At 34.8% G+C, this 1,111,006-nt stretch overlaps 24 protein-coding genes and 3 non-coding genes across 32 annotated transcripts; 14 read left to right on the top strand and 13 right to left on the bottom strand.

Moving 5' to 3' along the window:
• The first annotated feature begins 9,373 nt into the window (after positions 1–9,373).
• Trnap-cgg lies at positions 9,374–9,445 on the top strand. The gene has a single exon. It is a non-coding gene; the product is annotated as a tRNA-Pro (tRNA).
• A 3,772-nt stretch (positions 9,446–13,217) lies between these two features.
• LOC122400485 (aromatic-L-amino-acid decarboxylase-like) lies at positions 13,218–19,398 on the top strand. The gene is made up of 8 exons (XM_043401987.1): positions 13,218–13,426; positions 13,580–13,813; positions 17,009–17,138; positions 17,265–17,525; positions 17,818–17,935; positions 18,015–18,105; positions 18,314–18,514; positions 18,982–19,398. The coding sequence occupies exons 1-8, from the start codon at positions 13,226–13,228 to the stop codon at positions 19,282–19,284; spliced, it is 1,539 nt and encodes a 512-aa protein (XP_043257922.1). The 5' UTR covers positions 13,218–13,225; the 3' UTR covers positions 19,285–19,398.
• LOC122400549 lies at positions 15,126–15,246 on the top strand. The gene has a single exon (XR_006259360.1). It is a non-coding gene; the product is annotated as a U5 spliceosomal RNA (small nuclear RNA).
• On the bottom strand, positions 16,334–16,405 carry Trnap-agg. Its single transcript has one exon. It is a non-coding gene; the product is annotated as a tRNA-Pro (tRNA).
• A 1,538-nt stretch (positions 19,399–20,936) lies between the features above and the next one.
• Positions 20,937–26,926, top strand: LOC122400530 (spermine oxidase-like). Its single transcript, XM_043402054.1, has 6 exons — positions 20,937–21,028; positions 21,960–22,310; positions 24,141–24,332; positions 24,395–24,720; positions 25,420–25,698; positions 26,754–26,926. Exons 1-6 carry the CDS (start codon positions 20,952–20,954, stop codon positions 26,924–26,926), a joined length of 1,398 nt encoding a protein of 465 aa, XP_043257989.1. The 5' UTR covers positions 20,937–20,951.
• A 1,882-nt stretch (positions 26,927–28,808) lies between these two features.
• On the bottom strand, positions 28,809–43,050 carry LOC122400484 (aromatic-L-amino-acid decarboxylase). Its single transcript, XM_043401985.1, has 11 exons — positions 42,915–43,050; positions 38,638–38,727; positions 38,161–38,281; positions 37,803–37,916; positions 37,359–37,478; positions 36,814–36,943; positions 35,212–35,360; positions 32,282–32,393; positions 32,001–32,209; positions 31,580–31,780; positions 28,809–31,491 (listed from the first exon to the last, which is right to left on the bottom strand). The coding sequence occupies exons 2-11, from the start codon at positions 38,715–38,717 to the stop codon at positions 31,285–31,287; spliced, it is 1,443 nt and encodes a 480-aa protein (XP_043257920.1). The 5' UTR covers positions 38,718–38,727; positions 42,915–43,050; the 3' UTR covers positions 28,809–31,284.
• A 10,081-nt stretch (positions 43,051–53,131) lies between these two features.
• Positions 53,132–53,821, top strand: LOC122400483. The gene is made up of 3 exons (XM_043401984.1): positions 53,132–53,383; positions 53,448–53,546; positions 53,639–53,821. Exons 1-3 carry the CDS (start codon positions 53,132–53,134, stop codon positions 53,819–53,821), a joined length of 534 nt encoding a protein of 177 aa, XP_043257919.1.
• Positions 53,822–64,817: 10,996 nt separating this feature from the next.
• On the bottom strand, positions 64,818–419,882 carry LOC122400487 (neural-cadherin). The gene is made up of 36 exons (XM_043401991.1): positions 419,872–419,882; positions 417,981–417,989; positions 416,740–416,931; positions 414,422–414,668; positions 413,551–413,770; positions 413,065–413,341; positions 411,723–412,318; positions 410,697–410,843; positions 406,141–406,332; positions 400,489–400,679; positions 381,703–381,892; positions 378,253–378,435; positions 365,440–365,629; positions 83,149–83,292; positions 80,251–80,366; positions 79,237–79,401; positions 77,666–77,803; positions 77,220–77,406; positions 76,333–76,566; positions 75,790–75,962; positions 74,166–74,315; positions 73,237–73,542; positions 72,354–72,627; positions 71,853–72,061; positions 71,247–71,579; positions 70,944–71,150; positions 70,370–70,641; positions 70,082–70,287; positions 69,658–69,800; positions 68,927–69,538; positions 68,125–68,425; positions 67,611–67,800; positions 67,139–67,380; positions 66,786–67,001; positions 66,538–66,693; positions 64,818–65,103 (listed from the first exon to the last, which is right to left on the bottom strand). The coding sequence occupies exons 3-36, from the start codon at positions 416,900–416,902 to the stop codon at positions 64,994–64,996; spliced, it is 7,680 nt and encodes a 2,559-aa protein (XP_043257926.1). The 5' UTR covers positions 416,903–416,931; positions 417,981–417,989; positions 419,872–419,882; the 3' UTR covers positions 64,818–64,993.
• A 110,764-nt stretch (positions 419,883–530,646) lies between these two features.
• LOC122400416 (tyrosine aminotransferase) lies at positions 530,647–551,826 on the bottom strand. Its single transcript, XM_043401872.1, has 11 exons — positions 551,423–551,826; positions 550,219–550,323; positions 549,791–549,858; positions 546,699–546,857; positions 542,221–542,412; positions 538,099–538,181; positions 535,859–535,928; positions 535,352–535,480; positions 534,550–534,633; positions 532,371–532,469; positions 530,647–532,030 (listed from the first exon to the last, which is right to left on the bottom strand). Exons 1-11 carry the CDS (start codon positions 551,562–551,564, stop codon positions 531,869–531,871), a joined length of 1,293 nt encoding a protein of 430 aa, XP_043257807.1. The 5' UTR covers positions 551,565–551,826; the 3' UTR covers positions 530,647–531,868.
• Positions 551,827–557,752: 5,926 nt separating this feature from the next.
• Positions 557,753–603,084, bottom strand: LOC122400414 (collagen alpha-1(IV) chain). The gene is made up of 27 exons (XM_043401869.1): positions 602,703–603,084; positions 601,456–601,498; positions 585,198–585,330; positions 584,538–584,666; positions 578,148–578,614; positions 571,309–571,443; positions 571,121–571,228; positions 570,231–570,452; positions 569,818–570,006; positions 569,213–569,329; positions 568,962–569,126; positions 568,356–568,658; positions 567,807–568,181; positions 567,115–567,321; positions 566,801–566,969; positions 566,593–566,720; positions 566,044–566,482; positions 565,612–565,961; positions 564,969–565,235; positions 564,711–564,882; positions 564,351–564,596; positions 563,857–564,222; positions 562,870–563,085; positions 561,702–562,073; positions 560,948–561,119; positions 560,216–560,330; positions 557,753–558,768 (listed from the first exon to the last, which is right to left on the bottom strand). The coding sequence occupies exons 1-27, from the start codon at positions 602,720–602,722 to the stop codon at positions 558,511–558,513; spliced, it is 5,883 nt and encodes a 1,960-aa protein (XP_043257804.1). The 5' UTR covers positions 602,723–603,084; the 3' UTR covers positions 557,753–558,510.
• Positions 603,085–603,339: 255 nt separating this feature from the next.
• On the top strand, positions 603,340–705,291 carry LOC122400415 (collagen alpha-5(IV) chain). Its single transcript, XM_043401870.1, has 27 exons — positions 603,340–603,886; positions 653,764–653,949; positions 677,231–677,275; positions 679,459–679,680; positions 680,730–680,792; positions 686,203–686,442; positions 687,839–688,000; positions 688,158–688,284; positions 688,677–688,826; positions 688,908–689,084; positions 690,486–690,650; positions 692,265–692,599; positions 693,204–693,453; positions 693,829–694,022; positions 694,103–694,309; positions 694,385–694,490; positions 694,771–695,315; positions 695,527–695,725; positions 696,105–696,304; positions 696,858–696,957; positions 697,453–697,638; positions 698,425–698,717; positions 698,928–699,015; positions 699,089–699,259; positions 699,732–699,917; positions 701,138–701,430; positions 703,041–705,291. The coding sequence occupies exons 1-27, from the start codon at positions 603,764–603,766 to the stop codon at positions 703,371–703,373; spliced, it is 5,346 nt and encodes a 1,781-aa protein (XP_043257805.1). The 5' UTR covers positions 603,340–603,763; the 3' UTR covers positions 703,374–705,291.
• Positions 705,292–711,076: 5,785 nt separating this feature from the next.
• Positions 711,077–997,540, bottom strand: LOC122400453 (nuclear receptor coactivator 2-like). The gene is made up of 23 exons (XM_043401934.1): positions 996,471–997,540; positions 993,657–994,797; positions 869,867–869,923; positions 797,095–797,202; positions 784,890–785,028; positions 753,436–753,552; positions 747,776–747,953; positions 744,146–744,519; positions 742,975–743,204; positions 738,491–739,559; positions 736,362–736,484; positions 735,783–736,115; positions 735,276–735,602; positions 734,751–734,916; positions 734,305–734,480; positions 732,919–733,248; positions 732,654–732,766; positions 732,458–732,584; positions 731,572–731,845; positions 729,285–729,605; positions 722,852–723,028; positions 719,837–719,913; positions 711,077–712,280 (listed from the first exon to the last, which is right to left on the bottom strand). The coding sequence occupies exons 2-23, from the start codon at positions 993,683–993,685 to the stop codon at positions 712,203–712,205; spliced, it is 4,923 nt and encodes a 1,640-aa protein (XP_043257869.1). The 5' UTR covers positions 993,686–994,797; positions 996,471–997,540; the 3' UTR covers positions 711,077–712,202.
• Positions 757,800–759,943, top strand: LOC122400460. Its single transcript, XM_043401946.1, has 2 exons — positions 757,800–759,536; positions 759,887–759,943. Exon 1 carries the CDS (start codon positions 757,800–757,802, stop codon positions 759,531–759,533), a length of 1,734 nt encoding a protein of 577 aa, XP_043257881.1. The 3' UTR covers positions 759,534–759,536; positions 759,887–759,943.
• A 2,274-nt stretch (positions 997,541–999,814) lies between the features above and the next one.
• Positions 999,815–1,005,650, bottom strand: LOC122400473. The gene is made up of 5 exons (XM_043401964.1): positions 1,005,455–1,005,650; positions 1,004,705–1,004,799; positions 1,003,648–1,003,866; positions 1,001,461–1,001,709; positions 999,815–1,000,945 (listed from the first exon to the last, which is right to left on the bottom strand). Exons 2-5 carry the CDS (start codon positions 1,004,784–1,004,786, stop codon positions 1,000,842–1,000,844), a joined length of 654 nt encoding a protein of 217 aa, XP_043257899.1. The 5' UTR covers positions 1,004,787–1,004,799; positions 1,005,455–1,005,650; the 3' UTR covers positions 999,815–1,000,841.
• A 3,085-nt stretch (positions 1,005,651–1,008,735) lies between these two features.
• Positions 1,008,736–1,013,749, top strand: LOC122400472 (ras-related protein Rab-14). Of its 2 annotated transcripts, none has more exons than XM_043401963.1 (8): positions 1,008,736–1,008,995; positions 1,009,082–1,009,137; positions 1,009,932–1,010,044; positions 1,010,457–1,010,583; positions 1,010,968–1,011,085; positions 1,011,240–1,011,358; positions 1,012,112–1,012,180; positions 1,012,274–1,013,749. In XM_043401963.1, the coding sequence occupies exons 3-8, from the start codon at positions 1,009,939–1,009,941 to the stop codon at positions 1,012,389–1,012,391; spliced, it is 657 nt and encodes a 218-aa protein (XP_043257898.1). In that variant the 5' UTR covers positions 1,008,736–1,008,995; positions 1,009,082–1,009,137; positions 1,009,932–1,009,938; the 3' UTR covers positions 1,012,392–1,013,749. The 2 variants fall into 2 exon arrangements, with proteins under 2 accessions (XP_043257898.1, XP_043257897.1); XM_043401962.1 differs by having other exon boundaries at positions 1,009,066–1,009,137.
• An 823-nt stretch (positions 1,013,750–1,014,572) lies between these two features.
• LOC122400474 (uncharacterized protein C9E9.15-like) lies at positions 1,014,573–1,016,560 on the top strand. 2 transcript variants are annotated; one of them, XM_043401966.1, is made up of 4 exons: positions 1,014,573–1,014,734; positions 1,014,881–1,015,647; positions 1,015,874–1,016,210; positions 1,016,351–1,016,560. In XM_043401966.1, the coding sequence occupies exons 2-4, from the start codon at positions 1,015,553–1,015,555 to the stop codon at positions 1,016,558–1,016,560; spliced, it is 642 nt and encodes a 213-aa protein (XP_043257901.1). In that variant the 5' UTR covers positions 1,014,573–1,014,734; positions 1,014,881–1,015,552. The 2 variants fall into 2 exon arrangements, with proteins under 2 accessions (XP_043257901.1, XP_043257902.1); XM_043401967.1 differs by lacking the exon at positions 1,014,881–1,015,647 and having other exon boundaries at positions 1,014,573–1,014,820.
• Positions 1,016,561–1,016,762: 202 nt separating this feature from the next.
• LOC122400455 (uncharacterized protein C05D11.1-like) lies at positions 1,016,763–1,021,393 on the bottom strand. Its single transcript, XM_043401938.1, has 14 exons — positions 1,021,093–1,021,393; positions 1,020,751–1,020,992; positions 1,020,490–1,020,658; positions 1,020,250–1,020,413; positions 1,019,436–1,019,954; positions 1,019,114–1,019,368; positions 1,018,862–1,019,035; positions 1,018,548–1,018,784; positions 1,018,291–1,018,471; positions 1,017,964–1,018,216; positions 1,017,701–1,017,887; positions 1,017,495–1,017,638; positions 1,017,084–1,017,394; positions 1,016,763–1,016,995 (listed from the first exon to the last, which is right to left on the bottom strand). Exons 1-14 carry the CDS (start codon positions 1,021,262–1,021,264, stop codon positions 1,016,935–1,016,937), a joined length of 3,069 nt encoding a protein of 1,022 aa, XP_043257873.1. The 5' UTR covers positions 1,021,265–1,021,393; the 3' UTR covers positions 1,016,763–1,016,934.
• Positions 1,021,394–1,025,468: 4,075 nt separating this feature from the next.
• Positions 1,025,469–1,026,573, top strand: LOC122400470 (serine/arginine-rich splicing factor 11-like). The gene is made up of 4 exons (XM_043401959.1): positions 1,025,469–1,025,605; positions 1,025,721–1,026,043; positions 1,026,105–1,026,307; positions 1,026,445–1,026,573. The coding sequence occupies exons 1-4, from the start codon at positions 1,025,532–1,025,534 to the stop codon at positions 1,026,544–1,026,546; spliced, it is 702 nt and encodes a 233-aa protein (XP_043257894.1). The 5' UTR covers positions 1,025,469–1,025,531; the 3' UTR covers positions 1,026,547–1,026,573.
• Positions 1,026,574–1,028,267: 1,694 nt separating this feature from the next.
• LOC122400464 (pro-resilin-like) lies at positions 1,028,268–1,031,461 on the bottom strand. The gene is made up of 5 exons (XM_043401951.1): positions 1,031,453–1,031,461; positions 1,030,313–1,031,051; positions 1,029,996–1,030,228; positions 1,029,185–1,029,530; positions 1,028,268–1,028,374 (listed from the first exon to the last, which is right to left on the bottom strand). The coding sequence occupies exons 1-5, from the start codon at positions 1,031,459–1,031,461 to the stop codon at positions 1,028,268–1,028,270; spliced, it is 1,434 nt and encodes a 477-aa protein (XP_043257886.1).
• A 9,387-nt stretch (positions 1,031,462–1,040,848) lies between these two features.
• On the bottom strand, positions 1,040,849–1,065,416 carry LOC122400529 (MATH and LRR domain-containing protein PFE0570w-like). Its single transcript, XM_043402053.1, has 37 exons — positions 1,065,374–1,065,416; positions 1,065,108–1,065,259; positions 1,064,613–1,064,774; positions 1,064,375–1,064,458; positions 1,064,062–1,064,276; positions 1,063,210–1,064,001; positions 1,062,847–1,062,939; positions 1,062,646–1,062,787; positions 1,062,458–1,062,566; positions 1,062,168–1,062,258; positions 1,061,918–1,062,094; positions 1,061,741–1,061,850; positions 1,061,611–1,061,669; positions 1,061,502–1,061,553; positions 1,061,354–1,061,421; positions 1,061,150–1,061,292; positions 1,060,756–1,060,923; positions 1,060,497–1,060,582; positions 1,058,072–1,058,217; positions 1,057,166–1,057,327; positions 1,056,925–1,057,008; positions 1,056,506–1,056,714; positions 1,055,281–1,056,438; positions 1,055,206–1,055,243; positions 1,044,611–1,045,679; positions 1,044,151–1,044,255; positions 1,043,583–1,043,724; positions 1,043,379–1,043,481; positions 1,043,208–1,043,298; positions 1,042,912–1,043,088; positions 1,042,676–1,042,773; positions 1,042,547–1,042,605; positions 1,042,404–1,042,455; positions 1,042,256–1,042,323; positions 1,042,062–1,042,198; positions 1,041,570–1,041,737; positions 1,040,849–1,041,133 (listed from the first exon to the last, which is right to left on the bottom strand). Exons 1-37 carry the CDS (start codon positions 1,065,394–1,065,396, stop codon positions 1,040,954–1,040,956), a joined length of 6,972 nt encoding a protein of 2,323 aa, XP_043257988.1. The 5' UTR covers positions 1,065,397–1,065,416; the 3' UTR covers positions 1,040,849–1,040,953.
• A 2,781-nt stretch (positions 1,065,417–1,068,197) lies between these two features.
• LOC122400528 lies at positions 1,068,198–1,068,671 on the top strand. Its single transcript, XM_043402052.1, has one exon. The coding sequence runs from the start codon at positions 1,068,198–1,068,200 to the stop codon at positions 1,068,669–1,068,671; it is 474 nt and encodes a 157-aa protein (XP_043257987.1).
• A 5,674-nt stretch (positions 1,068,672–1,074,345) lies between these two features.
• On the bottom strand, positions 1,074,346–1,079,807 carry LOC122400456 (neprilysin-2-like). Of its 2 annotated transcripts, XM_043401940.1 has the most exons (19): positions 1,079,713–1,079,807; positions 1,079,447–1,079,598; positions 1,078,953–1,079,114; positions 1,078,715–1,078,798; positions 1,078,402–1,078,616; positions 1,077,861–1,078,341; positions 1,077,547–1,077,806; positions 1,077,184–1,077,276; positions 1,076,982–1,077,123; positions 1,076,794–1,076,902; positions 1,076,504–1,076,594; positions 1,076,254–1,076,430; positions 1,076,077–1,076,186; positions 1,075,947–1,076,005; positions 1,075,838–1,075,889; positions 1,075,690–1,075,757; positions 1,075,486–1,075,628; positions 1,075,092–1,075,259; positions 1,074,346–1,074,650 (listed from the first exon to the last, which is right to left on the bottom strand). In XM_043401940.1, the coding sequence occupies exons 1-19, from the start codon at positions 1,079,733–1,079,735 to the stop codon at positions 1,074,471–1,074,473; spliced, it is 2,769 nt and encodes a 922-aa protein (XP_043257875.1). In that variant the 5' UTR covers positions 1,079,736–1,079,807; the 3' UTR covers positions 1,074,346–1,074,470. The 2 variants fall into 2 exon arrangements, with proteins under 2 accessions (XP_043257875.1, XP_043257874.1); XM_043401939.1 differs by having other exon boundaries at positions 1,077,547–1,078,341.
• A 1,594-nt stretch (positions 1,079,808–1,081,401) lies between these two features.
• Positions 1,081,402–1,084,017, top strand: LOC122400476 (pterin-4-alpha-carbinolamine dehydratase). Of its 2 annotated transcripts, XM_043401970.1 has the most exons (4): positions 1,081,402–1,081,589; positions 1,082,476–1,082,611; positions 1,083,216–1,083,335; positions 1,083,430–1,084,017. In XM_043401970.1, the coding sequence occupies exons 2-4, from the start codon at positions 1,082,495–1,082,497 to the stop codon at positions 1,083,610–1,083,612; spliced, it is 420 nt and encodes a 139-aa protein (XP_043257905.1). In that variant the 5' UTR covers positions 1,081,402–1,081,589; positions 1,082,476–1,082,494; the 3' UTR covers positions 1,083,613–1,084,017. The 2 variants fall into 2 exon arrangements, with proteins under 2 accessions (XP_043257905.1, XP_043257904.1); XM_043401969.1 differs by lacking the exon at positions 1,081,402–1,081,589 and having other exon boundaries at positions 1,082,316–1,082,611.
• A 275-nt stretch (positions 1,084,018–1,084,292) lies between these two features.
• LOC122400475 (succinate dehydrogenase [ubiquinone] cytochrome b small subunit, mitochondrial) lies at positions 1,084,293–1,085,657 on the bottom strand. Its single transcript, XM_043401968.1, has 4 exons — positions 1,085,404–1,085,657; positions 1,084,926–1,085,065; positions 1,084,646–1,084,839; positions 1,084,293–1,084,544 (listed from the first exon to the last, which is right to left on the bottom strand). Exons 1-4 carry the CDS (start codon positions 1,085,453–1,085,455, stop codon positions 1,084,322–1,084,324), a joined length of 609 nt encoding a protein of 202 aa, XP_043257903.1. The 5' UTR covers positions 1,085,456–1,085,657; the 3' UTR covers positions 1,084,293–1,084,321.
• Positions 1,085,658–1,085,993: 336 nt separating this feature from the next.
• LOC122400457 (pseudouridylate synthase 7 homolog) lies at positions 1,085,994–1,090,230 on the top strand. 2 transcript variants are annotated; one of them, XM_043401942.1, is made up of 6 exons: positions 1,085,994–1,086,315; positions 1,086,391–1,086,882; positions 1,087,932–1,088,408; positions 1,088,493–1,089,288; positions 1,089,373–1,089,524; positions 1,089,835–1,090,230. In XM_043401942.1, exons 1-6 carry the CDS (start codon positions 1,086,150–1,086,152, stop codon positions 1,090,155–1,090,157), a joined length of 2,406 nt encoding a protein of 801 aa, XP_043257877.1. In that variant the 5' UTR covers positions 1,085,994–1,086,149; the 3' UTR covers positions 1,090,158–1,090,230. The 2 variants fall into 2 exon arrangements, with proteins under 2 accessions (XP_043257877.1, XP_043257876.1); XM_043401941.1 differs by having other exon boundaries at positions 1,085,994–1,086,330.
• Positions 1,090,231–1,093,899: 3,669 nt separating this feature from the next.
• LOC122400527 (gastrula zinc finger protein XlCGF7.1-like) lies at positions 1,093,900–1,098,732 on the top strand. The gene is made up of 5 exons (XM_043402050.1): positions 1,093,900–1,094,008; positions 1,094,388–1,094,552; positions 1,095,310–1,095,479; positions 1,097,022–1,097,187; positions 1,098,491–1,098,732. Exons 1-5 carry the CDS (start codon positions 1,093,900–1,093,902, stop codon positions 1,098,730–1,098,732), a joined length of 852 nt encoding a protein of 283 aa, XP_043257985.1.
• A 424-nt stretch (positions 1,098,733–1,099,156) lies between these two features.
• LOC122400459 (beta-galactosidase-like) lies at positions 1,099,157–1,109,299 on the bottom strand. The gene is made up of 10 exons (XM_043401944.1): positions 1,108,678–1,109,299; positions 1,107,417–1,107,589; positions 1,104,638–1,104,788; positions 1,104,133–1,104,196; positions 1,103,912–1,104,006; positions 1,103,500–1,103,727; positions 1,102,843–1,103,014; positions 1,102,401–1,102,522; positions 1,101,298–1,101,705; positions 1,099,157–1,100,189 (listed from the first exon to the last, which is right to left on the bottom strand). Exons 1-10 carry the CDS (start codon positions 1,108,744–1,108,746, stop codon positions 1,099,776–1,099,778), a joined length of 1,896 nt encoding a protein of 631 aa, XP_043257879.1. The 5' UTR covers positions 1,108,747–1,109,299; the 3' UTR covers positions 1,099,157–1,099,775.
• Positions 1,109,300–1,111,006: the final 1,707 nt, after the last annotated feature.

Raw genomic sequence — 1,111,006 nt, 5'->3', positions numbered from 1 at the left:
TTAGCAATAATGGACGTTTCATTTTCTATTAAATGTTGACGAGAAAAAGCCGCGACTCCGAAATGATATGGTAAAATATCTTTTTCAAACGAGTTCCTAACTGCTTTACAAAAATCGGATACCTGTTGTTCGCGCTCTAGCCCAAAAATTGAAGCTATCATACTATTCGAATTTCCAGTACGCAATTTAAATAAAAAGACAACAATAGCCTGTGTCACAGCTCGTTTTTCCGTATTTCTCATGGACTTCATCATTTCTCTAAGTTGAATTAGATTTTCCCAAGTTAATCCCGTGAATATTTTAAGACGTTCTTCTGATAATGTAAAATCACCTATTTTATCTTTAATACTAGAATCACTACTAACTGCAAGGTATTCGAGTAAGAGAAATAAGTAATTTAGACTGCCAATAGACGTAAACATTCATAAACCTTGCACATCATAAATCTTGTCATCATAAATCTTGTCATCATGATATCCGTAACTACATATATGCAAAGACTGCTAATATTCTTTTTATTGAAGAAATCTTCTTCCACTATTCAAAGTTATTAAAGGTATGCGATTTTAAAACTAAGTACGTATATTCATTTAACGTAGAAAAAATGAAACAGTAGGGTATTTAAGCAAATATACGACTAGAGAAATGATGGAATAGAAACTGCTCCATAATTGTTTTTGCGTATATTTTAGGTAAAAATATTTTTTAAATATTAATAAACTAATAGTTTTTCATTGTCGTTTAGTTAGAAATTGAAAAAAAAAAAATTAATATAATAAAAAAAAATGTACCATAGCAGGGCGCGAACGCGCGTCAAAAAGTTTGCAGCAGTCTCGCAGCCAAGCATCTTACTCACTGCACCATCGCAGCTCTTGGAAATAATGCTGATACTTCTGAATACAACGCGCATAGCACGTTTTTTTTCTTGACTTATTTTTGCTTTTCTTCTTGTATACACTGTTTTACTCAACATGGAAATGTTTAGAACCACAGAATATAGTTATCTATTAAAGGGAATACAAAAATTCAAAGTATAAGTTGCTTTTTCACGCGAAAAACGCCGAAAAAATCGGTTTTTCATTTTTGCTACTACGGCGCACCCTGCCAAAAAATCTGAAAAAATTCAGGGACATAACCAATGACAATATGCATTTACAGTAATTATATAAATCTAGTGTCTCGAAAGCTTCAATACGAAATCGGTATTTTTCTGCGTTTTTTTGCGTTTTTAATTTTTCACACCTAGGATTTGAAATCGAAAAATCGGAAAAAAATTCTCAAACACGTATCTCGATAACCATAATGTACCAGATTTTTTTCATAATTTTTGTACTCGATTAAATAGGGGAAATAGGCACAAACTCGTTAATCCGAATTTTCTCAATAACTACCCTTCCAAACAAGATAGAGGGTTAGAATTTGGCACAGAACGTTTTTTCTTGATGCTCTATCGATGGATCCATCGTATGTCACATTTCGTTCAAGGGCACATTTGACCCCCTTATTCGGCTATACCCTTTGATTTTAAGCGTTTGTAAATAAGCGAATTATATAATATATCAGAAAGTCCTCAAATAAATTAAAAAAGTTAAATCTAAATTTTAAAATATTAATCAATTTGTAAAATGAATTTCTTATGCGTTGTGTAAATGTTATCATTTTTGTTTGCATGCTGATAATAAACTAAATTCTTTTCTTGTATATAGGATAATGATAATCTGAAGAAGTAAAACAATAATTTCAGTTCATGGTAACGCGACACTTGAAAGGTATTGACCATGACAGTCACTACATTCATGGTCATATCTTTTATTGCTTTTTAACTACCGAATGTTGCGCAAGTAGTCCCGTGATGTTTCCCATGAACTTTAAAACGCGGTTTGGCACAAATAGAAATAATTCTCCGTTTGGTTGGCAATGTGTTAATGGAACAAAAGATCCTTTAGCCTTTGTTGAAGCGAACGGAGCAATATTCCACAGGCAAAAGGGTATCATTAATTAATTAAGTTTCCAATATAGCTATGAAACATTACATATATTGTAGTACATTTAATTTCTCTAATATAGTATGTCCAATAGCATTGTTACAGATTTCACATATTGACTGCCCCACCAATCACTTATCAGTGACACTTGACATTTACTATGAATAGAAAATATGAATAGAAATCATTCATATATGAATCACCTAACATTTAATTTCTAAATAAACTAAATTTCAAACTGCAAGAATTTTAATCCAAAATAGTATTTCGTTGTCAAAATGAAGCAAGTAAATTGTGTTAGATCTAAGAGTGATTTTTAGGATAATTTTTATAAAATCAGTTTAACGTTTCTGTGTGTTGAAAACTCGTCAGTAAAGAAGGTAAATAGTTGAACTTAATTTTTGTGATTTAAGACACGTGGAACTTATACGAATAATCAAAATATCATAAACAATCGAGGGGTCGTCCGGGATTTGAACACGGGACCTCTCTCACTCTAAGTGAGAATTTTTTTTTGTAACGAACGATTATTGTGCTAAGAAAACAATTATAAATATATATACAAGGGGGTACAATAAACCTAAACGTACAAATGGCTAACTTATAACTAGGACTACAATTTAGACTAATGGCTCAACATAGAGCTCGCGCAATCTTAACATTAAATAATGTCCGTCGCACTTAATGCTACTTACAAGATAGTTTTAAGAATAGTTACTTATACTAGGGGCAAGATTTAATATTTTGTATAGAAAAATGGCACCAAAAAACTATACAAAGCGGAATTAAATCCAGTTATATACAGGGAGGGAGGTTGTTCAGGATTAAGTAAAAGATGATATACTGGGATCATTTGAGTTCGCTGCAATCATCAATACTTGTCAGTGTTGAGTCTGTGTTTATCTTTTTCGTCAATGCTTGAGAGTCTGTAGTGGTGACGTATATTTGCGCCATCTTGTGGTAAGTTTTTGTCGTAGAGTATTGTCTTATCGTTTTTGTTTCATTTGGCGTGGTGTATTAGTGGGATGTTGTCTCTATTTTGTATACAGGGTGTTCGGCCACCTCTAGCAAAAATTTTAATGAGCGATAGTAGAGACCAAAATAAGACGAAAATCAAGAATACCAATTTGTTGATGGAAGCTTCGTTAAAAAGTTATTAACGTTTAAAGTGCCGCCCTTACTGAATTTTTTTCTCGAAAATGCGCAAGATTTCGGGGGTATGTCTATTCACCAAAAATGACTGTAATTGAACCCTACAACCGAAAATAATTTTTCCACAACGATTTGCAATTTTTTAATTTTCTCGAATAATTTCACACCTTCTCTATTTTTTTTCTCGAAAGTGGGCAGGATTTCGTGGGTATGTCTAATGACAAAAACTGATTGTAATTGACCCCCGCAACCGAAAATAATTTTTCCACAACGATTTGCAATTTTTTTTCTCCGTTGAAAAATTTAGGCACCTAATTGGATTTTCAGTAAGGGATTTTTTTCTCGAAAGTGCGTACAATTTCGGAGGTATGTGTAATGATAAAAAATGATTGTAATTGATCCCCGCAACCGAAAATAATTTTTTTAGAACGATTTGAAAAATTTGTTTTCGCCGAAAAATTTCACCACCTACTCGATTTTTTTTCTCGAAAGTAGATAGGATTTCGGAAGTATGTGTACTCACCAAAAATGATTGTAGTTGACCCCCGCAACCGAAAATAATTTTTCCAGAACGATTTGAAATTTTTGAATTTAATTGTTAATAACTTTTTAACGAAGCTTCCATCAACAAATTAGTATTCTTGATTTTCGTCTTATTTTGGCCTCTACTATCGCTCATTAAAATTTTTGCTAGAGGTGGCCGAACACCCTGTATAGCTTTCGCTGTCTAGGTGGATGAATGATTCTGGGGGAGTATAGCCCGCCAGTCTTGTTTTGTCGAGGTATACGGGGTTTGGATATGTAGTGCCAAAGATTAAACTATTTAAATGGATTTTGCGGGTGTTTGCCCAGTGGTTTCTAATTAGTTTTAATATAAACATGTCAATTCGTTTGATTTTAGTGTCTTCGTAGAGTTTGTGGTTACTGTATAGTTTTATGAAGTTCGTTTCGGGAGTTCTATATTTGTTTAAGCATGCTCTTAGGCATTTTCGCTCAAAAAGTCGTAGTTTTTCCATCGTTCCGGCACTGATATTAAACCAAATTGGGCATGCATATGTTAAAGTAGGTCTAACTAGGGATTTATAGCAAAGGATTTTAACAGACGAGTTTAGATCCTTTGAATAGAAGAGACGTTTGTGGGCGAAAAATGCTTTTCGAGCTTTGTCTAACTGTATCTGTACATGGTGGTTGTAGTTTAGCTTAAAATCTAGATGTATGCCTAAATAGCGAACAATGTCTTTGTGTGGGATTTTTCGATTCTGGTCGTTATTGTCGTGTAGATGAAATTTTGTTCCGTGCTTCCGTACGTTGAGGTTTGCATCTGAGATGTTAGAGATATACGGTCTGAACAGAATTGTCTCGCATTTATTTATATTAATTTTCAGTTTCCAAGTGTGAAAGTAATCTCGAATTTTGCTAAATGTCTTTTGGAGTTCTGTCTGTATTTTAGAGAGCTTATTGTGTCTGATGTATATTAATAATATTGGCGCTAGTGAAAACGTGAAAACAGACGAAGATGGCGGATGGAATAAGACCTCGTCAAAGAGGAAGAACGGCCCGCAAGCGACCACGGAGACGAAGGTCGAAATACTCCAACCGACGTGATCGCACGGACAGCTCCCAATGAAGATCCAGACCACAATGCCGAAGAAAAAGGCGAAAATATCTGAAGAGGTAACTGTACCAGAACACAACAACACCACTAATAAAAAACACCTGAGACCATCCCCAATAGTAGTCTGCAGTAACAACAGTAAAAAAATAATAGATACAATTTTTAAAAAAATAGCAGACTTTTACATTAAAAAAATAAACAACTCGAAACACCTCTTGCATCTGAATACAATAGAGAATTTCAAAATAGAATGTAATATATTAAAAGAAAACCTTATTGAATATTTCACGTACACACCAAAACAAAACACAGGCTTAACTATTTTATTGAAAAACCTCGAGGGTGACTACGACCCCGATGTCGTTTTATATGAATTACAACAACAAAAAAACTAGAAAATGTTAAATTTCTTTCAGTGAAGAAATTTACAACACAGACTTCCAAAAGAGAAGGTAAAAGCCTTCCTATATACCTGGTGCAACTGTCTCCTGACAGTAAAACTGAAAATCTAAAAGACATTAGAATCTTGCTACACTCCCTATTACAGTGGGAAAAATTAATAAAAAAGGATAGAATTCAACGCAAGTAGTGCCAACGAATTAGCCACGTTGCACTCAACTGCAACTTAAACTATAGATGTGTTAAGTGCAACGATCAGCACAACCCAGGAGAGTGTACTCTTCCAATAGCAACAATCAGCACAGAAGGTGGCGAGAAATCGCATCCCTCCTGCGTGAACTGCAAAAATTTCGGACACCCTGCCACATACAGAGGTTGCACGGAATTGAAAGAAGTCAAGGCCAAAATAGAAGCTAGAAACACGGAAATGAAATTAGAAAAAGGAAGGAAAGCACAGTTAGTTAATAAACTTGTGAACCCAAACATTTCGTACAGCGCGATAACTTCAAACAAAGAAACCCACACTCAAACCCTTAAAGTCGGTAACCCAATACTCACGCAAACACGAGAACCAAAACCACGCAGCACGCAGACTTCCTCCCTAGAGGAAGTGAAAAAAATCATACTTTCATTATACTCTCAATTCACACGTATATCAGAGAGCATGGAATCTAACTCTAATACAATTAACATTATAGCAGCAGTTCTGGACATAGATTTCTAGAACCACAAATGGCTAACACACTCAACAACGCAAGTAGAAAAATAATCTTAGATTCACTCAAAATAATACAGATAAATGTAAACTCAATAGTAACAAACGAAAGAAGAGTCACTCTCCTGGACACCCTAACCAAACACAACCCAGATATACATAGCCTTACTCTCCGAAACAAAATTAAACCATACCCACCGCATCAATTTCCAAGATTATCATATCCTTAGAACCGATAGACCGGGAGCAAAACAAGCCGGAGAAACTGGCATATTAATCTGCAAAACCATATCCTTCGAGTTCATACAGCCAAACTGTATAAAGAACAATACCGAAAATGCCTAAGAGCATGCTTAAACAAATATAGAACTCCCGAATCGAACTTCATAAAACTATACAGTAACCACAAACTCTACGAAGACACGAAAATCAAACGAATTGACATGTTTATATTAGGTTGGGGAAAAAGAAATCCATTATTTTGTCGGTAGATGTCTGTAGTGATCGATATCTCGTAAAGTATCGATCAAACAATTTTAGATTTATGCTCTTTGCAAGGTGACATTTCACACTAAAAAATTTCTTTTGTTGTTTTTTATTTGGTCTATTCAGTTGTGAGTTACAGGGTGTTAAAAATGGAAGTCAAGAAAAAGAAAATTCGGTACATTTTATAGTTTTTCGTTGATAAAGGCGAAAATGCAAGCCAGGCGGCTGAAATTGTAAATAGTGTTTATGGTCCCTATACTGTAATGGCTAATTACGTGCAATTTTGGTTTCGTCGATTCCGTTCAGGTATTTTTGATGCTAAAGATGCACCTTGCACAGGCAGGTCCGTCGTCGAAAATGTCGATAAAATTACAGAAATAATCGAAGTTGACTGACATGTTAGTAGTTGTAGCATCGCCCAGGAGCTAAAGATCGACCATAAAACAGTTTTAAACCATTTGCACAAAGCTGGATTCAAAAAGAAGCTCGATGTTTGGGTGCTACACCAATTGACACCAAAAAACATGATGGATTGAATTTCCATCTGCGAAGCCTTAGTCAAACGGAATGAAATCGACCCATTTCTTAAACGGATGGTGACTGGGGATGAGAAATGGGTCACATACGACAATATTGTGCGAAAACGATCGTGGTCAAAGCGCGGTGAAGCAGCTCAAACGGTGGCCAAACCAGGACTAACGGCCAGGAAGGTTCTGCTATGCATTTGGTGGGACTGGAAAGGAATCATTTATTATGAGTTCCTTCCATATGGCCCAACACTAAATTCGAATCTCTACTGTCAACAACTGGGCCGTTTGAAGCTAGCGATTGACCAGAAACGGCCAGAATTGGCCAACAGAAGAGGTGTTGTGTTCCAGAAGGACAACGCTAGGCCACACGCGTCTGTAGTGACTCGCCAGAAACTCCGGGAGCTTGGTTGAGAAGTTTTAATGCATCCACCATATAGTCCGGACCTGGCACCAAGTGATTACCATCTTTTTCTCGCATTGCAAAACTACCTGAGTGATAAGAAATTGGCATCAAGAGAATATTGTGAAAATCGGTTACTAGAGTTTTTCGCCAATAAGGACCAAGATTTCTATGAGAGAGGCATTATAAAGCTACCTTTAAAATGGCAATAAATTATAGAACAAAACGGCGCATATTTAACCCAAATCGGAAAATCCGAAACATGTTAAATAAAGTCTTGAAGTTCACGCAAAAATAATGGATTTCTTTTTCCCCAACCTAATATTAAAACTAATTAGAAACCACTGGGCAAACACCCCCAAAATCCATTTAAATAGTTTAATCTTTGGCTCTACATACCCAAACCCAATATACCTCGACAAAACGAGACTGACAGGCTATAATCCCCCAGAATCATTCATCCATCTAGACAGCGAAAGCTATATACAAAATAGAGACAACATCCCACTAATACACCACGCCAAATGAAACAAAAACGATAAGACAATACTCTACGACAAAAACTTACCACAAGATGGCGCAAATATACGTCACCACTACAGACTCTCAAGCATTGACGAAAAAGATAAACACAGACTCAACACTGACAAGTATTGGTGATTGCAGCGAACTCAAATGATCCCAGTATATCATCTTTTACTTAATCCTAAACAACCTCCCTCCCTGTATATAACTGGATTTAATTCCGCTTTGTATAGTTTTTTTGGTGCCATTTTTCTATACAAAATATTAAATCTTGCCTCTAGTATAAGGAACTATTCTTAAAATTATCCTGAAAGTAGCATTAAGTGCGACGGACATTATTTAATGTTAAGATTACGCGAGCTCTATGTTGAGCCATTAGTCTAAATTGTAGTCCTAGTTATAAGTTAGCCGTTTGTACGTTTAGGTTTATTGTACCCCTTTGTATATATATTTATAATTGTTTTCTTGGCACAATAAACGTTCGTTAAAAAAAAAGAAAAAAAGTTGGGGCTAGCGCTAGCCTTTGCAGGTAGCGTTGGTGACGTCGCCGGTTTCCCCGTCACTGTTTTCGGCTCCGGTTGCGATAATGGCGGCCTCTGGCTTTCTTCCCACTTGCTGGCATTTCTCTCCTCTTTTAATTGGTTGGAGAGATCTTCTATTGTTTTATTCAGACTTTTAATCATCTGCATAAGGTCGTTATAACTGGGTGTATTTTTAGCTGGTTTTGCCTTCATTTTTCAGGGAATGAATGACAGTTCAGGTTTTAGAGTTCTCTTTCGGTGAGTTAGGTTGGGTGCCGGGTTTAGTCTTTTCACATTTGATGATTGTTTCATTGTCTTTCTGGTGTGCGATTTTAATATCGCGTTGTTAAGAATATCGACACTTTCATTTGTTAGAATGCACACACTCGCGTGTGTCCGTTTTTTTTCCGTCGCGTCATTTTTTTCGTCTGTGGCTACATGGATAGCCCTTTCGGGGGTTAGGCCCCTTCTTGGTTTATACTCCGTATCTATTGTCAGCGATTTTCTAAATTTATTCTGTTATAATAATGATTAATATGTAACTATAGTTATTTCACTATTGTTCACTATAGTTATGCACTATTTACTGCACACAAGTAGGAGCTCCTCAAAAATACGTCCGTCATCTCTAAGCGAGAATCATACCCCTAGACCAACGAGCCATCTTGGAAAACGATACTTTTACATTGCAAGCGATCGTGGAGAATCAGTCAATGACCAACTATAGAATGTCAAGTTGATCGTTCGGTTGGTAACGTCGAAGACATTTCGAATAAATCTGACAGGTTGATCCTGTCAACGTTGATGTTTCCTAATCTCAGTCGTACGATTTAGAAAGCACTGTAATTCTATTCTACATATATTATAAAAAAATTAAATGGTATACACTATATGAAGATATTTATAATATTTTATTGTTATAAATTATTCAATAGAAACGTCATAAATATTACTAATGAATATTTATAATGACATATTAATAATTAATTTCTGTTTAACTATTTTGAAGCATGGTGATGATGAAGGTGAAAAAAGTTTTCAAGTTGGCTCGTTGGTCTAGGGGTATGATTCTCGCTTCGGGTGCGAGAGGTCCCGGGTTCAAATCCCGGACGAGCCCGGATGAATCTATACTTTTTTCCTTGTTTTTTAAATTTATTTGTTAATTTTTGCGAAAAGATTCGATAATATAGTGTCTCTTCCAATACATCTTATTGTAATATGAAAAGACTACGTCCAAATACTTCCAATCCTGAATACAATTAATTTACTCTGCTGTTTTCTTGAATTTTATTAAGAAACACAACATCTATGAAAGTTTAAATTTTATTTCGAAACGTATAAACATTAGTCAAACATGCTCACCAGTTCGAATCCATGATAAAAATGTTGTGTTCTGTGACACGAATTTCTATCCACATTTCTCTTGTGACCCAATTTAAACAAAATTAAATGTCGCGTTTTCATTTCGTCACTGATTGTGTCTTTAAATTAATTTTCAACCAATGTTTTAAACTTTGATAACCGACACCAGAAGTGGGCAAAGTTTATTCTCGAGTAACGAATCAAAACTTTGGATTTATACTTGAATTTCGTTTACCTTATATTTATAAAATTTACAAATTCGAATCCATTTTAAATGGGTCTACGAACAAGTTTAAAAATATTATTCGTTATTTATGAATAAAATTTGTCCAACGCAGACACAAATAACATTATTAGTGTTTAAAATTTGTTAAAACTGTCGAAAATGATGAATTATTTTCCAGATTATTTATTTATCGATTAATTTCATATTATTTTAAGACAAAGGAGTTACACGGATTTGATTGAAAGGAACTACGCTGCTGATTTGTAAAAAAGAGACAGTCGCAGTTACACGATAATTAAATCACGCGGTGACCTATTTTTTTTCAGTTTGGACGATAATAAAAATATTTCGATTGACCTTGCATCGATTTGTTCCTTCAAGAATTATTTCTAAATTGTGAATATTTATACATGAGAAATAACTAAAGAATGTGCAATATTGCTGCGCATAAAATATAAATATAAGATTTAAATATATTCAACGCGTGCATATAATACGTATGATTTACATTTACAACATTATTCAAACTCTGAACATTTCATTAAACTTTCGAAAATATTGTACACGATTTAACGTAATTCAATAACCTAACATGTACTTATAATTAACAAAATTTAGCGAAACAAATGTAGTACAAGGAGGATAGTTAATAACATTTGCATATCTAACAACTAAGTTACTGTTCTGTTACGCTGTAATTCACATGTTGCAGTAAATATCAACAGCCCATAAATTTTAATATTAACACCAACCCATAGGAACTAAAGGCAAAAAGAAAAAGTCTAGTTTAATTAAGAAAAATATTTCTATTAATTAAATTGTACAAGCACATCATTAATAATACACTTCTAACAAATACTAACATATTTGTAGAATTTTTAGACTTGTTTTCTCTGAATGTGATTTAAAATTATCGTGGCCCAATGGATTTGTAGATTAATAAAATTTGTTAAAATTACTTCCTTCCTCTTAATTGTTGATCATTTGGTACTACAATTGCAGTGTGTCTTCCTACGCGTGTTTAAGGACTAATTCAGTTCACGAACGATCAATTTTAGTGGTTACTTTTACCCAAAATAAATTCCTTAGTGACTTTTAGGAAGTGTCTGAAGCTACCGGAAAACGGATCGCGAGCAAAAATCGATACTATGGTGTTGTTGGGATCGATGAAGGTTGTCCGCGATAACAATGCAAATAAGAGAAGAAAGAATCGAGTACAGAAGTGCCCAGTCATTTTACATTCGATAAATGAAAAACAGCCTCGCGCAGCCGAGCATATATAAAGGGGATGGTTGTGCTATCACTCTCAGTGAAGCAGTTTCTCTTAGCTGATTGAAGGTATCCATTCAAAAAATTGCAATTTCCTGTCCAGTCTTTCCAGCAAGCACAACTCCCAGGCAAGTAGACTGATTCATTTCTAATTTCCTCCACGTTTTCGTCCCTATCTTTTATTTATTTACCAATTAACGATCGTTAACTGATTTGCATTTCTGTCTTGCAGATTGGTATTGTGAAATAAGTTACTGAAACAATTGTTTATACTACTTGCGTTCTATATGTACCTTCATTTCGAGTACTTATCTATGTACAAAAATTAAAAATTAATAATGTATCATAGGATTAATGGAATCGTGTTTCAAAAGCATCTTATTTATCTAGACATATCAGTTCAGAAATGTATTATTTCTCATTTGTTCAAACTAGTAAAGAACGTCCTGATAGTCGTAGTAAATGATTTTCAGAATAATTTAAGAAATATTGAGGAATGGAAAAGAAATCACACACCGGAGGGGCAAAAAATTATTTGAACTTGAAGTATTCTTAAAAGATTTACAAACATGTAGAATACCTATAATCACTTAACGGTTGGACAGATAAACTATCAAGCAGGGGAAAAAGAAAAATAATCGTTATAAAACAAACAGAACACTTTATTTATAAATATGATACTTTTTGATTACGATTAAATTAATATTCATGCGACGGAAGACTTGTTTACTATCAAATTTATTTTATACTTATATTATTATTTTGTTTATCACAGTCTGTATATTCTTTAAAATTTTTATCAAAGTGAACGTGGAAAGTATTTAACTATTATTCTTCGTAACAGTTTATCAATTAATGTTAAAAGATGGAGTTGTAATTTCTATTAAAGGGAGGAAAGACGAATAGTCGAAATGGATCGACGACAAGGAAAATAGTAAATTCACATGTACATACTCATAATGTTTTTTGCTCGTTTGATTATAATTTTGTTCGAAAAAGTGGAGGCCGTTATGCACGAACGCGTCGATTTTATTCCCTTCCGGGTGTTCGGGATTAGTTCAAGGTTGTTCTTTCTGCATTTTATAGTTTCGTTACTTGTTTCGTTTTTTGCTGGTTATGTAGACAACTTTTCGCCAGTAAGAAGAGCAAACGGATTAAAACAACTTTTCAAATTATACAAAGCGTTTCTTTGAAAAATTTAAATCTACTTATTTTTGGTAAAAAATGTGAAATACAAAAGTTTCTTAGTTTCGAGGGGAAAGTATATCTGGTTTATACACGAAAAGGATCGTAGTGCTGTTCAATATTCATAATACGTTTTCAAAATGTTCTCTGAAACCTTTCGAGAAATAAAAAAATAAATAAGTCAGACATATTTACCCTTGAAACTAAGAAACAAAAAATGTGATATTTAATTTATATATTTTTCTGACGTTATACCGATGCGTACGTACTAAAGGGCCCTTCCATAAATGAATAAATAAATATTGCTTTTATTATCCAAAGTCCCTGTAAATTCTGATGCTATTGTTGCTCGAGTATCTCGCGTTTGATTGGCGGGGGATTCCTCCGAGATGCTTGTCGAAATAGGACCTTTTCTTCATTCGCGCGGACAGATTAATTTTTTTGTATAATTATGGAGAAAGCGAGAGAAAGTTTTCTATGTCTCAGCATTCGTCTTTATCCAGCGCGATTCAAGCGAACCCACTTCGTCGAGGACCGTTCTTGGCTCGACACGTGCGTAATAGTTTTCTGTGATAATCCATGTTCGATCCAGTGACATCGATATTTCGACGCGATCTCGAAGTTCGTGCTCGATCTGGCGCTGATTTTACGCGAGGTTCGCTTCGTTCTAAAATTTCTTTAATAAGAAACGAAGGTTTTGCCGAAACATTAAAATATTTTCGTCGATACTGTGCGTTCACGAAGCCGTGGATTATTTTCGACGACTGTGTCGCTTCCTCGTTCGAATATCATCTTTCTTCTGTCGCGTAGGATTAACTATTCAAAGGGTTTGTTTTCCAAGGAATTAAATAAATAATGGACACGAAAGAATTCATTGACTTTGGCAAGGCAGTCATCGATTTCGTGGCTAATTATACGGAAACTCTAAGAGAGAAGAACGTCCTTCCAGATGTTGAGCCCGGATATCTCAGCGAATTGATACCCAAAGAAGCGCCACAGGAAGCGGAAACGTGGCAGGAGGTGCTGAAAGACGTCGAACGATACATCATACCGGGAGTAAGTATTTATTTCGATTATTATAACTCGGCAGAGAACTCATTTTGTGGACAAAAACAAAGAAAAAACAAAAATCTTCGATAAAACAGAATATTTAGTTGTGAATTTCATTGTTTATTTTTTTTAACCGGATCAATTGGATGAAATTTTTAGGTAACTCATTGGAATTCGCCGCATTTTCACGCATTCTATCCAACTGCGAACTCGTATCCGGCAATTGTGGGTGAAATTTTGAGCAGCGGTATCAGTTGTATCGGTTTTTCATGGCTCGCTTCTCCCGCGTGCACCGAGCTCGAAGTCATTACAATGAACTGGCTGGGAAAATTACTAGGATTGCCAAATGAGTTCTTGAATTGCAGCGAAGGGCCTGGAGGAGGTGTTATACAAGTACATAATCATTAATTTAATATTCAATATATAAATTTGAAAGTAAAATTCCATGCATCGTAAAACATACCACAAATATCGATTTTCTTTTTTTACTACTGTTTAGTTCTTCTATGCTCTTTAAAAATTCAATTTTTATTAATGTATATCTGCATTATTTTTTAAATCCATGCGAAAGAAATTACAATGAAAGATAGTAAATTATTTTTTACTTAAAACATGTTTTATATAAATAATTTTATTTATTTAAATGTAAAAGTTTATTTAATGTCAATAATATTTTGTGTCTTGGAGGACTAAACAAGTTTCAACAATTTCTAATAGTATAATACAAAATTCAATTTTTATTGATGTATATCTGCATTATTTTTTAAATCCGTGCGAAAGAAATTACAATGAAAGATAGTAAATTATTTTTTACTTAAAACATGTTTTATATAAATAATTTTATTTATTTAAATGTAAATGTTTATTTAATGTCAATAATATTTTGTGTCTTGGAGGACTAAACAAGTTTCAACAATTTCTAATAGTATAATACAAAATTCAATTTTTATTACTGTATATCTGCATTATTTTTTAAATCTATGCGAAAGAAATTACAATGAAAGATAGTAAATTATTTTTTACTTCAAACATGTTTTATATAAATAATTTTATTTATTTAAATGTAAAAGTTTATTTAATGTCAATAATATTTTGTGTCTTGGAGGACTAAACAAGTTTCAACAATTTCTAATAGTATAATACAAAATTCAATTTTTATTGATGTATATCTGCATTATTTTTTAAATCCATGCGAAAGAAATTACAATGAAAGATAGTAAATTATTTTTTACTTAAAACATGTTTTATATAAATAATTTTATTTATTTAAATGTAAATGTTTATTTAATGTCAATAATATTTTGTGTCTTGGAGGACTAAACAAGTTTCAACAATTTCTAATAGTATAATATAAAATTCAATTTTTATTAATGTATATCTGCATTATTTTTTAAATCCGTGCGAAAGAAATTACAATGAAAGATAGTAAATTATTTTTTACTTAAAACATGTTTTATATAAATAATTTTATTTATTTAAATGTAAATGTTTATTTAATGTCAATAATATTTTGTGTCTTGGAGGACTAAACAAGTTTCAACAATTTCTAATAGTATAATACAAATTTGAATGACTATAATTCTACGACAGTTTGATGTCCTGTTGTACCCGTTTATAATACTTGCATTTCTCGCTAGAGGGATACGTTTCTCGCTTGCAAAATAGCGTCCCTCCTAGCATAACTAGCAGCATTGTGGTTGCAACGTTACTCTGGTTTCCCTTCAAACTACGCATAAATCTTTCGCCTTTTACTAAAGATTTCCGTGGAGGGGAACAATTGATGAGTCTATAAGACAATTTTTTCTGTACCCGACGAAAGTTGGGTCGTTAAATAATACAAACACAATTTTCAGGTTACGATTTTAAATTGTTATTCGTTAGAACAGTCAAACTGGTCTAAATACGAAACAATTTATATTCGTTTGTTGACTGCTCCGCACAAATTTTTTGTAGTTATTTTTATAAACTTTATCTCAATGTTGCTTAGTAAAGTAGTCAACGGAAATAATTATGTATATGTATGAGTTGCTGGTACAGTGGGTGTAAAAAGTTATTCGTACAAGTTACAGTTTATTACATCTATGATTCAAATTTTGTTGTTTAAATACAACGTAATTAGTTTCAAATTTATATCAGTCGGCTTAGAAACGTTGTCTGGAATTGTAGCACAGCCATACAGAGCAGTATTTATCATTTACTGCAGCAACATGGGTCGAAAAAGTAAGGAAACTACTGTAGAAGAGCGAAAAATAATTATTAATTTTCATAACCAGTGCAAAAATTTACCCAAAATATCGCGTATTGTAAAAAGAGCAAGATCTAGAATACAAGGAATCATCGATAGATACGGATTACGAGAAACATTGCAAAATTGTGTGAGAAGTGGACGACTATGAAAAATTTCTGAACGTAATAGTCGATTCATTAAAAACAATTCGAATATGAGTGCAACAAAGTTCGCTAAATTTAGTTAATTCAATACCTACAGGGGAAAACCTTCTAAATATTAATTATAAATATTAATTCTACAATTATTTGTTGTTTTTATTACAAATGCATAAATTGTTTATACACTTGATAATGACAAGAGAACTGTACGAACACATATTACGCTTCCATTTCTGTTATTTTGTTAATTTTTCTTGATATTTATATAAACAATATAAATATTTTTTTGTTTACTTGATACTGTTGTACTGCAGACTTTGGAGAATACATGTAACATGTTTGTTTAAAAAATATTGTATAATAAACATTATTATTCAGCATTTTAATCGTAATTAATCATTGTACGATTCTATGTAATAATTCTTAGGATGAAAATTTTCAACGTCATAAAAGTTGTTTGTTATTAACTATCGTGGGACGTTCGATATTGAATAGAATTCGTTAAATAAAAAATAAAAAAAAATTGGGCTCGTCCGGGATTTGAACCCGGGACCTCTCGCACCCTAAGCGAGAATCATACCCCTAGACCAACGAGCCACTATATACGCCTCATGATTTTTAATAATCAATAATTACATTTTAACATACTTAATAATAATCAAGAATTACACTTTAACATACTTAATAATAATCAAGAATTACACTTTAACATACTTAATAATAATCAAGAATTACACTTTAACATACTTAATAATAATCAAGAATTACACTTTAACATACTTAATAATAATCAAGAATTACACTTTAACATATTTAATAATAATCAAGAATTACACTTTAACATACTTAATAATAATCATGAATTACACTTTAACATACTTAATAATAATCATGAATTACACTTTAACATACTTAATAATAATCAAGAATTACACTTTAACATACTTAATAATAATCAAGAATTACACTTTAACATACTTAATAATAATCATGAATTACACTTTAACATACTTAATAATAATCAAGAATTACACTTTAACATACTTAATAATAATCAAGAATTACACTTTAACATACTTAATAATAATCATGAATTACACTTTAACATACTTAATAATAATCAAGAATTTTGACAAATCTGTATTAAAGTGTATTATATATTAATAATTATAATTACTTATAATATGTTTTTTTATTTAGGGATCAGCAAGTGAGGCAACTATAGTATGTTTGCTAGCTGCGAAAGAACAAAAAACTCGTCAAATGAAACGACTTCATCCAGAATGGGATGAAAATTTCATCAGAAATAAATTAGTCGCGTATACATCTGGTAATTTATTTATATTGGCCTTGTAGAAGTTCCAAACAATAACTTCTTTTACTATTTTAGTACATACAAATTTCACTAACTGGACTTTATATATATTTTTTTACGTTTCCTAATTCTGTTTTACAGATCAATCAAATTCCTCCGTAGAAAAGGCGGGAATATTAGCGTCAGTCCCCATGAAACTTTTACCAGTAGACGACAAGTGCGCTTTACGAGGTGAAACATTATTGAAAGCAATCAAAGAGGATCTGGAGAAAGGTTTGATACCGTGCTATGTCGTGGCCACTTTGGGCACTACAGGCACATGTGCCTTTGATAATCTCGAAGAATTGGGACCAATTTGTAATGAATACGACATATGGATTCACGTAGATGCTGCTTATGCAGGTGAATAATTTTTCAAAATACAGTTGTAATGCTCTTTTATATTAACGAAGTGTAGGATTGCATAGTTTCCGGAGTACTTTGAAAAACATAAGATTATTTTTTTTTTCGAGATTCTGGAATGCAACTGACACGACATCCATTTTTAAAAAATTTAATTAAATTCCCTAAAAGAAAAGAATAATGAAAGAATAAAGAAGGTTGTGAAAAAGAAGAAAAACTAGAAATAAATGATGACAAATTAAACAGGTCGTTTTACATTACATTTTTTAATTACATGTTACACGTTTTATAGGTGCTGCCTTTGTCTGTCCCGAGTATCGACATTTGATGTCTGGCGTTGATTATGTTGACTCCTTCAACATCAACCTACACAAATGGCTACTCGTAAATTTTGATTGCTCTGCACTCTGGTGCGTATACCTTTGCTTCTCTGTCAACACGTTTCTCATTACCAGTAGAAAGTAAATCTACATTCTTAATAATTTTTAGGGTGAAAGATTCTAGGCGACTCATCGAAGCTTTCAGCATAGACAGAATTTACTTGGCGCACGACAAACAAGGACTTGCTCCAGATTACAGGGTAAATTGATTACTTCTAAGTAAATATGAGAATACTATACAAGGTGTATCAAAATATCTGGATAATTTTAATTAATGTTCAAACTGTATTTTTTACACTTACGATGCAAATTAAATATTGAAATCAATATCTCTGTAATAAATAATCATTTTTGTTAGAAACTGTGTTAGGGTAGTAAGAGTGAATATTTGTTTAAACTATCTATCAGAACTGGCAAATTCCCTTGGGTCGACGCTTTCGTTCGCTGAAAATTTGGTTCGTGTTACGAATCTACGGAGTGGAGGGTCTGCAAGATCACATAAGACGTACTATAAAATTGGCCCAATTATTTGAAAAATACGTAAAATCCGACAACAGATTCGAAGTAGTAACAGATAGGTCTATGGGTCTGATCTGCTTCAGGATGAAGGTGCGTACAGAAAAACTTAGAAAATAATCAGAAGCATAGACACTGCATTAAATTTAAATTCTTTTTCGTATGAACTACATTATTACGTGTATTATTAAACTATGGAATGAAATATTAATATTATTATATTAATCTGAAATATATTTCGTATACGTTCTGCATAAATTTTTGTATATTAACACATTGAGCGCCGGCACCAACAGCATGTAAAAATTTTTTATATTTTATAAACGTTGAACTCAATATATAATTTGAATGCATTAAACATTGCGCAATTTAAAAGAAGCAATACTGTTCCACATTATCGCGGGGCCAGCGCTCAAGCGGTAGACTCAGAAACCCGTGTTTTCGCGGGCCCAGCGCTCAATGTGTTAATATATGTATATTTAGGAATGTCATAAATAATGATAAGTTTGAAGATATTAATTTCACTCATAATTATAACAATTAAGATTCATTAATTTTAGGGCGAGGATCAATTGACCAAGGAACTTCTCAGTCGATTGACAGACGAGAGAAAGATTTACGTGGTAGCGGCAACTTTTCAAGAAAAATTGATCGTTCGTTTCGTAGTGTGCAGTCGTTTAAGCCGCGAGGACGACATCGTTTTTGCATGGAACGAGATCACGAAACAAGCGGCGGAAGTTCTACGATCGCGAGCTCACTCCTTGCAGGAAGAATCGCACGAGACTTTTACGAAATCCATCAGCGATATGGCGACGAGGATAGAAAGTTTAAATCTTGAATCGAAAACGCAAAAGATATCGTAGAACTCGCTAATTGGTATACAAATGTTAATTAGAAAACAGTAAGTCATTTCTGAAGCTTTTCGATTTGACTTTAGAAATTTAAAAATAATACAGTAACTATAAAAAAAGTAAGCGGTCGAGGATAATTTATATTTGCAGCGTTTTGGTGGAAAATTAATCGAAATACAACGGTTCTTAATTTTAAACGAAATTGTAGTAATAGCTTTGACAGTATTTTAATCTATGCCGATAGCGGGTTTCGTGTAGGTGATATAGTACATTTTATATATGTAGATGCTTCTTCAAGACGTTAATTGGTAGAAAAATAATAGAAATTGAAACGTTAAGATTTTAAAAGTAGTATACAGCTAATAATTATTTGAATTTAGCTATTTAATTAGAATTCGAACCGTAAAGAAACTTTGTGTGATTTAGTTTAAATACAGCCATTATAAGAATATTTTCTTGTAAAAATAATATTTATAATAAACATTCATTGTCTTTGTTCTGTAACACTTGCGTTACTAGTCTGCTACCTGGTAAAGTTCCTCGCCCTAAATGTTACCTCAGTCGGCTGTGAGAAGCTTTTAAACGACAACGGAATGTCATGACAGCAATGATCGTTTGTTTGTGCGTTTGACATGCTCTCCTTATAGCAACGTTCGCCAATAAAGAACCCTCCGCAATAACATCAAAATTTCTACCAAGATTAGGCATCAATCGTCTTCATGAACAAATTCACCAGTTTCGCTGATTCATGCCCAATGAAATGCTACTTACGAAGCCCGGACTACCGTTTCGGAGGTTCCAGAGAGTTTTAGTAAGGTAGATCTGAAGAATTGAACTCTTTTTGAGACGGTTAGGTTTCGAACATCCGGTTTTACGTTACTACTTCCTTTTCAACGTTTGTTGCAACAGGACGGATTAACGTATTCCTCGTTTTGGTCACGAAACACTGTAAAAAGAAAAGTTTTTGAGGTTAGAATTGACGTTTCATAACTTCATCTACTGTCTGTGTCAAACTTCATGATCAGGAGAAGGGTTATTTTATTTCTTCCGTCGGTCAACATATAATATCTGAAGTTTTTATTTTAACAAATTGGTATTCTCAGTTCGATGTTTATGCTTTTAAGATTTAATTATATAAATATAAAGAAATTACGATACGATGATGGGAAAGATGGCTGACAGGAAAAGCAGTATTCTACAAATAACATCAGTCACAGTTTTGAATAAAGTTTAATATAAACTCGATTTTATTTTAATATTATTTGAAAATAGTTCAGTTTATGCTTCCATCTTTGAATAACTGTTTACACATCTGAGTAGAATATCGTTGAAAGTAAAATCGTTTAAAAACAGCAAAGTACAAAATAGTAAAAAGAATTTTATATGTCGAGAAAATTATTAGTATGAACTGCGAAAATAAATATTCAATTTTATAGATCTTCATTTTATACGAATTCTAATGAAATGCAAACTCGTTCAGGATAAATATGCATTCATGTTAATTCATATAATTAATATCCAATAGAGTTTTCTCGTCGACTAAATGTGGAGGAGGAGAAGGAGAAAAGAAGGAGATACCAGCATGCACAAGACTGGCCAGATTCGAGTCATGTCAGCTAGATCCTTGCATGCTGGATCCATGCAAACCGGAACCGACGGTGGTGATCATTGGTGCAGGGATGGCTGGACTCTCCGCTGCTCATCGATTGGCACAGTGTGGTCTTCAGAATTTCACGATATTAGAGGCAACGGATCGGTATGTCATATACAAGATGTTCCATAATATGTGATAAAATTTACTTTAATACTTAACGTAGTTAGTAAATGTAATGATAGAATATGCCACGATGAGACTTCTCCACAGAGAATGTCTCCTGAATCTCAAGCTTCTAAGACTCTAGTCTTCAACGCGTTGACTGCCAGACCAAATTTGTAAAATTTTTCACGAGATCAGTATTTTGTTTTTAGCGGATTATTTAATTTAAAACTTAAGGTAATAGTTATTTGTTAATTCGATCGACATTCATTTTCCTTAATATCTCGCCATAAGTAATTTTTTTATCGTTCATGTATGAGACAAATTGACCAAATTGCTACTCAAATAGCAATTTAAAACTTATCGTAATAGATATTTGTTAATTCGATAAATATTCATTTTCCTTAATATCTCGCCATAAGTAATTTTTTTATCGTTCATTTATGAGACAAATTGACCAAATTGCTACTCAAATAGTAATTTGGTCAATTTGTGATGAGCGATAAAAAAATGTAAAAATAAGTAATGCTTCTCAAATAGCAAATTGGTCAATTATATGAGCGATACAAAATTACTTATTGCTACTTATATAGCAATTTGGTCAATTTGTCTCATATATAAGTGATAAAAATATTACTTATAGCGAGATATTAAGGAAATTCGATCTAATTAAAAAATAACTATCACGATAAGTTTTAAATTAAATAGTCCGCTAAAAATAAAATACTGATCTCGTAAAAGAATTTACGAATTTGGTCTGGTAGTCAACGCGTTGAAGACTAGGGTCTTAGAAGCTTGAGATTCAGAAGACATTCTCGTTGGAGGAGTCTCATGATGACATATTCTATCGTTACGTTAGCTTATAGAATTATAATTTTGATTATATAAATAAAAGATCTTAGCAAGTATCGAGAAGAAATCTTGTTTGCAGACCAGGAGGCCGAATTCATTCGTGCTGGCTGGGCGACGTAGTAGCAGAAATGGGAGCCACTTGGATCGAGGGAGGTTGTGTGGCGAATCCCGTTTTCACCCTGGCCGCCCAAGAGGGTCTTCTGAAGCCACCCGTATTCAGGCCTGATCCGAGTCGTGGTCTTTTCTGCACCAGCGACGGACGAGCCATCGATCTTCCCGTTAGCATCACGGCTTATCACACGTTTCGTCAAATCGAGCAACAGGCGGCCACGCTTTTCTCCTTAGGTTGTGGCCGCAAACACGGCACGTTGCTGAATTTCATGGGCGTCAGAATTCAGCAGGAGCTCCACAATTTCCCGGAGGAGCAACGGTACAGTTGCCCAGGTCAATTGCAAACTTTACTAGCAGTGATGTAAAACGGAGTTGTGAGAATCCATCAAAGTTTCCCACTTTTTTTTTTTACTTTTTTCATGGACTTCGAATTTTTTTAGAACATTGCAATTTTTTCAACACTATACTTCGTCGATACTTTACTACTTAACCCCTTAACGCAATCACACAAATTTCTTTTAGCAAATTGCTTTCTTTGCACTGTTCTACGATTAGTAAGAGATTACATAGATAGAGAAGTGTTTGGTTGCTGGATGTTGCCAGAAATTCTTAATCCTCTATGGGCCCGTGTAACTTTCTAATATATCGACATTTTACCAAATAATTTTAGTTTTTTTCACAAGATGACGTATACGTCTTAAGGGGGAAACCACTATAACTGCTGAAAATAAAAGCAATTTTCAAGAATTTTTTGAGCGTAACTATGAAACATTTTCTGATAAATTTTTAATGTTTTCGAAAGTTCATTTCTTGAACTGCTACTTGCAAAAATTTCGTACGAAAATATTAATTATTATAATAATGATAGGAACCAGCCCGAGAGGCCTCCAAAAATGTGTCAGAAATGGGCAGACGTGTAATTTTTCTCTGCAAGTTGTGAAACAAGAAATCATATAATTTTCTTAAAGTATAAAACTTTAGAGATATCATAATTTAAATGAAGGCGTAATTTTTAAAAGATTCTAATATATCTCTCTCCGTGTTACGGCAGACTACTAACGCGTATTGAAATTACTAAAACTTTAATTACATGCAGTTTCGAAATTACTAGATATTTCTGCATAACTGAGCCATCGTTGCGAGTGGTAAACCTTCCCCTTTAAAATGGTCTTCGGTTTATGTCGATCCGACTTTCCGTTTTCGAGATATCGTAATTTATGTAAAAGGGTATTTTTTTTAATTTGACTATCTCTGTCTCTGTCTGACGCGTCGCGTTGGACCTCTTTCTCGCGCACGAGTCGAGACTGTTTACTATTTACCTATTGGGACCAATGAACTCGCAACGTAAACAATGAAACGTAAACAAACTCTAACTCCGAAACTAGCCACCGCATCGACTTGAAACTAAAATCGCTATATCTCCGAAGCTAATAAAGCTATCGACTTGTTCGCACGCTTGTTTTAAATGGCACTTCATCCTCTACCTAACGATCATATCACCTACTATAATTTTTTCTATCTTCTATGTTTATTTTGAAATTTACTTTGACGCTACATACCCAATGAAGTTTCAGCAATTCCTACTGATCGTACAACTAGTACACGATAAAACTGGATTATAAATTGTTTATTTAATTGAAAATGAATTTAAATCTGTATATAGGATGCTTGCATAATTACTAGCCAGCACTTTTTCTTAAATAATTGTTTTCTCTAGAACTAACTATGGTATCGACACCAAATAAAATTCGTTTTAAGGGCGTTTTACCTTCTATCTGATGAAAATTAAAAAATTTCGACATAGTTTGTAAATTTTTCTGTATAAAGTTTAAGTATGCACATTTTGAGTAAAAGTATTGGATATTTTTGTACAGATTTTTAAAATATGCGACGTAAAAGGGAAATATGTATATCTTACGAATAAACTTCAAGATACAATTTTCTATGCATATGATGCAAAAAGTACGTTACTTCGCAAAAGAGAAAAAGTCACGGTAGGAATGGGTATATGAAATGTCGGTAGATTTAGTGTTAAGAGAAAAATTCGGCCCATAGAGGGTTAATACGTAACGTTACATCACTGCGTTCTTAACGACACGATATCGTAGATTGTTTTCCATCGATACCGTTGTCCATTTCGCGTCATCAGATACGATGCAGCCAGGGTGATGTATGGGATGACAAACTGCGTGAGATGTCGATGTGGCGACGATCTGTCTCTAGTTTCGGCCGATCAGTTCGGAAGCTACATCGAGATTCCTGGTGGTAACGTGAGGGTGCCTCTCGGATACGTCGGAGTCCTTGCCCCGTTGCTAAGGGATTTGCCAAGCTGTTGTCTCAAGTTAGTTGGAGAACACTATTTTATAGAGGAATGATAAAACACGTATTCTGTACTCCCGTTAGATACTCGAAGCCAGTAAGTTGCGTAAGATGGGGCGCCGTAACAGATTCCTGTCCTCGAGCAGTAGTGAAATGTTGCGACGGCGAAGAATTCCCCGCTGATTACGTGATCGTCACCGTTCCGCTTGGCGTTTTGAAGCACCAACACGACAAACTTTTTTGCCCCGCGTTGCCAGCGGAGAAAGTGGAGGCTATCTGCAAATTAGGATACGGTTATGTTAATAAAATATTCTTGGAATACGGGAGGCCATTTTGGGTGTGGAAGGAAGGCGGAATAAAATTGGCTTGGTCGGCCGACGAACTCGCTGACAGATGCGACTGGGTGAAAGGTAAATCGACTTTCTTTTCTCGCGGAACATCGATACTAATTTTTCGCTTAAAAAGTTCCACGGTTCGGATTTTATTGAGTAACACGAGATTCGAAATGAATTAACACTAAACCTACCATGACCGTTTTTAAAATTCCATTTAGATTTTCTAAAAGTTATTCGTTGACCCCGCAAAATAAGAAAAACCCCATCAAAATGGTCCAATTTTCAAACGGCCATAATTCCTACAATAGTAAATATATTTGAATGAAATTTTTTTCAGAAGTAGTGCTCATGGGTACCTACAAAAAAGTAATAGACAATATTTTCGTACAACGTCAAACAAATTTATTAAAAATCAGAAACGAATTTTTAAGAAAAATCGGCAGGGTGTAGCTGCCTTCGGCGAAAAAAAAATTTCAAATCGTTCTGAAAAAATTATTTCTAGCTAAGAGGGTTAATTACAATAATTTTTGGTAAATAGACATATCCCCGAAATCCTACACACTTTCGAGAAAAAAATTCTTTATCGAAAATATACTGTGCGGTCAGAAATGTTTCCCAGCATGCGTATGTTTAAAACATCATAACTTCTGGACGGATTGTAGTATTTTAATGATTCAAAATTCAAACAATGCGTATTAATGGATACGTTACAAAATCGTGGGGACAATTACGTGTCACGTTCTGTACATTAACAGAAATTTCCATGTGCCTTAGGAATTTCTAATATAGAAGAATTATCGACTTCTCAACACGTTTTGTGCGCGTGGATTTGTGGCCGCGAGGCGTCAGACATGGAATTGTGCTCCGACGAGGAGATCGTGGAATCGATAACGAAAGTTCTTCGACAATTCACCGGCGATCCAACGCTACCATACCCAGCTAATCTTCTCAGAAGCAAATGGTGCACGGATCAATACTTCGCCGGCGCATATAGCTACATGGGTCTGGACAGCACTGTCGGCCATCAGTGTGATTTGGCTAGTCCTTTGCCAGGTAGTCCTTTGTCGAGTCTAACAAAGTTCAAGGCTTAGAGGGTCAGAAAGCAATGGAAAGGTCCTTAACCCTTTCATTCATTTTATTTTTATAAAAGTTGTACCCATAATAGAATCGAACCTTGGCCAACGAACTTAATTCGTTCTTGAAGATCGATCTATTTTCCCTATAAGAATCAATGTAAACAGATCAATCGTAAAATGTAAATATAAAAAAAGCTACTAGTCGCTTCTAAATCTTTGTAATTTCTCCCTCCTCTTAATTGTCATATCTTTGTTCGTGTTTCTTTTGATCGTTAATTTCGTCACCAGGCACGTACGAACAATCGAGTAAGAAATATGGCGGCCATGACAGTGAATTTCAATCGCTCTTATCTACCCCACCTAAGCCTTATATGAAAAAAGCTACTAGTCGCGTCTAAATCTTTGTAATTTCTCCCTCCTCTTAATTGTCATATCTTTGTTCGTGTTTCTTTTGATCGTTAATTTCGTCACCAGGCACGTACGAACAATCGAGTAAGAAATATGGCGGCCATGACAGTGAATTTCAATCGCTCTTATCTACCCCACCTAAGCCTTATATGAAAAAAGCTACTAGTCGCATCTAAATCTTTGTAATTTCTCCCTCCTCTTAATTGTCATATCTTTGTTCGTGTTTCTTTTGATCGTTAATTTGGTCACCAGGCACGTACGAACAATCGAGTAAGAAATATGGCGGCCATGACAGTGAATTTCAATCGCTCTTATCTACCCCACCTAAGCCTTATATGAAAAAAGCTACTAGCCGCTTCTAAATCTTTGCAATTTCTCCCTCCTCTTAATTGTCATATCTTTGTTCGTGTTTCTTTTGATCGTTAATTTCGTCACCAGGCACGTACGAACAATCGAGTAAGAAATATGGCGGCCATGACAGTGAATTTCAATCGCTCTTATCTACCCAACCTAAGCCTTATATGAAAAAAGCTAGTAGTCGCGTCTAAATCTTTGTAATTTCCTCTTTCTCTTGATTTTCATATCTTTGTTCGTGTTAATTTTGATTATTAATTTCTTCACCAGGCACGTGCGAACCGATACCACCGATCCTCTTATTTGCTGGGGAGGCTACGATTCCAGGACACTACAGCACAGTTCACGGGGCCCGTTTGAGCGGTATTCGCGAAGCTGAAAGGATAATTCAGCTAACGAAACGATTCAGCGGTCCACCACAGAAAGTCCCCGATAAAGAGTAGCTAATTTCGCACGTAATTCCAAAGAACTGCGAAAAATTAGTAAACAAAGCAAATGTATATGCAGGGTGTTACCAAACTGACGCTCCACGCCGGAATAGAGCGAATCTTCGTACGAATCTTTGGTAATACCCTGTATAATCGTCCACGAAACACGTTTGTTGGTTCAAACTATGATTAATCGAAATTTTCTTCGGTAGAATGTAAAACACGTAATTTGTGATATGTTTGTCTACAAATTTTGAAGAAGTAAATTTTTCCTCTTCTTATTTAGTAATTTTATACATTTTACATAGAAACCAATTTTAATAAAAAGTGCAGTCTTTAGAATATTTATGGGTCTCGGTGTTTAATTCATTTCCTTAGCAACGAGTGAATTTTCTGTTCTAGATTAGTGTTAACACAGCGACAATATATCGAATATAGTCAATTTTGCATGTTAGTTTCTATAGACTTGTGACGCTGCTTCGCTGAGGGTAGGAACTCGTGATATTCGTAGGAGGACAGAAATTGAGAAGTCGTTCAAGGAGTGTATACATATACATATAGCAACCGAGGGGTCGGTCGAGTGCTTGTGAGAGCGCGAACCCTCTGGTGGCGAGCATGGGAGGCGACATCACAGACTTTCTTCCTTTAGTAATAAGTGTTATACTTAATAACTATTAGAAAGAAAATCCTTATGAAAAATGCATCTTTAAAAAATAAATTGCTCGCAGTTGATGTCTTTCTGTTGGAGTCTAGGATAAACTCGAAATTTCTAGCGAAGAAATAATTAACATAATTACTTCTTCTATAAAAAAAATGATTGGTAAAATTAAAATAATTTCAACATCAAAAATAAAAAAGATTATTAGAAAATGGTAATTGTCTAACAACATTGTTAGATGTAATACATTCTTTATTGAATCCACTTTGCTATAACGTCAAAGACACTTCGACAGACACTTTAAACATTTATATGTTACACGATATGCGTATATGTTCGCTATGAACTGTAACTGTTCGTCAAAGAAAAAGTTGAAATAAATGTTCACACATCGATACAGCAGGTACGTAATTACATACGGTTACATATCTTTCTATTACTTTCCGTTGGTCCCGTTTAACAGCAATCCGTGTTATTTCACCGAGAAAACGTTCTTATATCTTACAGATTAATGATAATAATCATTCGTTAGATTCATTGTTTTCTTTTTTTAAATCTTACATTAACACTTTCAGTGTACTTCTTAACTTGGATAAAAATTATTTGTTTCTGTGCCTTCTATGTGTACAAAGTTAAATATATTTCGTACCGAAAAATATATCGTTTTCAATTATTACTGTTCGTATTATAAATACAAAAGTGCAGAATTGTAACCAGTGCTAATATTTCTTTTATCTTAAGCATCTTTAAGAACGTTTACTCGTTCGATAGACCAAACCGCGCAAAGTAATTCTAGATCTATTTATTGTCCCAGTTGCAGTACTACTTTACATTAAAAATGCCATAAGTGTACTCGAGGCAATACGATTTCTTCGTGAAATCAATAAAATTCTACATTAATCTCTAAATAAAATGGTATTAATGGCAACGTAACTTGGAGATAAGCAAAATGTACAATAATATAAATAATTATCAGATTATTACTATTAAATCTTAATATTATCATGTATAGCCATTTTAGCTCCTGTTTGTTTTAATTTAAATAAATAATGGTTGTAAATTATAATAAACAAATAATTGCTATAACCTAAATGATCAAAAAACTTGAATAGATTTAAATATATAATAGCCATAACTAGTTTTCGTAGTACACGATTAAGTTGTTGACTCATATTTTCGATAATATTATGTTTTTAATAAAATACTGAATTTTCAGAAAATTGAACAATGTGGTTGTAATAATATTATTTTACAATCAGTCCATTTCGTATCTAAAATTGTCAATTTACAATTTAACAATACTCTGTAACTGATCATATAAAATTGTTTGATCAAATACAAATAATTGTTAATAATTGTAAACTATAATTTTCCACAAAACGAGTTAGACCAGTATTAGAATTTTGAATATTAGAATCGATATTTACAAGAGTTCCGAGTTTCGATAATGAAATAAATAAAATAATTCTTTCCTTAACGATTCAATAACTATGATATTGTACCTCAAGTACGATCATGGCAAATAAATTTAATATTCGGGAACGAAGATGGCTTGCGTAGGTGAGGAAGATACATTGCATAGATTAAACTTACAACTAATAATTATACAGGGTGGGCCAGAGTGTGCTCCTATGTGAAATAAATAAGAAAAAAATTTGATGTAACATTTTTTTCATCCAATTTGAAAAAATCAATTTCGAAGTTCAACTACGGTAGCGTTTCTGGCCCACCCTTTATAACTTATTTACAACATAAACGTGCTAGGTGTGTAATTTGAATATTAGTATATACGAGTGTTAGATCGATTAAATCAATAAGAATTCGCTTTTGCATTTTTCAATATTTTATACATATCATACCAGATAATTAAGGAGCAATGTATTATAAATGAGCGTAATACTGTCAGTGATTATGCTACTCATGATGTTTAAACATCATTTGATTTGGTTAACACTAGTAAACGATGAATAAATAAATTTTATATAAACAACGAAGAAAAAAGAAGATAGATATGTCAACAGTGATTTTAAGTTCATAGTATCAGCAATTAAGTATTTTCAATTTTTTTTATAACTAACATTCAATTTTTCAGAATGTGTCAACAAAATTGGGTAATCTACTCTGACTTCAGTTTAATCTATGAATCAGCAAATATTTTATACAATATTCTATATACATAGGTATATCATAAACATATATACAACTCAGTTTGAAATCTAATCTATAAGTCTACTAATATTTTATACAATATTGTCTTCCATATACATGTTGGGACATTATCTATGCTACGAACGTAGCACAGAATATTTTTGTGCATAATTTATCTGCATAGAACACTCACTTCATTGAATATCTTCCTTTAAAATATTTCGTGAATATTTAACGAAAACTGTATTACCAAAGAATTTCATAGATACAAAATGCAAAAATGGAAAATGTAACAAACTATTACAAAGTAGATAAATGCAATTAGCGTGTTAGTCGTTCTAGGATAACAATGATCATAATCTAATCAAGAATGTGTGATTAAGATTGAAGATTGTTTCATTAAGAATGAATATTCACTTTAATATTCAGATTTCAGTACATATTCTAAGTATCATGATACTTTTCTCTATCGAGGAACTTAGAATAGTTCTATTTAACAAATTAAAAAAAAAGTTTCATGAATTTTTTTCGTAATTACATGGAATTTTCATTGTGATGAAACAGGCTACGTCTGGAGCGCGTTATTCCAAACACGATCGAATTCAACGCTAGCCTTCGATATCTACATTATAACTACACAGATTCAACATGAATATAATATTACACGTAATTTTGTGTTTATTTTACTCGCACTTTATTAAGTAAATGCAAAAATTCTGTCGGATATCTATTAGCAATATACATTGGATAGAATAATTTGCAAATGAGAAGAACGAAATTAAAATAACATTTATCGAAGTCATCAGTGAGGTTTCAATGTTCACTATTGGCTGAATTTCTGCAGATACCCAGCATTTCCATAAGTTGCACGAATGCCAACTATTATGCAACAATTCGTGCTAGTCGTGCCACTTAACATGGTCGCAGAAAGTGACCTAACGAGTATAGGCTCTATGTACGTTTAGCTATGCGTTGGAAAAGTGTCACGCGGCAACAAGTAATACTGCGACTATATGAGCTACGAACTCGCCAGGGTAAAACAGCACTCGAAGAACGATCTTTGGCATTTTGTATTCACCGGATCTGTCTAATGTGTTTTCGAAAATATTATTTTCAAAGAATTTACTACGATTCGTTAAATTTTAGACTATTATGGCCCGGTTCCAATTGTAACGTTGAACAACTCTTTAAATAAAATATTATAAATAGTAATGAGACGCGGGAGTCAGATAATTAAAACATCCTAACAATCTCGACTTCTCCTTGTCAGCTATTTTTAGATCAGAGTGGAAGGATTATGCTTCCTACGAAAGCAAATTGTCATTTAAATTTAGAATTTCTTCAATCTTCTATAAAAGATTTATACTTGAGCGAAGAAATATTGTTACGAAAGAAATCGAATCCACTGTATTTAACGATAAAGAAGAAATACGTAAGACAGATCCCTATATCTCAATCATCCATTCCTCCAAGACTAATCAAACTCGAACCAACTACATAGGAGCTACGACTGATTGCAGGTTGCAGGAGACAAGGATCTGCAACCACGAGCTATCTGAGCCCGCCATCACTTAGAAACCGATTGCTCTTCGAGGACCTCGGTGGCTCTCAGTTTAATCTCCTTCCAGGAACTTAGAATATCCTTGCTTTCGCTGAATCGCGAACAAATCGCGAAACGTAGGAAATACATGTCATTTATCTTGGATGGCACCAAATGAATGTTTCCAGCTGCATTAATCCTTTTGTATAGCGTTTCGTTTATGTCATTCGAGCCCTGTGTGCAGTTAGCAGATGTCAGACACTTTGAAAACAATTTTTGTCTAGTCGGATTTATCACAAACAATAATTTAAAAATTATGTACCTTTATTCTGAAACAAACGAGTCCTAGTATCACTTCAGCAACAACTTCGAAAAGAGGATCTGAGAGGACCATAGCTTCAAATTCGTGAGCTTGGGCAACGTGATTTCTGATGTACCGTTGAAGATTTTCCACGCCATAAATTCGTAAGACGAACCAGAGTTTCAGCGCTCTGAATCTGCGGCCCAGTGGAATTTGCCAATGCTGAAAAATAATGTATATCGAAGTATAAATGAAAATTTTTTAAATCTCAAATATATGGAAATTGTAAATAATTAGTGATCGCTAGTGGTTTACGATAAGCTGATGTTTAAATAAATCAATTTAAAAAAAAAGGTGAGCTCGTTGTTGGACAATTTTTTATTTACATTTTCATCTATCTTTAACCTTTTACGTTTCATAGTTATAGTTTCTTCAAAATTACCCTGTAGTCCGGAGCTGATCCTTGCATGTCATGCTTCAAGTATAGTGGATCGACGTTAAACGCGTTGATGACATAAGTTGGATCTTTCAGCCACATTGTCGAACAGTCGAAAGTAACCAGCATCCACTTATGTGGGTTGAAGTTGAACGAATCTGCCAATTCGATACCCTTCATTAAGTATCGAAATTCGGGGCAAATGAAAGCGGAACCTGTAGAGGAATTATTAGAAAATTGATCGATGTGAATTTATAAGAGATTAGTATGGTTATTTATCAACCCACCAGCGTAAGCTGCGTCGACGTGCAACCAGACATTTTCACGATTTGCAACTACACCCATTTCATCGAGACGATCGAAAGCGCACGAACAAGTCGTTCCTAAAGTTGCAACAGCCTATAAAACGGTGAAAATGTTTATTTTATACTCGTTATGCAAAATATTTTTTTAGATAGATTTTAACACAAACTAGTGTATACTTCTGTTTATAAATTCAATACTTTTTAATGTTTATGAAACCTTGGGAAGTGTCTATTTGAAATCAATCCATCGCCCTAACACGTTTCCTGATTCGTGAAACGAAAAAGAAGATTTTTATACGTGCACGTATGGATTCAAGTTATTTGAAGTATTTCAAGACGAAGGTAAATAGTAAAATTTTTAAATAAATATTCTTAATTACCGAGTGACTCACAGTTTTCAGGATTACAAAATCTTAAATTTAAACATAATAAAAGTAACGAGCGATAAATACGAGAAATTACATAAATAAACATAAAACTGCCTTGTTGCTCTGACATTATTGTTACGTTTAAATTTAAAGCTTTGTAACCCTGAAAAGCATAACGTGTGAGCAAAAAGAAGCAACATATGTTGTCAATTAATATGAGTTTGAGTCTTTGTTCATTTTACACATAATAATTCACATTCCTGAAGAGTTAAACAATCAGTAGCAATATTACTGAACATAAAGTATTATTATAGTCGTATTTTTCGTTCAACTAATTATTTAATACAGCGTATCTAACGATAGGTTTGTTTAATATACACTTACAAGGAACCATCGCGAACGGTCCGGCTTCAATTTTGATGAAACTTTGTACACTTATAAAGCAGCCAAAAATAATCGACACGTATTTTTTTTTAGCTGCGGTAACTCGAGTTTAAGGGGTGAAACCACCCCTTGAAGTTTTGGCTCGAAACGGCTATCTCGAAAACGGAAAGACATACAAAAAAATTGTTAATGGGCGAGGTTGATGGTTTCTTATGTACAATAACATGGTGTTAAAAAATTTAAAAAAATACAATTTGTTTATAACAAAAAAAATTTATTAACTTAATTTTTCATTTTATTGAAATTTTCATAATGACAAAAAATGACGAGCATTTTATTCCAAATCCATTGGTATGCGATTTTTTAAAATTGCCTCCTACAGTTTTGCAGATTTCGATGATTTATCCATTATGGTAGTAGCCGTTCTAACTTTGATTTTAATGAAGCACTGTAGGCTTGCACTACTTCTAGAGGACAAAATCGGGAAAAATACAAGAATACCAATTTGTTGATGGAGGCTTCGTTAAGAAATTATTAACGTTTAAAGTTCCGCCCGTACTGAATTTTTTTCTCCGAAATGCCCAAGATTTTGGGGGAATGTGTAATGACCAAAAATGATTGTAATCGACTCCTGCAATCGAAAATAATTTTTTCAGAATGGTTTGAAATTTTTTAATTTTGTTGAAAAATTTCACACATTCTCGAATTTTTTTCTCAAAAGTGCGTAGGATTTCGGGGGTATATATATTGACCAAAAATGATTGAAATTGACTCCCGCGACTGAAAATAATTTTTTTAGAACGATTTGAAATTTTTTTTTCGCTGAAAAATTTAGGCACCTACGCCCTGTCGATTTTTCTTAAAAATTCGTTTTTCATTTTTAATAATTTTGTTTGACGCCCTACAAAAAGTTGTCTAATACTTTTTTGTAGGTACCTATGAGCTCTACTTCAGAAAAAAGTTTCATTGAAATATATTCACTATTGTACGAATTATGGCTGTTTGAAGATTGGACCATTTTTATGGGGTTTTTCTCATTTTGCGGGGTCAAGGATCAACGTTTTGCATATTTTTGCGATTTCTACGTATTCTTGATTAAAATACGCGTCGTTTGCATTTTTGAAAATTAAAATCCTTCAATCCGTTCAGAAGTTATGACATTTTAAAGATCCGCATGAAATTTTCGGACAACATTGCTGGCCATAAATTACATTTTCGATTAGGAATTTTTTTCTCGAAAGTGCGTAGGATTTCGTGGGTATATGTATTGACCAAAAATGATTGTAATTGACCCCCGCAACCGAAAATAATTTTTTCCTGGAAATTTGGAATTTTTTAGTTTAATTTTTTAATAACTTTTTAACGAAGGCTCAATCAACAAATTGATATTCTTGATTTTCGTCTTATTTTGGCCTCTAGAATCTCCCATTAAAATTTTTCCCAAGGGTGGCCGAACTTTTCCAAATCCATTGGTATGTAATATTTTAAAATTGCCTCTTACAGTTTTGCAGATTTTGATGATTTACATCTTGCGCGCACATCCATTATAGTAGTAGCCGTTCTAACTTTGATTTAGTGCAAGCCTACAGTGCTTCATTAAAATCAAAGTTAGAACGGCTACTACCATAATGGATATGCGCGCAAGATGTAAATCATCAAAATCTGCAAAACTGTAAGAGGCAATTTTAAAAAATCGCATACCAATGGATTTGGAATAAAATGCTCGTCATTTTTTGTCATTATGAAAATTTCAATAAAATGAAAAATTAAGTTAATAAATTTTTTTTTGTTATAAACAAATTGTATTTTTTAAAATTTTTTAACACCATGTTATTGTACATAAGAAACCATCAACCTCGCCCATTAACAATTTTTTTGTATGTCTTTCTGTTTTCGAGATAGCCGTTTCGAGCCAAAACTTCAAGGGGTGGTTTCACCCCTTAAACTCGAGTTACCGTAGCTAAAAAAAAATACGTGTCGATTATTTTTGGCTGCTTTATAAGTGTACAAAGTTTCATCAAAATCGAAGCCGGACCGTTCGCGATGGTTCTTTGTTAGACGTAAATGATATTGAGATGACACCAAACTTTTTAAAATATAACATTAAATTTTCCCTCATTCTATCGTAATGGAAAATATTTCAATTAAATTTGGCCTTACGTAAAATGGAATTAGTCCTTGTTCTTTGTCTTTGCGAATGGCTTCCGCGAGGACGTCGCCGCGTAGTTTGTATTTTGAGTCCGCCTCGAGCAACCGGAACTTAACACCCCCAAGAAGTCCTGCTCGTTCTACGGAACTATGAGCTTGAGCTGAACAATAGCGAAACAGAATGTATTTACCCTCTGATTTACACCTACAAGTTTATTTTATTGTCACACTTTGGTAACATTCTGTTTAATACTAAATTACAAATTAAAAATGAAAACAAAACACATTTCATCAAACGTCCCAGAATTTCCTCTATTGCAATAAGAATAACGAAAGAACCACACTGTTTTAAATATTAATCCGTTGCTATATATTTCGCGAGATAAATTGTAAAATCTTCAAGGCGTTTCATTAGTCCAGTTTCATTCTTCCAATCTCTAAAGAACAATAGGCAGTCGCAATCCGTCTTGAGAGAGATAATTATCAATGCAGATTTTCGATAAAGGAGAATCTCGATCTCATGGGACAACAGAGTTCTTCTTTCTTTTCTTGCTGAGGCAACGGATGGTAAATTATGTACATAGGGTGTTCTGTAAAACATACTACTCGCGACTCAGGTAATTTTGTATAAAAAAGTGAATTGAAAATGTGTGATAAAATTTTTCTATATAACCCTTAGCTTTTAGGATAATCAAATTCGAAAATTTCTCGAGCATACGTGCAATTAAACGGGCTTTCACGCCTGTATGTCCTGATAAGCGGTGATTCTACATCAAATCGAAAATATAGAATATAATTTTTCCATTCAAGGGTTTGTTTTTAAGGGAAACAATTTTGAAAAGTTTTATTTTATTGTGTGGTATATTTTGCTGGACACTTCGTGTGTCAAGAGGAAATTGTGAGATCCTTTTGTGCGGCGGTAACTTTCTGCGATTCGACGTGGCTGGCAGACAGAAGTGGCAAGAGAAGCCTGGACTCGCCGAGGGGGTGGTCGCGGGGGTGTTTCAGGATGGTCGGGTTGGAATAACTCGAGTGGTTATTACGCGTTGCTATGGTGACAAAGTGCTGGCTGATGAAGTGCTGCAACCCCATACTCGCCCTGTCAATCCACCCCCGGCTCGCGCACCTTTGTCAAATGTTAAAGAGCGCCGGCCAACGTCATCGTTAATCTTGTTTACGATGAATCAGGGTCGGCCACGCGCTCAAATTTCTATTCTCTTAACCGTTAATCCTTTTGCCATTGTTATTTTTCCTCTTTTTTCATTTTCTTTTCACATTTTCATTCTTCACCCAATAATACATTGAAAGTAATTTATTTCTACGTACACGATATACATCTACCATTAATGTCATTTACTCAGAGTCGATTTCTTTATCCACGATTTTTTTTAAAATGGTTCTTTTTAGAACGATTTATTGATGACCAGGAAAGTTTAAAAATTGGTCACGTTCACGAGTAAGGGAGAAATTGGAAGCTTCATCTAGCTCTTACAATTTTATCAAACGTTCATAAAATGTTTTTAAATACATTTGACGCATTAAAATGATTTTTGTAATTGTTTTTGTGGTTGGATGACACATTTTTTAAAATTATGCGTGAAGAAAATTACTTACCGGAACTGTAAGCGACCAGTTTTTCAACGATCTGATAATCAGTCCAATCAGGATGCTGTTCCTTGACCTGCCTTATTTTCCTAGCCTTAGCGCCGAGAAGTGCCACTAAAGTGGCTTCACTAGCAGTGCCCTATAAAACGAAATCACCCGTCGACTGTGGATTACGATCATTTAATTGCCACTTAATTTCCTGGCAGCTTGTTAAATGTTTGTAACTACAAAAACACAGTTATTTTTAAATTAGAATATCTCTCGAAGTGTCTGAAGTGATGTGAAAATATAAGGAGAACCGACCAGATTACACTAATTCATTTCAAAATTAACACAAGTGAAAGGGATATACGTGTGACTACATAATTTATTAATTCTTTGCACTCCACTGGCTATGTCGACATAATATGTACCGTAACTAGATACAACGCTTTATTTGATGGTAACGCAAATTGACTTAACAAAATATTTTAATTACAATTTTCCGATTTGGCGCTGGAAAATTGACCCAACGTTACTAGTTGCTTTAAAAAAAAATTGTTATAAAATATTACCTGAATCACGCCGCCACCTTTCCCACCGCTGCAGGCTAGAAATTCCTTGGGCAGATCTAACATTTTTCCTAGCCAGTCCAACATTATTACTTCTAGCTCGGTGCATGCAGGACTCGCAATCTGGCACAAAAAAATTAAATAATTGGACGATAATAACGTACATGAATAATTACAACTATTTCTTTGAGGGATATTTATTTTCAATCAGGCTGATATAATATAATTAATAATGCGGGGTCATTCCTTAAAAATTAACTGCTGGATTTGAACTACGAGAACGTTAAAAATAATAAAAAAACTTAATAAGGGGTGCAAAAATAGTTGAAAAAATATCAGAAATCTATGTATAATCAAAAAATTACATATTATTATGGACAAGAGTGTCAATGTGGATATTATAAATAAGTATTGGGAACGAATGATTAATATTATCTTGGTTCTTACCCAAGTGAATCCGATGCAAGCAATGGCGCCGCTGAGCATGTCAGCAACAATTCCTGGATAAGATTGGGCTGTGGGGAAGTATGCGTGAAATTTTGGACTATGCCAGTGGGTGACCTACGAGCAAATTTATTATTCGTGTAATCTTTTTTCCTAGAAGAAAACACTATGAAGTTACAAATAGGTTTTGATTTAATAATATCAGTCGTCGTTAGAAATGCGTATCTTAAAAACCAATTATCACAAAACGGTTCAAATTCATCACCATGATTTATTGACGTTTTCAATAAAAATACATAGAATTAGAGTTTTAGAAAGTTTTTAAATTTCGATTTAATCGTAAGCATAAGTTTATACTTACACCTGGCATTATTACTCTTTCTATGTCCGCCATGATATCTTTCCAACTTTCTGGCGTCTGTGGAGCCTCGGATGGCAAGAGAGGTTTCATATAACCTGGTTGCACGGTTGGCAACACTCTCCTAAAAATTGTATTTAGTTAGCCATTTTATTACTTAAAAGAATTTTTTTACTTTAAACAAGACTGAACTATACTTTTTTCTTCGTGGAAGCTTAATTCTTCATTTTTTTTTTCTTTCAAGTAATAATCACGAAAGAACGTTACCAAAATTTATTTCATTAATATTGTTCAGATTTTTAGAAACTTCTTTTTCATATTATAAAATTTCTATTAGATCGTGGATGACAGATTAGCACGAAACTTTTAGGGTCTTCTAATAAAAATTAATCGTTGGAAGCTTCGAACAAAGATACATGAAAAAATACGAAGGACGGTGAAACAGGATATGACAATAAAAAACAATAAAAAAAAATTCACCTGTCCCTGATATTCTCTAGATAATTAGTAATATATTCTGCCATTTCCTTGGCGAAGTCCTTGAAATTGTCGGGATCCATTTTGCGTTTCCTGCAACATTTCAGCATTCTGTTAATTAATATTCAAAACTTACGCTTGTGGAATAGGAATACATTATACGGTTGTGTATTAATGACTACGTATACTATAATCGATGATAATTACTTGCACTAAATTGTTTATACCAACAAAATACAATGAAATATAAAAAAAAGAAGAAAAAAGTTAAAATTTTCGAAACATACGAGTCAATACAAATCTGAAAAATACAAAATTTATGGTAGTAATTAATCGATAAAGTAATTTATGGAAAAGAATTAATGAATTTGTATTATTTGGAGGATTTCTACAATTGAAAAACTGTGTCGTTTCAAGTTGTTATGCTATTATGTACATAATATGCGATATTTGATTTCTAAAAAACGGCTAACAAAGCAAACTGTAAATTAGTAAAACGAACAGAAACCGTGAAGCGTGCACGAATTGTGCAATTAAGAATTATTCTGCGTTTCTCCGCTGAATAAAATCGGAACATTTGGAAGGCATTTCACGGAATATTAGAGAATGTACGTGGTTTCAATATGACGGGTGTCCAACACATTACTCTAGAATTGAGGGAGAAATATTGGATATGAATTTTACTCGACGTTAAATCGAATGACAGAGAACTGTGGAGTGGACGATTTCCGGTACTGGTTCCATTCAATTTTTATCTACCTTCAAATTATTCAAATAGACCCTGTTAAAAATATTTCATGCTATATTCGACTATAAACTATACAAAAGTTCACGCTTGGGAAAATAACAAAGTATTGGATTTATAATTTTGGGCAGGCCTGGATAAAAATATTTCAAATAAGAAGATACAATTTTAATTAATAATTTTCTTTATAATAATGGAATTATTATTTCCATTAAATGTATCTTTATGATATGAAATAAATCTTCAAATATTATTTCACGTAAACGAGTGTATTTCGTTAATTGTTCCCAATACTTTTCCAAATATTTTTATCCAGTTCAGCGTTTAGGTAACGTTGGCAACGTTCTACGCGTACGCTGCAATAATTGGCAAGAGCAACCTTCTCGATGTGGGTCTTGAGAATCGAGGCAGGAGGCAGTGACACGTGTCTCTTTGTTGAGAAGTGAGAAAGAGAGGGAGAGATTTGATCTATACATAATGATCTACAATTTCCATGGCAAGTGGAGACAAGTTGACTCGTGAAGGAATAGCGACCATGACTCATTTTTGTGATGCTGGTTTCGTTCGACTCCTTTCCCCCTGGCGATTTGTTCATAGCCTGTCTTCTGGAACTAGATCGTACAGCTGATTTGTCGCTAGATATTGGAAGGAAATAAAATAAGATTCCCTCTAATTCGGTTATACAGAGTGTTCGTTTAAAAACTTTACATCAAAATCTACAATCCATATTTTTATTAATAGAATTAATGAAATGGAAGCATTGTAGAGGGTTCTCTTAATCTCTAAATATAATAATTCGTATCTTATTTCGAACATTTTTCTATGTTAAGTGGAGTCTATAGTTTTTTGAAAATTTAAGTTTCCTATAAACGCATAAATATTCTCAATCTAATAATAAAAAACAGTTAAGGATAGAGTATGTTCCAAAATGTTCTCTTCTTCCGAATTTGATCAGACTTGGAAGTTCATATTACTCGGGGGAAGGAAGTGATCGAGGATTTATCATACTTGAACGTCAAAGAAACCCGCGGTTCCGTCGGGGATTCCCCTGATCGAGGCTCTGACGTCAGAGATGCACAAAACCAGAAATGCAAGATCACCTCTTGAGACACGTTAAGCATTTCAGGTCACTCAACTCTTCAAGAGGTGAATGTCTAATACTTTCACGAGTACGTGTACAATTTGCTATTGTTTACAAAAAAAATATCTGTGGGGAAACCCAGAACTGCGCTAATAAAAGGAATTATCTTTGCTGTTAGGAAATATTACGAGTAGAGTTGTAACTATTGCATTTTATGAGATAATAAACAATTCTCATTTAAAATATCTCATAATTGAGTATTAGTCTACGAACGCGTAACCTATTTTTCTGTTTCAATTATGCAAAACTAATTTTACTAACTTTTTACTCATTGTTCGAGGCCTTATCTCTCTCTAATTAAATTTCAGCAAAAACCAATTTTCATTTGTGACTTAAAATAATTATTTGGTTCAAACTTGGGCAAATTTTATTTGAAAATAAGAAATAGCTGTTTGAAATAATCGTTTCAGTCTTTTATTCTTCAAAATGTAATTTGAAATAACAGAAATAGTTTCAAATAACGTTGCGAGGAATAAAAGACAGATAGTTGTAACTATTGCATTTTATGAGATAATAAACAATTCTCATTTAAAATATCTCACAATTGAGTATTAGTCTACGAACGCGTAACCTATTTTTCTGTTTCAATTATGCAAAACTAATTTGACTAACTTTTTACTCATTGTTCGAGGCCTTATCTCTCTCTAATTAAATTTCAGCAAAAACCAATTTTCATTTGTGACTTAAAATAATTAGTTGGTTCAAACTTGGGCAAATTTTATTTGAAAATAAGAAATAGCTGTTTGAAATAATCGTTTCAGTCTTTTATTCTTCAAAATGTAATTTGAAATAACAGAAATAGTTTCAAATAACGTTGCGAGGAGTAAAAGACTGATTTGATTATTTCAAATAGTTATTTCTATTTCTATTATATTAAACAATTATTATTGTAATTATTTCATCCTATTATTTGAAATAGGAATATTCGACGAATTATTATTTTCTTCAGAATAAATTTTGGACTTTCTTCCAACAATTCGAAACGTTTTGTAATATCGTTGCAATATTTGGTCTAGATCGGCTATGACCGGTGACTGTTTCTTTAATTCGTGCTACGACCAAACAAGGTCGCAGTTATTGTGTTCTTATACAAAAATCAAGTTCTTTTCTCAAGTTACCCAACGAGAATTACTCAATTTTACCACCTTTCAATTTCTAATAATTACTCTGAATTTACTTCCTTTGTACGGTCTTTTAAAAGTTCAATAAAAAGCTCCAGGTCTCTTGAACTCGGCGTTATCAAATTCGCGAAATTGATAACTAAATCTCGCGCGATAAAGAGAAACTTTAAGCAATAATTGTACAGTACAATTACGACGCGCCAGAGACACTAACGCTGCATAAAGTGCAGTCTCTTTATTATGCAACTCCATTTATCTCGAGATTATTAATGCTTAAGCGTTAGAATTTTTCCGTTCGTATTACCTTGATAATATTTTTTGATTCTCCAAATTAGTCTCTATCGTTGCACTTACGTGCTTATTCTTGTCACTTATATTTATCTGCTTGTTTATTATTAAGCAAGCTAAAAGAGATATTATTTTGCTGGTAACTCTGGTACACCTTGTAACGGTTATTTGTGATGCAACACTAGTTGAATGTCGTAAACAGTTGTAGTAAAAGCAAAGTTGGGACAAATGCAACAGATAAAAATTTATCTCCGAGATTATATTTTTGTTATCATCGGACACTTAATTGCATAGTTCGATGTTCGAGTTTCATGCAATTATTACTATTTTATTATTTTACGCCGCTTGAAATGGAAATATTCTTTACATTGAATATACTGTACTCTGTTTATTATATTACTGATACACGGATTGGAATGCTTAGTAGTTTTCCAGCTATGAACATTAAGTAATACGCTTCAGATTAATTGATGCGTGGAATCTGAGGAAACAGAGTTTAGAATTGTTCTGAAATGAATTTGAGATTTTATAAAGAAACACGATCTCATGTAACATTAATTAGTGTAAATAACACTAAAAAATTTCACTCCAATCGCACAAACTAATAATTACTATAAAAGTATTAATTGTACTATATTGTGTAAATGTATATGAGTATGATTAAAAGATGCCATAAGTGTTGCAACGAGACGATCATCAAAAAGACTATAAGTCTATAAGAGCAAGTCATAACAAAGAGCGAAATACTTTGTTTTAATAACTAATAATCTAACCAAATTTTTGTATTTAATAATACTACATTGTTCTGATGCCATTCGAGAACAAAATTTCTCGATATATCACATTATAATACTATTTCCGTGATAGTTATCAAACTATTCAATAAGTGTTTCTTTGAATATAATGGTACGAAATTGTCCCCATAATTTCATTAATATCATCGACAATTAGTTTTTGCGTTTCATAATCTTCGTGCATCGCTTACCCCCGGGATTCAACGTTTCGGGTCGGAACGTCGCGGCTGGTTGACAGTTGTATCCACGTGGATCCGGTTGGCGGGATGCGTATCGTCGACAGAAATCCGCGAGAGCGTGTTCGAGCCACACACGATCCACGACGCGCGAGTGTCAGCGTAGTATTTGCCGTCCGGTGTACGCGTCGCTGTGTTTTATGTACCACCCCCACCACTTCATGTGATCCTCGGCACTTGTCGGCTCCTCCGAGCGGACCCTTTCGACCGATCGCGACTACGGCCTGCGCAGGTAGATCCGTTCGCCTCGTCCCTGAATCGAGGATTCGATTTATCTCGACTCGAAGTCGGTGATCGATAAACCCAGTCTGGGTGTTATTGAAATTCGAGATGGGCTCGGTGGATGCTTGGGTACACGATTAACGACTCTGTTGGTCGATCGTTGTTCCGTTAAGTGTCTTCTGCCCACGAGGGAATCTCGACGGCCCCGGATTCCCTTGGAGTTTCGGTGTACATATTCTGTTAACCTTATCAGCTCGTGGATCCCTAATTCTATTAGTCACTGTGCAACACAACTTTTCGGGGAATTAAACTTTGATAATAGTTCCGATCGCCGTTCCACCAAGTTTCTGGTTACAGGTGGCAGTTATGCATGAATTTCAGTACTGGCTTCTTATATACTTCCTTCGAGCATCGAATCGAATTAATTTTATTACAGATAAATCTATGCGTTATTTAGTAAATAAAACCTTAATTTAATTATAGCTATCTCGTTAAGCACGTTCTGTCGTTAGTAATCACGAGAGTGATCGTTCAACGGTGAATTCCCTGGGAAGGTTTGTTACTTTTGTTGGCTTGTCGAATACATATATAGTTTGTAAATAATGAAACATAATTGGTAATTTGATTGTTATTTCGTTAAGGATCTTCTTGTTATTAATTCTTCTCCTAACATAATAGAATTTATAATAAATTAAACTTTATTACTGAGACAGTCAAAATGGATAGCTAAATAATTACTAAACCATCGTTATACATGTTAATTTTTTGTTTAAAATGATAACAGAAACCTCGTTTGTATTAATGAATTAATGATTTGAGTGCAATAAGACTCCAAGCAATTCTTCAAAAAATAGGGTGCAAGTAATCTTATTTTTAAGCTTGTCGATAGAGTCAGGTTACGGGAAACATTGATACAAAATTTTATAGTCGTTAGAAACTCAAACGCTTTCTAGCATATTAAACCTCTTGACGTACCATTTAATTCCAAATAATTTTTCAAACGTATACTATTCAATTTTACTTAAGGAATAGCCACGAAAAAGAATAGATTCGTTTTAAAAATACCTAATCAACGTAACAATGTGTTGATTTTAATACATATGCCTTGATGATGAGTGAGTAGCTTCACGATTATGAAACTTGATATTAAGAACTTATAACGAGTCAGACTCGTCATTTTATGTCAAGGGGTTAAGTGTCATTCATCGAGAATCAATTCATATAAGACTCCAAGCAATTGTTCAGAAAATGGGGTGCAAATAATTTTATTTTTAAGCCTATCGACAGGGCCTGGTTACGTGAAACATTGATACAAAATTTTATAGTCGTTAGAAACTCACACATTTTGTAGCATATTTAAGTGTCATTCATCGAGAATCAATTCATATAAGACTCCAAGCAATTGTTCAGAAAATGGGGTGCAAATAATCTTATTTTTAAGCCTATCGACAGGGCCTGGTTACGTGAAACATTGATACAAAATTTTATAGTCGTTAGAAACTCAAACTCTTTGTAGTATATTCAAGTGCCATTCATCGAGAATCAATTCGTAGCAAACGAAGTGAAACAGGCTGAGCGCGAACGTTATTTAGTAAGGTCTAACAGCATAATGTCGTTTTGAGAATGAAAGCCGGCGACGGCAACGCGAATTGTAACTCGATTTCAAGTTCGAAATCAAGGGACCATTCAAACGTTGGGATCGAATTAACGCGTTCAAAGTCGGCGGTGTTCCCCGTCGTTGGTCCGGCGCGCCTTACAAAAATGGCCGCGTCAAAGCATCTCTGCATTGTCTGTTACGCGGTCGTGAAATTTATACGTTCGCCTAACCAGTTTGGACTTTCACCGTGACGATCGCAATGCTTCAAACACAATTGCTGCCTCGGTCGGTGGACAAACATCGAAGGTCGTTCAAACCAGCTGGAACTCGAAGGTTTTGAAAGGTGTGATTCCAATTTCGAACAGATTCTTTCCGCGATTCCTGCACACGTTGTAGACTGTTTCGAAACGCGTAAGGGAGAGTGGGGTGGGTTGTTATAATTGGTGGTTTCTTATTTTGGTACCCGTTCAACTATCGACAGTTATAGTGTATTTATTTGTACCAAAGAAATCAAAACGATATACTCGAAGAAATGTATAATCTTTAAAAAAATTTTTATTAGAAATTGTGAATCATTTTGACCATTTCGGTAATTCTAGTGTTAAATACACTTTTTACTATTAATAGCCACAGTTACAGTTTAAGATACTCTAAACAAAATTTGTTGAGAATAAGTATTGCATGCATGTATTTTTAATGAAACTTTGTATCCATTGGTGCAGTCCCCTCCCTTGCAAAGATCAGTACTACCTGAGGAGGACACTCGTTTATTGCACCCCTTGAGTGTCTCGTTTCTTTTCCGGGCCTCAAGCTCAGTTAGCAGAAAACCGTCAAGCTAAGAACAGCATTTCCGTTTTGTAAAACTACATTAATTAAATACATACTTAGCTCGAAACTCGAGCAAATAAATATTCAACAAAATTAATTTTGCAAACCGAGGCATTTTGTATCAGTGCGCCTCGTAGAGGGATAAGTTGTTACACACATAGAGATGCATGGATGCGGACGGTCCAGTAATTTCTAAGTATCTAACCCAGTTACAAATGAATTAAAAAACGCAAATTGAAAATGTCCACGTACAGGACCCTGTAAAAAGTTCTCTGTTCTCGATACATCCGTGACCGACATTGTGTTAGGAACGTTGACGTTCGAACAAGTTGTTCCAAGGGGAGGAAACCTGTAGCTTCCGAGCCGATTGTTCGTACGAGTAAGAATAATTACCGGTGTCTCGTGACGTCGTGACGTTTAATCCGTGAACTGCGTCAATGGCGTCGAGCGGAATCAGGTCTCGTTCACTTCTGCTTTCTGCATTCCCCTTCCATTGGATCGCGGAAAAATCTCCCAGGAATCCCGTGCGAAACGACACTGACTCATTGAGAGAGAAACGGAAAGGCCGAGCTAAAGGTGTGCGATTCAGCGATCGTGACGCGTGCGACATCCCACACTGCCTTGCATACAGGGTGTTTCTTACAACGGGAACTCTTAAATTTGTTAGCATTGTATAAAGTTTCCTAAGTATAAAGTTTTATAAGAAAGTAAGTTGACACGACTTCTACGAATACGTTTCTTGTGATAGAAACAATATAAACACTGTATCTTCTACATTCATATAGTAGATGGTTGGTTGTTATGATTTTGTTGCATAGGTGACAAAAATGTCAATTAATACGGTACTTTATTTTAGTTTGACACAATGAAAATTGATTTTTTAAATCTGTCAACTTGCTTTCCGAGGAGATTGTTGATAAAAATGTCGAATACCAATTAAAAGTTAAATAACTTCGCTGTTCAAGCGAATAACTATTGTATTTTTCAACGAGAGCCATAGAGGAGAATTTTTAATTGAAATAAAATGAAGATTACAAAAGATAATCTGATGCTCGTTGTTTTACTTTGATATACATTCTGTTATAATTGAACCAAAGATTCACTACTTTCATTAAACATAAAAGAACATTTGAACTTAATACTCATTGCAGTTAAATAATAAAGCATTAAGTTTAGCTCGCGACACGCGCAAACTCAGTTGTATCAACAAAAATCTGGGAGCCCCGTTGCTTACAATTTCTTATAATAAAACTAATTCCCAACACATTCGATAACATTATATACGAAATATAGTGCCACACGAATAACACGAATGATGTTTGCTTTGAGATCGTTAACAGTTTGTGAATGAAAAATATGACATCCTAATCGTTCCCATGTTTGGGACATAAAATGTCTGTGTTTCAGAAGCGAGTGTTTATTAAGATCTCTTTTCTTAGTTCTAAAGCTGGATTGCATTTGTAAATATTTTTGCGTCGCTTTTGAATCATCCTGTAGAATTGATGCACGTGACATTGCAATGTTGCTTGAATACGCATGCGCAGAAGCACTGGCAATCACCGGATTACTGTCCAAATAAGTTTTCTTGCGAATTCAGGTTTAGTCTAAAATGTCTTTTAATTGATATGAAATATATGTATAGGATGTTCGGCCACCCATGGGAAACATTTTAGTGGGAGATTCTGGAGGCCAAAATAAGACGAAAATCAAGAATGTCAATTTGTTGATCGAGGCTCCGATAAAAAGTTATTAAAAAATTTATTTAAAAAATTTCAAATCATTTTGGAAAAATTATTTTTACTTGCGAGGGTCAATTACTATCATTTTTTGTCAATACACATACCCCTGAATTCCTACGCATTTTCGAGAAAAAAATTCCTTACCGAAAATCTAATGTGGGGCCAGAAGTGCTACCCTGAAAGTATCTTTAAAATGTCATAACTTCTGAACGGATTGGAGCATTTTAATGTTTCAAACGGCAAACAATGTGTATTTTGGTGAAGAATATGTAGAAATTCTAAGAATATTGAAAACGTTGTTCGTTGACCCCGTAATGTGAGAAAAACTCCATAAAAATGGTCCAATTTTCAAACAGCCGTAACTCCTACAATGGTGAATATATTTCAATGAAACTTTTTTCTGAAGTAGAGCTCATGGGTACCTACAAAAAAGTATTCGACAACTTTTTTATAGAGGGTTAAACAAAATTACTAAAAATCACAAATGAAGTTTTAAGAAAAATCGACAGGGGGTAGGTGCCTAAATTTTTCAGCGAAAAAAAAATTTCAAATCGTTCTGAAAAAATTATTTTCGTTTGCGAGAGACAATTACAATCATTTTTGGCGAATACACGTATCTTCGAAATTTTTCACACTTTCGAGAAAAAAATTCACAAAGGTGGACAAATTCGACAAAATTAAAAAATTTCAAATCGTTCTGGAAAAATTATGTTTGGTTGCAGGGGTCCATTACAATCATTTTTGGTGAATACACATACCCTCGAATTCCTACGTACTTTTGAGAAAAAAATTCTTTACCGAAAATATACTGTGTGGCCGGAAATGTTTCTATAGCTTTTTAACGAAGCCTCAATCAACAAATTAGTATTCTTGATTTTCGTCCTATTTTGGCCTCTAAACTCTCCCATTAAAATTTTTCTCAGGGGTGGCCGCCCTGTATAAAATTATTGTAACATTTTGGCACACAAATTCATATTATTACAATGTTCTTGCGTACAAGTATAAAGATTATCTGAGTACTAAACATAGAATAATTTTTGACTAATAAATTTAATTGAATGTAATCAACACTAAAGTGAAGTAATTTTTCATAAAAATAAACTGTCTGTTTGATCGGTAACATTTGCAATAATAATTTATAAAATTGCAATATCGTATAAGAAATCGAAGCGTTACTTTGGTTAAATCTATTGAAATTCTATTTGTATTACTACGCCTCAAAGCGAATCAAGGATACAAGGAAAAGCGAAGAATTAGACGCAATACTTTTGTAATACGATTTTCTTGCGTGTTTGTAGTCTACTAATTAAAACGCTTGTTTATAAATGTTTCTACAGCGTTAGAAGCGCAACTAGTCGAACGGCAGCGATACAAATCTACTTTCACGCGGAGACCTTGCATTAAGGTTCGTCCAAGTGTATCACTAATACGTTTCGTCGAGGTAACAGCTTATCAATAATGCATCGCTTCATTGATACAGTTTTATGCCGTTCGATAATCTATATTTTTCATAAAAGAATTTTATTTTGATTTTGTAAAAGCATTTGCACCATCGTTGGGGTACTATAATAACAGTTTAATGATCATCGTACGAATATTGAAATTCATTTCGTCAATTACGCGGTTCGTTCAAAAAATAAGAGGGGCAAAGCCGTGATCCGACAAGTGGTAAAATAAATGCGTGGAAGAAATGGATGCTCTCTAAAGAACGAGGTCTCTTAGGTGGTTGAAACAGAAAAGGGTGTAAAGTGGCCTAGTTCTCGACGAGAGAGGACAGCTGGAATTTTTCCTTTTTTATTCCTCGCCAACTTTTCCTCGCTTGAGCTCCTTACTGCACCTTCGTTTCCCTCTTCGATTCGCCTCCCTTATTCAGACGTCGAAAAGCCAAGGAACGAATGTACTTTTCCTCGATACACTGTGCCGTCGTCATGGTTACCATCGTCTTGGATAATCTTCCGCCTCTTAGGACATGTCCTCCGTTATATCGGGCCATTTTATTTCTCGTTTCTGCAAAACCGTTTCTCCTCCAAGAATTTTGTTACATCGACGATATTGTTGGAAATATTGCATCGATTATCGATAAATTCAAATAACATTTCAGGTCGTCAAATGCACGCAATATTTTTCAGAATTATGATACGCAGAGACACGTGTATTACACAACTAATATTATAATTTTGATATTTATTTACGCTCTAGATAAATTGCATTGCAGAGGACACTGTATGATTTTATAAAATTAATTTTTTGTTGGAAATGTACTCATTTGCATATTTTTATTAAGAATTAATGAAATGGGAGCTTTGTAGAGGGTTGCCTCAACACCTAAATACAATAATTCGTATTTTAAGTGCATTCTGTAGTTTTTTTTAAATTTAAATTTGCCACAAATCCATAAATATTCGCAGTCTAATTATAAGTTATTATTTTTACTTAAATTCGTCCATTTTAGACTTCCATTTAGGTTGTTACAATCTTCCTCTCGACTGTACGCTTTAACTTCCTTACTCAGATCTTCCTATATAGAGAAAATGTCATTAACAGAGGGAAGGATTCGAGCTTGGAAGGACAATTTCCTGGTGTCCCATGGTTCAATGTTTCCTTTGACTAAAGTCATCCAGTTATTCTATCCTATAAGAATCTGCGGGCTTTGAATCATTGAATTTTGCCCCTTCTGGTAGCTTTGATCATCCTTGAGCTATTAACACACCCTTATTAATACTGTCACGTACAATTACATTTTCCACTTCTGCAAACAATTCACGCACGACTGAATTTCCAACAAAAATTTCAATATATTTACACGTTTTGCAACTTTCAAAATAATTTTCACATAAAAAAAAATAAATAATTTGCAAAGAATAAGTAAATTTTATGTTTTGCATTTTGTAAACAACGAAAAGAAAGTACGATTCTAGTGAATTCGATAATAAAAATTGAAGTTAAAAATACATAATGTGTAACTTGAAATTCAGATTTTAGTAATTTAATCGAAACCAGCAACGAAGGTATCAGTAACAAATTAAAAATGTTTGTAAACATCGACGAACATATACCTAGGTATTATTTCTTCGTTAAGAGAATGATATTTAGAAGCTTTCCACAAATTTTCCTTGAGAACGAACGAATTTTTATTAGAAATTGCGAATCATTTTGACCATTTCGGTAGTCCTAGTGTTAAATACACTTTTTACTATTAATGGCCATAGTTACAGTTTAAGATACTCTGAACAAAATTTGTTGAGAATAAGCAACGAGAATAAGAATAAGAAACATCGACGAACATATACTTAGGTATTATTTCTTCGTTATGAGAATGATATTTAGAAGCGTTCCACAAATTTTCCTTGAGAACGAACGAATTTTTATTAGAAATTGCGAATCATTCTGACCATTTCGGTAGTCCTAGTGTTAAATACACTTTTTACTATTAATGGCCATAGTTACAGTTTAAGATACTCTGAACAAAATTTGTTGAGAATAAGCAACGAGAATAAGAATAAGAAACATCGACGAACATATACCTAGGTATTATTTCTTCGTTAAGAGAATGATATTTAGAAGCGCTCCACAAATTTTCCTTGAGAACGAACGAATTTTTATTAGAAATTGCGAATCATTCTGACCATTTCGGTAGTCCTAGTGTTAAATACACTTTTTACTATTAATGGCCATAGTTACAGTTTAAGATACTCTGACCAAAATTTGTTGAGAATAAGCAACGAGAATAAGAATAAGAAACATCGACGAACATATACCTAGGTATTATTTCTTCGTTAAGAGAATGATATTTAGAAGCGCTCCACAAATTTTCCTTGAGAACGAACGAATTTTTATTAGAAATTGCGAATCATTTTGACCATTTCGGTAGTCCTAGTGTTAAATACACTTTTTACTATTAATGGCCATAGTTACAGTTTAAGATACTCTGACCAAAATTTGTTGAGAATAAGCAACGAAAATAAGAATAAGAAACATCGACGAACATATACCTAGGTATTATTTCTTCGTTAAGAGAATGATATTTAGAAGCGTTCCACAAATTTTCCTTGAGAACGAACGTCGTCATCGACGCAGCATATTTCGCTGATGAAATCGGGTTAATGCGATTAATGGTTAAAATCAGGGTAAACTTGACACGAAGGAAGCTGTGCATTATTCGTAGCCATTCGTTTCCTGGCTAAGGGAAAAAGCTATCGGCAAATGTAATGCATTATGTATGAGTGCGTGATATTGAAGTAAATGGCACCGTTTCAGAAAAGGAAGCTTCTTTAAGCAACTCCGTGACCGAGAGCAATACTCATAAACGACTTTTCATTCATGCTTCTACGGGCTCTGGCACCTAAATGATACTACATTTTCATATTTATTATTTAAACCGAAAAATAAAATCAAAATTATAAGTACAATCTTGAAAGGAAAGTTGATCAACACACGTGACGTATAATTTTTCGATAAATTCTATTTCCACGAGTCATACAACGGAATTAAAATAATTATTTATTCGTTCATTTTTTAGAATGTATATTTTCTTTCGTTCGTCTCGCAATTTTATTAATATCGCGCGAACAATACGAAATTAAAATAAAATTAAAACAAGGAGCGTCGTGTCGTGGAATTGATTATAGGTCGAAGGAAAATTCGAGCACAAGAAAATTCCATTAACCTTAAATGTAAACTGTACTCCGAAGTGCACAGTTTTGTGCCCGCACCAAGGCGGTTTAAACGAATCGATGAACCGAGCGATTTTCAATAAAGCACTGTGTTACCACTCGGACGTTAATGATCCTTTCGCTAACTCTGTAATCGTTTTCCTGCATTGAATGAAGGATCTATCGATTCTTCTTTTATATTAAATACTTACTGGAATTGTTTGAAACGTCGTAGAAAGACGGAAAATGTAAGAAAATTTCTTTAGAACAATTAGAACAAACATTCTTTTCGAAACTTCAAAACTGTCGTCAACGTATTATATTTATCGCGCGAACAAGTTCGAGAAGGCATCGCATATCGTTGTCACTGAATAACAAATGTCATAGTCGTAACCTATATCTCGTCGATAAAGAGAAGAAACGGATAGGGATGTTAAATTAACGGTTGAAGCCCGCCAAGGCGACTATAGCTGCCATTATCATTTAATTCACGCTCGAAGTCGAAGAAGGGAATTTAATCGAAGGCTGCACGTTACACGTAAATGAATTCTTTTTTTCTCGGTGGTTTGCATCGTCCGAAAGGTGGAAACCGCTAGTATAAATATCCCTGATGTTAGTTTCCTGTTGCAAATGCACTTTGCGAACCGCATTTTACGGACGAAATTTTAATGGTATGCTATTCCCATCTTCCATGAATAGTACCTTTTAAATTCTCGTTTCTCGACTTATGAACTTTTCCTCTTGGTTCTTAAGACTTCTTTTTATATTTGCTGGAGAATACCTAGACTGCTTTTATAAAGAAGAAAATTCAACCCAAGTACAACCCGTCTTGGGGGCCTTTGTCTTGAATCGAGGCTCTGATATTGCTCGATAAATTTAACCTGTCTTTATCGGCGTTTCTTCCAGTAAAGAGAAATTTAAAAACGTATGTAAATAATTAGTTTCACATGTAACGATTCGAATTGGCAATATCGTATAATGGTAACAATATGTATTATTATAACTTAATATCAAAATGAGTAATATTACGATGGAGCTTGAATTTTCTTTCTGACTTATTAAATTTATACACAGTATCTTTTTTATGCAAGATATCGGATTCCCTAACTGATCGAAAACACTTATTCACAGGACATGGAAACTCTCAAAGAATATGTAGGATGTATAAATCCTCACTGGGTGGCGGTGGTAGCGACAGGCATGTACACCCATATTCGACGAATTTACATAATTAACCTGTGCTTCGATAACGATAATAGCCAGTTCTTCGACCTCTCTTACGCGTCTGTGCTTTTCACATTTTCCGTGCTGTGCCTTCTCGCGGAGTACAGACTTTGGCCCAGGACGCTCAAGGAGCCACCGATCCAGCTGCTCTATATTTACGAAGTAAATATTACGCTCGACGTTTCAATCGAAATTTTATTTAGATTATTTGTCATGCTTGTGGCAGATGCTGGTGGCTGCCTTGACCACGGATATAACGACGCGCGCCATTTGGGTGCCAATGATGTACATCATACATTGTTTAACTCAGGAGTCGAGCGAATGGGTGAGCACGTATAACTTGTTCGTTGAAACGCAATTAAAACAACCTTTCGATAATAAAGAAATATAGAATTTCTCTTCTTTTACACGTTTCAGTTACTTTGGTTGAACACAACACTGTCGCTTAGTCGGTATTCGCCTCTGACCGATTTCGCTTATTACTTGTCGAAGAGCATCGCCGTGACACACATGTCCTTTTGCATGTCCCTTTTGTCGTTCGTATGGATGCTAGACGCTACCGAGTCTCTGGACGCGATTCTGGACATTTGGGCCAAGTAGTGAACCAGTGATGTTTAGTTTTGTAAGACACGTTCAGCATCGTAGAGCACTTTAATTATTGAACTTGATTGCGTTGTGGTTGCACAAGTAAATAATTGGGTGCGAGATTTTCGGTCTACAATTTTACAGTCGACCACTGGAAAAAATACTCTTGATTTTTTATTCCATAATATTGTATTTTATAACTACATTTTCCAGCTCTCAACTGTATTTTTATCCAAACACGAAGTAGAAATCATAGCAAATGTGAAATTATAATTACATGACATAAACTTCTTTTTTTATTAACAGTTAAGTATTTCTTTTTCATTTGTTTGTGATTTAATATGTATCGATATGTTACTGTTGTGGCACAAAATGGCGAATGATTGCTATACGGTAAATTTAAATGTCATAGTTACGTCGTTACGAAGAACAAATTTTTTCTACTATTTAGTAATTTTTTTACGAATATATTCAGAAAATAGTAAAAATAAATTTAGTAATCTTAATTAACTGAAATAATTTTTAAAGAAAGTCTCCTTATGCACAATTTGTGTTGCAGCAGTTACATTGATATTACTAATATTTACAGTATACATGATTTAGGGAACAAAGCATTAGATCCTGGATATGGTACAAATGCAGAAGAAAGAAAATCAGATTCTCAGATCCTGAAGTGACAGATTGGTTCATATACAAATTTATGTGCAGGAACGATATCCCAAACGTAACGAAATAGTTTATAAACGTATTTAATGCAACTTGTCGTTTTGTAAATCGTATATATATTTGTATGTTTATTATTGTACAATTATGTTTGTAATAAAGTGTCTTTTTACTTGCCAGTTTACTTATAACACACATGACTTTACATACACTCGATAGTTAAATTACTCAAAAAAATAGCTAGAAAATGTTTTTTTAAAACATAATTTAAAAAATTTATAATTTTGTTTAAAATTTACAAACAACGGTTCGAGTGGTTCCCCGTTCAAGTTGCATAGGCTAACTCTTCCATTTAAGTGAAATTAGTATTAACAATGCATTTTTATAGTAACGATCGAAATGTCACAAAATAATTCGAGATATCTCGCGGATGAATGAACAAAATGTCTATTTACAAATTCTTCTCAATAATTTATAGAAGATATCAGTGTCGAAAGTTATGTTAATGTGATGTAAATGAACTGTTATATTTTTTAAAATGGCGAGACTGTTTTATACAATTTGGGCTCTCGTTCTGAACATTTTCGGGCTTCGAATTTTTCGAACGTACTTCGACAGAGCCATGGAAAACGAAGACGGTGAATCTCTTCTTTTGGGATCACCATTTAGTTCGTTTTTATTCAGCGTCGGTATTTACATCATTATCGTTAATTCCACCCTTTTCCCGCGATCTTTTCGTCAACCGAAAATGATGTTTATAGTAATTTACGAGGTTAGTTACAGTTGTTATTATTCTTTAATATTCTTTACTCCCCCCTTAAACCATTATACCAAAAATGCATAATATTATCAACGAAACAAATAATTTTTTTATCATCTTTCTCAGTTGTCAGCTTTTTATAATCAGATATCTTAATGGTATTTTAATTTCTCAATTGCATTCGTATCACTAACGAGCTAGATTAGGTTTGTTTATACTATAATAGACATACAGTTTTTTTTATAATTAGGTACCTTAATAGTTTTTAATCTGCACTTTTAAAAAAATGTTGATCCGAAAAATCTCATGGTTATGGGAGAAGGAAATTGTGTAGTTTGAATTGTTTTAAAGTGCCATTTTTATTTAGTATATTTTAAAGTAAAAATATATTAAATGGCGGGAATATAGGGAACATATTTATTATTCTTTTTATTTAAATTTTAAATAATTCGTTAACGAGCAATTTTTATCGATCGTTTATTGTTAATTGTCTATCTTTAAAATAAAGTTTAACGCAGTTTACGTGATTGTTCTTTTCTTTTACGTAGTTTTTAGCCACAGCGTTTCTCTTGGAATGTACAACTGCTTGCATTTGGATACCAATCGAAGTTCTTCTTATAACTACATTCCCGACGAACGTTTCCAACGTAATGTAACAAATAATACTTAATTCGAATGACTGATTCAGATGAAAAGGGTCCAAAGAGAATTTGTATCTTTGATAAAATTCCTCTCAGAGACCCTGCCTACGATAAACTCTTCAAATGTATTGAATTCAATATCATTTTAAAACTGTTCTCTTCTTTTTAATGAATTAGGTGCTCTGTCAGCTTGGATTAAACGATGTAGCAGTCGCGGTCCTAAAAAATAAATCTCTGATGGCGACCGTGACTTACACCGTTGCATTTACGTTTCTTCTGCTCACGGTTCATGTTACGGATGCAGTTGATTACACAATTATTAAGTAATGATTATACGTTTTACAGCACTAAATCCAAAAGAGGAATTATGAGTATAAAACACTCTTAATTTAATCATTTGCGTTTCGTGGGATTTTCAATCAAATACATTATATTATTGTAAATTAATTTAAACACAGAAATATATTTTATTATTTAACCAAATAAAATATATCACTGGAAATTAATTTAAACACAAATAGATATTTTATTATAATTTTGTGTTGAACTAACGCTGAGGGCACAACAAAAAATATATTTAGAGACGTTTATCGATCTCAAGAATAGAACTAGTTTAAGTGAACAATTTGTCTATTGTGATTGAACGAAGTAATTAATTGCGTAAATGTTTTCTACAGAGATTGCGGAGCAACGCATTTTGCAACGCATTTAACCGAAAAACTGTGGAAGAGAATACAACAGGAACTTCCATTCTTGGACAAAGGAACCAAAACTTGTCGTTGCAAGGTTCGCAGAAAAAGTCGTAGCAAGAGTCGTGCTAACAATAAGAGATAGTCTTGTTAGAAACTTTGTCTCGCGCTAAAAATCTTTATATATATTTTCGTTCATTACAGTTTTAATATATTGATCATTACATGTACCATGTAACATTCTTCCAAACTTATACTTATTGATTTCTACCACAACCTATGAAGAATTTGTTTCTCGAATTTTGTTGTTTCTAATAATCTTCAAAAGAGTATCAGAGAGTACTTTTTGAGTAACTTTTAACACTTTGTACTCCACTGGTGACAAACATAACACGTACTGTAGCTCGATTCGAGTTTTATTTATAACGCAAATTGAATTTAAGAACTATATGAGTAATTTTTATTTTTATTTTTAACCCAAATAAATCGTAAACCCACGTAAACAAAAATGATTCTGGTCCTGGAAAAATTTTAATGCAAAATTGTATGAAACAAAAATCCAAACAAGATTTTTACTAGCGTGAACATAGAGCATGAATCACGAATTTTGAAAAATATTGAATAGACAAAATTCCATTATAATAAAGTGAAAATATAGATTTTATGACTAAAACCCTAAAAATTAATATTTCTCAAAATAATATTGAGGTAGATTAGTTTTAGACGTAATAATTTATAGTTTAAAAACAAAAAAAATACTTTTGAATTGCCGGTATATTTCATAGATATCCTATTTGTGGTTAACATTCTACCATCTTTGTTTATACAACGACCACGTTGACATAGATTTTCCAAAGACGAAAGGAAGATTGGACGCGAAAACGTGCGATCAAAAACACAACGATCGGTTTATTTTTATGAAAAAGAAGGCATTTATTTCGTTCGAACTGAAATATAAAGTACAAATGGTATAGATAATATAGTAGTAATAATGTAATAATTAATCGTTAATAAATATCAATTCAATTAATAATACGGTGTGTACCAGTATACTGCAGAATATTATATGTACGGTAATTGTACTACACGGGATGTGTTCAGTGGCAGCGTTACATCGTTACGATCGAAGTGTATATATTACAGTGGTTTTCTCGATCCTCGCTGACCGACGGCGATAGGTCAGATCCTCGATTATTATTTTTTTTAGTCTCCTCGATAACTTTCCTCCTTTCCTTTCTCGCGTTATCCGAACAATCGAAACACATTCGTCATCGAAAAAAAGGGCTGCTGCACTGGCCAACGACAACCCAGAGAATATGTTTCTTTGCTCAGCGTCCAGAAATACATCAAGTTGGATATAACATTAACGGAATTAAGGAAATTTAGAAACAATAATTCGAAAATGATCTGTACTTGCGTCGTAGTCGAGGCCGTTCGACGAGACAAAAGAAACAGAAGAGTAAATTTTGTCAAAGAATACGCCAAAAATGTTGCAGTACAAGAATTCACTTTATTACCTCGAACAAAGAAGAAACACAGTGTACACTGAGTCTAACGGATACCCAACCGAATATTTCCAGCGACGCGAGCATCGTTTTTCGATGTACATCAGCGTCTCGCTCGCTCTCGTAGTCGCAATACAAGTTTCGTGTTAAAAGCGTCCGGATGGCGAGCAACAAAGAGAGATAGATAGATAGAGAGAGATAGAGAGAGAGAGAGAGAGAGGGGACAGTTATCCTAAAATTATTTTAAGTTGAGCTCTGACAGGCAGTGTCATCCATCGTTATGCATATTGCTATTATTTTCTAACTTAAACCGACTGTGTTGTAATTGACTAAAGAAAATTAAAAATTCAAATTTTCCAACGCGCCAAAACAACCGTCATCTCCACGGTGACGACTAGATGGTTGCCTAGCAACGAATCTTATTGATAGTTACTCATGTTATCTATATTAAAAAATGGCGGAATTGGTACATTTACCACTTCAAAGAAAGTTTTACGTGCTAATTTTCAAAGAAACGATTTATTCTCAAATGAAAATAATTTGAACGATAAGTGGATAGGAATGAACATAATTCTACAATATTTTTAATATTATTATCTACAACAAGCAAAATATCGACGGTTTTTAAGCTTCTATTTTACTAACGGCTCTTTAAGAGAACAAATTGTGATTTTCTTAAAAGATTGTAAATAAAAATTGATTTATTATCCTTCTTGATTAAAATAAGACAAGGGGAGTTAATAGCTTTGAAAATAAATGGGGTAATAAATGACGAAAGAATTTTGCTCGCTGCCAACCTCTCGAAGCTCAACCTAAACTAATCATACCATAGAAAGGGTTTCTTTTTAACTCGCGAAAAGAATTCTCTCGTCGTCGAGCTGCGACGATAGCGGACTAGTGCCGTTTCAAAATCAATCGATCCTTCGAGTCGCTTTTCACCGTTAAATTATTCTGGGCGGAGGCTCGACCTGTCGCGCCATCTTGTTTGTGCACGATCGGGCAGTGCTTAGAAAAAGTTTTACAGATATGTAGGATGAGCCGCTGATTTTCTGCTTTGCGTTTCACGGGGCTCCGCCTTAGGGCTGGGACTATTATAATTTAACCCTTTGACCACCGCTGTTCAGATTCAAAATAATATTCGTACCATCCATATTTTTATCGAGTTAAGTTTCCTACAATTCAATGATTCAAAAATAATTTCTAACAAAAATTCCTATGGACGAAGGATGAAAACTGTTAAAATTGATATCGATATATTTCCTTAAGGGCGAAACAATGCAGAGCAAATATTTGATTATTTATAAAATATTTGGTTTAAAAGTTTCGAGTCAAAGTCCTCGCGTGAAACTTGCGGCCATCAAAGCGTCAACGTTCGAATACTATGTCACTCGAGTTGAATCGAATAAGAAAGTATTTCTAGATTTACGCTATTGAAATAATTCGAATAATTGATATATTTAATCGCTACATCTTATTATAATTCGAGTCACGCGTTATCGGTAACCTGCATGCATATCAATATAAACGAATACAGTTACATATAAACGTACACAAATACAGCGTTCGCGTCTTACGGATGAATAAACATGTTACTTTTTACCGAAATACAAACGTTGTATAGTATTTAAAATGAAAAAAGACTCGATCCTACGCTATTTCAATGCTACGAATTTCTAAATGCAAAATATTCGAATTATATTTGCATGAAAATTGTACGACATGTCCCAGCCCTGCTCTACGTTCGTCGTTCATTCTTAGATTACATGCCACAGCCGAAGAAACGGCCATCTTTCCACCGTCTTCCTGTCGCGGCATTGAGATCTCTTCGAGGATAAGTACGCATTATTATTTCCTTTCGTCGTTTTTCTCGGTACCTCCGTTTTTTAATTCTCGGTAAAAAAGTTGAGCCGTGTGTGTTTCACAGAGTACCTTAAATTAATACCGATTGCTCGACGAGTGATTAATTAATATATCGAAGCAAACGTTCTCTGAAGAATTCGAGTGCTATTGTATTGTACAGGTGGCGGCTGCTAACAAATTCTTAACGCGTAAAATGAGTATCGACGACACAAAACTGATGTCGTCTCGTTGAAAATTTCATTTCTTTTTTTTTTTTGTACAAATGCGGAGACTCTTATCGAATCGAGTCGCTCTTAAGTTGTAAAATTAGTCGCTGTCTACCATTCACGCAAATTACTCAATGAAATGTTATTGTAGCACGAATTTAAAATACAGATGAAATGGGCGTTGCGCAACGATCAGTTACAGAAGAAAACGTTAAATATACACACTTAATTAATCTACATAATTTACAGGTTCCACTTTCTGGCTCCATTTACTCCGCTAGTCGTTTGTTCGTTCTAAGCATTTGTAACACGCAGGAGATATTCGTTAGTTTTCTAGTAATATGGTGAATATTTCCACCGCGATTGACAATTCAGAATAAACGAAAACGCAGCGAAAACTATTAGGCATTCGTTAATTTAAGAGGGGATGATTTCTTGAGCTTCCGATTCTTAAAAATAAATATTGCCTTTGAACAATTGCAAGAACCATTTTACAAAATGAGCTTTTTTTCTTATAATAAATTTTCAAACTTCATAAACAGATTTTACTTTGCATTTTTCGATCTGCTTCGTCAGACAATGGTTGATAAAATTTCGTGTACACCTTACGAACAGCTTTCGTTGTAACTTTTGTTTCAGCATATTTGGTAAAAAAAAGTCATATTATTTTCAAGACAACACAACTCGAATCTATTTTAATTATTAATAACGTATCTTTTGTGTACGAATTTTATATGACTATATAATACAGAGAAAGATACGAGTTTCATTTCTTTTTGTTGTTTTATAAAGAAAAAAGATATAATTGTAAGTCACGTACATTTTTCTACGTAGATTGCGATTTGTGAGGTGTTGCATGTTACCGAGTGTCGTGCAAGTTTCTCGAGGTGCCTAGGTCGAGCGAATGGACTGAACTTCATTAATGTATCCTCAAATTAGGCTAATTGCTCTTATTAGAGAAGAAATCTCGGAGGTCGACTTTGCAAAATACTGGTGCGTTTACTGTGTTAAGAGAATATAGACACTTAAAGTAAAACAGTACAAATTTCTTCGATATTATAAATATACTTCGAAAGATTACAATACGCTTATCGATTATAATATAGTTCGTAGTTTTATTATATTAGGTAGGTATCTCTGGCAAAATTTAATCAGTTTTCCAAACAAAAGCAATTTAAATGGTCCATAAATTATTATAACTTTCAAAATCATCGTTACTTCGTTTAAAATTTTATGTATTCCGTTTATATTATATTAATCGTATAAATGATCGCGTCGACTTCGCGCGGGATCCGTTCCGTACGAATTCGCTAATTTTGTCGCGCAAAGCCAATCTCCAAGAAATCGTTTCGATTTCGCGTTCGTGCGCGGCAATCGTTTCTTTTTCGCCACTGTACACACACACACGTGCGCGCTCACGTTCGCTACTCAACTCATTATCAGTTAATCAACGATAAACCGTTTGTCCTCCTACAGCGCCAGTCCGTCGAATACTGTCTCTGCTTAGAATCTACTTGGCGGGGTGAGATCGACGATTGGAATGGCTGGTGAAACAAAATGGCGTAGTACGAAGGAGGACGGTGAGCGAATGAAACGCAACTCAATCTAGCGAAATGTCACCAACACCGAGAAACGTCCAATAAACATACAACATTCGTTAAACAAAATTTTTATCCGGAACCAACGTATTTGATACAACTATTTCTACTTACTCAAAATTTACTTTGCTATCGCAGAAAATAACACGTATAAACAAATTAAATTGAATTCATATCACGAGTTCCTTCGAGTACAGAAAAATGTATTTAAATTATTTTAACAATCAATAAAGGTACTTTAGATAATTCGTATTCAATCATCCTGTACGATATAACGTTTCAAAGAGGAATTAATTTTGTAACGTTTTCGATGATTTTTATTGACTTATCCTGTGTGAATAAAATTTTTAAGTCTAAAAACTTTAAGGTTCTTGAATTGCAAAAGGAAATTAACGCGTTTCTCGGTATTCGTGGGTATCACGATTGATGTAACGACATGCGTGGGGCGAAATGGTCGCGGTAAAACGTAATATTAAAAATTGACCGGGGAACGATACGCAAGACGACAATTGGTAGGACAAATATACAGCGATGCTCGGTACCGATCGCGGCGCAGTACGAGCGGCACCGGCACACCGAAATACACGTTACTTACAATATTCGTACAAGTGCTTACACTACGCCCGGACCACTCGATCCGACGGGGCTTCGCCTAACCGATAAATTGACTATTAATATTTCCGTAGAGAATTTTACAAATCAGTCGAGACACGCGCGTGGAAATATGCGCCCGACGACGTTGCTGCCGAAAGTCGCGGTGGTGCTCGTTCGAAACAGCGTTGGGCAAATTTTAATAAAACGATCGACGATTACCATTAAAATACACTCTAACCGCTCACGACGATCGACACACCATTCAAGTGACTGTTGATAGTCTTAGAACGTTTCAGATCAATCGATCGAACGATTTAAAATTTTCAACCATTTAAGAATATACTCTTGAAGCTTTGGTTTAAAATTTCTCCAACTTTATTGGTTGGAGAATATTTTCTGTCGTGTAATCTGAACGCACTGTGCAGTAGAATCGGACAGGATTCTGGAGGCTTTTATGAGTCACAATGAAATCAATTTTTATTTAATAGAAATTTGAAATGAGATATAAAAGTAAACAAATTTTCATTCATGACAAATTCACACTGATTCGTTTATATTATTCGAATACATTTCTATCTAGGTGAAACGTTATTCGTTGTTGATTTGATCAATTAATGATTACTTTAACACTTTTGTTTAAATTACTGTGGAAGTAATTTTTTGTTCGAATTATGTTACTTTTAATATTGTGTTATCGAAGAAAAATGATTGAACTTTGAGAATAATTCCATGTTAAAATTTAAAAAGATGCCTTTCAACACCTAAATAAATAAAAACTAAATTTTTAACAGAAACCGATAAAGTTACACAAAAAATCCATATAAATTTTTTTGTAAGTTTGTAAAAATGCACAGTTTCGTAGCAGAAAATGATAATTTTAGTCGGGATTGAAAGAGTTGATGCCCAACTCCGATTCGAAAGCGTCGCGCCTGACCGAGCGTCGAACTCACCGAAGAAAGGATCTTCGCCATTTCCTTCTTCGTTCGCTCGCCGATCTATTTATTATTTCCCGTCTCAGTTTCCGTGTCTTTCTCCCGTTGTAATTGAAATTTCCGGCCGGTTCGATATTGACAGAAAATAAATATTAATACTATGTCGATACTTTAACCGTGAGCTTTTTCTCGACAGCCGGCCATCGTTATCTCGCGCTACTATACCTTTGTGTGTGTGTGTGTGTATTTTTTTTTGCTTTTTAATCTTCGCTTTACGTGTCTGTGTGTTATTCCTTTTACATAATATGTATATGTTTATATATTTATATTTATATTTATATTTATATTTATATCGCTATATAATATTAATTATAATAATTACATATGCGCGCGGTAACTCTCTTTGTTTCGCGGACATTCACGTACGTTCCACGTTTCTGTACCCTTTGTTTTCCACAATGCGCTTTCTCTCTCTTTCTATATATATATATATTTATATTTATTTATTTATTTATAAATCCATATTTATAATATATATATACTGTAATGTCAATAATAATACTATCAATAATTAATGAGGATGGTGGGTGACTGTGACGATGACAACGATGAGGATGGTTCTCGACATGCGAACAATATCTAACGTGTCTTTAATAATTCTAGTACGACAGACCACATTACGGTAGGATCGTCGCCCTTTGTCTTGCGAACGAGGAAGGCGTCGCGAATGTGTCCTTTTTCCCTTTTCGCGATTCTTTACACTCGACAACGATACAAGATCCGTGTGCGTGGGGGACCGAGAGCAGGCGCGCGTTCGCTGGAAGAAACGGAAACAATCGACCTGTAACTTGAATAGCGAGCTCGGTGGTAAACGTGGATGCGGGGAGGGGCGGGGGACGAGGGATGGGGTGAAGGGTCGGAGTAAACGTTTAAAATGAGAAATGCCCTTTAAAACGCGACATCGCGACGATACGCAAGCGCGGCAGTGATACTGGCAGTAGTAAAACGTTGACAAATCATTTCTTTCGGTAACCGATGACTGTCGCGACGACAATAATATAGAACCGAGCAAACGTACCGAGACATCGACGTCGATAAGTAGTAACTATGATTGTGACTAAAAATAATAAATCTATATATATATATATATATAGATTTGTTTTATTAATAGAAAAGTCTCACGTGTAGGTACATACACGCGAATTCACTACGTATACGCGTAACGTGATATACAGATAGGTGTGTGCACCCTTTTCAGGTTACGCGCCACTCACGGATGCCGCCATTTTTGCTCACCGTGACTCAAGAGGATTTATTGCAACAACCGTTCGTCACGCGACGAGCTTCGAGTAGCTCTTTTCTCAGCCCTTCGTTGAGATCACCGTTAACGATCTCATATAGAGAGACACTTGTTTCTCTCGTTGTCAAGCACCTCTGGACGAACGCCTAATTCGTGATGGCGTCGTGCTCGATGATTACTGAACGAAACGTAACGTCTTTGTTGCTCGGGTTACGGAAACACCCACTTCGGTGGTATTTCTTTGTTTCCTCCTGTGACTGTTATTTGTCCCCTTTATTCGTCGCGGCTATCCTTTGAAAAGTTTGTTCGTAACTCGCGGCTCCTCGGAGGACAGTTCTTTCTGTATTCCCTTGCGTATTAAAGTCACACGAACACTACGTTTCCCAATGATGTACGGGATCGTGCGAACTTACAAGTTTCGTGGTTGCTCCGCGACCCTTTAGTCCTCTTCGTCGCTTTCCTCTGCGGGACCGTACATGTCGGCCAGCTTGTCGAATCTGGGACCCCAGGCACCTAAGTACTCGTACTTGTGCTGCTCGTCATCCGTACCTGCTGGTTCCAATCTTTGTTTATAGTATGTTTCACATTGGCTCGATATCTAAGAAAGCAATTTTTTAAAAATTCAAAAATAGGTTTAAAGGGCCTTTCTACCTTGTGGGATTTAAGAAATCGAATTTTTTTTTGTGCATTTTCTTTTAGTATGTAGTCTCGAAAATATATCTGCCAAATATTAAATTGAAATTCGGAAAACTAACAAAGTTATAGCCTGCTGTAATGTACCGCGCGCAGGTATAACAACTGGACGTGAAACTTTAAAGCTGTTTTTTTTCGAAACTACATTTTTCGGCGCTGCGTATGTGATAACGAAAAAACTATTCAAGATATCAACATGAAATTTATACAGTATCTTTAGAACTGGTCTCCCTATAGCATGAACTAGGATAATTGCGATATATGTAATATTTTTTCTTTTATTAACAAAAAAGCAACCGAATATATGAAAGTATTCAGTATTTTTTCGTAAAATAGCTGCCATTTTGCCATTTTTTGTTTTTTTGAAAAGATCCTAGTTCATGCTATAACCACACTCACCTACATTAAGAATATCGTTGGTTCTTGGATTTCGGATAACTTGTTCGCAAGATATCACATACGCAGTCGGGCGCCGTTCGTAAAAACTGTTGTTTGTTGATCAACAAAAAGAGCGTAATCAATAGATATTATGCGTTGCAAAAATTCGTAAATATAGCTAAATATATAATAAATGTATCTACAAAACACGGAATTAATCGCTCTTTAATAGCCCGCAAAAGAAAATCACAAAGAAACATGTATTTTTCGTGCCTACAAGGTAGAATGGCCCCTTAAGGAGGTATTCGTGTCTACAATTAAAAACAAATCGATTTTATTGCACTTTCTTAAAATATATGTCGTTGAAAATATGTGTGCAACAGGATTTGTTTTAATTCATAATTAAACTAATTAACTTTCGACTGAAACAATTTTTCATCGGACTACATATTGTGAGTGCCTGAAAAATTGTAGCGACAGTTGTGTGCCACACCCTGTATAATAGCACAATTGTATGTTTTTGACAAGCTTTTCTCCATATCCTCCAACATTAGCTAATTGCGTCTTATTATACATGTACTTTAAATGTACTTATTACTTTCTTAGATATCAAGCCAATGCTCTTGTAAAACATACTGTATACCCCTCTTCTGCAATAATATTTCTAATTCAAGCTGGGAGCTCTCCTATTTAGTTTTTATTTCTTGAGCGTTTCCAATATTACTCGAAAATCAACTTTGTTTTTTATATTAGAAATCTACCGCTGTACAAATTGTTATTATACAAGGAAACAGAATAAACAACGAAATAATGTCACGAACTAGTAATGATGTTGTTGGAACGATTAGTTTTAAAAACACTTTCAGAGGTTAGAATATTATGTTTTAGATAAAAATTAGTAACTATACGCACCGGAAGCTACCGATGACAGTGAACCCGCGATGCTTCCGCCACCCTCGTAAGCGTAATTTCGTAAATCATCGAATGGCGGTGCGTTTGGATCGCTGTCAGCCCTCTTTTTATGATCTTCTATGAAGATACCCACGTTTGGCTCGGGTCCTAGAGGATCTAGAAAATGTTCCCAAAGGATTGTTAGCGTTTTCAAAGGACAACAGCTAAAGCAACACAATCCGAGTTAATAAGAAGATATGATAACTTACACGGCACTTTACATGGTGGCAATTTTCCACCCATTTCCGGTATTGGTCCTCCGATAGGAATTTGAAGGGGCGTGATGTCGAATGCTGTCATGTCGTCTTCACCGCCACCTTCGTCGTCGTAATTAATAATATTTTCTCTCACATCATCGTCAGGGCCAGGATACTTGATGTGAGACTCCCTTCTTCTATTGTAGACAACAAATACTAGGACGAGAACTGTAAATCGAAGGGAGATTATGTTAATAATTTTAATAATTTTGTGTATCTTCGTTTCTGTTCGATCAAATAATCTTGTGCTATTATTCCTACGCATCGACTTTGAACACGAGCTATCGCTGCCACGAAATACTCACCAAGGATAATTAGAAGACAGACTAAAATGGCTGCCAACGCTCCCATGCTGAGTTTTAGCGTTTGTCCTTCCTGCACGAGTTCGCAATTTTCTCCCCAGAAACTGTCAGGACAAATGCATCTGTACCGGAATCGAGGATCCTGATTGATACACCTGCCTCCGTTCAAGCAAGGATAATCTATGCATTCGTTTTTATCCATGCATCCTTTATTATCCGGAGATGGAATTCTTCCTTCTCCGCATCTAAACGCAGGAATAAAATTATGTTTATAAATATTGTATTGCGTCAATTGGGCAAATAACAAAGAAAATTTATTTTTTTGTCCGCGTAATCTGTTTTAGTATCACTTTCGTTAGTCCTGTAATCACATACGATGTTTCTAGAGAAACTATTTCTGAAGTACATTGTAACGTGGGTTATAAATAACTCAAGGGCAGTTACTCGGGGGTTAAAAATATTCTGTCACACTTACGTGCACTCGAATGTGTTCCAAAGGTCGATGCACTCGTAGGGATCCTGGCAAATTATGTTGGCACAGGGTTTGTTCGACGGGCAATTTCTTTCTAGATTTCTAGCCATCGTTGCTTGGCCCCATTGCGTTCCATTCATAGCAGGCGGTAGTGGTAGATGTTTTCCTTCCAGTCTTATGTCATCGAGACATCCTAATTGAAACACATTTAAAATATTATGATACACATTCATTTTCTTGCATCCATATTTATTATTTGCAACTTCGTGTCAAACCCCTTCTAATCATACAGTTTACATCAACTGAAGTAATTCATAGTAACAAAAAATGTCTGCATCCAAATACAATTACAAATTACTATCTTAAATTATATTTTTGTAACGTTTAATTAATAAAAATAATAATTACAGCGAAATGTTTGTGTATATTTTACTCTTCCCAGTGAACATTATAACCCTTTGAAATCTCAGATCGTTTTTTTGAATAACCTGCATGGTCAAAATCATAAGAGATTTACCTTTCTGATAATCGGCGAACACCTCGAAAGTTCGAACACCAGTGTATTCAGCCTTGCCACCCGCGTAAACGCCTTCCTGTTTGTCAACGAGCAGCCATTGGTGTCCTTCGAAGGAAAAGCTCTCGTTGAACCTTCTTCCTTCACCACCGTCTATTTCCAAAGTTGCAGCCGACCCGTATCTCGAAACTCTAACCGTGTGCCATTGTCCATCATCGACCGTTATCGCGGTCAGCCAGATATTTCGTTCCTCGGTCCTCAGACTATTCAAATTGTAGCGGAAGTGCAGCCTTTTATCCTTGATCTACAAATTAAAGGATCCGCCGTTTACTTATTATGCTTCAAACTTAACTGTGCTACCTCCCCCGAGTTACAATATACATTTGTCATTCTTTCCACATGTTTTTTTTTTATATCAGGAACATGAATTCATAATAAAAAGTAGGCAAAAGGTAACACAACAAATCATGAAAGTTGAAATTGTACTTGGGGTTGTATAGACTCGAGGAGAGCAGCACGTGTAAACGAGTATTAATAAACTTTAATATTTGTCAGTATAAATTGTGGTCAACAGTGTAAGCTTAATAAAAGAATTTTCAAATTTCACAAGCTTGTGGAGACAGTGGTTCAAGTACTCGCTTCCAAAATGACGTATTCTCTTAATTTAACATTTATCATTCTAGCCATGTCAATAAACGAGCAAAAAATAAACCGAATGTATAATTGTCGCCAGCAGTGTATATGTAATTGATAAAAGAATCTCCAATGTTCCGAAGGATGTGAGAACAGTGGTTCAAGTACTCACCTCTAAAATGGCGTATTCTCTATTATGCTGGTCGCTGACTCTGAACACTTCACCGTAGGTCTCCCGAGTACGGAATCTCAATTGGATCTGAGTGGAGTATTTGTCAGGTTCGAAGGACAAGGCGTATTTAACGTAGCTATGTGCTTTGAATGTCGTCGAAATGGTGGGTGACATGCATCCTGGACCGGTCCATCCTGGGTTACACTGACATCTCGCTTCTGTGAAGCTTCCCACGCAAGTACCGTGTTCCCAGCATCGCAACGTGGATTCCTGGTTGTTGCAGATTTCGTCTGTCTGAGGGCAGCCGGCCACGCTGTTCCTCGATAGGCCAGGATGGGCAAGATCGTACAGTTTGCTGTTGTGGAACAGTTTTTTAATGCAGCCATCGAAACCTTTGCCAACCGGCATGTGCTTCCATTTGTAGTGAGTCGGGTCGAACTGCTCGATGTACAGGCCACCTATTTGCAATGGCGCGTTCACGTTCAAGTACTCGTTGAATGGCGGTATGGTGCCTTGAGCCTGGCAACTGGTATCGTTGAATTCTGGAGGCGTGCCATCCTCCGGCTCCGAGATGTCAGCCGACTTGCAATAATCGATGATAAGCTTCACCGTCTGCAACATTAGGAATAATTGATATGCTTATAGCAATAGTCAGGACACTTAACTCTGACAAAAAGTAAATAAAAGTCTCTATATTCGTAACACTACATGACGAGAAGAAGAATTCTGACCTCTGTATTCCAAAAGATGTCGAGCCTGTGCCATTCTCCGTCGTCCAAAGTTCTTTTCGGTTTAACTTTCAACTCCAGAGTACCAGATCCGAAGTCTATCAACAAACGAGGTATTCCACGTTCCAGCTCGACGGATATAAAATCTGCAAGAACGATAATAAATTATTATACTATAAATTGGTTCTTTGTCAACCATTGTTTGTTAAAAGTGTAACTTATTATATTAAAGAGTGCAAAACTCTATCGGTGAATGTTCATTGTTACAGAAAAAGGAAATAGCTTGCTGTTATATTTATTTTTAACCTTAACATCAACAGCAATAGAAAATTATTTACAAGAAGTAGAATTCTATTCTTCGCTGTAATTTATATTTTATTTATCCTGACTGCCCCAGAACTAATTAAAATGCCACGTGGTAGCTTACCAGAAACCATAATCTCATCAGCTTCCGGTGGTACGATAGGACCGTTGTACAGAAGTAAACCGTCGGGTTTCTTCGTAATGAATTCGAAGCTCAAATGGCTATTGTCGCACATTTCTAATGCAGGATACCACGCCCAGCCATTGCCACGGAAGCTTCTCGCAGTTTGTTGACACCTTGGACCGTTGTATCCTGCTGGGCATTGGCATCTGCGTGACAGAGAAACGAAATAATTATCAATTCATATAAACGTTATCTTTGTTGTACGAATTTCCATAAACCGATGCTTACGATAATCCAAATCGTCCTTCCACGCAACGTCCGCCATTGTAACAAGGGCTGCTCCTACAAGACTCCTCTTTGCTGAAGTTACGCGCACCGCATGTACACTCTGCGATTACATCCACCCTCACGCCGACAAGGGCGGTTTTGTTTGCGTTGACCATGTATGGTAAGCTGCTGATATCCAAGGTGTTTGTGCAACTACCCTCGCACATCTCGTTCTCGTAGTAACACTCGTCGATCCCCACCATCGTTATATTGATCCCGACCTCGTTCTCGATCTTATCGGGTTTGAAACAATGTTTTCGATAAAATTTTATTTTTCACGCGTGGGGTGTTCGGTGCATTATACTTATGGAAGAAGAAATCTATTCAGCTTGGCTGTATTTTGTAATGCATATTTAAATTTGGTAATTGTTCAGCTTGGTTGTATTTCGTAATATAAACTTGATAGTACCGACAAGTAAATATTATTATTTGTAAACAGGAACGTTGTTAATCGTTAAATTGGTCATCTTATATTTTTTTTTTATAAGACATCCATGATATTTTCGACTTTTGAGACTAAAATGCAATAATTTACCTCTTCGCGATGCATCAACACGATTCCGTTCAATCTGACAGGTTTGTAATAAGGAGATCCATGGGCCGCGAATCTGATATCCGTCAGCGGTGGATGTATTCTGCGTAATTGGACGCTAAACACGTCCACATTTTCCCTATCGATGTTTAACAAATGGGCTAATTTCTCTCGAAACAGTTCCGTTTTGCTTCGCGACAGCGTTTGGGACTGGAAAATTAAAACAACAAAGTATATTTTACAATTTTTTACGGCATCGACGTAACCGGAATTTGGAAGAGGAGAGTGTTAGTGACAAATACTTACTTTATAATCCCAAACTCGTATGAAGTCCTCGTCGGTTATGCCAGATATTCGAATAGATCCCGAGTTCAACACGGCTTCGTGCGGAATAGTTTTCACCGTAACAGTCACATTCGCAGGCACGTCCGTTTGCGTGTGCTTCCGATCGTAGACAGTGAAACGCAGATGATATCTACCGTCGGGTGTGCCTGATTTCATGTAGATCATACCGGTGTCTTCGTCCAGCTTGAATTGAGCGTGCTCCAGATTTTCCCAATAGAACTTCTTATCTGGTAAATCCCAGTCGTCCAAGTCGTACACGTAAACTCTACCTATCTCTGTGTCTGGTGATTGTCCCTGTGAGATCGATTGAATTTATAATTAAATTGTAGTACCCATTTAACCACAGACAATAGATCCATCTGTCGAATTTCATTAAAATCGGTGAAATCGTTTCTGACACCATTTATAAGAGAAACATAAATTTAGTTTGCAGAAGATGGCACGAATTATTAGGTACTTTCAGAATGGGATTCAGGATTAATGCTTCAAATATCAAGATCTGGTATAAAATTTTATGGAATTATAAAATTATAGAATGATCTAATTTATATAAGTATAAATACGTACTGCGTAATTATATACAAAAATGTCTTTGGAGCCTGGCTGCATTTTGTTATCATTAGTGTCCCCGATAATAATCGTTAAGGTGCTGGTTCCAGACATACTAGGTGTCCCAGCATCCTTGATAACAATGGGTATCAAATATTCCTTTTGTTGTTCTCTATCAAACGATCGTAACGATGTCACAATGGCCATGCCATCCCCGTTTGCCCCCTCTGTTGAAAGAAAAGCAGGGCGTTTAACACTCTAGGGTATAATACAGTGAACGAAATGGTAATTTTATAGTACAAGGAACAGAATATTTCAAGCTATTAAACATAACTGTAACAGTACCAGTTACTAACACTATTTTAGTTTTTTTTAAAGAAACTCAAAAACTGGTTTGTTTTCAACAGAAATAAAATAGCTTTTTTTAGCCCTACACATTGGTTATCTTTTATTATTCTTCGATTAACTGGATCACTAATTGTTCTTGTAGAAGTTTTGTCGAGCTGCCTGAAGACTTACTGTTATCGCTTTCGACTTTGAAACTGGCTCGAATCACGTCCTCCGCCTTCGGGTCCATTCTGAATGTGAATGGCGGTCCGTTGCTCTTCGATCGGTCGTCGTCGTCCGTCGCCAGAATCTCCACCACCTTCTTCGTTTGCGAATGCTCTTGCAGAACTGGTCGATAATCTTTCAGGAAACGCGGTGGATTATCGTTTATGTCGTGGATGATCACGGTCAGCGTGGCTGTCGCAGTCTTTGGCGGAATACCATCGTCGATGGCCAAGATCTTCACCTATAAATATTTTAATCCATTGGATTTAGTCCTGATTGACTTCTAACAATGTAGACTCCAAGCAAATAGAAAAAAACTCAATGAAAAATGTCCTTAAATCGTTTAAGTATCCTTCCTGGATGATACGAAGAGTGTTGAGAGGTCTAATAATTCTTGGCTCTATCCTTTTAACATACTTGTTAGGCATAATAAAGCCTCACCCTTTAACATTTATATGCGTCAAATACAATGGCGGACAAAAGTAACTTAACACTATTTCTACCAAAGGTGTCAGCAAAAGGCACTTTGAAAATTTTAACTTGACACTATCGTCTAAATCACATTGTTTCAACGAAGTAATATTGAGAACAACTCACATTAATAATTATTTTCTCAGTTACCTACATTCAAATACAAATATTTCAAAAGGTCCCTTATGGTTGAAATAAACTGCAGTAAACAAAGGTATTGTTTTTATTAGAAGGGATATATATATATTGTAAAATTGTTCGAGTTGTGTACAAGCAAATTAACTTCATAGGTAGAGGATGGACGACAATGAAGACAAATAGAAACCAGAGTGTTGGCAATAAAATATAAATTTGAAAGTATGTTCTATAATTTAACTACCTGATGTCGTGACGACTCCTCGCGATCGAGACTCCTCTGAATCGATACGGTGCCGTTTTCGTTGATCGAAAATTGCCTTTTACGATCAGAGCTTCTGTCGATCGAGTAGTACACTTTGCTCTTGCCACCCTGGTCGGGATCAGTGGCCGTAAATGTTTCTAGGTTGTTCCCGATATGAGCGTCTTCCGGCACCGTGGTCTCGATGTTTGCCTTTTCGAATTGCGGTTGGTTATCGTTTATGTCGCGCAGCTTCACCGTTACGTAACAGTTGGCCACGTGATATTTATCGTTGGCATTGTCTTCGCCCTGCACAAATGTTAAGAACGACAGAAAATTGTTATTAACGCCGACAGAGTCTGGATCGATCGATAACTAAGGTCTCCGATCCTATAAAGTATGTTTAACATAGGGATTAACACTTTAACTGCCACGTCATCCATATGTGGATGACAGAACTTTTAACCGCGGAACTAAAACGATTAATTCTCAAGTTGAAATGTTAAAAATACATTTGAATAGGCTTCGTAAATTTTAGTGAAGTTACGAAAGTAAATGCTACGACAGGTTTTAAGTTACATAGTCTACAATTGTCTAAAATCAAAGTTTTGATCTCGTAAACAATTTTAGGATTTTGAGACTGGCAGTCGATGTGTTAATGAAATTCATCTCAAAATAAAAATAGTATTATTGTACTTAAAACGTACATATCTACTTTTTTACATAATAGGGTTTACAATTTAAATAGTAAGTCTCAATATCAATTCTATTTTTTTCCATGCGTATTTTTATATATATTTTGTATCTACAAGTATTAATCGTACAATGGCGTTGTTGAAGGCCTGGTTATCAATCAAAGTAGATTTCGACACCTTTCAAGTAGTAGAGTACTTCGATATCGAATTCCTTAAAAACTATAAATTATTACGCACCCTATCGTTGACTTGTATCTTGAACCTAAAACCGTTGCTCTGCAGTTGGTCTTCGTAATCCAACGACTGCACGATCTTCAGGGATCCGGTGCCATCGTTGTTCCTCACCATTGTAAACTTGTCTGCACCGTAGCCGCTATTTTCGATCACCTAAACGATTCACAATAGTCACTTTAGAGAACTGTGACAAACTACTCTTTTAGAAACGAAAGACAATTTGAGTCTATATACTTTCAAACGAGTTATTTATGAGCATTCAAATATGTTAATATTAATCACATGGATAAAATGTACTATAAAATACTATTAAAATATAATATATTATACGTACATATACTATATGTATGTACAGAATTTTTCGAGAAACTTTCAGTATAAAAAAAGTTTGTTAGATATTAAAAACCTAATATTTGAAAGTCGAATTAATGTGTGGCGTCGCCTCCCATGCTCGCCACCAGAGGGGTCGCGCTCTCACAAGCGCTCGACCGACCCCTCCGTTGCTATATATACACTCCTCGAACGACTTCCCAATATCCCAGTCGTCTAAGGCAGGGCCTGCTAGAAAGCCTTACTGATGAGTCCACTGGCAGGCCCGGACGAAACGCGCCCCCTCCTTTCCTTTTCTGTCCTCCTACGAATTCTCACGAGATCCCCTACCCGCAGCGAAGCAGCGCCACAATTGGTGACCCGGACGGTGAATTGGACAACTAGGAAGCAGCTCGAGAATTTTTCCAGGAAACCGCAGACCCGCACGCAGCGTAGGACGAAGGAGGCAGCGCCGAACAACCGTGTCTAATCGTACTAGCAAATAGCTCTTTCGTAATCCCTCTCCTAAGGTGGCCTTTCGTTCACTCATCGCTCGGTCCTGACCAAATCTACCTGACGAGGCCGTCGTCTCCAGGAAGGACACAGATTGGCAGGATTCTGAGCAAAAGCAAGCAGCAATAGCACGCATAGTGGGGTCACAGGTAGGACAGCAGCATATACGCTCGATGACTTCAGCAGCGCAAGGCACGAGAACGACTCGCCGCGCCAGACGATCAGAGAACGACCACGCAGCAGCAGAAAGCACGCATATCCTACGGCAATAGAATCGAAGTTCTAGCCAGGATCAGAGAAAAAATCTCCAGTGATCGTCAATCGAGATAGAGGCGCTATACGAAGACACGACGACGACGACAAGTCCCAGAGGAACGGAACAACTGTAGATAATGTACATAGTATTCGATAAGTCCTGTAAATAGTAGACTTAATCCGGTATCGTTAGCACTGGCAGGGGGGTAATGTGGCGTCGCCTCCCATGCTCGCCACCAGAGGGGTCGCGCTCTCACAAGCGCTCGACCGACCCCTCCGTTGCTATATATACACTCCTCGAACGACTTCCCAATATCCCAGTCGTCTAAGGCAGGGCCTGCTAGAAAGCCTTACTGATGAGTCCACTGGCAGGCCCGGACGAAACGCGCCCCCTCCTTTCCTTTTCTGTCCTCCTACGAATTCTCACGAGATCCCCTACCCGCAGCGAAGCAGCGCCACAAATGGATGGCGGTGAGTAGCAGCATGTATATGTATATACTTAATAAAATAATGAGAAAAGTCTCATATTTGTGGTAAATGTAAAATGTACCTTATATTGGAACTTGTTGGTTTCATCCTCGTCGTGAACGGTGACCGTAAGAATTGGCATTTCTGGTAAATCCGGACCTTCTGTTTCGTCCACTTCGGTGAACCACTCAGCCTTTGTAAATTGTGGTGGCATATCGTTTATATCTTTCACTCGTATGGACGCCGTCCCTGTCCCTAAACATTCCAAACAATTATGTAAGGAACGAGAAAAGCTGACAAATGGATAACCGTTACTTTCATATATTCGTTTACCAGTTTTTTGAACTAATTGTAATTTTAAGAAATTTTTTAGTAATTTTATGAAGGAAGCAAAATTGAACAATGAATATTTTGTATTATATCTATTTGAATCGATGACTGTTCGCATTCCAAAAATTTTTGAATTTTTTCAGAACTATTTTGTAACATTTGAAATAATTCGTTTTCATTTTTTAATTCCTCGACTTTCAAGTTTTGTTTCAGATGGTTCCAAAACAGTGCCAGTAAAGTGTATGAATTTTATTATTTTTTCTAATTAAGATTACGATTTATTTTATAAACTCACCCTTTAACCCCCCTCCATCCATTGCAACGACCTGTATAGAATAATCAGGCGTGCGTTCTCTGTCCAAGCAGCATACCGCCGTTTTGATCACACCGGTACTCGATTCGATTTCAAAAATTGGCGAGCCGGTCTCTTCCTCGATAACATTCTTCTCAATGGAGTAAACCAGTTTAGCGTTCGTGCTTTCCTGTGGGTCGTCGTAGTCGACTGCAGTCATAGTCATCACGATCATTCCTGAAAGGATCAACCAAAACGATCGATCGTAAAAGGGATTCCCTCTTTGTTGGAGAAAGACAAAATCGACGTTTTAAATTGAAAATCGTGTAAAACATTAGTTAAATGAACATTTGCCAAGAATAGACAAAGTTTCTACAGGAACTAAATCAAATAATATTACATAATAATTGAGCATTTGTTATAAATATATAGTTAATCTGCATTAGGAATCGAATGAAACGGTTAATTATTCCAAATCAAAGTTATTTGATAAATTGAAGCTAAATAAAAAAGAGAAAGAAAATCATGAGTTTTGTATATTTGTTTCATTTTAAATAACGTAGTTGATGACATCATTCTGGTATAAGAAATATTCACGGTACAGCTAATATTTTTTCAAATGAAAAACAGTAAAAATATTAGTGTTTGTAATACTGATCCCCATTAATGTATTCTTTTACACCAGTGTAATTTTTACTTTTTCAAAACAGAATAAAAGTTTTTAACTTGAACATCTGTTCTACCTTGAAAAAATAAAATTTCGTTTATGTAAATGTAACAACGGACGAAAGATGACACTAAAATCAAACATTTTTACAGTTTCGTTCGGTTTCTATTCTGCATCTCTGTGCGATAGAAAATATTTAATACGTTAATCGATTTAACTGTACCTGCTGTGCCATTTTCTGTGACGTTGCCAGAGTAGACTCCCTGTGGGAATATTGGAGCGTTGTCGTTGATGTCTTTTAGGTTTACCTCGACGTCAGCGTAGCCGACCAGACCTTCTCCGCCTTCATCTTGAGCAAACACGGTAAATCGCCATTGCGGTCTTCCATTCGGTTGATCCCTGTCCAATGGCTGCAGAAAAACCGACGGATTACGGCCTCGAGTGACCGAAGACGCGAAGCAAATTTAATAAAGCAAGGAGCACGGCAAAGCTCCGCAATACTCTGTGTACTTGCCGACAGAAAGACGCACTTTCACGGATTACGACGGAAATACGATTTATAACGAAAAGCCAACTCAAGTTTGTCCCAGCAGTGGCGTGTAAACGCTGGCTGGATAATTTATGATCGATAAACTGTGTTTCCGAAAACATGTTCGATGATTTACGAACCTTTAGGACGAAGATTTCACCGGACGTGCGATTAATATCGAATTTACTGTTCGCTGGGTTGTCAGGATCGATTCCCTGACCTGTCAGGAAATAGACGATATTTTGTGGCCGCTCCTTGTCGCCATCGGTCGCCAAGACCTGTGCAAGAAACAAAATTTAAAATATATAATTAAAGTTTTCTCGTTCTGTTCGATTGCAATAATAGCCTCCTGATGCGAGGATTTGTTTAAAAAATGCAATACAATAATCATTCTTAAAATAAGCCCCAGACGTAATTCTATCCTTCCCATCTTGGGGAATCCCCCTTATAGCCCAGCACAGCGTGAAAAACAATGCTTTGTGAAAAGCCACCGGCGTGCTCAGCTTCTTCGTTAGACCTTCCCAAATGACATTTAATACTAAACCTATCACGACCGGTCAAATGACCGTTTTCAAGATTTCGTTTAGAATTTTTAATATAGAATGTTATTTTAGCACCATTTGGTAAGGAGGTCAACGACCTCACGACGTAAACAATAAAAAGTAAACAAACGCTTTAAACCCTTATACCTTTGAAACTAACCATGCTATCGATTTGAATGAACATTCATTTTAAAGGGGGTTTCATCCCCCTATCCGACGAATATATCAACTATTATTATTTATGCTGTCTTCTATGTTTATTATGAAGTTTGCTTTGACTCTATGCGCCCAAAGAACTGGTGTGCGATATAACTGGATTATAAATTGTTCGATCAATTGAAAATAAATTTAAAAGGATGTTTGCGTAATTATTAGCCAGCATTTTTTCGTAAATAATAGTTTCCTTTGGAACTAACTACGTCATCAACTTGAAACAAAATTCGTTTTTAAGGGCGCTTAACTTCTTTCTTAGGCGATATTAATTTTAAGAATCGTTACTGTAATGTTTCACACAAAATTTCTTCCACCGCGTACTACAATCTTAAATTTATCTTCTAAACTAAATATTCCAAATTTCATGTCACATTCTGTGCACCATGTTCTGCACATCATACTGCATATTTTATACACTTCATTATATATTCCATACAGTTCGTACTTTATATCTCGCATTCTTCGCTCTATATCTCACGTTCTGCATTTCGAAGTAGCTCAAATATAACATTCAAATGCCCTGTTATTTAAGTAATTTAAGAATTCTTCTTAAATTCTATGTCTAACATTGCAAATTTATTTTAACGCATCTCAAACAGAGACAACATTTTATTCGAATACGACTAAACGCTTCTGCACGACTTCGTACAATATGCAAGAGTGTTAGTAAGATAAATCTAATAATCTTTAAAATAAATTACATTGCTTGAATCGACTGCAATAATTTGTTTACTCTTCCTTTGAATTGCTCTATTTTCAAATTCTATTTATTTGCTGAATAATAACACAAATGTCATTATTAATATTACGAACGACAAACAAAGCGAGTATCGTTGTATAATTTTATCTTCATCGAGCAACGAAGCTTCACAAACATGGTGCAACATTCAAATTAGAGTGGCAGAATAATTTGATAGTATTCGGTGAAAATTTGACGCGACGAGAATAATAATTACCTGAAGGATACATTTTGGCAGATTTCTGTCATCTTCCTCGGTGATTTGCGTTTTGTAATTTTGGCGCTTGAAGACAGGCGGATTGTCGTTCACGTCCTTCACGTGTATCACGACCGTCGTGTTATTTTCTTTCAAGTTGTCCGAGGCGGTAAGGCGAAGCAAGTACTGCGAGATCAGAGCGAAACAAGTGGATAAGAGCATTCGCAGCAGCCGTAATCGAGCTGTTGAGACGACGGCATTTGTTCTCGGGAGCAATCAGAGTCTCGAAGAGAAAATTAGCTCAAAGGGATCCGTTTCGTAAATAAAAAATGGCACGAGGGCACGTAATTATACAAACAAAATTCTTCGGGAACCAGGAATTCGTTCTTTCGACTTTATGCGCGCCGGAAATTAACGACACGCTTAACTCGATGCGGGAATTCCAATGGAATAAAAGTTCGACCGCGTAAAAACTTTTACGAGGTCACCGAATTAACGGAAATTTAGCTGGAACATAAAGCTTTCCGGTTTAATGAATTCCGCGAGAATGTTGAATTATTAATAATGCTCTAGCGGGAAAATTTTATTTTATTATTTGAAAAGCGAGACAAAGGTAAAAACTAATTTCAGACTAGTGAGAAAGCTGAAATTTTTTGGCAAACATTCGATATCGTACTGTGTGGTGTATAAATATACCGAAATTTTTCAGTGTTTCAGACTTTTTAGTAGGTATTGAAAATTAGTTATACGAGCTTAAGGAGTATAATAATAGACGTAGTTAAATTAATAGCTACGTACCACGCAGCACGATCCTGATGATGTGCCTGAACCGCATATAACCGAAGAACGTATTAAAGGAACGACAAACGAGTGGACAGAGAACCGTGCAATAGCAGCAAAAGTTTTCGCGCTATTTCACAGTTTTATTGGCCCACTGGGTAATAAAATGGACAGTAACGCGGTTAAAGGGATTAACCAGGGACATACGCAGGGACATTTTGTGTTCTTTTTTTATCGTTTGATTGATGCACTAACCCTTTTCCTCGTCTCGTAATCCAATGCGCTTGCGACGTAGATGGCGCCAGTCATATTCTTCACGGCGAATGCGCCTCCTATGTTACCGTCCGTAATCTCGTATCGAATACGCGATGCTGTAAAACGTAAAAAATATATCCTCTTAGATGGAATTCTTAGAAGAAAAAAAAGAAAATTACGACGGCATTTACCGCCCTGCGCAGCCGTGCCACGGCGTACCGGCGAAATGTCCCGGAAACTTTCGTTCTTAATGGCGAAAGAAGTGTGGCTGGTCGAATTGTAAAACGATCCCTCTTGATTTAAATAACGGAAATTAAATTTCTTCTTCTGTTTGACGAGGAAATGAGGTTCCATTAGCGGCGTAACAAGCTGCCGAGTTCAATTTCGAGCAATCTATTTTGTTGCGAGAGCTTCTCTCGACCCTTTGCTGTTTGCTAAGTGTGTACATTAAAGACTGGACAGAGATCCAATATGGCGGCCAAATAACGTTTCTGGCTTCTTTTCTATTTAAATATGTTTACAAGTGCTGATTGGAGGATTTAAACCGTGGGAGCATATATTTACGAACGGTATAAATAAATTTGGGACAAAACTTTTACGAGAATAACTACCGAGACAAATTTCAAGTTACGTAGTTTACAATTGTCGAAAATTAAAGGTTTGGCACAATCTTATGAGATGACCCAATATTTAATATCTTTTATCCCATTTTGATCTCGATTTTATAAATCATTAAAAATGACTTTTCGTTCTACTTAAAGAAATGTTTATTTGCAACTAATGGAACTTATTTCAAGATGAAATCAATTCATTAATTCCCGCTTTCGAGTGGAAAAATTGGAAACGTTAAGAGAATTGATAATTCTGAAACCGAATGAAGCGTTATGATTTCTTCCCAGTCGTTTACGTTGAGTTTTAATGATCGACCTGCTATGTGATTGATTCTAAGTACGAGATTCGTTAAACCAGCCACTCTTCAAATTTTCACCATGAAAAATTTCCCACGGGGTTGCGTGCAATCATAAGTAGCAATGAAATTAGTTTTCCCACCTGAGTTCTTTCGTGCACGAACCAAAGCGACCAAGTCGCTGAACTTTGCCCTTAAACGAGTTTCATTAGAATTTAATAACGCCGAACGTCCAAGTTCTTAATTGGTGCCCGCTAGATAAATATGTTTCGCGACTTCGTTCAGCCATCCAGTATTTAAACTTCCGTAAGCAGTTAACGCGACTTCGAAGTAAGTCGCGGACTGCTAGACGGATTTTGTTATCCGATGTAACTTGTTATCCGGGTTAACACTTTAATGGCCCCACGTTTCATCTTAGCACGTTAGAACCTCCCTAAAACTCCTATTCGACCCGATATCAAATTGAATACTTTATAAATATTGCATTGGTTTGTCATTAAACAAACATACAAATACCAATTTTATTAAATCACAATACAGAATCAAAGTTTCTAATTAGTTTATTCGAATTTAGGTCGATAACCTATCAACTGCTTTTGAAGACGAATCGTCGATCGATTTGAAACGGCTTCAAACAAGTTCTGACTAAATATAAGACTTGAAACGGTTTCAAATAAGTTTCTGACTAAATATAAATACTGACTAGATGCTAGGAATATTATTACAAGGACTTTCAAATATGATTGAAGTACTTTTCGACCAAATATGAAATTGAACACTTAATAAATATTAGTTCTACATAGTTCCACTATTAAACAAACATACAAATGCCAATTTTATTAAATCACGTAGATATCGTCCTAAATATTAAAGATAGTGTCTTCAAAGTTTTTAATTTTGAAGACGATTCGTTGATCGATTTCAAACGGCTTCAAACAAGTTTTTATACTAATCAGATGCCAGAAATATTATTGTAAATACCATAGAAACGATTGAACAAACGTAATAAATTGAATAGATGACGACATGGTGAAGTCACGTACACGTGACAGCGGCTATCAAAGCGTTAAGGATAATACTTTATACTTGGCGTATGAAATCATTATGCGGAAAAGAAAGAAGACACGCGTCGAGAAGTTCTGCTGGCCGATGTGAAATCGTTTACGCGGATCGAAAATTATTTTCAGCCGCGCGATGCTTTTATCTTTCCGTCCGCGTCGAGAAATTTGATTTCTCGATTTTATTTTGTCAGCGATAAAACTTATTCAATTTAAAGTTTCATCCTGCGCGAGCAAACAGGAAGTTATTTCGTACGACTGTTCCAAATAATTCTTGCCCGTCGAAAACAAATCTTCTTGACCTTCGTTTTTAGTCGGCCAAGTTAGAAGGAAACATTTTTTAAACTAAAATAAAATATCGCTATTTCAACTGCAAACACTGGACGCTATTTACTTTGTAAATAATTGATAACGAACGTTTGGAAAAAGAATAAAAATCAGTATGCATCAAAGAATTGATTTCTTTTTATGAAAAAAATAATGTAACAAATGTAAAATGTATATAATAAAGGAAAAATTTAATCTATTGATAACCGTTATCAAAATTTGAGTAATACTATTAGTGCTATTTAAATTATTAGATTGTAAACAATTTATTTGCTTTTTATTAAATATTGTGGTTGAAAGTAATTACTTTGAATAAATTTTCTATTGAAAATGAATTTAAAATCAGTTTTCTTCCAACGCATAAGGTTTAGGTTGGTTTGAATAATCAATTTATTTATGTAGTCGAATTACTATTAAATGGTCTTATACTCGTAAAAAACTGACTATTGCAATTTTGAAGTGTGAATCTCGAAGTGTGTCACACCGTCGACGAAAAATTATCATAATACGACAGAAAAAAAATTCTACTGGCACGTGTCACGGAAAAAGGACGCCCCTCTTTGAACTCTCAAAGCTAAAAGCTGAGTAGTAGATGCATTCACTCACATTCGTCATGATCTTTGGCGGTGACAGTGAGGACCGTGTGCTGAATATCTTCATTTTCGTCTACTTCTGCCTCGTAGAGATCCTTGTCGAAATAAGGCGGATTGTCGTTCTTGTCAGCTATTCCAATACGGATGAATTTTGTTACTGTAACAGACAAAAAAAAGTCACCGCGTTAAAATCTCGTTTCATTAATGCGCCTCGTCGCGATATGGAAGTCAGCGAATACAAATCGCGTGAAATCCTCTTGAAGAATGCAAAGCCTTTCATATTTTCATCTGATACATATATCTTGGAAATGTAAATTCAATTTTTCTTTTCCCCCCCAAATCCCCTGATTTCTGGAAGCTCGCATACAGTCAGCGAAGAAAAATTCGAGGACGGTTGAGAATATTCAGACTCGGTGCTATTTATAATACTTGATTAACACCGTTTCTACCAAAGGTGTCAGAATACATCTTTTAAAATTTGAAATTATTTTATAAATCAATTTTCACTTTATAAAAATGTTTAGTTTAGATAGCGATGTCTTTCAATTTAAAAAAAAAGTTAACAAACGTTTACTTATTTTCAATTTCTTTTATAAGTTTCTGTTTACTAAATTATATACAATGTTATAATCTAATTAAATATATTTAAATTTAAGGCACTTTTAAAACTATAGCTTTTATAATGATTTTGTAACGGGAATGTGGTTTATTATTCACAAAACAAAGATAAAACTTTTACACTTGATTTTGCGATACGGTCGAGGGTTTACACGTACGGTTTTGTCACGGCGCGATTTAAAATCTAACTGGCGGAGGTAGTTTTGGTGATAGCCGAACGCGTAGTTTGGTCGTTACTACGACTCGCGGATCGACTTTCTTTGGAGAAGGAGTGTGGAAGTGCCGTGGGCCGCGTAGGCAACGTCTTCTTCCACGAGGAGTGATGAGAGAGGATCTGTAGAGGTGCCGTCGGAGACGTCTTCCTCTAGAGTGTTGGACAAGCTTTTGGTACCGGTCACTGTATAGATCTCGGTTTCCTCGGCTTGGGCGTTGGGATGGTTTGGGATACAAGGTTGTGGAGTGCCGAACACCGTAAGCGTCGTCTGCTCGTAACCTCTGTAGTCTAACCTTGACTCGTTTGATTTTGGGGTTACTCACTGTGTGTTTGCAGTACCGTGGGTTTACTCCCTATAACCTGCAATTAGCATGTTAGGTTGGTGTTGTTGTGGAATTGTGTTGTGTAATGTTTTATCTAGTTAGATTTCATGTTTGGAGTTAGAGGGAAAAGTTTCAAAAACCTCTACGACATGCATCTTGCGATGAGAATGATGGGTTGTATGTCAAGTTATGAAATGGTTAGTGTAGGGGTTTTTATGCGCATTTTGAGAGGAATGTCTTCGGGTTTGTAGTTCCCTATCGCGGCTACTAGGGAATTTGGGTGGCTGAGGTTGGCGTTAAGTGTTTTACGAGTTATCCTGTTTATGAACGCGGAGATGAGTTCTATTTTTGCCTCTATGTGTAGGGAAGCTGTGGTGTGATATCTGGGTTTATTGAGAATTATTTTGAGATATTTGCTCTGAATGACCTGAATTTTGTGGAGGTAGGATTTGGGTGCGGTGCACCAGACTTGTGCGCCATATGTGATTATGGACCTGATGCAGGTTTTGTAAAGGCGAATCTTCGTTTTTAAGGGGAGTGGGCTATTGTTGGCAAGTAGGGGGTAGAGTGTATGTAGGACGCCAATGCCCTTGCAGGCTCTGTCTTGGATGTTGGGGAGCCAGCTGAGTTTTTTATCAAACCATATGCCTAGATATTTGACCTTGTTAGCCCATTGTACAGGGTGGTTGTTTACTCTGATGTTGTTTGCGTTGGGGGATTTTTTTCTAGTAAAAAGGATGGCCTCAGTTTTTGTGGGGTTAAGGGTTAGTTTCCAAGTATCTGTAAATTGGGAGATTTGATCTAGGTGTGCTTGTGTATATTTTACTGCCTGATTTGGGTTCCAAGAAGATGCGTATATTGCTGTGTCGTCTGCATAGAGGGCAATTTTGGTGTTTGAGTTTTTGGTGATATCGTTGATGAATATGTTAAATAATACTGGGCCTAGGACTGAGCCTTGGGGGGCCCCTGTGTGGATAGCTTTGTATGTGGACTGGGAACCGTTGAGGGATACAGTGATTTTCCTGTCCGAGAGGAAGCTCTGTACTATCTTAATGGTGTGTAAGGGTAGGTTGATTCTGAGGAGTTTGAGGAGGAGGCCATTGTGCCATACAGTGTCAAAAGCTTTCTGTAGGTCTAGCAGTACTAGTACCACTGATCTGTTCTTGTTGATCTCAAGAGCAATGTCCTCCTGGAGTCGGAGGGCTTGATGGATGGTGGAGTGGTTGGCTCGAAAACCAAATTGCTCCTGTATCAGAATACTCTCGTTTGATTTGGAAATCTGTGGGCTATTTCTAGGAAAAGGACGGACCATGGAGAGAAGGGTTTTACCTTTGCGCGGTACCTGCAGTCGCTCTGTACAGTGCCGCGTACGGGGTTTTTCCACCTCAGGGGCGTCGTCGTCGCAGGTTCCTGAACGGGGCGCCGCGTTACAATGATGTTTACATTTAATTTTACACGTTACACCATCAAATAAAAAAAAAAAAAAAAATAATTTTTATCGATTGTTCCGAATCCTGATATTTCACATTTAATTCCTGTAGGTAATTTAATGGAAAATTCACGCGCGATAATTGATTAGCTTCCTCTGCGGACCGGAGATTTGAGAAATCGGTTATCGATCGTCGCGATAAAATAGTTAAATGAAGACAGAAGTTCGTTATGGAAGCAGCGATGGGAACTAATTGATTATAAATTCTTAACTTCGCTAAAGTTCATTTCCTAACTCGTTTACCGTTTAAAAAGAAACTGGAAATGTTGGATGAAAATAAGGGTTATTATTTATCTTCTGTATTAAACAACTATTTTTAAGAATATAATATGATAAAAGTCACGCTATTGTGTTGTTACTGTATTGTCTAATGCAATTATTCGAATCGAGTCAACGTCTGTGTATTTCTGCAAACTTCTGTTAAAAATTTTGAATTTATTAGTTGAATTTTTAACAGTGATCCAGTATGGTTGCAATTTTATCACTTTACAGAGTAATATGGAATGATGTGATAAACTATTCGCTTCATAAATGGGAAGAAAAATATGCATGTTCATTCCGTTTCATTTTTGAGACTCAAATTTAATACTTCTCTCTGAAATATTAAAAATTGTACCACAAGTTACGATAATATGAATTCTAGGTTCCGATTTATATGTTTGTGATATTTACAATGAATTTGTGAATTCAATGTAAGCTTAAATTACAGGGAACATTTCTGGAATAAACTATCAACCGTTATTATGCAATTAAATTTAATAAACTTATTAAAAAAAAGATATTTTTTGTTCTTTCAGCACATTCGTTTATTTTAAAACATAACTAACTATTGACAAAGACAAAATTCCAATGCAATAATCGAGTACGAGGATTTAGGAATATTTCAGAATTAAAATTGATTTAAACTCTACAAATGTTTTGTCTCAAAACAATAATTCTTTATATTATAATATATAAAGAGAATTAGGATTAAAAATCCAATGTTCATTAAACGAGCAATTCCAAACAATTTAACATTTCTTATTTTTAAAACTTAATCAATCGATTCCTTTGCCTATATTTTCTTAAATTGAAATGCAAATACCACAAGTGTTGACTCATTGGGCTCGCTATTGTTTCTCGAAGTTCCGTCGAGCATTATAATTAGACTGCGGATCTTTATGCAAATTCACATTTTTATTAATAAAATGAATGAATCGGAAGCTTCGCAGAGGGCTGTCTCAACCCCTAAATATTAGGTTGGGGAAAAAGGAATCCATTATTTTTGCGTGAACTTCAAGACTTTATTTAACATGTTTCGGATTTTCCGATTTGGGTCAAATATGCGCCGTTCTGTTCTATAATTTATTGCCATTTTAAAGGTAGCTTTATAATGCCTCTCTCATAGAAATCTTGGTCCTTATTGGCGAAAAACTCTAGTAACCGATTTTCATAATATTCTCTTGATGCCAATTTCTTATCACTCAGGTAGTTTTGCAATGCGAGAAAAATATGGTAATCACTTGGTGCCAGGTCCGGACTATATGGTGGATGCATTAAAACTTCTCAACCAAGCTCCCGGAGTTTCTGGCGAGTCACTACAGACGCGTGTGGCCTAGCGTTGTCCTGCTGGAACACAACACCTCTTCTGTTGTCCAATTCTGGCCGTTTCTGGTCAATCGCTAGCTTCAAACGGTCCAGTTGTTGACAGTAGAGATTCGAATTTACTGTTGGGCCATATGGAAGGAACTCATAATAAATGATTCCTTTCCAGTCCCACCAAATGCATAGCAGAACCTTCCTGGCCGTTAGTCCTGGTTTGGCCACCGTTTGAGCTGCTTCACCGCGCTTTGACCACGATCGTTTTCGCACAATATTGTCGTATGTGACCCATTACTCATCCCCAGTCACCATCCGTTTAAGAAATGGGTCGATTTCATTCCGTTTGACTAAGGCTTCGCAGATGGAAATTCAATCCATCATGTTTTTTGGTGTTAATTGGTGTAGCACCCAAACATCGAGCTTCTTTTTGAATCCAGCTTTGTGCAAATGGTTTAAAACTGTTTTATGGTCGATCTTTAGCTCCTGGGCGATGCTACAACTACTAACATGTCAGTCAACTTCGATTATTTCTGTAATTTTATCGACATTTTCGACGACGGACCTGCCTGTGCGAGGTGCATCTTTAGCATCAAAAATACCTGAACGGAATCGACGAAACCAAAATTGCACGTAATTAGCCGTTACAGTATAGGGACCATATACACTATTTACAATTTCAGCCGCCTGGCTTGCATTTTCGCCTTTATCAACGAAAAACTATAAAATGTACCGAATTTTCTTTTTCTTGACTTCCATTTTTAACACCCTGTAACTCACAACTGAATAGACCAAATAAAAAACAACAAAAGAAATTTTTTAGTGTGAAATGTCACCTTGCAAAGAGCATAAATCTAAAATTGTTTGATCGATACTTTACGAGATATCGATCACTACAGACATCTACCGACAAAATAATGGATTTCTTTTTCCCCAACCTAATATAATAATTCGTATCTTACTTTAAGTATTTCTTATATTTTTGCATATTAAATGCATTCTGTAGTTTTTTGAGGATTAAAATTTCCCATAAATGCATAAACATCCGCAGTCTAATTATAATTTTATAGTTTGTATTCTTCCGGCTGCTTTATTCAATTTGAACAAACGTTATAAGTGATTTGACACGGGGCTGAGAATTAATTTGTACACCTGATATTTGTCGAGCGCAGGTGAAGCTTCTTCGACGCGACTCGGTCGTCGCTTCAACAAAGAAGCGTTGCTCGTTTTGCGAAAATAAACACAGAAGTCGCACGCAATCGAGATTCACGGAATCTCCCAGACGTCGTAGCGACTACCGAAAACCATCCTATCCCGACGACAGAAACGTCGGTTGCATTTCCATCTCCATTTTCAGAGAAACGGAATTCACGTGTGCCTGGTTGGCAAGCATGTAATCGGCAGAACGGTGTATTCGAAACGTCAATGCGACGGTAATAGGTGGATTATTAAGATGAAAATCCGGCCGTCAATTTGGTGGACGCTGGGGATGCGTCGCTGCAGGCAATTATGCTTTGGTGCGCCTGCAACGATGTGTCTTGGGGAGGACTCCGGGTTTAACTTGCCTCATTCTCTTTACTCGACAAATACCCCACCTGATTAACTTAACTCGCACAGCTACGCTCGGCACGCTGAATTAATTCTGCCCCTAAAATGGTGCTCGAATAAGTGCTAACGGCAATCTCCAATGACGATTCCAACAATTGGACAATTGGGATAAAATTTGCATAATGGATAACCACTAAAAATGACGTGTGTATGAAAAAGTAAATGCAGGAGGGAAAAAGGAGGAAAATTCAATGGGTAGTCGAGCACTTGTGAGAAATATAGAGGTTGAGCGTATCCCTCTGTTGGCGAGTGCGGAAATTGTCACCACACCATTTTACGCGATCGATACAAACGCTAAAAAACTTGTATCATTCCGTATAACGAAAGTGATACTACAGACGAGGTATAGGACTAGATATTACAGCCAATGTATTTTTTCGGCCCATTTTCTGGGGCTCTAGAGGGGCTTGTTTAAAAATTGGACCATTTTTATGGGGTCCTTCTCATTTTACGAATCATTTTACAGAACCATTTCTGGCCATACATTTATTTTCGGTACAGAATATTTTACTCGCAAATAATAATATTTTTACTAAAAATAATTGTGATCGATCCCCGCAACTAAAATTAATTGTTCCAGAACGATTTGAAATTTTTCAATTTTTGACGACAAAGTCCACATTCTTCAATTTTTTTCTCGAAAATGCGTAGGATTTCAGAGGTATGTGTATTCGCCAAAAATGATTGTAGTTGACTCCGTAACGGAAAATAATTTTTTCAGAACGATTTGAAATTTTTTTTTTCGTCGAAAGAAACCGTTTGTCGATTTTTCTTCAAAATTCGTTTTTGATTTTTAGTAATTTTAGTTGGCGCCCTGAAAAAAAGTTATCTAATACTTTTTTCAACGTACCCATAAGCTCTACATCAGAAAAAAGTTTCATTGAAATATATTAACTGTTGTAGGAGTTATGGCTGTTTGAAAATTGGGCCATTTTTATGAGGTTTTTCTTACTTTACGGGGTTAAGGAACAACTTGTCCAATATTCTTAGAATTTCTACATATTCTTCACTAAAATACGCGTTGTTTGCACGTTGAAACATTAAAATCCTCTAATCCGTTCAGAAGTTATGATGTTTTAAAGATACGCATGCACTGAAACATGTATTTGAAAATTGAGCCATTTTTACGGGGGTTTTCTCACTTTACAGGGTCAAGGAACAACATTTCGAATATTCTTGGAATATTTACATATTCGACACTAAAATACGCGCTGTTTGCCGGTCAAAAGATTAAATCGTCCAATCCGTTCAGAAGTTATGACGTTTTAAAGATACGCATGAAATTACAGGGAAGCATTTCTGGCCTCACATTACATTTTCGGTAAGGAATTTTTTTCTCGAAACTGCGTAGGATTTCGGCGGTATGTCTATCGACCAAAAATGATTGTAATTGACCTCTGCAACCAAAAATAATTTTTTTAGAATGATTTGAAACTTCTTAATTTCGTCGAAATATTTGTCCACCTACCCTCTGTCGATTTTTCTTAAAAATTTATTTTTGATTTTAAACTTTCTCTGTTGCTGCTTGGACGAGACTTTTTTCAACGGTTCCAAACATGAATGTTTTTACAAGTTCTCTTTCTGAATATTCCAGAGTTTGTAGTTCGATTTGGATCTGTACTTCCTGTCGTCTTTGAATAAATGTCGGAATTGTTCGCTATATCAGATGTCAACCAGAGGACGTGTATTTACCTTGGCCATCGTAAAATTATCCGCGAGAAATTCGTATCGCCGGGCAAAACAGTTAATCAAACATTTCGCAACGGACCTTCTCCAAAGACTGGAAAAAAGATTTGTGCATAGCTTCCGTTTGCGTTCTGCATGACAGTACGTCGCGTCAAACTTCCCTCAACGTCACAGTGTTTTTGGCCGATACAAAAACTCCGGTGCTTCCATATTCGCGTAGAAATACCTAACAACTCAGTTAAAAGGTCATCGTCACTGTACGATACAGAACATTTAGAAAGCCGCGATACAGGCTTCAAACATTTTGACGAAATAAGACTTTTAGCACTTTTGCCAGGTGTGACAGGCGCAATGGGAATGGCGTGTGCAGTGTGAGTGCAAAATTCAACAGCAAAATCACCAAACATGAAAAAATGACTGTCAGGTAAGAAATTTTCATCAAATGACAAGGCAATTGCCAAAACAAATCATACTACACAGATGAGAGGAAAAAGTACTTGAAAAAGTAAAACAACTCTGTCCCCCCAAAAATTATGCTTTCTTCGTTTTTGTGCAAATTTATCGAACAACTCTCGTATTTCTGATTTTTACAAAAATAAAATTCTTCGTGATATTTTATGGTTACAACATTTTATAATAATTATAATATTATGGACATCTGAAATCGTACCGTGTCCACCTAAACGGAAACGTGAGTGAGTGTTCGATCGAAGAATCGATCACGATCTATGGAAAATCGTCTGTGATAATTGCTGCTTCACTGTACCATAATGCAGAAACAGCACAAAGCCTATATAATTGCTTCGTGGATTTTGAACGACTGTCGCAAACATAGACGTTTCCGAACAAACTGGATCGAAATAAAAGCTACTCGAGATCGTCCCAATAATTATAGTTTTCATCCTACCCTCAAAAGTGTTTTCAAAGGAAACGGAAACATACAGAACCAAACATGAATAAAATTGTTGGAAGATCAATAAAAGATGAAAGAAAAAAAACAGTTACCTTTATCGAAAATTATCGAACCAGTATATCTGGATATTTTCTTAATTTATTGCTAAATAGAACAAGTGGAATAGCTACAAATATTGGATACTGTAAGGGTAAAAGAACGATCCATAAAAGGAAAACGCATAGTGGATATAGTTATAACAGTATGAATTCTATCGACACTTCTCGCCAAGAATGGGCTACGCTCTTACTTTTCTCACAAGTGCTCGACTACCTACTCGTACACATACACTACTCGACCAATCATTCAATGATCCCTCTTCTTCCCTTCCGCTACAAAATAATCCGAAACCAGGGACATATCGAAAAACGGCAAGAATGGAATTAATTTTCGATTCAAAGTGTTTACGGTTACAAGCCTGATCTCGTCGCCGATATCCAATCTATCCAACGTCGCATCGAAGAATTTAATCGATCAAACTTTCTTCCAGCGTCGTACCGTGAAAATCGATAGTTACGCAAACTTCACCGGAAGTCTCGTCGGTTCGAAACGGGGCGGGGAGGCGAAAAAAAGGAGAGAAAACAACGGACGAACGTGTGACGGTTCCCTGCGGGCACGCGGGACAGTAAGCGCGCGAGGACATCGACGAACAAAGTTCTGATTCGTCCCGTTCGGCTCTTTCCAACGATCCTCAGGCGTCGTCCGGCTCTTCCGCGCGTTTGACATTACATCGAATTAATTTCCGTCGCGTGTTCAGAACCGATGAAACATAAAAAAAAAAAAAGATGGGGAATGCGTTAACGTTTATATGCCTGGAGCCACCCTAAACCTCGAGGAATTAATTATGCTGACAAGCCCTCCCCCACCGCGGTGATTGCTCTTTCCAACTATAGAAACCGTCACGACTGAGTCGCAACAATTCCGAGGGTTTTCTTCCCCCGATTGATTCGCGACCCACTTTCGCTCGACCGTAATTCTTAATGCGCGGCTTTCGACGATTTATTGGTAACCAGAGGCGGTTGAGCCATTGGAATCACAAAAATCAGGCCGGATACGGGTGGTGGTACGCTTGTAATTCCTGGATTTTTTCGAGAAGGGATTCTCATTAGACACTTTTTTTCAGCGAGTATTCCGAAACTATGAATCGCTGAAAATATGTTCCGCGAATTCTATGTATAGAACGTTTCGTAGCAGTCGAGACTTAATTCAGAGATACAGGGAAACAATAGCAAAAGTACATATTAACATCCTGTTTGACCTTTACTAGTGGTTCTTCGGAATTTTTGGAGGAAACTGTGAAATATTTTTGGATTAAGTTTGAATACATATATTTAGATATATATTTGATGAATGTCCACAATTTTGTCCATGCGAAAATATCCAGTATTTTAGAAATTATGACAATCTGAGTAAAGGTCCTTCAAAAATAGATATCTCCATTACAATTTACTTCAAGACGAAATACTTCATAACTCGAAAATAAGGTCAAATAGAACACACATTTGTATGAATTTTTGTTATTGTTTTCTTATGTAGAATCCATCTTTGAAATGGATCTCACAAGCTACGGGAAACCCTGCGTACAGGATATATTTGGTACAACCAAGAAATGGATGATTCTACATGGAAAAATAAGTAAAATAAAAACGAAATTACATTTTCTTTTCGAGGTTTCATATCTGAGAAAACTTAATTTGAAAATTTGTCGGAGATGTGTGCGATTGAGTCTGATTTGCATGGTTGATCTGATTGCGTGGCTGACTATTGATCGGTATTTCTACTTACACTGATTTCTATTCAACTCTGTCATTTTCGAAGTTAAGAAACAATATTCGACCATAGAATTTGTTAATAATTTAAAATTGCAGGTCTAAGAAAGTTATAATATATATTATACATAATACCTAAAATCAGTTTTCAATTATTCAAATAATGTGAGGTTGTGATATATCGTTCTTTTACTTTGTTTTTCTATTATTATATATTTACTTTCTAGCATTATTTTTTATTTCTGTTTTCTTCCTTGTACTGTTGTTAAATTAAATAAACAATAAAAGTAACAAATAAACCATTCAACTTTTACCTGAAACATTTTTGGTATGATCAACAATTTCAAAGACATTCGAGTTAATTCAAATATTCTATAATTGTTGAGAAAATGAAAAAAACATAGAAGAAAGGCAATTAAGTCTTGTTTGTCGAAGATTGACAAAGGTGGACTATAATACTTACTCATTTAATCAGTTAGCTGTGATTGACGAGTATACTCGTCATGGAGAAGTGGCAGGATTTTGTGTCATGACGAGTATACTCATCATGTGTAAAAAACAGTGACCATTGGCTGTTTACATTGTAATTTTTGTGAAAAATAAAACTTATTCTCCAATTTCAAGATGTTTAGAATATTTTGAGGCCAGGCGGGATAAAACAAACAAATAAAAAATATGAATAATTTGAGATGAACTCATGCGTCCCTGTATGCACCGGCTGAAGCAGCTTATCAGTTCGCATAACGAATTTATTTATGTGCGATGATAACGTTTTTTAGATATTAACGTAAAAGCGGCAAAAGCAAAAGTCGGAAAACTGATTTATGATAGGGTTCCTTCAGGGATGGTCCGCCACGGGACAAATGCGTAACGCGGACCAGGCGCTGAGCCCATTGAAGGCCGATTAATTTTTATTTATTAGTAATAAAATTGTCAATTTTATAAAATAAACCCATCTTTTTGATCTAATATTTTAACAGCGACACTTACTCTGTGATTGACGAGTATACTCGTCATCGTTCGATTTAGGTGCGCGCTCTCAAAAGGGGGCGCCACAGCTAACTGGTTAAGGAGTAAAATGTGACCACATTCATTTACAAGACGTGATTTTGACTTATCGATTGGTTTGATATGAGCTCAAATTTCTATGATGCTCGCAAAACTACTGATGTTCGTACAAACATGTATCGAGTTGCGAACCCTTGGATAATTATCGTCCCTTCATTAATAGCAACCTAAGCCGCGGAAAGCATTAAACCTTTACCTTACAATGATGTTTCTGAGACGTGATAAGTCTACCGGGCCAAACCTTGGTGTCGCTTTTGGCACGCACAGTTGGAAATTAAATCGTAAGGCAAGGGGTTAAGTGACCAATGGTATTACCGATCAATGATCAATTTACCTGAACCAGCCTTTTGGTAAATCTGGTATTGCTTCTAGTTTAATCATTTGGAAAATGCAATTAAGATAAATTGTCTGTCGAATTGATGATACTTAATGGCATTTCTTATAGTATTGACACAATTCAAACACCAAATATTATTGAAAGACAAGATGTGCAGTAATGATTCTTAAAATGAACATCGCTCCGGGGTTGGCACGTTCATTTTTCATAGAGTGGAGACGAAATTCGATATCAGCAGACATTTATACACAATGATATTATTTAGCCACGGAGGGATAAAAACGTTCATTTTCTGGATTAATTAAGTTCATTTTTCATACACGGGATCCTGTAGTTATTCTTAAAATTTAATTTGGCACTAGTCACTTGATTGAAAAAATGATACTTCTATGAAAAGTAATTAACTAATGACTTAAATACGTTCGGCAAAGGCTTTATTTAATTAAGAGTTTAATATCGCCATGAACCGAAGGTACTGTTCTTAATTAATATTAATGTAGGAACCTTGTACTTCCAAAGACAAAGACTAATATTATTTCTCGCGGGAAAGAGAACTCAACCATCTCATTAAAATACATTTTCATTAAACCTTGGACGGACTGCTTACGATTCGTAAATAGCGCTTTCACGGCCTCAGATTGAAGCTGTTTCAAAAAATATAATCATTCTTTTGTTGGACACCGTCACCCCCACTCATATTCGTAGATTATAATTGTGATTAGAATATTAAAAATTAATTACTACTTCTTGAAACTACACGAAGAAGTTTTAAACAAATATCAAGCTTATTGTGCCGCGAATAAAAATTAAATTTTAATATGTACAATACTATAAATAATCTATTCGATTATCCATGTCTTCAAAAATTTTTGTACCGGTGTTTCGAACGAATCAAAAACCTGTAATATTACAGATGCATTGGTCAGCGTGAAACGATCCAGAAAAGTCGAAGAATTTTTAGATAAAGCAGAAAGTTAAGGACTAAAATAGAAACAATTTCTTCTAAGAGCCACTCGAACATTCGTCAAGAGGAACATCGCCAGCATCTACTCTGATGCTCATTAAACCTCCATTTTTTTCAGAGAACAATGCCAAGGGAAGAGGATGGAAAGTATTTATGTGAAAGCTCGTCAACGTCTATAATTTAAGCTTCGTTGTAAACAAAAAAGAATACTTCAGTACTTTTAGTCATTTTGTTGTTAAATCTTCCCTCGTTTAGATTGCCAATCAACATTCTATTGTATTTCGTGTATCTTCAAACGAAATAGAACATCTATAATCACATCGACTTATAATTTTTAAAGTCTTATAAAAAAAAGCAATTGCAAGTTAAACATAAGATAAACAATTTTAGTTTGCCATGCAAGAAATTTATTATTTATGTATTAATAAATATTTATTAATATTAGATTTATCAAATCTATAATTTATATAGGAATATATGAATTAACCTAACCCCAATTAATATATATAAAATTTTTTTAATATTAAAGTTTCTGATTTTTATAATGTATAATTACTTCCTGCTTTGTTCTGAAGGTATTATATGTTTATTTCTTTGTAATTGTATAATATCTTTGTAAATGTGATAAAGGCTTTTCTACTTTTCCTGTTCTTAACTTTGATCAAAATTTAATTATAAATGAAACGTTCAAAAAATAAGGAACAACGTTATCTTATATCTTAAAAAATATATAAATCTTCTTACTTGTATTTAAACACGTTTAGGTCTCTCTTCGAAAGTGAAATATCGTATTTTAAAATAAATATGAACATACTTTAAACAAAGGTGAAAACTAGTTACGTGCATTGATAATTCTAAGTTTGTTTATATTTTACGTTTAAATATATCAGATCCACTCGTTTCAATTAAGTTGTACAGAATCCTTCCGATGTACGATTCCGTGAATTTCAGACATCGAATATCGAAGTTTGAAACAGTTATTGTAAACTTCGACTCGAGTGAATATCGATGCCGCTCGAACACATTTGAATACACTTTGAACCCTTAAAGTTTGATTGAAACCAACAAAACTGGGTGAAACCAGCGAGGATGATTTCCCCTTTATCAAGTTCATTATTTCCACGGAATGGAGAATTATATAATCGATTTGTGGAATTTGTTAATTTTCGAAACGATTATCAGAACAATTTTTCGACTCCATCAAATTTTATCGATATTGGCACTCTTTCGCAGGGAACTGGACGCAAACTTTTGCAAACTTCATCTTATGTTCCGATAAATTATGAAATTTAACGTCCAAATGTAAACTTCAAAAACTAGAAATAATATTTTACGTCTACGGAGTAAGATCTTTTAACCGAAAGTTATCGTTGAATATTCATAGAAATTCTGGAATTTTTACGTTTCCCGAATGTTGATATGAAAATGGAAAAGAGGAACCGTTGTCGCGTGGTCCGAAAAATCTTTATGAAAAATCGAACATTACCATTTTGTTACTTCCTTCAAAATATTCATTTTTAAAAGTTCGACGAAAAATTTAATTAATTTCGGTGGAAAAAATTTCTGTGAAAATTTTTTGGCGGACGTTTTTTATTTTAAGCTTTACACGGCAAAAGTCAAACTTATTTCAATCGACCGGTTGGTCTAATAAACTATTCGCCGGTGAAATCGTTTTTCGATGATCTTCCCTTACGATTGGAACGCGTTCCTCGCGAATCACGAAACTATTTTTAATTGCATCTCTAGCAGTATTAAAATCTCTGAATTATTAGAGCATGCAACGCCCTGAATTAATTACACCCACTCTTTTTCCCCGATATTTTTTTCGAACGGAAAATATTGGACAGGAACACTTTAAATTTCCGATTTAGACCAGAAATGGAACATACTTTTAAAACCATAATGGAAGTTTGCACTTACACGCCGTGCGAACGAGATATTTTATTCGATGTATTAAATTCATGAACAGTTTTCTGAGCACCAAATTATAATTATATATAATTTCAGCAGTAACTTGTTTATTAATTAAGTATATTGAAACGTTATGAGCGAATGAAAGTTCTCGAGCGATGAAGATAAAAATGTCCAAGCAAAAAGTGATTAATGATGATCGTAATGAGGATATTATTAGTGCAGGGATTTCACAGAAAAAGTATGAATTATTAGATGACATTATAGAGTATATCATAACTCTGAATATTTGACATTAAAAATTCTTCTTTCATGTTGATACAGAACCTAGTAACATTTGATATCGAGGCTTGATAATTTTTGGCGTTAGCCCCTAGTAATTTTTTGTATTAAACTCTGGTATTTTTAGATATCGAGATTTAAAAAATTGCATCGAGCAGTGCAATCAAAATTATAGATTGCCACAAAAAAGACAGCATTTTCATTAAATACACGAATACATAAAAATTGTATAAATCAATTTCGGTGTTATTTCAATTTTTGTAACATTTTTGTAAATTTCTAATCGGTTTTGAATAATACTTTTCCCCCGTATGAAGTCTCTGTTGCTGCTTGGAGGAGACTTTTTCCAACGATTCAGCGTTATTTTCATTTTTGTAACATTTTTGTAAATCCCTAACCGGTTTAGAATAATATTTTTCCCCAGTATGAAGTCTCGTTTAAATCTACTCGATAGTTAAAACGTGACCAAGGGGTTGCTAAAACGCGTGTTCGCGTAAACAGAAAAATGAAATTTTTCTCGATTATGATGCATTCCTTGCTGCTAGAACAGTAAGTAAAAACATCGATTCGTTAATGTTCCTAACGAGGATCCCTCTATAAATTAGAAGTCGCGTTAATGGTTGCATGCTGATCCACCGCCGTCGGTCAGCGCGGGGCCAACGAAACCAAAAGTCGTTCTGACCTGGCGGAGTGCAAGTTTACAAATTTACCGTTGCACTTAAACCGGAAACGCGGTTCCGTCGTCTCGCATTGGCCATTAAATCTCCGAAGAAACGAGTGGATAAAAGTTTAACGAGTTCGAAAAGACCATCGGTTATCGGCGGGAATCGAAATCAAGGAGGTGGGGGTTGTTTTCTCGTAACACGTTCAGTAACGGCTACACCCTATGGCGGCCACGCCGAATCCGCGAAACGCGTTACTGGGCCACGTGTAAGAAATCGATGAAGCCCCCACCCCGTCTTCCAACCCCTTTGCAACCACTTTCCAAGCACCAACGGTCCAGAGAACTTGCCCCGCGGCCGCACCCTTCGATTCACTCGATTGCTTTCGAAAATACTTGATCTCTATTGCCTTCGATCGCCTGACCGCGATCGCCTATTCAATAGGGGTTAAGAAAATAAAGCTGGAGACGTTACGACGCCGAACCGAGCTCACTACCCTCTGTACCCGTGCGTCAACCCTTTCGAGTCGTCCCGAGTTGAATTCGTGCTGGACAATGGCCAAGAGAACGATTAACGCAAATTATCGCGGGGAGAGTGGTCTCGGTTCACGGAGATTCCAGTTTGATAATAATTAATTGGTCACCCCTAATGGACTCACAGCGGGGCCAAACGCGAATCTAGATAATAAAAAATCCTACTCGTTAAAGGCAGCTTCCTATAACTCTTTTGGGGTAGTTATAAAGGCAAGACTTCACTTTTCGAATGCAGATTCGATTATAGATTTCATTTTTTAAAACCGATACCAATGCATTTCTGAAATTATTTCGATTAAAATAAATCCAAACATCACATAAATCGGATTACTTTTAATTAACTTAAGATATACAGGGTGTCTGATCTGAGCACCTTTAATATCTAACTTGTTTTTGATGATAGAATAAAGTATTAGAGGAAAATATTAGTGGTTTGAAATAGGCTAATGTTATAATAAACAAACAATTTTTTTTAAAGTTATATTTTTACAAATTTTGAGGTTATCAAAATTTTTTTAATAAGATATTTTTATTACTGTACTATTGTAGCTGATAATAGGACAAATTGAAACTTGCATTTACACATTTAATTAACAATATTAATAACTAAACTTTAACTAATTTTTAAACTTTTACAGCCATTCGAATTGCATCTAATTTTTAAAAGATTATCATTTTTCCGGTTACCTATTATCCTAGTTTTTTTAAGGAATTTATAAGTGTGAAAATTTTCGATCCCAAGTAGAGGTATTGAACAGCTACGAGTAAAGGACGACACGACAGGCTTCTCTAAAAAGACCGAACTCGGGACCTGATTGCTACGTTTCTTGCTTAATTGGAATTGTTTGTGACAATGATGTAATCGAGTATCCAATCGGGCGGAGATTGCTCGGCCGAATGAAAGAAACTGGAAACTCGGAGGAGGTGCGAACGAATTTTTTCCGCTTGTCTTGTTAGTGTCGCTCTTGAGGACACGATAGGACGCCAAGCCTCTACGTTTCACAGACCGGGAAATCATTTCTACATTTTCCATTTACGCGCGCGCTTTACGAGAAAAACAAAAATACACGACGCGAAATGTCCATCGATTCTCCGTAACCAGAGACAATTGCTACGAACGTGTTTCAACTGTTTCTGACTCTTTCGAGCCTGGAATTCAGGTTGTTGGTCGAGCTTCGGTAATGAATAATATTTTTAAAGCAATTTTTCACACATTATTTAATTTTATTAAATTACTTTATTTTATTATTTTTTAATTTTATGTCAGATTAGTTTTATAGCAGGCAGGTGCCATTTTATAGCTAATATTTCCGCAAATTAAGTAGTCTACACTTTTCGTTGGAACTTAAAGAACAATTAACCAAAGGTTCACGTGTATCGAACGACAATAGTAGAAGTTATGAGAAAATCACAAACTTTCGTTTATGTATATGAAATTGTATTTTGTATATTTATATAAAATATGTTCTTCATATTATACCGGGTGTCTCAGCTAAAGGTTCAAATAGGTAATTATATTTGTTCGTTCAGAAAATTGTATGACAAATTAGTGACACATACAATTCGCATTAAAGCGATGGACTGAAATAATTTATAGAATACTACAAATGCATTTGCAAATGCTCAGCAAAATTATACACGAGATAGCAGGAATTAATAACGAATGTCTACACGAAATTAATTGCACCGTTATTGAATTCGAATTATGGTTGTAATCTCCAACTAATATTCATACGAAATGTCTTTTAGTATATTCTTTAATACGACGTATATAAAAGAAGAAATGAGGCGATGCAGTTAACAAAATATTATTCATTTACGTTTTAATGTTATTCAAGTTCTGATGGCTATTTAAAGTCACAGTTTGTGTAATTAAGAAACATGCATCGTTAACATGAAAAGTGCTTGGGGTAAAAAATTTTATCCTGCATCTTCAATGTTTCACGGAAGAAGTAATTTTAACCAGAGCGGTTTCAACTCACGAGAGGCACAGCTCTACACGCTCGAAATTCATTTGAAATGATTCATATTTAATGACTTTAATGATTCCATTTAACATAAATTAAAAGAAACGCAGTTTGAATACTTTTCCTGGCATGTTCCTTGTAAAATGCATATTTAATAAACTTTCTCCTCAAAATTTCTGCTATGTTTTAAATATACAAAATCTTTGATGAAATGTGTTTATAAAAAACAATTATAAAATTGTATAGTATACATTATTATATTATATGTTTAAATTTTGTATAGTATATTCAAAGCCGTTTGAAAAGAATTTGTTAATATTGACAGTCTGGTTTGTTACTTATGTTTGAAATCAAATAATTAATAGCACGTATTCAAATGTAAGTGTACATATATTACTGTAATGAAGATATTCATTATCAATACTGCATTTACGATCATTGCAGCCATGTAATACTAATGATCATTTATCATAATAATGTGAAGCAGGCAAACATCCGTCGGAAATTAATTCTATCTATAATTAGGTAATAGTTAATCAACGTAGTTTCAAATTTCAGAACGGCATTAGTCATTTTAAATGCTAGAAAACGTGTTATGGTAGAAACTCTTCGAATTTTATTTAAAGATTCTTGATTTCAAATTTTCTAAATCTATTTGTTAATTACATCGATGATAATTTATTGCAATCTCATAAAATAATCATGTTTAAAATTGTACAAATTTTTTAAAGTTAAATCATTGTTATACTTTTTGCTCGTGTATTGATTATCACTTATAATAAATGGCCAGTATTTAATCAGTCTAGACAGATACTGAAAATGATAAAAGTCCGTCTTCACGACACTTGAAAATTAAATTTCGTCGAGCCACGATTCTCAGTCATTTCTTATTAAAGTTTAATCTTGTTTTGATCTTGAATATTCTGTGAAAAGAATAATAAATCGAAATATGTTTACGTATAGCAAAACTATATTTTATTCGTACAATGAGAAAATTAAAATTCAGCATAGAACTTTGACTGTCGATACAATGTTATAAACTTTTAATATATGACGTTCAATCTTGAAAAATACTTAAAATTTGCGACTTAGAGCCCTTGTAAGGAGACACAATCTCTCGACATCGAAATACCAATCACGTACCAGTTTTTGCAACAGCAACTCAGAGTCACCAACAATCGCGTGAAACTTGGTCAGAAACTTGAACCGTTCAATAGATATTCGAATCTCGTTCCAACCAAACTTCTATTAATATGTATATGTACTTGCTAGAAATGCATTTCGATAAGCTTATAGTGTTCATTAAATAATTATCGATTTACGTTGTTCAACCGAAGTATCAATATTGATATTTAGCGTATAAGTTAAAAAGAACAACATCACAACTTTCGAACAAGTTAGAATACTCGTCGATATTGGAACACTAGTCTGTCATTTCATAAGCTAACGGAATTACGAAGCTTGTTAGCTAAAGTGTGAGGGAGCATGTTCGTAAGATGCGCTTAAATCTTAAAGACAATGTGCACCTGCTGCATAATTAATTTCATTGCACGTCATATCTTGATTGTACATAACCCTGTTCCACTTTTCTACATACACTGTGTCCCAAAAATAAATGCACAAATTTTGTGAGTACATCAAAAGGGCCAATTGGTATTCATGACGTTTTGAAAGTTACAAATAAATTTTTGTAATGAATTTTATTTCACACTTTCATCTAAAGAGAAACTATTTTCATCGTACAAGGAAACTATAAAGTACTATAGATAATCGAAACATCAAAATTTGTCGTTTCGTTTAAGTTTGCAAGCTGAGTTTGGGTTTGAATGGGTTTGAAGTAGATTCATCTTGAATGAAACTATTTTTATCGTACAAGGAAACTGTAAAGTACTATTGACAATTGAAACGTCAAAATTTGTCGTTTCGTTTAAGATTGAAAGCTGCGTTTGGATTTGAATGGGTTTGAAATAGATTCATCTTGAGTGAAATTATTTTCATCGTACAACGAAACTATAAAATACTATAGAAAATTGAAATGTCAAGATTTTGTTTAAGCTTGAAAACTGTGTTTGGATTTGAATGGGTTTTAAGTAGATTCATCTTGAGTGAAACTATTTTTATCGTACAAGGAAACTGTAAAGCACTATTGACAAATGAAACATCAAAATTTGTCGTTTTGTTTAAGATTGAAAGCTGCGTTTGGATTTGAATGGGTTTGAAATAGATTCATCTTGAGTGAAATTATTTTTATCGTACAACGAAACTATAAAATACTATAGAAAATTGAAATGTCAAGATTTTGTTTAAGCTTGAAAACTGTGTTTGGATTTGAATGGGTTTTAAGTAGATTCATCTTGAGTGAAATTATTTTCATCGTACGACGAAATTATAAAATACTATAGAAAATTGAAATGTCAAGATTTTGTTTAAGCTTGAAAACTGTGTTTGGATTTGAATGGGTTTTAAGTAGATTCATCTTGAGTGAAATTATTTTCATCGTACAACGAAATTATAAAATACTATAGAAAATTGAAATGTCAAGATTTTGTTTAAGCTTGAAAACTGTTTGGATTTGAATGGGTTTTAAGTAGATTCATCTTGAGTGAAATTATTTTTATCGTACAACGAAACTATAAAATACTATAGAAAATTGAAATATCAAGATTTTGTTTAAGCTTGAAAATTGTGTTTGGATTTAAATGGGTTTTAAGTAGATTCATCTTGAGTGAAATTATTTTCATCGTACAACGAAATTATAAAATACTATAGAAAATTGAAATGTCAAGATTTTGTTTAAGCTTGAAAACTGTGTTTGGATTTGAATGGGTTTTAAGTAGATTCATCTTGAGTGAAACTATTTTTATCGTACAAGGAAACTGTAAAGCACTATTGACAAATGAAACATCAAAATTTGTCGTTTTGTTTAAGATTGAAAGCTGCGTTTGGATTTGAATGGGTTTGAAATAGATTCATCTTGAGTGAAATTATTTTCATCGTACAACGAAACTATAAAATACTATAGAAAATTGAAATGTCAAGATTTTGTTTAAGCTTGTAAACTGTGTTTGGATTTGAATGGGTTTTAAGTAGATTCATCTTGAGTGAAATTATTTTCATCGTACAACGAAATTATAAAATACTATAGAAAATTGAAATGTCAAGATTTTGTTTAAGCTTGAAAACTGTGTTTGGATTTGAATGGGTTTTAAGTAGATTCATCTTGAGTGAAATTATTTTCATCGTACAACGAAATTATAAAATACTATAGAAAATTGAAATGTCAAGATTTTGTTTAAGCTTGAAAACTGTTTGGATTTGAATGGGTTTTAAGTAGATTCATCTTGAGTGAAATTATTTTTATCGTACAACGAAACTATAAAATACTATAGAAAATTGAAATGTCAAGATTTTGTTTAAGCTTGAAAATTGTGTTTGGATTTAAATGGGTTTTAAGTAGATTCATCTTGAGTGAAATTATTTTCATCGTACAACGAAATTATAAAATACTATAGAAAATTGAAATGTCAAGATTTTGTTTAAGCTTGAAAACTGTGTTTGGATTTGAATGGGTTTTAAGTAGATTCATCTTGAGTGAAATTATTTTCATCGTACAACGAAATTATAAAATACTATAGAAAATTGAAATGTCAAGATTTTGTTTAAGCTTGAAAACTGTTTGGATTTGAATGGGTTTTAAGTAGATTCATCTTGAGTGAAATTATTTTTATCGTACAACGAAACTATAAAATACTATAGAAAATTGAAATATCAAGATTTTGTTTAAGCTTGAAAATTGTGTTTGGATTTAAATGGGTTTTAAGTAGATTCATCTTGAGTGAAATTATTTTCATCGTACAACGAAATTATAAAATACTATAGAAAATTGAAATGTCAAGATTTTGTTTAAGCTTGAAAACTGTGTTTGGATTTGAATGGGTTTTAAGTAGATTCATCTTGAGTGAAACTATTTTTATCGTACAAGGAAACTGTAAAGCACTATTGACAAATGAAACATCAAAATTTGTCGTTTTGTTTAAGATTGAAAGCTGCGTTTGGATTTGAATGGGTTTGAAATAGATTCATCTTGAGTGAAATTATTTTCATCGTACAACGAAATTATAAAATACTATAGAAAATTGAAATGTCAAGATTTTGTTTAAGCTTGTAAACTGTGTTTAGATTTGAATGGGTTTTAAGTAGATTCATCTTGAGTGAAATTATTTTCATCGTACAACGAAATTATAAAATACTATAGAAAATTGAAATGTCAAGATTTTGTTTAAGCTTGAAAACTGTGTTTGGATTTGAATGGGTTTTAAGTAGATTCATCTTGAGTGAAATTATTTTCATCGTACAACGAAATTATAAAATACTATAGAAAATTGAAATGTCAAGATTTTGTTTAAGCTTGAAAACTGTTTGGATTTGAATGGGTTTTAAGTAGATTCATCTTGAGTGAAATTATTTTTATCGTACAACGAAACTATAAAATACTATAGAAAATTGAAATATCAAGATTTTGTTTAAGCTTGAAAATTGTGTTTGGATTTAAATGGGTTTTAAGTAGATTCATCTTGAGTGAAATTATTTTCATCGTACAACGAAATTATAAAATACTATAGAAAATTGAAATGTCAAGATTTTGTTTAAGCTTGAAAACTGTGTTTGGATTTGAATGGGTTTTAAGTAGATTCATCTTGAGTGAAACTATTTTTATCGTACAAGGAAACTGTAAAGCACTATTGACAAATGAAACATCAAAATTTGTCGTTTTGTTTAAGATTGAAAGCTGCGTTTGGATTTGAATGGGTTTGAAATAGATTCATCTTGAGTGAAATTATTTTCATCGTACAACGAAACTATAAAATACTATAGAAAATTGAAATGTCAAGATTTTGTTTAAGCTTGTAAACTGTGTTTGGATTTGAATGGGTTTTAAGTAGATTCATCTTGAGTGAAATTATTTTCATCGTACAACGAAATTATAAAATACTATAGAAAATTGAAATGTCAAGATTTTGTTTAAGCTTGAAAACTGTTTGGATTTGAATGGGTTTTAAGTAGATTCATCTTGAGTGAAATTATTTTTATCGTACAACGAAACTATAAAATACTATAGAAAATTGAAATGTCAAGATTTTGTTTAAGCTTGAAAATTGTGTTTGGATTTAAATGGGTTTTAAGTAGATTCATCTTGAGTGAAATTATTTTCATCGTACAACGAAATTATAAAATACTATAGAAAATTGAAATGTCAAGATTTTGTTTAAGCTTGAAAACTGTGTTTGGATTTGAATGGGTTTTAAGTAGATTCATCTTGAGTGAAACTATTTTTATCGTACAAGGAAACTGTAAAGCACTATTGACAAATGAAACATCAAAATTTGTCGTTTTGTTTAAGATTGAAAGCTGCGTTTGGATTTGAATGGGTTTGAAATAGATTCATCTTGAGTGAAATTATTTTCATCGTACAACGAAATTATAAAATACTATAGAAAATTGAAATGTCAAGATTTTGTTTAAGCTTGAAAACTGTGTTTGGATTTGAATGGGTTTTAAGTAGATTCATCTTGAGTGAAACTATTGTTATCGTACAAGGAAACTGTAAAGCACTATTGACAAATGAAACATCAAAATTTGTCGTTTTGTTTAAGATTGAAAGCTGCGTTTGGATTTGAATGGGTTTGAAATAGATTCATCTTGAGTGAAATTATTTTCATCGTACAACGAAACTATAAAATACTATAGAAAATTGAAATGTCAAGATTTTGTTTAAGCTTGTAAACTGTGTTTGGATTTGAATGGGTTTTAAGTAGATTCATCTTGAGTGAAATTATTTTCATCGTACAACGAAATTATAAAATACTATAGAAAATTGAAATGTCAAGATTTTGTTTAAGCTTGAAAACTGTGTTTGGATTTGAATGGGTTTTAAGTAGATTCATCTTGAGTGAAATTATTTTCATCGTACAACGAAATTATAAAATACTATAGAAAATTGAAATGTCAAGATTTTGTTTAAGCTTGAAAACTGTTTGGATTTGAATGGGTTTTAAGTAGATTCATCTTGAGTGAAATTATTTTTATCGTACAACGAAACTATAAAATACTATAGAAAATTGAAATGTCAAGATTTTGTTTAAGCTTGAAAATTGTGTTTGGATTTAAATGGGTTTTAAGTAGATTCATCTTGAGTGAAATTATTTTCATCGTACAACGAAATTATAAAATACTATAGAAAATTGAAATGTCAAGATTTTGTTTAAGCTTGAAAACTGTGTTTGGATTTGAATGGGTTTTAAGTAGATTCATCTTGAGTGAAACTATTTTTATCGTACAAGGAAACTGTAAAGCACTATTGACAAATGAAACATCAAAATTTGTCGTTTTGTTTAAGATTGAAAGCTGCGTTTGGATTTGAATGGGTTTGAAATAGATTCATCTTGAGTGAAATTATTTTCATCGTACAACGAAATTATAAAATACTATAGAAAATTGAAATGTCAAGATTTTGTTTAAGCTTGAAAACTGTGTTTGGATTTGAATGGGTTTTAAGTAGATTCATCTTGAGTGAAACTATTGTTATCGTACAAGGAAACTGTAAAGTACTATTGATAATTGAAACGTCAAAATTTGTCGTTTCGTTTAAGATTAAAAGCTGCGTTTGGATTTGAATGGGTTTGAAATAGATTCATATTGAGTGAAATTATTTTCATCGTACAACGAAACTATAAAATACTATAGAAAATTGAAATGTCAAGATTTTGTTTAAGCTTGTAAACTGTGTTTGGATTTGAATGGGTTTTAAGTAGATTCATCTTGAGTGAAACTATTTTCATCGTACAGTAATCCCCCCTATAACACGGTCGATTGGTTCCGCGTTATAGGAAAACGCGTTGTACGAGGGCGCGGCCGTAGTTCCGTAGTTCCTGCTTCCGGTTCCGCGGCCGCGACGGTGTCGCCACAGATATATGTATAATCAATATTACTGTACATATAACCAATGTTCTTACAATTCAAAAACAAGGAACACAAATTTAATAAAATAATTTAATTTAATTTTATAAGAACACAATTGACACAATGTGCAAACCTACGCGAAATTGATTATGAACTGTACAAATCATTATAAATTTCACAGTACAGAAATACAACGTGGGGAATTCCCGCGTTATATGGGGGAAAACACGTGTTATACGAGGGACATGAAATCGCGTAATATGAAAACGCGTTATAAGAGTACCGTGTTATAGGGGGGATTACTGTACAAGTAAACTATAAAATACTATAGAAAATTGAAAAGTCAAGACTTTGTTTAAGATTGAAAGCTTTGTTTAGGTTTGAATGGGTTTGAAAAATGTCTACAGAGAACTAGTAGCAGTGGAGGTAATGCATCGGGTGATAAAGTTATGTCGAACACCAAGAATATTACATTAAAATCAGCTTCTACGTCTGGGATCCGAATCCTTTAGCATATAAAGTACGCAGGATCAGCTTCTACGATATTAAAAACTCGCTGTCTCAAGTTGAACATGTAAGACACCCGTTTTATCGAGGGGTGTTTCGAAATCGAGACGAAGAAAAGCGGTCACACAATCGTGAAGAAAGTCTTGGGTGACGCGAAGAGTACAATTAAACGCGCTAACTTCCTTAAGCGGATAATCGCTGGGGTTCAATTCACCCTGGAGTGGATCGACCCGACTTGACAGGAAGACGGATCGCCTAAAGGTAGAGGGAGCGTATTGAAAGATGTACAGGGTGTCCCAACAATCATGAAACAAGAAGTGAATCGGTTATTATGATCACAAATATTTAAAGTGTCTTATTATTTTGTTCCCGTATTGTATAAATAAATCAGTCAGTATAAATTGTTTCTTTTCCAAATTTTCCAAATTTTTTAATTTTTTAATAATACCAAATCTAGGAAATATATTTACGAAATTTTGCTTCTTAATTCTGTACAGATTTCAAACACAGTCAACAGACTACTTTCTATCGGGTTTGGTTCGCGTTAATTTATTCAATACAATTTTAACAAATTTTTTCGATTTTTTCGAACTGCGGGAGAAAAATAATATAGAATAAAAATTGTTTGTAAAGCCCTCCGTTATCGAAATAATCAACTTTGAAAACCTGTCGTATATGCATGCGTTTGACCGATAAGTTTCTAGTATAGGTTTTCATACTGTAACGTGGCAGTATTTTGGACAACTGTTTTAACAGAAGAGCTTCTAAACGTAACTAGCCTTATCGTTATTTATGAAATTATTCTAATCAAACTTGTGACTTAGGAAATAACTTTACAAATCTGATGTATATAAAGATAAGATAATTACTTTCGAAAATTAATAATATTAAAGTAATTATTTAAAACCACAGTGTTGCTGTTGGCAGAACCGTGGAGATTTTTAATCACCCATGTGGCGCCATATTCTACACATTTTCAGAGTTGAATTCCTCGGTAACCGAAAGCCTTGTAAACAAAATTTTATTCTACATTTTCGATTTATCCTCGCATGAAAAATCACCCATTCCCCTGTTGTGAAACAATTACTGGGATACCTTGTACACAAATGGCTGTTTTTGTTCTCGTGTAGTGTGCTGTGTTCCGTTAAAATGGAAAAGAAAAATATGTCAATCCGAATTGCAATCGCACAGCTAAGCGTGTGTATGTTTGACTCGATAACAAAAAATTTTAGAATAAATCAGTATTGTTGTGAGGGAAATTCTCTCTTTAATTCAGAACAAAATATAATAAACAAAAGTCTTCTTTAAGAGATGACAATAAAAATATACATATACGAGTATTCAGATATAGTTTCAGTTGTACACATTATACACAATACAATGAAAGAAAATAAATTTTATTATTAGTCGTATTGTATATTTATAGTTTATAGTTATTTTTAGTTAGAAAAGAATTTTCTGTTTTATTATTATTAAACAGACAATTTATTAAAGTTATTTAGTTAAATTAAAGTTACTTTATTTATCACCACCATGTAGAGCGTTAGAGAGTACAATATATTGTATTTGCTTTTTGTTCAATGGCTCTTACAGTTTCAAAGATATTAGCAACTGAAAAATCAGAATTCGTTCGAAGGGCTGAAAACACCCCAAGAACCATCTAGGTTCATTTTTGAATCATCGTGGCCTTCAACGCTCTGTACCATTTATTTCGATACGAATTCTCAGATCGGTACAACGCAAGCGCGTATCTCGTTTTCGCGAACAATCGCTGCGAGGTAAAACCGTTGGGGTGGAAAAAAAGGGTTCAGAACCAGCGAGGGGTAGCGAGAAGGAGGCGAGATTCCTGACTTAATTTCCTTCCTGTTTTCCGTAGGAATAAATCTCCGGTGATAAATCCGCGGTAATAAATCGCGGGGGAAAAATAGTGTCACGTTGCGGGGGTGAGCCAAGTATATCACGTCCGCACGCTCGGCTTACGAGCCCAGCACCTGTGTGTTCATACGTGGCTAAGCGTCCGAGTATACGGGGTGCGCCGCGAATTACTGGCCGACCGATTCGATCGCCTTGCAATTTGCATGGGGAAAACTGTTAGTAGATAAAATCTCGCCGCAGTGTCCCGTCCGCGTAAAATCTCGCCCGGGTTCTGTCTCCCCGACGAGTTATGGCCGCGGCGAGTTATCTTCGCGCCACCCACTGGACTTTTTCGGGGATAAAGTGCACGGCGCCATAACGCTTAAAATGGTAAAGGTCTCTGCGTTTCATCGAGCTTGTTGCATTTTAATCCTTACTGTCGTTACATTATTTCGAAGACTTTTAATAAGCGAATGAGCAGGCTTTTTCAAGAGATCAATTAACCCCTTGCCATACAATAACGTGTCTGGCTCGTTATAAGTTCTTAATGTCAAGTTTCACAATCATGAGGCTACTCACTCGTTATCAAGGCTTATACAGGGTGTTCGGACACCCCTGGGAAAAATTTTAATGGCAGATTCTAGAGGCCAAAGTAAGATGAAAATCAAGAACACTAATTTGTTGATGGGAGCTTCGTTAGAAAGTTATTAACTTTTAAAGTTCCGCTTGTACAGAATTTTTTCTAGAAAGTAGATAGAATTTCGAAGGTAGGTCTATTCACCAAAAATTATTGTAATTGACCCCCGCAACCGAAAATAATTTTTTCAGAACGTTTTGAAATTTTTTTTCGCCGAAAAATTTCAGGGAAACATGCCAATGTATAGTCAGACATTACATTTTCGATAAGGATTTTTTTTCTCGAAAGTGCGCAGGATTTCGGTGGTATGTCTATTGACCAAAAATTATTGTAATTGACCCCTGCAACCAAGAATAATTTTTTTAGAACGATTTGAAATTTTTTAATTTCGTCGAAAAATTCCGGCATCTACTTAAATTTTTTTCCTGAAAGTGCATAGAATTTTGGGGGGTATGTGTATCCAACAAAAATTATTGTAATTGAGCCCCATAACCAAAAATAATTTTTCCAAAATGATTTCAAATTTTTTAATTTAATTTTTTAATAACTTTTTAACGAAGCCTCAGTCAAGAAATTAAAATTTTTCCCAGGGGTGGCCGAACACCCTGTATATTAAAATGAACACGTTTTTACATTGACGAGGTATTCGTAAACAAGTCTCTTTTTTTTCGTGACCATTTTTAGTACACATAAATCTAAACGAAATTAAATAGAATACGTTTGAAAAATTATTTGTAATTAAATGGTATGTCAAGGGGTTAATGAAATAGTATAGTCTGGGCCACAATATAGCGAGCTCATAAATGAAACTCTTGAGAGTCGGCACCCATCGCTGCTGAGACGCTTAGGGCCGTACATGACATCCTGTTTGAGTGTGCCCATAATAAATTAATGGTAGCGTACACATGATTTTGCATTTCAATTAATAAATGATATTTCATTTATAAATGGAAAACACATAAATACTGGTCACTGCCTGAAATGTTTGGAATATCTTTGTGTGATTCATTTTCTACCTGCATATATCATGAGCAGATAAATTAAGATATTAAAGACTCGAGTAAGACCTTTAACAGTACCTCTAAAAATGGCGACACTGGACAAAACTTCGTATGTTTACATAACAATGTGCATATGTGTTGGCAACCTGTGTTCTCTGCACTCGAAACATTGCAGTTGTAATTTACTATTTCGTGTAACAGACTGTTCTGCGTGCGAAGCATTTTCATCGAATTTCTCTTGTATATTAACAAGACAATACAGTCATATGCAGAAGTAACGTCACCATAGTTTGATCGTCGACGTATCAAAGTATTGGAATTGCCTGCTCGTCCATCCTGTAACTCAATAGAGAATGTACGAGCAATACTAGTGCGTCATGTTTACGCGAACAACAAGCAATATGATTCCATCGACGAGCTGGAAAACGCAATTTTCGTCGCCTGGCAGAATGTTAAATTCGGATTGCTTTCGATATTGAGAAATCCTAGGAAGCATAGGGTTTATAAAGTTATTAAGAACTGAGTTTTGGTGAAGTTATTTCATCTTTATTGTTTAACAAAACAGTCGTTCGAGTTATTTTCGAAAAATTTCTTCGTTAATTCACATACTGATTACTAACCTGTAAAAATATAAAAGTTTTGACAGTAGGGTAATCTTGCTTTCGTTTCTTTAAATCGTATATGAAACATTTCAACTATTATATTGTTATAAACGTAAGCAAGGACAATAAACGTAACATCAATTTGTCCATTATTTTCAGTCTTAATACAAGCAAAAACTAATTATTTGTGAAATTAAATTTAATATTAAATTCAAAACTAATTCGAGTCATGTTTTGTCAAACAAAAACATCATTTATTATTTTAATTTACATACAATTAGTTGTAAACAATTTTATTCGTATACCAGTTTATTAATATCGTAACTATTAATGTCGCGACTATCGATTATACTTGACTAAATCCATATTGCGAATATCAGCTACTAGAGAGCAACCAGAGACTCATCTTTTAGTACACTCAAAAGCTAAATACGAACAAAACTCGATAAGTTTTGGAGGACTTCGTGCAGAAACTTCGCCAGAAGTTGGAATTTAATGTATCTAAGCGAATCGATTCGATCCTACGAGCCAGTAAATATCAAAATTTTTGCTCCTACTTACGTAATAAAGTTCTCCTATATTTCAAATTTATCTTAAATACTCTAATTCATCTGGAACGTTTAATGAAGCGTTAAAGTATGGTAGATAATTACAAAAACTTTAATAATCGACAGAACTAATTTGAAGTCTCCACCTACACCACAGTAAAATAGTGATCTTTTTCGTGGTATTAATTAACCTTTTCTTGTTCACATCCCTGTCGAAATACATTTATGTAATTCCAACAACTGGAACGAACGGAGTAATATGTTTTCCAATAAAAATACAAGAAAGTTAATAATCGGAAATGTTGCACAGAACCTTGCAAAAATTTGATTACAATGATTTTCATCAGAGCAGAGGAAAACATAAAATTAAAAATGATACGAGCGAAGTAATGAACTCGATTGAAAGCATAGTGAAACAGTTTTTTAAGGGACATTAATGTATGCAGCATGATCTAAAATTTTAATTTAAAATGTTATGAAATGACCAAATTTTATTTAAAATTTGTGCGTACATCCTCCTTGGAAAATTGACGAAAAAGAAATCGAAGGATCTCAAAATGTCGGCTAGAATTCACTCTGAATTCGCAATATTCGCAGCAGGAGAGCGGAAGATTTTCGGGGTCACCAATTTTAATAGAACTTTGCACTTAAGTTCATATTACATTTCATATTTTTGGTATATTCACGGTGACCATATTGTCCAAAGGAAAATAAGGGCCGAATCTAGGTTTAGTTGGCTGTTATTTAGCACTAGTTCTCTCTAGACGTCGCTGTCTGTGGCGAGTCACTTTAGGAATACGACGAAATTTCATTCCATGCAGTTTCATAGATTGCAGACTATTTAATTTGATAATGTTGTGTTGGATTAAAAAATTAAATTCGACAGATTCTAAATAATAAATAGACTGTGGATGTTTATGTATTTATAAAAATATAAGAAATACTTAAAATAAGATATGAATTATTATATTTAGGGGTTGAGAGAACCCTCTACAAAGCTTCCATCTTATTAATCCTATTAATAGAAATATGAATTCTGTATAAAGATCTGCAGTATAGTGATAAATAGCTCTTTAGTGATATCTTAGAAAGAATGTTTCACTCTGATGCAGATATTATTTATAAAGTGTGTTGCACAAGTTTAAGAATAGAATGCCATTTTAACAGAACAATAAAAAATTTAATTATAAATATTTAAGAAACTGTTGAATTTTTGTCCTTACGGTGCTATATTTTAATAAACGGACCAAATTTAGCAGCGTACAAAGTTTCATTAAAACCAGTGACTCGAAGTGTCTCTTGCATTCTCCTCGCAAGACAAAATGGCGTCGCTACTTTTCAGTTTCATTTCGCGCGAAGAATCGCGGAATTCGCGAAATTCCACTCGTCCAGCACCGTCTGAAATCATCGAAACCCGATATATTTTCTCGAGGAATTTTCCGCTTCGAATGTGGGTTGCCTTTCGCGATTTCCAAGAATCGGCTTTGTTGCCAAGCGATTCGAACCGTTTTGCTAGCAATAGAATTATGGTGGAAAATTTATGTTGAAAGGATTCCGGTAAATGTTTGCCCCGACTGTAATTAAAATTCGTAATACGGTTGTAACGAATCCTGGAATCTCTAATGAAAGATGATTATTAAACATTCCTGGTGGAAAATCGTGCTACTGTTGTGACGATTGAATGTCGGCTGTTTTAGCTATTTATACCGTTTATAAATATCATCAAATAAAGGAAATTCTTGAATTAAAACAATCGTATCGACCATTCCAAAAGTACTTAATAACTTTAGTAATTTTAGTAATATGCCCATCTTTGTTAATTTTTTTCAAAGATTTAAAATGTTTCGAGTTATATTGATTGTACTATGGTATACCAATTATTTTATGTAATTTTCTTTCGAACGTTTCGTGTAATGACAATTAAGTGTCTAAAAATAAATTATACTCATTTTTTCTATCGTTTTACTGGCGTACATTGGAGATATACAGAACTTCTCTTTAATGAGATTCCATAATTACGACAGAATCGATTGAAACAGGGGAAGCTGTTTCAATTATACATGTCGCAAATTAGGTAGGAAACGTTTGGAATGTCAGCGGAATACAAACGAATCTGATTACAGTTCCGGTTTAATAGGACACAAGGTAGAAATTAACTTATGTAATGCAAGAGTATATTGTTAAGGACAATTTCAAGCTTAGTGTCGTAATTAAGGTGTCGGGCAGAGTAACAGCACGATTTATGAACGGTACTTGCAAGGAACGCTAAAGCTCACATTAATTCGTACCGTACCGCACGCTTGAAGTTTCTGCAAGATAAATGATTTATCTTTGTTCGCATATACAAAGAAGAAATGTTTTCAGTAACAAACTATTCGGACAGAATACAGCGTGATATCGCGTAGTAAATTGTTTACGACCGTACGATAACAAATCGATAACAATTACGCGTGGACAGTGAATTTCATAACAGATTGCGTTATTGCTTAGCAACAACTGGAGAGCATTGGAACACTGTAATATTTTCGTGTTTGTGGGGAAATTTAAATAGTGAAAGGGATGGACGATGAAGGGAAAATAATTATAAGTAGACAGCGGATGTTTATGCAAATGCATATGATTCTAGAAAATATATAAAAGAGTGAAACTGAAATAGAAGTTTGTTCCATCACTAGAGGTCAGCTTCAGGCTTTCAGGTAGCTTTCAGGTTACATATTGTTTCAATAGATGGCATTAGCAGTTTTCATTAAATTTAAAAAGTTCCGTTATTTTTCCGACATACTGAGTATACAATAGTCATGGCAGAAATGACAACATAGCTAGTTATACAGCTCTTGTTTGCCTGTAATGAATCATTAATGGTAATAATTCATAGATGCTACGAATAGTATTAATCAGTAATTCTGAAATATTCTTGACAGATAGGTTCTACGGAAACGAATTTTATGAGGACAGATTTTTAACCCCTTAATCATAGTCATAAGTTCTTAATGTAAAGTTTCACAATTATGGGACCACTCACTCGTCATCATGCATTATAAATTAAAATCAACAAATTTTTACACTCACGAGGTGTTCGTAAAACAAATGTATTTTTTTCGTGCCCGTTCCTTGTACGAACAAATTTAAATAAAATTAAACAGTATACGTTTGAAAAATTATTTGGAATTAAATCATAAGTCAAGGGGTTAAAGAACATCTTGTAATGTTGAGCGTTCGTTCTAAGCTTATAAATTGACTTTAAGCGATAAATGTCATCAACTATCTCTTGACAGTATTGAAAAAATACTCGTAACATACTGTAATTTAAATTATAATTGATTATTATTATGTTTAAGTAATAGAATTATTTGAACATATTTTGAATATATTTTGCGTATTCCTGTATATTTTAGCATATTATTGACACATATTTGACAGATGTCACTTACATGTTTTGACCGCAGTCTAATTATAAGTGAACTGAATGTATAAATTAAACGTAACTTTAGCGGTCTATGAGTGTCCTTTATTATTACTAATATGCTTGTTCTACGAGAGATTGCTCGTCTCAATTGTATAAAAACTCGAACGTCCCCTCTGCACAGAGAAGAGAGAGAGGGACTTTTTGTGTATATACACCGTACGGTAACAATGTAATAGATGTGCAAAATACAAATTTTAAACGATTTAACGCTTGCATATTATTAAATAAAAATTTTAAAAACTGTAATAGACGTTAAGAAGACTCGCGAAGCATTTAGAACGAGTAGTGAAAGACCTACTCGACGCATAGAGCCTAAGGCGTAAAGCTGCGAGAAAAATTACCAGCAATTTCAGCGTTTTCTCTTCGAGTTTTCCATCGAGTCGTCAACCTCCTTCGAAATCTCCTTTCGCAAGTTCAACACCTCCGTTCCTGTCCTCGAAACTTCTCTCAACATTTCCCATCTGCCCCGAAACCCTTTTCACGCGGATCCGGGTCAGGGAACTCCAAACTTGACGACTCATCTTCTCGCATAATGCCGCCTAATTACGGCCGCATTGATCGAATGAATTAGGACACTGTAAAAGTGTCAACGGCTGGTGGTGCGTGCTGTTGTAAAGCCACGAGCAGCCCTCGAGACCCGCCGGTGGATGAAGAATCGACGCCGGTAACCGGCACCCTTACGAGCAAACTTTTTAACGGGACCAATCTGGAATTTTAAATGATCCCACGGCGCCCGAAAGGACTCCCGACGACCAGATTTACGACCACTGCACTGACCTCAAACTTTTTGCACCCGTATCACCCGTATTAAAATGAAAAAACCCCAGACGCACGGGAAAAAGGAAAAAATAAATCGAACCGGGATCCTTTGCCGTTGCGAACTAAATATAACTGTGATGAACATGTATCGAACTGAAAGAACAAGCATATACACCACGAAGCTTAAAGCCGAGCGAGCCATATAGTGTAACCTGATCTGGGTTCGAATATCGGCGAGGCATGCACACATAGTACTATAATGCAAAGATAAAACTTTTTTATTTTTGTCTCTTTCTTAATGAAACTTTTACCAATGTATTGGTAACAGTTTTCTGATTAAAATAAAACCAAACACGATATACATAATTTGTTTTTGATCTAATTCTAATTTAGTAGAAAATCTCGTTAAATACGTAAATATTATCCTTATGAAAGTTATATCGTGTTTGGTTTTATTTTAATCAGAAAAACCGTACGAATCTATTAGTAAAGGTCTCATTAAGAAAAAATACAAAATAAATAAGTTTTTCATTGTGTTATTCTTATTTATTCTTCGTTCGCTGTCCTTTTCTACGTTCGGCAAGATACAAAGCCCAACACTGTGGCTCGGCTTCTGCCTTTCTGGGAACTGAAAATTAACCATGCTCTTATACTATCTGCAGAGTGTCCCGGAATATCTACCTTGGACCAACGGGACCAGTCAGCAAACGTAAACAAACGTCCCTGACTGCGACTCGTATGTGTCCTTTGGCAGCCTAACCCAACCACATGAATATCACACGAACACTGTTTTTCTTCACTGATCATTTACTGATGATTTAGAATTTCTAACATACAATGCTATTTTAGCGTCATTTAACTTCACGACTTTTCTTATAGTATACGTACAATTGTAGCAAGCGTTATACCTATGCGTACGATGTATATACGTGTTTGAAAGGAGGGGGCCCAGCCCGAGAACGAGAGAGAGAGAATGATCTACAGATTGTATATAAACACAACAAATTCGGCGTTCGGCCTATTCCGTCTCCGACTCGATTCTAACACAATGAATTTTACAATATTCACTTCTATTCTTATTGCTTGTGTTAGAAAATTGAAGTAAGCGAGCGGCTAAGACGGGCCACATGCGTTTTGTCAACGCACGACCCCTCTCAAGGAAAAGTTCCTTGAGAGCAGGGGTGTCATAAAGAAACAAACGGTCACACTGGCGAAGGCATCCGCCTTAGGCTAGAAGCAAGACATTCTTGTAGCGACCATCGCATCGCCTTGAACGGGGCAATAAAGGATCGAGTTTTATTTTGAAAACGCCCACATCATTTATACCTGATTCTTACACTTGTTTTATGAAAAAAATATGTAGTTTGTCTTGCTTACCACGACCGGTCATCTCACCGGTTGAATGATTTATATTTGAACTGGACAAAATTTGGTATCTATTCTATAGATATATTAAATTCTGGTTAGCTTCCGATGTAAATAGAAAATATATGTATAGCAAAGACGAAAGGAGAGAATCTTTATTTTCCACTGTCTTAGAACAGTCTAACAACGTGTATTAAAAATAGTTAAACTTTAGAAGCGTGCAGTTCCGAAGCTACTAGTGTTTTCTCCATAACGAAGCCTTTGTTGGAAGCGGTAAACCTTCCCCTTTAAAATGGTTTTTAGTTTTTCTCGATCCGACTTTCCGTTTTCGAGATATCGTAATTTAAGTAAAAGGTAATTTTTAAAATTCCGCTCTCCGCCTTAGAAAAGGCTATTAACGCGCATTAAAAATACTGAAAGTTTAGATGCGTGCAGTTCCGAAACTATTAGTGTTTTATTAATTATTGAGACATTGTTAGAAGCGGTAAAGCCTCCCCTTTAAAATGGTTTTCGATCCAACTTTCCGTTTCCGAAATATCATAATTTATGTAAAAGGGTATTTTTCTTAACACTTTAATAGCCGCACGTATCACGCGAAGACCGTTGTTCGTCACCACTGATATTGTAGACCAAAGTGAGATACATGGAGATGCTAGGAATATTATTATAAGGAATTATAAATGTAACCTCAACAAACGTAATAAGTCGAATGTATGATGAAATGGTGGCTGATACAGTAGATCACGCACGCGTGACAATGGCGTCTGCTAGCTCGCAAAGTCACGTATACGTGACAGCGGCCGTCAAAGTGTTAATTTGACTATCTCTGTCTCCGTCTGACGCGTCGTGTCGTACCTCCTTGTCGTGCGCGAGTCGAGACTGTTTACTATTGTCACGCGCGCAAGTTCATTGACATCAATGAAACGTAAACAAATGCTCCGGACTTGTTCGAACGGTCGTTTTAAAGGGCATTTCATCCTCTACACAATGACCATATCACCTACTATAATTTTTTCTATCTTCTATGTTTATTTTGAAATTTACTTTGACGCTACATACTCAAAAAAGTGTCAGCAATTCCTATTGATTATACGAGAGGTGTGCGATAAAATTGGATCATAAATTGTTTATTTAATTGAAGATGAATTTAAATCTGTGTGTAGGATGTTTGCATAATTACTAGCCAGCACATTTTTTTAAACAGTTGGTTTCTCTAGAACTAACTACTGCATCAACTTGGAACAAAATTCGTATTCAATGGCGTTTTATCTTCTATCCGATGAAAATTAAAAAATTTCGACATAGTTTGTAAATTTTCTGTATGAAGTTAAAGTACTAAGTATGCACATTTTGAGTAAATGTATTGGATACTTTTATGTACAGGTTTTTAAAATGTGCGACATAAAATAGAAAGATATCTTACGAATAAACTTCAAAACTCAACTTTCTATATAATGGAAAAATTAGAAGTACGTTGCCTCGTAAAAGAGAAAAAAAAAGACTGGTCATTTGACTGGTCCTTTCAACGTCTCATACAGCTGCAGAAGGTACTCCACTTTACTGTGTTTGTTTATTTTTTAAACTAATAATATCCAACGTATGATAGATTTTCACGAAAGCTTCAGAACGAATTGAGTAATACTACGCGTGGTCTCGCATCGATATACATTGAGTCATGAAAATATTCGTGTTGGTGTCGAGAAAATAAGCGCGCAGAGACGCGCGCGCACCTCCTGCATGGGAATCCTGAAAGAAACGACCGTCACCAGGGGAAATAGAAGCTTCACGAAGGGAAGCTGTTTCGATATATCCGTTTTCGCCGCTAAGAAGCTTCGAATAAGACGTTCGATTTCGAAACCAATATTGGCGGAGGGCTTTCTCTGGCCACGTTATGGACTTCCATTATGCTCGTGTCGTCGTAGAAAGTTGTTCTCGTAATTTTCCAGAAACGAGAATATTTCGCATTGGATCGAAATACTGAAAGAGAATCATGTACTCCGTTCCTTTCTATCCGACGAGTGAATTTTATCGCGCGATGGAGCTTTTGGTAGAGTGTGAACGAGGTTTGCAGACTAAATTAAAACCACTTGTGACGCAGACGGTTATCACACGTCCAACGTTTCTTGTTGCAGTCACAGTAATGATCCTTCAAATGAATCTCAGACATGGTTCGTAAGTTGATGACACGAGTATATCAGATTATCTTTTTATTTTATTTAAATTCAAAGTTCTATCGCTTCGAAAAATCCTAAACAAAAGCAGTTTATTGTGTAATGTAAATTTAAATGTGTGCTCCAGAATATAATATAGTAATGATTCTTAAAATGAATCTCAGATTATGATGATAAGTTGAACGTTTCTATTATTTCCAACTTGGAGCCAGTGAAGTATGAAAGACGACATTTAAAAAACGATACGTGCTGATTTCGAAGCCATGTTCTACAGAGTTGGGATGTAGTACCGTTGTATAAAATAATTTGCACGTTTTTCATCCGCAGAATAATTTTTTTCATCATTTGATGAAGATATATTTTACTGATAATATTACATATCTCGTTCGAAAATCAATCTTCTATATATATTTTTAAGAAGATTTCATTTTTATATATAAATGAGATTTATATGAAGTTTAATCAAACGTAGTAATCAATTTCCTAATGGTTCCCCGACAATAAGTAAAACTGAAACATTTTGAAATACGTCTCAATTTAATTAAAGTTCCGCAAGAAGTCTCGGTTGCCCACCTAGATTTAATAATCCATCGAAATTATCTATGATGTCCTTGAGTAATGGAGTTGGAAAGTAAAAATTGGATTAACTCCTGTAATCGAAGTTTATACTGTATTGTTAATATACTTTTGATATTATTTTTTCATCCGTTCAATATACTCTACGTTAACATTGTCACCGGGATTACAATTTTCTTTTGCACTGGGACTACAATAAAGAAACTTGATTGCTCGTGTTCCGGGTACAAAGAGTCTCATTTGAAAGGAGTTCCGTGATAACAGTTGCGTCATTGCTGCAGTTATTGCATTTCAATGCGGGGGTGTAAGTATCAAGGTACGATGAATTGGATGTTTCTTGCTGAAAAGAAGTTATTAAGTCTCCGTGTTTCTAGATACGGACGTTTCATTAAACCGAAAGAATAGGAGGAGCAAACAAAAACTTTTCCATTTCCGCTTACCGACTCAGCGACGAAACAATATTTATGCACTGCCATTTCCAAGCCTTTTCGTAAATCGCTTTTATCTGATTAAAATTCTTTCGTACCGCGATTTTCGAATCACGATAATCGATACGAGCTATCGTTTGGAATTGCGTGCGCTCGAACCAAGAAAATTGCATTAGGGTATTGCATAAAGTTTTACGTGTTTCTGTTTAAGTAAAATGAAAATGTTATTTCAATTTCAAAAAACGTACTTTAAGGCTAAATCAAAATTAAAGACGTCGACGAAACATGATAAGAATTATTATTAACGTAATTCTAGACATAGGAATAATATTTCTTTAAAAATTAAATTGCTCGTCTATGCCCATAGCAATGCAACTTTAAGTCATATTCAATTTGTACTTGAAATATTCTTCTAAAAGTAGAACGCTTTTAAAATAGCGTCGAAGATCCTCGACATCGAGAGTCACTTAAACCATCCTTTCTCTCGATTAAGGAAATGTGATATAAACATGGATTCCTTAAGTGCTCCATCCCAAGTTAAAGTTTTTCAAAGTTTAACGTATCAAAGGGCTACGATGCTATGGCTTCTTTTCTCTGGAATACCTTGAATAGCTATGCAATCTATCGGAAACCGATTGTTAACATAGTGTGGCGGCCAAGGCACCACATACGCCTTAGCCGTTCGAAGCCGCTACAATGTATGGTTGCACACGAGACGATGGTTGCACACGAGACGACCAGAGCCGCGTGAGCCGAAAAGCCGTTGTCGTCGTCTCTGACCGTCTTTTGTTTTTGAAGGCCTCTTGGTACGGTGGCGATGATCGTACCAGAGAGTCGAGCGTAACCCGCACCACGAGTCACGTCGTTGTACGACAGCAACAATACAATTGTGCGGAACGGAACAGAGCGGAGTCATTATCTTCCCGATCCCACATTGGTGACCCCGACGTGATCTCGCCGCGCAAGTAAAGTTTTTTTAAGAAAATTTGGACATTTTTTGTATACGGACAATATTAGTTAGTGTAGAGAAATAAGTGTATAGTGTTAAGGACATAAGAAAAGGACACGGTCTGACAAATAGTAAGCGCGGTGTGTGTGTGCGGTGAAACTATTTTTTTTTGTGACTAAGACTGGTAAAATGACTGACCCTAACGTTAACGCAGGGACATCCGCGGGTGTGCCGTTGGCAGTTGATCGCGTCGCTGTACGGATACCCGAGTTTTGTCCGGGAGACCCGGAGATGTGGTTTTCAATGGTAGAGAGAAGTTTTGAGGTATCCAATGTAACGTCGGAGACCACGAAATTCGGGTACATTCTCGGCGCGTTAAGTGCGCGACACGCCGCGGAAGTAAGAGACATTATCATGAATCCCCCGGCCGCGGATCCGTACACGACGCTAAAAAATGAGTTCATTCGCCGGCTTAGTGCTTCGCAGGAACAGAAAACGCGACGGTTATTGGAACACGAGGAAATCGGGGACAGAAAACCGTCCCAATTTCTTCGTCACCTGCGCGGATTGGCCGGTACGGCTTTTTCGGACGGTGTATTGCGGACGCTTTGGATGGGCCGGCTACCTGCTAATATGCAGGTGATTTTATCCACGCAGCGGGACACCCCGCTGGATAAGGTAGCAGAGTTGGCAGACGCTGTCGCGGATACGATGACACCGCGGGTACACGTCACGGAGGCCGCGACTACGGGCGTATCTGCATCCTGCCAAATACCCCCGCCGGGCCCGAGCATCGAGGCCATGTTAAACATTAAGATGTCGCAATTGGCTCTTTCCTTGAGGCAGGAAATTTCTGCCATCCGTGAATCCTTGGTGGACCAGGGGCAATCTTCCCGTCGCAGGTGGACCCACCGAAATCATCCAAACTCGCGCTACCGCAGACGATCTCTATCGCGATCGCGAGAGCGGCCCGCGGGAGGACAAATGGACCATCAAGGGAAATGCTGGTACCATTGGCGGTTCGGTCCGGCCGCGCAGAGGTGCGTTGCACCGTGCAATAGGAACGCCACGGATCAGGAAAACGACCTGGGGAGTCGTTGATGGCGGCCAGCGACACAAATCCAGCATCACGCCGCCTCTTCATCTTAGACAACAGCTCGAAGACGGAATTTTTAGTGGATACCGGGGCCGATTTGTGCGTTTTTCCGCGCCGCCTGCTAGGCGGATTGCGAGAAAGATCGGAGTACCAGCTGGCGGCGGCGAATGGGAGTGTAATTAACACCTACGGGACAGTGTCGTTAAACCTGCACCTCGGCCTACGACGGGATTTCGTGTGGCGATTCGTGGTTGCGGATGTTACAAAACCCATAATCGGGGTAGACTTTCTCGATCACTTCGATCTTATGGTGGACATCCGCAATCGTCGCCTCGTCGATCGGACCACGTCGTTAACGGTCCGCGGAACACGAGCCGAGGATGAAACGCCGTCGGTGAAGACAGTAGCAGGGACTACCGTTTACCACCAGCTCCTGATGCAGATGCCGGAACTTACACGGCCTAGCGGCACCCCGATGAGGACTACGCACCAAACGGTGCATTACATCGAGACAACCCCTGGACCACCCGTTTCCAGCAAGCCGCGGCGGCTTGCACCGGACCGGCTCAGGGCTGCCCAGAAGGAGTTCGACGCGATGGTGAAGATGGGCATCGCTTGTCCTTCGAAGAGCGCGTGGTCAGCACCCCTTCATATGGTTCCGAAGAAGGGCGAAGAAGCTTGGAGGCCTTGCGGTGACTATAGAGCGTTAAACGCACGGACAATTCCCGACCGATACCCCGTGCGTCACATTGAGGATTTTGCGCAACAACTGAGTGGCAAAAAGGTATTTTCCACAATAGATCTCGTCCGAGCTTATAATCAGATTCCGGTTGCGTCGGAAGACGTCGGAAAAACGGCCATTACAACGCCGTTTGGGCTTTTTGAATTCCCGTACATGTCGTTCGGGTTACGAAATGCCGCGCAAACATTTCAGCGCTTTATCGACGAAATTTTACGCGGTTTCGATTTTTGTTACGCGTATATAGACGACATTTTGGTCGCCTCAGAATCCCAAGCCGATCACCTGCGCCATTTAGAATTATTATTTAAACGATTAAAAGATTATGGCATTGTTGTTAATCCGAATAAATGCACGTTCGGGCAGGAAGAAGTTAAATTTCTAGGCTATCGGGTAAATGAAAGCGGCACTCAACCTTTGCCCGGCAAGGTACAAGCCATAAAGTCATTTCCCCTTCCGAAAAACGCGAAGGATTTGAGGCAGTACTTGGGAATGCTTAATTTTTACCGCCGTTTTATCCCAGATGCCGCTCGCTTTCAAGCACCCTTGAACGACCTTCTAGCCGGCAATTTAAAGGGCAAGACCTCGATAGCCTGGACTTCGGAAGCGCGTCAGGCTTTTGAAAATACCAAAAATAGTTTAGCAAACGCAACCCTGCTTTCTCATCCTGCGGTCAACGCTCCATTGTCGGTTACCTGCGATGCTTCTGATTACACCGTAGGAGCTGTTTTACATCAGTGCGTCGGCAACGAACGACAACCATTAGCATTCTTTTCTAAGAAATTAGGATCTGCCGAAAAGAAGTATTCAGCTTACGACCGGGAACTACTTTCTATCTATTTAGCAATAAAACATTTCAAACATATGCTCGAAGGCAGACATTTCACGATTTTTACAGACCATAAACCCATAACTTTCGCTTTCAAACAGAAATTAGATAAATGCTCTCCTCGACAATTCCGATACCTAGATTACATTGCGCAATTCTCTACAGATATTCAACATATTTCCGGTAAAGACAACGTCGTTGCCGATGCACTGTCCAGAGTGGAAACGGTTAACCACTCGATTAATTTCGAAGAATTGGCAAAATCGCAAGCCCAGGATGAGGAGTTGCAGCGGTTGTTGAATAGCGAATCTAGCCTGCAATTACGCAAAGTCTCGTTGCCTGGCACGTCTTCCGAAATTTTTTGCGATATTTCGACTAAGAATGTAAGACCTTATGTCACCCCTCCTTTCCGACGTGCAGTTTTTAATATGTTACATGTATTATCACATCCAGGTATTAACGCGACGATCAAGCTCATAACGCAACGTTATGTTTGGCCGTCGATTAAAAGAGATGTTCGCACGTGGACACGTTGCTGTATACCGTGCCAAAGATCAAAAATTTCCCGTCATGTGACTGCACCATTGGCTACATTTGTTAAACCTTCTGCGCGATTCGAACACATTCATTTAGACATAGTAATTTTACCGGTGTCCGAAGGTTTCAGGTATTGTCTGACCTGTGTAGACAGATATACGCGGTGGCCGGAAGCCTTCCCCATGGTCGATCAGGAGGCCCAAACCGTAGCTCGAACCTTTTATGACGGTTGGGTAGCGCGGTTTGGTGCTCCCGTACGGATTACCACCGATCAGGGTAGGCAGTTCGAATCCAAATTATTTTTTGCGCTGAACAATTTAATTGGATCCACACGCCTTCGCACAACGGCGTATCACCCAGCGGCCAATGGGATGGTAGAGCGTTTTCACCGACAGCTCAAGTCGGCTATAAGGTGCCACGGATCCGACAGGTGGACAGAAATACTTCCGACGGTTCTACTCGGTATTCGTTCCGCCTGGAAAGAAGACCTCGGCGCTACCTCAGCGGAATTAGTTTATGGCGAGCCATTAAGATTACCGGGAGAGTTCTTGTCTTCGCATTCAGCGGAAGGCACAGAAAATGCTTCCGATTTTACTAATAGACTACGCAACCATTTTTCTAAATTGAGTCCCTCTAATGCATCACGCCATTCCGTTAATCGTACATTCGTTTTCAAAGATCTTAGCAGTTCAACACATGTTTTCATCCGAACAGATTCAGCCAAAACTATTTTACAACCCGCTTATGAAGGTCCATACGCCGTAGTGCGCCGAGGCGAAAAAACATTTACAATAAACATTAGAGGTAAGGAAATAAATATATCAATTGAAAGGCTAAAGCCTGCTTATATGCTAGCAGAAAACAGACCGGATCCCGTGAGCATAGAAAATCAGCCGGTCACACAAACAAACGTACCTGACAATGCGCCGGTTATACAGCAACGTGTCACGCGTTCAGGTAGACGCGTACGTTTTCCCGAGCGATTTCAAATTACGCGGTAGTACTTAAGGCTTGCGCATTATTATAATAAGTATCATATACCATTTATTTTTTTCCATCACTTTTATGTACTTTCATGTATTTTTAGGTATTACGTATTATATATTAAACTCCATGTAAATTCCTTTTTTTTTCAACTCTGTTCAAATACTGTAATGTAAATCTTAGTTAGGATAACGTATTTTATATAATAGAGTAAATGGTAGTGGTAATGTAGTCGGTCAATTTTTCGTAATTGTGCCAATTACTGGCAGGGGGGTAGTGTGGCGGCCAAGGCACCACATACGCCTTAGCCGTTCGAAGCCGCTACAATGTATGGTTGCACACGAGACGATGGTTGCACACGAGACGACCAGAGCCGCGTGAGCCGAAAAGCCGTTGTCGTCGTCTCTGACCGTCTTTTGTTTTTGAAGGCCTCTTGGTACGGTGGCGATGATCGTACCAGAGAGTCGAGCGTAACCCGCACCACGAGTCACGTCGTTGTACGACAGCAACAATACAATTGTGCGGAACGGAACAGAGCGGAGTCATTATCTTCCCGATCCCACAATAGAATACCTACACGACCGCTTTGTAGAAGGTTTCGCAACAATCTGAAGACCCTCAGGAATTTTCGAAAACGTCTGGAAAACCACCAGAAAACACTGTGAACCTGCTTCGATCCTGGTCAATGGACCGTTTAATTCGAACACCATCTTCAATGTTACGTACAACGTTAAAAAATTATTGTAATTCAATTTAGAATACGTATTGCGTTTATTGGGATTCGAATCTCCCACCTTCCTATGCGGCACGAGCGCCCCCGTGTGGTCGTGCACATAATTATTATTCTAACCTTCTTCCATACAACATAACATAATATATTACACTGATTATTAGAAACATGTGTCGTTATCTAACAAAATCGTCCAAATAACCAACGAAAGTAATATTATATTTTATTATAACTACGATGAAAAGTATATTGAAACTAAGCTTGGTTCGAATTGTATTTTGCGGCTAGGTGGGCACAATTGCTTCTTAATTTTATATTTTCCAAGACTAGTTTCTAATTGAGTTATCTTCAAGCTTCCTTTCTCTCTAATTACTCGATATACGCATCGAGGAAAACCAAAGATAAGGGATAAGCTGTTAATGCACGGCGTACGAAGATAAAGGGCGGTTTCATTTACACGAGCAGGAAGCAGTTTTTTGATATACCATGGTCTGGCAGGCGTTGGGTAATCGTGCTTACACGCGACGCGGCATAAATGTGACGTAACTAATCTCTCGTAGTACACGCCTGGAATAATCATGTAGTGAATAATCACTTCCCGTGAAATAGCGATTGCCGCGCGAAGGAGTTATGCTCGTCACTTTATTTGACACGCGCTAACGAACCGGGTAATCGTTCATAGCATAATATAATACCGAACAAAAGTATTGGCGCAGTCTATGTTGTATAACGCAATCGTGTGTAAACGAAGAACGATATTTTATAAAATCAACCCAGTCGAGTATCTTTGAAACTATCGATGATACTAAAAAATGTTTCAAAGAGAAATTAAATGGTATTAAAAAGCTTTTCCTATGCAGAAGCGTAAAGGATACAAGAAAGTAAACGTTTTTCTCTTTTTTAAATAGTCACTCTATATAAGTACTAAACCACATAAAATATAGTTTAGATGTTTTCATTTCAATATTGGGTAATAGTATTTAACGTCAGTGAAGTTAATATGCGTTATGTACTTTGGAAAAATAAGTGTGCTATTAATTGTAATAAATATAATGTGGCTTAATATATAGGGAATAACGAACAGTATCGATCTGTGCATTAGAAAGTATCGTATATGATTTTATTTTTAAAAAAACATAGTTAACTTCTACATGTACTTTCGTTTGATTATATATTTCCTAAAACTATTTATAAAAGGTAAATGGTTTCAGGAAATATATAATCCAATGAAAGTACATGAAAAGGATAACTATGTTTTTTTAAAAATAAAATCATATACAATAATAAGATAGATAATAAGATCTCAGATACTTTTTAGCGTCATCAATAATTTGGAACATTTTGTATAACAATAACGATGAATTATTTCTTTTGCTCGACAATTCTCAAATACCAGAAACTAAGATGGACAATCCTTATTTGATGATGAAATTCAATTTCCTGTTCGACGTTGTGTAAGACTTTGAAAGACTTATTTACTTTCTTGTAATATATTGATATGCAACTAAATTGATGTTGTTGAAATCTAACCGTAACTATCATAGAAGATATCGCGGAAACTCGAGAATCGTAAATCACAACGAGCGCGAACGTTAAAAGCAAAAAGGAGAATGCTTCATTTGGGCTTAATGCTTTTCTGTGTTCGCGAGAGTACAGTTCTCGGGAGTTGCGAATAAAAGATGAACTCTTAGGCTACGTTATAAGGTATTTCGAATTAACCTCTAAACGATGGAGAATTCAATTTCAAATCACGGTTACTCGTTTCGCTTTCACCGTCTACGGAGAGCCTTCCGGAATAATTCATGATATCTCGGTTTAAATCGGCGAACGAATCAACTCAATTTCTTCAATCTCGCTCTATACATAATAAAAAAACACTCCTCTACGAGTATATCTACTAGTGTCTTATTATTTTTTTATTTAAATATAGTAGCGTCAACTATTTGGTTATTATTGGCTTAAGGGGCCATTCTACCTTATAGGCATGAAAAATACGTGTTTCTTTGTGATTTTTTTTTGCGGGTTATTAAAGAGCGATTAATTCCGGATTTTGTAGATACATTTATTATATATTTAGCTATATTTACGAATTTTTGCAACGCATAATATCTATTGATTACGCTGTTTTTGTTGATCATCAAACAACAGTTTTTACGAACGGCACCCGACTGCGTACGTGATATCTTGCGAACAAGTTATTCGAAATCCTAAAACCAACGATATTCTTAATATAGATGAGTGTTGTTATAGCATGAACTAGGATTTTTTCAAAAAAACAAAAAATGGCAAAATGGCAGCTATTTTACGAAAAAATACTGAATATTTTCATATATTTGGTTGCTTTTTTGTTAATAAAAGAAAAAGTATTGCATATATCGCAATTATCCTAGTTCATGCTATAGGGAGACCAGTTCTGAAGATACTGTATAAATTTGATGTTGATATCTTGAATAGTTTTTTAGTTATCACGCACGCAGTGCCGAAAGATGTAGTTTCGAGAAAAACAACTTTAAAGTTTCACGTTTAGTTGTTATACCTACGCGCGGTACATTTCAGCAGGCTATAACTTCGTTAGGTTTCCGAATTTCAATTTAATATTTGGTAGACATATTTTCGAGACTACATACTAAAGGAAAATGCAAAAACAAAAATATCGATTTTTTTAATCCCACAAGGTAGAAAGGCCCCTTAATGTCAATAATATTTAATAAAGTAACTGTCAGTAATGATAAGTTTCAACTTGTCTTATTATCAGCTGCGATAGTACAATAATAAAAATATGTGGTAATTATTTACTTTAGCGATTCCTCACCAATTTCGATGACCTTAAAATATGTTGTCAAGGTCACTGTTATGATTAGAAATTAGATATTAGAAATATTCGCCAAAATAGTTTTATATGTATGTGAATTATCCTCGGGTTGAATTGGAGATAAAATATTAAACTTTATTATTATTATTATTATTATTATTACTACTACTACTACTACTACTACTACTACTACTACTATTATTACTATTATTACTATTATTATTATTATTATTATTATTATTATTATTATTATTATTGTTATTATTAACAGAAATCATACCAGAAAATGCATGTACTCTTGTATTAAAATCATGACGACCAACGACAAATAATGTATATTGTGAAGCTAATATCGGATAATATTAATAAAGAAAATGGAAATAGAAGATGAATGCGTGGCCGGCCTCCTTGAGGCGGCCGGTGCAAGAAAACCTAACCAGAATCTAATCCATTATATTAATTACTCAGTAGAATAGTTAGGTATGGGGGAGGTCTGTGAGAAACAACATATTTCAAGGTCATCGAAATTGGTGAGGAATCGGTAAAGAAAATAATTACGAAATATGTTATTCCATTTTAAAAAATTTAAAAAAAATATGACATTAAAAGAAAATTGTTCATTTATTACATTTGTCTCTTTCAAACTAATAATATTTTAATACTTTATCCTATCATCAAAAACAAATCATATATTCAAGGTGCTCAAGTTAGGCGAGACACCCTGTACATGTTAAGTTTAATTAAAAGTAATCCGATTTATGTGATGTTTGGGCTCATTTTAATCGGAGGAGTGTCAGGAATGCATTGATATCGGTTCAAAACTTTAAAACGTAAGAGTAAGCGAGTATGATTTTGTTATTAGCTATGTCGCGTATCCATCTTGCTCGACAGGCAAATAAGGACTGACCAAGCGCCCGGGGACAATCAAACGAAACTCGATTGCAATCGTAAACAGAAATTATTGTTAAAATTGGCGGAACGGTGTCGACATCTAGTCGACGAGAGGGAACCAATAAAAGGAGCGATGGTTTTTTGTTGCAACCGAACAGCTGATGGGATCGATGACCAATATTTACTGTCTCCGTTGTCTTCCTATACGCGCCAATAGATATAACCAGATTATAAAGCATCGTTCCGCAAACGTGACTCGCGTCATCGAATTAGATTTATGCATGGACGTGTTATCAAATTCCACGATGCGCGTGCAGATGCCATGAAGGATCGATGTTTTCGCGTCAAACCGCGATATAGCGAAAAATACATTTTTTTTCGTTTAAAGAGAACGATACGTATTTATCATCGTTTTCTACCCTTTTTCTCTCTTTGTGTTCCGACATGGCGGTGGAAAAAAAAACTGAAAAACTAAAGTATCGGAGAGTCGATTTAATTTGAAAAGTTTCAACGTCGCTCTCGAATGATACTTTTAAATGACGGAACTTTTTCGTCCGTTGCAAAATGATACGTACCCGTGCCAGGAACGAGCGTTTTCAGGGAAATGCGAACAACGTCGGATAATAAAGTTGCGTTTTCAATCTTCACGCGGCGGGACATCAATTTCACTTCACGCGGCGATATTACGCGGAACTTGTTCGTATTTACACGCGTCAACATGAATACGCACGCCCCGCTCGTAGTTCGGATTCATGCGGGGAAGAAATTTCTCCGTGGAAAAGCCCTCGTTCGTACTTTGCAACAAACGATGAAACGGACGTGAGTGTTTGAATTATTTTGAATATTACGCCATTTACATATACAAAAACCAAAGATCCTATAGTTTATATTTTAACTTATCACAGAATATGTTTGACACTATATCATAAATTAAACTAAACCATTTGTGATGTTCTTAATTATACATATATAAAATATCAGATTTATAAACCAAACTTTACTTTCCAATAAACCAAAAAATCGCTCTCAAAACACATTGCTCAACCCAAGATGAGCTATCGATATAACATTAAGAACAATTTAGTTTAATTTAAAATATTAAAAATATTCTGTAACAAATTACATTATTTATGCATTGACACAAATTTTAGGTTATGTAATTTACAATGGTCCAATATCAAAATTTTAGTCTTATACAATACTATACAATTTTGATCTGATATTTTTAGATGCATCGATGCCTAAAAATAAATATCAGTACGTCCGGCTGTGTTTTCTTTATCGTTAACCATTTAAGAAATATAGCTTTTTGTATGCACGTTGATTTAATTCGCTAGATCCTCGACTTTCATATATTTTAAAGTTCTGAATTTTTAAGCTGACGCGACGACGAGCTTCTAAAGAAGTATCAAAGGATCAAGCGTTAAGGTTTGAAGTCTTCTATGATTTTCGAGACTATATTCGCGAGGGCTTTACGGCGTTCTAGATCCTACGCTCTATTAAAGACCACGACGACTTTCCATCTTTTCGAGGCCTTTGCAACTTTTGATATTCCAATCCTCTACAGAGCTTTAAGATCTCGAGGATATCGAAAAGTTCTCGCGGCCATTCGCCACGGCGCGAAATTACATATTAATGGAATTCGCGCGAGCTATATCGATGGAACGAGGGACATTAAGTTGTTTCAGTTAGAACGATAATGACGACGTGTGACAGAAGAGAATGGAACTGGGCCCAATTTTAAACGAGTTTTAGATCGTTATCCGTAACATCTTCTACGTAGTTAAGACATGCTATTATGAACGACTTATTAAGTTTACTTTGAGTAGCATATGAAGAGTCTTCGGAGAAAATTTTGTATGCTCAAGAAGAACATCAGTTTGATAGAGTTAATAGGAATAAACTGAAAATTCTAACGTTGATTAAGTTAGTATTTAAACTGAACATGTTTGTTTTATTGTATTTTACATTGTTTTTTGTATCTATTCGCAAGATTTTTTGAAATATTTAGTTCAATTGTGTTCATATTTTCAACCAACAATGGATACGGATTCCACTTCAGGCGGTATAACTTCAATTCTTTCATATATGAAAATAATTAAATAAAATATAACGGAAGTATAATGAATACACGCGTTTTCAGAAACAAAAATTGGAGCGTCGATTACCTGAACAATTTAATTGCTTTTTTATGCGAGGCATTCATTTTACGTTCGTTTTGCATTTAATACTTTGTCTCTTATCAACGCAAATTATAAAAGCAATTATTATTTTTAAAAGAATTCTTTTTAACATTCCAGGAAATCGCGTACCATTCTCTGCATTCTACTATTTCGATAAATCGTTTTTCATTTTTATAATGCAAATTACAAATACCATTGTAGCAACTCGACGAATCAGATATGAGCGGTTAGTTCGCCAGAGTGACCTTAAATTAATAAAATGTCAATATTCGTGTGTGTTTTCAGTGCCAATACCTGTGCAACAGCGTGATTGTTCGGAGAAAAATAATTTTTAAAAATTTCCATTTCACAGAGCATCTATCGGAAATGCTAAATCAATAAATAATCTATCAACAGTGATTCTCAAATCCTTTTAAAAGCGTCTCTCTAAAAAAATCGTTTTGCATAAATGAACTTAAAATGGACGATAATTAATTATCTATGTAAATAATCCGATCTCGTATTTTATGGAATTATTTTTCACGTATTTTTGCATAATCTTACACATCCATTTAGAAAAAGGTTACATTAGGTTATACAGGGTGTTCGGCCACACCTGGGGAAAATTTTAATGAGAGATTCTAGAGGCCAAAATAAGACACAAATCAAGAATACCAATTTGTTGATTGAGGCTTCGATAAAAAGTTATTAACAAAATTGTTCGCGCTCGAATATACTAGGCGGGATTGAAATGTATGTATTTGTGGCTCGTGATGTGTGATTTTTAAACATGTTTATTTTATAACAATAACAATGTGGACTGTATATATGTATTTAATAGCGCGATTAAATATAGGAGGAACTGTTCCCCCGTTCTAAGTTCAAAAATACGTTCAAAAGTGACTTACTAAAAACTTCGATTCTTCACGACCTACTGTTTGTCATGCGCCCTTTGTATTAAGAGAGAGAGTGTTCGTTTCTCAAAAGATAAGTGAAGAGTTGTTCTATCAAAGGACAAGTTAAGCGTGAGAGTGTTTGTTTAAATAACGCGTTAATTCGTTAATAAGAAACGGCGGTTAAATTCTCGCGTGATCTATAGAAAAAATGGGGCATTTCTTATACGGTGTTGTCCTCAGTGTACACGACATTCCAGAGCCTTCTCGGCGTCGTAACCTGCTTCGGTAGCAATACCGTGTAGAAAAAATCCAAATTTACCTTCGATAATAGTCACGCGATCGGCCCAGTAACGGTTCCATGAGAACCGGTGTTACTACGCCGAAATAACAGAGAGGATTCAAAATTAATACGAGACAGACAATTTCCCCTCTCGCGATCGCGGTCTGTCTCGGCAATCACTTGCTATCTGGTTCTCGACGAGTTCGCATCGTCCAAGACGACCTCGTCCAACATCGCGATCACGATATACGAGCAATTAAATCCGTTTAATTGTATAGTTGCACCACAGAACCGAAACGGAACGAAATTAAGACTGTGGTAAATTCGAAAGAATTAACCTAGTCGGATTTCGTACCTCACGGTTTCGCGAGTTTAGTGATCGTTGTGTGAACAGAACCGTTCTGGAATCGAACGAAGCCTTGAAACAATTTACAGTTAACAACCGGTGGCTGATCATAATCGTTTGTGCACTTCAATAGTGTTCGATTATCGCCACCGTTGCGTCAATTGTTTCAAAGCATAAGCGATTTCCCACATTAACAACCGGTGGCTGATAACAATCATCGTAACATTTAAATAGTGTTCGATTGTCGCCACCGTTGTGTGGAAGGCACGTACCGCTGTAATCAGCTGTCGTGCAACGAGAACTGAGAAAACCTTCTCGGTTTTCCTTGAATTTTTGTACGATTCAAACACTCTTATAGGGGCCTTTTGGCGCATACCCTGAGTGGGTTCGTCGTTTCCAAGGATCGTAATTCAGTTTGAGTACCACCCCCATAGGGGCCTTATTTGGCGTATTCCCTGGGTGCTCTCGGCTGAATTCGATTGGCTCGAACGTCGGTTGCTGATCACCAGTGTGTACGGACACTCGGTGTAGAGCGACGTTCAAAGGGCACCGTGGTGTAAGCACCTTAACCTTCAGACGCTTCTAGCGCAGTTAAGGGCTTGCATCACACCGGTCCCGTACGGACCAGGAAACGACGCTGAATCATGGAGTGGACAATTTTTGGAGCCTTACAACCTCCACCTGTTGTCACCTCCTGCAAAATTCAAGCCAGCAGCAGTGGGAAGAACGAGATTCAAATCTTTTCTTCCCCATCTGCTATTAAAAGTTTCCAGAACTGCAGTCGAACGTTTCTCGATCACACGAGAAACGTTCAAGAATACAGTCCACTAACACAGCTGCTTATCGCTGTGAAGGAATCCCGCTCCTGTTTATCATAAACAGAGAAAGGAGCGTGTGGATTGACGCGAGTCAGACAACGCGACGAGCGTTGTCACATATTGGTCTCTTTTTGTTGCAGACGACCGAGACGAGAGCCATAGTGGCCAAAGCCCAGGCCAGGTTTTTTACGAGCCCGCCAACGGGCTCGGTTTTTCCTGGCGATTTTTAACATTTAAATTCTTTCTTCGTTTATTTTATTAAATTTTTTGTTTCTTTTAATTTGCAAAATTTTTAAATAAACGGCCTAGTCCAACAGACTAGGCGAAAGAAATTTACACGTGTACCATTCACTTTCCCCCACATTCCCACTCCCTCGTAATTCGGACACCTCGTTAAAGGGTGAGAGCGACAACAACTCGCACCTATTTTAACAGTGTTCATCTCTCAAAAACCAAACTAAGAGTGTTTTTGGTGGCCGGAGTCCGTTTCCTCCTCGGCTTAGATCCCCTCAAGAGGTACACTTGGTGGTGTTTTGCAAATTCCTCTGTGGAATCGTGAGTCGATTAATTGGCCATCGACTTGGGAGAGGAGGACCCATTTTCCTGCTCCATTTTGGCAGAAAACTCCTCCTTCACCTCAGTGGTGGAGGAAAGTCCCAGGCCATGCTGGCGAGGGTGGCCGAGGTTTCCTCCCTAAGTCGAAGGCAGCGTTAATTTACCGAGGAAGAAACGGAACTCCGGATTATCAACGCAACAAGAGGTTGCGTCTGGTTTGCAGGAGTTTTATGGCTATATTGTTCCGCGTGTCGGCGATGACCGTTGTCGTTGGTGCCTACATTTGGCCTCGACGACCGTACCACCAGCGGAACAATATAGCCCTTCACTGGTCAACTCGAGTGTAGCGTTTCTTTTATTTAACAAAACTCTTATCTTTTACACTGAAGTTTGCCAGATGCGGGGGACTCGAAGACCTTCGCAACGTAGTACCGATCCCGCATCTGGTAACATAAAGAACCGGAAACAACCCGAATTGGTCAGCGGAATGTGCGTATTTCATTTACCGAACAAAATTATTAATAAAATTTGTCCGCTTATACGAATTTTTTACTCGAAAGTGTGTAGGATTTCGTGGGTATGTCTATTGACCAAAAATGATTGTAATTGACCCCTGCAACAAAAAATAATTTTTTTCGATCGTTTTGAAATTTTTGAATTTTGTCGAATTTCACACATAAAATTGATACAATCGATAACCGGTCAATACCGGAATCGCGAGCCGCGAGCCGTCGGTGGGGAGAGCCCCCTCCTCTGAGGTGTGAGTCCACGAACAACGCGGAATTCGGCAGTCGCGATTAGAAAGATTAACGAGTGTGATCTCGATCCATAATTGTCTTGTATTCCTTTAATTTACAATAAACTAATTTGTAATATTGTAACAATATCAGAAGTGGGATATACATAAGCCCGTGTGCCCGATCTGAAATATAAGACTTGATGAGAAAGAAATCGCTAAGAACATTATTGAGAACACGTGGTTTCAAAAACGCGATCGAGTGCCGGTGAAGGAAGGCTGAGGACATTGATGGAAAATTGCGACTCGTGTGTGTCGACGGAGCACAAATGTGAGAATTAGTTGTTGAGGGAGCAACTAATTAAGGAATCGAAGAAAAATTGTTGGTCGTGCGCCATTATCGTACGTATGAATACCAGGAGCAAGGTAACGGAAGATTCGACTTTCGAACGGTTAGAGGTAAGCGGCAGAAAGAAGGAGAGACAAGGACGGAAGGAAACACAAGATTGGAGCGAAAAAGAACGTGAACAAACAATTGAAGGTGAGAGCACAAGTGGTTTCAGTGAAAGAGAAACTACTTCCGACAACGAAACAAGCGTTACAAGTAACGAAAGCCGAAGTACAACTGTGAGTATTACAAATCGAATTGCCAATATGAATGATCAAAACGACGCGCGTAATCTGAAAGATGTGCATGAGATTTTACCTACCTTTGATCCCGTGAACTCCGCGATAGATATAAATGCATGGATTAATAAAATAGAAGAATATGCGTTACTATATGGATGGAATGATGTATCGAAGCGTCATTGGGCATTATCAAAATTGACCGGGGTTGCGAAGAAATGGAGGGATAGTCTACCTGCACAAGGTGACACACCGCGTACGTGGGATCAATGGAAGGAATTGTTAAGAGAAGCATTTCCATGCGATGAAAGTTGTGTGAAGAAGCGGTTAGAAACGCAAAATTATACCAGAAAATCGAATCAGGATATCACCGAATATTATTATGAAAAATTGGCAAAATGCAACCAAGCGGGAATGACTAACGCTGAATCGGTGGAATGGATAGTCCACGGGTTAAATAACCTGCGATTCCGTGATTATTTGGGACCATTGTACCAATACGACACACCGAGTAAATTATTGCCTACTTTAAAAGGTGCTACGCATTTGTTACAGGACCAAATAGCACACTTTAAAGGCGAAAGGAGACGATATAACAACACAGGCACACCGACAAGGACAACATGCTTTAACTGTAGAAGAGAAGGACATGCAGCCAAACAGTGTGACAAGCCGAAAGGAAATCGCTGTTTTCGTTGTAACGAGGTAGGACATTATGCCAAATATTGCAAGACTCTCCCAATTTCTAGACCGTACGTAAACAAAGAGCAATCACCGAAAGAAAAGGATAGTGTTTTACATATACATCCAGGTCAGAAACACGCCAAATATTTTAAAGACGCATACGTTAATGGTAACCACATAAGATGTTATGTCGATTTGGGTAGCTCCTGTGTCGCCCTGCGCGAAGACGTTGCGAGGAAGATTGGTTTGACTTATCTAGAAGGCAGTTTTGGCCAACTTACAGGTTATGGTGATGGAACAGTTACCCCAGTTGGGATGGTAACAGCTAAACTTTCAATTGATAACGTGGAAGCGAAGGTTCAAATTCATGTGGTGCCAGAAAAATGTCAGGCGATTCCACTGATTGTAGGTCATCCATTTACGGAGCAAGAACATGTGGAAATTATTAGTAGACCGAACAATTTGATTATTAAAGAGGTAGACAACGCAATGAAAGATATTGAGGTAGAGGGAAAGAGTAAAACCCCATTGTGGACGTCTGAGGCGATGGTTATTCCAAACAACTATTTGGGTTATATTGCGGCGCACACAGAAATACATAGCCAGGATATTTGCGTAGAAGGGGGCGTGAGAAGTGATGGACAACTGATTCCAAGATGCTTGATATCGACAGATTCGAATGGAAAATCAATTGTTCCTGTATTAAATATTTCGGGAGTCGATCTACATATCGACAAGGGAACGACACTTTCGCGCGCAGAATTGGTGGACAAACATAAGTCAACGAACCGAGAGATTAATTCTGAACCAATCAAACGGGAGGAAATCAACACTGAATTGTCCAAGGAAGATACTGAAAATGTCGTGAGTATATTGAACGATTTTAAAGACCTAATTGCACGAAACATTCGACAGGTTGGCTGTACAGATATGGCAGAAATGAAAATTTCGCTTATGGATACTACTCCGATAGCCCATCGACCATATAGAGTCTCACTGTATGAGCGACGACAAATAAACGACATTGTGGATGGATTGAAACAAGCAGACGTCATCGAGGACAGTGATTCGCCATTCTCGAGTCCGGTATTGTTAGTACGAAAGAAGACCGGCGACGTGAGGATGTGTGTTGATTATCGAGCATTGAATCGTCAGACTGTTAAACAACTACATCCGATTCCCCATATTGACGATAATTTAGACGGTTTGCAAGGTATGAATTATTTTACAAGCTTGGATCTTAGTACTGGATATTATCAAGTTCCAATGGCAGAAGACTCTAAAAAGTACACTGCGTTTAGTACTATGGACGGGCATTACCAATTTAAGCGAATGCCATTTGGTTTGTGTAATGCTCCAGCGGTATTTCAACGTCTGATAAATTCTTTAATTAGTAAATTAGGTTATGCGATCGCGATAGCATATTTGGATGACATTATAATATCATCAAAAACCATTGAAGATGGTATGTCTAAATTAATAGTAGTGCTAAAGGCTCTACGTCAGGCCAATCTAACCTTAAGACTAGACAAATGTTATTTCCTGATGAAAAAAATCGAGTATTTAGGTTTTGAAATTAGTAGAGAAGGTATTTCACCCGGAAAAAGAAAGTTACAAAGCGTATTACAGTATCCAGTCCCTCGCGATGCTAAGGGCGTTAGGAGCTTTATTGGATTGGCGAGTTATTTTAGGAGATTTGTGAGGCGTTTTGCTATAATTGCTAAACCGCTTACTGAGTTGTTGAGGAAGGATGTTAAGTTTAGTTGGGGAAGGGCACAAGAAGATGCGATACGCGAATTAAAGGCACGATTATGTAGTTCACCGATTCTAAAGATGTATAATCCGAAGGCCCGTACAGAAGTGCATACGGATGCGTGCACTGATGGCGTAGGAGGCGTGTTGTTGCAGGAAGATGAGGAGAAACTCTTGCATCCAGTTTCATATCTTAGTAGAAAAACAACGAAAGAAGAGTCTAATTATCACTCTTACGAACTAGAAGCGCTAGCGATTGTAACTACTCTTGAACGATTTCGTGTATATCTCCTAGGAATTCACTTTACTATTAAGACAGATTGTAATAGTTTGAAATTGTTAGCGTCAAAAAAACATATGTCTCCGAGAGTAGGTAGATGGTTTGTGAGACTAAGTGAATACAACTACACGATAGAATATCATCGCAGTGAGAGTAACCATGTAGCGGACGCATTGAGTCGGAATCCGGTCGAGAATGCGAAAGAAACCGATTTGATAGGATTACCAGTCTTGGGTATAAATATAATAACGGATTGGGTTGCAGCAATGCAGCGAGCGGATAAAGAAATAATGGAAATTCGCGACAAATTAGAACAAGGAGACCAGAAAACACACGAAAAGTATACTATGCGTAACGGTAGGGTCTATCGAATCACGAAGGGGAGATGGAGGTTGTACGTACCAGACGAATTGTGCTATGAAATTGTATCAGAGGCACACAAAAACCTATGTCACGTCGGTGTCGATAAGACGTTAGCAGCGGTAAAAGAGACATATTATTTTCCGCGGATGAGGGAATTCGTTACCAAATATATTAATCGTTGTATAAACTGTCTATACTATAAAACGACGACTGGGAAACCACCGGGTTTATTACACCCCTTGGACAAGGGCAACGAACCATTTGACGTAGTTCATGTTGACCACTTGGGGCCATTTATTGTGACAGAAAGGGGTAATAGATATATAATTGCGATTGTCTGTGGATTTTGTAAATATAGTATGCTTAAGGCAGTGTGTGATACTAGTACGGAGGAGACACTAATTTTTCTTAAAGAATTTGTGTCGCATTATGGGAAACCTAGGCGCATCATTACAGATAGGGGTACTGCCTTCACGTCAGGCGAATTTGAGCAATTTTGTCAAAACTCTGACATAAATCACGTGAAAATAGCTACCGCAACACCACGAGCGAACGGGCAAATAGAACGTTTAAACAGATTTATACTTACCTGTATAGCAACGACATGTAACGCCGACGGGAACGATTGGGATGTATATATAGCGAAAGTGCAGTGGTCTATTAACAACGTCGAACATAGTGTTACAAAGCGAACGCCGTACGAAATTGTTTTTAATAAAAAGGGTGTAGGTATAGATACTTGTCCGTTAACGCGCGAATTACTGGAATTAAACAAAACCGTCGATAGCGAAGAAAATCGAGAACCAGTACACGAGTTACTAAATACGAATCGCGAACGAATGAAGTTACGCTACGACAAACATCGCAAAGAAGCCCGAATATACGAAGTAGGCGAATTGGTGATGGTTAAAAGCGATACACCATCCACAGGACAAAGTAGGAAACTCGAACCAAAGTATAAAGGTCCATATGAGGTTGTAAAGGCATTAGGGAACGATAGATATTTAATTCAAGACATAGAGGGCGAACAGCAAAGCAATCGAATGTATAAGGCAATCATTGCCGTAGATAGATTAAAGGCAATTAATAGTTCATAAACCATGTTAGAAGTAAGCGAAAAGTAAAATTAAGATCACATAATTAATTATTATTATTCGTCGCCGAGGACGGCGTCGATGTCAGGAAGGGCCGAGTTGATACAATCGATAACCGGTCAATACCGGAATCGCGAGCCACGAGCCGTCGGTGGGGAGAGCCCCCTCCTCTGAGGTGTGAGTCCACGAACAACGCGGAATTCGGCAGTCGCGATTAGAAAGATTAACGAGTGTGATCTCGATCCATAATTGTCTTGTATTCCTTTAATTTACAATAAACTAATTTGTAATATTGTAACAAAATAAAGTAATATCCTTGTTTAAACCGACGTTAAGAAGCATTAAAAGACCGTAGGAATTTATTAAAAAATAATAATCAATAAGCGTTTTAAAACGAAAGCTCGAGGTTTTCTAACACGTACGCCGAGGAACATGACTCACGTCCCCTCTTGTTCCATACATAATTTCATTCGACACTAGAAAGCACCAGAAGTTCCGTTTATACGCTCACGCTCGTTTGTGTATAGCTTGCACGCAAAGCTTTGGACTGCTTTGCCAACGAACGTTGCATTTTAATTTGTACAAGCTGTGTCGTCGCTCAAAGGCACACTCGAGAACCACGGGGAACAGTTCGACGGGAATTTAACGTTTTTGCGGCGCAGAGACGTCGCGATGCGTCGTTGCACACATTTGTGCAAACTCCGAACGTCCTCCTTTTGAAATGAAGCGCAGCGTTTCTTTTCTGATCGCGGTTCGATATCGCGAATACGTGGCGAACGGAACAAAAGTTTCGAGACCGTTCTCCGTGAATACTTTTCCGAGATAAAAGTTCGAACACGTATTTACCACAAACTTCGTCAGACAATCGATGTTTGGTCACATTTGTTATACATACTTTACTTTTAACACGACACGTACAATTTTTAACGTTTTTGATAATATATTTATCTCTTTAGTTGATTTTACTGCTACGGTTGGGGATTCATAGTAACCTTTAGAACATTTCAAGATTTATAATATTTAATTTTTGCCGTTGATTCACAAAGCACAAATGATCATTGCCGTTTGGATAACTGTGTTAACGTGAAAGAGACAGTTGAGCATCCGCAAATCGATTTTAATTTAAAACTGGGCAATTTGTTTGAAATGTCCATTGAATATTGTTTTACTGAAATTAAGCTGCTTCAATGTTCAATCATTTTGTGATACATTATTAGTGATAACTAAAAGTGCAGTAAATTTATTGAAATCTTTTCTTTTTAATAACGAAGTTTAAAGTATGTGCTAATTATTGATATATAATATTTTTTTTCTCGTGTTTTTAATTTCTAGTTTCTCTCGTTACAACTTTTGTGATTGATAAATTGCATTTACCCTGTGGTATATGCGTTCATAAAGTCTGCAGTATCTATCGCACACATTATTTTAACATCAGATTACAATATTCACTTTTAACTGACAAAATATAGTCAAACTATTTTCGTAACTATTTTATTTTATATTTTTGTATTTTTCTTTACGTTCCAAGAATATACAGAATGCAATGACTCTTAAAGAATGAAAAATGTTTTGTATGAAAATTTAATTCAGTCAGCGACATTACTAAATGAAATGTACATTTTAATATAGGAAAAGAACAAATTTTAATCCAAAGTTAGCATTCACTACACGCTACTACGTTATCAATACTCTATATTTGTATAAAAATACAGTTTCCAGTTATTGATTCAGAACAGTGGCATATTTTAATGGATCGACGACAGGAATTCGCGTCTTTCACGAGAGAATATTTTCCTATAAAGTGAAGCTTCCAGTAATTGGTCATTGATATAAATTTTTATTAATATTTAACATTTTATAAAAATTCTTTTCACAAAAATATAAACGAAGTTTATAATAATGCGATGTAATATCAAAAAACAAGAATATAGTGATATGTTTGGTCGTCGGGGTGTCTTTTCTGCAAATTCTATTAATATAATTATAATATTTTAGTCTTACAAACAATATCGCAGTATACTCGCTGCTCGTTACTGCGATATACATATATTTCAATAAACGGGTACACGTAGCATTGCTCGTTATACAGAAACAACCGGAACTTCCGCCGCGTGAATTCTGCGATTCTGGCATTACAGGCAGACAGAAAGTACGGATCCAATTTTGGACATGACGTTTAATTAAACTCCGGAACAGAAAATCACAACATCCAATTATTACAAGACATTCAAGGTAAACAATTAAGCCTCCCGTAAATATACAAAAATATCATCCTTTAAATAAAACATTATTGTTTCATCATTTGTACAAATTTTCGCTTCTTTCGTTCAACTGACTATTTATATATCTTTATTACATTCATTGATGTATCAAGTATTATTCATTTCCATTAAATATTTACATTATCAAATTACGTTCATTTATTTGAAATATGTAATATAATGCTGTGCAATGTAGATGATTAATTAGGTAGATTGAATGAGTTGTAAACAGAGATTATACTAATTATCATAATATTTAATTTTAATCTGATTTTATTGTCGATAATACGAATTATTTACACGCCGAAATAATAATTACTTTGTAATTACTTTGTAATTATTATCTGTCGATATTTTAAAATTATAAACAGAATATTGTGCAACATTTTAATTTTTATTTTAGACATTTTAAATTCACCTAATTCCCTCTGAAACACCGCTGGTCTTTCGAACCAATCATCATGAGTGTTTATTTATCCTAGTTTCTCGAGTGTTTAGAAGAAACAATTGCCACTTCGCTCGAAGGCTGGCTAAATTCATCCTCTTCCGTTCTGATTGTCGATATCGAAGTCTCGAAATAAAGCCAAGGGCTTAATGAAATCGAAGACATCTCCTCTATGTATTTTCCCAGCGAGTTCTTAATCGATTTCAGAGGTCATCTTCCGCAGAATGCAGCATTTGCATTAATGAGGAAGGAAATGTGCTTGAACTTTCACCTCTTTTCTTTACTTTTTCACCCCTATTATCAGCCCCGTTCGAAAAATCTCCTATATGCCCGGCGTTACGACCAACTTCGATCAAAACTAGACTCTGTATTTCGTTTCAAGTATTTGAAAGCAGCCGGTAAAGTTTCTTCTCGGCATAGTAAAGGGAAATAGAATTCATCCCTTCGTTTCGTCGCAACTGTCCTCCCTAACCACGGTTGTTTTAGTCGAAGAAGAAGCTCAACAATTTTGTTTCTTCAACATCCCCCACGGCGTACAGCAGATGCAGAGTCATTTTGACTCAATTAAAGCTCCTGTTTCTGTGTATTCTTCGTTCAAGTATTAGTGTGCGTTTACTCGAAAGAGTTAGGCGGGAGATACTCTATTTGGGAATTGCACAAACTCCCGTTGCTTCGTTTTCCTCAGAAAGATGTACCCAAAACCCTTTCAATTTTTTTTAGGTGTTGCCCTAAGAAATTCAATAAAATTATTTGGTCATCATCAAGAATGGAACAGGGCTTTTTCCACATTTTTGCTTTTATTTATTGTCGTGTGGCTGTTTGTTGTATAAAGAAAATGAGCAAGCGAGATAGCAGGTTCTGTTTTATACGCAGAGATATTTAATGGTCGGTTGCGGAGTGTACACGGGGTGTTTCGCCTAACCCTGGGAAAAATTTTAATGAGAGATTTTAGTGGCCAAAATAAGACGAAAATCAAGAATATCAATTTCAACAGCGTCAAACAAACTTATTAAAAATCAAAAACGAATTTTTAAGAAAAATTGACAAGGGTTAGCTGCTGAAATTTTTTCAAATCGTTCTAAAAAAATTATTTTCGGTTGCGGGGGGTAATTACAATTATTTTTGGTAAATAGATATACCTTCGAATTCCTACGCAGTTTCGAGAAAAAAATTCCTTACCGAAAATGTAATGTCTGACCATACATAGCATATTTCACTGAAATTTCATGAGTATGTTTCAAACATTATAACTTCCGGACGGTTTGAAGGATTTTAATGATTCAAAATCCAAACAATGCGTATTAATGGAGCTCTAGAGCCCCAGAAAAATGGGCTGAAAAAATATATTGGATGTAAGGTCAACTCGTATACATCGTTCGTAGTGAAATCAACAAATTGGTATTCTCGATTATCGTCTTATTTTGGCCTCTAGAATCTCCCATTAAAATTTTCCCCAAGGGTGGCCGAACACTTTACATATAGGAATAAATTGTCAGTCGAGTACTTGCGAGAGAATTAAGAGCGTAGCCCTCTGCTGGCAAGTGTGGGAAGCGTCGCCACATTCGTTTCGTCGTTTCTCAATTACTTCGACTCTGATTTGGTTGGTGATTAACTTTTGCTTGATCGATGGAACATGGAAAATTGTAGAGCCAGCCATTCGTATTTCACACGTATTGTTAGGATTAGTAATTCTATCGTCTTACAAAAGCTCGTTATAGCGAGACAGTCACTTACAGAAACAAGTGACACCTAGCGAACTTCTTGAGAATTCACGCTAGTCGCCATTACGTAAAAACAAAAGTTCCTAGCTAGACCTCACTTGTTTTATCATGTACGATTATTCGTTAACAAAATAAAACCCATTCTATAATAAATACTGTTATCCATCTTTAAAAAATATATAAATAGTAGTGAAATGGAGACGCTACAGAGTCGTTTGCGAGACACCTTGCATATTCGTCGTGAAACTTCAGCGCCGCGTCACGGCTTTTTAAATAATTTTCTATACCCTGTACATTCATAATCGCGGTTGTCGAGCGACAGCACTCGACGTCGAAGCCTCATGCAATTTAAAAGAGCTCATCGCTGAATATGGGTCTCGAACCTCGTTGCTTTCCACGGAAGGGAAAACGGTCCAGCTTCGGAGGGAAGAGGAAAAGGGTCGTCTGGGTCGCCAGGAAAATTAAATGTCGAGTAAACGCGTTTCGTTCTGGAAAATCCTTTCTCGAAACGGCGTGGAACTTTTTTGTTCGCGCTTCATTTGTTTATGTCTCGCGTCGTTTGCCAAGGGAGACCAGTAGCGCGCATACGCCGGAAGTGCAAGAAAATCGACCGGTGGAAATGTTTTTTTCTCGTAAAATTTTTGTTATGAAGCTATCCGAAGGTCCCACGGATTTCGCGCGGTCGTCCAAGAGATATCGGAACAAAGGGAACCGAACAACGGGTAAAATGCACGGAATGGAACGTCGTGTCTGAGGAAATTTGACGATCGATGATTAAATGGGTCGGGGATCTCGTTCGTTGGTCGAAAGAATCGTTTGTATGCACGGGGTGTCTGATTTAATTCCAACTTGACTACCTCCACGTGTCGTTGACAGATAATGCTTTGTTTTCTGTGGATCCAACGATTTTAGTTATAGAAGCTTTCTGACGCTGTATTATTCTATGACGAACCAAAATTCAATACTTTTAAGAATGATGGGCAGATTTCGATTTAAAAAGGATATTTATTGACGTACACTTGAAAAATTCAACTGTTATGCTGAATGAAATTGTAACATGTAAAAAACTTGCTTGCATTCCAATACGAAAAAAAAATAATATGGTTCTATTACGAATCAGCGTGGCGTGAGTGATGAGGTCTTTGCCTGCAAGTTCCGAACTTCTTCTGCTCTGCTGGTTCGAATCCTGGTTCTATTACGAATTAAACGAGTATTCGATCCCCGACTACGAAATCGGAAAACTGCAGAGTTACAAGTACAGAAAAATACAATTTCCCGTCAACGTTGAAGAACCGCTAGAGGTTGTGGTAAAACCGAGTCGATTTTACGAACGAACAGCAGCGTTAATTTTCCATCTCACGAGGGGATTCAAAGCGGAGTTTCGCCGTTCATCGAGACGTTCCACAAAGAAATTCAGTGGATGCGCGAGGAACGATCATAATTAAAAACTCAATCCGGTGAACGCTGAAGGGTCGATTCAACTCGAACAAAATAAACGGGAATATAAATCAGGAACTTTTCTCGAAACACAACTTGACGATTTCTGAAATTTCCAGAATATTCGAAAAGTTGATTCTTCGCCCCGTAAAGTGAAAAAAACCTCATAAAAACGGTCTAATTTTCTAATGGCCATAATTCCTACAATAGTGAACGGATAGCAATGAAATTTAGTCTGGAAGTAGAGTTCATGGTTACCTATAAAAAAGTGCCTAAATTTTTCGGCGAAAAAAAAATTTCAAATCGTTCTGGAAAAATTATTTTTAGTTACAGGGATCAATTACAATAATTTTTGGTGAATATACCTATCCCCGAAATCCTACCTACTTTCTAAAAAAAATTTTAACGAGGCCTCTATCAACAAATTAGAATTTTTAAAGAGAATCTCCCATTAAAATTTTTCCCAGGTCTGGCCGAACACCCTGTATATTATAACATTTTATTCGGGAGTTTATTTACTTTATTACACGCATACATTTTCCAAAAATTCTATTTTCAGTAATTTACGAATCTTTCACAAATAACGCAGTAAGTAGAAGTGCAAATGTACATCTAACTCAGAAACACTATTAAAAATACTAATTGAAAATACTTCAATTGTGGTAGTCTTTTGAATATATTTTCATAGGAAAAACGTTATTAATCCATTGATAACAATTTGTTTTATTTCTTGAAATGAATAAAATTTCTTTTGGAAATATTAAAGAATCCATAAATCACAGAAACACTGTTAAAAATTCTAATTGAAAATACTTCAATTGTGGCAGTCTTTTGAACATATTTTCATAGGAAAAACGTTATTAATCCATTGATAATAATTTGTTTTATTTCTTGAAATTAATAAACTTCTTTTGGAAATATGAAAATCAATAAACCGTAGTCACATTTAAGCTTAATATTTAATAAAGTCTCGCGAAACCAGTGACGAGATTAATGACGATTGCGTAAGATGAACGATGATCTCGCGTAAGAAATGTGGATCTGCATTATGGAGATTGCTTATAGGACGCAACAAGCGAAATAACGAAAATAAATGACTCGTTCCTTGGACGATATAGTCGCGAAAAAAGTTTACGCGCATTGGACGCGACATGAAATTTGTTACGGAGAAGCTAGCGATAATTTACATTTCTCGCGATCACTTTTGCTACCCGTACAGGAGTTTATGAAGATCCATCGAGCTACAAATTTTCATACAAAACGGAACAAAGAACCGCGCCGTTTCTCTTTCGAGCAAGAGACAGAATTTCTCGCGTCACGTCTACTCGCTGTTCAGTTTCTTTATTTTCCGTTTGCGGGGAAAGAAAAGCTCTCACGAAAGAAAGAAAAAATTATTACGTGCATCAGAATGAATGGAATCCTTTGTCTTTTCGAGGCTCAATTTCCGTTAATGTTGAATGCGGACGTTAATTTAGAAGACCAAAGAACTTTGATGTTGCAGCCACGTCGGGAACGGAAGAGAAAGAAGTAAGCAAACACTGGAAGTAACAGAGTAAGTAAAAAGGAAATGGATACATGCTTTGCATACCACTAGACCAAAGTCGAAATAATATGTTGAATCAATTTTCCCTCCCTGACGATGCTGCGTCCTATATTTTTACTTATTAAACCTTTCTCGTTCCGAGGATAAGTAACGTAAATTTTTTATAATACCAAATAATTAAAGCCCTTCTTGGTATTCGGAATAAAACTGGGTAATAAGGGGGAAAATAGGTTATTTAATTTTTCATCAGCCTTTCATTAAAATTTAGATTGTTGTTTCCTCTGTGCACGTTACTTCGTCTTATTTGACAAATATTAATAAAATAGACACGTAATTCTAGCTTTGCAGGCAAACAAATTACGAATTTCAATATTAAACATAAAAAAACATACTTCGTTAACTATTTTAATCTTCCATCGAATTTCTGTGTTTGCAATTGCTTTGAGACTTCATGATAAATTTACTACGCTTGCTTGTTATACATATATAATTTCGAAAGTACGTCGTGAAAACATGTTTGTGGCCTACTTAACTCGAAATTCGTCTGAAATATTAGCGCGGAATGAAAAATTCGGACGTTCTGATGTGTTTCGAGGATTGTTTTGAGCTGAATCGATCAATTTCAGTTAGTATGTGAGCATTGAGATTTCTTCGACGGTTGAATTGGCAACCACAGAAAATATGCGACAACTATGGGGCGGACAACTTTCGGGTGTTCCTCGCTCAATCTTCGCCGCGGGAAAATTAATTCTTCAGGAGGATCGGAACTTTAACCTTTATTGTGTTTACTCGACTAAACGGTAATTTAAAGTTTGTCCGATATTAGCTTAAGCTGCGTGCTTTCGAGTTTAATACAATTACCCATTGAGGTTATTACGTCGTGTCGCGATTTACGTGTTGAAATTTCAACTAGCGAATCTAATAGTCGAATTGGTAATTGTCTACTAAAAATGTTAAAAATTTTTCCGAGTCTTCCTTAAATTATTTAACTCCGCCTGGGCAACGATACTTCCCGCAACGACTTCAGTGTCCCACCGGTTTTCATCAATTTTACTACCGACAAACTGAATTTATAAATTGCTGTTTTTCGCGAATAGAAACTCAGCATAATTAATAATAAAACTTTTCCACGTGCTATCTTTCAATTTTCTTTATATTAATTGATGCATTATTAAGGTACTAATTACTTTACAGATTTTGACTCGAAAAACATTGTTTACTGACAAGGGAAACACACGAGCTGTCTGAATTTGATTTTAACGTGCTTTAGCAGAATGATAGTATACTGGCCCCTTTTGATGTATATAAAATATTAGGAGTAGATATTCAATACCTCTTAAAATTTAAATAATTAAAGTTACATATATTAACGCTAAACCTACCACGACCGATGAAATAACCGTTTTTAAAATTTCGTTTAGAATTTCTAACATAAAATGTTACTTTAGCGCCATTTAACTTCATAACTTTTCTTGTAGTGTACTTATATTGAATTTTTCAGTATTCACTTCTATTCTTATTGTTTATTTTCTAAATAGGAAATATATATTAAAGATGAAAGGAGAGAATCTTCTGTTTTCACTGCCTTAGAATGGTCTAATCGCGGGTATTAAAAATAGTTAATCTTTATAGGCGTGCAGTACTGAAACTACTAGTGTTATCTCCATAATTAATCCACAGTTAAAAGTGCCAAGACTTCCCCTTTAAAATGGTTTTGGGTTTCTGTCTGTCCGACTTTCCGTTTTGGAGATATCATAGTTTAAATGGAAGGGTAATTGTTTTAATTTTCACTATCTCTGTCTCTGTTGCATCGTGCTTATCTAGCCCAATCGCGTGATAATCGTGACCGAGTAACCCAGTAAATCTAAATAGGCCAATGACCTCTCGACGTAAACAATGAAAAGTAAACAAACACTTCGAACCTTTATATTTCCGGAATTAATTATGCTATCGACATAAATGAACACTCATTTTAAAGGGGGTTTCATCCTCTATCCGACGAATATATAAATTATTATTATTTATGCTGTCTTGTATGTTTATTTTAAAGTTTGCTTTCGCTCTACGCGCCCAAAGAACTGGTGTATGATAGAACTGGATTATAAATTGCTTGTTTGATTGAAAATGTATTTAAATTTGTATACAGGATGTTCGCGTAATTACTAGCCAGCATTTTTTGTAAATAATGGTTTTCTCGGGAACTACTTACGATTCTATACGTATAATGCAAACATTAGAAGTACGTTGTCTCGTAAAGGAATGGGTAATTGAAGTGTCGTTAGGTATAGTGTTAATACAGACGGATATGTACGGATGTTCACATAGAATAAATACATCACTGTACATGATTAACATATATTATAGTAGCTGATTTTGCAATATCGCATATTTGTCAGTTTAACGTTTCTGGTAACATATACTTGCCATTCGTCGTTATATGTATAATTATTTATATCTTAAAACCTATTAAATATCTACATAGTTTACATAAATCAAAGGAGGTCCCTGTGCTCCCATTCTGCAAAAGCACGTTAAAATCAAAGTCGGACAGTTCGTGTCCTTTCCTTGATAATCCTCCTAACTTCATAACTTTTATGAACGTTTTAATAAAACTAAAACTGTATACTCTGGCGTGTGCATACTTCGAAAAATAATGTTAGAGAAAAAATTTCACTGTTTTGACTCGACAAAGTAGAAGCCCTCTTAAGCTGACGTGTGACAGACGAGAGTCTTTTTCCATTGTGCAACTCGCGCGCCACAAAACGAGCAACAGAGGCAAAAAGGATGATCAACGACCGTGTCTGTTTCTTGGGTGGGAGGATATCACCCCGCTAATAAGTAACGTCGTAACGTTAACACGAGATCGCCACCTGGGGAATCGTTGCTCGAACGCAGCGTTCATTTATTATTGCGGACAAAATGGCACCGACAGCCAACGGAAGAAACTTTTCTTTGGTTCGTTTATAGTCATCCAGGCAGCGCTGTATCCATCCCCGTAATTTCTCAGTTGCTTTGAAACTCTGTGTTAATCCCCCTCGGCGCATCGTAAAGTTAATCAATATAAGCGGCGTTTTACGACCGTAAACGCCAAAACTCGACGATAAAGCGTGGGGAACAGCCACCATTGAATGGATTTCATGAGGAACGGACTGCTGCGAAGCTAACACCCGGTATAGTCAAAACTATTTTCTAAGTACTGTAAGAAACAGGACAGTCCAAGAAGGACGTCTTGTTTCTATCTTTGAACACAGATGTTTCGTGTTATTTACGTTTCTACCTTGATACATATATTGTACATAATGCAAAGATGATACTTTTTTATTTTTGTCGTTTTTTAAATAAAACTTTTACCAGTATGTTTTGCGAGAGTTTTCTGATTAAAATGAGACCAAACACGATACAATTCGTTTTTAATCTAGTTCTAATAGAGCATAAAATCTTGTTAAATACGTAAAATATGATCCAAGTTATGTATATCGTGTTTGGTCTTATTTAAATCAGGAAAACGTCACAAATATATTAGTAAAGTTCCATTAACAAAAAATAAAAAATTCTTTATTCTTCATTCAAGATACAAAGCCTGTAGCTTGCGACTTTCTGGGAACTGAAAATTAACTGTGTTTCTCATAATTATCCAAGATTTGTTGCACTTCGAAATATGTACTACGTTTCGGTAGAAAGACGTTTAAGAGAATGTAAATAACACGATGAAATATTATTATTGTTTTATAAATTAAATGTATCAAATGTAGTACTCTTCAAAGAAGAATCGTTAAATTCGCAAATCGAGTAATAACATGATTATAATGACGAGAAAATAATTAATAAAGTTCGTCGGTGTTATTTTGTTTTTCCCATTAACTCTTAATATTTCCATATTAAGTAAAATGTTGCAATTATTTTAATATAGTCCGTTGGTTACATGTTGGAATTATTTTGTGAAATAGCGCGGTGCAAACGGGCGTGGCAATTTGTGAACGCTGGAACGGACAGTTGAAAAGCTGAATTGAAAGAAGAGGGGACGTGAAAAAGGTTTGAAAGAATATAACGAAACTCAGCGGGAGCTGCAGCGATATATCAAATTCTCGACGGTGCGTTTGCTCTTTCTCAGCCACACCTATTCGCGATTCACGGTAAACTTCAGACGTGTATTATTTTTATCACAATTCATTACTATCCGTCAGTAGTTTTCTACAGCTTGGGGAACTATTGTAAAAACATTCTAGGAAAACAGAATCCCCAAATAGAAAATGATAAAAGTAAAGCAAATGTGTTTTCGACAAATTTTTATTCCGGTATTATTCAACGAACTTGCAGAAATAGCTCCGCGATTCGATTAAATTGTCGCGACTGTTTGTTGAAAAATGGCCAGAGGAATAACTTTCTAAATAAAAATAACGAAGATCAAAAAAAATATGTTTACGATAACTTTTCATTTCAGTGACAAGTTTCGCAAGCATTCTGGTACTATTCAACGATATCGTGAAAGTAGTTTGACGATTTGATTAAAATGCAGTCGACTGAATCGTCACCGGTGCTTTATGACAGTATTTGACACGAATACTTTTCAAATAATACACATAATTTTCAGTCACGTCCATATTCTTCGCTTTTTTTCAACGCCGCGCAGAAAGGAAATTCCTCCTCTCAAAGGTTCAGCTGTAATTCGTTTTCCGTTCCTTTTTAATTTATTCTTTGAAGCAGAGGAATCCACTAATCCAGTTTGCAAAGGAACGAAATGTCTAGCGACTTGAAATTCCTACGGTTTCCATCGCTTCTCTATTAAAGACTACTCCTCTGTGTAGGTACATATATGGTATAAATGTAAATGGAAACTGATAAATCACTGATAAATGGTAATGGTAGAGAAACTATAAAATCTTGTTTGTTAAAGCAATTAAACAATTTCTGACATTTCAAACATCCTTAAAATTCATTAAGTTTCTTAAGAGTTTTATTTATTTTTATAAAATAAATTACTGTAATTACAAAAAATATTAATAACGTATATAAATGTATAAATTGAAGTCTGAAGTTTTTTAATTTTAAATAATACGTTTATTTCCTCACTAAGAGAAAATTTTGACATTATATACATATTTCAAAATTTTCTTTTAGTGAGGAAATAAACGAATTAGGATGCACCTTTTTCGAAAGCAAAATTGAAAACTGAAATTTTTGAATTTTAAATAATTTCGGCATTAAAAGAAAATTTGATATTATATATGCATATATCAAAATTATTTAAAATTTAGAAACTTCAGTTTTCGATTTTGCTTTTAAAGAAGGCGTTTCCTATTGTACTGTAACTGTACATTTAATAATACATGACAAATAAACAAAATTTGTAAACAATCAAATTTTTACATAATTTTTAAACTGTGGAAAATTAAACTCCTGGCAGAATTTTCAAAGGACTGGTCGTAGACGATCTGAATTTTTGTCAGAATTGCAGCCGATAGGTCTCGATTGTTATGGCTCGATCACGCTGACGCGAGGTCAAAGGGTTAACGAAATCTCGGCGTGTTATTAAGTTTGTTGCCAGTGTTGCTGAGATGCACATAAATCCTGACGATCTCTCAACCACGCCTGTTTGCGATTCGTTGGATTCTAGATAATCATTCGAGAGACAAACTCGACTTCGTCTCTCGGACGAGGTCGTTAAAATCAGCTGCTCCGAATTGTGTGCTCTTGTTTTACGAGGCCTGTGGATTGTTCGCGGACCAACTGGAAAACTTGAAACCCGAGTTGAACGGTTTCCATTTAAAACTAAAATAAACGAATACACGCCGACAACGTACATTTTTCTCTAAAAAGTATTATTCGATAGAGGTGAACAAACATTGGAATCGTTAATATCGAAGGAAAATAATTATAGCAGAGCTCCTAGTTACCAATGACAGAAAGTCAAAGCTGTTTGGCTAAAATACTAAATACAGTGTTAATAAAAATAAAAACATTAAAGAACAAACGAATTTCCTGAATTTTAATATATATATATATGAATGAAATTACATTTCTTTTATGCCTGAAATCATCTGAGACTTCTTTTTTATTTTTGTAAATAAAATCGTGTCTGTAGAGTATCAACGAATATACGAAAAATTTTATACATTTCTGTAAGATCGAATCAAAATTTTAATCGATTTAAAAAATCAAACCAGTCTAGATAAATAGTGAAATTATAGAGTGACATAGAAATGATGTCTGAATATGATTCATGATTCAAGAATACATTACGTTACAGTAAAATAGTGTACTAAATAAATAACGATAAAGTTAAAATAATTATATAAATAAAGTAGGCCTCTAATTTAAAATATGTTAAATTGACTTATCTTGAAAAGTGCAAGGAAGAATGTAATGGACTGTAAATTTAATCCTGACAATGTTTGGAATTTGTACGAGATAACGCGGCGTTTCAGATTCGTTGTTCGATCGGTTAATCGTCCCTCTCATAGATCTTGCGACTTCTAGACGCGTCGTTTGTTTGCCTACGAAGAATCTAAGAACACGAGAGAAGTAGGAATGCGGGCAAGCCGGACAAAATTCCAGCTGCGTCAGGACGAAGAATCGCTGATTAAGTCCTTCCCCGTCGTCCTTGTTAAAGGCATGACCCGATTTCCCTATTTTCGTGAGCTGGAATTCCGGCGATCGGGAAAAAATCGAAATCAAGAATTAATCGATTTCCGAACACAGGGCCTCGAACGATCGAAATAAGAGAATTCCACGGATTTAATAGTCGTGTCACAGCAAAGTTCATTTCATCCAAGGATGGGAACTTCATAATACGAGGTATCTGTGGAGATCTTTTCAATGGCTCGATTCCACGAGTCTCTTCAACCGAAGTCCAAGTTGGAATTGCCTCGAACAAAACTATCAGTGGATACACAATGAAACGATTGTTTTAGTTTTTGTTCCACGGTAAAAGTTTCGCGGCCAAATTGGAACAGATGTCTTACGTCACTTTTGCGAGAATACATTTTTCAGTTGTAATCAAAATTAAACTTTTGCTCTGTTTGGTATTGTTGATAAAAGCATTTAGAGTACATTAATATTCGGGCGCTATAAAATTGATAAACACGATTACCTTTGTCTAGAATTTTATCAACGTCACTGAAAAACATTTCTTTTCTGCTTAAAAACTTAATAGATTTTTCTTGACACACAAATAAGGAATCTTACGAATTGTATTTGAACTAAAAGAATCCACGTAAGACTAAAAATAAATGATCTTAAATATATTAACTCTTATTTAGTGTTATTATATCTTTAAAGCTCACAATGAGACATTGCGCAGAGATATAATATTGCACTTAATATTATTGCACTTAAATATATTAAGTATTGCTTTTATTATTTAGTGTCATATTATATCTTTAAAGGTCACAATGAGATACTGCAAAGAATGGCGTTGAAATAGGTATTAAAATACCAACTGCGTTTAGCTCTTAAAATTATTATCAAATTCCCATATAACGAATCATCAGATAGATCTAATTTTTGATTAATTATACATATCAAAATCGTAATTAGATGTGGAAATCTATATTTCCAATTCATTAAAGTAATATGCAATCGTTCAAACGAAACGCTGTCCTTCGTTAACAGGTCAATGAGAAGAACGGATTCCGATTTGTCACTCGATTATCATTTCATTGAACCCGTTATTAATATCCCGCGATCAGCCTACTTCAACCGCGAAATAATTCGCGGAACGATGCAACAATTTATCCACCGTGAAACCACAAGCACGGTAAAAGCCTGGAACGAGAGTTATTACGCGGCAAGTACGCGTAAGCTAATTACACTAATTGCCAGCATTGAGGAATACTCTCCTTTGACCGACAGAGCAAGCAAGCCGGTGTTAATTAAACAAGCTAAATTGGGACCGCCTTCGCGTCAAACAAAATTATTGATCTGCTATTAATTTCGAATAAAATGTTAAAGGACAGGTTGCAAGGTAGCGGTACGACGGCGTTTTCAAACTTTTAACTCGCGAGGAGCCGCGACGCGGACAGATCGTAACTTCATCGTCGACTCTTTACGACGCTCTTCGTTCGCCAGCTATAAGATATTAAAATTTTCCGGCTGATTTAGAGCGTGGCCGAGGAAAGACGTATTAAAACTCGCTCGCGTAATTCAACGCAGTGTCTACGAACAGGCGAAACTCTCCGAACGCGACGCTTTCAACGACACCGTCCTCATCGACTTGAAAGAATACCTAGAACGAAAGTGGGGGGAACTTCCACAATGAACAACACAGAGTGTTTGGCCACCACTGGGAAAAATTTTAATGGGATTCTAGTGGCCAAAATAAGACAAAAATCAAGAATATCAACTTCTTGATTGAGGCTTCGTTATCAAATTATTAGAAAATTAAATTAAAAATTTTCAATTCATTCTGGAAAAATTATTTTCGGTTGCGGGGATCCATTGCAATCATTTTTGGTGAAAAGATAGACACTCGAAATCTTACGCAGTCTCGAGAAAAAAATTTGACTAGGTGCTGATATTTTTCGACAAAATTAAACAATTTCAAATCGTCCTGAAAAAATTATTTTCGGTTGCAAGAGGCAATTACAATCATTTTTTATCAATAGACATACCCCTGAAATCCTACGCAGTTTCGAGGAAAAAATTCCTTAGGAAAAATATAATGTCTGACCATGAATGAATGATTCCCCTGAAATTTCATGTGTTTCAAATCGGTCTGAAAAAATTATTTTCGGTTGCAAGGGTCAATTACAATCATTTTTTATCAATAGACATATCCCTGAAATCCTACGCAGTTTCGAGAAAAAAATTCCTTATGGAAAATATAATGTCTGACCATGAATGAATGATTCCCCTGAAATTTCATGTGTTTCAAATCGGTCTGAAAAAAATTTTTTCCGTTGCAGGGGGTCTATTACAATCATTTTTGACGAATACACACACCCCGAAATCCTACTCATTTTTGAGAGAAAAATTCGAGTTGGTAGTCAAATTTTTCAATAAAATTAAAAAATTTCAAATCGTTCTGGAAAAATTATTCTTGTTTGCAGGGGTCAATTACAATCATTTTTGGTCAATAGACATACCACCGAAATCCTACGCAGTTTCGAGAAAAAAATTCGAGTTGATAGTCAAATTTTTCGATAAAATTAAAAAATTTCAAATCGTTCTGGAAAAATTATTCTTGGTTGCAGGGGTCAATTACAATCATTTTTGGTCAATAGACATACCACCGAAATCCTACGCAGTTTCGAGAAAAAAATTCCTTATCGAAAATATAATGTCTTACTATACATGACACGTTTCACTGATTTTTCATGCGTATGTTCAAAAAACCGTAACTTCTGGACGGATTGAAGGATTTTAATGATTCAGAATTCAAACAATGCGTGTTAATGGAGCTCTAAAGCCCCAGAAACATGGATCGAAAAAATAGGTTGGTATATGTTTGTAAGTATTGGTATATTACATGAGGTATAATAATTAACGGGTTAATTCCCCTTTGTATATATTTAAAAAGAAAACTTAGAAAACGGATTAATACTGTTAGAATTATCTACCATACAAAGTAATTGTAAATTTCGATCGATAATTATATAATCTTAATATATTCATTGAACGAGACACGTGTTGTAATAACAATGTTCAGTGTCTTCATAAGTGAATATAAAATTGTCAAATAATTTCTAACACATATAGAATTAATTTGTTTTAAAAAAGTGTATAATTTTTACGGATTGTATACTCGTTTGTTACACGATGTTTCAATATTGACTGCGATAATTGCGACATTTAGTTTACCAAATCAGTTTATTCGTCTCGTATTACGCTCCTATATACCGCGTTCTATTTATTGATTTATTTATTCGAGCTCGTAATAACAAAAATTGACGGATTACGGTATCACGTTTCATAGAATTCTCGTTTTCGATTAGTTCGTGTTATATTGCCAACGGGAGTTCAAAAAAATAGAAATTGTTGTACGCTTTCTCGTGCTCGGAGATAGTTTTCAGAATGAACGCCACGGTTGAACGGGTAGTTTTTATGCAAAAACTTCTTCGCGGTCTGGTGAAATTGTTTGCACATTGGAATAAGCTTTTCGTCGTGTTTGTTGCAGTTCACTGTTGGTGCATATAACGCTCGAAATGGAGGAAATGGAGGAAACGCGTGTAGAAAACAAACGTTGCTCGTGGCGAGACGAAACTTCTCGTTCTAAAATAATTTAATCTTGAACAGACGACTCCTGCCTCCCGAAGAATAGAATTTTTTCGTCGAAGTTTCCGTTTTTGCAAAAAGCCGAGTAAAATTTGGTATTACATTCTGGTTAGCTTCCGATGTAAGTAAGAAATATGTAGCAAAGATGGAAGGTGAGAAACTTCAGTTTCCACTGTCTTGAAACTGTCTTACAACGCGTATTGAAAGTACTAAAATTTTGAAAAAATCGTATAATTCCGAAGCTATTCATGTTTTACTTATAATTGAGCCACTGTTAGAAGCGGCAAAGCTTCTTTTTCAAATGGGTTTTAATTTATATCGACTATTCGTTTTGGAAATAACGTAATTTAAATGGAAGGGTAATTTTAAAAATTCCACTTTCCGTTTTACAAAAGCTTATTAATGCATATTAAAAATACTAAAATTTTAAACGCTTACAGTCCCGAACCTACTAGCGTTTTCTTCATAATTGGGCAATTGTTGGAAACGGTTAAGCTTCTTCTTCAAAATGGTTTTTAGTTTATGTCGATCTGATTTTTCGTTTTGGAGATATCGCAATTTAAATGAAAGGGTAATGTTTTAATTTTCACTATCTCTGTCTCTGTTTTATGCGTCAAACCTCTCTCTCCTACGTGCATCGTGCTAACCTATCTTAATCACGTGACAAATGTAACCGAGTAACTTAGATTTCTAAGAAGGTCATTGACCTCGCGACGTAAACAATGAAAAGTAAATAAACGCTTCGAACTCTTATATCTCCGGAACTAATTAAGCTATCGACTTGAACGACCACTCGTTTTAAAGGGCTTTTCATCCTCTATCTGACGAATATATCAACTATTATTATTTATGCTATCTTCTATGTTTATTTTGTCATTTACTTTGACTCTATACATCCAAAGAATTGTCGCCAATTTCTATCGATTATACAGCCGGTGTGCTATAAAACTGAATTATAAATAGTTTATTTAATCGAAAAAGAATTTAAATTTGTATACATGATGTTTACGTTTGTTTACGTAATTACTAGCTAGCATTTTTTATCGTATTTTTCACGCAAATTGTCTGGTAGTAAAATGATGACCAAAGTCACTAAGTTTACATGATGTACACTGTATTCCAATTTAATCAAAACTTTAGAATAGTTTGAATTAGTTGATTGAATATATCCTCGTTTTAATAAATGTTCGATCAGGAAACATTGTTCACGTTTTAAAGTTTTTACAGGAGCGATTAAAAAAGTTGCCGAGCAAATTATTCGTTCACGAAGAAAAATATTTTATATCACTTTAGACAACACGAGCGCGAAGCCAAATCAAAAAGTCAAGGATTCCAATTGAGGGATTCCTTTTAACTTATTTTTCAATCTCCTCCTAGAATCGTATTCCCTGAATTTCATCAAAAAGTTACGCGTTCGTGGTTCAAACGAACCGTCCAATTACATAGACTATTGCACGTGCATCCGGCGGATATTTGTAGCTGGTTTTCTCAAATCTGAAAGTTTGTTCCAGAAACTTTATTCTGCAATGTCGACCCACTTGTTTATGACAACCCTTTGTACGAAATTAATATGTAAAATATTATAAACAATCAAAGTTACACACCAAAGATATAAAATGTAAACAGAGGCATTTTAAATGTTACGAATTTTGATACGGTATTTTTTCAAGTTATATTCTTCCAATTTTTGGACAAAGTAAAAATGCAATAAATAATTACTTATTCAATGTTCGTAACGTCGAAATTTTGTTAGATGTATATACGTGGAGCTTTAATTGTTTTAATTCTTTATATCTTGAAAATTATTGAGTAACAGCACCTAATATTTGACATATATTCTCAGAATTTACACAATCATTATGTAGAAGCATATTAAAATGAAAGATGACCAGTTGGGGATTTTTCTTTATTATATCGTACACTTTTAATAGTTTATATCTTTCCAAAAAATATATTTGAGTAGTGCCAGTAACTTCTGACACAGAATTGAAAATTCTATATTTTTACAAGAATTTCGAATAGAATTTTACTTTTAACGTATATGGCGACCCCTCCGCTGGCATGCCCGAAGACCGTACGATTTTTAGCGAAACATTGGTAATTTTTAAGTGTTCCAGTGGTATTATTTTTAAAATTGGTTTCTTGAATGCAAAGGGCAATGGGATCATAGTTTTTAATCAGTAATTGGATTCTTTCTAGACGGGCATAAAAACCATTAGTATTCCACTGAAGGATATTATTCATATTATATTATTGCTAGTGAAAGGTGATAAAAAGCGACTTGCACGTTAGGTTAATTTATGAAGTGTCAGAGTCGAAATCAGATGTCCAGTTCGTATGGGTATTGATGGTTGGTTGTATGCCTAGTTTTTTACATAGTCTATGAATTCTGTTTTTTATACTTCGTTCTTTTAGTAGAGGATAAATTGTGGTCAACATTAGTGTTAATCCAGGTATGTCTTCTGTATAGTCGATAGCGATTTGAATTGGATTTGGTGCCCCGAAAGCGTTTTCAAGGAAGCTTTTTAGTTGGTGGTAGTTGAGGGTGAAATTATTTTGGGGATTTTCAATTTTGCCTTTTGCTGGTTCAAGCATTTCTTCTAGATTGTTAGGTAACGGGACGGGTGACATGGGGCATATCAGTCTTTTCTTGTTATTGGTTGAGTTTTCTGTTCTGGTGGCAGAGAGCAGTATAGGTGTTTTGAATTTCGTTTCATCGCGTTCCATTGGCTCAGGCGCAGTTATAATATTTCTTTCCTCCGCTGACTCGATTTCCATTCCAATTTCTTTATTAGCTGTTGGTTCCGCACTTTGGGTAGGTGGACATGGGGTTGTGATTGTTTCTATCGGTTCAGTTTCCAAGGTAGCTTCTTCGTTGATTAATGGATACAGAGTTTGAATGGGTGTGTGAGCCGGCAAGGTTTGGTCGATGATTGTAACGGTGTCTTTTGTTGTGTTACTATCGCTAGTTTCAGGGTTATTTGGGCATTGCCTAGCAACATGTTCCTCTTGTTTACATATGAAGCAGTTTAGTAAAAATTCAATACCCTGTGTCGTCAAAAGTGATCGTGAATGAGTCGGGTATCTTTTTGGCGTCTTCCGGATTGATGTATACCTGCCTTCTGAAACTCAAGATATGGGAATACTCGGCATCTGTTATTCCTGCTTTTAAAGGTGTTATTTTGGAGCAGATTCGTACATTATTTTTTTTAAAAACATCTTCGATCGACTTGTTCGGTATTAATGGTGATACATTTGATAAGATTATACGTTCCGCTGGGGTTATCATGGGTCTAATGTCTATTTTAGTGTTATTGATTGTCAAAGAATTGTGGTTATCCATGAGGCTGGAAACTGTTTCTTTTTTGTCTAGGTAAATGCAAATTCTACCGTTAGAGATTCTAGATATGTATCTTATTGCTTTCGGGCCTATTATTTTTCCTACTGCACAGGCATAATCTTTAATAGTTATACCGTCCACTGCTGTGAGAATTATCGCTTGATCTTTAGTAGGAAAGGATTCTGATTTAATGGCGTTCGCGTATGATTTTGTTGATTCAGTAGTGTTGTTACTGGCCTGTAATTTTCCGTTGGTGTTGGTGAAATACGAGCCCCTGTACTCAGAAGCTTCGTTTCTTTGGCATTCCTTTGCTGGCTGCATTTTTGTTGAAGTGTGGTGTGTTCACAGGGGTTCGGGTGTGACACTTACACTCGTGAAGTAGCCGCGAGCGGCACTACATTATTAGATTCACCCGTTACAATTGGCACACGTAAGCGAAACCGTAAACACGTCTGAACACATCGACGGTAGGACCGCGAATGAACACGGAATTGAAAGTCTTTTTTTTAAACAAACTCGAAACCAGTGAAACGGTAACTTTAACGCCCCTTAATTTTGCATTGGCTACACAGTATTTAAATTTCATTAAAATCCCTGATATTAAAACTTTATTATTTTACGAATAAAAATACTTTTTATCGATGAACGGTTAATTCGAAAATTAATTTAACATTGGATTCATAATCAACTTAAAACGCCTGACGTACTAATTTTCGTTTAAAGCAAAGGGTAATTTCATATTTTATCCACGTTTCGGTAATTTTTGTACGCTGTACAACGCGTGACCTTTGCCCTAGAAGTAGAGCCCTCGTTGAAAGTGCTACCTTCGCGAAGCGATGGGACGCAGTATTATTAAATGCTTTTTAACTCGTGCCTTTGCGAGTCTACAAAGGTGCACAAGGGACACGAGATAGATAGGAAAGTGAAAAGTTACGCGAGTCGAACCGAACAGGAAGTTGGATACATTCGACAATGATATTGATTGTTGAAACTGTCGCTGTCGCCAACTACTGCTTCGTGTCTATTGTCGAAGTTTATATTGTTACGCTCGATAATAGCGACCTCGCGTGGAAACCTATTTGGTGAAAAAGAGTGCTAGAATGGAGTGTTTGTAAGTACATGCATAGAAACCTGCAACGATTTATAGTTGTACTATATTGATTAATATTCGCACACGCAAAATCGCGTGCTTACAAACGCGCGATAAACTTGTTTATATTAACTATATGCTATCTAGAATCAAAGGCAACATTAATTAGATAGGAATCAAGTTTTGAAAAATATTTAACCTTCTAGTGGTGACAACCTTTTTCATATTAGAACAAATGCAGCATATTTGGAATATCAGTTTGTTAGAGATGAATAAAAAATTACAACATTTTTTCAAAGTTATGAAAATTCTGAAAATCTAACTAAACCTAAAAATTTTCATCCCTTATATATTGCAGGCGGAGCAATAGTCCTTACGTTCCAAAGCAGCCTTGAATTCACATAGCTATACATAAGAAAGCTTTTAAGCTACAAAGATAGCTTTCGTGAGTTTTAATATTTTTATAAAAAAGAAAGTGCGTATATTCAAAAGTACAGCATAATTGCCCTATATAACTACCCACTGTTTTTCATTTAAATTCGTTGCTTGTTATTTAAGACCATGACAGAATTAAAAATGAAAATCTCTGCCTTGGATAGACAGTAACTTTTATCAAACTCACTTTGATCCGGCGAACAAATTTTGCGGTTCTGTAGTTTACACTGTTTCAGTTTTTTAACGAAGAACGTGCCATTTTAACTGTGTGGGTTCCTTACCTGCAACAAACAGAATTAAATAATTCGTTAGAAATTTTACACTGACTCAAAACGTCGAAATAAATTTAATACTACTATGATATCAATGAGATGATGATTGTTTTGACGCTTTAGAAAAGAACAGCGTCACGCGTAGCAAAGGATGGAATTATTATATCGAATATATTATTAAATAATTAAACATGGTAAATAGCATATTTGTAAGAATATCTTTCTAGAGTTGATAAGCTGTGGTCTTTAAATTCCCAGTTGACGAGATACGATGAAGAGACTAACAAGGAACCATCGCGAACGGTCCGGCTTCGATTTTGATGGAACTTTGTACACTTATAAAGCAGCCAAAAATAATCGACACGTATTTTTTTTTTAGCTGCGGTAACTCGAGTTTAAGGGGTGAAACCACCCCTTGAAGTTTTGGCTCGAAACGGCTATCTCGAAAACGGAAAGACATACAAAAAAATTGTTAATGGGCGAGGTTGATCGTTTCTTATGTACAATAACATGGTGTTAAAAAATTGAAAAAAATACAATTTGTTTAAAACAAAAAAAAATTTATTAACTTAATTTTTCATTTTATTGAAATTTTCATAATGACAAAAAATGACGAGCATTTTATTCCAAATCCATTGGTATGCGATTTTTTAAAATTGCCTCCTACAGTTTTGCAGATTTTGATGATTTACATCTTGCGCGCACATCCATTATGGTAGTCGCCGTTCTAACTTTGATTTTAATGAAGCACTGTAGGCTTGCACTACTTCTAGAGGACAAAATCGGGAAAAATACAAGAATACCAATTTGTTGATAGAGGCTTCGTTAAGAAATTATTAACGTTTAAAGTTCCGCCCGTACTGAATTTTTTTCTCCGAAATGCCCAAGATTTCAGGGGAATGTGTAATGACCAAAAATGATTGTAATCGACCCCTGCAACCGAAAATAATTTTTTAGAATGGTTTGAAATTTTTTAATTTTGTTGAAAAATTTCACACATTCTCGAATTTTTGTCTCAAAAGTGCGTAGGATTTCGTGGGTATATGTATTGACCAAAAATGATTGTAATTGGCCCCCGCAACCGAAAATAATTTTTTCCTGGAGGATTTGAAATTTTTTAATTTAATTTTTTAATAACTTTTTAACGAAGGCTCAATCAACAAATTGATATTCTTGATTTTCGTCTTATTTTGGCCTCTAGAATCTCCCATTAAAATTTTTCCCAAGGGTGGCCGAACTGTTGTCACAGGAAACCGTTCGTGGTATATCACGAGACGGAATCCGTTAACGGTTCAGCGTTGCACACGTCGTGGTTTGCACACGGCGTGGTTTGCACACGGCGTGCAATCGCCCTTTTCGGTTAGGGCGATCGTCGATTGTTAAATCGAACCGTTCTTAAGACGAGCACCGTGCCGTGCGTTCATCAGATCGTCGCGAGTTCGCGTCCAGACACAACGTAACAGATCATTATGTGTTTCACCTTATATAATAAAGTCTTCTGCTCGCTATCGTTATATGTGCCTATACTTTCGACCACAGTGCATCTCCTATTGCTATCCCATTAACAATACGAACTTTTCCAAATCCATTGGTATGTAATATTTTAAAATTGCCTCTTACAGTTTTGCAGATTTTGATGATTTACATCTTGCGCGCACATCCATTATGGTAGTAGCCGTTCTAACTTTGATTTTAATGAAGCATTGTAGGCTTGCACTAAATTATACAGTAACAAGTAACAATAACAGTAAGAAGTTTCTTAACAGCAATGAAAAGATTTTTTTTTATGCCCACCTATGACATTGTGGCAAAGGGGGAGCGATTTATAAATTATAAATACATACAGTGTGTATACCAGGAGATAAAGATACACTTATTATTCTCATGATGTACTTGCTTTAAAATACAAATTGAATAAATAAATATTGTCATTTCTGCGGCTCGCCTATCATGCAGTTTACGCACGTTATCTAAATCTTCACTGTTATGAAAGCATTCTGTGTAATTTGTATAATAAAAATACGTGTCAAATGAGATTAGTATGTGCATCTGTATCTCTGTTGTTATTAACATTCTTTAAAATCGAGACGGTTTTTGTAATAAACATGATAAAATGGGTATATTGAAATGGAGTTTGTATTATACCTTTTGATAACGTGACATATCGTAAAGTTAATTAAATTGATTGCCCTTGTCATGTGAAAATAATATTTGTTGGTAGATAAGTGGGAGAACTTGGATATATATGTATATATATATTGCAATTAGCTCTTTATAAGCGTGTAGAACATTGTTGGTTATCCATACAGCCGAGGTGCCGATTCTGGGCATTTAAACGTTGCACTTATCCAGCCAATCTTTTGTTGCATATATCCAGCTTTTACTGTATTCGGAAAGATGGTAAATATTAATCCTATTAATGTAATAACTTTACTGTCTGCTGCGTTTGTTGAGTGGAACCAGGGACCCACGCCAATTAATAGCGCAGAAGAAAATTTAAGGGATGTATTATTCGATTTAATTGTAAGAAGTGTCGAAGACACGGCATTCCTGGTTGAACATGAAACGTGTGTTGAAATGGACGGGACGCCTATCGACCAAGAAAATCAGGATGCTGATTTGAACTGGTTGTGGGTAGATGAAGAGGAGGAAAATAGGACACCGAATATTCCAAACATATACGAACAAGACGTTGTATGTCATTCGAATAAGGAATACATCCCATTCGAATATAAAAGGAAAGCTGTGGCGTACTGGAACAGCGGGAAGTCGAAGCGATTAAAATTAGACACCGTACGTTCCAAATTCCGTCACGTGAAATCCGAAAGAATGCTTCGTAAATGGGCTTTACAAGTTGAACAGGGTGGCACAAAAAAGGAAAAGATAAAACGTATTGCAGAGTATACATTTAATAAATTTATGGAAGCTCGGCAGTTAAGAGTAATTGTGCATGAAGTAGATCTACGGCGATGGGCTTTACAAGCGAGGGACATAGAAAATTTACAAACATTTAAAGCCGGATATACTTGGCTATATACTTTTAAAAAGATGTTTAGATTAGTGTCCAGAAAAATTACCAGATTTGTAACCACAAATATGGTAAATCGAGAAGACGATATTCATTTGCAATGCAGCGCATTCGTGAATGAAGTAAAATCATATATAGCCCGAAATGAACCACACAATGTTTACAATTCCGATTAAAGTGGTTTTAATTTGGAATTACATTCAGGGCGCACTTTGGCTGAAGAAGGTATAAAAATCGTAGAAGGAGGTGTTCAATCAGTGTCATCCACCACTCATAGTTACACCATCCAGCCAACCATTTCAGCTGATGGACAATTACTGTCACCATTATTTATTGTACTGAAAGAGAGTACAGGACATTTCGGGCCGATTATGGAACAACATTTATTTCGCCCTGACAATGTATATCTTGTAGCTTCAAAGTCAGGCAAATTAACTACGGACCATTTCAAGACCTGGTTAAGAGAGATTTACTTCGCAAATACTGGGGCCGCAACAGTTCTAATTCTTGATTCCTGGAGTGGTCACTGTAAGAAGACGGTGAACGAAGTTACTCCCGAGGATAAAAATGTAAAACTTTTTATAATACCAAAAGGTGGAACAAAGTATGTTCAACCACTGGATGTTTACGGTTTCCGCACTTGGAAAAATTTCGTCCGCCGATTTTCCGATATAGTTCTCGTTTTAAATCACGACATTAATCTCCACGCTAGGAATAATATAATTAAACTTCAATCTCTGGTCCACAATCAATTTTCATCGCCAAGGTTCCAAAATTTTATTAAATACTCCTGGTATAAATCCGGATATATAGATGAAAAGCCAAATGCATTCCAGAATCCTGTTGAGTACTGCTATTCTGTTGAAAATGAGCCAACATGTCATATTTGCGGTGACGTGGCAATAATTAAATGCGCATGGTGTAAGAAATCTTTATGTTTCAAACATTTTTTCGACGAGTACCACTATTGTCGGAACTATATAGAATAATTGTTATACACACTGCATATATTTATAATTTATAAATCGTTCCACCTTTGCCACGATGTCATAGGTGGGCAATAAAAATAATTAATCCTTTCGTTGCTGTTAAGAAACTTGTTACTGTTATTATTACTCGCTACTTATTACTGTATAATTTAGTGCAAGCCTACAGTGCTTCATTAAAATCAAAGTTAGAACGGCTACTACCGTAATGAATGTGCGCGCAAGATGTAAATCATCAAAATCTGCAAAACTGTGGGAGGCAATTTTAAAAAATCGCATACCAATGGATTTGGAATAAAATGCTCGTCATTTTTTGTCATTATGAAAATTTCAATAAAATGAAAAATTAAGTTAATAAATTTTTTTTTGTTATAAACAAATTGTATTTTTAAAAATTTTTTAACACCATGTTATTGTACATAAGAAACCATTAACCTCGCCCATTAACAATTTTTTTGTATCTCTTTCCGTTTTCGAGATAGCCGTTTCGAGCCAAAACTTCAAGGGGTGGTTTCACCCCTTAAACTCGAGTTACCGCAGCTAAAAAAAGATACGTGTCGATTATTTTTGGCTGCTTTATAAGTGTACAAAGTTTCATCAAAATCGAAGCCGGACCGTTCGCGATGGTTCCTTGTAAGTGAGCGAGCTGCTTTTCACAAAGCGTTGATTTTCACGCTTCGCTGGCCTCTAAGGGGGATTCCACAAGATGAGAAGGGATAGAATTACGTCTGGGGTTTATTTTAAGAGGGCAGTCTCATGTGAGACTTCAAAAAAAATTTTTTTAATTTTATTTTTTGTAAGTAGAAATACGTACACAGGGTGTTCGGCCACCCCTGCGAAAAATTTTGATGGGAGATTCTAGAGGCCAAACTAAGACGAAAATCAAGAATACTAATTTCTTAATCAAGGCTTCGTTAAAAAGTTATTAACGTATAAATTTCCGCCTGTAGAAAGGCAACCTGCATGCAGCTACGTGCGGACGATAGTGGTTCTCACTCAGCATGAGGAACTCTATTTAATGACGTATCGACAGTGTCATAGTTTTTTGAGTGACAACCACTATCACGCGTACGCAGGTGTTCGCAGATTGCCGTTCTACAGGCGGAACTTTAAACGTTAATAACTTTTTAACGAAGCCTCGATCAACAAATTTGTATTCTTCATTTTCGTCTTATTTTGGCCTCTAGAATACCTCATTAAAATTTTTTCAGATAAATGTCAAGTATTGTGAATTGTAAAACATTTTTTGTATAGCCCTCGCGGTAATTATTGGAGTTGCATATACTAAATCGTCCGTACAAAAATTATATTTTTATAATTGGTATATTATATACTTTTATTAAAAAGTTACGGAAAAAATGACAAAATTTTGCAATTTAATTTAAGCTTTCGCCATTTTGCCAATTTTTAACATAAATCACTTATTTGGCTACGAGCGATTACAGGAATCTTGTTGATTATTTTGATTTAGTTAACCTTGAGAGCTGCAATCACCTACGCCAGCGTTTAAACACATGTTTACTGTGGGCGTAATAAAAACATGAAAAGTCAATTAAAATTATTGAAAAATTTATTGTATATTCCTAAAGGATAGTTAAGTAAATTCCGAAAATAAATTATAGAGTTGGATGTAACATTTAGTAAACAAAAATTAATAAGGATGGCTAAATTTTGCAACGTACACATGAGACCCCTTAACACGGTCACTGCCAGATCAAAACCATATAATATTCTACAAAAGTAAAATTTTGATTCTAGACCATTGTAAGCTACCCTAGTAGCACAAAAATATTGGAAAATATTTTTTAAGCCACAATTTTTCACATGAGAAAAATATTGGATCTGAATATTGTATACATGTAAAGAAAGTATAAATTGAATGTTTAAAAAAATATAAGCTAAATATTCAGGCGACATAAACTAGATATTTAAAAACTATAAAGTAAATATTTCAAAAATTGGAATCCAATATTTGAAAAATATAAATTCAATATTTAAATACCATTTAATAAAATCTTCAAATTTAAGAAAAAGTTATACAAAAAATTAATCTCTCTCTATATATATCAACTACTTTCTATGCACTCAATCATATTACACAACTTTGTCGCATTAATGTTCTTATAATATAAATACATGTCGATTAAGTGACATACACGAATTCAAAGTAAAATAAAAGTAAACAATTTACTTCTCATCATATTCTGGAACAAATATTCATCCATGATAAACATAAAATATTTCCTGCATATTTAAAAGAAAATATTCTACTTCTAATATTACATAAAGATTCAATTTATGATGTGAAAAAATATATATTCCATGATATGAAATAAATATTATCTGCATATTTAAAAAAAAATATTCTATTTCTAATATTACATAAAGATTCATTTTATAACAAGAAAAAAATATTTTTTCCATAATATGAAATATATATTATCTGCATATTTAAAAAAAAATATTCTATTTCTAATATTACATAAAGATTCATTTAATATTCAAAAAAACATATTTTTCTCGTAACATGAAATAGATATTTCCTGCATAAATAAAAAAAAATATTTGTTACTTAATATAAAATAAATATTGTATGTATATTTGAATATTAAAAAAAGATTGAATCTCTTTTTAATATAATATGAATGTGTATACAATATTTTGTGCTACTAGGGTACATAACCTAAAACTTGTTTCAGTAGATAAATAGTTTAATTTATTACAGAATATTTTTAATATTATATTTTAAATTAAACTAAATTGTTCTTTATTTTAGTGTTTATTTTCGTAACCTTGTTAAAATTCACAAATTCCATCCAAATTTCCCTCAACATCTTAACTCGAGAATGAATTTTTCTAGTATCACAATGGTAAATCCTGCCACCCGTATGTGGGTGACGTGGCAGTGAAATCGTTAAGAATCATTATTGTATCGAATTTTTTCGCACAGTACGACGAGTCGACTCTGAATTCGAATTTACAAAGTTACCATCTCCAGTAGTGCTTATCGAGCTGGCCAGATGTTGAAGGTGTCGGACTGGTCTTCTAGCAGACCGTTGCTCCACTTTGACCGAGGGATACGCGTGTTGTAACTTTTCGTTGCTATCGCGCGACCCGCAGGAAATTGGAAAGAGAGAAACCCGAGAGGAGCCCGTAAACTGTGGCGACTTCGCCACTCTGTTCGCCGGAAATTTTCCGTGAATTAACCGGAAAACCGCAAACCGTGTAGCCCGCCGCCTATCTTTGATACATCGTCCGGTTTGTGTTATCAGCCACGAGAGATGAGAAATTTACGGCTTCTCTGAACTTCTCCGAGCGTTCCGGCGTGCAATATCCCCCAAAGTTTTAGCACAGCTGATAGTAAGAAAGAAACTGGCAACCATCATAGCCGCGAACTTAATTAATAGTGAAAGGAACGTTTGAGAATATCATTAGACGACAAAATATTTTGTTCGGTTCTTTGTGAAATTTCTTGCACGTCCTTATAAATTTTCAAGCGACGAATTCGAATCTGGAAATGAAAATTCTCTTCAGATTTTTCAAAGACAAAGGGAGGAAAGAAAAAATCGATTTTAGAACGATATTAACGATTGAATAAACAGCTGTACGGTTTCTTGGCTATCCTTGGCTAGCTTTTTATCAGATAGAGTTCAAATAGTGAAATTTAATAATAATTACTCAAGAGAAATTAATGTTCTGGTGTTCCACAAGGTTCACATTTGGGACGTTTCCTATTTATAATATACGTTAATGGCATTTCTAAGGTATTCCAACAATTTAAATTTTTTTTATATGCCGATGATCTTGAGATATTTAAATGTGTTTATAATCAACAAAGTGCTCAGTCAATTCAAGATGACCTTAACAGGCTTCAGAATTGATGCTCATTAAATAAATTGTCCCTCAATCTAGATAAGTACCATATTGTTAAGTTTAGTAATAAGAAAAATAATATAGTTTATAATCATACTCTAAATGGTATCGTACTAAGCTCGTTTAATCATGTTAAAGATCTTGGTATAACTTTCTCTTCTAACTTATCTTTCAAAGTTCATTATGAAAAAATTATTTCGTATAGTCTTACACAAATACACACTAAAACTGACACATATAATTGAACAATCATTAGAAAGTCTAAAATTATCCTTGCAACGTATTGCAAATTAATTTATTTTGTTAAAATTTTGATTATGTAAAATTCACATTTGTAGTTCCTTACATATTACATCTTTTGTATTAAAGGGTTTATTCCCGTTAATAAATGAATAATAATAATAATATTATCATGTATCATAATTCGACAAGAAACTTCCCATTTGGACAGAACTAGGTGTATTTTATAAATTTTGATATGCTAAATCGAAGCCTGATATTATAATAAACTGTACAATGTGTAATTTTATACAAAAGCAAATAATTACTTTAGATCTCATTTACCTTTTCTGTGACTCTTAAATAAAACAAAATTTTTAACAAGATTTTTATAATTCTACCATTGAAAGGTAAAAATTTATCAAATAGGCGACTCTTTGTCCTGTGAACATTCACGAACGATAACGATATTATGGCTGCGCCCGTAACTTTTGACCGGTCGCGAGTTTAAATCCACCATACTTACTTTCAAGACTTTCGTTTCCAAGCCACGAAAGAAGACACAGGGTCTGAATGTGAAAACGTATTCTAGCGAGGTATGTTTCCGACGGGTTAGACACTATGGTAATTCCAGGCGCCGGCTGACATATACTACGGTGAAGTCGTGAAGTTTTTAAGAAAGTTCAAAGAATTTGAGTGGCTTTTTCTATCGCGAGAGCCTCGAAGTTTCAAACTGATTCTAAAAACGACGAAGACTGGTGGTGAATACCGACAATGGCTGGATTATTAACTTCTTCAGACTCTCTGTACATTGTACGTGGACTTTAAGATTATTTTTTATTGCAAAATAATTAATTACGTGAAATGATATTTGTTGCACATTTGTAATTAATGTCCTTAATTTTTCTTTCGAATATGGCGTAAAGAAACCTATTTATCTGAGAGTTTTGGGACTGGTAGTTTATAAATCTCGAGTTGAAAATGCCCAATTGAAACCAATGAAGGCAATAATAAATTTTTTCTCATTCACATACTGAATTAAATGTGTCGAATATAATCTCTAAAACTGATCAGAATTTTTTCTGCATTTCGTTAAATATTATATGGATTGTAATTTAACGTTGATTCTGATTAAAAGTTCAAAATTATAAAATGAGTATTGAAATTTGGGATTAGATAATGATAAACATTGGGTATGGCTTTTTATAATTGTTAAATTTGTATAATTTCTATTAATATCTGGTGTTTAGATATTATGACAGTTTCGAAACTATGGAAAACTTTTAAAAATCTGGACGGTTTTCTAAGTGTCAAAAGTTTTTAAACTTTTTATCTAAAGCCTTAAAGTTTTATCTTCAGAAAATTTTAACGACAATACCAGAGGTGTGCGAGACGAGAAGACTCGAGTCGAGATCGAAACGAGTCCCCGATAGTATCTTGTTAATCGAGAATATCGAATACCTCGAGTATATCAGAAATCTCGAAAATTAAAAGAGTTTAAATGAATGATAACCGGAATATGAGAAATAAATTTCAGGAATGTAATTAAAAGTGCTAATTTTTCTATATTGCCTGATAGTAGCATATTAGAGAATTCCGATATTATTTCAGATTCTCGAGATTTTCGAGATTCTCGGTATAATCGTTTAACAAGATACTTTCGAGGTCTCGTTTCGATCTCAAGAAAAATTCTCGTCTCGTCACGTCTCCATATTTTCGAGATCTCCTAGACAATACCATTTTATACATATTCTCAATTCGGTTACGAACTTTCATCCACGTTTTCTCTTTGTCAACTGTAAATTCTTTCGAAACTCTCAGAAAAATCTTCAAGATCCTGAAAGAACGTTTCAACTTTCAAAGTTTACCTTATGACGTTCTTATTTAAATATTTAGCGGAGAGTTTCCGGTTTAATTAAAATTTTACGATGCAAATTTGTAAACATTTCTACGAATAAACAGTAAAGAAACAAATTTTAAACAGTATAATCGTACAGTTTCGTATTTCGCGATGCAGTAATAGAGTTTCTGCGAAACATTATATTATTTTCCTAGTAAACAGTAATTAAATAAATATTCGAATATTTTCCGCGTAAAGCACGAAATACTTCGTAGCTTAAACTTTGTTCGCGTATACTATGGTGAAGTCTCGTAGGTTATTCAATTGACTTATGGCGTTGGCAACATGCAAACTAGTTTGACGTTAAATACACATTACTTTGGATCTCATTGATCGAAGTGTAAAAGCAGTTAAGCCGATCAGGAGCTTCTAATTTTGAAGCTAATCGTTATCGAGCGACAAAGGGCTATAATAGCGCGTTGAAATTTTCCTAATAAGTTCTATAAATAAATCTAATTATCAATCTTGGATTTCACGGTATAATGCACTCTCTAAAATTATTTTTGCTTTACTCAGTTGACGATTTTGTTCATCGTAATGAGGAACGAAATAAAAATACAAATTGTTCAAAAAATGCCTCTTAAACAAATACCAACTCACCCACAGTTTTACAGTTGTCGAAATATTTTATTAATAATCACTAATGTACAATTTGCTCTACACTTACTAATGTACGTACATCAACGTTTATGTTGATTCAGCAATGCTTGAGACCGTCAACGCTTTATCGACAAACAAAAATAATATATTAGAATAATTACCGAATTGATTACATTGTAAACGAATTTAAGAGGATCTGTTTCTTCGTCAGAATTTAAGGCGGTATTGCAATCTAGAATTTCGAAAAAATCAAACTTCTCTTTATTTTATTTTTCTAAAGCAACTTTGAATTTGAATATATGGCCTTATATACGGATTATATGCGTATGGTATTATATACGGTATATGGATTAGGTTTGAATATATGAGATTCTTAAAAATATTCGGTTTTACACTTTATATTGCACTTTTCCATTCTTTTAAATCTAATTTTCATGTGAAGACCTTTAACATTTTAAGATATTTACAACTTTTTCAGGTCTCCATGGCTGCCATTTTTATTTGTCAGTTTTAATTATTTTTTACAAATTTTGTTCACATTTAAAAGATATTGTTTTAAACACCACAAGTGATTACTTGCACTTTTTCTTATTAAAAATATCACTTTTACATGTCGAAACGGTCATGACGTAAATCTAAAAATTTATCTACTTTCAATCTACAAAGTAATTATAGTTCTAGCAACCAGTCGTTTCAGCATATTTTTTTTCGTGAAACATACCTCATGACCTTTTCACTTTCATGTGGTAAAACCCTTTTATCTCTTATCAATAAAAAGATATGATTTTACAAAGAAAATTAAATTTCTGCAAAAATGTTTCATTTTATTTGTCACTTTTTGATAAATATCTTTATTGTACAAACTCATCCGACAATTTCACCTGCACAGTGTTATTTTTAAATCTTTGGTGTATCACAGACCCAGTCGTGTCTGGGTTAAAATCTCAAGCATTGAAAAAAATTTTTTTTAAATTTCGATTTTTTCAATCCATCACAGCGGCCTCCCCCCTTAAAAAAAGAAGCTATAACAACCAAAATTTTAAATATTTTTGGATGCAAAAAATACTATATCTACTAATAAGATAAATAAACATATTTAGAAAATCTCGATACAAAATAGTCTACCTACGCGTTAAAAAAAAATTCACAAAACGAACTGAAAAAAATGACATTCAAGGCAGCGATAGCCTCTTAAATAAACAAGAACGAATGTCCCTTTTCGATCATTTTATTGCACATTTTCGATTGATTTTCGTACAAGGAGTTACAGTGAGTGTAAAAAGTATTCAATTTGAACTAGTCAATTTGAACAAAACCTTTGCAGAACTTTGTTTATTACAAAAGTATGTTAACAAAAACATACATACATATTCTTAGAAATCTCTGGAACAAATGTCATTAACAACAAATTATTTATTTATATTTATTATGAAAATATTAACAAAAATTGACCTAAAATATACGCGTAATAAGTATTAGTACAGTCTTTGATTCGTAACATTCCACATAGAACGATTACAAGATAATCCATGATATGTAAACATACTTAGCATCAATATGTCTGGAGACACTGTCGGTATAGGTAGTATCCTGAATTCAAACATTATCAACGAAATTATCAGTAAATTGGGACGTAAACGCAAGGAAACCTCTGAAGAAGAAAGGAAAATTGTTATAAATTTACATAATAAGTGTAAAACACTGAGTGAAATTTCTAAAGTTTTAAATAGACCAAGGTCCACGATTCGAGGAATCATTGACAGATATGGCGATCGAAAAAGTGTAAAAAATAATCCAAGAAACGGACGTAAACGAATAATAAATGAGTATACCGGCCGATGGATAATTCGAAAAATAAAGCAAAATCCAAAGATAAGTGCGGTGAAAATCACAGCTGAACTTAAAAATGATCTGGACATTAATGTATGTAGTAACACAGTGCGTAATTTTTTACGGGATAGAGGATATCACGGCAGGGTAGCTCGTAAGAAATATTTTGTAAATGAAATTAATAGAAAGAATCGATTGCAATTCGCGAAAGAGTACGTTAATGTTACTATGGAGCACTGGAACCGTATTATATTTACTGATGAGAGTAAATTTAACATATTTGGGTCAGATGGACGATGTACAGTATGGCGGAAAAAAAAATACCGAGTACGAAATGAAGGCGACCGTAAAGCATGGAGGAGGATCAGTCACAGTTTGGGGCTCTATGAGTGCGAGCGGGGTTGGATCCCTCCATTTTATCGATGGTATCATGGATCACAAAATGTACATCGATATTCTAAAAGAGCATCTTCAGGTTAGTGCAAATAAAATGCAGTTACAGGGCAATTATATATTTTTGCAAGATAATGATCCAAAGCATAATGCTTATAATACACGTCAGTGGATCATATATAATGTGCCGCAGCAATTAAAAATCCCTCCACAGTCTCCAGACGTAAATGTGATAGAGCACTTATGGAGTCATCTTGAAGAAAAAATTCGAGACCATCACATTTCTTCGAAACAAGATTTAAAAAATGCACTTTTAGAGGAATGGAACAAAATTTCTAGTACTATAACCAAAAATTTAGTAAATTGAATGCCGCAAAGGCTTAAAGCGATTATACAATCTAAAGGAAATCCCACTAGATACTAAAATAGCAAATAGACTGATTTTTGTTACGTTTATGTACTAAAATTTACAGTTTTTTTTGTAAAATTAGAAGTGTACGAATACTTATTACACGTATATTTCACGCCAATTTCTGGAAATTTGTTAATATTTTCATAATAAATATAAATAAATAATTTGTTGTTAATGACATTTGTTCCAGAGATTTCTAAGAATATGTATGTATGTTTTTGTTAACATACTTTTGTAATAAACAAAGTTCTGCAAAGTTTTTGTTCAAATTGACTAGTGTACGAATACTTTTTACACTCACTGTATATCGTCTGTCTTAGCCCATCCTGTACAGAAGATGGAGAATACGTCGCAGGTTCCTACGGGACACGTGTCGCAGTGATAACCACATGTTACACGATTCCAGTTTAGCCACTCCGTAGACCGCACTCGCCTACGAGACTGAGTACGACAGTTTGATAAACATTTCCGTCAGCTACCAAGCGTGCGAAATTACTATCTATACGCCGCTGTTACGTTCCATTACCAGTGGTTTCCGTTAGGCGCATCATAGTCAGCTCACAGCCGAGTATGATAATGAGGCGCATTAACGGAACGAAAGGCCAGGCTCACACCCGAAATAGTTAAGACGCTTTCAAACTTGCCCGACATGTTGCCCGTGTCATCCGAGAATCGAGATTTCTTGGCCCAAGTATACTCGAGGGTGGAAAATAAGTTGCTACTGTTCGTTCCAACGACTTAACAAAAATAATGTTCGAACCTCGGTACACTAATGATTCTTAGAATGATCCCCCGGGACGTGATTCGTAAGTTGAACAGAGAACCCCTTACAAACGGCAGATCTCGCACAACTGGTATTTAAAAACAACTTATTAACTTTCGAAAGATATTCATAAAAATATGATATTTACCATTGTTAAATTATTTAATAATTTAATAATATAATAGTATACGATGAATGTACATCACTGAATGCATTAAATTGAAATTAATAATTACACTGAAGTGGTTTCACTGCGGCATAATTTATAAATGTTTACTAATGATACTATAATGATTCTTAAAATGAACTTCAGACATTATTCGTAAGTTGAATAGGATCTAAAGGATAATTGTATAAGAATGGTTTAATTATTTATCACTCTAGAGCAGTACAGTAATAATTCTTAAAATGAGCGTCAGACGTGATTCGTAAGTTGAACATTTCTATTCCTCGTGAAAGATAATGCTATGTGAAAAATGTTTATTAACTCTAGAAATATATTTTTAAAAATATGCTATTTACCACGTTGAATTATTTAATTATTTCCATCATTATTTAACATCTCCAAACAAATCTACGACTACCACGTTGTTCAAAGAGCTCTTTGAAATTCACGCGTTATAGTACCTCATAAGCAATCGCTAATAAGATTTTAGCATGGATTGAATATCGGTTTAAACCAACCAACAGTGATCGAACGTGAAACAGTGGCTGGATAATTCTTGGCAAACGAGTCTCAAAGGAATTTAACCGCGTTGCAACATTCCAGCTACAAACCAGCAGCCATGAGTTAAGCGTCTCGCTTCTGATTATAGGATTGCCAATTCTCGTGTAGTTCGTACTCGCAGAACTTGTCAATAAAACGATCAAACAACGACACGAGAAACACGATTACGCGTGTATTCCGGATATCGACAGCTTCGTAATGTCGCACGACAGAAGTTCGCTAGTTCGAGAGCTTCGCGCTAATAACGGAGATATGTGACTACGAAACATCTCCGTGAAAATTGTCCATCAATTCGTACCATGTGACGAAAAAATGAGAATAGAGAAAGAGCGAACTCTATAGTGGGACTGAAACTACTTAACACATTAACGGCCGCTGTTATGTACGCGTGATCTTACGCTAAAAAATCCCATGATTATTGAAACCAATTACTATTAAAGTTCTTGCAACAGAAATTGGTCTAAAATAAATTTCATCTTGTAATTTGAAAGTCTCTTTTCACGTTTCTAAAATGCTAATACAATGAAACAATTGGATCTAAATTACACACATTTTAAAATAGTAATTTTAATGTTATTACAAGGGATTCTTCTCTTAAAGCGATTGAGATACGTTATTCGTATAACAAGAAGAAGAAAAATGGTCGGAATTTTTGTGTTCTGCGTATCAAACAGAGAGCTCGGATTGAGTCACGGAAGCTGGGTAATTTATAGAGGAGAATTGCAGCAAAATATACCGCGTGAACTACCTAAACCGGCACTCCTTAGCTTTCCGCTGGAAAATTTCCTATAAATTACTGGAAAAAGGGGTCGGAAGGGCATACTACAGAGAAACGGCCATGTACCTCTACATCCGGCTTATGTTGCTTCCTCTTACGCTGGCAGATATATTAAAGAAGATAATTAAGGATTTTAGTGTCGGAAATTGTGCTTCGCACGGCGAGGAGAGAATCAGAGAGAATTATAATTATCTTGGCTGCAGTTATTCGGTTTTGCACGTGTATACCTTTTCGCAAAAATTCCCGTGTTAATTATCCGTGAGCAGCGTCGGAAAATCGAAAACAATATTTACGAGGTCTGTTGTTATTTACTCTTAGCATACTATAACGCAATGCACACGCTTGCTACTGGTAAACTGGCGTATCTTGTATTATATTATTATTTCGAGTACTATTTGTTCTTTGATAGTACGAGCAATTGTGTCAATGGTTGACATGATAAAATCTTCATATTAACGAAAGAAATTTGATTTGTTTTGTAGAATCTATAGGATGATGATTGTATAAAAATGGTTTAATTATTGGTCACTCTAGAGTAGAGTAATGACTCTTAAAATGAACTCCAGACGTGACTCGTAAGTTGAATAGGATCTATAGGATAATTGTATAAGAATAATTTAACTATTGGTGACTCTAGAGCAGTAATGATTCTTAAAATGAACTCCAGGCGTGATTCGTAAGTTGAATAAAATTTACAGGATAATTTTATAAGAATAATTTAATTATACTCTAGAACAGTAAAGCAATGACTTACACTTAACACTTATGGAAGACAAATGAGTTTGCGACATGTCTCATGAAAATGTCGAACACAGTTAACGATTGTCCAGGTGTCCGCCCATTTTGTTATGGGTTAATCGATCTGACACGGGGGACAAGAATGATCCACTTTCCCTAAATTGACGATAGATCGAACTAAATGTACTTACACTGAGAAGGACATTGTCTTTGACGGAAGGATTCTCTCTAGAGTCTCTGAGTTTCCTTCAAGTTTCGATACGATCGACCATTCGCGTAGTGGATACGTGCTCGCTCGATGTTAGATTAAATTGCAATCTTGATAAACGCTATTTCAACTATCAAACGTTTAGACCAATGTTTCCCAACACGGCGAGGACTCCCTAGAGTCTCTCAGGTGGGAGTTAAAGCGACAAAAAAATTTAGTGTGTCGTTAAGATTGTAGATCGAATGCAATCACAGAATCGCTTAAGACTAATTTTGTTAAATATATATTATTGCCATCCATAAGTCACTGGACACTGAACAAATGTGCAATTTATATATATAAATTATTTATCTCGGAATAATACATATTTTATGTTTGAAACGGATTTATGTGTATATTTCAATGCATTCCTTTATCAAAACGAAGATATTCGTATTTTTAATGAATGCTCGACCTGAAATCCATTAAATTTCACGTTTTATTTAAAGTGCGATGAATAAGATCAAACGTATATTTCGATTTAATAAACAATCCATGTGCCAAAAAAGTCAATAATGGAGGTAGAAAGACCACGTATTTAATAAAACGTGCACCTAAATTTAAATTTGTTCGTTTCAATACTTGATGTACTATAATAAGTTAAAACGGTTTTCGTTAAACGAGTCGTGCACAAGAATGCGTTTCATCAATCGTGAAACTTGTATCTATTGCTTATTGTATGTTACGTCGATTTAAATCATAATAATCTAGATAAAATATATTAAAAAATATTGACTTAGACTATATTTACAATCATTAGCAGTTTTAAATAATTGCTTCAATCCTTGAAAGTTTATAAATTATAAAATTGCAAGGAGAACGTTATGTTTGAAACAAAATTTTAAATCTAATTATTAATGATATTGATAGTTTATACAATTTAATTTCCAAGTAATAAAAACAAAATGATAATTCATATATAAAAACAATCTTAATTGCGTACTAATAATTTAATTATCGTCCTCATAGATCCTTGCAAAACATTGACAAATAGAAACTATTCTATCCGACGAAATACTATACAGGATGTCTTGTATTTCCTTATTCTCAATGAGAAAATGAGCTGCCATTATTTGTGACGCAACAATAGAAGCGAAAATCTTGAGAAAATTATACACTGAAATTTGACAAACCGTCCTCGAATGTCTAATTCACATCCGTGGAAATTAAAAGCAATTATTTATAATATTTGTTTAAACACGTAATTTTTCCTACATCTTATTTTAAAATAAAGCACTTTAACGTATCGTTCGATTACAATCGCATTATTCATCGAAGAAACGAAAAGAAAAGTTTCTACGCTAGCCTAAGTTTTATAACGTTAAGTACTCTATTTCCGTGCCAGTGATTGAGTAACCACGTTCCCGTGAATTTATCCGGGGAAAAATGGTGTCGACGTAGAAGCTACGCTTGAAGAATTATGCGCCAAGTAGATTGGTCGTGAAACTTGTCGACGAAATCGATACAAATCTGGATCATTAATATTCCACGAGACGCGGGCGAAATCGTTATTCTGGTCTCGTAAACGACTCTTGATTTATAGGTAAACGTGTCTTTTCCTTTGATGGTTTCGTTGCGGCAGTTGCCATCGCTACGCATTGACGTTCTGCTCGATTAACCACCCAGTGATTTATTTATCCTGAACCCTACTGTAACTCAAATGGCGATCGATCGTTTGATTTTTAAGCGCCTTTTTCTCCCACTCGCTTGTCACGATCGACGAGAAACGAACGGACCGTCAAAATGGCACTCAAGTCCCACACGACTGGGAAAAGCTGTATTATCTAAAACAGAGATACTAAAACGACGCATAAATTGAATGTAATTTTATTCTTTATAATTTTTCATTCGATGCAGTTTTTTAATCTCTACAAGAAAGTATTATGGTACTTGTGTCTTAAGTATTTTGATGAATGATTGTAAACATAAATAAATTTTCAGACAAAAGTTACTGTTTTCAATTGTAAAAGATTTATCAATTATTTTAGCAACTGGAGAAAAAGTTATCAACAAAAACAAGCATTTTTTCCTAGAATTTGTTCTTTCGTAAAATCTTAATCGATTGTCTAAATAATTATAAAAATGCACAATCAGTGCATCAAATGGGTAATCAAATATTTGAGGAAGTTATGCTATACTTTTCGGGCGAAAATAGTATGCTATGATAAATAAAAAAATACTTCTTGTTGGAATTTGAAAAAAGTAACAGTTAATATTGCTAGTGGAGGTAATGTATATTATAGAAATCAAATGATAGTCACTTCTCGTGAAAGGACACGAATCCAGGCGAAAAATTTATACGAACGCACCGGATGAAGTATGATTGACATGATCGATAATACCGCGACATACTTCTCGTAGGTGGTAGGAATATTTTACGCATACCGAATTCGATATGAATTTATTGAATGGAAACAGGTGGAAAATCATTTTTATAGAATTCGCCTCAACAAATTCCGCGATAAGATCGTGGAAAATTTTACCATTGACGTATGTGAAGCGACATATTCAACATTGTATGCAAATTTCAACATTGGAAACTATATTTCATACTGGATTCCCACAACTTCGTGATTGTAATCGTGATATTATTATGCAAGAGAAATTGTAACCGTAAATCAAATGTCTATTATTTTGTGATACAGGAATTTAAAGGACTGAAGTTATTTAATACACGAAACGGATTATGGTTAACAAATATATACGAAACATTCAGTATTTTATAAACAAGAACAAATATATAGTTATACTTTTCCTAACTCGTATTCACTATAATGGTGATTCCCTATAAATGGAAAGAAATTTGTTTTCTTGTGAATTCTTTCCCTGTTATAGTTACTAAATCTGTTTATTACACTTCGTAGTAGTTTTCTTTCTTTTCATTTTTAATAAATTTGTTCAACGCTGTAAGGAGATATTGTCTAATACTTAAAAATTTCATTCAAATATATTCACTATTGTAGGAGTTATGACCGTTTGAAAATTGAACCATTTTGATGGAGCTTTTTTCACTTTACAGGGTTAAGGAACAATTTCTCTAACATTATTAGAATTTCTAAATATGCTTCATCAAAATGCGCGTTGTTTGCATTTTGAAACATTAAGATCCTCCAATCCGTTCAGGACTTATGACGTTTTAAACACACGCATGCAGGGGAATCATTCATGTCTCTGGTCAGACATTGTATTTTTAGAAAAGAATTTTTTTCTCGAAAGTGCGTAGGCTTAGGGGGTTATGTGTATTCGCAAAAAATAATTGTAATTAATCTCCGTAACCAAAAACAATTTTTCCGGAATGATTCTAATTTGTTAATTTTGTCGAAAAATTTGTCCACCTGCTCGAATTTTTTTCTCGAAAATGCATAGGATTTCGGGGGTGTGTCTATTCACCAGAAATGATTGCAATTGACCCCTGCAACCGAAAATAATTTTTCCAGAACGATTGGAAATTTTTTTTTTCGCCGAAAAATTTAGGCACCTTCTCAACTTTTCTCAAAAATTTGTTTTCGATTTTTATGAAACACAACCACTGGTAATGCAGTAATATAATTCATTAATAAAAAATAAAATATATAAAATTCCTACGCTTTGAAACGTAATTCGTAACATTTACCAAAGTATAGTCGGAGTAAATATGTCGGTTATTCAAACAGTCCGGATATAATTATATAATATATTATACAAAACATATATTATACAGTAGAGTTCCGATTATCCGTGTCAACAATACGCTGTTCTCTTCAAGCGATCAACCATCTCAAACTACTGTAACTTAATCGTGTCCAATGCTGTTACACTTCAGTGATGGGGAGAAAGCCATTGTTTCCAACGCATAATTGCTTACAAATTTTACTTTTAATTTATTCAAATATATAACTCTTAAATATCTCAATGTTTCCAAACATGATATAATAGTTTTAAAAGCAATGACTCAATTGATAAAAAATAAGTTTTTTTCACTTATACCGAATAACCATTATAGTGCACGATTACGAGTGGGAGTAACTTGTAATGTGAAAACAAAAGTAGAGCATTCATTTGAAGACAATAATTGTTCACTTCATAACAAACTGGATTGGTTCGTGATTTGCATTATGCGATCTTTTGAAATATAATTTAAATTAATACATCGAGGCCTGGAAGAATTATGTTAATCTCGTTTTATAAATTTTTAATGGAAAAAAGGCAGTTTTAATTCCCCAGAATGAAAAATTCTTTGAATGCCAAGAATCCAATGGGACTTCGTTGGTAAAAATCGCGATGGTGGAAAAGGAACATATGTATATTATGACGTCAACGATTCCAGTCACGTTTCGACAATCGGGCGTTTAATCGAGAGAACCGTTCGGAAGCATTAGACCCGGAATAATAAAGTAACGATAAATTGGTGCGTATCCAAATTTAATCGGGCGCGTCAGTCGAACGGTATTATTGCACATTCATTCGGGAAATCCGATTTGTTCCAGTAAAACTGATGCGCTTAATTCAACAAAATCCTGAATTCACGATCATAGATACTATGAATATCTAGATCGTGTTCATTCCAGGAGCAATCGACCGTTCTAACGGGGAATTCAGCTCCTAATTTAACGACGGAAAGCTATTTTGTGTTCCTTCGTATTTGTTATCAGGAATTCATTGGGTTCGAGATTTTTCGCCGAGAAACAACAACTACGATCACAGAATTAAATGATAAATTATTAAACCTTCGTTATACGCGACTGTAAAATATAAAAACAGATAACAAAACAAATATATCAATGATATCTACTGAAGCTTGTATATTGTGAAAAAATTAAAAACAGAGTAAAATATAAGTATTTGTGTTAATAAACATTTAATTTTAAATAAAACAGTTGTTCCATTTGATAGGAAACATCGTATTATGTTGGAGGTGTATAAGATTCTCTGGTGACGCAACTCGCCGGCAGAAGGCTACGCTCAACCTTTCTTTCCCACAAGTACTCGAGTGACCACTTACAAGGAACCATCGCGAACGGTCCGGCTTCGATTTTGATGAAACTTTGTACACTTATAAAGCAGCCAAAAATAATCGACACGTATTTTTTTTTAGCTGCGGTAACTCGAGTTTAAGGGGTGAACCACCCCTTGAAGTTTTGGCTCGAAACGGCTATCTCGAAAACGGAAAGACATACAAAAAAATTGTTAATGGGCGAGGTTGATGGTTTCTTATGTACAATAACATGGTGTTAAAAAATTTAAAAAAATACAATTTGTTTATAACAAAAAAAAATTTATTAACTTAATTTTTCATTTTATTGAAATTTTCATAATGACAAAAAATAACGAGCATTTTATTCCAAATCCATTGGTATGCGATTTTTTAAAATTGCCTACAGTGCAAGCCTACAGTGCTTCATTAAAATCAAAGTTAGAACGGCTACTACCATAATGGATGTGCGCGCAAGATGTAAATCATCAAAATCTGCAAAACTGTAAGAGGCAATTTTAAAATATTACATACCAATGGATTTGGAATAAAATGCTCGTCATTTTTTGTCATTATGAAAATTTCAATAAAATGAAAAATTAAGTTAATAAATTTTTTTTTGTTATAAACAAATTGTATTTTTTTAAATTTTTTAACACCATGTTATTGTACATAAGAAACCATCAACCTCGCCCATTAACAATTTTTTTGTATGTCTTTCCGTTTTCGAGATAGCCGTTTCGAGCCAAAACTTCAAGGGGTGGTTTCACCCCTTAAACTCGAGTTACCGCAGCTAAAAAAAAATACGTGTCGATTATTTTTGGCTGCTTTATAAGTGTACAAAGTTTCATCGAAATCGAAGCCGGACCGTTCGCGATGGTTCCTTGTTAGTCGAGGCTCGTTTAACAAGAAGAATACAGGACCTTCCGGTCACCGATTTCATTGAGATTTTGACCACTGATAGATCTTATTACCCCATTTACAAATATATACCTTTATTTTTCGAGATATTTACAATTAAAAAGCTTCGATACTCCTTGAAAAGTATTCGAATGGACGCCAATAAGCAAAAGGTGTGGCTCAGGTATTATGTATCTTTTCTTTTCTTTACTGTTTTTGCATATACAAAATATTTTATATAACAGTAAGAAAATGTACGGAAAAATATATTTTCATGAAAATATTTTATTTGATATTAAATTTTATCTACTATACAAACAATTGCCTGTGAAAAAATATTTTTATTTATTGTTACTTGAAATACATACATTTTTTAAATTTTAAATTAAAATATTTTGTATATAAAAATACATGAAAAAAAAAGAATTAAAAAGAAAATTGCATGTCCAGTCAGCAGTCTAAGACTTAATACTTGAGCCAACTCTTGGTTATTGGCGTCCATTCAATTCCTTTTCCAGGAGTATCGAAGCTTTTTAATTGTAAATATCTCGAAAAATATTGAGTATCTAACCCTATAATGGTACATATTTGCAAATGAGGCAGCAGGATCTACCAGTGCTCAAAATCTCAATGAAATCGGTGACCCAAAGATCCTGCATCCTCCTTGTAAGACAAGGCTTGCTAGGTTTCAATGAGTAGCTATTGTAGTCGACATTATAGTAGAAGCAGTCAATCAAAGCAAAATAAGGATATCTGTTACAAACTTTCATTCGGTTTGACAACCTAGGAAAATTATAAATAATTGTTGACGATATAAGAGTGTTACAAAATGTTATATCATGTTTATGTATCGTAAAAGTTTCTGTCGTCCAGTCTGCAACGCCGAACCGTATTATTAAAATACGAAACGCGCATTATCGCGCAGCCGAAAGTCCTGCTCCTGGCGCAATTTTCGGTGAACGTGTTTAATTAAAACGTTGAACACCGTCTGTTGACCCGTGTCTGACGATCGTCCATAAACAAAGTGGACAACGAAACGTATCGACGTTATTTGCACGACGCGTTTCTATCATTAAATCGCTCGTACCTCGCTGTTGAACGGACAATATTTGTGCGTGTAGATAATTCGTTCGATAAGTAGATCCGCTCATTAGCTGTTCGAACAGATTCCCGTGATGCATACGCGGACACAAGGAAAATACGAATATTTGTTCGCGAAGGTAATTTACAAAGAAGAGTTTCAAAAACGATTGAAGTACCATGTGAGATACACATGAACTCTGGAAAATGTGTTTCGTTGTATTAACATTACTGAAATTTGATTATGAGTAGAAAAATTTATTTTCTGGTATTTTTTGGTTATAAGAAAACATAACTGAGAGTCATTGTCTCCTACTGGGAGGGGACAACCGTTTACACATCGAAGGACACATATATACATATATGTATACATATAGTACATAATGCAAAGATGAAATTTTTTTATTTTTGTCTTTTTTGAAATAAAACTTTTACCAGTGTGTTTGCGAGAGTTTTCTGATTAAAATAAGACCAAACACGATATAATTTGTCTTTAACCTACATATAATACAGTACAAAATCTCGTTAAATATGCAAATATGATCGTAATATCGTGTTTGGTCTTATTTCAATAAAAAAAGGCTTACATATATGTTAGTAACGGTTTCATTAACAAAAATGAAAAAAAAAGAATCTGCTATTGATTCCTCTTGAAGTAACATTAAAATGTTGTTCAATGTTGTTAACAATTTTCTTCCACAATTATTATCACTCATCGTCCCATTTTTAAAAAATATTATCATATACATGTTATTATTTTATGCAATTTAATTAATTTAACGTGGAAGTCATCAATAATAGATTGTGAATAAATATTCATAAGTAAATGCGCCAATGTTATATTACGAGCACATGGATCAATGCCGACCAGAATTTGAATTTATTTTAAATAAAATAATTCATTCTCAAACAGATTAAGGACTCAATATTTCGAAATATAAATCGTGTGGAAGAATTTTAAGAATGATATGAAAAATATAATATTTTGTTTGAAGGATTAGTGCGTTACAGAATTTACGAATTCAAATTTAAAAAATCGTCAAAGATTTTAAGTAAATAGTTTAAGGATTTTCTCTCGCGTCTCAGCATACTAAAACATTCTCGCCAAGTAAACAGTCATATTCCTAGAGGATTCTGAGAACCGAAACAAATGTCAGAAAGCAGAGGAATCCTTTGTAATTAATCCTTTCACGGCTCTGTCGTGTTTTCTAGATTTAATTCGTACGCTTTAAGCCAAGGCACAAGCTGCTTAATAAAAATTGTTTCACGAAGAAAATCTAACAAATCTGAGCGTGCTACGTATTTTAACGAGCGAGAAAGACTTGTATCATATACGAGATGCAAGCTTACGGAATCTGGAGCGTGCCATTGCTCTTTTTCAAGCGAAGATAATAAAAAATTTGTACAGAAAAATGTTGCACAGTTTAATGAGATCTATCTCGCGCTGATCATATTTTTCTTGCAGATGCAACCTTATATGTATATACACACTTCAATTGTAATTCTCTTTATAAAGGAAAATATATAATCATTTTCACTGAACATTGTGAAATTAATAGAAAGATATCAAAATGAATAATTTAAAAGAAACTTCGTATTTAATATCAGAAAAAAACTGATTATGACTTTACGATATAATATTATAAACATGTTATTATTGAGATCAAAATAACTCGACTATTGATTATTTATTATGTTTGAGGTAACGCTACCCATATATAATAAAAAAAGAAAAGACTTGTGTAAAACAACTACCATAAATAAATACATAAGTTGAACTATATTTTCATGTATCGAAATGTTCTTTTTTCGGTTAAAAATGAAACTTGTGACGCCACAGATTTCACGATCATTATAATATTAATGTGAACACAATTTTTGTTTAAATATCAACACACGAAAGAAACGTTTCCACTCTTTTTAAAAGAATTACAAATTTTTTACTCGGTATGACACGGTTGATTCCTTTATGTGACAGAGTTTAAAAAGAAATTGTGTCAAGATTATGAATACATTCGTTAAAAATTGCAAAATTTCAAGATACAATATTATAACAAGATTATTGTAGGTTGATTATCGCATGAAATAAGAGCGTAACAAAAATATTTGTGCCTTTTATGTACGCTTAGACCATTCACGAATTTGACGTCAAATTTTATGTTGCGTAGAAATAAAATTTTACTATTGGCTTTGTATACTTTTTACTGCTCGTAAAAAGAAGACCATAAGCAACGCAACAAAGGCCTCGTCTTTGGTCACAAGTATCCAAAAACTAACACATTCTACTTCAAAATATATTATTCGCGCAATAGGTACTTGAAATGTCAAAACCGAATTATAAAATCTTATAATTAGCGTTGAATCGTTTCCAGTTGACGTGATCACAGAACTATATTATCCACTCACTTTTTGTTATGATTATAAATTGTGAAGTGCATTGTAACTGCCGAATTTATCGCACTTGGGTAACCTGTACTATTTTAAATACTATGCGAATAGTGTTAAAAATTAATTTTACAATTTAGTGATTTTTCTCAGAACGAACTACTCGACTCTAGTACTTCATTTTTAAGCAAACGTTACTCGACACTGTCCACATTCTACTTGTTCATAGTACGTTCCCTTTAACTTAGGATCGAACTTTCTTCCTCCCCTACAATACGTAGGGGCGCTTGGCCAAAGCGATGTAAAGTTTAATTCCAGAATAGCGGTAACGTTCCGGCCATTTATCGTCTTTCTCGCCGAGCTGTCGATGGTCTGCGACCGGAACTTACACCGGTCCTCCAAACTTGAAATTGAAAAAGTTCAAGCTCTAAATTTGCGATATTTTCAAGCATCATCGTATACAGGAAAATGCTACGGCTCCAAGACGGCAATAGGTACAACAAAAATGTCACAATTTAAATATTATTTCATTCATCTCTATGTATCGATGCATCTGAAAAACGGAACTATTATATATTTTTCAAATGGACCTCCGCCATTTTAATTAGACCATTCAATGGAGTTTCTTAATCTCAACAAAAATGTAGGTATTTGTGCTCTAATTTTAATTATTCTAGAGTTATACAAATTTTTAAATTTATTCATCTCAAAAACGAAACAATGCTATTGCCCATTTTCGACTTCTTTTTATATGTAGAATAACTACAGTTATAGTTTCTTTCAAGGGTAATCGTTATTTTTTATCTGAAATTCTTACATTTGTTTTTATTCCATATTGTGCGGCTGAATTTCACGTATACGTATATTATACTGTATTAATTAACTGTAAGAATATTTTTTTTGTTATCTCTTCTTGAATAACTCTGTAATTTTCTCTTATCCGTTCTTTAAACGCTATATATTTTTTATAATTTGTTATATTACAGCCGAGGATTACGCAAACTCACTGGTTAATAAATAAATAAACCCGGGAGTATTAAGTACGAATAAGAAGAAAAAAGCTCTGTTTAACGTTTCGTTTACCCAAAGGAAAATATTCATGACCGCGGGTGGCTAAAATCGAAAAGTTCCCGGCTCGACGAGACGCGAATTCCGGGGCTAGTAAAATGCACGCGGGAGTTCCCAGCTCCCAGAATTATTCCACGGGCGCCGTTCGTTGCTTAAATAATAAACAAGCGTGTAACGAACACCGTAGCCCTGTTTGTCACCGTCGGGCAAGAAATTTCAGCGGGCACAATGCTCGCGACGGTGATAACGCGGCGGCCTCGCGAGCACGTTTCGTCGCTTCGAACATGGAATCTGATTTTCCACGGCGAAAATTCCAACGACGCGGTGAATTTCAACTAGCCCTGGGATCAAGTTCCATGCGTAACCGCGAATGTCAGTTCGTTCGACTAAGTATCATTTTGTTACAACTTCGTTCCTCCAGCGATAATAAAATGTTTCATTCGCGCCTTATACGTAAAAACCGCCATGTTTACCACTATTTCAACACTTAACCACTTGACGTACAATAACGAGTCTGACACACGTTCTTGATGCCAAGTTTCACAATCATGAATCTACTTACTCGTCATCAAGTCTTATACGGGATGTTCGGCCACCTCTGGGAAAAATTTTAATGGGTGATTCTAGAGGCCAATATAAGACGAAAATCAAGAATATCAATTTTTCGATTGACGCTTCGTTAAAAAATTATTAACAAAATTAAATTCAAAAATTTCAAATCATATTGAAAAACTTATTTTTGGTTCGGGGGAGGGTCAATTACAATCGTTTTTGGTTGATACACATACCTCCTTGAAATCCTACGCATTTTCGAGAAAAAAATTCATTACTGAAAATATAATGTCTGACCATAACTGTCTGTTACCCTGAAACTTGAAAAGTTTCAAATCATTCTGGAAAAATTATTTTCAGTTACGGGGGGCAATCAAAATTATTTTTGGTAAATAGACATACCCCCGAAATCCTACGCAATTTCGAGAAAAAAATTCAGTACGGGCGGAACTTTAAACGTTAATAACTTTTTAACGAAGCCTCCACCAACAAATTGGTATTCTTGATTTTCGTCTTATTTTGACCTTTAGAATCACCCACTAGAATTTTTCCCTGGGGTGGCCGAACACTCTGTATAGTAAAATCAACACGTTTTTACATTTACGAGGTATTCATAAAACAAATCTATTCTCTTTCGTTACCATTCCTTGTACGAACAAATTTACACAAAATTATATAGTTCGACAAATTATTTGAAATTAAATCGTACGTTAACGAGTTAAAAACAATTACTATGACCGAAAATAATACTAACAATGTTTTCATCTCCATTAGGTATCGGTTGATGATTATATTATGTTAAATTTTATTCAAAATTAGATATTTTTGAACCATAATATCGAAAATAAATTTCCCTAATGATTTTATTTGTATCGTCTTCGACGTTTCGATTTCTTTTTCAAGTAGTTTCAGGAATATTTGTCAAAACTGTATTTTGTGGTGAAGAATTTGAGGCATTTGATAAGAAAATTGTAGGTTTTTGCACTTGATATAAGTTTTCATTGTATCAGTAAATTTTTTATTTATTATTATCATTCATTATTACAAGTATACTCGTTATTATTATTTAATAGAAATCATGACTAATAAAGTCCATTGGAACTAACTAAATTAATTTTGTATGTTAATACTGTTACCACAAGAATTACAAAAAATAAGGTAAACTTAATAAAATTGTACCTTGAGCTTTCACTAAAGATTACAATTTTGGAAATAATGTCCTGTAATTTACTTATAGGTACATATAGGTACTTATTTTAGCAAAAGTAAACAAGTAAAACATGACATTTGACCATCTCTAAAGTTAAGTCGACCCGATTAATTAACTGATTATTGGAAATCTGATTGCTTCGCCACTTCTAAACCTAACTGTGCTAATTGATTAACCGACTGTCGAAAGCTTGATTGCTGGATCGCTTCAGAAGTTAACAGAGCTGACTAATTAACTTGTTGGAAGCCTAATTGCTTGATTACTTCCAAAACTAACTTATAAACCGAGCGACTGACTGATTATTGGAAACTTGATTGCATTAACGTTCTCCGACTGATTATCGAATTATAATTCTCCGACTGCGAGTTAACTTCTTACTAACGATGGACTTTTAAAGACATCATGGCCGCTCTTCCATTCCTAATCGTTCGTAGCGTACTTTCCTCGAAGAGGGTGTAAAACGATACGTAACCTATACTGGATGGGCGGATGGAAGTTGGACAATAAAATGAAATTCTCGCCATTCGACGAGCTGGTTTTCAAGGACCATTAAAACTTAATTTCTACCTTCCGTTTCGAAACTTCCCGAGCTTACGACATATCTGTCTGCTATCGAGAATGGAAGTAAATTTCCAAACTTCGAACAATAACTATCAGAATGATCTCCACTTCTAACGAATATTGATCTGAAAACTAACATTTTCCAACTTACTTTTTCCCCCGTACAAATTTTACGTACGTAATAAACTCAAAATACTAAACTTCAAAATTTCAAATAGCAGAAATATAAAAAATGGTTCAGGAAGCAGAAGGTTCAAACGTTATTGATTAATGTGCACCATCGTGTTTCCATACTACTTACGATAGGCTTCGTCCTATCGCTAATTTCGTTGTCCTAGATTCATCCGTTACGCTCGCGGCGAAGACGAAACAGGCCTCAGGAACTTCGTAAACTCTGTTCTCCGGTCGAAAATGGGTCCGTAATATTAACCGTAAACGTGTAACTATGGATAATTCGAATTCATCAGCTCGTTTCGAACGTAATTAGATGCTTACGCAATCACTGCGTACTATCTCGTGTTAGATTTCACGATCGATCGACGCTAGGAATTACAAGTGCCGCTGAAACGCAGTAGCGAAAAAACGTACAGCGATTCTCAAACTTCTTTGCATGTTTCACGGTTATAAATAATAATAATAACAACATTTTTTCCGGTTTACCCTTAAATTTGTAGTTGTTAACCTCAAATAAATCAAATCCTATATATACCTATTGAATTGTAAATTTAAAAGTTACAGATACAGCTGCAACGGTTGGTTGTCGGTTAGACAATTATTTATAAAACTAATTAAAATAATATGCAGTTTTAATTCATTTCGAAGAATTTTTTTGTTAAAATTTTGCATTTCTTGGTAATTCCCCGAAAAATTTTATCCTAAAAATGTCACAGAACTATGAAATTATATACAAGGGTCTGTTAGAATTTAAAAGACTAAAATAATTATTCCTCAAATAAAAAATATTCAGAAAATACTATAAAAATAATACAAACGTGTACAAGAGTCTTTTAGAGTCTAGAAGAAGAAGAAGAAGAATATTTTTTATTTGAGAAATAATGAATTATTTAAAAATTTATTTTTAAACCCTTTATCGTTGGTCTTCAAAATCTGCAAAAAGAATAATTTCGCTAAACTATTTTTTCAACTACTTTCATCGTTATAAAAACAAAAATGAGTCAAAAAGTCTCTACCATACCGTTAAAGGTTAATGCTTGAAGAATATATTTGGTAACAGGAAATTTGTAGAATTATATGATACTTCCTGTTCATTTATCGTTTGAATTATTTTCATTTGAAAATAGTGTTTTTTTCAAAATTAATACATAAAACTTTGGTAACAGATAAAACGGTTGTTTGGACGCCTCAGAAAAGAATCAGTGCTCGAATAGGATAGTCGAATAACAGTCTACCTCTCAGGACTTAACTCGAAATAGTTCTAGGAGTTCCTTACATCAGTTTATAAATCAGGGCGTCGTGCTTTGCAAACCTAACGCTGCTCCGGCGACGGATCGATCACAGAACTATTACATTTCAAACGTAAAATCTCGATACCCCCATTAACTAATAGGATCCCATCGATTCCATCGATCCCCCAGGGACTACTATCCTCGATGATCGAAGATCTTCTGTGAAATAGAGAGAAGATCGGGGAAGCAGAAAGAAAGGAAATGTTCAGGCTGCTGGTACTCGTGAGAAAGTGGAGATATTCTGAATCTCCCGAGTAGTCATTCCACGATGGTCTTAGCTTTGAGACAGCGAAGAAAAAGGAACGAGTAGGACGAACGGAGTGGATCTTACGGACGACAGTTCTTGGATCCTATAGAGGAAAGCTCTCGTCGGAAAAAGGCTGTCCGTTACGTTTATTCGTTACTGGGGCGCGGCTGTACGTCGGAAACTTTATTATACACCGACGTTGTGTCGTGTTAAATCCTCCGGCGTATAAAAGGAAATCTACGAAGGTCGTTAATGCTGACGCGACACGCGTTCATTCTATAATACGCGCGACACGTGAACCGACGAGATATACTCCGCAGCGCGTATCTCTATACTCTAACTCGCTGTATCCGGGCTTTGCTCGTCGATTTTTATTTATGCAGACCGTGGGCGTTACAGCCGATATTACTTGGAGAGACTCGTGTCGGTTCAGACGCGATGCTTTTAGGTACGCCGCGTTTCGAATCCTTTGCCAGGGATCGCGTTAATTTCGCGAATTTCCTGGAAGCCGAAGCAAGAGACAAAGTGTCAACGAGCGTTTCTCGTTGCGGCTTCTATGCACGGGGCGCGTCGAGAATTATTACTTAAAATACCTGTTTTATTACAGAAATATTTGTCATTTTTTGTGGGAAATATTTACTTAATAGTAGTTTTATGGATTTTACTCGAGATTTTAAGGGGAGGTTTCGGTTTGGAAGACTCGAAAATAGTCATTTAAAAATTTTTTTTCTAATAAACTATTGAAATACTTATTTTACCAAACAAATATTTGGTATTCTTTCTTTAAGTGTATTCTGATATTTTTCAGAGCGATAGTATTTTAATCCTCTCCACCGACTTCATTTGAGATTTTTAGGGTAGGTTTTGGTTTAGAAGGCTTGGAAAAGGTAATTTTTAAATTTTCTTTTTATATCAAATGAAACTATTACTAAAAATATCTATTTTATAAAAAAACTAGTTGACATTTTAATATTTTAGTCTCCTCGACCAATTTTATTGTCTTCGAGGGGAGGTTTCGGTTTGGAAGACTCGAGAATGGCCATTTTTAAATTGCCTTTTTATACCAAACTAAACTATTATTAAAAATATCTATTTTACTAAGAAACTATGTGACATTTTAATATTTTAGTCCCCTTCACCAATTTCATTGGCTTTAAGGGGAGGTTTCGGTCTGGAAGTCTCGAAAAATGGTAATTTAAAAATTTTATTTTTATACCAAATTAAACTATTATTAAAAATATCTATTTTACCAGAAAACTATTTGATACTAATATTTCAGTCCCCTTCGCCAATTTAGAAGTCTATAAAATAGTTAATTCAAAAATTCCCTCTTTATAACAAATTAAACAAAATAATATTTACCAAGATTTATGTTTGTCATCCCTTGTTTTGAACCATGCGTGGAAAAATGTCCCTCCAGAAATCGGGAACCGTTGCAACGCGAACCGAGAAGTGCGCATTCACGCAGAAAAAATTTCGCGTGATGGTGGTGGAGCACGGTTGTAACGAGCGTGTTTTATTATTTAATCCCCTTAAACTCTTCCAGATTATGGCACTTACACAGGCCCGTCCACCCGCTGGTGGCATCTCCACGCTAATTAGCATCCGTGTTCGTCTGTTTCACCTCTCTGCGAGCCGTGTTTCGAAACTCGTCCCGCCTTTTCACCAGGTTTCGCGCGTTTTTGCATTTTCAATTCAGTTTTTACCAGCGTAGCTAATTTGCATAAGTGACCTCGCGAGGTCCGGGTGGCGATATTGTAACGAGCCAGTGCTCGAAATTTACGAAAGTGCAGACGATATGCTCCGTTTGTCTAACCATGTTACTTCGCATAGTTCAACGATTCGCGACATCCGAAACGATCGGTGTAAATGTACAGAGTTAACTAAAAATATTTCTTTTCTCAGTAATTACATGTATAGTTCTATCTTTGCAATAAATAATACTGTTGGATTACGATCTCAGGTTTCAAAGAATGAGATGACATCTCATTCTATAGTAAGAATTCTTAAAATGAACCCACGTGATTCGTAAGTTGAACATATCCATCCCTCCAAACTGGGAGATGTGTTCGTTTCCCTTCCTTTTGACATCTGTTTCACGACAACTACAGTAATGATTCCTAAAATAAACCCACGTGTTTCGTAAGTCGATCATTTCTATCTTTCCCCAACTCGGGGACGCGTTCATTTCCCTTCTCCTTCTTCTCGACATCTGTTTTGCGACAAACGACTACAATAATGATTCTTAAATTGACCCTCGAACGTTATTCGTAAGTTTTTTATAGTCTGTAAATCGACTTTGAATATTCACCGAAGACACGTGCGATTGAATATGATTTGTCTAACCATTAATCATTGTTTCTACTTGTATCTATTGCATCCGTACTCTGCGAATATTCAAAGTCGATTTTTTCTACCACATAACCTCAAGTGGAAAAATGTTATTCTTCATTTTCAATTCGTTTTTTCTCACCCTCTCCCATGTTGTACCACCGACGCTGGGACACCCTGTACTTCAGTGGGAAGGATTCCATTCATTCCCTCCAGAATATTTCGAGCATGCTTGTCAATGGATACATCCTTTCATTCCATGATGTTCGAGAAATTGTTTTTCGAAATTCTCGTGCGAATCTATGCGAAACATTTATGAAACGTTGCAACTGCTCATTTCAGAAAACAAAATGTATTAGGTGTACAAACGAATAATCCAATTTTTTCCGCCACATTCAATGTTTATTTTAAAAGAAAGTAAATTGAATTGTTTAATCAAAGTGAGGGGGCTGGGGATTCAAATGACAACCCACGATCTACCCCAACAATTATTTAAATGTTTATTCCCGCGGGTGTGGGGGTGTAGCCACACGTAGGTTACTATTGCTAACGAACTATCTTTACAAACGCGACAACGTCTTTACCAGACTGGCCGTGCACGCGTCTTTTACGGACTGGGCCGTCTATAACAGACTGGGGGCCTTTCTTTTAACATCCCTTGAATATACAGGGTGGCCCACGCAATTGTTTCGAGTCATAACTCCGTTATTATTGCATTTACGAAAAAATGCCAAAGGAGAAAGATAAATGGTTCGAAGAGCACTACATCTGTAGGCCTTTAAATTTTTTTTAGATGCAGCAGTGCATGTGCAATTAACAATTACATCATTTCTTTATATAGAAATGCATATTTTTTTTACACAGATAGATTCTTCTGTTCGTTCTACGTAAAAAATGATTAGAGTACCATGGCAAAAAAATTATTAGATCCCGAGATATTTTCAAAAAATGTCTTCATCTCTTGTCTCAACGAGCAGTTGTTCCAAATCATCGTTGTCACACTTCCGAGGGCCACCAGGGCGTTGTTTGTCGATTAGATTCAAATCACAGCTTTTAAACCGCTTAAACCAAAATGTGCACACATTATACGATACAACACCTTCACCGAGAAAGACACAAATTGATTCGCATGCTCTTGCAGCATTTTTCCCTTGTTGGAATTCGTAAAGAATGCAGTGTCGGATATGCACCTTATCTGTTGCCATTTTCGACTTTACCGAATTGAATACTTTTGAAGGTTATGTTGGGCCTTTCGCTAAACTATCTTTTGTTTCAACTAGCTATATGTATGTCAACACTATACGACCGTAAAAGAGCGGGAAAATCTATTGACCTTAAACTTGGGTTTATAACTGTTTAAGATAATTTGGATGATTCAATTTGATTCTTTTTAAATGAAATATTTATGGTGGTTAAAAATCTATAAATATGCTGTATCGAAAGGTGTACTGAAAATTTTGTCACGAAGTTTTAATCGAACGTAAACAATGTAGGTATAGAGTCTTTGCTTATGTTAAAATCGATTTTCCAACATTTTATACATTTTATAAGCGAAAGAAAACTTTGAATGCAATCAGCTATCTATTTTTCATGAACATTTCTCTGCTCTTTGTTTCTTAGTAATAATAATACATGTATCTGACTGTTGATGATTTTTTTGAATATCCTAAAGATCTTTATATTTACGCGACCATCTATCAAACTACTAATTTCTTTTCTTCTTTCTTTATTGCAAACAAATATTGCAGATCTTGCATTCAATTTTGTTTAATTTAATTAAAAACCTGTCAATTTATATAAAGAAGCAACACACATAGTATTCTAATTTTTCGATTTTTTGTGGCGATTGGAATTAAAAAATGCAAAGAAGAACGAATCAAAATTTTATATAGAGTTGATATAACTGGATAATACTCCGTGCGATAAGTCGAAAATATGGAATACAATTATTACGTATAATCGAGTTTGAAAATTTGTCGAGCACGCGTCCAACTGAATACGATTTAGCCAGCTCGTCTCACCATTGCTCGTTATTTCTACTTCTATTTAGTTTCAAGTCAGTGTTTTTCAACTCTTCTCGTGTTACAACCTCCTTTTATAATAGTCAAACATCCTACGAGCCTTCACTCACTCGGTTTAGCCTCGATATTTTTTCACGTCGTGTTGGAAAACTTCTGTATAAAATGATGAACAATCTTTTATACGCATTTCGATTGTGTATACTCGCTTCTGCTTCCGTTAATTAGCTTCCAATTACACACTTCGCCGCAAACTTTATACTTCGTTCAGCGATGTTTTTCGATCATGTCGCGCGTGTAGTTTTCGCTTGTTGTTCTGGTTACTTTATGAAAACTCCAACCTGATATCTTTGTTAATCGTTCGGTTGGAAGGTGGATAATTTTTCAATCCCCCTCGTCTCGCGTGATGTTCTCGCGATACATTTAGACAGCTAACGACCCATTTACGAGTCTCGTATTACAGAAGCATTAATGTCGCTTCGTATGACACGAAAATCACACTCGAATATCGACCGAGTTGCAAATAAATATTTTGTTATACTACATTAATATATCTAGCTAACAAAAGCATAAAAAATTATTTGAATAAATCTTAATACTTGTTTTTAATATTGTGACATTGCCGGATATTTTGATTTTTACACTATCAATATATATTAAAATACATCAATTCTATATAAGTTAAACAAATAAACTATGAATATTCTTGCTTTGAGTTGTCAATATATTACTTGTTCTTCGATAACGTTGTGTCGTGCTATAACGAATAAAATTCAAAACCTCATTTATTTTATGTATCAAAATATCTTTCATCGATGCACGGTTAATTTTCATATTAATATTATTTTAATTAAATTTAAATTTCAACGTACTGTTTTTTATAGAAACCAAAGAGCAATTTCATTATTTGCCCGCGTTTTGGCCATTTTTGCACACTGGGTGCGTTTCGCGGATAGAACAACTTGATTTCGCGCGAATTTCCGGACGTTGGTTTCTATTCCGTGTGAAAAAGTCAGTTACACGGTGCGCGATTGAGCTCAACCTGCAACGACACACTGGCTACAGCCCCAAAGGATTTACCGTGCAAATTGTTTTGCACCTGTCACGGATTAAGGCCGCAATTGGGATTAAATTCACTTGAAATTTTCAGGATGCAGCGGTGTGGTTTAACCATTGCATCATCGTAGGCGGGCGATTTTTCTAAATCCAAGGTATCGGTTTCTTTTCGTTCACAACGATGTTAGCTAACTCTTGTGTCGCAAGTGTAAACCAAAAAGTAACGCACAAATGCAAGTAAACAAGAGAAAATTTATTTTTAATTTCAAAAAATACTTGTTCTTTTTTTTACGTACAATAAAAATACAAGTTCCCAGTAAAAAAAAAACAAGATTCCTCAAATAATCCTGAAAGTATTCTACGAATAAAAAATAAATAAAATAGTTGTATTTATATTATTGATATTTAAAGTTTTCAAATGAACACACTGTATAACCAATAATATTTTTACCTAAATAAAAATTCTTTATACGTACAGAGACAAAGAAAAAATACATTATCGTTTCTCATTTGTCACGGGATATATTATTCAGTGAATTTATTTTTAATAACGAAACTAAATTTCTCTCGACGAGTAAGAAACGTACGACGATTTTTCATTTCACAATCTCGAGTAGCGAGAACATCGTGAAAATATTCATCGTTGTTTCTATAGCTAAGTAACGACTACCGGGGTTCAAATTGCGTTACACAGCGTGTTTCCAAACTTTTAATTGCGACCGACTCGCCATATTATTTATCGTCTGTAACTTTTAATTTCACCGACCACTTCCTGGCTATTTTTCCACGGGACACAAATGAATCAGGGCAGTTGCCATCGCGTCGGAAATTATCGTGCACGTACGTATTTTCGTACGCGAAATTAATCACACGGAAGCGAGTAAGTACGATCGAGTTCATCGTGATTAAGTGTTCAACACACTTGTTTCTAGTTTAATGAAATTACTGTTAATTAAATTTACTGCCGGAGTTGTGGTCGTTTAGAGTACTGGGTAATTTAACGTCAACCATGCATCTGCTTTGACGTTTTGTTAGGCGTAGATATTTGAAATGGTGCAAAGTACAATGCTTGGATAACTGCGAGTCATTTTCGATTGGATAAGTGAACGATAGTCGTTCCACCTACTGAAAGGGGATTCCCCAGAAGCTCAATGTCAAATAGACTGTAATCTAACCTCATCTGAGTTCGAATATTAATGAAACAACACATATGCATACAGTGTGTTCGGCCACCCAAGGGAAAAATTTTAATGGCAGATTTTTAAGACCAAAATAAAACGAAAATCAAGAATATCAATTTGTTGATTGAGGCGTTAAAAAGTTATCAAAAAATTAAATTAAAAAATTTCAAATCATTTTAGAAAAATTATTTTCGATTGCGGGGGTTAATTGCAATCATTTTTGGTCATTACAGATACCCCCGAAATCCTACGTACTTTCGAGAAAAAAATTCATTACCGAAAATATACTGTGTGGCTGAAAATGTTTCTATAACTTTTTGACGAAGCCTCAATCAACAAATTAGTATCCTTGATTTTCGTCTTATTTTGGCCTCTAGAATCTCCCATTAAAATTTTTCCCAGGGGTGACCGAACACCCGGTATAGTACATAATGCAAAGATGAAATTTTTTTATTTTTGTCTTTTTTTAAATAAAACTTTTACCAGTGTGTTTGCGAGAGTTTTTTGATTAAAATGAGACCAAACACGATATAATTCGTCTTTAACCTACATCGAATAGAGTATAAAATCTCGTTAAATACGTAAAATATGATCCAAGTTATGTATATTGTATTTGGTCTTATTTCAGTCAGGAAACCCCTATAAATATATTAGTGAAGGTCCAGTAAAGCGGAGTTATTCAATATTTGCTGTTACTTTATAATTCTAATAGTTATACGATTGGTAAACGTTTCAACTTATTAGATATATTTTATGCATGTAGAACCACAAAAGTTGCGAATTTCAAAAGTAACTGAGCTTCTATAGAGATAGTTTTCGACTATCCCAAACAGACATAAACCAACCGTAAGAATTTTATGATTCAGAATGACTCAAACAACCTGGAAAGCTTTGCTGGTTGCCTCACAATACACTCTATTTTCTTTAACTTTCTCAACGGTTCGTGTTTCACAAGTACGAGGTGTGTAAATTAAGTAATGAGACTGATTTTTTAAAATTATTTTATTCGAATAGAATTACAATTCAATATTGTCTCCATGAAAATAACTTCCTTGGGAAGCCACACAGCGTTGGAGATGATTCTTCCTATCCTCATAGCAGTGCTGGAACTTTGATACTGGTATAGCCTTCAGCTAGTCGGTTACAGCCGCTTCAATGTTTTCGAGTGTCCCAAAATGACGTCCCTTGAGATGATTTTTCAATCTCGGGAAGAGGAAAAATCACAAGGACTCAAGTCAGGCGAATAAGGAGGCTGAGGAGCCACAAGAATGTTTTTACTGGCCAAAAACTCATTTACTGAAATTGCTGTGTGACAAGGCGCATTGTCGTGATGCAAACACCCAGTTGTTCTTGATGTTTGGCCTCACACACATGACCCTTTTTCGAAGTTTTTCTAGAACCTCTCGGTAAAAGTGTTGATTGACCGTTTGGCCTTGAGGCACAAACTGTTTGTGGACGATTCCCTGGCTATCGAAAAAACAAATCAGCATGACTTTTGACTCATTTTTAGAACGCACTAGAAAGAACTGTTTTACGAAAATAGTTGTTACGGACAACCAAATGGCTCTAGCGGGTACAAACTTGTATCAAAGGCGTATCACACGTTCACCCACCGTCTCTCTAAGTCCCGCGTCCCAAATGTTGACAGAACGAACGCTACGTCGCCAGTCTCATTACTTAATTTACACACCTCGTATGATGCTATTTTTCCGGCGCTTTTCTTTTGAGTTGCACGACTCTCATGCAAACATTGAGGCAGGAAATGCATCTAGGATATTTCCAATTGCACCGAAAGTTGTCTTACGTCAATATTTATTCAAAGCTATCGTCGATACGTCGATTTAGCAAAAAACTGTTCTCATTTGGAGAAAACGGAATAAATATGAGAAATTATTCTTTGACGATGTATAGTTTTGTTAATATGGCTCGCCGATAATTTCCAACAGACGCGTACCTCATTTTAACGCGTTCGAGAAACGTAAAATGAAATGTATTGCATGAATATCGCCGGAGGCGTTCCATTTAAACGAACGTTAATTATATTAGCTGTATAGTATCTCCATTACACGGGTAACTTGTTCCGATGCATTGTGTTTCAGCAAACACCAATAAAATATTGACAATACATTTCGAAATGAGAAAATTTGAGAGATTGTTTGAGGATGTAAATGCACTTTCTGTAGATTACAGTGAAACTTTAATAATATCTGAACGTTCGAACAAAACATTGAAAGCTCACGCACGCCTAATATTGGAAGAATGATAAGGGACGAAGCGTGACGACTCAAATGTTAAAAGATTTCCGAAGGCGTAAAACTTCTTTAGTACCTTTCGCTGTTTCCTTTTTATGGTATGCCAAAAGTAACAAGAAGACTGTAATAGAAATTGGCACAAGTCAGGTTATCGCTACGTCAAGAGAAGCAGAGCACGAATCTCCTCGAATTTTACTAGAATTTCCCGTTCCAAGGTGGGAAATTGCTCGTACGCTAGAGGATCTCTAAAGGGAGCATGGAATTCGAAATCTATAAAGAGACGTGTGCAACTGCTCGTTCCTGTTCGAGCAATTGTTCCCAATTGTTTTACTCAAACTTTGGCGCGCAATTTCTTAAAATTAGTTACCCATATCGTTCTCGTTACGAAACCACCGAGTATCGATTCTATAATACTATTATAACGTCTCGCGAAGAAGAATTGTACTCGTTCGTCGTCTGAGAGACCAGCTGGCTGAAATTGAACCGAGACTTCTGATACGATTACACTATGTTCTTCTCCGTTATACGGAAATAGTATAGTCTGGTCTTCAATCTTATAATCTTCGATTATTTCGGTTATCGCGAAAGTAGATTTTTTCTACATAAAAAAAAAAGATAAATATGTATTTCGAAGCAAGTTCCTTGCACAATATTCATTCTTGATTTCTATTAGTTAAAAAATTACAAAATCGTGAAACCATTAAAATTCTAGTATGTAACATTTGAATTAAAGTAACTATGAAATAAACAATAATGTGTCAGCAGATAACCAGTTTTTATTTTCATATAGTTTTTAAACAAATTTTGAATTATATGGTTATAGAATTATGATAAAAACCAGGACAATTTATTGCGCTAACAAATAGAAAATATTAATGTGTATTCCATAGTAAATTTACTGTAAATATCAAGTACCATACTTTTGACAGTTCCACAATTAATTCTCAATCTTTAGATCAACGTTAATTGATGATAAATGATTAATAAAACTCGAGAAAACTAAAACGATTATTACTATTATTTATTATTATCATGCAGATTTTTTTTAAATTCAAGGATATATTCGATCGTAGGAACTTTGTTACTTTCCACTCGATGTACGAAGCGACGAAAATTGTTAAAATTTTCAGGTGCTTACGACCGTTTTAGTGCTCGTCGTTGATTTACTTCCGTTTCTAACTATTTTTCTTTTTCGTTGCCACGAAGTTCTTCCCACGTCGTTATTTCTCCCGCGAGAGTAACGGTGCAGGTTCGAACCTAACCGAGGGACGAAAATAGACGAATGCAACGTCACTCGATCGAGGTGAAAAGATAAGTCGAAATTACGGTCTTCAATCCGCTAAAGAATTCCGTGGAAGAGAGAAGAGGTACACGGGCGAAATGTTTGCCGTTGCAATCAAGGGGAATTAACGAGAGAACGCTAAACCGAAACAGCAAATCGCCGTTGTCAAAACAAGACCACATGCGTGCAAAGAACGAGAGAATTTCCTCTCCATTTTATCTCTGGTTACTTCCAAACGGAAAAGAAGAAATTACATCGATTTTCATTAAATTTCAATAAATTTTTTTTCAGCTCGATCGACACTCCGAACGCTACAAAATGATTTATACACAATATTAGCAATTTAATCGCTTGCTTATTATATAGAAAGTAATCAAAACATTAGATATATTTTCGCACATTTTACTTACTCAGTTTTTTACTTTCAATGGTCAAAGAAGACGAAGTGGTAATCGTAGAATTTTCTTACCTGTAACATAAAAAAAGCAATAACCATTAGAATACAGTAAAAATTTGAATCTTCTAAACGAAGAATAATTTCCCAAATTCTGAACATTTTAATCGAATAGCTTCTCGTTTGTAAATGCATGTGTACACGTTCATGCCACCACAGATGCACGTAAGGTGTGAAGTTTCCGATTGGTAGAATGAGATTCGTGATGTAATTTCACCGATCAGAAGTCGAAGCACGTTTCTCGCCTTACGTGCATCGGTGGTACCACGGGCATGGTCGTTTGAAACGAGTATACTTGAACGTACTTAGAAACGAATAAAAAAAATCCAAACTATTCGATCCTAATCCTTTTTCTGCGAACGAACAATGTATACTTTACGCGTCTTAAATTATTTGGAGGTCAATAAATTAATAAATAGGACAGTTTAAAAATTTATAATTAACCCCTTGACATACAATGACGAGTCTGACTCGTTACAAGTTCTTAATATCAAGTTTCACAATCATGAAACTACATCATCAAGTCTTATACAGGGTTTTCGGCCATCCCTGGGAAAAATTTTAATGGGAGATTCTAGAGGCTAAAATAACACGAATATCAAGAACACCAATTTTTTGATTGAGACTTCCTTAAAAATTTATTAACGTTTGAAGTTCCATACCGACCAGAAATTTTTTCGGCGAAATTAAAAAATTACAAATCTTTCTGAAAAAATTATTTTCAGTTGCGTGGGTCAATTACAATCATTTTTGGTGAATAGACATATCCCCGAAATCCTACGCAGTTTTGAGAAAAAAATTCGAGTAAGTGCTGAAAGTTTTGGGTGAAAAAAAAAATTTCGAATTGTCTTGGAAAAATTATTTTTAGTTGCAGGGGTCAATTACAAGCATTTTTGGTAAATAGACGTACCCCCGAAATCCTACGCACTTGTAAGAAAAAAATTCGTGTAGGTGGACAAATTTTATTAATAATTTTGTTAATAACTTTTTAACGAAGCCTCAACCAACAAATTGGTATTCTTGATTTTCGTCCTACCTTTGCCTCTAGAATCTCCCATTACAATTTTTCCCAGGAATGGCCGAACACCCCGTATAGTAAAATCAACACATTTTTACATTTACGAGGTATTCATAAAACAAATCTATTCTTTTTCGTGGCCATTCCTTGTACGAACAAATTTAAATAATATTGAATAGTATATGTTTAAAAAATTATTTGAAATGAAATGGTACGTCAAGGGGTTAGAAACCATTACTATGACCGAAAATAATATTAACAATGTTTTCATCTCCATTAGGTATCGGTTGATGATTATATTATGTTAAATTTTATTCAAAATTAGATATTTTTGAACCATAATATCGAAAATAAATTTCCCTAATGATTTTATTTGTATCGTCTTCGACGTTTCGATTTCTTTTTTAAGCAGTTTCAGGAATACTTGTCAGAACTATATTTTGCGGTGAACAATTTGAAGCATTTGATAAGAAAACTATAGGTTTCGAGTAGAATATGAATTTCGTTATTTTGCACTTGATATATAAGGTGTCATTGTATTAGTAAATTCTTTGTTTATTGTTATCGTTCATTTTTACAAGTATACTTATTATTATTTAATAGAACCGAGAACTAATAAAGTCCATTAGGATTAAATAAATTAATTTTTTGCGTTTACTATTGTTAATGGGATAGCAATAGTAGATGCACTGTGGTCGAAAGTATATGCATAGATAACAATAACTAAGAGAAAACTTTATTATAGAAGGCGAAATACATAATGTTCTGCAACAGTCGTGTCTGGACGCGAACTCGCGACGATCTGAGGAGCGCACGGCAGTCGGCACTATGATCGTCTAAAGAACGGTTCGATTAACAATCGGCGATCGCCCTAACCGAAAAGGGCGATTGCACGCCGTGTGCAAACCACGCCGTGTGCAAACAACGACGTGTGCAAACCACGACGTGTGCAACGCTGAACCGTTAACGGATTCCGTCTCGTAATATACCACGAACGGTTTCCTGTGACAACATTTACTGTTACTACAAGAATTTAAATAATATCGAATAGTATACGTTCGAAAAATTATTTGGAATTAAATCGTACGTCAAGGGGTCAAATAATGTTTAAACTGGCTCGTTAACTTTTTCCTTTCGCGAATAAAATATTAACGCCCAAACAGACTACGAGTATTCCCCCTTCGAATTTCGATTTACCAATTGCTTCATAAAACACGTGGCTAGAGATATTTCGGTTCAGCGGCTTTCAGTCGTTAATTCGTGGATCGTTACGGTCCGAGGCGACGTTCAGACTTCCGTCACCTGTTGACAGAAAACAGCCGCAGCTCGGAGCATTCGACGTGACTGGCGTGACAGGGCTGGTAATTATTGTACGCCGCGCAGAATCGCTTTTGACATTGTAAAATTCATCGAGAGACCCGCGCGGCTTCCATCGTTCACGTTTCATTCGCGTAATGGCGCCGGTTAATATCATACTCGCGAATGTGTTCGATCAATTTCCACTAAACGTGGCGATCTTAAGGACCTATGCTCCAAAATACTCTGTAAATAAATGCTTTTGGAAATAGCTATAAAATATCAATATAGAAGGACCATGTAAATTAATAAAATTAATGCTTCGTTTCATTTAATCGTAATATGGCAGTAATGATATTCGAATATTTGTAACATGTTATATTTGAATAGAACAAAGGAGCATTAATAAACAGTCAGTATTTAATTTTAATAATTCGTTTGCACAAACTTTGTGTGGATCTCTTCTTCAAAGGGGCAAAGAACTTAAATATTGATGAGGAAATAATTATTTCTTCCATTATTTTAAATATTACATTTCTTATATTGGTAAGTAACCAATATAATTATACAACATTGATATTGTGCATATTTGATTTTTCACAACATTACAACGTTTAACATCTGCCCCAGCAATTTCATATACAATCGATCAATTTTTATTTCATTCTCAAACAAATATCATTACAACCCTGGCAAAAATTTTAACAGGAGATCATAGAAGCTAAAATAAGACGAAAATCAAGAATACCAATTTGTTGATGGAAACTTCGTTAAAAAGTTATTAACGTTTAAAGTTCCGCCTTTACTAAATATTTTTCTCGAAAATGCGCCGGATTTCGGAGGTATGTCTATTCACCAAAAATAATTGTAATTGCTCTCCGCAACCGAAAATAATTTTTCCAGAATTATTTGAAACTTTTCAATTTTCAGGGTAACAGACAGTTATGGTCAGACATTATATTTTCAGTAATGAATTTTTTTCTCGAAAATGGTTAGGATTTCGAGGGTATGTCTATTCACAAAAAATGATTGTAATTGGCCCCCTAACCAGAAATAATTTTTTCAGAATTGTTTAAAATTTTTTAATTTAATTTTTTAATAACTTTTTAACAAAGCCTTAGTTAAGAAATTGATCCCATTAAAATTTTCCCCAGGGGTCGCCGAACACCCTGTATATTCAAAATCATCATAAGATGTATTGTTTGATGTAATATTAAATTCAACCAAACCTAACCAATCTTATCAAAACTATCGTGACAAGAAAAGTTTCTTTTAAAATATTTTTAGAGAACATGTATTACGCATTTTCCTCGGCATTTCTGCGGGATCTGCATTACCATATTCAAGGATATTGTTCCGACATTTTCAAAGACCGAGTAGAGTACGAAAATAATATAATTTCCATTGCAAATAATTTCGTACCGCGTTTCCAAGAACTTTGGATCCCCTAGCGATCGTTACAACATAAAGACGTTTCTAGTTCGTTTTATTCGCAGCGCAGGTGGATCGTGTAGAAAACAGTCACCGTTAAACTGTCAAACAACTGTTGTATTACAGCACTATAATCCACAACATTGGAGATCAGAAGTCATGAATAAGCGGCAAGAATACAGAATGGTCTTGTAAAATTATTTGTTACAAAACGAAGTGTCGTTTGTGTGATATTTATTTCGAAGTAGCAAAACCAAGAAAATTCGTTATATTATTAAATATCATTTAAAGATAAAGTCTGACAAAAGTTTATTTTTTCTTCCGTTTTGAAACTAAGAAACTTTTGTATTTAAAATTTTTGCTAAAAATGCATTGTTCTGAGATTTTTGTAATTTAAATCGCGTTACTTTTAACTGTCGAAATATTCTTCTCGATCGATTTCATGAAAGGCCCATAGTTATTGTTATTTGATAATGGGTGGATATCTGTGCAGCTGTCATCTAAAATAGAGTAGATTGCCAGATAGAAACGTAATATTAGATTTACGATTGGAACGAATTTGTCTGCGGATCGATGTGATTGGAAAACAATACGTTACTGGGATTTAGAAAATTTATGGACGTTGCGTAAAAATATATGCAGCGCGGATTTAATATTAAACCAGTCGATTTCATGCAATTTATATATCTATATTTTGATTTCCATCCCGGAATTAGAATTTATTCTTTAAATTCAATTGCGTTGAATGCAGTCGCGTACAGGCTTTTTATTATTTATATTTAATACTTTCTGTTCGACATTTAACAATGATTTATAGTCAAAATGTTTTTAAAGGGCTATACAAATGTTTGAATGTTTAATATTTTCTATAATTATGCATATACATATATTTTAAATTAATTTATATATGACATATTGTATATTATATTTAGTATGGCCTCTGTTTCCCTAAGTATTTTTTATTTCATATTTTGACTTATTTAAGCACATATAATCGTTTGTTCGATAGTCCTCCATCACATTATTATTTTAGTAATTTTGAATATGATCACCAACGACAAATAGCAGTGATGTTCGTCTAATATTTGTTGAATTAATTAGAGTGCTCGTGTTTCAAGTAAATATTTTCTATTTTAAATTATCAATGCTCGTACCTACAAATTTCATAGACCCGTAGTTAGAATCAAACAGAATAGAACCGTATTGTGTTCGTGTCCGCGGGAATAATTAATTAATTTCACCGACGGATTCAATTTCTCAAAATTTACAAATGTCCCTGATATTTTTTAGCCGTGATATTTCGGTTGTAATGCAACGCCAGCAGAAGATTCACGCGCTGCTAAAAGCAAAATGATTAATGACCGACGGAGCGTGAAATTCCATGCGCGGACCGCGTGGCAGAAGACAAATTTGACGTTTCCTTCTCGCCCAAAAAGCTTTTTACTGAAATAATAATTTCTGATGGCAGGAAAAAATGTTCATGAGCACGACATAGCATATCTGGAAGCAAAACATGCAACGACCAGAGACCCGAACTTCCATTCCATACGCGACACAGTTTCAGATATCAATAAACACATTTATCTAATGTGCAACCGTACGAAGAAAGCCCCAAGCATAAATCAGGTTACGATTATAGTTTTAATATCAGTTCTTCTGTCATATACGACACTTGTAATTTAGGCTTATTATTGAATTATATAATTATTGAACTTTAGAAATATATTGAAGAATAACAAAGGACACTCATAGTTTAAATGACATTTAGTACAGAAAGAAGGGAAATTCTTATTTGGATGAAAATAAATATTTGAATTGTGGAATTAAATATTTTACAACGAATAAAAGGCACGGTTAAGCAAATATGGGTTAATAACAAATAATACAAAATTACGTTTATTTAAAATATATTATAGGTAAGGAGGAGCGAAATTGAAAGAATTTGTTACATATATTAACACTTTATTATAAGAAACCTATAACAGTTTTGTAACATTTTGTTTAATTTAGCAATAACATAAGTTTTGCACTCAACTATGCATCACCCAAAAAATAATATAAATAAATAACTGGCAAACCAAAACGAGTAGAAAGAAATTGTTACCTGATAATTGCAGCAAAATAATTGTTAATTAATATATTAATATCTGTATATGTATATTAATATATACAGATTCTTTTCGTTCCCTATTAGAATATGTAAATAAATTATTATTTTTTACATATGTTCATTGGTGCAATTCCGCTCCTTACTGTATATGGCCATATTTGAATGGTAGATTACCAATAATGCTAATATATAGCAATTTATTTGTAATGTTTATTCAGTCGAACATTTTAATTTTTATTTGTTCATTGCGAAATATTTAATTCTGTAATTGAAACTTTTATTTTCATTTAACGAATAACAGTTAAATACTTGTTTAATTTTCATTTGTTATTCAAAATTTTTATTTAGTTAAGGATTTTGTTCATGCTCAAGTATCTTAAAAAAACAAAAGAAAAGTATAGTAGACAGGTTATCGAGAACTTCACTTTTCTTTGTTAAATCCTCTAGCCCTGTGAAAGCATCAAAAGACTATAATGTTGAAGTAATGGAACCGATTTTCTACCATGACGGGCGGTTCTGAACAGAAGAAACAAATTGCAGTGTCTTCTTTCTAAATCGCGAGGTTGTAACTCAACGATGACAAAAATAATTTGATTTTTCGCGCATCGTGACGGGAAACTAGTTACTCTATTTACGAAAGAACTCTATTTTTTCATTAAAATATATGCTAGCCACTGTCCCTTTACACTATATTAAAATCAAATTTAAAATAATTTTTAGAATAGTTTTTTTCTTATCGAATGTCGTTTTAATCATTTTGACGATCACTGAAAAATATCAGTAACGAAAATATTGCAATGTTGTCTTCATTTCATTAAATTTTAAATGAAAATATTTTCAGCCAATTTTTCCATTTTATATCATGTTCATTTATTAAAACTCCATAACAATTATATCCCTTGTATTTGCAAATATTATCGATGAAAGGTATATCGATTTATCCTAACTATCCAACTTTTTAATACCACTCGTTTAATCAATTATAATTGTTTTGACGGCCAATATGAAATATCAATAAAGAAAAATATGAAACATTATTCGACGAAATAAAAAATGAGAATATTTTCAGTTTACACTGCCATTGTATGGAAAGCGTAAAATATCAAATTGAATTTCTAATTTAACAAATTATTATTTTATTTAAATTACGTTGCTTTTCATTCGACGTTAAAACAATGTCAATATTTTCTCCGAAACAAGTAGTGTTGAATCAAATAAAAAAGGGGGCACGCGTGAAAAGCAAGAATGTATTCTTTTAATTTGCCAGTATCGGTATAGAAACAAACGCAAGCGTAATTCAGTCATTATAAAACGCTGGAATAGACATTTTCCAGAGAGTTCGAGAGGAACAATAAAAATCGTTTACATTTTATCGATGGAAATCGAATTGCTTCTCGCAAACCATTCCCTATTTCGTTGTTCGAACGGGACACACTTTGATCGAAGACAACGGACGACAGGAATTTTTAATTTCGCAGTTTACGAACCAAGAAAGGAAATCGAGTCTTTGATTTAAATGCACAGACATACCCCACACGTGCGTTTTCAAATGGGAAATATAGAAAACACACAAAATGTGTTTCCTGTATATTTCACGGATTTCAATTTTCGTCGCGGCGGTTTGCGAATTAAACGCAAATTTTATCGTTCGCTGATCTTCGAAAATATTTAAATGGCTAATTGGAAATAAGAATTAAACGCGACTGTTCGTGGTACAATTAACTTTTCTTATCGAAGAATTAATATTCCAGTCATTTACTTTCGTTATTATTTACAAAAAATTATTGGCTAGTAATTACGCAAATATCCTATGTACAGCTTTGAATACATTTTCCACTGAATAAACAATTTATAATTTAGTTTTATCGCATACCATGATCAACAGGAATTGCTGAAGCTTCTTTGGGTGCATAGTGTCACAGTAAATATGAAAATAAACATAGAAGGGAGCATAAATTGGAATAGTTGTTACGTTCATAAGATAGAGAATGAAAAGCCCTTTAAAATAAAATTTGTTTCAAGTCGCTAGCGTAATTAGCTCCGGAGATATAAGTGTTCGAAGCGTTTGTTTACTTTTCATTGTTTACGTCGTGAGGACGTTGACCTCCTTAGAAATCTAGGTCACTCGGTTACGTTTAAAGTACCCTTCCATTTAAATTATGATATCTCCAAAATTGAAAGTCCGATCGACATAAATCAAAAGCCATTTTAAATAGTAGTAGTTTCAAAACTGCGCGCGTCTAAATTTTTATTATTTATCTTTTCTAAGACAGAGAGTGGAATTTAAAATATTACCCTTTCATTTAAATTACGATATCTCCGAAACGGAAAGTCGAATCGGCATAAACCAAAAATCATTTTAAAGAGGAAGGTTCATCCCTTCTAACAGTGGTAAAATTATGGGTAAAGCATGATTAGCTTCGAAACTGCGCGCGTCTGAAATTTTACTAATTTTATGAAACTGAAGACTCTCTCCTTTCATCGTTGCCATACATTTCCTATTTAGAAAATAAACGTAAAAATACTAAAATGCACACAGAATCACATCGGACCTAGTGGAATATTTAGTACTTATTTTGTACTAATTTGTACCACAAATAATAATTTTCTACCTCCTGCCGTTTTCAAAAAAATCGTGGCGCTGCTAGCTTAATATTAAGCTGGCAGGACCAAAAGTTAAAATTAATGATAATGAATAAATCAAAGCGGATACATTTAGTGCTGAATTTGTACTAATTTGTACCACCAAAAGAAATTTTGTACCTGGTACCGTTGTCAAGGAAATCGGAACGATGCGAGTTTTACGTTAAACTAGATGGTGAAAATGTTAAAATTAATAAAAATGAATAAATCAAAGTGGATACATTTAGTGCTGAATTTGTACTAATTTGTACCACCAAAAGAAATTTTGTACCTCTTACCGTTGTCAAGGAAATCGGAATGAATTCTGATGAAGACTAAAGACCGAACTCCCTCGATCTGTACCAAAAAGAACGGTTGAACAACGCAAGAGTTCCGACGAACCTCGGTTACAGATTAGCGCGAATATTCTTTTCTTTAATATTGTTTAGGCCTGTTATAAATTTTTCTCTGTACATGTTGTGTATTTTTCTTATTTTTTATTTAGTGATAAGACCTTCACCCGTCATTTATTAGTTTGCAACAACGAAACCTTTTTTCGTGACACGTATAAAGACATATAGCCATAAAAACTCTGCTGTTTTCTTTAATTTTTTCACTTTATTTGCCTACAATAGTTTGTCAGCAATAAATGTATCCACTTTGATTTATTCATTTTCATTAATTTTAACTTTTGTCCTGCCAGCATAACGTTAAACTCGCATCGTTCCGATTTCCTTGACAACGGTAAGAGGTACAAAATTTCTTTTGGTGATACAAATTAGTACAAATTCAGCACTAAATGTATCCGCTTTGGTTTATTCATTTTCATTAATTTTAACTTTTGGTCCTGCGAGCTTAATATTAAGCTAGCAGCGCCACGATTTTTTTGAAAACGGCAGGAGGTAGAAAATTATTATTTGTGGTACAAATTAGTACAAATTCAGCACTAAATGTATCCGCTTTGATTTATTCATTTTCATTAATTTTAACTTTTGGTCCTGCGAGCTTAATATTAAGCTAGCAGCGCCACGATTTTTTTGAAAACGGCAAGAGGTAGAAAATTATTATTTGTGGTACAAATTAGTACAAAATAAGTACTAAATATTCCACTAGGTCCGATGTGATTCTGCTGCTTTGGTCCTGCTAGCTTAAGAGAGGTAAAATGCACGAGTATACAAGATAAAACGTGATCTTGAACAAACATAATAAGTTGAATGGATGCTATAACACGGTGATTCAGATAATAAAATCACGTATGTACTGGTAACTAGCGGTTCTCAAAGTGTTAAGTGCAAAACGAAGTTCTGGGCGGCCGGAAATAAACCGAAATGTAAATATACGTCGAAATCTATGGTTAAATTACGATCGAAGTTCATGAAGTAGCCATATATGTATAGGGCCTCTGGTGTAAAAGCCTGGTAAGCTTCGATATAATAACTTTGGGTTCCCATATTTTCGGGATTTGCGGGAACTTTACGGTAAACCGTACCTTTTAAATTCGAGGGTCTCGCATCGGATAAATTACCTGGCCGAGTGGACACTGATCCTCTACTAACTTGTCGATGCGGGACAACTTCGGTTGAAGTTCTCAATGTTACTGAATACGAGATGAACTCCGAACGTTTGGAATTATACCACTCGATAAAGTAAGAGGGTGACTTGCTCCAGTACCTTCGATAATCGGTAAAGTGTTTTCACGGTTTAGCCCTTTTCTTGGCCCCTGATGGGGTGAAGGTTCACGAGTGTTCGATCGATTGATATTAAGGGGATTGGCCATGATGAACATTTAAAAAAATCAAATTCATTTTATTCGCTGAACTGATACTTTAGAATTTCGTACTCTTCCGTGAGTTTAAAGCCGATTGTAATCTCGTGGTATATAAAAAAAAAACCACGAATTTACAATTTTATATTCGTTTTTCTCAAAACGATATTTGTCAAATTGGTGGCGCCGATAGCTTTGAGGATTTTCATCTGATTGACTTCAAGCTTTCATCAAATTTGTCTTATTGTATTACCTAGCCAAGTACATAGTAGTATCGTTAACTTATATTTCATTAAACGTGTGTATCAGTGGTTCTATCGAGATTTGCATAGAAACTTAAATGAAATAATATTCCTAGAAATATTTGATTGGCTTCTTTTATTGCATAATTTTTTCAAGCTCTTGTTTTTTCAATATATACTAATTCGTGTAAATATTCATTTCATCCCATCAATTTTCTCTATAATTATTTTAATTTTGTTAAAATATTATTTTCTCGAACGTCGAATATTTGTAGCTTTATTTAGCGTATCGTTTCCTGGTTTCGATAATGGTATAATTCAAAATATTAAATTTTACAAGGTATGCAATTTAAAACTGGCATTTTTATTAAACGATATACTTAATAAAATGAAATAATATAAACGGTATTTATTTGTTAGGTAGCGATACAAATGTACCATATTATGTAGCTTTACTTCCATTGCAACCTAAAACTTTAACTAATTATAATTTATTAACGTATAATAAAATGCTTCTTTTCAAACAAATATTGTAACCAAAGAGTCTATTAACATTTTACACTAGGTAACACATTCAGAAGACACAAGGTCAATTTAATAAATTCATAAATAATTATTGATAATCAAGTTTAGTAGTAATTAAAGAATTATATATTCTTATGAAATAAACATGAAATTTAATAGAGATTTACAACACTATTAATTGTAAGCAAATTTCTTGCGGTACTTTATTTTTCGGGTAAATAATTGAAATTACTTGGATAGAAATAGTCGAGTTATACACAAATTTTTTTGTTTATGCGTTTAATGTGTTCTGTTTCCTTCTTACGATTCGATGATATGGAATCAAGAATGTGCAACTTTAAAAGTTTATGAACAGCGTAGTAGTTTCGTCTACTTAAAACACAGGAAACCATAAATAAATATCACTATTAAAAATTTATATTGTGATACTGTTAAATATAGGAGCAGATTTTTGATGTGTAAAATTTTAATTAAATGGCTATGCTTTTTAAAAAATAAACTTTTTGTTAATCACTGACATTTTTAATATACATAGTGTTCGGCCACCGCTAGGAAAAATTTTAATGGGAGATTCTAGAGGCCATAATAAGACGAAAATCAAGAATATCAATTTGTTGATTGAGGCTTCGTTAAAAAGTTATTAAAAAATTAAATTAAGAAATTTCAAATCATTCTGAAAAAATTATTCTTGGATGTGGAGATCAATTACAATCATTTTTGGTGAGCACACATACCCTCGAAATCCTACCTACTCGCGAGAAAAAAATTCGAGAATGTATGAAATTTTTCGGTGAAAAAAATTTTTTTCGGATCGTTCTAAAAAAATTATTTTCGGTTGCAAGGGTCGATTACAATCATTTTTGGCCATTACACATACTCCCGAAATTCTACGCATTTTCGAGAAAAAAATTGCTCATCGAAAATTTAATGTGAGGTCAGAAATGCTTCCCTGAAATTTCATGCGAATCTTTAAAATGTCATAACTCTGGAACGGATTGAGGGATTTCAATGTTTCGAAAGGCGAACAACGCGTATTTTGGTGAAGAATATGTAGAAATTCCAAAAATATTTGAAAAGATGTTCCTTGTCCCCGCAAAGTCAGAAAAGCCCCATAAAAATGGTCCAATTTTCAAACGGCCAAAACTCCTATAATAGTGAACGTATCTCATTGAAATTTAGTAGTGAACTAGAACTCATAGGTATCTACAACAAAGTATTACACAACTTTCAGGTAGAACGCCAAACAAAATTACTAGAAATGAAAAACGTATGATTAAGAAAAATCGACGTGTTTAAATTTTTCGGCGAAAAAATTTTTTTCAAATCGTTCTGAAAAAAATTATTTTTGTTGCGGGAGTCAATTACAATCTTTTTTTGTAAATACACATGCCCCAGAAATCCTACCAACTTTCGAGAAAAAAATTCGAGAAGGTATGAAATTTTTCGGGAAAAAAAAAAATTTGTCGGTTGCGGGGGCCAGTTACAATCATTTTTGGTGAATACACATACCATCGAATTCCTGCGCATTTTCGACAAAAAAAATTCATTAAAGGCGGAACTTTAAACGTTAATAACTTTTTAACGAAGCCTCCATCAACAAATTGGTATCCTTGATTTTCGTCTTACAATTAGTTTGGCCTCTAGGATCTCCCATTAAAATTTTTCCCAGGTGTGGCCGAACACCCTGTATATTTTAGTTCAAACCTAAGCTCATATAAAATAGCAATTTGTATTTTTTAAACTGCACCAGTCAATTCCTAATAACTCATGTATTATTAAAACTCTTATAATGCCTTCTGAAGTATATCTATAAATACGAGAAATTTCAGATTAATAAATAATCTTAAACATTATTCATTTATCGAGCTCATTTTATTCCTTAACACGAATTATTTTGATTAGAGTCAGTATCAATAAATCATCTTCAACGAGAGAATAATTTTCTTGTTTAGACGGTAGTTTATTAAATATTATTCAGTCCGAGGTTTACACGCTCAGGGCGACAATATATCCAGCCTCGTCTGCGAAACGTGTATTTGAACAAACTTGTGTCCTTGCGCAATAACAGCAAAATTTGGTCGCCAGATTCTAAACATGAGCAACGCGGTTTCTGGGCGGTTAGAACGATGCCTTCGTCGTTGGTTTCTAATGTGTACGCATTATTTACGAAGTGTATACGTGTAGTTATTGCATACTCTGTTTCAAAGTGACCCAGATTAACATCATTGACACGACCGAGCATTGCACTTCTGTGTTATACCGTGTTAAATATTAAATTTCTAGCTCGAAAATACGCTACTCTAATTGATTATAGAAGACATTGATGGAAACGTGCGACCAGCTATGATTTGGAATTTAATTTAACTAAATTACACGGTGTACCATCTAACTTGCCGACCATAATTACTCATAAACTGTTCTATTAAACTCTGATACTGTATTCCAGTGTTCTCTAAAATGCGAGGGAGGGACAAGGGGGTGCTAGCCCTTGTAGACATTATAATATAATGGACTAAGGGTGCCGACAACATTCTATTAATTTTATTAACACATTCTGCGAGACTAAAATTTTGATTTTATGTTTCTTGGGGCTTCTTAAGACCTTAAGATATAAAATATTACGAAATAAAGAATATTTCAATTGCATGAAAGTGTCAGAAATCTTTTTCTGTTGATTTGATAACGTTCATATCATTATTCATCATACATTGAAGAAGTCTCGAAAAAATAAAAATTCTAATCCATCGTAACGCTTCAGTTAATTGACAAATTACGAAATAATATTGCCTCGACGTGCCCAACGATTAAAAGTTTTCCATAAATATCTGGAACTATCTAGATTGAGCGTGTATCTTGGTACATCGTTATAACAAGTGGCTCTCGAGATTCTAGATGACATTTAGCGATAAAAATCCTGTTTCTCGAGCACGATGGAAGAGCACTCTCGAATAATTTCGCGACTTATCAATACGGATCTCCGACTGAATATTATAGAGGGAAGGTATTGTAAACTAGGAGATTCGGTTCAACGGTATCACCGTTTTTCAGATTCGCGTTAATGCCGCGCGAATACAAGCGATCAGCGTGCCAACAACGAGCATGCTACAAGCAACGAGCGCTGGGAAAATATTCGATGAAAATTTTTCATGTCCGTGCCATGCATAACTGTGCAGCACACTGAATTTAAATGTCTCGTAATTTCCACCGCTATTGCCTGCAAGAAACGACGAATGGCTGTGCAAATCGTGTGCAATTCAAGACAGTTCCTTCTCTCTATTCCAAAGTGGAACGCCACGTATATAGACATTTTAATTACCTGGGGAACGAAGGAAAACTTGAAAACGATCTGACAATGGGAAGACAATTGAACGAGTCACTCTTTGAGGGCCTATCTACAATTACGGTGGAACGAAAATCAAAATTGAATTAAAATTGTGTAACTGCTTTTTAATAGCAAAAATTAGTCAAAGGATAGGAAATAATCGAGAACAAATGTGTCCATAACAGTTATAGCATTTCTTCATTCCTCATAACTGTTTTAAAAAGAGAAATTAATATTGTAACTGTTTTCAGTCATTAGAAATATGCCGTATATGTACAAATTAATTGTAGCGCTCGAAAAAATGAATGAAAAGATTGGAAATGAGTTAGAACATACGTATAACAGTTATAACATACATTTTTGTTGCTTCTCATAATTGTATGAGAAACTAAAACCAATATTATAATTCTTTTCAAGCCCTTGGAAACCTCCTCCACAGTGTATGGAAAAAGTGAGCAGAAGGATAGGAAATGAGCCAGAACGAATATGTCCGTAACTATTATAACATTTCTTAAATTCTCATAACTGTTTCAAAAACAGAAATTAATATTGTAACTGTTTTCAGTCATTATAAACATCCTCTATCGTATATATAAAAATTAATCGTAACGTTCGAAAAAATTAATTAAGAAAGTAGGAAATAAGTCATAACATATACAGGGTGTTCGGCCACCTATGGGGAAAATTTCAGCGGGAGATTCTAGAGGGCAAAATGAAACAAAATACAGAATACCAATTTGTTGATTGAAACTTCGTTAAAAAGTTATTAACGTTTAAAGTTACATATCGAATGGACAATTTTTCGACGAAAAAAAAAAATTTCAAATCGTTCTGAAAAAAATATTTTTAGTTGCGGGAGCCAATTGCAATAATTTTTGGTGAATGTACATACCCTCGAAATCCTGCTCACCTTCGAGAAAAAAATTCGGGTAGGTGGGCAAATTTTATCAATAATTTCTAACAATAATTTTGCTAATAACTTTTTAACGCAGCCTCAATCAAGAAATTGATATACTTAATTTCCGTCATATTTTGGGCTCTAGAATGCTAGCTGTATGCCCATAACAGTTATAATATACATATATTTTTATTGCTTCTCATAATTGTTTTCAGTCCCCTGGAAGCTTCCTCTAACATATAAGTAAATATTTTTTGTAGTGTTCGAAAGAATGAACGAAAGGGTAGGGTTTGGGGCTGCATCCCCGCCCTAGTCTCCCATTTAATATATGCACCGAACTCGGCGTCGAAAATACGGGGGAGGGAATATCTGCAAATAAAGGAATCGCGTCTGCAAACAAAGGAATGCGGAAGACAAGGAAACATTGGCATCGATCGTAACGGGGAGGGATAAAGGAATCCATCGTGAGGTCTCGTAAGAAGAGAAACGCGGTGTTTCCCGAGACTTATTTCAGAGGAGAAATTTTCACTCGAGGTTACCACCCCCCGTGGCCCGTTGGAACCGCGATAATGTACACGATAGTTATTCCACAGAGGGGCGCGTTGGGATCTGGACTTCCACGAGCGAAATCGCCCGATGTTTACGGTGGACGTTGAATGTAGACTTCGAGATCAAAGTAGCGGGGATTATTGGCCCGGACTCTCCTATTCGAAGCATTGCCTTCTCCGGACGTTGACATCGAGACGTTTCACACATCTATACCGAGCAATACATTGCCCCTTGGACAGAATTCAGATTCGACGATCGGAACTTTTGGAAAAGGTTATTTGGTCAAGACAGAAGTTAAAGATCGATATAATTCGCCATCGAAGATCGTAGTAACATTTTTGGATAATTTTCGAACCTATGTATTGAAACTGAAACTTATGCTGAGATATGTTCAAAAATGATCACGTTCTACTTATGTAACACTTCATTTGAAAACTTTAAATGTAAGTATCTCGAAAACAACACATTTTCGGGAAAAATATAACTATGTATATTATTTGTTGAACGCTTTCAAAGTTCTTTGAAGGGTAATCTTCTCTATTTTTAATAGGAACCTATATTTTTATTTACAGATTCTTATTTTGAGCAAACAGAGAACAAAGTTTTATTTGAATTATTTTTTTATCAAATTTTATCTTACAAGGATATTTAATGTAATACAAAATTTGCGTATTTATGAAAATCTCTATTTTTCGATGATTGAATGATGACAAATCACTAACAATTACAGATGAGAAGTGAATTTCAGAACAGGTTGTATTATTGCTCAACACAAAATGGAGAGCATTTTGAAATGTTATGAAGATAGAAGCATTGTGATGTTTGTGGAAAAATAAATCAAAACTATAGAAAAATCGAGTTAGATTTTATAAGTATATTGATTTTTTCGTTTCACCCTAATGTACGCGTAGTAGGGGCAAAAAACCGAAAATTGGAGGTTATTTGCTCTCATTAATCTTTGAATTCGTTCCACTGTTCCCGAGTCACGTTAATTATGACTTATCGTTTGAACTAATGACGATCTAGAAACGAACGATTCGTATGCGCGGATACGGCAAAATACATGATTAATTGAAAATCCGTCGAGAGTAAGTAATAGGTTTCTTGCATCGATGAAAATATAAATGATACTTTTTTAACGTTCGAGCACCGCTTCCGAAGGTTATTTGAACGTTTTTTATTTCAAGCAATTCGAAAATTTGATTTTCCGGAAACTTTATATGCAGAACGAACGATATGAAATTGCAGAATTTGTACAAAGTAATTTATTTTTTCCCTTTTTTTTTTAGCGAGAATAAAAGTTTATTAAACATTGTCTCACTGATAGACGAAAATTATATCCAATAGTAACAAAACGACACATTGGATAGATAATAAAATATGTTAAATATTTTATAATATACAAGGTGCCCCATAGATTTTATCGCAAAAGAGTTGAGGAAGCGAGAAAACATTTTTTCCGTATTTTAAATTCTCCGAGTCGTTAATTTCTATATATGTGTGGGATTTATATAAAAGACGTTTATTTAATATTGCTTATGGCTAGGAACTAATTAAAAGAAACTATTCGAACTATTTATACGCTTAACTTAATACATCTTGATACAACTTATAACGACTTACTACGGCAACTTATGACACTTCAATCTTTCTTTTCCGGCCGAAACATCCCTTTTTAATGTTTTCTCCCACCCCACCACTCAAGCTTCTTTGGGCACGTACATGACCAAATATGTTCATGTTGGCCTTCGCCTTGGGTTTCGCACCCCCCTGTTCGAGAGGACCTCGACCGCGTCACTGGGCCCGCTGAACTATAGGGTTTTCCCATCCCTTTCGGCCTACAAGTTGCTTTTCTCTTGATAGTTCTCACACCGCGCAAGTTCCTTACGTTTCCGATACCAAATATGTATAGAACATAATTTTTGGAACAGCGAGAAGATAAAGAAGTACAACTCCCATATTTTTTTAAACCCGTATAAATCTTTACAGTTTTGCATAGTTCTTTTTTTTTTAACGAACAACATTCATTTGAGCCGTTTATTTTGAAAGTGGCCTAATTCCTATTAAAATAGTGGCAATTATTAAGTGAATAATATGCGTTTTCTTATCAAGAATGGAGTTAGGCCACTTTCAAAATTAACAACCAGATTCATTAGAAAATTTGAAGGTGCCCAAGTCCATTCAACATAATTTAAGATGCTTCAAATTGAAAAAAACAATACTGAATTTATTTTACATATCTTTAAAACACTTTGGAAACATAATTTATGCCATTCAAAACATTTTTTAACTACATAACGTACAAAATTACAAACATAAATTGATTACAAAACAATTTACTACTCGTCTACATTTTGTGCGTGTGAAAGGGATTTGAAGAAATCATGATGTTCCGGTGGTATACATATATCGTAATAGGTCAGTTATGTCCTTGAATTTTGCTGTTGTAATTTGTTTGATATTTTTATACAGTGGTGTCAATACAATATTTTCGAACTGTCTTGGTCTACCCCGACGTGGTAATAAATTCAGGACTTTAAAATTTTCATTCTCATTCATTGATGTCTTATAGAAAATTTTATACGGTTCATTTCTGACAAAACGCATCCAACATATTTTTAACCAGTTTATTGATTCTCCATCAGAATTCTTTACCCTTTTAAAAATTGCGTCTTCGAATAATTTTGTTGATACAAAATCTTCTTGTCTCGTTTCATTTACAATAAAATTATTACCTTTCCGACACTTTTTAATAATTTTGTAATAATCTCGGGGAACGAACAGTAAATTATTTTTTTTTAATGACATTTCTACCACGCCAAAATCTCTATCATTTGGTAAAAACGAATGTCCTGATATTAAAAATTTGTGATCTATGATTTCCACATTATTTTCCAAAGTTTGGACAATTTTTAACCATATTAAAGCTACTTTAATGTTTCTATTTTGCCCGGCGCACATGCCACTGTAAGCTATAATGTGTCTTTCACTTCTTAAATTTTTAACATGTTTTAGGATGCATGAAACAATTTCTTGAGCACCTCTGGATGCAATAGTTTCATCCCAAACGTACATGTAACCATTAAATGTCTTGATTTAAGTATAAATGGAGTTAGGCCATTTTCAAAATACACGGTTCAATTATTGAACTAACTCTGAAAACTTATGTGTCAAGAATTATCGTATTTGCTCGGAATATAAGCAACCTGCAATGCTTTACTGATAAATATCATGAAGTTATACATGGTAACCGGAAAAAATTGAAAAATGGAGTTAGGCCACTTTCAAAATAAACGGCTCATTTGATACACTGTGTCGTATTTCACATGGAAACAGAAATACGACGAAATAGTTTGATCGATTCGGAAATATTTATTTTTATGTCTTGCTTTCGTGATTTCCCAGGCGAAAGAAGCATAGGTGACAAACAGTCATTTATTATTTCTTGAAGTAATTTATCACGGTTCAAGGGTTTTTATATTTTTATAGTTTTAAAAAACAATCAGCACTGGGTCAAAACTATTAACACTTGTATTTACTAAATCACAAATATGTAATAAAAATAAATGTTGGTATTTTCGATAAAGAAGTTTCTATACTCTTCAACGATCAAATTAATTCTGATATATTTTCATTCTATATTTTTAAACAGAAAAATAAAGTTAAAAGCTTTAATAACCGTGCTTGTATTGGCTGAATTACAAATGTACAACAAAAATGTATTTTCTGTGCGCAGAAGTAATGCACTTTTTACCGACTGTATTTATTTCTCATGTCGATAAGGAAGCTCGTATTTTCCGTATCCGGGATTGCTTCACCTTCGTTTAAAAACGGGGTGAATTATCAGGGTTGTCGTGCGAAGAAATACGAGGGCAAAAAGTTTGTCCCGGACGTTCAAGCTCGCCGGGGCTACTTTCCTATGCGATCGTCAACAGACATAGAATACCCAGCCATCGTGAACAACGGATAGTGGAGGGGAGGAAGGGAGTCGAATTCCTCGAGAACGTCGTTTCACTCGTTTCCGGACAAACGCGAGCATATGAATGATTTATCTCACCGTTCGAAAGTCGTTCAACGGATCTTCCGAGAGCAGATCCCGTCGATTTATCGTCCAAGGTGGGCTGCCGTGGTACACGGTTTTTCCAACGGGATCTCGTCCGTGCACACCGCAACGCGGACCTACGAACGGTCAGCATCGATCACGCGACCACCAAACGAAACCCTCCCATATTATCTCCTGTTGAATATCGGGGCTTGTACGTTTCCAATTTCATGAACGTCGTGAGTTTCGTTCCGTGAAACAATGCCAGGGCACAATGCGGCAAATTCGGCTTTACGATTCGTTCCCCTTGTTTTCCGTTCTTTTTTTCCGAAAAAAAATTTTTTTTCCCCTCAATTAATTTGCGCCTGCCACGCTACGCCGAGCTAATGAGCGACCGTAACAAAGACGAATTTTCCGAGCAGCAGTCTCGAAACTCGGATAATAATCACGCGACGTGCATTGCAACCACGAAATAGTTCTAACGCACGCATTCGTCGTCGTATTTGTTTCCCCCGTATTGTTTTCACGGTTGCTTACCGATTGTTCCTATTTGCATCGCGCCATCTATTGTTGATGATTACTCCGGTCGGTTTGCTTTGTGCTGATTGCCGCGCACAAAGTGTGCATTACTGAGTCGACTTGCTCGGTAAGCAACGCGCTAGGATATAGAGATTATCCTTGAATTGTTCGGTTAACGGAAAATCTTACGAGGAGGCTATTTTGCAGACTTACAATCGTAACCGGAGTTATAGCCGTAAATGGCCAGTTATGGGAAACAGTAAATGTAATGTTTGAAAAGATCGTTTAGTTGCATATATTTTAGTAATAAATTAATCGGGTCAAAAATAGGAAGCTAGTAATATATTGTCCAGGGTTCGAATCCCACGAGCAGTAGAGTTTATAAACATATTTTTTAACATCTGATTAGAAAGATTTAATAATTTTGACAGGTTTTATTATTTTTTTTCAATTACTAGCAGTAAACAAGCGAAAGTAAAGTGTGTATAGTTTGAGGTATAAGCAAGTTGATTTTGTTTTGTACCCGCACATAAATTTGGATGAAATTTATCATAAAAACAATGAAAATATAAATACATGTAACATAGTATTCGATATTTTATAAAAATATTTAAAAAAAAAATAACAAAAACTAACGAAATTATTAAATTTGTTTAATCAAGTGTTAACAAGTAATACAATACGATCAACAAAAACTATAATTTAAAAAAATAATCTATTCTTTATACTTATTTTTTGGCTTCAATGATTTATAAGAACTATACAGAGTGTTCGGCCATCCCTGGAAAATATTTTAATGGGAGATTCTAGAGGCCAAAAGAAGACGAAAATCAAGAATATCAATTTGTTGATTGAGGCTTCAATTAAAAAGTTATTAAAAAATTAAATTCAAAAATTTCAAATCATTCTGAAAAAATTATTTTTGGTTGCGGGGCTCATTTACAATCATTTTTGGTGGATACACATATCCCCGAAATCCTACCCACTTTCGAGAAAAAAATTCGAGTAGGTGGGCAAATTTTTCGACAAAATTAAAAAATTTCAAATCGTTCTGGGAAAATTATTTTTGTTTGCGGGGGTTAATTGCAATAATTTTTGGTCATTACAGATACACCCCAAATCCTACGTACTTTCGAGAAAAAAAATCATTACCGAAAATATATTTTGTGGCTGGAAATATTTCTATAACTTTTTAACGAAGCCTCAATCAACAAATTAGTATCCTTGAATTTCGTATTATTTTGGTCTCTAAAATCCCCCATTAAAATCTTTCCCAAGCATGGCCGAACATCCTGTATATCTGGAGATTAAAGAATGTCTATGAAGTAACCTCTCTAAGCCAGTAATTTTATACAATGTCGTCTCACGATACGTTAGACACGTTCACAAATTCTTGAATTATTCCAAGTCACGTGACAACCTTCCACGAAGCTCCAACGGAGATTGCGTAGATCAGCAGGTCATCTTTGATAAACGATCTGCCTGAGATATTCCTAAGCTAAGAAATCAAGCTGATCGAGGTCCAGCGAACGTGCAGATCATGCTGCTCTTCCATTACCCCACAGATCAGGTTAAACTTTTTTTAAAATTTGCTTCCAGCACTACTCGTACTACCGTGCAATTCGCATTTTCACTGAAACGTGTTTCGATAATTCAAGTGGAGGCAAACGTTCCAAAAAGCATGGAAGTGTTCTTTCTGATATCTTTGTTTACATTTAATATTAACACATTGGCGAGCTCTACGTTGCACCACGTCTCATTACGAGTTTTAAAAATACACAAATTGTTATTAACCATACGAAGTTTGCAAAAAGTTCACGGTTGGCAAAGTGTTAAAGAACATCTGGATCTATAGAGGTCGTTGGAGATTTAGATTTGCATATTATTTTGAGAGTATGATTGATGAATAAGGTTGATGCAGTCGCCATACTGTTTGTAAAAATACGACGTAGTGTAGATAAAATACAACGTGTTTGTTTAGCTCGCGGGGGACGTAAAGCATCGGCTACACGCTGCCAAGTCTGGAAAGTTGGATGGTTCATCGTGTACGAGAATCGATTTCTGCTCGCGAGTTGTAATTTCGAAGCCAGAAGTGCGTTTGCAGGATTTCTTTAGCGTTGTGTTACTGCTTGGCTCGTTGCTTTAAATGTTTGCTTGGGGTGGGTTTGTTGCCATTGGATCCATACTCTCAACAGATAGTTCGACGATATATGTTAGGCTAGTGAATAACAGTGAAATAAAAATCGATCATTTTGTTAGATGATTGGATCGAGATAAATAAACTTGTTCAATTTGTTGGAATTTTTATATAGATATTTATATTAGATATTCAACACTTTTTAAGATATAAATAATTAAAGTGGAACAATTATAAGTTAGCTCTGTATGTGTATTTTTCTATTGAAAGAAAATATCTATCAAGTAGAAGTTTATTCACCTATAGCTCTTATAATGTTGAAAAATTTTGGCTTGCTTAAAAATGTATAATATTCATCTCAGACCTAAATAATTCTAAAATAATATTATTTGAAATATTATTAGACAAAAGTTAGTCGATGAACGAATATAAAATTTGTATTGTACTGTATGTTACATTAGCTAATTTGTCGAATGCTATGCTACGTGAAGAAACTATAGACTGCGATAATTTCGACTGGTAGAAAAGTAGAGACGAAAGTGTCGATTTAAGGTTTCCATTCGGGTCGATGGTAGCTTTAGATATGAGAGAACAAGACGAATAGGAATGTCGACTTGGACAGTTTTCCCGAAAACTATTCTGATAAATTTTATCTGTTTCATTGGACAGATTTGATGACACCGAATCGATACCGTTAGCAGGCAGATTCGTCCGTCCTTTCGTCGGCGTGGACGTTGAAAATGGCACGCCGTAATTCAGCTTAGTCAAATAGTAAGAAAATGGAAACGAAACTCGCAACTCGATGCTTATTCTATTCATCGAACTTGTTAGATGTAGCAAGATGAATCAGAAAGTCTCGTCTGTTTTCTCGAAAACTTTCACGGAATGTGTTCTCCGTTTTCTTATTGCGATTCGATGATATGGAATCGGTAATGCGCAACTTGAAAAGTTTTTCAACGACTTATAGTAGTTTCGTCTACTTAGACAGTAGGAAAGCATAAATAAATATCACTATTAAAAATTGATATTGTGATACTGTTAAATATAGGAGCAGATTTTTGATCTGTAAAATTTTAATTAAAATCTCTATGCCTTTTAAAAAATAACTTTTTTAGTTCGAACCTATGCTATATTTTTTATACTGCACCAGACAATTCCTAATAACTCATGTATTATTAAAACTCGTATAATGCCTTCTCAAGTATATCTATAAATACGAGAAATTTCAGATTAATAAATGATCCTAAACATTATCCAGTATTTGAGCTCCTTTTATTCGTTAACACGAATTATTTGATTTGAGTCAATATCAATAAATCATCTTCAATGAAAGAATAATAAATCAAGTCCCTAATTAGTGCAGAACTGCGAAACATGTATGTGCATATAACAGGTCGATAGTTAATGGTAAATAAATGGAAACGCCAATGACATATCCTAGATTATTGCTTCCGATAAGGGTGTGTTAATTATACTTTATAATTACTTTCGAAACACGAACGAAGCAAACATAGAATACGTTTACATGTTTGTTTATAATATTGGATGTTTAGTTTCTTTAGTTTTTCTATGTAATACTAGTAAAATGTTCCACATTTGCGACTTTAAATCATTCCAATTCATATTTTGCAATCACATTACGATCGCAAAACCGTCCCACGCTATTACATTTATCATGTAACTTTATTTCGGAAAATTCATCGGCGGTTAACCTAGATTCACTAATTAGGAAACGTGTGAAAAATTGTGGTGCATTGATCGCGTTAAGTTTTGCTTCTCTTTTTGCAGCGTCCATTTTCACCATAAATTTAGTCGAATTGGTCCCCCTTAGATAACAAATTTCATGTTTAAAAATTTATCACGATTAAACCGACGCCCATTAATTTCATAGAATTAAATTCTACCATACCAATTGGATCTGCTTTTATTACTTTTGGAAAGACGATTCTAATTATAAATTTTTGCCGTGCTTTCGCCGTGCAAACGTGTGTACGAAATTTTATTCAAGAAAATAAATTTTGAATAAAATTTAATCCTCGATAATGGTATGGTTAATTATAATTTCATTATATTTTCAGCCATTTTGGATCCTTAATTTTACTTTACTGCGTTACACGCCTACAGTGATCTTTATTGAAATTTGTCAATATTGGAAATGATGTATAATTAATTTCTAAGTAATTTAAGCAGTGAAAAATTTCATTCGTTTCGATTATATATTTTTTATCGTAAACATTATTGCATTTTAACTAAATAGTCACCTAAGAATTTCGATAAAACGAATCCTGCAGCGATAATATTTAATCAATTGTAAATTTAATCATTTTAGTATGATGAGTCTGCTATGAAATTTGTACAAAACCTGCATGATGCACGTTAATTTGAAAATCCCTTTAAATCTTAACGGTGCAAAATAACAAGTACTTTTTTATTTGTTTTCAATACAATTTCATTTTAAAATTTAATTTCCATTACGTTTCCCAACAGCTTAGAAATTATATTCAAAAATAAATTACGTACATTGGATTTCAATTGTTTTTTAACATGCACCACTTTTTTTGAAACTGTATTCTAAAAGTTGCGTAAACGTCTGTAATTGATATGCAAAAATATATTCCGACCAACAAGCCGTATGAAACAACGTTTGCCAGGAAAATTACTACCACTTCAGTCGATTGTTTGCAGGAATAAAATTCTGAATTAAATTGTACAAATTGTATTCGAAAAATATAGTTTAACAGTGGGAAATGTTATTTATCGGCGATTTAATCAGTGGTTTATATTAATAATTCACGTGGAAAAATTTCTGGTAAATTATTGAAATTATTAAGGAATTTTTGAGAAATATTTTAGTAACTTTCACCATTACGCTAAAATCACAGAAAACTATCGTTTCGACCCAGTGTCCACTTTCATATACGATTAGATACTATTTTCGATGTTTACAAATGAGGTAAAAATGAACACTTTGTTCGATAAACTTTGTCGACCGTTTGAAGTTGAAATGCCAGGATACATAAAGAATAAGATTAACAAAACTAAAGGGCTTAAAATATAATTACAACAGCAGATGGAACTAAGATTACCGAAAACAAATAATTCCACCTCTCGTCGTAATTATATTTCAACCCATTCGGCTATCCATACGATATACCGGGAATTCCAACAACTTCAAACGATCAACATTTTACCGGCACAAAAGAATTTCCACCGCACAAATCTTTCAACATCCCCCTCAACATAATCACGAGTCACATTTGTATTCCGTAAGCAGCGAAACGACGCGTATCGAGCTCCGTGGTCCTCAAACTATAAGCAACCCAGGCATACTTAAACGTCTGATCGACAGCGTGTAACGAGAGACACAGTTCGTTGCTCGAGCACTATGTGTTCCTTCGGCTATTACGGAGACACCGCGATAAACTGAGTTCCACGGCCCATTTCCCTCGCGGTGGAGTGCACTTTTATCGTCGTGCCGTCAAATTAAATCTCGCGGATCCCCGTTGGCCCCCGTTCGAGGAGATCCTCGCCGTGGACCCGCGAGCGTCTCGTTGTCGCGCGTCGATCGTAAATTTTTCTCGGCGGATCCGTCGGCTCGTCGAACAATCGTTTCCATCCGGATGCGTTGCAAGTGGCACGCGAACAAAAAGCAGGTGAAAACAAACGGTGGATCCGGGGACCCTCCGTGCACGCACGACGCCGCGAACGATACCTTCGCCGACGGCGCTAAACCGTAATTACCAAGCCGAATTGATTTTCCGTCAGTTGAATGGAACGATATCCCAATTGTGCCCGTACACCGGAGCCTCGTCTAGGCGCACAATGTACACATTGTGCACGTTTGAAAATAATGCTCTCGATCGATGTTAAGCGCGCGGCAACTACCGGATTCCGCGTGCTGCGAGCTGTTCCCGACGATGGAAACCGCGTAATAGGAGTTTTCATGCCCTCCAAAAATTGAGAAAAAAGATCTGATGAATTCTCGATTGAGAAGTCCAGAGGTTTCTAACGCAAACTCTCTCAAACATGCCAAGAGCGGGAGACGGTTCCTCGTTCTCCGCTTCCGGATTCACGGTATCGCAATAAAAAACACTCTAAGCGTACGTAAAAATTCACCAAACATCGAGTTTAAAAATCAGAACCATCTGGCACGTACCTAAGTAGGTGCTGTTGGTAATAACCCAGAAGAACTTCAACGGGTCAACCATTGAGCCACTCTCATCTCATGAAGAACGTCGAAATGGAGAAACGTAGTACCGGTACAAACACCAAGCACCAGCAAACGGTTTGACGCGATCGCACTGAGCTGTTCACCAACAACGACAAAGCACACGGAGCACTGGAGAACAAATGGAAAGTTGACAAATCACAGAGAAGGTGGTACACGTTCTTCGACACTGATCTACACAGATATTATTCAACCGATTCTTCCGGTATCCAAATTCGAGTCGCGTGGGATCGCGTTGTGTCTATATCGCGACGCGTCGTTTGTAAACGGACCGGTGCCGACGTATCGATACGTTCTGCACGGCGCCTGTCATCGACATGTTTTTATCGCGGTGTATTTTGTGGGGGCAGCGTGGGGTGTCCGAACCGCGTAGAAAGTGGAAGGAGTGACGAACGAAGGGCGAGGAGGCGGCGGAAGCGTTGGAGACGGCGACGGCGAGCGGCCGAGTAGTGAAGCGGCAGCGTGAGAACCCGTCGCGGCGGCAGTGTCGCCGGTGCTTCGGCGTCGGCGTCGGCGTCGACGGTGTGCACGACTTAGGGTACGGAAAACGAGCCACGAGGGTACAGTACGCACGTACGCGCCACGACCAGGCCAGTGGGTATATGGGGGTTGCAGCCTCGAGCCCAGATTCGCGCAGGCGCGGCAAATCAGTCGGGGGAGCACAGTCTACTCTCAGTCAATATACCGTGTCACCGCGTACGGAACGTGAAATCGTTGGAATGCGGTTTATGGGACGTGTGCCACCGGCGTCACTGACGATCGAGACGCCGGGTACATCGTACCACCGATCTTCCTTCGCACTGAAATTGGCCGAATTTTAAATAACATTTTAAATAATAATATAATTATTTTTAATAATATCGTAAGAGCGTTAGGGATGGTCGCGTGTTGTGGTGAGATTCAAATATTCGGACGCTAAACTTGATGATATAAAATATATTATTTAATATAACTATAACTGTTTAGCACAAAAGAAATTAAAAACATAAGCGTAAAAATCGTAAGTGAGTACTCTCGATCAGAGTTCGATGCAGAGAACATAATTTAGTTGTCTCTTTAACACTTTGACTGCCACCTCACCCATATATGGGTGACAGAACTTTTAACAGTAGAACTGTAATAATGTATTCTCAAGTTGAAATGTTAAAGAAAATAAATTTTAATAGGCTTCGTAAATTTTAATGAGGTTACGAAAGCAACTACTACGACAACTTTTAAGTTGTGTAGTTTACAATTGCCTAAAATGAAAGTTTTGGTCCCGTAAACAATTTTAGGATTTTAGACTGGCAGTCAACGTGTTAAAGGGTTTCCCAGTATTAGAGTTCAAGTAGCTGGAATCGTATTCCGGATCTTTGTTAATAGCGGAATTGGGAAAATGTTAAATTCGTGATTAACGAATAAAATTTCTTGATTCGTTTGGAAGACTAGATTTAGGCTGTTAAAGCAGTTTCATTTATAGATTCGAATTTAGGGATGTCTTTAACAATGGAAAATAGTTTATGAGTGAATCCACAATTTTTATTCGATTATAAATTTTGCCCAACTGTGACGAGTAGCAAGATCGTAGTAGTTGATATCTTTGACATTTTTTAATCATTGTCCTATTCAGGGTTAACATAGTACATATTTTAGTTGACTGTTTAAAGGGTTTTCCAGTGTCAGAGCTGAAATAGTTAGAATTGTACTCTGATTTTGAATTCGAGATTAACGAATACAATTTTTAGATTCATTCTAAAATTAGATTCACACTTTAAAACTAGATTCATTTATAGATTATAATTTAGGAATGACTTTACAAAGTAAATATTAATGGAAGTTAGTTTATGAATGAATCTTATTTTCATTTGTTAATCACGAATAAAATTTGCCCGACTCTGATGGATAGCATTGCTTTGAGCTTAAAACTCTATGATTTCTGTGGGTCGTAGTAGTCGAAAGCTTTCAAATTTGTTGATCCTTGTCCTATTTATTTTCATAAAATGAGAATGAAATTATTGAAACGTTGTAAATATGCAAAGTAGTTATGGATGAAATAGACGGCTTAATTGAGATATCTGCCACAAAAGTTAGTAAAGTTTAATCTGCAAAACAAAAACTTCCTTTGGTAAAATGTGTCGTTGATTATTTGAAGTCGTTATCAATGCAACTTATGGAATAAATACCGCCGGGGAATTTGTGTTGGTTATAGTCAGAGATTCCTTTGATATTTATGAGGATTTAAATTTGTAACTAACTTTAAAGTTAACCTTAGTTCAAATTTAGATGCGAGTTAACTGTAAATGTTTTCATAATATGCAAGTTTAAATAATTAAAGGGGGAAACTCATGTTAAATGGTAGAACGAGAAGTGATATTTAACAATTTTTTTACAGCATAAGGGTTTGGTGAAACAATTCGCTACTTTCCACGTATATTCTTTAATATTTCAAGATAGAAATATTTTTTTTTCATTCTATCGGCTTTGGATGAAATAATAAATGTTATTCCATATATCGATGGCGTTGATGGACTTTGACCTAGAATAAAAAATCGAACGACATTTCTCCTCAAAGAATGTAAAATTATCGAAGATACACGGCTCTGAACACAAACAAATGATTCTTGCAATAAATTTCTAATTTAATTATGCAATAAACATAGTTTAAATAATTATTATTATGAAGGATGTTACTTCATACAATGCGTAGTACTATTATGAACAAAATGTCCTTTTTTATTCTGGATCAAAGGAAAAAAATGCTAGACTGCACATCGATTGTCATAAAGAATAATATTTATTATTTCATCCAAAGTCGATAAAACGTAACGAAAAAAAAATATTTGTGTCTTGAAATGTTAAAAAATATACATATGTGGAAAGTGGCGAAAAGTTTCATAAAACTTTCATTTCTCGTTTTACCATTTTACATAAGTCTCCCCCCTTAATCCCTCGAGTGAAAATGACGAGTCTCATCCATTAGACTCGTCTGTATTGACTCACTTTTGACTTAAAAACATTTAAATAATAAAAATTGAACAATATCAGTTTTATTTATACTAATTGTGCATAAGATAAAAATACCTAATATGATCTATGTTTCTAATATAGCCACTTTTAATCAGTCTTCAAATGCATGTAGGTAGACATATTCTAATTGCAACGTCAAGTGATCAACAATTAATGAAGAAGTGTTTTGACATCGCATAAAAATTGTACGAATGTATGCAAATATTAACGAATAAAGTTTTATTGTTGCAGACACTTTAAGAAATCATACTTTAAGTTGTGGTATAATCAACGGCATAAATAAATTTGTATCTCATTACTAGTTTCAGTTACAAAATTCCTCAAAGTTTTTTTAAAAATGGTTTTTTCATTGTACTACGTAAAGGATGTTTCCCTTCGTGACATGTCACGTACGAAATGCTTTCTGCACTGTATTTCTATGAAGTTTACTGTAATTACAGTCATATCTACTTTCTCGACGTTTGTGAATATCATTTCCTTTATTACAACAAGCAGCTGTAACTTCTGGTCAAGTCAGAAAGTATGTCGCTTCACGTATTCTCGAGTTAGTTAATATATATTTCGAAACTATACACCACAATCTAGAGTTACTAGATTCTACTACGTTACAATAAAGGACGTTCAGCTGTTATAATTACTTCTAAGACTTTTACAGAAATAGTGTGAAAACTATTGTTAACTGTTTAAAAAAAATGAAGCTCGTACAAGATACTGCACAGTTTTAGAAATATTTAATTGACTTCATAAATAAAAAATTATTAATATTCTTCAACTAGTGTATAAATTACTAATTTTGTCAAGAATTGAATTTGTTTCAAGTCGATTCTCATTATATTATACCTTTCAGTATTTATAATACCTTTGTAGTTGAATTTTTAACGTTTCAAAATATAATAAAATATTCTATTCTATTATTCTATTTTTAGAATAAAATTATTTTTTCAAAATATTTCGTAAATATTTTCAAATAGAATAACGAAATAGATCTACAGGTGTACAACAGAATGTGGATATTTCTTGAAAAACAACGTTAATGACATTCTAACTAAAAACTATTTACTCTATCTTGTGGCTGCTTCGAAACAATTAATATTTCGTGACATTTTCATCTAATTCCAACCATAACAACGAGATAGCCTATTACAGTTACGCGAATTACCATGTATATGCAAACCTGTATATTATTAAACGATAATTACAACGTGAAAATACGAATATGCATAAACTAGAGCCCTCCCGTACTAGGAATATATTTCCAACAGCTACAACAGCTCATAGACGACAAGGTTGAAACATGTAAGAAACGCCGATTGCATCGATCTTGTTCAAGGTTTGTTGTGCTAGGGATTCCCCGTTTGACAATAGCACCAAAGACGTTACTTTTACATTTGTTCCGATCCAGCCCAATCCTTCGGAACGATACGCGCACAATAGCGAAGAATTAACGTGCTTCTACGGCTCCCAAGTTTTACAAAGATCTTACTCTCGTCTCTGGATCGTTCTACTTTCCACGCGATACGAGACAAGATCGTCGAACTGTATTAAGCTCCGCATTGTTACCCGGCCGTACGTCGTATCGCCTTCCGATGCGATCGAAAGTCGATGGCTGGTCGCTGAACGTCGCAAAAAAAGCTCCAACAGCCTATCCATCCGTGTCGTTAAGACATCGCAAAGTCCGCCACGGTTTATTCGATATCCCCACCCCTCAATCGTGTTTATGTTCAATTCGGTTTCAGTGAACCCTTTATAACTCCGTGCGACTTTGAGGCCACGTAAGGTAAAAACAGCAATACTTGGGCACAACTTTACGACTTCTTTTCCACGGGAAAACTCTCACGTTTGCTATTTATTCGACTGCTAAATCATTAAACCGAGTAGCGACTATTTTACCCTTACCTAAGTATTCTGGTTGAGAATTTCATTTTTTTTATTGGTCTTAGGGATTTTTTTTACAAAAAAAGAATAAGTTTCTTAAATTCGATATTTTGCGTGCATATTTATTTATGTTTCTCGAAAGTTCACAATTTCTTTTCAGTAAAAATAATCACAACTGACTGAATTATGTGTCGTTTCGTTTTGATAATTAATCACACAATGAAATGAATACAATTGTAGCTATTTTTCATCAAGTGAGTCGCGATGTACTCGAACAATACATAATCACAACTAACTGAATTATGCGTCCAATTAAAAAATGAAACTTGTTATTTTACTAATTAATTACACAACGAAATGAATACGATTGTAGCTATTTTTCGTTAAGTGAGCCGTGTCGTACTCGAACTATACAGGGCCACTCCTGGAAAAAATTTGAATGGGACATTCTAGAGGCCAAAATAAGACGAAAATCAAGAACACCAATTTATTGATTAAGGCTTCCTTAAAAAGTTATTAAAATATTTCAAATCGTTCTGGAAAAATTATTTTCGGTTGCGGGGGGATCAATTACAATAATTTTTGGTGCATATACCTACCCCAGAAATCTTACCCACTTTCCAGAAAAATATTCGAATAGGTGTGAAATTTTTCGACAGAATTAAAAAATTTCAAATCGTTCTAAAAAAATTCTTTTTGGTTGCAGGGGTCAATTATAATCATTTTTGGCGAACACACATACCCCCGGAATCCTACGTACTATCGAGAAAAAAATTCGGATAAGTGCTGAAAGTTTTGGGTGAAAGAAAAGAATTTCAAATCGTCTTGGAAAAATTATTTTTAGTTGCAGAGGTCAACTACAAGCATTTTTGGCCAACAGAAATACCCCCGAAATCCTACTCAGTTTTGAGAAAAAAATTCTTTACCGATAATATAATATATCCGACCAAAAATGTCTGCCCGAATTTACATGCGAATCTTTAAAATGTCATAACTTCTGAACGGATTAAAGGATTTCAATGTTTCAAAAGGCAACCGACGCGTAATTTGGTGGAGAATATGTAGAAATTCTAACAATATTGAAGAAGTTATTCTATGACCCTGTAAAATGAGAAAAACCCCATAAAAATGGTCCAATTTTCAAATAGCCATAACTCCTACAATAGTGAATATATTTCAATGAAACTTTTTTCTGAAGTAGAGCTCATGAGCCCCCCCAAAAAAGTGTTAAACAACTTTTCTGTACAGCGTAAAACAAATTTATTAAAAATGAAAAACGAATTTTTAAGAAAAATCGATAGGTGCCTAAATTTTTCGACGAAAAAAGAAAATTTTCAAATCGTTCTGAAAAAATTATTTTTAGCTAAGGAGGTTAATTACAATCATTTTTGGTGAATAGACATACCCCCGAAATCCTACGCACTTTCGAGAAAAAAATTCGTGTAGGTGCCTCAATTTTTCGGCGAAATTAAAAAGTTTCAAAAAATTCTGGAAAAATTATTTTCGGTTGAGAGGGTCAATTATAATCATTTTTCAAAAAAAAAAATTCGAGTAAGTGCTGAAAGCTTTGGGTGAAAAAGAAGAATTTCGAATCGTCTTAGAAAAATTATTTTTAGTTCCAGGGGTCAATTACAAGCATTTTTGGTAAGTAGACATACCCCCAAAATTCTACGTACTTGTGAGAAAAAAATTCGTGTATGTGGATAAATTTTATTAATAATTTTGTTAATAACTTTTTAACAAAGCCTCAATAAACAAATTGGTATTCTTGATGTTCATCTTATTTTGGCCTCTAGAATTTCCCATTAAAATTGTTCCCAGGGTATAATCACAACTGACTGCATTATGTGTCAAATTAAAAAATCAAATTGTTTGTTTTCCTAATTAATTACACAACGAAATGAATACAATTGTAGCTATTTTTTGTCGAGTGCGCCGCGACGTACTCAAACAGTACAAAATTGCTGGTATATGGGGCGGAAGACTGACAACACGCGTCATGACAACGCTGACAGGCGAGTCATCGTTGTACAGTGCGAACCGGATGATCCGACGTCGGGTTAGGCAGTCCGGGGACAATTTCATACACGACTACGATCTACTGGACTCCGGGACACGGAGAATGGCTCTAGACAGTGCCTCGTGATTATCACATAAATCGCGCCGAAATGGATTGACTGGCGTATTTCGTACGGCCAGATTATACCGAGTGTTGTTCCGCGTTCTACGTCGGTCCAATTGAAGATTGATCGGTTTCGGTGCGGAACACGCTCAAGTGTTGGAACTACGGTACCTCGAATAGTGTAAATTATTTTGCAAGGAGGCTGGCTAGTTTCGGGGCGTGGTAATTGCCCCAATTACACGAACAATCGTTGACAGTTTTCAGGGGGAAAATGTAAAAATACCAATATTAGCGGCGTTACTTTTACTAGAAATATTCTAACATTATCAACGATAACAACAAAATGCCTTTTTCTTCTCAGAATCGAAGAGTTCGTTCTATAAAACACACAATGCAAAATTTCTTAGCGCTTTCCACGAGTAACTATTGAAATTACTGAAACCAAAAGTGTCGACTACTGAAGCAATATTTAGGTTTAGGAAAAAATTAAACAATATCTTTGTATCGGATATTTGGTTCAACACTTGTCTAGTTCACTGATTTGATACAATACAATTTAAATTTTAATAAGAAGCAAAATAGGAGAATGCCTAAAAGTTTTCAAAATTGGTATAGCACATGCGTAAAACAAAAGAAAAGATCTGTGGCGCATGCGCAGAGAAAAAAGAAGAAGCATATGACGCCACGTGCAGAGTTCGTCCACCAATTCTTAAGGCGAGATGTTGAAGAAAATAAATTTGGCTAGGACTGCTACAACAAGTAGGTTATGTATTTTCTAAATATCGAAAAACAAAACTTGTATCAATATGATAAGATCACAATAAGACTATTTAATAAAAAGATACTGATGAAACGACATTATTTGCTTTTTATCATTAACACGAAATTTCGATGTTTCTCGTAAACTTTCAACTCGTTCTTTTATTTATACGAGTTTCATAAATCCTCTGGTAATTATACCCGTTCAGGTTTATTTTGTAAGTAAGAGACAGAAAAGAAAATATCTCAAAGAAGAAAAAGGCTGCTTTAGAAAAGTAAATGTTCTGCAGTTTTCAATCCATGTGAAACTGATCTTTGGCTAATTATGAGACGCTGCATTCAGAACATTTTAATCATGCTTCTTCCACAAGTCTTTGCAAGTTCTTCGAAAGTTCCATAGAAAAAGAAGCGGAATTTGTGTGAGCAAACTCATCAAATTATTATTATTGATCTTTTAAAATTTTCTATTTTTTCGTCCACCATAGATTAGGTTCCAACGAGAGATTAAACATCCACGAGTTTTTTAATTCGAGTTATTCAGAATTTCTTTATGTCAGAAATATCGTGACAAAGCGTTAAAAGAATATATAACACCTTATTCTTTTGTCAACTTTCCTACACTCCAGAGATATAATGTATAAGTAGCAAAAAGAACAGTGAACCGAGATAGACGTTCTCTGGTAGATTGCGGGGAATACTAATTGATCTTGACTAGGTACTAATCTCAATGACTTATAGACGTTCCGATAAGTAACTACGTATCCACTCTGGTACGTTATCATGCACGCTTAGGGAAGATAACATTGATGTACACAGTAGATCGTCGCCATTCCTTTCATGCAACTCTCCTTTTCAAGTGGCAAAGTCCAGAATGTTAGATCACTCGAATCCAGTGAAAATAGAAAGTCGTAAAAGCAGGAATTACTGCAAATTTTACCAATTTAGAAAGCAATCAACTTTCGTGTAAAATATTCTTTGATATTACTAACGATGGAACTTGAATAATGCGAATTTTCAAGCAAGAAATTCTTGAATATTTGAGAAGTTTCATGACATTGGAAAGATTTAAGCGTTTAGCAACTTTGAGACTGCTTTTAACTATCGCATTTCTCTCGTATAATTTCAATATGGAAAACTAGAAGTCTGTATATGTAATAGTCTAATTTTTTATAGATACATTCGACGTTTAAAAATTCTGTTTCTATTTCAGTCATTTTGTTATCCTCGTATCATTTAAAACCTTTGGTTGCAATGTTTTAGAACAACTTCTAGAGTATACATCGGCCAGTTGAAAAGCTTTGTGAATACCGTTAGCATGCTTGATAAGCGTTCATGAAAAGCACCTCTGGGAGAGTTTCAATTGACCCTTTTCAATGTTTATATCGCAACGTTCGATTGCATTCCTGGCCAAGTTGCTGCCATAGTTTCCAATCCTACCCTATATAGTTAAAAATCGAACAGAACACTGTTGATTCTTCTGGTGTCCTAGTTATATATCGTTATTATAATTCAAATGGAAGAATTTATGGTATGGTGACGGCTGCTGGTGGAACAAATGAGCGAAATAGTTGAAGGAAAGAACAGGAAAGGAGAGTGTACACATACAAATAGGTGGTTGGCCGAGCACTTGTGAGAATACAGCAGGTTGAGCGTAGCCCTCTGGTGGCGATTGTGGGTAATGCCACCGTAACGGTATATCATTGTATGATAGAGAGTTAATGGTTTGAGAAATAATTCTACGCGATTGTTCTATAAAGAGTGATTCTACAAACATTGTTAATATTTCCACTTAATTACATCAAAGATAATTAGAATCTATCGATTTCGTGATTTTTTTTATTTTGATTTGTCGAATTTATTCTACTTGTCATTTAAGAAAGCCGTTTAAGACTGTCAAGTACCGTCGCGTTTAATTAAATTTAAACGTTCCACATTATTCTGCCCGTACGTTGATTCGTATATACGTTTAACGAACTCGCTCTTGTAAAGAAATTCGAATTAAAATTGTTGAAACGCTTCGTGCAATTATTTATTGTATCCAACGGGGAAATATCGCTTATGAAGTTAAATTTATGATCGAACTGTGAAAGATTACGAATATAAATTTGCCTTTAAAAATTTACAGATGAAACTCTGTTAATGTCGACCATATAAATGTTTAAATTACATATTAAATTACTTGTTTGTAAATGTACAATTTAAAGTAATTATATCTAATAATTTTATTAAAACGAATAGTTTTTAACATAATTCGGATTAAATAACGTGAGTAAATTTCTACTGTTATTTTACTTGTTTCCGAGATTATATTTTTTATAATTAATTTAAATAAACTCCAAACGCTATAGAGAATAATTGTGAAATTAAAAGATAAATCTACAAAGACAGCAGTATTCCAACTCCGATAATTAGCTTAATGGCTCTGTAAAAGAAGTAGAACTTCTGGGCCATTCTTCGTAGTCTATACTGCAGTTCCTGAAATATTTGTGGATCCGGAGGACCATAACTTTAGCAGGCAATCCCCTGGAGAATTTAACTAAACGCTTTAAAATCGGTTGGTAAATACTAATTTAAGTTAAATAAATGAGATAAAATAGAATCTGTCAATTTCTCTATTTATTTTCATCAACATGATCCAACTATGTTAGAAATTTAAAAATCTGAATTTAAGAGAATTCTTGTTAATTAAGCATAGCCTTAAAATCCTATGTTTATTGAGTTTTCTCGTTAACTAAGAATTTTATTTAAAGTACGCTAATTATGCAAACTAACTGGGAGACAAATTCTTCCCGATAAAAGAACCAAAATTATTATACAATTATGTACTAAAACAACAAGAAAGAAAATAATTTTGAAGGATGCAATTTTATAGCGCGAAGGAACATTCGATAAACGTAATATAAAATAATTCTAATAATGATAAAAATAATATTAACAAAAGAAGTCAATATAAAATATAACCTATATATTATACATAGTATAGGTTATGCATTCAGCATGCTCGAATTTTGAGGTAAATAGTATTGCTTTCAATGGCGAATTGATCCTTCTTAAATTCTTGATGTCGCAATTAAGTGTTTTTTATAGAAATAACGAGTCAGTTTCTCGTTTGTCATAATACCCATTTTCAGTGGACGCATAATTTGATTCGTAATTGTGGTCATCGTATCCTAATTTGTATGCAGTGAAATAATTTCAGCTGCATGACTTCAACCATATTAACATATTTCAGATGAACAAGGGGGAGAACAATACGCATTGCAAATTACGAAGAACGAGAGAAGAAAGGCAAATGATTGAATTATAATTAATTGTTTCGAAATATTTTTAATTCAATATAGATAGGACAATGCATACATAATGCAAAAATGAAACTTTTTTATTTTTGTCTTTTTTTAAATGGAACGTTTACCAACGTGCTTGTGAGAGTTTTCCGATTAAAATAAGTCCAAACACGATATAATTTGTTTTTAATCTACATCTAATAGAGTATAAAAACTTGTTAAATACGTAAATATGATACACGCAATCAGAAGAAGGTCACAAATGTATTGGGGCTTTGGTCCCGTGTTTCTCGTGCGAAACTTTAAAAATATATCAGACCACGAGGGTACAACGAGGCAATTTTGTAACGGGGGGACTTTTGTCCGCGCAGATAGAGCATTTCGACCATCGTTGATCGCGCGCGGAAGTAAAATGGCCGCTGCGAAGAACGCTTTGTATATGGACACGGCTCCTCGGCGCATTCAAACTTTAATCCCGTGTGTATTCACAGTCGAAGATTCACAACCGCGTCGATATTTCTATAGAAGCAACGTTAACCACCGTCGCTCAATTTGCTGCGCCACCAAGTGCATGATGCACGGGAACGCCGGGAATGCGGTTTCCACGTCTGACGACGTTGACGAGAACAACTGCCGACACAGTACGAGCCAACTGATCGAAAACTCTATTACGCAACCCCCAGACAATTCCCGACGCGTCTGTGTTCCGGGACCGATTCGTGGCGCGTGGAAACACGAAGAACAGAATTAGCCATTGTATCGTGATTATCAGACAAATGGTAATCGGATATCGTCCGTAGGATACGATCGGCCGAATAATCGTTCTCTATTTAATCCGAGAACACCGGGCCCCGGTATTTGTCTGAACGATTTGATTACAGTTAACTACCACTTAGGCAAATGGCGTGCCCGTTGCCAAGTACAAATTACTTTTTGGAACACTAATCTCGTCTATGGAGTATCAACGTCACGGTTGCAGATTCATCCAACTCGCTACGTCGAAACGTTTCCAGCTCGCGAGAAACTTTCAATGGAAAAACCAGGCGACGACATCTTACGCAGTCAATTTCTATAACATCTCCTATAAACTTGTACAATTCAATGCACAGAAGCGTAACGAAATTTTGATAAGAACAATTTTTTAAATTTGTGTAAAAAAAATGATATTTTCAATGTTAGGAATAGATACTGTCAGAATTACGTTTAATTGCTTGATTTTTACATTGTTGATGAAAGAAAATATTAGCGAATAAACTTATCTGATCGATGTTCCACTTCGATTTTAATGTGTTTTCGCAGAATGATAATGGTACCTTTTGGTGTAATATTAAGTGTAGATACGCTTTTTAAGATATAAATAATTAAAGTGTGACAATCATAACTCCGTCTAACGAGTGTTTCTGTTAGACAGAGTTTAAAACTCGCGGTCTTGGCGTCATGCTCTTATTCGTTACGCGTTCCGTTCGCGTGCCTCGAAAGCTATGTGCACACGCGTCGTGTCATAATACGATTTAATGTGTATTTTTGTTTGTAAATTCAATACTAAATGTTCGTGAAACCGTAGAAAGTGTATTTGAAATCAATTCATCGCCCTACCAGTTTCTTGTACTTTTGACGAAGCAAAATTTTGGAAAACATATTATTCTACCAATCTGTACATCGTGGCGTTCTTATAGAAATTTTGTTCGTGTTCGTGTTTCCTTCTAATGGAAACGTCGCTCGCGATCATCAGGATAATTCGATTGTTCGTGAAATTTCATCAGGCGTCGTTTACGAAGAGACTGATTATGGAAGCGTAAACGTGGGAGTTAATACCGTCGATTCGTCGATGCTCCGCGAGGAACAGAGTTCTTGTCGATCGGAAGCAGAAACGACTCGAGTTGTCGGAGGAGTGAAACGTTTATCGAAGATTAACGTAATAAGATAGCAGAGAGAACTTTGGGGAGTGTTACATCGGGGAACGTCAACTGGTGGATTAGACGGTTCGTATTCGCATGTAAAATTATAGTTTCGCTATATCCTGACGACGGATAAACAGAATTATCATTAAATGTCATACTTCCAAACCGGTATGAATAAAAAATAGTAAAATATTAGAGGATATGTTAGTAATTTAAAGTAAACAATGTTCAATTTTGTCCTGTATGTGAAGTTATATTATTTATTTGAATAATTTTCGTGAATTTATGAACGAACAAATAGAATCAGCATGTGTAACCTCATTCATATGTGCCAATATGCCGATATTTTAATTCTTTTGTCATTTCTGCGAGATATACGATATAACAAATTTTCATAAAAAGGTACGTATTTCTTTCCTATCAATACGAAATAATCCATACTGATTGCTTGAGATTTCACCATAAATATCTGTATACGCAATAAGGATAGCGCGATTGCATTCCTTCCACTAGAGACTTTAGATTGACTATTTATTGTGAATAGAGCAATTTGAATCGTCACTTTGCGTTTCAAGCGAATTGGAATTAATAGGGAAACTGATGTTTCGATTAAACGTCAGATATTCAATGCATGTAAAATGTTTCATTGCGCTGCAATATTCAGAAACGCTTTGCTAGGAAATGGTGGCATTGGTTCCAAAACCCTAGCAGATGACGTATTAAGTCTGCCTCTAATAACATACTCTAACGATTCGTTAGAAAAATAATATTTCGCGGCATATGCTGTCTAGCAAGAGTTATAAGATAAATTTTAGCTAAAAAAAAAATAAGTCAAAATTGTAGAATAAATTTGTACAGACGAGACTTTTAACAGGAAAGGTTCATTTTTAATTTGTCCAGAATAAGAAAACATTGAATTTTCGTATCTTCGAAAGAAATGGAGATGTTCTAGATTTCCATATTTTTGTTTACGAAGATTTTTATTCACGTACTAATTAAAATGCTTTCTAATCTAAATGTTCAGATGAACAGAATAATCGGAATCATGGCAGCCACAAAGCTACATTTTTTAGGAAGTACTTTATGCCAGGACAGGTATCTTCTATAATAATCATTACTTTTGTATGAAAAAATTATCTTGTACTAGTGAAACAGTACCAACTATATGTACACAAATCTAGAACCATACAATCTACTGATTTCAAGAAAACAATTCCCAAAAAAGGAAAAGAAAATGCCCCTTAACACCAGGCTTACAAACATTCAGTTTTTTTCAAAATCAGCATACACAGGGTGTTTAACCACCCATGGGAAAAATTTGAATGGAAGATTCTAGAGGTCAAAATAAGACGAACCCCAAGAATACTAATTTATTGATTTATTTTTTCGACCTATTTCTCTGGGGATCTAGAGCTCCATTAATACGCATTGTTTGAATTTTGAATCATAAAACTGCTTCAATCCGTTCAAAAGGTATGATTTTTTAAAAATACGCATGAAATTTCGGGGAAACATATCAATGTTTGGTCAGACATTATATTTCCGGTAAGGAATTTTTTTCACGAAAATGCGTAGGATTCCTGGAGTATGTGTAATGACCAAAAATGATTATAATCGACCCTTGTAACCGAAAATAATTTTTTTAGAACGATTTGAAATTTTTTAATTTCCCCGAAAAATTTCAGCACCTACTCGAATTTTTATCTCGAAAGTGCATAGGATTTTTGGGGGTATGTCTATTCACCAAAAATGATTGTAATTGACCTCCTTAACCAAAAATAATTTTTCTAGAATGATTTGAAATTTTTTAATTTAATTTTGTAATAACTTTTTAGCGAAGCCTCAATCAACAAATTGATATTCTTGATTTTCGTCTTATTTTGGCCTCCAGAATCTCCCATTAAAAGTTGTCCTAGGAGTGGTCGACCCTGTATATCATAATAATATTTACGAGTCCCCTGACGTTAAGTTTGGAATCTAAAACCCGTCGGAATTGACGCGTTCCGTGAACCCATTGTTAAAATGACCACGCCTCATACAAACATACGAATCACGTGTTTCTCGTACGAAACGAACCCCAAACCTAACAAGCGTTCCAACAGAGCCGGGACGAACGGTTATCGTACCGCCTTTCCGATGAAACGTTTTCACGAATTTCGAACAATTTCAGAACGCCCCCGATCCGCGTGTTCGAACAGCGTGAAACGACCCGTATAAACGAAACATTTTTCCACATTTCCATCCGGTCGAATGGCGAGGGATTTGCGGGTCTGGAACTCTCACGCGTCGTATAATACGAGTATCGCGAGTAATAATACGTTCCTCAAGTTTGAACGAACACGTGTCTGGAATACGACGACGGCAGCCGGCTGTCTACCAGATAAACTCACGCGCGACCCTGGTGTTCGTAGAAAGGTAATAAAAGGATCCACCGATCGATGTTAGGATGATCCAACACGCTAGTCGATCCCCAACTACGCGGCCAGCGAGTTCAAGATAAGCAGAGGGATCGGAGAAACCGTTCAGTGACTCCTGTTTGCGAGCAATTGAATTGGGTTTAATAGTTTTCATACTGGTTGAGTTGCTCGGGATATTACAGACTGTCAAGGGGAATCGATTACTCGATTAACCACGTAGAGTCATCGATCTCCACATAATTATGAAATCTCATTTATATTATTAAAATAATTCAAACTAGTTTTCATTAGTTATTGCTTAGAATCTGTCTAAGTTATCGAATTGTAGCGATGCTCTAGGGAATTTCCCTAGTTGGTCCCTTACTGTTTAAGTAGTTGGTAAAGGAAGGTAGCGCCATCTGTGATTGCCTAAAAATGGCGTTGCGGCGTTACACACGCAAATTCTTTCTTAGAAGGATTAAAACAATATATCTTCCCGGAAAATGCATAAATATGTATTAGTAAAAAATTATAAATTATATAACATCGAAACAACTTTATTATACATATATTTTAATTTAGTCAGAATTTAATGCAACCGATGATGCACATTCGTCAAATACTATCCTATTATTAAATTAACTAGAGTTAATTAGTTAATTAGATCCCCCAAGTTGGGGAGGGGGGATAGATGTTCAAGTTGCGAATCACGTCTGGAGCTCATTTTGAGAATCATTATCGTAGTTGATATTCAAAAGACAGAAATGACTTAAATCCCATCTGTACGGGGGAAAATCGTTGCTTAGAGGCGGAAAGGCACTCGAGAATTCTTTCGACATAGTTTTCAAAGGTACCAGCGCCGGTACAGGTCTCGATGGCTAATCGAACTTCGACCCACGCACGACCACTTAATTCTAGTTCCGGAAGACCGAAACTTGCTCGCTAGAATTTTTGAGCGATCACCAATGGCGAAGTATCGAACGAAGTTTGCCTGGAAGGTCCGCTGATCCGTTGGTCGAAGTCCGTAGACACGTTACTTTAATGCTTAGGCCAAATAGGTCAGCTCTCCCAAGGATAAGTAAAAGTGGGGGTGGGTGGTTGAGGGGGACGTGGGATTTTGGTTATCCGTCCTCGTATTCTGCGGAAAACTTGTATCTCACCGCGGTTTATGAGAAAGCTGCGGTATTTGAAACAGTAAATAGAAGCTACTACGGGAGCTTTGTTTCTTCTCGTTGAGTAAATTTTTGTGAAATAGTATTTATGGACGCAACGCGCGTTGTCGCATTTATAATGTCCAGGGTTGTTTCGATTGTTCCAGCGATAGCGTGATACTTTTTAACGCAATTTCACGACGGTTTTTGTGAAATACTATAACAGCATGTTAATGTCCAGGGTGACCCATCTGAATATCTTCGAAATTGTTTAAGATACCAAAAAATGTTCCAGGTAAAAATTAGATAATTTGGAAGTCCACATAATCTGATTCAAGTGAAGCCATTCAACTTTTGTACGAAACATTTTTTAGTATCGTCAACAGTTTCGAGGACATTCGAATGGGTCACACTGTGTATTAACATTCGTGAAATATTCATCACACGAGCACCCCAGGGTAGGTGTTGTTTAAACCAGGTAGATTGTTTATGTAAATTTAGTTCATTCATTTAAATGCAGATTATTCATTTAAATTTACATTATCTATTTAAATTTGGATTATATATTTAAATTTTAATTATTTATAACTCTGTTTTTCCTCGTCTATCGTTTAATGAGTTTAAAGAATTGTGTTTCAAATCGTAGGGCATCGTTTGAAGTGTGTAATATAATCATTTGTAACCCTTAATTTAGATTGAACAACCCTTCGAGTGAAACTATACCTAATTGATCTTTTAGGAATCTCCACGGAATCCAAAATATTAAAAATTCGTTTTCCAGAAAACTATTATTTCGACCATTTTCTACAGTGTTCGAAGGAACAAATGTTTAAAATATTGATTTCGCGTTATCACCACGGATTCGGAACTAATTTTTGTCACCGATGTCTGAATTGGTTGCGGGTCACTGCGCCGCACGTTACATTTTGTTTCTACGACCAATCTAATGCAACGACATTTGATTAATGGACATCATTTACATACTGATTCATCACCGCGTAGACTCCAATTGAATTATCCGTTAAACTCGACACGATCATTAGACAAGGAAATCAAATGGGTCCTTCAGCATCAAATTTCGAGCGAAGTAATTCAACCCTCGCATTAATAACATGCTTGTATCGATTACTTGTTTTTTTAACTCTAATTTCCTTATTCCTATTAAACTCTGTACAATATTGCAACATGGATTTTCCAATTGCAGCAACTCGTAAAACAATTAATACATGCTCGATCGCAAGCACGCAATGAACACTCGATGTTTTCATCTTGTACCTGTTTAATAATTAATTGTATTCATCGTGTCGTAATAATAATACAAGTGGAATAAATTATTTTCGTTGCGTACGTAAACGGAGAAGATCGTACGAGTATAAAATGCTTCTCGTATCAGTAAATGTATTAATATATTGATTAAAAAATATTCTTATTATATGGACTTTATTTTTCTTATCAAACACTGGGTTAATAGTGGCTGTAATTGATGAATTGACTTGAAATTTGAAACATATATTTTAAAAAGCAGTAATTTCGATTTTCGAAATATAAACAAAAATATTGTAAATATATATGACACCATCTAAAATGTAGGATATGTAAGTTATGGTGGCCTGTGACCTTAGCTGTCAATATGACGTTAAATAAAATAAAAACTTCATTACTTACAAAAAAGAAAAAAAGAGTTTCATTCAAGTGACATCCATGAAAGTAAATGAGTCGAGTTAAGGACCCGTAACAATTGTTTACCGGCTACATTTTACGGTGTCCCAAGGCAACGTAATTTCGGGGGATGTACGTCTCGCGTAGCACCAAAATTCCAGCAGATTGTTCTTCCAAGCGCAGTCATCCGTCATCCAATCGCGGTGGTCACGAAAAGACGCCATCGCGCTTCAACGAGTAGCGTGGCTCATTCATAAACGTTCGATCAGCCGAATTAATTACCTAAATTTGAAAGCGGACGGGCAAAAGCTGTCCATTTAAATGCGAATTTTGATACGCGTCCGTTAGTTTTGTACGGAGAATTCGGCAGAAAATCTGGAAACTGAGATGCGTCCAATTTTTGTTCGATTTAATTATTCCGATCTCATACGTTGCAAACATAAAATCCCGTCGTAGTTAAACTTTTAGGAACGTACGCGAATTACGTTTTCAAGAACACAATGAAAGGGTTAAAATGGTTTCTTGTATTGTTCTGCGAAGATCTTTGTGCGAAACTGCGTTCCACTTAAGCATGTTCCTTGCAAAGTTCTAATTACACTGGAATTTATACAGTTCTCCCTTCTCAACGTAGGTTATTAAAGTTAACGTGCCAGTTACTAATATCAATATTACTTTGGTGTGCTTCGTGAACTTCAGCTGTTCGATACTATTTTCCCTGCTGGATAAACAGTTATATCCGTCTTGGAATGATCAAGTTTGCTTATCTGCTAACTTTCAGAGAGTATTGTTAATGAAGGGGTAATTATCCAATTTCCACTATATCTCTGTCTGTCTTACAATAGTCTAGCAACTCGTATTAAAAGTGCACAAATCTTACACTCATGTTTTCTACATAACTGAGCTATCATTAGAAGCAGCAAAGCATCCCTTTTGAAATGATTTTCGTTTCATGTCGATTCGACATTCTCTTTCGCGCATGCGTCGTGCTACCTCAATCACGTGGCCTGCGCAGTAGTCAACGACGCATTCTGTTTACTATTTATTACGAGCATGTAGGCGTTTCCGAAAATTTGAAAAATAAACAAATTCTTCGAAGCTTTATATCTCCGGAACTAAACACGCTATCGACTTGAAACAAATTACATTTTAAAGGACGCCTCATCTTCTATTCGATTAATATACTGTTTTCTATGTGTATGTTGAAATCTAGTCGTTAAATAATTTCCAATTAGATTTTACTTAATATCAAAAGTAACTTTATCCCGTTATTCACATTTTAATTTTTATTTAACGTATCTTTGTTTCCTTTTGTCCAACTGTATTTTTTCGAACTGTTATAAAGTTATCAAAGATTCTCGAAACAAATATTCTATTGTTTTACTAAAAGCAAATATATATTTGACAATTAAAATGTTATTCGACATTAAAAATATTACGAGACATTTAACTCTTCGTGATGAATCGTGACTGTTTACTTTCCTGTTGATTCTGGCGCAAGAACTGATTCCACGTGCCACAGTACAATCCATCTAACGTACAATATACACTAGAATCGAGTCCAAGATTTACGTTCTACGTTTACTAAGACCCTTTTGTCAGTCCCTTCACAGTGCAAACCTTCAAACTACAAGTATTCGAGTACACCCTGTTCGACTATTTGCCTGTAATACGTTTTTAGAAGTATCGGCACTGTATTGATACAAACCCTGAGAATGAGATCGGAATATTTGTACTGCGATACTCGGGAGAATGCAGGATGTTCTAAGTTGTTCCTACGAGTATTGTTACAAACATTAGGAAATGTCTGTTGTGTTTGCATGTCATCGAACGCTGTTAGGCTGTCAGCTGTCTGCTTGACAAATGTAATTGGAACGACAATCGTTTCTGAGATTGGATTCGTGCACGACGTAACTATTCGCGGATCAATAATGGGAATTGATCTAAATTACTTCGGCGTGTATAAGTTTATTGTCAGGTTTACGATGCCTCTAGAAACTGATCGAGTACTTTCCTTTATTATACTTTTTATTTAATCTACGATCTCTGATTATAAATAAGGCGAGTTTTCAATTGCTTTACGCGACTGTTATTCTCTTAACATTTATCTTATACAAAAGTGTTATAATATTATTTATTTTAGCTCTATTCGGACAAAAATCAGAAAAATATTTTTTGGAAATAATTGAAACAGCACGATGTAAAATGGAGAAAATATTTGAAAATTGTGAAAATTTGCTATTATTCGTTAAAGCAAATATTAACAATGTCATACAAAACGAGTAATTGTATTTATATTTTTATTTCCTGTTCGAACGATCTGCGTCCGAGCGGGCGATTCGATGAGATACAAAATTCGAAAAGCGAAAGGTTGGTGACCGCTGTCTAGTAACCAAGGCATCCACGCGAGCTAGCGGTACAGCAAATAGTGCAAAAATGCTAAACACCTGTGGCCGTTAGGGAGCGTTGCTACGCGACCTGTCCTCACCGGGCCGTTTGCTCGAGATTCGAACCTCAAACTGCGAGTAATTGCTCCCCAATCTGACCCCCGCGTTGATATCTATAAAAGGCCGCGCGTCGCGAAAAAGGAAAGTGTTTGCCGGTACCCGGCCCACAAATCGCGTGTTTCTTGGGCCCTCTCCCGCGCCTCCGAGGCTACGGCGGAAGTTGTCCGCGACGATTGTTTTTTGTTCGTGCTATTTCTGTGTGCCGATGTTCCATGTGTGCCGTGGACGGTGTTTTTTTGTAAATAAACTTTGACCAGTCGCAAGACCGAGCTTAAATGCAGTGAATTTATTTGCGCCTTCACGACCGACAATCCCGCTCCAGTGGAGTGTACGAACATTTCCCATTTTCATGCGAAGCCTGTCCATCCACAATTTCATTTGATCCTTACACGCTTAATCTTGTATAATTTAGCAATACCCTTTTACCGTTAATCTTGTTTATGTTTAATCGCGTGTAATGCCTTCTATGAATAATCTGGATTATATCAATAATATTAAATCTCTCTAGTGTGTTATTGTACATGGATACAACATTCATGGAGAATTATTTTATAACAGAAGAGAAACACATGAGATTCCCGGGTGTCTTATGGAATCCATAAATTTTTGATGGCATAGATACGGTAAAATATGCTTTTCAAAAATAAGCAACGCGCAATAAATTATTTGCTTTGACAGTTATTGTATAATTTATCGGACGATTAATTAAGCACGTACGTTTTGCAGAATACAATCGAAAGCTTGAAAGGAATGATTTTTAATTTTTTCTCTGTTCTGCTTTTATGTTATGATATTACATATGCTTTTTTAGAATTATCTGCAATTGATACAAAATGTATCAAATCATTTCATTCTGCATTTTTTAGATACAAATTGGCCTCTACATACAAAATCGTAAAATACAAAGTCGATCGTTTTTTTTTTAGTAATTACATTAGTGAGACCGCACTTAATCCGAAGAAAAGTATAATATATTCCCCAAAGATAAACCTAATTTATAGTTTGCAACCAAGCTAAGCACACTTTGCCCCGTTTTGTGCAAAGCAGATTTACTTCTTTTCTCTGGAAGTGAGAAAATCTAATTCTTGAGAGTAGTGTCGAACAAAGAAAGATTCTTTATGCGATGTATAAAAAACTAAAAGAAGCAAAATAATATCGCAAAATCGAACTAAAAAATTGTAGTAAATGGGTTATAAAGAAAATATCATTAATGTAGTTCGATAACAGAAAGAATAGTATAAAGAAAAATTGTAGAATATCAAGAAAGATTATGTATTATAATATTTAACAAAAATATTAATAAATGTTTCTGTTTATTCCCACCTCAAATATATGTATAGAAAAATGTCGAACATTTATGAGGCACTAAAATTCTTTTTGATTAACAATCGATGATGATAAATACCTGTGACGTGATATTTCTTTGGAAAGCCTTGAATTCGTTTCTATTAAATTCTCGTGACTCACCTGGAACAAAAAAGGAAAAAGCGAGTTAGCGATAAGGAATAACAATTTTCTAGTTAGGTCAGAAAAAAGTCGAGTTCTACGACATATTTAAAAATCATTAAAATCGATGAGGCGACCACGATATTAACATCGCTTATTAATGCAAATATAAAACCTGCAGGTAGTCAAGTACACTCGTGCTGGACGCATCTTTACATTCAATTTTCTCGAGCCACCAGAGGGCTACACTCGACGTTTCTTTTTCACAAGTGCTCGACCAGCCACCTATTTCTATGTACATATACGGTTTTCGACTGGCCACAGTCAATCCCCGGACACAAATACAACAAATAGGTTTGAGATAACTTCTATACTGACAATTGTGACTAAGGTGAATTACAGGATGTTGGGGAATATTATTACTTGATCCAACTTGTTCAAACAACTAGGATGCCAGTAATTAAAGATTAAAATAAATCCCACTCGATAAAGAAGAAAAGGCAAGCTGTAATAACAGGAATAAGAAGGTACAACGTGTATATTTCCCGGTGTATTTACGCACGTGAACTGCACTTAGTACGTATGTACATAGAAACGGAAATAGCATTTCTGTAGGAATTTCTTCCATATCCACGGTCACGTTCGGCAACGCTCGCATTATTATGAATCCACAGACCTGGTAATGGCTTACTGTTTGGAATTCGGTTAATAATCCGTGCCGAATTCTCGAGATTTAGTTAGTAGCCGCGCACGGCGATTACGCTGGAAGTGCATTAGAAAAGTTAAATCCTCCATAGTCGACGTACCCCTGCAACTATTTCATTCCATTAACGGTTAATTATTGTTTAACAATTTCGCTCAACAAATTGCCCACAGCTTTGAACACCGCTGTTTTCTATGTATAGCCGCCGATAAATACGGGGTTGTTATTAATCGTTTCGCTGGTTGGTACTCTGACATCGCCGACGTTTGCAAACCTGTTCGCACGGCGAAAATAGTATTAATAGGCAAGATAAATTTACGGGAATTTTAACTTGCTTCTCGAGCGAATTTCACTTGGATTTCTCAACTCTATTTACGTTGTATTATAATTCTTATCTTACTATAAAAAACTAATATTATTTTTCGCGTTTCGTGAATCATTTTAATTCAATAAAATTTTTAATCACGCCTATTTCAGTCTTGTAATATGAAATATAGTAATAAAAATATTCAGAGACGACGAGAAACTTTATTAAAAATTCGAGATAGCTGGAACAGCGAGAAACATCTTTCTTCGGTTTCTCTATTCGTCTTGAGCGGAAGTGCGTTAGAGTCTTCTTTCATTCGGAAGATAACGAATCGCCGTCATAATTGTAGTCGTTCCTGAATGCGCATATCACCTCTTTCTTTCCCCAGAGTTCGCGATTTACACCCGCGTGGTGTGAAAGTGATTAAGGTGTTCCAGTTGCTCCGCTGAAAGGGACGAAACACAACGATCTCATTCAACTTATTCCCACAGAATAACCCGTGTATGGTGATGCTACGGTTCGCTGACTCGATTCCGCGACGCGAACCTTATCGAGGGAGGGTCTATAAAAATGTTCAACGTTTGTTTACGCTACAGGTTTTAAAATTATTTAGAAATCAACGTTCAATATTTAGTTTTCTTTTTACGAACTTCATGATTTTTGTATTGTATTCACTTTTATTTGCTTTGCATTTTTTCTTCCTCACTTTTAAACTCCGTTTTTAAAGTTTTCGAGTAAGCCTGTAAGAAAATGAGACGAAAATCAAGAATACCAATTTGTTGATGGAGGCTTCGTTAAGAAGTTATTAACGTTTAAAGTTTCGCCTGTATTGAATTTTTTTCTCGAATTTCAGGGGGTACGTTTATTCATCAAAAATGATTGTAATCGACCCCCACAACCGAAAATAATTTTGTCCAGAATGATTTGAAACTTTTTGAAATTTCCAGGGAATCGGAATGTTCAAGTCAGACATTGTATTTTCGGAAAGGAATTTTTTTCTCGAAAATGCCTAGGATTTCGAGGGTATGTGTAATGATCAGGAATGATTATAATCGACCCTTTCAACCGAAAATAATTTTTTTAAAACGATTTGAAAAATTTTTTTTTTGCCAAAAAATTTCAGCACCTACCCTTATTTTTTTCTCGAAAGTGGGTAGGATTTCCGGGGTATGTTTATTCACCAAACATGATTATAATTGACCCCCACAACCGAAAATATTTTTTTTAGAACGATTTGAAATTTTTTAGTTTAATTTTTTAATAACTTTTTAACGAAACTTCAGTTAAGAAATTGATATTCTTGATTTTCGTCTTATTGTAACCACTACAATCTCTCATTAAAATTTTTCCCAGGGGTGGCCGAACACCCTGTATACGAGTATTTAGTGAGCAGACCTATTATCTACATTATTTCGTAAATTTGTTCATTTCATTTTCTATATTTATTTGGAATACGAACGTAATGGTTATTCTCGCAGCTGAACCCCAATAGGATGTTTTATTTTCCAACTGTCGTCGTTAAAAAATATTGTACTTGAAAATTGAGGTCAAAATATGAAATAATAATTTGTTACATGGCTCCCATTAAATTTTTAATTTTTAATTCAATCGAAGTGTTTCATGCGTTTCACTCTGTATATAACGTAAATCATTTAACGAGTAGGCACAGACCGATATTTAATTTAACAGAACATCATGCACCTGGCTTTGCTGCAATCTGTCAATCCTTTGATGTGTTGACACTGGTCAACATTTAATTAAACGTGGTACAATTTTGGTGAAAGTATATGTGTTCGTCTCTTTGATGGGTAGATACTGAATAACAATTAAATTAACAGAACGCAGGTTTGAACCTGCCTTACTGCAATCCACGCGACACACTTTTGAACTGGTCGATATTTAATTGAACATTTTATGAGGCGAGAACGCGGTATCAACCGCAAATAACGCGATTTCGGACGAATGAATACGAATCAAACACACGATAATCACTAAAATTCTATTTTACGAAACAAATAACGAAACGATAAAAAATATGGATACAGTGATCCTATAATAAGAACTCTTGCAGCTTATTTCATGCCAGAATTATTTGCAATACAAGTGTAAATCACTTTCATCTTCCTGTTGGAAGGGATAGAAATGTTCAACTAACGAATCATACCTAGGGTCCATTTTGAGAATCATTAGTGTAATGAGTATTCTAATAAGAGAGATTTTACTGTACTTAAAAATAATTTAACAACAATGTTTATATCTTCGGCCAAAACATTTACAATTAACGACAAGTTATACCAAATTTCCATAGAATCGATAGTAAAAGGCATACAGGGTGTTCGGCCACCCCTGGGAAAAATCTTAATGGGAGATTCTAGAGGCCAAAATAAGACGAAAATCAAGAATATCAATTTCTTGACTGAGGCTTCGTTAAAAAGTTATTAACAATTAAATTAAAAAATTTCAAATCGTTCTGAAAAAATTATTTTCGGTTGCGGGAGTCAATTACAATCATTTTTTTGTGAATACACATACCTCCGAAATCCTACCCACTTTCGAGAAAAAAATATCGGGTAGGTGCAGAAATTTTTTGACAAAAAAAATTTTCAAATCGTTCTGAAAAAATTATTTTCGGTTGCGGGGGTCAATTACAATCATTTTTGGTGAATAGACATACGCCCGAAATGTTGCGTATTTTCGAGAAAAAAATTCAGTATTTTGGCTTCTAGAATACCCCATTAATATTTTTCCCAAGGGTGGCCGGATACCCTGTATATTAAGTATGTTTATATTAATTTCATAAAACTTGAAATCAAAGATAATATAAACACTAAAAAAAGATTTAATTTTCAAAGGATATACACTTATTTCGCTAGTCTCATGCGGATTCTTTTCGTTCAATTATACTTACAATTTGTATAACATTTCGCTTGCATTTAAGGAAAACATTTGTACATTCTTTTATTAGGAGAAATATGTTTTAGTAACGTTGTTGAAAGGAAATGAAATGTTCAAATAACGAATCACGTCTGGGGTTCATTTTAAGAATCACTACTGTGTACAAAAATCATTCGAAAAGTAATGTACAAACGCGAATAAACGAAAGAAAATTTACGTAATTTCAGAAATGTTTTATAGCCTTTTGATAGAAGTTCCTTAATGATTTTCGACCGTTTGCCAGCGTTTGCGTAGGTCTCGAATAACCAGTTAATTCCTTCGAGATCTCTAATACATCTGCTGTAACAGTAAGCCAGGATAACGATTACCCTACATGAAATCCTTGAATTCTGAGAACAAGCCATAGTCAAGAGGCTCTATGTGGGCGGGTAGCGTTTCCTCTCCATATTTTGTGATCGATGGATGACATGATTTATCACTAGAAAACTAAAAAAATTAACTCTGAAGATACGATGTTGAAGGAAATAAATCCAGACAGGATGTCTTAAATTTTAACGAGATTATAACTAAGTACAAATTGTAGATATGTAAACGAGTATACGAAACATGACAAATTTTATTCTAAAAATTAAACGGGTGTGAGGTCATCGTCGTTAAAATAGTCCCCTTCAGACTTCATATAAGCATTTCAGCGTCGTATCTATTGATCATAACATGCCTGGAACTCATTTTCTGCTGCCTGGTTCAATACCCGCACTACATTGCTTTGAATTTCAGAAATTGACAGAAAACGTGTTCCTTTTATAACCCTTTTCGTTCGAGGAAATAGAAGAATATCGCAAAGTGACGTATCAGGCGAATACGGCGGGTGCCTCAACGTTGTGATCGATTTTCAAGTTACAAACACTTTCAATAGAATCGTTGAATGGACGGGAAACATCGTCACGATATAGAATCAACTTGATCAATTTTTCGTAAATAATCATTGACGATTCGTTGATATAGCCACACTAATATATTTTAATCAGTTTCTTTCATGCGTACATTTAAAAATGAATATATATTTAAGAAAATTTGAATCTGGAAAATTCCAAGAATTTCCTTCAGAATGGAAATTCACCCTTAAAGAGGGACACCATCCTTACAATTTCAAAAAATCGATTTTTCCAGCGAAATTATCTCAAAGTTCTCTAAAATATTAACGCACCATTCAAAATAATAATGGATATATCACTTTTTATGGGACGTTTCTTGAGCACTCAGGCAACGCACTCGAAAAATGAACACTAAAATCCGTTTCGTGTTGTCAAATAAATTTTGCACAGCTAATATACAAATGCATGAATCGCGTTCAAAGTTGGATGGGTTCGAGGTTTTGCGAGTGCAGAGTGAAAACTATAGGCTCCGACGATAAAGAGCTTACTATGAAATTTATCGACGATACATGTGTTTATTTTTTACTTTTTATTCGTGAAAACTATGCTCCCATTACAAATATGAAGATTATTCTTCTATTAACTTGTAAAAGTAACTTAAAATTAAAGTGAAAGTATATTGCCCATTGTTTAATAAAACATCACTTTTTTTAAAGTAAAAATTCAGAATATAAAAATATACATACAGAGCTAATTGCCCCACTTTAATTATTTATATCTTAAAAATTGTTGAGCATCTACACCCAATATTTTACGTACACCAAAAGGGATCACTATCATTCTGCAAAAGCATGTTAAAATCCAAGTCGAACGGTTCGTCCTCTTGTTAGAGCCAGCATCCAGAGACAACTCATATTCCTGGTCATACGTTTTCCTACAACGACCAGCACGTTATCGGTTAATCCTGGAAACAACTTGTTAAAACAGAGAACGACGCGTAGGTTTCGTCGTCTGTCTCGTGAGTTAAGGTGTCCGTAACTTAATGACATTCTATGGTCGTCGGCATCCTCGTCCAACTTCGCTGTCTGTGTACCACTCTACATTATTACAATTGGTTTTAAACTGTCGGAGGATTTTTCTTTCGAGGAATTTTCTTCTCCAAGCTCTTCCTCCAACAGTAAGGCGAGTTTCATGTTTCAAACTAATGCAATTTTTATTCATTGCGTTACATCCGGATGGGGCCCAGCATGCTCAAAGAGAAATGATTCTTCGCGGACGAAGAAAATCGAGGGTGTCGAATAAAATTATTCCATTTGACGATTCGTTTTGAGAATATGTTAATTACCACGTATGGGAATTTATTTGATACGTTTATTCTATTTGACGTTTAAATTTGTATAACTGTTTCGCATAGAACTAATTAATAAGTGTGATTATTATTGATAAAATAGACGACACTTAATTTAACTCTTTTTTTCAAACCAGAAAAAGAATTTACCAAATCGATTCGAAGTTAGAACGTCTATTTGTAACATTTCTCTTTTTTGTGATATTTTCATTAAAAAAGCTTCAAAAGTTGCTCGATTTTTCTGTAACATTTACAGGTTTCCTTTTGAAAGTTTTTCACACACAAACGTATGTGTGTGTCTGTGTCGCTACAGCCATTGTTCTATGGTTTCCAAAAGTTCTTTTTTACTCGAGGTTAAAACACTTGGGACCAAAAAATAGCTGTGCATTATGTTACAAAATGTACAGCATCAAATATGAACTATTTTTCGAAATTCTTATTATTCCACTTTGTTCTCCTCAAAGTATTCATATTTATGAATTTTCCCAATCTTTCCCAGCTGCCAAATCAGTGAGAATGTCAAACACGAATAAACGAATAATAAATATGACGGCTTATTGAAAGTTCTGTCGCTTTTAAAACCCTGTAACTTCTGTTTCGAAGTATATGGAATAAAACGAGAGAAGTAGAAAGGAAAACAAACGATCGTACGTAAAAATCAAGAGGAAGTTTCGCGGCATAACTCACCGGATAAGCTTCCGGGGAGCATCAAACCCAGGGATACGGGTCGCGCGACAAATATCCAAAAACACTTGGCCCCTTCGCATTGGCTGGTGCCTCGTGTAACGCGTAAACAGAAGGCCAGACCGACGGAAATTGTTATGCAAATGCGAACACGTCGGGCTGCTGGCCACGACGCCCGGATAAAATAATTTCAGAGCTTGAAAAGGAATTAAAGAGCGAGTCGCAACAAAGCGTTTCCCCGTTGATCCTCGAAAGCGACGAACGAGGGTCTTCCTCCGCGACGCTGCGGGTACGATTCCAATGTTTTTGTCTCTTCTGTTTTTTCTATTCTTTCTCGCTTCTTTTTTGCGTTAACTGGCAATGGTTATTTCAATTTTCATTTGCTTTCCTTTGTGGTGTCGTTACGAGCAGCTCGTTACGGTAATATTGCAAGGAGAACGCGGATGGAAATTACTAGAGAGAAAGAGACACAGAGTTTTATTTGAAGCCAAGTTATGGGGATACGAGTCAGCAACGTTCGTTAACGTCTATAGTTCGAGAAAATGTGAAATAGAAACTTGAAAATTACCGCGCATCGGATTGGACGTTACCAGATCTGCTTGTTGGCTTAAGGAAAAGGAACTTTATGCTTCGAAATAAATTTGTTTATTGCATTTAAAAGCATAACAAATATATATCAATACAAGGGGAGGTCCCTTAAAACCGGACAATAGCGATATCATTAAAGTGTGAAACACTATGCGATCGTTATTTTGCATAAACAATAGTGGGGATATAATAAACAATGATCACGTTTCGCCATGCTCTAGTTGGGCGTACGCAGCTAAAAATATCAGTTGATTGTTGCGTTCAGTTAGAAGCTAGTGTATCGTACAGTTTGTAAACTACTATACCTCTCAATTTTTGTAATGAAAAAACGCGTGAATAGTATTATTATATCTTTTGGTAAATACTTTTTGAATTGTTTTTATAAAACAAATTCTTCAGATCAGTTTCAGTTATCTATTATAATAATATTATTTGTTTTGTTGTTTTATATTGATTTTTAATATTGTTGAATTATAAATAAAACAGTATAGAAGGCATAAAATATTATATTTTTTTAATGACTTAAAAAAACTTTAAGTGTCCGGTACTAGGTGTACTCCCTCTATACTTTGTGTTAAAGACTCCATTTTAATTTGGAAGCATATGTAGCGCCATCTCATGAGGTCTAGAGTAAAGTGATAACATGGCTGCTGATTCGAAAACTGCGAGTTGTAATTCCAAGACTTCAAGAGAGTCTCCTAGTACGAAATGCATTTTTTCTAAGTTTCTTTGGGAACTTTTTTCACAGGATGCTATGATACCTTTCGCAGACAAATTTGCAAGGTTTATTCAATTATTTATTAAATGTAATTTGTAGATTTAATTCCATAAAATCCTCCGTTTTTTCTTTTACCGTAATATTCGTACAATGCTTAACCGTGTTAACAGACTATCTTTGCCAAGAAATAACTAATCGCTATCTTCCTAACCGACTACGTCTAATACGAGCGGTTTAGCAGTAGAACGAACAGAGAGGCTTATAATAGGAAAACGTTGTTTGCCCCATTTCCAGCAACATAATAAAAGTTTTTTCCTTGCACGGCGAACCTGTTAATCCGGTTACACGATTCTGCTCTCGATAAACGTTTTAAAAGTACTAACACGCTGGCGAAATAAGCTAAGAACGATGCGCGAGAACTGGTTATGCATAAGAAAGTTTTCAAGCAGATTCAAATCTAAATTTCCGTAGAATTCTTCGGCCAACGGTGATTACAGTACTTTGTATTATCATTGCCAGCTTTGCGGACACAATTTTAAAAGGTTGAACATGCGATTATTTGTTTAAGGTAGTCGGGAACTTTTCTGTTTCCCTTGCGTTGAGTTTCTTTCTGCTCGTTCCCTCGCGTTAAATCATCTGCTTCGTTTGCAGATGTTGCTGTATAATGCACGAGAACAATTTTCCGTTAATTTCCTATGAGAATACATTTTGTGCACCATTTAATTCTCGCGAGGGAGGGACACGAACTGTCCGACTTCGATTTCAATGTGCTATTGCAGAATTTACCTTTTGGTGCATGAAAAATATTAGGTGTAGATACACAACACTTTTCAAATATTGTACAGTATTGCAATATCAATATACACCTACTTGATACATCTTCCAATAAAAAAATACACAAGAGCTTATGAACTGAATTAATATTAAATTTTACTGTTACCTTATAATTGTTTCAGTTTGATTATTTATAACTTAAAAAATGTTGAGTGTCTACATCTAATATTTTATATATACTAAAAAGGATCGCGCTGCTATCATTCTGCAAAAGCACATTAAAATCGAAGTCGGACAGTTCGTGTCCTCTTGTAAGCCACTTGCTCTTCGATCGAATTTACTGTCGCCTGTACCGTACGTGGCATCGACAGAACTGTTTTCGAAGCGTCTGGCACCAATCGACGTTTGCGTCGCTATTTGCTGCCAGAGGAAAGTGTGGGCGCAACAATATCGTTCGATTCAATGGATTTTGACTTTGATCCTTCTCTAATTGACGTCCTTCAAATGTTGGAATATGAATTTATAAGAAATAACGAATATTAGAATTTTATTTTGGCCCTGGTGCTTCGGTAATAAAATATTAGTAATCCTCAACACTTTGACGAGTAGGCAGTATACGATAACAGTTATTTTGTTTTTCTTTATACTTTACGTACTTGTAAATTGGTGTGACAATGACTAGTATTTATTGGTGACTTGTTCTTGTCTACCACAAACATCCTATGTATAAATTTAAATTCATTTTCAATTAAATGAACAATTTATAATCTAGTTTTATCGTACACCAGTGGTATGATTAATAGGAATTGCTGAAACTTCTTTGGGTGTATAGTGTCAAAGTAAATATGAAACTAAACATAGAAGGCAGCATAAATTAGAGTAGTTGTTTGGTTCGTAAGATAGAGGATGAAAAGCCTCTTAAAATGAAATTTGTTTCGAGTCGATAGCGTAATTAGTTCCGGAAATATAAAGGTCGAAGTGTTTGTTTACTTTTCAGTGTTTACGTTGCGGGGTCATTGACCTCCTTAGAAATCTAGGTCACTAGGCTACGTTTGTCACGTGATTGGGGTAGGTCAGCACGATACACATGCGAGAGGAAGGTCCTACACGTAATATAGAGACAGAGATAGTCAAATTAAGAGAAATACCCCTTTAAATAAATTACGATATCTCCAAAACGAAAAATCAGATCGACATAAACGAAAAACCATTTTAAAGGGGAGGTCTTGCCGCTTCTAACGGCGGTAAATGTTATGGATAAAGCATGAGTAGCTTTAGAACTGCACGCGTCTAAAGTTTTAACAATTTTAATAATTGTAATAATGTTAATAGACTTTTGTAAGACAGTGAAAACTAAATATACCCTATACAATGCTCTGATTATCAACAACTTTCTCAACAACTTGAATTCATATAATAATTAAGGATTTCTTATTTTTCAATAAGAAAAGTTATATTCTGTAAGGACATACTCTACTTGGATAATAGCATACGATCTTACGATTTAACATTTTTAAGAATTTTTAGAAATAATTTCGATTTGTACGTGTACAGAGGAATTTAATATACCGATGGTAAAAGATTTATTATAATTAAACGTACAACTTTGAACGTCGTTTCTGTTTGCAAATCAATTATTGCATCAATCATTTTATTGCAAGAAATAAAACATTGTTGAAAGCCACGCCATTGCAATTAGCTTTGCCTTTTACCACGGACAGTACTGTTTACCATTCAAACATCCTGCAATTTTTGAAGGATTCGACGAGCATAAATCAATCGATTCATCATGAATTATCGATTAGTATAACAAGCTTCTTTGGCCCTCATGAACCGACTCATTCCCTAATTAAACTCTCCCTGTTTTTTCATTTTCGTGCCGTTCAAAGAAATGTTCATTAGCGCTGGAATACACTGTGTGCTCTCATTTTTATGATTCTACTGTGCCAGCTTTTTGACATTCTACGATTTACTTCGAAAAGTGCAAATTTCAATTACCAAATAATTGAATAAGTGTCACCCGAGAAAAACGGATTAAATTCGCACGAAATAGAAAACTGTTGATGATGAAGCTTTAAACGATCCCAAATATTATTTCTGTGCATTATTCATTTCCAACAAAAACGAATAATTAACAATGTTAGTAACATATAACCTGTATTGCTTCTACCAATAAAATTTATGAAAAATACACAACAAAGAGTAGTCTTCTCCTCGGTACAATTTAATAATTTTAATTTTTAGAAAATCAACATTTCCCTCGAGAATTGTCTTCTCTCCAACTTTCAAATATTCGTTTCCGTTTTTGTTTGCAACGAAGGACTTTGCACTGCAATAGGAACAGAACTCAACGTAAATCGAAACTGGACGAGGTTCTAAACGTTGCTAATTTCATCGAAGATCGCGTATAAGTTGACTGGGTCCGCAAATGCGAGAAGAAAGTTACGATTTCAAGATCTGCATAGGACTAGATCTCCCGAGTGCTTCATAAAATTCTACGACAGGAATTAAAGCTGCTTGTAAAGCCATGTCGTAATTCTGCTGTTCCTGTTTCGTCTGAATGATCCGTGGAAGAGAACAACGCAGTTACGTGTCTCAAAATAACGACGACACGAATAAAACCACGAGTAACGGGGTGATAAAGTCGTTAGATAAGGAAATACACGGTTTTCTTTTCGTTCTAACTTTACCCTGATCATGTTCCGTCCTTTACTGTTAACGTTTTAATCCGTTTACACGCCTATTTAATTCCTTGCAACCACTCCTTGAAAAGAATTTATCCGTTCCTTTCTTTCCTGCTACCATTCTTCAAGGATTAAACAGGAATTTTCTATGCAAACTAAGGAATGGAATTAGCACTGTTTACATCAACATCAAGAGGCACCTATTAAAATTTCAACTTGAAATTATTTTCTATGTTTAATTTTCCTGGATAACATGATATTAAAAAAATCACATTAACAATTATTTCTACGGAAACTGTTAAAATAATTGACAAATTAGGAAATTGAAAATTGGTCGAATAAAATATTGAAATAAAATGAATTTAAGTTTCAGTACACTGCATATTTCTATTCATGCTTTTATTATAAGATATATACTTCAATAATAAATAGTGTCATAACGAGATTATAAATTCAACATAATGCGACCCTGAAACAATCGTGTAATATGAATCTATATGTAAATTGAAATTTTTAATGGACTTATTTTCTGAGGACTTAATGTGAAAATGTTTGATATAAAAATGAAATAAAAATAAATTAACATCGATGAATTTAACAACCTCAATATTTTAAATCCGAATACAAAGAAACATTCAGCAGCAATTGTGAAACGCTTGCAACGAATGGAGAAATCAACTTAAAGATACGCTGCAAATAATGGCGGTTGTATTGACTATTATAAAAGGAAACAGAATCACGGTAAAATCCAAGTACCAAATGCTACAAACCTTTCAAATCCAGCTCATGTATTCATTCTTCTTCTTTACAATGACACAATACATGGTGTTCATCCAACCTTGGGAAAAATTTTAATAGGAGACTTTAGGGGCCAAAATAAGACAAAAATCAAGAAAACCAATTTGTTGATGGAGGCTTCGTTAAAAAGTTATTAACGTTTAAAGTTCCATATCGACTAAAACATTTCAAATCGTTTTGAAAAAATTATTTTTAGTTTCAGGGGTCAATTACAAGCATTTTTGGTCAACAAAAATACACCCGAAATCATACTCAGTTTCGAGAAAAGAATTCCTTACCGAAAATATAATTTCTGGCCAGAAATGTCTGCCCGAATTTTCATTCAATCTTTAAAACGTTATAACTTCTGAACGGATTGATGGATTTTAATGTTTCAAAAGGCAAACGACGCATATGGTGGTGGAGAATATGTATAAATTCTAACAATATCGACAAAGTTGTTTCTTGACCCCGTAAAGTGAGAGAAACCCCATAAAAAATTGTCAAATCATCAAACAGCCATAACTCCTACAATAGTGAATGTATTTCAATGAAATTTTTTTCTGAAGTAGAGTACATGGGTACCTACACAAAAGTATTAAACAACTTTTGCGTACAGCGCTAATCAAATTTATTAAATATGAAACACGAATTTTTAAGAAAGATCGACAGAGTGGTGTTAGGTGCTTCAATTTTTCGGCGTGAAAAGAATTTTCAAATCGTTTTGGAAAAATTAGTTTAGTTACAGGAGTCAATTATAATCATTTTTGGTGAATACACATACCTCCGAAATCCTACACACTTTCGAGAAAAAAATTCCTCCCGAAAATATAATGTCTGACCACGCATTGATATGTTTCCCTGAAATTTCATGCGTATCTTTAAAATGTCATAACTCTAGAACGGATCGGGGGATTTTAATGTTTCAAAATGCAAACAACGCGTATTTTGGAAGGTAATATGTAGAAATTCTAAGAATATTGAAAAAATTGTTCCCTAATACCGTAAAATGAGAAAAACCCCTTGATAGTGGTCTAGTTTTCAAACGTCCATAACTCCTACAATAGTGAATATATTTCAATGAAATTTTTTTCTGAACTAGAGCTCATGGGTACCTACAAAAAAGTCTTAAACAACTTTGGCGTACAGCGCTAATCGAATTTATTAAATATGAAAAACGAATTTTTAAGAAAAATCGACAGGGGTCGATTAGGGGTGCTTCAATTTTTCGGCGTAAAAAGTTTTCAAATCGTTTTGGAAAAATTAGTTTAGTTACAGGAGTCAATTATAATCATTTTTGGTGAATACACATACCTCCGAAATCCTACACACTTTCGAGAAAAAAATTCCTCCCGAAAATATAATGTCTGACCACGCATTGATATGTTTCCCTGAAATTTCATGCGTATCTTTAAAATGTCATAACTCTAGAACGGATCGGGGGATTTTAATGTTTCAAAATGCAAACAACGCGTATTTTGGAAGGTAATATGTAGAAATTCTAAGAATATTGAAAAAATTGTTCCCTAATACCGTAAAATGAGAAAAACCCCTTGATAGTGGTCTAGTTTTCAAACGTCCATAACTCCTACAATAGTGAATATATTTCAATGAAATTTTTTTCTGAACTAGAGCTCATGGGTACCTACAAAAAAGTCTTAAACAACTTTGGCGTACAGCGCTAATCGAATTTATTAAATATGAAAAACGAATTTTTAAGAAAAATCGACAGGGGTCGATTAGGGGTGCTTCAATTTTTCGGCGTAAAAAGTTTTCAAATCGTTTTGGAAAAATTAGTTTAGTTACAGGAGTCAATTATAATCATTTTTGGTGAATACACATACCTCCGAAATCCTACACACTTTCGAGAAAAAAATTCCTCCCGAAAATATAATGTCTGACCACGCAATGATATGTTTCCCTGAAATTTCATGCGTATCTTTAAAATGTCATAACTCTAGAACGGATCGGGGGATTTTAATGTTTCAAAATGCAAACAACGCGTATTTTGGAAGGTAATATGTAGAAATTCTAAGAATATTGAAAAAATTGTTCCCTAATACCGTAAAATGAGAAAAACCCCTTGATAGTGGTCTAGTTTTCAAACGTCCATAACTCCTACAATAGTGAATATATTTCAATGAAATTTTTTTCTGAACTAGAGCTCATGGGTACCTACAAAAAAGTCTTAAACAACTTTGGCGTACAGCGCTAATCGAATTTATTAAATATGAAAAACGAATTTTTAAGAAAAATCGACAGGGGTCGATTAGGGGTGCTTCAATTTTTCGGCGTAAAAAGTTTTCAAATCGTTTTGGAAAAATTAGTTTAGTTACAGGAGTCAATTATAATCATTTTTGGTGAATACACATACCTCCGAAATCCTACACACTTTCGAGAAAAAAATTCCTCCCGAAAATATAATGTCTGACCACGCAATGATATGTTTCCCTGAAATTTCATGCGTATCTTTAAAATGTCATAACTCCAGAACGGATTGGGGGATTTTAATGTTTCAAAATGCAAACAACGCGTATTTTGGAAGGGAATACGTAGAAATTCTAAGAATATTGAAAACATTGTTCCATAATACCGTAAAATGAGAAAAACCACCTCATAGTGGTTCAATTTTCAAACGGCCTTAACTCCTCCAATAGTGAACATATTTCAATTTAGTCTCGAAGCATAGCTCATGGATACCTACAAAAAAGTATTAGGCGGCTGTTAGACAATTGGAACGTTAAACGTTAATCTCCCATTGAAATTTTTTCCAGGGGTGGCCAAATACCCTGTATAACAATTTGTACCTTTATTTTCGAACTGTTTTGAACCCTGGCTAGAACGAAATCCCTACAATAGTAAATGTATTTCAATGAAATTTTTTCTGAAGTAGAGCTCTTGGGTGCCTACAAAAAGGTATTGGACAACTTTTTTTCAGGCGACTAACAAAATTATTAAAAATTAAAAACGAATTATTGAGAAAAATCGACAGGGGGGTAAAATGTTTAAATCATTTTAAAAAAATTATTTTCGGTTGCGCAAGTCAATTATAAGCATTTTTTGTGAATACACATACTCTAGAAATCCTACTCAGTTTCCAGGAAAAAATTCAAGTAAGTACTGAAATTTTTCGATGAAATTAAAAAATTTCAAATCGTACTGTAAAAGATATTTTCAGTTGCAGGGGTCAGTTGCAAGTATTTTTGGTCAAGAGACATACCCCCGAAATCCTACGCAGTTTCGAGAAAAAAATTCAAGTAAGTGCTGAAAGTTTTGGATGACAAAAAAGAATTTCAAATCGTCTTGGAAAAATTATTTTTAGTTGTAGGGGTCAATTATAAGCATTTTTGGTAAATAGACATAACTCCAAAATCCTACGCACTTGTGAGAAAAAATTCGTGTAAATAGACAAATTTTATTAATAATTTTGTTAATAACTTTTTATCGAAGCCTCAATCAACAAATTGGTATTCTTGATGATCGTCTTATTTTGGCCTCTAGAATCTTCCATTAAAATTTTTCCCAGGCCGAACCCTGTATATAACTTTCCATCTTCTAAAAAATGTTAATATTTGTTTTTCCTATTCTCCAACAAAATGCTGGCTGAATAATTGATCATATTGAATGCATAGTCTTCTAAAAGTTCTGGATTATTTTTAATCACTGCGTGAAATCATCGTTCACGCGAAATCCTTCGAACCAGGTTGAATCAGTCAACCGCGTGCACATTTTAATGTCTTTTGATGTTATTCTTCTGAAAATTGGCTTTTCGTATGACAAAAGATTCCTTCCCCATTTTGATAAATTTTTCCATTCAGAATTCTCTGCATGATTGCACTGTGAGTTTAACCACACCTTACAAAGTGAAAAAAAGAAAATATGAACTTTTTGAACCGAATAAAAAATATTAAAAATAAAGCTGAAATCAAAAGGACTAAACTATGTTATCTTTTTTTGTTATTTAAAAATTTTCCTTTTAGAGCGGTGACTTCCAAAAAGTTTGAAACCCATTCACACTGGGAAATGGTAGAAAAGCCACTGTCTAATCCAACGATTGGGTACGGCAATAAAAAGCAAAGGAAACGCGGTAGTCTTTCAGGGGGGAAAAAGTATCGGGTGGTTTTGGCTGAATCGGTTTCGCGCCCTTCAATCTTCCCAGCAGTCTGAACACGAATGCCGAAGTATCAAAGACGTGAACGCTCGTAAACAGGGAATTCGTCTATTCCAAATAGCCCATTAAATCTGACACTCGATATGGTCACGGTCCAAGTATTTTCTGGAGAATATATCCGCGCTATCTGTACTATTCTTTATCCGTACATCCCCGCCGATCGGCGTCGATATTGTCACCAGAATTTATGGATTTCCAGGTCAACACACGGTGACAGGAAGTATGTGCAATAAGAGGAATAGTCCCCGTGGCGCGTATCTCTGGAAATCACTGAAACCGGAGAATGTCGCTCTGCGATTGCTTGGCATCGACAGACGAGAACGGAGCTCGATAATCACCGGCCGAATTAATTTCTGATTTTCTGGGCCGATCGAAAACTAGGCCACCTGCCTACGCGATTGAAACCGCGTTGCATCGATTGACGGGATCCACAGAGTGAACAACAACGACGTCCTTTCTTCTATTTACGGTAGACAGCTTGGCCAAGTCCTTTCACAATCAATTTCGAGGAACTGTTCGAGGGAATTTATAGACTTTTATCTCAAAACTTTTAATGATACCTTAGATGCACCGCGGTAATACAGAATTTTCCAATTAGAGGTGAAACTTTGAATTGAAACAAAACTGCAACAGATAGGTGCTCACTTTTTCGACATGTAAATTAGCCATTTCTTTACGTTTAGTAAATATTGACTAAAATCTTGTGGAGATACTGGTACGTGAAAAAAGGCATCAGTTTTTGTTTTCTTTTGATTTAATATTTGGATGTTTTAGAAAATATTGCTCGTTCTAAACTTTAATTTGTTGAGTGGTAATTATAACAAAATTGTTAGAGAATCGATGATGGCCGTTATCGATCCGACAGCGTTCGATGTCCAGAGGTGTCCCGATGCAGTGTATATTTTTTGTTTTTCTTTTGTTCAGTCCGAATGTATGTCGTGTTTATTTAACTTACTTCTAAATAAACATTTATATTGGACATTTATATCGAATGTGTCAGCTTATTACAAAATCCAACAAAAATGATCTATAGTTTTCAACAGTGCTCAAAAACTTCACCACTGCTAAAATTAATATTAGTTTATTATTAAAATTGCAAACAAATCCGGTCTTAAGTAATAGTGTACTCGACCTTTAATTTGTGGTAATTATGAAATCAAATACCACAATTATAATATCAGAATTTAGAAAGCATAATCGATATAACATAATATAATAGTAAACCCCATAATAGTAAAACATAATAGTAAAACTCATATATTGTAACCAATAAATAATTAGTGTTAAGAAACAAAGTTATCAACTTATAACGGTAAATAAAATTGGAATTTTAATGAATGAAAAACAGCTATTTTATTTTTGAAGATGATCCTGAATTAATGGCTAATTCTGTGTTTCATATTTTTAAAAGGAAAGTAATTATATCCACACATACTTAATATTATAGTAATTATATTTCAATAATGCATTAATATTCCGATAGTTTAAAAATAACACGAAATAAAATTACGAAAATCTCGTAACATTTTCCACCATCCTAATATTTCAAACAATGTAACAAGGTGTGACACTCGATTTGACATAATCTACTGGAACAGAGCAAGTCAGGCCGTATATTTCATCATAGCTGTCTTTTTAACTCTGTGTTAATCTTCTTTGGAATAGACACTTTTCTCATGGAAATATTAAACCTATAAATCGTCGTCCTCGTGAGCTTTCAGCGTGTACTTATAACAAGTTTCTTCGTTAATTTTTATTAATTCCTTTATCGGACAAATTTTGTTTCTTTTCCCACCACTAATAAAAATTATTACTGTATTGTAGTGTTTAAAATTCTGTACATATTAGAATCAGATGAACAACAACGAAAACTGTACATATAGATATTAAAATCACAAAGTCGTACAAATGAAGACGTTTGTTCCCATTTTATTATTAATAAAAAAAAAATCATTACGAAACGAATACTAAATAATAGTATTAATCTAAATATAAATTAAGAAAATACCAAAGCCAGCTAAGACAAAAATAAACTATGCTTTCACGTTGGCTCTAAAAATACAAATGATTTATTACTTAAATCCGGTTCTGTAAGTAATTGTACAGCTTTAAGTGGAAACGTTTATGAGGGAATAGCCCCTTAAAGTAAATGCAGAGTATTCCTCAAAGAGTGGATATAACCTGAAACGAGGAAATATTACAGACAAAAATAAATCAAAACGTAAAATAACATTTTTTTGTACGTGGCTTTGCTTTCAAGGAAATTGATTTGAAAACTGCTTGGGGCATGCGCGTGTTTTATTAAAATTTGATTTGATGGATCCCAGTATAGACGCCTGTAATCTTCGTACCGAATATACAGAAGTAACAATTTCTAATAAGAAGTCTCATTTCCTTATAACCGACCTTGTAATTTGCATTTATTAACACTATAGAAACGTGCAAAAGTATAAAATGTAGATTTGTCAGTAAAACTCGCACGGAATTTACGTATTTTTATAATCAATTTTCACGAAAAAAAATTCGATTCAGACAGAGTTTATTCCGCGTGTTTGTTTTATTTTTGCAATCTAAAAAAATCCATTGGTATTAAGTGTACTTTTCATTAGAGACCAATAAGTAAATGTTTATATAAATATAATGGTAACTAAAGGAGAATTAAAATGTGAAGTAATTTAAATTAAAAAAATTTTTTTATACACATTCAAAGCTAAGTGGACATTACTGCGATATTCTGCGTCCCCTTTTTCGCATCACAAACAAATTCTAGAAATCGTTAGTAAGTAAAACTTAATTAAAGTAAAAATATTATGCAATAATTAGATGTGTTTGTAGTTCAACTTATGAATAATATATGAGTTTTGTCGATCGATAGAAACGAATATCGTCTGGCAGACGTTGAGGGATTTCGCAGTTTTAAATTCTGACCACTTCGATGGCGACCAATCGTGGCTTAACCACGACATCTGCTGAAGATCGGCCGTGAAATGACAACCTCATCAGCAGACCTCTCGGATGGACCGAGTAGAGGATATTCGGGATCCTCTCTGAAAGGTCCGGAGTGGAAAAGCCGGTGGATCGAGTACACTCGTCACTGATCTCTATATACCGAATGAAGCATTGACTGTTGGCCCGTGAAACCCTTATAGTGGCTGCCATCTTTGAGAAAGAACAGCGTGCGTCGTCTGGTTAAGCGTTACGCGAACTAATATTACTTAGGCGCCACCTGGATAGCGTCCATGTACTAATATATTTCCCAGAATTTGGTTAACTTTTTTAAGTAGCCTTTTGTTTTTGTTCGAGACGTCACACAGTGGTCCCAAATCGTGAAAACGTGGCCAAAACCCCAAAAAATAATTTTTCGTTATGGAGGTTTTCCTGTTGGAATCGGCAGTTTAAGGATGTCTCTTTAGGGTAGGGAAAATGAAATGAGTCATATTTTTATACCTGGATGGCAATTGCGATCCAAACTTTGGCTTCGTTAGTCAGTCGTTTGTCGAGAGCGTAAGCGTCAGTGCATACCGTAAAGTGAAAAGTGTACAAGTTTTTTTAGAAGACATCAATTTCAATTCTGCAAAATGGATGCTGTTCCTGGAAGTATGTAGAACATTTCTGAGTACTAACATATTAAAAATTGTTATCCATTAATTTTTTAAACCGGTACATTCATTACTGAAAATAAAATGTAAAATTTCATGCATGCATCGCAAACAAGTAGGCAAAAAGTTGCTTATTCCACAATATCCCACTGCCATATTTGTTCAGGCTTGTATGTGATACTTTCACCTTGCAGAATTTGCAAGAATTAGCTGCAAGTTTTTGCAAGTAAAGTCGTACCACCCTATTTTATAATGGAGGGTGACCGCGTTACTAAATCACGCGGTTTTTTCTTGGAAACTGTGGCAGATACAACAAATTTTTTAAAATAAATAATGTATAATTTTGGGTGGACTTATTATTAGATTTAATAAATTTTTAAATTAATGCATAAATAATTTTTCATTATTAAATATTGTATATTTTTCAATGAACCAGTTGATCTACTTCATTATTGACTATAAATCTGCATTAAACTATTTACATGAAAAATTGTTTATTTCGAAAATAGTTAATAAAATTTGAGAATTCCAAACTAAAACATTTTTTTGCATTTGCCATGTCAAAGCACTAAGAATCAAATAATATGAAGGCACTGCTGTAAGCTGTAAATTGTGCCTTATACCTGCCTTACTTTATGACAGACATAAAACATTTGTGACGTATTGCCTTTCGTTTTCTCTTCCTTTCGTTTTCATTTAGATTTTTTACTTATACAGGGTATTCGGCCACGCCTGGGAAAAATTTTAATGGGAGATTCTAGAGGCCAAAATAAGACGAAAATCAAGAGTATCAATTTCTTCACTGAGGTTTCGTTAAAAAGTTATTAACAATTAAATTCAAAAATTTCAAATCGTTCTGGAAAAATTATTTTCGGTTGCGGGGGTTAACTACAATCATTTTTGGTGAGTACACATACCTCCGAAATCCTATCTACTTTCGAGAAAAAAAATCGAGTAGGTGCTGAAATTTTTCGGCGAAAAAAAATTTTTCAAATCGTTTAAAAAAATTATTTTCGGTTGCGGGGATCAATTACAATCATTTTTTGTCATTACACATACCTCCGAAATCGTACGCACTTTCGAGAAAAAAATTCCTTACTGAAAATCCAATTAGGTGCCTAAATTTTTCAACGGAGAAAAAAAATTGCAAATCGTTGTGGAAAAATTATTTTCGGTTGCGGGGGTCAATCACAATCAGTTTTTGTCATTAGACATACCCACGAAATCCTGCCCACTTTCGAGAAAAAAAATAGAGAAGGTGTGAAATTATTCGAGAAAATTAAAAAATTGCAAATCGTTGTGGAAAAATTATTTTCGGTTGTAGGGTTCAATTACAGTCATTTTTGGTGAATAGACATACCCCCGAAATCTTGCGCATTTTCGAGAAAAAAATTCAGTAAGAGCGGCACTTTAAATTTTTAAATTATGACTTTTGATTCGTAATCAGCAACCTCGATAGTAACTATGTATCAAATTTCAGGTAATTCCGACATTTCTTTCGCATATGTGTGAGCTATATCGGAGCCGCCATTTTGTTTTTTTTATGACTTTTGATTCGTAATCAGCAACCTCGATAGTAACTATGTATCAAATTTCAGGTGATTCCGACATTTCTTTCGCATATGTGTGAGCTATATCGGAGCCGCCATTTTGTTTTTTTTAATTATGACTTTTGATTCGTAATCAGCGACCTCAATAACCCCTACCTACAAATTTTTAGCTAAATTGAAGAACTCCTTCATATTATGGCCAACTTTTTGGCATTTGGGACCACTGTGCGTCATAGGAAGTTACAAAATAATGGAATATTATTAAATTTATTATTAATTGTATCATTGAAAGTGAAGAGTGATTGACTACAATGTTATCTGCCCTTTAACTGTATTTATTTATTTATTTGACTTTCCATTTGATTTCAAGAGTCTGAATATAAATTATTCGCATATCCCGGTATTTTCTAATTGAAATTTATTTACTTCAATCGCTTGAGCATGGACACAAGATGATAAAAACAAATATTTTTACTCGTTTCGCGGATCATTCTGGAATGTGGTCGAGATTGAATCGTCAAAATTCTGTCGTCAACTCCGAATCTGATGATCTCGCAAAACTGATTTATCGACATTTTTGGAGATCCACAGAATTGGAGAGAAAAAATCTGCTGACCCTCGGTGTCTTCGACCAAGTGACCACGAAGAAAAGACGACCCGCTTAAAATCTCGCAGGTGCGACGAGAACACCAACGGGGACAAAAAGCTGCTGGTTCGACGTTCTCAAGGCTCGTCCAGACCATCAGACCTTAAAATTTCTTCAAGATATGAGCGCTACGGTCGCCTAATTGAAATATTACGTCGCGTCTATCGTTTCAAAAGCCACAGATAAAATTCTTGAATTATTCCCTCTCGCTTTGCTTCACGTACTTCGTCTACGAACATTTTTCTTTTTTGTTTTTATTAAAATTAAGGGAATTGTAAGGAGAGCGTTAAAAAATAATAGGGAATTTTCAACAAAAAACAAATTAAATATTTCGATTGAGAACAGTTGGGTAAATATTCATCAAAATGTTATTAAAAATTTATACGATATTATCCCCGACGGAATTTTTTAATTAATTCAATTTCACAGTAAATGTACACGGTACAAAAAAAAATAAATGTTATTATAATTATACATAAATCTTTTTGTCACGTTAAAATTATCCATAAAAGCAACGAATGAATGATTTCTATCGCAACAGATAAAAGTAAACTATTTCTGTGAAAGCAGTTAAATAAATAAAATTCAGCGAACCCATTTTTCTGTCGCGGACTGCATTTCAACGAGAGAAAGAAACGTGACTACGCGTTTTCCTGAAACATCAACGACTCTGACTCGCCAAGAAAATACGAGCCCTCCACAGAAATGTCCAGTTTCGTATCCAGTCGGTATCAACATCGATTTATCGTCGATAACATTACAAATCATTCGTCGATTCGAAAAGCGCCATCAATAGACAGTACACGTACACGCCTATACGTACGAACCGTTATAGTATTCGTCGTGACATTTTCTTTCTCCTACGCAATTTATCGGGACTATAAATTCGATTTTGAGTCGTTTAACGTTCAAAACGGAACACGTGCAATAAGCCGGAACCATCGATGTTTGACAGTGTGTACACGGGATTTCGTTGTAGCCAGGGTTCAAAACAGTTCGAAAATAAAGGTACAAATTGTTATACAGGGTATTTGGCCACCCCTGAAAAAAATTTTAATGGGAAATTCTGGACGCCAAAATAAAACGAATATCAAAAATACCAATTTGTTGATTGAGGCTTTGTTAAAAAATTATTAACGTTTAACGTTCCAATTGTCTAACAGCCGCCTAATACTTTTTTGTAGGTATCCATGAGCTATGCTTCCAGACTAAATTTAATTGCAATATATTCACTATTGTAGGAGTTATGGCCGTTTGAAAATTGAACCACTATGAGGGGGTTTTTCTCATTTTACGGTATTATGGAACAATTTTTTCAGTATTCTTAGAATTTCTACATAGTCCCTTCCAAAATACGCGTTGTTTGCATTTTGAAACATTAAAATTCCCCAATCCGTTCTGGAGTTATGACATTTTGGTGACATCATGGTGAGACATTATATTTTCGGTAAGGAATTTTTTTCTCGAAAGTGCGTAGGATTACGGGGGTATGTGTATTGCGGAAAAATGATTGTAATTGACCCCTGCAACTAAAAATAATTTTTCCAGAATGATTTGAAATTTTTTAATAACTTTTTAACTAAGCCTCAATTAAGAAATTGATATTCTTGATTTTCGTCTTATTTTGACCTGTAGAATCTCCCATTAAAATTTTTCCCTGGGATGGCCGAACACCTTGTATGTCGATCCTAAATTGAAACACGGTTATAAGGACCGAAAGAATGTTATATAAACTATTATGGATAATATATCAGTTTCCATGTTTATATTTGTTTCAATTCTATAGCTTAATTTTTTCCGGTCTATTTCAATTATGGTTCCTGTTCTGTATGCATTATTTTATCAATTTCGTTAACGCTTCTTAATTGTGATTAAATGTGTGAAGATGTTATAATATGTATATGCTTTATAAAAATTGCTTTACAAAAAATTGCATGGTTTCTTTATAATAAAATACCAACGAACACAAAAAAAAACGCGTTTCACAGTGGAAGACGCCCTTAAGGATTTCCTTTATTCTATGAGTATGGAAGATCTCCGATCCCACAATTTGAGAAATAATCCACACAGAATAGAACCATAATCGAAATGGGACTGAAAAATAATAGTTACAAAACCGATATAATATCTTAATACTACAACTGTTGTCAAGTACAAATTTCGTTCAAGACAAATTTCGGAAAATCATACAGTCAATGCTTCTCCTGAATCGAACTAGGCCAGCTCTCTGACTCATTAGATCTAATTTATAGCTAATGCAAACTTGTCCGTGTACTACATGCATTGTCAATAACGTGATCCATCAACGAGGTTCCCGGATCGATAACAATCAGTGGTTTCCCTGTCTCCTTACTAGAGAAACGATAAACATGCAAACTCGATTTTCCCATTCATACGTTCATCTGTTTTTATAAATCAGACTTTTAACGAGAACCCAAAATCAGAAATTGTAACGTAACAGAAAACCTCAAAATTTGCTAGTATTGATTATATTTACGCTTTTATAATAACTTTTAGAATAAAATATCACAGAAGCCCTATACTGGCAATTTTAGAAATATTTAAATTTTAAAATATTTAAAAATTTGCAACGAGACGGAATAAGAGAAACTCCATTGATAAAAAATTTGTTCACAATCATCAGATGGTCTTTTATAACGTGAAGTAGGATAATTTGAACATCTTTCAAATTTACAAAATGGTAGCGTTTTAAAGAAGATGTCGATTTTTCCAGGGAAAGATTTGCTCCTTGCACCAGCCTAAGAAAACTAGTAAAGATAACATAGTCTATATCTGTAAAGATGTAAGCGCAACAAGAAACGGAGATCTCTGTTCATTTGCCTATGTACAAAAATATTTATGAATTTTCGTTCCTTTATTTGCACACGTCTCTGTTCATTTAATAGTCGGGTGATTTCCAATGAAGATTTCCCCAAGGCTGTTTCATTTACATTTACTTCGATTCTCTCAAAGCCCTTCGCTCGTTCAAACACATGAATTGAAGCTTAATTTTAAATATGAATATTTATACAAAATTGTTCCGCTCATATATGACATTAAATACCTGTAACTCGAAAAGGAAATATTTGCTAACTTTCATTCGCGTGGAATTTTTTCATCGGTACCACGTTCAGTACATTAAGCTGACGTAGAATAAGTAAACGTTCTACGAGTACGTAGAAGCGAATGCAAAAGCAGAATAAATTACTGCTGTGCCAGGTGTTACACATAAAATAATTCATGCAACCGATGTTCATGATAATTTAATACGAATTACTGTACACGTACCATGTGTTTCGAATAAAGTTTTGCAAACTATTTTCTTAAGAGCCATTTGCTTTATTTTTCTTCCCGTAAATGATCCAGATGGGTTAATCTCTTCACGTGCAATAAATTCTTTTGCCTGTTAGAAGGAGAGAAAGGGGCACAAGAAATTTAAAAACAGACTAATGAGTTGCATATTTTCATTAAAAAAATGACTTTCTCGCGCATCCTGCACTCAGCCTGTTTGCGTGAATTTTCTCCAGTTAAAAAGGTCTACGCAGAAACCGTTGCAGTTCAAATTGAACATTTAAAAACATTGAGATAAACTGTTGTTCTAGTTTCAAGAATCCCAGATGAATATACGCAGTAAGTATTAGCAACTCTCCTACGACTATACAATTTTGGTATTAATTCTCGCGAGACACAGGCTCCTCCAATCATACTAGTATGTTAAATCCGAGAGCTAATACGCACTCTACAAACAGAACTCATTCAACTCGAACCAACACATGCAAACATTCAGCTAGATATCAGACGAACATATACGCTACGTGCAGACACGCCACTTAAAATTTTATATCAAATAGACAGGTATACATATACCTGCATATGTATATGGTAAATACTGTTGTCGGATTGTCACCATTTCTCTTCATCAGATTGTCACGAATCCCCTATGTCAAGTTGCAACAAACTTTCAACCTGGGCCTGCTTGCATTCTGTCAACTGTATTTTTATTTGCATTCGCTCTTCGTTTTCAATTTATGTGATTCATATAATGTTACACGCTGTTTTTTCTATCTACAGGTTCTCTATACTTTTATTCACAGATTTTTATCGAACAAAGATATTTTATTATTTTTGTGCCCGTTTCTTCCTATTTAACATGGCATGATACACAGGGTGTTCGGCCACACCCTGGCAAAAATTTTAATACGAGATTCTAGAGGCCAAAATAAGACGAAAATTAAGGATACTAATTTGTTGATTGAGGCTTCGTTGAAAAGTTATAGAAACATTTCTGGCCACACAGTATATTTTCGGTAAAGAATTTTTTTCTCGAAAGTACGTAGGATTTTTAGGGTATGTGTATTGACCAAAAATGATTGGAATTGACCCGCGCAACCGAAAATAATTTTTTCAAAATGATTTGAAACTTTTTCATTTTCAGGGTAACAGACAGTTATGGTCAGGCATTATATTTTCAGTAATGAATTTTTTTCTCGAAAATGGTTAGGATTTCGGAGTTATGTCTATTGACCAAAAATAGTTATAATTGATCCCTACAATCGAAAATAATTTTTTTAGAACAATTTGAAATTTTTTAATAACTTTTTAGCGAAGCCTCGATCAACAAATTGATATTCTTGATTTTCGTGTTATTTGGGCCTCTAGAATCTCCCATTAAAATTGTTCCCAGGAGTGGCCGAACACCCTGCATAACAAATATTATAAACTTTATGTTTTCCATTTTCTAGCTTGTAATTAGTTTATGCTCACAAATTATTATCTGTAACATTAAAAAGTATAACTTTTCTCGAACATTTTTTAAATTAATGTTTTGTTTTTTAAAGACTAGCGTTCACAATGAGAAGAGCTTTACAATAAAAAAAATTACTGGCCTACGTTCGGTAGAATAATAACACTGTTTAAAGGTACTTCCCCCGCCAGAGAAATCGTACGTGTGTTTAAAAAACAAAGTGCTAGAGAATAGTGCTCGATGAAAATCGCTTTGGTTGGTGCATCGGTCGGTATAGAATTCGTTTCGCCTCTCTTTCTGCTTTGATTGTCGTGCGCGTGACATTTTGCCGCCAAAATGTTCGCAGAAATTAATCCGCCCGGGCAGCTCACCTTTTTCCGCGAACACTGTGCCAGCCCGAAACGAATTTTCGGCCAGGTGAAGTGTAATACGGGACGAAGAGCTCGAGCGTCCTCGACGTCGTTCTAATGGCTGCAACCCGTACTTCCGGTCCCAACTGTGCAACCATAGCCATTGTGTTTCGTAGAGTAACGTTATTACACCGTGTCGCGCGTTTCTGGGCTTGTTGAATCACGATCATTGATTTCCATGCGATCTACTTTTATTATTCGTCCCGTTTTTCTTCCAAGATGCAGAAAATTTTCAAATACAAATGAGTGATTCGTTACGAATGGAATGAAACTTGTTTTTCTTAGGAATTCTTTCTATTCTTATTTTTACCGAATGTCGTTTGTTACACTGTATGTTTACTTCTATTTACGCAGTTTTGTTTCTCACGAAATCTTTCTATTTATTTTTACTGAATGTTATTTATTACAGTGTGCTAACTTCTATTTCGTTTTGTGTTCTTTTTTTTTTATTTTTTACCAAATGTTGTTTTTATTAAACCAAGTTACTTTCTATTTACGTAGTAGTTTTTTTTTCTTTGAATATTAACAGTCAAATATTGTTCAATTACAAAACCGATAGAGAGGTGTAATATAAACAATATAATACTTGGATGTTCTTCAAGCGGCCACCACCCATCCCAAAGTATTGGATTTGACTGCGACCAATGCAGCTGCACTTCTGTGATCGGACGAGATCCACTATTTTCAACGTGCCATGGCCGCTGACAAGTTTTATTTTTAATTTAAACCCTTAAATATCCCAATCTATGAAAAAATGGATCAATCATACCAGTTTCAAAAACTCAATTCACGAGAAACAAAGGTTTTTCATTTATAGCTAATCACCATTATGTGTACGAAGTGGAAGTAACTGTACTTCGGACTTTCGTTTCGATTACATAATATTTAAATTTCAATAATAGTTACGTATTGTTATTATTAATATTCTTTGGTATTATTCATTGTTATTGTGGCGTCGCCTCCCATGCTCGCCACCAGAGGGGTCACGCTCTCACAAGCGCTCGAACGACCCCTCGGTTGCTATGTATACATTCTTCGAACGACTTCCCAATATCCCAATTGTCTAAGGCAGGGCCTGCTAGAAAGCCTTACTGATGAGTCCATTAACAGGCCCGAACAAAACGCGCCCCCTCCTTTCCTTTTCACGCCTCCAACGAGATTCTCACGAGTTTCACACCGCAGCGAAGCAGCGCCACATTATAAATATCTAAGTTCTCTAGATACACTCCCAGCCAACGTTATAAATATCTACGTTCTCTAGATACACTCCCAGCCAAAAAGATAGCACATGTGTGCTATCTTTAATTTCTCACTGACACACGTACAATTTTGGGTATATAACGCATAATATAGTAAGCTTACGAGCTCACACATGCGGATCGCTGCAAAGATGTCGCGGCATCACGGCGTTTTGTTTACAAAACAGAAACAGTGTTGTATACGAAGGACGAAATGATAGCACACTTATAAAGCAATAAACATTTATTTAATTTATTATCAATCTATATAATTATTCATTAATTGTTTAATAATGAGTACATCCTCCTTTATTTTCTATGATTTCAATCATTCTATTTGGTAACGACTTATATAATTTTTGAATATTTTCTTGATTTAAATTGCTCCATTCCGCGACAATAGCTTCTTTTAGTTCGTGGACATTCTCGTATTGTTTCCCATGTTTGTAAACTGCTTGACTGAATTGACTCCAATAATTTTCGATAATATTAATATCCGGTGAGCGCGCACGCCATGATAAAACACATATCTTTTCTTTTTCAAAATAGATTTTTACAAGTTTTGCAGTATGTACCGCTGCATTATCCTGCTGATATATGAATCCAGACCCAGATATACGTAGGGCATGCTTTGTTATTTGTTGCTTTATCAAATCCATATAATATTTACTGTTCATTTTTCCATGAATAAATTTTATTTCCGTCTTACCGAAGTAACTGATGGCCGCCCACACCATTACTCCACCACCGCCCATTGCTCGCCGAATTTTTGATAATTTTTCTTTTCTTAGATCGTGGAAATAATAGTTTAAACCATCAGGTCCATCTAAATTAAATTTTTTTTCGTCGGAAAATATCACTTTTCGCCACTTCTTCTTCCAGTGTATTCGATCTTTGGCAAATTGTAAACGTTCTTGTTTGTGCCGTGGAGTTAATGCAGGTTTCTTTTTTGTTTTTAGTCTTCTAATGTGCTTGCATGATTGTAATACACGACGAACACTTGAAACACTTGCATTGACGCCAGCCTTTTGCATGATTTTTTTTGTTGTACACTGGGTATTGGAAGCTATACGCAAAACAGTTCGTTTATCCCGTTGTGACAACGATGATGGTTTTCCACTACTCTTCTTTTTACCATAAATTTCCACGTTTTTAAGTAAATTATAAATTACCTTTCGACTTCTGCTAGTTATTTTCGAAATTTTAGATACTGATAAATTTTGCCTTTTCAGTTCAAGAATATGCTTTATTTCTGATGTCGTTAATTTTTTCCCCCGTCCCATTCTTGTAAATTACTAGGCAATACTTTCGCGTCTTGAATACCTAAGAGATCGCGAAATACTGAGCAGTTTATAAACATGTAGACGGAGTGTGCTATCATTTCGTTCCTAGAATACAACACAGTTTCTGTTTTGTAAACAAAACGCCGTGATGCCGCAACCTCTTTGCAACGATCCGCATGTTCTGAGCTCGTAAGCTTACTATATTATGCGTTACAAACCCAAAATTGTATGTGTGTCAGTGAGAAATTAAAGATAGCACACATGTGCTATCTTTATGGCTGGGAGTGTATATTTTACTGTGACGCGGAACTTTCTTTAAGTCCTTGGAATATAATATCGCGTGACACTCGTGATTTGCAAGTCAAACGTAAGACGTGTCAGACCAGAATTGGGCGAACTTTACTCACAAATAACGAAGGAAAAGTTTTTATTTTATTAAATAGAAATATGGATTTCTATTTAAACGAAGTTGACTTTCAAATAACATTGAGAACCGAGAAACTGAGTGTGCTTTATATTTTTCCTGAAAATATGTCTTAGAGATATTTAGATGTAAAGCTTTCGAAATTTGAAAAGTTTGGTAAATGTTCGTGAAATGATGTCGCTATTCATAAAGTTCCATCCATTCTTTAAACGACCTCTGGCAAAGTTTCAGTCAGAACGCTTAGTTTGATAGCCATCAGAATCGATCACTTTCGCATCCCCCACAAAAGGTGCTCTTTCACCAAAACATCGCGTCGTACCAAAAATCGTTGGAATGACAAAATTGCACGAATCGATTCTTCGTTTATTCTATTCTTCAGTTCTGGCTCCGTAAAATTTGCATCAATTTTCGAACTAAAAAATTTGGTGTAGAAAACTTTTCATTCATCGACAATGTTATCAATACAGTACGTTATTATTTTGTAGTTTGATGAATGATAAAATTGAAAACTCGCTGAACCATCTATAGAACAACGGATACAGTATGTTGAGAAACAAAATTCTTTTTTTCAATAGAAATCTGTTAAACCTTTTTAACATCCCTCGTACTCCAGGGATTGAAATTGTAAATACACGGTATAAATGAAACCAATAAATTGAACATAAAATGCTGTTATATTTTGTTATTCAACTAAATGAAGTATATCATTGTAAATTAATTTAAATGCAAATATATATTTTGTTATTCAACCAAATGAAATGATTATAAAGAGAACGGAATCTCAATTTTACCAAACCTCTTTAACATCGATTAAAGTTTGTGAAACTTAATCATTTCGACATTTGTTTATTTTTTTTACCTAAACTTTCAGTATTGTCCACAAATCGATTTCGAGCCCTGATGTCATGTTTATTGATACAGATTTTACCAAAGACTCGGTTATTTTTCTCCAGTTTCTGGAGGGGCATTCCGAACGAATCTAAAATTAAAAATAATCATATTAGGACGAATTGGCATTTCCAATATCGTGTTAAAAACACGGGCGAGTCCCCTATTCAAGAAAACCGGATATCACGAACCGTACACCATGGAGTACCTACTTTTATTTCTCGCGATATAAAGCGTGGGAAGACGAGCGAGCAAACGCTGACCCATATTCCGGCTCTAGCTGCATTTTCTATGAAAATAAAAACGTTACAAAATGACGTTCCAATGACGCGGGTATATGTTATTGGATTTCGAGACACGAGTTCCTAATGACCACAATTTTCTATCGCGAACCACCAGTCGCTCCGATTTTTCGCTTATTCCATTGTTCAATAATGCACAAGTTACATAATAATAACGGAAGTAGGTCATCTTAACTGTTCATTCCATATATTATTGTATAAATTCTGACGCAAATGCACGAACGTATTCTGGCACGGTCAAACTTTTTAATTAATTTAAATATCTCCATCATATGCGCCTAGTTTAAATAAGTTCATGAAGAATTAATTACACTGTACTCTTTTATTCTCAAATCAACAAAAGATTTTATTCTATTGCATATTGCATTGCAAACAATCGATGTAATCGATAAAATATTTAATATATATTAATATTGCATTTCAAAGTTCTCATATACGATTTTAGCCCGTAAATTAATTTGAAATATTTTTGAAATTAATTTAAAATAAACTCAAAGAAACAAACACATATTCATAAATATTGCATTCATTAATGTTGAGTATGTATAAAAAGGAAACCCCGATAATTTTATGAAGAAATATTTCCAATAAAAGTTAATTAGTTTGTAATCGACACTAATCAATATCTTTAAGGAACAGCCAAGTAAGTAGGTACATACTTCAGTAGAAAAGTAATTTTATTCTGTGCTTATAAAACGTAATTAAATTCAGCAGCTAAGGCAAGTTTCTGATTCGTTTCAATGAAAAATTAATCTTATTACCGAGTGCACTTTCTGAACCCTTAAGGTCATGAAGTTATGCATTTAAAATTTTATAGCAATATCCGAAAGTTTAAGAAAGATATAGTCTTTTGAAGAGAATACTGGTCGAAGAATATAACGTAAAAACTTTAATGCGTTTGCTTAGGAACTACTTCTCGTAAGATCAAGCTAATTAAACGATTGGCTTAAAATGTTATATGCATATTAAAAATCCGTCTGTCTATAGCCGTTAGTAAAATTGTTGCTATCGGTTATACTGTTTTTGTTTCATTAAACAAAATTATACAAGGACCACAATTATATATATATAGAACAATAAATCGTAGACATTTAATGTCGCTCTACTTAATTATTGGAAATTTTTGGTACACTTCACATAACGTTTCACAACACGACGAATTTGCAATCGAACGTTCAGAGTACATACTTTTAAATGAAATGCGCAAAATTGTTACTCGATCGCATCACCTAAATTTTGTACAAAAAAAACACGTTTAACAGGACGTATCGAACAAATGCTGCTATATTAATAACTGCAAATTTGCATAAAAATGAAATACGAAAGGAGACTTATAACTAATTTTGTTTCTATTTTCCAGTGTATTTTGTGTACATTTTTCTATTTGTATCGAACTATTATGCTGCTCTAAAAGTTTATTTGCTGAGAATTAAATTCGGTATTGCTAATAATCGTACGATACATATTTGTTCCATCAATTTTAGCGTGAACACAGAGCACAGTAATTCGAATGGTAATGTTTACGCATTTCTGACGAAATCCAATCTGCTCGCAGATTTTGCAAAATCCGCGTAAACACGTATTTTCTGTATTACCACGTTTTATTAAACGTGTCCTGCAGTTTACATTGTTTTTTCGCTTTGAAATCTAGGACGCGGAATGTACAGTTAACAATCGAAGAATAGTTAATACGCTTCGAATATAAAATAAATTATATGGAAATCATATCACTATTAATGAAATAAAATTGAATAATTGACTTTACGAACAACTGAACTATCAATCTTCGGGGAGTATGTAATTGATCACCATAACCAAAAATAATTTTCTTAGAATGACTTGAAATTGTTTAATTTCACCGAAAAATTTCTGTAACTATCCCCTGTCGATTTTTCTTAAAAATTCATTTATCCATGAGCTTTGCTTTATAAATTTTCAATGACATAGTTTCTCATATCATATGTATTTACATATTACGGCTGTCTGCACATTAATACTAATTCAGTGAATAGTTTCTCGACAAGGCGTAAGGTCTGCTCCTATGCCTTTTCTGTGCTTTTAGAGACTTCCCAAACTGTGGTAACACTTTCCACGCCCGCCAACAGAGGGCTACACTCGACTTGTCTCTCTCGCAAGTGCTCGGCCAACTTTCCCTTTCTATATACACTCTTCGACTGACATTCAATATCCCTTTTCTTTCCTTCTGCTATCTCTCGATCACTTTCTCCCTATGACAACAACCACAACCACCACAAAAAAATTCCCCATAGTATTCCAAGCAGCACGTTATTTTATAACGTGGGGGAAGAAAAAGAAAGGAGGATGTTAAAAAAGTGCCAAATTTTGTACTCCGCCAGGCACCTAAAATAACTATAAGGCATCATTCTACAGATTTTGCAATTCGAATTGCGCACAATTGTTTATATCAAATGTGATGGGAAAAATGTGGTTGAAGTTGACGATGCTACGAAAGACGAATCATAACTTTCTGATTTCAAACGACTATAACATCGAAGTGAATGCATGAAACGTAACAATTCCGACGCTATTTTGTAAAAAAAAGTCAATATTTATATAATATACAAGGAAATGTTGCCCAGATTGTTGGTTAGTAACAATAAAACGTAAGAGATTAAGATGATGTATTAGGATGCAAATATTCCTCAAAATATGTTTAATGATATACTGTAACTCTTTTATAGAATGGAATTAAATGCATTCAATATGAAAAACTGTTATTATATTTCATCCCCTTCTTCTTTGAATCATAATCTTTTAATGAATTTAACATTAACGATGACGTTCACAACGTATAGGATATGGTTGCTATCAAGCGATCTGAAGTGTTTATACTTCAGATGGTTCTGCTGGTTCGTTACATTCTTGTAGAGGTGTTTATCTGGACAAAATAACACCACTATGGATTTCCACGATACTTTTTCTTTCGTCTGGAATTGGACCAAAGTCTTATGTGAGATGCTATCCAGTGCAAACCAAGCGATTCCTAGATTTTTTTAGATTTGAGATTTTATTTTTTTTTAAGACATTTTGTATTACGATTTTTGTAGTGTGCTTGTGTAGCGTACTTTGTAGTCTAGTGTGATTTATGTAATGTACTTTGTAGCCTAATGTAATTCTTGTAGTGTATTATAGCGCACGTTATACTGTAAAATGGAGAGAAACTGTATTATTTGTAACAAATCACTTGCAAAGTTAGCTCGAAACAAATACCGGAAGTGCAATGACAATTGGTATTGTGTGGGATGCTATCGAAGCAGAAATATCAACAGCACGGATGACAGCGCTTTCTCAGAAGTAGATTTGCTTTGTGAAGCAGTACTCAGAGTTCAAAAGTGTTTCTGAACATTGACAGAAGCCATTTGTCAAGAAAAATGGGCATCCTTGGTTGCAGTTTACAGAGTTCGTTAAAAGTAAAGTTGGACTTGCTGCAATTGTTGAACATACTTGTGAGTGTAAAATAGGCTAAAGTGTAGTGGGGTGTTGTTCACATATTGCAACAGTATTATGGTACTTCGGATTTGCGCGACATCAAACATCCATACATTCACCTGCCAACTTCCTCAACAGATACTTAATCGAAGAAATATCATCTGAAGAAGAAGAGAATGAAATATAAAATAGTTCTCCATATTGAATGCATTCCATCCCGTTTTAGAACTGAGTTACAGTATACACTTAAACATATTTTGAGGGATATTTGCATCCTAATACATCATCTTAATCTGTTGCGTTTTATTGTTACTAACCAACAATCTGGGCAACATTTCCTTGCATATTATATAAATATTGACTTTGCTTTACAAAATACCATCGGAATTGTTACGTTTCATGCATTCACTTCGAAGTTATAGTTATTTGAAGTCAGAAAGTTATGATTCGTCCTTCGTAACATCGTCAACTTCAACCACATTTTTCGCATCACATTTGCTATAAACAGTTGTGCACAATTCGAATTGCAGAATCTGTAGAATGATGCCTCATTGTTTCGGCCGCGAAGCTACTATGCCCTCTTGCTCTGTAGTGCGCGGACCGTGCGTATTACACAGCTCCGTACTGTGTTCCCTTTCCGTTCTCGAAGGACCACCCAAACTGGTGTTTGGGAAATTGCCGGTAACCTTGAAGCCCGTTGCTTCAAGGAAGAGCCCGTTGCTCTTTTTAATTACACAAGAATGGTTTTACTTGCGGAGAGTCGACTCGAGTGTGTAAGGCTCGATCAAACGAATCTAATCCTAAGAAGTAAAACTACCCTTAACCTAAGCTCGGTTTCCCCTGCCAAGGTGACGAAAACGCGCAGCGCGAACCGGTGGGAGGATTGGTCAAGCCAATCCTCAAAGTTGTCACCTTGGCAGGGCGTTTCCTGCATTTTGCAACATTCCCGCCCACCCTGCTGTCCAGTGTCCAGGTAGACCATGCAGAAGTGAGCGAGAACGCTGCATTATTATTAACATTGGGAATACCCAATGACCGCGAGACCCCGGTGGTCCGCAGCTGTGTGCCAGCCCGGGTTTACGATACGTCAATCGCTATTGAGACAAGGAAGAGCTCCAAGGATTCCAAGTCCCGTGTGGAGTTTGGAGGTTCCTCAATGGCCGTATCCTAATTTATCAAGTAAAAATGTCTTGAAGGCCTAATCCTCAAAAATAGCGGAGAAGTCACGTCCGTATCATAAACCTCGCGATGTTAAGGTTCCTTTAGAATCCTTAACACTCAATTATTTTAGGTTCCTGGCAGGGTACAAATTTGGCACCTTTTTAACATCCTCTTTTATTTGATCGGTTAATATACGTGATATTCGATATATTATCTGCTTTATCTATGTTTTATCAGCTTGTGGGTACGTCGATCCGTTTTCGTCGAAGCCATTTGCTGGTATTCAGTTATACGGAGGGGAAATTCATATAGCAAGTCGTAAGACCGACGACTGATTGAAAGGATCGATCGGTCGACCCTCGATCAGTCTCCAACTGCCATTCGTTGAACCTTCGAATTCGATGATGTTTCGATCCAATAGCCGCCGTCTGTACGCGTTGATCTATCCGTTCCAGGAACTGTCAGAATGGTTTATTTCAACGGTACGCGCGCCCCGTGACATTAATCGGCGATAAACTGTGTGACAGCCATTTGATAATGTATCGAATCGACATCGAATCGATGTAAACAGGACGCTCTTCACTCGAAATTAATTACCGTGTTTCGACGTTCCCCCCGAATATCTTACTGCGTTGCCATAAAAATAATTATAGCTGCGGACAGGTTGTTCGAACGACTGGCGCGTGACGCAAAAAAGCGAAGATCGCGTTCGCTAATAATGTATTATACGTCGTTTCGCGTCAAATCGATCGCTTCTGTGCTCGACGTTCAGCGAATTTTGTACAAATTAAAATATATTGCATTCTATGTGCAAACAGGGAGGAAAGGAGGTTTTCATCATTTCGTTTTCGAAATTATCCATAAAATACCCGGCCTTCGAAGCTCGTGACAGTGTTTTTATCGACTTTCCTGAATCAATCCATGATTTCTACGTAAATTGCGACTACTTTAATTTCGACAAAATCTCTGACGTTGGATGCAAATAACACGTAGTTATCAACAATTCAAATTGCTTTCCTGGTTTTATAGTTATGAAGGTTTTTTAAAAATGTATTACATTAAACAATGTTAAAATTATTTAAATTAACATTTGTCAGAACTTACCATTATGAATATACAGGGTGTTCGGCCACTCCTGGAAAAAATTTGAATGGGAAATTCTAAAGTCCAAAATAGGACGAAAATCAAGAATATCAATTTCTTGACTAAGGCTTCGATAAAAAGTTATTAAAAAATTTCAAATAATTCTGAAAAAATTATTTTTAGTTACAGGGGTCGATTACAATCATTTTTGGTGAATACACATACCCCCGAATTTTTACCCAGTTTCGAGAAAGAAATTCGTTACCGAAAATATAATGTCTGATCGTGAATGAATGATTCCCTTGAAATTTCATGTGTTTCAAATCGTTTAGAAAAAATTATTTTTAGTTGCAGGAGTCGATTACAATCATTTTTGATGAATAGACGTACCCTCGAAATCCTACGCACTTTCGAGAAAAAAATTCCTAAACGAAAATATAATGTATGGCTAGAAATGTTTCTCCGAAATTTCATGCAATTCTTTAAAACATCATAACTTTTGAACGGATTGGACGATGTTAATGTTTCAAAATGCAATCAACGCGTATTTTGGTGAAAAATATGTAGAAATTCTAACAATATTAAAAAAGTTGTTCCTTCACCACGTAAAGTGCGAGGAAACCCATAAAACTGGTCCAATTTTCAAACTGCCATAACTCCTACAATAGTGAACGTATCTCATTGAAAGTTAGCATGGAAGTAGGGCTCATGGAAACCTACAAAAAAGTATTAGACAACTTTTTCCGTACAGCGTCAACCAAATTAGTTACACATGAAAAACGACTTTTTAAGAAAAATTGACAGGGTGCTAAAATTTTCGACAAAAAAAATATTTCAAATGGTTCTGGAAACATTATTTTCGGTTGCGGGGGTAAATTACAATCATTTTTGGTCGATAAACATGCCCCTGATTTCCTACCCATTTTCGAGAAAAAATTTCAGTATGGGCGAAACTGTAAACGTTAGTAACTTTTTAACGAAGTCTCCATCAACAAATTGGTATCCTTTATTTTCGTCCTAGTTTGGCCTCGAGAATTTCCCGTTACAATTTTTCCCTGGGGTGGCCGAACATACTGTATTTCTATATAGAACGAATACAATACACATAAAACATTTAAATATTTTGTAAACAAGGTTTTTTAAAAGAACAAGTATTCAAACAAGTTTTCTATTGAACATTCAAAATGAAATTGCGTCGTTTTCGAGATATTTAGATGAAAAATTTTCACCTAATATTATTCAAAGGAACAAATTCTCATATTCTCTTATTCAGTATTCAGACTAATGCGTCACTTACAATAGTGAATGGAGTGACATTTTATTGATTGAACGAAACATAATGATGTGAATACTGAATACTAACCTGCACATTCCCAACTCATACCTGCGAATCGTCTATCATGAATATATTATGTTCATGAAAAACAACTGATCCATTGGCGATTTCGCCCTGGGCATTTGGAACGGGGCCCATGCGACAAACGCAGGCCCAACACGGCACTGAAATGAAGGTGATGGGGCACAGTTGCCGTCCCAATCTGCTAGAGTATCGCTTACACCCCTCGGTTTTTCCTCAGGTGCCTACCCGAGGTCCCTCGGGCCGGATGGGCTTTTACTACCGGTTTCTTTTGTTCAAAACCGCAAAATCTCGAACTTTGAGGCCATTTTTCGACATTATCCCATCTGATATCGAAGTTAAAAATGGTATCAGTCGATTCGCCTTGGCGAGACCTTTCCAACGGTGTATAGCATATGCTGTACGCTCTTGGGTCAGTAAACCCCTCTATGACTTAACATTGTCCTTTCCTATTCCCGTTTTTACAGATCGAAAATACGTTCATCAAAAATATTCGATCTCTGTATGATATTTTACATTCGACGTTTCATACTATCTTTTCCGGCTGTTCATACACTGCAAACATTCGTCCATTTTACGAACAACAATTCCATTTCCGTTTTAATTATTATCCCGGGAAATCGTCAACAGCGCTGGTCTCGCAAAAGCAACATTTCGTCGCTAGGTTTCGCGCTAAAGAAGAAAGGACAAAGCGAACCGAGATTATGGCATTGGTAGAACGAATCGTCGGAACGCTATGAATAAAAGGGGGAGAATTTCGACGTTTGGTGTCCTCGACGCGGTCCAGAATGAAAAAAAGACGGGAATACCCGCGCGTCGCTGAAAAGAGACGAAAATCCTCGAGCGCTCCTCTGAATGTGTTAATGTAAAATTCCGTTCGTGTCGTGAAAGAAAATTACTTCTTCATCTCCCTTCGTTAAGAAAGAAAAAAAAGGGGGCCGTTAAAAGAATATTCAAGCTCGCGCGAGAAGTCTAAGCACCGGACCGAGAAAGTGACTTCCTACGAAAAAGAAAGAACGCCGGGACGGGGTGAATTACCATAAAGAAATATGTACCGACATTGTTTGAGTTTCTGATTTTCAGAATGCACAGCCTTCGTATCGTCTGTTCAACGAAAATTGGAAAATCCATTTATTCCTAACCGTGGAAAAAGTTTCGTAACTTAACTTTTTATTCGCGTCTCTATCCCGTCGTGCCTCGAATCGAGTTATATTAATATGCAGGGCGTCCCTGGTAATCGTACGACGATCACAAAGGAAATCACTCACGCAAAAATATAATGATAATTTTATCCGTTATCGAGAAACATCGAAAATCTGTCGAATCGACGTGCATTTGATCAAATAGCTATCAAAACTTTAAAACGAAAAACATGTTAGACTTAAGTTTTAAAAGCAGTTTTATTATTATAATAATATGTTCGACTATCGAGACTGTTTATACGAAATTTAATGTAAATTGGGTAATGGTACGCAGAAGTTGTAAAATATTCTAAAGATGTAGTGAGATAGGGTCACAAAAATATTCGAACGATTATTGTCACGTACAAACGCAAACAAACACGAATATTACTACCGGCAGTCTTTTACAAACACGGAAAAACACAATGATTGCCTTTAGTATTAGCATGGAAACACAAAAACGATTATTGTTACTTTTAATCCCATACAAACAACAACAAATGCGACTATTGTCATGTGAAATCATGTACGAACATTCGCAAACACGTGTTTTAAACACATTTTTATTATCAACACAAATAAAGTAAAAATATAAACTAACAAATTTGTCAATAAAAACGAAAACAAATATAATATTAATATCTTTGGCACGCAGTAACAATATCATGTTGGTCCATGTAAAGAAAGAAAATGTATGGAGACACAAAAACGCTATAATTTAAATATTTATCTGTTTTCTTTGAACTGTAGCTGTTTTTTTCAATCTGGAAATTGTTTCCAAATGAAATTTGAACGTGTAAATAGAAAGACTGTGTTTCACACTGAAAGAATCGAACGCGATACGCTTTTTTCCGTGGAACCAGTATCGCGTTATTTTACGTAACATTTATTAATTTTTCGCTTTTAATGGTAAGTGAAACGTGCCAGCAAATTTTAATGAAAGTCTGGAATTAAATATTCCCCATCGAATATAACGAAAGCGTCGGAACCGTATTATTTACCTTTCGATATAAAATTAAATGTCGATCGATGGAAGAAAGCGCGGGATTCTCGTTTTTAAGCAACACATAATTAAGAATACTCTAGTTTAGACGTAATTTTGCAAAGACTACAGTATCAAACGCTTATCAAAACGGTATAAGTGTGTATGAGAACGTCTCCTAATAAGTTCGTTTTTATCCTCAAACCACGATCAATATATATATTTTTATCCCTTAAATATTGTAGTTAACACGAAAATAAGGTTCTGTATCATACCGTATTTTATTTAACACGTTAACTGCTACGCCATGAGTTGTATACAGGGTGTTCGGCCACCCCAAGGAAAAATGTTAATGGGAGATTCTAAGGGCCAAAATAAGACGAAAGTCAAGAATATCAATTTCTTGACTAAGGCTTTGTTAAAAAGATATTAAAAAATTAAATTAAAAAATTTCAAATCATTCTGAAAAAATTATTTTGCATATCCCCGAATTCCTTCCCAGTTTCGAGAAAGAAATTCGTTACCGAAAATATAATGTCTGATCATGAATGAATGATTCCCTTGAAATTTCATGTGTATCAAATCGTTTTGAAAAAATTATTTTTAGTTACAGGAGTCGATTATAATCATTTTTGGCGAATAGACATACCCTCGAAATCCTACGCACTTTCGAGAAAAAAATTCCTAAACGAAAATATAATGTATGGCCAGAAATGTTTCTACGAAATTTCATGCAATTCTTTAAAACATCATAACTTTTGAACGGATTGGACGATGTTAATGTTTCAAAATTCAATCAACGCGTATTTTGATGAAAAATATGTAGAAATTCTAACAATATTAAAAAAGTTGTTCCTTGACCACGTAAAGTGCGAGGAAACCCATAAAACTGGTCCAATTTTCAAACTGCCATAACTCCTACAATAGTGAACGTATCTCATTGAAATTTAGCATGGAAGTAGGGCTCATGGAAACCTACAAAAAAGTATTAGACAACTTTTCCGTACAGCGTCAACCAAATTAGTTACACATGAGAAACGACTTTTTAAGAAAAATTGACAGGATGCTAAAATTTTCGACAAAAAAAATATTTCAAATGGTTCTGGAAAAATTATTTTCGGTTGCTGGGGTCAATTACAATCATTTTTGGTCGACAAACATGCCCCTGAATTCCTACCCATTTTCTAGAAAAAAATTCAGGAATGTGTGAAATTTTGCGACTAAATAAAAAACTTTCAAATCGTTCTAAAAAAATTATTTTTGATTACGGGTGTCAATTATAATCATGTTTTGTCAATAGACGTACTCCCGAAATCTTACCCACTTCCGAGAAAAAAATTCAGTACGGGCGGAACTTTAAACGTTAATAACTTTTTAACGAAGTTAAAATCAACAAATTGGTATTCTTGACATTCGTCCTATTTTTGCCTCTAAAATCTCCCATTGCAATTTTTCCCGGGGTTGGCCGAACAACCTGTATAACAGTAATGTTTCAGTTACAGCAACGTCATCTTTCAAAGTATGTTACGCAAACACGAATAGCATTATTTACAGACTCAAGTGGAGTTTGGCAGTTTAACCTTTGCAGAAATACTTGAACGTGTCAGTCAGAATGAATATATTAGCTGAAAAGTATTAATTATGAAGAAAACTGAAAGCGGCGGCCGAGAAAAGTTTTACGAAACGCGCTTGGTAATCAACGCGTGAAAAGGATGTTTGGAGTGTAAAAATACAACTTAACGCGCTGGATATTTCCTTAGTAATTTTAATCGAATTTACTTACTCGTTGAACGAATCTTGTTGCTTTTGCATCTCTGGCGCTTGCACATTTTCCAAGGACGAAGGTAAAATGTTATTTATCAGTTTTCCTTACCTGCAACAAAAAACATTAAACATTGAAATGCAGCCCTTTAAATAGTTTATAAATTGTCATGAGCAATAATTGTTATTAACTACTTAATCTTGTGAGATTATAAATAATGTGGAAGAATTTTACAATTCCATATTTCAGTTATTCGAACGTAGATATGAAATATAATTATAATTTATCTTTTTCTATGTTCCCTGCATGGGAAAGTACAGATAGTGTACCTGTAATTATCTTCATTTTTAAAAGTGTATCAGTATAAAAAATAACACGTAAACGAATAAAATTGTGGTCAGCCCTTTTATCTTTTAAAATAATTGAAATTTTATTCAATGGAATATTCTATATCTTTACATTTAAGGAAAGTACAATATTACCTACATAACTAATCGTGAATTTCCTCCACTTTTATTCAGTTATCCAGGAAGTGTACTCAGAAAGTATACTTCTTTTCCTTATTGCAATATTAACCTAAATCATGTAACTGGCAGTGCACCTAATTTGCTTTTAAATATGTTTTATAACGGACGTCTCACAAGTAAAAAAATAATCAAATTTGTAATAAATGTTGCTAATTGATTTATGCCAAACAGTTCACATCAATGTTTTCGAATATTATATTAGGTGTAATATTTTTCCACTAGAATCTTATCTAACTATTAAACTGCTAAAGTACAATAATTAATCGAGGAATTCACAACTTTTAAAAACTCTCCTTCGATTACATGAAAATAATACAAGTGAAAATTTTGTATTTAAATAAGAAAGTTTCATTTTATCTCGTGAGACGTTCAACTTCGAAGACATCTAGTAATTATATGAGCTTTGATACATCTATTATAAAATTCATTATGAAAGTAACTTCCATCAAACAAACCTCAAACGCGTCAAGCACAGCCCGGCGTTATCGAACTTTTAATAGCCCAGAAGCAATTAACGTGCGTTGCGTTTTATTCGCCAGCTTGTTTCTAATTGCAATTCGAGAGTGGCCCTCTTCAACCGCCGTGGCAAACCATGAGCAGCCTCCTATACTTTAACGTTGCCCTAATTTCGCGCTTTTCCATTTCTTCGCTACGGTATTATTCGTCACCTTCAGTCAAGAATTTCAAATTAAATTCCAACTATTCAGTTCTGCACATATTTTTCTTTTCTGACGAATACCAAAAATAACCAGCCATTAGGTTATACGGTATAAAATAATGCTCGGTTAACTTTCCTAAGACTCAGAATCCAATAATGAAGGTTACGTAATTCACAATATCGCAAAAGCGACAAATCAGTTATGTATATTAATATTATACAAGCTGTTCACGCTATTACTAGCCAACAGTTTTTTTCGAGAACTATTCTAATTAGAAAAAGATGATAAAAAAAAGAGTTTTAGAGGACAGCGTATGTCGCTGGCTAGTAACAGGGTGAACAACCTGTGTATGTTAAGTTAGTTTGAATTGGAAGAATCACAGAAGTGCAGTGGTATCGTTTTCAAAAAGATAAGATGAAAAATACGTAAAGTAATAATTTTTTTTATCGTATGATTAAAAAAGGAAATTGCAAGTCCTCGATCACATGTAACACACAGTCATCAGATTATACAGTGTATCGGAATATCTCTAACTAGAACCGCGAGCATAATTATCGTCGAATGATCAACGCCAGTTAGCACCTTTGCATTTAATGGCTCGATCTCCGGGGCTGAAAATACCATTTTCGAGGACGTGCTCGACGTACCCTCGCGCGTATCCAAACCCCGGCAGTCTGGCTCGCATTGTTAATGCTACCTTGCGTGTATCACAATGACAATTAATAACGGCAACTGGACGAGTACCATTAAAGCCGCAATGTTACGAGCTTCCATAGGGAACTCCAGAGTTTCCAAGTGCATCCACAAGAGCAGCGCTGTTATAGCCGGCCGTTTAACATTTGCTATGACCCCCTTTGCGTTCCGCTAGCGTGAACACACCGCGGGGGAACGCGCATCTTCCAAACGAGCCTGTATTTTTCATCTCCCTAGCACCGTTGCGTCCTCTCTATACATATAGTCTTCATTCGTTTGGCTCGACTTACTGTTTTCTCCAGATACGTTGCGATAATTTCATTGCAACATAGACCTCGGTGAGTTTTGTGGAAAGTTCCAAACGCGAGTTCAATAAATGGAGAAGGTATTTACCAAATTGGGCCAACTGCATTGTTCTATGGCGACTTTGTGTGTTGTAGGAAGTAGTAAGCGAAATAGATCTTAGCAGGATCAAAAATTTTAATGGGAGATTCTAGAGGCCAAAAAAAGACGAAAATCAAGAATATCAATTTGTTGATTGAGCCTTCGTTAAAAAGTTATTAAAAAATTAAGTTAAAAAATTTCAAATCCTCCAGGAAAAAATTATTTTCGGTTGCGGGGGCCAATTACAATCATTTTTGGTCAATACATATACCCACGAAATCCTACGCACTTTCGAGAAAAAAATTCCTAATCGAAAATGTAATTTATGGCCAGAAATGTTGTCCGAAAATTTCATGCGGACATTTAAAATGTCATAACTTCTGAACGGATTGAAGGATTTTAATTTTCAAAAATGCAAACGACGCGTATTTTAATCAAGAATATGTAGAAATTCTAAAAATATGCAAGAAGTTGATCCTTGACCCCGCAAAATGAGAAAAACCCCATAAAAATGGTCCAATCTTCAAACAGCCATAATTCCTACAATAGTGAATATATTTCAATGAAACTTTTTTCTGAAGTAGAGCTCATAGGTACCTACAAAAAAGTATTGGCCAACTTTTTTGTAGGGCGTCAAACAAAATTATTAAAAATGAAAAACGAATTTTTACGAAAAATCGACAGGGCGTAGGTGTCTAAATTTTTCAGCGAAAAAAAAAAATTTCAAATCGTTCTAAAAAAATTATTTTCAGTTGCGGGAGTCAATTTCAATCATTTTTCGTCAATATATATACCCCCGAAATCCTACGCACTTTTGAGAAAAAAATTCGAGAATGTGTGAAATTTTTCAACAAAATTAAAAAATTTCAAACCATTCTGAAAAAATTATTTTCGGTTGCAGGGGTCGATTACAATCATTTTTGGTCATTACACATTCCCCCGAAATCTTGGGCATTTCGGAGAAAAAAATTCAGTACGGGCGGAACTTTAAACGTTAATAATTTCTTAACGAAGCCTCCATCAACAAATTGGTATTCTTGTATTTTTCCCGATTTTGTCCGCTAGAAGTAGTGCAAGCCTACAGTGCTTCATTAAAATCAAAGTTAGAACGGCTACTACCATAATGAATGTGCGCGCAAGATGTAAATCATCAAAATCTGCAAAACTGTAAGAGGCAATTTGAAAAAATCGCATACCAATTGATTTGGAATAAAATGCTCGTCATTTTTTATCATTATGAAAATTTCAATAAAATGAAAATTTAAGTTAATAAATTTTTTTTTGTTATAAACAAATTGTATTTTTTTAAATTTTTTAACACCATGTTATTGTACATAAGAAACCATTAACCTCGCCCATTAACAATTTTTTTGTATCTCTTTCCGTTTTCGAGATAGCCGTTTCGAGCCAAAACTTCAAGGGGTGGTTTCACCCCTTAAACTCGAGTTACCGCAGCTAAAAAAAAATACGTGTCGATTATTTTTGGCTGCTTTATAAGTGTACAAAGTTTCATCAAAATCAAAGCCGGACCGTTCGCGATGGTTCCTTGTCAGTATGAGAAACTCTACTTACTGACGTATCGACAGCGTTGCAGTCTTCTGAGTGAGAACCACTGGCAGCTGTTCGCAAATTGCCGTTTTACAGGCGGAACTTTAAACGTTAATAATTTTTTAACGAAGCCTCAATCAACAAATTGATATTCTTGATTTTCGTCTTATTTTGGCTTCTAGAATCTCCCATTTCATTTTTCATTTGCTAAATTTTCGTATTAATTTTCTAAAATGGACGTAGCCATTTAACGAGCAGTTTCGGTTCGAAAGGTACCGGCCAATACACAGTGAAGTGGACGATGAAACAAAGAGGTGCCGCTAATGAACGCGTTATTCATCGGCTGGGAAGCGGAGGCAACAATATGAAGAAAGGTAACTTCATTCGGCCGTAATTGCGCCCATCGTGAATCACGTCCGTAGATGATACCAGATTGTCTCGATCGAGAAACACGAACTGGGCATCGTAATTACGCGATGCAAGATAATTTATAAATTAACATCGTTACTATTTATACATTGTTTCGTATTAATGAAACGATTTTCCGGAATATATTTATAGACACAAGGAATCTATTACCATCCGAAACTGAAATTATTTAATTACATTTGCGAAAATTAACGAAGGCGCTTAATGTGCTTTCCGTCGCGAAGTATAGTTTTCGAAACGTTGTTCCCCGCCATATTTACTCGGTTCTCGAGACGGAAACCGCAAGATGTTACAGCCAACTAGCCTAGTTTGTATCTTCTCAAATGTTGGCGATCAATAATTTACGAATATTTCGGCGCACCCTGTGAATAATAATAATATTCGAAACGAGATGAAAGAGCACGTAATTTATTTTATACAAAAATGTTCGTGGGAGTAATTAGAGAAAATGGTTTTTCTTAACTCGATGGTCGTAAATTACTCATAAACTGTACAGTTTAGGAAAAATGTTATGCAACTGTTTGAGAGTTACCTACAGTTTTACATATGTATACCGCGATAATTAATCATGTTTGATGACGCGCAGAGTGAGTTCTGAATTCTCTATTTGTGCTAATATTTTATATTAAAATGTCGTCGTCCATTCAATTTATTATATTTGTTCAGGTTCAGATTTTATCTTGTGTGCTCGTTACGGTATGCCAACATTTATAATTCCTTATAATAACATTCCTAGTATTCTCGTGTGCCTCGTGTTGGCCTATAACATCAGCATAGAAAGATGTTTAAATATTTATTTGTGTAAATAATTTAATTCTCTATTAGCTATGTTTTCTATTAAATTTTATTCTGTTTATGACTTTGTTCTATTATAAATTTTATTCTTGGGGAGGATACAAATATTGAAATACTTCCAACTATAAAAATTAAGCTACTTTCAATTTTCAATGAATTTCAAATAAAAAAATAAAATTCTTGTTTCACCTTATGGGAATTTGATCCACCTTATTTTAGCAATGGCAGTCACACTAATTTCTTTTTATTAAATGGATTAAATAATCTAATATTAATTGAATGATGAGAATCATAAACAAAACAATCCAAACATTGTAATAAATTCTTTTCACAAATTATTCTAAAAATTTAAAATACACAACTTATTGTGTTTCGTATGTATAATCTGAAATTTAACATCAAATTACTCTATTTCGGTTTATATACTCTATTTCTTATTCAAATTGTTCTATTTCGGTAATATTTACTATAAACTTGATACTGCTAAAATAGAAGCAACTGATAAATCACCGTTCCCATTAATAATTCAATGACAATGGCAATTAAATGGCTACGAATATATTGTTGCTATGAATTAGAAATTCTTCTGCACAGGTAATAATTAATTTACCGAAGTTACACTGTAGCTTCATGACTATTGATATCAACGACGTCAATTTATTATAAACAGTACCAAATTATTATAGATAATGTATTTGAATCCAATTTTCTTTTACAAATGTCAACAGAAAAATGTAGAGAAATAATTAATAATATTCTTTTTATAAGCTACTTACAATATGTGTGCAAATTTTTTATCGTATATGCTTCCATGTGAAAAGTTAATGAATACTAACATTTATTCAAACAGTTTCTCAATTTGGTATTTTTTTAAATACACGTTAAATATAAAATAGCAATCGATACAAACATTTTTAATTGTTTATTAGAATCATTGCAATTTAAAAAAATGTTAAAAGTGGTTCAATAATGGAAACTATCTGAGAAAAATATTCGTCCGCATTATCTAACTTTCAGGAATAAAAATAAAATGTTTATGTTTCATAATTCCACGGCAACGATTTCTTCAAAGTTTATATTATGCTATAATCCAAACTTCTGAACCTCGTTTGTTTATTTGTTTCTGATTTGTTACGTTTCATGTAACTTCTAATAACGTACTGCTATACGTTCCACGGTAATGAAACACCAATTTGGATATACATTCTCATCCGGTTCGCAAAAGTGGCGAACGCGAGCTCGCGCTGGCACAGAGTACGCGGACTTTCAACACGTTTGTCGATCGAACAAACAAATTACACGTCGCATAAAATGTCTCGTTTACTTCCGCGGTCTCTCTGTGTCCACCTAAATACGTTCCTCGGAAAACAAGAATCTTCATCGACTACAGATATCAAGAACATTTTCCACGCAACGCGACCACCGCGAGTCTGTTAGCAGCAAAGTTATTCTGATTCCAATTCTCTGGAAAAGAGTAGTTTTTACAAAGTTGAAAATGCAACCGTGTTCAAAGAAAACACGAATACGACATTTTTATTGTGGGAAAAATATGGATGGTGTTAGCTTCGGAATATTTTCACATACCTCCAAAATCCTACTCTCTTTCGAGAAAAAGAATGGGGTAAGTACTGAAATTTTTCGACGAAAAAAAATGTTTCAAATCGTTTAAAAAAAATTACTTTCGGTTGCAGAGATCAATTACAATCATTCTTGGTCATTACACATACCCCCGAAATCCTACGTACTTTTGAGAAAAAAATTCCTTATCGAAAATCTAATTAAGTACCTAAATTTTTTCGTTCTGGAAAAATTATTTTCGGTTGCGAAGATCAATTACAAACATTTTTGGTGAATATACATGTCCCCCAAATCCTACGCACTTTTGAGAGAAAAATTCGAGTAAGTGTTGAAATTTGTCGGCGAAATTAAAAAATTTCAAATCGTTCTAAAAAAATTATTTTTGGCGTCTACAATCTCTCATTACAATTTTTCCCAGGGGTGGCCGAACATCCTCTATAAATTATTATGTATTTAGTGTAATTTAGTCAATTTAACCACACTGTAACAGATGTCAATATAGGTTCAATTCTAATTTTGATTTTGAATTTTATATAGTACACGACAAAAAAAAGTGAAACTATTACATGCGTTTTATAACAAAGACGACTGTGTTTTGCCAACGTTTATTCACATCGTTCATAATATTCGTAGAATTAAATAAATTTCGTAATTTCATATGTAAATTACTGAAATACAATTTCCATTACATCCGTGCATGCAAACACTCATTGTTTCTTCGAATTCCAAAGTGATATTTTTGAAATGCAAATTTAAAAAAATGTTGCAGAAAAACAAGCAGATATTTTTTTATATTTGTTAAACGAAAATCTCCCATTAGGTTCGTATATTTTCTGTCTATAGATATTTTGTTTTTTTATTCGGACCAATTCACGGTGCATGTAAGCGCACCTTTATGTGAGAACGATGCTGGTAACCGCTGATATAGGTCACCGAAAATAATCCGGATTTTTTTAATACCCCGCTTTCCTCTCCAAATATTCGTATCGACGCCGAATAAAATACGATTGTTTGCATTCCGCGCTTGGAAATATTCGGATCGATGGATATCGATTTATGCGGCTATTATACGGATTAAGGGAATATTCCTATCCTCTGCGAACATCGTGGATATTTTTTTCACTTTAATCGCTCGAGGCCGCCGTAGCAGAGTATATTCTATGACAATGAAGTGATTTTTTTTTTTTTCAAATTGTACAGAATTGTTAGGAATGCATTATGTACACTTTGCATACGAGACGGTTAACGTGATTGGACCATTTTCGACATTTCATTTTTATTATTAACATTCTTTAACTGGTACGATATTTTACTATTACACTAATTTATAATTTTCACCCACACACTATAATGATAATATTGTTGTTTCAGTTGTAATATTGGAATAAAATTTAAAACACAAGTTTATAGAAAAATTAAATACAGTAAAATTTAATTAATAAAACGACACATCAAAATTTCTCTCGCCCATGGTACTCATTAAGAGTTAATTTATTTTGCTTTACCAAATTCTTGTCCCTTTGCACATTATATTTGGCCGCCCCTGGGAGAAATTGCAATGGGAGATTCTAGAGGCCAAAATAAGACGAAAATCAAGAATACCAATTTCTTGATTGAGGCTTCCTTAAAAAGTTATTAACGTTTAAAGACAGCCTTACAGTTTTGTGGATGATAACCACTAGGACTGACCTACCTCAACCTATTGCCGTTCTACAGGCGGAACTCTAAACGTTAATAACTTTTTAACAAAGCCTTAATCAACAAATTGGTATTCTTGATTTTCGTCTTATTTTGACCTCTAGAATTTCTCATTAAAATTTTTTTTTAATTATTTTATAAAATGTATTGTACATTTTAATATAAATAAATTATGTTACCTTCATATTATATTTTTTCAGAAAACAATGTTAATACAATATTTGGAGAAGCCCTAAAATTCTTTCATAGAAGCCAGAAGGCTGAGAATATTTAATTATGCGTAATTATATTGTATTGCAATACCAATGCAACGTTTCTCATTGTGTGTATTAATATTCATTCAATAGAACTACGCTAGCAAAGCCTGAAGGAAGCTTTACTAATATTGTGTATTACAATAAGGGCTTTCAAATTGGAATCTGGTTTTTATCAAAAAGCAAATGTACGGATTTAACGAATTACACATCTGGGAATTTTGAATGCATTTTTTTTATACGTCAAAATAATTTGGTGACAAAAGGTACAAAGTGATTTTATCATGAATACCTACGGTTTGGCTATTTCATTCGTTGGTTTGGGATTAATATGTGGTACGTCGAATATTCATAGAGGTGTGCGTAATTCTCGTGTTAATTATATTCTGGTCGCTTTTATAACCACGAATTACCAAGATTTAACTCATATTTAGCGAGACACACATAGGGACATACATATATTATTAATATCACGACGAATGAAAATTTAAACGTCCGAATATTAATCTTAATATCAATAAATTAATATCGATAGATTAAAAATTTTTGAACTGAAATTATTTTAGAATAAATATACACTGACAAGTTCGAGATATTAATTCAAATGTATATAATATATAATATACAACGTAAACAGGAAAATTATGCAAAGAAAGTAAATGATGTTTGAGATTAAGTCTGCTACATTTCGATTGAAATTTAACATCGCGTCTCGTTTCAAAATGCGAAAGTAAAGTTCCAACTTTAATATACGATGCTTCCTTGTAATGAGGACAAAGTCGAAGCTCAAGTACTAATCATAGTTACATAAGTGAGTTCTGTACGAGGGTCAATGGTCCTTCGTGTATTTGTCAGATTGATTACGAAGATTACAATACGACTTCAGGAAAACGTTCAGTTCTCTCAGTGAAACTACTCGCAAATCGTAAAACCGAAATACATAGCCGCTATGCAAACGAAGGAACGATAACTCAAACCATTGTTACCGCACAACCTACACTGCAACAACAGACAAACAAACAACTGTTCGTTTTTTCTTTTCTGTATGTTTCAATAACACAGAACCTATCACGACAGATCAATTGATCGTTTTTAAAATTTCGTTTAGAATTTCTAAAGCTGCGTCCCCACTGGGTCGGCACGGCTCGGCATTTGCCGATCGGCACTGCCGATCGGCACAGCGTTCGGCAAAAGGCGGCACAAGGCGGCACGGCCGTGCCACTGCTATGCACCGCGGAAAAGCCATTTCAGTACACAAAAAATGTACAGTGACGACGAAATAATAACTGGTGCTGCTGCAGTTATAGTAATAGCAAATGCAAAAAAAATGCCTAAAAAACGAAGATTTTGGATGCGTCCGAGTTTACGTAGCAGAAGAATATATAGTGCCAGTGATATGATGAAAGATTTAATTTTGGACGACGTAAACGCAATCAATCTGGAATACAGGTGTAACGGTGGCTTTAAAAATTTTTTCCGCATGTCCTCTACTGAATTTGAACAATTGCTAAATTTAATCGGGTCAAAAATTGCTGCGAAGGACACAAATTTTAGGGAAGCAATCCCTGCAAAAGTGCGTCTTGGTGTGACATTACGATTTTTGGCAACAGGGGATTCATATCACTCCCTTATGTACTTATTTAAAATTTCAAAACAAACAATTTCAAAAATCATTCCAAAAGTATGTGAAGCTCTCATTGATGTACTTCAAGATTATATAAAAGTAAGTATTGCTGGATCACGTTAGTTATAATATTAAATAATTAATCCTATTTTTTATATTAGATTTATTACTATTATTTACAATACAATACATAATTTATTTTACTAGATTCTATCCTATATTTATGAAGTGTCAAAATTATGTTCTATATTTTGTGCAGGTGTATGAGTGGAGGTGTATGCGGGTGTATGAATGGAGGTGTATGTGGGTGTATGAGTGGAGGGGTATGTGGGTGTATGAATGGAGGTGTATGTGGGTGTATGAGTGGAGGTGTATGTGGGTGTATGAATGGAGGTGTATGGGGGTGTATGAGTGGAGGGGTATGTGGGTGTATGAATGGAGGGGTATGTGGGTGTAAAAACAATTAATCTTTTCATTGCCGTTAAGAAACTTGTTACTGTTATTGTTACTTATTACTTGTTAAGATCACCTTAATTTTTTTTGTAAAATTGTATTTTTTTGGTCATAAATCGATGCATCTTTGTATCCTCTTAAAAAAAGTATAGAGGCCTTAAGTCGAAAATTGAATAGTTTAGGAGTTATTAATTTTGTCCCGAACTCCCATATACTTGTCACACTGTGCGACGTTTGGCCTTGAAGACCGTACCACCCGCGGAACAATATAGCCCTTCGCTGGTCAACTCGGGCCTAGCGCTTTCGTTTCGACAAAGCACTAAATTATTTTACAACAAAATTTGCCAGATGCGGAATATTCGAGGACTTTCGCGACGAAGTAACGGTTCCACATCTGGCAACATAAAAAAGCGTAAAAACCTGAGCTAATCAAACGGAACACTGACTTCGTCGACTAGTGCAGGGGATGAACAGTTAGTGGGGGTTGCGGAAAATTCCGTCGTTGAATGGAACGAAAGGCTATCGACTATGCAAAAATATGGGCACGAGGAAAAAATCTTTCGCCTATGACCATATTTGGTTACAAGACGGGGCTTTATGGCCCTGCCTGGGCCTTTCAGAACTGGAGGTAGCAATCGTCGCGCTGTGAAATTTTCCGTTCGATCGCGAAAGAATACCAATTTGTTGATGGAGGCTTTGTTAAAAAGTTATTAATGTTTAAAGTTCCTGTATCTTTGTATCTCGATGATGGTTTTGGAACGAAATTGACATGAAACTTTCGTGCTCTCGTGTCTTGGCACGATCTCTTTTGATGGTTACCGACATCGTGCCGATCGACTCGTCGGCATGCCGTTCGGCTTTTCAAGCCATGCTATCCAAGACGATGCAGTGTTTGGCTTTGCCGAGAAGTACTTAGGGTGCCGATCGGCCGTGCTAGATGACAGATGCGGACGCAGTGTAGACGCAATTCTCGGCTTTTGCCGATCGGCCGTGCCGAACGGCAAATGCCGACCCAGTGGGGACGCGGCTTAACACACAATATTATTTTAGCGCCAATTAATTTCACGACTATTCTTATAATATAGGTACAATGGATTTTACAATATTCACTTCTATTCTTATTGCTTGTTTTCTGAGAAAAATATGCATATACAGTCTGTTTTGCCTACTACGACCGGTCATCTGACTGGTTGCTGTATGTATAGCAAATACGAAAGGCGAGAATCTTCAGTTTCCACTGTCTTAGAACAATCTTACAATAGTTAAACTTTAGAAGCGTGCAGTTCCGAAACTATTAGTGTTTTATTCATTATTGAGGCATTGTTAGAAGCGACAAAGCTTCGTCTTTAAAATGGTTTTCGGTTTTTGTCGATCGGATTTATCGTTTTTGAGATATCGTAATTTAAATAAAGTGATAATCGTGACTGAGTGACGTAGTGTTTCTAAGTAGGTCAATGACCTCGCGACGTAACAGTGAAAAGTAAACAAACGCTTCGAAGCCTTATATCTCCAGAACTAATTACGCTATCGACTTGCTTGAGCGCTCGTTTTAAAGGGCTTTTCGTCCCCTATCCTATGAACGTAGCAACTACTATTATTTATGCAATCTTCTATGTTTATTTTGACATTTACTTTGACGATCGACTTGAAACAAAAATTGCCATAACTCCCAAACTAATAAAGCTATCGACTTGTTCGAACGCTCGTTTTAAAAAGTTTTACACCCAATGAAGTTTCAGCTATTCCTATTGATCATGCGACCGGTATGCGATAAAACTGGATTACAAATCGTTTATTTTATTCAAGATAAATTTAAATTTGAATCCAGTCTTTTCGCTGTTCGATAAATTTTGTCTATTTCTCCGTCCAACGATGGAAAAGCTCAGCAGCTGCTATTGCCGGAGAATTTTCCATGAATTTCCTTCCTCGTAACACTTTCCTCAAATTGGGGAACAGATAATAATCGCCGGAAACCGGATCAGGCGAATATGGGAGTCTCGGTTTGAAATGGAAGTTCTTGTAATATGTTCTCGACAGATATTGCGTTATGAGATGCAATAAAATAGCGTCATTTCCATTGTCAGCTATTCCCATTGTGTTTCTCGTTTCTATTTGTTCTTTAAGGAACTGCATCTAATTATAATTATAATAACCTAATCAAACCCACTTGCAATCAATAATAGAATAATAATTATATCATTTAATAGTTCTCATAGACACACACTGCATACAATCACATTTTAAATTTATCACACTAGGTCTTTTATGTATAAAACAAAACCTAATAAAGTCTTTTAACTCTTTTAATGATGATGCCTACAAACCACTTGCAACATATAATATCGAATTTCAAGTTCAGCTAGAAATGTTCGATAGATTGTTTTCAATCGTTGCTAATTGAACGGTCTAATTTGGCGATAAAGTAGACAATGGTGCATTGAATAACGAAATTAGTTTCCAATGGCCAGCGAACACCGATTACCAAGTTTAACAAAATCATTCGTTCCTGCAAAACAATAGTCGTCCATTGTGTTCACTCTCGGCGCAAATAGGTTCAAATGCTTGATAAATTCGTGTGTTTAATATGTGTTCACAAATATTCTCGCGAATTAGTGTCACCGATACGATCGAACAGGAGCAGCTTGTCTAGAAACGAAACGTGGCCAACGGACACACAATTAAATAATTAATCCGGGACAATTATCGTGAAACACTGTTCCCAAGTTAAACGATGACAGTATAACAACGTGCGAATTTTTCTATTCTAAAATATTTCTGTTCTTAAAAATACAAAAAATTAAAAATACATGTTTTCCCGGTGAGAACATTTTTACTTGATTATATCGAATAACAGTAAAATATAATATACACGATTCGAATAAAGATTAAATAAACGGTACCTGTTCTCGTCTCGTAACGTAAACACAGTAATCCATTTATTGGTTCTCTCATTTTAAAAATATTCTTACAATTCTGAAATAAAACTGCATTGGAATAATAATACATTGTCAGATTATTATTTAATTTTTATAAATAAAACGTACTGCCAAAATACCCTTATTGGAAATTGTATATGTGGCTAAATTTTTCTTTTCAAGGCATAGCATTTTTTAATTTTAGACGTTTCCCTAAAAATTAATTATCCAACAGTGGAGCTGTTTTCACCCTACCAATATGACCATTTGTCTATGTTTCTTAACCTTTAATTGCATACAATATGCAGTTTATAATGTAAACAAAATGTAACTTTTTAAGTGAACTACCAAAAGTATAGCCTTGTTCCAAAAAATTTCCAAAAAAGGTGTTCCGTGACTTTTAAAAGATTGAAACCCGACTGTTTTAAGATTACAAATACGGACTAACATGCATGAAAATTTAACATGGACATTGTTATAGTTTCAATCATTTTCTCCGACATTGGAGCTGTTTTCACCCTATCAATGTGACCATTTGTCTATAATTCTTAAATTGTAATTGCGTACAATATGCAGTTTAACACATCACTCAATAAGTCCCCGGTCTGGCACATATATGGCAACATTATTGACAGACCCACGTGATTTCCGGATAGTACTAACCTTCAAACAGTACGTGTTAAAATTTCATGGCATTCTGACCGTTAGTTTAGAGGTTACAGTCGTTTTAGTGACCCCAGTTTTGTAATTTTCTAGACAATGGATAGAAAGGAATTTCGTGTGTTGATTAAACACTGTTTTTTGATGAGGAAAAATACTGTTGGAGCCAAACAGTGGCTTGATAAGCATAATGGGGGACTCTGCACCAGGGAAATCAACTATTATTGACTGGTATGCTGAATTTAAACGCGGTCGTACAAGCACCGATGATGCTGAACGCTCTGGTCGCCCGAAATCGGCAGTTGTTCCGGAAAACATAAAAGATGTCCACAAAATAGTTTTAAAAGACCGTAAAATGAAGTAGCACGAGATAGCTGACATCTTGAAGATATCAGAAAGTAGTGTCTTTACAATTTTACATGAAAATTTGGGCATGCGCAAGTTGCTTTCGAAGTGGGCGCCGCGTTTGCTCACACCGGACCAGAAACAACAACGCGTGGACGATTCAGAGCGTTGTTTGGAGCTGTTAAAACGAAATAAAAAGGATTCCTTGCGTCGGTATATGACAATGGATGAAACATGGATCCACCACTACACGCCTGAATCAAAAAGATCGTCAGCTGAGTGGACAGCAGCCGGTGAAAGTCGTCCAAAGCGACCAAAAACTCGAAAGTCGGCTGGCAAGATTATGGCATCCGTATTTTTGGACGCGCATGGAATTTTGTTCATTGACCATCTTCAGAAAGGCAAAACCATCAATAGTGAATATTACATGGCATTATTGGATCGATTGAGTGCAGAAATCAAGAAAAAACGGCCCCACATGCAAAAGAAAAAAGTGCTCAAGTCGTCACAAGTCGACGAAAACAATGGTTAAATTGAATGAATTACGCTTTGAATTGCTTTACCACAAACCGTACTCTTCAGATTTAGCCCTCAGCGATTACTGGCTTTTTGCAGACACGAAAAAGATGCTCCAGGGAAAGAAATTTAGCTCAAATGAAGAAGTGATTGCCGAAACTGAAGCTTATTTTGAGAGCAAAGAAAATCGTTTTACATATAGGGCATCGAAAAGTTAGAGAAGCGTTGGAATGAATGTATCACTCTTGAAGGAGAGTATGTTAATGAGTAAAGTGGAATTTCTAAAAAAAAATTTGTTTCTCTTAGTTATACCGGAGACTTATTGAGTGATGTGTTATAATGTAAAGAAAATGTAACCTTTTAAGTGAACTACCAAAAGTATAGCCCTGTTCCAAAACAGCCGTAACTTTTAAAAGGTTGAAACTGCTTTAAGATTGCAAATACAAACTACCTTTGCATGAAAATTTAATTGCAATTAGCAATTAGTACTTTGAAGGCTGTCCTTATTAGGCGACTTTCTGTAAATTGTAATATAGTTAAGGGTCAATTATCGCGATATTGGCGGGAAAACAAGACTCTAGCGGAGCTAATTTTGCCACGAAGCCCGTTCAAACAGCCCGACGAAACGCTGATGAAACGTTCCTAAAGGAAAATATTGCATCGGACCTTTGAAAAAACAAGCTCGAAACTCGTGCCATTATTAAATCAAGGAAAGGGACGCAACGCGTTCCATTGTTCGGCTTAATTAATCTCACCGAGACGGAGACGAATATAAAGTTCCACTGTCCGTGTTTCCGTGCGCCCGCTTAAAGAGAATTCGTCCGCTCTCATCGGCTTGAAACGCTACAGAGAATCGCCGTTTCGCGTAAGAGAGAGCTCTATCAATTGTTATGGAACTTCATTGTCGCCCGTACAATGACCTACCAGAACCAAATAATTGTCCGATGCACAAAGAGCACCGCTGGGTTATTGAGTGCAATAAACGCGGGCTCTCTATTTCAACGGCAAAGTGGAATACTGTGTAAAAGTGACGTAATATGAAAGATGGAGTGAAATAACGCGTGAAGGAAATGAAAGGTTCCAGGAAAGTGTAAGCGTTACATAGAATCTTTTACTCGGTGTGATCGAACACCTCTTCCGGTGCAGTTCGATGTCCTTTAACATTAAAATTTTCCCTGGGACCGATTTTACACGACAATCTTTTGAAATTAATATACAGGAAAATGTTTGAGGCAAAAACTAAATGGATGATCTGTAATTATTTCTTTTGTAAGTAAACACATGGAGGACATATGAATTATATGTATATTTTTTGATACATCATTCGATGTAACCAGCCATTTAAAAAATAATTAATTTGGGAGATATATTGTCAATGGGATAGCAATAGGAGATGCACTGTGGTCGAAAGTATAGGCACATATAACGATAACGAGCAGAAGACTTTATTATATAAGGTGAAACACATAATGATCTGTTACGTTGTGTCTGGACGCGAACTCGCGACGATCTGATGAACGCACGGCACGGTTAACAATCGACGATCGCCCTAACCGAAAAGGGCGATTGCACGCCGTGTGCAAACCACGACGTGTGCAACGCTGAACCGTTAACGGATTCCGTCTCGTGATATACCACGAACGGTTTCCTGTGACAACAAGATATTTCGAAATAAATATCGAAGCTTTTAAATTGTTAAATATTTTTTAAGCTAATAGTAATAATAACAATTTTCAGTATAAGCATTTCTGATAGGACAATATTCGAAAGCAAAATATCCTGTTAATTTGTTACGTCATTAACATCAAATAAAACTGAATAAAATTGATAAAATATTTTGCTTTCAAATGTTGTCCTATTAGAGATGCTTATACTGAAAATTATTATTATTACTATTAGTTTAAAAAATATTTAACAATTTAAAAGCTTCAATGTTTACTTCGAAATATCTCCTAAATTAATTATTTTTGAAATGACTAGTTACATCGAATGACGTATTACAAAATATATAATTTCATTTTTAAAAAAACCATTGATTACCTTCGTATGTCCTCCGCGTGTTTACTTATAAAAGAAAAAATTACAGATCAGCCATTTAGTTTTTGTCTCAAACATTTTTCAAGATATTTGAATGGACAGGGTTCGTGTATATTAATTTCAAAAAATAATCGTCGAATCTTGTAAAATCGGTCCCAGGGAAAATTCCAATGTTAAAGGATATCAAACTATACTGGAAGAGGTGTTCGATCGCAGCAAGTAAAAGAGTCTATATAACGCTTACGCTTTTTTGGAACCCTTTTATTTCCTTCACATCATTTCTAATAGGACAATATTCGAAAGCAAAATATTTTGTCAATTTGTTACATCATTAACATCGAATAAAATCGATAAAACATTTTCTATAACCCCTATACAAATTTTGCAAATTTACTTCCACGTAGTACGAGTATCAATATTTGTATCGACGACGCGCATGAAAAAATGATGGAACGGAATTTCCCATTCCCAATTGTTTTCGCCCATTTATTTCCGAACGCAACGCAACGCAGCTTGTTCCCCGATAAAGTGGTACGGATAAAGCATTCAATTTCTAGCCGACGAAGAAAATAAAACGCGGCACGACCGATCAATTGCATTTTTTACGCCGTTTCGGAGATAGAGGATACGAGAAATTTCAGATCCGCGTTGTGGGACCGCGACGACCCGATTTCAAAATACTCGACCTCTATTCCGACGATTGGAATACATTGAAGGAGATAATCTGAAACGCATCAGACACCGTGGTCGAGATCGACGCGATCACCGCCCCCCACCGCCCGTCTCCCCCCACAGAAACGAGAACATGCAATCGGAGCAAATTTTCTCGAAATTGTTCGCAAAGAGATAATGTAACGGACATATAATTCTGAAATTATCTGATATAGCTACTTCCGAATACGTGGCCCCCGGCGTTCGAATGCACCGGAGATATCGCTGCTGACGTCACATTTTTACTCGCAGCCAATGTAAGGTCTTTCGGTCCAGCCATATTGGGAATCGTGCATTTTTCCATCGCGGAGAAAACTATTTCCATACTGCCATGAAATTGCGACCCTTGTTTGTTTACAATGCGATAATATAGGGTGCAGTTCTGGTATAATTACTAGTTGTTGTTTATGCAAATGCATATGTTTCTAGGAAATAGATAAAAGAGTGGAACCTAAATAAAAGTTTGTTTCATCGCTAGGGCTCCTTAAAAATATACTTTTTTATTTTGCATATATTTTTTACAAAAACAAATGAAACATACTGCATATGTCATATACAGGGTGTTCAGCTACCTCTGGGAAAAATCATAATGGGAGATTCTACAGGCAAAAATAAGACAAAAATCAAGAATACTAATTTGTTGATAGAGGCTTTGTTAAAAAGTTGTTAACGTTTAATGTTCCGCGCGTACAGAATTTTTTTCTAGAAAGTGGGTAGGATTTCGGGGGTAAGTCTACTCACCAAAAACTATTGTAATTGACCCCCGCAACCGAAAATAATTTTTCCAGAACGATTTGAAATTTTTTTTTCATCGCAAAATTTAGGTATCGAATGTCGATTTTTCGCAAAAATTTGTTTTTCATTTTTAATAAATTTGTTTAACCCTCTACAGAAAAGTTGTCTAATACTTCTTTATAGGTACCCACGGGCTCTGCTTTAGAAAAAAATTTTAATGAGATACCTTTACTATTGTAGGAGTTATGGCCGTTGAAAAATTGGATCAATTTTAGGGGGGTTTTCTCACTTTGCGGTGTCAAGGAACAACTTTTTCAATATTGTTAAAATGTCTACATATTCTGCATCACAATACGCGTTGTTTGCATTTTGAAAAATTAAAATCCTCCAATCCGTTCAGGAGTTATGACATTTTAAAGATTCGCATAAGGGAAGCATTTCTGGCCATACATTATATTTTCGTTCAGGAATTTTTTACTCGAAAGTGCGTAGAATTTCGCGGGTATGTCTATTCACCAAAAATGATTGTAATCGACCCCTGCAACTAAAAATAATTTTTCAGAACGATTTGAAGCACATGAAATTTCAGGGGAATCGTTCATTCATGATCAGACATTATATTTTCGGTAACGAATTTTTTTCTCGAAACTGGGTAGGATTTCGGGTGTATATGTATTCACCAAAAATGATTGTAATTGAGCCCCGCAATCAAAAATAATTATTTCAGAATGATTTGAAATTTTTTTTTTTAATAACTTTTTAACGAAGCCTCAGTCAAGAGATTGATATTCTTGATTTTCGTCTTATTTTAACCACCTAGACTCTCTCATTAAAATTTTTTTCTAGGGGTGGCCGAACACCCTGCATGTTTATTGCATTCATTTTTATAAAATTAATGCTTATATGGGCTTTTGAACATCTATATCATTGTACTAATTCAACGTTTGTATACAATAGTCATGGCAGAAATGACAATATAGCTATTTATATATCTCGTGTTTGCCTATAGTGAATCATTAATGGTAACAGTTCTTAGATGCTACGAATAGTATTAATCAGTAATTCTGAAGTATTCTTGGTAGACAGGTTCTACGGAAACGAATTTTATGAAGTCAAATTGTTAAAGAACATAAAACAATTAAAGCATACTAGATCAGCAAATTCGAATATGCCCCAATCACATCTTGTAATGTTGAGCTTTCGTTCTCAGCTTATAATTTGACTCTAAGCAATAAACGTCATGGACGAACTCTTGACAATATTGAAAAAATACTGCTAATATATTGTAATTTAAATTATAGTTGATTATTATTATGTGCAAGTAGTAAAATTATTTGAACATATCTTGAATGTATTTTGCATATTCCTGTATATTTTGACATATTATTGATACATATTTGACATATGTCACTTACATAATTTTACATATTTTAGTGACATAAACATCCGCAGTCTAATAATTACGGTTACCATATTGTTCAAAGAAAAATAAAGGATAAATTTATGTTAAGTTACATTTTATTTAGTCCCACTAATTCTCTCTAGATGTCAATGTTTCTAGGGAATAACTCCAGGAAAATTGCAGACTATTTAATTCGATAACTTTGCATTGGATTAGATTTGAATTAAATTAAACAGATTTTAAGTGGAATAAGTAATGAAAACGGAACTGGGGAAATTAATTCTTAAGTTGAGATGTTGGGGGAAATAAATTTGGATAGGATTTTAGCAAAGTTATAAAAATAAGTTTACAATAGTCTAAAATCAAAATATTAATGTTGCAAAATATAATGAAGAAATAAATAAATCTAAAAGACAGTAATTTGAGAGAAAGGACCTCTGAAACAAAGGACAGATATTTAAATTAGAATTTAAGTTTGTGATATGAATACGAAAACAAAAAAAAAAATTCCTCTAATGAATTCTACGTTTTTTTTGTGTAAAATGATCTTTTTCTACACTGTTGAAGAAGTAATACGTTTAACCTTTGTTAGATTAATGTTAAAACTAGACTCGCCTGTGTGTCATTTTTTGAAAATATACTTCGGGGTAGGAGGATGCAAAATCCTCTTAGGAAATCACGGATTTAAAATGTAACTGAAAACCGACTACCTGTGCTGCCTTCAAAATGCAAATTGAGAGCCATTCTCCGCAGACGTATTCTGCATAAGTATTTTGCAATGCCATTTCTAGCCCATAATGCAATTTTCTACGTACCACGTTCAGAAGTAAATTAAAAATATCTTGAATATATTTTCTGTGTGTTTAACATACAAATTTTTATTTTTGCTGTTCAATATCTGCCTATTATTAAATTTTGTTAAATTCCTAGTAAAATTACAATATACACTGCAATGTTTCAAAACATATTCAAATATTATATTGTTCGAAATGAAACTCGAAAAATCTAGGTAGCTGGTTCTGTAAATAAAGCAGAGAACTCTTGTTCTGCGTTACGTAAATACAGTGGCAATTCATGGAGTATTAATTAAACTTACAACAAAATTTAATCAAACGCATTTTATGATTTTGTTTCCGACGAGAAAACAATAAAATGTACGAAACTATTTTGATTATACAAACAGAAAAAAATGAAATAAAACATTGTACGCCGTAACAATTTATAAGTCAAGGATATTATAAAAATATGCAACAGCACGAAAATAACGAATACTGAAGTTCGTTAGTTCCTGAAATATTTATTTAAACAAAGTCCACAATTCTGAAATCTTTATGACGATTATCATTTTTTAAATTAATAATATTTATGTATATTCGTTTAAAATTATTTCATAATGCATTGAAACGATCTTCATTCTTTAAATTAATAATATTTATGTATATTCGTTTAAAATTATTTCATAATGCATTGAAACGATCTTCATTCTTTAAATTAATAATATTTATGTATACTCGTTTATTTCAAAATTAATTGTAAACTGCGATATGTCTCGCTTATTTTGAAACGAAGAAAGTTAAAAAAGAAACACACAATTACATGTAATATAATATCAGTTAAATCACGACTTTGTTTACAATAACACAAAGAAAACGTAAGAAAAACGTCGTGTCGTAAAATCTTGGTAATTGTTGACAGCTGTATTTCTTGAAACGATCTTATCACTGAACTTCGATCTCGATAAAGCGATAGTTTTATTGGGAAACTCTCTACTTTGAACAACACTCGACGCGATTGGAGACGCCATTGGAAGTTCGAAGAAATTCAAAACATTCCGAAAGCCCATCACCGAGACAAACTTTGTGTAGGTTAGGAATGTTCGTCTCGTTCCTTTCCATTCTTCTTTTTCTCTTTTCCCTTCAGTCGTCGGCAGGGTGCTTTGAAATGCGATAATGTCAGTCGTCTGGCTTAATGCGTGCCCCTTTACCTTCGCGCGGCTAAAGAAGTTTAAAGAAGTCGGGTGTGTGCCATCTTTAAATTTATCCCCTGTCCCACTACTGTTTGAGAGCGTTACATTACAGACGCGATGTTCCGCGTCTGGCGATAGTAGCCCGGATTTCCGGGTTTTCTGTCGCACGTCCATTTCCACGACACTTCTTTGGCCCCCGGTTAGAATTCCTATGAGCTCCTCTCCCAATGCTCGCGCGATTTGGCACTGAACGAACGCGAGGCAATCATTTCTTCGCGACTTCGAAGCGAATTAGGCGAGGCGTTTTACACGCGAGGAAAGTATTCCCAGGAAAATTTGCGTCTAGCAAACGGTATTGGGAATATAAAAGAAACGAATGGCTCCTCGCATCCGTTGCTACCGATATTAACCCTCTGCATCTCGAGAATTCTTTTTAATACGAGCCACGAGAAACTTTAATCCTCCATCGTATAATATTGTTCGAAGTTATTATTTTAACGAAAGAAACTTCCTTCGCGTATTAGTAATATTTTCATAATTTTAGATTGAGAAGGTATACTAATAAAATTATTTTTCTGGCGTCGCTGATTGCAAATTGGGCGTTGAACGTACCAAATTCAAAATGACGGATACTGTATAGTGAATATTTTTCCTCAAAAATAAAACGTGGTAACTGGTTGTTTTTTTTTTTAGGCTAACATTGTGAAATTCAATATTGTGGAACAACTATGACGAATGTATTAACTTAATTATACTGAATTTCATAAATTGAACTGCAGATTCTAAAAAAAAAAAAATGCAAAATATGATCTTAAAATTTATTGATTCTGCTAAACTACTATTGATGAAACAGTAAAATGGTAAAGTAAGAAGTGATATTTGACCATTTTTTTACAGCATAAGGGTTTGATGAAATTTTTTGTCGCTTTCCAGATATACAGGGTGTTCGGCCACCCCTGGGAAAAATTGCAATGGGAGATTCTAGAGGCGATAATAAGACGAAAATCAAGAATACTAATTTGTTGATGGAGGTACTGAATTTTTTTCTACAAAGTGGGTAGGATTTCGGGGATATACATATTCACCAAAAATGATTGTAATTGACTCCTGCAACTAAAAATAATTTTTCCAGAACGATTTGAAATTTTTTAATTTTGTCGAAAAATTTCACACCTTCTCGAATTTTTTTCGAGAAAGTGGGTAGAATTTCGAGGGTATGTCAAATGACCAAAACTGATTGTAATTGACTCTCGCAACTGAAAATAATTTTTCCAGAAAGAAAACTGTAGCAAAAGTTATAGAATTAGACAACAAACGACACATATATTTTTAGGTTATGTTTAATACATATGACACGAATCATTGCATACATGGTACTGCTGCTGTGTTCTGCTACAGTAAAACAAAAGACGGCGCGCACGCCTACCAACGAGGTAAAAGGAAATACCTCCAACACGTGCATGTTTGCCAACATGGGAATGAGAAACATTTCCAACAAAACATTTCAAATCATACTAAAAAAATTATATTTAGTTACAGGGGTCAATTACAATCATTTTTGGTCCATACACATACCCCCGAAATCCTATGCACTTTCGAGAAAAAAATTCCTCTCCGAAAATGTAATGCCTGACCATACCATTGATATGATTCCCTGAAATTTCATGCTTATGTTAAAAACATCATAACTTCTGAACGGATTGGAGGATTTTAATGTTTTGAAATGCAAAGTACACGTATTTTAGTGGAGAATGTGTAGAAATTTTAAGAATATTCGAAAAATTGTTTCTTAACCCTTGTTAAGGGGTTGAGCAAAATAATTTAAATTTGATGAAAGAAACTTCCTAATATGCTCAACTTCACACGTCAATGCTAATGACGAGTGAATATTTGTGGGATACGGAAGGTAAATACTTGAATCACAATCAATTGAATATTGTAACAACCAATAACAATTTATTCTACGTCGGGTAGCCGAAATGTACAAATTCTTGAATATATTATACTATTTATGAGTGGTGTTTAAGTGTCAATTTTGATCTGCTGTCTGGGCCAAGTTTGCCCAAGAAGCTAACCCTCGCCATGGACGTACCCAAGGCCATGGGAGGCAGCATCGGTCTTAGATTGGTCCAAACTTGCTACTATGCTGGCCAATCAGTTTGGAGGCGAAGTTTATCGGTGGGAGGCGGCATGTAACGGTTATTTTTAATAATTTTCTCTCGTCTGGGTTTTTCCGCGAGGCGGCTGCGATATTTCCTGCGATACCTGACTCGCCATAAAATAACTGGCACCGGTTTTCGATGTTATTGTAGGTAGTAAGGTCATAGAACGCCTGGATTTGGAGGGTCATGCAGATTTAAATGAATTTAATAATTAAATAGCCGCCTTAAGGACACTTGGTTATAGGCAAAACTTGATTGTATGAAAGGTCTGACTCTACATCCGCTGGCTTTATGAATTTACTGTTACGCTGCACCACAGAATAAAGCGTAATTGTTATTTCGCGCCGTAACAACCCTGTAAAGCGAGAAAAACTCCATAAAAGTGGTCCAATATTCAAACGACCATAACTCCTATAATAGTGAGTGTATTTTATTGAAACTTATTGCTGAAGTAGTGCTCATGGTTGCCCACAAGAAAGTATTAGACAACTTTTCCGTAGGGCGTCAAACAAAATTATTAAGAATCAAAAACGAATCTTTAAGAAAAATCGACATGGGGTAGGTGCCTAAATCTTTCGGCAAAAAAGAAAATTTCATTACCTACTCGATTTTTCATTCAAATTTTTAATTTCGTCTAAAAATTTCAGTACTTACTTGAATTTTTTTTCTCGAAACTGGGTAGGATTACAGGGGTATGTGTATTGAGCAAAAATGATTGTAATTGACCCCCACAACCAAAATAATTGTTTCAGAATGATTTGAAATTTTTTAATTTAATTTTTTAATAACTTTTTAACAACGCCTTAGTCTAGAAATTGATATTCTTGATTTTCGTCTTATTTTGGCTTCTAGAATCTACTATTAAAATTTTGTCCAGGGGTGGCCGAACACCCTGTATATTTCAGCAGTAAAAAATTATTTTTAATCCGAAAACGCAAGGGTTTTAAATTCACCTGCAAGGTCTCCTGGCCTAAATATTATAGAGAACGTTTGAGACAAACTAAACAAAACATTCTATGAAGGTTGTTCGAAAACAGTATAAAAACACCGCCAAAATTAAAATCTGTAATTTTAGAAGCTTGGGAAATCTTGGATCGAAATGATAATTTTATTTAATTTCATTCCTTTGGTAACTTGCATTCAAAGCGCCTTAACATATAAAGAGCTCACGGTAACCTGAACTTTATATCGAATAAAAAAATTTTTTTTTTCATTAGTGCACTTTGTTCCCATCAAAATGGTCATCAACTTTTATTCCTAACATTTTTTCGTCAGATCAGTGTGAATGTCTCAAAAATCGATTCGAAAATGTACAAATGTTCATTTCGAAAAATCTTTTGCTTTACTATTTTCTGTTTGCTTTTTTTGGTGTAGCGTTTTTCCATTCGCCGGGAGGCGATTACCCAGCGTTCCACGCGCACAAACAAAATGGAGGAACGAATAGATTGCGTCGACGCCTGTTCGACGAATTACCAGCTGGGGGAAATTTTCAGCCAACGCGTGGAATTTCGTGTTTGTCCCGCGCGTCCACTCAACATCGAAGTCACAAGGCTGGGGACAGAGACAGATTGAGCAAACGGACCGATGGAATAGCATAGGGAAATATGGTAGGAGCAATAGCGATGGGTGGTAAATAGAGAGTCAGTTAATGAGCGTGCAAGGAAATCGGGGAAGCGAAGAATGCGGGGGAAAGAGAAACGGCGCGAATAATGTACGCTCTAGCGAGGATTAATACAGACGCAAAGAGTGGGGGAGAAAAGGGTAAACGCGAGAAGAAAGACGGAGAACGTTGCGAGAGTGGTGAGAGAGAGAGAGACACTGAAACCGAGTCTACGTAGAGGAACGAACAAAGGTAACAGAGGGAGATAGGGAGAAAGAGAGGCGGCCAGGTTAGAAAAATAAAGGGTTGAGCGTGAGTGTGTGACGTGCAGGAGCGCAGAGGGAAACAGAATTTCGTGCCAGAGGCCACGATCTCTGAATTCTGATTGCAACCATACCGCGTCCCTTTTGACTTCCGGCGCGCCGCGATAACGTACGACATTATCAGCTTTGCGCTCGGCATTGTCCGTAGTTCTGGTATTTATGGGCTTGAATCTCGGTCGTGGGGGTGGATTCTTAGCCGCGGAGATCCGCTATCGGGCACCGGTTATCTTTATATCCCTATCTCACGCGGAGCGTTCGCGATAAAAATGCAGAAGTAAATTCCTCCGACTGGACTTCTCGCGAGAAACGGCGGAGATGCGAACGATCAGTAGAGACAAATTGTACGGTTGTTGGCCACCAGCGATTGGCCCTATTTTAAACCCGGAAGAATATTAAGAAACTACTTATTTTATAATATCTTCGATAGGGGAGACCGGGGCTAGAAGTTCCGATTTTGAGAAAACATTAAAACTAACTAGGAAATAATGTAGTTACTATTTTCACACCTAATTTATTGTTAAATATATTATATTTTAAGATTTTCAGCACAAATTTAACACTTTACCGACCGCTAACTGTTGAACATTCTGAAGTACAAGGTGTTCGGCCACACATGGGAAAAATTGTAATGGGAGATTCTAGATACCAAAATAAGACGGAAATCAAGAATATCAATTTCTTGACTGAGGTTTCGTTAGTAAGGTACGTAGTAAGTTATTACAACATTTCAAATCATTCTGAAAAAATGATTTTCGGTTGCAGGGGTTGATTACAATAATTTTTGGTCGTTACACATACTCACGAAATTTTACGCATTTTCGAGAAAAAAATTCCTATTCGAAAATATAATTTATGGCCAGAAATGTTGCCCGAAAATTTCATGCGAATTTTTAAAATGTCATAACTTCTGAACGAATTGGAGGATTTTAATGTTTCAAACAGCAAACAACGCGTATTGTGACGCAGAATATGTAGACATTCCAAAAATATTCGAAAAGTTGTTCCTTAACCCCGTAAAATGAGAAAACCCCATAAAAATGATCCAATTTTCAAACAGCCACAACTCCTACAATAGTGAATATATTTCAATGAAACGTTTTTCTGAAGTAGAGCACGTGGCTACCTCCAGAAACGTATTAGACAATTTTTTTGTCGGGTGACAAACAAAATTATTAAAAATGAAAAACTAATTTTTAAGAAAAATCGACAGGGGTTGAAATTTTTCGGCGGAAAACAAATTTCAAATCGTTCTGGAAAAATTATTTTCGGTTGAGGGGGTCTATTACAATCATTTGTGGTGAATACATATGTATATCCCCGAAATCCTACATACTTTCTGTTATTGTGGGTTTGATTCGCGCGCCATGTTTTGTGTTGGCCACTCTGTGCGTTTTTTGTGTGTTTAAGATCGCGTCGCCGCTTGTGGCGACACTTCGGTTTTTCCCCCTTGGATTCGTCAACGTGATCTGAGATTCCACCTATGTATTAATTCTAATGTATCACTATGTATTAACTTCTAATGTATCACTCTGGTATTAACTTTAACACTTTCGAGGAAGAAATTCTTTACCGAAAATATACTGTGTGGTCAGAAATGTTTTTACGAAATGTAGAAACGAAGTAATGTTTGAACGAAACCTCAATCAACAAATTATTATCCTTGATTTTCGTCTTATTTTGGCCTCTAGAATCTCCCATTAAAATTTTACCCAGGGGTGGCCGAACACCCTGTATATTCTTTCCTTAATTTTTATATATAGTTGCATTATTTCATATGTGAATAAATAGTAAATATGTAGGACATAAATAAAAGTACATTTGCTTTTTCAATAGAAAAAATGTTGCAAATGTTTGATGCAATACGAATTTCTACTACTACACTTTTGTTGAAATAACAAATGCAAACACCGCACCTATTGCAAAATAATTTAAAATATCAATGTTAATGTAGCAAATTCGTTTTATACAGCTTTCGTTTCGCATTCTACTGTCTAGAGACGTATTCTTTGAACTTTCTCTGCAATGTGCTTTGGGAATATGTCTCCTAGTTTGCAGAGCAACAAAAAAGTACTTCTTTGCTTAACTTCAATATGCTGTGATATAAAAACTAGGAAGAGATGTGAAAAATTCTAAAAATAATAGTACCCTCCGAGTTCGTCAAACTTTATTTTAGTTCCATTGCTCGACGACAATCAGAATTTAATTTATATGTATACGTGCTTTGAGATATCAGAATATTCAAGATTTGTGCTAAATCACGATCGAAATAATCCCCATTGGATTATGAACCTTTCAGAAGCTTATATCCTGAACTTGGTTACAACGTTAAATTCACTTACAGGATCGATCGTTTTGCGAGTAACAACCTCCAGTATCTTTCGTACTGGTTCGAAACAATCGAGAATTAAAAAAACTCCCCAACTACGAAGTAAAACCACACATGTTCGAGGTTATATAAAAAATAAAGCAATGGATACAAGCGAAAACAAATACTAATAACTATAAACGCGTACGCAAGACCCTGTTTTCAAGCAAAGTTGCCTCGAATGGGAACAACTACGGTATCCGTCGTCTACGGGTTAATAATACATGGCGAGCTCTCACCCCCCAAAATCTTTGTCCTGAAACAAGCCTGCCAATCAAGTCGTGAAACGACACGAGACACAAAAGAAAAATCGTTCGTTTGATGCGGCGCGCGCGCGCGCGTGTATGCATCTCCGCGATTCATTCGTATCCCGGCGTTTCCGGCCGCAAGTGCGAGGCCGCTGCACGGTCGGCCATTGCACGGAAATTGTGTCGGATGGAACCGATATCTCTCGTCTCGTAGCTGTTTTCGCGCACGAGGGCTCGAAACCGCGATTCCAATCGTGCCTCTCGCCGCCCGTACCTGCGAAACTTTCGGTTTTCGGGGCGTAATGCAACGCCCGAAAAATGAGCCCGCACTCCGCGACCGACGCGGAAGATTCCGCTACCGTGGAACCATTCATTCATCCTCCCGATTTCGCTTCAAATCGATAGATCCTGCAGTTAATCGGAGCGGAAGCGATGGCCGATCGTATCGCGAACAACTGCGATCAATTCTTGTTCCTATCCTAAATCCTTGGTTCGTCTGCGCTCAGAAACCGACAGGTGCGGTAATAGATTCTTAAAATGAACGTGATTCGAAAGTTGAATGTTTCTATCCCTCTCAATTGGGGAGGTGGGCCGTATAATATAATTGCAGTATACTACAGTTCAATGTAAGGGCACTAATGATTTGTAAGTTGAACGTTTCTATCCCTCCCGACTGGGGTATTTTATAATTACAGTATACTACTGTACAATATAGATGCAGTGATGATTCTTAAAATGAGCGTGATTTGTAAGTTGAACGTTTCTATCCCTTCCAACTGGCGGGATCTTGTAATATAATTACACAGAAAAAATTATCCAGTAAATATATCAGATGGAAAATAGTTATCGTTACCTATTACAGGACATTGTTGATATTAATAACAATAAAAATAATTATAATAGTAATAATAGTGAAATTAATAACAGTAGCAGCAGTAGTAGCAATGAAGATAGTTTTTAAAAATCTTAAAACATGATTGGAAGTTATGAAAGCAAAGGAAAATGAAAAACAATGCAAGTGAAGGTAACAGAAAGGGTAAAACAAGAGAAAATAGAAAAAATAAAACAGTAAGAAAATTAGAGACAAAAAGAAGAAGGGTAAAAGAAGTAACAATACGTTGATTGAAAATCATTGAACAACAACGTGGGGCTGCATCAGCCTATTTTACGTTAAATTATTTTTAAGCTGCCTCGGTGGAAAATCAGAAATATTTTCGCAAGTTTGTCAAAAAATTCCATCAACGATTGAAAATGTAAACCCGAGGAGTTAAATTTTTTTTCGAACACGTATACATGGATCTCGCGAATGGAATCCTCTTATGGGCAAGAAAGTGTGCCCCAATTTGTTCCACGGTTTTTGTTTCTCCGTTCATTCTGTTAAGTGCGTTCTTCGACTTACCAATGGACAAGTAAACAAAAACGGGAATACGAGGAATGCACATTTCCTCTTTGACTCAGCCCCGCAAGCTTTGTAGACGGAAACAATGTTTTCAGTGCAACGGCTCGACCATGTTCTAAAGCACTACTCTCCAATCCTTTTAAAACTAGATTCCATTCTTTGTCGAGTTATGTCCCACATGTGCTTCCATCCGTCGAAATATAGATAATTAAGTTATGGATTCAAATGCATGGCGTTTAAACATACTGGTTTAAGCATTTAACATTTGTGCCTTTAATGTAAATTGTCAATATCTAAAATTTAGGCCATAATTTTAAGACCGTATTATGTACGAAGCTTTCAAAGATTATATCATAAAATTATTGCTAATAGGAATGATTTCATACTAACTTTTTCCAATGTTCGATCATTTTTTAATACAGTCATATATCTTTGAAGTTTATTACAATATAATTTTTTTATAATTTACAGTTTTTTTTTATATAATAGTTTCATTACACTAATCAGCACATTGTTCTATATTCCTCTTGTAATTTTTTATTTTAGATAATTTAAATATTCTCAAGAATACGCGAGTGTCTACATAAACATTTTTTATGAAGAAACTTAGACTTTTTACATTGAATAAAAGGTCAATAGGTCCATATGAAGTCCTTAATAAACTTTGTTTATTAACTAAATAAACTTACTATATAAGGACATAAATAAGAGCTAACTTTTGGACAACTTTTGGACTACCACCTGTCGATTTTTCTTAAAAATACGTTTTTCATTTTTAGTAATTTTGTTCGGTGCCCTATAGAAAAATTGTCTAATGCTTTTTTGTAAGTGCCCATGAGCTCTACTTCAGAAAAAAGTTTCATTGAAATATATGCATTATTGTCAAAGGTATGATTGTTTGAAAATTGGATCATTTTTATGTGGTTTTTCTCACTTTACGAGGTCAAGGAACAACTTGTTCAATATTATTAAAATTTCTACATATTCTTCACTAAAATACGCGTTGTTTGCCTTTTGAAACATTAAAATCCTCCAATCCGTTCAGAAGTTATGATGTTTTAAAGATTCGCATCCGGGGTACATTTCTGGCCATACATTATATTTTTGTTTAGGAATTTTTTCCTCGAAACTGGGTAGGATTTCGGGTATATGTGTATTCACTAAAAATGATTGTAATTGATCCCCGTAACCAAAACTAATTTTTCCAGAATGATTTGAAATTTTTTAGTTTAATTTTTTAATAATTTTTTAACGAAGCCTTAGACAAAAAATTGATATTCTTAATTTTCGTCTTAGTTTGGCCTCTACTCTCCCATTAAAATTTTTCCACAGGTGGCCGAACACCCTGTATGAGGACGTAAATGAAAGTTAACTCGTGGACATACTGCATATGCAAATTATAGTTTTTTTACAGTTCGATCGGCGAAACAAGAAATATTAATCTATTCATCATAATTTCAATCATGGGCAACGGCCAGCGTCACGTATCTGAGCTTTTTCGATGTCACGAGCAAATGCTTTTATACCAGTAGACAATGGGACACAGTATACGCACGCGTGATATATCTGTCGAAGAGTACAATCGAACTCATTACCAGACTTAATGATTTTCATGGAATTTTAGATGAATTGAATTCGAAAGTATTATTGTCTATCCTCGAACGAACGAATCTTGGCGCGAATATGTGCCCCGGGGAAATTAAAAAAAAGAAAAAAAGGATTTCCCCGTATGGAAAATTTTCAGCAAACGAAAGTTGTGTTTAAATGAAAGCCGCAATGCGTTCAATTTCGCGTGCGAGTCCGCACAAAGGACGCGCGGGCCACGCTTTATCCTAGTTTCGGAACGCGATTTTAAATTGGCACTTTCTCTATTTCAACGGGATCCTATTTATCATTCTCGGACGAATGCGGTCGCAATAGCGATTCAGATTCAGCGCAGCGTCGTGCAACAGCAAAATTGCATTTCATAGCTTCAAACGTGTCGTGAAATCGTACCTGATTCACTCGACGACAGAAACCTCAGCCCACGATTCAAGAAATATTACTCGATCGACAGTGGCTGTTCATCCGACAATTACCTCGTCACGTATGTTGAAAGTTATCGTTCGATCTCGATATTAAAAATATCGAGAAACAACTTGAAACCCTTTGGGATTTAGCTACCATCCCCCGTGGAAGCAGAAGTATCGGTCTTCGATTTTAATCCGGAGTAATTGTAACTTGCTAAAATTCATAAATCATATAAAAATGTATTCAACTACTTGAAAATTTTCTAGTTCCATAGTGGAAAATTTTGTCACATAGAGTATTAAGGAACAAATGTAAGCGCATATTTTATAGTAAGAGTTAATGGAAAAATGAAATTTTGTACCCCTTAGAAATGAACCAAACCAATTCTTTTTATAAGTTTAGTAATGAATACAATCAAGTCAAATAATACAGAAACTGAATTGCAGGAGTTTGAGAACAGTAAACAAAATATTTTATTTACTTCTTATGAACCACAGTAATATTCTATAATATGATAAATTGTCCACAACCAAAAATAGTTTTTTCAGAATGATTTGAAACTTTTTAATTTTGCCGAAAAATTTCTGCACCTATTCTGTCGATTTTTCTTTAAAATTTCTTTTTGATTTTTAATAAATTTGTTTGACGTTCTTCAGAAATGTTGTTTAATACTTTCTTGTAGGTATCCATGAGTTCTAATATATAAATAAATTTCAATAAAATACATTCACTATTATAGGAGTTATGACCGTTTAAAAATTGGACCATTTAAATGGGGTTTTTCTCGTTTTATGGGATTAAAGAACCACTTTTCCAACATTCTATGAATTTTTAAATATTCTTCACAAAAATATGCGTGGTTTGCATTTTGAAACATTGAAATCCTCCAAACCGTTCAGGAGTTATGATTTTTTAAACATACGCATGCAGGGGAATCATTCATTCATGGTCAGACATAATATTTTCGGTAATTAATTCTTTTCTCGAAAATGCGTAGGATATCAGGAGTGTGTGTTTTCACAAAAAATAATTGTAATTGATCCCCGCAACCAAAAACAATTTTTTACTCTTGCCAACTTTTGGGAAATTATAGTTCCAACATCAATCAAGCATATCGTGATAACTATTTGATATCCTGATATTATTCGAATAATCTAAGTACTAAAATAGTAAAATAGATATAATATATAGCGTTCAATAATATTTTTCGATAATTATATTCAGTGAATCCTTAACACCACTACGCTAAATTCGAACTTGAATTTCACTGATTGTGAGTCATGGTTTCCTAACGTTTATCTAGTAATTGTGATGGACTATTATACTCAGATGAACTTAGCAAACATTGATACAGAAAATTTATTATTACTGATAAACAGATCACTCTTTAAGGGACAAAATATTTTTATTTCTTTTAACCAAAGTATATTATTTCGTAACACGGTTAGCAATTGCTGAAATATGTGGTGCACAAGTTATGATTAAACATTTATCGATCGAATCTGAATCACTATAGGAGTGTTACCGTAATATTTTTATGCATTATCCGAAATATTGAAGGGAATATTTCTGAAATGTCGCTGCAACGTGCCTCTTTGCAAATTGCAGGAACGTACCTGCAACATTTCAAACAATATTGCTCGAGGTATTACGGAAACATTGCATGGAGATTTCCAGAGTGTTCCATAAATATATTTCTGTTTATATTACTTTCGTTTATGCAGAACTTTTACTTTAATATCTCAATTTCTGTTGAATATACAAAAATAAGTTAAAGAAGAAAATAGTGTGGTTTAAAGGGATAAAAATTTCGGTAAACAAAAGTTTCTTTTAGGATTTTCTTTTTCAAGATTCGTTAACATTTTTGAAAGGAGGATGGCATATATTCTTATTAATGAAACAAAAGCACTCGTAACGAAACTTTAACGTTATGGTAGCCTTACAATATTGCACGACTATTTTTAAAATATTTTCAGCGCAATAACATACAAACATATTACTGCAATATGTCAACTGTAACTGCCACATTGCAACACCGCGGCAATATTTTTGCAGTGGTACGTACTGTATGGGAAATATGAAGAATGGTGGTCAATTTCCAGATCAAACCCAACCATGGTAAACCCTACAAACCGCAACAAGAGGCGGTGGGCGGTTTACCGAATTTTTTAACATTGAACTAATAAAGAACCTCTAGTTGGCTTGGGACACGTAAATAAAAATACTTGTAGCAAGAAATTTATTACAAAAATAAATGTCAATTTAGTGTGAAAATACTAAACAATAGGCGGTTAAAAGAATTAGCGGTTTTATCGGCTGATATAGTTGCTTTAAGTTAATGGATAGATCAATAAATATTATATAGAAACATATTTAATAAAAAAAGATTAATTTTTCAAACAGAAGTAACTAGAAGGATTCTTTTTATGGAATAAAAAATATTTATTAATAAATCCCTTGGCTCTTTTGTGCGTGGTTAGTTTAAGTTATTAGTTTCTTTCAAGTTTTCTGAAAATTAGGAATGATATCGATACGGTACAACGTGAAAGATTATTATTCCACCCGGTGATACGTGAAAAAGTGTGGGAACGTTCCGCTTCAAAGGCAGGAGGTCAACGAAACGTAAACTGAGTCGCTCAATCAGAAAAACGCATACCGGGGGCGGATTTTATGCAACGTCGGGAATCTTGAAGGTCCATATTTCAATTTTTAGCGACCACCTAGCAAACTTTAATGGCGAAGTTTGCTTCCGCCGGACTCGTTTTCGTCGTTTCCACGCTCCACCACTTTTGTTTACAGAACGAACACGATGATGTATATCTTTTCACGTTCAATCGAACGTTCTAGTTTTATTAGTTGAGCTGCGTTATTTATTTTATTTTTATTTACACTTTCCTCTTTAATGATTTATTTCAACTACATAAAATGAACATCTTATGGCTGTTATAATGCACATCTTTATTTTGGTTACAAGATCATTAATTGAAGAAGAAATTACGTTTAGTTTGTTTTTTTAAATATCGTTTTAGTCGTTGGTGTAAAATATTCTATTACTTCTCAATTTGTCCATTTAAAATTTATAATTTCTTCAAATCTGTCGTTGTTCGAAGAACCGGCGGAATTACTTTTTGTAATCCAATAACGCGTTCTCGCGTAATTAACAATTCTGTCGAAGATTTATTCATACGAAGTCCCGGTTGCTTAATGCGGATTCATTCCTTTTAATTCCCATCGGATTTCGTCGAGTTTATTCACCCAGATATTGTTTTCCTGCCACGCAACGCCAATTTCGACGATTTATGTGTCTTTCCAATACAATATATGTACGTACATGCCGTATAAATAGTCACCAGGTATGTAGAAACTTGTTAGAATTGTTAAAAAATAAACATTGGTTAATTAACTCGCAGTTGCTTTTATTTCTTGTGATTACTACACGCACGGTATGCCCTACTTTTCTGGGCAAATAGTAGAAGACAAATGTTATATAAATATTGTTTCTGAACTCTTCGTTGCAAAGTTATAGCAATGATTCTCAAAATGAATCCCAGATTCCTAAGTGTCTATTTCACCCAATTGAGGAACGCGTTCGTTTTCCTTCCCAAATGTTATATAAATATTGTTTCTGAACTCTTCGTTGCAAAGTTATAGCAATGATTCTTAAAATGAATCCCAGATTCCTAAGTATCTATTCCTCCCAACTGGGGGACGCCTTCGTTTTCCTTCTCCTTCTCCTCGACATCTGTTTCGCGACAAACAACTATAGTAGTGATTCTTAAAATGAACGTGATTCGTAAATAGAACATTTCTATCCATCCCAACGGGGAGTGGACTCCCTTGAAGCTAGTGAAGGTGAAAAACAATTTTCGCTTCAGCTGTACAAAAGATGAACATGCCAAATCCGGAGCGATGTTCATTTTAAGAATCATTCCTGTAACTCTTGTATGTACAGATAATGTTTGCCTATAATTCTCTAACAAAGCGTTTACAAACAAAGTTCTTTCATTATATTTGCCTTGTTTAGACATTTATTTAGAGAGTTAGAAAATTTTACCCATTTCTGACCCAGCAAAGTTCGCGATCCGTTGTAACGAGATCCGTGAAGCAAGTTTAATGGATCGGTCGTCGACAATTGGATCGCGAGCACAGGTTACGTGACACTGGATATCATTGGCTGCAACTTAAACTTCCGCCCATCGACGTAATCACGGCCGACGTGAAAAAGCAAGAGACTGGACGTGAGACGGCCACGAAACCCTCTCCGAAACGGGGAATTACTTTACGCGACGTCGACCCGAATCGAGCGTGGGTGGTCTCAACCTCGATGGGTGTCCCATTAAGGGGGTATCCTACTCCAGAACGAAATTTATTAGTAGTTATTTGGAATTTTTTTAAACGAATCGGTGAAATATTTTTGCATTAAGTTTCAATACATATATTTAGATCTATATTTGAAGAATATTCACAATTTTTTACGTTCAGAAATATTCAATATTTTAGAAGTTACGAGGATCTTAGTAACGGTCCTTTATAAAAGAAGGAGCATCCATGGTTGTCACTGTATTAGTGATACTTTGGAATTTTTTTGAGGGAAACGATGGAATATTTTTGGATTAAGTTTCAATACATATATTTAGATATACATTTGAAAAATATTCACAATTTTTTCTGTACAAAAATATTCAATATTTTAGAAGTTACAGTAATCTTAGTAAAGGTCCATGAAAAAAAAGGCGCTTCCATGGTTGTCAATTTATTAATGATTCTTTGGAATTTTTTGAAGGGAAACGGTGAAATATTTTTGTACTAAGTTTGAATGCATACATGTATATTTAGATATATATTTGAGGAATATTCACAATTTTTTTCTGTACTAAAATATTCAATATTTTAGAAGTTACAGCAATCTTAGTAAAGGTCCTCCAAAGAAATGTGCCCGGTTATCAGTTTATAATTCGCTTTTCCATGTTTTCTGGAGTAGTAAATTACTTTAATTTCATGTACTTGCGTAAATTTGCTCCGAATGCTAAATGAAATAGACGAGAAACTATTCCAACGCTTTGTTTGACTCGTTCCCGTTCTAAACTTCGTTCGAACGCTAAAACAAGAACCACTATAATCCCAAATGTAACTCAAACTATTTCTTTATCCCCGTCAAACAACACAAATTTCAAGTATTTAACGAAACAACGATACAACATCAGCTTCAAAACCGTGGTGCATGTTGCTTTCAAACAGAAGTCTGACAGCATGATCCGTGGAATTCTGGTTTGCTATTTTCGTTATAATTTCCCTCCATTTTCTGAAGCATGTAAAACAAATGCAAAATCCACGGTGCAAGACTAATTACCTTAAATAATTATTCACCTAAATATTACGATGATAGTTAATACAAAAATTTTATCAAAAGACAATTAATTCCAATATAAAATGAAACAGTCATAATTTTAATGTTTAATTAAAAAATTTAAGATTCATATTTTCGAGAATACTGATAGAGAATACTCGAGAATAGATTCTCGAGTTGTTTAAAAGTTTCACCTTATAGACGTTAAATTTAGAAAATACCTTTAAGTCCAAAAAAACAGTGTGTTTAGTCACCTTCGGTAGAAATAGTTTTAAAGGATAAATGTTATGTGTTATGAGAGAGTGTAAGTTTTGTCACATTGTTCCCTTAGATTCTTGAAACATTGCGTACTCGAAGCTGCCGCGGGTTATTAACGTGTGGGGTCCTAAATGGGATTTCTAAATCGGGAATACAAGAACAATGGAAAATGTCCATACAAACGTGCCCCATTTAACATTGTTCTCGAGTTATTGCCATTTTTTTACTCCAGCAATCTGCGATTGCTTACGTTCACAGTTGGAACCAAAATGGCCACCTCTTCAGCCAGAATTAGCAGACGTCGTGTTACAGAGTTTCTTTCAAATATTCCAAGAATTTCTGGTGTATATGTTATCCAAGTATTTCTATACTGATTATGCGTATTGAATAAACGAATGTTTTCAAGCGGGGCCAAAAATTCAAATCAAACAGCTCACGTAATTAAAAGTCACAGAAATCCCTACCTTACGACCTTTGCATACTACTTGCAACTGTTTTGGGCAATTTAGACCTATACGTAGAGATTATAGGGTGTTTAAACTCAATTGAACATTTCTAAAATTTGTTGAACCAATTTTGATCGAACACTATTCTAGCCCGTATGTATCTAAACAATTGTAAATAAAACTGAGTTGTGTCTGTTTACTTGTGATTTACAGAAAAAAAAATGGTTGCAATAATTTTGATGTATTTTTAAAGTAGACCAGCCTGTAATATCAAGAGAAGATAAGATGTCAGGAACGTCAACTGTAAAATGTACATCTCGCGTATATCTCCTTTCACACGAATAGCATTGGTTGTTCGGATAAAAAAGTTTCTATTTTACAGTTGGCTGAACGATGATCGATATCGTGTGTATCTACAGTAGTGAACAAAAATATAAGACTCTACATATTTTTATATTCAAAAGAAGAAAATGTACATTTATATAATCTACAGAATGGTAACATTTTTTTATTGTACGCCCTTCGAATTTAAAATTTTGTACACTCATTCTTGACATTGTATACAACGTATAAAATGTACAATGTAATTCCGTTACATGAGCCGTTTATTTTGAAAGTGGCCTAAATCCATTTATCTTCAAATCGAGATATTTAAAGGTTTGCGTTTCAATGAATTTAAAAATATACGTATAGGATACTAATGAGTCATACTGCTTAAGTGTATCTAAGGGTGTTAAATTTATAGTTCCTATTAAAATAGTGGCAATTATTAAGTGAATAATATGCGTTTTCTTATCAAGAATGGAGTTAGGCCACTTTCAAAATTAACAACCAGATTCATTATAAAATTTGAAGGTGCCCAAGTCCATTCAACATAATTTAAGATGCTTCAAATAGAAAAAAACAATACTGAATTTATTTTACATATCTTTAAAACACTTTTGAAACATAATTTATGCCATTCAAAACATTTTTTAACTACATAATGTACAAAATTACAAACATAAATTTATTACAAAACAATTTACTACTCGTCTACATTTTGTGCGTGTGAAAGGGATTTGAAGAAATCATGATGTTCCGGTGGTATATATCGTAATAGGTCAGTTATGTCCTTGAATTTTGCTGTTGTAATTTGTTTGATATTTTTATACAGTGGTGTCAATACAATATTTTCGAACTTTCTTGGTCTACCCCGACGTGGTAATAAATTCAGGACTTTAAAATTTTCATTCTCATTCATTGATGTCTTATAGAAAATTTTATACGGTTCATTTCTGACAAAACGCATCCAACATATTTTTAACCAGTTTATTGATTCTCCATCAGAATTCTTTACCCTTTTAAAAATTGCGTCTTCGAATAATTTTGTTGATACAAAATCTTCTTGTCTTATTTCATTTACAATAAAATTATTACCTTTCCGACACTTTTTAATAATCTTGTAATAGTCTCGGGGAACGAACAGTAAATTATTTTTTTTTAATGACATTTCTACCACGCCAAAATCTCTATCATTTGGTAAAAACGAATGTCCTGATATTAAAAATTTGTGATCTATGATTTCCACATTATTTTCCAAAGTTTGGACAATTTTTAACCACATTAAAGCTACTTTAATGTTTCTATTTTGCCCGGCGCACATGTCACTGTAAGCTATAATGTGTGTTTCACTTCTTAAATTTTTAACATGTTTTAGGATGCATGAAACAATTTCTTGAGCACCTCTGGATGCAATAGTTTCATCTCAAACGTACATGTAAACATTAAATATCTTGATTTAAGTATAAATGGAGTTAGGCCACTTTCAAACTACACGGTTCAATTATTGAACTAACTCTGAAAACTTATGTGTCAAGAATGATCGTATTTGCTCGGAATATAAGCAACCTGAAACGCTTTACTGATAAATATCATGAAGTTGTACATGTAACCATGGTAACCGGAAAAAATTGAAAAATGGAGTTAGGCCACTTTCAAAATAAACGGCTCACATATACAAAATATGAAAGTACACGAAGTGTCTTGTACTTTTGTTCAGTACTGTAAGAGCAGGCGTTTTCATTTTAACTTGTGCTCTTAAAAATAACTAGCTATTCTTGAAACCTCCAGCTTGCACATTAGCAGTTTCGACAGCGCAGTTTGCTCGGCCAGTTTAGAACAGGAGTGCCCTGTACTCGACCCACCAAGAACCAGAGACCCTCCTAATTTTCCAATTGTCCTCGGAAAAGAACCACAACTTCACCTCGACGGGAACGACAATCTTACCGTTTAATTATCGCTGGTACAACGTAATTAATTACAGACGACAATTTACGTGAACGTTGCGAGTAGCTCTAATCAAGTCCGAAACAGGGAACGTGCAAATTTTACGATGCATCTCTGTATCGTTAACGCGGCTTACCAGCAACGTAACCGTATTCCTGTTCTACGCGCGGCTACAAGGCACGATTTAACATAATTGGAATTTAACACTTGTCCTACGAGAGACTTCCACTTAACCGCAATTCCCGACACCCGTCTTCAACTGTCGCGTGCCTTAAAACTTTCCGACTCCATTTACATGAAACCGATATCGCACTGATATGATTAGAATTCTGCGCGTCGCAAGATGTTACCAATGTTACGCGTTTGACGAGAACGGATTTAATTAACCCGGTTGAAAATCACGATGGGAGAATCGCCTACATTTTCCTGTTACTCTCTCAGATGTTTCAGAAACTATCGACAATTTTTTTAAATTCAATCACCTCAAAAACGAAAGATTATACACCGATGATTCGTAAAAAGAACATCGTTCCGGGGTTGTCACGATGGGAAAATCACCTACATTTTCCTGTTACTCTCTCAGACATTTCAGAAACTGTCGACAATTTTTTAAATTCAATCATATCAAAAACGAAAGATTATACACCGTTGAATCGTAAAATGTTCATTTTCTTAACAGCGACATCATTATTTATAGCTGAATATTTTAGAGTTATATTTATAAGATTAATTATTGCAGTATTATTTTTTCGATTTATATTGAATTATATTTTTAATTGTATATTTATTTCACGTATTATTTATTATTTAAATTCGCGGTAAAACGAGATAAAACAAATAAATGAAACAAGAAATAAATATACACTCAAAATAATATAATTAAATGCAATCCAAGACAATAGTACTGCAATAATTAATTTTATAAATATCCGTGGTATTTTACCTCGTATTCTATATGTAAATAAAATTGAAAATTTGTTCGTTATTATTATAATTATATATTATATTTATTTCTGGATTCAAAGAATTTTAAAAATTATATTTGTAATTATTTCAACGCCAGCAGATGTTTACATACAGTAGTAGTATAAATTTACTAATTGTACAACACTAAAACAACTTTATTGTAATTATTTATTTTAGTTTAGTTAGAATTTAATACATTTGATAATACACATTCATCATATACTATTAAATTATTAAATTATTAAATAATTTAACGCGGTAAATAGCATATTTTTAAGAATATCTTTTTAGAGTTTGTGAGCTTCAATTTACGAATCATTTCTGGAATTCATTTTAAGAACCATTACTGTACGAACAAAGAACAATGGTATAATTATATATAATATATAACATAATGTAAACACTACTGTAAATCACGTCACAGATTAATATCCATTAGAGTATGGGACTATGTTAAAATAAAAAAAATAAAAAATTCAAATGTCAGAATATAATTAAAGACAGGGATCTCTAGTTAATTAAAAAGCCACAAAACTGTCGAATGATATAGAACCAGACGCAACGACATCGATTGTCCTCTCAGCACATTTCGTGAATTTTCATGGAAAATATTCCATTGACGTACAAATATGAAATTTCGTTTCACTTGCAAATTTAACTTTGGTTGGCGTTCGAATTATTTAACATGTTGCTCATGCTTTAACAATGGCAAATTGGATACACATTTTCCCTATTTATCTCCATTTGAATTACATTTAATTATATTTTACTTCCAATGGTTACACAGCGTATCGATTATACGCTTCATTTAATCAAAGTGTCTTTACGTGTCTCCATATCGACGCGATAAATGACTTTACAATCGCGACATCGCGCTAACAGTTTCGAACGAGAATCGTTAATTTATATTCGAAATTTCACAAGATGAGCGAACGCGCGTTGATCGATGCCGCCTGCTCTCGTTAAATTATTCACGATAGTCCTAGAGCTCCTGAAACGTCCGGGTTCGCTTAATTTAAATTGCATTGTTAACGAATCATTCTCGAAATGCGCAAAATCGCGCTGAAACGGTCATACTTTCATTTCGTTCACCTCTGGCCAGAACGAAATATAATTTGCTTTAAGCGCGTTCTCATAGCATTTAGACGAAAATTCGAACACGCTGGGCTTTAACGATACTGCATTCATTTTCACTGTCCCAATTTCTTCCCTTGTATTTGACGCTAAAATTATTATTTCTCCGTCTTTCGTAATACAATTATTACATATGTACTCTTTTGTTATTCGGTTAAAAAATACAAAGAATTTTCTATACAGGGTGTTCAACCACCCCTAGGAAAAATTTTAATGGGAGATTCTAGAGGCCAAAATAGGACAAAAATCAACAGTATCAATTTGTTGATGGAGGCTTCGTTAAAAAGTTATTAACGTTTAAAGTTCCGCTCGCACTAATTTTTTTTTCTCGAAAGTGCGTAGGATTTCGAGGGTATGTCTATTCGCCAAAAATGATTGTAATCGACCCCTGCAACTAAAAATAATTTTCTCAGAACGATTTGAAACACATGAAATTTCAGGGGAATCAGACATTATATTTTCGGTAACGAATTTTTTCTCGAAACTGGGTAGGATTTCGGGGGTATGTGTATTCACCAAAAATGATTGTGATTGACCTCCGCAATCAAATATAATTTTTTCAGAATGATTTGAAATTTTTTAATTTAATTTTTTAATAACTTTTTAACGAAGCCTCAGTCAAGAAGTTGATACTCTTGATTTTCGTCTTATTTTGGTCTCTAGACTCTCCCATTAAAATTTTTCCCAGGGGTAACCGAACATCCTGTATAATTTTTAATCTTTATATACAGAGTATCCATTTGAAAATTTTAAATGTAAATGTCTTGAAAGCGACACATTTTCAGGGAAAACATTAAATATAAATGTTGCTCGTTTCCAAGGGGGAGATACTTAAATAATTTACGTATTTTTTATTTGTTGAACTCTTTCAAGGTTATTTATAAATCAAAACTTACATCAGGTTATGCAATTAAAACCATTAATCTTTGAAATCATGTTCTGTTAGCATCAACAATTTCGATGATACTCGAGTGGGTCGATTTAAAAGAAACATCCTATATGTACAATAATGTTAATTAGATTTATTCTGTATCTTTAAAAATACAGAAATTGCAAAACAAAGTGACTATGTAATTTCGATACTATTGTTTAATGTTCCAACTTATCAATTAATTAAAAAGAATTCTTCCCGTGTCCTGTCATTACTGTCTGTCCCTTTTCATTCAACTTTTCTCGTTTCGTTTGCTTCGTCAATAGCCAAGAAATGCTTGCACAGACTCAGTCGCACGTTACCATTTTTTGTCCAGCATCGAATTTATGCCACAGCGACAGCGAATGGATTAACTCGGGCAGTTTATCATATCTCTCGCACAATTTTACGGTAAACTACAGCGTCACGTGTCCGTGACTCGTAGGAAAAAAAGTTAAACGATATCTAGGTCTAACCGCAAAACACAATCTATGCATCGACGTTTGTCGTTACATTTTAATTAAACTTTCTCCCGCCCAGCTTTAAATCTCCTTGCATGTCGTCTTCTAAGCGAAAACGAATAATTAACGGTCACGCTAGGCGCACCCCCTGTTCCAACAGTCAAATCTATCAAAATGATATTCATGATTTCAAACGGAAGCAGATATCAGTTCAGTGGAAACTAATATTAGCGAATGACAACAACCACTGATATATATATTCATACATATAATATTAATCATGTTGATGGATGTCAAAATTAATTACGGAAAATATCATACGTAAATAGAAAATTCCCATTATTATTGAAATGCATATAAAATACCTTTTTCATGATTATTACTCTATACAGAATTGATTCATATATTCCAAGATTGAATTCAGTTAGTCGTTAATATCAAATATTTTTTTATTTAACGTTTGACGTGGAAAATGTTGCTTACGTTTTACGTATTATGTTAAATCCAAACTTTACAAAATATTAACAACTAAACTGACCAACACAATATACAAAGTTTAAGAAAACAATGTTTATCCGTTTGTTACAACACACGACGCGACCTAATACAAAAATTGCGGAAAGGAAATTAGAATAATATATCGTATTATGAATGCAATTTTAACTAGTGTAAATTAGATTCACAGTTTCTTAGATTAGAAGTTGAAATCAAAATATCTCAAAAACGCATTTTGAAGAAACTTATGAGACTTTTATAACACTATTCCCTACAATTTTTATACAGTAGTTTCTCAAACACGATTAATTATCTAAACGAATTTGTCGCTAAAATAATTTGGTCGTTCTACTGTATCGACGAGATTGAGCAAATTGCACTTTTCTTGTATTTCCAACGACAAGTACTCGTAAATTCCTGTTCGAAAAATCAACACAGCGAAGTTAGCAAAACGTGGATTGACCGCATTACGGTATTTGTTAATTAATTAAGCATCTACGAATCCCTTCGTGAGACGCAGGAAGCAATAGAAATACCACCAGCCCAAACCTAACCGCATTTCTCTCTTCATAATGCAACGCGACCGGACTATCCACTTCCAGTGGTATTCCAATAAATACGGGTAATCTGTTCCGCTATCTGCATTCAAATCTTGCTCTCGATTAAACTTACCGAAACGCACGTCTGCCCATATCACTTTGCGGTTTTCACGCAAGACGACTCTATTTAAGGCTGTGCTTTAGGGTAAACCTCGACTTAACGCTCGTTGAGCATCTAATAGCTATTTTACGAAATTTCCTCGATTGTTTAACACGTTTACTGCCACACCAAACCCCTCACATTGTCCACGAACAAGAAACTTTGTTTCTAGTGAATTGGAAACTAGCATACCCAGAAGAAAACAAAGGAGGATCTTAAAAAGTGCCAACGTACTCCGCCAGGCACCTAAAATAACTATAAGGCGTCATTCTACAGATTCTGCACTTCGAATTGTGCACAATTGTTTATAGCAAATGTGATGGGAAAGTTGTAAAAAATGTTGTTGAAGTTAACGATGCTACGAAAGACGAATCATAATTTTCTGACTTCAAATAACTATAACTTCGAAGTGAATGCATGAAACGTAACAATTCCGTTTCAACAGATTAAGATGATGTATTAGGATGCAAATATTCCTCAAAATATGTTTAATGGTATACTGTAACTATTTCCTAGAATGGAATTAAATGCATTCAATATCAAAAACTGTTATTATATTTCATCCCCTTCTTGTTTGGATCATAATTTTTTAATGAATTTTACATTAACGATGACGTTCACAACGTATACGATATGGTTGTTATCGAGCGATCTGAAGTGTTTATACTTCAGATGGTTCTACTGGTTCGTTACATTCTTGTAGAGGTGTTTATCTGGACAAAATAACACCACTATGGCTTTCCACGATACTTTTTCTTTCGTCTGGAATTGGACCAGTCTAATTGAATGTTTAAGGTCACATGCACCTTCTTAGGTTATGGGTGACCACGTTTGCTTTGGACCTGTAAGGTACTTATGTAGGTTCATAATTATCTTCAAGGCTTACAGTTTGTTATAGATTCCGATATCTTTCAGGAAGGCTAGGATTTTCCTGCATGAGTCTGCCTTTTGTAGCATGCTTGTTACGCTAGATATATTATATCGCATCCTTTTGGCACAGTATTTGGGACATTGGACTAGGATGTGTTCGATGGAGATTTGTTCGTTGCATACTTCACACACCATTGGGCTTGATTTGGTGATTAGGAAGGAATGGGTTATTCTGGTGTGGCCTATTCTTAATCTGGTTAAAATCACTTGATCTCTTCGGTTTATGTAAACTGCCGGGCTAATGTCATATACATTGTCGCGAATTTTGTGTCGTGCAATAGGTCTTGAGGTTATCCAATCTTGGTTCCATCGTTCCTTTGCAGCTTTGGTGAGATATTTTTGGAGATCTTGACAGGGAACAGGTATAGAACGTGTTTCAGATGTGGAGGTGCTCGCTTCTCTTGTCGCTGAATCTGCCGCTTCGTTTCCTTTAATACCTACATGTGATGGGATCCAGGAGAATAGGAGGTTTTTCCCAGAGCTGTTAAGAGCAACATTTTTTTCGATAATATTTTGTATTATTGTATTGTCGGTTTCCAGATTTTGCAAAGCGGATATAGTACTTAGGGAGTCGGTTAATATAATAAATTTATTGTATGCTGATTTCTCAACATACAGCAGGGCTTGGAGGATAGCATAAGCCTCGCTCGAGAAGATTGAGTAGGAATCCGGTAACTTGAAAAGGAGTTTGTCTTCTGGGGTGCATACTGCACACCCTGTCCCTTCTTTTGACTTCGACCCATCCGTAAATAGTTGTTTATGGTTTGGGTAATCATTAGTTAGTTCAAGAAACAGGGATTGTATGATGTTTCGATCTGTATTTTTGGTGACTTGTGAGAATTTGTCTATTACACAAGGTGGTTGTATTGTCCATGGAGCAATCGCTAATTGTTTTCTGGCGAGAACTGGGGAAATTTCAGTTTGCATGTCTTGCAAGTATTTTTTAAGTCGGAAGTTCAGTGGTTTCGGGTGCGTAGGTTTTATGCGGAGGCTGAGTGATTGTTCATCTGACATTATTAGGCCATGTATAGGGTTTGATGGCGTGGAAAGTTTGGCAACCGCGTAGGTTAGACTTAATTGTTTTCTTCTGACTTCAAGTGGTTGTACATTGACTTCGGCTAGTAATGCGACGACTGGGCTAGTCCTGAATGCTCCGGATGCAATTCTGACTCCCGCATTATGGATAGGTGACATTATTTTAAGAAGGTGCGGTTTTACCGAGTCATAGACAATTGAGCCGTAGTAAATTTTAGAGAGAATTAGAGCTTTGTATGTTTTGATCAGAATATGGAATTCAGCTCCCCTGAATGCTATGGTTTTTATGATATTTAATTTCCGGGTACATTCGGTTTTTAGATTCTTAAGGAATGGGATCCATGTGTGTTTTTTATCGAAAACCAGTCCAAGAATTTTGGAGGTGTCTGTTGTTTTTAGTTGGTGTCGCCCGAGATACAATTGGAGTTGGTAATTTTTATCCTTCCTACTACTTGAGAAAATAGTTACCATAGTTTTGTTCTTGGAGAATTTAAAGCCAGTTAGTGATCCAAAGTTTTGGAGTCTGTCCAGATTGTCTTGCAAAATTTGTTGGCTAGTTTTGATATCTTTCCCGGTGATATAAATTGTACAGTCATCCGCAAATAAAACATGCTTGACTGGTTTGGTAAAAATATTTGTAATTTCATTTATTGCTACTAGAAATAATGTTACACTTATTACTGAGCCTTGTGATACTTCGTTTTCGATTATGGTTTTATTCGAGAGGTGGCCATTTACTCGGACATAAATTGATCTGTTCCTGATAAAGTTGCTAATGAATTGAAACATATTTCCCTTGACGTTTAGTTTCTGTAATTTTTGTAGAATCCGGTGTTTCCATACCATATCATATGCTTTTTCGATATCTAGGCAAATTGTGATTAGGTGCTGTTTTTTAAGGAAAGCCTCGCATATGTTTGAGTCCAACATGGCGAGACTGTCGATTGTTGATCGACACTGCCTAAAACCGTTTTGGTTTTCCGCCAGTAGGTTGTTCTTCTCTAAGTACCATCGCAGCCTTTTATTTAAAATTTTTTCTAATAGTTTGCATAGGCAGCATGTTAGAGCAATGGGTCTGTAGCTGTCAGCGTGGGATTTATTTTTGCCTGGTTTCAATATGAGAACAACTATTGCTTCATGCCAACAATCAGGGAACACGTTATTAAGCCATATGCAGTTAAAAAGCTGTAAGAGATATTCCACTCCTGCTCTTGGCATTTGTTGTAAAAAGATATTTGGTATATTATCAGGTCCTGGACTGGAATTTTTTAATGTTTTAATCGCCGATTGGAGTTCAATCAACACTATTTTGGTATTCAAATTGTTGTTATCTGCACTGGCGTCATGCCACAGAGGTTTTTCAGCCTGAATTTTAGCGTTAAGGAAGTTTGGATCGAAATTTATATTGCTAGAGTTCATAACAAATGTGGTTGCTAATATGTTGGCCATTTCTTTGGAATCAGTTGTGATGGAACCGGTTGGAGCACTAATGGAAGTGATTTCAGAGTAGGATTTTTGACCGTTTATTTTCTTTAACTTACTCAACATTTCTTCACTTGTTGTTCTGCTATTTAGCGAAGATATGTAATCCATCCACGAATTTCTTTTGGCTTGTTTCAGGGTTTTCCTTGCTATTGTTTTTCTAAATTTGAATTCACTAACAAGGAACCATCGCGAACGGCCCGGCTTCGATTTTGATGAAACTTTGTACACTTATAAAGCAGCCAAAAATAATCGACACGTATTTTTTTTTAGCTGCGGTAACTCGAGTTTAAGGGGTGAAACCACCCCTTGAAGTTTTGGCTCGAAACGGCTATCTCGAAAACGGAAAGAGATACAAAAAAATTGTTAATGGGCGAGGTTAATGGTTTCTTATGTACAATAACATGGTGTTAAAAAATTTAAAAAAATACAATTTGTTTATAACAAAAAAAAATTTATTAACTTAATTTTTCATTTTATTGAAATTTTCATAATGACAAAAAATGACGAGCATTTTATTCCAAATCCATTGGTATGCGATTTTTTAAAATTGCCTCCCACAGTTTTGCAGATTTTGATGATTTACATCTTGCGCGCACATTCATTATGGTAGTAGCCGTTCTAACTTTGATTTTAATGAAGCACTGTAGGCTTGCACTAAATTATACAGTAATAAGTAGCGAGTAATAATAACAGTAACAAGTTTCTTAACAGCAACGAAAGGATTAATTATTTTTATTGCCCACCTATGACATCGTGGCAAAGGTGGAGCGATTTATAAATTATAAATATATGCAGTGTGTATAACAATTATTCTATATAGTTCCGACAATAGTGGTACTCGTCGAAAAAATGTTTGAAACATAAAGATTTCTTACACCATGCGCATTTAATTATTGCCACGTCACCGCAAATATGACATGTTGGCTCATTTTCAACAGAATAGCAGTACTCAACAGGATTCTGGAATGCATTTGGCTTTTCATCTATATATCCGGATTTATACCAGGAGTATTTAATAAAATTTTGGAACCTTGGCGATGAAAATTGATTGTGGACCAGAGATTGAAGTTTAATTATATTATTCCTAGCGTGGAGATTAATGTCGTGATTTAAAACGAGAACTATATCAGAAAATCGGCGGACGAAATTTTTCCAAGTGCGGAAACCGTAAACATCCAGTGGTTGAACATACTTTGTTCCACCTTTTGGTATTATAAAAAGTTTTACATTTTTACCCTCGGGAGTAACTTCGTTCACCGTCTTCTTACAGTGACCACTCCAGGAATCAAGAATTAGAACTGTTGCGGTCCCAGTATTTGCGAAGTAAATCTCTCTTAACCAGGTCTTGAAATGGTCCGTAGTTAATTTGCCTGACTTTGAAGCTACAAGATATACATTGTCAGGGCGAAATAAATGTTGTTCCACAATCGGCCCGAAATGTCCTGTACTCTCTTTCAGTACAATAAATAATGGTGACAGTAATTGGCCATCAGCTGAAATGGTTGGCTGGATGGTGTAACTATGAGTGGTGGATGACACTGATTGAACGCCTCCTTCTACGATTTTTATACCTTCTTCAGCCAAAGTGCGCCCTGAATGTAATTCCAAATTAAAACCACTTTGATCGGAATTGTAAACATTGTGTGGTTCATTTCGAGCTATATGTATATGATTTTACTTCATTCACGAATGCGCTGCATTGCAAATGAATATCGTCTTCTCGATTTACCATATTTGTGGTTACAAATCTGGTAATTTTTCTGGACACTGATCTAAACATCTTTTTAAAAGTATATAGCCAAGTATATCCGGCTTTAAATGTTTGTAAATTTTCTATGTCCCTCGCTTGTAAAGCCCATCGCCGTAGATCTACTTCATGCACAATTACTCTTAACTGCCGAGCTTCCATAAATTTATTAAATGTATACTCTGCAATACGTTTTATCTTTTCCTTTTTTGTGCCACCCTGTTCAACTTGTAAAGCCCATTTACGAAGCATTCTTTCGGATTTCACGTGACGGAATTTGGAACGTACGGTGTCTAATTTTAATCGCTTCGACTTCCCGCTGTTCCAGTACGCCACAGCTTTCCTTTTATATTCGAATGGGATGTATTCTTTATTCGAATTACATACAACGTCTTGTTCGTATATGTTTGGAATATTCGGTGTCCTATTTTCCTCCTCTTCATCTACCCACAACCAGTTCAAATCAGCATCCTGATTTTCTTGGTCGATAGGCGTCCCGTCCATTTTAACACACGTTTCATGTTCAACCAGGAATGCCGTGTCTTCGACACTTCTTACAATTAAATCGAATAATACATCCCTTAAATTTTCTTCTGCGCTATCAATTGGCGTGGGTCCCTGGTTCCACTCAACAAACGCAGCAGACAGTAAAGTTATTACATTAATAGGATTAATATTTACCATCTTTCCGAATACAGTAAAAGCTGGATATATGCAACAAAAGATTGGCTGGATAAGTGCAACGTTTAAATGCCCAGAATCGGCACCTCGGCTGTATGGATAACCAACAATGTTCTACACGCTTATAAAGAGCTAATTGCAATATATATACATATATCCAAGTTCTCCCACTTATCTACCAACAAATATTATTTTCACATGACAAGGGCAATCAATTTAATTAACTTTACGATATGTCACGTTATCAAAAGGTATAATACAAACTCCATTTCAATATACCCATTTTATCATGTTTATTACAAAAACCGTCTCGATTTTAAAGAATGTTAATAACAACAGAGATACAGATGCACATACTAATCTCATTTGACACGTATTTTTATTATACAAATTACACAGAATGCTTTCACAACAGTGAAGATTTAGATAACGTGCGTAAACTGCATGATAGGCGAGCCGCAGAAATGACAATATTTATTTATTCAATTTGTATTTTAAAACAAGTACATCATGAGAATAATAAGTGTATCTTTATCTCCTGGTATACACACTGTATGTATTTATAATTTATAAATCGCTCCCCCTTTGCCACAATGTCATAGGTGGGCATAAAAAAAAATCTTTTCATTGCTGTTAAGAAACTTGTTACTGTTATTGTTACTTGTTACTTGTTACTGTATAATTTAGTGCAAGCCTACAATGCTTCATTAAAATCAAAGTTAGAACGGCTACTACCATAATGGATGTGCGCGCCAGATGTAAATCATCAAAATCTGCAAAACTGTAAGAGGCAATTTTAAAATATTACATACCAATGGATTTGGAAAAGTTCGGCCACCCTTGGGAAAAATTTTAATGGGAGATTCTAGAGGCCAAAATAAGACGAAAATCAAGAATATCAATTTGTTGATTGAGCCTTCGTTAAAAAGTTATTACAAAATTAAATTAAAAAATTTCAAATCCTCCAGGAAAAAATTATTTTCGGTTGCGGGGGCCAATTACAATCATTTTTGGTCAATACATATACCCAAGAAATCCTACGCACTTTCGAGAAAAAAATTCCTAATCGAAAATGTAATTTATGGCCAGAAATGTTGTCCGACATGCGGATCTTTAAAATGTCATAACTTCTGAACGGATTGATGGATTTTAATTTTCAAAAATGCAAACGACGCGTATTTTAATCAAGAATACGTAGAAATCGCAAAAATATGCAAAAAGTTGATCCTTGACCCCGCAAAATGAGAAAAACCCCATAAAAATGGTCCAATCTTCAAACAGCCATAATTCCTACAATAGTGAATATATTTCAATGAAACTTTTTTCTGAAGTAGAGCTCATAGGTACCTACAAAAAAGTATTGGCCAACTTTTTTGTAGGGCGTCAAACAAAAGTATTAAAAATGAAAAACGAATTTATAAGAAAAATCGACAGGGCGTAGGTGCCTAAATTTTTCAGCGAAAAAAAAAAATTTCAAATCGTTCTAAAAAAATTATTTTCAGTTGCGGGAGTCAATTACAATCATTTTTGGTCATTACACATTCCCCCGAAATCTTGGGCATTTCGGAGAAAAAAATTCAGTACGGGCGGAACTTTAAACGTTAATAATTTCTTAACGAAGCCTCCATCAACAAATTGGTATTCTTATATTTTTCCCGATTTTGTCCTCTAGAAGTAGTGCAAGCCTACAGTGCTTCATTAAAATCAAAGTTAGAACGGCTACTACCATAATGGATGTGCGCGCAAGATGTAAATCATCAAAATCTGCAAAACTGTAGGAGGCAATTTTAAAAAATCGCATACCAATGGATTTGGATTAAAATGCTCGTCATTTTTTGTCATTATGAAAATTTCAATAAAATGAAAAATTAAGTTAATAAATTTTTTTTATTATAAACAAATTGTATTTTTTTAAATTTTTTAACACCATGTTATTGTACATAAGAAACCATCAACCTCGCCCATTAACAATTTTTTTGTATCTCTTTCCGTTTTCGAGATAGCCGTTTCGAGCCAAAACTTCAAGGGGTGGTTTCACCCCTTAAACTCGAGTTACCGCAGCTAAAAAAAAATACGTGTCGATTATTTTTGGCTGCTTTATAATTGTACAAAGTTTCATCAAAGTCGAAGCCGGACCGTTCGCGATGGTTCCTTGTCAGTGAATATTCAAAATCATTTTTTTCAACGACAAAGCCTGAAATGAACAAATTTTATTCTTTAATTTTGATTTGTTCTTTCATGTAGAATAATCCCCCTTTTGATTGTACCACTGATGCTGGGACACCTTGTATAACACTTTAGTCTTATTTTTATTTGCAGTACACACAATGCAGAACACTCTGTATTTCTTAAGAGAAAGTTCTATACGTAGATGAGGATACTTAATTGTTTTAAGGGCTACGCTCTCTATAAAGGAGTTTGCTGATAGCAAAGAGATTCTAATAATTTACGGACACATTTGTACTACTTTACGGTAAATAGAGCTCCCGATATGGCGAAATGTTCGCGTTGGAGCTAATCAGCTAACCGGACAAATTTAACGTCCGGCGTGAAAAACGGCCCATTATCCAAAATTTAGTTGCACGTAATATAATGTAGATACACGCGTCAAATATGCTAACGAAATATATTACGCGTTATAAATTTCGCTGTTTCGCTGCGAGGCCAATCCCGTGTACCGGCGAGGAAAATCTGTACGCAGAAAAGCCAATAATGGAGCAATCATCACAGAATTTATTGTCGTGCGTCCCCTGTGCAAAGGCATCGTCGACAATTGTAATCAGTTTTTGCATTATACAAACGACGTACCGATCGATCGACGATATCAAAGCATTGTTTCGCGACGCGCGAGATAAGCCCCAAAGTAGACTTGTCACCGACACTGTAAACGAAGCTTAATATTTTCAAAGATAATTTAACGTTAATTCACGGGGCGTGACGTTTACGCGAACCGCAATTTCTCATAACGCCAATTTTAGTAAAATTAATATTGCCCTGCTAAACGGCTGGGGCAACCATATAAATATTTAACAATGGCATTTAATTATCATTTAACGCGTTGGCTGTGATCAGAGATGAAATATAAATAACACCAACCTGTAACAAATTATTCGTTTCATCCGATAAAATTGCTTCTTTATTGTAAAATGTCTCATTCTGTTATCTAAATTTTTATTTTACTAGTGAAAACTTCGAAATAGTACAGAAATTATAATCGATCGTTTGTAACAAATATTTTGTCAGAATTTCTGATTATTATTTTTTTAATCCTCTTTTATTTATTTTGTGGCGTCGCCTCCCATGCTCGCCACCAGAGGGGTCGCGCTCTCACAAGTGCTCGACCGACCCCTCGGTTGCTTATATGAATACATTCCTCGAACGACTTCCCAATATCGTCTGGCACAATGGCCTCCTCCTTAAACTCCACCAAATTAACATCAACCCACATCTAATTAAAATAGTTTACAGCTACCTCACTGACAGATACGTTACAGTCTCACACAACGGCTCCCACTCCTCTCCCAGACTACTATACAGGGTGGTCCACGCAATTGTTTCAAGTCATAACTCCGTTATTATTACATTTACGAAAAAATGCCAAAGGAGAAAGATAAATGGTTCAAAGAGCACTACATCTGTAGGCCTTAAAATTTTTTTTAGATGCAGCAGTGCATGTGCAATTAACAATTGCATCATTTCTTTAAATAGAAATGCATATTTTTTTTACACAGATCGATTCTTTTGTTCATTCTACGTAAAAAATGATTAGGGTACCATGGCCAAAAAATTATTAGATCTCGAGATATTTTCAAAAAATGTCTTTATTGAAGAAGATGCTCAATATGAGTACTTTTCTTACTCCTTAGTACTTTTCACCATCAATTAAATAAAATTTAAAATGTTCTTTCAAACTTAAATATGAAAGATTTCTACGAAAATGTCTAACTGAAAAGAATCAGTCTACTTCAATGGAACTACAATATATCGAGAAATAATTCAGCAGAATTATTTTCTACTTTCAGCTGCATCTCTCGTATATTTCCACCGTTCGAGTGTCGATTTCGGTCGACTTAGCTGTCATTAAATACGATTTCAGATGAAATTTTTTGTTACTTCCAGAGTTCTTTGAGATTTTATGAAGTTTCTCGAGTCGATTCAAACATCGACGGTGAAATAACTTTTCCTGTGATATTTCATGTGACACAAAATGACCAATATTTTAAATTGAGATCAAACATACTTAACAGGAAATAATGTTTCATATTAAAGTATTCCTGTTTCGATTAAAGTATTACTTAATATTTAAATAAATAAGCCAGAGACTGTAAAATTGTGTAAATTTGTTATTACTAATTTAGTACTACTACGAAAGATACAATTTTTTTATAAATTCAAAGAACGCCATGTTTATATTTATTTTTAAAACCTATGAAAGTAATATTAACGAACACACTAAAATTTTATTGAAGAAAGTAATTCATTTATTAGCTGTTTTCTTAAAATTACTGCAGAATTTTAATTACTTTCCATGGTAAATGAAATTCTAAACGTAGTCTTGCCTTTTACAATCTAATTGAAAGATTATCATTGATTATCATTGAGATTGTCATTCACGAAATTCCAAAATTAGAATATTCCAGAAGAGTATATAACCTATATTAATAATATTTCAGCTTCAACTTCAAGTATTAAATTTAAAATTTCTGTTACACGAGATTCTACTTTGAGTTATATGTAAATGTAATTAACAAAATGTTTTGAAAGGGACATCCATGTCAAATAATTATTTGTAAATGTAAAATTATTTGTATAATTATTATTTGTATATTATTTGTATAATATTATTTGTATATAAATTATTTGTAAATGTTTTCAAAATGTACCTTATGATTGTATAATTTATCATTCTATACCTAGAATTAAAATAATTTGTTTTATGAGAAATTTTACTAATAAATTACTGTCACACGGCACAATGTGTCCACATTTCTGAGCCGTACTCTTCATTATTATTTCATTTCAAGTTTCCTTATGTTTTCGCCGATTTCTACGGACGCCACTGTTTCGTTAAACTTTATTCTACTCGGTGTGCCGTGCTTCTGGACTTTCGTACACTAATTGTGACAACTTCCGTTCCATTATATTTCACGAATTCCACTCACAAGGAACCATCGCGAACGGTCCGGCTTCGATTTTGATGAAATTTTGTACACTTATAAAGCAGCCAAAAATAATCGACACGTATTTTTTTTTAGCTGCGGTAACTCGAGTTTAAGGGGTGAAACCACCCCTTGAAGTTTTGGCTCGAAACGGCTATCTCGAAAACGGAAAGACATACAAAAAAATTGTTAATGGGCGAGGTTGATGGTTTCTTATGTACAATAACATGGTGTTAAAAAATTGAAAAAAATACAATTCGTTTATAACAAAAAAAAATTTATTAACTTAATTTTTCATTTTATTGAAATTTTCATAATGACAAAAAATGACGAGCATTTTATTCCAAATCCACTGGTATGCGATTTTTTAAAATTGCCTCCTACAGTTTTGCAGATTTTGATGATTTACATCTTGCGCGCACATCCATTATGGTAGTAGCTGTTCTAACTTTGATTTTAATGAAGCACTGTAGGCTTGCACTACTTCTAGAGGACAAAATCGGGAAAAATACAAGAATACCAATTTGTTGATGGAGGCTTCGTTAAAAAGTTATTAAAAAATTAAATTAAAAAATTTCAAATCCTCCAGGAAAAAATTATTTTCGGTTGCGGGGGCCAATTACAATCATTTTTGGTCAATACATATACCCACGAAATCCTACGCACTTTCGAGAAAAAAATTCCTAATCGAAAATGTAATTTATGGCCAGAAATGTTGTCCGACATGCGGATCTTTAAAATGTCATAACTTCTGAACGGATTGATGGATTTTAATTTTCAAAAATGCAAACGACGCGTATTTTAATCAAGAATACGTAGAAATCGCAAAAATATGCAAAAAGTTGATCCTTGAGCCCGCAAAATGAGAAAAACCCCATAAAAATGGTCCAATCTTCAAACAGCCATAATTCCTACAATAGTGAATATATTTCAATGAAACTTTTTTCTGAAGTAGAGCTCATAGGTACCTACAAAAAAGTATTGGCCAACTTTTTTGTAGGGCGTCAAACAAAAGTATTAAAAATGAAAAACGAATTTATAAGAAAAATCGACAGGGCGTAGGTGCCTAAATTTTTCAGCGAAAAAAAAAAATTACAAATCGTTCTAAAAAAATTATTTTCAGTTGCGGGAGTCAATTTCAATCATTTTTGGTCAATATATATACCCCCGAAATCCTACGCACTTTTGAGAAAAAAATTCGAGAATGTGTGAAATTTTTCAACAAAATTAAAAAATTTCAAACCATTCTGAAAAAATTATTTTCGGTTGCAGGGGTCGATTACAATCATTTTTGGTCATTACACATTCCCCCGAAATCTTGGGCATTTCGTATAAAAAAATTCAGTACGGGCGGAACTTTAAACGTTAATAATTTCTTAACGAAGCCTCCATCAACAAATTGGTATTCTTGTATTTTTCCCGATTTTGTCCTCTAGAAGTAGTGCAAGCCTACAGTGCTTCATTAAAATCAAAGTTAGAACAGCTACTACCATAATGGATGTGCGCGCAAGATGTAAATCATCAAAATCTGCAAAACTGTAGGAGACAATTTTAAAAAATCGCATACCAGTGGATTTGGAATAAAATGCTCGTCATTTTTTGTCATTATGAAAATTTCAATAAAATGAAAAATTAAGTTAATAAATTTTTTTTTGTTATAAACAAATTGTATTTTTTTCAATTTTTTAACACCATGTTATTGTACATAAGAAACCATCAACCTCGCCCATTAACAATTTTTTTGTATGTCTTTCCGTTTTCGAGATAGCCGTTTCGAGCCAAAACTTCAAGGGGTGGTTTCACCCCTTAAACTCGAGTTACCGCAGCTAAAAAAAAATACGTGTCGATTATTTTTGGCTGCTTTATAAGTGTACAAAGTTTCATCAAAATCGAAGCCGGACCGTTCGCGATGGTTCCTTGTCAGTCAGAAGTTGCACACAGTTTCTATTCGGTGTAGTTCTAATTAATTGACCTACACTGATATACAACTAAATTACACGGATTGATTCGACGCAAAATGGCGTACAATCGGATCCACAATACACGCCCAATCGATAAACGTGTTCGCCCAGGGAAAAGTCACCGAAGGAATTGAATACTGCATCGCGGCGAACCGATAAATTTTGCAACCGAGAACGGAATTCTAAAACGGCCCGAGGAAACTGCGTCGTTTATTTGCAACAGCACGGACCGATTTGGTTTCGCTTCCTCGCTAAAAGATCGCTGATTGCAGAAACGTGTGGCAATGCTTGGAGCAGGTAATCATACTAAACTGACAAATAAAATTAATCGATCGATAGAGACTAAAATTGAATAAATGTTCCTTCTTTATATCTAACAAGAAACACATAATTTTATAATATTCATAATTTTTAAATAAAACTCTTATGAGAAAATTATTCAGTAATTTTTTTTAGCAGCCGTAGTTCTTTTTTTCGAGGAAAAAGATTCATTTATATTTCCAAAAGACTCCAAGAGTTCCTTATTAGTTGATTTTCTTTAAATAAAATTGTTTTGAAAGAATTATTCAGTAAATTTTTAAGTTTTAATTCACTTCTTCGAGGGGAAATATTCACCTATACAGGGTGTTCGAATGCTTCTGGAAAAAATTTTAATGGGAGATTCTAGAAGCCAAAATAAGACGAAAATCAAGAATATCAATTTCTTGACTGAGGCTTTATTAAAAAATTAAATCAAAAAATTTCAAATAACTCTGAAAAAATTATTTTTGGTTGCGGGAGTCAATTATAATCATTTTTGCTCAATACACATACCCCTGAAATCCTATCCAGTTTCGAGGAAAAAATTTAGTACTTTAAACGTTAATAACTTTTTAACGAAGCCTCCATCAACAAATTAGTATTCTTGACTTTCGTTTTATTTTGGCCTCTAGAATCTCCCATTAAAATTTTTCCTAGGGGTGGCCGAACACCCAGTATAGTACATAATGCAGAGATGAAATTTTTTTATTTTTGTCTTTTTTTAAATAAAACTTTTACCAGTGTGTTTGCGAGAGTTTTCTAATTAAAATGAGACCAAACACGATATAATTCGTCTTTAACCTAGATCGAATAGAGTATAAAATCTCGTTAAATACGTAAAATATGATCCAAGTTATGTATATCGTGTTTGGTCTTATTTCAGTCAGGAAACCCCTATAAATATATTTGTGAAGGTCCAGTAAAGCGGAGTTATCCAATATTTGCTGTTACTTTATAATTCAAAGAGTTATACGATTGGTAACCGTTTCAACTTATTAGATATATTTTATGCATGTAGAACCACAAAAGTTGCGAATTTCAAAAGTAACCGAGCTTCTATAGAGGTAGTTTTTGACTATACCAAACAGAAATAAACCAACCGTAAGAATTTTATGATTCAGAATGACCCAAACAACCTGGAAAGCTTTGCTAGTTGCCTCACAATACACTCTCTATTTTCTTTAACTTTCTCAACGGTTGATGTTTCACAAGTATGATGCTATTTTTCCGGCGCTTTTCTTTTCGGTTGCACGACTCTCATACAAACATGGAGGCAGGAAATGCATCTAGAATATTTCCAATTGCACCGAAAGTTGTCTTACGTCAATATTTATTCAAAGCTATCGTCGATACGTCGATTTAGCAAAAAACTGTTCTCGTTTGGAGAAAACGGAATAAATATGAGAAATTATTCTTTGACGATGTATAGTTTTGTTAATAGGGCTCGTCGATAATTTCCAACAGACGCGTACCTCATTTTAACGCGTTCGAGAAACGTCTGATGAAATGTATTGCATGAATATCGCCGGAGGCGTTCCATTTAAACGAACGTTAATTATATTAGCTGTATAGTATCTCCATTACACGGGTAACTTGTTCCGATGCATCGTGTTTCAGCAAACATCAATAAAATATTGACAACATTTCGAAATGAAAAAATTTGAGATTGTTTGAGGATGTAAATGCACTTTCTGTAGATTACAGTGAAACTTTAATAATATCTGAACGTTCGAACAAAACATTGAAAGCTCACGCACACCTAATATTGAAAGAATGCTAAGGGACGAAGCGTGACGACTCAAATGTTTGTAAAATATTTCCGAAGGCGTAAAACTTCTTTAGTATCTTTCGCTGTTTCCTTTGTATGGTATGCCAAAAGTAACAAGAAGACTGTAATAGAAATTGCCTCCGTCAACAAATTAGTATTCTTGATGTTCGTCCCATTTTGGACTCCAGAATCTCCCATTAAAATTTTTCCCAGGAGTGTTCGAACACCCTGTATATCTAAAAGATTCCAAAAGTTCCTTATCTGTTGATTTTTTTTTTAAATAAAATTCTTTTGAGAGAATTATTCAGTAATTTTTGTTCGCAATCTTAATTCATTTCTTCGAAAAGACTAATTCATTTATATTTCCAAAATATTCCAAGAGTTCCTTATTTGTTGATTTTTTTTAAATTTTAAATTTAGAAAATTCAAATATATTTTCGCGTGCATTTCCACGTCAGATTCAATAACTTCGATAAAAAGATGATCCGAAGATTCTTTTCGTGGAAATTGGAAAAGTTACATCCATCAGACTGTCAACCAATAAAACATGTGCGACGGAAAGGGGAAAAATGTTCAAGTTTCCGGGAAGAACCGGTTATCGATGGACTCGTTTCGCTTAACATGGAACTCGAACGTACAGCAGAGAAGTCGAAAGTGGAATGTTCATTGGGCAGTTACGTTTTACTTTCAAAAATGAAATTATTACGAAGTTACCATTGAGTTTATATTTATGTCTTTTTAAAATAAGATGTATATATAATAATTTTGAAAGAAAATCTGGTATATTTCGATTTGTCAGCGTGCAAAAGAATTCGAGAGACCATAAAGTCGAACTGCTTCAAAACAACAATGTTTGTTGACGAAGATACTTTTTTTTTCTAGTTCAAAGTTTGAGTTTCAAATGAAACTGCACTTTTTCGTTTTCGTTTACGAGTCAACTGAATACACAGACACTGGCAGAAAAAGCAAATAAAAGAAATCGCCATGAAATACTGGCTGCAGACAGTTAAATATTTTCATGATTCGTCGGAGTTACGTTCTACAAGGACTAAAAAGAAATCCGAAATCTCCTTTCGCAGAAATTGGAACAGTTGCATTTGTCAAAGAGTCAATCAATAAAACACGCGTGGCGGAAAGAGTAAAAACTTGAAAGATTTCTTGGAGAATAAATTGAATAAAATTCAAGGAGTAGATAAATGTCAGAAGCAGATGACGGTACTAAAGAGAAGAAAAAAGGTGAACGTAAATCTGACATGTAAAATGTGTAACTAACCGACAAGATTGAACAGCTAAATATTTTTTCGATAATTTTAAAATTTATGTGAGAAAAAATAATCCAATCGAGTACTTTCTTCGATCACTGATTTTATTAAAAACTATATTTTCAGCAATGCCGTCAAAGGTTCAACTCTCTTTGATATATTGAAACTATAGAGCCTAGAGTTTCGTAGAATAAATTAACTTACATGACGCTTTCAAATGCAAAGTACGCTCTATCGTAAACTTATAAGGAGGTTTCGCTCAACAAATTATTGTATTCAGAATTCGTTCCAAAATTTTCTTAACAGATTATTATACGATGATGCAAATGTTCGTTGCTTCACGTTAGAAAATTAATAGTAGGTTGAAGCTTTTTGTATATTCCAAAAATTTATTATTAGATTCTCTTTCTATCAACATTAGTTTCTTTATTTAGATTAAATCCAAATATTTTAAAATTAATTTAGATAGCCCTATATTATTGAAGATGACCCAAAAATTGACGTAGAGAAAAACTAAAAAACTACTAATATTTTTTTTATTTGACAAAATATATTTTAAAATAAACATCATAAAAATCATTTCCAGACCATACTTATGATCAAAGAATTGTATATATGTATAAAAAAGCAGTTCTGAATATTTAAATATTTCGTGATTCCTTATGTACTTTAATTATCTCTAAAAAATTTTTGTTATTATCATTAGATACATATTATCGATTGCGACAGAGAAGGATTTGAATTACGAACGTTAGAAGCGAAAATAAATATTGTAAATATAGATTATAGTGTCTCGTAGTTATTATTTCCAACAAACGAGCATTCACACGAATAATTTTGAATTTCGTTACACTACCCAATGCCCTCCATCTTCTACCTGCATAAATGTTCGATTGTATCGCAATGGCCAATTAGAAAATTAATATTCATGGTCGACCAATGTACACTACCCTCTATAAATCACTAGTTGAGTCCGGAGCCCCATCCTGCTTTGAAAATGTAAATTGCAATATAGATGCTATTTTGAAGAGATTCTATTACCACATTTTGTCATTCGTTTATTTTAAATTATTATTTATTATTAGGATTTGTTGGTTATTTAAACGATCTCCGTAAGGGAACACGATGATATTTTATGGTAAAGGAGAAATGATACTTTACTATGAAGACTTGTATTAATTAAGAAAATTAAGATTAGATAAATTAAGCTAGATGCTAGAGACATTCGTATCGCCTCTCTCACCAACTGTTATGACATTATAGTTCCAACACAATTAAATAATAAACACGTCTGAATTTAAGGCTGTAATAAATTTATTCCAAATAAATCAATTATATTAATCCACTGAATGTCACAATTAATTCTATCGATAATTTCCAAACGAATTATTATTATTTTATATTAATGGGGAAAAGAGTATAAAACATTTGCCAATTTAATAAAATTCTTAAGTCATCTGTATCCTGACAATTATACTTTAACCTAAAACTCTTGAATCACCATATGATGCAATATTTAGTTAACAAAACGAACAAAAGAAGCTTCATTAAAAAATTGCATCGAGCTCTATATAGGATATGATTTCAGTTTTCTGTACGATATAAAAGTTAAACATTTTTAGTATCATTTCATGATGCCAATTCATTCTTATTCCGTGTTTACCGAGTGTCCACTGAGTTATGGACGGAAGTGTATGTCGTGACATTTTTCGCAATACCTATTTTTGCTTTCATAGAATCGCGACCATGCCACGTACCGAGTTTTAGAAAAAATTGCTTCCGTAGTTGTGGAAAAGCGAAAAATATGTCGGATAGAAACATTTCCGACTAGTTGAACAGACATGGAAACTGCACTATCTATCTTAAGTTGTCAACCGTGTCTAACAACATGAAATGCTTGACTCCCAAGGGGAGATACAGGGACTCGGGCATTCCAAAAATAATAAAACATCGGTAATATAAATGGTACCATGAGAGACATATACGAAAAATATTAATTTTAGTTAATATTAATATGGAAGATAATGAATTTTTAATTCACTAAATGAAATAAAAATTTCTGAATTATATTATAAGAAGTATATCCACCCACTAATTGTATTTATATAGTTGTTAATGATCTTGGTTGTTTTTGCATCTTTAAACGTCATTTAAAAAAATATGTTATTTCGTTTTATTGTTAGATTTACTTTACAGGAATATATGTGATACAGTATTAAAAACTGTATTCACAAAAACGAATGAAGATATCAATTTCACTTTTCTTTTTCTAATTAAATGATCAAGACTAATTTTTTCATTTGCATCAAATTCTTTTTAGCTGACTAGTAAGAGGAAAAAGTCTGTCTTGAAATTTTTCAAAGGGTAGCATTATTCTTTTGTTATTTGAATAGTTTTCATCAAGCTGAATAAATATTCTTGGAAACTATAAACTTGGAATAAATATTCGAAGAATTATTTCTTAGAGCCTTAATGTTTCATAATTGTTCAAATTTAGTAGAATAATAGATTTCGTGAGTCAGAAATGTACAGTGAGTGTAAAAAGTATTCGTACACTAGTCAATTTGAACAAAAACTTTGCAGAACTTTGTTTATTACAAAAGTATGTTAACAAAAACATGCATACATATTCTTAGAAATCTCTGGAACAAATGTCATTAACAACAAATTATTTATTTATATTTATTATGAAAATATTAACAAATTTCCAGAAATTGGCGTGAAATATACGTGTAATAAGTATTCGTACACTTCTAATTTTACAACAAAAACTATAAATTTTAGTACATAGACGTAACAAAAATCAGTCTATTTGCTATTTTAGTATCTAGTGGGATTTCCTTTAGATTGTATAATCGCTTTAAGCCTTTGCGGCATTGAATTTACTACATTTTTGGTTATAGTACTAGAAATTTTGTTCCATTCCTCTAAAAGTGCATTTTTTAAATCTTGTTTCGAAGAAATGTGATGGTCTCGAATTTTTTCTTCAAGATGACTCCATAAGTGCTCTATCACATTTATGTCTGGGGACTGTGGAGGGATTTTTAATTGCTGCGGCACATTATATAGGATCCACTGACGTGTATTATAAGCATTATGCTTTGGATCATTATCATGCAAAAATATATAATTGCCCTGTAACTGCATTATATTTGCACTAACCTGAAGATGCTCTTTTAGAATATCGATGTACATTTTGTGATCCATGATACCATCGATAAAATGGAGGGGTCCAACCCCGCTCGCACTCATAGAGCTCCAAACTGTGACAGATCCTCCTCTATGCTTTACGGTCGGCTTCAAATTTCTTTCTTCGTACTCGGTATTTTTTTTCCGCCATACTGTACATCGTCCATCTGACCCAAATATGTTAAATTTACTCTCATCGGTAAATATAATACGGTTCCAGTGCTCCATAGGAACATTAATTATGATAGATTATTAATTTCATGTACGAAATATTTCTTACGAGCTACTCTGCCGTGATATCCTCTATCCCATAAAAAATTACGCACTGTGCTACTGCATACATTAATGTCCAGATCATTTTTAAGTTCAGCTGTGATTTTCACCGCACTTATCTTTGGATTTTGCTTTATTTTTCGAATTATCCATCGGCCGGTATACTCATTTATTATTCGTTTACGTCCGTTTCTTGGATTAGTTTTTACAGTTTTTCGATCGCCATATCTGTCAATGATTCCTTGAATCGTAGACCTCGGTCTATTTAAAACTTTAGAAATTTTACTCAGTGTTTTACAGTTATTATGTAAATTTATAACAATTTTCCTTTCTTCTTCAGAGGTTTCCTTGCGTTTTCGTCCCATTTTACTGATAATTTCGTTGATAATGTTTGAATTCAGGATACTGCCTATACCGACAGCGTCTCCAGACATACTGATGCTAAGTATGTTTACATATCATGGATTATCTTGTAATCGTTCTATGTGGAATGTTACGAATCAAAGACTGTACTAATACTTATTACACGTATATTTCACGCCAATTTCTGGAAATTTATTGATATTTTCATAATAAGTATAAATAAATAATTTGTTGTTAATGACATTTGTTCCAGAGATTTCTAAGAATATGTATGGATGTTTTTGTTAACATACTTTTGTAATAAACAAAGTTCTGCAAAGTTTTTGTTCAAATTGACTAGTGTACGAATACTTTTTACACTCACTGTATGTTATTTTTTAAGTATTTTTAATCGCCAAAAGATAGGGACTTGCTACTGATGAATATCATAGAAACATAGTTCGTGAACACTATGAATGATAAGGGACCTAAATGAGAACCTCGCGGTACACCAGACGATGCATTAATTATTCTGGAGAAGGTATCTTTGACCGGAACAACTTGTGAACAGCCACAAAGGTAACAAGGTAACTGCCCATTCAATTTAAGACATTTCCATGTAATCCCATTGTCAGGCAGTTTCAAAGTACATAAGTAGGGTACTAACTGCTTTCTCTAGAATTGTGACTTCAGCAGTGTTCGAATGAAGGTCCTGAGATAGTAATGCAGACTTGCATTATCAAAATATAATTTTCCCCCCAAAATAAAATTAATGTACCATTTTGAAGAACTTCTTAAGCATCTGGTCACTTCATTATTCTATATAGGGTGTTCGGCCACTCCTGGGAAAAAATTTTAATGGGAGATTCTAGAGGCCAAAATAAGACGAAAATCAAGAATACCAATTTGTCAATGGAGACTTTGTTAAAAAGTTATTAACGTTTAAATTTCTGCCCGTACTGAATTTTCTTCTCGAAAATGCGCAGGACTTCGGGGGTATGTCTATTTTTAAAAAATGATTGTAATTGACCCCCGCAACCGAAAATAATTTTTCCAGAACGATTTGAAATTTTTTTTTTCATCGAAAAATTTCACACCTACTCGAAATTTTTTCTCGAAAGTGCGTAGGATTTCGGGAGTATGTCTATTGACCAAAAACAATTGTAATTGATCCCTGCAACCAAAAGTAATTTTTTTAGAACGATTTGAAATTTTTTCATTTCATTTTTTAATAACTTTTTAACAAAGCCTCAATCAACAAATTAGTATTCTTGATTTTAGTCCTATTTTGGCCTGTAGAATCTCCCATTAAAATTTTTCCCAGGGATGGCCGAACACCCTGTATATGTTTAATTAACTTGGATTTTCTAGATCCAAGCAAATATAAAATTACACAATATTAATCATAGATCTCTGAAAAGTTGTTGCATTATGTAATGCGTCCATGTTTCAGTCTGATTTTATGTAAGGACCTTTTTAAAAGTCTTAAAATTCTTTAAAAATCACATTGTATTTTCTTTTTCTTGTCATGTTTATTTTATTGGATTGTATTTTATTTTGAGGTTTTTAAAAAAACGTATGGAAGTCCCTAACTGTAATTAATACCTCTCTCATAACACGTTTGTAGATATAATGTGATGCAAAATTATCCCTCGACAGATTGAAAACCTGTACAATCATAAAATTCTTTAACAGTCACATTGCATTTTCTTTTTCTTGTCACGTTTATTTTACTCGATTATATTTTCTTTGAGACTTTTAAAAAATCTTATGGATCCTGAAGAAGTTCTCAAATATAATTAATACATTTATCATAACGCGTTTGTAGAAATAATATAGTGTAAAATAATTTCATAAGTGATTGCAAACCTGTACAATCATAAAATTCTTTAATAATCACATTGCATTTTCTTTCTATTGTTACGTTTATTTTACTGGATTGACCATTTACTGGACCATGAACAAGTCCCTAAATGTAATACCTTTCTCGTACCACGTTCGTGCATACAATATAAAATAATCTCGAGAGAGATTTGCTCTTAATAAAAAAGAAAAACAATTCCATTAAATTTATTCATACTGGACGCCATTATTCCATTTCTGACAGTAGAATATTGAATTCTACAAATCGACGTAATATTGATCGAAAACCCCCAGCGTAGTTGGAAGACGAAGCAATATTTAAAATTTCATTTACCCATACCTTTGCATTCTTCTCTTCTGTTCGTGATCGTCGAGCTCGTTTTCACTGCGAGCGTGTTTCTATTTTTCTCTTCACGGAGAGAAAGTGGCGAATCTATTGTCCCTAAATCAGCGTACGAACGCGATTGGAGAAACGACAGCGCCTCTCTGCGTTCCAATTTTTCCACGAGGAAACGCGATTGCACCTCTCGACTCGAGTACCCAATCCCGAACCATCCCGAGGAGATTCAATTTCGAACAAATGTCCGATATTCTGAACCCGAATACGTCGAACATGGTCACGTTGAATACGTTCAAAGAAAACCGGTGATCCCACGTACCTGAATTCGGTTGTCCTTTGCTGTTGGGCCGCGCTGACGGTGCTCCGTCCCTGGCCTCCACCTCCAGTGCGTACGCTCCTTGCGTTTCACGATCGAACATCACTTTCGTAAAGATTTCACCTGTCTCCCTCTTGATCTCGAAGTAATCCTTTCCCTCGTTCCTATCACTGTTCACGACATAATAAGTCACCTGAAACAGAAATCGAACACACTGTGATATCACGTGCTCTTAAATAATCCAAATACGATCATTGTTAAAAGCAAATGCTTGTTAAATGTTTAAATTTAATTTACTGATAGAGAGAAATGAAAAGAAAAATTTATTTTATTAAAAGAATTGCATTTTTATACCTTTTCTATACACATTCATTTTTTTTTTCTTATTACTGCAGTTTAGACTATTTTTGGTATTTTTTGAACGTTTTTTACAATATAGTATAAGCTTCGTCATGTCGACATTTTGCATACATATTTATTTACGTTTTACGAATGTTCACAATATTTTTCAAATGAAAATAATCATAAGGTTACTTTTTTAACAAAATTGTCCTACTTGGCTGACACGATTTCAATTACTTTTTAATTTGAAATATAATTCATTCAATTTTGATTATTTTCACTTGAAAAAATTTGTGAACACACGTAAAATATAAATAAATACATATATACGCAAAATGCCGAAATTAAGAATGTTATACTTCTTTTATAAAAAAAATCCCTAAAAAGACCAGATTAGAATATCTCTTAAGACTCAGTAAAAAATAGTATTTTAAATATGTAATAGAAATTTAGACATATGAAATATTCGAATCGGAAAATAAATCAGGGACAATTTTGTTGATTTAGGAAAACGTGAGAGAGTGAGAACCAGAGGATAATAGTAACCAAGTTGTTCTAATTTACGGACCACCATTTGTTATACTTCTCTTCCTTCGCCTTTTATAGGTATTATTTATAAAATCTTCATTAGGTATTTAGAAAGATAAATAGATAGTCAGACATTTATTCGCCAGAGATAATAAGAAGATGGGAATATGGACAGAATCGATTAATCTTTGCTTAATGGCCTGAACTTTGCGAAGACTAACTAAAACGTCCAACTCAATACAATTCGCAATTCTTTCGACTGATCCTTCTCTCTTCCTTTAATACGTTTCGTACCGGAAATGGGTAAAATTTTATTCGAATAATGGACGAAGAATAAAACCAATATATACCAATTTATTTGTAACGGCGGCTCGTTTCGAACATTTAAACTTTTTGTTGATTCTGTAATTCCATTTAACAGTTGTATATCTCTTATTCACAGTTCAAAAGTTAATAAAAATCAAACAGATCAATATATAATATTACTGAATTTTTTAAAATCATTTGCGAAAAGAAATGTATCAAAAAAAAATATTTTCGTGCAAGAAAATTAATATAAAAAATTCAGCGACCTTATCTACTTGTGGTAGTATTTGTAAGTATTAATGGTAGTATGATAATATCTGTTTTGCATTTTAATAACTTATAATCAGTGACAAGGAAATGGATTTGATAAAAAGAATTTATTATTAAATTTTTGAAAAGAATAAGAAATTTGCTCGCTCGGGGAAAGGTATTATAAACTGACCCCTTTTGAAATAATAAGCAAACAAAAGAAACAATAGATTATAATGAGAGATAAGTAAAGAAAGGGATTTAAAAAATTGAAAAATAGAACGTAAATTGTAACAAAAAATAAAAGAGTGTTTCCGGAACATCGTTAATCCGGAACCGCCCCGGATATGCATTTTTCCTCCTGCCATATACGTTTTAATCGGAACAAAAAGTAACTATCTGCATTCGCGGGTTTCTTTTAAAACTGAAGAAAAAGAAAGCACGCGTTGATTTCCACCGATTGCGAGTAATTTTTGCGCAAATGAAAATCCATCGAAATGCACTAAAAACACGACACAAAAAGATTGGAACCGTAGAAAAAAAAATGGAGATACATTTAAATATCGAAATTGCAAAAAAAAATTTTTTAAAGGTGCAGCGAACATACGGCGTATCGAGAGTATATTCGAAATTAAATTCGACGTTATTTGATGGAATGGTGATAATGATAATATCGATAGCACGATCAATTAAATTAATTAAAAGGGAGTACTCTATTAATAATACGTGCTATTGAATAGTAATTATGAACATAGATGATGACATTAACGATCGAATTTCCAACAGACGGGAACGTTGAAAACTTTAAACCGGGAATCGATTGATTAATCAATTACTGAACGATTACGAATTACAGTCCAACTATTGGAACGTTAGCAACCAACGAGAGCTAAATCGAAATACAGATTACAAGTGTGTAACAAAGTAACAATATTCTAATTTACGCTTAATATTGTTTAAATTTCTATTTAATATAAAACTTACACAGAAATGTTCTTCGTTTCGTATGTAGCTTGAAAATTCTTCCTTATTTCTCTTTATGTACCGAATTAATAATTTATCGTGCCACATTCGACGAACAACATGGGTAACCAATTTGGTAAATCATTTATTTATTAATCATTGGCAATATTACTTATTTAGTATCAATAAGTAATCAGGAAATTTAGTATCATACGAATAATAACAAAAAATACTAAAGAATCGAATAAAATAATAATAACTTCACGACTTTTGCTATAGTATACGTACAATGAATTTTAAAATACTCACTCCTGCTCTTATTGTTTGTTTACTGAGAAAAATATGTAGTCTGACCGGTTGAATGATTTATATTTGAACTGGACAAAATTTGGTATCAAATTCTGGTTAGCTTCCGATGTAAATGGAAAATATATGTATAGCAAAGACGAAAGGAGATAATCTTTAGTTTCCACTAGCTTAGAACAGTCTAACAACGCGTATTAAAAGTAATTAAATTTTAGACGCGTGCAGTTACGAAACTATCAGTGTTTTATTAATTATTGAGACGTTGTTAGAAGTGGTAAAGCCTCCCCATTAAAATGGTTTTTGGTTTATGTCGATCCGACTTTTCGTTTGCGAGATATTGTAATTTATGTAAAAGGTAATTTTTCAAATTCACTGTCTACTATCTACGCGCGCGAGATCAATGAACTCGCGCGAGCGTAACAACGAAACATAAACAAACCCTATCTCCGAAACTAGCCACTGCATCGACGCGAAATTAAAATCGCTATATCTCCGGAACTAATGAAGCTATCGACTCGTACACACACTCATTTTAAAGGGCATTTCATCCCCTAAACGATGTCCATATTAACTATTATTATTTATGCTGTCTTTTATGTTTATTTTAACATTTACTTTGACTCTACATACCCAAAGACGTTTCAGTAATTCCTACTGGTCGTACGACTAGTGTATAATAAAACTGGACCATAAAACGTCCATTTAATTGAAAATGAATTTAAGTACAGGATGTTTGCCTAATTACTAGCCAGCATTTTTTCTTAAATAGTTTGTTTTCTCTAGAACTAACTACGATATCGATTTGGAACAAATTTAGTTTTCAAGAGCGTTTTATCTTCTATCCGATGAAAAGTAAATAATTTTTTAACATAAAAGAGAAGAATATTTTACGAATAAACATCAAAACACAACTTTTTATACATATAATGCAAAAATTAAAAGTGCATTGCCTCGTAAAAGAGAAAAAGAAAGTCATTTGACCGATTATGGTAGGAATGGGTATACATGAAGTGCCGGTAGGTTTGGTATTAAATCATAAACTGATTACGGAAACAATAAGTTTCCGAATTAAATCGCGCAGATTAAAACGCGTGACATAAGCGACATTTGCACGGCTCGAACCTCGTCCGAAATATATCAAAGATGGAGGAAAGGTTCATTAAAATGTTCTACGCCTCGAGTAACGAACGTTCTTTAGGCCTGTCGACCCTATTTCGTTGGTACTTGGTATAAGTTTTCGTGTTAAGGATCTTAGCGACGACGTAGAACGATCTGTCGAAGAACGACGCGAAACTGCCGTGAAAATTTAAATATGTCTAGTCGCTTCTCCTACATTCTGAACGCGTTAAATGTATAATCGTCATTTCAAACTTATCATGCATCTTTAATCTAACGTTAAATAGCGTTACAAGCCATCATCAAGCACATCAATAATAATTAATAACAATAAATAATTTGTGTAGTTGGGTTACTGAAAACCGTGAATCATTAAACTCGTTGAAAAATATACCGTGTAAGAGGAGAGTCATGTTTTTAAATTTTAAATTACGTTAATTTAAAAAAAATAAAATAAAACTATTAATTACTTTTATTACAATATATATATTAATGGATGAATATACATAATAATTTTAATCAGTTAGTTAATTTAGATCTAAAACTTAATCTTTAAACAGTTATATTTCACAAGATTAATTAACGATAACACGGACAAACACGCATAATAAGCATATTTATACGAACCTTGTGAAACTTAAAATCCAAGAGGACATAACAAACACTAAATACGAGTAAAAGAAATTTTTGTTAACAATTCAAACGCGAAAGTAATAAGAGGAACATTATTTTTAATATCGCTGCATGCCCACATTAAACAGACAACGACGGTGAATAAATATTCGTTTACGCAAAGTGTCGTTAACGTTCGCGCGCGACGGGTTATTTAAAATGACACTGTACGACGTTTAAAATTATGCTGCAGCGAGGCGGGCGCGATTAAATTTAATTATAGTATTTTACGGCGTGACGGCGTTACACGGCGCAAGAAAGTTACACGGTGTTTCCATCACGACCGCGACTTCGACAAACACAATTTCACTGCGCGAAATTAACAAAGTTCGGTCGGAATAATATATCCGTTCAACCGAACGCAACTATGGTACTTATTAAGCGAAACTGAACAGTACTAGCGCGTTCGTGTCGATTCCAATCGAGAGTTTAATCGTAAAGCATTCGTAGCAATATGTTTTCGAGCTCCCTAAATTCGTTACGCGCCCTTCGAAAGCAAATTAAGAGCACTTTATCCATAAAAATTCCAAAGTTTACTTTATTTTTTGTTATTTGTTTTGCGATTTAAAATAATTTCCTTTACTTCCCGACGTACGACTGTGACTATTTCTTATAAAAATATTCAGCCACGTGATTCCTCTAGAACAATATTATTACAATTTTTGTACATAGTTTTGTAAACCATACGCTGAAACATTACTTGAACTTCTATAATACCCAGAATATGAGAATTAACAACATCAAACATTATACAGGGTGTCTCACCCGATATTGACATCTTGGTTTTCTCGCTATTGTTACTCGTAGCAAAAAATGTTTCAGCGGAGGCTTGAATGGTATCGAGTGGAACATATTCTGACGTTATTAGTTTTTTCGTGAGTGGACGCGTAAAGGTCATATAAAGGTCAACTTTGTTTTTTAAATGGAATGAGGTATTTTTTAATACATCAATCGATTCAGCTGGACAATCGTTATAAAACAGTACTAACTATACAGGGTGTTCGGCCACCTCTAGCAAAAATTTTAATGAGCGATAGTAGAGGCCAAAATAAGACGAAAATCAAGAATACTAATTTGTTGATGGAAGCTTCGTTAAAAAGTTATTAACAATTAAATTCAAAAATTTCAAATCGTTCTGGAAAAATTATTTTCGGTTGCGGGGGTCAACTACAATCATTTTTGGTGAGTACACATACCTCCGAAATCCTATCTACTTTCGAGAAAAAAAATCGAGTAGGTGCTGAAATTTTTCGGCGAAAAAAAATTTGTCAAATCGTTTTAAAAAAATTATTTTCGATTGCGGGGATCAATTACAATCATTTTTTATCATTACACATACCTCCGAAATCGTACGCACTTTCGAGAAAAAAATTCCTTACTGAAAATCCAATTAGGTGCCTTTTTTCAACGGAGAAAAAAAATTGCAAATCGTTGTGGAAAAATTATTTTCGGTTGCGGGGGTCAATTACAATCAGTTTTTGTCATTAGACATACCCACGAAATCCTGCCCACTTTCGAGAAAAAAAATAGAGAAGGTGTGAAATTATTCGAGAAAATTAAAAATTTGCAAATCGTCGTGGAAAAATTATTTTCAGTTGTAGGGTTCAATTACAGTCATTTTTGGTGAATAGACATACCCCCGAAATCTTGCGCATTTTCGAGAAAAAAAATTCAGTAAGAGCGGCACTTTAAACGTTAATAACTTTTTAACGAAGCTTCCACCAACAAATTAGTATTCTTGATTTTTGTCTTATTTTGGCCTCTACTATCGCTCATTAAAATTTTTGCTAGAGGTGGCCGAACACCCTGTATAACGTCGAAAAATTAGTAGATCAGGAGATATTTCAATTTAAATTATTTAAATTCTTACGGCATCATTACTATCGTACCTACCGTTGAACCATTCCTGTAAATAAACGCTAACGTCTTAGTACAACAACAATGGTGTTTTAGAATTATATAAATTGAAATATCTCCTGAACTACTAATTTTTCGACGTTACATAATTAGTACTCTTTTATAACGATTGTCCAGCTGAATCGATTGATGTATTAAAAAATACCTCATTCCATTTAAAAAAACAAAGTTGACCTTTATATGACCTTTACGCGTCCACTCACGAAAAAACTAATAACGTCAGAATATGCTCCACTCGATACCATTCAAGCCGCCGCTGAAACATTTTTTGCTACGAGTAACAATAGCGAGAAAATCAAAATGTCAAAATCGGGTGAGACACCCTGTATATACATACAGATAAACAGATAAACATTGTTTCATTAAACTTTCTATATTATGATTTATTATTTTGCACAGTCTGAATTTAACAGAATACGTCAAACGTAAGCAACATTTTCTGCGTCGAACGTTAAATAAAAATTAGAAATTGAATATCGGAATAAAGTTACCTTTGAAGTTAAATAAAATCTAATTGGAAATTATTTGACAACTAAATTTCAAAATAAACATAGAAAATAGTATAAATTATAATAGTCGGTATATTAATCGAATAGAAAATAAGGAGCCCTTCGAAATGAAATTTGTTTCAAGTGGATAGCGAAATAATTCGAAGCATTTGTTTATTTTTCGAATTACCCCTTAATTTAAATTACGATATCTCAGAAATCATTTCAAAGGGGAAGGTTTACCGCTTCTAATGAAGATTCAGCTATAAAATGAAATTATAATAAAAATAATTAACAAAATTATTGTAAGAGCGACGGAAAGATAGTGGAAATTGAAAATTTGTTCCTTGTTTTGCATCAAAATTTCTTAAAAAACAATTGCAAATTATAGGTAGTACGATTTTATTATTCTCCACGTAAGAGTTCGAAGATTTTATGCAACATCAAATAACTGAAAATTTATACATTATATCGCGCGTAGTTGGCATTGTATATTGCTTCGAAAATAACTTTTCTCGTCTGCGGTTAAATTGAAACATCGTTATCAAAATCAAGATACCGTTTCCTTCGAAAATCTCTTTCAAGTTAATACCTGATTATCGATCTCCAATACTTTTTCCGGTATCTCATACATTTTACACGAATATAAATCCTCGGGCTCAATTTATTTCAACCGTTTTCTCATAAAAATAATCAGAATCTCCGAAATGAATTTGTACGATAAGATATAATATTGGAATAATTCGACTCTGGAAAGCGTGTAGGTAAAATCTGATCAATCACGAGTAGAGCAATTTCAATTGACAATTAGTATCGTTTCTTAGATTAGATCGTTAAAAATAAAACAGTACCAGATTTAGGAATTTGTACTTTTAAGATAAAATTCGTGAAGGTAGAAATATGACATTTTAAACGACAAATGGGCTATAACTTTTGAGCAATAAGAACAGAACCGATGATCTTTAATAAACGATTATGGCGTGGAACCAATAAATTGACTGTCAAATTGATTACCTTCGCAAAGTCGCTGTCGGTATCTTTGAATTTTTTTATAGATTTTTTTTTATAGAACATCACTTTGATCATAAAACGATATTTCACATCGAGAGGGTTAAAGTTCCCTTGAATCAAATTCAATTTACGACAAGTCATTCGGCAGCTCATAAAAGAAATCAATGTGTGCCAAGTTGGAACCATCGCGAACGGTCCGGCTTCGATTTTGATGAAACTTTGTACACTTATAAAGCAGCCAAAAATAATCGACACGTATTTTTTTTTAGCTGCGGTAACTCGAGTTTAAGGGGTGAAACCACCCCTTGAAGTTTTGGCTCGAAACGGCTATCTCGAAAACGGAAAGACATACAAAAAAATTGTTAATGGGCGAGGTTGATGGTTTCTTATGTACAATAACATGGTGTTAAAAAATTTTAAAAAATACAATTTTTTATAACAAAAAAAAATTTATTAACTTAATTTTCCATTTTATTGAAATTTTCATAATGATAAAAAATGACGAGCATTTTATTCCAAATCCATTGGTATGCGATTTTTTAAAATTGCCTCCTACAGTTTTGCAGATTTTGATGATTTACATCTTGCGCGCACATCCATTATGGTAGTAGCCGTTCTAACTTTGATTTTAATGAAGCACTGTAGGCTTGCACTAAATCAAAGTTAGAACGGCTACTACCATAATGGATGTGCGCGCAAGATGTAAATCATCAAAATCTGCAAAACTGTAAGAGGCATTTTAAAATATTACATACCAATGGATTTGGAAAAGTTCGGCCACCCTTGGGAAAAATTTTAATGGGATAAAAAAAAATACGTGTCGATTATTTTTGGCTGCTTTATAAGTGTACAAAGTTTCATCAAAATCGAAGCCGGACCGTTCGCGATGGTTCCTTGTCAGTGTTTCGATTGAAGAGCAAACATTGAAAATCACGCCTTTGATCAATCTCTCCTATCCTGTTACATGAAAATATTTGAAAAAAAATTGTAAAGAATAAAAATGCGTAAACATGTTGAAAAATTTTGAACCGAAGCAATACTGGCCAATAATTCAAAAATAGACTTTAACAAAGGTTTCTGACGATAATGAAGATATAACGATACTCTAAGATAAGCTACGTGAATTGATAAAATTGGCATACAGGGTGTTGAAAAATTTTAATGGGAGATTCTAGAGGCCAAAATAAGACGAAAATCCAGTATATCAATTTTTTGGCTGAGGATTCGTTAAAAAGTTATTAACAATTAAATTAAAAAATTTAAAATCGTTCTGGAAAAATTATTTTCGGTTGCGAGAGTCAATTACAATTATTTTTGGTGAATACGCATACCTCCGAAATCCTACCCACTTTCGAGAAAAAAAATCGGGTATGTGCAGAAATTTTTCGACAAAAACAAATTTGTCAAATCGTTTTAAAAAAATTATTTTCGGTTGCGGGGGTCAATTATAATCATTTTTGGTCATTACACATACTCCCGAAATCCTAGGCACTTTCGAGAAAAAAATTCCTTATCGAAAATCTAATTAGATGCCTAAATTTTTCGACGAAAAAAAAATTTGAAATCGTTCTGGAAAAATTATTTTCGGTTGCGGGAGTCAATTACAATTATTTTTGGTGAATACGTATACCTCCGAAATCGAAAAAAAAATTCAGTACGGGTGGAACTTTAAACGTTAATAATTTTTTAACGAAGCCTCCATCAACAAATTGGTATTCTTGATTTTCGTCGTATTTTGGCCACTAGAATACTTCATTAAAATTTTTCCCAGGAGTGGCCGAACACCCTGTATGTATGTTAATTTAATGATATAACTTTGCAATGCTAATATTCGAGTATTTATAAAACGTTGGATTTAAAACAAACACCAAATACCAATTCACCCACGGTCTTCCAGTGTCCAAATATTTTATCGATAATCACTAATGCACATTCTGCTCGATTCCCAGGACAGAGAAACAACGCACGAGAAACTCACGCGGCCCGTGAAACCACTATTCGCGTTGAAGGACTAGCAGTGACTGATCCGAAAATTCTTACAAGAGATCAGTTTTGCATTTACGTATCCTTTCTCCCACTTTATTCGACCGAGAAACGAATCGCGGGCTCAGGGGATATTTTCCTACGCGATTCAATGTTTATGTTTACTTAGCAATGTTCGAGACGGTGGATCCAGCGTAATCCAGTTCTCTTGACATCTGCCTCGTCCTGTTTCAAACAAACGTTCCCGTTTGCTCAAACTATCGACGTTTTATCGGCAAGCAAATAATATACTCGACGAATTACCAAATTGATTACATTGTAAACGAATTTAAGGAGATCTGTTTAGAATTTAAGGGAGTAAGTAGAACCTCGTTTATCCGAACGAAATACTGCTGAACCTCAGATAAACAGACTCATGAGTGAACCTTTATTACACGAACCCGTATTCTTAATTAAACGCGTATTTTTATACATATGTACACATGTATGTAACACGAGTTAACATTTGGTGCAAGCTGAAACGTAATTTAATACCATTAATAAATTTGTAGATCATTTTGAAATATTGTTCATAATTTATTTGAAAACATTTATAAGTGCGTACATAGAATATAACACAATTAAATTGCAAAACGTAGTAATTAACAAAGCAATTAGGTCTTAGCAGCGTAAAACAATAATTTATAAGAACAGAAAAATAATAATAACCCTTCAAAAATAACAATCCTTATAATAATGAACCGTTAATAATAATACTAAAAATTATGAAAATCGTTAACATTGAGAAAAATAATAAATCTACTAAAGGAAATATTAATTAACAACAATAAATATAATTAGTTGACTAAAAGACGGTGGAAGGGATAAGCATCTCTATTGTCGGACCACCTCGGTTATCTGAACTACCTTGTTCCCCGACGTGTTCAGATAAACGAGGTTCTATTGTATTGCGGTCTAAAATTTCGAAAAACTCGAATTTGACGTGATAATTTTGAATACATTCACGGTGTTGCATTTTAAGCTTTTTCTGTGTTTACATTTTCTTGTAATTTGTGAGAAATTTGCAAGAGAAATATAGAATTTTTACAAGCAGTGGCTTTACATCCACTCCAAATTAATTTCGTGAAAGGGAACTATCATGATTCTTTACAATTTAAATGTATACTCTAAACAAGGTCTAAAAATGAACTAATAATTACATCAACTTTATACACTCCCAGCCAAAAAGATAGCACATCTGTGCTATCTTTAATTTCTCACTGACACACGTACAATTTTGGGTTTGTAACGCATAATATAGTAAGCTTACGAGCTCAGAACATGCGGATCGCTGCAAAGATGTCGCGGCATCACGGCGTTTTGTTTACAAAACAGAAACAGTGTTGTATACGAAGGACGAAATGATAGCACACTTATAAAGCAAATAAACATTTATTTAATTTATTATCAATCTATATAATTATTCATTAATTGTTTAATAATTTGTACATCCTCCTTTATTTTCTATGATTTCAATCATTCTATTTGGTAACGACTTATATAATTTTTGAATATTTTCTTGATTTAAATTGCTCCATTCCGCGACAATAGCTTCTTTTAGTTCGTGGACATTCTCGTATTGTTTCCCATGTTTGTAAACTGCTTGACTGAGTTGACTCCAATAATTTTCGATAATATTAATATCCAGTGAGCGCGCAGGCCATGATAAAACACGTATCTTTTCTTTTTCAAAATAGGTTTTTACAAGTTTTGCAGTATGCACCGCTGCATTATCCTGCTGATATATGAATCTAAACCCAGATATACGTAGGGCATGCTTTGTTATTTGTTGCTTTATCAAATCCAAATAATATTTACTGTTCATTTTTCCATGAATAAATTTTATTTCCGTCTTACCGAAGTAACCGATGGCCGCCCACACCATTACTCCACCACCGCCCATTGCTTGCCGAATTTTTGACAATTTTTCTTTTCTTAGATCGTGGAAATAATAGTTTAAACCATCAGGTCCATTTAAATTAAATTTTTTTTCGTCGGAAAATATCACTTTTCGCCACTTCTTCTTCCAGTGTATTCGATCTTTGGCAAATTGTAAACGTTCTTGTTTGTACCGTGGAGTTAATGCAGGTTTCTTTTTTATTTTTAGTCTTCTAATGTGCTTGCATGATTGTAATACATGACGAACACTTGAAACACTTGCATTGACGCCAGCCATTTGCATGATTTGTTTTGTTGTACACTGGGTATTGGAAGCTATACGCAAAACAGTTCGTTTATCCCGTTGTGACAACGATGATGGTCTTCCACTACTCTTCTTTTTACCATAATTTTCCACGTTTTTAAGTAAATTATAAATTACCTTTCTACTTCTGCTAGTTATTTTCGAAATTTTAGATACTGATAAATATTGCCTTTTCAATTCAAGAATATGCTTTATTTCTGATGTCGTTAATTTTTCCTCCCGTCCCATTCTTGTAAATTACTAGGCAATACTTTCGCGTCTTGAATACCTAAGAGATCGCGAAATACTGAGCAGTTTATAAACATGTAGACGGAGTGTGCTATCATTTCGTTCCTAGAATACAACACTGTTTCTGTTTTGTAAACAAAACGCCGTGATGCCGCGATCTCTTTGCAACGATCCGCATGTTCTGAGCTCGTAAGCTTACTATATTATGCGTTACAAACCCAAAATTGTACGTGTGTCAGTGAGAAATTAAACATGTGCTATCTTTATGGCTGGGAGTGTATATGTAAAGTTTCATTTAAAATTAATTTGGTAAAAGAGAATTACCAAGAATCTTTAATATAATTTAAATGAATACTGTAAAGGAGGTCTAGAAATGAAATAATAATTAACTGGAAGCTTTAAAGATTTGTGTGTAAATGTGTTTGGCGTATCAGCTAAAGTAGAGTACTTGTAATCTGTGCTCACCTCATTGTTCGGATGAGTGCCATCCTTATCAATAGCGTTGACTTGAGTAACTTTACTACCGACTGGTTCACCCTCGAGTACAGTTTCTTGCTCACGTTCGGTGAACAAAGGTATTTCGTCGTTTACGTCCTCCAGGACAATGTGTACGGTAGCTTCGGATGCAAGTTGTTGGGCGCCATTGTTCTGCAGGAGAGAATTGCCTTTATGTAGCCGTATATATTCTATTTTCCGTTCGATTCAGTCTCGTCGCTAACTTTCGGTTCAAGCGCAATTAATTAGCAACAGTGACGTTGAATTTGGTCAGTTTGTCAGAGAATATTGTATGTTTCTACGTACTGGATTCAAATTGTAATTACGTGCTTAAAATTAAACTCTTCGACCCCGAGATAGCAAGTCACACTCACGTGCATCTATAATATTTGAATAGCCATTGCTATAATATTTTTTTAAAACTTATAAACCTGTATGTATAGTTTCAAATGTTTAATAAAAAAGAAAAATTCAATTTCTGTATTGCATACGATAAAAACCTAAATTGGCACCAATTTCAGATCGATGAAAATAGTCTACTTCTATGTATATTTGGATTGTTTTTGTGATTATTTTAACGTGAAGTATAATTTTACAATGTCGTTATTAAATAATTGGTGCAAAATTGTATATTTCATAATCCCTAATGGGGCAGGGAATGCCATCAATTTAAAAATGTAAACTCCAATAACTTTCAATTTAGCTTTCGAGAATAATACACTTTGTTCATTTCATCTGTATTTGTAAGTATAAATTGTGAATAACGTAACAGTAATAAATGTTTATTAAATGCGATTAAATTATTTCTGTTTGACACAAGGGTCGAAACATTTAAACAAATACACAATTTAAATTATCCTTGTTACTGCTACATTCCTCATAATTTATTTTAAATATAATTAACATTAAATAGCGATATTTAGAAATCTCAAAATTAATTAAAACATCGATTAATAAATTTACTTACAAATAAAAATGTGTTCTACAAAAAAGAATTTAAACGGATCACTCCCAGTTATTAATTTCTTTTTAAATGGATATTTGTTATACGTCGAAATCTCCTTCGCCCGAAGAAAACGTAAATTCGTAATAACGTTTAAATTTAAGCAATTTATGCATCTCAGTAAATTCCCCTGACATGAATTTTCAATTTCATAATGCTGTCCACTTTATCGCCGTGAATGGTCCTGAGAATTTCAGGATACCTCGGGGCGGATGGGGTGGATTTTAAAAATATTCTCTCGGGCAAAATGAAAAATGGAAAAATGTCTTTTCACTCTTGAATAAGCATTAACGCAGAAATCGTGAAGAGCCCGTACTCCATCGTTATCCCCGTGGTACTTACTACCTCGGATGTACAAGCTACAGATATTCCATTGCAGCAGAACTACTGAAATATAAATAATACCGCGATTCGTAAGCGGATTTCCAAGTTGCTCGGTTCTCAGTTTCTAAAAGGATTAAAGAACGGTGGTTATTTAATCGCGGAGATTGCACTCCGCGACCACTCAAAAATTTCGAGGAGAATACACACTCGTTGGTAAATGTCTTAACTGCATTCAATTGCTCGTGCTTCGAACACGAAGAGACTTTTACTGCTTGCAACAACTACAACTTAATCGAGATTCGATGATTACTTTGAACATTTTCTAACGGTTTCCCGATATTCTACAGGGTGGGTCACCTGTGACTGAAAGTTGAAATATTTTCGAAACTGCTGAATGGCATTCGAGGGTCGAGTTTTTTTTTTAAATCGTATGTTTCTTGATACACTAATCAATTCAGCTGGTCATTCTCTATGAGGAAGTATGAAGCTAATTGTACCGAAAAACCTTTACTTCAGGAGATATTTTGATTTAAATATTGCGGATGATACAACTGCATGTTTTTTGTTTTAATTATGTGCGGTATTTTTTTTCTGTAAAGCGATAGAGGCTAGAAAGTAGAATTTATCTGTAGTATTTTACGTATTACTATGTTTACTACAGATGTTTACTAGCCTTGGTTTCAAGAAGGAAATGCAACTGTTTTATTTATTTTTTATTTGTTGAACGCTATCAGGGTTATTTGAAAGGTTGTTTTTTTAAAATAGGAACCTGTATTTGATGTATTTTTATTACCAAGCATTTGTATGAAACACTTCTTCATCAAATTTTAACTTGGAATGATATTTAATAAAATACAAAATTTATTTAATTTAAAAAGAACAGGGATTGTAGATTTCTGGATACGTATTACCCAACTTAAAGAATTTTTATAGGTAAATGGCATTTCATTTCAAGATCTATAGACATTTTGAAAACTAAAATTGTAAAACTAAAAGTATATCAGGGATTGTAGATATTCATATATGTGTTACCCTATTTAAAAAATTTGTATAGGTAAATGACAAAAGTCCATCTAAAATAAAAGACACTTCTTTCGACTTATACAGAGATATTAAATGTATCAGAGGGACTAAAAACTCCTGTATACAGGGTGTTCTGCCACCTCTGGGAAAAATTTTAATGGGAGATTCTAGAGGCCAAAATAAGACGAAAATCAGGAATACCAATTTGTTGATGGAGGCTTCGTTAACAAATTATTAACGTTTAAACTTCTGGCCGTATTGAATTTTTTTCTCGAAACTGGTTAGAATTTCGAGAGTATGTCTATTCACCAAAGATGATTATAATTGACCCCTACAGCCAAAAATAACTTTCTTAAAATGATTTGAAATTTTTTAATTTAATTTTTTAATAACTTTTTAACGAAGCCTCAATCAAGAAATTGATATACTTGATTTTCGTCTTATTTTGGTCTCTATAATCTCTCATTCAAATTTTTCCTAGGGGTGGCAGAACACCCTGTATATGTATATTATCCTATTTACAAAATCTTTACAGGTAAATGACTTTTCATTTTAAGATATATAGACACTTAGAACACTAACAGTATACCAAGGACTGTAGACTTTTCTATACATATTAATCTATTTAAAAAAATTTGACAGGTAAATGGCATTTCATTTTAAGATCCATAGACATTTAGAAACATAAATAAACTGAGAATTAAGTAATATGAAATTATCAAGACTCTAAACTGTTATTAGCTAGATTTTCGTGTATTATATAGATTATGGACGTCTTATTGCACCTATTAAAAAATTCTCTATCTATTTAAAAAATTTTGATAAATAAATGGCATTTCATTTTAATATCCACCGACATTTAGAAACTTAAATAAACTGAGAGTTAAGTAATAAGAAATTATCAAGACTCTAAACTGTTATTAGCTAGACTTTCGTGTATTACATAGATTTTGAACGTCTTATTGCACCTATTAAATTAAGTACGTAAGAAATTATCAAGACTCTAAACTGTTATTAGCTAGACTTTCGTGTGTCATGTAGATTTTGAACGTCTTATGTTGCACACGTACCTCGACTCGTATTGTTAAATTGTACTCGTTTATGCTTTCGTAATCCAACTGATGATTAACTTTGATGTCCGCCCACGTGACGGACTGATCGAGCCGTTGCTGCAGGTAAAACGTGTGAAGCTTGTTGGTCTGCGCCGTGGATCCAGGCATTAGCCGGTAAAACACCGTCGGATTATTCTCGATCCCCGAGCTGTCGACACACACCAGAGTCACATGTTACAAAATCAAGCCAGGTTCGCAATCAGCTCCGCAGCGGAGTCGATTTAACAAACGGAAACGGGAAACGGAAACAGAAACGAGAACGGAAATCTCCTAGGGTAGACATATGTGTATCGAAAAAATACAAGGCTAGACAATTTACCGACTAGAAGGGAGACTGGACGTAAACAATCTTGAAAGATCACCATGCGATTCATCGACTGTACCATCCATTCGTTTCTTGTGTTCTATTTCCTTTTTCATTTCTTTCCATTTTTTTTTTTTTTTCTACCCGACAAAATGAACCTCCCTCCGATCGAGTATTCATAAAAAAAAAAGTAAAAAAATAATGTAAAGAAAGGTACATCGGAGGTGAGCCGCGATACGATCGAGGGATTCGAAGTAATTTGCCTTAATGCGCCTCACTTCCGGTCGTCGCCTGCCTTTTCCGTTTCTAGTGCGTCTAGGTCGCACGTGATCAGAATTAAAGTGTTAGTACGTCCACAACCTAAGCACACCGCGATCTCGAAAGGCGTTTTGCAAGTAACGTTGTTAATTCTAAAGCTACCGCCCATTATCCGCGTCCCAGCGACCACCCCCAGCTTTCTGCGAGCTGACTCGTTAGGGGTGTCTCGCCACGCTGCGCTGCGATGTTCGTGTCTCTCGTCGTACGTTCGTTTCATCGTGTTTGGCGATCCTATGGGGACTGTCGAGGGAGGTTGGATCAATTTTGAGAAGTTCGAACAATCGAGATTTGCTGGCAGTTCTACAAATTGGTATCGATTCTACGTGAAATATTAAAAATGATACGACAAAGTATCCAATTGTTTATACGAAATTAAAATTAAATTAAGCTCTTCGCGAAACGTTGCAAAATTAAGAAAATTTATTTCGTCGAATTTTTAAAGACTATATACCGTGTCGATGCTCTCGAACTTCGTCAAAATTTTAATGGGAGAATATAATTTTTACTCGCTGACTTTCAATCCCTTTAAGCCTAAAAGAACATGTAATACTGTGGATTTAGCAAATTATCTATTAAAATTATTCTAACTACCTTTAGATTTACTATATGTATAGATTGTAATATTTGAAAATTTTACATACAAATATTTCGAAATGTGTTTTCAAAAAATTTTAAGGTCAACTTCATTTCTTTTAAATAGATTTAAAGAAATTCATACAGGGTGTTCGACCACCACTGGGAATAATTTTAATGGGAGATTCTAGAGGCCAAAATAAGACGAAAATCAAGGATACTAATTTGTTGATGGAGGCTTCGTTAAAAAGTTATAGAAACATTTCCGGCCACACAGTATATTTTTGGTAAAGGATTTTTTTATCGAAAATACGTAGGATTTTGGAGGTATGCGTATTCACCAAAAATGATTGAAATTGACTCCCGCAACCAAAAATAATTTTTCCAGAACAATTTGAAACTTTTTAATTGTGTCGAAAGTAGCTGTCGATTTTTCTTAAAAATGCGTTTTTGATTTTTAATAATTTTGTTTAGCACACTATAGAAAAGTTGTCTAATACTTTTCTGTAGATATCCATGAGCTCTACTTCAGAAAAAATTTCATTGAAATATATTCACTATTGTAGGAGTTATGGCTGTTTGAAAATTGGGCCATTTTTATGGAGTTTTTCTCAATTTGCGGGGTCAAGGATCAACTTTTCGAATATTTTTGGAATTTCTACATATTCTTCACTAAAATACACGTTATATGCTATTTGAAACATTAAATTCCTCCAATCCATTCAGAAGTCATGACATTTTAAAAATTCGCATGACATTTCTTTCTGGCCATAAATTACATTTTCAATTGGGAATTTTTTTCTCGGAAACGCGGAGGATTTTGAAGGTATGTCTCGTCACCAAAAACGATTGTAATTAACACAAGCAGCTAAAAATAATTTTTTTAGAACAACTTGAAATTTTTTTTTTGCCGAAAAATTAGGCACCTTCTCAAATTTTTTTCTCGAAACTGCGTAGGATTTCGAGGGTATCTCTATTCACTATAAATAATTGTAATTGACCCCCGCAGCTGAAAATAATTTTTCCAGACGATTTGAAATTTTTTAATTTAATTTTTTAATAACTTTTTAACGAAGCCTCAATCAAGAAATTGATATACTTGATTTTCGTCTTATTTTGGTCTCTATAATCTCTCATTCAAATTTTTCCCAGGGGTGACTGAACACACTGTATATGTGACGTTTCTGTATCAAACTTCGTTTTAAAAAATTTAACAATTTAATAAAGAATTTTTAAAAGCGACAAGTTTCTCTCAAAACTTTCGTAATTTAAAATTAATTCACGATTAATTCAAGATTCCTAAAATCTGGAATTATGCTTGAAGCGATTAAAAATTCAGCGAAATACCCTTACAAGAACAATGGAATGTAATCGATTATGCGTTCGCTTCAACTTGTACAAAGATGGCCAAATTATTAAAGTAGTCAAAATTAAAATGTTCTTCGAATGTATTCAAACGTTCGAGAGAAATTGAAGTTTGCTCTTTCAAGATTACGAGTCTCATAAATTTTTGAAAAAGATGGATTTACAACGCTTTTTTAATCGAGTTATAGTTTTGTTACAATTCACACAAATTATCATAAATGAAATCTTGTATTTAAGGAATTGTTTTCAGAAATGATTCAATCATACTTTAACTAAACGATGTATGATCGTTATCTTACTCTATATATTTAGCAGATTACTAAATACGAAAAAGCGTCAATATATTATAAAAGCAACTAAACATCTAATATACTTCTTAAGAGCAACACAATGTAATTGACGATGAATTTTCCGAAGATAATTTTATAGTTACTACTCGAATGATGCAGTGACTTAACGATCCTGGTTTCTACTTACTTGATCATTTGAAGAATCCATTGCATTTTACGTCGAACACGGGTAATTTCTAGCTCGTGTTCTTATAAGAAACCTAGCAATAAATGGGACAATCGAGAAAGTTGAATACATTTGACCTTGTTTGAATACATGTGAGACCTTGTTTCGATACATCCTTCCAACGAGATTTGCTTCAAACTTTCAATAAACAATCACAATACTTGTACCTTATTTATAACATAACTTTCGGAATTTAGGTCCATCATATTTTTATTGCTTAAGGTTTCAATACCCATCATTCGTGAAACAGAAAGGGAGGAGCAACGTGATGAATGAAATTCAATGCGTTTCTAAAGAATGACGTTTTCCAATCGAACGGTTTGAACCTACTTTAATAAATTGGCCAGTTGGACGCCGCCACCGATCATTATTGTTGCCTGTATGGCTGCTGTGTCATCTGTTAGACGTTTGTGGATGGCTGCTCGTCGAGTGCTCGAAAGACCCGAAATTAATGGCACCGTTTGTCAGCGCGATTGACCGCCGGAACGTCGCTTCGAAGGAACGTCGAAGAAGGAAACGGAACCTCGTAACCAACGTACACGCGTCGACGAACGTCGGACGTCGTCGTCAAAATTCTGATAAACGCGCTGGACGCAGCAGCCTCCCCGTGTTGAGATTTATGAGACGATCATTCATAAAAGAGACCACTCTGCTCGGCTTAACGAAAGTAAATCAAGCTTTGCATTAATTTGTAGACGATTAATGCCGTTTGATCTCAACTCCCAGAATGTTTGCAAACCCCGGGTCGAGCTATTTCAAACGCGATTTTGCAGAGAAAATCCCACGAGAAAAGTGAATCCTTTTTCGCTCCGTCAACTGACATACCTCTGCTCCGCTTTTCCTGGCTCCGATAGTTAGCCGAACTTTCCCAACGATTTTTCAACTTCCTACTTCGAGATTTCGAATTCTGACCGAGATGTAAACGACAAAAAGTCTTACAATGATTAAAAATAGTGGGGAAAGAGTAAGTTTTTGGATAAATTTTCATTGGTAACTAATCTATGATATTTGAGAACGAAATCATGTACCATACTCGTTAAAAGACATCGAACAGGTGTGCTTTATCGAGAAACTGTTGTAACAACGATAGGGTTGCTTGTTTCGACATAATAACGAGTAGATTTCATTGTAAGTTCAAAAATGAACAATTTTTAGCAAGGAACAAATAATTCTATTTCGTGTACTTAACGTGTATATTGCCAAATACACTTAATAACTCTTCTAAAAGTATTACAATCATTATAAATAGTGGGGAAAGAGATAGTGTTTGGATAAATTTTCATTGGTAACTAATCTATGATATTTGAAAACGAAATCATCTACCATACTCGTTAAAAGACATCGATCAGGTGTGCTTTATCGAGGAGCTCTTGTAATAACGATAGAATTGCCTCTTTCGACATTATAACGTGTAGATTTCATTCTAAGTACAAAAATGAACAATTTTTAGCAATAAACAAATAATTCTATTTCGTGTATTAAACATATCGATTGTTAAATACATTTTAAAAACTCTTCTGAAAAGTATTAAAATAATTAAAAATAGCGGGAAAGAGTAAGTTTTTGGATTTTTCATTGATAACTAATCTATTATATTTGAAAACGAAATCATCTACCATACTCGTTAAAAGACATCGAACAGGTGTGCTTTATCGAGGAGCTCTTGTAATAACGATAGAATTGCCTCTTTCGACATTATAACGTGTAGATTTCATTCTAAGTACAAAAATGAACAATCTTTAGCAAGAAACAAATAATTCTATTTCGTGTATTAAACATAGCGATTGTTAAATACATTTTAAAAACTCTTCTGAAAAGTATTAAAATAATTAAAAATAGCGGGAAAGAGTAAGTTTTTGGATAAATTTTCATTGATAACTAATCTATTATATTTGAAAACGAAATCATCTACCATACTCGTTAAAAGACATCGAACAGGTGTGCTTTATCGAGGAGCTCTTGTAATAACGATAGAATTGCCTCTTTCAACATTATAACGTGTAGATTTCATTCTAAGTACAAAAATGAACAATCTTTAGCAAGAAACAAATAATTCTATTTCGTGTATTAAACATAGCGATTGTTAAATACATTTTAAAAACTCTTCTGAAAAGTATTAAAATAATTAAAAATAGCGGGAAAGAGTAAGTTTTTGGATAAATTTTCATTGATAACTAATCTATTATATTTGAAAACGAAATCATCTACCATACTCGTTAAAAGACATCGAACAGGTGTGCTTTATCGAGGAGCTCTTGTAATAACGATAGAATTGCCTCTTTCGACATTATAACGTGTAGATTTCATTCTAAGTACAAAAATGAACAATTTTTAGCAATAAACAAATAATTCTATTTCGTGTATTAAACATATCGATTGTTAAATACATTTTAAAAACTCTTCTGAAAAGTATTAAAATAATTAAAAATAGCGGGAAAGAGTAAGTTTTTGGATAAATTTTCATTGATAACTAATCTATGATATTTGAAAACGAAATCATCTACCATACTCGTTAAAAGACATCGACCAGGTGTGCTTTATCGAGGAGCTCTTGTAATAACGATAGAATTGCCTCTTTCGACATTATAACGTGTAGATTTCATTCTAAGTACAAAAATGAACAATCTTTAGCAAGAAACAAATAATTCTATTTCGTGTATTAAACATAGCGATTGTTAAATACATTTTAAAAACTCTTCTGAAAAGTATTAAAATAATTAAAAATAGCGGGAAAGAGTAAGTTTTTGCATAAATTTTCATTGATAACTAATCTATGATATTTGAGAACGAAATCATGTACCATACTCGTTAAAAGACATCGAACAGGTGTGCTTTATCGAGGAGCTCTTGTAATAACGATAGAATTGCCTCTTTCGACATTATAACGTGTAGATTTCATTCTAAGTACAAAAATGAACAATCTTTAGCAAGAAACAAATAATTCTATTTCGTGTATTAAACATAGCGATTGTTAAATACATTTTAAAAACTCTTCTGAAAAGTATTAAAATAATTAAAAATAGCGGGAAAGAGTAGGTTTTTGGATAAATTTTCATTGATAACTAATCTATGATATTTGAGAACGAAATCATGTACCATACTCGTTAAAAGACATCGAACAGGTGTGCTTTATCGAGGAGTTTCTATACCGACGATAAAATTGCTTGTTTCGACATTCTAACAAGTAGATTTTATTGTCAGCACGAAAATGGACAATGTATTGCACGAAACATCGATACACGGAGCAAAAGAGATTCTTTTCCTCGTCTTTTGAATTCTTTACGTGCGTTGCTAATGTACGTCTAACAGATGCAGCAAAAGGATGTCGAAGGTGATTGTTAAGGAACGACAGTGTCAGTTGAGTAGCTCGTAAGCGTGATCCCTTCACCTCGGATTTTTATCCGTATGTGCAAGATACGTGTGAACAGTCGTAACCCCCTATAAGTGGCATAAAAAGCGAGTAAAAGAACACCATCGAATCGCTTTGACAACGAGACGAAATCAGTAACGACACGAACGGAACAGCGTGAACCAGTTTTACCCGAAATCGGTGCTTAAATTGTCCCGGAACCATGGTGCGTGGTGTTTGGTGTTTCAGCGTGATAATTGTTAAATTAGCGTTGAACACAGAAATTCTCTGGTCATTGTTTTCGCCCTTGTTCCATCATTCTCTAAACATTAGAGGTTCGATTGGAAGCCAACTTGACACTCGCCTTTCTTCGTCGTTACCTGAGGCTCGATCGTTGGCCGAGTCGTCAAACGAGTTCAAACGGACGCCTAATCACCGCGGGCGCGCGCTTAAAACTAACTGGACCAATTGCAATTTATTCACGCGTCGGTCGATCGCGACCGACTCGATCGTCTAACGATGTCCGGGAGATGCTCTAACTAGGAAACTCTCAAGTGTCTAAGTTCTTGCAGAGCTTGCCGCTGATTAGCGCAAAAAAGTTTGACCGGCAAAAAACCACTACGAGAACACACTACGCTCTCGAAAGTAACAAAAATAGAGAACAGAAATAGTGTTTCAATGAGAACGAGAATACAAAATGGGTCGTACCAAAAGAAAAAAAAGAAAACAATGAATAAAAAAAACGAAACAAAAAAAAAGAAAAAGAAAAATTAGTCACTTTCAGAACAATACGGTAACCTACCGCAGATAAGCAACTGACGAAACATGCCCAAAAATTAATACGGCATTCACGTAATGTACAATACGTATGTATGAAGTATATATATAAGATGTATACGTAACGATGATCTATAGTCGATGCAAATCTCGCAACAAATTGCAAAAGAAAAGGGTCGGTGGACGGAATAAATGGCGAACGATGCTCGACAATAGGACGCAAACATCGTCAAACACGAATATACGAAAATAGAATACGTACTTAGAACCAGTTCGATCATTTTGGAAATATTTATTTTACCAGAATTTTCATTGATGTTCCATAGTTCATGGGGGTTACACAATTTATTATTTACCCTCTTATTTTTTGATGTTAAATATTTTTTCGAGTAATTTATATTTAATTTATTACACCTTAAATTTAAAGGTTTTCTTGTTTTTTATTATAGTATTAGATATATAGACAGGGAGCATGACATGAATAAATATCTTGTTTGAACTTGTTTGAAGGTACTTTGTAAATCGTACAATTATATTATAAGAATCTAACATATTTCCATATAAAATTCTTTCGAAAATAAAGTTACTTTCGATGTCAATTGTTACTAAGCCTTCCATTAGAAGTGCACTTCTTACTAATTTATTTAAAACAGATTAAAGAATACGTATAACCCCGTCACTTTTGAACCATGTAACATTCCTCGAAATTAATTTCTACCAAAATCAATATTGCAGGTTTGACGAACGGCTTCTAATTACGCGCGCCATCTTGTATTGCAAGGGTGAAGAAATATCAATTCCCAATTATGGGAAACGTGGTACGATTAGTAAGTAGAATATTGATAGTGCGAAATGGCTTTTATTTAGGAGGAATGTGCAAAACCTGTAACTTTATATACTTCTAATTATCCCTATTTAAAGCTTTTGAGGCCATTACAAATTTTTTATAAAACAGACAATAAGTTCCATGTTATGTAAATGTTAATGCAAATGAAATTCCATATTTATTGCATATGCATATTCGTACGTAATCTTTTATGGGGTTTTATTCACCTCTGCAATACACCTGACGCTCGAAGCGAAAAACACGATTAAAATTATTATTATTCGCGTATTTGCATCGTGCGCCGTTCGTGATACGGAACTGAAAGAGTGCGAATGACCCCGGGTCACGCGACGACAAAAACTAGACGAAAACAATGAGTGATAAAGAATTTTGAAAAAAGCCAATCCGATGCATGGAAACGTAAAAACTGAAGAGAAGAACGATGGAGAAGAAACGGAAAATATGGGGAATCGCGGTGCGAGTGGAAAATATTTTTACTATTCGTAAAACATGCCCAAAAATGATTTACGACACGCATATCTATTTACCAACTACATGAGTTTCAATAACTTCCGCTAAATTACAGTGATGATTCTTAAAATGATCATCGCTCTGGGATTGGCATATTCATCTTTCAACGGAGACGAAATACGAATTCGACATCAACAGTCTTTTATACCAACGTTTATAATTGCTCGAAAAGACTCAGAAACTACAGTCTTCTTTACAAATAAAAATTCATCTACTCTTGATAAATATACTCAATGTTACGTATCGCACGTAGATATTCCTTTTAAATACATATAATGTTCCTCACTTACATTATATGATTTGAATCTAAGACGCTCACTTTAAATAATGAAATAATTATTTAACACGTTCACTGCCAGATGGAAACTCTATAATTTTCTGTAAGACTAAAGTTTTGATTTTAGACCATTGTAAACTACGTAACCTAAAATTTGTTTCAGTACTTATTTTTGAAATCCTGCTAAAATTCAGAAATCCTACCCAAATTTATTTCTCTCCACATCTTAACTTGAGAATTAATTTTCCCAGTTCCATAATGGAAAATCCTGTCATCCATATGTGGGTGACGTGGCAGTCAAAGTGTTAAAGGAGGTTCGTGGTAGGTGACAGATTGAGAACCACTGTTTCCTAGAAATCGTCTCCGGAACTCGCATCGTTTTTTAAATATCTTTCACACTCCGCTGACTCCAAGGGGCATCCCATCAGTTGGAAGGGACAGAGACGTTCAACTTACGAACCATGTTCATTTTAAGAATCATTGCTGTATCTGGGACGATCGGTAGAACAAAGTCCCTCGCGTTCCTCGCACGTTAATCCTTCACTCGATTACGCGATGCTATGCTCCGACGAATGGCCGATCAGGGACAGATTCCAGACTTTAATTTATGAGCAGTATGAGCTCGACGAGAACTCGAATGAACGACGGTTCGAGACGTTTCGTTACAATGACCCGCGATCGCTCGGTGATTTATGAACGCATGGTTGCATAGCGATTTTCAGGAAACATTCATAAACGGATTTGAAATTCTCGATCAGATTGTACGATATACATATATTGCAGATTAAATATCTACTATTTACGTTATCACTCGACTCCTTTTTTCGTGAAACGAGTACGCATCAACTACGATGATTTTGAATTTCTGTCGCGTTTTGAAACATGAGAAACTAAAAAAGATGTTTTAAATGTGTTTCTTAAGGTATAAATTCTATGTATAACATGTCGAATATTACAAGCAACGGTAAATAACGTATAAAATTCTAAAATTGTATCGAATTTCTAATGCGTTTTGAAACATGAAAAACTAAAAAAGACGTTTTAAATATTTCATAAGGTATAAATTCTATGTACACCATATCGAATATTACAAGCAACAGTAAATAAGATATAAAATACTAAAACTGTATCGAACATGAACAAATTTTCTTTAACCCATATTATGCAACAGTTTGCAATATTTTCAAACACCTGTCACCAAAAGAAAATATCGTGTAGGAGAACGTAAACGGTCTGTACGATCGAGAAACATACGAATTGTAGCTATTCGTGCACATACAGTGAGTGTAAAAAGTATTCGTACACTAGTCAATTTGAACAAAAACTATGCAGAACTTTGTTTATTACAAAAGTATGTTAACAAAAACATACATACATATTCTTAGAAATCTCTGGAACAAATGTCATTAACAACAAATTATTTATTTATATTTATTATGAAAATATTAACAAATGTCCAGAAATTGACCTAAAATATACGCGTAATAAGTATTCGTACAGTCTTTGATTCGTAACATTCCACATAGAACAATTACAAGATAATCCATGATATGTAAACATACTTAGCATCAGTATGTCTGGAGACACTGTCGGTATAGGTAGTATCCTGAATTCAAACATTATCAACGAAATTATCAGTAAAATGGGACGAAAACGCAAGGAAACCTCTGATGAAGAAAGGAAAATTGTTATAAATTTACATAATAAGTGTAAAACACTGACAAGGAACCATCGCGAACGGTCCGGCTTCGATTTTGATGAAACTTTGTACACTTATAAAGCAGCCAAAAATAATCGACACGTATTTTTTTTTAGCTGCGGTAACTCGAGTTTATGGGGTGAAACCACCCCTTGAAGTTTTGGCTCGAAACGGCTATCTCGAAAACGGAAAGACATACAAAAAAATTGTTAATGGGCGAGGTTAATGGTTTCTTATGTACAATAACATGGTGTTAAAAAATTTAAAAAAATACAATTTGTTTATAATAAAAAAAAATTTATTAACTTAATTTTTCATTTTATTGAAATTTTCATAATGACAAAAAATGACAAGCATTGTATTCCAAATCCATTGGTATGCGATTTCTTAAAATTGCCTCCTACAGTTTTGCAGATTTTGATGATTTACATCTTGCGCGCACATCCATTATGGTAGTAGCCGTTCTAACTTTGATTTGAATGAAGCACTGTAGGCTTGCACTACTTCTAGAGGACAAAATCGGGAAAAATACAAGAATACCAATTTGTTGATTGAGCCTTCGTTAAAAAGTTATTAAAAAATTAAATTAAAAAATTTCAAATCCTCCAGGAAAAAATTATTTTCGGTTGCGGGAGCCAATTACAATCATTTTTGGTCAATACATATACCCACGAAATCCTACGCACTTTCGAGAAAAAAATTCCTAATCGAAAATGTAATTTATGGCCAGAAATGTTTTCCGAAAATTTCATGCGGATCTTTAAAATGTCATAACTTCTGAACGGATTGAAGGATTTTAATTTTCAAAAATGCAAACGACGCGAATTTTAATCAAGAATACGCAGAAATTCTAACAATGTTGGAAAAGTTGATCCTTGACCCCGCAAAATGAGAAAAACCCCATAAAAATGGTCCAATCTTCAAACAGCCATAATTCCTGCAATAGTGAATATATTTCAATGAAACTTTTTTCTGAAGTAGAGCTCATAGGTACCTACAAAAAAGTATTGGCCAACTATTTTGTAGGGCGTCAAACAAAATTATTAAAAATGAAAAACGAATTTTTAAGAAAAATCGACGTGCCTAAAATTTTCAGCGAAAAAAAAAATTTCAAATCGTTCTAAAAAAATTATTTTCAATTGCGGGAGTCAATTTCAATCATTTTTGGTCAATATATATACCCCCGAAATCCTACGCACTTTTGAGAAAAAAATTCGAGAATGTGTGAAATTTTTCAACAAAATTAAAAAATTTCAAACCATTCTGAAAAAATTATTTTCGGTTGCAGGGGTCGATTACAATCATTTTTGGTCATTACACATTCCCCCGAAATCTTGGGCATTACGGAGAAAAAAATTCAGTACGGGCGGAACTTTAAACGTTAATAATTTCTTAACGAAGCCTCCATCAACAAATTGGTATTCTTGTATTTTTCCCGATTTTGTCCTCTAGAAGTAGTGCAAGCCTACAGTGCTTCATTCAAATCAAAGTTAGAACGGCTACTACCATAATGGATGTGCGCGCAAGATGTAAATCATCAAAATCTGCAAAACTGTAGGAGGCAATTTTAAAAAATCGCATACCAATGGATTTGGAATACAATGCTCGTCATTTTTTGTCATTATGAAAATTTCAATAAAATGAAAAATTAAGTTAATAAATTTCTTTTTGTTATAAACAAATTGTATTTTTTTAAATTTTTTAACACCATGTTATTGTACATAAGAAACCATCAACCTCGCCCATTAACAATTTTTTTGTATGTCTTTCCGTTTTCGAGATAGCCGTTTCGAGCCAAAACTTCAACGGGTGGTTTCACCCCATAAACTCGAGTTACCGCAGCTAAAAAAAAATACGTGTCGATTATTTTTGGCTGCTTTATAAGTGTACAAAGTTTCATCAAAATCGAAGCCGGACCGTTCGCGATCAATTTCTAAAGTTTTAAATAGACCGAGATCCACGATTCAAGGAATCATTGACAGATATGGCGATCGAAAAACTGTAAAAAATAATCCAAGAAACGGACGTAAACGAATAATAAATGAGTATACCGGCCGATGGATAATTCGAAAAATAAAGCAAAATCCAAAGATAAGTGCGGTGAAAATCACAGCTGAACTTAAAAATGATCTGGACATTAATGTATGCAGTAGCACAGTGCGTAATTTTTTACGGGATAGAGGATATCACGGCAGAGTAGCTCGTAAGAAATATTTCGTAAATGAAATTAATAGAAAGAAACGATTGCAATTCGCGAAAGAGTACGTTAATGTTCCTATGGAGCACTGGAACCGTATTATATTTACCGATGAGAGTAAATTTAACATATTTGGGTCAGATGGACGATGTACAGTATGGCGGAAAAAAAATACCAAGTACGAAAAAAGAAATTTGTAGCCGACCGTAAAGCATGGAGGAGGATCAGTCACAGTTTGGGGCTCTATGAGTGCGAGCGGAGTTGGATCCCTCCATTTTATCGATGGTATCATGGATCACAAAATGTACATCGATATTCTAAAAGAGCATCTTCAGGTTAGTGCAAATAAAATGCAGTTACAGGGCAATTATATATTTTTGCAAGATAATGATCCAAAGCATAATGCTTATAATACACGTCAGTGGATCCTATACAGGGTGTTCGGCCACCTCTAGCAAAAATTTTAATGAGCGATAGTAGAGGCCAAAATAAGACGAAAATCAAGAATACTAATTTGTTGATGGAAGCTTCGTTAAAAAGTTATTAACAATTAAATTCAAAAATTTCAAATCGTTCTGGAAAAATTATTTTCGATTGCAGGGGTCAACTACAATCATTTTTGGTGAGTACACATACCTCCGAAATCCTATCTAATTTCGAGAAAAAAAATCGAGTAGGTGCTGAAATTTTTCGGCGAAAAAAAATTTTTCAAATCGTTTTAAAAAAATTATTTTCGGTTGCGGGGATCAATTACAATCATTTTTTATCATTACACATACCTCCGAAATCGTACGCACTTTCGAGAAAAAAATTCCTTACTGAAAATCCAATTAGGTGCCTAAATTTTTCAACGGAGAAAAAAAATTGCAAATCGTTGTGGAAAAATTATTTTCGGTTGCGGGGGTCAGTTACAATCAGTTTTTGTCATTAGACATACCCACGAAATCCTGCCCACTTTCGAGAAAAAAAATAGAGAAGGTGTGAAATTATTCGAGAAAATTAAAAAATTGCAAATCGTTGTGGAAAAATTATTTTCGGTTGTAGGGTTCAATTACAGTCATTTTTGGTGAATAGACATACCCCCGAAATCTTGCGCATTTTCGAGAAAAAAATTCAGTAAGAGCGGCACTTTAAACGTTAATAACTTTTTAACGAAGCTTCCACCAACAAATTAGTATTCTTGATTTTTGTCTTATTTTGGCCTCTACTATCGCTCATTAAAATTTTTGCTAGAGGTGGCCGAACACCCTGTATAATGTGCCGCAGCAAATAAAAATCCCTCCAGTCTCCAGACGTAAATGTGATAGAGCACTTATGGAGTCATCTTGAAGAAAAAATTCGAGACCATCACATTTCTTCGGAACAAGATTTAAAAAATGCACTTTTAGAGGAATGGAACAAAATTTCTAGTACTATAACCAAAAATTTAGTAAACTCAATGCCGCAAAGGCTTAAAGCGATTATACAATCTAAAGGAAATCCCACTAGATACTAAAATAGCAAATAGACTGATTTTTGTTACGTTTATGTACTAAAATTTATAGTTTTTGTTGTAAAATTAGAAGCGTACGAATACTTATTACACATATATTTCACGCCAATTTCTGGAAATTTGTTAATATTTTCATAATAAATATAAATAAATAATTTGTTGTTAATGACATTTGTTCCAGAGATTTCTAAGAATATGTATGTATGTTTTTGTTAACATACTTTTGTAATAAACAAAGTTCTGCAAAGTTTTTGTTCAAATTGACTAGTGTACGAATACTTTTTACACTCACTGTATATCGTGTACTGTGGCATCGTTGCACGATCGAAAGACAAAGTTCCGTTCGTGACATAGACTCGTGGGTTTATGACGTGACATATGACGCCAGGAGAATACCACAGGAAGAAATTGGCACGCGTTTGACGTCCGAGCGATCGCGTGACGTTATGGGCGATGGTTTGCACTGAGTCTACACAATGGAACGCGCCCATCCCTATATTGCACCAGCAGCACGTGGTCACGGCATCTGGCTGAAAATCGCACATAATTAACCGATTCGTTCGTACCGGAAGTCCATCTGTTTCTAGATTGTTCCGTTCGAACACGATACGAAGAATGCTCGAACCACCGTTAACAACGACTATAAGGCTGATCTTTTGGTAGCATGTCTAGAAACATTTGCTCTAAATAAACCCTAAAGTACACTAATTAAGTATATCTCTTATACAGAATCGTTCATGATTTTTGAAGAGAAAACAGAATTCAATAATTTTTGCTTACTAAATGGATTGTTCGTACAGCAATATGTTCTCTGAGTAGAAGTGTCCGAGTACTTACAAACCGAGTCAAACCAATCTTGATTATTCAAACAAACTTGATCATCCAAGCAAATTGTTTATTCAAACTAACAACAACAAATTATTATATTTGAATAGTACAGTTCACTTGGGTAAGGGATTTGGATAAGCAAGAATAATTCTATAATTCTAAATATTAAAAAAAAATACCTATTCATTTGAATAACTTGAGGTGGTTTGATATTTGAATAGTTTTCTATAGTTTGCATATAGGACAGAAAGGGTGAAAACTTTAATAAGTAATGTAAGTATAACTCTTGTAATTAACATATAAGTTTCTAACTTATTACATTATAGTAATTCTCACATTTTGTATAAACAATCGAGTTGTTCAAATAATTGGATAGATTGACTTTTCTCAAGTTTCACAAATGTTTGACTTGATTTGAATATCAAATACTTGAATATTACAAGTGCTTGAACAGCTCTATTTCTGAGATACAAAACCGAGCATAAGAATTTTTAATTGCACGTATGTAATATAAGTAGAAACATTTTATTAAGAATTTTATTTCTTCGTTAATCAATTACTGAGAATACGTTTTCAACATTACGTACTGCTTGATCAGTCTATTTTTACTTGAATCATATGTTGCATAGATATACGTTATAAAATTAAACAAACGAATCAAAAATATAAATATTATTAGAATGTTTTTAAAATATTTTCAATGCAATATTGCAAATGAAATTACAACATTGCGGCTGTATAACTATTATATTCCATGCTATATTGTATGTTTTCAAACACCAAAGAAATGCAACAACCTATAACACATACATACTTTAGTATTAACTCAGTTGATTATAGTCGCATAATAATGTATAAGAATAAAACATGAATATGGTCCTTAATTGAAGATTAATTATTTGACATAACTAATTTTCTAGCATTAAAATTTTCTTATTCAAAAATCAGGTTTACAATTTATTATTCAATATCAATTTTGTTTAGTTATTTGATGCAAAAATATCATTATATGTTCTCTTGCACAGTAATGGGTTTTTATGATTATAAATAATAGAAAAAAACCTGTACGTATAGACCATAAATTATAATCATGCCGAGTCCAATTACTGTAAACAAAAGTAACTTCATTGATCCAATAAATACTTTCATAATAATAATGTACCTTTAAATTATATAATCAGAAATTGAAACTAACTCAACTTCTAGAGCACACAGTCATAGATCGTACCACTACGCCATTGCTAATGCAATCATCCGATATCAAGCTGTTCTAACAATCCAAAAATCCATGTAAATCATAATACAAGCTTCAGGATAAAGCATCATCATCACTCGAACAACGCGCAAACACCTGTTTTTGCGTGTGCTCCAAACTCTCTCGCGAGCTTCGTTGCCAGTGCCGTGATCCACAAGAACCTCAATTAAACAACTTCACGAAACCGATTAATGCCGTAGTAGTTCACGTAGTCCGTTATGGCATCAAACCACCCCCGCGGTGTAACGAAACATCGTCCCGCGCGTATACTGGGAAATAGAAATCATTACCCTCGAAGATAATTCAGAATCACCGACTAGGATTCTTTTTAGAAAGGCTGTTTCACTGTTCCATCTGATTTCTTATCGCTCAAACTAATAATTATTAGCATTACTATCGACTCGACAGGTAAACAGAGAACAAAAAATATTTGTAATAGTAGACTCAATAGTAGACGAGACACTAAAGACTATAATTTATTGGTTCGTCAAATATTTATATTGCTCTATTATAGTGAAATTGAATTTCTTGTATTGAATTCTGTAAATGTAAAAATTTCTAGATTGATCAAACTAGAACAAATGATATTGTAGTGCAGTCTAGTTTAGTATTAGTTTATATACACTCAATCTAGAAATTTTTACATTTACAGGAGTGTATATAAACTAATACTAAACTAGACTGCACTACAATATCATTTGTTCTAGTTTGATCAATTGACCTGATTTGATGTAATCACCTTATTTGATCTATTTTTACTATAATTTTCATTCTTACACGTTTCTATTTACATCAATAATAAATGAAGTAGACAACAAGCTTGGTCACGTTATTTAGTTTCTTTCATTACAAAACCAATTTTATTTTTCTGAAAATATGTTCTCGCTCGTGAAAAATGTTAGATCTTGGTTAATGTTTCTAATTTCACATTTAGTTTCTAGTCTTAGTTTCTAGTTTCAAATGTCGATTTTTTAAATCCTAAAAGATACCGTTCTCCATTGAGGTCTGTAAACTATTGAATAGGGGGTGAAATATAATTGTCTGTTCTCTATTTACCTAAGAAGTCTTAGTAAAATCAATATCTAACACTGCAGAGACTGGCAAAATTTTATTCGAGTAATAAATAACTAACATAAACTCACCGTATAACAATTTATTACAAGCCTTTATACGTTAAACGTGAAATGTAATTTAATATTATTATTAAAGTTGCAACATTTAGGGACAAACATTGTTCGTCTTTAATCGTAAATCTAAATGTTCATCCAGATAAGAATTTTGCATATCTCTGAAATCATGCTTCCATCTAACAATTAGCTAGCTGAGCCTTCATTGTGAAATATAATTTCATATAATTTAAGTGGTAAAATTCGACAAAGATCGTTCGTCTTTTAAATTATCATCGAATCAAGAATTTTGCACGTCTCTGAAGCCATGCTTCGGGCGCGTAGGCATCGACACTCGAGTGATCGATTCGCCGAGCGATCGGTTTGAAGTTACTTTTCCCTGAACTCGACGATAAACGAGAACTCGCGACAGATTCACACGCTGCGTTCCTCCATATTTCCTCCTCTCTCATTTAACCCCTTAAAACGAACACTTGTGCTCACCACCTGACGTGTATGCGTGTCCATCTGTCGTATCGCGTGCAGCGATAGGCGGTTCAATTCACCGATCAAATGATCGTCGAAACTTGTAAATCTTGATAGAAAAGAGGACGAGACAGTCTTGATAAACTTGAAGGACTCGAAACCGGTGTTGGTATTTCTCGAGGGGCACGAGTATAACAGAGGCATGCAACAGCATCGAAATACCAGAGAACGCCGTTGTAACTATACGTAAAATATTCTAGATTGTAATATGTTCGCCTGCGCGAACAGGAGATTACGTTAACATTGCTTTACTCGTTCAAGCGTTGGTACAGCTTCTACGACTATACTGGAGAGCCGGATAGAATGTCCCCGGATGAAGGTATCGAAACTTTGTGTCGAGTAAGCTGAAGACCAACAAAAGAACGTCACTCGGGGACATTCTTTACGGCTGCCTGCAGTAGACGAGAGACTTCGAGTGTTTCGAGACGTTCAAGAATTCTGAAAACGATCTGGTCGGTCCGCTGACACGTTCGCTGCCGCGTCATGGTTTCACTAACGAGCTAAAAAGTTAAATCTAGATTAAGTTTCATTTTCGTGGACAACTCGAGGGATTTGGCAGCGAACGTGTCAAAGCGATTCTTTCTGATAAAAGTTTCGCGTCAAAAGTCGTTCATCCGCATAATCACTGTACGCGTGTCTGTGTTTGTGTGTATATATGTGTGTAGATGCGTGTATATGGAATCGTACACAATATCAATTAACGTGCACAAGAACAATACTGCCACGAGATTGCGTGCAGGGCGGGTTCGTGCAGAGCCGCACGGAGCATTAACAGTGTGACAGACCTGGCTTTAACAGACACAACTTTAGTCCCAACGGCCATGTTCTCTTTACAGTAGATCGGGCCATACACTATGTGGTCCCATACGGGCGGATTATTCGCACGGTCCACAACGTCAATCTGAACCTCCACCACTCGCGACGAGACCGGGTAGCCCTTGTCTTGGGCCATCGCCTGCAGCTTGTACATCTCACGCTACACCAGACCGCGTGTATAACAAACGGGAACAAAACACAATGGCGTTAGTGTCAGGCGTAATGACTCGTGGCAGTAAGTATTTTTTATCTCCGGACGAGCGCCAAGCTCTCGACAAACGTTTCAACGTTCTTTCTCTGGCGCGGGGTGTCAATCTTGTGTTCTCGTTTCGTAACGTCTGCCATTGCTTTGCACCCTGGTGTAGCCAATTAAATCATCACGTGTCACACGATAGCTCGTTATACATATGTACCCGTCCGGCTGGACAATTCTCCGGACCCTCTGGTTTAGCCGCTGCCCTCGATTTAGCCCTCTACTAGCGCGATTACGCTCTAAGCAAAAGCTGAATACTAGCGCCAGCTGAAAGCTGAGCGTGCTGAATACGGGGGACGGGCAAAAAAGTCCCTGAGACAAGGAACCGGCGATCGGTGATGCGCCCGCCTCCGTACCTGCGTGTGCTGCACGTGAAAGAAAAATAATAACCCTGGATCTCTCGCTATATCCTCGCCTACCCTATATATATATATATATGTATATATATATACGGATCATCGCGCTAAGGACAATCCGGCATCTGGTTTTCCGAACTCGTACACATCTAAGGATTTTCTTTCCGCTAAAGTCGTCGAAGCCGGTTCGCCCGGCACGTTCGAACCCTTCCGCACCGACGCACGATAACTCCCAAAGAGACAAACAGATTCGATTCATCGGTGCAGACTCCCAAACGTTCCGTAGAGAATCGACTCCCTCGAATTGGTAACAATTAACATAAGTAAGGGATAGACAGTAGTGGTAATAGTAATGGTAGTAAGTAGTTGTAGTAACAGTAGTAGTAAGTAGGTAGTAAGTAGGTAGGAGTGTCCGACCAATCAGCGATCTACCGCGCCGCGCTTGACCATGCATGCTTCAGCTCCCGTAATGCATCATGTACGAAATAAACAGGAAAACGCTATAACGTAACCAAAGGTCGAAAACTTACGAAACGGCCCGGACGGGGGTAAATGAAGAACTGTGACGGCACTTAACCGATAGAATAGATGGATCGAACGGTAGCTGATAGAGATCGAAAGGAGGGTGTGTAAAGAACGAGGGGATCGAGGCCAGAAAAAAGACGTGTATCTAGAGAGACAGAGAACAGGGAGTAAGCATTGCATGGCACGGCACGGCATGTCACGTGTCTTGTCTCGGTCATGTCGTGGCATACAAACCTGGCTTTCACCGACGTCACTACAGTACCCACTGTGACATTTTCTTTGATGTGAATGGGGCCGTATACATTCGCATCCCACACAGGTGGTTTATTGTTTCTGTCTACGACGTCTAACTCAACGTCCACGTCTGCGTGCCAGACTGGCATCCCTCTGTCGGAGGCCCGTACTCGCAGGCGATAGCTGTCACGCTAGTGGCAAAACATTGGACCGTCAACTCACAGGACACTTTTTCAGGACTGTTGTTGGCGGATGTTTTTTTTTTTTTTTTTGCTTTTTTCGCTCTTTTTTGTTTTTACTTTTTTTTTGCTTTTTTCCGGTTGACGTTTTCACGAAGCGATAAGTCACTCAGCGACGAGCGCGGTCACGGCTGTCGTGGACGACCCGGAGGGTATTTTTTTAATACGCGAGAACGTAAACGAAAGAGATAGAAGAGAGTGAAGGACCATGCAGTCTCGTGTGTATCCGCTTTATCCAGACCTCTTTGAGACATAATCTCTTCGACGCGTCTGCCAAATCGACCTGAAAATTTCTGCCATTATCGAGTCGGTTTTTTTCTTTTACGTGAACATTATTTCCTGTAAGGGATACTTACCCCAGTCTTTAAAATGAAACAGTCGTGAAACGATATCGTTGTTACGATCATAATTAAAACGGTGGTAGACGATCCCCTGTGCCGATAACGGTTCATTTTTATGACGGATGATGAGTATGAAATATGAATTCGTTCGATGATAAATATGCAATTTCGTGTAGCTCTTAACTTAAACGAAAGCTCAGAAATTTGAACGTAACGCATAACGTTTGTTGGTCGAGATGATGGCACGCTAACTACAAATTAAACGACGCAACTCCGTTTCTTAGGTTTTTGGTTGTTATTAAGTGAGTCGATCACCAACCAGGAACCAAGAGTCTGAACAGTAGAGTTAGCCTGTGTGTAGCGTGTCAACATCTCGTCTTGAAATAGTACATCGCTCGTCGATTACGATCAGCACCAATTAATCGACGAATCGATTCTCCTAAACTGTTGTCTTTTGACTTTCGATTTATCGAAACAGAAAAACAGTAATAATAATAAATAAATCTCCAAAGGGTGTTGAGTTTTAAAAGGTGTTGCAGGAGTCTGCGAAATCGTTATCGGCAAAACATTCGAAGAGGTCCTTCACCTGCGGATACGCTCGAGACCAGGACGAGAGAAGAAACAAAATGCGCGATGACACGAGTGAACGAGTTATATCAAAGAAAGATAGAAACTATAAACAAAACAACCCGCGCGCATTTGGTAATCAAAATTACTGACAAAAGTAAAAATGAAAAAGAAACTTGACCAAAGACGGAGTATAGTGAAGAGACAGAGAGATAGAAAGAGAGACAGAAAGTGATAGCGATACAAAAAGAAAAAACAGAGTGACGTCTCCGAGTGACAATAATCATAGAACAACAACAGAGGCGAAAAAAATTAATCGAAACGATAAGTTTTACACAGTCAATAATCGAACGGAAAGGCGCTCTAGTATACTGCAACGAATATCATACTCTTTTTTTTTTTTTTCTTGCGCTGGTATAACAATGCGTTATACTGTGTTCTCGATGCAAAGTGTGAAAACACAAGAATGTAGTTCCTACTTACTGGAAAACAGCCCTTTTTTTTGTCATCATCAAATCCGAAGAAAGTAAATGGTGCAATGAACACAAACATAAACAATAAGAAATTCAAATTAGTTCCTTTACGAAATCAACCAATGCAGGCATTTACATGCAAGCAAGAATGCGTTTAAAGAGGCATCGGGAGGAACAAGGGTGACGTGAAATTAAGAGAGAGATAGAAAGACAGAAACAGACAGAGAGAAAAATAGAGAGCTCGGTGAGGGGAAGAGGGTGGATCAAGGATGTGGTCGGAGTTACAGAGAGAAGGAAAAAAAATTATGACGACCCCTCGTCTGATTCTTTCGTTTATAACGACACTCAAAAACCGATGGACGTTTTTACCGTGGATTAGTTATTACGTTGGCTCGTCGTGTGTATATTATAGATCCGCATATTTTAGTTTCTGTTTCGTTACGACAATGGTATGCCGCCCCAATCACAGAAGAAAAAATGTCACACCACGGACAGACTTCTTACGGTTTATTGTTATTGCGCTCTCGGCAAAAAATGTCTCTCGTTTCTCTTTTTTGTTATTTATATTTAGTTATTTATTTAGTTTTTTTTTTGGCTCATTGTCAGTCACGTCGTGGTTTGCGGGAAAATGATGGACGAAAGTCGGGAAACGTCAGATCGAAAAGTAAAGGGGTACGAGAACAAAAAAAGATCGGAGATATACAAAATGCAAAGTAAACGAGAAAATTGTAGTTCGTCGAAAGAGGACGAAAATTAGAAAAAAAAAAGTCGAACGTATCTCTCGATATTCGTGTTTAACAAAATGCAAACCGTTAAAAAAATTCTGTCGAACATTTGCAAAAAGCAAAAAGGAAAAGGTCAGAAAAACCCGCGAGAGTCGTGAATTTTAGAAGTTTAGAAACGAATGGAACAGAAGAAAACGAAATTGTAATGAAAATTATACGAGAGACAGAGTATGTGGAAGGTGGTGGGGGAAAAGATAGATAGAGAGAGCAGAGAGCAGAGAGGAAGGATGTAGGAGCGAGAGCGAGATCCGTTCCTGTAAAGGAATCAAAAACACATTCATATAAAATATGCAAGCATTTTCAAAAATTGTTTATGTCTGATGCACCACAAAATGCGTAGAGGTTGAAGTACACCGTACGTGGGGCTCAAAAAATGTCGTTCCCACCTGCTCCTGGAAGTTCAAAAAACATCACTTCCCTTTTGAAAAACATTCACATTAGTATTTAGTTTAAGGAGAATAATTAAAGGTAATTAGTTGGGTATCGATCGTTTCCCTTCCTTTTGCTCTGTTATTCGTTCGTTCCTTCCCGTTGTTTCTCCGCGGCTCTGTGACGCGTGTACAAAAACAGAAACAGGGGAACAAAAATTCGACGCAGACATCTTTCTTCTTGGCTAAGGTATGGAAAGTGAGAAAAAAGTGCACACGCTCGTTTCGCCAACGGTCGACTTTTGCCTGGCGCGCGACAAACGTTCACCGGTTCGAAAAAAATTGCGAAAAATCAACGTGGAAAGAAAATAAACGACAGATTCACCCGAGTACGCAAAATCATAATTCGGCCAATCGGGAACACAGATCACGCGAACTGAAGTTTTGAAGGAACAACAGAAAGAAAGAAAATGATCGAACGGAAGCTAGACGAAAAAATAAAATAAAAAAAGAGTATTTATATATAATATATATATACATACATATGTATATAAAAGAAGAAATGGAGAACGAAAAATAGTAGAAGACGTTCGCCGGCGACCGACCACGGCGATAAAAACAAAACTGGACAAGAGGTGTTCGAAAGTTCGATTTGGAATAATGATTATTAATTTTTTGTTTTTCATTTCAATAGGTACTCGCGCCGCGAGCATGTTCTCGATAGAAAGAATGAGAGAGACAGAAAGAGAGTGTTCTGTTGCAAAAATAGCCCGAACGGTCGATCGATTCAGGTACATGAAGCGTTTGAGGAAATCAGGCATAGCTAAGTATTTACCATAGTGAACACATTGTGCATATCAATGGGAATTAAAAAGTTCTATACATGTGCCGTAAAAAGGAAACTCATTTCGTTGCATATTAGTGATAATTAGAGAAATAATTGCCGACCAAACGCATATTTGTATACAAGTTATCCGATCAACAACAAAACGGATTCGTGTTAAAGAACGTAAGTCAACGTAAACGTACAATATATCGGCAGAAGGTGTACACTCAAGTTTGTATTCATATAGTATAAGTACAGTTATAAATATATTATTCTATCATATTATGTGTATACACACTCACATATAGGGACAGCCTAAGGTACGTATATGTGTGTGAGTACAAGGGCACAAATGTTGGAGAACGCGCGGTGCATTCTCGGCTACCAATCGGTTCTTCGTAACAAATTAGCTTTCCCCCCCAACACGTTTAATTACGCTTTGTTCCCAATTAAATACACGTTTCTTGTTTTATCGAACCAAAGTATAATGCCTTACGCTGTACGATACGTTCGTGATGCGATAAATGGTGATCGAAGATCGAAGAACCAGATGTCCCTTGCTCGAGAACACACTGCACTCCTCCAGAGAACGATTTTTCTTGTTACTGTTAAAGAGAGACGCATACGTGGATTATCACCAATAGGAATACTCACGTCTAGGGGCTTCTTTAAGACGATCCAACCAGACTCTGGTTGAATCTCAAAATACTCCAAGCCCTGGTCATTGTTAGGCGAGCTCAGCGAATAGGTTATGGCACCGTTATTGTCGGCATCTTCGTCCGATGCCGACACTCTTAAAATGTTTGTTCCGATACTCGCGTCTTGTTTCACATTTTCTACGTATCTCTGTAAACAGACGAGAATTTAGTTGTAGACGCGTCGAAGAACAGACACTTCACAACACTCATTATAATGTACTTAATTTTCACGTATACCCATTCCTACCATGACCGGCCAAATGACTTTCTTTTTCTCTTTTACAAGGCAACGTACTCCTAATGCTTGCATTATACATATAGGATCCTAGTTCGTTTCAGAGAAAACCATTTTCTGCGTAAAAATGATAGCTAATAATTATGCAAATATCCTGTATATAAATTTAAATTCATTTTCAGTTAAATAAACAATTTATAATCCAGTTTTTGCAAAAATTGCTGCAACTTCTTTGATTCCATAGAATCGAAGCACTAATCATAGAAGACAGCGTAAATGATAATAGTTGATATATCCATTGGATAGAGGATGAAAAGCCCTTTAAAATGAGTGTTCATTTAAGTCGATAGCGTAATAAGTTCCGGAAATATAACGATTTTTGTTTCAAGTTAATCGCATGGTTAGTTCCGGAGATACAAGGGTTCAAAGCGTTTCTTTACTTTTCATTGTTTACGTCGCGAGCTCATTTACCTACTTAGAAATATTACGTCACTCGATTACATTTGCCACGTGATTGGAGTAGGTCAGCACGATGCGCGTGTGACAAAAAGGTTCGACGCATAACAGATAATCGAATTAAAAAAATTACCCCTGTACATAAATTGCGATATCTCAAAAACGGAAAGTCGGATCGACATAACTTCAAAACCATTTTAAAGGGGAGGCCTTACCGCTTCTAACGTTGGATCAATTATAGAGAAAACAGTAGTAGCTTCGAAATTCCACGCGTCTAAAGTTTTATTATTTTTAATACGCCTTAATACTAAACCTACCGCGACCGGTCAAATGATCATTTTTAAAATTTCGTTTAGAATTTCTAACACGCAATATTATTTTAACACCATTTAACTTCACGACTTTTTTATAGTATACGTACAATGAATTTTACAATATTCGCTTCTATCCTTATTGTTTGTTTTCTGAGAAAAATATATAGTGTCTTGCCTACCACGATCAGTCATCTGACCGATTGAATGATTTATATTTAAACTGGACAAAATTTGGTACCAAATTCTGGTTAACTTCCGATGTAAATAGGAAATATGAGCCGCTTATTTTGAAAGTGGCCTAACTCCATTTTTCAATTTTTTCCGGTTACCATGGTTACATGTACAACTTCATGATATTTATCAGTAAAGAATTTTAGGTTGCTTATATTCCGAGCAAATACGATAATTCTTGACACATAAGTTTTCAGAGTTACTTCAGTAATTGAACCGTGTAGTTTGAAAGTGGCCTAACTCCATTTATACTTAAATCAAGATATTTAATGTTTACATGTACGTTTGGGATGAAACTATTGCATCCAGAGGTGCGCAAGAAATTGTTTCATGCATCCTAAAACATGTTAAAAATTTAAGAAGTGAAAGACACTTTATAGCTTACAGTGACATGTGCGCCGGGCAAATTAAAGACATTAAAGTAGCTTTAATGTGGTTAAAAATTGTCCAAACATTGGAAAATAATGTGGAAATCATAGATCACAAATTTTTAATATCAGGACATTCGTTTTTACCAAATGATAGAGATTTTGGCGTGGTAGAAATGTCATTAAAAAAAAATAATTTACTGTTCGTTCCCCGAGATTATTACAAGATTATTAAAAAGTGTCGGAAAGGTAATAATTTTATTGTAAATGAAACGAGACAAGAAGATTATGTATCAACAAAATTATTCGAAGACGCAATTTTTAAAGGGGTAAAGAATTCTGATGGAGAATCAATAAACTGGTTAAAAATATGTTGGATGCGTTTTGTCAGAAATGAACCGTATAAAATTTTCTATAAGACATCAATGAATGAGAATGAAAATTTTAAAGTCCTGAATGTATTACCACGTCGGGGTAGACCAAGAAAGTTCGAAAATATTGTATTGACACCACTGTATAAAAATATCAAACAAATTACAACAGCAAAATTCAAGGACATAACTGACCTATTACGATATACATATACCACCGGAACATCATGATTTCTTCAAATCCCTTTCACACGCACAAAATGTAGACGAGTAGTAAATTGTTTTGTAATAAATTTATGTTTGTAATTTTGTACGTTATGTAGTTAAAAAATGTTTTGAATGGCATAAATTATGTTTCCAAAGTGTTTTAAAGATATGTAAAATAAATTCAGTATTGTTTTTTTCAATTTGAAGCATCTTAAATTATGTTGAATGGACTTGGGCACCTTCAAATTTTATAATGAATCTGGTTGTTAATTTTGAAAGTGGCCTAACTCCATTCTTAATAAGAAAACGCATATTATTCACTTAATAATTGCCACTATTTTAATAGGAACTATAAATTTAACACCCTTAGATACACTTAAGCAGTATGATTCATTAGTATCCTATACGTATATTTTTAAATTCATTGAAACGCAAACCCTTAAATATCTCGATTTGAAGATAAATGGACTTAGGCCACTTTCAAAATAAACGGCTCATATATGTATAGCAAAGACGAAAGGAGAGAATCTTCAGTTTCCACTGTTTTAGAACAGTCTAACGGATATCGTAATTTATGTAAAAGGTAATTTTTTTAATTCGACTATCATTGTCTTCGTCTAGCGGAGTCGGACCTCCTTGTCGCACGTGCGTGGTGCTGACCTACCCCGCGTACGTGACTGTCGTGACCCAGTTCCGGCGTAGTATTTCCAAGAATTTACTACGCACTGTCTACTATCTAAGCGCGCGAGATCAATGAACTCGCGCGGACGCAGCAACGAAACGTAAACAAACCCTATCTCCGAAACTAGCCACCGCATCGACGCGAAACTAAAATCTTTATATTTCCGGAACTAATGAAGCTATCGACTCGTACAAACGCTCATTTTAAAGGGCATTTCATCCCCTATCCGATACCCATATCAACTATTATTATTTATGCTGTCTTTTATGTTTATTTTAATATTTACTTTGACTCTACACACCGAAAGAAGTTTCAGTAAGTCCTACTGATCGTACGACTAGTGTATGATAAAATTAGACCATAAATCATTTATTTAATTCAAAATGAATTTAAATACAGGATGTTTGCGTAATTACTAGCCAGCACTTTTTCTTAAATAATTGTTCTTTCTGGAACTAACTACGGTATCGACTTGGAACAAATTTCGTTTTCAAGGACGTTTTATCTTCTATCCGATGAAAATTAAATAATTTTTTAACATAAAAGAGAAGAATATTTTACGAATAAACATCAAAACACAACTTTTTATACGTATAATGCAAAAATTAAAAGTACATTACCTCGTAATAGAGAAAAAGAAAGTCATTTGACCGATCATGTTCGGAATGGGTATACATGAAATGCCGGTAGGTTTAATATTAACACGCATTTTCTAAGACAGAGTGTGAACTTTTAAAAATTACTTTTAGTCCCTTGTTTCTCGTAGTTATCCAACAATTGCTATATTTTAAATATCTAATAAGTTAAACACATTGAAGTTAAATAATAGTTTTTATTTGGTTCCACTCGGACAATATTTTAGTTGCTACGAGTAACAATTATTGCTGGTTTAAGCTTTAAAAATACAAACAGTTTGAAACATTTATATTGTTAATCAATGCTCATGAATCCACGTGCGTTGTTTGTGCTATATGAAATACCACATAACAATTACACAAATAAATAATATGGAAACTACTGGATAGACTCTTTCATTAATGCAAAAGTTCGTTAATTTATTCTCGTGCAATTGTACCACGCACTAAGTGCGGAAAACCACGATCGCCTATAATTTGCGTTTCTTTCAAATGAGTCTGTTTGAATTCCCTGATAGTTGCTACTCGAGATCATAAACGCATCAACTGACGCTTCGTTGAATTTCCCTGCGCCAGGAAATAATAGAAAATTGTACAAATGAAACTTGCGTTGAATGCAAATGAGACGAACGGACGAACCTACTATTGAATTACGTGCGCGAATGTTCTTCAAACTGGGTTAAACATGACTCTACACGACGCAACGTATTTATAAAGTAAAAATCCTGAACTTATTTTTGTATATCTATATCACTATCAACCCCATCTCTTCGCGATTGCAATTTTTACTGTGACTATAACACAATACTAATATCATTTTCCACGGAATATTCTTTTTCTACTTTTAATTTACTTTTTCTATTTTTAATTTTCAAACGGAGTTAGTTGTCTGATTTCGAATTACTGCTATGTTTAGTGTTTGGATCGAATGTATTAGTATACAATTTCTAAATAAGTTTTGTAGGGTTTGACTATGATTGCTTGTTTCTTAAGGTTTTGATAAGTCGACTCACCTGACGGTCGAATAGAGGTGGGTTATCATTGACATCAGTGATTTCAACATTGAAAGAACAAACTCCTTCCAAGGAAGGTTCACCTTGATCCGTTGCTTTGACAGTAACGGATACAAATTTTCCATCGTCTCCTTCGCGATCGAATACCTGAAAATATCAAAATATAATAATTTTATGTTTCTCTTTTATTTCAATTTGAAATAATACAATTATCGAAAGCACACCCACTCGATAGTATGTCAAGATGCTTCTTATATTGTAAAAACCTTTAATATTAAGTAGTTAAAGTAATATTTTGACTAGTAATTTGCAAACACTATACTGCAACCAATATGCAAAATTTGAATTATATAGCGAAGGGAAACTTTTCAAAGTAAATAATTTCCATTTTGACAATTTAATTTGTTGCAAAAGAAAACTTAAAATGACCTTCTTCGAGCTTTCTAAACCGAAGCCTCCCCTTAATATTTTAAAGTATTTACAACTTTTTCAGGTTTTCGTGGCCGTCATTTTTATTTGTCAGTTTTAATTAATTTTTACAAATTTGGTTCATACTTAAGATATTGTATTAAACGCCGCAAACGATTACGTGCGCTGTTTCTTATTAAAAATTTCATTTTAACATGTCAAAACGGTCACGACGTAAACGTAAATATTCATGTACCTACATTCTACAAAATAAATATAGTTTTTGCAACAAGTCGTTTCAGCATATTTTTTTCATGAAATACACCTCATGATCTTCTCACTTTTATAGTAAAACCCTTTTATCTCTCATCAATAGAAAAAAGTATGATTTTTTTAAGAAAATGAAATTTCTCCAAAAATGTTTCATTTTATCTTTCACTTTTTAATAAACATCTTTACTGTACAAACTCATCCGACAATTTAACAGTGTTATTATTAAATCTTTGACGTATCGATTAAAAAAAAAAAGACACTTGAATCTACCTAAGTATTTGAGCGTGTGTGCTTGAGGGTTACAATCCCGATTGATTAAATTTCTATTAAAGTTTCCTTGCGTACCCTATTCGTTAAAACTTGGCCTGTCTCCTCGTCCACGGTGAATTTCGTACCCTTCTGATTGGGTTGTTGTACGATCGAGTATTTCACTTGTCCATTGACACCTTTGTCCTTGTCGGTAGCCTGTACCTTGATAACGGTGCTACCGTTCGGCGCGCCTTCCTCGACTTGCGGATTGTATTTGTTGCAATCGTTGAACACTGGCTTGTTGTCGTTCACGTCCGTGATAAACACCACCACGACCGCCGTGCTGGCGTGCGTGGTAGTATCTCCATTGAGGCAGCAGGCACCGTCGTCGTACGCTGTCACATTCAGCTCGTATTTGTCGTTGTTCAACGCGATCGCTTTTCCGTGCAGTCGGATCACACCCGTGATCTCCTCGATCACGAACTGGCCCCAAGTGGTGTTTCCGTCGGCGAATTTAAACCGTACATTGTCACCGTCCTTATCCGACGCCACCACAGTTGTAACCAACGTGTTTGGCCCAGCGTTCTCGTCTACGTTCGGCGTGTACACTTGCTGAGAGAATTTTGGTTCCTCGTCGTTCTTGTTCTTCGTGTATATTCGTACCGTTGCCGTTCCAGTTTTGGGAGGCTCGCCTGAAACAATGGTTCAAAGTCAGTCGGAAAGATCTAAACAATTTTTTGACAATATTACTTGCCGGAAAAATACATTCGAAGAACGAAAAAAATAGTAGATAGAAAGTTATAAGTAGACTGGGGATCTTTATGCAAATTCATATTTTTATTAATGGAATTGATAAAATAGAAGCTTTGTAGAGGGTTGTGTCAACCCTTGAATTATATTTTTCCATATTAACTGCATTCTGTAGTTGTTTGAGAATTAAAATTTTTCATAAATGCATAAACAGTCTACTTATAACATAATATTAATATAGGCTTTAACGCTTGTATTATCAAACTAATGAAAATGGTGTAAAATTTAAAAGACTGGAATTATCAATTTTGTACGATGCAATATATTTAAAGAACTAGAATTATCAATTTGTATTCATCTTTTCAGTACCATTTTTAACCCTTACATTAATGATACTATGAGTGAATTTTCACCCACACATTAATTATAATATTATTGTTTAGATTGCAATACTCGAAATAGAATGAAACCTATTAGAACTCAAATTTGAATCTGTAGAAAAATTAAATACAGTAAAATTTAACTAATAAAACGATACGTTAGAAGAGTTGTTTATTTATTTACCTAGTCATGGAATGTCAACAAAATTTATTTATTATGTTTGCAGAGTAAAAAATAACACGTTCAAAAATGCTAACATTTTTGTATCCCGAAATTACTTGGAGTAATTTTGAAAGTATAAATACACCTTTGTCTCTGGCTGTGACAACAAATTCGTAGTACGCGTTGTTGTTGTCCGCGTCGAGCTGCTTATTATTAACGATGATCCCGTTCGAATTCACGCTGAAGTGGTCGTCGGATACAAGATACTCTATTTCCGCGTTAATTCCGGAATCTGCATCCGTTGCTTTCACTTTTATTATACTCGAACCCAACGAAATGTCCTCGTCCACGTTGTGAGCCTGGTAATCGGGCAACTCGAACTTTGGCGCATTGTCGTTCACGTCCGACACTCGAATTGACAACTGAAAACGTGGTGACATCAATAATAATGTAATTTTGTATACAAGTTGTTTAAAAGGATTAAACTACAACTTTATGCATGGGCACTACAATCTTATGTTATAGTCAGAACTTAAATAACAACCTGATAATAAAATCAGTCAAATGTTTATTCGTAAATTTTGTCGTTGCAATTGATTGAAGCTAGGTAAGAAAAACAAAGATAAGGTACCTCGACTGTCGTGGAAAAACCACCAGAATCCTCCGTAGCTGTTACTATGAGAGAATAGACGTTAGGATGACGTAAATCTTCGAAGTCTAATTCTTTAGCGAGCTTCACGATGCCGGAAGTTGGCCCGATATTGAACGTTCCAGCTGCGCCTTGACCTTGCGCCTTCAAGGTGTACCGGATTTCACGATCGGCGAATGATTTTGCCTTCACCGATATGATACTGAAACGAATCAGAAGGTACGATTCGTTAGCTGACAACGAGACTTGTATTTATCCCAAATTTCTCTAATTGCCACTTAAGAAAAATTGCTAACAGAATGCAGAAATAATATAAATATAATAACGTTTGGTTTGTGCTAGGATTCTGACTGATTCGCATATTTATTTAACAGCATAAACACTGTTTAAAAAGAAGCGTATTTTCAAAGATGATAGCGAACCAAGTTACCAAAAACATTAAATACAATTTATTTCCAGGACAAGATTACAGTTTCTTAGTTTGCCGTCGATAGCATGTAAGTAAAATGTTTATAAAGAGTGTTCTCATTCTATGATATAGTAGCGAAGATTGTTGAGAAACGATGCATTTATAAAATTAGACAGCGAGCGAAATCTCCATAGTTTCATCAATCTTTCCTACTAGAAATAAGAAGAAGAACTTCAGTTTATTTTGTTCCCATTTAGTAATGAGCAGTTTATATTTACGAGGCGTAGTTTTAGTAAATACACTTGCCCTGGATCGTTTATCTACTTCTTCCTGTAAAGTCTGTTATCATTCAGCAACGTTTTTACCGAGGATTTTCGTATGAAATCCATTTCTCATCCCCGGTTACTAAATAACTTAAGAAAAACTTTTCTTTTTATAACTCACTCGGAGTCTTTCTTCTGGTTTTCCGGTATCTCAGCCTCGTATGCCTCCATATAGAACTGCGGTGCGCGTTTTCCACCTACGATCGATAGGCGTGCCTCAGGAGTCGACTGAAAACGCCTCTCATCTATACGGCCGTTTTGATCCTCCGCTTTCACGTACAGAACGTATTCCATGTCCAACTGAAACAAATCGGTCCCTCGGGTGCGTAGAACTCCGGATTTCTCGTCTACCTCGAAACGACCTCCAGCTGCAAGCAAAACGGTAGCCATTTATTTTTCAGTCGGATAATTCCGTGGCACTTGGCGTCGAATGAGAGGTTCAATCTTTCATGGAAAGAATCCATAAGTATTTCACGAAAAGCAGTTCTTGGGGGGACTGAAACCGTTTCTATGTAATGGAAGAACAGAACAACGCTATTCGATCGAGGATAAATTCTCTTACAGACCCCTCCCATCTGTTAAGAATCATTCGATTGTCTATTTTTATTATTCGTGTAGAAAATATATTTCAAGCAGGAATTTATGTCCAACAGATATGAATTGCTATAGCAGGCACATCGAAATCATTCCTTTTTCCAACACAAAGTTATATTTGAATATTCTAAAAAAAGAATTTAAAATTCAAATTTTCTAAGGCGCCAAAACAACTGTCATCTCCGACGAGACAACCGCCTAACAACGAATCTTATCGATAGTCACCGCCACTCAAACCTCAACTTAAAATAATTTGACCTCAATTTAAAATAATATTTTGAAAGTGGCCTTAGTCCATTTATCTTCAAATCGAGATATTTAAGGGTTTGCGTTTCAATGAATTTAAAAATATACGTATAGGATACTAATGAATCATACTGCTTAAGTGTATCTAAGGGTGTTAAATTTATAGTTCCTATTAAAATAGTGGCAATTATTAAGTGAATAATATGCGTTTTCTTATCAAGAATGGAGTTAGGCCACTTTCAAAATTAACAACCAGATTCATTATAAAATTTGAAGGTGCCCAAGTCCATTCAACATAATTTAAGATGCTTCAAATTGAAAAAAACAATACTGAATTTATTTTACATATCTTTAAAACACTTTGGAAACATAATTTATGCCATTCAAAACATTTTTTAACTACATAACGTACAAAATTACATACATAAATTTATTACAAAACAATTTACTACTCATCTACATCTTGTGCGTGTGAAAGGGATTTGAAGGAATCATGATGTTCCGGTGGTATATATCGTAATAGGTCAGTTATGTCCTTGAATTTTGCTGTTGTAATTTGTTTGATATTTTTATACAGTGGTGTCAATACAATATTTTCGAACTTTCTTGGTCTACCCCGACGTGGTAATAAATTCAGGACTTTAAAATTTTCATTCTCATTCATTGATGTCTTATAGAAAATTTTATACGGTTCATTTCTGATAAAACGCATCCAACATATTTTTAACCAGTTTATTGATTCTCCATCAGAATTCTTTACCCTTTTAAAAATTGCGTCTTCGAATAATTTTGTTGATACAAAATCTTCTTGTCTCATTTCATTTACAATAAAATTATTACCTTTCTGACACTTTTTAATAATCTTGTAATAATCTCGGGGAACGAACAGTAAATTATTTTTTTTTAATGACATTTCTACCACGCCAAAATCTCTATCATTTGGTAAAAACGAATGTCCTGATATTAAAAATTTGTGATCTATGATTTCCACATTATTTTTCAAAGTTTCGACAATTTTTAACCACATTAAAGCTACTTTAATGTTTCTATTTTGCCCGGCGCACATGTCACTGTAAGCTATAATGTGTCTTTCACTTCTTAAATTTTTAACATGTTTTAGGATGCATGAAACAATTTCTTGAGCACCTCTGAATGCAATAGTTTCATCCCAAACGTACATGTAAACATTAAATATCTTGATTTAAGTATAAATGGAGTTAGGCCACTTTCAAACTACACGGTTCAATTATTGAACTAACTCTGAAAACTTATGTGTCAACAATTATCGTATTTGCTCGGAATATAAGCAACCTGAAATGCTGTACTGATAAATATCATGAAGTTGTACATGTAACCATGGTAACCGGAAAAAATTGTAAAATGGAGTTAGGCCACTTTCAAAATAAACGGCTCACATATCCATCTGTATACGTAACTTTAATTGTTTATATTTTAAAAACTATTGAATAGTTACACCTAATTTTTTATACACGTCCAAAGTAGTCTCTTTGCTATCGTTCTACAAAAATGTATTAAAATCCAAGTCGCATAGTTCGTGCCCTTTTCTTGTAAGATTGTAATATCGAATTCAATACGTACTTCGATCTCGTACGATGAAGTAGTGAATACTGCTGTCGGTGTCAGGATCTCGGGCTTGAAGGGTAAACACATGAGTATTCGGTGGCGCATTCAGCTGTACGACCGCTTGCATTGGCAGAGGTCGATTTATGAAGTACGGCAGCTCATCGTTATCGTCCTTCATGTTGATAATGACACGCTGATTGTCCGTGTCTGTAATTGTCGATCGATTATTGATATGCGTTCGCAACGTCCGCGTACATTGACAGAAAATGGTGGACAGTGCGCACAAAGACGGTGACCGAATAGCATTTGACATTATCTAAACCCGACGCTTTGACCTTTGGGCTGTTAAATTTAACGCGTGTCTCGAAATGAAATTTCTCGATACGGGATATATGTAATACGCTGACCTATCGATGTATCGTATTCCGAATATTACGGAACGAGCATTGTTACATGCTCGAAAGGTCTGACTCGTCGATTGCTATCGAAATTCTTCGAAAAAATTCCCTGCAAAATTAACGAGAAACACTCTGTAAATCAATCCCAGTGTTTCACGTTAGAAAATTAATATAAATTAATTTTTATTTAATTGACTTATAATAGTGCGTATTAAATAAATTAATTTTGATACGCGGATAGATTTTGTATAGATCCGAAACAGAAAAGAAATAATATCGAATGAATTTTGTTCCAACACACAGGATTTAATATGGATAAAATTTTATTTATACAGTTAAATTATTATTAAATGGTTTTATATTTATAGTTATTTTATTTTGAAAGTCGAAAACATTTGGGACAGATAGTGGAGATCGTGCTTGAAATTATATTTCGTTTATTATTAATGAATCAAGATTTTTAAATATACAATATATTCCAGGGCACTCCGAATCCCATTAATTATGACGATAATCGAATTCTTTCGAAATTTCATCGCGACGACGTTGAAATCCTATCTGAACCGACTTACCGTAGCGTCATTCTATTCTAAACGTTTGAGGAGAAAATGAGTTTGAATTATTAACGTACATCTTCTTCCGTCACCGCCCATAAACACTGTCAACCCAGAAACAGCGTTCTACGTAGCAAACTCTAATTCGAATTAACGTCTGATGCGCGAAACTAATTGCTTCACACTACGCAAAGTACACAACTACCAAAAGCCGTAGCAAACTCAGTTTGCTTTTCGTTCAAAATATATGGTAAAATGTTTTGCACGAATAATGAAAATGAAGGCGAAACGTGTGTCTACTTACATGTGAATCCTGTGGGAAGCCAAGAATGTGGAAAAGAAAACGTTTTGTTATTAATAATGGTGACACAAAAAGCACATGTAATTAAGAGTGGAAACATGGCAAGAAATGTTGAATCTGACGAATAATCGATACGCTTCCAGTTCCTATTAAATAAATAATCCTTTCGAGACAGAGTGACTTTTAATATAATTATCAACTATCAGCAAAATGTCTCTCTCCTAATATAAAAAAATTTTAATGGGAGATTCTAGAGACCAAAATAAGGCGAAAATCAAGAATACCAATTTGTTGATTGAGGCTTCGTTAAAAAGTTATTAACGTTTAAAGACAGCCTCACAGTTTTGTGAGTGAGAACCACTAGGACTGATCTGCCTTAACCTATTGCAGTTCTACAGGCAGAATTATGAACATTAATAACTTTTTAACGAAGCCTCAATCAATGTATTAGTATTCTTGATTCTCGTCTTAGTTTGGTCTCTAGAATCCCCCATTAAAATTTTTTTCAAGGTTGGTCGAACGTTCTATATAAGTTACGATTAAAAAAGAAGAAAATAAAATCATTTAATTTATTGTGAATAAAAACGTACGAACTTTTCGTTATCGCTAAACCACTCGTCCCTAATATATAATTTACGATTGAAAATGAATAAAATAAATTCGCACCACTTGTCTAACGTTCCGTCGAAAATGGCGATAGCGTAATAATTTCACGAGCAACGCTCCACATTAATAACGTTTAAACACGCCGGAATATGTAATTTCATTTCTCCCGTTCCCTTCATGCGTAACACGCGTCCCGACCATTCTTCTCTGGCAAACTGTAATTAACGTTCAGCACACAATGTGAAACGAACGCTCAAACAGTCACCCATTCCGAAAGGAAATTGTATCCACGTGCGAGCTACTACACGGGCTACGCTCGTGCCGGAAGTTCGCGTTGAATATTTCTTGCCATGCCTCCCTTATAGGGGCCACAGACGCAACGATTCCTCCAACAGTTTCTACACCCTTCGTTGATACGATTATTCGAACGATAATGATAAACGCGACAAGGAGAGTAGATGTGTATGTACATCGCTGGGTATCATTTTTAGTATACACATAGCGTGACAAAATTTATTTTCTTTAAAAATTTCGCTTTGTAATCTAGTTATAAATATAGACAATGTTGAATGTAAACACTTTGCCAGTCGCATATGATTCCGAAATATTTTACATCGAATTTAATTGTCATTCACACAATGTATACAATACATACAATTTTGTTTTCTCGAGAAATTTCACTTTAAAGTTTTATTATAAATGTAGACACTTTGTTGTTGCACGTATATTTCTGAAATATTTTACATCGAATCGTTCAAAATTTAATTGTCACACACCTATGTGTACACATAGTGTAATGCAATTTTATTTACTGGAGAAATTAATGGTTTTATTTACAGTTTGTTAGTCGTACTTATACTTCTGACGATGAAATATTTTACATATTTTATAATATATACAAATATATTACAATTTTATGATAATGATAGGCAATGTTGAATATGAACACTTTGCTAGTTGTACCTACGTGGGTATACTTTTAAAATATTTTGCATCGAATCGATACAAAAACTTTCATACGTCTATGTATTACTGCAATGGGACGAAGGTAGATCGTTGCGTGTATGGCTCCTATGACGATTTAGTACTATTTTTCTATGCGATCGGTGCTGATCGAATAATGGTGCAACGTGCAGCGCACGATTCTCAAGAAGCACAGCTTCCATCCCTGTACGAGAAAAGCTCCAGCGACGAGAGAAAATAACAGAACCATAGCACAGATAAACGCGAAGATGGGAGATCGAATGCACAGAGTATCGAAGCAAAAGTAATAATTAAAACATTGTACCGTCAAATGGACACCGGGTATACGGCGGGTGCTGTAAGCACCGTTCTTCGGCCGCCGAGCGAACAACAAAATAAACATTAATCAAAGAAAATTGTCAATACTTTCACGTTTAATTAACAAAAAAAAAGAGAAATTTTTTGAAAAATTCTTTCGCGAGACAGAGGGCCTCTGATTTTCATGGACAAATTGCAAAAGCATACAGTCACGTCTGAAATGAAAACAGTTTCTGTAATTTGTTAATGGAATAAATAAAATGGTTCAACTGACCAGAAACATCTTGTAATCCTGATGAATCTTTGCATGTTCATAGATAGATTTAAATATAAACAACGAAATTACATATTCTGCATTTTGAAGGAAAATAATTTATTCTATTTTGTGTGCCTATTTGCTCTCTCGAAACTTGTCCATTACAATCAAAAACACCCTGTATATATCGACCGCAAATATCGTACTTTTGAGAAGAAAGTAAAAAAGGAGAATGTCTTTGCACACTGTAGCGTTTCGAATATTTGTATTCCAATACGTTTAAATTTACAGTAAATTGCAAATATAGATTTTTAAGTTAATTAGAGCACGACTGATTTTAAAACAAACTCCCACTCGTATTCGTACACTATAATAAACTATTATACTTTCCATTAATTATTATCAAACGTTGTTTATTACAGTGTGCTGCTACTTCTATTTACAAAGTAGTTTTGTGTGTTACTTTTATTTATGTAATTTTGTTTCTTATGAATTCTTTCTCCATTTATTTTTATCAAATATTATTTATTACACACTTGTGTTATTTCTATTTATGAAGTAGTAATTTTTATTATTTCTGTCTTTTAATATTAACGGGTAATTAATGCCCAGTTACAAAACCGATAGAGAGGTATAATATAACCAGTATAACAATAAATAATGCCAAGAATACATGGTGTTTTTCCCCTAGTGGTTACCCGTTCCAAAATAATTTATTCTCAATCTATCTCAATATTTATAGATGATTATACATACATTTTTTATAAATACTACTTTTATAATTACACTTTTTAAGATTCTGGACACATTTTATATTTGGATTTTACATTAACGTTGCTTTGTACTTGTAGTACTTTTAGACAATTTAATAATGGTATGAAAATTAACAACAAAAACGTTCAATACAATTTTAAACTTGGACGACCCACTAGAGAGTCCCGATAACAAAATTTTAATCATTTTTCGGGATAAGAGAAATTGCAATCTAATTTAAAAAAATAACAGGTATTTTCTGTACGAATTCGTATGGGAGTAACTTTACACTATTAAAATTTAGCCTTTAAAAACAACAGGACAAGTTCATATTCATAAAAGTCTAACACGACATAGGAGTGCAAAGAATTGAACCAAACAGATGTTGTACAATTAATATTTGTTCATATTCTTGAAGTTTAACAGAACAGTGCAATACTAATTAAGGATTCGTTAACTCTCCTTGGCAAATACTCTGCTGATAATATTTAATAAAAATCTTTTCTCCAGGAAAACGAAGACTATTCGACTTTATTGTTCTAATACATTACCTGTATTAGTAATGGTCACCCAAAAATCAATGGTCTTTTCCGAGCCCAGTTCCTCGTAATCCCATTTTTGCTTGACAGAAATAGACCCGTTAGGGCCTACCGTGACCCACTTGTTTTCATCCCTAATCTTATACGTCTCCTTCTCGTTCTCTTTTTCCAGATGAAATGCAATTTTCCCCACGACGTCGCCGTCCGCCTCGGAGAAGTCCACCTTCTTCGTCGGCCTGACGGCTCTCGTCACTCTTCGTTTCTGTATCCGGTGTACCTCGAGCTCCATCGGCGGCGACGTCAAAAATCTAACGACCACCTTGGCCGGTTTCTCGGTCGATCGACTCGGTGTCCTCACGTCGTGTGCTTCGACGATCACCACGCATTCGGTGTTCTCGTCCATCGTGATTTCCGGTTCTCCTGCCAGTATCAGCTCCCCCGTCTGCGGGACAACGACCAGCATACTGCTGGGCGTGAGCAATTTGTACGCCACTTTATCGCCGTCAGCGTCCTTCGCGACGACCTTGCCCACCGTGGAGAACCGTTTCCAACCAGGAAGCGCCACGGAGTTCTTGTAAATCGCGTTCAGGTTGGTGGGTCTAATCTCGAACGTGTACTGCTCCTTCTCGAACACCGGACTATTGTCGTTCTCGTCGAGGATGTGTACCACGCCATTGATGCTGGACGTGCTGAGGAAGTTCACGTCGGAGGCGTGTATGGAGACGGTGTAGAGCTTCTTGAACTCCCTGTCGAGCGGTTTGGTCGTCACTACCCTAACGCCCACCGCCTGGCTGTTCAGCGTCAGGTTGAAGCCGGTCTGATTCGACTCTTCCTCTCTCAACGCGAACGCTCTTACCCCAGTTTCGTCTGGAAGGATCGTGTAATGGACGGGGAAGCTTCCGCGTGCCCGCAGAACGGGAAAACCGTCTATCAAAGTGCCCGAGTCAGAGTTCTCCGGCACCTCCCCCTCGCCAAGATGATCGTGCGAAAAGGTGATCATGTTTTGACGATTGATCACGTAGAGATGAAGGAAATGCTTCTCCGTGCCGTTGGCCATCTCCTCGAGGACGATTAGGTTCACGGGTTGGTCGACCAGCGGCCCTAGATCGGACGTGGTCATCACCAGACCGTCCCGTAACACGGCGAAGAACTTGGAGAAGTCGTTCTCCATCAAACGGAAATTCGACGGCCGTTTCGTGTCGAAATGCGTCACCTCGTAGCCCGGGTAAACATCGTGGGGCAAGACGGCTACCTTGTCGCCCACCGACGTGGCCACCAGCAAAACCGTGATGACAAGTATGCGCCACATCGTGCTGCCTCTTGTACGCTCGTGCTTTTACTAGGGCATGAGTGCTGGTACCACCTGAAACCAGAAACGATGCAATTGGTATCTAGAAAATTTGACCAAATTTTATTATCAATATATTACGTTAATCCTTGTTCAACCGTGACTGGATCTACAGTGATTTACGGTGATGATTCGTAAATTGAACGTCTGAAAATCATTTCTATGTTGCTTTGTCAGCAACGTAACCTTCATTGTGTGTGGCACGAATGAGCCTTAAGGGGATCAGGCAGTCAGAAAATCGATTTTTTTTTTTGAAAGTTAAGTGTCCTTTTATCCCAAACATATCTTATAGGATTGGAGATCTCAGTTAAATACCCTTGTATTTTTATTTTTCGAGATTATAGATTATTTTCCACCAATATTTAACAAGTATCGTATATGATTAATTAATACGATTAGTATCGTATAATTATAGCAGACTGAGTTACGAAGAGAGAAACGAAAGAATTCATAATGTGAATAATACGGATTAAGGGGACCAAGCAGTCAGAAAATTGATTTTTTTTTTTTGCAAGTAATATTATTCGGGAATTAAATGCCAAAGTTGCAAACGAAAGCTTTAATAAGTTAGTCTGCAAAATTGATCCAAGAACATTATTCAGCGGGACAGAAATTGTTGAAATTGCAGCCGATTTATCGATATATATTTCCAATAATGACACAAAATCATTACTACAATTTTTGCAAAATTTCTCTAAATTTTAATCGCGTTTCTCTCGAAAACTTGTTTTCGTCTCATTTTGCAGTGATTGTAAAAAAACAAAGGTTCACAGTGACATGAAATTTTGTTTACATACGTAACAAATATTCCTTTGCTTTGTTTCAGTATGAACCTGTAAGAACTTCTAATTTCCAGGGGAAAAAATTTGTAAGACAAAGCTTTTACCTTAAAATCTCAATTTTCCATATTTAATGCGCTATTTTCATAATTTTGATTTTTGTTAATGTTTAAATAAATTCAGTGCAAAGCAGGGGTTATTCCTAGTATTTTGCCGTTTGGTACATTGGATTAGATTCATTTGGAGAATCACTGCAAAAAAATATTTTGTATTTGTTTAAGTGCTTGCTACATGGTTGTTTGACAACATATTGCAATACAAACTTTGTATTCGTAAACATTTTAAGATACCAACACCTCGTGTAAAAGGAAAATTATTTATACCTAACCATTTTTTTTAATAAGCCCTTACAAAAATGCTCGATCTGACTGTCTGATCCCCTTAATAATGCATTCAGTAACATAAATGCGTATTAATTAATATTTAGCAATATTATGCTAAGGATATTATAATTAATATCTACAACAACGGATACGAATAGAAAGAACGAAGAACAAACGAATAATTTCGTTCACGACGAAATGAAACAATTTTATTCAATACTTTTAATTAAATTTTCGTTCCATATAGCGCCATCTTGAATACAGAACAATTTTTGCTATCAATTAAGCACCAGCGTTCTTACAAAAGATTTTTATTCGTATACATTTTAAGATACCAACACATCGTGTAAAATGGAAATTATTTATACCTAACCATTTTTTTTAATAAACCCTTACAGAAAGGTTCAATTTAACTGCCTAATCCCCTTAACTACTTTAGAACTAGGATTAAATTCATACAATGAAACATGTATGTCGGAGCTACATATATGTAGAATGTCAGAAACTGACTGACACGATATCACAAGTTCTAATTGACCGATTGGCTTGAAATTTTTAATGAATCTGCAGGAAACATGCCTTTATAGCTAAAACCAAGGATATCATGATCTGACGTGTTATTCTATTTTATTTTAAATCTCAAATATGAAAAAAACGAAGAAAAACTGATACTTCGACTCTTGTTAGCAATTTAAAAACAATTGAAATATTATTTTTTTTTTAGTCCGAACTGTAACTGTATCTTCACTAAGTTGAAAGTAAAATATTAGTACATTATTTTCCTTAAGTTCACGATCGATGTAGCTCCCTCGTCCAGGGGTTGACGCGATTTATTACCCCTAAGTAATCCGTCGCGTTCCCATGCCGATCATCCGGCGAAAACTCCGGCAGAAACGGCAATAAATTATGTCGACGGGCGTAATTCGTCCACTGATTCAGATTTATGTCTGCCTTTAAACAGACCGCGCGTGTACAGCGCGCATCGTACGCCCACGCACACGTCAGTCGCGGCATAATGCCGGCATAACGACCAATTTTCGCATTAACCGGCACGATTTTCCATTCGCTTCCGATCGCCGGATTGCGGTCATTTCGTTACAAACAACGCGCAAATAATTTACGCGGGTACTTCTTCCACGAGACGAGAGACGCGTTTGCATAATTGTAGTCGTTTATCAAATCGCTAACATGCTCCGCAGATAAGTATGACGGACAGAATGAGGTTTGCTTTTTTCTAAATTACAACTACAATTGAGATTATTAATTATATCGTTAAGATATCAATACTAATAAAGAATATTACATTAATTTTAACTAAAATAAAACGAAATAAATTTATTTTATTCAGAATAAAAATGAGCTATGTAAATTAATAAATATTTGTATGATTTTGTATGTTCCTTCCAAAACAATGTTCTAAATCTCAAGTTACTTTCTTTGTTAAAATGCTTTTATTTAGCTCGATTTTTTCTTAGAAATTTGTCGTTTTATTAGTTTTCAAATGTCCTCGATAAGATTAAGATCTAGGGTAATTTCCCTAGCCAATCGAGAATAGTAATTTTATCGTCGCTTAAGAATTGCGTGACTACATGATTTATGGTATGCTACAGAATTACATATAAATGCGTAACAACAACTTTGACCTTTTTAGAAGCTATTCTCTGAGAGGTTTGTGATGTCGACTGTGTTTCTACGACTTTAATATACTGATCTTGTTGCATTGTTTATTGTACAAAATCATCTAGTACCGTTTCCGACTAATAACAAACTAGAATGAATATTATTAGCAGTGTGGCGGCTTGCTGTCTGGTGAAAAAGAGCAAACGGAAGAGGGGAGCGTTTTATCCTGGGCCTGCTAGTGGACCCACCAATCGAGGAGTGTATACAGGGTGTCCCACGCAACGGGAACAGGCTATACCTCCTAAACGGTGGGGAATAGAAAAATGTATATTATAAGTAAAAGTTAAATTTTATCAGACGATGCGTAATATGCAACTAATTTTATGCACTTTCGTGCATTGGTGCATCAGAAAAATGCAACTGCACCTATTTCTTAAATGGAAACCTACATTTTCGACTGCACCAGTCGATGTAGTTTCTTATGCTCTACAGAAAAGTACTAACATACTTATTCGTTAGGAAGTTATCGAAGATAAAAGTTCTCCGAATCCATTACAACGTTTCTGTTGCTTTACAATGTTTGTGCTGCCTTACAATGTTTCGCGACTGCTAATACTGGTCACTGTAAGATTAAGATTTCCTTCAGTAACTATTTACTACGCGTGTGCGATCGTTTGCTGTCCCAGTGTTTTGAAAATATGGCATTTACGAATAGCGAAGCAGTTGATATGTTCATTTTGTTTAGCAAATGCAATCGAAATGGTACCGAGGCCGCAAGGCTGTATCGAGAAACGTATCCCATATACTCACACGTACATACACGTACTCCATCATATTTTTACAAACTGGAGTCCAATTTACGTCAATACGAGTTTTTCCACAAACCAAAACGCGACGTGCCCAAACCAGTTGTAAAAAATGGAGATGGTGTGACAGTAGTGCTGGCGAACGTCAAATTAAATCCACATGCGTCTGTGAGAGATCTGACTAGAGAATGCGAAATTTCAAAATTCTCGGTTCAAAGTATTCTAAGAACGCAGAACTTTTATCCCTATCGGTTTTCCGATGGGTAAACATTGCAGCCTGGAGACAAAATCCGAAGAATGAACTGTTGTCGATATTTCTTACGGCGTATTCAGGAAAATGAAAATGTTCTATTTCAAATTCTGTGGACAGACGAGGCGACATTTACAAACAATGGGATGTTCAATCGACATAATGAACATATGTACATGCTCCGTTGAAAATCCACGCATCAGAAGGAACATTAAAAATCAAATACGGTACAGTGTACATGTTTGGTGTGGAATTTTTGATAAATGGATTATCGGTCCACATTTCTTTACCGAAACATTGACTGGTCAAAGGTACCTAAACTTTCTAGAATCCGACCTACCAGTTCTCTTCCACGATACAGAGATTCCTCTAAGCGTACGGCAGAACATGAGATGCTTTCAACAAGAAATATCCAATATTACGGAAAGAGATATCAGGAACGCATTGCGCAACATTAAGAAACGGATGGAAAGATGCTTGGACTGCAATGGCGGACCGTTCGAGCACTTGTAACGTAAGTACTCCGGAACGCTTGCTGAGAGATCGAAATAATTCAGAGAACTTTCATCTTGAATTACTTCCTAACGAATAAGTTTAGGGCATAAGTATGTTAGTACTCTTATGTAGAACATAAGAAATTACATCGACTGATTAAGTCGAAAATGTAGGTTTCCATTTAAAAAAAAAGGTGCAGTTGCATCTTTCTGATGCACCAATGCACAAAAGACAATAAAATTAGTTGCACATTACGCATCGTCTGATACCATTTGACTTTGACTTATAACATATTTTTCTATTCCCAACCGTTTAGGAGGTATAGCTTGTTCCAGTTGCGTGGGACACCCTGTATATAGGTAATCAATTGAGTATACATATACTTGTGAGAAAGGTAAGAGCATAGCCCTCTGTCGGCGAGTGTGAGAGGTACGCCACAACAGTATTCTTAATCAATGTAGTCATCTTTCTATTTTGTACGCAAATTGTTTTAATCGTGAAATGGCACACTTTTATGACCACAGCAAAATTTTCTGCATAAATGAATAAAAAGTGGCTTATTTAGATACGCCATCATTCTGTAAATAATCTTGGCACTGATAACTTATGTAGATAAACGTGGTAACGAAATACAGAGTGGTTTACCTAAACCTGCCATTTAAATTACTGATAAACCATTTGTTATATGAAAAAATATGTCAAACCAAAGGTGAACGGTATAAACTATTTTAATTAAAGCTATTGGATTATTAAAGGAAAGTTCAATTCATTGTTGTATTCATTCACTTTTACTGAATTTTGTAAACACGCTGTGAAAAATATTGTAACCATTTTAGTGATAGGAAATAAATAAAACGAACAAATAATTAAAGTGCACAAGTGTGGATACAGCTCAGAATAAAAAAATAAAAAATAGTACTTAACAAAATAGCAGTATTTGAAAGAGGATTTCGGTACTATAGTAAGTTTTGTTACCTTGGAGAGGTCCAAACAAATTCGAAATATAAAAATATTGTGAGTCTATCAGAGGTTGAATTTGATGTACTACTTTATATGTATATGAGATTTCTGATCAATCGATTTAGAAATTCTCTATACACTATATCGACAGTCCCGAGAAACATGGTTTTGAAAAAGAAACGTGTTGAAACTTGGGCAATGAACTTTTTCACAAGCTGGTGAAAATATTTTACATTTTCTTCATTTCTTCAAATTTCAAAGTAAAATTTTGTTGATTATGACATTTATATATTGCTATATTTCAGGTTTTAATTACAGCATAAATATATAATTTTTAAGTTTTGAAAATAAAATGGAAGGCAAAAAAAGCATAAAACAGCGCATTTTCAATAAAGAAAATTTAATAAAACCACCATTTACGAAGTGGGCGAAAATACCTCGAGAATGTTCAGGAAAGTTAACAAAATCGAAGAATAACAGACTGAAAGCTGTAGAACACAACAAACAAAATTCCACAAAGTACTAAATATATATTTTACAGCGATTATTATTTGTTCTTTTCAAATCTAAGTGGACGATTTTTAAATCAATTGAACATTTAAAAAGACAATAATTTTATTTATTTTTTTGCAAAAGTATTTTTTTTTTATTTTGTGTAATAATAAATATAAATCACAACCTATGAAGTTTACCTATTTTATACGTAAATTGTTAAAAAAAAAAAGAAATGGATAACGTATATTTACTAAGTTGGGGATAAGCAATTGAAAGAAAATGGCGGGCATCTTCGATTAATACGAAATTGAAAGGAGGACGACACCGAAGATTTGCCCTTTTGTAAGTCTTTTTTTCGCCGGAGTTAGTTTCGAACTTAAACGAGCCGCGGGTGACCTCACGTCCGGTCCTCTCAGGGCGTGAATAGAATCAAATGGAACGGGGGGTTACTAAATAACAATGGTCAACTCGTACGCGCCGGTTCTTATTTCCGGTGCAACGTTGCGGACATTGTTCGTTGCGTCGGTGTCTCTCTCTGGCGAGCTACCACTCCGCTTGAGAGCTGCTCACGCGAAAGTCGACGTCCAGAGGCATTGATATTTCACGCGACAAAACGAGACAATGACGGAATGATTGCTATTTCTTTTCAGCTTCGGCAGCGGTACATTCCATTCGCGTTTAGCGGATTTTTCAGACGCTTTTAAGAGGAACGCTTCTGTGCGATTTGAAAGAGCGTAAAAATGTTGTTACCCGGCAAGCAATTCGAAATTGGAGTTTTTATTTCGTTCGCGTGCGGAGCGGAATACGTTTTGAGAACTTAACACTTTGCAGTACTAAAGTAGCGGACAAAAGTTCAGTGGACCTGGACAAATTTCATTTGAAATAATTTATTTTCTTTATTTTGTAATATACAGAGTGTTCGGCCGTCCCTGGAAAAAATTCTATTGGGAGATTCTAGAAGCCAAAATAAGACAAAAATCAAGAATATCAATTTGTTGATCGAAGCTTCGTTAAACAGTTATTAAAAAATAAAGTTAAAAAAATTCAATTCATTCTGAAAAAATTATTTTCACTTGCGGGGGGTCAATAAGAATCACTTTTGGTCAATACACATATCCTAGAAAGCCTACGTACATTCGAGAAAAAAATTCTTTACCGAAAATATACTGTGTGGCCGGAAATGCTTCCTCGAAAAGGCAAATGTTTAAAATATCATAACTTCTGAACGGATTGGAGGATTTTAATGTTTCAAAAGGCAAACAATGCGTATTTTAGTGGAGAATATGTTGAAATTCCAAGAATATTCAAAAAGTTGTTCCTTAACACCGTGAAATGAGAAAAACCTCAACAAAAATGGCCCAATCTTCAAACGTCCATAACATCTACAATAGCGAACGTATCTCAATGACATTTAGTATGGAAGTAGAGCTCGTGGATACCTACAAAAAAGTACTAAACAAAATTTCCGTAGGACGTCAAACAAATTTATCAAAAATGAAAAACAAATTGTTAAGAAAAATCGACAGGGGGTAGGTGCCTAAATTTTTCGTCGAAAAAAAAATTTCAAATCGTTCCGGGAAAATTATTTTCGGTTGAGGGGGTCAATTACAATAATTTTTGGTGAATAAACACACCTCCGAAATCCTGCGTACATTCAAGAAAAAAATTCATTACCGAAAATATACTGTGTGGCTAGAAATGTTTCTATAACTTTTTACCGAAGCCTCAATCAACAAATTAGTATCCTTGATTTTCGTCTCATTTTGGCCTCTAGAATCTCCTATTTAAATTTTGTCCAGGGATGGCCGAACACCCTGTACAATATTTTATACTGCAATTTTATTTTTTATTTTTCATAATACATTCAAGAAATACTAAATATGGAAAGACGAGATTTTCTTGATAAAAATAAATCTAAACACGGACTCTATTATTATTATTTAATTACTCACTTTTATTTAATATTTTCTTGAGTGTGTTATGAAAAATAAAACATGCTATTTTCTCGCGGATCGTCACTGGTCCCGGAGGTCTCCATAAAAGGAGACAAACATCTAATTCTGATCGTAGAAACGATAATGCCTGTATGGCCGTACTCGCTTTTCCATGTTCCATGATAACAATTTACTTTCAAAGCAATACGCGTCGATCTTCCCTTAAGGGGCCCCGATGTCGTACGACAAAGTTATACAAAAGTGAAACGCGGTACAGATGGTATAAAAAGAAATGAACTCTGCTATAGCGTAAATCGATTTGTCGTTCACACAACGTCTCTACGTCCCTTGTGAACGCGATTGAAAGTAACAGTGGAGATAGAGAGGCGGCCGTGAAGCGTCATCTGATGCTGCGAATCATTGGGGAACTCGTAGCAGGGAGCAGATGTCGTGAGTAGCGATGGCATCAAACATATCGCGGGCAATTAAGAAACACCCTTAATAATTGCCTCCACTTTTATTAGTTTTGTTATAACTGGACTGCGAATTTGAATTTCCAAAAAACTACGTAATGCACTTAATATGGAACTATACATATAGGGTGTTCGGCCACCCCTGGGAAAAAATTTTAATAGAAGATTGTAGAGGCCAAAATAAGACGAAAATCAAGAATATCAATTTTTCGTTTGAGGCTACGTTAAAAAGTTATTAACAATTAAATTAAAAAATTTCAAATCGTTCTGGAAAAATTACTTTCAATTGCAGAGGTCAATTACAATTATTTTTGGTGAATAGACATACCCCCGAAATCCTACCCACTTTCTAGAAAAAAATTCGAGAACGTATGAAATTTTACGACGAAAAAAAAATGTCAAATCGTTCTGGAAAAATTATTTTCGGTTACAGGGGTCAATTACAATTATTTTTGGTGAATAGACATACCCCCGAAATCCTACCCACTTTCTAGAAAAAAATTCGAGAACGTATGAAATTTTACGACGAAAAAAAAATGTCAAATCGTTCTGGAAAAATTATTTTCGGTTACAGGGGTCAATTACAATTATTTTTGGTGAATAGACATACCCCCGATATCCTGCGCATTTTCGAGAAAAAAATTCAGCACAGGTGGAACTTTAAACGTTAATAACTTTTTAATGTAGCCCCCATCAACAAATTGATATCTTTGATTTTCGTCGTATTTTGGCCTCTAGAATACCCCATTATAATTTTTCCCAGGGTTAGCCGAACACCCTGTATATCGTTTTATTTCAATGGCATTAAATAGGAAAAAAATTATAAAATACAAAAATAATATAATTACAAAGCAAGATCCAATCTTCAAACCCTTCGCTATACAGGGTGCTCGACCACCTCTGGGAAAAATTTTTAAATCAAGAGTATTAATTTCTTGACTAAGACTTCGTTAAAAAGTTATTAAAAAATTAAATTAAAAAGTTTCAAATCCATCTGGAAAAATTATTTTTGGTTTTAAGGGTCAATTACAATCACTTTTTGTGAATAGACATACCCCTGAAATCCTACCCACTTTCTAGAAAAAAATTCGAGAACGTATGAAATTTTACGACGAAAAAAAAATGTCAAATCGTTCTGGAAAAATTATTTTCGGTTACAGGGGTCAATTACAATTATTTTTGGCGAATAGACATACCCCCGAAATCCTGCGCATTTTCGAGAAAAAAATTCAGTACAGGTGGAACTTTAAACGTTAATAACTTTTTAATGTAGCCCCCATCAACAAATTGATATCTTTGATTTTCGTCGTATTTTGGCCTCTAGAATACCCCATTATAATTTTTCCCAGGGGTGGCCGAACACCCTGTATAAGAAAGACTTAAAATGAGATACGAGTTATTATATTTAGTCGTGAAGACAACTCTCTACAAAGACAACTCTCTAGTATTAACACTATATTCTATTTCGTTTTACACGTACGTTCGACTCTGACGAAAGAATAATTCGAATTGGTTTACACTCGCGAGAACGTATGCACGAACTCGATCCCATCACTAAAGTGCAGTCGTAAGTCGAGTTAGTATTTTACGGTTAAGTCCAGGGAAACTCGACACCTAATCCCTCCTCGGAACGTATTAAGTAACAACCTATAGTTGGGACCAACGGGACTCAAGCATGGAAAACGATACATTGGCGTATAGCTACGCATCCTTTGAAAAAACCTGGATCGGGACAGAATAGTAGCTCTGTGAACCAAACAACTGAAAGAACGAAAGAGATTGGGCCAAATGATGCAAGTTAATATTACACATATCCCCGAAATTCTGTGCATTATCGACAAAAAAAAATTCTTTACTGAAAATACATATGTAATAATGTGTGGCCAGAAATGTTTCCCCGAAATTTCATGTGTAATTATAAAAAATCATAAGTACTAGACGGATTGGAGGATTTTATTGCTTCAAAATGCGAACAATACGTACTTTGGTGAAAAATATTTAGAAATTCAAAGAATGTTAGAAAAGTTGTTCCTTATTACCATAGTGAGAAAACCCCCATTAAAATAGTCCAATTCTCAAACGACCATAACTCCTACAATAGTGAATATATCTCAATGAAATTTAGTTGTGAAATAGAACTCATGGATATCTACACAAAAGTATTAGACAACATTTCCGTAGAGCCTCAAACAAATTTATTAAAACTCAAAAACGAATTTTTAGGTCCTGAAAGTCGGTAAATTTAAATAACTTCAAATCATTCTGGGAAAATTATTTTCGATTGCAGGGGCCAATTACAATCATTTTTGGTCGATAGACATATTTGCGAAATCCTAACCATTTTCAAGAAAAAAATTCTTTACCGAAAATATAATTTCAGGCCAGAAATGTCACTCCAAAATTTCGTGCGTATATTTAAAACATCATAACTTTTGAACGGATTGGAGGATTTTAATGTTTCCAAATGCAAACGACGCATATTTTGGCGAAGAATATGTAGAAATTCTAAGAATATTCGGAGAGTTGTTTAACTCTGTAAAATGAGAAAACCCCCATAAAAGTGATCCAATTGCCAAACGTCCATAACTCCTACATTATTCAATCGATTTCATTGAAATTTAGTGTGGAAGTAGAGCTCATGGATACTTACGAAAAAGTATTAAACAACTTTTCCGTAGAACGTCAAACAAATTTATTAAAAATGAAACAGGTGCCTAAATTTTTTGGCGAAATTGGAAAGTTTCAAATCATTCTGGAAAAATTATTTTCGATTGCAGGGGTCAATTGCAAGCATTTTTAGTCAATAGACATCCCGTCGAAATCCTACCCATTTTTGAGAAAAAAATTCTTTACAGAAAATATAACGTGTGGCCAGTGGTAATGATTCGTAATAATTTATATTTCTGTCGGTAAATACAATACTAAATGTTCGTAGGTTCGAGTGTTCATTTGGAATAGATCCACCGCCCCAACACATTCCATATAAAATGCCTAAACACTAATAATTAGTGAATTACCTATCTGTAATACGAGTATAAGAAAAACTTAAATAAAACGTTTTTCGTTCGGTCGACGTGTTCCGCGCGTGGCGCTTTTCCCTTTTAAATTTATTTTTCGACTCGAATGATTCATGATTATTCATGAAACTGAAAGTCAGAGGATCAATGTTCCGTGTCGTACAACTGAAACGGAGTTATTACGCTATTATGCGATGAATATCGTGGAGATATTAGCCGAATGCAACATCAGGGGTTTCCAATACGCTTTTCATAATATTTCCATTCTCGTTATTCACAGATGCATTGTAACTTTTTATTTTCCACTCGACGAACGTCTTTTAAAAACGATTGTCGCGTTGCGACTTGAGGCCTTTGATGGGTGCCGCTCGCCCTTTTACATTGACCAGGGCGCCGCAAGTCGAAACGTTGCCAAAAGAGAGAGCACACCTGGGGATCCGGGGCTTTGGCGTTCTTATCAGTCGGTAGCACTTCGCCAATCGAACGTAGCGAAACAGTCAGTAAAGTTATTTCTTAGAATAGACACATTATTGCTTCATGCATAAGTTTGTATTATACAAAGATCTTGGTGTAATCCATTCCTGCCACACATGACAGGGGCATAGAAGGTTGTTGATCATTGGACTTACCACGTCCTCTATTCCAATGGTCGCGCAGAGCGCTTTCTATCTTTTCTCCAAGTACATACTCTTTGTTTCCGTCACTACCCGTACGCAACTCTTTACCAAGAGTCATTAGACCTTTCCACGACACAGGCGTGGACTATTACGGGCCCTTCCACGTCAAGAAAAAAGAAATTTCGGAATCGAGGGAGCGTCAAGGTGTACGTGGCTGTCTTCGTTTGCCTCGCGGTCAAGGCCGTACATCTTGAAGTCGTTAGCGATCTAACGACGGCGGGATTCCTAGCCGCATTTCGGAGATTTGTCTCTCGACGAGGCAAACCTCGCAGTATCTGTTCGGACAACGGCACGAATTTCGTCGGGGCCAACCGAGAATTACAACAACAATCGCGTCGCGATGCAGCTCGCCGAAGAAGGAATCGAATGGAAATTCACGCCCCCCATCATCTCCGCATTTTGGCGGGCTTTGGGAGGCCGCCGTCAAATCTTTCAAGCACCATTTACGCAGGGTGGTTGGAAGCGAACTCTTCACTTTTGAGGAGTTCAATACCTTGATCATAAAAATTGAGGCCATACTTAATTCCCGACCTCTACCTCCCCTGTACTCCGATCCTAACGATTTGACGGTCCTTACTCCCGAGCACTTCCTAATCGGTGGTTTATTAACGAGCTTACCTGAACAGGATCACAGCGAGATAGCGAACAATAGGCTATCGACTTGGCAGCACATTTCCAAGGTCCGGAGAGATTTTTGAAAACGATGGGCTAAAGAATACTTGAACGAGCTAAACCTCCGGCGAAAATAGGCTACCGGCGGGCACAAGATGGAGGTTGGCTCTCTTGTGCTCATTAACGACGACAATTTACCACCTGCGGAATGGAGGCAAGGCCGGGTCGTAGCAGTACACCCAGACGCTGATGGCATTATGCGAGTCGTGACCGTGAAAACGAACCACGGCACATTCGATCGTGGTGTCAGGAAGTTAGCGGTGCTGTCGATGGATCTCACCACGACATTGAAGGATGACCGGCACCATTTGAAAATTGTTTAGTATTTAGTTGATCGAGATCCTCTCAACGGGGGGAGGATGTCGGGCCGCGCATCCCGCTCGGAGAGGGTGGACCCGGAAGTGTCCGGAGGGTGGACTCCACCGGCCTTGAGGTCCGGAGGGACCTCCAGAAGTTGGGCGGCCCGTCAGCACTCTCCTCCGACCACCACGTCGGTGGCCAGGAGATTGACGGGCCGCCCCTGGGGGCTGCAGATGCTCGGTGCTAGGGGCCTGAGGACCGAAGGTAGCCGCGGGCGTCGGGTGACCTGGTGTCCGCAGCGGAGAAATTAGGGGGGTAGGGACTTGTCGTCCTTCCCCCCGTGATTAGCCTCGACAGGCAAGGTGCGGGGACTCTGTGATGTCTCATTAGAGTTCCCGGTCCCCCGCCGCAGCGCCGGAGGACGGTCACCGTGGGACGGTCACCGTTTTAGCCGGCAAGAGTCCGGCACTACCCTGAGGCCCCTCTCTACTTGGGATCTCGGGGTGTCCATGAGGATTTCCCCACGTACAAAAAAAAAAAGATCGACGCGTTGGCGACATAAGAAACAAAAGGGAGAGCACACCTGGGGATCCGGGGCTCTGGCGTTCTTAGCAGTTGGTCGCACTTCGCCAATCGAACGTAGCGAAGCAGTCAGTAAAGTTATTTCTTAGAATCGACACATTATTGCTTCATGCATAAGTTTGTATTATACAAAGTTATTGAATAGGTTAGCTTTAATGTGTTGAAATACTTATATGTAGTTAATAAAGTATAAATTTTATTCAGAAAAGTACAAACAACCCGACAATTCATTCGCGCTACAACCACGCGAATCAACGATGAAAGGATAATCCGGATATTGGACACATACGCATCACAGTAAAAGCGTGAATTTGATGAATGTATACGTTTAGAAGTAAATGTATGCACATATAACTTGTGCCAGTAAAAGTTTACACATTATTAACGATACTTCTATTAATGGACTTATACGTTTAGTAAACATGTGTATCCAGAGCTAGATGTTCCACTAACAGAAAGCAATCTGTTGACCTGATTCGACGCTTGGGTGTATTATTGTGCTTCGCATAATGCGACTTCGAAGATGAAGCGAAACATTTCAAACCTGAATTAAGCTTTGCATGTATTTCGTAAGATCATAACATAAATAGTCTAGAAAAGTACTATGATAAGACTTACATAAATACTCAAACTACAAAGATAAAATAGCTCAACAATTTTATACATCAAAATTGTATAATCAAGATGAAATACTAGAAAATATAACAAACCATTCAAATTGAAACACAAACTACCATATCAAAGATTACTAATATAATGTAAGAGCTGTTAAATGTTAAATGTTGTTTATAAATACAAGTACACATAGCATTGTTATAAGTAGATACGAGCAAACTGTTTGCACAACATAGTAAAATAAATTAGTTAATTACCTAATAAGCACAATTTTCATATCTAATGAGCACAATTTTCAAAAACAAGTTTTTACTACACTTTTCCTGTAAAAAAAAAATGTTCCTTCGATGGAACATATATATTTTTGAGCATCACGCTGTGATAACTTTGAAAGAAAAAATAGATACTATATCTATATTGTTCCATAATAAAAGGTTGAGCCACAAAGAAAGGCAGGGAAACATCAAATATGAGGTAAAGCTGTGTAAGTTTAATATAGATTAAGTTTACGCATGTATAACCCCAAATAAATTGTTAATAAATAAGTGAGACAACATTTATTGCTTATCGATCCTCGTACCTTAACCACAATATTTGTAATGATACTTCTTTAATAATTTCTGTCTCCCCGAAAGCATAATTGAATAATTTTCGCCCTCCACTTCTTCCTTATAAAGTTACACGAATTCGACAAAGTACACGATGAATGGACAATCAAACGTTTCAACGAAAACCTTCAGCAGCAGATTCGTCGAGCGAGGAAGAAACAATTGTTTCCCATCTGAAACGCGATCGAACCTGGTCTCTTTCAGCCGGTACGTATCGCGCGTTAGCGATTTCGTGTTTTCATTCTTCCGGCGCGGAGACCATAATAGTAATGAAAATTTCTGAAAGTTTCGAGATGCATAAAGATTTGAACGCTGCAGCGGCCTCATCGCAATATGTGCGGCGTTCTTTGTCGGGTGTAAAAGCCTTCTACAAGTTTAATGAAAGCACCGATAATCTTTGATCCTTTTGTACCAAACGTAAGATCATAACGATGAAATTAGAGGTCCTTCAAAGGGAGGAATGGCAAAGCGAAATGGGCATTGTGTCCCAGTTTCGGAGCGAAGAACGGTGAAATTTAACGCGAGGAGCGTTTACGAAACAGTTGCGAGAATCGCAATTGAAACGCATTCCGTTTCAAAAACCAATATTCGAGCCAGGAAACTGTAATCGAGTGCAGTTCTTGTGTCAATTTAACTTCATACCAACACCAATCAACGTTGATTCACCGAACATTAATGAATTTCAACCCTTCAGCGACTGCGTTATTTTATTCCACGCAAAGTTTAAAATGGAATTTAGTACAGTTCCCGACAATAATGGATGTTTATTAATTAATAAATAATCTATATATAATTGTATACGGAATTAAGATTATTTATTAGAACATTAGAAACACGTCAGAATAAAAATATTTATAAAAGCGAAGTATATAAATGATTTTTTAATTTAAAATTTGGACATATTTTATCATTTCAATATTTAATTTAGTTTGGAGACCATTTTCTTACCTTTCTGCCTATTAAAATTTAGAATATTATTTGAGCACAAATGTTTAATTTCTGTATCATAATACTTGTTCGTGATATTTTGTACAAATTATGTATTAGGTTGAATTTTAATAGTGTACAAATAGTGAAACGATATTCGCGTACTGTGGCAATTATTCGAATTTAATCAATATTGTTGTACTGATTGGCATCAATCATTTCAAAAATGACATTCTTTTAAAATACATTTCGTTGTGCGCCATGTTTTGTTTTAGTTACTTAAACGGCAGGTATACTTTATTCGCCGTTGTTTACATTCGTGTTATACAGGGTGTCCCACGCAACTGGAACAGGCTATACCTCCTAAACGGTTGGGAATAGACAAATATATTATAAGTCAAAGTTAAATGGTATCAGACGTTGCGTAATATGCAACTAATTTTATGCACTTTTATGCATTGGTGCATCAGAAAATTGCAACTGCACCTATTTCTTAAATGAAAACCTACATTTTCGACTGCACCAGTCGATGTAGTTTCTTATGCTCTACAGAAAAGTACTAACATACTTATTCGTTAGGAAGTTATCGAAGATAAAAGTTCTCCGAATCCATTACAACGTTTCTGTTGCTTTACAATGTTTGTGCTGCCTTACAATGTTTCGCGACTGCTAATACTGGTCACTGTAAGATTAAGATTTCCTTCAGTAACTATTTACTACGCGTGTGCGATCGTTTGCTGTCCCAGTGTTTTGAAAATATGGCATTTACGAATAGCGAAGCAGTTGATATGTTCATTTTGTTTAGCAAATGCAATCGAAATGGTACCGAGGCCGCAAGGCTGTATCGAGAAACGTATCCCATATACTCACACGTACATACACGTACTCCATCATATTTTTACAAACTGGAGTCCAATTTACGTCAATACGAGTTTTTCCACAAACCAAAACGCGACGTGCCCAAACCAGTTGTAAAAAATGGAGATGGTGTGACAGTAGTGCTGGCGAACGTCAAATTAAATCCACATACGTCTGTGAGAGATCTGACTAGAGAATGCGAAATTTCAAAATTCTCGGTTCAATGTATTCTAAGAACGCAGAACTTTTATCCCTATCGGTTTTCCGATGGGTAAACATTGCAGCCTGGAGACAAAATCCGAAGAATGAACTGTTGTCGATATTTCTTACGGCGTATTCAGGAAAATGAAAATGTTCTATTTCAAATTCTGTGGACAGACGAGGCGACATTTACAAACAATGGGATGTTCAATCGATATAATGAACATACTTGGTCCGTTGAAAATCCACGCATCAGAAGGAACACTAAAAATCAAATTCGGTACAGTGTACATGTTTGGTGTGGAATTTTTGATAAATGGATTATCGGTCCACATTTCTTTACCGAAACATTGACTGGTCAAAGGTACCTAAACTTTCTAGAATCCGACCTACCAGTTCTCTTCCACGATACAGAGATTCCTCTAAGCGTACGGCAGAACATGAGATGCTTTCAACAAGAAATATCCAATATTACGGAAAGAGATATCAGGAACGCATTGCGCAACATTAAGAAACGGATGGAAAGATGCTTGGACTGCAATGGCGGACCGTTCGAGCACTTGTAACGTAAGTACTCCGGAACGCTTGCTGAGAGATCGAAATAATTCAGAGAACTTTCATCTTGAATTACTTCCTAACGAATAAGTTTAGGGCATAAGTATGTTAGTACTCTTATGTAGAACATAAGAAATTACATCGACTAATAAAGTCGAAAATGTAGGTTTCCATTTTAAAAAAAAGGTGCAGTTGCATCTTTCTGATGCACCAATGCACAAAAGACAATAAAATTAGTTGCACATTACGCATCGTCTGATACCATTTGACTTTGGCTTATAACATATTTTTCTATTCCCAACCGTTTAGGAGGTATAGCCTGTTCAAGTTGCGTGGGTCACCCTGTATAGAACGATTTAATCAGTTATGTAATTGATTAATTTGATGTTTGCTGTTCATTCGTTTTCAGCCATTTCATTTCCCTTGTGTGTTATGGGCGAAACGATTTCGCTGATATTTGCAAATGTATCTAATAATTCGTGCAACGTTTCGAAATAATGAATATACATATGTATATAAATGAAGTTACACATGGAAATGAAACTATTATTTGGATGGAAATTAAATTTGTACTATAGTGAATATAATTAACGAGTTCATGAGGAGTGTAAAGTAATCACGTCCGTGATTTAAGTTTTTTCATTTTAATTTTTCTTTATTGACTAGGGCTTCTAAACATTTTATACAATATTTGATTCTGATTCGACCATGATTTTGACGTCGAGTGTCCATTGCAATAATGTACGAGTATAACAGAGAAAAATGAACGGACGGAATATAACATAATATTATAAATTAATCAAAATAGCTGTCCATATAATTAGGTCGAATGTAATTTCATTCCCAATTTAACGAGAAATTAAATTTATATTTATATAAAGGATATAGAGAGTAGAGTTTCATATAGTAAAGGAATTTTATTTTTACGTGCCTTCATAATTTCGAAAATTGAGAAAACACATATTTATTATTATGGGAAATGATATTAAATCGTTTGTAATGGTTTAGGGCAAAACATATTAACATAACAAAAACGTTGGAAAAACTATGACTGTATATTGCAGCCCAATCTGGTCGGTGAAGCAGATATGCTCTGTTGGCAAAACAGATCTAATTAGTCAGTCAGTAAAACAAACCTAGCTGCCCGGTCGGTAAAACTTGAAATAGCCCGTCAAGCTCAGGTAAGATTTTCGATGCATTTATAAATCTCAAAAAACAATTACATACAATTATTTTTGTAGGCGCGATGTTAACAGAAAGCTCAATTGTTTCAAAGAGCAAGTGAAATTCATGCAGCAGCAAAGGAAACTGTAATCTTGGCTGAAAGTTGATTTATATCTCATCAGCACAAATTGTGATCATGCATGGCAGGATATGTTAACCCATGCAACTACTAAAGTAAATGGGTATATTTTATTGCGAAATAAATACATATTTATGACACGAAATAGAGTACTTTCATTTCAATATAACAGGTAGCGATGTATATCTATCTCTATATATATAAAAATAAGTTGTCCTATGTTCGTGATTTTATAACTCGAGAACCACTCAACCGGTTTTCAAACGAGTACATGCGTTGGAAAGGTCTACTTTCACTGATGGTTTATAAAAAAAAAACATCGAAAAATTTCTACGAATATGCGTTATACGCGCACTTTTATGATGGTGTGTTTTCCCTATATATACTATTATATAAAGAGAGAGCCGATTTTTATGTTCGCGCAAAACTCAAGACCTATTGAACCGATCTTCCTCAAATTTTGACACGATATTTCTGCATACTCTATGACGGACATAGGCTATGTAGCATGTCTCAGAAGCGCGTTATTAACATGTAATTTATATGCAAAGATTTCATGTGATCGACTGTTTGGCAGACCACATGACCCCTGTATACGACAGTCTACTTGCGCGCGCATGCGCGTATTCGGCCCGCGCGATACCTCGCCCGTAGCAGTACTGTGATGTTACCGCCAGGTGGCGAACCTTCTCGAGCGCTTTCTCGCGAGAGAATTGCATTATCGCGGATATATATGTCAGGACGATCGTCTGGTCATAAATTGGTTTTGCACAAGGTCGGGCGAAGCTGAGACGGGGCATGCTAGTAAATCTATAAAAATAACTGTAATAATAATGACAATAGTTATTACTATATTGAGTTTATAATACATTGACCAATACTCAAGGGTCAATTTGAACAAAAACTTTGCAGAACTTTGTTTATTACAGAAGTATGTTAACAAAAACATACATACATATTCTTAGAAATCTCTGGAACAAATGTCATTAACAACAAATTATTTATTTATATTTATTATGAAAATATTAACAAATTTCCAGAAATTGGCCTGAAATATACATGTAATAAGTATTCGTACGCTTCTAATTTTACAACAAAAACTATAAATTTTAGTACATAAACGTAACAAAAATCAGTCTATTTGCTATTTTAGTATCTAGTGGGATTTCCTTTAGATTGTATAATCGCTTTAAGCCTTTGCGGCATTGAGTTTACTAAATTTTTGGTTATAGTACTAGAAATTTTGTTCCATTCCTCTAAAAGTGCATTTTTTAAATCTTGTTCCGAAGAAATGTGATGGTCTCGAATTTTTTCTTCAAGATGACTCCATAAGTGCTCTATCACATTTATGTCTGGGGACTGTGGAGGGATTTTTAATTGCTGCGGCACATTATATAGGATCCACTGACGTGTATTATAAGCATTATGCTTTGGATCATTATCTTGCAAAAATATATAATTGCCCTGTAACTGCATTTTATTTGCACTAACCTGAAGATGCTCTTTTAGAATATCGATGTACATTTTGTGATCCATGATACCATCGATAAAATGGAGGGATCCAACCCCGCTCGCACTCATAGAGCCCCAAACTGTGACTGATCCTCCTCCATGCTTTACGGTCGGCTTCAAATTTCTTTTTTCGTACTCGGTATTTTTTTTCCGCCATACTGTACATCGTCCATCTGACCCAAAATATGCTAAATTTACTCTCATCAGTAAATATAATACGGTTCCAGTGCTCCATAGGAACATTAACGTACTCTTTCGCGAATTGCAATCGTTTCTTTCTATTAATTTCATTTACGAAATATTTCTTACGAGCTACTCTGCCGTGATATCCTCTATCCCGTAAAAAATTACGCACTGTGCTATTGCATACATTAATGTCCAGATCATTTTTAAGTTCAGCTGTGATTTTCACCGCACTTATCTTTGGATTTTTCTTTATTTTTCGAATTATCCATCGGCCGGTATACTCATTTATTATTCGTTTACGTCCGTTTCTTGGATTATTTTTTACAGTTTTTCGATCGCCATATCTGTCAATGATTCCTTAAATCGTGGATCTCAGTCTATTTAAAACTTTAGAAATTTCACTCAGTGTTTTACACTTATTATGTAAATTTATAACAATTTTCCTTTCTTCTTCAGAGGTTTCCTTGCGTTTTCGTCCCATTTTACTGATAATTTCGTTGATAATGTTTGAATTCAGGATACTGCCTATACCGACAGCGTCTCCAGACATACTGATGCTAAGTATGTTTACATATCATGGATTATCTTGTAATCGTTCTGTGTGGAATGTTACGAATCAAAGACTGTACGAATACTTATTACGCGTATATTTTAGGTCAATTTCTGGAAATTTGTTAATATTTTCATAATACATATAAATAAATAATTTGTTGTTAATGACATTTGTTCCAGAAATTTCTAAGAATACGTATGAATGTTTTTGTTAACATACTTTTGTAATAAACAAAGTTCTGCAAAGTTTTTGTTCAAATTGACTAGTGTACGAATACTTTTTACTCTCACTGTAAATGTTTATACACAAAGATTATGGTGTATGTCAAGTTTATCATCCTCAACCTCATATATCCCGTAAACTAATAGTCAACTTTACTTGAAATTTAACTAATATTTGGTATGAAATATAGTCTGAAAAACGTGGGTTCTACAATGGCTGATTGTTTGGAACGCTCTTTGGTCCTGAGATCGTAACGATTTCTCGTGAAGTACGTTCTGCGAAAGAAGAAGGGACGACTTGGAACGTGTGCCTTCCGACATTTAGAAAATAATTCGGATCGGTCGCCGTGAAATCGCGTGGGCGAGCGCACGAACCCGTCATCGAGCGTCGTCGACCGATGATAAATCTTCCCCTTTAATAGGCTTATGTCACGGTTTACTGCGAGTTCTTCGCATTCATGGCGATCGAAGGGAAAGTCTACACGCTCGGTCTCGTAATGCCCCGTGTAAGCGGATTGCTTCATCGCAAGAGACTGTGCTCCACGTTGTCTTCCGCGATGAAAATGCTTGGATGACTTCGATCGACCTATTCCTTTGCTCTATTCACCTGCAGGCATTGCTATTACAAATTTCTAAATTGGGTCGACTCATAAGTAATTGTCTCTTTCAATCCTTAACTGGTATCTTACTGTGACATTAATGGTACCATAGGTAAATTTTCACCCACTATACAAAATAAATAAAAATATAAAACTTGTTGGAAATATTTCTCACTCCCATGTTGGCAAATATGCACGTGTTGGAGGTATTTCCTTTTACCTCGTTGATAGGCGTCGCGCCGTCTTTTGCTTAGCATAGCAGAACGCAGCTGAGGTACCATGTATGCAACGATTTGTGCCATATGTATTAAACATAACCTAAAAATATGTGTCGTTTGTTGTATAATTCTATAACCTCTGCTACAGAACTAAATATATGTGTGTAATTTGAACTAACTTTGACTTACTTTATTTTGAAAATTTCATTAATTCCTTTTATCTCAAACATATCTTGTAGGATTGGAAATCTTAGTTACATACCTTTGTATTTTTTTTTTCTGATTATAAATTATTTTCCATCAATATTTAACAAGTATCGTACATGATTAATTAATACGACTGGGTTACGAAGAGAGAAACAAAAGAATTCATAATGTGAATAATACGGATTAAGGGGACTAGGCAGTCAGAAAATCGATTTTTTTTTAATTTTTTTTTCGAAAGTAATACTATTCAGAAATTAAATGCCAAATATTCATGACTTAATATGAATTAATATTTATCTATATTATGCTATCACAGTAATTATGTTATAATCAATATCTGCAACAACGGATACTAATAGAAAGAACGAAGAACAAACGAATGATTTCGTTCACGACAAAATGAAACAATTTTATTCGATACTTTTAATTACTTTTAATCCTGTTTACACAGAACAATTTTTGCTACCAATTAAGCACCAGCGTTCTTACAAATAAGAAGTAAAAATTTAATTTGGTCTATGAGATAGAAATATAGAAGTTTCAGCTGGGAACCTTACGAACTTAATACTGCGAAAAATTATACCGGAGAAAACGAACGAAATAATCTTAAATGAAAATGTTTAATTTGCTAGGTAAAATTAAACTTTTTAAAAGCATCAAAGGTGAAACGATACTCTTCCATTTGCAAAGGGCAGCTTAATTACCCTCGTGTATTTATAAAATCAAAAGAACTTTACTGGTACTACCGATTTCTATTTTCATACGCGCGGAGAACATTTTCCTGTTTTTAAAAATCACTTTTTTAAAAATATTTCTCCTAGGTTCAAGCACTTCAAAAAAACTTCACCACAGCAGAAATAATTTGAGTTTCAAATGAATATCTCGAAGTAAAGAGCAGTTTCAAGCTTTACGTATGCAGTATATACTGAATTTTTTACATCGACTAAAACTTCTGTAACTTTGTCATTTTTACGAATTTTACTTTAATATCTTTGGAGGTCATTCTTAAACCCTCCAAACATTAAAAAGAAATGAAAAAAAGTTTCGATTTTTTCAATTTGTCACAGTGATTTCCCCCCTTAAGGGATTAATTTCTCTTGTAATGCAACGATAAATTTTTGATATGACAGAGTGACACTTTCACGTCTAAAAGAGGGTAGCGCCTAGAAAATGGTCGATTTCCATCTATATTTATCGACTCTTCTTCCTCGTTGTTGCCGGGTATCCCTCGAATCGAATATATTTTTAAACCACCCCTTGCATTTTGCTGTCGCGTTTCTCGTGTCTCACGTAGTAATCGATAGCATCGCTCCACCTCCCTCTCCAATCAATGCAGCAGTAAATTAATTAAACAAGCTTGATTATAACGCCCGAAGAAAGCTTCGTAACGATACGAACCGTCGAATAATGGTCGAAAACCAGCAACAATATCTGGAAAGGGTTATCAGCGTATTCGAAGAATACGCGGAACGAGCTGACAAATTGGACCGGGGGCGTTGATACAAGGGCGATGGGGGCGGCTGGTCATGCAGGAGGAATCGACAGGTCGTTCGTTAGTGTCAGTATCAATTTTCAGATTGAACGCCGGTTACACATACAGTCAGGGACAAAAGTAAGTGAACAGTTAGTGAAAATAGCTATCAATGGGAATTGATCAACATAGTACTATAGTTATACAAGTAAACTTTATTTATTACATATACGGTACATAGATTATTTGTTAAAGAATCGAAAGAAATATTTTCATTTTTGTACATTTCGTCATTAAAATTTACTTGCATAGAAATGAAAATATTTCATCCAGTTCTTAATCAAATAATCTATGTACTATACAGATAATAAATAAAGTTCACTTTATTGTACTGTTTTGATTAATTCCCATTGATAGCTATTTCCACTAACTGTCCACTTACTTTTGTGCCCGACTGTATACACATAGCTGTGACCACGTTGCGAAAACTATTACCGCTGACGTTCACGGTCGGTCACATCGAACCGATCGCTCGCGGTATTTAAACGCACAGAATCTGCGGAACTGTCGCGACCCTGATTATTTCCCAATTAAACGTTTCGCTCAAACGTTGGAAATTCAAGTAAAATTTCATCACGACCGCGTAAGGTTCTCGTGATTTGCGCGAATTCGATCCAAGATCAAGTTAACGTTGATCGACGGTGAATTTTAATCAGTGAACGTTACTAATAAGACAGGGAATTTGATGCTGGGACACTTTGATTTAAAATTTCATACGATAGCTCCTGACGGGGAAGAAAATAGATTCCTCGTTCGGCCTAATTAAATTAGTAAGTCTATTTTAGTTTAGTATAAATAGAAACATTCTAGTAATTTTATTTTAATGTAAATACCAAAATTACTTATACAGAGTAATAATATTTTACTTAATAATAATAGTAAAATTATTTGTAATACGTAGTATTACTCTATAAGTAATTTTATTTTATTATAAATAGTAAAATTAATTATAGAGTAGTTTAGTAAATAGTGGTTTATAAGATAGACAGATGGTCTCAGAAAGTCGAGCTATAGTGTTCGATAACGGTTATACACCACTTTGAGCTGTCATGTAAATTACACCTTCCTTTATCCAAGATTAATAACTTGGATTGCTCAGTTAGCGGTTCAGAAAATTACAGGGTGAGCAGCCAGGAATAATTGAAGAATATGGACGGAGCACCAATTGAAGAGACGAGTCCATATTAAAAGGAACATTTTGTTCGTTTATTGGAGGCCAGGATGTATACAATTCCAAAACAACTTAAGCCGTTGCTACCACCGAAGGCGAGTAGGCGTACCCGTATGATTTTTGTGTAGATTTAAAGTGACATTTTAATCTATTTATTAGTAGCCTCGAGCTGAGGAGATCTTCGATTACTCGAACGACGAGGAAATGATAAATGACGTGATAATTATAAAGGAAGTAAAGCGGGGCGAATAGAAACATTATATCAACCAGAAAGGTAAACGTTGTTGCGTTTTGTTTGTGCTAAATACAAAACAATGTAAAAATAAATACATGTTCCACTAAATTCATAATTAAAAATTGCAATGATACCCCCAAAAATATGAGCAATATAAGAATGTGCTTTAGTATAATTTAAGTGCATATTGAGTACATCAAATTCCATCACTCCTCGTTTAATTTAAAAAAAAAATTATAAACAACGATATAAATTTCAGATGATTTGAAAACAGGCCATTTTGAAGGTAGAAGAAAAAATAACTCTCTTCCAATTTTTTAGTGCAAATAACCCGCTGTGGATTGACGGTTGCACCTACGCTGAGTAAACTTCGTAAAAATGAACGAATTCGAGGGACGGCGTAACGGTGATTAGCAGCGAACGTGGAAAGTTTAATTAAGCCAATCAAGAGGATGAAGTACCGCATGCTAACGAGACGGGCAATGTTTTCTAAGAAAGTGACGTGGCCGTCTGGGTCGACGAGGAGTGCGTTTACGAGGAACGTGGGGAGGCCAAAAAACCGGTAATAACGGGGGGTTATTATCGCGAGTACTCGAAACCTTGAAAGGGGTTAATGAGGGGTTACGGGTTACGGGTTACGGCGCAAGTCGCAATGTTCGATGGACGAGGGACACAACGATCAACGAAGAAGGAGAATTTTGGAATAACAACTACTTCCTTATACGTATCCAATAATATTGACGTTCCTAGTTCGTTGGCCTAGAAAATATTGCATTTCAACGGTCGGTTGTTGTTGCAGGCAATCAACCAAATCTTGTAACAACATAAACGTTCACCTAATGGAAATTCTGCGGTAATTGCAATTTCAACCCTTTGTGGTTCTATAGCTACCTCTAGCTTTCCATCCTAGGGATAGAAATTATACCAACATGATTAAACGGATAAGAAGTAATATTCTTGGTCGTGAACACAACATTATTACGGCGGTTCGACCTAGATTCTACTAGAGGACTCTTCCAGCGAATTTTGGCTTATTATTGCACCCGCCAGTCGAGAATATCTTAATAACGACAACAAAGCTTTCATCGCAAGAAGAATTTAAGAACTTAGTTATTGTTTAGGCCTAGCGAAACATATTTTTTGCGGTTAAATATAGGAGAATAGATGTAAAATTTACTTTTACAAGAATTGGGTGGAGACATGTTCTGATGTAGTATTTTGGAGCATATTAATTAATCTACTAGATTGTGTTTGATACTGCTATACTGCTATACTATAATTGTGGTTCATTATAAATGGAAAGAAACTTTTTTATATGAATTCTTTGCATTTATTTTCATCAAATGTTTAGTAAAACTGTGTTAACTTCTATTTACAAAGTAGCTTTTAAAAAATATTAACACGTTTTAATAATTCCTAATTACAAAACTGATAGAGAGGTGTAATTATGAACAATATAATATAATAATAATGCTAACAAATACGTGTTTTTTTCCAAGTACTGGACTAGATCGCCACTAATGAAGCTGCACTTCTGTGATACTTTTAATTTATTCAAATAAATAAATATATCAATGTATCTTAATATTTATAGATGATTACATATGAGCCGTTTATTTTGAAAGTGGCCTAAGTCCATTTATCTCCAAATCGAGATATTTAAAGGATTGCGTTTCAATGAATTTAAAAATATACGTATAGGATACTAATGAGTCATACTGCTTATGTGTATCTAAGGGTGATAAATTTATAGTTCCTATTAAAATAGTGGCAATTATTAATTGAATAATATGCGTTTTCTTATCAAGAATGGAGTTAGGCCACTTTCAAAATTAACAACCAGATTCATTATAAAATTTGAAGGTGCAAAAGTCCATTCAACATAATTTAAGATGTTTCAAATTGAAAAAAACAATACTGAATTTATTTTACATATCTTTAAAACACTTTGGAAACATAATTTATGCCATTCAAAACATTTTTTAACTACATAACGTACAAAATTACAAACATAAATTTATTACAAAACAATTTACTACTCATCTACATTTTGTACGTGTGAAAGGTATTTGAAGGAATCATGATGTTCCGGTGGTATATATCGTAATAGGTCAGTTATGTCCTTGAATTTTGTTGTTGTAATTTGTTTGATATTTTTATACAGTGGTGTCAATGCAATATTTTCAAACTTTCTTGGTCTACCCCGACGTGGTAATAAATTCAGGACTTTAAAATTTTCATTCTCATTCATTGATGTCTTATAGAAAATTTTATACGGTTCATTTCTGACAAAACGCATCCAACATATTTTTAACCAGTTTATTGATTCTCCATCAGAATTCTTTACCCTTTTAAAAATTGCGTCTTCGAATAATTTTGTTGATACAAAATCTTCTTGTCTCATTTCATTTACAATAAAATTATTATCTTTCCGACACTTTTTAATAATCTTGTAATAATCTCGGGGAACGAACAGTAAATTATTTTTTTTTAATGACATTTCTACCACGCCAAAATCTCTATCATTTGGTAAAAACGAATGTCCTGATATTAAAAATTTGTGATCTATGATTTCCACATTATTTTCCAAAGTTTGGACAATTTTTAACCACATTAAAGCTACTTTAATGTTTCTATTTTGCCCGGCGCACATGTCACTGTATGCTATAATGTGTCTTTCACTTCTTAAATTTTTAACATGTTTTAGGATGCATGAAACAATTTCTTGAGCACCTCTGGATGCAATAGTTTCATCCCAAACGTACATGTAAACATTAAATATCTTCATTTAAGTATAAATGGAGTTAGGCCACTTTCAAACTACAAGCTTCAATTATTGAACTAACTCTGAAAACTTATGTGTCAAGAATGATCGTATTTGCTCGGAATATAAGCAACCTGAAATGCTTTACTGATAAATATCATGAAGTTGTACATGTAACCATGGTAACCGGAAAAAATTGAAAAATGGAGTTAGGCCACTTTCAAAATAAACGGCTCATATTTTCTATAAATACTACTTTTATAATTATACTTTTTAAGTTTCCGAATGCATTTTAAATTTGAATAAATTTACAATTAACATTGTACTTTCAGTACTTTTAGGTGATTTTATAATGGTTTTATTTACAATTTTAAGCTTGTACGACCCACTAGAATCCCGATAATAAAATTTTAATAAACACTATTATTCGCGAAAAGAGAAATTGCAACAGTGATTTAATTTAAAATGTTAACAAGGATTTTCTGTCGAGCAACGACGTAGAAACGGGACAAGCTCCTTCGCGAGGATGGCAACTTAAACGAGATTCAACGAGAACGTTCTGAAACATAGTAACCGAAGTCCGTGCCCCATAAACGTCGTACCATCGCATCGGTTGGCGAGGGAATTTTGATACGATACGTTCAAAGAACACTTTGGAGTCTGCCAGGATCCCTAATGAACTTTGAGAGGAAGTCTCCGCGACGACTTCCGACAACGACCATAAAAAGTGTACTGGCGATGTCTCTCCAGTAGTCTCTATCGAGTATCGATATCTACTCCATTGAGTGTGCTCGAGGAAACTCCTGGCGCGCTCGATAGTACGCGTATACTCAATTTATGACGCAAAACGATTCTATGTCGTTGTACGCTCTCGTGGACCCCAATTCTTCGTATCTATCAATACGCGAAATTGAATGACACTATTTTTAAGACCGTTCGATAATTCTTGAAACTGGAACGGCCTCCTTCCTACCCGGAAACAGGAGAAATTCGGACGGGAAACTGTTTTAGCGACTAATGAAATCCACCATTGTTCGATCATGCTTCTTCAAACGGATTCGATAATACGCCAGCAAAGTGCAATTATTGTTTCTTTTCCCGTTAACTCCAGTTTCAATATTTATTTTAATTTCAGACTCTTAGCCGAGATATTGGGCATAGTTTATTTAATTTTCACTCGTTCTTCCTTTCACTTTTCGTATCTACGTATCTAGAGTTTGAATCTCTAAATTGATTATTTCATCACTCTTCTTTCCTCGAACTCTACAATTATCCAAAAAGAATCTGTCATTTAAATTTTCATCAAGCGATTTTTTTATTCATTGACAGACAATCGACGATCATAAAAAAATTGCTACTTTTGATAAATAAGTTAAAAATTTAGTGACAAGCTTTATTTATTTATTATTTGTACTGTACGTATTCTATTATAAATACACTATGTATTTATTTATTTATTGCGGCTGAGAAGAAGGGGAGTTTGAAGCTTTTAACGTTTCTAGTGAAAAAAGGAACTTTTGTACAATTTACAATATATACATATACAAAAATCTTTAACATAGACTTTTGGGTAGCAGATTGTAAGGACTCGAGAACGCTAAATCTTAGAGTAAGAAGGCAAACGCAGGGACGCTTTCGAATAAAAATCCACCCCAAATCCTTGTAAATTCCCACCTCTTCTAGTTCGCAACTCGTACGTTGCACGGAAAAGAGACGAAAAACGCAAAGAGAGATTTCTGGCAACAAGGAGAGCTTCGTGCTTTCCAGAGACATCTTACTTTGCTCCCATATATCTCAGTTATAGCTCGTATGTTCGTTTTATGTTAGACATGTAACATATCCCACTGTTCGCGTTTCAAATTTTATACTTATTTACGAATCATGAATAGTTACCGAGTTGTAAATATTTTATCTAATAACAAAACAAAATATTATTCTGCTAAAGTGCTCCGAAAAGTGTTCGACAAAGCTTTTCTGAATAGTAATAAAAATTTCAAAAATGCAATACGAATTTTTAATTTGTTTATAGAAAAAGGGAAATTGTAATAATTAAAGGAAATCAAACTCTTGGTTGACATATTTGTAACATTGACACTCGTATATTTTTAATATTATTTTCAATATATTTGATATGTTAGAAATTAGCAAAATTATATTAATGATATAATTATAGTTATATGATTAAGATAACAAAGTTATAACATGTTAATCCCTTTACACGTTCCTCAGTAGTCGAGTTCACTTTATCACGTGTTCCTTGCAAATATGCTCAGCAATTACATTTTGTGTGTTCCCCTACGATAATTATTTTCACTAATACTATTTAGATGAAAAATATTTAACCACTCTTTCTAAATTCTAGAAACAATTTCTTTACAAGTCTTTCCAAAAGATTAGTCCACTATTTGTAACTTTTCATTCAAATCATCGGAGTTAAACTCGAGTTATAGTAATATTACAATCTATGTATGTACATGAACTCTGGAAATTACTAACAAGTGACTAGTAGATAAAGTTTGAACCAGATAATAGATACATACTGTATGTTTTGTTAATTTATAAACAGTAATTTTATAATTTATATTTTTCTGTTTATAATTTAAAATTAATTAACATTGACGTAAATGTTAAATTATAATTATGAATCATTTCCATTCGAAGACTTTACAAATATTAGATCCTTCAAATCATTAAAACACTCCAAATTAATTTTATTTACATTCAAATGTGCTTTCAATCATTGAATAAATACATTAACAAAATGGAGGGCATTAATAGGTTTGAAAATGAATCGATTATCATAGTTTCCGCTATTTTACATACATCAACAACTAAAACAACAAATACGTTTTTTTTAACAATTTAATTTTTATTCGTTATATACGTTTTTAAAATTATTTTACGCTCTTTTTGTGTGGATTACAATTTATATATCTGCAGATTATACGGGGTCGAAAGCATTCATAGAGTTTTTTTGTTTCATCGATGAATAAAACATACCGTTCGTTTTACCCAAATTATATCGTTTCCAATTGACAAATTTTTATATTTCGTACTTTTTTTTTATACTTCGAGTATTCTGTATGCGCTTTATTCTGTTATGCATCATGTTTCCATCAACTTTTCGAGCATACGAAATCCGATGGCGAACGAATTTACTGCGTTTGCGCGGCGTAACACAATGAAAATCGTCAATCTTTTCAGCGCAGAAATTGCACGTGATGAGATTTCCTAACTTTGTTGAAGTCGCTCAAAATACTTCCGGCCGCGAATGCAATTTGAAACGCGTCGCGAACGAAAGTGGTACCCCGTAACTTTTCCATTTTAAGTTAAAGTCCGGAAATTGAACGTCGTTACTGATTGCTTCGGTTAAATTGAACCGCACACATCCTCCGTTGCAAACTACAGGCGTCGCTTCGAACAACAGCCCGCAACCATAAACGAAACGACGATAAATATAACAGGCTAATTTGAAGAAAATTTACACGGAAAATTAAATACATTTGGCGTCACATTTTACCCGAAATAGTGCTGCGTCGTCGAAAGATTAAAATCGACGATTTCGAATGTTATATGCAAACGCGACGAAAAATATTCCAGGTTCACGCGTGGAAAATATTTGGACCAATCAGAAGACCTCGAGGGAGGCAACCGCAGTGCAGTGTCAGCTCCAAAGGGGAACGCACAGATGTGTTATATTTATCAAGTTTCCGGGCAAAAAACAACGTTTTGCCTGTCTTTACGATGTGTTTGTAGAATGTAGTTTTAACACCCATGTTTTTCTATATACAGTCACGTTTTAATAATCAATTTCTCTTTTTTTAAATATGTTCTTGACATCCAGTAAACATTAACATAAATCTTGAATACTTTTTTGCATTCTGGAATTTTGTTTAGTTACAAACTACTCGACTAGTAATGATTGTACGCATTTATGGCGTAAATATGAAGAACAGAATCTAATTAAATGTATGAAAAAAATACAGGGTGTTCGGCCACTCCTGGGAAAAATTTTAATGGGAGATTTTAGAGGTCAAAATAAAACGAAAATCAATTTGTTGAGGCTTTGTTAAAAAATTATTAAAAAAATTAAATTAAAAAATTTCAAATCATTCACGGAAAAATTATTTTCGGTTGCGGGGGTCAATTACAACCACTTTTGGTCAATACACATTACCTCGAAATCCTACGCGCTTCCGAGAAAAAAATTCTTTACCGAAAATATAATTTCTGGCCAGAAATGCTTCCTCGAAAATGCAAATGTTTAAAATATCATAACTTCTGAACGGATTGGAGGATTTTAAAGTTTAAAAAAGAAAACAACGCGTATTTTAGTGAAGAATATGTAGAAGTTCCAAAAATATTCGGAAAGTTGAGAAAAACCCCATAAAAATGGTCGAATTTTCAGCCATAACTTTTTACAATAGTAAATATATTTCAAGGAAACTTTTTTCTGGAGTAGAGCTCATGGGTATCTACAAAATAGTATTAGACAACTTTTTTGTAGGGCGTCAAACAAAATTATTAAAAATGAAAGACGAATTTTTAAGAAAAATCGACAGCTCCTTTTTTTCCGCAAAAAAAAAATTTTTAACTCGTTCTGGAAAAATTATTTTCAATTGAAGGGGTCAATTACAATCATTTTTGGTCAATACACATACCCCCGAAATTCTATGTACTTTCGAGAAAAAAATGCTTTACCGAATATACAGGGTGTTCGGCCACCTCTAGCAAAAATTTTAATGAGCGATAGTAGAGGCCAAAATAAGACGAAAATCAAGAATACTAATTTGTTGATGGAAGCTTCGTTAAAAAGTTATTAACAATTAAATTCAAAAATTTTTCAAATCGTTTTAAAAAAATTATTTTCGGTTGCGGGGATCAATTACAATCATTTTTTATCATTACACATACCTCCGAAATCGTACGCACTTTCGAGAAAAAAATTCCTTACTGAAAATCCATTTAGGTGCCTAAATTTTTCAACGGAGAAAAAAAATTGCAAATCGTTGTTGAAAAATTATTTTCGGTTGCGGGGGTCAATTACAATCAGTTTTTGTCATTAGACATACCCACGAAATCCTGCCCACTTTCAAGAAAAAAAATAGAGAAGGTGCGAAATTATTCGAGAAAATTAAAAAATTGCAAATCGTTGTGGAAAATTTATTTTCGGTTGTAGGGTTCAATTACAGTCATTTTTGGTGAATAGACAAACCCCCGAAATCTTGCGCATTTTCGAGAAAAAAATTCAGTAAGAGCGGCACTTTAAACGTTAATAACTTTTTAACGAAGCTTCCACCAACAAATTAGTATTCTTGATTTTCGTCTTATTTTGGCCTCTACTATCGCTCATTAAAATTTTTGCTAGAGGTGGCCGAACACCCTGTATACTGTGTGGCCGGAAATGCTTCTATAACTTTTTAACGAAACCTCAATCGACAAATTAGTATCCTTGATTTTCGTGTTATGTTATGTTAAAATTGATATTATGTTCATTCGCGGAATATATTTTTCATAACTTTTCTATATTAGCATACGCTCTGATCCACAAAATGAAGTTGGGAAAACTGATCAGAAATTGCGAGAATATAATAAACAAAATGTATTGTCTGCTCGAGCCATACGAAGAATGGTATAAGTCATATATTTTTATTGAGGCAATGGCAGATAGCTTTTGCAGATGACAATTCTTTCGTGTTGATGAGTTATAGTGCTTGAAATGAAATTTTCATCGAAGTCCAGGAATGAGTATTATTATCAAAATAAATGCTCAAAGCTTCTAATAATTAATATCATTTAAATTCTAAGAATTTGCTCCCTTTCAACCGTAGAACCAAACGAATACACGACAGTCGAAGGGTAACGTAATACATAATCAGTTTCCTCCTCAGAACTTGAAGTTGCATAAAAGAGAAGAAAAAAGGGTATTTCGCGGGGAAACCAGTGGAGAGAGCGGAATTACGGTTCTCCGTTACCAATACCGTCTCTACAATCCTCAAGGAAGATATTTCCACGGAAAAAAGCCACCGAAAATTACGCTTTTCCGCCTCCGCCTCGTTTTCTCGCTACTTAACCCAGTTTCCCGTCGAGAGACACGCCTCGTTAGACGGCCTCTTCCACGATCGGCAAGAGTTCCTGGTCGCGAGCCGTCGGGAAAGGTGGTAATGGGGTCGACGGAACAACCCGACCGACGAAGCTTTCGAGACAATCGGAAATCGAAAATTCCCTTTTCCCGGCCTACGGTCAAGGGGTTGCACTTTCTCCTTTAATCGGCCATCGGACGGGAAACAACGACGCCCAACTCGAGGGCAGCGTCGGAGAAACCAGACTCTTCGACGACGATGGCGCCAAGATGCTGTTACGTACACACACTCGGAGACAAAAAGACACCTTACAGGCGCTCGAGTCGCTCGCGCTATAAAATTAAATATACTCTCAGGTATTACATACACAGGCACCCCTCAAGATATTCTTACTATTATTTATTAACGGGAAAACACTTTAGAACAAAGAAAAGTAATATGTAAGGAAGAAAAAAATAAAAATTTTGCAAAATAATTAATGTACAATACGCTGCACGTTAACACATTTGGTTTCTTGTTTCTAGAATTGAATCAATTAGTGCATTAGAGAATGTATGATTCTATATAACAGAATTAAATTGAACTTCGTATGACCTCCACGCTTTCGACTAGAAAAATATTAGTGGTAAGATTACGTGCTCTCGAAAACCGTTCACCTTTCGTCCGCAACATTTTTTCGTATCATCGATAGATTCTAAAATATTTGATGGGGGTGGATTTAAATGGATCGCCCTTATATTTTCAAAATATTTAACGTGTTTCTACGGATATACTCTCTACACTCTACATTCTTTTGAAAAAGTTCGCGATGAAATTAGGGATTTTCCAAAATTCGTGAATTCCATCCCCGAGTGGAATCTCTCGAAAGCTCGACGACACGGAGGATCGAGTGGCGGTCGCCACCCTCCGGCGTCTGATCTTCGGACATCGATTCTCTCGCAAGCGTGCAAAGGCCGCCGGCGCAGTTTAGCTCGTAAAATATTTCGGAAGCTCCTGATTGGAGGACGACCCTTTTGTCTGTCTCCCCTATCCGTCTCTGTTTTTCCCTTCGACGGTCGTGCTCCCTCCCCAACTCTCCGTATCTTCCCCTAGCTCGATCATTCCGTCTCCCCGTGGCGTGTTTCCCACTCTGTGTCGTCTCTTGACGTAAGGGGAGCCCTCGTGCCGGGGTTCACGGAAGAAATCCCGCGGCGAAGAGCCAAGCGAGACGACGAGGACGACAAACTCTCGAGCTTGATGCGGGATGGCGGAGGGGGATGAAAAGAACCAGAGCCAGGGAGGGTCAGACGCGCTGTAGCGGGTGGTAGAAACTCTGTTTCAGAGATAGGGATAGACCAAGGAATTATACGGAGGACAGGAACTGTGTTCGGCTTTGATTTTGATGTGCTTTTGCAGAACGATGGTAGAGTGGTCCCTTTTGGTGTATGTAAAATATTACACATAGATGCGCAATACTTTTTAAGATATTAATAATTAAAGTGGGATAATTGTTAGTTAGATCTGTATAACCCCATTTACAGGATGTCTCATCAAATTTAGTATTTAATTCAGTTCATAACATTCTGTGTATATTATGCAATCGATTGAATTGCTTGCACTTACAGACGATCATAGTATGTGAAAGTCATTAGACCCTGGTGAAGAGAGTTCTCCTAATTACTACGGTATTGCAACATCAATAAACACCTACTTGATACATATTTTCAGTAAAATCACGTGTACGTGATAGTGGCAGGTAAAATTAGAATTTAATCGGGTCGATTGGAAACAACTAAAGTCGAAAAATAAAAATAACGTTTCACCGACAAATTGTAATTAAATGAAAATGATTTCATAATTTTTAGAAAAGACATATTGTTAGTGTTTCTGTTTTTCACGGGTGAGAATAAAAGTTAGTCAAACTAATTTTTCTTGATAACATACAGAAACAGGAAGCTAACACTAACTTACATCATTGTGTACTCACAAAAGTACAATTCGCAATATAAAAAACATTCCAAAGTATACATTTTTTATGATTCCTTATATTTTCACCTATAAACCAATGGGTATAACTCGTGTAAACAATAATTCGTTGCTTCGAAAAATTCCATTTGGCTACATTTTGCGCACCGTGCGCCGTTGGGGAGAGGGTGAACACGAAGTAAGAGGGTGGCAAATGGATGAGAGCGACGGAAACGGCGGAAAAGGAGGTTGAAAATCTTCGCAGATTTCACCGTGGAAGAAGGCTAGCGAAGTCGAGGAGGGAATCCTGGATACGGGGGGAGGACGAGAGTAGAGGAATAGTGGAGGAAGCAGAAAGAGGAAGAGAACTACTCGAATTGTTTGAGAGAAAAGGCAAGAGGCTGGTGCGCCGGTGGTGGTGTCTGCTATGGCGGAGAGGACGAAGCAGGGATGTCAATCGATAGCGGTTGCATGCGTCTAAAGCCACCCCTCGACGTTGCCTCCTGCCATCACAGTTACTACTGTCGCTGTTATTGTTAACGGCAGTTAATCTGCAAAGTTCCTGGACGTTGCACCCGGTGGCTGCTTCTATCGCGTTTAAAACTTTCCGAATTTAGATCGTTCTCGCTGGACAGGGTCAGGTCGTCGCCGGGACATACGACCGCGAAACGTGATTGCCCTGTCTATAATTAGACGCGCGAAGTTAACTGGGGAGAAAAAACGATGGCAACTTTCTGCTAAAAGCTGCTCTGGAACACTCGAATTTTGTGAACAGATTACCTTCCTTTCGAATGGTAGACAAAGTTTTTTCTTTTTTTTTAATCTCTATCTGTTTTTTTTTAATAAGCTGTTTGTTTACAGTCAAGAGTATTTTTATGCGTTCTTGGGATGTCAAGCTTTTGAGTTTCATCTGTATTTGCTTCTCGATGAGTTAATTTAATTTTTCCCCTTGAGTAACATAATTCTTTTGAGAACCGTAATTTACGTTTACTGAGGTCGTGACAGATTCCTAAAAGTGATTCTACACAAGACCTCTATGAATATTTCTTAGACAATGTACAAAAAAAATATTATTTTTATTATACATATAGTTAATTAGATATTTAGTTCTTTTATTTATAAAATATATTAGTAATTTATTTATGCATAATTGAACCCATTGAAATAAAAAAATCATTATCAATGTTCTTCCAAAAGAAATGACAATAACTATACACTATAATTCTGTCTCTCAGTGCTGACCCCAACCCTATGTAACTCAAGAACAATGAACATTGCTAGCGCACACTATATCCTAAAAAATGATGCAGGGGGCAGTATTGTCAATAGAAACAATTTGGTAATCAATTTGGAACGCTTAGGGTCATCAGTGACCTTAGTATACCACTTAAAGGTTAAAGTAAAATTGAAGAATGGTTTCAGTTATTTTGTTCTACAATATCCAACAAAGCTATTCATATAAATACTGCAAAATGAATAAAAAACTAAATAGAAAATAATATAAGTCCCATTTATGAATTTTATTCGTCCTTTGAAAATAAAATTATTTTTTATTCGTGGAATTATTGATACTGAAACTAAACAATAAGTGACTGAACTCACGGGGCTAATGGACGTCCTTGTAACAAAACAATTACCCGAGTGAATGTTACTGGAGTTGTTTTTATTGGGTGCCCAATTGAGTACTTTATGTAGAAGATTAAAATAGCCTCTGGCCAAATGTGATGCTTGACAAACACTTCTACTAATAAATGAATTAGATTTGCTACAGTGTATATTGCATACAATATAATATAAAAGAAGATATTTACATATTTACAACTAATTCTAACATATTTTCCTATTTACAAATAATTTTCTTGGGCTAGAAGTAAGAATATAGAATATAATTCCTTCAAAGTATATTTTTCACGATTTGAAATTTATTTACTAATATTTTCATCTCACTAATTTTGAATTTTTATATCATTATTGTGTCTATAATTTCACCAATTGAATTAATCGATTAAATAAATAACAGAAAAGTAAATTTCGAATAGAGTTATATTTAAAATAACTGACATTCAATAAAGTCGTTGCGTTATCGTGAAATTATCAACTTATTTTAATTTGTTTGCAGACTGCTCTGTGTTTGGATTTTATAATTAATTAAAATGCGTTTCATATTATAAGTATTATTATATCAATTTTAATTTGTAATGGAATGTTAACATTACTGATCGAAATTAGTGACACCTGAATGCAAAGTAATCGTTTTAAATCACAAAGATAGAGAAAAGTATAACTAAAATCTCCATTTCGATGCACCTTGCAATTTTTGCAGAAAATACTGTTAGTATCAAAAAGGATTCTTCAGTTGTTTTTCTTTTCTTTTCTTTATTTTAATAACATCTTGTTTTCGTGATTGCGGTATGAATAGTATTATATTTGTAAAATCAGTGCAATTCCATAATTATTCTTGCCTTTTCTACGAGATCTTTACTGTTGTTCTGGTTCGCTGTTTCATTCAAAATATAGAGAAACCCGTAAATATCATCGTGCATCAACCGGGTAACTCGACTTCCTCATCTAACCCAATTGACACCCAGCTGTCTGGCAGACACTTAAGTAGATCACATAGGTCAATTTCGAGAACGGAAGGAGAGTTTGAAGTGCAATGCGAAATGATCCTTAAACACGAAGTAATGAAACGATACTCTTTACGATGTACAAAAAGAAAACGAATAAATTCTAACAATGACATTCTTCCTTTCGTTTTCCCATATCAAATTAATTCAAACTAAAAATAAGTGAGGTACAAAACATCTTCAAACTAGATGGTTATTGTTGCAAATTGATTATAATGGTTTTTTTTCCATTTCAAGCAATTCTATTTTATATAATGTAACTTTTATGTTTCATTTACAATTATGAAATGTATAATTTCGTGCTAACAATAAGCAATAATACAACCTGTTGTGGAAATCAGCCATAAAAAGAATAAAGAACTTTCATAAGTAAATAAATTTTTTATTTTATTTAATATCCTTACAAAATATAATTATTGGAATTGTATTTTTATTAACATGTATATTATTCCACACAGTTAAATCGTAGTTCGAACAAATCACAGGCCACAGACACCTACTACATAATTTGCGTAAAACATTTTCGCGCACGGTTTATTATCGACGATCCACAAAACCTAAAATCAAATCCACGAACTTTTAATGGTTCTCGACCTCGGTCTTCTAAACATATGAGAATACCACTTATCGTCTGGGTACAAAAAACAGAAGAGACGTTGTATATATGTGTATACATATGTATATACGAGGTTCCCTCTTTCTAATCGCTAAACTAGCACTTCTAGTAAAGCTCCTTCTAACGAGCACAGTGGCCTCTCTGTAACGAAGACGAACGTCCGACATTGCTTTCGGCTGGCAGCGGTGGCTACGCCAGGATTTTCGTAGTAAAATAAATAGAACTTCCGTTACCCGTGTTGGAATGTCGAGAAGCGAAAGACGACCCTCGACTAACATCGAAATCAATTATATTATTGTAATTTCTTACGATCATTGCATTGTTTCTCGTCGATCACAGAAAAATGGCGGAATAATAATGCGAGGTTAGATTAATTCCCCACAGATACACTGTAATTTGGCGTCTTCTCTAAACACACTGCCTTTCAGGATCAGTAAATATTTTAAGTAGATCCAATGTTGGAAAAACTGTTTCGAATTTTTTACGAGTCCTTTGAAAAAGAATTTTCTAAAAAAATACAAAGAAGTTTTAAGGTTATTAAGATACTCAAAAAAATAAATAACAAAAAGTCGATTGTATCTCTGAAGTTTCTCGGTGCATTTGTGGAAGATTATTAAAGAAACCATATTTCACACATTGACAGCAAGACCAAAACTGTAAAATCTTTTAAAAAGGAGACCAAAACTTTGATTTTAGACAACTGTGAACTACATAACCTAACATTTCTTTCTTATTCTTAAAACCTTACTAAAATTCACATTTCAACGTTTCAACTTGAGAATGAATTGTTGTAGTTTCAAAGTGAAAAATCGTCTCGTCATGGATGACGTGGCAGTCAAAGTGTTAAAAGTGATTTTAATTGTAGTAAAATGAATACCATTGTTATACAGATGCTCTGTCATTGTATAAACGAAGGAATTCTTTTGAACAATGTACTTCTTCGTTTTCATGGTAATGTGATATGAGGATTGAATGAGTAATAGGATGATTCTTAATTACGTACACACGAATTAACGTAACGAAAGTATATTAACACTTTTATTAACCAAAAATTGCACCGGATTCTTACACGTGTACACGCTTTCTTTTTGTCGTTCGATCTGATGCTTCGTTTTCGCGTTCGTTCATCGTCGTACGTTTTCGGACGTTTCCGTACGTTGGGTATACTATACAGGGTGTTCGGCCACCTCTAGCAAAAATTTTAATGAGCGATAGTAGAGGCCAAAATAAGACGAAAATCAAGAATACTAATTTGTTGATGGAAGCTTCGTTAAAAAGTTATTAACAATTAAATTCAAAAATTTCAAATCGTTCTGGAAAAATTATTTTCGGTTGCGGGGGTCAACTACAATCATTTTTGGTGAGTACACATACCTCCGAAATCCTATCTGCTTTCGAGAAAAAAAATCGAGTATGTGCTGAAATTTTTCGGCGAAAAAAAATTTTTCAAATCGTTTTACAAAAATTATTTTCGGTTGCGGGGATCAATTACAATCATTTTTTATCATTACACATACCTCCGAAATCGTACGCACTTTCGAGAAAAAAATTCCTTACTGAAAATCCAATTAGGTGCCTAAATTTTTCAACGGTGAAAAAAAATTGCAAATCGTTGTGGAAAAATTATTTTCGGTTGCGGGGGTCAATTACAATCAGTTTTTGTCATTAGACATACCCACGAAATCCTGCTCACTTTCGAGAAAAAAAATAGAGAAGGTGTGAAATTATTCGAGAAAATTAAAAAATTGCAAATCGTTGTGGAAAAATTATTTTCGGTTGTAGGGTTCAATTACAGTCATTTTTGGCGAATAGACATACCCCCGAAATCTTGCGCATTTTCGAGAAAAAAATTCAGTAAGAGCGGCACTTTAAACGTTAATAACTTTTTAACGAAGCTTCCACCAACAAATTAGTATTCTTGATTTTCGTCTTATTTTGGCCTCTACTATCGCTCATTAAAATTTTTGCTAGAGGTGGCCGAACGCCCTGTATAGATATATCTCATAGCAAGGATTACGAAATTGACAGTGAAAACCGAGCAAGGCACGACATTATCAATGCAATAAACACAAAAAATGATATGGGTTTGTATTCGAATTTCGTTTTAATTGAAATGTAGGTCGGGTGCTCGCGTAATCGAGAAATCTTCAAAACCGTTTCCTTTGACGGCGAGGTTTCATACAGAAAAACTTTATTCTACATTTTCGACCTACTTCTGGATGAGGAATCACACGACTTTCAGTTGTACTATAAATTACAGAAGGCTCCCTGTCGTGTATTATTTCGTTCAAGTAAAATGTACTCTTGCGATTTTTAGGTTAGCTTTGCTTTGTCGAGAGGAGAACAAGAAGTCGAAAAGCGTTACTTGATAAGTCACGTTGCAGTTTTCTTCTACCTGTTTTTTAAAAAAATCATCGTTTCGTCGAAGTCTTCGTACAAAGTATACAAAAAACTGATATTTTTCAATTAATCTAGATATTCTTTGATAAAATTTTTAAGTAGTGAAAAGTTTTTTAATGCGCTGACATTTTACAAAAAAAGAACTTTTCACCTAGATTTCAAGGATGAATTTACGGATATCTGGCTTGGTGGAAATTTGTTTAAAAATCTTGCTGAAAAATTTGTCTCGATCTTGAAAGTTTTAGATCAATTTTTTTTATTTCTTCTCTAGTTGGAAAAAAACATTCCTTAATTTTGTTATATTTATCAACTTCGTAGTTTGAAAAGTTTTGAATCTTTAACAGAATTATTATTTCCATTTTACGAAAATTGGTTACAGCCAAATTCTTAAAAAATTTTGCACACCGCTCGTTTAGGTCCCCTCTATTTCGCGTTTCGGTCGACCGCGGTAATTGATAGAAAGATGATCTCTCATCCGGGTGGGAACACAAAAAGCAGAAAAGATAGATGGGCGTAACCTGGACAGGGTCACGCTGAGTCACGAGAACGAGATTTATGGGATTCTACACGCTCCTTAGGGAAACAATTTCCAAGCGAAACGTTTCATTGGCCCATGCCAGTTTCGCTTGGCGAGGTTCGCGATTCCGAACGACAGATTTGATTTAAATTGATTATTCGCCAAATATCAATTAATATCAAATATCGACGGTTATTGAACGCTGTAGTAAAAATTCAAGCATTCCATTCGAATTCCAGTCAATTTGAGGATTGTATACTACGAAATATAAATATAATTCTTCTAATTAACATGTATAGTTCGGACCACGATATAGCGAGCTCATAAAATCGAGTAGGCTTCAAAGTAAATATGTTTCAGCTGCCGGGACAAGCAAATTGACAGAAATACGAGCAGATAAGGGCTTTAGACCATGATCAGGGCCGTTTGAAGAAATGTTTTATCCAGTGTCGTCATTTTTAGAGGTACTGTTACAGATAAAGGTTTTACTCAAGTCTTTAATATCTTAATTTGCCTGCTCATGAAATATGCAGTTAAAAAATGAAAAAAGGTGCAGTTACGGACACAGAAAAACATTCCAAATATTTCAGGTAGCGACTAGTATTTACATGTTTTCTATTTGTAAATAAAATACCATTTCTTAACTCAAATACAAAATCATATACAGGGTGTTCGGCCACCTCTAGCAAAAATTTTAATGAGCGATAGTAGAGGCCAAAATAAGACGAAAATCAAGAATACTAATTTGTTGATGGAAGCTTCGTTAAAAAGTTATTAACAATTAAATTCAAAAATTTCAAATCGTTCTGGAAAAATTATTTTCGGTTGCGGGGGTCAACTACAATCATTTTTTATGAGTACACATACCTCCGAAATCCTATCTACTTTCGAGAAAAAAAATCGAGTAGGTGCTGAAATTTTTCGGCGAAAAAAAATTTTTCAAATCGTTCTAAAAAAATTATTTTCGGTTGCGGGGATCAATTACAATCATTTTTTATCATTACACATACCTCCGAAATTGTACGCACTTTCGAGAAAAAAATTCCTTACTGAAAATCTAATTAGGTACCTAAATTTTTCAACGGAGAAAAAAAATTGCAAATCGTTGTGGAAAAATTATTTTCGGTTGCGGGGGTCAATTACAATCAGTTTTTGTCATTAGACATACCCACGAAATCCTGCCCACTTTCGAGAAAAAAAATAGAGAAGGTGTGAAATTATTCGAGAAAATTGAAAAATTGCAAATCGTTGTGGAAAAATTATTTTCGGTTGTAGGGTTCAATTACAGTCATTTTTGGTGAATAGACATACCCCCGAAATCTTCCGCATTTTCGAGAAAAAAATTCAGTAAGGGCGGCACTTTAAACGTTAATAACTTTTTAACGAAGCTTCCATCAACAAATTGGTATTCTTGATTTTCGTCTTATTTTGGCCTCTACTATCGCTCATTAAAATTTTTGCTAGAGGTGGCCGAACACCCTGTATACTACCATTAATTTATTATTGGCACCCTCAAGCAGGATGTCATGTATTATAGTCATTGTTATTATAGTTATTATAGTCATTCTCAAATTTTGTATAAACAAAGTTATCCAAACATTTGAACAGATTAAAAAGAAATATTTTAAATATACTACAAAATGAAGAAACATAACAAACTACCCCACTCTCCTCTATAATTAACGATAATGAGTTTGATATTTGCGTGTGTTTTGGGCGATTCGTCCCAGTGTGAGTGTACACTGTATGTATTAGAGGCTTCACGCAGCGAGGCGTTTTACACGTCCACGTCGCGGGTATTATAATATTGGTCACGCCATATGGCGTCGAGGAGCCGTAAAGGGTCGGTGGTCCTCGAGCTTCTGAAAGCCGCTCGCTTACCAGTCCTTCACCTTGGGTCTCGAGAGGTCGCCATTACAAGGAGATCCCGCCCTTTTGTTCATGCCATCGCTTCGGTATTCGCGCGCGTTTTTATTTTGCGCGTACGTGCTCTCGCGACGCGTCGAAAGATCTTCGTCTCGTCCACGCTCCCCGGGCAATTAACGCTTTTTTTACAACCCTTCTGCGAGGGTTCATGTAAATGAACGGTAAACGCCGCGCCGTTGAAGGAAATATCGACTACGCGAGCCTCGCGCTCCTCCACTTTTTATCGGGGAAAGCGTCGGTTCAGAGATTTTCTGAAACCCCTCGCAAATACGACACTCCCGCGTTTCATTGTTTGCTAGAACGCACGGCCATTTTACGTATTTCGCAGTATCGTTGATAAAGTCATTTTTTAATGTTTCTCAAGCAAAAATTATATTTATATTGTACTATAATGATTCTTTCCTTTTTCTCATCTAGTCGATTAAGTGATGCATTAATATCGGAAAATAAGATTTTCGTTTTTTTATTGAAAATAAATATAACATGGACCATTGTATTAAAAAGTGAGGTTCTTATATTTCTTTATATTTGTATGTATAATATTTTTTTTTAACTGATTTTGACAAAGGTATGTCGTTCCTTCGACAGTTACTATAAAAAAGAATGTCAGAATGAGGTGGACGAAATTCCTAGCTTGAAATATGAGTACTCACGTATCGTTTAATTCATTAGCGCGTTAAACAGCGAACTATTACTCTGGCTTAATAAAGCGCTTATTTAACTCAATAATTAAATTTTTTCATATCCGAAACTCAATTTGAACCCTCATTTGCAGTTTAAAGCCATATACGAAGAGCGGTTCGCGCTTCGTTAAATACGTTGCAACCGACTAATAATCGACGTTAATACCTCTTTGTGAAAAGAGAGAAAAAGGAAACTGGCTAGCTTCGTTAGTTCCCGTCTTGATCGGTCTCGTCAATAAATGCAAACGTTTCTCTGGCGTACAAAATATTCACTCTAACGGACCGACTCGGTCCCAAAGCTGACCCTTCAAAGGGTTGAACAGCAGAATAACAGGATGTGAACGCAATCAACGACGAATACGCGACGTAAAAGGCGTCGGACACAATGCCGCCGTGGACACGGTCGGGCTTCAATATTGTTTTCCTTTGATCCCCGGCCAGGGAAGGTTAATTATTAATATAACTAATTTCCCTTATGTTGCAAGAACCAAGAATGCCGTTATGACATATTTTAGCGACTGATTGCAACGCCCGAATCTTTTACTTTTCAGGAATTTCTCTTTATTTTCGTTCATTAGATCAGTGTAAATTAAAACCTTAGACCAGTGTTTCACATACTATGCCTTCGCATGGGCACTTTAAGTAAAGAATTTTTAATATAATTTAAAATTGTTCTTTAAAGAGTATTTAATTTTGATTTTGATAATTTTACTATAAAAGCAATTCTTTGGCTAATGGAAAGACGATAGATTTGGCGTTGGTCCATATTACAAATTTGGTAAAAATAGATGCTTTTAATATAATTTAAAATTGTTCCTTAAAGAATACATTTTTATTTTAATAATTTCATTTCACGAAATTTTAATTCACTATGAAAGTAAGTAATTTTTTGTGTAATACAGAGATATTCGATCTAGCGTTGGTCCATGTTAAAAATTTGGTAAGAACATACACACAATATAGGGTGGTACATTTAAATCGACCTAATCGAAGAACTTAGAAACTGTTGACGATACTGGAACATGTTTCGAGGAATAGTTACAGTTAACGCGTCAACGCGTCCATCGGTCTTCCGCGTCGATCGTGGTTACGCAGGAATCACGGCTGGAACTGTTTTATTAATGAAAACCGAGACCACATACCGGGTTCCAATTACGATCGCAGCCGATGTGGAATTTCATTTATGGGTAACTAGCATAGCTACGAATATCCCAAGGAATACGTCGCGTACGCGCGTTATTGCAGAATTCGCTTGATCCACTTAGCTCTGAGATTCTTATGCCAACTATATCGCGGGGGAAATGGAGCTCGCGGCAAAGTGGATCAGAGGAGTTTTATAGCGACACGGCTTGCTGGTGCTTGAGAAATATCTGCGGTGGTACTTCCTTTGCTTGCCTCGCGAAAATCCCTGGAATATATTCCAGTGACGTTCTAAACAAACGACCAAGTAACACGCTTAACCGGTGATAATACGACGTCAGAGGTTTCTGGTCACCGATCAATTGATCTACGATGGTCGCAGGTTTCCTAAAGTTGAAAGAACTTGGCGCGTTTTCATCGTTGCACCATATTGGTTTGAACTGACAAGGACACGAACTGTTCGCTTTCGATATTAATGTGCTTTTGAAGAATGACAGTGGCCCCATTTGGTGTATGTAAAATATTTAATAAAAACTTTTCAAGATATAAATAAGCAAAGTGGAACAATTATCAAACTGTCTTTTAAAATTTAATATTGATTCAGCTCATAAGTTTTTGTGTATTGGAAGAAAATATGTATCAAGAGTTTATTAAAATTGCCACCAAGTTTTTCACGATATTTACATCCAGAGTTTTGCAAACCATACAAAACGACGTTTGCAAAGGCAGAGTTTTCACGGCTAATGAATTCCTCATATCTACACAACGTACAATGAAAATATCAGAGTGTTTTGAACGATTCGACTTACTATACGCTAAATAAATTTGTATTTGCACCATCGTTCGAATTTTATTCGTTGGCTGGCTGAATTACCCGACATTGACCCGGAACTGAAAACATTGTTTGAATGCAGAAACTAGTTTGGGGCTTCCTGACATACATACAAAGAGTCCTTTGTTTCATTTTCTGGGACACAAATAAACGGAGCATCGCGACTACTCACTCTCGCGGAGTATTAATGGCAAGAAGGGTCGAGTCGATATCTCGGTTACTATCGATCCTATCGAAAATTTGTTCACGGTACAAGACAGTTTCCAAATTTAATTTTACAGCACATGTTATATACGAATTTCTGCTATAGAAACAATGGTATATAAACGAAATATCGTGTGGTTTGCGGTTTCGTCCTCCACAATTGTTCTATCTCGTAACAATTTTGCGACGCCACGTAGCTCAGATTTCAAGTCTCGCTGCATTACACGCAAATGCTTCAGCAATTTTTCAAATTTTCCCGCGAGACAATAATGAAACGTACGACTCCATGTTATTTATATACATTTGTATTATTCGTATTGACTACGATCAGTTATTTTGAAATCGAGTCGACATAGTTGAACCTTATTTAAATTTTGTATTTAGATTGTTGGTTGGATTGCCAGACGTGAGAAAAGTACAGCGTTTCCCAAAAACGGTGTTAGAATTTAACACTCGCGGTCTTGGCGCCATCATTCTATTGGTCGCGTACTCAACTGGCAAGAACCAAGAACCAATGCGTCGCGAATGCCATGCGCAATTTACACGCGCCGCGTCCTAGTGTAATTACAAACTAAATGTATATTTCCGTCTATAAATACCCTTAAATGTTTGTGAACCCGTGGTTTAGTTGAAAGTGTTTATTTGAAATCTATCCATCGTCATAATAAAGGAAAAAGTACGTATGTAACCTAACCCATTACAATTGCTAAAAAATATTACATTTGTATCTATATTCAGCAAATTCATAGTAGACGTGCATATCACAAGATTATTTAGTTAAGATTGTATCCAACTTGTCCAAACGTTTGAATCGTGTTATTATGTAATCAGAAAGGATATTTAATAAAATATTAAAACTATTGTAACCTTGTTCATGCACGTATATATGCACTTGGTGTGAATGCGATGTTGAAATTAGACATATTCTTTATTGTTGGTTGGTGAAATAATAATTGACGAAATCATAATTGTATATTCACAAGACTTTCTATACAAAGGAAAACATGTTCGCTTTAGCTGTCGATACAAGATTGTACAGAGAGGTCGTTAACGTGCACAGCACTTTTATAAAGCCTAGATAGCACCAATGCAATGTCTATTGTATGATAACAGATGTAGCGATTAGCCCCACACTCGAATTTCCATATTCCAACATCTATTAATTAAAATCTGTTGTTAAAATTAAGTGTCTCAATTAATCACAAACGAATAGTTCATTACCTGTACATAAGGTGGAGTAATTCAAACGATAGTCTTCAATAGTTTGGTTATGTTTGAAAATATAAAATATAATTGTGGGGAAATTTCTGACTTTTCAATATTAGTGTTTGCTTAAATAAACAATGCGTAAGTGTGTGCTATTCATTTACACAATTTATGAAATATTTGATATGGAAAATGTATAATAGGAAACAAATATCCAATGGTTTTTAAAACTCGAAAGCAATGATATGAAAAATAATTCTACCACTATATTTTTTGTTAGTGTTATTTATTATTATGTCTGACTTTATCCATTATATTAACAATGTCAATTTTTTTACTTAAAATGGACAGGTTCTCAAAGGTTTTGAAACGTTTCCGGCTGAAAATTCACAAAGAGGAACGCGTGAAATCGGTTTTGCGTATTCGGTAGCTGTCGCACGGTGTAAGTCAACCTTTTCTTTCTACGCGGTGTGAATGCGCCAGAGATGTTCCACGGAAACGGAAAAAGTCGTATTTGAATGGGATATTTAGAGTTATTCAGGCTATTCGGCGTATTCCAGGCGTAGAATTTATTTATATACCGGGGTCGTCGCGCCGCGCTGGTTGTAAATAGACGCATCTTGTTTGCGGCTGTGGTTAAGACTCGCGATAGCAAACGATAACAGCTATTAGGGTGTAATTAGTCCGAGGCATTATATAACACCGGGTGAGGGTGTGATGTTGCGGATAACGCTGATGGAATTAAAAAATTGAACGCTTGGAACATTAACAATTCCAACGGAGATATTTACGTAACAGCTTTAAAAGTAACTCATATTAATTTTCTTTTTAAAAAACTATGGAACATTTAGGTTGAACTTCTTTTGAGGGTGTGAGGAAATATCTTCCAATTGCGGACAATAATTTTCTTTTTGTTATTTATTAATTACTGAGGATGCAGTTCTTGTTTGAAATAATAATTGACGAAATCACAATTGTATATTCACAAGACTTTATATACAGGGTGTACATGGTCCTGGAAAAAATTTTAATGGGAGATTTTAGAGGCCAAAGTAAGACGAAAATCAAGAATACCAATTTGTTGATGGAAACTTCGTTAAAAAGTTATTAACAAAATTATTGCTAAAAATTATTAATAAAATTTGTCTACCTACAGGAATTTTTTCTCGAAAGTGCTTAGGATATCGGGGTTATGTTTATTCACCAAAAATTATTGTAATTGACCCTTGCAATAGAATATAATTTTTCCAGGACGATTGAAAATTTTTTAATTTTGTTGACTTTGTTCACCTACTCGAATTTTTTTCTCGAACGTACGTAAGATTTCGAGGGTGTGTCTATTAACTAAAAATGATTTTAATTGACCCCTGCAATCAAAAATAATTTTTTTACAACGATTTGAAATTTTTTAATTTTGCCGAAAAATGTCAGCACCTCGAATTGTTTTCTCGAAAGTGGGTAGGATTTCAGGGGTATGTGTATTCATAAAAAATTATTGTAATTGTATCCCGCAACCAAAAATAATTTTTTCAGAATGATTTGAAATTTTTTAATAATTTTTTGACGAAACCTCAATCAACAAATTAGTATTCTTGATTTTCGTCTTATTTTGGCCTCTAGAATCTCCCATTCAAATTTTTCTCAGACGTGGCCGAGCACCCTGTATAAAGAGAAAGACGTGTTCGCTTTAGCTGCCTATACAGGGTGTCCACAGCACTTTTATAAAGCCTAGATGGCACCAATACAATATCTGTTGTATGATAACAGATGTTGCGATTGGCCCCATACTCGAATTTCTATATTCCAACAGATAAACAGTTTTCTGAGAGTTAGATAGTTTATTAAAATCATATTACACAGATTATAAGATTTTTAAATAAGAAATATCTGAAAAATTCTATCCATTTATCTTGCTATTCTAAACTTTTCTATGTTTCAACAACATATTCTATAAGTTTGGAAAATGAGCAGAATAAAAGTGTTACAATCTCGGAATATAATTTATAAATCACTTTCGAACAGGATAAACAGAACACACCTATCGTTTTCGTGGACATTTTTTTTTTTTTTGAGGGATTTGGTGTAGCAGTCAACTTGTTAAAAAGAGAAATACAGGGTTCCCTCGTTAATGTTCGTTAACCCTGGTCCGCGACGCGAATTATATAGGTCGCCCTTATATTTTAAAGTATCTAATCGCCCCGGTAGAGTTCGTTCACCCGCATAAGATCGCGTTGAGCGATGGAGGATGTGACTACCGGTTCAAACGGAAACACCAGTTCGAATGCTGCGTGTAACTTGAACCCTCTACGGTGCACAGCTGCTCCAAGAACCCGAATTGAATCATCGCTACCTAGAATAATCCGACTCTATTCCCTATTTACAAAATTGCAGTGGTCTCCCTTTGAGCGTAACTGTTCCCTCTTCGACTCTTCGACTCATTGTGTTTCACCCTCTGGCGGACACCCCTACCCATTGTCTCCAACGCTACGCACCACAGTCGTGCCTAGGGAATTTCTCCCCTCCTAGCACTAGTCACCCTTCAACGCGTTATTGGCTCGTGTGCGGACACGTACCCTAATTTGTATAAATGTCCTCGCCATGACGAAAGCCTCGACCGTAGGAACCACCTTGCCGCAACAATTTTATGCACCCTCGTTCAAGGTCATAACCGATCAGACGATCGTTGGATTAGAATTCGAGCGTCCAGATGACTCGATTTTTTATTCGATCCATATATTCCAATGTTGCACTATCTAGTGTAATTTTAGTCAATATTTTTGTATTTTGTGCAACGATTACATTTATTCTACAGGGTGTTCGGTCACCCCTGGGAAAAATTTTAATGGGAGATTCTGGAGGCGAAAATAAGACGAAAATCAAGAATACTAATTTGTTGATGGAGGCTTTGTTAAAAAGTTATTAACGTTTAAAGTTCCGCGCACGCAACTGTTCACAGATTGTCGTTCTACAGACGGAACTTTAAACATTTATAACTTTTTAACGAAGCCTCAATCAACAAATTGGTATTCTTGATTTTCGTCTTATTTTGGTCTCTAGAATCTTCCATTAAAATTTTTCCCAGGGATGACCGAACACCCTGTATATTGACGTTTTTAAAAAAAAGTGAATTACCCTAAATCGAGGTAGGTGCACAAGATCATAAACTAAATTTTATCACTGTTGTGCACGAATAACAATGTAGTGAGAACTTGAAAATATCTGAATTAATATCAAGGGCAACATTATAAATTTTCTACAATAAAGAGAAATAAAATGTATTAGCGAACTTGTTACTTAATTCTACAACTTTGAAGGGGCTCGATGGTGTATAGTTATTTCATATTTTATTTAAAGTTCAGAATAATGTCTCGTTTCCTTCAAAAGAGCGAATTCCATTGTTAAAGGGACGATCGTTTAAATAGATGCGATTGCAAGAATTGCCTCGGTCTCTCCGACCAAGTAAAAACGTAACGATCCGAAAGTTGCGGCTTCTTTATAAGCCACAGAATTTTATTCTTCCCCTTCACGATCGTGGGAGGCACTGAAGAAGCTATCAGATGATTGTATAAAAAGAAATTGGTTCTTGGCTGAACGGTAATGAGAGTTCTTCTCGTGGTAATCGTTTATGTGATTGTTATCGCGAAGGGTATCGTAATTTCCTTTAACCGTAGCAAAATTCAGAGACGATAAGATTGTTGATTTTTAATTAATACCAATATCTATTTTTTTTTTTTCAATGCGCATAGGGAAGACAATGATTATTATATTTATTCTATTTCTATAATGTCATAATACGTAAATTTTGTATATTTCAGAGAATTCAAAAGATAATTTTTATTGCACGTGCAAATTGATCATCATACTGAAAATATAATCGTTATACGTGAATTCTTGTTTCAACGAAAATTTAATGAAAGCTACAAGATATACATTTGGTTTTTGTATTGTCTAATCTAAGCTGTAAACATTATTTAAATAGTTTTACAGTTTAATGCAGCACAATACTTAAAAATACGAGCAATAAATTTCAATCAACAGCTCCAAGTAGTACCTTCTCAGCAATCAAATTCCTCGCAAAAAAGAACGTAACTTATATTCTACTTTATAATTCTGTGGCGACACTTCCTGCATTCACCACTAGAGGGCTACACTCAACGTATCTTTCTCGCAAGTGCTCAACCGATCTCCTATTCCTATGTAGACACTCCTCGACCGATTATTAAATATCTTGGTGTCTAAGTAAGATAGGGCCTGCTTAAATTGTTTTACTGATAAATCTTCTCGATGACGATGAGACTACAACAACAAGCCACCACAATTCCAATTTCTTAGTCGATATTATTCATTGGAAAGTTAGATTAGGACCTAGTCAATAACAAGCAACTATTTTCAAGAACAAGAACGCCACTTGAGTTACGTTATTCTTCATGATCTCCAGTATGCCTAATCAGTACGAGTCTTCTCTCGAGTTTGATTGATATTGGAGAATACCTAACACTGTCAATTCCATCAGACGTTGCAGGTATCTTCCTTCTTAGCGATCAAATGTTTGAAGAACAAGGGCGTCACTTCGATTACACTTTCTAATCACACTTGGCTCGAGTCTGCAGCCACTCCATGAATCCCCCATTCATTTGCAGAACTCGAAACTAAAGACAACACAGTCGGAACGTACTCCTGACTTATGAAAAGGATTAACGCTAAATGGGAGTAGCTACGGCAGTGGATTTTAACCGATGCATTGTTAAGCAACTAGTAACGACGCTCCTTTGACGGGGCGCTGTAACAACGAACGAACTTCCGTTCGCTGATCTTAATACGGTCTTACCCTTGCAAATTCGAGCTTCTCTCAACCGATGGAAGCTTCGTTCGTGGAATTGAAACACAGGCCATTAGACGGCGGCCGAATGCAGAGAGGAGGACCGTCCGGGAAATTGCTCGCGAAAAACTGTGCAACGAAACAACCCCGACGTAATCGAGGCAACGATTATTTGCCAGGCTTCCAAGCTTCTCGTTTCGGTTCTTTAGGATGAAACCACCCCGACGTACCAGCGAGGGGTTAACAATGGCTGTTACGTGAGCTGCGATCGTAACGGTTCGCGTAGTTAGAGTCTTCTAGACAATGACAAATCCCTCGACATAATCTTGATCGACAATTTCGAACAACGCCGTTCTATCGACTTTACGTCGACGATTGTCTTCAACAGTTGCATGTTATCAACCTGAACGAAGCAACGAGACGTTGAATTCTCGATACTGGTTGTGCTTAGTTTATCGGCGATCGCTGGTTAAAAAGAATTAAACGCTCGATTCCGAGGGAGTCGTACCGTAGCAGATTCCTCGCTGAGAGTCAATGAGACTGTTGTATCAAATCTTGATAATTTCATTCAAGCTTTCTTGCAAATCATAATTCTACTAGGGTGTGGTTTGGATCGTTGGCCAGGTTCGAGTAAATGTAAAGTATGTAGCAGATTTGTAGAGCAGTGGCATTCTTTGTATAATCGAGCTATAGTGTTTAATGTGTCCCGTGCATCTTCGGTATTTAAACTCTTTTCTTCTTGCACATGAGATTTCGTATCTCTGTTCTTTCACTTTGTGTTTCAAATTCGAGTTTTATTCTCTACTATTTGTTAGTTATTAAACTGTTAAGTGAAGTCTTGCAAAGTACACTGCAGGAAACATTTTTATTTTAAAAAGCACAATAGTTTTACACTGTTGTAATCAAAGTTCTATTAACACTTGTATAAAATGAAAGTGTGAACGTTGTAAATGTTTATAAAACTTAATATTTTACCTTCTAGAAAATGAAAACTATCTCATCCTGCACACGTATTTCGAAATGGTTACGTGATACGGTGCTGGAAAATTACTCGTGTTTCGCTTTTTTGGGTCAAAGCTTGCGTATAATTTCCACGCAACATTCTCACGTTTGTAACTCCAGATGTGTTTTCGAGGTGTAAACCAATTTGTGATGCTTGGTTGTGTTGAAATGCAAGTGTAAAATCATATTTAAGTCACACAATTATTACTTCACGACGGAAACACGCTAAAGCAGGAACGCAGATTGTGTTACGCTTTAATTATGTTTTGTATCACGGACTCTTGAAACGTAACGGATAACGTGTTAACGATTCTTAATTGATCAATGAGTTTCATCAGCCGCAAAACGAATGGCAAGAAGGAAAGTGGAGAATAAATTATAATGGTCAATTAAATGTCGTTGCAAATCTAATTGCTTATTCATCTTTTAAGAGCGACGGCACGCGAATCAATTGAACCAATGATTCACCGTGTCTCCAGAGTTCGTCATTTAAAGAATTGAATGGCTACCGTGAATAACGATTTACGACCATGCGAGACATCAGCGCTTTTTCATGTTCCATTCAAAGATAATTACGAGAAACTTTCTATTTACAAATGCGTAACACGGTATAATTAATTAAGAACATTTGATTCCTCACGTACACTCTAATGACACCGATTGCGCTCGTTTGTAGTCAATTTTTGCAGCAATAAAATTGGCACAGATTGTTTTAGAAAATGTATTATATCGAATAACAAGAATAGGTTTATATTGAGTAAAAATAAATAATATTGAAATAAAATAATAATTCAATGTTTGTGTTACATATTAATATTTGGTGTTGAATTGAAGAGGTTTGAAATAGCTGCTGGAAAAACCGTTATCGAGTTTATGTTAATAATTCAGGAACTACTTGCAGGAAAACGAGCTCTCGCTATGTATTTTCGTTTTATTTCTGGGTGAGGTAAATTCAAAATTATGCAATTTGATGTTTACTCGCCACTGATTGCGTCGAATACGGAATCGAGCAATAAAGGAACCCGCACAGATCTTATGGAAAATGGCCCCCGGTTAAATTAGCTGAACTTTTGATATGATGTAGTTCATTATGTCTTGATGAAAAGTTCCAATGAGCCCAAGCTCTTAAATTGAACAGTTTCCGAGATACGGGAGATCAAAAGTCAATAATAGAGCGCCTTATTCTAGACTGCCACGTTTCAGCATATTTGAGTGTAAGAAGCACTGTTGTACACTGTCCATGTATTTGACCCTTTAAAACTCAATAGTAGTATTGTAGGCCCTTAAATATTACCCCTTGACCCCCTGACCCCCTGACTCCCCTTCAGGAGTCAAAATAAAAAAGCGCCAAAAAGGTAAAAAATGGTGCTCTTTCTCAATGTACAAACATGAAGCACCGTCGACATTAGCATTACCCAGTGTGCACCAGGAAGAGGTTGCTCGATCGGATTTTGCACAGCATGTGGCCCTGAAAAGGGCCGTTTTTATAGTTCTCTCTATTCGGCCATAAAAATTTCAACATTCATATTGTCTTGATGCCCTCTATTAGCGGCATCTCTGGTCGTATTTAGAAGATTGGCATGTAAAAAGATGATGACGATGAATTGCAGATTTACACTTCGTTGGTAGATAACAGCCTTAGAAAGTTAAAAGTTTATTCACAATTTCGGAATTGTACCAAACACCAAGTTCTTATTTCTCACATTCCCGTAAATGAACTGGAACTAGAAAAGGAAGTAATAAATGGTTACTACTGCATCTGTCAATCCGGTCCGAAAACATTGGGTACATGAGCACATATTGCAAGTGTTTTAAGGTTTTTAGGATTTGCTCATGCTGTGCAAAATCCGATCGAGCAACCTCTTCCTGGTGCACACTGAATAATGCTAATGTCGACGGTGCTTTATGTTTGTACATTGAGAAAGAGCACCATTTTTTACCTTTTTGGCGCTTTTTTATTTTGACTCCTGAAGGGGAGTCAGGGGGTCAGGGGGTCAAGGGGTAATATTTAAGAGTCCACAGTACTACTATTGAGTTTTAAGGGGTCAAATAAATGAACAGTGCACAACAGTGCTTTTTACACTCAGATATGCTCAAACGTGGTAATTTAGAATAAGGCGCACTATTATTGACTTTTGATCCCCTGTATCTCGGAAACTGTTCAATTTCCAAGCTTGGGCCCATTGGAACTTTTCATCAAGACATCATAAACCACATCATATCAAAAGTTTAGCTAATTTAACCGTGGGCCATTTTCCATAACATCTGTGCGGGGTCCTTTGATATCTCAGCTTTATAAATTAATTGATCCGTTTTATTTAACATTTTACAAAAGCATCCATTTAAATATATTTCTATTTATGAAGAAAGATAATAATAAATACTTTAGGTAGCAATTACCAGAAAAAATACAATTATAATGGATCGTAATAAACGACAGAAGAATACGTGCAACAATCACGAAAATCAATAACAAAATTAAAATAGTACTCTGAGAATGAAAATCAAATCCTTTTTTGTAATATTACATTACGGATAACATATTTCTTCAATAATACCGTTGTAAAGTACTTTTACGCGAGAGTATTAATCATAATTTTGTTCGAAATCGCGAAAGAATCATTATCTAGAAAACTGTGAAAGAAAGAACAATCGTATTCATTTCCGTATGGAGGGCGGCTGAAAGCATCAATCATAGCCGGACTATTCATTACCGACTATAATAAATCGCGACAGACTTTCTTTCCACTCTACATTACCACTTTAGGTGACAATTTAAATTAGAACCGAAGTAAAAAGACAAACCTTTCCTATTAATAGAAAAAGTTTGCTTAGCGAATTTTCTATCAAGTCTAATATATTAGTTCGCAAGATAATGAATTGTTTTCCAGATTGAAACACAGTCAATGCTAAAATACGAGCTACTTTATCGAACGTTTCGTTCAATTCATGAAGAATTCATTTTTCGAGTTACTTAATCGTACTTACATTAAGTCTGCTCGATTTTGAATGTTCCTTCGAGTTACAACTATGGCATTCAAGTTCCTTTTGCTACTCCGTTCATACATTTCCATTTATGCATTCGTAATTTTCAAGATTTATATGTCTATCTCCACATTTCGTACCAACGAGTGCTTTTAATATCGTTCTTATTATATTGTTAACCCCTTTACCGAACAGTATCAATTATTGTTGACGAAAAGAATACAGTTAGAGTTTTTCTTCGAGGGTGATATACGAAACCACACATAGCAATCAGAGTTATATCTTTACGATGCTTACAAATAATAGAAACTAAGATGTAAACAGAATGAAACTCTTTTACCATGTGTTTCAGTTTGAAAGAAAGAACGAAAATAACTTTAATACATTGTATGAAAGATAGTGATAGAAAATAATATAAATGCTTGCTTTTAACTACGAGGGAATTACATAAAGGAATATATCATTACTAGACTGCGGATGTTTATGCATTTATGGGAAATTTTAATCCTCAAAAAACTACAGAATGCATTTAATATGCAAAAATATAAGAAATACTTAAAGTAAGATACGAATTATTATATTTAGGGGTTGAGACAGCCCTCTGCGAACCTTCCGTTTCATTAATTCTGTTAATAAAAATGTGAATTTGCATAAAGATCCGCAGTCTAATCATTACATATATCAATATGAACATTACAGATTAGAAAATAATTGATGTGGAGAATTACTAAATAATTAAAAAATGAAACTAGTAGATTACTGTTCAATTATAACTGCAATTCCACTGTTGAGTTATCGTGATTGTGCATCTGGGGAGGAATCTACGAGAATTAGGATTTCCAGGCCGGATTTCAGTTTAGGAGGAATTTGTTACGTCTCCTTCCGCAAGAACAAATAACAGTAACTCAGCAGTAGTAAAGGTAATGCAGAATTCTGAAAGTTTCGCTCGTCCAAGCGAACGGAATTATTTAAAAGCGCAGTCGCGGCCGCAATACGAAACGAGCAACTTAAAAGGATTATTCCTTAATTTACGTTGAACGGCGACAGCATCGCTAAACTATTAATTCCGCCCTGAAAAGATGACTCTCTTCTGTCGCCTTTTCGCTTAGCTCTAATTGCTGCGGAATAAACGGCGAAATATTTTAAAAAGGTACGCAAAATACAGGTTCCGTAAACTTGCTAGTGGAACAAACAGCAAACGGACGATAGTTTTCAAACTTTAAATCATTCTAGGACTTTGGTCGAGCGGAAAATTTCTCTCTAGGTTATTATCCACTTGTTAGAACTCTTCGTTGGACAATAAAAGCAGTAATATTCCACATTTCAGGAATAGGAAATTTTCGATAAAATATCCACTCGATTTCAGATTATATGCTTTGCAGTGTAAATTGTCAAAATTAACATTAATAATTAGCTTGGCTTCTGATGGAAAACCGTCGGGAACAAAGTACAGCTAAAGTCAATATTGTAAAAGTAAATTCCAATTTTCCAACTGATGTCTACTAATATTTAAACAGGCCAGTGATGGTTGAAATCAAACATGGAGTAACAGAAACGGGAGAATGAAAATTCGACTAATATATTCTCTATTACCATCGCGTAAGATTCTTCTTTAAATTACAGTTATAATTCTTTCGTTTTCGTTGTCGATAATTGTGTCTATCTGACCTATAGTACGTTCTAATATCCAAGTCGTGTCTATCTATTATTATAGTCTGAATTATTTCTCGCAATCGTGTTATGTTTGTAACCCGCAATACGTCCGAGTCCCAAGTGTATCGTCCAAAATAAACGAGGAAAACTGAAATTGTCTAGAGCACGAGGAGCAAATTAAAATGAATAAAATTACATTTGGTTTGTGCGCCATCAATGCCGTTTAATTATCACATTTTTTGTATCTCGAACTTTTTTTATATATTTACAGTTTTACTCCCTACTTAGGACTAAGAAAGCATATGTTATACTATTAAATAGGCGAACAGATATAATATTTGTTTCTACAAGGATAAAGAGTTATGTTCTACTATAGTAAACTTTTTGTAATCTATTAGATTGTATTTGATAAATCTGTAGTTTATATAGAGTTTCCACACTGGTATTTGTATACTATAATGATCACTATAAATGAAGAGAGACTTCCCTTCTTATGAATATCTTCTCATTTATTTTTACCAAATAATTTATTACACTCTTTGTGACAGACCTGGGCAAATTTCATTTAAAATAAAAATAAGAATTAATTTATTTTAGATCTTTATTTTCAGTACCCTTATTTGAAAATAAGAATAATGTCAAGGTATTTGAGATAAAGCAATTTCAAATAATGAGTTATTTCGTTATTTCTTTATTTCAAGTTGGTCAAAAGAAATAATCCTGAAGATAATCAACAAGAAGATTTTATTTTATGAAATCTAGTTTTGCAATGCTTTTATAACATTACTGAGTAGCACATTATATGCCTTTTTTTATCCTCCTGCATAATGTTTTACGACTGAAAACCAAATTGATACCTATATTTTTAAATATAATTCTAAATTTTTCATTTTCCACAGTCGCCAAAGGTATAAAGGAATCAACAACAAAATTCATGATATCCTGTTCAAACTGTTGTCGACAATAAGATAATTTATGCGAATACTTAGAAATATTCTTAGTTATAGAAAGGGATCTGTTTGCTCCTTCAACTTTTTCCTTAGATAACTTTAATATTTTGTATTTAATAAATTCACTGAGTTCCTCCTCTCCATGTATTCGTTTTAAGTGTGATCGGAAAGTCGCTTTGAAAGATCCCTTTGTTATAACTTCTTCAGATATGGAAAAAATGTTCCCTCAAGAAGAGGTTTTCGTTCTACTACGCGTATTACTTCTTGCAAATGAGAATCTGATTCACTTCCTAACAGATTAGTGCTTTCTTCTTGCATCATTATTTGATATAATATGTATAAACTTGATATGACACGTATAACACCTTAAATTACTGTACAAATAACTAAACTTCGCTGTTAGAATATTATAAGACAACTGATTTACCGATGTCTGACGTTACAAACAATAATATTGGAAGTAAACAAACATCTGTGTGAGCTTATCCTTCGGAAACGCAAAGTCTGAGACCAAAACAGATTGCGGTATTGTATTGAAAAAACAGTCAACAAAAGTATAAACCAGCCGCAGAATTGATAATCAGAACACAATTTCCACTGAAAAATAATTTCGAAAATCCAAATATTAAAGTTAATTTCATAATTGTTTCAAACAATTATTTTAAATAATGTTATTTCGGAAGTAATTACAGGCATTAAAGTAATTATAACATAAAATAACATGTTATTTGAAATAATATTTCAAATAGTGTTATTTCAGAAGTACCCAGGTCTGCTTTGCGATTACTCCCTTATTTACAAAGTAGTTTATACGTTGTTGTTTAAGTAATGTCCCATTACAAAACCGATAGAGAAGTATAATATAAAACGTATACAATAATAATAATGCCAACAATAACACCCTATTGTCCCAAGCGGTCACTCCTACCAAAGTATTGGATTTAATGATGATCGAACGAATACCAGTGTTTCCAACGTGACATGATCGCTGACAAGTTTTATTTTAATTTAAACCCTTAAATATCTCGATGTATGAAAAAATGAAGTCATACTACTTTCAAAAACGAGCTTTTTTCATTTATACTGAATCATCATTACAGTGCACGAATACGAGTGGGAGTAATTGTATACAACTTTTGTCCCGAAGACCATCAGTGTACATTAAAACAGAAGACCGTCTCAGAATTAAAGATATATTCCCAGTTGCGTGGTCCAAACTAAGCGAAGGAAATGCAAATCGTCTGGGGCATCGCGAGTTGATCAAAATGGCGGAATTCTTCAGTTCAGGGGAAACTTAATCAACAAAACGTACGGGGAAGCGTCTTTCGCGATAGAACAGACAACGGGAAGTAAAATTCAAGTCTCCGCGAGTACACCAAATAACAATGAACCTTAATTAGCGGGTTCGTAGGTGCGAAATGTTGGAGAAACGCCCATTCCCGATAACGGTCCTCGAAACTTTGCACGACGATTCCGGCGAAGGGAAGAGGTATCCAGGCGCGTCCCTGCGGACGAGCTAGACACAATGTCTCTGAAAGGGTCCTCCATGGCCACGTTTATGACACGGCAAGACAGATAGCGAGAATGTTCGCGGAACTATGTAAATTTCGTTCCTGATTCCCGGTGAATTGCATCGCGGACTCTGCTGGCCGCGTCGACGAAGATAACCACGACAGATGCCAGGCGGTCGGTAAATCTTTTATGAAATTACCGTGAAACCATCGACATCGCGCTTACCCCATCGCTGCGGTGCTCCATGGTTGCGCAGACAGGCTGCGCCAGGGTGTCCACCCTCGCGAGGAACTTGAACTTCCCTCGAGGGAGAGCAAGAAAGTAAAGGGTATAACCGAATAACCAAATTCAACTTTGAACGTATTGATAGACAGATCCCCCAAAGAAAACTTTTTCTGCCGAATATTAACCCACTATCCCTACTATTGGAGTAGTTGCAAGGCAAAACGTAATTTATAATTTAAGCTGCCGTTTCTTTTGTTGTATAAAAATTATGAAAAAAATCGTGGGCATTCTACCCGAAGGCGTACACGTTTCTGAATTTTTTTAGAATTTTTGATTGAAAAACGGAATTTTAAACAATTAAACAAGTTTTAAAATGTTGAAGTGACCACGTTTATATTTTTACAGTTTTTGGATCTCGTTATAGTTAGTATGTAATTTTTTCTGATTTTTCGAAGTGGTGGAGTATAGTTAAAACAATTGAAATCTAAGTAGACTCTTGTAGCAGTTGGTTTGAGGTTTTGGAAAACTGAGAGAATTGTTTTGATTGCTGAGGAAAAAAATTGTTCCCCATGAATATTCCTCGAGTATCCATCAAGAAGGAATTGTATAATATCTAGGGCGATCGAATAAAGCATGTGTACCGAGCAAACCCCCAACGCGTGTGGCCCCTCAACCCTTGACCTTCAATCATCTACATACCATAGGAGCAGTCATAGTAATTAGCATTGCTTACATATCAACGTGCATTGGAACGGTATATAACCTGTTTCTCGAGACAGAATAATGCCAATCTACCGAGATCAATTACTGAATTACACCGCGATTCTTCATTAACATTCTCGGGCCCACAACGTGAACGTTATCGAGGGTGGTACTGGAAATTTGCTAACTGTTATCTGTGTTAGACTTGAGAACCACTGATAGCGAGGGAAATGGAGAACAATATTCAACGTTCGTTTATGCTACAAGTTCTAAAATTATTAAGAAGCCAAAGTATGTAGTTTTCTTTAACCCCTTGACGTACGATTTAATTTCAAATAATTTGTCAAACGTGTACTATTTAATTTTGTTTAAAGTTCGTACAAGGAATGGCCACGAAAAAGAATAGATTTGTTTAATGAATACCTCGTAAATGTAAAAATGTGTTGATTTGAATATATAAGATTCGATAGCGAATGAGTAGCCTCATGATTGCGAAACTTGACCTCAAGAACTTATAACGAGTCAGACTCGTCATTGAACGGTAAGGTGTTAAAAAGTTTAAAATAGGAAAGCTGATTTGTCTGACGTTCGTCTTTAGAAGTCCAGAGATATCGAAAGAGGATTTACCAGCACGAAATCATAGGGAAGTAGCCTATCAGGGAAATTGCAACTCTGATAGAACAAAGAAGACGAACCGCGCAACTCAATCTTACCAGACTCGAAGCTGCTTAATCACCACGGATCCCTGAGACGGAAGTGATCGCTATTCACCGGATGTCAGTCGTAACCATGTCGCCCGAAAAACGATGAACTCCGACCTGAGTAGCCGCTTAGAAGGCTGGCCGCACGCAAACGTTAAACAGCCTTTAACCGAAGGGAGCTTGAAGAGCGAAAGGGGAGCGAAAGAGAGACGCGGCTCTCGGGGTAGGCGAGGATTCCACGCGACTGTCGGCGCCTGCGCGCGTGTCCACACTCACGCAACACGCGCAAACTCGTGTACCACGCCGGTGTCAAATGGAGAACCTATTTCAACGAGACGGGAGTCTCAGGGTTGGGGAGTGCGCGCAGCGTTTGCAACGATGAATTTGCGTCGCGATTTTTTTTAGGTTTCGTTTGTGCTTGCGTCTTCTTTGCCAGGGGACCAAGTTCGTAACCTGGCGAGCGAGAATATTCCTGGGAGCACGAATCTAGTCACAAAGAATATTTTCGTGACGAGTACAAGCTTCTATAGGGGAGACTGTTGTAACCAAAATGGAGAAAAATATGTTTACAAGCTACGATTATAAACGAAAAAATGTTATTCGTGTCGACATTCGTTATCGACGACGAAAATTTATTTCGATTGTAACGGTTATCAATGGGAGCTGTTACGAGTCGCTAATAACATTTATCGGCGGGGACCATTTATTTTGGTTACTTGTAACGGTTATTAATGAGGAAGACTCTATTTCGATCATTCGATAACGGTTATCGACGAGGGAAAATTTTAATTGCTCGTGATAGTTAGCGACGAGAGAAATTTCATTTCGATCGTTTCTAACAATTGTCGATGAGGAAAATATTGTTTTAATTGCACTTTATTTAAAATCATGATGTATAATTCAATTTGTTCGAATCAACTGAACCGTTCATGCGACAGTGTACATATGGAAACATTGTCATTTTCACGTTTTTTTCTTTCTTTTAGTTTTGGGAGTAATATATTTTTCAAAATATTTGCATTATTACTAGCCCTAAGTTATTTCAATATATAGAATATAATATGCACTGATTATCTGTTTTTGTTCGTATAGTTGAATTATTATTATTTGGTTTTGTATTGATAAAAAGAAATCATTGTTTACAAATAAATAATTTTGCTGAACTAATACAAGGTTGTACACACGTTTACCATGAAAACTCTCATTCCGATCATCCTAAACGAAGACAATCGAATCTTTATACTGCATAAATGTCTAAACTAAAAAAAGAAGGAAACTCGAGAACTGAAACGATCAGAGTATTTGTTTATAATTTGTAAAGGAAATGTTTTTAAAGGAATCTGGAAATGTGTACTGAGTTCAGTCTAAAGTCCTGTAACATTATTATTTTTCACTTTAACGTAATCCTTCCAGCATAATGTTTTTAAGACTTAGAACTTTGAGAAGATGTAAAAAAGAAGTTACTTTTGTTTTCCTCCTAACTAGGTAAAGCCCATAAAGTTTATCACACTAATATTTGACGTTTTATAACACTTGCTAATTTTCGGATTTAACTTTGTAGTAAAATAAAATCCTTTCACCATAATGTTTTTAAGGCTTGAAACTTTGAGAAAATGTAAACTGGTTGAATCAATTATTTTCGTTTTGAAGTTCGATAAACTCTTACAGTGCTCCTCATTTCTCGGATGAAAATGTTGATTTCTTTTTCTTTTTTTAATGCTTTTTAAACATACAATTCTTTAAGTAGAAAATTCTAAAAGTGGTCGAAGATTTTAACTTGAGTATAATACAAAAATAAGGTGCAAAATTTATAGTAAATCCCGTTTTCTCTCTTCGATAAGCCACCATTTTTCAGTTTGGGGGTTTTACAAATTCTTTTAACTAGAATGAAACCTATGGTCATGGAAAATAATATTTTGTTTATATTTTCCATTGTCAATTGTAGAGCGAAATGTAATACACTGGAAGATTATTAATAAGTCGTTTATTATTAAAATGAATTATATGAAAAGTTTTATTTGATGTTTTCATAAGTATATTAATTAGCACAAAAGGATTCAATATACTATATTACGTACTTGTTTCAAAACAAAATCTCAAATAATGCTTACTTTTTAAACCGAATCAACAAAATTAACATTTCAGAATAAAATTTGATAATGATGTAAATGAATAAAAGTTTGGCCTATTGCAATTAAAACGTTTCTCAGAAAATAAAACACTAGCCCATTGTACCCAAACGGCGCATAAAACACTTTTAAGTATGTCAGTTACCGTAACCTCTGACGAAAAAGGATTTAGTAAACTGAAACCAATTAAAACTTAACTCGGGTCAACCATGTGCCAACGATTGGTTTAGAAATTTTAACAACAGAAAATAATCTTCCAAAAACAATTAATTTTTATTATATTATAATAAGTTTCAAACCTATCGAATAAAAAAAGTTTAACTTACGTAAAATTGTCTAATTTGTCAAATTTATATCGTTACTTTCTAGTATTTTACTTTTAACATATCTATATATTTTGTACAATGATTATCTATAAATTATCATGGAATTTGCTAATTCTGTTACATATCGGAAAATACAATTTCTTTCAAATAAATAATTACGTAAGGTTATTTTTTACAAACTTGAAATTTTAAATTGAATATTATTCCATATTCTCATTATTTAATTATTATAATCATGTTTACAAACGTTTTCTTTGGTTTTTTTTTAAAAACAAAAAATTTTTGTAGAGTTGCTGTTGTTATTATAAAATATCTAAGCACAACTCTGATTAAAATAATTAACTAGGGTTAGATTGCAACGCAACAATTAGTAGAACTCTTTCATCCTACATTCACTTACTTCTTTTCTTCGTCTAAGAATAGAGTTGTCACAAAAAAAATGAATGAAATAATAATTTTTGAAGTTCAGTTGCTCGTCAAGTTGCATACGTTTGTCGTTTCCGTTCGCATTGTTAGATGGCAAAAACTGGTTGGGAGTGAAAGTTTTTTATCGATACATTCCCTGTCAGCTTGTCAGAATTTCAACGAATAGACGCCGAAACAACGTGTTACGAACCATTCAGAAAACGTCTTTCCTCGAACGTTACTTCCGTCGTATTTCGGGACTGGCGGGCTTCCATGGATACGCAGCACGTTGCATTGGCCATTGGCCGTATTTTACCATCTGTTAGCGTGAAACTATAGCTTGTCATTTTGTTCGAGCGAACGACAAAAAAAAGTGACTTCGATTATTCTCCAAATATAACCGTACGGGGAACAAACTCGTCGATCGCATCAGTTAACCGGGAATCAGATCAATGCGATGATTCATTATTTGACAAGAGTAACGTTCCAAAGTTCTTTCGAGGAATAAATGAAAAATTGAAAGGAATGGAAAAATATATTGTTTATTTAAAGCTGCAACTCTAAAATTATACCCAAAAATGTTTAAAACTATTTATTACAAGTTTTTATTTAATTTGTTTAATGTCACCTTTTAAAAATAAGATTTAAACATTTAACACGTTCACTGTCACGTCACTTTTAAGATTTTTCACTGAGGAGTTAAACAAAATTCTCCTCAAGACGAGATGTTAAAGAAAATTTCGTTTTTAGGTTATGTATAATAAATAATATAATAAATAGACAAATTTGGATGCGTAGAAACTTTCACACATTTTGACTTGCATATAAACACTCTAGAAACTGTTTTAGTATTTTGACCATCTTTGATAATTTTTATTTTCACGGAAGTCATTTTTGAAGATACAAATCAATGCTACGATGATAGAGTCACTGACACGTGACAACTCAATAATGCATGCCCTCCCTTCGCAGATTGGATCTAATCTTCATTAATCTCTCGTTTTCCGTCGCCCCTTTTCATTAGTTAAAATGAACGCGATACTATTTACCCTGACAACACGTTGATACACTTAAACGAACGCAATGGTTCAGTTCGCGTATCTGCGTGGAAACGGTTATATTTCTCCGCGAACAGACCAGGTTGGACACGCCTACGAGCTGGCCTTATTTCGATCAAAGATGCTCAGATTTCAGAAATTTGTTCGAAAGCCACTCGAAATCATCCCCAGAATTCTTCTCAACCCCTGCTGGAACGAGACTTGACCAATATTCGTTTCACGAGTTTCATTCACGATTAATTCCAGAAGGGATGAAAATTCACTGTAGAGAAATTTTGATAAATCGTTTCGTATTTTAAAGAGATTATAGCGTTCATTTTATTTCCAACATTCTAATTACAATGGCACATATTACTGTAATAAAGTATCGTATCAGTCGAGGTAGCCAAACGGCGTAAAATGTACGTTCGCGTCGCTAAAATAAGACCCCCCACTATTCGATACACAGCGTTCAACGAACCGAACCAGAAATACGATCGTGAACGACCACGGATGAAAAATTAAGCGCGACGCCTCTCCACCTGATCGATATCCCGAAATTCATGAAATCTTACATAATTGACGAGCGCACAACGGCTTGGAGTGGAGGGAACCACGTAACCGTTCGTTTCTCTACGCGATTCGAGGTATAACGGATTGATCGTCCCACTAATCGTTTTTGAGAAACGCACGCAAAACGTTTGCCCCGTTGGTTATCGATCCTCGGCGCTACGTTCGACGAAATTCCACGAAATGCGTTCACGCACGTTCGACGAGAGAAAACAACGCGAAAATGGTTGGGGCGATTTGAGGGCGAGAGACGGAGAAGCGGAGAGCGCGACTTCACGTGGCTTCTATTGATTTACTACGAGACGCCGCTTTCGCGAAAGAACCGCAAAGTCCCATAGTGAAAAGTTCGTTGATCGATCCGCTGTCAGTCGGAATCTCCTGGCCGTTGTCTCGTGTATAGTCACGTTGGCACTGCAACAGTCTGTCCCGGCAGTTCAGTGACACGATGCACTGCACTACGGCTTTAGTCTGGCTTCGGGGAATCGACACCGGTGGGTAACGCGCACTTTTCAGCAGTTCCACAGACAGCGAACGCGAAAAAAAACGAGTAGACGCAGGGTTCTAGGGCACTACGGGGTAAAAATGGCAGAGTACGTTGGTTAAACTGTGTCAAAAGATCGCGCGAACCTCGGCTGCCGTCAGAGGGTGATGAACACCAAGGACAGCCGAGCGAGTCGGCGAAATAAAGAGGACGAGAGACACAGGAGAGGCGAGAAGGGGTGGAAAAACGAGCAGGTCGCAGGCCGCAGGGCGTACGGGCTACATCCGTACCTCCTTACTTCGGCAAAATCAATAACCTGTTTGGGGGTGTAGGAGAGAACCTAAGGAGAGAGGCCATAGTACGGCACCGCCGCACTAGGTAGAACTTAGTCAGGTGTGTTTGAAAATACGTACGCGATCCAGGTGCGATTGTCCCGAAGCGTCTCTTCCCCGGAACGTTCGTAATCGGCAACCGAACGTGAAGTCACCACCCCCGAAAGTCCTGACACCTGCCCGACAGCAACCACCTGGGCAGCGGATCCTCCGGTCCTCGAGATCCAGTTGAAGAAACGAACCACGACACTCGAGCAGCCCCTGGCACGAGCTCACCACGCACCGGTATACCCAAAGACTCCTTAAAACCTCCGACGACGACACTATCAAGAGAGAACTCCCACTCTCAGAGGTTGTACCCTGTTTTCATTGTCCACCACCTTGCGGATAGCGGGCGAATGGCTCGTTATCCTATCCGAATCGCGCGCTCCACTCTCCACCGGAAAGGAGAGGTCTCTCGCCACCCCAACAACCGGTTGTCCGTCTCAAAAACTCCGGGCAGTCGGCACGCTGAACGCGGGTACGCGCGGTGAGATCGCGCGTGGCGACGTGCGATCTTCCCGTATGACGGAAGCTGTGCTCTGTAACGGTGGTGCTTGGCGAGCCAAGGAGACAGAGAACGAACGCGGCGCGCCAACGACGCACGTTTCAACTTGTCGCGGCTGTGGGGCGCGGACCACTACCTCGACGAGCCTCCCGGATCGTTGGATAAAACTCGGTGGGGCCGTTCCGGTCGGCGTGCGAACTCCCCACTCTCTCTTTCCCCCTACCACGCGTTCCACCGACGTTCCACTCCACCTCCAGCCTCACCCTCTCGCTCGTCTTTCCTCTCCTTCCGGCCAACGACACCCTCGCCCGACGTCCCCACCCTAACCCAACCAGACGCCGCGAACGTCGCGTCCCGTCGCGTCGCGTCGCGACGCTGTCACCCCCTCGACCCTGCAGGGTGCGCGAGCGCACGACGCGTGCTCTGCGCTATGGTCATGCACTTGGCGTGCGTCGTTAATGTTGACCGAGCGCGTGACTCGACCCACCGTGTGTGTGCTAACGGGGATGGAGATTAGAATGATGCTGCGACACGGGGTTCGTTCCTTACGGGGAAAAGAATCGCTGACCCTGGAACGCCGATCCTCAGGGGTAGTTCGATCCGTGGACCAAGATTAGGGCTAGGCGTAGGTGTCTTTCACCTGCAAGATCATTTGGGGATTGGAGTTCGGGAAAGATTTGGAGACGTACGCGTGAAATATTGCTCAGATGCGATAAGGTCGACGAGGGGTTGAAGATTAATGCGCCCGCGGTACGCTCCTCGGCCCTAACAACGCCCAAAAAAAATTATTTAAATTTGTTTTAGTAATCATTTTCGTAAATTTATTTGATGTTTCAGCTTGAGAATTAATTATTTCAGTTCCATGGTGAAAAATATATTGGTAATTGTAATATAATGTAACATAAGGCAAACATGCATGACTATGGAAGTATTTGCAACAGGAACTACTGAAATCGTACAAAATATGATATTAAGAAACTTGTATATTTTTTAAATTTATTTTTTGTTTTTTTAGTTCCAAAGTGGAAAGACTTGTCTCCCATATATGAATAACGTGGCATTCAAATGTCTAAATATCGATTTTATTTATTTACACAACTCATCGATATCGTTGAAAATATTCGGAATAACCCTATGCTGTATAGAACAAAAGAATGTGTGTTTTGTTCGTTGTCTAATAACTAACTAGTGACAGCGAGTCAACTTCAATTAAATTATAAGCAGTCGTAAAGAACAGGTGTAATTGTTATATGTTAACAATTCGTATTGTTAATTGATAATTTGTTTTAAAATATACTTATGTGCAAAAGGGTTAAATGTGTGTCTTGTTCGTTGTGTAATAAATAACTGGGGGCAGGGAGATAACTTCATTAAAAAATAGGTACAGGTAATGATTCTTAAAATGGACGTGATTCGTAAGTTGAATATTTCTATCCCTCTCTCTTTCTTTTTTTCAGTGTGACTTAAATATTTAGAACTTGGATTGTACGCAATCTTTCGACGAAAATTACGATTTCCTGACGGTTATAAGGCAATTTAAACCAGCAGTTCGTAGTACCATTTTCTCCATGGTCAGGAATACTGGATTCGATCTACTATTATTAACCATTTGCGGTTCTATGTCGAATTGAACTCGATATCGTATTTCGTATCAGCAAGTCCTGTGTCACTTTCAGTTTGACATAGAATTTTTGGCTATTGCTATATCTATTCCTTTATAACACTATGATTCGATGCAAACATGGAGTTGCTTCGATTATAGTTATAATATGAATAAAACAAGATTATATCTTAGTTCGAACGAACATTGTCCTGGTTCGATCAACAAAAATATTTAAGTTTTCAATATAATTATTCCATATTCTGAAAATATTAACCTTCGTTCAATTGGCACACGTTTTTATTGAAGACAAAAGCCATTTCAGCAAATCTTGTTATATGACATAATACATTCAAAGCGGAGGATACATCTGCTGACCACTAAGCGTGAACTCGGACAGTGGCTGTTCGTGCTTTTCATAAATGCATTGCAAGAACGAGGTCGAAAATTTACTTATGTCATTTTCTGAATTAAATGCGTTATTTCGAAGTCATATTATTAGCGAGGATTCCACGAACCTTCAAAGCTCTTCAACGATCACCATAAAAATTTCAAGAATTCGATAAACTTGCGTATTATAACAAGAAACATGTTAATCGATCGCAGAATAAAAATACTAAACTATTTCGATGTATGGTAAAATTATATACCGTAGAAAATAGATTGCTTTGAAAGAAGAAATATCAATAAATATTCTCGTTACAAACTGAGATTCTGAAAGCAAGTCGAACATTGGATTTTCGTGAAATAAATTTCTTGAATTTTCGAGTCGAGTGCCTACTTCCTGTTATATAAGTTATTTACCGTTTACATATCTGTATGATACAACAAATTCCATAAATTGAGGTACTCGGAATTTTTAAATTTTACGACGTCGGTACCTATAAAAACACGGGGGATAAGTTCCATCTTATTAGAGCATTCATACACGTTTCACAATTAATTTGTACAGAAATAGTTCGCTTTAATATTTATGAGTAATAGCGATAATTTGTTAAAATCATTTGCTAAGACTCACCATCTTGAAATAGTTTATTATACTCGAACAATTTCTATACCTACATCTTTTGATTTCTAGTGTTGATTTTTAGATGGTCGAAGGTTTTCCAATAAAATTTAAATATATTTAGAGCAAATTTTTTGTACCTTTAGATATTAATTTTTATAAGAATAAAAGCCTAAAACCGTTAGTATAGTGATTAAACTAATTTCAAAACGAAATATTAATACCTTTCATAGTACAAGAACTATCCAAACACGAAATAAAATATGTGCAGTTTAGTGAAAGCATAATTTTATTATTCTTAATATTGATAATTATTGATATTGACTGCAATCATTATATTTGCCATCGCAACGTAATTAAAATCATCAAAAAATTACAAACAATTTTGTTTTCCATTCTACAAGAATTTGTACATTTATATGTGGCTGAAATATTTCTGATTAAATACTCTAAAATAAAATATTATTATAAAAATAGTAATATGTACTTTTTGTAATTCCCAGAATTTTCTACTATCATTTGAAGCGACTATTATCAAAAAATGATAATCGAAACATTTCTCTCATTAGTTAAATAAACTAAATTCATATTTTTCAAACACAATTAAATTTGTATCATAATATATCGAAAGTAATTAGTAAATAATCTCCCACGTTACAGCCAAGCTTTTCTTTTGTGAAACATTCCATGATCAAAGCGAATTATATTAATATTGTTAGAACAAAAGAGTTAAATTAAATCGTGTTAGACCAAGCATTAAAAGCATACTCGCAAAATAAATTCCCCTTTGCATATCTCCAATTAATTATCTACTTTGTGCATTCAAACTAAGCCCATTTCGAATTTTCCTCGAAACTCACGGTTGCTCAAACAGATCAGAAACCTACAAACTTCAGCCTGATATAAAGGAACTCTTGTTCGAAGTATTCTATACGTTACGTGTGGCCGCGCAGCAACGTTACTTCTTTTTTATTGTCGAACACCTGACATAAAACTTTTTACTGTTATTTTTATTGCTCTCGTTTTTCACTCCTTCGCGATCAATCTGGTTTTTGGAAATGTGTCAAAAACGGTGAACCAATGCATGATCTATTGGCCCCATACATCTGTAAAAGATAAAAAACGAGAAAGTGTGTTGTTTCTAAACAAAAAATAAATAATATATACTTGCATGATAGACAGGGTGGAATGTCAACACGATAAAATAAAAGAAGAGAATTTTTGTTCATGTTGTTTCACATTATATTTACTGACAAACTCTGACATTTTATCGAAATTAAAAATCACTGATCAATTTTTATTCTATTATCTTTACAAATTTTATTTTTCCTTTTGCTGTTTTCTCTGAACTTCACATTTTACTACCTTCTATTTCATTAAGTAATTATTATTTTCTGTATGCATTTTTGCTTTCTATTTGTTTACCCTTATCTCATATTATTTTATTCAGCATTTATTATATTTTTCTCTCGTGTAAATTAACAATTCCATTTATATGATTTCGTACACTTATTATTACTTATTTTCCATATTATGTAATTTTCGTTCCCTTTCGTTTTTTTCGCTGAATAATTTCATTCTTCGTGTAATAGAAACTTATTATAATAATTATGTGCTCCATAATTCGTATAAAAAATCATTAGGTTAATGTTTATTTTTACCATTATAATTTGTACACGTATAATAAATGTTAACAACTATTGATTTTGGCTTTGAAAGAAAAAGTCGTGAGGATATTTTGTCCAGAGATGAGACTTTATCAGCGCGTTTCAGCGTCTTTTAGGACGTTTCGAGCTGCTTCGACTTAGCCGAGAAAACCCATAAGACGTGCCGCGAATACCTTTTACCTCAAAGGACGAAAATTAATGTTGATTCAAGGCGTACAGGTAATGTGAAAGGAATTCAGAGGAGCGCGATTAATATTTGCGATAGAGCCGTTGAACGTAACATCAATCACGAGAATATTTTTCCGAATAATATTCCTGCTTAGTTCTTCGATTATCACGTAACTTTGACTAATATTACGCTTTCAATCTTCGGTACTTGTCGAAATTCCGACTACCCTCGCGAAAATTAAACGAAAACTTCATTTTAAAATTGAAATTATGGACAGTTTTTCCTCCGAAATTATCTGTGCCAAATTGTTCTTCTATTTTTCAATTAATACTAAACTCATGGGGCTCTGGATAATCTCCGGTACCAGTGCTCGTCAAAAAAATTGTCTATTATAAAATTAGTCCATCGTTGAAATAAACCAAATATAACAAATTTATTAACAGGACACTGTATACGAATCAACCATGTTGCATTTTTAATCTATTTTTCCTACAAATTTTTAATTTATATATGTTTAGCGTTAAATGTTAAATAAAAGGCGCATTTTTAATAATTAAAGAAAAGTTAGGATGGATTTTAATAAAATCAGAAACAATACAATTTTTATTTTCATGGTTTTTGTACTCATTAATCTTTCATATCTACAAAACTAAATAAAACATAATTTTCACAATTCAAACATTTTTTACATTTCACGCCATATCGTTTTTATTTGTATCAAAGATATTAAAACGATAGATACTCGAAGAAATGTATAATGCAATGGAAATAAATGTTTATTCATTGTCTTCTAGAAAACTACGTTAAATTTTCAAAAATTCAATCGAATTAATTTTGCACAATTTTTATTAGAAATTGCGAATGGGTCATTTATTACCACTTCTATGGTTCTAGTGTTAAAATCCGTGTGATTTTTCTGTGTAGTTCTCATAAATACGTTTAGAAAAACATCCCTTAATTCAGGTACGTTTCTGCATTGAAAAGGTTTTGAAAGACTGTCGTTTTAGGGGCCACCAAACATCGATTACGAAACAAATTGCCTGTAAAGTGACGGAAATACCATATAAGCGTCAAAGTGTCGTTTGCGGCATTAACATGGCTTGACTCCTTTCAGAAATACGTGATCGATAATGGCAGTTCGTCTTGACATCAGACGAGACGTCGCAACAATATCGGTCAAACGTCTTGATCGGCATTTAGATGCAAATAGAATACACTCTATGCATTTAAATGGAAACTGCAGTGATGGAATATTACAAACAATAACTAGGCCGTTCGATTATAGCGACGAAAATACCTACGCGTTCGGTCGAAATTCAATTCCGTTGGAATGGAGCAGAAAAAAAAAACGGTACTCCAATTCTCTCTAAATTAATTGTCAAAAAATGATTTACCGTGCACGGAGAACATTTATAAATTTATTGTTATATTTCCGTGTTTTACTGGGACGTGCTGTAACCTCCGAAATCAAAGAGAAAAAATCAAAGAATTTTAAAAAGGATAGGCAATCGGTTTAATTAATTTTTCTCGGCAATTTTTACAATTGGGTCGAAGAAAGAATCGTTTTGGTAGTCCTCTCACCATTCGTCCCGATCAAAATTCTTTCAAGTAATATGGAAACACGATTTTTTTTTTTTAGCAAAGCAATGATAATAATACGAATTTAATATTTCTCATACATAGCCAAAGCATTATACACAATATTACCTAATTTATGTTTTTACTTTCTATATTCAGACATAAAATATTCTCCTTCTATTCAACTTGATAAATGGGATTGTTACCTGCCCTTTGCTCTAATCTATTAATTTTTACTCACCGTTGAGATCCTTTAGGCATTGTATTACAGACTTTTTACTCCAGCTCTGTAAATTCCTTCTAAAATTTAATATGGAAACTTTTGTGAGACTTACACACAGGGTGTTTGGTCATCCCTGGGAAAAATTTGAATGGGGAATTCTAGAGGCCAAAATATGACGAAAATCAAGAATACCAATTTGTTGATTGAGGCTTCGTTAAAAAGTTATTAACGTTTAAATTTCCGCTTGTAAAACAACAATCTGCAAACACCTGTTTACGCGCGATTAATTGTTTGCATTTTGAAACATTAAAATCCTTCAATCCGTTCAGAAGTTATGATTTTTTAAACATACGCATGAAATTTTGAGGAAACATTTCTGGCCACACAGTATATTTTTGGTAAAGAATTTTTTTCTCGAAACTACGTAGGATTTCGGGGGTATGTCTATTCACTAAAAATGATTGTAATTGACCCCTGCAACTAAAAATAATTTTTCGAGAATGATTTGAAATTGTTTAATTTCGACGAAAAAGTCCACTTTCTATTATAGTTACATATTCGGATAACCGGGTGCCGGATTATTCGAACACTTCTATGGACATTTATAGTATAGTATAGTCAATGCAACTTAAGGGGCCATTCTACCTTGTAGTCACGAGAAATACATGAGCCGTTTATTTTGAAAGTGGTCTAAATCCATTTATCTTCAAATCGAGATATTTAAAGGTTTGCGTTTCAATGAATTTAAAAATATACGTATAGGATACTAATGAATCATACTGCTTAAGTGTATCTAAGGGTGTTAAATTTATAGTTCCTATTAAAATAGTGGCAATTATTAAGTGAATAATATGCGTTTTCTTATCAAGAATGGAGTTAGGCCACTTTCAAAATTAACAATCAGATTCATTATAAAATTTGAAGGTGCCCAAGTCCATTCAACATAATTTAAGATGCTTCAAATTGAAAAAAACAATACTGAATTTATTTAACATATCTTTAAAACACTTTGGAAACATAATTTATGCCATTCAAAACAGTTTTTAACTACATAACGTACAAAATTACAAACATAAATTTATTACAAAACAATTTACTACTCATCTACATTTTGTGCGTGTGAAAGGGATTTGAAGAAATCATGATGTTCCGGTGGTATATATCGTAATAGGTCAGTTATGTCCTTGAATTTTGCTGTTGTAATTTGTTTGATATTTTTATACAGTGGTGTCAATGCAATATTTTCAAACTTTCTTGGTCTACCCCGACGTGGTAATAAATTCAGGACTTTAAAATTTTCATTCTCATTCATTGATGTCTTATAGAAAATTTTATACGGTTCATTTCTGACAAAACGCAGGCAACATATTTTTAACCAGTTTATTGATTCTCCATCAGAATTCTTTACCCTTTTAAAAATTGCGTCTTCGAATAATTTTGTTGATACAAAATCTTCTTGTCTCATTTCATTTACAATAAAATTATTACCTTTCCGACACTTTTTAATAATCTTGTAATAATCTCGGGGAACGAACAGTAAATTATTTTTTTTTAATGACATTTCTACCACGCCAAAATCTCTATCATTTGGTAAAAACGAATGTCCTGATATTAAAAATTTGTGATCTATGATTTCCACATTATTTTCCAAAGTTTGGACAATTTTTAACCACATTAAAGCTACTTTAATGTTTCTATTTTGCCCGGCGCACATGTCACTGTATGCTATAATGTGTCTTTCACTTCTTAAATTTTTAACATGCTTAGGATGCATGAAACAATTTCTTGAACACCTCTGGATGCAATAGTTTCATCCCAAACGTACATGTAAACATTAAATATCTTGATTTAAGTATAAATGGAGTTAGGCCACTTTCAAACTACAAGCTTCAATTATTGAACTAACTCTGAAAACTTATGTGTCAAGAATGATCGTATTTGCTCGGAATATAAGCAACCTGAAATGCTTTACTGATAAATATCATGAAGTTGTACATGTAACCATGGTAACCGCAAAAATTGAAAAATGGAGTTAGGCCACTTTCAAAATAAACGGCTCACATGTTTCTTTGTAATTTTTTTTGCGGGCTATTAATGAGCGATTAATTCCGGGTTTTGTAGATACATTTATTATACTTAGCTATATTTAGTAAGTATATTTTTAAGTATATTTAGCTATATTTAGGAATTTTTGCAACGCGTAATATCTATTGATTACGCTGTTTTTGTTGATCAAGAAACAACAGTTTTTACGAACGGCGCTCGACTGCGTATGTAATATTTTGCGAACAAGTTATCTGAAATCCAAAAACTAACGATATTCTTAATATAGATGGGTATTTTACGAAAAAATACTGAATATTTTCATATATTCGGTTGCTTTTTTGTTAATAAAAGAAAAAGTATTGCATATATTGCAATTATCCTAGTTCATGCTATAGGTAGACCAGTTCTAAAGATACTGTATAAATTTCATGTTGATATCTTGAATAATTTTTTTGTAATCTCGAAATGCGTTTTTCGGTTAGATCCATCTGTATATTTAAGCCTGTTTTATATACATAAATCTATAGGTTTCATTTCTATTCGCTTTACCGCTCAGCCGCTCAACCGCTCTGAATGTGACGACGGCCTGAGGGTGCAAGTACGTTGAGGTTCGAAAGTCGCGATTATGATCGTCATTTGTATCCTGACGTTTTACCAGTCAGTTGGCCGTCGAAGGGAAGTTGGAAATCGTGGTGCCCGCATCGCGACGCTTTGAATTCGCGAGACCGCGACGACACCGTCTGCCAGGGGGTGCTGAATGCGAAGAACACCAGCAGTGACCCCGGAAAAAAGGGGGGAAAGAAGGCGGCTGGGCGTTTTGCACGAGCGAGCAGACCGCGTGTGTGCCGCCTGCTGCATCCTGTGTTACGTTTTCCGTCCGTGTGCGACGAATGTCAATAATGGTGGTCGAAATAAAAGGTGGGGCGCCTACGCGCGGAACTTTTGAATATTATCAGAACCGGCGAAGAAAAATGTATTCGCGTGCAGAACGTGCCGCGGAAGCCGAGAGAGATTTTTCCGATATTTGTGAACCACTGCGGGACACTTGCGCGTCTGGAGAGCTGGTATTATACTTATCCTCGACGTTGTTCAAATTTTTGATTAGGTTGAGTAGCAAGTTTGCTAGAAGTTTCCGGTTGTATTCAAACAACGTACAATCAACGACGCGACGCCGGTTCGCTATTCCGCTCTATTTTTCGCTATGTTTTCAGCCGTTCGTAGTCGCGTTTCATCAGCTAAAAGCTCATAGGTTTTGAATTTGGGATTTCTGACATTGTCCATCGTTTTCTAGTCGCGAATTTTTGACTTTATTCCCGAATCGATTGATTGAATAAAAGCGTTCCGGAAATCCCGTGAATCCATTCGTGAATAATATTTTGAATATTTATTTATTTTTGTTTGAACAGGAGGATCCCAGTGGTTATAAGGAAATATGTAAGTAGACTGTGGATCTTTATGTAAATTCATATTTTGATTAATAGAATGGAATGGGAGCTTTGTAGAGGGTTGTCTCAACACCTAAATATAATAATTCGTATCTTATTTTAAATGTTTCTTATATTTTTGCATATTAAGTGCATTCTGTAGTTTCTTGAGAATTAAAATTTCCCGTACATGCATGAACGTCCATCTGGTGATTATTTAAAATAGGGGACTTAAACTCAACGTTTTGAATAAGCTTTACTTATACATACAACTCACGCTTGTCTTTAGTTTCCGAGACATTTACAAAATTCTGTCATAATTCAACGTAGTAGGTGTCCTCTATTCCAAATAACTACTAATACAAGTTCTTAGAATACGGAATTCCGCATATTTTGGTTCGAATACGCAGATGTTTTGTTACGTATGTTCGGATTGTAATTTCAAAATTTCGATTGCCATTTACATTTTTGTATTAAACAAATTTTGGGGATATTACAGAGTAGAAAAATCAAGTGAATTATTCCAGACTATAATAATTTTTTTTATTTATCTGACTTCGTGAAGAATTCTCGACATTTGTTGCATAATCTTCATTTCCATAATACAGATAGTACATCCTGGAAACAGTATGACGATATATTTATAACCCACTGTTGTTCAAAGGTAAAAATAACAAAATAATCCCCCGACTTTCTAACCCCTTCGATTATACGAACCCTCACCCTTATTAGGTCAGATAATCAAGGGACTACTGCGTGATAAATAAGTTACAGAAACTGTACAGTGCCCATTATTTAGGTCTCAACTTCACATCTTAAAAATCGCCTGGCATTTACATAAAAAAAAGAAAATCATTTAGCAAAATTGGATCCATTGGTACATAATGGGAGAATGATTCCATATTGGAATCGAGATTAGGTTTAAAAACAATATCTCAACTGCACCACGCTTTTTTAATATTTACTTCACATGTATAATCCTGGTATATGCAATAAGAAAAATAATTAAATAAAATATAAGCACACTTGGCGTTTAACCACTTGAATACAATTTTTAGTCAATGAAGTTATGACAAAAATTTGTTTTTGTAAAGTATTAATATACGTATGCAAAATTTGAAAATTGTCTGAATTCTATGGATGATTGCTTTTTTTAAAATTACATGTTCATTAATTTTCTTTTAACCTTTCTGCAATATTTTACAAAATGCTGTATAATTTTATTTATTTTACATTTTCATACGTGCGTTATAAAACTAAAGTAATAACTTAAAATTAGTAAACGTAACGAAGCAAGGTAATAAAGTTCGCTTCAGAAAATAGTATCTGCGCTTTAATTTTCATTTTATAAAACAAACCATCAGAAACTCCGGCAACTTTATGGAGTGTATATATATTTGAAGTATCAAAAAGATTAAAGGGAGGTTTACCGAGGCAAGCTTTACCAGGAAAAGTTCGCCCCAGCAATCTACAACTGTTCCTATAAAAGAACATCTTTAAAATCTTCTCGCGATAATAAGTCATTGCCAAAGATTTACCGTTATCGAATCTCAATGGGTGAAGCGTTCTGCTTGTTAACATCCAAATTCTCCAGAAAATTGATTCGCTTTGTGAGAACGTTGAAAGGACGAAGATCGATGAATAAGTCCGGTGTCTTTTCCAAAGACGTCGAAGCCCGTTTTCGTAGTTGCTTGAACCCGTACATTGAAGAAGTTCTGGAAAGTGTTTCACCTATTGTGTCTCGCGTTACAGTGAGGAACGACTATCAAAACCAGTTATTCCTTGATGTCGCCCCACGCCATGACCAAGTATTCCGCACGGATCCTGGCTAAGCGAAGTCGAGGCATCTGCCTCGGACGAGAAAATCCACCCCAACGACATCTGAATATTGCAACCTCATCCACTTCACGGTGCCAGCTTACTCCGTCTGCGCGTAAAGGGTTGCACCCGGCTTTGAAGATCAAGAGCATTTCAGCGTGCGCACATGAGAAACACTGGTTATTACGACAGCCAAAGGAGGAAGTCCGCAAGGGTTCGAATGGAAAGAAAAAGAAATATTATCCGGGACAAGTCCGCCGTCACAGATTCAACAAGGAGCTCTGCGCTCGTCGAGACTTGAGCCGTGACCCAACTAGACATTGCAGTTAATCAGAGATTGCTGGAATTGCTAATAGAAAGTATTAGCCAAGGAAAAGCTTCTCCATTTTACCGTCGGTAGTTTTCTTTTAAGGAATAGTCTCTGCATCAAGTAAGTTGTTACGAAGTATTTAAAAATTTTCCTATTTGATGTAACAGCTTGAAACAAAAATTATTAATGTACAAGTAACGAGGGTTGGACGCGAACTGTTCTACTTTAATTTTAATGTGCTTTTGCAGAATGATAGCAGAGTGATCCATTTTGGTGTATGTAAAATATTAGGTATTGATACTCGACACTTTTTAAAATCCAAATAATTCAAGTGAGACAATTATAAGTGAGCTCTGTATGTGTATTTTTTTATTGGAAGAAAATATGTACCAAATAGGAGTTTATTGATGTTGCAATACCGTAACGATTAAGAGAATTGATTGGAAGAATTTGTCTAATTTGAATATACTTTTTACTGATTGGATAGTATTGATTCATACCTTTGACCTAAACTTAAAGATTGATCTGCCTACATCGAGTGAGGATGAAATTAGATATGGGGACAGATATGAATAATTCATATGCAACACTTATATGGAACTGTTTTAGATGTTCGCTTATTTTGGTCGGTTTAATGAAGTTGATTTAGTGATAGAGACAGCCTGTAACTAATTTAAGGATTAACTATTTATGTCAGACGAAGCTACAGTTTTGTTCGGTAGAAAAATGGCGGTATTAATACATACATTTCGTGTGGGTACTTCAATGTTTTAAATGGTTTGACAGTGTTGATTCGTATATACAATACCATCAAACGTACAAGGAATGAGTTATTCATGTCAAATGGATATGCAATTAAATTTCGAGACGTAAATTAATGATTACTGCAACCTTCACGTAGAACTATTTTGGGTATTTACTCGTTTGTAGCTCTTCGGTAGAGTTGTGCATTAACTCTATGTGTTCAGTTTTAATAAAGCTGACACAGTTGTATTTGAAAGACAAAGTTAAGAATTAATTTGTAGTTTCTATTTACGTGATCATTTCACACAGTTTGATAGAGATGATTAGTACCAACAGTCAAACATATACGACTGCATTTAACTATGTTGAATGAGAATTGACACCAGAATTAAAGAGCTCCATTTAAAAAGAAGGATGCAATTGATGAAGTTTGATTTTGTATTATGATATCTTTTTGTTTAACCATTTTAGAAATATAGTTCTAATATACTTTTTTGGCATCTTGCATAAAGTGTTATCAAAAGAAAATAGCATAATACTAACGAAATTAATCCGGTTTTAGAGATACGTGTAATCGTTTTCAGAATTCGAATGAACGTTCTGGGGTTAGAGTTCAAAACAAATACGCAGACCGTTTCTTGCAAAGCGATCCAACTGCAATCTAAACTGGATTCAGCCAACGAATTTTTGCGATAGCAGCTTTATCAATACCGCAACGATATCAACTTTCCCGAAAATTTGACTGTTGGGAACCAAGTTGTTTCGTGCAACAAATGAATCGGCTAGCGAGTAATAGACGTCGACCGCAATGGTTTTCGCAAAGCCGGATCGTAAACCTTAAAAACACGTAAACGATAGACGAGCGAAACGAAACTATCAGGGAATTATTTTGAAAGATAATAAAACGTTTCGCTTCGACTCCGACAATTATTATTCATAAAAGTGTGGAAACGAAAAGAACGTTTATTGAATTTTTCAAAACTTTAATGTGTATTTATAATCCTACGAAGACTTTTTAAAAATTTTATATTAAATTTTAGATTAGTATTTTTGAGGCTAGGTTACCATATGTTGGATCAAATAATTATTTATATTTATACCAGTTTTACAAAATTGGAACTTATAGCATATCCATAATATTAATTATTATAAACATTAAAGATTGCATGCCAGACCTTTTTTATTTTTATTTCAAATTTGAATAATATTTAATTTGACCACTATGTTTCAGAAAAAAAAAAATGAATAACATTCTTTCTTTGAAGACTTTGTTAAAATAATTAGAAATAAAAATTTACAATTCCATTGATTATGTGTCTATAAAGCTGTTACATTTTCGTTGATTTCAATTGCTGCAGAATAACTTCATTAACTACAAATTGTTAGCTCGTGACAGAAAATTCGCGTGGGTCCAATAAAGTTTAATGAACGATGCTTCTGCTAATTTTAACGAATATATAAAATTACAACATACGATGAACATTTGTTGGAGTTATATAGATAATACTACATTTACACAATGTTTCACTTTGCTTTAAATTCAAGACCAATTTGTATTCTCACGTTGGTATGATTCACGTTTAACACTACAAACACTGAATTTCATGAGTTATATAATTTTATTATGTACATATACCATAATTCTACCATTTAATCTTTCAACCATCATCACCATTCTCGCTACTTGAATAATTTCTTAGAATGCCTCGCTGAAAGCCTGACAAATGTACGTGCTTTTCTCGTTAACTTGTCCCATTTAAATTACTTAGGGTGCAAAAGGCAACTCTTATCCGCTGTTAGATCTAAAAATCTATAATTATTCACGTTTAAGAACTGTGCAATATTTTCTAAACTATGACATGATTTCTAGAAGATTAAGAATTTTCTTTTAAACCGTGTCGTGAACCTGAAAAGGTTGAGAATCTCTGATATAGACAGCCACTCAGAAATATCTTCTCCTCTCGAACTTCTCGTCACATCGTAAAAATCTCTAGACTCTGCTGAATCATAACTCGAAGCCACAAACCTTAGATAGATTTCGAAACCTATAAATATCTCGGTAGTGTAAAACCGCAGTCAGTGTTCATTCAACTGCTGAACCGCGAATAAACTGAAATTTTAAAGCGTAATATCGTAACCAGAGTCAGGCAAATTTTATTCGTGGTTTGGTGTATCTAAATGGCGTTTTAAAACATTCGTTAACGGATTGTAGTTTTCGAACGAAACGTAAGTGGAAATTAATTTATGAATGAATCGAAAATTTATATTCGTTGTTTGCGAATAAAGTTCTGCTCAACACTGATTAAGTTTCAATTATGTATTTTTTCTTATTATGAACCTCTATAGCCAACATTCATACAAATTTTAAAAGCCAAAAGAGCAAAGGTAAACGAATACCAAAAAAAAAATAAAATTTTAGAGTTTGAAACTCGCGGTCTTGGCACCGTGCTCCTATTGGACACGCGCTCTAGCGGCGAGAGCCAATCACGCGTTACTTCCTGCGTGAACCGTTTGCGTTCCTTCCGTTCACGGGTCTCAAAAGACACGTGCACGCGCGTCGTGTCAAAATATGTTCTAATTTATATATCCGTCTGTAAATGCAATACTAAATGTTCATGAGTTCAAGTGGTTGAGTTCAAATGAACAGAAAATATTATACATGGGACTGAAGCATGTTGAATGAAGAAGGTATAAAGACTGCATAACCTAACAACAGACAATGTGATGCAGATGCAGCAAACAACGTACGCTTTTTTTTCGTAGAGAAGTCCAGGAAGACTCGCCAAAGTACATGAAAGATTTAGTCGTTAATTGATCGACGAGCGTGAAGAGATTTAACGGGACGTTGGTACACGCGAACCGAATGTGACTCGAAATGGAATTCAGTGTGCTCTGTAAGAGAATTCTGAGCGATGTCGCGAGTGCCGCATGGTATCTCGCATAATTGCGGCGCGAGGATAATCCGTTTGAGATGAAAACCGATAACTCGGTATGTAACGTGAAACTACTTGGACGTGAATGCAATTTCTGATTATTAATTTCAAGGCGGTGCGACAGACCGAATGTGACCATTCGTAATTGCACCCTGCCGACCGCACACCAGCTTTCCCACGATGGCGATAAAGAATTTTCAGGAATCGTTCTGTCCTCGAGAAAAGGTAAAAGAATTTTTATGGATTTCAAATGTGATGTACTCGCTATTCGTTGAGAGAATCCATCGAATTTTATTGCCAAAAATATGTTATATTTTAATAATATTGCAAAAATTTGTTCCGTCACTTTGGATTAATTATGTTTACACTGTCTAAAGAATGTTTCACATTCCCAGTACTGTAAAACTGTAAAAAAAAATATTTGTTCCTATTTACAAAACCCAAGGTGATCGCCATGGGAGAAGATATTTTCGAAATTTTTAGTAATTCGTTTGCAGGTTATTTCATGTATCTGTAAATGCCTGGTTCTAGACAAAGTATTTAGATTAAAATATCGAACAATGAATGAAAGATAAACAAATTTTGATGCATTGTGTATTTAATAAAAATTACTATCTAAATTGTACAATCGAATTGTGCTTCATGCAAGATGAATAAAAGCTTATCTGAATAATTGTTCGATCGAATAGTTGCCGATAAATCGCTGTCGAGGGTGATAAATGCATCATCTATTACTCGAATAAAATACTGCCATCTCTGCTAGACCATTAGAGGAAAAGCCAACGAGAGACAGTCACCAATCGCCAGACACCCTGTGGCTCTGTCTGAACGGTCCCATTATTTTTAATGTATTATCTGTGGCATGGCACTCGTTGTCCTGCCAATGAGTGTCTCGTTTGAAAGGGCTTTAAAAGGTAAACACTAGGAGAATCTATAAATGATTCGCGTTTTTATAGTTTACTATCTTAATATAGTCTTTAACAATTTTTACAATCTTTCTTTTCAAAATTAAAATTACTCGTTATCGGTATTAAAGTCAGTGTATGACGTCACCTCTCGTACTCGCCACCAGAGGGATCACGCTCTCGCAAGCACTCGACCGATCTTTTCGTTGCTATAAAGGGTGTTCGGCCATCCCATCAATTTGTTGATTGAGGCTTCGTTAAAAATTTATTAAAAAATTAAATTAAAAAATTTCAAATGATTCTGAAAAAATCATTTTCGGTTGTGGGGCTCAATTACAATCATTTTTTATGAATACACAAACCTTTGAATTTTTACCCACTTTCGAGAGAAAAATTCGAGTGGGTACTGAAATTTTTAGACGAAATTAAAAAATTTCAAATCATACTAAAAAATTATATTTAGTTACAGGGGTTAATTACAAGTATTTTTGGTAAATAGACGTACCCCGAAATCCTACGCACTTTCGAGAATAAAATTCTTTACCGAAAATATAATATGCGGCCAGAAATGTTTACCCAAAATTTCATGCGCATTTTTAAAACACCATAACTCCTGAACGGATTGGAGGATTTTAATGTTTCAAAATGCAATCGACGCGTATTATGGCGCAGAATACGTAGAAATAAAAACTATTCGAAGAGTTGTTCCTTATCACCGTAAAATGAGAAGAACCCCCTAAAACTGGTCCAATATTCCAACGGTCATAACTCCTACAATAGTAAAGGCACAGACGAGGTATATGAATAGACCTTTCACCTTATGGACTTTCGCGGTAGAATCTAACTGCCATACCGACCTGAAAATTCGGAGGTAATTTTAGCGGCCTCTTCTCATGGATGGCGGTCAGTTGAGAAACTAGGCACTGAATTAGTATTAATGGGCAGCCAGCTGAATGTGTGCGTAAATACATGTGAGTTGACTATGGGAGAGATTGAAAAAGTATAGCTTCGAGGATTCGAGAAAGGCGGCGAATGTGAGTCTATCCTTCTTGCTCTCAACACAGCTGAAATTCGAACTCGCATAATCTCAAGTGCCCAGACATTTTTTACTTTCCGACCTATGTAGGCATATACATATGTATATGTTCCTACGCTTGGGTACAAAAAATACCCGCGATCACTATATTCGCCAAAAATACTAAGTATACAACTGGTCACCCGAGTTGATTCGGATATTTCATCCTACAACATGGTTGGGGACCAGAGGAAACAAAATAGCATGCGACTCACCAACTGTAGAATTCAAGCACCCGGGCGACGATGTCGCCTAGTAGGAGTCATCAGCGAAGTCATCAGCGACGTTAGAAACGAAGTCAGCATCAAGGTCAGCAGCGAGATCATCGTCGAGTTTCTCTGGATCCACAAGTACGATGATGAGATGTCAGGATCCTTTAGAAAGAAAGAGTAAATGTTTTTACGAAAGGTTTCTACCGTATTTGAAAACTCGATGGCAAATTTAAATCAAACAATTTTTTTTAAGCGTACTCGGAACAAAATACAAGGGATACTTACATTTTTCGCACGTGAGCATCGCCAAATACTCTTTTTCGTATAGATACAGGTTTCTTGTCGAAATGTGTTCACAGACTCTCAAAGCATTATGGCGTCGCGTCTATAGCGTGACCGTAGTTTGGCCGCAGTTGAGAGTCTCATGTGTTTGAATTGTAATTACGGGCTCTTACAGAAATAAAACACAAATTTGTTAATATGCACTTATTAATATTGTATAATTGCATCGATGGAGAATGACGAGGAGAATAGAAATGGTTAAAAATAAAAAATACGTACCTAATTAGACGCGAAGCTGTCAACGCACTTCTCACACCACTTTCCAGACGAAGAATGACGAACAGGATCGGACACGATCTCGCGCGAGGAGTGGGGAGTGGGGTGAGGGAGTCACGTAGTCCGTCTCGACTCTTGATGTGTATTTTCGAAAGAAAGGTTAAACCTTATATCTCGAAGAACTGAAAATAAATAAAATTAAGACATGATGTAAATAAAATTAATATAAAAAGATATGAAACAAACAATTAATTAATGATTTATAATCTTTATACTCCTGTGACGTCACAATGAGCAGCATCCGACTTTCGATTATTCGATAGATTCAATAGTGTCTCTTAAAGATGAAATATCGATATACATAGGGAACTCATTTTATCGAAATATGTACTAATTAATACGTAAATATATTCATTTTTAATTGAAATTTTAATAAATGCTTTTCATATAAATTGAGTGAACGCAACAACAATAAACAAATAATATGTATAAAATATACAAATATATTAATTTTTCACGATGTTTTTCTTTTGCGTCATAGGACTCCCACTGAATACTGTTCCTGTCTGTTACTCGTCTGTACCTATTTCTAGTGTATTCTATAATATTCTTTAAAAATAATTTTATTCTTACCATTGTTAGCATTCCTAAGCCAAGGATAATGATGCGATACGTTTCTTATCTTTTAAAAGCTCGGTCAGGATGTGTTTACATTCTCGGACGCCGGCCTCTCGACTTCACCTTGGAGATGGACTCATGAATTCCTGATCTGCGTGACACTAACACTGTTGTTTTATGCGTCTATACTATGCATTGTCTGTACCCTTAATCCCTGTGTTACGAAAAAATATCGCGTTCGGCGTCTACATCACACTTCGTTTATGCCTGTAGAAGACTTCTTACCAAACTGCGTCAAGTTCAATGTTATCGACACCGCGTCAAAAAAAGGTTGGATATCTAGAATTAAAATAAATATCTTTAGAAAATTTAGTAGTAACAAAAGAAACTTTTATATGAAAAACTGATTGAAATTTAGATTGAAAGTTAATACTTACGCGTTATATGGATATAATTAATATATTTTAATTGATCTAGTTACATATGCAACCAATAACAGATCGATATCAGATGAGCCAATGACAGCTTCTCATTGTGACGTCACAGGAGTATAAAGATTATAAATCATTAATTAATTGTTTGTTTCATATCTTTTTATATTAATTTTATTTTCTTCATGTCTTAATTTTATTTATTTTCAGTTCTTCGAGATATAAGGTTTAACCTTTATTTCGAAGATACACATCAAGAGTCGAGACGGATTACGTGACTCCCTCACCCCACTCCCCACTCCTCGCGCGAGAGACGTGTCCGATCCTGTTCGTCATTCTTCGTCTGGAAAGTGGTGTGAGAAGTGCGTTGACAGCTTCGCGTCTAATTAGGTACGTATTTTTTATTTTTAACCATTTCTATTCTCCTCGTCATTCTCCATCGATACATTTATCCAATATTAATAAGTGTCTGTTATCAAATACTGTAGAAACCTTTCGTAAAAACATTTACTCTTTCCTTCTAAAGGATCCTGACATCTCATCATCGTACTTGTGGATCCAGAGAAACTCGACGATGATCTCGCTGTTGACCTTGATGCTGACTTCGTTTCTAACGTCGCTGATGACTTCGCTGATGACTCCTACTAGGCAACATCGTCGCCCGGGTGCTTGAATTCTACAGTTGGTGAGTCGCATGCTATTTTGTTTCCTCTGGTCCCCAACCATGTTGTAGGATGAAATATCCGAATCAACACGGGTGACCAGTTGTATACTTGGTATTTTTGACGAGTTAAGTGACCGCGGGTATGAATAAAACCCATGAGTTATATTTTTTTAGTGCAGGCTAGGGTCTTCTTGCACTCGCGTTTTTTAATGTTATCAATAAATATTACACAATATGATTATTACACAATTTTGATAAAATATATGAAATATGTTTATTATCTTTATATGAATTAAATAATTGAGTAGAATATGAATTAATATAATGTGAAACATTATATTAATCGTATGATTGAGTAAAATATCTTACATCATTAATATAATTATTAAATATTCGTTTTATTAATTAATACATCATATGATGTATTTTATGTGCAAGAAGGCGTTTCGCGACTGGTCGATTTTCAACTCAAAGGAACATGCATGTTAATTTTATTTTTTTTTAAATTTACTTTGACAACAGAATCGACCAAGGTTAATTGAATATTTTGAATAATAATTTAACAAATTTATTTCAATTTGCAAAGTAAATTATTTTATCATGAAATCTTTATTAAAGTCTTACATTTTGAACAATTAAATTTCAATCACAAATTTTTCTTGAATAATAATATCTTTCAATATTAACGTACTCTGTTGTTGATATATTACATATAACAAGTCGAGTCATTTTAATTGAGAATAGATACCGTTTAGTTAATTAGTAATAACCAGTTGTTTTAGTCAGGATTTTCAGGATACTTTCCCGTGTTCGTTGCCTAAGTTCATGCACATGCCCAAGTGTTATTTGTACGAGCGAAGGCAACGGGGCACGATGACTTAGTTCGTAACATTTATAATAATAATTTATCTGTGCGACTGACAATGCTAGTGTCTCGTGCACGATGTACTGTCCACATATGTGTGTTTGTGGTTAAGTTGTGGAAGTGCATCGTATCAAAAGTTCATCACAATTCAGATACAGAATTTTTTGACATTAGATTCATAACAATCACAGTAATAATATTAAACTTATAGTTATTATTTACTTGGCAATTGTTCGTATTGCATACACGTCGATAATATTGTAAAATGCATAATGAATTAGCTTTTCAATCTTATATAATCATATATGTATAGAGTATATTTTAATAAAGACTATATCAGATATATTAAAATGTTTTACATAAATAATAAAAGTACGCAATGGGCACTAGCTTTATCAGTCCACTGCAAAAACTGGTACGTACACAATTAGAGTATGAATGAGGTTGTGTCCGGGTGTCGGAGGAACCCCGGGGAGTTCTCTCTAGTTTAGGTCGCGCCCGGACATTGAGAATTAGAACCGTGGAGTGTTTGTTTGAGAGACTGAGTTTTGCATTTTTTTAAATATAGGGTTAGGTAGGTAGGTAACTTATTCTCTGGTGTATGTGTTTAAACCTAAGTAGGTAGGGTCAGGGCAGGACTGTCCACATTAGTAATTCGGGTAGGCGCGTTTTCGCGTGGCAGTTCTGTTCCTGTAGTTACGATTTCGAGAGTAGAAATGTTGCTGATTCAAATGGTGCACTTGTGCTGTTTGTTTCGGCTTTATTTTCGACTCCTCGAATCGCGCGACTCTTAAAGTTGCTCTCTCGCACTCGCGGTCGGGATTAGGTCCCTTTCGAAACGTTCGTCCCGCTCGAGATTCACCACGTATGCTCTTGCAACAATTCGTATATTGTTGGAAGACTACGTATTGCACAAAATCTCGAGCCCGGTCTTTCGTAAGATTCAGGCATCGGCAGGACCGCCGAAGAAAGAAAAGGCTCTCAATGAGCCGAAGAGGCCCTGACAAACTGTCTCAAGTGTGGGCTGCAACAAATGGCTTTTCATCTTCATCCTCGGATAGAAAGGAAAGTCATTCCTGTTACTACTTTGTCACTTAACTCGTCTGTAGTTGTAGTTAGTTTATTTTTCTGACTCGCTCACGTATGCATGTACCTGATGGTACATGATTGCACCATACATGCCAGCCATCCGTCCCCATAACTCGGGGTTATGATATACATAGAGTTGCGAATATCCAATAATCGCGTTTGCTTGTAGAGTTGCGAATCACTGTTTTTCGCGTTTCCTTTTCAGGGTAGTGTTGCGCCTTGACACGATACGCGATTGGTTTTTTGCAAACTTAGGTACCGAATGTTTGCTTAAAAATAGCGTTGCGAATTATTGATAAACGTGATTGCTCGTAGAGTTGCGAAATACTATTTTTCGCGTTTGATTTTCAGGGTAGTGTTGCGAACAATCACGATTCGCGTTGATTTTTTACTCTTTTATATATATAATAATGGATGTCAACCGCGTTTGTAATTTTCACGTTATAAATTAGCGTTGCGATCTTGATTAATCGTGCGATTTTTTATTTAGCGTTACGATATTTTCAATGCCCAAATTCTACCCCAATTGTAGTACTGGTAGTAGTTAGTTTATTTTGTGGCCAGTACATGTCTATGTACATGTACCAATAGCCCCTGATTAAAGTTAGAGTTGCGAATAATATACAATGTTCGCGTTTGCTCGTAGAGTTGCGAACAAATATTTATCGCGTTGATATATCAGTGCTGCGAATAAATACGATTCGTGATTGTCTTTATGCAAACCTAGGAACCGGGCGTTTGCTTTAAAAATAGCGTTGCGAATTTTTAGTAAACGCGATTGCGAATTAGAGTTGCGAATTACTATTTTTCGCGTTTGCTTTTCAGGGTAGTGTTGCGAATAATTACCATTCGCGGGTTGCTTTTATTCTTACAAGTCGCGTTTGGAATTTTTTCTATTATAAATTAGCGTTACGATTGTTGATTTATCGCGTTGTTGCCCCGTAGTGTTGCGATATTTAAAACGTCTAACTTCATCCCCATATGTGCCACTCTATTGTAGTTTGAAGTAGCTTGATGTAGTTAGTTTCTTTGTACAATTTTATTTATTGTCTGATTTATGTTTCAGGGAAACATCGTGGGATTAATCAAGACACCAAGAAGAAATATTTTTTCATATTTATTTGTTTTATATGAGTTATATATTTTATTGGATATGAGTTTTTGTTTCAGGAAAACATCGTGGGAGTGACGAAGACACCAAGAAGAAAATATCTTGTCATATTTCTTTGTTTCATGTCGGTTATATTTATTGTATATGAGTGTATGTTTTAGAAAAACATCGTGGGATTGATGAATACACCAAGAAGAAAATATTTCCTCATATTTCTTCATGTTTCTACAGATTGCGTTAGAATATAAGTACAAATGTATATAGATTATAAGATAAAAAAGCGTTCTCCTGCCGTTTATTAAATATTACCGAAACGTGTGCGTAAATTTAAGTGGGAATGATTAATATTAAGATACATATTAGTATTCTAATATGCAAGGTCCATACGTGCAATTGCACATTTCTGGTTGGATCTTCAGGATCCTTTCTTCGTTTTGTACGAGTGTCTTGTTAGGCACTGTCATAATGCAAGTATTTATTTAAGAAGGAACAATTAATAATAAAGTACATATTGATAATTTAGTAATCAGGATTCATACGTGCAGTTGCACATTCCAATTTCGTTTCTAGAAAACATGTGATGGATTATTTCACATGTATCAACATTTTGTTAGGTTTTTGATCTCTTCATCGGTCAGAGTTCGTGCGTGCAGTTGCACATTTCAATTTCGTTTTTAGAAAACATGTGTATCATCTCACATGTATTGACATTTTGTTAGGTTCTTCATCTCTTGATTGGGCAGTTCTTTTAAGAACTCTCCTTTTCTAGCTCGTTTCTAACTTTTCGATAGCTTCTCCCTTAGATAGGTATTCGAATTTCTCGCCAAAGGAAGGGTGGTTGGGGCGAGGCTAGGGTGGGTCTCCAGTCGCAGCAACCTCCACGTGGTGAGACCCGGGTTATATTATTTACAAATAATAGCAAATAGCAAATTATATGCAAATTGCATATTGCAATAAGCAAATAATATGAGCTAATGGCTGCGTTCTTCTTATAGTTCCACATACCTTCTTCGTCCTGGTGTGCGGTCTAATAACACTGATTTCGAGTCGCAAATACGTTTTTGCCGAGTTAGTTTTTAAATAAATAATATATTACAATTTAAAATAAAAATTAGAGGATTTGCGGTGTATTTATCAATGAGATCCTTACGTATTTTAATAATTTTGAAATCTTTAAATAATCTCAATCGATTGGTTATTCCAATGAAATTAATCGATTAATGTCCAATCATGGACCCTACAGCTTTAATTCCGTTCAAAAATAATAAAATTTATGTAATTTTATTTTCTGTCTCACTTCCTCTTGTGTTAATTTCTGAATCTGTTGATAACGTTGCGAGTGACACGAAAATGGTAATGGGGTCCCGGGACCCCAGAAACTCGGGCCGAAAAATTACATTAGATGAAAGGTCTATTCATATACCTCGTCTGTGGTAAAGGTATCTCATTGAAATTTTTTTCTGAAGCAGAGCCCATGGGTACCTACAAAATAAGTATAAGATAACTTTTCTGTAGAGCGTCAAACAAATGTATTAAAAATGGAAAACTAACTTTAAAGAAAATTCGACAGGGTGTAGGTGCTGAAATTTTTCGGCGAAAAAAAAAATTTCAAATCATCCTTGAAAAATTATTTTCGACTGCGGGGGTCAATTACAATCATTTTTGGTTATTAGACGTATACACTTGAAATCCTATCCACTTTCGAGAAAAAAATTTGAGAAGGTGTTACATATCTGTTGGGAATGTTGGCAAACATGCATGTGTTGGAGGGATTTCCTTTTTCCTTCCTTGGCAGGCGTGCGCCTAGTCTTTTGTTTTTCTATATAGCCGAACGCAGTTGAGAGTATCGTGTACGAAAATGATCCATGTTATATATAAATAAACGTAACCTTAAAACGTATGTGTCGTTGGTTGTTTAAACTCTGTAACCTCTGCTACAATATCATTCATGTATGGGGCTAAAACGTTTGGTGACTTGGGCGTTGGCCCGAGCATCTAGCGTACAACCCTTTGAACCCGAGCACCCGGCCCAATTTCCACTACCTTATATGGTAATGCCCCGCCTTCGTACAGAGCATTTTCAACTATATAAGGGCCGCGTTTCCTCACACTGGAAGCTCAGTTTTTCTAAACCTCTCGACACGACGTTACTTTGACACTCAGGGCAAGATCGGGCTATAATCCCCATCGAGCATCGTACCTACCTTAGCGGTTTTATCAGTGAGTGTCCATTAAACTAATCGAGAAGTAGCTCCCGCGAACGCGCCGCGTAATAGCCGATACAGATCTTTCGCCGTCAAGGCAACTTAGCAATAGTACCAGTTTTGTACTTGAGCATCGTTAAGAATATATTCAAGTAGTATTCCTCACTTGTATTATTCACTTAATTCAACCCTGAACCATATTAACTGTAAGGCTAGGGGTATCTCACGAACCCGGTACACCTTTACCGCTCGAGGTGTACCATTACGACAGAGCAAGATCCTAAAACATCTTAAAAACCTACGTGGCTCCCAGGGTATAAAGCCCCTGGTTCGTCCACTCCTACTAGCGGCTCCCAGGGTATAGAGCCCCTGGTTCATCCGTGAAACCCTACATTTTTCCTATAAATCTAACCCCGTGGCTTCCAGGGTATAGAGTCCCTGGTTCGTCCGGACCTCCTTTCTTTTTCCTAACCATACCCAAAACCACCGGTCGAGTACTGCCCTCGATCGAATCCAGGATCTCGCGCTCGCGCTCGTAACAAAGGTATGAAATTTTTCGACAAAATTGCAAATCGTTCTGGAAAAATTATTTTCGGTTGCGGGGATCAATTACAATAATTTTTGGCGAATAGATCTACCCACGAAATCCTACCCACTTTCTAGAAAAAAGTTCAGTACTGGCGGAACTTTAAACGTTAATAACTTTTTAACGAAACCTCCATCAACAAATTAGTATTCTTGATCTTCGTCTTATTTTGGCCTCTAAAATTTTCCATTAAAATTTTTCCCAGGGGTGGCCGAACACCCTGTATACAGATGAGGTATATCAGGAAACTTTACGCCTTGTGGACTTTCGTGGCCCAATCTGACTGCCACACAGACCTGAAAATTCGGAGGTGATTTTAACGTTTTCTTCTCATGGGTGGCGGTCAGTTGAGAAACTATTCAATTAATTAGTATTGTTGGGCAGATATCCGTACTATGTGCGTAAATACATTAGAGTTGACTATGGGAGGGATTAAAAATGGCAATCCAGTATTATCACACGGCGTGTGTGTAACATACATTGTTTTATTTTTTACTATAGACTAAGGTCTTCTTGTACTCTGGGATTTTTAATATGAGAAATGAAAGCTCTATAGTATGATAAATTATTTTAAATATGAATATTTATAATTGAAAATATATCATTTAGTATGGTTTATAACATAAATTGAATATGGAAATTCTTTTACATATAAGACATGTAATTTTGCATTCACTGTATTATAAAAAATATGATACATTTTATGTACCTACACGGTACCTCGTTTGCGTGTAGATTTTTGTGTTAAGTTAACGTTCATTGTTTACCATTTTCATCTTTTAAATAATTCATTTTGACGACAAAATCGACCGGAGGGTAGTTGAATATTTTAATTAATAATTCAGCACATTTACTTCAATGAATTATTTCATATTTCCAATATCCTTCTAAATAATTAAATTCTGATCACAGTAATTTTCTTTGACAGTAACATTTTTTAATATTAATTTACACCAAATTTTTGCTGTTCATTTATAACAAATAAAAAGTCCATCCATTCATCAATTTCATAAATTCAGAAAGCAAAAGATTTTGTAAAAGAGATAAAACGTTACCTAGTAATTCTTTTGATTTGAAATTTCCAACAATCATTCTTATAATATTAATTTGAATTTATTAATTATAATTTTATGATTTAATTCGTCCGAATTAACTTCAGCCAGTATCATTTCATTTTCATTCGGCTGGTTATATTAAAATTTATAATTTGTGGTTTGGGATACCGTTGTATATCCTAAGCGTTCACAAAAGAATCATTGTACTTAGGAATCTACGAATGAGCCATTTCTTCTACTACGAACCTGCTTGCAACAGATGTTCGAAACGATAGACATAACCGTCCGATGTAATCGTGGAGGGACCATGATGCCTTTGCATCGCGCATGTTTTTAGACATAGTTCGTGTTTCTGCCTTCCCCTTTTTACTTTTTGCGTTATAAAAAGACTTCGCGACGCATTTCTCTTTGATACTTTTTGTCGTGCTGTTTACAGTATACTTCGAACAAAGAATAATACAATGCAGAGAGAAGCAATAACAAAACGAAAATTTCACAAGTTTGTTTACCAGGACCAGAGTTATAATTTAAGGGAAACTCGATTTACAAAATCTCGTGGGGAACATTAAACGAAAAATACATTATTTTTATAAAGCTGTATACATAATTAAGCAATTTATGTTAATACGCGTCCAGATTAAAGCACAACGTGGATGTATCTTTTCCACTTTGAAATACATTTTTAATGCTTTTAATTACCACAGAATAATTTCACTGAATAAAAATTTACATGCTCGTGATGTAGGGTAAAATACATCAAATAAAATTTAATTAAGAAAAGTGCATTTATTTTAAGAGATGTACCAAATTTTCTCTTTTATAATTAAATTCACAGATATACAGGGTGTTCGGCCACACCTGAGAAAAATTTTAATACGGGATTCTTGAGGCCAAAATAAAACGAAAATCAAGATAACCAATTTCTTGATGGTGGCTTCATTAAAAAGTTATTAATGTTTAAAGTTCCGCCCGTACTGAATTTTTTTCTCGACAATGCGCAGGAATTCGGGAGCATGTCTATTCACCAAAAATGATTGTAATTGACCCCCGCAACCGAAAATAATTTTTCCAGAACGATTTGAAATTTTTTTTTCGTCGAAAAATTGAAGCACCTCGAATTTTTTTCTCGAAAGTGGGTAGGATCTCGTGGGTATGTGTAATGACCAAAAATGATTGTAATTGACCCCCACAACCGAAAATAATTTTTCCAGAACGATTTGAAATTTTTTAATTTAATTGTTAATAACTTTTTAACAAAGCCTGACACGAAAAATTGATATTCTTGATTTTCGTCTTATTTTGGCCTCTACAATCTCCCATTAAAATTTTTCCCAGGGGTGGTCGAACACCCTGTATAGACAATTTTATTATAGAAATAATATTATAGAAAAAATAATAAGATTCTTGAATTTCTGCGGGTATCTTCGCGTTAATTACGAAGGCAATATTAAAAATTTATGAAAGGTATAAATATTGCGACATACGTCGTGAATATTTGTGCTTATTATATGGCATGGGGTGCAGTAAACCGGAAGACATGGCCCTTTACGCGTAGCCCTTCATCAAGGCCACGCCAGCTATCCTAAACATCTACGTTTCCTGTTCACAGAGGGCTCTTCAATTAAGAAGATTGGCAAGCTCAGATAGGTAATTACATGTAAATTGATTTCCTAGGCGAATCTAGACATTAACCTTAACTAGTCCGTTGCGTACAGTGCTAACCGTATTTTGTCTTACGTACATATAATCTCCTACTGATCTGAATAAATTGTCAAAGTATTTTGTTACTCTACGTCACGAGTTTATTACTGCTGTAATTTACCAAATTTCCTTGCAATACTTTCAACATAAATTTTACGTTAAACATGTTACTATTATAATGTCGTTTCTTAGTAAACAAAGGAAAATCTATACTTTTAATCCTTGGATCCTTCACATTATAAATTACATGAAGCAGACATAAGGAATAGGCACTCTATAATCCAACTGCTTCTATTGATCGATCAACCACACACTCTGTCTCGCCGTAACGTCGATCCCCTAATCGTCCACCCACGCCTAACCTTCCATAATGGTCCTCCTGGTAGGATATACGTAAGGCGCCAAAATTTGAATGTTCTGTTAGAGTACATTATAATTAGTGATATTGTACATTGATGTGTCAACAATGGACTTTCGACTGATAAATCAAAATTACTATTCTGTTTGCTCTTAGTAAAAAGAAAAAAAAAACAATTAAAATATAAGTCCTGTGAGTATACATGCATTTAATAACATTCAAATTCTATTTTCAAACTCGAAGAAATTTACCATTTTATACATACTGCAGTTTAAAAAATATATAAATTGGAATGAAGTGAGTTAAATTATACGTATTGTATAAGTGGAACTACCAACGTTAACATTATGAAGCAAAAAATAATTTAATTAATTTCATTCTAACCTAATGTATATTTGGTCTAGAACATTTATGTAAAAGTGCTATACTTCATTTTTTTTTATGAAATTAAATTTTAAACATTGGTAATTTGTTTTCTATACAATCTTGAACAATGTTGGATAGTAATTGATGTAGTTTGTATTAATCATTAATCATAGACCATGAACTGTAATATGTTTCTAGCCTGCAACCATAAGTTTGTTGTCTGTAATTTTCGAAGGAATTATTCTAGTTTTTGCTAGAATTAGTAATAGGATGAACAGCGAGATCATAGTGAGATAGAGGCTCACAAATGAAGAGTGCTTTATCAATAAGTCCGCAGCTCGCCTGACAATTTAATGTCGTTAGAAGTGATTGATTGGTTAAGCTTGGAGAAAATGCTTTATAATGTATTTTGTATAACTCCATACATCTACAGAGATTCTTTTACCAATTGAATTTTTTAATCTTCGTTTTAGTTTTATTACATTTTGACCCATTTATGGTATACAGGGTGTTCGGCTACCTCTGGGAATAATTTTAATGAGAGGTTCTAGAGGCCAATATAATTTTATAATATTAAAAAATTTCAAATCATTCTGGAAAAATTATTTTCGGTTGCAGGGGTCAAATACAACCGTTTTTCGTTCTTAGACGTACCTCCGAATTCCTACGCATTTTCGAGACAAAAATTCCAATACGTAGACAAATTTTTCAGTGAAATTAAAATATTTCAAATCATTCTAAAAAAATTATTTTTTGTTGCAGGGGTCAATTACAATCATTTTTGGTAATTACACATAGTCCCGAAATCCTACTCAGTTTTGAGAAAAAAATTCCATACCGAAAATATACTTTCTGTCTCAGAAATTTTGTCCGATTCCATGCGCATCTTTAAAATGTTATAACTTCTGCACGGATCGGACGATTTCAATGTTTCAAACGACAAACAACGCGTGTTTTGCTAAGAAATATATAGACATTCTAAAAATTTTCGATATGTTGGTCCTTGACCCCGAAATCTGGGGAAAACCCCATAAAAATGGTCCAATATTTAAACAGCCATAACTCCCGTAATAATGAATATATTTCAATGAAACTTTTTTCTGAAGTAGTGCGTATGGGTACCTACAAAAAAGTATTAGACAACTTTTCTGTAGGGCGTCAAACAAAATTATTAAAAATCAAAAACGAATGTTTAAGAAAAATCGACATGGAGGTAGTTTAAATTTTTCGGTCGAATTAAAAAATTTCAAATCGTTATGAAAAAATTATGTTTGCGTGTGGGGGTCAATTACAATCACTTTTGGTGAATACACATACTCTGAAATCCTACGCACTTTCGAGAAAAAAATTCGTGTAGATGGACAAATTTTTCGACAAAATTAAAAAATTTAAAATCATACTGAAAAAATTATATTTAGTTACAGCGGTCAATTACAAGCATTTTTGGTGGATAGACGTACCTTGAAATCCTACGTATTTTCGAGAAAAAAATTTCTTTACCGAAAATATGCTGTGTAGCCGGAAATGTTTCTGTAACTTTTTAATGAAGCCTCAATGAACGAATTAGTATGCTTGATTTTCGTCTTATTTTGGCCTCTAGAATCTCCCATTAAAATTTTTCCCAGGGGTGGCCGCACACCCTGTATAGTAGATATCTTTCTAGAAAATATGTAATCTGGAATTTAAAGTAATTATTAAATAAAAAACAATTAAGAGATTTTAATATCTTTCATAATCGAGCTGGATTCTAGAAAATATCACTGTAAGAGTTTTGTTAATAATTTAGGTGGTTCGTGAAATAAACTATCGGTATCGATTTATTAACTTCGTTTCTGTCGTAGATGGTTAGTAGATATTTTAAAGCATTCATTCGTGGATTATTCGGAAATATTCTAAAGCGACTCTGCAATAAGACGAACTCTGCGATTTGTCATCCGTACAGACCAGAACTGGAACGCCAGTAGTAGGAACAGGCATAAATCTACTGAAAGGAATCTCTATTCAGTATCCCGATAATAGAGATTTGTGGACACAAGTGCAAAGACAAGAACTATCCTTTCAAACAATATATCATAGAAATCAGACTTGTGATCTCTAGCAGTCTGAAACAGCTAAGTAGTCTTAAATGCTGATTAACAACTGATATTAATATGTATATCTCCATTCGTAATCGACGTTTAGATTAATTAACCATTAGCTCGCATACGTTGTCAAACGTTGCTAAACAGCACGAGCAAAAGTAATTAATAATTATTTAGATCGTAAAGGAATCCATTATATTGCATATCACGTCTAAATGTGATATTATTGTATACATCCATTTTTATAAAACTGACTGACAAGGAACCATCGCGAACGGTCCGGCTTCGATTTTGATGAAACTTTGTACACTTATAAAGCAGCCAAAAATAATCGACGCGTATTTTTTTTTAGCTGCGGTAACTCGAGTTTAAGGGGTGAAACCACCCCTTGAAGTTTTGGCTCGAAACGGCTATCTCGAAAATGGAAAGACATACAAAAAAATTGTTAATGGGCGAGGTTGATGATTTCTTATGTACAATAACATGGTATTAAAAAATTTAAAAAAATACAATTTGTTTATAACAAAAAAAAATTTATAAACTTAATTTTTCATTTTATTGAAATTTTCATAATGACAAAAAATGACGAGCATTTTATTCCAAATCCACTGGTATGCGATTTTTTAAAATTGCCTCCTACAGTTTTGCAGATTTTGATGATTTACATCTTGCGCGCACATCCATTATGGTACTAGCCGTTCTAACTTTGATTTTAATGAAGCACTGTAGGCTTGCACTACTTCTAGAGGACAAAATCGGGAAAAATACAAGAATACCAATTTGTTGATTGAGCCTTCGTTAAAAAGTTATTAAAAAATTAAATTAAAAAATTTCAAATCCTCCAGGAAAAAATTATTTTCGGTTGCGGGGGCCAATTACAATCATTTTTGGTCAATACATATACCCACGAAATCCTACGCACTTTCGAGAAAAAAATTCCTAATCGAAAATGTAATTTATGGCCAGAAATGTTGTCCGAAAATTTCATGCGGATCTTTAAAATGTCAACTTCTGAACGGGTTGAAGGATTTTAATTTTCAAAAATACAAACGACGCGTATTTTAATGAAGAATACGAAGAAATCGCAAAAATATGCAAAAAGTTGATCCTTGACCCCGCAAAATGAGAAAAACCCCATAAAAATGGTCCGATCTTCAAACAGCCATAATTCCTACAATAGTGAATATATTTCAATGAAACTTTTTTCTGAAGTAGAGCTCATAGGTACCTACAAAAAAGTATTGGCCAACTTTTTTGTAGGGCGTCAAACAAAATTATTAAAAATGAAAAACGAATTTTTAAGAAAAATCGACAGGGCGTAGGTGCCTAAATTTTTCAGCGAAAAAAAAAAATTTCAAATCGTTCTAAAAAAATTATTTTCAGTTGCGGGAGTCAATTTCAATCATTTTTGGTCAATATATATACCCCCGAAATCCTACGCACTTTTGAGAAAAAAATTCGAGAATGTGTGAAATTTTTCAACAAAATTAAAAAATTTCAAACCATTCTGAAAAAATTATTTTCGGTTGCAGGGGTCGATTACGATCATTTTTGGTCATTACACATTCCCCCGAAATCTTGGGCATTTCGGAGAAAAAAATTCAGTACGGGCGGAACTTTAAACGTTAATAATTTCTTAACGAAGCCTCCATCAACAAATTGGTATTCTTGTATTTTTCCCGATTTTGTCCTCTAGAAGTAGTGCAAGCCTACAGTGCTTCATTAAAATCAAAGTTAGAACGGCTACTACCATAATGGATGTGCGCGCAAGATGTAAATCATCAAAATCTGCAAAACTGTAAGAGGCAATTTTAAAAAATCGCATACCAGTGGATTTGGAATAAAATGCTCGTCATTTTTAGTCATTATGAAAATTTCAATAAAATGAAAAATTAAGTTAATAAATTTTTTTTTGTTATAACCAAATTGTATTTTTTTAAATTTTTTAATACCATGTTATTGTACATAAGAAACCATCAACCTCGCCCATTAACAATTTTTTTGTATGTCTTTCCGTTTTCGAGATAGCCGTTTCGAGCCAAAAATTCAAGGGGTGGTTTCACCCCTTAAACTCGAGTTACCGCAGTTAAAAAAAAATACGTGTCGATTATTTTTGGCTGCTTTATAAGTGTACAAAGTTTCATCAAAATCGAAGCCGGACCGTTCGCGATGGTTCCTTGTGAGTCGTAAACGTTGACAAACGTCACCGAACTTACATTTGAAAATTAACAGGGGGTCTGATGTCGAACGGAGCTGTATGAAACGTAATTCCAGGAGACGAGGAAATGAACATAGAAACAAAATACAGCTACAGAAAGGGGTAGATCGCGATGTATGAGTGGGCAGGCATTGAAGGTAAACGCACCTAGCTGCACAGAAGTGAGGGCTAGGCAGACGAGTAGAGTATGAAGTGAAAAAGGAGCTAGAATCGAGATCCTTCCTCTTTACAATCCTCAACGTGAAATAACGATCCTGAAAACGGAGGACAAACATCATGTACAATGCACCGAGCCTTTATTCGCAGAATAAAGTGGTCCTTCATTTCCTACCCTTACTTCGCGTATAGTGATTCTAATGTACCATGTCTGAAAACAACGAAACGAATTTAGCCAAGAATAAAATTAATCCTTTTATACTGGTAATAATACCATAAAATAATATTTTAACCTCTGTATGTTTAAGACTCGTGTGTTGAATGTAATTTTGACTCGAACTTATTGCTAATCGATTTGAGGACAGTGTAAAATAGTGTAACACAAACACAAACCGACCTAATCTTGTTAAAATAATTTTATTACATTAAAATACTGATAAAAGTAACTGTCAGATATTTATAGTAAAAGAATTCTATGTTGAGTTGGATTTGACGTAAGATCGGCTCGTGAAAATCACATTGTATCGTAAGAGTTAATTACGGTATCCCCCTAAATTGCACTCTAGTAACAATTCTAGACTCGTGACACTAGATCACGAAATCATCGAGTCGTGGGATCTGATATCGTTGACTTCCCAAATTGTGCGATCCAATAATGATGAGCATCGAGTCGTCGACCTCTATTACGCTGATTCCTCGCGTCGCATAACTCAACAGTGACGACCTCCTGACTCATTGCACCAAACTGGCTATTTAGAGAACCATTTATGTGCCCAAATAAATTTTGATCAAGTATCCAATATTAAAAGACTTTAGTATAATAAAAACAGTTTTAATATTAAATTTTAATATTAAAGAAATAATTATAATTAAAGTCAATATAAAATACTTGAATATTGAATTACTATATTGTTGAAGAAAAACTAATTTAAGTAGTAAAGGACAAATAATACAAATTACAGTGTTTTTATTGAATCGATTCTGTTGGAAATCTGCGTTGGTAAACTTTGGGAGAACAGCGGAAAATCAACAACCATCTTTTTTCTTCTCTCTACAGATACATGATACAAAACTTAGCTGTTTCCGCCGGATTTTTATATCTCGTGTCATAAAAAGAGAAAAAAGAATCAACGCAGTACCGGGTGAGAGTAAATAAACAGCAATATCGTTCGATCGATACAATATTTCTGCTGTAGCAAGTTCTAAAAACGAGAATTGTAACGTGATATAATTCAACATACTAATGGAGAAAAATGTATAGTCCAAGTTGAATTATAATGTAATAACTCACAAAACATATGTATAGTTCCGTCGCCTGTTCCATGTGCGCATCGATTTTCCGACATAGTTGCTCCAATCTGATCATTCCTCGTGATATAATTCATGTCTCCGAGTAAATTCAACCACGATCAAGAAAATAAAAGTAATCGATGAAAGCTTAATCCATAATTTTTTACATTTAAAATAGTAATAATAAAGTAAACAGCGGTTGAAAATATTTAATTTTGAATAAATTTTCTATCGTAAATGAATTTAAAATTATTATATACGGAACAGAATGGTAACGATTCGATAAAAAATTAATTCAGTAGATTTGTAATTAACCTCGACCAAACAAAAGCAAACGGAAAGTCTAAATATGGGTAATATTGTTTAAAAATTGTACAACCACTGACAAAATTAGAATCATACGGATATAATCGACTTTTGCTAATTGTGTTGCGACGTGTTCTAGCGCTTTCCATTTATCGATTTAGTCTTTTGATTGCTATCACTGTTCTCAGAACTTATGCTTGATTAAATGGTACTGGTATTCTCGCGATGTGTCGCAGAGTAACGAAAAAAGAATGTAATACGACTATATTTTGCCGCACGGAATATTTACGGTCGTTCAAATGCAATCACCGGTAATCACGCAACGTGAATAATAATGCGCCTTCGTGAGGCGAAATGAGCCAGTTGTATGTGTTCGTTAGCGCACTGTGTTACAATGGAGTCTCCAACGAAGATAACGCCACCGTTGGCTCACGTGTAACACGAAATACGGGAGAAGCCCGTGTTTTCCAATTTGCCTTCGGGAATGATATATAGGGTAAATGGGGTCCGAAAATTCGAGGGTATGTTCCGCTTATAAGAACAACAAGAAGCTAAATAGACACACCACGTACTATACACACCTACACGATCGAAATGGGTGTTCCGCGGTTGATCAAACAGTGGTCGTTGAGCCAAAAATAGTTCTAGAAAAAATCGTTTTGAAACGTGGAATAATATGAAAATAGATAAAATCGTTTTGAACGGTTCCCGATAAATATATTTTTGCATCGAAACTATTAAATCGAATCCATAATGAACGAGGAAATAAAATTTAATTTTTTAAAATAATTTTAAAATTTGGTATTCTTTCTGATTTTTTTTTTAGATGAATTACATTTCATTTTATAACTCTCTGATTGGGACATATATAAATTCAAAAAGGAATTTGTAATTTGGAGAAAAAATAAATGCAAATAAAGGTATACAATTTTGGTATACCAAGATTGGATACAGATTTTCCAGTTCAAGGTCATCCGTAGGTCATGATATTAGGTTGGGGAAAAAGAAATCCATTATTTTTGCGTGAACTTCAAGACTTTATTTAACATGTTTCGGATTTTCCGATTTGGGTCAAATATGCGCCGTTTTGTTCTATAATTTATTGCCATTTTAAAGGTAGCTTCATAATGCCTCTCTCATAGAAATCTTGGTTCTTATTGGCGAAAAACTCTAGTAACCGATTTTCACAATATTCTCTTGATGCCAATTTCTTATCACTCAGGAAGTTTTGCAATGCGAGAAAAAGATGGTAATCACTTGGTGCCAGGTCCGGACTATATGGTGGATGCATTAAAACTTCTCAACCAAGCTCCCGGCGTTTCTGGCGAGTCACTACAGACGCGTGTGGCCTAGCGTTGTCCTGCTGGAACACAACACCTCTTCTGTTGGCCAATTCTGGCCGTTTCTGGTCAATCGCTAGCTTCAAACGGTCCAGTTGTTGACAGTAGAGATTCGAATTTAGTGTTGGGCCATATGGAAGGAACTCATAATAAATGATTCCTTTCCAGTCCCACCAAATGCACAGCAGAACCTTCCTGGCCGTTAGTCCTGGTTTGGCCACCGTTTGAGCTGCTTCACCGCGCTTTGACCACGATCGTTTTCGCACAATATTGTCGTATGTGACCCATTTCTCATCCCCAGTCACCATCCGTTTAAGAAATGGGTCGATTTCATTCCGTTTGACTAAGGCTTCGCAGATGGAAATTCAATCCATCATGTTTTTTGGTGTTAATTGGTGTAGCACCCAAACATCGAGCTTCTTTTTGAATCCAGCTTTGTGCAAATGGTTTAAAACTGTTTTATGGTCGATCTTTAGCTCCTGGGCGATGCTACGACTACTAACATGCCGGTCAACTTCGATTATTTCTGTAATTTTATCGACATTTTCGACGACGGACCTGCCTGTGCGAGGTGCATCTTTGGCATCAGAAATACCTGAACGGAATCGACGAAACCAAAATTGCACGTAATTAGCCGTTACAGTATAGGGGCCATAAACACTATTTACAATTTCAGCCGCCTGGCTTGCATTTTCGCCTGTATCAACGAAAAACTATAAAATGTACCGAATTTTCTCTTTCTTGACTTCCATTTTTAACACCCTGTAACTCACAACTGAATAGACCAAATAAAAAACAACAAAAGAAATTTTTTAGTGTGAAATGTCACCTTGCAAAGAGCATAAATCTAAAATTGTTTGATCGATACTTTACGAGATATCGATCACTACAGACATCTACCGACAAAATAATGGATTTCTTTTCCCCCAACCTAATATTACAGGTTGTTGAATTCGTCTTGACACGAACTACAATAATATAAAATAAAAATATATATTGCCATTTGAAAAAATTAAAGTGACATCGATTTTTAATTGAGAAAGTGATAATTTTTATAAACTCAATGTTTTGTCGTGTAACAGACAGAAAACCGATACATTGTTTTTTGTCAGATTAACGGAAGTGTTCGAAAAAATGTAATAATAAATGTAAATGTTAAGGGAACGCTCTGCACATTGGGGTGATTCAGAAAAACCAGACACAACCCCGATGATGCTCGTTTGATGAATTTTGCGCAACAGCGTCGACGACGTATTCAATTATTAAGATGGGGAACGCAACGGCATTATTAACGCAGCTCAATCAAATTTCGAGCGGAAGCATTTCACCGCGGAATTAACCGGTATTCGTGTGTTTAGCGACAGACGGGCGATGTAAAGTTTAACGTACACACATGAGATGGAAGTTAATTAGATCATCGGGATGTATAAACAAAAGCACGTTCGGAACCGTACCAAAGTTCCCTGGATAGAGATTAGTAATTATAATTTGCAGATTAATTTTGGGTTGAGCGTAAAGTTTGTGCGTTTTTCTTCTGAATAAATTTTACCGTATTATTTTTGCAAAAAGTAATTTGTAATTTTCATTAATCCTCATTACTTTTCCCCATTGTTCCACGTGTTTTTTCTTTATACGATCTTCATCAAGTTTTTATAATTTTTACGAAAAATTATCTGCTTCTAGATATGAAATACAATACAAGGTGTTCGGTCACCATTGGGAAAAATGTTAATGGGAGATTCTAAAGGCAAAAATAAGACGAAAATCAAGGATACTAATTTGTTGATTGAAGCTTCGTTAAAAAGTTATAGAAACATTTCCGGTCACACAGTATATTTTCAGTAATGAATTTTTTTCTCGAAAGTGCGAAGGAATTGGGAGATATGTGTATTCACCAAAAATGATTGTAATTGGCCCTTGCAACCAAAAATAATTTTTTTAGAAAGATTTGAAATTTTTTAAATTCGCCGAAAAATTTCAGCACCTACTCGAATTTTTTTCTGGAAAGTACGTAGGATTTCGGGGGTATGTCTATTCATAAAAAATGATTGTAATTGACTCCCGCAACCGACAATAATTTACCGATACCTCAATCAAGAAATTGATATTCTTGAGTTTCGTCTTATTTTGACCTCTAGAATCTTCCATTAAAATTTTTCCTAGGGTTGGCCGAACACCCTGTTTACATATAGAAGTATCTACAGGCTGATTAAAGAAAAAATCGTTTTGGTTATTGATGGAGGTCCACTATCTTTGAAACTTTCAGCATACTACAGTATTGCCTTCGCAATCTAATCGCGTATCAGGTTTGTTTAATTATAATTACCAAGAAAAGGTATTAATTTTGTTCCAGGTATCGTTCTTGATTATCTCAAAATTCCTTAGTTAATTAGCCATGGGATATGAATCGAATTTGAAATGAAAACATAGTCTGATAGAACAACTTCATTTCATTGATGCTCTGTATTGAAATTATTTTTTTCTAATTAATTACATTTTTAAATATAATACAAGGCACTTGATAATATTATTAAGACACCATAATCTACATTTTAGACTTGTAAAACATTATGTACTCTTTTAATTAGTTCGACATAATGAGTAGAATTTTATTTAAATTTCACATGTATCCAAACTCTGATTTTCTTTATTTAGATTTTCTATTCATCTAGTTTTTAGACAAATTGAAAATTCAAATTTTCATTCTGAATAAAAATTCATTCCCTCTCATCCTTCTTTAGATCAGGTAATTCGAGTTAACAATCAATATACAAAAATAATAGTGGAAGTAATTACAATTTATATATTACAATTGCATAATAAATTTGCCTTTATTTTATATTACAAAAATTTTCATTTTCAAATTATTGAAAAATGACATATTATATAATGTGAATAAATAGTGGAAGGTTTCTCGAGCCGATTCTTTCTTCGATCTGACTATAAAACGGTATACATAAATAAATCCGTTGCTTTTGAATACACGAGAATGTTGTGAAGGATGAAGTTGGATGGCTCTAAAAGGCAAATATGGTAATGCGATTGAAATTCACTAAACTGTGAATCGCGAATAAATTTGCTTTCTCTTCGGTAGGAAAGACGAAGGTATTAAATTTTATTGGAATTATGCTCTCCATTTATTCTTGAAGTGTCTACTTAATCTGGTCTCGACAATGTAGGATGATCAATAGGGCTTGAAACAAGTATGTCATACATTTCCAATAGTCTATAAAAGTTTACTGGACGTGGGCAAACTTTTAGAAAAGAATTATTATTACTGTAACGAGTTAGTGTGCTCGAATTTTATAATAAATTTTATTTATTACAAACGCAAACGGAATATACAATCATACAAATCTGTTTCAAGTACCGAAAGTATTCACGATATGAAGTAAATTGAACTATTATGCTACGAGTCCACTGGGGGTATGCATAATTCATTACTTTTACCAATACAACAACCTTTCCTAAATTTATTGTCCTCTAAAATCCGACATAGTGTTATATTCTTCTGGATACGCAAACTTTGGTTCACATGAAATAACAGTATTACGATGTCTGTGTAATATTCCTTTTTAATATTAATCGAACATATGTTATTAATATAAAGAAAATCTCGTTGTATTTACATAAGTAAACTAAAACAAAGCGTTTCATATGTATGTGAGTAAACGAACACTAAATAAAAGTCCAAACGCTAGTAACTGTTGATTGGTGTACAGTAATCGACAAGCTTATTAAATATTTATGATAATACGGACATACTATTTCGAAACTTTTAATTGTAAAGTGTTAATAATTGACAAGAAAAGTATCGTGATAGAGAAGTGTGTATAAATTACAGACGATTGTTTAAAACAAATTTGAAATGTTACGTTCATCTGTCCACTTACTTTTGTTCTTAACTGTAGATACAGAGATATTCACGTTTCCCGTAAAAAGAAAAACATTTATTACGTACATAATTACATACTTAAAGGTAAACTGCATTAAACGAAAACCATTCACGTCCGCGAATACGAAGATGGCGGATCAAAAGGCACGGCCCTCTCCAAGGGATCGTTGTCTTAACGCATGGTCCGTCGAGAGTAATTAACGCGCTCGTATGAATAGCCGAGTAAGCTGAATTACTTTTCCCCTTCAGTAGGGAATTTCCGCGTCGTCCAAGCTGTTCCTTCGCGTGTTCTCAGCCGTCTTATAGTGATGCCTCTCGCAGAACTCCTGAATTCTCTCACAAGCCTCCTCCAACATATCCAACGGTACAGTAATTACCAGCCTCATGTAGGACGGATAATCGAAACACTGCGTGAAATGGTAAATATAGGAAACGTACGATCGATCGTAACGAATAATTTTGGCCGTACACTCCGCGACAGAAAGATAGCACACCAATTTTGCTAATTTTTGCAGACATAATTAAAATCCAAGTCGGACGGTTCGTGACTTTGTAAGGGAAAATGGGAATTAAAAAATTGCGTCGAACAAAATGGGAGATCGTTTAGTGAAAAATGTATTTAAAAAGAAAACATACGAGCAGAAGGTGACGCAATAAAATATTGAGGCAACATATTCCTATAAATTTTCTAAAAGAAACGTACTGTCGTTTTTGTCGTTGAGTGTATGCACGTAATAAACTGCGTACCTGGCCAGGTAGACAAAACACGGACTCCTCCATTAGTAGCCGTTGCACGAACTCGAGGTCGGAATTAAATTCCGGAAAACAGGGTAGATCTATGTAAACCTGGAAACCGATTGGATAATTTATACCTGGTAAATTGCTATCGGCTTCCCTCAACGTTACCGCGTTCAACGTGAACGTACAGTCGATTACTCTCAGCCTCATAAAGGCATGATATCTTATTTAAAACAAGAAACAACGCGACATCCTTTGTCTTCTACTAACAAAAGAACCACTCGACACGTTCCCCTCGGAATTTAACTCTGGAATAATATGCACACTGCATTCGTCGTTCGTTTTTCTCAGCGATTTATTTACAATTTTCATCGAGTACGCTTATGCCTCGATTGTCGAAATATGTATTGCACAGTAGAACAAACGTTTATGTTATTCGGTACTTTAATTCATTTGACGGGCTAGGATATCATCGTGGTTTTGTATTTCAAAAAATTACTATTTTATTATTATTTTATTTTTTGTCAAGGCAATAATTCTATTTAAAATATTCAGTAACCCAAAATATATCTTCCTTCGAAAAGTGCAAGTTTTCTTATTTATGATTCTGACATGCGAGGGTCGATATATCGTATTACGGGGTCTAAGATATAGATTTTAGATAACAAGTCTCGTGAACGTTTATTACATTTTTAAGAAAAGCGTGAATAGAAGACGATAATGTAGCTCATTAAGATTATTAAAACCTGAGAATTTTGGATAAATAATCAATTGTACTCAATATATGCAATACATTTTCCCACTAGTATATTAAACTGTAGCAAGCAATACAACTCGCCTAATTAATACGTTTTATCCTTGTCCCTTTTGGTTGACGGCCTGTTTCCAAAATAATTATTCAGGAAATCGTTCAAAAAGTTTGTACGAGTTCTAACAAAACGCGGAAATTATAAAACTTTTGCTAAAGGGGCAATTATAAAACTGTTTCTATTGGGGAAATAACTAATACATGTTTGTTATAGGTATTATTTTGAAAAACAGCATCGTTACGATACGTGTATGTCCACGATTAAAAATAATTAGAAATTCTCTCACAATGTAAGATGAACTCGAGTAACAAATTCCCATAACCTGTTTTATAACAATCTCTATACCAGTTATTCTTAGTTTTTGTTTCCTTCATGGTTACAGTTTCATAATTTTTCCATTTTGTTAGAAAACTTCCTGAATACTTAACAAACATACCGTGTGGGGCAATAAAACATAATACAGTTATATTATAAGTACTATTCTGAAAAATAAAATTGTTAGGAAACATGTATATTTGAAATAAAAAATAATTAAAAATTCTCACATACACACAGAACAAACTACAATATAATATGAACTCGTGTATTTTCTTATAACCTGTTTCGCAACAGTATCTATAACAGACACTGTTTGTTCTTGTTTGCTCAATAGTAACAGTTTAATGATTTCTCCATTTTGGTAAACCTTCTAAATAAAACATAATAATTAAGCCAATTATACTGATATCATATTTCGACTTTTAGGCGTATTTATTGAAATTTTTTAAGCATATTAAATTAAGTAGCATGTGTTATCCGACTCTTTAGAGTCCTGATCTTGCATCTGGAGTTATATCAGACTCCAGAAGCAAAAGAGACCCAGGAGAAAACTTCCTTGCGTCAACTAGAGTCTAGGTCTCCCCTATCCATTCCTTTATAACTTGGATAACGTTGAGAAGGCTAGTTATTCCGAGTCCAAAATCCCTTGATAGCAGTGCTGCAGAAGGTAGAACATGTTCATGATCTTCGGATCAGAGAGGCTATAGACTTTAAAGCCTAGGGACTTCTTGGCGTTGTCGTTGAATTGACACATAGTAATTATTTAGAAGGCATACGTCGAAAATGGTCATTTTCGAACATTGGATAATACAAAAAACAGCCTGAAATACAGCTTCTAAAATGATTTTTGAAACCTTGCCACGTCACTGCTATAAAGTGGACATTTTTAGTAATTTCTCTTTGCTTTTAAATGTGCTAGCCATTGTGTTTTTTGAAAAATATATTCTAGCTTTGTTGTTGTGCATCTTTTTTAAAAAGCATTTTACGATTTAATTTATAATTCATTCCTTATCTTACGAAGTTAGTAAAAGGGAAACTATTAACGTTGTGTAAATAATTACCATCATGTACATAGCTCCATCTGGCATTATTGGTCTTAGTCCGAAAATCTTTATTATACAGTTGTACGCCAACTTTGAGTGGCTCTGAAAATGGTGAGCGAAACTAATTATTAGGGTAACACATTTTCAGAAAATATATAATACTTTTTTTTTGTAATTACTTTATAAAGTATTAAACTTTTTCTGATAAATACAAATTTTAGTTCCTTTAGAAGTACATAGAACTGAGGCTTTGAAAATTTAATAATGATAATTTATATACATTTATGGCATGGAAATGGAAGATTTAAGAGGATCAAGATTTTTCCAGATCTTCGTCTCGTTTTCTGGGAAAATGTTCGGAACCTGGTAACTTGAATTGTTAATTACTAATATACAGACTGATCGGTCACCCTTGGGAAAAATTTTAATGGGTGATTTTAGAGGCCAAAATAAGACGAAAATCAAGGATACTAATTTGTTTATGGAGGCTTTGTTAAAAAGTTATTAACGTTTAGAGTTCCGTTTGTACTGAATTTTTTTCTAGAAAATGGTTAGGATTTGGGGTATAGGTCTATTCACCAAAAATTTTTGTAATTGGCCCCCGCAACCGAAAATAATTTTTCCAGATTGATATGAAATTTTTTAATTTAATCCCATTAATATTTTTCACAGGGGTGTAGAATCTTCCATTAAAATTTTTCCAACACCTCGTATAAATTATGTGATGCACATTCTATGCTCGAATTGCTCGAATTGCTCGAAGTCGTCCAAGAAACAGAATTGAGTTTCTATCTATAAATCAGTAATAAATGACACTCACGTGTAACGTGCACATAACGTCGTCGTAAAATTTTTGAGGCGTGTTCCTGAGAATCGCAGGCAGCGCACCCTGTATAAGCGTGTTGCTACCGATAATTCTCTGGCTGAGGCAGTGAAGACCTTTCCGTATCTGCGAGTAGAGGGAACAAATAAAGATGAAAGTATATTTCAAACGTGTATTCATCGTGCTTCTTGTCCCGGGGAGGGTAAACACAAATCGAAGTTTCCTCAAAGCAAGCTTTGGGATAAGCTCCGGGACACCTTCTCCACGATTCACCGTTTCCTCTTTTTCCTCTTTTCTTAGAAATAAACCTCGAACGGAGTTAAGAACGCGATAGACGGTGCCAGGAGACGAACTTTAATGGCGGAATAAAGTTTAATCAACGAAATTTAATCCAATCGCGGCGCTCGCGGAACACCGGTCGTCCTCGTTACAGAAACAATACGGGCGGAAAAGCAATTATTTTCAAGCAGTTACGTATATATAACTTCCCGTTTCGTTACGTACCTCCTTCTTCAGAACGTTTTGACGATCGTGGATGATTATCCAGCCCATACGCCATCCAGGGACTAAAAATCTAAAATACCGACAGAGATCGTTGGTTACAAGAAGAAGGTAATTGTGGTAAACACTTACAGTGAGTGTAAAAAGTATTCGTACACTAGTCAATTTGAACAAAAACTTTGCAGAACTTTGTTTATTACAAAAGTATGTTAACAAAAACATTCATACGTATTCTTAGAAATTTCTGGAACAAATGTCATTAACAACAAATTATTTATTTATATGTATTATGAAAATATTAACAAATTTCCAGAAATTGACCTAAAATATACGCGTAATAAGTATTCGTACAGTCTTTGATTCGTAACATTCCACATAGAACGATTACAAGATAATCCATGATATGTAAACACACTTAGCATCAGTATGTCTGGAGACGCTGTCGGTATAGGTAGTATCCTGAATTCAAACATTATCAACGAAATTATCAGTAAAATGGGACGAAAACGCAAGGAAACCTCTGAAGAAGAAAGGAAAATTGTTATAAATTTACATAATAAGTGTAAAACACTGAGTGAAATTTCTAAAGTTTTAAATAGACTGAGATCCACGATTTAAGGAATCATTGACAGATATGGCGATCGAAAAACTGTAAAAAATAATCCAAGAAACGGACGTAAACGAATAATAAATGAGTATACCGGCCGATGGATAATTCGAAAAATAAAGCAAAATCCAAAGATAAGTGCGGTGAAAATCACAGCTGAACTTAAAAATGATCTGGACATTAATGTATGCAATAGCACAGTGCGTAATTTTTTATGGGATAGAGGATATCACGGCAGAGTAGCTCGTAAGAAATATTTCGTAAATGAAATTAATAGAAAGAAACGATTGCAATTCGCGAAAGAGTACGTTAATGTTCCTATGGAGCACTGGAACCGTATTATATTTACTGATGAGAGTAAATTTAACATATTTTGGGTCAGATGGACGATGTACAGTATGGCGGAAAAAAATACCGAGTACGAAAAAAGAAATTTGAAGCCGACCGTAAAGCATGGAGGAGGATCAGTCACAGTTTGGTGCTCTATGAGTGCGAGCGGGGTTGGATCCCTCCATTTTATCGATGGTATCATGGATCACAAAATGTACATCGATATTCTAAAAGAGCATCTTCAGGTTAGTGCAAATAAAATGCAGTTACAGGGCAATTATATATTTTTGCAAGATAATGATCCAAAGCATAATGCTTGATACACGTCAGTGGATCCTATATAATGTGCCGTAACAATTAAAAATCCCCCCACAGTCTCCAGACGTAAATGTAATAGAGCACTTATGGAGTCATCTTGAAGAAAAAATTCGAGACCATCACATTTCTTCGAAACAGGATGTAAAAAATGCACTTTTAGAGGAATGAAACAAAATTTCTAGTACTATAACCAAAAATTTAGTAAATCCAATGCCGCATAGGCTTAAAGCGATTATACAATCTAAAGGAAATCCCACTAGATACTAAAATAGCAAATAGACTGATTTTTGTTACGTTTATGTACTAAAATTTATAGTTTTTGTTGTAAAATTGGAAGTGTACGAATACTTATTACACGTATATTTCAGGCCAATTTCTGGAAATTTGTTAATATTTTCATAATAAATATAAATAAATAATTTGTTGTTAATGACATTTGTTCCAGAGATTTCTAAGAATATGTATGTATATGTTTGTTAACATACTTTTGTAATAAAGAAAGTTCTGCAAAGTTTTTGTTCAAATTGACTAGTGTACGAATACTTTTTACACTCACTGTATAAGGGTAGGACACGAACAGCTCGATCTTGATTTTAATGTGTTTTTGCAGTATGATAGTAGAGAGACCCCCGTTGACGTATACGAAATATTAGGTGTAGATGTTCGATAGTTTTTAAAATATAAATAATTTAAGTTGCATGCCTGTTGTTTCTTTTTTTGTTTGCTGTTATTGCATGGATATGTATAGCGATATATTTATTCATTTTACAAAGAGAAAGACATTCTATAGGCTGTAAGGGGTGCTAAAATAACATAGAAAGAGTAAGAATTCATCATAATATTTGATTCTACAGTTCCCCTATAATTACGTGTGCACAAAACGTGGTCGTAAACCGAGCCATGCCAAACCACTGCAAAACTATTTGGGCGAACAAATATATTCACACAATTGCGACATGCAAACATGTCATAGTTGATTTTTGTATACCTCTTTGTTAGGCCACTACATGACAGAATAGGAACTTCGGTCGACAATGATGCCAACGAGTGGAAAGTTCGTCCTGGAAATACCTGGCAACAAACAACGGAAAAATAATAATTGTGTGCACCGTTTTTCTTCGTGTTAATGAGGGACACAAACTGTCCAACTTTGATTTTGATACGCTTTTCCAGAATGATAGTGATTCCTTTTGGCATATATGTATAAAATATTAGATGCAGATACTCAATACCTTATAAAATATAAATAATTAAAGCGGGACTATCATAAATTAGCTTTGCATGTGTATTTTTGTATTGGATTGGAAAATGATTTAATAGAGAAATATTTCATAATATTAATGACATAGGTCTGCGACAATTGTGACAAGAATCTTTTTCCCTTTCACAATTAAGAATTTGCAATAAGATATCTGTTTAATTATGTTCTATATTTTTCTTTAAACCAGTTAAGATTAACAATAATTCTCTGAATGGTAGCACAGGTTTATTTATATTACAATTAAAAATGTGGGTAAAATAAATTTAAAAAATTATTCCATCAAGCTCTAAATTAGCTAAGTATTTCATATTTTATAGTAATGATTCTTCAATGATAATAGTTTCATATTCTGAGAAAAATAATGATATAGTACATAAGTAACCGAATCGTCATATTTTCCTATTAATTTCGAACGATTTACTTAATATGAATAATAATCAATCTTGATACGAGTGCTATCACTATAAATAATTATAATCGGATATACAATACTTGTACATACTTTAGTTTTAATAGTAAAGTATTTGTGATTTAAGTGTAAATGGTTAATTTGTTTTGTAAAGAACGTCAATGAAAAATCAGGATCTTTTTCTCCGTGAACAGTTAGTGTGTTCAAAATAATATATATATATATATATTTAATTTTTAAGGTTGCATCAACCCGAATGGGTCATTAGCAACCACGCAAAGTACACAAGTACAGACACAAGATGCCATAAGGAAACCGTCAAACTAAATTATACCACATTGGACCAAAATTAAATTAAATGGAAAAGGTTTACATGTTTCAAAAATTTAAGCAGTTTTCCACATGAATTGAAAGTTCTAGTAAGTTCTTTGGAGTCTTCATTCACTTCAAAATGTCTTCTTTCACTCTCATACACCGGGCACGACGAGATGATGTGGTGAATCGAGTTCCTTAAATTACAATTGATGCACATTGGACAGTCCTCTTTTTTTATCAGATGCACATGGGAAAAATTGGTATGGCCAATTCGTATTCTTGTTAATACGCTTTGCTGCTTCCTATTGAACAAAAAAGCGGGGCTTCTTTCAAAGATATCATTCCTAACACAATGCATATAAGTAGCGCGCGAGTTTTCCCAGGCAATGTTCCAATTGTTCTTGATAACTTTGAGGAGAGATACTAGAATGTCCTTATGAAAAGCTGGTACACTTAGACTTTGACACTGTTGATTGGCAGCCTCTTTAGCGATTTGGTCCGCTCTCTCGTTCCCTCTTATTCCTAGGTGGGACGGGACCCATCCAAAAAGGATCTCTGCAGCTTTATTATTGGATAAAATTTCATTATACGTTTCAACAATTTGTTTCATGATCGGATTTCCTGAGTTAAAAGTTCTTAAAGCTGCCAGGGTACTCATGGAATCTGTATAAATAACGTATTTGTTATCTTTGTTTTCCACTTCGTCTATGTATTTCAATGCTTCCAATGCTGCATATGCCTCACAGGAGAAAATTGTGAACACGTCTGGAAGCTTCCATCGCCTATCACCAACAGGTGTTACAATTCCACAACCAGTTCCATGCTTGGTTTTAGACCCATTTTCTTTGAAGAATGATCGAAGGTTATTTGTCTTGGAGTTTTCAAAAGCCAGGGAGGTGTTTTGAACTCTTCACGTGGAAGGGTATCAGCTAATGTCATATTTAACTTTTTCAATATTTGGAGAATACGAATATTAATTGGTTTCGGTAATTTGGATTTCCGGTCCAAGAGATCAATAAAGTTTGAAAAGAGGATCTTTTTCGTTGGGTTAAACGGGGATGCAGCACTAGTTAAGGCGTACGAAAGTGTAAGTTGCATTCTTCTGTAGTTCAACGGAACAAGGTTTGCCTCACTTAGTAAGCTGTAAATAGGGCTAGTGCAAAAAGCTCCAGTTGCTATTCTTGCAGCACTGCTGTTAATTGTGTCCAGCTTCTTAAGTGTAACCGCGCTCGCCGAACTATACACCATTGAGCCGTAGTCTATTTTGGGTTTGATTAATGCTTTATACGTTGCAATTAAAACTTGAAAGTCTGCTCCCCAGTTTTTTGAAGCTATTGCTTTCAAAACATTAAGGCTCCTAGCGCAACTATCTCTTAACTTCTTAACATGTGGTACCCACGTAAGCCTGCTGTCGAAAATTAGGCCAAGTATTCTAATTTGGTTGGTTATTGAAAGAATATGATTTCCTAGTCGTAAGGTTGGATTGTCCTGCTCTAAAAAATTTCTATTAAAAACAATAACTTTCGATTTAGATTCGGAAAACTTAAGGCCCGTTTTAGCTGAGAATAAACTGATTTGATTTAAGGTTTTTTGCATAATGTCTTCTGATGTTTTGATATTTTTACCGGAAACGAATATATTAAAATCATCAGCAAACAAGGTACACTTAACTGGAGCCTTAATAATACTAGAAATTTCGTCTATTGCCAGAAGAAAGAACGTAACACTCAGTACCGATCCTTGAGGAACTCCATTATTAATTAATGTTTTTTCAGACAAAGTACTATTGATACGAACTTGAATGGACCGAGATTTAAGAAAGTTGATCGTAAATTTTAAAATATTTCCGTTTAGCTTGAAGTTTTTCATTATACTGATGATTCTATCCCTCCAGACCATGTCATACGCCTTTTCAATGTCGAGGCAGACTGCAATAAGATGATGTCTATTCGCAAAAGCTTCACAAATGCTGGATTCCAAGGTGACAAGGCTGTCCAATGTACTACGACGATGCCTAAACCCACTTTGGTGGATAGATAGAAGTCTGTTTCTTTCCAGAAACCATCTGAGTCGCTTAATATAATTCTTTCCATTAATTTGCATAAACAACACGTTAAAGCGATAGGTCTATAGCTTCCAATGTGGTTTCTATTTTTGTCTGGCTTGGGAATTGGCACTACAATCGCTTCACTCCATTGCTTTGGAAAGACGTTATTACACCATATGCAGTTAAATAGGTCTAATAGGTAATTTAGTGCTTTTATGGAGAGTTTCTTAATGAAAATATTCGGTAACTTGTCAGGTCCGGGACTGGAGTTTTTGCACTTGTGCAGAGATTCCTGTAGTTCTCCGATGCTAATTTTTACATTTATCTCATGTACCGAATCAGACATTTCGTGTCGTGTATCATTAGATACCTCTTCCAGGAAAGTCTGTTTGAAACTACGAAAATCTTGATTAAAATTGCTGTCACTTGAATTATTAGCAAAGGTTCTGGCGAAGCAGTTTGCTATGTCAACCGGATTGGAAATTAGTAAGTTATCCGATGTGATGACAGTCCTGATATCAAGGTGCTTCAAATTCCCGTTGATATGTTTTAGCTTTTTCCAAACTTCGGAAGAAGAGGCATTGTGATTCAGTTTGGAAACATAATTAATCCACGATTGTTTTTTGCTCTGCCTAATGATTTTTCTTGCGATAGCCCGATGTCTCCGGTAGTTAATTTTATTTAATTCGGTATTATGACGTCTGTAAACATTAAGAGAGTGTTTGTATTCCTTGATAGCTGCTTCACAATCATTATTCCACCAAGGAACGTTGTGTTCAAAATAATGTTTAGCGCGTTTAAATGAATATTCCGGTTTCGGAAGATCGATATTTGCTGAAATAAATTTTAGAATAAAATGCATCGTGATATTTATGGAGATTTAAAAGTGGAAGAAGAAGCACGAGAGAAGAGGAAAGTAATGAGATTAATAATCTCGAACGGAACAGGAATTTCATAAATTCTCGCGAGCCTGTCCGCCGAGCTTATTTCCTTGCAGCCTGTCGTATTTTATTTTCCGCTGGAAAACGAAACAATATGGCAGATCGTATACAGTAAGAGCTAAATGTTAACCACGTACCATATGCTCGTAAATTTCATCAGCTATAATTGGTACGAAGTAACGAGCGGCCACGTTGAGAATGTCAAGCGTATGGTCCCGAGTGAACACGGACCCACACGGATTCGAAGGATTGTTTATAACGATGGCCGCCGTCGATTCGTCGATCTGCGATTCCAAGTCGTCCAAGTCGACGATCCAACCGCGTTCGGGCTAAAAACGGATAACAAAGTTTGGTGAGGCTCAGTGTGAAACGTACAGCAGCGGATAAAAGTTGAAGACGGTCCGTAAATTCGATTACATTTTCTAAGCATATTATATCTCTCTTCCGTGTCTCCTTTTGGTGTAACTGTGCGTTCGGTCTTCGTTGGATGATTTAAACAAAAAATAAAAACATGCACACAATGACCAAAAAATAGCTTCGTAACGTTTCTGAAAAATATTAAATTTTCCAAATGCAATTAAAAGTTCGAATTCGATAACTTTTACGTTGAATATTAACATACTAATATTTTTATCATAGTTTCGTTCGATCGAAACAAATTTTGCACAACTGCTTAATTTCTGTCGAACATTTCAAGTTCAAATATTATTAATTACGTTTACCTTTTGTGATTTGTATGCAAACGTAGTAAAGTGTTACATTAACGTTTTGCACAATGGTTTTTAATAATAATATTTAAAAAGTAATTAAAAAGCTTTAAATTAATCCTAACCGATTGTTATGAAATTGCACTAAATTATGCAACATCTTGTTCATTTTATACCGTAAAAAAAAGTGTGAAGTGGAATATTTTTTTATTCAAAGATTTCAACGATAATTTTTCCGAAATAAATGATATTTACATTTAACAGATTGCAACGTGTCTAAGACATAGTATACCAAACGTACGAAGACGTCCGAAAACGAACGACGATGACCGAACGTGTAAACAAACATTAGATCGAACGACAAAAAGAAGGCGTGAAGACATGTAAGAATCGGGTGCATTTTTTGTTTAATAAAAGGGTTAATATACTTTCGTTACGTTAATTTGTGCGTGCGTAATTAGTAACTATCCGATTCCTCAAATTACGTGTGTAATGCCGCCAATAATTTGGAAAACAATTTTTATGGTTATGTCAAAAAGTGTGACTATATATTACTGTTTCCAGTATTTTCGTTTCGTCGATACCGCTATAAATATTTTTAAAGCATCCTGTGTGCAGTCACTGGATCAATACCTGTGTGTGTGTGCATAGAAATTGCAGAAAATGGCATAAATCATGCGATACAGTAAGCTTCGAGTACACAAACTTCTGACGTGCTGTTGAATCTTTAACAATGACAAACTTGGAAAATAAATTACCTTGCGTTACATGAAATTGGTATTAGATCGATTGATTTTGATGTTGAGTACATTGATTCGAAATTATACATAGATAGATTTATTGATTTTTTTCTGAAGTTTAGTTTCGGTTGTGTAAAGTATCCTTAAAGAATGAATGGTGAATTTTTAGTTTAGCAATCACATACATGTTAATGTGTTCGTTTTATGTCAGTTTTATGTCAAAAACTTAAAATTGGACAAATTATTGAAATAAAAGAACATTTTATCAGTTTCTTTCGATTTTAATATTCAATAAACTGAATTTGAACCTAACATTTGATAGATTTCCATAAATCAATTGATTTAGATCTCGAAAATTTCCAATTGCAACGTAGAATTTTTCTTTACATGTTTGTATGCATCAAAATTTCGATTTTAGAATTTAACGTGGGCACGTAGTTTACACGTTACACAAACTGTTCCGTTAATTCGTTTCAAGTTGAGCTTCAAACTATATTTAACAATATTCGCTAAACAAAGTTGAACAGATTGTTAAAATTTAAGTACCATTCAGCTTTTCTTCGCTAAAAATGAATCCCAGACTCCGTGACGTATTAAAAAATTAAAGGTAACCTTGACATTTGACGAGGTCATAATAAGGACTGAGCAGATCATGCGTTCCAAATTAATTTTTTAACGTATACGCCACGAGAATAGAGTCTATGTACGATGCATCGCTTGTGCATCTACTTATACGAAGTATCCACATGTGCCTGCATATAGATAATCAGTGTCAACTTGCACGTTATAACCCACTCTCTCGTAGACAAGGAAAGCTACAGTACTGCGGTTTTAATTACTCCCCCGAGGTAAAATAGCCCGCAGTCTCGAGGAGAAGAGAGACATTAAAACTCCGAACAGCGAGCAAAGAAGAAGCAGAAACTAAAAGAGACCCTATTTTTACTTCGGATTAACATTCGGCTGGTTTTGGAACTAAACGTTTGCTTTGTCAAAAGAATCGTAAAAACAACGGACAAACATTGTTCAAGGTTGTTGCTTCTTGGTAACGAATTAAAAATATATTTACCCGTGCTGCAAAGTATTAATCCGTGGCTACTTCGAGTTTGTTACAACGTTTTTATTTACCGTAGAAATTTGTATCGTTGTAGGAACTCCATTTATTGCAATAAAATTTTCGTCGATGAAACGGAACTTATTTAATGTTGTTAATCGATTCCTGGACACACTGACGCCCTCCATTTTGGAAATTTAAATACAGTTATTGAGTGGTTGAATGCATAGTTAGAAGGAAATAAAATTAATTTACAAGATTCTTAAATGAAAATATATCTACTAATTATTATTGCATTATATGTTTAAAGAAAGAACTTATTTACTAAATTATGAATATATGTACAGATGCCAGTGAACAAAATATTTTCAAAACTTTTTGATCTATCTATTAGGTGTACAAATGAATAATCCAATTTTTTCAGCCACATTCAATGTTTACTTTAAAAGAAAGTAAATTGAATTGTTCCATCAAATCCATCTTTCAGACAGCTGATGAATTCCATCTCGGAAAAATTTTACGTTCTTGGACTCGATAAAGTCGTCAAGCCATTTTCGGATCTCATCCACTGATTGGAAGTGCATATTTGATAAGGCGTGTTGCATCAACCGGCACAGGTGATAATCAGATGGAGCAATGTCTGGTGAATACGCCGGGCGTTGCAAGACGTCCCAGCCAAGACTCATTATGGTGTCTTTTGTATGGGAAGCAATATGTGGCCTGGCATTGTCATGCGACAATTTCACTGGACGTTCTCCTTTGCCAGTATACGGACGTTTTCGTTCCAATGCTTGACTCAAGCAGATTAACCCATTTGCATCCAAGCGCGGAATATTCCGTGAGCCGCGCGACTGTCTACTATCACCAAGCGCGGAATATTCCGCGAGCCGCGACTGTTTACTATCGTCAGTTGAACGTCGCTGATGTTTCGATGCGGAAGCTTAAGTAGAGCGATGATGCAAATGGGTTAATTGACGTTGGTAACTGTTTCACCCGGTTCCAACAACTCCTAATAAACCACGCCCTTGATATCCCACCAAATGCAGAGAAGAACCTTCTTTCCGAAGCGATTGGGTTTTCCAACCGCTGTTGATGCTTCGCCGGGATTTACCCATGACTTCCTGCGTTTCGGATTGTCATAGAGTATCCACTTCTCATCGCCCGTAACGATTTCCCACAATAAAGACTTTCGACTTTGCTTATTGAGAAGAGAAAGACACGCTGCCACTCGTTGATTTTTGTTGATTGCAGTGAGTTCATACGGAACCCATTTTCCTTCTTTTTGGATCTTTCCCATCTCACGTAGGCGTTTGGAAATCGTTTGCTGGGTTACTCCTAACTGTTTTGCAAGTTCTTTTTGCGTTTGTGCCGCATTCTCAGCGAGCAGTTGTTCCAAATCATCGTTGTCGCACTTCCGGGAGCCTCCAGGGCGTTGTTTGTCGATTAAACTCAAATCACCGCTTTTAAACCGCTTAAACCAAAATGCGTACACATCATACGATACAAAACATTCACCGAGAAAGGAACAAATCGATTCGTATGCTCTTGCAGCATTTTTCCCTTGTTGGAATTCGTAAAGAATGCAGTGTCGGATATGCACCATATCTGTTGCCATTTTCGACTCTACTGAATTGAATATTTTTGAAGGTTATGTTGGGCCTTTCGCTAAACTATCTTTTGTTTTAACTAGCTATATGTCAACACTATATGAACGCAAAACAGCGGGAAAATCTATTGACTTTAAACTTGATTTTATAACTGCTTAAGATAATTTGGATTATTCATTTGTACACGTAATATAATATTATGTGCAAATTTTTAATTTTGTTCTTTTATGTAAGCAACGGCCAGAATTTTCTGATACGCTTAATATTAGTTTACATAAAATATAAGGTGTGAAATATGAAACGTGTAATAAGATCTAGAAAATTGATTCTAGCTACGGATGAATATACTTGTTACCGGAAGAAACAATTGCACGAGTGTCGCGTTATGTGAGAAATTATACCGAATGATGGAAATTTATTTCTGAATAAGGAACGTGGTATCGGTGTACAGCGAAGGCGCGACATCGGAAATCTTGGTAGATATTTCTTGGTGTATATCTTTATACTTACACGTAAATTGTAGGGCTTTACGGTGATCCCGAGACCCTCTGCTAGTGTTCGATAGATCGAAAAACCAGGTCGCGGTATCAGGATATTCTGACCCTCCCGTGCCAGAGCTGTTATGCAGAGATCGAGTGCACAGGAACATCCGCTGCAGAGGATTACATCCTGACAAAAGTAATGCAACGAAGAATTCTATAGATAAGTGCCACGAAAACAATTTTATTCGCGTATTTATTCGCCAACTGTTAATGATAACTGTCATTTGCTGTACTATTATCTCTCGTTTGAATTTTTCAACGGAATTCATTTTTCTTTTAATAGTTTCCGCTCGAAATGTCAATTGTGTTGATGTCACATCCATTTCGACTGTATTATACTAGAAAATGTTATATAGTTTTTGAATGAGTAAAATAATGAATAAATAATAGACTCTAATGTTTCCTTTTTATGGAAGAAAAGGAAACCAAAATTTCTGAAAAATGCTCGTTAATTATCAAGATGGCGGAACAAAATGGTAAAATAGTAAAGTGCAAAGGGCTAGTCTTCTTTTTGGATACAAAGTTTGTTATATTAATCATTCCAAACTCCTTTAAAAAACATCACTATTATACAATATTTCTTCTTCCTGTTACATAAATAGTGAAATATATTTTAAATTTATCAACAATGTACTTTAATGTGACTTACATTATTTTTAATATGACAATATGGAGAAAAAGTGATCAAACTTAGAAAATAATTTTAAGTTACAATTTGGAAAGGTACCTTTAGAACTTTCGATAAAAATAGTGTTAATATTGAGTTTACATTTTTTCACAACCTGAAATGTAATTTTAACCCATTATCGAGAATTACGAAAAATTTTTGCGAACTCAATTTTAACATGCCACGTTTGCCTAAGTATTTCAAATATTTGATACCATATTGTAGACGAGATTGAAAAATAAATTGAAAATTTATTTATAATAATTCTATCAGAGGTTACGAGGGAATTTTCATTTTGAATAGCAGAGATCAATGTTGGGCAATGTGTATTTATACGTATTAATATTTTTTATTCGCAATTTCTAAATAAAGAAATTTATTATTTACATTGGAATTAATAATGCAACAATGATTATCGAATCAACGTTTTTTTATTTAATTCTCATACGGGTAGTAACAGTTTGTATTAATAGGAAATTAAAGATTTCACTTATATCGAAGAAAATATGATTGATTAGAATAAGTTAAAATCAATAAACCAAATAAAACCAATTTTTAGACAAATACCACAAATTCGTGATAAGTACATATATTTTTTTACTTAAATTGCATCGACTGATCTCAACTAATTTTTGTTTCAGCAATTTATTTTTCGTTACAAACTGATTAACTTTTCTTTGAAATACTTTTTGAGGACTTTTCTGTAAATGGAATTTCTCACCGTTTTTACATTTTCACGGATAATATCCAGTAACGCGTGTAAATAATTTTGTAAAATTATGCTACTATAATTGGATTTCATATGTAATTAATACATTTGATTTACTCGCGAATTCAAATGAGCGTATCTAAATGGAATTGTGTATACAACGCGAGTTTCGATAATACAGCTTTTAGTAAATCAATAACAGTATGGTGATGCTTCTATCGTGTATTTTCTTTTTGATATTTTTTCACGAAACTGTTGTTTCGAAACCATCACGAGTTTTGAATAAAAAACAAACATAACATTTTGATCCTTTATTAACTTTCGAATCCACACAGCTTTCAAAGAAACTGAAATTTGTTCACATAAAATTTTACGCCGACGTTAATTTCAAAGAAAAATGAAGAAAAATTTATTCTAATTATTAACTGAATTTTTGTATACAATATACATTTCAAATCAGGACTTTATTATCATTTGTCCACATACTAAAGTTGAAATACATTGGGTCGATATCTCATTGTGATCGATTCTATCGAAAATTTATATAGAACAAAAATGTTTCTGATTTAAATTTCTAACAACTTGTTATACATAGTTTTACCGTAAAAACAACAATATTGCATCAAAACCTTCCGAGAAGAATTTTGTAATTTTGTAAATGTTAATTTGAATTAAATTTTATATGAAATAATAGAATTTTTTCTTTAATAAAGAAAGAACTAAATGAAATGTTATCCAATGCATAAACCTCATTAATGAATTAAACCATAAATGTATTAACTATTGTTCCTGTTCGACCTTATTTCAAATTTACACTATAATTGTGCATTAATTAATATTTGTTTATTTACGGGAATATTAACGGGGTTTTATTGAAATAATTATTTCCGTCAATTACAAGTATTAAACCAATGAATATTTATGTATATCAAAATTTATAATATTTGACAGACAAATATTTTGTCCTTGTATTTTTCATCGAAGGATTTGAATGCAGAGATTTATACTGTATTAAGTTTTCGATAGGATGTTCACATAATTAACTTGACGTTTCGATGAATGCCTCGAAATATTGTTTTATAATACATTTCATAGTGCTGAATACCGAATATTTCTCTTACGATTTTTTATTTAACAATTTCAATACAGCAAACTTTATAGAGTCGTTAATAAGATTTTATCGTATTTTACAATAAAAATGTACAAATATTGCATTCCACGAAACAAAATAATTATAATAAAATTAATTCTAAAATATTTATTAGTTATTATTAAATATTATTAGCACGGCTCGCCGAAATGAATGACAGACTCTCAAGGGGCATATTAAAGTTTGAAATGCCGTTAACAGTTACTACTTATCGAAACCAACATTTTCCGCCACTCGTAAATTACAGAAATTGCAACTAGCATAATTAGCAGCGCGAAGAGTTGTTTCCAACTCGTTTAAAATTTCAACTGTAATTGTGCATTAATTAAATGGTCAACCTGCAATCGTTTATATTTTTAATTCGTTTGAAAATCGCGATAATCAGTGTTCCTCGGTTTTCTTTCTTTTTTTTTTTTTAAATTACAGAGTTGCGACTCTGGTTCAACCAATTTCTACAAAAAAATACATAACGTGTTATTAAAATGTGGCAAATGAGAGTTAAGGTAGTCTGTAAATTTCTGGATCAAAACTCACTTCCGGTTCCACTTTCACGAACTCGTTGGAGCTGTATTCTGCCACTGCTGCCTTTGCACTTTGATAACCTCAAATTAAAATAATAGAAATCGATTTAGAAAGATTAATCGTTAAATTTTTAATTTTGTCGATTTTTTTTTATTTTTTATTGATATTCGTTTGATGCTTCTTAACGATGATGTTACGATTAGTTTCTAGTGGAAGAGTGTGTAGCATCAAAATTTTCTCATTATTAAAAAGTGTATAATTAAATTTACAAAAATAGTTTATTCTCTTGTAAGAATATGGAAATATGTATTTCTTAAATTCGAAATCGACAAATAAAATCTTTAACATGATAGATTTATTCTTCGTTTACTTTAGTAATTCTCTGTCGCCAATATTATATGGGGGGATAACAATTTATTCAATTGTTAATATATTAGTACCTGTGCTGGGTGCGTATCCATTGTACATTTGCGAAGCAACACTTTGTTGAACAGCATCGATCACTTCAGTCGGCGGTTTTAAATTACCAAACGTAGTAGGATCACCTTAAAATAAAAAATCTATTAACATTTGGAGGTACGTTTAATCGAATGTTTAAATATTACACAAAATCAAAGGGGGACAAATTTTTAAAATTTCATTTTAGCTCAAATTCTGTGCTTGTCTGAGCCATTATGTATTATTAATAACAGCGTTAAAATAATTATTTTTTAGAGAAAATTTATAATTTAGAATGTTTAGCTAGCTAAGCTTTTTTAAAATTTATTCAAAATGGCCACGGAAGGCTCGAGGCGGCCGAAATATCTCGAGCCGTGGCTCTAGTGCTAAACGAGACATTAAAAGTAACTGACTTCAAAGTAATTATACGCGAACAGGCCGCGATAAGCATGGAACACGAAAGTATCTGGTCTCGCGAAATTCTTCGCCAATCTCAGAAACTTGTAAAGGGAAACTTTCGTTCGTCTGTTTCGTGCAGCTTTTCTAATATTTAACAAAATGAAATTTTGAGGCTCCTTCCAAAGTAAAAAATGATCCAGGAACATTTTCAAATTCATTTTCCTTTTATGGAGACAGTAAAAAATATATTCAGTAAGATACAGATATTTATTATTATTATTATTATTTTGTCATACATCATTAGTTACTACTTAGTGAAACATTTTATTTATTTGTGTAATTTGACTGAAATAGAAAACAATTATTAAAGATTTTAAAACCAGTCAAATGTATTGACACAATTAGAAAAGAAGGCAAATCTCACCCAAGAAACTCTTTAAACATTTTCCTTTTGTTTAAACAATTTGACCAGAATAAAATACAATTACCAAAGATTTTAGAACCAAAAAACAGACATTGACACAACAAGAAAAAAAGGCAAATCTCATCCAAGAAACTCTACATCTTTTAAAAGATTTCATCCATTGAAGTAGTTTGACCAGAATAACACACATTTATTAAAGATTTTAAAACCAGACAAATATATTGACACAACTAGAAAAGAAGGCAAATCTCTCCCAAGAAACTCTACACTCTTTAAACATTTTTTTTTTTATTTATATAACTTAACCAGAATAAAACACAGTTATGAAAGATTTTAGAACCAAAAAACAGACATTGACCTAACATAAAAAAAGCAAATCTCACCGATGGACAACGAGATCATAGATTTTGTAGAGTTGGGCTCGACGACGAGATTTTCCACGATGGATCGTATGGGGTTGTGCGTCTTCGTCGCGATATCCGACGCCTGGACGTTCCATCGTTCACGAAAACTCGGCGTCGACATCCCCGAGCTGAAGAACCCCAAAACTCTTGTTGAAAATTCCCCACCCTGAAAGTCTTTCTCACATGAAGACACGTCGTCTCTTTGGAGAGGAACCACCGATCCTCAAACTGGATCTCTGCTAAGTCCAACGGGGCCGTGAAATTGACGTTGTTTCTTTACCGAAGAAAGATCGACGGATCAGCGAAAGATAGTGTTGGTCCAGGTGGTGCTCCATCACTGAGACTAGATCGATTCAGATTTACAAATAATCGAAATGTTCCACCGAACGCTGGAGGACGAATGAACCGGTCCGATTGGTCGGTTGGGCTCCACACCTTCTTTCATAATTAATTCGAACGGATTCCCTACTTACGTAGATAAACAGCCTCGAGAAACTTCCTCTGTCGCCGTTTCGATATCGCAATTAAATAAACAGGCCAGGTATTTGACGTCAACCTACGAAGAAGTATACTTCGTTCAAGGTCGTGAATTTCGATTTTCGGTCGAGCATCTTCAACAGTGTCAAACTGGAAATTCGACTGTATACGAAATAAGAAATGGAAGGGGGAAAGAATGGCAACAACGGAAGTTAGGTATGCAGGGGAGTGAGAAAACTGTTATATTCTGTAGAAAAATATTTCGATTAACAAATTTGAGGTAATCGACTGTATATCTGTCACCCGTTAAATAAAACTACAATTTTTATCTATTGTTTATCGTTTACCTTAGATACAGAATTAAATACTTCGAAATACAACATGAAAACAACGTCTGTATTTTTGGTTATTTGGAATTAAATAACGTACTGGATAAATTTGTATATGTTGAATAACGTAATGAATAAATTGCTTTTTGTTTTGGGTCATTCATCACTTATATTCGAATAAAATTGTGTAGATCCTTGATTTATATTAGACAACATATAGAAAAAACAATGTCGTAAACTGTTTTGGTGGACTTGGTGCTCTTAACAAGGCAAAAGTCTTCGCTTCGTTGTGACGACGTTAGGCTCCATAATTAATGCTAGAAAAAATAAATAAAAATCTGCGTTTTGTCTTCGATCTGCTAGTGAACTCGTTACTATTGCGTTGCAAATGCTGCAATAGACGCAGTGTTAATTAATTGACGTTTCTCGTGTATAATAAAAATCGACCGTTGATCGATAATTTACGGAAAATAACAACTGATATTGATTCGTATCGGGCTGTTACCTGTTTGTTCATCGAGGAGACACGTCATTTTAAACATAGTATTGAAACTGTTAATCTGCATGTAGTGTAAATATTTGCTTATAGGAGGTTAAATATGTTAAAGAAATATTTAAAAGAAAGGAGAATTTTAAGAGTGCTTTCTGTGGACATCTTTTTTATAATTATTTGATTACGGTAATTGCAAGTATATGTAAAGAGTTATTTGCGAACAAAATAAATAAAGAGAAATCTTAATATTCCACAAATATATTTTTATCAACGTTTCAATTGTATATTTGAATCATCTTCTCTTTTTTTTTTTAATTTTTAAAACAAACAATATTTCTCTCTTTTTTACTCTCTTCTAATTAATTATTTTCAAACACATAATTTTGTTAATCTTTCTGTCTTCTTATATATGTAATTAGTCTTTTAATTATGTACATAATTTTGCCCAGATTTAACCATGATTGTCTATTGTTATTTTTCCCGCCTTTATTTATGAGTTTCAGATAATTATAATTTGATTAAAATTGTTATTTTTGTAGTTCTGAAAATGACTCAAATATAGACTCGAAACAGTAATAAATATCTATGTGATATTGGGATTTTCATTTATATTTACATGTGTATTTATCAACAATAGGTTAACAAAACATATGGATACAAGATTCTCAAAAACCTCTGCAACAATCTAATAGAAATCATTTCATAGGCTGGACATGACATTAAAAATTGTTTTTTATTATAATTATTTGAATGTTTACGTATTTTTATGGTCAATAGGTTAATAAAATATTGTACTCAAAAATCCTCAGAAATATCTGTAACAACCCAATATAGTTTTATTTTTATTTTGTAGTTTAGATTGTATTTCTTATTGAACAAATAACACGGCAAAAATGGTTTACATTATTTGTTATTTGAAATTTCGTATCAAGATAAAAATTTTGTCGATATCTATCCACGGATAATCTGAATTTATATCTTGCAGTTTTAATGCAAATGTAAATTTGTCGATAAAATTAAAATTCTAGTGCAAGGCAATATGATCAATTTATATCAGAAAAGTTGCACAAGAGCTAAAACCTGAAAAATAAGAGAATTCTTCTATCTAGATCAATGTTTTATTAAGGTTTAAATGATTGAGCATATTTTAATTATATAAAATTATTATTAATTGTTTTTCAGGATATAAACACACTTTGTGATTATTGAAGACTTACTGTTCAGTTCTTGAATTTTTCTTTTCATAAAGAAATAAATATAAATTTCTTCCACTTTAATAATTTAGTCTAAGCAGAAAATCTCAAAAACGAATTAAATGCTTAAGATAAATTACAGGTGAAAGTATAAAGTTGTAAAAATGAACTTTCAATCAATTTTACAACTGAACGTATGAATATGTTTTGAATAAAACATAATTCAATGGAATTAGTTATTAAAGGTGATCTATGCTTTTTTTAAATGGAAACATACGTTTTATAATACACTAGTCTATTTAGTTTATTATTTAAGAAATTATCAGTTTAAGATGTATTTAAATTTAATACTGATACTTTACAAGTAATTTACGTTTATAGATTAAAATTGGAGTTGTACACGTGTAAGTAAGTGTCGAATACAACGCGAATAAATAATATTATTTGTAATGCAAAGCTTTCAAAGCGAACACAAGGCCAATCGCCTGACTTTTCAAACGCGACAACAAAATCACGATACGAGAGAATGATCGGAGCTGTTGAGATACGTAAACAGCGAATTCGTTTGAATAAACTATGAAAGAAGGTGTGGAAGCTGGTCGACCAATCCGACCGGTTCGTTCGTCCTCGAGCCTCCAATCGAAATTCTGTATTTTCGCAATAGTCAGCATTTGTTGCGTGTTTCTTTGAGGTACACGAGTTTATTTTGTAGACCGCTTACCGTTAAGATTGTTGTTTTGCGTTACGTTGAAAATATTGATTACGCGACAGGGGATCTTCAAAACATTTTCGTTAAATGCATGCCCCAGATTGTCTCACATATGAATCATATTCTACTCTTTTCTGTGCATGACTTTGAGAGACACCCTATATAACAATAATAAAGACGTCGACGACGGCAAAAACAACAACAATAATAATAAAAATAAAAATAAAACAACAACAGTATGATATTGTCAATGAGGATGGTAATGATAATGAGAATAATGATAATGATGTTGATAATAATAATAACAACACCACAAGAACAACAACATCAATAATAAAAATAAAACAATAGTAAGAACAACAGTATGATATTGTGAATGAGGATGGCAATGGTGATGAGAATAATGATAGTGATGTTGATAATAATAATAGCAACACCGCATGAACAACAGTATGATATATTGCGAATGAGGATGACAATGATGTTGAAGATAATGATAATGATGTTGATAATAATAATAATAACACCACAAGAACAATAACATCAATAATAAAAATAAAACAATAATATGAACAACAGTATGATATTGTGGATGACTATGAAAATGATGATGGGAATAATGATAATCATAATAATAATAATGGTAGTGATGATGATGATGATGATGATGATGATAATAATACGTTTTTTTTTGTACCAAACTTGCAAGCATTAAACGTAATATTACCCCCTTAAACTATATTATGGTAGAAACCAAAACTGGTTCCGTTTTACGCATGAATTCCTTCACTTTAACTCAATGTCTCAAAACTTCCTGAGTGTTCGTCAACTTCCCTGGTTAATAATTAACTAGGAATAATTTCGATCTTAGACGAGGAATAATACGTATTAATTCAGGCGAGAATTTTCAGAAATCACGACAATTTAAATGGAAATTTCAGAATAATCGGAATTCGATATTAATAAAAAGAAATACTCTTTACAACCTAGTAGTTAAATTATTATTCAATTATTTTATATTCCTAGAAACAGTAGTAAATGATAGAAAAAATTTATTTTTGATTAAATATTCTGGTTGACAATATTTAATTTTGAATAAATTTTCTATCCTAGATCAATTTAAAATGAATTTTTCCCAATACATGTTTGCCAAAGTGTGTACACATTTCATCCTTGGGACTCTGATTTTATTTAATTATTAACACGAATTGAATAAATAGCTATTATATTAATTCCATGTACGGTTGCAAAGAAGATGTTAATATTAAAAGAATCGAGCTAGGAATTCCATAGAAGTAATTGAATTCTATCACACAAAATCTCCAATGAAAAGCAAATACAAACTACATCCCACTGTTTGCTTTGTGCAATCTGATCTATCCAGCCTGATCAAATCCAGCCAAGAATTGGAAGTTTTCAAATATATGCAAAATCTAGACCGACTGGAAAAGATCATGTTTTACACTTTTTCAGGACGGAAAGCTTGTTATTTGAATTGGTAATTTCGTTTCGACCATCCGAGCGCATCGACGAATGTAGACGCCGTTAAGCTTATTCAATCAATAAAATGACAATGCTTTAGGAACAGTATTGTTCCCGTGATAAATATTTTCGAAAACACTGTGAAACCAATCGCAATTTTATCGACGGAAATCATCTGTATGAAATTTTATTAAACGTCAAACTTTTTCAAACTTGTGTCAACAAAATTGTTTGAATCAGCTGATACTTTGCAGCGTTTATTTATTTGTCGTTTTCAAATCACGTAATAAATAAAAACAGAACATTTATAAAATTGTGGAATTCATATTAAAATGTCACGTCACATAGAATATTTAGAAAACTTTAGTTCATTTTCTTATAAAGTTATATCTATACTGTGTTTTTAAAAACAGCGTGCAAAATATCTCGAGATCCAATTTTTTATTTTTACGATTTGTTTTTGCATTTTCGATAAATGAAATACAAATACCATTTTGATAATTTTTGGAAATCTTCGATGGTCAGTGTATGTACTCTATGAATATACTCTAGTTTCAAGTATTATTTATTCCAGGTAATTTCGTTTGGTAGGATTTTTGTTCTCCATCTTGAAAAAAATTAACTCCGAGCGATAGCATTAATAATCTAAATAAATAGCACTTAAAATAAAATTGAAGCTGTTTCCTTGTATATTATTATACCATTGTAAAATAAGTCATCAAAATTTATACCACTCAAACATTCACTTCTTTTGCCGTTATTTTAAAATATAAGTAATTTTCTAAAACTGTAAAATATTTTACGAGACTAAAACTTTGATTTTAAACAATTGTAAACTACATAAATTAACATTTGGCTTTGTAATTATTCTCGTAACTAAAATTCATGAATCCTATTCAAAGTTATTAACATTCAAACTTGAGAATTAATTGTTTTAGTTCGGAAGTGAAAAATAACAGAGTTAAGATGGTCGAAATAGGTACTCCGTAGAAACACGTGGCCAGGGTTCGGTGAAAATCAATGATAAACAGAGGAAAACAGAAAGAATACGATCTATTCGTGACACCTGTACCGGAGTAGTATAGCGAGATTGAAAAACAGATATCCAGGAACAATTCACTGGTGCAGTAGCCGCTTTTATACGTCCATCGTAGCTGACGTATCGTATTTGTGCTCGGGAAACTCGAAGTACAATTTCAAGTGTAATATCGTGATCGCGGTGAGAGACTCGCGATCCGAGGCTAGAAAAACTGCGTATGCTAATAGATCGATGCAGATCGCTAGCAATGTGGGTTACATGCACATGGAAACATAACAGAAAACATAAATTGCTCTAATTTTATTTAAATTATATTATATTACAAATATTGGTGAAATAATTGTCGGACATTAAATCACAATATTACGATATAAGAAATTCTATTATTCGAACTAATTAAATTAAAATTAATTATTTATAAAAATTATTTTAAATATTTAATAATATAACGTTTTTATTAATAATTTCACAATATTTTCATTTCGAGATCCAAAATCTCCATTTTCGGAACCAAATTTGTATTTTTGCGAATCGAACGTGCCAACTTAACGGGAATCGCAATGGTCGAAAGACAAGGATCGACGAAAGAATAAAACGAGCGAAGTTTAAAAATAGAATTTTATTAGCTACGTAGCAAAATAATTACTCATTTAAATATTTGGCTTGACACGATTACCAGGCTAGATTCATTTATATTAATATACAATATGTAAAATGTGCCATATTGGATATGGGCAGTGTCCGATGGTAGTACGATAAACTTAATTTTCATACGACATTAACGAGATATAAATATATATATAATATATATATATATATATATTACTTTACATGCTAGAAAATAGTATGCTAGGCACTTGTTTGAATAATTATAGAAAAAGAAAACTTACGGCGTACGGGGGAAGGGCGCTCGCGGGAAATTCGAAGGCAGGCAGTAAAACAAGAGAAGTCCAGCGAGAGATGAGAAAAGTAATCCGTGAAGTAGGCAAGAGAAACGTAGGAGACACGAAGAGGGAGCAATAGAGGGTGACTGGGACGGGGGTTAAAAAATAATGAGGACAAGATGTATGCACCGGAACAAGGGGGAGTACGAAAGAAACGAAGGAAGAAGCTTCGCTGTTCTCTTTATTTCGACATCACCGGTGAGAATTCTTGTCGAAGAGTCCGGTGAACGATCGTTCCTCCCTTTTCGTCGCGAGACTTTGATCTGTTCCTTTTTTTCTATTACGATTCTAGTTATCGGTAGTAATAATCTTTGTCGAGTAAAAAAAAAAAGACAGAGGAATACAGAGAAAAACCATGAGTAAAAAGGCAGAGAGCAAAGAACAGACGCGCGTTCGTGAGTCTACGTGCTCTTCATACACACTTGGCAGCGACTAATTCTGGACCTAAGGGTTCCTGCCTTCAAGGTCTGTTTCTCGGGCTTTTGGAACTGTTGCCACTCCTCGATCGTGGACATCCAAAAGCTGAACTCGTTCGCGTAATAGTGGCAGTGTCCTTTCGCGCCGTTACATTCGATGAACGGCGTCGCTCGGAAGTCCTCCAGGCAGGATCCAGGACTGGACAACGAGTGTCCGCCACCCTGGGACCCGGCACCCGTGTGCTAAAATGGTATTATTCAAATTAAACAACGAATTTTTTGTTAAAGAAAAAGATCAAGACTCGAAAACTAATATGATGATCCCTCGTTAACGGGGAAAATAATTTCGTGGAAAATTGTGCTAGAGTTGGACGAACGACAATTTTATCTGACCAAGCAAAGGTATACAGAGTATTCTAGAAACTCAGACAAATTTTAAGTATTTTCTATGCGAAGATACAAAATGATTAATAGAGAAAAGAAAATCGACAAATATAAGGAAAAATGAATTGCTCTATCTAAAGAGTCCATATTGCATTTGCACTTATGAACGAAGAAAAATTATACTGTTGAAAAACAGTCCCCATCAGCAATGAACTTTGGCTTGTCTTAGTTTCTAGAATCGTCTAACATACTGTAATAATGTACTTTAGAAATAAAAAATTTAAATTTGTAAACAAGAATCTACAGGGTGTTTGGCCATGTCTGGAAAAAATTTTAATGGGAGATTCTAGAGGCCAAAATAAGACGAAAATCAAGAATACAATTTTGTTTATGGAGGCTTTGTTAAAAAGTTATTAACGTTTAGAGTTCCGTTTGTACTGAATTTTTTCTAGAAAATGGTTAGGATTTGGGGTATAGGTCTATTCACCAAAAATTTTTGTAATTGACCCCCGCAACCGAAAATAATTTTTCCAGAACGATTTGAAATTTTTTAATTTTGTCGAAGAATTTCACACCTTCTCAAATTTTTTTCTCGAAAGTGGGTAGGATTTTGAAGGTATGTCTAATGACCAAAAATGATTGTAATTGAGCTCCGCAACCGAAAATAATTTTTTCAGAACGATTTGAAATCTTTTTTTTCGCCGAAAAAGGGGACTACCCACTGTCGATTTTTCTTAAAAATTACTTTTTGATTTTCAGTAATTTTATTTGACGCCCTATAAAAATGTTGTCTAATATTCTTTTGTAGGTACCTATGAGCTCTGCTTCAGAAACAAATTTCAATGAGATACCTTTACTATTGTAGGAGTTATGGCCGTTTAAAAATTGGACCAGTTTTAGGGGGTTTTTCTCACTTTACGGTGTCAAGGAACAACTTTTTCAATATTGTTAAAATTTCTACATATTCTCCACTAAAATACGCGTTCTTTGCATTTTGAAAAATTAAAATCCTTCAATCCGTTCAGGAGTTATGACATTTTAAAGATTCGCATAAAATTTCAGGGAATCGTTGCTGGCCTCACAACAGATTTTCAATAAAGAATATTTTTCTCGAAAGTGCGTAGGATTTCGGGGTATGTCTATTCACCAAAAATGCTTGTAATTGGCCCCTGTAACTAAATATAATTTTTTTTGTATAAAAAAATAAATCTCTAAAAAGTTTGGAAACCACTGGTTTAGATATTGATTGTTCTCGTAAAATTTGAACTTTAAAGCTTTCGATTGAATGGAAAATTAATTTTCGTACCATAACGAAACTGTATCCGATCCAAAGACCATTCCATCCATTCGGACATTCTGGAATGCTCAATGATTGGCTGTGAACAGCTATCGTGTTCGCTGGAACTTCACACACCACGCACCTGTGCAAAAAAAATGTGCCTTTTAATCATTGATAGTAATAAATACGCAAAGCAGTGATAATAATTTAAGTTCACGCGTCAGACATTTGCGATTTCTTTGGGTAGATTAATAGTTTCACCAGTATCGTATTTACTTTCTAGTAATTTAGAAAACCTACTTTTCGAATTTCAAATTTTTAAATCGAATATTACATAAATGTTCAAACATTAGCTCTACATAGTTTCATCATTAAGCAAACATATTAATATAAATTTAAAAAGAGTATTTTTAAATATTTCCAGATCCTCAAGAACTTTCATCGCAAAGTTGTGAACTTATAAAAATTGAAGTTTTCTTTGAATTTAACTCGGTGAACTGTTTTGATATGGACAGCCTATAATGTCTAGAGTGTAGTATAGTATTTCTATAGTGAGATTATAGACCAAATTATGAGTTTGGAATGTAGAGATAGATAAAACATGAACCTGAACAAGTGTAATAAATTGAATCGATGATGACTGAATGAATCGAGACTGTAGAATCACGTATACGTGACAGCGGCCGTCAAAGCGGTAAAGTGTTAGATGGTCTACAGTAAACAAACATTCTCGCCGTTTTCTTTTGATGTTCGACTTACCTGGAGATGAATTCTTCTATCGCCGTTTCTTCGACTGGCATCATGGGAATTGGAGAATTGGTCGACAGCCAATAAGAACGATCATTGCGGCTGGCGTAATGGCAAACGTTGTTCACGTCGCAGAAGAGGAAGGGCATTGTCGAGAATTTACGTACGCATGAACCGGCGGAACCTGTTTCACGATAATTTATTAGATAAGTTGTACCAGTACGAGAAAAATTGTGACGCGTGTAAGTTTCGAAATTAACGCGTTGATCGCTGATTCTTCGAACTTTTAACATGGGTGTACATATTAAGGTCAAGTTTTATAGAAAAATACATAGTAGATTAAAAGGCATATGCCGCTTGTGCATACAGAAAGAAATTTTTTAAATTACGCGAGCGTAACTATGGTTTGACTGAAAAGAAATTGAGAAACTCAATAATAGACAAAATGGGAATTTTGAAACGATTATACTGATTTTTTTTTTTTTTTAATTTGTCAATTTAATGCTTGAAAAAATACCTCGGTTTTAAAATATCGGATCTTCCGTAGTTTCAATTTTTAACTTTAATTTATTTTTAAGAATTGATTTCAATTATCGAGAGTTACGTGAAAGTTGTTAATACTTTCATGGAACTGTAAAAGTTTCGAGTTAAAAATGTTCTAAAAAGATACTAATGAGATATTCGATGTAAATCAATGGTATGTAAATATTTAAGTAATAAGTAAGTATAAGGAATTTTATTATATATTTTTATTTGTAATACTTGCCTAAATCTTGCGAATGTGCTCTTTCATCGCCATCCATATACAACAGACTGTATCCATCCCAGAGCTTAAGGTGTCCTGGTTCACAAACGGGCACCGACTGACTTTGGCTGTGTTTCACCAACAACATACCAGTGAGATCGCCGGATACAGCTTCGCAGGGTCTTCCCGGTTCTCCTGGAGAACCTGGAACACCTGAAGGTCCTTCAGGACCTGGGAGTCCAGGGACACCATTGATTCCTCGAGGACCTGGGAAACCAATTGGTCCCATCGGTCCTGGAAGCCCATGTGAACCTTTCAATCCATTCAATCCAGGCAATCCTTCTGGTCCCAGAAGTCCCTTATCTCCTTTTGGTCCCATTGGACCGGGAGGGCCTGTAAAACAAGTATTCAAATACTATATTTAATATGCAGTGTTAAATAAGAAATTTACGTTCCAACTTAAGGTACAGTCAACGACTAAAAATAAAATATTATTCTACCCTATTTAACCCATTTAGTTAATTTGAAAACTTTATAGTAGAACTGGTATCATAAAAAAACTTCATTTACAAGTTCCTCTTTTTTTCTATGGAATAAGAATTCGTAAATGGAAATATATATTTCTATTTAAAAAAAACAAAATTGACCAAATAACTTTGAAAATGTTTTATATCTAATATTTTCCCTGTAAATATATTGTTTTCGAGATATTTAGATGTAAAGTTTTCAAATCAACATACATATACACGCAATTTTCCAAACTGACGTCCGAAAACAAATACTGAAACATTGTTTGTAACACTTTTTAAAATATTTGTACTTTAATAACAACAATTTGGCGCTTATGGAATATTTTTCATTTTTCTTTTGTATGAATTCAAATTTTTATTAAAAGACAAAAACATTTTTTTCCTTTATAATTCTTATTTACTTTGCATCGACCTCTTGGTCATTAATGATTAAATTACCCCTACGATTATTTTATATTTTTGTAATTAAACGTTCTTGAAATTCTATTGGAAATAAATAAATTTAAGAATAGTATTAACCCATTCGTGCAAAGAATAGTCTAAACCACAGAAAAAGTGTTCCATTCTACGTGAAATGTTAAACGTATGCTAAGTTTCACTTACTCTTCTGAAATTCAATTTCTTTGACATTTTACAAATGGAATTACTGCAGTACGTACCAGGATATCCGCGATCTCCTTTCGGTCCCATCGGTGGTTCGATGCAATCGTCTCCCTTTTCACCTTTTGGACCAGGGTAACCAACGGGACCCATTAATCCTACTGCACCAGTGTATCCCCTATCACCCTTTTCTCCGACTACTCCAGGAGCCCCATTCACGCCATCCCAACCTCTATCACCTTTTTCTCCAGGTGCTCCGTCAAAACCACCCAGGCCTGCGAATCAAACAAAAGGAATTTGTTTAAAAAAATTGTTCAAAATACATTTTACAATTTGATATCTGTTACTAGATATTATATAATTTTTCGATCTTCATAAAACGTTAATCGAATTTCTGTTACGAAACGTTGTAGGCGTGCAGAATGATAAAAAATAAGAGTGGTAATTTAAGTTTTAAATGATAAAACTATGTTTCAAAGTTTCAGTCAATGTTATCTTCGAAATTATTGGATATACATATGTATAAGGAAGTTTTAAAAATAAATTGAAGTATTTTTTATGAAATATAACATAGTGTATACATTAGGAAAAAAATAAATAAGAAAATGACTTATAAACACTTACATATTAAAATAAAAATCACTTCATTAAAAAACATTAAGAATATATTTGGTGAAAGTGATTTTTTTTTACTTTTTTATTTATTTCTCCGAGTGGTATCAAAATATTTAGATCACTGATCTTGCCAAATACATATAATAAACAAGTACGAATAATTTATTTTTAGTGAACCATACTAAGTGAGTAAACAAGTCTAAAGATTGATATTCACTGCTCAAAATATATTTTATACACACACATTGGTTTCTAATCATAAAAATCCATAGAATTGTGAATTTCTGGGTATCTAACACCGATTAATTTATAACGCCAATTCAAGACAGATTACAAATATACGTTTAAAAAAAAAAGGAAAAAAATTGATGATAGAATGGATGGGGAATTTTGTGCACAGCGAAAGTAATTCGACTTTTATCACTATTTACCTGGGGATCCTGTATCTCCCTTCTCTCCTTGAAGACCTGGTAACCCTGGTGGTCCTACGTCTCCTGGGAGGCCTCTTTCACCAGGTGAACCCGGAATTCCTTCAGAACCAGGAATTCCATCGCGACCAGGTGAACCAGGAGTCCCTGAAAGACCCATATCACCTTTCTCACCCCGTGGACCAACAGGTCCGTAAGGTCCCTTATCTCCTTTGTGTCCTGGCAAACCAGGCAACCCTCGAACTCCCTTCTCTCCTGGTCGTCCTGCTGTTCCTTTTCGTCCATGCTTTCCAGGCGAACATGGCACACCCTTTTCACCCTTGACAGTTAACCCTGGGGCACCTTCAATTCCGGATGGTCCTGTTTCACCTGAAATAATAAATTTCATCTATTAATACAACGAACTTTAACACGATGGATTAAATCTCTATCCACTCGAACGTTTAAATAATATTTGATAACGTATAAAACAAGAAATAAAAAATTGGAAAACATACCTTTAGATCCAGGAGGTCCATATGGTCCTGGATTTCCCATTAAACCTGGTGAACCTCTATCTCCTTTCTCGCCATTGTATCCAGGAGGACCATCCAAACCACGATCTCCCTTGTCTCCACGAAGACCTGCTTGTCCAGGAATACCTGGTTCACCTTTCTCGCCTTTAACCTTAATCGTTGGTCCAGGTGGTCCACGATCACCTTTCTCTCCGGGTGCACCAGAAATACCAGGGTGACCAAGAGCACCTATGCAAATAGTTCTTATTTATTAGAAATTCATTGTTATCAAATTATCCGTTTGGTAATTTCGTTTAAGAAGAAATACTCCTGTGACTTGATACTCTTTGTCTTAATTCTTACCTGGGATGCCACGATCTCCCTTGGCACCGTTAAGTCCAGGACGTCCTGGAGGTCCCATTTCACCATCCAAACCAGGGAAACCGACAGGTCCAGGTGGTCCAACGTCACCACGTTCGCCAGGCAATCCATCGATTCCAGGTGTACCCGGTTCTCCCGGCCCACCCGGTGGCCCCTATTATAATCAACAGAAGAAATGAATTGTAGATCGCCTTGAAAGAATAATATTCGCAATTTTTTAATTATTTTACTCGAACGTACCAAGTCTCCTTTAGGCCCAGTAAATCCTCTTACTCCACTGTCACCCTTTTGCCCTTGGAATCCTGGTGAGCCATCCGCACCTGGCAAACCAGGTTCTCCCTTCAGGCCAGGTAATCCATCTCGACCAAAACCAGGTAATCCAGATTCTCCTTTCACACCATCGATGCCATCTCTACCCGGAGTACCCGCAGGACCACGGATTCCTGGTACTCCTGGCTCACCTTTTTGACCTTTTTCAGACACTCGACCCGACTCTCCCTTACGTCCCTAATGAAGTCAAGAAACAATACCAGTGAATGTTTCAATAAATTATTAGTATACTAGGCAAAGAAGAATTGAATCCCTATATGACGTTAGGACAATGGTTCTTAACCCTAATGAGATTCGCACATAGATTACTGGAAATTAAAAATATTAATTGTAAGTTAATTGCAATTGTTGTGTAATTGAAGTTACCATTATGTCTTATATCGAGAAACTAGAAGCTTACTTAAGTTTCCAATGTGGCATATTTTTTATATTTAGGAAATTTAACAGAAGACTATAAGAGTATAATGGGTATCTATAAAAGAAAAGGTTAAGAACCACTGTTTTAATACTATGTATATCATCGATACTGACAGTTCTTTGATAATATACTTACAGGAAATCCTGCTGGACCTTGGTCACCTTTAGGCCCACTCAATCCAGTAGGACCATCTAGACCTGGAGGACCAGGAAGACCATCGTCTCCTTTAGGTCCAGATATACCTGGACGTCCAGGTTTTCCTTCCATTCCAGGTAGTCCAGGGAAACCAGCAGCACCTTTTTCACCGCGTTCTCCCCTCATACCAGGTAAACCTTCTATACCATGTTTACCTGGTGTACCTGGCAAGCCTCTTCTTCCGGGATATCCCTTTGGTCCGTCGATTCCTACTGCTCCACGATCACCTTTCGTACCGGGGAATCCTGAAAGGCCTGCCCTACCAGGTTCTCCTGGGAATCCCGGCTCACCTATACACGATAAATTTGATGAGTTTATTTCGAGTATTCAACGAAAGGTTCTCGCCAATTGTGGAATTTAATTCCAGCGTACCTTTGCTTCCATCCAAGCCTGGAGTTCCTGCTATACCAGGAGGTCCCGGTGGTCCAGGTGTACCAGTGTCTCCTTTTTCTCCTGGTGCACCGGGCAAACCACTCATTCCGGACTCGCCGGTATCACCCTTCTCTCCACCATATCCTTGTAAACCCGGCAAACCAGAAGAACCTTCCTTTCCTGGTGGTCCTGGAAGACCCCTTTCTCCTTTTATTCCTGGAGGACCACTCAAACCACGACTACCCTTGACCGATATTCCAGCTTCTCCCTTGTCGCCTTTAAGAGCTGGTGCACCGGGGTATCCCCTAGGTCCTTCGCGACCAGACTCTCCAGGGAAACCCATAGGTCCCATGTTGCCCTTATCTCCACGAGGACCAGGTAATCCTCGCGGTCCAACTGGACCGGGAGGACCGATCGCTCCTGAAGGACCAGACGGACCCTAAATTCATCAAATCATGTTATATTTATATGTTTAAATAGCACGGGTAATTTGAACTGGGGCACATTTGATGATAGTTAACCGTTTTATCAATTTACGTACACACTTACCGATAAACCTTGTAAACCTTTTTCACCCTTAATTCCATCTGCTCCCGTTGGTCCAGGTTCCCCTCTCTCACCAGGAAGTCCTCTAGCACCTTTCTCGCCATTGGTAATGTTATACGGTGGACATTCGCCTATTTAATACACAAGCAACAAAGTAATTGACATAATCTATATATGTTTAAACAGTATGTTAATTTTAATATTTATTTACCGGGTTCTCCTTTGTCACCGTCGTATCCATGTTCACCTTTCAGACCGGGGTGACCTGCTAGACCGGGTTCCCCGGGTTCTCCCTTCACGCTGATACCACTTTCTCCCTTTCGTCCAGGTGCACCTGGCCTTCCAGGAATACCGTCCGATCCAGGGAAACCGCGATCACCCTAAAAGTGTCAGACATAAAGTTAAACGAATCATAGTTTATAAGGTATGGTAATAAAATTTCCAAATCTTGAACCTTTATCTTGAAACTTTAGTGCCACACTTGGTGTAACAAAAATGAAAGAGGCGTGAAGAATTATTACTTACAGCAGTACCCTTAGGTCCAGGGAATCCTTCGAATCCAAGAGCACCTTTATCGCCTTTAGGACCCACTGGACCAGGCGGACCCATCTTCCCTGGTAATCCTCGTAAGCCTTTCTCACCCTTTTCCAAGTGGACATTAGACCACGTAATTGTTGCCGGTGCGCCGGGTGGTCCTGGCGCACCTGGTGAACCAGGAATTCCATCCTTGCCCTGTCGACAGAAGAATTAAAATCTGCTTGAAATACAATCTAATGTAGCTGTATAAATTAATACAACCAATATAACGACTATCTAATACTAAATTTATAGTACATTTGATTTTTAATACGTTGAATTGGATATTATTTCAACTTTGTATCCCTGAGACATTAGTTAACAGTGTGGACAATTTGTAAGTGTCTAATGAATATAATAATCTTGTAACCAGCCACTTAAGTACACAATATCCGTATTAAGATTTCTTGGCTTATCTTTCCAATGCATTTTTTTTCTTTTATTTGTGTGACACTTTATTCTGAATTATTCAATATAATCTCTATTGACTCTGTAGTATCAATGTCTTGACTAAGTATTATTTTAATTTATTTTACACCATAATTGAGATTTCATAAAAAAAAAAACTATTGTGTAAGTCAAGTAAGCAGTGAACAAGTTGAGATTTTTCTTTGATTTATTTTAATAATTATTAAATATACCGGTGAGCCTGGAGGTCCAATCGGCCCAAGCATCCCATCCAAACCAGCTTCTCCAGGGTATCCCCGTTCTCCTGGCGGTCCTCGCGGACCAATCAATCCAGGAGCACCATCCAAACCGCGATCCCCTTTGAGGCCTGGCAAGCACTCTGAACAACGTCCCCCAATTTCTCCCTTTTCACCAGACTCTCCTGCATATCCTGGAATACCGTCTCTTCCGGGAGTTCCCGGTTCTCCCCGTAAACCAGGCAGACCTGGTGATCCTGGAATTCCGTCCATGGAATCGCCTGGAAGTCCGCGTGGTCCTGTATAACCGCGTTCTCCTTTCAGACCCTTTTCTCCATCCAAACCGGGCGCTCCGTCCATTCCTTTGGGACCCTTCATAAATAAACATTTTATAATACTTTAAATTGTGCAAATGTAAGGTAAAGTAAAATGTATTTTTGAAAACAAAATAAAAATTTTCTTTAAAAAAATTCCATAGATTTCTGTTGTATTGATGAACGACGAACGTTGTTATTATTGGTCATGTTTATTAGCGTGTAAACCTACCATAATCGATAATCCTTTGTCCCCTGGAAAACCTCGGGGACCTACGGGGCCTGGTGGGCCGTCAAAACCACGGGGCCCTGGAGATCCTGGGAATCCTGTGAATCCAGACTCTCCTTTCGATCCTTTCTCGCCCGATAAACCTTCAGGGCCAGGAATGCCTTGTTCACCAGGACCTCCCACCGGACCAATTGGACCTCTAGGACCTGGATCTCCTGGATATCCATCTGCGCCTCGTGGTCCAGTAGGGCCAGGGAATCCTCGCTGTCCTTTTGGACCTGGTGGACCTGGTGAGCCTTTGCCGCCCTAAGATTGCAATCAGTTTTTAATACCGCTGAATAAGAAAAAACACACACACAGTAAAGTTCAAACTTTGATAGAAAGAATATTTAAATCTCAAAAACTTTAACGCGTTAACTGACATGCCAGTTTTCCCTCTCTAGAAATATCGTTGAAATTTCTTGAGATTATAGTGTGGTGACATTAGTTTCATGGTAATAAAGCTTTAAAGGTCTATGAATATTTTACGTTTCCAATCCATTGTAAGCTCTTAAGGATAGTGTCAAGGTATGAAAAATGTGATTCCTATAATTCATAAATAGTACTTACTCCAGGTGGGCCTGGTGGACCTGTAATTCCTGGCATACCCTTAGGTCCGTCTCGTCCTGGCTCCCCTTTCAAACCAGGTCGACCAGAAAGTCCATCCAAACCATCATGACCTCTGTCTCCTTTGCGCCCAGGTGGTCCTGGAGGACCGGGGAAACCGTCTGGACCCTGAATACAATAAATATTCGTATGAATTTATATTCCACTAGAATTTTATTTAATTAGTAAGTAAAAATCATTTTTGGTAAACTTACGTGTTCTCCCGGAGGCCCTGGCAGACCTTTTTCTCCTTTCGAGCCGGAAGTTCCAGGTGGACCATGATCTCCTTTCGCGCCGTCGCTACCTGTTGCTCCTTTCTCTCCCAAATCACCCTATATGGAAATATGACAACTATTTAGTCATTGAAAACCAATCACAATTCATATACATAGTTATTCACTTTAACATTTAGGCACAACGGTATTTCTAAGTTTGTATTTCTAAGTTTAAATATATTATTAAATATATTTTTGTTAGTTTATCTGTATTGTGTTAAAGTATTCGTTAGAAACTATAGAAATATATGGAATCCTTTTGTAAGTGTGACATTTAATTGCACAATGAATTTAGAACGAAACTGTCTAGTTTTCGCGTCAATTGTTTTTTACACAACTGTGTATTGTACTTTTTAGTGTCTCTAATAACACTTTAGTAAACTTAAAGAATATCTTGGGCAATATTTCAATAAAGTATAACGAAGGGATTATATATTTTTTTTTATTTTTGAGCGAGAGAAGTAACATTGTTTAAACTGGAAAAATATTTTAAACTTAACGTATTATCAAAGTGTTAATGTGAGTATTTATATTTGACGCTATACCTTGTCTCCTTTTTCTCCCTGCTCGCCTCTGGGCCCAGTCACTTTCGTTATGGTTACGAATGGACATGTTGATGTAGCTACACCAGGAGGTCCTATTTCTCCCTTGTGACCTTTGTCACCTTTGAGACCCTCAAATCCAAGACCCATGTGCCCTTTCTCACCCTTTGGACCTGCTATTCCGGGCATACCCTACGGTAATTTAATATTTTCTTTAATTAATATCTCAAAATATGGTAAATATATATAACTTATGAAGGTATAACCAAAAAGATAACAGTAAAATATTTTTATTACACGTGCTGGTTCCTCCTTTGCAAGAAGAGATATAGTGGAAATAATCACGTACGTTTTATCGAGGTTGGTAAGTGGCCTTTTATCAAGGAGCTACCGTATTGTAATATCACGGTACTCACGTAAGCTCCACGGTCGCCCTTTGGCCCAAGTATTCCACGTTCTCCTGAAGGTCCTGGTCGTCCTGGAGGTCCTCTCACACCATCGATACCCGGTTCACCCTTTTGACCGACAGGGACAGGGCCAGCGAATGCCGGTTCTCCTTTGGTTCCTTTGGGACCGGGAGTACCCGGTAAACCACGAGGACCAGGTTCTCCAGAAATACCGTCACGACCTGTTTCACCCTAAACGACAAGAAAACTTAAATTCAATATAGCATTCAAAATATAAAAATTCTATATACTTTTAGTGCATAAGTAGGATTGTAAATATAAATTAATAATACTGGATGTATTGTTTAATATTGCAAATCAATTGTTTTAACAAGTCGTTTATCGTAGCCTTCTTCAAAACTATAAAAATGGACAGAAAATATTTATATTATATAACAAGGTACTATTAGAACAAAATTACACACGTATAGATAAATTAAAAATAAAAAGTGTACAGTATTTACAGAGAGGAATGATTAAGTGTTAGAGTACAAAATATGAAAACGAAGTCCTGTGTTCAAATAAGTATTGTTGCTTTGAGTCTCTGCATTGCTTCATGTATATTATATTTTATATTATATAAATTTGTTAATTGTTTCATATAAAAACAATAAATAGTTCGTTACAACGTCCGAAATTTATTCCTAACAATTGTTTAAATATAAATGTATTCATTGTTTTGTTTATATATACTGCAATGTAACAGCGCTACGACACAAATTAAGCTCTTAATTACGTACGTACCTAATTTAATATAATTTTCCTACAAGTTGGCAGAGAAAAGAAAATATGGTTCTTCGTTTAATTATTGCTTTTAATATTTGCCCAGTAACAGGATTATTTATACGCGGTGTACGTACATCTGTTCCGTTACATCCGTCTCGACCAGGAAGACCGGCAGCTCCTGATGGACCTTGAACTCCAGGAATACCATTTATACCAGGGAATCCAGGCATGCCCATTTTCCCCTGTGGGACACGACGCAATTAGAACGGTTACGAACAACAATCTGCATGGATTGTTTCATGAACAACACCGATATACTTACTCTATCACCTTTTGGTCCTTGTGGTCCCTGAGAGCCAGGGTCACCTTTCTCTCCTTTGGGTCCCAGGAGACCTTCTCCACCGGGAAATCCCATTTGTCCTTTTGGTCCCTGTATTCCCATCACACCTGGCGGACCCTGTACACGTAAATCGTGTTCGATTAATTGCTCTACATCACAGTGTTTGGACGACAGTTGGGAAAAATTACTCTCGAGACATTAATTTAAATATACGTTTGAAATTGCACAGAGTAGGCGGTGGTAATAAAGATTTTGAAAACAAGCAAATAGTATCGTTGAAAATAAAAGAAAAAAAAATTGATACCATTCGTAGAACAAGTGAATTTTTGTTTCAGAATTATAGTTATATGTAAATTTTCAAATTTAATTTACGCTCGAATAACGCTCGAAATTAATTTTATGTTGAATATTAAACAGAACAGAAGAGAAGAAGAAGGAAATTTAATTAAATGTATATAATTAACGTAGATAATGTAGTCAGAGCACCTGATCGTGACTCTTTAAATGTTAGTAAAATATTTTGTATTGAATTAAATTATTCTTAATAAGCCTGTTACAAATTAACGTGAATACGAGTGCAAATATTTCTTCCCTATCACTTTTCACTAGATCATCATTTCCTGCAATTCCGTTCATTACACCCGATCAATTTCCACTCGGTCGTTCTGTTTTTCAGCCATTGATGCTTTAATTAAAAAGTAACTTCTTTTTAAAACGACGTATACGTATTTCAATCACGTTCTTCTGTAAAAAGTGAATGCCTTTGCAGGGAAAAGTAACAACTGGTTGCCAGAGATCGTTGAATGCAAACAAAAATCGTATTTATTCGGTGACCTTGCCTCTACTAAATTAATTCTGTAATTCGCTTAAAATTAATCGACCATACGAGAGATACAAATATTTTCGTTTAACACCTTGTTGGTTATTAGTGACCACAATTGGGTTACCTAGTGGAATTGATCATATTTAGAGCAATTGGTATACTTTAATGTCTTTTAATAAGTTTAAACCTTTTTTGCATGAGTCTATTTCTCGTAGGATCGTTAGTGAATTTTGTAGCTTATGTTGAATCCTCTTCATATTGTATTTAGGGTAAATTGTCAAGATGTGTTCAATAGTATTTTGTACGTTACAGGTGTCGCAGGAATTTGGTTCGGTTTTTGTGATAAGGTATGAGTGTGTCCAGCTTGAGTGTCCTATTCTTAATCGGGTTGTTTTCACTTGATCTTTTCTATTTAGTGGTAGTGCCGGATTGAAGTCATATATGTATATTGTTTCGAACTTTGTGTAGCTTAGTTGGTCTGCTATTTCTCCATTCTTCATTCCACACTTCCGTTAGCGCCTTGGTGCAATACTTTTGGAGGTCTTGATGAGTTGTCTGCTCATATTTCATTACAGCTGTACTGGAGCTAGCCAGTTTTGCTGCTGTATCGGCCTTTTCATTGCCTTCAATACCAATATGAGCGGGGATCCAGGAATATAAAACTTCTCTTTTGTCTCGCTTAAGGGTTTCATTTAATTCAATAATGTTTTGGATTACTGAGTTATTTGTTTCCAAATTTTGTAGAGCTAGTAGGGTGCTTTTAGAATCAGTTAGAATGATGGATTTGTTGTGTGTTGTTGTTTCTATGTACTTCAGGGCTTGTAGAACGGCTAATGCTTCACTAGTGACTACTGTGAACGTTTCCGGAAGCCTGAATAGCAGCTCATGTTCGGGAGTGCATACCGCACATCCAGTCCCCTGTCCTGATTTTGAGGCATCAGTGAAAATTTGCGTATGGTGTGGGTATTCATTAGATAATTCAGTATATAGACTTTTGAGAACGTTTGAGTTGGTGTTTTTTCCTGCTTCCAGAATTTTTTCGAGTATGCAAGGAGGATCTATCGTCGATGGTGGAATTTGATACTGTATTCTCGATATAATATTTGGTGTATCCATATTTAGTTCTTGCCAATATGTTTTTAGTCTATTGTTTAACGGTTTCGGTAGTTTGGGCTTTTCCTTAAATTCATTGAAATGAGCGGTGTTAGTTAATTGTTCGTAGATAGGATTTGAAGGCGTTGATAATCTGGTTGCTGCATACGATAAGCTCAGTTGTTTTCTTCGAATTTCTAGTGGTGTCAAACCAGCTACGCATAGAATTGCAGTAACCGGACTCGTTCGGAAGGCGCCAGTGGCTATTCTAGCTCCGGCATTATGTATAGGTGCTAATAATTTTAGAACTCGTGGTGTTGCAGAATCGTAGACGATTGACCCATAATCAAGTTTGGACAGAACTAAGGCCTTATATGAATTTATTAGAATTTGGAATTCAGCTCCCCAGTTTTTCGAAGCGATGACCTTCAATATATTTAATCTATTGGCACATTCTTCTTTGAGCTTTTTAAGGAATGGAGTCCAAGTGTATTTGTTATCAAAAATTAGGCCGAGAATTGTTGGCGTGCTTGTTATCAAGAGTTGGTGCTGGCCTAAGTGTAGCTGTAGTTGGTGGTTTTGTGTTGTTCTTTGTCTATCTAAATTGTCTTGAAGGATTTGCTGACTGGTGCTTAGACTTTTCCCGGTTATAAAGAAGGTACAGTCGTCAGCGAATATGGTGTGTTTAACTGGTTTAGAGAAGACTTCAGCGATATCGTTTATTGCAATCAAGAATAAAAATAAGCTTAGTACAGATCACTGCGATACCCCATTTCAGATTTCAACTTTCTTGGATAAATTGCCGTTGACACGGACATATATAGATCTGCTTTTTAGGAAATTGTATATAAATTTTATCATGCTTCCACTTATGTTCCACTTTATAAGTTGTTGTATTATTCGATGTCTCCAAAGCATGTCGTAAGCCTTCTCAATGTCCAAACATATTGCTATTAGATGTTGTTTTTTAAGGAAGTTTTTTTCGCAAATGTTTATATCTAACATTGCAAGGTTGTCAATCGTCGAACGATACTGTCTAAACCCATTTTGATTTTTTCCTAGTAGGTTATTGGTTTCCAGATACCATCGCAGTTTTTTGCAGATTACTTTCTTTAGCAATTTGCATAGGCAGCATGTCAGGGCGATAGGTCTGTAGCTGTCGATTTGAAACTTGTTTTTTTCCAGGTTTTAGAATGGGAACTACTATGACTTCTTGCCACTTGGTAGGGAAGACACCATTCAGCCATATGCAGTTATAGATATCTAATAAATAATTTATTCCTGCTTTTGGTAGTTGTTGGATAAAAATATTTGGAATGTTGTCGGGTCCTGGGCTGGAATTTTTATCAGATTTTAGCGCCGATTGTAATTCGGTAGACAGAATTTTCATGTTGAGGGGGTGATTGTTTGTCTGAGAGATGATATGTTCGTGTCTTGAATTTTCTTCAACACTGGCTTTAATTTTGAGAACTTTTGGGTCGAAATTTTCATTACTCGAATTATTCGCAAAGGTAGTAGCTAGAAGGTTGGCAATTTCTGTAGCGTCTGTGGTAGTCGAATTAACAGAACTTTTGATTGCAGTAATTTGGGAACTTACTTTCTGGCCATTAATTTTCTTCAGTTTATTCCATATTTGTTCACATGGAGTGGTCTTTGTTAAGGATGCGATGTAATTTATCCACGAATTCTTTTTTGCTTGTTTAAGGATTTTCCTTGCTTTGGCCCTTGTCCGCTTGAACTCTATTAAATTGGAATCAGTTGTATGTTTTTTGTATACGTTGAAGGCATGTTTCTTTTCCTTAATTGCATTGCGGCATTCATCATTCCACCAAGGGAGATTTTTTTTCTCTGTATTATTGGATGTTTTAGGAATGGATTTTGTGGCCGCATGGTTGATTACTTCTTCAAACTTTTTTAATATTTGGTTTATTTCCGAACAGTTTGAGGCATCAGGCGTTTGTAGTGATGGAAGGTTTTGATTTACTTCGTGGCGGTATAGCGGCTAGTCCGCTTTTTTGAATTTCCATCTAGGTTGTGTTATATGGTTATCAGCATTATTGTCTATTTGTTCAATGATAATGGGGAAGTGGTCGTTGTTGTATAACTCGGTTGAAATTTCGTATTCAATGCTGTTGAAAATGTTGGGACTGCAGAAGGTTAGGTCTATTAAACTGTAAGAGCCATTTGACATGTTGAAATGAGTGGGTTCGGAATTATTCAACAAGGTGATTTCTGATTTGAGTATTATATTTTCAATTAGTTTTCCTCTAGCGTCTGTGTTTGCAGATCCCCACATTGTGTTATGGCTGTTGAAATCTCCCATTAATAAAAAAGGTTTGAGGAGTTGCTCTATAATGTTGATTAATTCGGCTTCTTGAAGTTGGTAGTTATTTGGAATGTAGACGTTGCATATACATATTTCTTTTTGATGTAGAATGATTGAGACCGCAATTGCTTCAATATTAGTGTTTAGCGGTATTTCTGCGTAATTTAGGCTTTGTTTCATGTAGATTGCTACTCCGCCGCTCGCAATCAAAGCATTCCTTTTATTTTTTTGGACTATGTTGAAACCTTTGATACTGATAGATTCATTTACTTTGAAATTTGTTTCCTGCAGACATAATACGCATGACCGATGATCTTGGAGCAATTTTTGTAAGAATTCAAAACGTCCTTTTAAACTATTAACATTCCATTGTATAATCTTCCTTAGCATTTGTACTTATTGAACGGTATTTTATTTGTTTGATATTTAATTGGTGTATTCGTCTTCGGAGCACTGGGGAGTATCTGAACAATCCGAAGGAGCAGGAGAGCTCATTGAGAGATCAGCCTTGGTAGATTTAACTAGTTTTCTCGTGATTCTTGTGAATCTGTTTTTGATACAACGGTCTGTGAGGTAAGGGTAGAGCTCTTTCATAAAATTTGCTAGAGCTTCTACGTCTCTATGTATTCTGTTGCAATCTCTTTAGTGTTGGGGGATCCAAGTGCGTTTTCAATCAAGCTTTTAAGTTGGTAGAAGTTTAACATCTTATCAGGTTCTTCTAGTACGTGTTTAACTGGCTGCAACATGTCATCTATGCTTTTATCGCTCTTTGTTACAACGTTCGGTTTTTTCTTTGGCTGTTTACATTTCGATTCAGTTTCCAAGATTTGTTGAAGATTGATTGGTTTTTCTGTGGCGTAGTTGGTTCCTTCTGTGGTGAGGCTTGAATCGTCGGTCATTTCGGATTTTGTGCGTTTTAAAGTTCTGATCAATGGATCTATGCCCATGGTTTCTGTTGCTATATTGTTACTAGTGTTTTCTGATTCCTTTGCCATGTCTATACTATCAATATTAGATACTATTGGAACTATTTTGGGGTCTTGGGGTTTCATAAACACACTTGTTTGTGGAGATTCAGAAAGCAAGGATTGGTTTTTATCGGTTTTACAGTTTTTTGCGACATGACCCTCTTTATTACATATGAAGCATTTTAATGTATCTGTGGAGGGATAGATCCAGTATGCGGTTTGTTCATGTTCAATTTTGATTGAGTCTGGGATTTTATGTGTGTCGTCTGGATGGATATATAATTGGCGACGAAAACTCAGGATGTGCGCAAAGCCCTCTTCTGCCATGCCCGCTCTTAGGAATGAAACAGCTGATACTCTTTTCACTCCAATTTTATTAAGTATTTCTTCAATTATTGAGTGAGGGATTGTTGGACAAAAAGTATTATACGTTGAGCTTTGTTGATTAACAGCCTTACGGCTACATCGGTACCGTTAACTTTAATGTGTTTATATTTATCGGTGAGGTCGTCCGCGATTCTCTTACTTGCCAAAAAAAAAAAAATTCTATCGTTGGATACTCTTGACATAAATCTAATATTCGCTGGATTGGTAATTCTGCCTAATGCATGAGCGTAATCTTTTAATTGAATTCCATCTTTGGCTTCGATTACGATCGCTTGATCTTTTTGGGGAAGCAATCACTTTGTACTACTTTATTGTAGCTTCGTCGTGGTGCGTTAGGATTATTATTAACAGTTTGGGGTACAAAATTTCCGTGGTCAGAAGCCATTTCGGCGAATAGGTTGCACCGAGAAAGGCGTAGAGATGGGTTAAGAGGGTGGTTTATAACAATTTACTAATGTTCACTAATTCACAGTCACACAGACTATCATGAATACATGTAAGATTTGATTGGCACTGTATATAGCACTCGCGTTCACAGCACGCACGGTGTTGACAAACATATCCGCTCACTATCACGGTTCCAATCGAACTTCTCGTTATTTATTCTCTTAATAAACTCACGAATATTGAGGTTAAACGAGTTTCTCGCGTCACCGAATGTCAACGTCTCCTTCCGTTTAACATTGTTCGTACAAAAATAAATGCTATAAAATATGAAAAGAATATCAATGTAATAAGTTATTTTCTGTTGAACAAATTAAAAAATAGATATTTAATAGCACAAATATATCAGAGTTATAAAATCAATTGATCATCAAATGAAATAAATGCAGTATTTCATTTGTAGCATGTACAAACGATTGCCAAGATTTAAAAAGAAACTTTTCTTCTTTCAAATGTCGATCGGAAGTAAATTCAATTAAAAATTTTAACAATTTATCAGATTATTTCATAGATCACTGACGTACTTAACTATGATCTGGCTTAATATAAACGAACACAGTCTTAATTCAAAGAAACTTTTTTAGAAACTAAAAAAGTGATGGAGGATTTTAGTGTTCCTCATATGCAATTTCTGAACATTAAAAAAAAAAGATTAAGAACCATCGATATAACAGCTTCTATCCATTTTTAAATTTAGTCGACTCTGTGATTAGGTCACTTTGCTCGTTACTCCTGAAGACGCGTCCAATTTCGAGTGGAATGGTCAGTTACGAATACTCACTCTGGATCCTTTCTCTGCGAAGCATTTTGGTACACAACAAGCGGATCCCTTGCAACCTGGCGGTGGACCTCGACCTACTGCTACAGCCGTATAGCTGCCGCCATAAGGATCTCCACGGTCATAAGGATCTCTAGAGCCGTAGCCCGATCCCGATCCCGATCCTCTGTTATAAGTGTTCTCATAACCTGGAGATCTATTGTATGGATCACCGGCACCTTGATTGTATCGATCACCGGCACCTTGATTGTATCGATCACCGGCACCTTGATTGTATCGATCACCGGCACTTTGATTGTATGGATCACCGGCACCTTGATTGTATGGATCACCGGCACCTTGATTGTATGGATCACCGGCACCTTGATTGTATGGATCACCGGCACCTGGATTGTATGGATCGCCGGATCCTTGGTTGTAAGGATCCACAGAACCTTGTTCTCTTCCGTAACTGTGCGATCGGTTTCCACCTTTTTAACAAAAAAAAAGAGATCATCGTTTAAGGAATCTATCATTAACATTTTAATCGCCACGTTAGCCATATTTTATATACATTACAAGGATAATTATAATTTTATTTTTTTAATTTCATCGTTTGTTGCTTATTTTAATTTCGTGAATTTACAACAAGAAATTACGCTCCACTGGAGTTTTTAAAAGCTCTGGATAAGAGGATTTGCCACTATGAAACTAGAAAAATTAATTCTCAACTTGAAATCTTAAAAAGAATGAATTTAAATTAGATCAGGGGTTCATTTGCAATTGTCTAAAATTAAAGTTTTGATTTAGTGGTTACCTCGAAAACGTGTAAATTAAGTTTAAAAATATGGAAGAGAAAATAAGTAAGAAACGGATGTTGAACTTACTAAAACAAAATAAACTAGTGATTGCCGGTGAATACGTAATAAAGCGTAACGTTATTAACAAATCGGCCTTTGCTATTTTAAAGTTGACCTGTCATACGAGAATTATGCAATTTGTAAATCAAAGTCTACATATATAGGGCGTTCGGCCATCCCTGGGAAAAATTTTAATGGGAGATTCTAGAGGCCAAAATAAGACGAAAATCAAGAATACTAATTTGTTGATGGAGGCTTCGTTAAAAAGTTATTAACGTTTAAAGTTCCGCCCGTACTGAATTTTTTTCTCGAAAGTGAGTAGGATTTCGAGGGTGTGTCTAATGACCAAAAATGATTGTACTTGAGCTCCGCAACCAAAAAAAATTTTTCCAGAACGATTTGAAATCTTTTTTTGCCGAAAAAGAGGACTACCCCTGTCGATTTTTCTTAAAAATTTGTTTTTCATTTTTAATAAATTTGTTTGACGCCCTACAGAAAAGTTGTCCAATACTTTTTTGTAGGCGCCCATGAGCTCTACTTCAGAAAAAAATTGCATTAAAATATATTCACTATTCTAGGAGTTATGGTCGTTTAACATTTCAACCGTGTTGATGGGGTTTTTTTTTTACTTTACGGTGTTAAGGGACAACTTTACCAATATTCTTAGAATTTCTACATATTCTCCACTAAAATACAATTTGTTTGCAATTTGAAGAATTAAAATCTTTCAGTCCGTTCAGGAGTTATGACATTTTAAAGATTCGCATGAAATTTCGAAGAACCATTTCCGGCGTCACATTAGATTTTCGGTAAGGAATTTTTTTCTCGAATATGGTTAGGATTTCGAGGGTATGTTTATTGACCAAAAATGGTTGTAATTGACTCCTGCTATCGAAAATAATTTTTTCAGAATGATTTGAAATTTTTTAATAACTTTTTTACGAAGCCTCAATCAATGTATGTATTGGTATTCTTGATTTTCGTCTTATTTTGGCCTCTAGAATCTCCCATTAAAATTTTCCCCAGGAATGGCCGAACACCCTGTATACTCTGACTTTTGATCGATTTTGGAATTTGTAGAATAAACAAACACAAATTGAACATTTCTATCTGTTTCATTGACTCGCAGGGTCTCTCAGTTTCGCCTGCAATGTAATCAAACCTAACAGAGCTAACAGTTGTCAATTTTCAGTTACCTCCCTCAACGAGAGATCGCTGTTCCCGAACGAAATAAAGGGGTATGTCATCATCTTAACAGGTTGAAAAGATCTATTCCTTTTTTATGTTTAAATTTTATTTCCTTGGGTAAACATGTAATATTTCTCACTCAACTCTAACATTTAGATGCAAATAATCGTACTGTTCTTGAAGAAATATGATTAAACATGAAAAATAATTAAATTATACACCTTTTGACGCCTTTGATGGAAGTACTGTTAAACATAATTACTAAAATATTTTAAGAATCGTACGTTAAAGATTAGTTGTAAATTATACATTCTTGTTTACAAATCTAAATTTTCTATTTCTAAAGTACATTATTACAGTATGCTAAACGACTCTAGAAACTAGGACGAGTCGAAGCTCATTTGTAAGTGGAAATACGAGAAACTGATACAGGAAAAAGTTGAATTCCCCGATGGGGACTATTTTTCGACAGTATAATTTTTCTTCGTGCAAAAGTACAATATAGACTCTTTAGATAGAACAATTTATTTTTCCCTATATGTGTCGATTTCCAATTTTTTTCTCTATTAATTGTTTTGTATCTTCGCATAGAAAATACTTACAATTTGTCTCAGTTTCTAGAATACCCTGAATATGGTTGCTTGGTCGGATAAAATTGTCGCCCGTCCAACTTTAGCACAATTTTCCACGAAACTATTTTCCCCCAAAATTGCAGTCTCTAAAAACTGCACACATTATGACAGTAATGAATTAATATTCACGGAAATTTTTGCACATATATAAAATATGTATCTTTATCGTCGAAATTTATCCGCAGTTCTTTTTTTTTTATCGAATAAAATATTTCGTTTCAACAATACCAACACGAAACAATGTTTTATTCCGATTTAATCAAATTTGAAAAATCACAGTTCAAAGATCCATGTATTTTCACCTAAATTCATATATATTGAATATTGTTTTGGGGAGAAAGCTGCAAACGGCGGTTAATTATATTCACAAAAATTATATTTTGTATTTTTATGGAAACTGAAATCCTCTATTATATTTGACGGAAATTATTTTTACAGAAAAGAAATTAATGCCTTTAATTTTTATACAAAATAAAAATTTTTACTAAATTTAATAACAGTAATGGATTTTATATAGGATATTTAAAGAACTTTGTAAAATAAAAATATGAATAATATTAAAAATTATCACTTAGTGGTTTGACGTTTATTGAAGTTTATTAAAGTTTAAATAATTAATTAAAAATTTAATTCATAATTCCGAAGCAGTGTATATTTTTAGAGTATACAATTTAGAATTTGTTTATCATTGAAAAGGGGAAGGGGAGCTTTAGCAAAATGTAGTTTCTCGTTGAAAATTTGTGACATTAAAAAAAACGACAATCGATGAAAGTAGAAAATAAAATTATGATTGGCACGTTGAAAAATATGGAGTTGCATTGAAATATACATAACGTTTCGAAATAAAAATTCAAAATTTTTTAATGCACGGAAATGCGACTCCAAAATAATTTTCTCGTCGTTTTGTGAATGTAATTCTTAAAGGATACGAAGGAAGCAAATAACACGTTTTCAAAATTCAGTTTTCTATCAGCTCGTTGAATTTTATGGAATACCATAAACTTGCGCGCGCGCATAACTGGTGGTATTATCGATTAATAGGAAACTATTACACAACACTGCAAAGGTAAAAGATAAACGATCTCATTAATTAGCAGCCTGAAGTTGAATCCGTAAATCTCACAATATTGCGGCAAAGCCATTACAGAGAAAAAAGGAAGATGAACGTATTTCCTTGACAAAATATTAATGACTTACGCCATAAATTTTATAATGACCCACCTGGACGCCAGAAAAACGAATAAATCCATTTTGTTTAATCCGTACATATCATTTATATCAATTTTTTTTTAATTTTTATTCTGTTTCACATAATAACATTTCCTTCGTATTTTTAATACTTTAATTTCCAACGAAACTATTTTATATGTATAAAAATAGTACACAACATTATCGAAAATTATGAATTTACGATTTTTCATTTTCACAGTAACTCAACCACATATTTCCAATAAACAGAGGCTGATTAACAATGCAATTTAGGAGAGATAAAATATTTAGAAAGCCTTAATTAAAATGCAATATTTTGTGCCAGCCAAATTAATCGTCACAAATTGTTTTCTCAAAAAATAACAAAAACATCCGCTTCGTACTGTTTATATTTTTATTAAATAACCCAGGAGTTTAATTTTAGCAACAAATTCTTTTGAAGCGATTGTTATTAGGTGTACAAATGAATGATCCAATTTTCTCAGCCATATTGAATGTTTATTTTAAAAGAAAGTAAAGTGAATTTGTTCCATCAAAGTATTCGCCGTTACTTTCTATAACTTTAAGCCATCTTTCAAGCAACTGATGAATTCCATCCTGGAAAAATTTTACGTTTTTGGACTCGATAAAGTCGTCAAGCCATTTTCGGATCTCATCCACTGATTGGAAGTGCATATAGGATAAGGCGTGTTGCATCAACCGGCACAGGTGATAATCAGATGGAGCAATGTCTGGTGAATACGCCGGGCGTTGCAAGACGTCCCAGCGAAGACTCATTATGGTGTCTTTTGTACGGGAAGCAATATGTGGCCTGGCATTGTCATGCGACAATTTCACTGGACGTTCTCCTTTGCCAGTATACAGACGTTTTCGTTCCAATGCTTGACTCAAGCAGATTAATTGACGTTGGTAGTAATCCGCAATAACTGTTCCACCCGGTTCCAACAAGTCATAATAAACCACGCTCTTGATATCCCACCAAATGCAGAGAAGAATCTTCATTCCGAAGCGATTGGATTTTGTAACCGATGTTGATGCTTCGCCGGGATTTACCCATGACTTCTCGCGTTTCGGATTGTCATAGAGTATCCACTTTTCATCGCTCGTAACGATGTTCCACAAGAAAGACTTTCGACGCTGCTTATTTAGGAGAGAAAGACACGCTGCCATTCGTTGATTTTTGTTGGTCGCAGTGAGTTCATGCGGAAGCCATTTTCCTTCTTTCTGGATCTTTCCCATCTCACGTAGGCGTTTGGAAATCGTTTGCTGGGTTACTCCTAACTGTTCTGCAAGTTCTTTTTGCGTTTGTGCCGCATTTTCAGCGAGCAATTGTTCCAAATCATCGTTGTCGCACTTCCGGGAGCCTCCAGGGCGTTGTTTGTCGATTAAACTCAAATCACCGCTTTTAAACCGCTTAAACCAAAATGCGCACACATCATACGATACAACACATTCACCGAGAAAGGAACAAATCGATTCGTATGCTCTTGCAGCATTTTTCCCTTGTTGGAATTCGTAAAGAATGCAGTGTCGGATATGCATCATATCTGTTGCCATTTTCGACTCTACTGAATTGAATATTTTTTAAGGTTATGTTGGGCCTTTCGCTAAACTATCTTTTGTTTTAACTAGCTATATGTCAACACTATATGAACGCAAAACAGCGGGAAAATCTATTGACTTTAAACTTGATTTTATAACTGCTTAAGATAATTTGGATTTTTCATTTGTACACCTAATAGAAGGAAAAAGGGGACAATTCAAACAAAAGGTCAAATAGGTACCATTACTTTGATTAACTCTTATCAAACTGAATAACACTTTCTTGAACCAATTTTATTTATTGTACGTAATAATACAAATCAAATTCTTCGTCTTAACTATGTGACTATAAAGAATAAGAAAAGTAATGGTTCGAGCGAATGTTATTTAATTTGATAAGAGTTGGGCATAACGACGATTCTAGCTGAGCAAAATATTATACAAACAAACTGGTACTGTTGGAATCAGAAACTTTGGATTTCACCAAGGTCTCAGGTAGTTAACAACTACACGAATTTCCGGTAATCGTCACAAACTGTTGGAGAACCTCGATGTTTTCGTTTTCTCACCGCAGTGTCTGTTTACCTATCTTGCCGTACGCAACGCAATGTAATTTTCGATAAACCAGTTTAGTGACCAGAGAAGTATGTAAGTACAAGTTTCGATGTTTGTATTTCCATTGAAAAATCACTCTATATATCTTTCTTCTTACCCAACCTAACTGTTCGTTAAACATATTTTAAAATTATTAGTAAAATTAAAAAATTAAAACGTCGAATTTTCTCATATTTGCAAGCGTGTACTTTAATTCTTTTTACTTTTGTTTTTAAATTTGTAACGAAAATTAAGTGTAAAGGTTTACAAGGAATTAGTGTGAAATATTATTCGGTTAAACAAAATAATTTGAAAATATATTATTCTAGTAAACCAAGCGGTATTATTCGGTTATTCAAAATGCTGTAATTTACAATGATTGTAAATACCATAACTTTCTTGATGTCCTCTGTATCGCTGGTCATATTCGCCGCCATCGGGATGTCTATTATAACGGTCATCATAATTCCGGCCGTTGTCATAGGGATCTATGTTCCGCCTATCTTGTTCCTCGGAACCTGAAAATTAAACGTCAAACGTTGCATTTTTATATAAATTATTTTTAACTGATTTTTACTATCGTCAAGTGCCCAAATTGAAGGTTAATTTTAACAAAATATTAAGAAGTAAATCAACGAATATTCTTGTAAATAAAGATAGCAAATAAAAATATTTGGAAATAAAAATACAATTTTAAAAAATTTCATAAACGTATTCAAAAAGCAGATGTTACAAAAAAATATTTCATTATCCATATTTACGTATTCTTCGACATAAAATTAACAAGATAAAAGATGATAGTCAAAGTACTATTTGTTTAGGATTAACATACGACATCTTTCGTTTACAAATCTACTGTACTCCTAGTGGCCAAAAATGGAAAATTATCAAAAGATACATGACAATTGAAAGTAAAAAAAAAAGAAAGAAAAATTTCTTCTTTACTCAAAATTTTTTTTAAATTATAATTTTAAATCTCGTACAAACTTATCGACAGGTGAGACTAATCTTTTGAACGTTAGGGATCGAGAAATAAATTTGGTAATTACCTTCGCTGTTCGAAAGGAAAGCTCTCCATCGTGGTGAAATATTGTAATCGTCTTCAGTACTGTTCGGTTTCCCGATATCACCTCGTCCAAGTGGGACAACTGGCGGCGGATCGACCCATGTGTGATTGTATTTCTGAAACGAAACGACCAAATAGGAAATTATTGTCTTGCATGAAAATGTAAGTAGACCAAAATGACAAAAAAATTCGTTATGACATCTTAATTAATAAATAGTGCCTGCAAAGTCCATAGTCAATTTGTTTAATACACGGAATAATATCCGTATTAGCATTAATAATCGTAACTTATTTTGTTTACTATTCTATTATTATATTTTCCCATTTATAACAAAAATTCTAAAATCAATGCTTCGTATACATATTTTTCAATTTCATTTATTGCATAATAAATCATATTCGTCTGAAAGTTCTGTTGAATAAACGAAACAAATCGATGATTTATCTAAAAATTTGTCTTTGTGTAAAATTATTGAAATAATCGTAACTTATTTTTTTTGTTTACTATTCTAATATTGTATTTTCCCATTTATAGCAAAAATTCTAAAATCAATGCTTCGTATACGTATTTTTCAATTTCATTTATTGCATAACAAATCATATTCATCTGAAAGTTCAGTTGCATAAACGAACCGAATCGACGATTTATGTAAAAATTTGTGATTGTATAAAATTTTCTAACGTTTTATAAAACTATCTACTTGTCCAGTAATCGGTACGGAGGTGCTTGTAAAATATATCGACCGAGATCTAGATCTTGGATGAGAAGCGCACGATAGATCTATACCCTGTTTTACCGACTAAGTGTACACAATAAACGAAATTTAATTTAAAGCGATGCAAAGTATTTGAGAAACACATTTAGAAACATTTGTATCCACGTAAATTAACTATGTGTAACATATGTAGCGAATAAATTAATTTAAATATTTAACATTTTATCCAATAGATAGCAATTTCTTGAGAAAAAGTGATCAAAGTCCTTAACAGTCTGGTTGAACAAATAAATTATTGTTCTCTCGAACAGTGAAACACTTGACTTCTACTTAATTTTTTAAATGAAACAAATTCGAAACATGATCGACCATTTATATTATAATACTAACTACTATCCAAATTTGAAAAGCAGATAAAATCAACGCTAAGCACAACATTGTCGAAGTATGCGTAAATATACAAAATATAGAATATTATGATAAATTCAATTAATATTTATTCACAATGTATTCGAATATGTTTAAATCACGAATCAAAATTTAATACAGAAATATATTGGAACATTTAAAAAATCACATACCACCCAAAATGAAGAACAAGCAACGAACAAAATTTTAATTTTAACGCCACTTCGCGATTAAAACAAAAGTCACACTTAGCATTCACGTTGAAACAAAAGAGCACGCCTAAGCATATGTATCAAATGCATAGATACAAAGATTAAAAGTGTTTCTAAATGGATCTTCTTACTCCTTAATGCTTCTAAGATTACATCAACTGTCGATAAGTTATCAGCTATGCTTCTTTTATGGCAGAACATGTCTCACTTTAAATCGCAATTTTAGTAATGTACTTTTCTCGTATAAACATGTTATATAACAATATTATACAATATTATAATACATTGTGAAAATTAAAGTTTGAAGTAAATATAAAATTTATTTAAGATACAATTGTACAACTTTCATATTACTTTACTAACTGAGTAAATTTGAAGTTCAACGTGCATTATTTAAATTGTACACTTTTATATTTTGTAACTATCTTCTGAGATTTATCAATGAATTATTGCTCCGATCATTTTGTCACATTAACAGCACTTTTAAAAAATCTTCATGTTACGATGTTCTCTCTCTGTTAGAAAATTTAGAAAATGAATAATTCCATTATTAAAACTTTAATGGAACTAAAATAGAAATAGTTTTCAACGCATCCCAGGATATTTGAAACTTGATTTATACCGCAGGATCCATCCCTACGAGGTAAGTATACCGTGCAAGAGTCCCGAGAAAAAGTATTTTTAATTTCACAAAGTAATCGAATGTGGTAATTCGAGCCTCTCCTACGTCCGTCGACCGCTACCTCGATCTTCCTGGGACGCGAGTTCGTAACTCTTTACGATTGAAAAATCGCGTCTGTAATGCATTGTGCAAAGATCTGTACGCCCAAGTCCCATAAAGTTATCGAAGGAGATGGTTACAGAGTCTCTCTATATTCATAGAATCTCTTTAAATTCACAGACCAATTGCTACCTCCGTCTCTGGTCTAGCCCTTATTTCACGTCCGGCGACCATAATATACAGATTGGCTCGATTCAGCGGATGCGTCATCGCGTTCACAGAAAGTCATTGTCTTGCCCTCGTTTTCACGTTTTATCCTTTTTACGTTTCGGGATGGCACGCACTGACAGGAAGCGCGGTGAGATAGGCGGCTCGTTATCGTTTCGAAACAACGTGCCGCACTCTGTTTCTCTTTGATTCCCTTTCTGGCCAGCCTGAGCTTCTGGCATAATTGATGACACTGTAGTGGGCAGAGCCTTTTCCCCCCCCGAAAATACTCAATGAAAACACGGACTTTATCGAAATGGAAGTTAATCTTGCCGCGCCAACACGCGTGCCTGAATAGACGCGTTCGAGAAACCGAGAATAATCGAAGAAACGTGAAACGTGAAACGTTTGACCTCCCAATGACCCCGCGAGATTAGAAAATTCGAATCGTTGTTATACCGATTCTCCACCAACCGATGACACAATATGTTTTGTTGAAAAATATTAAGTAAAACTTTCCATATTTTTGGTATCGTTACTTGTATTGCTATTATTACTGTTAAATTATTATGCCTAAATGTACATAGTGCGTCTCACGAACTATGTCCATTCAAATATATTGGACAATGTTCGAGATAATAATTAAATAATTTTGAGAGGTATTTTTGGTATCGTTACTTGTATTGCTATTATTATTGTTAAATTATTATGCCCAAATGTACGTGCAGTGTGTCTCACGAGCTATGTCCATTCAAGTATCTTCCAAAGTATTAATGATATTGAAAAATGTTTGAGACAATATATTTATTGAAAAATATTAAGCAAAACTTTCCATATTTTTGGTATCGTTACTTGTATTGCTATTATTACTGGTAAATTATTGTGCCTAAATGTACATAGTGCGTCTCACGAACTATGTCCATTCAAATATATTGGACAATGTTCGAGATAATAATTAAATAATTTTGAGAGGTATTTTTGGTATCGTTACTTGTATTGCTATTATTATTGTTAAATTATTATGCCCAAATGTACATGCAGTATGTCTCACGAGCTATGTCCATTCAAGTATCTTCCAAAGTATTGATGATATTGAAAAATGTTTGAGACAATATATTTATTGAAAAATATTAAGCAAAACTTTCCATATTTTTGGTATCGTTACTTGTATTGCTATTATTACTGTTAAATTATTATGCCTAAATGTACATAGTGCGTCTCACGAACTATGTCCATTCAAATATATTGGAAAATGTTCGAGATAATAATTAAATAGTTTTGAGAGGTATTTTTGGTATCGTTACTTGTATTGCTATTATTATTGTTAAATTATTATGCCCAAATGTAAATGCAGTGTGTTTCACAAGCTATGTCCATTCAAGTATCCTCCAAAGTATTGATGATATTGAAAAATGTTTGAGACAATATATTTATTGAAAAATATTAAGCAAAACTTTCCATATTTTTGGTATCGTTACTTGTATCGCTATTATTACTGTTAAATTATTGTGCATAAATGTACGTATAGTATGTCTCACGAACTGTGTTCATTCAAATACCTTCCAAAGTATTGATGATATTGGAAAATGTTCGAGGCAATAATTAAATAGTTTTGCGAGGTGCATAATCTGCTGTAACTTTTTTTATTAATGTTTTTTTTTAATAGAATCATATATTTTTCAATGCATCATATAACTAGTCATTTCCTCTGAAAAAGTATTAAGCTATTTATGGTGACAATATAATTAATTTAGATGATATTTCAAAGTAAATGTTGCAGGTTATTTTTAAATTATTAAGTTAAAATTTTATTATAAATAATGCAGTACATCTTTGTTAGGAATGAGAGGTCTGATCAAATCTAATCTTAACATAAAATGTGAAGGAGAATAATAATATTTTAATAATATAGTGCAAATATTTATATTTAAATATCTTTTAAACTAATGGTTTTTGACGAGCTGAATTGAATAGTGGATTTAGAAAACTACGATTCTATTCAAATGAAACTAATTGTGCAAAATACTTTTAAATATCATCATCAGTTTCGAAGATATTCGAATGGACAGAATTCGTCCACATTTTTTAAACTTTTACTCATTAATATTTGTACTATTTATTATTACTAGTGCATACTCAAAAACATTCATAGAATGTAATGTAGAATAAATAATTATATTTCTTTTTTTAAATCAATATTTTCGGATGCTTCACGAAAGTTTTAAAATATTGAACAGTTTATTAACATATACAGGATATAGTCCCTCTAGTAGATTAACAAATTATTTTAAAATGCTTTGATCGAATTCATTAATCGCGTCCTTTGAAATTTTAGTATTTGGTTAAATGAATAATATATGATATTAGGTCGAGGGTTGTCTAATAACATTCTTATTAATATATAGGAGCAAAGAACTCCAGAAACTGAGTAGAAATGGTTTATTTAGTCCTCCACAACGTTTCAGCGCTCATTCCTGGAACCGTGTACAGTTATATAAATAAATCACTTCTTGATCTTTTCCAGAGTTCTTTGCTTGCTCTTACATATTAATAACTAGACACTTCTCTATTATATGACATGTTTGTATACCAAACAAGTCCAACTAAATAATAATTTTTACTAAATAATTAACGTTTGCAAGCAATGTGATGCATGTTGTATTAACATGTAATTACATATTTGCAGTAAAAAATATAAATATTTTACTTGCAGTATAACATGGAGACATATTTTTAAATATACTAGACAAATGTTAGAAAAAATAATGTTTCGCTCCTTAGAAAAAATTATTATAATTTTACCTTTTATAATAAAAATCTTTGTGAAAAAAAATAATTAAAGTTTGACGATGTTATTACTTGTGTGTTAATTGAGTGGAGATACGTGGCTCGAAAATTTTAATAGATGAAGAAAAACTTTTTGAAAATGAACGAATAAAGTTTAATGAATTATTGCTCGTGCACAATAATTAAGCAGAAATAGATTACCGAATCGAAGGGTAGTTTTTCCTTGTTGTCAGTTTTCCTTTACGCGGCATAAATCGAGTACCAATTACAGTTTTAATTGCTATCCGTTTTCAATATATTTTTCAGCGAGAAGCGTAAATTTATCGCTCGCGACCGTATCTTGGAAATAATGTTTCGCCAGCAGATCGTTTAGCTTCAATAATAATAACGAATCGCGGAATCTTGATCGCTCGTTATCGTTTGTTATTAATAAACGAGCTCGCGTGTTTCTGGCGATCGATTATTGGTTCGATATTTGCGCGGTTTCACGATTTTTGTAAGTTTTCACTGTTGAATCCTCGAAACTCGCTGATAATACGATAACTTACGACGACCTCGTGGCGAGTTAAATGCGAAACAGATTTACTGACATCATTGCTGAAAATATGTACGAGATTACACTTCCTTAATTCGACGAAGCAGAAATAAGATCTTTGTACCAACGATGCTGATCGTTGGCGGAAATTATGAAAATTGCGCCACGCGTTACATTTGTTCACTAAATCATTCCGAACGACGCTTCTCGAATACGTGTTCCCACAGAATTTTATATACGTATTTCTAACGATGAAAATGAAAAATATCATACTTTAAGGATCGAAATGAATCGTAAATTTGACAACAATATTAAATAAAGAAAGAAAGAAACAGAAAACATAAGAATAAAACAATTACTACTAAATATTTTATTAATAAATATTGTTTACAAACAACGAATAAAAATTTGATCGTCCTATTATCCAGAGATTTCTACATTTAACGTTCATATAACAAAATAAAAGGGAACTGAAATTTTGCAGTTATTAACTTATCAAGATTCTACATTAAATTACTATGAATGGAGGATCAGCGTTGAGCATTTATGGTTAATGTGCTTATTTCCAAACAATGAGGATATTATAGAGTTACTTTACCGTGTCATGAACCTTTGAGCCATCGTTTTATTGTGCTTAAAGACGCGCTGCCAACGCATGGGGTTATTTCAATAACAAAAAGTTACGTAATGGAATTTTTTATTTCATATTAAAAGTGTAGTATTTCACTTCTCGTACATGAGAAATAACGTCAAAAAATGTACGTACTAAATCGTATAGACGTTATCTAGGTTAGATTAATAACAGCATATAGCTTTATCTCGCCTTTGCACAGTAAATGTATATTTATCTCTACTTCTATGTATCATATTGTATTTAATGTTTCAGTTCGTGTATTATACACGTCTGGTGCAATTGGGGCATATTGTTAATATTACTATTATTACATCAGTTGTTCCAACTGAATAAACACGAGGTGATTTGCTTGTTTAAAGATGTTACGAATCATCTGTTTCATTCAACTTATATTTATTTGAAATACAATTATTTGGTTTATATTTATTTAATATTAAATTTATATTTATTTAAATTTCTAATCAAGAATTGTGTGAAAATTAAATAATCTGTGTATACTACGTGTTCATATTTTGTTGAAAAAAATTCGTTCAATATCTGTTACGTTTAACTATGATTGTTAAATTCCAAAACACAATTTTTCAATCATTCGACAAAATCCAGACGCGTTCCCATCAAAATCGACGAACATAAAATTCTCCACTAATCATCAGCTCTTCAATAATCATCGATATTATCTCGAGTGGACTATTTTAAACCAAGTCCACTTGACACACTATAATCTGAGCGCCTATGCTACCGCAACCCACGTGACACAGTCGTAATCGTGTCTGCCTTTTAAAGAAGTTTGGTCCAATCAGTGAATCGTTACTTCATAATCTCATTATCGATATGTGTGTATGTCAAAAGAGCGTAGAATGAAACAGATTTTTCTCACATTTGTTCTACGACTCCTAATTGGAACACGCGTTTTAATTTCTATTATAGTGCTTTTTCACCACTCGTATTTACTCGTTAAAATTTATTAGTTGCTCGAAATATTTCGAGTATCAAAATAATAATGAAATTCAACACAGCACGTCTCACTTTTAGTCTCCGCGTGTAATATATTTATATTAATAGTAGAAAGCACTAAAAATAAGATGAGTTTATTTTTAAAAAATGGCTCGAGAAGAATAAAAATTGGATGACTTTATTAATAGATGTATCATCTAATGACTTTATTTCGGTACTTCTGAAGATTTACAATTAGTAGGAATATATAACACAGGTATGCATTTAGAAAAATTCAAAGCGGGGGACAAAGAAATGATTTCGAGATTTCGAATATTTCATAGCTAGAAATTATAAATAAAAATAAAAATTGTTTAGTTTTGAAAATTCAAATAATAAATTTGTTAATTTAACCACAGATTCTGACACTGAATTTTCTTTTACTTTTTTTTTTATTCTTAAACAAAACTTTGTTTTTATACTTGTAAAAAAAATTATTAAATTATTTTTTATTTAATGGATGGGGATCCAAGCTTCTACAGTCTGCTCTTCTTTTACTGTATGCAGTATATTATATATCTACATAGTCTCCTTTCATACTAAAAAATAAAAATTTGTTTCTCTAAATCTACAAAAAAACCCCTAAATATACAGTGTGTTTTAGATTTAAATAACCAGATTTGAGGTATAAATGTAGAAACACGAAACAAACAGATTTTTCCTATCTAAAAAAAAAATACCTTTCGATCAATATATAGTTTACAAATTTGGTCTCCGTAAATTTAAAAATATTTATTCGTTATTTGTGAATATAATTTGAGCAACTCTGATTTGAAAATTGCCTCTAACAAATCTGTCGTCCATAAAAAATTGTTAACAACAAACTTGACACCGACTCCTCGGTGGAAAATAATATTGTTCGTGCAACTTTCTCTACATAGAACGTCGAAGAGTTACGATCCTCATCTTCTCCATTCTTCGCCAGCCATGAAAAGGCAACGATCCACGCGCGTCTTTCAACGATGTCAATTTCGTTCAACGAAGTCAGCCTAATTTTCTTATTTCAGATAGGAGGATATCTTTTCGTGACGGTTCAAGAATTGTCCCTTTTATCGCGTACATCGACCGCCTTCGTGAATTTGCAGTTATGCAATCAGTCGCCGCGGAGCAACTCGAACCTCGAACAATCCTTCCGTCGATTCTCTGGCCTCATCCTCGACCTTCTTCCTTTCCATCGGTCCTCCTCGAGCAAACTATACGTCTTCTTCTTTTTTCGTGTCGTTCCTCTGTCGAACGGTCCTTATTTTTTCCTCCGTGGTTCACCGCCACGTTCGACTGAAGCAACCAACGTTTAACAAGCGACTTTAACGTAGGACGGAGACACGCTAATTCGTTGGCCAACGATTTTTACAATCTCGTTGGACGCGTATTCATGAAAGTCCCGTGCACACGTATCCTCGCGAACCAAAAAAATCGCGATGGCGGAACGCGTGAACATTTAATCCACTGGTTCCCAACCTGAGAGCTCTAGAGAATTTCTAGTTGCAATTTTTGATAAACAATTTCACGACGAAAATTTTCAAGGTTTATTTATTTCGAACACTGATTTTTGCTCGTGAAAAAAGGAGTAATAGTTTTTAAATGTTAAAAGTACTAATATTTTAATTATTTGCTATGACCAGAGTTTTCCTAATAGTTTTAGAGAATTTCTAAGTGTAATTTTTAATAGACAATTTCACGACGAAAATTTTCAAGGTTTATTTATTTCAAACACTGATTTTTGCTCGTGGAAAAATGAGAAGTATTTTTTAAATATTAAAAGTGTCAAAAGTACCTAATGCATATAATAATAATAATGTTCCAAATATGGTTACTGGTAATATCTTTAGTAGTAAACACTACAATTGATCGTTCATGAACTGAAGTAATCCTGAAACGTGTGTAGGAAGAGATATTGCATTAGAGTGTCGAATAATGAACAATTAACGAAGGAGAATAACTGTACCTACGTAAATGGTTGATACTAAATAATTCTCCGAACATAAAAGTGCAAAAAGTAATTAAACACTTTTATGAAGATTTCACAAAGAATGATTTATTTGAAAAAGAACCTGAAAAAATTATTAATAAATGTTTATATAATAAACAAATATATTATTAATGTATGAATAATAAATTTAATATATATTCATTGGGCTTATATTATTATAAATCAATGATTAATTCGATAAATCCATACTTAATTAATTGGTTGAGTAATAATAGTTAAAGAATTATACATAGATTATTAAATAAATATTTATATATGTATTATAAGGTATCCAATCAAAAGAAAGAATTCTTATTTAAATAGCAATGTTGAATAACAAATAGAAGATAATAAATTCGTAGGTGTTATTCATTGAATAAAGATGAACGAATTTAAAATTATTATACATCAACTATGTTTAAGTAATCTTAAACAACAGCAATTCCTCACTGCTATATATGTATTCTTCCCTTCCTGAGGTCTTTCTATCTATACTTCCTGTATATTTAGACTTAGGAAATAAACAATAGGCTCTGCACGAGGAACACCAGATACTAGTGTTATTTCGTGTAAGATATACACGTTAGTTTCAAACGTAAAATTTGTCACGAATATTTCGTAGAAATTTAACCGAAGTCCCGTGTGTAACGTTCCAATATGGCGTCGATTATGGTTTCGTTTGTTTTTTAACTGGTGGTCTCGTGAAATATTAGGAATTTCAATTTGACAAAGATGATATATTTACTGACTCATGTCTTCTTTAAAAGCGCGCAACATGCAATTGACTTCACGGCGGTCATCATTAATCTCGCTACTCTGTAAACCCGTTCCTCTGACTCAATACTTTCGCTATGATGCGAGTCACTCCGGTCTCGTGAAACTATTTTTCACATTTCACGCGTCATCGAGCGCATACAGGGTGTGAATTAAACCATGGATGCAAGCTTTTCAGCTGTTGGAACTCGAAACAATAAAAGACCTTTATAAATCTAAAAATACAAAAATGATTGTATTTACGATTCTATGATTGTACAAATAACAATTCGAGCCAGGACCAAACTGCTATTTTCTGGAATTAGAAATTCGTTGTTGCAAATTTTCTTCGTTTTGTTGAAGATGGCTATTGAAATTTTTGAAAGAGACTAGACTTTTTGGCAAATTGCAATGAACTGATTTAAAAAAGTAAAATACATACTTTGCCATAATATTGACGTAAATCGCGATAAGTTGAAGTACCTAACGGGATCGAGTGTCATAACACGACATAAGTAAACTTGCTCTCAAAGTAAATATACGGTTCATTCCGTGAATTTATTAGATACATCTTTCCTACAAATTCGAAGATTTAAAAATATTGATAACGTGCGAAGATATGGAATTATCAGCATCAAAAAGGCAGGCGTGTTACTAAATGTAGCTTGTATGCGGACTGATTTCAGAAAGTGGGACAAGTCATATCTCTGAGAATGAAAAAATGCTACAGAAAAAGTTTGAATGGTTTCAGAAGACTTAACTTCCCGTGATCTCATTCTTCCGCAACTACGACGACGCACCAGCAAAATAGTATTGCTTTGATGTTTTAAATAGATAGAAATTTTTAATAATTAACTAAAGCTTTAAGCATTAACTACACTGAAAAGTGAATTCGCCATGAGATGTTTAAAAATAAATTTGTTTCGTGTTGGACAGTTTCTCCGTGTTACAACATTGGACCAGCCATTTACGGGTTTGCACTCTCTCTTTCTCAAACGTAACATCAAACACGTTTCATTTCCAAATATCCTGTCAAATGTTCAGTATCCATATCTTAAGCAGGATAATGAGAAGAATTTATGCACAGAAAATATATGATTCATTTTAATAACACGTAGTTGCATCTTGCATGTGCATCGATGCAGATACGAAAAGATAAACTTTACCAAACAATGCAAGACACCATTAATCTTATCTATGTATGTTTGGTTGAGGAAGATCTATAAACCAGACAACTTTGCAAAATCCACCTGTACATATTGGGAAACAAAATATAACGCGAAATTGAAAGTAAAATAAAAAATAGTTATAAAATAACAATTATTTTTTCGACTATAATTTTTCAAATTACTGATAACAACTGGAGCAAATATTTTTTAATCGTGGTCGATGACGACTACCAATGGCGGGAAATTCATATTAGTCGTTCCTAATAATTATTTACGAAGGAAATTTATTTCAGTTCTTTATAGTTGTATGAAAACTATCCATTTCACTCTACTTTTACCTATGATTTGTTTTGCGCCATTGATATTAGTAATTTGAGCAAAGGTTGTACCATGAACAATGATAAAACACGAACCACAATGTAAAACAAAAAATTCAATTCGATGCAACCTAAAAAATATGTCCGCCATCGATAACGGTTATGAGTTACTGAAAATAAATTTTCGACGACGATACCTAGTATAAGCGACCAAAAAAATTGCAGTCGTAAATAATGATTAATATGTAACCAAACTGTTGAGTCGTGTCATTGTTTTGATAAATTAGTTTCAGACTTTACAATCATTATCATCAGGTAACGAACTACATTTTATTAATGATTTCCTTCACACAAATTTTTCGGTTATTATACTTGGTCCCTGATGAATGCTAAAAATTTTATATATCGAATATCAATTTAAAATTTAACTAATTTATTATATAAAACATCAGTTACAAAGAGGATAATAGTTTAATACTTTTTGAATCTTTATGAAGACATTATTTTTCCTGTTTGACAAGGTAAATTTGAGTAGAATATATAAAAAGTAACACATCAGTTACAAAGAGGATAATAATTTAATACTTCTTGAATCTTTATGAAGACATTATTTCTCCTGTTTGACAAAGTATATTTGAGTAGAATATATAAAAAGTAACACATCAGTTACAAAGAGGATAATAGTTAAATACTTTTTGAATCTTTATGAAGACATTATTTTTCCTGTTTGACAAAGTATATTTGAGTAGAACATATAAAAAGTAACACATCAGTTACAAAGAGGATAATAGTTACATACTTTTTGAATCTTTATGAAGACATTATTTTTCCTGTTTGACAAAGTATATTTGAGTAGAACATATAAAAAGTAACACATCAGTTACAAAGAGGATAATAGTTAAATACTTTTTGAATCTTTATGAAGACATTATTTTTCCTGTTTGACAAAGTATATTTGAGTAGAACATATAAAAAGTAACACATCAGTTACAAAGAGGATAATAGTTACATACTTTTTGAATCTTTATGAAGACATTATTTTTCCTGTTTGACAAAGTATATTTGAGTAGAACATATAAAAAGTAACACATCAGTTACAAAGAGGATAATAGTTAAATACTTTTTGAATCTTTATGAAGACATTATTTTTCCTGTTTGACAAAGTATATTTGAGTAGAATATATAAAAAGTAATACATCAGTTACAAAGAGGATAATAGTTAAATACTTTTTGAATCTTTATGAAGACATTATTTTTCCTGTTTGACAAAGTATATTTGAGTAGAATATATAAAAAGTAATACATCAGTTACAAAGAGGATAATAGTTAAATACTTTTTAATCTTTATGAAGAAATTATTTTTCCTGTTTGACAAGGTATATTTAAGTAGAATATATAAAAAGTAATCAATTTCAAAGAGGATAATAGTTAAATACTTTTTAATCTTTATGAAGAAATTATTTTTCCTGTTTGACAAGGTATATTTGAGTAGAATATATAAAAAGTAATCAATTTCAAAGAGGATAATAATTTAATACTTCTTGGATCTCTATGAAGAAATTATTTTTCTTGTTTGACTAGTTTGAATAGAATATACAGAAAGCAAACATCAGTTTTAATGACAATAATTTAGTACTTAACGAGTCTCTATAAAAATAGATTTTTCCTGTTTGACGAGGTATGTTTGGATACGATATATAAAAAGTAAACAAGGTACAGAAAAAGAGATCGCATTATGTATCTGGAGGACAGGTGGTGGACGCGTTAGAAAGCTAATAACAGCGATTAAAGTTGCCAGACGACGGTAATCAAGTCGAAGTCAATTCCAAACTATTTTCAATAGTGACTAAGCTGGCTCGTGTGCTCGTACGCACTGTACTTACACGCGTATGCATGTACGTGGTGTAATAAAATTACAGTGCACGCGGTTACGATGCCGTAGGCGGACTGGTCGCTAACAGACGACTGCCCTATTTCGGATTTAACACCTTTCCGTTGTTCGCGACGACAAATCTGCTGGGACTCGCGGCCCTGTTATTGCGTCGACAATTGATCCTTGCGTTATCGATGTCCTCGGCGTACGCGGCACGAAAATAAGCTCGCCGAGGGAGAAGAATGACGATGAACGCGATCATGACACGGCTTATCGTGCACAGCCTTTCCCACCATTCGCCAAAATAATCGAGAACAATTCTGTTGCTATAACTGCTGCAATTCGTAGAAACTAGATCTGGATATTGGAAATGAATATTTTGGAGTAACGAGTTGAAATAAAAATTGTTAATATCGTGTTACTTTGAGCGTGTTAAATTTATAATAAATTTCATAATTTAAAATCAGTTATATAATTAATTTCTTATGTTTTATAATGTTAAGTATAACTGGAATAGCGAAGACATCTTTATTAAACGTTGTAATTTGATCGTAAAGAAGAACTCAGAAATTGAAATTGAGTCTCAAGGATTTCACACATCGAGGATTAATGTGGAACAAGTTGGTTTGAGTTTGAATAAGTAAGTTGATCAAAGTTGTAGCAAATTGATTTGAGTATGAATAAGTAAGTTGATCAAAGTTGTAGCTAATTGATTTAAGTTTGAATAAGGAAGTTAATCAAAAAGAAATTAAAATTGAGTCTTAAGGATTCCATATGTCGAGGATTAATACGAAGCAAGTTGTAGCAAGTTGGCTTGTGTTTGAGTAATTGGAGTAATAGCTGACATTACTTTCCATGACTGTCCCAAGGATTCTGTGCTGACTTTGTGAAAAGTCACTTGTGCATTTAGTAACTAAAATTTATGTACTAACGATTACAGACTAAATTAACAAGTGTTGAATTTTATGTCAGTAGAAACCTACTCAACGAGTTAAATAAGATCGTCCAGCTTCGATTTAATGTCGGTCCTTGTCATTCTTTGATAGTCTTGTATTTTTGAAACAGTATCAACAGACACTCGCTAGATAGAGTGTGGGTCTAGGCGGTAATCTAATTGCCTCGTCCCATCTCTGACACATTCTGTCACTCAGAGGCTACAACATCAAGGACTTTATTAATCTTGCAGAGATATAAATCTGTACATATACAATCAATCCGGAATTAATTAATTAAACATCGATTTTTTAATTCAATACACAACTGAAGAACAATCTAATTTACTATCTGACTCTAATTTTAATCAAACTTCAACGAGTATCTGAGTAGACTTCCTCTGTTTCAATTTTCTTATCACAAATCGATAAGTTTTGATCATTAAAACTCAATGAAATTCCTTAAACGCATTCCTCCAGTTTATGAAACAATAGACAACTAAAGAATAATGTAAATTTCTTTTAATCGGTAATTTCTGCCAAACCTGTTTCAACAGCAAAACAGATCTTCATTTCATCTATCTTATTCTAACATCATAATAGAGCAACTCCGGATTAGTAGCTAAAATAATAACAACGTTATGCTGAATCTCACACTTTACTTTTTAATTCCCTTTCAATGTTTGTTTTCCGAAGATTACCCTGTAAATAGGTGCAATAAATTTTATGTTATTATTATTATTTATTTCTAACATTAATTTTCTGAGTTAAATTTTTTATTCATTTTCTAAAATCTCAGAACAACAAATCAAATAGTTTCTAGCAAAACACATCAAGATTCTAAGTTTTAGAACGTTCTAAAATCTTGGTACAATAAAAACGTATAATTGTTATTATTAATTTTCTAAAATCAAGGCACAATTAAGATTTTTATTAATTTTCTAAAATTTTTCTAAAATCTAGATGCAAGAAAGACGTATTATTATTATTAATTTTCTATAATCTAGATGCAAGGAAGACGTATTATTATTATTAATAATATACGCGCAACTATTATTATTAATTTTCTAAAATCTCCGAACGACGGAATCGAATAATTTCTACCGAATCGTATCAAGATCGTAGATTCTAGATTATCGAAAACGATGGCAATCGTACGGCTTTCGACGAGCAGACATAACGACGTTCCCGATGATCTAATCGCGCGAACGATCGACATCCTCACGAGACGCGCGAGTTACGCCTAGCCAAGAAGTCTCTGTCGGCCTTCGACGGATTATTGTCGCCCTCGCGATTCCACCGACTCTTTCAAGTATGCGAAAGGGGAAGGCAGAGAACCGCACGCGCCGCGGAATCACACGACCCGCCGCGATCGAAACGCGATCCTCTCGATCCCAGCCAACTTTTTAGCTCGTTGCTGGTGCACCGTCGATACACGTGCATTCCGTGCATGGATGCACTCGCGCGAATCGATGAATGAACCTAGATCCTCGCGTGTCGTGGCTGGTTCCACGATAAACGGGGTGCCAGCATCGGACACGTTAGCGTTAACGCGATCTTTAACTATGTGTATCCAATCCGGTACGCATACTATCGCAGGATGTATCATTTTCTTCGTCACACACATTTACCACTATCGTGCGCGTACGGATCATTAATACTGCATTGACTTCACGTTATACGAACTGTTCGAAATCTTGAAGGTTTTCATTTTTAACCCCTTGCCATACAATGACGTGTCTGACTCGGCGCAAGTTCTTGATGTCAAGTTTCACAATTATGAGACCACTCGTCATCAAGTCTTGTAGATTAAAATCAACATATTTTTACACTCACGAGGTATTCGTAAAACAAATTTGTTCTTTTTCGTGACCGTTCCATGTATGAACAAATTTAAACAAAATTAGATAGTATAGGTTTGAAAACTTATTTGGAATTAAATCGTAAGTCAAGGGGTTAAAACAATTGTCGAGAAATTTTTATAAAAATCTGAAGAGAAAGTAATTTTTACTTACCCCACTGACAATCCCGGCCAGGAACGCTGCGGATGCGACGAATCTGAAAGAAGAAAGACGAAATAGAATTTTCAAACTAAATGGGGGAAGGTGGGGAAAATTTTTCTCGCGACCTTGAGACTTGAAAATTATTTGTAGAATAGATCATCACCCAGAAAAACCTTGTCCATACTCCGTTTATCGTAAAATATTTACAACAAATATTAGTACAAAGGTAGTTATCTTTGATAGTAAATCGGAGACAAAGTTTACTAGATCGACATTATCTAAACGAAACACAGATAGTTTTATTTTTGCAACCAATTTTGCTCGACGTTTTCGAATCGTTACATCGTGTCACTTTCGAATCGTAAGATGTCGTCAAGAGTTTTTAACACTTTTATTACACATATTTTTATCGAAGTTCTTTCAATTTAAATTGCTAATATTCACAAGTTCCATGACTTTAAGTATGGAATGTTATAAAAAAAATCCCAAAAAACTGTTTTTTAGTCACTTTTCCCAACTCCGATTCGAAACACTTTTCACGGCGAAGAAAGAAGCAAGTTGGAAGGCTCGATCTTTGTTTTGCGTTCCGAAAAGCACAAAAATACCCGTTAGATTGTCACAGAGATTTTCCACTGTACACTGAAACGTTCATCATGGAAGGTACGAATATGAAGAAAAAAGCGATCGAACGAAGAAAATTGTACCGTCTGGGAACGTCACGGTAGAAGAGTTCTTTATTTCACGTTCCGAAAAGCACAAAAATCAGATCGTCATAGATCCCGTTTTTCACTGTACACTGAAACGTTCGTCTAGCAACTTGCAAGGTACGAGAACGAAGAAAAAAGCGACCCAAACGTCGTCGAGAGGAAAACATTCTCCGTAAACACACACGCGTCCTTGAAGTCTGCTCGGCATAGCGTCCCCGGGGGGGTTGAAAGTGCCCCCTCCGTGATAGAAACACTTGTGGCGCGTGCACCGAGGGAGAACACATAGAGGAAGCGGAGAGACCGAAAAAGAGAAACCGAGCACAGATGGATTGGAGAAAAGAACGAGAAGAAAAGGACTTCTGGGGGGTTAAATTCCGACTTCCGGTGTTTTGAAGAAAAGAACGAGGCATACTATGACACGTGTCTGTAGGCAATATAGAGAACGTTGACGTAACGCGACAGGTTGACGAACCATTGGCCAGCGAGAACGATGCAAGAAAGAAGAAAAAAAAGCAGAAGAATAGTAAGAAAAGATGAATGTTGTGAACTCACCGCAATCCCAACCGGGTCATTTCGACCTCCCTATTCCGCGACGGGTCTAGGGAGCCGAGGATCACAGGCTAACGCGAGCACCGCGCGGACAGGCAGTCAGAAAATATCGCGGGGAACCCGGCACCGAGTAGACGTGGTGTGTGGACCGTCCCATCCAGGGAGGGCTCTGAATGAACGTCGGGTGGAGGGAAGGAAGGTGGAGGCGGCGGCCGCCGAGCCACGCCAGCTAGAATTCCTCCGCCGAAAGGATCGGGAGAGAGGCTTCACTGGGTTCCGCGAGAGCCGCTTCTTGTGTGCTCTCACACTGTTCGTCCTGCCTCCCCCGCTGGTTGCCAGTCTCGCGGTCAGAGAATCGAACTCTCCAGGCTGCCTCCGCCAACTGCGGGACCAGAAGATACCAGGCGGTCAGGGCGCGACAAGGAAGGACAGAGGGAGAAGCCGAAACCGAGAGGAAGGGTGGAAAGAAGAGTATCTCCGTAAGGCCGGAGAGGGGAAGAAGTAAGAAGAGAAGAAGTAGACGAGGAAGAGCAGAATAGGAGGTAGGGAGGGAGGTGGAGAGGAATCTCTGACGGTGACCGGGTCGAGGCGAGCTCGGTCGCGCGTCGCACGAGGACTGTTGCGCGGCCTCAGCCGATGTCGATCGCGCCGTAGGTCTCCGTGCTCGGGCGAAACGAGCGAAACCGGCGAGGCAGAAAACGAGAGGGGAGCATCTGTACGGCACGACGCGCAAGGATACAGCCTCTCGCGAAGAGGAGAAGAGAGAAGTGTGCGCCTCCTCCGCCGCCGACTTAGGCCTGTCTGCTGGCTGCGTGCTAGCGCCGACTGATCGGTAGGACGGGCCAAACGGGCCGTCTGTCTGGCCCTTCGACACGCGCTGCGTCGACAGGCTGGCCGACCAGTATCGTTTTTAACCGAACAACCGGGATTCGACCGTACTCACCTTTCATCGGTCGCGACTGTTTTAAGGGCTGCCCGGGCGACGCGATCAGCCAAGACACGCAGGTAATCGGGGGACACGACGACAACGAAACCAGCACGCGGAGAGGAGGAAGAGGAGCACAATGCGGCCTAGGGCCGCGGCTACCTACTACAACGCAGCCTCCTGCAGGCTACGTCCGATCCCGCTTCTCACCTGTGTCCTTGCCCTACTGGTCGTCACGTGGATACCGGTCACCGACGCCGTGGTGAGTAACTCCTTTGCAATATCGCGGTACCGTTCGTTCGCGAACCACAGATATTCCGAGTTCTTAACGATCTTAGGCGCAAGCTTGAACCGTAGACCGGTCTTAACGGGAGTGTTACATCCTCTATTTTCGCGTTCGCTGTCATCCGTGTCCTTCCGCGACTCGGGATGACAGATTCACGTCGCGACTCGAGACATCGAACCGATCGAAGTGTCGTTACATCGGATGTGCTATTTTGTTTCGTTCCACGTCGATCCACTTTCGATCGCGGGGTTACGTAACCACCTGCGACACGAGAGAAAGGGTACGAAACGAGAGAGAAAAGTATCGTGAATTAATACGTTCACTGATAGATTAGATTGAAATTTTGATTTTAGACTATTCTAAACTACATAATCCATAATTTATTATTTAAAAGTATTCCTCGAAGTTACATTCACTGCTAGATCAAAATCCTACGATGTTCAGAAAGATTAAAATTTTGATTTTAGACTATTCTAAACTACATAACCTAAAATTTGTTTGATAGAGTAAAGTGTCCCTCGAAGTTATATCCACTGTCAGACCAAAACCGTACAATATCCTACGAGAATAATTAATACAAAATTATAGTTATATAATAATTTTATAAATTATTATAAGGTTTTATAGTATTATAATTATATTAATAAATCAATAAATTAATTTTGAACCATTCTAAACCACATAACCTAAAATTTATTTGAGAGAGCAAAGTATCCCTCGAAATTACATTCACTGTCAGACCAAAACCGTACAATATTCTACAAGATCAAAATTTTGATTTTGCACTATTACAAACAATAATCTAAAATTAGTTTCTCCCTTTTTGTAACTTTGTTAAAATTTACAAATCCTATTCCAAACTTATTTCCCTTAACGTTTCAAGTTGAAAATTCATTTTTCTGGTTTCATAGCAATGAATTCTATCGTCTATATATGGGCGACAAAGTGTTGAACGCGACCGATTAAAGTCGACGCGCGTAGAATTTGTACGAGTGTTGGCTCAGCGTTTGCGGGCTATCGGCGAGACCGCGTTATCGCGTCGCTTGGAATAATTGGACGAATCCGTGGTTTCTTTTGAAACTCGAGACCTAGAAATCGATCATTGGACGAGAGACGGACGTGGGGTATGTTCTATGAACGTAGGTGAGGACAATTTACCGAAAGACGACGTAATGAGGCGCGCATCTGGAGCGACGTAACAACGTAGCGCTTTTAGTAGCGTAATGCGAACGGCAATTCGCGGCTCGTGCCCACACGACAATCGCGTGGGAACGCTGCTCGCGAGTAGTGATGGGATCGATTGTCGATACGAATCGATACTAGCTTTAAAATTTTAGAATCCCTTATGAAAATATCGATACTTCGCGAAACTGTTAATCCTTTGCAGTGATATACACAACAACATATGTACACAAATCAACGTTTCATTGGTGGTAACACAAATTTAATTTACGAAATATATAAATGCAATTTAAATTATAAAGAGAGTATTCATAATTTTTAGAATTTAATTTACGAAATACATGAATAATATTTAAATTATGGACGTTTATAAATTCCTGTGTAAAAGAGGGTATTTAGAATTTTTGGAATTTAATTTACGAAATACATAAATAATATTTAAATTATGGACGTTTATAAATTCCTGTGTAAAAGAGGGTATTTAGAATTTATAGAATTTAATTTACGAAATACACGAATAAAATTTAAATATTTATAATTTTTATAAATTTGTATTATTAAGTCACTGTTTGAATACTTTGGTATCGAATTGATTCATTCTGATCGATTATATTGGGGTGTCGATCCCATCGCTAGTTGCGCGTGATCTACGATCAATGCCTCCGATCGTATCGCTAATAAATTCTCTACGCTGGCCATTCGAAACGTCTCATTTACACCTGGCAGGACATAATTTTCGACGCCACTGGCTCGCCACGACTCGCGACAATTTTATACGACTGTGAATGTCTAACCGTCTGATTTCAATTCAACTTTTTCTAATTGAAGTATAGTATCGGTACGCCCCAGAGAATATTGTACATTTTACTCACTCTATGTTTAAACCAATCAAAATAGAGTCTATATATTCGAAACACATTGTTGGAAAACTAGAATATTATTTATTTTTATACTTTTTGTGTAACGGTCTTTGTTACATCGGAGCATTTTATTGTAAACATAGAACGTTTTCCCATTTGTTACTTATTGTATGAAAATTTTTTCAAAACAGCAGCATTATTATTCTTCGAATGGAGGATGACTTGAGTCAAATAAACGAAAATATTCTTTGTTTACGATAAAAAAAAGTATTTCATTTAATTAAAGCTACCATATTTGCTCTTAACACAGTCATCAGCAATGATTATACCTTGCATTTTGGTTTGATTTATTTTTGAAATTAATTTCTAAGAAACAAAAGCATAATACTATAATAAAAATTATAATACACTCGGTTTGCAGTTTAACCTTTGCTACGTCCGATTAGATATCACTTTTTCCGAGTAATGGCGCTGTATCTGTGGGGGAGGTGATTCTACAATCATGACTTCATCAAATGTCCTTAGCCATTTCATTCATTGTATGGTTGCAAACGAATGCAATTGCTCTTAGAAATTAATTATCTAAATAGTTTAACATTTCGAAATTTTCTAAGATACTCTAACATTATATTAAAAATAAGAAATATATCGAATTTGTCACTTAAACTTGACATTAATACTGCAGAGTTTAATCAATATTTTAAAATGTATAAAAATAATTTATTTTCGTTCAAATTTTTTAGTCACGTATGATAGTAAATAATTTTCTAGTATCAATCTGCTTCCGATTTTGACAATAATTGTAAAACTCTTTGATAATCCAAAATTGAACGGTTGTTTTAAATATTACCTTTTGGCCTCGAACGGAATCGAGAATATTTAAATTTCATTGAGCCGCGTTCAATGAGTGAATTCAATGGTGTTCATTATAGTTAATGCGTAAACGCGCTTGAATATGGGTCGTATTATCTTTCGCGTGTGTGGATTCGTTACGGGCTGTTTGCCGAGAAGCTACTTTATTAACGCTTTCATGAAATCGCTGCCAGAATCCAAGATAGTCTTTCAGATTTCTTCGTCTTCAGTGCACTTGGATAGTTCGTGTTTCCTTTCGCATCTGTAAACAATTTTATTCACAATTTTAAATTATTTTAAATAATGTTACGTGAAAGTGATCGCTACGATCGTAAACAAATGTTCATAATCAAATTTCCTAATAACGATAATATCAAATTATTTTTGTTGCATATACATTTCAATGACTGACTGTTAAATAATTATAGTTTCTGGTTTTCATTTTCAAAAAAACAAATATTCGTAATCGTATTTCCTAACAATATAATATAAAATTTTAATGACTATTAAATAATTATAGACAATAATAATTCCTGGTTTTTCATTTCCAAAGAATTATAACCACATTTTTAACCACTGTATATTAAATTTTCTGAAGAAAAAACTAGTTCCCGGTAGTTTTTTATTGACGTGGATCGCAATTATTTTTGTTGCATATACATTTCAATGACTGACTGTTAAATAATTATAGTTTCTGGTTTTCAATTTCCAAAAAACAAATATTCGTAATCGAATTTCCTAATAATATAATATAAAATTTGAATGACTATTAAATAATTATAGACAATAATAATTCCTGGTTTTTCATTTCCAAAGAATTATAACCACATAAATTTTAACCACTGTATATTGAATTTTCTGAATAAAAACTAGTTCCCGGTAGTTTTTTATTGACGTGGATCGCAATTATTTTTGTTGCATATACATTTCAATGACTGACTGTTAAATAATTATAGTTTCTGGTTTTCAATTTCCAAAAAACAAATATTCGTAATCGAATTTCCTAACAATATAATATAAAATTTGAATGACTATTAAATAATTATAGACAATAATAATTCCTGGTTTTTCATTTCCAAAGAATTATAACCACATAAATTTTAACCACTGTATGTTGAATTTTCTGAAGAAAAAACTAGTTCTTGGTAGTTTTTTATTGACGTGGATCGATTCGAACGATATCAAAGAGAATGTTTTAAAAAAAATAGACGCGTTGGTGTTTCGAAAAACGCTGGAAAGCGCGTGTACACACTGGCCACGCAAACCACCTCCCCCGCCTCGAGCAAATTTCACGTGTGGCTCATGCGTGATGTCACAAACCGTTAAAAGCGTTTATCTTGCGAGCAGAGGTTATGAATAATGTATAACAGAGTATTTTTGCAATTAGTCAGAAATTTACGCAACAATGTAACCCGTTGCGTAATCAATTCGCATCTCTGTGCCGATAAATATTCGCAAACGTTTTTTTGTTTCACGTCTCTCGCATATCTGGTTTCCTGTAATGCACAACTTCCGAGGTTAGATCGATGCAAATATACATTTCATACGCCACTATCTTCCAAAGTTTTCTATTATTCGTGATAAGAATTTTATTGAATTAGAATTATATAAAATAACATTTATAATTTACTTTTTAATATTTTAAGTATTTAAACACATTATTTTTTATGTAAGCACATAGTAAAAATATTTACTATGCATAATGAATAACAAATACAGTACAGATAGCAGAATGAAGTTTTCTATTACTTCGAATTTTATAGAATTAGCCAGGGGTGTGTGAAACAGATTTATAATTTATTTTTTAATATTCCAAGTATTTAAACACATTAATTATTTTTTATATAAGGGCATACTGTACAATGTACAAGGAATAGTAAATATATTTTCTTAAGATTTCACAACTCCCATTGCCATTTTCTGTTTTTGAAAACAAACGAAAGAAAGACAGAATGTAGAATTGAACGCAAATATCAAATACGTGATTCTTCTTCCTATTTGTAAATTAATGTTAACGATGAGACCAGTCGTTGATTACAAGAGGAAGAACGTTGTATTTGATTCCACGTAATTTGTTTCATTTTGCATTTTTCACTGTTCAATTAGATCTTTGAGATATCAATATATTACATGATAATGTTAATATTGTTTATTACCTTTTTGTCTTGCGGTTTTCCCTTGTTAATCTCCATATTGTTTTCTATTGCGTAACATTAAGAATTTATAGTAGAAATATTAAATTTTTCTCGAAGAATTTATATATTGCATACACTTGTAATCAACAACTTCTCTCATTATCAACATAAATCTTCGTATTTTCGTTTTGAATCGAACGAATTTAGTAATTTACCTAATTTGGGAATTTTTTATCTGTTATTATAAACAAGCAATTACGTTTGAACGACTCCCAGAAATTCCCAAAAATTGCTCGCTAGAACTAAAATATTCTTAGCGCTACAAGATAGTATCAAAATAAATCTATTGTTTGCAGTTTTTCAGTTCGATTCCTTATATTTTTTTTTTAAGTTCCAAGAATATAAGAATTAACTATCTATTTACAGCTATTGAATTTATCTAATTCAACAAATATCGCGTGTATCAGTTCGTAATCTGGAGCTCGATAAAATTTACTATTAAAATAAATATTGTTTCTCCGGTTGAAATTCGAAACAGGAAGCTCTTAATTTGTATGTAACGGGTGTCAGTCAAATGTTCGTTACTGTTAATGGTTACATGCACTTTTACAAACAGCATCGGAGGTAATTGCACTCTTTATATTTAGATCCACGTCAGGGCGCCTTCCTGTGCATTCCACACGCCACGTGTGTTAATGCAGTTATTAAAAGCACAAGTACCTACCACTGACGTCAGAATGGTAGTCAGCAAATGAAATTGGAAGAGTAAAAAGTTTAAGGGGTAAGACAGCTGAGTAAGAAACCTGAAATAAAGCGTTTATTTGCCATTTTTTTTAGATGGATGGAAAAATAAGAGGTTAATAATATTCAAGAACGTTATTAACCATGTTGTCAAGTGTTAAAAAAAAAATATTTATTCAAAAATAGTGCAAAATGACGATGCTGAAGCCCTTCTCGCGAGACGCGTTTTGAATTTGAGGCACTCTGCGGCACGCAGTGTGACTGAGGCAAATTTGTATCTGGAAAAAAAACAAAAAAATTTCTCTTAATCTACATGAGTATAGCTAGAAAAATACGTAGGGGATTTTTGAAACATTAATTTTTGTGTGATTGGCGAGCATTTGAAGTAGAAAGTTCAATTTCGTATAAAAAATGGGGCAATCATTTGTCAATAAATAATATTAAAATTAACTTATCGATAATCCCCTACGTATTTCTCTAGCTATATTCATGTAGATTAAGAGAAAATTTTTTGTTTTCTACCAGATACGCGTCAGTTACACTGTGTGCCGCAGAACGCCTCAAATTCAAAACACGCCTTGCGAGAATGGCTCCAGCGTCGTCATTCTGCACTATTTTTGAATAAAAATTCTTTTTTTTAACACTTAACGACATGGTTAATAACATTCTTGAATATTATTATCCTCTTACTTTTCCATCCATCCAAAAAAAACAAATCGCAAAAAAACGCTTCATTTCAGGTTTTTACAGTGGTCTTACCCCTTAATACATACGTTATTTCTCGATAATAATTAAAAATATAAAATTGCAACGCGTTGACTGCCAGACCAAAACTGTAAAATTTTTTACCAAAAAGTAGAACAAGACTTCGTTTTTAAAACTACGTAAATTAAAATTATGTCTCGGTACATATTTTCACATCGACGCTAAAATTTATTTCGTTTAATATTTGAGAATCAAAAATAGAAAAATAGTTCAAATATGAAAAAGTCTTGTTATCTATTTTATATGGATGCAATTTTATATGGGTGAAATGGCAATCAAAGTGTTAAGTCACTTTCAAAATATACGCAATACTTTTTCAAAAACATTTCTTCTAAATTATGTCTTCTTTATGACATTTGTTTACTATTACGTGGATTCAAAATAATATTCACCATTCTAAGTTCAATTACATGAGTTTCGTTTCACTTTTCAAAAACGAAATTACTTCTTAATTATTTTTATCTGCGTATTAAATAATAGGCAAATTAATTTTATTTATTTAAATAATTTTTTTGTTACGTATATATAATATTATGAAATTATTTATTAATTGTTTTTTATCTGAATATTAAATAATAGACAAACTAAATAATATAATAGAATAGTTCTAAATTTACTCTATGTTTACAAAATATCTTAAAAATCAAGTTTTTATATATTCTCCCGAATCTTTCACTAATATTACCCGTAAAAATGACAACAGTTTTTGAAAAATGATATTAAAAAACTCCTGAGATTGGAAAAAGTAATAGAAACTAATTGATTACTTTTTGTAAAAAGAATACAGTCGAATTTATTTGAAATAAAAATGTTTAACCTCATTATTTAATTCAATAGATTCGATAATTTTCACGAGTACAGCCTGAAATGGTCAAGTAGAAGATTGAGTTATCTCACATTTTCTTGCAAGAAGAAATAATTACAATCGAATCTTGAGCTGAAGCGCCGTGCTTTCCTTCTCTGCTATCGGTTACATCTTCTTATCTCGTTGAAGTCACCCGGTAAACAAGCGTGTAGGCGATTTCGACGCCTGAACAGAGTGCACATCCTTTGCACGAACATAAAAGAAACCAACAGCCACCTAGTCTGCAAAAACGTTCAAAATTACGCAAAATATTAACTTTTAAAATACCGAATAATATTTATACAAATTTCTATATTATTAGTTAATAATTTAAAGTATACAAAAATGGTACAAATTAATGAGTAAACCCAAATTAAAAATTGTTGGATCATAGTTTTATGTCAATTTTTATCGATTCAAATGATCTGAAAAACAATGAGATCTTATCGAGTCTGCCTTACTATTTGTTTCTCAATTGCAATAAAATCTTGAAATCTTTAAAACAAATTGAAATATTCATTGTATTATAATTGAAAATATGTTTTATTCGCAAACGGTTAATTCCAACATTATATTCGTAATTAACGATCTTAAAAATCTTCATGTTGAAATTTTCGTATAAACCAAAAATTATTTCACAATTGAAAATATTTTTTATTGATAAACGGTTAATTCCAGCATTAGATTCGTGATGAACGATCTCAAAAATCATAATATACTAATTTTCGTACAAATCGGAGAGTTATTCTATGTTGTGTCCCCGTTTCGGCCATTTTTTGCACTCTTTGTGCAGAGGGTGGATGGAATAAACGGTAGGTCAAAAGGTTTCCACACCTTTTTTGCTCCGTTTGAACCGCCGACAGTGGCCTGTTACGCTGGCAGTCATTCAGAATCGTGAGAAATCGTTCGAAAGGCAGCCAGGCCACTTTCTCGGTACGTTTGAAAAAATGTTACGGATCGTCGTGACAATAAAAAAGATATATAAATCTGTCCTGTCGTACTTCTATACGCTGGCTTCTGTGCTTTTGTCGGTAACGTTCAGAAAATAACGCTTTCAGCCGGAAATAAGGACGTACGGTAAACTATACATTCTGGTTTTGTTGCAATTTTTTGTAATTGAAATATTCTTTGGAAAAATCGATCGACGAATATTTTGGAATTTTTTATCGTGTTAATTATTTCTGTAATTTCTATTCAATTTGCCCAGTTCTATGTAAAATTAGAATAGAAATGCATGGTATTGAATACGAATTAAATTACGTGAAAATTTCGGTTTTCAAAAATTTATTCAATTGTATTATGAAAACTCTGAATTTTAATAAATAACGAAAACGATTTAAAAATATATTTGCAACTAAATGTATAAATATATTTTAATATGTAATTTATAATTACCAGACTTCCCGCCGAAAAATTAACTAAATCTTGAAAATAAAAAAGAATTTATCACGAATAATTTAGATAATAATGTACCTCTTGAATAGAAGCGATGCTCCAAAATGTGACACGTGCAACACCTAAAAACCAAAATTACTGTCTTTTACCACTTCATCCTTAACTGCACTTATGTTGTATATATATATAAATTTTGTATTCATAGATTGCACTTTAATTTAATTTAACGTTTCAAATAAACATTACAGCTCGCGAAATTTTCAAAGATTTCAATATTTTTCGAGAATAGTAACGCGCGATTGACAAATTCGATCGCTATTGATCTGCTGTAGGAGTTAATTCGATCGCGATTAATTAATATTATTAAATTGTTACGTACAAGTTACGCGTTTCGCAAACGAAAGCGTTGAATAAAAAATAGATGCTTCCTTTCAGCGAGCAATGTTACGAAATAATTCACCGCTTCATCCACAATATGTAGGTTGCCGTTGCTCTGTAGGAAGAGTCTGTTCGCGATAACGATAAACTTTTCCTGTTGTTGTCGCGCGGAGACTATCTCTGCCCGAGGAAGCACAACTCGTTTGGTCTTCCCTTGCGGTATGAAGCAACCCTGCATTCGACGAGATAGAAATTTTCCTATCATTGCACTCGTATATTGATGAGCTGTACGTCCATTTTTAGCGTTTCTAAAAAAACAACAGGATCAAAGATCCACCAATACTTTATAATTGAATAAATATTATTTGCGTAATAAAAATATGACCGAATAGTATTTAATTAATAATACAAATTAGATTCTCGAAAATTATTATAATGATTTATTAAAAACACTTTACTAGACATTTTTGGTATATATTACTTGGCAATACTGAAGTAATATGTGTATAGAAACTGAAGAAGATAAAATAATAATCTTTGGCATCTGAACTCGACAATAATATAGTATAAGTAAAGTAATAGGAGTCTAGACTTACAAGGAACCATCGCGAACGGTCCGGCTTCGATTTTGATGAAACTTTGTACACTTATAAAGCAGCCAAAAATAATCGACACGTATTTTTTTTTAGCTGCGGTAACTCGAGTTTAAGGGGTGAAACCACCCCTTGAAGTTTTGGCTCGAAACGGCTATCTCGAAAACGGAAAGACATACAAAAAAATTGTTAATGGGCGAGGTTGATGGTTTCTTATGTACAATAACATGGTGTTAAAAAATTTAAAAAAATACAATTTGTTTATAACAAAAAAAAATTTATTAACTTCATTTTTCATTTTATTGAAATTTTCATAATGACAAACAATGACGAGCATTTTATTCCAAATCCATTGGTATGCGATTTTTTAAAATTGCCTCCTACAGTTTTGCAGATTTTGATGATTTACATCTTGCGCGCACATCCATTATGGTAGTAGCCGTTCTAACTTTGATTTTAATGAAGCACTGTAGGCTTGCACTACTTCTAGAGGACAAAATCGGGAAAAATACAAGAATACCAATTTGTTGATGGAGGCTTCGTTAAGAAATTATTAACGTTTAAAGTTCCGGCCGTACTGAATTTTTTTCTCCGAAATGCCCAAGATTTCGGGGGAATGTGTAATGGCCAAAAATGATTGTAATCGACCCCTGCAACCGAAAATAATTTTTTCAGAATGGTTTGAAATTTTTTAATTTTGTTGAAAAATTTCATTTTCGAATTTTTTTCTCAAAAGTGCGTAGGATTTCGGCGGTATATGTATTGACCAAAAATGATTGAAATTGACTCCCGCAACTGAAAATAATTTTTTTAGAACGATTTGAAATTTTTTTTTTCCCTGAAAAATTTAGGCACAACGCCCTGTCGATTTTTCTTAAAAATTCGTTTTTCATTTTTAATAATTTTATTTGACGCCCTACAAAAAAGTTGGCCAATACTTTTTTGTAGGTACCTATGAGCTCTACTTCAAAAAAAAGTTTCATTGAAATACATTCACTATTGTAGGAATTATGGCTGTTTGAAGATTGGACCATTTTTATGGGGTTTTTCTCATTTTGCGGGGTCAAGGATCAACATTTCGGATATTTTTGCGATTTCGACATATTCTTGATTAAAATACGCGTCGTTTGCATTTTTGAAAATTAAAATCCTTCAATCCGTTCAGAAGTTATGACATTTTAAAGATCCGCATGAAATTTTCGGACAACATTTCTGGCCATAAATTACATTTTCGATTAGGAATTTTTTTCTCGAAAGTGCGTAGGATTTCGTGGGTATATGTATTGACCAAAAATGATTGTAATTGGCCCCCGCAACCGAAAATAATTTTTTCCTGGAGGATTTGAAATTTTTTAATTTAATTTCTTAATAACTTTTTAACGAAGGCTCAATCAACAAATTGATATTCTTGATTTTCGTCTTATTTTGGCCTCTAGAATCTCCCATTAAAATTTTTCCCAAGGGTGGCCGAACTTTTCCAAATCCATTGGTATGTAATATTTTAAAATTGCCTCTTACAGTTTTGCAGATTTTGATGATTGACATCTTGCGCGCACATCCATTATGGTAGTAGCCGTTCTAACTTTGATTTAGTGCAAGCCTACAGTGCTTCATTAAAATCAAAGTTAGAACGGCTACTACCATAATGGATGTGCGCGCAAGATGTAAATCATCAAAATCTGCAAAACTGTAGGAGGCAATTTTAAAAAATCGCATACCAATGGATTTGGAATAAAATGCTCGTCATTTTTTGTCATTATGAAAATTTCAATAAAATGAAAAATGAAGTTAATAAATTTTTTTTTGTTATAAACAAATTGTATTTTTTTAAATTTTTTAACACCATGTTATTGTACATAAGAAACCATCAACCTCGCCCATTAACAATTTTTTTGTATGTCTTTCCGTTTTCGAGATAGCCGTTTCGAGCCAAAACTTCAAGGGGTGGTTTCACCCCATAAACTCGAGTTACCGCAGCTAAAAAAAAATACGTGTCGATTATTTTTGGCTGCTTTATATGTGTACAAAGTTTCATCAAAATCGAAGCCGGACCGTTCGCGATGGTTCCTTGTTAGTAATATTACAGAAATAATCGACATCTAAACTTGTTAATGGTAAACTAGAATAGTCAATTTAGCAATAATAAATTGAGATAGTAAACTCTGGTATTTAAACATGGCAATAATAATTGATGTAGTAAACTCTGGCATCCTGAACAGTTAAATAATTATAAAGAAAAAGAAATTTTCAAATTGTAAGGACACGTAAAATATTAATTGCAATTTTCATCTTTAATGTTCTTAAGCATTAAAAAACGCCTTGCAATATTTGATTGTACAAAATATTTTATACCTTCATAATAGATAAAAGTAATCTTTTATTTTATTTTTCCATCAATGTTCAATTTGTCTGAGAATATTTTATTCTAATTTTTAAAGATTGCAAAATGTAGAAAATTTATATCAAAAATATTATATTTGAATTCTAAAATTAATGACCATATATTTGTTAAAAATATCACAAATTTTTTTTATATTTTTTGTTCAATGTTTAGTTTGCCTAAAAATATTTTATTCCAGCATTCAAATATTGTGAGATTGTTAAATTGTTAAAAATCTCTATCAGAAATATTATATTTAAATTGTACAATGAATGAGCATACATTTCTTAAAAATATTATTTTTGTTACTTAAAATATACAAAACATTTCTTTCCTTCATAACAATCATTACAAATCTTTTTTTATATTTTCTCTTAAATGTCCAATTTGTCTGAGAATATTTTATTTCAGTTTCTAAAGATTATAAAATGTAAAATAAGCGAAAATTCATATCTGAAATATTACATTCAACTGAACATTCATAAAAATATGTTATTTTTGGAATCATATTTGTACTGCCTTGTTTTATATAAACCAGAAATATCAATAAAAATTTTAACAATGACTTCCCTGTCGTTCCTTTAAAAAAAATGTGGTACAAACGACGAAGTGTACGAAACGATCGTTCTCGTCGCGTTGAATTTACGTCCAAAATGGGGCAATATGTTACATGCGATCAGAACTCGAAACATCTATAAGCCCACGCCACATCTGTATTGTAACTTATTTCACGCGATCTTCACTCGATATTTACGTTTCTCGTATTTCCAAAATGCTGTTCAACCGCGGTTTCCTGAATTATACTCCCACTTGAATCTCGAGCGTCTAAATGCGTTAAGTTCCTCCCACCCACTCGTACAACAGGGAATTCCGGTAAAAATAGGGAAGAAGTGTTCTACGATGCTTTGGCTACGACCAACGTGATACTTTCACCGTCTACCAACCTGGAAATACCATCGAACTAGTTGCCACCTTTTTTACCAAAAAGAATTCACGGTACTGTCGAGTAATAAATTATCAACTACCTACGGGCAGGAAGTATCGTTAACATTGCCCGACTCGAGCACAGAATAAGGTTGTCTTCGAATTTTAAAGCTTGCACTTGTAATTAAAATTTTTTACTTTTTTTCGACGAATCAATTACGATAATTTTTTTATTTGCTTGCAAAATTGTATTATTTGACGTAAAGTAAATCTATTGAAAATTATATAACTTTTGTTTTGACTTTCTGAAATTGTAAAATAATTTTGCAAAAAAAGAGAAACCATATTTTTTCCATAGTTTCATTCTCTTGCAGCTAAAAAGGAAATAAGATGATTTTGTATCAATGTGGAATCGCTTCAAATCAGTTTTTAGTAATTTGAGAATTTTGGAGTTCGATAATTTCCTTTGCAAGTTGCACGAGAAGAGGAATTGTGTGTCAACCACTAAACGTAGAATATCTCGTTTAATATTGCATTTACAGCAGATATGTACATAACAGATACTGCTGGAAATGAAATTTGGAATGTTTTTTCTCCTAAATAAATTTTTGATATAATCGATAGTAACTGAGATATCAATCATATCATTTATATGTATAAAATGGTACGAGAATATCCAGGAAATCCAGTTTGTTGTGTTTCAATAAATAAAACGAAGCATGTATAATAGGAAAAGCTAAAATTTACATTCAAACAATCTGTATTTTCTATAAAGGACAAAGTAGGATAATTCTACTAGCGTTTTCATATAATTCGAGATTGTATTCCTGTAATCCTATGCAAAATATCCTACTAATCGCCCTAATACCTGACCTTGTTTCTGTGCCAAACTACTACCATTTGCATGGCAATATAATCGCTATTAGTATTGATCGAAGTAACAAAATCAAATTTTAGTTGTTCAATAGTGATTACTGAATTCTCTAAAAAATTAATTTAAATTAATATACTCGTAATTAAACACGCTTTTTTAAATCTTATAATATAATAGATATGTTCAAATCTTTTAGCCATTTTTATGTACTGGTAATAATATAGTACTGAATTTGTTTACTTATTAAATGTATGAAAATTACACGTTGTAATTATTGTATACTTTTATTGACTCATAATAATTTTCATTTATTTATACATGCAAATATTTAGACAAAACAGTTATAATTTTTCACAGCGTTACCTTTTTGTTGCACTTTTAAGTCTACCAATAAATATAAATCATTTTTAATCAAAACTACCCAAATAGAACCGAATTCTTTAACCACAAGTTGAAACATAAACAAGGATTCACTTAATTGGTACATGTTTGTTGCTCCAATGCATTATATCTATCGTTATCAGTAAGATTTATAAAAATAAAATCAAATTAAAATCTTTTGTACTTTGACCTATGATTCCAATAATTTTAATAAATTTCGAACAGTGGCAGTGAATTCGTTGAATATAATTAGTTGAATGCATTGAAATTTCGAGTGTCTTATAAATAGTTAATAACTAAATGCTTGAACATTGTGATCTGTATCTCGAGTAAGGAAATATTGACGCGTTACTTAAATGTGTCCTTAATAGTAGATTGAAATCAGCCTAATCATAATGTCCTTCGCAACGTGAAAAGCTCTAAATGCGAGCAGCTGAGAGCATATAGCGTCAACCGTAGTAAAACACATTACATGAATGACATCACGTTCTAGAACCGTTGTATGCAAATATGCCATTGACCATCATTAACCTCTTTATGTTTATGCATCGTGTCGACTGATTTTCTTTCAGTAGATTTTACATGACAAGTTTCACTAGAATTTCACTTGAACGGATCCACGACAGACAACTATAATAGTTTCTTCAATTTGAACGGTCATAATATTTCAATATCCTTCACTAAATCACTATTAACCCTCAAAAATAGAATATCCAGTTATCTCTTTTATTGTTAAAAACATCAAAGTATGTAAAACAAGAATCAAATAATTTAAATGATTTATAACGAATCACAAATGTACTAGGAAGATAATTTTTTTCAAGGCTACCAATATTTAAAGTTGTAAAGAAAAAGAACATATTCATAGTCAATCAATATATATCTTAAAATTTTTCTAAACATTTAACAAAGTGTACCAATTTTATTGAAAATTTGTTAGCATTAATATTGTTATAGTAAAACTATTATTGTAAAAGTAATGTAATGAATTTTTATATTAGGGATATGTATAATGAAGATTATTGGTTTTGAATTTTAAACAAAAGTTACAAAAACTTATTAAAAACAAAATTTTTAAATACATAGAATTGTTTGCAAATATAAATATCTTTTACATAAACGTTTGAAGTTTATAAACACGTTTCTCATTATTAAAATAATTTTGGACCAATTTAAGCTGCAAGTATAATCATTTTTCATATTTATTTTCAATTCAATAAACATTAAGAGAATTTCTATATGTATTTTTATTGCTTTATATTAATGAAAAAAAAATTTATTTTACTGTCGTTTTATTCTATAAAAATTAAAAATCCATTGCATATTTACTGGTATCACGGTTCAATATAAAAAAAAACAAATTTAATCTTTAAATATTACAAAATGCGATTTTCACAAACAGGCTCGTCCAAATAATTCCTCGATCGTAATAATTTTATATCGCGTAGATTAAAAAGAAGATAACGTTCCGACAAATTGATTCGTCCTGGCGTTACGAAAATTGGTAATTTCGATTTTCGAACTGAAAACGTTTCGTTAAACCGAAATTACCGTAATACGGATAATAGAAAATAGTTGGCAATCGTTGATCGATCGAACGTGTAATGAGCAATTCCAAACGTGATGTCATACAAATATTTATACGGTCGCGACACAATACGCTGTATCTCTGTACGGTTAGCTGGGTTGTAAAGAGAAAAGCACGGTTACGCGTGGTAGAATGTTAATCGAGAAGAGCTATACGTCATTGGAACGTCATTGTTAATTCAGTGTCAATTATTTAGAAAGAAACGACGCCTGTCAGTGACGTCACAATCTGATCTCATTCGTTGCAAATGCACGAGTTACAATTCTAGTAAGGCCTGATGAGCCTCACTGTATCGAGAAATATTAATTTGCAGCAAACATTTCATTATACAAAGCGTTACAGTGAGAGTCTTTTCCCAAGAGTTCTATCTACGGAAGAAATACAGTAGTACCTCGATTATTGCAAGAATTCTGAGCCTCGATTTCATGCAATAATCGAGGTAATAGCCTTAGAAAGTCTATCTTCGTGAAACTCGTGTGACAAAATTTTGTTACGAGTGCATATGATTATTTCTTAAACAAATAGATAGCGTTAAAATATTTTAAAGTCGAAAAAAATTATGAGAAACATAAAACACACTTAAGTAATCGAAACTCAGTTGGGTAATTCTTGCGGTTGGGTTGAAACATTTTGTTTTGGTAATTTTATTTGCAAAGAAATACAGTAGTACCTCGATTATTGCAGAAAATGGGGGTGCAATAACCGAGGTGGTAGTCGTATACAGCCAATTTTCATTACTAAAAATACAAATGATTGAATATAATAATTTCTTAACAATCTTATGAGAAGAAGTGAAAAATGTAAAATTTATGGTGGCCTCTGTGAAAAAGATATAGACAAACAAAGTTTATTTACCAAGTAAAAGATATTTTTCTACTTCTAAATAGTAACGATCTATGGTCTGACTGTTTATGTATTATTATTTTGTAAATGGAATACGTCACGCTATTGAAATGGTCAGTATCTCCTATTCCATTGAAGATAGAGAAGAATGGTGAAGAAAAAGGTTAAACGATATAACGCGATTTATCTTCCTGTGACCTCATTTTCTTCATAAATGTAACGATGCACCTGCAGAGTACAATTTGCACTTTTTTCAAATGGAGCTTAATATCTTCATTTTGTTAGATAAATCAATGTTTCCATTCTGTACAGTGTTTAAAAAGTAAACTCTTCTGAAGTTACTTCGAACAGAAGTAACGAACAGAAGAATCGAAGTATGGTCGATGTATATGAAACAATACTGTTTTAAATTTAATTTGAAGTATTGTCACACTTGTGAACAACATGAGAATATGTACTACCTTTTTCATTTGTTATTATAATTGTCTAGTGGCCCCACGTGTTAGTCTTAAATATTACTAAGGCCCAAAATTAATATTAATTTAATTTTTCGTCGATGGATTTCTACAAAAGAAGAATATTAGTGGGAGATTCTAGAAGTTAAAATAAGACGAAAATCAAGACTATCAATTTCCTGATTGTGGCTTCGTTAAGAAGTTATTAACGTTTAAAGTTCCGTCTGTAGAACAACAATTTGCGAACAACTGCGTACGCGTGACAGTGGTTCTCACGCAGAAAACTGTAAGGCTGTCGATGTGTCAGTAAGTAGAGTTTCTCATGCTGAGTGACAGCCACTATCCCTGCATGCAGCTGTTCACAGATTGCCGTTCTACAGACGGAACTTTAAATGTTAAAAACTGTTTATTAAATTTAGAAATACAGAAACTTTATATATTCACTTATTATTATTTAAACATTTGATTATTAATCTCCTTAATCATCAAAAACTCACATGATGTCCGTTCTACGATAAAATGCATTCTCGTATCTTAATCTTATATTGACTGAAGGTATTCAATCGAGCGTTATTTACAAATTCTTTGCCGGAAATCAATCTATGCTGACATTGATGTAGTTTGCGATAAAAGACGAATCAACAATTTTATTATTGTCTGCTGCCAGTTGAGACAATATCAGTTTCATTGCGCGAAGGCTGCGCGTGACATCACACTCTAAAATTATTTATTAACAAACGCGTCGTTTACCGTTACCTCATATCTTTAGTTACTTAATTGTTAGATATTCGACGTTATTTTCAGCGATATTGCTGACGACCAACGGTACAGAAGTGACACGTTTTATTCACAGGTACTAAATCACGGTATATGATGCCTAAAAATTCAATTTTAAAAATAAAACAATATACATATTGTACATCCGCGTACCTAGATATTTTGACGTTCGAGTCAACAATGGAATACGAGTACGTGTATTTTGCATTGTTTTCGAAACAATAAATTTTTATTTGTAACATTTGGTGAAAAATCAGAATAGATAAAACCATTTTCGCGACGATGTATGTGAATGTGGACGTAATAACTGAAAACCTATAGAAACAAAAATTATGTGAATTTTTATATATAATTATTTATTGAGCAAAAGATTACATTACATATATTGAATGAAGTATTATAGTAGTTAATTTAATTTCGTGTTAGAAAAAAAGTCGCCGAGTTAAATCTAACAGAGTAGGGGAGACCGGGGCTAGAAATTTCGATTTTGAGAAAACATAGAGAATGACTAGGAAATAATGTAGTTGCGTTTTCGATGACATTTTTCACATCGATTAAATTTAAGTATCGATCGAAGTCAACATAATTTTATTTATACAGCGTGAAATGACATGAATGAAATTTTCTAATGGTTTACGACATATATTTTTGAAAGAAAAAAATATGTTATTTTTGGCATAAACATTAATGTAATAAAGACAATAATTTAATATAATGAGAAATGAGTAACAACTTTACTTAAACATAATATAAGGAACTTGTTAAACGAACCTACTTCTTATAACCTACTGTGGCTTCTTCTTCGGCTTGTAACTTTTTAATACCTGCAGAGTCATATGATAAATGTTAAAATCTCTGGCGATGGTTTTTACATTCTGTCCTTTTTACAGCACGAATTCAACTGCCTTGCACATGTTTTCGACGGAGATAGTGTTTCTTTCTGTTTTCCATTTATGTATATGTCGCATGCTAAAACACAACAGGAATTATTTTTACATTTGTAAAAGATGTTGGGATTCTCTTTGGTTCATTCTAAACAATTCTAAACAACTCATTATTATTTCAGCACATTTATTTCTATTTTAACAATGAACGACATAGGTATTTCTACACGTGTCTTTCGCACAACGCCATTACACACTACCGACCACTCTACCACGGGATTCCCCATCATATTCCACGTTCCAACGTTACCAACTACAACCATTAAAAATGACTACAAAAAAGATACATTTGGGGTAAATTGTTTCGGCTATAACATGCCCCGGGTCATCAGAACAACTAGGCCCAATTTACATGTGTGACAATGTCTACAAATATTTTGTTTACATAGGGTGTTCGGTCACCCTTGGGAAAAATTTTAATGGGAGATTCTAGAGGCCAAAGTAAAACGAAAATCAAGAATATCAATTTCTTTATTGAGATTTCGTTAAAAAGCTATTAAAAAATTTAATTAAAACATTTCAAAACGTTCTAAAAAAATTATTTTCAGTTTCAGGGGTCCATTACAATCATTTTTGGTCAATAGATATACCCTCGAAATCCTAACCATATTCGAGAAAAAAATTCCTTACCGAAAATCTAATGTGACGCCGGAAATGGTTCCCCGAAATTTCATGCGAATCTTTAAAATGTCATAACTCTTGAACGGACTGAAAGATTTTAATTTTTCAAAATGCAAACAACTTGTATTTTAGTGGAGAATATGTAGAAATTTTAAGAATATTGAAAAAGTTGTTGCTTGACCCTGTAAAGTGAAAAACCCCATTTAAAAATGATCCAATGTTCAAACGGCCACAACTCCTACAATAGTGAATATATTTCAATGAAACTTTTTTCTGAAGTAGAGCTCATGAGCGCCTACAAAAAAGTATTAGACAACTTTTCTGTAGGGTGTCAAACAAATTTATTAAAAATGAAAAATAAATTTTTAAGAAAAATCAATAGTGTCCCCTTTTTCGGCGAAAAAAAAGGTTTCGAATCGTTCTAGAAAAATTATTTCCGGTTGCAGGTGTCAAGTACAACCATTTTTGGTGAATAGACATACCCTCAAAATCCTACGCACTTTCGAAAAAAAATTCTTTACCGAAAATATACTGTGAGGTCAGAAATGTTTGTAACCGAAAATTGATAACTGTTAGTTCTATTAGCTCTATGAAACACTGAGACTGAGCGAAATAGTTAGAAATGTTCAACTTGCGTTTGTTTATTCCAAAAATTTCAAAATCATTCAAAAATCAAAGTATATATGTAGACTTTTTTTTAAAATTGCATGATTCTCGTATGCTAGCACAACCTTAAAACATCAAAGGCTGATTTCTTAATAACGTTGCGCTTTATTACACATTCATCAGCGATCGTCAGTCCTTTCTTTTTTAGTAAGTTATTTTTAAACTTAATTTACACGTTTTCGAGGCAGTTTGAGTAGCCTTTTGCATGAATATTTAACAATTTTCAACGTTCGCCTCGTCGATGTAATTCTGGAAATTGGTGGGGATAATTTGGCGAACAATATTGAGAGAGTAACGAACATTAGCGAGGGATTACTGTATCCGTTTCGTTCAATCGGGCGCTGAAACCGCGAATGACATCACGCAGGCGAGTTATTTATTACGAACGTGAATGAAACAGTTCAGCGTGACAATCGAAGATAACGGAGTGGCTCTCAGAAGGAGAATAGGCAGTCTGTTTACGAACGGTACCGATAACCCGCTGTATTCCGTTTATAGGCGCTCGTGCTACCATTTTACTCCCCCTTCGCGGCCAATGTTTGCGTTCCATCCATTCTCAGTCCCCGTTTCTGGGTAAACGGTCGAGGAAAAAAAAAGAAACGAACTCCAAAATTAATGAACCGCGCGCAGAGTTTATCGTCACGAGTCGCTAACATGTTGGGTCGCTCGTAAACTCGCGGTAGCTCAGGAACTGATACCGGGATTCGTGGAAATTAACGATATCGTCGTGACAACGCTAATAATAATGGCGACGCCATCGAGGGAATAATTTCAACAGTTAGAATTCGTCGAAAGCGTCCGTGACTGAACCACAACACGCTCGAGGTTATTGTTTAGCAAAGATACACGAGGGTAGTGGACCAAAATTGTCTATTACACGGAGAAACTTTTGAAACAAACTTTGTGTGGAGCACACACTGATACGATTACTTTTCTCCCACTGTGCTCCTTTATCGAGATTTGAATTTGACTATTTTTTTTATTGGGGATTAATGTACCATCGTACAATGAACGAATAATTTAAACGATGTAACGTTTTTGTATTGATTTATATGTTTTTTTTGTTATTACATTATTTTTTTCTAGAATTTTGATTCTACTGATCTTTGAATTTGTTTCCCACCTGCATACGCGATTCTCAAACATCTTCTGTTATGTTTAAGTTACTTGCTCTTTATGTACAATTTATAATTTTGCAGATCGTTTTATGTATATGTAAATTTTTAGTTCATTTTGATTTTATTTTTTGACGTGGCGAAATGTAATAATTATTTAAAGGTTAGGCTACCACATGTATGACAAGTCTTATTTTAAGAAAAAAAAAACGTACAATTCATATTACTGTTTTGAAATTTGTTCATATACAGTTTTATTCTTCGAAAAATGATGAAAAACAATACACACCAATTTCGTGTAACTACAAAGTTAAACTTTGACCTATTTCTTTTTAATTTTTCACTCTGAAGAACACAAAATCTTTTAAATTTTTATCTCACTTAATTAATTAATTATCATTAATAGTCAATGTGTATATGAATAATTCCGTTACCACTTTGTCTATATTTATTGTTATTTAATTAAATTTATTTAATTAAGTTCTAAAAAGTTACTCGTGCAAGACAAATAAATTCTAAAGATTCTTAATCGATTTTGACGAAACTGATTACCAAGTGTTTATCCTTCAGATTCCTTATCACGAAGCATTCATCAGCTTGCGCGTTAAGTATTACAACGTTCTCGTTGCATAATCATCTTTTATCGTTTAATTTTCAAATGTTCTTCATTCATAGAATTAAGATAAACTTCATTCATTGAATCGTAGTGAAACTATGAATTAATGACAAAAACATAAATTTATCAATCAGGAAACGAAAGTATCTAAAAATTTTACTGTTAAAAAAATCGTAAAATTAAAAGAAAACAATGAACAATATGTTTATAATTATTTAACCTTGTCATTTCATTTTCAAACATATGTTCTGTTACACAAAAATTCATTTGCTCCATCCACATACAGGGTCTTCGGTCACCTCTTGGAAAAATTTTTATGGGAAATTCTAGAGTCCAAAATAAGACGAAAATCAAGAATATCAATTTTTTGACTGAGGCTTCGTTAAAAAGTAATTAAGAACTAAATTAAAAAATTTCAAATCGTTCTGAAAAAATTATTTTAGGTTGTAGGGGTAGATTGCAGTCATTTTTGGTTATTACACATACCATCGAAATCCTACGCATTTTCGAGAAAAAAATTCCTTACCGAAAATCTAATACAACACCCGAAATGGTTCCCTGAAATTTCATGCGTATCTTTAATACATCATAACTCCTGAACGGATTGGACGATTTTAATGTTTCAAACAGCAAACAACGCGTATTTTGATGAAGAATATGTCGAAATCGCAAAAATATCCGAAATGTTGATCCTTGACCCCGCAAAATGAGAAGAACCCCATAAAAATGGTCCAATTTTCAAAAAGCCATAACTCTTACAATATTGAATATATTTCAGTGAAACTTTTTTCTGAAGTAGAGCTCATGGGTACCTAGAAAAGAGTATTAGACAACATTTTTATAGGGTGTCAAACAAAATTACTAAAAATTAAAAACTAATTTTTAAGGAAAATCGACAGGGGGTAGCCTACATTTTTCGACGAAAAAAAATTTTTAAATCGTTCTGGAAAAATTATTTTCCTTTGCGGAGGTCATTTACAATCATTTTTGGTCAATAGACATACCCCCAAAATCCTACGCGTTTTCGAGAAAAAAATTCAGTACGGGCGGAACTTTAAACTTTAATAACTTTTTAACGAAGTCTCCATCAACAAATTAGTATTCTTGATTTTCGTCCTATTTTGGCCTCTAAAATCTCCCATTAAAATTTTTCCCAGGGGTTGTCAAACACCCTGTGTAGGTTATAAAACTCCAGTTAAAACGAAACAATGGACGTTCATGTCCTCCCCTTGCAAATGCAAATACAATGAACATTTGAAAGCATATTTTTGTTATAAAATTGTATTATCTACTATCATTTTGCAAAAGCACATCAAAGTCGAAGACGGTTCCTGTCCTTTCCTCGCAAGTTGCAAATTGCAATCGAGCAGTGCCTCGATCTCGTGTGTCATCGTTATTGACACGACGTAGATAAGAATAAACTGCGCATCGAGGCGAGATTTAGCAGATTCCAGGGAATTTATCAATTTGTAAATTATATCAGGCGCGAGTAACGATGTCACGAGCATTATAACGACACGCTTGGTCTATGTAGGACGTTTAAGGGTGGACGCAATCTATCTCTTACGAAACGTGTAACCTCGATACACACTATCGGAGACGCTTGTGGAGTTCAAGGGGTCCCGATGTGTACCGTTCTCGTAGGATTGCAGAGCGCTCGCGAGTCGTAGGTTGAATATACGATTTTCGTATCACGTTCCACTGGCTCTATACCACGAATTTTAAGACGAGTGCCACGCAGAATGGAACAACGAGTGTCGCGCGAAACCCTCGATCGAAACGCTTCTCCTGTCTCTGGGGAATTAATGGGGAGCTGGCCAATTAATCGACGCCGAAAGGATTTTGGTAGACTTTGTGGTAAAACGTGTTTCGAAGTTCGACGTTGCAACGATTCGAATTAGGTTCGGAAAGGAGACGTCTGGCGTTGAGTTTAGCGTAAGAAACAGTTGAAGCATTTGACTCACAGATTTTCTTAACCCCTCGTCGTGCATTGACCGTGTCTGACGAGTAAGAAGCTCTTTCTGTAAACCGTCACTCGTCTTATTGAAATGTAAACGTACTAAAATAAACGCTTTTTAAATATTTTTTTGTTTAATTTTATATTTGCAATCTGTTACAAAAGTAACAATAAGCAAAATTCTGTGGCTATTTAAACTCAGCGTGTTGATATTTCGACCACCAGACGGTCTTCTTTGGCTTTCTCAAAAGTGATATAATTACTATAGAGATCATATCACATTTTGCTTTTGAGATCAACTTATTTTCATCGAGATCAAAATATGTTAAATTACATGATTGGCTTGGCCCCTAATAAAAGTCGCTCGAACGACTCGTTTGTCCTCGTTCGTGGGTGTGTTGAACGTCAGTTTCGTGCATCGCGATCGAATAAAAAATAACTACAATGCTGGAAGTAACGAGCGATTAGGCTCGCGACAAAAGGGATTCAGGAATTCCTGTTCAGTAGGCAGCGATCGCTGGGATCGATCCCCAAAAATAGGGCGCGTACCAGCCAAATATTCGTTTCTATTTCCACGCGGGCGATGCGTTTTCGGTACCGAACGTGTATAAGCCAGATATTTTTTCCCCGTCACGTGTCGTCGATAAATTAAGCCACGAAGAAACGACGTTCCCATTGCGCTCGCGTTCCGTTGCACACGAAATTATGGAGACGCGACTGAAAATTTGACTCGTTCCCTAGCTGCCGCGCGACACAAATCCACGATTGTCGATATCACGTAGAAATAGTCATTTATGTTTTAACTCTGGCTGGGAATACAAAAGCAGATTTTAAAAGAAAAACATTTGTCAAAGCAACGAAACTAAAAAAATTAATTAGTTACAGCAGTTGTTTAAAATTTTTAAATTTGTTTTCTGACAATATTTATTGAATACTGTGATAAAAATATTTGTGGAAACATTAATTAACAACGCTCGGAATTTGAACTCCCATTGGAAAGGATTTGACATCACAAATATGGCCGCCGCACACTATGACGTCAGGATGTTTAATTATGTCCAAATTTACGTGGGAGACCGAATTTATAGTTTAAATGAAAGAAGAATCTTACGCAGAATGTTTTTATTAGAACTCCAGAAAATATATTCACATACTTTTATTAACTCAATTTTAGGTTAGAATTCAAGTTAGACTTTTTCCACTTATTTAAATTTCGAAATGTCTCGATAAATAAAATATTGCTATTTTCAGCCGAAAATAACGATTATCTGCCAATTAAAAATATATATATATATTTATCTATTACATTATTACATATACCTATTTACTTTTAAATTTATTAAATTTTATTTCCCATAGAATAACTTCATTTATTTTCCTATTAATTTGCAATGTGAAGAGCTGCAATTTAAAAACTGTTCCCATCATTGTTTGATATCATGAAATCCATTAACATCCATTAAAACTACAGAAAATATATTTATATACTTTTATTAACTCAATTTTAGGTTAGAATTTAAGTTAGACTTTTTCCACTTATTTAATACATATACCTATTTATTTTTAAATTTATTGAATTTTATTTCTCATAAAATAATGCTATAATTTAAAAATTCAAATCTTCCATTACAAGTGGTAAAAGTGCTATGACCTATCTGGATATAAATTTCAGGAACTGTGAATTATACAGCGCCAAAATTGTAGCGCGAATAAAGTGTCTCGTACGAACGGTGCAAAAGTTTATTTCAATAGGTGCAAGTTTCGGAACAAACGTGTTTGCGGTCGTTGAAAGTTTCTTGGCATTCTGCATCGCCTAATTGGATAACCATTCGGTTCTGGAAGCTTTCCGCTTTTCAAAGCTGCCAGAATTGATAAGAATGATCTTCGCCAAGTTCTCAGCTCTTTTTTTCTTTTTTTTTTTTGTGCAGAAAAACGACGCGAGCGCGCAACCCGTGTATCTCTTCAGGCTACATTGAATTATTGACCTTAATCACTTGCTGACGTATTAAGTAACGCGTTATCGCTTGAAACTTCCGTTTTCACCTCGACACGCGATCTTCGAGCAGTACTTACACTTTGCTCGGACGAGACTGATTATACTTTTTTATTTGCCACTCTGCACTGAATCTCGAACCGCGAAATAGTTACTCGCGCTACTCTACGTTCGAAAAAATTTGTAATAAATACGAATATGAATTTTCCAAGATCCTTCAACCTGTTATTTAGTTCTTATTCGTTGAAAGCATAATGGATCATCTCTCTTTCTAGTATTCATAAACAATATATTATCAACGTATGTGCTTGTTAATAACATTAGAAAATATAGAAAGAGGTTATTTCTCTAGAACTATGTTCGTTATACAGGGTGTCTTCATCCTCATCTATCAAGATTAATATTTTCCCAGAAGAATTAAACTCTATTTTACATGTCAGAAAAACTTTAAGCAAAAACGATTTTTTGTATTTTTCTACTCTTTTTACCTTGACTACATCAATAATAATTTATTCTACTAAACGTATAAACATTCAGGAATTAAAATTGAGAAAAAAGAATGCATTATAGACAATGGCATAAGTTTGGGTACAATATAGAAATTAATTTCAATACACTGCACATATTTTATTTGTTGCATTTCACATTAAGATTTCTATTAAAATAGAAAGACTCTCGAAAAGTTTCTACGAATTATTCATATTTAATTAGCCTTGAAAGATAAAAAATAATATTCTTCAACTCGTTACATCATCGTCCATGATAAATATACCAAGCAAAAAATAATTCTTTCAAAAATCATTGAAAAAGTCGTCGAGGCAAAAAAGTTTATTTTTACTTAAATATCGTGGTTGAAAATATTTAGTTTTGAATAAATATTTTCTATTGCAAATTAATTTGAAATTAGTTTCTCTCAACGGGGCGTTATAAAGGAGCTTTCAATCACGATCTATGATCGATTTCCTGTTCCGTATACATATAGATCAATTTATTATTCTCACAATTTATCTACTCAATTTGCATTATCGAATTGAATGTCAGCTTTCATGGTGGATCGACGATCGAGGACAAACGATGTTAATAGTGTCGGGGCATTGATAGTCGACAAATTCCATCGGCGCGGAATGCAGGAACTAGAACGCGAGAATCGAAGCGTATCTTCCGTAAAATGATCGAACGTTAGAAAGAGCTTCGCTGTTGGAAGGCTGATGTCGTAATTGGCGCCAATGTTGCGCTTACACAGTCGGCCAGAGTCGGTGGAGCTAAACTTGACACTCGACCCTTGCGCTAGAAACGCGCACGACCGATTAGAATTGGATCAAAGCGTTTAGGGTTACGCGGGAGTTCAATGCTAAATGCAACAGTCACCGACGGATCCAGCATGGCGTGTTTGTCGAGACATCTCTCATCAGGCGTCGGACCTATTAAATTATTTTCATTAACATCGTGCTTGATAATACAAAAATTAATACTTGTTAATAAAACCTTTATATAGTACAGGAGTTTCCACAAATTTAATATTTTTATTAGTATCATCCAGTACTATTCTTTGTAACTTGAAAGAGCGTAAGATAAGCGAATGTTTAAAGCATTGAGTCCATTAAATTGTTTTTACAAATACTTACATGTACAATATTTTTCATAAACAGTCCTGAAATTCTTTGTAATTTGAAAGATTGTAAGATCTCAAGTATTTGGTGCATTGTACCCATTGAATCGTTTTTATAAATACTTATATTATATACAATATTTTTCATAAAATGACAACAGTCGTTAAATTTGTTGTCTGAAAAAATATAAGATTTGAAATATTTAAAACATTGGGGCTATATTATATACAGGATGTTTGATAAAACACTGTAAAGGTTATGTTCAACCTACAAACATAATAAAAATGTTGTTATAAACATTTGTCACGTCTGACCCTGTTTCCGCGTTACAGACGTTTCATGATGTACCAGTTGTACCAGTTATACTGCTGTTTTTACACATAGAGCTACTAGAAATATTTAATGCGTGGTGACTGTTTCAAGAGAATGAATTGAAATGGTTCATGGGATATTATAAAAAATTTGATAAATAATCAGCAAAACTATACGTGAAAGTTCGAGTATCGTGTGTATATGTTTGAATAGAATTAAAAGTACGGGATAAATTTACAATAAACTTTTAGTTTAGGAATTTTTATTCAAATTTAAATACAAACTAATACTTGCAATATTTTCAAATGAATATTTTACTGGTTATGACTTGCTGAAGAAATTTAAAAACTACGTTCTCATCTATTGATACAAAAAATTTCAAGGGCTCTGTAAATCTGAAATAAAAATAAATATTATTATAATATCATTACTATTATTAATATTATAATATCATAGCTAGAGCTAAAATAAAAGGAAGAAAAGCTGTGTACAATTACCAGTCGTTTGTAATCAAATGTTCCATTTTTGTTGTAATAATTGACGTATAAATTTAAATCAAAAAATAATTAAAGTGTTTAATTTTAGATTAATTGAAAATAAACTGACGATGATATCAAATTAATTCCATTGAAAAGACTCGAAGGGAAGGGGGTGAAGACTATCAAAAAGGTGCAAACTTTAGAAATCTCATCCTAAAATATGACTTTTGGGAAAATTTATAATTGCAGCTTTATTTTTGGGACCAGGCTTGAGAATAAAGGAATCGCTTGAAGAGACTGAAATTCAGTTAACAGATTTTTTTTTTTATCAATGGGGGTCTCAGCCCATACAGTTTCCCCTCCTACGCTTGTATCCACCGACACATATACATTTTTATCTTTTTCAATGAAATAAAACCGCAGCTTTAGAGGTCGGAATGAATAACTGCGTTGCACCAGCACTGTGACAAACGATTACCGACAAAGGCAAGCCTAAAAAAGCTTTCTCTGTTCGAAGCACCGCATGTTGTTCGTTAACGTTCAAGATCGTAAATCATTGACATCATCCTACCCAGTCATTCATGGCTGAGATATTCCATCGTGTATCATCGATTATTGACCACAACTTTTTTTTTACTCGCTTGCATAATGAACTGGAAGCGATTATAATGTCATCGTTATTACGGTATTAACATTCGTGATAAAAACAGAACCATTTCTCTCAGGCACACTGTCTTCTTCTTCATTTGTCCTGTCATCGACATTTTTTATAAAGTCATTTACACGTTGACATAATATGTATCTACTTTGATCTTGATGAATTTTTCTTTAATTATTTTCCGTGTTTTTTTATAAACTTCGTACGTGTTAGAAATTTTGAAAGAACAACTCTACTCAGTGCCGGTTCTGGGGTAAGTGCCAAGAGGTCAAGCTTAGTCCTCTTACCAGAAGGCACCCTTGTCTTCCCCACTCCGTGGCCAGATCCTCAAGGAACAGAGTTCCTATTCTTTAAAGCAAGACAACGTCGGGTCGCTTGCCTTTTTCTAACATACCTACGTTTCCTTTCAACAAGCAATCCTATGACGCCCGATAGCTGCGTGACTTCGAGTCACCAGCCATCGACACGCATCTGGATTGTGTCCTTGCAACCATCCCTCTTGAGCCCCACGCAGGCTAAGTCCCTATCATAAATCGTTCGAAAACGAAATATCGTCGAGTTAATTGCCCTCGACGTCCCTTAAAAATAAGCCGTCGCTAACATACGTATCATCAAACACATATTAACGTATCACAATACTACAGTTATTAGAATAGTAATACGTTTTTTATACTAACCATAAGTGATTACTTTTACCTCTTCACACTCTTGGCCACATATGAGGACGTTTAATTTTTTTGTTTTATAATTATAGTTACTCTCAATAATAAATAGACCTAAAAAAAGAAAAAAAAAATCGTCCCTGAAGAGGTTAAACAATCTTTTTCTATATAATCATTATTCGTTGTTTGGATATCATAAGTAAAATCCTCCCTTACTGACAAAAAACTTCAAAATGTGGTTTTGAGCAACCTTAGAATTGAAAACAGTATCGCACTGTTTATATTTTGTTTTTTAAAATATGCACTGTATAGAACAATTAGGTGAACTTGTTTTTGAATAACACAAAATAATATATACAAAAATAAATAAAAGAGATAATATATACTAAACACAGTAATGATTCTTAAAATGAACCCCATACGTGATTCGTAAGCTGAACATTCTATCCGGTGTTATCAGTGCTAGCAAACAGTGATTGAATTTCTCGTGTTACAGTAATGATTCTTAAAATGAACCTCAAACGTGATTCGTATATTGAAAATTTTTATTCCCCAACTGGAGGAGTCCCCCTTGGAACTAGTGAAGTTTGAAAGACAACATTTAAAAAACGATACGAGTACAATGACGTTCATTTTAAGAGTCATTACTGTTCGTTCATTTGAATGTAGAGCCTAAAATAGAGTCTTTTTTTTATTTATTATTTTATCCGGTAAATAAATAAATGCAGTTTTACTAGTTTCTGTAGGAATCCCAAGTAGGAATACCAAGCAAACATGGATAAGCATACGGTGTACTTTATAACGTGCGAACTACCAAGGTATAGCGAAAAGAAGCAACGCTAAAAAATGGAGCAAAGAAAACGAAAATGTATTTACGTAATTACTTCCTCTTCACGATCAAAAGGGTGAAAAAAGCGGTGTGCTGAATAATAACGTTTGGGAGGGGAGTGGGGTATCGATAGTGAGATCGACGCCCGGAGCTCGTATTTACTGCACGATTACCGATCGATCGAGCTCTCGAACACAGACGAATCGATATACTCGCACACGAGGCGATTCACGTGCACCGTACGCACACGTGGACTCTTTTATGGAGGGTCAGCGTTTCCATTGGCAGATATAGCGCTCGACGTGTCAGACGGTCGATTATAGCGATACAGCGGGTCTCGCTGCACAAGTGATAGATGCAATCTACCTCGTTCAAATTTGCTAGAAACCTAAATTAAGCCATTTTGTGGGGATTTTATCCTCCCTCGCTTGAGTTTCTCTTACTTCAGATACCAATCTACTACAAATTATTAAACAGCAATCCGCCATGATTCAATTCGCACATCGCACGGCATTTATGAGTTTTTATTATTTATTTCTATTTTCCTCGTTTTTTTGTTTTATCTTTTTATCACAATCTCTTCATTTCTTTTTTCAATTTTGCGTTGTCTAGAGCAGTGTTCTTCATTTTTTTTATTCAATCTAGCTCTTTTAATTGCTATTTGTAGAAATAATACTATACTAATTGTTTGTCTATGATATATCTAATATTACATAATAAAATATACATGCATTAAAATACGATAATACAAATTACATAATCAAATAAAGAAATATAATATCGTGAGAAATATTGTGTCACTGATCCAAGTCATTTTTGTAATCGATACAAATTAGCTGTTGAGTATATTGAATATACTATATTATAGATTGTAAATAAACGGTTAAAACAAAATTTTATTCCTGATTTTAGAGTTTCTGTAATTCTTGATCGTCAATTTCATTTTTAAATTTCTCTTCGCTGTCAGACTTTTGACATTCAATTCGATACAATTTTACCAGGAATTATTATTAAACATATTATTTTTGCACCTTTGTATTTTTATACCGCGAGCCTTTATACTGTTATTTCAAACATTTGCTTTTCACTTGATTATGAAAATACGGACAGTTCAAATTTATAATTGTACTCGTGCCACCATCTCGAATTACAAGGACACCTGCTAACAGCTCCGCTTCGCGCACTCGAAACTCAGTTAATGTAAATTAATAGCCAATTTATGCAGATATTAATCTCGAGGTAGAAGTTTCTATCGATTTAGAAATACAATGTTAATTGAATACGCATTAATACAGACGCAGTAATCAAATTACTGATTTTGAAAATAACTTTGTAAACATAAAATTGTTACGAAAAAATAATATTTATAAAATTCCATACATTTTGCGAACTTCACTCGTTATTAAATTTTCATTATTTTACAGTATATGTTTTTTTAAGAGTCTTGTGTTTATGAAACCAATATATGAAATAATACATACTTGTAAAACTCTACTTTGCCTAGTATATGGTTGATATAAAATTAGAATCGCTTGCAATAATAATTTAATATATAGGTCCAAGATAACTGTGTTTATCTCAAAAACAATGAAAAAATTTCACACATACATACATTCTATTTAATCTTGTCCAGAAGCTTCAGCCATTTTTGAACCTCGATAGTATTTAATCGCAAACTGAGCTAAGATGGCTGACCCTACTAGACTGTTTATATACAATGTTCCATAAGTGTTTGATATGTCTCAACATTGTTGACTTTTCTAATTTGACCTATTTAGTTCGCTTGATACGAGCATTTCATTTTTTATGTAACTTGTTATATGTTAGAAGCGATAATGATTAAGGCCGTTCTTCCACCAAAGCGATACAGCAATGACGTGGTTGAAAATACGAACACGTTGGACAAAACACTGAGGTCAATTAGACGGGATAATGGCCCAAGTATTCGAACCAGGAAATAGTAAACCAAAAGTGGACAAAACTTTACTCGAATAACAGTTAACTTTGTAAGATAAAATATCGATAAGATAATTGTTTAATTGTTTACTCTGAAATATTTAATTCTATAATCGAACTTTTTATTTTCATTTAACAAATTGCAGATACAGAGGTGTTTATCTTTAAAAGCAAAGGTGAAGGTTGTTTATTCCGAAAGAAGAAAATAATAGATAAGCGCATATTTTTTCAGGGTCACATTTTGCGAGATTTGAAACTCATTCGACGTTCTCTCCAGTGAAATTATATATTTTCATTGACGCAGTTCTGCGACTCATGACAAAATAAATTCAACCAAGTATGATCGATAACCCTCAAATAATCTAGAATAACAAAAGTGAGAAAAAAAAAAATTAATGTAAAATTTACACGTTTCGATGCACATAGGAACCTATTTTATTTATTTTAATATATTTTCGAATATGATTAATTGCTTCACAAATATATATTTATAAATATTGATAAAATTCTATAAGGTCTTCTCGTTGCTTAATAATATTTAAGCATTCTTACTCAAAATTAAAATTGAAATTTTATAATAAAGGCAGTTTCTATTTCATTAATTGTTTCATACAAGACTTGAATTAAAAATCTACCAACGCCAAAAATATAAAATGTGAAATTTAAAAAAATATATCTATCAATGCATTTAATTTATTCGACAGTCAGAGTAATAATATCTTGCAACCAAGTTTGTTAAAAATTTTCTTGTTCGAAGTCTAAAAATGTCGATCGTGACCCTCGTTCGAATATGCACAAATGGCATTCGTGACGTGTCAGCGATCCATGGGAGTCGATAGAACTGGAAATACGGTCGATGTCGAAGGGAATCGGATCGAAAGGTGCGGGATTAGGGGAAAAACGGTCGAAAAAGGACGAAGGAACGCGAAACGAAGCACGATATTTTATGCAAGTCGTCCGATCAATTTTTTTTCAACGTTTCTTTTCGGACGATGGCCGAAACGACGAAGAAAGCGGCCTGAAAAAAGGTAGTAAAAGGCATTGTTGAGCTCCGCGTAAAAAGAAGAGAGAGCAGGAGTGGACGAGAAAAGGACTTAAAGCGTAATCCACGTTGCCCCCCCCCCCTTCCCCCACCCAACCGACGCACAGTGAGTTTGCATAACGACGACAGACTATGTCTCCTTGATGCTTATCCACTTATGAGCCTCCGTATCGTATCCAGTTTTTGCCAGCGGATTTTTAACAGATTTCCTTTTTCAGCTGCTTCTTCAGCGACGCGGGTCACAACCCGACGCTTAAATCTCTGTTTGAGAAAACACCGGCGCCGGGTACTAAGAACCACGCAATTCAAATTAAGCGCCTCGGTAATATTTCTTACGACCAGTTCAATATTTGTTTTCGGTCCTCGGTGTACGGTTGTTAAACTTTTTCTGAAGCCTAACGAATCTTACCCAATCGCCGAAAGTGTACAAAAAAAAAGACAATTTTCGTGAGTCGTCAATTTATTCTAGGATTTTTTAAGGAATGAAAAAAAGGAGAGAAGAGTGTAAAATTGATGGCTAATCGATGTAACGTGGCGTACGTTACGGAGGGATAAGTCGTGATATTTGTGCAACACGAGCTATTTGATATTGTTATTTATTGCTTCTATATGAAATTATGTTCCATGAGTAAAGTATTTTACTTTTATTCCTGCCTATATGACTCTCGAAATTACTCTAATATTTAAAAAATTTTGTTTCGACATTGAACAAAATTCGAAAATAAACAAGAAATTTTATAAATTGGTAAGAAAGATTTTATCGAAAATACACTAAATGAAAGTACCAAATTTTAATATAAATTTTGCTTAAATATTAACGTTCAAAAATTTCGAAAATATGTATATATGTTATCCTAATTCATTTTTTTATGAAGTGAATTATTAAATTTTAAATTACAATTAATTTTTACAAAAACAAGAATAAAAATGTACAGGTAACCCTCCTATAACATGGTAAATAGGTTCCTAGAAAATGCCGTGTTCTGTGAAATCGTGTTATATGAGACCCAGAGCCAGTAGAAAAAGGGGAGTTACGTTCCAAAAACTTATTAAAAACAAATGTTCTTTTTAATTCTACATAAGCAACTTAGTTTTTATGAAAAATATAAATATATGTACAACACAAAACAAAAAATATTATTTTAATTTAACGCAACCTTAATTTAATAAATTATAATTTAATTATATTTTTTCATGTAAGGCCATAATTTTGTATAGTTCATAATTTTAAGGTAATTTAGTTTTTAAATATGATAACAAAAAATCATGTTATCCAGTGGTGTAGTACAGTGTTGTACAAAGGTTTTCGCAATTTCCTTATCGTGTTAAAGCGAAACCGTGTTATAAGATGCCGTGTTGTAGGAGGGCTACCTGTATTTCCATACGGTTCATAAATTATTCGACCGATCTGTTTAATTTGGACCGAACGAAAACCATCGAGTCATAGGCGTCAATTAAAAATGAAATTTCTCGTCCGGGGTTTGTTGTTTTCTGTCCTTTGACTTCCCCCCATTATTAAACATCGCGAATACCTTTCTTTCAATCATCGAAGGTCCGTCGATCGCGAGCGCGAGGAGTAACGAAATTTTACGGAGCAAAGGTGAGAGAAAAACGAGACGAAAACGAAGGAATACCGGTCCGCGCGCAAGAGGAAAAGGTCGCGGACGCAGAGATGGAACTGCTGGTAACGAGGATGATCGAAACAAGAAAACGAAAGGTTCGAGCCTCTGCGGACCACCTGAACGCGAATAAAAAAATTAATAAACCGGAAAGGAAAGGGGAAAAAAAATATTTAACTTTGTATGACCACCAATAGGCCTAGTAAAAGTTAAATCGCTGTTGATTGCAATATAATTGATACTTTTGCATTTAATTTGTATCAAAGCAAAGAAAAATTGTTTCACTTTTGTACAGAATAGGTTAGAACTGTTCGAGTCTACAGGTTTTTAATTATAATTAAAGAAACATAAAACGCGTGCAAAAATTGGAATCTGAGAAATGTCTTTCCAATTTGATCTACCCAAGAATAATTTATTAATAAAATTTTTTGACAAATTTTTTTATTTATATATTAGGGAAAAATTTTAATGCGAGATTGTAGAGGCCAAAATAAAACGAAAATCAAGAATACCAATTTTTTGTTTGAGGCTTTGCATATTGAAACGTTAAAATATTTCAATCCGTTCAGGAGTTATGATTCTTTATGATCATTTCTGATCAGACATTGTATTTTCGGTAAGGAATTTTTTTCTCAAAAGTGCGTAGAATTTCGGGGGTATGGCTATTCATGAAAAATGATTGTAATTGACCTCCACAACCAAAAATAATTTTTCCAGAACGATTTGAAATTTTTTAATTTTGTCGAAAATTTCAGCACCTACTCGAATTTTTTTCTCAAAAGTACGTAGGATTTTTTAGGTATATCTATTGACCAAAAATGATTGTAATTGACCTCTTCAACCGAAAATAATTTTTTCAGAATGATTTGAAACTTTTTAATTTCGCCGAAAAAGGGGACTAACTGTCGGTTTTTTTTTAAATTTGTTTTTGATTTTTAGTAATCTTGTTTGACGCCCTATAAAAATGTTGCCTAATACTCTTTTGCAGATACTCATGAGTTCTAATTCAGAAAAAAGTCTCATTGAAATATATTCACTATTGTAGGAGTTGTGGCCGTTTGAAAATTGAACCATATTTATGTGGTTTTTTTCACTTTACGGGGTCAAGGAACAACTTTTTCAATATTATTAGAATTTCTACATATTCTTCACTAAAATACGCGTTATTTGCTTTTTGAAACATTAAAATCCTTCAATCCGTTCAGAAGTTATGAAAATAGTTAGGATTTCGAGGGTATGTCTATTAACCAAAAATAATTGTAATTGACCCCTGCTACCAAAAATAATTTTTTCAGAACGATTTGAAATTTTTTAATATTGTCGACAAAGTTTCCGGTCGGTTTGGAACTTTAATCGTTAATAACTTTTTAACAAATCCTCAATCAACAAATTGGTATTCTTGATTTTCTTCCCATTTTGGCCTCTAGAATTTTTCATTTAAATTTTTCCCACAGGTGGCCGAACACCCTGTATACTTCTAGTATAGATTTCGCCGAATGTGATGTAAAATTATTGTGGTCCAATAAATTTTCATATTTTTAAAATTCATTAAAATACTTCCCCTTCTATAATTGTTTACTTGGCACGTAAATCAGAGTATGACATTTAAGGATTAATTCGGTTCACGGGCGATAAATTTTAGTGCTTACTTCGTAAGATATTACGACCGATCATATTAGGAACATAAACCATTGAGTGAACATTGGATATATGCTCGAACGAATCTACGACATAAATGTCCGATGCTCATCCCCACCACTAAAGGGACATTCCCTTTCACTGGCTGTCCTCTACGTTCGATAGTCGATTCGGGCTGTTTCTATAATTAGGATCGCTGCATCTACTCTAATTTACTCTGATCTACACGATTTTTCACTGAGGAGTTCAAAAACTTAATTCTCAAGATTAGGTGTTAAAGAAAATAAATCTGGATAGAACTCTTGAATTTTGAGACTGTAAAAATAAATTCTATGATAAATTGTGGCTAGTTTCCAATTGTCTAAAAACAAAATTTCGCTTTTAACTGACCGGACACTTAGCGAACGTAAAATAAAAACGAATTAACATTGTGAAGCGATATAAATTATAAAATGAAACTAATACTTATTTATCCGTTACATTAGAAAGGAAACAACTATATGATATGGATTTGACCAAAATAATAGTTCAAAATTTTCATTTTACAAGTGTATTAGCCTCGTTCGAAAACGATCGTTTAAATCAATAGTAGAATTCTATCAAAAATCATTCTTTAATACTTTTTTTTTTATCAATACCGTTCCAAGTCCTTCGATCGTAAACACATTTGTTTTCAAAATTTCCTTCCTCTTACAATTTCACATATTGCATATTTATTTTAGTTTCATACGAGTACCATAAAATTTACAGTAAAGTAGTAATTAAAAATGACTAAAAGGAGATAATAATTGATTTGCATTTTCCAAGGCGGAGAAGGAAAATGTCCGGTAAATTACGGAAGGTAGTACATATATGTATGTCGGCGCCAATGTGTTAAAAGGAAGGCAAGAGGTTAAAAGTCTCGCGATCGAGCGGCATTATAAGTCGTGCGGTATCGAGAATGCGAGTCCTTCGAGAACGTGACATATCTACGTGTAGTTGGCTCGCCGGGTTGTGTTTTACGAAGAAAGCAAAGGTAGATCGGCGCTGTGAGCTGTAAAACAATACGGTGCATAAGCCAATAGCTGAGATTATTTAGTATAATAGGGCCTCGTGTAAAAGTTTCGCCTGCCCACGGAAAGGTCTTTCGGTCTGATCGGCCCTTTCCTCTGGACGATGACTCGTCCGCTCCGGAGTCGAACAGAGGGAACGACGCGACGTGCCAGAGAAGATGCGGGGCCGCGGATCGATGAAACAGGAGGAAAAAGAACCGAGAACGTTGCCGTGGAGAGGGAAGCTGCGAACAGGGGAGAGACGAGAGCTTACGATACACGTATACGTACCGTCTACCCACGATTCCGCCCGGCCAGCGTCGTACGGTCGAGCTGAGAACGCTTAATATTACTGCACATTATGCAGATTCCGAAGACTGGGCCCCTCTTCGTCCTATCTTCGACCCGTGAGCTTGCTTCACCCTTGTCTCTCGCTTCTTCTTCGTTCTCTGGTATCTTGTCCAGCGTGGACCACTTAGTTAGGTCAGTCGATTCTTTTACCCGCGAAACGATATTGTTTCTGATACACGCGGATCCTGGCGCGCAGGCGCGTGTTACTTGGACGTTACGTGCCATCTGGAACCGTAGGCGGACGTCTCTGTCGTTAAGGGTTTCGCGGATCTCACATGCGTTTTCCCTTTCTTTCGTTCCGCCATTGCATATTTCAGTTCTTCCGAGGGGACTCGAACGATACCTATCTTGTAGATTTTTTGGTATCAGGACAAGGAATTGTGCTTGGAATATCAGGTTTTCGAAAAAAGAAAACGTGTTAAAATGATCGGTTTTAGTAATGTTGGAAACGATAGGTTCGCAATTAAGTTCGATGCAAAGGAGAAATATGAAGGGTGGCATCTTTGAAACAGTTAATAATGTAAAAAACTGTTTCTGGTGAAAATTGAATGATTTCAACTTGAGGTTGATCTTGCAAAATTCAAAAAATGGCGAATTCAATATGGCGGATATAAGTTTGATGGAAAAATATAAAAATATAAAATGTACAAGAAATATGCAGGTTGCCATCTTTGAAACAGTCGATGATATCCAAAAATGTTTCTGGTGAAAATTGAATGATTTCAAGTTGAGGTTGATCCTGCAAAATTCAGAAGATGGCAAAACCAATATGGCGGATATAAGAAATTAAACAAGAACTGGATGCGAACAAGTGTATTCTATGATATAAGTTTGATGCAAAATATAAAAAATACAAGAAATATGCAGGGTGTCATCTTTGAAACAGTCGATGATATCCAAAAATGTTTCTGGTGAAAATTGAATGATTTCAAGTTGAGGTTGATCCTGCAAAATTCAGAAGATGGCAAAACCAATATGGCGGATATAAGAAATTAAACAAGAACTGGATGCGAACAAGTGTATTCTATGATATAAGTTTGATGCAAAAATATAAAAAATACAAGAAATATGCAGGGTGTCATCTTTGAAACAGTTACTAATATTAAAAAATGTTTCTAAAGTTGAATGATTTCAACTTGAGGTTGATCGTGCAATGTTCACGAGATGGCGAATATAAATAATTAAACAAGAGCTGGGTTGGAACAAGTTTCAATCCATAAATTGTGTTCTTCGCGATGGCGAATTTAACTTTGGCCAATTTCGTATATCCGAAAATATTTTCCTTTCAATAATCTGTAAAGACATTTATGTTTTTATTATGCGATGAACGATGTGTAATTATAGTGCGGCTTTTACATTTAATTATTAAAAATGAAATTACCCCTGCTTCTTTTCCGACGAAGAGTCAGATAAAGCCGCCGACGTCATCGCGGGATTTAATACGTTTAATGATCGATAAAGGTTTCGTTCGATGCAAGTGTGAGCATAAATGGGTTAATGTTGGTGAACTCTGCTGAGAAAGTTCGGCGATTTCGGCACACCTTTGATACCGGTCCCAGACCGAATTGGACCGGTCTGGGCAATCTGTACTCAGAATCGGGTTGCATAAAGCTACAAGGAACCGCGTCTGGCTCGAAGTGTCACAATTAATCGTGCATATAATCATATGTTGCTTTTTTTTCGTACCACTCCTTAAAGGAGTACAACAGATTTTAAATGTCGCGCACGTTTCGCAATGAGCAATCGCATGACTCACAATTTTTTTTATAAAATAATCGTGAAGCTTCGCGCCATGATAATTTTATTTCGTGGAATATAGGATAAAATTAATTCACTTTCGTTAAAATTATATAGTACTTCGTGTATAAAAATTACTGGAAAGCTGTAGTTGTAAAGGAAAAATACCTAAAAAGTGGGTGATATAGTTACTTATAAAGATTAATTTTATTTCGTGGAATATAGGATAAAATTAATTCACTGTCGTTAAAATTATATAGTATTTCGTGTATAAAAATTACTGGAAAGCTGTAGTTGTAAAGGAAAAATACCTGAAAAGGGGGTGAAATAATTACTTCTAAAGGATAAGAATGAATTAAGAATGCTTTAACTATAAAACAAAGTCTGCTTGTTTTGCTAGTACCGATTACAATAATTCTTCGTAAAGTTTTATCGCCTTTCGAATTTTTCGCTTACGTTAGAAAGAGTGATTCCCCGATCTCTTTTGTCGATGCGTAAACCGATCGTTTCACGAATCGCTGGTCGTCTGAATATTTAGCAGGTACGTAACGTCGAACGTTTACGCCTGCACAATTTTATGTAATCGGATCCATTTCAAGTGCAGCAGCTTTTTTGCGATACACTAGCGCCATGCTGAGCATTTATATTCGGCGCTCGGAAACGCCAGAATCGAGAAAAGCACCTAGAAATGGCGGTCACAAGAGATGTGTGGAATTTCAACAATTCGCGATTCTAAGAGTAATTTGATAAACATCGTCGAGTTCTATTTAGCAATTTTAGCGAAAGCAGTGAAATTTGATGTTATTGCCCCCTTAGCGGGTCTACTTATTAGGTAGAATGTTTATTATTATAAATTCTTTATTCTCTTACTCTGAAAATAGATCAGTTTTCACTGAAAAATAAATATCTTTTATTCTGTACTTGGCGTAATTTCTTTTCGTATGAAAAATAACTTGGACACAGGGGCGAGTAGGCTTGAAACACTTCTGGACCGATAAGGATTAAGTTGTTTTCAGACGTTAATTTGTTATATAGATATTGGGTGATAAGTATTTTGTTTTTAAAAAGCTTTGATAATTGGTAGTGGTTACTTTTTGAAAAAACAGTTTAATGCAATTTAATATTTGGAGTCCTCCTCCAGCAAACAATGAAATTTTTATATAGTAAAATTATAAACCGAATGAATTTTATTTTCATTGACAAACGAGAAGAAATTACTTACTGAATTCTCCTATATTCTTAGGAATAAAAATTTATAGAAAACTTGTGATTATTGGTTCCAGGTATTCTCACTGTACATATGTAATATTTTTATGTGTGCAACGGTGCCTTATAATTTTGTCGACTAGCGTAAGAAAACAAATATGTTGCAAGTATGGAATTCATTCTATTACCAGGTATTGCATCGCGCTAAAGAACGTCCATCGCGGAACTTAACCCCGTAACGCCACGAACCGATAAGAGCAATACCGCGATCACCGTAAACACGCACGTTACCTGCCCTCGTAGAACTTGTTTAACAATACTTTAATTCCGCGTCGCCGACACGGCCATTGTTGGTAGCGCCTTTATCGCGCGAGCGTCCAGAATCCGTGATCGTACAGCTGGTAGGAAAGGTGTTCTTAGGCGTTCCAGTGCCAAGAGGGAAAATTAAATTGGTGCATTAAACTCTACAGCGTAATTTGCTCGGGAGTCTTTGGTTTCTTTACGATAAATAAAGTGAAACGAGTAATACGCCTGGTGAACAAGTCAAATACCGAAAGTAATTTAGCTCAAACCTTTAGAGAATTTATTGCAATTGGCGATCGAATTTTATTTGGCAACCGTAAACCGAAGTTTTACTATCGCAGAAGGAAGAGGAACAATTATCTGTCCTTGTTGTTTCCATGTTTATCGTCGTCGAAATTCGAATGCAGTTGCGAAAGTACAATTTTTAAGTATTAATGTTCCAACATAAATTTACTTCGAAACAATATTTACACGAACAATTGTCTTATCGTATCGACGCTTTCGTTTGAAAAAAAATTTATGTGGATCCCTTTTTTCCTAGAAGAATTCTGTTAAAGTAACTGTTAGAAGGAAAAGAAGTCTTAAATTTTTAAAAATGGAAAATGGTCTTCTTTTGTTTTTTTTTTGATAGCTCTCATCAAATTAAATAATATTTACTCGAACCATTTTTTTATCATATCGATACTTCCATTTCAAAAAAATTAAGGTGAGACCCATTTTTCCTAAAAGAATTTCTTATTCGAATAATACGTTAAATTAGAAAAAATGTGAAGTTGCAGTACTTTATTCGGGCCATATAGTATAACGAAACATCCAGAAAAATATTACTGTACTAAATCTCTTGAAACTTCTTTTTATTAGCCGTAAACTGATACTCTAAATGATTTGATGGGTGTACTTCGGTTCTTTCTTTTTTAACCATCGTTGATACTATGAATTTTAGATGGAATTCAATTTTACATCAAAAAGTTGAATAAACATTTGTTTTCTTTAATAAAGAAACAATTCAAAGATATACGTACACTCTTGAAAATTTAATTATTACATTTCAGATTCTGTTAAGTGCCACATTTTAGTAAAAGCTCTATAATGTTTATCATTTTTTTATTCAACATAGTTCACATATCACAAGTATGTAATTTCATTAAGGAAGAAATTTTAATACCATTTTACAAATTAAAATTTTCAATTCTTATACAGGGTGTTCGGTCACCACTGGGAAAAATTTTACTGGAAGATTCTAGAAGCCAAAATAAGACAAAAATCAAGGATACTAATTTGTTGATTGAGGCTTTGTTAAAAAGTTATAGAAAGATTTCCGGCCACACAGTATATTTTCGGTAAAGAATTTTTTTCTCGAAAGTACGTAGGATTTCAGGAGTGTGTCTACTCACCAAAAATGATTGTAATTAACTCCCGCAACCGAAAATAATTTTTCAAGAACAATTTGAAATTTTTTTTTCGCCGAAAAATTTCAGCACCTATCGATTTTTCTTAAAAACTAGTTTTTGATTTTTAATAAATTTGTTTGACGTCCTACGGAAAAATTGTCCAACACTTTGTTTTAAGTACCCATGAACTCTACTTCAGAAAAAAGTTTCATTGGATTATAATCACTACTGTAGGAATTATGACCGTTTGAATGTTGGACCATTTTTATGGGGTTTTTCTCACTTTACGGGGTTAAGGAACAACTTTTCAAATATTTTTAAAATTTCTGCATATTCTTCTCCAAAATACGCGTTGTTTGCCGTTTGGAACATTAAAATCCTCCAATCCGTACAGAAGTTATGACATTTTAAAGATTCGCATGAAATTTTCTGGCAACATTTCTGGCCATAAATTACATTTTATATTAGGAATTTTTTTCTTGAAAATGGTTAAGATTTCGGGGGTATGTGTATTCACTAAAAATGATTGTATTTGACCCCCGCAACCAAAAATAATTTTTCCAACACGATTTGACATTTTCAATTTCGTCCGAAAAATTTCATCACCTACGCGAATTTTTTTCTCGAAAGTACGTAGAATTTCAAGGGTGTGTCTATTCACCAAAAATGATTGTAATTGACCCCCGCAACCGAAAATAATTTTTGCGTGAATGATTTGAAATTTTTTAATTTAATTTTTTAATAACTTTTTAACGAAGCCACAATCAACAAATTGATATTCTTGATTCACGTCTCATCTTTGCCTCTAGAATCTCCCATTAAAATTGTTCCCAGCGGTGGCCGAACACCCTATAAATTAAATTTAAATATGATACGAATAAGAATTTGTTTACAGTGTGGAAGTGTCATTACATTATGAAAAATGTTCAGAAGTTGTTTAGTTTGAGGGTGCTAGGGGAGGTAAGAAAATTAGGGTAACAGCTCAATGACATCACCAACTCCTCTCTGATACACGGAAAAACTTGTGTCAATTCCAAGCTCCAGTGGGTCTTGTTGGCCTGGAAAAAATCTGTTTACAAGGTTTTGTAGTAAATTTGACATCATAGGTCCAGAAACCTCAACGGTAACATAAATATTTGGGCCTGCGGGTCTCGTAAACGTCCGCCATTCGGCGAAAACGCATAGCAGATGCTAGAACTCGCTCTTCACGATTAGGTTTACAAGATCACTTCAAAAGTCCCGGAGCATGAGAAATATTTCAAAGATGGTGTATACACGTATAAGCGTCTTTTCCACGGCACAGAATACTAAGAAAAACATTCGAAACAGTTCAAACGACACGTTAAACGTAGTTCAGTACTTTATATCAAAATCTATTATCTGATTCAATTAATTTAAACTTGACCAAGTAACAAAAATGTGTAAAATTACATAGCCACGATTATAAATGCTTATATAAGATTATTAATACGCACAGAATCTGTATAAATACAATTTTATTTATTTAATGCAATTATTTGACATGTTCTAGAGTTATTCAAGTCGGTGATATTTTATAAAAAATTGTAATGATCCTAATCTATGTGTAAAATTAATATCTTACAATTTATAAATTAATTTCACACCTAGTCAAGAAATTATAAGTAACAGTAGAACAAGTATAATGTTAATGAATTTACAAGAAGGAAGATAATAATCGACTACAATTAATTGCAGAATGTTGTCAAATATTAAAATACAGATAAAAATTTTAATTTCGTCAAAGGATCTTTATAAAGTGTTTGTAGGTGTTGTTATTAGAATAATACGGAATACAGAATTTTCAGCGTCAGAAGAGGAAGCGTTTCTATTGAATCGTCTCCCTATTAATCCAGGTAATGAATGTTCTATACCGTTGCAACGACGCGAATAAATCAGAGACGCTCCGACATAATACATATTAGAGAAGCTGTATACACAATAGAGAGACAGAAATTACTGTTTCTTACACTTTACGCTCAATGTTTAAACAGTGATTCTATTGATGCGAATACATATTCATAACGCATAAACTTGTCGACAAGGACAGTCTTCTTAGCTTAAGTGGTGCACTTCGTTCACCATGCAGATTACCAGTCATAACGCGTAACATAGTACTCCGTCATCACGTTTAATACGTCCTTTAGCATTGATCGAATATGCGAGTGCAATGCATTTACTATCCACTGCTATGTGAAATGTGCTCTTCAGCAATGCAAGGTTTGATTGATTTTCAACCAGAGTGTACGTTTTCCTATGTAATTAATAAACAACTAACAATTAAATGCATCGTCAATCGACACATGTATGCCACTGTTCGACTCGCAGCTTTCGAACATCGTATCTCGATCGTCTTCGATGAAAGTTATTATTATTCTATTTTATATTACTATGATGATATATTATATACTATATAGTAATTATTATTATTCAGACGTTATACAAATTTTCTGTTACTATATTATACTGTATAACATACAGTAATTACTGTTATTCAGAAGTTATACAAATTTGCTATTACTATATTATACTGTATAACATACAGTAATTACTGTTATTCAGAAGTTATACAAATTTGCTATTACTATATTATACTGTATAACATACAGTATTTATTGTTATTCATTAATTATACAAATTGTCTATGACTATATTATACTGTATAACAAACAGTAATTACTGTTATTCAGAAGTTATACAAATTTGCTATTACTATATTATACTGTATAACATACAGTAATTACTGTTATTCAGAAGTTATACAAATTTGCTATTACTATATTATACTGTATAACATACAGTATTTATTGTTATTCATTAATTATACAAATTGTCTATGACTATATTATACTGTATAACAAACAGTAATTACTGTTATTCAGAAGTTATACAAATTTGCTATTACTATATTATACTGTATAACATACAGTATTTATTGTTATTCATTAATTATACAAATTGTCTATGACTATATTATACTGTATAACAAACAGTAATTACTGTTATTCAGAAGTTATACAAATTTGCTATTACTATATTATACTGTATAACATACAGTAATTACTGTTATTCAGAAGTTATACAAATTTGCTATTACTATATTATACTGTATAACATACAGTATTTATTGTTATTCATTAATTATACAAATTGTCTATGACTATATTATACTGTATAACAAACAGTAATTACTGTTATTCAGAAGTTATACAAATTTGCTATTACTATATTATACTGTATAACATACAGTATTTATTGTTATTCATTAATTATACAAATTGTCTATGACTATATTATACTGTATAACAAACAGTAATTACTGTTATTCAGAAGTTATACAAATTTGCTATTACTATATTATACTGTATAACAAACAGTAATTACTGTTATTCAGAAGTTATACAAATTTGCTATTACTATATTATACTGTATAACATACAGTATTTATTGTTATTCAGAAGTTATACAAATTTGCTATTACTATACTATACTGTATAACATACAGTATTTATTGTTATTCATTAAGTATACAAATTGTCTATGACTATATTATACTGTATAACAAACAGTAATTACTGTTATTCAGAAGTTATACAAATTTTTTATTAGTGTACTGTATAATATACAGTAATTATTGTTATTCAGAAGTTATACAAATTTTCTATTACTAAATTATACTGTATAACAAACAGTAATTATTGCTATTCAGACGTTATATAAGTTTTCTATTAGTGTACTGTATAATATACAGTACAATATAGTGTAGTAATAAAAAATTTGTATAACTTCTAAATAACAATAATTTCTATATGTTCTGAAGTATAGTGTAATATCTTATTATATTATCCCATTAATTGCCATGGTGGTCATCTGTGACCGGCGCTTCGAGAACTTTTCTTTCAAACGCTTAGCGCTTGAGAAACATTCCCTTCGCTTATAAAATTTTAAAATAATTCCAGTGTTATTAAAAACACTGTATAATGGCATCACCCCATCGAACGATCGAATATTTCTGTTTTTCATACTAAGGTTTGAACAAATTTTAAGAACTTTCCTAGACATGTCAACGGGTCGACTCAACCCTTGGGTGCAGTTTGCTAATTTCAGCGATTCTTAACAATTTGAGAAGCGGTAATTCGCGACAGATCGTGCTATCGCGTAATCGCGACATTATGTCACGCGCGAATGCGATTCTCGTCCAAGTTGGACACGGTTACGTCACGTCGATGGTTGAAAGCAAGCAAATGTGGCGCTGGCGATACATATTTGGAAGATCTTGTTCCCCTCCGAGGTCATCGTGTAAAAATGAATATCGTGAGAGATAAGACCAGCGAAGAATCGAATTTTGTAACGAGTTACGAGACCGCTGAAAGTGGGATCCTTTATTGGGGAAACGAACACGAGCCTTGCTTTCTTCAAAGGGATAAAAAGGCACATACTTTTAGTAAACAATTAGATTCATTTTGAGTCCTCAAGAGCCCTCTGGAGTTTGAAAACGAGAGCTCAAAATTAGCGAAAATTTCACGATTTTATAATTTTTTTTATTATAAAAGATTTTATTTGCTCGAGCTTATTATGTTATTACTAAACTGCGGTTATTTATGCATTTATGGGAAATTTAAATTTTTTAAAAACTACAGAATGCACTTAATGTGAAAGAATATAAAAAATACTTAACAATACGAATTATTAGATTTCGGAGTTGAAACAACCCTCTACAAAGCTCCCATTTCATTAATTCTATTAATAGAAGCAATTTTTGAATGCAATCAATTTGATTGTTGAGGAAAGACAAAATTGAAAATTGATTATTTATTTAACATTACTTAAGTTGAATAATTTCTTTCCCTTAAAGATTTGCAAAATTTTATTTCAGTTTTAAAAAATTGTTGATCTGAAATTAATGAATAAATTGCTTAATTTCCCGTGTAACTTTTAAAGGGTGAAAGTTAAATTAGGGTACGCTCCGAATCCGAAACAAGTTTTCGTCTCGCGCGTTAATTTTTGGTCGGGATTTTCTTTTTTCGTTAAACAAGTGTCCACCGTATTCAGATCATGCGAATTAAATCAATTTCGGAGCGACGATGATAAATTATTAAATTTCTGGGTCGTATAATCAAGAGGTCGTTGCATCGTTCGATTCTTAGAAGCTTTGTAAAATTCCAAAGTGACGAGGATACCTTGACACGCGATTGGAAACAAGGTGAATTGTCACAACCAATCGCGTAGGCGGCATTAAACTGATGCATTAATGCAAGAGTGACCTTGATTCCGCGTAATTTTCATCTGTGGGCGGATTCTGAAGCGCGGTTTCGTTTTTTTCTTCTGTTACATAAATCCTTGTTATTGAAACGTTTTAAACAGAACTCACTCGAATTACCGGAACTCTGTTTAAAAAGTAACACCAACGTCCTCGATGTTTAAATATTTTTAGCAACGAGATGTAATTTTTATTTTTTTCTAACCATTGAAATTTTATTTGAGTTACACGAACGTTAATTTTTATTTCTCCGTACTTTTCTTAGATACTATTTATCTCATATTATAGAATTTAATCTACCATATGTTCACTGCACATCGATCGTCATGTTATTATTTTCAATTTGTGAATTTTTTATCTATCGACTTCGATCTCTGTCCAAAGACTACGAAAATTATCCATTTTATAGATACACGTGTGAGTTTTTCTCTTTTAAATTCATTTATTATTTCAAAATTCTTTTATTATTTAATATTTAAACACCTTGCCACACCAAAGAATTTACCACTGTAGAACAGAGAAAAATTCTCAAGTTGAATTTTAACTTACAAAAAAGTACTGATACAAATTTTAGGTTATGTAGTTTAGAACGGTCCAAAATCAAAATTTTAATTTTGTAAAATATTATGCAGTTCTTAATCTGGAAGTGAATGTATTAATTCATAATAAATGGAATACACTTCTCTTTCAAACTTTAGGTTATGTAGTTTACAATGGTTCAAAATCAAAATTTTATTTTTGCAAAATATTACGTACGGTTCTTGATCCGATAACGCATTAATATTTTTTTGCGAAATAAAGAATTAGCAGAATTGTCCAGCGAATGTAAATTTCCAATCCGTTTGTCACGAAATCTCGAACAACGATAGCTTCGAGCTTCGAGTGTTCCGGAAGCGCGGCGAAGTTGAATGTTCGAAATTTCTAAATTCGGCCCACAATAAACATCGGAGCAGCTGAATAACCAACGCTAATAAACCACAGAACGTAAACGGTGGTTGCTCTACTTTTTAATACAAAAGTGTTTAGCGACGTGTTCGTATCGTGTCTGTGGAAAAGGCACATTGCACGTGCATGGAGGTAACATGGCGACAGACAAGGATGAACGAGCACGTGTCTCGTGTCCGTGTAAGCTACACGCCGCATCAAAGTTTCCTAGAAAATGGTTGGACGCTCTCAAAGTCTCGTTGACATAAGCAGCGAACAACTTTCGTCCTGCGGGGCAAATGCGGGGAAGCACAGGTCCATTTTCCCGTGCTTTCGCATTATTCATGTAAGCAACGTCCCTTGGGATGGAATGACGTAACTCGTTCTCAAATTGTCGTCGTGAAAAAATGTTCGTTCTTGTATTATAACTTGAAAACCAGAGTATTCCTGGACATTAATTTCTCTTAATTTTTATTACGAGTGTTGAAATTTAATTTTAACAAACGCGTTATGATATTGTTAATATTATCTATTCTCCACGGTCTTTGTTACGTAGAATAACCTTGACAGGGAATGTATTTTGTTATTACATCGAGCAAGATAATAAAACTGAATTATTTATTAATTTTATTAAATTAAATGAGAACCTTGAAAAAGGAAAAATAGTAAGAGAAAAAGAACTTGAAAATTGTTTTGTTACTCTTCTAAAATGCATTACCCTTTTTGTTGTATGACATAATTATAAATATGTATAAATGCTTCGATTGAACTTTACGTGCAATTACACAGAATAATAATTCGATTGAACTTTACGTGCAATTACACAGAATAATAATTCGATACAACATTCGTGAACCTGCAGCAAGGCATAAAATTTATACAAATCGTAAATTATATTTGCAAAATTGTATATTGTTTTTAATTTTGCTTCTCTTTTGTTTGTTTCAGACCTGCGATAACGGGTGCAAATGCAACTGCACGGGTTTAAAGGGTATTTTGGGCTTTATTGGAGTCCCTGGACCACAGGGCCCGGAAGGTATGCCGGGTGACATTGGTCCAGATGGTCCTCTCGGTCCAAAGGGTGAAAAAGGAGCTGGTGGAGAATACGGTGGCATGGGAGAGAAGGGTTACAGGGTAAGTGAACAATTTCATCCAATGACCGTTATTTAAACGCTTGCAAAATTAAAACAATGTCGTTTCACTATTAAAACCCTTTGGTGTTAAAAATAGAACGTGCAATACGCGTCGTGCGGAAATATTGTAGACGTATGTGTTAAGCATACTCAACGAACGCCCATGGGCGTCTAACGCACGCATAATCTGACAAACACGCCGATAGTACCGAAAGGATAAACCGTGTATGTTATCCAAACATTGTCATCAACAGTCGTTATTAACAGAAGTTGAAAGTAAACTTAACCTAAATAAGTTTAAATAAATACGTAGGACTCTATTATTTGTACTAATCAAGGGTTTCGAAAGCGCAGATAATCGATTTGCAAGGATGATTATATACATATATGTAGAAAGTATAAAATAATTTGTCTGAATTGCCAAATCTGGAGAAATGGATAACATTACATAAAAAAAATTTGATATCTCGTTGTATTAGTTAAATTTTTCTTCAGATAAACTTTAAAGAGAATATAGTTTTCATTCTATTTCCAATATCGCAACTTAAACAATAATATTATAATTACAGCGTGTGCGTGACATTAAAATTAAAACATCATAACGTATCAGAATCGATAGTTATTCATTTGTCAAAATAAAAATCTTTAAATATTGTTAGCAATTAAGAAAATTGTCCCAACCCTTGATCTGCAATTATACTGCAATAATACTGGATTTAAAAAATCGCCTATCGACGACCCCAAGTCACTCGCTCGGAACGTTCCCCAAAAAGTAAAATGGCGCGAAAGCAATTCTGGGTACAATCAAAGGGGACCAATTGGAATCGCGTGACGCGATCGTCGCATGGGCCATTCGGCGAGCTAACGAGTTTAGCAGATGCGTGTTTTTTTCCTTTCGTTTTTAATGCAATTATTCGCCGACAACGTATACGCGATTCGAAAGAAGAATATAAAAAAAAAAAAAATAGCATGGCGTCATTGGCCAGAAGCAGAACGTTTCCAAATGCGGAGGAAGAGCAGAGCGGATTGAACGAGAGAGAATTACCGACGGACTCCCACGAAGTCCGCCCGCACTCGATGTTCTCGTACAGAAGTAAGGCGAATCGTTCTTTCGCAACACGTTCCATCCCTCTACCGATACGACGCGACACGAAAATGATAGACTTCGACGAACAAGGCCCCTCCTCCACAGGATGTTACATTTCAGTTGAGATTGTACAAAATCCCGTAGAAATTTTCTCTATTTTTCAAATTAACTTTGTGCATTTCTTACGTTTCAATATTTTTTTTTTTATAGAAGATAAGGTAAATCACTACGAAAATTTTGTTTCATACTTTTGTTATATGTACGTATACTGGATAAAAATCTAAATGAGATTTTGATAGTTTTTGACGTTGTGTTAGGGAGTTGAAAATATCCTATCGAAAACGTTACAATATACAAGGTGATACAGTTTTTTACATGCTATGAAAATCACTATTTACTATATATTTACATTATGAGTGGTGGTCGAGAACAACTCACTGAAATATTAAGTTTGTAATTTTTTTAGAAACATTAGTGCTTAAAGGATCAAGAATTTTGATGGTTACATGATACGTATACAATTGCATAAAAATCTAAATGAGGTTTTGAAAGTTGACTATTCACGTCGTATTAGAGAACTCAAAATATCCTATCGAAAACGTTACAATATACAAGGTGATACAGTTTTTTACATGCTATGAAAATCACTATTTACTATATATTTACATTATGAGTGGTGGTCGAGAACAACTGAAATATTAAGTTTGTAATTTTTTTAGAAACATTAGTGCTTAAAGGTTCGAGAATTTATATGTTTGCATGATGAAAGAATTTTGTACACTAACCATTATAGTTTTAGCGAAACTATCTTGCAAGATCTTACGTTATCCACCCTGTATACGTCCAGTAGGTGTATTAGTGTTTCTGGTTTCTGTCTTGGCCATTTTGTAATGTGTCGTGTAAACAGAATTCAGTATAAACAGAACTACTCTCGTGAAAGTTCGATAACATTTTCAATCGTGGCATCGACGTTATGCAGCGGCATCGAATGTAGCATCCGTTCTCCAGAAAGGACCATGACGTCAGTGCGGGCATTCATTTCACCGGGCGCTTTATGCGAATTCCCTGGCTCGCAAAAATGGCGACGCGTTCGTTCGACAACGGGGCGAATTGAATTCGCTGTCGGACACGGGAAAATTTCTTATTCGGATACAAATGCTAAATAACGAATAAAAACCGAACAATTCGCTTTCAATGTATTTGAATTCTTCAAATAATGCTCTACAAAGGCCTTTTTATTCGTTGACTTCTAATCTCGCACGATATGAAAGCATCTTGTACGATACGACAAGTTTCGAAGCAATATTTTCCCCGTTCTCCAACTAAAGAAACAGCTGACCCAGAGTCAAAGGTTTAAGAAGTTTAACCCAGAACTATAACTTCTAAACGACGCGATTGGGTTAGTCGAGCGTGGTCTCTTTTCAACGTTATGGTACATGATGATATGCAATGTGTGCCGATTTGTCCGACGATGAGCTCAACGAAATTCTGCAACGGATGGAAAGACTCGCGTGATATCGATTTATATCGATGTCCTCCACGTATGATCGTCGAGCGTCTCTCCCACGTTTCTGGAGAGTTTGCCCACGCCAGATCGTAAATCGAAGCTATTTTTATGGAACTGCGTGCAGGCCGAGTTAAAAATGGAGGGAATTTAACGAGGGTATCGTTGGAATTGTCGTTACGCTTCGATACGAATCAGTCGTTTAATTATTAGATTAGTATTTGAATTGTTACTAGGCAAGGTTATTTTATTGTCGTAGCTACAAGACGTGGTTTAAGAATATAACAAACTTTTTAAGAATTACTGCGATATTTTGATAATTACCGAATTACTGACTTCCGCCATACCAACTTACATCTAGTTTCTAACTTATAAACTAAATATATCCCTATATTCACAGTTAAAATAATCTTTGGCCGACAAAGCACAATGTTACTGTGACCATATAGTTTAAATTGCCAATCAATCGGACGAGTAGTTCTGAAAAAGGTTACCAGTGTATAAAAACCGGTTTCGAGAAAAACACGTTTGAAGTTTAAAGATCGATTGCTTATCGTTGGATCGCGCTCGACGAACAACGTTATATCTTCGTTAATATTTACGATTTCACTATATTAATATAATGCCCTTGGAAGACTAAATTAAAAAGAAAAATGCGAGAAAAAAAAGATAATTTAGTGCACCACTATTCGGGTTAAATTTTATAATCATTACAAAATGAATGATATTATAGGCATTTATAAATCTCTGTGTGGAAAAAGAGTTTAATTTTGGTAGTTGGCTGGTAGTTGCCTGACAAAAGGGTTAAATAATTCAATGTTGATTTAATCAAGATAAACGTAATAAATTTCAAAGACAGAAACTCTCATATATTTTTTTGGAGATGCCTTATACCAGATTGAAAAATCTCTGCTCTAGTGACCTAGAGTTTTTATTATTAATTTAAAAATCGTAAAATCGTTCGTGAATTTTGGATCGTTGTCATTTTGAATTGTACATCGTTTCTGAAATGGCAAAAAGGTCAAAGCTTTAAGAAAATCGGGGATACTGGCAACGTTGCAGTGGTGTAAAAGGTCGCCCGGTGCAGCGGTACCAGAAAGGGCCATGACGTCATCCGAACGACTCGTACAGAGTCTCTGGCATCTCGGTGCAAAGATGCAATCCGTAAGTGTCGTAAAGTAAAAAAAAAAGAAGGAAAAAACAATGCCCTCGTAAAGTCTTATCTGGCCGCGAACCGATAGACGTTCATTACAGGAGTTGTCAAACAGCCAGGCTCTTAACATCGTTTCGCATCGTTTTGATGAAGTTTCTTATCGCCTCGTTACTGCATCCTCTGTACATCTCGTAACCTCATTCAGCATTTATGTAATCTTATTTAATGTAATCTCGTTTGACAGCGTTTCGTTTCGACGCACTCGCGTGCTTGCACCGTTAAAATTAGAACTTTTCAGCGAGTTACAGACACACGGTATTTAAATAATTTATACCTTAAAGTACGTGGAGTTTGTATAATTTTCTATCCACCGTTTTTTTACTTTTTCTACATTAACATTGCTCGTTACGTTGCATTTGCATTATACTTGCATTGTATTGCATTGTACTTTAGCACGTAGAGACGCTTTAATTCGTTTGCATCACACGAAAATCAACTTTTGTTTTTATTAAATTTAAGTACAAACGTTTCAAAAAATATTGCAAACCTAATATATTTCAGTGTCTTGTTCTCGACATCTTCACCAAATTTTTTCTTCATATAAGCATATAAATTCTTGAACTTTTGGATATTTGCTTTTTAAAGAATATTAATATTTACCACAAACAAAAATTAAAAGTTATCACAAAGTAAAATCGTTGCAAATATTTTTAACCAATTTTCTCCGAAATTCTTTTTCCATACAGGCATATAAATTCTTGAACCTTTGAATGTTTGCTTTTTTAAAGGAATATGAATATAGAAATCACTAAGTAAAATCATTCCAAACATTTTTTCTATCATTAGCGATTTGAAAGACTCGCAGTAATATTTGTAACAACTGATATTTGAGACTTGGGTATCTTTAAACCTGGAATAATTCTGCAGAATAAATTCTTCTAAAGGGTAACGGTAATTTTACGGGCTTAATGATCTTTGCTGTAAAACGGATGCTGTATTCAACGGTGCAGTGTTACACGTTGTCGATGCAACAAGTGAAACTGAACACCTTTTACCAACAGATTTTATGATGATACCAGGGCATTAAAGACTCGCGTTTCTTTTTCACTCTAAGCTTTTACGAGGCTGACTTTAGTAAATTTATTAAAGAAGCATGAAAAAACAACATCGTTCGTTCGAAATTGTATTTACAATATAAGAAAAATATCGAGTTTATCCTTGTTCAGTCGATGAAATTAATATTCTAATATAAAAGAAAATAATACTCGTTAATACTCGTACCGTTGCATTTTCTCGAATTTACGTTTCTCCCGTAGATTGAAACAAACTGACAAATCTTTAAATTTCATCGACGCACAGTGTGTCGCATAAATGGGAATTCAGAACAAAAATCATAGCTTCTAAACTAGTCAATTTTCGACCTAAGACCTCTTAAACTTTTTTAAAGAGAATACAAAGGTGCATGACGTGATGTACACAAATTATACATTTTTGTTAAAAAAAAATTGAATCGACCTTGATTTTTTGTTGCATAAAAATTGTTTTGCTAATTTCTACTATTGCAATTCCTTGTCAAGTGATTGCTGTGTAACTTTTGTTCGAAAAGTTTTTTGATTGGCTTAGAGGAAGTGTCTGAAATATCGTAGCGATCATTTCGAGTATATGGGCGTTCGGGAAGAAAATCATAACTTTGCATCAGTCTAATGTTTTTCCTTTATTTCTTTTTAATTAAAATATAAAATAGATACAAATGCAATTTCTTATCTTGTAAATAAATAAAAGAACATTTTTTATTAGATTAATTCCGATTCTGATTCGAAGCAGGTATCAGTAATTGCAATAACGATTTTGATCATTTTCTCTGTTTCGGGCAAATTCGGGCAGCTAAAATCAGCGTTGAATTAAAGTTTAATGTGCCCTAAATTAATATGCAAAAAATCATCAAGGTATTTTTTTTTAAACTCAATTCAAAGTTGATAAACATTTAACATAAAAAATTAGGACTAATTGTTAATATTGTAAAAAGATTGTTTAGCAGTTTGGAAGGTACTATAATAGTGTACACAACTTGCAAAAATCAAATTAAAAACACAAATTTTCGGTAAATGGCACATGTTTAAGAAACTGCACCGAAAATTGCAATTTTCTGGCATCATTTATAGTGTTAAAATCTACGTTCCTTTATTAACATTTTAGGATATAAGAATTTATAAAACATGAACTTTAGTTTTTTGACTTTTGTCCATTGCTAGACACACTGTACGACGTCTGGAACATTGGAAGTTTCGAGAATTTTACTTCACGAATTCCTAGAAACTTTAAAATTGTCACGCTGTTCGAGTCACTCCAAGTCATTAAAATTATCGTAACTGTGGACACGGAAAAGTTTTGAACAGTTGAACTCCTTCAAGGATGTGCGAAATTCAACGTTTGAAACACGGTTATGGCCTCCCTCAGAATAGTGATCAAAACTTTCGATAACTCGTGAAAAATAAAAGTATAAATTGTTGATGAACTAACATAGACGCCAGTACGTTCAATAGTATTTACTATCAATTTTTACAAGACAATAATAACACGTTTGATAGTAATAATAAGCCCTGAATTGTTTGCTAGATAATTATACCTTTTGCATAAAATCGGGATTGAAGCTTAATCTTCCTAAAAAATATTGATCGAACACTAGATATTAGAATACTTAAAAATTAAAATATTAAACATCCTTTTGAAAAATGTCAGACTATGTTAAACACAATTTGTTATAGATATAAAATTAGGACCAACAATAGGGATTCAGATTTATTTCAGTTCATTTATTAACCAGCCAGCTGTGTTTGACGACTATATTCGTCATGCGTAAAATTTAGTTACCATTTGCTATTTAAATTATAATTTTAGCAAAAACTAAAATATATTCGTTTCATATGGTTCAGTTCACCTGGAAATATTCTGCGTATATACCACAGATTGAGAACCGCTGCTTCAGAACATATCTACCGCGTAAAAAGAAAATTGAGATTATTGAATTTTGAAATATCCTGTTCAGAAAAAACCATATCCCCTTCTGATGGGCCTGATAACAAGAAAGTTACACTTTTTCTCGATAACGCAACATTAAAAATAAGATAATTCGGGTGATAGTGATCGACGGGCCTAACAGAAAATCGTGTAAAACGTGTTTCGATTTCTGGCATCGATAAAAAAAAAGGCAGTCTCGAAAAAGTAGACAGCATTAGAATACTTGGACTCATCTTTGACCATAAGCTATCGTGGGAGCCACATATGAAGTATCTAAAAACTACATGCACAAAAAAAATGAACATCATTAAAGCTTTGGAAAATTATAGCTGGGGAGCTGAGCAAGAAATCATCATACAAACCTACCAGGCTTTAATCAGATCCAAACTCGACTACGGGTCAATAGTTTATAACTCGGCTAAACCCAATACCCTGAAAACAATCGACTCAATACATAACGCCGCTCTAAGAACAGCCACTGGAAGCTACAGGACTAGTCCAATAAACAGCATATTGTTTGAATCAAAAGAACCATCATTAGAACAAAGAAGGAAATACCTGAGCATAAAATACGCAGCCAAAATGTCCTCCACTCCAAATAATCCCACATACAATAACATATTTACAAACAGATATACCCACCTACAAGCTAAAAAACCCAAGCTTCCAAACCCATTCTATGGAAGAATTGCCAAATGCGATAGTTTCACTGTGATTATATCAACATCAACTATTCCATGTAAATTCAGGAAGTTAGCTCCCTGGATTCTAAAAACACCAGAAATCAACGTCGACCTCGCAAGGTTTCCTAAAGACCAAATAAGCAGCACAGAACATAGATTTTACTTCCAACAACTGTATGACAAATACCCAAACCATCAAACGATATACACTGATGCATCAAAGACTGACTAGGGAGTAGGAACTGCCATCGGCTGCGACACCACGACAAAGAAATTCCACCTCCCAATAACCTCATCCATTTTTACAGCAGAAGCCTGGGCAGTTCTTGAAGAACTTAACCACATACGTAACCACAATGTCCAACCCTCCATCATTTTCACCGATTCAATGAGTGTACTCATGGCAATAGCAAATGTAAATCGCGGAACCGAACATGGAGTCATTCTAAACATCCATTATACCTATACGGATCTCATCAATAACGGTAAACAAATAACCCTAGCCTGGGTTCCATCTCACCAAGGCATCAAAGGAAATGAGGCAGCCGACATAGCCGCTAAAGAAGCAACAGCACTTCCACCAGATAACATCGTCAGACAAGTCCCACACCAAGACCTCATCGTTGCATTACGCCATATCGAACAACAAACATGGAATAAAATATGGACCACATCCAAGAAAATAAAAACACATGACGTTACCCAAGATTTCTTCCAAATAATGCCTAGCAGCAATATGAGAAAGAAAGACAGGATAATCATGGCCAGGCTTAGAACTGGTCACTGCAAACTCACACATGAATACTTAATTAAGAAAACAGAACCACCAATGTGCACTGTCTGCAAGGAAACCATTACAACCAACCACCTTTTATTCGAATGCAGGAGATTCAACACCCAAAGGCAGAAATATAAAATAACATCGACAGAAGTTCTGACGACAAAGAAGCACATAGAAAATACCCTGAACTACCTAAAGAACATCAACATCTACCACTGCATATGACCGGATAGAAAGAAGGAAACAGATCCTAATCGTCGCTAATGACCCATAGGTCGATGCGACGTAAAACTCGAATTAAAAAAAAAGGCAGTCGCTAAGTTTTATTTGTCTATTGGCTCGACCACGCGTTTAAAAATTTCCCGCGCGTCCACCGGGAGTCGTGATCGAATTCGCTCTCGCGAAAAGCGTCGCTGGAGGCGAACAAAAACGAGCAGCAGACCTCGCTACGAAAATTGCGGAGCAGCGGTAGTGGGAATGGCACAATTCTGCGCTTTGGGTTAACGATTCGGCTCTGGACGTAGGCGTTAATGATAAATTACAGCATCTCGCGTTCCTCGCGTTTGGCATTGATCCCTATCTACGTAACGATTACCCAGATATTACACACATTACGCGAATACCCACGTGCGGCTGCTTTGCACGGTCGGCCGATGAAGCCGTCTACGTCGTTGTCTCGTTATCAGGATTGGCACGAATTAGTTGTTAGAAACGCGGACCTTTCCGGATGTAGTTCCGCCCAGAGATTGGTTGTTGAGTCTCCAATCGGCGCACCCGCGAAAAGTTGTAGCGATACTACGATAATGATCCTCGTTTCAACCTTATGGAACACTCAAAATTAGATGAAAGACCACCAAAAAGTTACGTGAGAGACCGCATAAATGTCCCCATTATTGGAATATTTTAAGGTTACTCAAACTTGAAAGGTCATTAAGAATGTTTACATTTATTAAATACAATCTAGTAAATTAATATGCTTCGATAAGTTTACTACTACTGGGAGACTAATAATAGATTGAGGTTAATAATTACGTTCAAAGTAGTGTAAAAACCACGTACGCGTGAATAGTTAACACATACCATATCTAGTATATTTTTGTTATATTTACAAGTTATTATTTCTTCTTTTTGGAAGTAAATTTAAAGTATTCTGTTTTAGTTTTAATAATTTCAAATCCCCACAATTAAAGATATGGGTAAGTTCCAGTGATTCTAATGTTATTACTTTTTCATTTTTTCTAACCAATAAATGATAGATATGAACCTTGAGCATGGGCCTATTATTATAAATGATGCCTTGACAAACAGAGAAGGTACAGCTAATGGTAGGTCATTTTGAACATCTAGTGTCAAGGTAAATAGATACAATGCCTTCAAGAAGAAACTCATGACTTGAAAATAGTGTCAAATAGAACACATGTTTATATGAATTTTTGTTATTGTTTTCTCGTGTCGAACCCTGTATTCTTCAAAGAATAAGTTAAAAGGGCGCCATTCGGAAGAACAGTCCAAAGTGAGAAATGGAGAAGGCGAGAAAAAAAAAGAAGGGAAAACACACGTACACCCACGGTGTGAAAAAGACGTGGACGTTGGCTCCCGGAGAGGAGCACGTGGAATCCTTGTTTTGTTTCACTTTGTCGAAGTAGGGTATCTAAGCGCCGATAAAGAAATCTTCGTTTCACCGCCGATACGCCTCTCTCTGCCACGCGGCTATCCTTCGATACAGAACTTATGTGCCATTAACCCCTCGTGACATTCGCACTTTGAACCGGTCCATCACCGATTACACGAAAATGTACGTTGCACGTTCGCCGGCGAATTCGGGTCGCTGGATACTCTCGACAGGATGATACGCGATGAATCAGATTCACTGGGAAAAATTTAACGCTCAGACGAGATCTTGATAGAACTTGTAACTGCTAAGTAAAACTGATACTGCTTTAGTAAACTACTTTGCTAATTTATAGACGCGAATCCCATGGAAAATTAAAAAAACAATAATTTCAAAAGAAATACTGAAACAATGACTGAAAGGTGTGTGAAATTGTGTTTGTAGTGGTTGTTTGCACTTCGCAGACTGAATATATAAATTTTCTCATTATTAGTAAACACTAACCCTACAGGTTTACTCCTACTCATGTTCGTATACTATTATAATGGTGATTCAAATTTCTTGTAAATTCTTTTCATTTATGTTTTATTTTACATTTACCATTTCACAAATGTTATTTATTACAGCTTAAATTTCTATTTACAATAGTAGTTTCTTTTTTATATTTTATAATAGTAAACAGTATACAATAATAATCATCACTCACTCAAGTAGAATACCATTTATGCTACGTTCGATCTTCTTCATCGCTTGAGCATTTGTTTATATCTTCTGCCAATTCTTGTTGAATTAAGTATAATCATTTTTTTTATAACATTAATGTTTAAATAATATGCCCAATTACAAAACCGATAGGGAAGTATAATATAAACAATATACAATAATAATAATAATGTTAACAATAAAACGGTGGTTGTTCCAAGCGATCACCCATCTCAAAAGTACTGGACTTGATCGAACCCAATGCAGCTGCACTTCGGTGATCGGATGTGAAGCGCTGTTTCCAACATGGCGTGCGGCTGACAAGTTTTATTTTAATGTAAACCCTTAAATACCTCACTGTATGAAAAAATGGACTTATACCAGTTTAAAAAACTGAATTCATGAGAAATAAGTTTTTTCTCATTTATAGTTAATCATCATTATAGTGTACGAATACGAGTGAGAGTGACTGTATATATAATATATTAACTCTCATTTATTAATCATTTATTCAATGATAGCGACTTCAAAAATAGCAAATGTTTGCAGGTGACAGAATATTTTGGTGATATTGTCGACCATAAATATTGAATAATCATGTAATATTTAATTTTCCGACTGAAGCATTAATTGATCAAAATAAATAGATTTTATAGATTTTAATGTAAAGACAAAACTAGTGTATTTAACAAAAAATATTTTTATTTACTTTCAAAAGGTTTCCACGAATTACTAAGAAAAAATTCATAGAATTTATATTAATTTTAACGTATTTTAATAGAATGGTAAAATGAAACAATTACGAATCTACAGGTATATGCGATGTTTGTTGCGCGTAAAGCTCATCGTTAATAAAAGAGACAGAAAAAACGTGAACATACATTCCCGTAGCAGGATTTATTGAAAGTCAGAGTAATCGCTTTCAATTCATATTCGACACATTGTTGATTTGCCGGTATATTTCACGGGGCGATAAGGAACATCGAAAGTTGATAACAGGCATGGAACGGATACACGCAGCAAAGTCCTACGCGTTCGCTCGTCCTCCCATATCGCAAAATGCGGGGGTGAGAGGCGTTTCCGTTCCGTAATCGTCTGCACATCACTTTAATACCTCGCAGTTCCTGACGACTGTTTCGGTACAAATAGTCCCAAGTGAAAATCGAACTTGATCTAAATCTATAATTTTAACTCTACAAAAACGACAGCTTCTTTTTTCCAATATTAAACTACCTTAAAACAATAATTTTATGCATTGCAAGCTATATTACCGACACAGTTAATGAAATTTTAAAGTTCTTAATTTTTTAATATTTTCAATATTTATTTTATTATTGAACTGGCTATTTTATTATTTAATCAAAGCAACTGTATACTTACGATTTAACAATTATTTTACAAATAGATTACAGATCCAATAGCTTAAAATACAATATTGTAATGTTTGTAATCTGAAATTTTGATTAGATAAATGGATCTGTTTTTTGGATCGCAAGAACAATGCACGTAGCTCTATTATTTGCAACTTTTCGGGTGTTAGGACCATTTTAATAGTAATCAAAAATGACGATGAAGATATAGATGTACAATGAAATATAAAAACGGGAAATTAAAATGAATATAATTTGAATAAAATCATATGGATACGAGAAATAATCAAATATAATAAAAGCAACGTTATAAATTCTATTTTAATTTTTCAATTTCCGTTTTAGCTCGTCGAAGTTATCTGCTTCCCACAATCGCGTTTGTTTATCTGATCGAATCGGGGGCGTCGGTCGTACGATCAGATTCACCGATTTATCAACCCCGAAAGTTAAGTAAGATTGCATTTTCAGAAAATTGGGTCGTCCCATTAAAAGCACGCGTAAAACAAGCTAAAAGAGGGAGAATAATGAAAAAGAGAGGATGGTGCATACCACGCGCATTGTGATAACGCACTTCCCATTGACAGATCATTCTGTGCACCCAACAACGTGGAACCGGATGTCGAGTGATCTCATATTCCGATACGCTCTGCCTGTCTTCCTTCCTTAATGTCTGACAGCGTTTCAACAAGCATTTATCTGTAAACAGAACAAAAATGCAATTAATTTTGGCGATGAAGTTAATCGGCTATCACTTACTATCAAAATCTATACTAGACGTGTCTTGTTAATCGAAACGTATGGATTCTATGGTAATGATAATAATAACAATACGTTTTACAATGAATTATTATAAAAGACGAGTAAACATCGTCGTTTATTATGAATTGTATGACTATTGTGTTCCGATTATAATTTAATGAATATATTTTGGCGCGTTCTATGAACAACTTCCAGTTAGAAGCGACAACCGGAAAGACGTTAATGAGAAACAAAACTGATTTCACGTTTTGTGTCTTACAATTAGAAGATTTACGATCCTGTAGTAACTCAGAAATAACAGGATAATTATTAAATACAGTTACTAAATTACTCGATAATTTATTGATTTTTAGTAATTTTTTTTTTCTAATGTAGAATTTTAGAAATTTAGTAATAGCATTAACGATTAAATTGTATTATATTATATAAATAAAACAAATAGAATAAGTCGTTGATTGAAATTAAAGTTACATTATTTCAGATCCAGAAGAAATTTCGCAAAATTTATGGAAGCTTGCTGCTACCTGGCAAAATACCAAATTATGATTTTTCCTGCTAAAGTTATTTCCCCGAGACGCGTGTTTTCACATTCTACATTCGGCGAATTCCATTTAGGGGCACAATTTATGACTCGTCATCGCAGATTCAGCCCTTTCCTTGGATTCACACCAAGCCAGCCAATCAGCGCAGGCCTTTAAAAGGAAGTGTGTCAATTTGTATCGAGTGTGACCAAACATGGTAGACATCGGTAGCTTCTACTTACTTGACCGCGGTATTGGTTGATCGTAAATTTACGTTTCCCAATGGCGTAGAAACTTCCTGCCTCGTATTTCCTGCTCGTACGAGGCATTTACTAGACCCGACAAATGTTTAGTTGTTATTAAACGCGCCTATCATACGCGATTTAATCAGATTTAATAACTTAAATAACATTCCCCTTATTGCATGATCCGTGTAACGATGAACTATTTTGTTAGGCAGTGAGATAGCTAAATAGTTCGACAGGTAATAGCAACGATAGCTACTAGTAGTAACACGCGAAGAGTTAGATCGACGGATAGCTAATTGGACGAATAGATACCTTTTTCTAAATTTCTTCTTCATATAGACATATAAATTCTCGAACTTTTGGATTATTCTTTTTTTAAGGAATATTATTATTTAGAAGTTATCACAAAGTAAAATCGTTTCAAATATTTTTGACTAATTCTTTCCGAAATTCTTTCTTCATACAAGCATATAAATTCTTGAACCTTCGGATGTTTGTTTTCTTAAAGGAATATTAATATTTATTTAGATATCACTAAGTAAAATCATTCCAAACATTTTTTCTATCATTAACGAATTGGAAGACTCGCAGTAATATTTAAAACTGATATTTGAGATTCGGGTATCTTTAAAACTAGAATAATTCTTCAGAATAAATTCTTGTAAAGGATAATGTTAACACTAGAACTGCCAAAGCAGTCAAAATGACCTATTCGTAATTTCTAATAAAACTGATAAAAAACTTACTCGACTGAATTTTTGAAAATTGACCATAATTTTCTGTAAGAGTATGAATGGAATTTATTTCCATTGCATTATACATTACTTCGCGTGTTTTAATTTCTTTGGTATAAATAAGTATGCTATAACTGTCGGTAGTTCTAGTGTTAAGTTTGTTATTAAACGCGCCTATCATAAGCGATTTAATCAGATTTAATAACTTAAATAACATTCCCCTTATTGCATGATCCGTGTAACGATGAAATATTTTGTTAGGCAGTGAGATAGCTAAATAGTTCGACAGGTAATAGCAACGATAGCTACTAGTAGTAACACGCGAAGAGTTAGATCGACGGATAGCTAATTGGACGAATAGATACCTTTTTCTAAATTTCTTCTTCATATAGACATATAAATTCTTGAACTTTTGTATTATTCTTTTTTTAAGGAATATTATTATTTAGAAGTTATCACAAAGTAAAATCGTTTCAAATATTTTTGACTAATTCTTTTCGAAATTCTTTCTTCATACAAGCATATAAATTCTTGAACCTTCGGATGTTTGTTTTCTTAAAGGAATATTAATATTTATTTCGATATCACTAAGTAAAATCATTCCAAACATTTTTTCTATCATTAACGAATTGGAAGACTCGCAGTAATATTTAAAACTGATATTTGAGATTCGGGTATCTTTAAAACTAGAATAATTCTGCAGAATAAATTCTTGTAAAGGATAATGTTAACACTAGAACTGCCAAAGCAGTCAAAATGACCTATTCGTAATTTCTAATAAAACTGATAAAAAACTTACTCGACTGAATTTTTGAAAATTGACCATAATTTTCTGTAAGAGTATGAATGGAATTTATTTCCATTGCATTATACATTACTTCGCGTGTTTTAATTTCTTTGGTATAAATAAGTATGCTATAACTGTCGGTAGTTCTAGTGTTAAGTTTGTTATTAAATGCGCCTATCTTACGCGATTCAATCAGATTTAATAACTTAAATAATTAACATTCTCCTTATTGGATGGTCCGTGTAACGATGAAATATTTTGTTAGGCAGTGAGATAGCTAAATAGTTCGACAGGTAATAGCAACGATAGCTACTAGTAGTAACACGCGAAGAGTTAGATCGACGGATAGCTAATTGGACGGATAGATACATGAATCTATAGACAGATTGTCAGGAGAGGAGCGAGGTGGGCGTAATGGCTGAACAATTATTGTCCTTAATAAATTCATAGAACCGCAAACCGTTTGTAATTGCACGATATTTCAACGGCCTTTATGAAAGCCGTGTGCGCTTTACTAATTATGACCGGGCAAATGCGTTCCTCTGAAATATTAGCGAACTGGTATTGAGTTGAATATCTCCGTCAGCCGAGTGATTTTGGCGCGTTGCTGGTCGTACTGCATTTACCAAATAGTTAATTAACTGAATCAGAAGGTTTCGCTGACGTTCAAAAACCGAGACAGCTTTGAATTGGGCGGCTTTGTTAAACTGGTCATAATATAGAACTCCGAATTTTTTAATAAAAAATAATAAAACAGTGCTCGCCCCGTTATACATCGATTGATAAGGTAGTTCTCTGACGTTGTCTTGGCAAACTTTCCAGAGTGCACAAAATAATTATAATTATACAAACGTATTCGATTTACAATAGAATTCTCTTATGTATTCTGCGAGTGTAATTAATTTTATTGTTTGAAAAAAAGTGTACTCTTCTAACCTCAAAACAGTTCTCATTTGTAATTTATAATTGTCTCGACGTTTCGATCTTTTTTCGAGTCCTATTTAGTTTATAATAAATTATTTCCCTAATTATCCGATACTATTAATCATTATTTTATGGGATACGAAATCTTGACCAACAATGAAATAACCATTTTCACAAAATTCTGATCACCGAATTTCAATTTCAGAATCACTTCTCTTTTTGTATTTCTCTAAAACCAATTCGTGCTCGGTTAAAAATTTTCGACGATGAAATATTCAGTTCGTATCGTCTCGCGGATCGGCGGCAGTTACTTTTGCACACCGTATAGGTTTCCATAATCATTTGATGGTTACTATCGAACGCTCGTATCTGACCCAAATACGTTGCTATCGACCGCGTTTCGATATTAATCGATCTTCTAGCTGAAACGCAGTCCCTGACTCCGTCGCTCTTTTCGCAATAAACTTCGATATTACAAATACCGCTTAGAAGCGCAAAATTAAGATAAATAATTGAGATAAATCGACGCACAGATACCGATAATTCCGCGAATCGAACGACAGCTTTGTATTTTTCACTTTATCTTTTAATGTTTTCCTGCATATGAATTTCCCGTGCACCGGAAACCAACATAGTTCATCGATATGGATAACACGCAATACTTTTACAGTATTGTGGCATAATGTTCTCAATCAGCAACGTTTCTTGGAAGTTGTGCAACAGGTTAACTGATAGTACTGCTCCTTTTTTAAGCGTGTTTTAAAGTTGAGATTCGTGTGCGTAATCGTAAGAAAGATAAATGCGTTCGGCGTGACGGAAGAAGATCCGACGAAACCAAGAATTTTCCACTAGAATTTATAATTTCGGAGAATCATAGACACTCGCAACAAAATACATACATTTAACCAAATTATATTGTCTCAGAATATTCCATTGCAACTTCGAAAACTAGGAATAGCAAATCCGCTTTTAATAACAGAATTCTTAACTTAATATTGCAAAGAATATAAAATTAATACAGCTATCTCGAGGAAAAATATTTTTGATACATTTATTTTAATGAATTATACCAGTTCATATACATTGTGTAAAATAAGTTCCCGGAATTTCTCACTTTCAAATCCCACAGTGCATGTATTGAAACAAATTTTTGTGTGTAAGTAGGCAACATTGTATTCAGTTGTTACGCTAAATATGATCGCAATATGACAACCAGTGTGTTCACGGCAGTTATTTACACCAATTGAACTGTCAAGCAAAGAATTTGCCTTAAATTTTGCGTTTGTAATGAAATTTCTTGTGCCGAAGCGTTGAAAATGTTAGAGAAAGCCTATGGTAAGTGGTGCCTATCAAAAACGCAAACATACGAATGGTACAAGACATTTAAAGAGGGCCGAGAAGTGCAAGATTTGCCGCGTGCCGGCCGACAGTCAATGGTTTCAACTGACGAATACATCGAAAAGATAAAAAAAATGGTCATCGATAATCGTCGCCTGAGTGTTAGAGAGGTGGCTGATGAAGTGGAAATGTCTCACATGTCCGTGCATAACATTTTAACTGAAGTTTTGGACATGAGACGCGTCGCTGCACGACTTATTCCGAAGGAGCTGAATTTTCTGCAAAAAGAACATCGAAAAGCAGTTGCTGAAGACATGATTTCACGAGCTTCTAGTGACTTTACCTTCATGAAACGCATCATAACCGGTGACGAAACATGGGTTTATGAGTACGATATGCAAACAAATCAACAATTTTCGGAATATCGCTTAGAAAATGATCCAAACCCTAAAAAACCGCGTCAAAGTTGCTCGAAAATTAAGGTCATGCTCACTGTGTTCTTTGATTATCGTGGTGTTGTTCATTCAGAATTCCTTCCAGATGGTCAAGCAGTAAATAAAGAATATTATTTGAGCGTCATGAGACGCTTGCGAGAAAATATTCGTCGGAAACGGCCAGATGCATGGAAAAACAATTCTTAGATCCTGCACCACGATAATGCTCCGTCGCACACATCGATCTTGCTACGCGAATTTTTGGCCAAGAACTCAACAAATGTGATCGGAAAAGCACCGTATTCACGAGATATGGCTTCCTGTGACTTTTTCTTATTTTCGAAACTCAAATTACCCTTTCGGGGAAGGCGGTTTGAGTCGATAGAGGCCATAAAAAAAAATTCGAAGAAGGAGCTGAAGACACTACCTTCTTCAGCGTTTAAAAAGTGTTTTGAAGACTGGGAGAAACGTTGGTGTATGTGCATTGCTTCTGACGAGGTCTACTTTGAAGGCGACAAAATAAATTTGGATGATTAAGTAAGCAATTTGAGTTTTATTTACAAATTCCGGGTACTTATTTTACATAATGTACAATCGATATTGATCATTACGAGTACGAATATAATTTGATTAACGTAACGAGCAAGAATTCATAACAATATTAATTTACGCGTACTTCGATACAATTTTTTATTATACGGATATACGAATTTTGTAAAATTGGAAAAATTTCAAAATAAAATCGTCGAAATGAGTATCAATTTTCAGGTTCATAAATAAGAAATTTAATCAAAATTGTGTTTATCATTAATTAATATAATTTGCCATTACAGAAAAATTATATTGAACCCAATTTATTTATTTATTATTTTCGAGTCGATTTAATATTAAACGAAATTTTTTATTATATACTATATATTATTTATCTAAAAACATTGTTCTCTACCTTAATTGTAAAAATATCACTATATTTTCTCTTGTACGCTGATGGGTTTCACAATAAATAAATTAAAAAAGATAAAAAGTAAAATAACCTTGTAGATTAGCATTTTAACTTATTTGAAATTATTTGTGGAGTTAATAATTAGGGAAATATAAAAGTTTCATTGAAAATGTCCACCTTTCGCAGAGATGCAGGCTGGCAAACTGCGCAGAAAATTGACTATCGCGTACGGACGGTCTCCAAGGTAATTTCGGAAGTTACATTTGTCAGGGCGTTGTTCATACTACCCAAACTTGTACAACGAGTCTTGCAGTCTATGTTATCCAGGTCTGACCACAGTTTATAATCAAGCAGATTCAAATCTCGGCTGCCAGAGGGCCAGTCCTCCGTTGAAATGAACTCGAGAACATTGTTCCGTAGCCACTCTTGAGTTGTTATAGCTTTGTAAACTGAGCCAAAGTCTCGTTGGAGAATTCACCTTTGAAAGAGTTATCCTATGTTCTACTATTCGTTCTAACACATCTTTTTCGTAGACTTTAAATATTTTTAAACATTTAATTGCATTACCCTTTTGTTGAGTGGCTTGGTTTTTTTAAAGATGTCTACCAAATGAAAAACTCTTAAAAAAATGTTCTTTTAAAATTTGTAACAATCAAAAATTTTTAAACACACTTTTTAAAATTTCTAATAAAACAAATACATATTTCACGAGATATTTCGTGTTTTATGCGTGCATTTAAGCAGTCGATTTCCACGTTAAAATTGTATTCATCGTACTAAATTGCACCAATGACCGTGTTTATGGGTATCAGATAAACGATGTGATTCGTAAACAGATTTCATAATTTGTGCTTATTAACTGTGTTTCGTTATATTAGATCAGAACAAAACATAGCGTAACAGGGTTTAGCAATAATGAAAAAGTTCATACTGTATATTTGTAGAATGGACAGAATACAGTAAAGATCTATCTTAATAAACTACTTTTGTTTAGGGGCTTTTGGATTGAAATAAAATAAAAATAACAAACGATAATCTGGTGCTTGATGTTTTATTTGTACGTATGTGTAGTAGCACAAGTTTACTAGAATAAATGTATATTTACTTTGACGATTAAGGATTTTATCCTCGCTGGGCACTTCCATAAACAATTACTTACACTCTTTTAGTACTTATCGGTCTCGTGCAGGGTTAAAGATACTTCAGGGGAGAATATAGCGGTGGGGTAAAAATGGCCGCTCGTTCCGCAGACTGCATCCTCGCTAGAAGTGTAAGCGTTCCTTGAAAAGCCACGGAAAACTCTGCTGGGCGCGTCGTAAACTCTGTTTGCTTAGGACTCTTCCTCTACTTTGATGGAAATTAACACAAACACCGGGGTTGGTTTTGCTCGAGGAACGCAAAGACCGTTTCCGCTTTCCCGCGATTCGTGTTTCCGCTGCTTTTCTGATACGCACAGAACCGATGAAAGAAGACGGTGCATTAACGTACGGTTAATTGACCACGGGTTTGCACCTTAATTACGCGAGTAATATCAGAGCAAACGCGTTAACGAAACACCAGGCGTGCATATTACTTTTTACGAACACCAGTCCTCGGATGAGTCGGTTTCTTTTACCTTTTTCAAGGGATTTTATTTCTTTGTGTTTGCTGGTAATATTGTCTGTACACGTACTTTACATGGAGTAATTGTCCAGTGGCGGACTCTTTTACTCTTCTTTATGAGCTTCAGTTTTGTTTTGGGGGTACATACTGATACTCGACGACTTTCATTCCGTGGCTTTTCGAGACTTTATAGGAAAATTTATAGGTTAGATTTGTGTACGATATAATATTTCAACTGTTGGAGTAGAGTACCAGATGAATATTAATAATATCTCACCCGTCGTTATTATATACATATACGTATCTAATTATAAAAAAGCATATGATGATTAATAACACATACCTCTTTTCTTTTTAACATATCTCTCAGCCTCCTTCATATCAATATTACATTCCGAAATACTTCCATATAATGTTTACCAACTTGTTCCACTCTTGCCAACCTGCACACTTTCGCAACTAGAGATGGCGTGCAAAATCACTAACAGTGATTTATCACAGTGATCATAAAATCACGATCACGCTCGTGATTAAACTCCATTCACGACCGTAATCCAAAAGATGGCGTTTTACTGATCGTTAGTGTTTCGCTAACTCCCTTCAGTGGAAATTCAAATGCGCCAAATTTAAATTGTATAGTAATGTAGTCTAAGCAATGAAAAAGGCTGCTTAATTGCATACTTTGTACATTTCAAATGTCAAATTGTTTCAGTCGATTATTTAAATAAATGATAAGTTTGTTGCCACGAAAGGGAAGTATTGCTTAGGTGTAAAACACTCGCTTTAGAAATAGGAAAAAGTATAAAACCATCAGTAATGAAAATTCTTATGTTTATTTATATGAAACATACATATTATACATTTATATACGTTTTTGTACATTAATATGACATTTCGTATATATTTATATTATAAAGAAAATTAGTTAAAATTAAAAATTACAAACAGGTTAGTTTCGCGTATACATTACTTTGTTGAAAAATTTTACGAACATTTATGAAATGAATGTTGAAACAATGAGAAATAAAACTTATACTTACATCTATTTATCACTTTTAATTTTTTAGACCATATTATAATATAATACATATACAGTCTAAGGACATGTAATTCGTCAAAAGTGAAAAGAATGCTCCCCACCTATCAAAAGCGACCACGAAAAATCACCATGATTAGGAATGAACGCGATCGAATCACGAGTTCAGAAGTAACAATTCACGCCATCTCTATTCGCAACTAATACATAACCTATACTTGTCACTCTTTCAGTCTCAAACTGAATGCATATTCTCACTCGTTCAAGAAAACCAATCTCACATTAACGATATAATTTGCATTATCGAATATATTTATATATTTCGTTACGAGTCATTTTGTCGGTCGGAAATAAACATATAATTGATAACAATCATCAAGCAACATTGAATTTGCTAACGAAAAAATTATGAAAGGAAAACAGAAGATAGCAGAGATGTAATCTATCTACTACATAATGAAGGAAGAAATATCTGCTACTGGAAATTGAAATCCACTTTTCAATGAACTAAAAAGCTAAAATTTTATACATTTATTGGCAGTGTGGCTACATTTCTGGAAAGAATTGAAAATATTTCATTTTCAACGAGAATCTAAATATATCTAAAACTTAAATTTAGATTTTATATTCATTTTAATCGTATTTTACGCGACTGCCACAATTGTCTCGTGAAAAAGAACAGTTCTAATAAAAAAAGAAAGTAAATCACGAATTATTTATAATTTCTCGTAATATTTGAATTTAATTTGATTTTTTCGACATCTGTAACATTTAATATTTTATTCGATCCTCCATATATTATTTACATTTCGCATACGAAAAACTGCAACGTATATTTTTTACTGTGAACGTATGCAACCCGAGAAGTGTACACAATAAATGTACAGTCTCCAATTTTCCAGGTTTATACATATGAAATATTCATTGTTTTCGAAACCTTATTTACTTTCAGCAACGACTGCATAAAATCTCTGATTCTATCTGGTGATGGTAAAATATCTTTTTTAAAAACGTGTCATACGAGGAAGGTATCAATCCATGGAATTCAAGTGGAAAAATTCCAAAAATGTAATAAATGATACATTTTTATTCGCTGGAAGCATTTTTATTTTCCTTTTTGCTACAGTAATATAAAATACATGTACACTTCTGACTTTGCATTGTAGTTAAAATGCTGAACGTTCCCATATTAATTAAGCTTGTAATTGACGCATTCTCACAAAATATTACGCTAATTTAAAAAGTACAAAGAAATTACTTTAAATAGCCAATTTATTTGTATAATTAAATTATTATTAAGCATGGTTTTATATTCGTAAAAAAATTAATTTTTAATGAAATATTGTGGATTTATAATCACACGATTCGCGTTATACTGATCAGATCGTGCGTGTACAATTATATTGCACTCTTTGCCATGAAGCAATTGAGTGCAATAGGCAATTGCTAACGTCGCATATTATTTTATGCATGACGGAATCGCGTTTGACAAACGAACGGCTTACGCGCTTTTGCAGGCTCGGCATCAGGAAGTATTTAAATGCTTATGGTTGCAATGCTGATTAGATGGCCTTCCAGGGAATCAAGGGTGCGATGTAATAATCGTTACTCAGAATTGCGACAAACCGTACGCGATGGACGACATTTAAATAAAAGAAATAAATCGAGCGATCGCGTAATGGCGAAACCCGTTATATCTATAGATGAACAATCGTAACATTCACGAAGCTATCAACAATATTGAAAAATCATTATTTGTACTTACAGAATCACAAGGGTTTTAATAATAAAACGACAATTCTTTAAATTCGAATTTCACTTTCCTTAACCATAAATTGGATCGAGTATTGATTTACAAACGATGGATATTAACAATTATTTAAGTAAAATCCAATATGAAAGTGCATAATGAATTTCGTTTAAATTTACGAATATAACAAAGATTCTATCCAATTGAATAGCAAAAATTGCAGCATTTAAAGGAATGCAATTTACAGTTTTAAACAATTACGTACTTGTAGCGTCTAATCTGTCTTTCCTTTTCAGGGTGACCGAGGTATACAAGGATTCTCCGGCGTTGCAGGATTCTCGGTTCGTACAAATCTCCATTCCAATAAAACTTTCTTCCTCGAGTTTCAATTGCTAAATTCAAGGGTTCGAGTTTTCGAATTTCCAGGACAATCATCCGAACTTTGCTCTTCGTGTAATGTTAGGGCGATGGATCTATTCTAAATAAACACGCCAACTCACGAATATTTAGTAGTGTACTTACAGACAGAAATATAAATTAACTCGTACTACGATGCAACGCGTATGCACGTGGCTTTCGAGACGGAAGAAAGAGAACGGAAGGAACGCGAACGGGTAACGCAGGAAGTAATGCGTAATTGGTTCTTGCCAATAGAGCGCGTGACCAATAGGAACACGGCTCCAAGACCGCGAATTTTAAACTTTGATTAACATGTAACAAACATATTTCATGTAATTTATACAAATCATAAATATACAGGATGGCAACAGCATTCCATAGAAACTTTACTAGTATATTCTGTAGCTAAAAATAAAATGAAAATGTTGTCTACTTTGTTAAATAAACGGTAACACCATTATATCATAATAATTTTTAAATATCGTTGCATAAAATAATAAATTAAATAACATTTACCTAGTTTATTTGTTTAGGTTTTTTTATAATAGGTAATTGGCACTGTTTTCAATATTTCTGTACATTTTTTAACAATACTTTAGGATTCTATTTCACAGTGATATGACAAAAATTATGATACAAAGTAAACGAGTTCGAACACTGTGAAGTGTGTTAAATAAAAAATGTAAAATTTCGTTGTCGCGAACAAGCAATTGTGGAACTCGGTCAAGTACGTTTCATTAATAGTGGGATTTGGTCACCGGTGCTGATGGATTGAAAACTGTATTCGTTAAATCGAGAATATAAGTGTTCTCGTTAACAGAGCCCCAGATTTTCACACTCCGAATGCTTCATTTTCTTCTTGTTAATTCCTTTTTAATATAATCTTTGTCGTGTAAGAGTGACCAGTAATTAATCGTGGCTTAATGAATTCTCTTATATGCGAGAAATCAAGTGTTAAGAAGATGATGATGAATCCGTTTTCAGATTTTATACGAAGATCGATATTTAAATTATACACAATTTTATTTATTCGGTCACCGACAATACTCTATTTCTAGTTGGATTGGCTAAAAAGTTTAAAAAATTAATTTTGAAGAAAAGAATTCTACAGCTAATTTTTTCAAGGCGTTTTGAATAATTATTTACAATACTCACGACCTCGTCGATTTCAATCACCTTGAAGTATATTGAAGGGGAAGGTTTCTAAGTATCTTCAACCTAAGATTAAGTGCAATTCGCCTCTAGTTTTAAAGTTACGAGCATTAGGAGATAAAAGGGAAACAATGGGCAATTACAATTTATTTCAAAGTTAGAATTGCTTGTTCAGATGATCTTTAAATACAGACCTTACCAAGACCATTACTTTTCCTCCTTGAAACTCATCAATTTCTTTCCTGTAACACTAGATTTACAGAGCACGTCAATTTGATTTCATTCGATTGAATATGATTAATGTAACGATACGGACATATATTCTAATTAAAAGAAACACCGTATCTTAATAAAACATTTAATACGTCAAATTACGAAAAGGAAAGAAAACCTTTCCTTCCATGCCAGTCTTATGGCAACACACTTGCTCGCCACCAGAGGCTTGCGTCAAAGCTTTCTCACAAGTACTCGGCCTTGTACATGTAAGAGTTCTAGCGCTTCGTATAGCATCGAAGATTCGAGGAAAGAAGTAGTTGATTCTAATGGTCTCCTACAATAGTAAATGTATTTCATTGAAATTTATTTATGTAAGTATTAAACAACATTTTTGTAGAGAGTCAAACAAATTTATTCAAAATGAAAAACAAATTTTGAAGAAAAATCGACTGGGGGTAGATGTAAAAATTTAACGGCGAAATTAAAAAATTTCAAAACATTCTGAAAAAATTATTTTTGATTTGATTGATAAATATAGTATAATAATTGCCTAACAGTTACTTTGAATCAAGAAGAACTTGAAAAACGTGTTACTGTCTGAAGGTTCTGGCTCTACAAGGCCTGAATTAGAAAATAAAATTACCCCACGCATTGAAAATGGATATCCATGGAAATTCGAAGGCTCTGCCAAAAAAAAACAGGTACAACGCAAAAAATAGTCTCGAAGGAACCTGGACATTTAAATTCTTACCTACAGGGTAATCCTGGTCTGCCTGGTGTGACGGGTCCAGATGGTCTGGACGGTTGCAACGGGACCGATGGACGTACTGGTGCGCCAGGAAGGCCTGGAAGACATGGTGGACGTGGTGAACCAGGTCCAAGTGGAGGCTATGGACCCACCGGTGAACCTGGCGACGGCGGCGTCAACTCCAAAGGTACGAAGGGTGAACGTGGAACACCGGGCATAAACGGACCTAAGGTAATCGAAGTTATAATTTAATACTAATTCACGGGCTCTGTTTCTACAGCTATCGTTTACTTTATATTTGTAGAGTATACCACCGTTTTTAAAAATGTTATGCTAGCCTAATTAGTACGAAATTCGAAGAAGTAACGATGTTGCAGGATTTCTTGAGCTGGTTGACGTGATATTGATTTGACATTTAACTCGGTATTGGTAAAATTATTTATTTGCCCCTCGAAAAAGCAATAAAATTTGCTGTAAAAATCTTTAACAAGTTGTAACTTTTTCAATTTATAAATTTGCTTGTTTCTTTAAAACATCGTGTGTAAACATGTATTACTAGAAGAAAGTCATATACATTATATCATAACATCATATACATTCCTGTAGCGTGGCAAAACATAAATAAATATATGTATAAAGTTTGAAATTTATGCGTCCAATAGTTTTCTTAAAACAAAAATTTCATATATTACTCAATTTGTAGTGATCGATGCTAAAGTGATACGTCTATATACGAGAATATAATTCTCATAAAAACATTTATTTATTGACAAAGTATATATTTGTAAAAGGTATTTGTTATATATTTGTAAAATACGATAATATGTACTGAGACATTACTTTAACGTCTCGAATACATAGCTAAATGTTACTGTACTATACGTATAGCCTATATAAAGAACAATAATTAATAATTATAAAAGTTAATAATACAAGCAACTTTGTTTCCCCTTATATTATAAAGAAAATTGCAAAAATAAATGACACGTCGTTGATTCGTCGATGGACGTTTGAATAATACAAATCCGATGAACCAGACAGAGCGACTACATTATTAAAAACACATTTTGAAATAATTATAAGCTTCTTAGTTGGTCCAGAGACGAATAACACTGCTATCAATAATTAACTCAATCCTAGTAGTCGGAGTTTGCTTATGGCGACAACCTGCGTCTCGAAACAATCTCTGTACGTTCCAACTTCCAAAATTAATTTTCCCGCAGTAGTTCTGGATCGATTGAACTAGTTTCGTTGCTAATTCGCTTGAATTTTGTCCTCAGGGTTATGAAGGACCGCCAGGGATGAAAGGCGCAATGGGTTATCCAGGAGAGACAGGCGAGAAAGTGAGTACAAAAACGCGACTTTATTCATAATCAGTTACCCCCACTTGTATTTGTACGCTATAATGGTAGATTCACTATAAATGAAGAGGAACTTTTTATTATGTATTTTTTCCATTTATTTTTACCGAATTTTGTTCATTATATTCTGTTATTACGTCTTCTATTTACGAAGTAGTTTTGTTTTTGTTTTTTATAATAATAACGGTCTAGTAATATGCTCAGATAAATATAGTAAAAACTTGTTTTTAAAAATTTTATTTATTAAATATGTTAATTGCATTCGGTCTTGTTTTCATTTTTACGATACTAACTTATTTTACTATATTGTATTACAGTTTGCTTATATCTACTTGTAATTATACTATATATGTACTTATATTTATATGTAACATTTAACGGTTCCTACATTATATTGGTTGTCTTAGATATGGCAGTTTGTGTTTTAATTTAAATATTTTGTTATATTTTTGTTATTTTGATTATACAATTTCGATGTATAAAATTCTTGAGTTATTTTATCTATGTAGCTTGATATTAGTGGAAGCTGTGAGTGTCATGTAAGTCTGCTATTCTTGAGTATCTATCTCTATGTAATATAAGTCTCAAACATTTATTTTGAAATAACTGCAGCGGTTTTTTGTTAGTCGGAGCTGCTGAGCACCAAACAGGTCCAGCATATATTAATATTGGTTTTAAAGTAACCTTGCTTAAAGTTGTTAGCAAACTTCTTAGTCTGTAACTTTTTGAGTTTGTTCTCCAGTGTTTTGAAAAGTACATGTATTTGAATATTCCATTTACATATAATGTATGTTAATTGAACTATTGCTTTTTTTGTGAAATCTTCAAGAAATTTTCAAAGGCTTTCTGTGATCTCACTTTCTTTGTGATTTTCTTCGACTCTTTTGGAAAGGCCAGTATTTGGTTTTCCTGATCTACTAGACTTTGGATACCATTTATGTAATCGGGATTATATTGCCTTGCTCGACTGAATCAATGGTTAGTTCGATATTGTGTACTGTCCCAAATTGTGTTGCTATCATGTTAGTGTTGATAAGTTTTGGTTTTAATATATTCAAAACCCTTAAATATCTCAGTGTGTCAAAGAATAGACTCGTACCAGTTTCAAAAATAACCAGGAGGAACAAGTTCTTTTTTCGTGTATAGCCAATAACCATTATAGTGTAGGAATGCATTAAACTCTTAAATATCTCAGTGTGTGAAAGAATAGACTCGAACCAGTTTCAAAAATAACCAGGAGAAACAAGTTCTTTTTTCGTGTATAGCCAATAACCATTATAGTGTAGTAATACATTAAACTCTTAAATATCTCAGTGTGTGAAAGAATAGACTCGTACCAGTTTCAAAAATAACCAGGAGGAACAAGTTTTTTTTCGTTTATAGCGAATAACCATTATAGTGTAGGAATGCATTAAACTCTTAAATATCTCAGTGTGTGAACGAATAGACTTGTACCAGTTTCAAAAATAACCAGGAGAAACAAGTTCTTTTTTCGTGTATAGCCAATAACCATTATAGTGTAGTAATACATTAAACTCTTAAATATCTCAGTGTGTGAACGAATAGATTCGTACCAGTTTCAAAAATAACCAGGAGGAACAAGTTCTTTTTTCGTGTATAGCCAATAACCATTATAGTGTAGGAATGCATTAAACTCTTAAATATCTCAGTGTGTGAAAGAATAGACTCGAACCAGTTTCAAAAATAACCAGGAGAAACAAGTTCTTTTTTCGTGTATAGCCAATAACCATTATAGTGTAGTAATACATTAAACTCTTAAATATCTCAGTGTGTGAACGAATAGATTCGTACCAGTTTCAAAAATAACCAGGAGAAACAAGTTTTTTTCGTTTATAGCGAATAACCATTATAGTGTACGAATGCATTAAACTCTTAAATACCTCAGTGTGTGAACGAATAGACTCGTACCAGTTTCAAAAATAACCAGGAGAAACAAGTTCTTTTTTCGTGTATAGCCAATAACCATTATAGTGTAGGAATGCATTAAACTCTTAAATATCTCAATGTGTGAACGAATAGATTCGTACCAGTTTCAAAAATAACCAGGAAGAACAAGTTCTTTTTTCGTGTATAGCCAATAACCATTATAGTGTAGGAATGCATTAAACTCTTAAATATCTCAATGTGTGAACGAATAGATTCGTACCAGTTTCAAAAATAACCAGGAAGAACAAGTTTTTTTTTCGTTTATAGCGAATAACCATTATAGTGTAGGAATGCATTAAACTCTTAAATATCTCAGTGTGTGAACGAATAGACTTGTATCAGTTTCAAAAATAACCAGGAGAAACTAGTTCTTTTTTCGTGTATAGCCAATAACCATTATAGTGTAGTAATACATTAAACTCTTAAATATCTCAGTGTGTAAACGAATAGATTCGTAACCAGTTTCAAAAATAACCAGGAGAAACAAGTACTTTTTTCGTGTATAGCGAATAACCATTATAGTGTAGGGATACATTAAACTCTTAAATATCTCAGTGTGTGAAAGAATAGACTCGTACCAGTTTCAAAAATAACCAGGAGAAACAAGTTCTTTTTTCGTGTATAGCCAATAACCATTATAGTGTAGTAATACATTAAACTCTTAAATATCTCAGTGTGTGAAAGAATAGACTCGTACCAGTTTCAAAAATAACCAGGAGGAACAAGTTTTTTTTTCGTTTATAGCGAATAACCATTATAGTGTAGGAATGCATTAAACTCTTAAATATCTCAGTGTGTGAACGAATAGACTTGTACCAGTTTCAAAAATAACCAGGAGAAACAAGTTTTTTTCGTTTATAGCGAATAACCATTATAGTGTAGGAATGCATTAAACTCTTAAATATCTCAATGTGTGAACGAATAGATTCGTACCAGTTTCAAAAATAACCAGGAGGAACAAGTTTTTTTTTCGTTTATAGCGAATAACCATTATAGTGTAGGGATACGAGTGGGAGTAACTGTATCTCGCTTCGGGTACCGTAACGACCGATCGGGCCAAACCGAGGGGTTCGTGAACCTCTTACGAGAGTTTAGGTCGTGCCGTTCGTTCGCGGTGGCACAGGAACGAGGGAAGAGAGAAGGTTGAGAGAGGAACGGACGCGTCGAAGGAAGAAGACTATATCGGTCCCCCGAATGCGTACCGTTCCTTTTTGCGAAACGCCACCTGCTTGCATGAAATATCGTCCTCCTGGCGGAGTGTTACCCGGTAATATTTAACGGACGCGCTGGCGAAAGAAGAAGGAACACGAAGGGGGCGGGGACAGGAATTCGAAAGAATTCCGCGGGGCCGCGATATCGCGCGATAAGTAGTTCGCGGTGGAATCCACTTACAAGGGCTACGTAAAAATTGCCGCGAGACGATCGTCTAACACCAGTGTCCTCACAGCTTTCGTGATAAAAATCGCCTTAAAGGAAACTGGACGTTAACCCAGCCTGTCCTCAATTTGTTAACCCTTACTAGGAGAGTGCAAATCCTTCACCAATTTAGTTGAAACTTTGCACGTTTATAGATTTAGTCATCTGGTTCGAGAAAATATACCATCATAGGCGCAACTACTCAATAGTTTTTGAAATATTTATGATTGAAGCTTTATTATACTTTGACTATAGATTTATTTCGAATAATTATCAAGTACTGTACCCTCCTACGCTGGGGGCCGGTCTTCGAGTCCCGTCCGTAAATAATAGTTTTTTTTTCAATCTATTCTTTTATTTTCTATAATTTTTTGCAAATAATAGTTTTTTTCAATCTACTTTTCATTTTGTATTAATTTTTTGCCCATGAAAATATATCATTTTAAATAAATTGTAAATGAAATTGCTTAATTTATTTTCTACGCTTTCTCATACTAGTATATATTTGTTACAAAATACATAATAAGTATACTGTACAAAAAGAACAGTTTACTATAACAATTTTATTTACTACAGAAAGAACACAAAAATATAGATTCTATTTTTATTTACAATTTATTTAAAATTATATAAACATATCTGCACAATAAATAAGTCGTTAACTTTATTTTTGATCATTTATAATAAAAAGTGTCATAAATACCGACGCGAGTGTACCACAGATTACATAATAATAGTAATATTTTATATACATGATAATTTATTTAAAAATTTGTTTTCTCCGCTCACCATTAACGATTACTGAGTCATCGACAACAAAAATTCTGTTCAAACAATAATAATTTTAGTTGTAAAATGCTAATTGGCTAGAAAGGAAAAGTTAGGAAATAAACTCAGCTTTTATTTCTTAAATAAAAATGCAAAAAAATTTCAAACGAAGCAACGCGATTGGCAGGTTCGAAAATTCCTTGTTTCATATTTATTTAAAAAAAGAACGATGAAAAGGAAAGGTGGTAAAAATTGGTGTAAAATACTTGAATCGTAAAGTAATTCTGAGGAATGTTTTTCCGCGAAGAACAAATATCCAGCAATCGTAAATACAGGTGACGCGTCGGTGTTCGCGAAATGCGTTGTAAAATGAATTCGCAAAAGTACACAAAGAGCAAACCGGATGAGAAACGATGAAGCAGTCGTAGCAAAGGTGCCATGTGTTAATCGTTGAATACGAAACGGACCAGCGTCTAATGAAATCTGAGGCGTCGCGGTTCTCCGGCTGTTATCCGCTGACGCCACTATCACTGATAACGCGAGACGTCTTCTCCCGGAGGAAGATTCCACCGAATGATCGTCAACTTCCAAGAAACGCAAGACCTCTGTTCTCTGCATTGGCTATCTGTGAAAGGAAAGTAATGAATACCTGTCGATTCGATGGAGTAAAAATTAGAATTCAATTTAGAAAACAAAAATTTAACTGTTCGATCGAGTAAATTAATATACTTGCGTTCGTTGTAATCTATTATTGAAACACAAATTTCCCCATTTTTATTAGCTACTACAAAACACTACACAGTATTCAATATTTAAATATCGTTACAAGACTGACAAATATCACGAGCGAATGTTAGTTTGCACTTTTATCCAGTAGAAAATGAAATAACATATACGAGGACATTCGAACTGGGTGCCGCCATCTTTACTTCTCTCGTTCCACTCGAGCATTCTGCGCGGAACAAAAATGTGAACAAGCTTGTGACTCGAAATATGTTTTATACGAAGCAAGAAAAGATTTTTAAGAAGAAGAATTTCATTGTTATTGAACTAAAACCTGCGTCGAATAAAGTAATCTCTTAAAATAGCATCGCTGCAAGATTAATAACAAGCGTCATTATTGTATTGGTACTTCGTGTTGTAAAGTAGGGAAAGATTTCAGACAAATTTTCGTTGAAGAAATGGAATCTTTGTTCCTTGGTACCGTAAAAATTCGTCTCGAGATCGCGTAAAGATTGTGTAAAATAAAACGATCTGTTAGGGTCATCGAGGCTTTCCGGGCCTGCCAGGAATGCAAGGTGATATCGGTGAACCAGTGTACGGCGTGAAAGGTGCTTCGGGTGAACTGGGTGACAGGGGTGAACCTGGATTACCGACCACTGATGAATATAAGATGAAAGAGCCGTATGAACTGACGCCAGGTCCGAAGGGTCCCAAGGGAATGCGAGGAGATGAGGGAATGCGAGGACAAAGAGGAATGGACGGCTTTATGGGCACCACCGTGAGTATTTTATTTATTTATACTTACCTACGTTTTCTCCCAACACACATTTTGTATTGTGCGCGCGCGAGAAGTTGGCTAACGGGACGGGAGAAGAGAGAGGGGAGTACATCGGTCGCTCCGCCCATCCCTACTTTCGTCGTTTCGACCAATAGCGACGCGTCGTTTCGCCAGCCAACTTTTCGCGTACACAGAGTATACATTTTGTACACATTTTGTCGTATAAAAACAATGAGAAAAAATCCTGTAATCGTGCACCGTCATAATTTCTGAGTTATAACCATTATTTGTGCTCCAGTGATGTCTAATTGCTTACCTTTATAAGAAATACTCAAAATGACCACCTTCGATTTAAGGGAGCAGTCTAATGTATACGTTGCAAAATTTAACCATCTTTATTAATTTTTTTTAACTAAATATTACCTCTAATGCTATAATTTATTTTCACAGTTTACTTAACTATCCTTTGGGAATGCAAAATAAATTTTTCAATAATTTTTATTGACTTTTCATGTTTTTATTACGCCCACAGTAAACATGTCGTAAATTAAACAATGGCGTAGGTGATTGCAGATCTCAAGGTTGACTAAATCAAAAAAATGAAAAAGATTTTTATTCGGTAGGTTTTCTGTTATCGCTCGTAGCAAAATAATTAATTTATGTTGAAGATTGGCAAAATGGCGAAAGCTTGAATTAAAAATTGCAAGATTTTGTCATTTTTTCCGCAAACTTTGTAATAAAAGTATATGATATTTTCATTATATTAAAATATAATTTTAGTACAGGCGAGAGCTGTTAGTATGTGGAACAACGTGTAAAAAATTTCAGAACAATCGAACGTATAGTTTCTGAGATTTTATCTACGCCAGTTAAGAAAGTAACATTTCGAGAGAAACGCATTTAAAGTCTGCTAAATCATACTAATCAATCCCAGCTCTAGATACAAACGCTAGAATTTCGACTTTTAAAAACAGGAGATGTCTCTTGACCTTATCGTAAACCTTTCGAAACAGTTATTTATCAATCAAAATTTAACAGTACATTCTTAAATATACATACATACTTTCAAGAACTGAAATAAAAAAAAAATTGATTTTTCAAAGGTCTCACATGAGACTGCCCCCTTAAATGCAAACATGCAATGAAGCGTCGTAGAATTTCTCCATTTTTTAAAAATTAGAAATAAAAATTGAATATCTATCTATAACATATAACCAGTGTAAGTTACTACAAATTTAAGAACAAGTTAATTTATTTTGACGATGAATGCATTAGACTCTGCGAAATTCTAAATACTATTACCGTGGTCGCAGAGATCCGAGAAGTTTGAGAATTAAAAGATAATCTCCGTGGATTATCGCGTGGATTCATGGTGTTCGTGAAATTTTTCACGCAGGGAAGTCAAGGATATCCAGGTATTAAGGGCTGGAAAGGAGAAGAAGGGAACGTCGGCCCGAGGGGTAAACATGGCAGAGATGGTCCAGTTGGTCCTGCTGGATTTAAAGGAGATAAAGGTGCTCCAGGTTACGCTGGGATAGATGGACTGGACGGAGATACCGTGAGTATCGTATTTCCATCATCAAAAAGTATTTAACCAACTCTGAGTTCGGTCCAGTATTATTTAAATAGATTAAAAAATAATCGTTCATCAAGAAAGTAATTAAGAAACTGTTAAAAGTTGGAAACTGTTTATGCATTTTATACCTTAAATTCAGGGAGAGCCAGGTGAATTAGGAAATAAAGGGTTGCCTGGTGATGCAGGATATTCCGGTGTACCTGGAAAATGGATGCCAGATCTCGACGAAATAATTCAAGGACCCATTGGAATTGCCGGAGATTTAGGTTCATTTTCATTTACATTTACTAAACCGTGGCGAATCATTAGATTGATTTGTACATTTTGCATTTTATATTTATTTACGCGAAAAAGCAACATTTTTTACACTGAATCTGGATCCAGACTACTTGAAAAAAATTCTACGAATTAGAAAATAGACGTTTGAGCCTGCGAAGTAAGTTTTATGTGAGAGTCGATTTATTTAAAAATCGATCGGGCATTTTTTACTCCTGTCGCGGGGACAATGAATCCTCAAAGTCTTGGAATTAAAAAACCGAGGGGAATCATTTCGAAATTGTACGATATTTCTAACATGTAAAATGACCTGTACCGAATTTCTAACCATGAGTTAGTTTTAATAAAGAAAAATAAATTTAACGATTATTTATTGCATCAGGTCCACCGGGTCCAAAGGGAGATTCGGGAATACCTGGTAAACCTGGTCTAGTAGGCTACATAGGTCCACCTGGCCCACCAGGACCTGCAGGACCTCCTGGGTTGGCTGGACGAAAAGGATCTTCCGTCAAAGGAGAGCCAGGATCCGATGGTGCGTGTTCGTCAATGTCCCATACAAATTGTTGACCAAACATCGAAATGGATAAAAAATGTGTCATTGTAACTGTTCTAGGTCTTCCCGGACCGATGGGCAAAGAAGGTCTACCAGGTTCGTCTGGTCTTTCTGGAATTTCTGGACCAAAAGGATTCCCTGGAGTAACGATCTTCGGACCGCCAGGTTTGGACGGAAAACCTGGAATGCCTGGATACTCGGGTCCACCTGGGGATCGTGGTGATGATGGTTTTCATGGTAATTATCTTCCTACTTTCATAAAATTCTGAATTCTTATAACTATTGAATTTTTATAAAGCCTACAGCCGGGTATTCTTCAAATTTTATGATGAATATTTGTTTAAAGAAGAAGTAGAATCTTGTAATTATATATAGTATGTGTATCTTTTGCCTAATTATCCTGTTTTACTTGTACTATACTATTTATTAATTTTGAGTTATTTTTTATACACAAACGTTTTGGACAAAGTATCAATCAACTGGTTTTTTATGAAACAGGAACACGAGTATAAGTGATTGCGTTTTATTTTTTTTATGCGAAAAGATATAGTAAAACACATCAATGTCGTAAGTTAAATTTTTCAAGATTTTTATAATTTATTTGGCTTCACTTCTTCCTGTTATTTATTTTTCATAAAGATCATAAGGTTCACCAAATAATGAATCTTTCCTGTTTTTCTTGAAGTAACAAAAAATGCTAAATATTAGCAAACTAGTCATTTAGACACCATTATAACATCAAACCTAGTTACTGAATAATTTTTACAAGTGTCCAATTCCTTTTCCCCGTTTTAATTGAAGTACTAATTATTACATTGATATGATGATATAATTTTTATATTATATACAGGGTGTTCGGCCAACCCCGGGAAAAATTTTAATGGGAGATTCTAGAAGCCAAAATAAGATGAAAATCAAGGATACTAATTTGTTGATTGAGGCTTCGTTAAATAGTTATAGAAACATTTCCGGCCACACAGTATATTTTCGGTAAAGAATTTTTTTCTCGAAAGTACGTAGGATTTCGGGGGTGTGTCTATTCACAAAAAATGATTATAATTGACCCCCACAACCGAAAATAATTTTTCCAGAACAATTTGAAATTTTTTAATTTTGTCAAAAATTTCAGCACCATCTCGAATTTTTTTCTCGAAAGTGCGTAGGATTTCGGGGGTATGTGTAATGACCAAAAATAATTGCAATTGACCCCTGAAACCGAAAATAATTTTTCCAAAACAATTTGAAATTTTTTAATTTAACTTTTTAATAATTTTTTCGAAGCCTCAATCAGGAAGTTGATATTCTTGTTTTTCGTCTTATTTTGGCCTTTAGAATCTTTCATTAAAATTTTTCCCAAGGGTGGCGGAACACCTTGTATATCATCTTCCTTATACCAGAATGATGAACGTGATAACTTTTACCTTTTGCAGTAAAGGTGTATTCTTAACTATTAAATGTCTTTTATATATTCCTAACTCTATGCCCAACTAATAAATATATGGCGATTATGGTCCAGTTTAACAACGCCAAAACTGTAAATTCTGGAATAAGAAAGAAGATACCGCGTGACAGTTATAATTTAAGTTATGATTTAATTCTCGTTGCAATCGGTAACGATAATATATCTTGATTGAACAGGTCCAAAAGGTTTTCCGGGTAAAGGTATCAGAATCAAGGGTCGTCCAGGTGATCGTGGTTTGCCAGGACCACCAGGATTTCCTGGAACCGACGGATGGCCTGGTACCCCGGGTAACAAAGGTGCAACGGGCCTGAAAGGTGACGACTGTGGTCTTTGTACAGCAGGTAGGTTCAATTGTCGAAACACGAAACGATGAATTTCTTCGAAATACGAACAGGAATAATCAAATACAGAATTTACCACGTTGCAATATTATACACAATTGTCAACATTTATCCTATATCTGAGAAGTATTCACGTTTCTAAATAATTCTCTTTCCCTGCTATAATACAACGATAATTTAATTTTAAATTAAAATATACTTCGGTGTTGAACTCGTTTTATGGATCAATTAAATAAATTTAAATTTATTTTACTTTAAATTTTATTTGTAAATAGAGGTCCAATCGATTCAGAAAATAATTTCTGTCGAATTAAAATTGTATTATAATTAAGTAAAAGGTTTATTCAAATTTTTTACTCATAAATTTGAATATAAGTAATCGAATGTAATGCATTTATATGTATATATTAAACCGAAGAAAATTATGGATAATATAAATGATTTCTTTTTCAATTTTTGAATTTCACAATCATCGTGCTGCTTTATGTTCTCGTGATATTTTCATATAAAAATCTGTAAAAAGAATATTTATCAGAACGTTACCACGTGTATATGTAACATTCAGTTGCTATAACTGATACGATACTACTCACCAGCGTTTTGTGAATGCCGCTTTGAAAATCCGTGGTCTGATGCGTTATATTACTCAATGGTCTCGCTCCATTTGTCACTGTCCAGACGGTATCACTTTACTAGCGGGACTAATGATGATGACATTTTGAGGCAAGAACGTTGGAAAGTTACAGCAATGACTTTGACTTGTTGCAGAGTTGTGGCGTTATCGAATTTGTACCCTTCAACGAGCACTATATCTTAAATGAAAATTTGAATCAAACAGAACGAATTGTCCAAAGAAAAGCACAGGGAAACAGACCTATTCTTTTATCGATGGACGTTAATTAAATATTCATAAATAATGTCAAATAGACTGCATCATTTTTTTTTTTAATTAACTTAAAAGTGTAGCTACGTAATTTCTAAACATTTAAAAATTTCAAGATTTATGAAGCTATTTGATTTTTAAAACAGTCTTCAAATGTCCCAAAGCTCCAAATTGTTGACTTCCGTTAAATATTTACAAGCAAAGCATATGTCAAATATACACCTAATTTTTCTATAATGATGTATTGTCATCTAAAATGCAGTCTACAAAATTTAAAGACTCCGAATAAATTAAAAGTGTTTGAATCTTCCAAGATTTATAGAAATCTGAGGTATTAAAAAAAGAGCAAGATGATTTTGGAATTCAAAACTTGAAAAAAAATTATTTATTTATATTATTTATCCTCCATTGTCAATGGTATTAGGTTTATTCTTTTACCACAAATATGTAATAATTGATGTCAGAAAAGAAAATATTCTATTAGCTGAATGGAGGTTCCACTGTATACAATTATATAATATATTTACTATATGTATAGTAAAAGAATTTTAGAAATAAATAGTCAAAAGTGAGTAAATAAATTTTGATTAGTTGAAACATTTCTATTTTTACTAGAGCTCAATATACTTGTAACAGAATTCTATTCTATTCTTCGAGTTGCTCGATTTTGCGAACTTTGATTGAAAATTGAGTCAAGTAAAAATGTTCGAACTTTCTATTTTTTTCCATAGAAAAGGGAGAGCACGGTGAAGACGGACGGGATGGGTATCCTGGACTGACAGGATACCATGGATTACCTGGTCCCCGTGGATATAAGGGAAGTCATGGAAAACCGGGTACTGTTGGACCAAGAGGGTTAGAAGGTGAAAGCGGAAGACCAGGAATCGCTGGAGCTCCGGGGCCTAAAGGAGAAAGAGGAAAGGAAATATATCCAGACGGATTATTGATTGGAAAGCCTGGTGATCAAGGCGACGTAGGATTCGCTGGTCCAGAAGGAGAAAGAGGAGGAAAAGGTGAATCTGGCCAGCGTGGTGACACAGGACCATCAGGACCTAAAGGTCAAAAGGTCAGAGCCTGTTACCAATAACCAGCATTATTTAAGCGTCAAAATTTTTTAAACATACAAGTTGCCCTAGTCTTTAGACTCTTAAGAGAGTAGGTTTAGACATGCAGTTTTTAGGCCATTTTTATTATTTTTTAAAAAGAAAACCATAGACTGCTTCGTATTGACATTTCGAGCATATATTTAACGATGTTTTTCATACATATACGCAGTATTATTTTCAAATCAAAATGATGAAAACTACAAATCCCCACTCTTGGTTTAAAAAACACAAATTGACTTTAACGTGACCTTTAAAAATTGAAAAGAAGACGTTCTCTTTTATATTCCTAAATTCCATTTAAAAGATTATAAAAACAATCTTGTTACATTCTTCTCTTACCTCTTATCGTTTAGTAATTATTTCTAACAACACATATTCACAACCAACCTGTATTTTGGGATTATAAAGTCAATTATTAGGAAAGGAGAAAGCATTATAAACCGAGAGGGTGTAGAAATGACCATAAACATATTATATTTCAGACGGAACAGAATCATGAATAAATAGGGAGTTAATCTTGTTTCCAAAAATTTCCAATAACAAAAAATGCTGTTTTTCTTTCAGGGTAATCATGGTGAGTCCGGATATCCGGGTCGCGATGCTTTCCCAGGTTTGGATGGTAGTCCTGGTGAAAAAGGTGATGACGTATTGGTACCAATCGAATCTCTGCATGGAGATCCCGGATATCCGGGCGTACCAGGTATGAAGGGTCTTGCAGGTGATAAAGGAATAAAAGGAGACCGCGGATTGTCCTCGAGTTATAATATAGATCTGTCAGGAGAGAAGGGATTTAAAGGAGAAATAGGTTATCCAGGTGAGAATTTCGATAAACGACGTTGTTACCTGTTCGATGAAAAAGCAAAATAAATCAAACAGTTAAAGAATGGTTTAAAATTTTAAATTTCTTTGAGTTTAAAATAAGATAATTTTGGAACAAGGATAAAAACCTTAATATAAGTATAACTCTTATAAGTAACATGCAAGTTTTTAACGTATTACATTATAGTAATTCTCACATTTTGCAATAAAATTGTTCAAACGTTTGAACAGATTGAATTTTCTCAAATTTTATAATCAAATGCTTGACTTTGGTTGAAAAAATGTATTTCGGTTTAAATACTTGAATAATACAAGTACTCGAAAAGCTCTACTGCCAGTTATGGAACTCTTAGAACATAAATGCTCGTAGGCGACGATGGAGCTCCAGGTGCCGAAGGACGATTGGGCGACGAAGGATATCCGGGACCACCAGGAATTGTTGGACCGCCCGGTATATCGCCTCCAGGCCCTACAGGATTAAAGGGTTACCCAGGAATGCCGGGAGAAGAAGGTCCACGTGGCCCAGCGGGTACACCAGGAGCACAAGGACCTACTGGTTTCCCAGTAAGTATCTAAGAAATAATTAGACTCAAAAAAAATGAACCTAGTCTATCTAATTTTATCAAACTTCTCTTGCTTTACAGGGTCGTGTAGGTAGCAAAGGTGATCGAGGTAACCCTGGTACGAATCTGACGTACGGTGATTTCGGTGATGAAGGTCCCAAGGGTGAAAAGGGAGAGATCGGTGACGCTGGTCCATCAGGCTTGCGTGGTAGACACGGAGTAGACGGTCTTAAAGGTTTCAAAGGTGGCAAAGGAGCTCCTGGTTTCGCCGGTCTACCAGGTCTTCAGGTAAAATTACTAGCGTTGGAAAGGTAAAAGATTTATAAATACTTTAAGACTTAATGTATCAAATTTATGGTACAGGGAGCTAAAGGTTCACGGGGTAACAGTGTTGGAGGTGGTAGAGGCTATCCTGGAACACCTGGTATACCCGGAATGCCTGGAAGAATTGGAGAACCTGGTCGTCAAGGTACGATATTTTTGTTTAAATGAATTCCATGCAACTAAATGTTAGGGACGTTACAAAGAATGATGATGATGACACTGTATTTGATGCATTACTGTATAACGATGCATCATTGTTTGAATTCCAACCAGGAAGAGCAACAAATAAAAATAAAACGGAAATAATACAGAGTGAACCACCTAACTAGACTGCTTGCAATTACTAGACGACTACTTCGCATCAAAGTCGAAGTCAAACAATTCGTGTGCTTCCTTTGTTAGTGAAACGATAAATGTTTGTTCAGGGCCCGACGGATCAGATGGATATACCGGAATAAAGGGCGTTAAGGGGGAAGTTGGTTTCCCTGGACGTCGAGGTGACGACGGTGATCCTGGTCCAATGGGTTACTTAGGTAGAGACGGTATGCCAGGTATGCCAGGTATGCCAGGAGAAGACGGCGACGTTGGTGAAACCGGTAACCCTGGTATGGCCGGCAGGCCTGGCTCCGATGGAATTTCGGGACTGCCAGGATCCAAAGGGGAACTAGGAAACCCTGGACCAGCTGGTATTCCAGGTTTGCAAGGTTTGCCAGGATATCCAGGTGCCACTGGAGACCGTGGTCCAGATGGTTTCGACGGAGCTCCGGGTGAAAATGCCTTCAGCGGACCACACGGTGACATAGGCGAGCCTGGTTTCACAGGAGCAGTAGGACCACCTGGACTCGCTGGTGTTGATGGTAGACCCGGTTTACCTGGTGAACGTGGTTTTGCTACCGACGGATTCGATGGTCTGGAAGGACCGAAAGGTGAACCAGGTTACCGCGGATTTGACGGTATACCCGGATCAAAGGTACGTTTCTGGAGATACTGACAATAAAGAATGTTAAGAATATTGTTCGATTCGTGATATAGCTAGAGTAGAGTTCGAAACTGGGCAATTTTTAATATTTGATTAAAGAAGAATAACTGAAATCCTTTGAGGTTGCTAATGCACATCATTATATTAATGATAAACTAGAGCTAACATTTGTAATATAAAACGAAAACTATCTGTACTATAGGGTGAAATCGGTGATATGGGACCGGATGGATTGAAAGGGGCAAGAGGAGACTGGGGCATCCGCGGAAGACCAGGATTACATGGTATTCCTGGTGAATACGGTGTTAAAGGTGAACGAGGCCTAATGGGATTGCCTGGACCCAATGGTCTCAATGGTAAACCAGGAGTGAGTGGCGATCCTGGTAAAATGGGTCTGCCAGGTAAGCTTTACAAACAAAAGCTAATTTAATACTTAAATATTAACACGCATAGTATCCCAATCTTTGTTCAGAATTGTTTAGACTCAGGAATCCTCTACATATGTATAGTACAGTTATCCTAAATACTTCTTTAAAGCTGAAAGACAGGAGTCGAATGAAACAGTAAACTTTTATAATTGAAAGTTATTTAGTAAACTTTTATATTTGAAATTATTTCTTTTATAATAATTTTGCTACGATAGTTCAATTTTAATATATCAAATGCACATTTTCTCCTTGTAAATATAAAAAATATAGAAACATACAAAGTGTCTTATATTTATGTTCAATACTGTGTGTGTTAGAGAATTTGCGTTCACTGACTGTGAATTTTTGTTAGGAATGCCCGGTGAGGAGGGTGTTCGAGGATTTCCTGGTACAATGGGTGCACCAGGACCGAAAGGTTCGATAGGTGAACCTGGCCTACCATCGTACACTGTGGCCGATGTGGGAGATTTTGGAAATCCTGGCTACGATGGCCGGAAAGGTGAAAAGGGAGAGTGGGGTGATCACGGTTTCGTAGGATTACCTGGTCGAAAGGTATACAAACTGTTAATGATACATCGTGTAATCGTATTATGATTCGATCTTAGAGAAACATTGACTGTGTAGCAATTTCTGAAACTAATCTTGTAACGACACGTGTTTCGTAAAAACGATTGCGTTGCATTAACTTCATGAAAACCATAATTTTCAAATTTACGAAGACGCCTAAATGGATGTGTCGTTAAGGAATTTTTTTATTATTAATCTGTGACAAGATTACACGTTATGTTTTCATATCTTTATTTGATATTTTTTGATCATGAATAATCATTAAATTAGCATAACGAGATGAAAACATCTAAACGTAAATAACGTTAATATTGTATTTAATATTCTAACGAAAGTTTTAAAATTGTTTATGCATAAATGTTTTTCGTAAACATTCTGTTATCAAAAGAATATTAGTAAAGACTTATAGTAGATTTGCTTCTGTCTCGTTAAATCCTTAAATAATCAGGTTATTGTTTATTCATTTCGTTACATACACACGGTAGTAAAATATTTTTATTGCTATGCGTATTATTTAAAGAAACCATTTTTATTTTAGGGCGAAGCAGGTGACATAGGATACACAGGGCCTGATGGATTTCCAGGCATGCCAGGTCTTCCTGGTATTCCTGGTAATGAAGGACCTCCTGGACGTCCAGGTAACAATCAAACGTTTTATAAATAGCACATTCAAATATATGCAAACAAATAAGATAAATAACCATTAAATTTTGTTATTAATTTTAATTTAAATGCCATTTAACTTTTGTAACATTTTGCTTTTGATATTCGAAATCCAAAACTTGTTACAGCGAACCCTGGATTATCTGACTCGAGGTTTTTAAAATATTAATGAAGTCATTACGTTGCTCCTATTCACGTTTCTCGTAAAAGTCGAGCGAACGTTCAATAATCCATACATTATATAACGTTATTACGATATATTACGTACACAAAACAGATTAATATCTTAAAACGGTCCTTTCCATAAGCACTACTCGTTGATCTATAGCACTTTGAAATTCCACTGGTTTTCCTCATCGACAATTAGACTTTTCGCCGCCATCTTGAATAAGTCCAAAAGCAAGGTGTAGCCAGAGCTGTTTCTAACATCGATGTAATACTGACTATTATGTGTCAATATAATATTTTAGGATTATCTGGTGAATTCGCCGAACGAGGTGACAAAGGAGTAGACGGATTCGATGGAATACCTGGTGTACCAGGAGATGCAGGAGCAAAGGGAGCTCCCGGAGATTATGGATACGATGGTCCCAAAGGAAACAGAGGAGACGTTGGTGACAGCTTCCATGGACCAAAAGGATTTCCAGGAGATGATGGTCAGTACTCCCCACTCGTAATAAATTCTGATCACGTTTGATTACATATCAGTAAATGTTAATACGAATTGTCTCTCAAACCCGCTTTTAAGGTTGCGGTCTTAGTATTTCAGCAGCTTGACAAGAATTAAGGCTACTATGTTGTGGAATCTCTGGTAGAAAGTCATTTTAAGTTTTTTTTTTCGTAAGAAACTAAGAAGTAAAAGTGAAAATTATTTACTTTGAAAAATTTTCCTTCGCTATATAATTCAAATTTTGCACATTCGTTGCAGTATAGTATTTGCAAATTACTAACAAATATATTACTTTAATTACTGAGGATATTAGAGGTTTGTACAATATAAGAAGAATCTTGACATAATATCGAATGGGTGTGTTGGTAGAACCCTTAAACTTTTTGTTGGGATTGTATTTGGCTCATTCTAAACAATTCTAAACAACTCATTATTATTTCAACACATTTATTTTTATTTTAACAATGAACGTACATAGGTATTTCTACCTACACGTGTTTCCACACAACGCCATTACATACTACACGGGCGCTCTACTCCGGTATTCCCCCTCATATCGCCGTTCCAGCGCTACCAACTCCAATCAGTAAAAATAACTAGACACTTTTTGCCCCTTGCCTTGTAGGTATATCACACTGAACAAAGAATACTGACGTACATTTGTATATCTGCGCGAGATTGTTTTTTTTTTCACATACAGTAATAAAGTTATTTCTTTTTGTGAATGTGGGAATAAACTTCATATTCATTGTACGTATATCTTGTCACTCAGGTCCAAAAGGTTTCGTCGGTTACCCTGGAACTCCAGGAATGGAAGGATTGCCAGGTCTCCCTGGATCACCTGGACTAAAGGGATACAGAGGAGAACACGGAAGACATGGAATCAGTATAAAAGGAGAACCAGGAGATCAAGGACGGCCTGGACCCGACGGCAGGCCAGGACGAAAAGGCGACAGAGGTGATTCGGGCCTTTCTGGATTCGACGGACTACCTGGACCAAAAGGAGAACGTGGTGATGAGGGCGAGACTGGTCTATCTGGAGTACTTGGACCTTCAGGCCCACAAGTTAGTAGTCTCATATTACATAAATTTTGTTTTATCTTCTAAAGAAGAAATTATTTATAAGGTCATAATTAATTAATACTCTTGAGTCGAATCGCTGAATCTGAAAGCTAATAAAACTTTCTCAGTCATCTTTGTAATTGCATATCATTGCAACATCTTTATTTAGACATGAATTTGATACAATTCTCTAAAATTCTACTCCATTAACAGGGAGAAAAAGGAAATCGTGGTATAAATCACTTCTCAGCTTTCCCAAGAAAAGGAATACCCGGTGACATAGGATTCGAAGGACTGCCAGGTATAAAGACGAATAATTCTGAAAGATGCGGAAGATTTGGTGTAAAAATTACTTTAAACAACCGTTTATGTAGGTTACTTTGGAGAGAGGGGAATGATTGGCGATCCAGGAGAAGATGGAATACCTGGAAGGACAGGTGAACAAGGAATGATTGGTTTGCCAGGAACTGCCGGACCTGATGGCAAAGAAGGTCCTCCCGGTTTTTCTGGTGCTCCCGGTTCCGTTGGACGTCCAGGATCCGTAGGTAAAGAATTGATTATTAACTATCAAAGAACATGCTAATAAATGTTAGTTGATTTGATATTGAAATAATGAAAATATAGCGAACACCTGAGACTAAAATTACAAAAAGAACTAAAGAATATTAATACAAAAGGGAACTATTGTAAACTTCCTTTTTGATCATGAAAGCAAATTAAAGGCTTTTCATTTATTAACTGAACACGATTAACCCTTTGACTATGGTCGATTTTGACGCAAAAACTTTTTCTTGCCTTCTGCAACTGACTGACTGACCGCCTGTAGACGCTTTTAGTAGCCAAAGGGTTAAATTTCTATAAAAATGATTGCAACCCCTTTGCAACCCCTTAGAAAACTCTTTGTGCTCTATGAAATTATTCCCCAACTACTTTCTATTTGAACGTAAGGCTTATAGAGTGTCTATTTTTAATATAAAGCGATTAGAAAATATAAAATTGTCAATGATGAATTTGCAGGATACCCCGGATTACCAGGAGCCCCGGCACCACCAGCGCCAGCTCCAAAAAGCAGAGGCTTCATCTTCGCTCGGCACTCGCAATCCGAAATGATACCTCTGTGTCCGAAAGACACGATCAAACTCTGGGACGGTTTCTCATTGTTGCATATAATGGGTAACGGGCATCCTTACGGGCAAGATCTTGGTAAGTTAGGCGACGATAGCGATTATACAAAACGTCCCATGCAACTGGGAATATCTACAGGGTGTCCCGTAACTAGTGTAAGAACCGGAAATGGGGGGTAGCTGAAACGATTACTGAACAACAATTTCCTTTGCAAAAATGTCGGATGGGGAAAACACTGACCAATCACGGCGCACGCTTACCGCGCGCTCAGGGCCGTCAGAACTCGGAGAGCCCACGCGTCGGGTAGGTAGCAAGATGTGCATTGAAAATACGTCGAGGAACGAATACAAATAATTAAAAATATTACCACTGCAACTGTTACCTAATTCGTTAATTACTTCGTAATTAGTACGTAAATTACTAAATCGAATTTATTAATTATTTGTATTCGCTGTTTTCCAGGAAAAAGGAATAAAATCTCGGAAGTTTTAGGAAATTAACCCTTCGCACCCGAGTGACGCTTCTGGCCAGAGTGTTTTAAAATTAAAATAAGAATTATTTTCAGAAAATTAAAATAAATACGGTAAGAACCATTTGTAAACGTTTGTTATTAAAAACTGTGCTGAAAAAGTAGACTGGATTTCTGCATGCCGAAACATTCCTCGAATGCAAAGGGTTAATAGAGAAATAATTGAAATTCGATTTACCTGCTGTGCTGACAATAGGACCCAGGCAGGTAATAATTAAAAAACGAAGCCCCATCCGACATTTTTGCAAAGGAAATTGTTGTTCAGTAATCGTCTCAGCTACTCTCCATTTCCGGTTCTTACACTAGTTACGGGACACCCTATATATCTCTAAAACGGTTAGAGGGTACATCTGGAAAATGCAACTTCATTCTTTTTTTAAATGGAACTCTATAGTTTTGCACTATTCGACGCATTTATTTTTAAATCCTACAAAAAAATATTTAAATACTTATACAGTGTGCTCGGTCACCTCTTATTTTGGCCTCCAGAATCTCCCATTAAAATTTTTCCCAGGGGTTGCCGAATACCCTGTATAATAATTCAAGAGTTATACCACTTCAAAATGTACTAAACTATCTTGGTGTATTTTACAGATGTCATGGAATATTCACACTATAAAAAATATTTCAACGATCTGCAGTCTAAATGTTCTAATGTTAAATGATGTTCTATAATATCTTTGATGAAATTGATTGCTATACGAATAGTGCTATAGAGATAAGAATGCTGTTATAGTGCCTAAACGTTTGATACGATGTCTTCCTTTAGGTGCCGCTGGTAGCTGCGTTACTAGGTTCTCCACTATGCCCTTCATGTTCTGTAACTTCAACAACGTCTGCGATTACGCGAATCGTAACGACTACAGTTACTGGTTGAGCACGACGGAACCCATGCCTATGTCGATGACGCCCATACCAGCACCGGAAGTCGGCAGATACATCTCCAGATGTTCCGTTTGTGAATTCCCAACGCGAGCCATCGCGGTTCACAGCCAGTCCATGTCTATACCGGAGTGTCCGAGTGGTTGGGAGGAACTTTGGATCGGGTACAGTTTCCTCATGGTGAGTAAAATTATTAACACATGGCAGCAGAAAGTGACCTTGTTGAGAATAAGCGTTGCATGCATGTATTTTTAATGGAAATTTGTATCCATTGGTGCAGTCCCCTCCCTTGCTAAGATCAGTACTACCTGAGGAGGGCACTCGTTTATTGCACTCCCTGAGTGTCTCATTCTTTTTTTCCGAGCCTCAAAATCAGCAGAAAACCGTGAAGCTAAGAATAGCATTTTCGTTTTGTAAAACTACGTTAACTAAATACATACTTAGGTCGAAACTCTGTTGTATTTATTTAGCAGATAAATATTCAACAGACCTAAGTCGAACCCTCGATTGATTAACTTTCATTGTGCCGATGTTAAAATTAATTTTTCATATTACTATATAATTTAAATTAATTTTTGTAACATACAGGGTTCCGCATTTTTCCGTACACACTTCAGCAGTGTGTTCTACAAGTCAAACTAAGACTAAAATGTTGTATAACAAAAAATCTATAAATGCTTTGTTAATCTTATTTTTACTTGTAGAACACACTGCTGAAGTGTGTACGGAAAAATGCGGAACACCCTGTATATATATATTAAAATTACCATAAAAAGGTCGAAAATGAATTTGTAGATCTAATTTAAGGACAGAGAAGTTGAAATCTCACAACTTGATACAGTTTTCGCATTATAGTGTACTATTACTAAATACGTTAGCCAGCGAGTCGTATTGAAATTTTGAAGTTCCAGATATACTTAAGATTCAATTATAGCGGCGCAAAGGATGATCCAGTTACAATCAATAAACTAAATCAGGGTCGGGAATCTCTGTTCCATATTTCTCCTGTCCGAATTCCGAACGACCCAATCCATCAATACCTTTGGCAAACTAGAATCGTGTTAAATATAATTAAATTTGTTGAACTTCAAACATGCCATTACGAACAATTTCCACGAAACTTGAGTTCCTGGACCGCTTTATTAAAGAATCCATTAAGATGGAAACTTCAGTTATTAGAACATAGTTTGCGACACGGGAAGTGGTTATTAATGTGCTTTTGTAAAGTGATGATGATGGAAATGACACCTAACCTAACCATTTCAGTCTTGTGTTTCTCTTTAAAATAACAAAAATAGTTTCGTTATATGAAATGCAGCAATGATTCGTAAAATGAACCCCAGACGTGATTCGTAAGTTGAACATTTCTATCCCTTCCAACTGGGAGATACGTTCATTTCCCTTCGACTTCTTCTTGACATCTGTTTCGCGACAAAATACAGCAACGATTCTTAAAATGAACCCAGGCATGATTCGTAAGTTGAACATTTCTATCCCTTTCGACTGTGGGCACCCCCCTTAGAGCCAGTGAAGCGTTAAAGACAGGATTTTAAAAAAACCCTGGAGCAATGTTCATCTTACGAATCATTACTGCAATAGTTATTTCAAGTAATGAATTTTATTATATTGTTTGTAGTAACGGGTATTTCGACAGAATGTTTAAATACCGCAGCATATTATTGCCATTTTATTTTATTTATACCCATTTAATTTTGAATCTCAAACTAAAATAAAGAAAAGTCAGTGCAGAATTACATCGATGAATGACTAAACCCGTTGGAAACTTACAGCATAGGGACGCGGGGGCGGGCGGCGGCGGCCAATCGCTGATCTCGCCAGGTTCCTGCTTGGAGGAATTCCGCGCGCGGCCCTTCATCGAGTGTCGAGGATTGGGCACTTGCAACTACTTCTCCACTGCCACGTCCTATTGGCTGGCCACCATCACGGACAGCCAGATGTTCCGGAAGCCATCTCAGCAGACTCTGAAGGCGGACCACACCTCGCGGATCAGCCGCTGCGCGGTGTGTCTTCGTCGTCGCGTCACGGAAGAGCCAAACCCGTATCGAGCACCGCTACCCTTTACTGGCTACAAGCATCGCTCAGATCGGCGTTATCCCTATTAGCCCTCAGAGGCAATCGTCACCACCAGTAGAGGAGGAGACCCCAACAGGAGCGAGGACAGCAGATTGGAACGAATTCGCAAACTCGAACGAACCGCGAAAACCCCTGGCAGTGGCTTAAAAAATCGCGACGTCGTCAGCCACGATTCACCAGTGACTTTGCAGGAGAACAGCGACTCTGTGTATATATAAACAACAGGATGAGACTTCGAACCAGTAGCTTTAGATAAGTTTGTCGCGTCTTCCTCAACGGCGCAGAGAACCGGGAGCAAAAACGCTGTTGCGACACTCCAGTCTATCGCTTTGTTCTGCCAAAAGAATTATAGATCGATTTTATTAATTTTTGTTAAAAAAATTAGTTTATGACTGCCTTTTTTGTTGCCCGGCGTACGCACAGTTACGGAAACTATTGCCAACGGGACTATCGTAGACGGAAAGAAATTTTATATCAACTAACTTTCAGTATACTCGATGTTGATAAGTAGACTGCGGATGTTTGTGCATTTATGGGAAATTTTAATTCTCAATATTCTTCAAAATCAAAAATATAAGAAACGCTTAAAGCACGATACGACGTTTGAAGCAACCCTCTACAAAGCTCCCATTTTATTCATTCTATTAATAAGAATATAAATTTGCATAAAGATTCGCAGTCTATCGATAAGTGTCAACGAAGTATTGTTGCAATAATGAGATTGAAATATCCCACAAAACGAATTGAAATCGTCGTTTCGCATTATGCAGGTGTATTGAAGTCCTGAGTCGACGTTAGGAGTGTGAACATGTGTATGAGTGTGTGTGAGTGTGTGTGTGTATGAGAAATTTAAGCGTGGTCAAAGTCGAGTCGGGACGACATTGTTCTCCAGCCACGATACTTTGATTCATTTCAGTCTTCTTTCACGACCAAATTGAATGTATTAATCTCACGATTGGAATCTACCTGCTTCAACATTGCTCGAAACAATTTTTGTAGTATTAGACTTCAGCTTCTATCAATAATCTACGAGTTCAAGTATTTCAAAATTATTTGTCCGTGTAGTTAGATAGAAATAGTATTTATTTCTTATTCGGTCGTTTGTTCAGACATTCAACAGTGTATGTGATATTAACCCTTTTATGTAGAATTATCGTACCCTGAACGTATGTTATCAAAAACAGAGTAATCCCCAAGTTACAATGTTACTAACTAGTAACTAGTAATCAATAAATAAAACATGAAGAAAGATCCATTTTGCAATACACTTGGTGTACGACCTGATGTTTGAATTATTTAACAAGAAATTTGTTTAATACTTCCCTTACATCCCCACGCTAATAAAATATAATTTAACTCCAAAATTGAACTATATTAATTTAATTTATAACTGCTGTTTGTACAGTGCTGCGACCGAATAAATACGTTTACTTGAAAATGAATCGTAAAGCAAGGAATTAACTTAAAAATTCTTATAAAGTTCACTGAGAAAACTTCATTGAATTTGTCATGGTATTGTCTTATAGAAATAGCTCTGCGGATTCAGACATTTATTATTTGGCTCGAGTATTAATTAATTCATGAACGTAATGGATGAAACAGAGGGTTGAAATAACACGCGAGTAAGTGACTTTAAAGTTCAAAGTTCAGATAAAGTGTAGCCGAAGATAAAAGAATAAAATAAAACGAAGGATCATTTTTCGTCAACGTGGCATGAATTTCTGTAACCGTGTGGACAATTATGTGTGCGTACCGTTGCGGCCGGATTTAGGGATGATATATGTCTTATGCCAAAAAAATACGAGGGCTAACGTCCTCGACGAAACTGCCAATCGACGTCGCATCGACCTCACGGATAAATTTAAATTAACGATATTTTCTGTACGATATACCGCTACTGTAACTGTCTATGTATTTACAACGAATAAATATATTTTATAGAAGCTATCTGGAAGCTGTGGTCCAGAGATCTGATTTGTAAAAACAACATGGCGACAGGGTCTCTCGCATGCTCTTCTGTGAACACGTTTTCGAGTAATTTATGGGAATGATACTAATACAGAACATTTATTAACAGTCTATTTAAATTATTTTAATATAAAATTTCATTCAAGTAATAAATTAGTAAAACACCGTATAGCGATTTATTATTAATGTAAAATATATAATTTTATTTTATAATTCAGTTGTTCATTGTACATATCTAGATTAAAAATTTACTCGAGTCTGGATATTACTGAGTTTTATTTTGTACATGGAATTATCGAAAAGAAACTGGCAGTGTCTATTGCATTCTTGAACAAGGAATAGATATTTACTCAGATGCACTTTCTGTAGACCCACAATCACAGATAGAATAATAACGTTATAGTTATGTTTACTGCATTTATGACCTTATAATAATTATATCTAATAGACTCTATAAGAATTGTTAAATTATGAAAATGAAATTCTTAATATGAAAATTAAAGGTTCCAAACGCAGACAGTTTAGTCGATTAGAAAATTTTATATTATGTAGTAGTAAATGATACCAAATTGTTGCTCCTATTCGATATTATTTCAATGCTTAATCAACTCTGCCTCTTATAGAGTAGCCTCACCAATGATTGACTGAATAAAATACTTTTTATATTTTATTGTCCATTTCTCATTCTTTATGGAAGAACCAATATGGATGACTTGTAAGGCTCGTTAGGTTACTCCTTTATCATTACAATAGGATCATTTCTACCAATTTCTGATCATTCATATTTAATAATTAAAAACACAAGTTAAATTCTGAAATTTTGAAACTCTTTTGATTCAACTGTTGATACCTGTCATCGTTTCCAGCTACAGTTTTAAGAAAATGATTGTAAAATATTTCATTATTCTATTATAAATTTAGAAACTTTTGCGTCGTCCCGATGACCAAAATCGTTTTCTGAGCTAATATTTCTTAGCGTGCATTTAGAGCAGCAAAAGTATAGCACCGTGAATAACCGTGACCTCTGACCGCACAAAGATTTAACAAAGAGCGTAAGTTCAGATAACAGAAGCTGACACGTATGCTGGAGATTGAACGAGCATTTGCATAAAAGCTTCCATTTACTTTGAAAGATCTTCCGCGCACTTGGAAAGGAAAAGAATTCGCATTTTTCCCGCAGCCACGAATGTTTGCCGCGTTTGAAAACGTGTACACAATAGAGGCCTTCGAGTTCCTTTTCCGGTAGACAGATCGATATTAAACAACGCGAAGGATAAAAACAAAATTGTTTTCCTTTCAAATATGTAATTTTTTGAATTGTATTTTACAAATAATCTATTTTTTTATTATATTTAACGTTTTTTAAGTGTGTACAGAAAATGTAACAAAAGAGATGCCAGTAACAGTGTTCTGGAACGAAAGAAGGGAGCACAAAATAATATATAATAAAAAAACTCTCTTACGATTTTTAATAGTCTGTAAATTAGATCAACTTTAGCAACCGCCAAGCTGTTTCACTATTATGGTTGGCATATATTACAGAAAGTTCCAAAGAATATTTATATCGAGATATAGAAACTATTGCGTTAGCTATAATAAGTATTTCACAATTTTTTATTTATGTATTGCGTACCGATATTTTAAATAATAAAATAATATACAAAGCATTATTATTAAAAAACAGATAAAGGCTTTATAATTTTTTTTTATGAAATTCAATTTACGATTAGAATTATATATGCATTATTATAAGGACATTTTTTATTTTCCCTACTTGCTTACCACTCCTAATATTTCTGACAATGTAAAAAGAATACTACTTGCTACTGCTAGCCTCTGCTGACTACTGCTGACCATTGCTGACCACTCCCGATACTTCTGGCAATGTATAACGATTACTACTGGTTACTGCCAGCCTCTCCCAACCTCTGCTAGCTTCTGCTGGCCTCTGCTGACCACCGCTTATATTTATGGCAACGTACAACGATTACTACTGACTACTGCCAGCCTCTGCTGACCACCGCCAGCATCTCTTGGCCTCAGCTGGCCCCTACCAGCAACACCTGACGTCAGCTTCCCTCTGCTGACCACTGCTGACCGTTGCTGGCAACTTCTAACATAATACATATGTATCAAAGCTTTGTATAATGTAAATCTATGGCAATAAATGATATAATTTCAAAGAATTCTATGTGTTCTCATCATTTTTACCTTTCTTTTCCTCTCCAAATCAATCCCATAGTTATAAGAAACCGTTTCCCAGTTAAAACTTTAATCCTAAAGTGCCGTGAACATTCCCAAAATGCTGGTGATCTTGATCCACTTTTGAAACTGGGTCAAGGCCAAATCCGGATTCCCAAAGTGCTCAGAACGTTTTATGAAATGCCGGTGACCTTGACCTACTTCCTAAATTGGGTCAAGGCCATCCGGATTTCCATAGTGCCCTGAATTTCCCTAAAATTCGAATGGCCTTGAGCTTGACCTTGATACACTTCCTAAATTGGGTGAAGGCCATTCGGATTTCCAGGGTCCGGAATTTTTCCAAAATGTTGGCGGCCTTGCGAAGAGGTTGACACGCATCTTATAACTAAGGGAATAATTTGGAGAGGAAAAGAAAGGTAAAAAATGATGAGAACACATAGAATTCTTTGAAATTATATCATTTATTGCTATAGATTTACAATATACAAAGCTTTAATACATATACATCAGGTCAGCAGTGGTCTGCAGTGGTCAGCAGGGGTCAGCAGTGGTCTGCAACGGTCAGCAGAGGCCAGCGGAGGCTGGCAGAAGTCAGTAGTAATCGTTATACGTTGTCAGAAATGTAGGCAGTGGTCAACAGAGGCCAGCAGGAGCCAGCAGAGACTGGGAGAGTGTGGCAGTATTTATTGTTATACGTTGGCAGAAGTATCAGGAGTGGTGAATAGCAGTCAATAGATGCCAGTGGAGGCCAGCAGAGACAAGCAGTGACCAGTAGAAACATGTAGAGACCAGCAGAAGCTTAGTTAGTTATTTCAAAACATATCGAGGAAAATCATTATTAATTAATTTCTGCAACAATTGATTCATCTGTTTTGTTCATATTATAAAAATAAGAATACTTCTTATTGAAAAATGTTACAGCGTGCACGATAGTGGCAAAGAGTGGACTCTCATTTTAATTTATTAATTTTCAATCGTAAAGTATTTTGATTTTGAAAAATCATATTAATAATATACTTTGTTTCAACAATTAAAATGTGACCGGAGGGTCTTAAAACGAGTATTTCCGTAAAAAAAATTTCACAAAATTTTTTTTTCATTTTGGTACTTTGCTTATATCAGCCTACATAGATCGTAAAATAAAAATGTCTGGGCAGTCGAGATTCCAAATCGTATGCCGTTGACGCGAGGTCCGATTTCAGTTGTTCAAGAGCGAGAAGGCAAACGTGCGCCTTTCTCTCTCGAGTTCCACGAGACGGTCCGAAATTACTTCGGGCAGCTTCGGAGAATCGAGAAAGAGGGCCTATGTCAGTTTGCTTTGTCGACTCTACGAGTTCACGTACACGTGATCTAGCATAGTGTGAGAAAATGGAATAAGGTGTCCCCGGTGCACCCGGGGCTCCATCCAACATCTCTGAGCGGATGTCGAAAATTGTACTTGAAAAGTCGTGAAGTTAATTAGTAAGATATTCTAAACAAGCTAAACAAATTATACGCGTGCAAGTGAAATTAGGGATCTCTAGTGAAAGCGGTGTGTGATTAACGGAAGAGAGCGACGAAATAAACGTACACGTGAGATCGATATTATATTTATATTTATAAAATTATTCATCATTAGAAAGCACATATGATCTATCTATATGACGTAATTCACTACGCACACACGCGTACAAGCGTGCCTACGAGCGCACGCACGCACAAAGAGAAAAACACGCGGAGCCGCACGCACACACCGTGAAACCATTCATACAATTTCCGTCCGCTCGCTCACGCAGGCGTAAGCCACACACATACACACACGCGCGGGCATACATACACATGTACGTACGCGCGTGCACGCGTGCAAATAGAGAGAGACGGGGGAAGCGCGCGCGCGCGCGCGTGTGCATGCACACGTATATCCGTGTGTGAACGGCGACGCGCGACAACAAACGAGTATACGTGTCTCTATGTATGCACGTGTACATATTCAGAGTACCTCACGAATGTGTTTTACAGGTTCTTTTTACGCAACTTTGTAACTGCTCGAATTGGAAGAAAGTGCGACAGAGATTTACCAGGCCAGTGTTCATCACAGAGTAATAAGAATCGCATCGTGTTTCTCGCGAGAAAATATCATCCTTGTTTTCGTTCATTTTCTACACACACATATATTTATATATATATATATATTCATTTCTGATTTTTCTTTTTTTTTTTTTTAATGCTTTTTTTACACTGTTTTGTCATCCACCATCGTTCGTTTCCGCTATTTTCGTTCTCGTGCGTCTTGAATCGTATTCGAAGACTCAATTCTTAGGATCTAAATTGGTATCATCGAGAACGTTAACGTCCCCTTGCGAATAAAATTAAACGCTACGAAGTTTGTAAAATTGTTACTAAAAAAAAAAAAAACAAATTTATCCTCTCGGTCACTCGTCTAATAAAAAAGATCGTTCGACTCGGTCGACAACGAGCTTTTTAAAGCGTTCGCGTAAAATGAAAACTGAAAAATCGAGGAAGGGAGAAAGGAGAAGGAGAAAGGGAAGAGGAATCAAAAAAGTGAACACCGGGAATCGGGAGAATGGTAAAATATCGTGATCGACGATATGCAAATCGGATAAAGCGTCGTTCGAAGAAGGGGACGCCGTCCGCGTGAAAAAAAAAAAGGAAATGCTTATAACGTGTTCTGGCGCGTGACTTCCGTCGGCGTGGATTTCTGATCGGAACTCGTCGAGACGGAGCAACATATTTCCGCGTTTTCACCTCGTTGCAATTTCTTCCAACCTTCCTCCGTCGTTTTTTACTTTTATTATTATTATTTTTTTTCTCATTTAATAATCGGTAAACATCCTGGAAAAATAAGACACTTGCGTGAGATTTCTTTCATATGCATGTTATATATACATATATACACACCATTCTTTTGTATCGCGCGGCGTGTGTATATACATATAAACGTGATTAGACTTTATTTCTTATTTCTTTTATCTCTTCGTTTTTTTTTCTTTTTTTTTTGTCCACGATTCGATCAATGTAACAACAAATGTCATTTAGAAGTAATTTTTAGTGTGCAATCTCTAAGACCCAAAGGAGAATTACCGAGCTATGCAAAATAGAAGATTGATCTCCATTTTTTTTTCCTCACACGTATACATATATAAATATACGTAAATTTATATACCGATTATATATAAATAACCGGGCGAATCAGTTATATATAACACGCTATATAAATCCCTATACATATATATACATATACATTTATACAATATATATATATATGTATATAAAGGTACTCTTACTATTGAATAGAAATATGCATATTTCAAGTGTTCAATAATATCAATATCGATATAATAATAATTATTATAATAATAATAAAATAATAATATTAATAATAATAATCCTTAATATTATAATAATATAGTAATTGCAACAAGAATATTGGTAATAGTGATAATGATGATGTCAATAATAATAATAATAATAATAAAATAAAATAATTATAATTATAATAATAATAATAATAGTTATAATCATATTAACAACAACAAGTATTCTTTGTCACATTTTGGTTGCAGATTCTTACAATCACAAATATATTATTCATAAATGTAATAGTCAAAAAGGATGTTAAATTAAAGAGAATACGTGATAGTGCTCTATTTGTTTTTTTTTTCTTTCCTTCATCTTCATCCTGTGTACAATAATTAAACCTATAAATAGTTCTATGTTCAACAGCCAGTGGTATAGTAAAGTATACCTTTGAGGTACCTACGTAGTTTCTTTCTTTCAGTGATACCAAATACAACACTGACGGATCACGTGACGATATCCCCGACGATGGGGGGCCAAACTCCCGCGGCCGTCAGTCTATCGTGTCGGTATTATACTTATATATATATATATATATTTATATATTTATATTTATATATTTATACTCGAATATCGTCCGAAGCTGGGATGCCCCGATAAAGGCTTTCTCTCTTCCTTTTATATATATAATCTACAATTCATATATATATAAAATAAGATAGAGCGTCGCCGCGCGCTATCGGGCCACCTGTGCTCCCCGCGCAACCGTCCTTTTCGTCCTTAAAACGACCTCTGTAATCGGGTTCGTCGTTCCCACGCGATCGACTCCCCAAATTCCATTATCCACCGACGATTCGCATGATATAATTCCACGGAGGCCTTCGAATCCGCCCTTTTGAAAATCTCGACACAGGCAAATTGGGAAAGCCGGAAACTTTTGGTCCTTTCGAGAGTTTCATTTCTCTGCGTGTGTTTGTGTGTGACTGTGTGTGGTATCTTTTTTTTCTATTTTTGTTTCTTTTGTTCTTCCCGTCTTGTCCGGTGGTTGGTGATCGGTAGCGTCTCTCTCAGCACGAAAAGGCCCCGTGGTGCGGGGGCGCGGCGGCCTGCGCGGCTTTTTTTTTTATCGCATTGTATTTGGTGATACGTATCTGAATACTGACTTCGTGTGTTGTAGCATTACATATAATACAATAGTATCCAATTACGTATAGAGTTGTAATATGCGGTGTGTGTGTGATCGATATTCGTCTCGTTCCTCTTCAACCCCTCGACGTCCTCCCCCCCCCCTCCCCATTCCGATTTTTCTCTCCCCGCCGCCAGGGCATCTTCTTTTATGTTCAAACGTATATTACATAGATTCCTTTACCATGCAAGGCGTTGGCCTGCAGTCACTCAGACAACAGTTTCTGTAACAGCGACGACTGGTTCACCTTCGGATCACCTCGAGCCACTTCCTCCATAGAAGTCTGGAAACGAGTTTCGTTCGATTATCGAAAAACCGGAGATGAAAAAATAGATCGAAGACGAGAGACATCCCTTTCTCAAGGGGGTTGCTCGATCGATTCAGAGCGTAGATACGGGGTGGACAGACATCCTGAACGACAGAGATGGACTACATTTTATTATATAAATAAAAATTTCGTTACTCGTCGAATAAGAATTTTAATTATAGAATTAAATGTTTCGCTGTTCAAATAAACTGGTACACGTTGATTGTTCGAATTTAATTTTGACAGTGACAAGATTTTGAAAACGTCGTGTGTTCGACAGTATTTTTTTCTAATTATTGTCATTAGCGACTACTACAATTTTAATTTTCCATTTTCGATATCGAATCTCACATACATTTTACAAATACAGGTAATCCTTCTATAACACGGTAGATAGGTTCCTAGAAAATGCCGTGTTGTGTGAAACCGTATTATATGAGACCCAGAGCCAGTAAAAAAAGGAGAGTTACGTTTCGAAAATTTATTAAAAACCAATGTTTTTTTTTAATACTACATAAGCAACTTAATTTTTATGAAAAATATAAATATATGTATAACACAAAACAAAAAATATTATTCTAATTTAACGCAACCTTAATTTAATAAATTATAATTTGCTTATATTTTTCCATGTAAGGGTGTTCGGCCATCCCTGGGAAAAATTTTAATGAGGGATTCTAGTGGCCAAAATAAGACGAAAATCAAGAATACCAATTTGTTGATGGAGGCTTTGTTAAAAAGTTATTAACGTTTAAAATTCCGCCAGTAATGAATTTTTTTTCTCGAAAATGCGCAGGATTTTGGAGGTATATCTATTCACCAAAAGTGATTGCAATTGACCCCCGCAACCGAAAATAATTTTTCCAGAACGATTTGAAATTTTTTAATTTAATTGTTAATAACTTTTCACAGAAGACTCCATCAACAAATTAATATTCTTGATTTTCGTCTTATTTTGGTCTCTAGAATCCCTCGTTAAAATTTTTCCCAGGGGTGGCAGTACACCCTGTAATAGCAATCAAGGTGTACAAAAGTACATCTTTATTAATTTAACAAAAATCGTGTAAAATATGTAAAAGAGTATGAATTTATAAATTATAAATCGGATGAGAAACATTCAATTTGTAAACTAAAAACTATAGGTTCTCGCTTTTAATTGTACTGAATTATAGTTACCATACGACCGCACCAATTTATCGAAAAATAATGTACGTCAAATGTTGGAAAATAAAATGTCACGATCCGTATTTTGTAAAATCTTTTATCACTTATTTCAGCAGTATCTGTCCACAGCCATCTACATTCTGAAGACCCAAAATTTTTGGGGCATTTTGTATCGGAACCGATGCGTTTCTGCTGGGCACGTGTGAGTACTCAAATATTTCATAATTATTGATCCAAAATTAGTCACAACTCGATTAATACAAACTTTACCAAGGCCAAAAGCAATCAACGAAACTGATCGTAACGAAGTTTGTTAATTTCAATATTAAAACATATCACGCTACTAGCTTCGATTAAATCGTAATAATTACATTCTACAAAATGAACTGCGTTATTCTTCAAATTAGAAAATTATAATGTTTCGAATTCAATCGCGTTCGCAGATTGAATTCGAAACATTCGCCGAAACCAGAATTTCAGATAAAGGTATACGTCAAAAATCACACTCGAGGGTTAAGCTCTGGAAAATAAAATAATATAAAATGGAAATTTAGGAACCAAAGAAACTGAAATAAATGCATAAGAGTTTCATTGAATTGTACAAATAAGCCGAAGATCCTAAAACGAGTGACGTTTGTCGAATTTTGAATACTCACACCAGTCTGCTTATACAAGAAGCAAAAGTAATCAAATTTAAAAAATTAGAAAGAAAAATTAGAAGAATTTTGACGAATCCTCGATCGAGTCGATCGACATCGTTCCAACGAAAACGCTTCTGCGAAGGCAAACGCATGATCAAAACTCAAAAAGAAAATTTTACTGAAGCCACATATTCGCTACACATCCAATGTTCCAATGCACACCAAAGGCCGCTAATCTAGTAATGTTTAAATAAATAAATAAAAAAAGAAGAGAAAGAGAAGTTCATTTGGCAGTCGTGAATTGGCGACGACCTTTACCGACAGGACACGAACAAAGAGAGAAAATGACGATCAATGTTTGTTTCTATAAAAGCAGTTACCTTTGCAAAACGTTAAGCTACGTTCAGAATCGTGAAGGTGTCGAGAGATTGCAAAAGGCTCGTGCCACGGCTTATGGCAGGCACAGTCTTTCGACCAAATTGCTAGTGAGTGGTCACTAACTGGCGGTTAGGTTGTACAAATAATAATTGTCATCGAAAGTGATAATAATTTCAAAAATGGATATCAGCTAACCGTCTTGTCGTTCCACGAGAATTTACATTAAAATTGTTCTAATTGTAGTTGGACCGAATACTTATAAACGAGGGATTGCAAAATTTAAGCTCTGTTAACACTTAGCCAATGGAACATATAAACAATGACGTTTACGAGTAATTCTCAGTTACTGTTTACTTTACGATCGCAAATTTTTGTAATTTTATTGCATTAACGCTTTATTGCACAGTTTAACTGAAAGGGAATCAAATGAAAATAGTCCCTAATTTATTTACTTTTGTAATTTGCGAATCTTCTTTGATTTAAGTAAATCATGCACTTGCGTAATCTAACCTGTTTTAATTTCATTTTCTTACTTTTGGTATTCTTTACTAAAGTAGAAGATATCTTTCACTGTAATTTTTTACACGAATTCTGACAAAGTTAGCTTTCAGGTAAATAACGTAAAGGATCATTTGATATTGAACAATTAATTTTATCTTTAATAATAAGAAAATTATACATAAAATACGAATTGGGGATTTGAATTTGGTGCACTTTATATCTACTTTATGTATTTTAAAAAATTCAGAAACAAATGTTCAACAACGTAAAAATTATTACGGTTTGACTAAGAGTGTTCTTCGCATGGGCGGCCATTTTTAACCAACACATACCGGAAGTAACGTCTCAACGTCCTTCAGCCAAGTGTTAACTGCGACTAATTAATGATCAAATGTTCTAATCGGCGAATATACTATTTGGAATTATTCGAAGTTCGGGCTTTTAGAGGCCGCCGCGTCTTCTTCGACGGGCTTCCGGTCCAGGAACGGGCAAACTTCTTATCCAGATGAAAATGTAGAAAAAGTGAGAGGCAAACGTAATTTTGACGCGTTATTTTATCGATAATAAAATTACAATCTTAATTGTTATTGATTAATCACTTTCTATAGTTTTTGTTTGTTATTAGTATAAAATTCTGCCCGTTTCTGTTTCCGGTTGGTCGGTGACAAACTACTATGAGAGTTTTGTCTCGTGCAACGAGAACGATCAGCTTCCAGAGAAAATCGTAAGAGCGACGCGCTTGGATGTCTGTTTGGCTCACTGTGAAAAAGCATTACAATACTTAAAATGTAACGTTACACGATACAACAAGATGGCAGTGTGATTAATAGTGATTACTTCGAATGAGCTGAAGCTTACGGCACCATCACCCTGCAGATAAGAACGTGTCTCCGGCACCGACCACATTTATGCTCGAAACACGAACGACGAAGAGAACTGACGTGTCCTCCATTTTGTTAGAACACGACGTCGTTGAAAGGAAATGACGCCAAGCGTGCTTTGACGAAATAAATATTATTTATTTTCTAGTTTTTTTCGATCGAAAGTACGTCCTTACAGGAATATACTAATATAATTTGTTTTTTTCGTCGCGATGCGATCATTTTGTTTATTATTAACACTGAATAATTCTAATAATTTTGGAAATTATTTGAAAATTATTGTACATGTGCACTGCCACTCTAAAGCCTCGTAAATGTTCAATTGCTTACTAACACAATTACCAGTTGTTTCGTGTTAATTATTCGGCTTGGGAATATGTAGTTCAATAATTTAATTACTTTAATTAGTTAAAAGTATAATCGAAAATAATGGATATAAACATATTCTTTCAATTTATTAAGTTTCTGAAAACCACATTTATCGTATTTCAACATGAAATAAAATATATTAGAATAAAAGGTATAACAAATTTAATTAAAACGGTAGCAAAACTCATGGAGTCTGTAATCAAGTAATGCAGTAAACATACCGGTGAGAAAGAGATTTTAATATCTGTATTATTTTAGTAAACGTACCGGTGAGAAAGAGATTTTAATATCTGTATTATTTTAGTAAACTTTCGCAGATATTAAAATCTTTTATCATGCACTCTCTTTATTACATAAAACAGGAAATAAATATTCTTTTAAATCTTCGGTTACTTTGACAGGTTTTCATAAAACTATCCTAAGACCCCGAGCGGCAGTGTAGATTTAGACTTAACAATAACGAATTTTGCCATTTATTTATTATTTAGAAATGAAAATATCAAGTCAGTTTGTAATTTCGTGTGCATCAATGTTACTGTTTAATTGACGAGTCATTTCTTCCGTTTGCTCTGCTTAATTAGCATAACTACCGTGTTACCAATGTTATTACATGTTGATAAAAAATTATTTACAGAAACGGGTATTAATAATCAGTATAAGCATCGCATTCTCTGCTGGTTATTTTTTAACAGACAGATAATCTATACTCACAGTCTTATGATACAGAATTTTTTAACATAGAAAAATTTCCAAAGTAATAATAATTAATTTGGTAATATTTTACTCCAAAACAGGTATCAGTCTTAATACTCTAACGACTACAAAACATTATTGATACTGGTAAAGAATAGCAAGAATTAAATATACTGGTATATTAATGACTACAGTAAGTAATGTTGTTTTTCTCTTTGTTTCATATATAATATTTTGAGAAATGCGCACGAATTTACGAATTAACCTGACAATTTCTGTTATTTAAAATATGCGAAAGTATAATACTGTGACCGTGGTAAAAAATATTTATAAAAAATGTGTGACCTTCAATTGTTTTAATTTTGGGAGGGGAGGTCTCTTTTTCAATACAAATTTTTGAAAAATTCTATTAAAAGCTTCGCAAAATAAATAATTTCAATTGAAATTCCCAATTTTCAAATGTTAATTCAACAGTATTTATGTCCGGTTTCTTATTTTACTGGATTTCAACAAAAATAAAAAATTGTTATTTTAAACCGACTCTACATTTTCTACCATTGAATATTTCATTTTTCCCACCTTCTTCATTCATTACTATTTTCGCCATTATTTTTCCTATTAATTAATTCATGCACCGCGAATCGATAAACTGAGAAATACTTAAACGAGTTTCCAACGAACGGAATTACATTCTTGCTTTAACAAAATCCATGAATCGAACGTTTCAATTATTTCAAGACAAAGGAGATCCTGTTTGGCATTAGTTCTGTGCACGAACGACAAGAAATGCGATGTTACTTGCAGTTAATACAATCTAATCAAAATAAAAATTAGTTTTACGTGTAAAGATGATGGCACTATAGTGACCGCGATTACGAGCAACAAAACGTTAACACGTTTTATTACAATCTTCTAAACGATCGGCTCTCAACGATTCGAGTCGAATTCTATCGTCTGTTGACAGTGATATTAGTCGATCTGACAGAGTTGTTTAAAATAATAATAATATCTACGCATTTGGCCTCGTGAAATGTCACTGAGTGTAAAACTTGGACAAAATTTCGATATTCTCAATATTCTCTAAACAGAATTTCGAATATTCCCGGCGCGATCGACGAAGAATTTGGAAGAGGAGAACCTACGAATTTCTTCAAAACTTATCCCTTTCGCGACCATAATACTCGACTGAAAGGCATACATCGGTATTAAAAACGCGTATCGAGTTCACGATCTTTTTATTTAGTCCAAATAATGGAATTCTGCGGAACCGGAACAAGCTGGATAGAAAAACGATTAAAAATACGACATAAGAATGCTTGGAAAAGTATGAGTCATTTTCAGTGAACGGTAGTCATCCCTACTACTGTAATGTAACCTGATCTGGGCTCGAATATTATACATAATGCAAGATGAAACTTTTTTATTTTTGTTTTTTTTTAAATGAAACTTTTACCAATGTATTTGCGAGAGTTTCCCGATTAAAAAAAGACCAAACACAATATAATTTGTTTTTAACCTACTTCTAATAGAGTATAAAATCTCATTAAATATGCAAATATGATGCTGATGGAAGTTACATCGTATTTGGTTTTATTTGAACCAGAAAAACCTCACAAACATATTAGTAAAGGTTCCATTAACAAAAAATAAAAAATAAATAAGTTACACATTGTATTTTTATTTATCGTTCGTTCACTGTCCTTTTCTACGTTCGGCATGATGCAAAGCCGAACGCCGTAGCTCGGCTTGTGCCTTTCTGAGAACTGAGAAGTAAACAGTCCCGTGTTTCTCGAAATTATCAAAAATTTGCTGCATTAACTTCTTCTTTAACCTCTTAGGCACGGCTGCAAAGACAGTATATTCTGTCTGTATATTGTTGACACTGTTATAAAATGTTGTGAAGGCAAAAATAATGTGAAACAAAACATATGAAAACGATCACTTAATTCAAACAGTGAGCGTGTAAGCCACTAGAGTGAGCCACTATAGTGGCGCGTCCTTCAAAAAGATGACACCCGCGAAAGCCATTACAGTGGCGCCATCGTGCCTAAGAGGTTAAAGATCACCTATTGGCCTATTGACTTCCATTCTAATATGACGTACAGAAAATGAATTCCATTTAATCGTTCAGCTTACGTTATCATGCTGAAAAAAAGATATTACACATTCATCGACCTAATAATTGCAATTACGATCAGAGATAGCGACGATCGATTAATAATAAAAGAAAAATTTATTTCTAAATTTTTGCATCACCGTAACCCATACTTCGAACTACATACGCTTCTAAAATGCAGGAACGACGGAAAGGGAAAGAATAATCTAAGAAATCGCGACAAACGAAAAAAACTGGCGTATCCTTCGTACGTCCACCCATGTTCTGAATCGCACAAGGTGGACGGAGCTAGAGTCCAACGACGGCCAAAGAATATCGTTTGATCGAGAGCTCTGTACAGATCCGGGAGCAGAATAAACGAGAGAGAAAGAGAAAGTGAGAAAAAAAAAATCTGACTGGAAAAAAAAAACTGTCTCGCCGGTGCAGGTTTTTACCAGATGTAAATATGCATCGTACGTACGAATAAATAAACAATGTAATAACGACCAAGTGACGCATGCAAAGAGAGCGCTAAAATACCCCCTACAAGTTTTACGCTCAGTGCGTACAGAGAGAAAAAAAAAATCATTAACATTTCGTGCACAATAAGTTCTGAAGCCAAGCGAAGAAGGGAAGACATAGCATACAAAATCAAATAAAAAAGAAAAAAAAAAATTATAGATAAATAAAATAAATATATAAATATATGTATATGCATGTGTATAAATATATATGTGTATATATCTACGTATATGTATACATATATATATATATACACACACGTAAAAGTAATTGTCGGAAGGGTCTTACCCTGGAGGACGAGGGGGCACTTCCGGCACTCCCAATGGCCCAGCTCTTGGCAGGGCCATCGCTAACCACAGCCTCACCTAGTTAGGACATTGTAACAGTAGGCGTTACCACCAGTCTTTATTATAAATAATGCCTTTTATTACATTGAAGCACAGGTATGCGTGTCGCGCGCCATTGTCCTGCGCATGGCAGACACGGAGGTATACTGTTTCGCACGAAATACTAACGACCATTTTTTTTGTTTTTTTAATTTCTTTGTCGCGTAAACAATCTAACTCTAAACTGTTTTATCGATTCGGAAAAAGTACTGTCAACTCGTCGTCCGAAATGTTCGTCTTGATCGTCGATGTAACAGACGCGAGGTAACCCTTTCGCTCGTGACATGTTGAATTTGGAACAGTTATTATATTTCTTTGTAAACTGAGTGCAAAGCAGTTTTACCTGCATTTCGTACACGATATATTACGTCAGGATTAATAGACTACCGGTCGGTGAAGTGTTAATATCATTAATCACTCGATCACGATGTAGTAAATTTAACGACGTTAAAAAGTTTGAAATAATTCAATGTACTTATGCACTGAAAATCAATTTTTTATCTGAAGAAACGAATAATCACGAGCGAAAGAGCCAAGTTGTCTATAGGCACGTTGGTTGGTATATTTAGAGAAAATTAATGTAGTATCGAATTGTCATATTTTTATACCGAAAACACAATTAAATATTGGAGGAAAAACATTAACGCGGGGTCGGCTGTATTTGTTATTAAGTCTTGTAAGTTTGCATTAAAATTTTTGCAAAATTGTTATACATCGTATCGTACTATAAAAATAGTGAAATTAATCAAACTATCGGTTGGTGAACATAACTTTTATATTACACGTTAAAGTTCCTGATGCAAAAACAGTTCTATCGGAACTGTTTACTGCTTCCTTTTGTAAAACATTCGAGTATTTTTTAGATATACAAAATTTAGAAAATTCTATACGTCTTATATTCTCATGATCTGAATAACTTATTTACTCTGATGACGAGTAAGATTTTACACATTCTTTTAATATTATTGTCCATAGTGACAAATTTCAAGAAATAGCTGATGTTATAAAAAAACCAATGAAATAATTATACATCATATATCATTCTACTACGGTAAACAGTACAATTGACATTGTTTTTGTTCGGCGAACGAAACATGATCCTTTTACGATTAAATCGAAGAAACGTCTCTTGAAATTTGTTACGTTAAAATTTTTACATCAAAATAAATTCAAATTCTGTACAATTTTTGGAGATTTGCTATAATACTTTTTCACAGCTTCCAGCATTTTAGACGCATGCGATGTTTACGATGCGTAGAAATTACATTACTGTGGTTCGCGAAAGAGCTGACACAAAAATCCGACAATGCTATGCAAAGGAACATGAAGAAATCTTGTTAGTATCAAGGAATCAATGAAAAACGACTAAAATAATTATACATAATATTTCTGTTCATATTTCGTATCTTTCCAATCCCCTCTACTTTGTCTACACTATGATCAATTAATCGACGCCATTTCATTTTAAACACTTAACGACAAATGTCTTGTACAGTGCGGCAACCATGAAATAATTGAATGAAGTTATTCCTCATGCAAGAATAAGTCGAGATTGTAGGATGAATTTTGTTCGTAGCAGCTTTGGTTTACGAGCAAATGGATTTCGAAGTTCTATCGTGCACGCGTGCACTCAAGTTCAGACGGAATCAACTGGCCACTCAAGGTCACTGAAGCGAGACTCCCACCGCACCGTTTGACCGCCCCCACCATGTATCATCTCCCGCCTCTTAACGCACTCCTGCGAATACACGTTCTCTAATTCCCAAATGGAGAAGCATTTGCGTAAAAGTAAGTCGTATCTGGTATTATTCACGCCTGACGAAGTGGCTTTGAGCGGTCAATCGAATATGATTCGATTAGTTATGAAATTCGGTTCAGCACTTACGATTCCTACTTGACCACCTACTAATTCTATAATCTTCTCTAAAGTCATATACCAATTATTTGCATTTTTGGAGATTGATTCAATTGTATCATCAATATGTATCAATGTTTTATTAGATATAATAATTAGGAAAAAATGTTTTTCTGATTGGTTTTTAAATACTAGTATTTGATGGATTAAGATTAATAAATGTCATGAGTCAATATCAATTGTAATTTTAGTTAATTTCAAATAAAATAATTCGACTTTGAAGTTACATTAATACTTGATAATGATTATACTAAAAATACTATTATTTCCAAAACTATTTCCCATATCATAAAGATATACAGATTATTTTTAACAATAAAGTAATCGTCTTTAAGTATAGTTAAGATAGAATGAACTTCTCATAACTACTTGTTGCTTATTCATCTTGGCATAATATTTCGAAGATAAAAATTGCAAACCTGCAGACACATATTTTCAATTTCTCAATAGGGAAGCAAATTCACATAGTTTAAAAAGCACTACAATTCATGGATGATGTACTTTGAATTCGTGTGTGTAATACAAAGTCAGGAAAAATTCTTATGTAGATAAAAATTACAATTGAATTATGTTTCACGTTAATACAATTTTTCTTTGTGTACATTTAAACTTTATAATTTTGATTAGTATGATACAGTATTAGTTTAAAGATAGATATCATGCTCGACATGACATGCTTCTCATTTGGGGGAGATGAGGAATGACCTTGGCCGGCTAAACAATCCTGCCTCAGCTACAATCAAGTGCACGCGTTCTCGAAGAATTTTCAAAATTGTTTTTCTCAGAAACCAAGCATCGTACGAGTAAAATTTATACTATCGTTTCGACTTATTTCTATACAAGGAATCGACTCCTATGATCTCTAACCATGGTTACCACCCCAATATGTAGAGAAACAATTTCTTTATCGCTTTTTTTTCAACAACTTTGCCTGCCCTCTAGACTGATACGCGACTTTTAAAAGAGAAACCGCAGTCGAATCTCTTTTCTCGACCGACGTACCTGCAGAAGACATTTCAAACGTCAGTCCAAGTGCATCAAGATCGTCCTGAGAAACTTGACCAGAAAGGTTGTTCTGAATGTTGTTAGGTACCCTCTGTTGTTGCTGTTGTTGCGTTCGTGCGCCAACGATCGCTCTCAATTCTTGCCTTACGAACTCCGATGTGCTGCTAGCGTTTCCTGTGACAAAACGAGAAGCGTCCGTTAATGTTTGATACCAACGATCACGGGATCACGATCTTTGCGTTCATTCCGTAATAAATCAACAGCAACGATTACTCGTAGTTACTCGTAGATTTGTGTCTTATGTGCAAGCCATAACGTAAAGTTAGTCAAAGGTACAGGATGAATGCTTTATTACAAAATGCGGTATTTACAATATTGCATTAACATAGTTCGTAACAACTTATCCTGTAACAAACAGTATTGATGTCTGAACCATCCGAGGTTCGCGAGGATTTATGACTTTTAAAGCACGATGAGTATTCTTGATGGTGGAAGAAAAAAAATATAAATAAAATCGCTACTGTGAGACGAAGTTTCGGATCGTTCACTGGAAATACCATTTTAAGCGTAGATTACATAAAAAACAGAGATCCGATAGACATTAACGTAGACTGCGTTCGACAATGTTTAATAACACTGCGTTTAGTGACAATGATTAACCACAAAAAGCTCGATGCACTGTACATGAAAATGCGTCGTTGTTAGTAGACCTCTTTTTTTTTCGTTACTTAAGGACGAGGCGGTTCAGAAAATCATGGATTTACACGGAGACCTACTTAATCTGTACGGATGTACATTAACACGGAGATTGGAGAATGATTAAAGTGACTGGGTATTTTTACTTTGTTACGTTCCACTTCACACGTTACGTTCAAACTTAATTTTCTTTTTCTTGAATCATTCTGACCACCAACGATACGTTGCAGTAGTTTTATAATTACTCGAGCGTTCTTTTTTTTTTATAAATAGCATTTTGCTCTTGCATTCGATAAAAATACAGGGTGTTCGGCCACACCTGGGAAAAATTTAATGGGAGATTCTAGAGGCCAAAATAAGACAAAAATCAAGAAATATAATTTGTTGAGGCTTCGTTAAAAAGTTATCAACGTCTAAAAAAGTTCCGCCCCTAATGAATTTCTTTCTAGAAAGTGGGTAGGATTTCGGGGGTAGGTCTATTCACCAAAAATTATTGTAATTGACCCCCGCAACCGAAAATAAGTTTTCCAGAAAAATTTGAAATTTTTTAATTTTGCCGAAAAATTTCATACCTTCTCGAATTTTTTTCTCGAAAATGGGTAGGATTTCGAGGATATGTCTAATGATCAAAACTGATTGTAATTGACCTCGCAATCGAAAATAATTTTTTCGGAACGATTTGAAAATTTTTAATTTTGTCGAAAAATTTCATGCCTTCTCGAATTTTTTTCTCGAAAGTGGGTATGATTTCGAGGATATGTTTAATGATCAAAACTGATTGTAATTGACCCTCGCAACCGAAAATAATTTTTCCAGAACGATTTGAAAATTTTTAATTTTGCCGAAAAATTTCATACCTTCTCGAATTTTTTTCTCGAAAGTGGGTAGAAATTCGAGGATATGTCTGATTACCAAAAATGCTTGTAATTGACCCCCGCAATCAAAAATAATTTTTTTCGGAACGATTTGAAATTTTTTAATTTTGCCGTAAAATTTCATACCTTCTCGAATTTTTTTCTCGAAAGTGAGTAGAAATTCGAGGATATGTCTGATTACCAAAAATGCTTGTAATTGACCCCCGCAATCAAAAAAAATTTTTTTCGGAACGATTTGAAATTTTTTAATTTTGCCGTAAAATTTCATACCTTCTCGAATTTTTTTCTCGAAAGTGGGTATGATTTCGAGGATATGTCTAATGATCAAAACTGATTGTAATTGACCCTCGCAACCGAAAATAATTTTTCCAGAACGATTTGAAAATTTTTAATTTTGTCGAAAAATTTCATGCCTTCTCGAATTTTTTTCTCGAAAATGGGTAGGATTTCGAGGATATGTCTAATGATCAAAACTGATTGTAATTGACCTTCGCAACCGAAAATAATTTTTCCAGAACGATTTGAAAATTTTTAATTTTGTCGAAAAATTTCATGCCTTCTCGAATTTTTTTCTCGAAAGTGGGTAGAAATTCGAGGATATGTCTGATTACCAAAAATGATTGTAATTGACCCCGGCAATCAAAAATAATTTTTTTCGGAATGATTTGAAATTTTTTAATTTAATTTTTTAATAACTTTTTAACGAAGCCTCAGTCAAGAAATTGATATTCTTGATTTTCGTCTTATTTTGGCCTCTAGAATCTTCCATTAAAATTTTTCCCAGGGTTGGCCGAACACCCTGTATATTATGGAAGATGAAAACTAATAAAAGAATTTAACAACGTTCATAAGTTGAAATCTTGTATGAACATTTTTTATATCGATCCAGTATAAGAGACGAGAAATATTTAATTTTATTAAAGAAACACAAACATTTTTGTCGGCATTGATCATGCTCCAATTATAAAATATCACTAAGTGGACAATTCGCAAACGTAAAAATAACCTGTACGGATAGACAATGATTGTGAGTTGGCCGAAGATTAATAAGGGAACACAACATAAAAAACATAACGGAATTGCGTGAGACAACAAGCATAAAAAAATTAAACATAAATCCCGTAAAACCAAAGTGCGATAGAAATGAAGAGATTACACCGGATTCCCGATGCCGACGTATATTATAGACTTTTAAAAACAATTAGTAATATAAAATAAATATAATTGAATTTTTATTAAAAAGAAAAACGATATCAATCATGATATAAATAAAAATCGTTATTCTACTGCAAAAGTTACTTTGGAAAATATTTTCATAACGAAACGAGAAATAAAATAAAACGCTCGACTTTCGACTAAATATCGTACACCCGATCGACAAGCACAATTCTGGAGAGTGAATGGATTTAAAAAAATAAAACACAGTTCAACATTTAGGTTCTACGAATGACATAATGATTAAATGATAACGGTAGTTGCGAACAGTTCGTCCTGCACGTTAAACAACGTACCGCCGAATCGTTATTGCTAAATCACGATCGTCACATCGATACAAGAAATTCAGTCTTACGATATCGAGGCAGCAATACGTATTAGTTTTTAACACAGATACCACATGTGGTGCAAGTGACAGTGACGCTAATTTACGTGTTCCGGGTGTGCCGGAGGTAGTCACTAAACAGTGCGTACATGATCCGAACCGGAAATGGGCAAATTACCATCGAAACGTGCAATACTTAAAAGTTACATTTTCTTCTGCAACGAGCATTATTTAAATTTTTCTACATGCTTTCTTTCGCGAATGTAAAAAATAATTATATTTTTTTATTACTTTACAACCATTACTTAATTCAAAATATTAATATATAAAAAAAAGAAAAGTAAATAACTTTCAAACGTGATTGTAATAAGCAGAGCAACTTGTATAATTCAGTGGGAAAAGTTTATTTTGCGCCTGAAAGCAAGTCGAACTTATAACAGAATGTTAACAATCTTTTTTCATTGGTAATATTTTTAGTAAATGTAAAGAAATACGATGCCAGAAATGACGTTAAAAACATTGTTTTCCAATATTTTATTATGAGTATGAATTTCAATAGTCAAGAATATGTGGACACAACAGTATTACCTCACTAACTGCCGCTATTTCTGCCTCGCTACTTGTCGAGAAATTATCCCCACTCTCGTCTCGATATACTTGAACGTAAGTAAACCAGTCAGAGAGAGTTAACAGTATTTAATAGCTGGAATACTTTCCTCCCTCGTTAACTGTCACGACTCGAACTCTAACCTGCGACACTTAGCGAAGCAACACTGTATATTCAAGCAATTTCGCAACTTTTTTTATCGCGCTAAATTTATCTACAAAAACGAAGCTTTTTACAAAACAAATATATTCTACCATTTACTTTCAGGCGCAAAATTATAATCTTTCCGATTGGGCAGTATAAATAAAGTTTGTAAAAATATATGCTACGTTTGATTTGGGAACATTTTGCCCGCTTCCGTTTCCAGTCCACCTTAAACAGTACGGTGATCTTAACGCATACGTATCACAAGAAAGGTACCTAATAAAAGATATGGTACAAAGGACAGTCTTTCCTACGTGACTTATCTACTATGCTGTTACATAAGTACATCGGTGTCTACAATCACCATAGGAAAGTGTGGTCTCTATATATCGCTAAAAAGAAGTAGAGTGCAATCGAACATCACGTTTGTATCGCTGGAATTAGTGTGAGAGAGGTGTACATCGTAGATGGCGATGAGGTTGTATTATGTTACATCACAGTCCGTAGGAACACAGGCGATCGATTTTTCTCAGAGAAACCATTTTTCTCTAACGCGATTGCAAAATGTCGACCTTCGACGCTTCTTCGTTCACCGAACGATAATTCAACGAGACGAACCTTTGTCGTTCTTTCGTCTAACAAAGGACTGACATTTTGCTTCGTTAGGAACACGTATAAACTGTTATTCACAAAATGAAAGGACATCTGGTGATAGACCATGGAACTGTTGGAGTTAATTTACAATCAATGATGAGTGTTTCTTTGCTTTCACTCGATCGCGTTTAAAAGATCTGAATGTCTCGCGTGAACAAATAATTGCAACGATGTTGTAGAACATGATTTCATATTTCTAGCGTCGAACATTGTTTAAACAATTCTGATAGGGAAATCAGATGGCAATATTTTTCTCTTGGTTGAAAATAGAAAGTTTTTTTATCTTAAACAGATATCCTAACCTATTCAAAGAAATAATGCAACTACTACATATTTTAAAATAGATTTTTCTATAGATATTACTGCCACTAGGCTTTGGTTTCTGAGATATTTGTAAAAAAAAGATTGCTACTATTAAACTATTTCAAGGCACCGATGAAATCAAATATGTTTATTACACTTGAAAGAAAATGGAACTCAACACATTCACTGCCGGATGAAAATCATACAATATTCTGCATTCTAAATTACATAACCTAAAATTTGTTTCGGTACTTATTTTTGTAATTTTGCTACAATTCGTCAATCTTATCCAAATTTCCAAAGTATTAAAAAACTTGCTACTTATGAAAATAACAGTGAAGATAAATATCGAACGACTTACAGTTTAATATGAATGTAAATTGTATAATGTAGATAGTCCAGTGTTTTCTAACCTTTTCTGGATCATGCCCCACACCAAAATTTTAAATATTTTAATGATATGAAAAAAGATGAAGCCTGCTAGCGTAAAAGTAATGGTGATTTTTTAATACCAATGACGAAGGTGACGAATGCAACATAATTTTTTAATTGTCATAAAAATATTCAAAGTTACCAACTATAGGATACACTGCTCTAGTCGAAAACAATTTGTTCCAGAGTTATGTTCCTCTATCTTCAACCAAGAGAGAATAAATTCGCTGCAGCCATTTTGTTTCTATGCAACCGATTCGTATCTTTTAAACAAGATCGCAAGGAAAGAAAATGTGGGATGGTGTTTCTTGATTCGTATTTTCATACTACAAAATGAACGAAGAGTACATTCCAACGGGTATAGTTATGACGTTAGCCGGATTTGAAACTATAAATAAAAGCATCATGCAACAATTAGCACTATTTCGACAGGGTACGCTACTCTGCGTCGACGTCGTCGTCAGGTGTGTGAAAATGACGATCGGAGAAGATAGATGTGAGAGCGAATTATGATGATGGTTGACCTTGCTTGTCGAAACCTAAGGTTCAGATTTGATGGGGGATATCCAACAGATGCTACCAAAAAATAACAAAAAGTAAAGAAGTTAAAAGACGTATTATTTATAAAAACGAAGAAAGCTGTTTGCTTCGTCGAATGTTAGAGAAACTGTAATTTGTATCCAGTAGAAAAAAAAAAAAGATAACACACCATCGATGAGAAAGAGAAAGGAGAGAGAAAAAAGTGAAAGAGCTATGCGTATGAAATGACACGATGAGGAGATTCGAGATCGAAAGGAAGTGGTCCGAGTAACTAAGGTACGATCGCTAGATACTCCAGCAGAACCTGATTAGTCACGCAACAAAACACGCACCACCACTTCCCAAATATAGCATAAGATGCGAAGGAGACTTGCAGGGCGTGATGGGTAGGTATACTGAACGCATGACAACGCTGCTTTCAAGGCTATCATCATATTTACACTGCTCGAATTATACAACGATGGGGGTGTGTTGGTGAGAGAATGATGTGCTTCCATGTACCAAAAAATGTCTCATGCCTTTGCGTCGTTTGGTGATACGAGGTATTTAGATAAGACAGAGCTCGGACAGGGTACGGGGTGAGGGGTGTAATGATGACGAAGTGATGGTCACATGACATTAAATGGTCACATGACTTACCACCCAATTGGTGATTGACAGGATTACCGGGAGGCAGAGGCCTGGCGTCCTGCGTGTCCCCAGGCCCTGACGAATAGAGTGGAACAGACGTCCGATCGTAACAGAACTGATTGCTCTGCATGTCAGCTGTGTTGATAGTATTGGCGGTCGTGTGGTATATCATAGAAGAATGTTGTTGGTTGGAGAAGTGTTGTTGGGTATTCGTTACGTTGTGTTGATTGTGAGTCGGTGTTGCCGGGCAACCCGAATGTGGATGACTAGGTGAAAGAAGAGGTTGTTCCTTACTCACTCCGCCGTAGTGCCGGGGCGAACCGAGCCCACCTGCAACATCAAGCGTGTCTATCTCCTTGTTCCTCGCTTCATAACATACATTTAACACTCCTAGAGGCTTCCTTCCATGCTTCGAGCCGTTGAGAAGTCGACAGCCGTGCAGTCGCATTGAAATTAATAACGCTTTTATCATTAAAATTCCTGATACGCTAGCTGCTCCTTCCTCTCTATGATATTTCGCGTTAATTCTAATCCTACCGGCATAAGAGTTTCAACATCTGTAAGGTATGCAAATTCATTTATACATAATTATAACACCATTCATCTTTTCCTGCTTAACACTTAAACAGAAATTTAAAAAAATTAATCTAGATCTAGATACTAGAAGTGTCTTGTCTAGATACAAACAGATGACATTGATCCTATAATAATGCAACAATTGAAAAGCTTCAGCAACTTCAATGCGTATTTTTCTCAACCTCATTGTTCATACTCTATTGTTCTATGCAATTATTCATTTAGTATTCTCGTTTAAAAATGTGAAATAATGAAAATGAGGGTGGTGCTATAATTATACAATACACACAAATGGCATTTTATGTATTATTAAGTTATAAAATACGTAAAATGTCGTTAATGCTAGATTCACAGAACTCATCAATTTCGGATTTCATAGTTAAGGTTATAGAACTCATAAATATTATTTGTTAGCAATTTATGCCGTAATGATATGAATATATGTCCTAATTAAAAGAACAACCGCATTTTAATGTAACTATAAACATAAAAGATTTCAATGAAATTATGTGCAGTCCATAAATCTAGCGTTAATAAATAAATTTTCTTACAGATCTAAAATCACAACCTGGTAAGATTAGGGTTAAACGCAAACATGTGCCTACCCTTTATAATACACCCTTAATATTCTTTTGTTTTCTAAGCAAGATAAATGTTTTTAATCGTCTTTAGTCCACAGTAATTAAAATGCAACAATTAACAACAATAGGTGCACATATTTAATAGTTTGTTTTTTGAGGAACACTTTACTCAAGTTAAAGTTATTTATAAAAGTAAATAATGATTAATTTTTTATTTAAAAATAATAGGAAAAACTTTCGTTAATTCTATTTAACTATTGAACGGCGATCACATAAGACTAAAGCTGGATCATTTGCGACGTACAATGACGTACGTATTTCTTTCCTGCTCTTAAGAAGCCTGTAGTATGAAATTCCACACAAATTATTTTATTCTCACAATCACGACAAAGAAAAATTACAGATAAAAAAAACGACTAATGATATGCAATTTCGTCTAGTCTAAACGTATTTTTAGTGTTCTCGAACATCAAATAGAATAGAAATAAATATTTTAATCGGTTGTGTACTTACCTATTGCAAACAAATTTTATTTTTTAAATCACATATTTTCCGCTTCGTATTGTATATTTTCATTCGTATCAATGCTTAAATTTAACCGCACCAATATGTAATAATGCAAGTGTCCTTAAAAACGACCTGAACGTTTCATTTGCATTAACCCACGACTAACACGTACTACGCAGTTTGTACACATTACGGTCACATACAAAAAATTAAAAAATATCACATCGTCCGTAATCGAAGATGAACAGTCACGTAACTTTTTATAAAAGTAATTCATAATACACATCTGTATGGCGAGTATAGAGCAGCGTTTCCTAACTTCGTTCCGTGAAAAATTGTAATGAATAATTGAAAAAGTAAAATAAATTTAGCATATCTGTAGCACGCACTACTCTCGTACTATTATAATTTGTAATATTATTGTTTGTTGTGACTTCACGATATGTTATTTTAAAAAGAAAACAGCCAAAGAAGAGTGCAAGTGTTCCGTAAATATATTGTGAGATGAAAAATGTTTCATAATTAAAACAGTTTGGGAAACGCTGGTATAGAGTATTCATAAAATTATCCCGACATAAAGTTTCACGATACGATGCCGATAAAGGAGAGTTATGAGCATAAAGTCAATGTACCTGGCAACTGAGTCGTGGCTGATGGCGTAGATGTGGTCCGTTGCAACCGATATTGGGCAGAAGGATTTGGTGCACCAGGATTAGGACCAGGTGGAAATTGGCTAGCTGTGGGGGATGTAGGTGGGGGGAAGGTTTCCGCCGGAAACGGAGACTGTCGGGCAGACGCTGGCGTTCCTGGTGACGGCATCGATCTTTGCTGTTGCTGCGCGGTGGGCTGTTGTTGCGATCTCACCTGGTTAACGTTGAACAGTCTCGGGGTATTACCATAGTTGCCCTTATAATAAAGAAAAAAAATATGAAAAAAAATTCGGCATTCCCATCATCAAACATAAACAATAACTATGCGCACGGCGTTAGTCCTTTCGCTTATGATTTTTCATTTTTCTTTTTATTGGGCGTTTAGTAGATTCTCGTACCATACTAATTCGTGTTTAAGTCTTGGATTGTCTCATTTTCTATAATTATTACTTTGTACCATCACGTTTATTTCTGATGGAAATTTAACACTTGATATAATTAATGTATATTGAAACGACAGTTGCATGTTTTAATCAAGTTTAAATCATTTCCATTCCTATGTCAATGTGCCAATAGTATCTTAACAGGTCTCGATCCAATCGCCAGTAGACACGAACAAAATATTAATAAAATGCACAATAACAATTAAGATTATTCTCTTTTTCATTTTAAAACATACGAAATTCAATGTGAAAAATTGAACGCGCCATGAGCGAAAGGTTTAAGCAGAAATATCAGTACTTAGAGAGCCACTGATGCACCCTTCCAATTGACTGAACGAAAACGAAAGTGAAGCTTAAAATAAAAATGAAACTACACGACAGGCATTTAGGACACCTTGTATAATTAAACGACACTTGAAACGTACTTGCGTCACTCGTGGTGACAACGGCTGCGGATGAGAGAACGACAAAATACCAGCAGGAGAATGCGGTGAGAGTCGTGCTGCGGCAGACACTTGTTGACCACTGTTGAAATTATTGTTTACAATGGGGCTAGAAATAAAAGAGCCGCGTTACATAACAGCTGAAGGGCAATTAAGAGCGTTAGTTCGAACTGCTTACTGTTGTGGTAACGTTGACGGATGGGAGTACGAGTGAGCAAGTCGGTGACCGGAAGGCATTTGGACGGATCCCCCATAACCTGGAGAAACTTGTGAATCTGGGACACTCGACCGCTAAAACAAACAAATTCAACGCGTTTATTATTTCTGTATCTCTAATCGTTTTAGAGATATAGCTTTCCCCAATTGCGTGGGACATCCAATATACCAAAATACAAAAGTGTAACTGCGTAGTGTATTATTATATTAATAATTTAACAGCTTACCTGTAACGACACGTTAGGTGCAACAGTATTGTTGAGAAGGTTATCAATATTATGAATGCCAGTGGTAATTTGGTCCGTAGCTGTAGCGTTGGAAGGAATGAGTAATTGCTGCTGCTGCTGTTGCTGCAGCAGCCTCTGTTTTAATTGTTGTTGCTGTTGCTGCTGTATCAATTTCGTCCGTTGCTGTTGCAGCTGTAATTGTTGCTGTTGTGTGAATTGAGTGGTAGCCTGCCTGACGCCTTGTTGCGTGTTAAACCTTATCCTGGGCTGTTGCTGATACATCGGTGGTGGCTGGTAACTATGGCTCGTCGTTACAGGTGTAGTGCCCAACTGAAATTTCATCAGTCGAAAGTATTAATTAATGTACGCTGATAAATGTCACAGACTGAACAGAACCAGTGGCAACGATGTACAGTGAAGACTCGATAAATGTCCTCAAGAGCTGTTCCATAAATGATACATTTTTATCCCCACCACTAGGGGGATCCCCCTTGAACCAGTGAGGCGAAGTGTAACCGGAGACGTAGCGGCTTTCTTTAAAAATCTTTATTGCCTTCGTCATCTTAGTTTAAATGTCCCTGCCAGTGTGACCACACTACTGTACAAGAAGAAAGTTTTTTATTTTTTACTTTTTTTTAATAAAAATTTTACTATCATGTGGGGAAGATTTTTCTAATTAAAATGAGACTAAACACGATATAAATCGGCCAATATTTGTTACCATAATATTGAATTAAATATTGTGTACTCGTATCTTCGCAAGGTCAGTGGATTGGTACATTTATCGAACAGTGGTAGCTAACGAAACCCCCTATTTCATAAGTGTTGCAGTTTTTGATCACTTACGAAACGGTGGAACCGTTCCGTTTGAAAATAGCTACCTCCCGTTCGATAAATGTAGCCAGCACCTCGATGCGTCGTTCTTTGATATTTCCGAACATAGAAAAGGACAGCACAAAAAGGATAAATAAAGAGAGAAAGACTCGCAAGTACAATATTTAATTCAATATTATGCTACCAAATATTGACCGATTTATATCGTGTTTAGCCTCATTTTAATCAGAGAAATCTCCCCAACATGATAGTGAAATTTTTATTAACAAAAAGTAAAAAATAAAAAACTTTCTTCTGTGCAGTAGTGTGGTCACACTGACACGGATATTTAAACTGGGGCGATAAATCCGAGTTTCAGTCCCTCTTTCTTCTTTAGCTACTGACTCTTTCTACGTTCGAAGCGTCGGCAAACTACAATCAAATTCGAAAGACGATTCTCCTATTCCGTAAGTGTTGCTGACCGGACCCGGAGTAGCGACATTTATCGAGTTTTCACTGTACTACGATTATTATACGATAATTATAAAAATGCGTGGAAAGGTGTTAACTTACCGCGGTAGAGTAAGCTGGAGGCGTGCCAGGAATTGTTATGGTGGAAGACGTTGGATTTACGGCAGTCTCGCATAACATCAACGACTTCTGTATCGCGTTAATCGCCATTTTCTCGTTCATGACATTGTTTTGTGGTGCTTCAATTACGTCTAGGAGATTTGCTATCGCAGACGACTCTATTGAATAAAAATTATTGTGTCCATGATGATACTACTTTCGCTGTCACGAGTAATACCTTTGTCACCCCATGAATGTGTTAACTTATTACTCACAAATATCTTGGAAACTATTGTTAGAGAAAGCAAAATCGCGAGCATTGCAGTTATGCTGTGACAGCGAAAGTACAGAATTATATTCGGAAAGCGTATTTACTAAGGAGTAATTGTAAGATAAACACATATCAGGAATCGATTATTAAACGAATAGAAAAAAGGTTAATTATGTACCTGTAATAGCTTCATCCGGCACGAACTCTATCACTTGATCCAAAATGTCGGAAAGGTCAGGATCCGACGACTGGTTGTCCCAACTGCTTGGATCAGTGCTTGTTTGATGATACTCCCCGCTGCTTGTGAATTCTGAATCCATCTGACTCATCTGGGATCTTTGTGGCTGCAAAGGAAGAAGAATTGTAAATGGGATTCCCATTAAAATCAGAATGTTATTTAACTTACGCACAATCTTTAGTTTCATATCGAATTAATCTAAATACGAATTACTGTCACGTAACACGTTCATATATTACCGTGTACAAGATTGGCTACTATCGAAATATACTACAACCATTGCAGGCACTAAACTGCAATCCTATACAACTATAATGAGAATAATTTGATAAAAAAAGGAGATTAAACATTTAAAAAGTGACGTAGTAAATTGATCTTAATTATCAAGTACAATTACTAACGATAGTCGAAAAGTGACGATCTTCTAGAAAGAGGTGTTAAGCTACTGAAGAATTATTCTCTTACCTGACTTAGCATATGACTGAGGTAGGCATTGGTTGTTTGACGAGGTAGTTGTCTCGACTGGCTTTGGAGAGGAGTACGCGCGGAAGTTGCAGTTGTCGTAATCGTGTTGTTACCACCAACGGATTGCATGCTGCCACCCGTCCAGGGTTGTTGTTGTTGCTGCTGCTGCTGCTGCTGCTGCTGTTGTTGCTGTTGTTGCTGCTGCTGCTGCTGTTGCTGCTGCTGCTGCTGTTGTTGTTGTTGCTGCTGCTGTTGCTGCTGCTGCTGCTGTTGTTGTGACTGCTGCTGTTGTGGTTGTGATTTCAATCCTAAACGAAGCAGTTTATCCTGCATAACAAACAAAGCGAAGAATTATTTCATCTGATAAGTGTGACAAAATTGGACAATACTGTGGATAAGTAAATGAAAGAAATAATCCGTTTAAATGAATAAAACAAAGGAGAAGGTACGGAGAGGTCTGAGAGAAATAAATTAAGAGTATAAGCTGCCAATTAAACGTTTGATTACCTGTGGCGTTGCCGATATCACAGACGCAGGTATTGGTGGGATAGTAGTTGGCTGTGGCGGTTGTTTAGCTAACAGCGACGCCAGCATTTTATTTTTTTCCCATAGTTTGCTCGTTGCATTGGTGGATGTACCGGAAGAGGAGACTTGGTGTGAACCGTCCATGGGCCGTTTCACAGCTATGTTCAAATCGCCATCCTCGCCCGGTCTCTTTTGCCCGACCTGAGTTGATCCACCAAGTCCAACGTTGTCGCCCGATTGGGACGGCGACGGCGTGGTGTTCCGAAATCCAAGACTCCGCAACAGATGATCTTCTTCTCGAGCCTGTGACTTGGACTGTTCAACGCGTTCGATAAGTCACCCATTGATTGAATTTTGAAGACGCGATAATTTCATACTTAATGAGTTTAGAAAATAAATATGAAAACGAATATTCATACATTTCATGATAAAAGGCAAACCGAAGCAAGAAGTTCATTATTTCCTTGGTCGTTTTTGTGATTAAGAAGAATTATTGATTCCTAAAAGTAATCTTGGAATCTTGCCAAATAATTAGAACGTGTTATGCTAATGATCGCCTACCTGTTGCTCTTGTACTTTCCTCTCGTCGTCTTGGTCTTTCAAAAGCTGTTGTAAAAGTTCGTTTCTCTTCTTCAAACCAGCCCGAGCCTCTTCATCTTCGTCGTCATTTTTCTCATTCAATAACTTGAAAAACGAGGCATAAAGAACAGATTAGTACATTGTAGCGCTAAGAAATTACATGTTTTTGATGACAACGCTACTGTAGGATGAAGACAGCGATCAGCCAATAATTCTCTTCTTTCAAAAACTCGGAAACAACAATTAAAATGAATGTAACAAGACAGTATGCCTTTGCTAAGCTGTACATTGTCTCAAACCCTACGTAGGCGCGATCATGCTTGTAACATAATTAAGATGATTCAACGTATCATCCTTGTTTTGATTTCTCATCAAGAATTTATGCAATGGTTATATACTACGTGTTCATCGTAGTACAAATATAGTGATACATGTAACGTCAACATGTTGATAAAATATAATAATAATAACCCAAAAATCACGAAGATACAAATTAAATTACGAAGGACATTTTGGCTGATCGCATTCCTTTGAGACGCATATAAGACTGGAAGAAGGGAAAGGGCATAAAGCTGTCGGAATCGATTGAGCCAGTGTTTCTCAAACTGTGGTCCACGGATCCCTTGAGGTTCATAAACTTGGTAATAAGTACCCACGAACTCTTAAAAGAAAAAAGAAACTTATATAATGAAATGAATAAAATGTATTCCATAGTATTTCAGTCTTGTCAAAAATAACTGGTGAAAAGTTGTCTGTCGTTAATAGTGAAAACATTAAAAAAAGTAATATGACTCAAGTTAATTTCTGTGAAGCAATGTCACTAAACTCGTTAAATTTTGATTTTTTCTAATTTTTTGTATAATTTTATCCACAAACTGTTGTACTTGTAACATATTCATTATTTTGTATAGTACATATAATTCATATGTCAGAGTTAAATGTTATATTGAATTTATCGTTTGTATTTACTCGATTGAAGAAATTATTTTATTATTAAATAATACTAAATCAATTTCAATAAAACTCATGCGCATTTACCCAACTTTTGTTCATATTTATTTTTATGCGTTGCTCAACCAAAAATATATAAAAAAATCAAATTATCGTAAATGGAAGCTATGTAAATATAACTTTTTATAGTATAACTATAAAGTTATTAGATTTAATATTAGAGCCTATAATTCTGTACACGATTTAAGATATACGTATAATGGTAAAGATCTTCACAAAGAGCACTTTAGTATAGTAATTTTTATTTTACATATATTTAAAATGGAGCGCGTTTCAGCGAGGATTGTTATTTCCACAATGAATAATGAACTATGCAAATATCTATTGTCTAGTGGTGTGTATTTAACATTCTTAAGCTTCGCTGCCTATTTAATTTCAAATGTTAATAAAAGACACAGAACTAATTCCGGTATCACAAGTTGGAAAACTACCAATTCATAGAATAACATAATCTGGAGGAAGTTTCTACTTCCTATTATAAACATAAATCCATGTTTATTAGCAATTATGGAAGTTGCAAAGACACAGTACACCAGCGCCATTAACGGGGAAGCGCTTGGAATGTGAAGTTCGAGAAACACTGGATTAAACGTAGAAAGACCAAGGAACGGACTTGTCGAGTTAACCAGTTATGAATTCTTAAAAATGTACTATTTATCTCGTGTAAAACATCTCTAAAGAATTATTTATTGTCGCTTATGTATTGCGGATTGAAAACAAAAAGACAAAGTACAATAGTAGCGTACATAAATAAATCAATTTTTTTGAGCTACATTATTCATATTATTTGTTTCTTAACATGCGAAACTGCAATTACTCTTAACCTCCTTGTTGTGGGGGTTAATTACAAGCAATGCTCACGGATTTTTTATTGTGAAACTTGACATTATAACGAATCAAACTTGCAATTGTACAGCAAGGAGTCAAAAGACTCAAAGATAATTATTTAATAAAAAAAAAAGTATGAAAAAGATGATCTCGACGTGGCAATTCGTTGGTCTTGAAAACGACGGCTACTGGCTGGATCTTTCTAGGATTAAGCGATGGGGGTACTTAGTCCGGTACCGCCTTGTGAATCATGCAAAGATCAGCCTGTTTACCTGTAACAGCATATTATTTCCAAGCGTAGATTTCGAATGCTCCATGCTCGGTTTCGGCATGTTGCTAGGACTCGTGCGCACTTTATTATTATGCTCGGGATGAAAATCGTCCTCGTCCGGCTGGTTCAACAAGATTTTTAATATCCTATGCTTATTTTGGCTCTCGGAATCGTTATTTGTATTGTCCTGACTGTCCTCACTAGCACTAGCCCCCTTGGTCAACAAGTTTCTGAGCCTGCCGGATTCGGTGGACACAACACTGTTTTGAGTTTCAACGACGCTCGCGGCGGCGCCGGTCTGCCCGGTCGCAGGGTTACCACCAGCGACGGAGGTCGCGTTGTTTCTCGCGTTGTTGGCCTCCATAGCGGACTGGTTGGTGGTCGAGCACCCGGTCTTCCCTTCATCCTGTCTCTTGGGCGTCAATCCAGCGGCGCCGTTCGCGCTAACGCTACTAGCGGCGCTGTTCGTCAAGGAGGACGTCTGTGATTCCTGAAGCGGACTGAAGGGGAACGAATTACTGAAGGTGTGAGCCGCATTGCCTGAGGTCGGGCTGAACGCGCGTAGGGGACTGCAGTGAGGCGCCACCGCCGAATTAGAGGAGAACGTTCCCTGGGGACTCGGAGATGTCGGGGCTGGCTGGGAAGGTGGTCGTGAGTTTGGTGGCCCGCTCGCTCTCGATTCGGGCCTATCTGCCCACCCGCTGCTACTATCCAAGTCCCATGTGGAACTGGGGAAGAGCTCGAATTCCAAGTCCATGTTCCCCGAAAAGTGGTTGAACGGATTACTGGTACTTAGCGACGGCAGGGGGTTGCAAGACTCGGCCGCGCTAAATACTATCGAGTTCGACGATGTCGCGGCCCCGTGCGACGACGTACCCGCCAACCCCCGACCACTGATACCGCTCACTTGACCGTTCAGATGTGCCACGGGCATCAGCGGGCCACCCACGTTATTCTTATTGTTACCATTATTATTATTACTATTATTCGCACAACGGTTACTAGAGTGTCCTGAGCACACTTTGTTGTTGGAAAGCTGACCACCCTCGATAGGCGTTAAGTCATTGTCCCTATCATGGACAAGAAACAAAACAACACATGTAGTTGCCAGTTACCATTAAACACTTTTCTGTTTAGTATAAACACTAAGCATCACTATGTGTACCGGGTCATTTCACAAGTCTTTGCGTATATTTATTTATTTATCTTTTAATATCCATCTACAGAGATACTCCTGGATGTCCAGTCTTCTTTCGCTCTGTATATCATACTTTTTCAGTTATGGATCTTCTTCGATTAGTTTCAAATCCATTTTCTATTCTTTCTCGTTGATCTTGAATATCGTTTGTTTCTTTTGCACAATGGATTTCAAATGGCCTCGCGGGTAAAGATTGAATTTCTTTTTTGCTACTTTTAATACTGAACTCTCGAGATTTAGATACTGATTTTTGATTATTAACAGATCTCATGATCAGCGATATTGTTTGTAAAAATCAAACAAGGTCAAAATGATTAAAAAAAAAATGAAATAGCAAAGTTACAGTTTTTATCTTGATAAAATTGCAACACAGTTAGCATTAAAGAAATAGTTTTATCGCATTCTAGACGACAGCAGTGAAAGGCAATATGAAAACTGTACAGAAGCATGCTCACATTCTTTAAAGATTCGTACAAACAAAATATAAAGTGTGAGTATATTTTCAGTAATTTATTCGGAGCAAAACTATTCTTCTAACACTTGCTATAATCAATTCTTGCCATGAAATTCTATTGAACGTAAACAATTGTCCATTTTCAGCTATAAATATATTGCAAATAAAAATAGGAAATTTTATATGTATTTATGCATTTTCCTTGGATTCCAATAACGTAAAAAGATCTGTATACTGAATTTTTTCAAAAAGTCTCAACTTGGAAGCCTATCATAAATATTTACTGACACTAGCAACAACTATTATTATTTTCCTTGCGTTAATTTCAAACTAAAAACTGTTATTCATCTTACTCGTACTCGCTTCAACGACAGATTGAACGAGAAAACTGAACATAAGCCTCGATGGACGTCTCGTGGTTTGATCTGGTAGGACTTTGTATGTTCGAATACATATACTTAAATACGCAAGGGCTTATGAAATGGCCTAATGCTATTTCTAATTGCGATGTATCGCGCTGAATGGCCCCGCCATCGCGGCGAACAGTGCTCGGCTGATTTTCATCGACTGTTCGCGATCGAAATCGAAAGAATGCAAAACCATGTGACTAATAAAAGCCTGTAAGAAATACGGAGATAATGTTCTTAATATTCCGTGCACTGTTCGCCGAGAGAGGTGCCTTGAGCGTCTATCGAGCCACCTTGATACCCTGATGTAAGTTGTATAAGCGTAAGTGAGACTTACTACACCTTGCCACGGCGGTAAATCTTACTTTCGCTAAGTACTTACAGCTTTAACGCGAAAACCCTGAGGTGAGCGCAAAACGCTTCGACAATATGTAACAATGTTGCTGAAACTGCTCCCGGAGATAATTGACAAAACATCAGCAAAAACAAGCAGGAAACGGGTAATTTCGTTAACCGACGGAATCGACAGAAAATTAAAATAATTCCTCTTTCTACTCTCTTCGTAATTCGACTTTGATAGTTATGGAACGAAACCTTGCGATCACCTTTTGCTTCGTAACACGCGTTTCTAAACGTCAGGAAATTCGTAAATCAAGATTGAAAATGGCAAGGATCGTGCACCGATCGGTGAACCCGAACGTTCGATAGCTGCTTGCCAAGCGACGCTCTTAACCTTTGCCATTTCCAGGAACAGTGTACGAGGTGCATGTGGAAACAAAACACTGCGGAAGGTTGTGTGGCGTGGCACGATCAAACCAGCGTGCGATACGTGGGTAATTTGTTAGCATTCGAAGCGTTAGAAAGCCATAAACGAATGAACGCATCCTATGTATTGTCGACATCGCAGAGACGGTGGGTAAATTGTTTCAGTTTCAAGAGTGGCCAGATCTCCAACACCGAGAAGAAAACCTGTGTCGCGACGCATGCATGGGCGTTTTCGGAAACCTAAAAAAAAATAACAGCACAACGTCCGAAACGGAAATTTCAAACCAATTAGGTGCCAAGAAATCGAAATAAACGATTCGAATATCACGCTTTGTCCGTATTTAGTCTCTTCAAGTTTCTTCTTTTTGTCGTCTGTGTTCATTTTTTATCGATGCCTTTGAGTTAGCTCGAGATAGTTCTTGAAGCAGTAGCGATCGAACAAACGCGAAGAAATTAGGAGAACAGAATATATTAGCCGGAAACCCAACGCAGCGGGAAATTCAAAAAGTGGAATGTCGTGTAGATATAGTCACCCTTGCCTACGTATTCCAATAGAAGAGTAATTAAGCGATACGAAGTATATGCAGCGAATCTTGGACAATTGCGAGAACCACGGGACTGTTTACTTTTCAGTTCCCAGTTTCTATCTTGCCGAACGTAGAAAAGGACAGCGAATTAAGGATAAATAAACATAGAACGACGCAACATGAAACTTATTTTTTATTTTTTTTTGTTAACGGCACCTTTACTAATATAACTGAGGTTTTTCTGATTAAAATAAGACCAGACACAATATAACTTTCATCAGGATCATATTTGCGTATTTAATGAGATTTTATACTTTATTAGAAGTAGGTTAAAAACAAATTATATTGTGTTTGGTCTTATTTTAATCGGGAAACTCTCACAAATACAGTGGTAAAAGTTTCATTTAAAAAAAAACAAAAATAAAAAAGTTTCATCTTTGCATCATATACTATACATATATGCACTGTCTCACCGATATTCGATATCAGATTACATTACATAGTCTCTGCTCGACATTGAACTTCTTTGGTGTGTCAAGGGGAGTCTCCTCCCAGTAGTAGCGATGACTATCGTTCACTTATCCAATCGAAAATGACTCGCAGTTATCCAAGCATTGCTGTATTAACTTAATTACCCAGCAGAACGACGATCACTAAGGCGCTCATTAAAGGGAACGATTAAATACTGAAAAGCAGGTTCGTGTTTCCATTGTCGACTAATTTTCAGTGGCTACCAATACCGTTAATTTCGATGCAACCCATAATAATCGAAGTTCTGCTACCCAATTCCTACTCGTCCTTTCGTAATCCTATTGTTAATATATTTACCTACTTCTACCTAATATCAACACACTGAGCACCACAGCAATCTGGATGATCATTAAAATATATTATACAAACATCTGTAGCTGAATTTGATTCTTTAAAATCGTCACTTTGGTAATCAGTGTATTAACACGTTCGAACCTCGGATTTAATCGTAGTTATTTCTCGAAAATCTTTTAATACGATCGAAAGTTTCACAATTTAGAAAAATGACGATTAATCCGGAGTCAAACGTGTGTCGAGCGCAATCTAACGAGTTTTACGACTATAAGGTATGCCGGAAGAAAGGACAGAGCCGCTCAAACTTACCCAATGATGGAATTGGTGGCCATAATGAAGTCGGTATCGTGTGCATTCATCACATTTGCTTTGAAAAGTTTTGACTTTGTTTGAATGTTAAGGAACTTATCAGGACTAACGCGTAGCCGGTACACGCCGCTGATACTCTGACCGACTTGAAGCGTATCGTTCAAATGTGCAGTTAGCTTACTGAGATCAAGAGGGTGGCACAAGTCTTTTATTGTAGTGCCAATCAGTTCCTGCAACAAAGTTTCATACAAATGTATATTTTGCGTATAATATCATATTTCTTACTCTAAAAATGAGAATGCAACAACATCGAATATGAATTTCTTAGCCATTTTTAATGTGAATCGATTAACGTTTCAGTTAAACAATATGGAAATGTACGGAGCTATTAACACGTTGATCGCCTCATCAAACCTCTCAAAACTTTATTTCCAGACAATTGGATACTAGCGTACCCACAATTTGTCATAAAACTTATTTTTGCAGCCCCGTTAAAATTCAAGAGTCTAGATTTATTCTCTTTAACATCTTACAAATTAATTTTGTTAGCTCCTCAGTGGCAGTCAATGTATCGAATCGTGTACGATGCTATAAATACTGCTTCTGAATAATGTTCGTTGATTTATACGATACGAGCTCTTGACCAATAGTAAAATAACCTTTTCAAAAAGTTCTGATTCATCCAAGGACAATCTCTACCTCCCTAGCATGCATTTAGTTTGTTAATCGCTAAAAGTACGTTTAGATTTAAGATCGTGAGATTCGTGGTTGGAATTTAAATGTTCATTTATTTCAAAGACAATATTTCGTCCCTGAAAAGGCTAACCGATCCACGTCGTGGACGAACTCTTCCCAAATATATCTACTCAGAAATGACTGCCGGTTACAGCGCGATCAGCTTCGCAAATATGGCTATCATCGGTCGCGCGCAAACATCAGCATTCTAAATGACAGAAAGAGCAAAGATGATTGTGTATCTTGCTTCTAAACGTTTCAGAGCGGCTACTCGATATTCCAAACCGAGATCATTCATTTGTCGGACGACTGGTCTAGTCAACTGAATTATCTGGACCACTGATGGACTCTTTCTTCCAAATCCTAATATCGAAAAGTGCGTACCACTGGAGTAACTAGAAGGTTCGGAAGAGAATACATCAGGAATCTTACGTACCCTTACCTTGGTTAGGTACTTGGAGTAAGGAAGCGACAACCAGTTGGCATCGACCGCGACAATCTTCCCCGTGGTGTCCAACTTAACAGTAAACTGCTCGATGGGCAAACCAATGGGCTTCTCATTCGGGGGTATTCTGCGAGCCACGCACATTACGCAAGGACCGATGTCCGAGGATTCGGAGGACACATCACCGCTCTCCAGACGATCGCTATTACTTGGCAAAAGAGCGGAACAGATTTGCATAGACTCATATTTCGATACTCGTTGCTGCTTCTCTTCCATAGTCTCTTCTTTATCATCGGGAGGCTTCACCAAGAAGCGGCAATTGAAGGTACGATTCTTCGTTTGGGGCTGTGGCTCGCTCGTCCAGCCTGAATTACATAACATTGTTTAATTTCAAATTAAACAGAGATCTTTATCTTTTTCTCGCTCGTCAAACTATATAAGATTTGTTACAGCGGTTCGGGAAATAGTCTTGAATAAAAAAGATTCTTGTGTATTATGGGGAGACGAGATGGTGGCACGTTACCTGCAAACTAAACGACGCACAGTGGGGCCATTGCCAAACGCGGCAAAAAGTGGTTTTATACAAATATACCCACAATTAAATAATGATTCACTAATAGTTAATGGGACACATGGGCCATGATTTTGAAACGTTTAATCTTAAAATCATCCAAAATTATAATCATCATTTATTGTTGCTTTGATTCTTCAAAGTAAATGATGTACGTATTTAAATTACACCAAAGTACACTTTTATATCTCCAACATTTTTTTAGTTATAACTAATTGAAGATGTTCAGTTTTTATTTTTTTTTTTAATTATAAATGCAGTGTGATTCAGTGTTCATTTTAGTTGCTTTTTGTAGAGTGAAGCCTTACCTTTTTTTTTAAAAAAAATTAGCTGCTACTAGCTAATGCTCCAAATTCGTGATCATTTTATGCTTTTATAGCATTTGAAGCAAAAACAATGAAATGTATGCATTGTTTCCAAGTTTTGATGTATTTTTGAAAATCGTAACAATACTCGCAATCACCGACGCTCGCACGTGCCGAAACAGTTGATCATCTTTATATTTTTCGCAGTAACAGCTAGTAGCAGCTAATTTTTTTTTAAAAAAAAAGGTAAGGCTTCACTCTACAAAAAGCAACTAAAATGAACACTGAATCACACTGCATCCATAATTAAAAAATAAAATGAAAACTGAACATCTTCAATTATGTAGTTATAACTTAAAAAATGTTGGAGATATAAAAGTGTACTTTGGTGTAATTTAAATACGTACTAAGTATATTTAATTCAATTACTCATCATTTACTTTGAAGGATCAAAGCAACAATAAACGATGATTATAATTTTGGATGATTTTAAGATTGAACGTTTCAAAATCATGTAGTCGTATCAAAAATCGACAAATGATAAAAAAAATCACACTAAATCATGGCCCATGTGTCCCATTAACTATTAGTGAATCATTATTTCATTGTGGGTATATTTGTATAAAACCACTTTTTGCCGCGTTTGGCATGCAATGGCCCCACTGTGCGACGCAAGGGGCACGTAATCCCCTCCACTTCTTAGGTTCTTGGTTGTTATTAGGTAAGTCGATCACCAATCCAAGAACCTAAACAGTGGCGACTAGGTGGAGCCTACTCGTGGTTCCCTTTGCCCCTTGCGTCGTTTAGCTTGTGGGTAGCGTGCCAACATTTCGTCTTCAAATAGTATGTCGGCTGTGAATTATTATATCGACTCTGAAATGGTTCTATATTGGGTCAAAACAATTCTACGGTGTTCTTATGCCAATTATGTAATATTGTTTCTGTATTCTATGACGCTTTTAAAAATATATCAATTTTTTTACATTTTTGCCTTAGATATTAGTATTAAATCAGCATCCGTTGAGTGTTTTTAATTCATATTTATTTTATTAATACTGCTACTTTGTACACTTTATACACTTACACAGTCAACAAATTTAATTATTAATAATGTATAATGTAGTTAAACCGATATATGTATAACGAAATCATTTCATAATTGATATAGGACAACTTCACAACTGATATAATAACGGTTCTGTAAAACCGTGACCATAAATTAGAACCATTTTCATTCATAACTGTTATATCATTTCGGTTCTTAAAGGGTTTTAGTCAGAACCTTTACATAACAGTTTGAAATAATTATTTTCAAAACCTTTTCGATCCCTCATTTTGGTAGAGGAATTGTATATTATTTCATTATGAATATATTCTTCCATCGAGCATGACGGACGGTTGAAGTTTGTGTTAAAAAACTTTCTTATACAAATTAAAGCTTTTTTGAATATTACATGCTAGTAGCTAAAATAAATCTGAATTGTACGTCACTTAGATTTTAAGTTTTATATTAAATTCAAGAGTTTTAACCTGCTTTATAACTAATATTTCCGTATATTAAGTAGACTATACTTTTCATAGAAATATAAAGACCAACTAAAGACAATTATATCTGGATTAGACAAAAATACTAGAATTTATAGGAAAATCACAAACATACAAATTTTGAATTTCAATTTGTAAGAAATATTGTAACCTTGTATTAAAATATTGTAAGAATTAATTTAATTCTTTATCCGTGATAAAAATATGAAAAAATTACCTGAATAGTTTAAGAAGAGAACTGCCATATTTATCTCAAATTATTTAAACGTTCTTTCCGCATTTTTGTACTTTTACCTTTGAAGAGGAACGCATATCAAAGTAATCGTTACAGTATTTTCTTAACATCACCAAATAATATACAATTCCTCTACCATAGTTTAATTTCTGTTTTTCTTTGCTATATTTTAAATTATTCGCAGCTTGAAGAAGAAAACGAAAGATCAAAGGTTCGTAGCTTTTCTATTTCGTAATCAATGATATTTTATGGATTCCTTAAATCTAATATCACCGGAATTTTATATAATCGACACGATAAAAGATGCTTTAATTAACAAATATAGAGGACGCCTCGTAGAATGTAATAATTTTACATTATAATCTTGATTCAGTTTCATTTATCGTAGTATATAATTTTAAAGTGGTTCAATTTTGATTTTGAAACAATAAATTCATCCGAGAGGTTACTGAAATTATTTCGACTTAATCTCTAAAATTTTATAAACATTTTTATCCTTTTTAGACTTATAGACTAAACTGGTTTCAATTTCGATACGAGCGTCTGTTACGACTCGACGCAACTAATTTTTTGCACGCGGTACGTTTGGAAAATTGGTATAAATATTGAATGAAATTTCACGCATCGCTGTCTCGAAAAGCAAAGCTTTCGATGCGGAGCGGTTTTTATCGCCGGGTATCGCGTTTCTGCTGCGCTCGCGAATTTTGAAACCGTCTTCTTCAATTACACAAGATAAATCTTTGCTTTGCAGAACCACCGAAGTTCATAACAAAACGAGATAAACCACGTAAGGCGCACGCATAAATACATGCCAAAGTTACATTATCATAACTCGTAAATAATCGTTTCATCATGTACCCGCTATTTAAAAAAATAAAACAATAAAGAACAGATATCGTTTTCGAAATTGAAGGAAAAAAAAATTGGAGAAAAAAATGGTAATATTGTATCGACGGGGTACCAACCTAGCGACATAGGCAACAAGCTCGGCATGAAGGTGTTGTGGTCTCCATGGTGAATAATATTATAAATATCCTTGCCAAGCACATCGTCCTTCGTATAATTTATATATTGTGTTATATTATCCGTTACGGACTCCACGCGTCCCTCCGTATTTACAACAAATAGAAAGCCATCTAGCGCCTAGACAAAAATTCAGAACACGGTTAGAAAGATACTGGTGCACTGATCGACCGGCTGACGATAATATTTGGGTAGCTGATCGGTATGGACAATTAATTCTGAACGATGTAAAACCACAGACGAGGTGTACGAGTAGACCATATACAGGGCGATCGGCCACATCTGAGAAAAATTTTAATGGGAGATTCTAGAGGCCAAAATAAGACGAAAATCAAGAATATTAATTTCTTGACAGAGGCTTCGTTAAAAAGTTATTAACAATTAAATTAAAAAATTTCAAATCATACCGAAAAAATTATTTTCAGCTGCGGGGGTCAATTATAATCAGTTCTGGTCATTAGGCATATCCTTGAAATCCTTCCCATTTTGGAAAAAAAATTCGAGGAGGTATGAAATTTTTTGGCGAAAAAAAAAATTTCAAATCGATCTGGAAAAATTATTTTCGGTTACAGGGGTCAATTACAAGCATTTTTGGTGAATAGACATATCCTCGAAATCCTACCCACTTTCGAGAAAAAAATTCGAGAAGGTATGAAATTTTTCGACAAAATTATAAAATTTCAAATCGTTCTGAAAAAATTATTTTCGGTTACAGGGGTCAATTACAATCATATTTGGTGAATACACATACCTCCGAAATCCTATCCACTTTCGAGAAAAAAATTCGGGTAAGTGCTGAAATTTTTCGGTGAAATAAAAAATTTTTTAATTGTTCTAAAAAAATTATTTTCGGCTGCGGGGGTCAATTACAATCATTTATGGTCATTACACGTACCCCAAAAATCCTATGCATTTTCGAGAAAAATTCCTTACCAAAAATCTAATTAGGTGCCTAAAGTCGACGAAAAAAAAAATTTCAAATCGTTCTGGAAGAATTATTTTCGGTTGCGGGGGTCAATTACAATCATATTTGGTGAATCCCCCGAAATCCCACCCATTTTTTAGAAAAAAATTCAAGAAAGTGTGAAAAAATAATTTTTTTACAATGATTTGAAATTTTTCAATTTCGCCAACAAATTGATCCACCATCCTAAATTTTTGTCTGGAAAATGCGTAGAATTTCGGAGGAATGTGTATTCACCAAATAATAATTGATCCCTGCAACCAAAAATAATTTGTTTAGAACGATTTGAAATTTTTCAATTTCGCCGGAAAATTTGTCCACCTTTCTGAATTTTTTTCTCGAAAATGCTTAGGATTTCGGAGGTATGTGTATTCACCAAAAATGATTATAATTGACCCCCACAACTTAAAATAATTGAAATTTTTTTTTTCGTCGAAAAATTTAGATACCTACCCCTCTCCTGTCGATTTTTCCTAAAAATTAGTTTTTGATTTTTAATAAATTTGTTAGACGTCCTACGGAAATTTTATCTAATACTTTTTTATAGGTATCCATGAGCTCTGCTTCAGAAATGAAGTTCAATGAAATACATTCACCATTCTAGGAGGTATGGTCGTTTGAAAATTGCGTTTTTTAATCTCTTCCATAGTCAACTCACATATATTTATGCACACACTACAGCTGTCTGCTCATCAATACCAATTCACTGACTAGTTTCTCAACTGACCGCCATCCATGAGAAGGGAACGATAAAATCACCTCCGAATTTTGAGGTCTGTATGACAGTCAGATTGGACCACGAAAGTCCATAAGGTGCAAGGTCTACTCGTATACTTCGTCTGTGATAAAACTACTGTGATTAATTTTCGTTGCAGAATAATTTCTAGCTTCGATTCTGTGATTAGCACTCGTTAAATCAATGATGAATCACAAAGTACAAATAAAAGAAAAAGGTTTTTTCAAATTGTGATGGAATTCGTTACTTAACTATAACACAAAATAAATTTGTTATACACTGTTAATTTTCAAATATTTATCAACATTGAACTGATGCAATTTTCAATTGTCAATGTTATGTTATTCAGATGAAGAAACCCTAAATGATACAGAGACGAAGAACGTTGAAGATATACAGTACCGAACAAAAGTATTGGCACAGACCGTATTTTCAAATAAAATGTTATGTAGTTGTGAATAAAGCACAATGTCTTCTTTATTTTTGGTATAAAATATAAGTTTGGGGTTTGAACTTTAAGTATCTCGCGAAATAAAGCGATTAAGTAGACCTGCAATAATAAAAAATAGTAACAAATACACAGAGGACAGTTTTCGACGAAACAAAAGTATTGGCACACTTGTAAATTTAATATTTCTATGAAACACTTATGTAAATATTTATAATATTGGCATGACTGTTGTATCCAGGGAAGTCCCGAGATTCAATTTGATATTCATTTGTTATTTCTTACTAAGTTTGCCTGTAATAAAGTGAATAACACAACAATGTATCGAAAAACACGAGAAACAACAATTTCAGAAAGAAAACTTATATTAAAATTATCAAAAGAGGGAAATTCATATTCTGCAATAGCTAAAATAGTAAATAGAAGTCGTTTCACCGTAAGAAATATCATTAAACGGTTTCCTGACGAACAAAATGTAAAAAATCTTCCGCGAAGTTGTCGTCCACAGAAATTACCAGAACGAGATAAACGAAAAATTACCAAGATTGTAAAAAAAAACTTCCTAAAGTTGCCTCTACAGAAATAGCAGCACAAATGAAAAGTGAAAATAAGGTAGATGATATCCTATAACTATCCGGGGAGTTCTTAAAAGTGCTGGGTACAATTCAAGAGTGGCTAGAAGAAATCCATTGATCAGCAAAATTAATCGAAAAAACAGATTAGAGTTTGCAGAGATGTATGTACACAAAAATTTAGAATTTTGGGATAGAATACTCTTCTCTGACGAAAGTAAATTTAATATTTTTTTAAATCTGACGGTCAAATAAGAATATGGGGAAAGCGTAATACCGAGATGGATTCACATAATATAGTCTCAACTGTTAAACACGAGAGTGTTAGTGTATTAGTATGGGGTTGTATGAGTTCCACTGGACTTGGAGAACTAGTTTTTATAGACGGTATTATGGATAAATGTGTATATTTAAATATTTTGAAACAAAAGTTTAAAAAAAGTGTGGAAAAATTAAATCTTGGGGAAAACTACTATTTCCAACAAGATCATGATACCAAGCATACTGCTTATATTGTCCGCCAATGGATCGTTTTTAATACACTCCATACATTGCCAACCCCTCCTCAATCGCCGAATTTAAATCCGATTGAACACATATGGAATGAGTTAGAAAGAAGGATCCGAAAACACCTTATTCAAACAAAGGAGCAATTAAAAGATGCACTTATGAAGGAATGGAACAAAATAGGTTCAGAAATAACACAAAATTTAGTACATTCGATGCCTAATCGGTTACAAAGTGTAATAAGATAAAAAGGATTACAAACAAAATATTAATTTGAATATTGTATTATAAAATAGTAAGTGTGCCAATACTTTTGTTTCGTCGAAAACTGCCCTGTATGTGTTTGTTACTATTTTTTATTATTACAGGTCTACTTAATCGCTTTGTTTCGCGAGATACATAAAGTTCAAACCTCAAACTTATATTTTATACCAAAAATAAGGAAGATATTATGCTTTGTTCACAGTTACATAACATTTTATTTGAAAATGCGCTCTGTACCAATACTTTTGTTCGGCACTGTATTTAAACTGATGCTCGTTTTAGACTAATGTTTCCCTTACATTACATGAATATTAAATATTCAGAATAATACGGAAATGTTTAAATTATATAGACTGCATAGATCTATGTGGTAAATGTGTCTTGGAATTTTAAATAAACTTATTCAAAGTAAATACAGCATGTCACTGATAAATTAAGTACTACCCCTGTTCGATACCATCTCTAACGTGCAATTTTACACGTACGAGAAGACAACCGGACTTGGCATACTTTGATTTCTATTTAAAGCACAGTCAATTATTTACAGCACATTTCTTACGCTGTACGTCCCATTCATCTGTCCGAAGAAACACTTACGTTCAAATTTATTACATTCGACGCAACAATTTTGTTTTATATCGATTCAGGTTATTTAAGCTTCTACGCCACCCCTAGCCGGTGGCGCACCCGAAGGGTGTGAAACAAATTAATCCCCCTCCCGCATGCTACAAATATTCATTTGTTTGCCTTCAACAATTTTTTATATATGTATAACAAGAAAGGAACAAATACCAAACAAGAACATTATGTATAACAATAAGGTCGCAAGGTTAAAGGTAAAATAATTAAAATAAGTTTCGAAAACAATAAATAATGTTTCATATATTAGTATAAAGTAAACTGTTTCGAAAAGTATTGCGACGTATTTGGGTTAATTTTTAGTTCTATCACCACTGTTAAATTTCTGGATGCGCCACTGCTCCTAATACGTAACAAATGAACTACTTTATGTTGAAATAATATATTTAAATGTTATTCATGTACCCTAAAATTAAAATAAAAATATTTCTGATGTATGTACTTGAAGTTGTTAAGACTCGAGATTTTGCAATTTGTGGTGTACGATGTGTTTAAAATGATCTACAACCATTGTATAGGCAAAAATAAGACGAAAATCAAGAATAAAAATTTGTTGACTGAGGTTTCGTTAAAAAGTTATTAACGTTTACAATTTGATGTCGATACGTCACTAAGTAGGGTTTCCCATGCTGAATGAAAACCACTATTACGCGCACGCAACTGTTCGCAAATTGCCGTTCTACAGGTGGAACTTTAAACGTTAATAACTTTTTAACAAAGCCTCAATCAACAAATTGGTATTCTTGATTTTCGTCTTATTTTGTCGTCTAGAATCTTCCATTAAAATTTTGCCCAGGGGACGGCTGAACACCCTGTATAATAATAGCACAGTAAATTTACAAAACAAATTGCAGTCATGTTTCCAACAATTTGACGCTGAGTAACTATTCCCAATATGTATTCTATAATATAATAAGAATAATCTCAATCCACAGGAGCACCATGTATGGCTTAACTAGTTGATAGTTTCCATTTCTAGAACACAACTTCCATGAAAAAAATTAATTATAATATTTTTCAATGCATACCAAGTTTCATAAAAATGAAGAAAGCTCAACAGTTGGAATTTTCTGCAAAATAAATTATAAACTAATTTCAGAAGAAGAGGAAGACCAGTCAATAAAGAATTTCTATTGTTTCGTTTTCTAAATTGACTGTGTTATTATTCCACACGTACAATGACTATAAAACCACTTTATGGATGGCGCTGAAGACTTTGGATCTCCTTAAGGTACAGGATACTTTTTTTGAACCGATGAACCGAATCGAACAATCGTTGTTTAATCAGATATGCTTGATCCTACCACTATTCAACGCCTAAAATGATTTATTCTTCGTTCCGAAAACAAGTATTTCTAAATAAAATATAGCTTCGAGCGAATGCTTCCGAGCGTAGATCGAGAAACGGTAACGAAAAAGGCAGAGTAAGTTGATGGAACTCGGTTGATTTGTAAGCGCAAATTGATTCGTACCTCGAGTAAAACAAGACCAACTTGATCGTTGGACAGTATGTTACGATTCGACGAAGACACTTCACCCTGTTGAACGGCATGACTATTCGAGCCTTTCTGTTGCGTAATGTGCTGCATCTGTACAGAGAAAAAAATTACACCGTTAGTAAAATTCCAATTCCAAACACGGTGAAACGTTGCAACGAATTTTACTTCGAGGTATGCGCACCTTGTGAAATGCAGCACAACAAGAAACCGGAAAACAAAGAAGACGACCGTGGAAACAGAGTAATCAAACGAGGGAACACGTGTCTCAATTAATTGAAAGAGAAGAAATATTTAAAGTCTTTATGTTTCAAATAGACGAATAAATATTTACTTATTTTAAATGTAATTGTTAATGGAAATTTGAAGATAAAAATGTAATTGAGTTTGAAATGATTATTTAATACTAAGAGTATTGCAAAAATAAAAATTTTAATGTGACTCCGTAATTATTGGTTCTTATTGTAACTTCAAATATAATTTACCCAACTCCGTACCAATGCAATCACATTAATTGTACAGTCAAATAAATCGCATTTGTATATTCCGCGACACGTACGTCAACATAAATGCAACGTGTGTTTGTAAAACTGAAATAAAGTTAGCCATAATTCTTTTGGTCTCTCGTGTAAAAAGTTCATAACCATTTAATAACGCTACCATAATCGCAAGGTTTTTTTCGCATTAAGTTATCGAGTAATAACACGAAACTGCTTTAATTTCATTTGTACACCAAAACTGGAGTTACATGTTGTATTTCATATTGCATACCAAGGCGAATACGCATTGCGTTCAACGTAATGAATAATTTACAAGACCACGTTTTTCAGTTCCTTACGTTAATATTAAAAGTTATTCTTTATTTATAACGCGACATTGCACAGAACGTAAGATAAGAAACCCGCAGTGTTACTCGAAACTTAACAACCGGTATTTCACCATTAAGTATTGAAAGCGGTTGTCCGTAAGTCAATGAATATTTGCGAAATTAAAAAAAAAAAAAAAAACAGGCCAGGTAAATATTTATCCGATCAGGTATACAGGGTGTTCGGCCTCCCTGGGAAAAATTTTACTGGGAGATTGTAGGAGCCAAAATAAGACAAAAATCAAGAATACTAATTTGTTGATGGAGGCTTCGTTAAAAAGTTATTAATGTTCGAAGTTCCACCTGTACTGAATTTTTTTCTAGAAAGTGGGTACGATTTCGAGGGTTATGCCTATTCATAAAAAATGATTGTAATTGACTCCTGTAACCGAAAATAATTTTTCTAGAACGATTTGAAATTTTATAATTTTGTCGAAAAATTTCACACCTTCTCGAATTTTTTTCTCGAAAGTGGGTAGGATTTCGAGGATATGTCTATTCACCAAAAATTATAGTAATCGACCCTCGGAACTGAAAATAATATTTTCAGAACGATTCGAAATTTTTTTCTCCCGTCGAAACATTTCACACATTCTCAAATTTTTTTCGCGAAAGTGGATAGGATTTTGAGGGTATGTCTAATGAAAAAAATGATAGTAATTGACTCCTGCAACTAAAAATAATTTTTCCACGACGATTTGAAGTTTTTTAATTATCGCGAAAAATTTCAGCATCTGCTCGAATTTTTTTCTAGAAAATGCGCAGGATTTCGAGGGTATGTCTATTCACCAAAAATTATTGTAATCGAACCCCGGAACTGAAAATAATTTTTTCAGTACGATTCGAAATTTATTAATTTTCTCGAAAAATGTCAGCATCTTCTCGAATTTTTTTCTAGAAAATGCGCAGAATTTCGAGGGTATGCCTGTTCACCAAAAATTATTGTAATCGACCCTCGGAACTGAAAATAATATTTTCAGAACGATTCGAAATTTTTTTCTCCCGTCGAAACATTTCACACATTCTCAAATTTTTTTCGCGAAAGTGGATAGGATTTTGAGGGTATGTCTAATGAAAAAAAATGATAGTAATTGACTCCTGCAACTAAAAATAATTTATCCACGACGATTTGAAATTTTTTAATCATCGCGAAAAATTTCAGCATCTGCTCGAATTTTTTTCTAGAAAATGCGCAGGATTTCTGTTGAATTTCGCGGTAATCAGCGCGTCAGCATGCATACTATACTTATAGAATACGTATATAGATGTAGCGCTCGGGGATCGTGCCTTTGACGAGCGACCACGTTTTTCATTATATAGAGGTGTAAAGAATTACTAAAGTATTAAAGATTGAACTATGTTACTATTTTCTTATACGTGCAATTGATTTCTGTTCGGTCCACAACGAGTGAAATCTAACAGGTTATGGGCCCAGGACGAACGGTGAAAAGAAAAGGTTAAAATTAAACGAAGTGAAAAGTGAGGTTAGGGTCCCACGTGCAACGTCCACGCTGAAAAGAAAAAGTAACAATCCATAAAGACGAAATGAACGCAGGAAGAATAGAACAGATTCAAAAGCTAACCAGCACGAATTATGAAACGTGGAAGATTCAGATGAAAAGTGTATTGAGGTTCAACGATCTATGGAAATACGTTAGCGGACAGTTAGTGAAGCCTGAAAATGACGATGGCGAATGGGAAACTAAAGATGAAAAAGCCATTGATTTAATAATACTGAGCATACAGCCGGATCAGTTTAACTACATTAAAAACGCTACTACCTCGACCAAAGTATGGAACTCATTGAAAGATATATATGAGTCCAAAAATCCGATGAGACAGTGTGTATTATTCAAGCAACTATTTAGATTAAGAAAGTCACAGAACGAAACTATGTCAGAATTCTTAAACGAATTTGTAAGAATTGGACAACAATTGGAACAGTGTGACCTGAATTTACCGGAAAATCTGCTGACAATTTGGTTGTTGAATGCGCTACCCGGTGAGTACGAAAATTTTTGCATAGCTATTGAATGCAGGGGAAAAATGCCAAGCCTGGAAGAATTAAAAACGAAGCTCCTTGAGGAAGAAGCTAGAAGATGTCAGTACGACAGAGAGGAAGGACCAAGCAAAATGGAAGCGCTTCTCTCAAAGAAAAACGGTGTGCTGAGATTGGAAAAACCAGAACAGAAAAACACATATACAGAACGAGGTAGGAGACAAAACTATAAATGTTATACGTGCAATAAAATTGGTCATATATCAAAATACTGCAAATCAAAACGCAAACAAAATAATGATTCTCAAAATAAAGACAATAAAGCTATGCAAGCTACGGCTTTGAAAGTAAATTTGCAGAAACCAGGGATATGGTGTCTAGACAGCGGTGCCACAATGCATATGTGCAACAACGAAAGCAGGTTCGAGAATATAGATAAAAAGCAGACCACAAAAGTATATACTGCTACAGAAAGTAATGTAGACTCCAAGGGAACAGGAGATGTACAAATAAAAGTTCAAACCTCAGGCGACAAATCTGGAAACATCAGGTTAGAAAATGCAATACTCGTCCCAGATTTCAAAAGCAATTTATTGTCAGTAACCAGCATCACGGATCACGGATATAAGGTAATCTTTCATAAGAATTATGCAAATGTAGTCAAAGAAAATGGAAAAAGTGATGGTCCTGTATGCATGAAAGCAAAGAGGGAGAATGGTTTATATTTAGTTGAGGAAACTTCTCCAAAACAATTCGCGCATATGACAAAAATACATGATAATGATTTATTGAAGTGGCATCATAGGTTAGGACACTTAAATTTTAATGATTTAAAGAAAATGAAAAATATGGTAAAAGGATTAAATGGAAAAATGGATGGTCAAAACATAACTTGCGAGATATGCTGCAAAAGTAAGATCCACCAATTACCATATTCAAAGTCGACCACTAGAGAAAAGGAAATTTTAGGTTTAGTTCACAGTGATATATGCGGACCAATGCAAGTACCGTCGTTAGGGGGAGCAAGGTACTTTGCTACCTTCATAGATGATAAAACACGGCATATAGAAGTTGCCATGTTAAGGGGGGGAATCCATTTAGAATGATCAAAAAATGCATTTTTTTTTTCTTGCATAAAATGTTAGCTTAACATTTCAGGAATATAATTCCAAAGTTTGAAATTGAAATTCGAAGACGTTTTGAAGGTACAGCTGATGAGCGTGATGCGCCTCTTGAGGCCAGGTAGCGCGCCGCGAGTATGTATACGGGCACGCTTGGCGCAGAGCTTTCCACTTTTTATTATTCCTACATTTTATTATTCGTTATTTGGAAAAGCAGGTATGTCTCCGAACCGGGTATTTCCGACGGTCTATTGTTCACATTTAACAAGTGACTGTCGTCGTCAGTTTCTCTCTGAAATTTAGCCTGTGTGGCCGTATTTTTCGAGAGTTTCGTGTTATTTTTCATCGAATTAATATGTCTTATCCGAAAGGTAGCCGAGAAATATCAGATCGCGCATCAAAGAGGCGCAAAAGATCATTTTCGGGTAATCAGTTTACTAAAAAAAGTGATAAAAGTGAAGAAGGAAGTACCAGTGCGAGCAGCAAAAAAATTTCAGCAAGCAATGTCTCCGATATTCCATGGAATCCTTTACACCATTATCGCATAATCGAATGGTACACTGTTTTTGCAACTTTTTCACAGATGGTTCTTTGTCGCGAGTGCAAACAAACTTTGACCTTTGAAGAAGGTGCACATCGAAGCCTCGGATTTAAATTAATTTTGATGTGCCGTTGCGGGCGAAGAAATATTAACTCAGGCCCTTTAATTAACACTGGATATGAAGTGAATCGACGAATTGTTTTCGTAATGCGACTTTTAGGCCTCGGTAGAGAAGGCATCAATTTATTTTGTAATATAATGGACATCTGCAACGGTTTAAACGAGAGCACGTATAATAATATCATCATGCATATTCATTCGGTTGTAACCTCAGTCTTTGAACGCCTAAGCAAGAAAGCTGTGGACCAAGAAAAGAAAGTGAATGAACAAAATGATCGGCCAATTTTTAATTTGAAAGTATCCGGCGATGGTTCTTGGAAGAGACGTGGCTTTAAGTCATTATATGGTGTAACTACGCTTATAGGTTATTATTCCGGTGAAGTTATCGATTTCGTAGTTAAAAGCAGTTACTGTCAAGCTTGTACAGCTTGGAAAAGTAAGCAAGACGATCCATGTTATGAAGAATGGTTTGAACAACACGAGGAGGAATGCGCAAAAAATCATACCGGGTCAGCAGGCAAGATGGAAGTTGATGCAATGAAAGAAATGTTTTTAAGATCAGAGGAGAAATTCGGCGTGAAGTACAGAAATTATATCGGGGATGGAGATTCTAAAACGTATAAAGCGATATTAGATATAAATCCGTATCGTGACGATTTTCCAGTTAGCAAAAGTGAGTTCGTCGGACATGTGGAGAAGAGAATGAGCACACGACTCCGAAACATAATAATAAAGGAAAAGCTCGGTGGCAAAGGGAAATTAACTGACACTTTAATAAAAAAGCTTACAACATATTATGGATTAGCCATTCGAAGAAATTCACACAATGTAGCTGATATGAAAAGAGAAGTAATGGCTACTTTTTACCACTTATGCTCGACTAACGAAAAACCACAACACGAGCACTGCCCACCAGGCGAAGATAGCTGGTGTAAGTGGCAAAAAGGAATAACGACAGGAGTCAATATGAAATTATTCGAGCATCCCCCTCCTCTTGACAAAGAAGTTGCTAAATTTGTGTTGCCAATATACGAGGATTTGTCAAAGGAAGATTTATTAAGTAGATGTTTAGACGGTCACACGCAAAATGCTAATGAAAGCTTTAACGCAACAGTCTGGCGTTTGACCCCTAAACATCTTAATTCCGGACGTAAAATAGTCGAAATTGCTGCGTATATAGCTGCTGCTATTTTCAATGAAGGCTACGTAGCAGTTTTGCAGATTATGGCAGAGCTGGAATTAAGGGTAGGCAGTCAAAGCAAAAAGTACGCCAAAGAAGTAGACGACCGCCGGCTGAATCGTCAGGGGCGACGCAGCTACCTGTTAACAAACGCAGCCCGAAAAGCGAGAAAAGATCAGCTTGCTAAAGAAAATGAGTATTTCGAGGACGAGGAAGGAGTATTTTATGGCCCTGGAATTGCTAATTAGTCGGTGAGTTGAAAATATCATGTAGTTTTCATGAGTCAAAACTTTACACGCGTTTTTCTCGAAACGTGACTTTTCACATTGGTGTAACGTGTAGCAAAAAAACTATTTGACCGATCATTCTGAAATTGTTATCACATCTTTATAACACAATTACCTTATCTATGAACCTAATTGTTTTTAAACTAAACAAAAAGAAATTACTTTTTTATTGCAAAAAAGAGAAACAAAATAGCCTAAAAAATGAACTTTTATTTTAAGTGCATAAAAATATCGCAGTTTTCAATTTTTTAGAATTCTATTTAGGTTCATCGATAAACTACAAGTATAAACTTTGTACTCATTTTTTTTTTCAGAAGCTTACAGAGGACGCTACAAGTCACACCCGCACACGAGTTTTTTCCCCTGCGCCTACCTCCGGCCTTGAATCTATACCGTGCCGCCATTTTTCAATAAAATTAAATGAAAAAATTCACGATTATTGACTAATACGTACTTAAATAAATGCCAGAGTTTAAAAAACGTACCACTTTTTTTTTTGTCTAAAAAAATTCCCAAAAATCATGTAAATTTGCAGCTTCTAAATGGATTTCCCCCCTTAAAAGAAAGGTCTGAAATATTTAAAGCTTTTAAAGAATATAAAGCAAAAGCAGAAAAGTCGACGGGTCATGAAATAAAGAGAATCCGCACAGATAACGCTAAGGAATATCTGTCCAAAAATTTCACTAATTTTCTTAAGGATGAGGGAATAACTAGACAGTTATCCGTTGAATACACCCCTCAACAGAACGGAGTCGCAGAGAGAGCGAACCGTACATTGGTCGAGATGGCGAGGTGTATGCTATTACAAGCTCAAGTACCATTTAGTTTGTGGGCAGAGGCAATTAACACAGCGGCATACATACGAAATCGTTGCCCAACAAAGGCGCTGGATGATGCGACGCCTCACGAAAAATGGAGTGGAAATAAACCATACATAGGTTATATGAGAATGTTTGGAAGTCGCGTGATCGCACTTCAGAAAAGACATCAACGCAATAAATTCGCACCAAAAGGGAAAGAATATGTGTTGGTCGGATACTCTGAAGAGGCAAAAGCGTATAGACTTTGGGAAAGAGGAACAAAAACCGTTGAAAAAGAAAGAGATGTCAAGTTCCTAGAAGATGAAACTCCATACATTCAAGAAGGTGAAGAAGAAATATTGTATGAGGTACCTTTAAACATACAAACAGCAGATGAGCAAGATCAAATATCCATCGAGGCAGACGAAGATACAGTTAGATTAGAAGAAAATGCAAATCAAGGGGAAGATAATCCAGTTAGCGAATCAGATTCAGATGAGGAGATGTACAGTACTCCTACTGCTCCAGTTGCACAAGGAACACGGCTTCGCGGACGGCCGAGTTTTTTGAGAGATGGAAAACCTGGAAGGCCCAAAAAGATTTTCCATTACGCTAACAAAGCCTCAAACCAAAATAGCGTACCGAATGGAGTACGAGAAGCTATCAGTAGTCCAGAAAAAACATTATAACCAGATTAAGAAATGCGAAGAAATTTAATAAAGGGATTGGTGGCAAAGGCAGCGGCAAACTAACGGATTCCTTGATTAAAGACTTGACAATATATTACGGACTGGCCATTAGAAGACATCCAAATTCTGTATCTGAAATGAAAAATGCAATATGGTCGACATTTTATCATAAAATTTCTACTAATTTAAAACCTCAGCACACCCTCTGTCCACCCGGTCCAAATTCATGGTGTAAATGGCGAGTTGCGGAAGCTAATGGGACACTGGAACAGTTTCAGCATGAAGCTCCTCTTGCTGAAGGTGTTCAGAAAGTGATATACCCTATATATGAGGATCTTTCTTCGGAAGAACTGCTTCATCGGTGCTTGGGCGGATGCACGCAAAACAATAATGAAAGCTACAACTCTACGCTTTGGCAGTTTGTTCCAAAGCATATATACACGGGTGCTAAAGTGATTCAAATAGCAGCTTTTCTTGCCGTATGTACCTTCAATGATGGGTATTCTCCATTATTGAAAATATTGGAAATATTGGGAGTGAAAATTGGACCGCAGGCAAAGATGTTCGCCGATGCTTCGGACAATCGCCGTATAAATGCAGCAGAGCGTCGTTCCCTTGCTGCCACAAGGGAGGGTAGATTGGAGGAAAAACGACAGAAATTGAAAAATAATGAATTATTTGAAGAAGCAGAAGGACTATTATATGGACCCGGCATAGCAGATTGACCGTAAGATGCCACACTATCCACGTATACATATAAAAACTGGACGTAAAACTTTAAAGCTGTTTTTCTCGAAACTACATTTTTCGGCACTGCGTGCGTGATAACTAAAAAACTATTCAAGATATCAACATCAAATTTATACAGTATCTTCAGAACTGGTCTCCCTATAGCATGAACTAGGATAATTGCGATATATGCAATACTTTTTCTTTTATTAACAAAAAAGCAACCAAATATATGAAAATATTCAGTATTTTTTCGTAAAATAGCTGCCATTTTGCCATTTTTTGTTTTTTTGAAAAGATCCTAGTTCATGCTATAACCACACTCATCTATATTAATAATATCGTTGGTTTTAGGATTTCGAATAACTTGTTCGCAAGATATCACGTACGCAGTCGGGTGCCGTTCGTAAAAACTGTTGTTTGATGATCAACAAAAACAGCGTAATCAATAGATATTATGCGTTGCAAAAATTCGTAAATATAGCTAAATATATAATAAATCTATCTACAAAATCCGGAATTAATCGCTCTTTAATAACCCGCAAAAAAAATCACAAAGAAATACGTATTTTTCATGCCTACAAGGTAGAATGGCCCCTTAAGTCGATTCTGTGAGAGACCGCGATTAAGTCATTGGAAAATCGGCAAACGTGTATTACGATACTTGCGAAAAACAATAGATTATGCGATTACGTACAAAAAGGTAAACACAAAATTAGAAGTCTACGTTGATTCGGACTGGGCCGGTGATGTACAAGATAGACGTTCGTGCTCTGGATTCACCGTGATTTTAGCAGATGGTCCAGTTAGTTGGAGCACACGGAAACAAAAATGCGTGGCGCTTTCAACTATGGAAGCCGAATATATAGCTTTATCGGAAGCAACTAACGAGACAATTTATTTGAGAAGACTGCTACATCATATCAAATCGGGAGATCTTTCGTTTGATCCCACGGACGTCTTTTGCGATAACCAAAGTGCAATTGCTTTATGTAAAAATAGCGTTCTTCATTCTAGAAGTAAACATATAGATATAAGGTATCATTACTCGCGAGAAGCATTGGAAAATAACGAGACAAATGTAAAATACATAAGTACGTATGATATGGTAGCAGATATAATGACCAAAGCATTGCCAAAGACAAAACATGTAAGGTGTGTAAGGTTGTTAAATTTATCCGATGAGAACATGAACGAAGATGCTGACTCGTAATTAAGGGGGAGTGTTGAATTTCGCGGTAATCAGCGCGTCAGCATGCATACTATACTTATAGAATACTGATATAGATGTAGCTCTCGGGGATCGAGCCTTTGACGAGCGACCACGTTTTTCATTATATAGAGGTGTAAAGAATTACTAAAGTATTAAAGATTGAACTATGTTACTATTTTCTTATACGTGCAATTGATTTCTGTTCGGTCCACAACGAGTGAAATCTAACAATTCCTATACGCATAATTGCATTGAAAGTTTGCCTACATATGGTTTTATTTACCGAAAAGACTTGCAAACGTGACTGTAAATAATTTAAATTATTTTGTATTTAGCAAATTGTAAAATGCTTCATTTGTACTAAATGGTCGTAGTCGTTTCATGCAATTTTATTATAATAGACTGTTTCCACTTTTTTACAAGTGTTGAGATAAATTCTTCTGCCAGCAGCTTCAGTATTTCATACTGACGATAAAATAGTAGTTTTCTAAAAGAACAAAATATTACAAGCGGGGAAAAAAATAACCACAAGTTTGTAAAGAGCGGAGTAAAATAAAAATGGCAGCGGTAATAATAAAAGTACTAAGCGATAATACCGGACGGAAAATTTTTGAGATGCGTGTGAATTTTCTTCGTCTCTTGTACAAAACGTCTTAATTCTGAAGCGACTAATCGGCACACATCGACAAGTATTTGAACTGATAAGCCACATTCCTCCGCCTCGTGCGATAATTGAAAACAACAAACTGTTGCATCTTTCCTATCAGAAGTTGCAAACAATTACTCATCCGCTTGCTTGTTTTCAGAATAATGAAACTCGAGCACGATCGTACATAACCATAAATTTACTAGTAATTTTAATTACAATCAGCTATTTAATTCAAATTTTGATCAATTGTATTTTAATTATCCTCTTCTGCTATGTTTCTCTATCGCCATTGATTTTCAAATGGAAGCTGAAATAGTAAAGTAAATAAAAATTGAAAAAATAATTGTAAAGTTGCAATCATTAAATAATACAATTCCTTTCGCGAACAATTTTCTATTAAGCGTGTTTCGAAGCAAATTTAAATCTTCGTGCAGAGTTTAATAAAACTAAGTGCAACTTCTGAAGAAAAAACTTTTCAGGCGTAAAATAACAAATCATTCCGCAACACCTTTCACCGAACCGATAATATCTTAAATGCTGTTGCAAGCATAAATAAACGAAGCTAAAGCAGTAAAAAGGAGGGAAAGAAAACCTTCTATTACTTTCAAGAATGCCAGCGGATGAATCAGAACCAGTTCTATATTTTCGCTGGCAAGCAAGGTAAATAATTAAAATCGTTTACGCCCGATGCACTTTCGAAATTGAAAAGAAAAGTAAATTCCAAATTGTTACGTGTCCACTCGGCAAGAAACGCCGCATCGCGGTAGAAAAATATTTAACGCGGATGTTACAAAGAAACAGCAATGAACTCGTCGCCGCGCTGCCATTCAGAATCGCAAGGTTAACCGTGTAAGTGGAACACGAGAGAGAAGGAAAGTAAATTTCTGCGTTACCGGCCGAGTTTCATGATCGCGAGGGGAAAAGCTCGTCCTTGAGTTCATATTTCCCGGCACCGATAGATCGCGCTCGTAATCGGGAGTGAATTGAAGCGCACGGACACATGCCGTACCGTGGCCTCGAAAAGTCGGTGACTCGGCGGCTGAGTCCGACAAACGGTTTGCGACGTTGCCGCTAGCCTCTGCTTTAAAGCGTATACATATATTTCTCCCATCCCATCGCACACGTCGCACGCGATAAATTCTTCCTCGATCGCATTCGGAACCGTCGTTTCTCTGGTCGAACGGATCGTTTTCCGAACCAGAAATGGGCTTAAAAAAAATAATACGAAAGCAAGACGAGAAATCAAGGGGCAAAAATTGCGTCGATGGAATCACATAAATCCATACGTAAACACGTCGGTTCGGAGTCGACGTTCCCTGCAAATTCATTCGTTGGCACGCTGAACTACCTTAGTCACAACTACTACCGGTACACGATGTCGAGATGGCGAAAGATTTCGTTGCAAATATACAATTGATTCTACCTCGGTCACGTCGTAGGACAGGATGCGCGTGGCTCTACCGCGCAGATGACGTCACACGAACTCTTGCTCCGGTAGCTCGGGTTATAACGCTGCCGTTTGGAAGGTTTCCTATTGACCTCGATGACGTCATTCAAGGTCACGTGACAAACTCTGAAGAAGTACTTTTTTAACGATTTCTTGTGTCCACGGAATTCGTTTGCGAGGGCAGTACGCCGAACGCACGGGGTGAGGGACCATTCTCACATGTGCAGTATTGTGTGTTGCCTCTTAATGCTACCACATAACGTGTCGAACGAAGACGAACGAGCGAATATCACGACCCTGGGCGCGAAGAATCGACATGTGCTCGTTCGTGAACCGCAGAATTAATGCACGGAAAAGAACAGACGGGAAGTTCGAGCCCCTTCCAACGGTTAGTTCTCTTTCGCTGTTTACGACTTTACGGACAGACACGCTGCTTGCAATTAGACGTTGACTCGAACCAATTATCGTTTCGCGTATTTTCAGGGAATCGAATATATCTGACCGCCTGCGCGACCCCCTGGTCGCGATATCACTATTCGTTTCAACTGTTTTCTTCTCTCAGCCTCTTCCTCAAGATTGAACTTGACGCGACATCGAGAGGGCGTGCATACTGCAATTATTTCGAAATCCATTTACGTTGTACATTATGTCTTGTACTTAAAACGTGAATTAATACTTTATAACGCGAACATTTATATTTCATGGAGACAATGACGACGAAGGCGTTGCAGGTGGCGTTGAACTTAGCTTTAAACGAGATTCATATAACTCGTAAAATATTTGTTGCATGAAAAAATGTTTTCAACGAAAGTTCGACAGTTTCCCGAGGGGCATCCAGTATTTTAATCTAGTTTTTGGTATTTTGCTTTTTCATCGAGATACTGTGAGGCAAGTTTCTTAATCAGTAATGAGGTTAGAAATTTTTCGAGGAAACCAGACAAGGATTTAATTTTTCAAAATTAAATAAGTCATCAGAGTGAAGTGCTATTAGTCAGAAAATGACGGGGCATTCTTAACCCAGGACGAAACTTATTTTATCGATATATGTATTTCCTTTCTTCCAGAAATAAATTTCGCTAGAGGGCACATTTAACATGTCCGGGAGACTCTGCTTTATTCGAAGTTCTCTTTTTTATACTCTTTTCTCACTTTTCATTTCCGTTTCTTCGACATTTTTTTTTAATGCGTCCAACGAAGAAATTTATTTTCTAATTTTGTTGATTTATTTGTCGCGATCTAAGTGACCGACAGAGAGAGAGAAAGATTTATCTTTTTATTTAGGGTCACATTTCATTTTCTGAGAAACACAAAACCGTCTCGTGAATTACGGCAAAAAATCTAATTTAACGGCCACCTTTCGCGAAGGATGTCGCGTTTCTTTCAAAATTGAAATATATCGCGTATATTCGTTTTTATTCGGCTTTTGGTTCATAGAAACTATTATTTTATTTTATCTAGTCCACTAGCAAAAACGATTGTGCACCAACCACTGTGCTACACGCATAGTCGCGAAAGTGTTAAAGGCGTCTGCGAGACGACATAACGTTTCAATGGTATCTCGCAACAGTATCTAGGAGAAACTGTCGAAAGGCTTCAATGGACGCGAATCGTATCTTCGCGTGGTCTTAGTGGCCATCATTGGCGAACCTTTTAGAGCCAGTTTTCGAAACGAACAGATAGCTAACAAACGACGGACATCTTCACAAATCGAGGAAGTCAGAGATGGACAAAGTTCTTATCGCGATAAAAATTTAGAAGAAAGAATAAAAGGCTAACTTTCGATCAGTTATTTGTTCGTAAAAAAGTGCAGTATAAATCACTGAATGAAATTATATTTTATCGCGAATTAATAAAAGTATTTAAATTATGTATGGTTAAAATCATTTGATGTAAATAAATATATATAAAAGTCTTGAGTTTTAATCAGTTGAATAATATCGAATAAAAGAAGAACTAATTTTATTTTTATTTCCCTCCTTATATTCTGGCCACGGTGCGTTACGAAAGCATCAGGAACGAATTGAGACACAAATTGCCCGTTTCGTTCGATCGAACGTCTCATTGGTGCCAGTAATTCTATCGATTACATCAAGACGTCTGTTAACGCGTGGAAAATGAGTATCAATTACCGGACATTAGTTCGATAATAGTTTCGCTACTGTGCGATCTGGCGAAAGAGTCAAACGATTGATACGCCTCGTGGAGGTTTGGCGTCGCGACACGTTCGCGCGGTAAATTTAAAAATCACGACCGTCGTACGGGGGACGTTGCGTTCGTTATAAATAACGGAATCGAGCTCGACGATTTACAGCAACGTTTATTTTCGTAAATGCAGTCACGGCGTTCTTAAGATCCGCGAGAGAAAAAAAAAACGACGCCGCGCGGCGCTTTCTCGAGCTTTTTTAGTTGCTTTTAATCGACCGAACGGACTAAACGCTACCGTCTTTCTCCGCGATGTTCGAAAACGGGAATTTTATTTTTGCGCGCATAAAGTAAAAGCCTCAACGTCGCGTTTCGAGGCGTCAGGAACAGGAAGAGGGGAACATCTACGATCTCAGCTTTTCGATAATTCGAACCGAAATTCTTGAACAGAATAACGTTACTCTTTCGACTGAATCTTTATTCCTGTTCTCTGGATCATCAATATTTTATTCTGTATAATAATTAGTACAAAACTAGTCCTGCTATCGAATTTTATTGTGTATAATAATTAATACAAAACTAGTCCTGCTATCGAATTTTATTGTGTATAATAATCAGTACAAAACTAGTCCTGATATCGAAGGTGAGTTAGGTTAAGTTATGTTAGGTCGGGGTTAGTTTTTGATAATTCGAACCAAAATTCTCGAACAGAATAATGTTACCAACTCTTTCGACTAAATGTTCCTGTTCTCTGGATCATCCATATTTTATTGTGTATAATAATTGATACAAACTTAGTCCTGATATCGAAGGTCAGTTAGGTTAAGTTAGGTTAGGTCGGGATTAGTTTTTGATAATTCGAACTGAAATTCTCGAACAGAATAATGTTACCAACTCATTCGACTAAATGTTCCTGTTCTCTGGATCATCCATATTTTATTGTGTACAATAATTGATACAAAATTAGTCCTGATATCGAAGGTGAGTTAGGTTAAGTTAGGTTAGGTCTGGATTAGTTTTTGATAATTCGAACCAAAATTCTCGAACAGAATAATGTTACTACTAGAATTGACTTCCGGGTTGAAGCCGCGTTCAGAAGACGAGATCGTCCGACGTTTCGCCAGCATTGCAGCTAGCTTCATCAGGGAATCAAATAATCTGTGATACTGAAGAAAGTATCAGAGGGGGCCCTAACTTATACCTGTGTCCATCGTTGCGGATCAGTGCACCATCCAATAGTTTTTAATTGGGCAGCTGGTCAATTAAAAAAAAACTGGGAGGAGGCTGCTCCAGATTGGATTGAGACATAGACCTGTGGGATCGGGAAGATAATGACTCCGCTCTGTTCCGTTCCGCACAATTGTATTGTTGCTGTCGTACAACGACGTGACTCGTGGTGCGGGTTACGCTCGACTCTCTGGTACGATCATCGCCACCGTACCAAGAGGCCTTCAAAAACAAAAGACGGTCAGAGACGACAACGGCTTTTCGGCTCACGCGGCTCTGGTCGTCTCGTGTGCAACCATACATTGTAGCGGCTTCGAACGGCTAAGGCGTATGTGGTGCCTTGGCCGCCACACTACCCCCCTGCCAGTAATTGGCACAATTACGAAAAATTGACCGACTACATTACCACTACCATTTACTCTATTATATAAAATACGTTATCCTAACTAAGATTTACATTACAGTATTTGAACAGAGTTGAAAAAAAAAAGGAATTTACATGGAGTTTAATATATAATACGTAATACCTAAAAATACATGAAAGTACATAAAAGTGATGGATAAAAATAAATGGTATATGATACTTATTATAATAATGCGCAAGCCTTAAGTACTACCGCGTAATTTGAAATCGCTCGGGAAAACGTACGCGTCTACCTGAACGCGTGACACGTTGCTGTATAACCGGCGCATTGTCAGGTACGTTTGTTTGTGTGACCGGCTGATTTTCTATGCTCACGGGATCCGGTCTGTTTTCTGCTAGCATATAAGCAGGCTTTAGCCTTTCAATTGATATATTTATTTCCTTACATCTAATGTTTATTGTAAATGTTTTTTCGCCTCGGCGCACTACGGCGTATGGACCTTCATAAGCGGGTTGTAAAATAGTTTTGGCTGAATCTGTTCGGATGAAAACATGTGTTGAACTGCTAAGATCTTTGAAAACGAATGTACGATTAACGGAATGGCGCGATGCATTAGAGGGACTCAATTTAGAAAAATGGTTGCGTAGTCTATTAGTAAAATCGGAAGCATTTTCTGTGCCTTCCGCTGAATGCGAAGACAAGAACTCTCCCGGTAATCTTAATGGCTCGCCATAAACTAATTCCGCTGAGGTAGCGCCGAGGTCTTCTTTCCAGGCGGAACGAATACCGAGTAGAACCGTCGGAAGTATTTCTGTCCACTTGTCGGATCCGTGGCACCTTATAGCCGACTTGAGCTGTCGGTGAAAACGCTCTACCATCCCATTGGCCGCTGGGTGATACGCCGTTGTGCGAAGGCGTGTGGATCCAATTAAATTGTTCAGCGCAAAAAATAATTTGGATTCGAACTGCCTACCCTGATCGGTGGTAATCCGTACGGGAGCACCAAACCGCGCTACCCAACCGTCATAAAAGGTTCGAGCTACGGTTTGGGCCTCCTGATCGACCATGGGGAAGGCTTCCGGCCACCGCGTATATCTGTCTACACAGGTCAGACAATACCTGAAACCTTCGGACACCGGTAAAATTACTATGTCTAAATGAATATGTTTGAATCGCGCAGAAGGTTTAACAAATGTAGCCAATGGTGCAGTCACATGACGGGAAATTTTTGATCTTTGGCACGGTATACAGCAACGTGTCCACGTGCGAACATCTCTTTTAATCGACGGCCAAATATAACGTTGCGTTATGAGCTTGATCGTCGCGTTAATACCTGGATGTGATAATACATGTAACATATTAAAAACTGCACGTCGGAAAGGAGGGGTGACATAAGGTCTTACATTCTTAGTCGAAATATCGCAAAAAATTTCGGAAGACGTGCCAGGCAACGAGACTTTGCGTAATTGCAGGCTAGATTCGCTATTCAACAACCGCTGCAACTCCTCATCCTGGGCTTGCAATTTTGCCAATTCTTCGAAATTAATCGAGTGGTTAACCGTTTCCACTCTGGACAGTGCATCGGCAACGACGTTGTCTTTACCGGAAATATGTTGAATATCTGTAGAGAATTGCGCAATGTAATCTAGGTAACGGAATTGTCGAGGAGAGCATTTATCTAATTTCTGTTTGAAAGCGAAAGTTATGGGTTTATGGTCTGTAAAAATCGTGAAATGTCTGCCTTCGAGCATATGTTTGAAATGTTTTATTGCTAAATAGATAGAAAGTAGTTCCCGGTCGTAAGCTGAATACTTCTTTTCGGCAGATCCTAATTTCTTAGAAAAGAATGCTAATGGTTGTCGTTCGTTGCCGACGCACTGATGTAAAACAGCTCCTACGGTGTAATCAGAAGCATCGCAGGTAACCGACAATGGAGCGTTGACCGCAGGATGAGAAAGCAGGGTTGCGTTTGCTAAACTATTTTTGGTATTTTCGAAAGCCTGACGCGCTTCCGAAGTCCAGGCTATCGGGGTCTTGCCCTTTAAATTGCCGGCTAAAAGGTCGTTCAAGGGTGCTTGAAAGCGAGCGGCATCTGGGATAAAACGGCGGTAAAAATTAAGCATTCCCAAGTACTGCCTCAAATCCTTCGCGTTTTTCGGAAGGGGAAATGACTTTATGGCTTGTACCTTGCCGGGCAAAGGTTGAGTGCCGCTTTCATTTACCCGATAGCCTAGAAATTTAACTTCTTCCTGTCTGAACGTGCATTTATTCGGATTAACAACAATGCCATAATCTTTTAATCGTTTAAATAATAATTCTAAATGGCGCAGGTGATCGGCTTGGGATTCTGAGGCGACCAAAATGTCGTCTATATACGCGTAACAAAAATCGAAACCGCGTAAAATTTCGTCGATAAAGCGCTGAAATGTTTGCGCGGCATTTCGTAACCCGAACGACATGTACGGGAATTCAAAAAGCCCGAACGGCGTTGTAATGGCCGTTTTTCCGACGTCTTCCGACGCAACCGGAATCTGATTATAAGCTCGGACGAGATCTATTGTGGAAAATACCTTTTTGCCACTCAGTTGTTGCGCAAAATCCTCAATGTGACGCACGGGGTATCGGTCGGGAATTGTCCGTGCGTTTAACGCTCTATAGTCACCGCAAGGCCTCCAAGCTTCTTCGCCCTTCTTCGGAACCATATGAAGGGGTGCTGACCACGCGCTCTTCGAAGGACAAGCGATGCCCATCTTCACCATCGCGTCGAACTCCTTCTGGGCAGCCCTGAGCCGGTCCGGTGCAAGCCGCCGCGGCTTGCTGGAAACGGGTGGTCCAGGGGTTGTCTCGATGTAATGCACCGTTTGGTGCGTAGTCCTCATCGGGGTGCCGCTAGGCCGTGTAAGTTCCGGCATCTGCATCAGGAGCTGGTGGTAAACGGTAGTCCCTGCTACTGTCTTCACCGACGGCGTTTCATCCTCGGCTCGTGTTCCGCGGACCGTTAACGACGTGGTCCGATCGACGAGGCGACGATTGCGGATGTCCATCATAAGATCGAAGTGATCGAGAAAGTCTACCCCGATTATGGGTTTTGTAACATCCGCAACCACGAATCGCCACACGAAATCCCGTCGTAGGCCGAGGTGCAGGTTTAACGACACTGTCCCGTAGGTGTTAATTACACTCCCAATCGCCGCCGCCAGCTGGTACTTCGATCTTTCTCGCAATCCGCCTAGCAGGCGGCGCGGAAAAACGCACAAATCGGCCCCGGTATCCACTAAAAATTCCGTCTTCGAGCTGTTGTCTAAGATGAAGAGGCGGCGTGATGCTGGATTTGTGTCGCTGGCCGCCATCAACGACTCCCTAGGTCGTTTCCCTGATCCGTGGCGTTCCAATTGCACGGTGCAACGCACCTCTGCGCGGCCGGACCGAACCGCCAATGGTACCAGCATTTCCCTTGATGGTCCATTTGTCCTCCCGCGGGCCGCTCTCGCGATCGCGATAGAGATCGTCTGCGGTAGCGCGAGTTTGGATGATTTCGGTGGGTCCACCTGCGACGGGAAGATTGCCCCTGGTCCACCAAGGATTCGCGGATGGCAGAAATTTCCTGCCTCAAGGAAAGAGCCAATTGTGACATCTTAATGTTTAACATGGCCTCGATGCTCGGGCCCGGCGGGGGTATTTGGCAGGATGCAGATACGCCCGTAATCGCGGCCTCCGTGACGTGTACCCGCGGTGTCATCGTATCCGCAACAGCGTCTGCCAACTCTGCCACCTTATCCAGCGGGGTGTCCCGCTGCGTGGCTAAAATCACCTGCATATTAGCAGGTAGTCGGCCCATCCAAAGCGTCCGCAATACACCGTCCGAAAAAGCCGTACCGGCCAATCCGCGCAGGTGACGAAGAAATTGGGACGGTTTTCTGTCCCCGATTTCCTTGTGTTCCAATAACCGCCGCGTTTTCTGTTCCTGCGACGCACTAAGCCGGCGAATGAACTCATTTTTTAGCGTCGTGTACGGATCCGCGGCCGGGGGATTCATGATAATGTCTCTTACTTCCGCGGCGTGTCGCGCACTTAACGCGCCGAGAATGTACCCGAATTTCGTGGTCTCCGACGTTACATTGGATACCTCAAAACTTCTCTCTACCATTGAAAACCACATCTCCGGGTCTCCCGGACAAAACTCGGGTATCCGTACAGCGACGCGATCAACTGCCAACGGCACACCCGTGGATGTCCCTGCGTTAACGTTAGGGTCAGTCATTTTACCAGTCTTGGTCACAAAAAAAAAATAGTTTCACCGCACACACACACCGCGCTTACTATTTGTCAGACCGTGTCCTTTTCTTATGTCCTTAACACTATACACTTATTTCTCTACCCTAACTAATATTGTCCGTATACGAAAAATGTCCAAATTTTCTTAAAAAAAACTTTACTTGCGCGGCGAGATCACGTCGGGGTCACCAATGTGGGATCGGGAAGATAATGACTCCGCTCTGTTCCGTTCCGCACAATTGTATTGTTGCTGTCGTACAACGACGTGACTCGTGGTGCGGGTTACGCTCGACTCTCTGGTACGATCATCGCCACCGTACCAAGAGGCCTTCAAAAACAAAAGATGGTCAGAGACGACGACAACGGCTTTTCGGCTCACGCGGCTCTGGTCGTCTCGTGTGCAACCATCGTCTCGTGTGCAACCATACATTTTAGCGGCTTCGAACGGCTAAGGCGTATGTGGTGCCTTGGCCGCCACAGACCTTTATCCCGATTGATGTTGTTCGGGTTTTTTCGGATTTCTACCGCTTCACGGTATTTCCTAGGGAAATAAGCTTTTTCCTTAGCCAGGACTTTGACATCTTGGAAAAGAATCTTGTGGCTAGTCTCAATCTGGTGTCCGGCTACAGCTGACTGTACGTAACCCAATCTGGAGCATCTTTCGTGTTCCTTTAGGCGAGTATTGACACTCCTCCCAGTTTCACCGATGTACACCTTACCGCATGAGCAGGGTATTCTGTATACACCTGGGCAGGTAAGGAGTGGACACGGGTCTTTGGCAGAGGTCAAGATTTGACTCACCTTTTGAGCCGGTTGGAATATCGTTTTAATATTATATTTTTTGAGAACCCACGAAATCCTGTCTGTTATTCCCTGTAGATAGGGTAAAAACGCAATAGATGTTAGGGTGTTTTGTAAAGGTGGGGATTGTGTATTTGTGTTACCTGGTGTATTGATTATTTTGCGCATCGTGCGGTTGATCTGAGGTGTAGTGTAGCCGTTCTTAATTAGAGCTGTTTTTACGTTGGTGAGTTCTTGTTGAAGGGAGGATGGTTCTGAAATTGAGACTGCTCTGGTGATTAAGGAAGAAATGACCGATACCTTTTGGGATGGATGATGGTGTGAAGAAGCTTGTAGATATCTGTCTGTGTGAGTAGGTTTTCGGTATACTTTATGTCCAAGAGTGCCGTCGTGTTTTCTGTTTACCAGGACATCCAGGAAAGGGATTTGCTGGTTCTTCTCTATTTCGACTGTGAACTTGATCTCTCTAGCATGTCTCCATATTACAAAAGTGTCATCCACATATCGGAACCAGGCCGTGGGTTTGGCTGGAGCATTCTCTAGAATGGTTTTTTCTAGGTGTTCCATGAAAATGTCCGTCACCACTGGTGAGATGGGTGAACCCATTGCTGCGCCTATTTCCTGTCTGTAGAATTCACCTTGGTAAGTGAAGTACGTGGAGGTGAGGCAGTGCTCTATGAGTGGGATTAAGTTCGAAGGGATTAAGTTGGTATTACGGATGATGTCTAAAGTTTCTGGAATTGGGATGCTGGTGAATAGTGACTCAACGTCGAAGCTGACAAGGATGTCCTGAGGAAGAACTCTGATATTATTGATCTTCTTGACGAAGTCGGTGGAATTTTTGATGTGTGATGAAGTATTGCCTGTAAGCGGTTGCAGAACACGACAGAGGTATTTGGCTAGATTGTGTGTAGGTGAATTGATGGCGCTGACTATAGGACGTAAAGGAATATTGTCTTTGTGGATTTTTGGTAGTCCATAAAGTTTAGGTGGTTGTGGTTCTGTCGAGGTAATGGATTTGGAAATTTCTGGCGAGAGGTTAGCTTGTTTAATAAGCTGGTTAGTTATTCTGGAAATTCCAGGTGTAGGGTCCTTGTTTATTTTGGTGTACGTTGAGGTGTGCAGGAGGTCCTGGATTTTGCTATTGTAATCCTTCCTGTACATGACGACTGTGGCGTTGCCTTTGTCTGCCGGCATGACAAGAAGGTTTTTGTTTTTACGTTTTGGGTTACGTACAGTCAGCTGTAGCCGAACACCAGATTGAGACTGGCCACAAGATCCTTTTCCAAAATGTCAAAGACCTGGCTAAGGAAAAAGCTTATTTCCCCAGGAAATACCGTGAAGCGGTAGAAATCCGAAAAACCCGAACAACATCAATCGGGATAAAGGTCTATGTCTCAATCCAATCTGGAGCAGCCTCCTCCCAGTTTTTTTTTAATTGACCAGCTGTCCAATTAAAAACTATTGGATGGTGCACTGATCCGCAACGATGGACACAGGTATAAGTTAGGGCCCCCTCTGATACTTTCTTCAGTATCACAGATTATTTGATTCCCTGATGAAGCTAGCTGCAATGCTGGCGAAACGTCGGACGATCTCGTCTTCTGAACGCGGCTTCAACCCGGAAGCCAATTCTAGTAGTAATCACTATGGCCGCGAAAGCCTAAAAAGTAGAATAATGTTACCAACTCTTTCGACTAAATGTTCCTGTTCTCTGGATCATCCATATTTTATTGTGTATAATAATTGATACAAAATTAGTCCTGATATCGAAGGTGAGTTAGGTTAAGTTAGGTTAGGTTTGGATTAGTTTTTGATAATTCGAACCGAAATTCTCGAACAGAATAATGTTACCAACTCTTTCGACTAAATGTTCCTGTTCTCTGGATCACCCATATTTTACTGTGTACAATAATTAGTACAAAACTAGTCCTGATATCGAAGGTAGGTTACGTTAGGTTAGATCTGGATTAGTTTTTGATAATTCGAACCGAAATTCTCATCAGAATATCGGTAACAACTCTTTCGACTAAATATTCCTGTTCTCTGGATCATCCGTATTGTAGTGTACAATAATTAGTACAAAACTGGTCTTCATGTCAAAGGTGGGAATGCATAATACAACGATTGAAAAATAACCTCGAATGAACAAAATATTTGACGAGGACTATAATGTTTCATGAAAACTTGTAACTAATAAATTATTAGTATAATCGAAAAATTAGAATGAAACAAATAAATGTAAATTTGTACACCACTATCTCTTCCTATCTCTATAGTTTTTAACATTGTTACTTTATCGATATTCTAACATAGGTTATAAAATACAGCAATGCTTGGATAATTGCGAGTCATTTTCTATTGGATAAGTGAACGATAGTCATCCCTACTACCGAAAGGGGGCTCACTTTGTGTAGTGTAACCAGATCAAAAATGAATCTTTCTTATTTTTGTTTCTTTTTAAATGAAACTTTTACCAATGTATTTGTGAGAGTTCTCTGATTAAAATAAGACCAAACACAATATAATTTATTGTTAACCTACTTCTAATAAAGCATAAAATCTCATTAAATACGTAAATATGATCCTGATGAAAATTATATTGTATCTGGTCTTATTTTAATCAGATAAACCTCAATTATATTAGTAAAGGTGCCATTAACAAAAAAATAAGTTTCACGTTGTGTTCTTATTTTTCTAAATTTTTTCTTTTTAATGAAATTATTATCACTGTATTTGTGAGAATTCTCTGATTAAAATAAGTCCAAATATGATATAATTTGATTTTAACTTACTTCTAATACAGTATAAAATCTCGTTAAATATGCAAATCTGATCCAAGCTGTATCATGTTTGATCTTATTTTAATCAGAAAAACTTCACAGTTATATTAGTAAAGGTCTCAACGATAGAAATTTTATTTAAAAATGTATTACGTCATAAATAATACTCGATGACTAGAAAATTTTGGAAATGGTTGCCCTACATCATTTAATAAATATTGCTTTTATATAGATTTAAAAATGTCTACTATATTTGGTCTTAAGTTACTGTAAATAAAGGGTAAAATCGCATTAAAATAAATTAGTTACCGGTATATGATATAATATATTCACATTTTGCAAATACACTGTTGTAATTGCAGTTTTCATTTATATTATCCGCAGCATGCAAACGCGTATGGAAACACTTAACACTTTCACGACCAATAGTAAGGTGAGTGCCTTTGCCATGATGCAACCTTACTGCTTCAATCAAGATAATAATAATGGGCAGTGTACAGTCGGTTCTCGTGATTGTATGGTGTGTCTTTGTGAATTTAAATTTTATTATCCATAAAATGAATCCTCGTTATGCAATTAAAAATTTATCACATTCGTTTTCTATATTACCTATAATCGTTTACTTCTTTCACAGATAATTGGACAATTTCATGCAATCGACACACTGCGTAATCTTTCTTTAAAAATATTAATACAAAACAATAATTGTATTATATTTCCATCAAAATTAGCAATACTCTGTGCCAAAGATTATGAATACTTTGGAGAATACTAAATAAATGAACTTACCCACGTATCAGTACTTATTTACAAAATTACGAAGAATAGAAATAATTCTTATGCCCTCTTATTTGTTTAAAAATATTTTCAGTAAATAATTTCTACGTAAGGATTAAATATTTCACAAGTAAGAAGGAAAATTTTTTGGCATTACCAATCTAAGGATAATTGAACAAATTTTGTTTTTAGATTAGCGTTAAAGAATCAAATTTTATAAGGCTACATTTTTTACTTGAAATCGATCAATTGTCTGTCCCAAATATAAATTCATATATTTTCTCAAATAGAAGTTACTGTCTTTCTATTAATGTTACCTACATTACGTTATTACCGATGAAGATATTTCGTTAATTACGTTTCCTCGTAATTCTGCACAACACTTATTTGCATTTTCCACATAAAGGCATTAATACGATACGATCGAGACAATGGCCTGTATTACTTGATTCTATTGAGCAGAGAAGAATAGAAGTAATTTGTGAGAATTAACTACGGATTTCCAGTCTTAAATACAGCTTTTCGTTTGCCATTACGCTTTAAACTTTCAGATTCCCTCGCAACGGTAAAATTTATGCAACGAGTAAGCGAGTACTAAATTTTATACGGCATCTAAGTGCATTAATAACGTAGAAATGTTTAATTTAAACTGTTTTGGGTCTCAGAATATTCTTCACCATTGTTTCATAATAATTTACAACAATCTTCAGAAGAATGAAAATTGCATTTCTCATAATAATCTTCAAAATAATTTTTACTAATTATATTTTCAATTTTTATTTCTTTACATGAAATTGTGTTACTAAAGTTGATCACGTGTATTCGATTTCTCGTTCAAAAGTAAACGTTAATATAATAGTATAGTAAATACTGTTTAAAGAAATTTTGTAAAAGGAATGTGTAGATAATTTGTTTTCAATATTGCTGCATAAAATGTATCCGTTCTGCTTAAAATATTCGATTTAGTCATCGTTGGACAGGTTTTATATTAATCTGGGCGATGAATATTTAAGCACTCATAATGCACTGTTATTTATGCATTATAAGCATGGCGATTATCACAGACGATGTACGGAACTTTAACAAAGAAACATCCATAATAAGCATCGTCTTTCAATAAATTACATTACTAGACATAGTTTCACGTTTAATTAGTTCGATAGCAACAATGTATAATTGAAACTTCGAGATGATTCAGCTTATACGTGCACGATATAAGAATAATTTATGTTCATATTATTTTGTCAATCAGGCTTGTCTAGACTGATTTACTGTCTTATAATCCTGTTAATTAAAAACGTTGACGTTGACATATTTTCTAATATAATTTTTCCTCCTTGAAATATTCAGATAAATTATTAATACTGGAAAAGTTTTTTTCTGATCGTAGACGCAAGTATTACTCAACCATCATTCATAATTTAATCAAAAATTTTGCATATTCCAAAAAGTATTAATCATACCTATGGATCGCTAAAAAGTCTCTTGCGAATACATTATAATCTATATATAGAAATCTTGCAAAATTACTAGTAAGATAAAAGGAAGATCTCTTTTTCTTCAACACAGATTATTACCAGAATACGGATGTTTATGCATTTATGGGATATTTAAATTCTCAAAAAACTGCAGGATGCACTTAATATGCAAAAATATAAGAAATACGTAAGACACGAATTATTATACAGGGTGTTCGGCTACTCCTGGGAAAAATTTTAATGAGGCATTCTAGAGGCCAAAATAAGATGAAAATCAAGAATACCAATTTGTTGATGGAGGCTTCGTTAAAAAGTTATTAACAATTAAATTCAAAAATTTCAAATCATACTAAAAAAATTATATTTAGTTATAGGGGTCAAGCACAAGCATTTTTGGTCATTAGACATATTCTTGAAATCCTACCCACTTTCTAGAAAAAAATTCGAGGTGTGAAATTTTTCGATGGAAAAAAAAAATTCAAAACGTTCTGGAAAAATTATTTTTGATTGCGCGGGTAAATTACAATCATTTTTGGTGAATAGACATACCCCCGAAATCCTGCGCATTTTCGAGAAAAAAATTCAGTACGGGCGGAACTTAAAACGTTATTAACTTGTTAATGAAACCTCCATCAACAAATTGATATTCTTGATATTCGTCTTATTTTGGCCTCTAGAATCCCCCATTAAAATTTTTCCCAGGAGTGGCCGAACACCCTGTATTCAGTGATTGAGACAGCCTTCTATAAAGCTCCCATTTCATCAATTCTATAAATAAAAATATGAATTTGCATAAAGACCCGCAGTTTGGTCAAACTTATTTGTTAATGGGACCTTATTAATATATTTGTGAGGTTTCTCTGATTGGAATAAGACAAAATACAATGTACATAACTTGAAATTCATCCGAAGAAAGGAAGAACACAAATTACTAGTTCAAATATTCCTCAAGTTATCAAGTTCGTGCACGTAAAAACTCGATTTTCCGAAGTTAGAGTTTTACGCTGTGGTTGGTTGAAGTATGATTTATACGAAAGTTGCCAAAGTAGATTTTCGGATCTAAGAACTGGTCATACAAGATTTATCCGCTCGTATATCTTGAATAAAAATTCTGTGGATGATCCTCCTTGCAACAAACTTTTTCCAAACAGCTCTTCAATAATAATTTCTTTCCTGTGAAAGATAATTTGAAGTATTCCAAAAGAACTACTACTCCCTCGAAATTTTATAAAGGAAATTAAATTTTCTAAAAAGTATGATCATCGATATAATACATAAACGACTATTAATAATCAGATATTGTTTTTATGTACGTTTCGATTCACACATTTTTAATAAACATAATTATATAATCTAAATAAACACATGTTAAATGTATTACATTATACTTATTTTATATAAATTTCATCTATACAGGGTGTTCGGCCACCTCTAGCAAAAATTTTAATGAGCGATAGTAGAGGCCAAAATAAGACGAAAATCAAGAATACTAATTTGTTGATGGAAGCTTCGTTAAAAAGTTATTAACAATTAAATTCAAAAATTTCAAATCGTTCTGGAAAAATTATTTTCGGTTGCGGGGGTCAACTACAATCATTTTTGGTGAGTACACATACCTCCGAAATCCTATCTACTTTCGAGAAAAAAAATCGAGTAGGTGCTGAAATTTTTCGGCGAAAAAAAATTTTTCAAATCATTTTAAAAAAATTATTTTCGGTTGCGGGGATCAATTACAATCATTTTTTATCATTACACATACCTCCGAAATCGTACGCACATTCGAGAAAAAAATTCCTTACTGAAAATCCAATTAGGTGCCTAAATTTTTAAACGGAGAAAAAAAATTGCAAATCGTTGTGGAAAAATTATTTTCGGTTGCGGGGGTCAATTACAATCAGTTTTTGTCATTAGACATACCCACGAAATCCTGCCCACTTTCGAGAAAAAAAATAGAGAAGGTGTGAAATTATTTGAGAAAATTAAAAAATTGCAAATCGTTGTAGAAAAATTATTTTCGGTTGTAGGGTTCAATTACAGTCATTTTTGGTGAATAGACATACCCCCGAAATCTTGCGCATTTTCGAGAAAAAAATTCAGTAAGAGCGGCACTTTAAACGTTAATAACTTTTTAACGAAGCTTCCACCAACAAATTAGTATTCTTGATTTTCGTCTTATTTTGGCCTCTACTATCGCTCATTAAAATTTTTGCTAGAGGTGGCCGAACACCCTGTATATGTATGTCATATAATTACATTTATTTTGAAGACAACTGAATTCAAATAAATCAATAATTACTGATAAATAAAAGAGGATTCAAAAAGTTTTTAACATTTTGAAGAACGATTTTTATCAAATTTGTAATAATGAAGCAAGTGGATCAAATTTTCAATCCTATGTACCCTTCAATTATGTTTAAAATTAGCATTCTTATCTAGAAACATATAAGGAGACTATAATATATAAGGGTAAAAATTGCCTCACATTTATTAAAAAATATAATCAAATAGTAAACTAATCTTCCACGATATAACTATCTCATAAGTCATGTAACTTACAGTATAATTGGTATTTAAACACTGTTCCCCTGCTAATATTTCCGGTTCATGTTCCACTGATTTTGGTACTTCCGTGTGGTTCTAGAAACCACTGATTTAGGATGCCACAAGAAAAACATGAATTTCAACTTAATTTAAAAATCGTTCTTCAATTACTGTGCTTCCAATTTTAGTTTAGAAACGTAAAATCTATCGTACAATCTTTTTATTTTCTGGTTTACTGAGATTTTATTATACATATACGTGATACTTTCAAATTTTTGTACGTAATTTTGGGAGACTTTCACGTTTGTTTCTATTTATACATCCAATTATCAGGCAAAAATGATTTATTTAAATTTAATTTCCTTCGTTTAAAATAAATTTATTCCCGCAGTAACTAAATTTCTCTCTCCGGTCTAGAAGCCCATCATAAATTCAATTGAACAAAATTTCGAGATACGAATTCCTTTATCCGAAAATAAATTTATTCAGTAATAACTAAATTTCTCTCTTCGTCTCCATATCAAATAAATTTTACCAAAAAATGTGCGTGGTTCTTGTTTGGACTTTCACTATCGATATTTGATAGTTCCATTTGCCAATAAATATTATACTCTCACAAATCATTATAAAAACTACGTGTACACGTAATAGCACTTCCAGCTGAATGCCAATTACGTAAATATATACCCAGTGGGCAGCGGACGCGTTAATTTGCATTTCATATCGTCTAACCTAATGTGTTCGCGCCTTTTCGAATACAATTTTTTCCTATCGATTATCCACGAAAAAAAAAGAAAAAAATTAATAAAAAAAATATCGTTATGCACGGGAGTGCCAGTAGATCAATGTAAAACTCGACGCATGCGTTAAAATTTTTATTTCACTTAAATGATACGCGAGTAAATACCTTATCGATCGACGAGTTCAAGAATAACGCAGTGCCGCGAGGTTGGCGGACGCGGAGCGTCCCAACACGATAATTTATCATTAATAATTCCTGGTGAGGGTAAAAAAAAATTTTTTTAAATACGCCTTCGGCAATTTCGAGACAAAGACACCGGTCGTCTATGCGTTTTCGCGGATCCAATGAATCATAAAACGACGCGACAAACGTTTTTCCAAAAATGGAGACGGACGGAAGCTCGCGAGCGCGCTTCGTCTCACCTACGAGACGCCTGCACGCGTGTCAGGTATAATTTACATCAAATCGATACAAGTCTTGCGACACGCGCTGCGAATGTCTGACTTTATTCACCGTCTATCAGACCATAAAGAATAAATCTCGCGTGACGCGTTCATTTCCCTTCTACTTCTCCTCGATGTATGCTTCGCGACAAACAACTACGGTAACGATTCTTAAAACGAACCCCAAATGTGATTCATAAGTTGAACGTTTTTATCCCTCCCAACTAGGAAATGCATCCATTTCTCTTTTTCTTCTTTCCGACGCCTGTTGTGCGACAAACAACTACGGTAATGATTCTTAAAATGAACCTAAGACGTGATTCGTGAGTTGAATATTTTTATGTATCTCACCTGGGGGACGCGTTCATTTCCCTTCTTTTTTTCCTTCTTCTCGACATTTGTTTCCCGGAAAGCAACAACAGTAATGATTCTTAAAATGAACCCCAAAACGTGATTCGTAAGGCGAACGTTTATATCCCTCCCAACTAGGAGACGTACTCATTTCCCTTCTTTTCGACATCTGTTTCGCGTCGAGCAACTACAGTAATGGTTCTTAAAATGAACCCAGACGTGATTCGTAAGTTGAACATCTCTAGTCCCCTTCCTTCTATTTTATCTTGCATAAAAATACAAGTTTCAATTATAGAATAGAATGTTTCGCAACAAATCAAAATTTAAATTCGATCGCAATTTGAATTATTGGTTATTTAATATTGGAGTAAAACTTTATTGCTGAATTATGTGCATTCTGATAAATTTTCTTTAAATTAATTGCTAAGTCGTTACTCGATTCAAACAATTTATTATAGTAAAATAAATAATATTATCTCGAAAATGACTCATTATATATAGACGAAATATACATTTTTACTAAATTGCTTGAATCGACTATCAATTGATGAAGATCTAATCGTGATTACAAGACCAGATCTATCGTTTTCTTCTCAAGTAATTAACAATATAATAAAATGTTCAAAATTCTTTGAACTAATTTGTTTTCGAGTACTTTCGAAGCCATTCGTGACTTGGCCAGTTTTTTATACAACTCTATCTAGATCCAATCGTGAATACGGAAATCCTATCTACAGAATACGCCAAGAAGCAAATTCATTTGCTGATCATTTCGATTTCTTCTCCGGTTTCATATCTTCTTTCAACAGCTCGTTACGTAAGCTAACCATACATAATTTTCTACGTGTAAAGTTGTTAATTCGATACGTTACTGTTCGATCGTTGATGTTTATAAATGTTTCGGGGACGGGGACTAAAATTAACGGTGATAAATATTAAAACTACATTTTTGAAAGCACCATTAGCATAAGATGTTCCATTGCTTTTCGTGGTATAATAACAATTTTTAAAATTTAAGAAAATTATAGCTCAACATTAAAATTGACGAGAAATATTATTTGTTACATTAAAAAGTTTTATTAGTTACTAGAAAGTTTGTCTAAAAAGCACTAAATGTAAATTTAATACATATTACATTGTTCTGTATGCGATTATACAATTTAATTAACCTCAAATAAGTAACAGACATTATAAAATAAAAATACTGCATTTTTAATACAAAAAAATTTATTAATTTGTAGTGTTAATATATGCCCCCAGATGGTCATTGATTTATGATGAAAGAACCTTAATACTTGGAAAATTGCAAATAACTTTAATTAGGAATGCTGTAAAATAGCAGGTACTCTATTATCAAATATTTCTATTTACCTAATATATAAAAAGCTATTAATAGTTCTAAAGGAAATCTAATCAAACACTACCATTTAGGAAAAATAATATATTAAATATATTTAATAATAGTTGAACTAGAAAGTACAACTGCTTTTCCAAAAAACGTTGATCTTAGCCACCGTCACCTCTAGCGACTCGTTAACGAATAAAGAAACATCTAAACTGATCCCTATCGAGTATCGTTAGCTGTATAACGAACAAAATTTAGGAAAGAAAAAATGACAAGAAACGGTAGCATGTAAGATATAGGAAACGAGAGAAAAACAACTTTCTAATATATTGAAATGTATTGAAATTTTGAAGGAAATTGTCTCGTATTCCTTGCGTGAAAAAGGAAACGAACCCCTCGATCGCACTGTACGTGCCGAAGCGTCGTAAAAAGCGACGTGCTTCGATCGGAACTCGAAGGACTCGCCGCGTTTATCGATCAGCCATTTGAAAGGCAGAAACGTACAAATCTGTCTTCTTACCCGATCGACGGCTCTTTGAAGGATCTGGCATTTGTCAGTCTTGCCAGAGCTCATGTCCGTGGCGGAAACCAGCTCGGCAATCTCATCGATAAAATGGCTCTCCAGGTTCCGTCGTCTTTTCTCATTAAGGCACTTGTTACTGTAAACAATCAAAACAGGCAATCACTGTCCGTTACACTCGTTAACAGTGGGAGATCAGATTATTATCACCGGATTAACAATTTATATATCTTATATTCGCGGTGGCATTATTGCTTCGATCATAGTAAATGTACTCTCACTTTTCTGACCTATAACGAACTATTTTTTATATAAATATTTTTGTTGAAAACTAAATGTTCCCTTTCCCACAAAAAATTTGTAAATGTTTATAATATCTATTTTATTTACTGAGTTCAGCTTGTGTTGCTGTAAGTAATCAAGTACATCACTGAATTAGTAAATATTTTTTTAAAAATCAAAAGTGTTCCCTTTCCCACAAAACTATCTAAACGTTCATAATATCTATTTTATTTACTCAGTTCAGCTTGTGTTGTTGTGAGTAATCACGTACATCATTGAACTAATAAATATTTTTGTTTAAAACCAAAAATGTTCCCTTTTCCACAAAAATGTTCAAATGTTCATAATATCTATTTTATTTACTCAGTTCAGCATGTGTTGCTGTGAGAAATCACGTACATCATTGAACTAATAAATATTTTTGTTTAAAACCAAAAATGTTCCCTTTTCCACAAAAATGTTCAAATGTTCATAATATCTATTTTATTTACTTATTTTGTTAATTCAGCATTTCATTTTGATTTTCTAGAAAAACAAATATAAAATATTTTGCATATATTCTTTTGCTACGTTTCAATTTTTATTCTGTCATTATTAAACTATATGTAAAACTGGGTCACGTTAATCATCAAAATAAATAAATAAATAAACTTTCCAAACATACGCCTCTGTTTGATCCGTAGCGTGATATTCGATAAAAAAAAATAGTGACACAATTTATTTTTTGTTTAATTTTGCTAATTCCTAGCTAGAAACGTGATGCGATTAAACTAATCGGTAACTTTGAGTAGCGAACTTTATTACAGTACGGTTGATTGCGTGTATGGAACCATCGCGTGTCGCGATGTCTAACTTGAAAGTAATTTTTCTCAAAACTAGTTCCCCTAAGCTGAAGTCTTTAAAAACTTCGACGCGAATAAACCGATCTTCACGAAATTTGGCACACGTACAAAGTAAACGTATCTTAATCGCCTAAAATGAAATCGTAACCCAATTACTTTTTTCTAATCAAAAGTTTATTTCTTTCCTTTTTGTACCAATTTGATACTTTTCTGTAAAAAAGTCTATTCCTACACTCGTACTAATCATGGAAATATGATACTTCAAAAGTGAGTGTATCTTTTTTACTTAAGCATCACGGTCGACATATTTCTTCGATAAATTCGTATTTCTTCACTGAAGAATTCTCTTCTTCAAGCATACGTAAATAAATATACGAAGCTTGAAAAAGCTATCACTCGTGTTTCGGTAAAAAGTTTCCAAAAAAACACGTGTTTTTAGTGCTCTAAACCAGAAAACCTCGTTAATCGATAATATTAATCACTCTTTAGGGTGATTAAGCTGCTCAGCGTTTGTTATTGATAGTGTCTCCAATATTCCCCTTATGTTTGATCAAACATTTTTTAAAGGAAGGAGGAATCAATCATTTAATGTTCAAAATAGAGTCGTAACGTGAAAACTTCTAATTACATCTGCGCCATTGGGAAATACATGCATCGGATACAACTTATACGTTACGAATTAATTTCTAAAAATAACACAAAACCAGCTTAATTCTCATTCTCAGATGCTAGCGTATTACTACGGTTCGCAGAAACTTTGTACGAGCTTCTGCGAACGAAAATGAAACAAGTTAATCTCGCCTTCTTTTATGATATCCTATATAAAGAACGAGAATATGGAAGTAACCTAATTCTCCAACTTTTTTAATTTATACCACTTTCGTTCTCATGGACGCACATGATGAGAGTGGGATAGGTTGTTATAATTGGTGGCTTCTTATTTCATTCATTCAGTAGTCTATTTGCAATATTACTAATGATACTCTAGAGCATACAGGGTGTTCGGGCAACCCTGGGAAAAATTTACATGAGCGATTCTAGAGGCCAAAATAAGACGAAAATCAAGAATATCAATTAGTTGATGGAGGCTTCGTTACAAAGTTATTAACGTTTAAAGTTCCGCCTGTAGAATGGCAATCCGTGTACAGCTGCGTTCACGCGGAAGGTTTGCGGCAGGCAAGTTCTAGTGGTTCTCACGCAGCATGAAAAATTCTACTTGCCGACGTTATCGACAGCCTTAGATTTTTGTCCACTTATAGAAACGCGAACACCTTACGTTGAATAAGATTCAACCTGTCTTATGAAAATCCAGAAGGGCATATCAAAACTTGATCGACGAGATTTTCACAGAGAAAGGGTGAATGCCAGTTCAATACACAATGTTGTGAACAAAAATCACCCACACGCGATTATACACGCCCCACGATTGTCCATAGTGTCCACAAGTGTCCACAAATAATCCTTTCAGGCATTAACCACTATGCAATTAAATAAACACGCACCGCGATTATGTTATTCGTGAATGTCTATGTGTACGTGTACCACGATTGCTCCGACTTACGAATAGAAATGTTATTAATTTTTCGAATACACTTCAATTTAAAAATGTAAAAAGGGATCGAGGGTAAATGAAATTTTCGCATCGATTTGCGTTCACGTCGAAGAATATAACGATGCTAGCAGCTGACTGTGCCATCGATCGACGAGGTTCAGAGAAACAAATGCCGAACAGGACCCTGATTCTACGTCACTAGCCTCGCTTATCACTCACACACACATACACACATTCTACACTCAGTGGAGACAAAGGACAGCATCGGCACGTGGTTCGGCCAGCTAGTCAGTCGTAAAAAAGAACCAGTCAAGACAGTTCACGCGACACATTTTAGACATATTCCATTCAGTTATGTATTAAGTAACATGTAAGAAATACAGTGATATAAACAATCAGCGAATGTTTATTAAATTCCTTTTTATATTTTTAAGTTGAAGTGTATTTGAAAAATTAATAACAGTTTTATTCGTAAGTAACTCGGGAGACTCGTGGTGCACATACAGATAGCCACTCACGAATAACATAATCGAGGTGCGTGTTTATGTAATTGCATAGTGATTAGTGCCTGAAAGGATTATTTGTGGACACTTGCGGACACTGTGGACGATCGTGGGACGTGTATGATCGCGTATGGGTGAATTTTGTGCACAACATTGTGTATTGAAAGTGACATTCACCCTTTCTCTGTGAAAATCTCGTCGGGCGAGTTTTGATATGCTCTTCTGGATTTTCATAAGACAAGTTGAATCTTATTCAACGTAAGGTGTTCGCATTTCCATAAGTGGACAAAAATCTAAGGCTGTCGATAACGTCGATGAGTAGAATTTTTCATGCTGCGTGAGAACCACTAACACTGGCCTGCCGCAACCTTCCGCGCGAACGCTGTACGCGGATTGCCATTTTACAGGCGAAACTTTAAACGTTCATAACTTTGTAACGAAGTCTCCATCAACTAATTGGTATTCCTGATTTTCGTCTTATTTTAGCCTCTAGAATCGCTCATGTCAATTTTTCCCAGGGTTGGCCGAACACCTTGTATACTTTTTAGTATTAACTCCTTAACGTACACGCTCGAGTTAATTCGAGCGCGCTAAACTGGCCAAACTGTGCACGCTCGAGATAATTCGAGCGGCGTTGTATTATATGCTGCTATAATTTTTCACACTCAAATATAGTCGAGAATTGAAAATAACAATGTAAAAGTGTAAATAAATATTTTTACTCTTAAAAATATGTTTTTTCCGAAATAGCAATTCGAAAAGAAAGATAAAAAAGTGGATGTACGTGTAACATTGCAATATTCGACTCCTTTCTGCAATGTGGATCAAAATCCCAAATTATAATAAAAATTTTGATTATTTTTGTATTTTAAACATTTTTTTACCAAGACAATGTCCTAAATTGTTTTTTTACAAAAAAAAAATTGATTTTTTTTGGCCGGTTTTTTTAAAAAAAACTGTGCGTTAAGGGGTTGATGTCCACAATTACAGTAAATCTCCCTATAACACGGTAGATTGGTTCCGCGTTATAGGAAAACGCGTTGTACGAGAATGCTCGTAAAGGGGGTTTAAATCGAATATTAAGGGAACACTATGTTATGAACGAAATATGTGCGTTTTAAAATCAAACTAAGAACATTTTAAATAAAAAACATATAATCAATGTTCTTACAATTCAAAAACTAGGAACACAAATTTAATGAAATAATTTTATTTTATTTTATAAGAACACAATTGACACAATGTGCAAACAAACGTACGCGAAATTGATTACGAACTGTACAAATAATTATAAATTTCACAGTACAGAAATATAACGTGGGAAATCCCCGCGTTATATGGGGGAAAACACGTATTATACGAGGGACATGAAATCGCGTAATATAAAAACGCGTTCTAAGAGTACTGTGTTATAGGAGGGATTACTGTATATTTATTTAATTCGAAAAAATTATGTTGCAATATAAGGCATTTTGTGTCAATGTGACGTGAAAAACTGACGTAGCAGTCAACGTGTTAAATATACAAATAATTTTAACGTCATAATAAAATAGTTTTATTTTATTTTTATTATAGATTAATTCTTCTCTCGCATTTTATAAATATACAATTTCTAATGTTATAATCAACGACAAAGTAATGTTTTTAGAAATACTACTGTTTAAAGCCCCGTTGATGACCAATACATTACTGAATTTATTGTGTGCATCGTGGATTAGGTGTACTAACGAACTATTGATGACCACAATTATATTTATTTAATTCGAAAAAATTAATTTTGCAATACGAGTCATTTTATGTAAATGTGACATAGAATACTGACGTAGCAGTCAACGTGTTAAATATATAGCATTGTTGGAAATGTTTCTCCTTCCCATGTTGGCAAACATGCATGTGCTGGAAATATTTCTTTTTCCCTCGTTGGCAAACGTGCACAATAATCTATTTTTTTTTAGTATAGCAGTTGAATAGTGTTCCATGCATGTATGCAACGATTCGTGCCATATTAAAATATAACCTGAAAAGTACATGCGTCGTTTTTATTGTCTAATCTTATAACCTCTGCTACAAGCACAATAATTTTAACGTCATAATAAAATAGTTTTATTTTATTTTTATTATAGATTAATTCTTCTCGCGTTTTATAAATATACAATTTCCAATGTTATAATCAACGACAAAGTAATATTTTTAAAAATGTTACTGTTTAGGGTCCCGTTGATGGCGAATACGCTACTGAATTTATTGTGTACATCGTGGATTAGGTGTACTAACGAGAAATTCTAAATTCGAGTGCTCGAACAGCTGCGTCAAAACCTGCGCAGACACGATGCGCGTCGGAGTCGTCGCCTAGCGTTTGGTTAGGTTAGCGAATTTTATAGAAAGAAAATTGTTAAATGCTGAATCAACTTCAGTCCCGTTGAAACGCTCGGTTGACCTTGCCTGACGTCACATCGCCGAACAGTGACTCTCCTCACTTCACCGAAGCTGACCATATTTTCATGCCATAAAGCTGCTGCGCGCGTTGTTGCTCGGTATTATACTAGTGCCATTCGAATAGCTTGAAATTTGAGACGAGCAGAACTCGTTTCGTTGAACGAACTCGAGTGTTCGGTCGTTCGAGTAACGACTTACGAGTACATATTTGTTCAAGACACTCGATACACGTTCGAATACTCGATTCGATTCGGCGAATCTATTGTATCGACGGACACGTTTGGATTTTTCTACTATTCTCGAGTAGTTTCTCGTTCGTTAAACCTGATATTAAACTTGTTTTCCTCAGAAATGTGTCTGGAATTATTTTTCTTAGCCCAAGGTATCGTATCGATGGAAGCTTGTAATATAATTGCTTTGCAATTTATTCAAGCTTAATTAAGATGGAATTTATCTTGATCGTTTTATTATTTGCTTTAAAATATATTTACAACACTAAAAGACTACTATTCTCTGTATTGCGTACAGATAACAACAAAAATAGAAACATAACGAACGAATATAGTAGCAAAATTACTCGTGTTATTTTTACAAAATATTATGACTTTAATTACACGTGCAATTGCAAATGCTACTTTTAACGGAAATGCTTTTCTTTGGGTGCACCTTAATTTCGATAACTGCACAAATATAAATCTTTTATGACACTCGTATCATCAAATTTTTAAATATTATAATTGAACAATTTCCAGCCCCGTTAGAATTGTACGCGCCAATTATTCTGCAATAATATCGCGCGCGTTAATTTAATATTTCGATATCTGTAATTATTCTATCCAAAGCTGAGATTAAAGTGCTTGATAATTTCACACAATCTTAGCTAGAGACACGAATCGAATACAGCAGTATTTTAAAAGTGTAATTAATATCAATACCGATATCGAGAATGCACGTTAAAAATAAAATATTTATTATTGCAAAAGACAAAAAGACAAATTACACGACATCGGTCCTTTTGATTTTGTTTATTTTTTTTTTTAAATTATTGTTTTTGGAAGGTGAGCGACAAATGTTTCTTTGCATTCAAGCGCACAAATTTTTGTCTTTCGTTACACGTATGTTGTGCATAATGGAATTGATGCGTGCAGGTCTCGATCGACCGGGATATCGAAAACTACCGGCTGTTCGACACTGACACGAGCAGCGGATACGCATGATTTAACTTCCCGACAAACTGGATAGATATCAAATTAAAATGGACCTATGCTGCATATTAAACATTCACTTTGCTTATCACGTTTAAGCCAGCAATTATGACTGCTTTTATGCGGATAACACGACCAATGAATATGCAAAGGGCTCGAATAAAACACGGAAGTGCACGCCTGTCATTTACAAACCGATCACGCGAATTAAACTTCGCGCGATATTTACGAGCCACTGGAAAAATTAAACGAAATCTATGGTTGGTGTTTCCCAATATTTCATAAAGATTTATTGTTACAAGCGAGCCCACTATTCAAGGTGTTGCCATGAAACAAATGCATCTTATTAACACTAGTGTAGGGGACGAGTGTTTTCCGTCGTTTCGCATCGATCGTGAAGAACGGCTGAGTGATCTGAATGTGTCGACTCTAATTGAATGATTAAATGTATGAGTGCGTTGGCCATAGTGATGAAACGTTTGGAAATGTTTGGAAATGTTAAGAACATTCGGGAAAGATTACCGGATGTGGAGCTGGTAAGGATTGAATTGCGTGAATGTGTCGACCCTGAACGATTGCATGATTGGATGTATGAATGTATGAAGTATGGTAACGAAACATTGTTGCGAAACGACGGGAATGTTCTGGAAACTTCTCCGGATATGAAACCGGCGGATGTTCGGGACGGGAAAGGGTTAAAAGGACGCGTCGAGAAGGCAACGAAGTCTTTTGCCGGTCGATTCGACGACGCGACGAAACGATTGTACGTGACGGTGATTACGATTATAACGATTTGGTGAATATTATTTGTTTGGTGTTTGTTCTGGTGTTAATAAAGTTCCTTGTTCCATGTTTTGTTAATTCGCGAGTTCTGACTAACAAGGAACCATCGCGAACGGTCCGGCTTCGATTTTGATGAAACTGTGTACACTTATAAAGCAGCCAAAAATAATCGACACGTATTTTTTTTTAGCTGCGGTAACTCGAGTTTAAGGGGTGAAACCACCCCTTGAAGTTTTGGCTCGAAACGGCTATCTCGAAAACGGAAAGACATACAAAAAAATTGTTAATGGGCGAGGTTGATGGTTTCTTATGTAGAATAACATGGTGTTAAAAAATTTAAAAAAATACAATTTGTTTATAACAAAAAAAAATTTATTAACTTAATTTTTCATTTTATTGAAATTTTCATAATGACAAAAAATGACGAGCATTTTATTCCAAATCCATTGGTATGCGATTTTTTAAAATTGCCTCTTACAGTTTTGCAGATTTTGATGATTTACATCTTGCGCGCACATTCATTATGGTAGTAGCCGTTCTAACTTTGATTTTAATGAAGCACTGTAGGCTTGCACTAAATCAAAGTTAGAACGGCTACTACCATAATGGATGTGCGCGCAAGATGTAAATCATCAAAATCTGCAAAACTGTAAGAGGCAATTTTAAAATATTACATACCAATGGATTTGGAAAAGTTCGGCCACCCTTGGGAAAAATTTTAATGTGAGATTCTAGAGGCCAAAATAAGACGAAAATCAAGAATATCAATTTGTTGATTGAGCCTTCGTTAAAAAGTTATTAAAAAATTAAATTAAAAAATTTCAAATCCTCCAGGAAAAAATTATTTTCGGTTGCGGGGGCCAATTACAATCATTTTTGGTCAATATATATACCCCCGAAATCCTACGCACTTTTGAGAAGAAAGTTCGAGAATGTGTGAAATTTTTCAACAAAATTAAAAAATTTCAAACCATTCTGAAAAAATTATTTTCGGTCGCAGGGGTCGATTACAATCATTTTTGGTCATTACACATTCCCCCGAAATCTTGGGCATTTCGGAGAAAAAAATTCAGTACGGGCGAAACTTTAAACGTTAATAATTTCTTAACGAAGCCTCCATCAACAAATTGGTATTTTTCCCGATTTTGTCCTCTAGAAGTAGTGCAAGCCTACAGTGCTTCATTAAAATCAAAGTTAGAACGGCTACTACCATAATGGATGTGCGCGCAAGATGTAAATCATCAAAAACTGTAGGAGGCAATTTTAAAAAATCGCATACCAATGGATTTGGAATAAAATGCTCGTCATTTTTTGTCATTATGAAAATTTCAATAAAATGAAAAATTAAGTTAATAAATTTTTTTTTGTTATAAACAAATTGTATTTTTTTAAATTTTTTAACACCATGTTATTGTACATAAGAAACCATCAACCTCGCCCATTAACAATTTTCTTATATGTCTTTTCGTTTTCGAGATAGCCGTTTCGAGCCAAAACTTCAAGGGGTGGTTTCACCCCTTAAACTCGAGTTACCGCAGCTAAAAAAAAATACGTGTCGATTATTTTTGGCTGCTTTATAAGTGTACAAAGTTTCATCAAAATCGAAGCCGGACCGTTCGCGATGGTTCCTTGTAAGTGATTAAATTACAATTTTAATCCTACACTAGTTTCACTTTTGTTTTATTACACGTACTGGAGTTATGGAAAATAATGAAATACAATTACCGATAAGATTCCCTACATATTCATTCTATAAATTGCAATAATTCATGACGTACCGGACTGGAAGGAACTTTCTACTTGCCCGATATCATTATTTCGGGCAAGAAATTTGCTCCGTGAGTGACTTTTGATGAAAATAGTGTGGCACCGCTGGCTGAGGGTAGAATCTCGGGAGAATCTTGTAGGACAGCAGAAAAGGAAAGGAGGGGGCGCGTTTCGTCCGGGCCTGCTAGCGGATTCATCAGTAAGACTCTCTAGCAGGCCCTACCTTAGATGACTGGGATATTGGGAAGTTTGGGAAGTGGGAAAAATTTTAATGGGGGATTCTAGAGGCCAAAATAAGACGAAAATCAAGAATACCAATTTGTTGATGGAGGCTTGTTAAAAAGTTATTAACAAGTAAATTCAAAAATTTCAAATCGTTCTGGAAAAATTATTTTCGTTTGCAGGGGTCAATTACAATCATTTTTGGTGAATACACATACCTCCGAAATCCTATCCACTTTCGAGAAAGAAAATCGGGTTAGGTGCTGAAATTTTTCGGCGAAATAAAAAATTTTTAAATTGTTCTAAAAAAATTATTTTCGGCTGCGGGGGTCAATTGCAATCCTTTTTGGTCATTACACATATCCCCGAAATCCTACGCACTTTCGAGAAAAAAATTCCTTACCGAAAATCTAATTAGGTGTCTAAATTTTTCGACGAAAAAAAAACTTACAAATCGTTCTGGAAAAATTATTTTCGGTTGCGAGGGCCAATTACAATAATTTTTGGTGAATAGACATAATCCCGAATTCCTGCGCATTTTCGAGAAAAAAATTCAGTACAGACGGAACTTTAAACGTTAATAACTTTCTAACGAAGCCTCCATCAAAAAATTGGTATTCTTGATTTTCGTCTTATTTTGCCCTGTAGAATCCCCCATTAAAATTTTTCCCATGGGTGGCTGAACACCCTGTATACATATAACAATCGAGGGGTCGGTCGAGCGCTTGTGAGAGCGCGACCCCTCTGGTGGTGAGCATGGGAGGCGACGCCACAATAGAAAACGATTTTAAACCTTTCTGGCCCAGTGAGACTCATATGTTGAAATAGTAATTAATTATGCGTTGCATTCTATAGATTTTCAGACTTGTTTTTCTCGATAACGAAAGGTCGGCGAACAAAATTTTATTCTATATTCTCGGGCTTGTTTTTGCACGAAGAATCACCTACTTCTCGATTGCACAATAATAAATATTTTGTTTTTATTAAATAGTATTAAAAATATTCTTATTACTTCTTATACTCTGTATTCTATACTATCTCATGAAAATCAAAGAATTCTATAAAATGTATTATCATACTTTTGATAAATAAATAAATAAAAAAAAATAATGCAATATTGCCAGAGTCGATCATTCAAATTATGGTAATTGGATTTAAGTAATAATCAAAATTCTATATTATTTATTCAAGAAAATGCAATATCTATTAATCGATTTCCAAATCCTTCAATTATAAAAAGTGTAATCATGCTTTTCTGCGTTTAAGATATTCATACAAAATTCATTTCTTATCTCCCGTGGCGTTCGTACGTAGAAATTATTGTTTAAATGATGTAATTGTGCTTTTCTGTGTTTAAGATATTCATAAAAAGTTCGTTTATTATCTCCTGTGACATTTTTATGTGGAATTGGTTGTTTAATGATCGACGACAAAAACGTGTTTAACCGTCGATTTTTGTTATTTGCGTTCGTGTTGCGTCTATCTGATGTAAATTTTTCCTGTTTGACGTGAATGATAAACAATAATTATTCGTTTCGCGGAAAATTGTTTCGTCAGTTTTCCTTCTCGGTTCGAGACTTCGTCAATAGATCGCTAGATGCACGGAACCTTTGTTACGCGTAGTAATTTCAATCCAATTCATCTCGAGTCGAACGCATACTTAACGGCTGTTTGATGACCGATTCGAAATCAGATGGAATGCACGATTGTACAGGGGAAAGTTGACCTCGAAATGCGACGATCTTCCGTGTAAAAATCTTTGAGAGACGCAGACGCGCTACAGTTTGCCTTGAGTTTGCGTCCTCGAACAGCAAGGAAATTCATTAACCCTAAAATGCCTATGTTGGATTTCACTTTTGGAAATTATAAACAGGCGTGCACAATTTATTATTGGTAGAGCAATTAGAAAATTAGGGACAGAAGAGTTCAAAATAATTTCAGAAGGCAAACAGGTAATTAATTTCTCATTTTTTTGATCGAATTTCTTAAAACGAAAAACAGAAATGGACAATATAATAATATATGTTGAATTCTACTTTTGAAAATTAAAAACAAGCGTGTCCAATTTATTATTGGTAGAACAATTAGAAAATTAGGTATAAAAGAGTTTAAAATGATTTTAGAATGAAAGCAGGTAATTAATTTCTCACTTTTTTGCTGAAATTTCTTAAAACAAAAAACAGAAATGGACAAAATAATAATATATTACTGATCTAACTATAGTAAGGAAATTCTTTATTTTAAGAAATTTCGAAATTTGAAATTATAACAACTTATTGTTAATGATTTCTTTCGTATAAATGTTCAGGATAATTATTATTTTTGGTCCCTGCAGAAAATTGTGATTAAGTTTTCTACAAAATTAATTGCAACCAAAAATAATCTTTGGCGCTCCTTTGATAACGTTAGATAAAAATAATCTACTAAAATCTATATAACTAATACCGTATAATTATCTTAGGAAAATTAAGACACCAAAAATCATCTCCCAGGAATGTTTTATAAAGTTACGGTTGTAAAATTTCTTATTGTCTTTGCAAAAGAGCAAACTACTGGAAGTTTCTCGTTTCACTCGAAAAAGGAACTTTGATTCTGGATAACACCCTTACTCACATTTGCGACTGAGACTTGGAATCTGATTTCTTTCTCTTCTTGGTGATGCTGCCAGTAATCGCACTCATTTTGACCCACAGCGGGTCCTGCAGTTCACACGGGCTTGGCCTGCAACAGAAACGACATAATAAATGTTAGTATGGGTGATTTATATGTACCAAATACTATTTCAGACAGTCGAGTGCAGATTCAACACGATCACTGTCACGGTGGTCACTGGTAACCGGCACTTTGAACGTGTTGCAACATTGTTAATGATGAGACAAAAAAAAAAAATGCTTTTACAATAATGATTCTTAAAATGAACATCGCTCTGAGGCTGGCGTGTTCATCTCTTGTACAACGCAGGCGCACTACCGTCATTTTACGCGAAACAGATGTCAAGGAGGAGAAGGGAAATGGGACACATCCTCTACTTGACAGGAATAGAAATGTTGAATTTGTGAATCACGTCTAGGGTTCATTTTAAAAATCATTACATGTAGTTTCTTAAGATGAAACAGAGAAATGAATGCTTTCCCTAGTTGGAGGAAAAGAAATGTTGAATTTAAAAATCACGTCTGAGGTTCATTTTAAGAATCACTATCGTAATTTTACGCGAAACAGATGTCAAGGAGGAGAAAGGAAATGGGACACATCCTCTACTTGACAGGAATAGAAATGTTGAATTTGTGAATCACGTCTAGGGTTCATTTTAAGAATCATTACATGTAGTTTCTTAAGATGAAACAGAGAAATGAATGCTTTCCCTAGTTGGAGGAATAGAAATGTTGAATTTAAGAATCACGTCTGAGGTTCATTTTAAGAATCATTACCGTAATTTATCGCGAAACAGATGTCAAGGAGGAGAAGGGAAATGGGACACATCCTCTACTTGACAGGAATAGGAATGTTGAATTTGTGAATCACGTCTAGGGTTCATTTTAAAAATCATTACATGTAGTTTCTTAAGATGAAACAGAGAAATGAATGCTTTCCCTAGTTGGAGGAATAGAAATGTTGAATTTAAAAATCACGTCTGAGGTTCATTTTAAGAATCACTATCGTAATTTATCGCGAAACAAATGTCAAGGAGAAGGGAAATGGGACACATCCCCTACTTGACAGGAATAGAAATGTTCAATTTGTGAATCACATCTAGGGTTCATTTTAAGAATCATTGCATGTAGTTTCTTGAGACGAAGCAGGGAAATGAACGTTTTCCCTAGTTGGAGGAATAGAAATATTCAACTTATGAATCACGTCTGGGATTCGTCTTAAAAATCATTATACGTATTTTAAAATGTTAGTAACGTTGTCTATTTTGTTTGATAATTTCAATTACTTGCATTATCGACGCGATTCGTGCACGAAAAGTAAATGTATTTCTCATATTCAAACAGTTACTATTTATTCCCGTAACAGTTGTTACATATCATTCATGTATGGGATTGAAACGTTTGGTGACTTGGGCGTTGGCCTAAGCATCTAGTGTACAACCCTTTGAACGGGGTTGACTCATGCCGTATGTAAGCACCCGGCCCAATTTCCATATATAGGGCATTACCTTATATGGTGATGCCCCGCCACTGCACAGAGCATTTTCAAGTATATAAGGGCCGCGTAAAAGTCGACATGGATCTTTCGTCGTCAAGGCAACCTAACAATAGTACCAGTTTTGTTAATTGATCACTGTACTTGAGCATCGATAAGAATATATTCAAGTAGTATTCCTCACTTGTATTATTCACTTAATTCAACCCTGAACCATATTAACTGTAAGGCTAGGGGTATCTCACGAACCCGGTACACCTTTACCGCTCGAGGTGTACCATTACGACAGAGCAAGATCCTAAAACATCCTAAAAAACCTACGTGGCTTCCAGGGTATAAAGCCCCTGGTTCGTCCGTGAAACCATACATTTTCCTTATAAATCTAACCCCGTGGCTCCCAGGATATAGAGCCCCTGGTTCGTCCGGAACTCCTTTCTCTTTCCTAAACCATACCTAAAACCACCGGTCGAGTACTGCCCTCGACTGAATCCAGGATCTCGCGCTCGCGCTCGTAACACAGTTAAAGTTTTGACCACCATCAGTCACGATTATTGAAATTACACCTAGTTGGGTGGATCCTCAGGATAGTTTGAGAAACAGAACCGATACCGGCACGTGAGAAATTTTTAAACCTTTCCTGCCGCACGGTCGCGTAATTGTGGAACGGTCAGCAATTTTCACAACGTTTCGCTCGATGCATTATATCTTTACCGTAATTACTGCACGTTGACGCACTCGAACGTCTTATTGTATATTTTCACCAAGGATGTCGGTAGTTCCATCGTCGTGCGTGTACTTTATACGTTCGTTTATCGACACGTAAGACGTCTTCTATCGCGTGTTGCATTGTAATGCCTGGCAGAATTCACAATTCGTACGAAAGGACTCGAGACAATTATGGTCAAGGATATATATGACCAACCCGAAGAGATAGACGAACAGTCCATAAAACGCGAATTCATCGCAGCATGCATTTACCATAATACACTGCTCCAAACAATTAGCGGATCCCAACAGCACGATGGAATTAAATGCACGTCAAGATTGAAAGAAAAATAACCTTTTGCATATATCAGATATAATTTTTTAAACGATTAAACGATTCGAGTAGACGATTTTATAATTTCAAATAACTCCTGATGATTATACAAGTATGAATGCATTAACATAACATTGTTAAACACGATTGTTTTGTGCATAATTTTATCGATGCTACAAAATAAAAATTTTTCTTGATTAAATTTCTTATAGACAACTGTTTTTCTTAAGCAAAAATAGGGAATCTTACAAATTGTAATCTTACTCATATAAGACTAACAAAATGAATGATATATCCTTCAAAATTAACTCATTTATGTAATCTTTCAAGTTTCATACTGTTATTAAAAGCTCGCTTTTTGTGTATTTTTAAAGGTCATAATGAGACATGGCGTGAAGAAAGATATCTCCTCAAATCAATTTAAGATAGAAGTGAGAATTGCATATTACAAAATGTAATCTTGAATTAATACAATTACGAAATTAACAAAATGATCTATCACTCCAGATTTGATAATGGAAATGAAAATTGATTGAGAATGATATTCAATTAGAATTTACCTTAGTATAGATGTAATTTAGGATTAAATAACACCATTGGTAATTAGGAAGAAAGAATTTAGAACTACTCATTATACAGTCTAACTTTTAATTAAACTATTACAAAGTTAATATGTAATAGACGACCATCAACGAATGGGATAAAGGAAAATGAGGAAATGCAAGGAAACTTGGGTAGAATTGATATCAGATTGAAAAAAATAGCCTCTAAAGTAACTTCCATCAGAGATCTTAAAGAAAGATATGAGAATAGCCTATTAAAAAATCCAATCTCGAGTTACCATATTTACATGAGTAATAGAACGATCTATCACTGCAGATTTGATAAAGCAAGCGAGGATTGAATCAGAAGAAATCTTAAATAGAATCGATGCCATGATGGTTGCAATATCGACCATTGTATATTGTTGGAACTGCATACATCTAAAGAGTGAAATTTTTACCTGTCATCGATGCAAATACAATATCCACGCGATCATCGATCATTCGAGATTAGGTAAAACATCGAATAAATCGCAAAAGGGTAGAAAGCGATTCTCGATTCGCGTATCGAATCGTTGTACGATAATCCCACGTGCGCGACGTTGTTTCGTAATCGCCCCAAGTACACGGAGGAATTATTAAACGGGATTCTAATTGACCGCGATAATTTGTTGCTGATTTGATGAAACGTAACGATCCTGTGACGCGAATGTATTAGTCAGCCAGCGGGAAATAGGCAATAACCGAGTAGGCTACTGCGAAACGAGTATGGCAGATAGAACGCAGATAGGTACGAATTACACGCTTAGTTGCGTCCGCGGATCTACCTACGCAAAATTTCCCGCCGCGGCTCGCGATGCACGATATCGATAAAGGTGATTGCGGAGGTCAGATTGCAACGCGTTTCTCACGGTTCAGCGACATCTGAAAACCGGGAAACGTTCTAGACCCTCTGTTTCTGACCTTTACGAACAATTTCGTAATTGCATATTATACGCGACTCAACGATTCCGTATTTTCCTATCGCGGTGTTTAGCCAGGAATCTTCCACGCCCCACAGCAGACTTTCCGTTGATTTCATTCCGTATTGTTCGTTGCCATATTATTCGTGATATTCAAAATTCGATTCTTGTCTAATTATGCAACGTGTTTTCAAATTACGAGCAATGGACATGTTCGATTTCTGTTCCATTGGGCTTTTGATGGTACAAGTTCCTTAAGAGATGGGTGAAATGTTAGACATAGAGGAATGATTCTTAAAATGAACGTTCATCTTTCGTTCAGCGAAGGCGAAATTCGACACCAGCAGCTTTTTAAGTATTGATCTTCGCTCTAGTTGGGAAAACTAGAAATGTTCAATTTACGAATCATGTATGGAATTCATTTTAAGAATCATTACTGTAATTTGCTACGAAACAGATGTCGAAAAGGAGGGAGACGAACGCATCTCCCAGTTGGGAGGGATATAAATGTTCAACTTACGAATCACGTCTGGGATTCATTTTAAGAATTATTGCTGTAGTTTGCCATAAAAAAGATGTCGAAAAGAAGGTAAATGAATGCATCTCCCAGTTGTGTGGGGTATAAATGTTCAACTTAAGAATCACATCTGGGATTCATTTTAAGAATTATTGCTGTAGTTTGCCATAAAAAAGATGTCGAAAAGAAGGTAAATGGATGCATCTCCCAGTTGTGTGGGGTATAAATGTTCAACTTAAGAATCACATCTGGGATTCATTTTAAGAATTATTGCTGTAATTTGCCATAAAAAAGATGTCGAAAAGAAGGTAAATGGACGCATCTCCCAGTTGTGAGGGGTATAAATGTTCAACTTACGAATCACATCTGGTTCAAACACTTCGAAAGAAATACAATTCTAGAGACATCGTTGCGTTTTTGGTGACTTACAATGTTCTTGTTTTTATCTTTCGATTCTTCACAAAACACTGTCCGTGATTTAATATTTCAATTGTCGATACGAAATATGAATGTTTCGATAATTGCTCCAAATGTCACTCAAAGAAAGTCAAAAAGCTTGAGAATCTGCTGACTTAAAATAAGAACGACCGTTTGACACGTAATATTCCACGGGACTTTTAAATTTGACGTTGCATCGTCTGGATTACATTAAATTTAACTAATTTTAATCGTTCCCTATGACATCATTGCGTCTGATATCGACATTGCGTTGAGAAAACTCAACAATAACGAAGGTCAGAGTACAAGAGATAAATTACAACCGATAGCTTCGTCTGATTCAATATCGTCCACAATGTTTCAATCAATTTTAACCAGCTTACAAGAGCAACGAATGACTCTGACTAATTTCTTGAATAAAAAGTTTTTATTCAATATATAATAATACTCTAAAATTGTTATAATAGGAAAAAGTTTGAAAAGAAATTGTCCGAATCGAAAAGTTAATTTAATAAATTATGGAATACGTCAACTTTTTTTAATATTAATAAACAAGAGAGACGAGCGCCGAACAATTCTGTAACTTAAATAGAGATCACCTTACGAACGTCTTGAAGAAATTTAATCATGAAATTGGGGGATAGTTTCTGTATTGCTCTCGTTAGGTAAATCCTCAACTGTTAGGGTCAATTGCTTGTTACACGACTGTTACATATTGTTGGACAGAATCAGTATCAATGGTAAAAAAAGAAATTAGATCAGAGTACATTCTCGTTTCCTGATTTCTGTACTTTCTGTTTTCAGAAATCAGGCCACGAACTACTATATCGAGCCAACCTTTAAAATCGATGACACAGAAGATAATAGTAACAATAGATTAGGTTGTAAATACACTAACACCACGAACACCAATGTTGAAAGAAGCCCTATATATTTACTGAAATAATATCGATAAGACATCGTTCAATTGGATTGACAGTATATTTATGTTCATGATTTACTTTACAAAGACAGAAGTTGCACAGAATCAGAAAATCTATCAACTAAACTTTTGAGCAATGAGTAGAATAGATACATGCTAAAAAATGAAATTTTACGCTATTTCAATACATTTGGTACAAATAACCGTGGAAATATTTGTTAATACGAATCATGTTATTTTTAATATCATTTAAATACAGTGATGATTCGTAAAATGAACCCCAAACATGATTCGTAAGTCGAACATTTATATCCCTCCCAACTGGGAGACACGTTTATTTCTCTTCTTTTCGACATCTGTTTCATGGCAAACTACAATAATGGTTCTTAAAATGAACCCCAGAGGTGATTCGTAAGTTGAACAATTATATCCCTCCCAACTGAGAGGATCCCCCCTTTAAACCAGTGAAGCATGAAAGACGACATTTAAAACACGATATGTTTCATTTTAAGAATCATCTCACTGTAGATCGTGACCAATTTTGCGAGTTACTGTGCAGCATGATCGTTCCAGAGATCGAGTTGATCTACAATACGATCGAAGCCAGCTTGCAAGTGCAGAAACAAACATGTTTCAAGTTAGTTTACATATATCGAATCTTTCTTAAATTAGCCATTCAGTCGCAGAAGCGACAAAGAAGTGTGCATCTGCACTTCTGAACACCGTATCGCGAAACATTCTTAGCCAAGTGGCTGGAAGAGCCAAGAAATATTGGAGTAGATCAGTGACAGTTGAACTTCACTGCCAAATACACGTTCACTATTCAAGTACATCTTTCGAAGTGTCTTCTTCGATAAAGGAGACTACTTCACCGCCTGGTCAAGTCTTCGATCTCCACTTGAAGTTCTCGATACTCTGAATCTCTGAATGATAGCCGCGAATCGGATCATTACAAACAAAGAATTTAATTTCACTCGTAAACTAATTATTTTGATTATTTTTTTAGAGCTTAAATTATTTAATAAATTTTGTGTTCGACTGAAGACTGAAACGTTAACGATGTACTTAGCAAAAATTGTTAACAAAAATATGAAACCTTTCCATGGAGCTTAGATATTAGGTATTTCTAATTAGAAATAATTTTTAATCTAAATATATAATAAAGTTTAATCTGAGCGCGGACCACACACCGCTAAACGTATGAGCCGAAACTCGAGACTAGCTGCAATTTAACGCGGTGTACCGTGTTTCCAGATATTCCTAGTGGCAATGTCTCTAGTAAATATAGCCAGTTGAACGTAAGCGCGTCACAAAGGGACAAATTGAACGCAGACGTTGATCTTTCGTCAGACACCCGACATACATAGTTGCTACACTAACGTCACACCTAATCACCGACACGATCCGTGTTCTCCGCGCCGTTGCTCGACCGTGTAGTTGGCGCGATGTCTTTACGATAAAGATGATGGTCCTGACATTTGCCAAACCCCGGCACCAACGAATTATATTAAGCAATTACACCATAATGAAAATTTAAAAAAAAAAGTCCAATATCTCTTTATTTGCTGAATTTATATATATTTGAAAATAATATCCCATTTGGAAAATTCCTACTCTTTTGTGAGGAGTAAAAATCACGAACTACAATTTTATACTCGTTTTTCGAGTTCAAGGATTTTAATCGGATTGATTTCAAGTTTTCACAAAATTTGTCTTATTAACACTAGAAAGACTGAAACTTAGTATATACCTATATTGCCCAAAAGCAGTCAAAATGACTGCATTGTGAAAGCATAACTAATGTGTAAAGAAATTTGTTTAAAATTTATTTTTAATATTAGGTTTTAATATTATGAATTTAGGGCGCAAAAGAAATAAAATAAACAACTTGTTAGAACAAGTATCACTGCATAAAGATTCGACTAACAAGTACTACTTTAGCTTATTGAGAAACTGCAACTAATTTATCATGTACTTGTATGTTATCATGTGTCGGTAATCGAAAAAAAATGAAAACTGTTATTTCAATACAGAGCCGAACTGGTCATATAAGAAATTTACTCAATTCAATAATAAGAGTCATTTGATTATTTAAAATTTCTCAAGCAGTCAAAATGACTGCTTTTGGGCAATATAGGTATAACACATATATGTATATATACCGGAAATGAAGGTAACTACAATTATTAATAAACGCATTTATATGTTGTATAAAAAGTCACAAAATTCTAAGAAATTGTGTCATTATATACATAATTGTTTTTCTAATTGAAATTAAAAAGCAGTCAAAATGACTTCCTTGGGCAATCTAGTGTTAAGAAAAGATCAAATACCTTAGAAAACTGATTAATTAGCTTTCATGTATTTTGTTTTAGCCTTCAGATACATAAAACACCTTGAAATTTACGAATATATTTTAACTTTCGTTAAAATTTGAATTTAAACAGCAAACTGTAACTACTTTTTACGCATGACGAGTATACTCGTCATAACACAAAATGTTAAACAGCTGGTTTAAGGTTAAGGTATAAGATCCAGGTGACTTATGAACGAGAGCGTGTTTCTCATATTGTCACAACTCGGTCCCGCTGATATCGCGACGACGCGACGATGGGAATTCGATAAAATCCCAAGAGCCAGGGCTATAAAACCTGACCTTAAGCGTCACGGTCCGCCAGACGGGATTAAAAAAAGCGTCAACGCGTGTCTTGCGACACCGTTTGTTCTTTCGATGCTTTCCGCTCGTTTTTTTACCGCTTATCAGTGCGAACGCGCGTGATGCGACGCACAATGGCCCATTTTAACGAAGAACTGGCCAAAATATGAAGGCGCCTTTTGATTTGTACAAGAATTGGTATCCTAGCGTTTTCGAGGTCACTGATTACAAATCTAAAGTAACAATTTCAAAAAAGAAAATGGCCAAAGTATCATAATGATCTAAAAATTCGAATCCTTGAGTTTTCGAGATCGCTGATTATGAATCTAAAAGCAAAATTTCAAAAAACAAGGTCAGGACGTTCGAATGTGTTGCCAAAAATGGTAATATTGTAATTAAAACTGAAATTAATGACTACACTTTGAAATGAAAACTGCTACTTTACTAATTACAGCCTTTATTTTTAGTCAGATTCGAACTCTGACGAATATGTTCACTATCACATAGTATGTTTAGAACTTTGGGAGGAATCTGTTTAGTTTTTTTAGAATTGTGTCCGAAAGTGTTATTAAAAATGTCTTCAGTGGTTTTCTTCCTAAAAAATCTTTGGCTATAACATCTTCTAAATAATTTACATATTCTATGGTACGATTCTAATACCTCTTCTGTAAAACACCCTATGGGTATAATAGTATGTTTTGCCACAGATGGTCCATAAATGAATACTTTATGTAACGGATAAGTAACTTCAACATCATTCGCAGGGACCACCGATTCGTAATAATTGTTACTTTAAGTATAAACATCTTCTAAATCTGCAAATTTCTACAAAATGTTTCGATTGGATATGTACGTGTCTCCCGCTGTAAAATTCCGTGAATAACCTAACTATTTCTTTAACATTGTATTAAAGAATGGATAAAATTTATGGCATTTTGGCAAGAGAATTATATAGGTAAATTTAAAGATATTTTATATTGTTGATGTACAAAGTTTATAACTTGTATTTTAAGGACAAAATGATTTAAATACAGGGCGTTCGGCCACCCTTGGGAAAAATTTTAATGAGGGATTCTAGAGGCCAAAATAAGACGAAAATCAAGAATACCAATTTGTTGATGGAGGCTTCGTTAAAAAGTTATTAACAATTAAATTCAAAAATTTAAAATCGTTCTGGAGAAATTATTTTCGGTTGTGTGTGAGAATTACAATCATTTTTGGTGAATAGACATACCCCCAAAATCTTACCCATTTTCTAGAAAAAAATTTGATAATGTGTGAAATTTTTGGCGACGGAAAAAAGAATTTCAAATCGTTCTGAAAAAATTATTTACGGTTGCGGGGGATAATTACAATCAGTTTTTGTCATTAGACATACACACGAAATCCTGCCCACTTTCGAGAAAAAAAATCGAGAATGTGTGAAATTATTCGACAAAATTAAAAAATTACAAATCGTTGTGGAAAAATTATTTTCGGTTGCGGGGGTCAATTACAATCATTTTTGGTGAATAGACATACCCCTGAAATCTTGCGTATTTTCGAGAAAAAAATTCAGAACGGGCGGAACTTTAAACATCAATAACTTTTTAACGAAGCCTTAATCAACAAATTGGTATTTTTGGTTTTCGTCTTATTTTGTTCTCTAGAATCTCCCATTAAAATTTTTCCCTAGGATGGCCGAACACCCTGTATATTTGTTCATATGAACTGTGCCTGATACATTAAACATACAGGCAAAGAGCTGATTTGTACTTCAAAAATTGCATTTTGGTCAGCTTTTCGGCAAAAGAAAAGAGAATCGACAGTCCTGGGATGAGCAGAGTCCTGCATCACGTAACCACGTAAATCGCAAATAGATGAAACTGGATCTTATCGTAGATTAGAATTTTATTTCATCGAACGATCGTGCGTAACACGAGTTAACATAATTCGATCCCGCGAGCCATCTGGGTTATCTTGGGTTAGATTGTAAAACAGCCTTAGAAGCTGAACTTGGCCCCTTCACCTTGCTCACTATACTTCCTCCATGATTACTTTGTTTTATTTGGCGAATAAAGTCGTCAAATAGAATGAAATTATAATTTTAATTTTTATACGATATACTTCAAATAGAATATATCATTGTAAATTAATTTGAAACAAAGAATATATTTTACTACCCAATCAAATAAAATACACTATTATAAATTAATTTAAAATTAAAAATATATTTTATTACTCAACTAAATTTGAATTTGAATCTGAATTTTATTATTTCACTGCCACTATTTTTTTAAACAGTTTTATAAATCTTAAATAGAATTCAATTTTGGATAAATAAGTTAAATGGATTTTTCCATTATTCTCTCTATTAATTGTTTGCATATTTTCAGCAATTAATAGTCCAAATCCTCAAATGCAATTGCATAACTTTTTAGTCAAAATACTCTTTTAGAAATCAAAATAAGACGAAAATCAAGAATACCAATTTGTTGATGGAGGCTTCGTTAAAAAGCTATTAACAATTACATTCAAAAATTTCAAATCGTTCTACAAAAATTATCTTCGGTTGAGGGGGTCAATTACAATCATTTTTGGTGAATAGACATACCCCCGAAATCCTACCCACTTTCTAGAAAAAAATTCAATACGGGTGGAACTTTAAACGTTAATAACTTTTTAACGAAGCCTCCATCAACAAATTGGTATTTTTGATTTTCGTCTTATTTTGGCCTCTAGAATCCCCCATTAAAATTTTTCCCAGGGATGATCGAACATCCTGTATACTTTGATAACACAAAATTTAGCATACACACAGGGAATTTTCTGAATGATGTTGATTTGTAACATCTGAGTGATGTTTCAAAAGGATGTTCTTCAGAATTCGATATATCGTTGCTAATAAACTACAAATAAATTCCTGTCTGCTTCTCTTAATTCGTCGATCATTAGCAATATGGCTAGCAAACGTAAACAAACAGCCAATATACATAAGAACTCGTTATAAAAGTGTATTTGGAAGGTGAATTTTTTCTTATACTAAGGAAACTAATGATTAGATGCGTTCTACCATACAAAGCCTAATAGAAACAAAAATTAATTTATTTGGACGTGTTAATAAAAAGCAAATGTAAACAGAAAAATATTGAGAATAAATGTGAGAACAATAAATAAAAAATTTTTATATTTTTTTAGATCCTTGTGAAAGTTTCTGTTGTCCTAATATATCCAGTATTTTCTTTTGGATAAACATATTGAAAGTTAAAAGAAATTTAATTATTATATTATTCCCTTGACAAAGATGTATAACATTTAGAATAATTTCTTAGTTTATTCATGTAAAAATTGTATTACATGAAAATAAATTTTGTTTTGAATGTACAGTTGTTTTTAAATAAATGTATCGTGTCGTTTATTTTTGCAACAATTATTACTTTCATTCCAAATTATACACAAATTTGCTAGTGACATGACGGTGTAATGATTGATATTTGTTTAACTGCAGAACAGCATTTAAAATGTTATTAACTGTTGTACAATAATTACATGTCTGTACTTACATGACAATAAATACATTAATCATCAAGCTAAAATGAGTGTGGCAAGCTTAATTTAAACCGTGTCGAAAGCAGTATTAAAAAAAACAAATTGAACAAAATAACGATTTTTTTACATAAAATGAAGACGACATTTCACATTTTGTTTCCAACAAATGGACGATGTACTTTTTTAAATTAAATTCATCTCTATGAATCTAGAATTATTTTCACCGTCCAAAAGTCATATATTTAAACAACTGAACCAATAAATACCAAACTGAAATTTAATTTTTAAAAATTAAATATCTAGTTTAAATTTGATTTTTAAAGATACTTTACATATGCACAGAATTTCTATATTTTTAAACTGTAGCTAATAACTGTTTCCGACTTTTCTACAAAATATATTACAAAATCCTGTATAAACATTAAATTGTGTTTTTTGGTAATGGAAACTCTCGTACGCGAGACATAGGTCGCACTTTTTGGCTTTCGACTCGCCTATCAATAAAATTTTAGTTGACAATTCATTGAAACTGACAACAATTCGTCAGACATCAACGAATCAAATTTCACTCGAATGCACAGACGAGCGAATTTCTGTCGTTCGAATCGGTCGACCGCGGACTTGACTGGCAGAACTAATTTGCCACACGTGGACGAAACCAACGCGTGCTTCCCCTCTTTTCCTTTCATTTCAACGCAATCATTCGACTGGCTCTCGCTGTGTCGTCTTTTCGCGTCTCATCGGTTCGTTCGTTTCTCTCGAATCGATATATGCTAGGACTTGGGGACTCTTCGTATATTTGATAAGTATTTGAATTTTACGAATATTTGATAAGTATTCGAATTTTACGAATATTTGATAAGTATTCGAATTTTACGAATATTAGATAAGTATTCGAATATTAGATTAGTATTCGAATATTACGAGTATTTGAACATTCGAATATTACGAATATTTGAACATTGAAATATTAGATTAGTATTCGAATATTACGAATATTTGAATATTCGAATATTAGATTAGTATTTGAATTTTACCAATATTAGATAAGTATTCGAATTTTACGAATGTTAAGTAAGTATTCGAATTTTACGTATATTAGATAAGTATTCTAGTTTTTCGAATATTTGATAAGTATTTGAATTTTACGAATATTTGATAAGTATTCAAATTTTACGAATATTAGATAAGTATTCGAATTTTTCGAATATTAGATAAGTATTCGAATTTTACGAATATTACGAATAATTGAACATTCGAATATTAGATTAGTATTCGAATATTACGAGTATTTGAACATTCGAATAGTACGAATATTTGAACATTGAAATATTAGATTAGTATTCGAATATTACGAATATTAGATTAGTATTTGAATTTTACCAATATTAGATAAGTATTCGAATTTTACGAATGTTAAGTAAGTATTCGAATTTTACGTATATTAGATAAGTATTCTAGTTTTTCGAATATTTGATAAGTATTTGAATTTTACGAATATTTGATAAGTATTCAAATTTTACGAATATTAGATAAGTATTCGAATTTTTCGAATATTAGATAAGTATTCGAATTTTACGAATATTACGAATAATTGAACATTCGAATATTAGATTAGTATTCGAATATTACGAGTATTTGAACATTCGAATAGTACGAATATTTGAACATTGAAATATTAGATTAGTATTCGAATATTACGAATATTTGAATATTCGAATATTAGATTAGTATTTGAATTTTACCAATATTAGATAAGTATTCGAATTTTACGAATGTTAGATTAGTATTCGAATATTACGAACATTTTAACATTCGTATATTATCGTTTGAATATTTAAATATTCAAATACTATTATTAATTACTCATTTCAGTACTCGAATGAAAAATTATGTATGTATTTGTATTAGAACTGAAATTATTTTCTCTTGGATAATTCGAATATTCGACGAATATAATTTAAATACTATTCGAATAGGTATACTGTGCACTATCCATGTATCTGAATATTATAAATTAAGTTCTTCAAGTTTATCGTACTTTAACAAACTTTATTTCTATTTCAACTACCTTATTAACGATATTCTACACATTTCTATTTCAGAGAAGAAACACTGTATTATGAACAATGTGTATGAAATGAAAATATATTTTAAAATGGAGCGATGATTTTCAAGAACTTGATTCAAGTCCTCGTCATACTGTGACCATTCAAACACTGTTTGAACTATCCAGATACATTTATACTTGACTTTTATCGACGTTTTTTTGAATCTTTTATGAAGAAACATTACGAAACACCTTTTTCGACTTTTACAATTTAATTTTGTTACATCGTGAATTTACGTTTTCTAGACGAAGATATTCATAAATCGTTTAAATTGCATAGCATTTCTCGCTTACGTGGACGATTGTTAAGATTGCTATTCCGCGGAAAGATATTCCAACGAGCGTTGAATCGACGGGAACTTAATTAAAAAACTCAACTGCATGTAAAGGTTAATTACAAAACACGATCCGCGCCGGAGGATTTGTCGATCCTTGATTCGACCAGCTTGTGTTCAATCTCATCGTCCTGTCGTTCAATCGTACTACCAGTATCGCCTATTATTTTTCGTCTTCAACGAGTTACGTTACGACCTTTTTTCCTCGCGAACGCAATGCGCGTTGCACGCAACAATCGGATCCAGAGCCGTGCGACTTTTACAGATCGTTTCTACGTTCCCGAGATTAATTGAAAGCAATTAAGTGCCGCGATTGGAATTTTGATAGAGACGACGGAGAATTCCAAACAGTACCGTTAGCGCTTATAAATAATTCCAATCTGAATATCCCTTTCGGACCTGTCGGCAACATACGTTTTCATGATATTATAAAGTCACTCATTTTTCGATGCATAACACATATTTGTGCGCGAGTATCATACGTGCAACTTATTACGAAAGCGGCCAGGTCATATATTTCCCGCTACAAAATAATTAAACGTTTATGTTTGACCGGGTTAAAAAATATTTTTCCATCATTGATGCTCAAATTTATCAAAAATTATATGCCTTACCAATGTGAAATTTATCTGAGGCGATTTAACTTCATGAATAATTTCTATACGATCAACTTAAGAATCATTACGTTAATAAATCAATCATTAGAAAAATTCTAATGGGAGATTCTAGAGGCCAAAGACGAAAATCAAGACAATCAATTTGTATATTGAGGCTTCGTTAAAAAGTTAATAAAAAATTAAATTGAAAAATTTCAAATCGTTCACAGAAAAATTATTTTCGGTCGCGGGGGTCAATTACAATCATTTTTGGTGAATAGACATACCCTCGAAATCCTACTCACTTTCGAGAAAAAATTCCGTACCGAAAATCTAATTAGGTGCCTAAATTTTTCAACGAAAAAAAAAAACATCAAAGCGTTCTGGAAAAATTATATTTATATACAGGGGTCAATTACACGTATATTAAGCTGGCGTAGCCATTTGAAAAGGCCAAAGCAAAATTAATACGATATTTTTTTGCTATTTATTTGCTAATTATTTGCCAAAGAATTAATTTTTTTGCTCCAGCCGTTTTTGAGAAACAATGGCTACGCTACCGTAATATTAAGCTGGCGTAGCCACTTATTGTATCTCTGTACGTAAGACAGATATCAATACCATTCTTGCGGCATATTTTGTTGCTAATTTATTGCTCGTAATCCACTGAATATTAATTTTTTTGCCCCAGTCGTTTTCGAAAAACTGTGGCTGCTGTAGCTCAATATTAACCTAACGTAGCCACATGTTGTATCACAGTAGGTAACAAAGCTATCGATACCATTCTTGCGGCATATTTTTTTGCTAATTATTTGCTATCAATCCCCCGAATATTAATTTTTTTGCCGCAGTCTTTTTCGAGGTCGTTTCTCGAAAAATACTGCAGCAAAAAAATTAATATTCGGGGGATTGATAGCAAATAATTAGCAAAAAAATATGCCGCAAGAATGGTATCGATAGCTGTGTTAGGTACAAAGGCGCGACACGTGGCTATGCTAGATTAACGCTAGTCCAGCGCGGTCGTCGTTTCTCGAAAAAGACTGCAGCAAAAAAATTAATATTCGGGGGATTGATAGCAAATAATTAGCAAAAAAATATGCCGCAAGAATGGTATCGATAGCTGTGTTAGGTACAAAGGCGCGACACGTGGCTATGCTAGATTAACGCTGGTCCAGCGCGGACGTCGTTTCTCGAAAAAGACTGCAGCAAAAAAATTAATATTCGGGGGATTGATAGCAAATAATTAGCAAAAGAATATGCCGCAAGAATGGTATTGATAGCTTTCTTAGGCTCAAAGGCGCGACACGTGGCTATGCTAGATTAACGCTGGTCCAGCGCGGTCGTCGTTTCTCGAAAAAGACTGCGGCAAAAAAATTAATATTCGGGGGATTGATAGCAAATAATTAGCAAAAAAATATGCCGCAAGAATGGTATCGATAGCTTTCTTAGGCTCAAAGGCGCTACACGTGGCTATGCTAGATTAACGCTGGTCCAGCGCGGTCGTCGTTTCTCGAAAAAGACTGCGGCAAAAAAATTAATATTCGGGGGATTGATAGCAAATAATTAGCAAAAGAATATGCCGCAAGAATGGTATCGATAGCTGTGTCAGGTACAAAGGCGCGACACGTGGCTATGCTAGATTAACGCTGGTCCAGCGCGGTCGTCGTTTCTCGAAAAAGACTACGGCAAAAAAATTAATATTCGGGGGATTGATAGCAAATAATTAGCAAAAAAATATGCCGCAAGAATGGTATCGATAGCTGTGTTAGGTACAAAGGCGCGACATGTGGCTATGCTAAATTAACGCTGGTCCAGCGCGGTCGTCGTTTCTCGAAAAAGACTGCGGAAAAAAAAATTAATATTCGGGGGATTGATAGCAAATAATTAGCAAAAAAATATGCCGCAAGAATGGTATCGATAGCTTTGTTACCTACTGTGATACAACATGTGGCTACGTTATGTTAATATTGAGCTACAGCAGCCACAGTATTTCGAAAACGCCTGGGGCAAAAAAATTAATATTCAGTGGATTACGAGCAATAAATTAGCAACAAAATATGCCGCAAGAATGGTATTGATATCTGTCTTACGTACAGAGATACAATAAGTGGCTACGCCAGCTTAATATTACGGTAGCGTAGCCATTGTTTCTCAAAAACGGCTGGAGCAAAAAAATTAATTCTTTGGCAAATAATTAGCAAATAAATAGCAAAAAAATATCGTATTAATTTTGCTTTGGTCTTTTCAAATGGCTACGCCAGCTTAATATACGTGTCAATTACAATCATTTTTGGTCATTAGACATACCCTCGAAATCCTACCTACTTTCGAGAAAAAAATTCCTTATAGAAAATATAATGTCTGATCATGAATGAATGATTCCCCTGAAATTTCATGTGTTTCAAATCGGTCTGAAAAAATTATTTTCGGTCGCGGGGGTCAATTACAATCATTTTTGGTGAATAGACATACCCTCGAAATCCTACGCAGTTTCGTGAAAAAAATTCTTTACCAAAAATATACTGTGTGGCCGGAAATGTTTCCATAACTTTTTAACAAAGCCTCAATCAACAAATTAGTATCCTTTATTTTCGTCTTATTTTAGCCTCTAGAATCTCCCATTAAAATTTTTCCTAAGGGCGGCCGAACATTTTGTATAGTAATGATTCTTAAAATGAACTCCAGACGGAATTCGTAAGTCGAACATGTCAATCCCGACACTACGTTCATTTTAAAAATGATTACTGCAATTACCAAGAACATATTAATATAAAATACTACATGAAACTCAACCATTTTTCTAACATTGTAATTTAATTGTAATTTCTCTTGGAAATTTTATACTTTACGAGTTTCACAAGTCAATGTTTTATCCATTTATATATACCATACCAGAATAGAGATAACTAACTAAACATTAAAATAGATCACCGGTTACAAAATCCCCACAAATTTTATTTATATAAATGTTACAACGATATCATTATTAATATCAAATTCACAATTCGTGTGTTTGTGATTTCCCTATAACCACTGCTACTTTTGTTCAATCTGGATAAAATTTCGTTTAGTTGCTCTCTATGTTCCAACAAAAAGAATAGACTACTTAATTTATCTGAAATTTTCTTGATGAATCAGTATTAAGAAAAATCGAAACCATATTAGTCAAATATATGACTATCAATCAAACAACAAAGCAAAGAAATCTTTTAATAGACAATTTTTATTCAAAATGTAGTTTATAAGAAAATTTGATAAACAAAGATTTCAATAAAAATTAATCTTAACCATTTAATATTACAATAGGATATAGTGGTGACTCAAATTTTTAACATGTTATATAGAAAATATAGAATCTAATGGAACCTCGTGTGCCTTCCAATTAAGTTTTTAAAAAATTTCAATACGGATCTGGAATTTTAAATCTGGTTTTTTTTAAATTTCGATTATAGCACAAACGTATAAAATTTTATTCTTTGCAGAATCTGATTTCGATTTCATTTGCTCGACTCGCTGAGTGTAAATCTTCCACTTCATGGAACCATAAATAACGCAGAACAGAGAGCATTGTACAGGGTGATTCAAAAGTGACGTTACATATATATTTTATAATCTACGATGTACGACGAGTCACAAAATTATTAGCGCAGTCAAAACTTTGATTTTAATATGGAAATAAAGTAAAAAAAATTATTTTTTTGTTTTGCCTCTGCTTTTTAAATGCAACGAATAATCATGTGGAATAATTTCAACTATTGCAATTCTTATAACTGCAATAATTAATTTTTGCATTTTTTTCGAATTAATTCGAGTTGAACTGATTTCCATTTATTTATGGGAGCAAAGTTATTCAGGGAAACTTTTGGAAAGAGAAGACAGAGTCACATCACAGTTTCTGCATAAATTTCAAAACTGAATTCAGTGAGTAAAAGTTCACTCTGATGAATGAAATTCAGAAGAATGGAATTCTTATTGAATTTAGAACGTGCAAAAAGAAGTAATTTAATAACAAGCATAAGCAGACACCAGGAAATACTCTAAATATAATTAATAATTGTGTCGTTCAAATTAATCTTTCATGTAACGCAATATACTAAAATTCGATGGTAGAAAAATTAATATTTTTAAAACTTTAAATATTGAGTATGCATATAAGTTTACAAAATAGAAAAATTCGTGAAAAATAGAAAGACTTGTGGAAACAAATATATGTAAACTCATATTCGTGTGTAAAACAAATTACTTTAATTGCCAAAACAAAACGTTAAAAAATGGACGGAAGTTCCCAAAAATAGTCGAGAAAAGTATATAATTCTGCAACAGAAAAATTCACTGAGCAGCTACGCTGTATCGTAACATTTTATAGCATGAAAGGATATTCTTATCACCAGCGTTAGCAAGTTCTAAATTTGTCAGCGTTTTCTACTCTATGATTTGTTCAACAAACGGCAGGAAACGCGAGTAAGAAAGCAAAAGCGTGCGAGACTCGAATAACTCAACAGCGTGACGTTCGCTAAATTATTTCAATTATCAGTTGAAACGTAAGTAACGGCTACAAAAAGAGAATGATAACCAAAAAATGTTATAACCGACGCGTTTATTACGTATAACTAATCGACTGGAAGTTACAAATTTTCTGTTAATATTGGTTCTCTTAAAACGAGACGAAAATTCATCGCGTTTCTTTGCATCAACTCGGTAGTATAGTGTTGAGTTTGCATCGACTATCACCACGGTGGTGATATTATCTTGAAGAAAATACTGATAAGAAATAAATTATACTAAAACATATTTGAACCAACCAAGTATATGAAAAGTACTGCTTTAAAAAAGAGAAGACTAAAAATAAAGTTCTTCGATTTTTATATTTTTTACACGAATGATCTTATTTCTTTGAAAACTCAGAGCCATGTTTAAAAAAATGATAGAAGTACATTATAATATTAATACAAAGTTATGCTGTGAGGGTGTTCGACCATCCCTGGAAAAAATTATAATGGGAGATTTTAGAGGCCAAAATAAGACCAAAATCAAGAATACCAATTTGTTGACTGAGGCTTCGTTAAAAAGTTATTAACGTTTAAAGTTTCGACCGTACTGAATTTTTTTCTCGAAACTGGGTAGGATTTCGGAGGTATGTCTATTCACTAAAAATGATTGTAATTGGCCCCTGCAACCGAAAATAATTTTTCCAGAATGATTTAAAACTTTTCAATTTTCAGGGTAACAGACAGTTATGGTCAGACATTATAATTTCAGTAATGAATTTTTTTCTCAAAAATGCGTCAGATTTCAAGGGTATGTCTATCCATCAAAAACGATCGTAATTGACCCCCGCAACCGAAAATAATTTTTTCAGAATGATTGAAAATTTTTTAATTTAATGTTTTAATAACTTTTTAACGAAGCCTCAATCAAGAAATTGATATTCTTGGTTTTCATCTGATTTTGGCCTCTAGGATCTCCCATTAAAATTTTTATCAGGGGTGACCGAACATCCTGTATAGATATACTCAATTCTTCCAAAAATATTCGTAAAAGATCTATAATTATCTATGGAATATTTGATTTCTTTCTTTTGGTAAATGTTTATTGCATACAGTTTCTTGATTTTCCAAAAATACAACAGTCATCTGACTCTATGTAAAATTATGCTCGACCAGGCAAGATCTGAGGAAAGAGTGGGGATGAAAGCGTTGCAACAACTCGGGGAACGAAAGTTGCAACAAGTCGGGAAGTACTGTAAATCAACAAGAGAGGATTTACAATAAAATACGTGGTCACCCAGAGCTTCAAGTATCGTTAAACTATGAATCAACGATAATGAAATACCGAACGAAAAAACAGAAGACTCAATGTCTATAAAAATCGCCAATAATTCCGTTCCAAGAATAACTTCCCCCGTTTCTGACAGCCCCTTCCAAATGTAAATTAATATGTGCGCCAAGACGGTCATCGAATGTATCGCGATTAATTTTTTTTACGCCCAGATTTAATCGTTCCAAGTCTTACTAGCGTCTGAAAGATTGCCGTTCGGCTTTCGATTTGCATTCACTTTGCGTTCAGCGCGAACAGGAAAAAAAAATAAGTCCGAAGCACGGTGAACACAAAAGCATCGCGTGCTCGACGGAAAGTCGTTCCACTTGGCGTTTATCTTGCCCGCGCAAAAAAGTGATACCATTCACGAGGAAAGGAAAACACCAACGGATCTTGATCGAACCGCTGCTTTGCAGGTGAAATTAACGCTATTCGTGATCACGAGGCTCCCCTCACCAGCCCTTAACATTGCTAAAGACGCGTACAAACGAGTTTATCGCCGAAAGATCGATGCGAGATTGTCGAAGATGTTGGCATATAATTTGGTCGCTCGAATCTCAGTTTCTCGGTCATTCGCTCGTTATGATTTATCCTGGCGTCGATCGGCTACCGACTCCCAATTAACTTTGCTCAACACTAACAAGTATATTTTATATAATAAATGTGCAATATTTAATCAATCTAATCTTTAACGAGCAGACTACGAGTTTTCGGCTACTTTTTGCAACTTCGACGCACAAAATTAATGAAATGATGGATAAAATAGTTTGATAAGAGGAATATTAATATTTCTAATTAGATCAAATTATGCAGATAACGGGGTAGACTAAAATAACACCAAGAATGTATAAACTTTATAATATACATTGCAAATGAAGAATTAACTTAACTATTTGGTCAAGAGTAACAGTATGAATTATTTACAATATAAAATATACCGAAGGAAATAATATTGGACACATTGTGTGAAGAAATTTACAAAATTAAGATTGTTGTATTATATACAAAGCTAATTAATGGTAATAAAATATACAGGGTGTTCGACCACGCCTGGGAAAAATTTTAATGGGGGATTCGAGAGGCCAAAATAAGACGAAAATCAAAAATACTAATTTGTTGATGGAGGTTTCGTTAAAAAGTTATTAAAAAATTAAATTAAAAAATTACAAATCATATTAAAAAAATTATATTTAGTTACAGGGATCAATTACAAGCATTTTTGGTGAATAGACATATCCTCGAAATCCTACCCACTTTCGAGAAAAGAATTCGGGAAGGTATGAAATTTTTCGACAAAATGAAAAAATTTCAAATCGTTCTGGAAAAATTATTTTCGGCTGCGGGGGTCAATTACAATCATTTTTGGTAAATAGACATATCCTCGAAATCCTATCCACTTTCGAGAAAAAAATTCGAGAAAGTATGAAATTTTTTGGCGAAAAAAAAATTTCAAATTCATCTGGAAAAATTATTTTCGGTTACAGGGGTCAATTACAATCATTTTTGGTAAATAGACATACCCCCGAAATCCTGCGCATTTTCGAGAAAAAAATTCAGTACGGACGGAACTTCAAACGTTAATAACTTTTTAACGAACCTTCATCAACAAATTGGTATTCTTGATGTTCGTCTTATTTAGGCCTCTAGAATCTCCCATCCAAATTTTTCCCAGGGATGACCGAACACTCTATGTATGCTAGGAGGCATACTAATTTATTTTTTAATTAATTCAAATTATCTGAATAGTGAGAAATATTTAGTGCAAACTACTACTAGTGACTACTTAATCAGCGGTAATAATATTAATTAAAATATAATACAGACTACAAAAAATAATACGGAAATAATTAATATTTGCTAAATAGAGTTTAAAATTCGCGGTCTTGGCGCTGTGCTACTATTGGCCACCTAGTGTATGATTTAATGTATATTTCCGTCTGTAAATGCAATACTAAATGTTCGTAAGTTCCAGCTTTAAGCTATTTTCATTTAACAGACAAAATTAGGATTATAATTCGAGACAAATGGTGGAAACAAAAAGAATAACGTCAAGCTAGGAAAAAAATAATGACTTTGATAATAGTCGAAGAAGATTGAACAGGCCATAGATATGTAGAAAATAATAAAAAAAAATATATGTGTAAAGGACTCTGTTACGTCCAATAAAATATTCGCATAAATTGTCTAATCAGCAATTACTAATTAGACAGAAAACATCAACGAAAAATGATGTACGTATGATTAAAATTAATTCAATTACTTGGACGAGAGAAACTTGAAAAAATTTTTAGATAATTACACCGACACTATCTTCTACAGAAATTTAAATTACTGGTTTGGATAAAAAGTCTTCTCGTATCTTAAAGGAATTCAAATTAATGAAGAGCAAAAAACACAATATTTACACTTTGTTTTAAGGGGTACATTAAATATCGTAATTAAAATAAATCATAATTACGTTACGCTCAATGAACACCATCCATCGAAGAAAAAAATTTTTTTATCCAGACCAAATATATTTTCCACGGGCAGACGATTTAATCGTATACGACACTATTTTCAACCGAGCATGAACAAAGCAGGTGTTACCGTTCAAAAATTGCTGACATACACTTGATTGGCTAATTTGCATGACTCTTGCACGACAGAATGGCTACAAAGTAAGGGTTCGATCGAGAATCGAAAGTAAGGTCGACGGAATCTCTCGACACGACGAGCATTAAAGACAACCAAGGTTTATCGAGGAAAATAAGAGCGTACGTTATTAGCTGCGTGTAAAGTGTGTAACCACCAAGTAATCACGATCATCATCGTACAGTGCCTACGTTTTAACAACGTCGTCAATTCGAAACAAACCGTCGTGCGATTTTCAGTCGACAACGCTGAAAACACGCGCGAGGAACTCGACTACCTCGTCAGTTCTCCTCCCCACGTTTTTGCTTTTCAAAATACAAGCCAGAATGGGGCAAATTTTATTCACGAATGACTAATACCGAATAACGAATTATTTAGTAATTTATTTACGAATGTAAAACCATTTGATAATAATTTTACTTCATTTTCTTCGCGTGTCGAAAAGTATTACGACGTAGTAGAAGTTTATTGTTAACAAAAAATAATTAATTTAACAACTTTGGTGTCTGTTAATTTCTGTGGAACATTCGATTGATTCCAACTAAACCTTCGTAATCAAATGTTTCAATTTCAATATTGATGCAATAACAAACACTGAAAACAGTAATTATGAGATTCATTCGACTCGAATTTCGCAATTTTTAGTGCAAACACAACGAATAACCGATTGCTCGAGGCTCGATGAAAATTAGTCATAAACGCACAAAGTGCATCGATGATAAGAGGAACACATCGGAGGCTCGTCTGAAAAGCAACTGCGAAGCAAAAAATTTAAGTACCGGCAAATTGATAGAGGGTAATTTTATTGGTGCCATAAATCTCCGCTGCGATTTCTAAAACAACAATCGATGAGAAATGGCTCCATTATATGAATCTTCTTTGCTTTGTCTCGTGGGTCTAATAGAAGATATGAAATAAAATTCAAACTCGGGATTTTGAAATTTGTAAACAATGGCAGCACCATTTTTCATTAAGAATTTTGCAATTCTCCAGACACTGAATAAATATTGTAACATTTATCAGATGATTTACAGATGAAAGTTAAGTAATCTTCAACATCGAGTCACTGCTTTTCATCTCAAACAATTTCGAATTTCGAACGATCGTTTTATAATCAAAAGATGTCTTTCTAAATTACATTAGACACATTAGATAATCCACATCATACAATCACTGTTTTTCCAACATCCACTGCTATTAAAATCAATGAACTTTTTAAAATCTGAATAATTGCACCTAAAATTAAGTAATTTTCACTCAATTTCTTCCAACTTCAAACGATTGTATTTATAATCAAAGATGTATTGAGAATTAGATACGTCACATGATCGCTAGTTTTCAGATAAAATGATCTCCGAAAACTGGATCCTGTTTTTAAAAGCAAAGATCCTCTTTTTTAAAAATCACTGTCATTCAAATAGTCACCGTTTTCAACACTAGATTTACAGACACTGATAGTTAATATGCAATTTTTCTTTTAATCAGGGTATACAGGGTGTTCGGCCAGCTCTGGTTAAAATTTTAATGGGTGATTCTAGAGGCCAAAATAAGACGAAAATCAAGAATACCAATTTGTTGATGGAGGCTTCATTAAAAAGTTATTAACAATTAAATTCAAAAATTTCAAATCGTTCTGGAAAAATTATTTTCGGTTGCGGGGGTCAATTACAATCATTTTTGGTGAATAGACATACCTCCGAAATCCTATCCACTTTCGAGAAAAAAAATCAAGTAGGTGCTGAAATGTTTCGGCGAAAAAAAAATTTTTCAAATCGTTCTGGAAAAATTATTTTCAGTTGCAGGGTTCAATTACAATCATTTTAGATGAATAGATACACCCTCGAATTCCTACCCACTTTTTAGACAAAAATTCGAGATGTGAAATTTTTCGACGGAAAAAAAAAATTTCAAATCGTTCTGGAAAAATTATTTTCGGTTACAGGGGTCAATTACAATCATTTTTGGTGAATAGACATACCCACGAAATCTTACGCATTTTCGAGAAAAAAATTCAGTACGGGTGGAACTTTAAACGTTAATAACTTTTTAACGAAGCCTCCACCAACAAATTGGTATTCTTCATTTTCGTCTTATTTTGGCCTCTAGAATCCCCCATTAAAAATTTTTCCCAGAGGTGGCCGAACACTGAATATTCATATCGTTACAATATTTGAATTCAACATAAATTATTAACAAATAAAATTTTAGATTTCTGTGATTTCATGTATGGAATCTGGCACCTATGAAACCGACGAATGCCGTAAATCTAGATCAACATCCTGGAACCTGTTTTGTAAGCTAAATAACGATTCAAAAAATTTGAATCAATCGACACTGATAGTTAATATACAATTTTTCTTCTAAGCAGGGCATATATTTGTATCGTTACAACATTTACATTCAACGTAGATTATTAACAAATAACACTTATGATTTCTATAATTGTAAGTATCAAATCTGACGAGTTCCGTGAATCTAGGTTAACATCCTGAACTTGTTTTATAAGCTAAACAACGATTCAAAAAATTAAAAAACATCGACACTAATAGTTAATATGCAATTTTTTTTTTAATCCCTTGACGTACGATTTAATTCCAAATAATTTTTCAAACGTATTCTATTTAATTTGATTTAAATTTTTCCCCACCTTGTAAATGTAAAAATGTATTGATTTTAATTTATAAAACTTGATGACGAGTAAATAGCATCATAATTGTGAAACTTTACAGCAAGAACTTGTGACACGTCATACTCGTCATTGTATAGCAAGGAGTTAATCAGGACATATATTCATATCGTTACAATATTTAAATTCAACATAAATTGTTAACAAATAACATTTACAATTTCTGTAATTTTACGTATGGAATCTGACACCTATATAACTGAGTTCCGTAAATCTAGATTAACATCCTGGAACCCGTTTTGTAAGCTAACCAACAATTCCAAAAATTTGAAAAAATCAATACTCCCAAAAACATGTGCAAAATGCCAACTGTAACCCTTGCACCGTACGAAGCACGTGACAAAAAGACGCTTTCATTTATCTTTCACTTCTCCGATTCTCCCTTTCACGCGACACCCAACAAAAGCGAAAGCGCCCCCGTACGAGATCTCGATCTACTTAATAATATAAAAAAAACGAACTAAATAAATAAATGAAAACATAGAATGGGTAATGGCTCAGCGACGAACGCCGCAAAACGGCCGCAAGGGCCGAGGAGAATGTCGGATCGAAGGTTCCCGACCTTGATACCAGCCCGAGAAAAACTATCGTTTCCGTCGTACGAACGACGACGACGTCGACGCCGCGACGGACGTTCGCGCCGTGGCTCCTTCCCAGCGTCCCGAATCTGCGTCATCCGCGTCGAAGCGGGCCTTGATCAATAGTTTTTGCGCGCGAGACCGATTTCCCGCGGCCGGGGCTTACCTACGTACGACACTCATCGCGGCGTAAATCGCGGCGTTCCCCGCACTCCACCGAACCACGCGACAAAACCACCAATCGAAAACAGCAGTAAAAATCACACGCGATCGATGATCCCCCGACAGGCCCTTACTTTTCTCCAAGATGCATTCTCGCGATCGCTGGCTCGGACTCCACGGATAGATCCTCCGTCAGATCAGGCGAGCACGCACGACAGTCGACCGGAATTCGACCGAATTTTCAAACGCACTCGCGAGAGCAGGGTTTCGAAACAGGAACCCGTGAAGAGGCGGAATAAAAAGATGATGGAAGGAGGAATAGAATTGAGGGGAAAGGAAAAGAAAACGCGGCCGTGAAGGAGCACACCCACAGCGCGACGAGCCGGTGCTTGTGCCGACGTCACCACTTAACGCGTAGAACACCTTGCATCACTAGCGGCGTGTATTCACGCAGCCCGTCACCCATTTATCGCGAACCGCTCGCTGCTGCACGATCCCTTCTTCGCAGCAGCGCTGCTCGACTACTCCCGGTTCCTCTCCATTCTGCCAGCCTCCTGGACTCGCAGCGCTTCTGGCTTCCCTCTCCTTGCGCAAGAATCGCCTGCTGTTCCGCACCGCCCCGGCCACTCTCGACGATATATCGGCCTCCGGCCGCAGTCGGGCATTCGTCGACTAATTCTTCTTAACTAATTAATCGATTACGTGACGAGATTAAACTTTTAGACGGAGGAATTAATGGAGATTAACACGTTGTACGACGTGTGACCCACCGACGACGACTCTGGTCGTTCGAATCCGTGGGCCACGAATGCAGGGATTTAATACCGGTATTGTATCCGGCAAAGGGTATAGCCGAATAAGGGGGTCAAATGTGCCCCCAAACCGAATGGAACGAGCCACGGGTCATTCGATAGCAAAAAAAAAACCCTGTGTGCAAATTTTTAAATTGAAATCTCGACCGTGGGGGTAGTAATGGGGTGAAAACGAAAATCATGTTTTTGTACAATTTCTCTTGACCTATTGAGTAAAAATATGTAAAAAAATTCAGAGACATTTCGGGTACCGGGGCACATACTTTGGGAGATTTTCAGATTTTTTGATTGAAGAACCAGGTAGTGAAAAATAAAAAACAGCAAAAAATGCCGAAAAATGCCGATTACGTATTGAAGGAGGCCCGGAACTACTTTTATACTTTTACAGTAAACAGGTATTACTATTACTATTATTCTCAATTTTTTTCAGATTTTTCATTTTGGTGCGCCGCAGTGAAAAAAAATAAAAACCGAGTTTTTCCTCATTTTCTGCGTATTAGAGTAACTTACACGTTGAATTTTTATGCATCCTTCAATATATAAGTGTTTTGTAGACTGTTTAATGTTTCTACACTAAGCAGAATTACATAACAATTGAAACAAATAAAATAAAGCCAACCGTTGAGCGCAATATATCCTAGAAAATCAACGATATTTTCAACGGTGTCGATGGCGCAGCGTTAGAGTGTCCGACTGCTGAACCGCTGGAAGTTTTTTTACCGTAGGTTCGTGTCTCTCTTCTGGACTGAGTATTTTTTTTTTCAAATTCTAACTATATAACAATGCTTTATATTTATTTACAAATGTTCTGAAAGCATTTTACAAATATTTTAATCTGAAATATGTATAAATATAGTTTTGGAGTGTTTTTTGCGTTTTTATTTTTTTTGTCAACCACGATTATTGTTTAACATCTCTTATACTGAAATTAATGTGAAATGTTAGTTTTCAAATCTCTTACCTTTGGCTATTGTGAATGGATCGGAGCAGAAGATTGTATATTGGCTTACTATTACTTCTTCTCGCCTTTCGATCAAGCAGATCTTTCCTTCTTTTTCTCTTTCTGTGATAAATATGAATGTTTGCTACGGCTTCAGTATCTAACGCGGACATGTAAGGGCCATTCCACGCCAAATCTATTAACCCACTCTCTGCCAATGATACTTTTTTCTAATAAACCCATTTTTAAGTACCAGTTTGATCGTTTCATGCTTATTTTTGAATGAAGTATCATTGCTCGATGGAAACCACGGGAAGGTGGTGGGCTTCTTCCATCAGGAGAGGCGAAGGATGGGTTAGAAGTGATTACATGGATCGGATGAGAGTAAATGGCGGACATAAGTGTTGGAAATAAAAAAAAGCATGGCTCAATCTTGGTCGCTGTCGACGTTAATTACGGGATTTACTTGTTCGATATTAAATAAGTTACTCAGAATTTCTGCAGGACGTACAATTCGTGAAAGGTACCGAGCATGCGATAAATAATAAATTATTGCTGCGACATGTGAACAGCAACCGACAGTACGGTTACCATTCGCACATTCGCAACAATAGCGTTTAATCCCGGAGTAACCAATTGAATTTGGTACGTAGTTAATGTAACATCTATATGTTTTACTATTGATGTGACGCGATCTCACTTCACATTTAATAATATTTTTTGTCTGCTTAAGGCAACGAACAATTATATTATTATCTTCATCCGTAACTTCTGCTAAGTAAGATATGGCTTGTGATAATTGGTATGTTCCCGTAAATAGAATTTTTAAATCTTGTTCTGTTAATTCCGGAAAATCAAGAATGTCGGAAGCTGAAAGTTTGAAAAGAGATTTTCGCCTATTCCAATGATTATTTTCTACTTGCACTGCTAATGTATTTTCGATACTGTCTTCTGATATTATTTTCGCTACTATTTCATTAGAAAGCCCTACATCTGAATTCAAACGTTTTCCAAACGTATTATGGAGATAACCTGCTATTTTGCAAAATATACCGACTTTGGGGAGTAACTTATTGCTCAACTGGTGATGTAACAATTTATATTTTTGTCCTGGGCCCTCACCCAACGAACCTTTATTTCCTTCGTAACGCAGGTACGACAATTAATCATTTTTCCCCGTGGTTTCCATCGAGCAATGATACTTCATTCAAAAATAAGCATGAAACGATCAAACTGGTACTTAAAAATGGGTTTATTAGAAAAAAGTATCATTGGCAGAGAGTGGGTTAATAGATTTGGCGTGGAATGGCCCTTACATGTCTGCGTTAGATACTGAAGCCGTAGCAAACATTCATATTTATCACAGAAAGAGAAAAAGAAGGAAAGATCTGCTTGATCGAAGGGCGAGAAGAAGTAATAGTAAGACAATATACAATCTTCTGCTCCGATCCATTCACAATAGCCAAAGGTAAGAGATTTGAAAACTAACATTTCACATTAATTTCAGTATAAGAGATGTTAAACAATAATCGTGGTTGACAAAAAAAAATAAAAACGCAAAAAACACTCCAAAACTATATTTATACATATTTCAGGTTAAAATATTTGTAAAATGCTTTCAGAACATTTATAAATAAATATAAAGCATTGTTATATAGTTAGAATTTCAAAAAAAAAATAATGAAGAAAAAAAAATACTAAGTCCAGAAGAGAGACTCGAACCTACGGTAAAAAAACTTCCAGCGGTTCAGCAGTCGGACACTCTAACGCTGCGCCATCGACACCGTTGAAAATATCGTTGATTTTCTAGGATATATTGCGCTCAACGGTTGGCTTTATTTTATTTGTTTCAATTGTTATGTAATTCTGCTTAGTGTAGAAACATTAAACAGTCTACAAAACACTTATACAGGGCGTTCGGCCACCTCTAGCAAAAATTTTAATGAGCTATAGTAGAGGCCAAAATAAGACGAAAATCAAGAATACTAATTTGTTGGTGGAAGCTTCGTTAAAAAGTTATTAACGTTTAAAGTGCCGCTCTTACTGAATTTTTTTCTCGAAAATGCGCAAGATTTCGGGGGTATGTCTATTCACCAAAAATGACTGTAATTGAACCCTACAACCGAAAATAATTTTTCCACAACGATTTGCAATTTTTTAATTTTCTCGAATAATTTCACACATTCTCTATTTTTTTTCTCGAAAGTGGGCAGGATTTCGTGGGTATGTCTAATGACAAAAACTGATTGTAATTGACCCCCGCAACCGAAAATAATTTTTCCACAACGATTTGCAATTTTTTTTCACCGTTGAAAAATTTAGGCACCTAATTGGATTTTCAGTAAGGAATTTTTTTCTCGAAAGTGCGTACGATTTCGGAGGTATGTGTAATGATAAAAAATAATTGTAATTGATCCCCGCAACCGAAAATAATTTTTTTAAAACGATTTGAAAAATTTTTTTTCGCCGAAAAATTTCAGCACATACTCGATTTTTTTTCTCGAAAGTAGATAGGATTTCGGAGGTATGTGTACTCACCAAAAATGATTGTAGTTGACCCCCGCAACCGAAAATAATTTTTCCAGAACGATTTGAAATTTTTGAATTTAATTGTTAATAACTTTTTAACGAAGCTTCCATCAACAAATTAGTATTCTTGATTTTCGTCTTATTTTGGCCTCTACTATCGCTCATTAAAATTTTTGCTAGAGGTGGCCGAACACCCTGTATATTGAAGGATGCATAAAAATTCAACGTGTAAGTTACTCTAATACGCAGAAAATGAGTAAAAACTCGGTTTTTATTTTTTTTCACTGCGGCGCACCAAAATGGAAAATCTGAAAAAAATTGAGAATAATAGTAATAGTAATACCTGTTTACTGTAAAAGTATAAAAGTAGTTCCGGGCCTCCTTCAATACGTAATCGGCATTTTTCGGCATTTTTTGCTGTTTTTTATTTTTCACTACCTGGTTCTTCAATAAAAAAATCTGAAAATCTCCCAAAGTATGTGCCCCGGTACCCGAAATGTCTCTGAATTTTTTTACATTTTTTTACTCCATAGGTCAAGAGAAATTGTACAAAAACATGATTTTCGTTTTCACCCCATTACTACCCCCACGGTCGACATTTCAAGTTACAAATTTGCACACAGGGTTTTTTTTTTTGCTATCGAATGACCAGTGGCTCGTTCCATTCGGTTTGAGGGCACATTTGACCCCCTTATTCGGCTATACCCTTATGCAGGGTGTTCGGCCAACCCTGGGAAAAATTTTAATGGGAGATTCTAGAGGCCAAAATAGGACGAAAATAACGAATATTATTACAGTTTTTTGATGGAGGCTTCCTTGAAAAGTTATTAACCAAATTACTGTTAAAAATTATTGATAAAATTAGAATTTCTACATATTCTTGACTAAAATATGCGTTGTTTGCGACTTGAAACATTAAAATCGTCCAATCGGTTCAGGAGTTATGACTTTTTAAACATACGCATGAAATTTATGGTCAGACATTGTATTTTCGGTAAAGAATTTTTTTTCTTGAAAGTGCGTAGGAATTTTGGGGTATGTCTATTCACCAAAAATTATTGTAATTAATCTCCCTAGCTAAAAATAATTTTTTTAGAAAAGGATTTCAAATTTTTTTTTTTTCACGGAAATATTTCTATACCTACTCGAATTTTTTTCTCGAAAATGGGCAGGAATTCGCGGGTATGTCTATTCACCAAAAATGATTGTAATTGACCCCTGTAACTAAATATAATTTTTTTAGTATGATTTGAAATTTTTTAATTTCGTCTAAAAATTTCAGTGCCTACTCGAATTTTCTTCTCGAAAGTGGGTAGGATTTCAAGGGTATTCAGCAAAAATGATTATAATGGTCCTCCCCAACTGAAAATAATTTTTTTAGAATGATTTCAAGTTTTTTAATTTAATTTTTTAATAACTTTTTAATGAAGCCCCAGACAAGAAATTGATTTTCTTGATTTTTGTTTTATTTTGGCCTCTATAATCTGCCATTAAAATTTTTCCCAGGGATGGCTGAATACCCTGTACATATATTTATTAGATGTCATTTATTCCTATATGCATAATTACATTGAAAGTTTGCCTACATATTTTTTTATTTACCAAAAAGACTTACAAATGCGACTGTGAATAATTTAAAATTTGTAGACCTCATCAAAATACACATTTTATGCCCTATTGTTTTTTGTCATAAAGATAATACTTTCTGAGAAAAATGATAGGTAATTATTCACTTATACGGGGCTACCGTCTGGGTTATTCCTTTTGGGGGTGAAGGTTCCCGCGGAGGGTGGATCTCGCTACGCGTGGAATGTTAAAAATGGGCATTTATGGTGTAGATCAATTAGAACATACATATATCCAACGTTCACTATGTATTTTTGGTTTTGGTACGAAAGACTGGCAACAATTACGATGAGAAAATAGTTTCGGTTTTTAGCCTCTACAAATGTTGAGGATTGTAATGAAATAGAGAAACCGAAAAATTTATCGGTCAATACAGGTAAAATACCGGTATTTCGATATTTCGATTTCTATAAGAGTTGCGAAGATATAATTGAAACATACTGGTGTAAGTACCTACTTGAAAGAGATTTAAAAAACATTTAATACTAGAGGTTTGGAATCGTTATGAACATTACTCGAATCCAGAGGGTTTCGAGTGGTGTTGATACTGATACCGCACCGATATCTATCGATACCAGTTGACAAATTTCGACCCAATACTGAATAATTGTATCAAAGAGTTATCGAGATCATCCCAAAAGTAATGTCATCGTACGGATTATCTTTGATCGTCGATGTATTGAGCATCTCTTTCTATGACTTTTCGTTACAAATTTCGTAGATTATTGAAAAACTCATTCGCTGCTAATTTTATCATGGAACTAGAAAAAAATTAATTCTCAAATTGACACACGTCGAGGGAAATAAATTTAGGATTTGTGAATTTTAGCAAGATTACAAGAATAAATACTAAAAACAAATAGGTTATGTAATTTGCAATTGTCCAAAAACAAAATTATAGTTTTACAGAATATTGTACGACGTCGATTTGGCAGTAAATGTGTTAACCCTTTGCACTCCGAATTATATTTCAATTTTGTTACCAGTAGCTCCTAACGCTTTTAAGTGTTTTGCTTGAAATTTACTTTAACTAAAAAATAGGACAGTTTAAACAAATAGAGGGACAAACAAATGCAATTAAGTATCTGTTTTATTTACATTATTGCTGTATTTTGTAATTTTCAAATGTATATCTCTTTGGTTTGGACTTGAAAAAATGTCGAGTGGGACAAAGGAGCTCCAGAGATAAAAACTGATGTCGAGTCACGCTCGACAAAGGAGTGCACAGGGTTAAGGGAGCCCCCTGTTAGGTAAAAGGTTGAGAACCGCTGTTTCGTACGAATCACGTCTTCCGTGCCTCACAGCTCGTCTCGTCCCGTTTTTTAAATGCCTTTCACGCTTCACTGGCTCCAAGGGAGATCCCCCCAAGTAGGGGCAGAAACGTTCGACTTACGAATCGCGTCTGTGGTTCATTTTAAGAATCACTACCGTAGTTCATCGCGAAAAAGATACCGAGAAGGATAGGGGAAATGGGCACGTCCCCAATTTGACGGAAAAAGAAACATTCAATTTACGAATCACGTCTAGGGTTCATTTTAAGAATCATTACTACTGTACTCGCGGATTAGGCAGTTCCAAAGGAGAAGAGAAATGGGTACGTCCCCAACTTGGCAGGAAAAGAAACGTTCAATTTACGAAATCACGTCTAGTGTTCATTTTAAGAATCATTACTACTGTACTCGCGGATCAGCGAGTTCCAGAGAAGGGAAATGGGTACGTCCCCAACTTGACAGGAAAAGAAACGTTCAATTTACGAATCACGTATAGGGTTCATTTTAAGAATCATTGCTACGGTACTCGCGGATCAACGAGTTCCAACACCGACGCGAGAGCACCGTGTGTGGGCGGATATACGCGCGTCATCGACAAGGAAAGCCGCGCCAGGCGCGTTTTTCCCGCTCAACGACCGAACGAGCGCGCTCTCGACCGAGAGACTGACTGCGGGAGCTGCTCACCCACCTACCAACCTCGCTACCACCTATTACCCCGTTCCCCAGATCCCGTACGTCGTGTCACGACCGACGGCGTTCGACCAGCCTGGCCAGCAGCGCTTCCTCCAGCTGCGAGTCAGCATGAGGAAACGACGTGGTCGTCGAGATTTCCGGATCGAAAGCAACGAAACCGACAATAGGCGACCTGGCCCGCTATTATACGGCACACACGGTCGAGGCGTCGGTTGTGGGTCGACTCGTATATGCGGGACCTGTACCCGCGTGTAATATAGGTCAGTGGGCCAGGGCGATCATGGCAACGCGGACATGCGCAGCGGTGGCCCGCCTTTCGGGTTCCGATACGACAGTCGCTCTGGAGAGGAACGATTTTTGGCCAAAAGTCAATTTTCTGGATTTCGAAGACACGTCTTTTTTCGCACATTAAAATAACACCATGAATGCATAAACTTGATAACATACATAAATAGAGAGAAATTAAATTACTATTTGGTCAAGAGTAACAGTATGAATTATTATTGAAGGAAATAATATTGGACACATTGTGTGAAGAAGTATACAAAATTAAGATCGTTGTATTATCTACAATAATAATTAATGGTAAAATATATATGCTGGGAGGCATACTAATTTATTTTCTAATCAATTCAAATTATGTAAATAGTGAGAAATATTTAATATAAAGAATATACAGTTCGTTAATACGTTATAAAAAATTGAACGAAGAATGACTACTTAATCTACTAAATCTACTAAAACTAAATTAAGATTGAATAAGCCATAGGTATGTAAAAAATAATAAAAAAATGTGTGTATAGTAAAGGACTCTGTTACGTCCAACAAAATATTCGAATAAATTCTCTAAACAGTAATTAATAATTAGGTCAATTTTCTGGATTTCGAAGTAATGTCTTTTTCTAGATATTAATCGCCCTTCGAAATCTAGATATCGAAACGAGAGTAAGTGTAGGGTGAACCACCGTAACTTGATCAGCTTAATTTTTTTTCTATTATTAGTTAATACATTGACTGCAAAGCATAGTTTGTAAAATTTTCACAATATCAATATTTAATTTTTAGACAACTGAGAACTATTGAATCCAAAATTTGATGTACTATTTCTGTAATGTAATTGCAATTCGTGAATACTGTATAAATTTATTTCTCTTAATATCTAAACTTGGGAATTAATTTGTTTAGTTTCTTCTATATTTTTTTTTTCATTAAACAATATATATTTTGAAAACAAAAACTTCGTTAATATGAGCTATACTTTTACTCATAACCTAGTCCCTATATCAATATAAATAATAATATATCCGGTGTATGGAACATACCACGCGAGTATTTAAACAATTTGCAGGCTCGTAGTGCTCGATTTACTGAATAAACAATAATTTAGTCAACATAGATTCACAGATGAATCCTTCAGAGTAAACAACGATTTTCTATTTTAGTAACGGACGTTATCTATCCGAGTATATTCGTTACTTCCTATCACATAGCGCAAATATATACTGTACATTAAGAACTACAAGCATCACCGACGGATACCAGTCTGACAATCCGATTGGACGCTTGGCGATATGACTCATCGTATCGTCTGACATAATTCCAAAGATAAAGTGAAAGTTTTCTGGCCTAGGTTTAATGTCACATCTATGTCAAACGGATTTAGAAAAAGATACAGTTTTTCGTACGAAATTGCATGCAACTCTGACGAAATTTATAAACTTTTACGAAATCAAATTACTATCTTGCTATTAAATTGTGAAGTAACGGCGCACGTTTACCAATAAATGCATAGCAATGAATACAGTAATATACATATAGCTATATTAAAATAATATAGTGCATATATTCTTACCGAAATTTTGACTATCATAATATACACGTATCGTTAAAATTTGTTGCATTTTCAAATTTAATACGTTCCTGGAAATGTTCCGTTTTAACAGAATTTTTGTTAAAATTTCAATGTCTCTTAACCTTTAAGGGTATAGCAGCGACATTTTGACTCATTTTTGTTTTTATAGCGATAAAAGTGGTTGAAAAAATAATTTAACAGAATTGTTCTTTTTGCAGCTTTTGAAGATCAACGATAAGGTGTTTAAAAATAAATTTTGAAATAATTTACTATTTTTCATATAAAAAAATATTCAAAGAAAAATATAAAAATAACACAAACTAAAAGACTTTTGTCTATAATTTCATAATACTATGAAATTTTTAAGATAAAATTTTTCGGGAAATTCCCAAGAAATGAAAAATTTCAATAAAAAAAATTCTCCGAATTGAAACTGCATATTGTTTTAATTAGTTCTATAAAAAATTGTCTGGTCAACAACCGGCCGTTGCAGCAGCAACGTTCAAAATTTATTATACAATAGTTATGCTATATAGGATTTGATTTATTTGAGGTCAACAGTTACAAATCTAAAGGTAAACCGAAAAAAAATTTTAGGAAGCATCTTCAAGACAAAATAAAGAATTAAGTTATTTGATACTTTATGAATTTATCACAATTTTTTTATTATTTTTCTGAGCTGTGAATTATCATTCTTTTTATATAATTTCTTATAATTATAAATTATTTATTACTGCGCAAACTAAGAATGAAACATTACATATTATCATTATTGTTATATTTTTTTACTATTGCAGAATTGAGGAAATAATAAACTATGAGTTACAAAAATGTTAAATATTTAAAAATTTTTATTTTCAATGGTTTTACTACGACTTCAAATAATAAGTCATTTTGACTGTTCTATACGTTTGTGTTATAAAAGTATACTGTCCCGTTAAAGGTTAAGATTATTAGTTCTAAAAGAATTTAGAATAACTATAATTCCGGCGTGAATATTAAAATATTTCTAAACGCGCGCTTCATTACATTTGGGCACAAAAAATCAATTTCATTTTATTGCACTTTCTTAAGACCTCAAACATAAAATTCTAAAGTATCATTACCATACAAAAAACATTTTTTCAGAATGTTTCAAACACAAAACTTGTTTACAACATAAAATTTTTTTATATGATTCCGAAATAAAAAATATAGGTTTACAATGGGGGAAAAATGTGACCTTGAAATGACCTTCAAAATCGTTTTTTTACAGTTTTAACTTAAATGGGACACCCTGTATATGAAACTCTGAAGGAGTCGTCGCGTTGGGTGATCTTCGTTTTCAGAAACGTACGAGGGTGGTCCCAGAAGTACCCGACCTGAGGTATAGATGGGGGTTATTGTTTTAAAAAAATGACTATGGTCGAAAGTACCAACCTCACAAAGCTTAAGTTTCAAATTTGAAGACACTACATTGTTTAGTATTTGTTTAACAGCCATTAATAGTGAACGCTCTCAGTGAATTTGTAAACATGGACAAAATTGGTCATCATTACGTGATACAATATTTTCATTTGAAAGGTCTCAGACCAACCAATATCAAAATTGAACTAGATTCTACTGTAGGGGGGTCTGCTCCTTCATTTGCAACAATGAAGTATTGGGTGGCAGAAATGGTGAAGAAAATCCACAAAACGGTATTGGACGATCGTCGACTGAACGTTTGCGAGCTTGCAGATATGGTAGGCATTTCAAAAAGTGCTGCACAACGCATATTGACTGAAAATTTGGATATGAGAAAGCTGTGTACAATATGGGTGCCGCGCTTGCTCAGAATGGAACAAAAACAGCGTCGTAAGGATGTTTCAATCGAGTGTTTGGCGATGTTTCACAGGAATAAAGCCGAGTTTTTTGCGTCGATTCATAAGGATGGATGAAAGGTGGGTCCATCGCTTCACGCCTGAGTCGAAGGAACAGTCGAAACAATGGACTGTAAGGGGAGAACCAGCTCCAAAGAAGGCAAAGACAGTTCCATCTGCTGGCAAGGTCACGGCGTCAGTTTTTTGGGATGCGCGTGGAATAATTTTCATTGACTATCTTGGAAAAAGAAAAACAATCAACGGCGAGTATTATGCGAATTTACTGCAGCGTTTGAGTGACAAAATCAAGGAAAAACGGCCGCATTTGGCGAACAAGGAAGTGTTGTTTCACCAAGCAATGCACCAGTTCACACATCCGTTATCGCGATGGCCAAAATACAGGAGTTAAAGCTCGAATTGTTCCCTCACGCACCCTATTCGACAGATTTAGCCCCCTTGGATTATTTTCTCTTTCCAAACTTGAAAAAATGGCTCGGTGATAAAAAATTTTCCAATAATGAAGAGTTGGGGTCTGCGGTTAATGGCTATTTTGAGAAGCTCGATGGTTCTCACTATAAACAGGGTATCGAAGCTATTGAACACCGCTGGGAAAAGTGTACCCAGCTAAAAGGAGTTTATGTTGAAAAATAAAGGTATTTGTTCCCAAATTTCTTGTGTTTTTTTTTGTTAGGTCGGATACTTCTGGGTAATACCCTCATAGTTGCGTATGTAATTAGGCTCGTATAGAACGTAGTCGACAATGGTGATCCCCTATCGTATACCTTCCACTCCCGTGTTTCCCTTTCCCCGTCCATTTTACTTGCTTAAAATTCCTCAGTTTCCCTTTCCCCGCAGACAGACGATTGCGAGCTATTTGAACGTCGCCACGATGGAGGCTATTTTGCCTCGCGATGCTCTTGCCCGTGCAACATGGGTAAACTGTACTTTTCGTAATTTCGTAGAGCCACGATGATTGCGAAGATTTGCTTCGTCAGACACGCAACGACGATGATTGGCGCGAAAAGAGAAAAATACAACGTCCACGAATGATTCCATTTCTTTTATTCGTCCGGGGGAACGCAAAATTGATTAAACGATGCGCAGTTGCAATATAGTTTTTGCTCTTATCCTTTTGGAAATTAGATCTTCCTACAAATTTGTTTTCTCAAGTTATTGTAACAAAACTTTTATTGCATGCAAATAATAAACAAAAAATAATATCGAATTAACGTAAAAATGAAAAACATAATCAGGATTGAAAAATATAAGTGCCTAAATCTTCTTTGTCAAAGTAAAAATATTATATAAAATGCGTCACGAATACATTTGGTCTATCAAAAAATTCTGACAATTTTTTAATCGAAAGAAAATAAACTTTTATACCATTAATATTTAATTTAATTTAATGATCCAAGTATTTCCGATTATTCTTTCTAACGAAACGAAATAAATGTTCATATTATTGATATCTAATTCACGTTTCTTTCCATTCTGGTGGCAAAAAGAAGCCCCTTTTAATAAACATTTTTTTGCGTGTGTTTAGATATTAAAAGGTCAAAATTTTCCGACAGACTTAACGTTACAACTTGATCTCAGAGTAGTATTCGATTACTTTAGTAAAGAGAAATACGACAAATAGTCCCAAGGCTATTTCGAATACCGTGATATTCATAATAATCAATGCTCTGCCGTGCACTACTTCTTATTAGTATTTCTCGGTTATTTAAAAACCTTCGTCATCGATGGCATCTTGCAATATCTAATCGTAAACGAAACGCGAGTCTCGTCTCGTATCAGCATCGATCCGTATCTTGTATTGTTAATGCTTACCACGCGACGCGGTAATATTTTATTGTTCGCGTCGCGATATTGCTATTCAATCTACACTGATTCAATATTGACTCGCGCTCGATTTTGCAACATCGCAGAAAGCCGTGTACGCCGTATCAAAATACGCTTTCCCGGGCTCGATCGACGCGAAATTTTATCCGTCTAGTAGAATAATTTGATTGACGCGTGAAACTCTTTGGTTTCAGCAAACTGATAACCGACGATTCTTTATTTTTTTATTGCAACAGATCTTTAGTTGTATAAATTTTTCATTGTGCACGCGACAGGATCGGATTTCGCTTATAGATAATCCGAACGGAAAAGACGTTTTACGAAAACACGATATAAAATATTTTATTACTATTATCGTAGCGATACGTAAAAATTGATTTCTTATACAGGGTGTTCGGCCACCCCTGAAGAAAATTTTAATGAGAGATTCTGGAGGCCAAAACGACACGAAAATCAAGAGTATCAATTTGTTGATGGAGGCCTCGTTAAAAAGTTATTAAAAAATTATATTAAAAAATTTCAAATCATTCTGATGTTACGAGCGGGAGCGCGAGATCCTGGATTCGGTCGAGGGGCAGTACTCGACCGGTGGTTTTGGGAAAGAAAGGAGGTCCGGACGAATCAGGGGCTCTATACCCTGGGAGCCGTAGGTGGAGGTTACGTGGACGAACCAGAGGCTCTATACCCTGGGAGCCACAGGGTTAGATTTATAGGGAAAATGAATGGTTTCACGGACGAACCAGGGGCTCTATACCCTGGGAGCCGCTAGTAGGAGTGGACGAACCAGGGGCTTTATACCCTGGGAGCCACGTAGGTTTTTAGGATGTTTTAGGATCTTGCTCTCTGTCGTGATGGTACACCTCGAGCGGTAAAGGTGTACCGGGTTCGTGAGATACCCCTAGCCTTACGGTTAATATGGTTCAGGGTTGCTTTGAGTGAATAACACACGTAAGGAATAATAACTTGAATATATATTTTTGACGATGCTCAAGTACAGCTATGGATTTACAAGAAGTTGTACAATTGCTAAATTGCCTCGAAGGCGAAAGATTTGTTATCGGCTTTTACGCGGCGCGTTCGCGGGAGCTCTACTCGATTAATGGACACTCACTGATAAACCGCTAAGGTAGATAGTCGTAGATAGTTGCTTGAAGGGGATTATAGCCCGATCTTGCCCTGAGTGTCACAGTAACGTCGTGCCAAGAGTTTAGGTAAAACTGAGCTCCCCGAGTAAGAAACCGCGGCCCTTATATAGTTGAAAATGCTCAGTACTAAGGCGGGGCATTACCATAAAAGGCAATGAAAATTGGGCCGGGTGTGCGCATACGGCATGAGTCAACCCCGTTCAAAGGGTTGCTCGCTAGATGCTCGAGCCAACGCCCAAGTCACCAAACGTTTCAGCCCCATGCATGAATGATATATAACACTGAAAAAATTATTAACGGTTGCGGGAGCCAATTGCAATAATTTTTGGTGAATAGACCTAACTCCGAAATCCTACCCACTTTCGAGAAAAAAATTCGGGAAGGTATGAAATTTTTCGGTGAAAAATTACCGTTAAAAATTATTGATAAAATTTGCCCACCTACACAAATTTTGTCCTCTTAGAATTTTTACATATTCTTGACTAAAATACGCGTTGTTTGCGTTTTGAAACATTAAAATCGTCCAATCCGTTCGGAAGTTATGACTTTTTAAACATACGCATGAAATTTAAGAGGATTAGACGTGAAATTTCATTTATGGTCGAACATTGAGTTTTTGGTAATGAATTTTTTTCTTAAAAGTGCGTAAGATTTTGGAGGTATATCTATACACCAAAAATGTTTATAATGGTCCCCTGCAACTGAAAATAATTTTTTCAGAACGATTGGAACTTTTTTTCCCCCGAAAAATTTCATATCTTCTCGAATTTTTTTCTCGAAAGTGGGTAGGAATTCGAGGGTATATCTAATGACCAAAAATGCTTGTAATTGACCCTTGTAACTAAATATAATTTTATTAGTATGATTTGTAATTTTTTAATTCGTCTAAAAATTTCAGCACCTATTCGATTTTTTTTCTCGAAAGTGGATAGGATTTCGGAGGTATGTGTATTCATAAAAAATTATTGTAATTGACCTCCACAACGGAAAATAATTTTTTCAGAACGATTGGAAGTTTTTTTTTTTCGAAAAATTTCATATCTTCTCGAATTTTTTTCTCGAAAGGGGGTAGGATTTCAGGGGTATGTCTAACGACCAAAAATGATTGTAATTGACCCTTGTAACTAAATATAATTTTATTAGTATCATTTGAAATTTTTTAATTCGTCTAAAAATTTCAGCACCTATTCGATTTTTTTTCTCGAAAGTGGATAGGATTTCGGAGGTATGTGTATTCATAAAAAATTATTGTAATTGACACCCGCAACCGAAAATAATTTTTCCAGAACGATTTGAAATTTTTGAATTTAATTGTTAATAACTTTTTAACGAAGCCTCCATCAACAAATTTGTATTCTTGATTTTCGTCTTATTTTGGCCTCTGGAATTTCCCATTAAAATTTTTCCCAGGGATGGCCGAACTCCTTGTATATTTATTAGATGTCACTTATTCCTATACGCATAATTGCATTGAAAGTTTTAAAAGGAACAAGATTTGAGTCCGTAGAATCTGTGAAAGAAGAAGCGGCACGCGTCCTGAATGATTTGTCACAAGACTTCCAGCACTGTTTCGAACAAAGGAAGAGTCGCATGGAGCGTTGTAGGGATAAAGGAGGTGTATGTCGAAGATGATAATAAGTAAATATGTATGAAATAAAAATAAAATCTTTTGCAGCGTCACTCTCTCGTTATTTAATAGCCACACCTCGTACATCACTGCACGGAACTGTTTTGCGTGGGGGCGCTGCGAATGCCACGCGAATCTTTGTCGATTTATCGTTTCGACTGCGACGGAAAAATCGTGACAGACGCAATAACAAGATAAGGAAGTGTATCGCGCGGAACGATACACGCAATCCTCGAATACGGTATGCAACCGGAGTCGTCCGCCCCTCCTGTTTTCGACCGGGGACACCCGTTTCACGACTATCGTCAACGTCACCTGGCGTTGGAAACGTTCGAAGTATCGCGGGGCACGAGAAAGGCCGAACGATATGGCTGAACAAACTCTTCGCGCATTGGGTGTGAACGATAAGTATTTGGAATAGAGTTTCGGTGATAATCTTGCAATGAGAATATGCGTGACGGGAAGTCCACAAGAGTGTTTAAAGGTTTACGATAAAAGTAAAAAAAAAAAAAGAAATCGAATTTCTTTTTATTTGCTGAATCGATAGCTTATCATTTTGAAAATAATTTACGATCTGGATGCAAAATTCCCACTCTATTCGTGAGTTTTTGTAATATATATTATCCTTTGGTGGTACCTTTGAAGATGGTCCCAAATGTTTATTAAAAATAACAAATAGGTAACTATGATTACTACAACGTTATTAATATCAATATTCATAGACGGATGTAATAAAAATAAAAAAAAACAGCTGTATTTTGTTGAGGATTTCAGATGGTGCCTGTAATGGAATGGAACTATGTCTTCAATGAACGTGCAACGCCGATAATAGCCATTAAAGACACAACAATCAAAGCCAGATTATGTTACGGTGTATTGTAACAGAAATTACTGCCATGTAACAAGCGATTAAAATTACCTATAATTCTATGAAAGCTAAACTACTCGATGTCGAAAGATATTCATTTTTGATTAAAGATACCTTATTAAAGAAAAGTCTGGTGGCCATAGTCATCGAATCCTTCGACCAACCATAAAATATAATTTCAAAGAATTCTGAGAATAATGATGTCACTTCTATCGTTGGATACGGACGCGCCGGAATTTGATAACCTGTCTGAATTAAGACATCTTGCACGGGCACTTTGCCGCCAAAGTCTTACCGCGTAGCGGGCGATTTTTTCAGATTGTTACAGTTCAGACGCAAAATTTCTTCTGCATAAAATAGCTGTAGTTTTGAAACATTAGGTTTTTTTAATAAAACTTTTAGTTACTCTTTAAAAATCAATTTCTTTATTCCCTTTAAAAAAAATAAAAATAACTTGTCAGAAATGAAAAACTAAGAAAATCCAAAATTTAAGAATGTTTCAAAGTGTGATATCGTTCAAAGCACTTTCCTTTGAGGAAGGTTACGTTACGAAATTTACACTTATACCGCGTTACACAGCGTATTTTTTAAACGGGGCACACACGACATTGTTGTGCGTATTACAACGTAATCGCATCAGCAAAACGAATTCTTAGAAATTCATTCTCGCAACGCATGTCTATCCGATTTTATTGTAAAAACATCACAAAAACCCATCGATAACAATAATCCATCAATAATCCGTGAAAAACGACTTTAGTCGTTTCCCGCGCAAGATGTGTTAAGTGCGAGCACATTATGCGATTCCTTGGCGTCCGATTTCAACAAAAGGTTGTTGATCAGGGTATAAACGATAAACGACACAGAATCTTGAGTTATTCAGGAGAAAAAAATTATTCCAACAAGCGAGTCAAATTTAACAAATTCAACATTTAATTAACACCGTACAAAATAAAACTTGTTTTAAATTGCATTTTCGAAGCATATTTTCAATAGCAAAAAATTATTTCGTTAGAATTACCTGCGACGTAGAATTAGTCCGATTAAATAAAATTTCATGAGTTTCTCAAGAAGAACAATCGATCGATACAGAAATATTAAGAAGCACTGTGGAGTAATCACATTAGTGAGGGAGTCAGTTTAAACATACGGATATTACTGACTTCAAATTCCTATTACGAGGTATCTGTAACTGATGTTATCGATTGAAAGGTAAATAATGCGAATGACGCACACCAGTATGAATTTCATTGCTTTCCTTGCATGATGTATGTTATTTTCGAATTTGCATGTAACACGGAAGAAAATCGTGCGATATGTGTATCGATTTCAAGTGTCCCGCGCCGTGAAACTAGTTACGCCAATGGTATCGAAACTTTTTGTAAGACGTCATTCTACGATTAAATAGGACTAAAATAATACAAAAAAATTACGATTCTACGATCGATGACCAATGTATGAATGAGTTATTCATATTTATCTATATTAAAAATTTTCTAAGGCACCAAAAAATACTGTTAGAAAAGACAGATATTATAAGATATTTTTCTGAGCGACCGCTTGATGGCGTTCGTAATGTATTCAAAGAGGGCGTGTGAGTAGTCCTTTTCTATAAGCTTTATACTTCGTGGCCGTTGCATCGGGCAGTGTTGACAGCGTGGTTACATTTTATATGGTTTTCCGTTACGTTATCTTGATTTTGCTTTAATAATAATACTTTCGTGTGGTTTAATTATTTTAAACCTGAACGTCCTTCAAATTTGAAACAAAAACAGCGCTAGATTTTACATGATAATTTTTAAAGTAAAAATTTTCTTTCAAAATGGACGTCAGGATAGCGTTTTTATTCGCAGAAATAAATATGATATTGATTCGATTCCTGTGTTTTCATTTCGAACCATGCGAACCATTGCACAATATTCTTACGCTTTGTCTTCGATAGGGCAATATATCTCATTCGACCCTCTAATTGATGTCGTTTTTCTACCATTTACGTAAGAAAGATGTTAGTAAGAAAGCTATAAATTACTTTAATTACAACAGTTTTTTAGACTGTTTATATCAGTGTGTTGCAAATCGTAAATAAAACAACAATTAAGTAAAAATTAATAATTAATAATGAGATACAAATATTTGATATATCCTCGTATAGAATGAAGAATTGCATCGGTAAGTGAATTAAAAAAACATGAGGTTCCATTAAAAAGTGAACGTGGTATTTGTATGAATTAATGCACGATATCGACACATGAGACGAAACATCAAAAACCATTCAATTTTGTCTTATCACTTTTTTTCCGTATCTCTGACAGTGTAACCTGTTTCAGATCAACAATTCTATACATACTACAAGAGATACGCAGAATCAATTTCCGAGTGATCGAATGTGCGTCAACAATTTCATTTTATCCACACAGAAAAATTGTAACATTTCAGTAATAGGGGTATCGAAGACAAAAATGAAACTATGAACTTTATATTAATAGCTTGTTTTGTTACGTGATATAACGTTGAATTAAACTTTGGTTAACATAGATTATAATAGAAAATAACATATTTTACTGATAATTATATTTATACAGTATATACATATATTCCCTTGTATTGATTTTATATTTTACAATGATTGAAATAGAAATATCTAAATATCTTTGTTATTTATAAACATAGAAAAAAAATGTTATGGGTAAAACGTGTACTATTCAACGAAGTAAATGTAATGTTAAAAAGTATATTTTTTCCTGCAATAAATTTTTGAAATTTGAGAATCGCGACTTATAAAAAACAAAAAATTCAAAATTTTGTTTCTATATCATAAAGCGTAAAAATACGAATTCAAAGAGGTGCTAAAATGTATGATAGCGATACACTGTAATGGAGAAAAACGGGTTACAAAAAGACCAAATTTTCAACTGCGATGTGCCACGGTTTCCTGTTCGATCAATTTCAAATTTTGTATAGGCTATTTTTTCGTCTAGTGTCACAATTTCAGGAAATGTCGCAAGAAAAAAAAAATTTATTATGGTTTCGGTAAGACCACTATTAACACGACTGTATTCATAGACTTATTATTACTTTAATAATACTTTAAGACTACATAGTGTAACTTTTAGAAAATGAAAAAGGCATGTAACGTCATAGAGTACAGCGAACGTTCTAGTCGTTGCGCGGGGAAGTCTCATTCGGATCGGTCTCGTAGGTGGCGACACTACATTTCTCAATATGGCGGCTAACGTCACAGACGTAGCAAGCGCCATCTAGTTAAGTCCCTAGTTTTAGTTAATTTCTAGTTAGTTTTAGTTAGTTTAAGTAAAACCTAAGTCACTAGTTGATAGTACATATTAGATTTAAGGGGCCATTCTACCTTGTAGGCATGAAAAATACGTGTTTCTTTGTGATTTTTTTTTGCGGGTTATTAAAGAGCGATTAATTCCGGATTTTGTAGATACATTTATTATATATTTAGCTATATTTACGAATTTTTGCAACGCATAATATCTATTGATTACGCTGTTTTTGTTGATCATCAAACAACAGTTTTTACGAACGGCACCCGACTGCGTACGTGATATCTTGCGAACAAGTTATTCGAAATCCTAAAACCAACGATATTCTTAATATAAATGAGTGTGGTTATAGCATGAACTAGGATCTTTTCAAAAAAACAAAAAATGGCAAAATGGCAGCTATTTTACGAAAAAATACTGAATATTTTCATATATTTGGTTGCTTTTTTGTTAATAAAAGAAAAAGTATTGCATATATCGCAATTATCCTAGTTCATGCTATAGGGAGACCAGTTCTGAAGATACTGTATAAATTTGATGTTGATATCTTGAATAGTTTTTTAGTTATCACGCACGCAATGCCGAAAAATGTAGTTTCGAGAAAAACAGCTTTAAAGTTTCACGTCCAGTTGTTATACCTGCGCGCGGTACATTTCAGCAGGTTATAACTTCGTTAGTTTTTCAAAGTTCAATTTAATATTTGGTAGACATATTTTCGAGACTACATACTAAAGGAAAATGCAAAAAAAAAAATATCGATTTTTTTAATCTCACAAGGTAGAAAGGCCCCTTAAGTTGGCGCACTCCCTTTTTCTTGGCCCAAGGATTTTTAGGGGCCAGTTCTGTTCGACGCCTACTCAAAGATAGAAGTAAAGAAACAGCAGTGTGCGTAAATAAAGGCTTTAGTTAACACAACAACAGAATTGAACTTTATATCTGAAGACTCTCCCAGCACGAACCTATCCACCACATGAACAAAATTTTTCATCAAGTATAAATAAGGTCCACCCTAACGTACGTATGACAAACTGAGAGAAACACTGAGAGTGAGTGAAATAGGGAAAAATCTGCAAACATTTGTTTCTACTATTGTTTCGAAAATCATGCAGAAGTCAAAGTGTGTAGTTTCCTTTTTTAAATTACATGATTTGCGTATTGTTCGGTGCCATTTTCATTGAAAAAAAGCTCAGCAATACAATTAAATTAATTTCAGTTATAAATTGGAAAATATAAAAATGTTAGTTTTGTTCTTTCGATAATTCATTTGTAGTTACGCCATAGATAACATAGATATCTCATCGAAGCAGTTCTACAAATTAAGAGGTAAGGCCACTGTAAAAACCTGAAATAAAGCGTTTTTTTACGATTTTTTTTTTGAAAAATGTTACTGAGAATGTTATCAAGAATGTTATTAACCATGTTGTTAAGTGTTAAAAAAAAATGGTGCAAAATGACGACGCTGGAGCCATTCTCGCGAGGCGTGTTTTGAATTTGACTTTGTTTGTAACTGACGCAAATTTGCATCTGGAAAAAACAAAAAAATTTCTCTCAATCTACATGAGTATAGGTAGAGAAATACGTAGGGGATCTTCGATAAGTCGAGGCACCATTGTAGTTTATACTTTCATTGGTATCGAGCCAAAAAAAAAAAAATAAAAAAAAAAAATAATCGAAGTCTTCTTCAGGGGTCGATTAAAGCAATTCGTCGAAGGATAATCCCTTCGCGTTTGACCGGGTCGATGAAGATCCGTAGAAGGCGATCGCGCATTTAAATTGGTCGAGGTCTCTCGGTTACGCTCGAGTAGTAACACACTTCCCTAGCTTGGATATGCAGTTGTAAACTGTTCTACGCCCACGAGCATCGACCAGAATTCCCGTGACTCCGGCGCATACACACCTATACAACCCTTTTCTATCCTTTCGCCGTTCGAGTCATCATGCCGAGTTCAGGTTCACACAACACGTGCCTTCCCTTATTGCTCGCGCGGGGTTCTCGGTATTGGTGAATATGTCGGGGACAATTTTTCAGGGTCGACGGTGAAGAGGATTTATATCCGTGCGCTTGGCTTTCATATACGTTCTGCATTTCAGACGGCAATTAAACATCGAAAGTTATAAATACGTCGATGCTTTTCGCTCTCGCGACCAACGTTTACCCGTTTCGGGGAAACACAAACGAGTCGCGGAATTATCGACGCGCGCAGAAAAATGATAAGCGACACGAAGAGTGGACGTAATAAATTCCTTCCGCTTTTTATCCTAAAAATATAGCGTTTGATTCCACGAAATTTCGTTTCGCTGTTACTCGATTAAATTCGAGCGTCAGAATTGTATGAATTTTCCAGTGATTTCTAAATCTGCAATATTATCTGTTCCTCTATAAAAAAAGTCTGTATTTTTATAAGGAATTGCCAGATGTTTTTAAGTATTTAATATTGGTTTTTTAAAATATAATTCTGAAGCGTCGTAGCTACTAAAATTAATAATATATATTATTCCTGACTGTTAATATATCGAGTGTCCAATGGTAATGATACATGGCGTTATTATTATTATTATAAATCTGCTAAATCTAAGTATACGTGGGTAAATATACAGGGTGTTCTACAAGTAAAAATGACACTAAAATGTTATATAACAAAAGATTCATAAATGCTTTGTTAATAAGTTATGACAAAAATATAAAATGTGATGTTTTTTTTTATTTACTAAACAAACAAATTTACTAAAATTTTGTTTAACACTAGAACTACCAACAATTATAGTGTATTTATTTGCATCAAAGAAATTAAAACGATAGATACGTGAAGAAATGTATAATGCAATGGAAATAACTGTTTATTCATTCTTTTGTAGAAAATTGTGGTAAATTTTCAGAAATTCAGTCGAGTAAATTTTTTACAAATTTTATTGAAAATTATGAATGGGTCATTTTGACTGCTTTGGTAGTTCTAGTGTTAAAGGGAGCAACGGCTAGTCGAGACACGAAAAAATATTTCTAACATAGAATTATGTGGATAACTTAAACATTTATCTTGGGTGCTGATGTATTCTTTCTTCCATGATAACATTTTGTTGTCATGAAATTTTGAACTATTGTTCAAGTTTATGTTCAGTAAATTGCAAAGAAATATCGAACGCTTGCAAAAGATTGATTTTATTTTATTATATACCTTTTTTTTCTTATTTTAATGTTCAGAATCTCAACCGAGTTTCACAGTTTATATTTTTGTTCTAACTTCTTAACGAAGCATTTATGGATTTTTTTGTTATATAACACTTTAGCCTTAGTTTTACTTGTAGAACACACCGCTAAACATACTTCCAATGATGTGTGTAATATTATTCGTAGTTACAGCAACGATGTGACAAATTCAGCGATCGAATCAAGCTACGCACGTCGCTTCACCGTCGTGACTTTACACTATCAACAGACTACGGTTAATATTTCACGAGTATCGTTAGAAACGTGTATTGTATCATCCTGCAAAAGATCGTTAAAATCGAAATGGTACGGTTGAGACCCCCTTTAATGGTCAAACATCGTGTCGTAGTCGATGGAAGAGTATATGTATACAGATGCACGACGCAACATCGACGGGTCGTTGGAAGCATGAAAATGAGCAAAGCTAATAAGAAACATTGGTGCAGTTGGACGGCGATCATTCATTGAAACTGCTATACTATTGGAACATTCGAGTGATCTTGTACGTGAATAATTACGCGGCGTTACGACCGGTAAGAGATATTCACAGATAAGATCGTTTATCATCGATCATAGCAAGGAAAACCGTTATAAAATCTAAAATTATCTATTACGAAGATCGTGTGATCGGACTTGGAGATAATCGGCTACATTCACGAAACTACAACCAGCGAGGGTATCTGTAAACTATGATCGGTCTAGATTAGTAACTTGAACGATAAAACTACTTACAGCGAGATCGAGAACAATCTAGTGCTCGTTCGATAATGTTTAATCGTATAATAAAATTATTCGAACTGGACAATTAATTTTTCGAGTTTTTCATTGTGCTGTAGTGTCCAGTCAATTTTATACTATTAAGAATCTTACACGTTTTCTCATTTTAAACAAAATGGTCGCCATCATGGACATCGTGGAATAACCTTTTTTAAAAGAACCTATGCTTCAGAGGGTTCGGGACCACAAATTTTTGCCATTTTTTAGCCTCAAAAATTGCAGAATGTTATTCAAACACAAAATGGTCGCCATTATGAATATCATGGAATAATCTTTTATAAAAGAAATTATGATTGATTATGTTTCAAAAGATTCAGTAGCAACAATTTTGACTTTTTATAGCCTCAAAAATTGCAGAATCTTATTCAAACACAAAATGGTCGCCATCACGAACACCATGGAATAACCTTTCTTAAAAGAAACTATGTTTGTCTAGGATTGTGAGGATCCAGAACCACCAATTTTAACTGTTTTTAGCCCAAAAAATTGCAGAATGTTATTCAAACACAAAATGGTCATCATCGTGGATATCATGGAATAATTTTTTTAAAAGAAACTATATTTTATTATGTTTCAAAAAATTCAGTAGCAACAATTTTGACTTTTTATAGCCTCAAAAATTGCAGAATCTTATTCAAACACAAAATGGTCGCCATCACGAACACCGTGGAATAACCTTTCTTAAAAGAAACTATGTTTGTCTAGGATTGAGAGGATCCAGTACCACCAATTTTTACTGTTTTTAGCCCAAAAAATTGCAGAATGTTATTCAAACACAAAATGGTCATCATCGTGGATATCATGGAATAATTTTTTTAAAAGAAACTATATTTTATTATGTTTCAAAAAATTCAGTAGCAACAATTTTGACTTTTTATAGCCTCAAAAATTGCAGAATGTTATTCAAACACAAAATGGTCGCCGTCGCGAACACCGTGGAATAACCTTTCTTAAAAGAAACTATGTTTGACTAGGATTGAGAGGATGCAGTACCAATTTTCCGTTCAGGTCCAATTTTTGCAAAAAATTTCCAAAGGAACTTTGAAAAATGCATTTCATATTAGAAGACCCTCTTAAATAAGACCTTGATAATTATTTATCAATGAACATTGCGAATTGAAATTCGTGGGCAGGTGTACATCCCATTTACTTAAACCTGACCATGAGTTGTTCCAACTGTTTCTGGTTACGGACCGATTTCCAGGGATCCGTGGACGATACGCTCAAGGAAAATTAGAAAACTTTCCCGTACGAAGTTTGACACGCCCTCGGAATACATCGAGCTACCAATCAGCTGCAACAAACACCCACCTCCACCTTATGGAAATTAAGCAACCGGGAGGAAATCGATGTTAATATCAAGAACATATTCCGATTCTGAAGTTTATGGAAAAGAATCGATCGCGAATAGCCAGCCAAACAAGTCACAGAGATTCCACTCAATAGTCAAACATACATTGCGCAATTAATCTTTACCAACAGTGGTATTTAAATCCTTGAACATTCTGCGGATAAATAGGCATGTTAACTTTATAAATAACTTTCAGCGACCGCGAACAATATTGTAAATGCAAACTTTTACATTAGTGGAATGGCGAATGGAAAAATTTAGCAGCAGCGTTTACACTAGAGGCAGACATTTTTCAGTATTAATAAAGGCGAAGGATGAAATTTATTCGCAAAGAATAATCTCCATTTTGACCCAAATCTCAATTTTATTACTTGGTACCTCATTACCAAGTTCTTGATTTAATTTTTGCATTTTCTTATTTGCAAATTCTTTATATTGTTAATTTCTCAAGCATGTTTTACAGTTTTAATTATATCGTTATATAAATTGTAATATTTTCATTATAAACGACTAAAATATAGTGGCGAGACGTTAACAAAAATTTGCCCGTGCGAAATTAAAATTTCTTTTCCCTTCCAATATCTGAATCGAAATATCAGAACAATATTCTGAAGTTCGAAAACGTGATAAATAAATTTTCCGCCACGACTGATTTACAAACGTTGGAATCACAGCCACTAAAGTTCTTCATTCAAGAAATAGTTAAGCGACTAGTATAAACTTAGTAATACGGTACCGTTTGAATAATTAAACGCTACGTAATAACATATCACATCGTGCAACGCGAATTATCGCGTTCAACAGAACGTGTAAAACCGGTGATGCTTTTTCTCGTTGAAAATCGCTGACGGAGCAGTCTTTCAGTAAAGAATTCGCGTCAGGAATTAAACAGATTCCGTTTCGATGAAACATTGTCCGATAAGGCAAGCATCTGTCGACGTTAATTGGCAAAGTAAGAGGAATTTCAGATTAATCTTTTCGCCGTGCAAGAGAATACAGTTTCTAGCGTTCTTTTTGGACGTCTACAAATTAACGTAACGAAGAAGCCTAACGCTCGTACGTTCGTGCATCGTGTCTGGATGAGACGCAAAATTCGCGCCTATTTTATTATTTATTATACAAACTATCCGAAACATTAATTAGACGATACGTACAATCGATCAACGAACTCTTTCCTCGTCGAATACTTCTTGCCAATGCACAATCGCGTGCAAACTTCTCTGCGCAATTATATTTTTAGTACAACTGTTAACTCGTTGGCATCAACGGCTGAGAGTCGAGGCGTGTAGGTCTATTTATCAGCAATCGCCTCTCAAACGATCCGGAATATCATTATTTCTTAATTACTTTTATCTCATTGTTAAGAAACGATAGCATTCGTTTTGTAAGTAACGAGTCAACCTGTGTGCATGATCAATCGCCTTGAATATAAATTACAGGAATGTGTGTCTGTATAATTAATTACACATTGGAAAAGAAAATTCTGAATTACACCTAAAATATAAATATTTACAAAATATTTTGGAAAGTCCAACAATTGTTCTATTTTCAATAAATGTATAGATTGTATATACAGGGTGGTCCACGCAACTTGTGCACCTCTATAAGTTCCAAAGTATACGTTGCTCAAAAAAGTTGCATGGTTTGAAGAGATACGCAATGTAATATATTTGTTTTTTTTTTACAGGCGAAGGCGTTTTGGAGATTTGAAGGTCAACTTTGTTTTCTTAAATAGAATTCTATACTTTTTGTAACAAAATATGAAAAATTATCAAGTTCTGAGTAAAAATGTGTTAATCTATATTAACTCTAAGCCAAATAGCTAACGAGTAATTTCACTTTAGTTTTTGAAAATTTTCTTCGCGTGATATCAAATTGGAGACTCAACCTTATCACAGATTTCAGCACAACAGTGAAAATCGTCAAGAAATAAAGCAAAATTACTCATCAATTCTTAGGCTGAGGACTATGTAATACAGATAAACACTTTTTTACTTAGAACTTCATAATTTTTCATATTTTTGTGTGTTCATTTCTTCTATAAGGGTATAAAAAGGGTGACGGCGCTGTTTCACAGCGGGTAGGATCTCGGGAAATTCGTAGGAGGCGTAAAAAGGAAAGGAGGGGCCTGCTAGTGGACTCTCAGTAAGGCTTTCTAGCAGGCCCTACCTTAGACGACTGGGATATTGGGAAGTCGTTCGAGGAATATACAGGAATATCGTGGTCCACGCAATTGTTTCAAGTCATAACTCCGTTATTATTGCGTTTACGAAAAAATGCCAAAGGAGAAAGATAAATGATTCGAAGAGCACTACATCTGTAGGCCTTTAAATTTTTTTTTAGATGCAGCAGTGCATGTGCAATTAACAATTGCATCATTTCTTTAAATAGGAATGCATATTTTTTTTTACACAGATCGATTCTTCTGTTCATTCTACGTAAAAAATGATTAAGGTACCATGGCAAAAAAATTATTAGATCTCGAGATATTTTCAAAAAATGCCTTTATCGAAGAAGATACTCAAACACTGCATGACCATGTTGTAAAGGTAAACACCCTTTCGACATTGTTATCATAACAGAAACTGATTTGTACGAGTAAGCATTTCATCATTCAGTAGCAATTCACATATCGTAACTCGAGTACGAAAACTAAGAATTTGAAAGAGTGCGGTTTCTAAAAAGTAAGTTTTTCAATAACGTTATCGCAACAAATACATCAATATGTTGGCCAGCCCGTTCACCTGATACAAGTCCCCTTGACTTTTTTCTGTGGGGTTATTTGAAAGACAGAATTTATTCAAATCCCATAGTTTCTGTAGAGAATCTAAGAGAAAGAATCATACTGGAATGTGCAGATAATTTAAACGCAGTTACGCAAACAATAAAAAAACGTGATCAGAAATGTTTAGAATGTAATGGAGAAGCGTTTGAGCATCTTTTTCAATAAAGACATTTTTTGAAAATATCTCGAGATCTAATAATTTTTTTGCCATGGTACCCTAATCATTTTATACGTAGAATGAACAGAAAAATCGATCTGTGTAAAAAAAAAAATGTATTTCTATTAAAAGAAATGATGTAATTTTTAATTGCACATGCACTGCTGCATCTAAAAAAAATTTAAAGGCCTACAGATGTAGTGCTCTTCGAACCATTTATCTTTCTCCTTTGGCATTTTTGCGTAAATGCAATAATAACGGAGTTATGGCTTGAAACAATTGTGTGGACCACCCTGTACATGTATACATATAGCAACTGAAGGATCAGTCGAGCGCTTGTGAGAGCGCGACCCCTCTGGTGGCAAGCATGGGAGGCGACGCCACAAAAGTATAGTAATTCATTTTGAAAGAACCAAAGTTGACCTTCAAATCTCCGAAACGCCTTCATCTATAAAAAAGATAAATGCATTGCACAGTGTACTCTTCCAAACCATGCAACTATTTTATACAAAATTTTTTTTTTTTAGCAACGCATACTTTGGAAGTTATAGAGGTACATCTGTATAGAACGAAGAAAAGTCTTATTATTTCCTTCGATGAATAAATTAGTGTAATTTATAATATGTATTGAATAGCCGAGATGAATATTAGACAATGTTATAACACAGCCAAGAAATATTCGTTGTATTTAGGATGTTTGTACAAGCATATTTGCATACACTCAGCTCAGCAAAGACAAATCCTAACTGTGAAATACCGTGAAACAAACGCGACGGTTTCGTGACATTTTCTATGTTCGATGTGTTGGCACTGTAAATGATATTCTAGTGTCGACTGATTTACGTATTTCAACAAGAAATTACCTCCAACAAGTATCATCTATCAAAGTTGGTGTGCCGGTCTCTTTGACAAATGTACAAGTTTACGATCGATCATGTCAGTCGTTCAAACCACGCCTTCTTCATTAACCAACGGGCGAATTATTGCAAGAAAAACGGGGCAAAGGTCCAAGCGATTTCATTTTCTAGGCGATCGCGACTATGTGCATTGACAATAATAAATTTCGCAACATCAAAATCGTGAATTAGTTGTAAATGACTATATCTTAATATCATTAGCAGAAAATATTTACAGAAAATACTAACAGAATCATGAATAAGAAGTTATAACTTGCATAAGAGGTTGTAAAGCCAGGTAATTCCGATCTCCATTGGTCGATATGTTCTAACTAAAAAAAAATTTCACTTCCCACTGACAATTGCAACTTCAATTAAGACCGAGTACACGTTCATTTTCTCTTCGACCTCCAATTGCTTCACCGGGAGAAAGTATGCTAATAAGCTCGCCATAATTTTATAGTTGAAATTGATAGTCGTGGCCGATGACTGATAATTATTACGTTTATACAACGATCGGTATTACAAGATTTCTTTTCGCCAGCATGCCGCAGGTATTCTAATATTGTTTGCTCGGACAGTTGTGGAAATAAAAACTGAGAAATATCGGTGTCAGTTTTAAATAATGCATATCCCATAATTGACAATAATGTTCGAACCTCGGTTCGTTCTGAGGACTTGGCGATTATGTAACGTGGCATTTGCATAATTATGCATTGTCATGTATGTATAGTTATGTATAGAGGTTAACGTGCTTCTACAGTCGGAAAATAAAAAGTCTAAACTATTTTTTCGCGATAATATAAATGTAGACGTTGGGAAATAGGATTAAACATTGCATTTTCACTTTCAAAGGAAAATATAATAAACAGACCACCATGGCAGTGAAGGCGTTAAAAAGTAAAATAAAAAAATATAAATTACAAAAGAGAAATTTTACGAAAAGTTATAACAAAGATTGCTGGTGTTTCTTCAAATGCGCATCGACCAATTTCGTACAAATTTCTTCTTCGATGGAATTCCAGATTCTATCTAAGATCCGCTTTCACCGCGATAAAAACACGTGGAATCTTTCGCGAGGATTGTGCAACTACGCGAACCTGTTCATAGACGTCGTTACGCGTGTACAAATAATCTCGTCGTACCTTACGTAGCCAATGGTCGTTAACGGCAGTGCCTAGCCTCGTTGCGCCGCGCGTCGTGCGTTTCTTAATCGCGGATTTATTTCGTGCAGAAAGAAGAAAAAAAAAAAAAAAAGAGAAGTGGAGCGCGGTAAAAATCGAGCCGCGACCACTTAACCGGCGTAAAAAGTGAAAGGTTAAAAGCACCGACCGCGAGGAAGGGAGAGAGACCCGTCGTTAAACGCATTTCCTGCGAAATCGAGTTAGGTTAAATAGCGGCGAGCCTCTTCAATTTTGAAAGTGAATCAAACCGGCGAGTGAAAGCCGTCGATATACCAGCAGTGAACGTGACACGCTGGCCAAATTCAAACCTAAACTGGAAGCGTTTCAGGGACAGATATGCGTGCGCGGCGCATGCGGTCTGCGCATTCAGTCTGTGCATGCTTCGACTCCGACGCGTTTCAAAAACCTTTGCACGCGAACCTTCCTCGATCTCCTTTCCCTTTCCTGTGGCCCTTTTATGAATTCAGGTCGCGTAACCCTTTGCATTCGAAAACTCTGATAAATCAGTCGGCGATTATGCAACCACTACGAAAAAATATCGTAGACGCACGCAGCCTGAAGAGTTAGGCGTTTCAGTCGGATCGGTTCTTGCGTACACTGCCGCTCATAAGTATGTGGACACTTAACGCGTTCACGAAATTTGTGATATATAATGTATATTTCGATTATTAAATCATGTAAACGCGGTCATAAAAGCACGCAGTGGATACGTAGACGAAAAGGAAATATAATTATTTTTTACAGTTATCGGTGAGATATTTAATAAATTATTACTCAGATATCTTCTCTAATACTGTACGAGCTAAAATACATGCAAAGTAATCAAATTTACCAAAGATATCATAATTTTTTCAGGTAGATATAAGAACTAAGGTAGTGTCCAGATACTTATTAGCGATAGTGTACGTCGTGACATTATGCGAGGGTGAAATTCAATTCTCGTTTTTTTCTATCTTTTAACCCCTTTCCACTCGTAATGTCATATTAACGCATTAATAAACTGATGATATTTCTCAATAATATTTGATCTATGTCGCGCCCTTTTGTATAATAAATTGTTTCACTATCGTCGCTAATAACCACGTATGCGAATTTCACGCGACGCTAGACATATACAGAAAAAAGGAAAGAACACGTAATAGAAACAGAAAGTTATGAATAAACATCCGAAATATCTAAGATAACAGTTGGCGATAACTGACCAGCAAAACAATTCACCGGAAGCATCGCGAAATTCATGAATTACACAAATTGATAAACGAGAGGTACCTTCAACCGCAATTTCCTCAAATTTATACAGATAACTAGCGGAAACATTGTGTTGAATAATATAAACAATTCTGTCAATTTTTATTATATTTGAATAGCTTTAAAAAACAGGTAACACTCACGTAGGAAAGTCCCTTAATCTTCCTTAAGGGAAATATAATAGCATCAGAGATGGGCACAATTATAATACATTTTCATTCGTTATTTATCAATAAAAAATATAAATTATACTCGACAATGCAAGAATTAAATGTTACAACTGAACACGACGTTCCTGCTTGTAATCTACCATACAAATAAAACTTTGTCCATCTCTGGGTAGCATGAGTAAGGAGAATATGTACAGTGTCGAGTAATTTCTGCTTCGTCATAGGCCTCACGAAAGCTGACTAAAACGTCTGACCCAATACGAGTCGTATTTCCTTCCAGGACAGATCTTTTTCCCATGCAATGCTGCTCCAGTAAAAACTCGAAACTAAACTTCAACTTTATATATCTTTCTGCCAAAGTATTTAATCCCCGTGAAATTTACCAACACTAAAATGATACATTTCATCCATGCTAGATATCAATATTTTTATGAACGATTCATAAAAATAGTAGTTTTGTATACAGTATTTTCTCTATATAAGCTCGGAACTCGTCCACGATATAGGCAAATATCATATCCCCTCTACTTATCCCCACTGCGTACCGTTAGAACTAAGCACTCGCTGTATCGACGAGTATGCCTTCCTATGGGCGGTTCCCCAAGATAGCGGCGCGTTTGACAGTCGGTCGTCGAACATTGTCATACGATACGGGCTCAAATTACTAAGGCAACACTAGTGCAATAATACAAATTTTTTATTTTTCGTTTTCTTGTTTTGAAACTTTTAACATGTCTGTGACAGTTTTCTGATTTAACTAAGATCAAGTACAACATAATTTTTATTATTGTTTTTCATAAATTATAATATACATTTGACCTTTCTTTAAAGTGTATCCTCATCTGAAAAAAGGAATTGTAATTTAATTGGCCTATCATTTATTTGCCGAAATCGTGAGACAACTCAGAGTAAAATAAGTTGGTTAAACAGTTTAAATTCGCAAGTTATGTATATCTTTTCGGGTTATATCACTATTGCAGTAAACGATCGATACATACATATATGTACTGAAGTTATGACACGATTTAACTAGTACATATACAATATTAAATCAACAACGAAATTCATCTTTATTTTTGTTCTTCCTTTTTTCAAACTTCATCAACATATTCGTGACACTTTTCTGATTAAAATGACACCAAATACGATATACAATTTAGGTCCTATTTACTAACGCAATAAGAAATCAAAGGCATGCATCGCTCAAGTGACTCCACGTCGGCTGTATCGAAACACAGGCGATGTTTACGCGAGCCTATACAGAATCAGTATTTCATTCTGCGACCTCTACCAAGAGAGGTAGAAGTCAGAATTAGAACACCGATTTCGTATAGGCTCGCATAAACATCGCCTGTGTTTCGTTACAGCCGACCCGAAGCGAAGGAAGCGATAGCAAATTCGGCGATGCTCGGCCGCTCAGTCCCTCTTTGTCATATGCTCGCTGTTCTTTTCTATACTCGCCGCCTCCAGTAGGCGTCAACAAAGTATCAAGAATCGTTTCTCGTCCACGATATAGCCGAGCGTTGAGCCCCGAGAGCGTCGCTTCTATAGAGACAATACTGTATTGTTACCCAAACAGTATTGTATGAAGATAGAAAGATCGATTCTTGGAGGAATTCAGTTATATCGAGTCAAAGATTTTAATCAACTTTCATAACATCTGCAACCAAACAAAAATTATTTATAAAGATTTAGTCATCGAAGTGATACATATTTATTTATGAAGACGCGTTAAATCTTTGGAAACAATTTGTCCATTGTATTCGTGGATGCTTGTTTCTATTATTTTCTGTTCGTATAAAATATCGTCCCTAATCCAGAGGCAAAGAAAGTCTCGACGCAAAACCGTGTTTGGAATGGATCAGCGATCCTTCATGGGATTTCCGATCCGGTGTTATGACACACGCGAAATCAATGGCCCACTTATTTCGCGACGAAAATATTGTACGATGCATATGATGTTATCACTGAAATGTAGATTTATGAATGGATTGAATTTGTCGAGAGACTATGGTGATGACTTCATTCTCAAACCGACCATTTAATATCGAATTGCATATTAAAATATATACAAATAAAAAGCTAAGTAGTTAATTATACATTCGGTGCGTTTAAAAAAATAGCAGTAAACAACCTGGTGCATGGACCATATCTAATTTTAATAATAGTCAAATGTTTCTATTAATAATGATGTTAATATTAATTTGTATATACAAATATTACAATAATAGATTTAATTTTTGAAAAGCAAAATATGAAACATTTTTAATTACATTTTATAAACTTTTTCATCATACGTACAAAATTGATGAAACGATGAAAATATACAGGGTGTCCGGTCGCCCTTGGGAAAAATTTCAATGGGGAATTCCAGAGGCCAAAATAAGACGAAAATCAAGAATACCAATTTCTTGATGGAAGCTTCGTTAAAAAGTTATTAACGTTTAAAGTTCCACCTCTATTGAATTTTTTTCTCGAAAATGCGCAGGATTTCGGGGGTATGTCTATGAACCAAAAATGATTGTAATTGACCTCTGCAACCGAAAATAATTTTTCCAGAATGATTTGAAATTTTTTTTTTATCGCAAAATTTCACACGTTTTTGAATTTTTTTCTAGAAAGTGGGTGAGATTTCGGGGGTATGTCTATACACCAAAAATGATTATAATTGACCCCCGCCATCGAAAATAATTTTTCCAGAACAATTTGAAATTTTTTTTCCGTCGAAAAAGTTCACACCTTCTCGAATTTTTTTCTCGAAAGTGCGTATGATTTCGAGGGTATGTGTAATGACCAAAAATGATTGTAATTGACCCCCGCAACCTAAAATAATTTTTCCAGAACGATTTGAATTTTTTGAATTTAATTGTTAATAATTTTTTAACGAAGCCTCCATCAACAAATTGGTATTCTTGATTTTCGTCTTATTTTGCCCTCTAGAATCCCCCATTACAATTTTTCCAAGGGGTGACCGAACACCCTGTATATACACTGATAAGACGAATGATTGTATGAAGAATATACAAAAATGAAAAATAAATTGTTATTTGTAGGTGGTAATAATATAAATCACTTGTAATATAAAATATGCCAAATAATAACAATAATCTATATTACCGTTCAAAAACACACAATTTATATTTATAAACAAAGTGGCAATATATGAAACAGTATTAATGTCACAGTAGCGTAAGTAGGAACACGTGTGTTTTTTTAATAACGATAATAACAATAGCATTTGAAATTTCGTCCAGATAGAGTTATGTTCTGGAATAACGTACATCTGGAACACTGTTACGATGATTGATCGAACGAACCTATTTCTATGGTCTCAAATAACCATGAATTATTGAAATCGTTTCGTCTTTGTATCGGAATATACTCTGTTTTCCTGAAGAACCGTACAGTTCAATGCAATTATTAATCAAACGACGAGTTTAATGACTTTTATTGCTGGCAAAGTAATTCAATCTGTTAACTTGATACTCGAGCACAATTTGTATAAATGCAAATTTGGCCATTTCCAACTTCGGCCTGGTTCGAAATGGTTACGAGAGAGCCACGAACTGTATTAAATAAAACCAAAGACCGAAAACCATAAAAGCTACAAGTATCTTCCAACGTTTTGATTGCAAAACCAAAATAAATCTTCCAACAGGTTATCAACTTCTTACGAGATACGAACTATGTAAAGAAACGTTATTCGAAACGACTAATTAAATTAATTATGCGAAATACAGATATTACTATTCAAGCTTGTTTCTCTCTCTGAAAAGAAAAGAACTTTGCAGTATCACACAGAAATGTATACACGAGAAGTTAGTAATATCGAGGATTGTAATTCATTTTGAGATATACAGGGTGTTCCGCTACTCCTGGGAAAAATTTTAATGGGGGATTCTAGAGGCCAAAATAAGACGAAAATCAAGAATTCCAATTTGTTGATGGAGGCTTCGTTAAAAAGTTATTAACAATAAAATTCAAAAATTTCAAATCGTTTTGGAAAAATTATTGTCTGTTGCAGAGGTCAATTACAATCAGTTTCGATCATTAGACATATCCTCAAAATCCTATCCACTTTCGAGAAAAAAATTCGAGAAGGTATGAAATTTTTCGACAAAATTAAAAAATTTCAAATTGTTTTGGAAAAATTATTTTCGGTTGCGGGGGTCAATTACAATAATTTTTGGTTAATAGACATACCCCCGAAATTCTGCGCATTTTCGAGAAAAAAATTCAGTACGAGCGGAACTTTAAACATTAATAACTTTTTAGCAAGACCTCCATCAACAAATTGGTATTCTTGATTTTCATCTTATTTTGGCCTCTAGAATCCCCCATTAAAATTTTAACCAGGTGTGGCCAAACACCCTGTAGTTATGAATCTGATTAATAACAGGAATGTAAGAAAGTCGAAGCTGTGTATTTGAAAACAGTAAACACTTCCTTCGCCGAAGAAATAAATCACAGAATATCTAGTAACTATTAATATTCATTCCTGTATATTATTCCTCACCCACATCTACTAACTCTGGAACCATATTGGTTATATCAAATAGAATAGACTAACCAAAAAAAAAAAGAACAAAGAAATGACTCATAACATAAGCAATACAGATTTATTATGCAAGCAGTAACATAAATGCGCACGAACTTATGCACTGACCTGATGTTAATTTTCTAGCATAACAGTAATTACCATTCAGGTTGATGTGAAAAATGTTATTACCTTTAAGGTATACTGTTTTCTAAATTGTTTCAGATAAAACCATATTTCTATGTAGAATATATTATTTATCTTTAATTAGAAAATTTATTAAAACGGATTTAAACAGGCTTGACAGTTCTAGTGTTAATATCATCTTAATTTTTTACTAATTCGTATAACTAACAATCCTTACTGTGGAACCTTACGAACCTTAATGTTCCGATGTGGCATGTGTCGTTAAAAAGTTGCCGACCTCTGCTCTAGATACCCAGACCCAAAGCAATTAATCAATCTAATTGTTTCACGTATTTCTATAAATAAATTTATTTGTTCTACCGACTGAAACTTAATATTCGATAACTAATACAAATTACCAGTGATGGGTTTGTGGATAAACGTATGATGAATGTTCAATGTTATAATGAACGTAAACGTGTCTCGATTTACTCTGCAAATAGTTTTTTATGGATAACGAAAAATGCAAAAAGTTTGATCCAGCGACGGCAGAAATATTTTATACGAATATAAGCCTCTGCTTGGTTTTTAAATATAAAGTGACTCTACGTTTGCGAATAAAAGGCAGGACAGTTTTGATTTCAGCATTTTGTACATTGAACGGCGTGAGTCACCGTTCTGTTAGAAGTATAGTTGGACTTGGAAAACCGGTCCTGCATTCTTTAATTGCAAACGAAGTGTCGCGCGTTTCTATCTGTAAAACTTGAGAATACATCGTGCATAGGGTACGCGACTGCTATAAACGTTTTTTTTTCACAGTCTTTTAACAATTTTCACCCTATGAACGGATAACGACAACTTAAACATCAAATAATTTTATAAATACACTCTTAGTTTCTGTTATTTACATTATGACAGATTCTAAACAACGCTTATTTAATTCGTCAATATCTAATAATATTTTTACAAAGATAAAAATAATTGTTACATAACAAATTGTATGAAAAAGCTATCAGTAATGGAAGTACCAGTTAGAATTCGAAAACTATAAGAATTTTTTAAGTGTTGTGTTTGTGCGATGTCTAGAGAGATGTTTACGCCTAGATCATTCTAGTAATAGACACCCCACAGAATGATTAAGAAATGAATTTAGTGAGAAAGATATCTAAATAGTTGTTGAACCATATGTACACTGCCGTTCATAAGTATGTGGACACCTAACGCGTTCACGAAATTTGTGATATATAATGTATATTTCGATTATTAAATAATGTTTGTTGCTAAATTCTATTAGGTATATGTATGTATGTAATGTATTCTAGCAGTACTAATTTAACAATTTAGTTATGCAATTTTCTTAAATAAATAAAAGTATATCCGGTGGGTGGAAAGCTGCGTTATATTCGTTACGCGTGTACGGTTTGTAAGGCTATTTTCTCGCAGTTTATCGGAAATATAATTCGAAACGAAAGAATGTTAGATAAGAGCACAGCGATCACTCTGGTGATCTGCCTAGATCAGTTCAGTTTAAATACTTGGAAGAGCACGATGGGCACAAAAAGAAGCGAAATAAGCGTAGAAATGCGTTCAAAAATAGTTACTTTATCGAAAGAAGGGTATTCTATAAGGAATATTGCCGAAAAAGTAGGAGTTTCGAAGTCTTGTGTGAGCTACAGCATCAAAAGGTTCGGTGTTGCAGGAGTTTGTTCCTCTGTAAAAAGACCTGGAAGACTCAGAAAAACAACTGTGGCAGATGATCGCCATATTATAACTATAAGTAAAAGAAATAGGAGAGACACAGCCCCTGAAATAACTGCAGAAATTACTAATTATAGGGACTGCACAATTTCAGTTTCGACAGTAAAAAGGCGTCTTAAGGAGGGCGGTCTTAGAGGTTGTGTTGCAGTGAAAAAACCGTTGTTAAAAAAACAAAATAAGAAAAAGAGGCTTCAGTGGGCTAAATGCCATAAAAATTGGGCACTGGAAGACTGGGACAAGGTGTTATGGTCTGATGAATCAAAGTTCGAAGTGTTTGGCTCCAAGCGACGTGTTTTTGTGCGCCGAAAAGTTTCTGAAAAACTAAATGACAATTGTGTAGTGCCCACAATTAAGCATGGGGGTCGTTCTGTGATGGTATGAGGATGTTTTGGGAACAATATGACTGGAGATTTAGTAAAGATAAACGGAATTTTAAGAAAAGAAGGGTATTTGAACATTCTGAGAGAACATGCAATTCCATTTGGACATCGCATAATTGGTCACAATTTTACATTTATGCACGACAATGACCCGAAGCACACTTCTACAATATGTAGAAATTATTTACTGCAATTGCAAGAGAATTTTGAAGTGAAAATGATGGTATGGCCACCCCAATCGCCCGATTTGAATCCCATAGAAAAACTATGGGATCACATAGATAGACAAGTTCGAAAACGATGTCCTAAGTCGGAGAAACATTTGTGGGAAATCTTACATTCTGAGTGGAACCTCATTGATATAGAAATAATGAAAAAGTTAGTAGCCAGGATGCCACGACTGGTAAACGCGGTCATAAAAGCACGCGGTGGATACGTAGACGAAAAGGAAATTATTTTTTATAGTTATCGGTGAGATATTTAATAAATTATTACTCAAATATCTTCTCTAATACTGTACGAGCTAGAATACATGCAAAGTAATCAAATTTACCAAAGATATCATAATTTTTTTCAGGTAGATATAAGAACTAAGGTAGTGTCCACAATACTTATGAGCGGTAGTGTACATATGGTTCAACAACTATTTAGATATCTTTCTCACTAAATTCATTTCTTAATCATTCTGTGGGGTGTCTATTACTAGAATGATCTAGGCGTAAACATCTCTCTAGACATCGCACAAACACAACACTTAAAAAATTCGTATAGTTTTCGAATTCTAACTGGTACTTCCATTACTGATAGCTTTTTCATACAATTTGTTATGTAACAATTATTTTTATCTTTGTAAAAATATTATTAGATATTGACGTAGATATATACAGGGTGTACGGCCACCCTTGGGAAAAATTTTAATGGAAAATTCTAGGGGCCAAAATAAGACGAAAATCAAGAATACCAATTTGTTGATTGAAGGTTCGTTAAAAAGTTATTAACGTTTAAAGTCCCGCCTGTAGAACGACAATCTGCGAACAGCTGCGTACGCACGACAGTACGCGTAATAACTTTTTAACGAAGCCTCAATCAACAAATTTGTATTCTTGAATTTCGTCTTATTTTGGCCTCTAGAATCTACCATTAAAATTTTTCCTATTTTAATATTTTACATATGAACGAAAAAAAACATGAAAAATCAATTTCTTACTTTAATTTGCTGTTAGAGAATGGTATTGAGCAAAGCATGGTACAATCCATAACAGAACTTCGCAAGTTGAACACCAATATTGCGATTCATTTCGAATATTATTTTTAAACGAATGTGCACACCTTCCTGTAAGATTAGCTTTTGAAGTTGAAGGCACAGAATCCGGGAAATGACTAATAAAAGACAACGATACATTTACGAAAAATAATTCATACTATATGCGATTTTTTTTATATTAATTACTTATAAACTTTTATTTGTTCCTTTTATTTCGACGGGCCTCAAAATATTTCAAACATCTTCAAGTATACGAATATATTTTAATTTTCACTAAAGTTGCTATTTAAACTGCAAATTGTCACTATTTATTACTCATGACGAATATACTCGTCGTAACACAAAATTGTACACTTTTTCCATGACGGGTATACCCGTCAGAAACAGTTAACTGGTTAAATAAAGTCTCGAGATAAAAGTGAAAATAATGGATTTCTGTTCCCCCAATTTAGTATAATATATAATCCGCCATCTTGACAAATTGTTTGGTCCGCGAGGCCTGTAAAGATGGTTACGTCGTCGAATTGTCGAAGAAACGTGACCGCGGTGAGCAAATCCACGGAGAAGAAGGAGAAGACGAATCAGGGGAATGATATTTAATACGCGGACTGGCTAGATGAGATGCTAATGGTAAACACGTAACGTGGATGTAACTTGGGAAGGGAGGAACGGCGTTGCCATGAGGACGGAACACGACACCGCGGCGCTCTGTTGCCATGATGACGTAACTTTACGTCTTTGCGTCACACCGGTCGGGGGTAACGAGGGTGTAGGTGGAAAGAGGAGGGAGTGGTTTAGGCGTACCGAACACCAGCGGCGCGCTTCTAGGGCAGGGATGCGTTACGTAATGAACATCAAGATCCCCGCGTATCGATCCTTCATTTTGCCCGCGACGGAGAAAGAATCGCGTGAGTTTTGCGTGTGTCGCGAACTCGTCGCACAGTAGGGTATTTGGACGATCTGGCTGGCCGAAATTATTTCTGGTTATTTCATCGATTTACAAATACGTCTACCTACTAAATAACGATCTCCTGCAACCACTTGCGCTGAAATTGATTCACCGATAAGCGTGACCAAGACCCATCCACGGTAATTCGAAACGAGCTGTAATTTGAAATCACGAGACGCACGGTATAGTTTCGCGCCAAAAGATAATTTTAAGATGATTATAAATTTGTTTAATGTCATTTTGTATAGAACGATTAACTTTAAACTTTTGTAAGATTTGTTTAATTGGAATAAAAACGATTGTTAGGAGTGATTGTAAGTCAATTGTATAATATCTATTCTTCGACCACGATCCACTTCCACTTTATTGCATAGGCATCGTTCTTCAGGTTCAAGAGCGCCCTCGATCAAGTGAAATTCTAAGAAATTCTAACTCGACTGTAATTCACGGATTGGCGAGCACGAATTTGTTTCTTTCGCGAGAAAATTGCTTGTAAATCGTCGCTGGTAACGAAAGCAAGGCAGTTTCGCAGGGCGTCGTCGTAAAACCGCAAAGGGCACGTCGTGGGTGGTGAAACATGTAGCTGGAAAATAGAGTTGCTCTCCGGCGATAGTTGACAAATAACGATAGCCCTCGAGTCACGGTTTTTATTAACATCGTGGACAGTTAACGTTAACGGGTCGAACCAAACAGAAAAATAAAATCTAAACATGTTTTAACCCCCGGTGCAATATCTTCTCAGTCTGATTAATGAAATAAAACTCATCGCTCTCAACTTCGTCATCTTAATAGTGACGTTTATCTTAATGGTAAATAATTTTGAAAAATATGTTAATTTTTATATATTCAACTGCATGTGAAATGGAGAAAATTGATTACTGAATTCCACCTCTATCGAATATTGAAGGAGTTGAGAGTTAATTTGCTAGAGTCTACTAGCATCAACAATTCAAACGAGACATGTTTGAAGGAAAGTTTGACGAAGCATATCGACGCGAGGCATATACAGGGTATCCCGTAACTAGTGTAAGAACCGGAAATGGGGGGTAGCTGAGACAATTTTGAACAACAATTTCCTTTGCAAAAATGTCGGATGGGGCTTCGTTTTTGAATTATTAACGAAAAACACTGACCAATCAAGGCGCGCGTTTACCGTGCGCTCAGGGCCGTCCGAACTCGGAGAGCCCACGCGTCGGGTAGATAGCAAGATGTGCATTGAAGATACGTCGAGGAACGAATACAAATAATTAAAAATACTACCACTGCAACTTTTACCTAATTCGTTAATTACTACGTAATTAGTGCGTAATTTACTAAATCGAATTTATTAATTATTTGTATTCGCTGTTTCCGAGGAAAAAGGAATAAAATCTCGGGATTTGTAGGAAATTAACCCTTCGCACCCGAGTGACGCTTCTCGCCAGAGTGTTTTAAAATTAAAATAAGAATTATATTCAGAAAATTAAATTTGTTATTGAAAACTGCACTGAAAAAGCAGACTGGATTTCTGCGTGCCGAAATATTCCTCAAATACAAAGGGTTAATAGAGAAATAATTGAAACTCGATTTATCTGCTGCGCTGACAATTCGACCTTGCCGCAATCGATAGCGGTGTACTGTCCGGGTCCTATTGTCAGCGCAGCAGGTAAATCGAATTTCAATTATTCCTTTTTCCTCGGAAACAGCGAATACAAATAATTAATAAATTCAATTTAGTAATTTACGTACTAATTACGTAGTAATTGACGAATTAAGTAACAGTTGCAGTGGTAGTATTTTTAATTATTTGTATTCGATCCTCGACGTATCTTCAATGCACATCTTGCTACCTACCCGACGCGTGGGCTCTCCAAGTTCGGACGGCCTTGAGTGCGCGGTAGGCACGCGCCATGATTGGTCAGTGATTTTCGTTAATAATTCAAAAACGAAGCCCCATCCGACATTTTTGCAAAGGAAATTGTTGTTCAGAATCGTCTCAGCTACCCCCCATTTCCGGTTCTCACACTAGTTACGGGACATCCTGTATAATTCAACGAACAAATAAAATATGAATAAATGTTACGAATGATCTAATTTGGGGACTAAAAATTAACTTATTAGAGTCTACTAGAATTAACAATTTAAACGAGGCATGTTTGAAGGAAAGTTTAACGAAGCATATCGACACGAGGCATATATTATTCAACGAACAAATAAAATATGAATAAATGTTACGAATGATTTGATTTGGGGACCGAAAATTAATTCACTAGAGCCTACTATTATTAACAATTCAAACGAGACATGTTTGAAGGAAAGTTTGACGAAGTATATCAACGCAAGGCGGCAAGTATTATACAATTCGGTTGTCAAGCAGTCGATGAACGTCGTCTTTATGCATCGGGTATCAACGGTAGGACGAAATAATTAGCTCGCATGAAGATCTCAAACGCAAGGCCGATCGGAAGTACGCGAGCCAGGAGCAAACGAAGGGATCGAGCCAGGATATTCACGTGGGGAGCACTTAACTCGACTGCCGCGGTTAATTGTTAGACGACTTAACGAGGCGTCGGGACACGAGCACGCACTCGTCTGTATCAATATTTGTGTAGGTGGAAGCATCCACCGCGAGAGCTGATCGCTCCTAAAGGCGGCATTATTTGCGGTCGTAAAGTCAATCGACACGTTTGTACGCGCGACGTCGACGTGAACGTAGACGTCAACCTGGCAGAAGTGTGCAACGAGCGATCGAAATTGTGACCTATCGAGCCTTTTTTTATATTTTCGATCGAACGCAAATTTTGAAGAAATTATAATTATTTATAATTAATATAAAATATGTTTCGAAAAGTGACTATCTTTGTTGAGATTAAAATTAACTGTATTTTTTTTAAATAGTCTATAAATAAAACATGGAAACACTCTTGACAATTTGTATGCTGTGTCTTTGAGATGAACAAATGGCACATTGCACAATTTTATTTTTAATAAAATTTCTCTCTATCTAATGCGCTCCTGATGCAATTCTGAAAAACCATCAGGATAATTTGAGAAAGGTATAAAGTATTTAATTACTGTTTTCGCTTGAAGGCGGGTAAGTATGTAGGTACTTTAATCTCGAACTGAAGCTCAAGAGAAAAATAAATGAAATAGAGAGAGCGATGAGCAAAATAGACACACAATTATCTTTCATTGATATGCCAATCCCTTGCCGAGATACAAAATAATTTAAACTTATTATCGACAATGGACGAATTGAAAAAGAATAATAATAAAAATATAATTTAAAAGAAATAAAAGAAAATTAAAAAAAAAATAAAAGTCCAAAAATGTTTGATGAAAATATTCGTTACTATCGTCGAAACGCAAGGTTCGTTCGTTTGGTTGAACTACGCACAACTCGGTACTGTCCTTTGCCTTCGAGTATGCAAATGTCTTCCCGTCGGTGACAACGGTCCAAACAGTACGGATTTTTGGAACACACGCAGGTTCAAGGATACACGCGATCGGGCGACTTCCGTTTGGTACACGAGGATCCAAGGTTCGACCGTTTCCCGTGGCATGCATTGCTCTTTAAATCCCGTTACAAAGAAGACATTATGGCCAGCGCGCGCAAGAATGTAGAAATACTTTCTCTCGTGGGTCCACTTTGGACCAATGAAAGAAACGAGCCCGGTTTTACGAGCCCCATCTCGAGTCAACATTCGACGCAACTTTAAAAAATTGTTCGAACACTTCCGGTGCGCAGGGTCTTCCGAGAGGAAGCAACATTACTGTGCTCGTTCAAAACTTGTACCATCGTACTGAACGCAACACAATTGAAGACTCAATTTTGGACAATTTTTTAGTCGTGGCGTATAATATATGTTTAAAAAAATCTGCATCGTTTGGGGGCCAGTTTGAGCTATTATTAGTTACTAATTTACAAAAATACAAATAAAAACTTAATCACCCAATAACCACTAGTTATATCGCGAGGAAATAGGTACTTTTCAATTAGTGTAATTTTATAAACAGTTTTTTAATGTACTCGGAACTTAATTCCAGAATTTACTCACGGTTTACTAAATTTGTTAAATCGCAAAAATTTTACAGTTTAAAAAATCTGTTATCCAGCAGGTAATTTTCAAGGAACATTTGCGATTTTTCTTTTTTGGTGGGCAATCTGTCGTATTTCCGGTAGAATGGCTACATAATCCGATAATTGGCAAATTTTTAGCCGCGTCCGTATATCGAACATAACGCGATGGTATATTTTTCGCTCAGAGTCACCTGCACAATCTCCTGACACAGTAATGAGACATTTCCTCCTTCAACATCCTGTAGACACTTCGTTAACGAAGTAATGAAATTGAATTAACACGAAAACACTCGGCAGGAAGACAGTTACGCAAGAGGTCGCGAAGGATGTATTGAAGTCTAATGAGGGGTATTGAAGTCTGATGAAGACCGTGTCACCAGTGATCACCAGTTCGGAACACGTGTTTGTTTCATAACGGTATGTATTGCAAACCTGTCTAAACGCCCTGACGGAAGGAAACCCTAAAACGGGACAACGTTAATAACATCACCGTTTGCGAAGAGTTTCGGACCAAAAGGAATTGCAGCTCTTAATCACCTCTCATATTCCTTTGATCCGGTTCCTGGAGTCTTCTTCCTTCTCCCAAAACTGAAACTGAAATTAAAAAGGACAATCTTTTTATTCTGGACCGAACAATTTTTTAAATGTGGGGATTAACCTCTTCAGGGACGATTTTTTATTTTATTTTTGAGGGGTCTCTTTATTATTGACAGTAACTATAATTATAAAAAACAAAAGAACTAAACGTCCACATATGTGGCCAAGGGCGTGAAGAGGTTTTTATTAAACATACAATTTTTCGAAATTAAGATGGGAGAAAAGAAATTGTAAAGGATTAGAAACTATAACGTTTTGCATTTAACTTTTTTTAAATATTTCTTGTAGTTTCAAAGATGTTAAATGTATATAAAATCAGAATTTTGTTGCAAGGGTGAAAACGCTCCTAGAACCGTTTTAGAGCCAAAATGAAAAATAGCAATGCGATTAGGTGTTCACGTGTACTTGATTTGTGCAAAATTTCAGATTTTTTGGAGGATTAAAAACATTCATACCAGAAATTGAATTTTAATTTGAATTAATTCAAAGCTACTAAAAGCTGCAAGAAGTCCACCATTTTGCATTTCAGGTGTTTGTGGCCTCGCACTTCAGGCGGTAATATATGACCTATCGACAAGAAAGGGTTATGGGAGGGACTAGTGGGTTCGTTGAGTTATGCGAGTTGCTTCAACCATGGTTGAAAAAAATTCGAGGAACATTGGTTTAAACGACCCTTTTCAAGTGTCTGAAATGTGTTCTGCGTCGTGTGTCGAGCACGTGGGAACGTAGCTTAATACCGATCTTTGAGTTGTTACTTTGCAATGAAATATCGAACAAACCATAAAAGTTAACCGCTGAACAACCGCGCCAGAAAAACAAGTAAAACCATGTTTAGTGACTAAAGCGATAGAGAAAATGAAACGGGGAATTTAAATTTAAATTTAAATTTAAATTTAAGAATATCTGTCCATCACAAAAAGACAGTATTCATCAACAGGTGATAAATGTCATAAGACAATTTGCAAGAAGATTCATGTCCAATAAATAAATTAAAACTGAATAGGATACAATATTATTTTCAAGCTTCAAAATATATTTTTGTCAAAAGAATCAAAACAAAAATTATCATCAATTTTTTTATGGGAATTAACATAAATATATTATCTGTGGAAAATAAAAATAGTCAAAACGAGGAAAGAAAACTGAATCAAATGAGAAAGAAACATCAATGAGAAAAAAGTAATTTAACAATGAAATATACAATTTAAAAACGTAAAAATGTACAATTCTATATGATATAATGAACAATTAAAAGTACAATTTGCATCCATTATTAATAGTAACTTATTACATTACTACATAGAAATTTATCAAAAATTTGTTCCATGTGTAGAAGGGAATATTGTTGGTTAGAAATGTAGGCACGAGATAGTCGACAAATGGTGCAAGCCGGTCAATGAAGGGGACACGATATTGAATATAATTTTCACTATACTTTTCCTATAAATGTTCAAATACCACTTCAGAACTAATTTAGAAAACTAAAGACTTGAATGAGTGTAAAAAGATGGATCTATTCGTGTATTCAACAAAAACAATTATAATTAACCTTCGCAACCAAAAATAATTTTTCCAGAATTCGAAATTTTTTAATTTCATCAAAAAATTTCTGCACCGACACACTATCGATTTTTCTTTAAAATTCGTTTTTGATTTTTAATAAACACAATCATGGGTAATGTTGTAATACAATTTATTAATAAAAAATAAAATTTTTACGCTTTATTCAACCATTTGGTATTGACGTCACTGTTGAATGCATGCGGCTGTGACTTCTTTGTTTACGCGAAATACAATACGTAACATTTACCGAAGAATAGTCGGGGTAATAATGCCGGAATACCCGTGTGCCGAATAATGGAAACTCTACTGCAGTAAACTTTTTGAAGCATACCAATCGACTAGATTTTATTTAACAAATTTTCAACTTAAATAAATGTAAATAGCAACTATGGTTTGTAATGATCTTAATAAAAATCAAATAAAAAAATTTATTTTATATTACATAATATACAGGGTGTTCGGCCACCCCCGGGGAAAAATTTTAATGAGGGATTCTAGAGGCCAAAACAAGACGAAAATCAAGAATACCAATTTGTTGATGAAGGCTTCGTTAAAAAGTTATTAACAATTAAATTCAAAAATTTCAAATCGTTCTGGAAAAATTATTTTGGGTTGCAGAGGTCAATTACAATCAGTTTTGATCATTAGACATATCCTCAAAATCCTATCCACTTTCGAGAAAAAAATTCGATAAGGTATGAAATTTTTCGACAAAATTAAAAAATTTCAAATCGCTCTGAAAAAATTATTTTCGGTTGCGGGGGTCAATTACAATAATTTTTGGTGAACAGACGTACCCCCGAAATCCTGTGCATTTTCGAGAAAAAAATTCAGTACGTGCGGAATTTTAAACGTTAATAACTTTTTAACAAAGCCTCCATCAACAAATTGGTATTCTTGAATTTCGTCTTATTTTGGCCTCTAGAATTCGCCATTAAAATGTTTCCCACGGGTGATTTAACAAAAAGTAGTAGTAATAATTTATTAATTATAAGTAATCAATGTTCTTGTGCGTTCAATAATGGTAGCGTGTACTTGACAGGATAGGAATAGATATTAAGTTACGCGTAATTCGCGACGATCAAACTGCAAGTAATGGTACCCCAATAAGTGTTGACTCATTCATCGGCGTTGGATTCTCACGCAAGGGGTAAATTGAAACTGAAAACGCAAACAAAAGAGAATGAAAGAAATAAGATGCATGAAAGATAGTTGAGGCCGCTAATGAGCAGAACTACGGTGGAAGCGGTAAGTGGCACTCGCTTGGTACTCGCACGCTGATCGTGTTCGCAACAGTTACGGAATAATTAGGAACGCACGTTGCACCGAGCTGCTCGCACGTGCAAAAGTTTCTCTGATCTTCTATAATTACCGCGTAAGCGCGACTCCTGGATCGATAGTTCGACGTTCGAGTGGGTGTTCGAACTTTCCCCCCTCGAGGTTGCTCGCTTAAATCCGAATAGGATAATTACATATAGAAATAAATACCACTAAAAAGAAAATCACGAAACAATTCGAAAAAGGACAGTCTAGACAATAATATCCCTCTAAGTGCATTGATTGTCAGACTAAAATCTTAAAACTTTGGTTTCAGGCAATTGTAAACTACGTAACTTAAAATTTGTCATCTCAACTGTAGAATTAATTATTTTAGTTCCATAGAGAAACCATAGAGTCACCTATATAGGGTGTTCGGCCACCCCTAGGAAAAATTTTAATGGGAGATTCTAGAGACCAAAATAAGACGAAAACCAAGAATACCAATTTATTGATTAAGGCTTCGTTAAAAAGTTATTAACGTTCTCACTCAGCATGGGAAACCCTACTTAGTAACGTATCGACATTGAATTTTAAACGTTAATAACTTTTTAACGAAGACTCAATCAACAAATTGTTATTCTTGATTTTCGTTTCATTTTGGCCTCTAGAATCTCCCGTTAAAATTTTTCCCAGGAGTGGCCGAACTGTATATGGATCACGTGGCAGTGAAAGTGTTGAATCGAAAAAATAGACGATACCCGTTGCAGCAGAACGATTTCGTCTCAGAAATCGTGCGTAAAGCGTACGTTGAATGAAAATCGACCACAAGGAATACGCAGTTGACGAGTAGCAGAGCACGGGGGATCGATACCGGAGAAACTCGCGCGGTTGAAGAGGGGCGGCTTCCCTCCTCCGTGCCGTGAAGAGCGTGGGGTTCCTAGGGAGCAAGAAGGCCGCGTGCTATGGCAAGAAAAAGAGGATAAAACGGTCCGCGACGAAGAAAAGAAACGGGGGAGTAAGGGGAAAGAAGCCGACCAAGGAACACCAGGAGGCTGTGTCGAAGAAGAGGAAGGGGGCGCCCCGCCAGTTCCCCGAACGTCGACCGCTTCTGACGACGTTAAAATTAAAATCCGGTCGGCTGTGTTCAGCCGTGGACCGAAGCGATTTCACGGAGCCGGCATATAGTTGGCCAGAAGATCCCCGTGTATTCCGAAAAGGGTCCATCTTGGTAGCCGAGGTAACCGAAGCGGCCTGGGGAACCGCTCTAGAATTTTTCGAGTGCCGGGGTTCGCTACTTCCGTTGCCCCACGCTATTATTTCTGTCCTATTTTTTGTCCTATCGTTTAACACGTTGGCTGCCATGTCAGTGGAATTCGAACAACGCGTACTGTCCGCGGGGAACTCGATCGCTCGCCTATGCGAGGTTGGCCATACCAATTCGCGGAAATACATAAATTATCGTCCTGGCTAGATTTCGAATAGTTCTGTAATTTATCTTCGATCGACACTTTCGTTCCGACACGCGCTATTCTAATAAAATTTTGAAGTTGGTCAATGACTGATTGATCATTGGTATATTCTGAGCATTGAATATGCAGGGTGTTCGACCACCTTTGGGAAAAATTTTAATGGGAGATTTTGGAGGTAAAAATAAGACGAATATCAAGAATCTGTTGATTAAGGCTTCGTTAAAAAATTATAGAAACATTTCTGGCCACAAATTATTGTAATTGACCCCTGCAACCGAAAATAATTTTTCCAGAACGATTTGAAATTTTTTAATTTTGTCGAAAAATTTTATATATTCTCTAAATTTTTTTCTCGAAAGTGGGTAGGATTTCGAGGATATGTCTAATGACCAAAACTGATTGTAATTGACTCCTGCAACCGAAAATAATTTTTCCAAAACGATTTGAAATTTTTTAATTTTGTCGAAACATTTCATACCTCCTCGAATTTTTTTCTCGAAAGTAGGTAGGAATTCGAGGATATGTCTAATGACCAAAACTGATTGTAATTGACTCCTGCAACCGAAAATAATTTTTCCAAAACGATTTGAAATTTTTTAATTTTGTCGAAACATTTCATACCTCCTCGAATTTTTTTCTCGAAAGTGGGTAGGAATTCGGGGATATGTCTAATGACCAAAACTGATTATAATTGACCCCCGCAATCGAAAATAATTTTTCCAGAACGAAGCCTGTATATACTCGAATTTTGGATGTCTCTAAATTAATATTTCAGATGAGCTTATTTCACTAGATCCTTTTGAAAATTCATTTACCTGTCATTTGGATTATTCACGATAATGGAATACCTCGAAGTTTTTTAATTTAAATTTAGATATTGGCTTTCATACAATATTTGCAACACATTTCTTATGCAACAGCTTATTACAAAGTACTCCGAATATTATAAATATGGAGAGAAATGAAAAATTATTAAAATGTGTTACAGAATAAAGAAAGATTGAAAAAGTTAGATTTATAAAAGAACGAATCATATTTTTTTTGTTAAGGAATTCATATTCGCGCGCTTCAATAAGCACACAACCGAGTGGCCTCATGGTCGGCGTGAGTCGCGTCGTTTTTTGTTCGTTACCTTTTTGTTCGTTACTCTGTTGTTCATGTGAAACTATGTGATATCTAATAAATAATTAAAGTGGTTGTGTTCAACATTTAAATATATAGTTATTTAATCAGTTTAGAATATTCCTTATATTTTCTACAGACCGTTCACCGATTAGTTAGGACCATATTCCTTATATTTTCTACATTTTTAACCTTTTACTCCAATTAAGAGTGTGTACTAATTTTCTTGTAAAACGTTCGATTATTTCGTTCTTTCAACTTCTATTTCGTGACTCTTGAACCGGAACGATATCGTGAAAAGGTGACGACCACACGTGGGAAATTGCTAAACAGTCACCGAAGAAAAGGTATTCTCAATAGTATTTTATATTCTCAGGTATTGAAAATAATGAATATTTTGCTCACAAAGTACTGATTTTTCGTTGAAATGTGCACAAGACTCATGTTAGTTTAAAAAACAAAATTGATCGAATTAAAATTTCCTTTCATTTCCAACAATTGTCTGACGTGAGTCTGGACTCGATATTTCTGTAATTCATGTTATCAATTATTTCTATCCTATTTTTGTCGAGTAACGACGGACTCTTGCCTAGACACTTATTTCTAGAAATTTAAGAAAGAACACATTAAACACACTATTGTTATTTTACTATATACGGATAGCGCCTATTTTTCTCGAGAAACGACGGACTCTTGTCTGGATACTTACTTCTAGAAATTCAAAAAAGAACAAATTAAACGCACTATTTTTATTTTACTATATACGAATAACGTCTATATATTATTAAGGCTAAATATTATTTCGTTCTAATATCTAATTCAAATTGATATTAATAAAACCGCGTTGTAAAATCAACTTTTCTAAATACAAATTTCTTTTTTTATATCGATACTATTAAAATGAAAAGGAATTAATTTCCAACGCATAAAAGAGAAGCGATATTACTCGATGCACGATCCAATTAATTTTTACCAATTGATCTCTTATCGCCAGTGATTATACGTTGATTTCCTTTTTACGAATATACGAATTAACACGACGAGCAGAACCTAATGACCCTCTCGTGCACCCAAGACTATCCAGCAACGATGTATCAACGACGAATCGCGTATTTAATTGGAACTGCGCAACAATGACTAATAATGGCTTCTTATTACGTCTCTATCGCTTAATAAAGCAATGTGGTACTCGCATTAATGAGCCTCTCCGAGACAACGCCGAGAGTTATGCAAATTTCCTCGTTGTTTCACTTCGTTATTCTATCTGATTACATAGTGAAATGTAAATCTGCTGATACAAAAAGAAATGCGAACGGTTCACTGTTCGACGAATTATTCATCGAACGAATCAAAACAATTGTCCGTAGTTTTACTTGTTTGACTGTTATCGAATACAACGGACAGGAAGTGTGCTTCTATCGTTCGAAATTCTACCCCCGACCGTTTTACATGTTTTCATGTTTTGAGGCACCGTGAATCCAAAAATGCAATACACAAGGTTATTTTTTTTTTTTTTTTTTTCAAAATTCTGCATGTATGGATATGTGTACATCGAATTCTGTTTTGCTTTGTATCGCAAAGATTGTTCATTATAAAAATATAATGAATACTACGTACAGGGCATCAATGCCATTTAATTTTTGAAGAGAAAATATTGATTATAAAATTCTGTGTGTGTGTAGTTATAATATTCAAAAAATAGTAGTGTTTTCTGATTATAAATAAAAATACGTAGTCAACATTAAACTGAAGTCGGAGAATTGAACAAAACGCGATTTAAGCGAATTAAGTAATACATTGACATATAGAGACAATATAGGGATTGATTACTCTTACGTAAGATCCTCTTTCCTATGTAAGAAAATACTTGCCAGTACTTTATGTTACTGATCGGAACACATGAGAAACGATACTTTATTGTGAATTCCCAAAAGGTTTAAACATTTTGTTTACGAATTATTTTGGTATTGCAATATAATATTTACTACAGATTAAATAATAGTATTCTACATTAAAAGCATTTAACAGTAAATTATTGCATTTACTGAAATAGTAATAAATCATCCTTTACATTTGATAAAATTGAACTGCTCAATTTAAACTAACTAAAATTTTTGTTTCTCGTGTTATACAGGGTGTTCGGCCACCCCTGGGAAAAGTTTTAATGGGAGATTCTAGAGGCCAAAATAAGACGAAAATCAAGAATACCAATTTGTTGATGAAAGCTTCGTTAAGAAGTTATCAACGTTTAAAGTTCAGTCCGTACTGAATTTTTTTCTCGAAAATGCGCAGGATTTCGCGGGTATGTCTATTCACCAAAAATGATTGTAATTAACCCCCCTAGCTAAAAATAATTTTTTTAGATGGATTTAAAATTTTTTTTTCACCTAAATATTTCTGCACCTACTCAAATTTTTTTCTCGAAAGTGAGTAGAATATCGAGGGTATGGTTATTCACCAAAAATTTTTGTAATTGACCACTGCAACTGAAAATAATTTTTCCGTAAATGATTTGAAATTTTTTAATTTCGTCGAAAAATTTAGGCATCCCTGTCGTCGATTTTTCTTCAAAATTCGTTTGTGATTTTTAATCATTTTGGTTGGCACTGTACAGAAAAGTTGTTTAATACTTTATTGTAGATATCCACGAACTCTACTCCCCCCCCCCCCCAAAAAAAAAAATTTCAATGAAATATATTCACTATTGTAGGATTTATGGCTGTTTGAAAATTGGATCATTTTTGTGGGGTTTTTATCATTTTGCGAGGTTAAGGAACAACTTCTAGAATATTGTTAGAATTTCTACATATTCTTCGCCAAAATACGCGTTGTTTGCTTTTTGAAACATTCAAATCGTCCAATCCGTTCAAAAGTTACGACGTTTTAACGATATGCAAGAAATTTCGGGGCCATTTCTCAGGCCTCAGATTATATTTTCGGTAAGGAATTTTTTTTTTCGAAAATGCGTAGGATTTCAGGGGTACGTTTATTCACCAAAAATGATTGTAATTAACACCCCTAGCTAAAAATAATTTTTTTAGGATTTAAAATTTTTTTTTCACCGAAATATTTCTGTACCTACTCGAATTTTTTTCTCGAAAGTGCGTAGAATATCGGGTGTATGGTTATTCACCAAAAATTTTTATAATTGACCCCTGCAACTGAAAATAATTTTTCCGTAAATGATTTGAAATTTTTGAATATAATTTTTGAATAACTTTTTAAGGAAGCCTCAATCAACAAATTGATATTCTTGATTTTCGTCTTATTTTGGTCTCTAGAATCTCCCATTAAAATTTCGGCCAGGGGTGGCCGAACACTCTGTATAAATGCATAAACTTTCAATAATTTTGTCTGCAGAATTTGGTACGGTTTACTGAAACGAAAGACATTTATTCAGCGTGTGAGGAAATACTTACAAGTGGTAGTATAATTATTGCAACCTTAACCACGAGTTCTGTCATCAACGAGGATCGTGTTTCCCACTATGGTGAATCTTGGTGAAGGGGAAAGGTTTGAACGCAGAATATAGGCTCGCGTAGTAGACGTCGCGTCTTGCATTCAAACGAAAACGTTGGAACATTCTTCCATTGCAAAGATTACGCTTATAGCGTAAATCTAACGCACGGAACACATTTGTTTATTGTACGTAACACTAAATTTTCCAAACCAATCAAAATGTCTGCTTTAGAATTTCCTTTAGGAAATACTGAAGTTTATTATAATATATTATAATCGCGCGACGAGAATAGCCTCACGGCGCGCCATATTTAATACTAGCTTTACGGAACGCGTCAATTCGACGGGTTTCAGATTCAAAACTCAACGTTACAGAACTCAAATATTATTCGTTAGTAATTTATGGTGAACTTAATTTCGACAAATAATTTTCCTATATGAAATTTATTTATTATAATTTATTTAATGTGAAACATATTTGTTACACGTTTGAAATATTGAAAAACTTGAATAAAAATTTTCTTCAATTTAGAAGCAATACAAAAATTTACTTTAATCGATGTGACACGTTTAATAACATTATTTAATGTAAAACATATTCCTTACACGTTTTAATATTGAAAAACTTGAATCAAATTTTTTTCTTCAATTCAGAAGCAATACAAAACTTTTCTTTAATCGATGGCACCGTCTGTCGGTCTTCTTGTGTAATGAAAACAAACCATCAGTTTTAATAAGAACGCATTACGTTCCAATCTGTTATCGAATCACGTATATTAAGCTGGCGTAGCCATTTGAAAAGGCCAAAGCAAAATTAATACGATATTTTTTTGCTATTTATTTGCTAATTATTTGCCAAAGAATTAATTTTTTTGCTCCAGCCGTTTTTGAGAAACAATGGCTACGCTACCGTAATATTAAGCTGGCGTAGCCACTTATTGTATCTCTGTACGTAAGACAGATATCAATACCATTCTTGCGGCATATTTTGTTGCTAATTTATTGCTCTTAATCCACTGAATATTAATTTTTTTGCCCCAGCCGTTTTCGAAAAACGAGCTAGCTGCTGTAGCTCAATATTAACCTAACGTAGCCACATGTTGTATCACAGTAGGTAACAAAGCTATCGATACCATTCTTGCGGCATATTTTTTTGCTAATTATTTGCTATCAATCCCTCGAATATTAATTTTTTTGCCGCAGTCTTTTTCGAGGTCGTTTCTCGAAAAATACTGCAGCAAAAAAATTAATATTCGGGGGATTGATAGCTGTGTTCGGTACAAAGTTGCGACACGTGGCTATGCTAGATTAACGCTGGTCCAGCGCGATCGTCGTTTCTCGAAAAAGACTGCGGCAAAAAAATTAATATTCGGGGGATTGATAGCAAATAATTAGCAAAAAAATATGCCGCAAGAATGGTATCGATAGCTTTGTTACCTACTGTGATACAACATGTGGCTACGTTAGGTTAATATTGAGCTACAGCAGCTAGCTCGTTTTTCGAAAACGGCTGGGGCAAAAAAATTAATATTCAGTGGATTAAGAGCAATAAATTAGCAACAAAATATGCCGCAAGAATGGTATTGATATCTGTCTTACGTACAGAGATACAATAAGTGGCTACGCCACACAGTGGTCTAGAAGTCACTTCTAGCGCGAATTAATTAAAAAAACCAACTAACGTAAATCTGTTAAAATTTATACTTGTACGATAGTTTGATATGTATACTACATTAATAAAAGCAAAATTAATAAATCACATCACAGTATTATTGTTGGCAACACTGTCAACATTCCAGTAACCACGTTTTGTGTTTCTGCGCTGGTCAATTGTTCTAAATTATAACCTTAAAATATCGAATTCTTTCTTGAAGTGTGCAAAAATTGTGTTAGTATCTTGTTATATATGATATCAGTATGGCTGTAACTGGAAATGGTAGGTTTACGTTTCCTTCACACACTTTATGATATATTTTGTGAACTGATACCTTTTTAAGAAAAATTATTAGAATGTCGTGTTTTAGAAAATTTGCACGCATTTGCACGCGTTGAGAAGTATTTAATTTGAAAGCTTACTTCATCTTCATTAACGGCAAAAAAAATCTTGACCCCCCGCAACCCCCTTATCATTTTATTTTAATATTTCAGTAAACGTATCTACGATCACCCGCTTAGAGTTGTTCGAAGAATGGTTCAAATTGAAGAATTTGAAACGAAAGGATTGCGTTAGTAGATTACTAAAGGCTATTTTTACCGAAAGGAATGTGAGCGGACACAATATTGACGGAATTTTAGAGAACTTTATCAAAAATATTGAGAAACGTTGGAAAATAGGCAATAATTGTAAAGATAAATTTCTGACCAAACATAAGGACTTGGTTAGAATCGACCATCGTATTCCCCTTTAATGAGATTCACATTCACGAACTTGAAACCGCAAGAGTTGGAAGGCCATCAAAAAATTTTAATGAATGCAGCATTAGATCAAAACAGAAGAAAGTGCAAACTCTAACATCTACCGCTACTTTGGAAGAGCTCTCTTTTGCCACTCAGTCTATTTTAAGGAAAAGTGGTAAGCGTGTTGCAGCGCAAGTTATTAACACTATTCCTACCGACACTTCACGTATACCTATTCCTACCGCGGCCGGTCAAATGACCGGTTTTTCACAACTTATATTTTTCAATATTGAATGCAAACCAATAGCCAGCTTACCAGTATAAAAATATATTTTCTTTTATTCAAGAGTACATAATCTACATTTTATTCTTTTTCGTCGCATTTTTTACAAATGTGCTTCTCAACTGTACATTTTCCGCATACGTACTTTTTACATTTTAGACAGATTTTGTTCGTCTTATTATCTTTACAATACCTTATCTGACATGTTTTCCGTTCGCGGGAACCTGTACTTGTACTTGCGATGGGTATTGGTTGATTTTCTTTGCCGAGCTCTTGTTGGTATTCGATGGCAAGTTCTTGTGCCAATTGGAATAGAAATTCCTGTCTTGTAATTTCTTCTCCCGTAGTTTCTTTATATAACACCCATGCATTTATCCCGGCTAAATCCAAGATATTAAAAAATACTTGCAAAGGCCATCTCCGAGATTTAGATTTTACCGAATAATTTCTGGCCATTTGGTCGGTCACATCTACGCCAAATTTGGTGCTATTATACAATTGAATTGTCTCCGGTTTTCGGGTGTCATTTTCTTCAACTTGTACGGAGTTGTGCATTGAACTGAGAATTAGAACTTTCTTTCTTGGTTTGGCTTTGTAAATTGTCAACATACAATTATTTGAGCGATAGAGTTTGGTTGAGAAAAGTGCCATGTCGTCGTTTTTCAGTTTTGCCAGTCTTGGTAGCTCTTTTCTATTTGCTCTAATTGTCCCAACAATCGTAGTTTTTTTTGCTAAAAGTTTTGTTGCTAAAGGTAGGCTTGTAAAAAAGTTGTCCGTGGTTATATTTCTTCCACATCCTACATACGGTTCTGCTAATTTCATAGTGACCAACTCTCCAAGAGGAACTGAGGGTTCTCTACTTTCATCTTTTCCCAAATATGGAAAGCCGTTTATTATATATTTGCTACGTACATCGGATGCTAACCAAAATTTTATACCAAATTTGTCCGGTTTATTGGGCATATATTGAGTGAATCTACACCTTGCTTTCGTTGGAAACAATTGTTCGTCAATAGTAATATATGGTCCTGGTTTATAACAATTTTGACTGTTGTCAATAAACTTGTACCAAACTTCGGAAATCATAGCGAATTTATCGGTTTGTAACCGTTGGCTTCGTTGATTTCTGTCGTCAAATCGAATAAATCTCATAATCTCCGTAAAGTCATGTCTACTCATAGTATTTGAGAAAAAAGGCGGGCCCCACTTTTTATTCCATAGAAGTGCTATATCTATATTCTTAGCCTCATATGCGCCGCGTGCATACAGAATTGCAAAAAATGCATATAACTTTGCAGTAGACAGTTCCCATTTATATCCCAACACTCTAAATGCCTCTGCCTCTGTGCACTTTCTTATAAGTTCGATTATATTCTTATCAATTATCACAGAAAATGCCGTCCTAACTTCGCCTTTCATAATATTACGTTTACTGTACCCAGTCGGGCCTGATGTTTCCCTAAAAATATTATGACCAGGTGCTCTTCCAGGATTAGACCCTATTTTTACTTCCTGCCAAACAGTTCCGTCCATCGCAATTTCGCTTGCCTCTTCCTCATTATCACTATCGGAACTAACTAAAAATCTCCTTCTCTTTCGTCGTCTACGTACGTTCGAAATATTCTCTTCGTTCTCATCGGTGTTCGAGTCGGTTTCAAGTGGATCATAATTTTCCGTATTGTCATTTTCCATATCCAGAATTTCCTGATCATCTTCAGAACATTCTGCATCGATATCATTTATTCTCTCTAATAATACATTCGCACTCCTCAAACGTCTTGACATTTTGGGGTAAATATTCAACGGAGAAAATAAAAACTAGAATATGAAAATGTAAATCAAAATAGATAAAAAAATGAATAAAAGATAAAATGTGAAACTTACTGTGACGTATTGTTAGTCTTGTTCACTATTTTGAAAATTGCACTTATAACACGTAATACGATATAAAATATTACAAAATAATAATAAAAGACTGCCAAGTATGCTCTTTGTGACTTTCACGTTTCGATGCACTCTGTCCGTGTCGCAAGACTATACTGATTTGAATTCGTGAGAAGAAGTCTATACATTTCCTTCAGTTATAAGTTTATTTATTTTACGTCATAGTAGATAAGATGGCGTAAGAACATTCGAGGATCTGGACCGTATCGGATATCAATCAAGCAAATAACCACCGCTAACCCGATAGTCGAGCGAGAACTGCAAACACTTGGAAGTGCCGTAAACCATTGTCTGGAAGGCACTTCTCGGATAAAATCGTGACACAACTGCATTACCTTTCGTTTGTAACGACTTTATAGTTTTGGCATTGAGTCTTAGAGAGAAACTATTACAAAAATGTATAAATCGAACTACCGGTCAAATGACCGGTCGTGGTAGGTAAGACAAACTACAAATTTTTCTCAGAAAATAAACAATAAAAAAATAAGTGAATATTGAAAAATGTATGATACATATATATGAGGAAAAGTCGTAAAGTTTAAATGCGATTCACTTACGTTGAATGTAGGAAATTCCAATTGAAAATTTAAAAACGGTCATTTGACCGGTCCTGGTAGGAATAGTGTTAAAGAGATAACGGAACCAAGTTCTCCTAAGCGCGCCAAAAATTATAAAAGAGCACATAATTCTATGGAATTAGGAGAACAAAAACCTGTACCAATGACACCAGACGAAGCATTGGCGCTGATTATTAATACAAAATCGAGTAAATCAACATATCTGGCATATAGATCGTCTGCTAAGAAGTGTAATGCAAACGTTTATCCATCATGGAACAAGATATTATCAGCTAAACAATTATGTTATGCTGACGAAAATTCTTTAATAATACAGGAGAATAGTGTAGAAATTAAATTGCAAGACCTGCTTAATTTAACAGCAAGGCGTTTATGTAAACTTCAAGAAGAAGTATTTAAATCTTTGCCTAGCACACAATTTAATTTGATCTGTAAATGGGGCATAGATGGAAGCTCTGGACAAAGTAACTACAGACAATTAACACATTTAAAAGAAGGTGATTCTTCTGTGTTCATTGTGTCCCTAGTTCCTATACAGTTGCATGATAGTGAAAATGAAACAAATGTTATATGGCAAAACCGAGTTCCATCTTCAACGAGATTTTGCAGAGCAATAAAGTTTATTTTTGCTAAAGAAACTCCAGAACTGACTGAAGAGGAAACAAATAAAATTCATAACCAAATTGCTAATTTAAAAACTTTTGTATATCAAGATAAATCTATTAATTTTAAATTAATATTGACAATGGTCGATGGCAAAGTGTGTCACACTTTAACGAAGACAAAGTCCACCTAAAGTTGTTATATATGTCTGGCAAACCCGACAAAAATGAATGATTTGGGAAACATTAAAAATAGATTACCGAGATTAGAAACGTATAGTTTTGGTCTTTCTAGCCTACACTCGTGGATTCGTTTCTTCGAGTGTTGTTTACATGTAGCTTACAGATTAGATATAAAAAAGTGGCAAGCAAGAGGCGAAAATAAAAATAAAATGGAGATAAGAAAGAAACGGATTATTGATGATCTTAGGAAAGAACTTCGGATATTAGTTGATCAGCTGAAACCCGGTTATGGGTCCACCAATACAGGAAATACAGCACGAACTTTTTTTAAAGAGTACAAAAAATCAGCGAAAATTACGGGAGTAGACGAAGATATTATATACAGGATGTACACTACTCTTCAAACCATTTCATGTGGATATGAAGTAGACGCAGAAAAGTTTAAAATTTATGCATTCGAAACCGCAAAAAAATTTGTGTCTCTATATTCGTGGTTTTATATGCCTACAAGCGTTCACAAAGTGCTAATACATGGAGCAGAAATTATAAAACATGCGATTTTACCTATTGGTCAACTTGGAGAAGAAGCGTAAGAGGCAAAAAACAAAGACTTTAAATTTATAAGGGAACACAGAAGTAGGAAGGATTCTGCGGAACATACAAACATAGATTTGTTTAATTATTTTTTATGGTCTTCAGATCCAATTATATCTGAATTAAGTCTGCAGGAAAAGTGTCGTAAAAAGTTACGTCTCAATCCCGAAGCTTCGCAGATGCTAAAAGCGCCAAAAATTCGATCAAACACAAACTCTGATAGTGAATAATAGTCTTTTATATTATTTTTGTTATACTTAATTATTATATTAATAAACAAGTAGTCAGTATTGTAAATTATGTTTTATTTACTTTACTCAAATATTTGTAAGTAATTTTTACACAAAATGTCAATTTTTTCCTCGCACAATAATTAATTCGCGTTAGAAGTGACTTCTAGATCACTGTGCGTCAGCTTAATATTACGGTAGCGTAGCCATTGTTTCTCAAAAACGGCTGGAGCAAAAAAATTAATTCTTTGGCAAATAATTAGCAAATAAATAGCAAAAAAATATCGTATTAATTTTGCTTTGGCCTTTTCAAATGGCTACGCCAGCTTAATATACGTTATCGAATCCCTTTGTTACTGGGATTCATCGTCGTAATCAAGGGAGCTCGAATTCGTGCTGAATTAGAATTAGATTAGCCCTTTGTCGTCATCAAATTACACCAACAACTTCGTGGAATTACTAAGGACGTATCCGGAGGGTCTAATTACCGAAAGCCTGCGTCTTAATTTTTCTACGGAATTCTTTTTTAATTTCTCTTCGATCGATAAAATAGTGCGGACACGAAACTTGTCGAAAACATTTGAAATTGGTCTGGAAAATTATTGCGATATTAGAAATATTAGAAACGAACGAACGTCCCCGATTATAAAACTAGATTAATCTGAAAATCCCAGGGGTAAGAATGGTGCCTAGTTGATAATGGACAAATGTAACCAACGATTTCTTGAGAATCACGGATCGATTTCTCAAAATATATGAATACATCGGGCACGATAATGCGTCTCATTTACATCGCGAATACACACTTAACACGGTTCGTGTATTGCCGGGAGGGTAATTAAAACGCGCGAAGCATGGTACTTAAATGCAAAGCGGTAAACATTTCTTGCGCTTTTTCTTTCGCAAATATTGAGTCTACCAATGATATCCGGGAGATAATCGATACCGGGCGATAACGGTCACTTATTGTAATGGCAGTTTCGAAAATGCGAGCATAATTTGGACCCAGATGCCTTCGCGTGCGCCGTTTTCCACGCGGCATTGCAAACAATTTGAGATAAAAATAATGTCCGCATTTATTGAAGTCCGGTACATGGCGTGAAATGGTCGTACAAGTCGGTAGCTTCACAACTGCAATCGGCATGATTATCGAGGATTATCGGTGCCACGATAACGTGCCTTCTCCAAATCAAACACCGTCGCTCGTATCAAAATCCACGCTAGATACGAACTTTTTATCGGGCACGATGTTCTACGGATCTCTAATAGATTACTTACGTTAGTTGCACGATTACCGAACGTTAAACAAATTTCTAAAACCTACTCCTCCTATTGTCACAAGATTGTTAACCCTTCTATGCTTACATTATACAATTATTAATTACATTAGCCGTTTCAGCCTGAAATTTTATTGGAAAAGTACACGTGCCAAATTATTTGTATTTTTGGGCATATCAAATAATAAATATTATATTTATGAAAATAGTTTGAGGATTCTTTGCGTATTATTGTTATTGTTATTGTTGTAAAAAAATCGAGCAAATCTAGTATAAATTATCACATTCTGTGAATTAGATTTATATTAAGAGTCATTATTGAATATTTATTCATACTTTCAATGTTTTGGTCTCGTGCAAAAAGTATAATGTATATTGAATAAGAATTCATAAAAATTAAACTCCAGGGACAGAAATGAAAAAAGATAAGTAGATTATTGGTAGAAATAAAAAGTTTACATCGCTTTGGTAGAATTTATAGATAGTAACAGAACCTATGTAGTATATCGTTCCATATCAAACATGTATGTTCTAGAAACTGCTACAAGTCGTATCAGGTTTTTGAGGACAAATAGAAGAAAATGATAAAGAACACGATTCAATACCTTTTAAAACTTCAATTTTTTATAATCTTATTCTATCAGATATTATTCTAAGAAATTAATTATCATCGTCGTTCTATACAGGGTGTTCAGCCAACCCAGGGAAAAATTTCAATGGGGGATTCTAGAGGCCAAAATAAGACAAAAATCAAGAATACCAATTTGTTGATGGACGCTTCGTTAAAAAGTTATTAACGTTTAAAGTTCCGCCCGTACTGAATTTTTTTCTCGAAAATGCGCAGGATTTCGGGGGTATGTGTATTCACCAAAAATGATTGTAATTTACCTCCGCAACCGAAAATAATTTTTCCAGAACGATTTGAATTTTTTTAATTTTGTCGAAAAACTTCATACCGGCTCGAATTTTTTTTTCGAAATTGGGCAGGATTTCGAGGATATGTCTAATGACCAAAACTGATTGTAATTGACCCCCGCAACCGAAAATAATTTTTCCAGAACAATTTGAAAAATTTTCTTTTCGCTGTAAAATTTCAACACCTACCCGATTTTTTTTCTCGAAAGTGGATAGGATTTCGGGGATATGTGTATTCACCAAAAATGATAGTAATTGACACCCGCAACCGAAAATAATTTTTCCAGAACGATTTAAAAAATTTGACTTTAATTGTTAATAACTTTTTAACGAAGTCTCCATCAACAAATTGGTATTCTTGATTTTCGTCTTATTTTGGCCTGTAGAATCCCTCATTAAAATTTTTCCCAGGTGTGGCCGAACACCCTGTATAAAATTATTTTTAGGGATGTGCAATAAATCTGTGATTATTTCCTAAAATTAATAGAAATTGAAAAGGAATTTTTATTATTGGGATGAAAGTAACTGTAATTGATAATGATCAAAAGTAAAAATAGTTATCAATGTATTAACAACGAAAAGTGTTCAGAACCGAAGGGATAAATTCAAAAGCAATAAGAGAAGTATATTTCGCTAACAAAAGCAATTTTACCAAACGCACAATATCCAAAACAAATAATAACAAAATTGAAATTATTCTTCGTCAACTTTCACTAATGCCAATTTTCGATTACAGCTCCAAAATGAACCCTCCGCGAACGGTTTTTCGCGCGTGAAATTTTCCACGAGATCAGAATCCTAAAGACGTTTCATTCCACGATGCCCAGCAGCGTTTCGCCCGAGGAGATCCAATGTTCGCGCGTCTTTTTAATCAGCCTGAGAACCGTAATTAACGAAAAAGCCCCCGAAACCGAATTGATCGGGCGACGACGTTCCAGATTTCTTCGGGCGGAACGCGAGACACGACGCGAAAGAACAAGAGAGAAAGAATCGGTTGCCTTTTTTTTTCGCACCGTCGGCGAATCCCCGTGGTTTCTCGAACGATCGAACACAAGCTCGGTGTGAACGGGTGACCTCCACGGTCTAAGTGACACGTAATTTAGCTGGATGCGATTCGACGTATTCAACAGCTGCGCAACACCGCGCGACAATGCAAAAACAGAAGTCGAGCGAAACACACCTGAGCAAGTAACAAAACACGACCGACCCTCGGGTTTGCCCCCATCAGATTTTCAAGCTGACGCGTCTGGCAAATTGTCGGCCATTATTTCCTTCTCCCTGTAAAACAGTGATGTAGAGTAATAGACACACGTTCGATTGAACGTTGATAAAGTTGACGAATAGAGTGGATTGTCCCCAAACTTGCTCATTCATGAACCAAATATTAAGTAACTTTCAATTTATAGTTTCATTAAATAAATTTTGGACCATTATTTCCTTCTCTCAATAAAACAGAGATGAAGAGTAACAGAGACACGTTCGGTTGAACGTTGATAAAGTTGACAAATAGAGAGTGACTTGTCCCTATTAACACGCCATTCAGCTAACTTGCTCACTCATGAACCAAATATTAAATAGCTCTGAATTCATATTTTTATTAACTAAATTTTGGACCATTATTTCCTTCTCTCAGTAAAACAGAGATGAAGAGTAACAGAGACACGTTCGGTTGAACGTTGATAAAGTTGACAAATAGAGAGTGACTTGTCCCTATTAACATGCCATTCAGCAAACTTGCTCACTCATGAACCAAATATTAAATAACTTTCAATTTATAGTTTCATTAACTAAATTTTGGGTCATTATTTCCTTCTCTCAGTAAAACAGAGATGAAGAGTAACAGAGACACGTTCGGTTGAACGTTGATAAAGTTGACAAATAGAGAGTGACTTGTCCCTATTAGCACGTCATTCAGCAAACTTGCTCACTCATGAACCAAATATTAAATAACTCTCAATTCATATTTTTATTAACTAAATTTTACTGTGTTTAATTTTTTTAGTTATATTATAATAGCTACGTATTCTGGTACAGTTACTGTCACTCGTATTTGTACACTATATGACAATTCACTATAAATGAACAAGAATTGTTCCTTATGAAATCTTTTCATTTATTTTTACCAAATATTGTTTATTACACTGTATTACTTCTGTTTACAAACTAGTTTTGTTTTTTATTTACAAAAAGCAAACAAAAATATTAAAAAATGTTGCTGGTGACTCAACGAATACGAGTGACAGGTCGTTTTTACGACAGTAATATTGTTTAATTTTTTTGTTTGCTTTTTGTAAATAACAAACAAAACTGCTTTGTAAACAAAATTAACACAGTGTAATAAACAATATTTGGTAAAAATAAATGAAAAGGACCCATAAGGAACACTTTTTTTTCATTTATAGCGAATCGCTATACAGGATGTTCGGTCACCACTGGGAACAAATTTTAATGGGAGATTTTAGAGGCCAAAATAAGACGAAAATCAAGAATACCAATTTGCTGATGGAGGCTTCGTTAAAAAGTTATTAACAGTTAAATTCAAATTTTTCAAATCGTTCTGGAAAAATTATTTTCGGTTGCGGGGGTCAATTACAATCATTTTTGGTCATTACACATACCCCCGCAATCCTACGTACTTTCGAGAAAAAAATTCCTAACCGAAAATCTAATTAGGTGCCTAAAGGGTATAGCCGAATAAGGGGGTCAAATGTGCCCCCAAACCGAATGGAACGAGCCACGGGTCATTCGATAGCAAAAAAAAAATAACCCCTGTGTGCAAATTTTTAACTTGATATCTCGACCGTGGGGGTAGTAATGGGGTGAAAACGAAAATCATGTTTTTGAATTATTTCTCTTGGCCTATTGAGTAAAAAAATGTAAAAAAATTCAGAGACATTTCGGGTACCGGGGCACATACTTTGGGAGATTTTCAGATTTTTTGATTGAAGAACCAGGTAGTGAAAAATAAAAAACAGCAAAAAATGCCGAAAAATGCCGATTACGTATTGAAGGAGGCCCGGAACTACTTTTATACTTTTACAGTAAACAGGTATTACTATTACTATTATTCTCAATTTTTTTCAGATTTTTCATTTTGGTGCGCCGCAGTGAAAAAAAATAAAAACCGAGTTTCTCCTCATTTTCTGCGTATTAGAGTAACTTACACGTTGAATTTTTATGCATCCTTCAATATATAAGTGTTTTGTAGACTGTTTAATGTTTCTACACTAAGCAGAATTACATAACAATTGAAACAAATAAAATAAAGCCGACCGTTGAGCGCAATATATCCTAGAAAATCAACGATATTTTCAATGGTGTCGATGGCGCAGCCTTAGAGTGTCCGACTGCTGAACCGCTGGAAGTTTTTTTACCGTAGGTTCGAGTCTCTCTTCTGGACTTAGTATTTTTTTTTCTTCATTATTTTTTTTTTGAAATTCTAACTATATAACAATGCTTTATATTTATTTATAAATGTTCTGATAGCATTTTACAAATATTTTAACCTGAAATATGTATAAATATAGTCTTGGAGTGTTTTTTGCGTTTTTATTTTTTTTGTCAACCACGATTATTGTTTAACATCTCTTACACTGAAATTAATGTGAAATGTTAGTTTTCAAATCTCTTACCTTTGACTATTGTGAATGGATCGGAGCAGAAGATTGTATATTGGCTTACTATTACTTCTTCTCGCCCTTCGATCAAGCAGATCTTTCCTTCTCGTTCTCTTTCTTTGATAAATATGAATGTTTGCTGCGGCTTTAGTGTCTAACGTAGACATGTAAGGGCCATTCCACGCCAAATCTATTAACCCACACTGCCAATGATACTTTTTTCTAATAAACGCATTTTTAAGTACCAGTTTGATCGTTTCATGCTTATTTTTGAATGAAGTATCATTGCTCGATGGAAACCACGGGGAAAAATGATTAATTGTCCTACCTGCGTTACGAAGGAAATAAAGGTTCGTTGGGTGAGGGCCCAGACCGTTCGGGTCAATGGGTGATTGTCGCGTTCGGGTTTCACAATGTATTTTTTAATTACTCAGTTCAAGCTACTGTATGCGATGGGATTTATACATAATTACTTGGCATGGTCCGTAGAGGTTGGTCCTACAAGTGTTTCCATTATCTTTAAAACCAGCAGTAAGGAAAGGATAACAACCCTTACATGTCTACGTTAGATACTAAAGCCGCAGCAAACATTCATATTTATCAAAGAAAGAGAACGAGAAGGAAAGATCTGCTTGATCGAAGGGCGAGAAGAAGTAATTGTAAGCCAATATACAATCTTCTGCTCCGATCCATTCACAATAGTCAAAGGTAAGAGATTTGAAAACTAACATTTCACATTAATTTCAGTGTAAGAGATGTTAAACAATAATCGTGGTTGACAAAAAAAATAAAAACGCAAAAAACACTCCAAAACTATATTTATACATATTTCAGGTTAAAATATTTGTAAAATGCTTTCAGAACATTTATAAATAAATATAAAGCATTGTTATATAGTTAGAATTTAAAAAAAAAAATAATGAAGAAAAAAAAATACTAAGTCCAGAAGAGAGACTCGAACCTACGGTAAAAAAACTTCCAGCGGTTCAGCAGTCGGACACTCTAACGCTGCGCCATCGACGCCGTTGAAAATATCGTTGATTTTTTAGGATATATACACCCAATGGTTGGCTTTATTTTATTTGTTTCAATTGTTATGTAATTCTGCTTAGTGTAGAAACATTAAACAGTCTACAAAACACTTATATATTGAAGGATGCATAAAAATTCAACGTGTAAGTTACTCTAATACGCAGAAAATGAGGAAAAACTCGGTTTTTATTTTTTTTCACTGCGGCGCACCAAAATGAAAAATCTGAAAAAAATTGAGAATAATAGTAATAGTAATACCTGTTTACTGTAAAAGTATAAAAGTAGTTTCGGGCCTCCTTCAATACGTAATCGGCATTTTTCGGCATTTTTTGCTGTTTTTTATTTTTCACTACCTGGTTCTTCAATCAAAAAATCTGAAAATCTCCCAAAGTATGTGCCCCGGTACCCGAAATGTCTCTGAATTTTTTTACATTTTTTTACTCTATAGGCCAAGAGAAATAATTCAAAAACATGATTTTCGTTTTCACCCCATTACTACCCCCACGGTCGAGATTTCAAGTTAAAAATTTGCACACAGGGGTTATTTTTTTTTTGCTATCGAATGACCCGTGGCTCGTTCCATTCGGTTTGGGGGCACATTTGACCCCCTTATTCGGCTATACCCTTTTTCGACGAAAAAAAAAATTTCAAATCGTTCTGGAAAAATTATTTTCGGTTGCGGGGGACAATTATAATCATTTTTGGTGGGTAGACATACCCCCGAAATCCTGCGCATTTTCGAAAAAAAATTCAATACGGGCGGAACTTTAAACGTTAATAACTTTTTAACAAAGCCTCCATCAACAAATTGGTATTCTTGATTTTCGTCATATTTTGGCATCTAGAATCCCCCATTAAAATTTTTGCCTGGGTTGGCCGAACACCCTGTATAGTGTACGAAGACGAGTGGGAGTAAGTACATATAACAATAATATTTTGTTCTACAGAAGTTTTTATCGCATATTAGTCAAATTTTAATAAATATCCCACGTGTTTTATTTTTAATTTAATACCATACGAATATCTACGTGTCGACGAAGACAGATTTGCTCGAAATCATTTAATATCAATGAGAATATCGAGCCGTCTTGAAATTTATGTAACATAATTACGGTACAAAAGTAGACTTCTTCCATGATACTTAATTTCCAGCGAATGTAATCCCGTTCGCGCCAAAAGAAGCAAGAATCTTAATTGGAATGCACAGTTCCAACTGGATTGTTTGGCAAGTATACCGATATGCATAGAAATATCTCATCCTATGGCTCCGAACTCTTAATTAAAACGTCACCGAGAACACGTAACATTCCGAAGTAGATTCTTCAGCATTAAAACGAACCTTTCGACACGATTTCGAAGTCATACAATTAAAGATTAAGCAGGTAGTTAAAAATAGTGGACGACGTAAAATTCGTACCGATAAAATTATCAACGATTACATATTTATCTGCGAAAGTGAAAAATACAAGTTGACGTATCATGTACTTTTGACAAGAGTAAGCTTTTTTCGTCTGGGAAACGTGATTTTATGCAATATTCAAAGTCGAATTTTTTTATAACAAAACCTGGGATCAGAATAAAATTTTATTTTTAAAATACTTTGTCTCTGTGTTACTTTAACGAAAAAGAAACTTTCATCTCAAGAACTTCTTTAAAAGCTACCCTCGTGAAATCGATACTTTAAGATTCTTTTAATAAAAATTTCATGAAAATAGTTATTCCAGAACTTTCAAAAAGTTTCATAAAATAAATAAAACTCCATACTTGTAGTGCGTCGTAGATAATAATTTGAATGACAATAAAATATCGTACTATATAACAGAATTAATAAGATTTTGAAAGTGTATGGATATAAAAGCGATTGAAAAGTTTGTTGCTTTAATTTTTATTTCTGGAGCATTTTATTCATGCTAGATTTGTTGCTTTCGGAAACTTTTATTTCATTTATCTCATCAAAAACTTTTAATGCGAGAACTTTTAATATAAAAGTTCCAATTTCAACTGTTTCAACGGAATCTACAGAAAAAGTTGCAAAGTTTCAACAAAATCGGTGGCTCGAAGGCCTTGCCCTTTCCTTGTCAGCTAGGTTAGGTTGTAAAACAGTCTTTACTCGCTTTGCCTTCCTTCCATTTTCTTCTACTTATATTCTCTAATTGTTCTCGTAATACTGCCAATAAAGTCATAATATAAATAAAAAAAAATCTCTTCGTTTCAATGTTAATGGGCTTATTAGGGGCATTGCGTGACCTTAAAGAGATCCTAGTTCCGACCGTGCACATATTGCCCCGCCAATTTGGCCCGATTTTGAGCAATCTGCCGTGAATACCGCGCGCGAGGCTACTCACGCGCTTCGCAGTTGAAATTAACAACGGCCCGATGTAATTACGAGCCAAAATAATGGAATTCTGAACTAGTTCCTGGACGTCTGTGTACGCGATTGTATGCAAGTTGACGCGGCTTTAAATGGCGCGCGTATCTGCGTACACGTAATTCATAGTTGTAAGTGAGAGTCGCTCGATGAAACTCGGCTACGGTGCCGCGCAATTTCGATTCCATTTGTATGCGATTCTGCGCGCCACTCGCTACTGCCATAAATGTCTCTATTGTCTATACAATTGCATTAAAATTTCTGTACACTTTGGTCCGAAAAAGAATCGTAGAAATCTAACATATTTTCCATAGATATCGTTTGAAAACTGTAGGTACGAAGATAAAAGTTGATAGTGTTACAAATTAACAGAACAAGCATTTGATTAGATTTCGTATATAAACATGTTCGGTAAAAGATAGGTTATGTAAGCACTTAAATGGTTAAAATAAAAATACGTTGTACAATAATGGAATAAACATTGTATCATGTATGGATGGTGATAAATAAATAAATACTTTTAAAATTATTCAAATGTTCTTTTTTCACCTTCATTAAAAATAATGTGGGAAATTAATTAATGTCCTAATGTCAAATTAATGGCTTTGGACGTGCATTAACGGGGTCTGAATAAAAATTCCGTTGTGTCATAGAGCGGCGCCACTGTAGCCAATCAAATCTGATTTGATTAGATGTGATCTGATTGGCTACAATGATGTATGACTCGATAAAAATTATCTATATTCATGAAAATACCTGAGATTGTTAATTGTGAGAAATAAGTAATAGAAAATACTGCTTGAAATGGTTAGATAATAAGTTCCTAGAGCAATGATTGTGTAGAAGAGGATCCAAGCTAATGACTGTTGAGACCTTTTGAGATTTTTGTACGAGGGTATTTAAAATTTGTAGTATTCAAAGCAAAACCAGTAAGTATCGAGGCTTGAAGAATAGAGAAATATTAAAAAAGAAACTATAAAAACAGTAAGAAGTCAATTTTAAATAGAGTGTATTATTTTGAGAAATATGCTATGAAAATTGTGCAGAATTATTGTAAGCCTGATTCTGTTTGTACTGAAAAAAGTTATGTGTCAAATGAAATTGTTATTAATGACTTTAGAAATTTCATGCACAAGTTTTTTCTTTTCTCCCGCAGAATAAGAACGTGCAAATAAAAATATACGTTTAAAAAAGAACACTGGTAATCCTGAAGTAACTTTGGAAACACTTAAACAGGATAGTTGTATTTTCCTCTTTAGCTTTTCAAACGAACATTCTGCATACGTAATTCTATCGTTCCGAGGAATTCCGGAGCAAATTACAACGTTATACCTTTTCGAATGCTCGACAAAGTACAGCCCCGATAAAATCGCGAACACAACGTCGCAAATTCTCGCGAAGGAGCCTCAACGACAGTCGACCAACGAGGCGAAAGGATATATTAACCGTCTTCGACGCGTCGCGAGACACGTTCGCGAGTGACACGTACCTGCACACCTCCATCGCGCGGTTCTATCAGATCCGCCAACGAGATAAAAGGCCTAGACACCGATGTTCGCCAAAGTCGTATCCTCGACCGTCGCGTCGTGCACCTCGTGGTCGAGCAACAAAGGGCTCGTCTGGCCGAACGCGAACTACGGAGGACTCGTCTACGATGCAGGAAAGGCACAGCTTCGGTAAGGAGAGATCTCTCGGGGTTCAGACAGACGCGAAGAAAGAAAGAAAGAAAGAAAGAAAGAAAGAAAGAGAGAGAGAGAGAGAGAGAGAGAGAGAGAGAGAGAGAGAGAGAGAGAGAGAGAGAGAGAGAGAGAGAGAGGCAGCGCGTAGCCAATAGGCTGGTCTGACCTGCCTCAAAATCAAGTATGGCCAGCGTGCGTGAAACGTGCGCGCGCTTACCGGCGACGGTTTCGTCGGAAGATCACGTTTTCGAGGGTTGGCCGCGACGTTCTTCTCGGTTAAAATGCGAAACCGGTATGCGCGCTTCTGACCCTAAGCGTGCATAGTCGAGAGCAAAGGAAGACGGAAGAAGGGGTGGCCAAGGTAAAGGGTGGATGGAGGCGAAGGAGAGAGAGAAGTTTAAATTATCGAAGCTTTGGTTCCCATCGCGGGAGCACGTGTCCTACGGGCTCGATTCAATTGGCTTAGAGCGCGAGTGCGGGCGCGGTAGTCCGAGGGGGAGGGGGAAAGCGTGAAACGGACCGATTGTCAACGGTTGTGCGAGCAAAAAACGGGTACGCCGATATCGGTTGAGAGAGGACACCGACTGACCTACCCTAATGCTAGGTACACATTCGGGACAGGGTGACGCACAGTGGGTCAGATTTCAAAGACCATCACAAAATATCGCCCATTTTGAGCCCCACGTTTTTCACATTAAAAATATGTAGGATTTAACAGAGAGAATTATATTTGGAAGAAATGTACAAATGATATAATTATATAAACGAATTTCAGACATATCAAGTACATAATATTTTTACAGAAATTAATATATAAGAATCACGTCTGTCTTTCACAATCACTCGTTTCGTTCTTTCTGTTGTCTCCCTGTCCCTGGTTACCCATTCCCTCTCGAACAAAACACTTTCAACCCTTTTGCACATAAATTAACAAAACTACCGCGCGAACAAATATTCGGTACAAATCTCTTACAAATATTGGTTTGTAATTAGACATCGACCACGACGAAATTTCGAATCTAGCTGATTATTAGTTCCCAAAATATTTCAAAGTTGATTAACTTGATATGCAGATTTCAGTTCATAATTTTGGATGTATAAACTTTAACACGAGATTTACAAAATTCGTCAATTTGACGATTTTCAAATTGCCCGTATATAACGTTATAGAACTCGTAAATATTATTTGTTAACAATTTATGTTTAATTTAAATATTATAAAGATACGAATATATGCTCTGACTAAAAGAAAAATTGCATACTAACGTGATTGTCGACACCACGAGTTTCAGATTCCATATGTAATGTTATGGAATTCGGAAATATTATTTATTAACGATTTGTTAATAAACTAACGTAACTGGCGACACGACGAGTTTCAGATTCCATATACAGGATGTTCGGCCACCCCTTGGAAAAATTTTAATAGGAGATTCTGCAGGCCCAAAATAAGACAAAAAAAAAAATATCAATTTCTTGACTGAGGCTTCATTAAAAAGTTATTCAAAAATTAAATTAAAAAATTTCAAATCATTATGAGAAAATTATTTTTGGTTGCGGGGCTCAATTACAATCTGTTTTTGTGAATACATATATCCTTGAAATCCTACTCACTTTCGAGAAAAAAATTCAAGTAGGTATTGAAATTTAAAAAATTTCAAATCATACTAAAAAAATTATATTCAGTTACAGAGGTCAATTAGAAGCATATTTGGTGAACAGACATACCCTGAAACCCTAACCATTTTCAAGAGAAAAATTCAGTAACTGCCTAAATTTTTCGGCGAAAAAATAAATTTCAAATCGTCCTGAAAAAATTATTTTCGGTTGCGGGGATCAATGATAATCAGTTTTTGCCATTAGACATACCCTCGAAATCCTGTCCACTTTTGAGAAAAAAATTCGAGAAGGTGCGAAATTATTCGACAAAATTAAAAAATTACAAAACGTTCTGGAAAAATTATTTTCGTTTACGGCGGTCAAATATAATCATTTTTGATCAATAAACATACCCCCGAAATCCTACCCACTTTCTAGAAACAAATTCAATACGGACGGAACTTTAAACGTTAATAACTTTTTAACGAAGCCTCCATCAACAAATTAGTGTTCTTGATTTTCGTCTTATTTTGGCCTCCAGAATCTCCCATTAAAATTTTTCACAGGGTTGGACGAACATCCTGTATAACGTTTTAGAACTTGTAAACATTATTTGTTAACAATTTATGTTGAATTTAAATATTGTAAAGATACGAATATATGCCCTGATTAAAAGAAAAATTGCATATCAACGTGACTGTCGACACGAGGGGTTTTAAATAAAATGTGTGCAATAAATGCCCGTAAATCTAGTGTTACACGCGTCATTCTCGTCGTCCTTTGTTACCGCTATTGTTACACGTTCTATCCCCGCAGTTAGCCAGCAACCACAAGTTTTTTCTTCTGGGAACCTTATGCCTGCGATCCACTGGAGAGTTTTGCTCTCAAGAATCGAGTTTTTACACTCGGACACGCGGGGGCCGACCTTGCGGCAGTTACGAATGACGAGGCAACTTCCAACAGATTCCTCCGTGTGTCTGCGCGGGAGAACCATTGACCCTTCGGAGCAAAACTCTCCAATGGACTCCAGGCATTAAGATATGTGCATCGTGTTGGGGAAATTTTAGTCTCCAACAGCGAATAAAAATATTAGCTAAAAATTAATAACTAATATATAAATGAAAATTTCTATTTGTTATTCGCAAGTAAAATTTGCCCCAACTTTACGTCTACCCTAAAATCTACCGTGCCCAAAAATTTGTTATCCGAAGAAAAATGTAAAATAACGAATAAAAATATTAGCTACAAATTAATAATCTAATTCATAAATGAAAATTTCTTATTTGTGAGTAAAATTTGCCCAACTCTGCATCTACCCTAAAATCTACCGTGCCCAAAAATTTGTTATCCGAAGAAAAATGTAAAATAACGAATAAAAGATAAGTCGTTCGTTACTCCAAATTACTATACGTTGATCTTACTGATCATCCATTGTTCGAATAAAATTTTGTTCATACCAGCTGGGTAAGGGGGGACGCGATGGCGCTAGTTAATGACAGAACGATAACGGTTATGGGTGCAATAATGAGTGATAAACCGTGACAACGAAAGCGGTTACGAGGAGGAGCGATTACGTGTAAAACGCGGGGACGACAACGTTTACGACGATACCCGTTAACGATGACGATCGCGATAACGGATTATAATAAAGTCCGAGCCACGGGACTAACGATTAGAACAATAGCGATGGTGATGCGGATAATGTCGGGACCGCTGCCGCGAGAACGATGCAACGAAGGTGCTGACTGCAGCGAAAGTAACAATGAGGATGACGATTGCAACAGACATAACTGCGGGGATACGGTGGCCAACAATAGCGGTAACAAAGACGACGAGGATGACGCGCAAAAAGAACCCAACTGAGACTTCAATTAAAAGGGTTACACCACTATGGGAGAACGACAAAATTGATTCTCTTTTTCACATTTTCTTTCCTCGACCTCTTTCAACACGGTCGTCCATTTTTCGAATTTACTGAATTCCAGCGTTGAGAATAAGCATTGCATGCATGTATTTTCAATGAAAATTTGTATCCAGTGGTGCTGTCCCCTCCCTTGCAAAGGTACTACATGAGGAGGGCACTCGTTTATTGCGCCCCCTGAGCGTCTCGTTTCGTTTTCCCCGAGTCTCAAGCTCAATTAGCAGAAAATCGTCAAGCTAAGAACAGCATTTTCGTTTTGCAAAACTACATTAATTAAATACATACTTAGCTCGAAACTCTGTTGTACTTATTTAGCAAATAAATATTCAACGTCCAGATCAAATCTCTCATGTAATTTACAATCATCTAAAATCAACACTTTGGTCTCACAGAAAATTGTACGATTTTTATTTAGCAGCCAACGTTGATATCCAATATATTTATTAATTATATCTCTACCTTGACATACAGCAGTTTTTAAACCGTTCGACTTAAAGGAACCATCGCGAACGGTCCGGCTTCGATTTTGATGAAACTTTGTACACTTATAAAGCAGCCAAAAATAATCGACACGTATTTTTTTTTAGCTGCGGTAACTCGAGTTTAAGGGGTGAAACCACCCCTTGAAGTTTTGGCTCGAAACGGCTATCTCGAAAACGGAAAAACATACAAAAAAATTGTTAATGGGCGAGGTTGATGGTTTCTTATGTACAATAACATGGTGTTAAAAAATTTAAAAAAATACAATTTGTTTATAACAAAAAAAAATTTATTAACTTAATTTTTCATTTTATTGATATTTTCATAATGACAAAAAATGACGAGCATTTTATTCCAAATCCATTGGTATGCGATTTTTTAAAATTGCCTCCTACAGTTTTGCAGATTTTGATGATTTACATCTTGCGCGCACATCCATTATGGTAGTAACCGTTCTAACTTTGATTTTAATGAAGCACTGTAGGCTTGCACTACTTCTAGAGGACAAAATCGGGAAAAATACAAGAATACCAATTTGTTGATGGAGGCTTCGTTAAGAAATTATTAACGTTTAAAGTTCCGCCCGTACTGAATTTTTTTCTCCGAAATGCCCAAGATTTCGGGGGAATGTGTAATGACCAAAAATGATTGTAATCGACCCCTGCAACCGAAAATAATTTTTTCAGAATGGTTTGAAATTTTTTAATTTTGTTGAAAAATTTCACATATTCTCGAATTTTTTTCTCAAAAGCACTGTAGGCTTGCACTAAATCAAAGTTAGAACGGCTACTACCATAATGGATGTGCGCGCAAGATGTAAATCATCAAAATCTGCAAAACTGTAAGAGGCAATTTTAAAATATTACATACCAATGGATTTGGAAAAGTTCGGCCACCCTTGGGAAAAATTTTAATGGGAGATTCTAGAGGCCAAAATAAGACGAAAATCAAGAATATCAATTTGTTGATTGAGCCTTCGTTAAAAAGTTATTAAAAAATTAAATTAAAAAATTTCAAATCCTCCAGGAAAAAATTATTTTCGGTTGCGGGGGCCAATTACAATCATTTTTGGTCAATACATATACCCACGAAATCCTACGCACTTTCGAGAAAAAAATTCCTAATCGAAAATGTAATTTATGGCCAGAAATGTTGTCCGAAAATTTCATGCGGATCTTTAAAATGTCATAACTTCTGAACGGATTGAAGGATTTTAATTTTCAAAAATGCAAACGACGCGTATTTTAATCAAGAATACGTAGAAATCGCAAAAATATGCAAAAAGTTGATCCTTGACCCCGCAAACTGAGAAAAACCCCATAAAAATGGTCCAATCTTCAAACAGCCATAATTCCTACAATAGTGAATATATTTCAATGAAACTTTTTTCTGAAGTAGAGCTCATAGGTACCTACAAAAAAGTATTGGCCAACTTTTTTGTAGGGCGTCAAACAAAATTATTAAAAATGAAAAACGAATTTTTAAGAAAAATCTTGAGGTGCCTAAATTTTTCAGCGAAAAAAAAAAATTTCAAATCGTTCTAAAAAAATTATTTTCAGTTGCGGGAGTCAATTTCAATCATTTTTGGTCAATATATATACCCCCGAAATCCTACGCACTTTTGAGAAAAAAATTCGAGAATATGTGAAATTTTTCAACAAAATTAAAAAATTTCAAACCATTCTGAAAAAATTATTTTCGGTTGCAGGGGTCGATTACAATCATTTTTGGTCATTACACATTCCCCCGAAATCTTGGGCATTTCGGAGAAAAAAATTCAGTACGGGCGGAACTTTAAACGTTAATAATTTCTTAACGAAGCCTCCATCAACAAATTGGTATTCTTGTATTTTTCCCGATTTTGTCCTCTAGAAGTAGTGCAAGCCTACAGTGCTTCATTAAAATCAAAGTTAGAACGGCTACTACCATAATGGATGTGCGCGCAAGATGTAAATCATCAAAATCTGCAAAACTGTAGGAGGCAATTTTAAAAAATCGCATACCAATGGATTTGGAATAAAATGCTCGTCATTTTTTGTCATTATGAAAATTTCAATAAAATGAAAAATTAAGTTAATAAATTTTTTTTTGTTATAAACAAATTGTATTTTTTTAAATTTTTTAACACCATGTTATTGTACATAAGAAACCATCAACCTCGCCCATTAACAATTTTTTTGTATGTTTTTCCGTTTTCGAGATAGCCGTTTCGAGCCAAAACTTCAAGGGGTGGTTTCACCCCTTAAACTCGAGTTACCGCAGCTAAAAAAAAATACGTGTCGATTATTTTTGGCTGCTTTATAAGTGTACAAAGTTTCATCAAAATCGAAGCCGAACCGTTCGCGATGGTTCCTTGTTAGTAAATTCTGAAGAAGATTTAAGTTTTCGGTGCGGATAAAACGAGCTTGAATTTACTAAAAATAAATATGATGTAACAAGGAGTGCGATGAAGACTGCATCACGTATCTGTTTTTGTATAATTAATGGTAAGGTATTATCCACGGTACGTCCAAAGCAAGATCTAGGACTTACTTTCATCTCAACTTCAAAGAGCATCACAGACATATTGTGCAAAAGGCCCTTAAAACTGCCAGCTTTATTCAAAGAGCTGTTGACTTTAAGAATCCTCGAGCACTGACTCTTTATACGACGTCAGTTTTACCCCATCCAAAGTATGCGTCCACAGTCTGAGCGCATTAACGCATTGATAGTCCACTGACTGACATACGAATAAGGACAATTTTCACTCAGAACTCCACTAAATACAGAAAAAATATCATTTATACTTAAAAAACAAAATCTGCAAGGCTTGTTTAAATTACAAGTGTTTGTAATTTATCTCTCACCTCACATTTTACGGAGATCCTATCGATCAACCTTCGTACAACTTTACAATAAATTCTTCGATCGCTTTTCTAAATGCCACGAACAAAATTAAATAAAAATAATAAAATCGTTATTGCCACTTTAAAGCAATTTCATAACTTTTTTCTCTCAAAAATAGTACTGTCTCGTATTTTCCGATTTTGTGTCGAAGAAAAAATTTAAAAATTGATAGGTTCCGTTGGGTTCACCGTATTTATACTTACTTTGTACTTCACGTTCCTAACTTCTTATTTCGTTCAGACGTGTAACTGTCTCCTCCGTGCCGTCTACTATACTTGTTATTGTTTCGACGAACGCATCGACAAAAATAAAACGCAAAACGGATGGTAAACGAATTCTTTCTGTATTAACCTTAACGAGGCCCGAGTATTTTGTTTACGTTTCACGATGATCGCGACTGGCGTCTCGTGCCCCCCTAAAATTCTGCTAATTTCGTTGTAACACTAGCTCATCTAAGACGCAGTTCCTAGTATTGCTAAAGAGCGAAAGAGAAAAACATATTTTAATTACCGTGGAAAAACAAATCATGTACAAATCGTATGGAAGAATAAATTCCCCATCCTTACTGTACCTTAGTGGTCGAAATAAAATAGTAGACTCGACTAAACCTCAGGTTTATTCGTACGAATTCAACTTAGCAGTTTACTTAGTGTAAGCCTATAACGACTCGATCACAAACATTCTACCTCCCGGCTCCACCACTAACAGAGTGTTATTGGATTCTAAATAACTAGCCTTCTCTTTGTTATTCGAGACATAAAAGGAACGGGTATTCAGAAAACCCGCTTGACCCAAACGTATTGTTTGTGAGGATGGTTTTTTCTTGAGTCTTTCTTACTGGCAACATCTATTGATCAACTCCCCCCAGGGGATGTAACCCTCTGCAACGACAAATGATCGTATTTTAAGATTCTAAATAAGAAGATTAAGTTTAAAGCTGCTCTTTTGTGCTCGAGAGCGTATCGATATCCAGTTTTGTCACGATAGTTCGCAAATAATAACTCTGCTCTTTAGTGACAAGGTAGAAACATCATTAACCCCTCGAGTAAAAATTACGAGTTTCGATCTGCCAAAATATCTTAAACATTTAGATACGATATTTGGTAATAATTTTGGGAATTTAACTGAAGCTTTTTAAAATTTTGGGTAAATTTTAATCCCGAAAGCCGCTATCCCAGCTTTCGTATATGAAAAGACGCAGTATTGGCGTCAACGGCCTCTATAGCTTGTGGAAATGAACGATGTAAAATTACGTCACCGGCTGCGAATGTGTTAACAGAATTTGCAATCTAGCAAACAACAGCCTTACGCAAAGAAGAATTTTTTCTCAGGTTCGACGACTTCGAAAAAAACACTGTATTAACAGAGTACCGATTGAACTGTGGCCGTATACATTAATAGTAACCAGTTCTTCGTGCATGATCCGTTGTACAACGGAGTTAATCCTCTTTATAAATGAAATTCAGAAAACGCCTATGGTAAATTGAAAAATGTGTAATCTCTGAAAACAATTTAAGTAAATTGGATTTGAGAAGAGAGTAAAATAGTAAAAAAGCAATTGATAACTAGAATGAAAAATAATCAACCTGATTCTTCTTTCTTAATTTTTATAAACAAAAATAGAGATTTTAAAGGTCGTATTATTTTTTTCCTCACCAGGAGCATTGAAAAGAAACAGACAAAAAGAAAGCACACGTTTTTGCTAATTAACTAACTGGATTTTAGAAAAGAGCAAAATAGTAAAAAAGCACTTGGTAACTAGTATGAAAAATAATCAGGCTGATTCCTCTTTCTTAATTATTGAATTTATGAACAAAAATAGAGATTTAAGGGTCGTATTATTTTTTTCCTCTCCAGGGACATTGAAAAGTAACAGATAAAAAAAAAAGGCACACGTTTTTGCTAATTAACTAACTAGATTTTAGAAAAGAGCAAAATAGTAAAAAAGCACTTGGTAACTAATATGAAAAATAATCAGGCTGATTCTTCTTTCTTAACCCCTAGACGTACGATATAATTTCGAATAATTTGTCAAACGTATGCTATTTAATTTTGTTTAAATTTGTTCATACAAGAAATGGCCACGAAAAAGAATAAATTTGTTTTACGAATACCTCGTGAATGTAAAAATATGTTGATTTTAATATACAGGGTGTTAAGCCACTCCAGGGAAAAATTGTAATGGGGGATTCTAGAGACCAAAATAAGACGAAAATCCAGAATATCAATTTGTTGATGGAGGTTTCGTTAAAAAGTTATTAACAATTAAATTCAAAAATTTCAAATTGGTCTGGAAAAATTATTTTCGGTTGCGGGTGTCAATTCCAATCATTTTTGGTGAATAGACATACCCTCGAAATCCTGTGCATTTTCGAGAAAAAAATTCAATACGGGCGGAACTTTAAACGTTGATAACTTTTTAACAAAGCCTCCATCAACAAAGTGGTATTCTTCATTTTCGTCTTATTTTGGCCTCTAGATTCCCCCATTAAAATTTTTCCCATGGGTGGCCCAACATCCTGTATAAGACTTGAAAATCAGTGTGTAGCTTCGTGATTGTGAAACTTGACATCAAGAATTGTAACGAGTCAGAGACGTTATTGTACGCCAAGGGGTTATTTATTGAATTTATGAACAATAATAGAGATTTTAAGGGTCGTATTATTTTCTTCCTTGCGGGGGATATTGAAAAGTAACAGATAAGAAGAAAAACACACGTTTTTGCTAAATAACTGACACGAAAACAATGCAACAGAGCGATGGTTGAACTTTCGGATGAGAATAATTGTGTATTTTACGTTCGGTGGATCGCATGGTAATGATGGCGCGTCGCCATGCAGGAAACTACAAACTGACCTACCTCAAAATCGACTCGAAGACTCGAGTACGGTATAAATGCACCGCGAGGACAACGACAACAAAGGTGGCCAGCGTCGAGAATGACGAGGAACGACGACGACGAAGGCGAGCCACTGCATGCATGTATACACGTTCGAAAGTAGGTGACTGGCTGTGGCCGAACACGCTACCAGCGTGGCCGTATCGAGCCGGATTCGCAAGCAGATGCCGCGAAAATGACCTTCCGGCCCCCGCACGTATTCGTGGCCACACAAATCACGTCATTCACCGGTCCAACCACGCCGCCCGATTCGTCTGCGCCGACCAAGGAAACGAAGGTACATATTTTTGGGACCGCCAAATTCCCTGTTCAGACTGAGGCTGGAGATTATTTTCATGAGTCAGATTCAGTTTTCTTATTAAGGGGCCATTCTACCTTGTAGGCATGAAAAATACGTGTTTCTATGTGATTTTTTTTGCGGGTTATTAAAGAGCGATTAATTCCGGATTTTGTAGATACATTTATTATATATTTAGCTATATTTACGAATTTTTGCAACGCATAATATCTATTGATTACGCTGTTTTTGTTGATTATCAAACAACAGTTTTTACGAACGGCACCCGACTGCGTACGTGATATCTTGCGAACAAGTTATTCGAAATCCTAAAACCAACGATATTCTTAATATAGATGAGTGTGGTTATAGCATGAACTAGGATCTTTTCAAAAAAACAAAAAATGGCAAAATGGCAGCTATTTTACGAAAAAATACTGAATATTTTCATATATTTGGTTGCTTTTTTGTTAATAAAAGAAAAAGTATTGCATATATCGCAATTATCCTAGTTCATGCTATAGGGAGACCAGTTCTGAAGATACTGTATAAATTTGATGTTGATATCTTGAATAGTTTTTTAGTTATCACGCACGCAGTGCCGAAAGATGTAGTTTCGAGAAAAACAACTTTAAAGTTTCACGTCTATATATGTATATATATTTAATTTTTAAGGTTGCATCAACCCGAATGGGTCATTAGCAACCACGCAAAGTACACAAGTACAGACACAAGATGCCATAAGGAAACCGTCAAACTAAATTATACCACATTGGACCAAAATTAAATTAAATGGAAAAGGTTTACATGTTTCAAAAATTTAAGCAGTTTTCCACATGAATTGAAAGTTCTAGTAAGCTCTTTGGAGTCTTCATTCACTTCAAAATGTCTTCTTTCACTCTCATACACCGGGCACGACGAGATGATGTGGTGAATCGAGTTCCTTAAATTACAATTGATGCACATTGGACAGTCCTCTTTTTTTATCAGATGCACATGGGAAAAATTGGTATGGCCAATTCGTATTCTTGTTAATACGCTTTGCTGCTTCCTATTGAACAAAAAAGCGGGGCTTCTTTCAAAGATATCATTCCTAACACAATGCATATAAGTAGCGCGCGAGTTTTCCCAGGCAATGTTCCAATTGTTCTTGATAACTTTGAGGAGAGATACTAGAATGTCCTTATGAAAAGCTGGTACACTTAGACTTTGACACTGTTGATTGGCAGCCTCTTTAGCGATTTGGTCCGCTCTCTCGTTCCCTCTTATTCCTAGGTGGGACGGGACCCATCCAAAAAGGATCTCTGCAGCTTTATTATTGGATAAAATTTCATTATACGTTTCAACAATTTGTTTCATGATCGGATTTCCTGAGTTAAAAGTTCTTAAAGCTGCCAGGGTACTCATGGAATCTGTATAAATAACGTATTTGTTATCTTTGTTTTCCACTTCGTCTATGTATTTCAATGCTTCCAATGCTGCATATGCCTCACAGGAGAAAATTGTGAACACGTCTGGAAGCTTCCATCGCCTATCACCAACAGGTGTTACAATTCCACAACCAGATCCATGCTTGGTTTTAGACTCATCAGTATAGATTTTTATGTAGTCAGGATATCGGCTGGCGCTTTCCAGAAATAAAGACTTGAGAAGATCTTGGTTTTCATTTTTCTTTGAAGAATGATCGAAGGTTATTTGTCTTGGAGTTTTCAAAAGCCAGGGAGGTGTTTTGAACTCTTCACATGGAAGGGTATCAGCTAATGTCATATTTAACCGTTTGCGTACCAGAGGGTTTTGAAAAAACACGATCGAAAAACGCCAAGGAGCGCGATCGCGCTCCTTCGATTATGTGTGGAAAAAAGCCGAAGAGCGCGATAGCGCTCCTCCGGTTACGTGTCGAAAAAAGCCGAAGAGCGCGATAGCGCTTGTCATATTTAATGCGGTAAATAATCGGGTGGACCGTCAATTGTCTGTTTCGGCCAAATGCCCTGGCTTTTCTCGACACAAAATCTGAAGAGCGCGAAAGTGGCTCGTGGTACGCAAACGGTTAACTTTTTTAATATTTGGAGAATACGAATATTAATTGGTTTCGGTAATTTGGATTTCCGGTCCAAGAGATCAATAAATTTGTTTGAAAAGAGGATCTTTTTCGTTGGGTTAAACGGGGATGCAGCACTAGTTAAGGCGTACGAAAGTGTAAGTTGCATTCTTCTGTAGTTCAACGGAACAAGGTTTGCCTCACTTAGTAAACTGTAAATAGGGCTAGTGCAAAAAGCTCCAGTTGCTATTCTTGCAGCACTGCTGTTAATTGTGTCCAGCTTCTTAAGTGTAACCGCGCTCGCCGAACTATACACCATTGAGCCGTAGTCTATTTTGGGTCTGATTAATGCTTTATACGTTGCAATTAAAACTTGAAAGTCTGCTCCCCAGTTTTTTGAAGCTATTGCTTTCAAAAGATTAAGGCTCCTAGCGCAACTATCTCTTAACTTCTTAACATGTGGTACCCACGAGTTTCACGTCTAGTTGTTATACCTACGCGCGGTACATTTCAGCAGGCTATAACTTCGTTAGGTTTCCGAATTTCAATTTAATATTTGGTAGACATATTTTCGAGACTACATACTAAAGGAAAATGCAAAAAAAAAAATATCGATTTTTTTAATCAAACAAGGTAGAAAGGCCCCTTAAATGCTTCAAATGGTTTAATCCACGATAGACACAGTACACGTTTTGAAGAGGAAACGTCGATTTTCGCAATTTCGAAATTTTTTATTGATTTTTAGATCGCGTTCAATATCGATTCGACGATTCGAGCAACTTTAAAATGCCTTTTTTCTAGAGCGAGAACAACCATTTTACTTGTCGCTATATTATCGCACGTCGCTTTATTAATAAATTCAACCACACAAAGCGCACGCTACAAGAAATATGAACTACCTCGTAGCCGGTGCACGCTTCAAAAGCTTCGTCGTGCAAGCACAATACAGCTTCGTTTTCCCGACAATATTAGCAAAACATTCTGCATTTGCTTAACGAACATCTATTTTTAGTCGAGCTCGTTCCACTTTGTTTATTGAAAGAAAAAGACATTGATCTCGCGCGGGGGAAATTTCCCCCGAGTGAAAAAAAAAAAAAGGTTCGCGGAACGTTTCCGACGTGGTTAAATGAACGCACGTTGCGAAAACTATGCAGCACGTTTCGTTTGTCTTTCGAAGAACAACACGATTATCCCCGTTGTCAAGAAAAATACCATTTTCTTTTTCCCCGCGAAAAGAATCACGTGTCAATGGTTACCCACCGAATGAATCTCTCGTCTTTCGCCACGAGAACTATAATAATACGTTCGAATGATGTTTCGTTAATACATTGTGTATACAGGGTGTTCGGCCACCCCTGGGAAAAATTTTAATGAGGGATTCTAGTGGCTAAAATAAGACGAAAATCAAGAATACCAATTTGTTGATTGAGGCTTCCTTAAAAAGTTATTAACAATTAAATTCAAAAATTTCAAATCGTTCTGGAAAAATTATTTCCGGTTGCGGGGGCCAATTATAATCATTTTTGGTGGGTAGACATACCCCCGAAATCCTGCGCATTTTCGAAAAAAAAATTCAATACGGGCGGAACTTTAAACGTTAATAATTTTTTAACAAAGCTTGTATCAATAAATTAGTGTTCTTGATTTTCGTCTTATTCTGGCCTCTAGAATCCCCCATTAAAATTTTGTCTAGGGGTGGCCGACCACCCTGTATATAAAGAAATTTATAGGTGCAGAGACGACTATAAAATTGGTAACATCTCGATCTAATGTATTGACAGTACCCGTATGTAGGTGTGTGTGTGTGTGTGTGTGTGAAAGAGGACGAAAGTTACGTATACGAGCAGCGTGACCTTAGTCTATAAGAACATCCTGAGTTATAAACATGTACGTATGTAATTCTAACGAATCAGTAGAGAGTACAAACAATGAATATATATAATTAAAAAACGAAGCTCCATCCGACATTTTTGCAAAGGAAATTGTTGTTCAGAATCATCTCAGCTACCCCCCATTTCCGGTTGTTACACTATTTACGGGACACCCTGTATAGGCTATTCAACCACTCCTGGGAAAAATTTTAATGGGAGATTTTAGAGGCCAAAATACGACGAAAATCAAAAATATTAATTTCTTGATTGAGGCTCTGTTAAAAAGTTATTAAAAAATTAAATTACAAATTTTCAAATTATTTTCGCTTGCAGGGGTCAATTACAATCATTTTTTATCAATACACATGCCCCCAAAATCCTTCGCACTTTCGAGAATAAAATTCAGGAAGGTCGAAAAAAAAATTTTTCGATAAAAAATTGAAGAATTGCAAATCGTTCTGGAAAAATTATTTTTGGTTGCAGAGGTCAATTACAATCATTTTTCGAGAATAGATACACCCCCGAATTCCTACGCACTTCTGAGAAAAAAATTCATTACCGAAAATATAATCTGTGGCCAGAAATGTCACTCTAAAATTTCGTGCGTATCTTTAAAACGTCATAACTTTCGAACAGATTGAAGAATTTTAATGTTTCAACAGGCAAATAACGCGTATTTTAGTGGAGAATATGTAGAGATTTTAACAATATTGAAAATGTTGTTCCTTGACCCCGTAAAGTGAGGAAAACCCCATAAAAATGGTACAATTTTCAAACAGCTATAACTCCGACAATAGTCAATATATTTTAATGAAATTTTTTCTGAAGTAGTACTCATGGTTGCGTACAGAAGAGCATTAGACAACATTTCCGTGCAGTGTCAAACAAATTTATTAAAAATGAAAAACGAGTTTTTAAGAAAAATCGACGGGTACAGCCTGAAATTTTTCGACAAAATTAAAACATTTCAAATCGTTCTAAAAAAATTATTTTCAGTTGCGGGGGTCAATCACAATCAGTTTTGGTCATTAGACATACGCTCGAAATCCTACGCACTTTTGAGAAAAAAATTCGTGTATGTGGACAAATTTTTCAACAACATTGAAAAATTTCGGCGAAGGGTATTCGAACACCCTGTATAAAACCTCAACATCTAAAGTAAAACTTTTATCAGAATAGGTAAAAATTGTGAATTGTTACCATTTCAACAAAATAACGACCCCAAATGTGAATCTCATTTAATTAAAAACACAGGGAGTTTTCTAAAAATTTTGTAGTACTTGATTTAACAGAAACAGCTGAATGCCCAAATTGGTATAACAGTCGATTTGCAATGTAATTGAAATGCAAACGGAAGGTCAGGAATAAATCTAAAATTTGTATTCGTTAACCGTGAACAAAATTTGCCCAACTCTGCTGGATACCGCACGTTTTTCGAACTTGGAGACGAAACGTGGCCACGCTGGAACAGCTTCACGCTGAAATCGATACAACGCGCGCACCAAACACGTCGAGGTACTGCGTTGTCGTGACCGTCGTCATCGGCGACAAGCCTCGGAGGACCCCGTTGCTGACGAACACGCCATAGCTCTAAATTGAATCAATGTTTGTACCGGTATCAATTTCTAAATCCTCCGAAAGTCGTTGGAAATTAATCGGCGAAGTTTGCTTCCACGAAGTGGACTCTGCCATGCGCAGCGTAATATCGGGCGTTATTCGAATTCCATTGAAACAATTGTTATAGTTTATTTTTGCGCAAGCTTAACGCCCATGCATTCTGTTTACGCATCTCATTCATCCGTTTTATCTGCAACTTATCTATTACACATATTGCATTATATCAATAAGTAATAAAACTTACTATTTCAATTTATTCTATGTTTATATTACTCCTATAACTATTTAGTTCGTTCTATGTATTATGTATTTAATTTTCTATCTATAAGTAGTAATTATTCGTACTTGTTCTACCTCAAATCCTAGCCAATTCGATTATATTCTCTTTTTCAAAATTGCTGTGCCCTCTTTTGGATAAATATTCTAACAGTCTTGAGGCTCTGATATGTTTACATATTTTATTATATTGCACTCTACATCTTTTACTCTTATTATTGCGCATTCTGGTTATAATAATTTCTATTTAAATATTGTAATCTTTTCAGTGTATTTCTCGTGATCCTAACCCAGGCATGTTTTAACCTATTTAACCAACACAAAAGTCCACAAAAACCTACGAACTGAATTAACATCAAGTTTTACGAGTCATCCTAGGAATAGATAGATTATACAACACTTAAAATTCTCCCACTTCAATTATTTATATCTTAAAAAGTCTCGAGTATCTAAATCTGATATTTTACGTGCGCCAAAAGGGGGCCACCTCTGCTATCATTCCGCAAAGGTACATTAAAATCCAAGACGGACAAGTTCGTGTTGTTCCCTTGTTAGGCAAGGCAAGGGTAGCGGTGGATGAGAATCAGTTAGCAGAGAGCAGGGGTGTATATTGAGGGGGATGAGGAGCGGCACATATCGACCAGACTGCGAACGAGCGGCGGTTGAGGACGGGGGTCAAGGTCGCCGAATGTACCACGCCTGCCTCCGTCACCCAACAACGACGCCAGCGTCGACATCGGCATTGGCGGCACCACTTACGAACACATTTCTTTTTTTTTCTCTCTCTCCCCGCCGACAAACGCGTCCCCCGTCCTCCCTAATCGCCGTGGATCAAAGCGAGCCCACGTGTTTTCGCGGTTAGGGTTCGTGCGGACAACTCGGTGAGCTCGTCGAATAATTAAGTAGCCTAGCTGGCGGGCCACGAAGTCCGAGAATCGATTAAACCCTTTAAAGGGTATAGCCGTCATGACGTTATGTAATTGTACCGGATTCTGCTCCGCTAGCATCCGTGCACCGATTCTCGGAAATTGTTAATACCTCTGGGCTCTGACGCAAGGGCCAATTTGTAGCGTTTTAATTGAACACACTTCCTTTCTGATAGATACTAGACCGTTCGATCGGCATTTGATTGTACATGTTCGTTGAATTTGGTTGTTGAGTTTTGTGGACAAAATTAGAAGACCCCATTCGAGTGTCACTAACGTAACGCACATTCCAATAAGCACGACAGAGAAGTTCCAATTTAAATAAAATGAAGACTACGAAAAATGATCTGGTAATTCTGAAAGAATATTGTAAATATTATAAGTATATTATTAATATAGTATCGTACAAATATTTAATTTATTATACAGGGTGTTCAGCCACCCCTGCGAAAAATTTTAATGGAAGATTCTAGAGGCCAAAATAAAACGAAAATAAAGAATACCAATTTGTTGACGGAGGCTTCGTTAAAAAGTTATTAACGTTTAAAGTTTCGCCAGTACTGAATTTTTTTCTCGAAAATGCGTAGGAATTTTGGGGTATGTGTATTCACCAAAAATGATTGCAATTGACCCCCGCAATCGAAAATAATTTTTCCAGAACGATTCGAAATTTTTTTTTTCGTCGAAAAATTTAGGCACTTACTGAATTTTTTTTCTCGAAAGTACGTAGGATTTCAGAGGTGTGTCTATTCACCAAAAATGATTGTAATTGACCCCCACAACCAAAAATAATTTTTTCAAAATGATTTGAAATTTTTTAATTTAATTTTTCAATAGCTTTTTAACGAAGCCTCAGTCAAGAAATTGATATTCTTGATTTTCGTTTTATTTTGGTCTCCAGAATCTCCCATTAAAATTTCTCCCAGGGTTGGCCGAACACCCTGTACAGTATTTTCTCTATATAAGCTCGGAACTCGTCCACGATATAGGCAAATATCATATCCCCTCTACTTATCCCCACTGCGTACCGTTAGAACTAAGCACTCGCTGTATCGGCGAGTATGCCTTCCTATGGGCGGTTCCCCAAGATAGCGGCGCGTTTGACAGTCGGTCGTCGAACATTGTCATACGATACGGGCTCAAATTACTAAGGCAACACTAGTGCAATAATACAAATTTTTTATTTTTCCTTTTCTTGTTTTGAAACTTTTAACATGTCTGTGACAGTTTTCTGATTTAACTAAGATCAAGTACAACATAATTTTTATTATTGTTTTTCATAAATTATAATATACATTTGACCTTTCTTTAAAGTGTATCCTCATCTGAAAAAAGGAATTGTAATTTAATTGACCTATCATTTATTTGCCGAAATCGTGAGACAACTCAGAGTAAAATAAGTTGGTTAAACAGTTTAAATTCGCAAGTTATGTATATCTTTTCGGGTTATATCACTATTGCAGTAAACGATCGATACATACATATATGTACTGAAGTTATGACACGATTTAACTAGTACATATACAATATTAAATCAACAACGAAATTCATCTTTATTTTTGTTCTTCCTTTTTTCAAACTTCATCAACATATTCGTGACACTTTTCTGATTAAAATGACACCAAATACGATATACAATTTAGGTCCTATTTACTAACGCAATAAGAAATCAAAGGCATGCATCGCTCAAGTGACTCCACGTCGGCTGTATCGAAACACAGGCGATGTTTACGCGAGCCTATACAGAATCAGTATTTCATTCTGCGACCTCTACCAAGAGAGGTAGAAGTCAGAATTAGAACACCGATTTCGTATAGGCTCGCATAAACATCGCCTGTGTTTCGTTACAGCCGACCCGAAGCGAAGGAAGCGATAGCAAATTCGGCGATGCTCGGCCGCTCAGTCCCTCTTTGTCATATGCTCGCTGTTCTTTTCTATACTCGCCGCCTCCAGTAGGCGTCAACAAAGTATCAAGAATCGTTTCTCGTCCACGATATAGCCGAGCGTTGAGCCCCGAGAGCGTCGCTTCTATAGAGACAATACTGTATATTTTTTTTATTGCAAAATATTTCTAAGAAATAGCATTTCTATATTCCCTTTATCAATGTTCTATGTCATTGCACAATAGTATCAAAGTACCAACTTTAATCATTAAAGCCTGAAACTTATTCGTATGCTTAGTGGATAATCTAGGTACTCGCACAAGACACGTTGTAGTTAGATAAATTATAAATGGAAATTGTACAAAGAAAATATACAGGACATAACATTGTTAATTAATATTGATTATTTATTTTCGCAAAAAATATAAATTACAGTTATTAACTAACGCGAGGTTAATTTTTGCACACCATAATCGTATTTGCGTGATCATCGTAAACTGGTTGCAGGCACTTCTGACAGCATGTTCGTGTTTTCCTACGTTTTTTTAGCAAAGTCAACCTGACATAAATAACGCAATTCTACAACTTTCTTTCTTTTAGTTGCATCTCGTTGTTGCGTTGAACCAGAAATATGGGAGATGTTTATCGTTACTGGTCTATTTAGCTTTACTAGTTTATTAGAAACAGTCTTATTATTTCAACATTCGATTGACTTTCAGTTGTTGGTAATCTCTTTCCTTAATTGCCATAAAAACATGCGACGGTTATTTGATTTTCCACACTATTATTTCAATTATATATGAAGTAGGTTTTTATTCTATTTTTCTCTCTGAATCAAGTTAATTCTTAATCATTTTATTATTTTACCGTTTAAATTAATTATTATTTCTATCGAAACATTTAAATGGGACTTACCACTTTCAAGGTAATAAATTGATACGTACTTCAACTTTTACACAATTTTGTTAACAGTGTAATTGTTATTTCATTTTCGTTAATTTGATTTTCACTTTCCAATATCCAGTGGTTCTTTCTCTTTTTAAAAACATGAGTTTTAAAACCGATGTTTTGTTAGTTTGGACTCACAGCACACGAATAAACCTGGGGTACTTTTTTTATTCTAAATGATTATTACAACAAGAATTCGATAATAAATTGCTTAAAATATAATTGCAACGAAGGAGAAAATTTAAATCGAAACAAGTAGCTAGATAAATATAAATATATTTTAAATTTTTCGATCCTGTATCGTCTGGGTGTTTTTCGGTAAAACATGATAAAGAATGAAGAATCTTTCTAAAGAAGAAAAAAGCTTGTCGGACCGATGTCCATTCTTTACAATGCTTTACCGAGGGTCTCAATGATACAAGGTCAAAACGTTTAAAATATATTTATATTTGATCGTCTACCGCATAATGTGGCTGCTCGCAGACCGAATAAAAATGGTCGCTATAAAATTCACCGAATAAGACAGTTTTACGGAATTTTCGCATGATGTATTCTTACGAGGGCATCTAGTTGCCCTACAGATTCACCCACTTATTATTTACTTTGAATATACATTTATTTATGGAAGTTTAATGAATCAAACTGATATTTGTTTAGGGTTAAATTTCTTTCTCTATTGAATTATAATGACAGAGATTTTATAAGGCGAACAAGTAAATTTAAATTTACTATTGTATTTTTATTTTCTTTTTTCGACATTTTTATTGAATTTCATGTTTATTAAACGAAGATTATAAATATGGAAAATTTATAACTGAAATACCGTAAAATGTTTTGAATTGTGCACGCATCTAATGGGTGTCTAATTGAACTCTATTCTTGATTACCTAATAGATATTATTTTATAATTTTAGAGGCACTTTATGAACATCCTGTAATAGTTCGGAACATATGAAATATCCGCTCGTAGACAGGTTCACAATATTCACACGTATGGATCAAGGTATCGTTCGCTTATAATAATTCCACTCTGCAGCGGTTCAAGGCTTATCTTTCACTCCTTTGTTCCTCCGTTTCGGAGAAATAATACAATTAATCAGATATTATCGTTGCAAGGTTACGATGCACAGTAAGACCAGAGCCTTAATTTTCTCTGCAAATTGAAGTCTTTTATTAGTCCTTTCGCGACTAAATATCGAAGCGGATTTATGAGGAAATATTAATCGTGGAAATGAATGTCAAAATTTTGAAAAGGCTAAACGAAGCGAATTCTAATCAGATCTTTAGAGAATTTGTATAACTACGCTTAACACTTTGACGGCCGCTGTCACGTATACGTTACTTTGCGAGCTGGTAAACGTTGGCCACTGCCACGTGTGATCTACTGTATCAGTCACCATTTCATCATACATTCAACTTATTACGTTTGTTGAGGTTACATTTATAATTCCTTATAATAATACTCCTAGCATCTTCATGTATCTCACTTTGTTCTACAATATCAGTGATGACGGACAACGGTCTTCGCGTGATACGTGCGGCCATTAAAGTGTTAAAACATGTTTTGTAGCGTGTAAAATTAGATATAAACAAATTGTAACGCGGCGCCCCGTTTAGGAACCTGCGACGACGACGCCCCTGAGTTGGAAAAACCCCGTACGCGGCACTGTACAGAGCGACTGCAGGTACCGCGCAAGGGAAAAAACCCTCCTCTCCAGGGTCCGTCCTTTTCCTTGAAATAGCCCCCAGATTTCCCAATCAAACGAGTCAAGGTTAGGCTACAAAGGTTACGAGCAGACGACGCTTACGGTGTTCGGCACTCCACAACTTTGTATCGCAAACCATCCCAACGCCCAAGCCGAGGAAACCGAGATCTATATAGTGATCGGTACCAAAAGCTTGTCCTACACTCTAGAGGAAGACGTTTCCGACGGCACCTCTACGAATCCTCTCGCATCCCTCCTCGTGGAAGAAGACGTTGCCTACGCGGCCCACGGCACTTCCACACTCCTCCAAAGAAAGTCGATCCGCGAGTCGTAGTAACGACCGAATTACGCGTTCGGCTATCACCAAAACTACCTCCGCCAGCTAGATTTCAAATCGCGCCGTGACCAAACCGTACGTGTCAACCCTCGACCGTATCGCAAAATCCAGTGTAAAAGTTTTATCTTTGTTTTGTGAACAATAAACCACATTCCCGTTACAGTTTCTTTATTTTAATCTTTCACACCTGTTTACAGATATTTCTATTTACTTATCAAAAAATTCATTTTTTCTGTAATTTAGTTAATATTCTTCTAAAATGATATTGATTTTCATTTGTAAGAATACAAGATTCATGTGTTGCAATTTGGCCATAGAAAAATTTAACATTGCCATAAATTTACATTTCACTGTTCATAATCCATTTTAACAGATAAATAATTGCTCACAGAAAGCATATTTTTATATTGAAATCATAAAGAACATGCACACTTTCATAAAGAAGTCCAGACAAAACCCACAATTCTAAAAACAAATCGAAGATGAATAAAGTCTAAGAACTCGGCGTTGGAAAGATTTTAATTCGAACGGTCGATATATCCTACAATTATCAGCGGAATTGTCACAACCCAGTAAAATAAACGTGTATCAAGAAACTGTGTCAGTGTTCTATAAAACTTTGCAGCATTCGTCGTATTATTCTTAAAATACTGGAAAGAGATTGTTAGAGCCACGTTATTGCATGTGGGTTTAACCACTCACATGATAATAAGTAGATTACACCTGCAATTTAAGATTAAAACAGTTTCTCCGTGTTAATTACAATGTACTATTTTATCCAATAAGTTTGCCAGTGTTCGCTGGAAATAGGAAGAATTACAGAAAACCGACTATTTACGTCGAATTTTTTTGTAAAAACATATAAATCGTTCAACCGATCGTGGTAGACAAGGCGGACTACAGTAATGATTCTTAGAATGAACCATTCGTGATTACCTAAAAAAGTCAGATTACAGTAATGATTCGCAAAATGAACCATTCGTAATTACCTAAAAAAAGCAGATTACAGTAATGATTCTTAAAATGAACAATTCGTTATTATCTAAAAAGAGCAGATTACAGTAATGATTCTTAAAATGAACCATTTGTGATAGTTAAAAAAAAATTATTTACCTTCTACTGTTGAAGAGAACTATACAGCAATGATTCTTAAAATGGACAATTCGTGATTATCTAAAAAAAGGCAGACTACAATAATGATTCTTAAAATAAACCATTCGTGATTATTTAAAAATAATTATTTACCTTCTACTGGTGAAGAGAACTATATATTAATGATTCTTAAAATGAACCCTTCGAGATTGTTAAAAAAAAAATTATTTACCTTTTACTGTTGAAGGGAACTATACAGTAATGATTCTTAAAATGAACAATTCGTGAGTATCTAAAAAAGACAGATTACAGTAATGATTCTTAAAATGAACGATTCGTGATTATTAAAAAGAAATTATTTGCCTTCTACTGTTGAAGAGACCTATACAGTAATGATTCTTAAATAAAAGTGTTTTGTACTGTATTATAGTTAAGAATTATTACTGTGCACATTTTTTTCCTAAAACAAACAATAAGAAAAGAAGCGAATCTTGAAAAAATCATTGTACGGATTCCGGACGAAAAAATGCGTAGTTAAATGGCGATGAAATGGCAATGAAATAACGATGTAGGTAAGAAATTGTAAAGAAAATTTGAAAAACGATCATTTGACCGGTGGTGGTAGGTTTAGCGTTAACGAATATTTGCCGTGATCGCGAACAATGGCTGCCGAAGGCGCATTCCCACATTGGTGTTTCTACGATCGCAACGCGAGAGATCCGGAAACGCGCCAAAAGTGATTGAACGAACACACGACGTCATAAATCAGGGTAGAACAATGAAAAGCAGCCGCTAGTCTAGAAAGAGGAACGTATAATGGAATTGTGACTTTAATCGCGAACCGTAGGTACTATTGAGCTTTTTCCTAGCGCTAGAAACGTACGAACAAAATGTTCTCAAGGCACCAAGTCGGCTGAATGGCCCAACAGCCACCCCTCTCGTTCTATTGGCAATGACGCAACACGCTCGTAGAAACGGCTTAAGCGTATCTGCATTAACCGAGAAGAATGGACGTCCTTCCAACGGTTTACTCTTTGACTAGGTGCACGACGCGGTTGACGCTTTATTCAGCCGCGTGGAGGCTCGGTAATCGTGGCCGCGATTATTTTTTTAAAATCGCACCAACCTGAGAACCGGTACCACCGGCGAGAAAGCAGCGCGAAGCGGTACGAGGAAAGTGACCGTTAGATTCTCCGCTTCGGAATCACGGATACGATGATCGTTATGATTGCCACTGCGTTCAATTAATTACGAAACGCCCGCTTTAAGAGAACTACACGCCGAGACATTGATCGACAACAACGTTCTCGCTTTGTTCGACCACGCGAGCCGCCCTTCCGCCAATTTCTTCGATTTACTGGGTCCATTGAAATCAGATTACATAACGACCGATATAAATCAAACGCAATTTTGTCCGACTGATTTGTCGCGGTATTACGGAGAAACCGACTGGGGGTAGAATGTGAACGAGATTCGAATGAAATTTTCGAACAAAAACACCTATAAAACCCAGATTTACGAACGTTTTTAAAATAAAATATAATTATTTACGTAATCGCTGCGTAAGGATCACACACTGTGCGTCACTATTCCCCAACTTCCTATGCTTATCAGAAAACAATATTGCTTACAGGTAGCGATGAGGCTAATACCGTATTGATACGTATCGATACCAGATAATAAAGTATAATTTTGTATCAAACCGTTACGATACCTACACGAAAGTATCGATACGTATCAATTACGTACAGCATGTACTGGGTATCAATTTTCAATACCGATAGTTTCATAATGAATACACATCGACAGCAATGCCGTATAAATCAAATAGGAATCGACACGCTCTTCTAAATGTTTCAAAAATAAGAAACAACGTCTAATAGGTACGAAGTAAACAGTTACAAATAAATACATATTGTTGTTTGTAGAAATTTTAATGAAAATATTTTCATTAAATTTTAATTCAAATCATTAATACAACTTCAAACAATTACTTTCATCCATTAGATCTTCTAATTCTCATTTCGTAATGATTAGATTTCCATTTATTTATTTATTTATAAAATAAAGCACGTGTTTATATGAACTGTTTTGATGGTTTCTATGCCCCTAATCGCTAAAATGGGTCCCACATGTTATTTCCTATAATGAACGCGTTAAACCTTTATTGCGATAAAATACGAACATGTTTCTATCCGGAGCTTCTTTAATTCTGAATTTTCCCAAGAAAAAGAAGACACAAATGTTAATTGTAACAGTAACGCGTAAATAAATATTACCAGTGTAATTATGTTAATACCTTAAGTACCGAAGGACTAAGTATTTGCATATTTAATCATTCCCTGAAAAAAATTTTAATGGGTGATTCTAGAGACCAAAATAAAACGAAAATTAAGAATACCAATTTGTTGATGGAGGCTTCGTTAAAAAGTTATTAACGTTTAAAATTCTGCCCGTACTGAATTTTTTTCTCGAAAATGCGCAAGATTATGGGGATATGTCTACTCACCAAAAATGATTGTAATTGACCCCCGCAACCGAAAATAATTTTTCCAGAACGATTTGAAATTTTTGAATTTAATTGTTAATAACTTTTTAAAGAAGCCTCCATCAACAAATTGGTATTCTTGATTTTCGTCTTATTTTGGCCTCTGGAATCCCTCATTATAATTTTTCCCAGGGGTGGCCGAACACCCTGTATCCTGTAATATGTTTCACGCAAAGAATACTGCAGGTTCTGTGTTTTGTGTTCGTTCAAAATCAATTCTGAATATTCAAAAAACGAAATGTACAATTTTTCACGCTTGGGTTTCAAACAGAGTAGTTTTTGCGCGTAGAAAAACGAGCGAGAATATTAAATTTGTTGAAACTCCATATTCACCTAGTCCATTTCCGTGAAGTAAGCTAAGAACTTGCATGAAAAATTTAAGAGGACTCGTTTCTCGTACGTCATTCTATAGAGAAACAATAAATCCACCCAACAAGGCAGAAACCTATATTTTGAATATAGTATTTAAAATTATCAGATCAGACTGAAAGTTCTTGTCTTTTAAAAAGGGATAATGTAATATATTTTTTAAATTGCTCAGCGTTTATTTTAAACGATTTAAAGTTAATAGAATTCGAAACCAAATTCGAAGATAATTTGAAATTTTGTATACACTACAAGAAAAGCATAATTTACACTAGATATCTTGCACCTGTACCACTATGATTCGCAATCCCCTATTTAATATGAAGTAATGTTTATTCTAGCACCAGCAATCGAATCACTTGTATTAAAGAAGAATATGCTCGCGCGTGTGTGTATTTCCGCTTTTCTTAAATACTTTAAATAAGTTAGTGTATGGAATTGTTAATGAGTCAGAAATGCAGGCTTCTATGGCTGTCTTTGATAAGCGACCAACATCCTCATTACCCTAAATTACCATGTGTGGCGGGATCTAAAAACATTATATAATACTATAGTTATAAAAAAAAATAAGTTCTAACCAAAGGATAAAATTATTAACGATATTGCTGCATCATTTGGTCGTATAGAAACTGTTAATGATTTAAAATATCATTCACATTAGTTCTTAGTGTCGTCTCTGTGGTGCACAGCGATTAAAATTAATAATAGCACGAATGTAAGTTAAGAAATTCTGTATCACACATTGTTAGTAGTTACACTTAAGAGTAGTGTATTTACAAACGAAAATATAAATTAATTTACAATTATACTACGATGGTGACGCGTGTACATCGCACATGGATTTCACGCAGAAGAAACATGTATGTAATTGGTTCCTGCCATTAAAACGCGTGACCAATAGAAACGCGGCGCTAAGGCCGCGAGTTTTAAACTCTTCTATCACATATACAATCTACAAGACACCTATCGACGAGTCTTGGGAACGCATAAAAATGTGCAAATGTAGAAAATATACTCAACGATCCTACGTTAAAATTTCAAATAAATTGCGGTTACAGTTTTTCTTTTCTTTTTTTTTTTCCCCCCCCAAAAGATTCTGTATTCTTTCTTCACCAGCGAACGAGAATACTACTCCCACGGCTAACGAGAAACAAAACTTCCGTTTCATTCTTGCGCGGCTAAGAAATGAGATTCTTCTGCAACTGCTGGATCTTTAATTCGACGGGATATTAATACGAAAGGAATCTGGGAGACTCGTTTATCCGCGGTCGTCGGAGTTGGTAAAATTTTTAATTTTCATGTTCGTTCTCGCTGGTATGCCAGCAGCGGCAGTTATCAGCGGCTCGTGGCACGGGCTGAAAACCACCGAGATGGATAAAGCCGCCGACTCTACTTTCGGAACGAAAGAGGATGCCACTAATTAAATTCTTGGACGCTGGCGCCTCCGAGGAACGTCTGCGTGTATACCGACGCACTATGTCTCAGGAAGCTCGTCAACTTCGCCGAGGTTTCCGTCGATGCTTGGGGAGGCATCGTCGCGAACCAACTTCTAAAATTATTTAGCGAACGCGAGGAGAAAAAGAACGTCTTGCCACGAAGGAAACACGTCGATTTTAACAAAACTGCCAAATTACCGCGACTTTTACGATGGCCCGGAGGAAATTCTGGTCTAATTACTATAAAACTAGGACATTTTTTAAATTTTATTAAATTGTTTGTTATTACAAAAATAAATTTAAAAATTTCAAATCGTTCCAAAAAAATTATTTTTGGTTGCAGGGGTCAATTACAATCATTTTTGGTCGATACACATATCCTCGGAATCCTACGGACTTTCGAGAAAAAAATTCTTTACTGAAAATATAATTTCTAATGTTTAAAATATCATAACTTCTGAACGGATTGGAGGATTTTAATGTTTCAAAAGGCAAACAACACGTACTTTAGTGAAGAATATGTAGAAATTCCAAGAATATTCGAAAACTTGTTCCTTAACAGCGTGAAGTGAAAAAAACCTCATAAAAATGGCCCGATATTCAAACGGCTATAACTCCTACAATAGTCAATGGATCTCATTGAAATTTAGTCTGAAAGTAGAACTCATGGATACCTACAAAAAAGTATTGGGCGACATTTTCGTACAACGTCGAACAAATTTATTAGAAATCAAAAACGAATTTTTAAGAAAAATCGACAGGGTAACCCTAATTTTTCGAGAAAATTAAAGAATTTCAAATCGTTCTACAAAATTTATTTTTGGTTGCAGGACTCAATTACGATAATTTTATATAAATACACATACCCTCGAAATTCTACGTACTTTGGAGAAAACAATTCGAGTAGGTGTTTAAATTTTTCGACAAAATTAAAAAATTTCAAATCGTTCTGGAAAAATTATTTTCGGTTGCAGGGGTCAATCACAATCATTTTTGGTGAATACACATACCCCCGAAATCCTGTGCACTTTCGAGAAAAAAATTTTTTACCAAAATTATACTGTGTGGCCGAAAATGTTTCTATAACTTTTTAACGAAGCCTCAATCAAATTAGTATTCTTGATTTTCGTCTTATTTTGGCCTCTAGAATCTCCCATTAAAATTTTTCCCAGTGATGGCCGAACATCCTGTATGCAAAAGTTTTCATCTTTAGTGTGGGAGATTATTTCTATTATTTAATTGCTTTATTGCTTAAATCAATTTATGTAAAAGATTTATTAACATTGTAAGCGATATACTTTAAAATTGAATGTTCACGTGTAAAGTATTTCTACATTATTTGTGAAATGAGGAAAATATTACAAATAATCTGATTATTTCAAATGATTATTTTTTATCTTATTTTAAATAAAACGTGCCCAAGCCTGGTTTTCAGGGATATTTTCGATCTGCCAATAAAATAAATTGTATCATTAAATTAGGCGAAAAGCCCATTTTAAAACTGGAAGCAGACTTTATTTTTTCAAACGAAAATTGTAGACGAGGCTAAAAGAATATAAGAATAATGTAAGAAAAAATGTTGATTGCGTTATCGCAGAACATTGTTGGAATTTCCATGATAAGATAGCCTCGAAGACAGCTACTATTCTTAGCACTGAATCTAACCAACAGAAAAGGATGATTTCTGAAATGATCCACATAAAAAGTGAAGAGAATTTCTCTACGAACTCGTAATTGGACACGACAAAATTAGGTAGTATTAATAATAATCTAATTTTCTCTCTTTGAAAGTTACGTCAGTAATGTGTCTCGTTTAGCTACCTCCTACTTCTATGCAATAAGAGTCACATGTATCGTCCTGTGCTGTCCCTGAATAGAATACATAATTTACGGCACGCGGTTCCGATACAACTATAATCTTGTTTTTTTCATTTTACCACTTCGACCTCAAAATCATTTTGAGAAATATTCCTGTTAGATATACATCAATTCTAATTTCATACTTTTAACATTATTTCAACTCTCAAAATTTATTTTTTCCTATTTTATACCCCATTACAGATCCACCATATTAATAAGACAAGAAAAAACTTTTCAACTTTCTTATTTTAAATACATTTTTTGGCTTCTTTAGTCTTGTTAAGTTACGTAAATTTCTTTATAGAAAAATAAACAATATATTACAGCAAGTAAATAATACGAAATATGCGATAAAGTATATTAATACGAAACATAGCAATACACAAGAATCGAATAACGTAACAAAATAACATTACATTGGAAGCGTTGTAGAATTATTAACAATTCACGCACGAACGGGATTTATTGGTTCTTTGTCGGCAGATTTGATCGACTAGTTTATTTATTTAGATTGTATTTACACAGATTGTTTTATTTAGTATACGACAAAACCGTCGGGTAAATCTTTAATAATCCTATCCTATCCTATCGCATGAACCGATTTAGAAACAAATTTCACCTCTCTTTACAATGTCGATACGATTTCGAATTTTCGATGGTACATAAAAAAACCCGTCTAGAGTAAAATTCAACCAAATATAAATTAAGAAAATTGATAAAACACAATTTTGCGTTTTCCCAGGTACTGTCCTCCGCTCACTTGAAGTCCCGCGAGACGGCACAGGGCAAGGGGAGTCGGACCGCCCATTTATCTGTCTTGCTCACTTGCTCTCAGGCAGTCCACATGTGTGTGTAACTGCCGCGACGAATAGCGAGCTAGAGACCAATGTGTGCGTGGGAATACGTGTGCCCCTTCTACTTCTCCCGCATTCCTTCCGCGGGACTTCAAGTGAGCGGAGGACAGTACGTAGAATTCTTTTTCCCAAATTATTCTACATTAAACACTCTTTCTTAACGAAAATTAGTGCCCAATGGCAGACAGTAAACGACACCGTAATCAACGAAATCTGCTGTAATTATTACGAACGCTCTAACAATAAGTACTAAGTAGGGAACTTTGAAATGCGTACGCGATTGTAGACTCTAATTACCAACGCACAGGAACATTTCTATTTCATCATGACACCTCCACTTGAGCAATGTTCGTCGACTGCATTAGTAAAATCCTCCCATAAAAGTACAGTTCACAGCTAAGGCACGTTATACAGGGTGTTCGGCCACCCTTGGGAAAAATTTTAATGGGGGATTCTAGAGGCCAAAATAAGACGAAAATCAAGAATACCAATTTGTTGATGAAGGCTTCGTTAAAAAGTTATTAACAATTAAATTCTGTTATTGTGCGTTTGATTCGCGCGCCATGTTTTGTGTTGGCCACTCTGTAAGTTTTTTGTGTGTTTAAGATCGCGTCGCCGCTTGTGGCGACACTTCGGTTTTTCCCCCTTGTATTCGTCAACGCGATCTGGAATTCCACCTATGTATTAAATTCTAATGTATCACTCTAGTATTAAACTTTAATGTATCACTCTGGTATTAGCTTTAACAAATTCAAATCGTTCTGAAAAAATTATTTTCGGTTGCGAGGCTAAATTACAATCATTTTTGGTGAATACACATACCTCCGAAATCCTATCCACTTTCGAGAAAAAAATCGGGTAGATGCTGAAATTTTTCGGCGGAAAAAAAAATTTCAAATCGTTTTGGAAAATTATTTTCAGTTGCGGGGTTCAATTACAATCATTTTTGGTGAATAGACTTACCTCAGAAATCCTATCCACTTTCGAGAAAAAAATCGGGTAGATGATGAAATTTTTCGGCGGAAAAGAAAATTTCAAATCGTTTTGGAAAAATTATGTTCGGTTGCGGGGGTCAATTACAATCATTTTTGGTGTATAGACATACCCCCGAAATCCTACCCTCTTTTTAGAAAAAAATTCGAGGTGTGAAATTTTTTGACGTGAAAAAAAATTTCAAATCGTATTGGAAAAATAATTTTCAGTTGCGGGGTTCAATTACAATCATTTTTGGTGAATAGACTTACCTTCGAAGTCTTGCGCATTTTCGAGAAAAAAATTCAGTACGGGCGGAACTTTAGACGTTAAAACTTTTTAACGAAGCCTCCATCAAGAAATTGGTATTCTTGATTTTCGTCTTATTTTGACCTCTAGAATGTCCCATTAAAATTTTTCCCAGGTGTGGTCGAACACCCTGTATATTTTCAGTGTTTTAAAACATATATACAGGGTGTTCGGCCACCTCTAGCAAAAATTTTAATGAGCGATAGTAGAGGCCAAAATAAGACGAAAATCAAGAATACTAATTTGTTGATGGAAGCTTCGTTAAAAAGTTATTAACAATTAAATTCAAAAATTTCAAATCGTTCTAGAAAAATTATTTTCGGTTGTGGGGGTCAACTACAATCATTTTTGGTGAGTACACATACCTCCGAAATCCTATCTACTTTCGAGAAAAAAAATCGAGTAGGTGCTGAAATTTTTCGGCGAAAAAAAATTTTTCAAATCGTTTTAAAAAAATTATTTTCGGTTGCGGGGATCAATTGCAATCATTTTTTATCATTACACATACCTCCGAAATCATACGCACTTTCGAGAAAAAAATTCCTTACTGAAAATCCAATTAGGTGCCTAAATTTTTCAACGGAGAAAAAAAATTGCAAATCGTTGTGGAAAAATTATTTTCGGTTGCGGGGGTCAATTACAATCAGTTTTTGTCATTAGACATACCCACGAAATCCTGCCCACTTTCGAGAAAAAAAATAGAGAAGGTGTGAAATTATTCGAGAAAATTAAAAAATTGCAAATCGTTGTGGAAAAATTATTTTCGGTTGTAGGGTTCAATTACAGTCATTTTTGGTGAATAGACATACCCCCGAAATCTTGCGCATTTTCGAGAAAAAAATTCAAGAAGAGCGGCACTTTAAACGTTAATAACATTTTAACGAAGCTTCCACCAACAAATTAGTATACTTGATTTTTGTCTTATTTTGGCCTCTACTATCGCTCATTAAAATTTTTGCTAGAGGTGGCCGAACACCCTGTATATCTTTGTTTAAACCCCTAATTTTATTATATAGCACAAATTAAAGGCTAGGAAATATTTAATTTCACGATAAATCAACTCTGATTTGAGAATTTCTATGAAATAACAATTTTTTGTGAGCATGAATTTGGATACATCTATCCTATGTACGACGAATCGCATAAGTCGTTATAAAATTGCATCGTAGTATCCATGATATGAAGAATGCATTAGAATATCCAGTATGTTGTACCTACGGTTGAGCTTCGATTACCGTAAGAAAACGAGTAACAAGATTCATGCAGTAATTGAGGTAACAAATCTAACGAGAAGAAGCTCCACTTAGACAACATATTTCTACTACCTGTGATCACTATTACCAGTCACTTTCTTCTCCGACTCCCCTCGTTGACTAAGCCATCATCCCTTCCACTTACAATAATGGCAGAAACACTTACCACGTATACTCAGCAAGAATTATTGATAGTGCACGCAATGGCGTATACGTACCTGCAACAAAATTGAAAAATACGATTAGAATCAAATAATGTACACCCATACTTTATTACTTTAAGGGGCCTTTCTACTTTGTGGGATTTAAAAAATCGAATTTTTTTTGCGTTTTCTTTTAGTATGTAATCTCGAAAATATATCTACCAAATATTAAATTGAAATTCTGAAAACAAACGAAGTTATAGCCTACTGTAATGTACCACGCGCAGGTATAACTGGACGTAAAACTTTAAAGCTGTTTTTCTCGGAACTACATTTTTCGGCACTGCGTATGTGATAACAAAAAAACTATTCAAGATATCAACATGAAATTTATACAGTATCATTAGAATTGGTCTCCCTATAGCATGAAATAGAATAATAGTGATATATGCAATATTTTTCCTTTTATTAACAAAAAAGCAACCGAATATATGAAAATATTCAGTATTTTTTCGTAAAATAGCTGCCATTTTGCTATTTTTCATTTTTTTGAAAAGATCCTAGTTCATGCTATAACCACGCTCATCTATATTAAGAATATCGTTGCTTTTGGATTTCGGATAACTTGTTTGCAAGATATAAAAGTATCTAGAAAACCCGGAATGAAACGTTCTTTAATAGCCTGCAAAAAAAATCACTAAGAAACATGTATTTTTCGTGTCCACCCCTGGGAAAAATTTTAATGGGAGATTCTAGTGGCCAAAATAAGACGACAATCAAGAATATCAATTTCTTGACTGAGGCTTCGTTGAAAAGTTATTAAAAAATTTCAAATCGTGTTAAAAAAATTATTTTCGGCTGCGAGCGTCAATTACAATAAATTTTGGTCAATACACATACCACCGAAATCCTGATCATTTTCGAGAAAAAATTCATTATCGAAAATATAATCTGTGAACAGAAATGTTTCTCAGAAATTTCATGTAAAAATTTTTTAAATCGTTCTAAAAAATTTATTTTTGGTTACTGGGGTCAATTATAATCATTTTTGGTCAAAAAACACACCCTCGAAATCCTATCCACTTCCGAGAAAAAAATTACTTACCGAAAATATTATCCGAGGCCTGAGAAATGGCCTCGAAATTTCTTGCATATCGTTAAAAAATCATAACTTCTGAACGGATTGGTAGATTATAATGTTTCAAAGGGCAAACAACACGTATTTTGCTGGAGAATATGAAGGAATTCTAACAATATTGAAAAAATTGTTCCATAACACCGTAAAGTGACACAAAACCCCATAAAAATGGTCCAATATTCAAACAGTCATAACTCCTATAACAGTGAATATATTTTATTGAAACTTTTTTCTAAAGTAGAGCTATTGGGTTTCTAGGAGGTAAAAAAAAATTTCAAATCGTTTTGGAAAAATTATTTTTGGTTGTTGGGGTCAATTACAATCATTTTCGGTGAATAGACATAGAACCGAAATCCTGCGTGTTTTCGAGAAAAGAATTCAGTACGGGCGGAACTTTAAACGTTAATAACTTTTTAACGAAGCTTCCATCAACAAATTCGTATTCTTGATTTTCATCCTATTTTGGCCTCTAGAATCTCCCATTAAAATTTTTCCCGGGATACCCGGACACCCTGTATACTTTCTGTGCAAAGTTAAATCATGTACAAACTGTATGGAAGAATAAATATTTAATTATTTATATTTTCAAATAGACCTGCCTTCCGAGAATTAGCACTTGACTTCTACGTCACCCATAATATATGGGTGACCGGATTTACCACTATGATACTAGAAAAATTAATTCTCAAGTTAAGACGTCGAGGGAAATAAATTTGGATAGAAACTATGATTTTTAACAAGGTTACAAAAATAAGTAGTGAAACAAATTTTAGGTTATGTAGCTTGCAATGGTCTAAAATCAAAATTTTTACTTTTGTAGAATATTATACAACAACAAATTTTAGGTTATGTAGCTTGCAACAACAAATGTTAGGTTATGTAACAAATTTTAGGTTATGTAGCTTGCAATGGTCTAAAATCAAAATTTTTACTTTTGTAGAATATTATACAACAACAAATTTTAGGTTATGTAGCTTGCAACAACAAATATTAGGTTATGTAACAAATTTTAGGTTATGTAGCTTGCAATGGTCTAGAATCAAAGTTTTTACTTTTGCAGAATATTATACAACAAATTTTAGGTTATGTAGATTGCAACAACAAATGTTAGGTTATGTAACAAATTTTAGGTTGTGTAGCTTGCAATGGTCTAAAATCAAAATTTTTACTTTTGTAGAATATTATACAACAACAAATTTTAGGTTATGTAGATTGCAACAACAAATGTTAGGTTATGTAACAAATTTTAGGTTGTGTAGCTTGCAATGGTCCAAAATCAAAGTTTTTACTTTTGTAGAATATTATACAACAACAAATTTTAAGTTATATAGCTTGCAACAACAAATGTTAGTTTAAGTAACAAATTTTAGGTTATGTAGCTTGCAATGGTCTAAAATCAAAGCTTTTACTTTTGCAGAATATTATACAACAACAAATTTTAGGTTATATAGCTTGCAACAACAAATGTTAGGTTATGTAGCTTGCAATGGTCTAAAATCAAAGTTTTTCTTTTGCAGAATATTATACAACAAAAAATTTTAGGTTATGTAGATTGCAACAACAAATGTTAGGTTATGTAGCTTGCAATGGTCTAAAATCAAAGTTTTTACTTTTGCAGAATATTATACGGTTTTGATCTGGCAGTGAACGTGTTGAGGGGCCATTGTAGTATATTATTTATTCCACTCGTGTTACAATAATAATATCTAAATTGTGGACGAAGTTGTTGAGACGAAATACCAAAAATATTTCGGGTGCTCAAAGTCTACCCTGTACTCGAATGATTCGCGCAATGTAAAATATTTTACTTTTAATTATTGCACTTTCGAGGGGATTTTTCGGCTCCGGAGTATGGTGTATCGGCGTTCGAAGACGAAGGAATTCACGAAACGTCTTGGCTCGGCAACGCTGCTACCTAATTCGATGTATCTGCGGCAAAGCGATTCGGCGAAGCGACTATCGCCGCGAACCTTGACCCACAATGTCCGCGTGGATGCGTCAGTTTTCTCCACGTCCATTCTCGGAGGAACCTGGCCCGATAAAAGTCCTCTTAAAACCTCGGGTTATCGGGCGGCGACGCGAATATCCGGCGTTTTCAAGACGAGACGAAAAACCGAACTCGATCGACCGATCGAGGCGTTACGTAAACACCGAATTTCGCGAAAAATAACTTGTCGCTCACCGTCATCCGGTTTATTCTCGTGGAAAATAGCCGGAATTTGATCGTCGTCGACTTCTCTGTATCGAATTACAGCTGGAATATCTAGTGTCCGAATTAAGGGGTTACGCCACCTTTGCGACGCAACAAAAATCCATGTTTTTTTCTTTCATAAAATAATATAAAAGAGGTCGAACAAGGTTTAGTCAGACAAATACGACGCCTACAATGTTATCGGGCAAAAATTTAAATACGTTTTTCTCGAAAACATGTTTTTTTACTGGCGTCGGTAATAAGTATTGCGACGAAGTTGCTCGAGGTACAATTCAAATTGTTGACATTCGACACAATTTATATCCACCGGACTTCCAGATCCACTTGGTTACAAATTATTTATTTCGGAAACTTCTGGTTTTTAACAAATAATAATACCGCTAAGTAAGCTTGCACGATTAACGATAATAATAAACAATGAATTTACAAAAATGCGATAACACAGAAATTCAATTTGAAACCTTGTATTGAAATGTGAAATAATAAAATTAAAATTCGAGTCATAAACATTGCGGTAACATGGGAACTAATTAAATATTTTTAGAAGAATTTCAGTGAAATGCATGGATTATACACGATTTGATCACTGTTAGGAGATAATCGACCTTCTACCTAAATTTTTTATTTATCGCCGTTTCGACGCTTTGACAATTATTTCGCGCAAATTTGCGACGGGTATTTTTGAATTACAAGACGTCCGAACGTTAGCCAACAAATTCGAGAAACTTCTAAGAAACCGATATTTTATTTTTCGCAGACTTTCGTGAATTCTATTCTGAAGATACGAGTCACTTATCTTTTCGAGAGGACGCGTGTGTGATTTCATATAACAACACTGCTGAACCAGGATTCGAACTTGAATTTTCCGTTCGACGTTCGACCGTCCCATCAATTTAACTACCCCGACCGACGATTTTCTCATTAAGCCTAATATGCGAGAAATGGCTGCCGCCTACGGTCATGCTAAACCTGAAACTTTCAAACGAGATGCTAAGAAAGAATTAAGGATAGAACGTTTTGACCACACCGAGAAGAAACTTCAGAGTTATTCGTATAGTTCTACTTATAAAAATTTTTATCACGTATAAATAGATACATTTTTTTATTTATTACAAAGAATTTTTATAATCTGCGTGTTCCTACGGAATGCAGTATCTCTTGTACTTATATTCTGCATCTATTTTTCTAGCAAATTAAGTGATTAATAAAAAATAAAAAATGTTTAACAGATAAAATAGAATATTCCTGAACGTTCTACAAAAATTTTTCTACATCATCCGAAATATCGTAATTCCCCGTCTTCTGTTCGATTATCAGAGATAGCCAATCGACACATCGAACGAAATCGTAATTAACTCGAAATAACAGAATCGAACTTTCTTCGATCGACGCAATTTGCACGCGTTTGCATGGAATTGTCGCGGAAGGACAATTTATAAACGGGTAAAAATCCGCGTGCAACGAATGCCACATTTTTTTTCAACGTGGGATCGACCGGGGGTGGTCCAGTGCGTTTGGATCGGTGCCACGAAACTTATAAAAATATCGTCGTCGCGTCACGAGTTCGCGGGACGATAGCACGTTCATCAAATCACAATGTCCTGTCCTCGCACCGAATTCAATCGTGGAAAATTGCGCTCGGGGAGAGCTTTTGCGCTCATTTTTCCTCTTCCATTTTTTTACATCCAATCAGGTGGCCGCGTCGAATCGAAGCAATCGAGACCATCGATCGAGAATCGAAGGCTGATACATCCGAAACCGAACAGAGCGCGTTGAAATAGCGGCTACCGGTCTGCGCCAAAGCGCATTTTCCAATATACGTCGCATTAACCGATTTAATTTTAAATTAATTAAATTAACTGAACGTGGCACGCCGCTGTATCTGCATAACATTTACGTAATACAGAAAGTAATTACGCGATATGGTTTCTGGGTAATTCAGGGGCACCGATGAAAATTCAGAGATGCACGATATATGTACACATATGTATATGTATAATTAAAATATAAACAAGCGCATAGAAAATTACGTAGGTATGTAAATTGTACGTTACACGTTGAAACTTTTATGGTACCGGATGCCATACTCGGCAAAAATTCTCGTTCTAATTAAAGTCACCGTATCATTATACATATACATATAGGTACTCCACTAACTCGAGTAATATATTTTTATATCGTCGATTCTAATAAAACGTCGAATAACCTTACGTTTATAATCATTGTTATTTTTATTCGCCAGCATGGAATAGAAAGTTAACGCCTGGGACACCCTGTGTATCGTTTTAGACCGACGAGGATACCCCTCGAAGCTCGTTGTATTTCGATTTTCTAGCAATTTCGAAATCTGGTCGTGGCAACGGATTACATTTATGGGGTGATAACGGAAATGGTGTACCGATCACGGCGGATATACCCGTTGCATAAATAGGATGTCCGTATTCAATGGCTTGATACGTGGTTCTCGAAGAATGGGTACTTTCTTCGGCTCGGTATCGCGATATCGCGTGCGAGAAGAATATACGTGTCCCGTTGCTATCGAGCACGTAGCCGCGTAATAGCGACGCGAGCCTCGAAGCCGTGAAGCTTGTCTCGCGTCGTCATTTCCATGGCCATTCGTCGGCACGTAACTTTCTAAACAAAACTACCTACCACGGTCGATTCCGTTCGATTGCCGCGGCATGCGCGACCCTCTGGCGATCGATTTCAAATTTACAATGTACCTGCTGCCTGCCCTGTTATCATACGGGACGGATCGATACCTCGAACCGAAACTCCTCCCATCGTTCGACGTATCGATTTCGCGACTAACCTCTCTCTTTGCAGCGTTACAATTTAAACGGCCCTTTTTTTTGACAATTTCTTTTGCATTTAGAGCAACGATCCTTAATCCTTTGTCAGATTACAGTGGCTCACAGTGAAAATCGTCCACCGTGGTCAAGTATACAGGGTGTTCGGCCACCCCTGGGAAAAATTCTAATGGGAGATTCTAGAGGCCAAAATAAGACGAAAATCAACAATACTAATTTGTTGATGGAGCCTTCGTTAAAAAGTTATTACCGTTTAAACTTCCGCCCGTGCTGAATTTTTTTCTCGAAAATGCGCAGGATTTCGGGGGTATGTCTATTCACCAAAGATGATTGTAATTGACCCCCGCAACCGAAACTAATTTTTCCAGAACGATTTGAAATGTTTTTTTTTTTTACATCGAAAAATTTAGACACCTAATTAGATTTTCGGTAAGGAATTTTTTTCTCGAAAATGCGTTGGATTTGGGGTATATGTGCAATGACCATAAATGATTGTAATTTACCCCCGCAACCGAAAATAATTTTTTTAGAACGATTTGACAAATTTTTTTTCGTCGAAAAATTTCAACACCTACCCGAATTTTTTTCTCGAAAATGGGTAGGATTTCGGAGGTATGTGTATTCACCAAAAATGATTGTAATTGACCCCCAGAACCGAAACTAATTTTTCCAGAACGATTTGAAATTTCTTAATTTAATTGTTAATAACTTTTTAACGAAGCCTCGGTCAAGAAATTGGTATTCTTGATTTTCGTCTTATTTTGGCCTCTAGATTCTCCCATTAAAATTTTTCCCAGGATTGGCCGAACACCCTGTATGTATATTGAAATCAACAGATGTTTACATTTACGAGGTATTCATAAAACAAATCTATTCTTTTTCGTGGCCATTCCTTGAACGAACAAATTTAAACAAAATTAAATAGTATACGTTTGGCGAATTGTTTGAAATTAAATCGTACGTCAAAATATTAAATTATAATTTAATACGGTATTATATAAAATGTGCCAATGTCCAGGTATCAGATGACAATAGAACAGATTTTCATTAATTATATGTTCTCTATTTTATTAATTCTGTTCTGCCTTTGTATTTAGGTAAATGAGATATTATAAATAAATGTACGTACAAAAAAGAAGCGCTATAAACAATTTTTTCAATAGTTTTTAACGTTTTTATACCAAATCGCGTACTGTGCCAATACTTATGTTCACCACTGTATTATAATAATTACGTATTCTGGTACAGTTACACCTACTCGTATTCGTATCATACTTCCACGAGAAGAAGACACAGCGTGTATACATCCCCACTCTTGCCGCAGTCCGCTGATTGGCTGTCACCGATCTTCGTCGCCGTTTTCGACCAATACCTATGACTCAGCGGACTGCAACAGGAGTGGGATGTAAACACGCATGCCTTCTTCTCGTGGAAGAATGGTACACTATATGACGATTCACTATAAATGAACAAAAATTGTTCCTTATGAATTCTTTTCATTTATTTTTACCAAATATTGTTTATTACACTGTGTTACTTCTGTTTATAAAACAGGTTTGTGTTTTATTTACAAAAAGCAAACAAAAATTAAAGAATATTGCTGGTCGTAAAAACGACCTCTCACTCGTATTCGTACATTAGAAAATGAATGTATTTCTATTGCAAAATACAGTAAATTAATATTTTGTTTCATAATCTATGTGGCTTGGATTGAACCAATTTTCACGTAACGTTAGTGCTAATATTATCCCATTCTAGTACTAAATTTTTAATAGTTATTTAATATTTACTAAGTTTCATTTTCAATTCTGACCATAAATTTTCGATTGTATTTATGTTTGGACTCTGTGGGCCGGCTCCTATTCACAATTTCACTTATTTCATATAAACTTTTTCCATTTTTATGATGATTAATAATCAATTTTCGTAACTCAACGTTTCTGTGCGTTTCCTTTCCATCTTGCTTAGTAACTACTAATATTATCGTTTATGTCCACCACTGTATATCAAGAATAGAAATGCGTAAGATGAATGTTCATCATGCCTTAAAAGTTCTCTATAAACCTATATGGATTCATACTATTAACAGTCGTGACAAAAGAAAAGGGAACTTTGCAGACAGTATTTCAAGAACTTCCAGATGATTCTACGAAATTCTTTAACCCTCCGTTGGCGGACGCTAGGTCAGCGAGATCCGTGTATTTTGTTTACGTATCACGGTAAGCGCGACTGGCGACTCGTATTCCCCTAAAATTCCGTTAGCTTCGTTGCAAGACGCAGCTGCAGACAAGGCAAAACAGAGGACTTTGAATTTCAATGGAAACCGAGAAGAACACGTGTTTATCACGAAAACTAAAATAGTCTTCCGAACTGAAACGGTACGTATCTCGCGTAACAATGAATAAACAACGTCATCCATTCATAAAGATAATCTGATTGCCTACACGTGGAAAACGTTTCACGTAACGCAAAATAAAGTAGGCATTGTACGCGAGCTAATCAGATCTCGTAATAATAGGCGTGAACCGACTCTATTCGCGATTGCGATTTCGAATTCCTGAGCAATTTTTAAAAGCAATTGCTTCGTTTACTGTCTCGATGATGAAGCAGCCTTATTAGGTTTCAGTAATTCTCCAGCATGCGCGTCCGATGCGAGAAACAACGTCATCGTCCATCCAGCGTATCTAAATTTTTCAAGTAAATTCAATTTGCCCGCGGCTCATTATAATCCCTGGTGAATATTGCAACATTACCGTGTACTTATTCCGCGAAATAACTCAACGTCGCCGACTTAATTACGAATTTCTTGCCGACTTCACGTTTTAATCGCCGATGCTTAAATGGACAACAGCTCGACAAATATTACCCGGATTATTAATGAAAGTAGGAGCGAATTATGTGTGTTGCGACGAAAGTGATCGATCGACCTTCTTACGAAACCATTTGTAGTTTCATAGAGTCGTCCAAATCAACGGTGAACGTAACGAAGTTCCAACAGTGGAATCGGTTTGTAAGTGTCATATTAAGTACACATTTTTTTTTCACTTCTTTTTAAAACTTCTCTCTCTTTAATCTTAATTCAAATTTACTGTGCAAAGGCTGCAATAAGACAAGAGAATATATTCTGTTAATTGCAGTAGCAAGTCGTTATTTATTGCTGACTATTAAGTATAGCCTTATTTAAATAATCGAAATAATATTAAAATTGAAGTAATATTCTACTGCTAAATAAGTAAAAATTCAAGATATTAAGAAAAAGCTGTGTGTGTGTGTGAACAAAAGGGGGCGGGAACGAGAGATGCGCGAGCAGAGCTGCACAGTGGAAGCACGCTGGATGTGGAACGAGAGGAGCGAGGGAGTAATAGAGAGAGTGCATTTATTATATTTCTATTTCCAATTAAATATACATATATACTTTAATACACAAGAAATCAGAGGGTAAATTCATTTCACCACGATCCAACAAAAGCAATTTCTTACATTTTGCAACATAACTAATGGTCCCAAAAATATGCTGTGGATGTTACCTCCTTTTTAAAGTAACATCCACAGTTTAAACTTAGACGATAATACACGCAGGAGTAGAAGACAAAGAATTCTTCCGCAGTCGTGAACTCTGAAATGTACTTCTTCCCAAACTCGACGTTAAAATGAAATAAGAGTAACCTGCGAACTGGAAAATAATGAAGAACTCCATGTTACTAAACGAGTTACTAACGCACGTCCGCGACAAACAGCAAATTGATGACGGCAGAGGAATTGGAAACGCGCCAAGGCGGATATCCAGAGTTTCTGATTCGAATCCGTACCGTTTACGATATGTGACGGTGTAAGACTTTCCACCGCTATAAATTCAATTCGGATTCCATATTTCGGGCTCGTTGTCCATTCCGACGACGGAAATGTCTAATTATACGAAAGTGCAGTCCATTTCTCCGCGAGTGAAAAACTATTTCCGATCACACAGTCATTCGCCTTCGCACTTTACACGCTTTATGTTATTGATATTAAAATAAAAATAAAAGTTGTAGAAAACTAGTGTGAAAACTATCTTTCATCGAGTATTTTTTATCATTGATACGCTATTTGTTATCGCTTTTCATGCAATTTTTTAAGACATTGTTTAACACTAGATTTACGGGTATTGATCGCATGTATATTTATTGATACGTTTCATGTTGACGATTACCTTAAAATACGATTTTTCTTTTAATTAAAATATGTATTCATGCCATTGCATCAAACAAATTCAACATAAATTGTTAAAAAATAATAATTACGCGTTCTGCAATTTTAAATATGAAATCTGACATCCGTCAAATTGACGGCTTCCGTAAATCTAGTGTTAAATTTAAATTTGAAAGTAATAAATATTAAATATTTAAAAAAATAAAAATATTAAGTAAAGGGTTTTCGTCCATCCCTGGGAAAAATTTTAATGGCATATTCTACAGGCCAAAATAAGATAAAAATTAAGAATACCAATTTGTTGATGGAAGCTTCGTTAGAAAGTTATTAACGTTTAAAGTTCCGCACGTACTGAATTTTTTTTCTCAAGAATGCGCAGGATTTCGAGGGTATGTCTATTCACCAAAAATTATTGTAATTGACTCCCGCAACCGAAAATAATTTTTCCAAAACGATTTAAAATTTATTTTCGTCGACAAAATTTAGGCACCTTTCTGAATTTTTTTCTCGAAAATGCGTAGGAATTCGGGAGTATGTGTATTCACTAAAAATGATTGTAATTGACCCCTGCGATCGAAAATAATATTTTGAGAACGATTTGAAATTTTTTTTTTTCGTCGAAAAATTTAGGCACCTTTCTGAATTTTATTCTCGAAAGTGAGACGGATTTCAGGGGTATGTGTATTCACCAAAAATGATTAGACTTGAGCCCCGTAACCAAAAATAATTTTTAATAACTTTTTAACGAAGCCTCAGTCAAGAAATTGATATTCTTGATTTTCGTTTTATTTTGGTCTCTAGAAACTCCCATTACAATGTTATCAGAGGTATATAACATACTCAAAAAATTATGTCATGTACATTCTTTTTATCATTTATTAACTAATATAGAATATTGTTAATCTCTTCGATAATTTATGGGAAAAATAAGAAATCCCCCTAAACAATCAGCAACTCCTCTAGAGTGCCGTGTTATCGGAGGACTGCCACAATTTTTGCATCGTTTAAAAACTGTTATAAAAACGTTACGCCTGTATAATAACGCAGAAAAGTTATAAAATGCAAATGTACGAATGTTTAAATCATGACCACATGGTCGTGCTTAATATTTTACGAGAGTCGTTACAAGACGCCAATTGGCGAATCAGGACTCGAAATCGATAATAATTATGCGTATCCTTCGATAGTATATTCACGCGGGACTTTTAAATGTAACATTTTTACCGAAGTTACTTTTTGTCTTTCTTTGCACGTCCATTGTCCGAAGCTTCATTGAATCGGTTTAAGAACCGCAACGATAGCGTCATGAGTATTCTATTAGATACAAACGGTTGTTCCAGTTCACTAGTAGGACGCCTTAAAATAGTCGCCTTGGATAAAAGTATCGCAAACGGAAAGGGAAATTTTTTAAAATATATCAGCTCCTCGGAGCACGGTGGAGATAGCGTCGAACAACGTCTGAGATCCGAGAACAGCCTCGCTTTATCCCACACAGAATATCTATCAGATTCTCTTCGTATCTTCGATTCCTGACCTTGCATGACCCCGTCTGACCTTGACACTTACTATGTCATATGTCGACGACATCATCCACATAACCACTTTTGCACGATATACAAATAAATCTACGGTTATCCAACAGAAATAACAACGACAAAGTCAAATGTGTGATTCGAAATTCATTACAGATTTTTTAAACTAATTTGCACCACTGATATTGCGGTAAATCTATTCTTAAAAAATATTCAACTTGCAGCAAAATGTTTCAAACAAAACTCCCTAGTGTTGAGGATTGAAAAAATCGATTAATTTTTTTTACTGCATTTTCTTAACGTTTAACGCCTTAAAAATAACATTCTAAAGTATCATTCAGAAATATTTTTTCAAATGTTTCCAACAAAACTCGTACATTTTTTTATGCGGAATATGATTTCGAAATAAAAAAATTTCGCATTAAAAACGCTAGCAGAACTAAATCACGCGTGTACGAGATTTTTTACGATCTCAAGTTAAATGGGACACCTTGTATCACAATATTTGATATTCCGCGCAAAAATGAGAAGGATCGATTCGACTTCCGGCTACGCGAGCAAGCGTCTATTCGTCTTCGTAAACGATGCTTAAAATTCAGAACGCCGTTGGGCGAGCGTAACTTTCGAAAAAGCCGTAAAACAAAAGGGTTAACCGCGGATCGTACAGTTGCTTCGTGTTCCATTCCGACTCGTTTCGTGAGAAGCTTCTGTTCTCGATCTCTACACCTTTCTCCGTCGCGTTCACTCGCCGAGAGATCTCGTTCCTTGTCTGACCCGCTAAAATGTTAAACCTGGTATACAGGTAGCTGTGCTTCGAGTATCGTGCTTAATAAAATTGCGACCGCGCGAATCCTCCGATTCTTCCAACTTTTACGTATGTAACAAGATCTAAACGTCTCAGTGCGACCGTGACACTTCCATGGAATACAAAATCGTGTATAAAATAAGTAAAAACGACGTTCCTAGCGGTGGACTTTTCTTCTTCGTTTGTATGGATCAATAGTTCTAATCGTATGACAGTGAAATGCAATGAAAAATATACATGGTGTTCGGCCACCCATAGGAAAAATTTTAATGAGAGATTCTAGAGGCCAAAATAAATCGAAAATCAAGAATATCAATTTCTTGACTGAGGCTTCATTAAAAAGTTATAAAAAAATTAAATTACAAAATTTCAAATCAGTGAAAAAATTATTTTTCTAAGAAAAAAAAATTTTTTCAAATCGTTCTAAAAAAATTATTTTCGGTTACAGAGGTCAATTACAATCATTTTTGGTCGATAGACATACCCTCGAAATCCTAACCATTTTCGAGAAAAAAAATTGCTTACCAAAAATATAATGTGTAACCAGAAATGTTGTGCCAAAATTTCATGCGAATGTTTAACATCATAACTTTTGAACGGATTGGAGGATTTTAATGTTTCAAAATGCAAACAACGCGTATTTTAGTGAAGCATATATATAAATTCTAAGACTACTCGAAAAGTTGTTCCTTAACTCCGTAATGTGAGAAAACCCCCATAAAATTGGAACAATTTTCAAACGACCATAACTCCTACAATAGTGAATAGATTGGAATGAAATTTTAGGGGGAAGTAGAGTTTATGGAGACCTACAAAAAAAAATATTAGACAACTTTTCTAGAGGGCGTCAAACAAATTTATTAAAAATCAAAGACGAGTTTTTAAGAAAACTCGACAGGGTGCTGAAATTGAAAAGTATCATATCGTTCTAAATAAATTATTTTCAGTTGCAGGGGTCAATTACAATCATTTTTGGTCATTATAGATGCTCTCGAAATCCTACGCATTTTCGAGAAAAAAATTCAGTACGGACGGGACTTTAAACGTTAATAATTATCTTAACGAAGCCTCCACCAAGAAATTGTTATTATTGATTTTCGTCCTATTTTGGTCTCTAAACTGTCCCATTACAATTTTTCCCAGGGATGGCCGAACACCTTGTATAAAGTAAAGTAAAAAATAACCATCATGTCTAGTAATGGTAAATACCATTATAAAAGACATTTCCCTACTATAAAAAAGAAAAATTCAAAAACAATCTGCCCTTGTATTTAATTCCACCCTATTGGATATATTGAAGAAATAGAAAGAAGGCCCTAGATAGAATTGAAATTCAATGATCAAAATTTAAAAAAAAATTTCGTCGCTATTGGACAAGATTTCATATCGCGTAAACTGACGATAATAATAGAATTTCACCCACATCGTAAACATCCCGTAGGGGCAATATCTCCTGTACCGTTTCTTCGATACTTCCATCAACTTCAACGTCTTCGGGGGTTTTTTTCGTCGAACAGCAATTTTTCGTGGATCGAAAACGACTTTTAAACTCGTCGATTGCAGCATCGTTCGACGTTTCTCATCCTTAGAGTATCGATTGTCTTTTTCTCACGCGAATACCGCGTGTGTTTTTTGCAACCGCGAAATATTTAACGAGAATTTAATTGCACCTGCGTTTACCCTCGGCTCCTTTCGAAAATAATGGCGATAATCTATACACCTTCTTTATTTTTTTATCTTTTTAATTTCTCTTTCGATTCTTTAGCCGACCGTTTACGGTTTCAAACTGGTTTGACCATTCTAAGATTCGTTCGCGAATTTCGTGATCGATAGGTTGCGGGGGTAAAAGAGGCTGTGTATTTTATTTAATACCCGAGACCGGAATGATTCGGCGCATTTTGCTGCTCGATCATTGAAGACTAATTCGACAGCTTGTGCCAAAACCACGAACGAGCGTGTATCGTCTGTCTTCGCCGGAACGAACAACTAAACGGGCACGATGCGCCGAGAAATTTTCATTGCAAACTAAATCTTCTCGGGAAATAGGAGGGTAATAGTCGCGACGTTCTTACGAGGCAATAGAACGGCCATCCAGTCTTTAAAGTCCATTTTACCTCGGTGTCCCGACCTCCCCGAGCGCTATAATCTCGCGTGCGATTTGCATAATGTGCTTCAAATACGCTTTCGAGCCGGCGAGTTTCACGAAACGCTGTTTACCGATGCTGTAACACCGGTCGTGGGGAACTTGTTTGCCGAAAACTGTTTGAATGGCGTAGACCTACACGCAAATACACTTGACGGAGATGATCGTTTGCTGGATTCTATTACAAACTCTATTCTTCGAATGGAATTCATAATTTCAGGCGTTAACGGCCGACGAGACTGTTCGAAAAACCAATAATCGTTTTAATCGTTCGAAAACACGCGAAACAACGTGGACACTTCGCACTTTACTTCGACGAAATACAACGACTGCGAATAACAACATTTTAGGTTATACGTAGAAAGGTCAGAATGTTCCTCGAGCGCATGCGTGAGAAGTTGGCTAGTGGGACGACTATCCTTCTTCCACCTATCCCTATTTTCGTCGTACGACACATCGTCGTGTCAGCCAATAGCGACACGCGATGGGACCGTAGACTCGCCAAATTCTAGAGTGGGAATCTAAGTCCCAATTAGACCCGCATTCCTTTCGCTAGGAAATTTCTGGCGGGCGCACAGTACTTGCTTAAATTAGCTTGAATTGTTTAAATCAAATCAAGTATTTGATTGTCTAATCAATAGTATTTATACAGGATATTCGGCCACCCATGGGAAAAATTTTGATGGAAGATTTTAGAGGCCAAAATAAAAGAAAATCAAGAATATCAATTTCTTGATTGAGGCTTCGTTAAAAATTAAAAAATTAAATTAAAAAATTCCAAATCGCTCCAAAAAAAATTATGTTTGGTTGCAGGGGTCAATTATAATCATTTTTTGTGAACAGACATACTCCCGAAATCTTACACACTTTTGAAAAAAAAATTTGAGTAGGTGATGAAATTTTCCAAGAAAATTAAAAAATTCCAGATCGCTCTAAAAAAATTATGTTTGGTTGCAAGGGCCAATTATAATCATTTTTTTGTGATTAAACATACACCCGAAATCTTACACACTTTCGAGAAAAAAATTCGAGTAGGGGGACAAATTTTTCGACAAAATTAAAAAATTTGAATTCGTTCTGGAAGAATTATTTTTGGTTGCAGGGTTCAATTACAATCATTTTTTGCGAATACACATATCCCCGAAATCCTACGTACTTTCGAGAAAAGAATTTTTTACCGAAAATATGTTGTGTAGCCAGAAATGTTTCCCCAAGATGTCTTAATATAACAAATGGTAGTCAAAGTAGTTCCTGATTGCCTAAAAACAAAATGTGTGTGTCATAAACATTTTGCTTTGACAAATATGATTGATTAATATAACAAATGTAAGACTAAGTAGTTCCTAATTGCCTAAAGACAAATATAATCTATCAAATAAACGTAATAAATAAATTTGTACAAGTTGATTCTTTTTATCGTCTATTATTCGAATAAAGTTGTGCCCGTCTATGTTCCTGCCCAAGGACTTGACTCGTATTATTATTACAGAAACTTGTTGACTCCATAGATAAGTCCACGAAGCAATTTGTCTTAGAAAACTTTCAATCTCGAGGGACACCATCGTAATCCTGGCCACCGATGGAATCTTGCGATTATTTTCTAACAGTAAAATGGCTGCTAGGTGACGATTACAATCTGCAGAATATTATTATGTATTCCGTCGGAGGACGAGTTGAAAACCAACGATGCCTGAAAACCACGTAGACCCATTAGAAACTTCAGACAGATCAATTTTCGTGGTTTCGGGTTAGAAGCTAGTTAATCCTCGTCAGCTGCAACTCGTCCCACCGGTGACACCAATTTCCTGGACAGACGTAAAACTGATGCGATAGCCTCGACGATTGCATCTTCCTATCGGCATGTACGGATGCTTTAGAGTTCCTTCAACGACGGCCAAACAAGCTGAGCAACTTGATTGAACGCCATTAATTTGTCTCGCGAAATTATTACCAAGGTAAATATATAAAGTCTGCGCCTCACATCAAACACCGATAAAATACTGACAATCAATATTAACGCAAGATCTGCCAAAGGTATAAAAATTACTTATTTCGTAATTTGTAATAATGATTGCCCAATTTTACCTTGGAGTAAATAAAGCTTGGGGTGTGAAACTGATTGCTATACGACGTAGTCACAACAAGTCATTTGTTATATAAATGTTTTCGACTGTTTATTTATAGTAATTTTCAAAACAAAATATTTCAGATAACTCATATTAAAGAGGAAGAACTATACATAGATAAGAATTAAAAATATTTATATTTAGTTAAGTTGAAATATAAAATAAACAACAACAAATGTAACGTAAGAGTAAGTTATCAAAATGTGGATTACACTTTCATATATCTTATTCGTAGATCGCATTATATTTTATCATTTTGTGAATATTCATCTGTACATTGCATTTTATCTCAACTAAATATTCTACTTTCTTTTAGAATCAGCAATACCTTATTATATAGTTTATATTTATTTCTTTTTCTTTGATATAAATTATCTTGAATTGTTTGTTTTGACGATGACCACATAGAGTCGAAAAGGTGAAATAATAAACGACCTGTTACGACCATATCGTACGTCGATCAATTTGTGCAATAATCAAAAACATAAAAACAAAGTATATTTTAAAACCGAGATATGTTTAACGCCTCGTAAAATAATTGTACGTATTCAAAACCGTACGGAAATACTTTGTAAATACGTAGGGAATTTTTCAATTAACATGTTACTATCATGGAAATCACCGGTTACGAGTATCTGACTTTTCAATGGCGCTGTGTAAGTCGCCTATGTCTAGCGCTCGAGAATTTACGTAAACGCTTACAGCAAGTAAACCGTGACACTTATGAATGTTTCATAACATTTATAAAATCTAAATAACATAGACATCAATTTCCTCATCAGATGTAAAACAAGCGATAGCTTCGACAATTGCATCTTTCATCTCGGTGATCGCGGATATTCTATAATACCTTCAACGAAGACTATAACAGATCGTATAGCTCGATCGATTACTACGAATTTGTTCCACGAGTTTATTACCAATGAGAAAATATACGAAAACTATTTGCTATGTTATAAGTTAATAGGATACTGACAATAAATGCAATTAAAACAATTGTACAGGGCGTTCAGCCACCCCTGGGAAAAATTTTAAAGGGAGATTCTAGAGGCTAAAATAAGAGGAAAATCAAGAATACTAGTTTCTTCATGGAGGCTTCGTTAAAAAGTTATTAACGTTCAAAATTCTGCCCGTACTGAATTTTTTTTTCGAAAACGCGTAGGATTTCGGGGATATGTGTGTTGACCAAAAATGATTGTAATCGAGACCCGCAACCGAAAATAATTTTTCCAGAACGATTTGAAAATTTTCTTTTCGTCGAAAAATTTAGGCTACCCCAGGCGATTTTTCTTAAAACTACGATTTTGATTTTTGGTAATTTTGTTTGACGCCCTATAGAAAAGTTGTCTAATACTTTTTTGTAGGTACCCATGAGCTCTACTTTAGAAAAAAGTTTCACTGAAATATATTCACTATTGTAAGAGTTGTGACTGTTTGAAAATTGGACCATGTTTGTTGGGTTCTTCTCATTTTGCGGGGTCACGAATCAACTTTTCGAATATTTTTGCGATTTCTACATATTCTTCATCAAAATACGCGTTGTTTGCTGTTTGAAACATTAAAATCGTCCAATCCGTTCAGAAGTTATGATGTATTAAAGATACGCATGAAATTTCAGGGAACCATTTCAGGCCTCACGTTAGATTTTCGGTAAGGAATTTTTTTCTCGAAAATGCGTAGGATTTCGAGGGTATGTATAATGACCAAAAATGATTGCAATCGACCTCTGCAATCTAAAATAATTTTTTTAGAAAAATTTGAAAAGTTTCTTTCTCGCCGAAAAATTTCAGCAGCTTCTCGAATTTTTTTCTCAAAAGTGGGTAGGATTTCGAGGGCATGTCTAATGACCAAAACTGATTGTAATTGAGCCCAGCAACCGAAAATAATTTTTCCAGAACGATTTGAAATGTTGTAAATTAATTTTTTAATAACTTTTTAATGAAGCCTCAGTCAAGAAATTGATATTCTTGATTTTCATCTTATTTTGGCCTCTGGAATCTCCCATTAAAATTTTTCCCAGGTATGGCCAAACACCCTGTATATTTAAACGTTTCTCTTTTGGAACCTTGTCGACAGAGATATCGTTCTAAATAATGCAAAAAGAATTAAACACTTACAAAAAATTGTTTAGATTTTGTATGTTGATCGAAGAAGAGTCAAACTAGAACGCAAACGTTTGCTTCAGAAAATAGTTTTCCCCAAAATTTTGAAGACTACCAACTCTCAAACATAATTAAGTTCAAATTGTATAAAAATATTTAGCGAATGAGTGAAAAATTTTTCATTTGACTATCATGGAGGTCACCGATTACGGGTATCTCAGTTTTCAGTGACGCCATGGAAATCATCGACGATTGGCGCTAGCGGATGTGTTTGAATAGTTCGCAATAAATAAACGTTTTATATTTAACAGTTATAAAATTTGAATAACAGATGTTACGACGACTCTAATTTCCTGAACAGACGTGAAACTGAAGCGATAACTCTGACGATTGCATTCTCCTCTCGGCGAGCACGGACGCGGAGTTCCTTCAACGACAACCAAACAGTACGGCAGCTTGATTGAACGCCATCAATTTGTCCCGCGAGGATCGCGATTGCCTTTTCCCTTCGTTCTATGCTCGAACCTCGAATCCGATGGTCGCCGGTTGCGTTCGACCGCGCACACGATGTTGATAAACGATACGCAGTCGACGCGACGTTCCCATCTTTTCTGCGTATTTAACACACACGAGCCGAAAAAACGAACAACAAAAAAACGCGGGTTTGGTCGAGTCGATCACCGGTCAATAACGCGCCACAGGTAGCAAGGAATTCTCGTCTGGGTATTTGGAAACGGCAGCTGGTCTGTAGTATTCAAAACGCCCACTTGTTTCGATCGCCTTCTGTTTGCAATGGACACATTCGATCTTCTGCAAATTTTTAATCGATTCGTTTCTTTCGCTCGCTGGCCTATACGGAGTGATCCACGCGACTGGGACAAGGTAATAATTCTTAAAATGAACATTGCTCATATGAAATAAAATGAAAGATAAATTAGTTTGCAACTCATAAATGTAGATTTAACATACATTTTAATCGCAACAAATAACTGAGCAAATATGATTAATAAATCTTTTTGACGAGCAATGGATTGTTAACAAAAAAAACTGCAAGTGAAGATAGTGAAACGGGAGGCGAAATTTGACACCAGCAGCTATTTACACACAGCAATATCGTTGAGTCTCGAAGTCGCCTTTATCTTTTGCCGACGGCCGTAATCGGCAACCGAAAAAGAGGACGTCGAATGAGAAAAAAAGCATTGTCTTTTATACCGAGCACGTATTTTAAATGTCATTAGTCCCCAGTTGGAAAAGATAGAAATGTTCAACTTACGAATCATGTATGGGTTCATGTTAAGAATCATCACTGTAACATGAGACATTAAAGACAGCACTGCTCGACAGCAATCCTAGCACTGAATAAGAATGTTCAACTTACGAATCACGTCTGGGGTTTATTTCAAGGATCATTGTTATAATAAAAAAGTTACGAATAAGCTCTGTATAGAGCTTCATGGGAAAAAGAAAAACACCATATTTACATAAACGACACCTGTTCAACGAGTTTTTCTAAGTAAAACACGTTTGTGTTTTTTGCATCGCACTCGTAATAATTTGCTCAACACGATTTATGCTCGAACGACTCGCTAGAAGCTCTCGAGAGTTGGTTTTGAATTAAAATCATGAGAAGACTAGCTATAAAGAAGATACTCGAGAAAAGGGAGCCGGTTTTCGATTCGTTTTAGGATACTGGCCCGTTCCAATTGCCTCGAGTGTCTAGAACTCGAGAAGATGATGCATCCTAGACGGGGGTACACAGGCAAACAGGCAAACAGACAAACAGGCAAGCAAGCAGGCAAACGGGTAGGCGGGTTTAGTCAGGCTAGCGGGCACCTGAGAAGGGATACGAAATGTGCGTGCTCGGGACCACGTATCCACCCATTTCCCTGGCTGCTTGCCTGCTGTTAATCCTCAGAATTCTTCGCTAGGAAGTATCGGGGACGACGCACAATATAACCGGCGGTCGGCTTCTAAAACCGCTCGTAATAACGAATGCTGCTTTGGTAAAACCGCATCGTTAACTACGCAATGACAACGTTCACTCCACTTTCGTAAGTGATGAACGGCCATCGTTAAAATATTAGATTGCATTGGGTCGAGCCGGAATGTTCGTTCGCTTTTCGCTGAAACGTCTTTATACCCACCTGCTATATCATTAATGTGTAGTTATTCTTTTCTTTTCGTAACCTTAATCATTATTTCATCTCTTGTCATACTTACAAGGATATTGTAAACGTTTCGTTTTTCTTTTCACGTTATTAAAAATCTACCGAAAATGGCTACCAATAAGATACATATTCTATACAGGGTGTTCGGCCACCCCTGGGAAAAATTTTAATGGGGAATTCTAGAGGCCAAAATAAGACGAAAATCAAGAATACCAATTTGTTGATGGAGGCTTTGTTAAAAAATTATTAACGTTCAAAATTCCGGTCGTACTGAATTTTTTTCTAGAATGATTTGAAGTTTTTTAATTTCGTCGAAACATTTCACAACTTCTCGAATTTTTTTCTCGAAAGTGGGTAGGATTTCGAGGGTATGTCTAATGACTAAAAATGATTGTAATTGACCCCTGTATATAAATATAATTTTTCCAGAACGCTTTGAAGTTTTTTTTTTTTGTCGAAAAATTTAGGCATCTATGTAATTAGATTTTCGGTACGGAATTTTTTTCTCAAAAGTGCATAGGATTTCAGGGGTATGTGTAATGACCAAAAGTGATTGTAATTGACCCCTGCAACCGAAAATAATTTTTTTAGAGCGATTTGAAATTTCTGAATTTAATTATTAATAACTTTTTAACGAAGCCTCCATCTACAAATTGGTATTCTTGATTTTTGTCGTATTTTGGCCTCTAGAATCCTCCATTCAAATTTTCCCCAGTATACAGGGTGTTCGGCCACCCTTGGGAAAAATTTATTGTGAGATTCTAGAGGCTAAAATAAGTAGAAAATCAAGAATATCAATTTCTCTATTGAGGCTTCGTTAAAATATTATTAAAAAATTTCAAATCGTTCTAAAAAAATTATTCTTGGTTACAGGGGTCAATTACAATCATTTTTGGTGAATACACGTACCCCCGAAATTCTACGAACTTACGAGGGGAAAAAATTCTTTACCGAAAATATTCTGTGTGACCAGAAATGTTTCCCCGAAATTTCATGCGTATGTTTAAAAAATCATAACTTCTGGACGAATTGAAGGATTTTAATGATTCAAAATTAAAATCCCATTAATCTCCCGTTAAAAATTTGTGTGTGGGGCGAATACCCTGTATAACAGATATAAATTTGAAAAAGAACAGCAGGTGAGAACATTATTTACTAACTTATTTTAAATGTAACTGAAGTAGAAATTATTTAATGTGTAAAGTGATTTTAAAGTAAATTCAACATGATGTACAAAAGAATTAATCTTTTCGGTCAATGATAATGGACTTTCAAGAAGATATTTCTTATTAGAGTGGCTCTGTTTTGTTAATATAGTCTTACTGTAATTGATTCTGCATGGGCATGATTAGTAATGTTTCTTATGCATTATTCTTGGTCACAAAATAATAGTGTCTTTGCATTCATTTTCGAGATTATTTGAAAATGGTTGATTTTGGACTTGTACCGTTCTTTGACTCGGCGATTCTATTTAACTCAATCATATTGCGTAATACTTTATCATTATCTGGTTGCGATAGTGAAAATTTTGCTGCAACGAAGACGGTAAGATATAATAAAGTCGCTGAGCAATCAACATGTTAATAAGCTTTAAGCAAATGATAAATTTAATGAAACGCAAATGAGGGTATTTATCTTCACCTCTCGCAATGGGTAACAGGAAAAATTCGAACCTCGATAGATTCAGAGCGTCTTACTTTTTAAGATCATGTTTCCTGAATTTGACTTTCATTTAAACTTCAATTAAGAAAAAAATATTCTTTAAAACACAATTTGATATACTAATTTAAATTGTTTCTTTTGCTCTGTTTACTTATCGTTTCAGGACAATATAAAAATAGTACTAGTTCTCTAGGAATGCCTATATAATATATTCTTTGTAATCAACAATCTGATAATATTTAGTAATAAGATAGTAAATTAAAATTAAATGAAATAACATCCAATTTAATATTCTTTCTTCCACTGTGAAATTAATGCGAAATAAAGTTGTCTTCATCAATGGAATGGAAAGTTTGTTGGTATATTATAAACTTTCCATTTCATTGACTATATTTATGAACATTAAAACCGAAATAAAGATTCGCTACCTCTATAAGTTTAATTTCTTTCAAAGTCTCACTGGTTCGTGATCGAATCGTAGCAGAATGAAAGAAAAAGTATTTAAATTTTGGCCGCTCTTATCTTCCCTCGATGTTCGAGGCTTGTTAACTTTTGTATACATTGAGAACGAGAGTGATAACAGACAGAACGACTGAGAAACAGTGAAAGCGAGTCAGATTCGGTTAATGCTCGATCGTGTATTTCATGCATATATGATAATAACCTCATAAAATTTTAACATATTTTCGCGGAAAGTAAAATACAGAGTAAAACACACTCTCCAATAATTTTTATCATACCTTATTTTTTAATTATTTTTAAATATTCAACGCGTATTTTGTTATCAACAGAGGTTTACTATTCTATTCTTAAATCTGTTTCATTAAATGCCTCCATTATAACAGCGGGCGACGAAACTTGGTTTTTGTTTCTATGACGAATGCAATTTCAATAATTCGGTCGGTAGAATCAGGACATAATTGCTGAATGAAAGTAATTCTTTAGACACGCATTATTCCGTTATTACAGTCATGAAGTTCAATAATTTTGTGCCAATTATAATATTAACGGTTGCGCGGCTATCGTTTAAATAGTTACTCGAACAGCGATTATTGGGTGTTTTTAGATCTGTATCTTATCTATTGCAATATTTATGTATTTAGACTTCTAACATGAAATAATATGAAATACTTGTTTCGCTCGTTTGTTGCAAAACGGAACGAAATACATAAAGAATACCAGAAACATCGTTAAAAAAATGAATGAAGAAGAACTGATATACACATACAGGGTGTCCCGTAAATAGTGTAAGAACCGGAAATGGGGGGTAGGTGAGACGATTCTAAACAACAATTTCCTTTGCAAAAATGTCGGATGGGGCTTCGTTTTTGAATTATTAACGAAAAACACTGACCAATCACGGCGCTCGCCTTCCGCGCGCTCAGGGCCGTCCGACCTCGGAGAGCCACCGCGCCGGGTAGGTAGCAAGATGCGCGTTGAAAATACATCGAGGAACGAGTACAAATAATTAAAAATACTACCACTGCAACTGTTACCTAATTCGTGAATTACTACGTAATTAGTACGTAAATTACTAAATGGAATTTACTTTTTATTAATTATTTGTATTCGCTGTTTCCAAGGAAGAAGGAATAAAATCTCGGAATTTTTAGAAAATTAACCCTTCGCACCCGAGTGACGCTTCTCGCCAGAGTGTTTTAAAATTAAAATAAGAATTATTATCAGAAAATTAAAATAAATGCGGTAAGAACCATTTGTAACCGTTTGTTATTAAAAACTGTACTGAAAAAGCAGACTGGATTTCTGCGTACCGAAACATTCCTCGAATGCAAAGGGTTAATAGAGAAATAATTGAAATTCGACTTACCCATTCATCTGCAAGTTGACCTACTGCGCTGACAATAGGGCCCGGCCAATGCACCGCTGTCGATCACGGCAAGGTCGAAGACCCGAACGAAAATCAGCTGATGGGCCAGCCCGGTCACTGTACCTGCTTCTCACCCCGAAAAAACTTCACAGCACGGTCACTAACACTTTTCACTTTCACATACCGATGCGTTCCGTTGCACTCTTCTTCGATTGTTGCTCCTTCCTGGGTTGATAACGGTGCCTGGATGTTGCTCCCTCCTGAATTGTTACTCCTTCCTGAATGGTTGTTGCTCCCTGAATTGTTGCTCCTTCCTGGATTGTTGCTTCTTCGAACCTTGCTCCCTTCAGGATTGTTGTTCCTTTTCGCTGGGATAATGGGCGCGATACGTGCGGGCGGCTTTCTTCGCGTTCCCCTTGGAGTCCGCGAAAACGAAGAACGAACGATAATACTCTGCGTTTACGCGTTCCATCGCGTGCGTCCGCTTCTGTTCAGAAACGCGTAGGTTCTGTGAAAAATTTTGACTGACAAATTGCATTTCCCTCCCCGAAAAAGTTCCAGGTAAGGCAACCCATTGTCGCACGATTCGGAGTTACCTGCGATCGACGAACGTGCAGACCATGTTTGCCGCAAATGTTTGCTGCTAAACCGTACGGTCGACTCTTCTAATAGAATTTTTAAAATTCACCGTGAATATTTTTCCATGGATAACATATTTAATTGTACAACAAAAATATTTAACACAAATATTAAAAAATATATCATCTTGGAATTTTCATTTGAGAAATAAGAACTAGAAAAAATATTATTTAATATTCTTTTTAAATATTTTTGTTTTTTGTTGCTCCAATATTATTTATTATCGCATATTATCTATTATGTAATTGACTCCTTCTTCGTGGATTATTTTTTATAAACAAAACCTTTTTATTTTATTTAATTTTTCATGGTATATTATTCTTTCTTTTTTATAACAAATTTTCCATGGAAAAATATTCACGGTGAATTTTAAAAATTCTATTAGAAGAGTCGACCGTACGGTTTAGCAGCAAACATTTGCGGCAAACATGGTCTGCACGTTCGTCGATCGCAGGTAACTCCGAATCGTGCGACAATGGGTTGCCTTACCTGGAACTTTTTCGGGGAGGGAAATGCAATTTGTCAGTCAAAATTTTTCACAGAACCTACGCGTTTCTGAACAGAAGCGGACGCACGCGATGGAACGCGTAAACGCAGAGTATTATCGTTCGTTCTTCGTTTTCGCGGACTCCAAGGGGAACGCGAAGAAAGCCGCCCGCACGTATCGCGCCCATTATCCCAGCGAAAAGGAACAACAATCCTGAAGGGAGCAAGGTTCGAAGAAGCAACAATCCAGGAAGGAGCAACAATTCAGGGAGCAACAACCATTCAGGAAGGAGTAACAATTCAGGAGGGAGCAACATCCAGGCACCGTTATCAACCCAGGAAGGAGCAACAATCGAAGAAGAGTGCAACGGAACGCATCGGTATGTGAAAGTGAAAAGTGTTAGTGACCGTGCTGTGAAGTTTTTTCGGGGTGAGAAGCAGGTACAGTGACCGGGATGGCCCATCAACTGATTTTCGTTCGGGTCTTCGACCTTGCCGTGATCGACAGCGGTGCATTGGCCGGGCCCTATTGTCAGCGCAGTAGATCAACTTGCAGATGAATGGGTAAGTCGAATTTCAATTATTTCTCTATTAACCCTTTGCATTCGAGGAATGTTTCGGTACGCAGAAATCCAGTCTGCTTTTTCAGTACAGTTTTTAATAACAAACGGTTACAAATGGTTCTTACCGCATTTATTTTAATTTTCTGATAATAATTCTTATTTTAATTTTAAAACACTCTGGCGAGAAGCGTCACTCGGGTGCGAAGGGTTAATTTTCTAAAAATTCCGAGATTTTATTCCTTCTTCCTTGGAAACAGCGAATACAAATAATTAATAAAAAGTAAATTCCATTTAGTAATTTACGTACTAATTACGTAGTAATTCACGAATTAGGTAACAGTTGCAGTGGTAGTATTTTTAATTATTTGTACTCGTTCCTCGATGTATTTTCAACGCGCATCTTGCTACCTACCCGGCGCGGTGGCTCTCCGAGGTCGGACGGCCCTGAGCGCGCGGAAGGCGAGCGCCGTGATTGGTCAGTGTTTTTCGTTAATAATTCAAAAACGAAGCCCCATCCGACATTTTTGCAAAGGAAATTGTTGTTTAGAATCGTCTCACCTACCCCCCATTTCCGGTTCTTACACTATTTACGGGACACCCCGTATATGTATAAGTAAACAAAAGTATCAGAAAGTATTTTGAATTGTAAAAAGAAAGAAACATACATCGGAAAAGTCACTTGCCAAAGTACAGTTTATTTGTGTTACTATAATTTAAAAAATTGAGTGATCTATGAAAAAGCTGACCATATAAAACCCAGTCATCGGTGACGTACGTTTGTATCAACATTAAATTAATCTTCGTTGATAATTAATACCCGATAAAATAATTTCTCGAATCATAATGAAATTTAATCTTAGCTTATAAAAAGGAAAAAGACGCATACTTGTCAAAATGCAGGGGACCTCCCATCGCGCGGATGGATAGTTTATCGCACGCTATCTATCGAGTCCAGACACAAGCAAGAATTGATTAACCAATTAACATTGATGAATATCGATACCTTCCGACACACCACTTTAATACTATTTTCATTAAAGACAGTAATTATTTAAGCGAAATTAAATTTTCCTACATATATTAATTAAAACATTTATGGTGAACATTATTAATGAGGTTTAAAAAAGGCATACATGGAACAACGCTTCATTCAGTTTGCTATTTGTCAGAGAAGATAGAGAAAATGTTTGTAGCGTAGGTTATAGGATTAGACAATAAATACGACGCTGCGTTTAATATTGCACGAATCATTGCATACGTGGTACCGATCTATTAATGGGAGATTTCAGAGACCAAAATAAGACGAAAATCAAGAATACCAATTTGTTGATGGCGGCTTCATTAAAAAGTTATTAACAATTAAATTCAAAAATTTCAAATCGTTCTGGAAAAATTATTTTCGGTTGCTGGGCTCAATTACAATCAGTTTTGGTCATTGGGCATACCCTCGAAATCCTACCCACTTTTGAGAAAAAAATTCGAGAAGCTTCTGAAATTTTTCGGCGAGAAAGTAACTTTTCAAATTTTTCTACAAAAATTATTTTAGGTTGCAGGGGTCGATTGCAATCATTTTTGGTCATTACACATACCCTCGAAATCCTACGCATTTTCGAGAAAAAAATTCCTTACCGAAAATCTAATGTGAGGCCTGAAATGGTTCCCTGATCTTTAATACATCATAACTTCTGAACGGATTGGACGATTTTAATGTTTCAAACAGCAAACAACGTGTATTTTGATGAAGAATATGTAGAAATCGCAAAAATATTTGAAAAGTAGATTCGTGACCCTGCAAAATGAGAAGAACCCCATAAAAATGGTCAAATTTTCAAAAGCCACAACTCTTACAATAGTGAATATATTTCAGTGAAACTTTTTTCTAAAGTAGAGCTCATGGGTACCTATAAAAAGGTATTAGACAACTTTTCTATAGGGCGTCAAACAAAATTACTAAAAATCAAAAACGTATTTTTAAGAAAAATCGACCCAAAGGTAACCTAAATTTTTCGACGAAAAAAAAATTTTCAAATCGTTCTGGAAAAATTATTTTCGGTTGCAGGTGTCGATTACAATCATTTTTGGTCAACAGACATATCCCCGAAATCCTACGCGTTTTCGAAAAAAAAATTCAGTATTGGCGTAACTTTAAACATTAATAACTTTTTAACAAAGCCGCCATTAATAAATTGGTATTCTTGATTTCCGTCTTATTTTGGCCTCTAGAATCTCCCATTAAAATTTTTCCCAGGGGTGGCCGAACACCCTGTATTCAACAAAAAGCGTGCATGTTTGCCAACATGTTAAAGAGAAATATTTCCAACACGTGCATGTTTGCCAACATGGAAATGGGAAACATTTCCAACAATGATGTTTAACTTTTTTTTTTATATAGAACGAAATACTTTGTAAAATAATTTATTTAAAATATTTTTCAAAATTATTTTCCAATAACGAACACATAGATGATATATTCCAATTTTGAAAAATGTTTTAAATAAATTATTTCAGAGAGAATTTGTTTCTATATAAAAAAAAAGTTAAACAAAAAATAACAGATAACATATATGTATTCGTTATTGAAAAATATATGTATGTGTGTTTAAAAACCCGAAAAATTACAAGAAATTTCTGTTTAATAGTCAAAACACAACCAGTGGGTGCCAAAAAGATATCTTAAAGAACATTTTATTACCCGGTAACGCGTCAGCGCCTCCACAATATTAATACGGTGCGCATAATCGTGTTTCCAATAAATTATATAATTCGTTCCGGATTCTGAGCTTCAAAATAAGAGTGTTACAACAATTAATTGGTGTTTCGCCAGAATTCACCCGGTGGCCTCGCTGACTCAGCGAGCCTCGTCTTAGAATCAACCAAGATTTTGCGGCTCCGGACTATTCGAGTCGAATCGCTAACGAGCCAACGTTCTTATCAGCGGTATCGGTAGCAAGATACTCTTTGGGGACCAGTCCTCTTAAGAATCGCTTATGTTAAAATTTCATCCACAGAAAGAGAACGGTGCCGTATGTTCGCATATTAAGAGCGCATTTGTTCATAAACCGGTTGTCGGCGCACGAATTTCGCGATTGCCGCCGAAGTCAAATGGCAACTTTAGATTTGGATGACTTCAGAGCAGCGTTCCCCGATAAACGGCGCTCGGACACGTTCGGATCAAGGTCCGACCCGATGTTCCCGAACTTTCGAATGTCGGTCTTGACCTTAAGATTTTCGAATCTTTCGACGCCGACCTGGGGAACGAAGAAATCGATCGATCCTCCGGGCGCAGGATTAAAGTCGAACGAACTTTTTCGAGCGGAGGCCTCCGACCATCGATCGATCGCGCTAAGCCACCCTCCCGACTTTCTAAATCCTTCTTGGCCGTACATACTCTCTTTACGAGATTACGCGAAAACCTACGCGAACGCGAGCCGAATAAACGTTTCGACGCGACGCACAATGTGTCAAGAATAAAAATAAAAAAAATGGTAGCGTAAGGATTAACACCTTGACGTACGATTTAATTCCAAATAATTTCTTAAATGTATACTATTTAATTTTGTTCAAATTTGTCCGTGCAGAGGCATGATCACGGAAAAGAATAGATTTGTTTTACGAATACCTCGTGAATGTAAATATGTGTTGATGTTAATATATAAAATTTCATGAAGAGTGAGTAGCATAATGATTGTAAAACTTGACATCAAGAACTTGTAACGAGTCAGACTCGTCATTGTATAGCAAAGGGTTAATACCATATTTTAGGTGTTTCCCCGCGAAAAATAGCTATTTTCTTATTGGTCACTTTTACGCGGAAAGAAAAGTTGCGCGGTCGTTGTGCGCACTAGAGTATACGGCGCGTTCTTAACTCTTTGAGGTTAGGTGGGTTAGAAAATATCCCAGCATGCATCGAAAGCTAAGCAAAAGGCGAGACAAAAGGTAAATGGTTTGACCCACCTAACCTCAAAGAGATAAGAATTTTCTTGCCGCGTAAAAGTGACCAATAAGAAAATAGCTATTTTTATTGTCATTCGCGCCTTGGAAGACTGAACTCGTGTATTTTATGTTAAATAATTGAAACGAATATTTCTCCACTTTTTTATATTAAGAAACATAATAAATAAAAATGAATTCTTGTTGTGCATCGCGTATACCAATTATAAGATTTCATAGGAAGCAGTTTCTATAGTAGCTCGAATATGCGGGGGAGTAGCAATAGTGTAGAGAAAGAAATGATTTATAACGTAACCCATAACTGAGAAATAGCCTTGATCGGCCAAAACGTTTAACGCAGACGTTAATATCGAAAATGTAAACTTCGGGAAGATATTCGTGCCACGAAAGCGAAGCTTTCATCGAACGAAATTATTTACGTCACGAACAGCGAGATATAATGCTTTCATTATCAATTTTCTCGCGAAAAAGGAGTCAAAATAAATACCACCAGCAGGCAACGTAATTACGTTTTTGCCTGCAAAACACGCGAATAAGGTACTCGAGAAATTCTTCGCGCGTAACTGATTACGTGTTAGGGCAACCCGTAGGGAATATCGTTAATAACTGCTTACTCGTTTGGTCTTTGCCGACTGAAAAATATTGCGATGGAATGGAAAGGGACAGACTAAGAAGGGTGAAGAATCAGAGGGATGATGGCGTTTCGTTTATTATCCCGCTGTTTTAATCAAACTTTTCAAGATTTTAGAACAACGAAAAATAAAAAAACTCACTAATACTATCTTGAATTTTTTCAATGGTTTTCAAGACAACACGGGAGAAATTTGTTAGAGTAATCTTAACCCTGGAACTATTTTTAAACGTGAGACAAAAATATGTGTCCCTAATTTTTTATCGCTCTATAAAGCTGGAAAGTTTCGTTAAATCGACGTCGGAGCGCAAACGTTGCTTATCAGCAAGATTACCTAATAAGTTCTACATTATACAGACTATACCGCCAAAAGACATACAAATTTTTCCAGTATATTTTTGTAAAATATTTTACGACTGATTTTTAACCACAAATCTGCTGTACTGTGTACATTGCATATTAATATTATAGGTATACACATTTTAAAAAATGAAACGTTTATTTGATAAAAATGAAATGAATTGAAAAAATACTTTATTAGTTGGTAGTGTGCAGGTCCTTCCTTACACAAGCAAATACTTGTGAGCTCAATACCAATTTGAATAAACAACCAATATAAATTTTCAGAGATTAAAGAAACTAAACTATAATACAGTAGCAACATTTATTATGCAGTTTATAGAAAAGACGTCCATTTTTCAACAAAATATTTTGTTCTATAAGAAATAAATTCTATATTTTAAATTCACCGCGTACACTCAACAGTCCGCGCGCCCTCTTTCTATTCTATTCTTTTTTATGTACTATGTATACTTCTCTGTATCAAATTTAAACACGTCCGTTTTTATTAATAAACAGTGCAATATTTAAATACAAGTCTGTGTTAGCTTCATAAGACTGTTTCTGATTCCGGCTGAATATCCTGAAGCTTATTCTAACATGTTCCCTATTAACACCGGAAAAATTGCAAAAACTTGAGATTTGGAAAATGAAAACAATTTTAAACATTCAATAAGAAATTAAACGTTAATGATAAGAATTGAATTCTCAATTAATTCCGAAAAAATAAATATATAAATAATTCATTAATTTTTTATTCATAGATTCACGAATTAGCAAATATTGGAGATGCAAAGAATTGCGATTTTGTTAAGCGTGTCGTGGTAAATTTGATAACAAACGAATGCATCTGGCTAGCGGAAGAAGACCTTATTTTGAACTAATTTTACTACTTAATCTCAAAAGAATGAAATCAATGTACTCGTCGATGCTATTACCCGTGAAAATCTTCCATTTACAATTCTCTGTCGAGCTCGCGTGAGTTGTATATCCGTATTGTACACGTTGGTATTATAACCGCGGTTAAATGCAGCGAATACTAAAAATAGCGTATTTACGACATTTATTGATATCGCCCCTCTCCTGTTCCAATCGCGAGTCGTCTTTTTTACCGCTAATTCCCGCCTTTGCATACATTATTCCAGGGAATAAATAATAATTTGAATAAACGATAACAAATTATCGGATTTTCATACGCTCCACGAAACAATTAGTACTTAATACCGTAATATTTTCCGTGGCAAGGACCGATTAAAGTATCGAATACCTTATCATGCAGTAAAATCACCTGAACGGTCGGACCATCCGTTTCCATCGGTGTACATCATTTCAATTTAATTAAAACTCGTCCTTCCAGAGTATCCGACCGTGGGGAACTGCTGAAGACAATTAGAGAACCAGCTACTCGGTTGGCTTTATTGCTTAATAAGGTTACCAACACACGCTCGACGAATAAATTCCAACGTGCTGTATAAATTAAACATTTGGCAAAAATATTAGCATGTTAATTCCTGACCACCGACGGCCAGGACATTTTTTTGCCACGCAGGTTGTTTCATCGACTCGGTTGGAAAAAATATTTCATATCTTATTGTAAAATCTAAATGATTTGCCTAGAGAGCCAAGAGGCTTTCGATGTTCTTGCATTATAACATTATATTATATAATGTACCGATTGCATCAGTTCGAATTTTGTCGAGCATCAAAGGAAATTCTTCGAGAAACGTATAATTTATCTGTTCCCATTATGGTATTTGGTCCTTTTGCGTACGCATCTTGGAAATAGGTGTGAAAAATAGATATACATTATGTAAAATAAGTACCCGGAATTTGTAAATAAAACTGAAATTGCTTACTTAATCACCCAAATTTATTTTCTCGCCTTCAAAGTTATTGAGGATCTGTCGTTGTGAAAGATTGAACTCAATCGCTTACATGCAGAAGGAAAAATAGTTTATTGAAAAAATATAACAAGGTATAGTACAAGACACGGAGACGAAAAACTACGCGAAGGACCTTCTCTGAGGTCAGTGTTGTCGCACAACTAACTACAAAACGGAGAAAAGCCCGGCTATAGGCGTCGCCAAATGGTTGGCACACCCATGGTTTTTATGACCCGGCCTGGGCCGACGTCGAGCCGAGAAAGATCGCAATTGAGAAATTCAAAATATATCTATTCTCAACAAAAGTAGGCCCCATCAGAAGCAATACACATACGCCAACGCTTCTTCCAGTCTTCAAAACACTTTTTAAATGCTGAAGAAAGTAGCGCCTTTAGCTCCTTCTGCGAATTTTCTTTTATGGCCTCTATCGACTCAAAACGGCTTCCCCGAAGGGGTAATTTGAGTTTCGGAAATAAGAAAAAGTCACAGAGGAACATATCTGGTGAATACGGTGCTTGTTCGATCACATTTGTTGAGTTCTTGGCCAAAAATTCACGTACCAAGATCGATGCATGCGAGGGAGCATTATCGTGGTGCAGAATCTAAGAATTGTTTTTCCACACATCTGGCCGTTTCCGACGAAGATTTTCACGCAAGCGTCTCATGACGCTCAAATAATATTCTTTATTTACTGTTTGCCCATCTGGAAGGAATTCCGAATGAACAACACCACTATAATCAAAGAAAACAGTGAGCATGACCTTAATTTTCGAGCGACTTTGACGCGGTTTTTTAGGGTTTGGTTCATTTTCTAAGCGATATTCCGAAAATTGTTGACTTGTTTGCATATCATACTCATAAACCCATGTTTCGTCACCGGTTATGATGCGTTTCATGAAGGTAAAGTCACTAGATGCTCGTGAAATCATGTCTTCAGCAACTGCTTTTCGATGTTCTTTTTGCAGAAAATTCAGCTCCTTCGGGGTAAGTCGTGCAGCGACGCGTCTCATGCCCAAAACTTCAGTTAAAATGTTATGCACGGACATGTGAGACATTTCCACTTCATCAGCCACCTCTCTAACACTCAGGCGACGATTATCGATGATCATTTTTTTTATCTTTTCGATGTTTTCGTCAGTCGAAAGCATTGACGGTTCGCCGGTACGCGGCAAATCTTACACTTGTTCTCGGCCCTCTTTAAATGCCTTATACCATTCGTATGTTTGCGTTTTTGATAGACACCACTTACCATAGGCTTTCTCTAACATTTTCAACGCTTCGGCACAAGAAATTTCATTACAAACGCAAAATTTAAGACAAATTGTTTGCTCGACAGTTCTTTCTATCGCAAAAATCGCAGAGCACACTCGAGATCGACTGGTGTAAATTACTGCCGTGAATACACTGGTTGTCATATTGCGATCAAAGGACCCCGCACAGATCTTATGGAAAATGGCCCCGGTTAAATTAGCTGAACTTTTTGATATGATGTAGTTCATGATGTCTTGATGAAAAGTTCGAATAGGCCCAAACCCCTTAAATTGAGCAGTTTCCGAGATACGGGGGATCAAAAGTCAATAATAGTGCGCCTTATTCTAGACTATCGCGCGTGAGCATATTTGAGTGTAAGAAGCACTGTTGTACACTGTCCATTTATTTGACCGCTTAAAACTCAATAGTAGTACTGTGGACTCCTACATATTACCCCTTGACCCCCTGACTCTCTGCTGCAAAAAGATGATGCTGAATTACAGATTGACACTTCGTTGGTAGATAACAGCCTTAGAAGACTAAAAGTTTATTCAGAATTTCGGAATTATACCAATTATCAAATTCTTATTTCTCACATTCCCGAAAATGAACTGGAACTAGAAGAGGAAGTAATAAATGGTTACTACTGGACCTGTCAATCTGGTTCCAAAACATTGGGTACATGCGCATATATTGCAAGTGTTACAAGGTTTTTAGGATTTGCTCGTCATCAAAGGCATGCCAAATATTCGGATGGCAATCTTCTAAATACGACCAGAGATGCCGCTAATAAAGGGCACTAAGACAATATGAATGTTGAAATTCTTATGGCCGAATAGAGAGAACTATAAAAACGGCCCTTTTCAGGGCCACATGGTGCGCAAAATCCGATCGAGCAACCTCTTCGTGGTGCACACTGGGTAATGTCAATGTCGACGGTGCATCATGTTTGTACATTGAAAAGGAGAACCATTTTTTACCTTTTTGGCGTTTTTTTATTTTGACTCCAGAAGGGGAGTCAGAGGGTCAGGGGCTCAAGGGGTAATATTTAAGGGCCCACAGTACTACTATTGAGTTTTAAGGGGTCAAATAAATGGACAGTGTACAACAGTACTTTTTACACTCAGATATGTTCAAAAGTGGTAATCTAGAATAAGGCGCACTACTATTGACTTTTGATCCCCTGTATCTCGGAAACTGCTCAATTTACGAGTTTGGATCTATTGGAACTTTTCATCAAGACATAATGAACCACATCATATCAAACGTTCAGCTAATTTAACCGGGGGCTATTTTCCATAAGATTCGTGTGGGGTCTTTTAGCGTAACAACTGAATACAATGTTGCCTACTTACACACAAAAATTTGCTTCAATACATGCACTGTGGGATTTCAAAGTGAAAAATTCCAGGAACTTATATTACACAATGTATCAACGTTATCGTACATCCATGACCCTTTTTCCGTGCTTTACGTATACAGCAAACCTTTGTTTACCGTTCTAATCCCGATTGAACCTCGCTTTTCTGAATCAACTTAAAAAATATCATTCTCTTTCGGTATACGCACGATACAATCAACGAAACAAAGAAATAAAAAGAACTCATCAAATGAACAAAGTTTTTCTTCTAGTTGGGTCTATCATGCATGTATCTATATTTCAGAAATGAGAAGAAAACCAACCGTAGACTCGTGACGATACATTTACATTTATCGAATAAAATATTACTGGTGATATAATTATACAAGTTTCATACGCTTCCATTTCTTTTCATTTCCGAGTCACGGCTAAAAGCTTTCCTCTCGAAGGTAAAACGATTTCGATGACACGAGCATTCGTGTAAGAAAGAATGTGTCGTTGGAATCCGGATAAAAGGAATGTCGACCAAGTTATATCGTAACAATAGAATATATTTCGATAACAGTTCCTTGCGGTAACGTGCAGTTACGACACAGTTTAAAGGCTGACAGTAATTGACGCTAAGTGCTAGGTATCGGGTAACTGAGTACCGACTTCTAGCAACTCGACAGCGAGTGAGATTTAGACTAAACGTATGACTAAGTTGTCCGAACTACGAGTAAACTGAGGCTAACACCGAACTCGGAACGCAGCGTTCGAGAGATACGTACAGGATGTTATTTAATTTATAGGAAACACTTTAGGATTGAATTTATCACTTAGAAGCAATAAAATAAGTTTGTACAAACGTATGTACGACACGATCTCGTTTTTGAATCGCGGGAGTTTCTCTTTTGGTAACTTGTAGCCGCCTACCTTCGCGAGAGGAACTCGAAATTGCCACCCAGATTCTATATGCAAGCATATAAACGTCCGAACATTGATCTCTTTATTCTTTCAACACATCCGGGTGTTGTTCGCATAAACAATGTTCATTTTGAATGGCTCTCACACAGCAAATATAAATTACTAAAATACTGTTGTTGTAGGAACACCATTTTCTCTTCATTGTTTTGTCTCGCATAATTTAGACATTGACAATTGGCGTTACAAATAAAATGAACCATACATAATCCAGTACAAGTGTTGCCAATTCAACTTGTTCATAACTTCCACATGTATAGTGAATTTTTTTAACCAACTTTTTACATGAAATGGAAATTCTATTATAGGTCAATAACCCAGACCATCCGCCACCCGCGGCTTAAAAACGTTTAAGGGGCCATTCTACCTCGTAGGCATGAAAAATACGTGTTTCTTTGTGATTTTTTTTGCGGGTTATTAAAGAGCGATTAATTCCGGATTTTGTAGATACATTTATTATATATTTAGCTATATTTACGAATTTTTGCAACGCATATCTATTGATTACGCTGTTTTTGTTGATCATCAAACAACAGTTTTTACGAACGGCACCCGACTGCGTACGTGATATCTTGCGAACAAGTTATTCGAAATCCTAAAACCAACGATATTCTTAATATAGATGAGTGTGGTTATAGCATGAACTAGGATCTTTTCAAAAAAACAAAAAATGGCAAAATGGCAGCTATTTTACGAAAAAATACTGAATATTTTCATATATTTGGTTGCTTTTTTGTTAATAAATGAAAAAGTATTGCATATATCGCAATTATCCTAGTTCAAGCTATAGGGAGACCAGTTCTGAAGATACTGTATAAATTTGATGTTGATATCTTGAATAGTTTTTTAGTTATCACGCACGCAGTGCTGAAAAATGTAGTTTCGAGAAAAACAGCTTTAAAGTTTCACGTCCAGTTGTTATACCTGCGCGCGGTACATTTCAGCAGGTTATAACTTCGTTAGTTTTTCAAATTTCAATTTAATATTTGGTAGATATATTTTCGAGACAACATACTAAAGGAAAATGCAAAAAAAAAATATCGATTTTTTTAATCCCACAAGGTAGAAAGGCCCCTTAATGTAAAAGTTGTTCTAGAAACACTCTGTATAAAACTTCTATAATTCGAGAACAAAGTTAGACGTGTGTTTACGTGAACTTATTTCGTTGCTTTTAAGTATCCATTCTTGATGTCACACTTTGCGTGTTACAGTATTTTGTGTGGAAAAAGCAACCCTTTAGTTTTAGTCTTTGGCTGCTAGGTGAATAAGACAGAATCTGTGTGAATGCATACATTGAAGGACAAAGAACGGTGATGAATAATGCTTTACAAAAATAACTGCTGGAACGAAGTGATCGGATGGGACCCTTCAATGACTCAGAAGCAGCAGGTCATCCAACAGTATACGTGAACAAAAATCGTTATGGACTACTTACTATCGACTCGATATCTCTAGACAAATATAGTGTCGTCGCTATGAAAACGAAACTGATGTCTGCGTTAAGTGTAAAAATGTTATCCCCACTATTAGGGGAAATCCTCGAAACCAGCCACGCGAGTAATTTAACACGCAGACGGGTCATCGAGCGGTTCGACGGTGACTAAGAAAAAAAACAATCTATGAGATAAGTCCTCGATGAGCAATACTAATGCGATAATAACACTGTTTTTATTGTCGACTATTGGTTAATGAAAATGTTATTACCATATTTGTCGGATTCTTCTGATTAAAATGAGACTAATCGCGATATAATTTGAATCATATTTACTTATTTAATAGACGATAATAAGTTCTAGACGTGAAAAAGGATAATTAGCGAAAGAGACACAGTACCGAGAATGAATTATGTTATACGCAACAAATATATTAAGGGGCCTTTCTACCTTGTGGGATTAAAAAAATCGATATTTTTTTTTTGCATTTTCCTTTAGTATGTTGTCTCGAATTATATCTACCAAATATTAAATTGAAATTTGAAAAACTAACGAAGTTATAGCCTGTTGAAATGTACCGCGTGCAGGTATAACAACTGGACGTGAAACTTTAAAACTGTTTTTCTCGAAACTACATTTTTCGGCACTGCGTGGGTGATAACTAAAAAACTATTCAAGATATCGACATCAAATTTATACAGTATCTTCAGAACTGGTCTCCCTATAGCATGAACTAGGATAATTGCGATATATGCAATACTTTTTCTTTTATTAACAAAAAAGCAACCAAATATATGAAAATATTCAGTATTTTTTCGTAAAATAGCTGCCATTTTGCCATTTTTTGTTTTTTTGAAAAGATCCTAGTTCATGCTATAACCACACTCATCTATATTAAGAATATCGTTGGTTTTAGGATTTCGAATAACTTGTTCGCAAGATATCACGTACGCAGTCGGGTGCCGTTCGTAAAAACTGTTGTTTGATGATCAACAAAAACAGCGTAATCAATAGATATTATGCGTTGCAAAAATTCGTAAATATAGCTAAATATATAATAAATGTATCTACAAAATCCGGAATTAATCGCTCTTTAATAACCCGCAAAAAAAAATCACAAAGAAACACGTATTTTGTATGCCTACAAGGTAGAATGGCCCCTTAATGGGATATTTTAAACTGAAATCAAATAATACATGACTCGTTAGTTTTTACTTATTAAATCAGTCAGACCTGTGCAAATTTAACTTGAAATAAAAATAATAACAATTCGTTTGAAATAAAGCGATTTCAAATAATGAGTTATTTTATTAGTGCTATTGCTATTTGTTATTGTCAACGACATAGTAATTTACGTGGGAGAATTGCAATGCTTGGTTCGTTCCCGAAACACAGCTAGATCTGCATAATTGCCAAGAAAAATAATCTCCTAAGCATGTGAAGTTGTATAATCGAAGAAGAATAGAAAGAAACATTCAATGCAAATAATGTACATCGCGGATTACTAAACGCTATAATGTCCATTCTTTGCAGTCGTGGTTATCTTACGAGCATGAATGATGGATAATTTATATTATAGATGTACATGTGATATGCAACAAACGATATTATAATGAGTACGAACCGCTACGGTAGAATTACGCATAACGTGTAATTCACGATTCGACGTTGGTGCCGTATTACGTTTATTATAATACTAGCCTCACGTGATTGCAAGATGAAAACCAACGAATAGTCGCAGTAAAAAATATTCTAGTCTCTGTTATAACTCTAATTACGAAAATGAAAATATTAGCGTCAGTGTTTTTAAAACGCAAACTAAAGAACTAACAAGAGCCATTTTTGCCGAATTTTTATATTCGACATACTTTTATCTAATCCACATTTTTAGTAGACGAAAAAGAAAAAAGAAAATGTTTACCATTCGCAAAATTTACAATTTGAAATGGAATACAATAGTCGGAAGTAATGGAGAATTAAACAAAGAATAAATTTTCGTTTTCTGAAAAATCGTAGAAACTAACGTTACTCGTTCTGTTCGACGAACGTTTATGGACATTTTTCTCAAACAATTTTCTTTTTAACGCCTTGTTCAATTAACTTTTTAATACTTTATACAATTTCTCAACAGCGTGTTCTCCGAGTCCCTTCAATTAAAATATGGCACACGAGCGTGTCGCGCAAGATAGAAATAAGACGGAGTAAATCATCTTTAGAATTCAGTCGAGTTTTATTTGACGTAACTATTGCTTGTTTAATTTGCATCCCGGGGGTAATAAAACCCACCAAAGCCGCTCCGTATCTTTCGGTATATCGCGTTTAATTATAGATACCTCGTAAATTCTGGCCAGTTATCAACGAGAAACGGTAGAATCTAGTAAAAACCTGCTTATGCCGTTTCTCGCAACCCGATAGAATCGCTCTGCTCTTTTTTATCATATCTCTCTCTCTCTCTCTCCCCCCCCCCTCTCTCTCTCGTAACGCCTTTTGTACGGGCGAATCGCGCAAAGATCGATTTATACAAAACGAACGGAGTTAATTAACGATCGAAGTGAAAGTCTCCAGCGTTTTGCAGGTATATATGTGTGTACAATATATACGTACGATCAAGGATTGAATAGACGTAACATGCATAGAAAACGGTTCTTCGTTCCGTTTATTGGCGATCTGCCTCCTCTCTGGGAATCTCGCCGCGAAACCGCTCGTATACCCGTACCACGTGAAATACGATGGCAACCCTCGACATTTGCAAACTGGTCGTCCACCGCTTCTGTGTCTGACAATCTCAGCAAGGGGCTCGAGAGAACGTTAACGCATCGCCGAGATGAATACCGAGAAACAACGAAGTAAGATAACTGGCACCCAAACCGACTGTTTTACTCCTTCTCTCGAATTCGATTCCTTCAGTCACTTCAATTAACGATGCTATTAATCGAAATTATTAAACTGTGTCGGCTTGCTGGGTTCTAAGGCCTGCTAGTGGACTTATCACTAAGAAAATCCTAGCAGGCTCTGCCTTAGACTGGGAAAAATTTTAATGAGAGATTCTAGAGACCAAAATAAAACGAAAATCAAAAATACCAATTTGTTGTTTGAGGCTTCGTTAAAAAGTTAGTAACGTTTAAAGTTCCGCCTGTAGAACGGCAATCTGCGAACAGTTGTGTGCATGCAATAGTGGTTCTCACTCAGCATGAAGTGAGCTTTAAACGTTAATAACTTTTACGAAGTCTTGATCAACAAATTGGTATTCTTGATTTTCGTCTTATTTTGGCCTCTAGAATGTCCCATTAAAATTTTTCCCAGGAATGGTTGAACATCCTGTATACATATAGGTATTGGAAGGACGGTCGAGCACTTACGAGAGAGCGTAGCCCTCTGGTGGCGAGTACGGGAAGTGGCACCATAAAACTATTCAAAGAATTATTTTCAAAGGGTTGATCGTAAGGTTAATGAATTTTCCAGTTTATATTTTTGAATCATCCCGGACAAGATGTCATTATGAAAGTTGTGACATCTGACAAGATATACACTTGACTATACATGATCACACAATTAAAGTTTACTGATTGCGATTAGAATCGAAGTATTTGAATATTTGTATAATATTCAAAGATAGAACCGAATATTTCAGTAAATATAACGACACCAAAGAAAAGAATCGTATTTTAAAAATAAATCTGAATATATTTAACTTTATGTTATAGGTTAAGGGTGGTCTTCCTTTCTTATGGGAGATATTAAACCCTATTTCAGGTTTACTTGTTCACAATCGTAGCAGTGAATATCGTCGTTCAAGAAGATTGAACAATAAGCATCCTTTTTATTATCGTTTTCACACCGATACGTGCATACGAACTTTATCGAAGTACGGTGAAGAACGTGGCAATAAAACAGAAAATTACGTGCTCGAGTTCGAGTTCTAGACAATACTTGATATTACAATTGCGCGTTCGGATTATGCCGCTGCATACGACTGTGCGATTTTATGCCACCGTTTATATAATGGGATGAACGCTCACGACACAAAATACGGCTCTAACCCTCAATATTTGCAAACTGGTCGGTAACTCCTTGCGAAACCTCTCAGCTAGGGGATGAAGAACAACGCGCCCCTCCTATAAAGACTGTTCTTTCGAATCTGCGCACTTAGTTTGATTGAACTAAAATGGCACCCGTAACGGCGCTTCTAAAATATTCCTGGAGCTACCTAATTCGTTTATTCTCCGCGTTTCGGCGAAAATATATTCGAAAACCATACAGACGATAAGGCAAATCGTTAAAAGAAAATATATTTACATTTATATACACTTTAAAATAAAAACGAATTAACACTAACACTTATTTATTCATTACACTCTTAAAAAGAAACGTAACTCAAATTGTACGTCATGGATTTTGCCAAAATGTTAGCGAACAATTCTAAATTTTTGTTTTCCAACGGTCAAAATAATGGTAGAATTCTATCAACAATTACTTAACTAGTTTAAATAGTTTTATAGAAATATGGCAAATCATTTAATCACCAGTTATAGCAAACATTTCACAATAAAAACAATTCATGCAACTTCCCTAAAAAATTCGACAGCAAAAACTAAGACTCATTTGATTTATAATGTATAGTAAGATTATTTTAAGTTGAGTCCCGAGAGGCGGGCAGTAGACAACGACGAAATCGAGCGGGACCCAATCACGTTGTAGAACTGAGCGCGACGTTGCCATATCGTGACGTGTAACATTGTGTTACTTTCTATTCACAAACGTAACTGTTTTCTCGCCAGTGAAAAATCGGCGAACCTCTCCGAGCTCAATTTAAAATAATTCTAGAATACACTAATATCCTATATGCTACACAATTCTACCGAAACAAAAAAAAGAAAGAAAGTTAGGTAACCATTGCTCAATGAATACTGATCAAAAGAGTTTACTTATTAGAATTTTTATACTTGATATACTGACGATAAATTAAAAACAAAAATATAATTGTGTTCAATTTTAGTACGACATTAAAAATTGTTTCTCAGCGACGTTCAACCGAAGGAGACGTTGAAAATATATTACTTCGTCTTTCGAGTTCATTTCCATCGACCGACTACTTACTTTATCTGAGAGAGATAACTCGTGACTCGTTCTTTATTACTGATATTTCTCCATAAATAGTTTATTGCAACATAATCCAACGAATGAATCCAAACTGGTCTCTTGCTTGTTAACGTCGTTATTTTCTATTAACGAGTTCGCTTCGAAAAACGAAATATCACATTTTTTCCTTTCAAACTTATATTTTATTACGTCAGAAGAATTCGAGAATAATATTATACTCGTTGTATATTCAAAATGCTCAACAATGACGGACTGTCTTAAAAATCCATTTTGACTCGAATATCAATTTTATTATTCAATGTTGCGTTATAGGTGCACTGTGTTTTCACAACTCAATTCTCGAACCGTGTTAGAGCGAAACTGTTTTGTAATGGGACTTGTATGTTGATAATTGAAATTTTCCCAGGGATAGAAACGACAGGCTGTTATATCTAATTGTTAATTCCCATCATTCCAACTGTTAAATGATCAATTTCACGATATTAAGAGTAAATAAACAGTCATTGACATTCAATGTGAAAGAAGCAAATCTTTATCGTTAACCCTCAACTGGCAGAGTGAAATACTGGTTACATAACTGGCAGAGTGAGGTCAACTTGACCCCAATTGAGCTACGGTTTAGTTCGGTTAGAAATGTCTTTAAATGAAAAATACTAACACGCAACACATTAACATAGAAATACATTTAAATAAGTGCTTACTTCTCTAATTCGACGAGAGCATAGATAACGCAGTAATTCTTGCAATTAGTCATTAGCCTGAACCACACGAACAAGTCTGTGAATCACTGTACATATCAAGATAATTACCGAAGATTAAGAAACCAAACTGAATAAGTTTATACGCTTTGTAAATATTGTATAGAAGGACAACGATAAGTACAGCATCGATTTAAATGCGTGGAAACGAAGCACATACTTTGAAAAATGTAATCAATTCAAGGAACGAGTATCGTTAAATTTATTGTACCATCGTTATGTACAGTCACGATAAAAACTTCAAAAGCAAAGTCTTGCACAAACAAATTTTAATCCATAATTTCGACAATCCACACCTTAATATTATTTATGTTAATGCTGCTAAAAATTACAGTGTTCTATTTAAAAAAAACGGTGTAATAACATTTTTGAAATGTAGTAATACATAACAAGATTATGCAATCAACAAATTTTGAATTATAACGAATAGGACATAAGTACTTGAACTGCATTGAATAGTACTGTAAAAATTCTAGCGTTCTATTTAAAAAAAAACGCAATTATTTTTTAAATACATCACACATGAAAAGTTATGCCCCATTAACACCATTTAATTTTGCTCATATAACATTTTTATTTATCATTTTAAACACCTTTGATCGTATTTACAGAAAAAAATGTCCAAACTAAGCAAAATCAATAATTAATATCGTCTTTCGGATCAGCGAATTTTAATTGACAAACGAATGAAAAATTTCGATCGGTTATTCGCGAATAAAAAATATTCTCGACTCTGCGCGAGGCGAACGATTATACTCGAGTCGGATACGACGCGTTGAAAGAACATGTATAGCCGAACAGCGTGGCACCCAACCAGATGAGGATCAATTATTCGAGACATCGATTTGCTTCGCGCTGCGTAGTCGGGGCCGGCGGTTTCCCCGGCGGAGGAAAAAGAAATATCGTCAAATGTAAGTACCTGCTCTTTTTTTTTGGCGTAACAACACGCGCGGGCGCAACAACGTTCTCAGCGTGCCTCCTGTTGTGTTCAACAAATTTACTCGCGTTTACCCGAGAAAAAGCAAAACTATACGCGGTGCGCGCGCAGACGGAGTGCGTGTTAGGTCCTCGCGCAACGGCCCCCGTAGGTATTATTGCGCTCGAAGAATCGGCATACTGCCCCGGCGGCTTTAGCTGCGTCAACAATTGCAGCAACCGTCGAGAGAAAAAAGATACGACGGTGCACTTTGCTTTCTTCCAACAAACGTTTCCCACTCGAACCAACGTGTCTCTTTATGTGGCTTTTCTTTTCTCGTTCGACGCCTCTTCTTCGTCTTCCTTTACGCCCGGCTTGTTCCACGAATTGATAAGAGGTGTGATTCGGCCGCGGAGAGGCAGAGCCATTCGATCACCACCTTTTGCAATCACTGTGTTCACTGCCATTGTTTCCGATTTCACTACAAGGAATCGACGCCGGGCAGTGGAGCACCTTTTAAACGCATGCACATCAGTGATAACTGTTTCTCGTTATCGGACCGTGGCGAAAGGAAGCACGCTGCTCGCTCTCCTCTCGCCCCGTAATCGTAAATGCAACGCGGGGCCCTAATTATTGCTGGCACCAGATAAACGTAGGGATCGGCCGCTGCGTCGTCATCCTGCCATTCCATAGTGGCTCCCGGCTCTACTCCTTCGTCATTCCGATCGGCGTCGCGGCTATCGGATAGACGAACCAGAAACTCGCTTCGAATCTCCGATGGTAGAACATGTTTTTATCAGGGATTTGCACCGAAATATAAAACAACGGTCTATTTACCTATATTTGCGGGTATTATCTTCGATTTTCTTATTCGATTACAATTTTCAAGATATTTTTAAACAGAGGCATATACAGGATGTTCCGTTTTTTCCGTACACGCTTCAGCAGTATGTTCTACAAGCAAAACTAAGACTAAAATGTAATATAACAAAAAATTCATAAATGCTTTATTAAGAAATTATAACAAAAATATCAACTGTGAAACTCGATTGATATTCAGGGCATTAAAATAAGAAAAAAAATTTATAATAAAATAAAATCAATCTTTAGCAAGCATTCGATATTATGAGTTTCTTTGCAATTTAGTGAACATAAACTTGAACAACAGTTCAAAATTTTATAACAACAAAAAGTTATCATCAACCAAAGAATACTTCAGCACCACCGCATCAATAAGCCGAAAATCAAGAATATCAATTTGTTGATTGAGGCTTCGTTAAAAAGTTATTAAAAAATTAAATTACAACATTTCAAATCATTCACGAAAAAATTATTTTTGAATGCAGGGGTCAAGTACAATTATTTTTGGTGAATAGACATACCCCCGAAGTCCTACCCACTTTCGAGAAAAAAATTCAGTACGGGCTGAACTTTAAACATTAATAACTTTTTAACAAAGCCATCATCAACAAATTGATATTCTTGATTTTCGTCTTATTTAGGCCTCTAGAATTCCCCATTATAATTTTTCCCAGGGGTGGCCGAACACCCTGTATACAGTCTATTTCAATTTTCATTGACTTTTATTTCAAATTTCGACATATTATCATCGATGACTAATAACTTTCTATATTTTATTATATTAATTTTATATCATTTTTCTCAAGAGATATTTTTGCAACTAGACTGAAGTGATTGAAACATTTACGCTCGAAACGGCTAACTGAGAACCAATATGATTGTTCGTGCTGTAAAATAGCCGAAACCAGACGAGACGAATAAATAAACGTTCGCATGCAATAGGAGAATTGCATTTCTTATACTCTTGTGGTGCGCGAGTTAAGAATAGACACTTTCAACTATTTTAAGACGAACGATAGAGCGCCGTCAAAGATAACGTGCTATTATCATGGCGAACAGTAAACTCATTGAACTAAGTAATACGATAATCATGAAAAATTAATGACACTGCTATACAGATACATTTTACTAACAGGCTCCGACAAAGTAGAACGTTTTGTATATAAGTAGCAGTCTATATTAAAATTAAATAAGTATAAGAATTTCAAACATTTATTAGTGACTTAAGAATTGTTTATTTTTTTTATTCCTGCAAGTATTAAAGACATTTGACATAGTAGTAAATAAATAACGATTAATTTATACTTATTACTAATTGCACTATAATGTGCATCAAATATTGAATATGAAGTATAATACAGAATTAATGTAAACTCTCCATTGAGGGGTATTTTATTAACTACATAAAAAAAATATTAAAAGAAAGTAAAATTCAATATTTTGGATATTAGTATTTCTAGTTTTTATTTCAGCAGGCTTATGCAAATTTACCTTAAACCAGTTACAATTACGAACTTCTATTAATTGTATAATATAAATATGTATTAGCATACGTAAATGTAATTTTTTCTGAGGTTTAATACGGAACTAACTCGTCAGTATCCCCTTCAAACTTTGCTCTTCTTAATTCGATTCATAAGACGGGCTCGATATGTATTCACACGCTAAACGTTCGAACAAATATACATAGAAGACCCGCTTCAAAGGCAGATTAGGCATCGATAAAAAACGATAAAAAGGAAATTTACATAAACGTACGACCCATTTCGCTCAGCGTTACGGTCATTACACATCAAGTGCACGAAACGACCACCTTGCACTTGAACGCCAAGCCTGTGCAAGACCTATTGCTTGGTCTGCTTCATCTCCGGTACTGATTGGTCTGATACGATGATGATGCATATCGATAATATTCGTGCAATTCGATACCCAGACACAGCAGGAAGAATCGAAAGTATCGAAATCAAAATCTCAGGTTCTTTCACTCAGGTAAATAATTAATTAACACTTTACTGACATTAAACTTCTTAGACAAAAATTGTTAAAATTTATATTTCTTATTTAATTGAACGCGTACTCGTGCGACAATTTAAATTCAATACTTTTTGTTTTATAGGTACTTTTATTAGAAAAAGTTTCAAGAAATAAATTAATCTACCAGAAAAAACTTACAGAAGACAGATACTAGTTTTATTAACAATATCATTATGCAAAATATGATAAAACAGTTTTATAAAAACTATTGACAAAATCTGAGAATTTGTTTTCATAACTCAATGAAAATAAATACAAAATTCTATAATATATGTACACAAATATCTTGACCCTTACGTTTATTACAAATACCGGATCGATACCCATTCAAATATATTCTCTGTCTTCATCGATCAACATTTAAACGTTTCGAGTAAACAGTTTCGATCCATCGTATCTACTAATTGTATAATTTAATCCTAGATTTTGTTCGTTATCAGATTTTTGTCAAACTTGTAAGAAATAGATATATCAATGTACGATCGACATTATTGTACACCCCTGGCCGTTCTTCCATGCTTATTTACCTTTGTTTTGAATATATAATAAATCGTTAATTATCAGCGATAAAATAAAGTGTAACATTTGTCTATCTTTTTAATCAAAAAATTCAACCTCGTCTAACCGTAAATTCTGAAGAATCGACTATCGTGGCGGCCACAGCGCGCCATTTTGAAAAATGTTTCGTTCGATCAACGCGCCCCCGTGTCCTATTGAAATATTTGCCGCGAGTTCCTCGAACGCAAAAATGCCCTTTCAACTCGAAAACAAAGGCAAAATAGGTCACACGTTTATGGGAACGTTTTCACAGTCGTTTTTCCGCGATAAATTCATCTCCAAAGTGGATTCCACTTATAAGGGCGCATCCTGTATATTATTGCGAGCAAAAAGTTCGCGGTGTACAATTTCTGCAACGATTCACTCGAGCAATGCGTTCTTTTCGCCTCTTTTCCCTTACACGGCCTTGTTCCTTCCTTCTCGTGTTTTTCTTTCCTCTCCCTTTTTCCATCAATATCTACGCGAAACTAAGGAAACCGATGCCCGCTTGAGCTTTCCAGCCGGTCAGACCTGTTGAAGAGAAAAACGTGGAAACCGAATCGAGCGGATTCCCTCGCTAGGCGACTACATTGTCGAGCTCCCGTGTACATGCCTGTAATCCCGATTTTTGATACGATCTATGGCATTAATTACTATTCCCAGATGCCCCGCGGCAGATAACCGATATCTGATTAGCTTAGGAGCGAACGGCAGTAGCCAAAGCGACAAAAAGGCCAGACTTCGACTATGAAACGTGCGCTTTGTATATTTAAGCATACCGCGCGCGATATAATTTGTCGTGCAACCGTGGATTAACCAACAAACAAGACTGGAACGAGTTTAAATGAAACAGCTAACGACACGGACAAAGAACGCGTACGTCTGCGTTTACGACGCTGTTTACCCGTTTCCTGCTCAAGGAAAGCGTGAAACACGTTTAATAGAAATATTACGTGTAAAGACATTGCAACAGGACAGTGTAAATAGCAACGAATGTATAGTTTGTCAAATTTGATTAACATATGTACGCATTAGACTCGTATTTTGTATCGAGCTGTTGGAAATCCTATAAAGAAAAACTGAAACGACTAATGTAAAATAAACGTTATTGAGCCCCGCCTCATTTCTCTGGTAATATACACGGTGTTCGGCCACTCCTGGAAAAAATTTTAATGGAAGATTCTAGAGGCCAAAATAAAACGAAAATCAAGAATACCAATTTGTTGATGGAGGCTTTGCCAAAAAGTTATTAACAATTAAATTCAAAAATTTCAAATCGTTCCGGAAAAATTATTTTCGGTTGCACAGATCAATTACAATCATATTTGGTGAATAGAAATACTTCCGAAATCCTATCCATTTTCGAGAAAAAAAATCGGTGTTGAAATTTTTCGACGAAAAAAAAAATTTCAAATCGTTCTGGAAAAATTATTTTCGGTTGCGGCGGTCAATTATAATCATTTTATTACATTAAATCTATATTTTATTATATTAATTTTATATCAGTTTTATATCAGTTTTCTTAAGAGACATTTTCAAATTCCAATTCCAATTTTCAAACGGACATAACTCCTGCAATAGTAAAGGTATGTCATTGAAATTTTTTTCTAACGCAGAGCCCATAGATAGCTACAAAAAAATATTAGACAACTTTTCTGTAGAGCGTCAAACAAATTTATTGAAAATGAAAAACTAATTTTTAAGAAAAATCGACAAGGGAGGTAGGTGCCTAAATTCTTCGGCGAAAAAAAAATTTCAAATCGTTCTGGAAAAATTATTTTCGGTTGCGGCGGTCAATTATAATCATTTTTGGTGAACAGACATACCCCCGAAATCCTACCCACTTTCGAGAAAAAAATTCAGTACGAGCGGAACTTTAAACGTTAATAACTTTTTAACGAAACCTCCATTAAGAAATTGGTATTCTTGATTTTCGTCTTATTTTGGCCTCTAGAATCTCCCATTAAAATTTTTCCCAGGGGTGGCCGAACACCCTGTATATGGTAGTATAAGCCGCCCGCTGTGGTTTCAAAGCAGTGCACCAAATTTTGTATATAGGAAAGCGATAGCGAGAAGTGTCATTTGATCTTATCTTTTGACCGTTGACGTAGTGGAAGCGTGCTAAGATCCCAGTCGCTCTGTAGATCTCAGAGAATAAAGATCATTCCTAGAATACGGTGTTTTTCATTAAATATCCCATAATATCCAATACGAGCAATCTATAATCTCGGACATCGATTCATTGCTCGGTTATTTGTTATAAAATTAATATTTATTTCTCCGCAGAGAACAGTTTAATTTAAAAATATGCAACTAAAAGTTATCGAAATAAATTAAATGTTGAATCCGTTTTAATAAAAATATAGATAAAGTTTGTTATTTGTTGATTATAAGAACTGAAATTTCTCTTATTGCCTACATACTCTTATGTATTGTGAGATAGGAAGTAAAAGAACAAGAATTTTATTTCAACTTGACGCTTTTACGAGCAATACGAAAAACGTACAAAGTGATGATGCACTTACGCGTAAAGGCAACTGGTATCCAGCGTCACTTTCATTTTGCCATGTACATAATCATAATGAGTCAACATTTAATTCCTGGCACTGCATTCTCTCCGTGGACTGCAAGCAACAATCGCTGCTCTACGTTGTTGTTATTGTGCAACATTATGCCGTGCTTCTACTACGCGTTAAGAAAAGAAAAAACATGCCACGCCCATGCAAATACTATAATTTCATCGAATTAACAAATTACACGTTAAAACGTTTACTACTTTATTCCTGCGAGTATTAACAATGTCTGTTATTAAGTTGTATTAGAAATCGATCGAACTTTTTCGTAAAGAAATGGCAACATTTTATGTTATGACGAGTATACTCGTCATCGCTTAATTTTATGAGCTACTTTTAATACATGTTTACGATAAATACAGGATGTTCAGCTACCCCTGCGAAAAATTTTAATGGGACATTTTAAAGGCCAAAATAAAACGAAAATCAAGAATATCAATTTCTTGTCAATTAAAGTTATTAACAAAATTAAATTAAAAAATTTCAAAACATTCTGAAAAAATTATTTTTGGTTGCTGGGGTCAATTACAATCATTTTTTGGGCAATAGACATACCCCTGAAATCCTACACACTTTCGAGAAAAAAATTCTTTATCGAAAATACAATGTCTGACCATGAATGAATGGTTCTCCTGTATTAAACGTATTAAATTAAAAAATTTCAAATCGCTCTAAAAAAATTATTTTCAGTTGCGAAGGTCAATTACAATCATTTTTGGTCAATACACACACTCGCGTAATCCTAACCATTTTCGAGAAAAAAAATTCATTATCGAAAATATAATCTGTGGCAAAAAATCTCATGTGTATGTTTAAAACATCATAACTCCTGAACAGATTGGACGAATTTAAAGTTTCAAAATGCAAACAACGCGTATTTTGCTGTAAAATATGTGAAAATTCTAAAAAATTCAGAAAAGTTGTTCCTTAACCCCGTAAAGTAGGAAAAATGCTTCAATTTTCAAACAGCCATAACTCCCATAATAGTCAATGTATTCAATTGAAATTTTTTTCTGATGTAGTGCTCATGAGTACCTACAAAAAAGTATTAGGCAACATTTCCGCACAACGTCAAACAAATTTATTAAAAATAAAAAACGAATTTCGAAGAAAAATCGACATGGGGTGTTGAAAATTTTCGGCGAAATTGAAAAGTTTCAAATCATTCTAGAAAAATTATTTTCGGTTGCAGGAGTCAATTACAATCATTTTTGGTGAATGGAAATACCGCCGAAATCCTACGCAATTTGGAAAAAAAAATTCAAGAAGGTGGACAAATTTTTCGACAAAATTAAAAAATTTCAAATCCTTCTGGAAAAATTATTTTCCGTTGAGGGGGTCAATTACAATCATTTTTTGTGAATACATATATCCCCGAAATCCTACGTACTTTCGAGAAAAAAATTCTTTACCGAAAATATAGTGTGTGGTCGGAAATGTTTCTATAACTTTTTAACGAAGCCTCAATCAACAAATTAGTATTCTTGATTTTCGTCTTATTTTGGGGTCTACAATCTCCCATTAAAATTTTTCCCAGGGGTGGCCGAACACTCTGTGTATTGTTGAATAATTCACTAATCTAATTTAACACATTCATTGCCAGATCAAAACCGTATAATATTCTACAAGTCTAAAATTTTGATTTTGGACCACGGTAAACTACATAACGTAAAATTTGTTTTCTATTTTTCATTCTTAATATCCAAATTTATTTTCCTCAGCATCTCAATTTGATAATCAATTTTTCTAGTTAAATAATCTTAGGACACTCGTTATATGCGTCATATTATACGAGATGCTTAAATTTAACATGTTCATTAGTTAAATGTTATAAATGTAAACGTTGGAACAGTTTCGTGTATGAACTGCAATGACAACATAGAGAAGTGTCGCGGATTACTTGTAACGCATGAAACAACCAGAGGAGAGTCCGTTTCCTAAATTATAGCGAGTGCAAAAAGTGAAAAGGCATAAAGTACAAATAACGACGAGCGAATTTTCCCGATATAGTCGGTCCGCAGAGTCGTAATTATTTTTCAATGCCACGTTCCTGTTAATGGACCATCTCTTCGCGCGAGTTACACTTGTTACACAACAATAAAAGCAACAATAAGGTTACCTAAATTATGCCACTTTCTACTCAGCACGGTCGACTATAATACGACATTGCACGCCACTACAAGTTCCGAGTATCCGTGGACCGAGTATTATGACCAGTTGCTTCTTCTTTATTGCCGACATCCATTTCGTGAAACGGAGGAGAAAGTGATAATCCAAGATTCGCGCGTGTCCCTTTTGTCCGGCGAGATGGTCGAAATTCACAAACGTGGAACGAGAACTATAACCGTTATGTGACAGAACGTAGGGCATCAGATTTCTGGAAACGTGGTCAAAATTCGATATTTATCATCCTTCAGAGTATAAAAACAGTTTCATTTCTTTCCTCTGTGTGTCAGTTTAAATTTATAAACACAAATCATCAGCAACAAAAATGGTTGCGTTATGTTCATAAATTTAGAATACACTTTGCAACATGTTAATTGAAATTTATTGTTACACTCATTACTCAGTTTGCAACGTCATTATTCTTGGAACAATGACACCATTTCGCATACATATAGAGCAACTGAATCTTAATCGACAGAAATACAACCAGGCTGATATTTGCAATTACCCTATTTCTATTTTGACAAATTTTTCCCTTCTTTTTGGAAAATTTCTTTGTTATACCGCCATAGCTATACTTGTACTAATGATGAAACTGTGTCATTTTTGTAGATCAAAGCAATTTATAAATCTAAACCATCAGGACAGCGATTTTTTAAAATAAATTGTAGAAAGATACCTTTACAATATCATGAATTGTTGGTTTCAATCTTTTTCAAAATTAAGTGTTCTATGGCAAAAAATTTCCCTACGTACCATTGAGAAAACGATATTTTTGGACTTCATTTAATAATATAAATGGTCATCTATATTTTAATCATTAAAAATAAACGCGTGGAGCTTGAATATCGTAAAAAAACATCCGCTAAATACACATATGATATTTCCTCATCTGAAATTAATATGAAAGAATGATATGCAAAATTTAACAAGATAAATTCGACTTGCTCAACGAGTTTAAATATAGATATTTAAAGTAGATTCTTACGACAGTCATCGATAATGTTAAAAATTATTTAGTACGTCTTAAATAAGAATCGTACGGTGCTGAATAAGAAAATTAATATTTTGCCAATAACCATACGAAGAAGAAGATTTCAAGTTTAGATCCACGTGACAAAAACTGAGCATTAAACTTGACACGCTATAATCTGCATGCCCGAAACTCAATATAAAAAATGAAAGAAAAAAGATCTCGCGCGCAACTATTGTATCGAATTTCGTACCGAAAACTGGCGCAAAATACAATGCTTAACAAGTCGGTATTGATGTCCGCCTCCAACGAAAACAAAACAAACTTCCGGATGGAGGACGTTTTAGCGATACAATTCGATCAAAAGCGCGACCAAGTGTATGCAGAATTACGCGTGGCGATTTCTGTCGTGGCTCCGACCATTCTAGATTTTTCCATACGATATTACTATTTTCAGAAACGAGGAAGATTAGAAATTTAGATCGCCGTGTACGTTGGCCCTCGATCCTAAAGTCCTAAATCCATCTTAAATGATTCATATCCAACGCGCATATACCATCTCTAATTTTAGATTAAATGATTTAGCTTAAAAAGCCCGTTCCTTCGGATACTTCTGACCCCAGAAATAAATTGTCCACGTTGTATTGTTACTTGTAATTCATTAGTTTTCACCCTTTAACACGTCGTGTCACGAGATAAATTTTCTATGCTTTTTACATGCCTTTGAGGCGTTCTAGGTTATCATCAACATTCAAACTACTATTGAAAAATTTATTTATTATTTGACATCTTCAAGTTATATTCTGTTCCGTTCTTTTTCGTGTTGTTTTAAAATCTTTAAGTCCGCTCAACTTCGCACCTTCTCGACAAGTGATGTCAATGTCTCGTCAGTACATATCAAAATACATATGAAAGGTAAATCAAATAACGCCACTTTCGTAAAAAATAAATACATAATTTTGAGCTGTTATTAACAAACAGATTGCACTGTGTTTACAAATGTATAATTTCTTATTTAACGAACTTTCGATTTCGTATACAGGGTGTTCGGCCACCCATGGGAAAAATTTTAATAGGAGATTCTAGAGGCCAAAATAAGGCGAAAATTAAGAATATCAATTTGTTGATTGAGGTTTCGTTAAAAAATTATTAAAAAATTAAATTAAAAAATTTCAAATCATGCTGAAAAAATTATTTTTGGCTGCAGGGGTCGATTACAATGTTTTTTGGTGAATAGATCTACCTCTGAAATCCAACCCACTTTCGAAAAAAAAATTCTTTACCGAAAATCTAATGTGAGGCCCAGAAATGCTTCCCTAAAATTTTATCCGAATCTTTAAAATGTCATAATTCCTGAACGGATTGGAGGATTTTAATTTTTCCAAATGCAAACAACGCGGATTTTAGTGGAGAATATGTAGAAATTCTAACGATATTGTAAAAGTTATTCCTTGACTCCGCAAAATGAGAAAAACCCTCTAAAACTGGTCCAATTTTCAAACGGCCATAACTCCTACAATAGTAAAGGTATGTCACCTAAATTTTTTTCTGAAGCAGATCCCATGGGTATCTACAAAAGAATATTAGACAACTTTTCTGTAGAGCGTCACACAAATTTATCAAAAATGTAAAACAGTGCAGTGAAAAATACAGTGCCTAAATTTTTCGGCGAAAAAAAAAAATTTCAAATCGTTCTGGAAAAATTATTTCCGATTGTGGGGGTCAATTACAATCATTTTTTATCATTAGACATACCCTCGAATTCCTACCCACTTTCGAGAAAAAAATTCGTGAATGTATGAAATGTTTCGACAAAATTAAAAAATTTCAAATCGTTGTGGAAAAATTATTTTCGGTTGCGGGGATCAATTACAATAATTTTTGTTGGCCGAACACCCTGTATATGTCGAATACCTCCCCCTCCAAATTAATCTGCTATAACCGAGGTTTTAATGTAGATACATTATTACACGATATTTCTTTGTCCATACGTTTCGTTATCTTAAATCATTCAACTGGCGTATTCTCCGATCGTCTAAAGAAAAAAAAAATCGCGTATGTACTATATGTATAGGAAGCTTTGTATTTCTGAGAAAAATTTTCAGTTATGAATTATTTACAATTCAGTCTTCCGCGCAGTTGATACGCTTCGTCCGACAGTGAAAAATACCAGATTTTCTTACGAACGCGTACGTCTATAAAAAAAACATGGTCTTCGGATGTCTACGTTCCGTGTTATAAAGCGACCAATTATATTCAAGCGATTATCTGAAATTAATCTTGTTATAAATTCGACGGAGGATCGTTTAAATTATTTGAACGAGACGTAAATGCATGCGTAATTGTTTTTAATACGTAAAGAAATGCGCAGCGTCAATATTGCGCATGACAAGATTAATGCGATTACTCGCTCAGGTAACAGTGACACGGTGTGAACTGCCCTTGAGTGGCTACAACATTGGCAACGTCGCAATTCCGTGTCACACTCAGCCGACAACAGCGACGATTTGAGAGTTTTCCACGTGAAGAAACTCGCATAATCTCGTAACTCCAGCATACACTCTATGGTATACCGTGTACCCCTGTATCCAGGTACGAATAAGCCGACTTTACGACCAATTAAAGTAGCAATTTCAATGAAACCAACTAAAGGAAAAATGAAAACACGAAGACGAGTGTACTTTCTACGGTGAAGTTGAATCGATGAATGTTTTCGTTTTACGACAGCTTGAACTAGAAATTCCTCGCGATGATTTTATTTAAATTATTTTCAAATTGATTGACGCATTTATGGTACGATTAAAGCAAATAACTTAACTCGATAATGATAGATATGATTAGATGCGAATTTAGATAATAAAACGTTAAAACGCAGACACCTGTTCACAAGTCAATTTGAGAATCTTTGTTAAAAAGTGTTTCTTTTCTATAATCTTGTAAATCATTTATACCAATTGTTCTCAAATGCTTTAGATAATGCTGGGAAACGCTATTATGAAGCATAACATTTGAAACAATTATCGTGTCCGAGTATTTTTGTGATAAACTGAAATTTAAATTCTAAATTTCTCACAACAGATAATCGATAGTCGATCGGTCCAAAATTCCATTTATTTAAGGACAAAATCAAATGTTTAATTTACATAGACGAAATTGGAATATATATATGCTTACGATAACTATAATCAAAAAATATCCCCAAGGCTCGCATAATTCTTTTAATGCAAAGCACACGGTAAATTTGGATCCAGAAGGACTCCAAGAAACAGACAGGCACTGTTCGTGATAACGGTGCGTTCTAAATACCGGCCACAGGTTTCGAAGACGAAATTACGTAAAAATATTCGAAAGTACTGAAGTAGTCGAGGTCGCCGGTGCCTTCACAGGTCTAAATTAATTGGTATCATATTATCCGAGAAAACGGTACCTGCCATTTATACAGATTACACGTAGTGTAAAATGTCTTTTTTTCCCCCTGAGAATAATTACTAATTCATTATGCCTTATGCAACAAATGATTGCGTGTACTAATGATGCGTTGTGTAAGTTTACGCATAATAAATATATACAGGATGCATAACGGTATATTTTACACCGTGCTATTTTTGCCGTGTGCTTAGAAATACGTGCGTTGCCGGGTCTCTCGATCCGTGTTTAAATTGTTAAACGTTACCTTTTAAGGTACAAACAAAAATACTGCTGAACGAACAGTCGCAAAACATATTTAAAGACACTTTTGTATTATACGACGCTCGAACTTTTCTTTCGAGGTAATCGATACATCGATAAGAATCCGCGTCTCGGACGATCGAAGTCGAAACGTTGGAATCGAAACGAAACAAAGGAATTACATCATCAACGTAACAAGACGATGAGGATATATCTCGTCCCGTTTTCTTGCCAGAGAAAAAAATAATTCGACGCGTCCGACCAAAAATTAAAGCGATCCATTTTCGCGAATGGAAACGCGGTCAGAGCGTGAGTCAGGCAAGGAAAGAAAGCCAAGGCAATACTATTTTTCCCGTAAAGACGGGGACGGATGGTCGATGGATCGGATACACAAGCAGGCGAACAAACGAACGAACGAACGAACGAGTTGTTAGTCGGTCGAGAAGCCGGCCGGCTCCACAGGAATAATTTGGCAACGTCGCATCGCGCACCGGAGGATCTATATCCCCGAGCTGGCGCGACGCGACGCGGTGCAGTTTGGCGTACTTCGGCGTAGCTCGGCCAGGTTCGGTTCGGACCTCGGTTACGCTCGGCAACAACCACGTGACTTGATTCACGCTATTCGCTATTCGGCAGACATCGAGCCAATTTCGCTTGCTTTTTTCTCTCTCCTCGACCTTTTTGCACTTCCTCCGAGGTCTCTCGGTTGCTCGCTATCACTTCTTTGTATCTAGGAATCTAAGCTTATCGATCGTGACCTCGATCGATTCCTACACCGAAGCACTAGCCGTTTCCGCGTTCCTTCGCCGTTCGCTCAAGAATTACAACACCCCGAGAAACGCACGAACGATGGTCGTGACACGCGTGGCTACGAAACAACGACGCGATTCTTTATATTCCTCCGATTAGGTCTGTCAATAATATAAAGTGTCCCCTGAGAATACAAAGCTGACTTTGATTTTTTATAATAAAAGAAACGATTCGTAGCCGATCGAAAAACTGATATTATTTAAAATATCTCGTCGTCAAAAATCACAGAACCGAGAGTCTAGGACGTTTCTAACACTTTCTCCGCTTTCCACTTTAGCTATTCGTTTAAGCACAGCAAAATAACTGTGACTCGATAACGTGACATGGTCGTATAAAAACTGTTATTGTAAATGCAATAGTTTTCGTCCCCCGTGTCGCCTAGCAAGCTATTGTGTAATCTAGTTTTTACAGTGAATAATTAGACGCGAATTGTCCGGCGTTCCTGACCTCTGCGTTAGTTCAAGGGTCACCCGAACTTTTAAAATATTCAAATAGTCCTAGCCCTGCTCTGATTCTCTCCGCAGTCCCGGCGCTGATGGACGGCGCAGATTTAATTACTCGGCCCGTCCACGTAGAGCGGTAATGCCCCGCGATGGATGGATACACCGTCGTCGCCCGATGATGAATCAGTTATATAGCCGTGTTGCACGGGTCCGCACACCCACGCCGCGCCGAGCCAAGTTTCTATTTCGCTACATGTGCCTCGCACGCGACTCTCACCGCGATTGGCTCGCCCCGGTGGACGACGTGCCGCGCTCGTCCGCGTTCTATCTTATGTTTCGCGTGCCTCTACAATTTCCTCGGCGACGACCTGTGGATACGTCTTGTTTTTCGATACGCGTATTGCATCTCGTTTAATATCAGAGAATTGATACGTCGGAGACACGCGAGAGAGGTAGCCGACTGTGTCGTTTATCCTTCGTTCGGCGAGCCTGAAAGCGAGTCAAGGAATTCGCTACGGAGGCTGTTATTTTCAAATGTACTGTTCCACGTAGCCGTGCAAAGTCTCTAAGGTCTTATTTACGAGCTAATAAAACATATCTTCTGGAGGGGGGATTACGAGCCACGTAAAACCGTATTACCTAAATGCATCACTATCCAACGAGAAAACGGCTTATCTCAAATATTGCAATATACAGAGTGATTTTGAAAACCAGGACATCTAATCGGTCCCAGAATAACTGACGTAAGTCGAGGTAAACATAACGCACACGTGTATGCACAGGTGTATACATTAACATTGTATTTGCAAAATTTTGCAAACGTAAAATGTATTTTTATGCCGACGAGGACCCAAGATTCGAAACGTTCCTAAATATAACTACCAATATATGTTTAATTTATTGATTCGACAGTTAATTAATACACAAATTTAAAATACTACGAGATCTTTCAGGGACCGTATTCCGGTACCGTGAAACGGTAAACACTGCAAGAAACAAGTCGATAACTACTCCGCTTTATTTATTCTATTTTCGTTCCTACCGAGCCTATGAAGCCTGTTCCACATTTTAACGATGCAAAAATTCGTTTCTATGTGCGTCGCGCACAAATCTCGAACGAAGTTGTTTGCAAGAACACGAATACCCAGCAAACTCAATGGAATAAAGGTTACTTGTGCTTATTCATCGAACGGGTTATTCAGAGTTATCGCAATTTCGCGACGGGGAAACGATGAAAGCTTTTTTTCGTCGCGAGTCCCCGATATGAACGCGAACGTACCAAAATCGCGATTCTTTCTAGAATCTAATGAAATAAATTCGACGTCACGTTACGTCAGAACGCGCTGTTTCGTGTCATCTGTTTCGAATTAGTCCATCGGCTGTTACGCAAGTACGTGTACTGCGTATCGGTTGCACGAAACGACAGTACAAAGCAAGGAAATATGTATCATTACGCAACTTTCTTATCAAACGAGTTATCTAATAGTGCCTAAAAATGCTACTATCGTTTTCACACTAAACGATAGCTGTGTTCCGTTGAATCTTAATAATAACGTTAGTTTTATACAGTTACTTGCTTACATGCTGATTCTATGAAAAAAAAATTATTTCCTCGTTTCGTAAAATCAAAAACATTTTGTCAGAATAATTCTTTGTAGCGTTTGGATGACACATATTTAACATATCGAGTTGTACAAGTTTGATGATTTTATAAATAAAAGAATTTGTAATATCGAATTAGCTAATTAATAATTGACTATTACGCAATCTTTCAAAGTAATTTCGACAAAAATTTCAAATACCACAACAGCTTAAAATGTTATTAAATATCAAGCTTCCGAAGATTACAATGGGCTTTCATAATAAAAAGAAATTTACAGTAATTTTGTCTACTCGCCACACGAGCATCTAGAAAATCGTGGGCTGCTGGCGAAAGTGTTAATATTGATAGAGCTACGAAGAACAACTGACAAGCAACGAGATACTTTTAGGCAGCGTACACCTAAATGTGTATGCGGAAGGTGCTTTCGGGATGCGAAGAAGGCATCTCAGGTAGGCGGATCGAGATAGGTTGAGTAGAAACTGGAAGAAGCTGGGCGCAAAAGGTTTCCTTCGGCAAAAGAGAGAGCAGCAGGTGTCGGCACAATTCAACCTTTCAAAGGGAGAGCTCTTAAAATTTTTAACTCAAATATAACGACGGATGATGCGCTGTTCCTTTCTTCTTCTCTCATTTCTCGTGAGAAGATAATTGTGTATTTCTATACACGCGAATGAGGACGTGAAGTTATTTGAAGAATATGCTTATATCATATATATATGTATGTATATCAAATATAAATAATATTTATATATATATTAATTATTTTTATGTTTGTTTTATGCTCGGACAACATTTTCATGCATTCATTTATTTCTTAATTTTTTCTATGTATCGATGCATTCTTCGAATTCTCGTTCTAATAAAAGTATGTCAGTGAATTTTAATACGTGTTAAAATACTTGATTTAAAAAATAGCGACGCAATTACATATGTATTATTTTGTCAAGGTTCGTTACGTTTTAGATAAAAAAATAGATTATATATGTATATAATGGTTATATACATATACAGGGTGTTCGGCCACGCAATGGGAGAAAATTTAATGGGGGATTCTAGAGGCCAAAATAAGACGAAAATCAAGAATACCAATTTGTTGATGGAGGCTTCGTTAGAAAGTTATTAACGTTTAAAGTTCCGCCCGTACTGAATTTTTTTCTCGAAAATGCGCAGGAATTCGGGGGTATGTCTGTTCACCAAAAATTATTGTAATTGACCCCCGCAACCGAAAATAATGTTTCCAGAACGATTTGAAATTCTTTTTTTTCGTTGAGAAATTTAGGCACCTAATTAGATTTTCGGTAAGGAATTTTTTTTCTCGAAAGTGCGTAGGATTTCGGGGGTATGTGTAATGACCAAAAATGATTGTAATTGGCCCCCACAATCGAAAATATTTTTTTTTAAACGATTTGAAATTTCTGAATTTTATTGTTAATAACTTTTTAATGAAACCTCGATCAACAAATTGATATTCTTTATTTTCGTCTTACTTGGGCCTCTAGAATCTCCCATTAAAATTTTTCCCAGAGGTGGCCGAACACCCTGTATACTATAAAAAGTCGAAACGTCGTACTAAATTGATATCTCAGTTTCCTTGAACAATTTTCTTATTTACACAATACGATATTAAACAACACTATATATCAAATAGTTTATACATATAAACTATTTTTTTATCTAAAACGTAACAAACCTTGGCTTGTTATAATAAATAATACATGTGTAATTGCATCGCTATTTTTTAAATCAAGTATTTTAACACGTATTAAAATTTACTGACATAATTTTACTAGAACGAGAATTCGAAGAACGTATCGATACATAGAAAAGATTAAGAAATAAATGAATGCATGAAGACGTTGTCCGAGCATAAAACAAACATAAAAATAAACAACAGAGTTCAGTAAACGATTATCGGAATTTAGATTACGTAAAATCGAACTACCATAAAAGATAAGACAACATAATACGAGCTGCACAACACTAATAATAGAACGTCTCCTTTTTTTCTCTTTCGATTTGCGTCACTTTTATTCACTTTGCACAAGTTTCTTTATGGTAAAATATTATACCCTGAGGATAAATATTGTATGCTAGCGATTTTAAAACCATAAAAAAGAAAGCCCCCCATTAACTTGATAGTACCATGACAAAATTATTACAGGTGATTAATGTGCAGTTTTTGCAGCGATTATTCAACGATTCCTACCATTTAAATTTGAACCAATGATTTATCTTTATTGCTACTCTGATCAATCTTTTAATATGTCGATATTGTATTCTATGAAATTCAAGCTATTATACTTGTTCGCAAAGTCTATGCAATTTAACTGTCTACATATTCTTGAAGAGAACCTGTTTTAATTATCAGGAATAATTATAAAAACAGCAGCATCGAAATTCATTCTAAATATAGTCAAAAGTCATTCAAAACCAATCTCTAGAATATGCTATCTCATGGACATGTAATTTATTTCTTCTGTGAGTATTTGTACAACCTATGAGAAATACATAATAAAAACTGTATTACACAACTCATCGAGCATTACGTGATATACATAGCCGATTCATTGTTATAACGAGTTGTATAATAGAGATTATCTGATTTATACGACGTACAGTAATCTCCGGATAACTGAAACAAAATTAGGTCCATTATCCGGGGAAAGTGCTGTTTTCGTTCTACGAATCGACTTTTTTTATCTCGGATTGAGGTCGAGCCTCGCACAAACCATTTGATGAAGAGAGTGGACCAGAATATAGAGAGAATGAGCGAAATAGAGCAGCGAGGAGTCTCGGATTACCTACAAGATGAGTCATCTACTAATGAAAACTAAAATTTATATAATTTCCATTACATCTTCGTACGTGTCTTCTTGGTCAAAATGTGTCTAAGCACTACCTCGTTTGGAAGATTTTTAATTACACATTGTTCGATCAATTTTTTAGAAACTTTCAAAAAAATAAAAATGGTTCAAAGAAAGCACTGTTTGGGCTCATTTTTATCAGGAAATATTTGGAAATTCGTTAAGTCTGACTATATCGAAATAATAATAATTCACATGGTCTAAATAGATCAATAAACGTAATTTTTGCTCTAATCTGTCAAAAAAATAAAAAATATTCCTTTCGACTATTATCCATTGATACCAAAAAAGAAAACAAATAAATTTAGAATTATTTTTTACTAAATGTACATACCTATATTTATGATTATACCTATTTCACACAAAGTAATATTTCCTCTATTTTGCGTAACAAAACACTTGACACTCAATAAAAATTTTACTTGAAATTGCTCCTCGATCTACCAGATGTCCAAGCACGAATCAAGACGCATAGACCTCAGACCATCCGGAGCACTAAATCCCTTCAGTCCGTCCATTAATTTAAACTGACACATGTAAGAAGCATGTATATCATTTTTATTCTACGGTCGGCTTCTATGTGGACCCTCTGTGACCTCAAGAACCCTCTTGCCCTGTCTCTCAACCCAATCCCACAGATATCATTGTAGGCGCAAGTGAAACATTACGATATATACTTCTGTGAGTGACCTACATTCAACACCAACCACTGTTCGCCCAATGTAATGTATAAAATTTAATTCGACGGACGAGGAAAAATTTGCAACGCGTACCAAAATATACGCATCATCTTGCTAGAAGGAAAAAAGAAAAAAATATTTGAAAAGTCTTTTACATCCTGTTTCAAGGAATAGACAATCGTCTTCGGAAAAACTATTACTTTCTGTTACTCAACTCCATAAATTCTATTTCTATTTTTCCTACACCACTTTGATGGATACTTGAAATTTTATATTTCTAATAACAAATAAAACGTTCTTAAATATGGTATAGTTAGGTCTGCATTACAAACTGGTTATTCTAATATTAAGTCGCCTAAACGAATAAACAATACCATATGTTAAACGAGAGTCAGCCTTCGTTTGATGGAACATTGAACGAGTAAAAAGTAAAAGCGAAAATAAAAAAATAAAGGAGGACATACCCTGCATTTTCAGCGGCAGCAATGGACATGTGCCTCCTCTCATTGAGGATGGCTGCAGAGTCAAATTGCCGGGGGAGATCCGTGGTAATGAGTTAAGAGTCACAGTCGAGCGTTTTCTTTTTACACGATCTATCACCACCACCACTACCCTTCACCACACCCCCGCACCACTAACAATGCGCGGATACCACCACCGACGATGAACGAAACGCACCACTGATATCACCACCGACACTTCCTAAATTCGTCAATTCGCAGGAACTTGTTTCCCCTTGCTCTCGAACGAGCGACAATTTCTTTTACACTTCGATTCAGATCCTACGAGAATCGAGTACCTCGATTCGCGAGTCTGGAAAACGAAACACAGAAAAAAAAAAGTAAAATAAAACGAAACAAAGCACAATATTTCGTTCCACTGTCGTTACTTCTCCCCGTACGTTCGTTCCGTATCGAACCGCGAAACACAAGATCAACGAAGACGAATAGTTTCCTTTCCACGAGCAACGCTCACCGACTGAACATGCGTTCTTAATCGCATCGTCCTATCGTAATTTTTCACTTCGTTCGCCGACATTCGGTCCCTTTGACAATATAGGCGTCACTGTCGCCCGAAAGCACTGTCACGAAAATATCCAAATACACTTTAATCTTGTCTTCTTGGCACTTTGTGTGACGACTCTTCTTATCGACTGAGCGTCGTCACCTTCGTTTCCTCCTCGACGTCGTCGAACACATCGGGTTCACTTTTCGACGTTACTTTCTCACTCACTCGTTCACTCACTCGCGTGCAAGATAAGATATTCGTGTCTCCTTTTTCTTGAACCGTACGCGTAATCTACCGGCGAAGAACAGAAACCTTAAGCGTTCCTGTTTTGTTTTGTTTTTTTTGTGTATTAGTCGTCGTTGTCACTGTTCAGGAACGATCGTTTTTCTACACGCTTTCCAAACGTGGAGTCTCTTATAAATATTCAGCGTCAGGCAATTCTGAAGATACCAAGGAAAAGATGTCTTGCTTGCAAATGTCGAAGAATTGTTATTCCTTTTATGAATCGTTTTGCTGAATCGTACGAGCTTCTTTCGTCCGCTTCGACGAGCTTCTGTTGCGTAGGGTTTTGGTGAGGTCTTCGTAACCTTGTAGATCCTGATAATTAAAAAATAACTATTTAAAAACGTAATTTTTTGTGATGCAATACGATTCGTTAATTAGTAATGTATAATAAATGAAAAGAACATGTTATACGATTCTCATAAATAAAAGGTAATTTTAATTTCCGATGCAATATTTCAATATTCGTACAGTGATAATAATTGTATAAAAACTGATAAAAGATTATTGAATTTTTAATAAAATGTAAATAATTTTTACTAATTTAATAAATAGATAAATTTTATTTAAATTAATAAAAAATTATTAATTTTTATACAATTATAACGATTAATGTAGGAAGTGAAACCGACATAATAAAATTACAATTTGTAAATTTGGTGCCCGTGAAAAAATAATACTACTCGGTTTTTATTAATTCAACGTTTTTCTGTTATTCGAACATTGCGACACCACAGTCGTAAAGAATACAAATGTAACGAACGTGTCAAAAATATAACATTATATATTTTCATCGATTCTTCGACGTATAGGTGTGACCAAGTTCAATATCAAACAGTCCAATGTTCCGTTTCATGAAATTATCGTCACCTATTTATACCGTTCCAGATAGTAAACGGATTATATATTTATTAGTATTAATTTGAAATCTCTCGAAAATAAGGAATATTTATCGAATCTTAGACCGTTTATTGCTGTATCGTAATCTCGCGCATCACATGGCGTCGCACTTGACGCACTACTAATACAATGCTCTGTATACGCGCATGTCCACACCCCATTCTGCTTCCAAACATATGTAGACCGAGGCACGTTTAGGAAAAGTTGATCGATATTGTCGACGACGCTTAAGTACTCTACCCACGGACACTGCTTCCCCGTGGAATTCGAAGACTCGTCAGCCGGACTGACAGCTCAAGATAAACGCGAGAAAATGTATTCGCAAAGGAGTAGAAACGAAATACCCGCGCGATAAAACTGTTTTATCCCTGCTTGTGGTAAAACATATCAATAGAGATTACGAACCCTGTTTCCTTCAACCATAAATCGAAATGCGTCGAAACATTAAACCAAATAACGTCAAAACGATACGTTACGGAATATCCATTTATCATTCGTTTCTATTATTTTCAAGTGTTAAATGTTTCATAAATTTATTCAATAATTAAAGCAAAACGATGGTCGAAATATAGAATTTAGCAATTACTCATATACATAAATAAATAACTGATCGTACTGTTTTTGATAATATTCGCAATGCAAGGGTGACGAGTCTTGGAAGCTTAAAAAACTTTAAAGCACGTTTAAACGAAACAGATTCGTTGAAAGTTTCACTGAAGAAACGACGTAACTGCCGCGTAATTCCAAGTTACCCTTACCAACGATTCTCGATAACATAGAGAGGAAATGTTTCATCTCACTTCGAATAGAAAGCTTGTCGCGGAGCGCAACTGAAAGCGCGAGGAAGTATGCGCGCGCCAGACACGGCGCGTACAGCGAAGCGCGACGAACTTGACTCTCAAAGCAGTGGACCGTCCGACAAGTTAATAAAAACGGAACGCGGAGACCCCACTTTCTTATTATCGCATGAACAACGTATACCCGCAGCAATGTCACACATACGTGTTTCTTGTTTCCAATAAAAGTTCACATAACAGTAACGAGAAAAATGTTGAACGACGAACATAAAAATTATTACATTCACTGACCGGTTCGATTGGGATAAAACTTGTCCATCCATCGGAGTTAGTCCATTCAAGGTTTGCTTGGTCCTTCGTCGATTTCACTGATCATATCACAAAATGTGTAATGATTTTATTATTTAACATCGCCAAGGAAATCCCACTGGTTTCACGTTTGCTTCGTTTTCTTCCACTCTGAAAGTTCACGCAGGTTCCGAGCACAGCTTTCCGTAGAAAAACACAACGGGGCGCCACGAGATGTAGATACTTCTCTCTCGCTCTTTCCTCTTCTTCTTTATCCTATTTCATAGCTTTGTCTTGCACGTGTTGAAAACGCGAAATCCTTAGTAAGCACGGGACACAAAAACACGACGTTCGAGAAAAGTCAATCGTCATATATCTTAAACGAAAAAACGTCGAGGCTCACTGATTCGTCTTTTTCTCTATAATACCTGAGCGCGTAATGTTTTATAAAGCGAAAGGCTCACAAGCGCGTACAGACGTGTGCAAGTGTGAAATGTCCTCCGTGTATACGTCTTACGCCTCACCCCTTTTCTCTAACACCAAGATCGCTATGCGAGAGAACATATATGTTACGTGCATATAATATGTATATTTCTCTTTCTTTCTTATCACTTCGTTTCCGTTCTTTCTCCTCTATCTTTCGCGATCACGCTGTTTCCCTCTTCTTCGAGCTCTATCAGTTTGGCCGTGTGCACGGTCCTATACGTGTCGCACGTAGTATACTGCGCGCAGTCTACGTAGACCATCCGTGTATACAGACATGAGTGGCAGGCGCGCGCGCGCCTATGTTTGCGTTCGTGTGTGCACTTGATTAGCCGTGTGACGTCAGGGCACGGTTACATCGCTCGCGATTGTCACTCAAATCAACGAGTATAATCGCACGGAATCCAAGCGGGAAAGGTGGTCGAAGACACGCGGACGAACCTCGGACCGCGAAACGACGGACGATCCGTCGCGCAACGGCTAAAGGCGGCGGCGAGCCTTCGCGCAAACCAGCCGCGGTATTCGTGAAACGACTGACTCCATGCAACGATTGCAGTCGTACAGAAGACGGAGGGTATTCCGCTAGGTGGCAGCACCGTTTATCGCAAGGGGGCTCCGGCGGCCGTACTGCGCTCCGCGTACCGCAACTCATCGAATAGTATCGAATTTTAACGACAACTGCCGAACCATTCCGGAAACAAACGACTATACACGAACGATTCAATATCAAGTGCACGACCCTCTTCGTTCCGATGAGCACATGGAACGAGACAAACGACGTCGCACATCTATGAGCTTTATTTGTAAATTTATTCCTTTATCAAGAACGCGTACATTCTTTTCTTACCAGTAATAATTTTTACATTTTTCTATACGAAGAGAAATATCGTCTTGTTATAAAGTGTATGTTGTACATAATTATATTATAAAAGTGGTTGTGTCATGGATAACGAACTTCTGTTTTTAAATAAATGAAATTTATGCTGTTCCTTTCTCAAAATTTAAAATTATCTTTCAAATGTTTATAAAATAACAAGAAATCGTAACATGATACGCATGCAAGTGTAATAAGTCAGTACGAAATAAATTATTTAATCAAAATTATTAAAAGTTTGCAAGCAATTGTAACTTATATAAAAACGACTAGCACTTAAACATTACTTTTGTTTACACATATTGTTATCGTATTCATTTTTGTAATATGATTAAAACATTTTTGTATTTAATTCCCCTAACATTTAATAAATTCCAAGACAAAATAACAAAATATAAAAGTATCACCAGTTAAGTGTAATTAAATATTTTTCGTAAGCATGATAAAACAAAATTCCGATTGTTTATAGTACATTCTAAATAACATATTGTAATTAACATAGTAAGAAGGAAAAGAATCAAACAACAGTATTAAACACATCTTTACTATCATTCATCACAATAAGCTTTTAAAATGTTTATTAACTTAAATATATTTCTTCACATATTGATTTTTCATAGAAATGCTAGTAGTTTCTATACATAAATATTACAAAAATATATTTACATGTTTTATTCATAATAATAGCTTCTTTAACTATGTCTAATATCCTCGAGTTTCTTGGATTCATGCACACCTTTATTTTCATACAAACTTTCTTAAAATAAATTGTAGAATTTTGTGTTCCCTTCATTTATTTGTTGTATTGAGAAACAAAAACATAATTTATATATGCAAGGATCATGTCTTAAATTCCTAATTTATGTGGATAAAAATGGTAGGATTCTAAGACAGTTTTTCTTCACCAACTGTTCTATACTTGACTATCACTCAGCAATGTTAAATCCGTACATGGTATCAAAAATTTGCAAACGAAAACTTCGCGTCACAAGTGATATTTTAATAAAAGTTTAATGATATTAACGTAAATTTGTATGGTGACTTTATACAGAGCAGTAACGTGTTCAGAACGGTGCCAGTATATTCATTGACGCATCGTTTTCCAACAACATTTTGCATATTTCATAATATCCGTTTCCAATCGCATAATGTAAGGCTGTATATCCGGTAAAATCCTCGACCCTGCTTAAAATACCTTTCTTTAACAATATTTTTACACGGCCCAATTCGTTATATTATACTGAAAATTAAATAATTGTTTTAAATAATCACTAATATATTTAAAAAATTTAATATTAATTACGAGTAATTATTTACCTACATACCATATATATCACGTTCAAACTCCACATCTATAAGAGAACACTTCTATAAGATTGAGATCACTACATAAACTGCAGCATAAATTATGATCATTATGAATATGATTGTGCTCCATTTTTATTGTATGCATAGTTATGAACATCTGAATAAATCTTACCTGTTTAGTGTTTCACCGAAAAAAGTTGAAAATACTAACCTAAAAACTGTTTATTAATAACATACAAATATTTAATAGTCACGAACAAATTGTGAAAAATATTCTTAAATTGTAGTATGTCATATATTTGTTAACCAAAATTCATTGACAATATGCAAAAAGTGTAGTTTACAACTTTACAATTTATAAGAATATTGAAATCACCTATAAAAATAACACCATTACACGAAGTCGGCCTTTCTATATAAATAAAATTATAACTTTACCTATAATCGTATTTATCATCGCATCTTTACTTATTGGAAATAAGTACTAAACGGTTCGAAAGTCTCTGAAAAACGGTTCAAAGAATTGCGATGAAATGTAGAACATATCTTTGAAGTAGATCAACTTAAAATATCAGGTATATAACACCGAAAATTTTTTCGCAGTAAAAGAATTTGTGACATAATTTGTTGAAAATTAAATTTATGACAAACTGTCGACAAAAACGATTTCTACGTGGGCGGAATTGCAAGTAATAGTATTATGTTTTCGTTATTTTATAATAAAGACACTTTAATTAATCACTACAGTTTGTTTCACATCGACAAGCGTAATATTGCGTTAACAAATACTGCCTTATTGTTCTATACATTAATTTAATAAATGCTATTCACAATACAAATTCTTTCATCATATTGCATAAGGTTAACAGTAGCTTTTGATTCCGCATATTTTATATCAATATAATAATATAACATATACATACTTGAAAACGAATAATAGGAAAGAATACAATTTGATCACAAAAAACATCTGCATATAAAATACTTTAAAATTATTTCAGCAGAAGACATACAGATTAATATATTGCACAAAATGTTTGCAAACCTTGATTCTGCATAAATGAAAAAAAAATTGAACAAAGCTGAAAATTATTATTTTTGTTGTGTATGTAACATTTTATAATTTTACGCGCATATCTATACCTATACCCGGTCAATAATTGCTTTTCAGGCAATTTTACATATCGGATAAATTAACAGCTGTAACAAAATATTTTAATCTGAGAATATGTAGAAAATTTTGTAAATTGTACCCGCACAGTCTATCATTGACCCAATTTTTGTTATTAATAGCTATTTAAATTGGAAACAATCTAACACATTCTTTTTTAATTAGTATTAAAATCACAAAAAATGGACATGATTATTGTAGTAGTAGTATAAAACAATACAAAATAACTACAGTATATTGTTAATTATGTTTTTACGAATTTACGAAAAATTGGTAAAAATTATTCTTGTACATCTATTTATATAAATTCGTCCAATAAAAGGCACATATCCCTAAAGGAAGTTAGAAAGTATCGATTGAAACTTGGTAACGAAAAGGAACACACTCATTATATATCCGTGTGTTCTATGTATGCATTTTTGGTATATCGTAAAATAATTTAATACTTCGTTCGAAATGAACAATCGCAATTGCATACTTTAAATATGAAAATGCGCATCTGACTGTCAAATATTAATCCCGAGAACAATTGTTAATTTTATAGTTCCCTTTGCAGCGTCCAGAGTATCTCGGCCTCTCCCGTACTACAGATAACTCGATACCCTAACTCTGCCAGGGCGTTAATGATGCAAAAAGGTGGACCTGAAATCAATTTTGCTTTATAAATTAAGAGTCCTTTATTTCTTTTCACAAACACGATACCACTATGCTAAATTTCGATCAGATACTTGGATACAAGAAATATATAATTATACAGAATGTGTTATATTCTCAATACTTAATATTTGCAACATGCGATTTTCCATTCTCGAAATAATCTTAAACGATATAACGAACATAATAAATGTGACAAACAAAGAATTATAAATAATAAATATAATTTTATAAATGTACAGCTGTTATTTCTGTTAATAACTCAATTTATCATATCATATCAAAATATCATATCATTTGTGAATATGATACTATCACATGATAATTAAACTCTACTGAATAACACCTTCATTTAATGACAATATACAAAATTTCTTAAGTCACACTATAAGTAACACATTAAATAATTCATATTAATTTAACTTATGTGCAGAAAAACATTTAGTAATTAAATTACGTTAATCTTATAAAAAATATGTATATAAAAAATTATCGATGTTAACCTTTGATCATAACGCCGTTAACCACATCTGTGCCAGAGTTTGGAAAGCGCTTGGAGAGGGCTAAAATTTCGTCTGAATTTAAACCGAAGACGACACAATCAGTCGCAAAAGGAGAGGCTTTTACGCCAACGTAATAATAATTCTCGTCATTCATTGTATTGGCTAATTTTCCGGTTACGGCATTCCCTGATTGCGACATTTTCGAACTAAAACGGTTGTTACACTTTTCGTCGTTGTCGTTGTCTTTTACTGTTGAAAGAAAAACATTACATTTTCAACATTGTCGCAGAAAATGTGAACTAATTTCGTAACGTCCAATACATTATATGTATTAAATAATTTTGTTATTCTTGTGAAAACAATTAGTTAATATTACTAGCAAAAATTATTTTGGAACAATTTTAAAACATTTTGATTTTCAAATTTAAAGAGCTATCGTATTTATATAAATAAAAGAATTAGAATTAATTATAGAAATTTACATATTTATAGATTATACATGAGGAAAGATGTTATTCTGTATGTATGTTGCTTGCATGGGAGTGTGCTAAATCACAGAAATAAATACTTAGTAAACTGTTAATTAGAACATTTTTTACCTAAATTAATTACTTAAAGTCAACATCAGAAATCCACTAGACAAATATAAAAATAAATGTAATCTTACACTATAAAAACAGCAAACTTTATTGCATGTGTACGGCCATTAGAACATTCTCCTTTCACTCACATGTTTCAATACAATTAAACATTATTTTCCAGTTCTTATATAGAAACTTTCAATAAAAAATTGTAGATAAAGGCACTTTTTTTATATACATAGAAAGTAACTCATTCAAGACAAAGTAGACAATATATTTTTATACATTCTGTAATCATCTATTTGCTCATTTTCTTAGAATTAGATATTGTTTTTTCTTTTTAAAGAATATGTTTCTGTCCTTCAGAGATGTAAGAGTATTGTTCATTATCAGTAGATAAAAATCGTTATTTACAAATGGTTATACTATGTGTGAAACTGTCCTTGTTCTACTTTGTTCGATCAGTTGTCTTTATTCTTCTTCTTTAAGTTGCATCATACAAATTTCATATGCTCGATGTACTTCAATCTGAACTTTATGTTTTTCACATACTCATTCTAATTCTACAGGTCTTTTTAAGGCATGTTTTTCTAATAACTGATTTTGACATATTTTACTCTGCAAACAGTCATATGTTTGCACGTAAGACGTTAATCATTGCAATATTTTTCTTGGATAATTTCTTTCTAACTTGTATGAAATGTTCAAATGCTTAAAAATTATATCACCTTAGATGTATAATCTAATTTGATTTAACTATTATCTAAGAACAAAAATAAGTTTACAATTTAAATTCTTTTCAAATTACCAGGTACAATAGATCCAGAATCATTCTGTTTTGTTTGCCAATTCTGATTGGCTGAGCTTATATCTGTATTATTCTTTTTACTAAAGCAAGTTTTATAGGAATATCACGTTGAACGAATGATGTGCTTCACTAATAGATAAAATAATCGTTAATTATTACAAAGCATCTAATATCATATCTGATATCGAATTGAAACGCCAACTAATACAACGCACATAACCTACGTAAAACACACACGTATTTGTTGGCATTTCAATGAGAAAAATATAAAAATAATGAACATTTAAGAACTTTGCTACGGTTTATTATATTTTATAAGATATATTAAAATGATTTATAAATTATAACTCAATGGTAGTTTAACTAAACAATCTGCTCGAAGTTATAAAAAATACTTGTTTCACATGAAATATCAAAGTTATAATCTAATCAACGTCCTATAAGTAGAAAACTACAGGAAGGTATGTAAACGTATAAACAAGTTGATAAAAGAATCATTCGTACAAATTTTTCAATAAAATCAGTATCATTTTGCTTTAGGTAAATATAAAAAAAAAGTATTGTAATGTTTCATTTTTTACACATACATTTAATAACACTCTTTCCCCTTGTTTAGAATTTAAATATCATAGCATATTGTTGTTTTACGAATTTATGAAATTCACAATTTTCAAGTATAAAATACAAATAATAAATCTAAGAATTTTTTTTAACAAGAATCAAATATTGTTTATTCAATGTATAATGTTTTTTATCATAAAATGAAAACAATAATGACCGATAGTATCTACATTATACCTGCCTTAATAACAGGTTCAGGTTCAGCAAAATCTTTTCTCATAGTCCACATGTATTCATTATAGTCTTGTTTAATACTGGTACTTGAGGATGCAACAACTTTATAACCAAGAACTTCTAAAGCAGTTAATATTACGCAAGGATGTTGCAAGTATACTATTGTCAAGTCATCACAGTATCCCCCAGAAGCAAAACGAGTCAGTTGCGCTATATCTGTTGCTATAATACAATTGATTAAAGTTATTCAATTTCAACATTTCATTTTAACCAGTACAAAAACCAATATAATAACCAAAATTATAAAATGTTTCAATGTCTTGAATGTAAAATATATTCGATTTCATTTTGTGTCCAATACGATGAATGCTATTTTTGATGCCACCAAAATGTTAATAATGTATTATATAACAAAAAACTATAAACTACAGATAATACATATGTAATACTATAATTTATTTAAACAATATATACAATTATAATTTATTGAATCAATCAATTTAAAACAAAAGAAATTCCCAATTTAAAAGAATCAATACAATTTGTATATTATAAATTTCTGTGCTATATTTTCAAGTTCTATTACTTATAATTATATGTAAAATTATCTGAAGACTTTTATCTCCAAATACTTTGTATGATATAATTAAGAACATAATTTGTTAATTATTTATCAAATTATAAATTGTAAATAATATGAATAACAATAAATCATTTTTGTGTTATATTTTTCATTATTTATTTAACTTCTCTTACTCTCAAATAACTATATTTTTTAATTCAGTTATACAAGGTATACTAAGTAATTATAACAGAAAGTATGGTTACACATTGTACCTAAAGAATAAATCTGGCTATAATAAATTATTTACTATTACATTGAAATGATATAAAAATAATACTGCATAAATATGTATATAAATTCATATTAAACATTTAATAATAAGTCATTTGAATTAGTGCAACATGCTGCACATTGTATAAAATTATTTAAGCCACTATTATGTTAATAAAACAGAAATAAATAATGGAGAAAGCACAAACTTCTAAAAAACTATACCTTTAAGACCCGATACTAAAACCCTCCATGGAATTGTATGACCATATGATGCAAGATTACCACGTACCAAAATGTATGGCATCTGTAATAATGGTCTAAAACAAATTTAATTATATACATATTTGGGGTATATTTATGCTTACAGATTTAATTCTGCTTATATTAAACATAATACTACATTATAGTACGTATAAATACACTGACATGTATTTAATGTTTATTTATATCTATAAGTATAATTCAAATAGATTACACTTTAAATATATACAAAAATATTAATATAACATTAAAGCAAATGACTAAACCATAATGTAACATTTTTTTATATTTTACGAATTTTTGAAATCATATTGATACTTTAAAAAAAGTTGGCAAAAGAAAAGTATACAGAAGTTTATTGAAAATCTTAAACATTAAAGCACTTAATACTGGCTATCAAAGAAGTTCTATTTTCTATGCAGATCTACTATTACAAAGAGAACAATTATACCACATACACGCATATAAAATCATACACTATAGTTTTTTTATTAATACAAAGCAATTTTAATTGCATTTCATTCCCAATAAATATCACAAATGTTCAATGTTTATACCTCTAACTTATAAATCCCTAAGCAATTATAAAACATAGCGAAAAGTTTAACAAAATCATTTAATTCTTGTATAGATAAAAAATATTATTCATTGATATCTTGTTTTAAAATTAATTAATGTCATTAACCTTAATTAAATTATGTATTAACTTACCTGATAACATGTAGGGAATTCCAATTCCTTGATACAATTTTTAACCAAAAACTTTATTATATTTTAACACCGATTATTAAAAATATACTATTACATCAAATACCGTGGGGGATTCTTGATTTACAAGAAACTTTATACGCAACTATTTCAAAGCTGAATCTCAATCACAAAAGAATAGGTGTAAGTACTACGTACAACAGTGTTACTAGACGACTGAAACGGCAGACCGGTGCCCAGAGGAAACTGCCCCTCCACTAACACACACTAATGCATAGCCAACGCAATGTGTGTGAGCTTCGACGCTTCGACGCTTCGCAGCTTCGGAGATTCGAGAAAGGAGGCAAATGTGAATATTTCCTTCTCGCTCTTGAAACAGCTGAAACCCGATTTGCGTCAACCCGTATACGATTTCGAACCCCGACTTCTCAGGCATTTTTATTTTCCGACAGTATACAATGCATGTTATTTTGAGGTAAAAATGGACCAGTTCGCGAAATGCCTTCAGACATGTTAATATTATTCACTTCGATTACACGTAATTATGATTCACAAAGTCGCATTTCTTACGTATAGAGTGCGTACGCGAAACGACGAACATTTCTATTCGATTATCGATCGAAGAACTTCTGTATTTGTAACAAAAATATTGCGGATCTGTCGACACTCCCATTTCGTAGCACTCACCGTATCTAAATTACACGTTTTGGAATAGATATATCTTTTATAAACAATAGTTTAATGATTACTTAGGTATCGTTTACACCACCGATTCAGTACAAGGTTGTGTTCTAACGAATCGAAATACTGATCACATAAAAAATCAATAGTATTGCAGTGCACTGTCTATTTAAGGACAATGACCGAGAATCATATTTAACCCGATCATCAATGTCAGTAACGTCAGCAAATTTACGAATTTTGCTTCTGATGCGATATCGACAGAAGTTTTGATCAAAACTTATTTACACATTGTGCTGTCTTATGGTTTTAATGCCAAGATACTTTTACATTACACAAATTAGTTATAAACCATATGATACATCGAGGCTTGATCTTCAAAATTAGGATCTGGAAAGCAAATGCGAAAAGTTCTCATCGTTCACAATTTTAAATGAAATTATACAATTAATGCAAATTATATGCAACTTCAACTAGACAAAGAAACGCGAATAATTCGTACTTCGCAACTCATATATGTTTACACACGACTACAGGCTGTTTTCAACATTAATTCAGTGAATAGTTTCGTAACTGACCGCCATCCATGAGAAGAGGACGCTAAAATCACCTCTCAATTTTTAGGTCGGTATGACAGTCAGTTTGGTCCACGAATGTCAGTAATATGTAAAGTCTATTTATATAGCCCGTTTATGGAATTATAATTGAATTTACAAATCGTCAATTATTTTAAACAAAATTACATTTATACAATTATTTAAAAACTTGTAGGTACACATAGGTCGGAAAATAAAAATGCCTGACAAGTCGAGACTCGAAATCTTGTACCGGTTGACGCAAATCAGAATTCAGCTGTTTTAAGAGTGAGAAGGAAAGACGCACATTCATCTTCTTTCTCCAGTCTCCGAAGCTGTCCGAAGCACCAGAGTTCACGTACACGTGGTTATGCATTGTGTGTGTAAGTAGTGGGGCAGTTTCCTCTGAGCACCGGTCTGCTATGTGGTAACACTGATATACAATATACCATCCACATAAAAGTTACGAAACTGCGTAAATCCTAAACCAGGGCTGGGCACGACTATCTGCGAATATCGGCGAGTAAGGACGAGCAAGTGTGTATGACGTCACAGAAAAGCATGGACTGACAATCGTCAGCATTTATTTCAGTGTCAAACATCCTTTTCATATCTATAATCTATTTAACTCTAACATATTACGTAATTTTTCAGTATAATTACTTTATTATAGACAAAGCAAGTAACTGCCTATAGTAACTAAAGCATTCACATGTAAATTCTTTTAATTTCTGAATTTGAATATGCCTATGGCACATTTGTATGAAATTGTAATATTCTCCTATAGCCACAAACTATTCAAGAAACGTAATTATGTGCAATAATGTTAACGTATATTTTATTAAAAAGAAACAATATCAAAATAGTTTCATTTAAATGAAATTCATATTATAATTCATAATAACATAGTTATTTTATATTTTGTTATTTCATTTAATTAACATTAAAATACATACGAATATAAAGTTACAAACAATTACGTCTATAAATATAATCTGTTGAATTAAAATTTTATACTAAGCTAAAATAATGATTTTGTGTTGCGTACATGCTTTTTATTAAATTATTTTTCCATAAAAGAGCAAAAAAATTGGTCGCTATCACACGTTGGAGTGTATACATCTCACGGTGTGATGATTGTATTGTACATGATATTTAGACATCACTACATGATTTTATAAAATATTTTATAACAATGTTGCATCTAATAATGAAAATATCAAATGACGTGAATGGTGAATTCAAAGTGGAGTGTATGAGATCTACGCAACATTAAAAGTATTAAATAGATCTTTTGTTTGCACGAAATTCATCTGTATAGAGTACCGTTTTAATACCCAAGGTTTGCCACAAAGATAGCAGGGTATCTAAGTATAGGAAGCATTTGAGGCAATTTGAAGGCTGCCATCTTCGAGAATGAACCACTAGTGACAACCAGCTAGCACTACATCTGCTAAGTTACTAGATTCACGTATCGTATATGCTTATTTCGAACATATATGATGGTTATTCTACAGAGTAATCTTTCCAATTGTTGTACACTTTAGTTTAATATGTAATCCTGTTTAGAAAACATGATTGAAAAAAAAAGAAAAAGAAATTTTAGTGAATTATATGACATTATCATTGAACGGTGTTTGAGATTGGTCAATTCAATGTTACGTCGTTCTAAGCTATAATAGCAAAATAGTAGCAAAAATTCGAGTAACAAGATATTAATATTGTAGCAATTTTATTAATGTTAAATGCGTTTATTCGAAAATAAAGTTACTTTTTATAACTGTCTTAAAGTAATTATCAATATTTAAACAAAAATAATATATTTCGTAAAGTTATGCACTATAATAATACAACAGGACATCACATAATTATCATGAATTTAAATTGAATAGTATTGAATAGTATAATTGATATAATAATACTTTATTAAAACGGATGGAGTCATAAATATTAGTGAAGTAAGTGTACTAAAATATTTGACCACCATTTACGTATGTATATATATGTACAGAATTACCGCCATTATGGTTAAATGGTAGGTACCTATCTTTGTCCATCTTTCTATGGTCTTACAAAATTGTCCAATAAAAAACATTACGTTTGCGATTGATTTCTTCATGTTCAATCACTGTAGAAGCTGAATCGTTACATTCAGATTAAATTCTTAATGTATGAATGTAAGATATAAGTAGAATAACTAAAAAATCAGTGACAGGTGGTTTGACGTTTATTCGCCGCCATCGTTATTAGCGACAGTGACCTGCCATATTGCGCGTGATATAAAGACTGTATGTAATACATTTACTTTATTACGGTTGTTACTTGTACATTCGGTACAAGAGCCTATTGTTTATGTAGCAACAACAATTTGCAGAGGACCTCGTAATTCAGTTTGTGAGAAAACGTTTCACGATAGTGAGCTGTAAAACGGTGAGTAGAGGCAGCATTGTTGACATCAGAACTTTTTTTTTATCGAACAGTTGTCATTAGTAAATTGAGTTCTGAATACTTGTATTTGTGAATTTAAGAAAAAACGTTTTCATATCTTTTTACATCCTAATTCCTAGCTATTATTTTCTGGTGACAATAAAGTGATTATCATTTAAGCTAATATTACTTAATCGTTAATGTTTTGTTGAGAAATACATCTTTAAATGGATATTTTTATGTTTTATTTTATTGTGTAGTATGGTATATGCTTTTATAAAACGTAATTGTTCGTGTAAATGTACTGTAGAAATGGACCATTGTTAACATAATGTTGTTTAGTGCATGTAACATTGTAATGATTTTTATGTATTGGATTCTAAACTGTTTATTGAAGTCTTAGTGTTCATAATCGAATTTGTATACTAGAAATCTATGCTGTGATTTGAGATTTGACTTACCTTGTTATAATAATATAACCATTATTCAAACAATTTTTATATTGCAATATTATACATTGTACTATGCTCTAATATTATATAAATCTATAACAGAATAAGTTAATGTATGCATGAAAAAAATATTATTTGCAATAATTTTGTATCACATACATACCAATTTAACATTTTTATATTGGAAACATACATTTAAATGTGTATGTATATATCTTATTTCATATGTTATATTTATAATTCCTTTGTAAATAAAAATTTAAATATACCTATGCATATGATATATTAGAATATAGAATTTAATTTATAATAATATTCAGCATTTTATGAATTATTTATTTACAGGTGCAAAATGTCAACTGGTCCTTATAATTACTCTTATATCTTTAAGTATATTATTATAGGAGATATGGGAGTAGGAAAATCATGTTTATTGCATCAGTTTACAGAAAAGAAATGTAAGTCGACATATTACATAATTTAGAAAAAGAATTTAGTTTTAGAATTTTTATTTGCATATTTTATATTTAATATTTATTAAAGATATCTGAAGATTATAACGATTGTGAATAAAATATATACAATCGATTAAAAATAATCCTTTTAAACAAATCAGATTTATAGGTATAAATATTTGCCATACATTGAACATAATCCTTTTAAACAAATTAGATTTATAGGTATAAATATTTGTCATACATCTATTTAATTCTGCTGGTAACAGTTTTATATAATGTTAACTTATGTAAAGTAACATTTTTTTATTAATATTTTGAGATAAAGCTTTTTTAAATTAATTACTATTAATTTTCTATTGCAGTGTATAAGTTTCTAACAATAAATAAAGTGGGCATTTATTCTACGTTTTAGTTATGGCAGACTGTCCGCATACTATTGGTGTTGAGTTTGGGACAAGAATCATTGAAGTAGCAGGACAGAAAATAAAGTTACAGATATGGGACACAGCAGGGCAAGAACGTTTTCGAGCAGTTACTAGGTGCGAATACGTCCTTTTATTACTTACACGTATGAAGCTTATTTCAAAATGAGCCTCGAATTAACTGCTAATAAAACTTAAAAATAGTCATCATCCAGATTTAGACCCTTGTCATACTATCATACCATACAGCTTCCTGAAAAGCTTTATACAAGCAGGTTAAGTAAAAGATGTTTGAATCATGTTCAAGTGCCTGAATTTGGGTGATAATTATGTAATACGACTATGTGAAGAGGAAATGCAGTTTTGTATGAAATAAAATCGATTTTCCTATTTTTTATATTTATTAGCAGCCAATTAGAGATTGATTTTGTAATAGTGATTATAATATGTAACGTAAGGTGCACTATAAAACATTATTATATGTGTATATAAATGCTGTAGATCATATTACCGAGGTGCAGCGGGAGCGTTAATGGTCTATGACATTACTCGTCGTTCAACTTATAATCATCTTAGCAGCTGGCTTACAGATACAAGGAATTTAACAAATCCAAGCACTGTATGCAAAATATGATATTTTTCATAATGGTATTTACGTCTGTAAAGTGTAACTAGATTGATGCACAAACGTTGAATGATGTATTTCTTACATTCTATGAACGATAAATTTACATTTTGTAGATAACAAACAACTTTACATGTTCAATTTGCAGGTTATATTTTTAATTGGTAACAAAAGTGATTTAGAGGGTCAGCGGGATGTTACCTATGAAGAAGCCAAACAATTTGCTGATGAAAATGGTCTCATGTTTATAGAAGCTAGTGCAAAAACGTAAGTTATTTCTTGGCGAAGAATATGTGGAAATTCCAAAAATATTCGAAAAGTTATTCCTTGACTCTGCAAAATGAGAAAACCCCCATAAAAATGGTCCAATTTTCAAACATCCATAACTCCTACAATAGTGAATACATTTCATTGAAATTTTGGGGGGAACTAGAGTTCATGGATATCTACAAAAAGTATTAAACAACTTTTCTGTACAGTGCCAACCAAATTTATTAAAAATGAAAAACGAATTTTTAAGAAAAATCAACGGGGAGTAGGTGTTTACATTTTTCGACGAAAGAAAAAAATTTCAAATCGTTCTGGAAAAATAATTTTCGATTGCGGGGGTCGATTACAGTCATTTTTGGTGAATAGACATACCCTCGAGAAATCCTGCGCATTTTCGAGAAAAAAATTCAGTACGGGCGGAACTTTAAATTGATTTTGGTCTTATTTTGGCCTCTGGAATCTTCCATTAAAATTTTTTCCAGGGGTGGCCAATCACCCTGTATATACTTCTTACATGTTATAAAAAAATATTAGGTTCAGTATTGAATTACCGATGTTACTAAAGATTGTATTAATTTAATTAAATAATGCACCTATATTTCATGTAATGTATCAAAACTAACAAATAATGAAATTAATTTATAAGAACTAACGTATCTACTGTAGACTTTTAGAATGCATTCTTCATAAATTATTTAATCATATTGTATTGTTGCAATAAAACGCAAAATTTACTATTTTCTTTATCAGTGGACATAATGTTGAAGAGGCCTTTTTGGAAACAGCGAAAAAAATATTCCAAAGTATACAAGATGGACGGTAAGTAGAATAAACTTTTAGTAAATAAATTTAGTAGTGTTGATTCTAGTTGTTTTATGAACAATATTAATATAACAATTTCTTTGTATGCAGTTTGGATCTAAATGCAGCAGAATCTGGAGTTCAACATAACCCCAGTCAACTAGGTCGTACCAATCTTCAAGGGGTATCTAATGAACAACAGGGAGGAAAGGATTCTTGCTCCTGTTAGGTCTTTATTTGTTTGTATATAGATATATGAATTCATCGGTACTATTAATGCATATATGATTTATACTAAGTATAGCAAGCAAATAGTCTCCTGTCTTTATCCCTTAACCTCTGATAAGTTGAATCTACTTAAAGAATAATATCAATTCTTTTCAAGTTAGAATTAATTTGCAAAGTATGTTGTACGAACATGTGACTCAGTATAAACATGTACATGTAAATTGTGTTGATAACAATGATTCTGCATTGGCATTGAAATTGACGTTTCCATGTTACAGCTTTTGTATGATTATTGTAATTTACATATATTTTCTATAGGTCATATTTTGTTGCATAGAGAAATTGAATATTAGACAATATGTTGCACTCATATACCTTATGGTACATACGTACATACAAGGTGCATTGTACGAGATATTTACTTAATCACATGAAAATATGATAAATATGAATGCGACGCAGTCAAATAAGACAAATATTTACCATTGTAAATTAAATTCGTGTAACAAAATTGAGCACGTTTGATCGTGTTTGTTATCTAGTTTACAGTTTGAAAGCTGTTGTGTATAAGCTTAGGTACAAAAAAACTGTTGGTAACACATTTAAACTTAATAGCACCAAAAAGTTGTCATAAAGTGACATAACGTAACAAAATTAATATCAATCCAATTATTTTACAATTGCAACCTTAATTTCATATCGTACGGAGTGTAAAAATTTTACAGATTCTAAAGTTGTAATTTACGTTCTCAGCTTGGAAAATATTTTAATTTTTAATATGATTACTAACTTTATTCAATATTTCCATGTTAATAAGAAGAATACTTAGTACATTGTTATTGTTGCTATTATTCTGAAAATTTCTTAGAAAAATCGGAAGAAGTTAATCTTCTGAGTAGGGCATATTCTCGTTCATGCTATTATATCACATTAATCCACATGGTTTTCATACCACAAAAACTGAAGTATTATATCAATTGATATAGTTGATATATGTATATCTCCAAACTTCATTTATGTTCAATTTTACAAGAATCTTATAAGAAGTTTAATTACGAAATTTAGTGTAACTGTTTTCTGATTAGTCATAGTCTTCATCTTTTTTGTTAAACACCACTTTTACACGCTATCGGCAATGCAAAATTTAAAAACAGAATTTACTGAAAAATATTTATAATTAGGTATATTGTTTTTTATTAAAAAAACAAAATTAAATGGACAAAAAGTGACTATAATTGTATCCTATTTAATGTATTGTAAAAACATTTTGCATTTGTATTGGCAGAGAAATGCAAAAGATCGCTTCAAATAAATTTGACTGAAGCTTTCCAAGGCTGTCCAAAACTAATTTTCCTATTACGCACGTATTATAAAATTTAAATGACTTGAAGGAAACCGATTTGTAAGGTAAAAACAACATATGTTTTTCATTTGATATATATTATTATTTAAACATTTTGAGTTTTATTCATCATCATCATATTTTTCATATTTTGTATATATAAGTAATTCATGATAAATAAATATTTCAATTGCACCAGTAATAGAATTGTTAACATTTGATCGTAAATAATACAAATGAAAATAAAATTTTAACCAAAACATCTTAATTTTTAATGTAAAATGCAATTGTTTGCAATAATTGTTTTATTTCGAACTTTTAACGTTAAAGTAAATATCTTGCAATAAATATTTCGTTTTGAAACGATGAGTTCTTTTCTTTCGTTAGTTTCGTAACGAAATAGGTGTATTAAAGTGATTGCACGTGGCTCATGCAAAAAAGGATTCTTTGATAGTTAGTCATGTTTCACTTCATTATCTTTTAAATTCAGCGTATCGTATAAATGTATGTTCATTACGCTAGAATATACCGTTACTACAAATATACGTATTCTCAGGGTATCCCACGCAACTGGAAAATTATCATTAAATGGCATCGAACGATATACAAAGCTAAATGTAATTTTATCAATTTTTATGCATCTATGTATTTAAAAAATGCAATTGCATCCTTTTTTTAAATGGAACTCTATAATTTTTATTGGACTATTCTATGCAATTTTTTAATCTCTAAAAAAAGGTATTAAGGTATTTGTATCTTAAACTTAATATTTCAAAAATTATAACATTTTAAACTTTACTTCGCACGGTGCGAATAAGTCACTAGATATACATACATATATCTGCATTTATATTTTCTTACCACAGCTCCATCGCTGTACTTTTGTTGTACGACAAAAAAACATACGTGTGTAGCGGATCTAATGCGATTGCACACCGTTTGCTACTAACAAATTGCTAATCTGCGGATCTGCCGTCATTCTGCAGATAGTTTGATTACTCGGTACACATTTATTTTTGCTCGATAATGAATTCTCAATGGATTTCTTGTATATTTATGATTATTACGATGTTCAATTTAACAAGGGGGTGAGTTACAATTTCTCATAATGGTAAATTCAGGACATTGAATTGAAATATTTATTTTAGTTTAATCGTTATCGTAATGTCAAAGATAAAGTTGACATTTTTGGGTATAATGTATGCAATGAAAATAAATATTCCAACTCTCTGTGTGCAAAGTTCAGGAACTACAGTTCCATTAGGGTCCATAGACCACAGGTTAAGAACCACTGGGTTGTATCATTTTATTTTAGGTAAAGAATAGCAGAGTGGCTCTTTATATGTATATATGTATATATAATCGTATCGCCATTACAAAAGTTATAAGGGGCATTTATGCTATGTATATTATGCTAGATCGATAACAACATTCATATGCTTTTGTTTCAATAAAAGAGGCGATAATTGCGTTAACGCGTTGTCGTCGTATTAGATTTTCGTTAATATAGCTATTTTTCTATATGCATTTAAACGTGACAATCATATTACATACATACTCCGTACGTGTATGTGAACAATAGCGACAATCGGTTTTATTCACGTATACCACTACAAAATTCCTAAGCAGAACTTATGCGTGTTTCTATATGTTATCATAGGTACATTGTATAAGTACATTTCGTTGTACTTAACGTATCATTGTAGAAAAATATTACAATTTTATGTAAATATGTAGAAAAAAATATCGCTGTAGCCTATATTGCCTACCATAAACGCTTTTTCTATAGAAAACGTAACCATTATTATTAGTTATAAATAATGTTAACAATACAATTTCTTATTGCTCTTATTATTCGCGGTTATTATAACCTATTTCGTTACGTTGATAATACTTTACAAAGAATTAAGGAATCGTAAGTTCTGTTATTAATGCTTGACACACCTAATGCATTGAAGGAAATTTTAATGAGTAATTATGTATATTAAGGTTTTTAATGTAAACGTAATTTTGAGATTTCACTGTACTATTATACATATCAAAGTAAATGTTTTGAATAAAAGTGAAGCAGAATTGAATTTCAAATATAATTTTTATTGTTTACATAGGACGTAATCATTTCTTGTTTTATAATTAATTAGGGACAAAGAGATACTTTTTGACTTTACGACCATAGACAATGTGGATAACTGGAGGGAGATATCTGATACTGTTAGAACAGTAGGAATGTCAAAAGCTGTTTTAACATTGCAAACAACTCAAATTTTTCAACGTGCAATATTTTTTAATCTTCTAAATCCACAACCAAATGGCGCTGGCTTTGCGGGAGTACGAATCAGGAAAAATTTGAATCTATTAAATTTTAAAAATATTGAAATCACTTGCAGAGGGCAAGGTGACAATAGTCATTACAAAGTTGTTCTTAGACACAAAGGTCTTCACTCAGACAAAGATATAACGTATGAACAGTTTTTCATGGTAAATTTTAGTTTCGTTATCCATGATAATTTATTTATAGGAAAGTAACAGTAATAAACTCTATTACATTAGAGTTTCGTCTAATAATTTGTGTAAGCTATATATTTTATATTCAGTTCTAATTGTTTAAAATTAACCAGGTGCCAATATCGAGTAATACATTTGTAACAATTATATTGCCATTGACCGAATTTAAACCATATTATCGTGGACGAGAGATACCTAATGCAGAACCACTGGATACGTCAAACATTACAATGTTCGGTTTACAAATTTATGGTGGAGTTTATTTACCAGTCAAACAAAAAGGTGTTTCAGCATTAGAAATAGAAAATATTTCTGTATCATGATTCTTCTATGAATGTAAATATAAATAATTTAATAAATTTTATAAATTGATTGATTTTTTTTCAATTACTTTTGATTTATTTATTAGAGTCTTGTACAAAGAGTAGTAAAAAATGCATTAATATACTAAATCTGTAGAATTATTTAATTATTATAAAATTATATAATTTCTGTAAAATTAAGTAGTAATAATAAATGCTTCTTCATTGAACATTACAGTGAAACTCGTGATTAAATTTGAATACATATTAGATCCTTATATTAATCTGCACTGTTGTCTTGTTTTAGACAATGACTCAAATAAAAATAATATAACATCCATTTGCTCTGTAATACATTTTAGCTAATAATATTATTGCATAATTTTAAATTAAAATTACCATTCGTTTAAGTAACATTCTTCAAGGGAGTTATATAGTTTAAGATCATGATTGAATCTGTAAACAAAATATATATAAATACATAATGTTACGTGTTAGGCTTTGTGCTTATTAAGATGCACAACTATGAAAATGATTTACTCACGATTTAAATGCATCAACTACATCCGATACTTTAGAGGGATGACAAACAATAGTTGTTCTGGATTCCTTTGGATCGAATAATGGTGTCAAATATTTAGATGCCACGCGGCCCATATCCTCGACTGTTACTTCGGATATACGTTTTACCATTTGCTGAGTGTAATTATGCGAGACATTTTTAAAATAAGATAACCATGACTGTCGTATCACATCACGTATACTCTGTTCTTTTTTAATAATTTCGAATATCAACGAAGATTTTGCCGATTCGAAAAGTAACTTTTCCCATTTATTTTCAGAGATGTGATTTTTCTATAATAATATAATCAAAGAGAAATGCAATTGAGAATTCAAACATTTTTCCTATAAATATTATACATTTTATTATTTAAGTATAAAAATATGTACTTACTACAATTGATTTTGCTTCTTTATATGCAGCCACAATATTTGTTGATCTATAGAATGATAAATATAGTAAACCTTCATGTACATTTGGGTAGATATTATACCCGTAAGAAAGACCTTGTCCTCTAATAAGTCTCCACATAGGACCCTTTAAAGAATATAATTTTTAAATAATGAAAATAAGTATAGAATCAATTTTTTTTTACTTACCTCTACTTGGGTTAAATATTGTAAACAAACAAGCAAATGCGCCAAATCTGGATTTTGGTGATCATTTATACATTGGCAGTTTTGACATAAAAATGAGGATTCTATACAACCTAATCCTGTAACACAGCCTTCAATTGGGACTTTGTCTAGAGGTTTTATGAATGTTGAGTCAGGAATAGCTTGAAGCCTATGTAATTAAATTACATATTTAGAATTTACATATAAATATGGTTACACAATTATATTTAAAAAGTAATAATTACTTATTTTTATCTGACGTGGCTAATTCAGAAAAGTGAGTGTTCCATGGATTGTACACGTTTTGTACTTGAACAGTTAATTTGTCCACATTAGTTGCCATGTACAATGCCATATTTTTAGGCATTGTTAAAACTTTTCTAACAAATTCAATTTCTGATAAAATTTCCTTCTGCCTCTTTTCATCATTTAAACGGTCCAAGACATTAGTAAGAAACTTGTGTTGTCGCAGCATACTAGATGAAAACTGATTGCTATCTAAAAATTAAAGTTCATATTATTATAGCTTTTTGTGAAATTATTACATGACGCTACGAGATATGATTGTTTACCTTCGTTATACATTAATCCTTTCATTAAATCGCTTACAATCTTATTTCCCTTTCTCTTAAATTGTCCAACATTATTTACCATTTTTGCAGCTATTATTTTCAATCTATCAGGAGTTAGTTCAGTTTCATATAAAAGCTCTTTAATCCATTGCACACCTTTCTCATATTTTTCCATTTCAAGCTAAGTAATACAAATATAGTTTAAAAACACTAAATAGTAACGATAGTAAAATTTTATACAAATATTTATATATTACATGAAGCATCAAATGAGCACTGTAACTAAATGATCCACATGAAAACTTTGAAGGATTATCAATTCCAAGACTAGTATCAATTGACACAGTATCTACTTCTAATTCAGCCACTACTTTTTCATATGGAATGAGTTGTCCATTTCGCTTTACTGGACATTCCATAATAACTTCCAATAACAAAGGAATGTAGGGTCTATATTTTCTTTCAATATTTGACGTGTTCATACTAACGAACATCTGCAAAATGAATTAAACGGTTAAGTAGATAAATGATGAGCGTTTCAAATATAATTAATCATTAAATTTATACGTACGTAAACAAAATTTGTATTAACATGATCCAGGTATGTATAAAATGGTAGTTTTGGCAAAACTAATCTAGAATGTTGCTCAACAGTTTCGGTTGTATAACTTTTGATGTGATGAAAACTGATAAGATCAGTGGTTGGTATAGGTACCGAACTTAACATTTCATCAGGTACTGGTACCTAAAAATGCATAAAATTTAGATATTTTAAAAGAAAAAAAAAATATACTCGTGCAGCGAACTTTCAAACGGGGCATACACTATTTTTAGCCAGTGCTTCCTCTAACTCTTTTCCTTTTTGTTGAAGACCTTCTTCGCCTAAATCTTCTCTTTGTTTAGCTACACGTTTTAATTCTTTCTCAGACAATTCTTGTCGTTTTTTTAGGCTGGGAATTCCTTTAACTATTATTAATGGAGAATCAAGGAAATATCTTTTCAAAAGGTTTAGCCAATACACTTCTGGTTCGGTTCTCAATTGTTTAAGAGTCCTTATTTGGTTCGTTCTATTATCCAACTAAAATTTCAAAATCGAAATATATCGGAAATTGAAAAATATCGAATATACTGTAAAAATGACTTACATCTTCTTTGGTGCTGCCATAAAGTACATATTTAAAAAGCATTTGCGCTACTGTATCATGGGGAACATCTTCCAGCGTACTCAATGTTTCGAGAATACGTCTGTGAATGACTGTACTCATTCGTTTCATATCAATGCCTTTGCTATGTAAATCATTTAATGCCTTTAATAATTGATCTTTTATAAATGAAATTTTTGACTTTGGTACACTTTCGAATTCAAGATGCATAATAGATACTGAATATTCAGAATAATAAAAAGCAATATTACTGGCATATGGATCATCAATTTCAACAAATTCTTTTTGCAATGGACTAACTGATGTATCTGTGAGATATTTTAGAAATAAACTGCAACCAAGGAAATTATATAGTTCACTAATAATAGATGGTCCACGCCAAGCAACATTCACTACACCATTATCTTCATCATCGCAAGGATAGTACACATCCAAATCTACACTTTCAGTAAGAGGCGGTACAGGACTTTGCCATGGTTTTTTAAATGAACCTCGATTTCCCTGAAACATTTGCCATTTAATTTTAATCTTATATTAGAACCAACAAGAAATTAACACTTGGATGACAACGTCTAGGTCCATTTGAAACTGTGCCGTATTGGAATAACTATTGTTTAATTGCATTTATTTATTTTTGTATTCCTATTAACGATTGCTATTATTTATATTATAAATTGTGATAATGAAGAAAAATGAAAAAGTATGCATGAGTGTACATAAATTATCACTGTTGTTTGCATAGTTGCCCAACCATCCATCATCCGAGCGTTCAAATGCAATTATGTTGTCTACATACTTTCGATATTATTTTCTGTTCTAAAGGTTGCAATGCTTTAAACACATCATCATGTTGTATTTGGCCTACTATTACCAATGTCAAATTTTCTGGCCTATAAAATTCTTTATGATATTCTTTTACTTTTTCATTATTAGTGCTTTCTCTTAGATTTTTTAATGCTCCTATGGAAAAAGTAATGTTTCATGTAATTATTTAATACAAAAGAAACTGTAACACTCTGGTCATTTCGATTCTCACCTCCAATGATAGATTTGTAACCACATCGCCCAGGGAAAATTGCTCGACATAACTCTATGTCTACCAAGTATTCCCCAATGTTTTCTCTGCCTTGCATTTCACAATAAACCACACCTGCATCTTCACCTTTACCACTAATATGATGTACTTCCGTAAGATATTCTGCATCCTACAAAATTATTATAAAAAGTATAATGCAATAAAGTTAGGAAAATTTGGAAAATATTATTCAATAATCTATGAATCATTAAATTATAATACCGTAAGTGTTGGATAAAGGATGTGTTCAAGATACACAGGCATTAAGGATAAAAATCCCTCGCTACCAGCAGTTGTCATAGTATAATGAGTATTATCGATGAGTGTTGCAGCATTAGTACCAGATGCTAAACATCTATTAGCCCATAAATCTAGAACACCTTTATAGGGGTAATCTTCGCTTCCCAAAAAAATAAGATGTTCCAATGTGTGAGGTAGTCCATCGTCGTCGTGTGCCTCGGTAGCTACATTTTCAATGAATTAAATGTAACAATGTTGTTATTGTAGACAATTTCTACTTTTACGACAGAACGAAGACATGAATATGAAGACAATGATAGCTACCTAAACCAAAGTAGCCACAAACAACAGGTCCGTCTACATCTGCTATACAAACCGTAATTCCAGTATTTATAGATTTATAAACATGTATTGGTACTGTATCATTAGCTTTTACTGAATGTGTAAGTTCAAATCCTTCCATATTTCCTCTTGGTGAATTATCAATAGGCGCCATGTTAAATTAAATTTCTTTTAACATTCAAAGAACTTTAAAATAATAACATAGATACCAATATTCAAAAGCTTGAGGAGATGTACCTAACAGAGAAACCAATCTACAAATTACGTAAATTGTCAAAAGATAATTAAAGACAATACTATATATCTAGACTGAATGTTTAAAGTACTAAATATTTTTGACAATATTTAATGTCAATATTTAATAGACAGAATATTATTTAAATGTAATACATTTATCCTAATGGTGAGATGAATGCATTGAGAAAAATGAACACAAATGAGAGTACAAGAATGTATAGACATACATATAGTTTGTGACACATTATTGTGTTATACTATCGCATGAATTTAGGTTTAGTACATATAGCGCCGCGACGGGAATTAATGGGTACTCGATTAATGACCATCGAATGCGCGATCATGTAACTCCATTAAAATTCAGAGCGAGATTCAAACGAACCAGCGTCTTATAATGTACATCACTATTGTATAAGATTCAATGTGGGCTATCAAGTAGGGAAAGTCAAGGGTCGAAAGAGAAAAGAAGGCATTCCTTAGAAATACTTGGTTTATTTTCTAAGGGCCGTGTTGAATCGAAGTTTCCGTCGTCTCCTGACGAATTTCTATTTTTGCTCAATCTCGCGAGGATCTTGAAACACAACGGGGCCCTCACGGTACTTCGCGTTTCCGTTCATTTTCTCCAAGAGGGACAAAAATTTTCTTAAGAGTTGCTTTAGCCCGCTAGCTAGCTTCGTTTTCTCTCTGGACTCCCACGCTTTCCCTTACCGCATGTGCCTGATACTATACAACGATGACTTGTTGGCTAGGCACTCACAAACTAAACGGGGCAAGGGCAAGGAGAGAAGGCCTACGCGCCACCTTATTCCCACCATAGAGGCCCGTTCTGACGTCACGCTACATAGTAGTAGAATCTCCATGATCACAAGAGATACACTTTTGTTCTATTCATGGCTAGTATTTTTAGCGTACGGTTACCCATCAAGTCATCACTGTATAGTACGAGTATGGCCGCGTAGTTCCCACCCCCATGCGGTTCGGAGGGAACCCCCGATTGGATCAGGGCAACCCGGAAGGAGGATCTGAAATTTTCCTGGAAAAGCGTTGAACACCGAGGACAACACAGAACAATTGCATTGTTCATTATAATACGCTGGTCCGTTTGAATTTCGCTCTTAATTAGAATGCAATTGCATGACTGCACTCGACGGTGAATAATCGGGTTTCAATTAATTCCCGTTGTGGTGCTATGTGCATTAAACCTACGTTTACGTGATAGCGTAACATTACAATTGTTGCGGTCGCCGCCTGGCGCCGTGCAGCAGAAGCTCTGGGGGGCGCGAGGTTTAAATCAGATTACACGAATGTAATAGGAAAGGGAGCAGAGATGCCAGAAAAGCACCGCCCGGTGCACACGCACACATGCCAGATACGCGTACGTGAGCTCGTGGAGTTTCGGAAAGTCGACAAAGGCAAACTGACGCATGCCCTCTTTCTCGATTCTCCGAAGCTGCCCGAAGTAATTTCGGATCGCCTCGTGGGAGTCGAGAGAGAAAGGCTCACATTTGCCTTCTCGCTCTAAACAACTGAAATCCGACCTCCCGTCAACGGTATACGATTTGGATTCTCGAGCCGAGATTCTCGACTGCCCAGGCATTTTTACTTTCCGACCTATGTAGGCGCACATAAGCAAAGTACCCATAATGAAAAAAAAATTTTGTAAAATTTATTTTACGGAAATACACGTTTTAAGACCTCCTGATCATATTTTAATTATTGAAAAAAAAGACATTTTTTTTATTCCCATGTATGAGCACAATATGTATATGTATTATTAATACGATTGAATATAAATAGCTGAATGAATTTAAATGAAACTTTACATTTAAGTTTTATGTTCTCATTTCAAAGGCGTGTGGACGGATTCAAATACGTGAACACTAAACGTAACGATGTAATTATATTATTTAATATTTACTAACTATTTAACATAAAGAACATAAAAGAAAGACATAAAACGTAAACGTAAAAGATCATAAACGTAAAACTGTGATTGCTCTCGACTAACTTTCGATACAGAGTGACGTTCCTGCAGTCAAAGTCGACCCTTCCTTATTCCTATCTTATAATAATGATCTAAACAAAACGCACGTTCGAGACGCAGTCTCTAAAACGTATTTCAGCTTAAACCTAAACACCTCACTCGATACCTACTCTAGCTTAGACTAAACACTCCTATCGACGCAAACGATAACGGTTCCTAGCCACACACATACACTCCTTACAGATTATACCTCTTGTTTCATAGTTGTTCCGATATATAGGCATAATGTATAAAAAATCTTTTAAATGTTTCATATAAATCTTAGGACGAATTAATTTTTATATAAAAAAAATTATATACACTTTTTCTCTATCTTCTCTAGAAAAGAAAACATTAAATGAAATCTTATACATTACATGCTTACTTAAATCGCATTGAAAACGAATACTACAAATGTTTTAGAATAATGTGCAAAATGTGATTACGATTTTCTAACTCGTTTCTAACAAGGAAAAGTTGGAATGGTACCAGGTTTTGGGTTAGGTTTTACTTTGAGATATTATTAAAGTTATTACAGGTTCTTATTTTTAGAAATAGAACTATGTTCACCACTAATCAGCGTGGCGTAAGTGATGAGGTCTTTGCCTGCAAGTTCCGAACTTCTTCTGCTCTGCTGGTTCGAACCCTGCTTGAACTTTTTTTTTTTATTTTTTCAATCATACTTTAATCGTACACTAAATATGACATTATATTTTTGTCTGACCTTCGAATATTTTTTTTTAAAGTTAAATTTAATCGATTACATTTAACATATGTTATTTTCAATGTACGAAGTACATGAATCTGGATGGTACTTTTCACAAATACAGTCAAAACATAAAAATTTCAAGCACCACGTACATTTACTGAAAGTTTTGTTTTCACAGAAATAACAAAATTTTGTATCTAACTCTGATGGAAAGGCCGCTTCATTTACATTGATAAAATGTGAACGATTTTCGGATAGACGTACCTTGTAGCTCGTACTTTTTACCTTATACTTCAAGTAAAAAGGGATATAACTGGGAAAAACAGTTTTATGACACTACCTGCTAACTCATGTTACTGTTCTAAAATGAAACGCTATGTTTTGTACCTTTAAAAATATTCGACTGTCCTGTTAAAAGTTAAGATCCAACCCATACTTTGTATTAAACTGGCAAACGGGATCACCTTTCCTTTGTTTCTAGTTAATTCTATTTAGTTCGTCATAACAAATTGATACGGTTATCTCAAAACAATCGAGGAAAATCATTATTAATTAATTTCTACTATTATTAATTCTACTGTTTTGTTTATGTTATAAAAGTAAGAACTCTTCTTATTGAAAAATGCCACAGCGTGCACAATACTGGTAAAAAGGGGAATCTCATTTTAATTTATTAATTTTCAATCTGAAAGTATTTTGATTTTCAAAAATCGTATTAATAATATACATATGTGCGCTCATACATGGGACTAATAAAAAAAATTTCTTTTTTTTCAATAATTAAAATATGATCAGGGGGTCTTAAAACGTGTATTTCCGTAAAATAAATTTTACAAAATTTTGTTTTCATTATGGGTACTTTGCTTATGTGCGCCTACATACATAGGTCGGAAAGTAAAAATGCCTGGGCAGTCGAGAATCTCGGCTCGAGAATCCAAATCGTATGCCGTTGACGGGAGGTCGGATTTCAGTTGTTAAGAGCGAGAAGGCAAATGTGAGCCTTTCTCGCTCGACTCCCACGAGGCGATCCGAAATTACTTCGGGCAGCTTCGGAGAATCGAGAAAGAGGGCATGCGTCAGTTTGCCTTTGTCGACTTTCCGAAACTCCACGAGCTCACGTACGCGTATCTGGCATGTGTGCGTGTGCACCCGGCGGTGCTTTTCTGGCATCTCTGGACTGTCCCTTAGCTTGCTCGGGGAAGAACTCCCGATTCTTTCTTGTCTCTCGAGGCCCAGGGAGTACCTAGGGACAAATTCCCTATAGCATCCCGGCCTCTCTCAATGGTTGGCATCGGCGCCACTCGCGCCATCTGCGGGAGTAACTAGGGAGTTACTAATGCTCCCTACACTATGAACGATACTGAAAAGCAAGTCATGTATGCATATACTCTTGGCATCAGCAATATTGCATTTAACTTAAATCTGAAGTAAACAAAGAATTGTTTCACAGTAATGGCAAGATATTCTAGTGAATCAGATTCAGATCACAACAGCAGATATCGAAGAAGACGTAGCAGGAGATCTAGGTAAGTATTATTTTAAAAATTTGAAAGTGTAAATAATACGATGTTTGGTATAACTTATTTTACTATATATATTAAAATATATAGTCGAGATATTGAAATTATATTTTCATTTTAGATCGTCTAGTTCAGATTCCAGTGATTCATCGTCTCACAGAAGAAGATCATCTAAGCATTCGAGAATAAAACGCAGACATCGTTCGCATTCTAGAAGCAGAGGTAGAGACAGAGATCGTAGTCAAAAGAGTTATAGAAGCTCCAGGAACAGTAATTCAAAAGGTAGAGAAAGACATAGACACCATTCCAAGTCACGTTCGTCTGATCGTTCGAAGAGGAAGGCTAGGTCTATTTCGAGAGAAAAGTCAGGCAGTCGTTCAAGTAGTTCACAGTCGAATGTAAAAATTATTGTGCCTGAGAAACCCAAGAATGTAGTAATAAAAGGTACGATTATCATAATCTCAAATATTTTTAAGATGAATTATTGTTAGATTATATTTTTCAGATGAATTTCCAATTGAGCCACGTTTTAAGGAAGGTGTTTTGGAGGACATAAATTCTGAAGGTTTTGCACCTAAGCAATTTATATCATCCAGTTCAAAGGAAAAGAAGTTCAAAAATATTGTTATAGATATTACTGCAGATACTATACAAGTTCCAACAGTAGCTGATATTCCTCCCGGGTCTGAGAGTATTTTTCATTCATCGGTATTGTATTTTGCTTTATTTACTTGTTAATATTACTATTAACTATGTTGTATATAAATTGTTATAGATATAAGAATATATACAGGGTATTTCTGAAACACCTTGTATCTATATGGTTTATTGTTCTGTTGTTTCAGATAATGCTTGATCAAGAGGCAAGATTTGACAGATGGGTGAAAAAGCTGTATACTCTCAGACAGAAAGCTATAATAGATTTAATACATTCAAATATATCTTAGTAGATCTATAATTTAGTTTTATTCAAGATACAAAATAAATAAGTATTAGTTAAAATTAATATTGTATATAATTTAAATATTATTTAAAATTGTTTTTTCCTTCACATTTAGCTGTATAAACGTGTAACTTAAGAAATAAATAAAATACGCATATTTAGTAATTCGTATTACTTAATGCTATGTTGTACATATTTAGCAATCCATTGTTAGTAGTTCTACGCGAACTAAGAATAATTTTTAAATACGTTGGTGTATTAATAGGATATTTGAAATTGTAGCGTTTGCTATTGGAGAACAGAAAAGCCGTTACAAGACGTAAAATCTTCCGATTGGTGTAATGACGTACGTGACTTCTAATTGGTAGAATCTGGTGCCGCCAGTGCTAGTCGTTATCGAGACCCGGAACGTGCACCTTTCGTGCATCTTTTAATTATTGTTCAAAATGTTTAATTTAAAGATAAATAAAAACTTATTTAAACTTTTAGTTAGTTTTCTATGAAGGTGTTTCCTTGAAGAAGACTTTTGGCTTGTTTAAGTAGTACAAATTTTGACGTATACTGAATTTGAACGTAGTTTCGAATGTTAGTTTATTCGTTTCTAGTGTACCATCGGAAATGTGTATTGCATATTTTTTGTCAAATCTGACTTCGTGTCTGAAATTCGATACTTAATTTGAAAACGACAAAAGTGATTTTATTATTATTTCGGTATTGTAATCACCTGTTTCTTTAACGGTTATTTTTTCTATTATATTGAAAAGTGACCGATATGTAAGGACAAGGTTAACGTTAAAGCGTTACAATGTTATTTGTGTCACGCACATTCATACAATAATTTGTAAAACGCGTTTACACAGCGTGAAAAAGGTGTGAGTGAAAAACTGAACACATTATGGCCTACCGCAACTTTTATTTATGCGGACGTTCGTTTCTACAGCTACATTTTAAACATCATTAAAATATACATAATATGATAAATAGTAATAAATACAAAATACATCTTAACAAACGTTAAATATTAGCGTACATCTAATTATGGTCGTAAACTCGTAGGTAAATTGTCGTAGGTTAAGAAAAAGAAAATACTTTCAATGTTCTACTAAAGAACACGAAAATCGTACGCGTGAAATTACATGTGCGTACATACGAAGATAACCAATCGATGTGTGAGCCTTATTGTATATGCTGAAAAACGCGTCGATAAAAAATAAACGACGCTGCGTTTGCTAAGTCAATTAAGCGACACCGTTAATATTACTGCAACGTACATTTTATCATAAATATAATGTATAATACATATGCAAGTAATATCCAACGGTATCCTTTACTCCTAAGGGTCGACTGTGAGGTGTTTGTGTGTATTGTATGAACAATTTCTTTTTTTATACTATAGTAATACTATAGGATACCGCGTCTGAAACAAACGAACCGTTACGTCCCGAAAGCATGCTCGTTTTTATGGACGAACGAGCGATCGTTTTCTATCCTTCATATTTGTTATAAATCAGAAATGTTCTAAAACGATCGAGTGTACTAGACATCGATGTAAGAATTCAATCGTGCTAAAGTTATCGTTATATAGTTACAGCTGCGTTTCTACTGTTCCAGACGAAGACTATCCTATGCGTTATGAAGAAACGTTGCCCTATGCATTCCCTTTCTGTAGTACACGTGATATACGAATATATATATATATATATATCACTACACCTAGATGAGTATTTAATATTGGTATCCTCCGTTGGCCGCGGCGTCGCCACCACTTCCTGATGGATATCCGCCATTACCATTGCCACCATTACCGCCTGGTCTTCCAGATGGATATCCACCTGAAAAAGAAAACCACAAGGTAATAATTTTTTAAGATATTCGCTATTTAAGACTTTAAGAAATGCCAACTTTAGCGTTAAACATTTTCTCTTCTTTCGTTCTGCGCATGCGCTGTACTACTGTAACGAATTATGTTTTATTTAAGACTTTACCGACCGGCAGCCTATTAGTCGGCTTTCTGCCGTCAACGCTTACTAATAGGTGGCTTATTAATCGGTTGTCACGAAAATAAAAAATGTTATTAGATTTAATTACCCTATAATAACAGAAAGCAAAGAATATAGTAAGTACTTTTGCAAAGTTTCACGTGCGGTAACCTAAGGTCAACCGCTACCGGTCGGCAAAACGATAAAATTTGCATTATTTTGGATGTATATCGTGTTTATCTAAAGCTGTAAATTGTTTTAAATAGATAAAAGAAACTATTACAGTAATGGATACAGTTTTGTATGGCGCCACAGATGCAAATTAATTGAATAATTAATATATCTATAAGTTTTGACAAACGAATAATAAACGTTCTCGACTCTTAAGGTTTGGATCTTCTCAAAATTTCACGAAGGTTATTTAAAATAATAATACATTTTCAATATCAATAGTTTACAATTCCGTATTCTCTTCTTGTCTTCTTTTTTAGATAACCTTTGTGAAGTTTAAAGAGGATCGATACCTTAGGGTCAAAAACGTTTCTTGCTTAGTTATTAGAACTAATGAACATATTAATTTTTAAAATCAAAACATACATGAAACTATATTATTATTCTAATCGAATAATGATATTCGTTTACCGTCACCAAAATCGGAACCACCGCCGTTGCCACCTGGCCTTCCCGATGGATAGCCACCATTGCCATTGCCATTTCCATTTCCATTTCCGTTTCCATTAGGACCTCCGCTTGGGTATCCATTATCTCCACCGTTTCCATTCGGTCCACCAGAACCGTATCCTTCGGAGTTTGCTTCGCCCTCGTATCTAATTTGAGGTTTAAATCCATCTTGATCGGCTTCGTATTCAACAATTTGCTTTCTTCCATCAGGAAGCAGAACGTTGAATTCACCCTGTGCACGATCTCCGTCTCTGGTTTCCGTGTGCCCGTAATCAGCTCCGGACTGTTCGTCCTTCACTTCGTAAGAGAATTCGTATTTCGCTGGTTCCTAAACAATAATTATTCTTTTTCCAATTGTTTATAACACTGAATAACATAGCAACGGTAACAATAGGTCATTACAAATTACATGAATATATTGATCGTAATATAGAATACTTTAGTGTAATTCACTGTTCCGTAAGATACTACTTTAAGCTATTATTTTTCTGTAGTATAAGCCAGAATTTTGCAGTCTAATCCTCTATTGTACGATTTTTATTTTTTATATTAATGAATTAAATAATGTTCGAGACGGTAATGTTCGAAACAGTAAGTGAACAAGTTTGCAAAGCTACTTGATTATTTTTCAGTGAACTTTACAAGGATTCTTTTCCTTGGGAAAAAGTGTGGAGACCTTGAGGGTTCAGAAAATTGCTACTCATAATTCGACTTCGAATATAGTAAATAGATGTCATGATATCAGTAATGATAAACAGTCCCATATTGTGCATAATTTGTAAGTTTTACTCACGTTACTTTCATCTTGTCCATTTTCGCCGTAACCTCCGCCATTGCCGTTGCCATTTCCACCCGGTCCGCCGGAGGGGTAACCACCATTACCGTTTCCACCCGGTCCACCGGACGGGTAACCACCGTTACCATTTCCACTTCCACCCGGTCCTCCCGAGGGATAACCGCCATTGCCACCGCCGTTTCCACCCGGTCCACCAGACGGGTAACCGCCATTGCCACTTCCGTTTCCACCTGATCCGCCGCTGCCTCCGTTCTGTCCTCCGGACGAGTATCCACCGTTGCCTCCACCAAAACTACCACTGCCACCATTACCACCGTTATATCCTCCGTTTCCACCACCGTTATTTCCGTTTCTGCCTGGTGGCCCGTAAAGTCCCGACGGTCTTCCATTGTTCCCAGATGGTGCACCGTAGCTGCTCGATGGCCGTCCACCGTTGCCGCCATTCCCACCGTTTCTCCCCTGCCCGTTTCCGTTCCTTCCCGGTGGCCCGTAAAGACCGGATGGAGCTCCACCACCGTTACCACCACCGAAACCATTTCCGGTTTCGGGAGCTCCGTAACTGCTCGACGGTCCGCCATTGAACTGGCCTTTGCCTGGACCACCGTTGCTACCACCGCCAAATCCGTTTCCTCCACCAGGTGCTCCGTAGCTGTTCGATGGTCTTCCGTTTCCTGAGCCCCCGTTTCCGCCAAATCCATTCGACGGTGCCCCGTAGGAGCTGGAAGGCTGACCACCTCCGAAACCGTTTCCTCTGCCGCCACCGTTTCTCCCACCGTTCGAACCGGGTCTTCCATTACCAGAACCACCGCCATTGTAACCGTTACTTCCACCGGTCGGTACCCCGTAACTGTTCGACAAACCGCCACCTCCCCCATTGCCTCCTCCGTTGCCATTTTGACTATCGAAACCGGGTGGTCCGTACGTGTTCGACGGTCCTCCGCCGCCTCCTCCATTTCCACCCCCAGGACCACCGCCGCCCGGTGGTAAATACGAATTCACTGGAGGCTCGGAGCGCACCAGGGTGAGGGCCACGATGAATACTGCTAATCCGATCTGCAAAGGCATAATTTAGGTCTATTTGATATCTAGCTATCGATCGATCACAGAGAAAAAAAGGATCTTCCAAGTTATTAATTTTCGACAAGAGTTTGTCGCGAATTATTCCTACAAGCAATCGAAATAGGGCACGATGTCGCAAATATCGCGGTCTCTCTCTTCCAAACAATACGACAATCTACATTCTCCATCCCTTCGTAGAGAATTCTAGGATCCCAAGTACAACGTGTTTCAATTGTCCTCCGAGAGCATACTTGATCTTATAGTAGCGATTTCGACATAGAACGCCACGACATTCCGGCACAGAGGCAATCCTCGCCGCGAGCTTCTTCCTATTCGATGCTTATCAGTTGCAACAGATATAATTTCCCTTCTACCTCTGCCCTCAGTTTCCTCACCTTAGACATGGTGCTAAATCGGCGGGTCTCTCGTCGAACAATAAACCACGTTTTCCCTCGTTTATCCTTGAGAAGGTGAGCCTGCGGAACACGCGAGGTGTTTGCACCAGGTACGCCTGTGCTCCTGCGTTCGGGACTACCTTGACTGTGTGCACACCTTCCACCGTAGGACGGTGTCGAGGGAATGACAAACTTTGGTTCTAATCCGCTTTATATATCCCGGGATTCATCCGTGTTTCTAGATCATGGTTTGGTGCAAGCGGTAGGATTTACAGCGAGGCACCGTGTAACTGTGTCACGGTGGTGTTGAATCAGTCGGTGACGGTAGTGATGGTGAAGAAGAGTGGGACCGTAGCAGCAGCCACCAAGAGTACGGGTTCGTTCCATATTTCACGGGTTACGAATCCTATATTGTAACGCAATGCGGCGCATCATTAAGTTGGAGCATCGCTCTCCTCGTGGTGCTTCTCTGTCGGAGACGAGTGGTCCGAAGAAGGATGCAGGACTTCGTAAGGATACGGACCTTCTAAGGATGGCAACTTCGACCGCTCGTCTTCGTTAACCGGCTTGATTAATACTGCTCGTCTTCGCATTGGGACTTTCACGAAATTGTTTGATGCCTCGTGCTCTTCCTCGATGCATCCCGTCGAATGAGACGTTGGGCAACGCTAAACGAGTGCGCTAATTACGAGATAACCATCTAATTAGAATCTGGAATGTTATCTACCGATGGATGATATATCGGGCGCGTCTAATTGATAATTAATTGGTTGGTAAATTCGAGCCTCCGAGACGATGGCTACAGCTCTACGACCCTCCATTTTTTTAATGTATCAAGAGAAGTATAGTGAACCGACATCGAGATGGTATTATATCACAACTTTCCGTGGATAAAATTCTATTTCGTTTCTAAATACAAATTACCGATAAGATATATTTTAATAAACGTTAACTTTTTATTTTACACCACCGTCTGAGAAGTTATACAATCTACTATATATACATTATTATCTGTTTCAATTGGAGATTCGATTGATTACGAAACAAAATGATTCATAGATTTAGCGAATGTTTTGTTACTCATCGGTAACCCTAAAGCTACTGCTCTATTCTTCCCGATCATCCTTTTAATTTCACAACCTATAAGCAGCCTTCGATGCGAATGTCATGGATTTGATACGGGACGATTTCTGCGTGGCGTAATACACTTTCCTTGTACTTTCAATTTGGTAATCTTCTAGAACGTGTAACTTCAGAACGCAAAGTTTACCTCGTAGAAGATCCAGATACAATTGTCCTTTATTGGCCTTAAACGGATCGAAATGGCATGCAATTTACTACAGACAATCGATAATGACAAATAGAAGAATTTCTTCAAGAAGTGAGTAGAATAAATTTTATTTTACTGTTTGCTTTTGCGTGTCTTATGATGCATATTCCTTAGTAATATCAAGCAATACGTCAACATACATGGTCCTCTTCAGCTATCCAAACAGTAAAAAATAATACACACAAGTTTGAAAAACGAATAAAAATGAAGAAAACGTAAGTTAAATAAGAGTAAAGGTACAATTTTAAGGAAACGATTTTTGATGTATTAGAACAAGTTGTACAGATAGGAAACGTCGCCATTTTTTAAGTTCTTGTGCTGGTGACATAAATGCGTTAACTGTTTTTCTGAATCGCAAACGGGGACAACGAGACCTTTAAACTTCTAACGTTTGCACGGAATAATATATAGCTTCTTCTTTACATTTAAAAAAAGTGTACCATCTATGTGCACGAAACCGACCGAAAGATTCTGTAAAAAGTGGGACCGCGTAATTCATAGAGGGAGGACTTGAAAAGGAGAGATGGCAATTAAACCTATTATGTCCCGCGCGGTTAAGGCAACGATGTACTTTCTGCCAGCGAGACTTTCTCATAACGTTTTTACGAGATACACGTCATTGAGACATGAAGGAGTTAAGAACATCGCTGCTTAAAATGTACATACGTGAATCTTGATCAACTGGAATCAATGCATTTTAATCATATCCTTTAGCATGGAATTATGGACTACGCTGGATAAGTGAACGGATTGAATGAAGAGATGCACCGAATCCTAGCAAATTACACAACGTAACTTCACTTTCGTATAACCGATTTTCAGGCGAATTCGCGTCACGTGATCCGATATTGATTATTTCGTATTGCGTAATTAAAATGCGTTTGTAAATTCGTTATGTTTCATTAGCGACGACAGAAATGGTAAATTTTGATAAAATTTATACTTCTTGGTACGCATCTTGTGTTTAAATGAAGCTTTTCGGAGAAAATTGTGTTTCAAATCATATTTATATTTGTTTATTACTAGATTGTTTATCCACGTGTTCGAACAGTCGTTGAGGTAATTTAATTGGAAAAATAACATAAGAAATTTGCCCATCTCTGTTTAGTATAATAAGTATTTCGTATTATTAGTAACTCATTTTTAGATGCATTCTTTTTTCTCATTGCTAATTTTTGATTAAATATTGTGGTCGAAAATATTTAATTTTGAATATATTTTCTATTCTAAATGAATTCATTCAATCTGTTCATGTATAATTTTTGGTGTCTTAATTTCATTATTATCAATAGCTACAATAATAAAAATGGTAAATTTGAAACATAAAATTACTTTTATATTTGATATTTAATTTTGATTAAATTTCCGACTGTAAATCAATTCATTTAATCTATTCATGCATGATTTATTGGTATTTTTTTATTTGAGAGATAAAATTATTTTTATATTTAATATTTAATTTTAAGTAAATTTTCTACTAAAAATGAATTCGTTCAATTTGTTCGTGTATGGTTTATTGGTATCTTAATTTCATTATTATTAACAGCTGTAATAACAAAAATGGTAAATGGCATTCTGTTCGACGCACAAAATGAATTTTTATTATACCGAATTTAAATACACGTCGTTTGTCGTTGGAGGGAAATTGTTCGGTGGAAACCGTGCGACGTCGAATGTATTTGAGCGGATGCACAATTAATTTAGCCCGACTAATTAAGCCCAGATTTGTTATAATTATACCGAAAAATGTCGCGTCTCGGAATTAGTAGGGCACGCAGACAGACGGATTCAACTGTTCAATGTGTACACACGCTTGCATCCTGGATGCAGAAAGTTTGTGCAATCAGTGAATTCGTGCTGAATACAGGTGGTGGCAACGTGGGATGTTGGTTAAGATAGGGATACATTATGCAAGATTGCGTCACAGGTTTATTGTATCAGCACCTCATCGTAAACAAGCGAGATAGCGCGTCGGGTACCTTGGATTTTTACGATCAGAGATTTATAGTGTTCGCGAATCCTGAAATTCGTCTTAATCGGTTTAGAACAGTTTCGATTGTATCTCGTCGTGTCCGTTTTATTATACATCGACTATGTACCGTTGCGCGTTGCGAGACTCGATGAATCCTTGTGCATAAATTGCATCGCGCAACACCGCCACGAGTATTCAGATTTAATAAATGACCAGAGGCGAACTGTTTTATGCTTGATAAAGCTGATGCTCCCTGTGGCATTGATGCATCGCTTGGGAAAAGCTGCCGTCGAAATTTGCTCGGAATCCGTTGGAAAAAGAAACCCATTCGCGACTTGCGACACAATCGCAACGACAACTTTATCGTCGATCCATCTTAACGCAACATTTTTATTTTAAATAACATTTCTACCGATAGTGTTTTTATTTTTAGATAATCCGTAACGAATTTGTTCAGAGTTTGTTCGAAAAAGGACGTGCGATATGAGCCAATTCTTGGGGATGTTTTTACTTTTATAAAATAATACGATTGCTCGAGAAAAAAGTTCGTTCAAAATAGGATAGAATCATACTTATAATACTTTTGTCGCTTTAGACAATTTGTGTCGATTTTAGTGTCAAATTTTGACGTAAAAAATCAATTATTTTTGTTATTGATTTTAAGATATAAGATTTTTTAAATTCTCTTTGCACGAAAAACGACTTTGGTCCTTTCAGATTTCAAGATCAAATTTCGAGGGAATGTTCGGATACAAGGAACCGTGCAAAAATAGCTTTATTCAAGCAATGCACAATAAATAGAATCACCATACAGATTTATTTACTACGTTTATTAGATCGACCACTTTCATTTCTTCAACAAGAAATTTGTAGATTCGAATCATAATTTTCATCGAACAAATAACGAAGTTATGTAGATAAGAATTTTCTCTATCGTTGTATCGTAGCATATCGTTCAGGAACTTTGAGAAACGCAATATTTAATTTATCGAAAACGTATTGATGCGAAATTAGAAGAATTACAATGGCCATTATGGAATTGAACGTATATTTAAACGCATCGTACGAGATACGTAGAGATTAATCTCTATTGCATTCTGAGTAGAAAGACATTACCATTGGGGGGGAGTAAATGGGCAAGAATAGATGAAATTACGAATAGCTAAATTAACTCGAGGAACTTGCTTAATAGTTTTTCCGATGATTATCATCTACAACGGTGCGTCAACGAGGAAAGATAGCAAATTGGTTTCGGAGATAACTGTTACGTGAAGCAATTGCTCCGGCTTACGTACGCAGTGCAACTTTTGCAGTTTTATGCAGTCCGATTGTTTCTCCACGACATCGTAAGCGCACTTCAAACGAGTAATTTATTATGCTCATTATATCGCGTACGCTTTCCTTCGCAAAGCGCAATTTCTGTAATCGCTCTATCTCTTAAATGCTTTATGATTTTCTTCTTTCTCTTTCAGCGTGATTGATTCGCTAATGATAAATACTTATTCCTCGCTACCTTTGGTCTCGTTCATGATTGTCTTCTTCTTACTTCAGTTTCAGCTCCCTTTATAAAAATTCAAAATTGGGAAAAGTTTTCGATTCCCTTCTGAATCTGGAATCGCCATTTTTTATCCAATTTTATTATTTTCAATTTCAATCCTAAATTTTATGTTCTACATATTCGTATATTGAAATAAAAAATGAGCATTTCAGATTCAGAAGAAAATCGAAAATTTTCTCTAATTTGAAATTATATAAGTCACGAAAACGGTCCTCTAAACTGTGTACCTATAATTAAATTACAATCAGTATATTTAGAACATAAAATTGAAATTTAAAATAATAAAATTGTAAAATATAACATATATAATATATAATAATAAATAATCAGTATATACTGATTGTAATTTAATTATAGGTACATAGTTTAGAGGGTAATTAATATATTCTTTTCGTGACTTATAGATATTTAAAATTAAACAAAATTTTCAATTTCCTTTTGAATTTGACATTGTCGATCACATTTCAATTTTTAAATATACTATTTAGATTGACAGAAATAAAAAATTAGATGAAATTTTTAAAATCTTAAAAAATCGATATTTTCAACTTGTTACACTTGTTATAATATATGGTAAACTAAATGAAATGTGTCTACAAATTACATTGGTTACTTGAAACCTGTAATCACGGTCAGCAATGCTATGTAATCTAGAATGATGAATGTAATTTTAACATGATGATTAAGTCATTGGACACATACATAAAATATGAAGTATGTATCGCGTAAATTCCATTACATTTCTAATAATCACATCTCAATATAGAGTTTTTTAAAATTCTGAAAAATCATATTATGAAATAAGAGAAATACTTGAAACTATTTTTAACTTTTAACTACCAAAATTGAGATATTTCTTTATACATTTTTTAGCCCCAAAAATGCTAAGAAATTTATTATTATATACTTTTAAATAAATTCTAATTTGTGAAACTATTTAAATTAAATACAAATGTTTAAAACATAAATACAGTTTTTTTTTTAATTACCATTTATATTTAGAAAAGAATTAAATTCTTCTTAAGAATTCTTATTAGTTAAGAATTAAAAAATTATATTATCAATAATTTTTCAAATTTTGCATTTACATTTGGAAATGAACTCCAGCTTGTCCCAGTTTTTAGAATCATCAAATGTAGTAACTTTAATTTGGGCAACATTTTTTGAAGCCTCTTCAGATATATTTAAAATTTTAGATGTACCAAATATAAACAAAGTATAGAAAACAATTTTAATAAATACATCCAGAAAGTCATTGTGTAGGAGATGCTTAGCTTTTTACAACTATACGTGTTGTAGAATAACTGGTTTTTCGAACGTTCAGCGTGTCAGTAACTAATAGATGATCTCAGAAAGGGTATGTCTTGTTATGGTATATTATCTATCGCAACTGGAGTTTCGTTTGAACCGTTTTGTGCGATCAACAGCATGTGTGGTCGTACAAATTGGAAAGCTGATTTCTGAAATCTCTGAAACGACTAGTTTCTGTAGATATGTTCGTTGAAAGTTTCGAATTTAAAAAAAATCCGTCAATTGATTTTAATTTATAATAAATTTACAAACGAAACGTAAACAGAATTTAGTTTACGAATGGATCAAAACTTTTATATTTGTTAGTCATAAATAAACTGTTTCCAACTCTGATTTAGTTCACTGACAACTTTACTGAACAAATAATTAACTATAATAGTAAAAGACAATCATTGAGCACGAAATGACATCCAAATATTAGATTATTTCGAATATTTTCTCGTATGTTAAATGTGAAATAATAAATGTTCAATAAAGATTTTATTAAAGCTAAGAAATTACTACTGTAAATATTGTCTGCGGCGTTTGAAGATCTACCGAAGATCGAAACCAATAAACAGGGACGGATCTAGGGGAAAGAAAATGGTGTCCCAAACCCTGGGTTGGCTGTAACTAGGGGATTTTGAGGAATCATAATATTAGTTAAATTAAAGTACAATAATATACCAAAAAAAGTAAAATAATTGTGTCGATATGTAGGCATGTGAAAAACAAGAAATACTAAATTAAAAATGACGTTTTTATTCGTTATTCGGTAAATGAAACACTTATTCGAAAATAAAAGTTTCGTTCCGTAATTGTAAAAGTGAAGTGTAAAATTATAAGTAATTGTAAAAGTTAAGTATAAAATTACAAGTAATCATAACAGTGAAGTAAAATAGTAAAAGTAGTCTGATTCGTCCTTGTTTATGGAATATCGGCTTACGCGACATAAGGGAAAAGCGCAATATGGCGGATCATTGGTACGGTGAGAGAGAAACAACGAATGCACGGTACAAATTTAGCAATTCTAAGCACGTTATCACGATATCACGATCGATCGGCGATAGGGTTAGTTTTATCGGTGGATGTGCACATTATAATAGGATGCATCCGTTCTAAACGGCGACCATTTATTCCGATGATTCAGAGCGTGCTTTCTCTGGCCGAGCAAACGCGATATATACCCATCCGATGTACTGGTATAATCGGAGGAGTTTCACCACTTCTATTTGATCTGTGAAAGTGTTGAAGGCCTGCGCCTGAAGATGAGCGCTCGTGCTACAGTTAGGTAATGTTCCTTTGCCCGATCTAATTTACTGTCCCTACATCGATCTACAACTGTCTCACCGAATTGCAACACCCATGCCGTTAACGATGCAATGTGGATAGGCGCTTACGCTTCTGATATAACGCGAACGACTTATGGCTGGGTTAACATTGTTACGCGCCGTACGTTGCACACTGGACTAAAATCGAAACTTTCCTTTTCGACCTCATTTTAGCTTAAAGGATACTTTTAGGCCGGTTCAAATATATTTGTTCTAATGGTAAAATGGTAAAATGGTAGCCTAACATCCTCATTTGCTTTAAATATTATACGCAAACTATACTATACAGGGTGTTCGGCTACCTCTAGGAAAAATTTGAATGGGAGATTCTAGAGACTAAAATAAGACGAAAATCGAGAATACTAATTTGTTGATTAAGGCTTCGTTAAAAAGTTATTAACGTTTAAAGCTACGCCTGTAGAACGGCAATCTGCGAACAGCTGCGTGCAAGCGACAGTAATTCTCACCATAGACGAGGTATATGAGTAGACCTTACATCCAATGTATTTTCTCGGCCCATTTTTATGCGGCTCTAGACCTCCATTAATACGCATTGTTTGAATTTTGAATCACTAAAATCCTTCAATCAGTCCAGAAGTTATGATTTTTTAAACATACGCATTTTCGGGGAAATATTTTTGGTCACACAGTATATTTTTGGTAAAGAATTTTTTTCTTGAAAGTATGTAGGATTTCGAGGGTGTGTCTATTCGCCAAAATGATTGTAATTAACCCCCTCAACAGAAAATAATTTCTCCAGAATGATTTGAATCTTTTTTTTTCGCCGAAAAATTTCAACATCTACCCCCACTTGTCGAATTTTTCTAAAAATTCATTTTTCATTCTTAATAAATTTGTTTGACGTTCTACGGAAATTTTGTTTAGTACTTTTTTGTAGGTATCCACGAGCTTTACATCCCCCTAAAATTTCAATGAAATATATTCACTATTGTAGGAGTTATGGTCGTTTGAAAATTTAACCACTTTTATGGGGTTTTTCTCACTTTACGGTGTTCAGGACCAACTTCTCGAATAGTCTTGTAATTTCTACATATTCTTCACCTAAATACGCATTGTTTGCCGTTTGAAGCATTAAAATCCTCCAATCCGTTCAGGAGTTATGATGTTTTAAAGATTTGCATTTAATTTCAGGGGAATCATTCATGTCTCTGATCAGACATTATATTTTCAGAAAAAAATTTTTTTCTCGAAAGTGCAATGGATTTCGGGGTATCTCTATCCACCAAAAATGCTTGTAATTGACCCCTGTAACTAAATATAATTTTTTTAAAACGATTTGTAATTTTTTAATTTTGTCGAAAAATTTCACATTTACTCGAATTTTTTTCTCGAAAGTGGATAGGATTTCGGGGGTATGTCTATTCATAAAAAGTTATTGCAATTGACCCCCGCAACCGAAAATAATTTTTTCAGAATGATTTGAAACTTTTTAATAACCTTTGTCCAAATATACATATTTGATCGATTTAAGAAAAATTAAATTGTCAACAAGTGAGGGTAGAGGAAGCATAATAACATAATTCAAATTAAAATTTGTTAACAGATCATATGACTTGCAAAACATATTAATAGATAAACTAGAGCAACGTGTCGTTAGTATTACTAAGATTTGATTTTTCAACACAACAATACGTGTGCAAAATTATTTTCCTTCAAGTAGATCGAAAGATGATGGATCTTACAATCTTACCCGGGGCTGTTTCAGATAATTCTAATTATTAGGTAAGCTCCGAAGTGGATATATCATCGTCGGATACTAAAGTGTAATGCAATGTAATTGGTTTACTAATTAATCATCTATTGAACGTTTCTGCTCCTCGTAAAATAAGTAGCTCAAGGATATACATATACAAGGTGATTCATACACACAAATAATCTTTAGAAAGATATAATTTTACGAATAAATGTATACAAGTACTTCGTTTCAGTTTTGAATAACATTAGACTTTTAAGATTGTAAATTGAAACGTCGAACTTTCAATACATAAATATGTTTAAATTATTCCCATATATTGCACTTCTTTTCAGGGTTCATGGGACTACCCACAGGACAACTGAAAGCTTTGGCGAAGTCATCTGAGTTCGACACTGAACCAATAACCCTGAGACGTCCTGTGCTATGCACGTCGTATTTGGCACTTCTTAACGCCGATTCAGGATCTTCAGCTTCGCACCATAACTGTAAGTAAATTTATAATATTTGAAATAGTTCTATTAGGTTGTATAATAAGTCCGTTCGTGTACTCATATTTAGAAAACGGGTTGTTTTCCACCTTGATAACGTACGATCCAATATTTGTTTAATAACGGGACAAAAGTTTTGGAGTTCGATTGGTACGCTTTATCTCAACTATTGTATTCAACAGACATTGTTTCGATTAATTTTTACTTATTTCGTACATTGAAAAATGCCTCGATGAAAAATCGTTTAAAAACACCGAGGAAATACATAAACGCGGGTCTGGATTTTATAAATGCATGAAGCTATGAATTTTATCGCGAAGAAATATTTAAATTGCCCCAAAGATGACAGGAAATCATAGAACAAGATGACACTTCTCGATGATCTTTTGAATCCTGCGACTTCTAATTTGATAAATATGGTGAAAACTTACATTTGCAAACGACAAGAAGAAAGTTTGATCGTTGCTGAATTTCTCTAGTCCTGGCAATGCTGGGTCTGGTTGTACACACTTTCGTTCCCTTCGTTGATAAGCTCTATATACAGCCTGCAAGCCCATTGTATCGGCGATATTTTCACCTATCGTTTGGTTACCATACCCCTGAAATTTTTAACATTGTTACGTAAAATAGATCAATCAGATATTTTGCTGCGAAAGATTATATCGTTTGGAAAATTAATCATGTATTATTTAACGTTCTAATGGTGTCTACACACACAAACTCTACGCTTCAGTTTAATATATGTAATTTACGGAGTAAATCACGTAAATTATTACTGATTTCTTGGGAACCATTAGCGATATCGATAAAAATTATTAATTTCATATGCAGGCAGGAAAATTTTTAGAAGAGTACATAAATAGAATTTCTATATATTTAGAAATTTCCTTATATTTTTAATAATAACGAGTTATAATATCCACCTCGATCGTTTCATTTTCCCCTTTGACTAGACTGTAGTTGTTAAACTGATCAACGAAGCACAGAGCTCTTTGATCGTAAGCTGCAGCCATTGCTGCTAACCATTCCATCGGTGATCCTACTCTATCGTAGACGCGACCTGATAATCATTGATCGTTAAGTATCTTTACTTAAAATTGCAATTGCAACAACTTACCAGAATCATCGAATCCATGATTCACTTCGTGTCCCATGACAACCCCAATTATACCATAATTAACACTCCTGATAAAAAATTGTTACGAATTGAAGAAAACATAAATTTCAATATGGCGTACGATACAGTAGACGTTTAAAATATTTACCATGGTCTGTTGAGTGCAAAGAGGGGACTCTGTAAATCTACTGCGGTGATCGCTATGAGAAATAAAAATATTATTTTGTGTTTTTTTTCCAGACAACTAATTTAAGTTTTGTAACGTAATAATATATCTTTGAATGTACTTACAGATGGAATTTTCAGTCGGCATGAAAAAAGCATTCAACTCAAGCGGATTCATGACATCTCTGTAAAATATTAAGACCTTACAGTACTGATTTGAAATATTGTTATTAATGTTAATAAGCAGGATCTTACTCGTCATCATCCTGCTCCTCTATTTCTCGTAAACTATCCCATTTTGCATATCTGGCGTATTGCAGCATATTTTCATAGAACGATGGACCAACCGTGAGCTTTAACATTAATTAACAAATTAATCCAACATCCTTATCATTAATATAAATAAAATATTCAACAAAACCGTTACAAAGAATCGTCTAAATGGATGTATTCAGTTTTATGAAATTAATTATTAGTCGGAGAACAGTTACCCCGTGGAAGTGTTTTTTCACAAGCGTATCGTTTAAATACCACTTTGGATAACCAATTAGATTTTTCATGTTCACTAATTTATCTAAAATGAAGTGTTCTGTTTCCTCGTCCAACCACGTCGCTTCTTTAATCTGATACTCGACTTCCTTTTGTATATCGTCGACCATATCTCTGGCCTATAATAACAACGTACAATATTTTAGGACAATTGGCAGCTTTTAAATAATAACAAAGTATTACGAAGTTTTGTATTAGGAGAGCATCAAAAGTATTTTTCTTTTTTTGGAATTTATACCATTTTCTCTCTCTCTTCCGGGAGATGCTGTCTGACGTATTCATATCCCACTATTGAATTCATTTCTAAAAGTCCTACGCATAGTTCCTCTCTACGGAAAAGCGAATTAAAAACAAACTAGAGTATATTAATATTCCTTCGTAACTATTCGAACCATAATAATCGCATTACCTGGATTCAAATATCGTCATTCCCATCCAGTTTTCAGCTATTCCTCGCAAATCTTCTATGATATATGCTAGTTTCTCAACAAAATACCAGTGAACATAATTGACTGTAACAAACGCACTGTGTTTATATTAAGGAATACGGTATGTGTTTATATTCAATAAAGATTGGAAACAATCAGAAAAACATTTAAAATATGAAAGTTACCAATTGTTTCGCTCGGTGTTTCATCAAGCAACGAACGAAGATTTTCAAAATACTCAGGAGTATTTATAAGAATATCTACGTCATCATTGATCTCTACACCTGCTTCGTCAAATAATTTATGCACTTTTCTTTTCCAATTTACCTAAAAATTTATCCATTATTTCATCCTAATTTCCTCTATTATACTTATTTTTTGTCGAGTGTTTCATGAAACATGCGAATAATTTAAATGGCATAGTTAGCAAAGTTATAATCCATTTTATGTTGCATCATTTCTTTGTCAACCTTCATATAAGAAGTTATATGATTTCTTAGAGAAAAACAAATTAAAATTGGTAATAAGAGATCGTAATTTTGATTTATATTATGTTTCTACATATTTATAAATATTTATATACATTGATATAAAAAGGTCAATTTGAATTATACTTCAATTTTATGTAAACGTTATTAAAGCCATACAAAGGTTTGTCAATTTAAGCATTTATACAAATTCTTTCTTTTCTTTATTCCGTAATCACTATTATCATATTTTCTGAAACAACATTATCCAAGCAAAACATCTTACCTTGCTATTAGCTGTAATAGGTTTGAATGAGTCGTACAATTCTTGGAAAGAATCAAGTGTTGTTGAAATTTCTTTAGAATCGTAGATATAAACCACAGAAGAAAGCTGAAAAAAATTCGTTAAATTGAACTAGCTTGCTTAGTTTCATTAACAATTATGGAACACATTTAAGACAATGAACTGTGCTTCTTCACGGTCAAGAATGTTGTAGTGTAATGCAAAATTAAATTAGTAATAATAATATTGCCCAACGGATACCCGGTTCATTTTGACCCATGCATATTATTTCTTTCAAAATACTGAAGCTTTAACTGTCCATAAATAATATTGCATTAAACTTATACAATTTACAGCATCGATGAATAAACATTTTACAAATATAATAATACAAAAATTAAATAGGAAACTGGTCAGATTCCTGTTGAAATGAACAACAATATTTAAGGGTTAATTCACTTACTTCTGCCAATTTAATTATGAATTCGACCAGGTTTGCAATATCCTTCTTCAGTTTTTCTTCTGGCACTTCTATTCCTCTGGCTTTAGAAAGTACTGAAGAAATATTAAATATATAATCTTTATATTTCTCTATCTCTAATCTCCTTTCTTCTTCTTTATCTACGTCCTTATCTTCGTCTTCGTCTTCCTTATCATTATCCTCTCCTTCATCGTCCTCGTCATTGCTGTCGTCTTCTTCATCGTTGCCTTCGTCGTCATCTTCATCTGCACTGTCGTCTTCAGTATTTTCGTCATCGTCGTTGCTAACATTAACACTGTCGTCATTATTTTCCTTATCAATCTCGTTATCGTTGCTGTTATTATCACTCTCTTCGTTATTACTTTCATTGTCATCATCGTTCTCATTGTTGCTTTCGTTTTCAACATTATTACGCTTAGAAGACATCCTATTGTCTACGTGTTTTGATACTTTCGTCTTTTGTCCAACGCGATGAATCCTATGATTGCTATCAATCTTCCTCCGTGTATGCTGCTTATTACTGTGAACACTGGTTTTCATAGACGTACCCTTTGATTTGTTTTTCGTCTTCTTCTCATGAACATGGTTTCCTACCGCTTTGTTTCTCTTACTATTCCTTCGGCTGTGCACATCATCATTCGTGCTTTTCTTATTTTCTTTGTGCTTCAAACTGTTCTGTTTTGTGGATGATTTATCGTGACGAGATACAGACGAATGTCCACGTTTAGACGAAGTTCCTTTCGTCCTCCTCGAACTGTGATGAACACTATGCTCGGCATGTTTTCTATATTTGCGCATATCGTGAAACGCTATTGCCTTCATAATGTCCCTTTTTGTTCTTTTCCTCGTCTGTCTGTGAGTCTTCCTTCTGGCCAATTTCTTCTTTCGCAATCTCTCTTCGTTCGTATCTTCTTCTTCGTTCTTTTCATTATCTTCGTTATCTACACTATTCTCTTCATCTTCTACATCATCATCATCTTCATTATCATTTTTCCGCCTTTCTTTGCTTCCACGCTCCTGGCTGCCTTCTCCGCTTTCGTTGTTTTCATCGCTGCTATCCAAGGAAGGGTAAAAACTATCAGACAGCATTGAGTATATGCCGACCGGTAAATGTGGAGTCTCCAACTGAAATATTGAGAAATATCGTAACTAATATTTATTACTACTCTCCATCTGAAATGTTGGGAAATAGTATAGCTAATATTAATTACTAATCTCCGTATGAAATATTGAGATTATCATAGCTAATAAATAATAGACTTATCCTGATAGACAGGTTTAACGTGAATTACGATCGTACTATTAGAGTCCGATTGTCTTCGTAATAAAGTTCCCTGTAACGTAAGTCATGCAACGCATTCAATCCAATCACACTAGCAAATTGATCGTCAACTATTTGCCAATTGTATATGAGACCGTCCCATTCTCCTTCTTCCATTATCAACGGCCATCCTCCGTGTCTCCATAGTGTTGATATTAACGGTTCGACGCCTCTCCTTCTTTCTGCTTCTGCGAAACAGTTACAAACCGCGTATACAGGGTGTTCGGTCACCCCTGGGAAACATTTTAATGGGAGATTGTAAAGGCCAAAGTAAGACGAAAATCAAGAATACCAATTTATTGATTGAGGCTTCGTTAAAAAGTTAGTAACAAAATTATTAATAAAAGTCCACCTACACGAATTTTTTTCTCGAATGTGTGTAGGATTTCAGGGATGTGTCTATTCGCCAAAAATAATTGTAATTGACCCTCGCAACCGAAAATAATTTTTCCAGAATGATTTCAAACTTCTTAATTCCGCCGAAAAATTTACCACCTGTCGATTTTTCTTAAAAATTCGTTTTTAATACTTTTTTTGTAGGCACCCGTGAGCACTACTTCAGCAAAAAATTTCATTGAAATATATTCACTATTGTAAGGGTTATGGCCGTTTGAAAATTGGACCATTTTTATGGGGTTTTTCACACCTTACGGGGTTAAGGAACAACTTTCCGAACATGTTTGGAATAGCTACATATTCTCCATCACAATACGCGTTGTTCACATTTTGAAACTTTAAAATCCTTCAATCCGTTCAAAAATTATGACGTTTTAAAGATATGTAAGAAATTTCGGGGCCATTTCTCAGGCCACAGATTATATTTTCGGTAAGAAATTTTTTTCTCGGAAGTGGGTAGGATTTCGGGGGTATGTCTATTGACCAAAAATGATTATAATTGACCCTAGCAACCAAAAATAATTTTATTAGAACGATTTGAAATTTTTTATTTTCGCTGAAAAATTTAGACATTTTCTGAATTTTTTTCTCGAAAGTGCGTAGGAATTCGGGTATATGTCTGTTCATCAAAAGTGATTGCAATTGACCCCTGCGGTCGAAAATAATTTTTCCAGAATGATTTGAAATGTAATTTAATTTTTTAATAACTTTTTAACGAAGTCTCAATCAAGAAATTGATATTCTTGATTTTCGTCTTAGTTTGGCTTCTAGAATCTCTCATTAAAATATTTCTCAGGAGTGGCCGAACACTCTGTACACAAAGATTTTGCTCTGGATGTATTAGGAAGAATCATCCCCACCATTATACATATATGTTTTTTCTCAGTAAAAAATAGCACAATTATCAGTGTAAACTATCCGTTTTATAATATTAAGTATTTTTATTGTTTGAAATTTAAATCAGTCGTGTTAATAGCTGTTGTCATGTCACAGATCCCATAGTATTTTTGAATAGAAGTGATTTTTATTCAAATTCGAACGGAGTAGTTGTTGAAGTTAATTTTTAGTTAGTATTTGTTTATTTGTTATTAACACTACAACTACCGAAGTGGTAAAAATTGTTGATAGTTTTTAATAAAAATTGTAAGAAACTTACTGGACTGAATTTTTGAAAATTTACCGTAATTTTCTATAAAAGATAGAATAAACATTTATTTCCACTGCATTATATATTTCTTCAAATATCTATCATTTTAATTTCTTTGGTGCAAATAAATATACCATAATTGTCGATAGTTCTAGTGTTGAAATAACAAAAATAGAAATTAATTTCATTTACTAATATTTTCGATATTTCTTTATAGCCTTAGCATTAGTAAATTCTGTTATAGTTACTATAATATCTAAAAATTTTATTAATACCTTCATCCATGCAACTTTGGTACCACAATTTGGCAAATTTCACAGCAAGCAGGTCGTCGGATTTTGGTTTAGTTGCGATTATTTCTAGAAACAGCCAAAAATTTAAATTGCTATTTTTAATTAAATTAACACTTAATATTTCATTCAACAGTTTAAAAAAAATATAGGGCACTTGTGTTAAATTGATTACAAATTGTTTCAGATAAAATCTGTATAATCGATACTAACTTCGAATCTGTTTCTCAAGTTTCTTCTCTACCATGTCCCATACATTCCAGGAAGTCCTATTTTCAGGAATAGGATTAATATTCGACCAGTTTCCACATGCATACTGGTAAAAATCGTCGCATGGGTCCGCAGATTCGTCCATACTTTCCTTAATCACTTTTGCTATATTTTAAAAACAACGCAATGTTCAATTATAAACGTCGTTTAAAAACCAGCAATAATGAAACGTTAACGTAGTATTAAAAAATAAATTTTTTTTATTATTTGTATTTGTAGTTGTATTTTTACGTGATCACCACATGATCGAAAACGGATAAACTTCATATTATTTGCTTTTTTTGCTTAATTAAATCGTGTAAGTCCTTTGCAGCTTTTCAATTTTAGAAATGGTTGCAACAAAATTCCTTTTTTGAGGTTCGAAACTTTCAATCAAACAAGGTAATTAATTTGTATACTTCATTAATTAATGTACCTTAAATTACACTAAATTAGTTCACTGCTGTGAATTTTCATTTAATTTTCATTAATGCTTTAAAGATCTGTGGAAATAATTTTTGATTAATAGTGGTTAATACTTACCAATTAATTTGCATTCATCGGACTCGCATATCTCCCGTTCGTTTTTTTCTTTTTTGACTGTAGCTAGTCCTTTCGTACCGAAAAGTCTTCCCAAACCATGAGAGAAATCCATGTAGGATGGTATCAAAGCGCTGTTTATAACAGCGCCTAAAGACACTCTGAAAGAATTTTTATACAATTAACTTCATAAATGCTCAATCAACGAATTGTTGTTTAAGAATGTTCGACTGAAAATAATTTCTACTTACAAAATCAGAATTCGTATCATTTTGGAAACTGGAGCGGACTGTCGAGTCGACATCCACTCTTTCTTCTTGCAGAATGCATGTAGGAAACGATAAGTGGGAATTTTATATGCATGTAAAATGGGGAGAAACCACGATATTGCGAACCATATGTTCTGATAAGATGTACAACACGTTTCTACGTCCATCCTTTGTCCTTGGCGTTTTACAGAACAGTATCTCAATGTTATATCCAGGAACTACGTTAGTTATGACTAGATTACGGATGATTATGCATTTATGGAAAATTTTAATTCATAAAAAACTAGAGAATGCATTTAATATACAAAAATATAAGAACCATTTAAGATAAGATACGAATTATTATGTTTAGGGGTTGAAACGTTCCTCTGCAAACCTCCCGTTCCATTAATTCTATTAATACAAATATGAATTTGCATAAAGATCCGCAGTCTAGGATGTATGTGGAAATGCATATGTTTACAGGGAATAAATAAAATTGTGCGTTTTAGACAGAAATTTTTTTCATCGTTAGATGATTTTAAATATATAATTCTTTTTCTTGGATGTTGCATATATTTTACATATTGCATATTTTTTGCGCATGTTACATATTTTGCATACAGTTCTAGAGAATTAGAGTGTGTATATAATCATAATAAAAGTTATCAAATGTTTCATTGCCACTGGAACTTGTTTTAACAAGACGAAGGACGTGCAAAGCACGTGCACAGTATAAGAAAAGTAAAGTTATTGTTTAATATATATATTATTCAAACGAAATAAAACGATCGTTATTTATTTCGAGGTCATTGAATCACATTAGCCCAAGAAGTTATAAAAAATGAAACATTATTTGATGACTTAAAATATATAACAACTAATTTCCGGTGATTACCAGTTACCATAATAAAATTAGAAAGGAAACAATTTATATTGTACGAATCAGTAAAATTAGTTATTGATATTACTGAAGAGCTGAAATAGATGCTTGTGGAGAAATAATTCGAAATAAATGGATAAGAGTCTTAAAAAAGAATCCATAGCTTGATCGTTTAACAAAACTCAGCGTTCATAATATTGCAAAAATTATAGTTACATATAGTAATGAAAATTACAACAAACAATTTGAATTTTATATACACAAAACCAAACATGTACGTTTGGTTTAGTTGTTACCATATTTTGTATACATATTCTTATTCGATTTTTATATTCTTTAAATTGGACGCATTAGATCATTTCATATTTGATTTATTAGGTCAATTGTATATATATTATTATCCATAAGTCACAGGACATTTTGCTGGTTCGTTTTGGAAAATGTAAAGTAAGGTACAAGTATAATTTATTGAAGGAAATTTATTATTCTGTTTTGTTACAATTAATCATTTTAAGTTACTCCTTTATTGTAAATTTTATATCGCTCGTATAAATTCAAAATAAATATAGAGTAAGTAAGGTTGTACACTATTTACAATTGATTCTTTAACAATTAACGTTAGATAAATTTTATAATTGTTTCAACATTAAATTTTAGTTCATTACTTATTTTTCATTTCATAATATTCTTATTATTACGTTTACCATTAAGAGACCCCGGAAGTAATGCAAAGTTTCAAAATGCAGGCATTTAAAAATTTAGCGATACTTGTGCAAAAAATTATTGGAACGACATACAGGGTGATCGGTCACCCTTGGTAAACATTTTAATGGAAGTTTCTAGAGGCCAAAACAAGACAAAAATCAAGAATATCATTTTTTTGATTGAGGCTTCGTTAAAAAGTTATAAAAAAATTTAATTAAAAAATTTCAAAACGATCTGGAAAAATTATTTTCGGTATTGGGGGTCAATTTCAATCATTTTTGGTGAATAAACACACCTCCGAAATCCTACGCACTTTCGAGAAAAAAATTCGCAAATTGCCGTTCTACAGGCGGAATTTAAACGTTAATAACTTTTTAACGAAGCCTCAATCAACAAATTAATGTTCTTGATTTTCGTCTTATTTTGGACTCTAGAATCTTCCATTAAAATGATCCCCAGGGTTGGCCTAACACCCTGTATATTGATATTAATTATTAAAATGGTACACAAATAGAATTGTCTTCAATTTAGAACAAAATTACACTTCCAAGGTAATAAATAAAAACTTAGAATAGTTTAAAAATTGGGAAATACAATTAAATTATATTTACGTATTTCTTTGCAATTATTTTCAATATTGTTTTCGACTTTATATTATTATTGGTACGTTTGACGATAAGAAACTTCGAAGGTAAGACAAACTGTCAACATATTTATGCGATAAATTATTGAAACCAAAGTATGTTATCCATGTCAGCGTGGAAACAAAGAAACAGTACACAAATAAAATTGTATGCTATATTTCAGTTTTGAATAACTTTTAAGACTATAAATAGAAGTCTGGAACAGTTTACAAATTTTGAAATGGAACTAAATTATATCCATATATTGCACTTCTTTTCAGGGTTCATGGGACTGCCCACAGGACAATTGAAAGCTTTGGCGAAGTCTTCTGAGTTCGACACTGAACCAATTACCCTGAGACGTCCTGTGCTATGTACGTCGTATTTGGCAACTTTTAATGTCAATTCAGGATCTTCAGCTTCGCACCATAACTGTAAGTAAATTTATAATATTTGAGATAGTTCTATTAGGTTGTATAATAAGTCCGTTCGTGTACTCATATTTAGAAAACGGGTTGTTTTCCACCTTGATAACGTACGATCCAATATTTGTTTAATAACGGGACAAAAGTTTTGATTGGTACGCTTTATCTCAACTATTGTATTCAACAGACATTGTTTCGATTAATTTTTACTTATTTCGTACATTGAAAAAATGCCTCGATGAAAAATCGTTTAAAAACACCGAGGAAATACATAAACGCGGGTCTGGATTTTATAAATGCATGAAGCTATGAATTTATCGCGAAGAAATATTTAAATTGCCCCAAAGATGACAGGAAATCATAGAACAAGATGACACTTCTCGATGATTTTTTGAATCCTGCGAATTCTAATTTGATAAATATGGTGGAAACTTACATTTGCAAACGACAAGAAGAAAGTTTGATCGTTGCTGAATTTCTCTAGTCCTGGCAATGCTGGGTCTGGTTGTACACACTTTCGTTCCCTTCGTTGATAAGCTCTATATACAGCCTGCAAGCCCATTGTATCGGCGATATTTTCACCTATCGTTTGGTTACCATACCCCTGAAATTTTTAACATTGTTACGTAAAATAGATCAATCAGATATTTTGCTGCGAAAGATTATATCGTTTGGAAAATTAATCATGTATTATTTAACGTTCTAATGATGTCTACACACACAAACTCTACGTTTCAGTTTAATATATGTAACTTACGGAGTAGATTACGTAAATTATTACTGATTTCTTGGGAACCATTAGCGATATCGATAAAAATTATTAATTTCATATGCAGGCAGGAAAATTTTTAGAAGAGTACATAAATAGAATTTCTATGTATTTAGAAATTTCCTTATATTTTTAATAATAACGAGTTATAATATCCACCTCGACCGTTGCATTTTTCCCTTTGACTAGACTGTAGTTGTTAAACTGATCAACGAAGCACAGAGCTCTTTGATCGTAAGCTGCAGCCATTGCTGCTAACCATTCCATCGGTGATCCTTTTCTATCGTAGAGGCGACCTGGTAATCATTGATCGTTAAGTATCTTTACTTAAAATTGTAATTGCAACAACTTACCAGAATCATCGAATCCATGATTCACTTCGTGCGCCATGATGACTCCAATTATACCGTAATTAACATTCCTAATGGTTACACGTTATGATTAACAATTACGTTATTTTCAACGTGGGGTATAAAATAGTAGAACTATAAAATATTTACCATGGTCTGTTAAGAGCAAAGAAGGGGCTTTGGAAATCTACCGCGGTGATCGCTGTGTTAAATAAAAACACTCTAATTAAGTATTTGTTTCAAATATTTTATAAAGAGCGTGTAAGTAAAAGAAGTGTAATCCAGGTTTGTTATTTTGTGACATGAAAATGTTGATTTTATGTACGTACCTATAATATTTTCCGTCGGTACGAAGAAAGCATTCAACATAAGAGGGTCTACCATTTCCCTATAAAACAATGTGTCAATACTGCTGATCTAATTAGGAGAGCACAAGGGCGTGAACATAGCTTTTAATTTCAGTATAAAATTGTATTATAATTATAGGCAATAATAGACATAAACACTTATTATTGTGATTATAACGTTACTTTAAAGTGAAACTTTTTGTGAACACTATGTATACATATACTATACTACAAATTATACTCAGTTTTATCCTGAAAATAATTTTCATGCCCCTGAACTCTTCTTGTATAATATTGATATAAGAGACAGATCCAGGAGCCTTTTTGAACAGACTTTTGCAATACTTGAAATTTAGTTATAATTTATATTTTAAATATTTATAGAGTATAATGTAAAATGAACAATGAATATAATATTTTACAATCGTCACTATTGCTCCTTGGATCCGCTCGTAATTGATATTAATATTAATCTTACTCGATGTTATCTTCAGTCTCTATTATTTGCCGCAGTCTCTTCCATTTTATATATCTCATATAATTCAATACATTCTCATAATAGGATGTACCAATCGTGAGCTTTAATATCAATTAACAAATTATTGCAACATCCTTAACGTTAATATAAATATAATATTCAATGAAACCTTTACAAAGAATCGTCTAAATGGATGTACTCAGTTTTATGAAATTAATTATTAGTCAAAGAAAAGTTACCCCTTGGAAGTATTGTTTCACAAGTGTAGTGTTTCGATACCAGTCTGGATAGCCAACTAGATTTTTCATGTTCACTAATTTATCTAAAATGAAGTGTTCCGTTTCCTCGTCCAACCACGTTGCTTCTTTAATCTGATACTCGACTTCCTTTTGTATATCGTCGATCATATCTCTGGCCTTTAATAACAACATAGAATATTTGGAAACAAATGACAGGTTTTAGATAATACTAAAGGATTACGAAATTGTATTAGAAGAGTGTAATATTGTTATTTTTTTTAAATTTGTACCGTGTCCGCTATTTGTTCCGGGAAATGCTTTTTGACGTATTCGTACCCTATTACTGAGCTCAATTCTACTTGTTGCACGCACTGTTCCTCTCTAAATTGAAAATAAAATAGAATAGTTTCTTATCTCTTTGCAATTATTAATAACGGAAGAATAATATTACCTGGACTCATAGTACTTTGATCCGAACCAATTTTCAGCCAGCTCTTGGAGTTCTTTGGTGGACATTTCCACCATTTTACTTATGAAAAGCCAGTGAATATAATTGACTGTAACAAACGTAGATAGTTTTTATCTAAAAATTATAGTTTCAACAACTGAAACAAATTGGAGATAGAAACAGACGAAAAATATTATGTTTTACCAATTGTTTCGCTTGGAGTTTCGTCGAGTAAAGCAGGAAGTTTCTTGAAATATTTACGGGCGATCACGATGTCTGGGTTGCCATCGATGTCCACACCTGCCTCTGCAAATACTTTCTGCACCTTTTTTCTCCAATTTACCTAAATATTTATCAATTACTTCATCACAATTCTCTGTCTCATCACACTTATTCTTAGTAAAGTATTTTATGAGATATGTTCAATTTCCATGATATCATAAATATATAAAAATAATAAAGAAAATTCGGACTAACAGTAAGTTTCATTTATTATCAAAAATATGTGCTGTCATTTTCAAAGGTACAAACTAGAATAATTCATAGAACATTAAAAAAGTGTTTGTAAACACTTGATTGGCGTGATTTGCACTTTGTAATGTGCACTCGATTGCCTAATTTGAATTAACTACACCAGAGTTTTCGTTATTTTAAAAATATTAAATTCTTGTCAGTCAGATACCAAGTTAGCTGCAGTAAATGTTTACTTAAATTCTTTTTAACTTTATGTCTTACCTCTGAAATTATTATCCAAACTTTATAAATCAAATTGCTAATAGCCAACATATTTTACCTTGCTGTCACTTGTAGCGGGATTCATAGAATCGTACATTTCTTGGAAAGAATCCAGTGTCGTTTCGTAGGGTCCATGGTCCAAACGTGTAAGCTAAAAAAATTAATTGCATTTAATTAGCTTAAAAAATGTTAATCTTAGTCACCCACGAACTGCTTGAAATGTTTAAAACAATGAAATACGTGCTTCAGAATTCTCATTCGAAAAAATATTTGAATATTTAATTAAATAATTTATTCTAATGTCACACAATTCTTTAAATAACGAATAAAAATTCCTAAATAAATTTCTCGCCAATAATAATTTATTTCTTATCTTTGAATAAATCTTTTCGTTTTATTTCTTGCTCGAAATAAATTGAAATCTAAAGCGGAATAATTAAAGTCATGCAATATATTTACATCTGCCAATTTAATTGCGAATTCGACCAGGCTTGCAATATCCGTCTTCAATTTTTCTTTTGGTACTTCTATTCCTCTGGCTTTAGAAAGCAGTAAAGAAACATTAAATATATAGTCTTTATATTTCTCTATCTCTAATCTCCTTTCTTCTTCTTTATCTACGTCCTCATCTTCGTCTTCGTCTTCCTTATCATTATCCTCTCCTTCATCGTCCTCGTCATTGCTGTCGTCTTCTTCATCGTTGCCTTCGTCGTCATCTTCATCTGCACTGTCGTCTTCAGTATTTTCGTCATCGTCGTTGCTAACATTAACACTGTCGTCATTATTTTCCTTATCAATCTCGTTATCGTTGCTGTTATTATCACTCTCTTCGTTATTACTTTCATTGTCATCATCGTTCTCATTGTTGCTTTCGTTTTCAACATTATTACGCTTAGAAGACATCCTATTGTCTACGTGTTTTGATACTTTCGTCTTTTGTCCAACGTGATGAATCCTATGATTGCTATCAATCTTCCTCCGTGTATGCTGCTTATTACTATGAACACTGGTTTTCATAGACGTACCCTTTGATTTGTTTTTCGTCTTCTTCTCATGAACATGGTTTCCTACCGCTTTGTTTCTCTTACTATTCCTTCGGCTGTGCACATCATCATTCGTGCTTTTCTTATTTTCTTTGTGCTTCAAACTGTTCTGTTTTGTGGATGATTTATCGTGACGAGATACAGACGAATGTCCACGTTTAGACGAAGTTCCTTTCGTCCTCCTCGAACTGTGATGAACACTATGCTCGGCATGTTTTCTATATTTGCGCATATCGTGAAACGCTATTGCCTTCATAATGTCCCTTTTTGTTCTTTTCCTCGTCTGTCTGTGAGTCTTCCTTCTGGCCAGTTTCTTCTTTCGCAATCTCTCTTCGTTCGTATCTTCTTCTTCGTTCTCTTCATTACTTTCGTTATCTTCACTATTCTCTTCATCTTCTACATTATCACTATCTTCCTCATCGTCGTCTACATTCGTGTCGTCCTCTTTTTCTTTGCTTCCACGCTCCTGACTGCCTTCTCCACTTTCGTTGTTTTCATCGCTGCTATCCGTGTCGGAGTTATCGTCCGTAGATAGAATTTTGTATATATGCGGTGGTAAATGTGGGTCTCTGACCTGAAATAATTCGAAATGTGAGTTATGTAATACTGATACATATTTTTAATATGTATTACGATCGTACTATTATCGAACTGTTGCCATCATAAGTATATTGGTGATAAGATAGATCATGAAGTGAGTTCATTCCCAACAAACGTGCAAATTGGTCGTCAACTATTTGCCAATTGTATATGCGTCCGTCCCACTCTCCTTCTTCCATTATCAACGGCCATCCACCGTGTCTCCACAATGTGGACAATAGTGGTTCGAGACCTCTCCTTTCTTGTGCCTCTATGGAATGATTATTTAATTTTTCTGCTGATTGAAGATAAGTGTGTTCGTTACGATACTGAGATTTTAATTAACGCTTTTACTTGGAACGGTTTCCACAATATTAAATTGTGTTACTTGTTTAGTTCGAAAGAAAAAACGAAATATTTTGAATGTTTCAGAAAACATTTACACGTAATTTAAGGAGATTTAGGATACTTTAACGAATACCTTCATCCATGCAACTTTTGTACCATTTTTTGGCAAGTTTCACAGCAAACAGGTCATCGGGTTTTGATTCAGCCTCTATTATTCCTGGAAATTTGGGAAAAATTTAAGTACGTTTAGTTCAATATTATTTAGATAGACATAAACAATTCAGGCGATATTACTATAGAAATAAAATATTCTCCTGTTAATATAAGTCTTATAGAAATTGTTACAGATCAGTTTCTGAATTTGTAGTACTAACCTTGTACCTGTTTTTCAACTTTCTTTTGCACCATGTCCCATAAACTCCACGAAGTCGCGTTTTCAGGAATAGGATTATTATTTGACCATTTTCCACACGCAAAGTCGTAAAAATCGTCGCACGGGTTCACAGATTCGTCCATACCATCCTTAATCACGTTTGCTATATTTTAGAGACAACAAAATGTGTTTTAATCATAATTTAAGAAACTGTTAACAAAGGAAATATTTATACATAATAATTAAATATAAGAATAGAGAATGCATCACCAAAAATTTTAAGTAAGATTTTTATTTCACATTCGTGCAGTGAGTTTAAAAAAGTATGATTGAATCCTGAGATACTTGCTTTTCCTTGTTCCTGATATATTCCAAATACAAGTTTAACAAATTAAGGAACGAAATATTTGCATTAAATTATTATATAGTATTGATAATAAGACAATATTAAATTTAGGAGAATATTCACATATTATTCCTACGATTTCTTATTTATTTAATTTGTTATTGCATCATTAAAGTTATATTGTATCATCAAAGTGTCTAAACTACGGGAGTTAAATGAAAATTAATTTTAATTACCAATTATTAATTATTTGCAGGCTGTTATTTGTATTTAGTTTTTTACATAAGAACTTAATTTATTAGTTTTTCTCTTTCCTTTATTTGAGTCAAATAATCTTTCAATATAGACCTTCAACCTTGAAAATAACGAAATTAGACTCCAATTCCAATTTCAGTGAGCTTTCGTAGATTGATTCAAAATTCATGGTTATGATTCATTAATATATTTAAACTAAATCTCTGAACATGTAAAAATTACTTTCCATTCTAATAATTCGTCTTTGTAATTTATAGACCTATTAATTTTTGTTTCATAATGTTTTATAGTGTAGTTAGTACTTACCAATTATTTTGCATTCTTCGGATTCGCATACCGAACGTTCTTTCTTTTCCGTTTTAACAGTAACAGCTCGTCTCGAACCAAAAAGATTTTCCAAGTCACGAGGAATGTCAAACAAACTGGCATTTATAATGGCGCCTAAAGACACTCTGCAAGAATTATTACAGAATTAATTTCATATTCATTTTTAGAATATTCGGTCGTAAACATTTCGTCTTACAGGATTAGAAATCGGATCATTTTGATAACGCAATTAGAACTAAACTAGACGAAGACTGAGCTGGACTGTCGAGGCGACACCCAGACTGTCTTCTTGCAGAATGGATGTAGAAAATGATAGTTGACAACTTTATATCCATTGAAGACTGGGAGAAGCCATGATACTGTTAACGATATGTTCTGATAAGATTTTATAACACAGCGTGCATAATATGTTATAAAAAATGCGTACATCCTCTGTCCTCGGTGTTTTGCAGATTCAATATCTCAATGTTGCACCCAGGAAATTCGTTCGTTACAAGATTTTATTTCCTTCCGGTTAGTACTAATGATTATACTCGTACACAAGGCTTTCGCAATTTCGATAGTCTATATTAAACAGTAATATTAATTTTCGAAACTTCTTTAGCACGACCTGCAATTTATTTGTTAACATTTTAATTATACAAAGAGATGGATTGTTTAGTTATACAAGTCTATATTCAAAAACATTTATAAAATATAATGTAAAACGAATAGTAAGTATAGTTTTAGAAGATTTTATAAAAGCACAATCTGTAGTATGTTTCTAGAAAATGATAATTTATTACCATATTTGCGTAGAATTTTTCATGTATTATATTTGTTATTCTATTTTTATTCTATTTTAATAAACGTATAGAAGTTTTATTTTACGTAATTTTCCAAGTACAAGATTTTATTTTTAATTTTGCACTGTTACAAAATATAATGGTAAATAACAATCTAAAATTTAATATTTTGTTAACTATAACAGCTACGACTTATTTCGGCATACAATAATAAATTAGTATGTCTTTAATGAAATCGAAATTGCATTCTAAGCACGATACATTTATACAAAAAAAATTCAAAATAATTTCAGTTGATAAGTTTGTGTATATAAATTGAATTTTATAATATATAATATAATATACTTTAACGTATAATCAGGATATTGATTTTTGGTAAATTTTTAGCAACCTGAAATTCAACGAAACGAAAAGTTATTTATTTTTAATAATATTGCAATAATTTTACTTTTTCAAATGTCAATAGTAAATTTTTAATTCCAATCCTCAATGGTAAATTTCTGAACTTTAATACAAATAGTCACTAACGCGTTACAAACGTAATCAAATTATATTCGTTCCTCTGTCAAGAATAAGGAGATTATACTATAATTAATCAGACCCAACAGAGCAGGTCTATAGGAAGTAGATTATACTATAACCAATCAGACACGCTGGCGATCTCCATCCTGCATAACAATATAAGCCAGTATTGAAAAAAATGTATTTAAATAATTTAATTACATTTTATTTAAATTAATTAATAATTAATAATTAATAATTTAATTACATATATTTATGAGATTGTTATAGAGTTGAGGTGGTGTTTATAGTACTGTCTTTGAAAGTGTCATATAATTATTTCCATAAATTGGAACTCACTGATTTAAGACGGTCGTAACTTTGAAATGAATACATAAAGTACAAAAATCGTATGCTATTTTCTAAAGATATTTTGTAAAAATAACTTTCTTCGTTATTTTCTAAAAGATATAATACTTTTCATAAATTTATTTTATTTCAACAAATTGCATTTGTGTAATGCTAACCAACTGTTATGGTTTTTGTGTTTATTATATTTCTACTTGAGAGAGAAAAGGTATTCTTAATAGTGAACATTTTAGTTTCATTAAAAACTAGTATATAAAAAAGTAAATATCTAGAAGCCATCCTCAATACTTGTATTTTTGCTACTTGTTGAAATTTATGTAATACAATACAATTCAAATAGTTTCTTTTGACCCAAGTATGGTTATAATACAATATTAAAAGTTTAAACATTATCATTTAAAAATTAAAGAAAATTTCATTTAATTATTTTCTATATTTAAAAAATTTAATTTACATGTAGTACGTGAGTTATACAACATATGCAGTTAAATATTTAAGATAGTGTTTTTGTGTTTAAATCAATCATAGGGTACAGTACAGAATTTTAATTTAATATGATGAGATATGATACAGACACCAAATTAATATATATTTTATTTTTTTATTAATACACAATTACTGCATTTGAGTGGTACAAATTCTATTAAAATTATTTTTATTTCCATATGTTACATTTCTTTATGGGGTTCATGGGACTGCCTTTAGGGCAATTGTAAGCTTTGGCGAAATCCTCAGAATTAGATACAGACCCAATTACTCTTAATGGTCCCAAACTGTGCTGGTCCTTCATTAATTGTTCCTTGGCTTTTTCTAGATCAATATCTTCGCACAATATCTGAAAGTTTCAAAACATTTATAAAATATTACATTGTGTCTGTACAGATTTTCAATTTTTTCGACAAAAGTTTTATTGAAAATATATCTCTTACAGGAAAGATAAGGAATAAAATATCTATTATATTCATGTTTTTAATGAAATTAAATTAGCGAAAAAGAAAATTAACTTACGTTGGCGAACGATAAAAAGAAAACTTGTTCGTTGGTAAAATTCTGTAATCCTGGCAACATGGGATCCGGTCTCGCACATTTTCTTTGTCTTCGTTGGTAAGCTTTAAAAGCAACTTGCAGGCCCATCGAATCCGCAATATTCTCTTCTTGAGTTCCTTCGCCATAAATCTGACGCCAAGGAAATATTAAAAAAGACATTATTTCGAGAATACATAACTCAATACAGGCGTGAAAGAAGAAAAGTTGTGTTAACATTCGATGCAAAAACCTAATCTAATGTAAACGATTTAAAAAAAGTAAAGAAAGGATGTCATGTTATAAGTAACTTTGTTGAATCAAAGGATTTGCACTATGGAAATTTCGTGTACAATAATACAAAATGCAGAATAACAACCATTGAAGGAATATTTGCTGTTCTATTTTCCTCCATGCTGTATTTAGTATATTGAGCTACAAAACACTCTGCTCGTTTTTCATATTCCTCTTGCATTGGATCCGGTAATCCCATAAAATTACCTTCTTTGTCAAACACGAGACCTGCAATCATTGCTTAATTGTTAATATTGGAACAATTATAAGCTATTTTAAAATAACTAACCCCCACTATTGAATCCGTGATTTACTTCGTGGGCCATGACGTGTCCTATAAAACCAAAGTTGCTATACCTATGCAATAAATACATAGTAATAATTACTAATATTGGATACAATGGAGTAATTTATTTGTAAAGTTAATTCCTATTTACCATGGATGGTGGAAATCAAACAATGGGCTCCGAAAATCTGCCGCTGTTATTTCTGAAACGACAACGTGTCTTGAACGATGCTAAGAAAATAATTGATATCAGAACTTACCAATGGTATTCATGACGGGGTCAAAGAAGGCATTCACGTCCAAGGGATTCAACATTGGGCTGCGAATAAATTTCTTCTTTTAATTGCTGTAAACATTACACGACATATAATAAATTGTTAAAAAGCATACAACTCTGATAGAGTAAACTCTTCCATGGAGTAGTATAGTTTTAGATCCTGTTGCTTGGTATATCTCTTAACGCTTAAAAAGTTTTCGAAACGCGACGGAGTAATGCTGAGCTGAAAAGATGATTTAAGATTAGCAGACAATTATAAATTGTATGCGTACAGGTTTGAAGTAACTCACTCCTCGGAAATAAGTTTTCATGACGGTACTGTTTCGATACTGCTTCGGATAACCGATCATTTTCTTCATGAACATCAATTTGTCCAAAACAAAATGTCTGGCCTCATTGTTCATCCAAGTTGCTTCTTTGATCTGATACTCGACTTCCTTTTCGATATCATCGATCATGTCCAACGCCTTAAATAAATAGTTAAGGAAAGACTATATAAATTCTATCAGAAATAACATTTTTCAAGCACACAATCTTTACCGCTTTCAAAATTTCATCAGGAAAATGGCGTTTTATATACTCGTATCCCAAATAGTATTTCGCATCTATCTCTTCGATACACTCAGTTGATCTGTAAAAGCGCAATTTTTATTTATAAATACACTGGTTACTCTAACAGAACACTTAATTATCTATTTTATCATAAAAATGGTTAAGAATTAATCCCATTTTCTTGCAACCATCGAGATTCTACTAACGTTTACTTAATAATACAATTTTGTTGCGCTACTTCAGCATAAAAATATTTGGAAATATCTTGCAAATATTACCTCGTGTTGGGATCTTTTTCCTTCTGTGACCAATTATTATACAGATCCTTCATTTCCTTCGTAGTAACTTGTATTACTCTGCTCAGAAAGTTCCAATGTATATAATTCACTGTATCAAATTATTTACAGATTCTTTCATCACTCGTTCGTCAATTGTTTACTATTATATAGACACATATGCTTCGTACCGATTGTTCTGCTAGGTGTTCTGTCCAATAGCTTCCGAAAACCCTTGATATAACCGTTAGATGGAATCAATATTTTCACATTGTCATCAATTTCCATTCCTCCTGTGGCGAACAAATCTTGTACTTTCTTGATCCAATCGATCTAAAAAAAGAAATTGTTTAGAAACATTCAAACAGCTTTCTAAACAGAATAAAATTTACTTTGCCGTTGCTCGTAGTAGGTTTTAAATCGTCGTATAGCTTTTGTAACGACCGAAGTGTGGAGTTCTGTCCTTGGTCGTCCTTGTATATTAGCTGTAAAAATAACAATTACTATATTATAATTAGTCTGCGGATGTTTACGCATTTATGGGAAATTTTAATTCTCATAAAACTGCAGAATACACTTAATACGCAAAAATCCAAGAAATACTTAAGGTGAGATACGAATTATTATATTTAGGGGTTGAGACAACTCTCTAGAAAGCCCCCATTTCATTAATTCTATTAATAAAAATATCAATTTGCATAAAGATCCGCAATAATGAAATATATATTTTCTGAAACCCAAAACATGTCTAATACCTTTATGAGGCTTATCTGAAAGTTAATCAAGTCGCCAATATCTTCCTCGAGCTTCTCTTTCGGTATCGAGACTCCTGTGGCTTCAGTAAGCGCCAAGCTAACATTTAATATGTATTCTGCGTATTCTTTCTTCAATCGTTCTCGTTCCTGTTTCTCTTTTCTTTTTCTTTCATAATATTCATCATCATAGTAACCGCCACTACCACTACCATTTTCTTCGTCCTCTTCGTCATCATCATTGTAATCGCCACTACCACTACCATTTTCTTCGTACTGTTCATCATCATCATTGTAACCGCCACTACCACTACCATTTTCTTCGTCCTCTTCATTGTCTTCTTCGTGCTCTTCATCATCGTCGTTACTCGCGTTATACGTCACATCGTCAAAATACATGTCATCATTTGCAACTTCGTGTCTCCGTTTACTTCTCACGATACTCTTCCTCAGAGACTTGTCGACAGCCAAAGACCTTTGCATACGTTTCGGCGATCTTTCTCTCGACTTCGCCTTGCTTTGACGAACACTGTGAGCAGTTCTTCTCACGGTACTCTTCCTCGCTTTCGTCTTGCCTCGATGAACACTGGTCCTTTTGTTTGCTCTTCTCTGCAGTTGTTTCTGATATTTATCATCCTCGTCCTCGACTTCGATCTCTTCGCTGTTAGGTTCTTCCTCGCTGCCTCGTTCCTGACTGCCTTCTCCACTTTCGTTGATTTCGTCGCTGTCGTCCATGTCGTCTTCATCGTAACCCACGAGTCTGTCCGCCCCCTTCGGATAGTGCGGGTTATTCACCTGGAGTATCGTATAATATTACAATTATTGTTTAAATTAATGGAAACAATACGAACTTACACGCAATAATGTTCCCTTCATGTTTTCCCAATCAAGCAGGTCGACGCTGAGGTCATGCAAACTGTTTAATCCTATTAAACGCGCATAATAATCGTCCACTTGTTGCCATTTATATATCTGCTCGTCCCATTCATCTTCTTCCATTATCAATGGCCAACCACCTGCTCTCGCCAAGGTGAACACGATTCCTTGAAGTCCATTCTTGTCTAATTCATCTGTAAATCGTTTGAGAAATTTATATCTCGTAGATCAGGATTTCCCAAATTGCACTAATCTTCCAATCAACTTTCGTAGATAAACTTTAAAATACTACCTGCATTCATGCAAGCCTTGTATGCTCGTTTGGTAAGTCTCAGGCCTAAGAAATCATCAGGGCTTGGATCTTGTTCTATTATGTCTGTGAATACGATGCAGAATTTTAAGAAACAAACAGAAACGATAAAATTTATTTGCAAGGTATTTTATTTATAAAGAAAGAGACGTTTCGAACGATAAGACTCATTTGGACGTACTATTGTGTACCCTAAACGGAATGCCGAATTCAAACAAACCTAAAAGGCGTTTGTCAACGATGCTTTGAGTTTTCTTCATCAAGTTCCAAATTTTCTCATTTTTAGGAAGTGGATTGTGTACTTTCCAATTTCCACACGCGTACTCGTAAAAGTTTTCGCACGGGTCCACAGATTCGTCCATGCCTTCCATTAATATTTTAGCTATTAAACCAAAAGCAGCGATATAATAATTAAATTTCACAGACATCGACTACATATTTTTCTTTTTACTTAAATAATGTAGGGGGCCGATTTTTCTATGAAATATTTTTAATTTAATTTTAATAAAAGAAATCTTTAAATCTAATTTAGAAAAAGTAAAGTCGATATTTTCATTGGCTTTTGAAAAAATAGCTTGTAACGATACATCTAATATTTTAAACACAGTAATATTGTAATTATATTTATATTATTTTATTTTCGTGTTAAATTATAAAAAGGGTCTAAAAATGTTTCAAATATCAAAGTAAAAATGTGAAAAAGAAGTTCACCTACCGAGTTCTTGGCATTGTTTACTATCGCAAAGCGAGCGGTTTTCTTTTGATTGTTCGGTGTCTGGTTCATCGTTAACACCAAATAACCGGTTTAAATGATGTGGGTAGTTCAAGAATGTGGAAGCAGTACCGGTAATAGCGCCAATGAACGCTCTATGAAAATCAATATCCGATTCAGTCGGTAAACAATTATATTGAACTAGTATCGAATATTAATTGAAGATTATTTCAAAGATTTCTTTTCTGATTTGTGTGATATTTACTTACAAAATCCGTACGACTTGTACCATTTTAATAACGTAAAAGATAAGACACTGCCAAATGTAAACTCGAACTATAACGTGACACTCGATCATCCAGATTGTAAAATGTCCAACTCAATGCAGTTGGTGATGATTTTATATGTAGATAAACGGAAAGACCTTGAAATTCTTGAAGGTATGTGCTGATAATATATACTTTATATCAATATAACGATGATACTGCACATTATAGTGTATAACTCCATTGATACACTGTACATCGTTATATGCACATATTTTCAGCAATTTCGAGGTCCTTCCGCTCAATGTATAATTGATAATGCAACTTAGAAAGTCATTCATTTTTTACTTCGACGTATTATTTGTGAATGTTATTCACAATAATGGAATATAATTTCTACAGTGTGGTATATAAATTAAATGTTGCTTTTATTAAAAACAAATCATATCATATCAATTTTCAATCGAAGCTTCTCTTTCATATGATTTAGTTATATTTCATTTCTATTGTATGTGTAAAAAATACTCGTCTTAATAATTTTTATTTAAAAATTAATATTTGCAAAGCAAATGGATACTGAATAGTACATATCATTAAACATGACTTATGTCATTGAGGAAGTGAAGTACTTATCACATCTGCTTCCACGAACGAATCAATGTTTATTATACTGTTACATATCATTCATGCATGGGGCTGAAACGTTTGGTGACTTGGGCGTTGGCTCGAGCATCTAGCGTACAACCCTTTGAACGGGGTTGACTCATGCCGTATGCGAGCACCCGGCCCAATTGTCATTACCTTTTATGGTAATGCCCCGCCTTAGTACTGTGGCATTTTTCAACTATATAAGGGCCGCGGTTTCTTATTCGGGGAGCTCAGTTTTCCTAAAAACTCTCGGCACGACGTTATTGTGACACTCAGGGCCATATCGGGCTATAATCACCTTCATGCAACTATCTACTACTATCTACCTTGGCGGGTTATCAGTGAGTGTCCATTAATCAAGTACGAGCTCCCGCGAACGCGCCGCGTAAAAACCGATAACAAATCTTTCGCCTTCGAGGCAATTTAGCAATTGTACAACTTCGTGTAAATCCATAGCTGTACTTGAGCATCGTTAAAAATATATATTCAAGTAGTATTCCTCACGAGTATTATTCACTGAATTCAACCCTGAACCATATTAACCGTAAGGCTAGGGGGTATCTCACGAACCCAGTACACCTTTACCGCTCGAGGTGTACCATCACGACAGAGAGCAAGATCCTAAAAACATCCTAAAAACCTACGTGGCTCCCAGGGTATAAAGACCCTGGTTCGTCCACTCCTACTAGCGGCTCCCAGGGTATAGAACCCCTGGTTCGTCAGTGAAACCTTACATTTCCCCTATAAGTCTAACCCCGTGGCTCCCAGCGTATAGAGCCCCTGGTTCGTCCACGTAACCTCCACCTACGGTTCCCAGGGTATAGAGCCCCTGGTTCGTCCGGACCTCCTTTCTTTTCCTAACCATACCCAAAACCACCGGTCGAGTATTGCCCCTCGACCGTATCCAGGATTTCGCGCTCGCGCTCGTAACAATAAATTGAATTTTATAATATATAATATAATATACTTTAACGTATAATCAGTATATTGATTTTTAGTAAGTTTCTAGCAACCTGAAATTCAACGAAACGAAAAGTTATTTATTTTTAATAATATTGCAATAATTTTACTTTTTCAAATGTCAATAGTAAATTTTTTATTCCAATCCTCAATGGTAAGTTTCTGAACTTTAATATAAATAGTCACTAACACGTTACAAACGTAATCAAATTATATTCGTTCCTCTGTCAAGAATAAGGAGATTATACTATAATTAATCAGACCCAAGAGAGCAGGTCTGTACGAAATAGATTATACTGTTGCGACGGACTGAAGATGCATCGTTGCGGCAACGTGAAGGTTGTTCCGCAACGATGTGAAGCTGCTCCTTCGAACGAGCGGAAGCGAGATCCCGTTCCTTCCGGGTGCCAGAGGAGCCGGCAACGATTTGAAAGTAGAGAACTTCGCCAGACCTCATAGTGAACTGACGTATTAAAATTGTGCTCTGTTTAAATAAAGCTTGTTCTTGTTAGTTAGTTCGTGTTCCTAGTGTTACGATAATTTGTTCCGCGATAATATGAGTTGTGCGCGAAACACCCCGTCCCGGCGCAACAGTGGTGTCAGAAGTGGGATAGTGACTCGTTCTGCTGCCGGGGCGGAGGCTTTGTCGTCGCTGGAGTCGCTTCTGGAGGGGTTGCAGCGGAATATCGCCACGCAGTTCCAGGAGCAACAGTGAATGTTCGTGGAGGAACGCGAGCGAGCTGAGGAGCGGAGTACGATGGAGAGGGCTGCCGCTTCGGCCAGGGATGCCGCGGTCGAGGAGAGGATTGGGGCCGTGGAGGGCCAGTATCAGGTCCTGTCCTCGAATGTCGCGCGTATTCTCGATCGGCTTTCGGGAGCTGCGGTCCGCGAAATGGAGCGCGAGCCTGTATCTTCTATCGGGCTCGCGGGCCTTTCGGTTTCGCAGCCAGTCCCTCAGAGTGTGGAGAGGGTGAATCAGAGTATTTCCGATTTGGGCTAAACTCTGAAGCCCTCCATGTATGATGGGAAGTCTTGTTGGGAGGAGTATGAAATTCAATTTGAGACGGTCGCTGAGGCAAATCGTTGGGATGGACCAAGGAATGCTTTGGCCTTGGTCTCATCGTTGGAGGGGCCGGCTCGAAGCATTTTGACGACTCTCCCCGTTGAGAAACGTTTTAGCTATGACGCGTTGATTTCGGCCTTGGAATTCCGTTTCGAAATGAGAAATTTGGCTAATCTAAACTATGTAATGTTTAAAAATTACAAACAACGGAGAGGGGAGTCCATCTCTGATTTGGCGGCGGAAATTGAGAGGCTGTCGCAGGCCGCGTTTGGGGATTGCCCAATCGAAGTTAGGGACAAGCTCGCGGCCTCTCAGTTCATTGCCGCGCTAGCCAATGAGGAGATGAAGCGGACGTTGCGACTCGGCGGTTTCGTCTCATTACGAGCCGCGGTTGTGAGAGCTCTAGAGATCGAAGCCGTCGAGGCGGTGTTGACGCCATTTATTAGGCCCGAACAGTATCTCAAGCCTTTTCCTTTTTCGGAGGGGGAGTCTCGTAAAAGAAGATTCGGAGAAGGAAGGCCAACGGAAGAGGAGACTGGAAGCGAGAGGCCCATGGAATGTTGGAGCTGCGGGGAAACGGGGCATATGCGGTGGAACTGCCCTAAGAAGAGTCAGAAGAAGTCTGCGTAGAGGGAGAAACTTCGGCTTTGTCTTCTTCCACCCCGTCGTACGGAAAGATGATAGTTAAGCGTCGAAGGAAACGCCGAGGAGATCTAGAAGATGTATGTCGTCATCGTTATGGCTGTCCGCGAAGGAAGGACCTTTTGAAGAAGGGAAGAAGAGCACCTTTTTGAAAGGATAGGGCTCGTAGGAACACCTTTTTGAGAGGACGGCGCTCGAAGGAGCACCCTTTGGAGGGGGAGGGCTCGTGGGAGCATCCTTTGGAAGGATAGGGCTCGCCAGGGCACCTTTTGGAAGGAGAGCGCTCGTCGGAGCACCTTTTGAAGGGATAGGGCTCGTGGGAGCACCTTTTGAAGGGATGGCGCTCGTAGGGGCACCTTCTGAAGGGAAAGTGCTCGATGTTGTGGATCCCCTGCCAAGGTCCTTGCTGAAGGTGACGACAAGAAGGCGACGTGAGGAGTCGGCTGGATGAGTTGGTTTTCCGTATGGTCCGTTCCCCGAAATCCAGTCTAAGGGTCGTATATGTGAATCGACTCGCTCGGTACGATTCACGGGAGGTCTCCTGCAAGAATACTGGGAGATGAGGATCGAGGAGGATGGCCGACATCTTCGCCCAGGAAGAGGACGCTTCGTCCCAGAAGGCTAGGGTGGGGGTTACTTGCTGGCGGCGGACAGCCTCTCTTCTTTGCGTGTCGCAAACGGTCGTGGAAGCGTAATGCCCACCGGGAGGGTTACCCCACAGCCGGGGCTCCATCCGGATGGGGTTCTGGTGGCCGGACTGCAAAGTCCTAGTATGTTCCGGACAACCATTTCATCGAGGAAATTCTCCTTGATGATTGGGGAACATCTCTAGGGGGGCTGTTCCGTTTAGCTGGGGGAACTCACATCCGAGAAGACGTCAAGAAAGAAGCGCGCAAGTCGCAAGTATTCAAGGGGAAGGGCGAGGAGCAGTCGGGATCTCTTTATCCTCGCAGAAGAATTTTGGAAGTTACACCGGCGTCTTGCTCAAGGTTTTTGAGTGGTTTTCCTTGAAACAGAGGACGAATGTCAAGGCGCTAAATGTCTGGTAAAGGCCACTCAGGTAAATGTTCGATCTATTCGTTTATTTACTTTACAGACAGAGGTGTTTTAAACTCGAGGCAGATTTGAAGGTTGGAGGCTCATACTGAAGTTGCCTGTCCGAGCTGAATCTGCCGCGGTCGGGACGTCCGCGTTTTGAAGAGGGGGAGCAGTGTTGCGACGGACTGAAGATGCATCGTTGCGGCAACGTGAAGGCTGTTCCGCAACGATGTGAAGCTGCTCCTTCGAACGAGCGGAAGCGAGAGCCCGTTCCTTCCGGTTGCCAGAGGAACCGGCAACGATTTAAAAGTAGAGAACTTCGCCAGACCTCATAGTGAACTGACGTATTAAAATTGTGCTCTGTTTAAATAAAGCTTGTTCTTGTTAGTTAGTTCGTGTTCCTAGTGTTACGATAATTTGTTCCGCGATAATATGAGTTGTGCGCGAAATACCCCGTCCCGGCGCAACAATACTATAACCAATTAGACACGCTGGCGATCTCCAACCTGCATAACAATATAAGCCAGTGTTGAAAAAAATGTATTTAAATAATTTAATTACATTTTATTTAAATTAATTAATAATTAATAATTAATAATTTAATTACATATAATTATGAGATTGTTATAGAGTTGAGGTGGTGTTTATAGTACTGTCTTTGAAAGTGTCACATAATTATTTCCATAATTTGGAACTCACTGATTTAAGACGGTCGTAACTTTAAAATGAATACATAAAGTACAAAAATCGTATGCTATTTTCTAAAGATATTTTGTAAAAATAACTTTCTTCGTTATTTTCTAAAAGATATAATACTTTTCATAAATTTATTTTATTTCAACAAATTGCATTTGTGTAATGCTAACCAACTGTTATGGTTTTTGTGTTTATTATATTTTTACTTGAGAGAGAAAAGGTATTCTTAATAGTGAACATTTCAGTTTCATTAAAAACTAGTATATGTCTAAAAACATAACTATCTAGAAGCCATCCTCAATACTTGTATTTTTGCTACTTGTTGAAATTTATGTAATACAATACAATTCAAGTAGGTTCTTTTGACCCAAGTATGGTTATAATACAATATTAAAAGTTTAAACATTATCATTTAAAAATTAAAGAAAATTTCATTTAATTATTTCCTATATTTCAAAAATTTAATTTACATGTAGTACATGAGTTATACAACAACATATGCAGTTAAATATTTAAGATAGTGTTTTTGTGTTTAAATCAATCATAGGGTACAGTACAGAATTTTAATTTAACATGATGAGATATGATACAGACACCAAATTAATATATACTTTATTTTTTTATTGATATACAATTACTGCATTTGAGTGGTACAAATTCTATTAAAATTATTTTTATTTCCATATGTTACATTTCTTTATGGGGTTCATGGGACTGCCTTTAGGGCAATTGTAAGCTTTGGCGAAATCCTCAGAATTAGATACAGACCCAATTACTCTTAATGGTCCCAAACTGTGCGAGTCCGTCATTACTCCTCTCTTGGCTTCTTTTAGATCAATATTTTCGCAAAATATCTGAAAGTTTCAAAACATTTATAAAATATTATTGAACACATTTAAGGGGTTCTTTTAGTGTAAAGTGCATTTTTTAGATTTTTGGCGGGAATTTTTGCGAATAAACTATAACACATTTTAAAAATTTGATATTTTAATGATATAGGGAAAATGTAAGGTTTCACGGACGAACTAGGGGCTCTATACCCTGGGAGCCGCTAGTAGGAGTTGACGAACCATGGGCTTTATACCCTGGGAGCCACGTAGGTTTTTAGGATGTTTTTAGGATCTTGCTCTCTGTCGTGATGGTACACCTCGAGCGGTAAAAGTGTACCGGGTTCGTGAGATACCCCGTAGCCTTACGGTTAATATGGTTCAGGGTTGAATTCAGTGAATAATACTCGTGAGGAATACTACTTGAATATATATTTTTAACGATGCTCAAGTACAGCTATGGATTTACACGAAGTTGTACAATTGCTAAATTGCCTCGAAGGCGATAGATTTGTTATCGGCTTTTAAGCAGCGCGTTCGCGGGAGCTCGTACTCGATTAATGGACACTCACTGATAACCCGCCAAGGTAGATAGTAGTAGATAGTTGCATGAAGGGGATTATAGCCCGATATGGCCCTGAGTGTCACAATAACGTCGTGCCGAGAGTTTTTAGGAAAACTGAGTTCCCCGAGTAAGAAACCGCGGCCCTTATATAGTTGAAAAATGCTCAGCACTAAGGCGGGGTATTACCATAAAAGGTAATGAAAATTGGGCCGGGTGCTCGCATACGGCATGAGTCAACCCCGTTCAAAGGGTTGTACGCTAGATGCTCGAGCCAACGCCCAAGTCACCAAACGTTTCAGCCCCATGCATGAATGATATGTAACAGTACTGTCTTTGAAAGTGTCACATAATTATTTCCATAAATTGGAACTCACTGATTTAAGACGGTCGTAACTTTGAAATGAATACATAAAGTACAAAAATCGTATGCTATTTTCTAAAGATATTTTGTAAAAATAACTTTCTTCGTTATTTTCTAAAAGATATAATACTTTTCATAAATTTATTTAGATAGATTTATTTCCTGATTCCCCTTAGGGTTACACCTCCTCCCCACCTTACATTTACATCTCTCCCTTAGCCTACCTTATCCTACTTATCCTACTTATTCTACTCTTACTCTACTCTTACACTGCCCTTACATCCTCCCTCCGCCGTCTTTCCCCTCTCTCTCATTTTATTTCGCCGCCCGCTCTTAGCCTAATCTTACGCTACTCGCTCTCTCTCTCTCTCTCTCTCATTTCATTTCGCCGCACGCTCTTAGCCTAACCTTACGCTACTCGCTCTCTCTCTCTCTCCCTCCTCCCTTCTCTCCTACTCCTCTACCCCCGCTCGCCCTCCCCGCCCTCGACTTCCATTTCCGCCCTTACATACCATTCCTTCATTCACTCCTTCCTTCATTCCCCCCTTCACCCCTCTCCGCCTCTTTCTCTCTCCTCCTGCCCTCCAGCCTCTTTATCCACCCCTCCCCTCCCCCTCCCTCGTCTAAAATCTCCCTTATCTTCTCCTCGATCCCCTTCCCCTCTGCCTCATCCCCCGTACATCTCTCCAAAACGTGCTCCCATGTCTCCTCCTCCCCTCCACATACCCTACATCTCCACTCTTCCTCATCCCCCCAGTATCTCCCCCCCCCTCATCTCGTTCCCCATCCTATACCTAGCTAACCTCCCATACCTCACCACTCCCCACCCTGCCCTCAGGTACCCCGGTAACTCCCGCACCTCCAACTCCCTATACCACCTATTGTACCTCGACTGCACCACCTTTCCCCATCTCTCCTCTTCCTGCCTCCTCCCATCTTCCTCCTCCCATCCCTCCCAGCCCCCTCGCCCACTTGCCCCTCCCCCTCCACCCCTCAATCCTCCCAACCCTCTACACCCCAACCTGTCTCTCTCCCATGCCGACAATTCCTCTCCCCCTTCCCTTTCCCTTTCCCTTATCTCTTCCAGGCACCACCTAGCCAACTCCCCTCCCTCTCCCCTACTCAGTTTCTCCTCATATCTCCCTGCCCTTCCCCCCGCCCACGTCCTCAACTTTTTCCTCTTCGTTTCTTCCCTTACCATATACCCTGGCGTCCTCCAGTCCACCCCCAATGACCACCTTATAAACCTCTCCTGCATCCTCTCCATCTCTTCCCTCTCTCTCCACCCCCAAATCTCTGCCCCATATCCCGCCGCCGTCCAGACCAACGCGTCGAACAGCTACATCCTCCTTCCCCAGTCCCTCTCAAACTTCCTTTTCCCGATTCCCCATGCCTGCCTCATTACCACCCCCGCCTTTCTCACCCTATCCCTAACCTGCGCCTCCTGACCCCCGTTCCTCTTGAACACGTACCCCAGGTACTTAAACTCCTTCACCTCCTCTATCCTTTTCCCCTTCCACCTCCACTCCACCTTCCTTTCCCTTCCCCCTCCCTTCCTAAACCTTACCACCTTCGTCTTCTCCACATTCACCTCCAACCTCTTCCTATCCAGATACCCTTCGAGCCGCCTAATCATACTCCCCATCTCTTCCTCGTCCTTCGCCACCATCACCAGGTCATCCGCATACGCCAACGTACAAACTCTCCTCCCCCCTACCTCCACCCCTCCCCATCTTCCTTTCCTCATCTCCTCCTCCACTTCATAAATTTATTTTATTTCAACAAATTGCATTTGCTAACCAACTGTTATGGTTTTTGTGTTTATTATATTTCTACTTGAGAGAGAAAAGGTATTCTTAATAGTGAACATTTTAGTTTCATTAAAAACTAGTATATAAAAAAGTAAATATCTAGAAGCCATCCTCAATACTTGTATTTTTGCTACTTGTTGAAATTTATGTAATACAATACAATTCAAGTAGGTTCTTTTGACCCAAGTATGGTTATAATACAATATTAAAAGTTTAAACATTATCATTTAAAAATTAAAGAAAATTTCATTTAATTATTTCCTATATTTCAAAAATTTAATTTACATGTAGTACATGAGTTATACAACAATATATGCCGTTAAATATTTAAGATAGTGATTTTGTGTTTAAATCAATCATAGGGTACAGTACAGAATTTTAATTTAACATGATGAGATATGATACAGACACCAAATTAATATATATTTTATTTTTTTATTGATATACAATTACTGCATTTGAGTGGTACAAATTGTATTAAAATTATTTCTATTTCCATATGTTACATTTCTTTATGGGGTTCATGGGACTGCCTTTAGGGCAATTGTAAGCTTTGGAGAAATCCTCAGAATTAGATACAGACCCAATTACTCTTAATGGTCCCAAACTGTGCCGGTCCTTCATTAATTGTTCCTTGACTTTTTCTAGATCAATATCTTCGCACCATATCTGAAAGTTTCAAAACATTTATAAAATATCATTGAACACATTTAAGGGGTTCTTTTAGTGTAAAGTGCATTTTTTAGATTTTTGGCGGGAATTTTTGCGAATAAACTATAACACATTTTAAAAATGTTTGCGTGAAAAAATTGGATATTTTGCCAATAAATTGCCCAAGCTATATTCTTTAAAAAAATGCAACAGAAAAATTGATTTTTTCAAAGGTTCACGCTGGAAGACCCCCTTAATTGACGTTTTCAATGAAAATTAAAATAATTTTTTTACAGAACTTGGAAAACTTAGATTTTCATTGTGTCTGTGCAGATTTTCAATTTTTTCGACAAGTGTTTTATTGAAAATATATCTCTTTCAGGAAGGATAAGGAATAAAATATCTATTATATTCATGTTTTTAATGAAGTTAAATTAGCGAAAAAGAGAATTAACTTACGTTGGCGAACGATAAAAAGAAAACTTGTTCATTGGTAAAATTCTGTAATCCTGGCAACATGGGATCCGGGCTCGCACATTTTCTTTGCCTTCGTTGGTAAGCTTTAAAAGCAGCTTGCAGGCCCATCGAATCCGCAATATTTTCTTCTTGAGTTCTATTGCCATAAGTCTGACGCCAAAGGAATATTAAAAAAGACATTATTTCGAGAATACATAACTCAATACAAGCGTGAAAGAAGAAAAGTTGTGTTAACATTCGATGCAAAAACCTAATCTAATGTAAACGATTTAAAAAAAGTAAAGAAAGGATGTCATGTTATAAGTAACTTTGTTGAATCAAAGGATTTGCACTATGGAAATTTCGTGTACAATAATATAAAATGCATAATAACAACCATTGAAGGAATATTTGCTGTTCTATTTTCCTCCATACTGTATTTAGTATATTGAGCTACAAAACACTCTGCTCGTTTTTCATATTCCTCTTGCATTGGATCTGGTAATCTCATAAAATTACCTTCTTTGTCAAACACGATACCTGCAATCATTGCTTAATTGTTAATATTGGAACAATTATAAGATATTTTAAAATAACTAACCCCCACTATCGAATCCGTGATTCACTTCGTGGGCCATGACGTATCCTATAAAACCAAAGTTGCTATACCTATGCAATAAATACATAGTAATAATTACTAATATTGGATACCATGGAGTAATTTATTTGTAAAGTTAATTCCTATTTACCATGGATGGTGGAATTCAAACAATGGGTTTTGCAAATCTGCCGCTGTTATTTCTGAAACGACAACGTGTCTTGAACAATGCTAAGAAAATAATTGATATCAGAACTTACCAATGGTATTCATGAAGGGTACAAAGAAGGCATTCACGACCAAGGGATTCAACAATGAGCTGCGAATAAATTTCTTCTTTTAATTGCTGTAAACATTACACGACATATAATAAATTGTTAAAAAGCATACAACTCTGATAGAGTAAACTCTTCCATGGAGTAGTATAGTTTTAGTTTCTGTTGCTTGGTATATCTCTTAACGCTTAAAAAGTTTTCGAAACGCGACGGAGTAATGCTGAGCTGAAAAGATGATTTAAGATTAGCAGACAATTATAAATTGGATGCGTACTGGTTTGAAGTAACTCACTCCTCGGAAATAAGTTTCCATGACGGTACTGTTTCGATACTGCTTCGGATAACCGATCATTTTCTTCATGAACATCAATTTGTCTAAAACAAAATGTCTGGCGTCATTGTTCATCCAAGTTGCTTCTTCGATCTGATACTCGACTTCCTTTTCGATATCATCGATCATGTCCAACGCCTTAAATAAATAGTTAAGGAAAGACTATATAAATTCTACCAGAAATAACATTTTTCAAGCACACAATCTTTACCGTTTTCCTAATTTCATCAGGAAAATGGCGTTTTATATACTCGTATCCCAAATAGTATTTCGCATCTATCTCTTCGATACACTCAGTTGATCTGTAAAAGTGCAATTTTTATTTATAAATACACGGGTTACTCTAACAGAACACTTAATTATCTATTTTATCATAAAAATGGTTAAGAATTAATCCCATTTTCTTGCAACCATCGAGATTCTACTAACGTTTACTTAATAATACAATTTTGTTGCGCTGCTTCAGCTTAAAAATATTTGGAAATATCTTGCAAATATTACCTCGTGTTGGGATCTTTTTCCTTCTGTGACCAATTATTATACAGATCCTTCATTTCCTTCGTAGTAACTTGTATTACTCTGCTCAGAAAGTTCCAATGTATATAATTCACTGTATCAAATTATTTACAGATTCTTTCATCACTCGTTCGTCAATTGTTTACTATTATATAGACACATATGCTTCGTACCGATTGTTCTGCTAGGTGTTCTGTCCAATAGCTTCCGAAAACCCTTGATATAACCGTTAGATGGAATCAATATTTTCACATTGTCATCAATTTCCATTCCTCCTGTGGCGAACAAATCTTGTACTTTCTTGATCCAATCGATCTAAAAAAAAGAAATTGTTTAGAAACATTCAAACAGCTTTCTAAACAGAATAAAATTTACTTTGCCGTTGCTCGTAGTAGGTTTTAAATCGTCGTATAGCTTTTGTAACGACCGAAGTGTGGAGTTCTGTCCTTGGTCGTCCTTGTATATTAGCTGTAAAAATAACCATTACTATATTATAATTAGTCTGCGGATGTTTACGCATTTATGGAAAATTTTAATTCTCATAAAACTGCAGAATACACTTAATACGCAAAAATCCAAGAAATACTTAAGGTGTGATACGAATTATTATATTTAGGGGTTGAGACAACTCTCTAGAAAGCCCCCATTTCATTAATTCTATTAATAAAAATATCAATTTGCATAAAGATCCGCAATAATGAAATATATATTTTCTGAAACCCAAAACATGTCTAATACCTTTATGAGGCTTATCTGAAAGTTAATCAAGTCGCCAATATCTTCCTCGAGCTTCTCTTTCGGTATCGAGACTCCTGTGGCTTCAGTAAGCGCCAAGCTAACATTTAATATGTATTCTGCGTATTCTTTCTTCAATCGTTCTCGTTCCTGTTTCTCTTTTCTTTTTCTTTCATAATATTCATCATCATAGTAACCGCCACTACCACTACCATTTTCTTCGTCCTCTTCGTCATCATCATTGTAATCGCCACTACCACTACCATTTTCTTTGTACTGTTCATCATCATCATCATTGTAACCGCCACTACCACTACCATTTTCTTCGTCCTCTTCATTGTCTTCTTCGTTCTCTTCATCATCGTCGTTACTCGCGTTATACGTCACATCGTCAAAATACATGTCATCATTTGCAACTTCGTGTCTCCGTTTACTTCTCACGATACTCTTCCTCAGAGACTTGTCGACAGCCAAAGACCTTTGCATACGTTTCGGCGATCTTTCTCTCGACTTCGCCTTGCTTTGACGAACACTGTGAGCAGTTCTTCTCACGGTACTCTTCCTCGCTTTCGTCTTGCCTCGATGAACACTGGTCCTTTTGTTTGCTCTTCTCTGCAGTTGTTTCTGATATTTATCATCCTCGTCCTCGACTTCGATCTCTTCGCTGTTAGGTTCTTCCTCGCTGCCTCGTTCCTGACTGCCTTCTCCACTTTCGTTGTTTTCGTCGCTGTCGTCCATGTCGTCTTCATCGTAACCCACGAGTCTGTACGCTCTCATCGGATAGTGCGGGTTATTCACCTGGAGTATCGTATAATATTACAATTATTGTTTAAATTAATGGAAACAATACGAACTTACACGCAAGTATGTGCCCTTCATGTTTTCCCAATCAAGCAGGTCGACGCTGAGGTCATGCAAACTGTTTAATCCTATTAAACGCGCATAATAATCGTCCACTTGTTGCCATTTATATATCTGCTCGTCCCATTCATCTTCTTCCATTATCAATGGCCAACCACCTGCTCTCGCCAAGGTGAACACGATTCCTTGAAGTCCATTCTTGTCTAATTCATCTGTAAATCGTTTGAGAAATTTATATCTCGTAGATCAGGATTTCCCAAATTGCACTAATCTTCCAATCAACTTTCGTAGATAAACTTTAAAATACTACCTGCATTCATGCAAGCCTTGTATGCTCGTTTGGTAAGTCTCAGGCCTAAGAAATCATCAGGGCTTGGATCTTGTTCTATTATGTCTGTGAATACGATGCAGAATTTTAAGAAACAAACAGAAACGATAAAATTTATTTGCAAGGTATTTTATTTATAAAGAAAGAGACGTTTCGAACGATAAGACTCATTTGGACGTACTATTGTGTACCCTAAACGGAATGCCGAATTCAAACAAACCTAAAAGGCGTTTGTCAACGATGCTTTGAGTTTTCTTCATCAAGTTCCAAATTTTCTCATTTTTAGGAAGTGGATTGTGTACTTTCCAATTTCCACACGCGTACTCGTAAAAGTTTTCGCACGGGTCCACAGATTCGTCCATGCCTTCCATTAATATTTTAGCTATTAAACCAAAAGCAGCGATATAATAATTAAATTTCACAGACATCGACTACATATTTTTCTTTTTACTTAAATAATGTAGGGGGCCGATTTTTTTATGAAATATTTTTAATTTAATTTTAATAAAAGAAATCTATAAATCTAATTTAAAAAAGTAAAGTCAATATTTTCATTGGCTTTTGAGAAAATAGCTTGTAACAATACATCTAATATTTTAAACGCAGTAATATTGTAATTATATTTATATTATTTTATTTTCGTGTTAAATTATAAAAAGGGTCTAAAAATGTTTCAAATATCAAAGTAAAAATGTGAAAAAGAAGTTCACCTACCGAGTTCTTGGCATTGTTTACTATCGCAAAGCGAGCGGTTTTCTTTTGATTGTTCGGTGTCTGGTTCATCGTTAACACCAAATAACCGGTTTAAATGATGTGGGTAGTTCAAGAATGTGGAAGCAGTACCGGTAATAGCGCCAATGAACGCTCTATGAAAATCAATATCCGATTCAGTCGGTAAACAATTATATTGAACTAGTATCGAATATTAATTGAAGATTATTTCAAAGATTTCTTTTCTGATTTGTGTGATATTTACTTACAAAATCCGTACGACTTGTACCATTTTAATAACGTAAAAGATAAGACACTGCTAAATGTAAACTTGAACTATAACGTGACACTCGATCATCCAGATTGTAAAATGTCCAACTCGATGCAGTTGGTGATGATTTTATATGTACATAAACGGAAAGACCTTGAAATTCTTGAGGATATGTGCTGATAATATATACTTTATATCAATATAACGATGATACTGCACATTATAGTGTATAACTCCATTGATACACTGTACATCGTTATATGCACATATTTTCAGCAATTTCGAGGTCCTTCCGCTCAATGTATAATTGATAATGCAACTTAGAAAGTCATTCATTTTTTACTTCGACGTTTTATTTGTGAATGTTATTCACAATAATGGAATATAATTTCTACAGTGTGGTATATAAATTAAATGTTGCTTTTATTAAAAACAAATCATATCATATCAATTTTCAATCGAAGCTTCTCTTTCATATGATTTAGTTTTATTTCATTTCTATTGTATGTGTAAAAAATACTCGTCTTAATAATTTTTATTTAAAAATTAATATTTGCAAAACAAATGGATACTGAATAGTACATATCATTAAACATGACTTATGTCATTGAGGAAGTGAAGTACTTATCACATCTGCTTCCACGAACGAATCAATGTTTATTATACATCTCGTTTGTTACAACATCGTTGGTTAACACGGTGAACTGATACATAATCAAAAGAGGGAAATAATAAACTATAATTATTTCTAGTAAGTTATCTTACTTATTTGTCAAATATTATTCGCTTATATTTTAAACACCTATTATTCTGTAGTGGAAATTTTCAAAATCAGACAAGTTGTAAAATTTTCAAATTTCGAATAATATTTAAAAAGCTGTTCTATATGTATATCTAATAAATAATAATTATTTGGAAAAACATAAAGACATTTTAAAATTTTATTTGTTCGTTGCGTGTGTATTATTGATTACATTATTATATCGATTTCTCTCGACTCGAACACCATCTGGATACATCATATATATCCTGGGTCGAAGAAACGGTAGCAATACGTCGTTAGATGCGCTAACATTCTATCGAAAGGGCTGCGCAATCTTATTTTTCATCACGGCCAGAATAACCCGAGCAGACTGGCTCGAAGATGCAATCCGATCTGAAAATATATTGCACAAATATACGATGTTAACAACGTTGCCGCGCATACAACGATGGTATGTGTTGGCGACTGGATATCCGTGACAGGAGAGAGTAAATCCAAGCAGTAGCTGGTAGTTACTCGATCGCAGATCGTTTCGGTGCTGGCACGAATAAGTGAGATGAAAATTCATCGATCGGAGACCAGACCTACGAGTAATAATCGCAGAACTATGCAGGAATTGGATATTTGGCTTTGCCTGGCAGCCATCGCCATTATTTCGAAAAAGGATAACGATGTCCTTACCGATGGAGAACTCTAACCCTGTCTCGGTCCACGGGAATTACCTTGATTTATTATCTACAGTCAATACTGTTGAATAACCAGATATCTCGTTCCTCAAACCGATTATGTTAAGCAACAACCCATAATTGTACGATTTAAAGTTGTAATAGTTAACGTCCAAAATTAATTGCAACTGATTTATTATATTGTGCTAGTCACTTTTTAAATTGCATTCGATTTGTTTCTGCGCATCACCTTGCTTCGTCACGAATAGCAATTTGCATGTAGTTTTAAATAGATTATCGCATTCAACGAAACATTCCCTCTTCAACGATTGTGAATCTAAAAGTGAGGCAACGCAACGAGCAAGAGTGAGTAAAAGGCATCGTAATCGCAATCGTCATCCTAGAATTGAAGCACGTGTGAGAATGAAAGTCCTTGTGGGAAACGGTGTACGTAAAGAGAGCAATGAAGAGGCATTATTAAAAGTCGATTCGAGTATCTCGTAATTTAAATTCCTCAAGACAAACGCACCAGGATCAAAGTATGCAATTAAACCGCAGAAAATATAAATGGATACGCAGATAATTTATCGTTGATACTTCAATTGGTATCAGATTACTTATAATTGTGTTAAATTTACATTTAATTAATAAACAAAAGCTTAGTTTAATTATTAGCCATTTCAAATACCATACTTTATATAAATATTTATTATTTATATAAAAATATGTACACGTACAATATAATTATTAAATAATCATTTAATCGGGGAGAAACTTAATATAATAGTTTGAATTTTAATTAAAGAAATGTTCAGAGAACGAAACAGGTAGTGAACTGATTTTAAATAAACCGCCATCGTTCTTAGTTTACAAACTCGTCTCGTGTACTAAGGTTAACTTTTTCGTCGACTTATACAGAGTAACTGGAATCATATTAATGTACTGCGTTTAATCGTAAAAATAATGAATCAATCGAAAATTTATAAAATTATCATTAAAAGTGTGTTCATGATTTTCTAAAAGTTAAATCAGTGATTAAAATTCACCGGTGAGGTTATAGCTCTGATGCATTGACACATTTTCGTAATAATTCTGAATAATACATAGTTATTATCATTTATCGGTTTATACACCGATAAATATCATTGTGAAATGTAAATTATTCTTAAATTATACTGATATTATATACAAATATCAAATTATATGATGAATGTATATTTAAAGTTTGTATCAAATAATTTACGATAGAATAGCTTTTAACTGTAACTATTAATTACATAATAGTCAGATATTCATTTATTTCGTGACAACAAAGTTTTTTAACGCAATCGAGGAAAAAGAAAGCAAAATCCATGTCGACTTTAACGCGCATGCGGTATACCAGTGGTGGGGGGATCCTTTACGAGAAAATATTCCATATTTTCAACCGAAGAGGAATATCTGCTCCTGCTTTGAAAAAAGTGAAAATGGTAAGTTTTTTATAGTAAAATTAGAAAATAAATGTGTTAAAAATATTTTCTATTGCATGAAAGATAGAATATTTAACTTCCAACGAATATAAATATGAAATGGAAATATTTGGATTATTTTGTAGACGTTACATTCCTTTTTTTTTGTCTTCGATTTATCGTTATCCCTACAACTGATATCTTACGAACGTTAACATTTTTTCATTTTTTAAAATAAAACAATAATGTATGAACGAAGATTGTACATAAAAGTGCTTTGTGTTCTAAAAGTGTAACAAGTGGTTGAGACGTAATCGTTCTTGTTGCGCGGATTATACTTTTACAATTACGACGAAGAACTCGAAGTTACGCAAAAAACTGCTATAGATTTAATCTATCTAGAGTGTTTGCGTATCGGAACAATTATTTTTTGACGAATACAGAAAATTTGTTCGTGTCATATGTTACGAGTTAAAGAGCGATCGATGTTTTTCCTGATCGAACAAAGTTATTTTTTACTCAAATTTATTTAAATAATTACCAATCAAATGTACTCTATGAAATAATATTCAACTTTTACTAAGGATTAAATATAAGATTTTATGGGAATATGTCATTTTTTAAGGCAAAATTAACTGAAGAAGAAAGAGAAAAAAATTTGAAACCATTATTGGCAAGTGGTTGGTCAGTTCAGTCAAATAGGGATGCCATTTATAAAGAATTTTTGTTCAAAAACTTTAACCAGGTAAGTACAAGTTTAATGATGCTACTTGTTATTGCTTACATCTGTTTGTGTCATAAAATGTATTTCTTACTTCCTTACTTACTTAAATTTGTAGGCCTTTGGTTTCATGACAAGAGTGGCATTGCAGGCAGAAAAAATGGATCATCATCCTGAATGGTTTAATGTTTACAATAAAGTAAACATTACCCTTTCTTCTCACGATGTAAATGGTTTATCAAAAAGGGATATTAAGCTTGCTACCTTTATAGACAAGGCTACTACAATGGATGAAAATTAAAACTTGAATTATGTAATACGTCAAGTCTGTAAAACTTCAATCAAATTTTGTGCATCAGTATCCTGTCTGTTGAATTTTTTACAGTTTATAGTACACTGTGAAAGTTGTCTTAACAATGTGTTATATTATAAACACAATATGAACAATATATTTAGTAAGGGTGTGCGAGAACCCGAAATATCAGGATCGGGACGAGTACCCGAAAGTTTCGAGATACTCGACATAATCGAGATTCCCGAAAATTCCGAGAACTCGATGAACAGCGTACACAATGCCCAAGCATGCAGTCATACGTTTGTTTACATCAGGTTACATGATTCTTAAAATCCGTGTTTCCAATAACTTCACGACAATTGGCAGAAGAAAATGAAAGAATGTTGTCCATCACTAATTCTTTTCAAGAGTCTCAACAATTTTCGGGAGTCTCGACCTCATTCCGATTCGTCCTGACCATCGGGTTCTCGCACACCCCTAATATTTAGGTTTACTTTGTTTTACAATTTTAATAAATAAACATTATTTCTACAAGCATATCAATGTTTCACATTTTCTTAAATCGCAGAATTTCATACTTTACCTTCTCGTATTAAATAATACATAAGATATTTGGAGACAAATAATTTATTTTTGAATACTTACAAGTTGAATTACAAGTTCTAAATTAATATATTAATAATCTATTAAAAATCAAATAGATAATAATGATAATTTACGTTGAAACAGGTTTTTCTGTTTGAGGAGTAGGTGGTTCTTTACCAATTGCCCAAGCATCTTTAACAGCCCTTGCAACTCCAGGTCCATTATGTATAAGCAAAAGTAGTCCAGCAAGTGTTGCTGCAGAAAGTAGGATCAATGAAATATGCAAAATCTTTGGTAATAACGGTCCAACAACACTAGGTCTTGCATAGTCTGTAATAATAGCTTCTAAACCCCTATTGGATATATTATGATAAATTAGATAACAGTTATTATCTGTTAATAAATTTTAAGAAAGAAATCATTGATAATTCAGTGTTGAAAAACAAGTATTTACCAATGTGTGTGCATTACAACTAATATGGACATTAACCCATCAAGAACTGCATTTTCCATTAATAGAGCAGCAGGAATTACAGCTGGAAGTGCTGCAGAGACAATTTTCTCAAATACCCACAAACGTACATGGTCACCTGAAGCTGTAGCTGCTTTACGATTTTGTTGCAAACCAACAGTTGTAATTGTTGGAAGCTAAAAGAAAAAAAGAATTTGCAATATTATACAACATTAAAATACAACATTATAGTAAAAATCAAATAATATTGAAAAATTATTACCTTTTTCAGGAAACTAGTGTTTCCATATTTGGTTACAGTAGAATTTAAACATTGATTAACACCAGCAAAATTTGTTGATGTTCTACTAAGTTGTGCTGCTTTGCAAGAGTTTGAAAAAAGGCTAGTTTTGGAAAGAGATTCTACAAACATAGATAAAGCACAGTTTATATCAGAATTTTTTCTTTAATTAATAGAAGACAATATTAAAAAAATTTGTAGTAATTACTTCACACCCTTTAAAATATATTATAGATTAATATAACATTATGAATCGACAGGATAGAATTAACATTATATTTTTATAAACATGATTTATCCTTTATTTCTTAAAATACCGATTTGAATCAAATAACATTGTAGCCGATAAGATAAGGAATATGGAAAAGTTTTTGTTAGTAAAGTTATTTAAATAGTCAATCAGGATTATGTAAACCGAAAGAATTTGAATATATATTTTCAAATCTCAATTACAACTTACCTAACTGTCTAACCTTATGGAAAATGTTGGCACTCATTCTTTCGAAAATCATTTTGTCACCTACCAAGTATAAAACTTTTCAAAAACGACACGAGACAGCGACGAATCTTTCACTAATTGCGTTAATCTTGTGACAACTAATTTTTAGAATAATAGTCTCGCATAGATAAAAATACGACTGAGATGACTGTTCTGTATCGACTGAACTTACATCGACTTTTATTTTCGACCTATCGAATTTCTTTGTTGAACTTTATATCAAATATTAAGAATCTATGCGTATGATATAAATAATAAGAAAATATTTTTAAATATAAAACTATTTAACACAGTTTTTAATATTCCATATCATTGTATTATTTTCAATTTTGTATAATTCGATCAATCTCTATTTGTTAAATAAAATTAATAATTATAACTGTATTTACTGAGCAATGAATTAATTTCTGTAATATATTATTACTATTGTCTATGAAATTTAAATATTACATGTTACGTTTATATGAACTTATCAGTTGGAGTTTATTTTTGATTGAGAAACACTGTTTCAAAGCACATGTCATACAGGTTACAATTCCATAGATAACAATTTGTCTATAGAACTTTAATCATAAAAGTATTGTACCGGTAACTTTAGTTATTTGCAAATAAAGTGTAAATCGTTTCGATCAAGTAATTTTATACTGGTTTAGGTGAAAAAAATAAAGTTCTGTTACACTTCTTAATAAATTATTAAATAAGCGAAAATGTCTGAACTGGAAAGTAAAAATATTGATTCTAAGGACTCGTCAATGTTGAATTCTAAAAATAGTGGGTCTGAGCAAAAATCTGCAAATTCATATGGACGTCATAGAGATAAAAGAGTTTTCAGAAAAGATAGTTCATTTAACAATAAATTCAGGAGAAATCAAGGTCCATACCATAGTGGTAAGATTTAGATTACAAAAATCTAATTGATTTGTTTATTTTTTAAATTTTGTTTTCAAGGATATCGAAATGATAATTTTGGCAGACAGTCCTACAAACGTAATTGGTCGAACTTTCAAAAAGATGACGAGAGAAAGAAAATGAAAGTTGGAAATCGATTAAAGGAATGTAATGTTGGTATTACAGAATTTATAGGAGATAAAGGATTTTTTGGTATAATTAAGGAAAGATACACAGACTTCCATGTCAATGAAATTTCTTTTGACGAGCAAATAGCAAAATTGACAAACCAACATATTCCAACTAATGTGGAAGAAAATGAGAGTCTGGAAGACTTAAAAAAAATAGTATCAGATACAATATGGAATCAGCTACAAACATTGAAAGATTCAGGATCACCTTCTATAGAAATAGATGCAACAAATTTAGATAAGGATCAGCGTAGAGCAATTCATACAATCGCTAAAAAGATAACAAATGTCATTAGTCAAACTATAAATAAAGAAAACAAGAAGATTATGATGATTCTACCAAATAATAAAGACAATATTAGTATGTTACATGTTAAAACATCACTCCTAAAACTAAAGGACAATGTTAAGTCATAGAGGGGTTTACTGACCCAAGAGCGTACAGCCTATGCTATACACCGTTGGAAAGGTCTCGCCAAGGCGAATCGACTGATACCGTTTTTAACTTCGATATCAGATGGGATCATGTCGAAAAATGACCTCAAAATTCGAGATTTTGCGGTTTTGAACAAAAGAATCCGGTCGTAAAAGCCCATCCGGCCCGAGGGACCTCGGGTAGGCACCTGAGGGAAAACCGAGCGGTGTAAGCGATACTCTAGCAGATTGGGACGGCAAATGTGCCCCACCACCTTCATTTCAGTGCCGTGTTGGGCCTACGTTTGCCGCATGGGCCCCGTTCGTAATGCCCAGGGCGAAATCGCCAATGGATCAGTTGTTTTTCATGAACATAATATATTCATGATAGACGATTCGCAGGTATAAGTTGGGAATGTGCAGGTTAGTATTCAGACTAATGCATCACTTACAATAGTGAATGGAGTGACATTTTATTGATTGAACGAAACATAATGATGTGAATACTGAATACTAACCTGCACATTCCCAACTCATACCTGCGAATCGTCTATCATGAATATATTATGTTCATGAAAAACAACTGATCCATTGGCGATTTCGCCCTGGGCATTTCGAACGGGGCCCATGCGGCAAACGCAGGCCCAACACGGCACTGAAATGAAGGTGGTGGGGCACATTTGCCGTCCCAATCTGCTAGAGTATTGCTTACACCGCTCGGTTTTCCCTCAGGTGCCTACCCGAGGTCCCTCGGGCCGGATGGGCTTTTACGACCGGATTCTTTTGTTCAAAACCGCAAAATCTCGAATTTTCAGGCCATTTTTCGACATGATCCCATCTGATATCGAAGTTAAAAACGGTATCAGTCGATTCGCCTTGGCGAGACCTTTCCAACGGTGTATAGCATAGGCTGTACGCTCTTGGGTCAGTAAACCCCTCTATGACTTAACATTGTCCTTTGCTTTTTGTTCTAAATATGCTATTTTCTTCTGTCAGCTCATAATTTGCGAGAGGATAACCGGATAGATTGGAAAAAACGCGGTGGTGAATATTGTTACTTTGTGTTGCATAAAGTAAATATGGATACAATGGATGCATTAAATCAATTGGCTATGAATTTACGTATGAAGCCAAATAATTTTGGTTATGCAGGAACAAAAGATCGTAGAGCATGGACTACTCAGTGGATCAGTTTGAGAAAAGTGGAACCATCAGACATACTGAGAGCAGCAAAAAATGTACGCGGAGCTTATGTGGGAAACTTTAAATTTGTTAAAAATTCTTTGAAATTAGGCATGCTTAGTGGTAATCGCTTTAGGATCGCTTTGAGAAATGTTAATGGAACAGATGATGAGATCGAAGAAACAATGGTTTCTTTGAGGGACAATGGTTTTATAAACTATTATGGTCTACAGAGGTTTGGGACTGTAGCTGCCATTCCAACTTACGAAATAGGGAAAGCTTTGCTACAGGGTAATTGTACTTATTTAAACACTGATTACATTTTATTTTATTTTTTTTGTGCATGAACACGTATGTCCTGCTTATTAATTATAGGTAAATGGAATGAAGCAATTGAATTGATTTTGAAACCTCGTGAAGGGGAACATGACAGAGATTTAGCAAAAGCTAGAGAAATATACGAAACAACCAAAGATGCATGTGCTGCATACGAGAAGATTAAGAGATATGACAAAATAGAGGCTACACTTTTGAAAGGTATTTCTAAATCTGGTAGTAAGAATCCTCAAGGAGCCTTAGATTCGTTACCAAGGAATGTTCGCTTACTGTACATTCACTCATATCAAAGTTTTGTGTGGAATCACATGGTATCAAAAAGAATAAAGGAATTTGGAAGGAAGCCTATTGTAGGAGATTTAGTCTACGAAGATAATACAAAACAAAATGATAATGATAATGATGATCAGGATCTTGCTTATGATAACGAATGCAAAGTCATAACAGAAGCAAGTACAGAAGCTAATGAGAAAGTAAGTAAATTTGAGAGTGAAATAAGGACAGATATGATAAAAACAGAAGAAATATCTGCAATAACCACAGAATCAACATTTAGTTCGATTAATGAAGTAACAGATGTTACAGAATGTTGCCTAAAAATAGACGAGAATGTTGAACCAAGTAATAATACCAATAAGAATGGTGAAAATGAAGATTTACCAAGTCTTCCGGCAGTAAAGATTCTTAAGGAAGAAGATTTGCCAAATTATACTTTGGCTGATGTATTAATGCCTCAGGTTGGCTGGAAAGTCACATATCCACCTTATGCTAAACCCTGGTTTGATGAGTTCTTAGCAAAGGATGAGTTGACTACAGACCTCAGACACAAAAATAAGTAAGCTGATTTAGGAAAAATATTGTGTATATTATAGTAAGAGAACGGTTGCTTTTATATTGTATGATGATTTTCTTATTTTAGAAAATATAGTTTAGGTGGCAGTTATAGGAAAGTATTGCAAATCCCTTCAAATATATCATGGAAAATCATGCATTATAAAGAAAAACACAGTGATCTTATTATGTGCGATATTGACGAAATGAGAAAGTCGACAGCCCCTAAAGACGAACCAGGTATAATTTTAGTAATTATACAGATTAGGAGTGACCTCATTGATTTGAGTAACGACTGTTCTTTCGAATGGTACCCGCGGTCGATCGACATCAAATTTAGCGAGTTAGAGAGATGGGGGAACAGATGGCAAATATAAAATTATAACTTCAGGAATTTAATAGTTCCTAAGATACATACTAGGTTAGGTTTAACTATATTAGGATGCTGCGAGTAGCTATAATTAACCAATTATTTTTTATAAATGATTATAAGAGAGCTGATCGAAGTGGTAGGATGTGATATATGCATATAAAGTGTTTAAATTTTCAGAGGGACAATATAAAGCTTTAATTGTTGAAATGTCCTTAAAAGCTTCGACATACGCGACAATGGCGTTACGTGAAATATTGAAATTCGATACTTCTCCGCAAACACAGGCTGCTCAGTCTTTTGCGTGTAATTTAGAAACAGACGATTTAAACATCTCGAAAGATGTTAAAGAAAGTGAAAATATGCGTTCTCTAAAAACCGATAATAAGGACATTAACGGAGAAAAGAGTCCGGAAATTGAAAAAATTAAATCGAATGTTTCGACTATAATCGAAGTCGATGAACAGGTTGATGATAAAATGGAAATACCCGACGCAATATAAAGCGGTGCTACATAGTTGTAGCAGTTAAAAGTTTGATACTCTTACTGAGTTATCTGTACAAGTAAATAAAAGATATATGACATTAAATGTATTAAAGTATGTATTATTTAATATGAATTAAATTTATTTTTTTCAAGTATCTGTTACTTTTATTCTTTTTTTATACGTTTATTGAAAATAAGTAAAATGAAAATTAATGTTTTGTATTTTCAACCTTGGAACACACTATATTTTGCTTTTAAGTGCATTAACATCACTAGACCAAGAGGTCTAGGACCAAAACGCCGTTGTTTGTTAATGAAGAATTTGTTATAAAAATTTGTTAAAAATTAATTCTTGAAACAAGTGTTTTTTGTTATTTTTATTCAATTTGTCTCCTAATCATTGTTATGATAGCATGGATAAATCAATCTAGGTAACAAAAGAGCTAATTTTAATGTTCTCTCCTTCTAATTTTATTTATTAAAATGTGTTTCTCTGAAATAAAGTTTTAGATGTGGCATCGTACATTGTAATTTAGTAAAAGATTGTACGATATTTTTATCGTTGTCCGTTTATACAGGGTGTATGGCCATTCCTGGGAAAAATTTTAATGGGAGATTCTAGAGGCCAAAATAAGACGAAAATCAAGAATATCAATTTCTTGACTGAGGCTTTATTAAAAAGTTATTAAAAAATTAAATTAAAAAATTTGAAAATATTGTGAAAATATTATTTTTGGTTGCAGGGGTCAATTGCAATCATTTTTGGCGAATAGACATATCCCCGAAATCCTACCCACTTTCGAGAAAAAAATTCGAGTAGGTAGACAAATTTTTGACAAAATTAAAAAATTTCAAATTGTTCGGGCAAAATTATTTTCGATTGCGGGGGTCAATTACAATCATTTTTGGTGGATAGATATACCCCCGAAATTGTACGTACTTTCAAGAAAAAAATTCATTACCGAAAATCTAATGGTTCCCCGAAATTTCATGCGTATCTTTAAAACATCATAACTTCAGAACGGATTGGAGGATTTTAATGTTTCAAAAAGCAAATAACGCGTATTTTAGTGGAGAATATGTAAAAATTCCAAAAATGTTCGAAAAGTTGTTCCTTAACCCCGTAAAGTGAGAAAAACCTCATAAAAATTGTCTAATTTTCAAACGACCATAACTCCTACAATAGTGAATACATTTCATTGAAATTTTTGGGGGAACTAGAGTTCATGGATATCTACAAAAAGTATTAAACAACTTTTCTGTACAGTGCCAACCAAATTTATTAAAAATGAAAAACGAATTTTTAAGAAAAATCAACGGGGGGTAGGTGTCTAAATTTTTCGGCGAAATTAAAAAGTTTGAAATCATTCTGGAAAAATTATTTTCGGTTGTGGGGGTCAATTGCAATCATCTTTGGTGAATAGACAAACCCCCGAAATCCTATCCACTTTCGAGAAAAAAATTCGAGTAGGTGGACAAATTTTTGACAAAATTAAAAAATTTCAAATTGTTCTGGAAAAATTATTTTCGGTTGCGGGGGTCAATTACAATCATTTGTGGTGGATAAACATACCCCCGAAATCCTACATACTTTTGAGAAAAAAATCAGCTGTTCGCAGATTGCCGTTCTACATGCGTAACTTTAAACGTTAATAACTTTTTAACGAAGCCTCAATCAATAAATTGGTATTCTAGATTTTCGTCTTATTTTGGCCTCTAGAATCTCCCATTAAAATTTCTCCCAGGGTTGGCTGAACACCCTGTACAATAAATATGTTTAGTTTGAATAAATTTTGTAGAATATATCTCAATCTGAAACTCGACGATACGAGTTATTTTTTTAGTTATTGCTTGAATCATCTTTGGAATTGATCCTCCATGTAAATGTTGTAATATATACATCATAACTCCAGGTACTGTCGCATGTGGTCGATGAAGGAGCGATTTGTAATGATTCCGAGGAGACTTCAATAGCGTTAATATCCTCTTAGGTGACAAACGAGGGAGCGACCCTGCGGGACGTCCGGCGTCCCGATGCCATACGACAAATTATCTCACCTCCGGTCGAATACCGTGAAAAATCGCCAATAACGTGACGAAGCGTTACTGTTGATCGACGAAAACTTATCGTTCTAGCGGGGTAATTAAGCGTCACTTTGGTTTAAATGATGTTCTTCATGATGTAGCATCTCTTGATAGCAAATATTAACAAATACGATCCTTGATGTTATTTATACAATAGATTAATTATAATTATATTTCACTTCAAACTTCAGATTAAAATAAAATTTAGAGCCGTGGAAATATAATTTGAACATGAATTACAATTGTTCAGCTGTAACTGCGTAGTTGTAAATGCTTTGAAAGTACTTTTTTTGTTATTGTCTATGTTATAATGGTTTGATTAACCAAATGCAATATTCGAAATATTAAATATTCAACAAATATATTTCACTAAAACAATTTATATCTTACGATGTATATGTATATTTGCAGTTCTTTTGCATATGAAGAATTGTTGAGGGAATGGGGTATATTTATTTTAAAACGAAATAATCAGAAGAATTTCTTTTTAAAATGTTACAAATGGATTAATTGAATTTAAATAGACCCTAATAAAATTGTTATCTTTTGGTAACAAATGTTAATTGTCTGTATATTACTTGTGGTGACAAAATATTGCAGATCTCAGCCAGAAGAGTCTGTTATAATCGATTCTAGACGAACAAATATTTTTATTTATAAATGTAAATATCAAGTGAACATTTCATATGTTATAATTTTATATTTAATAGTATTTTATTTATATGTGTACTGCCATCCTGTTGAATCTCGGGCAAAATATTACAGGAAATATGGTTTTCTATTTTTGCATGACTCTTGCTTTATATGGAAATGCGGCGCCATTGTTACATCCTTGGTACCGGTTGACACTGTTAGGATAATGGAAGGCTCGATATGGAATAATATGAATGAACGTTTTAAGTTTCCACTTAATTATCAAATACTGTATCATCGAAAAAGTCTGAAGAATGTGAAGATAAATTTTTAATACGATTGTTTTCATATTATGCTGGAGTAATTTTTTTTGTAAGAAAGGGTTGGTAATGTCAAATAGTAATTAGATCTAGTGAAATAATATTTTTTAACAATATTTTCGACTGGTTTAATTTGTTTTTGCACATTCAGTAGCATAATAAATTATAATGTATGAACATTACAATATTTAATGTGAGTAAAAATTGTATAAGCACACTGGATTGCAATGCGAGAGTTTAAAATAAAGAAGTACCTCTTATTTTTGAAAGAAGTTGGAACTTGTATGTTCCATTTAAAAGAATATGTAACTTTCTAGAATTTGTATGAAAAGAAACTTTATCGCAAAAAATCTTTATAAATAGTGTTTTTAGTTTGTATTATTTGTATTAATAGCTTAAGTAATAATTTATGAAATGAGAATATTTTAATTGGGACGAAAATTTAATATTTGTACGAAGTGTGGTAATATTTCTTGCAAAGTTTGTTTTTCGTGTGGTACCCATTTTTCTCTTTGTGCATTAAATGAAGAGGTGATTGGAAGTATTTTCGGTTTCTCAGGATGCTGTCTATCATCAAAGGGTGTATCAAACTCCGCCCTTCGGAAGAAATGCCGCCCCTGACATGCGCCATCGTAGTTTTTGCTACCTTATTTCATACCTGTAAACCCTCGTATAAGCTGTTCGGGGTTGCGAGTATCTAATTCGGATTTATCCTCCTCCATGTCTAGATCCGTTGTCGAAGTGCGGGGAACTTTATCCTTAGTGAATTTTGTGATACGTTTGCAGACATTGTACGCTCTGAAAGCATTAGAAATACTTGTAATGTCCGGTAAGCGACTAATTAAACAAGAAAATAGAATTAACAACCGTAGAAAATCTTTGACATAGAAAGACACTTCATACTTTACTTTTAAATGTTCTACAATGTGTTAAAAAAATACAAAATTAAAAATTATATTATAGTAAATAAACTTTAATTAAATAAAAAAAGAGCTAGATATCTATAAAACTGGAATAACTTGCAACGAAATATTTATAATTAATTATTCGACGTAAACAGTAATGTATCGTTGGTTTAACAAAAGTCTGCAATGGAAATTAATTTGTTCGTTAGTTTTTAACGTATTCGGATAATTTTCTTTTCCTGGTGAATTTGGAGCGCCAGGGAGATGTGTTTCATATTTTGTGATTTTATATTAAATACGCAGTATGGAGTGTTGTACAAGACGCGCCCTTAGATTTGAGCTGTCGCGGTTCTAAAAAAATCAGTTTGACGAGCACTCCGAAATTCCAAAGATGTTTGCCGTGTCAGATGTGTGGCAAAAATTTTGATAGACCTTCTTTACTCAAGAGGCATCTGCGGACCCACACAGGTCAGTTCTGTTAAATTTACGTTCAAACGCAACGAATACTTTAGACATTGACCGGTTTTTATTCCCACCAATTTTTGAAAATTGCTTCCCGCGTGTTCCGGTAGTTATGTTTATGTTTTTAAATCTACCATATTTAGTCACTCAACTAACGTAAATTTTATATTTTTAAAAGAGCCATTTAGAAATTGTATTGGCTGTAATAGGTAACTAATGGGAATTTTAGTATAATATACAGGGTGTTCGGCCACTCCTAGGAAAAATTTTAATGGGTGAATCTAGAGACCAAAATAAGACGAAAATCAAGAATACCAATTTGTTGATGGAGACTTCGTTAAAAAGTTATTAACGTTTAAATTTCCGTTTAAATGCGCAGAATTTCGGGGGTATGTCTATTCACCAAAAATGATTGTAATTGACCCCCGCAACCGAAAATAATTTTTCCAGAACGATTTGAAATTTTTGAATTTAATTGTTAATAACTTTTTAACGAAGCCTCCATCAACAAATTGGTATTCTTGATTTTCGTTTTATTTTGGCCTCTAGAATCCCCCATTAAAATTTTTCCCAGGGGTGGCCGAACACCCTGTATAGTATATTTATAAATGAAACTTTAACAACGAGACTAACATAATAATTAATAAAATACGTATTGCGTGAAGATTTATTCGAGATTTTCTACTCTACCTAAACTGAATATTTATCTAAAGTCAAATAAAAAGTATTAACCGTGTTGATAATTACAATATGTAATTAACAGGTGAAAAGCCACATGGTTGTACCATTTGTGGCAAAATGTTCAGTACTAGTAGCTCCTTGAACACACACGTCAGGATCCACACTGGAGAACGTCCACACGAATGTCCAATATGCGGGAAACGTTTCACTGCTTCTTCGAATTTATATTATCATCGAATGACTCATTACAAGGTTTTCCTATTACTCGATTACTTTTAATATATACGTAACACTTTACTGTAGTAAAAGAAAAGTGAAATATACTAATACTAGAAAATAATAATAAATTTTATTCTTCTGTCAATAAGGAGATTTATATTTAACAAATGAAAAATATTTTAAACAATAACACAAAAAAAAAGAATGATTAAAGTTTTAAAAGAATTTTAAACGTACAGTTTTCTATAATGCATCTCCACAGTGTTTTGAAAGGTTAAATAAAAATACATAGCGTATTGCGAGTAAAGCGATTTTAACAAATTTTTTTCTACAGGGTGTCCCGTAACTAGTGTAAGAACCGGAAATGGGGGGTAGCTGAAACGATTCTGAACAACAATTTCCTTTGCAAAAATGTCGGATGGGGCTTCGTTTTTTAATTATTAACGAAAAACACTGACCAATCATGGCGCGCGCCTACCGCGCGCTCAAGGCCGTCCGAACTCGGAGAGCTCACTCGTCGGGTAGGTAGCAAGATGTGCATTGAAGATACGTCGAGGAACGAATACAAATAATTAAAAATACTACCACTTATTTTTAGAAAATTAAAATAAATACGGTAAGAACCATTTGTAAACGTTTTTTATTAAAAACTGTACTGAAAAAGCAGACTGGATTTCTGCGTGCCGAAACATTCCTCGAATTCAAAGGGTAATAGAGAAATAATTAAGATTTGATTTACCTGCTGCGCTGGCAATAGGGCCCGGACAATGCACCGCTATCGATCGCAGCAAGGTCGAAGACTCCAAGGAAAATCAGCTGATAGGATGGCCCGGTCACTGCACCGTTATGATCGACAGCGGTACATTGTCCGGGCCCTATTGCCAGCGCAGCAGGTAAATCAAATCTAAATTATTTCTCTATTACCCTTTGAATTCGAGGAATGTTTCGGCACGCAGAAATCCGGTCTGCTTTTTCAGTACAGTTTTTAATAACAAACGTTTACAAATGGTTCTTACCGTATTTATTTTAATTTTCTGAAAATAATTCTTATTTTAATTTTAAAACACTCTGGCGAGAAGCGTCACTCGGGTGCGAAGGGTTAATTTCCTAAAAATTCCGAGACTTTATTCCTTTTCCCTCGGAAACAGCGAATACAAATAATTAATAAATTCAATTTAGTAATTTACGTACTAATTACGTAGTAATTAACGAATTAAGTAACAGTTGCAGTGGTAGTATTTTTAATTATTTGTATTCGTTCCTCGACGTGTCTTCAATGCACATCTTGCTACCTACCCGACGCCGACGCATGGGCTCTCCGAGTTCGGACGGTCTTGAGCGCGCGGTAGGTGCGCGCCGTGATTGGTCAGTGTTTTTCGTTAATAATTCAAAAACGAAGCTACGAAGAATTCTCAGCTACCCTCCTCCCCCATTTCCGGTTCTTACACTAGTTACGGGACACCCTGTATATTAATGCAAAAAAATTACTTATATCGTATGAGTTGAAACAAATTTACACAAACCCGTATGCAATGTGTTAATTTCGAGAGGCCTGTAAAGCTACATGTATGACAGGAAAAACCGCATAAATGCACCGAGTGTGGACGTTCTTTTCCAACCCCTGGCGATCTAAGGGCTCATGGATATTCTCACACTGATAACTGGCCGTTGCGATGTACAGTCTGCAATCGAGGATTTTGCAAACCTGCAGCTCTCCACCATCACATGCGACTACACACTGGTAATTAACACTGATTGAATTATTTATCGTGATATGACTGACATTAATTAATTAATCTCTAATACTGCGAAAGTATTGATATCAAAACGTGGCAAAAATTGTTAGATGATCGAAAAAATATGTGCTGTACAACAATGGTTTTTAAAATGAGCCCCAGACGTGGCTAGTAATTACGTAAATATCCTATATAAAAATTTAAATTCATTTTTAATTAAATAAACAATTTATAATTCAGTTTTATCGCACAGCAGTCGTGTGATCAATAGGAATTGTTGAAACTTCTTTGGGTGCATAGTGTCAAAGTAAATATGAAAATAGTCATAGAAGGCAACATAAATTAAAATAGCTGGTACGCTCATCGAATAGAGGATGAAGTGCCCTTTAAAACGAGTGTTCATTCAAGTCGTTAGACGATGTAATGATTTTTGTTTCAAGTTAATCGCGTGGTTAGTTTCGGAGATATTATAAGGGTTCGAAGCGTTTGTTTACTTTTCATTGTTTACGAAGCGAGGTCATTGGCCGCCGTAGAAATCTAGATCACTCGGTCATGTTCGACACGTGACTAGGGTAGATCAGCACGATGCACGTGCGAGAGAGAGGTCAGACGCGTTAGACGGAGACAGAGATAGTGGAATTTAAAAAATTACCCCTTCATTTACATTACGATATCTCGAAAATAGAAAGTCGGATCGACATAAACCCAAATTCATTTTAAAGGGGAAGCTGTGCCGATTCGAACAGTGGTACAATTATAGATAAAACTTAAATAGCTTTGGAATTATACGCCAGCAAAGTTTTAGCATTTTCAATACGAGTTACTGGGATTGTTGTAACACGGAGAGAGAAAAATAGTGGAATTTAAAAAAATTTTGCTTTTCTTTATACGACGATATCTCCAAAATGGAAAGTCAGATCGACATAAAACTAAAACCATTTGAAAGGGAAAGGGGATTACCAATTTATAAGTTAAAATATAAATGCATTATTTATTTTTAAATTCTTTCTCAATTAGTTGTGTCATTTCTAGAGTGACTGATTGTTTTAAGTGATTACAATAATAGCTATTAAATATGATAATAATTGCATTCAATTATTAACTACAGATATTTATTTTACAATTGCATGCTAAGTAAATATTTTTTTCTTTTCAACATAAAATGGTCTTGTTATTTAGCAATAACTGGAAAGCTGAATTCAGAAGACTGAACGAAAGGACATCTGGAAATTGAACTTTAAATTTTACATTATTTAGTATCGCGAGTTAAATCTAGGTTTCTACTAATATTTAGATCAAATTCTTCAGGAGACCGGCCACATCGTTGTAACGTATGCAAGAAGCAGTTCTCTGTGATCAACAATTTACGGTCCCACGAACGATGTCACAATCTGGATACGCCGATTCAAACTATCGCTAACTGTGCAAACATGGAAAGTCATGGACCAGGTATGAGTGCAATTATGTTTGAGGATGCAAGCAGAAGTTATTTACAATTTCCTGCAGCCTACTCCTGGACTTCTTGGATACCTTTGCAGTATACCAAATAAATAATTGCCATATAAACGCAGTTACATTATTCCCTAGAAAATGGTTGTAAAACGATCTTAATCGTGTAAACGAATATATCCAATGTAGCAAAACCTAAAAAATTACAATTGTAAATAATTATTGACGTTCTTTTTTTCAACTTCGGTTGAAGTTTCTTTCAGCTGTTGCATATATTTTGTTTAAATATCGCGTTAATTCGAAAAGAACGACGAAGCTGACTGATTGTGAGAGTTTTATAAGTATGAAACTCTTACAATCCCAACATACTTTGTGGTGATAATTGTTATATGGAGGAGAAAAATGTAGGAAATAACAACGCCGGGTAGAATTATATCAAATTGTTTTATTCTTGTGATGTAATTTTTTAATTAAAGAACAATCAGTCACGATTATTTTTAAAAGAAACATACAAATTTCTTTGCGAAGGTAATTTAATTCGAATAATAGATTATTATTATTATTGTATAATAAAAAAGAATTCTGATCTTTGTAGGATGAAAGATAAATGCAAAATTCTTTAATTTTACAGGTGTCCTATTAAATGCAATTTGGTGGTTGTTAGATATATTTGTCTAGATTTCGACCATAATGTTCTCTTCAAAAGTCAGCTTTAAGATATTTTGTGTACAGGGTGTTTGGCCACCCCCTGGGAAAAATTATAATGGGAGATTTTAGAGGCCAAAGTAAGACAAAAACAAAAATACCAATTTGTTGATTGAGGCTTCGTTAAGAAGTTATTAACGTTTAAATATTGTTTTTTTCTTACGTTTTAAACAAATTAAAATAAGAATTATACAAATTCTTTTTGTTGAAATACTTCACAGTATTTCTTGATATCTACGAAATGCCTAGAAAGTTTTTCAAAGTTGATTGGAAAAGGAAACAATTGATAATTAAAAAAATAGCAGCACTTTGAAAAATTATGAAAGAGGCAAGAATCGATATTGTAAAATCGATCGAAACAAAATCGATTTTACAATACAATACCCCCCTAAATTCATAATAGAATTAGCATGTTTGTAGTTTGAGGGGAGAAAAAGATTTAAAAAAACGCTTCGATCGTATAATCAAGAATCGGAGTGTTCTGTAATTTCATTTTTCTGCTGTTTGGCGCATACTCCAGTTCTATCAGCACCAACTCATTCTCATCGGTTCGCAAGAAAGTCGCAGGAACGTACAGGGTCATTTGTGGCCCTACGAGTGGCCAATATCGACCAAGATTGTGGCCATTTACGAAAGCTACTCCTTTGCCCCAGCCAGCAGTGTTCAAGTACGTGTCCAAAGGTTCGCCAGAAATCGTGAATTTCCCACGAAACACCACTGGTCCATGACGAAGAGTTCCGTTTTCCACTGTAATCGTCGGGCAATCTCCAACAAGGTTGACGTTGTCTAAACGGAATCCGGTCATTGTCCAATTATAAACGGGAGCTTGGCCGACAGTCACGCTCGACATCCCCTGTTAAAGAAGAAAAAAGAAATTCGTAATACCAGGAAAAAAGCAATTGACTGTGCATTGTATTTTTTAAAACTAAATTAAAACGTTGTTTGGAGAAACACACTTATAATAATCATAGAATAGATGCCACTATAATGATGATTTGCTTCACTAAATAAAAGGAAAACTTGTATAAATCTGGTATAAATTCATTTTTTTGTACATTGAAATATTTAAGGGTTTAAATTAAAGTACAAGTTGACAGCGGTCATTGCACGTTGGAATCACTGTTGCTTGTTCGATCATCGACGTTAAGCTGCATTGGACGCGGTCGAGTCCAATACTTTGGGATGGGTGACTGCTCGAGAAAAACACCGTGTATTCTCTTAGCATTTTACTACTATATAATATTTTACAATAATTACTTTACTTTGTAAATAGAAAGTAAACACAGTGTAACTAAAAACATTTGGTAAAAAAAATGCAAGTGGTATAAAAAGGCCCCTTAGAAGCAAAAACTGGGTAAAAATTGTGTTTCCAATACAAGACTAGCAATGGAAATTGGAAAAACAAAAAAAAGGAAGACAAAAAGAGCGAGCAAGAAGCAGGGATGTGTGTAATGTTAAAATGGAGGCAATAAAAATAACAACAATAGAGAAATAAATGAATGAGATTGATGACGAAAATAAAAGAAAATAAGAAAATGCTTAAAAATAAAAATGTAAGTCGAAGCGAAAGACAAAAAAAAGTGGTAAATAGAAAAAGCAAAATTAGAAAGGAATACAAGTAAACAAGAAAGAAGAAGCAATCTAATAAATGAGAGAGGGCTGCTAGAAATAAAACAATTTAGAAGATGAGACCTTCTTAAAAAATAGTCTAGAGATAAATATAAAAATAAAATCAACGTTAAAAATAAATGCAATTTATATTTCATAGAAAAAAATATTCGCTTATAGATCGTTGATATAACTTTTCTCAGCTTTGAATCATAATGTATAAATACTACTTTTCAAGAAAAAAGAATTTCCTAATACAATAAGAGTCCCCTCGGAGCTTACTTTGAATACCTTGGAAATGAAATTCTTGTAAAGAGTTATCCAATACAATATGACCACATTGATCAACGAACCTTAAAGTCGCGAAGTCCGCCTCCATAGTTAAGTCGTCCTTGATTCTCCACTAGTAGCTTCAAGTTATGTTGGTAGGGACTCTCTATACTTATGTCGTATATATTGTCAGTGCGACTCAAGGTTCCAATCAAGTTGTCGTCCACGTAGACCAACGCTCTGTCCCGAACAATTGCATGCAAAACAGTAGGATCCAAAGGTCTCGCCTGGAGGTTAGTCTCGTATAGTACTAGCCAATGAGGCGTGTTAAGAGCCTCGAACGTCTGTGGTTCTTTTTCTTGAATAACGATCGTTGCAAATCTACTCCGGCCATCGGGTTCGAGCAGATTGAAAATTGGCGACAAGTATATCGAACCGTAATTGCCTTTCGGTGATACCGTCGGAAGGGGTACGTCGGGTAATGGTAAATGCTGTAAAAGCAAAGAACACATCAATTATTGAGTTTGAAGGATTGGTATTGAGGGTAACCTTCAAAGTATAAACTACCACGACTATCTGTAATTAATTATTGTTTTCTCTAGATTATTTATTCATTGAATTACCTAGAAATCCTCATTTGGTCATTTTCTAACATACTTATCACCATTTTCCATTTATGATCATGTAAAGAATTTATTTTTTTTATGTATCAAATTCTGTGGAATTAAGATCCTTTTTATTAAATGACTAGAGTTGAGTCTTTTCTTATTAATTTTATATGTTTATTACTACCTAATCTCCTACATCAAAGATTAAGGCTACTTATAGAAAGTTTATATACTTGCAATAATGTTAAGTTTTCCTTCTTTTTATTGTTTAGTTGTTAATTCCTTATTTTATTTGTTTTTTATTCTGAGACGTCACATTTGTTACCCTGTGATCAATTACTAATATTGTAACAGGAAACCCTTCTTTGTACAATCTAATAATAAATATTAAAAAAATAATATAAAATTCAAGTTCAGCTAGCACTATACACATGAGCAAGTGTTCCTACGAATAAGTGTTCCAAATACTGTACTTTCACAAAAATACTTTTCGAGTTACGAGTAACTAAATTAACACGGATAATAAATATAATAAATAAGGATAACTTGATAAATTCGTTGTTTGAAAAATATCATACCTTGGCGATAACATTTCTGATTTCAAAGTACTTTGGCGTTGGATCACCAGCTTCTGTTAACGGGGCGTCATAATCGTAGGAAGTTAATTGTGGCTGGTACGCGTTATCGCCACCGTTAGCACCTGTTGAATTGCAAATGTGTTTTATTTAGCGAAATTTATGCTTAATAATAATTTGACGTTTAATTTAAAAATAATTTTTGCCCAAAATTGAAACGTTACGTAAGTCAAAACACAATGGCAGATTCAGAGCATGCAATTATTTTATGTACAAGTATTGTAATTAGTTATTTCGAAGTATTTACAATTATAGAAAATGTGTTGAAACGTTTTGTTAAAATAATAAAAAACATATATCTATAAAATAATGTATTAAATTTTATTGATGTATTATATATAATGGCTATCACCTGTAAATTAAAAAATAATAAAATGTTACTAACCAGCGGTATAGCCGAAGTTTGTGCCACCATAAAACATATATATGTTAACGGAAGCACCTAATGACAGCATTTCATCCAGAGTTTTAGCAACATCGCTGGATTTTACTCTTTGAAACGGTTCTTGCCAGTGCGTTAACCATCCTGGGTAATATTCGGAGTTAACAAATGGGCCCTGTAGGAGACAGTCTTGGTTAATGTTTTCCAAATTTAAACATTTCTTTAATACATTGATTATCAAAATCTAAGACAGCTTGAAATTCAATTTTAACATATTTATTACGATGGGTTTGTTAATAATAAAAATTGCAAAATTTGGGCTGAGAATCATTAGTAACTTTTTAGTGATTAAACCAGACGGACATTCCACAGTGGATCGTGTCGAATTTTTCAAAATAATTAGGACATCTAGAATTTTATAAAATTTTTAAAGATCCTCTTATTTCAATTTATCATTTTGTGCTCTACTGTTTACATGTATAATATTCCTATCGCCAAGCTTAGGATGACTTCCGGTTCACATGTTTACTTTTTTTATCTAGTGAGCTATATATATAATTGCTTTCTTAACTGTATCTATTATTTACTGTACAAATTATAATCTAGTAGACTTTTTTTTTTAAGTAATACATTCTTTTTAAATTAATTGCTGATATTTACCCGTGGCTGATACAAGCGCATTATTTCGAAACTTTTCGTCACGTTCGCGGAGGCACCGAAATCGACGGTAGCATAAGCTCCAGGCACGGATCCACAACGAAGCATATTTGGGCTGATTCCATCGGTCGTGTACAAAAGAGCCTTCGATCCAATTTTCCCTTTCATAATGTATCGTAATCGGTCCATGTACTCCGTGTCACAAGCGTAACTTCCGTATTCGTTTTCCACCTGAAATAACAGTATCAAGTTTATTATTTATTCTAATGATTATTACTATTTGTGTATTTTATTATTTATTCTACTAATTATTATTATTTGTGTATTTTACTATTTATTCCAATAATTATTACTATTTGTACATTTTATTATTCATTCTCATAACGTAGAATTTGGCAATGAAAATGGTTTGTACCTGAACCATAATTATAGGACCACCATTACCCCTTAGATAAGGATTTATTTTCTCGAACAATTTGTTTAAGTATCTTTCCACATAGCTCATATAACCTGCAAAGGCAAAAAAATAGAATATAGAATAAATTTCAAAAAGCGTATCGATGTTGTATCGCATAAAATGAAAATTAAAAATTAAAAGTAGTTTGTTTGTAATTAAGTATAATGAAAGATTCTTACGTGCATCATTTGTACGTAATACTATATCCGGTACACGGGTCAATAACCAGTATGGAAGACCTCCCTAAATACAAAGTAGAATGGAAAAATGAAAACATATAATAAAATTAAAAATTAATAACAGTTTGTAAATGATTAAAACTAACTTAATTCTTTCAAATTAATTTAAATTAAACATTATTGGTTAATTCACATTTATATATTCTAATTATTATTTAAATCATGAAGCTTTTTTAATCTTTTTAGTACCTAAAAATAGTTTGAGTCGATACTTCGACTTTTTATTTGTTAATTCTATCAAGCCATTTTTTAGAAAATTTGTTGTTCTTCTTTTTATGTAAAACATAATACATTTTGCAAAATAAAATACAAAAAATGTGCAAAGTTATCTTTACTTTTAGGAAAGATGTAGTAATTTTAATAAATATTTCTAAAAATGTATAGAATTTTAAGGTATTAAGAGGGTTAATATTAATGTCGAAGAAATTTTCGTAGTCATACTTACAAAGTCTCTTTCTGCGCAGATATAAGGACCTGGTCTCAAAAGTACCAGCAAATCTTCTTCTTGAGCAATATTCAAAAATTCTACTAAATCCGCATTACCTGACCAGTGCCACTCATCGTCAGACGGTTCATGCAAGCTCCATTCTACGTAACTGGTAAAGAAAATTATTATTCAAAGATATTTACTCTTCAGACAAAGGTATTATATCTTTTTTTAAACAGAGAAGTTCAAACAAAATAAAATAGTTTACGTTTGAAAAATTACTTATTAAGGGGTTGAAAAACAAAAACACGGCATATAATATATTTATTTTCATGGAACAAAGAATTAAAATTATTAGATTAAAATAAATTGTTATCAATTTATAAAATTATGCCAAAGTTATAAAACAAATCTATAAAATCTATTATTTTGTCGCCAGAACTAAAGACAATATTTCATATAATTTATATTTATTTACACCAATTTGCGAAGAAAATACTCTGGCTGTTGTCAATGCATAAATTTTGTTCAGAATGTTATGCGATGAAATGTCTGCACAATTGTATAATTCAAAGTTTGTTACTGTCATGAAATAATGAAGGAGTAAAAAGAAATATTTTCTTTTTGATAAATCTTTTGCCATTTTGTAATTCGAAAACTTCGTTCCTGAGATATAAGTAGTTAATATTTATTAACGTGAGTCCCGGCACGCGCTATTTATATCCCAATCAGCTGATCGCCCTATCGCACATGTTCCACACGAGAAGCACGTGCCAATGACGGTCACACGCGTATAAAGGACAATGTTAAGTCATAGAGGGGTTTACTGACCCAAGAGCGTACAGCCTATGCTATACACCGTTGGAAAGGTCTCGCCAAGGCGAATCGACTGATACCGTTTTTAACTTCGATATCAGATGGGATCATGTCGAAAAATGGCCTCAAAGTTCGAGATTTTGCGGTTTTGAACAAAAGAATCCGGTCGTAAAAGCCCATCCGGCCCGAGGGACCTCGGGTAGGCACCTGAGGGAAAACCGAGCGGTGTAAGCGATACTCTAGCAGATTGGGACGGCAAATGTGCCCCACCACCTTCATTTCAGTGCCGTGTTGGGCCTGCGTTTGCCGCATGGGCCCCGTTCGAAATGCCCAGGGCGAAATCGCCAATGGATCAGTTGTTTTTCATGAACATAATATATTCATGATAGACGATTCGCAGGTATGAGTTGGGAATGTGCAGGTTAGTATTCAGTATTCACATCATTATGTTTCGTTCAATCAATAAAATGTCACTCCATTCACTATTGTAAGTGACGCATTAGTCTGAATACTAACCTGCACATTCCCAACTTATACCTGCGAATCGTCTATCATGAATGTATTATGTTCATGAAAAACAACTGATCCATTGGCGATTTCGCCCTGGGCATTTCGAACGGGGCCCATGCGGCAAACGCAGGCCCAACACGGCACTGAAATGAAGGTGGTGGGGCACATTTGCCGTCCCAATCTGCTAGAGTATCGCTTACACCGCTCGGTTTTCCCTCAGGTGCCTACCCGAGGTCCCTCGGGCCGGATGGGCTTTTACGACCGGATTCTTTTGTTCAAAACCGCAAAATCTCGAACTTTGAGGCCATTTTTCGACATGATCCCATCTGATATCGAAGTTAAAAACGGTATCAGTCGATTCGCCTTGGCGAGATCTTTCCAACGGTGTATAGCATAGGCTGTACGCTCTTGGGTCAGTAAACCCCTCTATGACTTAACATTGTCCTTTAACTGCACGCATCTCGATAACGAAATCTCAAATTATAAAATGGAAAAAGGGCTTTTCGAGTTATGTGGGCACAAAGGATCGATCGAAGGAAAATCGAGAATGTCGAAAATCTATTTTCTGACAGGGAAGATATTGCACCAAAAGTAAGAGTATTATAATTAAAATAAATTACAAAATTTTTTTTATGAGAAAACTGTTGAGAAAGAATAATATTTTTTTAATGTCAATACAATATATAAATTAAAATGTATGTTTAAATTTTAAACAGAAACGATTCATAGATAATAATGATTACCCCTTGTAGTTTCGTGGTTTTCCTAATATTTGTTATTTGTAACCGTGGACAAATATTTTAAATGATTCTTGAAGAGTATTAAATAAATTTTTTGTTCTCTATTTCATCTAATAAAAAAAGAAAACTATAGTCTGGAATTGTTTGTGTGTTTTCAGCAATTAATAACTGTAAAAGACACAAAACCTCTAGAAATTCTAAATTCTTGGCCACCTATAGGTAAACACTTTGTACACGATGTCCTGTAACATGTGGGGCCCACTTCAGGACTAGATTCTAAACATGAAAACAATAAAAAAAGTTCATATAAACATACGTTGTATGTTTCGACCATGTTTCTTTTTTAACACGCCGTATTTGCTCACCTGCACAACAAATGTTCGAAATGAGCTCCTTTCATCTGAACACAGGCTTGGAGACGTTTTATTATTGACTGTTTTAACCTTTCCAGTTGTCCAGGAGTTGTTCGAATTTCATGGAAGCCTTGTACGATTCTTTCATGTAGCATTTCGATGTTATTAATAGACACTTTGTATACGCGAGAAAATACGGTGTGTTAAAGAAGAAACTCGTCATCTCGTTTTCATGTGTAGAATTTAGTCCTGAAGTGGGTCCCACACGTTACAGGACATCCTGTACAGTGTGTTGGATTTGTATGTAGTACTGGATAATTTCTAAGAATAAAGTTTTTGGAGAACGCGATCCTTGAATTATTTTAAAATTTTACTCACGTAGAGACAGCGTTCAACCCAGCTGCCCTCATTTTTTTCAAACGATCTCTCCAGTATCGTCTTGGAGCTCGAAAATAATGAAAACTGCCGGATACATAACGGAACGGCTGTCCGTCGAGTAAAAATTGATTATTCTCCAAATCGACATCGAAACTGAATTTATTCAGCGTATCCTAAAATCATAAGTTTACGAATCGATCAAACATTCGATAGAATTGTGGTCGACATAAACCAATATTGTAAAAAGGATTTATATTACTAAATATATAATTTATTAAGTAAAAGCTTCAGCAACATTTTATTTATTATTTCTTTAATATCACTGGCAAGTTTCCAGTAAAAATAATTGTTCAAATATCAGCCTTGTTTGGTTAGTTACTCGAAAATTTCATTTCAACAATATTCAAATATCAGCCTTATTTGATCAGATATTCGAAAATTTCAATTTAATAATTAAGGTTGGTTAAAAACAAAAATTTGCTAGTTACAAAATAGCTAAATTAAGTTCTAAGTCCAATAGAAAATTAAAAAGTTAAGGAATTTAGTAAACTATGAGTGAAATCAAATAGAGATCTCAACTTGGCAAAAATTAGTTGATAGTATAAAAACAGAACGTTTGAAGTAATTAAACATAACTGTGGCAAAACCAATTACTGACACCTCAGTTTTTTTGAAACAAAAGGCTGTTCTTTCAGTTTCGTTACTCTTCAATGCGTTAAATTACAGTATTTTGTTTGTAACAGAAATTCAATAACGTTTAAAAATTCTATACACTGGTTTATCGATTTAATTTTTACTTAATTATTTTTAATCATTTCTTTGCTTGGTATCAAATAAAATCATCTGTACTATCAACCAGACGTGCCTTAAGTATAGAATTATCTTTAGTATCAGACTTGTTTTAGTACTGATTACACTTGCACCTGGAACCGTGGACATTTGCATTTTTTAATACCGTCCACACTTATACTTACAATCATTTAGAATTACATTCCAGATATAATTAGATAGAATGTCAGTGCAGTGAATAGGTGTTGAATATCGATAAAACATCATTCAAAAAAACATTAGTATTCTTTCTAAGAAGGTGGTCCTTCGACTAATTGGTTAGTCGGTACACCACGTGACAATCCAAAGTTCGAAAGACTGAGGTCGACCACGGACAGGACAATATTACTATTAAAATTTTTGCCATTCCAATTTTAAGTAATACATAGTATTCTTATAGAAGTTTCGTCCACTGTAGATTCGAAATACTTACGTTCATGTGGATATTCACTACTTCTCCCGTCGCGCCAGTCACGGCCAAGGCCAGCAGAAACGACCACATTCTGTTCTGCGGTGAAAACTGTGGATTCCCGGCGTCGAATAAATCAAACTGGGCGAGCTCGTGTGTTGCAAATCTGTTCAACCAGCGTAGCCGATCGACGTGACCGTTCGACGGTCTGTCTGTTTTAGTTCACCGTCTGAGATGATACCGCGAGGCTTTATAGCGAGGTCAGTTGTCTGTCGAAGAACTCCCGATAACTGCATATCGTCTCATGGGTACTACGTTAATCGCTATCGATCGCTACGATCTGAACTCGGGACGGTCGATATTCTTATCTATGCATTCAAATTTCAAACAACAAATACAAAGTCAACGATTTGTGTCCTCGTTAATCGTTGAAAAGATATTTAATTGCCATTGGTTACTTGTCATAGATAGTATTACAAAATGATATTATTCTGCGGACGGTACGAATAGAAATTTGATCGATCGAATGAATCGTGTTTTTATTCGTCAGCTGTTGTTTGAACAAAATTTTTCTTATCTCTAACTTTGACTAGGTCGACGTTTCTCTGGTCGATGGACGATATGTCACGGGCACTGTTCTGACCGATAGTTTCGGGATGACTGCCGAGCAACTCAGCCGGTAGTGTTAGCCAGCAGTGCGTTACACGACATATGTATGTATTTACATATTCCGTTACGTGGCTAGAATCGCTAGCGATGGGAACGAGAATACACTTGCATCTACAGTGAGTGTAAAAAGTATTCGTACACTAGTCAATTTGAACAAAACCTTTGCAGAACTTTGTTTATTACAAAAGTATGTCAACAAAAACATACATACATATTCTTAGAAATCTCTGGAACAAATGTCATTAACAACAAATTATTTATTTATATTTATTATGAAAATATTAACAAATTTCCAGAAATTGACCTAAAATATACGCGTAATAAGTATTCGTACAGTCTTTGATTCGTAACATTCCACATAGAACGATTACAAGATAATCCATCATATGTAAACATACTTAGCATCAGTATGTCTGGAGACGCTGTCGGTATAGGCAGTATCCTGAATTCAAACATTATCAACGAAATTATCAGTAAAATGGGACGAACACGCAAGGAAACCTCTGAAGAAGAAAGGAAAATTGTTATAAATTTACATAATAAGTGTAAAACGCTGAGTGAAATTTCTAAAGTTTTAAATAGACCGAGGTCCACGATTCAAGGAATCATTGACAGATATGGCGATCGAAAAACTGTAAAAAATAATCCAAGAAACGGACGTAAACGAATAATAAATGAGTATACCGGCCGATGGATAATTCGAAAAATAAAGCAAAATCCAAAGATAAGTGCGATGAAAATCACAGCTGAACTTAAAAATGATCTGGACATTAATGTATGCAGTAGCACAGTGCGTAATTTTTTACGGGATAGAGGATATCACGGCAGAGTAGCTCGTAAGAAATATTTCGTAAATGAAATTAATAGAAAGAAACGATTGCAATTCGTGAAAGAGTACGTTAATGTTCCTATGGAGCACTGGAACCGTATTATATTTACTGATGAGAGTAAATTTAACATATTTGGGTCAGATGGACGATGTACAGTATGGTGGAAAAAAAATACCGAGTACGAAAAAAGAAATTTGAAGCCGACCGTAAAGCATGGAGGAGGATCAGTCACAGTGTGGGGCTCTATGAGTGCGAGCGGGGTTGGATCCCTCCATTTTATCGATGGTATCATGGATCACAAAATGTACATCGATATTCTAAAAGAGCATCTTCAGGTTAATGCAAATAAAATGCAGTTACAGGGCAATTATATATTTTTGCAAGATAATGATCCAAAGCATAATGCTTATAATACAAGTCAGTGGATCCTATATAATGTGCCGCAGCAATTAAAAATCCCTCCACAGTCTCCAGACGTAAATGTGATAGAGCACTTATGGAGTCATCTTGCAGAAGAAATTCGAGACATTTCTTCGAAACAAGATTTAAAAAATGCACTTTTAGAGGAATGGAACAAAATTTCTAGTACTATAATCAAAAATTTAGTAAATTCAATGCCGCAAAGGCTTAAAGCGATTATACAATCTAAAGGAAATCCCACTAGATACTAAAATAGCAAATAGACTGATTTTTGTTACGTTTATGTACTAAAATTTATAGTTTTTGTTGTAAAATTAGAAGTGTACGAATATTTATTACACGTATATTTCACGCCAATTTCTGGAAATTTGTTAATATTTTCATAATAAATATAAATAAATAATTTGTTGTTAATGACATTTGTTTCAGAGATT

The sequence above is a fragment of the Colletes gigas genome, unplaced genomic scaffold, assembly GCF_013123115.1.
Source record: "Colletes gigas isolate AHSC1104 unplaced genomic scaffold, ASM1312311v1 Colletes_gigas_Sc00018, whole genome shotgun sequence".
NCBI classification, from domain to species: domain Eukaryota; kingdom Metazoa; phylum Arthropoda; class Insecta; order Hymenoptera; family Colletidae; genus Colletes; species Colletes gigas.
This window is presented reverse-complemented; position numbering and strand designations above follow the sequence as displayed.

Excerpts from the sequence above, each read along its gene's own strand:
- LOC122400460 (XM_043401946.1), top strand. The coding sequence starts at position 757,800 with ATGTCTTATCCGAAAGGTAGCCGAGAAATATCAGATCGCGCATCAAAG.
- LOC122400483 (XM_043401984.1), top strand. The coding sequence starts at position 53,132 with ATGGAAACTCTCAAAGAATATGTAGGATGTATAAATCCTCACTGGGTG. Across the intron at positions 53,384-53,447 it reads AGCTGCTCTATATTTACGAA|ATGCTGGTGGCTGCCTTGAC; the intron begins GTAAATATTACG and ends TGCTTGTGGCAG. Across the intron at positions 53,547-53,638 it reads CTCAGGAGTCGAGCGAATGG|TTACTTTGGTTGAACACAAC; the intron begins GTGAGCACGTAT and ends TACACGTTTCAG.
- LOC122400530 (XM_043402054.1), top strand. The coding sequence starts at position 20,952 with ATGGCTGGACTCTCCGCTGCTCATCGATTGGCACAGTGTGGTCTTCAG. Across the intron at positions 24,333-24,394 it reads TTGCCAAGCTGTTGTCTCAA|ATACTCGAAGCCAGTAAGTT; the intron begins GTTAGTTGGAGA and ends TACTCCCGTTAG. Across the intron at positions 25,699-26,753 it reads TTTGGCTAGTCCTTTGCCAG|GCACGTGCGAACCGATACCA; the intron begins GTAGTCCTTTGT and ends TTTCTTCACCAG.
- LOC122400528 (XM_043402052.1), top strand. The coding sequence starts at position 1,068,198 with ATGAGAAATTTGGCTAATCTAAACTATGTAATGTTTAAAAATTACAAA.
- LOC122400456 (XM_043401939.1), bottom strand. The coding sequence starts at position 1,079,735 with ATGGTACAAGTCGTACGGATTTT. Across the intron at positions 1,077,277-1,077,546 it reads TTCAGATAAGCCTCATAAAG|CTAATATACAAGGACGACCA; the intron begins GTATTAGACATG and ends TTATTTTTACAG. Across the intron at positions 1,076,903-1,076,981 it reads AACACCTAGCAGAACAATCG|TGAATTATATACATTGGAAC; the intron begins GTACGAAGCATA and ends AATTTGATACAG.
- LOC122400474 (XM_043401966.1), top strand. The coding sequence starts at position 1,015,553 with ATGTTAACAATACAATTTCTTATTGCTCTTATTATTCGCGGTTATTAT. Across the intron at positions 1,015,648-1,015,873 it reads TTACAAAGAATTAAGGAATC|GGACAAAGAGATACTTTTTG; the intron begins GTAAGTTCTGTT and ends ATAATTAATTAG. Across the intron at positions 1,016,211-1,016,350 it reads CGTATGAACAGTTTTTCATG|GTGCCAATATCGAGTAATAC; the intron begins GTAAATTTTAGT and ends AAAATTAACCAG.
- LOC122400487 (XM_043401991.1), bottom strand. The coding sequence starts at position 416,902 with ATGAAGGACGATAACGATGAGCTGCCGTACTTCATAAATCGACCTCTG. Across the intron at positions 76,567-77,219 it reads CACAGAAAATGGCACAGCAG|GAATGATCGTGATGACTATG; the intron begins GTACAGTTAAAT and ends TGATCCTTTCAG. Across the intron at positions 67,801-68,124 it reads GTTCGCCGATTATCAGAAAG|GATGTCTCGATGACATAAGA; the intron begins GTAAATCTCTTA and ends TGTTTCAATTAG.
- LOC122400464 (XM_043401951.1), bottom strand. Across the intron at positions 1,030,229-1,030,312 it reads TGGAAACGGAGGATATAACG|GTGGAAACGGAAGTGGCAAT; the intron begins GTGGTAATGGTG and ends GCGGCGGATCAG. Across the intron at positions 1,028,375-1,029,184 it reads AAGGCCAGGTGGCAACGGCG|GTGGATATCCATCTGGAAGA; the intron begins GTGGTTCCGATT and ends TTTCTTTTTCAG.
- LOC122400476 (XM_043401970.1), top strand. The coding sequence starts at position 1,082,495 with ATGTCGACTTTAACGCGCATGCGGTATACCAGTGGTGGGGGGATCCTT. Across the intron at positions 1,082,612-1,083,215 it reads CTTTGAAAAAAGTGAAAATG|GCAAAATTAACTGAAGAAGA; the intron begins GTAAGTTTTTTA and ends TCATTTTTTAAG. Across the intron at positions 1,083,336-1,083,429 it reads TGTTCAAAAACTTTAACCAG|GCCTTTGGTTTCATGACAAG; the intron begins GTAAGTACAAGT and ends TTAAATTTGTAG.
- LOC122400472 (XM_043401963.1), top strand. The coding sequence starts at position 1,009,939 with ATGTCAACTGGTCCTTATAATTACTCTTATATCTTTAAGTATATTATT. Across the intron at positions 1,010,045-1,010,456 it reads TCAGTTTACAGAAAAGAAAT|TTATGGCAGACTGTCCGCAT; the intron begins GTAAGTCGACAT and ends TCTACGTTTTAG. Across the intron at positions 1,012,181-1,012,273 it reads CAAAGTATACAAGATGGACG|TTTGGATCTAAATGCAGCAG; the intron begins GTAAGTAGAATA and ends CTTTGTATGCAG.
- LOC122400416 (XM_043401872.1), bottom strand. The coding sequence starts at position 551,564 with ATGTCGACGCCGAGTTTTCGTGAACGATGGAACGTCCAGGCGTCGGAT. Across the intron at positions 546,858-549,790 it reads TCGTGAAAGTGGAACCGGAA|GATGTAATCCTCTGCAGCGG; the intron begins GTGAGTTTTGAT and ends TACTTTTGTCAG. Across the intron at positions 538,182-542,220 it reads ATGAAATTTACGAGCATATG|GTATTTCCAGGACGAACTTT; the intron begins GTACGTGGTTAA and ends GTTTGTTGCCAG.
- LOC122400457 (XM_043401941.1), top strand. The coding sequence starts at position 1,086,150 with ATGTCTGAACTGGAAAGTAAAAATATTGATTCTAAGGACTCGTCAATG. Across the intron at positions 1,089,289-1,089,372 it reads GACCTCAGACACAAAAATAA|AAAATATAGTTTAGGTGGCA; the intron begins GTAAGCTGATTT and ends TTCTTATTTTAG. Across the intron at positions 1,089,525-1,089,834 it reads AGCCCCTAAAGACGAACCAG|AGGGACAATATAAAGCTTTA; the intron begins GTATAATTTTAG and ends TTAAATTTTCAG.
- LOC122400473 (XM_043401964.1), bottom strand. The coding sequence starts at position 1,004,786 with ATGCCATACATTTTGGTACGTGGTAATCTTGCATCATATGGTCATACA. Across the intron at positions 1,003,867-1,004,704 it reads TTTAGTATCGGGTCTTAAAG|CAACAGATATAGCGCAACTG; the intron begins GTATAGTTTTTT and ends ATTGTATTATAG. Across the intron at positions 1,001,710-1,003,647 it reads TGAACCTGTTATTAAGGCAG|TAAAAGACAACGACAACGAC; the intron begins GTATAATGTAGA and ends TTCTTTCAACAG.
- LOC122400453 (XM_043401934.1), bottom strand. The coding sequence starts at position 993,685 with ATGTCCATTGCTGCCGCTGAAAATGCAGG. Across the intron at positions 744,520-747,775 it reads CTTGTTGCCTATGTCGCTAG|GCTGGACGAGCGAGCCACAG; the intron begins GTTGGTACCCCG and ends TATGTAATTCAG. Across the intron at positions 739,560-742,974 it reads GCCACCAATTCCATCATTGG|GGACAATGACTTAACGCCTA; the intron begins GTAAGTTTGAGC and ends TGTCCATGATAG.
- LOC122400455 (XM_043401938.1), bottom strand. The coding sequence starts at position 1,021,264 with ATGGCGCCTATTGATAATTCACCAAGAGGAAATATGGAAGGATTTGAA. Across the intron at positions 1,019,369-1,019,435 it reads ATGGCAGCACCAAAGAAGAT|TTGGATAATAGAACGAACCA; the intron begins GTAAGTCATTTT and ends TTGAAATTTTAG. Across the intron at positions 1,017,395-1,017,494 it reads AAGAAGCAAAATCAATTGTA|AAAAATCACATCTCTGAAAA; the intron begins GTAAGTACATAT and ends ATATTATTATAG.
- LOC122400485 (XM_043401987.1), top strand. The coding sequence starts at position 13,226 with ATGGACACGAAAGAATTCATTGACTTTGGCAAGGCAGTCATCGATTTC. Across the intron at positions 13,814-17,008 it reads CTGGAGGAGGTGTTATACAA|GGATCAGCAAGTGAGGCAAC; the intron begins GTACATAATCAT and ends TTTTTTATTTAG. Across the intron at positions 17,139-17,264 it reads ATTAGTCGCGTATACATCTG|ATCAATCAAATTCCTCCGTA; the intron begins GTAATTTATTTA and ends TCTGTTTTACAG.
- LOC122400529 (XM_043402053.1), bottom strand. The coding sequence starts at position 1,065,396 with ATGGTACAAGTCGTACGGATTTT. Across the intron at positions 1,060,924-1,061,149 it reads CAGCAAATATTCCTTCAATG|ATTTATGGCGAAGGAACTCA; the intron begins GTTGTTATTCTG and ends CCTTGGCGTCAG. Across the intron at positions 1,044,256-1,044,610 it reads TCATAATTAAATTGGCAGAA|CTTTCTTCTGTGGTTTATAT; the intron begins GTAAGTGAATTA and ends AATTTTTTTCAG.
- LOC122400415 (XM_043401870.1), top strand. The coding sequence starts at position 603,764 with ATGCGGCCTAGGGCCGCGGCTACCTACTACAACGCAGCCTCCTGCAGG. Across the intron at positions 695,726-696,104 it reads TGGTAAAATGGGTCTGCCAG|GAATGCCCGGTGAGGAGGGT; the intron begins GTAAGCTTTACA and ends AATTTTTGTTAG. Across the intron at positions 696,305-696,857 it reads TAGGATTACCTGGTCGAAAG|GGCGAAGCAGGTGACATAGG; the intron begins GTATACAAACTG and ends TTTTTATTTTAG.
- LOC122400484 (XM_043401985.1), bottom strand. The coding sequence starts at position 38,717 with ATGGATCCCGACAATTTCAAGGACTTCGCCAAGGAAATGGCAGAATAT. Across the intron at positions 37,479-37,802 it reads CTTGCATCGGATTCACTTGG|ATTGCGAGTCCTGCATGCAC; the intron begins GTAAGAACCAAG and ends TTTTTGTGCCAG. Across the intron at positions 35,361-36,813 it reads ACTGGTCGCTTACAGTTCCG|CTCAAGCTCATAGTTCCGTA; the intron begins GTAAGTAATTTT and ends GCTATTGTTCAG.
- LOC122400475 (XM_043401968.1), bottom strand. The coding sequence starts at position 1,085,455 with ATGATTTTCGAAAGAATGAGTGCCAACATTTTCCATAAGGTTAGACAG. Across the intron at positions 1,085,066-1,085,403 it reads CCATAAGGTTAGACAGTTAG|AATCTCTTTCCAAAACTAGC; the intron begins GTAAGTTGTAAT and ends CTATGTTTGTAG. Across the intron at positions 1,084,840-1,084,925 it reads ACACTAGTTTCCTGAAAAAG|CTTCCAACAATTACAACTGT; the intron begins GTAATAATTTTT and ends TTTTTCTTTTAG.
- LOC122400414 (XM_043401869.1), bottom strand. The coding sequence starts at position 602,722 with ATGACCCGGTTGGGATTGCG. Across the intron at positions 562,074-562,869 it reads AGGAGATCGCGGATATCCTG|GCCCTCCCGGTCCAATGGGA; the intron begins GTACGTACTGCA and ends CTTGTTTTACAG. Across the intron at positions 561,120-561,701 it reads AGCACATTCGCAAGATTTAG|GTTCCGCCGGTTCATGCGTA; the intron begins GCAAGTATTACA and ends ATCGTGAAACAG.
- LOC122400527 (XM_043402050.1), top strand. The coding sequence starts at position 1,093,900 with ATGTCTAGATCCGTTGTCGAAGTGCGGGGAACTTTATCCTTAGTGAAT. Across the intron at positions 1,094,009-1,094,387 it reads AGAAATACTTGTAATGTCCG|TATGGAGTGTTGTACAAGAC; the intron begins GTAAGCGACTAA and ends TTAAATACGCAG. Across the intron at positions 1,095,480-1,097,021 it reads ATCGAATGACTCATTACAAG|GAAAAACCGCATAAATGCAC; the intron begins GTTTTCCTATTA and ends CATGTATGACAG.
- LOC122400470 (XM_043401959.1), top strand. The coding sequence starts at position 1,025,532 with ATGGCAAGATATTCTAGTGAATCAGATTCAGATCACAACAGCAGATAT. Across the intron at positions 1,025,606-1,025,720 it reads AGACGTAGCAGGAGATCTAG|ATCGTCTAGTTCAGATTCCA; the intron begins GTAAGTATTATT and ends TTTTCATTTTAG. Across the intron at positions 1,026,308-1,026,444 it reads AGAGTATTTTTCATTCATCG|ATAATGCTTGATCAAGAGGC; the intron begins GTATTGTATTTT and ends CTGTTGTTTCAG.
- LOC122400459 (XM_043401944.1), bottom strand. The coding sequence starts at position 1,108,746 with ATGTGGTCGTTTCTGCTGGCCTTGGCCGTGACTGGCGCGACGGGAGAA. Across the intron at positions 1,107,590-1,108,677 it reads TAGTGAATATCCACATGAAC|GATACGCTGAATAAATTCAG; the intron begins GTAAGTATTTCG and ends TTATGATTTTAG. Across the intron at positions 1,101,706-1,102,400 it reads TCAGAAATGTTATCGCCAAG|CATTTACCATTACCCGACGT; the intron begins GTATGATATTTT and ends TTGCTTTTACAG.